The 943,611-nt window shown below is 46.3% G+C and overlaps 2 protein-coding genes and 1 long non-coding RNA gene across 5 annotated transcripts; 1 reads left to right on the top strand and 2 right to left on the bottom strand.

Annotated features, from left to right (window-relative positions):
• The first annotated feature begins 72,197 nt into the window (after nucleotides 1-72,197).
• On the top strand, nucleotides 72,198-682,767 carry TUBGCP6 (tubulin gamma complex component 6). Of its 3 annotated transcripts, none has more exons than XM_078678997.1 (26): nucleotides 72,198-72,330; nucleotides 112,116-112,946; nucleotides 116,515-116,678; nucleotides 212,794-213,004; nucleotides 243,621-243,794; nucleotides 267,816-267,937; nucleotides 285,497-285,572; nucleotides 290,614-290,723; nucleotides 328,316-328,407; nucleotides 328,497-328,636; nucleotides 330,285-330,434; nucleotides 339,973-340,054; nucleotides 340,143-340,231; nucleotides 344,466-344,581; nucleotides 385,669-385,807; nucleotides 385,900-386,019; nucleotides 446,587-447,790; nucleotides 454,370-454,416; nucleotides 493,130-493,343; nucleotides 506,862-507,030; nucleotides 509,177-509,318; nucleotides 510,404-510,598; nucleotides 532,007-532,139; nucleotides 593,884-594,097; nucleotides 631,099-631,298; nucleotides 682,570-682,767. In XM_078678997.1, the coding sequence occupies exons 2-26, from the start codon at nucleotides 112,182-112,184 to the stop codon at nucleotides 682,671-682,673; spliced, it is 5,172 nt and encodes a 1,723-aa protein (XP_078535123.1). In that variant the 5' UTR covers nucleotides 72,198-72,330; nucleotides 112,116-112,181; the 3' UTR covers nucleotides 682,674-682,767. The 3 variants fall into 3 exon arrangements, with proteins under 3 accessions (XP_078535123.1, XP_078535131.1, XP_078535129.1); XM_078679003.1 differs by having other exon boundaries at nucleotides 72,276-72,330; nucleotides 112,119-112,946; XM_078679005.1 differs by lacking the exon at nucleotides 243,621-243,794 and having other exon boundaries at nucleotides 72,253-72,330.
• LOC144821853 (uncharacterized) lies at nucleotides 461,981-494,134 on the bottom strand. The gene is made up of 3 exons (XR_013608476.1): nucleotides 494,007-494,134; nucleotides 493,487-493,579; nucleotides 461,981-462,061 (listed from the first exon to the last, which is right to left on the bottom strand). It is a non-coding gene; the product is annotated as an uncharacterized LOC144821853 (long non-coding RNA).
• An 82,476-nt stretch (nucleotides 682,768-765,243) lies between the features above and the next one.
• Nucleotides 765,244-935,177, bottom strand: SELENOO (selenoprotein O). Its single transcript, XM_078678991.1, has 9 exons — nucleotides 934,446-935,177; nucleotides 918,554-918,757; nucleotides 897,427-897,607; nucleotides 889,300-889,430; nucleotides 879,980-880,260; nucleotides 854,037-854,187; nucleotides 834,890-835,075; nucleotides 827,394-827,550; nucleotides 765,244-766,259 (listed from the first exon to the last, which is right to left on the bottom strand). The coding sequence occupies exons 1-9, from the start codon at nucleotides 935,024-935,026 to the stop codon at nucleotides 766,065-766,067; spliced, it is 2,067 nt and encodes a 688-aa protein (XP_078535117.1). The 5' UTR covers nucleotides 935,027-935,177; the 3' UTR covers nucleotides 765,244-766,064.
• Nucleotides 935,178-943,611: the final 8,434 nt, after the last annotated feature.

Genomic DNA, 943,611 nt, shown 5'->3' with positions numbered 1-943,611 from the left:
ACAAAACATGTAAACTAGAAGGTGCATCTTCCTACAATCTCATCCTCTCCTTCATCACTCTCATGTTTATCAAAGTTTGCATCAAATACTGTATCCTCCACAGAGACATTAGTCTAAAGCTACTCACCAATTTCCTGTTGTAATGTCCCTTAGTCCTGACCATCTTCCATTGTCCTTCCCCACCTTTTTTCTCTTCCTGGGAACGTTTCAGCGGTATTGAAGCATTTTTAGAATGTTAACATTGGAGTCAGAGAGAGCTCTAAGTGGCGAGACTGAGGACACGTTGTACATTCTGGATTTAATAAAAACGTATTACTTAACTTGTTGGTTGGGATTACTTCACTAGCGACGAGGATGGGATGCTACACAGGGGGCAGCTGAGTGTTCTCACCCCTGTGAAACTAAATTCTCACCATCTTCAATATTTTCTCACTGATGGGATTTCTTTAGGCAAGTTTTCTTCTGATCGTGTTGCCCTTGATTTACCATTGGGAGCACTGTGAGAACTCCACTTGTCTGGGAGCGCTGTGATCGAGCCTCTTGTATCCTCCTTTTCCAGACTAAGGAGCCTCTGGCTCAGAGCTGGCATGAGTATTTAGCATGGATTTATTCCACTGCTGACCAACTGGCTCACTCTGCTTCTATTGCCAGGGGTGCTTCAGAGACTTGCCCTAGCAGAAACCCCATGCATCTGCAGAACCCCCCCCCAACGCCTGGAGACCCTCATGGGTGAATATCGCGCTTCACAATTCCCTGATTGATTGATTGACTTTGACAACAAAAGTATTAACGCAGTAAACTCTTTCATTGATGATGATGAAGACGGTAACATAATAGTCTTCAAGTTAACCTCTACAAAAAGCAGGAAAAAGTTAATCATCCTACGTGAAATGTTGCCTTAGAAGGTGTTTTCTTTAAGATGTACTCTGATTAGTGTTCTCCTTACACTTTAATTGATAATGAAACGTTCAAAGAGAAAAACCAGGTCTTAGAATACCAGGACATAAAAAACAGGCGGTTACAACAAAGAACGCATTCCCCGAGTTGTTATGTTAAAAATGCTAATATATTTGATTTGATAAAGACTACCAAATAACGATCAGCCTTTATTGAATTTACTGGCTCCAAGAAAGGCAGTGCAGAAAAGGACTACATTAAGATCTGCTGCTCTTCAGCTAAAAAGCAGCCTTGGAGGGCTTCCGGGTTCATCCCTCCTGAGCTAAGGTTGATACCAATGTGTTGATATGTCTACTGCCTCTCCTGGACATTTGCCAGAAGGCTACGGGGACATCTCTCCATATGTTTCCGAAACTCTATTTCCTGGATAGTAAGATGCACCCTGATGGGCATTTCACCCGCTCAGTCCTGCAAGACTTTTTGGTTTGAGCCTGTTTGCAGACCCATCACCTAGGAGGCATTGCTTGGTTGTTTATTCTAAGACAAGGAATCTGCTGTTAGAAATCTCTACCAAAACCACAAGTACCTTACCGTTGGTAACGCTCTTTCTGGAAGACTATTTAATATCGCAGATTCATCATGGATCCTCCTGTCCTCTCAGTTCTGTGAAATGGACTTTATTACCTAAAAGATCCCAATCTAGAAATCTGCACAATGGTAACAACCAATTAGATTTTTGGTTTGGCATTTGAGGAAGAGTCAAGAAAGCTGATGTCAGCACTCATGGGTGGCACCTGTACATGCCTGCACATGTCACATCCTGCGCAGCTGATGGGTAGTCTCAGGCATTGCCTCCAGGCTTGCAGGAGTATTGCTCGAAAGTTTTCTGGGACATGGGGAAAACAGTCCCTGACTCCTACCCATATTTGATTCAGCAGACGGGCATAGTTTGGCACAGGGTGGTGACCGTGGTCCTGTGCAGGGCACCATATGCATGGGACCTGCCCCTCTGGCCTCTCAGACCGTTCTCAGCTCTCCTGCAGGACATGTCCTTCGCAAAGCGGTGGGAGGATGGTTAAAGGACTGTTGGAGATCTCTACCTCAACAAACTGGAGGGAGGGGTCTGGATCACATACCCAGAGAAACTCCTGGAACATGTAGTACTGCAGCAACTGAAGGATCTGGCATGTTGCGGGTAGCTTTTCACACACCACATGTAGCCTTAGCTACAGATTTGGGGGGCAGAGAACAAGGCATGGGCTAAAGAGAGGTGTAGTGTAGACTAAACTGTCAGATGCTGAACAGCAAAGAGCTTGTGAACAGGTTGGGTTAGTGTCTCCTAACACCTGCTTCAAGCTCATACAATGTAATTTCCTGCACTAAACTTACATGACACATCAGAGGCTCGCTAGAATATACCCTGAACTTCCTTCCCAATGTAACAGATGTGACCAGCCCATGGCTGCCTTCATGCACATGATATGGCCTTGTGGGCAACTGGTGGGCTTCTGAGTGGATGTAGTTTGTATATTGACACAAATAATAGTAGTCGTCCTGCCAAAGACTGCAAAATGTGCTTGAAGGGGGTGCTCTGCCAGAGGGGGACGAGGAGGGTGGGAGAGGGCGTTTGGGATAGGACACCGAAAATTCCAGCTTGAATGTTGCCACTGGGCAGGAAGTCTTAGTGAGATGCTGGATTGCCACTGGTTGGCAGACGCTGAGAGCGTTGGAGGTCTCGGCTTGGAAGCGGGATCTGCAGGAGTGGGAACTAGCAGATGAACAGCACATTAAAGAGATTGGCAGAGACGAGAAAGCGGCAGAGGATCTGGCGACTTAGGGGAAAATGATCTTGAAAATTGCAGACCTCCCATCTGATAGGCCACAGCAAGAGACATGTGGATTGCACATTCGGACACTGGCTGCCTACATGGTTGAACAAAGGGGGAGAAGGCTGGCAGGAGAAGTTAGCCAATATGAAACTGTACATATAATATTCGTGAAATGGCTGCACTGGAAACTGTCTTGAGTTATGTGTTGGCATTGAAAATGCTAATAAACATACTTAAAGTGAAAAAAATAAGATTTCTGAATCCAGTCTGACACCTGGGGAATATTCTAAGGTAAGGCATCTGCAGTTAGATAAAGTCTCTACCAGAAAGAGCATTAATGAAAGTAACTTGTTGAACGCTTCCGTGCAAATTAAATACCATTCTGGAAATTAGGATAGCTTAGTGAGCTGAACATTTGCAAGTGAAACACACAGTGAATAGCAGCTGACAAGTTAGAATGCAGGCACGGCTGACTCTGCCTTCCATCCTTCTGCAGCTGACCAAACGTTGTGATAAGTTGGGGAATAGCAACATCTTTTGTTTACAGTGCTTAGAAAAGGAAGAAGTGTGGTGTATATATCAATATAAAAGACAAGTTATTGTTAAGTATTGCCCCTTAAAAACTCAAATTTGTCATCCGTGTTCGACATAAGTCACCTTAAAAGACCACTATCCACCACCAGAGCTTCTGCTCCCACTCCTCACAGATTCCACTCCTCCTTCTGAGTGCTAGAGCAATAGTGAATCCTGACACATACCTGACAGGTTCACTATCAAACTACGGAAGTGTAGTTTTAGTAAAATATGAAAAAGCAGTGAACGTTAAGAAACAGCAAGTTTGTAGAGCCACAACTTCAGTGGAGTACACAAATGAAAACCCCCAAAATCTCAAATGATGCCATTTCAGTAATAAACACTAATGCCCAAGGCTACTCTACAGAAGAGCTTTAAGTAAATAAAGGTAATGAAAGTAAGCATCACGCATCTCTGCCCTTCAAAACACCCATCTTTCACAATAAATGCTATTAAAAAAGATGATCAAAGTATTACATTCCTGAGACTAAAGACACACTTTTAACCACAAAACAGTAAACCTAACCACAGAACATCAAAACAGACTATGCATAGTTCCTACATTGCATAATGATAAGACGGCAAGCAAAACATCATCATTCAGAAAGGTACTCTGTATGATCTAGAACTCTTGTGATCATGCCTGTTTACTCGGTTTTAATGCCCTTCCCTAAATACTTCTCGGATCTCACTGTATTTCTAACTTTCACAATTCTCTCTAACTTCCAAAACCCCTTCCCCAAAATGTTCACAGGCCTACTTTTTACTGCTTCCACTAGTGTAGGAGCTCTAAACTTCCCCTCGGCACAGCAGCAGGATGCTTCACCTGCATCCAATCCGTTAACTGAATGCTCATACTACTCTCTTTCACTGAACTCTTTTGGTCACAAAATGCTTGTATTTGCTTTGAGATTTTACAACACTATCAATCCTGCAATCCATTGTAAGCAATTGCACAGATTTCGATGTCACTTCCGAAACCACGCTAGAAAAAATGTAGTTGCCGAAGTTCTACATCTAAATATTCCAAATGTTCTGACACCTGTAACAGACTATAAACTGGTCTGTTGTGACCACAGCATGCTTTTCACTGCCTCATTACTGTCCACTTTTGCAGTTGTGGACCATTGCATACAGTCCAGCACCACTTTATTCATCCGCTCCACTAACCTATTGATCTGTGGATAGTATAGCTTTATTCTATAATGTTAGATTCTTTGAAGGAATAAATCATTTCCTTGGACATGAACTGTTGCCTAATGCTATTTCCCTCAGAAATCTTTCCCTCATAAAAACGTATTCAAAAGGTTTAGGGGCAGATTTATGAAGGCCTTGCGCCGTCGGTGCGTCACTTTTAACATGGGAAAAAGTGAAGCACCGGCGGCGCAGGGCCTTCATAAATCTGCCCCTTAGTGTTTTTGTTCGGACACAAACTGGAATTTTCAACATTTGCTCTTGTAGCCTATTAAGACAATGACAAATGTGTTTCTCATCCCCAAAGCATGAAAAGACTAAATTAAATCTACTGCTCATTTGTCCAAAGGTCTTTCCAGCAGACTGACTGCTTGCAAGGGTAATGTAACAGTTTTTAACTGCTCGTCACTGCCCACACAGACAACACAATTTCTAAGCAAATTATTTATCTGGATGTCCATCACTGACACAGACAACTTATCAGCAATGTTGATAAAAGGTTGTACCTGAACACATCTCTCTCCTGGCCACCTGTGAACAATCTGTTCCTTAACCGATTTTAGCTCCTCCTCATTCTCTAAGGTGCAAACCACTCCTCTTCAGCCATTCCTCCTAAACCCGTCACATTATTACAGCAACCAAACATTCTTCATCCATTTTTTCATTATACTGCATTCAACCTTGAATAGTAATTAGCCCAGATGCTTTTGTCTCCTGGAATGTGTAATACCTTAAATGTGTACTCCAAGCTTAGCCTTGCGATTCTACAGGGACTATGGGGCATATTTGCAAGAAGCTCGTTAAAATGATCGCAGTTTTAGCAGCAGGAAACTAATATGCGTTATAGAATTCCAATAGAAGCCCAGGTTAGATGTGCAGGACATCTAACCTGGGCTTTTATTGAAATTCTGTAACGCATATTAGCAAGCCCATTCTCGCCATTTTAGCGGCAGTTTCCTGCCGCTAAATCGGCAATAATTTTAACGAGCTTCTTGCTAATATGCTCCTATATTTTACAGGTTAACTATTCAGAATGTTAAAGAAAGGTTTGTGATCAAGATGAACCTCCTGCTCCACACAAAACCTTTTAGGTCAGCAACTCTCACTGAAAACTGGCTTTCGGTCAGCCTCTCTGTAAAACCAATAGTTCTCTCAACATCCCCTTTCCTCTGGGAGCGCATTACACTTAAACATATTTGTTGGTAACCATTAGTTACGTAGCACTGCACATTGGGCGCATATCTATCAATAGCTTGGCAGAAACAGTCTCCTTCTTTAGTGATTTGAAATCTCTTTCATCATCCTACAGTGTTTAGCATGTGTGGGCTCATATCCCATCCTTGTTGCAAGAGTAATGATGGTAAAAAATTAAGGTGAAGAAGCAGTGAACAAGAAAAAGAGCACATTTATTGAGCCAAAGCCCATCTACAGGATTCTCAGAAGATGCCCTTAACCTATGGTCTAGCGATCCCATTGAGCTCCTCAACGCATACTCTAGTGGTCAGTGACTGCTTAGAAAATTAAAAAAAATATTACCAGATTAATAAAGCGTATGTAAACAGAGAAGCAGAATGTAAAATTGAAAATTTCAAAACATTCTGCTAATGTGAATACATTTGAAATTGGAGGCTAAAAATAAGGTTGGTGGCCCTCAGATGGATTTGGGAGAGCAGTGTAAGTGGATCAAGCAGAATAAAGTTTGGACAATTGGTGGCCTCGACTGAATTTTGAAAAGCTCCAACCTTCCATTAAAATTAAAAGTTTGATTTTTATTTTATATTTGTTTGCGCAGTAAAATATTTGATCCTTTGTGCATTTGTTTCATGAATGTGCATTTCCCTATTTCTATGCAGTTCAAATCATCAAATGATCTAGTGGGGGGTCCACAGCAGCCAAAAGGATAAGAACCACTGCCCCACAACATTAACCCCTCCCACGCTCATGACGAGCTGAGCTCGTCATGAGCCACGATGCTCGTGTGCTCATGACGAGCTGAGCTCGTCATAACGGTCCGAACGCTTGCAAGTGGGGCTAATTCTCCCGCTGAGCTGAACGTTCTTAAAAACGGGTGTGGCCATGATGAGCTCAGCTCGTCATGAGCACCGGGGCGCTGTGCGTGCCCACCCCCCAGCACAGCGGGGGAATTAGCCCGGCAGGCAAGGGGTTAAAACAATAAAATTCCAACAGGTAACACTGATGACCAAGACTCTATTCTACAGAAGAGCTTAAGGTAAATAAAGATAAATGAGCCAGAATGACGGGAAGGTCGACCCCACTAATTTCTCCAATATTCCTTGCATACCAACGCATTCTAATTTGCAGTTGAAGCTCGCCATTCTCTCTACAGAATTTACTGCAGGATCACTAATCTTAATACACACACTAACTCCCCTACCCAAGAGCACCACGAAATGGGCTTACTGTGTACATACAACCTCAACCCCCACGGCTTCATTCAGCAAAGTTCTGAAAATAATCCTGCACTGAGTAGTGAACAACTGCAGCACTTACAGAAACATCAGAATTGTACCTATTGATTCAGTACTGAGTTTAAGTCTGAAAACAAATACATAGAAGTCCATACTCACAAGATAACAATTGTGTATCTATCTTAATTAAGAGTTAACTATACATGATCAACTGGTAACCCTCCATGTGTCTCGTGCAAATTCAAGAATTGTGGTCCTTTTCTAAGGTTTGGGTCACCACAGCTCTGAAATATCTTCTCTATAAAATAAACAGCAAAACAAATAAGAAAAGTTGGTACAGGTAGCTCTAATTGCACATATCTTGAAACTGCAAGCTGTGCATGGGGCCGTTCTAATCTTTGGGAGAGAATACTCAAGGACTTGGACTCCTATACAGAGTTTACTCTTGTAGTAGATGTTAGGCTCCAGAAATATTTTAAATATTTGCTCTCTCAATTACTTTAATCTCATACAGTGAACCAAAACTTGCTACAACTTCAAGTAATCCAGGGTTGACAATTTTAGACACTAAATATTTTTGCCCATTTGTTCTTATTCTGGCATTACCAGTAGCGCTGATTTTTATCAAAATTACAAATTCCCTTTTCAGTCAAGAACTACAGAAATGATATTTTCATGCTACATAGTTGATGTCAGAATCTTATTCACGGAGGTATCAAATGTGGCCATTTACTAGATGTGGTCATAAGGAGCTATTTAATTCCATTATGTTTACATCCCCAGGTAAATATACAGTTCACAAATTGGACCTTTGATGTTTTTTATGGAAACTGACATTTCTCGCCTGCTTTGTTTTTCTTCCCCACAGTTACATTTCCATTAAGTGTTTTATGTTTTTCGCCTAAATTCACATAAATGGCTTTTTACTTTATATCATGAAATACGATTCTTAAGGTCTCTCAGAAATATGAAGTGTCAGTTTTGTAGATTAAAATTCATATTGAAATTTTTGTTTTTCACTTTTTTCTGTCCTGAATTCACTAACATCATTCTGTTTTACACCTTGCAGTAAATGTCCACTCTTTAAAGCCACAAAAAATAAATTTATATTTTTGGAGAGAAAGCATTTTGCTAATTTTCATCACTTTAAAGTGATTTTCAACTTTCAATATTCTTTTTAGCAGAAATTTATAGAAACTGTTTGTTTCACACCTCACAGTGAAAACCCTATTTTAATTCTTGTACATGACTAAAAATGAATATGACATTGTGCTATATATATATATATATATATATATATATATATATATATATATATACAAGATCCCTCGAATAATATCTCTCTAATAGTCAGAGTTTCTGCATTTTGGACATTTTTCCAGACTAAACAAGCTGGCATAAATCCCAGATCATTCCTATTACTCCTAATTGTCACTGCACCATCAACTGAAATGTCTTCTGGTATGGTGCGAAGGCCCTTTCAAATATCTGGGTATTTAAATGCAGAGGGATGCAACACAGGTTCTAAGAGAGAGGATAGACCAGTGGGGATGTAATTACAGGATAATGTAGCAAACTAGCAGATACTTTCTCTATCCATGGCAGGGAGAATATCCGTCAAAAAGATGGTGTTTCTACCCTGTTTGTTGTATCTATTTCTTAACATACCTCTCCCATTATACAATGCATTATTTAAAAATCTGTGCTTGGGATTACCAAGATTTGTTTAAGGCAGTAAGCAGCCCAGGTTGAATTGGAATCAAGTAATGCGTTCTTATATCAGATAAGGTTTTTCCATCCCAAACTTTGAGCAAGACCAATGAGTTGTTCAGGCAACAAATGCCTTCCATTAGTATCATTTGGAGGACAGAGCCCTGCAGTTAAGAACAGAAGAGGATTTTGCTGCACACATCCCACTAACTGCTATGATAGTGAAGATGCTACGGAGACCATGAGCAAACTACAGTTAAATATGGTGGCATGCACAGTATATGCGTGTCATAAGCTAACCCATATAATAGAATAGGAGAATATATATTCACCTGAGTTACTGTTACTACATAACGCACTGCTAGTGGTCACACTAGAGCCTAAGGCCCAATTACAGTTAGCACGTTTGGGGATTACCCAGATTGGTACAGTATTGTATAGCAGAAGAGTTCATGATCCTGTAACAATTAAAAGCAAAAGGGGAGGGGGAACATCGCCTTTGGACATATTTTTATATTTTCAACTTAAAGACTAACTTAAGACATACTACCCTATGTTTCATACTAGCCCCCTTAGTTAATGGCCCTGACTCAGCTTATTTTTTACTGTACTCCTAAGGCCTTTGACGTGACAGAACAGTAAAAGTTCGAAACGATTACACAGTTTTTAAGCAGAACCCACAATGTGCGTCAAGGCCAGCAGCAATTGTCCTAACTGTAACCAACACCAAGGGAAACCAAGAGACATGAACGGTAGATAGATGGCATATTAGCATTTCATGCTTCCATCAGGATATAACACATTTAATTCCCTTTTAATCAATAATATTAAAAAGCACGAACTTACTTGTATTCCAGTTTTACAAAGTGGGCAATATTTTAACATCTATCACATTCAAATATAATCGCTGGAATTCAGACAGTAATTATACCCTAAGTTTCCTTCCACAGTCCCGTCCACCTTCTCGTCCGATGGAAAAAAAGCCCCATTATTGGTTGGACTAGGAAGAGCAGGCTAATATATCTTCAAGTAATACCTGCAGCTGTAGATGTCAATGCAGGTGTTATTCCAGATTGATATAAATAAACCAAAAAAAGATTAGGAAATAGATTTGCCAAATTCATATATGCAGCCATGGCAACCCCAACGTGAAGACGAGGTGATGAACGAAATTGTCACTAGACAAAGGGAGTTATCAATAAAACTGGGCAAATGATGGAGGATCTTCTGAAAATCAATTAACTGTCCAATGTTACATGACAAAGATGCTGGAGAGATTGTCAGTGAGTAGTAATACCAGACTAGAGGAATCAATATCCATTGCAAACGTCATCCAAAAATCAGAACTCTGCATGAAGAAATGCAGACGTTCTATCTAAGGAAAATCAATGAAAAAGCCAAAATAAGATTACTGCAGTGAATAAGAGGTCTATTCACAACAGAGCGTCATCATTTGAAAATAAAGGTGATAGATAACCCTAACGGTGATCAGGAAGTGAAGCTGAGATCTTAGGCTATATGAAAGTCGGCATTGAATTTAAAAATAGAAAAATTGAAGGAAAGTTGATGTGGCAGAGAGTGGACTTCCAATATTGGATTGATTGCATCAATATAATCTGCCTGCAATGATTAATCCCAAATTCCAGAATCAGATTGTGATAATTGAGGACACGAAACCTGGGGAAATTGAAGCTAAATCAGGAAGGGCATTTAATACAAAATTAAGTTGGGTTAAAGGTTATTTTCATAAAATATTTTCCAAACATGATGCAGTACCTGAGATACAAACCAAGAATAATACCAATTCAATTTAGAGAAAATGTGGAAAGAAATGCCATTCCCCAGTCATAATCACAAAGAAGGCTGACTGCATGTTAAGATTTTGTGTGGGCCAGTGGTGTTTGGCTAGCAATATTTTCGATGATTGTTGTTTTTTTATTTTACTACCAAATATGAATTAAATTGTTCTCATGCTGAGAGGTGGTAACTATTTTTCAAAATTAGATTTGAGAAGTGTTGATAGCCAAATTGGTTTACATCAGGATTCCAAAATATTAACCGCATTCGTAACATCAGGAGGAGTTTTCAATTTACTAGGCGTCCTTAAGGTCTGGCATTTGTCTCCAGCGTGTTTCAGACAATGTCTAAAGGTTTTGGTAAGCAAGACCGAGTCCTTTTCTTTCAGGATGATATTTTAATTTTTAGGACACTTGATGAACATACTATTGCACTGAAATAAGTTTTAGATAATTTGGTTGATCTCAAATTACTGAGATACATGTGTGAATGTTTGCAGGAGGAACTGAAATATGTGGGTTTATTCTATCTCTGCTGGAAGGGTAAAGCCTAAACCTGCTCTTTGAAATGCATCTGTCAATGTTACCATTCGGAGCGGTATTGAACACGTTCCCCTGTTCCTGGGGTTAACTGAATATTATTAGAACTGAGTGCCATATTTTGTGGCTAGAAATTATTATAGACGAGTACTTTTAAGTTTGGGAGGATGAGCAATAAAATGTGCTAGAGGAGGTAAATTAGGCCATTGTCAATGCGCATATTCTATCACTTTTTATTAAGAAAGAAGACAATATTGACAGTGGATGCGAGTGTAATGAGGTTGGAAGCATTTCTTTTAAAAAGCATGGTGTGGAAGAAAAAACAGTGGCTTCTGGTTCTCGACCACTGTGAAGATCTGCAAATAATTACTCAGTGATTGAGAGGAAAGGTTTAGCTGCTGCTTGGGCTACAGAACATACATGTGAAAAACTTCTAGCTGTGGATTCCTTGCCTTTCAATTATACCCAGGCGTTAGAATGGATCCAGAAATATTTCATGAGCAGTGCCCATGCACGCCGATAGGTAACATCATTCAACTCAAAGTGGAGTCGTCAGCGCAGGAAGTTGCGTGTGCACTGCCTATATAGGCGCCACCCCAGTGCTCTGACTTCAGTTCTTTTCTTTCCGGGCCAGTCAGTGCAGATCCTGAGAGAGCTAAAAACCGGAATATGGATAATTGATGCAGGGCGCGCTACGAAATTCGTTTTATTTATTAAATAGTTTACCTACCTCCAATTATCCATATTCTGTTTTTAGCACCCCCCCCCCACCCTGCCCCTCCCCCGCCCCGCCTTTCTGCCCCACCGGAACTCCCTCATTGGGCCGCGGCTGACTATAAGAAATTGTCCCAAAGCCTGTATATTCCCACGGGACCATAAATTACACCCATTTGATTTGTTATAGGCCACGTTATCCTTCTTAAGATTCCAGGAATAAAGGACCTTTAATTACAAATCAACAGACAGAGAGAATACTATGGTCACTTAAATCTGTCCCCAAAATCTCCAAGTACAAGCAAGCACTAAATATTTGATGTGACACCACCATATAGTCAAATCAAGGATTGACCGAGAGAAAAATTAAAAGTATAAGAGGCAGGAGAATCTTCGGGGAAGCTACCATTCAAAAAAATAAAACCATACAGTTTCAAATTTTCTAGAAAGAATCCACTTTTCCTGTCTTTTCTAACCTTTTCCGGAGCACCGCTTAAGGGTTGGACCAAGCTTCACCCAATTCAGTATTGTAAAAGGTCATACATGCAGAATTTGAAACCTTGGCGTTGAAGTCTCCTACAATAACAACCAGGCGACATTCCTTTAATTGACTAACATTATGAAAAAAAGCAAACATGGAGTTAACTAGGTTGTTCTGGGGCTTACCTGGGGGAGTCATAGGTTAACTAGCAGAAAAATGACAACCCTCCTCTTTCATTAGACATGGCCAGCTTTAAACAAAGGCATAAGTTCGATGGATGAACAAATATTTTTTTATTCCATTTGATGTTATTTATAAGCAAGATAGCAACAGCTTCACTAACATGGACCTTTTACGGATGGTCTTGTTACACAAGAGAAAATAAAATAATTCTCATTTATAAAATCACTACAGCCCCAAGTTTCCTGCAGGATTGAGACACATTACAGAATTCAATTTCAAGTTCGATCAAGGCCTGCCATATCCCAGGATATTATTTTACCCCAGGAGTTACCTCAGCAGCACTGGGTACTTAGCAATGTTACAGGCACCATTCAGTGCAACCCAACTCCAATTAGTCAGCTTACCCTCCTGTTCTGGCTCCCGAACACCCTATTCTTACGACTGTACCACTTTTATAGATCTCCTCCCTAAACCTCTACCTACAGAGATGGTGATGTCCTTAGGGTTAACAGACCCCATCTGCTCTTGGTCCTGAGGCTTAGTCTGAATATTAACCTTTGTGCTGTTACAGTTGGCCTCTGCCCAACTCTACAAAAAAATACATCAATACACCTTTTCAGGTAAAAGTCAGCCTTCTCCAAGACTAACATTACAATAATCTTGAAGCCTAACGTTACTCTTGAACTAGGCAGAGGGGTAGAGGATGTTATGTAAACATTATCAATATTTCTACTTGACACCAATCTCAGGGACTCAATTTCCAATAAAGAGTGAAGAATGAAACGTTTATTCAAGGGACCCAATTCATGAACAAACAAGATAACAAAATTCAACACATTCAAAGTTAGAGCTATTTTAGGACCCTTCCACCCTCTTTCGAATTATTTATCTTTGTCTCAGATCTATACTGACAATTATGTGAAGAAGGAAAAAAAGGGTGTGGATCCCCGTTAAGGGTCTATCAGGCCCTAAATAATGCCTTGGGTGTCAATTTAAGGGAGAGGTACTATTGGGACCTTCTCAAAACTACGCCCCACCAAAGGGATGCCCGAGAAGTCAGCTGTAGCCCCTGTACCTCCATTATTGCCTATCCCTCTTTTTAGGCCATCATCGGAGAAAACCACCTCTTTACACTCCTGAGTTGAGGGTGTTTTTCGCTTTATAGGATGCCTGCACCATTTTGTGACATGCTGTGTTAATACCCTACTCCTCCACTTCACTGGTCAACATAGAGGGGACTAAACCCGGGGATGGGGGAAAATAATCAGGCATTATTATATTTGTGGGGGAATTAGGAGGCACATTCTTAGCAGACACACTTATAAATCTGAATTTTTGGGGGCGTGGCCAAGATGGCGACCTAACCAGACGTTGGATCGTGAGGCTCCCCGGCCCTGCACCCATTTCAACCCCTAAATAACGCTTTTCTACCCCCCTAAGCATTACCTTATTCACGGTACCGCTGGAGAAGGCAGCGATCTCAACTTAGGCGAGCTCTGGTCGCCTGAGCTCCCCTGCCGGAGAGAGAGCCGAGTCCCGCCCGAGGCTGCACCGTCTTCCCGCCGAGCTGCGAGAGGGCGCACACAGTGATCTGCCGATGGAGCTCTGGAGGGGCTCCAACCGAGGGGTATGCTAACGGACGGTGGTGGCTGAGTGCTGCCCTGCACCGAGACTTGCGAGCCGGCGGCGGCATCTCCTGGGAGTAACGACGGGGACAGGCCCTTGCGGCGCAGCCGGCCGCGAAAATCGAGGCCCCGGCCTCGGGCCTAACTGGAGCAGGTCGCAGGAGTCCCCGGCGACCCTGGAGGAGCGGAAGACCCGAGCAGAGAGGTCCGGAGGCTTGATCGACCTCAGTCGCTTGTGCGCTGCCATCAGGAGCCCGATATAGCACACGAAGTGTACGGTGCAGACTCTCGGCTGCGCAGGACCCGCCGCGGAAATCGAGGCCCCGGCTGTGCGGCCTAGGGTGAGCGGAGCTTTACTGGGACACGGAGGAATTGCGGGCAGACCTGGGGGCTGGATCGCGCCCTGTGGCGCCACGCACCGAGACTGCTTGAGGCTGCTGGCGAAAAGCGGGAGAGGCCCCCCCCCGAGGGACCGGAGCCAGTGGCTGCATCGCCGCTGGCCGCCTGCTGAGTGGACGCCCCGGGTTGTGGCCTGCAGGACCCCCGCTCGCCATCCACGGCTGAAAGGGGGGGTTTGCGACGACGGGAGACACGGCGAGGGACCTCGCTGGGACTCGGCTGTGGCCAACTTGAGACCAAGGTGAGCGAGGAGCGTAGCGGCTGCCCCGGAGGTCACGTCCCCGGTTGTGGGCCTATCGGGTGGTGGCCGGTGAGATCGGCATTCTTGACACGTGGGCACGGTACAGCGCTCTGGACTTCCCTACTGGCGCTGCCCCCCACTTGTGAATGAGGGCACGGACCGACACACCGGTGAATTGAATCCTGTCGGGCCTGGCTCGGCCTTGTTAGCAGCGGCGACCCAGACCCACGCCCTCAGGGACTTTCACAGCCCCGTCACGGTTGGCGAGCCTGACCGGCTGCGTGGCCCTGCCCGCCACCCTCGTGACTGGACTTGGAGGTGGCAGACCCCCTGACGGTAACCATTACAGCTGACCGGCCGACTCTGGCCACCCACGGATAAAGTCATTACTCTACTGGACGGCGAGAGACGCGGTGAGTGGACCCCTTTGGTTATAACCCGCTGCTCAACACCATCGGGTACTTCCTCTGGCGAGCCTCGTAAGCACTGCTCCCAAGGGGGACCCCTTACACCTGGCTGCCCCCTGCCTCCCCGATCGGACTCTGAATTTCTTAACCTGCCTTGAAGGGGGTTCTGCAGCACACCCGCGCCACTAGGAGTCCTGGGACTATTGCCAACACCAACCGCAGATCTGGCCGCACAATACCTGACATGCTTGCCAAGAGTGTTGTGAAAGGGGACAAGACCCGCACGCCTCCCTCGCCCACTGCTCCATCCGATGCCCTAGTGCAGGAAGATGGGAGTGCCCCTATCACCAAGGCATTCCTGGTATCCCTATTCAATACTCTGCGCGATGACTTCATGACCCTGAAGCAAGATCTGGCCAGGGAGCAACGTGAACTACGCAGAGATGTGGATGGTCTGGGCGAGAGGGTGGCGGCAGTAGAATCCGCGGATCTGGCACGCAGTGAAGAGGTTGAAATCTTGTGACAAGAGGTGCTCCAACTCCGAGAACAGCAGGTGGACCTTCAGGCACCCACAAAGGACCTTGAGAACCGTTCCCGGAGGAACAACATCCATTAAAAGCCGAGGGAAACAGCGTAACCTGCTACTTACAAGACCTCTTCAAGAAGATTCTCGGGGAGCCAGCTGACTTTGAGGTCCGTATCGACCGTGCACACAGAGTAGGGCTGGCGAGGCGAGCCGTAGCCCCTCCGCCGGACATTTTGGCATTTCTTCCAGACTTTCCTTTGAAGGAACGCATCCTACATGAGGCACGCATGAAACAGCCTCTAAGCTTCCGGGATCACGCAGTAGCTTTATTTCAAGACCTCTCGGCCATCACACTCCAAAAGCGGAAATCCTTCCATGCAGTCACGTCCTTCCTCCAGGCCAAAGGGATACCGTACTCTTGGGGACACCCGTTCCGGATTATCTTCAAATGGCAGGGAACCCTGCACCAGATGTGCTCCCTACGAGACACTTGCACCCTGCTGGACATCGACTTGGTGGAGGAGGACTCGCCTGGGAGACTGTCGTCCCAGCGGCTGCGCGAGGAACCCGCATCTTCACAGGCCAACGGGTGGCATCGGGTGAGAAGACGCCGCCCTCCTAAAAAGGGCCTCAAGCCCGACCCAGAGACAGTGGCCCAAGAACAAGCAGCAGCTATCCAGGAAGTGGTGAAAGACACGTCAAGCGCTGATTGACACATCGAGGTTTGGGGGTAGATATAATGCAATGTATCCATGTAGGGGGGGGAAGGGGCAGGGGAGCCGATGGGGCTGCTGCCGCCACATTCCCCTACGTTATCCTAATATAGATCGAGACTACGAGCTAGCTGATCTGGGCTTGGAGGCTGTCAGTTGCTAACGCCACGTTTCCCAATACTGACTTGACCTATGGGCCTCCACGAACCTGTGACTGGTCCAGGACTATTTTGTTCTTTGGGGGTTTGTTCTTGGGGGATTTGCCAGTTGGGGTTGGGGAGGGTGTCAGGGGGAGTTGGGGAGGGGATTGGGGAAAGTCCAGAGCTCAATTCTTGTGCACCTACACTGGTTACATCTCGCCGATGTCTGTCTACGCCGTCGAGGGAGTAGCCCTCCCTCTCATTGCCAGGGACCACATACTAGACACCATAGCTTCTGCCCACCAACTCACATGCCACGATGCCACACACCTTTAAAGTATTAACACTTAACGTGCGGGGACTCAACAACCCGGTCAAAAGGAGAGCAATTCTTTCTTCTTTGGAAAGCAGGCTTCGCTCGCGAGCGTTCCTGGGACAATTCTTTTCCTGCGGACCCACCAAAACAGCTGGAGTAGCGCTTCTAGTAGCGAAACATTTTAAAGGGGAGGTCCTCCATAAAATAGCAGAGATACGAGGCCGGCTCCTAGCGTATCGGGTGGCCGTGGGGGGAGTGACCTATACCATTGGCTCTCTGTACTGTCCCAATGAGGGTCAGGAGAAATTCCTACACACTGCCCTCACTGACATTGCGGCGACCTCGGATAGACACATCATAATAGGTGGAGACCTGAATGTAGTATTTGACACATCCTTGGACCGGTCTTGCCCGCGCACCTTCCACGCCAGAGGTCTATCGACCGCTTGCACTAACAGGCTTCGGGACCTCAATCTACATGATCTGTGGCGGCAACGACATCCAGGGGAAAGAGAATACGCCCACTACTCGGCGGCACACAAATCGTACGCACGTATAGACCATCTTTTGGTGACCGGACCAGTGAGTTCCCTCACTTAGTCGGCGGACATGGGAGTCATATCTTTATCAGATCACGCCCCGGTCTCTATGACCGTTGCCATCCCGCAGTCTCCTCCGACTCATAGAGTGTGGCGACTCCAAGACACGCTTCTTCACAGGCGGGATGTGGTGCAGCAGGTCCAGGAATCCATACACGATTTCCTGCGACACAGCGCGACCGCCGACACCACACTAGCAACCCAATGGGCTGCATTGAAAGCTGTCCTTCGCGTAGTATTTATTGCAATCTCCTCGGCAGACAACCGACTATGGGCCGAAAAAAGAGAGGAACTCACGCTAAAGGTACAGGAACTCGAACGCATGCACCAGCGGACCGGAGCCCCCAGAGTCTGGAAACAGCTCAAGGTGGCGCAAGGTCACCTGGCAGCTCTCGACACTGATCGAGCAGAGTATGCGGCGCTCAGGCTGAAACACGCCTATTACACCGGCGGAGACCGATGCGGGCGGCGGATCACTGACATAATATCGACTACAAAAATATAGGCATTTAAAATATCGACTCCAAAATATCGACTACAAAAATATCGAAGTCCTATCTACAAACAGGTAAGTACAAAAATATCGAGTCAAAAATATCGTTTAAAAATATGTACTTTATAAAAATATCGAATTTATTAAAATTTATGTAAAATTAAAATAAATATTAAAAATAAATAAGTAAAATATACTTAAAAATACTTAAATAACCTTAAAATAATTAAATAATTAATTTAAGTTATAAAAAAAATACAAATGTAATTGTTAAAACATATATATATATATATATACATATATATATATATTTATATAGAAATCCACAATCCTGGAACGCCGAACAGCAACAGCAACGGACACAGCCAGGTACAGACCACAAGCCAAGGATTTCATAGAAAAATGAAGTGCTTTATTCCATCAATGGGGATGGCGGCATGACGCGTTTCGTCCGGGAAACCCGGACTTGATCACATGACAAGACCCAGAGACATGGGTGGTTAAATACTAGTAATAACACGAAACTCCTCCCACAAATATAATAGACATAAAAGAGTAATCGTTCAATAAAGAATTATTCCATCCACATACAATGTACAGAGTAACTGAATGCTAAATGCAAGAAAACCACTAAATTCATGTACATTTTGCAAAGTCTTAAACTGTAATCAAAAATTCTGTTGGATAAACATAGAGGGCTAGTGCCCAGTGGATAATCATAATACCTTATTTTTATATATTATGATAGAACGAAAAAGTTAATGTCAGTTGGGGAATAATGTGAAACCAGTATTACAGTTATGATAACCACAAAGAGTTATTTTTTAAAGTGCCAAGAAGAAAAGTGCAAGGTGCTTAATCCCAATAGTTAGCAGCAAACATTGTATATCTAGGAAGAACCTAGAGCAGAATAAAAAACCTAATAAAGTGCAAAAAGTGCATGAAAAGTACAATTTTCAAAAATCGGCAGTCAATATAAATGTTCCGTTAGGGGACGGGGAAAGGGGAACAGGACCAATCAAATATGACAGAATTCATGTATTGCAGCAGACAATAGGATACATATATAATACATAATTAGCACAGCTGGGTATAAAAAGTCAAGCTTCAATCCTAAAGTGTTTTAAATATCAGAGTAAACAGTTTAAATTCATCCATAAACCATCCATAACATAATCAAAATAGATTAAAACCACATAAAAACGGTATAAAATCCATTGTAAAAAAGTTATGCATATGATGTGATAAAATATTTACAGAAAATTCTTAAGATCTTCTCCCATGTTCAGGCCATTAGGGATCTTACTGTTTAACCTCAAGATATATTGACTCTCTAATTGTCTGAGTCTCTTCTCTCTATCCCCACCCCTTTTGTTCACAGGGACTGCATCAATAACAAAGTATTGTAGGTCATTCAGATTGTTATTGTGTACCAGCTTGAAATGTCGTGCCACTGGATAATTGGGATCAGAATTCACAATGGCACGAAGATGCTGTAAAATACGATTGAATACTTGCAGTTTAGTGCTACCAACATAGTGAAGCTCGCACGTGCATCTTAAAACATAGACCGCATGGTCTGTTTTGCAAGTATACACATTATTTATAGGGATTACTGCATCTGTAAAGGCCTCTACAAATTCGCTGGTGTTCACACCGAATTTACATGCCCGGCATGAACTACACTTCCGAAAACCTGTTTTACTAGAATACCAGTTAGGTTTACTGATGGTTTCAGGGCTGGTCTTAACAAGAGCATCCCTCATTGAGGGTGCTCGACGGAATGTAATGTTAGGAGAATCACCTACCAGAGGGCCTACTACAATATCTGTTTTTAAGATGGGCCAATTGGATTTAATGATCTGCCTCATCTTTTTATGTTGGTTATTAAAGGTAGTGATTAGCCGAATGGCAGAATCTTTAACTGTAGCAACACCCTCTTCTAGAATATCTGAAGCAGGTTGTTCTACCATTACAGTGGTTCTAGTTGATAAAGCCCTTTTGAGAGAGTTAGTGAGGTTAGTAACTTCATAGCCTCTTTGTAAAAATCTTTGGTAAGATCCATTCAAACAATTCATGAGATCAATCTCATTATTGCATATACGTTTAATTCTTAAAAACTCCCCATAAGGGATGCTCTTAATAAGGTGATGGGGATGATTACTCTGGGCATGTAGGATTGAGTTCCCAGCTGTGGATTTTCTATACATCCTAGTCATGATTTCATTGTTCTTAATGTAAACCTCTACATCTAAGAAATTGACACTTACATCGCTTATATTGGCACTAAACTCAAGGTTTAAAGAATTGTTATTGATGTTAGTAACAAACTCTTTAGCTGATGAACTGCACCCTTGCCAAATTACAAAAACATCATCGATGAAGCGCCACATCTTAACAATGCCAATTTCATCCTCCTCCAGACTACGGATACCACCCAGGACGTGCTTCTCCCACCAGCCCACGTGTAAACACGCATAGCTGGGGGAGAAGCACGCACCCATGGCTACACCACGCAGTTGCTGGTAGACTTCATTGTTAAAAAGGAAAAAATTATTCTTAAGGCAAAGATCAATCATGCTAATGAGCATTTTGCTATGTTCATAGAACTTAATGTCTCTATTTGATAAAAAATATTCAATAGCATTTATCCCATCAACGTGATTAATAGAGGTGTACAATGAAGTAATGTCCATTACTACAAACTGATAGTTGGAATTCCAAACAACTTCTTTCAATTTACTCAAAAAGTCACCAGTGTCTTTTAGGTAACTAGGAAGAGCTTCCATGTACTCGTGTAAATAAAAGTCAACATATTTGGAGAGGGGTTCCAACAGGCTATTTTGGGCAGAAATAATTGGCCGCCCTGGTATCGGAGTAATGCCTTTATGGATCTTCGGTAAAAGATAACGGGCTGCATTGAAAGCTGTCCTTCGCGTAGTATTTATTGCAATCTCCTCGGCAGACAACCGACTATGGGCCGAAAAAAGAGAGGAACTCACGCTAAAGGTACAGGAACTCGAACGCATGCACCAGCGGACCGGAGCCCCCAGAGTCTGGAAACAGCTCAAGGTGGCGCAAGGTCACCTGGCAGCTCTCGACACTGATCGAGCAGAGTATGCGGCGCTCAGGCTGAAACACGCCTATTACACCGGCGGAGACCGATGCGGGCGGCGGATCACTGACATAATATCGACTACAAAAATATAGGCATTTAAAATATCGACTCCAAAATATCGACTACAAAAATATCGAAGTCCTATCTACAAACAGGTAAGTACAAAAATATCGAGTCAAAAATATCGTTTAAAAATATGTACTTTATAAAAATATCGAATTTATTAAAATTAATGTAAAATTAAAAAAAAATTTAAAAATAAATAAGTAAAATATACTTAAAAATACTTAAATAACCTTAAAATAATTAAATAATTAATTTAAGTTATAAAAAAAATACAAATGTAATTGTTAAAACATATATATATATATATATAAAGCACATAAACGCAACAGGGATCTCCTGAGCTTCTTTGGACTTGACCATGTACCAGTGAACCCAAGAGGAGGAGACAGGCTTGTTCGACTCCGTAGGTTGGAATCACGGTACATAATTGACCTTCAAACCAAGATGCCCTTAGGGATGAATATACATGAGGAATTATCATCACATCTGGGGTAATGAGGGTTCAGTGTAAATAGCAGGGTGATACTACTGAGTCTTTCTTTTATGTATTCACTTAGGATCTACTGACTATGCATTTTTTGCATTTTTTGCATTTTTTACACTGCTATTGAGTACACTGTGATGAGCTGATCTGTTGAGTGATTTATGAAAAATGTTACGAAAAATGTTACGAATTATTTCTCTCTCTCTTTTCCTTTTTACTTGGAACTAGGAGTGTATTGAATTTTCATTTCTTGATATTGTCATTTTTGATACAATTTTTGATTGAGTCCCACTTAATTGTCTTTGCCTTGGTCATGATTGTTAGTAGTGTGGGTCCGGCTGGGTCTACACTGCACTATTTGCCCATCTAGGGCTTGATTGATGGAACATAAATTTATGTATTTACTGTGCGGGGTATAGGAGTGTATATAGCATGCATTGGAAGGATTGTTATAATTTAATGATAATTTTTCCTTCTTTAGTTTTTATTGTTTATTAATTCAACTTTATTCACTCTATTTGAATAATATTTGGTAGAATTGTGCTTTTTTTATATAACTGTACAGTTTGCCATGCCCATCCAGGGCTTTATTTTGTACTGAAGGGGTGTTGCATTGTGTTTTGTGACATCCTAAGATGGCGCTTATTTTCATGCTGATTATCATGCAGTTTCCTTACCCGCCCCATAGGCTAGTCCTATGTCTATGATTTTGACCCGGATGCGGGAATAAATGGTGGACGCCTCTGCCGGTTCGGTAAACTTCGAGGAAGGTTCCGACCGAAACGCGTCAGTGTGCTGTGCAACAAATAAATTTGTGAAACTACACCCCTGTGAGTGCTTCCTTCGTCCTGCGGATGATTGCCGCGTTGGGAGGCTGAGCGGTACTGGTTTTGCGAGTGCACCCTCGCAACGGAAGCACCCGCCTGTGAGTGCGACGCTTTGGTGCTTTCAGAGCTCTAATATATATATATATATATATATATATATATAAACTGAATATTATTAAAAATTATACAATATTATTACCGTAGCATAGCAAGAGTGTTAAAATTACTATTCCCGCTCCAATGAGTGCAACAGTAGGGAAAGCGTTGGATAGCGTAGCGGTAAAAATTACTATTCCGACTCCAAAGAGTTCAACAGTAGGGAAAGCGTTGGAAAGCGTAGGGGTAAAAATTACTATTCCCACTCCAGTGAGTGCAACAGTAGGGAAAGCGTTGGATAGCGTAGGGGTAAAAATTACTATTCCCACTCCAGTGGGTGCAACAGTAGGGAAAGCGTTGGATAGCGTAGGGGTAAAAATTACAATTCCCACTCCAAAGACTGCAACAGTAGAGAAAGCGTTGGATAGCGTAGGGGTTAAAATTACTATTCCCACTCCAAAGAGTGCAACAGTAGGGAAAGCGTTGGATAGCGTAGGGGTAAAAATTACTATTCCCACTCCAGTGGGTGCAACAGTAGGGAAAGCATTGGATAGCGTAGGGGTAAAAATTACTATTCCCACTCCAGTGAGTGCAACAGTAGGGAAAGCGTTGGATAGCGTAGGGGTAAAAATTACTATTCCCACTCCAGTGAGTGCAACAGTAGGGAAAGCGTTGGATAGCGTAGGGGTAAAAATTACTATTCCCATACCAAAGAGTGCAACAGTAGGGAAAGCGTTGGATAGCGTAGGGGTTAAAATTACTATTCCCACTCCAAAGAGTGCAACAGTAGGGAAAGCATTGGATAGCGTAGGGGTTAAAATTACTATTCCCACTCCAAAGAGTGCAACAGTAGGGAAAGCGTTGGATAGCTTAGGGGTAAAAATTACTATTCCCACTCCAGAGAGTGCAACAGTAGAGAAAGTAAATACTTCATATATTATTTAAAAAAATATAAATTAATATATATAAAAAAATAATTAAAAGTAATTACCAATTTAATATAATATAATATTTAATCAATTAAAATTACAAATTAAAATGAATTATTACAATTAGTTACCTATTAATACAAATTAACAATTAATTAATTAACAATTAAAAATTAATTAACAATTAATTCAAATTAAATACAATTAAATAAATTTAATTATTTAATTAATTATAAATAAATTACTTCCCACCCTATTCCCCTATAAACCCACAACCCACTACAGAAAATAAATTAGTAAAATTAACATAATTAGCAATTAATCAATTAAATAAAAGTAATTTGCAAATAAAATTTAATTAATTACCCATACAAAATTAGTTAACAATTCTAAAAAAAAAAAAAATTACATATTTAATTAATTATAAATAAATTACTTCCCACCCAATTCCCCTATAAACCCACAACCCGCTACAGAAAATAAATTAGTAACATTAACATAATTAGCAATTAATCAATGAATTAAAATTATTTGCCAATCAAAATGTACTTAATTGTCAATTATAAATTAATTAACAATTAATTAAAATAAATACCAATACCAATACCAATAAATAAATTTACATATTTAATTAATTATAATTAAATTACTTCCCACCCTATTCCCCTATAAACCCACAACCCGCTACAGAATTAAATTAGGCAAAAATTAAAAAATACTAAATTAATTAATTAAAATAAATTAGAACATAAATACACACTTTTCACACATATAATAACATAAAAAACACTATAAAAAATTCGATATTATTAAAAATTCAATAATTTTAATAACCTATATTATATACTTCGATATTTTAACTTACTATATTTTTAACATTCGATATTACATTACTTACCTTAAAAACGATATTTTTGATGTCTATAGTCTGTCCATTCGATATTTTGTCCATTCTATATTTTGGACTCGATATTATGTCCATTCGATATTTTCTACTCGATATTTTGACTGATTACCGCGGGCGGCTACTAGCCAATCGGCTCCGGTTGGCCCGGCAATATCAGAAAGTGAAGGAACCTACGCGCACGGATGGGTCCACCGTGCTGGAAGATTCACAAATAGCTGAGACGTTCCGTGACTTTTATGCTCGCCTCTACGAGGGCACGCCTCCGAATGTCGATGCAGCGACTAGATATCTGGACTCGGTCACACTCCCATCTTTGGCACAGGAACAATCCGAGTGGCTCGAGAGAGACATTCGCATTGAGGAAGTAGTCGCTGCAATAGCACGTCTTAAGGCGGGGAAAGCACCAGGTCCGGACGGCTACTCCTCCTTCTTTTACAAAACCTTTTGTACCACCCTAGCGCCATTGCTCACTCGCCTGTTTAACTCATTCGCAGACCCGGGAGCCATCCCACCAGACCTCCTACGTGCCTCTATCTCAGTCATTCCAAAACCAGGGAAGGATAGAACCCGATGTGGGGCATATCGACCAATCTCCCTCCTCAATGTCGACCTTAAATTGTACACTAGCATTCTTGCCACGCGTCTAGCAGCCCATCTGCCGGGCTTAGTGGATCCCGATCAGGCGGGCTTTGTTCCTGACCGACAGACAGTTGACAACACAAAGAGAGTAGCACACCTGATCGAAAAAGCCTCCAGGATCCCTGGGGAAAACATGATGTTAGCGGTCGACGCAGAGAAGGCATTCGACCGGGTCCACTGGCCTTATCTTGAATTGGTCCTCGCCAGGTTTGGGGTGGGGGAGAAGTTTCGAGCCCTGGTCTTCAACTGCTACAACGCGCCCTCTGCGGTGGTGAGAGTCAACGGCTATACCTCGACTGCGTTCCCCATCGAGAGAGGGACGAGACAGGGGTGCCCCCTGTCACCCCTACTCTTTGCCCTCTACATAGAACCCCTCGCTTGTCAAATTCGGCAACGTCAGAAGGATCTGGGCATCAAGTTCGGCGGCGATTTTCATGCCTTCGGCCTTTATGCGGATGATGTCCTACTGGCCCTGGACAGTCCGTGGACGGCGCTGCCGGCGTGCGTGGCTGAGCTCGAGGCGTTTGCTGCGGTGTCCGGGTTCAAGATGAATACGGACAAATCTGTGGCCTTGGACCTGTCCCTCATGGACTCGACCCGAGCTTACCTACAGACCCTTTTGCCAGTCCAATGGGCCACGGACACGGTTCCATACATGGGAATCCAACTCGCCCCGACCTTGCCTCAAATGGTCACTGCCAACTACACTACCTTGCACACTCGCATCCGCACGGAGCTAGATCGATGGAGACATCTTCCTCTATCCTGGCTGGGCCGCATAGTGGCAGTGAAGATGACCATCCTACCGCACATTTTATATCTCTTTCGCGCTCTGCCACTGCAACCCCCGACGGGCTGGATATGGCAAACTCAATCGGACCTTGCCAACTTTATTTGGCAGGGTCGGAAACCCCGACTGAAGAGAACGCTCGCCACCTTAGCCCCGGAGGAAGGAGGCTTGGGCATCCCTGACCTGCATAAATACTACCAGGCGGCCCAGCTGCGCTATCTGGTGAAATGGAGTAAGTGTGAGTCCGACAAACACTGGCTCTTCCAGGACCAGGCAGTGGCAGGGCGACCGCTGCAGGAGATACCGTTTGTACCCCGAGTCCATAGGCCGCCCAACCTCTATGCATCCTTAATCACTCAGGTTCCCCTGGAGGTCTGGGATGCGACTAACATAACTTATGGCTTGACCACATTTCCCTCTCCCCTCACCCCCCTGGTGGACAACCCTGACTTCGCCCCCGGCGCGGCTAAGGGAGTCTTTGCACACTGGAGGCCGGCTGGTTGCCGCTTCCTCTATCATATCTACGACTCAGAAGGGGTGCTCTCCTTCCAGCTTTTTAAACAAGAATATAATTTCTCCGAAACTGAGCGCATGAGATACTTGCAGGTGCGTCACTGGGCGTTGCAGCCGCAGGTGCGAGCTACGGCTGATAGGAAATTTACAGCATATGAGCGTTGGCTCTTCTCGCGCACTTCCAACTCCAAACTCATCTCAGACCTTTATAAACTGCTTCAGACACCAACTAAACACATCTACAACCCGGGTAGGAAACGGTGGGAGAGGGAACTGGGTATATCCCTGAGCCATAAAGAGTGGGGGAACATCGCAAACAGGGCCAGGCACTCAGCGTACCACATGGGTCTCACAGAAACACTCACGAAAGTATCCCTATATTGGTACTGCACTCCAGAGAGACTATCCGAGATGGATCCCTCCAAGGATAAGTTATGCTGGAGGGGCTGTGGACACACAGGGACTTTGGTACACATCCTATGGGACTGCCCGCTCCTCCAATCATATTGGACACACATCTTAGATGAAGTGGACACACACTTTCGGACTGAACTGCCCCGCTTTCCCGCCTATATCCTACTAGGCCTCCCCAATGCACTAACCTATCCACTACGCTCTTGTAGGGGCCGTCAACTGGCCATAACTCTTGGGTCTGCTATGCAGAACATCCTTGTTCACTGGCGTACTGCTACTGTTCCTACCACTACGGGTTGGCTCCACCAGATGTGGCATGTGTTGGGCATGGAGAAGCTGTCACTCACTGCAGCGGGGAAAGGGGAATAATTCGAGGAACTCTGGCAGCCCTTTAGAGCACTACTACTGACTGAATTTACAGAGATAACCTGTCCTAAATATCTCCGATTGTTACGCCTGACAGCGCCCATAGCTACTGAACCCTTGATACCCGAGGCATGAGATGTTCCGACGCTGAACTCTCGAACTGTGGGAAGACGGATAGGAGCTCTGGACTGGGGTGGGGGGAGGGGGGATGCGGGGGGGGGTGTTGGTTGGGGAGGTTGGGTTGAGGGGAGGGGGAGGTTGTTCCTGGGTTTTTCTAGTTTTTGTATCTTCTTGGTTCAATGCGTTTTCATCCCCGACAGGTTGGACATTGATGTTACTACCAGTATTGAACTAAGCATCTTGCCTCCACTGAGGATTACTACTCGTCTCTGGTGTAACCACATTGCTTACTGTATTATTTTGCATTGCCTTTCCATAATAAAAAGATTTAAACCTAAATCTGAATTTTTTTGGCTTATGTTTCACAATATGTTGCTTCTTTTTCTTCTTTCCTTTGGACATATTAGTCGCTAAACTCCCTGGTGAGGGTCCCGCCCCTGTATATCACCTTAGGTTATTATCATGATTGGCGCTAAAGGGGGATCAGCGATGGACCAAGCTGGGGGAGTGAGCCCCACCAGGGTGATTTACCCCTTCTTTAAAGATGGGAAAAATCTTACCTGTTTTTCCTAATGACTGAACCTCTGGTGCATTCGGGCTTCACCCCTAAAATAAAGGCTTTAGTGAATACACCGGATCTTCCATAGATTGCTTTAAATAGGAACCTCTAGCCAATATGGCTTTCCCAAGTGAGTACCAACATCTTTAGACAAATCAATGGACATATGATCAACTTGTGTAGCTTGCAATTTTCACGCATGAGTACCAACATCTTTAAACACACCAATGGACACATGATCAACTTGTGTAGCTTCCGATTTCAATTATTTCGCCATATGGACTGGCATTTGACAGAACCCCGGGCAAGTGAGGTAGTGAATCGCCAGAAGGATTGGAGACTACACATCAAACACATGGTTGGAAGTTGAAACTGATTTTTCTAGCAAAGATAAAATAGAAGACAAGACTTTCTCAATACATAGCAATAGCTCAGAAGGGGCTCCACCCCCATCTTCACCTTCCAAGTTAGACGGCTGCAAGTTCCACAGTGCCCTCGAGAGATCTGTTTGCGCATCAGAGATTATATCCAGGTCAGTACCCTTATCCATATTATTCAACTCCATACTGCTTGTTGAAAACAAATTCTAAAGAGGGTAGGACTTCAGTTGCCGCAGCTGTGACTTTCCGACAGATAGATTTTAGCCAGGCCAGCCGAAGTAAGAATGAAACCCACCACGCTGAAAGAAAGAGGGGAGAGGTGTACATTTGCACACCCCTAAGCCTTGGTGTACTGGTCGAGAAGGAGGATTCATTTAGGAGTACTATTACTGGCCAAGAGCTCTTCACACGCCAGTTGCTGGGCTCAAAATGCTCACACAGTCCTGTCATAGAATACATCGTATCAACCGCATCCGCTGCGATAGCACCAACAAACGGTAGAGAGAAAGGCCTTCACAAACATGGAAGAGGGGGACAGAGGAGCTCACTGGACCACCACACAAACCGCACCTAGACCTAGTTGAGCCACTTCCGTGATGCCAACTACAGCTGCCATAACCTCACACTACCCTTACAACATTCAACACGGGGGTGTCCAAGATGGCGCCCGAGCAGTAACTCAACTGCCGAGCTCTGATGCGCTGGGCAGTTAAAATAGCAGTTCCGGGGGAGCAGTGGCCCCAGTCTCGCAGCATTGAACATGGAGGATTGGCAGACACCGTCAGTGTTGCCTAATGTCGATTGCAGCGTCCACTGTGGCTGAATCGTGCTCCTAAACCCGAAGAGCGAAAGATCGGAGGCTTCACAAAATGGCGCCGCGGTGATTGCAAAGGAACCTTGCAACACCGGGGGGCCCCATATTGGAAGCTCTGAGTGAGTGACACAACGACATGAAGGACAGCGGGACCGCTGGAGGCGCACTAGGGGACTGACAGTGCCTTCCGTGGCCGCGACAAGCACGCTGGACTTGAAGTGCCCGGCGATCGGGGGAAGTGCGGACGGAGGGGCGACATTGGCACGGGAGAGGAGGCTGACAAAGCGGTCCCGGAGGGAGGCTCCTCCATCCAACAAGTGCTGAGTGAGGGAGGGGGAAGTGGCTGCACGGGGCCACTCGCTGCCATCTACAAGACTGAGCAAACAGCACTGAGCACCAGCTGAAGAGGTGAGATGGGCGAGCAGCATGACAGGGCAGAGGCAGTGAGACTGAGCGGCAGTGAGGGGTGGCTTGGACAGTGATTTCAGGTGGTCATAGTGAGGTGCCCCACTCTTCCACCGCGCGGTGCCCCCACACAGACCGTATTGTGCAGGCACGCTGGGAGCATGCATTACTTTCTACCCCTGACACGGGCAAGCATATGGAGGAGAAGCGCGACCAGAGAGATCCGCAGCTTTAAACAGCAGCAGGGCAAGGAAAGGCCGCAGTCACAACCTGGGCTGCCCATCCACAGTGGAGACACCTCCCCGTGTGTATCTCGGCAGAGCCTAGCTAACAGAAGGGCTCGTTGGCTCACGGCAAAAGGACCATTGTGGAGACGGGGCCTGGCAACCTCGTACTAGGCTGGAGGGCCAGTAGACCGTCGAGGCCCACTAGTGGCCATGAAAGAAGAATCTGCATGTGTTGCGTGCTGAGGGGGCCCCCTGTGATAGTGCCTTAGGGGCAGTGGAAAGTTGACATCATACGGACGTAAAGGACCTTGGTTTCATCACGCTCGGTCTGTAGGGCCATGCCTCACACCATACTCCCGGGGAACACGAGGCCTGGTCGGTGACTGCTAGGAAAATACAATGACCAGTGCCAGGTCCAAGAAGGAAACAGCAATCATCAAGGATCTTGTGGCCAGGGGTTTGAGGAAAATACAAACCTTCTCAGGGGTCTCACTGATACACCTGGTACTTTTAAACCAACAAAGAAGAGATTGGCTCAGAAGCTGTAATATAAAAGACATATTATTGATCTCAGATGAGGGAGACTACCTCACACAGTACCCTCAGGTAACTGAAGGAGGCATTCTTAAGAGTACAGAAAACAGGGCCCTTAAATATGCTTAGGTTTACATAGTCAGCATAAAACCAAGGGGAGGTCCTGGCACATGTACCAGCATGCAAAATGACTAATATGGGTATACAAAATTTGCTTGCTCAACAAAGTGGAAGGAGAGACCAAACTGAGCACATCAGTAAGAATAGCCTGACAGTTATAACATAAGAGCAGGTGCATTCTACTAGCTAGGCCCCTCTGAGCATGTGCAAGGCTCTGGAAGAGGGAGAAAGCACAAGGCGAGCACATGGCTAACTAAGATGGCTGCCAAGTACAAAATGGCTTTCAGCTAATGCTAACAGCGATCCCTGAAATCTTTAACAGGTTTATCTAAGAAAGCGGGAACAACCCCAACCTCCCCAAGCACGACGGTAACAAGTGCCCCAGCATCACAGGACATGAACGAGGAAGCCCCCATTACACGAGGCTTCATGGAGGTAATCTTCGGCACCCTGAGGGACGATATTGCGGCCCTCCATACAGAGGGAACTGCAGAGGTCAAGGAACTACGTCACAATATGGGGGTACTGGAGCAGAGAGTGGACTCTGTGGAACAAGCTGGTGATGCCAGGGAAAAGGAACTAGAAACATACCGCCATGAACTCCTGGAACTTAGAGATCACAATGTGGATCTCAATTTCCATCTTGAAGACTTGGAAACCAGATCCCGCAGATCAAACATTGGTATTAAAGGAGTGACATTGCAGGCTGATGCGGGCGCCTGGAAGACTACGTATTGCGCCTCTTTCGCCAGATAGTGCCGGATCTGGAGGAAAAGGAACTTTTATTAGATCGTACTCACAGGGCAGGTCGTCCCTCGGCGACCCCAGGAATGGGGACCATCCATTTCGCCTAATTTTCTCGTAGCAAGGCGAGACGCGAGCAGTACGCACACCCTTGGAACCAGTAGACATTCTGAGTATAGAGATTGACAGGGAAGCCTTTTCCTTACGTTCAAGAGCTCAGCTGCCCCTCCAAAATCCAAAACGAGGGCAACACATTAAAATTCACAACAACAACAACCAAGCAGTCCAACAAAAGCCAAGAGCATCCAGGAGCGCTTGGCCCTCCTGCAACAAATAGCCGAGCAGCAGCTATCCCCAGACAGAGAAATAGATTGATGGCACTGGTACTTGTCCTCAAATTTGCTGGCAAGGGGCTGGCTGACCCCCACGCAACTCATACGATTCCTACCATGGCTACCGGTCGCAGCGGGAGCAGAGGACTTCCGTACTATTCTTAGATACGCTGCAATGGACGGCGACAGACATGGACCCTCCATACAGAACTGCAAGTCGTGCACCAGTTGGTGCAGTTGTTTTATTGTTTGTTAATGTTGATATGTTATCTACACGCTCTTATACACAGCACACCATCATAATGTCACTCTTCACATTTGGGTATAGGTGCGTGGTTACGGGTGTGGGACGGGTGGACAGGACCAGTGGTGACACACTCTTAAAGACATGATGCGCATAGTTAGCCTTAATGTCAGAGGTCTCAATTCGCCAACTAAGAGAATAGCACTACTGCGTCAGCTGAGAGCATTTCAGTGTGACCTATGCCTGCTACAGGAGACTCATCTTCTGAAGAGAGATTTGCCCAGAATGCGCTTTAGATGGTTTGACAGTCAGTTCTGGTCCCTTGGTAAAGGGAAGAAGACCAGGGTAGCAATCCTGGTAGCTACACACTTTCAAGAGAAAATTATCTCGGTGCAATCTGACATCCCAAGACATCTTTGAATGTCTTTTATCATTGTGCTGTTATCCGCCTCGTATACACCCCAGCCAAGGAATATATCACATTGCAGTACTACGCAAACCTATCCACTACTGCCTGCGGTTCTGTGAGTGTACTGGAGTCCTCTCCCTGTATTTCTGGTACAAGCCGCAATGCCCACTCACCCTTTTCAAGCCACGTTATCAGTTTTTCGGCTTTATCGCCGTGTTCGTACACCCGACTCTGAGTCTCCTCATTCTGCGTCCTAGCCTTATCTCTAGCGAGGCCCTTATACGCGTCCTGCCGTAATTTAAGCTGGTGTAGTCCCTCCGGAGTCACCACCCTAGACACCTCCGCCTCCAGCCTTGTCACCCCCGCCTCCACCCTCTCCATCTCCGCCTGTCGTTCCTTCTTTTTCCCCGCAATCAAGGATAAAGCCTCACCTCGAACAAAGGTCTTGTATGCCTTCCACAAAGCCTGTGCCGAGTCCACCTTACCCGCATTCTCCTGAAAGTATTTATCAGAAATCTTAACGATTTCCTTCTTAATAGTGGGGTCTCTTAGGCACCATGCACCGATAGGGACAATCCTTCCTACATCGAACTGGTCAAACTCCAACCGGAGCCAGGTTGGAGAGTGGTCTGAGATGCACCTCCCCAAGTGTCGAGCCTCCCGAACGGCGTTCGCCTGCGCTGCTGGCACCAGCACATAGTCTATCCTAGACATACTATGGTGTGCGGCAGACACGTGTGTAGTGTACCTCCCTCGGATTTCGCACCCTCCAACCATCCACTGGTCCCGTAGTTTCTAAGAAATCGGGAAGCCACCTCTGTACCGGTCTCAGGGCTCGGGCCAGGTGCCGGTCTATCTCCCCATCCACCACCTCATTGAAGTCCCCCCCCCCCCATCAAAAGGAGGCTCAACGGCAAAGTCAGGAAAATAGAACCCAGGTCGCGGAAACTATCAGATTGGAGGCAGGGCGGAACATAGACGGAAACAAAGGTGACCATCCTCCCCTCCCACTGCCCCGATATGCTGACATACCAACCTTTCTGATCAGACCAGGTGGCCTGAATTGTTAGGGGAAAAGATTTTTTCACCAAGACCCCAGCCCCTCTGGTCCCCATGGTAAATCCTGTGTGTGCTGCCAATGTGTAACCCACTCTGTGTAGGGCCATGCAACGATTCCCAATGAGATGCGTCTCCTGTAGCAGCACCACGTCCGGGGCATGTCTTCTGACCAACTGACTGACAGTTCTCCTCTAAACTTTGTCCCCAAGGCCGTTCACATTCCAACTGAGCACACTAACCCCCAATCCCCGTCTAGCGTTCGACATTGAAATGGCATGGAAACAATACAGTCACAGCATTTGACCCTGATGTCAAAAAAGAAAAAAAGAAAAAAACACATTGCGAACAATCCTTCAAACAAGGAAATGTCTGCTGTCCAACCAGTCCGATGAAACCTCTGGGTGGTCTAAAAACCAGGCCCTCCCCTCGACCTCCACACGCAGGCGAGCCGGGAACATCATGGCATACTTTAGTCCCTTGTCCCTGAGTTTCTTTTTTACTGGGCGAAAACTCTGCCGTTGATTCTGCACTATCTGGGTGAAGTTGGGGAAAAAGGAGAGTGTGGCATTCTCATAACCCAAGGGGGCCCCCGTGCGTGCTGCATGCAGGATCTCATCCCTGTTTCGGAAATTCAGCACCCTCGCGATCATCGGGCGTGGGGGCCCCATGCTTGGGTTCCCCCCCCAGCACCCTGTGGGCGCGCTCGATTGTAAAGAAGTTGCCCAGTCCCTTGGGCTTCAGATGGTTAAGGATAAGATCTTTGATCCGGGGCAGGTCCTTCTGATTTCTCAGGCACCCCAAGGATGCAAATGTTATTACGCCTGGCTCTCCCTTTGTATTCGTCGAGTTTCCGGTTCGTTAGATCCCAAGAGGTCTTGAGATCACGCACCTCCTGCTGCAGCAGCGCCATATCATCAATTAAGCTAGCGGTCTTAATATCGAGCGACTTAACTTTTTCGCTCGCCTTCGTGAGATCCGCCCATATCAAGTTGACCTCTATGGTGACGGTGTCAAGTTTATTGTCCAATGCCTCCATCTTCTGACCCAGGGAGGACTGGACCCCGCTGATGGTCGCCACAACATCGGTAATCGTCGGTTCCATAGATCCCAAAGAGTCACTCTCTGCTGACTGAGAACGTTTCGAATCCGTAGAGGAACTCCGGGGCATCGTGTAGCGGTCTAGCTTATTGGCTTTTACTTGTTTCGACCCCTTGGAGGACCTGGGCAGGTGCTTCTCGGTTTCTGGTTTAGTTGCCATCTCAACGTCAGCCACTCACCACTCCAGAGCACGGAGCCCACTGGGTCACTGGAAAGCGTGGGGTCACAGGCTCACCTCCGGAGGCAGCCCCTCCAAGCCCAGGCAGAAGCCAGCAAGCGTCTATACACCATTGTCACCCGATGGGGTCGGGGGACGCTACCCAACGCCTCTGGCACCCACAAGGATTCCCCCACGGGGCGGCGGCAAGCCTCCCAAACACCCAGCCAGCAACTCCATATCCTCGGGCTCACATACCAGTGGTAACGACGTGTAGGGCCGGACTGGCTGAATGCGCAGGTCTACACCCCCCGGGGGCTCTACAACGGTTGCTCGGACACCGATAGTCTCTTACAGCCACTCACCAGCGATGCCAGAAGTACAATATGGGGCGGGGGGTGCGCGCAGTGTCAATGGGTCCGGTAGCAGTATGGGCAGACGCCTGCTGTTTCCCAATCGCCACCACCAAGGGACACCTCGCCACAGTATGGGAGCCAGAGTCTCACCGTCACTCCATGGACCGGCCCCACCAGAAGGCCATATCACCGGGTCCCGCCGCGCAGACTCAATAACTGCTTTCCCCCGATGTCCAGGGATAGCGGTCGCCACCAGCCGCTCCTCAAATCCGCCTCAGCGTGGTCGGGACCCCACACTCCACACCTGCACAGTCCAGTATATTGGCAATATCTGTTCCCCCCCAGAGGCGCGACAGCACAGTCCACTTCCCCCGATCCCAGGGGGTTGCCCCAGCAGGCCCGCAGCGCGTCGAGGCCGCAGCGGTAATTCCACCTCACCACTCCATAGGGTCTCACTCCTCCGGCGCCCGGTTCAGATCTCCCTAATGCAGCTCTCCTGCTGCGTTGACGGCCGAAGTGCCCTTCTTTTACCGGCATTCCGCCGGGCCCGGGTGAGCCAGGCCTCCAATTTCATGCAGTGGGGTCCCACGGGAGAATCTCGGACCCCCGCTAGTTGTTGGCGATTCTTCTTGCGGCCCCTGGCAAACTAGTTCCGGGGCCGGACCGGCAACTTCCGGTTTTCGGTCCCGGTGTTTATTGTTTCCACGTCGGGCACCGCAAGCACTCTAACCCTCGGCTTGGGCAAGCAGAAGGCCGCAGATCTCTGGATGGTGTAACTCGGGCCCTGGATGCCGCCGAGGACCCAGGAGCATAGCAACTTGCGTCACTTTCCAGCCGCTGTCAGGCTGCGGGGCGAAAGATCAGGATTAAGGCCAGGATGTTAGAGCTGGAGGAAGGGGTCGACGGAGCTAAGCCCTCACGCGGCCATCTTGGACCAACGCGTGGCTCCTCCCCCCCTAAAATGTGTGATTTAAGTCATGGCCTCATATTAGCCACGCCCCTTAGATGGACTCCCAAGCTTTCCATTCTACTCCCATCTGTGGGCTGTTTGTGCTGTATTTTTTACACGTATTCCGCTATTGGGGTGTTTTTTTCCAGCCCCCTCGTCACTGAAGGGAAATCGTTGTGCGTGCAACACCGATTATTACTGGTCTCCCTTATTGACAAGAATGTTTGCCCTAAGTATCAGAGCGCTTTACATGAGCACAAATTTTGTTACCTACAGCCACAAGTACCCGAGTACATTACAGATCTGTAAACGACCATCCTCTTCCTATTGCTGGAAGAGATATCCCCCCTCCCGCCCTATGCATTGCGAAGCCTCGCATGAAAGTAAAGCAGTACACGAGTGGGCACAGTCTGCAAAACCAACGGTAAACACGGGAATTACCCACATTCAAGCACATGTTCCTCCTGCACGCTTGGCCTGTCCTAAAATGTATGGCCCCGGGTTGTAGGCCAATGAAGTACTACCGTAGGCCCCACTGTTATTTACAGGAATTCTAGTAATTCCTGTAACTAGCCTCGGACGATGAAAGGCGGAATGCTATGTAAACTGTTGCAGGTACATTGACAGACAGGGCTATGTCACTCCGCTGGCCACGTGCGCCTACAAAGCGTGCCACCCCATGACCCTACCCTACTGCCCGCCCCTGTTTTGTAGCACTATGACAACGACCGTAGCACAAGGAGTGCCCAAGGGTATCCAAGTCTGCGGTACAGCGCAATGCAGGCTGCCCGGGGTCCACGAAGGAGACCCGCTAAGAGTGCGGCCGCCTTAAGTGCCACAAGAGGCAGCCTCCCAGTGTTTGGGACCCTCAGGGGTCCGGTGTGCAGCATCACTTCCGGGTAGAGGGGAAGGGGGCGGGGGTGAGGTCATATACCTCTCCCCACCCACTGGGCGCCCTCTTTGCCCACTACCCAGATGCTGTTTCCCTCCCTACCGCATACCTGGTGTTCAGGCAGAGGGTTTTGTCTAATGTATTCTTTTGTGTTGCAGGCGGAGTTACAGGGCGATCCAGAGGCTGTAAGGTACATACGGGTACCTTCTGCAGGAGCACAACAAGGGTGCAAAGGCCAAATATCCACCGGGAGGTCCTCGCGTTGGACCCTGGAGGAGTGACGGCGCCCCGTTAGTCCTACAGGCGGTTGTGGACCTGAGCAGCCAGGGGTTGCCTGGCAGGCTCTGCCCCTTATGGGGAGAGAGCAAAGGGGTGAGCTGTTGGTCCACCGATGGGAGAGGTCTTCCCTCCCCAAAAATATGGCAAACACCGTTGGGCAGGGCCACGGTGTAATTTGGCTCCTCAGGTGGCAGGCGGCAAGGGGCTGCCTGCCTTGGGATCGTCCGTAAGATAACATACCAATGTTGGCATATTTGTAATGCTAATAAACCTGCAGCAGTTTTCTCCACAAAGGAGGTGTCTCGTCTGGTTATTTATCTAGGAGATTGCTGTATGGGGGATGGTGAGTGTTGCCGATATTGGCACTAAGGAAATGGCAAGGGGAGCTATACCGGCTTTCATCTACGAAGTGCTCAGCAAGTCAACCCTGAATGGGCCCTCTCGCTTGGGGCGATGAAGGTCATGGACTCCATCGATGGAGACTTATTCAGCGGGTGGCTTCCGCGGTGGCTAGACTCGGCTGCTACCACAATCAAAGCGCTATGGCGCTATGGCCAGTCTTGAAAACAGAGGCCGCTGTGATACTGGTGCCCCTCTAGAAAACAATCAAATACACCCTGTCTGAAGCCCCCAATGATGTGGCTTAATGCATAACCAAGACCTTATTCCACAAGGCTTGTCACATCCCCGAGACCCCGCACCGCCCACCATCACTTGCTTCAACAACATCGTGCTCCTGACAGCCCCCCTCCCCCCAGGATTCCTTCGCCTCCAAAGTGAACCTCCCGCAGTCCGGGAAACAATCTCCCCTTAAAGGCATCCCCTGTACCCACATGCCTCACCTATCCAAATTCGTGCCCAACTCCCCGCTCGTTGAAACCTCTGTTGCCTTCCTAACGCTTCACAACTATCCACCTGTTAGTGGATCGAGCCCGGCAAAACCTCCATCATCTCTGAATGGTGACCAAATTGTATTGCCGTCCTCCATGCGCGCCGCTGCAAGATCCGCCAGGTGGCACCTGGGCCCAGCCTTGGGTGCAGCCGCACCCATCCGCTTCATGGAACTGCACATACTCTGCGCAACTTCCCAGGACCCCTCATTACACTCAATGCCCTGCCACCTCCGAGGGCGACAATGTGCTCGGCACCACCTGCACCCACAACCTTCGGCCCTCCCCGCCTTCTCCACAGCAATACACCGCTCCCAGACAGCGCCCGACCCCCCCCCCCATGTCTCCCGAGCGCCTGAAGAACCCGCACCCAATCCAACCGGCCTCCGAAAGATGAAAGGCTGAGGGCACGAAAACCACACAACTCATGCACACGTCCCCTCTGTTGTGGCGTGGCCTGGAGGCAAACAAGGGCACAGCAATGATTGCGCGGGGGCAGGAACGCTGAGCAGCAAGAATGGAGGCCACACGCCACTCCGAGTCAGAAGTGACGACCCCGAGCGACCGTCCTCCTTTTATTGGTTCCCCGCAGGCCACTTCTGGCCTGCGGATGTGGTGGATGGTCTAAGCGGCCACTAGACCGCTAACTATTGCATCCCTATCCAACTCAGTCTTTGAAAACCAACATGTGTTCAAAACAGTTCAAACAAATAACATCCCCAGTCTCTGTACTTGCGTGGACTGCGACGGCCGGAAATCCTCAGCAAGCTGGCTAGGGTGGGGGATTGTCCTCAGGCTGTATCTTTGGGGCGTCCCCGCAGTTCTGTGTCCTCAGGGCCTCGGTTCTCAGGTTGAGAGCCAGGCTGAGGGGCGGAGGTCGTCTCCACGGCCTCCACTCCTCCGCTGCTCCTTTGCCTTTATTCACTGCTCTCCGGCGCGGGACCGGTGGTTGGCCTTGATTGATCCTCGGAGGTCCTCCCGGGGTGTTCTGCTGGGACCTCCTTGAACTATGAAATGTTCCGGGATACTTCTTCTCCTCCCCTTCGTGCAATTACCATGGTTCCACGGCTTGCGGCGACTGTCCAGGTACCCGGGTCATAATTTGTTCTGACCTTTCCTTCCGGACGGCGGTCTCGTAGAAGGACGGTGGCCCCTGCGCGGAGTGATCTTGGGGTGGCATGGCGGCGGACGCTGACTTGCTGGTTGTGGCGGGTTCTCCGTCTTTTCACTTCTTCCGCTTACAGCGGGGGTTGCGCCCACCCTGGGAAGGTGGGAAGCAAGTCCCTTCTCGGGCCATGGAGCATGAGTGCCCACGGGCTTCTCTGGGTCGTGCAGTGGGGTGTGCTCCGATATTCTCTAAGGAACTTGTGGAGTCTTTGTTCTGGGTCCACTTGCTCAATGGCTGCAATGCGGAACACCTTGTTCAGGGTGCGCATGAAGCGCTCGACATCACCGTTGGACTGGGGCCACTGAGGGGTGATCTGTCGGTGGTGGATCCCTTGCTGTTTTTGAAATGTAGCAAACTCTGCCCCTTGGAACGGCGGTCCGTTATCGCTGCGCACCTCTTGGGGGAACCCGAACATGGCGAAGACCTTCTCTCAGACTGGTCCAACGTGGTTAAACGCCATGGACGCGACGGGCTCTACTATGGGGTACTATGAGTACGCACCGACAAATACCAGCGTATGTTTTCCTCCGGGAAAACTCCCAAAATCCACGCTCACTTTAGACCAGGGAATGGTGCAGGCGTCCTCTGTAATCAATGGGATCGGTCTCTCTGGGGCACTTGTCAACTGGCATGGTGGGCAGTGGCGGAAGTAGTCTTCGACTATGCTCTCTAGCTCAGGGAACCAGACTTTTTCTCTCATCCAAGCTTTCATTTTGGTCACCCCTTGATGTCCACCATGGGCTAGCTGGACCGCCCGGTACTTAAGTCCTTGCGGTATTACCAATCGGGACCCTCTCAGCAGGATGTCATCACTGGTGGCGCTGAGTTCATGTCGCACCCGCCACATCTTCGTCAGGTTGTCACAGTCCTCTGGACTCCAGGAGTTGGCCTGGCAGAGGTAGTTCATCCAGGATCCGTCTTGGACAGCTCGCAGGGTCCGTGTGTATACCGCATCGGTGGCGGCTTCGTCTTTCACGTCGGCTAGACTCATGCTCTGGGGGCATGCTGTCAGGGATATCAGGCGAGCCTATTGCTCGATGTCGTCGGTGTCCTCCGGCACACTACGTCCATCTCGTAGGGTTGCAGCTAGTCCGCCCAGCGTTCTATCGTGGAGGTGGGTGAGACGCCGTCCCCTTGAAGAGGGGATCAAGAGGTTGGTGGTCTGTGACCATGGTGAACGGTTGTCCCTTGAGGTACAATGAAAATGACTGCATGCCCACTTGATGGCTAGAGCTTCCCGCTCAATCTGAGCGTACCTCATCTCTGTGGGTGTGAGCGACTTGCTGGCAAATGCTAGGGCAGCCAGCGGCCTAGTTCATGTTCTTGAGCCAGCACTGCTTCTAGCCCTACCGGGCTTGCATCGACCACTACCTCTGTTTTTCTTGCCGGGTCAAAGTAGGCCAGTGTTGCTTCCCCAAGGAGGTTGTCTTTGATACCTTGGAAGGCTTCCTCCTCCTTTGGACCCCACTGCCACATGGCATCTGCTTTTGTGAGGGCCCGCAGCGGTTCAGCTCAGGTGGCTAGGCCGGGAATAAACCTCCCACAGTACGTGGCCATGCCCAGGAAGCTCCGTAACTCCATTGGTGTTGTTGCCGCCGGGGCATCCTTAATGGTCTGTGACTTCCTTGTTGCTTCTGTGAATGTTCAACCTCATACAGCTGAAAGTCATTTATTGGGAAATTACTCCTGGTGCTTTGGCTCCACACAGGGCGACTCCTGGAGCCGCCAGATTGGATTTACATGCTCTGGCCTGTGACTTCCTTGGGTCAGCTTGGATGCCTTCTTGGTTGAACACATACACGAAGAACTCAAGGGATGGTTGGAAGAACTGACACTTGTCCTTGTGCAATGTGGCTCCATACTCACTGAGAAGCTTCAGGGTGTCGCGGAGGTGTTTGTGGTGATCAGCGGCTGTTGCTGAGTGGATGGGAATTTCATCGCTCACGTTTAGCACCTCAGGTAGTCCCGATAACAGCTCCTGTATCGTGTTTTGGAATATTTTGGCCGCCGAAGATATTCCAAAATTCAGCTGTTTGTATCTCCTGAGCCCCAGGTGGGTGCTGAATGTGGTGATGTATCTGCTTTCTTCGGATAGTCAAGATCAATACGTGGCCATGCCCAGGAAGCTCCGTACCTCCGTTGGTGTTGTTGCCGACGGGGCATCCTTAATGGCCTGTGACTTCCTTGTTGCTTCTGTGAATGTTCAACCTCATACAGCTGAAAGTCATTTATTGGGAAATTACTCCTGGTGCTTTGGCTCCACACAGGGCGACTCCTGGAGCCGCCAGATTGGATTTACATGCTCTGAAACCTGTTTTACTAAAATGCAATGATATTACTCTCATTGAAACTGGACTGGGTGTCCAGATACCGACTGGATATTTTGGCTTGATCGCCCCTCACTCTGGCCTGGCACTGAAAGGCATTCAAGTGCTGGGTGATGTAATTGACAGCGATTATCAGGGCGAAATAAAGTGCATTCTCTTGAACAGCGGCAATTATGATTTGCCAGTTCGTTCCGCTGATCGCATTGCCCAATTGGTCATTATGCCTGTTTTCAGTGGTGCGTTACAGAAAGGTACTGCCCCAACCTCATTGACCATGCGTGGAGAAGGAGGTTCTTTCTCGACTGACAAAAATCCAGGAGCCAGAGTGTGGGTTCAGTCACCTAATCGACCCCCTGAACAGGCCGAAATTGTTGGCACTGGTGATGATAACACTATTTTAGTGATTAAGCCTGGACAAGAAAAATGGGACACAGTCCCACCTGACAAATGTTACCTTCGAGAATGAGTAATGCCTATTTCTGATTGCTTTTCTTTAGATCATTGTATGGACTGCTGCTGCAGGATGTGTCGTCGTTGGACTCCTGCCGGCTTGGTAAGTCGGAGGCCGGATGGGGCCGAGGAGCTTCCAGACTGAGTTGATCATCCGAGGACGCCGCACCATGTCAGCGCTGGATACTAATGTCAACATTTGGGCCTCCCTGGCTCATCGACTAACTAACTCTTCTGCCTTCTGCATGTCGCCGATGAAATCCGTTTCTGATCTTTTATCAACGTGCTTTGTCTCAGTTCCTACTCCGACCGCTGTTCTATTGCATTTCTTCAACATCTCCGTGACTATTCCTGAATTCATCTCCAGCGATTTTAATGCGTATAACTATTGCGCTTCATGTCGAGTAATGACTGAACTGGATTCTCCGCTTCTTTTTGCCATCACAACATATAACGTCACGGAAGGCGACATCTGTTACAATTTTACTTGTGATCCTAAATTAATTGGAAAATGTGTGCAAATTAAGTTGGACAATGTTTCCACTTCTTCTCAACACGTGAAAAGATTATGTCTCAGTCGTACCCCTAATATGTGCTTTTCAGTCCGCAACTATGAAATGCAGAAAAGTTGTTTTATCTCCTAGTCATTATAACAATGTGTTGCTGCCGCCTGGATGGCTCTTTTCATGCAGTACCACATCTAGATCTTACATTCCTGCTAATATTTCTGATGGCCCATGTGCTTTATCCCGATTGAGTGTTCCCATATTTTCTTCGTCCCCTCATACCTATTCTCGGACAATACGCAAAGCACCCACATTGACTGAGACTTGCGACTCGAACATTCATCTCCTGTCCAAAACGGAATATATTCGTTTAGCTGCCTCACTTGTAGGTATCCCTGGACTGTCAATTTACAATTCCCGAGCTATTGGTAAATTAGCCTGTTTCATGGTGAAGTCTATAAATCATACTTCAACTGTTTTATCTGAATTTCTGTTAGATGCGCAGGGTGAGCGCTGTGCTATCCTGCAAAATAGAGCTGCTATTAACTATTTACTTTTAAAGCATGATCACGGATGTTCTGATTTTGAGGGACTCTGTTGCTTTAACCTTTCTGACCATTTTAAGTCCATCCAGTATCATATTACCAAGTTACATGATTTATCCCATGAAGTTCGACAAAATTTAGATCGAGGGTGGTTTGATTGGCTCTTTGCATTTACTTCGTCCAATATTAGGTGGCATACTTTTGATAGTTTGTTTTCTCATTGCCATCTGCTGTTGCATTCAATGCATCCCATCTCTTCTGACTATGTTTCGTCCACTTGCCTTCTCAAGATCTGTTAGATATGTTTCCTACTACTCTACTACTGACTTACGTTCAACCTGATTTTCCTGTACGTTCGATGGTGTTGGACAATGGTCATGGGTGGAGTGTAATGACAGAGGTATTGGTACTGATTGGTTTGGTTATGACCGTTGCCCACCACCATCTCAGTATATGTTGCTGTCACTCGAACACCTATGATGTTCTTTTTGTTTTCGACTTTTACCTCACCTACTAGCAGAGCTTGCCTATGTGCTTTGGCATGATCATATGCCTTCTTGCATATTGCTTTTGCCCTTTTTCGGGCCTAGAGGCCTATGCTCGAGCGATGTCATGTTCTTTTCTGACACCATTTTGCAGAGCCTGTTCAGGTGAAAGGCAATGTTTTAGTTTCCATGTGTTGTTCGCTAGCAATGAACCAGAAGGGACCGGTTCTTATCGGTGGAATGTGCTCTCTTCGCAGCGCAGCCATAACAAACGCCTGGCCATCTGCTGTTGTGTGCTAGGTACGAGGCGGTACAAGAATCCTATCAGAATGGTAGGCAGGTTCTTCCAGAAGCTTTGAGAAAGAGACACATTCTATATTAGTAAAAGCGGGTCCAAGTGAGGGTGAGATGCTGATCTGGCTGTTGAGGCGATCTGGTGAAACATCATATTGCAGACGTGCAGTCGTGTTTGTGGAACAGAGAGTCCTGACCCAATCAGAGAGGGATAGAGAGTCGGACCCTTATAAAGAGGCCCGCTAATATGGTGAGGTGTTCCATGTATCTCTAATTATTTCTAACTACATCTTTTACTTTCAGGTTCTATGTATATGTATGTGTTGATGAATGACTGTGATATTTAGTTATTTCTTCTTTTTGCTTTGTCACTCTATTATCATGTAATAAATCCCCTTGAAGCATATATTAGTGTCCTTATTTCTTGTGGAGGAAGGCCGGACCCCTTTTTGACCAAGTGCCTACGGAGGGATGGGTTATTTCCCCATCTAATGGGTAATTGCTGATTCGTAAGGTAGATTGTTTCTGAAACAGGAACATCCAAATTGCAAGTAGACTCGCCCCAACATAGTGTAAGAGGTATGTACTGATTTTCACCACAAGGTGTTGCTCGCAGAGATTTGCGATGTTCGTCAGGGGACGTTGCTGATTCACCGGGGGGTGTTGCTTTTGTGTTGTTTGTATATTGCTAATTCACCAGAGTGTTGCTTCGCGTTGTTCGTCTGGAGATGTTGCTGATTCACCCGGAGGTGTTGCTCGTGTATATTCGCGTTGTTCGTCGGGAGACGTTGCTATACATACCCTCGGAGCTATGATTTATTATGTCTTTATCATTTCTTTCTCCTATCATATCTTTAGTCGTTAGTATTATTCCTTTCTTAGACAAGTATTGTGAAAGTGTGGTGTTTGCAGGCATTCTAAGAAGGGACTGTAATGAGTAATGACCCTATAGACCCCATAGCTAACTAAGGCACCCGATTCTAAGAAAATATCGGTCTTTACAATGGGGTCACACTTGATGCATCCGAGACCTTGGAATAGCTCGGGGAACTGTCCGAGGAGCTCTTCTACCTGGTACGTCCGGATCCTCCTTGCGAAGGAGATGAGCCTGAGGTCCTCCGCAGTGTGACTACTCAGGAGGGTATCCGCTTCTCTGTCAATTACATGGATGGTTGCCATTACTTCGAGAACGTCTGCCTTGATGGGTACTGAGATCTTCCTTTTCAGTGGTAGCGGCGTGTCTAACCGATACGCATAAATCCTGGTTTTGGACGGCACTACAGGAGGGCTAGGGCGAAGGCCGCGGTATTGTTAAAGGCCCATGACATTCACTGTTAATCCCATGTCGATGACTGCCTTTATTTCTGTTCCCGCAACATGAACCATGCATTTTGTCTGCGGCCGGCAGCATTGTTTGAGTTCTCTTGAAAATGATACTCGGTATACCTCCTCCTCTTCATCCCTCGAGGAGTCTTCCACCATTGGTAGGTGTCTCTTGCTCTTTCTTGGTTTGTCTTCGGGTGGCGTGGAGTCCGTCAACGATAGCTGTCGTACAGCCTGCGTTGGGGGCCTCGAGACGGCCTCTGGTGCGTCTCCGGCACACAGAGGCAAAGTGATTGGGTATTCTGCAGTTGTTGCAAGTCTTTTCTTAGGCAGGGCAGTCTTTAGCGGCATGTGGTTCATGTCCACAGTATCCACATCTTGATTTGGAAGTGTCCTGCCTTGACTTTCTGAACGCATCTCCTCTCGGCTTGGCTCGGAGAGCGTCAGCTCGTTCTGTCTTGATGGTGTACGTTCGTCCTTGTGGCTTGATTAGGGCTTGGTCCATCTTGTTTGCCCTGGCTGCGGACAGGTCGTGTGATCTCGCTAAAATTAGCATGTTTTTGAGCGCGATCTTTGGCTGGTGAGTGAGTTTTGTATCGCGCGTGGTTACCCTTGGGCATCCCAGCGCTGGTGCAGGATGAGGCCTCTCAATGTCTTGTTGCAGCACCCTTGGATCAGCTGCACTCTGATCTCCTTCAGTTGGTTATCCTCAGTGCACGTGCTGGCGAGTTCACAGAGGCGGGTGTAGAACGTGTCCATTGACTCTCCCTCTCTCTGACGGGCTTGGCCTAGCTTGAACCTTTTGAAATCAGGGTTCAACTGGGGATCGAAATGGGCGTCTAGCACGGCCACCACTGCGTTGTAGTCTGTGGCAGCTCCGGTGTTGGGCAGGTGTTTGAATAGCTTGAATATCTCGTCTCCAGCGTAGTGTAATAGTAAAGACCTTTTTACCGCTTCATCTGTTTCCCAGGTCGCGACGAAGTAGTTGTTGAGGCGTTCAACCCAAATCTTCCACCTTAGAGAGGCTGTTGCAGGGTCTTCCAGTTCGCTGAACGGGGGTAAAACGTCAGACGCGGCATGTTGGAATGGTGCGGGGGCTGGTGCTGCTGCTTGATCATTGTCCCCCATGGCGCCTCTAGTTGTCAGCGATGGGTGTGCTGCAACGTACTTTCCTTTGCTCCCTGGCACTGGGGTCTTCTTTAGTGCAGGCAGGGGTCCTTGGTGGTCCTCCTCTCAGGCTGTGTATGCTGCTGAGGCTTCCCGATTGCCCACTTGTGCCTGTCCCTTGCTATCCAGCACTGGGGGCGTTCTCTTTGCTGGTTTCCCCATCTCAATTGCTCATGTGTGCCTGTCCCTTGGAGACTGGCACTGGGGATGTACTCTTCACTGGTTTCCTCTATGTCTCTGTCCCTTTTACTTTCTCAGGTGGGGCCTTTGGCAGCCTCCCACTCAGGCTGTATCAGCTGCAGAGGCCTTCAGCGGGGGCGTGGCTTGTGTACACTGCTAAGCCTGGGCGCTGTGGCTCGATGCACTGACCTTTGTTCGGGCCTTTGCTCCTGTGCGCGACGGCTGTCTCCGAGGTGGGGAGGGGGGCGGGGTGCGCACACTCCCCTCGGGTGCTCGTCAGCCTCACTGTCGCGCGGCTCTCAGCTGCGTTGCACAACTCCCGAAGCGGCCGCGGTGCGGGCCGTGGCGCGGGCCGTGGCGCGGGCCGTGGCGTGCGGTGAGCGAGGGCTTGATTCCCGCCGCTCGTTGCCAGTGTTGTGGAGTGGCCTAGAGGCAAACAGGGGCACAGCAATGATTGCGCGGGGGCAGGAGCGCTGAGCGGCAAGAATGGAGGCCACACTCCACTCCGAGTCGGAAGTGACGACCCCGAGCGGCCGTCCTCCTTTTATTGGTTCCCCGCAGGCCATGCCTGGCCTGCGGATGTGGTGGATGGTCTAAGCGGCCATTAGACCGCTAACTATTACACACTCCTGCAAGCAACCCCCCTCAGTTCTGCCCCTTGTTGCTCTTGAGCACCGCTGCCTCCCAACCGCGTCCAGGCCACCACCCTTCGCCAGGGCCGCAAACGGTCCCTAGGGTTCAGGCTGACCCACGGTGCAAGCCTGGGCAAACTGTTTCCTGCTCCAAGGACTCCACCTCTCGCTGTTGGCGGCCAGCTGAGAGTGCGGTGAGAGACCACAGAAGAACCCGCCCTCACCCCTCTGCACTCGCCTGCTTCAGCGCCTGTGGTGCAGGCCCGCGCAGATGCAGGGCAGAGGCCAAGCGCCAACTGCCAAGTTTCTACATTGCCCATGATATGCCTTGGAGGCGTAGGGACACCCACACCCTCCGTCTTGGGCTCCAAACTGTTTCCTTGCAATCTTCCATGCGCTCCGATGCATGGTCCGAAAGGCGCCACTCGGTCTCAGCCACAGCCCACCATGGAGCTGCATGCCACACCTGCCTAACTGTCCCAAATCCTCCTGCATCCCACATCACCAAAACACATGTATTTGACGCTCTCTGCCGTGCCTGGTGGAGCAGCCCCCACCCAGCCCGTACCGACCAAATTTGCCAGACCGCCCCACAGGCCATAGCCGGTCCTACCTGGTCCCCTTATCTGAGAAATTCCTTTCTCAGACAGCTCCTTCCCTCCTTTCACCCTGTAACTGATCCCAACGGTGCATCTTCTCTAGCTACCTAAGTTAGTGCCCCCTACCACCCACCCCCGCCACTCCCCTTGGCGCGCTTTACCTCCCTCCCACCTTTCTCCTTTCGCGATGCAACGTCACCAGAGACAAGGTACTACCAAATCCCCGCTACCCCAGCTATCTTTCACCAAGTGGGTGGGGGGGTTAATACTTCGGCTGAAAGCACCCCACTGACCAATGCTGCACTACACACTCCCAAAACCACAAACCACCAGGCCAGTGCCCCTCCATCTTTGGCGACCTGCAGTGGTTCCAAGACCCTCCCAGAGCTTCCCATCGCCCAAATGAGTGCATCCTCTGACACCTCTGTGATCCTTGTCTTCACGGCCCAACCCCGCCTGCAGGACAGCGGCACTGACAGCGGCACTGACAGCGGCTAAAACGTCACTTGTCACAAACCCACAGAAAATGTCACACATAGCAAACCAAAACCTTGGCAGCAATGGCCATATCTTACACTGTATTCTACTTATGTTTGTAACAATAAAGTAGTCCGTGATTGTCGGAATGCCGATCCCCCTTTCCCAAGCTCCACAGTGAGCCTCCAGCCGTCCGAGAAACAGACTACAATCGTTACCCCTGCAACCAACCTTCCTGCACCACTTCCCGTGCCGTGTGACTTTCACACATTACCCGCTTATCCAAATTCATGCTGACACTCGGGCCGTACTACATTATATCTTCTTAAGTGGTTCTCATCCTTCACAGCTAGATACATGTTAGTAGGCCGAGCCCAGTCCGATAAAAACATCCATCCTCTCTGAAGGGTGCTTAAATTGTCGCTATGCCCTTTCCCAGTATTTGTGCATACATGACTTGCTTGATATCTCCCATCCCAAATTTCAAAGCGACGCGATTGTGCCCCCCGTGCAACTCCCCCTGTGCAACACCTCATCTCGCACATTCTCACGCAGTAGTCCGACTTTCGATTCCCCAAACCCATAATTCCTCCCCTCTTCCTTTCGATCTGATCGCCCCAGCTTCATTCACCCAAATATTTCATACCGCCTATTCCCCTGAACAACATCCTTGTCACTCTCGAGTCGCCTTCCTTTAATTTTCGAATTCTGTCTGCTCCTACGGCTAACTTCTCCGCACCCGAATTTCATTCCGTCTTTTAATTTTTGTACTTATTACGAAGGTCTATGCAACGACAATGCCAGTCACTGCGTGCATTTTAACACCGCACCAACAATAGATCTGAAATTAAGCAGCTCCCGCTGACCTCGTCCCTTGGTGGCTTTACCACCAACACACCCATCTTTACCAAATGTGCATCGAGAAGGAAATCTACCATTGGGTGGGGACCTCCGCTAGATGAGCCACTATGCGCTCTCAGGCCAATAATTGGTGAAAGGGGAGTTACACGAATACATGAATACCCAGAAACATAATGTAACTATTTTTTTAAACACTTTATTAAAGCCCCATAACGGTCTTGCCGTTTATTAACCATTTCAGTTGTAATATTAATAAGACGGCACCGGGGCAGGCGTGGCATGCTGCGTGGCAGAGCCGCTTCTCAGGTAGTTGGAGGCACCACAGTGGGATCGGATGCTGGATAAACGCAGATTTGTCTGGAAGCAGGCGGCTGAGGTTAATGCAGAGCCCGCACAGCTTCCCCTGCTGCCACTCTGGGTGACTGTGGAGCATGAAATTCAAGATTGGAACTCCTGCGGAGCTGATGGATATATGTACTTGAGGTCAAAATTGGCATTTCCCTGACTTATGGGCGAGGTTCTGTACCGAGAGCGCATGGTGGCTGATGAAATGAAAGGAAAAGAGCATTTATAAAGCGCGATAGCTGACCTTGGTAGTCCTAGCGCTGCGGACAACAGGCCTAGTGCACAACAGTTCAAGCTATTCTGGTTTGTTAAAAAGCAGGGTTTTTAGGAGTCTACGGAAGGTGATTAGTTTAGGTTCTGATCTGAGCTGGATGGGAAGGGAGATCCAGAGTCTGGCCAAGTTGAGAGAGAACAGGCGGCCTCCACATCTTGCTCTCTTAAACCTCGGTGTTACGACCAGAAAGGCGGATTCGGATCTGAGCTGTCTAGTAGGATGGTAGGCTGTTATCAGAGATTGGTTGATGGTGGCGCCTTTTCTCCAGAAGGCTCGGTGAGCAATGCACATAGCTTTAAATTCGACCCTTTTCCTCACTGGAAGCCAGTGAAGGTCCTTCAGTCTGGGTTTGACTGGGAGTCGGCGGGGGATTTGGAGGAAAGTTTTGGCTGCACAGTATTGGATGATCTGCAGCTTGTTTAAGGTAGTCTGTGGTGCACCCAGGTAGAGGGTGTTCCCGAAATCCAGACGAGATAGGATCAGGCCCTGGACCATTATCTGTCTAGCATGAAAAGGCAGCAGAGGGAGAATTTTTCGCAGAAGCCTTAGCAGCCCAAAGCAGATGGCTGAGAGTTTGGCTGTGTGGAAGTTGAAATTGAGGGATTTGTCAAGCCAGAGGCCTAGGCTTTTGATCGTGTCTTTATGCACAGGGGCAGGTCCGAGGCAGGGAGGCCAAAATGGGTCGATAGTGTTATAAATGGGACTACCAAGGAGCATGAGCTCCGTCTTGTCCCCATTCATTTTGAGACAGGAAGATGTCATCCACTCAGCGACTGCTTCCAGGCAGTCTTTCAGACCATTGGATGTGGCTTGCAAGGGGTTGAGAGCGACCACTAGCTGGGTATCGTCCGCGTTAGTGACAATCTTCACTCCAAAAGGGCGGACAATCTCGGCTAGGGGGCTCATATATAGATTAAATAATGTAGGGCTCAGGGAGGAGCCCTGCGGCACCCCGCAATCGAGGGGCTTGCTAGGGGAGATGACGTCACCCTCGAAAACCTGGAAGGAGCGGTTGGAAAGGAAAGACCTAAGCCAGGTGATTGCAGTCCCTGATATTCCCTTACTGCTGAATCGGTTTAGTAGGATGTCGTGGCAGATGAAGCCGACGGTGTGATGCGAACGGACGGAGGTGCTACAAGGACTCGCTGTGCCTAGCTGAAGGGTGGCGTTTCATCCTGGGATCATCATCTGAGGTCCAGTGTGGTGTTTATGTGCTAATTTGGCCCAGAGACTCGTTAATTGTTCTAAGCGTCTATTTGCCTGATGTCAAAATGGCAGCATAATTCTCCCGGTTGTCTTTTCCTTTGTCCCGGAGCGGCTTCTGTCAGATATTTCTATTTGGAATACTGACCGAATTAAGGGATCGGAGCGGTTTTAACAGTATGCCACAGAGTGGGCAGCTGCAACGCTTCCTCCTATCTACTTAAAGGACACTCATTTACAGCTGTGCAGCAAGTAGTGCCAGCTGCACCGTTTAGGCCTTTTTACAGCTGCGCAGCAAGTAGTGCCAGCTGCACCGTTTAGGCCATTAACAGCTGTGCAGCAAGTAGTGCCAGCTGCACCGTTTAGGCCACTCTATCTGTGGGGTCAGTTCTGATTGAGTTAGCAGTGAGATGCACTACTTCGCCCCATTCCCTCACAGCTGCGCAGCACTTAGTGCCAGCTGACATTCTGGATACAAGGCTTCAGGCCCTATTACGATTTTGTGGTGCTAGGAAATGTTTTTCATGTAGTATGAAATGTTTTTTCAAGTAGTATGATTTACGCACCCTGTTCTGAGTACCTCTGAATGGTGTTTCATGATGATGAGGTTGTCGTGCATATTTTGGTTATGCTAGTGAGATTTTGTTCCACCCCTTGCTTTATGCCCCTATTGTTAGTGATTCTCAGGAGATTAGGGTCCAATATTAGTCTGTCGAGATTATGGGCCTACGATGCGGTTGGTGCCGAACCTGATTTTTGCTACAGGCTGATGCTAAGTACAGGGATCACCAGTGGATACTGGGTGTTCGTCTATGATCTGTTTTATTTTATTTTTACTAAATTTCTTTGTTATGGTTCTGACAGTGGTCCAGTTGGCCCTGTCATATGTAAACAATTCCCTTTGTAAATATCATCTAGTGCCAAGTGGCATCATGTATAACTAGATGAAGGGCCCAACAAACACCAGCGGAACCACAGAGATTTCCAAGCCCCCCATCTTCTTCTACTAGCGATCTGTGCCTAATCACCTCACCTCCCGGATGGCACATTAGTTCAGCTATCTTCACCCAACGTCTGGAATATGTGCCCCCTCTACGTCCTTTTATTTCTCCTCCCCACGGCTCTCCTAGTAGCACTCTTCTCTTATCCCCCCCACCCTCCTCCTCCTCATTGTCCCAATATGGCCACCACTCGAGTTAAGGCTGGAAGTAACTGCTACAAAATCATTTATCCTCCCAACCAGAAAAAAGCTTCAGTAAAACAATTGAAGCATAACACTATTGAACGTTTCCCTGATTCCCTTTTTGTTGATCAATTTTACAATGGTCGGTTTGGGAGGCTCAAAAACGATCTCATTTTCTTCACTCACAACACCCCCTCTTGGTCCACCAGCTTATATAATTCCCTTAACGTCACCACCTCCTCCTCTTCTATCCCTCATGGGAAACAACTAAAAATGTCCCCATCTGCGTGTTTCAACGACTCCCTTACTATCACGCTCTATAACAACGGTACTGTCATGATCCAAGTCAAAGACACCTATCTCTCTTTGACCACCTCTTTATCACTTCAGCCTTACCTCTAGCTAATTCGCTCCTCGTCCAATCTGCACCGTCCCGGTGCTCCAATCGCATCTCCTCCCACCTATTCCTACCTGCTACCCCCCTTTTTAGTCCACCGCTCCTCCAACCTTCCCCCCGTTAACTTTCCTTACGCTCCCCTTATTCCTCCCTCTCCCCTATTCACTACCCCCTCCTCCCCTCGCTATTTACCCCGATTTCTCCACAAACCTATTGCATCTTTCTCCTTACCCCACTCCTCCAGCATTGCTATGCTACCCCCTCTCCCCCTTTGGGAACCCTTTCAATTTTCCTCCCTCGGGCCCTGCAGAACCATTTCCTTTATTCAACTTCCCTTTCTCCCAACCCTCCTCACTCTGCCAGATGCCCGGTCCCTCACAGCCACCTCTCTGAGCTGACAGGACCTCTCCAAGCACCTCCCCTCCTTTCCGCCCTAACCTCCTACTTCCCTATGATTCCACACAGTCGTCCCCTCTCCTTCTACCCCACTGCCTTGAGCCGCAACCATCTCCCCCTAAAGTTGTCCTTAATTCCTTTCCTTCTTGCAACGCCAACAAAGATAACCCGCCCTGCACCTCTGATACACCAACTCCTGCTCTCAATCTCCACTTTTCCCCTCCTATGAACCTTCGACCTCAACTCTCCTCCTGTCCTCCTCCTGTCCTGTCTTCACTACCAATGCCACCCCCTCCTGTTTCCATCGAGCCACACAACCTTCCATGCTCTGCCCTACTCTCTCTGGAAATTAAGCTAGGCTCTCTTATCACCTCCATCTCCCAGCTTGTAGCTACCATTTCATTTTTAAGCTCCAAGATCTCCACTTTTCTTTACAACTCTACTCCTTTGGAAAATTCTCACCTTCCCACGAGATGCACCTCGCCCACCCACCCCAGTATAGCCAAGCATAACCAGTCGTCTGCAACCATCGTTAATCCACACAAGCCCTTGAACGCCACCCTTCCTCAACTTGCATCTACGAGTAACCCAACTATCTACACTATTCCGACCATCTCCTCTGTCAGAGCCAAGCATCCACCTAAACCCGCCCGTGCACCCCCTTCTAAGTACAATATCCCTATCACTCTTCATAGCCCAAGTGCCCCCGTCACCAAAACAGTCTTCACAGAGCTGCGCTGTCTGCTCCACAACTGCAGATCTGCAAGAAAACACAAACTTGAAATCTCCAATACCATCACCTTTCACAATATTGACTTGCTCTTCCTCACAGAGACCTGGTTCAGCGATACCTCTCACTCTATGTTTGATCTCCTATTACCCACAGGCTATTCGATTTTTAGAAATGACAGAACTGAAAAAGTTGGGGGAGGTGTTGCAGTCATCTTTAGAAACTCCCTTCAACTTTAGGCTTTTCCTATCAGCTCCTTCCGCACTTTTGAATGCCTATCTGTTGAGCTTCAACTACACCACCGCTCACCCCTCAGATTCCATGTTGTTTACCGCCCGCCTGGCAGCGGCCCTGCATTTATGGAGGAACTCACTGACTTCATCAGCGACCAATACTCGCAAAGTGACAATCAGACCTTCGTGGGTGACTTCAATATCCACTGGGGCTTACCGCAAGAATCTTCTGCGAATTCGCTGGCCACCTCCCTTTCTGCAAACAATCTTATCCAACACTGCACAGAATCAACACACTCCAAGGGCTCAATCCTGGACCTTGTTATCTCTAAAGCAGGCATGCTTTCTATCGCTACCCCGATTCATGTAGACTGGTCTGACCACATCCTCATCCCATTCTCTCTTCACCTTGCACACTCTATAACTCTTGGCCAACCTAAGAGGGCTACCTCCTGGTTTCGTGACACTAAAAATATTGACACAGTTTCCCTCTGTGACTCAGGTTTGCCATCAATTCCAAGACTAGACCCGAACCTAGATGTTGGCGAACTCACCTCCGAATGCCTCACAGTCCTTGCAGTGGAAATCAATAACGTCGCACCTCTCCAAAGCAAAAAGAAAAGGCCCATTCCCTCAGCACCTTGGTTCAACAAATCCCTCTATGAAAAAAGGAAGCACCTAAGACTCCTGGAGAAACAATGGAGGCAAGCGCCCTCCACCGATAATTTGACCACGTTTCGTTCAGCAAAATCCAAGTACCACAAGCACATCTTCCTTGGGAAAGCGTCGCACTTCAGAACCCTCCTTGATTCAGCCAAAAACAGAGCCAAAAAACTATTTGATCTCATCATGAATACTAACTGCTCTCCTCCAACCTCCAAGCTGGAGGATTCTACAAAGAAAGCAGCAGCGGATTTAGCTGTATTCTTTGAAGAAAAAGTGAAATCACTGGTGGATCAGGTCGCTCATCCTATCCCTCCTGAGGAGCGCAAATCACTAGTCATTTGGCAGAACTTTTACCCCATCTCTGAAGATGCCCTCCTCAATTACATCCGCGAAACAAAGCCCTCCAACCATTCTCTTGACCCCATTCCTATTGCCATTGCCATTGACTTCTATACCCATGTGCTTCCCTATTGGACCACTCTAGTCAACCTCTCCCTCTGTCAAGGCTCCCTTCCTGTCCCCTTCAAAACTGGGCAGGTCACCCCTCTGCTTAAAAAACCCACTGCTGATGCGAATGACCTCAACAACTTCCGCCCCATCACTATCCTACCCTTTCTTGCGAAGATCACAGAAAGATGTGTAGCGAAACAACTCTCTGGTCATATCAAGGACAATGATCTTCTTGACAATTGGTAGTCCGGCTTCATCCAAAACGGCAGCACTGAAACAGCCCTGCTGCAAGTGATTGATGACGCTCTGCGGATACTCGTTTCGGGAGGGTCTTGTCTTCTAATTCTCCTTGACCTTTCTGCAGCCTTTGACACTGTCAATCACAACACTCTCCTCAACACTCTTCAACAGAGAATGGGCATGGAGGGCACTGTGCTTAAATAGTTTGCTTCCTTCCTCTCTGATAGATCCCAAATGATCAAAATAGCGAACAGTCTTTCACCTCAGTCTGTGGTAGGTCAAGGTGTTCCTCAAGGCTCTATACTTGCAACCAAACTGTTCAATCTCTATTTAGAACCACTGCGAGATCTCCTAAGTAAATCCGGGGTCCACTATCATCTCTACGCAGACGACATTCAAATCTACCTCAAGGTTGCCTCCACTCATGATCTCTCCGTCCTAAGCTCTACTCTGGACTCCATTCAAAACTGGATGTCAACACATCAACTGATTCTGAATCCCTCCAAAACTGAATTCCTCCTCCTCTCCTCCTCACTCTCTCCACCCCCGGTTCAATCATGGATGGATCAGTTGAATCTACTTAACAATAAATCCATCATTGTTGACAGCGCAAAATCCCTGGGTGTCATACTCGACAAAAAACGTAATCTAATCTCCCGCATCAACTCCATTGCAAAGTCTGCTTGATACCAACTGCGCCTTCTTTGGGGAATTCAGCCCGGAGCAAGACCTTAAAACCCTGGTCCAATCGCTGGTCCTCTCCAGACTGGACTACTGCAATTCTCTTCTCACTGGCCTCCCCAAATCCCACCAGTCCCCCCTTCAATCTATTCTCCATTCAGCAGCTCGCTTCATTTATGGGGCCAAAAGAAGCGACCACATCACACCCATGCTATCCACCCTCCGCTGGCTTCCCATCGAGGCAAGATCTATCTACAAGACTACCTGTATCACCCACAAAGCCTTGCACTCTTCCTCTCCTTGCTACCTGACAAACAAACTGAAACTCTCTGGAGGCTACTTTCAAAAAGGAAAGATCGATGGCCCAATCCTTTTCAGGCAACGCGGGAGAATCTGGAACTCACTTCCGCCTCAGCTCCGGACCACCACCTCCCCCCAGGCCTTCAAAACTGACCTCAAAGTTCTCCTCCTTCAAAGACACTTCCAAATGTAATTCACACCCTCTATTATCTGAAGGAAGACCCTCCATTATAGAGAATCCTTTTCTCCATGACTATGGAAGTACCTTCCCAGTGTGTTCTACCAGTTATTGCAGTATTATCCTTCTAATTGTGTTTGGTACTCGTTTGTAACATGCACATGTCACTTTTCTCTTGTAACACACTGTTTGCTACCTCTTACATTTTGTTTGCTTCAGATACTTGCACAAGTGCCACCATTGCCTACGTAACGTTTGTTCTTGTGCTTGAGTGTCTGCCATGTATTGCAGTATTATACCTCTATTTGTACTTTGTACGCTTTTGTAACCTTCACACGTGTCACTTTTTCCTCCTGTAATGCACTGTTTTCTACCTCTTGTATTTTGTTTGCTCACAATTGTCATTTTTGCCTCATGTAACTTAACGTTTGCTTTTGTAATGTGTTAATTTGTAATGTTTCTCCTCATGTATCAGTTCTGTTCCTACTGTGAAGTGCTCTGACACCTTCGGGTAAAGTCCGCGCTATATAAAACCACATTAAATAAATAAATAAAAATAAATATCTCTCCCACCCTCTCCCCGGGCAACGGCACCTCAACCCTCCGAAGGCCCACTGCTCCCTGAGCCCCCCCTCCACCTCACCCTCTGTACCGATCAACTCGCCTTACCCTCCCCCCTCCCTCCCCTCTGCTGTCAAACCAGGCTACGTCGTCCCTTACCTTGTCCTATGAGCGAAGCCTCTAGGATGACGTAGATGTTTTCGCAGAGACGCAAAGGACCAACTTTCTAAATAACTAACTAAATTCTTACTGGTTTTAAATCTACAGTAAAAAGAGAACTAGAAATAGGAGAGGAAGGCCGGTACTGGACGTGGGTTGGTAGAAGATCTTGCTGTCGACCTGCGAGGCAACAAGTATCAGAGTTTTAATACTAAGCTTTCAACTTCCCTTGTTACTAAACTGCAAACACTGCATTAACTTTTCCCTAAAACTGTGTTTAGTTAGAGAGTCTAAGTCTCACGCCTACCTGCGATCAGTTCTGTCTTGGCAAACGTCCAGTATGTCTTGGTCTTGTCTTGATTCCTTTTTCTTCAGGTCATTGTCTGGTTTTTGGCTCTAGAAGTATTTTCTGAGGGTTTGCTACAAAGATACAAACAAATACAATAAAACACTATCCCTTCTTTACTCTTTCTACATTCAAGTGACACACTTTCTCCTAAACTTACTTGAAACCTTTGCTTTTTACACCTAAAGAGGGATTCTGTGAGGTGTTGAGCCTTGACCTGTTTTACATAAATGAAAATAAAAGAGAGAAACACAACCTGCGCTTTTCTCATAAATAGTACTAAAGCAACTTTGAAAAAACATTAAAATGCAGGCTGAGATTTAACACAATTCTCTTAACATCACAATTACTTCTTGTAATGCTTTTTAGTTCCAGTCCTTTGATCTTTCATGAAAAGTCTTTGTTTTCTTCTTGTAAATTATAAAGAAAATGTTCTTTTCTTTTCCTTGTAAATATTAAAGAAAATGTTCTAGTCTTTCTTGCGTGGGGCGCCTTAATTATAGAACTCTAAAGTACTTAACTTGAATCTTGCTTTTTGTTTCAGGAACCGGAATCCCCAGAAGCTCCGACGTGATAACTCCTTGCAGCTGCAGCTCTATTCTTCTTGAGAGGTGAGACGAAGCAGGAGCCTCCAGACGCAGACCTTCTCTGAACAAAGGCGGAAGGCAAAGCGCCTTCCAGAAGGCTGGGTGCGGTTTAAATAGCAGGCCGCACCCAGACCGCACGTTTAAGAAACGTGCGCTCAATCACGTTCTGCCGCCGCTAGCTAACAGAACAGCGCGGCATAGGCGGAATGAAAGACAGAGAGTCTCAGAGTCTTGCAGCAATAGAAGATAGATTTACTTGGCAAACAGAGATAAATAATCAGTATGCAAAGATCCAATGAATAAGCAGAGGCATATTCAAAGGTAGCTCAAGACATCTGACCATTAATAATGTTTTCAAATAAAAACGATCATTTTTAGAGCACAAGAATGTTTCCAAATAAACACGAACAATCACAGAGCACATCATAAACACCTAAACATATACTCACACACAGGACGTGCGGGTGCACGGGAAAGGGATGGGTTTTCTTTAGAAAATAAAGCCATTGGCAAATCAGGTGTAGAAGATGTCCAGAGGAGGCCAAAATAGAGTATCATGACAGTACTCCCCCCCTCAAGATCCCTCCTAAAACCGGTGAGATAGGTTTAGGTTTATTAGGATGTCGCAAATGAAAAGTTCTAACCTTTTTTGGAGCATGCTTTAAATGTTCTAAAGGTTCCCAAGATCTTTCCTCAGGGCCGTACCCCTTCCAATCTACAAGATACATGAGTTTTCCTCGGATTCTTTTTGAGTCCAGAATTGTCTTAACTTCAAATTCGGAATGCCCTTCTATAATGATGGAAGGAGGAGATTGATTCAACCGAGTAAAAGGATTGAATGGTTTAATTAAAGAAACATGGAACACAGGATGGATTGGATATTTTGGAGGGAGAGATAATTTACCACAAACTGGATTGATAACCTTTTCAACAATAAAGGGACCAATGAATCTGGGGTTGAATTTGCGATTCCCTTTAATCTTGATATTCTTGGTACTCAACCAGACCTTATCTCCAGAAGAGTATTTAGGTTTCTCAGATCTATGTTTATCTGCTGAAGTCTTTTGATACTCTTTAGCACGTGCTAAGTTGTAGGTAGCTAGTTCCTGGATGGAAGACAACTTAGAAATGTATTCAGAAAGAGCTGGTAGGGGAGTAGAATCTTTTATAGTCTTGGGAATAAACTTGGGATGGAAACCATAATTACAAAAGAACGGGGACATCTCTAAAGAGGCATGGTTTACATTGTTGTAAGCGAATTCTAAAGGGCTTAAAAGATTTGACCAATCTTCAGTTGAATTTGTTAACATGCAACGAAGAAACTGTTCTATGGTTTGATTGGTGCGTTCTGTTAATCCGTCTGTCTGAGGATCATAACTTGATGATAATCGAACATCCATATTCAAGAGGGTACCTAAATTTCGCCAAACACGAGATATGAATTGGGATCCCCTGTCTGAAATAACTACAGATGGAATGCCATGTAAACGTATTATATTCTCCATTACAAGATGAGCTAACTCCATAGCTGTGGGCAGACCTTTTAGAGGAATGAAATGGGCCATACGTGAGAACTGGTCTACAATAGTCAGGATGGTATTATACCCTTTCTGAGTTTCAGGAAGTTCCACTATGAAATCTAAAGAGATCGTATGCCATGGATGAGGTGGAATGGGAAGAGGTGTTAGCAAACCACTAGGAGCCTGATGAGAAACTTTGTTCTGAATGCAAACACTACAAGTTTCAACAAAATGTTGAACATCCTTTAACATAGATGGCCACCAGAAAGTTCTTTTAATTAATTCATAGGTTTTCATTATGCTGGGATGAGCTGTTAAGGGAGTGTCATGATGTAATTGAATGATGGATTTTTGAAGCGAACAGGTTGGGACCATAATAAGATCATGTACCAAAATTAATTTATCCTTTTCCTGAAGATAGGGATACTCTCTTTTCCTTTCATCCATTCCTTTCTTTAGTACTTCTTTCTTTATATCTACAATGATATCACAAACTGATAAACTAGCTTGAAAACATGATGTGGGAATCACAGGATGAACATTGTTAATTTGCTCGCTATTGTTTTCGCCTAATCTGGACAAAGCATCAGCTTTGAGATTTACTTTACCTGGACGATATGTGATGACAAAATTGTAATCATTAAAAAACAGAGACCATCTTAATTGTCTTGCTGACAGAGCTTTTACTGATCGTAAAGCTTGGAGATTTCTATGGTCAGTGTAAATTGTTACAGGGTGACAAGCTCCTAGCAAGTAGTGACGCCATTCTTCAAAGACTGCTTTAATCGCCAAAAGTTCTTTATCAGCAATTGCATAGTTCAACTCAGCTTGAGAGAACTTTCTTGAATAATAAGCAATTGGATGCATCTGACCAGAATCTATATCTCTTTGAGACAAGATCCCACCTAAGGCAAATTGCGAGGCATCAGCTTCCACGATAAAGGGTTGACTGTGATCAGGATGGCTTAAAATGGGGGCAGATGTAAATCTTCTTTTAAGCTCCTGAAAAGCTTCTTCAGCCAAATCTGACCAAACAAACTTTACACCTTTTCGTAACAATTTAGTGATGGGGGTTATTGTCTGAGAAAAGTCTTGTATAAACCGACGATAGAAGTTAGCAAAGCCTAAAAAGCTTTGAACATGTTTTACAGAAGTAGGACTAGGCCAAGAGGTTACTGCTTCTACCTTCTTTGGGTCCATCTCAATTCCCTTGGGACTAATGAAATAACCAAGGAAGTCCACTTTGGATACATGAAATAGGCTTTTCTCCAATTTTACAAATAAAGAATTAGAAAGCAACTTTTGAAGAATGGCACGGACTTGCTGTACATGTTCCTTTTCAGAGTTGGAAAAAATTAGGATATCATCAATATAAACTACACAACATATATCAATGAATTCGTGCAGCACTTCATTTATAAAAAATTGGAAAGCTGCAGGAGCGTTACAAAGTCCGAAAGGCATCACTTGGTATTCAAAGAGGCCAAACTTTGTGCGAAAAGCAGTTTTCCACTCATCGCCTTTTCGGACTCTAACCAGATGGTATGCTCCGCGCAAATCCAATTTCGTATAAATGGTGGCCTTCTTAATTTGGTCTAATAGAGTAGGAATAAGAGGTAAAGTATATCTGTTCTTTATGGTTACATTATTCAAGGCTCTATAATCGATACACATACGCAACTCCCCTCCTTTTTTTGGAATAAAAAAAAGAGCTGATGACACAGGAGATTTAGAGTGTCGAATAAAACCATTAGCCAGATATTCATCAAGATATTCTCTAAGATGTACATTCTCGTTTTCAGTAAGGGCGTAAATCCTACTGCAGGGTAAGGTGGCTCCAGGTACTAGATCAATTCTACAGTCGAAATCCCTGTGTGGAGGAAGAGTGTTAGCTTTTTTCTTGTCAAAAACATCCACGAGATCAGAATAGACAGATGGGACTCCATCTAAAGCTAGAACACTGGTAGATCCGGTTGTAAAGTCAAAACCTTGGATTACATCTTTTTCTTTCTTTAAAAGGAAACATTGATTCGAACAGTGAGAAGAATTAAATGTTACCTCTTTGGAGACCCAATCAATTCTTGGATTGTGTAGAATTAACCAGGGTATTCCTAGGATTAATCGAAATTGAGGGGCATCTATGATGTCAAACTGAATTCTCTCTCTATGAATTGGTGAACAGTCCATTTCAAGTAGTTCTGTTTGCCTGTCTATGGGGCCTGAAGTTAGTTCTTTACCGTCAACAGCCCTAACAGTCTCTGGATGGCTTTTTGATACTGAACTGAAACCTAGCTGAGAGAAAAAGTGTGTATCAATAAAATTTCCTGTCGCCCCTGAGTCAATAATTGCCTCTACCTTCCTTGAGTGAGAAGAAGGAAGTAAACTTCTCAAATCTACTAGAATACAAACATTTTTACAACTTAAAGGAGGAATAAATGTTTACAACTTAAAGGAGGAACAGTAGAGGCCAAACTAGAAACCGCACTCGAAAAACTGACCTCTTCCTTCATCGAGTTCCCTAGTTTTCCGACGGTTCCTGAGTAATGGCTATTTCTGAAGGTCTAGTTTTTGGTTTATTAGGTCGTGTAGGACATTCTTTTACAAAATGGCCTGTTTTGCCACAATAAAGACATTGATTAAGTTTTCGCCTCTTTTCTTTTTCATCTTTAGATAAAGGTCCTCTAATGGAACCTATCTGCATTGGTTCTACTGAATCTTGCTTGGGGTTTATCTCTCTCGATGATGAGGTTTTGTCCCTAAAGAATACAAGTTTGTGATCAGATCTTCCTTTCTCACCTTTCCTTTCCAGTAGTCTATGGTTTAACTTAACTACTAAATCTATGAATTCATTAATGTCATCAGGGGGTTCCAGGATTTGGGTTACCATGTCTTTTAAATCATCTCTTAAACCTCTGTAAAATAGTGAGACTCTTTTAACGTAAGGCCAACCTGCTTCTAGAACCAATCGGTTAAACTGCGAGATGTAATGAAGCAGATCAGAGGATCCTTGTTTTAAACCTAAAAGCTCATTGTCAGCGGATTGGACAAAGACATGTTTAGCAAAAATCTTTTTTAATGCACACTCAAAATTCCTAAAGTTATAAAGAATAGGATCATCTTTCTCAACTATTGGCACAGACCAAAGAGCAGCGTCACCACCTAAATAGGATAACATAAAAGCCACCTTAGAAGAATCGTCAGGAAAGGCGTTTGCTTTTGCAAGTAAATGTAAATGACATTGCTGCAAAAATATGGAGAACTTATTACAATCCCCATAAAATTTCTCTGGCTGAGCTAAGGGAGTGGGAACAGGAGTAACCACTTGGATCTGAGTTTGGGGAGCTGAATCTGAGGAAGATCCATGGAAAGTTGCCGGTTTTAAAACTGGTTTGTGTTGAATTGCCTCCTGTAGAGAGGACATATCCCTACCCAAGGAAGCATTTTCCTCTCTTAAATCATTTAGGATAGCTGCAATATCCTGTAAAGAAACTTGGTCCATTGTGTCTGGGCGAAAAGTATCCGTGGGCTTTGCCTTCTGTCAAACCAGGCTACGTCGTCCCTTACCTTGTCCTATGAGCGAAGCCTCTAGGATGACGTAGATATTTTCGCAGAGACGCAAAGGACCAACTTCCCAACTAACTAACTAAATTCTTACTGGTTTTAAATCTACAGTAAAAAGAGAACTAGAAATAGGGGAGGAAGGCCGGTACTGGACGTGGGTTGGTAGAAGATCTTGCTGTCGACCTGCGAGGCAACAAGTATCAGAGTTTTAATACTAAGCTTTCAACTTCCCTTGTTACTAAACTGCAAACACTGCATTAACTTTTCCCTAAAACTGTGTTTAGTTAGAGAGTCTAAGTCTCACGCCTACCTGCGATCAGTTCTGTCTTGGCAAACGTCCAGTATGTCTTGGTCTTGTCTTGATTCCTTTTTCTTCAGGTCATTGTCTGGTTTTTGGCTCTAGAAGTATTTTCTGAGGGTTTGCTACAAAGATACAAACAAATACAATAAAACACTATCCCTTCTTTACTCTTTCTACATTCAAGTGACACACTTTCTCCTAAACTTACTTGAAACCTTTGCTTTTTACACCTAAAGAGGGATTCTGCGAGGTGTTGAGCCTTGACCTGTTTTACATAAATGAAAATAAAAGAGAGAAACACAACCTGCGCTTTTCTCATAAATAGTACTAAAGCAACTTTGAAAAAACATTAAAATGCAGGCTGAGATTTAACACAATTCTCTTAACATCACAATTACTTCTTGTAATGCTTTTTAGTTCCAGTCCTTTGATCTTTCATGAAAAGTCTTTGTTTTCTTCTTGTAAATTGTAAAGAAAATGTTCTTGTCTTTTCCTTGTAAATATTAAAGAAAATGTTCTAGTCTTTCTTGCGTGGGGCGCCTTAATTATAGAACTCTAAAGTACTTAACTTGAATCTTGCTTTTTGTTTCAAGAACCGGAATCCCCAGAAGCTCCGACGTGATAACTCCTTGCAGCTGCAGCTCTATTCTTCTTGAGAGGTGAGACGAAGCAGGAGCCTCCAGACGCAGACCTTCTCTGAACAAAGGCGGAAGGCAAAGCGCCTTCCAGAAGGCTGGGTGCGGTTTAAATAACAGGCCGCACCCAGACCGCACGTTTAAGAAACGTGCGCTCAATCACGTTCTGCCGCTGCTAGCTAACAGAACAGCACGGCATAGGCGGAATGAAAGACAGAGAGTCTCAGAGTCTCGCAGCAATAGAAGATAGATTTACTTGGCAAACAGAGAGAAATAATCAGTATGCAAAGATCCAATGAATAAGCAAAGGCATATTCAAAGGTAGCTCAAGACATCTGACCATTAAGAATGTTTTCAAATAAAAACGATCATTTTTAGAGCACAAGAATGTTTCCAAATAAACACGAACAATCACGGAGCACAGCATAAACACCTAAACATATACTCACACACAGGACGTGCGGTGCACGGGAAAGGGGTGGGTTTTCTTTAGAAAATAAAGCCATTGGCAAATCAGGTGTAGAAGATGTCCAGAGGAGGCTAAAATAGAGTATCATGACATCTGCTCCTCACCCCTCTCGCTCTCTCCTTTCCTCGTACCCTCAATTCTGTTCTCACATCCCCCATCTCTCTACAATCTTCTCTCCCCCTCCCATTCCTCACATCCCTGCCTCCCCTATTGGTAATCCCATCAATTTCCCTCCCATTGATCTCACCCCCCCTTCTCTCCTCTTCTTACATTCCCCCCTATGCTTCACAACCCTGTTTCCCCTCTTGGTAATTCCTCCCTCTTCCCTCCCTTTGACTGCTCAGCCTCTCACTCCTCCCACAACTTTCATTTTGCTCAACCCCCTCCCCCCACTCTGACCGGTGCCTTTACCCCGACATTCACCTTTCATTACCCATGGTACCTGGCCTGCACCCTCTCGCTTTTTCCCACTCGTGTGGCATCCCTTTGACCGCCTACCCTCCTCTCCCTGCTCAACCCCTTCTCCTCTCACCTCACCGTATCCATGGCCTCCCCATTACCCCACTTCCTCCCCCTCCTCCTCCAGCCATCCATTTCTACTTCTCAACTTTCTCCTTCTAGGTATGATATCTATTCTTCACCTCTGCTCAACACCAGTAAAAATATCTCAGTAACTCCACTCACTCCTTTCTACCATCTTCCTTCTCCCCCTCAGACCCTTTCATCACATATCTCCCCCCAGGCCCCCACAGCCCACTGCCCTTCTTTGCATACTTCACTTCCTCCCCCACCTTCGACCCTCGCACCCCAACACTCTCCCCGGTCCCCTACTTCCTCCTGTTCTCCTCCGCCTAGTCCACTCTCTCCCTTAACCATTGAGCCACCCTTCATTCCATGCTCAGCACACCTCTCTCTGGAAACCAAACTTGATTCCCTCATCTCGTCCATTTCCCTGCTTGAAGCGTCCATTTCACTCCTATGTGCTAAGATATCCCCCTCCCCGAACAACCTCCCGAGGAGTTCCTTGCTCCCGCGCCCCAATAGAGCCATCCACAATCTGTCCTCCACAGACATTACCAACCTATTGGCTACCTACAAGACCATCAATGTCATTTCCCCTACACTCGCCTCTCCTAACAACATCTATTCAATTTGCCATTCAAACCATCTCTTCCGTCAGAACTTATCAGCCTCCCCCTCAAGGGGCACCCTCATTCAAGAATCTAATCCCTATCCCCCTCATCAGTCCAGACACTCACATCACCAAAACAGTTACGTCAGAGCTACACTGTATGCTCCATAACTGCAGATCTGCAACCAAACACAAACTGGAAATCTCCGACACCATCACTCACCACAATCTCGACATGCCCTTTCTCACTGAGACCTGGTTTAATGACTCTTCTCACACTTCATTTGATCTTTTGTTACCTACTGACTACTCTATTCTCAGAAACGACAGACCAGGCAAGATCGGGGGAGGTGTTGCGATTATCTTCAGAAACACCCTTCAAATCAAAGCCTCTCTCACTACCCTCTTTCGCACCTTTGAATGCCTCTCCCTAGAATTCCAAGTTCATCACGGCACACCCTTCAGGTTCCATATCATCTACCACCCGCCTGGTAATTGCTCTTCCTTCATGGAGGAATTCATCAACTTCATTAGTGACCAATATTCACAGAGCGACAAGCAGATCTTCCTAGGTGATTTCAATCTCCACTGGGGCTCCGTGGAAGATTGGGCTGCCAACAAGCTTGCAACCTTTCTTTCCGCTAACGATGTTGCACAACACTGCTCGGAAATTACACATGCCAAGGGCTCAATTCTGGACCTTGTGATTTCCAAATCAGACCAGATTACCACTGCTTCACCCATCCGTGTGGAGTGGTCTGACCATTTCCTCATTCCCTTCTGTTTTCACCTCTCTTACATTTTAACTCTCGGCCAACCCAAAACAGCCTCTACGTGGTTCCGCAACACAAAAAACATTGATCATGAGACTCTATGTGATTCTGCTATGCAGTCTCTTCATAGTCTAGACCCCAATACGGATGTCAACGATCTCACTCCCCTTTGCCTCTCAATCCTCGCAGTCGAAATCGACAAGGTTGCTCTACTCCAAAGCAAAAGGAAAAGACCCACCCCATCAGCTCCTTGTTTCAACAAAGCTCTTTATGACGAAAGGAAATCCTTAGAATCTTGGAGAAGCACTGGAGACAATCTCAATCCACCCCCAACCTCTCTCTTTTACGTTCAGCAAGATCCATATACCACAAACACATCTTCCAGGAAAAAACATCACATTTCAGATCCCTCCTCGATTCAGCTAAAAACAGACCCAAAAAACTTTTCGACCTCATCAAAAACCCAAATTGTTCTCCCCAAGCCATCAAGCCTGAGGATGCATCCAAGAAAGCAACTGAGTTCGCTATTTTCTTCGATCAAAAGGTAAAATCTCTGGTGGAACAGGTCACCCACCCCAACCCCATCGAGGAGCGAAAATCCTTAGTCACTTGGCAGAACTTTGCTGCCATCTCAGAGGTTGATCTCAAATGCATCTGCGAAACCAAACCCTCCAACCATTCCTCTGACCCCATTCCCAGTGGCATCGCCATTGATTTCTATACTAACACTCTCTCCTACTGGACCAGGCTAGTCAATCTCTTCCTCAGTGAAGGATCCCTCCCAATTGTCCTCAAAACAGGACAGGTTACCCCCCTTCTAAAAAAAACCTCTGCAGATGCAAATGACCTCAATAACTTCCGCCCCATCACCAATCTCCCTTTTCTTTCAAAGATCACAGAAAAATGTGTTGCAAAACAACTCTCCCAACACATTATGGAAAATAATCTCCTCGACATGTTCCAGTCGGTCTTTATTCTAAACTGCAGCACTGAAACAGCCCTGCTGCAAGTGATCGATGATGCGCTGCATATTCTTGATTCGGGGGAATCGTGCCTTCTGATTCTTCTTGACCTCTCTGCAGCTTTTGACACTGTTAATCACAACACCCTCCTTAACATTCTTCAACAGAGAATGGACGTGGAAGGCACAATACTCAAATGGTTTGCCTCTTTCCTCTCAGACAGATCCCAAATGATCAAGATTGCAAATAGTCTCTCGTCTCCACTGGTGGTTGGTCAAGGCGTCCCTCAAGGTTCTATCCTTGCTCCCACTCTGTTCAATCTCTATCTGGAACCATTTGGGAACCTTCTAAGCAAATCTGGAATCCTCTACCATCTCTATGCGGATGACACCCAAATCTACCTCAAGGTGCCTTCCCCTCATGATCTCTCACTACTCAGCTCTACTCTAAACACTATTTACAACTGGATGCTAGTTCACCAACTCATTCTCAAACACTCCAAAACGTAATTTCTCCTCATATCTAGCTCTCTCTCTCCCCCTCCTGTTCAAGCCTGGATGGATCAATCAAATCTACTCAACATTAAAACCCATCATTGTGGACTGCGCTAAATCCTTAGGTGTCATACTCGACAAAAGACTCAACCTAATCTCACACATCAACTCCATGGCCAAGAGCGCACGTTATCAACTGCGACTTTTATGGGGGGTTCTTCCCGGAGAATGACCTAAAAACCTTTGTCCAATCGCTAGTTCTCTCTAGACTTGACTATTGTAATTCTCTTCTGACTGGCCTTCCCAAATCTCACCTCTCCCCCCTCAAATCGGTCCTCCATTCAGCAGCTCGCTTAATTTCAGGGTTCAAACGAAGTGACCACATCACTCCTATCCTGTCTTCTCTTGGATGGTCTCCCATCGAGGCTAGAGCTATCTACAAAACAGCATGCATCTCCCACAAAGCTTTGCACTCTTCCTCCCCTCGCTATCTGGCGAATAAACTCAAACTGTCTGAAGGCTCAAGACCTTCTCGGAATGCGGAAAAGTTCCTTCTTGAACCCCCCTTCTTCAAAAGAGAAAAATTGTTGGCACAATCGTTCTCAGGTAGTGCGGTGAGAACCTGGAACTCGCTTCCTCCTTCACTCCGTGCCAACACCTCTGTGCCATCAGCTCCATCCAGATCTTCAAAGCGGACCTCAAATCTCTTTTATTCCAAAGACACTTTCAAAACTAATTCCCTCCTTCTCAGACCCCGCCAGGAAGTTCTTAAGTCATTGTAAATTTGTCACATATATTTTTATTTTTGTTTGTACATCCTGTGCTTGCTGTGTTTGAAATTGTGTTCCTTTTGCCTGCGTTTTGATTCTATGGCCTGCTATTGTTCGCCAGGAAGTTCTTTAGTCATTGTAAAATTTGTCATATTTATTCTTACTTTTGCTTGTACAGTCTGTTCATGATGTGCTTGAGATTGTGTGCCTTTTGCCTGCGTTGCTTCGACTCTATGACATGCTATTTTTAGGTCTCGCCTGTCAATGCGCATGCGCATTGAGCTTGCGAGACTATGGGGGCTTAAACAGACTTTAATCAACTTGCGATTCCATGGCGATTCCTTGCAGTGCCCGTGAAATTCAAGCTCAATGCGCAAGCGCATTGACATTAAAAGCACGTGCACATGCCACCAGCCGCCTGCCTTGCATTACCACATCAAAGGCAGCCCAGCCTCCCTCCCGCAGCCCCTGCTGCTTCACACCCTCATCGCCGCCTGCCGGTTCAAAGGCTTTCACGGCCGGCCGGCCGTGCTTTCAGTTTCACGTCCGCCAGGCGGCCGTGTCTCCTTATTTAATTATTAACTTGTTCTTCTAATCCTGCTTTCCTCTCCAGCGTATCCGGTGCCTACGCTTGGCTCCCCAGTATGATCTACTGCTCTGCTAGGCCGTGTGGCCACTTTTCTTTTCGTGATTGCACTTCTGTCAACACCGGGATCTTCTTGACTCATCTGTTCTATTTCATTCTGCGATTGCGGCCGGCCTTTCAGTTTCCGTGTCTCCTTATTTAATTATTAACTTGTTCTTCTAATTCTGCTTTCCTCTCCAGCGTATCCGGTGCCTAAGCTTGGCTCCCCAGTATGATGTACTGCTCTGCTAGGCCGTGTGGCCACTTTTCTTTTCGTGATTGCACTTCTGTCAACACCGGGATCTTCTTGACTCATCTGTTCTACTTCATTCTGCGATTGTATTTCTTCAAAGTGCATTGCCCTTTCAAAAGCTAAATGAGGTGGAGATGTGGCCACTGATGGCGACAAACCAATGCGTTCTTAATCCTATTTTATTAGTCTTGGGTGGATTCAGAATATTTCAGGTCCATCTTTTTGTCACATGAATGTACTTCCGTTTTATGGCTGTCACCCGAGGCCGCTTACTGATCCCGGAGTGCCTAATTGGCTTCCTCAATTCTGGTTGGGTGATCTGTCCGCAGAGGAAACAGACTACTTTGCTTTCTCCTGAAGGCACGTCTTTCTCGGGAGCACAGAAAATGGAGCTTTACCTCTGCCTGGCAAATGTCAGTTTAGCACCTTTGGTGTAGGTTGCAGTACTGCGGTAGAGCGGTGCTAAAACCAAGGGAAGTTCTTTTAACCGTGTTACCTAACAGCACACGTGTACCTCATTCTGCCATTCTGACTCCTCACTCCCACCATTACGCAATACTTCAGACTGCACTGTGTGGGTCCCTCTTATTTCTGCAGAGTTTATTTAGATTTAATAAACTGTACCTCCTGTTTGGACTGTTTTGCCCATATTATGCTGACTGTTCATTTGTAACTTTATTTTGTTTTTCCGCTGTGAGCAGTATTTGTTTTTTGATTATTTTGTTAGTTTGAACAAACTGTCCTTGTTCTGCATCGGCGAATTCCTTCCATAATTAATCTGCCAGTACTGAATAAGCGTCTACTGTTCCCTTCTGCTGACCTGTGCTTTAGAGTTACATTGTTCGAATGAAAACTCCGAACTAATAAACAGTGTTAACCTAGCACTGAAACCTGTGTGGGTGGTGCAGCTGAAACCAGCTGCTTGGGCGTGTTTGAAGTCTGGTGCGTGGCATGCAGTTCTCGGGAGCGTCGCTGATATGACTACTGTGGTTGTGGAAAGTTGTTGCTGCGCCCAGCCAGACGTTCGTCCAGTAATATTGCTCAGTTTGCCGATGGCGTGCATTTGTGATCTTTTCTGAGTTGTTTTTTGGTGCAGATTACCAACAATTGTACGTGAGGTCTTGTGTCTGGTGGATATTATAAACTCAGACACCCTCACACACCCTCATCCTCACTTCCCCTCACACCCCCTCCCTCTCACACACACCCTCACACCCCCTCACCCTCACACCCTCTCACCCCTTCACCCTCACACCCCCTCACCCTCACACCCCCTCACCCCCTCACCCTCTTACCCCTTCACCCTCACACCCCCTCACCCTCACACCCCCTCACCCTCACCCCCTCACCTTCACCCCCCTCACCCTCACACCCCCCTCACCCTCACTTTCATCCTCACATCCCCTCTCATCCTCACACACCCTCTCATACTCACACGCCCTCGCACCCTCTCACCCTCACACACCCACACTCACCCTCACACCCCCTCACAACCCTCACACCCCCTCACAACCCTCATACACCCTCATACACCCTCACACACCCTCACTCTCACTCACCCTCACACACCCTCACCAGCATAGCATAACAAAACAAAGCATAGATTAACAATACACAGCATAGCACAACAATAAAAAAGCATAGGATAGCAAAACATAGCATAACAAAACAAAGCATAGGATAACAAAACAAAGCATAGGATAGCAAAACAAAACATAGCATAACAAAATAAAACATAGCAAAGCATAGCATAACAAAACACAACAAAACATAGCAGAACGAAACATAGCATAACATAACAAAACAGCATAACATAACAAAACATAAAATAACAAAACATAACAAAACACAACAAAACATAGCGTAGCATAACAAAACAAAGCATAGGATAGCAAAACTTAACATAGCATATCATAATAAAACAAAGCATAGGATAGCAAAACAAAGCATAGGATAGCATAACAAAACAGCATAGCATAACAAAACATAGCATAACATAACAAAACAGCATAACAAAACACAACACAGCATAACAAAACATAGCAAAACACAACAAAACATAGCTTAACAAAACACAACTAAACATAGCATAGCAAAACATATAATAGCATAGCAAAGCATAGCATACCAAACACAACAAACCATAGCATAGCATAACAAAACATAACATAGCAAAACAAAGCATAGCATAATAAAACACAACATAGGATAAAAAAGCATAGAAAACACAGCATAGCATAGCATAACAAATCAAAAGCATAGGATAGCAAAACATTGCATAGCATACCAAAACAAAACATAGGAAAGCAAAACAAAACAGCATAGCATACAGCATCACTCAGCACCACCACAGCATCACTCAGGGGCACCACAACATCACTCAGCGCCACCACAGCATCAATCTGTGCAACCATTCAACAACTGTTTCAAATATGTTCTCTCAATGTTTCAAGCTTTATTACAAATGTAACAAAAAAATGTTAATATTTCCCTTCTGTTCTTGGATTTTCGTCACAATAAAATACACTGAACATAATCTTAACAAAAGTTATTTACAAAAGTTTAAGCTATTGCCATTAGAAATTACAATAACTTTCATTTAAGTATTAATTAATTAAAAACATTAAAAGACATTGTTATTTGTAATATCAATACATGTAAGTCACGTAAATACAACACATTGCATTACAAATGCTATCGGTGTCACATTTGTGAAAGTTATAACTATTGGCATTGTAAATGACAAAGCTATTAATTTAGCTATTTTCAAAACCAACACAAATAAAAAAAATTGAGATTAACAATGCAAATAGCTCAAACTTTCCTAATGCGAGACCTATTGCATTTCCAATGCTTGTTGTTTGTTCTATTCCTGCAAAAGTTCTCTCATATAACGTAACTGGTTCTATTGTACAGTGCTCTGTACAATGGAACCCAGGGTCCTAATCTGTTGCCCAGCAAGTTCCCTGCCTACGCTCCCCTAACCCCCACCCTTTCCAGCCCAAGTTCTGCTCCCGGGGGGCCTCCACTAGGGCCCTCGGTCCCGCTACATCCCCCCCTTTTGGGGTTAGGGGGGCCGAACCAAGGGGCACAGCAGCTAAGTGAGCCTCCAACCGAGCTCACTCCAAATTCAGCGGCATCAGCTGTCTGCAAGTAGACTGCCAGGATAAAGGCACGTGCCGACTTCAGAGCCAATCAGCACTTCGAAATACTGTGTGCCGTACTAGGATTGGCTGAGGTAACCCTCTGTGCTCCAATCCTAAAACACACTAGCAGTACCCCCCCTACGCCATGGTAACTCCCGGAAGTGCTAATACATGGCATCCGTTAAAAGATCAACAACGGATGGCTGAAGTCATTGACTGTTTATGTAAGTAACTGGCAATTTGGTTACCTTAGTGTAGGTTTACCCTGCAGGGGCAAGTGTTTTGATGATTGTTGCAGTCGCTTCGTGTCAGGCATGTAGCTGTACTTATGAATGAAATCATTTTGTTGTAGCAGTTGTATTGCATTATGTTTATTTTTTATAGCGACTTTTACTTTCTTTACGGGCGGCGTTGTATTCGGCAGGATGCTGCAACTTGTATGCAGTTTAGTTACACTGAATATGAGCGTATGACGTGCCAAGGGGACGGCTGCCATTGACTTTGCCATGGAACGAAGTGGGGGCGCATGTTGCATTCCTTTCCAAATACTGTCTCAATTGCGGGACTAATTGGTGACATAGTCGTGATCTCTTTTGTACTGCAGTAGAGGGATCCATTTCTAACTGCATCCATTGTACGCCATTAGCATCTTAGTGGTGCAGCAGTGCCACACCTACGAAGGTCCATTCAGGGCTATTGCGGCAAGGGTTATGGGACAGCGAACTATGGCATTAGTCTTTTTGTCTTCGCTAATGCAGTTGACTGTGGAGGAAGGGTATTGAGCGCCACTGCTATAAACTGTTTTTGCATATCTAGGTGGCAATGCGTTTTTATTGTTTTGACTGGACTGTGCTGGGTGCTTTCACTGAATGGGGTTTCGATAGTGGTTGGGTGAAGGCTGGTGATCGGCTCTGAGTTGTGGCTGGTCGCATGGTGTGCAGCTGAACAGCAGGCAGTACTCCTTTGTAGGTCAGCGAATGGGAACTGAAAAGTGAGTGGGTAGTCCAACTTCGCAGTTGTCAAGCTGCTGGGTCATAGAATCCCGTGGGAAAGGTTCAGGTCTAAGGAACTTGGCAGAGGTACATAACTAAAGGTGGTTGGGTGATCGCACGGGTGACTGGGGACTGAGATTGCCTTGGTTTCTATACATGAATGAGTTACTTAAGACATTGCTTTGGGTGGTGACATATCGTGACGGTCCCCCAAGGATCACACGACAAGCTTCCTTTGGTCAGGTATGTTTATTGGTCTTCGTGGGACAATGTGCCTTGCGTCCTGCCTCTTGTCCCCTTCCTCTAGAAGGTCCCTCCCCTGCCCCTTGACCGGATGTGGTGTCTGGTGTCCCCTCCCCACACCCTTGTCCCCAAGGTCGTAATGCCCCTTGCCTGGGCATGACATCTCCCCCCTTGTTACAAACAACATTTCCGCAACGCGGCCGGTGTTCACTCGTCGGCGAGTGTTGAGAGAGAGAGAGACTATACACCCTCACATGCCCTCATTACACTACATCTCTTCAATCAGTCTCTGTGGTTTCTTGCATGTCCTTCTCGGTCTTGTTTCTCTGTCGTCCATCTGTGTGTTTTCTTCCTCCTTGATTGCCTCCGGTGCTGGAGCCGGCAGTTCTTCTTCTTTTGTTTTTAGCTCCTTGAAATGTGAACTGTTCCTCGTGATGTGATATCGCCCTGCTGATATCATTGATCCTGTCACCTCCTTCACAGTCAGCGGGTCTTTCGAGAATGCACTGTCTGATTTTCTTTGCTGTCGCTGTCGCACTACCACTGTGTCCCCTTCCTTCAGCTTTTTGTTGGTGGCGTGCCTCCTTTGATCTGCGTATGCCTTCATTTTAGCTTTTGCCTCTTCGTCTTTTGCAGCTATGTTGCTTCGCTCCACGCTCGTCGCTGCTTCCATCTGCGGTAGTCTGGTCCTGCTCGAGCGTCCCTGGACGAGCTCCGCTGGGCATCGACCTTTGGAGCTGTGAGGGGTGTTCCTGTAGTCCCTCAGTACCTGCACTGTATTGAGACTGACCTGCACTCCTTTATTCAACCAATTACACGTGTGTGCTCATTTATTAAAACTATTTTTAGGAGCAACCCGGTGATGAGTTGTGCCCACAACTCTCTGAAAACTAGCCCTGTAGAGGCCTGGCAGCAACCAGGTCTGTCCGGGAGCTCACCCTTAGTCCCTTAGGTTTCAAAGCATGTAAATCAATTTCCACATAAATGGTCCCAAATCATTATACAAGATACCTTACATTATTCCATACATTTCATCATGTGTTTCAAAAATTTATTTTCTATTTGTTCAGTACTAGTTATTCAAGCTGTACTCAATATGCAAACCAAGAGGCAAACAGTGGTAATTTCCGCACTGTACATAACATTGAAACAATAAGATAATTTACAAAGAAAATTCCCAATGCATTTCGGGTCACTTTGACCCTTCTTCAGGGGCATATAACTTAATCTTGAAAATAATATTCATTCCGATGACATGTGCGTCAGTTCCTTGTCAGGGCACTACAAAAATAATAAAATATGATATCACAATCAATGCTCTCATAATGTACATGTTTAAACTATAGGTTTAACTACAATTTCTCCGTGCGTCTTAAAATGACATCATCTGCTGAACAAACGACCAACACCAAATGAAATCTAAGGCTCATAGACCAATACCAGTGTTCAAAAGATTAAAAATCAGTGTGAGTAAACAAAACTACCAGACCTAAACCATCAGTGTGTCGTCTTAGCAAACACCCAAGTAACTCCCCACGTGCACCACAGGTGTCTCAACACCCAACGGTTCCCATTCATTCAATGTGTAAACGGTCATCAGACCACTCACCATGCCCGTCTAGTTCGAAGAGTCAGTCAAACGCTATCCACTTCAATCGTATTCTGCAAATGGCCAGAAGCGTATTAAATACTACTATTCCTGCCTAAATCACCATTAAGTACAGAGGGTTCACTGCATTAACCTCAAAAACGCTTACCCCAATCCTGGCGGTTGACCTTCTGTGCTGTTATTCGTATATATGCGTCTCAAAAGGAATGCCTCCACAAAGCCGTCTGAACCAACTGCAAACCAACAGGTCCGCAAAGATCAAGTTAGTGTGCGCGTTATCACTATTAAATCGGGTCATTAAACGACTCTGGAATACTCAAAAAGTAATTACCTAGTGGTCGCGTAATAGCGTGCCTGCAACCCTGAAGCGAGTGTCGGCGTCTCCGCCCGGTCCGTCACCGGTTTCTACAGTCAGCAACCTAAAAGCTCCAGCTCCCATGGAACTAGAGATGGGACTTATCGAGTTACGCGGAGAGCACTTCAACGTGCGTTTCCCTGTGGACCCCGTGTGAAATGAAATGTGCTCACCAGCAATGCGATGCGTGCATCGTCACCTGTACCTTTCAGGTGTGCAAAAAATATTTAAACCATAAAACTTAAAAACCTATGTTCATCTCATCGCGACCTAATATCTATATTTGGGGCACCCTCAGTGTCTAATTACGAGAAAGAAATTGTAGTTAATCCTGTGCAACAAGGGGCATTAATATCATATTTACAACAGTGACTATTTCTCACAATCATTGAAGCAGTGATAAATTATTGGTCTTGTAAACACCATCAAAAAATTGTTTGTCAACATGCGTCATTCTATTTAGTTATTACATGCATAGTCTGAACTGTTATACCAGGAGATTATACTAATCTCTTGTTTGATTAGCAGCTATCGATCAATGGGTTGAGAATCCTAAAATACAAGCCAAGCACTATGCACAAACTGATCAAAAGGTGTAAAACAATGGTATCATGCATTTCAAAGTGTTTGCTCAAGATGTTAAGTACATAAAACATTCACATCAATTACTAAGGATTATCATAAAACATGCTACCCAACCATGTTACACGATGTTACTGCATTTTACAGGAAACATAACATCTCATACTGATCATTGAGCCCACCCGGTGTCATTGTCCCCAATTTTTTAATCCAAAAGGTCTCTCGTCGGGCTAATGCTACGTTGTGATCTTTGCCTGTGTGTTTCTCAACTACTTCTAATACTGTGAATCTTATTTGTGGAATTGTGTGATTGGACCTGGTCCAGTGTGTTGCTAGACTGGAAGTAGATGACCTATTGCGGATAGTACTCTTGTGCTCAATGATGCGCGTTTTTATTTTTCGCGATGTCCTTCCCACATAAGTTAAACTGCATGGACATGTGATCGCGTAGATCACACCCGTGGTGTTACAGTCAGCATTATGTTTAAGCGCTATGTCTTGACCTGTGTGTGGGTGATGAAATGTTTTGCCTATTGTGATGTTGTTGCATTGACCACAATTGTAACATTTTCTCATCCCTTTATAGGCCATTCCTTGCGTTGGTCTCGGGTTCTTCAGTATCTCCCTGATGTTTTTAGCACGTGTATGTGCTATGATAGGAAAGTTTCTAAACAGATTGGTGAAATCTGGCTCATTAGCTATCATCTCCCATCGCTTTTTCAAGATGCGTTTAATCCTTTGGGATTGCGTTGAATGTTTCATCACAAATACAATTCTGTCATTTGGCGATTTTTCTGTCTTTTGTAAAAGATTCTTCCGATCCATCTTCGAGACTTTTAGGGCAGCATCCTGAAGTATGTTTCTCGGGTAACCTCTCTCTTTATACCTTTCTGTTTGTTCCTTGAACAGTTCCTCACATTCTGTTTGATCAGATGTTATTCTTTTGATGCGTATAAATTGAGATGTGGGCAGGTGGTTCTTCAAATTCAAAGGATGTGCACTGGTGTAATGTAACGCATTGTTCACATCTGTGGGTTTACGATACACGGTGGTAGATATCCCTTGTGCTGTTTTACGAATCTCTATATCGAGAAACTGTATCTTATTTTCTTGGATGTTGTGTGTGAACTTAATTCGGGGATTACATTCATTAAGTTCCATGATCCTTTTTTCCAGCTCATCTCTGCTGCCACGCCAAATCACCAGGATATCATCTATAAATCGCAGAAATAGAACCAAATGTTCTGTCCACCCTCTGTTGGATAGGATGAATTGTTGTTCGAATTGTGCCATGAACGTGTTAGCGTATGCTGGGGCCCCAGAAAAGCCCATGGATGTACCTGTTTTTTGTAAAAAATATTGTGATTTCCAACTGAAGTAGCTGTGAAATAAGGAAAAATGTAGAAGCTCCAATAAAAAAACACATAATGGTTGATCTAAGTCGGATTGTAACAGTCTCCATTCAATGGCTTCTAGACCCTCTGTGTGTGCTATCGATGTATAGAGTGCCACCACGTCAATGGTGCACAAAATGGTGGTGTCATCAATCGAATCATTCACTTCTGAAAGTTTAACCAGACAATCAGTAGTATCTTTCAAATATGTTGTCCACGATTGTACCAGTGGTTGTAAATAGTAGTCAACAAAGTGTCCAATGGGTTCATGAATAGATCCACATCCTGCCACGATGGGTCTAAACGGTGGGTCATGTATACTCTTGTGAATTTTGGGCAACATATAAATATGTGGCACTTGTGGGAAATCGGTTCTCAAGTATTTGCCAGTCTTAGTAGTGATGATGCCAGAATTTTCCGCTTTCAGGATAATCTCATTTAGAAGTTTGGAAAGTTCATCTGTGGGGTCACAATCCAGTTGAATATATGTCCCGGTATCTTTTACATGATCATTAACTTTTTGGTCATAGAATGATGTGTCCATCATTACGAGGGCACCTCCTTTATCCGCAGGTTGAAACGTTATCGTGGTGTCCTGTTTCAGTTTGTTGAGTGTCCGTTTTTCACTCTTTAACAAATTCTGTTTTTTAGGGACTTCGTACCTAATGGCTTCCAAATCTTTTTTTACTAATGTCTCAAAATTATCTAATATCTTATGTGAGATAGGAGACATGAATTTACTCTTTGGTCTGAATTTGTCAATTGGACGTCCACTGCCATCAGTGGTGGTTGAGGAAAAGAACCATTTTAACCGTAGTTTACGTAAAAACTTAAATAAAGCAATTTCAGTCTCTAATCCATTTGAAACGTAGGTTGGTACAAATGATGTCCCCTTGTTCAAGATTCGTGTCTCTTCTTGCGTTAATTCCCGTTTAGAAATGTTTACCACTAGGTTGGTTTCTTCGTTCCCGTGCGTTGTGGTCGTCCGCCTTCCACTGGTTTTTTTGTTGTTTTGTCCCCTCCGTGTCCGTCTGGTCTTGTTTCTACCGGTAAGTCTGGTGGGTGTATGGAGGATTGGCCTTCTGCTAAAAAAGACGGTTGTGTACTCTTTGATGGACCAGCCGCACTTGTTACTGCTTGATCAGTGCTCATCTGGATATGAACTGGTGCTCTTTGCAATGAAAGTTCATCCTCCTGTACTACACTCTCTTCCGAGGACGTTTGTCTTGGGGTCGGCCTACTAGTGTATCTCTTCTGTGCGTAGGCTTCCGCCCACGTATAAACCTCATCAAGTTTATAATCGATTGTATCCCTTCGGAATTTTCGAATTTTACGATCATGTACCTCCTTCGCATACACGTCCAACCTTGTGTTGATGTCTTCAAGTATCTTCGTCCAATCCTCAGTTGGTATATTCTTTGCGAGATCTTGCTGGAGCTTGTATATGTCTTCCTGCAAATCTTTTAATATTTGTGAGAGTTCCTCTATTATCAAGAGAATTAAGTCCAATGAACATTTATTTAAAATGGCCTGCCACTTAATCATGAATGTCTTGTTAAACTTGAACAGCATCGGTTTCAGCGCTATGCGTAATCCTCTAGGGATTCTCTTAACCTTGTGATATTCTATCAATGTTGTCGCATGTAAGCGTTGATTCACCTCCTTACGCATGGTGTATTCCAGTTGCTTCAACATTTGTGAAGTGGTGCCCTTCGATGTACTGAACGTACGAACCTGTTCGATCAATGCATAAATGTCTGCTGCTTCTTCTGTTCCATAAACTTTAGTTTCAGCCTGATTCAATGTGAGGTTGGATATCTCTCTGAAAGAAGCCATAATCTTATAAGTTTAATGGGTGCTGGTCGTGGAATGGGCCGTGTCTAAACTGCACTGTATTGAGACTGACCTGCACTCCTTTATTCAACCAATTACACGTGTGTGCTCATTTGTTAAAACTATTTTTAGGAGCAACCCGGTGATGAGTTGTGCCCACAACTCTCTGAAAACTAGCCCTGGCACACAGGCAAAGATCACAACGTAGCATTAGCCGGACGAGAGACCTTTTGGATTAAAAAATTGGGGACAATGACACCGGGTGGGCTCAATGATCAGTATGAGATGTTATGTTTCCTGTAAAATGCAGTAACATCGTGTAACATGGTTGGGTAGCATGTTTTATGATAATCCTTAGTAATTGATGTGAATGTTTTATGTACTTAACATCTTGAGCAAACACTTTGAAATGCATGATACCATTGTTTTACACCTTTTGATCAGTTTGTGCATAGTGCTTGGCTTGTATTTTAGGATTCTCAACCCATTGATCGATAGCTGCTAATCAAACAAGAGATTAGTATAATCTCCTGGTATAACAGTTCAGACTATGCATGTAATAACTAAATAGAATGACGCATGTTGACAAACAATTTTTTGATGGTGTTTACAAGACCAATAATTTATCACTGCTTCAATGATTGTGAGAAATAGTCACTGTTGTAAATATGATATTAATGCCCCTTGTTGCACAGGATTAACTACAATTTCTTTCTCGTAATTAGACACTGAGGGTGCCCCAAATATAGATATTAGGTCGCGATGAGATGAACATAGGTTTTTAAGTTTTATGGTTTAAATATTTTTTGCACACCTGAAAGGTACAGGTGACGATGCACGCATCGCATTGCTGGTGAGCACATTTCATTTCACACGGGGTCCACAGGGAAACGCACGTTGAAGTGCTCTCCGCGTAACTCGATAAGTCCCATCTCTAGTTCCATGGGAGCTGGAGCTTTTAGGTTGCTGACTGTAGAAACCGGTGACGGACCGGGCGGAGACGCCGACACTCGCTTCAGGGTTGCAGGCACGCTATTACGCGACCACTAGGTAATTACTTTTTGAGTATTCCAGAGTCGTTTAATGACCCGATTTAATAGTGATAACGCGCACACTAACTTGATCTTTGCGGACCTGTTGGTTTGCAGTTGGTTCAGACGGCTTTGTGGAGGCATTCCTTTTGAGACGCATATATACGAATAACAGCACAGAAGGTGAACCGCCAGGATTGGGGTAAGCGTTTTTGAGGTTAATGCAGTGAACCCTCTGTACTTAATGGTGATTTAGGCAGGAATAGTAGTATTTAATACGCTTCTGGCCATTTGCAGAATACGATTGAAGTGGATAGCGTTTGACTGACTCTTCGAACTAGACGGGCATGGTGAGTGGTCTGATGACCGTTTACACATTGAATGAATGGGAACCGTTGGGTGTTGAGACACCTGTGGTGCACGTGGGGAGTTACTTGGGTGTTTGCTAAGACGACACACTGATGGTTTAGGTCTGGTAGTTTTGTTTACTCACACTGATTTTTAATCTTTTGAACACTGGTATTGGTCTATGAGCCTTAGATTTCATTTGGTGTTGGTCGTTTGTTCAGCAGATGATGTCATTTTAAGACGCACGGAGAAATTGTAGTTAAACCTATAGTTTAAACATGTACATTATGAGAGCATTGATTGTGATATCATATTTTATTATTTTTGTAGTGCCCTGACAAGGAACTGACGCACATGTCATCGGAATGAATATTATTTTCAAGATTAAGTTATATGCCCCTGAAGAAGGGTCAAAGTGACCCGAAATGCATTGGGAATTTTCTTTGTAAATTATCTTATTGTTTCAATGTTATGTACAGTGCGGAAATTACCACTGTTTGCCTCTTGGTTTGCATATTGAGTACAGCTTGAATAACTAGTACTGAACAAATAGAAAATAAATTTTTGAAACACATGATGAAATGTATGGAATAATGTAAGGTATCTTGTATAATGATTTGGGACCATTTATGTGGAAATTGATTTACATGCTTTGAAACCTAAGGGACTAAGGGTGAGCTCCCGGACAGACCTGGTTGCTGCCAGGCCTCTACAGGGCTAGTTTTCAGAGAGTTGTGGGCACAACTCATCACCGGGTTGCTCCTAAAAATAGTTTTAATAAATGAGCACACACGTGTAATTGGTTGAATAAAGGAGTGCAGGTCAGTCTCAATACAGTGCAGTTTAGACACGGCCCATTCCACGACCAGCACCCATTAAACTTATAAGATTATGGCTTCTTTCAGAGAGATATCCAACCTCACATTGAATCAGGCTGAAACTAAAGTTTATGGAACAGAAGAAGCAGCAGACATTTATGCATTGATCGAACAGGTTCGTACGTTCAGTACATCGAAGGGCACCACTTCACAAATGTTGAAGCAACTGGAATACACCATGCGTAAGGAGGTGAATCAACGCTTACATGCGACAACATTGATAGAATATCACAAGGTTAAGAGAATCCCTAGAGGATTACGCATAGCGCTGAAACCGATGCTGTTCAAGTTTAACAAGACATTCATGATTAAGTGGCAGGCCATTTTAAATAAATGTTCATTGGACTTAATTCTCTTGATAATAGAGGAACTCTCACAAATATTAAAAGATTTGCAGGAAGACATATACAAGCTCCAGCAAGATCTCGCAAAGAATATACCAACTGAGGATTGGACGAAGATACTTGAAGACATCAACACAAGGTTGGACGTGTATGCGAAGGAGGTACATGATCGTAAAATTCGAAAATTCCGAAGGGATACAATCGATTATAAACTTGATGAGGTTTATACGTGGGCGGAAGCCTACGCACAGAAGAGATACACTAGTAGGCCGACCCCAAGACAAACGTCCTCGGAAGAGAGTGTAGTACAGGAGGATGAACTTTCATTGCAAAGAGCACCAGTTCATATCCAGATGAGCACTGATCAAGCAGTAACAAGTGCGGCTGGTCCATCAAAGAGTACACAACCGTCTTTTTTAGCAGAAGGCCAATCCTCCATACACCCACCAGACTTACCGGTAGAAACAAGACCAGACGGACACGGAGGGGACAAAACAACAAAAAAACCAGTGGAAGGCGGACGACCACAACGCACGGGAACGAAGAAACCAACCTAGTGGTAAACATTTCTAAACGGGAATTAACGCAAGAAGAGACACGAATCTTGAACAAGGGGACATCATTTGTACCAACCTACGTTTCAAATGGATTAGAGACTGAAATTGCTTTATTTAAGTTTTTACGTAAACTACGGTTAAAATGGTTCTTTTCCTCAACCACCACTGATGGCAGTGGACGTCCAATTGACAAATTCAGACCAAAGAGTAAATTCATGTCTCCTATCTCACATAAGATATTAGATAATTTTGAGACATTAGTAAAAAAAGATTTGGAAGCCATTAGGTACGAAGTCCCTAAAAAACAGAATTTGTTAAAGAGTGAAAAACGGACACTCAACAAACTGAAACAGGACACCACGATAACGTTTCAACCTGCGGATAAAGGAGGTGCCCTCGTAATGATGGACACATCATTCTATGACCAAAAAGTTAATGATCATGTAAAAGATACCGAGACATATATTCAACTGGATTGTGACCCCACAGATGAACTTTCCAAACTTCTAAATGAGATTATCCTGAAAGCGGAAAATTCTGGCATCATCACTACTAAGACTGGCAAATACTTGAGAACCGATTTCCCACAAGTGCCACATATTTATATGTTGCCCAAAATTCACAAGAGTATACATGACCCACCGTTTAGACCCATCGTGGCAGGATGTGGATCTATTCATGAACCCATTGGACACTTTGTTGACTACTATTTACAACCACTGGTACAATCGTGGACAACATATTTGAAAGATACTACTGATTGTCTGGTTAAACTTTCAGAAGTGAATGATTCGATTGATGACACCACCATTTTGTGCACCATTGACGTGGTGGCACTCTATACATCGATAGCACACACAGAGGGTCTAGAAGCCATTGAATGGAGACTGTTACAATCCGACTTAGATCAACCATTATGTGTTTTTTTATTGGAGCTTCTACATTTTTCCTTATTTCACAGCTACTTCAGTTGGAAATCACAATATTTTTTACAAAAAACAGGTACATCCATGGGCTTTTCTGGGGCCCCAGCATACGCTAACACGTTCATGGCACAATTCGAACAACAATTCATCCTATCCAACAGAGGGTGGACAGAACATTTGGTTCTATTTCTGCGATTTATAGATGATATCCTGGTGATTTGGCGTGGCAGCAGAGATGAGCTGGAAAAAAGGATCATGGAACTTAATGAATGTAATCCCCGAATTAAGTTCACACACAACATCCAAGAAAATAAGATACAGTTTCTCGATATAGAGATTCGTAAAACAGCACAAGGGATATCTACCACCGTGTATCGTAAACCCACAGATGTGAACAATGCGTTACATTACACCAGTGCACATCCTTTGAATTTGAAGAACCACCTGCCCACATCTCAATTTATACGCATCAAAAGAATAACATCTGATCAAACAGAATGTGAGGAACTGTTCAAGGAACAAACAGAAAGGTATAAAGAGAGAGGTTACCCGAGAAACATACTTCAGGATGCTGCCCTAAAAGTCTCGAAGATGGATCGGAAGAATCTTTTACAAAAGACAGAAAAATCGCCAAATGACAGAATTGTATTTGTGATGAAACATTCAACGCAATCCCAAAGGATTAAACGCATCTTGAAAAAGCGATGGGAGATGATAGCTAATGAGCCAGATTTCACCAATCTGTTTAGAAACTTTCCTATCATAGCACATACACGTGCTAAAAACATCAGGGAGATACTGAAGAACCCGAGACCAACGCAAGGAATGGCCTATAAAGGGATGAGAAAATGTTACAATTGTGGTCAATGCAACAACGTCACAATAGGCAAAACATTTCATCACCCACACACAGGTCAAGACATAGCGCTTAAACATAATGCTGACTGTAACACCACGGGTGTGATCTACGCGATCACATGTCCATGCAGTTTAACTTATGTGGGAAGGACATCGCGAAAAATAAAAACGCGCATCATTGAGCACAAGAGTACTATCCGCAATAGGTCATCTACTTCCAGTCTAGCAACACACTGGACCAGGTCCAATCACACAATTCCACAAATAAGATTCACAGTATTAGAAGTAGTTGAGAAACACACAGGCAAAGATCACAACGTAGCATTAGCCCGACGAGAGACCTTTTGGATTAAAAAATTGGGGACAATGACACCGGGTGGGCTCAATGATCAGTATGAGATGTTATGTTTCCTGTAAAATGCAGTAACATCGTGTAACATGGTTGGGTAGCATGTTTTATGATAATCCTTAGTAATTGATGTGAATGTTTTATGTACTTAACATCTTGAGCAAACACTTTGAAATGCATGATACCATTGTTTTACACCTTTTGATCAGTTTGTGCATAGTGCTTGGCTTGTATTTTAGGATTCTCAACCCATTGATCGATAGCTGCTAATCAAACAAGAGATTAGTATAATCTCCTGGTATAACAGTTCAGACTATGCATGTAATAACTAAATAGAATGACGCATGTTGACAAACAATTTTTTGATGGTGTTTACAAGACCAATAATTTATCACTGCTTCAATGATTGTGAGAAATAGTCACTGTTGTAAATATGATATTAATGCCCCTTGTTGCACAGGATTAACTACAATTTCTTTCTCGTAATTAGACACTGAGGGTGCCCCAAATATAGATATTAGGTCGCGATGAGATGAACATAGGTTTTTAAGTTTTATGGTTTAAATATTTTTTGCACACCTGAAAGGTACAGGTGACGATGCACGCATCGCATTGCTGGTGAGCACATTTCATTTCACACGGGGTCCACAGGGAAACGCACGTTGAAGTGCTCTCCGCGTAACTCGATAAGTCCCATCTCTAGTTCCATGGGAGCTGGAGCTTTTAGGTTGCTGACTGTAGAAACCGGTGACGGACCGGGCGGAGACGCCGACACTCGCTTCAGGGTTGCAGGCACGCTATTACGCGACCACTAGGTAATTACTTTTTGAGTATTCCAGAGTCGTTTAATGACCCGATTTAATAGTGATAACGCGCACACTAACTTGATCTTTGCGGACCTGTTGGTTTGCAGTTGGTTCAGACGGCTTTGTGGAGGCATTCCTTTTGAGACGCATATATACGAATAACAGCACAGAAGGTGAACCGCCAGGATTGGGGTAAGCGTTTTTGAGGTTAATGCAGTGAACCCTCTGTACTTAATGGTGATTTAGGCAGGAATAGTAGTATTTAATACGCTTCTGGCCATTTGCAGAATACGATTGAAGTGGATAGCGTTTGACTGACTCTTCGAACTAGACGGGCATGGTGAGTGGTCTGATGACCGTTTACACATTGAATGAATGGGAACCGTTGGGTGTTGAGACACCTGTGGTGCACGTGGGGAGTTACTTGGGTGTTTGCTAAGACGACACACTGATGGTTTAGGTCTGGTAGTTTTGTTTACTCACACTGATTTTTAATCTTTTGAACACTGGTATTGGTCTATGAGCCTTAGATTTCATTTGGTGTTGGTCGTTTGTTCAGCAGATGATGTCATTTTAAGACGCACGGAGAAATTGTAGTTAAACCTATAGTTTAAACATGTACATTATGAGAGCATTGATTGTGATATCATATTTTATTATTTTTGTAGTGCCCTGACAAGGAACTGACGCACATGTCATCGGAATGAATATTATTTTCAAGATTAAGTTATATGCCCCTGAAGAAGGGTCAAAGTGACCCGAAATGCATTGGGAATTTTCTTTGTAAATTATCTTATTGTTTCAATGTTATGTACAGTGCGGAAATTACCACTGTTTGCCTCTTGGTTTGCATATTGAGTACAGCTTGAATAACTAGTACTGAACAAATAGAAAATAAATTTTTGAAACACATGATGAAATGTATGGAATAATGTAAGGTATCTTGTATAATGATTTGGGACCATTTATGTGGAAATTGATTTACATGCTTTGAAACCTAAGGGACTAAGGGTGAGCTCCCGGACAGACCTGGTTGCTGCCAGGCCTCTACAGGGCTAGTCCCTCAGTACCTGACATAGTGCTTGTCCTGTCGATATTTGTGTTATTCTTGCTCTCTGTATCGCGTTCTTTATGGTTCCCATGAACCGTTCCGCCATCCCATTTGCTTGTGGCCACAGAGGTGATCTTCCGATGTCTTATTCCTAGGTATTCCATGAACTTTCGGAATTCTTCTCCTGAGAATGGCGAACCATTGTCAGTCTTTAGTGTTTGGGGCGAGCCCCATGCTGCGAACACGTCATCCATGACTGGCGGTGTTGCATTTGCTGACGTTGACGCTACTTGCCTGACTATTGGAAACCTGGAAAACTCATCTATTATCACCAGCAGGTAGTTTCCTGTCTCCAATGGTCCATAGAAGTCTGCCGCCAGTTCGGTCCACACCGCTTCCGGTAGTTCAGTCATCTTTAGTGGCTCCCGCTTGGGCGGTGGCCCCGTCACTTGGCAGACATGGCAATGCGTGACAGCCTCCTCAACCATGCTGTCTAACCCTGGGAACCACACTTTCTCCTGTAGCATCTTCTTGGTTGCGACCATCCCCCGGTGTGACTCGTTCGCCAGTTCTATTGTCCGTTTCCTCAGCGTTCTCGGTATTACTATTCTCGCTCCCCTCATCATGATGCCATTTCCTGTTTCTGAGAGCTCTTCATTTATTTTCTTGAAGGCCAGCAGTTCCTCCTTTATTACTCTTTCATCCAGGATGCTGTTGTTGTTAATGTGTCTCCACCTTTGCTGTTTTGTCGTTTTCTGTATCGCTTGCATGGTGGGGTCTTGCTTTGTTTCATGTTCCAGCTCTGCCATCGTGATTGAGGCTGGCGTGTTGTGCTTCAGTATGAAGATCAGATATTCTTCCGCCATTGTCGTGTTCTCAATTGCATGCGGCAAAGGATGTCTGGACATGTAGTCAGCCGGGTCGTGTTCCTTGCCAGCCTTGTGTATTATTTTGAAATTATAGTCCATTAGTCTTATTCCCCCACCTCTCTATCCGGGGTGGTATCTTGGCGTTGGGATTTCCGTAAATTGTCGTTAGTGCTTGGTGGTCTGTTATTATCGTGAATGGTTTTCCATATATGAACATGTGATACTGTTCACAGGCCCACACAACTGCCAGGCTCTCTTTCTCTGGTTGAGAGTATGCTCGCTCGACATCTGACATGCTCTTGCTTCTATAATGCACTACATATCTTGGTGAGTCTTTTCCGGGTCTGTGTTGCGCCAGTATTGCCCCCAGCCCCACCGAGCTGGCATCTACCGTCAGTTCGTTGCACAATAGCGGATCAAAGTATGCCAGGTGTTCTACTGCGGTCACAGCTCCTCTGATCTCTTCAAAAGCCTTGCTGCATTCTTTTGTCCATGCAAAGCTCTGTCCTTGTTTTGTCAGTTCTCGCAGTGGCGCGCTCACGGTGGCAAAATCTTTGATGTATCTTGCACAGTAACTGCCAAGACCAAGGAATGACCTCACTTCCGCCACGTCGCATGGCTGCCTTGCTTTTTCCAACGTGTCCACCTTGCTGCGATCTGGCCGCATTTCTTTTTTGGAAAAGATGTGTCCATAGAATACCAGTTCTTCTCGCCCCAGCTCACACTTGTCTTCGTTTAACGTGAGCCCTGCCTGCTCTAGTTGAGAGCATACTTCCCGCAGCGCCCTGTCCTGTTCCTCACCCAACTTGCCGAATATTAAGATGTCGTCGCTGTAGTTCAGGCTGTTCTTTACTGGCCTTATCACTTGTCTTATTGTCTCTTGAAATATTTCAGCGGCTGAGGATATTCCAAAACTCCGACGCTTGTAGCGGAACAGACCAAGGTGCGTGGAGAATGTTGTTATGTATCGTGTCTGAGGATCGAGTTCTAGCTGGTGATATCCTTTGCATAAGTCTAGATTGGAGAATCTCCTGGTGCCTGTTAGGCAGCTGATCATGTCGTCGGGATGAGGTCCAGGGTGTCTTTCCCGTTCAATTGCTGTGTTTGGTACTCTCGTGTCAACACATATGCGAATTTTGGACGTGTTTTTCTTTGGTACAGCCACTATTGGCGACACCCAGGGCGTTGGCCCTTCAGCTGGTTCTATTAGGTCCTGTTTGAGCAGTGCCTCAATCTCTTCTTCTACTTGCGGTTGCAGGTGTATTGGCACTCGCCGGTGGTGTTGAGCTATCGGCTTTATTGCTTCGTAGATGTGCAGCGTTATTTGGCGCCCCTTTAGCTTTCCTAGCCCTTTCAGTAGTTTGGTATATTCTTTGAAGATGCTCTTTTTTTCCGACATGTTATATGTCATCTCGAGCAGGCCCATCACTTGGGCTGTGACGTTACTCAGCAGGGCACGGTGCTGGGATGTCACCTCTCAGTACAAGAATCTCTTCCTTTGTCGTTTGACTTTTGTATGTTAGATTCTCTGTGAATTTTCCCAGGTTGGTCACGGGTCTTTTTGACCCCCATGTGAACACCTCAACTTTCGACGGTTTCAGCGCTGGTTTCACTTCCATCCTTTCATATTCCGACGCACACATGATGTTGCATGTGGCGCCGCTGTCGAGCACGAACCGTGCTCTGTGTGGTCCTACGTCAATGGTTACAGACTCTGTCTTCTTTATGGTGCTCTTGTCTACGAGGCGGATGCTTTCTTCAGTTTTGTCTTCCTCTGTGGGCATGACAGGAGTGTCTGTCATGAGGTACAGTCGCTCTACCTTTTCTTCTTCTTCACCTGCCGACTCTATTGAAGAGCTTCTGTTCGCTGTCTCGACATGCCTGACGTGTCTGTTTGTCCTCATCCGCGGTCTTCCCGGCCTTCCTCTTTCACTTCTAAATTGCAGCCCTTGGCAAACACTGGCAAATTGATTGCTCCTGTTGCATTTCCTGCATGTTTGGCCAAACGCTGGGCACGCGCCTCTATGTGGAAATTCAAGTCCGCATCTGTAGCATAGTGATTCCGTTTGTCTTCTTGTCGCTTGGTCATTTTTTCCTTTCTTCCAGTTGTTGGTGCGACTGTTGTCTGCCATGCGGTGTGCTTGTTCGACTCTTCGTTCTTTTCCTCGCTCTTTCTATTGCTTGTAGTGCCGCTCTTGCTTCCGCCCTTGCTAGTGATAGGATGTTTTCTAGTGATGTCGGTTCCTTCAGAATCCTTGTGCGGAATTCTGTGTCACGACACCCTTCAATGATGCGCAGGCGAATTGCTTGTTCGTTATCGTATTTGTCGAACTCGCAGTGAGTTACTAGCTTCCTTAGTCTCGTCGCAAAATCATCTAGTGACTCATCGGTATGTTGGAAGGCTATGGTGAACGTATATCGCTCGAAATCAATGTTTCTTTACGGGTCAAATTTGTTTGTTAGGCACTTTATTAGGTCTTTGTAAGTTGATATCTCGTTTTCTGGTAAGGTCACTAGTAAGTCATCCACTTAATCGCCTACGAGGTTAAGGAACAGACCTAATTGCTTGGCCTCTGTGACGTCAGTGGCCTCCATGTATCTCTCAAATCTGTTGACCCATCGCTCCCATCTTATCCCCACTTGTGGCTCAGAGAGGTTAAATGGGAGAGGTCTACGATATTGGGCACTCTGCTTTGGCTCTGCCATTTCCTATTTCTGTGTTCTTGTGTTTTCCTTCTTGCTGTCACTATCTATGCCCCACTATGTATTCCTTGTCCTGTTTATTATTATCTTCTTGGCATCACTTTGTGCCTTCTTTGTGCCTTTTTCTATAGTTTCCTGTTCTTTATCGTTATTTCTTTGTTATTTCTTTATTTCCTTCTTTATTGTTGTTCTTTGCCCTTGTAGTGCTCTTTCCGGCACTATTTCTCCTTTTTTTGGTGCTTTTCTTGGCACTTTTTCCTCCTTTTCGATATTGCCTGGTTTCAAAGTGGCCGCCGGCCCTTTCAGCCTTCCTATTGGTCCTCTCGCCTGATTCTAAAATGGCCGCCGAGACTCTCGCGAGACTTCGGGAACAATCAACACGTTGCCTGGTTTCAAAATGGCCGCTCGTTGTCCTCTCGCTCTGATTGGCTCTTTTGCCTGTCTTTAAGATGGCCACCGAGACTCTCGCGAGAGCTCGCGCTATTTGGCCTTTGAATCTCGCGCTTCTCGTGTTCACGCTTGGTGCTTACCGGGCAATTGAAGGATTGTCTTTCCAGCGGTCGGGGTGGGCTCCCGCGCCGTTGCTTTCCACGATGGCGCGAAGCAGGGTGGGCTCCTGGCTTCGCTGCAATTTTCTTCTTCTCGACGCGATCCAGGGTGGGCTCCTGGTTTTCAGTTCACAAGGCAGTCGACACACACGTCGGTTCTTCGCTTCGTCGCCAGTTGAGATATCGTGACGGTCCCCCAAGGATCACACGACAAGCTTCCTTTGGTCAGGTATGTTTATTGGTCTTCGTGGGACAATGTGCCTTGCGTCCTGCCTCTTGTCCCCTTACTCTAGAATGTCTCTCCCCTGCCCCTTGACCGGATGTGGTGTCCGGTGTCCCCTCCCCACACCCTTGTCCCCAAGGTCCTAATGCCCCTTGCCTGGGCATGACAGGTGGGAGACTTGCAAAGGTCTGAGATGTGGCATGAGCCTGTTGCATTCCTCATCTTCTGGCAAACATGCATCAGGGCTGAGATAGGTTGTACTTGCAATGCAGTGTGTTTGGATTTACCTTCTGGCTGCCCACCCATAGTCAGACGGGCCACTTGAATTGTGGATGATTCATGACACTGGGTTTTTGTGTTGGGGGGGGGGGGGGGCCCAAATGCTTTTTTCTCCACTTTGTGGGTTTCCACCATGGGCGTATACTTTCGGCTTCCAGTCCGTTTACTCGTGCTATCAGTGCAGCACTTGGTAGTGGGTCATGCCTTTAAGAAATTCTGTTATTAGTTGTTGGGTGTAAGTATTCATCTTTGATAATAACCACAATCCTTGTCAGGGTGAATCACGAAATAAACCTGAGCTCAATCCCTTGTGGCTATATCACAGAGCAGACATACTCAACTTAGAGGCAATATGTAAAGTATTTATGCAGTACTGAAACTGTAATAAAGTCAAAATGAAAACTAACAGCAATCCCAAAATTGACCCTTCATAGGCATCTCGCTCCCCACGCCGCACAGCACGAACCGGTGTGTGTTGCCCTTAGCCCCAGCTGCCGCTGCTGAGGAGAGTTGAGGACCTCCTCCACCCGCAGTCTACCACCTGCGCCTCTTCCCTGTTTGCCAGTGGTTGGCTGCAGGTCTGTTTTTTCTGTATTTGTATTGCTCCTGCCTTATTTGTGATCGTTTCTTTCCACCCTGCGTTAATCTGTGCTCTGTGCCCTTTTACTGCACTTGTATTGCTCCTGCCTTATTTGTTATTGTTTCTTTCCTCCTTGTTCCCTGTGTTATTTCTGTGCCCTTTTCCTTCTGTTTCCTCGTCGTTCCTGCCTGTTTTCGCTTCGCTGCATCCCCTGCGGCCCCGCCCCCCCAGCGCGTCCTTTTGCCACCCCGCCTCCCAGCTGCTCCTCCCTCCCACCTCCCCTTATATGGTGGCCGCTGCGCGGTGAGGAGAGCGACCCTTGACCCTTCATAGGCAGGTCGCTCCCCATGCCGCACATCACCACCAGTGTGTGTGGCTCTTAGCCCCAGTTGCCGCTGCTGAGGAGAGTTGAGGCCCTACACCACACGCAGGCTACCACCTACTCCTCTTCCCTGGTGGCCAGTGGGAGGCTGCAGGTCTGTTTTACTGTATTTGTATTGCTCCTGCCTTATTTGTGAGAGTTTCTTTCCTCCCTGCTTCCGGTGTTGATCTGTGCCCTGTGCCCTTTTACTGCACTTGTATTGCTCCTGCCTTATTTGTTATTGTTTCTTTCCTCCTAGTTCCCTGTGTTATTTCTGTGCCCTTTTCCTTCGGTTTCCTCGCCGTTCCTGCCCATTTTCCTGCCGCTGCATCCCCGCCCCCAGTGCGTCCTTTCGCCTCCCCGCTCCCAGCTGCTCCTCCGTCCCACCTCCCCTTATATGGCGGCCGCTGCGCGGTGAGGAGAGCGACCCTTGACCCTTCATAGGCAGGTCGCTCCCCACGACGCACTGCACCACCAGTGTGTGTTGCCCTTAGCCCCAGCTGCCGCTGCTGAGGAGAGTTGAGGCCCTCTCCCACCTGCAGGCTACCACCTCCGCCTCTTCCCTGGTGGCCAGTGGTAGGCTGCAGGTCTGTTTTACTGTATTTGTATTGCTCCTGCCTTATTTGTGATCGTTTCTTTTCTCCCTGCTTCCTGTGTTAATTTGTGCCCTGTGCCCTTTTACTGCACTTGTATTGCTCCTGCCTTATTTGTTATTGTTTCTTTCCTCCTTGTTCCCTGTGTTATTTCTGTGCCCTGTACCCTTTCCCTTCTGTTTCCTCGCTGTTCCTGCCCGTTTTCCCGCCACTGCATCCCCTGCGGCACCCCCAGCGCGTCCTTTCGCCACCCTGCTCCCACCTCTCAGCTGCTCCTCCCTCCCACCTCCCCATATATGGCGGCCGCTGCACGGTGTGGAGAGCGACCCTTGACCCTTCATAGGCAGGTCGCTCCCCACACTGCACAGCACCACCAGTGTGTGTTGCCCTTAGGCTCAGCTGCCGCTGCTGAGGAGAGTTGAGGCCCTACTTCACCCACAGGCTACCACCTGCCCCTCTTCCCTGGTGACCAGTGGTAGGTGCAGGTCTGTTTTACTGTTATGTATTGCTCCTGCCTTATTTGGGATAGTTTCTTTCCTCCCTGCTCCCGGTATTAACCTGTGCCCTTTTACTGCACTTGTATTGATCTTGCCTTATTTGTTATTGTTTCTTTCCTCCTTGTTCCCTGTGTTATTTCTGTGCCCTGTGCCCTTTTCCTTCTGTTTCCTCGCAGTTCCTGCCTGTTTTCCCGCCGCTGCATCCTCTGCGGCCCCACCCCCCAGCGCGTCCTTTTGCCGCCCCGCTCCCAGCTGTTCCTCCCTCCCACCTCCCCTTATATGGCGGCCGCTGGGCGGTGAGGAGAGCGACCCTTGACCCTTCATAGGCAGGTCGCTCCCCACGCCGCACAGCACCACCAGTGTGTGTTGCCCTTAGCCCCAGCTGCCCCTGCTGAGGAGAGTTGAGACCCTCCTCCACCCGCGGGCTACCACCTGCGCCTCTTCCCTGGTGGCCAGTGGTAGGCTGCAGGTCTGTTTTACTGTATTTGTATTGCTCCTGCCTTATTTGTGATCGTTTCTTTCCTCCTTGCTCCCGGTGTTAATCTGTACCCTGTGCCCTTTTACTGCCCTTGTATTGCTCCTGCCATATTTGTTACTGTTTCTTTCCTCCTTGTTCCCTGTGTTATTTCTGTGCCCTGTGCCTTCTGTTTCCTCGCTTTTCCTGCCCGTTTTCCTGCCGCTGCATCCCCTGCGGCCCGCCCCCCAGCGTGTCCTTTCGCTGCCCCGCTCCCGCCTCCCAGCTGTTCCTCCCTCCCACCTCCCCTTATATGGCGGCCTCTGCGTGACTGCGCGCCTAAGGCAAGCCCGTCTGCGCCTGGACCGCGACCAGCGCCAGAACCCCTCGCCCTCGCCAACACCACGACACCCAACGCCGCTACGATGCCACCACCCTCCACGCACTCAACATCGGACAATCACACACCTGCTTCCTGGCCGCCCCGAAACGCACGCAACAAACCTTCACCTGCCAGAACTGCAGCTTCGCCAGCATCCGATTTGCAAATCCACCCACAGAGAAAGAACACAACCACCTCAGATGCATTCTTCCCAACTCCCGCTCCGCCTGAAAACACGCCGGTGAACTCTGGGACCTTCTCGACGCAACCTCCCCAGACGTCGCCTTCCTGATGGAGACCTGGCTGAACGCCTCATCGGCACCCGACATCGCCATAGCCATCCCGGACGGCTACAAGATCTCCCACAGGGACCGCACCAATGGAGTAGGAGGAGGAATCACCATAGTTCACAGGAACACTCTCAGAGTCTCGACCAACACCGATGACACCCTCCGCACCGCCGAACACCTGCAGTTCCAGATACACACCGATCCCAACACCACCCTCAGAGGAACCCTGGTCTATAGACTCCCGGATCCTGACCACATTTCATCGACTCCATCACCGACTTCGTCAGCACGCATGTCCTTGCATCCACGAACTACATCCTTCTCGGGGACCTGAACTTCCACCTCGAGAACAACAACGACTGCAACTCCACCACCCTGATCGAACACCTCCCCAACCTTGGACTCAGACAACTCGTCACAACGCCCACCCACTCCACCGGTCACACGCTTGACCCCATCTTCTCCGCAAGCTCCCACGTCTTCAACCACACCGCTGAACTCCACTGGACTAACCATCTCTGCATCCACTTCAACTTCCGGACACCTACCACGCACCACCGCACCCAACAGATTCCCCACTGCTGCTAGAGCAAAGTCACCGAAGACCAGCTAGCCACTATTCTCGTCCGGAGCCCACCCACCGACCCCCAACACCGCCGCCTACAACCTCAGACAATGGATCGACAACTGCGCCAATACCCTCGCCCCGTTCAAGAAATCCTCCAATAGACACACCATCAAGAAAGCCAGCTGGTTCACTGAAGACCTCCATGCCTCCAAGCAAACCTGCAGAAAGCTGGAGAAGAAATGGCACCGTGAACAGACACCGGACAGCTACGCAGCCCACGAAAACGCCACCCGCAGACACCACCACTTCATCAGATCCGCCAAAAGGGCCTCCTTCAAAGACCGCCTAGACAACAACGCACACAACAGCAAAGAGCTCTTCAACATCGTGAAGGAACTCTCCAACACCAACAACATCCCACCTTCGCAATACCTATGCGACTCCCTAGCCACCATCTTCCATCGCAAGATCGCGGACATCCACGACAGCTTCAGCGTCACGACCGCCCCAACAACCACCGAGACCTCCATCCCCACATCCACCATCCGCACCGACCCCCTTCTCGCCTGGACCAACATAAACGGTGACAACACCATCAATATCATGAACACCATCCATTACAGATCTCTGTCAGACCCATGCCCACACCACATCTTCAACAAAGCCAGCACCACCATTGCACTCCATCTCCGGAAAGTCATCAACATCTCCTTTGAGACCGCAACCTTCCTGGAGAGCTGGAAGCACGCCGGGATCAAAGCCTTACTCAAGAAACCCAAGGCTGACTCCAAGGATCTCAAGAACTTCCCGCCCATCTCCCTGCTCCCGTTTCTGGCGAAGGTCATCGAGAAGACCGTCAACAGACAACTGACCCGTTACCTCGAGGAGAACAGCATCCTGGACCCATCCCAGTCCAGGTTCCGCAGCAACCACAGCACCGAAACAGCCCTCCTTGCCGCTACTGATGACATCAGGACCCTGCTCGACAATGGAGAAACCGCTGCCCTCATCCTCCTTCACCTCTCAGCCGCCTTTGACACTGTCTGCCAGCACACCCTAAACACACTCCTCCACGACGCTGGGATTCAAGACAATGCGCTGGACTGGACCACCTCCTTGCCAATTGAAGAGCCAGCAGGAAGGACGCTCCAGCGAGACCCTCAACCATAACCGTTTAAAAGTTTACCAAACTGCAAGAAAAGAGCCTCAAATTTAAAAAAAGAGACTCAAGGCAAAGAATAAAATCTAAAGGTACAAGAGAGAGAACCCTATAAAGCACAGCGTCCTCCCAATCATAACTCTAAATTAATAGAGCTGAATTTTGAACAGTTGGTACAAGACCTAAGAAGCAAGGAAAACTGCATGGAGTAATTTTAAGTAATGGCATATTTCATTCTGAAAACACAGTGGAATAGAAGTTGAGGTGATTGATCCAAGCAGTGTCAATACCTAATCCCAATTAATAGTGGACCAAGAAGAACTGATTGAAACACAGGTCATAAGCTGAAGGAGCCTGTTTTAAAATTTTAAATCTGATCAGAAGAATCAGATTTTTTGTATATGAAATCAATGTCCTGAAGAACGTGATGCTATTTTAGAACGCCGCGCCGACAAACTTTTTTTTTAAAGAATATCATTTCTGTTATATATCTTCAAGAAATAATTTTTAATGTGAGACTTGATATACAGATGTTTTTTTACAAATAATGTGATTAATGTGTTTTTAAATTGGCATGATGATTTTTTTCAATGTCCTGGTGATTGAATAACAACAATAAAAAAAGATACACAACAAATTCTGCTGTTTGCTAGTTTTAAGTAGAACTCTCAATGTTTGAACAAGTAGTTTCTGAATACAAGGACACCCCTTATATAGTTCACAACAGCAGTACAGATGTCAATAGATAGCAATTAATATAGATATCTAAAACCAGTATAAGTACAGGGGCGTTGCTTTTTAGGTCTTGCTGAGTCAGCGCGCATGCGCTGTCGGAGAGACTTTAGTAGGTGAGTTTTGAAAGTGCTGCTGGCTGCCGACCAGCTTGCTAGAACGCGCAGAGGCGCCGCAATTTTTCATGTCGCGCGCGTGTGAGCACAACTCCCGTCACCACTTGTTCATTTCCTCTTATGTCCGCATTTCTATGTCCGCCCACTCCGGGCTCACAGCAAGCTCTGACCCCCTTTAAGCGAGGTTATTTAAATGCACCCCGGCCCCTGTGTTGTCCTTCCCTCTCCCGCCCCGGGGGATCTGTGCATTCCGTGCGGCAACATTCACCTACATGTCTAATCCGTCCAATCCACTACAGCTCTCCTAGCACAGTTCCCATTCTGAAGCATATCTCCCTTTCCAAACCTATGGCTAAACGAACCTTGTACTTCGGTACCCCTAATCCCTAGGCGCCCGATCTGTGGACTCTTCGTTGCCACCAGAACTACCGCCCCCTCTCACCCCACACACACACACAAACAACCCGTAAATTACAGCGTCACCGTTAACGTGCTATAATTGTTCTTGTTCGCGCCTGTCTTCGAATGTACGGGTGAGGGGCGGGGGCAATGTGCGCTGCAGCGTGATAAAAGCACGCTATGATAGGCTTCCTTCCACTGACGACAAATCAAAAAATCAATGTGTACATATCGTGTTGTATCGTAAATTGCATTTATATACCTCTTACTATCACTGGCGAGGCGTTGAAGTGCTTCACAAGCACTTGCGCCACGTTTACTTTCACTGTCGCTGCGCCGTTGGGTTGGGGGCTAGGTTATGGCAATGCAAGAGTTGATAGAGCCACTGAGATTTGCTGGTGAGGGGCTGTTTTGCACTACCGCTCTATTTTGCCAAAGAGCTGACCCTTTAATCACAGGGGTATTTTTTCCTACTTGCCCTTCTCTCTGGTGATGTTTCCGTCTTTTCTACTCAAGATCCACTGCCTTTCTGCTTTCCGAGGCAGCCACGGCCCCCTCTGTGGCTGATCTTCCATGCCGTTATGCCGCTGTCCAGCCTACAACTTACCCCTTTCCCACTAACTCCTTCGTGGTCCTAGCTGATTGATAATCCCGGAAATACAGGCTGTCTCCAACTCCCTATGAAGTGCATGTAACCGGCAGTGCTTTTGCTGCCAGCATAACACCAAAGTATAATTACAGCATGGCAGAAAGTGCTGGAAAAGCCCATAAAGCTACAGTCACGCTGCAGATATTCTTTTCTTACAAATGGCTAGTGTAAAATGTCTCAGCACCCCTGCCCTGATCGAGTGGGCCCACCCGTTGAGTCCACAGGCTGCACCCGTTCCTAGTCGGGCTACCTCCGTGGGCTGCGAGTGGCTTTTACTCCGTGGCTGCCAGCTAACAGCGGCTACACTCGTCCTTGAACTCCTTAAACCGATCCTGTTGTCAGTTAAAAATAGGCTGCCATGCCATGCTACAATGGTAGGCCTGGGGTCAGGTTTGTTGTGAAACATTTTTTGCTGCAGATTATTGGTGACATTTAACACGCAGGCCTTGGGTACACTTTGTACCATATTCTGGGGATCTATAGGTAAGTTAATTGTGCCAGGCTCGTGTGCACACATTTTAAAATGTTTAAAGGGGGAGCACGATAATGGAGTGTACAGAGCTCTTTGGCCAACAAAGCCAGTCAAGGCAAAACTTGATGGGAAATCCACACAATAGATGGTCATTTTCAACAACACACATCACTGGGGGCCCTATAAAAGGAGAGAATGCATTTAAATTGAGGCACTCACTTGCTTGGTCATCTAGACTGAGATATGTTCTGAAGGGCCTGTGAACTTGAGGGTAACTAGGAATCCTTGTGAAAGTATTGCTGCAGCCCTTGGAACAATAGATGCCTGATACCACTGCATACTCACGAAATTACTAAATCACTCCTTGTTGGTATTTGATGTTCAGGGGGTAGCAAGGTAGCAAGGTTGAAGAGTCAAAGCTTACTCTCGGCTCTTGGTGTTGGGAAAATACCTAGTTCTTTTAGCACATATACACTTATAATAAATAAGATGTCAAAGCAATTGTATTGTTTTTGAAAATAAGATTTTATTTACGTTAAAGAAATGTGCTTAGTAACTGGAAAAATTCTTATGGCATAAAACATTACTCATGGATAAGTATGGCAGTTCTCTGTTACTACTCCTGTGTTCTGTCAGGGTTTCCGCATGTCCAAGGAAAATATGCCATGCTAGTCCAATTTAAAGGCTGCAGCCAAAACCAGTGCCTGGTTATGATGAGCACCATCACATAATTCAGAGACTTACTTGGAAATGCAGTTGAAAAGAACATAACAATGTAAAACAAAATTATTCTAATAAAACCTGTTCCTTTGTCAGGACCCTACTGTACAGAAACAAAAAAAAAACGGAATAAATTGCACCATTGACAACTGTACCACAAATAACATTTACATGCTGCCTGTGAGACATTGGCTTTTTGCAGGTTCACTCCCACTTTGCACATGTGTAATCACTTTGTAGTGCACTAGACACTGCTGACTAGGCCTCCGTGCATGTGCTCTAATCGTTAAAAGTATATGTTTAGAGTGTAAATAAAAGGGGGAAAGTGGACACCCCTGCCGAGTGCCCTGCTGGATCTTAAAAGGTGACGAAGAAATCCCAGCATAGATCAGTTTAGCAGAGGGCGACCTATACATGGATTGTACCCATTTACAAAATTGGTCGCCAATCCCAAAGGCCCCCATTATCATCCACAAACTGTCCCAGGCCACGTTGTCAAACGCCTTCTCTTAATCTAATAGGATCATTGCAAGCTTTTTACCCATTCTCTCCACGACACCAAAGGCGGCAATTGCTGTGTTGATGTGGCTAGTAGTATCTGTGCATGGTATAAAACCAAGGTTGCCAAAACCCTGGTAAAGATCTCTGCTTTAGCATTGATCAGAGAGATATGGGTGGGTACAAACCCATCTCATCTGGGGGTTTATCCTTCTTTACGAATACCGTAATATTGGTCATATTCCAGATGTCAGGCACTTTCCTTTCCGCATCAGTACACTGTATTACCCTTAAGAGCAGTGGTACTATAATGTCCTTAAATGCTTTATAAAACTCCTAAGGGATTTTATCTTCACCTGCAGCAATACCCGACGGCAAAGCTATGCGAGCAGCTTCTAATTCCCCATTGGTCATATCTGTCAAAAACCAGACGCCCGAGATGACTCTAAACACGGCAACCTGCTGCCCTGAACACAGGCCATGAGTTCCGACATCGACAGAGTCTGAGGCTGGCTATACAGTTCCTGGTAAAAAAAAAGGAAAACTGCTCAGCACCAGCTTGGGGAGGGTATTTGATGGGCAAGGACTTGACCGACCTGCTCCCCATAATAATATTGTAGAGACATATTTTTAAGGTAGCTAGTAGGCACTTTCTCCCTCAAATGTTTCCCCAGCTTGGACTGTTAATTAATAAGTTTAACATGAAGGGCTCGCTCATTAGGACTCTCAGAGCTTATAGCTAAAGTGTGAGATAGTTCAAATTGTACAAATGCCTGGCTGAGCTGTCTGGTATTATATTGTATATCCTTCTTTGGCTAAAAATAAACTGCGCAGTGATACCCCTAATATAAACTTTCAATGTATCCCACACCACCAACAGAGAAGCTGTGCGTGTATTAACATCCAGAAATTCTGTGAGAGGATTTGACATGACCTTACAGTAGTCTGGATTTGTGATAAGATGGCAAGGAAATGAAAACTGACATGCACCTCCCCCGCCCCTGGTATATTTAGTAGCAGTGAAATGGCCTAAGGGTTGTGAATACTTTATTGTTTGATTAATAAAAATCATTACAATGATGGACATGCAACAATAAAAACATGTTGGACGGTTGCTAAAATATTTGCACATGGGGTAGTAAAAGGGTGTTAACTGGATTCCTGTATGTTTACTTACATTATTTCCTCATGCTCTTTTAAAAGCAAACCTAAATGCGGCCATTTAATCCATGAATAACGTCGCAAATTAATAGTAAATAATAGGAGGGTATGGTTCTTAACAGTAAATAGTTATTTAACCCCTTTAGAGCTTGTAAATAAACCTCCCCAGTGCTGCGCTGTCCATTGGAACTAGTGCTGAATGGACGTCCAACGGTCGTGCGCAGCACTGGGGAGGTAGTGGCCGTGACGACCGTTGGCCGACGGCAGCAATTAAGGGGTTAAGGACCTAATCGACACCCGTCAGAAAATACATAGTCTCTATTTGTTCATGCTGTTTAAATGCGGACTACATTTAGACGATAAATCCTTTTTTTAAAGACGCAATTAAAAACTGTAATGATCCATTTGAGTTTTAACGTCATACTAAAACAATGGAACAAAACACTAGTCGTTCTTAAAAAAAACTACTAACTAATCCACGGATGGTACAGTTCTATTTGTGAATAGATAAAAACCCTGCTTAAGGTGGTGGAAACTTCAAGGTCGCACAAAGCAGAGGACAATAAAACAATGTGCAAAAGACCATATTCTCCCGCTGTCAATTAATACAGTAAGGTAAACAGGTCAGCAAAACAACTGGCTTAGTTCTCCCCAGTATGAATTAACAATTGTTGGATTGCTGGCTCTCACAGTTTGTAAGTCTTTTTACTGCTCTTGTAACGAACTTGGTGAACCGTATGTTAAGCACTGGATTATCCGGATGCAAGAATGGCTTGTCAACAGGAGCAAACACCAAGTTTGTTCTATACGAACCATAGCAGGCTCGTTTGAGAAGTGCAGGGCAAAGACATGCCACATGCTCAATTGTTTCCTTACTGCTCCCGCACCCCCTGCACGTTATGTTAGTGTTTATGCGGTGCCAACCTGGCAAGTGGTACAGAAATGGCCAATCTCCCAATCAGAGGTAAAAAAATATTTTTTTCCACAGCACTGAGTAGTTGCATGACATATGAGGCGCCACAACCCCTGGCTTAAACCCGGATATGATTGACCTGGCATGCTTGTGTTGTACCAGTTGGGCTCTGTCCGAGTGGAAGAACCAGAAGCAGACATTCCTTCTAATATAAATTTTGAGTGCCTGCTATGATTGGTTGGAGCTCCACATTTCTTCTGCTTCCAAAAGTTTTACGGAATCTTGTAGATAGCCCAGGTACGATCACCCATGCTGACTGGTTAAAATTTCCTGCCACAATATAGCCTCCAACATTCCTTCTATAGAACTGCATAGCTTGTTGCACAACCTGATGAATGCTCCAGCCCCTACCGCTTGATGATCTTGGAGACCAAACTCAAGTCGTATTTGGGCAGGGGATGAGGTTTTTGGAAGACTCAGCACTTGTTTAAAAATTATTGTTATATTGTTCCCAAGGCTGTTATCTTTCCCCTGCATGATCTCCTGACCATAAGTGAGATTATTGAAGATTTTTGCCTTCATAACGCTTCTAAGAGGGGTCAAGCTTGGGCCGGATAGCTGCCTTGGGAGATTCTTGAATGCCACCTGGATTGTCAGAGCTTTAGCTTCTACCTCCTCTCTATGTTTTGAGAACGAGCCCCGTCTGTCCATGTGGACCCCCAGATATTTATATGAAGCAGCCCTATCAATACTTTTACCCTTGAACTGCCAACTGCCACCTTGGTATTTCCTTAACCCATAGGTGATTACCTTTGTCTTTGATATGTTTAATTCCAGTTTGTTTTCGATGGTATAGGGAGACAGCCGATCCAGTAGTCTCTGGAAGCCGACCCTGGTTTGGCTGAGCTAGACAAGGTCATCTGCATACAGTAAATTGCTGACTCTGGCCCGGCAAGTTTTGGAGGATGGGCGTTGACTTCATCAAGTAACTGCGATAGATCTGAAATGAAGAGGTTGAAAGGGAGGGGCGCCAGCACATAGCCTTGTTTTACTCCACATGATGTTTGCATTTTTCTGGAGATATGGTATCCGTCTCCAAGTTTTATATGGATCCATGTGTTTGTGTGTAGCTTGATTATGGCTTGCAAGAGCGCAGGTGGAATCCCCCATTTGGACCATAATTGGCATCTGGGCACGCAATCGAAAGCAGCCTTGAAGTCGACAAAACAGCTGTGAATTAGCATTCCTGAGGCTACCGCTTTATCCAAAAAGAACAGATACTGCAAGCAAATTGGTTATGGTTCCTGATTTTGGCACAAATCCTGTCTGATTATAGGGTATAAGGTAGTTTTTTGTGGCTCAAGACGCCAGATCTTGAAGGAGCAGCTTTGTGTAGTATTTGGATCTAAGGGCAGATCTTCATTTCCACATTTTGCACAGAGCCCCTTTTAATGAAATCTTGTATATCCTTGAATAGTGCTTATGTTGAGATGAGTAGAACATTTAACTCGGTATAGTCGATTATATTGCCCTCCACGTATTCGTAAGCCCATGCAGCTGAGCAAGTTCCAGGATAGCTGCCCTAGTCTTGACCATACAGGGAGAGAATGAATGATTAATTGAGTCTGTAGTGTTGTCAATCATAGTTATAGTCTCCCATTAGTAATATCCCACCAGGCCAAACTAATGATTCTGGACAAAGCATGTTCAACATGTAGGGGTCATCCACGTTTGCCCCGTAAACAGCGCGACTACAAATTTCTGACCAAATATGGCTAGCTGTGCAACCCCCCTTGCATCAGAAGCATTGTTGAGAACTGTACAATCTAAATTTGTAGCTGCCACGATAGCCTATACTAGCTGTCATTTGGAGGAATTTAGACCAGAAATATTCCAGCTCATACACTTTAATCTGCTCATTGCTACATAGTTCCATCCCTAACAAAACCATTCTAAACTGAAAAACAGCCTCTATGTGCTCCCCCAAATGTGTCCTCAGATTGCAACCTGTGATTAATTTGACTTATTTCACCCCTTTGAACTCCCAACTAGCTATTTGCATTAGCCTTGTTTGCATCTCTTAGCCTCAGCCCCACCCCCTCCCACGACCCCGCTCAACCTGATGCAGGAACCCTCCCCTGTCTCTAGCCTACTGATCATTTCCCCCATAAGGCTGTTGGCTAAAGAGCCCTTAGAGACTGCCAATCCATGCTCCCGAACACCCACTGACCACACATGCTGCCCTGATAAGTGAAAGAAAAGGCCAAAACCAGAGACACCCCAAGCCTTTGAAAGAGAGTCCCAAGCCTTAAATAATTGTGAACGTAATTAGATCAGACGTGTCTGTGATAAAACATTTACCATCAACAAATAAACCCGATCTAAAGCACTTCCCTGTCCCTTTGAGATTCCCGAGAGACAACGTGGTTTCCTGTTTCGTTAGACATATCTGAGTTCACCCATTATATAATTATCTTGGGCCCCAACCGATTTCAGGAGATCAATTAACTGACACAGTTTCCAGCGCCAGCGTCTGTCCACCTTAATCTTACAAAGATCTGAACAAACAAAGATTGACATAGCTACTAGGCACAGTCGGCTGAGCTTTCATTGCCTGTCTTAACAGGAAATTACCCACAGATACTCGAAAAGGGCAAGGGTGTGCCGGTCATGAGTTTAAAGAGGAGAGCTTTTTGTTATCTGGATTTATTGTTTAAATCAGAAGTGGGGGGAGAGATAGACAGAAGTTCATTAAGTTTCCGACTAACAGTAGTCAATAATTATTAGGGGGGTGGGTGAATGAACTACATAAGTCTGTGTACCAGAGTCTCAAGGAAGAAAGTTCTTAAGACTCTCAACCACACTTTCGCTGGTCATGCTGTATATTATCTCTGCTTGTGTGGTTTGGTGGATAGCATCATTATCGGGTCTATCCCTTGAGTGTTTTAATCTCCATGCGATTAACCAACCTCCACCAGGAGGGAGACTAGTTATGGACAGTGGTATGTCACTTTAAATGATCTCATATCCAGTGAGGAAAGTTTTAATCTGAAGAAACTAGATAGGGATAAGGTTAAATACGGTTAGGTGTATATGTGGTTAAGTTACTGATCCACTACTACACCTTTGGATTAGGTCGACATGTTTCGGCCATTTTGTTCCCTAACTTGTCTATTGGCCTTTATCAGGACCATATTGTGGAAGACCTAGATTTGTAGGATGCTTCACTGGTAATATAGATGAGTATATTTACTCCCCAGTCTTCGTATCAGAGCACACTTTGCTCTATGCGGGAAGGGGTTATAGGTGCTGGTTATGGCCCATAACTATAGAGGAAATCAAAAGAGGAAAGAAAACAAAATAACACAGTACAACGCATCATCTCGTAGTGTAAATGATCTCCTACGCACCCGATGTGATGCTCATGAGTGTCCACGGAGGCAATTTCTAGTGGGATTTATTTATGGTGTGAATTATTATAAACTCCAATTAGCCTTGCAAAATATAATTTTTCTATGGCTACTACTTTAAGCCGTGTGGAAAGAGTGTATTTATAATTGCTGTAATTAATATAAAATAAAGTAGAAGTGGGTAACAATTTCAGTGACATAATGCTTTAAAAAAAAAAGTGTTCATAAAAGAATGTTTATAAGAAACACTAAGTTTGGCATAATACCAATGTTGTTGGTAGTAAATGGGAGCAGAAATGGGACATTCTAGTTGTTTTGATTAAATCATTCACAAAATATAACCGTTACAAATATCTAAGGCAAAAGGTTGTACCTTTTGTGGGAGTATAAATCACCCCTAGGGGTTCAAGAGCGCAACGTACGTAATGTTCAAGAACTCTTAAGTAAAAATACCAGCCATCATTAAAATCCCTAATGAGAGGTAAGGGATAGTTACAAAGTTGGCAGCTCTGTCTGTAGGGCCACATAATATTGTTAATGTTAACAAGAAGTGTTAGGAGAAGACAGATTTATGGCACCTGCAAACTGATGCTAGAGTAATGGTAAATCCGTTGGGGTACGTAAATGGGGGCACATCAAATATTTTGCCTGCTGTTTATGAAATGAGTATGAGATATTTGAGCCCGAGCATGAGGGAAAGAAATGGGTGCACATTGGGCAGTTGAAAGTGGCACCAGCATGAGAGGTGTCAATGCTGAAGAGCAAATGGAAGAGGAGAATGCAGGGGCAGAAAGAGATGGGTAGAGATAAATTTAAAAAACTCAGTCAAACGGATCTGCATTCAGTTGCTATCCTGCTGAACTGCACTTTGATATGGCATGCAACTACTAGTTCTCTGCATACAGTTCCTCATTTATTATCTGGCGTTTCCTGAATCTCTTGTGTGTGATGATGCACCAGAGAGTATATGCATGTCTTGAAAGCATCTTGGCTGTACCCGCTGGCTGTCAGTAAAGATGGGGCCTGAGTATGGATAGTTTCATAAACTTGATGGAGGTGGGTTCGAATTCTTACCCAGTCTATGCAAGATACCCCAAAGGCACCATACTACAGGAGATCTAACCGTATAATTTGGAAGGGCTTTTCACCTTCATGGTAAGAATGTGACCCATATCCATTATACATCTGTGGGAAAACTAGAAATAGCTGAGGCCAAGAAGATAGTTCTACAAATCTGACATGGTTATGACAGCAGAAAGCAAAGAGACAATAGCAATCATGACAGCCCAGTTGAAGCGCAGGTAGTCCTTTCTTTCACAAAGTCACATTGTCATCACAATTCCTGCAAAGACATTTCTGCAAACATCTCTATCATGCAGGACATGTGTGTTGGGAAGATGAGGGAACGTCTGTGCATATTTGGTTTGTGATTCAATAGCAAGATCATCTGAAAAATGTGCTTTGCGTCCAGAGTGTGTCAGCTGGAGAAGAGATTGGTAAGACAGCTGAAGGTACTAATGAGCAATTCAGGATGTAGTTTGAAATTCTTGCCTTTCAGAATAGAAAAATATCTGAACTGATGGCAGATCTGAGCACTGAGGTTATCCTTTTCGACTTTGCATTCACTGCTAACTTGTATCACCATGTCAAAAGTTTGTCCTTCAGACCCTCTTTGCCCTAGTAGACCAGTTCCAGATTACAATCTTCTATACATTGGAATCTGTAGTGGTAGCTGTCTCTGCTCAACAGAAAGTAACCAACACCTTGGTGATCTTTCCGAGAGAGATATTGGAAGAGCACTGGAGATTAGGAGCATGGCACAGAAGCAGGCCCAACTCTTTGAATCTTTGCACCATTGACTTCAGCTCATTGCAAAACTTTCTTAAGGGCAGCTAATTAATTTTTTTTGTTGTGCTTCTTGTATAAAAATTATTTTCTGTATTATATTCTGAAAGATACTAGGGCCAACCTGGTTGGAGATGATTCAACAAACATTAAATCCTGATACAATAGTTTAAACATGCCACCTACCGCCTCTTTCATTGTATCGGATCTCTACCCCCTATGCACCACTCAGCTGCTCTCCAGCTAATACATCACACAGACACACACCTATGCAAAACGAAAAAACAATATTAAACAAACTAATAGAGAAGCTAGACTCATGGTCGCCAAAGTTTGTCATCTGGTGGGGCAGGGTAGAAACAATAAAAATGATGCTAACCCCCATGGTTAACTACTTGCTTAGTATGCTCCCACTCATAACCACGGAGAACTTCCATAAAAAGCTGAATATTCCGACAAATAAATTCCTCTGGAGGGGCAAGAAAGACAGGATAAGCCTACAGAAATTAAAGCTGAGCAAAGACTTAGGGGGGCTCAACATCACCAATTTCAAAACATTCCAGACAGCCTGTCTAGCCAAACAAGGGATATACTGGCTCACGCCAGAGCAAGAATACACGTCGGCATGACTAGCGCTAGAGAGAGCAATCATAGAAGGCCTTGACCCCGTGGCTCTACTCACGGCCAATAAACACCCAGAGGCCAACAACACTATTCTCAAAAATACCAAGAACGCCCTCCTCAAAGTCGACAAAAGAATGGATAAGAGCATTAGAAACACAAGATGGGAATCTATTTGGTACAACACCAAAATAAAATACAAGGTACTTAGTATGGACCCATGGACTGAACGGGGTATCTCCAACCCAAGCCAACTAGAGACGCACAACACCCCGACCACTTTTGCCTGCCTAAAACAAAGACACAGCCTACCGGACATAGAACTCGACAGTTTTCTAAAAATTAGGGCAGCTATCACAAGAGCAGACCTGAGCAAAGAAGTCCCATCAATCCTCCAATACGTGGCTAACCTAAACAAAATTGGCCACCAAACGTCGCACCTATATAAACTCCTGAGCCCGAAGACAACAAGATTAAATGCCAAAACAATAGACTATTGGGAAGCCATGCACATCAGACACTTCAGCGAGAAAGAAAAGGCACACCTCTAGACACCGGCAGCAAAAACCAGTCACCCCAATCCTAGCACAAACCAAATACTGGCTCCTCCATAGATCGTACTGGACCCCATCTCGCCTGGCGACTGTCGGGCTCAGTAACAACGACCTATGTTGGAACTGCCACAAACAAAAAGGAGACTTAGCACACATTGTCATTGACTGCTCCAAAGTGAAGACATTCTGGAGAAGAATAAGGGAATTTATATATAACGTAACAGGGTACACACCACAACCAGACCTCTAAGTGTTGTCACTGTGTTCATGGCTCCAGAAATCCAGTCAAAAAACGATAGCAAGCTGATTGACCTCCTGCTTACAGCTGCGGTTAAAACCATCCTTTCTAACTGGAAAGACACCTTCAAAAGTTGGTTCAACTGGATCACTTTCCTAAGGGGAGCAGACAACATAACACTGAAACACTCACCCAAGGGCCGCACAAAGGGCGAGATGTGGCATACCCTGGACACCTACCAGGCCTCGCACAAACCACCTTAAGCAGCCCACATGTCTCGACACCCCTCTCCCAGCTGCCTCCCATCGCAAGCTCTGGAATCATGGCTGCTAACTAAAACACCAATCTTCCTGTCCGCCCTTTCCTTTTCTCTTATCTCCCACCTTTCTCTTATCTCCCACTTTTCATTTCCTGCTCACGTAGGCAACACACAAGAACATTAAAGGCTGCAAAAGTCATAGGTCGTGTATGTATACTCAACGTATAAGCGCCCCATCATATCCATTGTATGCTAACCGCAAGTGACGGCGCCAAAACGAGACCAGTATTGCCTTCACTATCCCTGTAATGTATATGTAAAAAAAAATTCTAATAAAAAAAGGTGCAGAAAAGGATCCATGATGCTGGCCAGACACAGTCACGTTAGGGCCTGGATACAGCTAAACGCCTGCCTTACTGACTAAGCCAAGGTAACAACTCTGTGCCACCATATGACCTTTAGGGGTTCATAGCCCTAAAAGGCGCCCCAAAAAGTTGCCTTTAAACCTAGTAAGGGTTTGTTTCTTTATCAATTTAAGAATAAAATGGGGTCCACCTGTTGGACGCAATGGTGTTAAGAGTATGTTCAGCTGTGTAAAATAGCCCATGTACCTCAAGTAGTAGTTACAGATTCTGAATATTCTTATATACTCCAACACTAAAAAACTCAACTTGGCCTCCTGTGACGAAGAACTAAATGTTTGCTTCGGCATAAGGTGCTTGTCACCATGGATGCTGCGTTTTTGTAATGCTGTAAATAACAGGTGTTGCAATTACACCCCCAGTGGCACGCTATCACCTCAGACTGAGGACCACCAGATATGTGGAGCTGGTGACCTCCAAGTAGCACACAGATGTCTGCAGAGGGTTTAAACCCACGTCTACCACCCTCTGCATTTCATCATCCCACATTAGATGAAAAAGAGTTAAATTCACCTGCAGCCACATACCCTTTTTATGGCAATACAGGCTGCTGCCTGAGGCGCCACCAAACACTAGATTTCTCCTGCAACCAAAAAATCTTGCACCCCGACATGTCTGTCAACATTTGAGAAGAGGAACGTTTTGTAGAACAATACGGGGACTTTATTATTCCCACTGACTTCCATTGTAGTGAAGGCAATTTAAGGTGTGAAACAACTAAAAGGCCCTTTTTTCCTGCTGTAGAAATCGGGAGCCTCGCACCCAAATCGGGCGCATTATCACGTATGTGACATTTGAGGAGAGAGTGGTGTCCAAACGTCACTACACCTGTGGCAGCAAGAAGTCACAGCCTGGGAACTGTCGTCACCTAGGAATCTGTAATTTAATATCGAAGGCAGGGCGGTCTCTGGGCTTGAGAGGGGTCCTGTTTGATTTGGAGAGCCACTCACTTTCTTTCCCCTTCGAAAACAGACTTCATCATAGCCACGAGATGTAGAAATAAAAATACTGCACACACTGCCCTTTTCTGGACAAACTCGATGTGTAAGCAGTTTTAGACCGACCCGATGTGAGGATCAGACGATTTTAAGCCTGTCAGGACCATACATGTAAACAGCAATGCAGAAAAGAGCCCTCCAGCTCCCCCCCATCAAAGTACTAGACATCCTGGTTTACAGTTGTTGAAACAAGTGAGCAACATCGTAGGTGCCACCTTCAGCACGCCATCTCTTTATGGCACTGAGTTACTTGGTTTGCACTCTAACTGCAGTTCACCTCTGCTGAGCTTGGCACATTGTTCACTTAATGTCGACAAACCCTGGTTGCAAGGCTATGCTCCGAATTGCAGTCTTCATGTGACAACCATGTTACACAGTTATCATTTCCCAAAAATGCTTTTATTTCACAATACCACAGGATCTTGGAGGAAATTAACATTACTTTTCTTCTTGTCCTGATTTTTGGGCAAGCAGTGACCTAATTCCCACAGGAAGATGTCCTCACAAAGTTCAATTGTTAATTAAAAAAACTTAGAGAAAGTTTAGTCCTCAAGGTTAACAACCAAACGTCATTTTTTTGTGATATGAAGGTATAGATTGTGGCAGGCGCTTCTTTCCGCACTATTTTCCACAGCTTTTGAATCCTACAATAGCAGAAGTCCGTGCACAGACAAACAAGCGGCATCGAAAGCGATTGCGATCGTAAAACAAACAAGCTGCGTACAGGAAGCGGCAGTTTCGTTGCTATGACAACGAACGCTTCTTCGCAAGATGACGCCGGACTGTCCACAGTCCGTACGGACACGCGCATGCTGTCTGCTATGGACAAATGGCAAGAGCAGCCACGTTGGTACATGCAGACGCGTGCACGAAAGCCCTCGGCAGAATCGATTACAAAAGATACTCGCAATAGTGCAGCATGCGCTGCTTTCGCCAGGCGAGACCTAAAAAGGAATGGTAAACAAGCTTTGCTCCACAGAAGGTATGAAGACATGCTGGGTAGCCTAAATCAAAGCCAACAAATATAAAGCCAGAAAATGTGAGTTACAAACCATAAAGCCAATGGTAAGCAGTGGGTGTAATTGATTCCCAGGTAAGGTTTCAGAAAGCCCACAAGTAGTCTTTTCGTAACCAGACAGCTCCGCTGTGGTAGGTTTCGACTTAACAAGGATTCCTTGAATAACAGGCGTTTCACAGCAAAAGTGTGCTAGGACATGTCAGAGATAAGCTTTGAAGTTTTTTTTTGATTGCTTGGTCTCACCAGTGGTGCCTAGGAGGAAGAATGGTCATAAATTCCAAGTAAAATGTGGGTGAGTAGCAAATTATTCATAATCGAGTCCTCATTGTATTGAAAAAGTTCTCTTTTCATACAATGAGGACTCGATTACGAATAATGCAGAATACGATGGAGAATTTGTGGGGGACCTGAATATACAATACCAAACAGAATCGTCCCATGGAATTCCTGCAATTACATGGTAAACTCATGGAATGGGAAATAGGTGTGCTGAACCATTTTTTCAGCAGCAAGTCGCAGAAAATTAGCGATTCTGTAGGGTTTAACTCAGACCGTTACCCCGCCTGCTCTGAGCAGATGGTCAATGTCTCCAGGGGCTTCAGTGAAGGGCCGGTGGGCAGGGAATGGGTTGTGGAGAGATGGGAAGGTAAAGATATCACTAGGCAGGGAGAAGCAGTATACACTCCCTCTCTCCACCCCTTCAGGCCTCCGCTTTGGTTTTAACGCAAAGCGGGTCTGGACTGCAGTTCAGCCCCTTCTCAAAGTGCTTTTGCCAGCCAGAACTTATGGCTGGTAAAATCCGCTACGAAGTTCAGGCACAAATGTAATCTAGGTGTGGGAACACCAGCCCACTTGCAGTTGTGCAGAGACATTCCATGTGGGAATTCCGCTCTGCACATTTTGTTATCGGGGGCAGAGTAAGATGTGTTCCAAAGTGATGTGCAGGTTATGTATGCTTTGTACAGAATGTCATTATTGTGTGGCTATTTTTCAGTAGTGTGCGATAATGCTAATTGCTTAGGACCATGACAATAAGAAATGTCAACCCTTCCGTGTGTGTTACTGCTGCTATCGAGCCTACAAAGCACCCCTAACTGTTACTAAAATAAAAAGTAAATTAAGAAATATGGTCTCTTTCATTTGGGTCTGACTGCTACTGGGAAGTACTCCTGGGTGGATCATTTGTTAGTGTGATAATTAAATATTTCTTATTGTGTTGGTATTAAATAGAAGATAGTGTCGTAATTAGCTACTCGTTACATTGTGAAATAATAATTGATTATCTTGTTCATGCTAAAATAATGATTCCTTTTATTTTAAAGCAGTTCGAGTGTGGACAATCTTTACCAAATGTTCGGTTCTAGGATGCTTGAGTCCTAACGAACGCTATGGAGTCTACAGCAAGAATGGCAGGCATCACCCAACTCTTTGGTGACTTGTGCGAAGCTCACATGACTGAGTGCTCTTGGCAGGCCTGTTTGGGCAGACGAAGAGTCAGTAAGAGCAAAGCTAAGCGAGACCTGAAGAAGCTGGCATATGGAACCCTCTTCACCAACCTCTTCCAGGAGGAGGTCCGCAAGCTGCAGCCCAACCATTCCAAACTCCCAGTGAAAAACAAGATTCTGATGCTGTCCTTTGACCTGAGAGTCAGTGGTAGAGGGGACGAAGCAGACCGGATGGAGGCACTGGTGGAAAGGCTAGAACATTCAGCTTGCAGGCCTTTTGCAGAGATCAGCTCAGTGCTTGAACTCTTGGTGCAGCTGGCGGGAACTGGGCCTCCTCAAGTTCGGCCCCCGAGAAAAGACTACTTCCTTCATAATAAACACGTGGGGCGTAATACAAAATATCAAGGTTATGATTACTATGATGTGAGCATGTTCGAGGCCGACATCAGCGCATTCATTGTACACGAAGAATGTCAGACAAGTGACACCATTCAGAGGACACTTCAAATAATGGAGTCTGCACCTGGAACCGGTCTTCCTGACATTGGCTTTTTCTCCCAGAATTACCCAGTGAGTGACCGATTTGAGAAAGAAACCCGCGTCTCATTGTTTGGAGCCCTTGTCCATAGCCGCAGTTATGATATGGACATAAAGCTAGACATGCCACCAGTGCCTGACAGTGCAGACCTCTCTGGACTTGCAATAAAAGTAAGTGATTTTACCTTTATTAAGGCTTAACATTAAAGGGCTTGTTTACTTCATCCAAACATTGTTTACTTTACTGTTTTCCACTAGTGTAAACCAGTTTAGCAGTATTTAAAGATTTGCTTAAGCTTTGTAGCTTACCCTCCCTTGATTTTAAATTTCCATGTGCTTGTTCAGCAGATTCAATCTGATTTAAAGGTTTTTATGTGTGTTTTTGTTAGTCTATCCACTGTGGTGGGCATAATCTGTTCTGCATTTCTATTTAGAGGCCAGGGCTCTGCGATGAGATGTGTTTGCGCTTTTTTGAGGAGAATACTCATCCCATTCCTTAGTATTGAAGGCTACCATGAAGCCGTATCCGCCTCGTTTGAATTTATTTTAGTTTAGATTATAGCAATGCTATATCATTTGGTATATTTACAACAAGGGGTGGTGATGGACAGTCTCTGAATTAAGCAGAATACTCTCACCCAGTCAAGAGATCAGGGCTAGATCCAACACCGTTTTTTAGCTCATTGCACCATCCCAGTTTCAGAACCCGGCTGTATGCAAATTAGTCTGGCCCTGGCCCAGTGCATCATGGGAACAGGGCAGACCAGACTACAAAAGCCAATTCTTACACTGGGAAGGAAACAAGCTTCCGGGGTCCGGTTTCTGGCATTTCAGCCGTCTTCGGCCCGGCTTGCTTGAATCCTGATGGTGCAATGAGCAAGGGACTCACATCTGAGTATACCCTTCCACGCTTAGGGTGGACAAAAATATTTACAACAAGGGGTGGTGATGGACAGAGTCTCTGAATTAAGCAGAATACTCTCACCCAGTCAAGAGATCAGGGCTAGATCCAACACCGTTTTTTAGCTCATTGCACCATCCCAGTTTCAGAACCCGGCTGTATGCAAATTAGTCTGTCCCTGGTCCAGTGCATCATGGGAACAGGGCAGACCAGACTACAAAAGCCAATTCTTACACTGGGAAGGAAACAAGCTTCCGGGGACCGGTTTCTGGCATTTCAGCCGTCTTCGGCCCGGCTTGCTTGAATCCTGATGGTGCATTTGGTATGGCTAATTTCCTTCTTCATTGGCTGCAGATTATTCAGAACAGTACCATAATGCCATGTCTCAGCCATGTTTCCCCCATTTTGACGAGCCGCTATTGGCTTTGGTCAGAATAGCCTCTCAAATGGCCTTTCTCAGTTTCACGTTCCTCCTACTGTTTCTTCACTTTAAAATAGTGGTTTTCGGTATTAGCTGTGACTTTTGTGACTTTCACTGTCCCAGAATATGAGAACAATTCTGCCTTTGCTGCTTCTTCGAAAGCAATGCAAAACACACCTTTACTCACAAATCTATGCCCTTCTCCTGCAAGCAATTTATATGCTTTTATTTGCACATTGAGACTCAATTGGTTGGCGTTCTGTTTTTATAAGATATAAGTAACTAAACAAATTACACTCGAGTGACCATCTGTTGGATTGTGAGAGCTGAGAGTCCCAGTGCTAGTGCCTACGTTTAGGTGTCATAGTTGGGAGCGTTAGAGCCTAATTACACCCAGTGGTGTAATCCACATTTCTTGGACCTCCACCAATAGGATCCTTCTAAAGCAGGAAAGGTTTTTAGAATGTGATTATTTAGAGGGGTTCCTAATTAAATCATTGCCAGCAACCATTGAAATGCTGCACATTCCTCTTTGTCCCTGCTTTTCTCCAAACTGTTACACATTTCGGTTAAATAGCGACAAGCAAGTGTAGGCAGCAACGTACCCTACTTTCACTTTCAGAGAAATATTGTTCATATGCAACAGGTATGTTGCTTCTAGCAATTAAATAATTGTTCCTGGCACATAATGATTATCCTCACTTTAGTTCCATCTCCCAACTTCCTCTTTTTTACGTATTGACATATTAAGCATACAGAATATATATATATATATATATATATATATATAATCAAAGAAAGAGTTGCCATTAGCTTGGAGGCGCACACAAAAACACAAGTAGGACCCCCTTCTTCTTTTGCAAAGAGGTTCTCTTTAATTCATTAGAAACCAGCATTCTTTTCCAAAGTTGTTTATGCAAGGTCCTACGCGTTTCGAGGCTCCTGCCTCTTGATCACGGACCGGGACTGATTGTGGCAGCAGCTTCTCAACAAGTTCCGCTTTTGAAACCGCAATACCTGCCCCCAGGTGGGCTGACTCTGGTGTTCAGCCTGCAGGCATGCTGGGACTTGTGGTTTGAAGTTCGTCATCCTTTTCTCGAAGTGGCTGCCAGTAATCCTCTCTTTTCGCTGCTTTAACCCTCCAGTGGGTATTTGTAAAAGGGAGGCCAGTTTCTATATTTGAAGCAGGCTTGGTTTTTCCGCGTTGCGAGACTCTCGTGTCCCGCTGCAGTCCATATAATTTAATGGCGGTGCGCTCTCCACGACCCAGGCTGGCCGTTAAATATCAAAGAAAGAGTTGCCATTAGCTTGGAGGCGCACACAAAAACACAAGTAGGATCCCCTTCTTCTTTTGCAAAGAGGTCCTCTTTAATTCATTAGAAACCGGCATTCTTTTCCAAACTTGTTTATGCAAGGTCCTTCGCGTTTCGAGGCTCCTGCCTCTTGATCACGGACTGGGACTGATTGTGGCAGCAGCTTCTCAACAAGTTCCACTTTTGAAACAGCAATACCTGCCCCCAGGTGGGCTGACTCTGGTGTTCAGCCTGCAGGCATGCTGGGACTTGTGGTTTGAATCTTCTGCTTCAAATATAGAAACGGGCCTCCCTTTTACAAATACCCACTGGAGGGTTAAAGCAGGGTTAAAGCAGCGAAAAGAGAGGATTACTGGCAGCCACTTCGAGAAAAGGATGACGAACTTCAAACCACAAGTCCCAGCATGCCTGCAGGCTGAACACCAGAGTCATTCCACCTGGGGGCAGGTATTGCTGTTTCAAAATCAGAACTTGTTGAGAAGCTGCTGCCACAATCAGTCCCGGTCCGTGATCAAGAGGCAGGAGCCTCGAAACGCGTAGGACCTTGCATAAACAACTTTGGAAAAGAATGCCGGTTTCTAATGAATTAAAGCGGACCTTTTTGCAAAAGAAGAAGGGGGTCCTACTTGTGTTTTTGTGTGCGCCTCCAAGCTAATGGCAACTCTTTCTTTGATATATATACAGTTGTATATCGGATTCGTTCCTCAAGAATGTCAGTCGATTTAATTAATAGCATAATAAGGAAACCACGGCAACAGTTGAATGGATGATATGCCACCGTTTTTACTGGATCTCTTTTCTGTTCATAGATTTAATATATGAAAATTATACCTTGTTATTGTGTGGTCATTTAATATTAATTTCATCTCCTCACTTGTCAGGCATGTAATGGATGCTTCTTTAGCTAACTGACCCAATAAATTAAAAGTACATTGAAATTAACAATTGTTTCCATAGTACAAGTAACACTGTAAATTGCCCATGACTTCACGCTGTACAGTGAAAACTTATTGAGGCCTATCACCTTTAATTAGTGTGAGATGTCACTGTTTTAATTAAATTTGCTTTTTATTTTTACTATTGTATGTTGTGTCTCATACTAAGGTTCCTCAAAGCGTAGACCAATCGGATGATGAAGGATTTCAGTCTGCATCTAATTTAACTCCCGATTCCCAGTCTGAACCCAGTATGACTCCGGATATCGATCTCTGGGATGCTTTGCTTACGTTTGGGCCCAGCAAACGGCGGTGTTGGGAGAGAATTGGGTGGTAAGTCACCTGGATTATAAGTGTGATGAACCTCTAGGGATTTAAAGCAATTGATGAGCCATCCTAAATTCCTTGACTGTACAATCTGACTCTGTCAGACTCGCGCTCTGCCCTGATTTGTTACCCGAGAATGGCTATGACTGTATCCGATGGCATAACGACACCCATCAAACTGTGATTCTGTTTTTCAGGTTTGTTTTATGCAACCACTTGGATAAAACACTTTTTTTTTCAGGGGAAACAAAGTCCCTGTTGAGAAAAATGCACGTCGTATTGGTAACATAGAATAAAATAGTTTGAACAAATGTATATTTACTACATATCAAAACAACTTGAATGCAACAGATTCTCTGAATATCCCATTAGAGCACATTTCCACTGAACTCTAATAATTTCAGTACTCAAAATGTCAAAGTTGCACGTCCTTCGTTATGTACTATTTACAAGCAATTCCCAACCTACTTCGTTACATGTTGCAGTTTTTTGCGAATTAAGATATCATCACCTTGTTACATCCTTGTAACAGGAAGAAGCTCTATATAACTGTTTGCATGGTTGCACAGCAGTGTTTATGCACAGGAACATAATGCAAAAGGTGGATTTTGTCTTAAGATTTAAGATTTTCGGCATTTGGCTCAAGTAAAGGGATCCATTTTCCCTTCTTCATCCTCATTGTCAACAGGGCCATGCAATGGTACTGCATTGGAATACACAGTGTAGGAGTAAAAAGCTCATTCCTCCATGCAGACATCTGTTTTTGGACGCAAACCTGAGGCCAATCTAATGCCCAAGTTTTCCCTCCTAGTGTTAAACCCACCTGTCCCCTTTTCCCCGTGTTCTGCGTTGTGGCAGTGTCCAAGGTAAATGTGAGCCATCCCGACAAAGCGATGCAGTGCCTCTTCTGAGACACCTCAGTCTGGTATCCAAATCACTATCAGAACTGGAAGCCCATGGATTTTCACTACCTGCAGCAAGAAGATTCCTTTCTAGGTTTGGAGGAGCCCATGGACGCTTCAAAATGTTTGACTCCATGGTTGGCTGAAGGCATGATTCCTTGGCCACCAGAGCTGTATAAGTGCTGCTATCATCAGGAGCCTGTTTCCCTGCCCACTAGAACAGGGTGTAAGAGCCAGGAGAACCTGTGCTTGCTTGCCATTATCCAGCTAAACTGTGCTTAAACCTGGGAAGGCCTACTGAAATGCTGTACTGCTTACATTGTGAAGAGAAGTGAGACCTACCTGCCTGAGAAGAAATTCGACTGCATCAGATAGGAGTGATCTGAACTGCGGGAAGAGATACTGGGCCCAACTGATTGTTAAGACCATTGAGGAGACATTTTGATAGCTGAGACTATCCTTGTGCCACTAGGATGCCCCGACCTGCAGCCCATGAGAAGCATTACATTATTTGGGTCAACGACCTTTTCTGTCATGAATTGAGAAGGGTGAGCATGCACCTTCCTGAACCTACTCACACCTGTAAGGTCTCTCTGTATACCTCCATGGACACACAATAGGAAATGTAGACAGTTGCCAGTCAACCTCAGCATGCGGTTCAATTCCAAGGGCAGACAATGTTATTCTGTTTCCAGAACCATTAGATGTACATCTTTAGCTGCTTTGGTTCTAGAAATATCACTTGTTTAAGCTATTGTCAAGGCCTCTTTCTAGCTGACCAGTAGTCGGCAGCTACTTGTCCCTCAGGTGCCCGTAGTAGAACCTGTGGATGTCCCCATTGCCATATATAATCTTGACTGCAAACATTGCTTCTCAGGATGCATGACCATACCACCTAACCCAGCACCCATAGGGACACATAGTATTTACTAGCTCACTAGCTTGTCATTGTCCTCAACATAAAGACCAGTAACTGTGCCCTCATCCAGACTGCAGTGACTGAGCACTAGGTCTCCAAAGACACCGCCATCTGGACTCAAAAGTATTATCTAGTAAATTTTTGGCTGGGATGGGATCTTAATTTCTGTGGAGTGTGGCGTTGTACATGCAACAGAATTTGTGACACAAATATCCCAGTTACAAACTTATAAAATGTAATAAGGTAACCCCAATACTATCCTATGGGAGAGATCGGCCTTGAAGTAGTGAAAAACATCTGTGGTACCAAGACATGTGAAACTTAAAAGTACATGCCCTGTACTTGTACTGTGGATTATACAGGGCCTACTTGAGGGTTGATTTATATGTAAGGCTGTCAGATGTGTGTAGGGGTGTGTGTGTGTGTGTGTGTGTGTGTATATATATATATATATATATATATATGTGTGTGTGTACTTATTTATTTATTTTCTAGTGGCAGTCGCTACTAGGTAGTTCTAGTTTGGTCTGCTCTTTCATAGGAAAACCCTTTTTCTGTTGCTAATAACTTTGCCACTCTTTGACAAATTTCCACATAACTTTCCAAAAAGGTGCTACTTTTGGACTAGTTTGTGCATGACAAGTTATGGGAGGATTGGTGTACAAAGAGTGAGTCCTTTCTTGATACAAAATTGAATCATGAATGTGCCATGTCTTCAGGAGAGTTAGCAGTGTGATTGTTTTGTTTAACGGAAGTGTAGACAAGGGGTTGTTCCCTTTAAATGCACAACCTTCACTATTGTAACCATATGACCCTGTTAAAGGCTACAGCTGAAACGTGTTGGTCTCTTTGTTGGCACCAAGGAGGACATAAACATGAAGATTGGGAACCTGTGCTGTGCTGCTGTCTTCCTTTCTACCCGTGGTGCATTTCTGGATTACCAGTGACACAGTGGATGGAAGTGGTGTGGAGGCAATCAAAAGAGACTTCTTCAGGCAGGGCTCCAGCAAAAACTGTTGAACGGAATTACACCAAAGGTGTCAGCAAGCTAGATTATGGTCTGCAGATTGTGCTTTCTGTGATTTGGTGTAAATCCGTTCAGTAGTTTTTGCGAAATTAAAGTTTAAAAATAATTATATATTTTGACAGTTGGGCTTGCGAATGTCTCGCAAGCCTCCCTCGAGAGCACAACTCAAAAAATGGAGACCTAGTGATTGGTGGAGGACCCCCTTTTTTTTTCCTGCCAGCGATCACTCTGATTGGCTGGCTGCTTTTACTGTTTACAACACTTATAAACATTTGCAATAGTCCGTATTAATCTTAAAGTAATAAAAAGTCAAAATTACGTGGTCTAAATATAAAGTTAATATGTTTGCAAAAAACTGCAAAAACAATTACGCCTTGTAAACTACATTAAAAACATGAAAAGAAAGCAGAGATTTGCCTGCTGTTCCCAGCACTGAAGTGGACTACTTTTTATGCAGACATTAACAAGAAAAATGTTCTCACTCACAGAGAAGAAAGCCACTCGCTGGAGTGGGCTGTCTCTTTGCACCATGCAATGTGCTGTGGCGGACAGTATCAAAAAATCATTGACACTTGAACAAACCAATGGATGTAGCGGGCTGACCAAAAGAGCTCCCCAATGTGTGTATCGATTACCCTCTCTTTGTGTGTAAGTGTGTGTATATATATATATATATATTCACTGAAAAAACCATAGGTTATAGACCATATATAGTTAGGAATTAGCATTTACAAAACCTTATTTTACTCACACAAAACCATTGAAATTCCATATATAGTTAGTTGCACTAAGTATATATCGCACACCCGCAATCCACTGCTGATGATGTCACATATTACATCATTAATGACATGGTCAGTGACATCACTGATGACATCACTGATGACATCTCAAATGACATCACTGATGACATCACTGATGACATCATCCAGTGACTGTGTGTTTCTGTAAAGTTAAAATGTGTCTTACATATTGAAGAATGAGTGGAAGTATAAGTGTCTGGATAAATTATTTAGTAGGTGCATGACTGAATGTATGAGTGAGTGATTAAATGTGTCTCACTGAGTGCATGGGTTAGTGACTAAACTATCTTAATTTGAGCATCATTATGTCTGTTGTTCTGTAAACTGCTGCACGTGTTGATCAGTAGCTATATGATTAACTATATGGGTTACTGATTGATTGTCCAAGTATTTGTATGGGAGACTGAGTGTGTGTGTGGCTGGCTGGCTGGGAGGTGTGTGACTCTGTGCAGATCAATGTGTACTTGTATCAATGATTCTATAAGAAGGTAAGTATGTGTTAGTATATGTTTGAAAATGTAAGGTGCTCTATGTTTAACTGTATAGACAAGAAAATGGAAGTGTCATTGATTCTTTAACAGGACTGACTACGTGTGTGAGTAACTCCATGGATGAGCGGCAGACTGTGAGTGTCTGTATAGGTGTATGAGTGCATATGATAGTGTTGTAAAGATGAGTGATTGTATGTATGAATGATTGTATGGGTGAATGAGTGAATGTGTGTGTAGATATAGGAATCAGTGAGTGCGTATGTAGTAACTAGTATTGGTGTGTCAATGGTTTCAAAAATTATACTCTGTATTTAACACTGGGTGAAACAGAGGTTATATTAAAATGTGAGGAGATGCATTGTATTGTCACATGAATGATATCATCAGTGATGTGGTCATTGATGTCAAATCACATGTCATCAGTGATGTCATCAGTGATGTCATTTGAGATGTCATCAGTGATGTCATCAGTGATGTCACTGACCATGTCATTAATGATGTAATATGTGACATCATCAGCAGTGGATTGCGGGTGCACGATATATAGTTAGTGCAACTAACTATATATGGAATTTCAATGGTTTTGTGTGAGTAAAATAAGGTTTTGTAAATGCTAATTCCTAACTATATATGGTCTATAACCTATGGTTTTTTCAGTGAATTTTCAAGGTTTTGTAAATGCTAATTCCTAACTATATATGGTCTATAACCTATGGTTTTTTCAGTGAATTTCATTGGTTTTTTAACAGCTAATATCTGTAGCTGTAAAATGTATTCTTCTTTAAATCCAAAAATATATTTTATATGTTTATGAATAATTTTTTTTTAAAATATTTTTTTTTCTTCGTTCCCGCTTCGCGAATCGGGAAGCTTCCCGTTAGCTGACCTTGATGCCGCGAAATAGACCGCGAGCCGGTAAACGTTTCTTTACCGCAACTGCCGCGTTACAAAACAACATCGTGACGCCTCCCGAACGCATGACGTTTCACGTTGTCGCGTGATACGTCATATGACGTGCTACGTTAGCGAACTGGTACGCGAAGCGAGTCGCAAAGCGCAGGTTTCTGGAAGCAAACCGGGAGGCCCTGCAAAGCGCTTAACGTAAACACAGCAGGTCATGTGACTTGGTAATAACACTTTTCATTGGTTCATTTCACTTTTGGTTTCCTAATGATGTAAGACTAGGTCATATAATCTAAAATGAACACTTTTCATTGGTTGAGAACTCTTGTTTTTCCCAAATGATGAAAATCCCTCCTTCTTTCCTCACTCTGACTTTCATTATTGTGAGAGAAAGACCCTTTGTGATCACTGAGCAATGGCTTCTTTAGTAGCTTCAGCTGGTGCTTCCCCACCACCTCCACCACATCCAAGGAAGAGTGGACCACCTGCTCAAGTTATAATTCAACAAGAAGAGGAAGAAGAGGAACAGGACGACGAGCACGAAGAGAGGCAGTTTTTGCCTGAGGAGCCCAGGACGTCTCACCGGAAAGAAAACTTCATTTGGCAATTTTTTAAAATTCCCAAAGGTCAGAAAAAAGTAAATGCAAGATACGTAACTTGCCTTATATGTCAAGATAGACTGTCCAGAGGAACCGAGAAAAAATACAGTTTCGGAAACTACACAATGCATCGCCATATGACTAGGTGGCATCCTAACAACTACAGTGCTGCACAGTTTCGGAACGACCCAGATAATCTCCCTATTATGGCCAGAAGATCTGTTGTACCGGAAGTAACGGGACCAGAGGGCAGGGAGATGGTGCCAAATATACAAATGAGATTTGGTGAAGTAAAACACATCTGCGTATTTTGCGATGGATTCATTTCCTACGGAGAAAGAAGCATCACTCTGATCAACAGAGCTATTGACTATCATATGCAAGTTTGTACGAAACGCCCAAAATAATAAATACTTTTTTTTTGTTTTGTTGCTCCTGTTGAGCCCTTTACAATGAATCGTTTTCATTGCCCCCTCCAAGAAAAACCCCAAAAAATATAAAACTGTTCAGAAAAATTCAAAAAAAGTAAAAAAAAAATCCGAAAAATAATAAAAAAAATATAAAACAACAAAAACAATAAAAAAAAAAGTTCTTTTCAGAACTACCTTCTCGTTATTAAAAAATTGGTACAATATTTGGAACTGTGCCAACCTCTATTTCTCTTAGTTCGCTTCCCAGTTCGCTCGCCGGTACGCGAACCGGAAGCGAACCAAAAACAGTAAGTATAAGGGAAGGAAACAGACACTTATGTTAAAAGAAAGACAGCTATAGGGGAGTAAACTAGAGATACTATTACCCGTAATCCACTGCTGATGATGTCACATATTACATCATTCATGACATGCTCAGTGACATCATCAGCAGAGGATTGCGGGTTTTTTGGCAACGTGCCTTATCCACGGTTTAATAACGCTGCCTTTTGCTTTATATAAGTTTTCAAATTGTATGAAATATATACCAATAGGTCGTTATGAACCTTTAGGTAGTGCTTTTCTTCATGAGGTCTGGTCGCTTCCATACACATACAGATGTTTCAAAGATGATCAAGAAGTTTATCTGAATGGAGAGGAATGCACTGAGACGCCAGATCATTCACTAATGTGTAGGCACATACAGTTACACGGTTCATGCAACAAACACCGACCAAATATGGCTTGCGTGTTGCAAGGCACGCCAGTTCCTGCTATCATCCCCACGTTCAAGTTGTTGGAAAATGGTAGTTATTTGATGCTCAATAATGAAGATTGTTCTTGGTTAATTAAAAGTATTCCGTTTATCGTAACAGTAAGTGAACGGGTTATTTGCTGCAGAAATGTTCTATTTCCTCCCACACATGAACATAGGGAGTTTTCAATCTCGCCACAAATACCAACCTTGGGAGCAGATTTCAACGGCATGGCAAGAATAAGAGCTCTTTTGTCTCAGAGAGAGGTGGCCTTGAGTTCGGCCCGTGAAACTTTCGTGCTTCACATAGCGAACACCCGTACAGAGGTGCAGACCCTTTTCAATTCAGATTTGCCTTTCCATTTCAGCAAAATGGTTCGGACTATCTTTAACGCATCCTCCACAAAGGCCCTGGCGCACTTTTTTAAAGTTGTTACCAGTGGTCTCGTGACTTCATTTGAGAAAATCTTTGGAGTCATCCCTGCTTTCTTTCATTCTATTTTTTCCACTCTGCTTCGTAGATTGCCATTTTTACTTGCATTACCAGCGGACGCTCTTGTGCTTTTTTACATTTTTAAATATGGATGTCCCTCCTATGCAACCTCCCGCCCTGCAGCTGCTGACACTGTTCCGCAATCGCATGCTAGAATATTATGGCACAATGCCGTTGGCGATATTAAGCACGGCATATGGATTATCTTTTCGATTCTCCTACTTCACCTGTGTCCAGCCTGTATTTCACTGCCTGACCTGTGATTTCGATTGGGCCATTGATTTGTGTCTCTGCGGACCGGTTTCTCCTGACGTCGACTTTAATCAGCTGATGACTCCTATCATTACTCACGAGTTGGTTTGTCCTGGCGAAAGGATTATGGCTGTGGCATTGATGCATGGACTAATTGGTCCCTGGAATTTACTGGCGGCAACACAGTCTTTCTTGGAACAGAGCTTTCTTGAAAACCCACCGAGCTGTCCTCTGATGGTGATAGAGGATCCGGTGCTGGGAGAGCACGTATGTTCTTTTCCGCTTTTAAATTGGATGGCTGAACTGTTTTCGGATGAAGACGGTGACTTCCTATTGGAGGCTGTTGCAGCTTATTTTGCATACACAGTTATGTCATAGACCTTTTTCATGTTTGATATGCTGAGTACTAGCATTTCATTGACAATTCATTGACTTATTTGTCAAGTTTTTATTATTTACCTTGCCTATTGGCTTAAGACTCGATAAAGTACTTGGCTGTTTTATTTTTCTTTAGCATTAAATTTTCCTAGTTTTTAATGCTTTACCTTGCGGACCGTCCACATATAAACTTGCAATCTGCTCTCATGAGATGGCACTTCTATTATCTTATTCAGTTCGTTTCCGGATCATGGGGAGGTGTCATCTAGGTCCTGGATATCTTTACACCGTGTTAAGTTAGCATGGGCTCATTACCGGTTTAAACGCCATTTTTCCTTTTTTGCAACTTCTGCACACGACACTTAGTTGTTGCTTTAGCTTTCAACCTAGTAGTTCATCGTGGTTTACATGAGAATAATATGTTATTGCTCTACTATCTGCTTTGCTTGTTAAACTATATCTGTACAGCGAGTGCTAAAATTTCAAGAACAACACGATACAGAATTGTTATGAGGTCTGATCTCCACGACTTCATACTCATAACATAAGTGCAACTTCTGCCAATTCTGGGCATGAGGCGGGTTTTATATTGCTTTGCCGAACACACATACACAACACTTGATGCGGTTCACATGAAGAGAGAGCTGGTGTATGCTGATGTGATTCCTTCAAATCTAAGACACTAAAGTATGGGCACGCCCTAAACCAACACAAAGAGACCTTCTTAGCAAATAATATAATATGTGTATTAGGGAGGGTGAGATATAAGCAGCCGCGGGCCGTGGAGGGAGTTACGGTGAGGCAGGGAGGCGGGGAGGGGGAGAAGCAGGGTGGAGCCCTCTCCACCCTGCCCCTCCCCCTCCCCGCCCCACCGCCCCACCGTAACTCCCTCCACGGCCCGCGGCTGCTTATAAGTGTTGCTAACTCTTATTCATTTACAGCATGTTAACATACTGTCACCATTCGCTTTTTATGTACTAGTAACTATGCTGGTAATTTTGCTACTGATAATATGTGTACTTGTATTATCTAAGATACTGCGCCTGAGAAGACGGCATTAGTAAATAAACATTTCAAATACACATGTGTTCTTCTTAACTCCATGTTCTGGTTTCTAAGAAATATATAACGACCGACTGTTCATGAGTTCCACGTATCCTGAGGTACTATAAGTTCATATTCTGGATTGTCTAAACATTGAGAGTTTGTTATATCCAATGTGACACTGTACCTAGCTTGCTAAGGGGTTTTTGATTACTAAGGTGAGTTTTGGGACACCCTAATTCGCCGAGGTTCCAATCCTCTGTCCACAGTTCTGTGTGAGAACAGAAACCCTGCGACAGGGGCACCCCCGACCCTTGCTGGAGCTTCATCCCACTTGCGATACAACTCCAGCAATGCGCCACCTTTACGGCACAGATACATCACGCATCTGTGCTGTTTTTGCCCCATGATGCGCCGCATTGTAAATGCAGCACACCATAGGTGACGGAACAGCGGCGCAGAATGACTAACACATCCCTGGTGATGCGCCAGTCATCATAAATCTATCCCTATGCTGCTTATCTTGTTAGAGATGAACCGCCATATGTATCATCAAAGTTTTTTGCATTTCCTAAATAGCGAACTTTAAGGAATAAATAGCGATTCTTTACCATTCCTAGTTTGCGATGAGCTATTTGCTAATTACAAATTACCCATTCATTTCCTTCATTTCCATAGGGCGGTTGGACTCACTTTTAGCTCGAACGGCTGAATGGATTTCCACGAAACTTGGCAAAATTGTAGGGACTGGTAGCCCGATGTGCCTTTGCTATGTCTCAAGATATATGCTCCAGTGGTTTTTACGAAAATTAACTTTGAAAAATATATATTGGGCTACATTGGCCTATATATATGTTGGAGCCCAAATGTAGCCCAATGTAGCCCAATGAAGCCCAATGTAGCCCAATGTAGCCCAAAGATGGCCGCCAGAGACAAAAAAAAACAAATGTAGCCCAAATATCAGCCAGATGTAGCCCAACTATAGCCCAGTGACAGAATGACCAATCAGCTTCGCAAACCTCCGTTACGCGAAGCGGAGCGCTGTTACAGATATATATCTTTTTTTGAACGTTAATTTCTCAAAATCCACTGGAGCACATATATTGAGACCTAGCAAAGGCACATCGGGCTACCAGTCCCTAATATTTTACCAAGTTTCGTGCAAATCCATTCAGCCGTTCGATTATTATTATTATTATTTTTTTTTGCCCCGCGGGGCCCTTTTAAAACCTCCACATCAAACCTAGGGGGTCAGCGAGGATCTACTATTCCCCCTTATGGTCATTTGCCCCTTCGCTTTCGCCTCCTCTTGTCTCTCGATCCTACCGAGAGACAAGATGGCGGCCGCTACGGACTGTTTGGAATGTTGACAGGCGCCGGAGAACCAATCAGCTTCGCTTCACAAAGCTCCGTTGCGCGAAAAGTACGCGTCCTGGAGCGCTGCCCGGTCCGCTGTTACAGATATATATCTTTTTTTAAACGTTAATTTCTCAAAATACACTGTAGCACATATATTGAGACCTACAAAAGGCACATCGGGCTACCAGTCCCTACAATTTTACCAAGTTTCGTGCAAATCCATTCAGCCGTTCGGGCTAAAAGTGAGGCCAACCGCCCTATGGAAAACTCAATGTTAAAAACACGTTTTGGGACCCCCCTTTTTTCTCGGCCCCCCCTTGACGAACCCCCCCCAGATTTTCAAGGGCTGCTCAGAAACAAAATGTGCCATTTTCCTGAAAATTTCAGCCAATTCCGTCCACAAACGCCAAAGTTATTAGACATAGAATTTTCAAAAATCCCATAGAGAAAAAATCCTAACTATATATACCTACTGGCGACCGCCAGTAGGTAATATATATATATATATATATATATATATATATATATATATATATATATATATATATATATATATATATATATATATATATATATATATAATGTGTGTGTGTATATGTGTGAAGATATGTATATAGATTACTGTACATGTGTATACATATATTTGTAGGTATCTAGATATATATGGATATGTACAGTCTTAGTATTATTTTTTTTTAAGAACATGAGGCTGGTGGGATAACTAAAGCGGTTTCTTGGTGAGACCTAATGCAAAGTCAAAACAAGACACAAATACATACTGGCTGCATGCATACACACTGCTTTTTGCACGAAAAAACAACGTTGGTAAATGTAAATAAAGAACTAAGCGGGCATGGCCAAACAAGTCAGCCGAGTGGATGTAATCCACAAGGGCCCCTCTACAAGTCGAGTGCAAAGTCTCTGCATGGCTATGTGAATTCGACTTCTCTCACGGTGACACAAGTAGCACATGAGACCCAGAGTTTGGGGCATCTCCCAGGAAGTGTGATTGCCCCAGTCCACCTGGACAGCTAGATGGCACCAGATTTTGTTTGGCCCAGGAACTGAGAGATGTCCGACAAGAGGACGAGTGGAGCTCTGCCTGTGTATGGTGCCAGTGGCCCCTCTTCAAACTGACGAGCCTGGTGTCCCTCGATGACAACGAAGTGCAGGAATGAGGTGGGGGGGGGAGGTCTGAGAGAATAAGACCTCAAATGCAAGCCCCAATGCCTGGGTGTTAAGAAGTTGGTGGCACAGTATTGCCTAACCCTTGGATGGTTTGAGTAGAGGCCCGGTGGCAGACTGCAGAAGAGATGGACCCCGTAGGGGTAGCCCTGTGATCAGCTGGGGGCGCTACGGGCACCAGTAAAGGCTGGTGGGCTGGCAATACTGATCTGGAGTAACTGGGAGCTGAGAAAAGAAGCGACCACCTGGCTCTAGGATGGCAGACTCACGGAGCAGGGCCGGCCCAGAATTCGTCAGGCAGCGAGTTAAATCCCAGGCCTTACTGACAGCATCTGAGTGAAGAGGGACAGGAGGGGGCCATAACTGAGAAGAACGCAGGCCCCCAAATTTGTAAAATTGAGAGCCCTTGGCAATTTTTGACCCTAATATGGCAGCGCTGCGCGACAACGCGCAAAAATGAGATGAAGGGTGAAAGCACACTACATGTGAGAACCCTGGCCCCGAGAGTGACTCCTACCCAGCTGAGGGGTAGGCATTGTCTCAAATTGCCAACAAGTGCTGACTGGCTCACCGATATCCAGCCTCTGTGGGGACGCATATGAAGGCTTCTGAGAGTGGAGTCCCCTAGCACCCAATGTAACGTAGCTCTCTTCAGGGCTGTGATTTCCCGGGGCTCAGAGGCCTTTCCACTTGCAATGCCGAGTGCTTGACCCCGCAGGGAAGAGAAAGGGGTGTGCTTGGAGTAGTTGATGGTGCTTGAAGTTAGAGCAATCCTTCCCCAGATTGCACATAATGGGCCCGTGAGGCACATTCACAAGGATATACGCCGGATTCTCTGTAGCAGAGAGTCTAGAGCATGAATGAACAATCCTCTCCTTTGCCAGGCGTATGGTTATGGCTCCAGGAGACGTGAGCGCCAGTTTCACCCGTTTTAGCTCAGCGAGTAGTGTTTCATATAACTCATCGGGGGAAGCCCGCTGACCCTTGGTTAGGAGCACCCTTGTGCCCCTAAGGACCTCTGCAATATAGGAGTGGAAACGTGCTACGATGCGCAATCTTGCTTTGAATTCACCATGCGGTAAGAAAACACTTCCACTGTACATGTGGTGATTGAACAAAGTCCAACATTAGCAAATTGACATTCATAGAGGCTGTCTGTGCTTACTTTATGCCGCCTAAAAAATCTTAGGTAAACAGAGCCTCCAGCTAATTTTCACATGTGGAGGCACGAGGGGCTGCCCCTGTGGGAGGTTAAGAAGGCAATATGGCGCTCATGAAGGAAGACCTCCTCGCCTCTGCTTGCTGGGCTTCAAGCTGGAAGCTCTTCGATTGGCTATCCAAATCAAACTAACGTCAATCCAGCAAGATTTTCATTTGGTGTACATACGCACAATGGATCTCGAAACTGAGATACAAGAGCTTTAAAAGAGGAGAACACCACAAACTCCTCCATACACAACTCTAAGCTTCCATCTTGAGATGTGAAGACCTACACTACGACGCCAGCATCCTCCACGCACTCAACCCCAGACGAGAGCACGCCTGCTACCGAGCCACACCGAAACGCACCCATGGGCCCTTCTCCTGCCGGAACTGCAGCCTCACCAGCATCCAGCCCGCCAAACCGTCAAGCAAGGATCCCAACCACCTCCAATGCATCCTCCTCAACACCCGCTCCGCTCGCAAACACGCCATCGAACTCTGGGACCTCCTCGACTCAACTGCCCGGCTGAACACCGCCTCAGCACCAGACATCGCCATAGCCATTCCAGAAGGCTGCAAGATCTCCTGCAGAGACCGCACCAACGGAGTAGGAGGGGGAATTGCCATCGTCCACAAGAACACCATCAGAGTCTCGACCAACACCGATGACACCCTCAACACCGTCGAGCACCAGATCCACATCGACCCCAATACCACCCTCAGAGGAACCCTCATCTACAGACCACCTGGACCCCGACTACAGTTCAGCAACTCCATCGCCGACCTCATCAGCACCCACACCCTCGCCTCTACGGACTACATCCTCCTCGAGAACAACAACAATGCCAACACCACTGCCCAAATTGACAACCTTGCCAACCTTGGCCTCAGACAGCTCGTAACATCCCCTACCCACTCAGCGGGACACATGCTCGACCCCATCTTCTCCGCAAGCCCCCACGTCTCCTTCAATCACACCACCGAACCCCACTGGACCGACCACAGATGCATCCACTTCACCTTCAGGAAACCCACCACACCCAACAGATGCCACGCCTCTGCTGGGGCAAGGTCACCGAACACCAACTGACCACCACCCTCGCCCTGAGACCACCCCCTGACCCCACCGACCCCAACACCGCCTCCCTCAACCTCAAACAATGGATCAACGACTGCGCCGACACCCTCGCTCCACTCAGGACCCTCGCCACCAACCACTCCAGCAAGAAAGCGACATGGTTCGCCGAAGACCTCCAAGCCTCCAAGCGCACCTGCCAAAAACTGGAAAAGAACTGGCTCCGCGAACGAACACCAAACAGCTACACGGCCCACAAGAACGCCACCCGCAGACACCACCAGCTCATCAGGACCGCCAAGAGGACCGCTTTCAAGGACCGCCTAGACAACAACGCACACAACAGCAAAGAGCTCTTCAACCTCGGCTCCAACACTAACGACATCCCCCCCTCTCAAGACCTGTGCGACTCACTGGCCAACTTCTTTCACCGCAAGATCGCCGACATCCACAACAGCTTCAACACCATGACCCCCCACATGCACCGCCGAACCCAACAACCCTACGACCACCACGCGCATCAGCCAATGCCTGGCCCAACGTCAGCGACAAAGACACCATCAAGACCATGAACTCATTCCACTCTGGATCCCCATCTGACCCATGCCCACGTCACATTTTCAGCAAAGCCAGCACAGCCTTCGACCCCCATCTCCGGAAGACGATCAACATCTCCTTCGAGACTGCAACCTTCCGGAAAGCTGGAAGCACGCCGAGATCAACGCCTTACTGAAGAAACCCAGGCGGACCCCAAGGACCTCAAGAATTTCTGGCCCATCTCCCTGCTCCCGTTCCTGGCGAAAGTCATAGAGAAAATTGTCAACAGACAACTGACCCGATACCTCGAAGACAACAACATTCTGGACCCATCCCAGTCAGGCTTTCGCAGCAATCACAGCATCGAAACCGCCCTCATCGCCACCACCGACGACATCAGGACCATTATGGACAAATGAGAAACACCCACCCTCATCCTCCTGGACCTCTCAGCCGCCTTCGACACGGTCTGCCACCGCACCCTAACAGCGCGCCTCCACGACGCCGGAATCCAAGAGGAGGCCCTGGCCTGGACTACATTCTTCCTCTCCGACAGAACACAGAGCATCCGCCTCCCACCCTTCCGCTCCAAGACAACCGAGATCATCTGCGGTATTCCGCAAGGATCCTCCCTCAGTCCAACGCTGTTCAATATCTACATGGCCCCTCTCGCCCACGTCGCCTGTCAGCACAGCCTCAACATCATCTGCTACGCCGACGACACCCAACTGATCATCTCCCTCACCGAAGTCCATCTCACCGCCAAAGCCAACCTCCACAGGGGAATGAAGGCCGTCGCCGAATGGATGAAGGACAGCAGGCTCATCCTCGGTTCCACCCCCTCAGTCTGGGATGACTCCTGAAGGCCCACCTCACTGGGAACAGCCCCAGCACCCACCGACCACGCACGCAACCTAGGGGTCATCCTCGACTCCACCCTCTCCATGACCAAGCAGGCCAACGCCGTCTCCGCATCCTGCTTCAATACCCTCCGAATGCTCCGCAGGATATTCAAGGGGATCCCCTCCGAAACGAGAAAAACCGTCACCCAGGCCCTCATCACCAGCAGGCTGGACTACGGAAACGCCCTCTTTGCAGGAACAACCATCAAGCTCCTGAGACGGCTGCAACGCATCCAGAACGCCTCGGCGCGACTGGTCCTAGACATCCCCCGACACAGCCACATCACCCCACCTGAGAAACCTACACTGGCTCCCCATCAACAAGAGGATAACCTTCAACCTCCTCATCCACGCACACAAAGCCCTACACAACGCCGGACCATCATACCTCAACGAACGACTCCGCTTCTACACCCCCAACCGCAGCCTCCGCTCAGCCAGTCTCGCCCTCGCCACGGTCCCACGCATCCGGAAAACGACAGCCGGAGGCGGATCCTTCTCCCACCTCGCCGCCAAAACCTGGAACACCCTCCCAACCAACCTCCGACAAACCCAAGACCTGCTGACCTTCAGAAGACTTCTCAAGACCTGGCTCTTCGATCAGTAGCGGCGTGCCCCTCTTCCCAGCGCCTTGAGACCCTCACGGGTATGTAGTGCGCTTTACAAATTCTTTGATGGATTGACTGAAAATTGATCTTAGAGGAATAATATTAAATTCTGCAACCTGGAGAAGGAAGCAGAAGGTCCAGGCTTGGAGGCATTCGTTATATGCCTGTTCTCCGAGCTGCTGGGATCCACCGGTATAAAAGTAAAAATTAGCAGAGTTCATAGAGTGGGCCCATGACTCCTGGGGGAAGGAAACGACCAAAGGACATCTTGGCTAAACTTCACGCCTTTAAAATGAAAGAGCCGATTCTCCAGGCTGCACAGAAGAAGGACACATCCTTTAAAGGTACCACTTATTATCTTTTTCAAGCTGTTGCTCCCTCTACTTTGGCACGCCACCTACAGTTCCTTTCCATCACGGAAAAATGAAGGCAAGACAATATAACATTTTGTTGGACTTGTCCCTTAGGCATTGCTTTTGCCCTTCACAACAAAAATCATTATGTGATCACTCTCTCTGAAGCGGCAAATGTGCTGGGACTCTCACTACCCAAGGATCAGCTCGCCGGTGGAGCCTCAGGAGGACATGTGGAGACGGCAACGGAAGGCGGAGTGGAAGACCATTGGTTGCGTCATGGGGCCTACCCGATAATGTACAAATCGTCTGCAATGACTAAACATAATGGAGTAGCTCTTTTCTTCCCCTCATTCCTGAAATTTCAACCTGAGGAGCGTAAAACCGACAAGGAGGAGAGGGTGGTCATAGTCCAGGGTTGAATAGACTGTCGCATATTTACATTTGCTTCTATCTATGTCCCTAATTCTAACCAGGTCTGTTTCTAGGTTCTGTGCTGTCAATGCTGGATATGTTTGTCGAAGGGGAGATTTTGCTGATGGGGCACTTTAGACTCACCTCGGATTCGGGGATGGATTGTACACACACACAAAGGTCAATCGGGAAACTTCCAGATTGGATTAAGTGTTTGTTAGCAAGGCCCTTCCACCAGCACTGCAAACAGCCTTGTCCCACCCTATCACTATATCTGATCATGTCCCAGTTGTGTTGACTATGACTTGAGACATAGCACCATCGAAATACCGGCACTGGTTCTTTTAAGGCGCCTTAACCCGTGACAGACTATTGAGGGAGGAATTGTGGGAAACCACTAGAGATTACTTTCTCCTGTATGAGCAACGTGATACTAAAATATACAAAAGTTTGAACTCTTTTAAGGCAGTGCTTCGTGCTAAATGCATCCCACTGACATCGACATTAAACAAGCAAAGAACACAGGAAAAGCTAACATTGGAGGCAGAACTTCCAATGGCAGAGCAGGCACATAAGAATAACCCTACCCTATCTCTCCAGAAAAAAGTTACAGCACTCAGAGGCAACTCAGTGCTATTTACAATAACAGAGCTCAACTCACTCTCTTACAACGTAAACGTACAACATATGAGCAGGGCAACAAGGTGAGTACAGATCTAGCTAGGCAATTGTGGCTCAAGAGGGAGAGGGAAAATGAGTCGCTAGAGGGTGCGCAGCAAGATGGCTATGCTTTAGTGCAGCTCTTTCAGCCGAACTCAACATCTGAACATAAGCCTGCCTCTACAAGTGCCAGCCAACTTTAAAAACCACGGCACAGTGATGCTGACACGGATGAAGTGTCTTGTAGCGCCATCGCAGAGACCCGGAGGATGCTATTTATGAGAAAACTGCCCGGAGAAGCATGACGGCCGGAGAGAACATAGCGGCCTCCGGGCGCGTTTGAATACCGCAGCGGACTTCATGGAGCTCCGCAGAGACCTGATCGTCCTGGGGGACCGTGTGAAATTGTGTGCTCGGTGAGGACTGTGCCCCATTAGATCTCAAGATGATCAGGCCGAGCGCGATCACTGGGGCTAAGGAGCGCTGCGAGTGGTTGTGAGCTCTGATCGGGGTGGTGTCGTAGCTGCTCCGCCGCTGCGGTACTTTGAGATCCCACCATAGGCCACTGGGCCTGACAGCTTGGAACCAGGTCTAAGGGGCGAGAACTGACCCAAGCTGTGTGGCAGGGGGCTGCTGCTGCCTGGATTGCTGCCGCAGGAGGCGGGGGTCTGCCGAGCCGGAGCTGTGACTGACGGGCTGGCAGAGAAGGGTGCGTTTACACATGCTGGATACAAGGCACCCACCAGACTGTTCGGTATGAATGATGCATGGCTCTTACCCTGGCTGGTGAAGTTATATATGGCTTGCTATGGTGGAGGCTGCTGGTGATCTGAGATGGATGGGGCACATTGAGGACAGGTGCTGTTGCATACGATACTGTGGGAGCTATGCGTAGGAGCTTGGGCTTTCGATCAGTGCTGACCTGGAAGAAGGGTGAGCCCCAATGCATGACTCTACTCTATCACCTGCTTTGATATGCATATGGATGATCTGGATCTAGCTATGCCACAGTTGGTTGAGACCTAAATTGCAGTGGTGGGGGCCCATTGTGCAATAAAAGTCCTGGAAAAAGACACCAGGAGCTCATACGTCCTCCTGACCACCAAACCTGCTTGGGACCGGTCACTTAGAGGGGACTCTGCAGGGTTGGTATTGTGGATGCCGGTAAAACCTGACAGCACAGCTGGACTGTTGTCCACAGTGGGTAAGACGGACTGGACCCAACCACGCCTCACCTTCGAAATGCGGAAGCCTGGGAGTTCGCAGCAGCTGCCTCCCTCAGACTCCGAACAAGATGCTCCAACGGAAGAAACCCCGACACTGGAGGCAACGCTCCTGGCCATGCAGAGCAGTTTGCAATCAATAGACGGGAAGATTGATGCTCTGAATTTACGTATGGATCATATGTCGTCAAGACTTGACAAACAAGGTGCTAGACTTGGCAAAGCAGAAAAATGCATCTCTGATGCAGAAGATGGCCTACAAAATGTATCATCCAAAGCCCTAAACATGGAAAAGGTCATAGCCATCATCCAAGCCAATGATGAGGACTTGGAGGCCAGGTCGAGGTGCAATAACCTGAGCATCAGAGGCCTGCCGGAGTCGACCCATACAGGCAAATTGAAGCTCTACGTAGAGTAAATGCTCAAGGAGATTTTTTGGGTGGAGAACCTGTCAGCCATGCTGAATGTCGAAAGAGCACATTGTTCATTGGAGGCTCGACAACTGCCTGGTGCCCCTCCGAGTCCTATCATTGCACAACTGCTAAACTATACAGATCGCGGTGCAGTCCTACGCCTGGCACGCGAAAAAGGCTCCATTAACTACCATGGGAATAATTTGGCCCTTTACCCGGATTTCACTGCTTCAGTCAAGACTGCGAGGCGGGAATTCCTGCCTGTCAAGAAGATGTTAATGGCGGAGAGTATCCCGTATGCCATGCTATACCCTGCACGCCTACGAGTTGGAACATATGGAACCGCCAGAATCTACACTAACTCTAAGTCTGCAATGGAGTATGTCAAATCACTAAAATAACGCAGTCGAGACACAGCAAACGATCCGGATGAAGAGGAGCAATGAGGATTAGTGCACTGTAGTAGACTTTGACTTTTTGGTCAGCAGCCTGATGCAGCAAGCTTGATGGAGGAGACAACAGGCGATAGGTGGCGGAGAGTGGCGGAAGGGGAGGACCATTAGAGAGACGCTGCCTCAAGTGTGGACTTAGTTTGTTGGACTCTCTCACTGTGGTTTGTGAGTATTTCAAGGTTACTGGAGGGAGATGCCTTCAGTAACAGGACATATATTGATCTGACACATTCCTTTAATGGACAAGTTCGGCCACCTCCCTGACAAGTGGGAGGATAACTGCGCTCTAGTGTTCCCTGATGGGTGTGCCCCGCTTATATATCTGGGCAATGTTCCGAAGGGTGGTTATGTTAACTCATTATTGGGATGGCTTTAGCGTGTTAGGGGTGCTGAAGTGGGTGGGGTGGGATGGGTGTTTGTGTTGTGATGCAGGTGCAGTGCAATCTACATGTAGTGGTGAACCATATGCAATTTGTAGTGGGGATATGTCGGCAGCAATGGAACTGGCGGGTTCGGAATAGATAATGTGATGTCCAGGTGGTACTATCAAATTGATAACATGGAATGTGCATGGTCTAAACAACCCAAGAAAAATCTGCAGTGTACTAGCATACTTGGATAGGCAGGATATCCAAGTGATGTTCCTGCAAGAGACACATCTTACCAAACACACAGAAAAAAATGTTGGGGGACGAAGGGCTGCCGTGCGCGTGGCTGCATCGTACTCCGTGTACTCCAGGAGTGTATTGGTGCTGGTTAAGAGGGGCACCTCGTTTATCTAACCCATTTTGAAGTGAATGATTTAGGAAGGGTGATCTTGATACAGTGATGTTGAGAAGGCACAAACATACTATTTGTATACACATACAGGCTCAACTTGGATGATCCTGCATTCTATAATGATATTTGGAGTCATATTGCATCTTTCCCTAGTTTGGGGGAGCGACCTGAATGTCTATCTAGATCCACAGGTTGATCGCTCGGCTACCACGGCATGGCATGGGAAACAGGCTGCGCTGGTGATTGGGGAAATAATGGAGACTGAGGGGTTGGTGGATGCGGTGACTGAATCCTACTGTGAGGGTGGGTACATTTGTGTCGCCGGTGTACGGGTCGTGGTCCAGGCTGTACTGTTGGTTTGTCTCCAAGGATGTGAGCTTGTGGACAGTGTCAGTGAAGCACCTGGCTAAAACACTGTCTAATTATAACCCAGTGCTCCTAGAACTGGCTATGCCTGCACATGTGCGGCTGCCGCTTCAGTGGAGGTTGCAGCCGACATCCCTACTGGACCAAGTTTTCCGTACCACGATCGGGCAGCTATCACAAACTATTTACTGGAAAATGAAGGAACTGTAGTCGGAGCTGGTACATTGTGGGAGGCTTTCAAAGTCACAATATGGGGTGAATGCATTGGGGTGCAGGCAAGCATTTTAAAATCCCTGAGGAATAGGCTGCAAGATATTGATGACAGGATACATGCGCTGGAATGTAGGTATGACCAGAGCCCTTCACACACATTCCTGGCTCAAATTAGAGAGTTAGTGACCGAGCATAACCAGGTTGCCTAGCAGGAGATTCAACACCAATCTAGGAGGTACAAGGCGCAGCTGTATGGGGAAAGGGGCAGGCCAAGTCTATCTCTGGTGAATAAACTGTCATTGCCGAGGGTGCAGGAGCATATTGTTAAAATACTGGATAGTAACTCTGCAGCATACCATACCACTCCAGAAATTAGTCAAGTGTTTTCCGAGTTCTACACTAGTTTGTATGAGCATAGGCCAGCTGCTCAGGACTGCGAGATCTCCTGGTATTTAGAAGGTATTGCGTTGGGCTGGCTGTCCCAGGGTCAGCGAGAATATCTGATCCAGCCTTGGTCGGTCGAGGATGTAAAGGAAGCTATAATGTCCCTTCCATCTGGTAAAGCGGCGGGCTGGATGGGCTGCCGAGTGAGTTCTTTAAAACCTACGTGCATATCCTGTCCCCGAGATTCCGAGAGGTGTTTGACGAAGCGTATGAAAAGGGTGTACTGCCTCCCACTCTGCTGGACGTGCTCATTGTAACGCTGTTGAAGCCAGATAGAAAGGCCAGTTGTTGCGAATCATACAGTTTGTTGTCATTAATAAATATAGGCGCACAAATTCTGGCAAAAATCATTGCCAACAGGCTTCCACCTCTGGTTCCAAATTTTGTCCTGCCCGATCGATCGGGATTCGTGCCCAAAAGATCAACCACACATAATCTGCATACTATTTTTACTGTGCTGCATCAGTTGGACCCCAAGCTTCAAGCTGCGGCGGTGTTACTGGACGCGCCGAAAGCATTTGACTCGATACACCTGGGTATATGTTTGTTATTTTGCGGCGTATAGGGATACCGTCATTCTTCTTGAAGTGGGTGCACCTCCTATATACAGACCCAGTGGCCAGAATACGCGTTAAAGGAGTGATAACGCCTCCAATTGACTTATGTAGAGGTACCAGGCAGGGCTACCCTCTCTCCCCATTGCTATTTTCCTTGGCACTGGAACCACTGGCATGCTGAATTCGGCAGTGCCATGCCAATGCTGAATTGGGTTTCCGGCAGCGTCCGCTTGCCATATCCGTGTATGCTGACAATATGTTACTATATGTCAGGGAACCTGTGATAGATTTGGTATCACTCTTACGGGAATATGTCTGGTTCGAAAGGTACTCGGGCTATGTATAAACTGGGTGAAGTCCATGGTTTTCCCTATAACCGAATGCACTAAGGGGTTTGAGCTTGAGTTCGCGCTGGCTTTGTCAACTGAACCGGTACGGTACTTAGGTATCTAGGTGCACAGGGATCCTACATTGGTGATTTAGTATGAACTATGGACGAGCTATAGCCAAATTAACAGGCCAGATGGACACACCTCCGACTGTTACTGCCTGACAGAATAGCTGTTGTGAAGATGACCATCTTTCCCAAATTGCTATATCTGTTAAATATTCCAATAGTTCTGAACAGGGCAGTATTCAAGACTCTTCAGTCGTGTCTGTTGGCTTTTGTGTGGACAGGCAAACAGCTGAAATGTGGCTGGGACACCATAACGCTACCGTTTGAATAGGGGGGCGTTTAGGGCCCAGATTTGCAAATGTATTATTTGTGTGCACAAGCGCAATTCGCACACTATTGGTTTTTCCCACAACAATATCTGCAGCAATTAACTGTGGAGGAGGATATTGCTAACCCGGTTCCATTGACTGCCATGGTCCTGCATAATGGAGTTGAGGGGCACAGGAAAGAAATAGACACTGTCAACTGCACTCTTAAAGCATGGAGGGCTTTGGGTGGCCATGCAGGCAGGGAAAGCCTATATGCGCCGGCTATGCCAAATGCTGCACATCCGGGTATCTCAGTGGCGCACGAACGTGGTGCTTTGAGTATTGTGCAAAATACAGGAATCCATAAACTAGGGGATATGTATATGCAAGGATTTGTTTATACCAGATTGCGTATGGCTGTCAGAACACTGTACTGCACTGTACTGTACTGTACAAGCTGCAGATGGTAAAAGCATTGCAAGTTGTGTGGACATTAGGGGAGAGTTAGGGGTTGATCACTAGATTGTATATCGCCTCCCAAAGGGAAACTGATGTGTCCAGGTCTGTCTCCCTTGATAAGTGGAATAGAAAGCTTGCCGCACCTATGTTTGGGAAGACTGGGAGGCATGTTGTGCACTGACTGGGCGTCTACCATTTGTAACCTTCGAATAATACATTACATATTCTTACACCAGATGTGTACTATAATCCTGTGAAACTGTTGAAATTTGGATTGCGAGAAGATGCTCGATGTGTGAGATGGGGGAGGGCAGGGCAGATTTCATGCCCCTAGCTTGGGATTGTAAAGCCATACACAAATTCTGGCAGTGTTTGACTCGGGCATTAACAGACATAATACTGGAGAGAGTTGCATGTACGCCTGAAATCTGCTTGCTGGGACTGCCAAAAAGGCTTAAGCCATGCAACAAGCACATAGTGGCTGTCCCCACCTTGATAGCGAAACATGCGCTTGCAATGAATTAGGGGGTAAAACGGTCCCAACTGTAGTAAAGTGGGTCAAGGACCTAGTGTACTGTAAAGAACAGTTGAACATAAATGCTGAAGAGCTGCCTTTGCCTTCCAGACCTAAGGACTTTTGGGCACCAGTGACCGTTTACTTGTTGGAGAACCCTGATGTGATATCATTGCACATATTGTGTAACTGCCACCGTGAAGGAGTAAGATGATTAGATATGCCAAGACATGCTCGACATTGCTTACTGTGGAATGTAAACCACTGCACTGCACTGCTTAGGTTGTGTTCTGATTGCTGTTTGTAGTTTAAAAACAAAATTGCATCCTATGTAAGATCCTGATCAATCTGCAACACTGTGTGAACTGTGTAAGTTGTGCTGTGCACAAATCACCGCTCAATAAAAAAACATGATTAACAATAGATAAGTGCGCAATATTTATATTTTATTTATAAAGTAATTATGTTTATTGTTATTTCATATCCTAATGACAGGTGATAACAATAAATCTGTACATGTGATCTAACATTAATATTACGTTACAAAATGCTGTTTACATCACTTCTCTAAAATCACAATGTGACCCTGTTTGGAATCTTGTTTGGCTCAATAAATCCGAGTGTGTAGAATGTCACATTAGCGTGTTTAGTGGTGGATACATAAAATAAAGTGCGCAAGTAGGCATAACAAAAAAAAAAGAGGGAGAGGGAATACATAGAGGACATTGATCAAGATTCGGGGTGAAGGGCAGTCACGGAACCAGAAAAGGCCGAGGCCTTTCAGTGTTTTTATAAGAACCTCTATTTCGCTGAAGGTCATGATGAGACACCACAACTCAAATATCTAGACAAGGTGGAGCTCCCAAAAGTGTCAGCAGCTCAGAATGCGCTCTTGGGAGAACCGATAGCTTAGGAGGAAGTCTGTAAGGCAATAATGGGTCTTTAGCTTCATGGATCTTTGGGCCCAGGCGGGTTCACAGCACAATTTTATAGGACCTTTTGCTTAAATCTCATATTACATCTGGTGAGCCTTTTTAATTCTGTTGCAAACTCCAACACGGATACTGCATCCATGAGTGAGGCCCTCATCTCTGTCCTCCCCAAGCCAGGGAAGGACCGCCATTACTGTGGCTCCTACTGCCCTATAACTCTTCTCAACCTTGACACCAAGATATACATGAAAGTCATAGCCTCTGGACTTGAAGGTCTCATGCCAGATTTGGTACATCCGGACCAGTCCAACTTTATTAAATGCAGGCACACACACGATAACTTATGGCAGGTGTTCAACCTGGTTGAAAAAGTGACTAAAAAATAAATCCTGGCAATCATATTGGCGCTGGACGTGGAGAAGGCTTTCGACCAGGTGGATTGGCCCTTCTTATTCCACACTTTGAGGAGATTTGGCTTCTGTGACTGGTTCATTGCTGTTATTAAACCTAATTATGCGCTGCCTAGCGGCCATGTCCTGGTAATTGGAGTGAGCTCTGATCTTTTTCATTTGAGGAATGGAACGCAGCATGAGTGTCCTGTCTAACCCTTGTTATTCTCCCTTAGTATCGAACTCCTGGCTTCTATATACATATGACACCCTCCATTTGTGGCATCCCTTTTGGCACAGAGGAGCACAAGATTTCCCACTTTGTCAAGACATTCTGCTTACTATCACCTCACCTACGTCTACCCTGGAAGCATTGCAGGTAGAGCTAAGAAACTTCTACTACATGTCAGGCTTTCGTATCAATGTAACCAAATCCTTCCTGTACAATCTAACTGCCGAGGCATGCAGTTGACTCCATGGTGGCGTCTACCCCCTTTCAATGGGCTAAAAAAGCTATTCATATCTTGACATAAAGATAGCCCCCAGAATCGGTGACCTTTTTAACGCTAACTATCTACCACTCCTACAACAATAAAAGGAAGATCTCCGAAGATGTGTGCCAATGTACATTTCATGACTAGACCGTATACATGCCACTAAAATGAATGTCTTACCTAGGCTCGTATACCTTTTCCGGGGCTAGCCGATTGACCTAGATTGGGAGTTCCTGTCCACATTGAGATCCATTCTCACACGTTTCATTTGGCAAGATCACAAGGTCCGTCTTCCATTCAAACTCCGACTCCCGAAGAGCTCATGGGGGTTGGCACTGCCAGATTTCCATCATTATTATGAGGCATCCCAACTGCGAGTGATCTCTAAAAGTGTCCGCACGATAGTCCGGCAAACATTGGCTCCATATTAGCAGGGCGGTGGCGGGGAGATAAATCTGGGATCTCCTGTGGAAGCCTAAAGCGAACCTCGCGCTGAACACTTGCCTTAGTACTCCCACAGAGGCTACACTTAAAGTGTAGGATGAAGTCACCTGGGAGTTTGCTTGGACCACTTTCCCCTCCCCTTTTACACTGATTATTTATAATCCTACATTTCCTCCAGTCCTAAAATCTGTTCCCTTTGATGTATGTGTGGAGGGAAGGATGGTGTCTCCCTGTTTCAGATCTCTTCCATAAATGGGACATCCTTACTTTCGAGCACTATCGAAGGGACTTTCACCTACCAGTAACTGAACACTATTACTACACCCAACTTTGACACTGGGAACTGTGCTCTGAGATGAGAGGAGACGTAACCAGTGATCCCATCCCCACTAAACAATATGTAAAAAGCTGTAGTGGCCTCAAGGGTCATATCTCCTTTCTTTACTCCTTATTGCTTTCTACCCTCATCATCCCTCAGCCACGGTATAGGGCATTCTGGAAGTGGACACTGGGTAACACAATCTTAGATTACCAGTGGGATAGACTCTACAGAGACATACCCAAATTCAGTCACTCAATGGATGGGAGAGGCCCATTATAAAGTACTATATAATTGGTACTTATACCCTACCAAATTGATAAAAATCTTTTCCTTTACTTCAGACCTATGTTCGAGGGGTTGCGGTATGTTCGGTGACTTCAGACACATCTGGTGGGAGTGCCCAATGATCCACCAATTTTGGTCAGAAATCTTGGCACAGATTAACGTAATTTTGGGCTCCCCAGTATCAGAGGATCCAGGCTTTACAGTCTTTGGATTGCACAATGACTCCCTCAAATGCCAACCTATATGGGACAGGTTAATACTTTGGTTATGTTTAGGTACAGCAAAAATGGAGATGGCTGCAGCTTGGAAGCGAAAGGAAGCATCCTCACTGACCAATGACATTCCTAACTATGGCAGGCCCTTACGATGAAGCGCATGGCAGACATTCTCTCTGACACCTGTAAAAACTTTGAGTATATTTGGGGTCCACTGGTGAGTTACCTTTCTAGAGGGCTTCTTCTGTGTGCCTGTCCCAACACGAACATGAGCCCTTCCTCTCTTCCAAATGTAATAAATCCACTCAGGTCCGACCTTCGGGGAGGGATGTCTCTCTCCACTGACACACTTTTTTGTGTCTCGAGCCTGGAACATGTCTTTACTCTTCTAGACTCGAGCACGGCACAGCTGTGTTCTTGCGCTCGCGTAGCGAGTGCATCCTCGCTCTGCCTATGTGTCATCATTCAAAGTGCATCCACGCTCTGCTTATGTGTTTATTCAAACTGTGACTGGGGTTCCTGAAGTATGTTGGTGGTTGGTGGGAGATCGGGTGATGAGAGCTGGTTGGCGGCTGCGTCCGCGTCTCCTCTGTGAATCGGGGTTGAATTCCAATAAAGAATAATCTATGATTCTGACTACGACCATCCTTTACAACAATGGCGACGATGGTACATAACCCCTGAAGAATCCACGCGTGTGACAACTTTCTGAAATTATTTTGACTTCGGATAAATCAAGAATAGAAACATAATAAGATAATAAGAGGAGTTTTAAGCGAGTCTAAAAAGAAAGTGAGATCGGCTACCACCCGTTGCGAACATCCAATGTAAGTCACATTTTACGTTTGTAACTTAAAATTAACGTAATTGAGTGAAGAGTGAAGCATATCTTCAAGAGATGTGCACTTGAGACTGATACTGATTAAAACCTTGCGTTTTGGGATATGATACCGCATCCGTAAATGGAACTGCAAAAGTGATACCGCTAGTTGGATTGAATTTGGCACAAATGCTTACTGAATTTTCCTCTTACTGTGACAGAAGAAGGAACTAGTTACCGCAGTGTGTCATGGATACTGTTGAATTTAATTCAGTATTTAAAGGAAAATTTGAAAAATTCAGCAAATTTCGTTATTCATCATCCGTTGTTATTTATGAAGTTACATTGATTTTGGAAAAGTAACAACGTAATATCCATTGGAAAACATTAAGTAAAAGATTAACCTGACGTTGGGATTTGCGTCTTCTAAAGGCAGGAACGTTCTGTTTCTAAGCTCGATAGGAGTGTTGAACACCGTTCACAGTACTACGCTCGACGTCACCACGTGCGTAGGTACCACCAACGCATGGTCACGCATTGGGTCAAAATACGTGACTCCATTTTGTGTTTTACAAGTTACCTAGCAACAGCCTAGAAACTCGGAAGTACGCTTATGTTATTGCTGAGGTACAGGTCGGAATTCGTATCGCATAATCCACATTGTTGACCTTTGGATTGATTTGAGCCTCATTTGGAATACGGTTGGAAAAGAATAACAATTACAGAATAACCCTCATCAGTGACACGCACACTGCGTGTCATTTCGACAATTCATCAGTGACACGCACACTGCGTGTCATTTCGATAACTCATCAGTGATATGCACACTGCTTGTCATTTCGGAGGTTATTCAGTTACACTTTCATATTCATCAGTGTAAACGTGGAACTATTTTTACAAGGTATTGCGAGTGTATCATTTATTCACCAAGGATACACACACTATCAAATATTATTATTATTCTAAGCTCAATCTAGTAATATTATTGTAAATTAAATCTGATTTTTGTATGGTCTTATATTAATTGCACAGCAACTGGTTTAAAAGGAAATTGGTTTTATTCATTTTGGTGTCAAGGATGGCAACTACTACAATGAATTTGCCGGCACCACAGGCATTTTTTTTTTTATTTCTTTTTTTTCTTTTCTTTTTAAGGTGGTGGCCTGGAGGCCCGGGGGCACGTAGACAGAAATCGGAATAAGAACCTTCCCCTCCCAGCGCCCCACAATGGCGGCATATCGTCCCTTATCATCCAATATGACATCATCAATGGCCAAGGGGAGGGAGGCCCGAACAAGAATGCCCGCCCCCCTAGAGCCCGAAGTGAAACCCGAGTGCGCCACAAGGCGATAACCATGCCTATTCAAAGCGTAGCACTTGTTGCCGAGCAAATGAGTCTCCTGCAGTAAGACAACATCTGGAGTCAAACGTTTCAGCAATTGTAACACCACCCTCCTCTTAATCCCATCCCCCAACCCGTTCACGTTCCAACACAATAACCGAAGTCCCCTACCCCCCATCCCCGTGCCCAGCCCCTCCCCGGCCCCACACCCAGAGCAACTGCAAAAAACAGGAGAGCGCCTTTCCTTCGCCTTGCAAGTAACAAGAAAATTCAAACAAACAACCCAGCCCCCCCAACAATGTCAAAACAACTATACCCCCCACCCCGCACCCTTGCTGAAGACCAAAGAGCCCCATAAACTCGCAGTGTGCCTGTCGCCCAACCACCCAACTAATCTACGAAAAGAAAACCCAGGAGGAGAAAGGACCCGTCCACCCCCCACCCACCCCCAAAAAAGAGACTATTACTTGCAAACATTAAGAACACAGCATAGCACAGTTCAAAGCCAACGGGAAGGGTACGGGGTCAAAGTCAACAGTTACTCTTGCTCCGTCGGGCCACCTTCCGCCCGATCCGACTTGCCAGAGTCCTCAAAAGGTTCATGATCCATAGGCAGCGTGTCAAGCCAATCACTCACAACCCCAGGATGGTCGAAGAAAAAAGTACGATCCTTATGTACCACCCGCAGACGGGCCGGAAAGAGCATGGCATACTTCATTGACCTTTCCCGGAGTCTCTTCTTGACCCCCTGAAACCCCAGCCTCTGTTTCTGGACCTGTTGTGTAAAGTCCGGATAGAAGCTGACAGTAGAGTTCTCAAAGGCAATGGGACCTGACTGCCGCGAAGCCTGCAGGATAGCGTCTCTGTCCCGGAAATGAAAAATCCTCGCAATGATAGGTCGAGGGTTAGCACCCGATTTAGGTGTGCCGCCGGGGATCCTATGTGCACGTTCGACAGCGAAAAACTTGCTGAGACCCTTGGGCGCCAGGTGGTTCAGCACCAGGTCTTCCACCAATAGGTCCGTCGAGGCAGCAGTCGATGATTCCGGGACCCCAATCAGGCGAATGTTATGGCGCCTGGCACGGCTTTCATAGTCCTCTAGGCGCCCAGAGTAATAATCATTGGCTTTCCTCAGATTCCCAACTTCAGCCTGCAAATCAGAGACGTCGGTGACCAGGCTAGAGGTCATAAGATACAAGGATTTGACCTTTTCGTTTGTCTTCGCCAAGTCCGCCCTGATCAGATTGACGTCAATCGCCACCGTATCCAGTTTGAGAGTCAAGGCCTCATATTGTTGCCCCAATGAGGCCTTCATACCAGTGATGGCGCCCATGAGATCTCGCAGCGAGGGCTCGTCCTCAATCGATGAGTCCTCCGGCATTGTCGTCGAGGTTTTAGCTACTGCTCCCGGCGATCCCTTAGCTTGGGTGTACCGGTCCATAATGTTCGTTTGCAGAGCACTCCCTCGAACGCCTGGTTTAGGCCCGCGCTTCCCACCCTCAGGCTTGGTGGCCATCTTGGATCCTGGACCCGCACGGGTCGCCCGTTGACGGGTAAAAATGGTGACTGCGGTGGCAAATGTAGGACCAAAAGGGCGAAGGTGGTGCCAATCTCAGATCTGGAAACCGCTACAGATCGGCAGTAGGAACGGAGAGACCAAGGGTGCAGGAGTGTCCGGCCGCCCACGGAGCCGACAAAGTCAGGTTAAGCTCCGGACAGAAATCGAAACCGAAAGCAATCGCCAGCCCACGCAAGTCTGGCAGTCCGTTGTTGTTCACTTACTGAACGGCAAGCGAGACAAGAGAGCGCGGGGCGTCGCCATGGAGCAGGCCTGAAAGCTGCGACAGTCTGTAGCTCTGGACCCCGAAGTCCAAAAAAGTTCGTTGAAACAAATAAATGAGCAGTAGAACTGTGCCAATAAACACCCGTCGTCTGAACCAGGATAAAGGACAGGATAGTCGATGGAGGTGGCGAGGGTCCGGGAGCCCTGTGCTCACGCGACCATCTTGGGTGCGCGCGAAGCTCCTCCCACCACAGGCATTTTTGATAGGAGATGGGGAGGTTACGAGTCAGAGATGGGAGGAATGGAGTGATTATTTGATAAATTATTTGGAAACGTTTGAGAGTAAGGAATTAACTCCAGAAAGGAAGAAGAAAATACTTTTGCATTGTCATGGTCCGGGTGGGTTGAGAGTTTACAACAGAATTGAGAAAAGGAATGTAGGTGGAAGTGATAGTAATGTCTTTACACAAGCTATAAATGATCTTAATGCTTATTTCGCACCCACTGTGTGTAAGGCTGTACATAGGTTTAATTTTTATCATAGGAGGCAAGAGTCTAATGAGAAAATAGAGGACTACATTGCTTCGCTCAGAAGACTTGCCTTGTCTTGTAATTTTGGTACTATCGAGGAAGAATTAATTTGCGATCAACGTGTGATGCATTGCAACAATAGTGGGCTGCAGGATAAGTTATGGGTAAATGGTGATGCCAGTCTAAAAGAAATCTCAGCGATAATTAGCAAAGCTGAATTAACCTCTAGGTGCGCTAAAACTGTGGTTAATAAAGCCAAAGGTGACAATAGGGACGAAATAATTAAGATAGTTAGGACGCCTGTTCAACCCAAAAGAAATTCTAACCAAAGTAGGTATACCTTTAAGGGAAAAGACGTAACAGGAGAAACTAGCAATGCTACTGCTTTTGAGAATAAAGGGGATTGTTTCCGTTGTGGTAGTTCAACACATCTTGCCAATGACAGAAGATGCCGTGCCTTAGGACAAACATGTGCCTATTGGAAAATGACCGGTCATTTCGCTAGAGCATGTAAAAATAATAAGAGTGTGAAGTGTGTTGTGGAAGTGTGCGATGAGGACTACGATAGCAGTGAGCAAGATGTAGGTGATGTTGTGGTTTCTTATGTGAATGACATGTGCGATGACAACTATGATAGTAGGGAATTAGATATTGCTGATAACGTTGTACAAGATTTGATCGTTGTATAAGAGTCACCTTCCGGGTCTTTCGCATTTTTGGAAAAAAACATCACGGGGTGGTTTGCAAAACGCAGTAACATGCTGACAAGGATATCATTGTAGGCTTGCTATTTTTAAGATGTGTGTCAATTTAGGGAAATGGGCCACCAGTGTAGTAGGGAAATGATTATAACAGGGAGGAATCCTTTTATCATATATATATATATATTTTTTTTTATTTTTATTTTTTATTTTTAATTGCTTTTGTCTCAGGTTGTTAGTGTAAAGGGGGAGAGAAGAGTGTTGTGTCTCGAGCCCGGAACCTGTTCTTTACATTTGTTTTGGCTCGAGCACTGTTGTGTTGCTTTTGTAAAGGGGGGAGAAGTGTTGCACTGTTGTGTTGCTTTTGTAAAGGGGGGAGAAGTGTTGTGTCTCGAGCCTGGAACATGTTCTTTACATTTGTTTTGGCTCGAGCTCTGTTGTGTTGCTTTTGTAAAGGGGGGAGAAGTGTTGCACTGTTGTGTTGCTTTTGTAAAGGGGGGAGAAGTGTTGTGTCTCGAGCCTGGAACATGTCTTTACTCTTCTAGACTCGAGCACTGCACAGCTGTGTTCTTGCGCTCGCGTATCGAGTGCATCCTCGCTCTGCCTATGTGTCATCATTCAAAGTGCATCCACGCTCTGCTTATGTGTTTATTCAAACTGTGACTGGGGTTCCTGAAGTATGTTGGTGGTTGGTGGGAGATCGGGTGATGAGAGCTGGTTGCTGGCTGCGTCCGCGTCTCTGTGAATCGGGGTTATGTTTCCAATAAAGAATAATCTATGATTCTGACTACGACCATCCTTTACAACACTCTTCAGGCTTATAGGTGATAGAATTTGCATACACCAATCACTCATATGAACGACAGGAGATACCCTCGTGTACCTTTTGTTATTGGGTAGGTGGGTGGACGGAGGGGGATACGGGGGAAAATCGGTTTTACTGTTATGTACACCAAGAGTACTATATACCAACAACGTATTCTGTAAAGGGCAGTCCTTAGGGGAGTGGCAACTGATCCTTCCAATGGAGTTTATGTATTGCGATGCAAGGATTGTGATAACGAGCACAGTATTGATGTGAATAGTGACAAATTCAAAAAAGAAAGTTACCTATAAATTTTCACGCACTAAAATGTGGCTGCTTCAAAAAAAACTTCATGCACAAACGACCTATTTTTCCACAACAAAGGATACAAATATTTCATGGTTCTTGGGTATTGATATGCACTGAACGCCCAGACACACAACTTTCCTGTATAGAAGAAACATGCGGTCACTGAGCAGATATCATGCGTTTACCAAATTCCTGTCCTGGGGTATGACCCAATCTAGGACTAAGACTCCAAAAATAGTCAAGGGCTAAAGGGTTCTGGCCAATTGAACCAACTCATGCAAGCTTTCTGTGGACTGAACCAAAATTTCGTTTATGCTGTAAAAAAAACAAAAGAAGACTGAACCAAAGTCCCTTTATCTAAATACTGTGACAATGAATATGATATAAACATTTTCGAGGTTACAATTGACTTTTGAGATGGGTAATACAGCAGTCTGTAGGCCAGTAATAAAAGTGGTAGACGCTGGAATGTTGATGGCTGCTTGATTATGGTTGCATCAGAAAGCTTCTTTGTTCGCATGCTGGAGACGTAAGTTCTAGAGTGTGTGCAGACATGTCTCTGATGTGCAGGACTGCTAGACAGACATTTTGCTCTTGGTCCTTGTGAGAAGGTAAGAGGGGATAGTAAACGCTTTAAAATGAAAGGGAGGATTTTAAGGGAATTCTTAGAAGTTAGTATACCTTTTTCTTATTTCTTAAATGTACATTTTATCTCTGTTAGACAGTGTTACATTCCTGGGACTAGGATTGTTTTTTAGAAAATGCTTTATGATCCTTTTGGTGTTAAATTCAAATTTGTTCCTAAGCATGCAGGAACTTGTTATAAGAGGCAGCAAACAGCAACCTTCAAGGATGTACCTTCACTAAAGAACCGCCTTCTTTGAGTTACATATGATAAAAACGTAGAATTTGGTGTGACTCGTCAACACAGAGAGGCTTGTGGATTTTGAGTTCTTCTCTTTTGCTTCATTTCTTGGTTCCCATTGGCCTTAGGGTTTCCGTTGCACTCTGTAGTCTTTTGCCGTGTTTTTACTTGGAGGATTAGTTGTGGAAGCCTGGTTAATTCATGCCTACATATATTTTGCCATTATGTTTGGTTCCAGCTGTTTTTGTAAATCTCTTTTTGGGATCTTCAAATCTAAAACATTTGATATAATAAAGTTATCACAGTTATTAATTGAAATTATGATGACCGAACTTTTCAACCACAAATTGAAGCTTCTTTCTTATATATGATGTGGGCAGATGGTTTGCTTCAGCTTGTATTCTATTCGCAGCTGCAGGCTTGTGTAGGGCGGACCAATGTAAGAAATTATCTGATCCCCTCCAACTATCGACTCTGGTATTGAGTCGATTGCCTAGTAAATTAGTGACGTGCAATATTTTCTGATCTAGTTACATTCTTTTCAAGCAATCCTGGCGCCTTTTGTGCACTATTGCATTGAGGATAAGAGCAGACATGTTGACGATAATAATTTGGGTTGGAAAAACCCAATTAAGTAAAATGATGGATATTTATGTAACATTGTGGAATGTGTGTGCATCAGTGTCTCTGTTTAAGGGGGGAGATCAGTAGGAAAAGTCATCAAAGTATGGGTTGGAAAACCTCGCTTAACAGCATTCAGGCTACTAGAAGTATGCCCTTTGACAACGTTATCTTTCAAACCTTCCTGGCCCAGATTTAAGTCCTTGATATTTCAGTCAGTCAGTCATAAGCTTTTATTCGATATGCAAGATATCTTATAAGCACATATACAAAACATCAATACAAAATACAAAAAGACATAGCTTTAAGAAGTCAGTATAAGAACTCATTTAAAACGAATAAAAGGACATAAAGCGCCCGATAAATAACTTAGCTAAGAAAAGAATTAAATCGCTACTGACAGTCTCTTACATCGAATAAGCCAAAACTGTTTTAAAAATTTAGCAATTCCGCACACAATGGGGGGGGAAGTGTCAGTAATTAAAATGCGCAAGGCGACTAGGTGGCTACGAGTACCCAAGATTTGGAAGAGGGGTTTCAACCAATACCTCCGGGGCCTGGCATAATCCGGACATTCAAATAGAACATGCACAATAGACTCAACCCTGTTCGGGCAACAAGCACAATACGGGGAGGCACGGGCCACTGATGTCCAGTTTGATACCACAGCTCCTAGCGGGAGGGATCCAACTCTAAATTTAAAATACAGGGCACGGTCAAATGGGAGTGTGATCAGGTCCAAATAGGGTTCAAAGGCCACAATGTCTTTAGTTTGTAAAAATGAGACCGTGGACTTGCAGTGCTTCGAGTTTGTGATTAAGCGCTCCGCCGTCCACTTCCAAAAGAGCGCTTTAACAGCTTCTTTAGGAGGGGCTGTGCGTGAAGTCCAACAATCCCCAAGACCAATCTTCTCCAGGAGCTTCTTGGTTTCGCTCAGCCATCTGATCTTGGCCCAACCCCCCAAACTCATTATTTCCCCCAAACCATCGGCGTAGGATTTTAAGTCCTCACCCCTCCAGATTCGTGTCCACAATAGGAGAGGGCGAAGCTGAGCCTGATCTTGGATGCTCTTACAGCCCGTGTCCAACAGCACTGGTACAGATGGCGTGCTCAGAGGAATGGAAATAATAGATTTTAGGAGTTTGGTCTCCGCTATCGCTAGGGCATCCAATCGGCAGTGGCCCCACAGCTCAGCCCCATACAAGGCTGATGTCACTACTTTAGCCTTGTAGATGTCAATTACTGGGGAAAGCGATCTCCTAGGTGAGGCCAAAAACTCCCTCACAAGTGCTCCTCCTACTCTTCTGTGATTTAGGACCATTTTCTCAATGTGGTTTGCCCAGGACATCCTATCCGTAATCCGAATACCGAGGTAATCGAATTCGGCTACTTTCTCTAAGGCCACTGAGTTGAGTGTAGGTGGACGGCCAAGTTTCCTGGGAGGATTTAGGACTAGGTATTTTGTTTTGGCCACGTTTATAATTAACCCTTTAGCAGCGCAAAACTCCTGGAAACGCGTTAGCAATTTCTGCAGGCCTTGGGGGGTCTTGGAGATCAGAAGCGTGTCGTCCGCAAAAAGCAATGTGGGGATACGGACTCCTCCGAGACAGGGGGCGTCGGCTGGTTCTTTTTGCAGATGTTTTACCACCCCATTCACATAAAGTGAAAATAGGGTGGGCGCCAAGACGCATCCCTGTCTAACACCCCTTGACACTGGGATCCTCTCAGTGAGTTCTCCATCTTTGCCCCAGCGGACCTGCGCAAAGGTATGGTCATGGAGACTAATGAGAAGGGACAAGATGTAAGGAGGTATTCCCAACTCATTGAGTACCCTCCAGAGCTCTTCCCGGGGGACTAGGTCAAAGGCAGTCTTCAAGTCTATAAAAGCCAAATAAAGACTGCCTTTGCCCAGATCAACAACCTTCCACCCCAGGAGAGCTAACCTAAACACCTGCTCAATGGTCCCCATACCAGCCCGGAAACCTGCCTGGAATTCTGATAGGATTTTGTTTTCCTCCACCCAATGTAAGATCCTTCCAAGGACAGCTTTACCAGCTATCTTTTGGGTGGAGTCTATCAGGCTTATGGGGCGGTAGTTTCCCGGGGTTTCCCTACACCCTTTTTTGTAGATCGGGACTACCACCGCCCCCTTCCAGGATTCAGGCACTGCCCCTCCCATCATGATGTCATTTAGGAGGGCGGCAATGATCCTACCCCATTTTACTGGGTAAGCCTTCATAAGATCCCCAGGGAGACCATCTGGACCCGGTGCTTTGCGCGGGGCCACCCATCCTATGACCCCCTCAATCTCTAAGGGAGTGAAGAAATCGTATGCATGGGGGACAACTACTAATCTAAATTCCCTCCCAGCATTTAATTCCCCTTCTGGGGGGAGGTAAAGGGACCCGAAGTGGTTTACCCAATGTTGCGGGGGGATATTGCAGGGTCTCACAGATGCATCTGGTTTATTCCGTGTGCCTATGAGATTCCAAAAGGCCCTAGAATCCCTACCCTTACTAGCCTGAAGTAGGTCCTCCCAAAATTTGTCTTCCCACTCCTGCCTAGCAATCTTAAGGGATTTATTATAGGCCTTCCTTGTTTCCTGTATCTCACTACGGGATTTGCGTTTAACTGCCTCAACTAGTTTGGCCTTATAAGAACTACATTTTTTGGTATACCAACCCTCAGCAGGTTTTCTAAATGTTTTTTTTCCCAAGTTGATAGGATGGGATGAAAACACACTAGATAAGGCTTCAACCAGGGAGGGAAAAAGTCCACTCGCTCTACCTGCCCCCTCTAATGGGTTTCTAAGATCTATTACCACTTGATTTAAGAGGGTTAAGATTTCCCCTACCTTTCCCTCAGAGAGAATCAATTTTGCCCATTTTATTCGTCTGCCACAATGGGAGACTTCGGACAGATCCGGGGGTACGGCGACCGGGTAAATGTTGTCCTTCATTAGGGGGCGCCACCACTGATCCATACTCAGGGAGAGGGAATTGTGATCACTCTCCGTCGTATGTACCACCTGCATGTCTTTTACAAAGGACCATAGACACACATCTATTAGGATATAATCCAACCTAGAGGTGTGTCCAGGCCTATTATACGTGTGTGCACCCCCCCTATCTGAGGTTGTCCTCCCATTGGCTGCCCTTAAATTAAATTCCAGGCTCAGGGAGTATATCTGGAGTGCCACTTCAGTCCACCTTCTGATCGGAGGGATATCCAGAACCGGAATCCCCAACCTAGCATCATCCTCGTCCTGATCGGTGGCGACGTCCGAGCCCAGGGGCTCGAACGTACAGTTCATGTCACCCGCCACCATTGTACGTGTCTTATGAGGGGTGTTTTTTAACAGGGACTCGAGGAGAGATATTACAGAAGACTTCCTCCCACCCTTGGTTGATATTTCATTTTGGTCAGGTGCCACTATTGGATGACAATGATGTTCGACAAAAAACCCTAACTAGAAAAAAACATATGTGAGGTTTTTGAGGGCAAGAGGCTATTTATATATTGTATATATCATTATTATGGGACACCTGTGCAGACCATTATAAAAGATTGCTTTTGCCAGTGCTTAAAGGTTAATGTGTTATAAGGGCGCCCAGTGCTTCATGTTACCTGATGGATGCAAAAACAAAGAATGTTTGCTATTGTGTATGCACATTTTTTTTATGTTGGTAAGAGGAACCTTCATGTTAATGAAAATTGATGAAGAAATAGACTTACGGATTTAATTATACCTGTTTTGATTAAGCCATAGAACATTTAGATCGGTTGATTCGATAATTAAAGCTATATAAATGTCATGTATGTGATGTGTTACTGTATATGCTTGTGATTTTTTTCAGATTTTTTGTAATTATATTGCTTAGTATAGTGATGTTTTTGTTTTCTTTTTTGCTGTTAACCTCTTCAGTGCTGCGCGAATTTCGCTGCAGTGCTGAAGGGTTTAAAACGCTATTGGCTCATGACGGAAATGTTCCGTCATCAGCACCGGAGCACCGACGCTGATGACGGAACCGTTCCGTCATGAGCATGCAAGGGGTTAATCAAACAAACATACATTTGACGGATAGGACATGTTACAATGAAAACTTTTACAACGCATGCCTTTACAACCCGGTTTTTACCTCGCAACATCCATTACAACTCATGATTTTACAACGCATGCCATCACTATGCAGTTTGAGAAACTATACTTACATCGCATACCGTTACAACGCATAATACTTTTAGGGCAACAGTAGTGTTGGATAGTGGTGGGGTAAAAATTACCATTTTCACTCCAGTGAGTGCAACAGTAGGGTAAGTGTTGGATAGTGTAGGGGTAAAAATTACTATTCCCATTCTAATTAGTGCAAGAGTGCAACAGTAGGGCAAGTGTTGGATAGTGTAGGGATACAAATTACTATTTCCCATTGCTTACCTTATAATGTGTTGTAATAGCATGCGTTGTAGTGGCATGCGTTGTAGTGGCATGTGTTGTAGTGACATGCGTTGTAATGGCTGCGTTGTAATGGTATGCCATGTAAAGGATGTTGCATTGTAATGACTGCGTTGAAAAGGTAGTGTATTGTAATGACTGCATTGTAATGGTAGTGTGTTGTAATGACTGAGTTGTAATGGTTGTTTCCACATTTGACCAGCTGTAGATTGAGGATTCTCTAACATGCAAAGCCTCTTTGGAATGCACTGAATTGTTTTGCCTCTTTTTTAAATGGTTCATAATTCTAACTTTTATCACTTATGGTAGGGCCTAATTTGAACCACAACAGTGAACCATAAACAAATGTTGGCTTAGTCCGGCCCCCAGCCATTCACTATAATGAATCTGATTCGCAAGGTAGTCCAAACGCCTTGAAGTCTATGTATAAAAAATTTTAACGCAGAAAATAGGTTCTGGTGGCCTCTCCAGTGTACCTCCAAATATATGAGTAATAGTAAATTTTGCCAGTTGATTGTAAGGAAACTAGGACCGAAATGCATAAGGCCAGAAGTCTCTATTTCCAGCAGGATTGAGTATACATTTGTCAGACTGCACAACACCCTTCGGCCCTTTAATTAGATAGGTGTGCCCAACCCCAGCACAGATCTCAGATTTCATTCCTAAAGTGAGATAATCTAATGCTCAGACCTCGAATGAAATCCCCATCTCCGTGCAAAAAAAAAAAAGATGCACATAGTTGAACAGCAATCCTGACATCCTTGCTTAAGATGATTTAATAGCTTGTGTTTTTGCTGGGGCAGTGTTGTTCTCCTCATTTACAAAAAAAGACTAAGAAATAAGCCCCAGAAATATCAAATTGTGTGGGGTTTTTTGGTTCTGGGAAAGTCTTCTCCAAATTAATGTTGGAATCCTCTAGTCTTGACAACATAATTGCCTTGCAGATGGTATTGCTTAAATGTGTTGTGTAAAAATTTCAGAATCATTTTTTTTTACCTGAACAAACCCAACATATGCAAAAGAAGTTATAAAGCCCATTCCAGGAGTGGCTGTGCAGAATTAAATCCAGTTGTATCTATTGCTTAAGGCAAGACCCTCTGCGCAATGTGCGGTCTTTCAGCAAGACAAGCAGCCACTCCAATAAGCCAAAATGCAACTGACTTACTCAAGGGAATAATATCTCTGATAAGACCGGTATGTGCAGCAGGTCAGCCCAAAACAGAAACCATGCATCATCTGGGATCTTACAGCTTGAGATCACCTAAAAGCCTTCAAAGTCCAAGTGAGTGCACTGGCCCACAAATTCTGTGTATGGCTGTACTAAGTCTAACTTTATTGCACACATGTTCCCTTCCAAAGCATAAATGGAAGCCATTTTGTGTACTAAATGTTAGCCTGCTGGACATATGTGTGACCAAAACCTAGCTGGATTGCGCTTTCAGCCCAGCTCTGAAGATTGTGTCCCGCTTCAAACAAACAAGGTGGGAGATAAAATCACTTTCAAGAGCAGTTTCTACTTGTAACAGTGCCAAGTCAAGCCTTTCCCAGAGGTTCACAATTTCTCCCCATTACCCTCACCCACTGTCCACTTATTGTTAGGGCTGACTTGGGATGGGGTGCTTCTTGGACATTGGTAGCACCACTGACGGGCTTTCCTTCATTTTGCTAATCCTCAGGGATTTCAGGTTACATGCTGATGATCCCACAGATTGGGTCTGCCAACAGTTTTCTATATGATCTCCTAGTGTTTGCCATCACACAATGGATCAAGGAACGTGTTATCTCTGAAAGTACGCTTTAGTTCTTGTTTTTGCTGAACCTACAACCTGCATTGGCATTATTGCTGTTCCTATTACTTGTTCTGATCATTCAGTTGTCATTTTTTTATTACGCAGGCCACCAGACCTCAAACTTGAGACCTAATTGTTCCAACATGAGGGGCAAACTTATTATATGGCATAAATGTGACTCTCCTGCCACTCAGTCTGACCTTACACAGTCTGCATTTCCATCTTTGAACAATGCTATGTAGTAAGTAAGTTGCTGCCTTTTTCTTGTAATAGAGGTAATTTATTCAGAGAAGGAACAACAGACAACCCAGCGCCTGCTGGCCAAGTACAAACGGACTTCCCAAGGTTCTAGGATGAGTCAGAGCCATCAGCATTCTGGAATATATGCATGTGACATAGAGAAGTAGGGATCATAGAGTTAACAGTACAAGCAGTATGCAACACGTCTTCCCTCATTACAATGAAAAAAGAAATACAAACATTAACAATGAAAATAATATAGAATAACAATTACATTTCAGGATTAATCACAACAATAATCATTCAACTATAAAGGTGGTCTACGATACCTTGAAGTCCTGGAATTAACAGGGAAAGGCACAGTGCTGGAAATAGAAGAATCAGAAGTGACATTGGTCAAACTACTACAACATTGTGAGTCAGTAGCATCACCTCCACCATCACTTCTCCTGTGAGCTGGAAAAGAGTATGAAGTAATAGAATCTTCTGTAGAAGTAAACATATAACCACTCTTCCCGCATGATTTCAAAAGGTGACTTGTCCTTTGCACTATGAATAGTGGTGGGGTAAGCATAAACCATTTCTTGGGCTAAGTCATTGACAGAACCACCTTTTGAAAGTGCCATTTGGATCGTGCCTTTCACAAGTCTATTAATTCGCTCACATAAGCCATTTCCCTGTGGGTTATAAAGGGAAGTTCGATGTGATACACCACAGTTTCTTAAGAAAGAACGCATAGTCTGAGAAACCAACTGTGTCCCATTATCAGTAATAATGGCACTTGGAAAACCCTCTTGTTGGAAAAGAGAATTTAAGTGCTTTATGGTGGTCTCTGTAGTAATATCTTTTAAAAACTCCACAAAGAACCATTTACTGAAGATATCAATGGAAACAATTGCAAAACGCTGAGAAACGGGTAGTTCCTCCATAGGCGCAATAAAGTCTATACAAATGGTATGCCAAGGAATGTCAGGAGAGTTAAATTTCCCCACAGTGGTGTCGTGTATTTCTATAGGTTCTGAATCGATCCCCCTATTCCTGACCCTATTCTGGTTAAACTACCTAGCTAGTCAACTAACAGTCAGCCCATGAGGCAAGAAATCCCCCATGATGCAGATACCGTTATCTGACGCAGTCACACTACGGTACAGGAACGTGTTATCTGATTAGGTCATAACGCTTGAGATCTAATTAGACAAGCGACATTCCTCCAGCCCCTGATAAGGCATACGACGTTCTCATAACAAATCAAACCTATGACAACCTGGATAATCCGTGCGGCCATTGTTTTGATTTCAGAGAGAACTTTAGTAAAGAATGTGCTAACGAGCAAGTCGTATGACATCTTTATTGACGTACCTATGTCCATCCTTACGTCAATCTCGGCACCTTTAAGGTATAAATATTGCCGACCTTGCCCTATGCAAACACACGCGTGGTGACAAGACGGAGCAGCCATACTTGCCGAAGCCGAGAGCAGAAGCAGACCCCGCAGGCAGCAGCCCCGCCTTCCTGACGCGCTGAGAGACGCGCTGCTATCTCAAGCCGAGAGACCCAGCACCGGCGCTTCTGGGCAGCCCTCGCAGGCAGCCTGGAATATCGAGAGCAGAGAAAGAGATACCATTCCTCATTCATCCTAAATTCCAGGTACAGAACTGAATAACCCCTCCTAGAGAATTCTTTAGTTATTCACTTGGCAAAAACAAACTTAACTTAAACTGTAACTTTCTATTCCCGCCCACGTATTAGACTTAGGTCAGGTACACGGGGTAGGCGTATTTAGAAACACCAGTTGAGTACGTTTAGTCAAATGTATATGTGTATGTAAATATATTTTAATCATTTTAAAACATCATATGGCTCAGAAACCATATCAATGTTTTTACAATATTATTTTATACTATTGCTTCTAATGTATGCACTTTACTTAACTATAAGTATTGCAATAATATCGATCCATTTCTCTTGTACGAGAAAAGAGACTGATCAATAAATAACATCTTTTATTGAACACGCCCGTCTCTTCCTTTTCTCTACATTCTGATGAGACTAAGAATGCACGTACTGACTGAGTAAAATAATTGCCTTGTGCTCACACGACTCTCGAGATTGACTCTTGATTAGGGGAGAGCAAAGTTGTCATGTTCTATGGTTGTCAGAAACTAAATCCCTTCTTGTCTAATCAGGGGAGTTAATTCCTTCCTTGAACATTCGAGAAAGTTTCTAGCGAACTCTGAGCTTAGCTGGCAAACCCAAAAATTAAGTCTAGTATCGACAGTAGTAGACCTAGTTAACGTCTGGCCTAGGCCTTTACTGCTGTAGGTACTATTCCAATGCGCAGAGCCTATTGGGAAAATAGGAGCTACACTACATGGCGCCCAACGCGTTTGGAAAGGGCGATAAAACTAACGTAAGACATTTAGAGTAACTCAGTCGTGCTTTCTCACTCAGACCCCTTTTCCCAAATACTCCAAAGACGTCTGGAGTGGGTGAAAGGTTATAATATCCTCCAAAACCTCGCAGGAGGGAACTCCTATGTATGGTTCTTGGTCTAGTCAACGTTGAAGGATAAAACAGTTCCAAAATATTGTGCATCTAATCTCTGTTTCCATAAAGAAACCTGATCTACAAATAAACATAATACCATCCTGTCAGCAAAATGGACAGCGATGAAGAACGAGAGGTTACTAGACTAGCTACTGAAATAGCAGATGCTGATGCTACCATGCAAGCAGCAGACGCGGATATAATACTCATTCCGGTCGCCAAAAGGAGATCTATAACCTTAAAACTTATAGAAAATGGACTGACACCTAGAGGTGGCACAGTCATATTCGTAATCGAGGCACACGAATATCGGCAGACAGAGGTATACTATACATGGATACATTTTCCAGCAGCTAATACTATAACAAAGTACTTCCACTATTACAAAGTAGAGGAACCTCCTAATGAGTACACTCCTTTCGAGGAGGTGGAAGTACCACTCAAATTCCAAGAGCATTTGCTCTTATTTGATGGCGCCCTAAAACATAATAATCACATTACAAGGCTCGGTCCTTTAGGAAGACCAGGAGCAACGTGGCCGGTCCTAGCCGGATACACACCATATCCAGACATCGAAAGAATGCCTGCAGCAGAGCTGCTAATACAGCTAAAACAACTACTAAAAATTCACAGACAATTAGTTCAGTATGTAATGCGGACTTCAACAATTCAGCCAGCGATTAAACTTCCACAGCTGACCCCTCACCAGGGGAACACAAATAAAATTACACCACAGAACATCCAATCCTGCCTAGGTAAAGTTCCAGCTAAACGGGAACAAATACCATTCTGGTTGGCACAGAAAATTACCCAAATAGAGGCGGTGTTTCCTGACACCACCCCATTAGAAAAACACAGAATTCTGACTATATGTCTCCCAATGGGAATCGCACCACACATTGAGGACTGTGACACTTGGGGTACAGTCTTTGCTTCCATCTACACAAAAACGCACGGTGTTCCATCCATTTCGGTAATACCAGATGTGCTAAAACAAATTCAAGATGAATACGGTCCAGAACCTGCTTTAACTCTTGGTATGAAATTACTAAAAGACTTCAAGCAGGTCTCGGCTATATTACTAGCCAATATAAAGGGTGAAGCAGCAAACGTGGCGATCCGCCAGAGGTTAAAAGAGACAGATATAGCAGACCAACCAGCTGAAATTGCCAGAATCATAGAAAAATCCTATGAAGAACTAGGCAGAGATAGTCTAGGTGGAATACCAGTAAAACCGCAACTGACTACAAGTCCAGAAAAAATATTTTTTAATAATAATAATTCACCAAAAAAGAACTGGGATGGAAACAAACAATCCAATCCTAAAGAAAAGAAATTCCAGTCCAGAGGAAGGTCTCCTAGGCGAAGAGAGAAATCTCCAAACCCGAGACAAAGGTCACCCCAGAGTGAACCCTCTGGGAATAGATATAACCTTAGAAATAGGGATAATATTAAGAAACCTGATAGATATCAAGACATTGATACACGTCCCTCTCAATCTTTTCAGAATTCCTCGCAGAAATCGGAAAGAAGAGGACGATCAGAAGAGCACGCCAAGTCCAAAGACAAGGAACCTGCTCAACTGAAAAAGAAATTACAATTTCCCAAAAAGAAGGTAGCCAGTATCAAGGTAGTTAACAATGCCGAGAATACTGAGGACACAACTGAAAAACGGAGAGTGGGCTCAGACAATGCTAGACAGCGCAGCAGAGGTGAGCATAGCTCGCAAAGTCCTTATGAATCATCTGGAGACAGTGGACACGAATGAATACCTTCAAGTGGAAACTGCAGACACCAGAGTTAGCAAGCCCCACAAGATATACGAGATAACATTACGTATAGAGGGAGATAAGACTAGGAAAATAAGGGGACTATTTTGGGATAACCTATCCAAAGGCTATGACATCCTTCTTGCTGAAAAAGACTGGCCACCAGAGTTTGTCAGGGAGTGCCCTCATGGCGAAGAAGTAATTATGCCTGCCTTCTCGAATCAAATACCGATTCATAAAAAATACACACTTGCTAGAAAGTGGGCAGTGGCCTTAGCACCTGCTTTATATAAAAATCATGTAGGATGGGATGAGGATTCTCCTCCTCACAAAATCCAGTTAAAATCACAACCTACTGCACAAAGGCAGTACCCAATTAAGCAAGAAGCTAAAAAACAAGTAAATGAAATACTAGATCAACTAGAATACCAGGGGGTGATTGAAACTTGCACCTCACAAATGAACAATCCTTTGTTTCCGGTCTCCAAACCAGACAATTCGTACCGTCTAGTTTTGGATTACCGACACCTTAACACATGTTGCAAAACTTTTGCAGTACAAAACTCACACAGTGCTGCACTAATGAATAACATAGTGCGCAAAAAATACAAAACAACCTTGGACATCTCCAACGGATTCTTTTGTCAAAACATAGCACCAGAGAGCAGATATTTAACTGCATTCTCAGTAAATGGCACTCAAAAACAATTCTGTCGGTTAGCCCAGGGGTACAAGAATAGCCCGGGGGTATTCTCAGCGAGAGTAACAGAATTACTACAACAATATGATGATGAAGCATTATCTTATGTCGATGACATTTACTTAACAGATGATGACTTGGATACTCACTTGAAAAGAGTGAACACCATAATACTTGGGTTCGCTGCAGAGGGTTACAAATTCAACTTCAAAAAGTCCAGAATTGCCCATCTGACGGTCCTATTCTTAGGATATGAGTTATCAAGTGAAGGTAAAAGCCTGGCAGACAATTTCCTAGAGAAATGTGCTGTAATCCAAGCTCCTAAAACACTAAAAAACCTACAGTCAATTCTAGGCTTCCTAAATTTCGGAAGAACATATATTGCAAATTACGCAGAAAGGGTCAAACCCCTTTATGATCTAATTAAACCAGACTTTAAAAGATCCAGTTGGACTCAAGCACACACAGAAATTTTGAGATCCTTACAAACAGACATGCTAATTAAAACAAAATTAGAAACCCGTGATAATACACGCAACCTTGTGATCCGAGTCATCCCAGGGAGATGCGGATTCACATACCTAACCTCTAATGAGGGAGATAAGGTACCAATTGCATTCAAATCACATTTGTACACAAAAGCTGAACAGAGATTCAACAACAAAGGAAAAATTGTTCAAGCAGTTCAAACCGCAATAGCTAGAGAAAAAGACATAGCTGACGGTAGACATATCACAGTCAGAACAGCTGAATCAGCCTTTGAGGCATTAACAACACCGTGTAATTTACCAACAACAACATTGGATCCAGAATGGTTACAATGGGTAAATTCAATCACAACGGACAAAGTATATTACTTCTTTGATCCAGAACTAGAAGAATTGAAAAATCTAAAATATGAAAAGACGTATCCTCTGCCAATCGACATTCTGCCTCTACGACATTACGCCTGTGTAATCTATACAGACGGACATGCTCAACCCTCCGTTTGGGGAGAACATGCATACAATCCCACATGTGAGATTACAAAAGAAGTGTGGCACGGAGGTAAACTAAGACCTCTATTAACAAAATCACACTCAGTAGAAACTAATTCAGAACTACAAACTGAAATATTAGCTTTGAAAATGGCGCTAGATAATGCGGATCGCGAATTCCCGACACTTATAGTGTCAGATTCATATTTCTGCGTCAAAGCATATAACAAGGATTTGCAGACCTGGATTCAGAACGGTTACAAAGATGACACGGATGCACCAATAAAGCAGAGACTGCTCTGGGAACAGGTAGCTCTTTTGAAAAAAGAACTACCAAAGACTCACGTGACACACTCACTGAGTCACCAGCGTGATGGCGTTCACGTTGTAGGGAATTCATTGGCTGAAACAGCCGCAGCGGCAGCCAGTAAACCGGCTCCCGTAGATCGGAAAAAGCGTACATTAAAATACATTGACGGCGAAACATTGCTGGCGGTGAAAACGTCATCAAAAGGCGACTGCTCAGCGTTACCGATCAACTATCCACTCAATTACACATACATCATAGATGCAAACTCCATTCCTTTTGCTCGAATCCCTGGAGTGGGGGATAGAGTGATTCCAAACATGGACAGGAGAAACTTGTTAATCGCAGACGCACACATGGGCGAGGGTCTCAGACACCATAAATTAAAAGATTCTCTGGAAGAATTACAATCACGGTACTGGTGGCCAGGCATGAGCCTGCACTACACCATGTTTGTAAAAAACTGCCCAAACTGCAACAGAGATCGCAGTGGGGAGAGAAGCAGTTTAATACCTCGTCGTAGCAAGGCGGATAATATTACCAACAAAAAGAATGGCTTGCGATTAACATATACAGGCTAGTTTCCACTTATAATGTAGATCCACAGCACTCGGCTGACGTCCGGACTGTTATACAAGATTTGCGAGTCTAAATGGCATATACGCTAAGAGCATGCTACGTTCGACCATTTTTTTCTTTTTCTCAGGCAATCCAGCCTGGGGGGGGAAAGAATGGCCAAATGAGCACAGCCCAGCGGGAATCTTCTCACTTCCTTCCTGAGGGTATGGGATGGTGTAAAGAAAAAACCAAGACAGAAAGCAATCTATAATAGAAAGGATATTAGGTTCGGGAGCTGGGTGGGTCAAACATCTAATAAGTGTCCAACGTAGTCTAAATAACTTGCCAAGAAATTCTCTGAAGGGATTCAGTCCGTACGAATTATTATTCGGAACTAGGATGTTGATCTCTGACCTTGATAGTCAGACTTCAGTGGTAACAGAAAAAAGCTTTGATGTCAAAGACCGTTTGGCTATTTTGCAGGACTTAAACAAAACAAGAAAAGACCTGAGCAACATACAGTTGAAACAACAGCCAACGACCACTGAAGATTCACCACCTGTCCCAGCAAGACCTGTCTGGATTCCAAAAGTCGGGGATCTAGTCAGGGAGAAGATCGCGGTAAAGAAGGAATTTGGGCCTTCTTACAGAAAAGCAGTTCCTGTCTTGTCTGTCAACGGGACAAGATCAGTTGTACTACCGCCACTTGCTGGAAAAAAGGAGAACCGAGTTGTATCCATCGACCTGGTAAAACCACAACATGTGGCCGATAACAAACAGTAGGCCAAGTGGACTCCCAATAAGTAGCAGAACACCAAGGTTTGCTACCAGTACAGAGGTTCTATCAAAAAGGCTCATCACATTCGAAACGCCTACAGAAGAACAACAAGGACTATGCAACAATGCAATAGAACTCAGACCTCTGAAAACCCAAATAAAAACATTTAGCAGAGACACACCAATCTATACTGAAGTACCAAGTGAAAATGCAAGAAACAAAAATCCTGAACCAATTGGAACAATTGATAGAACTGCATCTGGTTACTTCATCAACTTCGATGATTCCTCTGACGGCTTCAGTGAACAAAAGACACAGCCATCACCAAAATCCTTTAAAGACAAAGCAAAGGAACTTTTGAAACAACTAAAAGAAACATATCTGATTTCTCCATGGATTGAATTTTGGGTGGGTTTTGGTGCATTTATCCTCATACTTTGGCTCATCATGGTATTTACCTTGGGACGCTTCATTGAGGGAAAATATGCTAAAATGGACACAGCAAGTCAGAACATCAACTTGGTCCTCAAACCACACACATCTTCGCACGTCGAGAAACGAGAACTTTCTTCAGAACTTTCTTCAGCCAACTTCACAGCAATTCCAATACCTGGTGGGGTAGCCTGGGACAACACTGACTATGAAATTTATGGTCCGGTCGAGATCCTGAAATATCCACACCAAATCAAGATCTCCTTGAGTGACTTTGCAAAACCAAACTCATTTGCTGATGATTGGGACTTTGAAAGTATTAACAATATGATGTCTGACTTAGTAATGTCTGCTAAATTTACAAAACATGATTATTTGCAGGGTTCTACAAATTATGACAGCATGTACTGCTATAACCATTATGGTAACCATTTCTTGCATAAATCTGCACAACCTAGAAATGTTTTAAATTTTAATCAATGGGAACATTGTGCTACACCTCCAAAAGGGAGCTCAAGAACCGTGTATGGCAAATATTCATATTTTTCAGGTTTTAACACAAGTAATGCGGAAACATTTTATTTTAAATTGTCAAACAAGACAGGGACCAAAACCATGATAACCAACACAAAATTGATTTATTCTGACTCATTCTTTGAAAAAATGAATACTTTTGGATTTGATTATTGGGACAAAAATGTTGATTTGAAAAGTGTTTGGGGGACGAAAGAATGGCAAGTACAGGGTTTAGAAGCTTTGTTTAGAGCCTGCATGATCCCAGAACAAATGATATTTTTAAATGACACTGTTCAACAAACTACCTGTCTTGGCTTAGCCAAAATCAAAGATTTAAATAACCTGTCTATTCCAAAGCCAACAATGTTTAGCAATAACTCTGATACAGATGAAGAAATAGACATAAACCATATACTTAACCAAAACAGAACACATCCTGATTGGAAACAATGGTTGATCTGGCCCACAGATACAAATAACTGTCAAGATAGATTCCTGAACAAAACACAGGGTTTCAAAATGACCAGGCCAGACCCTAGATATCCCCAAAGACATCACCCAGGGATAATAACAACCTACAGTGTGGGCAAATTATGCCTTCAATGGCTACAAACTTCCACACTGCCTGAAATTAAGCAACACCTAACTTTACTTACTGATGGTGCTGACTTGCGTGATTTCATACTGGGACCACGCAAACAGCGTCAAAAGCGTTTCATAGCAGCCTCTGTATACGCAGCATACAATGAGGCCTGGAAGGTTACTCAAATTGAGACAGCAGAAAGAATACGGGAAATTGACCGTATTAATTTGGAAAAATCACTTTCTGTAGTGGACAATGGGTTAATGACTCTGTCCTCCAGAATTTTTTCATTGGACAGCATTGTGTCTTCAGCAATCGATATATTATCGCAAGACTTACTGTTATTACAACATGGTCAGTCACAATTGCGTTCTATTGTACAGCTTGGCTGGACGTTACAAAATCTGCGTTCAGGCTACGTGCCTTGGCGTTTAATCAACACAACGTCACTATTCCAAATCTTTAACCTTACTGATAGACAAATCGGTATGGCGCAGAAGGGTGCTTATTATACAATCTTGAGCATTGAAAAACTAGAAAGATTACCAATGACAATGTCAGAACGACCTGTCAGTGAATGGATAATCCACGGAATCATAAATATTCCAATCTCAACCTTCAGGTTTCAATACTGCCAAAAATATATACAGGCTGGCATGTACGAGAAATTGGGAAAGGGGTACCTTAAAACAACATGGAACCTGCCCTATTCACATGCATGTATCAGTAATAAAGGACAGAAAGTGTTTCTTAGTGGCAACAATTGTGCTATGTCACTAAGCGGCACGCTTCTGTGTAACGGTATTAGTTTGCACGGAGCCTGTGAAGGGAATTCATACAACCTTTCATGTCACCAGCAAGGCGCACCTGCAACTGAAATAGAACCATTCTTTCAAAGACTCTATAATGGGAGTTACATTCTTATTGTAGACCGCAGATGTTGCAGTCTTATGCCCGGGACTCCTTATCTCGTCACAACAACAGCGAAGGTCAAGTGCTGTGGACGTTCTTTGTTCCCCAGCTCCTTTCCAGACAGGGAGGCAAGGGCATGGCCCAGTTTGAAAATTACTTCTATTCGAATAGACACTTTAAGCAGAATGAAAACAGTGCTTCTTCAGACGCCTACAAGGCTCACGTCATCAAAAGAAACGTATGATCTACAAGTCGCAAGGACGACTGCAGAGATACATACATTACTATCAACTAATTCCCCCGTACATTTCGCGGAAATCCTAAGCGAAATCTTAAATATTTCTGATACCACTGGGGTCTCAAAGGTATTTAAGACAGTATTTTCGATGGCATTAACACCATTCAAAGCCATACTGGGTATTTTTCCAGATTTCGTCCATTCGATTTTTGGCGGACTTCCCCTGATCCTGGGACTAATTGCAGGAATCCTATTCCTAGTCCTTATTTTTCGTTATGGCAACCCATGTCACAGATCAAACTCTGACGACAATGGAAGAAACGATCCTAGCCATTGGATACCGGGACCGGATATCAAAAATCCTGGGACTCTCCCGGCTTAGAGACCTAAACATGACTTGGTTTCTATCATTTCGACCAATGTGGCAAAGGTGTGTTTTACCTGTACTAAGGTGTCTGCTATGCGGAGAAGAATGCGTGTTAGACACCTGTCTGACGCTACAATCGGATGCGCCGGTGGATGCAGATACACTGCTGGTTCCTACCAAGGTTCACGCACTGTGCTGCCCTCAAAGGCTGCCAATTCTGATGACGGCATTCCTGGAATCTTCACCACTGCGATTGAAGAGTAGTGAAGTTCAAGATGAAAGCAGCATCGAACAGGTACGACCTTCTGTCAGCAATGCAAATCAGAATGTCAATGGAGACAATCATGCGCACGAATGCATGGTTACCCCTATTTCCGACTTAGAGGAACTTTCCCATGAAGCTGTTGACAGTTTTTTCGAAAGCCTGAATGATATGATGTTCTCTCCGGAACAGAAATAGAGACTTTTGAGTAAACTCGCACACGGCGTTCCCTGAATTCGGCCTTCAACTTTAAAAATAAAGTCACATGAACAATTACAATCCAGTTCACGGACAGCAACTTTTTTCAGCAAGCCCCTAAAATATTTTTCTATATATTTTTCCCGGGACACTGATCTTCTGCTTAAAGTAAGAAACTATTCCTAGAGAACTAAGATTTCTATTTTTTTAGATACTTTATAGACTTTATATAGACTTTAGCAGCCCGCTGGTATGTTCACAATATATTTTATGTGATGAAATGGTTTCGACTTTTTTTCTGTATAGCCATATTAGGAGCCATTTCATGTGTATTTCTCATATACCAACAAGCAATAATGCATAAAATGCGTGTTTACTTTTGCATTTAATTCATAGCTTAAGTGCATACAATATATATGACTGCAATTTTTCAGTATACTTGAAAATTTCGAAATGCATTTATGTATTTTGGGGTGGTAAGGTATACACTATACTCTATAGTATGTTGTACTATGTTATACTATGCATAGATTAGTAGATATGACCATAGTTAGCGTGGAGTGGGTGTCGTGTATTTCTATAGGTTCTGAATCGATCCCCCTATTCCTGACCCTATTCTGGTTAAACTACCTAGCTAGTCAACTAACAGTCAGCCCATGAGGCAAGAAATCCCCCATGATGCAGATACCGTTATCTGACGCAGTCACACTACGGCACAGGAACGTGTTATCTGATTAGGTCATAACGCTTGAGATCTAATTAGACAAGCGACATTCCTCCAGCCCCTGATAAGGCATACGACGTTCTCATAACAAATCAAACCTATGACAACCTGGATAATCCGTGCGGCCATTGTTTTGATTTCACAGAGAACTTTAGTAAAGAATGTGCTAACGAGCAAGTCGTATGACATCTTTATTGACGTACCTATGTCCATCCTTACGTCAATCTCGGCACCTTTAAGGTATAAATATTGCCGACCTTGCCCTATGCAAACACACGCGTGGTGACAAGACGGAGCAGCCATACTTGCCGAAGCCGAGAGCAGAAGCAGACCCCGCAGGCAGCAGCCCCGCCTTCCTGACGCGCTGAGAGACGCGCTGCTATCTCAAGCCGAGAGACCCAGCACCGGCGCTTCTGGGCAGCCCTCGCAGGCAGCCTGGAATATCGAGAGCAGAGAAAGAGATACCATTCCTCATTCATCCTAAATTCCAGGTACAGAACTGAATAACCCCTCCTAGAGAATTCTTTAGTTATTCACTTGGCAAAAACAAACTTAACTTAAACTGTAACTTTCTATTCCCGCCCACGTATTAGACTTAGGTCAGGTACACGAGGTAGGCGTATTTAGAAACACCAGTTGAGTACGTTTAGTCAAATGTATATGTGTATGTAAATATATTTTAATCATTTTAAAACATCATATGGCTCAGAAACCATATCAATGTTTTTACAATATTATTTTATACTATTGCTTCTAATGTATGCACTTTACTTAACTATAAGTATTGCAATAATATCGATCCATTTCTCTTGTACGAGAAAAGAGACTGATCAATAAATAACATCTTTTATTGAACACGCCCGTCTCTTCCTTTTCTCTACATTCTGATGAGACTAAGAATGCACGTACTGACTGAGTAAAATAATTGCCTTGTGCTCACACGACTCTCGAGATTGACTCTTGATTAGGGGAGAGCAAAGTTGTCATGTTCTATGGTTGTCAGAAACTAAATCCCTTCTTGTCTAATCAGGGGAGTTAATTCCTTCCTTGAACATTCGAGAAAGTTTCTAGCGAACTCTGAGCTTAGCTGGCAAACCCAAAAATTAAGTCTAGTATCGACAGTAGTAGACCTAGTTAACGTCTGGCCTAGGCCTTTACTGCTGTAGGTACTATTCCAATGCGCAGAGCCTATTGGGAAAATAGGAGCTACACTACAGTGGAACCCACAGCAACTTTCAATCTTTTCTCTCCTTCTTTGCAAGTTGGACACGGCTCAATCCACAAAGACACTTGAGAGTCCATTCCCGGCCAAAAGTTGGCTCTCAATCTCTGCTGTGTTAAGGTCTGTCCAAGATGTCCTGTGTGTGCTATGGATATTAGCTTAGATCTCAGTTCAGAGGGAGGAATAAACTTTTCACCACGCATTAATACATTTTCATCACACATAGAAAGTTCATCAAGTACTTTCAAAAACGGACAAACAGTAACATGTACACAACTTTCTCGTCTTGGCCAATTGAATGACTTCTTGCAATGCATTGTCATTGAGCATAGCATTTACCCAATCATCGTGTGAGAAAGACCCCTCGCTTATGGAACGAATGTCATCAATTCAGGCAATGTTCTCCTCTTTGCCTACTAAGCTAAAACACACATCTTTTGCAACATTCCCTTATATAGAAAGTCTAGATAGGCAATCAGCCTGGAAATTTCTCCAACCTTGTATATGAGAAATTTCTAAATGGTAGTCCTGTAGCTTAGCAGCTAGTCTTGCTGACCTTGATGAACCTCTGATTGCACCCCCTTGTGAAAGAATGCGGATTAGTGGTTTATGGTCTGTTTTCAAATTACATTTGGTGCCCCAAAGATAAGTACGGAAATAGTGTACCCACCATGCTGCCGCCAACGCTTCTTTTTTCAATAACAGAAAAATTCTGTTCGGATGATGAAAGCGTACGCGAAGCAAAGGCGATGGCACGTTCGCCTTCCTTATGTTTTTGTAGAAGCACAGCCGCTAGCCCAGTAGCACTTGCATCAACAATCAAGGTTGAAATTTTATTAGTATCAAATGGGGCAAGAACTTTAGCTCCACAAATGTCATTCTTAATATTAATGAAGCTTGATTCTTGGTCAGCACCCCAAACAAATGTACATCCTTTCTTTAATAACGCTCTCAAGTGTATTGTCTTCTCTGAAAATTTCTCTACAAATTTCGAGTGGTACTCCATTAACCCCATGAACGACCGCAGTTGGTCTTTGTCAACCGGACATGGGGCAAGGTGTATGGCTTCAAGAAGATCTTTCTTCGGTTTAACTACACAAGCCGAAATCTCATGACCCAGATACTCGATGTTCTGCACCAAAAAGGAACACTTCTTCCCACGCACGGTAAGGCCAGTATCCCAAATCCTGTTCAACACATCTCTGAGCACTCGATTGTGATCAGCTACCGAGTCACCAAAGATTAGGAAGTTGTCTTGAAAAAACACTACCTTCTGTAGGCCTTTAAATATCTCAGTGACCATCCGTTGGAACACGCTAGCTGCCGATATTAATCCAAACGGAAGTCGTGTAAATTGAAAAATTCCCTCTGTGGCAGTGAAAGCAGTGAGATGTTTTGAGGTTTCATGAAGCTTTACCTGGTGATAGGCACTCTTCAAGTCAAATTTCGAGAAAAACTTTGCCCCCTGAAGAGTGGACACCATTTTGCCAATGTTGGGCAGAGGAAATGTATCTGCAACTACACATTTGTTCAAGTGACCTTAGGTCAACACAAAACCTCCGCTTACCGTCCGATTTCTTCGAAATCACCACCGGAGAAACCCATGCAGAGGCCTCTACCGGTTCAATTACCCCACTCTGAAGCATATCGTTGTTCAAGGACTTCACCTCATCTCTAATGGAGAGGGGATTTCTCCTTAATCTGTGTTGTACTAGTAAACAATTTTTTTAAGTTTAATGAGATGAGAATAACCTTTAAGTTCTCCAAGTTAATTTCTAAAAACTGAACCAAATTCTTCCAGGATATTCTCAACAGAGTCATCTTCGATGACCATCACTTGGTTTTTAGCTCTTGGGTTAATAACAATATAAAGATCATATTGGTGTACCCATCCTAATATTGGTGGGCCATCAATGGAAACATATACCCTACGAAAAGTGGATCTCTTCTCAAAAACAATTTCTGAGTCACAATAACCAACAATGTCAATCTTTTCTCCTTGAAAACCTCTATGTGAGATGTCACTGTGTCCCAACTTTTTCTCTTTCCAGAAGCTATTAAAAATAGATTGAGGAATAATAGTATATCTAGATCCTGTGTCCACCATTAAGGATACTTCATGTCCATCAATATTAAAAATTTCGGTCTATTCTGTCGTCTTTCTTCGCCAACATTGTCAACATCATCCACCACTAGTAGTCTTTCTCTCTCCATCTTACTCTCATGTATGTGGTCTTCGACGACAGCAACTTTCTGTCTGTTTTTGGTCTTGCACATCTTTGAGAAATGTCCTAAACGACCACACTTAAGACACTCTTTGTTGGCTGCAAAACAGAATCTAGCTTCAGATGTGTGACTATTACTTCCACATCTTGTACAAAACTTGTTGGACGAAAAGTTCTTCCTCTCAGGTGTTTTAAACTTGTTCTTTACAGCTATAGACTTATCATCACAATGTTCACACTCTGAACCGCATTTCTTTTCAGAAACTTTGGAAACGTCCTGTTGTGAACTGTTTTACTTACGCGAGTCTATGACCTTCATACAACTTTCAGACTCCTCAATAACTTTTGCCAAATCAATAGCAACCTTCAATGAAGGGTTATTTGCCGCCCATAACCTTTCTTGTATTTTCTTGTTATTTCATTGCACTACCAGTTGATCTCTAGTGAGTTCATCATTCATCGCCCCAAATTTACATTTTATTGACAGTTCTCTGAGGTGGGCTACAAAATCATCTATTGATTCTGCTTCCTTTTGGCGATGCGTATAAAACTTAAATCGATTCATTACGAGGTTCCCCTCCTTTGAGAATCGTACTTCAAGTCTAGAAATCTCCTCTTTATATTCGTCAGGCATAGCTTGACCATTAGCCTGTAAAGTCATGGGTAGAAATCTAAAAACCGTTTGTCCCTCTTTTCCTAGAGTACTCAGTAAAATAGCTTTTTTACGTTTTGCAGAAAATTCTTGATAATTATCAAAATTAATGAACCAATCTTCCCAAGGTATTTCTGGATTATGTTATACACAATATATCCTGAGCATAACTGAATCGTGTACAAAACAGCAGTTGAATAAAGTAACGTATTCCAAACTCGGTGTCAATCTTCTTCTTTTTTTTTTTTTTTAAAACCTTTATTTCGTAAAAAGGAATATAGCTACAAACCTACAACCACAAGGGCCGGTCAGTTATACGCAAGAACAGTAGCACAGTAATACACAGCTCATCAGCCGACAACCCGAGGGCCCGGCAGCGTAAAGGCACGATGTCATCCGGAGCTCATGGCAATAAGAGGATAAATAAAAGGCTTCACATTTTACAATGTATGAATAACAAAAAGTAAAACACAAAAAAGATTGAGGAGATACCAAGCAATATAAGGACTGTCTCATACGGCAGGGGGAGACAAATGAGTAGCAAGCAGTAAGAAATCATGGGAGAGGGGAGGGGGGGACCGAGAGCAGCAGTACATCACATACAATAGGAAATCGGGAAACCGAAACGCTCAGTCAAGGAAACTGAGGAGTGTCGGGAGGCTCAGCGAGAGGGGGAGTACAGATCTCTCCTCGGTATGAATTCCATTGACCCCATATCCTTCCCCACTTCTTGGGCCTGACACGGGAAACGTACACGATTTTTTCTCTAAACATGCACCAATCCATGTTTTCTTCCCAGGTCGAGACTGACGGTGCCCTCTGAGATCCCCACAGTTGAGCAATATCTCTTTTCGCAATCATGTTGCCCAGTGTGACCCATTGAGTCTGAGCAACAGTGCAATCCAAATGTTCAACAAACAACGTCTGGCCTCAGGGAATAGCTCAACACCCGTCACTTCACCCATCACCACATGCACTCGAATCCAAAAAACCACTACCTCCGGACACTCCCATATAATGTGAAGGAAGGTAGCAAGCATACTACAGCCACGCCTACATAACCCATCCGCAGAATAACCCATATGTATCAACCGTGGACCCGTGACATAGACACGATGCAGAATCTTCAGCTGCACCAGTCGGAGACGCGCCGGAATAGCGACCTCTTTAGGGGAGGATATCGCAGCCTGCCAGTCTTCAACGTCCAATTCCAAACCATCGCCAGTCCATGCGCCCCTAAGCTGTACAAGGAGGTCCGAGCGGTCATTGATAAGTTTTTTATAAATGAGAGAGAGAGTGCTGTCAGGGACGTGCCCATCGAGCACTCTATCCTCCAGGGGAGAAGACTCCGGGATCCTAACTCCAGCTGGGAAGACTGATTCGAGTGCGTGGCGGACTTGGAGATATCGGAAATATTCCCTATCACTTAACTTATACTCCTGTTTCAGTTCATCGAAAGTCTTAACTCCGTTCGTGGCCCAGAGATCGCCCACTTTACTAATTCCAATAAGGTCCCATCTATCGAATCCCTTCGATGTCCATAGACCGCCCAGTCTCTCTGCAGCATATAGGGGAGTCGCTCTAGTTAGCCTATCCGTCCATCCCGTAGCCGCAGTTGCACTACCCCATACCCGTACCGCCACCGCAGTGGGGCCCGTCAGATTCCTCCTAGCGGCTCTAGAATAGAGCGCTCTATTGTAGTCGCCCCCAGGCAACTGCCACCTATCCATCTCAAATGCGGGATTCGGAACAGGACCGTACATGGCATGGTTAACAGCGCTCAATTGGGATGCCCAATAGTAACGTTTGACATCAGGCAATGCTATACCACTGTCATACCAGGGCAGAGTCAATTTTGCCAATGCTATGCGAGGTCGCCCGCCCCACACCAGCTTCCTCTAAAGGCCCTCAATTTCACGGAAATAGCTAGCCGGCACCAGATCAAGTGTGTTTTGGACGGCGTACAAGAACCGGGGAAGGGACATCATCTTAAACAGGGCCGCTCTTCCCAAAGGGGACAGAGGCAAGCCACACCACGCCACAACATCTGACCGAAGCCGGGCAAGCGGAGGCAATAAATTCCACTCATAGCGTATCGTGGGGTCTAACGAAATGTAGATCCCCAAGTACTTAAAGCCGACTCTGGAAACAGGTATCGGGCAAATGCGGGGCAAAGAAGGTAGTTCTCTTGTGAGCGGGTAGATACAGGACTTGGCCCAATTGATAACTAACCCGGAGTTCTTCCCAAAAGAACTCAGGACGTCAAATAGAACACCCAATGACTTACGGGGAGAAGTAAGGTACAACAGTATGTCGTCGGCATATAGCGATACACGATCCTCGAAGGTAGGGGACCATCGAATGCCCTTAAGCGAGGGCTCCCAGCGGAGCCACGCAGCAAGAGGTTCAAGAGCAAGCGCAAAAAGGAGAGGCGACAACGGGCACCCCTGCCTCGTACCGCGGCCGATAACAAAGGGTTCCGAGGCCCTACCGTTGACCACCCCCTGAGCCAGCGGTTGTTCATAGAGAAGTCTAATCCACCCAATGAACTTAGGGCCGAAGCCAAACTTAGCAAGGGCCGCCCACAGATATGGCCATTCCACCGTGTCGAAGGCCATCGAGGCATCAAGCGAAACCAAGATGGCCGGCTCATCAAGAGACCCCGCCCTTGCTAAAACGCCATGAAGACGGCGAAGATTGAGTGCGGTGTTACGATGAGGGATAAAACCAGACTGGTCTGGGTGTATCAAGTCACTGATCATCGTAACCAGCCGGCTCGCCAAGAGCTTCGCAAGGATCTTGGGCTCCACATTCAAAAGCGAGATCGGCCGATACGATGAACAGTGTTCACGGGGCTTGCCATCCTTATGGATGACCACAATGGACGCCAGTCACTGATCCCGGGGAAGGAACCCGAGATCTCGCGATGCCGAAAACATCTGACGAAGATACGGCGCCATTTTGTCAGGGCTCAGCTTATACAGTTCGACCGGTATACCGTTCGGACCCGAGGCCTTGCCCGAGCGAAGTGAACGGATAGCGAGCGCTACTTCATCGGTGGAAAATTCCGCCTCCATAAGCTCCTTGTCCGAGTCCGACAGGCTAGGCAATGCGATATCGCGGAGCAACAAATGCGAGTCCTCCTCCGGTCTATCCGAAACCGGCGCGTAAACCTTCTGAAAGTGCTAGGCAAAGACCTCCACTATCTCGACCGGATCCACCACTCGCGTACCATCCATTCTTTCAACAACAGGCACCACCCGATTCAATCCATCCCTTTTGTCCAGCCAAGCAATCAACTTTCCCGCTTTGTCACCCACATCATACAAACGCCCCAGTTGCTCACGATTCATCGCCCTGGCCGCATCAGTCACCAGGGCTCTGTATTCAGACTGTTTAAGCGCCAAGGAATGTAATCCCTCAGGTGTAGCCCCAGACTCCATCTGTTCCTCCAACCCAGTAATTTCATTTTCCAAGCCCACCACTTCCATATTTCTGCGCTTCCTTTCGCTAGCAATCAAGGATAGAGTCTGACCACGGATCACAGTTTTATACGCCTCCCACAGGGAGACCGGGGAGGACACAGACCCCTCATTCTCAGCAAAATAGTAATCCATACATTTAACCACTTCCGTACTAATTTTGGGGTTACGAAGGTGCCATGGATTGATTGGAGCAATCCGACCCCCGGCCCCCAGCTGTACATCAATAGTGAGCCAAAGTGGGGAGTGGTCGGAGATCCCCCTAGCTAAATGTCTGATTTCCCTTACAGAAACAATCTGTGCCGCTGGTACAAGGATATAATCGAGTCTCGAGAGACTCCCATGAGCTCCCGAGTAAAAGGTATACTGAAGCTGCCCTGGGTTCAGTTGCCTCCAACAGTCCGCTAGACCCAACATGTCCAGGAATTTTCCCAGCCATAACTGCGATGCGGGGAGGAGTCTGCGGGGGGCACGATCCTCATCTCCACTGACGACTGAATTAAAATCGCCACCCACTACCAACAGGCCATCAGGGAGCCCTAGGACCACCCTACCCAAATCAGTAAACGTGGTGGACTGTAGACCAGGCGGAACATACACAGACAAAATGGAGATCGTCCTCCCCTCCCATCGACCCATAATAGCAGCATAGCGGCCTCTATCATCCAGCACCGTGTCATCTATTTCCAGGGGGAGAGAGTTCCTGGCCAGGATGCCCGCCCCCCTCGATCCAGTGGTGAATCCAGAGTGGGCCACCAAACGGTAGCCCCGTCTATTCAGTGCATGGCACGTATTTCCTACGAGATGCGTCTCCTGGAGTAAAACGATATCCGGGAAGCGTTGCTTCAAATATTGCAAAACTATCCCCCGTTTTATCCTATAACCAAGACCATTGACGTTCCAGCTCAACACCCTCAGCCCCCTATCCCCCATCCCAGAAATGAACACATTGCCCCCCCCCCCGCCACGAAAGAGGCACGTGGGATAAAATACGGAACAAAGCGCAGCCTCGAAACAAACAAACAGGAAAAGACCCCCCCACCACCCCCAAGGAACCCTCAAAAACACACCCCCCCACCCTGCACCCCTGCGGTAGACCAAAGAGCCACCCCAACTTGCAGTGTGCCTGTCGCCCCATTAAACTAACCTACAAGAAGAGAGAAAAAAGTCCCCAGAGGAGGAAGAGTCCCGAATCCCCCCACCCCCGGGTATCAACGCTGTTTAGACATAATCGTCACAGAGCCACTGCAACGCGTCCATAAAATTGGCTCGCTGGCACAGACTCACTACTCCTGTTCTTCCAAGCCGCCCTCGGCGCCCCTCGAACACTCTGAGCTGGCGCGATGCGTCGACAAAGTGTCCAACCAGTCACTGGCCACCTCGGGGCGATCAAAAAAGAAAACACGTTCTGCATGTTCAATCCTCAGGCGGGCCGGAAAAAGCATGGCGTATTTCAGTCCCATGTCTCTGAGACGCCTCTTCACCCCCGTAAAGCCCATATGTTGTTTCTGCACCGCCTGTGTAAAGTCCGGGTAAAAACTGATCGATACATTCTAAAATTTAGTGGGGCCATTGGTGCGTGAGGCCTGCAGGATAGCGTCTCTGTCCCGGAAATTAAAAATCCTGGCTATTATAGGCCTTGGAGTGGCTCCCAGCTTGGGCTTCCCACCTGGAACTCTGTGGGCACGCTCCACCGTAAAAAGATTACTAAAGCCCTTTGGTGCCAAGTGGTTCAAAACAAGGTCTTCCACCAGAAGAGCTGTAGACAAGTCTGTGGAGTTCTCCGGAACACCTACGATGCGAACGTTGTTGCGTCTGGTTCGGCACTCGAAATCATCCAGCCGACGGGCAAACAAGTCATTAGACGCTCGAAGATTGCGGACTTCGGCCTGGAGATCCGAGACGTCCGTGGTCAGGCTTACGGTCTTGATATCCAGGGACTTGACCCGCTCATTGGTCTTCCCTAAGTCCGTCCTGATAATATTGACCTCGATCGCCACCGTGTCTATCTTAGTAGCCAGGGTGTCATAATGGTGGCCCATAGTAGTCCGAACACTGGCAATGGCGCCCATAACATCTTTCAAAGTCGGCTCCTCAGTTGCAGGAGGACCATCACCAGTCTCCTCAAGGACCCTGCCCCCTCCGCCTGGGGATCCCTTCGGGCGAGTAAAGCGATCTATGGTCTGGGATTGGGCAACCCCTCCTCGGCTCGGGCCTCTGGTGTTACGCCTCTCAGCATCCGCCCTGCCCGCCATGATGGGCGACGAGGTCCGACTGGACCTTTGGGATCTGGTCAGAATGATTCCCTTCTTGGCAAGCCTGTAAAGTCAAGAGGACGAGGATCAAAGGCCAGTGTAGGGCTGGCAGCTGGACCAGGGCGGCAGTGTCGATCAGCAGCGAGTCGCCGTCAACAATGACCAAAAGCGAAACCGAAAGCACCACAGGGGCAACGGACGCAGCGCGCCAGCCGTTGTTGCCCCTGGATGGTCTTCAGCATAGGCCGCAAACTTGAAAGTGCAGCAAGTCCGGTTCCCGGCGGACAAATCGATTTTTGGAAAAAGTTTTAGTAACAGCAGGGCATCAGCTGAAAATACCCGTAGTCCAAATCAGGATTCTTTACAGGATAGATGCGGGAGGCGGAGGGGGTCTCAGGAGCCCTGTGCTCACGCGTCCATCTTGGATACGCGCGAAGCTCCTCCCCCCAATCTTCTTCTTTAATGTTCTTTTCAAGCCTCAAACATTTCTTCAGATCACTAGCCAACACGTGTTTCGTCTATTAACAGCAGTCTATGCAATTAGACTTCATCAGGGCTAGAATATGCAATAAAGACAATAATTACAAACTGACTATGTTATATATTACATATTTACAACCAATTTACAGAAGTCAAGTTGTACTTTGAGCATCGTCATAATGATGTTACTACGGATGACAGGAGCTCATTAAGAATCATTAAAAAACACTTTCCAGTATATAAGCACCACCGAACAAAAACCCAATTTTCTATTCCAAAGAAAGACAGGGAAGTGCAAAGACAAACTCCAAGGCCCTCATTCAAGCCACCAAAGTGAAAAGCAAAATAATAATTGTGATCCAACCGGATTGTGAAAGACTTATCAGTCTAAGTGCATTAAACAAAAAATAAATAAATGTGAAGAACCCTAAAACTCCAAACCCTAAAAACTCCAAATGCAAGCATAACATATTGCATGCATAGGGAAATCTCATTGCTCACCAGTCTGTTTATTTGTGAGACGATGTTACCACTGGCTTGTTAATTACAGCGACGTTGTTTATGAGTTCTGTGGCAAATAAGTCAACAGATGAAAATTTACTAAAAAGTAACACGACTTCCTAGTGTCTATAACACGTTCATTTCCATTATATTGTACAATTATCCTTAATACTCACTAAAACCGTTGGAAATTGATCGATTCAAACGAAGAAGTAGCACCTTGGTTAATATTTAGGAACACGACCCACGTCAGGGCTGGTCCAACTTCCACATCTAAATGCAGGGAATAATAATATCCGAACCCCTGCATTAAACTTCATCCAAATATTCCGCAAATTACAATCTAATTTTAACCTAAGTCTAATTGCACCAAGTTATCTTCTTATAATGCAGGTATTCTAATTGTACGTAGGACCTCCCTTCCGACCTTATGTATTTTATCATAAGTACTTATTTTAATATAAGGCGGTCAATCTCTTTTAAAGTTAAAAAAAGGAAAGGGGGGTGATAGATGCATAGTTGTTCTCATAGCATTCTTACCCGTCTTGTTTAGGATGTTTGGAGTCACAAACGATGTGCGAGTACGGCGTCTAGCACCCTAGCCATCTTTAACTGTCAATTTATACTCGGTCTCCAACATAAAGGAGGGACCATTTTACACCACAATCTTTACTTATCCAAAATGACGCCCATAGTTGCGTGTTCATTTACTTTACTCAATATGAAAAACTTTATCCGGCACTCGTGATAGACAATTTGTATTCACGAAGTCATCCTATTGCTTAAGTTCAGCATATCCCTTTACAGAAACCTAATTTACTAAAATCGTTTTGTCGTGCATTTAATCACAAGAAGAAAATAAATAAAAAACAATAAGAAGAAAAAAGGGAAAGAGAAGAACAGGGTGAAAAGTAATGAAAATATATGTGAGTCGAATTGTCAGTTATATTGAAAAAAGTCAAATAGAGTTAGTATTAGGTCATGCACTGTCACCAATTGTAAGAAGCAGAGGAAGAGTAAAGTTCTTAACCCTAATATAAAAATACCCTCCTATGTACAGTCCCATAATGGTGCTAGCTATACGCAATATAAAGCAATATATTGTTATGAGATTGTAGTAGAGCCAATACATTGTGTGGGCAAAATACTGTTCATGTACATTCTAAGCATCAGCAGTGAATATAGAAATAATTAACATAAACTGTAACTAGTACAATCAAATCTCATAACAGGCAGAAAAACAACATTTAGATGTTATCAAAAATTGTTTATCCCAGAAAATATTGGAGCTCATTGGCAAAATGTAAACCCTTATCCACAGCACGAAGATTCTAAATCCAACGAGCCTCCCTCTGCCGTAACTTAAGCTCTCTATTTCCTCCTCTCACATCCATCTGAACATTCTCTATTCCATGGAATATGAATGTAGGGTGGGTTCCCTGCGATCCACATTCTGCAGCATGAGCCGCAATTGGATAGCTGGTATCCAAAGTCTTCAGAGCCCTGAAGTGTTCAGATACCCTGTCCTTGAGCCTCCTAATCGTGCTTCCAATATAAATTAGTTTACATTTGCAAATCCAAGCATATACTACATACGTAGTGTTACAGTCAATGTGTGTTGTGATGTTGTAATTTGGTGAACTGTTGTAATTAAAGCAACGTACGCCCTGTAACATCCTACAACACATACTGCAGTTCCCACATCTGAATGAGCCAATACTTCTTATGTTTAACCAATTTGGAGCTCTCAATTGTTGTTTAGGATAACTAGGACTTAAAATGTTTTTGATTGACTTTCCTTTACGATATGTCACAGAAGGGCGACTTGTAATGTAAGGACGTAGTCCAGGTTCTGACGTTAAGAGGAACCAGTACTTATTAAGTATTTTATTTATCTTAGAGGACAAAGTATTGTAGTTGGTAATCAAGCGTACAGTAGACCCATTCTTATTTTTGTTCTTAATCTTAGATTTTAAAGTTTGTTCCCTTGGGAGTTTGGTAATTCTTTGTTTTGCTCTTGTGACTACTTTACTGTCATATCCACGGGATAGGAATCGTTGTTCCATATCTCCCATGCATTTCTGGAATTCCATGTCCCTCGAGCAATTTCTACGTGCTCGATAAAGTTCCCCATAGGGTATGGAATTCACTTGTGTTCTTGGATGGGCGCTATTACCATGCAGTATTGAGTTGCAGGCGGTTGATTTTCTATGGAGTTTACTACAAACTTTGTTATCCACAATAAAAAATTCAACATCAAGGAACACCATTTTCTCATTACTATAGTTCATAGTGAATGTCATATTAGCTTCGTTGTTATTCATGTAATCAAAAAAACGTAGTAGTTCTATCTCACCAGCCGTCCAAACTAAAAGGCAATCATCAATGTATCGCCCATAGTAGCAGATAAAATCATGCCATGGACAACCACCTGGGTCCCAGATGTAAACCGCCTCCAACCATCCCATGAAGAGACAGGCAATGGACGGCGCAAATCTGGAACCCATGGCAGTCCCACACATCTGTTTGTACCATTTTCCATTAAAGAGGAACACATTCTGCTCCAGTATAAGTCTGGACATCGTCAAGAGCATCGTCAAGAGTGTGTTCTAACAATTCCACTGGTCTCCTATATAGAAAATGTTGTAAGGCGTGTAAACCTTTTTGGTGGTCAATGTTTGTATAGGGCGACACTACATCAAGTGTCCCAAAAAGCATATTTGGTTCCCAAGTGTATTCATTCATGATGTTAAGAATGTGCTTGGTGTCTTTGATGTTGGAAGGCAGGTTAAGGACATAGGGCTGTAAGAAGGAATCTACAAATTCAGATAGTCTCTCCGTAGGACCCCCAATTCCACTCACTATCGGTCTACCCGGAGGGGAGACTGGATCCTTATGAACCTTGGGTAAGGTATACATACAAGGGAAACGAGGTCGATCTACCAATAAATATTTATATTCGCACTCTTTGTGAACAGTATTTTGCCCACACAATGTATTGGCTCTACTACAATCTCATAACAATATATTGCTTTATATTGCGTATAGCTTGCACCATTATGGGACTGTACATAGGAGGGTATTTTTATATTAGGGTTAAGAACTTTACTCTTCCTCTGCTTCTTACAATTGGTGACTGTGCATGACTTAATACTAACTCTATTTGACTTTTTTCAATATAACTGACAATTCGACTCACATATATTTTCATTACTTTTCACCCTGTTCTTCTCTTGTCTTTCCCTTTTTTCTTCTTATTGTTTTTTATTTATTTTCTTCTTGTGATTAAATGCACGACAAAACGATTTTAGTAAATTAGGTTTCTGTAAAGGGATATGCTGAACTTAAGCAATAGGATGACTTTGTGAATATAAATTGTCTATCACGAGTGCCGGATAAAGTTTTTCATATTGAGTAAAGTAAATGAACACGCAACTATGGGCGCCATTTTGGATAAGTAAAGATCGTGGAGTAAAATGGTCCCTCCTTTATGTTGGAGACCGAGTATAAATTGACAGTTAAAGATGGCGCGGGTGCTAGACGCCGTACTCGCACATCGTTTGTGACTCCAAACATCCTAAACAAGACGGGTAAGAATGCTATGAGAACAACTATGCATCTATATAACCCCCCTTTCCTTTTTTTAACTTTAAAAGAGATTGACCGCCTTATATTAAAATAAGTACTTATAATAAAATACATAATGTCGGAAGGGAGGTCCTACGTACAATTAGAATACCTGCATTATAAGAAGATAACTTGGTGCAATTAGACTTAGGTTAAAATTAGATTGTAATTGTCATTTGCGGAATATTTGGATGAAGTTTAATGCAGGGGTTCGGATATTATTATTCCCTGCATTTAGATGTGGAAATTGGACCAGCCCTGACGTGGGTCGTGTTCCTAAATATTAACCAAGGTGCTATTTCTTCGTTTGACTCGATCAATTTCCAACGGTTTTAGTGAGTATTAAGGATAATTGTACAATATAATGGAAATGAACGTGTTATAGACACTAGGAAGTCGTGTTACTTTTTAGTAAATTTTCATCTGTTGACTTATTTGCCACAGAACTCATAAACAACGTCGCTGTAATTAACAAGCCAGTGGTAACATCGTCTCACAAATAAACAGACTGGTGAGCAATGAGATTTCCCTATGCATGCAATATGTTATGCTTGCATTTGGAGTTTTTAGGGTTTGGAGTTTTAGGGGATCTTCACATTTATTTATTTTTTGTTTAATGCAGTTAGACTGATACGTCTTTCACAATCCGGTTGGATCACAATTATTATTTTGCTTTTCACTTTGGTGGCTTGAATGAGGGCCTTGGAGATTGTCTTTGCACTTCCCTGTCTTTCTTTGGAATAGAAAATTGGGTTTTTGTTCGGTGGTGCTTAGATACTGGAAAGTGTTTTTTAATGATTCTTAATGAGCTCCTGTCATCCGTAGTAACATCATTATGACGATGCTCAAAGTACAACTTGACTTCTGTAAATTGGTTGTAAATATGTAATATATAACATATTCAGTTTGTAATTATTGTCTTTATTGCATATTCTAGCCCTGATGAAGTCTAATTGCATAGACTGCTGTAAATAGACGAAACCCGTGTTGGCTAGTGATCTGAAGAAATGTTTGAGGCTTGAAAAGAACATTAAAGAAGAAGATTGACACCGAGTTTGGAATATGTTACTTTATTCAACTGCTGTTTTGTACACGATTCAGTTATGCTCGGGATATATTGTGTATAACATTGTGTATGTGGTTTTACCCCATTATTTATGACGCTAGATAGACGTCACTATTATCCCTTGTAGCAGATTTAATAATTACCTTTGTACTTTGGACAATTGAGCGCAAGTTGGAAACCTTTCTATCTTTTCGTTTTGTTGTATTTCTGGTTTACCTGGTTAACTCAAAAATGGTGGTGTAGTGTGACATTTACCTGTTGAGCCATGTTTTTTATTAAAATAAAATAAAACTTTCTTGAACAGAATATATATATATATATATATATATATATATATATATTTTTTAAAAGTCGCAAAATTCTTTCAGTATGGCCTCAAATATATGTATGTATACATACTCAAAAATAAACTTTCAATACATCCTTGAATCAGTCTTATAATAAAGTGAAGTTCACACCTCCACGCTGAATTTGAGTGAAATTCCACAATTTCTTTACTTTTAATTGTCTTACACAACATACCTTTAAGGCTTCATAAACCGCTTTTAAATTACTTTGCATTGAAATATTTTTTTTATCTGTTAATTAGATAATTCGCCACAATTGTGCTTTTGTAATCGCACATGCAGCGTCGGAAACAAAGTAAATACTTTTCCGTTTTCCAAAGATGTCCGCCGTCCAGTGAAAACAGAAATGAGGCTTAAAACGCTCGTTTCACGTTTGTTTATTAACGTGAAACGTCACTTCCATTCAACACACTTACGCCCTGAAGATTTCGGTCAGGCTGACGAACGCTTGAGGATAATGGAAGTAGGATATGCATTGCCGGGATACCGCATGCACTGCGCCACGCCGATAAGAACACTAGACAGTTGTTAAATGTTGCGTGCTACTCACGGTTTCTTCCCGATCTTCGATCTTTTAATTTGCCTCTTCCTTCCCAAATCCTACACTCCTCTTGCTTCCCTCGATGAAGACAATGAGTAAGTTCCACACGGTGGATTTCCTGCGATGGGATCTGTTGTCTACATCCTGTTGGCATGCTAACATCAATCAGCGTGCGACTCTTCTCTGGACACTGCAACCTCTCCACTTGGCCAGCACCAATCGTCGCCAAAATTGTAGTAAGTAAGTTGCAGCCCTTTTCTTGTAATAGAGGTAATTTATTCAGAGAAGGAACATCAGACAACCCAATGCCTGCTGGCCAAGTACAAACTGACTCTCCCAAGTTTTTAGAATGAGTCAGAGTCATCAGCGTTCTGGAATATATGCATGTGACATAGAGAAGTAGAGATCATAGCGTTAACAGTACAAGCAGTATACAACATGCTACTATTGAAACCAGCCATGAGGGTATAAAATCAAGCTTCATGCAACATACAGCCCCATTCTCTTCTCGCATATCCCTGGATCTAAACATTGTTTACACAATCTTTTTTCAACAGTGCTCTCCTTTCTGCTGCCTTCCTTTTGCTCCAAGAGTATTAAACCTTTGAGGAATTATGTAATCTAGCTGTGACTTTACAAAATAAGGACTTCACATTTAGGAGGCCATTAGACAGGACAGCAAATGTCCTCACATTTCATCTGCTAAAAGACCGCTTCTTAGAGGGGAGAGGATGTAGCCTTACAGGTAGAGTGGTCGATCTCGAAGCTGGGGAACTGGGTTCGAGTCTCAGCAAAACGCTCAACATCCTGTGATTCTGGGCAAATCATTTAATCTCCCTGTGCCTAACAAAAATGAATGTGTCCATCTGTAACAAAACTGGTGCTTGTGTAAAGCGCTCTGATAAGTTCACGCTATATAAAACTCTAAAAAAGAAGAAAAATAAAAAAGAGGTGACCAAACTACCTCGAATGTCCATGGCTGAAGTATCTACTGCCTTGTTCACATTTAATCTGGCTCACCAAATGGCCCGGTCCTTATTTCTGTGCTCCAAGCACTGCCTCCAACCATTGATGCCTCATTGAAAGAGACACGCATTGCTTGATGAAGGTCATATGCCCCCTCTTACATAAAAAAGACACAGTAACCTCACTTCTGAAAAAAGCAAATTTCGGCAGAGTTATCCCTAGAGACCCATTACTCTCCTTCTGGCCATCCCTAAAATGATGGAGTAAAATCTGGTATGCTAGCAGTTCACCCTGTTGGAATAAGCTGAGCTAAGACATGTTAAAGATGAGGGCCTCCCCAGAGTTTGTCTTTTTGATCTGTCCACCAAGAGACACTTGACACTGTCAGTTAGATGATCCTGGAGAAGTGTGGCTCATTGGTTAGAGCGGCAGACCCTGATGCAGAGGTCTGGCCCGGGACCAGAGTTCAATTCCCGCCTCGGCGGGCCTTGGGCTCAATTTCCTCGGACCTGATAATTTTCGCCTTGGTGCCTATTCTAATCATGGGTCCCACTCTGCAACTCTGGGCAATAGCTTGCTTAATCTCCACAGTGGCCCCAACAGCGCTGGGATGCCTGGTTTCACCTTGGGGGTGCCCAGGAGTGGTCATTTCACAGGGAAAAGCCAGGAAGGGTTCCACAGCGGTATGCGTACAGCGCCAAGACACCTCACGGTATAAGTGCGCTATACAAGTACGAATTCATTTCATTTCATTCATTTCATCCTGATCAGACATGACATGGCAGTTGGATAATTTCTGTCTTCTGCACATTTGATTTCATGTTAGCATCTTGGAGTGTGCTGCATTGGTTGCTGATCTTCCAAAGAATTAATTTTTAGTCCCTTTGCCTTATTTGCTGGGCTCCTCACCAAAGAAAATCACTCCTTTCATACAAACGTCTTAAGCTTGTGGAGATTTCGATTCTCTGATCCTAATCACTGAAGCCCCTGGCCTATGACGAGGAACTATGTTATTGTTGTACCATGAAAATCCACAGGTATAATAGGAATATGGTAAATCTAAAATTTCAGTTATTTGTGTTTGTTCTTATTTTCACGAAGTATCAATGTTTTATTTTGCTCCCTCTGAAACCTGCCTAAAAAGTGATATTCCATGCTCCATCTCACACATTTTGCACACCTTACACCTGGAGGGTAGTGGGTGTTGGGCAGGATGTCCTGGCTTATGTTTAGAAGTACATTTGAGTATTCAAAAGGGGAAACCGCGTTTACATCGCATGTGCTACAACACGTGATTACAACTTGGTTGTTACAATGGGAATAGTATAATTTACTATTCCAACACCTTTCCTACTGTTCCACACGCTGGAGTTGGAATAGTAAATTATACTATTCCTAAATCCAGCGCCCCCCCTACAGCAAGTCGTAGAAACGACTTGCGATGTAATTGTTTGCGTTGTAACAACCGCGTTGTAATCACATGCGATGCAACATCGCATACTCGTTGCAACATCGCATACTCGTTTAAAAAAGATAGTAAATGCGTGTCAATAATCACAAAGGTAGTATTGTGGGTGTTTAATTCATTTTCATTGTTTACTCTCATCGTTCTCTGCCAGAAACGCACACTAGTCCTATCTTATGGCTGACAAATCCACTCATTTGAAGGAACTTCTTAGCAGTCGTAGGTACTAGCTATATAGGGAAAATCTGCCGCCATGCCTTTGTGTATCAAGATAAGGGTTAACCTTTTAGAGTTGCTGCCTACGCGCAGATCTGACAAGGAGTGAAACATTTGTTTCAATCCGGACTGGACTGGCCATGTGGGACACAGGCCAAGCTCCCGGTAGGCGGAGGACTAGCATGCTACTTTTCGGGGTGATTGGACAATTGTATCATCGCTATTCTGCCTGGCAAACAGTCCTGAGGGCACACACACACACCCCTGTATTACAGTCCTGTATGTATTTGGGTCCCACTCAATCCTTCCATAGCAGGTGAGACTCATTGGCTAGACTGTGTTAATATAAGGCTGGTATGAACACCTTTTCCTGGGCTGCTATTGGCTCCCATCCCGGCCCTACATTCACTTACTGTTTACCTACAAGGTACACAGTTTATCAAGGCCAGAAGGAAGAAAGACGAGGTGTGTCGTGTCGTGAAGTGCACCCGGGACACAAGGATTCGCTGCGTGGACCATCTTGCAGAATCTCCTCTGTGGCTGGAACGCCCCCTCGTGGCCCGTGCCGCGTGCTCTCCGCTGCTGGCTTATTATAAATGAAGCTTCTGTGTTCAGCACTTAGGTAAATTGAAGTCCATTTATCTGCTGGTAGCAATGCAGCTGTTGGTGCGCGGGTTGTACCTCGGCCAATCAGAGGAAACCTTGGCACGAGCTGTAGCTCATATCTAAATGGCCCGCATAGCTAGAATAACTAAAGAGACACCCTTGCTACCATGACATGTAGAAATATTGTATCCGTTGTGAAGACGTATTTGCCGTTCCGCTGCCGGCTGCGTTCGGCCAATGCTCGTTTTACCCTCCATTGACTCCTAGGTATGGATTGTACTGTGAGGCGCTTTCGGGTTTCACGAAGGTACCTATCAAAATATTTTATTTGGGTTATGGTTTCCAGAATGGAAACTTAGTTAACGGTGACCTCTTGTCTGCCTCTTTGTAACCAAAACAGCCCGCCCCATTCTAGAAAATATAAGCTTATAAACTTTATAGAGCATTTTTATACTTTGCAGCATATTGTTGAAAATGAGTTCACCTCATTTTGGAATTCATAGATAACCTCGCTCTTCAGCTTTCTGGAACCTGTCAACATTAGACTTGTGCGGAAAGGTCAGTTTATTGTCTCGCGCAGCTAGATTATTAGTAAGTAGTCCTTTTCCGTGAAACATTTTGATTTGCGTTTGGGCTTGATAAACGACCCGCGGGTTGAGCAGTCTGCGTCACCGGCACAACTTCAGCCCTAGCACTGCCAGTCAGACCTTTTATCTTTCGAAGGCTAGCAGTAAAATGAGTTATGTTGCAGAAGAATTCACTGTAAATGCTCTGTGCTGCTTGCGTAAGTGGGCATTACTGGTGTCATCATCAGTTATCATGAACAAGTTACTTACTCGCCTTCACTGCTGAGAAGGAGATTCTTGAGTCGTGGCCCCCTTTGATTGGCCAGTAGTGTGCCTCCGTCATCAATCGAAAATAAAGATTCCTAGGCAATATACAGTTTATCACAATGGAGCAGATGCAATACAAGAAAGAGTTCAGTGTGGCTATCATGTATAGTGTACTTAATTATTTATTTTTAATAAAAACAAGAAAGTTGACATTCAATTACTATGAATATTTGTTTAAAAAAGACATCAATAGGATGACATTACATAATCAGTATTTAATACAATTTGGCGTTAAAAACACAATATAACAAGCATTAGAAATGCAATCGGGCTCGGATTTATTTGGGTTTGAGCTAATGGCATTGTAAATGGCAATGTCTTTTCGCCATGTGTTATGGAGTGTGTGCATGTGGTGTGTAGTGGAATTATGTGGGTTGGATTGTAATTTTACCAATGGTGGCATGCTGTGCTTTAGATGAATATGTTTAAAAGTAAAGTGTACCATACTGCGATTGCTACAATAGTTAATTGTGGATGCGTTAACAATTGATGCGTGCACTGATGGCTGGTGGTGTGTGTGCTTGGTGGAAGAGTGCACTGGCGCCTGGAGGTGTGTGTGCCTGGTGGAAGGGTGCACTGACGGCTGGTGGGTGTGTGCTTGGTAAAAGCGTGCACAGATGGCTGATGGTGTGTGTGTTTGGTGAAAGCGTGCACTGACGGTTGCTGGTGAGTGCGCCTTGTAAAAGGATGCACTGACGGCTGCCTGGTGTTGTACGCCTGATGGTGTTTGTTTCCCACTAAGACAAGGATCCATTAAAAAAAATCGGCAGCATATTGTCCCAAACATAAGTCCCTTAAAAGTTTTTGTTTAATAGCAAATGTAAGAGGACCTGCAACATATTCACTATATTTATTTCTTCCAATTATGTGATGTTCGTACCTTTTGTGCTGCTAGCTTAAATGAATATGGGTGTGCCTGTATGTCTGTGTGTAGTGTGTGTACTCTTCCATACCTACTGTAAGAGTGAACCCACGCTGCCTTCACTGTAGCTAGTTATTTGTGTGTAGTATATTTGTGTGCGTGGTGTATTGTGTTATATTGTATTGTAATTCCATTTATGTAGCACTTACTACCCCTGACGAGGAGTCGAAGTGGTATGCTTGTATGTGCAGCAGGGTCTGTGTGTGTGTGGTATGTGTGTGTGTGGTATGTGTGTGTGGTGTATGTGTGTGTATAGTGTGTGTGGTGTTATGTATGTGTGTGGTGGACTTAGTTTGAGTGTTTCTTTCCTGCACACTCACACACTGCCCCTACACATTCACACACTGCTCACCCTGTACACTCACACTGTTCACCCTGCATACTCACACACTGTTCATCCTGCACACTCATCCTGCACACTCACACAATGTGCACCCTGCACACTTACACACTGTTCACCCTGCACACTCACACACTGGCGTCACTGGCACTCTGCTTACTAGCTGTACTTGTCTCCTTATGTGTACATGGTAATGTCACTGATGACTAAAATGTGCTATATATTCGCACTGTTTGCATGCCAGCTATAAAAGTTTATCTGTTTTTCCCTTGCCTAGAACAAGCAAAGTTGTCGGGATTGTACCATAATCCATTTATAACGAGGTCGCCTAACATATGGCTGACTCTTCCCAGCCCTACCAGCATTTCAGATGCACAGTAATGTCAGGAGTGACTCATATTAGGACAGTATTTCTCTGATTAGCAATAAAAGGTATGTTGCTGGAATACTGCATGCGCCTAGTTCCCTTCACAGCAGCACGGCAGACACGCACACGCGGCACTGCCGATCTGTGCTGATCTAATCTGCAGGGCTGCTCTGTGTCTTCATCCTTCTTGGGTCTGCAGGCAGCCGCTGCCTGGCACTGAAGCCTAGTTCCCTTCACAGCAGCAGCACGCACGCGGCACACTCCACATCTGATGCATGTCATTCTCTAAATTGCTGCCTGTGCTGATCTAATCTGCAGGGCTGCTCTGTCTCATCATCCTTCTTGGGTCTGCTGCCTGCCACTGAAGCCTAGTTCCCTTCACAGCAGCACGGCAGACACGCACATGCCGCACTGCCGATCTGTGCTGATCTAATATGCAGGGCTGCTCTGTGTCTTCATCCTTCTTGGGTCTGCAAGCAGCCGCTGCCTGGCACTGAAGCCTGATCTGTGCTGATCTAATCTGCAGGGCTGCTCTGTGTCTTCATCCTTCTTGGGTCTGCAAGCAGCCGCTGCCTGCCACTGAAGCCTAGTTCCCTTCACAGCAGCACGGCAGACACACACACGCGGCACTGCCGATCGGTGCTGATCTAATCTGCAGGGCTGCTCTGTGTCTTCATCCTTCTTGGGTCTGCAAGCAGCCGCTGCCTGGCACTGAAGCCTAGTTCCCTTCACAGCAGCAGCACGCACGCGGCACACTCCAGATCTGATGCATGTGATTCTCTAAATTGTGTTGATGGAATCTGCAGGGCTGCTCTGTGTCTTCATCCTTCTTGGGTCTGCAGGCAACCGCTGCCTGGCACTGAAGCCTGGTTCCCTTCACAGCAGCAGCACGCACGCGGCACACTCCACATCTGATGCATGTCATTCTCTAAATTGCTGCCTGTGCTGATATAATCTGCAGGACTGCTCTGTCTCATCATCCTTCTTGGGTCTCCAAGCAGCCGTTGCCTGCCACTGAAGCCTAGTTCCCTTCACAGCAGCACGGCAGACACGCACACGCGGCACTGCCGATCTGTGCTGATCTAATATGCAGGGCTGCTCTGTGTCTTCATCCTTCTTGGGTCTGCAAGCAGCCGCTGCCTTGCACTGAAGCCTTGTTCCCTTCACAGCAGCAGCACGCACGCGACACACTCCAGATCTGATGCATGTGATTCTCTAAATTGTGTTGATGGAATATGCAGGGCTGCTCTGTGTCTTCATCCTTCTTGGGTCTGCAAGCAGCCGCTGCCTGCCACTGAAGCCTAGTTCCCTTCAGAGCAGCACGGCAGACACGCACACGCGGCACTGCCGATCTGTGCTGATCTAATCTGCAGGGCTGCTCTGTGTCTTCATCCTTCTTGGGTCTGCAAGCAGCTGCTGCCTGGCACTGAAGCCTTGTTCCCTTCACAGCAGCAGCACGCACGCGGCACACAAGATCTGATGCATGTGATTCTCTAAATTGTGTTGATGGAATCTGCAGGGCTGCTCTGTGTCTTCATCCTTCTTGGGTCTGCAAGCAGCGGCTGCCTGGCACTGAAGCCTCGTTCCCTTCACAGCAGCAGCACACACGCGGCACACTCCAGATCTGATACATGTGATTCTCTAAATTGTGTTGATGGAATCTGCAGGGCTGCTCTGTGTCTTCATCCTTCTTGGGTCTGCAAGCAGCCGCTGCCTGACACTGAAGCCTCGTTCCCTTCACAGTAGCAGCACGCACGCGGCACACTCCAGATCTGATACATGTGATTCTCTAAATTGTGTTGATGGAATTTGCAGAGCTGCTCTGTGTCTTCATCCTTCAAAAGCATGCACTGACGGCTGCCTGGTGTTGTACGCCTGATGGTGTTTGTGCTTGGTGAAAAAGTGCATTGATGGCTGGTGGTGTTTGGCCCTGGTGAAAGCATGCACTGACGGCTGGTGTTGTGTTGTTGTGTGTGTGGTTGTATGTGTGGTTGTGTTTGTAGTGGTGAGTCTGTGGGGGTGAGTCTGTGGGGGTGAGTGGTGATGAGTGTGTGGTGGTGAGAGAGTGGTGTGTGTGTGTGGTATGTGTGTGTCGTGTATGTGTGTGTGGTGTGTATATGGTGTGTGTGTGTGGTATGTGTGTGTGGTGTATGTGTGTGTATGGTGTGTGTGTGTGGTCTTATGTGTGTGGTGTTATGTATGTGTGTTGTGGACTGCGCAATTGTTGTGTTGTACCCAAAGTACGTGTTGCTATTAAAGAGAAATACATATCAGATCAGCGCTTCAAAGGAAATAAGGCGAACACCATGTCCTTCTAATCGGGAACACTTCCTTGCAAACACACACCAGCAACTATTTTTTCATAAATGTGCTTCAAACTCTGCAGAGAGAGGATAGGTTTAATATGGGTGCAGAGAATTAGGTTTAAACCAACCACGAGAGGTAAAGCTCCTCACAAAGAGGCCAAAGATTGAATGGCCACACAGTTTGAGTGCTAATCCAATCAGAGGTGATAGATCACATCAACCAGATGGCAGGTACTGAATGGGCACAGACTGGTGCCTACTGTTGATCCCACCACAGAGATAGATTCCTCTAGGCAGATTCCAAGAATTGAACAGGAATGCAGACTGAGCCCTAGTAACTCCAACTAGGGGAATGGCTTTCACTGCAAACAATGCCATCTATCGAGTGAGCCTGGATTCTGGCTTTAAACCAACTACTGATGACCCCTCTCTGCAGAGAAAAGCTTGGCAGAGAAACAGACATTGACCCTGATCTCGCTGGAGCGAGATGAATGGGACATGAGTGACAGTGCATTAGGAGCATGCTGCATACTGCTGCTGCCCACGGTGTTCAATGCTCACGATTTCTCTGCGTTCCTTCCGAGCACTGTTCACAGCCACCAAACATTCAGAGCGATCTCCCTGCCTGCCACAATCATGGGAGCGCTTAGGTTGTGAGTGCACTGTAGGAGAAAATGTATTCATTTACATTAACCTGGACCACTGAAATTATGCGGCAGAGGAGGACGCAATTAGCAGGCAGGGTTGAGTAAATTATGCTGCAATCAAATCAAATTGCGCTATGTAATCTGATACTCTTTGTAGTGGCATGGTTGTGTCAATGCGCAATTGATGTGTTGTACCCAAAGTACGTGTTGCTATTAAAGAGAAATACATATCAGATCAGCGCTACAAAGGAAATAAGGCGAACACCATGTCCTTCTAATCGGGAACACTTCCTTGCAAACACACATTTTCCCGAGCAATGATAAATCACATAAAAGTTCAATACAATAGACGTCCACAATATGCAGTATTTTACTGCTCTTTTTATTCAGTCTTGGCGGATGCAAACATGGAAATAGCCATTCACAGAAGTAGCCAACACGTTTCGTCGTGATATTCTCCACGGACTTCCTCATGGCTACAAACTGAAAACAAATGCAACATATCACAAATCCGGCTCATAATCATGTAAAAAAACAATTAATAATACCCAAGTGAGAATAATAAATTCTCCGCCCAATTAAAAGAAAGGTGCGAGAATCAACATATTCAAATGAACTGTGCACCCCACATATTGCAGTGAAATAGGAGTGCATTCAGACAACATCATGCTAGCAAGCCACCGTGTAACGTGAGGCACACTAAATAAGGAAAGGACAGGTTAAAAATATAGACAATCAATAGGGCATCTGATTCCTGTCAACATGCTCATGTCAAGTGTGTGACACGCCTGAGTGAAAACATCCCCCTCTCTGGATACCGCGCAGACTACCCATGCTAATACAAAGTGATTCCGTGCAGTTACAGGCGAGCACAATCATTGTGTAACTCATTCGGTAATCTGTATTTAAATACTGCCTCTTTTTCAGCCCCATAAAGGCTGCAGACGAACGCACGCCCTATACATGCAATGCAGAATGGTGAACGCGCTCCCACCATCTGGATTGCATTAGAAGGGGACCCTGACAGCTCCTAATTAAAATTAATGGACTGCCGTGCGCGAAACCGCACAGAAAATGCTAAAAATGGCGGACGAAAATTACATATGCCCTATCGCATCAAGACTACTAAAAAAACAGCACCGAGAGGACCAATCATCCTTCAGATTATAAAATAAAGCACTGCAAAAGCACGAGCACAGAGGAATTTTTCCAGCACGAGCCAGAAACCCCCTAACAATACGGCTCGCAGCTCCTCCCCACTTCTGACGAAGTGGTGACGTCGCCGAGCCTGTAAAAACGAAAGTAGCAGAAAAATAATCTACAAGGGGGTCCTTGATATTTACATTTGTGTGCCTCCGTCATCACAGACAGACCAAAGAAAGCGTGCACTAGCAGCAAAACTCAATTGAAGTTTTAAATAAGGGGCCCTTAACGTACGTCCATCAAAGCCAGATGGGTGCCACTAGTATTTCAGAATAAACTTTGACCCTGTTAAATAATTCAGTTACATTCATTATATCCAAGTTTATCTACATTAGCTTAGTGGTGTGCGTTTTGTGCAGGTTTTATTGTTGTACTATCTTTTTGAGGTTTTGTTGGAATTTTTGTTCATCTTCACATATAATGCAAGTTTTTCTCTTTCCTACTTAGTATGTGAAAATCATGGTTTCTGCAACCGATTATGTCGACCATTTATGTCGCACATATGCTTGTTTAATTAACCATTACGTGAGCTAGGCTTCACAGTGAAAGGGCAGTGTTCTAGTCTTCTAAAACGTCAGTGTGCACACAAAAACTATCCAAAGGTGTACTTACAGAGAAATATCTTGGAGACGTTACCAATTGTACATATAAATGCTTCACAAAAGGTAAAAATGCTGTTAAGTATTTTGCAAATATTTGCCAGTGTGCATAGAAATATAATAAAATGTAACAATTTTCACATTAACAGTGGTTTGCAGATTCTCGTGAAAACCCTTAACCTGACACACCGTGATCTGAGAATGACGTTTGTGTATCTTGCACGTTTGTGAGCCCCCCTGACCCCACACCCAATGGCTGCTGGGTGTGTTATAGCATAAGTACTCCTCAGGCCGACCACAGAGCACATCACCTGGGCTGAGGGATGTCGGTATTTGAAGAGACGATGGGAATATACAAAAGTGAAGGACTGCCACTGTAGGGACTGGTACTTGTACTGCTGGCGCTGGCTTATATGCCCAGTGACCTTTGAAAAATACGGATGAACCCTAAATTAAAGGCAGCCATGAGCATGATGACAAAGTGCTGGCTGTTCTGAAAGATGCCTCCACATATCACCTATTCAGAAGATGGGGCAAGGCACAAATATGTCAACAATAAAGTAGATGACTGTGTAGGGCTCCCCTGTGGGCCTCTGTGTATTCCAACCTTTGAAGATTGAGAGCGAAGGATAGCTGAATAAGCATCCACCTAAACACCAAACATGTGCGCATTGTTAAAAATACAGCAAATTTGTTATCCTGTGGAGATTATAGGTACATCATTTTGCTGCCTGTGGCTGTGGTTCATTTCTTGGATAAGTGCATACCTATAACTAACCTGTACATTTTAGGTCATGCCTGCCAGACAGTGCCATCTGTAATGTAATGAAAGACTTATTGTGGGCTTACTAAGAACTTTAAGTGAGCTTATAGCCCATTGCCTGTTGTTGGTTGGCAGTGTTGGCACTCTTATTTGCTTGCTTCTTATTTGATGGCTTTCCTTGTCCCATCTTGTGCATCTTATGTTCGTCTCGCCTCTAGAGCATAGCCTTGTTTCCATCCTTTTCAGTGGTGGACTTCTGTTCTTACACTGCTCACTTTTAGAGACCTGCTTTCATTCTTTTTTGGTTAAGCACTGCATCAGAATGTGTGTTTTTCAGCTCTCTCGTATTTCTCCCCCTACCAAGTAACCCCCCCCCCACACTCCATGTGTCTTTCTCCCTTATGTGCTGCTTCTTCTTCCACCACCCCACACTCCTTGTTGTTCTCTCCTTCATGTGCTTCTTCCCCCATCCATAGTGTTGCACTCGCCCTCATGTGCTACCATTCCCCAGCTCCAAATCCCGCTTTACGTTTTCTATTTATTCCCACTTTCAATTTCTTCCCTAAAACCACTCCCCCACCAGCTCTTAAGTCCTCCGCTAATACATTTTTAAAATACTTTTTTGGAGAGTATGGCAGAAAATTGCCGCATGCGGTTTCACACTAATCCAGTTTCATTTTTTTTTTTACCAGTCAATCTTGGATCAGTAAATCAAAATAATTGCGTCCATGTCCTTTTCTGGGTACAGGCATGAGTGGAGACGCATACACCTGTTTGTGTGATGACTCCTGCATACCTGCAAATTATGCTGCATCACACATTTTGTTCCCACCCACCCCTCTTTATTGCTGCAGGGCTTTGGCCCAAAAATTCATATTTCCTTACAGCATCACCAAAAAGCATTGGCAAATCCAATAGGTCAGAAGATGAGATCCATTTGCATTGCCATTACTTGTTTTGGAAGTTATCATCTGTTTCTTTCCAACACTCAATCCAACGTTTATAATTGCTGCATTGGCCCCATTTTTTAAAAGTCTGCTTTGTCATTTGGGAACATTGTATTTTGGTCAGTCAACAGACCTCTTTTAGCTGTTGGCAAAAAGTTAACACCAAAAAAACATAGAAGGAAAGGGAGTTTGGGTCAGCTCCGTTAAAACTATTTTTTTGGGAGAGGGTGGTGTGACCCCTTTAAGGCAGTATGTGAAGAAAGTGTCATCCACTTTTGGGATCAGACCTGCAGGCAATTTCATTCTCTCCATTTACTACTGCCCTTTAAGTAAGTCTCACTAAAGAATGCCTCCCATTGCAGTTTATGGACTGCAAAGTGTCCATGCACTGCAATGGAGGCACAGTTATGGTTCTGAAAGCGATTCTTCACTCCCGTTGATTTTGCACTTAAATCTGTTTTTCTATCTTAATGTATGAGTTCTCCTAACAGTGCTTATGCATTCTTGCTGAAGTTTCGTCAGTGGTGTTTATTTTTTTTATTTTTTACCTAAATGCTATTTTCCTTCTAAATGTGATACCGCAGTGTTGCTTACTTTGTGCCTAAACATGATTTGCTCTTTAATGTGATTTCCTCTTAAACACGATTTTGTACCTAAACTTGCTTTTAAACCTAAATATAATTTGCGCTGCTAATAGGCTATTATCATAATGTCTGGAGAGAGATGTTCCAAGCACTGAGACCAATCGGCTGAAGGAACACTAGAAACATCACCTTCTCTCAACCCAGCGACCCATCTCCTACACATCACACCAAAGCTGCTCTCCTAAACTGTAGGTCTGCACTTTCTCCTGCAACTTGCTAAGCTGCTCTTATGGGAGACTGACCTTGATAATATTGCACTAATAGACACATAGCTTTTCTCCCATTTCATATCACCTTCTTTCCGCTTAGAAACAACATCCTCCTCATTGACAGAGCAGAACAAGCATTTACAATGCAACGGTCTCGCCTTTGCCAAAGTTAGAGCTATTGGCATTGTAAATGACAACATTTTTATTTATGTGTTGGTTTTGAAAACAGATACATAAATGGAATAATAGCTTAATCTCTCACAAATGCGAGACCTATTGCATGTGCACCCACACACACACACACACACAGAGCCATACACACAGAGCCCCCCACACACACACACAGAGCCCCCCCCCCACACACACAGAGCCCCCCCACACACACAGAGCCCCCCCACACACACAGAGCCCCCCCCCACACACACAGAGCCGCACACTGTTAGACCTGACAGCCCTTTGGGTGGTCCCTCCCATTATTTATTTATTTTGTCCCCTTTCTGACCTCCAATTCCTTCATTTTTATTTTTATGTCCACTGGAAATTTTTGGCATTGTCCTGGGAGATAGGTGCTTCCTTGCCCCTCTAACTTTCTTAAGTCCAGCTGCCCCCATAAAATGGTGAAAAACAGAGTCACAAAATGGTGTCCTGCCAACTGCTACCTCAGGGCTTGGGGCCATTGGGTAAACAGAGGGGTTCCAGAACTTTCTGGTCCACTCTAGACCCACTGGTCCTGGGCTATAAATACTGGAATGTTGTGCCGCCATGTTGTGAGAAGAGGTGAGCTGAGGGACGTGGTGTGGAGGACAATGGCGAGCTGGAGTCCAGGCTGAGGAGCGAGGATGGCGCGCGGTAGAGGGTCTGACAGCCTCTGGGGGCTGCTTCCTCTCCACTGACTGATACCCCCCCTCATCCATAGATCTGACCCGGCGGAGCTGTCCCCTCACGGGATTCTTGAGGTACCGGAGGAGGGTGACCTCTTTACCCCCAGTAAAGTTCGCTAGAAAAGATCCACGAAGAACTTACAAGTAAGCGTGGCTGGGACTGAGTTATAGTGGGGAATACTATAACAAGAACCCCCCGGGGAGTCAACATACTAATTAGTGCTTTTTAGCGACAGGCAAAGAAATCCCTCATAGCGACTGCGAGACTTGTCCAAAGTCCCCCCATCCCCCCCCCCTCCCCCCCACACACACACACTCTACGTAGCTGAAGTCTTACCGAGGCTGGCTTGAACTCTCGGTGGCAGCCGCTTCCCTGGGCCTGTGGGAGACTGAACGTCAGGTCTGCGAGGGCCCATGTGAGGAGGCGGGGAGGGGGCGCTGTGCGGAGGAAAGGTTGACGGCAGCGTCTCTCAGGGAGAGCCGTAGGCGGGGGAGACGGGATCCCAGCAGGACTCGATCTCGACGGAGAGAAGCCTTGGAGCCTGTAGGCGGTCCTACCATCGGAGGCCGACCCGGCGCTGAGGGGTTGAGCCCGGAAGGGGAAATGCAAGTGTGAGGGAACCCGGGAAGGGAGGAGCCCAAGCCTTCGTGGGGCGTGCTGAGGAAGAGAAGCGCAAACGCAGAGGCGCTCCAGCCCCCCAGAGTCTTCATATACGGAGGTGGCCGCTTTGGCATATCAGGCCAGAGTTAACTCCTACCCTCCCCGAATTAACTCCAAAAGCCTCCAGTCTGCTGACATCGGTCGGGTGATTCCGTTAAAAAAGTAAGCAGGGAACCAGGCTGGGAAACGGAGGGTAGTGAAACCTCTCAGGGAACTCTCCTTTCACACTTAGCAGGCCAGAAATCTACAGAAGAACTGTGAGAACATCTTACACTGTGCTAGTTGGGGAAAAGGAACTGAAGGAGGCAGTGCGTCCTAAAGAGGAGGGTTTACACCTTTGAATGTGTGCCGATTTTGACAACCCTCTCCCTTTGCTTATGTGAAAGAGAGAAGAAGGTGGAACTGAAAGGGGAAAAGGCCTTTAGGATATGATGATGTTATAAACCCCTAATGTCATTGGAGGCTTTTCCTTAATGTATGCTAGCGGCTAATATTTACTGGCTATGGTACTTTAGCAAAGGGGAAGTGACAAGTTCTCCCACTAGCCTGACTTAAAACCAAAGCTATATGGAGAGTCTTAGAAATACGAGAGTTGGAACATAGAGTGTAAAAACAGCGATAAGTACACTAAAAGTGAAAATGTTTAATGTTAATGTAAAATAACGGCTAGAAGATCGAAATGCCAAGAGTTTGCTGAATTTTTATGTAACTGGAAAATAAGAGTAACATGTAAAACAAAACAAAGTGTTGTACCATTGTGCGAATAAGTAGAAGGTGGAAGTGCTTAATGTATTAAGAGTTTGAACTACTGAAGAAGTAAACCTACCAAAAGATTTTTATAAAGCATTTCTATTTTTTTATAACAAGGTGTGGTGTCTTCTTTTAGTGGATGGGCGCTGGGTTACTATGTCAAGTGCGATGCAAGCATAACATGATTGCTTCTGAAATCAGTCATCCTACTCTGTGCCAGGCTACCCCATGTGGACTGGTAACCCCAGGTCTAACATTAATTGGTGTCCAGGAGTGGGATTGAGCTTGTGCTTGCGTCCACTTGGCAGTAGCCTAGTGTACTCCACAGACCTACACCTGGAGTTTTCTCCTAGCGTACCCCCTGATTACATTTCTTGCTTTTCCAAATTTACTCCTGGTGGTGGGTGGAGGTAGCTTTTAATTACCCCCTTAACTAATTTCCTCCAAGTGGCTGTCCCTGACTTTCATTGGCAAAATGGAATTTGCTCTGGAAGAATTGCAGTCCTATACTGTGGCCCAGCTCAGAGAATTGTGCCAAAATATGGGAGTGTTCTTCAAGCGTGGTGCTAAAAAGGGGGAACTCCAAACCAGCTTGAGAGCGTGGGTGGCAGCGCACCCAGATGGAAAGGAGGAGGAGGAGGAGGCCGACCGGGACACTGTCATCGGGGTAGATGTATTGTACCGACCTGAGGAGGAGAACCTACTGACAGGTCCCAGAACACTCTCAAGGTAGGGCAGCAGTGTTTCTATGAGGAGTCTAACTGAAGCTGAACTAGCGGACAGGAGGGAGGAGAGGCAGTTAAAATGGGAGTTGGCAAAATTAGAGGAGAGGGAAGAGAAGAGGCTAGCTCATGAGTTGAGTCTCAGAGAGTTAGACTTTAAGGCCCTGCAAGTAGGGACTCCCAGTATTTGTAATGGTGGCAGCAAATCCAAAGATACAACCAGGGAACCCAGACCCTATTTACCATAGGACATAGTCGCCAGCTACAGTGCAGGCGATGACATTGCCAAATGGCTGGCTGTCTATGAGGTCTCCTTAAGAGCCCATGGGACACTGGAAAAACACTGGGTGGTGGCTTGTATAAATACATGCCTCCTGCAGGAAGGGATACACTTTTGGCCCTGGAGCAGGGAGAGTAGACCCACTACCCCACCATGAAAGTGGCGCTGATAAGAAAATTTGGGCTGACTCCAGAAAAATACAGACAGAAGTTTAGGGGTAGTCACAAACTAGGCACACAGAGTTGGGTGGATTTCTTGGACTATGCAAAGAAGGCCTTAGAGGGTTGGGTGCAAGGCAGCGAGGTGGGGGACTATGAGGGGTTATATGACCTTATCCTCAAGGAGCACCTACTCGAGAAATGTTTTCCCGAGCTGCGACAACACCTGGTGGACAGCAAGCTGACCAGCCCCCGGAAGCTTGCTGAGGAGGCGGACATCTGGGCTAGCACCCGGGTGTCCTCAAAGGGAACTGGAGGGGATTCCCAAAGGACCGGATAGGGCGCCCCCAGAAGAAAGAGGGGGGAGATAAAAAGAGGGAGTTCCCAAAAGGCCCCCAAAACAGTTTCCAGGGAAAGGGAACAGGATGCACCCCTAAGGCTAACCCACCCAGAAACCCTCATCCTGGCCAAAGTCAGCAGCCAAGGGTTGTCCATTGCTTTGAGTGTGGTGGCGTTGGGCACTACAAGGGAGATGTAAAGTGCCCCAAGAGACCACCCCCACCCACTGGAAGAAAAGCCCCGGGAGTAGCTAGTGTAGTGCTCGGGGAGGAGTTGCCCTTAGATAAGGGGGGGAGTGGGCGGGTGTCACCTTAGTGTCCCTGGTAGATCGGGAGATGGTTCCTAAGATCCAGATGCCCTCAAATACTACTAAGTATGGACAGTGGGTCACCATCAATGGCCAAAGAGGGGAGGCTCTGAGAGACACAGGAGCCAGTATGACTATGGTAAGGAGTCAACTGGTGTCTCCAGAGCAGGTGATTCCACATGTACTCCACCCGCCGCGATAGCTGACGGCAGATTGGGCCACTACCCTGTGGCCGAGGTTCCATTTGAGTGGGAAGGGGTTGCAGGTTTACTTCGAGTTGCCGTAAGCCCTGCCGTGCCAGTTGATTGTCTGTTGGGGAATGATATGGAGCACAATGCTTGGAAGTAGGTGGAATACCGGACTCATTCTGAGATGCTGGGTACACCTGACTGGGCCTGTGCTAGCACAAGGTCCGCGACTACCCGGAGGGGGAGTTCGCTTGGGCTGGAGCCTGGAACAAAGGCACAGCCAGCTTCAAAAAAGGGAAGGAACCGAGGACAGGAGAAGCCTACCTCGGCATCCACGCGCCGTGAGACAGATAGGCCACCTATGGTGGTGGACCAGGAGTCCGCGAAGGGGGATGTTGTCTCCCTGGAGAACCTACCTATCCCTGCGGAGTGGCATGTGGAAGGAGGGCCTACCAGGGAGGAGTTTTGTAAGGGCCAGAAGGAGTGCCCTACCCTTGAGGGACTGAGGCGACAGGCTGAAGCCCAGGCAGCAGGGAACGTTACTGGGAATTACCATATATACTGGGAGGATGGACTCCTCTACAGTGAAGCTAAGGCACCAGTGCACGGTTCATCACGGGCCTTGGTTGTCCCTCAACGTTACCGAGCCTTTTTTTTAGAACTGGCTCATGAGATACCCTTGGCAGGACATTTAGGTCAGGACAAGACCTTTGCCCGGCTTGTCCCCCACTTTTATTGGCCTCAAATGAAGGTGGCGTCCGACACTTACTGTCGGACGTGTGTCTTGCCAAGCCAGTGGGAAAACAGGGGTGAAGCTGAAAGCTCCCCTGGGACCACTTCCTGTCGTTAGCACCCCCTTTGAAAGGGTGGGCATCGACATTGTGGGGCCATTGGATCCACCAACTACAGCTGGTCACAGGTTCATCCTGGTTCTGGTGGATCACGCCACAAGATACCCAGAGGCAATTCCTCTGAGGATCATTACTGCACCTGCAGTGGCGAGGGCCCTGATGGGGATCTTTACCAGAGTGGGTTTCCCCAAGGAAGTTGTGTCCGACAGGGGGACCAACTTCATGTCAGCTTACATGCGGGCTATGTGGAAGGAGTGTGGGGTTACCTACCGGTTCACCACTCCTTATCATTCACAGACCAATGGTCTGGTGGAAAGGTTTAACAAAACCTTGAAAGGCATGATCAGAAGTCTGCCTGAGAGCCTGCGGAGGAAATGGGACGTCCTCCTACCCTGTCTGTTGTTTTCCTACAGAGAAGTTCCACAGAAGGGAGTGGGCTTCAGCCCCTTCGAACTTCTGTATGGGCACCCTGTGCGCGGACCTCTCAGCCTGGTGAAAGACGGATGGGAAAAGACTCGCAGGAAGCTTTCCCAGGATGTGGTGAGCTATATGCTGGCCTTCTGGAGCCAAATGGCTAAGTTGTGGAAGCAAGCTTCTGACAACTTGGAAGCCAGCCAAGCAGTGATGAAGGAGTGGTATGACCACAATGCTCACCCGGTGGAATTGGAGCATGGCCAGAAAGTGTGGGTGATGGAACCTGGAGAGCTAAGTGCCCTCCAGGATCGCTGGACAGGCCCCTTAGAGGTGATGGAGAAGAAGGGTAAGGCCACTTACCTAGTGGATCTTAAGACCCCTTGACAGCCCCTACGTGTGCTTCATGCCAATCGTCTCAAACCCCACCATGAGAGGCCCAAGGTCATCTTGATGATGGTGACTGACGGAGCAGAGGAAGCGGAAAGCGAGCCTCTCCCTGATCTCTTTTCGTCTCAGGAAAAGGATGGGTCGGTGGAGGGAGTGATTCTCTCACCATCCCTGACTACTGAACAGCAGAGGGACTGCTGCCAGGTCCTGGAGCAATATTCCTCGCTGTTCTCCCTTGTCCCGGGAAGGACCCACCTGTGTACCCATGACGTGGACACAGGAAACAGCCCACCTGTGAAGTGTAAGACCTACCGGCTGTCAGACAAGGTGAAGGCCAGCATCCACAGTGATGTCACTAAGATGCTGGAGCTAGGAGTAATTGAACCTTCTAGTAGTCCCTGGTCCAGTCCGGTGGTTTTGGTACCGAAAGCTGCCCCACCGGGCACCACTCCAGAACTAAGGTTCTGTGTGGATTACCGGGGACTGAATTCAGTGACCAAGACTGATGCACATCCGATCCCTAGGGCGGATGAACTTATTGACCGGCTGGGAGCTGCCCAATACTTGAGTACCTTTGACCTCACTTCAGGGTACTGGCAGATCTCCCTTACAGATGGAGCAAAGGAAAGGTCAGCCTTCTCCACACCTGAGGGCCACTACCAGTTCTGCCTAATGCCCTTTGGGCTCAAGAACGCCCCTGCCACCTTTCAGCGGCTGGTGAACCAGGTCCTCTCTGGGATAGAGGCTTTCTCCGCTGCTTATCTGGATGACATTGCTGTCTTCAGCAGCAGTTGGGAGGACCATTTGTGTCACTTACAAGCTGTTCTCCAGGCCCTGAAACAAGCTGGCTTGACAATCAAGGCCAGTAAATGTCAGATCGGGCAGGGGTCGGTTGTGTACCTAGGCCACTTGGTGGGCAGGGGAACGGTGCAGCCCCTCCAGGCGAAGATTGAGGCTATCATGGCCTGGGAGCCCCCCAAGACCCAAACCGGGGTTCGAGCTTTCCTGGGCCTCACAGGTTACTACCGTCGCTTCGTGAAGGGGTATGGCACTATTGTAGCACCCCTAACGAAGCTTACATCCAAGAAACAACCCCGACGGGTAGTCTGGACGGAGGCTTGTCAGCAAGCCTTTGATAAGTTGAAACAAGCAATGTGTGCAGCACCAGTCCTAAGGGCCCCGGATTTCTCCAAGGAATTCATTGTCCAGACAGACTCATCAGAGCATGGCACTGGGGCAGTGTTCTCGCAACTCAATAAAGAGGGTCTGGATCAACCTGTTGTCTTCTTGTCTAGGAGACTGCTTCCCCGGGAACAAAAGTGGAGTGCAATTGAGCGGGAAGCCTTTGCGTTGGTAATGGCTCTGAAGAAGTTGCGGCCATACCTGTTTGGCTCGCACTTCCTGGTTCAGACCGACCACCGACCCCTTCGTTGTCTGATGCAAATGAAGGGAGAAAATCCCAAGCTGTTGAGATGGTTTATCTCCCTACAGGGAATGGACTTCCGGGTGGAACATCGGACTGGAGTGGACCACGCCAATGCAGACGGTCTCTCTAGGTATTTCCGCCTTAGTGAAGAGAACTCCCAAGGGGTTGGTTAGCTCTCCCCACTTTCAGCTGGGGGGGGACGCGTGTTAGACCTGACAGCCCTTTGGGTGGTCCCTCCCATTATTTATTTATTTTGTCCCCTTTCTGACCTCCAATTCCTTCATTTTTATTTTTATGTCCACTGGAAATTTTTGGCATTGTCCTGGGGGATAGGTGCTTCCTTGCCCCTCTAACTTTCTTAAGTCCAGCTGCCCCCATAAGATGGTGAAAAACAGAGTCACAAAATGGTGTCCTGCCAACTGCTACCTCAGGGCTTGGGGCCATTGGGTAAACAGAGGGGTTCCTGAACTTACTGGTCCACTCTAGACCCACTGGTCCTGGGCTATAAATACTGGAATGTTGTGCGGCCATGTTGTGAGAAGAGGTGAGCTGAGGGACGTGGTGTGGAGGTCAAGGGCGAGCTGGAGTCCAGGCTGAGGAGCGAGGAAGAGGGCGCGCGGTAGAGGGTCTGACAGCCTCTGGGGGCTGCTTCCTCTCCACTGACTGATACCCCCCCTCATCCATAGATCTGACCCGGCGGAGCTGTCTCCTCACGAGATTCTTGAGGTACCGGAGGGGGGTGACCTCTTTACCCCCAGTAAAGTTCGCTAGAAAAGATCCACAAAGAACTTACAAGTAAGGGTGGCTGGGACAGAGTTATAGCGGGGAATGCTATAACAAGAACCCCCCGGGGAGTCAACATACTAATTAGTGCTTTTTAGCGACAGGCAAAGAAATCCCTCATAGCGACTGCGAGACTTGTCTGAAGTTGCCCCCCCATCACTCTCTACGTAGCTGAAGTCTTACCGAGGCTGGCTTGAACTCTCGGTGGCAGCCGCTTTCCTGGGCCTGTGGGAGACTGAACGTCAGGTCTGCGAGGGCCCATGTGAGGAGGCCGGGAGGGGGCGCTGTGTGGAGGAAAGGTTGACGGCAGCGTCTCTCAGGGAGAGCCATAGGCGGGGGAGACGGGATCCCAGCAGGACTCGATCGCGACGGAGAGAAGCCTTGGAGCCTGTAGGCGGTCCTACCATCGGAGGCCGACCCGGCACTGAGGGGTTGAGCCCGGAAGGGGAAATGCAAATGTGAGGGAAGCCGGGAATGGAGGAGCCCAAGCCTTCGTGGGGTGTGCTGAGGAAGAGAAGCGCAAACGCAGAGGCGCTCCATCCCCCCAGCCCCCCAGAGTCTTCATATAAGGAGGTGGCCGCTTTGGCATATCAGGCCAGAGTTAACTCCTACCCTCCCCGAATTAACTCTAAAAGCCTCCAGTCTACTGACATCGGTCGGGTGATCCCGTTAAAAAAGTAAGCAGGGAACCAGGCTGGGAAACGGAGGGTAGTGAAACCTCTCAGGGAACTCTCCTTTCACACTTAGCAGGCCAGATATCTACGGAAGAACTATGAGAACATCTTACACTGCGCTAGTTGAGGAAAAGAAACTGAAGGAGGCAGTGCTTTCTAAGGAGGAGGGTTTACACCTTTGAATGTGTGCCGATTTTGGCAACCCTCTCCCTTTGCTTATGTGAAAGAGAGAAGAAGGTGGAACTGAAAGGGGAAAAGGCCTTTAGGATATGATGTTGTTATAAACCCCTAATGTCATTGGAGGCTTTTCCTTAATGTATGCTAGCGGCTAATATTTACTGGCTATGGTACTTTAGCAAAGGGGAAGTGACAAGTTCTCCCACTAGCCTGACGTAAAACCAAAGCTATAGGGAGAGTTTTAGAAATACGAGAGTTGGAACATAGAGTGTAAACACAGCGATAAGTACACTAAAAGTGAAACTGTGTAATGTTAATGTAAAATAACGGCTGGAAGATCTAAATGCCAAGAGTTTGCTGAATTTTTATGTAACTGGAAAATAAGAGTAACATGTAAAACAAAACAAAGTGTTGTACCATTGTGCGAATAAGTAAAAGGTGGAAGTGCTTAATGTATTAAGAGTTTGAACTACTGAAGAAGTAAACCTACCAAAAGATTTTTATAAAGCATTTCTATTTTTTTATAACAAGGTGTGGTGTCTTCTTTTAGTGGATGGGCGCTGGGTTACTATGTCAAGTGTGATGCAAGCATAACATGATTGCTTCTGAAATTAGTCGTCCTAATCTGTGCCAGGCTACCCCATGTGGACTGGTAACCCCAGGTATAACACACACACACAGAGATCCCCACACACACAGAGCGCACCACACACACAGAGCGCACCACACACACAGAGCGCACCACACACACAGAGCGCACCACACACAGAGCGCACCACACACAGAGCGCCACATACACAGAGCGCCACACTCACAGAGCGCCCACGCACACACAGTGGGCCACACACACTGCACCACACACACAGTGCGCCACACACACAGTGCGCCACACATACACACACACACACCCAGCGCCCCAAACACAAACACAGAGCCCCATACATACATAGAGCCCCCCCCACACACGCAGAGCCCCTCACACACACGCAGAGCCCCACACAAACACAGAGCGCCCCACACACACACAGAGCCCCCATACACACACACAGAGCCCCCATACACACACACAGAGCCCCCATACACACACACAGAGCCCCCATACACACACACAGAGCCCCCCACACACACATAGAGAGAGTCACACACACAGAGCCCCACACACACAGAGCCCCCCCCACACACAGCCCCCCCACACACACAGAGCCCCCCCACACACAGTGCCCCCCACACACAGAGCCCCCCACACACAGAGCCCCCCCACACACACAGAGCCCCCCCAACACACACAGAGCCCCCCCAACACACACAGAGCCCCCCAACACACAGAGCCCCCCCCACACACACAGAGCAAGCCACACACACAGAGGGAGCTACACACACATACACACACACACACAGCCACACACACAGCCCCCCCCACACACACAGAGCCCCCCACACACACACAGAGCCCCACACACACACAGAGCCCCACACACACACAGAGAGCCCCCCCCACACACACACAGCCCCCCCCACACACACACAGCCCCCCCCCACACACACACACAGAGCCCCACAAGAAGAGGCGTTAGGGAAGCAAAGATGAAGCATGCAGAAAGCAGACCAGAAGGAAAGCGAGGACGCTGAAGCAGTCCTGGTGAGAAGGGAGATGGGGTGGGTAGGGCAGTGGGGAAAGTGAGACGGGGGAGGTTGTGTTGTGTTTAATTCCTATGCGCCGAATGCATATACGCCATCAGCAGATGCTCGGTGATGCGCACAGAGCCCCATCCCCACAGGGGAGGAGGCGGGAAACCTGCGGTACTTGCCCATCAGCAGTGGCAGAGTAAGGGACAGGTGAGAAAACCCTCCCTGGCATGAATGAGTCTTAATTGGTCACCCTGTGCTGGAGGGGGGGCAGAAAACGGGGGCAGAAAAGAGAGAGAGATGGATGATCTTTAACTAGTTCTATTTGTGGCTTAGCTATATGTGACTTAGAGACCGATTTATGGTGTCTGCTAGTACTACATTACCAAAAAAGATCATAAATAAAAAATATATTCATACAACAAGATATAAAGGGGATTTGGTCCAGTCATCGTTATTCAATGGTCTGTTCAACTGTCACTCACATTCCTGGTTGAGTTTTGGCGGTTGCTCAACACCCTGTGATTCTGGGTAAATCACTTAATCTCCATAAACAAACAAAAAATTCATAATCTGAACTTGTGTATAGGGTTGTCACCTGGCTGTTGTTTTTCCCAGCCTGGCCTGTATTTTTAAGTGCAGGCTAGTAGTAATATCGGGCCAACTTGTATAATCTGATCTCTTTTCCCTACTGAAACGGAAACCTACAACAGCAAATACATAACGAAATCAGTTAAAAAGCATATGAGAGCTCAATAAATAAATATAGAATTATTACTTGAGCAAGCATCAGGATCATTTTGACAATTCTGTGTGAATATTTATTCGCCTACCGTCTGCTGGATGTTCAATAACAGCAAAACTTTAAAATATCCAATACAAAAGGTAGCAACCCTACTTGTGAAATGTACTCTGGTGCTCGTGGAAAGTGGTCTAACGCCCTTGGCCAAGTTCACAGTGAATACATTTGCCAAATAAATAAATAGAAATATGATCTGTTCCCGTCCATGAGCACCTGAAATAATGAAACCAGCCGTCAAGCCTGTTGACCAGCAGGGTACTGCTGCTAACACTGCACGACACCGCACGACACCGCACGACACTGCACGACACCGCACGACTGCTGCGTGCATCCAAGCATGAGATACCCAGGAACTCATGCTGAGAAGCCACGGCCCGTTACTTTTGAAATGCCACGCCCCGCCCTTTCCCTTATTGACTTGTCTGAGTTTATTGCATTGTTTTCAGGCAACGCGCCTTGAACTTCATGGTCAGATGACTGCTTTATTGACTCTGTTGCTCCTGTATAGTGTCTCAATGGATATTTTGATTTCGCTTTCAGCAGGTCACGCCCAGTACTCCAAGCCTTACTTCTCTGCTTTTATTTCCCAGGGCTATCCAATTGTCTAATTCTACACTTTTTGGTGGTGAGTTTCAAATAGCGCGAGCTTGACCCGAAGGTATCGGAGCGATTTACACGAGTACTAGTCGCGTCGCAGACGGACACATTCATTTTTGTTAGGCACAGGGAGATTAAGTGATTTACCAGGATCACAGAATGTTGAACACCCGTGCCGAGATGCCGTTAGGCCACATCTTCGTCCCCCAACTGCCAATGAGCATCAAACGGAGCCATGCCAGTTTCCCAAAGTGAGTAACCTTGTGGCACTGATGGACCACAAAGACTCCTCGAGCAACCAATCTTGGCCAGTCATGAAGTCATGTACCTTTCACCTGATTCTTCTGAAATCGACCACTCCACATTTTGCCGTCATTACCGAGTAACCCTTGCTCGTGCCATCATTCTTTCGCACTCTTCTCTCATCTTCTCGCCAAATCCATGTCCTTACGAAAAGCAACTGATTCCCAAGTGGCAGCGGGAAAAACGGGTCATTGAAAAGCAAAATCAACCTGCGAGAAATGTTCGCTTGTGGAATTAATTTCACCAAGTTTTCACAAATGTGTTCTGCTCGCCCGGACTGTGCGAATATTGCATAAATTGTTAATCCTTTTTTAGACCAACAAAAAAACCTAGTTCAAGGAAACCACACCAGGAAAGAGATGCTTTAGAGTTGAGGGACTTCTTTTGTGGATGTAAATACAAGCATTCTAGGAGGATGAAGTGACAGACAGAACAAAGACGAGAGGGTAAAAGGTTCCTTATCTTCTTTATGGCCCCATAAAGAAGATAAGGAACTGTAAGCCCCGTCCTTTCGAGAAAGAAACTAAAAAAACACGCCCCTCAATCCGAAATGGACGGGGCTTACAGCGAGACAATGATGTCACAGAGACCTCTTCTCCAATGGCTGGCCGCCGTTTAGGAGGTCAGCCAATGGAGAAGAGGGGCGGGGTTTACCCTCGCTACTCTGAGACATGAAGTCTCGAAGCGAGACTGCGCATGCGCGCAGCCTAAGCTAGTCGCGACCTAAAAAAAGGGCCGAGATTACCTTTACGGAGAAGAGTCCTTTAAATGCAAACTGATTAATTCAACAAACTCCTCATTGCAATGCCTTATAGTGGAGAGAGGCCAAACACAACACCTAAACCACTGGTACTGAACATCTTATACCATCGACCTGGCAGCAAAAACAATGTTGTTGATGATTTCTATGATATTGTAGCATTGATCATTTCACCTCCCCCTGTGATGAGATTTTACGGGGAGATTTCAACCTTCAGTGAGGGGAATAAAATCAGAGGCATCCACACATCCCTCATAAAATTCTCCCCATCAAAAGACAGTCTCCTACAAGATTGCTCATCTTATGCTCACTGCAGAGGCCCAACCCTGGACTTGATTTTCATAAAGCATCACTATATATAAATCTTTAAGCCTCTTACCTTGGCTAGGCCAGACCACTTCTTTATTCCTTTCAGTATGCAGAACTTAACCTTCCCTCCCCGACCTTCCCTATGCTAAATTGAAAAATCTCAAAAAGATTGAAAACCATCATTAGCAAAGCGAGTAGATCTGGCTTAAATGTGCTAACACTTACAAACAAAGAAGTATTGAATGTGCAGCCAGCCTGTTTTGCTGTGTCTCTGTGTAACTGGTGTTTTTTATTGGCCTTCGTTTACTCCAGGCTTGAGATGCTGCTGATTTGTATTCCTCATGCTAGTGGTACTCATGCCACGAACTGGGGAAAGCTTGGAAAATTACAAAAATATGATGCAGCCTGACTGCCTCACAATGCTTGCTTTATTTAAATGGATTTATGGTTTTTAAGATTAAAAAGACAAATATGGATACTAAATAATAACAAAATGTATGGAATGGTCAACATATTCTGGGATATGAACCAAGGTGGATAGCTGTGTTACAACAAAATAGTCCTACAAATCATTAGTTGTGTTTTTTAACAGATATTCCCTGCTTTTGTTTTTTGTTTATTTGATGTAGTCCTCCTGGCAAAACAGAGGAGCCATACCTTACCGAAGCAGGAAGAGAAGCATTTGATACATTTTATAGACTTCGAGAAGGGGAGGTACAAATCCTCAGCATTGCCTTGCTTCAGCCTCCACAGCTGGTGATGCGGAAGGAGTTTGACCTGGTGAAGGATGTTTTGAATGCCTTCATCGGTGTAGTATCTGCCACATTTTCATTCAATCAGGTAAAGCCCTTCTCATTTGTAAACATACTACTTGGGCGAACAATCAAGGTGTCAGAACTTTGCAGACAATATTCTCCTTGAAGGATAACTTGCTCCATATGTCAACTAAATGCCTTCTTACTTTCCTTGCATCAATTTGTAATGCGAAAATGGTCCCAAAAATCTTACAAACTTGCCCGAAAGTGACAATTACCTTTAGCTGTTGTTTGCATCCTGGTTTGTTTTCCACCATTGGTTTCATTATTGCTGAAAAGATCAACTAAAAAAGTTAGCATTGTGTTTTGAAATGTATTCCATTGCAGAAGAGCAAGCGATCCGCCTTATTTTATTTCCAGCTGATTAATATAGAATACATCAGACTTGTTACAGGTTTGTAGGCTTGTTACAGCGCAATGAGATCCATGCACAATTTCAGTACTTCCCTCTGGCTTCATCGATCAAACTTGCAAATCCTCAATTCTGGAACGTACACCCAGCAGAGAGACAGTCTTGCTCATTCCACTAAACACACAGCTCCACAAACTGAATCAGGCTCGGTGTGTGAGTGAAATATTTGAATTAGTATGGATAAATCAATCCTTGGGTTTAGAAAGTTACTGAATTTCCCTACTAGGAGTCTATAAACACATCAAAACAGTAGACTGAAAAAAAGGAAATGAAGTCAATTAAGTTCCTAAAATAGCTCTTCTTTCCATGGGTGAGAGATCCGCCAACAAGACCATATTTTTCCCAGGTGTGGTCATGAGGTGCACAGAAGTGTTGAAGCTCCACTTTTTACTTTGCGGAACTAGAAGAGTTCAGGGAAATTCCTTAATGGAGCCGCAACAGTACTCTGAGCTGTAGCGTGGAAAATAGATGGTGGCAGGAGTTGGTGCAGAGAATAGCGGTCTGGCCTATAAGAGGTGGGAGGAGATTCTTCCAGAGGGTCACCACTCTGGTACTCCTCAGCTGCGCTAGAATCACTGCATATACCTCCGAGAGTGTGCAGGCTGCATCCAGGTCCAGTGCCAGAGAATAGTTTGGTGGGTGCCAGCTTTGGGAGGTGGTGTTGTGCTGGGAGGTACCCTTGCAAGTGTACCAACAGTTAAGAAACCCATAGCCTGTCTTTCACGTTGGAATGGCAGTAGGAGCTACACTACAGCCCGCTGCTGTGGTAGACAGAGGACAGAGATGAGAGAGGAATTACTTCTTCAGGCCTCACATGAGAAGGAAGCAGGAGAAGGGGCTGTGATAGGAGGTGATGTGGGTTTAATGGGTGTCTGTACTACATATATTTATTTATTTATTATTTAATAATGAGCAAGACAGAGACAGTAACACATTTTGAATTGCACATGTTACCCTGAATATGTTCGGACAAGAAGCATAACCAATCCTGTTAATCTAATGGAGACCAAAATAAAACATTACAGAGTAAACCAGCATACATAACGCACCAGTTGACATTTAGCTGACTATTTCATCATTTACCTAGCCATTGCTCCTTAACCTGTAAGAGTAGGGTGCTTATTCAAATGCTGCTATGTTGTGTTACCAGCAGTATCATTGAAGACAGTCCCTGTATATCCAAAAGATAACCCTCCTCCCCTCTAGTCCACAGATGGCAGAAACCATCCACATCATCCTGTGCTAGGTACATTCAAAGTGGGCCCAATAAGTGTTTTGGTCTGTGGGTGAAGTGTTCTCCATTTTAGCATTAAACATGTCTAGCTACTTCAACAAGTCCTCTCTATTAGGAACAGTACTCCTGCACCTTTTCATAGCTACTCTGCGCTTAGCTAGTAAGAGTGCTAATGGCATAAACCGTATAGCCCTGCCTGGAACCAGTTAAACGTAGTCCAGCAGAGCTGGTAATGGCTGTGGCTCCCACCGGCCCCCAATCATTTTTGAGATTGTACTGGTGATCTTGCACCGATATTCGAATACAGGAGGGCAAAACCAGTCCAGATGAATGAACCCTGCATGAGCTGCCTGACTGGTCTCTCTTATGCTTATTGTCGATGTGAAGTATGCTTGATGTAGGAACTTGTCCTGTATTAGATATTTATACTGTCTCTACAATGAAACTATCGAAGTAAGCGGAGTGTTTTAGGACTTCAGTGAATATTCCTGTTATTCAGAGCTAGGGTCACAAGCAATGTTCCCTCTAATTTTTTTCCTCTGTGTGCAGCATTGTAGGGTCTCTGTGCGCTGCAGCCATGGATATGTGCTCTAGGAACCAGACTGCGTGTGTGGGTGCAGCGCCAAATATTACTCCAAACTTTTGCTTAAAAAAGTGAAAAGACAGTGCATTTCCACACATACAGCACTACGTTAAGGGTCTTAAAGCAGGTTTGCAATTTGATACACATGCCATGACATGAAATGGTTACACAGGCAAGTAAACTTCGGGTTTAGAAAAGCACAAGACTCCAATGGTGGTACCATCATAAGATTTTACTGCTGTAGGTGTAATGTTACTTGTTGCAGCATATAAATGGATGCAGAGACAGAAAGAAGCAGCAAAATGCTAGCTGGGCAGCACACTAGGCTAAGCAGAGATTTCTAACTTACGTGAAACCTAAGAAATGCAGAAAGTCCAAAAGCATGATGTGTAAAGCGTGATGGTGCTCAAACCTGTCCAGGCCGCCCGCTCCATCAGGGGACACAGGAGCTAAATTATTGGCCACACCTGCAAATTATTTCTAAGCAGCCCGGGACGGTCGACTCGAGTCCACTGGGCGAGGGAAAATGCACTGCTGTATCATGCAGTCAGGAGACAGCAGTGAGAGGGCCAGTCGTCACCAGTTGAGAGTCATGCTGCCGAGGGGAAGAAGGAGAAGAAGAACTACAGAACAAACACAGTAATTATAAATACCAGCCACTGTACGTCACAGTATACCAGTCCCAATCAAATTGATTTAATTTTAGGAAAGCGCCTAATATTCTTTCTTTTGAAGTTCCCGGCTGCCTATTGAGGAAAGTCAAAGCCATAAGCCATACACACAGTATGGTAGTATGCCCGACTAGCTATTGCCGCTGTAAACTTTAGAACACAAGTTGGTGAATTACCTGGTGTGTATTCTAGCACCAAATGTTAACGTTTAGCCTAATACATCCGCCTTTGACAGAATTACTGAATATTGCGAATCACAGTAAGGACTAAGCTACAACTATGAACTAAGTGGTGGGCAAATTAAACATTGTTTTTCTTATTGAAGTGCTGGCTGCAGGCACACAGAAAGTGTGGGATTGGTATCATATAGTCCACTTGGGGCCTCAGTGGCAATGTACTGTGTGCGTGCTTGCCGGACTTCACAGTGTTGTCATCGTAGGTGACTGAGACTATGCAGGATGTTTTCATTTTACTAGCCTCATCATAGACATTGCTGCTGCTTGGGCTGGCGGCACCCCATGAAACCGCATGCAAGGGGCCCCATAAGAAGCAAAACCTGCTGTGAGCCAGAGCGAGAAACAATGAGGAGAACTGCCTGTGGCTCTCCATGCGCTCCAACACATGTTTAAATTGCAGTTATAGACTTTTTCCTTCCTCCCCGGCTGAAGCACCAAAACACGTCACAGCTCAAGACTGAACACAAAGCTGCTCTCAGGCACTGGTGGAAAGCAGCCGTCGGGTAACTCACCCTAGGGTTGATGCCTTTTCCAGAGAAAAATTGTCCATTAGTTTTTTATTCAAAGAGTCTGCAAAGGCTTGGACCTGATACTAAATAGGACTGAATACAAAATTGAATTTATTCATTGTAACGCTTTACATGAGCACCAGTTACGTTATAGACTCACACATTCTTTTTAGGTCTCGCCTGAGCCAGCGCATGCGCTGCCCTGCTGAGACTTTTAGTAAGGTGGCCTCAAAAAGCTCACCACATGCTTTTGCTTGTGGGCCTAAAGCTTGCAGTTATGCGCGAGGTTACGCGCACAGGCGCCGTCTGGATCTCCTCTCTGGTCATGGCCCATTAAGTGCATCGCTCGTGGGCACCTTACAGTGCGCGATCACTTTCATTTTCACGGCCGCGTCACTTTCACGGCCGCACGGCCAATGCTTGTTTATCTCAGTGTCTTGATTTCCTATGAGAGCTCTTGCTCTAATATGTGACTTAGTAGTACTACTACCACCCGGTCTTGGCAGTGCTGCAGTCCTGTAGCTTGTTTGCATTTTGCTTCTGTAACACATTATGCGGCAATACGTTATCCTGTCACTGATCTCTTGATTTCTTTGACCATCTGATGGCAGATCCACTATCTAACCATTGTCTCCGATCTTGAGATTTCTGCGGACTGCATCACTGCAAACAGTGCCACCTACCACTCTGTGTTCTGATTTGTGTAACTGTTGATTAGCCATATTGCAATCCAGACACGTTTTCAAAACTGTTGTAATGGCTCTATTTGGTAAGTACTACTACTGTCATGTAATTCTTTTTCAGCGCTCAAGATTTCTGATACCCATAGTAGGTGGCTGTATAACTTTCCTTTCGTCCTCGGACATATCATGTGATTCAGTTTTAGGTTGGCAGCAAACCTGTATTGTCTGTTTTTATCAGGTCTCACAAGTCTGTAACCCTTGGTTGTGATTATTGCTGTTTAATTTTCGTGCATTTCTCAAGTTCCTTTTGTTTGGTTGACAGATCTGCTACGATGATTTCAATAACTCTGTTAGGCAATGCAAGCATCCTTTCAAGTTTTTGCAATTTCTGTAACACTGTATTTGTCAGTATTATTATTCAGCAGTCTCGCATTTATTATGGTTTCCGTAACACTTTGGCGGGCACAATTTCATGTTATTCTAACACATTGATTGGTAAATCTTGTCAGTTTCTTGCACTTCTAGGCAGGAAGCAACAATCTCATGTCCGTGGCCCTGGTTGTTAGTAATGCTCTCAATGCATGATACAGTAGCTCTCTTCTGCACGAGATGTAGTATAGATAACGTATGATACTCTGGAAGTTTACTTTTTTTCTGTATTTGATTGCTGCTTTCTTCTTGAGTTCTCATCACTTTTGCTTTCTGTAGCGAGTTGGTTATAAGTTGTGTTATCCTGCCATCTTCCAGCTCACACGATTTCTGTTGGACTTGGCTGGTGGTACTGCTATCCAGTGACGTTCTTGTGGCTCTTAACCACTTGGCTGCTAAGGCACATGATGCTCTTCCATTGACTTTCCATTGAAATCAATGGAAACTCCATGACGAGTTACCCTTGTCATTAGCACTGAAGGGGTTAATTTCTGTATTTTGTGTATGGTAGCACTAATTTGTCTGTTTTTCAGCTGGAAGTGATTTCTGTATTTGGCAGTGCTGCTATCTTGTGGATTTCTCACGAGCCTTGTAATTTTTGCTACATTGGGTTAAACGTTTTTCTATTCTGCTGTCTCATTGGTATTGTGAGTTCTGTAACACGTGGCTTGTAGTAATACTAGTCGCAATGTGTTTATGAAGGGAAATGTTTCGGTTCTACTGGAAAATGCATCTTAAAATGACTCCCATACATTACATCAGATGCGGTCTAAAAAAACAACAAAAAAACAGCATTGGTGATCTTACCTTGCAGCATGATTCATAAGTATGTGCATATCATACCATAATGGGCAGCAGGGATACATTATGATGTGCTGCAGTACAATTCTGTGCATGGTGGCAAATAGTGAAAACAGTGGTACATGTAATCCTGGCTAACATGTGACCCCCTTAAGCACCATGTTTACATACCTATGTAGCTGTGCACTCTACACAAGGAAAAGACACAAGATTTTTTGTTACGAGACTAATATTGCACTTCTTCAAAACTATTTTTTTTAAAACATGCTCCTTAACCTGCTACGGTTTAGGTCCTGTGTTTGTGGCACCAAGAGCCTGTGTGCAGTGTTTTTGATCAGATTAGTCAGTACTAAAAACATTCAACAGCGCAGGAAAGGATTCAAGTACAACACCCTCCCTCACTATGCCTCCATCCCTTTGCTGGTTATTTATAGGCAACCTTAGAGCTGGTAGGGCTGCATAACTAAGTACTTATAAGGTCCCAAAAGTGAGAACTATTGGTTATGCCAATGATTGTTTTTGTTGTTGTTCAGGCACAGGGAGATCTAGTGATTTTCCCAGAAATGTAAAACCTACAAGAAAAAAACGGATTAAACTGACTGCTAAAGTTGCAGGGCTATGCAGCGCTGACTAGGCCTGGTGAGACTTTTAAAACTCTTGCTATGGGTACCGGCGGGGCCAGTGTTATGAGAGGCTGCAGGCACCAAATAAACTCCGGCAGCCGTGTTCAGCCCGGACTTGTGTGGCATGACCATAATAGGCAACAGGCACCACCAAACTGATACTGTCCAGTAGCCTCCGTGGCGGCCCTCACTGGAGAGCTAAATGGAGCGCGGCTGTGGGCTGATTGTGGGCCATTGTGAAAATATTTGTTAATTGCTGCGCAGGAGGGTGCTGCAATTAAGAGGAATACTTTCACAAGTGCCAACAATCCGTAGCTGCCAAGGTGTCAGATTGCCATGTGTGAAATTTTCATAATTTCAGTGCAATTACGAGTGACATTTCAACAACTATGAGTGACACTTTCTCGCGAGCAAAATCAAGCAATGAAGACGTGGGAAATACATAAATATCAGAAATTGAACCCATTTGAGTAACGAGAAACTCTAAGAAGATCTTAAAATTGCTCTTCAGAAATGAAGGGCACTGTTGGACCCGACTGTACCAAACTGGTTGTTAGCGGTCATACTCCCTGCAAATGAGGCTCATGTTCCATAATGCCCCGTCCAGTTCACTGCCCACAAAAATAGGATAGAACTACATGCCTCATCCTCCCTCTGAATGTACTGATCAAACTGTGCTAAGAAACACCAGCACGGACCGGCACAAACTCCTGTACCATGAGACCCTCAAAGCCACCTTCTGACACAAGCTTAAGGCCTTAATAAGAAGTTACAACCAGGCAGTAAATTCTCCTCAGTCTGAACATTGACACTCACCCCAGTAATAAGCACCTGTGCCTGACCAGGGCTTGGCTGGCCTCTGTGGATTATTGCCTTTATTATCTGCAGCAGTTCACAGGTGTGTCCTCCTGAACTAGCCACTTACCCGTAGAGTTAGACCTTGTTTTCTTTTTATTTGCCTGAGGAATGTTCTATTGCTTCCGCAAACGTTTTGGAAAGCACCTGAAGCCTGTATTTTTCCCTCAGTAGTACATACTTTAAACAGCAAACACAAGAAGGAGAAAACACTTTTGCAGTGTTCTGGGGCAGCCAAATTAATTATCAATGGCTGCTAATTAAAGTAAACCCACTGTTAGGCGATCTATAAAAATGAATATTCTTTATAAAGGCATATTTTGTTGCGTTGTATATCTTATTTGACCCTTCCCAAATTTTAAAACGAGGTGAACAAATGGCGGGTATTTCTTTATCAAAGTTGGCAACCCTACTTACAAGTTGTTTACTGTGCTGCTTAGGTGTCCGCCGTGCCTTAGGCAGGGGCACTCTCGGATGCGGTCTCTCACTGTCTTGGAGCTCAGGACAGTTCTAAGTCTCCATAGATCATGCATCAGTCCAGTTCGCAGCTTACTGGCCTCAGTCAATGTTGCTGATGAGCTGCTTCAGGCAGTGGGTCTCTTGGCAGAGGAAGAGGAGTCAGACTACTGGCAGAACAGAGTCCAGTCACTGTGTCTTGGCCTCCTCGCATCTTCACAAATAGGCAGATGTTTTCTTGATCCGGACGGCAGCAGTTGCAACTGCCAGTGCCTCACACAGTATTTAAGAAATTACAATAACATTTTCCTTCCTCAATGTCATGTCCGATGCCAGTGAGTCTAAGTTACTAAAACCGAGCGGTAGGCAGCAGATCGCATGCTACGAACTAAAAAGCACATTTGTGTAGATCAATACTCACTGGCACTGTTTCACTGACACTTTTGTCAAAGTCTGCCTGTTATTTTATGTAATAAAAGCCACACTCTGTCTGCAAACATGTGGCCGGTGCTGGCTTCAGACATAAGTGGTCCACTTTAAATCAAGGTAAAGTTTTGTTCAAGCTTTCAAATTGCGCTCCCTCCAACCAACACTCTTGTCATCAGGCATGGCAGACTCCGAATACATTGTACAGATCATGGACGTCCTGCACCACCCGAAGAGGTCAACGGTGTTCACAGTCTGTAAGTCTGTTAGTAACTAATGCAGCACTGCATCAGCCCTCAGCGCTCTCCATTAAGAGAAGAAATGCAGCAAGCCTAAAAGCACGAAGTGTGCTTTACACGTCGTGCTTTTGAACTTGATGCATGTCTTTTCCTAATAGAGCGCGGCTGAGGTCTGATTGTGCAAAAAGAACTATTGATGAACAGAATGCAGAACAATGTCATACATTCACACCAGTACAGAGATCTGGGCCTAAATCCATCGTTTTTTTGCTCACCATGCTATTCCAGTTTGGACCCAGCCATATGCAAATCAGTCTTGACCCTGCGCCCAATGGGAACAGTCCAGCCCGAACTGCCAGGTCAGGTCCTCCCTGGACTGGAAACAAGCATTCTAGGACCGGTTTCGGGGTTTCACCCCTCTTCAGCCAGGATAGCTTGATTCAGCTTGATTCCAGTGGCATGGAGAGCACAGGACTCACGTCTGAGCATGCCCATCCCACTCGGGGTGACAAATGCAAACAGAACTGTTGATGGACAGAATGCAGAACAATGTCATACATTCACCCCAGTACAGAGATCTGGGCCTAAATCCATTGTTTTTTTGCTCGCCATTCCAGTTTGGACCCAGCCATATGCAAATCAGTCTTGACCCTGCGCCCAGTAGTAACAGTCCAGCCCGAACTACCAGGCCAGGTCCTCCCTGGACTGGAAACAAGCATCCTAGGATTGGTTTCAGGGTTTCCCCCCTCTTCAACCAGTATAGCTTGATTCCAGTGACATGGAGAGCACGGGACTCACGTCTGCGCATACCCGTCTCACTCGGGGTGACAAATGCAAACAGAACTATTGATGGACAGAATGAAGAACAATGTCATACATTCACCCCAGTACAGGAATCTGGGCCTAAATCCATCGTTTTTTAGCTCACCATGACATTCCAGTTTGGACCCAGTCATATGCAAATCAGTCTTGACTCTGCGCCCAATGGGAACAGTCCAGCCCGAACTGGAATAAACCCAGATCAGTTGACTGGGGTGAGTGCTTGCAATGTTCAACACTCGGGCCGTCATCCCCTTTGGTATTGCTTTGTTCTCCCTAAGTTGGCAGGGTATGCCCAGACGTGGATCCCTTGCTCACTTTGCCACTGGATTCAAGCTAGCCTGGCTGATGACGGCTGATTAGCCAGAAACCGGTCCCAGGATACTTGTTTCCGGTCCAGGGAAGACATGGCTTGGCAGTTCGAGCTGGACTGTTCCCATGAGGCACATGGTTAGACTGATTTGCATATGGCCATGTCTGAACTGGGGTGGCGGAGTGAGCTAAAGAATGATGATGGATTAAACCATGATCAGTTGACTGGGGGTGAGTGCTCGCAATGTTCAACACTCCGTCCATCATCCCCTTTGGTATTGCTTTGAGGGCTGATTGTGGGCACTTGTGAAAGTATTCCTGTTAATTGCAGCACCCTCCTGCGCTGCAATTAACAAATATTTTCACAATGGCCCACAATCAGCCCCCAGCCGTAGCCCATTAAAAAGAAAGGTAGCAAGTGCAGGAGACACTTGCTATGGATCGCATCCCCGCAACCTGAAAATGACAGTTTTTCACGCCGCTCGCGTTATAAAAGCGGCCATGCGAACGCTCTCCCGGGATGTGTGCGCACCTCACTCAGGGCTCTGCACGCTCGGGGTCACTGAGATGTCCCGACGTTGACCGTGCACCTTCCTGGGAACACTGCAAGTAACTTTTCCATCTGCATTGTAGTATCTTCATTGATGGGTATAAATAGTAAAATACAAAACCCCTCTCAAGCTAGAAGCTGTCTTAAATGATAAGATGGTAAATCTATGTACAACTTGCAGAAACCTATTGGTTAACCTAACAAAACACTATCTGTACCGCTCTTAAACAGTTTGTGCAATTCAAATAACTTCAGACGCCATATTGACAAATTTGGGTGCCATAATGCCAAGATAAATGATGCCAGATTGGGATGACATATCCCATTGCAATCTTGGTCTATAGGATCGGTTGCATAGAAGCCTCTTGTGTGATCTTTCTCACATCTACAGCTGATCCATGTACCACCATTGCCTCAGCCATTTTCGAACAATGAGTACCATCCTGGCCCTGAAGTATGTCGGCCTCAGCACTGTAGATGGAATCTTGAAAGTTGTGAAAACATCCATATATTTCCCTGACCAATCAGAAGTGGATTGTCCAGGAACATAGAATATGGCTGTGAAGTTTGAGAGTATAGCGTTTTTGGCCTTTGCAAAATTGTATTATCTCGGGATGCCTCATTCTACAAAAAATATCTTGCGGAATGTCTTTCTTGTTTTTCTTCATACATTCTGCTGATAGCACCGGCTTGAGATATCTCTATCCCTGAGAGGTATATTGTTTTATCCATCGATTGCAACAGGAACCACTTCCGAATCGACTGAGTAGCCAGTGACATTGTCATGGGATCTTGAGCCTCCTTATTTGATTAATGAGGATGTGGAGGTGTTGGTGGTGTTTTTGGTCTATAAAATATGTGTCCCTATTTGGAAACATGGGATGCCTTGTGCTACAACAGGTTGAAGCTATACTGGCTTTTTGTCTGGCCAGATAGCTTGTAGTGTCAGCACTGGAGTATACATCAACTGTTGGAATAAAATTAGAATATCAAACCCTAACACATTAAACCAGCTGCTGTGGCAAGATCTCCAACAGAGGGAGAATTCGCCCGCAAGACTGTACCTTCAGAAGGCACTGGCAAACACAGGCCTATCGCCCTTGTGGGATACACAGTGTCACCATTCAATTCGAAAAAAAAACTAGTGTGGAAGTCGTTGAAAAAACAGTCACTGGTGGAGGGACAAAGCTGCTTTTTCTGCCAGAGCACATGCTTGGATGACTCTGAATTTGTACAAGACCCTAGCCCCGCAACAATACTTTAACCTGGGCTACTCAAAAGCACTGAAATTAAAATTCCTAAAGCTACGACTCGGAGTGATGCCATGCACGCAGCATCTTCCACCATGGAAAAGGGTGCAGAGTTTCACAGTATGCAGTCTTTGTAAACACGGCCAGGGGGACAACATTCATACCATCTGTTCTTGCACAGAGATGCTTCAAGAAAGGAGGCAACTGCTAAAAATCCCCTTTAATCAAAGGGGGATTCGGACAAGGAGGCCTGCAATTTTGGCCTGCTTCGACCCAGCATCACCACAATTGAATACTAGACTAGGTAGATTTCTCGAAGCGGCCCATGCAAAAATGCCAAACTGACACTAAAGTTTTGGGCAAAGGAGTCTTTGGACTATCAATTTTCGCAGGGGGAGCATCAATCGATGCAGGTGACTGGGTCACTTATATAGGTTGCTCCTGCATGTCTAAATCTGTATTTTTTAACTTGTAAGCAACAGAAGTGTTTCATATTTCTACTATGATGACATTTTATTACTGAGGTCGAATATTTTATGTATGATTTTTTTTGTGTGAATTGCAATGGTTTTATGTAACTCTGCGAAATAAACAAACTGAAACTGATTGTAGTGTCAGCACTGAGGTGTGCTTGCCATTCCCTGAGAGGCACGCCTGTTACTACAGTGTTGTAAGGTGTTGATGAAGTGGAACCCCATTCAGGAGTTTTTTCCCCTTTTTCTTTATCACCAGAAGAGATTACCTTTCTGATTAAGTTAGCGTCAATGTGTACTGCCAGTTGCTCCTTGCCTAAAGCCATTGCTCTTCCAAGGACTAAGGTCTTATCTGCAATCTTGCATTTGCAACAGTGACTATCGATGGGCCTTTGAACCTAATAGCAATGATATTTGCTTTGCTGTAGGGGTATGAATTTATTTGAATATGCCAACTCTTTTGAATTATAGCACCCGATCTTTTTTGAAGGAAACACTTTTCGTTGGCATATGTGTAGACTAAAATAAGATAAGTCAAAACATGGACTGGTGGCGATCTGCACTTCGGTTTTAGTGGTTCACCTGTAGCAGCTGACACTGTAAGATTACCATTGTGGTGTGGAAATCTTGTAGTGCTTTCTGACAGCTGACAGCTTTGAGTCAGGTGCCTAGGAAGGAATGCATTTATATTTTAGGCTTTCTTAAATGAGTTTATGATACTACCTCCATGCACTTCATGAATATTTAAAGAGCTGAGGGCAAATGCAATGACTTCGTACTGAAAATGTAAACCTTATAATAACCCTCAGGAACTTTCCCTTTGCTCTTGTGGTCAGTCTATTAAACTAAGCACCTTGCGGATCCTCTGCTCACATCCAGTCTCCTAACTAGAGCTGATGTAAAAACTGATGATGTACTTGTTGGCATATTTCAACTCAAAATTCTGTTTTTGTTTTTTTTCTATATTAAGAATTAAATATTAACAAATATCTTAACTAAATCCCTTTTCCTATTTGATTATGCAGTACTTCTGTGGCATTCTTGTGAAGAATGCTGGTGGTCTCCTGGTGCATCTATTGAAGCTGGAATGTGGGTGCTTCCTTTGGGCTTGCTTGGTTGCCAGATAGCTCAACTTTTCAGAACCTATCTAAGTTTAGTTTAGTTATGTTTTGGCATCTGTTTAGATGAAAAAAAATACCCGCCCTGTCATTTCCACTTACGGCGGTGTGGATGGAGTGTGGCGTTGACACGTCTGCACTCTGCTGCCCAGTAAGAAAGTCCTCTGAGCACGTCTGCGCCTATGGGTAAATCTAACAGCTGGTTAATCAATATTTCCCACTCTTCCTCTGTTGTGCAATACAATTGATGCATGTGGCATTTCTAATCCACATGTTCCTAGCCTCATTACTAATTTCATATTGATTTTCTTCATCCAATCACAGACCTGCACCCCTTTCTCCTGAGCCTCATATGGTTCCAAATATAAACATCTTGCCAGCCTGCCAAGGACGGACCTTTTGTGCAAGTTTAATTTACTGTATAGTGTACTAGTGATGTTGTTTATTTGAATGTGCCTATTGAAAATGAAAAAGCTGCTTTAGCTGTGTTTGCTGAAAATGATTATTCCTCGAACACTCATGCAGCCCTCAATGACCCACCTGAAACCATGTCTGATATTTTGGATCAGGCCCGTCCTCTTTGTGGTCTCAGCATGCTAGATATGTAGATTGCATTTTGACTGGTGAATTGGTCAAAATCAGGTTTAATCTAATGGAGAATCTCTCTCCCATAACCCAATACACTTTGCTTCCTCTGGCGATCTAGGTATCTGCTCTATTCTGGTTATTGCTGCTCTTTCAAAGCAAAGATGTAAAAAAATGTTTTATTAAAAACAAAGCAACAATGTTCACTGTCTCTCAAAATAATTTGCTTTCGGTACTTTATCTCTCCAGCTGGCTCTTATCTTATCCTCCCAATGTTGCCCTTCCCCGTTAGCCTGTTCGCAGTGGACGTACATGGACATTGGTGGCATCTGATATGTTGCCTTCCATGGCAATACTACTAACCCCTCTGTGCCAGATTTTCTCCTATTTCTTGGGTCTGACCCTTGTCTTGTAAATGACTAAAGCAAGCACCAACCCATATCTTTTTTCCCCCCCAAATTTCAGCATCCGTCCAAGGTTTTGCACCCATGCTTTGGAGATATTTATTTTTGCCACACTCAGACCTAATATTGTCCAAATGTTCTGGTACGTCCGAACCTCCACATTTTCCCATATAATTAGCACATAGTGTGATGCCATTTCATTCAAGCCCGTTCCCTCCACCTGTATTATACACTCTGTATGTTTTGCCCAGAATGCCTGTATCGCTGGGCAAGCCAATAGGATATGAAATGTTTTTCCTTCTTGCCCACACCCATGCAGGCACAGGTTAGATATGTTTCTACCCATTTTTAGGTCGAGCAGACGTACTCTCAATGCGTGAGCATTGAGAGTGTCTGTCTCGACAACTATTGTTGCCCGTTAATGGGAATGTGGACACCAATGTGCACGAGCGTTTCCTTCGCAGTTTTCACCGCGGCAGCGCGCGTCTCACCCGCGCATGCGCAGAGTAACTCAGCCATTTAAAAAAAAAAAAAAAAATTTCCAGCCCCGAACCGAATCAGGTATCAGAGCGCTTTACATATAGGCAGCCCCCACCTCCCACCCCTCTGCATGCGCACACACAGGCGAGCGCATGCACACGCAGGCACACACATACAGGCACACGGCACAGACACTCGCTCACACACACCCCCCTCCCCCACAGTCACACACACGCACTCCAGACACATACACACACGCACGCACACACACATACACAGCCCGCCCCCCCCCGCACTCGCACGCGCGCACACATGCTCCCCCCCCCCACTCGCGCGCGCGCACACATGCTCCCCCCCCCCCCGCCCCGCTCAGCAACCCACTCACCGGCTTCATTCCTGCGGCGGCTCTCCTCAGCTGCAGGGCCCGGCAGCAGGACTCTTCTTCCCTCCTTCGGCACCCGCAGGGTAGGCTCCTGCCAGCTACGGTGCTTCAAACGCGGCTCCCATCGCGGCTCTTCCGTTGGAGGCGGGGTAGGCTCCCGCCCTCCTACTTCCTGTTTCCTGTTGTCGCGCCGGCCTGCCTGACTTCCTGGTCGCAGGCCGGCACAGTGACGGCGGTGATTTGCGGTACTTATTAATTTAGTTATTTATGCATTTTTATATAGCGCGGACTTTACCCGAAGGCGGAATTTATTTCTTTATATATTTATGCATTTTTATATAGCGCGGACTTCACCCGAAGGCGGTATTTATTTTTTACTTATGTTTATCTGGTTTATCCGAATGAGCTGTCTGTCGCTCGGCGAAATGTTTGGGGCGTGTCTATAGTACACCGGTGTAGGCTGTGTGCACGGCAATGGTCTCAGCAAGGGGGAGGGGGGGACGACGACTTTGCAGTGTTGCAAACGTACCCAATACCCGACTTGTGTGCTTATGTTGTAAAGAGACCAACACACCCCCTTGCACACTCTTGAACACAGGGCAGTGACACATAAACGTGGGCGAAGACGCAGCCCAAAATAACCTCGGCCTGTTGCAGACAAAGGGAGACGTACAGAGGAATATAGAACGTGTGGGCAGCAGGCATCAAGGGAACACAGGGTGTGTTGTGTACCAGGAAGGCACAGTGATGTATGTCAGGAGAGCACCAGGAAATGTGCTTCTAGACCGCCTAGCGCTGTCTTTGAAGACACCCAAAAAAGGACTGGGACAGGTAAAGAGTCCGAGGGATGGAGAAAGACCATATATAACGCACCTGCATTGTGCATACGCTAATCAAAATGCCAACAGGTATCCATGCACACTGTCCAACAGGCGTCAGGCATTCCCTCACAAAAGGTTTACATATAGGCATACATGCATGCACACAAAGACAACAAGAAAAGGCACCATTACAGACAACACATAAAATCACTATTTACACACCAAGAAAGCACGTAAATGCACAACTGTACACAAAGACACACATAGACTGCACTCTTACCTGTGTGTGACAGACAGACAACACGTGCAAACACAGGCAAGAATCATACAGGCAGACATTGCTGGTGGGATGAAAGGACAGGCAGGGGCACCGGGACCGACTAAAGGATTCCTTGGTGCTGGAAGAGTCAGTCGCCGTTTTAATTTAGGCTCTTATTAAACGTATGACGGTAATCCCAATGTGTTAGCCCAGAAAGCACGCGCACTGGGAGCATCCCAAGTTCATATTTCGCAAGGCAAACCCTGATGAAATGTTAATGTTAATGGGAAAAAGGTCCCGTTTTTTTCCTGGAGAAAAGGATGAATTCAGCATGCAAATAATGGCCTTCCCAGATATTCCCTTTGCCCAGCCCTCCAACTGATAACTGAACAGAATTTTGCTACTGGGAATTACCAATGCCTGTGGTATTGGTAAATCCCGGGTGAAAGAATTCTCCCGGGTGAAAAAATTCTCCCCCTATCACTGTATCAATACCTGTCACGACGTAACGGTCAGTAATGTCCTTCCGATTAAACCCTTCCTAAGTAACAATTCCAAAAATGTTTTGGCGGGGCGTGTGCAGTGTAGCTAAGTTCCCGTCTTCACAAGAGGCTGTTTAGAAAGATTTCCTGAATCTGCAAACGGGTCGATACTAAGAGGTGCACAGCAATTTGAAAATATTTCAAACATTAACAAAGCCAATGCGCTTGCATTATGTATTCCAGAGGGACACATCATAAGGGTAAATGTTGTAATGCTTCTCTCTTCTGCTATAAGTGTCACATTTACAAAAGTTATAAGTATTGGCATTGGAAATGACAAAGCTATTAGTTTCGCTATTTTCAAAACCAACACATAAATAAAAAATTTGGCGTTTACAAGACCAATAGCTCAAACTTTCCTAATGCGAGACCTATTGCATTGCAAATGCTTGTTTACTAGGGTGGTTCTTGAATAGTAGGAGCGGTGCAGTAGCTGTACTTGAACCACTTGGAATCCCGATTTTATTGCAACCTCCTTCAGGGCTCCAAGTACCTCTTCTCATTTCCCATCATCAAACACCCCCAGTTCCTCCTCCCATCATGCTCTTAAGGGCGAATGATTTTGGATCTTTTTATACCTCAGGGATGTGGCTTTTTTGGGCATAGGGTCCCCTAGCGGTCTTTCAAAGGGGATGACTCCGTCAACTCCACTCCCTTCAGTATAATTACTCATAGGGCATGTCTGACCATCAGGTATTTGTAAGTTTCTATGTCTGAAGTTGTGTTTTGTCACCAATTTCGATAGAGTAACTACATGTCACCCTTCCCACAAATCTTAGACAGTGGTTGAAGCAACAACATTTGCCACATGCTGTAAACACCTACACATTTCCTATCCTGACTGTCAGAAAGCCTAGGTATTGGGCATACTGAGTCATACAAGATCTTTGTGTTATGAATGTAGGCTTATAACAGAGTGTTCGAGGCAATGCTAGCTGTAGATCACATGCTTTGCATAGCCTGCCATCTAGTGTTGGGTCCGGATGTTTGCACTTTGTTTTTCTTCGAAGAAGTCTTTTCCAATCACGAGGTAGGTGACTCCTCCTTTCGGTGATAGTGCACGTGGGTATCGACTCCATTGTTAGATTGTTTTTTTCCGCCATCGAGTTCGGATGTGAATTGCGGCACTCTGGTTCAACACCATTTCTCAGGTTCCCCTCAACATGCAATACACTACCCTCGACGGTATTGTTTCTTGATCGCGTTTTCCATTCTCCGCGTATTGTTTCGAGTCAAAGTCTTCGATCGAAAGATTCATGGAGGGCCGTTGGGCCTACCTGCGTCAGGTTCGCTAGCAGGCGATGGAACAGACTCCATTCAAATTCTGTCCCGGGTGTCCTGTTATGTTTCCATGTACCAACTTGCATGAAGTGTGCAATCTCTGTCTGTCTCCGGAACACAACGAACAAGACTGCGATGCGTGCCGATCGTTTCGATCCAAGAAGACACTCCGTGACCGTCGGCCTCGACATTACGAAATGCACCAACAAAGCAGCTCTGCACCAGACATCTTGAATCGGTGAAGATTCCGACCAGGAAGAATTCCACGCAGAAGGAGCCGAAGAAGAACTGGAACACATCTCCGTATCCGAAGCCGATTACGACATGGAAGAATAAGAGCAAGTGACACAGGGTTAGCGAACCGTGAGTACAGACGCCCCCCCCCCCTTCCCTAACACTTGTCAAAGAAAAAGGCTCCGGTCCAGCCTCTGCCCGCGGGCCAAGGTCGGCATCGAGAAAAAGTTTTGGACGCCCTGCCCTCTGGCCCGGCACCGAAACACAAATTAAAGCCTTCCGGCTCGGGATTGAGTCAGCCCCATGCCGATGCTGAACCAAAACCTTTGGCATAGAAATCAAAGCACGTTGTTGTGGCCATTCCCAAATCCGAAAGCTTTGGAGCCGAAACTTTCAACTCCGAAAAGTACATCGCCCAAAAGGGAAAACGACTGTTCCATCCAAAGAGCCTTGTTTAGACGTTACACCTGCAAATACGGATCCCAAACAAAAAGAACTGGTTATCCATCCAAATACTGGACATATTCATGTGAAACTGCCAGAGAACATGGAACATGGGCTTACAAGAGGACTACCACATTCCTTTTAAATGCAAGAATGTGGGTACTAACCCTTCTCCTCCTCTTTCACCCATTGACCCAAATTTGCTCATCACACCCACAAATTCCCCACAACCTCAATCACCTAATCCACAAGATGAAGGGGATGAGGATAGGCCACAGGACATTAATGACCCCTGTGAGGACTATAATACAAATCAGATCACAGACTATGATCCGGATCTATACCCTTCCAAGCCCTCCCCACCTGACGACAACATAGGGTATATAGAGCTACTTAATAGGGCTGCTCAATACCACGAGGTGGAATTACACAAAGAGGCTCTTGAAAAGAATTTTCTATTTGCGATCTTAAGTTCCTTTCAGAGATCAACACAGACACTACCTGTGCTTAAGGGCATGCTTAAACATACAGATGAAATTGTTAAAGACCCTAAGTGGGCAAGAATTATCACACCAAGAATTGAGAAAATGTATAAGCCAGCACCCACTGACCCCACTTACATCAAGGGTCAACTTCCATTAGTCTCCCTTGTAGTCTCCAATGCTCACAAAAGAGTAAACTCACAAACTACAGGATATTTCTCTCCTCCTGATAAGGAGTCAAAATTAATTGATGCCTCGGGCAAATGACTAACATCCCAAGCAGCCAATCACTAGCGAATTGCAAATGCGCAAACTCTCTTAGCTCGCTGCGATAAAGCTCATTATGATGAGCTAGGAAAGTTAATGCAGTTTTTACCAGACAAGCACAAAACCAAAGCCAACGAAGTTAATTTCCAATACTTCTGATAGGTGCACCTTAGACGCAGCAGACACAACATCCCACACAGTTAACACCAGAATTCAAACCAGAGGATTAAGCCTCTATTTTGAACCAACCCTTTGATAAAGAGCACCTCTTTGGTCCTACAGTGGACACTTCCCTAGAGAAGATGAAAAAAGACACAGAGGTTGAAAAATCTATGGGGGATTTGCAACTCCCTTCCAATCTGGGATCCTTTTGTCGCTCCTTTTACAGGGGTGGCTATAAAACCACTTCATGAGAGAATCTCTCCTCTTACAAGGGCAATAATCAGTCGCTCACATCAAGATGTTACTTTAGGGAAGGATTTAGAAGGAACAACGTCAACGGAGGAGGCAGATACAACTGAACATGCACTTCCCCTGCAAACACCTCTACCCCCGATCATTCCACTCTTGTCTGGTACTTCTCTTCCAATTTCTACCCGTCTGGAATAGAATCACCTCAGACAGATAGGTTCTACAAATTATCCAATATGGTTATTTCCTGGAACTTACAGACACTCCCCCAAACATTCCTCTAAGATCACACCCAATGTCACAAGAACATCTCAACCTTCTCAAAAAAGAAGTTCTCCCTCTGTTACAAAAAGTAGCTAATGAACCAGTCCCATTACAATATCAAGGGGCCGGTGTATACTCCCTGTACTTCTTAATTCCCCAAAAAGACGGCTCTCTCAGGCCTCCGAGACCTCAATCTATACATCCAATCGTTTAGGATATGACAGTAATGCTAAACCTTTTCAAGATTTCATTGCAAGAGAAAACCAGAACCGTTGCCCGGGTCCAAGTAAGTAGCAGGTGCCTTTGAGTCTTTAAAAAAATGCTTTGTTTTTTGCACTGACATTTAGTTCACCAAATTAAGCGAAACCTTTTACTTTGCATTGTCATAGAAGGCAGGCTTTGCCCTGGAGTATTGACACAAGAGTATGTAACAGAGTGAGAGCAGTTGCTTATTATTACTTAGCCCTTGATACCTTGACGGCAGGGTTGCCATCGTTTCTTTGCGCTGTTGTATCAGCAGCCCTCCTGCTAAAGTGTCATTGATCCCTGTTACTTTATCCCCATGCTGTTGTTAAAAACCCAGAAACAAGTTATTAAAGTATGCAATATTATTATTGTGCTTCCCTTATCACTCTGGTATGGTGTTCTTTGTAAAACCTTGCTTCACTTTTCCTACTCTCCTCAATGGAAAACCACATTATTGTAGCTCGCCACTGCTTGTCTGAGTAAACACCCTCTAACTGATGCACCAACCTTTGATGTTGTATGTTAATGTTATTAGTTTTGTTGCTGTAATAAGGGAACAGCTGTTTCTGGGTATGCTGTATGTACTCTATATGGAGTTTTTACTGACCCCTTTTGTACCCTACTCCAGTAGCTGAAATATTTGCTCTTCTATTCGCTTGTATTCTAGCCGCTCAGAAAACTTTAACTATATTTAATGACTCATAGTACATGTTTGGAGGGAGCCCATGACTTAGGGCTCCTTTGTATGCAGCGGGGGTTACTAACTTCAGCTGGGACTTCTTTAAAATAAGTATTCCTAAGCCTAGATTTGCTTGATGCCCTCCAATTAAACCCTTGGCTTAGTGTAAATGTCAGATGTATCTCTAAGGTTTATGGTGAGATAAGCATGATCGATTGGTTGCTCACAAAATTACTCCTAAATCTAATCCGCTTGCATTGTGATATTACACTTATTAATCGAAATAGTATGATCCGTGCCATTCGCACCCTTTGGTTTGCATGTTATTTATCTTCCATTGCTGAACAGTATTGCCATATTTGTGCTATAGGGCAGGCATTCACTGTTATTAAAGACATCAAGACACCCCTAGGAGCACATCCCACTCATTGGGGCCTATTTCCCCACCTTCAGATCGATTTTAGCCAGATGCCCTACTGCTGTCTGATGTTTATGTAGTGGTATTTGTGTGCATATTTTCTAGGTCGAGGGTTTCTATTGTGCTCGATCTGATGCTATTAATGTAGCCAAGAGTGAAACTTAACTCTGCAGGTTTCCCAAACTGGAGAGCACTCCAGATCAGAGATGACTAAGGATCTCACTTTGCGCTGTCCATTGTTGAGGAACTATGCAAAACCTTAGGTATCCAACTACATTTCCAATGTTCACATCACCCTGAAAGTTCTGAAGAGGTAAAGCAATACAATGTAGCTTAAAAAAAAGTGTGAAATTAGGAGGATGCTGGACTTAGATGGCCTGTTCTTTTACCCCTTGCATTCATGTCTGTTGGAGCAACCAGAGTCAGAGGACTAAGTTGAGTCGGTATGAAACCCTAATTTTCCGACATATGATTCTTCTTCCTACCCGTCCTGTGTCTCTAAGCTTCCATTCTCAGGTCAAAGCTGTACTACCTACCATCTTTACTTTAGTCTACCATGATCTACTGTCAGGCTTTGGATACACATCCATCCCTGATGGTAAGGCCTGCATCAGGAGCTGCTCATCACCAACACTGGTGTTAAGTGTTGCCGCCAGGCCACCTTGATTCACCCATCACAATGCAAGCAGATTACGGAATCAAAAGAAATTGAACCTGGTTACCGAAGGCCTACAGCTCTGTCAGTGCACTTTGAAGACTGCATTAAAATGCATCTCCTCCTCCTACCCATGGCTGTGTTCTGCAACCTGTTAGTGGCAAGCATCTCAACCCCCTGATCCATCAGTAGGTCTAGCCGGTACTTTCTAATATAAGTTTGTTTGGTTGGATCAACATGTGACTGTGTCTAAGGGTGCAGGTTAGCTGAATGTGTGCTAAAAGAAGTCAACCATACAGCGCTCAATGCTGGTTCCATAGCAAATTCATGATCTATATGGACAACACTTTCCTGCAAGTTCTAAATCAGTTGGAATATGAGCTGAAGCTTTCTTCCTACAGGTTACACTTCTATCTGTGCAGTGTCCAGTGGGGTAATGTCAGTTATCCCAGTTCCTTTCAAACACCACTTTATTACTGAGTGTGACAACTGCACCACCTGTGTTACTCTTTCAGAACCGACTGTGCCCTTGCCAGACAATAAGATTTTGCCCCAAGCTGTACATCTTGCATCCACTGCCCAAGAATCTGGTTGTGAAATCTGAAACAGGAGCATCTTCATGAGAACAGTGAATCATATAAATTGTCCACCCTCAAATCTACCTCAATTCCTTTTCAGTCTTTTCCTAGGTTGAAATACCATTAACTATATTTCCTTCCAGTATGCTATTCACCTGCAGTGGTGCTGTTGATCAGTTTGCAACTTACTAACCAACATTTCCCTGCTTGACTTCCTGCCTTGTGTGGGGTACAGACCAGAGACATATCAGAGATGGCACGATTCTTTGAGATCTTTATCCAAAGTTATGGAATGGAACTATCTACCTATGTGATATTCCGCCTTACTAGTGTTGGAGGAGGAATCATATGCATCTGCAAATGCTGTAGAGTTAATTACCACACTGTTAGTGGACCAGCCAGCTGTGATAGTGCAAAACAGAAGAGCTTTGAGGCCTGGATCAGTGACTTCGCCAGTCGACCTTACAACCCCTCCGCTGGCGCCATCCCCAGGGGTGTCGCCCCTGACGCCGTCCCCGGACTACGTCGTCCCCGGTTCCAGCCCCGCTCCGGGTCCGGCGTCAGACCGGTGCCGTCTTCGACATCGATTGATGAGCCCTTCACCGACGACCCGGCTCCATCTTTTTTTCCCTGACTATCAGGAGATGGATGACGAGGAGAACTGGGAAGGGGTCTAAGGACCCTCTGGCACTGCAGTGCCAGTTGAGCCAGGACTGGGCAGACGAGCTGGGGGAGTCCAGTGGTCTGGACACTTCGCTCGACACTGGATTTGTCTACCCTCCAACCGTGGCTACGGAGGAGGGGGCTGCTTACAGCATGGTGTTGACTAGGGCAGCCAAGGCCTTGGCTCTTGAGCTCCCTGTCGTGGCCGTGAGGACTAGCCTCCTCACTGAGGTGCTCAAATCGCAGGGAAGCTCCTCGGTGCCTCTCCTGCCGTTAAATGAAGCCCTCACTGACGTTCTAGTGGGCCACTGGTCCAAGCCCTCTACAGGCCTCCCTGTAGATCGCAACGTGGCCCGACGCCACCGCCCAGCTCCGGGCGACCCCAGCTTCCTGTCCATTCACCCCACCCCCTAGAGCCTGGTGATCCAGGCCTCTACATCCCAGACCGCATTCCCGACCGCTCCTCCGGATCGGGAATCCAAAAGGTACGATCAGTTTGGGAAGAAACTGTTCTCCTCCCTGATTTTGGGGTTGCGGTCTGTCAACACCGCCGGCCTTTTGGGCCGTTACACTCACTCTCTGTGGGATACGGTTGCGGAAGTGCTGCCGCAGTGCCCGGTGAAGGTCCAGGCAAAGCTTACCCAATCCCTATTGGAGGGACAGGATGCAGCACGCTATTTGATACGGTGTGGACTTGATACCACGGACTCGCTGGGTAGGGCGATTGCAACGACAGTGGCGGTTCGCCTCCACACCTGGCTGAGGTCCGCCAACTTTTTGGGGGATTTCCAGGCCACCCTTATGGACATGCCTTTTGATGGCTGTCGCCTCTTTGGCGACAAGGGGGACAGTGCGCTGGAACGTTTCAAGGACTCCAGGGCAAGTCCTTGGGCCTCGGCCAACGCCAGCAAACTTCTGCTTTTCGCCCCTTTCGTGGCCAAGGAAGGAGCGCCCACACACGTCTAGCTAGCCACAGGCCGCAGAACCAACCTCAACGTGGTCGCGGACGTGGTAACTGCTGTGGCGGTGCTGGGGGACAACGGCAAGGTCAGTCCACATCTGCCCCGCAGCATCTGCCTCAAAGTCCTCCTAGTCCAACCTTTCAGGCCCATTCAACGCCAGTGGGGGGCAGGGTTCGCCATCACCTCCTCCACTGGCGTTCCATCACATCGGACAGGTGGGTGCTGCAAATCGTCCGAAGGGGCTTCTCCCTCCCCTTCGAGGTGTCCCCTCCAGCCATCCCACCGCAGTACCACCGCATGTTGGGGGATCACTTGCAACTTCTGCAGGAGGAAGTTATGGTCCTCTTGCCAAGGCGGCCGGCAAGCTCGTTCCTGGGCCAGAAGTAGGACGTGGTTGCTACTCCCATTACTCTCTGGTACCCAAGAAGGGCAAAGGAAGCCGACGACATATCTTGGACCTCCGGAGCATCAACGGCTTACTCCGGAAGGAGAAGTTCAAGATGCTGACTTTAGCTCAGGTCCTAGCTGCCCTGGACCCTGGAGACTGGATGGTAGCGTTGGACTTGCAGGACGCATATTTCCATATTCCCGTCCTGCCGGCCCACCGTTGTTACCTGCTGTTCACGGTAGGCCATGAGCACTTTCAGTTTACCGTACTCCCCTTTGGTCTTACCAGCGCCCCTCGGGTGTTCACAAAAGTGATGGCGGTGATCGCAGCTCATCTGCGCAGATTAGGGGTCTCAGTCTTTCCCTATCTCGACGACTGGTCGAAGGCGGGCTCGCCCCAGACAGTCATCAGCCACCTCCAGACTACGGCCGACCTCCTGCACCTGCTGGGGTTCTCCATCAATGTGTTGCGAAGTCACACCTGTGCCCCTTCAGAAGCTCCTCTTCATCGGAGCGGTTCTGGACTCGGCGCAGTTTCGGGTTTATCCTCCCGAACAGCGGGTTCGGGATATTCAGGCTCTGATTCCAATCTTTCAGCCTTTATCCTGCGTCTCCGTCAAATTGATGCTGCGGCTTCTGGGGCTGATGGCCTCCTGCATCCTCCTGGTGCATTATGCCAGGTGGCGGATGCAGGCTCTGCAGTGGGACCTGAAGTTTCAGTGGGCCCAGCATCAGGGCAACCCGTCTGACCATGTCCGGATCTCGGAGGGCACTGCGAGACAGTTGCAGTGGTGGCTCAAGGACCGCGATTGGGTCAGCGGCACATCCCAACCCTGATCCCAATCAGAGGCCTCTGGTCTCCGGCGGAGTCCCGGCTCCACATCAACCTTCTGGAGCTGCGGGCGATCCGGCTTGCACTGTAAGCATTCCTTCCCTCTGTCCGGGGAAGTGTAGTGCAGGTGTTCACGGACAACACCACCGCCATGTGGTACTGCAACAAACAGGGCGGGTGGGGTCGTGGACCCTTTGCCAGGAGGCTCTGCGTCTCTGGCAGTGGCTGGAACATCAGGGCGTGACCCTTGTGGTTCAACACCTGGCAGGTTCTCTGAACGCCAGGGCGGACGAACTCAGCCGTCGGTGCATGATGGATCACGAATGGCGTCTGAACTTGGACGTGGCGCAAGGCCTCTTTCAGCAGTTGGGAGAGCCTTGGTTAGATCTATTTGCCACAGAAGAGAAAGCGCAATGTCATCAGTTCTGCGCACTGGAATTTCCAAGGCAGCGCTTGCTCTGAGCCGCTTTTCGTCGCGAGTGGAGCTTCGGTCTGTTGTGCGCCTTTCCACCTATACCACTTCTGCCCACAGTGCTGAAGAAGATCCGGCGCGACCGGGCTCAAGTCATCCTTGTGGCTCAAGACTGGGCACGAAGATATTGGTATCCCGATCTACTCAGCATGTCTGTCGATTCCCCCAGATTCGTCTGCCTCTTCAGGAAGACCTTCTGTCGCAGCAGCAGGGGACGGTCCTCCACCCGAACCTGTCCAGTCTCCAGCTACATGAGTGGAGACTGAGCGGCGACAGTTGAGGCCATTTGACTTGCCTCCTGAAGTCTGTGATGTGATTCTGGCAGCGAGGCGTCCCTCCACAAAATCGGTATACGTCTGCAGGTGGAACAAATTTGTGGCATGGTGCACAGCAAAGGCTGTGGATCCACTCTCTTCCCCCCTTTCGGAGGTTCTCCTCTTTCTTCTTTCTCTTGCCCAGCAGGGCTCTGCTCTGGGCACTATCAAAGGCTACCTTTCTGCCATTTCAGCCTTCTTGAGGCTTCCTGATCAGCCTTCTCTTTTCAAGTCCCCTTTTGTAAATAGATCCTTGAAGGGCATCACACACATGTTTCCTCCTGTTTCTTTCATGATGCCTCAGTGGGACTTGAACCTTGTTCTAACCTATTTGATGTGTGCTCCTTTCGAGCCACTTCACAATTGCCCTCTTCGTCTTCTGACTCTTAAGACTGCATTCCTGATTGCCATCACCTCTGCCAGGAGAGTGAGTTAGCTCTAGGCTCTTATCTTCTAAACCTCCTTTCCTCTCTGTCCATCCGGACAAAGTTGTCTTGAGAACTCGTCCTTCTTTCCTGCCCAAGGTGGTTACAGCCTTTCATATCGGGCAGTCCATCACCTTGCCCACCTTCTTTCCGCCTCCACATCCCTCGAAAGAGGAAGAGAGGCTCCATCGTCTGGACCCAAAACGTGCGCTCTCCTTTTATCTAGACCGCACACGCCAGTTCTGGGTGGACGACCAGTTCTTTGTTGGTTAAGTGGGCGCTAAGAAGGGATGGGTGGTGCACAAGCGGACCATCTCTCGGTGGGTCTTTTTGTGCATCAAGGTCTGTTACTCTTTGGCCAAAAAGGAGCCTCCTGTGGGGCTACGCGCCCATTCCACTCGGGCCACGGCGGCTACTGAGTTCCTGGCGCGGAAAGCTATGTACAAGAACGGACCTCAGCGCGCGAGGGCGGTGTCTAAGTGCTACGATGACCTCATCCCGGCGATCACGATGCCGACGACGGACGCGGAGCCGCAGACGACGCCTACCGAAGCGCAAGGGTGGTGCTACGCAAAACTTTCCGGATGCAGTCTGACGCCTGGGGATATTCTAAGGTAAGGAATCTAACACTAACTACTGTTTCTTACAGATATATCGTTACCGAAGGTAAGTTACTTGTGCTTTTGCGCTATAGTCAGGGTTGAATGTTATACATATTTTATACATCTGTTCATGGATTGCAGCTGATATATTTGGAAATAGGTGAATGTGTTGAGGTTTTACTTAACATAGATGAAGCGATACGTTTTAAAGAATGGGACCTTTGGTTATGTTTGGAAAGCTTTTTTGGAGTAAGGGTGTTTCATCATTTTAGTCACTCACAATGATTCAAGTCCTTGTCTAACTCTCTATTACCTCACATCTCTTGCAATTTTACTTTCCTATACAACCTAGTGACTATTCAGAATTATGATAATGATTAGGATGAGTGGAAATTTGATTATTGTACTTTAGGATATTGTGAAAATGATGCGGTGCAAGAAGCGTATGGAGTACTTTAAGTCCTATGAGGACACTGTGGAGACCTACACTATGGGCGCAGACAATTCTTAATCCATTCGGTGTGCGCTACCTCGAAAACAGGCGTAGTAGAGCAACATTGTCGACCACCCTTTGTGCTCTATTAATGGGGTAGGTTTAAAGCGAGCCATTTCTCTGTTGTACGATACCCGAAATGTAAGTGCCCACACTGGTATGGAGGGAGCGCTAAATCGTTGGAATGCGGTCCTTCCAGGGCCCCTGCCTCAGAAGTCATGGATGAGAGGCCTTCAATAAGTGAAGGAGGTCTCGCGTAAACCGAGATTCCATTTCACCCAAATAACTATTCATATCAAGCATACTTATCCCCCGATGTATTAAGTGCATATTCCTCCTGACCAATCCACAATGTCCATGCTGTGGGCTGCAGGAGGCGGAGCTTCACCATGTGGTATGGGACTGCTCCCCCCAACCCCTCTCCCGAATGACACATGGAAAGAGATGACCACGACAGCTGGCCTAGCGGACAACGTGTTTACTCCCACCCCTGAATCCTGCCTCCTCGGGCTCCGCCCTAAAATTAAACAGGACAAATATCTCCATAGGTTTATTGAACTGACATTTGTACTGTTTAAACGTTTCATAGCAGTGAAGTGGAAGGCGCCCACCACATCGGACCCCTCTAAATGTCTCCAAGCCCTGCTACGGTGTGCACGAGCAGAAGCAACCATGCTGGGCTCCTTAAGGGCCTGGGGATTGGCCCGTGGGGGCTGTGAGAGATGGGATGTATTTGTGATCAATATAGAAGACAAGAACGATACTCCCCCTTCCCCCCCCTTTGAGGGGGTGGCTCAGCACCATATTACTTGATCCTCATATCCACACAAAGGCAGTATGGTGGATAACTCTCATATCATATTGACTTGCTTATGAATGGTTCGCTCAAGAGCATTTAGCTCCATACATCGCTCCACACTAAAACTGCCAACTGGACTGCCACCCCCACTTTTCCACACATTACATAGTAAGCTGGATCCCACTCCCCCTTGCCTTTCCTGATCCTCATTGTGCAAGATTAAGTATTCCACACATGTGCAACAATCCCTGTCTCTAAATAAACTAATGGCCAATATGCATTTGATCCTCATTGTAATAAGGGTACTGTTAGTTGCTCTCAGCTGAGTATGAGGCTTCTTCTGCTCCCTCTCCCTCCATTGTTCTGCAACTGTTGTTGTTCTTGTTCCTATAAGACAATAACAATATATATATATCTTTTTAAGTTTAGTGAATAATGTGATGAACATTGAAATGTTGAGAATTGTGCGCACAGTGCAAGAGGGAGGTAGTGTGAAATACCTCAAATGCATTTGATTGTATGAGTGTAACTGTGACCTACGGTAGCCACATTTTCTTGCCTCGGCTAACATTGTCTTCATTAAGTACCTCCACTGACACTGAGACATTTTTCATTTTAGGTCTTGAGGCGTAAAATAATGAAGTAGCTCTCTCAGATGAAACCTCTAGTAGTGAATATCGTTGTCGTGAGCTCAGCTTGGCACCTGTCAAGTGACTGCTACTAGAAACTTGTGTACATTACTGTGTAGATTTGAGTTCGCTTTTCTCGTTGAACTTGCCTTAACCCTTGATTTCAGATGGACCCCTGGTTGGTTGGCTCTGCGTTTCACAGACTATTGATTTGTATGTTGTCAATAAGCCCTTTCAGAGTTAGCTCAGCAGGTGGGAGTTTTCTTTGACAAGGAATAGGGTCATTAAAATTAGGATTATAGATATCACCCACTGTAAACTCTTCATGCTTATTTATTTCAAGATAAGCAGTGACCTAGTACTCTACAGAGTATATCTAGGTCTCTTAGCTCTTAATGTGAACTTTGGTTTTGCCACCACCACTACAATAAATACTGGTATGCTCGAACCAAGATTCGTTTCATTCAACTCATATAAGTGTTAAGTCAGTTTCTTGTTATAATATAATTTCTGACTTTGCGTTATAGACTCTCAAAATAATCGAAGATCTTTTTCTATCATTATTAATATAATTTGTGTTCATGCAGTTGTAATATATTATTTAGATACAACTTTTGCATGCCCAGCCTGCCCACACCCTAACCAGGAAACTCTTCTTATAATATATTTGGCTAAATGCATCCTATTGCATCCCATGCAGCTGCATTGCGGCACACAAATAAAAAACATTGGAATTATAACGTAGAAGAACCTCCTATAGTTTACCCAAAGACATTTGGCTTCATAGAAAGGAGGTTCTGATAATATGGGCACTGTTCATAATGAGTGCTGATGAACCTGAAGTTCTCTTTCACTGATCTAGCACAAGCGAGTATGAATAAAGCCTGGTTAATGTTAGCTGTCTTCCTATTTCCAAGAAGGAATATTATGGTATTACAGATTTCAAAGTGATGATGATAGTTTACTTGGTGCGATCACCTTTATTCTGTTAAATGTTCATGTTTTATTTATTTTATGTACATTTACCTGGGGTGGTAAGCCAGTGTGACTCTTAATGATGTGATAAAGTACTAAAAGTGGAGATTTGTTTGTGAGTGTCACTCGAGCTATCAAATCCAAATGTGCAATTAACCCACTCTAAATGTTAAATATCCTTTCAGAAACCACAAATAAATGACCCAGATAAGGTCAGATTCAATTAATGAGAATTTCTGCATTCTGACAGGTGTCTGGTACTGCCTACACATTACCCACAGTAACCAACCTACAACGGTTTCCCTTTCCAGTTGGTAACCCCTATTCTTCACCTTAGCAATACACTGTAGGAAATACACTTATTCAAATATACATTTACTGGATACCAAGATGCCAGAATCACAGGCTGTTGTACTTGTTGAATCAATATGCATGCACTTTAAATGCCTCTATAAAAAACTGACATAAAAGATAATGAAAACATATTTGCTTTCCTAAAGCTATATGTTCTGTATTGGTACTGGGTATTTGTATAGATTAGCATTTTCCAGCTCCTTGGCATCTTAGTGCATTATGTACATTTCTACCCGCAGTTGGGATTCATTCAGCTGAGATTAACCAAAGGTGGAAGGTGCACTGCTCGGAAGGTATGATTTGTCAGGGGCGGTGATCCATAAAGGGGGTGTGAGTGGTCTTCCTGTGTAACCATTGAGACCGGTGTGCCTGTCTACTGGTTCGCATTTGGGTTTGAGTCTGTGAGGCTTTCTGCCTTTCCAAAGCTACCTGTTGATTGGTTGTTGCAAGAGATGGAGAAGGAGAGTGGCGTAGGGTTGTAAAAGTTCAAAGGAAGGATTTGAACTGCGACGGTGTAATTGCATGGAAGATTGACTTCTTAATGGCCACAGGTTTCCATTTATATTTCAGTTGTTAGTAAAATGGTAATCAATACTTATAGCTTCATGTGTGTTTTTTCGTAGGCTACCCAAGCTTTTGTGGCAAAGCAAGGGGTATATATATCTGGAACATCTCCAGAAAGCATGAGTAACCTCTTAGCACAGGTTGCAGAGTATGGAACATACTACACCAGACTGAGTCGTTTCTCACTGCAGCCGGTTTTGGATTCCTCATATAGTAAAGGACTCGTTTTTCAGGTATGGTTCAGTTTCAGGTGAAATTACAAGTGCTGTATTTGAATTAATGTTTTGTTTTCCTCTGAAAAAGTCATTTGTGCACCTTGTATTTTGCAATTAGTAGGGACACTGAAAAAAGCTCATAAATCCTCACAAAGATTTTACCTAGAAATGGTGTGAAATAGGAAAACGCAGCTCTGTCTCAAAAGAGACTGCTAGGAAATGTACAGAGCACTGATGACTAACACAACCTGAAAAATAACACCAACAGAGAACACAAACCATTAATAATTGCATGAAAGTGAATCTTCAATTTCAAAACGGTATAGAAGTCAAGTTCAGTAGTTTACCATTGTAATTCCTATCCAGAGCAATGACATGAGCAGACAACTAAAACAAAACAAGCATTTGCAATGCAATAGGTCTCGCATTTGCGAGAGTTTGAGCTCTTGGCATTGTAAATGACAATGCCTTTTATTTATGTGTTGGTTTTTAACACATAAATAAAAGGCATTGTCATTTACAATGCCAATAGCTTAAACTCTCGTAAATGCTACAGTCTACAGTTAACTATGTGCTTTGGTTGTCCATAAAACTCTGCCCGGTCAGGAATCCTTGGGCTGCCGGGCTTGGGGGAAGCCTGTGTGGATATTACAGTTGATTTAATTAGCTGCGCATTTCTGGGGCAACTTCCCATTGATCACAGGACAGAAAGTTTACAAGGCAGCAAAGTGCCTCATTCACATAACAGTGCAGACAAGTAACTCCGGGTGTGGGTTAATTTCAAACATACTCCCGGCCGCTGTAGGTCTGAACTGCTCCCGGTGACTCAGGTTCACCCTGTTACACGGGGCAGTGGCACCCGGGTGATCCTTGGATAGTAATAACACCCAGTGGGTAATAAACACAGACTCGCCTGCAGCACTCCCGCAGAGGCATCGCCCCGTGTATAGGGCCTCTGAAGAAAGAAAACCACTGCCTGGTCTCAAGTAGCTCTGCCTGGGGAAACGGCCACTACAACGCGGCCGTTTCCACGAATACATTAACCACGCATGCATTACAACGCATGTGTGGTTAACATGAAAGCCTTTACCACGCATACCTTTACTACGAGGTATGTAGTAAAGGCATATGTGGTAAAGGTTCAAAATAAACAAGGGGGGCTTGGGGGGGTCTCCCCCCCCAAATAAAATCCTCACCTGAAATCCCGTTATAATGTGCAGGCAATCGTCGTCGTTTAAGAGGAAACGGAAAGAAACTTCAGTTTCTTTTTAACGACGTTCGACGTCACCACGCAAGAATTAGAGGAAAAGGTTTTGCGTTGAGAAACCATTCCATTGTAACGCATGCGTGGTAAAGGCATGCGTTGCAACGGAATGCGTTGTAAAAACATACAACCCTCTGCCTGTTCTGTTGAAATGGTGGGGGCCCAGAGAAAAGAGGGGCCCCCAGTGACCTAGTGTGCAATGCACAGAAGCGGCCTCGCCGGTACGTGTTCTTAAGTAGCACTATGGTAGGGCTGCAAATGCCGGAGCGCTTGGAACCAGACATCGGACACAGGCTTGAGTCGTGCAGCTTGGTGATAAAATGGTTTAATTAGTTGGGGCTTGTATACAGCGTCACAGCGCCCCCTTTCAACCACTTTATGCGCTATAAGAAATATAAACGTGTCACATTGAATAAGCGAATGGTCGCAAGCCTGTGATCATACCTATCTTTCACTGTGTGGGGAGTATAAGAAGGCAAGACCACGTCGAGGAAGTAAAATACAACAAGATACTGCCTACCGTAAGGTTCTGCCTCTAAGTGACGTCAGGCGGCCGCACGCACTTCCGCGCAGGCGCAGAGTGTTCTTGGCCGCGCCCGCTTCTCCGCTTGCTGATGGCGTACAAGAGGCGATGGACGGCACTGGAGCCGCTGGCCGCGTCGGCCCCGCCCACCCGCCGTAGCAGCACTGGAGCCCCTGGCCGCATCACCCCCGCCCGCCCATCGATCCATTGGGAGCCGGTCAGAAGGAGGGATTCGAACAACAAAAGAGCCCGGTGAGGAAAGGAGGGGGGGGAGCGTGTGTGTATGCAGTGTGTGTGTGTGTGTGTGTGTGTGTGTGTGTGTGTGCGCGCGTGCCTGCCTGTGTGTGTGTGCGCGCGCACGTGCCTGCCTGCGTGTGTGTGTCTGTGGGCGTGCCTGCGTGTTTGCGGGGATTCGGAGCCAGGGGACGGGCAGCCACATACAAAAGCGCGAGGCACACTCACGCAGACAAATCTGAGACAGCAGAGGCGCGTGGCCGAATGCTGTCTCAGATTCCCCCGAAAGTAACAACTATAGGTCCTGAGCTAGACAGCGCATGCTACGCATGCGCAGCTCTACGCTCGACCTAATGAGCTAGACAGCGCATGCTACGCATGCGCAGCTCTACGCTCGACCTAACAAGGTGGCACTATGGTTTTCAAAAAATAAGCAGTTTGTGTCTTCCCTGATGCTCATCAAGGGGATTGATATACGTTTAATTTGGCAAAACGAAGATGCATTGGGGAGGGGAAGAAGAGATTTGGGGATATGCCGATAGGTGGAGACTAAACATCACATTGTGTTGCTAACAAATGTTGTACTTGTTATTTTCCCCAGAAATGTGTTCCCCCTTCTTATTTAAGGAAGAACTTCTAGTCTCCATATGGAACATTATTTTTCTTTCCTCTACTCTCTCATCCTCAAGATACATTCCCAGTTAACTCTTCATAGTAGCTCTCTATAAAGATAATTGTGGCTTTTATGCCACTTATGTTTCATTGTGTAGAAGGTACTTGGAGCACTTAAAAAGATTCTGTTACACAGAATGTTAAAAGCTATTGCCAAAGGCCAGGTTTTAAACTGTTTATGGAAACGTAGGTGATCATTGTAGGACCACTGGTGCTGTGGATCCTGTTCCAAACTGGGTTCTGTTCCATTCACTGACAGTAGAAACAGGAACGTCTAATTGAGACTTCTAACTGCAGTTTCCTCACCTTAAAATATTTCCCAGGCGTCAGACTGGATCTAGAAAATCTTTTTTTTTTTTACCAACATTTTTATTGAATAAGACTTGCATCAGTGATATTTGCTGTTTCGGATCTAGACAATCTTGAGCAGTGCCACTTTATGCCAGTAGGTGGCATAGAGTGGTTCCACGTCAGTAGTGACAAGCGCGGTGCCCATATATGCGCCTGACCAGCATGCTGGCATCTGTTCCTTTCTTTCTGTGCCAACAGTGCGGATCCAGAGAGGTACCTCTGTTGGTTTTTTACCACTTTTTTACGACCTTTTGTTAAAGTTTTGCTCCCAGTGTACAAGTTCACAACAAGCCAACGGGATTTAAACTCTGTGAGTAATGTCACAGAGCGATATCGGACTCTGATCCCCACTTGATTTGCCTATGGTGCCTGGGGTCAAACTATGACTTCAGGGCCTGCACCGACTGCAAGTCAATGCATCCCAAGGCTATTCACCGCAGAACAATGCTCTGTACCGATCTCAGTACCTTTCCGGAGAGAGATGTCTGGCCCCTTCCCAGAGCCGATCCCCGGATGATCTTTATCCCACTCAAATAAGTCGTTGAAGTCAGGTAAGTCGAAGAAGCACAAGAAAAAGAAGCATCTTCAACTTCTTCTACAAGCAACGTGCTTCTAGGCCCTATACCACACTGCACCCGTGGAGCTGCTGTCCGGTTCTGCTCCACGCTTCCCTGAGTTACCAGGAGCTGGAGTGACCAATGCGCAGCTCAAGTAGTTTTATGATGCCATGCACTCCATCCTTGGGCCAACGGCTCCCTCTAGAGCACCTTCTTGCTCCTGCTGGGTTACCACCAGCAGGCTCTCCTTCCTGACACCAGCAGGGTCCTCTGGACCTTCTCCTGGATCCCGACTGATGCCACTCTGGAACCAACACCTACCCCAGTTCCCTTCCCCTTAGTGCCTTTCCTGCACCACTGACACCACTCAATGAAGAGGAACCTGTCCTCCTCTCCAACTCAGAGAGGGTGCCGCCTCAACACTGCTTGATGTCAACACTGGCCGGACCACGTCAACCCTTCCTGTACCTGTCACCCTTTGACATACCAGCCTTTTCAGACGGTGGTGATGATGAAGAGGGCTATGACCTCCTGGAGGATGAATCCTTGCAGGAGGAGAATTGGTATGAAGAGCTGGATGATTCTAGTGGTTTAGACACATCTCCAGACTCCTGTAAACCCGACTTACTTTTCCCAGCAGCCTTCTCCCAAGAGCCTGGTGGTGCAGACCTCAGTGGCCAAACTGAACCAGAGTACATTCCCTAGCACCCTTCCGGATAGGGAATCAACAAGCCTGGATACCTTTGGTAAGAGGATATTTTCCACCAGCCTGGCGTTGTTGTTGAACACCGCATGCCTCTTGAGCCGATGCATTCACACCTTGTGGGACTAGGTTGTGCAGCAGCTGTCCATGCTCCTGGAAGAGGTCTGGGCCATCTTGAAGCAGCCGTTCCTAGATGGTTGGGACGCAGCAAAATTTACCATTCGGTGTCAACACCACTGACTCGCTAGGCAGTGCCATAGTCTCAACTGTAAAAAGAATAATTGATGGACAGAATGCAGAACAATGTCATACAATCACCACAGTACAGAGATCTGTACCTAAATCCATCGTTTTTTGCTCCCCATGCTATTTCGGTTTGAGCCAAGCCATATGCAAATCAGTCTTGACCCTGCTCCCCATGGGAACAGTCCAGCCTGAACTGCCAGTCCAGGTCCTCCCTGGACTGGAAACCAGCATCCTAAAACCAGTTTCGGGGTTTCACCCCTCATCAGATATGCTAGCTTTACTCCAGTGGCATGGAGAGCACTGGACCCACATCTGGGCATACCCGTCTCCTTGTATACCTATGTGTTTGCTTTCTTCGCATTAAGTTGGCAGGGTATGCCCAGACATGGGTCCCTTGCTCACTTTGCCACTAAATTCAAGCTAGCCTGGCTGATGAAGGGTGTTACCCCGAAACCGGTCCCAGGATGCTTGTTTCCGGCCCAGGGAAGACCTGGCTTGGCAGTTCGGGCTGCACTGTTCCCATGAGGGACAGAGTCAAGACCGATTTGCATATGGCTGGGTCTAGAACTGGGGTGTTGAAGTGAGCTAAAGATTGATGATGGCTTCAACCCAGCTCTGTGACTGAGGGTGAGTGTCTGAGAAGTTTCAGCGCTCCATCCATCATCTCTTTGTGTTTGCTTTCTTAGCCCTAAGTTGGCAGGGTATGCCCAGACGTGGGCCCCTTGCTCACTTTGCCACTGGAATCAAGCTAGCCTAGCTGATGAGGGGTTTTACCATGAAACCTGTCCCAGAATGCTTGTTTCTGGTCCAGGGAAGTCCTGTATTTGCAGTTCAAGCTGGACTTTTCCCATTAATGACCGCTCAGCCCTCCACAGGGCTTGGTCACCCCACTCACTGCTGCCACTCCTGCCTGCCTTTGCCGCCTCCTGCCTGCAGATTCCTTCGTTCGCTGCCCGCTGCTCCTGGGAATTTCCCGCTGCTCCTGGGAATTTCCCGCTGCTCCTGGGAATTTCCCGCTGCCCGCTGCTTCTTGGAATTTCCCGCCGCTGCCTCCCTGCGGCCCCGCCCCCCTGTGATTCCATTCGCCGCCCCGCTCCCGCCACCCAGCTGCTCCTCCCTCCCGGCTCCTTACTTATGACGCCCCCAGAGCGACCGCGCAGCGGACGCGCGCAGCGGGAGCGCCGATTGAGTGCCGAAGGTGCGCCAAAGGTAAGCCCGTCTGCGCCCGTCCGCGCCTGGCCCGCGTCCAGCGCCAGGACCCCTGGCCCTCCCCGCCAAGGCAAGACGACCCGACTGACCTACGACGCGGCCACTCTCAACGCACTCAATGCCGGCCGGACCCACGCCTGCTGCCGAGCCACCCCGAGACGCACCCACGGACCCTTCACCTGCTGCACCTGCAAGTTCACCTGCCTCCGAAACTGGCCCGCACCCGCCAAGACAAACACCAGCAGCAACCACCTCAAGTGCATCCTGATCAACACCCGCTCCGTCCACAGACACGCCATGGAACTCTGGAACCTCCTCGACGCTACATCACCGGACGTCGCCTTCCTCACGGAAACCTGGATGAACGCCTCCTCTGCACCCGACATCGCCATCGCCATCCCGGACGGGTACAAGATCATCAGGAGGGACCGCATCAACCAGACCGGAGGTGGCATCGCCATCGTCCACAGGAACACCATCCGCATCACGACCGACGCCAACGACTCCTTCGCCGCAGCCGAACATCTCCACTTCCAGATTCACACCGACCCTAAGACGACCCTCAGAGGCACCCTCGTCTACAGACCCCCGACACCACGCACACAATTCAGCGAAGACATCACCGACTTCATCAGCCCGCACGCCCTCCCCTCCACCGACTACATCCTCCTCGGGGACCTCAACTTCCACCTGGAGAACAACAAGGACCGCAACACCACCGCCCTGCTGGAAAACCTCGCCAACCTCGGACTCAAGCAACTGGTCAACACCCCTACCCACTACGCCGGCCACACGCTTGATCCCGTCTTCTCTTCCAGCAAGTACATCACCTTCAGCCACGCCACCGGACTCCACTGGACCGACCACAGCTGCGTCCACTTCAGCTTCAAAAGATCCACGACCCACCACCACCCGCAACACGTACCTCACAGGAATTGGAGCAAGATCACCGCAGACCAGCTCACCACCTCCCTCAGCCAGAGCCCACCCGCCAACACAACGGACCCCAACGAAGCAGCCCGCAACTTCACACAGTGGCTGACCGCCTGCGCCGACGACCTCGCGCCACTAAAGAACCCTCCCAGCAGACCCAGAAGCAAGAAGGCATCCTGGTTCACCGGCGACCTCAAGGACTCCAAGAAGACCTGCCGCACCCTCGAGAAAGCCTGGCTCCTCGACCGGACCACCGACAACATGACCGCCCTCAAACACGCTACCCGCAAGCACCACCAGCTCATCCGCACCACCAAGAAGAAATCCCTGAAGGAACGACTGGACAACAACGCCCACGACAGCAAAGAGCTCTTCACTATCGTCAAGGAGTTCTCCAACCCCAGCACCGGCACCAACGACATCACTCCGTCACAAGACCTCTGCGACTCCCTCGCCTCGTTCTTCCACCGCAAGATCGCCGACATCCACAACAGCTTCGGCGCCCCACCCACGCACCCAACCTTCGAACCAACACCCCCCCACCGCCACCCTTCGCACCTGGACCACGGTGACCACCGAAGACACAGCCCGCACGATGAACACCATCCACTCCGGATCACCGACCGACCCCTGCCCACACCACGTCTTCAACAAGGCCGACTCCACCATCGCACCCCAACTCCGGAACATCATCAATGCCTCCTTCTACACCACCACCTTCCCGGAGAGCTGGAAGCACGCCGAGATCAGCGCCCTCCTGAAGAAACCTACAGCGGACCCCACCGATCTCAAAAACTTCCGCCCCATCTCGCTCCTCCCTTTTCCTGCTAAAGTCATCGAGAAGATCGTCAACAGACAGCTGACCGCCTTCCTCGAGACGAACGGATCCCTCGACCCCTCGCAGTCCGGCTTCAGAGCCAACCACAGCACCGAGACCGCCCTCATCGCAGCCACCGACGACATCCGGACCCTGCTCGACAAGAGGGAAACAGTGGCCCTCATCCTCCTGGACCTCTCCGCTGCGTTCGACACGGTCTGCCACCGCACCCTAGTCCAGCGCATCAGCAACATCGGTATCCAAGAGAAGGCACTGGAGTGGATCATCTCGTTCCTCGCCGGAAGAACACAAAGAGTCCGCCTCCCCCCGTTTCGCTCCGAGCCCACCAAAGTCATCTGCGGCGTCCCGCAAGGATCTTCACTCAGCCCCACCCTCTTCAACATCTACATGAAACCTCTCGCAGCCATCGCACGCCAGCACAACCTCAACATCATCTCTTACGCCGACGACACCCAGCTGATCCTCTCCCTCACCAGAGACCCCGACACCGCCAGAACCTGCCTACACGAAGGGATGAAAGACGTCGCTGAGTGGATGAAGGACAGCCGCCTGAAACTGAACTCGGACAAGACGGAAGTCCTCATCCTGGGATCTTTGCCCTCCGCCTGGGACGACTCCTGGTGGCCCCCAGCCCTGGGCACCGCACCCAAGCCAACCGACCACGCACGCAACCTGGGCTTCATCCTGGACCCCTCCCTCTCGATGACCAGACAAGTCAACGCCGTCTCCTCATCGTGCTTCAACACCCTGCGTATGCTTCGCAAGATCTTCCGCTGGATCCCGACCGAGACCAGGAAGACTGTCACCCAGGCACTCGTCACCAGCCGACTGGACTACGGAAACGCCCTCTATGCCGGAACCACAGCCAAGCTACAGAAAAGACTCCAGCGCATCCAGAACGCCTCCGCCCGACTCATCCTGGATGTCCCCCAACGCAGCCACATCTCCAGCCACCTGAGGAACCTGCACTGGCTCCCCATCGACAAGAGGATCACGTTCCGGCTCCTCACCCACGCACACAAGTCTCTCCACGACCTGGGCCCCAAGTACCTCAACGACCGCCTGACCTTCTACACGCCCACCCGCCAGCTACGGTCCACCAGCCTCGCCCTCGCAGCCGTACCACGCATCCGAAGAGCCACCGCCGGAGGAAGATCCTTCTCTTACCTGGCTGCCAAGACTTGGAACTCCCTCCCCATCCACCTTCGGCTGACCCAGGACCATCTCGCCTTCAGGAAACAACTCAAGACCTAGCTGTTCGAGCAGTAGCATACCCCTTCCCCCAAGCGCCTTGAGACCCTCCCGGGTGAGTAGTGCGCTATACAAATGGCATGATTGATTGATTGATTGATTGATTAGGGACAGGGTCAAGACTGATTTGCATATGGCTGGGTCTGAACTGGGATGGCCAAGTGAGCTAAATAATGATGATGGCTTCAACTCAGATCTGTGACTAGGGGTGAGTGTCTGAAAAGTTTCAGCGTTCCATCCATCATCTCTTTGTGTTTGCTTTCCTCGCCCTAAGTCTCAACTGTGGCACTAAGCTGCCACGCCTGACAGAGATCGGACTCTATATTCAGGCGTGTCCTAACTTCCCTGAAAAACATGCCTTTTGATGGCTCCTATCTACTCGGCAATAAGGGTCACATGGAGCTCGACCGCTTTAAGGAAAGCCTAGTCACAGCTGGATTTCTAGGCCTCTCATTGGGTTCCTGACAGCAGCACTACTTGTTTCACCCCTTTCGTGACGGCGACTTCCATGCGCACCCGCTATTCCAACCTTACCCCCCTCATGCCAGTAGGGTTCCCAGTCTTTTCATGGCTGGGGATACGGACCCCACAGAGGATGTGGAACCCACACTGTGTGTACTTTCCAGTCCTCCACCACGCTGGCTGCTGCCAAACATTTTTAATGGGCCCTCTACACCACACACCCATCCCTTTGGCGCCAGGATCAGGAATGACCGGCCCCAATGGCAAGCAACAATCTCTAAGAAGTGGGTTCTCCAAACTGTACAATGGACTTATGCTTCCCATTTCGGAAACCCCACCTCCCTTTCCATCGTCCTCAGAACAGCTAACGGAGGGCCATCTCTCCTTGCTACACCAGTAAGTGCAGGTCCTGTTGGCCACAGAAGCCTTCAAGAAGGTGCTAGCATCATAAGTAGAGCGTGGTTGTTATTACTAATACTGTTTGATGCTGATAAAGGACAGAGGTCGCTGTTCGATACTAGATTTTTACCCTCTCCTTACCTTCCTGCAGAAAGAGAAATTCAAGATGCTCACTTTGGCTCAGGTCTTGTCTGCCTTGAATCCTGGAGACTGGGTGATAATGGTGGAGCACCAGTACGTGAATTTCCACAGTCCATCTTGCAGGTTCACACCACAGGCATTACCTGCTGTTTAAGGTAGGCCAAGACTATTTCCAGTTTGCTTTTCTCCACTTTGGCCTCACTAGTGCCCCTTGGATGTTCACAACAGTAATCGTGCTGGTTGTGGCACATCTGCAGAGGTCACGTAATCGAGTCTTCCCCTACCTTGATGACTGGCTGTTTAATGCGGCTTGTCCCAGGCAGTCATTGCCCTCCTCCAGAATTCTGCAAACCTTCTGAATTCGCTAGTGTTCACTATCAACATGCCAAAGTCACACCTAACTCCTTCTCAAATGCTCCCTTTCATCGTATCCATTCTGGACACAGTGTAGTTCCATGGTCACCCCCCCCCCTCCAGAACTAAGAGTCCATTACATTTGGGCTATGAACTATGATCCCGATATTTCAGCCTCAGTCTTGGATTTCAGGGAGACTGACTCAGAGGTTGCTGGATTTAATGACCTCCTGTATCCTGCTGGTCAAACATGCCATATTGCACTTGCAGGCTCTGCAGTAGGATCTGAAGTCTTAGTGTACACAGCACCAGGGGAATCGCTCCAACCTGTGCCAGATCTCAGGGGAGACTGCAAAAGGTCTGCAGTGGTGGTAGGTGAACCTTGATTGGATCAGCAGCAGACCCCACTCTTTTCCCCATCCTCAGCTGGCAGTGGTGACCAATGCATCTCTTCTGGGTTGGTGCTGCCACCTTAGGAGAGGTGGAGGTCAGAGGACTCTGGTCTCTGGCAGGATCTCAGTCCATATCAACCTTCTGGAGCTGTGGGCTATCTGCTTGGCTTTGAAAGCCTTCCTCCCATCCATCAGGGAAAGGATTGTTCAGATGTTCACAGCCAACACTACCTTCATGTGGTATTGTAACAAACAGAGCAGAGTGGGGTCTTGGCCCCTGTGCCAGCAGGCCCTGCAACTCAGGACAAGACTGCATCATCAGGACATCTTCCTGGTTGTACAGCACCTGGTGGGATCTTTGAACACAAGGGCGGATGAACTCAGCTGTCCATGCCTCATGGACCATGAATAGCACATGCATCTGGAGGTAGCGCAAGGTCTCTTCCAACCTTGGCTCGATCTGTTTGACATCCCTAAGAATGCGCTATGTCAGCAGTTTTGCAGGTTGGGGTTTCTAAAGCGGATCTCGTTTGGGACACGTTCCAATTAGACTGTACCTCTGGAACTCTGGTAGACCTTTCAGCTGATACCACTCCTGCAGCGAGTTCTCAAAAAGATCAGGACAGACTGGGCTCAAGTCATCCTCTTCCCAAAACCGGTGGCTACGGACTGGACATAGAGTTTAGTATCCTGAACTCCTGGGCTTGAGCATTTGCCCTCCTTCAGGCTGCTCCTTCGGGATGATCTCCTGCCACAACAGCAGGGCAGAGTCTTTCACCCGAACCTGCTCACTCTCCACCTTCATGCCTGGAGGTTGAGTAGTGACAGCTGAATATCTTTACTCTTCCAAAATCTGTAATGTTATTCAGGCAGCCAGGTGTCCCTTCACAGAGATAATATAGGTCTGCCATTAAGACAAGTTTGTGACTTGCTGTTCCTCACAACAAGTCGGCTCAGTTACTTTCTACCTGTTGGTGGTGCTTTTGTTCGTGTTATCCTTAGCCCGTCAAGGCCTTTCCCTGGGCACTGTTAAAGTTACCTGTCTGCTATCTTGGCGTTCTTGTGGTTGCCAGATCAGCTCTCTTTAGTTCAGTCTCCCTTTGTGATCTATTTTCATAAGGGCCTACAGCATCTGTTCCTACCTACCCCTTTTGTTATGCCATATCTGATTATTAAGACAGCCTTTTTAAAGGCAATTACGTTGGCTAGGATGATGAGCAAGCTTCACGCTCTTTCTGTTAACCCTCCTTACACCAGCTTCTCCCCCGAGAAATGGGTGATTCAGACCCGGACCACTTAGCTGCCAAAAGTATTGATTCCATGTAGACCAGAACATCATGCTGCCAGCATTTTACACTCCACTCCATCCCTCTAGGGGGGAGGAAAGGCTCCATTGCCTAGACACTAAAAGAGCCCTCTCCTTTAACTTTGATTGTACTAAAGAACACTGGGTCAACGATCAGATCTTCACTGGCTTCACTGAGTGAAAGAAGACAAAGCGGTGCAAAGCTTCACTGGCTTCACTGAGTGAAAGAAGACATGGCAGTGCAAAAACAGACTCTCTCTCGTTGGATTGTGCTCTTCATAAGTTGTAGTTGGTATTGGCTAAGAAACAGCCTTCTAAACGCTTACAGGCTCCTTCCACCAGAACCAAGATGCCCACTAATGTGCTAGCGCATGGAGTGGATGTCCTGGAAACCTGTCAGGCTGCTATGTCGTTGTCACTCTATATGTTTACGAAACACTACTGCCTTGACAGTCAGGTCTTTCGAGACGTCAATTTTGCCTGTTTCTGGCCTTAAGGGCATTTTGGTTAAAACCAGTTCAAAGACCCACCACCCGGAAGGCATTGTTTGGATATCTATTTTAGGTTGAAGAATCAGCAGTTAAAAGTCACTATCAGAAGAACAAGTTACTTACCTTTGATATTGCTTTTTCTGGAACAGACTCTATCAAACCGCATCCTCTCTGTTCTGCGAAAAAGTCTCTTCCCCCAAAAGATCTTGTTAGTTTCTGTACACTGGTTACACGTCATTCAGTCGTGGCTCTGCATTTTTAAAGAAATAATCACAAAAGAAACTGATATCTGTGTGCTGAGGTGGTGCCTCTATGGGCTCTGCTCCTGTCACTTCCAATGCGGAGCCGTAAACACTACGTAGATGCGAAGCTGCTCGACGCTACCTACTAGCGTGCGAGATACTACTTAAGATTTTCTGGATCCATTCTGATGCCTAGAGAATATTATATGGTGAGGGGTCTGCAGTTAGAGTCTCTACCAGAAAAAGAACTACCAAAGGTAAGTAATCTTTTCATCTCTACCACCTCGTAGGGGAGCTGAGATTTAATGGCCAACAAAAGTAAATTATGTGCCAATTCTAAAAGCTATATTAAGTAATATTCAACACGTTTCTCAAACAGATGCATGACATTACGAGAATATAAAAGTTCCTTGCTATTGTGAAGGAAAGTTTCAATTCTATTAAGGACACAGAGTCAAAGATTATGCTTATCTCTTCCATTTATTTGCTCAGCAGCCTTATGGTAAAAAAAAAACATTTTTTTCAAAGACTACAAATCCCAAGAGTCTTTGCAACAATTTAACATAACCACCATTGAGTCAGTCCTATATATCCAACATCAAGAAAAAGTACTTCCTCTTTCTTCAAACTCTGCTTTTCTCTCAGAATTCTGTTTTTCTGGTCTGATCGAAAGGAAAAATCACAAGATAACCAGGGTAAATTCCCGAATCACAATCACGTAGAAAAAACAGTCTTTAACATCTACAATATTGGTAATCAATGAATTGTATGCCAGTTATAGCACCAAAACATTTTAAATCAACACATTGTCAGAGAGTCTTTGTGGAGATCCTTACAGTGACCACAACCAAAAATACTGATCCAACTGAAGACTTCTTAGGATACAGGATGGGTAGCATATTGTATCCAATGGGAAGGGATAATCCTCGCTTCCATGTCCTTAATAGATTTGAAACTTTCCTTCATGATAGCTAGGAAATTTTATATTTTATGTCAGGACTCGAAGGCTCAAATTATGCTAGTTTAAAGCTGGTTCACAACCAGTGAAACTATGCCAATAATTAGTTTAAAGTAAATGGTCTTGAATGTAGACTCAGCAGACAGATCGGCAGCCCTGAGAATATCTTCCTGCAGAGTACCCAAGGATAAAGCTTTAGAGGCCGTATCAATACCTTCTTCCTGTAGGGACCATCTCACCCAACGGGCAATAGTCATTACGAAGACTGGCTTGAAAGGCTTCTTGAGGGAAATGAATAGTTGCACCACGTCCTTGGTCATAAATTCATATGCTCTCAGGCAGCGGACCACACACAATTTTGGATGGCTAGGAAAAGCAGGATAATGAACCACTCTAGTATTGGACTTCATACGACACAAAATAGTAAATGACACTCCTTCCGGTGTAAACATACATGCCATAATGTCGATAGCAGAAACATCAGAAACTCGTTTACAGGAAATGAGACATAACAGAACTGTTAACTTACCTGTTAGCTCCTTACGAGACAAGTGTTTGTTATCCTGCCATGAATGCAGAAATCGGGGTGCAACATTAACCACCTCAAAGGGGGAGTATTTCGGTTCCGGTGGTAAAGATAACCGAATACCCCTCCAAAGGCGACAAACTAGTGGATGTTCCCCTTCTGAGATATCATGAATAGGCATATGACCTGCAGAAATTGCCGATCTGCATGCATTGATGGTGTGATAAGCCAACCCCTGACTCTAGAGCAGAGGTCTTCAAACTTTTGGATGCCGAGACCCCCCTGTCAACATTTTCAAGCGTAAGGACCCCCTCCTGACAAAAATTTCTAAACCTCTAGGTTATGAGGAAAGTGAGGACCAAATTATGCGACAGGCTTGACTAAATTGTGTGAGTAGAAAATGTAAATAATGTTCTGTGATGCTGCGTTTTTTGGGGTAGCATTGCTTTATTATTTAGAATTTTTTTAAACACAGTAATACTGAGGAAAGATTTCACCCCATCAGTACCAGTTTATAACCAAAATACAGCAATTAACATCAGAAAGATGTCTAGTCAACCTCTGTGAAGGGCCTCCCAATCCGCAGGAATAAGCGCTGCCACATTAGAAGCTCACCTGGCCATGGCCGGGAGCAGCAATGGTGCATTCAAACCGTGTCGGTCTTGTGCAGAGTTAAGCAGTTTACCCATGCCGCTTTCCTCTCACCCCCTTCCTTCCATCCCTCTCTTCTCTCCTCTCCCAAACCCGGATCCCTCTCTCACATTGCAGGCAGATGGTTATTAGCCCCAGGACACCTTTTGGTAACAGTAGCGCACTACAAATGTAAATAATAGGCAGAAGCAGGGGATCCACTAGACCCGAACTTCAGGGGGGGTTAACACTCACAGCCAGGGCTTTTCCAAGCACTGGTCGCACACGGTGCAACAGTCTTTCCACCTTCTCCATGAATTCCCTCACTACCACTCACCAACAATACACCTCATCTCTCTATAGCACCTGTCTGACAAACATTTCATTTTTTTTATAGCGCTACTCATAGTTTACTCACACTCAGTTCTGTGATGTGCATGGTACATATTCTTTGTACCAGGCACTTTAACCTTCTGGACTGTGTGGGTGACAAGAGTGCCCATGTGACTGCACGGTGAGCAATGCAACAGTGTGAGAGTAGGGTAAAAGGAGTGACTGCAGGGTGAGTTAGGTGACCATATGAATTTGGGTTCGGCTGTAAGTGCAGAGTGGGACGAATTAGTGCATGGTTAGTGATGGCATTGTTTGAGTGAGCTACAGATTGAGCAGTAAGGGGGGGACAGGTGAGTGAGGTGTCACATGAGTGCAGGGTGAGAAGTGTGCTCGTGTGACTGCAGGGCGAGGTACAGAGTGAACAATGCAAGCAAATTTTTAGTGCAGAGTGATCACTGTGAGAGCAGGGTGAGTGTGTGAATGTTGTGAGTGCATGGTGATCAGTGTGAGTGCATGGTGATCAGTGTGAGTGCATGGTGATCAGTGTGAGTGCATGGTGATCAGTGTGAGTGCATTGTGATCAGTGTGAGTGCATTGTGATCAGTGTGAGTGCATTGTGATCAGTGTGGGTGCATTGTGATCAGTGTGAGTGCATTGTGATCAGTGTGAGTGCATTGTGTTCAGTGTGAGTGCATTATGATCACTGTGAGTGCAGGGAGAGCGGGTGAATGGTGTGAGTGCATGGTGATCAGTGTGAGTGCATTGTGATCAGTGTGAGTGCATTGTGATCAGTGTGAGTGCATTGTGATCAGTGTGAGTGCATTATGATCACTGAGTGCAGGGTGAGCGGGTAATTGATGTGAGTGCATGGTGATTGGTGTGAGTGCAGGGTGAGCGGGTGAATGATGTGAGGGCATTGTGATCAGTGTGAGTGCATTGTGATCACTATGAGTGCAGGGTGAGCGGGTGAATGTTGTGAGTGCATGGTGATCAGTGTGAGTGCATTGTGATCACGAGTACATTATGATCACTGTGAGTGCAGGGTGAGTGGGTTAATGTGAGTGCATGGTGATCAGTGTGAGTGCATTGTGATCAGTGTGAGTGCATTGTGATCAGTGTGAGTGCATTGTGATCAGTGTGAGTGCATTGTGATCAGTGTGAGTGCATTGTGATCAATGTGAGTGCATTGTGATCAGTGTGAGTGCATTGTGATCAGTGTGAGTGCATTATGATCACTGTGAGTGCATTATGATCACTGTGAGTGCAGGGTGAGCGGGTGAATGGTGTGAGTGCATGGTGATTGGTGTGAGTGCAGGGTGAGCGGGTGAATGATGTGAGTGCATTGTGATCAGTGTGAGTGCATTATGATCACTGTGAGTGCAGGGTGAGCGGGTGAATGGTGTGAGTGCATGGTGATTGGTGTGAGTGCAGGGTGAGCGGGTGAATGATGTGAGTGCATGGCGATCAGTGTGAGTGCACTGTGATCAGTCTGAGTGCATTGTGATCACTGAGTGCAGGGTGAGCGGGTGAATGGTGTGAGTGCATGGTGATCGGTGTGAGTGCATGGTTATCGGTGTGAGTGAATGGTGATCGGTGTGAGTGAATGGTGATCGGTGTGAGTGCATGGTGATCAGTGTGAGTGCATGGTGATCAGTGTGAGTGCATGGTGATCAGTGTGAGTGCATGGTGATCAGTGTGAGTGCATGGTGATCAGTGTGAGTGCATGGTGATCAGTGTGAGTGCATGGTGATCAGTGTGAGTGCATGGTGATCAGTGTGAGTGCATGGTGATCAGTGTGAGTGCATGGTGATCAGTGTGAGTGCATGGCGATCAGTGTGAGTGCATGGCGATCGCTATGAGTGCATGGCGATCGCTATGAGTGCATGGCGATCGCTATGAGTGCATGGCGATCGCTATGAGTGCATGGCGATCGCTATGAGTGCATGGCGATCGCTATGAGTGCATGGCGATCGCTATGAGTGCATGGCGATCGCTATGAGTGCATGGCGATCGCTATGAGTGCATGGCGATCGCTATGAGTGCATGGCGATCGCTATGAGTGCATGGCGATCGCTATGAGTGCATGGCGATCGCTATGAGTGCATGGCGATCGCTATGAGTGCATGGCGATCGCTATGAGTGCATGGCGATCGCTATGAGTGCATGGTGATCGCTATGAGTGCATGGTGATCGCTGGGAGTGCAGGGTGAACGTGAAAGTGAAGGCGAGAATGAGAAGTGAGTAGTCTGAGAGCAGGGTGCATTCCTAGAAACTTGAAGCGTAGGGTTTCAGATATAAGTTAAACTATTGCTATAATGGCATTAATCAGGGTTCGAGGATGGAGGAAATAAATAATGTGCTGATCCTGCAACAAACATCCAGTCTAATGATTAGGGTTACCAGCTCATTATTTTGATGGCCCAGAAATAAGCAGTCACCTACAGCTGTATTTTTTGCACTTATCTGTGAATACTTAGATCAGCCAACATAAATAGAAAGCACTTTTAATTGTGTTCTAGGGATGCCTCTGATCCATGACTAATAATTAAAGAGAATAAAGACAAAAAAGTCACATAACTAATTAATACATACATTTTTATTTCTAACTCAATTTAGTGTCAAGAGCAGGTCTCTGCAGGATCTTAAACAACACATAGCAGGCATGTTTCTTTTGATAACCCAACTTTATATTTCTTTTCATTAAATGCATTCTCACACTACAGCAGTAAGTGTAAAAATACAAATGTAAGGAATAGGCAGAGTGGGGGCCCAGGGGGTACTGGAACCATAAAAAAAACTAAGCTTTGGTAATCAGTTAACAAAGGCATGTAAATATGCTAATGGTCTTTAAAGACCTGTGAAAAACTCGGCCCGGAGATAAGACTCCAGACACTGCCCAGCCGATGCCCCAGGAGCGCGAGCTGCACTGCAGCAGCCCGGGCTGAGACACAGGATGGGGAAGGAGGGGGGCTGAAGCCCTGGAGGCCAGGGCAAAAGTGACACTGTGAAGGCGCGACCCCCTTTGCATCGCTCCACGTCCCCCCTGGGGGTCGCGCCCCACAGTTTGAAGACCCCTGCTCTAGAGGAACATCATAATTCCACTTTTTGAATACTCTCACTGGGGCCCCCTTTATGCTGGACCTCCCACTCCTGTAAGAGTGGAGAAAGCCCCCCGCCCACGTCACCCCTTTTTGTATATGACAAATTGATGTGGAGAGCCTCCTCCCGCTCTGACCACTGTCCTCCTGTGGTAATATCGCCACAGCATCCCATACCTGTCGACTGGCAACGGACTCGATGACCAGGTCTGAGGCTGACCCAAAGATGGCTCTGCCATTCCAGGCATGGTTGTGATCAATCAAATACAGAACACCCTGGGTCTACACAAGAGAGTGAAAGAGAAGTGAGTCAGCCAAACGGAGCAAACACTAGGGTGCCAGTGTTCCGAGTGGGAGCGAGATATCCTTCTGCCAAGACCCATCAATCACCCAATGTCATTCATCATCTGGGTTTTGGTACAATCTTTATCAAGGAAAACCGATCTTGACAATTGATCGGAAAAAACCTTGACACATAGAAAGACTACGGGATGACTGGTCACCCTACATAGTACTTGCTGGCGTCCAGAGACTCACTTAAGAAGGTGAGAGGATCAGAAGGGTATAGGCAAAAGGGAGTGAAATGTGCAGCGCAACGAAAATAAGAAAGTGGTGTTCTAAAAATGGCTAAGGTGTACTTATAACAACTTTATTCCTCAAGTCCCCTTGTCATCATTTAAAAAGCAGAATGCTGACGCTCGAGACTTTCAAGACGTCAACCAGAATGGAAGGTCAACATGTTTCTGCCCTCACTAAGATCTAACTGTATCGGGGCATTCTTCAGGACCAGGCTATAAATATATACAGCTGCTGCTACAAAAGTGAAAAATTATAATTGTGCGAAATTATAGTGTAGAAATACTCCACCGGTCATGTCCACCTCGAGGGAAGGAGGCCCCGCTCTATAACAAGGATAAAAAAAACAGTCAATGATGTACATACACCACGACGTCACCAGACACCCCCTGACGAATGGGAATCCCATTCTTCTACAGGATGGGTACTCTCTTTGGATTAGATTAGAGGCGCTGTGCTAACTGTTGGCCCTAGCCAGGGGCGAGTTGAAGTAAATACAAGACTTACGTAGTCGTGGTGTATGTACATCATTGACTGTTTTTTTTTTGTCCTTGTTATAGAGCGGGGCCTCCTTCCCTGAGTAATGTGCCAGGTTGAGGTGAGGGCGACACCCAATTGTTATGGGTAAGTGATAAAACATCTGTAATGTCACCATGTAAGGAGAAATATATAAGCGTTCTGTGACGCTAATATGCTGTGATTGGAAGTGAGTGCAGTGAAGGAGCATTGTTTTGACATACACATAATATTTGTCTATTACAGGTTCCGGTTTATGTATCCATAAAGCATTCGAGGTGGACATGACCGGTGGAGTATTTCTACACTATAATTTCGCACAATTATAATTTTTCACTTTTGTAGCAGCAGCTGTATATATTTATAGCCTGGTCCTGAAGAATGCCCCGATACAGTTAGATCTTAGTGAGGGCAGAAACATGTTGACCTTCCATTCTGGTTGACGTCTTGAAAGTCTCGAGCGTCAGCATTCTGCTTTTTAAATGATGACAAGGGGACTTGAGGAATAAAGTTGTTATAAGTACTCCTTAGCCATTTTTAGAACACCACTTTCTTATTTTCGTTGCGCTGCACATTTCACTCCCTTTTGCCTATACCCTTCTGATCCTCTCACCTTCTTAAGTGAGTCTCTGGACACCAGCAAGTACTATGTAGGGTGACCAGTCATCCCGTAGTCTTTCTATGTGTCAAGGTTTTTTCCGATCAATTGTCAAGATCGGTTTTCCTTGATAAAGATTGTACCAAAACCCAGATGATGAATGACATTGGGTGATTGATGGGTCTTGGCAGAAGGATATCTCGCTCCCACTCGGAACACTGGCACCCTAGTTTTTGCTCCGTTTGGCTGACTCACTTCTCTTTCACTCTCTTGTGTAGACCCAGGGTGTTCTGTATTTGATTATATGTGAATAGGGGATATTCACCCTGCAGGTCTATAAAATCATCCCTAAGACCCCCCAGTAGATTTTTGTTGTGATTGAATGGTTGTGATCAAGCCATCAACAAAGTTCTGTCCAGGCCTCCGGACTAAAAGAGAACTCCTGTGCATACAACAGACCCCTCCGGAGAAGTTGCGCCTCCAGGCTTTGCAGGGCCCGGTAATGCAGTGGGCCCGGGAAGATCGCATGGATCAAAGAAGACAGAAGGCCTACAATCCTGGCCAGATGATAAAGGGGAATTTTCTCCCTGTCCAACATTCTGTGCAATTCACGGTGTATCAGAAGTATCTTTTCCTGGGCAATCGGAGGAACTGTCACACTGTGTCGACCTTGAACCTCAAAAGTTCATGGATTGAGCTGGAATAAATTAAAATTTCTGACCGTTCACTATTGTTAGACCTGGCATCTTTGGCATGGTTTCCCCTGACTTTTTGCCTCTACCTCCTGTATTTTTGATGCTGTGCTGGATTTTGTTTTTGCTGGTTTAGATGCTTCGGGCACTTTGCCACTGCTGATCAGTGTCAAAGTTGCAAGTGCTCCCTGAGTAAATTGTTATTGTAATTGGTTATCCATGATTGGCATATTTGTATTACCAAGAAGTCTCTAGTAAGGTGCACTGAGTGTGCCAGGGCTGGTGATTCAAATACTACTAGTGGGCCTGCAGCACTGATTGTGCCACCCACATTAGTAGCCCTAAAATGTTGTCTCAGGCCTGCCACCGCAGTGCCTGTATGCAGTCTGTGAACTGCTATGTCAACCTGGCCAGTGTCCCCATTGACTAGGCCTAACCCTTCCCTTTCTGTACACATTGGACACCCCTATGGAAGCCTAGGGTACCCCCCTGGGCAGGGTGCAGTGTATGTGAAAGGTAGAGCATGTACTAGCGCAGGTGGCATGCTCTGGTAGTGAATTATAGCCATTTTCGTTTTTCTCTATTGTAAGGTTATCTTACCCCATAGGCTATCATGGGGAATGCTGAGTACAGTAGTCACTCAGGGACACCACCACATCACTCAGGGGCACCACCACATCACTCGGGGACACCACCACATCACTCGGGGACACCAGCACATCACTCTGGGACACCACCACATCACTCTAATACACCACCACATCCCTCGACCCAACCACATCATCACGCAGCACCAAAACAGCACTGTCCTTGCTTGCTACCAACAAGCATTGCCATAGCCAATAGGACTCGCATTAGGAAAGTGTAAGCTATTGGCTTTGTGAATAACAATGCTATTAATTTATATATTTTCAGAGACTATGGGCCAGATGTAGGTAATCTCAATTTACCTATTCTTAACCCCTTCCATGCTGATGATGGCCCCCAGCCGTCATGCACTAGGGGGCTCGCATGCTGATGACAGCTGGGGGCCGTCATAACCCCGCCCGTTCGCGATTCTGCCGCACAGGCGCAGAATCGCGGCCGTACGGAAGGGGTTAAATACCGAATCATACCGATTCGGTATTTAAGAATAGGTAAATGGGATGTAGGTAATTTTTCGTTAAAAATTACCGAATCTGTAAGTTTCGGTAATTACCGAATCGGTATTTACCGATTCGGTAATTGCCATTCATTCCTATGGGCCTCCGGCAAATGCCGAGAATCGGTATTTACCGATTCGGTAATTGCCATTCATTCTTATGGGCCTGGAGGCCCATAGGAATGAATGGCAATTACCGAATCGGTAAATACCGATTCTGTAAAAGGGGAAAACATTGAAGGGTGGCCATTGAAGGGTGGCAGGGTGTCACTTTGACACCCTGTTGCACCCCTCAGTTGTGTATGGGTGCACATGTGGCACACATCATGCCCTAAGGGCATGTATGTCTGCCACATCACACTGTTGGAAAAGCAAAAAAAATGCTTTTTCAAAGGTTTTCATTATTTACCTCCAACTTGTAGTTGGTGGTAAATAACGAATCCTTATCTGAGGAATGCACCAACTTGAGTGCTCCCTACATCCTGGATTCCGAATCGGTACGTTAAGAATTCGGTAGAGATTATTCAAGACCGAATACTTTGATTCGAGTTCACCGTGGCCCTTATCATGGAGGCTACAACCACCATTGTTTAACTGCATGAATTACGTGACTAGACTACTCGTCTGTATCCCAACACTGAGACATACTGCTTTTCTTTTTTTCTTGCCCTGACGAAGTTCACTTCTTGAACGAAACGCGTTGGCTGATGTTTTATTTCCATATGAATTTTTTGATGAGCCTCAATAAAAATCATTTCCCAAAGGAAGAAAATTGACTACGTTGCCTAATTGAATATTACTTATCCACGGTAGTGCACCACTCCACCCATTTTCTAAATTCGGTATTTACCGAATCCTTAAATTACCGATTCGGTAAAATACCGAATCCTAAAAAAATGCCACCTACATCTAAAAAGCCCAATACCGGTCGGTAACGGCCGAAATTCGGTCATTTCGGCCGTTACCGACCGGTATTGGGCGACCTACATCTGGCCCTAAGTCTTATCATTAACTCGATAATCCTTTGACTCAGGGGTTCCAAAGCCAAAGAGATCGCCCTCCCCAGGGATGTGTCTATGGCATCCAGTAGCTCTTCATGAATAGGGAGAAGCGTTTGCTCCTCCTCAACGGACTCCCAATACTCATAAAAAACACCTGCCATGGTTTGATCAGGTGAAAATTAAAGGCAATAGGCATGAATATTGCAAAATAGAATTGTACAAACACAACCAAACCAGGCCACGTACGCTTGAATTTGCCGATTCTTGTTGAACTTTCCTTAGGGGAAAGCTCTGTGGGTGAAAGCACGTATCATGAGCCTGAAGTATGCAGATGTTAAGGAATGCAGCTAAAGTGGTCCTGTGTCTATTCAGCTGTTCACTCTTTACTATGTGCGTGTTTGGAAGGGGAGCGCCCCCTTTATTCAGCCACACGTCTAGCTGAGACATTGTGATGCGTCTGGACTAATAAACAAGAAAGGCCCGCACTGGCGCGGATTAGCGTGCCCGACACTGGAAGCCATGAAGGGCCCACCCATACTGTGGTGTCCCCATACTCACATCGTACGGGCCGCTGAAATCACATCACCGGGAAAAGCCTCTGAGGAGGGAAAGCCACACATTTACACAATAGGACCTAAAAATACCAGCTCATTAGGCATTAATATCCACTATGAAAATAAAGCACTTATCTAGCTGCTGAGCAGCGAAGAAAGAGGAAGTGCTTTTCCTTGATGTTTGGATATATAGGACTGACTCTATGGTTGTTTTGAATGAAATATTTTTTTTCATACGGCTGCTGAGAAAATAAATTGAAGAGATGAGCATAATCTGAGCCTCCGGGTCCTGACATAGAATTACTGTTCATATGCCCCATTCACATTACCTTTTAGAAGCTTAGTTTGGGATCACACATGAGGGCATGTAGAACGAAAAAGAAATGTTCTTGGTAATGAATATTTAAAAAACTGTGCAGCAATCCGTTGTGAGGAAAGAAACAGCATTCATAACTGTAGCACTGCCAGTAAATTGATGCTGTGGTAAGGTGATGCTTTCATAGGCATTTGGGTAAATGCAGCTTCTGCTGTGGCACTGGTCCACAATAATCTGGTGTTCAGAAGAAAACTATTTTTCGAACATAATGAGAAGAAAAGAAAAATTACTCTTTAGGTGTCTTTTCTCCATTATGAGAGGCCCATATTGAAGGAGATAATGACTGTGGTTCAAGCCTCTACAAAAAAAGCCTCAGCTCAGTTTTGCTATGTTTTGTCTCAACCAGTAGATGAATTGAAGCTTGATGAGTCACTGTCAGGTTTGCTGTCAGGTTTGCTTACCAGAGACCAATTTCTGGTTTTTGAACAAATCCACTTATTTAGATGATTTGATTTTGTTGTTAATTTCACAGGCATTTACATGTGGCATGAGGAGGTACCTGCAGTATTACAGAGCGTGTGTTTTATCCACTCCACCTACATTGAGCCTTTTGACTATCAGCTTTGTCTTCAGAAAACTGGGACGCCAGCTTAGGTAATTATTATTATTTTTTTAACAGATTTTATTCATTTTTCTCATTTCTCACAGATATAACATTCTCATGGTCTTGTGGGCAACATATAGAATCGCGCAATCATGCGTCCCTGTGGGTCTACAGCAAATCATAGTCCTGCATCATACTAGATCGTCTATGCTTTCATCTCCTTCTTCGCAAGGAGAATTGCTCCTCAGGTGCAGGAGTCATATCCCATCCGACTTGTGTTGTAGTCCTGAGAGGCCGAACCATTCTACCCCAGGGTTATGCGTACACTGTCTTCACCAATTCGCCTTACCAAACAACTAAGAACGCAACCACTTCCCCCCCAACTTATTCCCCCCTTCCCTGGTCCCTCCCATTAGCCCCACCTCCCTCCTCCCCTCAGACATGTCGCTCTCCCTAACAACGCCCTTGTTGCACCATATGTATTCCTATCATTTCGTTAGATTCCCTATGGCAATAATCCATGTCCCATCTAGGAGGATGCACCCGCGTTAGTCGTCCCCCATCTACCGTCCCACCCTTTCACCTGTGGTTGTGACCAGCTTAGGTAATTATTAATGTGTCTTTCTCAAGCAAATCTCAAACTTGATTCTCAATGTATGTCTAGAAGGCAGTTTAATCCAGATGTTATTAAGGGTTTTGTATTTTGTTTAGGTTTATCTCTTATTGAAATGATTTTTGCTGCGCCACATAAAATGCTAATGCTTTTCTGTGATTTATGGTGGTGCAGTGTAGGCCCTGTTAAACCAGCATCAAAAGGGAGTTGCTTGCTGCTGACCCTCACATGGAATCTCATACCTATCTTTGCCTAGGTAACCAGTAGCTCCTCTTGAGGTATACCACCTTAGATTAATGACAAAAAAATCAGGTTCCACTTCATCATATGTAAATTGAAGAATTCTGTCCTTTGGTTCTTTTCTTCAGAAGTCCAGTTGGAATATATTCAGTATGCTCTCCTTTTAGTTGTTTTGCTATCTCAGGGGGGTATATGAACTTTCTGGGTTGCCAAACGAGAAACATTTGCTCACAAAGGATAGGGTGGGAGCACCCAGGACAGAGACAATATTTGTCTTTACACTGCTCCCTCCTTTACAAACTTTAAAGGCAAGACTGTCCTTTATCAAGTCTTGCCTCCTTTTCACTAGGCAGCTTTGGAATTCGGGTGGCTTTCCTTCAGGATAGTGTATGCCTATGCTACAGCAGAGGCAGTGGCACCAGGGTGTGACAGGTCTGCTACATCCCCATTATTGCAGAGTTTTATTACTGAACTTGGCCTCAGCAGGCCCATTTTCCATACTTCATTTGTTCTGATTTTACTCATGCTCTGTGGCTGGTATCCTTCAAATTGGTAGAAAATGTGATTGTACAGGGTAAATAAAATGTCTACTTCTCAGATGGGTTTCTGTTGCTTCGCTATATAATGTGGCTAAGCAACTAATATTTCACTTTATTTTTCATTTCTTAGTAAAGTTTGCAAGGCAAACCCTCAAAGGTTAGCTCACCTAGTACATCTGAAAGCTAATTAAGTTGAAATGTGTATCTTACATTTGTATCTTACATGCCTTCTTAACTGAATAGAACCCACCTCCCACAAATTTGATTGTACAGGGTAAATAAAATGTCTACTTCTCAGATGGGTTTCTGTTACTTCGCTATATAATGTGGCTAAGCAACTAATATTTCACTTTATTTTTCATTTCTTAGTGAAATATGCAAGGCAAAACCTCAAAGGTTAGCTCACCTAGTACATCTGAAAGCTAATTAAGTTGAAATTGGTATCTTACATGCCTTCTTAACTGAATAGAACCCACCTCCAACAAAACTGAATAGAACCCACCTCCAACAAAAAAAATCCTAATTTCTGTGAGCAAGAAACACCTTTCTTTCTTCCAAGTCACTATCAGGTTGGCCTTTTAAAACACACAGACCTTCACTTTCCTGGCAATGAAGGCCACTCTTCTAATTCTCATTGTTTCAAATGTCCGGTATGGATTATATGTTGATATTCTCGATATGGGATTACATTTAGTGCTTTAGTACTAAAGATGTGCTTATTAAAGCTTATGCTCACTCATCTTTGTAGGGTATTTGTTTTTAATATTTGTTAAGCACAACCAGATCATAAAAACAGTCTTGAGGTGCTATGGTCATCCTCACTGAGATCCAGGAGTATGTGCTGTCATTGCATGGTGTTCTATGATGTCACTGAATCATAGAACAACCGGAGTCATGTATGTCCCTCTATTTCATGCTGGCGCTTCTCAACTTGGTATCTGCAAAACTCCAATTATCACTTATACATCACACAATCCATTGAAGAGTATTTGCCCATAATGTTGGTACAGTGTCCTCCGGAATGGTGTTGTGGGAGGCATTTAAGCCAACGCTGCGCGGAGTGGATATCGGTTACTGTGAAGGGCAAAGCAGGCATCAGGGGCAGGAGCTTAGGAACCTTTTTTTTCTGAGTTTTATATAACACAAATGTGATCCGAACGTATCGGGTATCAGAGCGCTTTACATGAGCACCAATCGCGTTACATAATGAGACTTTCATTTTTGTTCGGCACAGGAAGATTAAGTGATTTGACCAGAATGACAGGATGTTGAGGGTCCTTGCCGGGACACGAACCCGGTTCCCCAGATTTGAGGTCGACCGCCCTAGCCGTTAGGCCACATCCTACCCCCACCTTGAAAGGCCACATCCTCTCCCCACCTTGAGTCGCAGATGCAGACACTTGAGGACCGGGGCCACTTGGCTGATGGCAATGTTACACAACAACAGTTGGTACTCGTTCAACAGCAGTACCAACAGTTGTTCTTAGATGAAGCCAAGCAGAACTGGAGGGTGACACAATGCAAAATGCTACACAGGTTATGCCAAGCCAAGCGATATCAGACTTCCCTGCCTACACTCCATACTTCTCATGGGCAGCTGCTGGAGAGCCCTCGCACTGGTGCTCAGAGCTTTGGCTAGTACTTCAGAGAAGTATATACCCAGATTACAACATTTATAGATGACTTGCCTCACTGGGCCCTTTCCGATACTGCCCGTGCCCAGCTGGTGAAATAATTACAGAAGAGGAGCTCTCGCTTGCCTTTGTGGGAAAGCATCCTGGAATGGCTCTGAGTCTTAATGGATTACCCAGAAATATTTTTAAAGCCTATATGCCTCAGTTAGGGAAACACCTATTGGGTGTGATTCAGTCTGCACTTGAGACCGAGGTGTTCCTGCCGGACTGGCATCGGGCAGAGCTTGTGTTTTCTCCTTAAGCCAGGTCGGCCACCAGAGGAACAGTCCTTGTACTGTCTGATCTCTCTCCTGAATTTGGAGGTGAATCTCTTGTCCAGAACCCTGGCCAATAGACTAGGCGGGTATGTATGCCCTAGCTAATGCTGGCCGGCTTGAGAGGCCGGAGGCAGTGCTTTCGGCAGCTATTGACAAAGCGTTTGATTCCATTAACTGGGACTACCTGTTCTTTCTACTTCCAAAATTGAATCTGGGCTCCTGCTTTCTGTCTTCTGTTCGGTTATTCTATAAGGATCTCTTGCCGATGGTGCGGGTTGTGGGGTCTGCTTCTGACCAGTTTCCGGTCGGATTGACGAGGCAGGGGTGCCCCCTGTCACTGCTGTCCATGGAGCCGCTGGCTGCTTGGGTCCGAATGGACGCACAGGTGTGGGGTTTTGAGTAGGGTGAGGGGTTGTCTGGCAGGATGCCTATACGCTGATGATGTTCTTTTATTCCTTACTATCCCTGAAATCTCAGGACCCCAAATCATACAGATTATGTGCATTCTTGCTGAGACCTCGGACCTCTGCATGAATGTCTCAAAATCCATAATATTAGCTGTTAATGGCTACGAGGGACCTTCAGAGTCGGCACTGGAACTGACTCTGGCAAGCTGAGGTTTTTAATCTTGGGGGTATACGTTTTCCCAGACGCAGCACAGTCTCACAATCTGGGGGACCACATTGCCATGGGTTAGGGAGGAAGCACAAGTTTGGTCGCTTTTACCGCTGTCTCTGATGGGCAGATCAGCGATTATTATGATGCTCTCCCTGCCTAGACTGTTATTTTTTTTTTTAAGTTCAGAAAAAGTTTATTAGGACAAAAGAATTACAACAATGTGCAGAATATAAAAACAATGAAGGCAGTAGGTTCATATACAATGTAACAAGTGGGTTTAGAAAATAAAGAAAGTATAAACATAACAAATAAGAAATGCAAATACAATCAAAAATAGTGATAACATAAGCAATATTGTACAAAAGAAGGTATAAATAGAAATATAAATTAACACAAATGAAGTCATGGAGGTTTAGTAACTTCTTGCTGCAGAGGTCTAGGGATAGTAAAGCATCTAGCATGAGCGTCAATGAATAAAATGACCGGAGCCCATAAATCAGAGCGCTTGGATGCCAAATGTGATGGATATACAAATGTAGTGTCTAGCCGGTGATTGTTACAGACCGCATACCACCATGCTTGATATGAAAGCTGAGTGAAATCCTTCCAGTTTCTCGTTATTTACTGGAAGGCTACTGCTATTAGGAAGTCAATTATTTTGACATTAAAGTTAGAATGTTCCCAGATGGAGGATACGCTACCTAAAAAAATATGTAATGTAGAAAAGGGATGAGTAGACTGAAAAATCAAGTTTAGTTGATTCCACACCTTTTCCCAAAAAGGGCTAACAAATTTACAATTAAAGAGTAGATGGAATAAATCAGCATGTTGGGCCGAACAGGACCAGCATTCATGTGAGACATCAGCGTGGAATGAGTGGAGAGTAAGAGGGGAGAATAGAAGTCTATTATATATAAAGAAAAGTGTTTGCGTCGTGTTTGCAGCCCTGGAAGATTTCCTAAGTTTAAGCCAAATTTTATCCCAGATGTCGACATTCCAGGAGGTGTCAAAGTCCTTTTCCCACAATAATTCTGTCTGAGTTTTGTCTCTTGGTGTGGATGAGGTATGTAAAAAACAGTAAATGGTAGAAGCTTTAGAATGAGCAAGCAACAGAGAATGCAGTTTAACAGTATGAGTAGAATCAATAGAGCTGTTTAAAGGAGGTGGTCTAAAAGTCAGGGAGGCAGATTGGATAGCTTGTGTTAGGAGGGAATATTTCGAGCAGAAAGATGAGGGAAAATCAAAAACAATACAAGCCTGTGCAAAGGGTAGAATTAAATCCTGATTATATAATTGATTGACCCAGATCAGCCCACGTTGTCTCCAGGTTTTCCAATAGAAAGGCTTATTGTTAATTAAGATGTGTGAATTATGCCATATGGGAGAATTAAGAAAAGATGACGATGGTGTAGATGGAATGAGTTTAGAAGTAAGTTTAAGTATAGGAGTGGAAACGGATTGTGGTTTGCGTGTAAAAATAGGTATTCCTGAAAGGAGAAGGGAGAAATGAAAGATCGTTCTAATGTAGTCCAGAGAGGGCAAGGTGCAGAAGGGTCAGAGAGCCATCGTGACGATTGAGTCAGCATGAAAGATTTATGATGAAGAGAGAAGTCCGGGAAGTTTGTCCCACCTTCCGATTTAGGACGAATTAATTTACGAATAGACATGCGGGACTTCTTATGTCCCCATAAAAAAGAGGATAAAATAGAGTTAATTTTCCTAAAATGCTTGAGAGGGAGAGACGATGGGATATTTGAAATTGTATATAAGACTATGGGAGAGAGCATCATTTTTATGGTATCCAAACGACCCCACCAAGATAAGTATAGTGGATGCCACTTTGACGTTAAAGAAGATAATCTTTGTGTACAATTATCCATGCAACACGATACTGTCCCCGCCACGGTTGAGGTAAAGTGTAGACCTAAATATTTGATAAATTGAGGACTCCATGAAAAACCCGAAACAGTAAAATCAGCACTAAAAGTATATTTTGTCAAGGGCAGAATTTCACATTTGTCTTTATTCAGTTTGTAGCCAGAAACAGACGCAAAGGATTGCACCTCTTCTAAAAAGGCAGGAAGAGAGGATTGGGGCTGTGACAAAAATAAAAGCACATAGTTAGCATAAGCCGCCATTTTAATATTGGAATCATTAAAAGTAAAACCATGAATGTTATCATTTTGACGAATACGGAGTAGGAAAGGCTCCAGGGCAATATTAAAAAGAAAAGGAGACAGGGGACATCCCTGTCTAACACCTCTAGCAAGATCGAATTAAGAGGAGACACTACCATTCGCTGTGACAGCTGCTCTAGGAGTGGAATATAGGATAGAAATAAATGCCCAAATTTTTTGACCGAATCCAAACCACTGAAGTGTACGAAAAAGGTATGACCATTCAACTCTATCAAATGCTTTTTCAGCATCCAGAGCAATGGCTGCTAGAGGATGAGACATACGTGAGGCTTTGGATAAAATATCAAAGAATAGACGTGTGTTGTCTGTAAGAAGCCTTCCTTTAACAAAACCAGATTGCTCAGTACCCAGCATATCAGGCATGAGAGATTCTAACCGCAATGCTAGAGCTTTCGAAAAGATTTTATAATCAATGTTAACTAGGGATATGGGTCGATAATTCTTACAATATTGGGGATCTTTACCGTCTTTAGGGATAAGGCAAATAATACCGTCAGAAAAAGAACCAGCAGATGCACCAGACTGCACAAAAGAAAGTATAAGAGTATGCAATTTGGGGATCAGTAAGGACGCAAAATGAGAAAAGAATTCTACAGTGAGACCGTCTGGACCAGGAGCTTTATCCATTTTTAGAATTTTTAGGGCAGCAAGAAGTTCTTTTTGTGTAATATCAGATTCTAGACAAGAAAGATCTGGGCGTGCTTCAGGTGGATAATGAATTTTAGATAAGAACTGGGATGTAGAGTGGTCAGAAGATGGGGTTTCAGATGTGTATAGTGATTTATAAAATTGAAGGAATTCATTTAATATCTCATCAACGAATAATAAAGTCTCTAGCTGAGGCTTTGAAGGCATCCCAAATTACCTGAAAGGACATACCGTCTGTTTGATTAATGGCAAAATATTCATGAAAAAAGAAGTAAAAGACGATGTGAATATGGGGTCCAGAAGTAGGGCATTATTGAAACGCCATTTGCGAGGTAGATTGGGCTTGTGCAAAATATCAAGGTGTATGATTACAGGGGCATGATCAGAGATCAATATAGAACCAATATCCGCCTTTATCAGTGACTGAGAAATATTGTGAGAGACAAAAATGTAATCTAAGCGGAATTGAGTATGATGTACAGGTGAGTAAAAGGAGTATTCTCGTACGGTAGGGTTGCAGAGTCTCCAAGTATCTATGAGTTTGTGTTGCTTAATGGTATGTATGAATGATTTGTGAGATTTATGAGGTGTGAAAGGAGCTGGAGAGTTTCGATCTAAAAAAGGGTCCAGGATTTCATTACAGTCGCCAGCAAGAATAAAATTGTCATCATAACATTGTGTAATTTGCTGGGCTAATGAAGTCCAAAAAGAAGGGTCACCAATTGTGGGGGCATATATATTCAATAAGGAGACCGGGACATTATCAATTAGGAATTTAACAAAAACCCACCTGCCCGCCTGATCAGTGGAGTGAGACAGGATCTTAATGGAAAAGGATTTGCGGAAAAGAATGATAACTCCATTACGTTTGCCATCACCTGGAGAAAAAAGAACATCCCTTACCCAAGCCCTTTTGAGTTTCGCAGACTCATCGCTAGTCAAATGAGATTCTTGTAAGCAGGCAACATCTACTCCCAGTTTAGCCAAATGTGTCAGTACCCTCTGACGCTTAATAGGTGAATGTAAACCTCTGACATTCCAAGAGATAAGTTTTAAAGGCATAAATTAAGGTTGTAGAAGTACATAAAATTCCAATAAGAATGACACGTGAAATCAATAAAAATACAAGCAATATCAAACCAACTGCACAAAAAGTAAGAGATCTGAACTAGATATGAGAAGCAAGAAAGAAAGGAAGCAAAGCGAAAATGCAACCTCTGTAAGAGAGAGGAAGATTGCAGGGTATAAAAAGGAAATGAGGAAGACCAAATAGAGAAGAGAATATGCAAAAGGAGAAAGAAAAGAAAAAGAAGAAAGAGAGCATGAAGAGAATAAAGAATAATGAAGAAAGAAAACTTACATAAAATCCAAGACATACGAAGGATGGAGGGATGGAAGGCCACACAGAACAATGACGTGTCCAGGACCCACAAGGGAAGGCGGAGGGAAGGGCATAACGAACATAATCGAACATAGTTATGAGAAGACACGCTACTGAAACCTGTGAAGGAAGAAAAAATGATTAGATATATTGCAAACAATGACAACGCAGAGTAACTGCTGCAAACATTTTAAGAAATAGCAAATTGAATAAAAACCAAAAGTGCCTAGACTGTTATATCAATTGCAAAATGATCCTTTTGCTATTCCTCGGTGTTGGTTTCGACAAGTATACGCCACTCTGGGTGGCTTCCTGTGGGAGGGAGGGGTTGCCCTCAGAATCTGCTTTCAATCTACGTATTGTGGTGGTATTGCCGCAGATATATATATTCCTTCTATTCTGCATCTCACCTCTTGATTTTGAACGATGGTTGGTAAAGCCAGTGCAATGACCCGGGCAATGGAGGACATCCCCGTACTAGAATTTATATGGCTGGAGGGGGTATGCTCTCTTCTTGCTACACAGATGGTTTTAATGTATGGAGGGGCTTCTTGTACTGGATGGGCTGATGGAGGAGGTTAACAGATGGACGCCATTGTGACAGGGTGGCATGCTCAAACAGGTGGCACAGCTAGGGGGCTTTTTGTAGTGGGACATAATAGGAATCTCCACTTTAGGGGATGTGATGCGGGACAAGGTCCTCAAATCGTATCAAGAGCTACAAACTGATTATCAACTACATTGTAGTCAGTTTCATCGTTTCCTACAGCTCCATTGTGCCATATCGGGAACCTCACAGACCTTTCAAAATGTAACCCATTGGGACTTGGGATCTCACATATTGGGAAAAGTATATCAGACAATAGTCAAGAATAGCTCCACCACAATGCCCACCGTCCGGGCGACATAGGAAGCATATTTTGGTGAATTAGACGACGATTGGACAGAGGCACTGGGTACGCTGTGTGAGACGGCCATTTTGGCATGTCATTGATTAATACAATTCAAGTACCTCCTCAGTGCATATTACAGAAGGTATTATTTGTGGGGCAAGGGAGTGATTGGCTCCCTGACATGCCTCAGATGCGGGACAGAGAGGGTACCTTCCTTCACAGTGTGTGGAGTTGCACAGCACTGAACAGGTTCTGGCGAGGTGTGACTTCCTGTCTGGGGGAGGTCCTCTCTTGGACCATTCCCCTAGACCCCAAACTGAGTCTCCTTCACAGTACAGAGGACATGGGGGGAACAGATATAAGTTACTGCTCCTGTTTCTGCGATTTACCCTGGTAAACATGGATATAGCCGGAGAGTGGAAGGCGGAATCCCCACCATCCCTTCCAGTGTGGAAGAGAGGGATGGACCACTGCATGGGGCTGGACATTGCAGCAAAACTGGCCAGGGGCGGCCCTCAAAAGCACCCCAAGATCTGGCAGAAATGGGCCAACTACAGGGGGATTGCTTTAACACCCGCTATCACAGCCCACTCAAAACTTGAGGCAGAGATCCAGGGATACGGAGCTAGTGTATAAGGAATGTAATCAATGCTTTAAATGGCTAGTTCCGTTTTTGTGGGCCATATATTTTGCCACTTTCAGTTGGGGCGGGGGGGGGCAGCTGTGCAGTTTCTTCTGCTTATGTTTGAGTGTATTTAATTTATTATCCTTTGTGTACTTGTTGGTCTGGGTGGCCATGTCCTCTTATAAGAATCCAATCAAATTTGTTATTAAAAAAAGAAGTCCCCCAGGAGTTCAGCCTTTCACCGGAATGCTGCTGCTTCTAGACAAAAGACGTGTAGCCATACACTGGGGCACACAACCCACCCCAAAAGCTGTGACTTGGCTACAGGATGCACTTTATTGCCTAGAGCAACTCCAACTAATGTGAGCTTGGTTTTTTTCTTACTCCCAAGCACACTTACACTTTTAAGACAAGTTTCTCTTTCTCAATAATACACTGATATAGCACAATGAAAGTGTAAGCCAACAATTTTGGTCTTCAATTCAAATTCTTGTCTTGTTTTATTTGGATTTTCCTCCAAACAGCTAACAACAGCCCACGCGTTTCGTCGCTATAGGCAGTAGTCCTGCGACTTTCTCAGGGCTATAGCTTCCAATGAAGTATTTTTCTGCGTGGTGATACTTCCGACCCACGTGGGTTCTGGTGTAAGTGGAAAACGCTATATATGCGTAGCTCTCCGTTATATTCACTCTCGAGTGGTCATCTGTTCATTCTGCTAACTCAGCAAGAGTACCGCTGCTCAGAACAGTTTCCTGTCCCCTTTTCTCTCATCTTATGGAGTTTGGTGGATCTCCATTCCATTGAGCACCGTTAAATTAATTTTGAAGTGATTAAACGTTTAGTGCGATTCTAAACCTTAGGCGCCCTATACCTATGAGCATAACCACACGGCGTTTGACCTGGTAATAATGTGAGCTTGTGCCTCCTCAATTCCGGCCCAGGGACATTTGGAAACCAGTGACAACCTACTTGAGGCAAAGAGTCTACGACCAACAGGGGGTCCTGCCGGCTGCCGTGCAGACCCTCTGCTTGCGAGGCAACCTGTGGCTCGAAAGTCTAGCCCCTGTGCCTTTGCTAATAAGATCTATGAGTCCTCGGAAGCATGTTGAAAGTGTGCCTGATTGATTTGGACATTTTCTTTGGTGTGATGGTTCTTGTTTGTTCCTGTTCGCCTCAGCAAAATGTATAAACTGTTGTGTCTTCTCTAAACCATGATTCCTTTCCTGTGGCTCTCCCCTTGTTATTGTTTCAAAATTCCAATAAAACAAAACCTCTAAATTCATGACTGATTGCTTGAATAAGCGTGGGTTAATTCATTTGAGAACACCATTATATATACATCAAAGCATTGGCTTGGTAGAGAGGTTATGTGGGGACGGTACTCAGAGTGTTTATAGAAGTTGGAAGAATGCTGCTGAAGCCGTTGAATAGTTGGTGTGAGCTTACAGATCAACCCCTCCTGTGGCAACAGGAAGGATACCGTCTGAACGGATCATAGCAGAAAAGTGGTTTTGGAAATGGATCTCATCTGAATGGCATCATTCAAGGAAATTATTATTCACTGTAAGATGTGGATGGAAGCAAAGGTGCATACAGATGCAGAAGCTGACAGGTCGAATAGGGAGTGGGTCAGAATCGGGGAACCAATTTTGGTAACTGTGTGTGGATGTCTGTGTGTGCACAGAAAAGGAGCGTGGCAATGCTGTGAGAGTAGACAGTGGTGGCCTTTTGGAATGTTGACCAAGGGTTTGTGTCCTTTGCAAGACAATGGTGTCTGACAAAAGCATTGAAACAGTGAGTTTGTTGGTTTGCTAACAACAGGGAGTCAGAAGTGCTGCTGTGTGGTGGTTGGGACCGCAAATTTTCCACCATTTTGAAAATCTATATTTGCAGAACAGGTAAAATATCTGCGGGATGGCGTCCGATATTATTTGCAGTTAATTACAACCTGTACTAATGATATGCTATTTAGTTATTGTAAGAATGCACTATGTTTACTCAACATTTGTAAACACCATGATCTATTTTGTTTTTGTTGAGATGTGATGAAACTACAGGCAGTTCTATGATGTCACATAACTGTCTGATTTGTGCATGTTTTGCGTTCCATGCTTGCAAGTTGGTGGTTAGTAAGCAGGGCAGTGTTCTATGTCCCAATTAATTTGCTGCTTCTTTGAAGACATGAGATTGCCCAGCAGTAATTTGAGTATGGGTATCCAGTTCACCATGAAATATGCTGGGTCCTTACTTTCTACTTTTAACTGCTATTCCCAAGGCTGTAACCTAGTTCATATTTGCTCATTGCAACAAATGTTCTGTACTGTTGGCCAGTGGCTGTTTTACCTAGTTTGCATTTGTAGTTCTTGACCATACCACCATTTCTTTCCTATTTGACTCTCTGGTCTACCTCTCTGTATTGTTGGCAGTTCATTTTAGATGGACCGTGTTGGACCTGGCCCTTTTGGCAGGTTCACCCCGAAACTTTTTGCTTTTTCCTAGCCTGTTTCTGTGACCTGGTGTTGGTGATTTTAGGCCTCTGCGCACTTTTTCACTGTGGTACAGTGTAAAGTGCGTGAGCTCTCTGTGTATGTGTGGTGAGTGACCTGCCCTCCCATAGGAATGAATGGGGAATATGTATGCCTATGGTAGTTCCTGATGTGTGGGGAGTGCAGGGTCGAGTTTGGTATGTGCGAACTCGTGAGATTGAATGCTGCGCAATGGTATATGCGGCATGATTGTGTCTAGTGGAGAAGTGCCACTTCTAGAAGTTGGCATATTTTTGTAATTTGTGCCTGGCGTGTGATTGGCTGGTGAGCCTGGCCCAGGAGTGCCTGGGCCTGCTTGTGGATTGACTGTCTGGTTTGAGAATGACAGGTGCTGGGGAGCCCCCAGGAGGTTATCTGAGTCAGCCCGTGGATGAAAAACTAACAACAACAAGGGGCCCCAAATTTTGTCAGCAGGGACCTCGGGGAACATACTTTGTACATGCAACAATGGTCCCATGCATACAAGCGATATGTGAAGAATAAATATAGACCAGCCGGACAGTGGTCTTCAATGTTTACTCAATATACAGGTCATTAAAACACAAGGAGTACCTTCCACAGTTCATCCAGTGTGGTACACAAGCCTGTGCCCAGCACTAACAGAACGGGTACAAAGGGTGAATATAGAGAGCGAAGAAGGGCTTTTTAAGGCAAAAGGACGTTTTCTGTCATAAATACAGTTGTACAGAATTTGTAAACATAGCACCATTACATCACATAGTAATCACGTTTAGTATTTAGGTGCTAAATAGGTCGACGGCGTTTCGGACCCCCTAGTAAATCACGGGGACCATCATCAGGACATTTCAATGAAAGCCTTAACAATAATTAGCCTCTAATTGCCTAGAAAGGGAAAGAAGGAAATATATACATTTAGATACATAGACTACAAAAAACTTTTTCAAAAGCAGGTAACTTGTAGTGACAAGTGAGGCACTAAACTCCAGGGACTTGGTGGAATTCAGAACAAGTGCAGTAACGTGGTGGCGCAATTGAGCATGCTGACATCAAGTGCCCAGTTTATAGAGCGTAAAGTTACATACACAACCAGTTGTGACTCACGGCACTGAAATCCTGGTCGGGTGGATACAAAACAGGTGCAAAAAACGAGGTGGCACGAACGGGCATGCTAGTTTCTAGAATCGCCAGGAGATAATTACATCAGCGTTATAGGAAGACCGTAGGCGATAAGGTCCGGGTGTTGGTCGTGACACATGCACGGTCGTGGGTTCTGCAAGGGCCCGTGGTACGTGGTGGTATAAACAGGTCGGGTCTGCACTAGGCGTGGATTCAATTAAGTGAGCGGATAAGCGAGGAGGGCAATGCACATTAAGGAGCCTACGAGCAGCTCGGAGCCGAGTCAATGGCGTGTACCGGATGGGTCCAGCTTACCAACGTCAAGTCTCGAACACAGATCATTATTGTAGACTTCCCTGTAACCCCACTAAAGAAATACAGACTCTGATTAGGCTTCTCACAACCGAGGCCTTGTCTAATGGCATTATTAGCAAACACGAATACAACTTCCTTAATATCACCAACCCCAGAATCCCGGTCATCTATACATTACCCAAAATCCACAAAAGGCTCGAAAACCCACTAGGTAGACCGATAGTGTCCGGCTGTGGGTCAGTGTTGGAACCACTGGGCCACTACGTCAATTATTTTCTTAAGGACTTTGTTCCAGTAACTCAATGCTACATCAGAGACAGCATGCATATGATTAATCTCATCGAAAACCATCCATACGATCCTGGTAATGAGACTCTATGTACACTTGACGTGGAGTCTCTCTATACTAACATACCCCAGAGAGATCCTTGCAGAACCCACGACCATGCATGTGTCACGACCAACACCTGGACCTTATCGCCTACGGTCTTCCTATAACGCTGATGTAATTATCTCCTGGCGATTCTAGAAACTAGCATGCCCGTTCGTGCCACCTCGTTTTTTGCACCCGTTTTGTATCCACCCGACCAGGATGCTCACCCCGCCAGGGGCCTGGCCGCTATTTTTCAACGTTTAATTTAACTCGAGGGAGCCCACCCCTCGGTTAATTGTCCCCCAGCCTCTGAGTGCCTGAAACGGGCCGTCGCGCTGCCCGCGGCGACCCGGAAGTGCTGGGCCGGCCGGCCAATCCCAGCGCGGCCCCCGGTGAAGGACCGGAAGTCCCGCCCTCGGGGCCGCGGCACGAAGGAAGAAGGCTGCTGGTGCTCACGGGGCTCCCGTGAGGAGGAGGGAGCCCCAGGAAGAGGAGAAGAAGCGTGGCCTGCTGCTGGGGCTCCCGTGTGCTGAGGGAGCCCTGGGGAGAGAAGGAAGTGCCGGCGAAGGAGAGCCGCCGCCCAGCAGAGAAGCCGCCGCCCGGAGGAGCCCCGCACAAGAGAGCCCGGTGAGTCGGAAGGGCTGGGGGGGGCTCCGTGCGGCTGCTGTTGGTGCCGGAGAGCGGCACATGGGCGAGAGTGGAGGTAGGGCGGCCCCAGCTGGCAGTGGACCGCCCCAACGTTTCAACGGAGCCTGAGGCTCCAATGCCCACATTTGTGTGTACGAGTCCTGAGAGGGCTCCGGGGGCATTTCTGTGTCTATGAGTCCAGGAGGGACTCCAACGACGGCCGCATTTTGTGCACGAGTCCCGAGAGACTCGAGGGGCCAGTTCTTTGTTTTAGGGCCCAGAGAGGCTCCAGGACAGTTAATGATTTTGAGTCCCCAGGGGGGGACTCCAACCATGGGGCATGTTTTGTTTGAGCCTGCGGGGCTCTACCCTGGCCATTTGTTTTAAAGTCCCACGGAGGACTTGGGGGCATGAGTATTTATAGAGCCAGATGGCTCCAACGCCCCACAACAGTTTCAGAGCCTGTGTGGCTCCAACGTGCGCAGAGGTTAAGAGCCTGTGAGGCTCCAACAGTTGGCGCAGTTCTGTTCTAGGGTCAGTGAGGACCCTGTCGCAGTTTGTCTCCAGCTGCCCAGCAATTAGTGGGCAGCTGCACCGTTTAGGCGCAAGATGGAGAGTGAGTCCCTGAGAGGGACAGAGATGGCACAGAGGTGCCCGGCCAGTCACAGCTGCGCAGCACTTAGTGCCAGCTGCAGCGTTTAGGCCCTTGTGATGTTCCCAGGTGCCCAGCAAGTAGTGGGCACCTGCACCGTTTAGGTTATGAGCCAGTGGCGCACCCCTGACTGGCGCTGCATTACAGCGCGCCCTGACATTCTGGACACAGGGCTGTTTAGTCCCTTTATTAGTTGGGGGCTGGTATGTGACTTTATTTAGGCGCAATTTGATTATCTATGTGATGGTAATTGCCTAATGTGAGTTTTGCGCAATGTGATGTGGTGCTAGGAAATGTAATGCATTTAATATGATTACGCACCTTGATCTTACACCTCTGAATGTTTTTATGCATCATGTGTTTTTGCGCTATTGAGTTATGTTCTGGCACCTCTGAATGTTTTTAGGCATCATGTGTCTTCCTGGATTTTACACCTCTGAATGTTTTTATGCATCATGTGTCTTTCTTGTTCTGGCACCTCTGAATGTTTTTATGCATCATGTGTCTTCCTGGATTTTACACCTCTGAATGTGTGGGTTTATGCATCATGTGTTCTTCCTTCCCTACACCTCTGAATGTTTTATACATCATGTGTTTACCTTTTTCCCTACACCGCTGAATGTGTTTTTGATGCATCATGTGTAATGTGTTCTTGCTTCTACCCCCAAATGTATTTTATTCTTAGGTGGTTGTGTTTTGCCTAGTATAGTTTATACTAAAGAGGTTATGTGTCCATGCGTGATCTAGGCCTATGGTTATTAGTATTGCGTAGTGTGTACCTACCTTTACCAGTAGTTACTGGTTGTGATTTATAACTGTTATTTTGTGCTATAGTGATTTTATATCCTTTATTCTAATTTCTTGACAGTATTTCTATTTCTACTAAGTGCTGATTATGACAGTGGCCCATGTGGCCCTGTCTTGTAAATAATCCCTTATGAATATTGCCTGTGCCAGTTGGCACAATGTACATATGTGATTTCTATCTGATGTGTTTTGACAATACAAAAGTTATTTTAATATAACCTTGTGTGGAGTTCCTTTTGTGGTGTGCCTAGGATGTTGTTGCTGTTGTGCGCTGGCGCAAATGCTTTACACATTGCCTCCGAGTTTAGCCTCACTGCTCGTGCCAAGCTACCAAGGGGGTGAGCAGGGGTTATCTTGGCGTGTGACTCCCTCGCCCTGACTAGAATGGTGGTTTTTGCCTGGCTTTGGCGTCAGCCTTAGCCTACCAGAAATAGCCAGTTCTAACAGACCCCTTTTATTTAGTACCCTCTGTGTGCAAGAATGGATCTCTAGCTAGTTAAAATTGCTAGGAGGTGTTTTTGTTTAAGCAGTCTTTTAAGTTTACTTTCGAGTTGATGTCTTCAATTTGGATTGTCCTATAATTCGATACACCTGACATCCAATTATTATTTGACTATATCTTGCTGCTTTTACTATATCACACCCTGACTCCTTTTAGGAAAGTGTTTGATGCTGGGCACTCGTGCTCCTGCTTAGCTTCTTTCCTGTAAGTGTTCACTGTGGCTTTCTTTCCTAGATTTCCTAGATTTACAACTCTCGCCTTGCATCTGAGGTCACACTTCTATGCCCTCCGTTGTTTCCCTTCAAACTCCAAAATCTTCTTGCTGTTACCATTCAGTAACTGTGCTGTCCCACCAGTCATCTTGCTGGCCATGATAGATTCTCGATAACAGAGCAGTTCTACCACTCACTCATAAAGAGGCACAGTTGGGAGGTCTGATCCCTTATGGGGCAAATACTTTCCTTACAGGTTTAAGCCATCCAAAATCTCTTGGAGGACGATTAGAATGGTGGCTCTTTGCTCTATGAATTGGCTTACAAAGGTGTTCTGATGGAGTTAGCTATGCATGAGATTAACTACCCTTCTACCTCGTTTCATGTCAAATCAGATACACAGAGAAGAAAAGCGTAATCACTTTTTGTACCATTTTGTAAACCCCTTTCAGTCCTCTCACTTCGAAGGTGGTTGATGGACAGTGGGAGTTTGGAAGTGTTATGCCTCCGACCAGTGCTTTACTGGTGATGTATATACACCTGCTATGCATTGATTTTATGTTGATTGTCTATTGCTCTGTTAGTGGTGGCTGTGGTAAAAGAAAGACTAACAAAAAATAGACTTAAAATTCACAGAATTTCCAGAACTGCTTTTGTTTTTTTGTTTTTTTACTGTTCCATAGAGCAAAGACAAATTTGTTATTTTGTGATGTAAATTAAATAAGTGTTCCTTGATTCGTTTAACATAGAATGAAAATCAGTGACATTTTTCTGTCGCCCTCCTTCCACTAGGTATTTGGCTGAGTTATGTGGCATTGGAACAGCTGCTGTGGGAGCAACACGCGGAAGCAGTGCTCCATTCCCAACAGTGAGTCTTCATCATTTCTCAGTTCAATCTTCTTTCAGATATAAAATAATTATTGCTTCACTAAAAATCAGTTGGTTTCCTCTACGCCCGAATGGCCTCTGCAATAGTGAGTAATGTGATACCCCAAATTAAGTAAAAAGCAAAACAGAGTCATTAGCCACTGATAAGTGATGTGCATGTGGTGCTTAACACTGAATTACCAACCATTTGAACAGTTCTCTCTGCAAATAATGGGTTATTAGCAAGTTAGTGATTTAACCAGTCATGTTCATTCACCATACTCCTGATAAATTGTATTGGCCAGTGAATTTAGATAACTCTTGTTTAAACATTTTTTTTATTAACTTGAAAAAAATATAGATGCCTGATCTGAAGCTTATTTCAACATTCAGGAACTGAACTGAGTGTTGTCATTTTTGAATTTTTAAAATATATGTACTTTGCTATGTATCCGTATATCTGATAGAGACTACTAGCCGCAGATTCCTTAACGTAGAACTATACCCAGGCGTGAGACTGGATCCGGAAACTTTTTGCCCAACATCCCTGCGTGCTATGGGGATGGCATCATGCCGCTCCGCCCAGGCGTCGCCCGCGTACGTGACATCAGCGAGGTCTCGTAAGTCCCACCCCGGCGCACCTACGTCATTTTTTTCCTTTTCCGCTTGCAACGCAGATCTGGTTCATGTTCCGGGCCTGTTTAGGCCTTTCCCTTCTATCCTTACTTGTGTTGTGGGAACAGTGTGCAGTTGCCTTTGGGCTTCAAGACTTGTTTGTCTTGTGGATGCTTGATGTCGGCGACGGACCCTCACCTCATGTGGTGCTAGGGGGAGGATCACAGCTCCACTGATTGCTAGGCGTGCCAGTGGTTGAAGCCGAAGTTGCGGCGGGAATGCCAGTTAAAACTTCTTTCAGCTCGCATGTCCAGGTCAGCTTCGTCGCCTCACTCAGCCTCTGCGGAAGGTTTTGGAAGGGGCCGTCATCGTCGTCATTCTCATCCCTCTCCTGTGCCACAAGAGCGTCGCTCCCCTGTGGATAACTGTCGCAGTTTGTCCCCGAGGGCTGGTCTCCGGCCTGTTTGGGGTATGGGCTCTCCGCAGGTGATGTGGCCCCGCGTATCGTCCCCCTACCCCCCGTTTCCCAGTGAGGGGGCGTCGAGAGCCCAGATGGAGGCATATGTGGCGGCTTTGCCGGCCTTGCTGGTTCCTCCTCTTCCTCCTTCCCCTCCTGGGACGTCAGAGGAACCCCTGCGCGGTATGAGGCCTTCCCCGGCGTCGCCGGCGCTGACTGGTTCGGATTCCGGCTTGGAGGATGTGGGCCGTTGGGATGCGGCCCTTCGGGGGTCTCTCCTTTGGACCACAGCACCCCAGCTTCGCCGCAAACTCCTACGGGAGTCCCTGTGGTGTCGCGGGAGGTCTCCGGGGCTCGGGTACATCTTCTTGGCCCTTTGACAAGGCGTTCCTGTCTAAGACTGAGGTGACGCAGCTACGGCACCGGCAGCAGCTGGCCCTGGTGGCGCCACAGGGGGTCGGTGGACTCCCCGAGGCTGGACGGGGACTCCTCATCCCTCCCCGGGCCCCTCTCGTTCCTCCGCGCAGGCGGCTGCCTCTTCGGAGGTCGAGTCGAGGCCGGCGGCGCCACAGGGGTCGGAGGGCTCCTCTTGTCCCCTTGTGGGTCGAGGCTGGCGGGAGACTCCTGGTCGGTCCCCGCGACCCTCTCGTCCCTCCGCGCAGGCGGATGCCTCGCCGGAGGTTGAGTTGGCCTTGGCGCCGCCGTGGGAATCGGTGGACTTCTTTCGTTCCCCCATCGGTCGAGGTTGGTGGGGGACCCCTTGTCCCTTCCCTGGTTGCTTCTCGTTCCTCCACCCAGGCGGCTGCCTCCTTGGAGGTTGAGTCGGCGACTCCCTTGACCACCTCGGCTCCATCCCAGCCCCGGTCCCCAGCGCCGTGTGAAGAGGTGGAGGCCTATCCGGCGTCTCCTGTGGTGTTGGACGACGACGCAATGCTCCAGGTTGCGGATTCTACAGCACCGGACAGGCGTCAGACCGCGGATTCGTCCTCGGACATCCCCTCTTCTCCAGAGGTTACGCGCCTGCTGGTGTCGTCCTCACCGGAGACGGTCTGCTGCATCGTGGCTTTCTCCCTGGTGTCATCGAAGGACAGCTCCCTGCCTTCGCCGCAATTTCCGCCAGAGGAACCACAAGTCCTCCACTCTTCAGCGCCTCCTTCTCACTGTCGGGGCTGGCCCTTGCCCACTCCGGCTGGCTTTGGGGACGGCTGCCTTAGTTTGCAGCTGTAGCCCACGGAGGAGCTGCTTTTTCCACCGCGGAGGCGGGTGCGGTCTTTTCCTCCACCCCTCTGCCAGTGGGCCCCTGCTGCAGACCGCCTTTCCTTCCATACCGTCGCTGTTGGCTCCACCTTCCCGGGAGGCCCGCTGGCTAGACTCTTGGGGCCGCAATATGTTTGCTTTGACCAGTGCAGCTCTGCAGGCCCTTAACACTTTGTGTGTTGGCTAGGGCCACCTCTTGTTTGTGGGACTCGGTGGAGTCCCTTGGATCTGCAGCGTCTCAGGAGGATGCTGGTGTTGATTTGCGGCACCATGCGTTAGATGGCCGGGAGCTGGAGGCGTTTATTCTGCGCTATGCTCTGGACATCTCGGAGGTGCTGGGTCGTGCGATGGCTTCTTCGGTGGCCCTTGGCTGCCATGCTTGGCTTCAGGACAGTGTGTTCCCAGAAAATGTGCGGGAACGGCTGGTGGATCTTCCCTTTGATGGCACCCTTCTGTTCCACTTCCCGGCGGACTCAGCCATCCCGAGATTCTGGGCGAGGCTTCGGCCTCCTCCTCCTCAGTGACCGGTGAGTTGTGCTAGATCTTGATGATGCTCTTCCTTTTTTGGGCGAGTCGCCCTCGTTGTTGTAGTTCTGTGTGTATTATGGCCACTCAAGCCCTCCTTGTTGAGGCTGTGGTTCTGTTGGCTGCTGGATGGCCCTTCCTTGCTGTGTGTGTTTTTGCCTTACCTGCCCCAGATTGGCCCTGAGATTAGGCCTTCTGTTTTTCTCTTGGGCTGCTTGATAAGCCTTCTGCTGAACTTTTTTCTGTTGTCCTCCGCTGCGGAAGGTCTTCCAAAGAGGGTTCCTATGTCCTGGGACTTAACTTACCCTATTTGGGGTAGTGGTAGCTGTTATATAGCTTATGCTGTGCTGGGGGTTGTGGTCGCCTTCTGCTCTCCATGGCGTTCATGTATGTTGCAGGTGTACTTTCCCCTTGCTGGATTAGACTGTCTTGGTGGTGCCCGGGGTGTCTTCCTCGGGGTCGCTGCGCTGTGCGCTAGGTCTGACCTGCTGTTTTTGCGACCTAGCATCGTAGCTCTGGTTCTGCTTCTTGAGTCGTGTGCACGGAGCCCTCGCTGCGGTGTGTCCGGGCCTTTCTTCAACTTCATGTTCTCTATCTTGGAGGCTGAGATTGTGTGTTCCTCCTCATTCTTCTTCTTCCTGGTGTAGCCTGGCTGGTCTTCCAGGGGGCCCCGGGCTGTTCTTCCTGCTTCCTACTGTTTTCTTGCTGTTGGCGCCGTTCTGTCTGGTCTGTTGCCTTCCGTCTGTGGTGGGCTTGCCTTCTTTCCCTCTTTTGCGTGGGCCTTCTAGGTTATTATTTTCCTCCTCCTTGCCTTAGCATTGGTTGGAGGTTCTGTTGCCTTGTAGGGGCGTGGGGTGCTTCGCCCTCCCCTGGCTTTCCCTTGGTTCCTCTGTTGAGGGTGAATGGGCTTCCTTTCTTCTTTTTCTTCTTCCCACTCCCCCCTTGGGGTTGGTAGTGTTCTGCTTGTGGGGGCTCCCCCTTGCCTGGGGGGACGAGGCTCTTCGCTTGTCTGTTGGACTAGTCCCCTGTGGGACCCTCTGTTATGTTCAGGCTGGTGAGGTCCTTTCGCAGACCCACCTTCCCCGGATGTAGGGCTAGGGTATCTATTCTACGTTAAGGAATCTGCGGCTAATAGTCTCTATTAGATGTACGAGTTACTTACCTTCGGTAATGATGTATCTGGTAGAGACGATTCTAGCCGCAGATTCCTTCACAGCCCGCCCATCCTCCCCGTTCTGCGAGGACCTTTCGTTTGGTCTTCTGCACTCGCCTCCTGGGGGGTTGCTATGTCTCTGGTGGGTGTATTCCTTGTTTTTTTGACAGGCTATTTTGTCCTGTTTTTTGTTCCTTCCTCCTCTATTTGCGCTTTGGAGGATGGATCTGGGGGTACTCCTGTGCCCCTCTGTTCTGGCTGTTCTAGGTTGGAGGCTTGCCTTTCCTCTCGTTCCCTCCCCCCCTCCCTCTTGGATACTAAGTGTACTGGGACCTCTGCTAACCTCAGAGTTGGGGTCCCCTGGTCGTGCCTTGCACTTTGCCCCTTGGGGGGTTGTCGCACTCTGTGACGGGGTTGCCTTGGAGGTTGTCGTTCCCTGTTTGTCTTGGAATTGGTGTCCCATTTTTATTCTTGATTGGGGGTCATGGCCCTGCTACATGTTGTTGTGACATATCTGCTTGTGTCCCTTGTCTCAAGGGGGGGGGGGGCAGTCTACATGCTGGCAGGGTGGCTGCTCAGGGCTGCACTCTGTTCTTTCTTCTTACCTGCCTTTGGGTACAGCAGTGTTGACACTGCTCCTTTTGGTGTTGTTTGTCACCCTTCCTTTTTCCAATTTTTCTGCTCTTTCGCACACTGTTCCCATACTCCCACAGTTTTGTCGGATGGCTCCGTGTTGTGGCGCAGAAAAGTTCTCTGAAGAAAACTGATAGGTGCGCCGTGGTGGGGCTTATGTGACCTCGTTGACGTCACGTACGCGGGCGGCGCCTGGGCGGAGCCACGTGATGCCGTCCCCCTGGCGCGCAGAGATGCTGGGCAAAAAGTTTCCGGATCCAGTCTCACGCCTGGGGATAATTCTACGTGAAGGAATCTGCGGCTAGAATCGTCTCTACCAGATACATCATTACGGAAGGTAAGTAACTCATACGTTCTTAAAATTGCACTTTTCTATGTTCTTATTGTCACATTTCCTTACAGGGAGTGAAGTTATTATCCTGTTTGTATAAAGAGGCCCTTGCGAATAGCAGCAACGAATTTTACCCTGTTCTCTTGTCACTATTGAAAACCTGCTGTGAACCGTACACAAGGTATGATTATGGAATTGCGTTGTGTCAATTGTTTCCCCATTTATAATCTTATAATTATAATTTCTGCCTGTACACTAGATTCTGCGAAGCTTGTTATTATAATTAAGACAAACATTAGAATTAATAGTAGTGCTTTGTCAAGCTATAGTGGAAAGAGAAGGGAGAATTCTGGGTTAATGATTGATAGCACATGTTTTTGAAGACATTTAGTATAGAAGAACACTTTTTCAGGACCAATCACAATCTAATTACCTCTACCCTGTTCAGCTCAGTGAGATGGCATGGTGAGTCTCGAGCCATATTTTGATGAAGAGATGGGGTCAAATCTACAACCCTGTGACAGTGTGCAAATGGCACTCAGGCTCAAAAGGGTGTCGTTTTGTAACAGACAAAGTTCTGGAAGGCTGCATTTGTGATAGATGCTGCAGAGGGCACACGCTCAAAAGAAGGTGAACCCTTTACAAAATAAAGGAATCTCCAGTGCACATGCAGACATTATTAAATTATCAGCACAGTAAGGATGCCCAGGGTTTCGGAATGTGCACCATGCAGAGTTGGCGCACATTTAGCAACGCCCTACCCATGGCAACCTTTAGAAGAGTCATGACTAATTTCAAGTTTCCTGTGGGGCCAACAATATGTACAGTCACAGTCTACGCTCTCTTAGGAAGGTTCTTGGTCCACGTCTAAAGGGCTGCACTGCCAGTATTTGCTTAGAACGTTCCTAAAAGGCAAATAAAATTATATTCAAAGGGTGTGTATTCCAGATTCCTATCCTGGTAAGATGGCATTTTTGGATTGTTTCCTGTCCTTTACTAATAGGAATTACACTGTGTATAATAAAAATGAATTGTATTGCTGATTTAATTGGTGGCAAATTCTGTTGCAGCCTCTATGGAGAGCTGTTGCAGCTCCAGCTCACCCAGAAGACAGGTTTGAATGTTCTGATCCCCTTTGCTAGTTTGATCCCCTTGTTTTATAGTAACCTATGATATTTGTTTTTTGTAAAGAGCAGTGTCTCCTGGAAACTTGCCAGGGCTGTATAAACAAGTGATAGCAAATTATAGCAGACTTGCATAGTCACAGAACAACGCCAACTGTTTTCCTGAAATGTACAAGTTTGGTTTCATGTTTTGAAAGATCATATTTGGAACAGTCACTTAAGAAATATGCAGTTGGTTATAAATGAATCTGTGAGCAGAATAGAGTGCTTTAAACTTGATGCATTAAGTTAAAGGAGCGCATGCAGAGCTGGCGATACATGATAAGGTAGTAATCAAGCAGTATTATTCTGATATGCATGTGCAGTAGAGATTTTCGAACTCTGATGACCATGGTAAACTATTTTTATAATCTAGCTTTAAAATAACCTTTTGTAGTCACCATCAAAAGTCTTTATTTGGTTAAATAAGATTAACCATAAAAGATCAATAAAAGTTCAAATACATAAGCCAATAAAATATATTGAGATACCAATTCATATAAAACTCCAAATAATACATTACACAGTGCCATAAGATACACCGAACATCAATTAAAATACAAAAAATCTAATAGCATAGAGCAAAACCTAGATAATTAAAAGCTAAATCAGTCAGACATCCAGAGACCCTCATGGCTGATCAAGTCAACCATTACATGTCCTTCTGAGGTTAACTGCTACAGTTAAAAATCTAGCAGTTGAATAGCTTGAGCATTCATCAGACAGTATCTGTAAAAACATTAGGGTGGGACTTCTACCCCTGAGTAGAGGCAGAATAAAATATTTTGGAGGCTTGTAGAACTCACAAAACATGACCAAGTGTAAGATATTTTGTGTGACCATAAGTCACAGCCACAAGGACCCAGATTTCTGACTTTTCAAGACGCTTTAGGGAATGCTAACAACCTTGGTAGGAAATTCAGCCTAAGTCTTGTTAGCAAGAATCAGTGTGAACAATTGCTAACAGATCACAAATATAGTTTGATAACATGCAAGATTTTCAGGAGAAACAACCAACAAAGGGCTTGGTAGTTCCTCGTTTTCTCTTAAAAACCGTTGCCACATGAGAACGTTTTTACGGTACCAAGCTAGGTCCGGTTTTGTGACGGAACTAGGGCATTCAAATTTTGCCCGTCTACCCATATTGAGAATAGTCTCTTACATACTTCAACCACCATAGGATAGACTGCTATTTATCTAAAGTAAGAAAATCTCTTAGGATAGCCCGACTCAACTTACACCCAGGTCTAACCCATATAGTGACCCATCTCACGAGGGACGAAGACCCTTTAGGTCTCAAAGGTAGGTAAGTGCCAATTCTTGATGCACAATATAGGAAGGAAAGGACTGACAACATTTATTTTCAACAAGTTGCAAGGTGACAATATCTGCTTACCTTCAGATATCAGAACCATAGGCCACCGAGCACACACACTTCACCTGATATACTTTCAACAGGGCAGTTATTGGCTTTTTGCCCAACGAGAGGAAAAAGTAGAAACAGAAGGCGGCAGACCTTAAAAACACATCCTTTTTACTTGATAAGAGAGGGGACCAGGCACCAGCACTGTCAGAAAGGACCCCAAGATAAGGATAGGATGTCTCCCTAGGAAGTTTGTGACCTTGAACATGAAAGATTCTATTCTTGTTGTTCATAAAACTCACTACCAAAACAAAAACGTATTCAAATTGGTGGACATGGTACATCCATAAAAGCCACAAACGAGTTAAATAACTTCTGAAGCCCTGACACAGTTCTGGCTAGCAGAACTGAGTCATCTACTATAATAGTGTAGGAACTGAGCGGTTCCCAACTTTCGGAAGATCTATCACATTTGACAGCGGAGAATTTTCTAAATAATTTCTATATAACAAAAACAAAAATAGGACCTTTCTCCAAACGTGTAGGTACAAGAACTGTCATTGTTGTAACAAACATCTAACATATTCTTATGTAAATCACTCAGGAAATACTCCAGGTCCACTCCCAAGGACCAACGTTTCACCCTATTTACTTTGTCGAAGGCTGAGGTAAAGTCCATGAAGGACAAATGGATAGAACCAGATCTGGCTACTTGATTAATGATGAAATACAGATTCTTATGCTCCTCGATCATACCCAGGTGAGGTCTGAAACCATTTTGCAGATCTGAAATAACATGGTTTTGCTCCACCTTAGATGTTAACCTATTGAGGATAATCTTATTTATGACCTTCACAGCAGAGTCAGTCAGCGAGATGGGTCTATACTGTGCCGGACTGGGAACCCAAAGCAGCCCTGGCAAATGTTGTCAGACCAGCCCCCATATGGTGCATAGAGAGTGCAGTGAGCAAGCCTGCTCACATCAAAGGGTAGTTTTGAGGGGTTACCCCCCAAGAACATATGGGAAAAATGGTGCACTCCACCAAACATTTATTATTATATATTACATTGTATTCACTTTTAAATCATAGTAAATTATGACTTTACTGTGCACCAGGATACAACAATCTTTATTGGGGCCCTTTAATGGTTCCCTCATTATCACCCTCTAACAGTGCCCCTCATCTCTCCGTAGCCTCTCTATCACATGTAATTTGTTATAGCACCTCTCATACCAGTGTAGGGTGTTGGAGCACTTTACATCACACACAAATAGTGAGACAATCATATGTGTGTAAATCAGTGTATAAAAAATGTTGCATAAGGCAAAGAGAACTACAAGGTGTAGGATTCACATGTCATCCATACTGGCAGGCATTTTTTTAGACTGCTTTGTCTGGAGAAGAACAAACGCAGGATTCAGAACATAACTCAGTGGTTAGAGTTGACCTTAATAATAGGAATTTATTTCTATCCAAATTTAGCAACATCAGGATAATGAAAGACTGGTAAAAAACAGCAGGCATAACTCTCTGCGGTAACTTAGATGAGTAAATACTGCCACTAGACTAAACTCCCATCTCTCTCTAGTAGATACATTAATCACCAGATTTATCTTGACACTATTATGGTTGCCTGAAAACTGTTGGATATGCAAGGAACTTGGCCCTGCTTTTAAAACTGCTGCACTACTACCAAACCACCAGCCCCTCCCCCACCCTTTCAGCTTCCCAGGAGACGCCCAAAGCCTGGTACGGTTAGTCCGGACTTCGGTCCACAGCAATGGGGAGCATTTTTATCTCCCTTTTTAAAGACAGGTATGATTATTGAAGTAGACTAAGAGGAAGGCGGACCTCCCCTTAAAGCAACACTAATGGTTTCAGTAAGCAAACAAGCCCAGACGTTCACTGATGTATAAATCAGGTGGAATCACGTTTGGACCAGGGACTTTACCTTTTGTCAGCAACAGGATACCAGCCTTCACCTCCTCCAACTAAAAGACCAAGTAACTCCGACTCTGAGGCGATACCACAATATTGTGGTCATCAGGTTTAGTGTCCTAAGTAACCTCAAAGTCCCTCATCCAATAACCGGTAAATGTGAGATCAAACCAAACCACTATCAGATCCAGAAAAAATGGGGTAATTAATGATTTCCCCAAACTTAACACTATTGGACAAGCAACTCCGGTGGCTCCAGAACCACAAGAAGCACAAACAATCTTCTGCTGAAGCCTCGAAGATTCCGGAAGGAAAAAACTTACAAACGCTCCTTCTCAGGAATGGCGCCTAGGATCTGGAACTCACTCCCTCCTGAAACCAGGCTCATCTCCTCCACTCTTCTCTTTAAGAAAGAAGTTAAAGCTATCCTCATGGCTAAATACACTTGAACTGCTACTTTTGATCTTTTAAGACTCTGCGTCGATTTGTACTACCTGTTTGATCCCTTTGCACATGTGTTTTACTTGTATTATCGACCTACCTGATTGTTCATGCTCCCTCTTATTTGTACTACTTGCATTGATGACCTACCTTCTTAACTATGCTCCCTCGTGTACCCACCCTACCACTCACTTACCCCTTGCCTTTGTAAAGCGCTCTGTTATCTGCAAAGATCTTGTTCGCGCTATATAAAACTTTAAAAAAAATTTAAAAAAATAAACTGACTTGGAAATGTTGTTTGTATGCCTTATCCCTTGGAAAATTCTTTCACCTTTTGAGCTTTATTTTATAACTCAACCAACAGGAGGCTATTAAAGCATTGTCTTTAGGGCTGGACCGCATTGCCTATTGTACATTTCTTTAAGCTTTAGGACAGTTTATCAAACCGTCTATTTAAATGAAATAATGAAATATGGCTGTGAACTGTCAAAAAGTTCTGAAACCTTTTTAGGAGGTATATAAGAAGCACTCTGAATATTGTGATCAAGAGAGTCTTCTATCAGCCAAATGATAAAGTCTTTAGCGCAACTGTTGAAGAACTCCACCATAGAAACCACAGTAACCACCCATGACCACTTCAGGCTCCTGACCTAATGGGACGCCTTGACCCCATTGCTGATGATCCTTTGAGAGTCCCTATCTGACAACGTTTCCCATCTCCACGAGAGACAGACAAAATTATGGTCGCTGAAACCACTAGATTTTATGTTAATGTTGCTTATTAAAGAAGAGGGGCAGAAATGAAAATAAATTCAATGGTTGATGAACAACTACGCCCTGTGAAGTGGGTGGTAGAGAGCTGACCAGGTCGTTAAAAAGTTTATCCCTGTAACATACTAAATTACATTCATGCAAATGGAGCTCATGAGATCCTCTAATCTGGTGTGCTCCAAATGGAAGGTATCACTATATGTGCATCTAAACTTCACCTTAGATGATGGAACCATCCCTGCACCATGGGTGTATATTAAAATCTACCAATAACATAAGCCTGCATGGGGATTGACAACTCTCCTTGAGGTGTCTAAAAGTGATCTTAGCGAGTGGAGATGCTGAGCATTGTTGTTTGCGGAGTTAGCCTTATAACTATTTAACAGCAAAAATGTGGTCAGTTTAGAAAATGTGATAGACGCATCCTGGATTAAGGGAGACTGTATAAAGCTCTTCGAGCTTACACTTGAGAGAGTGGATTCAAAATTAACATCCCTCCTTTGGGTCTGCCAGAAGGTGAAGGGATCGCTGTCTAGGCAAAGGATATATCACTATCCAAATGGACAGTATTGGAAAAATCCCATGTTTCATGCAAACAGATCACTTGGTAATGTCTAATATTCTTAAACACAGCTCATTGTGTTTCTTGCTATTCAAACCGACAACATTCAAACTGACTGATTCTGCGCTAAAATGCATACTACCAACACACTTGGGAAGCAAACAAACAGAAGGGGCCTTCGGAGACTGAGAAACTTGGCATGCTTGAGGTAGCCCGCTGTGGTGCTTCCTAAGGTTCAGTGGAGCAATTCGATTTGATGTACAAATGTTGAACATATGAGAAATTGACATAGCACTCTGCAGGGATGGGTCCTGCATCAGGGGGGGAAGCCCTTAACTTGATGGAATCTAGTAAACAAAAAATGATAGCAGAGAAATTGAAGGTGGGGGTGCCATACTGCCTGAGAGCCTGCACCAGCACATGTGCAGCCACCACCCAAACCCCGTTGATTAAAATTGACCACCACACAATCTCTCCCAAAGCATTTCAGACCCACACCTACCGACCCAACCCATCTCCCCATGATAATGTGGCAACCGATGGGCCCCATCCTCACTAATGTGCTAAACCAATGCATAACCTTATTTTCTAGTTGGGAATAATCTTCCCTCTCTCACTCCTAAAAGTGCGGTACATTACCTAAAAGGATAACATATGGTCTAACACCAGGAGGCAAATGTAATACCACAACCTGTGGTGGAGCAGACAAATTCTTGTAACCAGAATCCTCTACTTGGATAAAGAGAGGAAGACAATGGGGGTAAATGAGGGTTGGCTCTTTAGGCAAATTAGTAAGCCCAGCTGGAAGGGGCATCACCAGAAAAGCATGGGTTGCAACAGAAGGTACCACGGCCACAACTTTGTCATGTATCCATTTAAGGTCACATTTACCCCCCCTAGTTGTATTTGAAGTATTCCCAGCTTGGATACCCATCTCCTTCATCGTACCAAACAGCATACCCTACTAACTCCTTACTAACTTCTCTGTAACAGACAGACTCTACAGGCACTTTCTTTGCTGCCAATAATGCAGCAAGGCCCTTGTTATGTTGTGTTAAAGCAATTTTTTGAGCACACGAATACCAACGGTGTGTTGAAGCTAGCAGTCCTGAGCAAATAAATCTAGCCAAGTTACTAAATGGCCAAGTTTTAAGTTCCTTCCTGAAGGCCATTAATGTAGGCAAGAATCTTATGCGGGTTGGTAGGCTATTCCAAAGTTTGATGGAGCCTGCTATAAAGCTCCTTCCACCTCAGTTGGCCTTTCGGATTCTGGGTAGTCGCATATGATTTGCCCCTTCCAAGCAAAGGGGTCTGTAGGGGGAATACCACTTCAAAGACAGCCCTAAAAACAGAGAGCCTATGTTGTGCAGCGCCTTATAGGTGATGCATAAGGCCTTACATTTGATGCGACTTCTTACCGGAAGCCAGTGCAGATTATGAATGTCCTTAGCCACCGATTGGAACTTTGGAATACCCAGGATTCTGCACCGTCTGGAGCTTTCTCAAGTGTTTTTCCTGTATGTTCAGGTAAAGGCCATTGCAATAGTCTAACTTGGTTAAGATTAAGGAGGCAAATACTGACCTTTTGCTATGATCAGGGATAAACAGCAAGATTTAAAAAAAAGTTTTGAGTAGATAAAAACTGAAAGAGGTGATAGTGTTGACTTGATGCCCAAAGTTCATTTTTTCATCAATTATTACTTTTTAACCTTGGTCACTGGAATGTGTAAGGGACCTAGTTCATCCAGCCACCAGGCAGGAGACTAATTAGGGGCCAAGTTTCCAAACAGGACTATTTAGGACTTTCCTGAATTCAGCTTGAGGCAATGCAAGCTCATCCAGGAGCTGACAGCTGGCGTAGTACCACCTTTGGCCGCTGTCAAATGAACTGCAAGCCCTTAATGGCCTTGTCCACAGCGAGCTGAGTTGAGTCTGACTCTTTCTTCATGCGCTTGCAAACCAAGGACTCTGAATCCAATGGGGTCCCTTCTGTGACAGTATATACCTGTTGGGTGTCCATCATATGAATTTCAGCTGAGACAAACATTCTCACACCACACTCAAGTGGACAGTCCTGGATGGGGTCCATGTGCTGTTGAGCCATACTGTTAGTTAGAGGCAATTTTTTCATGTCCCTGATCAGATGGTTAGATTCTTGGGCGTGAACATGTAAACCTAATTCCTCGTCCACAATTTTTATTTCATCATTAAGGACATCACATGCAGAGATAAAAATAAATAAATCATAAAGGTAGATTATTTCTGCCCCTTTCGGGGGCCCATTAGTTACTACTAATGTCATTAGACTTATGTCTTCCCATCCTGGTAGGAACACAAAAAAAGAGGGCGAAAGAAGGGTGGCGTGGGTCTGGTCTCAGACGGTCATATCTTGGCGTGGGGCAAAGGAAAGAGATATATGTGCTGTGACCCCCTCCTCAAGCCACTCGCAGCACAAAGGGATCCTGGACTTTGTAGTCCAACACAGTATAATCATATCAAAAAACAAAGCATCCATGCTGCATGGCAGAGGAACATGCTATAAGTGTGTAAGTGCAACAACCTCTATGGCCTTGTCTGTTGCTGAAGTAAAATGCAGCCTTTTCTGACTATGGTGAATCTGAAAAAAATATTTCCCTGTGGCAAGAAACTGTGGTGCTAAAAGATTTTATCAACGTACCCCCATATCTTTTTACGACAAGTTCTATTACCCTACCCTCAACCCAAAGAAAAAGTGAGAATATTGTGGTGTGCAAATTATCTTCTCCACTGATTGTGTTTTGGATTCAACATGAATACCTTCTGTTTTGGAAGGACTGAACATTTTCTCATATTGTCTGTTCAAGAGACATATTTAAAACCGGCTGTTGTGTTCAGATAGAGAATGTACATTCCCAACTTTGCATTGTAGTTCTGGAAACAAATGTGAAACATAATGTAATATTTAATGTGAGTGAACTTGGAAGATTGCCATAAAATTTCTGAGGCACTGAACTGCTAGACGGATCTAAACAACTGCATGGGTAAACTCCTTTAGAAACTGCATTACAGCTGCCATAGCTCCTTCAAAGTTTTGAGAAGATTGTGACTGATCATTAGTACGCTAAGCATAGATACAGGTGCACATCACTTGTGAGAAATGTGTGGAGGGGACTCCAGGTTGCAACGAAGCTTAGTCTCAGGATAAACAGAGTGTATTGGGTGGATGCCATAGTAACTGGCAAAAAGCGATCCTCTCTTTCCCGCTATAGTTGATCTCCTGTTGTATGACCTTTAAGAGCAACAGATTGCACTGAAGCATAATGGATTATATGTGAAGTTGTCAGGAATTGACACCGAGTGATATCTAAGTTCAGCTAAAGCATAGGTAGCAGAGACAACAGTGATTTTGACTTAAAAATAATCTTTTTAAACCCTCATGTATCAGTGTAAGTGTATATTTACATGTGAATATATATATATATATATATATATATATACATATATATACATATACATATATATACATATTCATTGAAAAAAACATAAGTTTTAGGGAAAGTTATAGTTAGTTGGACATTTCACTCGTACAAAACTAGAGAAATGTCCCCGTTATAGTTAGTTCAGCTAACTATAACTCACGCCCCCGCAATACACTGCTGATGACGTCACATATTACATCACTCATGACATGGTCAGTGACATCACTGATGGCATCTCAAATGACATCACTGATGACATCATCCATTGACTGTGTGTTTCTGTAAAGTTTAACTATGTTTAATATATATATAGTGAAAGGCGTATTGAAGAATGAGTGGGTGTATAATTGTCTGAATGGATGTTTTGGTAGGTGCGTGACTGACTATAAGTGAGTGATTAAAATGTATCTTACTGAATGCATGGGTTAGTGACTAAACTGTGTGAATGTCTGTATCCGTTTGTCTGTTGGTGTCTAAGCGGCTACATAGGTTTATGAATAGCTACATGAGTGTCTATATGGGTTATTGATTGGTTGTCTGAGTATCTGTATGGGTGCCTAAGTGTTTATGTGTGTGGGGTGTGTGTGACTCTGTGCATAGATGTGTGAGTGGGTGATTCACTGGGTGCATGGTTTCAAGAGTGCATCTGTGATGGACTGTATGGGTGGTTGAGTGTGTGTATGGGTGTGTTGGCGAGTGAATGTATATCTCATGGGTACATGTGTGTGTAACTACATATATGAAAGGCAGTATATATGTGTGTTGGAGTATATAAATGGCTATAAGTGAGAGTGTGTGATTGTGAGAGTGGCTGTAAGAATGAGTGTGTGCTTGTATCAGTAATTGTATAAGAGCGTAAGAATGTGCTAGTATTTGTATGAGTGATTGAGCTGGTGTGTGTATAACTGTATAGGTGAGTAAATGGCAGTGTGATTAATTATTTGCATGACTGACTAGGTGTGTGCATACCTCTATGGATGAGTGGTGGTGTTTGAGTGTCTATATAGGTATGAGTGCATATGATAGTCCTGTACTGAGTGACCATAAGTATGAATGACTGTACGGGTGAGGGAGTTGGATGTGCGTGTAAACCTAAGAATCAGTGAGTGTGTATGTAGTTATTGCTGTTGGAGTGTATGTTTTTGAGAATGGCAGTCTGTAATTTAGAGAGTGTGTATCAAAAGTTATATTAGGGTGTGAGAAGATGCATCAAATTATCACATGGATGATGTCATCAGTGATGTCATGAGTGATGTAATGTGTGACGTCATCAGCAGTACATTGCGGGGGCGCGTGTTTTAGTTAGCTGAACTAACTATAACGGGGGAATGTCTCTGGTTTTGTATGAGTGAAATGTCCAACTAACTATAACTTTCCCTAAAACCTATGGTTTTTCAGTGAATTTCAAAGGTTTTTTAAATGCTAATTTCTAACTATAACGTGCCTGAAACCTATGGTTTTTTCAGTGAATTTCAAAGGTTTTTCAAATGCTAGTTTCTAACTATGCCTGCAGAGGTAGGACATGTGAAGAAAGAAGAAAAAATGCACAGAAAGAAGCAAAAGAAATGCCAAAGAAGCAACAGAAGTCCCCAAAGGCGAAGAAAAGTGCAGGAAGAAGCAAGACATGTGCAGAAAGAACCAACAGAGGAGCAGAAAGAGGCCTTGTTACAAAATCATCCTTTGCCCACAACTTTTTCAGACGGGTACTGGTGGTAACTGACTCTGACTAACCAGGCCTAGAGCCATTGCTATGCTAAAAGACACTTAGAATACGGCAAAAACGCCTACTTACACTAGGGAACACTATGCGTTTGGATACCCCTATGATTAGCATGACCTCCTCTGTAAGGCCCTAGTACATAATAGGGCTGGGTAATTAAAACTACCTCTTAAAACGCGCTACGGGGCGTGGCACAGTGGTGAAGAGAGGGGGGCCTGAGGTGACGTGTACAAACCCGCCCTGTGGCCGTTTTAAGTTGGGAGATTAAGTCCCCTTGAATCCTGATGGTCCCTGGGGTCCAACTAGCCAACCAGGTACCTCTAGTAAGCAGCGCAGTGGCGCTTACTGGAGGTACCTGGTGGGGTTGTTGGCCCCCAGAGACCCTCAGGATTGAAGACAAATTAATTCCCCAACTTAAAGCACACCACAGGGCGTGTTTGCACACATGTCACCGAAGGCCCCGCCCCCTCCCTTCACCACTGTGCCATGGGGCAATTTAAGTTTGATTTAGTCCCCTTGAATGCTGGGGCTCCCTGGGGTCCAACTAGCCCACCAGGTACCTCCAGTAACCGCCACAGAGCTGCGTTGCAGAGAGGTGTAAAAAGGGGCATGACCTAGACCACCTCTCTGCAACTCAGCGCAGTGGCGCCTACTGGAAGCACCTGGTGGGCTAGTTGACCCCTCAGGATTGAAAGGGAATTAATTCCCCAACTTTAAACGCGCCACAGGGGATGTTTGCACACATGGCACCTTAGGCCCCGCCCCCTCCCTTCACCACTGTGCAAACGCGCCCGTGGCGCGTTTGTAGTTGAGGGATAAAGTCCTCTTCAATCCTGAGGGTCCCTGGGGGCCAAGTAGCCTACCAGGTACCTCCAGTAAGCGCCACAGAGCTACGTTGCCGAGAGGTGTAAAAAGGGGCGTGGTCTGGACCACCTCTCTGCAATGCAGAGCAGTGGTACTTACTGGAAGCACCTGGTGGGCTAGTTGGCCCCCAGGGGCCCTCAGGATTGAGATGGAATTAATTCCCCAACTTAAAACGCGGCCACAGGGCGTGTTTCCACACATGTCACCTCAAATTCTACCGAGGCACAAGATGGCTACCAACACTTCCTGGTTTGGAGTGTTGATAGGCAATTAGAATAAAGCTCGTGGTCAGGAGGGTCCGTGGATCCACTGCGCCTCTAGATATCGAAACTTAAATTTTTTGATTTGCTCAGCAACTACTGAATGGATTTACATCATTTATTGAAAAGGTCTCTTTCTGAACCCAGGGCTACCTCTTTGCCAAATTTGGTGTAATTCCGTTCAGCAGTTTCGGCTGTAACCGTGTCTAAAGTTTCCTATGGGAAATTGATTTTTTGACCTCTATTTTTTGAATTTCTCAGGAACTACTAAACGGATTTACACCGTTTAACAAAAAGATCTTTTTCTGAACCACGGGCTACCTTTTTGCCTAATTTGGTGTTATTCTGTTTAGCAGTTCGGGCTGTAGTAGTATCTAAAGTTTCCTATGGGAAATAACATGGAGAAAACACGTTTCGGGGCCCCCCTTTTTTTCTCCGCCCCGCTTGCCGAATCACCCCGAAACTTTCAAGACAGGAGCTGATCAGAGAGCTCCACTAGTTTTGAAAATTTCGCGATGATTCGTCAACCGGTGCCAAAGTTATTGGGAAAAGAAAAAATGCTTTTTGAATAGAAACAAGGTCCTAACTTTGACTACCTACTGGCGACCGCCAGAAGGTAATATATATGTTCAGTGAATGTATGAGGAGTAGCTACCCTAAAGAAATAAAGGGTAAATTACTAAGGCTGCTGGTTCCAAACACATTGGGACCTGTTCACAAGCAGAAGTTTGTAATATTGCAGTAGTACTACTCGCATACTTCAAAATGCTATTCACTAACTTACGGACAGAGATCTCTGCTTCCATTGCATAGAAAAGATGCAAAAAGCAAAGTAGCAAATGAACGCAGATATCCTTGCAAGTAAATATACTTTTTTGTAGTAAATGTAAAAGGGATTAGAATGAGTTGTTGGAAAATCAGAAATACTTACTACAAAATAGGTGTATTTAGAGAGGGGTAAGGAAGGACTTGATAATACAAACACCCGTTCCCATTGCTATTCACAAACTATACTTCTAAAGCTACTAAAGGTAAATGTATTTCATCCCAGCCGTGAAGTAAGTCCAGCCTGCACATGGCAACTCACAGGTATTGCAGCATACTCCCATAGGAAATAATCAAGGCAAGGACTTAAAATAAAACTCCATAGAAAATAATTTTAAATTCATTAAATTATTTTGACTTCAATATTGAAAATATATAACATTTTTGTTACTGTCAAAATGTTATAATATAAATGAAGTAATTTGTGTAATTCCAAAAATGTATAATTAATGTATTTTTTAAATCATTATACTAAGCTTTTATTCAATTATTTATTTAAATTAAACAATAACTTAATTACATTTAGTAAGTATAAGTTCAAGTTCAAGTTCAGGCATTTATAGAGCGCACTACTCACCCAGAGGGTCTCAAGGCGCTAGAGGGAGGGGTTCATTGTTTATCGAATAGCCAAGTTTTCAGTTCTTTTCTGAAGGAGATGTGATTCTGAGTAAGGCGAAGGTGGGTGGGGAGTGAGTTCCAGGTCTTGGCAGCCAGGAAGGAGAAGGATCTGCCACCCATGGTGGTTTTTCGGATGCGTGGGACTGCGGCGAGGGCTTGAATGGATGATCTTAGTTGGCGGGTGGGATAGTAGAAGGACAGTCGGGAGTTGAGGCATTCTGGTCCTAGATTATAAAGGGCCTTGTGTGCGTGGGTAAGAAGGCGGAAAGTAATTCTTTTGTTGACGGGAAGCCAGTGGAGGTTTTTTAGGTGACCGGTGATGTGCTCTTGGCGCGGGATGTCTAATATGAGTCTCGCTGATGCGTTTTGGATGCGCTGGAGCTTTTTCTGCAATTTTGTTGTAATTCCGGCGTAGAGAGTGTTGCCATAGTCCAGTCGACTCGTGACCAGTGCATGGGTGACAGTCTTTCTTGTTTCGAGGGGGATCCAGCGGAAGATCTTTTTGAGAATGCGAAGGACGTTGAAGCAGGAGGACGATACGGCGTTGACTTGTCTGGACATTGAGAGAGAGGAGTCTAGGATGAAGCCAAGGTTACGTGCATGGTCAGTGGGTGTGGGCGCTGATCCCAGAGCGGAAGGCCACCAAGAGTCGTCCCAAGATGAGGGTGAGGATCCAAGGATAAGCACCTCAGTTTTGTCTGAGTTGAGTTTTAAGCGGCTCTGTTTCATCCATTCGGCTACTTCTTTCATACCTTCGTGAAGGTTGTCCTTGGCGGTGTTGGGGTCTTTGGTGAGGGAAAGTATCAGCTGGGTGTCGTCGGCGTAGGAGATGATGTTGAGGTTGTGTCGACGTGCGATGGAGGCGAGGGGACTCATGTAGACGTTGAAGAGGGTGGGACTGAGTGAGGAGCCTTGAGGTACGCCGCAGATGACTTCGGTGGGCTCTGAGTAGAAAGGGGGGAGTCGGACTCTCTGTGTTCTCCCGGATAGGAACGAGATGATCCAGTCCAGGGCTTTTCCTTGTATGCCGATGTTGTTGAGGCGTTGTATGAGGGTGTTGTGACAGACAGTGTCGAAGGCGGCGGAGAGGTCGAGTAGAATGAGGGCCACTGTTTCGCCGTTGTCCAGGAGTGCTCGGATGTCGTCGGTCGCCGCAATGAGGGCGGTTTCGGTGCTGTGTTTGGCTCGAAAGCCGTTCTGTGAGGGATCCAGGGAGTTGTTGGATTCAAGGAAGGCTGCGAGTTGGCTGTTGACGGCTTTCTCGATGACTTTGGCCGGGAAAGGGAGGAGGGAGATGGGTCGGTAGTTTTTCAGTTCTGAGGGGTCTGCTGTTGGTTTTTTCAGAAGGGCGCTGAGTTCTGCGTGTTTCCATATTTCTGGGAAGGTGGCTGAGTTGAAGGAGCAGTTGATGACATCGCGGAGTTGGGGAGCAATGATGGAGTCAGCTTTGTTGAAGATGTAGTGGGGGCAGGGGTCAGAAGGTGAGCCAGAGTGGATTGAGTTCATGAGGTGAATGGTATCTTCGATGGTGATTGGGTTCCAGGAATTGAGATAGTTAGTTGGAGGGGTGGGATCAGAAGGAGGTGGGGTGAGTTGGTCATTGGGAGTATTCTTGAAGCTGTTGTGGATGTCGGCAATTTTGTTGTAGAAGAAGGAGGATAGCGCATTGCAGAGGTCTTGGGAGTTAGTGATGTCGTTGGATGCTGCGGGAGGGTTGGTGAATTCTTTGACGATATTGAAGAGTTCCTTGCTGTTATGAGAATTGTTGTCGAGACGGTCCTTAAATGCTGATTTCTTGGCGGATCGAATTAGTTGGTGGTGTTTGCGGGTGGCTGTCTTGAGGGAGGTCATGTTGTCTGAGGTTGGTTCTTTTCTCCAATTCTTCTCCAGGGTGCGGCATGTCTTCTTGGATTTTTTAAGGTCATCATTGAACCAGGGAGCCTTTTTGCTGAATGATTTCAACTGGTGTTTTTTCAGGGGTGCTAGTTCGTCCGCACTGTGTGTAATCCATTGCCTGAGGTTTGTGGCCGCTTGGTCTGGGTCCGTTGTTAGAGTGGGAGTGTTTTGGCTGAGGGATGCGAGGAGTCGGTCGGTGGTGATTTTGTTCCAATTTCTTCGGGGAATGAGTTGTGGCCGGTTGTGGGTCAGGGTTGTTTTGTAGCTGAAGTGAACACAGCTGTGATCCGTCCAGTGGAGAGCTGTAGTGTGATCGAAGGAGATGTGCTTGCTGGAGGTGAAGATAGGGTCGAGCGTGTGTCCGGCTGTGTGAGTGGGGGTGTCAACAAGTTGTTTGAGTCCGAGGTTGGACAGGTTGTCCAGGAGGGTGGTGGTGTTGTTGTCGAGAATGTTGTCAATGTGGTAGTTGAGGTCTCCTAGAAGGATGTAATTCTCGGAGGCGAGGGCGTGCGGGCTGACGAAGTCAGTGATGTCGTCGCTGAATTGAGATCGGGTGCCTGGGGGTCTGTAGATGAGGGTTCCTCTAAGGGTGGTCCTGGGGTCGGTGTGGATCTGAAAGTGGAGGTGTTCGGCGGTTGCAAGATTGTCGTCAGAGCTGGTTGTAATTTTGATGGTGTTTCTATGGACGATGGCGATGCCTCCTCCGGTTTTTTTAATGGTGCGGTCTTTTCGAATGATTTTGTAAGTGTCCGGTATGGCTATGGCGATGTCGGGGGCAGAAGATGCGTTCATCCAAGTTTCAGTGAGGAAGGCAATGTCAGGTGACACAGTGTCGATTAGGTCCCAGAGTTCGGTTGCGTGTCTGTGGACCGAGCGGGTGTTCAGTAGGATGCATTTCAAGTCGTTGGGTTCGGAGCTGAGTGTGGAGGAAGTGTGTTTGGTGAGGGTCCTGACGCAGTTGAACTTACAGGAGAGGCAGGAGAATGGGCCGTGGGTACGTCCTGGGGTAGCTACGCAGCATAGAGGGGTGAGTCCTGCGTTGAAGGCGAGGAGAGTAGTGGCATCATAAGTTACTCTGGGGGTTGGGGGCGGCATAGGGCAGGGGGACGGGCGCTGGTCGCGGTCCAGGCGCGGACGGGCGTAGACGGGCTTACCTTTGGCGCACCTTCGGCGCGAATGGGGCGCGACCGCTGCGCGTGACCGCTGCGCGCAGGAATACCTGTCATATGCGGATAGAAGAGGGGGAGGGGCGAGGGATGGTCAGCTGGGAGGCGGGAGCTGGGCGGGGATCTGGGCAGGGAAGGCACCAAAAACAAACAACAACAACTGCAAGCTGAAGATGGCCTCAGCCAGAAACGAAACCGGATTGGGGCACAGAGATCGATAGTGCGATCCTGATGTCAGTGGCACCGGTGAGATCAGGCAGCAATTAGTTAGGCAGGCAGAGTATCAATTTTAAAATATTAAATACAGCGTAGTTAGGCAAACGGAGCGCTATGGTCAAATAATGTTCAAAACCCAGTTAAAGCGTTGATGGGTACTTGCGCTATCTCGAGGCAGGCAATGGCAGTGAAAAGAGCGAGGCGAGGAGGCAGAAGCACTTCAGGTGGCAGGTAGAGCGGGGAGCAGCGTCTGGAGCGACCGTGTCTGTGTAGAACAGGACGGTCACAGCGCTGCAGCGGGGGAGCGTGGCAAATGGTTTCAGTGGGAGGGATGGTCAGCTGGGAGGCGGGAGCTGGGCGGGGATCTGGGCAGGGAAGGCACCGAAAACAAACAACAACAACTGCAAGCTGAAGATGGCCTCAGCCAGAAACGAAACCGGATTGGGGCACAGAGATCGATAGTGCGATCCTGATGTCAGTGGCACCGGTGAGATCAGGCAGCAATTAGTTAGGCAGGCAGAGTATCAATTTTAAAATATTAAATACAGCGTAGTTAGGCAAACGGAGTTTGCCTAACTACGCTGTATTTAATAATGATATTATTCGCTACTACTACGCTGTAATTAGATAATGATATGCTAGTGAGGTGTGATTTTTTTTTTTTTTTACATTTCATTTACATTTATTCAAATGAATTTATTATATTTTTAGTGATATATTTAATATAGATTTGGGCCCAATTTAGGATGTGGCTGTTTTACCTCAGTCCATTAGGGATGGGGAGGACATTACATATGCCACCCTTACTGACAGCAGACCGCCCTTACGTGGAGCTCATCCCTGGGTGATCGCTAAAGCTTCAATATAACTACAGTCACAGCGGTTCCCGTAAAGGTATCAAAAGTTTGGACTGCCACCATTGGTTTTGACAACCATCCACCATACTTTTTTGTTTTTCAGAGACAAACTCACAAAATGAGTTTTCTTTTGAAAAACAAATAATTAATAACCCACCACACCCAGGGTGTGTTTTCACTTTGGGTGTGGGGCCATTATAAAAAAAAATCTATTTGTCACCACCAGGTTTACCCTGTCAGTGGTGGACAGAATGAAAAGGACATCAGACTGTCCTCTTTAAATAGGGTAGGCAGTGTGATGCCCTAACTCCGATGCCCAGCACTCCATCAGGCTGTCAGAGTGAGCTTTCTGTTAATAGAGCTAATGAGGACTGCCTGACTCACAATAGGGCATGTCGACCGAAAGGTTGGTGGGCTGAATACTCCTTCACATTTGTGACAGAGTACCCTGCCCGCCAAACTCTGAATCGTCTTTAATTTGGGTTATTATTCTGTAACATTTTATTTTATGAATTAATAGATCAATGGTTCCCCGCCTTTTAAATTCTTTAGACCCCCACTCAATCACTACACGAAGCCGGGTACTCAGCTTAAGCAATCCTTATTATTTGAAAATCAAAACAAAACAGAACTAAGTATATATCAAACAAATTCACAAATCATGTAACATTTTATTTAATTCACACAAAGTACGTTTACATTCTAATTTTAATGGTAAAATCTGAGGATTTAAAACGAAAAAATATTTTTACAACACCAAACATTATAACAGTCTCTACTACATCACTTTCCTGTTTTACTACACCAGTGCTGTTACAATTGAGGCCACCAGTTAGCCATATAAGATTCCTTTCAATCAAAAAATGAATACCAATTATTTTAAATTAATGTACAGTTTTTTATTTTACATTAAAATATGTTGTATATTTAAAAAATACATTACATTTTTCCTTGTACTTTACCATAGGGAATTCCTTTTGGTGGAGATCTCCACCATTCGTAAATTTACTCTTCAATGTATCAAGCCATTGTTTTCATTGAGTGAATACTTGTAAGTCTGCATTTGGGTGTTAATCTACACTCTGAAATGGTGAATAGCAATAGCAAGTGTAGATTTATACCAAAGTGCATGAGTACATTTACAAATGCACTATGCTTGTAAATGTACCTTTGTGCATAGGTCCAGTTATCTGAAAAAATATAATTTGTCATGGCTAACCTGACACTATAAAGGATTTAAAGTACTAGACCTCTCTGTTCACATATCTCTCAACCCAGATGGCAAGTTGTAACAACCTGGTTAACTTATCACAGGTGTATTATGTTCACCTTCAAAATAAAACAGCATTGTATATTTAGCCGTGTGTAATCCATGTTTTTGAACAGAAATTTAAGATTTGTTTTCCGACTTCTAAAAAGAAATGTGGGTAGGTATAGAAACATGTGCGAGTGTCTCGGTTGCAAAGACATAAAATCTACAAGCTCTTGAAGCAAATTCTCTCTTCTTCCACACCCCAGGAAATTCCACATGTGGTAAGCATGAAAATCTAAAACTTAAAAAATGTACATACTTTAAGTTGCCAATAATACTTATGTGGAAATAAATTGTGAACGTTAGAATAGTATTGAAATAGTTCTATAGATTTTGTAGGTATGCCATTCCCTCTGAAAAGAAAAGGTGCTTACTGCACTATTGATGTATTTTTCCCAGCTCCTAAGGTTGCATTCTTTCAAATGTCAAGAACCAGCAGGCTGCATTTAACAAATTTTGAGACAAGATTTAATTTGATAAATACCTTCTTAACCAGGTTTCTCCCTTATAGTGATTTCAATGTACTTTTTTTGCTTTTTGCTCTGCATGGCTCTGCAACATCAAATGTTTGGCATATGTCATTACGCAATAAACACTGTATTAATCACAGCTTTAATTTATTCAAGGTTTGTAGTACAGACCAATTAAAACACATGACTTAGTGCATTACTGCACAACAAAATGAGTTCCAAAATGTGATTAACCATTCATGAACTCTTAGACGTCACCTGCAGCCTCTATTCGCTGGCCCCCTCAACCGCGACTGCTCCTGGTAAGAAAAACCCAACTCCTTAAGACACCTCTGCACCTGTCGCCCCTGGGCCGTGGAGAACAGGAGTAAATGTGTCCCTATGTCCCCGAGCATAGTGAGGCCTGAGCCCCCCTGTTGGTTCAGCCCAACTGGCCTCCCAGTCCAAGCCAGCAGCCTCTTTGCTCAAAGACCGATCCACATTGACCAACATTGGGCACCCAATGTTGTTTTGCACCCCTGCACCCGGCTGACCTAGTGCCGTTGGTGGTGTATTGCTGGTGCTGCCTTGGACCTTGCACATGGACCTTGCACACCACTCTCCTTAAGTCCAGGAGATTGGTCCCCTAAGTCACCATACTGTACCTGAATGCCGTACTTGTTCTTCCTCCAATGGATACCTTTGCAGCTTCTGAAAAATGCAGTATGACGACTTTTTAAATGCAAACATATTTCTATTGAAAAATGTGCTCACCTGATCGTATTGATTCTGGTGCATATATATATATATATATATTCACTGAAAAAACCATAGGTTATAGACCATATATAGTTAGGAATTAGCATTTAGAAAACCTTATTTTACTCACACAAAACCATTGAAATTCCATATATAGTTAGTTGCACTAACTATATATCGCGCACCCGCAATCCACTGCTGATGATGTCACATATTACATCATTCATGACATGGTCAGTGACATCACTGATGACATCACTGATGACATCTCAAATGACATCACTGATGACATCACTGATGACATCATCCAGTGACTGTGTGTTTCTGTAAAGTTTAAATATGTTTTACATATTGAAGAATGAGTAGATGTAGAAGTGTCTGGATGAAGGATTTAGTAGGTGCGTGACTGACTGTATGAGTGAGTGATTAAATGTGTCTCACTGAGTGCATGGGTTAGTGACTAAACTGTCTTAATTTGTGCATCATTGTGTCTGTTGTTCTGTAAACTGCTGCATGTGTTGATCAGTAGCTATATGAGTAACTATATGGGTTATTGATTGATTGCCCAAGTATTTGTATGGGAGACTGAGTGTGTGTGTGGCTGGCTGGGAGGTGTGTGACTCTGTGCAGATCAATGTGTACTTGTATCAATGATTGTATAAGAGAGTAATTATGTGTTAGTATATGTTTCAAAATGTAAGGTGCTCTATGTTTAACTGTATAGATTAGAAAATGGAAGTGTGATTGATTCTTTACAGGACTGACTAGGTGTGTGAGTAACTCCATGGATGAGTGACAGAGTGTGAGAGTCTGTATAGGTGTATGAGTGCATATGATAGTGTTGTAAAGATGAGTGATTGTATGTATGAATGATTGTATGGGTAAATGAGTGAATGTGTGTGTAAACATAGGAATCACTGAGTGCGTATGTAGTAACTAGTATTGGTGTGTCAATGGTTTCAAAAATTATACTCTGTATTTAACACTGGGTGTAACAGAGGTTATATTAAAGTGTGAGGAGATGCATTGTATTGTCACATGAATGATATCATCAGTGATGTGGTCATTGATGTCAAATGAGATGTCATCAGTGATGTCATCAGTGATGTCATTTGAGATGTCATCAGTGATGTCATCAGTGATGTCACTGACCATGTCATGAATGATGTAATATGTGACATCATCAGCAGTGGATTGCGGGTGCGCGATATATAGTTAGTGCAACTAACTATATATGGAATTTCAATGGTTTTGTGTGAGTAAAATAAGGTTTTCTAAATGCTAATTCCTAACTATATATGGTCTATAACCTATGGTTTTTTCAGTGAATTTTCAAGGTTTTGTAAATGCTAATTCCTAACTATATATGGTCTATAACCTATGGTTTTTTCAGTGAATTTTCAAGGTTTTGTAAATGCTAATTCCTAACTATATATGGTCTATAACCTATGGTTTTTTCAGTGAATTTCAATGGTTTTTTAATAGCAAATATCATAAGCTGTCGAATGTCAAGTACGTGGTAAGTAAAAACATTTTCGTGTTTATGCACACTGATCTGCTTTGATTGCTGCCCCCCACCCCTCATTTCTATTAGGAGTACTCTCTCTTTGCAGATAGTGAAGGGTAGTTAACGCAGCCCTTTGCCCCCTTTGTAATCCGTCGTGCCTGCTTCTCTCTCCATTTGATTGATTGTTCTCTTTGGTTCATTCTCTATTTACAAACAAGCACAGAGTCGCAATACTCTGTTTAGTCTTTGCAGATAGCGAAAAATCGTGTAAAAAAACAAAAGGAATCGAGCAAAATCAGTAGGCCACTAATGGGATCTCTTTTGACCTCGCTAAAATAGAAACATTAGGAACAACCTGTTGAAAATAGCAATGCGTATGTATATAAGCGGCGTTCATTTGTGTTCACAGTACCCCTTGTTGATTGTTTCAATCGAGCATTGAATTGTTCGAAGTTAATTCTCTTAAGGATCTTCTCTACCTGCAAACGAGGAAGAATAGGAATATTCTATCTCCCTTTGCAGATAGTGAAGGGTAGGTAACGCAAGCCTTTAACACGTCGTACCTATTTCATTCCTCATTGATTGATTGATTGTCCGAACATTGACTGTTTGGGAATTAGTTCTTTTTGGAGGTATTCCCTGTTTGCAAATAAACGTAGGAAAATCTTTGCAAGTAGTGAAAGGGTACGTAATGCGGACCGTTCTCCCCCGATGTAATCTGTCATGCCTATCTACTCCCCACTGATTGATGCACCTTTTTCACCCGGACCATTTACTAGAGATACGTCATCTGGCCCGACCAGAGAGCACCCCTAGTGAAAAGGACATATGCAATAATAACGAAGTGATCACTGTATCCTGTTAACAGAAACTTTACCATGAAACAACCTGGAAAGAAAAAAATAGGAAAACGAAAATCAGTAGGCCACTGATGAACATGAACTTTTATTAAACAACGAACAAAGAAACGATAACATAACGTAATGATAAAACCTATTAATGTCCTAGAAACAAGAAAACGTTAAAATATGCCAGTGGTGAGAGACCAGAAAAACAGTAAGAGAAACCAAATCACCCCTCGCTGTCCCACCGCCTGCCACGCCAAAAAAATCGATAGACTAGGGAAAATGCAAGTCAGTAGAACATCCACCCCCACTCTGGAAACTTCCAAGGTGGGGCAGGGTTCCGGCTACGCCCAGCCGGGAGCAGCCCATATAAGGCAGGTCCTGCTGCCACGCCTCGGCCAGGAGATCCTAACGTAGGGTGTAGCCGAAGGAGAGGCCGAGGCCAGCGGGACCCGGCCAGGGGATTGCCTTTACAACGCTGAACAGTTGCAGGGGGGGGGAATGTCTCCTCGACCCTCCCCTCTCTCTCCCAGTCCGGCCGCGGTGGCCCTTGAGAGTTGCAGGTAGTCCCGCCACATGCTCTTCCGGTCCGACCACCAACGGTCGGGGGGCCGAGGCCGACGGGATCCGGCTGCAGCCGATAAACCAAGAAACCCGTTCATGGGGCCAGAGCCAGGGGCGTCCGGCCGACATCCACCGGAAGCCCGGCCCGAAGACGGACGGGACACTTCTTTCTTTTATAATGGCTGCGACAACACTGGGGGGGGGATGTCTTGCACATGCCTCCGACCCCCCCCTCGTCCTCATCGCCTGGTCCGGCCATAACAAATCTCAAGCGAGACGCCGTGGGGTGCACTGGGAGGGAGAGACGGTGCGAACAGGCCTCTCCCGCCTCCCCAGGTGGAGACTTCCCAGCTGCACCCTCAGCGCTCCAGGCGCCCGGAAAACGGTTCTTCCACTGTGGCCATGCTGCAACGTCTCGCCCGGCAGGGTGGAGCCCGTCCGCTCATGTGACCCCGCGATCGCCGGTAGCTGCCGAACTCTCAAAATGGCGGTCGACCTGGCAAGAGCGGGCCCAGCATAAAGAAATGGCCCGGTCACTGGTTGACTCCACCACCGTAGTCCTCCACGACCTTGAAGATTCTAGAGGAGCCGCGGGAGTCTCCGACCCCCGATGGGGAATGACTGCCATGATCGCCCGTGGAGTGACGAAACTGTATCCGCGGGACGTCGGCGCTCCCATGCTGGCGCCAGCCTCACTTTGAATTACTAGCATCCTGCAGACCTCACTTCCGGTGAAAGCACAGTGTGACCCGGTAGGAAAAATTATTGCACCCCCTCCCCTTTTTGACTGATAAGTCAAACCACCGATCCTTTCCTTTGCCCTTTTAACGGAACTTTGGACTGCCTCCCCCTCTTTTACATTTTCTAGAGAAAACAAAACATTAACCACTACATTAGCATAGCAGTTGACACCAGAACTGTTTTCAAATTGAAAACCAACAACATCTTCAACAGAATCCTTTTTGTTTCTGCTGTGACCCTGCTACAGCACAGGCATTGTCCCCAGCAGTAATTCTGCAATGCCGGTAAGAATAGCTGTGGTGCCTACTGGACTCACTCACCCCCGCGGCGCCCCACGCCGTTTTTTGCTGGGCGGCAACTTACTAGACATCACTTTCGTGCCATCTAGATTTCAGCGCGTTCTGCTGCCTTGGAACTATTCGCACAACAGACCGCTACTGACAAGAATATTTCATTATTGGTGCTGTCAATTTCAATAAATCTATTGGATAATTAAAAAGAAATTGCCACGGTCTCTTCGTTGTTTAAATGTTTTTACTGTTTTTGTTTTGTTGTATATATTTATATGTTATTAAAGTTTTATATTCCTACTACTTTGTTGGAGTGCTATATATTTTTAATGTGACACATAATTGTAAAAACTTTGATGTACAAAGAGTCATTCCTGGAATCTTCCGCTTCAGGCTCGGTCCCCTCCCCAATCACAATACAGGATGGTTTTCAGATAGTAGGAACACCTGTGGTGTGACGGATCTCATCGGGTGTGGGCCTTGATCTACTATAACTCCTTTGAAGAGGGGTGATTCTTTACAGCTGGGGCCATAAACTACATCTGCAGGGCTAGCTGATAGCCTGGACAATCGGACACAGAGAAAGAGGAGTGTCAGAGGGTGCGGTAGTGAATAGGGCGAAAGGGAGGTGTCGGGCGGGCACAGAGTGTGATTCTCAGGGAAGAGCAGCGCAGATGGGGGGAGGTTTATTGCCCATGCATAAGACAGAGAGCGGTGGTGACCAGTGCCTAGGGAAGATGCTTGCGTGGGTGAGGAGCCATGCTACGAATCGACAGCGTGCAGAGAGTGGGTCTGGTCAAGACATCTAAAATGGCTGCCGTGCACGACAAAAGTGTGGCATTTCAAAAAAGGCAAGATGGCGCAGACAATGTTTTTCAACACTTCCTCATTTCCTTCGAATCGAACGTTAACAGACGTTGGGGCATATTACCAAAGTTAAGCGATATTTATCGCTAACGATGCTTACCAACCAATTTTTTACCACTAAGCATCGTCAGAAATTATCGAAGATAAACCTTACTATTATCAAGGTTTATCGCAAATGCGATAATAAACGGCCGCAATGCATGAATATCGCTAAAAACTCAGCGATATTCATGCATTACCGAGCTAATGCTCTTAGCCATGTTATCCACCTCCCATTGGATAACATGGCTAAGAACTGCTCAGGGCAGGTGTTACTTTTTGGAGATATTCGCGCTTAGCGCGAATATCTCCAAAAGTTGGTAATAGGAGATAGATATCTTGCATGTTGTAATGCAAGTTATTGTGGTATATGGAACTCATACCATAATCTCTCAGGAAAGCAGAAACTGATCCTTTTGGGACCGCCTAAAAAGGCCTAGGGGGTGAGGAGTACTCTACTTTGCCCCCTTTTCACGTTCCGAACTATTTTATTTTACTCTCTTCTGTAATTACACAAAATAGCAGCGATAAGATGCATCGGAGACACACAGTGAGAGAAAGGAGGCCGGAGATGAAGAAGACATGTCAAATACACATTGGAGATAATATAGTGGCAGAAGGGAAGTAAATATGAGTAAACTTACCATGTAACATAAAAATGTTGCACTCTATACTATAAGTCTCATTTTATACTACAATCACTTCCCTACAACCTCATAAATTAAAAATAAAAATGAATAATGTCTCAAACAATTTTTGAATTCTAAATATAAATTTATTCTTCAGAATTTTCTAAATTTGAAAGAACTAGTAACATGTCCTCATCAGCAATGTCCTCATTAAAAGTCTCCAATGATGATTCTTGTAACTCTATGGTCTCCAAACACTCGATAAATTCGCCATCAAGAGATTGATCAAAAAAATCATTCAAGTCATCTCCTCCTTGTGACAATATTTCATTATTGGTGCTGTCAATTTCAATCAATGTAGTGGAATCATTCAAGTCATCTCCTCGTGACAATATTTCATTATTGGTGCTCTCAATTTCAATCAATGTAGTGGAATCATTCAAGTCATCTCCTCCTTGTGACAATATTTCATTATTGGTGCTGTCCATTTCAATCAATCTAATGGAATCATACAAGCCATCTCCTCCTTGTGACAATATTTCATTATTGGTGCTCTCAATTTCAATCAATGTAGTGGAATCATTCAAGTCATCTCCTTGTGACAATATTTCATTCTTGGTGCTGTCCATTTCAATCAATCTAATGGAATCATACAAGTCATGTCCTCCTTGTGACAATATTTCATTATTGGTGCTCTCAATTTCAATCAATGTGTTGGACAATTCAAAAGAAATTGCCACGGTCTCTTCATTGTGAGCCATTTTATTTTGAAATTGCTTGCTGTAAATTGCAGAAAAAAATAATCACTTTCATTTATCGTTTTTAGTAATACATAATATAAAACTAACTTTATCAAGTATTTAGTATAACAGAAGGACTGCAAATAAATAACAGAAAACATTTTTCAAATTATCTTCAAGTGTACAACATAGTTCCCCTTACAAATTAACAACTCACCTTTTTAAAAGTAGCAGAAGTGTTAGTACTGTGTAAATCAAACACCAGAAATTCACCACCAAAAATTCCTCACAAATGTACCTCAGACAGTAGTATCACAAAATGGCTGTGGTTTCCTCTCATTTGACATATATACATAACCAATTAACTTTCATCACACACAAATACAAAACCAAAGTAACATTTTAATTGGTTCTAAATTTCAACACTTTCAAATGTGTTTTCCCCATGCAATTTTCCATAGGACATTTACATACGTCTACAGCCTGAATGGCTGAACGGAATTACACCAAACTTGGCAAAATGGTACATCAAACCTAAGAGGTCAGGAAGGATCTACTATGCCCCCTTATGGTCATTTCCCCCTTCGCTTTGGCCTCCTCTTGTCTCTCAATCCTACCGAGGGACAAGATGGCGGCCGCTACGGACTGTTTGGAATGTTGACAGACGCCGGAGAACCAATCAGCTTCGCAAAGCTCCGTAACGCGAAAAGTACGCGAAGCGGAGCGCTGTTACAGATATATATCTTTTTTTGAACGTTAATTTCTCAAAATCCACTGGAGCACATATATTGAGACCTAGCAAAGGCACATCGGGCTACCAGTCCCTAATATTTTGCCAAGTTTCGTGCAAATCCATTCAGCCGTTCGATTATTATTATTTTGTTTTTTTTTTGCCCCGCGGGGCCCTTTTAAAACCTCCACATCAAACCTAGGGGGTCAGCGAGGATCTACTATGCCCCCTTATAGTTATTTCCCCCTTTGTTTTGACCTCCTCTTGTCTCTCGATCCTACCGAGAGACAAGATGGCGGCCGCTACGGACTGTTTGGAATGTTGACAGACGCCGGAGAACCAATCAGCTTCGCTTCACAAAGCTCCGTTGCGCGAAAAGTCCGCGAACCAGAGCGCTGCCCGGTCCGCTGTTACAGATATATATCTTTTTTTAAACGTTAATTTCTCAAAATCCACTGGAGCACATATATTGAGACCTACAAAAGGCACATCGGGCTACCAGTCCCTACAATTTTGCCAAGTTTCGTGCAAATCCATTCAGCCGTTCGGGCTAAAAGTGAGGCCAACCGCCCTATGGAAAACTCAATGTTAAAAACACGTTTTGGGACCCCCCTTTTTTCTCGGCCCCCCCTTGACGAACCCCCCCCAAATTTTCAAGGGCTGCTCAGAAACAAAATGTGCCATTTTCCTGAAAATTTCAGCCAATTCCGTCCACAAACGCCAAAGTTATTAGACATAGAATTTTCAAAAAACCCATAGAGAAAAAATCCTAACTATATATACCTACTGGCGACCGCCAGTAGGTAATATATATATATATATATATATATATATATATATATATATATATATATATATATATATAAATATATATATATATATATATATATATATATATAATATATATATAAAGATATGTGTTATTAGGTCGAGCCTAGCGGCAGCACTCATGCGCTAGGATAAAGGTGTAGTTTGCAGCTTATATTAGTATATCTCTAGATCCACTGTACATGGGCTCTCATACCTACCAGGAGGACTGACTGACAGCAGGATCCCGGTATGATTTCCATCTGACAGGAGTGATGTCCACGAGTGAAGTACATATTTGTACTTTCTAAGTAAAACCAAGAATCTGAAGTACAACACACAGACAGTCCATAAGCAATAACAGGTAGGATCAGGATCTGCTTTTTCATTACTCATCACTCTCTCTGGGCAGATGTCGTCCTACGACAATCTTTCATCCCAACTTAGCAGAGTCTGTGAGTGGATGGACGACTCGTTCTTGAAACTCAACGGAACAAAGGCGGAGATCATGATGCTAGGCCATGATGTCCCCCCCACGGTGGACGGCTGGTGGCCTAACACTCTGGGCCCTCCCCCCCCCCCCCCCCCCAATAGAGAAAATTAGAAGTCTAGGGGTGTGGCTGGACCCAGCACTTAATTTTTTGGTGCAAGCCCAGAAGATAGCAGCCACCTACTACGCCCTGATGAGATCACTGAGAAAAATAATCGGACTGCTTCCATTTGAAGCAAGGCGGATATTAGTCCAGGCATTGATTTTAACGCGCCTGGACTATTCCAACGCATTATATCTAGGGGCTCCACAAGGGACACTCGGGGTCTTGCAGACTGTACAGAATTGTGCAGCCCGCATGCTTCTACAGGTATCACGTAGAACTTCGGCCAAACCTGCGCTCCGGCAACTACATTGGCTGCCGGTACAACAAAGGATTGAATTTAAGGCTATGACTATTGTTCATAAAGCCTTAACTAAGACAGGACCTGGTCTTATTCAACCTTTGTTCTGTCCTTAGATCCAGCAACAAGAACTCTCTGGCAGTTCCACGAATCAGGAGAAGCCGTATGGGTGGCAGGCGTTTTGCTGTTCAGTCAGCAAAACTTTGGAACAACTTGCCTGACCCTATTCGGATGGAGGAGAACCATCTTAGGTTCAGGAATATGCTGAAAACCTTCCTATTTCCCTAACTCACCGGGGATGAATTGGACCACTGTAATGCGCTGGGATGCCTCCGGGTAACCATGCGCTATACAAATGAATAATCATTCATTCATTCATTCATTATGGACATCACCAGCTGCACAGATCCAAGGAATATAGTAGTGGAAAGTTATATTCCATTATGCACATGACCATAAGAAACACAGGGAATGGAAACCAGTTAATGAGGCAGTGCAATCAAAGTACGCCTTCACCGGTATCGAGGTATGGCACCTGAGCTCCCGCCACTGAAGACGGATGATAGGACAATGTCCTAATTTAATTCGAAAATTAGACTGGACCTTGATGACAACAGATGGATAAAAATTAATGAAAATTAAAAAAAACTGTTGTTTCTGTCAACGCAATTCTGTCAGCTTACCTAAGAGGTATGCATAGATGACAGCCACTTGGGTATGGTATTTTGCAGAAACAATATTCCATGGACACAAAAGAGATGGGCTGGAGAGCTTGGAGAAACAAGTATTTGCAATGCAATAGGTCTCGCATTTTAGAAACTGTGACCTATTGGTACTGTAAATGACAATGCCTTTTGAGACATAAATAAATGGCGTTATCATTTACAATGCTTATAGGTAAAAATCTTGCTATTGCGAGACCTATTGCATTACAAATGCTTGTTTTATAAAGTGTTGTGGATCTCCTTATTGAGTTGTGTGCATCATTTATTGACCAGTGTGTGTATTTGCAGATGTCTTACACTCCTCTCTGATAAGCCTAAGTTTTCTTGACCACACTAACCCCTATAAGTGTACCTTGAGATTGTTTGAGCAAGCTCCTGTCTACTCATAAGGGAACCCCTGGACTCTTTGCACAATACATCCAATTTAAATCTATCATATAAAGAGCCAGCTTCCTACACATACCAACTGGTTGAGATTACAAAAACTGTATGATATGTAATTGCTGTGGTTCTTGCCAGGTTGTTATGATCTGCTCCTTAACCATTTGTCCCAAATACTATACCAGATATAAGCAGGATTTGTAGCTAGGACATCCTATAAGACTCTGCAGCAGTAATTTTACAGACACTACAATGTCTTGCGAGAATACCATGTTCCTGTGAGACTTGGCAGTCACCTTTACAAATGCTGTGGAGTCTCGCAAGAATGAAAAGATCCTGCAGAAGAGTGAAGATACCATTGCTTGCATTGCAGAGTCTCACAAAAATATGAAGATCCTGCAAGATTTTGTTTGCTATTTGAACCATTTTAGGACGTTCAGTATATGAGGCATGCCCTTGTGGGCTAATGTTTTGTTATAAAAATATTCTTTATTCGATGCAACAGCTGATGTTTCATCTTGTATAAGCATAAGGTTTTATCGTCGGGCAGAGGATTATTAACTAGCATTCGCCAACACAATCTACTACACATAAGTGAATGTGTAACCAAGAAGTACTTCGCTCATCAGATTTTTAATTTGGCCCAGGACACGAGTCTTCTTCACTCTGGTTCCATGTCTCTTGTGGGCGGAACCACAATTATCCTAAGACAGGATTCTAGTGTATCATAACCGGTCTTCAAATTTTGTGCTGCAGCTTTTACCATTTTGTGAATATTTGGAGAACAGTGCCGTTTGCATTAATGCCAGTTTTGGCATATTAAACAATTATTAAGGAGCTACTCAAGTTAAAGCAATAATATATACATAGTCGGTGTGGCGTAGCCCTAGTCCTGCCTGTACCATTGAGGACTCCTGTGTTCCTGTTTCTCTTCCTGTATGCTGGATCACCTTTCAAACTATAAATGTAGGTAGCAGAAGCCCCCTTGATCTTGCTGTGTTAATAGCACAGTAAACTATTTATAAAAAGTTTCCCAAAATCAAAAAATCTCTTCAAATAGAAAGTAGATGGTATAATACTATTAACCTTACATACTTTTTTTTTAACTCTCTTTTTATTGAACAGTTGTGATAGTACAGTGGACGGCCAAATAGCCACTTAGTAATACAATACAGTGTGAAAGGGACGACTGACCATTCCCTACAAATTAATCATATGCTTTGTACAGCTTTAAATTGGGGTAAGAGCAATGTCCACATCAAATCTGTGGAGTTCCTCTGATGAAGATACACATATTTCACCACGCTCTACATTCCATTTAGCCCATTTATGATTCCATTTCTTGGGGCAGCCCCTATGTTTGAATACATCGTTTTCTGCGATCATTGCATTGTCCATGTCGTTAGCCCATCTCTGATGCGTAGGCAGCTCCCCGGACCCCCACAGCCGGGCAATGTTTCGTTTAGCAAGGACGAGTCCTAGGGATATCCACGTGTGCTCCTTTTGAGTCAGGTCTGTGGACTCCCATGCATTTAGCAAACACAGGCGCAGAGAATGAGGAACAGTTTTCCCGCTCACCCTCGTAAGTGTGAAGATGATACACTCCCAATATGGCTGGATATTCGGGCAGTCCCAGAGTGTGTGAAAGAATGTACCCTCAGCTGCGCACTTCCTGAGGCACCCCTGATCTGATATACGCCCCATTTTTACGAGTGTGTGCAGCTAGATAAGTTCTTTGCAGAATCTTGAGCTGAGCTAGTCGTAGCCTCATTGGGATAGCAACTTCTGCGGGGAGGAGAGAGCTTCTTGACAGTCGTCGTCCTCTAAATATCCAAGATCAGATTCCCACAGTACCTTACATACTTTTGATGATGTTTACTTACATATATGTGCCTATTTATTTATTTATTTATTAGAGTATATCGTTTTTAATATATATGTATAAGTATATATGTTTGTGTGTGTGTGTATGTATATATATATATATATATATATATATATATATATATATATATATATATTTTATGTGAATCATTGGACTATTCATAGAATTTCTTATTGTCTTGCACTTATACAAAAAAAATATAAAGATTTTAAATTCTTTCTTCTATTCCTTTAAGCCTTTGACTATTAATGAAAATCCTGCGATACAGAAGAAAAGGTTTCATACTTTACGTCCTTTTTCTGCATCGTAATAACCTTCATTGAATTCATAAACAACCCACCCCCCATGCCTCTCTTCACAGTTGGGTTTTGGAAACTTTGATATCCTTGGCATTTCCATAAAAAAGAACTGAGTGGATGAGCCAAACTGCCAGTACAAAGCCTCATGGACAGAGGGCTCCTTTGGACAGGAATCTTTTCACTCTGTTGACATTAAATGTGCTTTAAGTGAAACATTTTCTAAATCTTTTCACATTTTAAACTATCTTTGCACCTAAGAACTATAAATGGCTGTGTAGTTGAAGGTAGTCAAAAAGGGGAATGTCCGTCAAGTTCCTGTATCAGTTGGTCTAGAAATATTCAAATATAACATAATAGAATCAAAATCTATTTAGCCGAGAGAAGAGTCCACCTGTGTTTCATACACCATATACACTATAGTTAAGGATAGAAATTCTGCGTAGAGCTTGTAGTGTTTAGAGCAGATTCCCTTCGTCATCTGAATGTGATAGTTCAATTACTGTGATTGTCCCTTCATATAGTTTGCTTGTTGTCTTCTAACTACCAAGATGCGGTATAAGTGTTGTTTCATCTACCTGTTTCAAAATATATGAAGAGGTACTTTGTAGAAGTACATGGGGCGAATGGCGTTGGTAATCCAATTTAGTATTTTGTAATCCCCTTCAGATTTCCTTCTATATATGTTTTACAATGTACCAGCAATGTCCAGGACCAAAAGGACTGCCTTGCCCCCCCCCCCCCCCCCGCGTAGCTCCAGTGTAAATTGTGTATAATCTTGTCTTCCATAGGCCCACTGTGAAAGCAGTTTATACAAAACAGGTTTCGGTAAATGAATGCCAATAGAAGACCTTCTTGTTTCATCAGACCTTCTAGGGTATCAAGCACTACTGCCCAAGCTGCCTCCTGGAGCACCTCACAAGATTTGTTGTTGCGAAAAATCACAATTATATGGACAGACATATCATCTTATGCAACAGTGGTATCTTCCTTGATTCAATAAAAGTGATGATTTTTCCCAGATTATACAAAACCATTACTACTAGAGTACAAATAATTCACAGTGATTAAACAGAAGCTCTGGGCAATGCAGCTGAACAATGTGCTTCTCTGCCCAGTAAATATGATGGAGATTTTTCAATGCCGGCCATTGTCCATCGGGCTTTGTATGGCTTGGGCCCACTCTACCTGCAGAAGCGCTTTTCTTTCTATATTCCTTCCAGGACTTTGCGGTCTTCGGACCAACTCCTTATTCAGAACCCGCGCTTCTCACGCCATAGGCTAGGTGGCTGCTCTTTCACCCGCAAGGCTGGCATAGCCTGGAATGAGCTTCCTCTCGCCCTCAGGAGGATTTCTGATCCGGTTATCTTTAAAAATAATCTAAAAACACTTTTGTTCTGAGTTCATTCTCTTAGAGTCTCTTTCTGTTCAGCTAGTATTGGGGGCTCAGGGTAGCAGCGCCGGGATACTCTGAGTAGCTGTGCCCTTTAGAAATGCAGTGTAACATAACATAACATAACATTTTCAGTGTCATTGCCCGTTTCTTTGGACTGCCAGAGATGGCCTGCAACTCGGTCACACAAAGGCCCAATTTAAGTGCCTCATGAGACAGTAAGAAGTTGTTTAAAAAAGAGAGGAGCAGGGTGATGCGTAGGACCGAGGGAGAAAGGGCACTATCACTCAGGTACTATAGAGCTGTCGGCCATACATCCAGGAAGGTTAACCTGAGGTGTCGAGAGAGTAGGCTATGGAGTATCAAGAACCCATCTTCTCACCCGCTGACAAAACCCCAAGGAAGGAGCAGGGACTGGAGATTCTTGACAATTTGTCAAGTTACGATTCACATTTATACCATTTGCTCTATGTTGTCATGTGGGTATGGCAGTGCTTTAAATTGAAATGTCGAAGTGCAGATACTCTCTAGGTAAAGTACCTGCAAAAAGTGTCAGTTCTTGCACATTAAATGTATTGTAGCAGTGCTGAGAAGTGCAGTTACTCTCTCTTTCAAATTAGATAAGCACAGGTACTCAATACTGGATATTACCTGATCATTTAAAGCACTGGGGTGGAGTGCACACGAGATGATCGTGTCCTTTCACTTTTCTAAGGGAATGTATCCTAATGCAGAGTAGTATTACTGAGAAGCAAGGCAGATGCCTGTGGAGACATGAGTGGATGGGGGAAGGGTGACAAACGATTCAGATTTAATGGAATGGAGCAAAATACACAAATCACATGTTGAGACGTGACCTAAAGTTGGTACATAATGAAGTACTGATGCCAAGGCAGAGTATCCATTTGCCTCCTTTCATTCTGTGATTACTTCTAGGATGTGGACTCTACTATTTTCTACACTGGTGGACTCACTATTGGGTTGTTCTCAACTTGTGGGCTCCTCTAGAGTAGGGATGCAGTGGGTTGTGGCAGTTTAAGCGCACAATGCATGTTTTGCATGACTGGTGCATTACTGTGGTGGAGATGGATTACATTTGGTTTTGATTCTCTTTAGTAAAGTAGATGGTGTCTGTTATTAGACTGAGGTTATACCTAGGCGACAGATACCTCTGGGGTAGAAGTGTAGAAAGGGTAGAAGTTGTTGTTGAGGTTAGTCACTTGTTTATTGCTAGGAAGCATCTCTTATTACTTCAGTGCTGGTCCGATATACAGTGTTGCATAAAAGACCTTGATGGTAGATGACAGAGCATGCCCAGGTTGTTTCAGAGTGTTGTCATGGAAGGTTAATGGCCTGAATGATAAAATTAATAGAGGGTCAGTCTTGCAGTTCGTGAAGAGGCACTCCCTAGCTGTCCTCATGTTGTCAGAGACCCTTCTGGGTTTCATACACAATTTCTAGGGGCGTATTGTATATACTAAAGTTTTACATGCTCACCTTGTTAGGGACCTTAGCTATTTTGCTTAGGAAATCATTCCTCTTCTTGATTACTAAGACTCAGACAGAAGGGCAGAGTAAATGTTTGGGCGTGTTGGGGGGATAAGTTAATGGATATTTGTATTTTTACATCCCACCAAAGCTTTAAATGCTCACTTTTAAAAAATAAATGCCTACTGCTGGAGATTTCACCGGATAATGTAGTGATAAGCATTTACTTTAATGCTGTCATGGGTAGGAATTTTTGCAGTAGCGTTAGGCCAGAGAGACCTCAAGCTTCTCCTTTCTCCATGATGGGGTTTTGGGATGTAAGGCAAAGCTGACATCCACAGACTAGAGCATGTACATGTTTCTCAATGACTAATCAATCCTTTTCTCACCTTCACTATTTCTTCGTCTCACATTCCTGAGATGCGATGCGTGTCTGCAGTTCAGATGCTCCCCTGGGAACCATCTGACCATACTGAACCCTGAAAGGAGCTTTTGAAAGGTTATAGAAATGAACGAGAAAGTTGACAGGGACAGGAGAGCTGGTGGGACGACTAGAACAAGAGAACTGGTGGGACGATAGAGATGAGAGAGCTAGTGGGATGATAGAGGCAAGAGAGCTAGTGATATCTGCGTAACTTTGTCTTGTTTCATTTAAATATTTCCAAAGAAGATAATATACACTTAAACATCTGTGGAAGTTGGGTAGCCTTCCTCTCTGAGCACCTTTAGTGTCAGGTACACAGGAGAGATGTTGTTTGTAGTGTATTCTTTATTTATTTCATAAAGATTTTCTTCAATAAAAACAGACCAAACTGCGATGGATGCCATGCCACGGAGCCGGCTGAGACCTTGAAAATACAAATTGGAGATAAGACCAGTTTATTTGGACTGATCAATGAATGAATGATTTACCCAGCCTCATGATATAGAAGAATTGTCTAAATAACAAAAAGAGGCCTAATTTGGTGCTAATTTGGATACATTTAAGAAGAAATACTTTCTACCTATAAGTAATTAAGGAATTATATACTCTTCGCCCTGAATAAGTCCTTGTAGGACGAAATGTGTTGGCTACCGCTATGGTCTGTTTTTATTGAAGAAAATCTTGATGAAATAAATAAAGAATACACTACAAACAACAACTCCACTGAAGATTCATCATTTGCACTGAATACGATGTGTCTATAACTGAAATGTTTTTGTTACATAGACTGCATTTACTGTGAAGAGTGCTGGACTAATTGATATTTGCCTTTGAGAATAAGACACGTTTGTCTTAGGAGGTTTAGGGGTTCAGAATCTCCAGTCCGCTGCACCTAAAGTTTGAAATAAAGAAATCACTAAAGGATAGGTGCAAATGTGTTTAGCCCCAAACCCCATGTTCTTGTGTGCTGCAACATAGGAGAGATGTCTTGCATGGTGACTAGGATTGCAAAGCAATTCATGCTTAGTGGAGAAAAGCTTCAATCACAATGACCAACGTTCTGAAATGCCACTGTACTTGCATAAAAGGCTAGCTCTCATTGATATCGTAAAGGAAGAGGGACTTAGAAGGCAGGCCCATATATTGAAAGGGCTGGGGAATTTCACTTGCCAAAATAGACAATATAAAGTATTGGAGATCAACCACTGTGCCCCATGTCAGATATGGTTCTATTAGTGAAACTAGTTTACCATTCAAGGGGTTTTCCAAGTAAACACACCAAGAATTGAGGTATGTGGTAGGTCTTCTTTCAATTATCTACATAGCTATCATCGAGGACACTTTGGAAACAGTTGACTCGCTTTGCAAATCAAGAGTCTTATTATGGCGGTTATGTTGTATGTAAACCTGTTCGCAGGGAATCCCACTTCTATCAAATATTATTGTTCTATATGTTTTCTTTGGTTGTACAAAAAATCCAGAAATTGTAGTATTAAAAAATAGGATCTCCAATTGCCCTTATCAGTGTTGAATTGGCAGATTTCATGGGTAGAATGGCCTTTTTGTTTGCCATCAATTGATCTGATTCTTTGATGCTACGTCTCTTGGATTCTCCCACGAAAACAGTAAGAATTTTACCAACCATCCAAAATGTATAATGTGAAAACATTTGCCATGGATCTGAAATTTGCTATTCTCCCCAGGCCTAATTTAGATACCTTTTGCACCTTTAAATTTGTGTTTTGTACCTTTGTGTTTTGTGTTTAGTATGTGCTTGGAGTAATGAAGTTGAACCTTTAGTGTTTAGACAAAGTAATGGAAATAATTGCTTTTTGAAAACTTTTGTTGAAGTACATGGAAAAGTGAATTTCTCTTTTTCCTATTTTAGGTTTATCTATGATTGGGTATACAGTGGTGTTTTCAGAGATGAATATGGCGAATTCATGATCCAGGTGAATGAGGATTTTCTCAGATTCAGAGGTATTTATAATGGCGTATTCATCTAATTGATCCCTTATCGAAATGACTCGCCACATTAGTTACACCTTGCTTTTGCCTTTATTCTTTAGACAGGCTTTACTGGACTGATGGCTATGTTTTGATTTCAAAAGAAGTGGAAGACTGTGTACCGGTATTCCTCAATCATATTGCTAATGAGATCTACATGTGCGGGAAGACCATAAACTTGTTAAAATTATGCTGCCCGGGGGTAAGTTCTCTACTACTCTAGTATTTGATATCTGTACAGCCGTGTAAAAAATAATTGACCATCAATCCTGTTTCTTGACATCTTCATGCTAATTATGATACACAAAGACATTATAATACATTTAAGCCGCATCAAAAATCCAACCAAAATGTTGCAGTTGATAAATTAAGGGATATTCAAAAAACAGTAAAACAAAAAATACAATGAATCCATTGATGGTACAATATCTGGATAAGATGAACATGTGATCCTCTTTTACATGATTTATAATTAAAGGGGTTGGGGGCTTTAACCACTTGAACGCTATGGGGATTTTTCCCCTGTGCTGTAAATCCAGGAACACCATTATTCATGACGAGCTTGGCTCGTCATCAGTGTAGCAGGAGGCTACTGCATGACGAGCCCAGCTCGTCATGAGCGTGGAAGGGGTTAAGCGATAATGAACCAGTTCAGCTCATTAAAAGGCTGCAGCGATAAGATCACATTAAAAAGCTGCTGTGCTTGATAGATAATGTTGACCAAAAGCGCAAAAAGGCGCTGTTCATCTCATTGGATGCTGTAATAGTGTTTAATGGAGTCTGGGGGTATTTCCTGGAATGGTCTTTGGTAACATTTAGGTCAGGCCTCAAATTTAAAACATGGGTTCTTTTCTCACTGTCACACTAGGATTCTTACAGTAGTTGTCACATTTCATCGCAGATATAGATAAAGCCAGGAACCAGGCAAGGAGTCCTCTCTCCCTAATGCTTTTTGCCCTGACAATAGAAAACCTAGCAGAGAAAATTTGGAGGAAGATGGATATAAATTGCATCTCAAAGGGAAACTAAGCGCACAAACGAATGCTAAATGCAGACAATATAATGGTCACAATCAAATGCACAGCAATTTATAAGAAAACACAAGCATACATTTATTTAACCACTGAATTTGAACACACAGCAAGTGTGACGAGATTTTAAGGCATCTTTATTACTCATTCATTTTCTGAACAAACAGAACAACTGTTCTTTTCCAGCTGGAGCTCTCTCCCCAGGACAGACAAGTGGGCCCTAAAAATAACTCGCCCATATAAAATCTGATGCGCCAAAGCTAATGGGGGGGGGTAGCTTTTGTGAGTCCTTGGAGGGGTTCAGGAGATTCTAGACGATGGGTGAAGCGTTCAGTAGATTATGAGTATATGTTAACAGATGGTACACGCTTACACTGTTTATCTTTATTCAACTGGGGAAGTCCTGCTAAAGGCCGGGAGAACAGGAAGAAAACTGTTTACTTTTACCGTTAACAAAGGTCGGGGATGGTTCCTTGTCACTCTGCAGATGTAAACAACTATATGTGTAAAATAGAAAAAGGAAATAAAACATTAGAACGATGTACATTCTTTGCAGCTACATTTTGTCTTCCCTTAGTACATATAATTGTGCACTGTTTAATTTATTATTATATATACATGATTCATGTGTCGGTACTCTTATGTAGACTACGCTGTATAATGTAAGTTTTGTTATGTTTACTCAATGTTAATGTGTGAATATTTTCTTAAATTCCTAAAATAACACATTTGAAGAATATATAGAAGGTATCTTCAAATACTTCCTTGGCCATAGTACTGAGTTGCAGTAAAAATAACGTAATGTTTCTTGTTTGACAGCACTACATTTGTTGGTCTGAAATCCCTGTTCCTCGGATTTCTGTTACTTTCTCCCTAGAAGAACTGAAGGAGATGGAAAAGGACTGTGCTTTGTATGTTGGTAGAATGGAAAGACTTGCCCGCTATAGCTCCATTAGCAAGGAGGAAAAGGTAAACCAAATGTAATATTATGCACTGTTTTATGAGATATGTATTTTAAAATACACCAACGTGACTCCTATTCCAGTGGCCATATGAAATTCTTTTCTGACATGTTTAATTATGTGACCTGTCATTCACTTTGACGACTACTACTGCTTTGTTGAAAGAGCATGAATTCATTACCTAACCTTTCAAAGACAGGTATGTTGAAGCAATTTTCTCTTGGAATCAATACATTTTAGTGCCTCTCCCAATGAAATGGCCATCCTAACTTTTTGTACAAGTATTAAGATGAAACCCACCCATGACAAATATCCTTTCAGAGACCTCCTTTGTCTCACTGAAATCTCCGCCATACCGCATCGCACCTAGAAAAGGAAGGAAGAATTCAGATCATATTACCATTCTCCTAATCCCCCTTCATTGCCTCCTTCTCTAAGCATGCATTACATACAAGTTCACTTATTTTACAAGCCATGCCTAGATCTCAATAACACATCACATATGGTAGATTCTCACTAAATTGTGTCCATTACTTTATCTTACTGTGGTGTCGCATGTAGGTAAGCATATTAGGTAAATGCGAAAGGTAAAAGGTCTGGTTATTTAATGTTTAAATAAATATGTACGATAAGGGTAAAAGTGTCAGCATATAAAATAGATATTACACTATATATATATATATATATATATATATATATATATGAATGGAAATATGAATTGCTTAGGAATGATCCGTTAAAAAGAAATATAATAAAACATAAAGCTATAGAAGGGTTTGGATTTGTATAGATATATTGTATAAATATTCTTCTGGCATATACTCTTTATACAAAACATATAATATTATTAAAATGAGGACAAATAGGATTTACCCCTTCCTAAACAATCTGTTTCTCTAAAATATAGACTAATAAAACAAAGTTTAAACATATTAAATACATTTACACTTACAATTGATACAAAAATAATTACATTTAAAACAGTCAGTATAAACATAACACAAGTATAGTGACAAGATCATTGAAAATGTCTTCCATAATGTAGTTGTAGGTGATGTTCTGGATACCTTGCAGTTGTTGGACGATAATATTGTTCCCAATATAGTGACATAAGTTCTCTAACATGGCCAAGAATGTATACCAATAGGCGTTAATACAACCCAAAGTCACCTTCTCACCCATGTACAAATAGTGAAATTCAATAAGTAAAAAGCCAGTAAACAGGTCTATTCAGTCACAAATGTTGAACTCTTGATCTCCTTTCCCAAAACTGTGCATTCTCACTACTTCTGGTCTCCAGACTGTGCTCTGTATTTATTTAATGACTCTTCGGCAGTGCTTTATGTAAAAGTGCTTTCCATATTTATTGAATTTATAATTGATAAAGTGGTGCAATAATTTAAGCAATTATGAAAAAGAAAAGCACAGCAAGAACAGAAGATCCACAAAGAGGTCAAAGGTGGTAGGAAAGAAAGAAAGCATACATGTTTAAGAAGTGTACATGAACCCGGCCTGTTAAATGTGAAATAACAAAATCTTAATTTAGTCTCCTTCAAAAAATGTTTAGGGGGGCAAAAACATCCTGTATATCGAAACACTGGCGAGTATTTCGAGAGAATCCTACAACAGTCCAGACCATTGAGGGAATACACTTCCAGAAGATCACAATTTGTAGCACTGGAACATCTGCTCAGATATGAAAGGGCTTCACGAATAAAGTTGCATTTCCGGGCTGCAAAATCTATAAAAGAAAATGTGTAGGTAAAGTCCTCACCACTGTATGTCAATGAGAGAGGCAAGCCACTCTCGGCTGCAGACAAAGATATTCTTAGGAACCCGACTCTAATTGCGGTGTTTAGCAGGTACTTCTTCCTGCATTGCACCAGAATACCGGTTAGCTCACAATGCCTACTGACTTCCAGTGGTAATATCAAACCGCAGCATCTCACAGGAGCAGAGTAAAGTAGAAGTTGCAGCCCCACAGGGACCTTGGCAAGTTGTACTGGTACGTGCACACACACACCAGCTAGTGCATGGCCATCTATTTATGTCCACAATCCCTTCACAATCTCTTAAGTATACTGCAGAGCCATCTTCCAAAATGAACACCCCTTCCATCTCTTAATAAGGATCTACAACCCTCCACCACTGATCATCAACTATGAATTTACATGCTGTAACTTTGAACCCACCTAGATTTCTCAGTCACTGCACAAACTAAAATCACTCCAAACCTACATACAGTAGAATGGTACCCTCTATGATAGTTCAATTACTGATCATGTAACAATCAAGGTTGCTCTCACCAAGCAACCTGTGATCACTGATTTCTTACATGATGTGACCATGTAACCAACATCCGTTAAAGAGTGCCCCTTCCTGAAAAGAGTTAATCGAAAAAAGTTAACTTTCACCAAGGAGATTGTGAATCTAATCCCCTAACTCAGTGAAATACTAGTCTTTATGTTTCAGAGGTTTGTGGTGCTTTGGACGTCATGAATTGGAGCCACATGCAATGTTAAAAGGGTCTTGTATGCTGCTTTGTTTGCAAGAGCACTGGAATCTCTGATATGAGCACACCTGTACGCCATCTGTACAGAGTTGTAATTTTGCTTTTAACAATGCAAGACTTGGATAAAGAATCCCAACATGTAAATATGCACAAGCTCCTAAAGGTTTGCATTGTTGCTAATCATTTGGCGGTGTATTTGTTTTAAGCCTGGTGCTGAAATATGCTTAGTAACATATTATTGAATAGTTGAATGCATGCATGCTATTACAAATGTTGTAAACTTGATTTCAGTAGAGGAATTTAAACGGCAATCGCAATTTTATTGGTGATGGACCCTAAGCAAATGAAGCTAAGAATTTTGCAATTTCACTGCCTAATATTTTCAGCACACTGATTCAGTTCTCGTTTCGGTAGTGTACTTTACTGCAACAGCTATCCCATGGTTAGGCTTTATGATTTCCTTTTCTATTTGTTGTGAATTCTAGTGGGGTTTTTTCAGTGTTCCCAATGATCTTAAATAAATGGCCCAAAATCAGTGGTTATCAGTGTTTACGCTTTTTTGTTTTGTAAAAAATCACGAAGTTTTGTTTTGTTGGTGCATATAAGAATTTGCTGTTTAATTCCATCCTTATCTTGTTCATTCTGAGTATAAATTCTTCCTTCCTTTTTTCCTGTTCCTAATTATTTTCTCTGTCTTGTTTCATTGTATTGCTCTGTCAAGTAATTATTTCCCTAGCTGTCTCATTTCTCAGCACCCAAACTCCTGTTTCGCGCTCTATGTCCAGGGTGCACAATTATGGGGATATCTTTCCACCCATTAAGATTTGATTGCAGCAGATAAAAGGTTAATGGTAAACATTTAACACACCTTCCTGCAGCTCTATTCTTCAGACAAATGATAACGTTCGACCGACTGAAGATTTTCTACTTGGGACATGAGATGTATCCCATTGAGTGCTCAACACTCTATTATTGCTAACGAGTGTCCCACCGACCTGTTGTTTGTCTTGAAATACCAAGAACGGACACGGTTTACAAATGTGGTAGTACTGTCTGATTTGAGCATATTCCTGCTGTACATTGTCATAATGGCAAAATCTGTTAAGAAATGTATATGCAGATTATTAGCTAAACGGTCTTTAGTTGCAGCTAACTCTAATCCTGTGCAGAATGCCTTGGGGATTTGCTTTTGTGCAGCTCGCATCATGAATAAAGTTTACTTTACATTGTGTTGCCATGACTACATGAATTTGTTATCAACTCAAAATGCGGGGACACTGTTCCGTAGGTGGGGGTGCCAGGAGTCACCCACTCAACCCAAAGAAAAAGAAAGAAAAAGACGAGAGGTAGTCCTAGATCTAGAACCCACTGGTCCGAGGCAAGAACAGGTGTCTTGTTTCTTGTTGCCCTCACACATCCCGATTGATGCCATGCTTCATCATCGGGCGTTTGCTTCCGCCGGGTCGGCGTTGCAATGCCCTACGGGTCCCCCGAAGGGTCACTGTAGTGGAGATCTATTGAAAACTGCCATCAGATGGGTGCGGGTGTGTGGGCTGAGTCCTATGAAGATGGTGGGTGAGTGTGTGTAAGTTAAAACTGGCAAATGGGGATATTTATTGTGGCGGTACCCTTGTCAGAATAAAAAACCCGAAGGTGGTGTGTTACTCCAGTAGGCGTAATGTGGACCTTTCAGAAATGCGAGCAATTAACGAGTGACAAAGGTAAATAAAAGTGTGGGTAAACGTGAATATAGTGAAAATGTTGCTACCAACAAGTGCAACGATGTGCCCCGTGTTAAGCGATTACTCGTTTCTAACCTGAAGCGTGGCTGTACGTTTATCAAAAATGATGGAAAAGGCGTAGCGCTGGCGGGTACCTGGGGTTAAAGAAGGAATGACCAGAGTTCTCATCTCAGCTCCTTTTAGTTGATCACTTTGTGTGATCTTGGACAAATCACAGAGTTCAGGCGTGCCACCGAAACTGGGGAGCGCCTACAAAATGGCCTTCTGCACCCCAGTCTTAAGCTTTGTATGAACACAACTGTGGCCCTCGGCCCCTTGGTGCCTACCTAGCAGTGAGAGTACCCTTAGACCCTATCTTGTTCAGTCACGTGCCCTAGCAGACAGCACTGCTAGGATAGAACACCAGGAGCACACAGTGCGGCGTAAGCGCGCAACATGTCCATTTGCCCTAGCAGACAGCACTGCTAAGGCCAAAAACTAAGAGCACACAGTGCAGCGTAAGCGCACAACCTGTCCACTTGCCCATAGCAAACAGCACTGCTAAGGCCTAAAACCAGGAGCACACAGTGCAGCGTAAGCGCACAACCTTTCCACTTGCCCATAGCAAACAGAACTGCTAAGGCCTAAAACCAGGAGCACACAGTGCAGCGTAAGCGCACAACCTGTCCACTTGCCCATAGCAAACAGCACTGCTAAGGCCTAAAACCAGGAGCACACAGTGCAGCGTAAGCGCACAACCTGTCCACTTGCCCATAGCAAACAGCACTGCTAGGACCTAAAACCAGGAGCACACAGTGCAGCGTAAGCGCACAACCTGTCCACTTGCCCATAGCAAACAGCACTGCTAAGGCCTAAAACCAGGAGCACACAGTGCAGCGTAAGCTTGCCACTTGTTAATTTCCATTAGCAAACAGCGCTGCTGGGATATAACGCTATGAGCACACAGTGCGGTGTTAGCGAGGATCGTGTCCACTTGTCCTAGCAGATAGCACTGCTAGCATATAACACCAAGATCACACAGTGCAGCATAGGCGCACAACATGTCCACTTGCCCTAGCAGACCGCACTGCTAGCATATAAAACCAGGAGTACACAGTGCGAAGTAAGTGCTGAATGTGCCCACTTGCCCTAGCAGACAGCACTGCTAAGGCATAAAACCAGGAGCACACAGTGCGGCGTAAGCACATAACTTGTCCACTTGCCCTAGCAGACAGCACTGCTAGCATGTAAAAACAGGAGCGCACAGTGCGGTGTAAGCACAAAACGTGTCCACTTGCCCTAGTAGACTGCCAATCACGTCTATTTATTGACTGAGAGCACAAGGCTGTGGATGGCTTGCAAGAGAGCATTTCGTTCAAAATGGAGGCACTCCGCACCCTCTCCAGTGCAACCTCTCTGGCTTATCGTAAGCGGCTAACATCCATGCACCCGTTTCTTGTTTTCAATTTCCTACAGGTGAGTATTGTCAAGGGAACCATGTCAACCAACTCTGTTCTGATTGCCTGCTCCTCAATGGAGTACTGTTTTCTCACTTGTCTGTCTTTGCTGGATACTGTTTGTAGCATTTCTCCACAAACTGGAGATCCCAGTTCAACACTGGTCAGATTGAAGATTCATAATTGCTTCACTTGTGAGGGTTTCTGTGAAAGATGATGATGAAATGTGACGTTGCAGTTGCTCCCCCATTGCATCAGGTCCACTGCATCATGGGACATCAAATCAAACCGTATGGTACTAGTAGCATACTTAAAAAACAAGCATTGAAAATGCAATAGGTCTCGCCTTTGATTAATTTAAAGCCATTTGCTTTGCTAATGGTATTGTATAGCAAAGCAAATGGCTTTAAGTTAATGAAAGGCAAGACCTATTGCATTTTTAATGCTTGTTTTCTCTGCACTGGATTGCTCATTTCAGTCTTAACCAAATGGATCCTAGAACACCTACTAGGAGGCAACACAGACTGGTATTCTGATGAGAGCATGTCACAAATAAAAATAACTAGGGCTAGGCCAAAGTAAAAGGAAAGTGAGCCCTTTGAAGGACTTCAAGAGCACACATAATTAACGGTACTATTCAAATGTGCCCACAATACTGATATAATACAAAAACATTGTGAAACACCGTACTAGGGGTACACTATAACACAGGTTGCTTAGAAAATTAATAAGAATGTAGGTTTTTAAAGAAAGTCTCGGTATTGGCAAATGTTTGTATTATGTCTGTCAGAAATATGTACGGCTTAACAAATTAAGCATTTTGATTATACTGTATGTATGTAGTCCTTTTAAGCGCTAGGTTCAGAAGGTGTAAGAACAACACTCAAGCCAGTCTTCATCCAGTACTGAAACAAGCTCAGTATTTGACTGGTAGTGAGGAGGTTGGGAATTATTTTAGGTTTAAATCTTTTATTGCGTTAACAGCCAGTGTATCAATGTGCCATGCAAATAGCGTCAAATCATGGGCTACGCAGAGCCCAGGTAGGTGACTTGGCACATAGTACAAACTGAAAGTGTAAAAACCGAGGAAATAACAAGAGATAACAGTCCCCCCCCCCCCCTCCCAACATCCCCCCCATCCACTGCGAGTTGCGAATCGTGTTTGGGTGCAGAGCGTTCACTGTTGTGCCGGTTCTCATTGAGTGGTAGCGTCAGATGTGGTGAGACCTAAGAGGCGTAAGTACCTGGGGCACGTTAGCGCCCAGAATTCTTGGACCAGGATGGCTAAGAGTGGTTGCCAGAGCTCTCCAAATGTCGAGCCTTTCCCTGCCAGTGTAAGGGATATCTTCTTATCTTCTATCTTCTTCTTACTTGTTTATTTGCATATCTTCTCCATCCCCAGTATTTGCCACAAGCGCTGGAGCCAACCCTTGTGAGAGGGACTCCAAGGGGGTCCTCCAGTGAAGTAGAATGTTTTGAGTGGCTGTACCCAGTGCTATCGCTATCTGGCGCCCACTTCTGGACCTGAGTGGGTATTTTAGGGGGTTCGGTACTCCCAAGAGAGTGTAGGCAGGGAATCTGGGGAGCTCCGTGTTGAGGTGTTTATCAATTTCATCAAGGATCTGAGACCAATACTGTTGTAAATGCTCACATTCCCAAAGGAGGTGAACAAACGTTCCGGTTTCCCCACACCCACTCCAGCAACCCGCTCTTTGTGTGGGGTTGGCTTGGTGTATGCGTGGGGTGTAGTACCAGTAGGTGGTTAATTTGGTTAGCGTTTCTGTAAGGCCCATGTTGCTTACCGTGTGCCGTGCCCTGTAATATACACCCTCCCATTTTTTGCTGCCGAGATCCCTCTCCCATCGTGCAGGGCTTGCATTGTATGTGTGTGTGTATCAAGTGAGTAGCATCTTATGGAGGTCCGATATCAATTTCTTATCTGATGATCTTGTGCTGAGCCATCGTTCATAAGGGGTGAGGTGTCTCTGCACGTGCGGCCTATTGTCAGGTTGTTATGCCCAGTGTCGAAGTTGCAAGTAATGCAGCCTTTCGGACTCAGGAAGTCCATAGTCGGATCTAAGCTGGGGGACGGAGATCACCCCCTGTACATCAACAGGGTGTCCCAATACTCGGCATTCGGTGCACTCCAGTGTGTAAAGAAAGTCTCACCTATCCCTGGGCTAAAATCTGGATTGTCAGAGTGGAGTGAGAGGAGGGGGGAAGGTAGTCAGCTTGTCTCCTGTTAGTCTGGTCCCATGTTGTTAAGATGGTGCTTGTAATGTGAGAGGCTTAGAAGTTGGGGGTCTATGCAGCTTCTTTAGGAAGGGGATCTTCTTGAGGGATGTGCCCGCTACCGCTCGGTCCTGAAATAGCCAATGCTTCTCTGACTCAGTGCGATTCCATTCCACTAGATGTCTTAGTTGCGCAGCTTTGTAATAGAGTTGGATATCCGGAATCCCAAGTCCACCTTCGTTAGGCGGGAGGGTACTGACAAGTTTCTTCATTCGTGGTTTACAACCCTGCCACATGAAGAGGGAGAGCTCGGACTGTACGCGATTTAGCCACCCAGTGGGAGGACATAGGGGAGCGTCTGGAAGAGGTATATGATTTTGGGAAGACTATCATCTTGATGGACGCTATCCTCCCTAGCCAAGAAATAGGGTAATGCTTCCACTCCTGCATATCTGAGTGGATTTGAGCATGTCATATGGTGTAGTTGGCCGAAGCCGTGGTTTGTAGAGTAGGCGCTAAGTGAATTCCCAAGCATGGGACTGTGTCCTCAAACCATTGTATGGGATGCTGACTTTGGAGGCATGCCTGTGCGTGCGACGATAAGGAGAAGTTGACGGCGGTTGATTTCGCAATATTGACCTTGAACCCAGAAGCCTTCGGGAAGGAGTCCAGCTCTGACAAAAAAGCTCCCAAAGCTACAGCTGGGTCAGCCAGGATTACGAGGACATCCTCGGCGTATAGACTGATGGTGTGTACGTCACCCCCGAATCGGATGCTAGTGATGTATGGGTGGGCCCGAACTCTCTCTGGGCTAGCGGTTCCATGTACAATGCAAAGAGAAGGGGTGACAGAGGGCACCCCTGTTTTGTACCTCTGCTTATGGGGAACAGGGCTGAAGTATGTCCATTGACTCTCACATATTCCGTAGGGGAGTGATAGCAGTTTAGAACTTGTGTCCACATTCCCTCTCCCAGGCCAATGTGGAGATCTGTTCTAGGTATGGTCAATGGCCCGGGTCGAAGGCTTTTTCCGCGTCGATAGTAAGGAGCATGTAGTCCCCGGGGGTTCGTGATGCCTTCTCTATAAGATGTAAGACCCTCTTAGTGTTGTCACTGGTCTGTCTTTGGGGAATAAATCCCGCCTGATCAGGATCAATTAAGCCCGGCATGTAAGGTGCTAATCTATGCACCAAGATCCCAGTGTATAGTTTCAGATCTATGTTCAGGAGAGAAAAGGGGTCGATATGCCCTGCAACTAGTTTTGTCTTTCTCTGGCTTGGAAATAACCACAATATCGGCCTCAAGCATGGATCTGGGGATCGCCCCCAGGGACGCGAAGGTACTGTAGAGCCTGGTCAGTAAGGGGGAATTATTTTAAATTAATTTTGGAAATGAAGGTGTACCGTGTAATTTTGAATAAAAGTGCTGAAGCTGATCAGTGGACAGGAGGTACATTTAAAGATTGGTTACCCAGATATACCAAAATGCTCAATTATGCACACTTCCAGGTAAGCAATCTGCCCTTTTATTCTTTCACCGTATATGTCTGGTGAATAATGTGAATGTTTGTCATTAGAGCATGGCAAGTTTAGAAATCTGTTAATATTTGTTTCTCTTTTTATAGGATTTGAGAACAGAGATTGCAAAACAAGAGTTAATTGTTGAGGCACGTCGAACAGCTTCTCGAATGCTAGATGCTTTTAAAGGTAAGCATAGTTCCTTATTTTTTGTGTTAATACGGTTGCCATAGTTGTATGTTATATGTGCTTTTAACTATATTTAACATTGACTTAGATCGACAGTTGTCATATAGAACGGCTTTGGATGCGAAGAAGCGAGAGCAGTTTCAAAAACTAAAAGAACAATTTGAAAAAGATCAAGAGGTACTGTTTTGGTTGCTTTTGTTTGTTGTACTTGCTTTTGTTGAGTAGTGTACTTTGAAGTGCAACATGTAATCGGAACAAAAATATGAAGGGTGTTTTGTGTCACAAATTCTCTCCTAACTACAAGAATAGGTTAGGCAACCACAAGAGTAGGTTAAAGCAAGGCCAAGTTGTTTGTTATCCTCTTGAAAGTCATAGTGGTATGGGTGATTATTTAAAGCAGGTAGTCTTTGTCAATTGTAGATGGGGTTCCGGCTCTTTTCTTCCTTCTCATTACTCAGAAGTTGGGTGTTTTCTTTCAGGCTAGATGTACATTTTACATTTGGCAGAAACCCTATTTGACTATTGTGTTCAACTTTACATATCTGAGAGCGTTAGAAAATTACAGTTCTTTATCCATCTCTCTAATGGTGTGCGCTAAGCCTCCAAAGTATCAAGATAATTAGTATAAGATCTTTTACTGAAGAGATGTCTGACCTCATTATCCAATCCTCTCTATCACACTCTAAGAATATCTTCCTTGGTGACTACAACGTCCACTGGAATAAAATTGATGACCCTGCTATTATCACTTTTAAGAATACCATGGAAATCACCAACATGACCCAACTCTGCCATTCTCCCACTCATAATAAAGGTTCCACCCTAGATGCTATCATAACTAGCAATGATCTAGCCTCCCTCTCTAGTATACTTCCTATCGACTGGTCTGACCATTACCTCATCCTCTTCTACGTGAAGAGACCCACGAATCACCCCGCCCCCATCAGCACCCTACCGATGAAATCTACACGCAACCTTCACCTTATCCCTCTTGATGAACTGGAATCCACAATTAAAACCTGCTTACTTCGCCTCCCTCTCTCTGACAGTACTAATGACCTAACCAACCATTATAATAACTCTATTCTCCAAGCCCTTGACGAAATTGCCCCAATTAAACTCAAACAACAAAAAAACAACCCTCCCAAATCCTGGTTCAACTCTGAACTCAATAATGAAAGACGATCCCTAAGACAATCTGAACGTGTTTGGAGAAATCATCCCACCGATGACAATCTTACCCTCCTCAGAACTGCCAGAGTCCAATACAAAAAACACATCTACAATAAAAAAGCCTCCTTTCTCCGGTCACAACTTGACCAAGCTAAAAACCGACCTAAAGAACTCTTTAGCATTGTTAAAAAACAAACTTCCACTGGCCCTCCTAAAATATCTGCCTCTATTGACAAATGTGAAGAAATCGCCAGCTTTTTTAGCAACAAAGTCAATTAGATAGAACTATCCTTCTCCTCCCTCCCCCCCTCTTTCCAACCCTCCCACACTCTACACACCCTCCCCAACACCCCTTTATCTCTTTCGTCAACTCTTCCCACTCTCCTCGACCCATCTCTTACCCTTCCTGCTCGCGCGCATTCAGACCTCTCTACTAATAGACTCATAACTAAAAATAATGCTTCTTGGAGTGAATTTAGTCCAGTTTCAGTGTCATCGATCACTAACATCATGACTAAACTCAAACCTTCCTCCCATTCCAAAGATCCTCTTCCCGCCCATTTGGTCCAAGACCTCAAATCTACCATTGCCCCTATTTGGACCAATATCATCAACTCCTCCCTTGCCACTGGTTGCGTCCCAGCCTCCCTTCAGCTTGGTCAAATCTCTCCCATCCTGAAAAACACCTCTGCCGACCCAAATGACCTTAACAACTTACGCCCTATCTCTAACCTTCCTTTTCTCTCTAAAGCCCTAGAAAAATGTGTCCTATCACAACTTGAGAACCATATCCTCGACTTCAATCTCCTTGATGTTTTTCAATCCGGTTTCAGAAAAGGCTGTAGTACAGAAACTGCAATGTTAAATATCACAGATGACATTCATCGCTCCCTTGACAATGGTGAATCCTCTCTACTGATCCTCCTTGACCTCTCGGCGGCATTTGATACTGTCCATCATCCCACCCTTCTAAACACCCTCAAAGATCGATTTGGCTTGGAAGGCACTGTACACAAATGGTTCTGCTCATTCCTTCAAAACAGATCACAGCAAATCAAACTTAGCCACTTCCTCTCTAATCCTCAACCTGTCTCACTCGGGGTCCCTCAAGGATCCATCCTCTCCCCAACCCTTTTCAACCTTTTCATGGAACCACTCACCCTCATTCTCAAAGAAGCTAAAATTAGTTACCACCTCTACGCCGACGATACACAATTATACTACAAGATCAAATCCCACAACGACATCCTTCACCTCAACGACACCCTAACTAAAGTTCAAGCCTGGTTCCATCTAAACCATCTCAAACTGAACCCCAAAAAAACAGAATTCATTCTTTTCACCCCCAAAAACAATACCCTTCCCATCCAAATCTGGATCAATGATATCAAAGCTCTCAATTGCTCCCTCTCCACCTCTAACTCTGTTAAATCACTTGGCATCAGCATCGACCAGAATCTCAACCTCATTCCCCACATCAATAATGCCGCCAAAAGTGCTCTTTTCACCCTTCTCCACCTCAAGAAACTCAAACCTTTCATTCCAGCTGATGATTTCAAAATCGTTGTCCAATCGCTAGTCCTCTCCAGGATTGACTATGCTAACGCCACCCTTGCCGGCACCCCTAAAACCCATCTTGCACCAATTAAATCTGTCCTCAATCTAGCTGCCCGACTCATCTCTGACTGTAAAAGATTTGACCACATATCGCCCGTCCTCAAAAATCTTAATTGGCTCCCAATTGAAGGAAGATCCTCTTACAAGATTGCCTGTATCACCCACAAAGCTCTTCATCAAAACACCCCCGCCTACCTTGCAACTAAACTAAAAAAAGCAGGCTGCACCAGGTCCCTGAGAAGCACCGACTCCCTTCTCCTGATCCCACCTAGACTTAATTGTCAAAAAACTCAATCCCGTGCATTCTCTGGTAATGCTCCTACCATTTGGAACTCACTCCCCAAAAACCTTCGCTGCAACCCCTCTTACTCTCTTTTCAAAAAAGAACTCAAACTACTTCTCCACAACTTATATTGGGGTACCTAACATGTCCACTCTCTCTACTCTTATACCCTCCCCCCACCTTGTCTGAATTCAACATCTTCTCCCCTGTTAACTGTTTCGCCTATTTTTAATTTGTACCTGTCTCTTACTCCCCCACCTTATCATATACTTTTTGCAAACTGTATCCCGTTGCTAATTCCGCATATATTTCTATTCTATCCTATTGTGTCTAACGCTGTTGTAAAGCGCTCTGATACTCCAGGGTCCAGCAGCGCTATATAAAACCCTTGAAATAAATAAATAAATAAATAAATAATAACAAGGCCTTCAGCAGCACCTGCACCAGTGCCATGTTTCCAAGCATGGAGAGTGAAACAACCAACCACCCGGCTGCTACAAAACCGGCATGATGCTCTGTATTACCTCCATTCATTATGGTGAGAATGGTGCATCATTCGGTGAACTGCTCTTTTGGATTCATGCCAAATGTAATGTTTTGCATTTAGGCCAACAAGTTCCATTTTAGTTTAATCAGACCTGTAATGCTTTGGCGTATGGCTACAGAATCCACAAAATTGTTTTCTGTACTTCAAGCTGCATGGGATTTGGTTTTCTTGGTTATTAGTTTTTTTCTTTCAGCTTGACCATTAAAACCAGGGAAATGATGCACAAAGAGTCTGGTTGCAGCACAATTCCTTGCTTTTCACTACAACCAGACTCACCCTTTGCTGTACAAGGAATTCTCATTCACATTTTTCAAAACGTTTTGTCCACCATACATACTTACCCAGGTGGAGACTAAGAACTAAAAAGGTTTCTTTTTGAAAGGGCAAGCAGAGTTTATGGAGGAATGAGTATTATAAGAAAGCACCTCACTCAATATCCCAGAGGTCAGCAATACGTAATCTCTGCATTGAGTGTTATGAACTGCTCAAATGCACTCTGAAACGTTTGATGCATGGAAAGTTGCATAATTCTTTTTGTTTTCCATTGTTGCTTGCTATATAAACTCAACATGATAAAGGAAAATCCATAAAACAGTTGTTTCATAATATATTTTAGGAATTCTAGAAAAGAATATGTACGTATAAGCATTGTATTATTACATAAAAAAGAACTTTGGAATTCCACCTGAATGAAATCTGAAAACTTCTAAAGACCAAATGTTTTAAAACTAATCATACTTTATTAATGTGATGGCAATTATTCTAGATTTCACTCTGGTTTGTTCACTTAGCGCCGACTCACAGCCAAACAGGATGAAACCGAAGAAGACTCCAATTATGCTAAAGAGTTTGCAGAGAGAGAAAAGCAGTTGAAGGCCTTAGAAGAAGAGCTGGAAGCGAGAGCAAGGTAACATGCTGTTCCCTGCTCAGTAAAAGGGTGCATTTGCTTTGGTCAGGCCTTTTACCTCATCTGATGTTACTCGTGTATGTTGTGTACTATGGTGCAGTCACCACCATGTGCGAGTATTAAAAGCTCAAATCAAAGGTTTAGGTTTGTTCCCACCTGGCCCATAAGACCAAAGCAAAGATTATAGAAAAGGGTAAAAAAGATTTATATTTTGTCTGTGCATTTATCAACTATTAAGAACAAATGGTATTGAAGTGCTTGTCCTAGTAATGATACAAAGCCATGAATATTCAGACTGTAAACATTAAGAGTTATCTCAACGGTTATTAAGATATCAGGGAAAATGGTGATTTTGCCATTTAAATGTATTCAAGAATTAAAATTTGTATCCGGCATAAGAAAAATAGGACAAACGAGTAGGCTGACTTCCACAAAGGTAGTGGAGCTTGACATAAAGGCTCTGAATGTGTATTTTTAAACTGTCCTTTTAACATGCTGTTTTGCTTGTACTCTCGGTGCTGATGTGAGTGTGTTCCAGTTCTTTGGGCTGAGCACGTGAACATTCCTTTAACAATGATGGTATTAACTGCATCTCAGAGTTGTGAACAGTAGGTTTTCGTAAGCATAATGTGTGTGGACATAGGGGTTGTTAGCCTCCGTGGATATTGTAGCGGTTTTATTTTCTATTGTCTGTAAACTTGTGGCATTCTACAGTTCTGTGTGTGGTAACAATAATATATTTAGAACTGCTATTTGGGGGTAGAGAAGGCACTCCTGAGTGGTTTGACTTATTGGGTGATGCTTTCCTAGCTGGGGACTTTGATACATGATTCAACAAAGGAATTCTGCAATTATCTACATAAACATATATATGTGTATAAGTGTGTGCCTAATCTTACTTAGGGTGTTTTAAATGATGGTGTCTGGAAAAACAAAAGACCTTCTCTTATTTGTAGAAAGGGCAATGCTAAAAAAAATTGTAATATACCCCTCACACACTGAAACCCGATTCAGTGTCATGCTTCCTCATTGGGGTCTTCCCGCCCCTCTATGGGAGGGGGCATGCTACTACCTACGTAGACGCGGGAGCACTTAATTTAGTCATTGGTGTATATGTGTAGTGCGTGGGATTGTGAAATATGTGTGATGATTTAAAAAAAAATTCTCTGGCTAGTGGAAAAAATACACTTATTAACTTCCCTAGCTGAGAATAGTAAAAATGGGTATGTGTAGATGGTGTACTTTAATGGGTCACTTTCTACAAGGTCGACAAGTTTCAGAAGCCATCCCCTTGGCTTTCTTCCTCAGGACCGGGACGATCCCTCTTTCACCTCACTGGGTGATATTGTAAATGTGCATATGCCTACTGGTCACAAGTACTCTTCTCTGTACCCTAATAGGGCTGTTGAACCAATATACCACTAGTGTATCCTGTAAAACAACATTCGTATATTAACTTATCCGCTCCATGAGATGTCACGAGGGGTGTAAGGGCGCCTTCACACAGACAATGCTGCCAGCTGCTCGATCACCAAGGATTACCTTCTTGTGGCTCGGAGAAGGTAATCCCTGGTGATCAAGCACCTGGCAGCATTGACTTTCAGTTGCTTACTTCTTATTCACCCTCTTCTGTGGGCATTTCTTCCTGTTCTGGAGCATGAACCCACTGTTTGTGTCCTTCCACTGCTCACTTTTTATTTTGGCAATGCACTCTATAAGTGTGTATGTGTTTTCCAGCGGGCCTCTTTCTCATCTCTGCGTTTCTCCCCTCATCCTTCCTACATCAGTTGCTTTTCTTGCTTCCTCGCCACCCGCCCAGTTATCCATGTGCTTTCCCATCCTCGTTGACCATGTCCTTCCCCACCCTTGCCTGGCACCCCTCCATTTCCTGTGTGCTTCCCCCCTGGTCACCTAAATCATCCATGTGCTTCCCAGCCCTTCCTCCTTTCACCATCTCCACTTGCTAACCCTCCGTTGACGGTTTGCTACCCCATTGTTCTCTCGCTTGTCCTTCTCTCCTCCGGCCGCATCCTTCTGTAGCATACTTCCTCCCTTCATGTTGCCTCACCCCCCCTTGTTCTCCCCACCACTAACCCACTGCTCTTTTTGTTAAAGAAAAAGCATATTTACGCTGTATCAAAAAGGCGCGTCTCTGCTATATCAAAAGAGCTGATTTTGTGCAACTTCTTATTTACTCATCAAGCTTGAATTGGTAAGTCAAAGGAAAAAAGATGCTTGCCTCATTTTGTAGGCATGCGCATATGACCACATCAGATCACGTTTTTGCCCCAGTATTGAAACTTTCATAGATTCCCATGCTTTTGTATCATTCCCCGTCGTCGGAATGTGAGTCTCCGTAACAAAATAACATAGCAGTAGGTACAAAAGAGAGAGAAAAAGGCCTAGGCCTCATTCCCTTTTGTAGCATATCCGCCTCTTTTTGTAAGAGACCAAACTTAGGCATCAGCCAATCAGAAGAGCCTCACCCCATAGAACCCTCCTCAAGGAACCTCAGAGCCTCAGATTTTCTACCGCACGTTGTGCTTAGGGAGTCTCCTTTGAGCTCTGCTCAATCTCTACTCTTTCAGAAGTTTTTCTTTAGGTATTCTCTTCAAAATTGTTAGCTGTCCCTTCCAGGATGTCTGATAAGGAAAAGAAGAAGGCCCTTTTCAAGCCATGTTCCACCTGTGGCAAGAAAAGATTATTTGTTGAGGATAAGCATAAAGATTGCATCTACTACCTCTATCCTGATCATAAGGCTGCGGACTGCAAGATCTGCGGCACCTTTTCAACCAAGTCCCTCCGGGATCGTGAGGGTAGACTTCTTACATGGCTCCAGAAGTTGAAGGCCAGAAAAGACCCAGTCTCCAGTGACAGTGAGGACTCTTCATCAGCGTCATCAACTAGAAGGTCAGTCAAAAGGGGTAGGGGTTCCCCTTCTCCTTCTGTGGAGCATCCTTCTAAGGCCTCAAAAAAAGACCCCCAGAGAGTCTGAGAGCCAAGGTCCAGTCAAATCTCCTCACCATGGTGTAAAGGAGAGGGTAGGACCATCTACGCCTTCTTCGGGTATGAAGACTGATCCAGCCTTCAAAAAACCCTCTTCTCAGTCTTCTGGAAAGTCTGACAGAAGTTCCACGTTGTCGACGATGAAGACGTCGTCGACGAAGGCTCCGTCGACGAAGGAATTGAAGCCTAAGCTTAAAATGGTACCGTTGACGGGCTCGTCCACGGGGCAATCGACGTCGACGGGATCGTCGACGAGGAGGGAGTCGTCGACGGCACAAGCCAGGCCTGTCCTTGAGGCTCCAACAATGGCTGCTCCCGAATTGCCGGCCCAGGTGTCATCTCAGCCACAGACACCGGTTAGACAGGAGCCTTCAATACCATTGGACACCCATGATGATTCCTCGGATGAGGATCAACATTTTGATGACAGGACGGATCAAGGTACAGAATGGGATGAATATGTCATCCCAGACCCAGCATCTCCATCTCCGGATCTGGTGGACTCCCCGCCAGCGGATATAGGGGGGTTTCATAAACTAATGAAGAGAGCGGCTGGCCGATTCAAGCTATCAATGCCTTCGGTTGCCACAGAATGTTTCTTATATGATTTTAAAGAACCTTATAAGAAGACAACAAGATCTATCCCTATTGCCAAGCATCTTTGGGATGAAGGCTGTCAGACATCAAGCTTCGTGCTTGATCCCTTGGAGGCTGCAAAGGGACTGAGTGTTTGTTTTTGTGGAGAATACACACTTTTTAGACGGTCCCTAACCGTTCTGAAAGAGGTGGAGTTAGGAGTAGCTCTCACCCTTTAAAAGCTTTATTCAGTCAAGAAGCCAGTGCTTGGCGTTCGCTCCTTTGAATCCTAGCTCCTTCTCCGCTTCCTGATTTCAAGTGCCGGAATTCCCGGTTCCTGACCTGTTTGCCCTCATTCCCCTTGTGCCTCCTTGCTCCCCCTTGAATTGTCATCCCTCCCGCGTGTTGCTATCAGTCAGGTTAATAGAGCCTTTAGCCTCGAGTAGTTTTATCGCCCGCCGATTCCCACGACCGCGCGTCTTCCTGCTTCAGATAGCGCGGTCGCTCCTTTCATGTCTGTAGTATTGTTTATTTAGTCTCTGAGACCGAGAGCTTTTTAGGGGCAGTTATCGCTGTCGCTCCTCTTGGCACGCAGTATTGTTTCTTTCTGTTTCGCAACCACGAGCATTTTCCTTTTCTAGCCCATACGGTTGCTTAGTTAACCTCAGTGTTGTTCCGTTAGCAACTGTTATGTCAGATAGACATCTTGTTGCATTCTGGGAGATGTCGTTTCCAGCCCTCCTTATTTATACGTGCGGTGCGCGTTTCATGTTTCCTTTTGAGCAGCCTATATAAATAGTTATTCACAGTGTTGTGAGAGTGTTGGTGGTCTCTAGCCTGTATTTGAGTTAGTTTGAGGAGCAGTTAGCTTCTGTACTCGGTGAGAGTTTAAACTGAGTTTAATCCAGTGTCAGTCACCATTCCCCGTTTTCTCTGGTGAACTGATGTTGTCAGTATCTAGCGATACTTGTCTTGAAATCTGCTGTTGCTGCTCGTGTCATTTACTTTTAACACCTGGAGGTGTCCAGCTGGTAAGAAAAGTGTGTGTTTTCCATAAAGCCTACTCCTCAGTAATTTGGAACTAAGGGTATTTACTGGAGGGTGGGTTCTGTATTAATCTTGTCTCTACTGTTTTCCCTGTAGGTACCTTCTTCTTTGGTCATTCCGAGGGAACCAGCTGGGGGATTTGAGGTCTCTGCCTTCTCTGAGAGTCCATTTGGGGGTGTAAGTGTTTCTTCTCTTTGCGCCCCTAGATAGAATTTTGGAGTATGGGGAATTCTCGTCGCTCCCATGGATTGGGCCTGGAAATATATCACAGGTTGGTGGTATAGGCAACAGAGGCCTTAAGGCAATGAAGAATCCAGCGACGGTGGTCCCTGTACTACCCCGCCTCGACAAAAAATACAAAGCGCCTGAGGATGGTCCGGAGTCTTTGACAGGACACCCGAGACCGGACTCGGTAATTTCCCAAGCGGCACAAAGGAAGTCACGTAACCCCTCAGCTCCTTTGACAACTCCTCCAGATAAAGAGGGCAGGAGATTAGACAACGCCGGGAAGACGTTCTCTTAGATGGCGAGTCTTCTAGTGCGGGCAGCAAATGCCTTGGCGATATTGGGCAGATACGATCGCCAACTATGGTGTGATGTTTCGCCATACTTGGATCAACTTCCTCCAGAGTCAAAGACGGAAGCTAAAAAAGTTTTGCAAGAAGGGGAGGCAACATCAATGGAAGTCATAGACTGTGCCATGGACATTGCCACGACGGCTTTTCGTTCTTTAGCTGGGGCTGCAGTCCTTCGTTGCCAGGGATGGCCTAAGGCGACTTGGTTTAGACCCGAAATCCAGAATAAGTTCCTGGATCTACCTTTTGATGGAGAGGCATTATTTTGAAAATGTATCGATGACACTCTCCAAGATGTTAAAAAGGATACTGAGACTGCTAAGTCTTTGGGTACGCTTCAGTACCGTAAAGCTCCTTTTAGAGGTTCCAGAGGCAAAAGCACCACCTACAGAGGCTCTTATCAGCAGCAAAGGTACTCACCATATGGCTCAGGTTCGCAACAGTACCGCCAACCTTATCAGCAAAGGCAAGGCCAGTCCTCGAATTTCTCAAGACCTAATAACAGAGGGAAGCAGGCTCGCCAAGAACGTGATACGTCCAAGAGCCAATAGCGGCCTCCTGGCTCTTCCTACTGGACCCACCTCTACAAGATCATCAGTAGGAGGCAGGATGTCACAATACCTTCAGAATTTGTCCAAGATAACATCAGACCGATGGGTGCTAAACATCATTTGAAAGGGCCATACTTTGGAATTCACGCAAATCCCACCATCCAAGCCCCCTGCTGCCATTCCATCAAAACATCTGCGTCTTCTACGGCTCGAAGTACATCAAATGCTCCTGAAGGGTGCTTTAGAGCCGGTCCCCTCCACCCAAAGGGGAGAAGGATTCTATTCCAGGTTCTTCCTGGTAAGGCTAGAGAAGTGGCGACCTAATGGCTAGAGAAATGGCGCCCCATTTTAGATCTCAGGAAGCTCAACACCTTTCTCATCTCCCTGTCTTTCCGGATGGTCTCTCTTCAAGACATTCTATGTCTCATCAATCCAGGGGATTTCATGGCCACGCTCGATCTCGAAGATGCGTACTTTCATGTGCCGATTCACCCAGCACACAGAAGGTTTCTACGATTTACAGTAGCCAAGAGCCACTTTCAATTCAGGGTTTTACCCTTTGGTCTTCGCTCAGCCCCGAGGATCTTCACAAAGGTGCTGGCACCAGTAGCAGCGTTTCTAAGGAGGAATCACTTTCAGGTCTTCCCTTACCTGGACGATTGGTTGCTGAAGGCTCCGTCCAGGGTGGCAGCGAGGGAAGCGGTCGAAGCATGTACAAACCTGTTTCTGAACTTAGGTCTCAGTTTAAACACAGAAAAGTAATCTCTGGTCCCGTCCAGGACAGCACGCTTCCTGGGAGCCATCTTGGACTCGAATCTCATGAAAGCTTTCCCAACCTTGGAGAGGCAGGAAAAACTGCAGACTATGGGGCTAGACTTACAAAGAAGAAGGTGTATTTCAGTACGCCTCTACAAATCTCTTCTGGGGGTAATTTCTTCATGCATTCCTCCAATTCCACACTGCAGATTTAGGATGCGCCCTCTTCAGGAGCAACTGGACATCCAATGGAAACAGATTCACGGGTCGTTCGACGACAGAGTGACTATCACTTCGGCAATAAAAAAAGCAGCCTTGTGGTGGACAAAGCAGGAAAACTTGTTCCAAGGTCGATCCTTCGTAAGCGATCCGTCTCATCAGGTGGTGACGACGGATACGTCGTTGGATGGTTGGGGAGCAGTACTGCAGGACCTGCAGGTCAGTGGACATTGGTCTCCTCAGAACCGTTGGCTCCACATAAATCTATTGGAGCTCAGAGCAATCAAACTGGCTCTTCAAGCTTTTCTCCCTCGCCTGAGAGGTTCAACGGTTCTCATCCAGACAGACAACACCACGGCCATGCATTACGTAAACAAAGAAGGGGGAGCCAGGTCTCTCCCGTTTTCTCAGGAAGCTCAAGAAATCTGGGAATGGCAGATCCTTCATGGGATGTCGCTTCAGGCAGAACACCTGCCAGGGATTTTAAACGAGAATGCCGACAGACTAAGCAGATTATCCTCGATCAGTCATGAGTGGGAACTGAACCAGCTGGTTCTGGACGAGGTCTTTCAACAGTGGGGCAAACCTGCAATAGATCTATTTGCCACACCGACCAACAAGAAATGCCGGTTTTATGCAAGCAGGCTTCACCACCGAGGATCATTGGAGAATGCACTTTCGATAGCCTGGTCAAGGACATTTGTCTAAGCCTTTCCCCCCCATTCCACTGATCCCGAGACTTATCAGGAAGATCAAGATAGAACCATGCAAGATGATCTTGATAGCCCCTGCTTGGCCGAGACAGTTCTGGTTAACGGAACTCCATCTGTTGTCGCTGGCTCCTCCTCTTCCCTTGCGAAGATGTCCGATGGGCAAATTTGGCATCCGGATCCAGAGTCATTACACCTGACAATATGGCTCCTGAGCAGCGAGAATTTATGAATCTTCCCATCTCTAATGAAATAAAAGAAGTTCTCTCCCAGGCTAGAGCCCCTTCCACAAACAAGACTTACCGTCTCAAATGGAAGAGATTTTGCATTTGCTGCAGTAAAGAAGGTGTTGACCCTTTCTCTTCAGAACCTCATCAACTTCTACCTTATCTCTTGTCCTTGGCTAAGACGGGGCTGGCCCATTCATCCATAAAAATTCATTTGGCAGCGAGTTCTAGGTACAGACGTTCTGAGTCTGGACCTTCTCTTTGGTCTTCCAGGATAGTGAAACAGTTTCTCAAAGGATTGTTCCGTGTCTATCCCCCGGTGAGGCCTCCGCCTCCAACGTGGCAATTGAATTTTGTCCTCACACAGCTCATGAAGGTCCAGTTTGAACCAATACATCGTTCAGACATGAAATTTCTTTCATGGAAATCAGCTCTCCTTCTTGCCCTCACATCAGCAAGACGCATTGGGGAATTGCAGGCTCTCATAATCCAAGAGCCGTTTCTCCAATTCAAAAGGAATACAGTAATCTTGAGAACTAACCCAAAGTTCATACCCAAGGTACCCTCGGACTTCCACTTAAATGAGACGGTTATTCTTAAAGCTTTCTTTCCTCATCCTACTACACCAGCGGAGAGGTCACTGCATTCTCTGGATGTACAACGGTGCTTAAAATTCTATTTAGATCGCACCAAGGGATTCCGTAAATCCTCCCAATTGTTCATTTCTTTTGGTGGTCCTTGCAAAGGCCTTCCCCTATCAAAACAGGGTATTGCAAGGTGGGTTACAAGTGCCATTCTACATTGCTATACTGCAGCCGGTAAGCCACTGACCAGCAGAGTTAGATCGCATTCCACAAGATCAGTGGCTTCTTCAACAGCTCTCTTTGCGGGAGTGCACATCAAAGACATTTGCAGAGCTGCGACTTGGAGCAGCGTGCACACCTTTACAAAGCATTACTGCTTAGAATCCTTGCAACAGGAGGAAACAGCTGTGGACAAGGCGGTCCTGAGGAACCTCTTCCACTAATTGGTGAGCTTTCCTTCCTATCCCACCTTCCTTTATTCTACACATTTTGTATCTTCACGTATTGTTGGCTTTTGCAATGTATATATATGCCACAAAATGTGTTTTTTATTGCTTACTGCTTGCCACTCTGATACAAAAGCATGGGAATCTATGAAAGTTCCAATACTGGGGCAAGAAAGCAAGTTATTTACCTGTAACTTTGGTTCCCCAGTATTGGTAACTTTCATAGATTCCCATGCGCCCACCCACCTCCCCGAGGAAAGCTCAGCCTTCAGCAGATATGGTGACTGTTACACAACGGCTACGAAAATCTGAGGCTCTGCGGTTCCTTCAGGAGGGTTCTATGGGGTGAGGCTCTTCTGATTGGCTGATGCCTAAGTTTGGTCTCTTTTACATATAGAGGCGGATATGCTACAAAAGGGAATGAAGCCTAGGCCTTTTTCTTTCTCTTTTGTACCTACTGCTATGTTATTTTGTTACAGAGACTCCCATTCCGAATATGGGGAATGATACAAAGGTAAGTATCTTGTTTTCTTATTTTTTAACATTATTTTCAGCATGACTAAAATTCATTGCCAGTAGGTTTCATAGGAGAGCCCCTTGCCAATGCGTGTTTACCCATCAATCTATTTGATTTTTTGAAAGGGGGTAGACTAGTGGTCTCTGCAAGGAGGTGATTTAAAGACCGCATGAGCAGATGAGCTATAACTACAGCATCAGCATCTCTAGCAGGGAAAGAGAATATTTATGCAGGTTGACTTTAACCAGTTGCAATCGTCATTTATACCAGTATATGGATATTTTACATTTAAAGGGTTACTCAAAAAGTTACCTTCCTCTTGGAGTAGTGGCAAATGGAACAGGTTCATTCTCATGAGGCTGATGGGGAATTGTTCATGTAGACTGGACATTTCTGCTTCTTGGGGTTGTCCTATTGAAAATTTAGGCCACACTCACATTTTCCTCTTGAAAAGTGTGGAGGTCCTTTTTGGGAAATGGTGTTACAGTGCCATTAATTGTATTGCAACCCTGCTGAGAATTACTTGTACAGTGTCTTTAAAAGTATCTTAGTCTTCTTAAGATGAGTACTGTGCTTCCTCGCAACCCTCACTGTCCACCATTTAGCTTACACCTCCTCAGGAGGGTAAAGGACAAAGTGCACCTTCATGGTCACTCATGTTCTCTGCTATGACTGACAGCTCATAATGTCATGAAAACTCACAATTATTTATGGAAGGGTTCATATCAGTCAAGTTCTAATGTTTGTAGACATAGAACTGTATGCTTCATCATCTAAGGATCACATAACGTAGTTAAAAGAGAATTTCAGGATGTCTGTTTAATGTGACTTCAACAACTACACCTTGCCATTATCCCATTTTGTTGACCATTTAACAAAACTACACACTCCCCGCATCATACTTCTGTGCAAAAGCTATCTGAGAGAGATTTCTAGCCGATAACTCCTTACCTTAGAATTATCCCCAGGAGTCAGACTGGATTCTAGAATTTTTCTGATCAATCCCCTTGTGCACCTGTAGGTGACGTCGTTCGCTCCACCTGGCTTCACCTGCGCAGTAAGTGATGTGTGTGGTGCCTATAATGTTGCCACTCCAGAATGCTGACCTCAGTTCCTTCTTTTCTGCATCTTAAGCGCGGATCTGGATCGAGCTCCCTTAAAAAAAATATATATATTTTTGATTTTTTTTACTGTTTTGTGAGCTCTTCAAATAGTTTACAATTTTGCAAACCTTTTTTGGACTCAGTCCCCCCAAAAAATAGTTTGTTTTAAATTTTGTGGTGCCTGTTACAGGCAAATATCAATGACATGAGTGCCTGAAGCTGGACCATGACTTCAAGGCCTGCCTGGATTGCAAGACCATGCATCTGTAGGCAATCCGCGAGCGAGCCACGAAGCTCTTGACTGCTCAACAAACAGCTTCACACCACTCCAAGTCCTGGTTACGAGGAAGGTCCAAGGATCGCTCTTGGAGTCACATGCGCCAGTCATATCGCGAGCCGCGATTTCTTCAAGTAAGTCTCACAAGAAGGAGTCAAAGAAGACAAAGCGCTTTTTAACTTCTCTGCGCAGGTCCAGATAATTGGATGAGGCGCGAGAATGGCACCACAAATCTAGGCCCGCTCCGACGTAGTCACCGTGAAGCCTCAGTCTGGGTCCAATACGCGCTTCCCCATGTTTCCTGTAGCCGGAGCGAACCGGTGCTACTACTTGAGTTCTGTGAGGCCATGCACCTCATCTTTGGGTGGACAGACACCTCTGAAGCGCTTTCGGTCTTCATAGGTTTGGAAGGGCCACTGTTAGACCTGTCTGCATCTGGGGATACTCTAACCAACATTATTTATTTTTGTCCCCCTTAGCCTCCCAGAGTTTCTGTTTTTATTTTTTATACATGTCCACCAGGATTTTTCAGTGCTGTCAGGGGGCTAGGTGTTCCTTGGTTATGACGCCATTTTTCCCTCATAACCTGTGAGGCCTAGTTATGCCCCTTGAAAATCTAGGGACACCCAGAAACCTAAAATGGTGTCCACCAACTGCCATAACGGACACTACTGGAGAACAGGCCTATAGGCTAACATGAGGAACTTTCTAGAAGCATCCAGTGACTTCTGCAGGTCTCAGGCCACCCTATAAAAGGCCAGTGACCAGCAGCCATTTTGGAGGAGGAGGAGTAGTAGTAGTCAGGAGTGACCAGTGAGGAGAGAGGCGACTTGTGGAGGAGGATTGCGCACCAGAGGTGACCAGATCGACCTGTGGGCCGGCTGTCGCGTGTTGGGAAGTGCCCCCTTTCAGGCTGACCGAACCCCACTGTCACACCAGCCATAAAGTGTGACCAGAGACTTTGTATTCAGTTTGAAGAACCGGGTCGTGTTGGGAGAAGACCCTCGTTATTGCAGCCAAGCGGAATCAGCTGTGGTGCATACCTGCTCAAAGCGCCGTCAGTCAAGCCTGTCCCACATGCGTTTGCAGGGACCAGTTATCCGTGAGAGGATTGAAAGAAACGTCACTGGAAGTGAGGCGGAGCCCAGCTGATCGCCTGCGAGGCGTGTGTGGAGAGCCCAGCTGATCGCCTGTGAAGCGGAGAAGGACGCCGTCGCGTCAGAAGAGGTGCGCCAAGCCGGAACCGGTAAGAAGCACCCAGCGCGTCGGAGGAGGCGGGCGCAAGGCGGAGTCAGGAAGGGCCGGCCGCGTCACCAGAGGGGCGCCGCGGCGGAGTCCCAGTCAGCGGGAACATCGAAGGAGGCAGAAGCGCCGCATCGGACGCCTCGGTGGAGCGCCTCGGACTGGGGTAGGCTTCCCTGTCTTCTCACGCCCACGTCGACTGCTGGAAGACACCACCGACACCGCGTGAAGCAGGCAACGCCAGCTAGCTCGCCTTCAACCCAAAAGTAAGCCGGGAAGTGAGGGAGCGGGAGGCGGCTGTGCCGGCACTCGGTAACCCCGGTGACTGGAAAACAAACGTGGTTACGAAGCGCTGAGGCCTTCCAAATAGACCTTGGGGGAACTTGACTCCTGGCCGCTGATTCCAGACACGAACCGCTAGGTTTAAGTACTTGTGCCAGTGGTTGAGGGACTGGGCCAGAGAAATACATTAAAGTTTGGAACTCCCTGTCAGGATCTCTACAAGCCATTAAACCCCTGGAGTTAGATTCACTATCAGAGCCGTGTAGCCACTAAGTAAACAAAAGGGGAAGCCGTATTAACACCTCTTGTCTCCTGTTTAGCTTTTTAGTGGGCTGTGACCTCTGAGAACAGCGCTGTTGGGGGTAAGAGATTGACGTGCTGGAACAGATCTCTGAGAACAGAAGGGTAATGAAATGTACATGCCAGGTCTGTAATGTAAATGTGTAACCTGTATAGTGAATATTCCTTGCTGTGATATCTGCTGGAAGAAGTAATTTTGTGGGAGTGATAATCATTTATTACAAGGGAACTGTACCTATGAATTAGTCTTCCTAGAGTGTGAAATATACTAAGGTTGGTGTAACATATGTGCGATGTTGCTAAGCTAATTGTAAACCTATTTTGCATAAGAAACAGAGTCATATTATTTTTATAAAAGGTACTGGTATTTTTCCAAAATTGGTGTTGAGTCTTTTATTTTAGTGGTCAATCACTGAGTTACTGTGAGTGGGTCTTGTAAGCACTTAACCAACGCCTTGAGTTTAGCTGTGTCCACTACTGTGCCAGGCTACCCTATGTAGTCTAGGATCCCCTAGGTCTAACATAATTGGTGTTTCAGCGGTGGGATAGCGGATTTGTGCTTACACTCACTTAGTAGTAACGCAGTGCTTACCACGGGACTACACCTGGAGTTTTCTCCCTGCGGCCTTCCTAATCTGAATTTTGTTTTTTCTAAATTTACTCCTGGTGGTGGGTGGAGGTGACCCTCAGAGTTTCCTATCCTTGTAACTTACTTCGGGGTGGCTGTCCACACTCTTCATTGTCAAGATGGAATTCGAAATGTCAGAGCTGGAGACCTATACTGTGGCACAGCTCAAGGATTTCTGTCAGAAAGGGGAGTGTTCGTTAGGCGAGGGGCCAAAAGAGAAGAGCTCCGTACTAGTCTGCGAGCCTGGGTGGAAGCGCACACGGAGGGAACGGTAGAGGAGGAGGAATCGGACAGAGGTACTGTCATTGATAGGACTGCGGAATGTCCCCCGGGGGTGGGTGAGATGTCAATCAGCCCCAAGGCAACCTCAAGGGAGGGCAGCAGTGTGTCATCGAGAGGGTTGTCAGAAACCGAGTTAGCTGACAGGAGAGAGGAAAGACTGTTAAGATGGGAAATAGCAAAGATGGAGTTGGAAGAAAGGAGGGAGGGGAGGAGGTTGGAACACGAGTTCAAGCTACGGGAGCTCGAATTCCAGGCCCCTAACATCACTCCAAATGGTGGCAGCGAAACCAAGGTGAACACCAGAGAACCCAGACCCTATTTACCCAAAGATGTCATGGCAACCTATGTACCAGGTGATGATATTGCAAAATGGCTAGCCGCCTATGAGGTCTCATTGAGGGCCCATGGGATCTTGGAGGCCCACTGGGGGGGTGGGTTATAGAAATACATGCCACCTGCTGGCAGGGATACCTTATTGGCCCTGGAGCAGAGTGAGCAAACCTACTACCCTGCCATGAAGGTGGCGCTGATAAGGAAGTTTGGGCTAACCCCTGAGAAGTATAGGCAGAAGTTCCGGGGAAGCCACAAACTGGGCACGCAGAACTGGGTGGACTTTTTGGACTATGCCCGAAAGGCCTTAGAGGGTTGGGTGAAAGGCAGCGAGGTAGGGGACTATGAAGGTTTACATGACCTCATACTCAAGGAACACCTACTCGAGAAATGTCTTCCCGAGCTACGACAGCATCTGGTGGACAGCAAGCTGACCAGCCCCAGGAAGCTTGCTGAGGAGGCGGACATCTGGGTTAGTACCCGGGTGTCATCTAGGGGGACTGGAGGGGATTCCCAGAAGTCTGGACAGGGCACCCCCCAGAAGAAAGAGGGCGGGGATAATAGGAGGGAGTTCTCAAAAGGTCCACAAAATACTTCACAAGGAAGGGGCAGAGGATTCATCCCTAAGAGTAACCCCCCTCGCAACCCTAATCCTGGCCCAAGCCAGCAGCCAAGGGTTGTTCATTGTTTTGAGTGTGGTGGTGTGGGACACTATAAAGGAGATGTGAGATGCCCAAAAAGACCACCCCCTCCCACTGGAGGAAAAACCCCGGGAATAACTAGTGTAGTGCTCGGGGAGGAGATGCCTTTGGGTAACGGAGGGGAGCGGGCGGGTGTCACTTTAGTGTCCCTGGGAGATAAGGAGATGGTTCCAAAGACCCAACTGCCCTCTAATACTACTAAGTATGAGCAGTGGGTCACCATCAACGGCCGTAGAGGGGAGGCTCTGAGAGACACAGGAGCCAGTATGACTATGGTAAGGAGTCAGCTGGTGTCTCCAGAGCAGGTCATCCCAGATGTACTCCATCCCGCCGTGATGGCTGACGGCAGATTGGGCCACTACCCTGTGGCCGAGGTTCCCTTTGAGTGGGGAGGGGTTGCAGGTCCACTTCGAGTTGCCGTAAGCCCTGCCGTGCCTGTTGACTGCCTGTTAGGGAATGATATGGAGCACAATGCTTGGAGGAGGGTGGAGTACCAGACTCACTCTGAGATGCTGGGACCCCCTGACTGGACTTGTGTCAGCACAAGGTCCGCGACTGCCCGAAGGGGGAGTTCACTTACGCTGGAGCCTGGAACAATGGCCCAGCCGGCTGCCAGAGAGGAGAAGGACAGGAGGCCGGAGGACCCTGCCTCGACATCTTCACCTCGTGAGACAGACGGGCCACCTGCGGAGGTGGATCTGGAGTCCACAGGGGAGAATGTTGCTTCCCTGGAGAACCTACCCATCCCTACTGAATGGCATGTGGAGGGAGGTCCTTCCCGGGAAGAGTTCTGCAAAGCTCAGAAGGAGTGTCCTACTCTCGAGGGGCTGCGGCAACAGGCCAAAGCCCAGGCAGCAGGGAACATTGTAGGGAGCTACCAGATTTACTGGGAGGATGGACTCCTCTACAGTGAGCCCAAGGCACCTGGACATGGTTCATCCAGGGCCTTGGTGGTCCCTCAATGCTTTAGAGCCTTTCTTTTGGAACTGGCTCATGAGATACCATTGGCAGGACACCTAGGACAGGACAAGACCTTTGCCCGGCTTGTCCCCCACTTCTACTGGCCTCGAATGAAAGTGGCGTCTGATACATATTGTCGGACGTGTGTGTCTTGCCAAGCCAGTGGGAAAACAGGGGTGAAGCTAAAAGCTCCCCTGGAACCACTACCTGTCGTTAGCACCCCCTTTGAGAGGGTGGGCATCGACATTGTAGGGCCATTGGATCCACCAACTTCAGCTGGTCACCGGTTCATCCTGGTTTTAGTGGATCATGCCACCCGGTACCCAGAGGCAATACCTTTGAGGACCATCACTGCACCTGCAGTGGCAAGGGCCCTGATGGGGATCTTCACCCGAGTGGGTTTCCCCAAGGAGGTTGTGTCCGACAGGGGGACTAACTTCCTTTCAGCATACATGCGGGCTATGTGGAAGGAGTGCGGCGTTACCTATCGGTTTACCACTCCTTACCACCCACAAACCAATGGTCTTGTGGAAAGGTTTAACAAAACCTTGAAAGGTATGATAAGGAGTCTACCTGAGAGCCTGCGGAGGAAATGGGACGTCCTCCTACCCTGTCTCTTGTTTTCCTACAGGGAAGTGCCACAGAAGGGAGTGGGCTTCAGCCCCTTCGAACTTTTGTACGGGCACCCTGTACGGGGACCTCTCAGCCTGGTGAAAGCTGGATGGGAACAGACTCCCAGGAAACTTCCCCAGGACGTGGTGAGCTACATGCTGGCCTTCCGGAGCCAAATGGCTAAGTTGTGAAAGCAAGCTTCAGACAACTTGGAGGCCAGCCAAGCAGTTATGAAGGAGTGGTATGACCACAACGCTCACCCGGTGGAACTGGAGCCTGGACAAAAAGTGTGGGTGATGGAACCTGGAGAGCTAAATGCCCTCCAGGACCGTTGGACAGGCCCCTTTGAGGTATTGGAGAAAAAGGGTAAATCCACCTACCTGGTGGATCTTAAGACCCCGAGGCAGCCCCACAGGGTGCTGCATGCCAATCGCCTCAAGCCACATCATGAGAGGCCCGAGGTTGTCTTAATGATGGTGACCGATGGAGCAGAGGAAGAGGAAAGCGAACCTCTCCCTGATCTTCTCTCGTCCCAAGAAAAGGATGGGTCGGTGGAGGGAGTGATTCTCTCGCCATCCCTGACTCCTGAACAGCAGAGTGATTGCCGCCAGATCCTGGAGCAATTTTCTTCTCTGTTCTCCCTTGTCCCGGGTAGGACCCACCTGTGTACCCATGACGTGGACACAGGAGACAGCCCACCTGTGAAGTCTAAGATCTACCGGCTGTCAGACAAGGTGAAGGCCAGCATCAAAAGTGAAGTCACCAAGATGCTGGAGCTAGGAGTGATTGAACCTTCTAGTAGCCCTTGGTCTAGCCCGGTGGTTTTGGTACCAAAAGCTGCCCCACCAGGCACCACACCCGAATTGAGATTCTGTGTGGACTACCGAGGCTTAAATTCAGTAACCAAGACTGATGCACATCCCATCCCACGGGCGGATGAGCTTATCGACCGGCTGGGAGCTGCCCAATACTTAAGTACCTTTGACCTAACTTCAGGGTACTGGCAGATTTCCCTTACCGAGGGGGCGAAGGAAAGGTCAGCCTTCTCTACACCTCAGGGACACTACCAATTTCGTGTGATGCCCTTTGGGCTCAAGAACGCCCCTGCCACTTTTCAGCGGCTGGTGAACAGGGTCCTTTCTGGTATGGAAGCTTTTTCTGCTGCTTACCTGGACGACATTGCTGTCTTCAGTAGCAGCTGGGAGGACCATTTGCAGCACTTGCAAGCTGTTCTTCATGCCCTGCAACAGGCTGGCTTGACAATCAAGGCCAGCAAGTGTCAGATTGGGCAGGGGTCGGTGGTGTACCTAGGCCACTTGGTGGGCAAAGGGTCGGTGCAGCCCCTCCAGGCAAAGATTGAGGCTATCATAGCCTGGGAGCCCCCCAAGATTCAAACTGAAGTCCGAGCCTTCCTGGGCCTCACTGGATACTACCGTCGCTTCGTGAAGGGGTATGGCACCATCGTGGCACCCCTCACTGAACTTACTTCCAAGAAACAACCCCGACGGGTAGTCTGGACGGAGGCTTGCCAGCGAGCCTTCATGACCTTGAAGCAAGCATTGTGTTCCGCTCCCATTCTCAAGGCCCCTGATTTTGCTAGAGAATTCATTGTCCAAACAGATGCGTCAGAACATGGCATTGGGGCAGTGTTATCGCAGCTAAATGATGAGGGCTTGGATCAACCCGTGGTCTTCCTGTCTAGGAGACTACTCCCCCGGGAGAGGAGGTGGAGTACAATTGAGCGAGAAGCCTTTGTGGTGGTTTGGGCACTGAAGAAGCTGCGGCCATACTTGTTTGGCTCGCACTTCCTGGTTCAGACTGACCACCGCCCCCTTCGTTGGCTAATGCAAATGAAGGGGGAGAATCCCAAGTTGTTAAGGTGGTCCATCTCCCTACAGGGAATGGACTTTAGGGTGGAACACCGGCCTGGATCGGACCATGCCAATGCAGACGGTCTATCCAGGTATTTCCGCCTTAGTGATGAGAACTCCCAAGGGATTGGGTAGCTCTCCCCACTTTCAGCTGGGGGGGACGCGTGTTAGACCTGTCTGCATCTGGGGATACTCTAACCAACATTATTTATTTTTGTCCCCCTTAGCCTCCCAGAGTTTCTGTTTTTATTTTTTATACATGTCCACCAGGATTTTTCAGTGCTGTCAGGGGGCTAGGTGTTCCTTGGTTATGACGCCATTTTTCCCTCATAACCTGTGAGGCCTAGTTATGCCCCTTGAAAATCTAGGGACACCCAGAAACCTAAAATGGTGTCCACCAACTGCCATAACGGACACTACTGGAGAACAGGCCTATAGGCTAACATGAGGAACTTTCTAGAAGCATCCAGTGACTTCTGCAGGTCTCAGGCCACCCTATAAAAGGCCAGTGACCAGCAGCCATTTTGGAGGAGGAGGAGTAGTAGTAGTCAGGAGTGACCAGTGAGGAGAGAGGCGACTTGTGGAGGAGGATTGCGCACCAGAGGTGACCAGATCGACCTGTGGGCCGGCTGTCGCGTGTTGGGAAGTGCCCCCTTTCAGGCTGACCGAACCCCACTGTCACACCAGCCATAAAGTGTGACCAGAGACTTTGTATTCAGTTTGAAGAACCGGGTCGTGTTGGGAGAAGACCCTCGTTATTGCAGCCAAGCGGAATCAGCTGTGGTGCATACCTGCTCAAAGCGCCGTCAGTCAAGCCTGTCCCACATGCGTTTGCAGGGACCAGTTATCCGTGAGAGGATTGAAAGAAACGTCACTGGAAGTGAGGCGGAGCCCAGCTGATCGCCTGCGAGGCGTGTGTGGAGAGCCCAGCTGATCGCCTGTGAAGCGGAGAAGGACGCCGTCGCGTCAGAAGAGGTGCGCCAAGCCGGAACCGGTAAGAAGCACCCAGCGCGTCGGAGGAGGCGGGCGCAAGGCGGAGTCAGGAAGGGCCGGCCGCGTCACCAGAGGGGCGCCGCGGCGGAGTCCCAGTCAGCGGGAACATCGAAGGAGGCAGAAGCGCCGCATCGGACGCCTCGGTGGAGCGCCTCGGACTGGGGTAGGCTTCCCTGTCTCCTCACGCCCACGTCGACTGCTGGAAGACACCACCGACACCGCGTGAAGCAGGCAACGCCAGCTAGCTCGCCTTCAACCCAAAAGTAAGCCGGGAAGTGAGGGAGCGGGAGGCGGCTGTGCCGGCACTCGGTAACCCCGGTGACTGGAAAACAAACTTGGTTACGAAGCGCTGAGGCCTTCCAAATAGACCTTGGGGGAACTTGACTCCTGGCCGCTGATTCCAGACACGAACCGCTAGGTTTAAGTACTTGTGCCAGTGGTTGAGGGACTGGGCCAGAGAAATACATTAAAGTTTGGAACTCCCTGTCAGGATCTCTACAAGCCATTAAACCCCTGGAGTTAGATTCACTATCAGAGCGGTGTAGCCACTAAGTAAACAAAAGGGGAAGCCGTATTAACACCTCTTGTCTCCTGTTTAGCTTTTTAGTGGGCTGTGACCTCTGAGAACAGCGCTGTTGGGGGTAAGAGATTGACGTGCTGGAACAGATCTCTGAGAACAGAAGGGTAATGAAATGTACATGCCAGGTCTGTAATGTAAATGTGTAACCTGTATAGTGAATATTCCTTGCTGTGATATCTGCTGGAAGAAGTAATTTTGTGGGAGTGATAATCATTTATTACAAGGGAACTGTACCTATGAATTAGTCTTCCTAGAGTGTGAAATATACTAAGGTTGGTGTAACATATGTGCGATGTTGCTAAGCTAATTGTAAACCTATTTTGCATAAGAAACAGAGTCATATTATTTTTATAAAAGGTACTGGTATTTTTCCAAAATTGGTGTTGAGTCTTTTATTTTAGTGGTCAATCACTGAGTTACTGTGAGTGGGTCTTGTAAGCACTTAACCAATGCCTTGAGTTTAGCTGTGTCCACTACTGTGCCAGGCTACCCTATGTAGTCTAGGATCCCCTAGGTCTAACAGCCACCTACTGGATTTCTGCCGGTGAGCTCACCTTCTGCACCTCTTGGTCCCTCAGGATTCTTCAGTGGATATGGATCGGCCCAGCCACGACTTCCCAACCTCCTTCAGGGTCGGTTTCACGGGTGTTGTTCCTGGCGCTGTTGACAGCCATCGGTGGGGCTGACACTATCATGATTCCTGACTTATATGCTGAGCCAGACCGGCGCCGATGGGACCCAGACAGTCCAAATTGGAGACAGAGCCTTATTTGCCTGAAAGGCCCTGTGAGGAACACTAGTGGAGGGCATCTAATGATGCCTACAGTTATCCCGACTGTAGGAAGCTGTCTCTATACATACTATACCAAAGTAAGATATAGTGTCCACAGAGTCCAGTGGAAGACCAAAAGTCGACAGAGGTAACAGTAGATAATACCTTACTCTCTATTTGTGGTAGTGTGGGCGAGCAGTAAGGCATTATCAGAGGGTAGTTTCATACAAACCAACTCCACACTTAAAAGATTTTTTCACAGAAAAGCAATCAGTGCAGTCCTATGGAACAAAACCGTGTTATCGGTAGGTACTTAGGTTTTGGAGTTGGTATTCTCGGGTTAGAACCAGTGTTCCCCCAGGGTCAAGGATGCACTCTCAAAGCACCCTTCAGCGGCACTAGTGCAGCCGGGTGCCAAGTGATTGGCCCAATGTTATCCGATGGGTTTTGGGGGCCTCCAGTTGGTGGCTGCTCATGAGCAGACCACAAAGTTGTGGGAGCAAAGCTCCTGGACTTTAGCTCAGGGTAAAGGGGGCTCCAAGTTAGCACACAAGGTGCACCCACAGTGGCGGCCGGGTGCAGGGTGCTGTTTTGGCATTGGGTCCCCTGTTGTTTTAAATGGGGATTTTCGGTTTTGGTTTTTGGCTGCTGGCTCGGTCCAGGAAGACTTCCAGGATGAACCAACAGCTGGGCAGGTATGTTGGAGGGCTCGGGGACATAGATGCCCCTTGGGTTCTCTTCTCCAGGGTGCAGGGCGGCTGGATGCAGGCATGTCTTCTGAGGTCTTCTGAGGTCGGATTTCACCGTACCGAGCCACTCACTGTTGGGGGGTCTCCTTGCAGAGGCTGCAGGCCACGTCGGGAAGTCCTGGAGGGGTCAACCCGTGGTGGACACAGACTCTGGAGTGTAGGGGGACCTTGCTGTGACCGGTGAGCCACTCAAACTCGGGCCGCAGGCGGCGAGTGCAGTGGTTGTTTCAGACATCGTTTTTCTTTGTCCTCAGCAGGCTCAGAGTCTGTCTCCACTTAACTTCAGATTGAAATATTTATCAATTCATCCATCCAGATCTCCATTTGTCCATTCACTGATTGAGTCAGCCTTTCTTCATTCCAGCTATTGTTTCACCCTCCCCTGCAGATATTGTTTTCAATTTCCTTCCATGAATCCTTTCACCCGTGCATGCATCTTTTCTTGCATATTGGTCTTCTTGTAAGTTTCTTTCTTTCTTTGAATATGTCATTCATTTCACTCTTCCTTTCAGCCCTCCCTCTTTCTCTCTCTCACACAGTCTCAGTAGTGAAACCAGTGTTTTCTGGCTCTTAGTGCAACTAAAAAATGGGCTCCCACTTGGTATTCAAATGATAAAATATAGCAAGTGTCAGAGGCCAGTGGGCCCCTTAGGCCCATGGGCATCGCGTCACTGCACCTACTGCATCCATGGAAGCAATACCTCTGCAAACTATTTTCCTCTCTTTCCCTAAGGATTTCACCATGTGGGCCTCCTTGTCTCCTCTCCTCCCCTGTTATAGTTTCCCTTTCAATGTTTTTAAGAGTGGCTGTCTGCAAACAGTCAAGACTCGTAAATAACGGTGTCAGCACCACCACCACTTAAGCTGTGAAAGCAGGGGGTTCACTACGCCACTGCATCTATCCCTACCTGGACAACTGGTTAATAAAGGCCCAAGTTCTTCATCATGCATAGTTGGAATACCACACCGCAGCCAACTTGTTAGGATTTCTAGGCTTGCATATCAACCTTGGAAAATCAACGTTGTCACCAGTATAGCTTCTTGGCAGCCTAGGAGCAACTGTAGGCACTCGAAAGGGACAAGTGTGTCCCTTTGTGGAAAGAGTTTGTATTATTTTACAGAAATTTCATTGATTGATGCAAATCCCACATCCAGTAGCTCAACAGATTTAATTCCTGTAGTGGTCCATCCTATTGTGCATTTTTCTAGTACCCAATGCAATTCTTAATATGAGATATTTACAGCATAGCCTAGAGAAGCAATGGTCCCTATGGAAGGATGATTGGGAGGAAAGGTAGTTCCTACAGCACAAGTCAAACCGTCTCTGCTATGATGGTACAAGAGAAGAAACCTATAATGAGAATTCTCTTCTTTCAAAACCTTCTATGCTGTACTTTTTTGGGAGATGCTTCCTTATCAGGATGGAGTGCTTATCTGCAAGATATCCCAGTGCAAGGATTATGATCGACTTAAAAAATCTAGCTTTGAAAGTGTTTGTTCTATCTGTGATTGCGAACAGGATTTTTATACAAACTGACAATCCTACGACTAAGCATTATTTTAACAAGCAGGGGACACTAGGTCAAGGACTCTCTCACTGGAGTCTCAGTTTGGGATTGGCTGCTGACCAATGTATTAATTCAAGCAGTTCATATGCCAAAAAGATCTGCCAAACAGATCTTCTAAGCAGATTGCAGACAGTCAGAAATGAGAGCCGGGGGTTCTTGATAGACATTTTTCAGGACTAGTGTTTTTCTGACGTAAATGTATTCACCATCGGGCAAAACATAAAATGACCAAGCTTCGCATCAAGAATGTAGGAACCTGAGTACTTGGGCAATGCCCCTTTGATCTATCGGTTTTAAATATGTCACCATTGTGAGAAGTTGGCCTGGCATATGCTGTCCACTAGTTATAGTGAGCACCTTGCACCAGTCCAAACAACCCTTACTGATGATAGGTTTAAGACAACCTTTATTGAAAGCTATCCTAGTGGTATCTATGGAGAGCAGCGTCAGGCTAAGTCTTGAAGGAGTGTAAAGTAGCTGGGTTTACCAGGTTGTAATCTCTTGAACGGCTAAATGAAAGGAGAACCACACCAGGTATATATAAAATATATGTATTTATTACTAAACACTCTCTAGTAACCTTTTTATGAGATTACAGAGCAAGGTACACACTTTAAACAAAATAGAACATCAGTAAATAGCACAATATACACTGGGCCCCTGGGGTGGGGCAAACCATATATTAAGAAAGTGGTATAAGAACCACGACTTGACTATACCCAAGGCCTAAAGCCTGTAGAATCGCTGGGACCCCATTGTACCACCCAAGGTAGTGACACAGGGGACCCATGGGGGACATGTGCAGTGTGAGAACACAGCTGCGAGCGTCGTTAGCTTCTATGAGGGAAGTCGCGGTTGGAATTTTAAAGATTAAGGACACTTAGGAGAGGAATTTGAGCAAGCCCCTTTAGACTTAAGGGGTTCTAGGGCCAACTCCCATGGGAGCACCAGAGTACTCAAGTTACCTCACCCTGGGAAGCCGGGTGCATGGGTGTCAAATGGTGTTGGGAATCGCCACGATCTGCTGCAAAGTGCTGCTACCGTGAAGAAGAAAAGTGTCCTGTTTGATCCAAGCCTGGATCGAAAATGTGAGGAACTTGAAAGCAGAGGGGACAGAGTCTGGGTCACTTGCCAGTGACCAGGGGCACAATAGACGAATGCCCACCAATATCGGGTTCTTCAGGTGCGAAGAGGTGAAGCTTGACTCTGCAGCCACGAGGATCAGGAGGCATCAACGACGGCCAGGAGCTGGATTCGAGCTGTCCCACGAAGGATGTTGTGTGCTGCGGCGTCGGTGCTCGGATTGAACACAACAAGATTTGGCAACAGCACCCCACGCAGGAAAAGAAAAGATGCTTCGGTGTGGACCAGCAAGGTCCAGGGGAATCCCCAAGCGATGGAGAGTCAGGGCACGTCTGGAGCAACCAGGGAAGCCCATGGAAAGTTAAAGTTGCCTTCTCAGGGACCCACCAGTCGACGGACCAGGGATCGTGAAGGTACCTCGAGAGAAAACATAAAGAGCCAGCTCACGGAACACTCGTGGAGTGTAGGCCAGCAGTCTTTGGTGGAAATGCTGCTCGGTGTCTGGGCTACAAGTAACCCAATGCACAGCCTCAAGTATTGTGGAGAAACAGATGCACATGCAAATATGCATGGTGTCCAGGGGTTCCGACTTTCCATCGGCCTCTGAGAAGTCTGGAAATCCACCGCCAGTGTTGCAAATTCTACGGAGTCCGGCGGGAGCTTCGGAGATTCAAACAGGTCAGATGCGTCTTTGGTACCTGCCACTCCTTTACTCCAAGGGAGATTCTTCAGTCATCCAGCGTCGTGCAGATCGTCGAAGTTCCAGGATTCGTTATCAGAGTTTCATCCAGGTAAATCTAAAGACCTGTAGTCAGGGGTTCCTACTTTCTTTATACCCAAGGAAGGGGTGGGACAAACTCTGGGGGACCCACCTATGGGAGTGTTTGGAAAGAGGGGTGGCTACACCCATTTCCTTTGTCTTATTTTCGCGCCAGAGCAGGGGCTGGTAGCCCCTGCAACCGGTATGAACTGGGCTATGCACAGGGACACCAAATGTGCCCCCAGTGCTGACTTCAAAGCACTCTTGGAGTGCACCCACCCAGCCCCAATACACTAAAGCCTGTCTGGGAGGTGGTTACACCTCCCCGTGACAGTGTGGAAAAGTAAATTTTGCCATGTTCTGTGTCCCTACGTGTCATCCATCATATGTTATGTGTGCATGATTAAATATGCATATGCATTCCCCATGTTCGATTAATGACGCAATTATAGTTGTGTCCATCTCTAATATGCCAGTTTCTAGTCCTCGTGAATACTACGAATATCAGGCCTATGTAAAGTTACGTTGCCACGTTTCTCAGTGTGCACGTTATTTCATTGTAAAGTCCCCGTTTCTAGGCCTCAAAAGGGCCCGGACATCAGATTCAGCTCCTGTCTCCTAAAGCCTCGCTGAGGAGCGATACAGCCCCCACCTGTATCCTCGACCCTTCACTTACTTCCTGCCTCACAGTGCCCGGTTCAGCCTGGCTCTGCCTCTGAGTCTGCCAAAAGTATGTTATAGTTCCAGTTATCAGTTCAGTCCTCCTTCTCTGCATTCCTAAGCTACTGAATCGCATCAATAGTTTCCGTCATTGTCTAGCCTTCACGTCTCCACGTTAGAGAAATACTGCATTTAATGGTCATTTAATATTCTTCATCACGTACTACATGTAGAATAATGCATGGTCCAGTCTTAGAATCAAGTCAGCCTTTCCCCTCCTAACTTCTAGTTTATATCAACATGTTCTCTAAACATCAGATACTAGATACTGCTTAGGTACATGTCGCCCTGACTCTCCAGACTTCAGTCTCTGCTCCTAGCACAGAGTTCATAGCCCCCAGCTTCTCCTAGTGATACGTCATTGCTAGTTTGCGCGCACCATCAGGTTAGAGGTCCCGGCTCCTTAGGTAGCCCCCTCCAATGTTTCCGCCCTATTCATGACATATTCTGTTACGTTTACATCACATGTCTATGTATACGCCCTGTTACACCCACTTCCACCCTTATCTTTCGCGACTGCTACGCGTCACGCCTTTTGCTCCACCCACTGCTACGCCTATTGCAATGTAATGCTATGTGTTTGCGTTATGTATATATGCTCATGCACTGTTATTAAAAAAGTCATCCTTTTCCTTGTCCCGATCCTGACACCAGCAGCGCTGCTGGGCCCTGCCATCCTATTCCTATGCAGGTTGTCCTGTTCCTGTCCTTTATGCTGTAATAAACCTGCGAAACTCCTACTACCTCAAATTTTGACTCTTATTTATTGAGCTATCTGTTATTCATTTATACATTCAAAAATAGGGTATTATTTATTTATTTACCACATAATGGCGCCCGAACAGGGACTTGCCCTTTCCCCACGCGTCGGTGAAGCCACGCCGACCCCCTGACCCTCTGCAGTCGTGACGGAACTCTTCTGCGCACCGGCAGATATTTCTGCTTCAAGTATCCCTCAGGCCCACGGAGGAGACGGAGGAGGCGGTCCAGCATCCAAACGAGACGGTGGAGGAACGCGGCGAGTCCCGACCAGAGCCCAAGCCGAGAGTTCAAGGTCCGAGGTATCCGGAGGCCCACCCGTAACAGAAGTCCGAAGTTCGTCCGTCCGACGTCCAAGCAGTCCCGTCCAGTCTGAGGCCTTCCGTTCTTGCTGCCCGGTGAGTACCATTACTGGGGTGGTATCTAGACAGGGTCAATTTAATTGACTCTGGTCCGTGGGTTGGTGGTACACAGACCCACAAACGAAGTGTCCACTTCGGTGGATGCGGGTCCTGACGTGTCTCTTTATGAGACCGGTAAGTTTCGTACTGTTTCAGCAGTGCATCTAGTTCCTGTTCTAGTCAGTTCTGTTCTCGAGAAAATTCATGTATTCTGTGTTCCGTATTCCAGGTAGTATTCTGTTCGAACTGTTATTTTTAAATGTTCTTCATGTATTTTAATGTCGTGGTATGAATGGGGAATAAGTATCGTGTTTATTGTGTATTGTATTGTGTCTAGATTATAGTTCAGTCATGCCGCTCTTTTCGAAATTACGTCAGTTAAAAACCAGAAAGGGTCTGCTGGAAGCAGCAGTTCCAGTTCCGCCTAGGGACAGTCCAGGTCATTTTATGTATCAGAAGCATGGCATAAGCGCCATATTGTATCTAGATTTATGGGTAGAGTATACCAAACAGTTAGAAGAAAAGTATAGATGGCCCGTATCGGGTACATGGGATGCCGAATGCATCATGCGAGTAGAAGAAGCATTATGGAAAAAGAAAGCCAGACAGTCACAGAAAGATGCCATCGAGTTATGGCGCAAAGAAGCTCATAAAAGAACTGAAAAGGAAATCAGAAAGTCAGAATTAAGTAGAGAATCCTTAGAACGAGCACAAGAAAAAGAACTAATCGAGATAGGTGAACAAGTCAAAGCCGAACAGTCAGACAGACAGAGGCATGCCCTTATTAGGGGTATGTATCCTCTCCTTGCCGAGGGCTTGCCAAAAGCGACCCCAGAGGCATCCAGTAATTTCCCGCCACCATTAGTTCCGACCAAACTACGTCACAAACAGACCGCAGCTGATATTTTTATTTCGTCCTATTTGGACGACACAGTCCCAGAATATGCAAATCCTGTTCGCGCTCCGCCAGTCCCTGTAAATCAGGCACTTCCCGCTCCTCCAGACACCGGAGTACCTGTTACGGTACCCCCGGTCCAGCCCGCCATACAAGTCCAGCCTACATTTCCATTTCCCACTCTGCCAGGACGAAGAGCCTCAGTAGACGACTCTAGTTTAGGGGCCGCAGGGGGAGGTACTCCTCAAACCCCGCCGCCACACAAGCGTTTAACGACAGCCGAATTACATGCACAAGCGTCACATCGTACGCCCAGACATCAGACTGTAGCAGAAATAAGAAAATCCCTTGCCGAATGCGGCTATGATCCAGTCCCAGGCGAGGATAATATGGTTTTATATTCATTCCGCGTAAGAAAGGTGGCCGAGTATCTAGTCACCTTACCGAATATGAAAGAAGATCTAGACAGAATATATCGTTTCATCCGTACAGGGGATGATCCAGAAAGTATTAGCGAGGCCATGTCTCAAAGGAAAGCCGAGATCCAGCTCATGATATTAAAGTTTCTGATCAATTGTCTAATAAGAGAACAAGATTACCCGTCTAAAGATCCGGCTGAAATGAGAACCCTGACAAGGTGGAGTGATAATATAGCCGAGGGTAAGCACAAGACCGTCGGTGCTATGGAGAGTATGTACAAGAAAATCCGTAAAGAAATAATAAAATTACACGAACAGCGTAAAGCAGCACAAGTAAGCGAGAAAGAAAGTAACTCTGATACTGAAGAGGTAGAGGACGAGAATCCCGCCAGAATAGCGTATGTAGGAAAATCTAGATTTCCAGATCGCCATTTACGCCTAGAACACAAGTCTATTTTTCATTCTCCAGCACCAGAACAAGGTTCTCTAGAACAAGTATTCCAAGCTACCGATCACATTCTGAAATCACGAATCGGTTACAGTGAGTTAAGTACCATGCATGAACAAGAACTAGCCCGATCAGCAGTCCGATGGATTACTGATTCTACCACTTTTCCAGACGAAATAGTGGCACAGATGTTTCTGAAAATGCCCCCAGCCGAACAACGACTGGTGGGTATGTATATGATTCAGCACCTCATTACATTGTATGAGGGTCAGCACTCTGATCCAGGCCCGTTACATGATGTCCTGAACGAGTTACTCCAGTATAGATGGAAAGGTCTAGGTACCGATTTAATTAGTGTCATTCTAGAACAGCGTCACAAATATAGAACGTTTTTGAACCCGCATTTTGTTCCTGCCTCACCCCCAGAAGGTAAACCATTTTACATGGAGAGACAGAATCCGTTACGAGAAGTCCACCCAGTCAGAGGAACGGGTGGCGAACTAGAACGAGTGTTTGTTTACACTCCGATTACAAAGATGGAACTCCTCGAGATGAAGAAATTAATTCCCTGTCATGACAAAGATCCAGCAGGGTTCCATAGAGAATTAAAAGACATGCTCCGTATGGGAGAATACACGTATCCAGATATAATTAAAATGTTAAAGGTTCTGCTGCCCGCAGGGGTGTATGAAAAGCTCAAGGAAAAAGAATGGGAGGTGGGGGAGAAAAAGATCGATTGGGCAGTTCTAGAAGCTGAAGATAAGGCACGAGTACCAGGTACCGGTCTTGGAGATAAATGTAAAGAATTACCGGAATTATTAATACAAGTTTTACCCAGATTATTGACAACTAGAAAAGAAGACTGGGATGCAATCTCAGCCTGTAAACAGAAACAAGACGAAGATATTAGTGATTTTTATTCTAGATTTGAAAAATGTTTTAGCATCAACAGTGGCCTCAAGACAAGTAGTGAGTCATACCCTCACCTTTTTGTTACTAAATTAGTCGAGAATTCAAGCCCACAAATTAAAAATCGAGTTTTGAAAGTCGAAAGTACCTGGCAAGCTAATACCCCGTCCCAGATGTTGCAGATGCTTCAATACCACCAGAATAGAATCAGAGAAGAACAAGAACACGAAAGAAAACGTATGAAAGACACGAAGATGAAAGTACTAGTTGCACAATCTGTTCCTCAAGACAGTCAGAAGAGGGGTCCAAATCAAGCCAGTCATCCTGCAGCTCCCGTTAAAGGGAACTGCAATTATTGTAAACAGCCAGGTCATTTTATAAACGAGTGTGCAGTTCTGAAACACAACATAGCTACTGGTAAGACTAAAGAAAGACCACGTCCGCCTAGACAAGAACAAGTTTCACAGATTCCTCAGCCACAGAATGCGCCACAGACAGTTACAGCTCCGCAGCCTATCGCTGCAACACAGCATGTCACACAGCAGATGTACCAGTATGCACAGTCTGAGTATACAGAGTACCAGCAGTATTCATGAAACAGCCTAGAGAGGGAGGTAGGCTTGCCTCTCATCGAGATACCTGTAGATCAAGAAGGTCCCTATGTTCACAGTCAAGTATTAGGGAAAGACAGAAAGTTTTTGATTGATACAGGGGCAAGTAGGACCACAATTAGTCACGCCGAAGTTCCAGGGGCTCCGCTCTCAGGCTCAAGAAATGTTTCCCTTGGATTTTCAGGAAAACCTATCGTAAATGAGATTTCAAAACCAGTTTCTCTAGAAGTAGGTCCATTGTCCCGCACTACTGATCTGTTACTTACTAAGTCATGTCCAGAAAATCTATTAGGCATTAAAACACTGAAAGAGTTAGGTGCAGTTATATGCTGTTCCCCAGAGGGAATACGTCTGTTCCTACGTGACTTTAAGGGTCACTATGTATTACGAGATTTTGATTCAAGACTGTCTAATGTCCCGCAGCACTTATGGGCGCAAGGTCCAACTGATGTAGGTTACATGCAAATCACACCCTATCGTGTGACTCTCAAGCCAGGTGTAGTGTTACCACGAATCAGACAGTACAGATTGCCACCTGAGGCTGTAGCAGCCTTATCCAAAATTATTGACGAGCTCATGGCTCAAGGAGTGGTTGTAGAAACTGACTCCAATGTATGTAATTCTCCGATCATTCCAGTCATGAAACGTACTGATCCAAATGCACCCCCAGTATATCGATTAGTGATTGACCTACGAGAGCTTAATAAATGTATTATTCCGCAGTACCCAGTTGTCCCAGACATCTCTTCCCTATTAACGGCCATTGATTCCGAAGCCACGTTCTTCACTGTCATAGACCTCAAGAACGCATTTTTCAGTGTTCCTATTCATCCAGACAGCCAGTTCCTTTTCGGATTTTGTTTAAATGGAAGGAGCTATATGTTCACACGCGCTCCTCAAGGTTTCACAGAAAGTCCTAGTATTTACAGTCAAGCACTCAAGAGACAACTAGACAACATTCACATGCCAACTGACACTGCCCTGCTCCAGTATGTCGATGATCTACTGATCACAGCCCGTTCTGAACGTGCTTGCGAGCGAGCATCACTGACAGTTCTGTATTTCCTAGCCGAGATGGGGCACAAGGTGTCCCCTTCTAAGCTTCAATTCTGTGTCCAGCAAGTGGTCTACTTAGGACACTTACTGTCCAAGAGGGGTAGACAGTTGACACCAGACCGTATCCAGTTAATAGCGAGTCTTCCTCAGCCCAAGACCCAGAAGGAGGTACGTGCTTTTATCGGCCTTACTTCTTATTGCAGACAATGGATTCCTCAGTATGCATTTCTAGCCAAGCCACTGATACAGTTAACGACACAGGAGGCAGCCGTATCGACTGTCCTCCCTTGGACATCTGAACATACACTTAGTTTCAATGAGTTAAAGAAAGCCCTATGCCAAGCTCCAGTTCTAGCGACACCGGACTACAGTAAGCCTTTTACACTTTTCGTTACTGAACGCGAAGGTACAGCATTATCTGTTCTCACACAAGATCAAGCAGGACAATACAAGCCCTGTGCTTATTTTTCGAGCACATTAGATCCTGTAGCCCAGGCTCTGCCTGCGTGCCTCAAGTCAGTTGCAGCCACAGCACTAGCTATCAGACAAAGTGATTCCATAGTCTTAGGACACTCCTTGACAGTACAAGTTCCACATTCCGTGGAAGTTCTTTTAAACCGAACACAAACTCAGCACTTGACAATTGCACGTTTAACAGGTTATGAATTGACACTGTTCCAGCCACACATAGAAATCAGACGCTGCAACGTTTTAAATCCTGCTACACTGTTACCATCAGTTAATTCAAATCCAGCCACACATGATTGCGTGGAAGTAGTTAACATTACGACAAAGCCAAGACAAGATCTGACAGATACTCCGTTACTAGACCCCGACCTGACACTTTATGTGGATGGTTCATGTATGAGAACAAGTACAGGAGAACTAGTCGCCGCGTATGCAGTGACTACTGACACTGAAGTTATTGAAACACACCGTATTGATACCCTGTCCGCTCAAGCAGCAGAGCTAGTTGCTCTGACACAAGCCTTCATACACGCCAAGAACTTGAAAGTTAATGTTTACACAGATTCACGCTACGCATTTGGAGTTGTACACGACTTCGGAGTGCTCTGGCAGGAGAGAGGTTTCATGACTTCTCATGGAACCAAGATTCAGCATGGTCTCCTTATTCAAGCTCTGTTAGATGCCATACATTTACCGACATCTATCGCTATCATGAAGTGCAAAGCACATACGAAAGTTACTGACACCATTTCTCAAGGTAACGATCTAGCAGATCGCACAGCCAAGCTCACAGCACAGACTCTAGACATTCCAGTTAACATGACACACACTCCAGATCCGATTACATGCATGAGAGTTAAGGACCCTACACAAGATGTCATAGATATCCAGTTACATGCTACTCCCGAAGAAATCAAGAAATGGTCCGAACAAGGAGGGGTCCAGACAGATCAAGGATGGTTAACGAAGGGTAGAGCCACATGGTTTCTCCCCGACTCTATGGTTCAAGTCATTATTAATACCGCACATAGTCCAGCACATTTAGGAGAAAAAGCTATGTTAGACAGTATCCAGAACATTTGGTTCAACAAGCATTTACGAGCTGCAGCCAAGCAGAAAGTCCGTACCTGTATGATATGTTGTCAGTTTAATCCAGGTAAAAGTGTCCCGGTGGAACAAGGTGGATTCCAGCCCCCTGACCACCCTTTTGAAGTCCTCCAGATGGATTATATTCAGATGGAGCGATGTCGAGGTTTCAAGTATATCCTTGTAGTTGTATGCGCTTTGTCCAGGTGGACAGAAGCATATCCAGTCCCAGATTACACAGCCGCGACCACTGCCAAGCAGTTGGTTCGTGAGTTCTTCCCCCGTTATGGACTCCCTAGAGTCGTATATTCTGATAACGGTCAGCCATTCTCATCTGAACTCATGAAGCATGTTTCCCTGTTGTTAGGGTACCAGTGGAAGTTTCATTGTGTACGCCATCCTGAAGCAGCCGGTCTTGTAGAGAGACATAATCAGACTCTGAAAATCCGTATCGCCAAAGTATGCAAAGAAAAAGGTGTGGACTGGCTAGTAGCTCTGCCAGTCGCTTTATTTTATATGCGCATGGTCGCACATTCCAGATCAGGTCTGTCCCCGTATGAGGTCGTTTTCGGCCGCCCCCCTAACATGTGGGGTACTCCTAGACCCCGAAGTATTACCGATGTTTCAAGTAATATGCTGACAGATTACCTAGCTTCCTTGATGTCTGCCCTCAACTCATGTCGTTCACAGGTTGCCGCCGCATTTCCAGACAATACCGAGGTGGCACCGCATGAAATCGTTCCAGGATCCATGGTATTGGTGAGGAATTTCGACAGATCAAGTCCGCTGGAGCCTCGCTGGAAAGAGCCCCGACAGGTCCTCCCCACCACCCGTACAGCCGTGAAGTTGGAAGGTCGCAAAGGCTGGGTGCACCTTTCTCATGTAAAACAATTTAATGGACTGAAACCCGTCTTAAAGAACGTTTCCCAGGATTTGAAGGATTGCCAAAATATTGTTCTCAAGGACTGTCCCGCAAAAGACATTGCTACAAACCCTCCCCTGTTAGAGAAAACTCCGCAACAGGAGTATAAGTTAAAACTCCGGTCTAGTAAAATAAGTCAGTCAGTTTGATTGTCTAAGTCCTCCCCTAGGTGAAACGGTTAGACTGTTTCTGACATGTATAAAATAGACCCCCATAGTGAGAGAGTTAGTCAAAACTCAATTCGATGTATCGTTTTTCTATGTTTCATATTGTTTCTCAGCATTATGATTTCCTGCACCAGTTATGCATTTTTCTTGTATTTCCCAGTTCTTCATGTAAATACGTCTGCTAATGCTACAGTAGAGCACACGTTTAGTGATCTGCCTCCTCATGAACTCTCTTACCGCCTCGCTATGCGAAATAACTCATTCATCCGCATGTTACATTACTCACACCAGTCCAGCAATGCCACTAATTGTTGGGTGTGTGGTCGACTCCCCCCTTTCCAGACACCGAAGGGAGTTCTGCCACTTTTTCCTTATCCATTCTCACATAATGGTTCGTGTGGAGCATGGTCCACGTTAACGTCATCCTCAACAGATATGTCTTTTCTTAACAATACATGTTTTCCAGACAAGCAAGGTCTTCCCCACAGAACAGGGTTAGATCTAGAAAATGAAGTGTATAATTTAGGTAATTATTCTTCGAATTTCATGGTCTTGAATGTTCAGTCTGATACTACTCCAGACTTACCTGCTATTTCAGTACTGCCAGTCAGAGGTGAATTATGTGTCCGAAATAATGGTTCCGTACATGTAGGACATAGTGATTGTACTACTATTGTCAAGTATAGTGACAGTGGGAAATCTATCTTCAAAGCTTCACGTCATTCTTATTTTATTTGTGGTCAAACTGCATATGTTCGTCTGCCCCTCGGTTGGGAGGGAACCTGTTACATTGCCTTCCTACTGCCACCTGTTTTCCTAGCCCCACCTGATTATCATAGAAACACACATCTAGTACACGTTAGACATAGAAGGGAGTCCCCAATTGTCGATTATACTGAAACTGCTCTAGAACAGTATACAGATTTCAACAGAGGTTTCTTTTTCTTTATAGGACCTATCCAGAATAGTAAGCTAATCCGTAGGTTAACCAGAACCCTTGAAGCAGTAGTCAATGAGACTGCTTCTGCTCTAGGTAATTTAACTGAAGAGCAATCTGCTATGAGATTTGTCGTTTTACAGAATCGTCTCGTCCTTGACGTCATACTGGCCGATAGGGGCGGGGCCTGTAGAGTCATCGGATCTAGTTGCTGCATTTTCATTCCAAATAACGCGCCGTCTGTTTATTCAGCTATAACCAGACTCCATAAAATTGCCCATCTGTTACACCAAGATCCAGGCACCTGGACATGGTCCGGTTGGTTCTGGAATATAATTTCCGCATGGGGATGGAAAATATTGTCCTTCCTAGGTATTGCAGTAGCGATCATATTCAGCTGCTGTCTCTGTATACAATGTGGCCCTGCGATTTGCGGCATTTGTGCTACCTCTTGTATTCCTAGTCCCAAGCCCCGTTCTAAATCCCGTTCCAGGATAATTCGAGACGAGCAAATGATACTGTATGAAATGATAGATGGTATCATGAATATTGATGTTTCCTGATGGAAACGTAGTGACAAGGAGGGAATGTGGAAAAGTAAATTTTGCCATGCTCTGTGTCCCTACGTGTCATCCATCATATGTTATGTGTGCATGATTAAATATGCATATGCATTCCCCATGTTCGATTAATGACGCAATTATAGTTGTGTCCATCTCTAATATGCCAGTTTCTAGTCCTCGTGAATACTACGAATATCAGGCCTATGTAAAGTTACGTTGCCACGTTTCTCAGTGTGCACGTTATTTCATTGTAAAGTCCCCGTTTCTAGGCCTCAAAAGGGCCCGGACATCAGATTCAGCTCCTGTCTCCTAAAGCCTCGCTGAGGAGCGATACAGCCCCCACCTGTATCCTCGACCCTTCACTTACTTCCTGCCTCACAGTGCCCGGTTCAGCCTGGCTCTGCCTCTGAGTCTGCCAAAAGTATGTTATAGTTCCAGTTATCAGTTCAGTCCTCCTTCTCTGCATTCCTAAGCTACTGAATCGCATCAATAGTTTCCGTCATTGTCTAGCCTTCACGTCTCCACGTTAGAGAAATACTGCATTTAATGGTCATTTAATATTCTTCATCACGTACTACATGTAGAATAATGCATGGTCCAGTCTTAGAATCAAGTCAGCCTTTCCCCTCCTAACTTCTAGTTTATATCAACATGTTCTCTAAACATCAGATACTAGATACTGCTTAGGTACATGTCGCCCTGACTCTCCAGACTTCAGTCTCTGCTCCTAGCACAGAGTTCATAGCCCCCAGCTTCTCCTAGTGATACGTCATTGCTAGTTTGCGCGCACCATCAGGTTAGAGGTCCCGGCTCCTTAGGTAGCCCCCTCCAATGTTTCCGCCCTATTCATGACATATTCTGTTACGTTTACATCACATGTCTATGTATACGCCCTGTTACACCCACTTCCACCCTTATCTTTCGCGACTGCTACGCGTCACGCCTTTTGCTCCACCCACTGCTACGCCTATTGCAATGTAATGCTATGTGTTTGCGTTATGTATATATGCTCATGCACTGTTATTAAAAAAGTCATCCTTTTCCTTGTCCCGATCCTGACACCAGGAGCGCTGCTGGGCCCTGCCATCCTATTCCTATGCAGGTTGTCCTGTTCCTGTCCTTTATGCTGTAATAAACCTGCGAAACTCCTACTACCTCGAATTTTGACTCTTATTTATTGAGCTATCTGTTATTCATTTATACATTCAAAAATAGGGTATTATTTATTTATTTACCACAACAGGACACCTATTTTTCAGGCCTCCCCTGCTGGAGTTTCGTCCAGCAGCAGGAGGCCAGACTTGTGTCTGTGGCTGCAGCACCCATTTTGTGATGCCAGGGTACTGTTAAGCTGGTACCGGGTTTACCGGTGATGCCATGTTTCTCCCTCTAGGAGGGTGGAATCATACTCCTGCCGCCAGACTGGTGGGGGGGGGGGGGGGGGGGGAGGGGGTACGATTCCAAGGTGTTTGACACCAAACATGACATGTTTCCTTGCAGCCATTCCAAAGTTAGAATTTTACCACAAGGTTATAATGCACTTAAGAGTATATGGTCTGGCTGCATCACAGAACAACCCCGGAGAGTAGATTCCGAAGGCTGCATAGGGGCCCTGCTCATGCATGGGCACCCTCTCACACAAAACCCAGCACCCTGCCTTCAGGATTGATAAGGCCTGCCGATAGGGTGACTGATAGGTTTACATGTGCAGTGATATAAGGTAGATATAGGGAACCTATATCTAAGTAAGGGGTGCATACACCAACTTACACAAGCTGCAGTAGCAGACTTGTGGTGTCATTTTGGAAGGCTGCCCAGGGGTGGCCTAATACATGCTTCAGACCCTGGTAGGCCTCTGGGGTACCTATGCCCTGGGTACCTTGTGTACCATATACTAGGGACTCATAAGGGTACTTCAGTATCCAATCTGGAGTGTACCTAAAGTACATGGAATCATTTTAGAGAGGAAGCAGCTAGGCTGGGGTCCTGGATAGCCAGACTAAAGTCGAAAAACAGTGAAACATCAGCAAAAAGTGGGGGTAACTATAAGAAGCCGACCCAACTCTCCTACAACTATGCTTTTCCTCCAATTTCACTAGTTTCATCAGTGCTGGTTAACCTGGAGCTATCCAGTTCCAAGATTATTCTAATAACACCAGAGTGGCTGAGACAGTGGTGGTATCTAGGGCGACTTGAACTCTCTTTGAGACCCTACAAGAAGTTGCCATGCAAACAGACCTTCTATTGAGAATAGAATGCAAAATTCTCCATCCCAACTTAAGTCATTGCATTTGGGAGCATGGCTCCTAAAATCATTCAATAAGGACATTTGAGTTTGCAACTAGACTGTAGGAACATTCTTAAAACATCTAAGCATCCTTCCACGACTGTGTCTTCTGCATTTAAGTCGAAGAGGTTTGTCACATGGTGCTTAAATAACAACCATGAACCTATAAACTGTCAATAGAATGTAATCTTTCCTTATTTGCTCCACCTCGCTCAATCGAGATTGCAGTACACTTCCATCAAAGTCCATTATGCCACTATTACCGCATGCATAAAGTGATGGCAAAAAGGTCTTGCTTTAGGGTTCCAGTCATAAACAACTTCTTGGCAGGATTAAAGAAAATGTTTCAACTGATTAGACCTCCTCCTCCTTTCATTTAAAACAATCTCACTACCAGTGTTTTGTTATCAGTCATTCACCAACATAGAGACAACTTCACTTCTTGGATGTCAGAAAAGTCCTTACATTTTATTTGTGCAAAACTAAGTAAGTTTGTAAGGCAAACCACTTACATTGTTAAAGATGGCCCACTCAGAACTGGTATGACTTCATGGAAGCAGACAGTAGTCAGGTAAATAGTTTTATGTATTGCTTTTCGTTATCTGTTAACTAACAAGCCTCTCACTTGGAAACCTAGAGCTAACTTGTTGTATCTGGTTTATGGCATAATGCATCTTTCCTGTTTCTCTCCCCTTGCTGCTCAGCCAGTGTGACTATGCTGTGGAATGTTGGTGTGCATGGTGATGTAATGGAATGTGAGGATGCCTGGATGTGGAGTGTCAGTTGGAGTATGGATTGAGCAGTAGAGAGGCTGCTCCTCATGGGGCTGAATACTTCTCTACTACAAGACCATCTAAGAACTGTTATCCATAAACCTTCATCTTTATTCTACATTTCGGCTACTGGACTTATTACATTACAACATAACTCCACACAAGGTAACATAGCATCTGCTGCCCGGATAAGGCCTCATGGAGATCAGTGCACAGCTTTTCCAAGCATTATTGATTGGATGAGGATTCAAGAGCAGAAACTTTAATAGGTCAGGCAGCAGTAAGAAATGTATGTGGTTGAGATTTCTTTTAGGTTCTATATTTCCATCTACGTAGAGTAATACTTTTCTTTCTGTAGCTTATTGGAAATATGGATTGGGGAAGTGCTTGCTATTGTGTTCCATGTTTATGATTATCAGTGAGGATCCTACAGTGTAGAAGGAAATACTTGTAATTCTAGCACTGCATCATAGGAAGCCACTGTGAAGTCCTAAATAACCCTGCGCCGGTTGTCAATGATGTTTTACGTATTTTTCATTTGTAAGCATATTATGTTTGGTTGTTTAAAAATAACTGGGGTTGTGAGGCAAATTGCCTCTGCAGTGCCTGCTGGGAAATGGAAGCTGCTGGCTCCATAAAAGATCAGTGTGTGTTATCTGCAGCCTATGCTTTGAACCTGACAGGCACCTTAATTTTCTCTTTCACTGCCTTAGAGTTAGAGGTTATCTAGGATAATATAGTTCATTTCTTTCAGCTAGGTGCTGCAATGTGATCTTACTGCTTTGTAAGAGGAAGTTTTTAAACATGAAAAATGCATTACAAAATGGCATTTTGTGCTATTCGGGAAGGTATCACCACACTGTAAATGTAAAACCAGTACTTGTATAGCACACAAATCACCCCCAGAGGGGTATCTCGATGCTGGGGGCCGTTGTAAAGCTATTGCCCAGAGTCGCATGGTGCTGGGCAGACCCTGCCACCGGAGCCGGGGATCGAACTGTGATCCCCAGCCTCCAGCGTCAGTTGCCTTGGCGGCGGCCCCACACCTCTCCCCACTGTGAACTTTGAGTTGAGCACCCCCAACTACAGGTTGACTTTCTGAATATAACAAAGTATCCTGTGGTACTGCATGCAGAACTAGGACAACAAGAAAGTAATATTTTCTTGCTGGTATGTTATGGTCAGCTTAAGTTACAATGGGGTAACCCAGTATCCCTCAGAAACTGGGCAGTCATGAAATAGTATACAATTGGTTCTGTCGGGTGTGTGATATTTCTTCAAATAAATAGCGTTAATCAAACACTCATTCAACAATGTTATGGTCATCCTTAATCTGCTAGTGCCTCTTTTTGGCACAATGCTCGGTCCTGACAGTATAGTGGACATTCGCAACATATTGTGCACATCCATGGCATGACACTTTCCACCCACGGCATAATGACAGTCTTTGAAGTACGCTTGTAATTCCTGACATATTGCAATCATCCAGTCAAGACTGATTTGCATATGGCCATGTCTGAACTTGGGTGGCTTGGTGAGCAAAAAAACGATGGATTAAAGCCAGACCTGTGATTGGGGGTGAATGTTTTGCCATTGTGCAACATTCCGTCCATCATCTTGTTTGTTTTGCTGTTCACCCTATGTGGGAAGGGTATTGCCAGACGTGGATCCCGTGCTCACTGCGCCACTGGAGTCAAGCTATCCTGGCTGAAGACGGCTGATAGCCAGAAACCGGTCCTAGGAGGCTTGATTCCGGTCCAGGGAAGACATGACTTGGCAGTTCGGGCTGGACTGTTCCCACGAGGCACAGGGTCAAGCCTGATTTGCATATGGCCATGTCTGAACTGGGGTTGCTTGGTGAGCAAAATAACAATGGATTAAACCCAGATCTGTGACTGGGGGTGAATGTTTTGCCATTGTGCAACATTCCGTCCATCATCTTGTTTGTTTTGCTGTTCACCCTATGTGGGAAGGGTACGCGCAGATGTGGGTCCCGTGCTCACTGCGCCACTGGAGTCAAGCTATCCTGGCTGAAGACGGCTGATAGCCAGAAACCGGTCCTAGGCTGCTTGATTCCGGTCCAGGGAAGACATGGCTTGGCAGTTCAGACTGGACTGTTCCCATGAGGCACAGGGTCAAGGCTGATTTGCATATGGCCATGTCTGAACTGGGGTGGTGTGGAGTGCAAAAAAACGATGGATTTAGGCCCAGATCTCTGTACTGGGGTGAATGTATGACACCGTTCTGTCCATTAACTGTTGTCTTTGCACGCGTATCTTAGCACAGCAGCTGTGAACTGCCATGATTAATGCTAGTGTGGCACTAGGAGCTGATAGTAGAGGACATGGGAAAGAGAGCCCATTCCCAAACATTCTTTTTAACTTTGACTAAGGGGAAGGAGTCCCTTTTAGAATGGTTTTGAGGGGTCTGTAACCCATCAATGCTTTGTGACAAAAAGTACGGGCACAGACCACTGATACATACATGGCATAATTGTGATTAGCGGCTTGAATGGTGCACCTTAAAAACGCCCCTCTAGAATGCATTTCTTAACCAATTTTGTGGTTCAGTAACTGCTTTGAGACCACTAAACAGCTTCATACATTTGGCCCTAAATCGGCCTGCAGGAGGAGTTGTTAGGGGCTTCTAAACTCTTTTTATTAGAGTTTTCAAACTTTTGTACCAACCTTTGTTTTGATTCCATTAAACATTAATTTTTTTTAAGAACTGTGTCATTCTAAAAGAACTAACTATGGATTCTGGAATGAGCAAACTTAAATCTGGATCTCTTGAAACACTGTACAATGCGGCCCACATATGGGATCCTGGAAAACGGAATTTTAAAATATATTTGCCATATTGGACCCAGTCCATGGGATCTCTGTTAGGGTGGTTTCTAATCGACATTGAATGCACCCTGTCCTCCATTGATTCTCTTTTATCAAAAGTGTTTTTATAGGCAATTAAATGTGTGTGCCTTTACCAAGTTTATTCACACGAAATTAATGAAAATGATGTGCTTGTTGAAAGAAATGTTAAATGAAGCCTGCTGCTGTTTGTCCTTTCTGCTTAGGCTCAAGTAGGAGCTAAGATAAATCAGATAGTATAGGCAAGAAACAACATGTCCTTGTCAAACTATCATAATTTTAATTCCTCAACACTATAGAAAGTTCTCAAGAATCCTTTCAAAGGAGGTTGTAGAAAGGATAACTCCATCCATCGCTTTGCCCACCTTTACAATCTTTCTCCAGGAAATCAGAACAGGTTTTGTAATGTTGCATAATGTTTTAAAACCTTTATACAGCCTAGTGTGTATATGTATTTTGACTGCAGTCTTGTGTGATATGATTGCTTTTTAGGCAGGAATTGATTGAGCATTACAGTAAATTATCTGAAGAAGCAGCACGTAAAGAGCGAAGGGCCTTGTGGAAAATCCAGAGGCACAAACTGGAAACAGCCCGTCTCAAATTTCTTTCAGAAGACGAAAGAAATACCCAGGTGCCTTTTAATGTGAATACTAAAATAAACAAGACATATATTATAGTTACTGTCCAAATTTGGTAATCAATGTTTCTCACTGTTAAATTTAGGAGCTGCTTGAACAATTTTTCAGAGGGGAGTTGACTAAAGAGGTACGCATTTTTTCACAGTCTACAGTTCAGGACAGCATGGACTTACCGATCACTCATTTGGCGAATGGGCATTCTCAGGTTAGTTTACTCCCACACTTTCTGATTATTTTTCACTTTCAGGATTTGCTTTTAACTTTTGAACATGTATTGACTGAAGTATGTAAAGGGCAATGCTTTATTTGAATAACAAAGCAATTAATTTTGTTTTCAGCTGTGTATTGACCATTAGTAAATAAACTCTTAACAGTTATGCCAGGCAAATGCTAACTGCATATAAATATTACTCTGTAAACCACAGCCTCCCATTGTAAATTCTACTTCCTCCTCTTGCTTAATATTTCAGACGTTATAATAAGGTATACTCTCTCCGACCCAGGAATGGATATTTCTTCCACCTCTCTTGTGTAATGGCATGTAAGAGCAGAAATGTTATGGGAATCCACTCTTAGGAAACCTGTGATAGCCTGACAAGTTAAGAAGCTTTGACCCCAGCATTTTCAGTAATGTCCGCTTCCTGCCTGTCACATGAAGGAGCTGGAGTCAGAAATGACCATCAATTCTTCAGTGTTGAAGGTCCAACAGAAAAGCAAAAATAGATCTGGTTGGCTTCAGACTCCCTCCTGAACTAGATCTTGTGTGAAATTAACGCCTGGTTGTGAGCTACAACAAACTATTGGTGTAAAAAGATAACTTCCATTTTTGGTTTGATGCTTCCTTTGTAAATTTGTACAACAGCCTAGGTCAATGAACTCTCGTATATATAAGTCACTAATTGTTGCAGAAGCCAAATATGTAAATATTTTTTAAGAGCAGGAAAGTGGGCCCATGGACCGCTGCTTGCCGTTAAAAAATGAAACTGAAAAGTTTTATTTTTGTTTTTTAAATGCATCCAATTTTCCTTCAAGGAAAACGGGATGTATTTTTAAAAAACCTGCTTATGTGAAAAGTAATCCCGTACATGGTGGTCTGCTGACCCTAGCAGGCCACCATCCCTTGGAGTGATAGCCATTCCCAATGGGGTCGCAAATTGTGCTTGCCTCATGAATATTGATGAGGCATTGTGAGGAGGGGTGTGCAGCGGGCCGGAAAAGCAGGCGAGGAGGCCGTATATAGTGTGCTATACTCGCTGTTTATTTGCAGATAGTCACAGAGTGCAACACAGAAACCAAAACAAGGAAGGCTCAATGCAAGGGCTCCGCTCCGGGTCTTGAAGGCAGCTCGCTGGCTCCGGGTGTTCCAACGGAGGCTCCAGTGAAGTGGAGGATCCACGGAGGGTAGGAAGCAAAAGAGAAAACAAGGGACCGTTAGTCCACTCCTAGTCTCAGGACACTCTGTACCGTTCACCGTCACCGGGGACGTGTTGTGGAAGGGACGGAAAGAGACAGTGAGGGAAGGGAGGTATCGGGAGGTAGGAACACAGGTAGGTATGAAGAAAGGGTGCTCAGTCGGAATGTGAAGGGAATGGCAGGGCATACAGTGGGGTGCTTTACAGATATACTACAGTGCAGGGGACGTGACTCTAAAGAGAGGGGGAGATATGTACAGGGATTTACAGGGACTCCTAGCGAGTAGTAAATAGGAAGGAGTAAGGCACTCACGTGGTCCGCCGTAACTCTCCAGGTGAGTTACGGCCGCTCTTCAGCCACCTCCAGCGGACTCCACCACTCCTCGGTCCACACGTCTGCTTCGCCCGTCTGCTCTCCGTCTCCAGCTTCTTCGTCGTCACCACCTCCAGTCCGAGGGTCCTGCCACGAATCTCCGACGCGTTCTCTTCCTGGTTCGCCGTTTTATCTTGTTCTGTCGCTGCCTTAGGGGCGGGGCTTCCGCCGTCCGCGAGATTTGAGTCTGTCCGACTCGGTGTTCTGGTTGGCCCCTGGGGGAAAAAGAAGGGCGGGTTTCTCCGGGTTATGGCTGGAGCCGTGAGGTTTGTCCCGGTGATGGCGTTCTGGGGTCGGGGATACAGTCCCGGTGGCAGCGAAGGAGGTAGGTTCGGGGAAGGGCTGTGTTGCGGTTGGGGTTGCCGGGTCGTCGTCTCACAGGCATGCAATTTGCGACCCTATTGAGAATCGCAAAGTGTCTGAGACACTGTTGTACATTGCATTTTGCGACTCACAAATTGGGAATCGCAAAGCGGCACAATTACCAAGTCGCAAAATGCAATTGCTGTCCATCTGGCCCTACGTGCTCAGCAACAAACTTTGCAAACACAGCAATCTTCTATTTATCCTGGTTCTCATGGCCATAGACCCCTGTGCAGACACATTGTTTGTTGCCATAACCTTAATGAGATCATTTTAGGTTTCTAGGCTCTAAGCTGAGCTTTTGTTTATGGGAGCTGTTTTCTTCTTATTTTCTTCTCATTTTACAACAAGACGCTCGGGTCCATAGAGGGCCTTTGGTCGGTCCTATAGCACTCTCATTTGAGGATCAGAAAGAGGACACAGGTGTGAAGGAGCCTTCTTCTTAATTTCTTCATCTTCATTGTTCCTGAGCAATTTTGATATTTGTGTCCCAGACGTCCACCGCATGTCATGCTCCCCTAGGTGCTACTATTCAGGTTTCTGGGTCCTTCTAGTCTTTGGGTCTTATCTTCAACTTTAGTCGAGAGCATGAGGCACTTTCAAGAGAGCCAGAGTCAACACACTTAAGGAATTCAGTCCTTCTCCCATCAGTTATCCCCACAGATGGCGATGCCAGCAGTTATCCTCCTAACTTTTAATGTGACATAGTTGCACCTGCTGGACACCTTTTGATTTTCAGAAAAACAATTGTACATGGGTCTGTTTGACATTGATGCAAGTATCACCTCTGCTTGCTTTTACAGTTCTAAAACATTTCTTATAAAATTTCCATTGAAAACTGTTGAAAAACCCTCCCACCCACTTTACCCACGTCAGGCTCTTTTCTGGAATGAGACCTGGTCAGGGAATTTGTTAAAGCCATTCACTTGGAGCCCTGATCCATACAAAAAGACATAAGCAAAGATCAACAAATTTGGTACAAAAAGTGTTTCTGATTATGACAGAGCTGACATAGTCTGAACTAATTCAGTTCAATTTGGTGCAACACCTTGTGATGGATACTTCCAAGTGCAAATTCCTCACCTTAGAATAACCACTTCCCTCCAGACTGGTTTCAAAACCTTTTCCTGGCCGTGCTCCTGCACACCACCTGGTGGCACCATGCAGCTCATTTTTAGCTCCACACTGCCACTGATGTGACAGAGTGGAGCCGCATCTAAGCCTTACAGTGTGCACTGGCATCAGTGCCTTTCTTTCCGCGCTTCGGTACACGGGTTCAAACTTCAACTCCAATCTTTGTCGGTTTTCTAGGAAATGATGTTCCCACAAAAAAAGCAGACCTGCAATGACTGCACTAAGCAGTTGTCTGAATGAGGTGTACCTTTGGTACCTGAGCTCAACCCACTCCTGGAAGTTGTACAACAAGTATGCCCTAATGCACCCAAATGTGATCAGAGACCGGGAGGCGAAGTTGTATGTCGTTGAACACAAGAAGTCGCAGCCCTCGAGCCGTGATGTGGATCCTGTAACAAGTTTTGGGATGGGAGGGCGAGTTGGGGGACGACTGTGATGAGGTTCCTGTGACCATTCCACTCTACTCAAAATCCTATAGTAAGTTGAAATCTAAACTCAAATCTAAAAAAGCAAAGCAGGATCGACCCATCCTGCGATTCTGACCCAAAGAGAAGATACAAGTGTGTTGAAAGGCAGTTGCTCTCATCAGAGGTCACCTGCCATGGAGCTGATCCCTCAGTTCACCGCCAAGTTTCCTTGTCAACCCCGCAGCAGTTTGAGGCCTTCAAAGAGGCCATGCTGCACATTTCAGTGTGCTTTCTTTTGGCACACCTGTGGGCCCCATGGAAATGGGACTCCAAGAGGGTCCCTTCCTGATGCCATATGTCCTGTTGGAACCTGTTGCATGCCAGTAACGATTCAGATATAGACTTCTACTCTGGTCTCATGATACACACTGGTTCCCTTCACCCCCTATGCCAGTGCCGACACAGCCGGAGGATGATCCAGTGCCGCCATCCAACCCGGATTCTGAACCAGCATTGGCCCATACTCAACAAATGTCACACTATGAGATTACAAAGGTGAAACCAGTTGTCATGCACCCTGACTCTAACCCTGTGCCTCTACCACGTGACAACTATCATCAGAGTCTCCATTATCTAATTGTGTGCTAGAACGGGGTGCACCCCAGGATATTGATGCTGATGGTGTGGAAGAAGGCTTGCTGCCCCCTCATTACTCTGATGATAACTTATACATTGACTTTCAGAACTCCAGTGTGCTTGATACTTCCCCTGCAATTGAGTATGAGCCATTAAATGGGCCACCCATAGAAGAAAGTGTGTCATTTGCAGTGGTGGCTCAGAGCGCAGCCGGAGAGATAGAATTATAGCAGCCATCCATTCAGAATAAAGCCAATGTTTTGATAGAAATGCTATAGCTGGCCGAGCAACATCTGAGCACTTACCTCCATTTATTGATGCCCACATAGATACTATTACGGCTGTCTGGTCGAAACCATGTGTTCGAGGCATGTGAGCTTCAGATCACATGCTTTGCATACTCCTGCCATCTAGTGTTGGGTCCGGATGTTTGCAAGTAGATTTTCTTCGAAGAAGTCTTTCTAGTCACAAGGTAAGGTGACTTCTCCTTTCGGTGATAGTGTGCATGGGCATCGACTCCACTGTTAGATTGATTTTTTCCGCCATCGGGTTTGGATGTGTATTGCTGCGCTCCGTTTCGGAATCGGTCCTCGAGTTCCCCTCTGAGCGCAATCTACTCTACCCTCAACAGTATTGTTTACGAACGTGTTTCCTTTTCTCTGCAGTTCGACTCGACCCTCAAGAAATCTCCATTTCAATTGAAATTTCGTAGGTGGCCTCTCCACATCGGTCCGACTCCTTTTCGATGAAACAGACTCCATTTAAATTCTGCCCCCAGCGCCACACGAAGTATCTACGTACAGATGTGCATCAGGTGTGTAATTTGTGCTTGTCCCCAAACCACAAATAACAGGACTGTGACGCGTGCTATTCCTTCATATCGAAGAAAACGCTCTGTGATCCTCAAGCTCGACATCGAGAGATGCAGCGGCAGCAGATAGACGACACACCGTATCTCTTCGGTGAAGACTCCTAACAAGAAGAGGTCTCAGTGCCCGGAGAAGAACAGGCTTCAGTGGCGTTTAACTCCTATACAGAGTTACAGATTGTCCTCGAGAACGACGAGGTGCCGCAGGGACATTGGACGGGAGTGCAGATGACTCACCCACTGACTGACTGACTGAAATTTTTATTAAGCGCTCGAATGCCACGGCGTCTTGGCGCTGTAGATTAGAAGGCGATGTGAGGCAAATCAGGGTAGGGGAAACAGCCATGTTTTCAGGGATTTTCTGAACCTCAGTTTGGAGGCTTGTGAGCGAAGTTCAGCAGGCAGTGAGTTCCAAAGTTTGGAAGCCTGATTAGAAAAAGATTTTCCGCCCCAACGCACTCTCCGAATTCTAGGTACAAAGACCAGGTCTTGATTGGCCGATCTTAGAGTTCGGTTGGGCACATATCGAGGGAGGAGTTTGGCCAGGTCATCCGATCCATTTCCGTGAACGGCTTTGTGGGCCAGGCAGAGGGCCTTAAACTGAACTCTGCGCTTAATTGGCAGCCAGTGTAGCTCTCGAATGGCACGGGAGGTGGGGTGACGCCTTGGCAGGTTCAAAAGAACCCTGGCGGCCGCTTTCTGGATAGCCTGCAGCTTGATCAATTGCTTCTCTCCCGTACCGAGATAGAGAGAGTTGCAATAGTCAACCAGAGACATTACCAGGGCGGCAATAACAGTCTTTTTTAAGGTGGGTGGGATGTAGGGCAAGATCTTTCTAAGTACCTTCATCGTATGAAAACAGGCAGAGGTGACTTGATTAACCTGTGCCGTGCAGGAGAGGCTTTTGTCCAATAGAAATCCAAGGTTTCTGACCTTCTCGGCTGGAGTTGGACAACAGCCGGCTTCCGGGGGCCACCATAGCTGACTCCATATCGAGGGCTTCTGACCGAATTCTATGACTTCAGTCTTCTCAGTATTTAATTTGAGAAAGTTTTGGCTCATCCAGTTTTTCACACTGAGAAGGCAATTCCTGAAACGCCCTGCAGTTGCTTCAATAGAATCGGAGACAGACACTATGATCTGTGTGTCGTCTGCATAAGACACTAATCTCAGGCCATGAGATTTTATCAGTTCCGCCAAGGGGGTGACATATAGATTAAACAAGGTTGGTGATAACGCCGACCCTTGTGGGACTCCTCCAGGAAGAGTGAATTCCTCTGATTTAAGTCCATCCCAAAAAACCTGTTGGATTCTGCCTGTCAGGAATGATGCTAAGAGGTCCAGAGCGGCATCAGAGATACCCAGATTTTCCAGTCGGCTCAGTAGGACTGAGTGGTTGATGGTGTCGAACGCCGCGGTTAAGTCAAGTAATATGAGGGCCGTTCTTCCACCGCCATCCATGGTCTTCCTGATATCCTCTGGTGCCATGATGAGAGCTGACTCAGTTGAATGGCATGCTCGAAAGCCATGTTGTGTGGAGTCAAGAAGGTTATTCTTTGTTAGAAAAGTCATCAGTTCTAGGTTCATGGCTTTCTCGAGGATTTTAGCTGGTAGAGGCAGACAGGAAATGTGCCGATAGTTTTAGTTTCGGAGGGATTGAGCGATTCTTTCTTAAGAATCGGGCGGATACAGGCTTTCTTCCAGATTGAAGGGAAAGAGCTCGAGCAGATAACCTTGTTTAGTAGGGAGGTCAAAACTCCAGTTATGGCAAGTGGAATAGAGGGCAGTATGTGTGGAGGGCATGGATCCAATGGGGATCCTGATTTAATCTGTAGGAGAAGGTCCCCGACCTCTGACTCCTTTAACATGGGAAACCTGGGGTATGCAGGGAGAGTAGATGGTGATGATTTCCTAGTACCCGCTGCCAGGACCTGAGTGGGAGTGACAGAGATATTAAAGTCAGTATTGGAGTTGGTAGCTACAGTGCTGAGATCATCATATACTGCCTGTACTTTGTTCTGAAAAAAAGCAGCAATATTCCCGACAAAGTTCTGGTCAGGTGTAAATATAGTGTCTCGCGGGGTTTTTGCCAGAAGAGTAACTGTTTTGAAGAGCTCTCTGGCAGAATTAGGGGCTTCTTGGATTTTGATGGTGTAAAATATAGATTTGGCCTGAATAATCGCTGCTTTATACTCCTGCAGAACTTTGGAGTATTCAGCCTTTTTGAGAACACAGTAGTTAGATCGCCAAATGCGCTCGGCTTTTCGGCATTTAAGTTTGATTCATTTCAGCTCCACCGTGTACCACTGGGCGGTGGCCGACCATTTCTTTGGCACTCGGGACTCCAGAGGAGCGAACTCATCGGCAGCCTGAGCAAACCATCTGTTAAAGTTGGAAGCTCCGGTGTCGATGCTACATTGCTCAAACATTGGTGGATTATTAGCAAGCGCCTCTGTTAACAGTTTCGAATCTAAGTTCTTCCATGAGCGCTTATTGTCCGGGAGCAGGAAGCGTCTTCTGTGTCTAGCAGAGTCATTGAATTTTAGGTTAAAAAAGACAGCCATATGGTCAGACCATGGAACAGGCAAAATAAAGGAAAATTTTAGGTTATTGTTATTAGTGAAAATGCCATCGAGAGTATGTTCTACATTATGGGTGGGCTTACACACTAGTTGGTTCATATCAAAGCTAAGCAGGTTGTCAATAAGAGTTATGGAATCAGAGTCGTTGGTGGCTTCGAGATGAAAATTAAAATCTCCTAGAATTGTGAAAGTGGCGGAGTCCGTGGTGGATTCCAAATATGTGTGGAGAGCAGTAATGAAGGGAGTTTTTGGCCCAGGGGGTCTGTAGAGCAGCATGCCAGAGAAAATCAGACGGTTGTTACATTTGATTTTGAAGGCCAAGGCTTCAGCCTCCATATTTGACTCTGGTTGGCAGAATATTTTTAGATGGGACTTGTAGATAATACCAATGCCCCCGCCTGTTCTTCCAGGTCGGTTGAGGTACTCTACAAAGTAGCCTTCGGGGACTGCTACGTTCCAATCAGGACCGGAGGCCTCTGATGACCAGGTCTCAGTGAGGAACATTACATCTGCGTCATGATCCACTATGAACGCCTCGATATCGCATTTGTGCTTTGGCATGGATCTAGTATTTAATAGGATACATTTTAGGGTCCTTCTCCTAATAGCAGGGGAGGCGTCCCGACTGATGATTACAGATGATAGGTTGAAACCCACAGGTCAGGCACTTGGGGACTGAGAAGAAGTTTGAGCAGTTAACTTTAACGGGATTGTTGCAGGTTGGACGATTAAGCTGAAATAGCTCTTTAGCTGAATAGCATTTGGCTAAGTAGGCTCGTGTCAGGGTGGTGCTTGCGAACGCTAGACCGCGTCCCTGCACTCCCCCACACCTAAGATGGCGGCGATGTGTGGGTGTTTGTGAATTTCGGCAACCCGGTTCTCCCTCCGCACAAACGGGACTTCCCGCGTCAGAACAGGGATAGGGTAGCAGGTAAGGGTCACAGAGCAGTATTATACAATTTATCAATCAAATTGCAAACACGGAGTATTTTTAAAAAACGAGGTTTAAACGAGCAATAACGTACAATTTATCAATCAAATTGCAGAGTAACTAAATCTTTAAAAACGAAGCTTCATACACAATGAAAATACAAGTTTCCTGCGTGAGCTCTGATCGCTCCACAGGCTTCTGGCTACTGATGCGCCTTGTGTGGTGCTTGCCTAAGTAGGCTCGTGTCAGGGTGGTGCTTGCGAGCGCTAGACCGCATCCCTGCACTCCCCCACACCTAAGATGGCGGCGATGTGTGGGTGTTTGTGAATTTCGGCAACCCGGCAACTGTCCCTAGAAAATCTAAGGCTTCAACACCACCTCTGCCCTCAGGCCAAGGCAAACGCAAGGAGATGAAGGACGGAGCGCGGAAACTATTCAGGCACTCCAAACCCGTCCTCCCCTTCCCCCCCCACCACCCTCCCCCCTCCCACTCCCCCACCGCTAGTCACAGATCTGGGTTGAATCCATCATCATTCTTTAGCTCACTTTGCCACCCCAGTTCAGACGCAGCTATATGCAAATCAGTCTTGTCCATGTGCCTCATGGGAACAGTCCCGCCCGAACTGCCAGGCCATATCTTCTCTGGACCGGAAACAAGCATCCTGGGACCGCCTTGAAGGACATTCCAGTTGTGCCGAAAACTAAAGAACTTGAATAGTAGTATTGGTGAAAAGCGCACTCGGATAGAATAGTGATTCAGATTCTAAGGGAATATTCCCCTAGCCGACATCTGTAAACATGGTCTACACTGCACATATTCACCAAACACTATTGTGTAGATATGTTTTTGAAACAACAAGCAAATGTAGGACAGCAAGTACTTAAAACACTGTTTCAAACAACCACAATCACTACAGGTTAGTCACCGCTTTGGGAGTATACTGCTATATAGTCTATGCAAAGCGTTTGATCTACAGCTCACATGCCTCGAACAGTAAATGTTATTTACCCAGTAAGCATCTGTTCTTGGCCTGTAGAGCTGTAGATTCACATGTGCTCACCCGCCTCCCCGGTCTCCTGTAATGGTTTTAGTTCTCAATTTGCATTCATACTCATGGACATCTCTATTCTACACTCATTAACTCCATTATCACCCTCTACAGCAAAACAATCTAACCATGGAGTCGATGCTCATGCACACTGTCGCCAAAAGGAGGAGTCACCTTACCTCGTGACTGGAAAGACTTGTTCGAAGAAAAACAACTTGCAAACATCCGGACCCAACAATAGATGTTTATTGTAAACATGCTTAAATGAGGGTTGCGGGATTCTCTGGCAAAGTACTGGATTTGCATATGGACATGCCTTTTGATGGGTCTCCCCTCTTCGGAGAGAAAGTAGACTACTTTGTGGAATGCTTTAAAGACAGAGCTACAGTGTGTTCCTTGGGGATGTTGACACCTCCCACGTCTGGAAATGTAGAGGCTATCCCAGAGGGCTAGCGCAGAGGCAGAGACATCCTTCTCAACCAGTGCTACATCGGACTGCCCAATTGTTTTGTGGTTGCGATTACTGGCTGCAGAAGTTAGAGTCGCCGCAGTTAGGCATCAATCACCTTTACAGGACAGTAGAACTTTTTACAAAGTGTCAAAGTGTGCAGACGTCAGTTGGTGCATGGCATCTGTTTCCCGAAGTGGCACACGGTGTCTTCCACCAGTAGGGAGGAACTCCGGCTCGGTCAACAATTTTGCGCTCTGGAGTTGTCACAAGAACACTCATTTGAAGATGCCTTCCCACCACTACCTCTTCTGCCCCAAGTTCTGAAGATGAGGATCGATGTGGCCCTGGTCATACTAGTGACCTAGATTTGTCCAGGATGGTGTGGTACTTGGAAATCTTGGGCATGAGCATCAGTCCTCCAAATAGTCTGCCACTTTACGAGACCCTCTTGGCAACAGGGCAAGGCCCTCCAACCGAATGTATACAATTTACACCCCCATCCATGAAGATTGAGTGGTAACAATTGACTATGTTCAGTTAACTTTCTGAATTTGCGGATGTCATTCTCATTGAGGATGCACCTCCACAAAATCTATTTTTGCCAGGAATCGGGACAAATTTGTAACCTGGTCCTTATGTGGTGCTAGGACACTGACCCCTTGCAGACACTGCTGTCAGGCATTCTTTTGTTGTGTTGTCTATAGGCCAGCAAGGCCTTGCGGTTGGTACCCTGAAGGAATATTTGTACGCCCTTTCTTCCTTTCTACGTTTTCTGGACCAACTATCCATGTTCAAATCACCTGTTGAGGTGAGATTTGTTAAATACACTTTTTCTCCTAGGCCAGTTGAAATGCCACAGTGGACCTTAACTTGGTCTTGAGTTTCCTAATGTGAATGCCATTTGAGTCTATGCACAGCTGCTACCTGCGTCTCCGAATCTTGAAGACTGTCTTCCTCATTGTCATCACATCAGCTCATCCATCACGTGAGTTAATTGCTGGCACTATTGGTGCAGCTACCCTATTACATGTTTTTTCCTAACTAATTGGTGATAAGGTCTTGGCGGCCTTTCAATCAAATGTTGTAACTCCTTTTGACATTTGGCAATCCTTTTCTCTGCCATCTTTCTTTTCTCCCTCTCATCCCTCACAAGAGAAGGCGAGGCTCCATCGGTTGTATCCTAAAAGGGCTTTAAGCTTTTTTATAGATCGTACCAAGGATCTTCGTGTGGACGATCAACGTTTTGTTGGATTCTCTGGAGTGCAGAAGGGGAACACCAAGAAACAGCCCTTTCCGCTAACACCAGCGCCACTGCAACTGTACTGGTGCAAGTAGTGTCTATCCTTGGCATCTGCCAGCTCCGACATTCAAGAAGCGCGGCTGCCAGGGTTAGGGGGAAGGACACTTTGTCTTCTTGGTTCTGTAAGACTTTCAGTTACTCCAGTATTGGAGCTTTCATAGATTCACATACCTGAATCATTTCCTCGTTGTCGAGACGGGAGTCTCCGGTATATAAAAAAGCAATGGTTAGCAGTATAGCTAACTGAATAAAGGCCTTAGGCCCATTCCCCTTTTGCAACCCAGGACCTTTGTTATGTAAAAAAGGACCAAGCTTTTCCCTTAGCCAATCAGAGCCACTCACCCTCTAGAACCCTCCTGAGAGAACCTTCTGCCCCTCAGATTTTCTACCGGCACGTTGTGCTACGGAGTCTCGTTTTAGCTCTGCTCAAACTCTGGATTTCCAACTTTGTAGAAGCTTAATTTTCATACTATTTCTTGTGTATTTGAGAATTTGATAATCTATTTCTCATCTACATCCTTGAGAATGTCTGGAAAGGAGAAAAAGGTCTTTTTACAGCCTGTGCCACCTGCTCTAAAAAGAGACTCTACACTGATGACCCACATGATGACTGCATTTACTGTCTTTATCCAGACCACCAAGCAAAGGATTGCAAGGTATATCGCACTTTCTCTAGCAAGACCCTTAGAGATCGTGAGGGACGCCTTTTAATTTGGCTTCAGAAGATCAAGGCCAGAAAGGAGGTGGTTTCTAGTGATAGTGACCAGGAATCTTCCTCTTCGTCAAGGAGATCTCAGAAAAGATCAAGATCTCCTCAGGCTCATTCCTCAGGGGACCGTCCTGAGAAGGCCCTAAAAAAGACCACTCCAGGGTCTTCAGGCCGTAGTCCTTCCAAATCTCCTCAACCAAAACCAAAGGAGAGCAAAGGACATACTTTGAGAGAAAAAGAATTCAAAAGAGCCTCTTCTGAGCCTTCAAAGATACCACCTTTGGCTCCTGCATCATTCAAAAAGCCATCCTCTAGTATTCCTGCAGAGAAAGTGAAAAAATCGACATCGTCGACGAGGCCGTCGACAAAGAAGTCATCGTCTACCGCGACGACCACGGAGGTACAGAAACTACCATTGATTGTATTACAGTCAGTGTCGACAGGAGCGTCGGCGAGAGCGTCGACGACAGCAGCGTCGACGCCGGTAACATCGACGACGACATCGTCGACGACGGTGGTGATGTCGACGACGTGATTGTCATCGACGGTGATGACAACGGGGTCGTGGACGGGAACGTCGACGACGGTTACTATGTCGGTGGCGAGGAATGGTTCTACAGCTTCGTCAATGGTAGTATTGAAGATGACGAGACAAACTCCAGAAAAGAAGGAAATCACACCAGCAGTGACTTCCCCGAGCAAGATTACTCCTCTGGTCCTGTCGCACCTTTTGCAGTAGGAAGAGTCGGATGAGGATGATGGACCTTTTGGTATGCCAGAAGCCCATCTGAACTCCACGTAAAATGTCAAGAAGATGACCCTTTTAGTATGCCAGAAGCCCATCTGAACTCCACGTAAAATGTCAAGAAGATGACGATGAAGAATACCACAGCCTCTCACACCATCGCTACCAACAAGAGCCTCAGGAGAAGATGGTCGCAATGCCATCTTCAATGATGAGAGATTTACAATTCATGTTGGCGGATTATAAGAAGAGGTTTCCTCCATCTGGGCTCCCTCAGGACGTTCCACCTTCACGTCCTCGTTCTATTCCAGCCACTCCAGTAGGGAAATCCTACTAGACACTACGCCACAGACACCTCAGGTCCAACAGCAGCAGGATCCTGTGACCACAGATGATAACGACCGTGAAGAAGGGGAGCTAACGGAGCCCCACACAGAATGGAATGACTATCTAATTCCCTCTCCACCATCACCCACCCAAGTACCAGCGGATTCTCCACCAGTGGATATTGGTGGATTCCACAACTTAATGGAGAGAGCTGCAAAGAGATTTCAGCTTCCAGTGAAAACAACTCAAGCAGAATGTTTTCTTTATGATGTTAAAGAGCCCTATCAAACGTCAATCAGGTTTATACACATCATTGACCATGTATGGAAGGAAGGGTTACAAGTGATGACGACTCCAGCGACGGTTACACCGGTACTAGCAAGGCTGGATAAAAAATATAAGGCGCCGGCGGACGCTCCGGCGTGTTTAATAAGCCTTCCTAAACCGGACTCTATCATTTCGCAGGCAGCGCAACAAAAGTAAAAAAAAACTTCAGCACCTATTTCTGCACCTCCGGATAGAGAGGGACGGCGTTTAGACAATGCAGGTAAACGATTCTCCGTGATGTCAGCTCGCCTGGTCAGAGCAGCTAATGCCCTTGCCATCCTGGGCAGATATGACAGACAGATGTGGTGCAATATAGCACCATATGTCGACCTCCTTCCGGAAGACAGCAAGCAGGAGGCGAAGATAGTTCTGCAGGAAGGGGAGAGAACTTCAGCTGAAGTTATTGCTTGTGCTATGGACATAGCTACCACAGCCTTTCGTTCTCTAGGAGGACCAGCAGTTTTAAGGTGCCAGGGTTGGCTGAGGGCTACCGCCTTTAGACCGGAGGTCCAAAATAAGATTTTGGACCTGCCTTTTGATGGGGAAGATCTGTTTGGACGTCTAGTGGATGTGACCCTTCAACGTATTAAGAAGGACACTGATACGGCGAAAGCCTTGGGTACGTTACAGTACAGGAAGGTGCCCTTTCGAGGCGCCCTTGGAAGAGGACAACCTTCATATAGAGGTGGCTACCAGCAAGGAAGATACACATCATATTCTTCCTCTTCGCAGCCCTACTGGCAGCAATATGGCCAGAAGCATTCTGGGGGCTACTCCAAGTCCACGCCCAGCGGACGAGGAGGTCGTTCTGGGAAGAATAATAATAAAAGACAATGACAACCTATAAGTTCCAGGTGCTTATCCTCCTACCCTGTCAAATGTTCCCCTGGGTGGAAGAGTAACTTATTATTTACATCAGTGGCAGAAAATAACATCGGACAGATGGGTCTTCCACATAATAGAATTCGGACATCTTCTGGAATGACTCCACTTCCCTCCTCCCACGCCACCTACATATTAAAAAGTAAAACACGTGTCTCAGATGCGTCGGGAGATTTGGGCAATGCTCCGAAAGGGAGCAATAGAACCGATGCCGAACTCCCAAAGAGGACGAGGATTTTATTCCCGATTCTTCTTGATCAGAAAAGATACTCTCAGGTGGTGTCCAATCTTGGACCTACGGTCCCTAAATTCCTATCTCAAGAAACAGCCATTTAGAATGGTGACCCTCCAAGATATTCTGCTGCTCCTAAACCCAGGAGATCAGATAGATTTACAGGATGCATATTTTCATATCCCCATCCATCCGTCCCACAGAAAGTTCCTTCGTTTTACAGTGTCCAAAGACCATTACCAATTCAAAGTGCTGCCATTCGGCCTCAAATCTGCACCGAGAATATTTACAAAATGTCTGGCGCCGGTGGCAGCCTATCTCCGAAGACAAGAACACCAAATATTCCCATACCTAGACGACTGGTTGGTAAAGGCACCATCGCAGGAGGCGGCTCACGCTTCGACTTCGGCTTGCATGGAGCTGTTTGCGGATCTGGGCCTGACCTTAAATATGGAAAAATCATCTCTGCAGCCATCCAGGACAATCAAGTTTCCCGGTAAGATCCTAGATACATCACAAAACAAGGCATTCCCATCCACAGAGAGGCAATTGGGACTAGTATCTCAAGCCAAAGAATTCAGCAGAATATGGTCTCTTTCAGTCCGAAGATACAAATCGCTTCTGGGGACAATGTCTTCATGCATACCACTCATTCCCCTATGTCGTTTGAGAATGCGGCCATTACAAGACGAGTTAGACCTTTAGTTGTGCCAAGCAAAGAGATCCTTTGAGGACAAGATCAAAGTCACGCAACCTATGTTGCAGGCGGTAAAGTGGTGGATTTGCAGGAACAATATCTCGGTGGGTCTGTCCTTCCTGACCGAGCCAGCTCCGTTAGTAGTTACCACGGACGCTTCTCTCGAAGGATGGGGAGCAGTCCTACAGGAGTTACAAGTCAGCGGCCGATGGAACAAACAAGAGCAACACCTTCCCATAAACCTATTGGAATTAACCCCTTCCACGCTGATGACGAGCTGGGCTCGTCATGAGGTAGCCTCCTGCTACGCTGATGACGAGCCCAGCTCGTCATGTAACATGCGGTTTCGCATATCTCCGCGTACGAGCGGAATTCCGCCCGCACGCATGCGGTTAAGGACAATACAATTGGCATTGTTGGCCTTCCTGCCAAGAATAGAAGGGAGATCAGTGCTAGTGCGAACAGACAACACAACGGCAATGCACTACATAAACAAACCGGGGGCACAAGATCTCTCTCTGTCAAAGGAAGCTAAAAAAAAAAAGTGGAAATGGGCGATAGATCACGAAGTGACTCTGACGGTTATACATCTTCCAGGAGATCAAAACATGACAGCAGACACCCTCAGCAGGCAAAAAACAACCTGTCACGAGTGGGAGCTAGATCAGGACACGCTGAGGACCATCTCTGCCAAGTGGGGGATGCCAACGGTGGATCTGTTTGCCACAGCCCAGAACAAGAAATGCCAGTTCTTTGCAAGCTGGCGTCACCAGAGGGGATCATGGGGGAATGCGTTTTCCATGGCATGGTCAGGCGCCTTTGCCTACGCCTTTCCGCTGATTCCCTCCTGCCACGAGTTCTCACGAAGATGAAAAAGGAACCGTGCAGGATGATACTAATAGCCCCTTGGTGGCCCCGGCAGCATTGGTTCACAGAGCTGTTCCTTTTGTCAGAGACCGAGCCAATACTTCTACAGCCAATACCAGCACTGTTGACTATGGAAAAGGGACAAGTGCGGCATCCAGACCCGACATCACTGCAATCAGCGGCCTGGCTCCTGACTACAGAGAATTTCATAGCTTACACATTCCGGCATAATGCAGAGAAATCCTGGCAAAGGCAAGAGCTGAAAGCACTAATAGGACGTGCAGGATGAAATGGAAAAGATTATGCCTCTGGCGTCAGGAGAACGAATTGCATCCTCTGCGAGCGGAGGCACATCAAATCATCCCATATGTTCGAGGCATGTGGGCTGCTGAATTCATATCTATAGCATAGATCGCCGCCTAGTGTTGGGTCCGGATGATTGCACATTGTTGTCCTGGAAGAGTCTTCGAAGTATCACGAGATAGGTGGCTCCTCCCCTGGACTACAGTGCGCATGGGCATCGACTCCATCCTCAGATTGTTTTTTTCCGCCATTGGGTTCGGATGTAATTTCGTTATCTCCAGTCGGACTCGACATAAACTTTTTCGAGGCCAGAGAGCCTTTTTTCTAACCGTCGGTATTGTTTGCGTCCGGTCCCCGTTCATTTCCAACTCAGTTCGAGTCGGATATCCAGGGAGTCGTGTGACTCTTTGGTGGTCGAGGCCCAGTCGACGCAGCAAGACTTTCGACGGCAGGAACGGAGTCCGTTCAAGAACTGTCCCGTGTGTGGATCGAAGTATCCACACATTGACGTCCATCCAGTGTGCAACAAATGCCTGTCGCCGGACCACGACGAGGCCAGCTGTATGGCCTGCTCCAGGTTTCGTTCTAAGAAGACGATTCGGCTTCGGCGCGTGGCACGCCTCGAGGCCCGGCGCTCGGCTCCGGCACCGGTGGACATCTTCGACGTCGCAGAAGCAGACGGACAACAAGTTCAGATGCAAGTTTCACCTCCAACGGTGGACATCGAATACGACTACGAAGCGGATGTCGAAGGCCAAGATGTAGAAGTTGTCGACGAGGTAGGGGAGGACGATGAGGCCTATGGGGCCATGGAAGATAGCTCAGAGGAAGAGCTATGCCCCGTTCGAACAATTACAAAGGCTCAGGTCGAGGGATCGCCTCACGGCCTTACCCAAGACCTTATACCAGCATCCACGGCCCCGCCTTCAGGCCCGGCTACGGACACTTCAGCGGAGCCGCCATTGTCAAAACCGAAACTAAAACCATCGGTGTCGACAAAAACAAAGATGGTCGAGGCGCCGTCGAAACAGAAGACGTCTGCTCCCCCATCGACTCCCGAGGTGTCGGGGCAATCAAAGCCGAAGAAGGCTATCGAAACGGTCAAAGTGCCAAAAGTGGTCAAGGTCGTCGAGCCGAAAACAAACCAGGCCGTCGACTCGAAGCACAGCAAGGTCGTCGAGCCGAAGACAAAAAAGGCCGTTGACTCGGAGTCCAGCAAGAACGTCGAGCCAAGGTCCAAAAAGGCTGTCGAGCAGAAGTCGGGCAAGGGCGTCGAGCCGAAGACTGGGACCCCGACGCCAGTAGTCAAGGCCGCCGATCCAAAACCGTCGGCGTCGACGTCAGCGGCCACGGACGGAGATCGTAGCGCCCCTAAGAAGGATGCTCCTACGCCTCAACCAAAAAAAAAAAAGTCATCGACGCTCGGGTCCTCCCCTGGGGGTGGACCGAGGTCAAATGTCGGGTCGACGAAACCGTCCGCTTCCTTTACGAAGCAGGTCTCGGACTCCCTCAAGCGAATTAGGGACAAGGCTTCAGTGTCGGAACCGAAGACACCTTCCACCCCGAAGCAAGCTGTCTCGACGCCGAAGACTTCGACGCCGATCCTCTTCACGTTGCCGCCGAAGGTGGCGCTGAAGGCCTTCGCACCGCGATCGGTGCCCAAGGACTCGGTGGTGCCGAAGCACACTCACCAGCCTGAAGGATTGGAGCATCGACCTCCCTTACTGGAGGAGCAGTCGGAGCACTTCATCGATGCCGACACCGGGAAGCTTATGATTTACAAGAGGAAAATCACGGCATCTCAGCCTTTGGAGTCCTATGTCATTCCTCTAAAGCGCAAAAGGCCTGCTTCAGAGACACTAGTCTTGGTAGAACCAATTGTTCCTCAGACTCCAAGAATTGCAACACCCTCACCCACTTATTCTGATGGAGAGGATGCAGGGGAACAGGACGAGGAATACAATTTTCCTGCCACCACAGAGCCTGATGAACAACAGGACTCATGGGTCGAGGCAGGTGACCAAGGGGATCAGCACACTGTCCATGACCCTCAGGTGTACAACATCAAGACCTCTCCCACTGAGGATTCTGTGGCTTTTAATGCTTTGATTGAAAGGGCAGCTAAAAACCACGACGTTGAAATGCATGCTGACCCTGTGGAGGTGGGCTTCCTCTTTGACACTTTCTCCACTGCTGAAAAAACTGTTAAGACTCTTCCGATGTTGAAGGGGGTCCTTAAGCATGCTGCGGACATTATTAAGGAGCCCACACGCTCTAGGGTAGTCAACCCTAGAATTGAGAAAAAATACAGACCGGCACCTGGCGATCCAACCTACATTAAGGGCCAGTTGCCATTGGACTCTCTGGTAGTTTCTAATGCCCGCAAAAGGGCGAATTCGCAAACCACCGGTGAAGCTCCTCCCCCAGACAAAGAATCTAAAGTGCTGGAGGCATCAGGAAAGAGAGTAGCAGCTCAGGCGGCCAATATCTGGCCTATCTCTAACACGCAGGCACTATTGGCTAGATACGACAGGGCACACTACGACACCCTAGAGACCCTGTTGCAGCATCTACCAGATCAATATAAGGAGGCAGGGGAGATGCTTATCCAGGAAGGGAAGCTTATCTCGAACGCTTCCATCAAATGTGCACTAGATGTTGCGGACACTGCAGCTAGGGCAATTAACACCAGTGTGATGCTAAGACGTCAGGCATGGCTTAGGATCTCCGGGATTAAGCCAGAAATACAAACTACTATCCTTAACCAGCCGGTAAACCCTGACAGATTATTTGGTCCTGAGGTGGATACCACCCTGGAAAAAATAAACAAGCATTTGCAATGCAATAGGTCTCGCATTAGGAAAGTTTGAGCCATTGGTATTGTAAATTAATTTTTTTTTTATTTATGTGTTGGTTGTGAAAATAGCTAAAGTAATAGCTTTGTCATTTACAATGCCAATAGTTTAACTTTCACAAATGTGACACCTATAGCATTTGTAATGCAATATGTGTTGTATTTTCACGAAAATCCAAGAACAGAAGTGAAATATTAACATTTTTTTGTGACATTTATAAGACAGACGTCATTGTTGTTCGAGTACTTTACGCTGGTGTTTGGATTCCTGTAAATCCCCAGTGTTGCAGGGTGCTTAAGAATTTTGTGATCACAGTTGTGCTGTATTCCGGGCTGGGGGGAGGGGAGGAGAGAGAGAGAGAGAGAGAGAGAGAGAGAGAGAGAGAGAGGGAAGGGAGGGGAGGAGAGAGAGAGAGAGAGAGAGAGAGAGAGAGAGAGGGGGAATGGAGGGGAGGAGAGAGAGAGAGAGAGAGAGAGAGGGAAGGGAGGGGAGGAGAGAGTGAGTGAGAGAGAGAGGGGAGGAGAGAGAGAGAGAGAGAGAGACACAGGGGAGGAGAGAGAGAGAGAGAGACACAGGGGAGGAGAGAGAGAGAGGGGAGGAGAGAGAGAGAGAGAGACAGGGGAGAAGAGAGAGAGAGAGAGAGAGAGGAGAGAGAGAGAGAGAGGGAGGAGAGAGAGAGAGAGAGAGGGGAGGAGAGAGAGAGAGAGAGAAAAGGTGGGGAAGAGAGAGAGAGAGAGAGAGATTGAGAGAGAGAGAGAGAGATTGAGAGAGAGAGAGAGAGAGATTGAGAGAGAGAGAGAGAGATTGAGAGAGAGAGAGAGAGAGATTGAGAGAGAGAGAGATTTTGCCTCTTTCTTATATTGTGTTTTAATTTAACTAAAGAGGTCCTATGAAAATTTTAGGATGATGCTGGCTCTACTACTTGTTCTGTGCCATAGCATAATGCATTCCGGGTATTGTGGTTTTTACACTAAGTACACCTGAAAAAAATATCTGTAATGAGGTGGTCACCCTACTCCGCACTACACTAAAGCGGGCAGTTGGAAAATTGATTTTGGCTCAATTTTGCCAAAGAATGCTGCGCTTCAGAAAAACTGGGTAGTGCTAACAATAAAGAATTTGTGTGACAGCAAGGTTTTGCTTAATTCTTCAAATAACCTTTATCACATAACTTCTATGTAGGGCTTTAAGTGGGATGACAAAAGTGTAAGGTCTCGAAAAGGGGTGTGGCCTATGTAAATAAGGGAGTGGCTTAAACGCAAACAATTTCTGCGATTCCCATAGGGTGCCACCCAACTAGTATGTTGGTTCCTCTGAGAGCGTCTTGTAATTACAACCGGATATATAACAAGTGACATACACCTAAAATCAGCCAGCACTATTAGCTTGGTCAATGGTTGCTAGCTGTTAGATACACACCCTTTTACTGCTGTATTTTCCACCCTGAGCTCCAGGCACCCGATCTCAATTCAGCGACGACATCACTGACTTCATCAGCCCGCACGCCCTCGCCTCCGAGAACTACATTCTTCTAGGAGACCTCAACTACCACCTTGACAACATTCTCGACAACAACACCACCACCCTTCTGGACAACCTGTCAAATCTCGGACTCAAACAACTTGTTGACACCCCCACCCACATAGCCGGTCACACGCTCGACCCTATCTTCACCTCCAGCAAGCACATCTCCTTCGATCATACTACAGCCCTCCACTGGACAGATCACAGCTGTGTTCACTTCAGCTACAAAACAACCCGGACCCACAACCGTCCACAACCCATTCCACAAAGAAAATGGAACAAAATCACCACCGAACAACTCCTCACATCACTCAACCAAAACACTCCCACCCTGGCAACGGACCCAGACCTAGCGGCCACCAACCTCAGGCAATGGATTACCCACAGTGCAGACGAACTAGCACCCCTGAAAAAACACCAGTCGAAATTATCCAGCAAAAAAGCTCCCTGGTTCAATGATGACCTTAAAAAATCCAAGAAGACATGCCGCACCCTGGAGAAGAATTGGAGAAAAGAACCAACCTCAGACAACATGGCCTCCCTCAAGACAGCCACCCGCAAACACCACCAACTGATCCGATCCACCAAGAAATCAGCACTGAAGGACCGTCTCAACAACAATTCTCATAACAGCAAGGAACTCTTCAATATCGTCAAAGAATTCACCAACCCTCCCCGCAGCATCCAACGACATCACTAACTCCCAAGACCTCTGCAATGCGCTATCCTCCTTCTTCTACAACAAAATTGCCGACATCCACAACAGCTTCAAGAACACTCCCAATGACCAACTCACCCCACCCCCTTCAGATCCCACCCCTCCAACTAACTACCTCAACTCCTGGAACCCAATCACCATTGAAGACACCATTCGCCTCATGAACTCAATCCACTCTGGCTCACCTTCTGACCCCTGCCCCCACTACATCTTCAACAAAGCTGACTCCATCATCGCTCCCCAACTCCGCGATGTCATCAACTGCTCCTTCGACTCCGCCACCTTTCCAGAAATATGGAAACACGCCGAACTTAACGCCCTTCTGAAAAAACCAACAGCAGACCCCTCAGATCTGAAAAACTACCGACCCATTTCCCTCCTCCCTTTCCCGGCCAAAGTCATCGAGAAAGCCGTCAATAGCCAACTAGCAGCCTTCCTTGAATCCAACAACTCCCTAGATCCCTCACAGAACGGCTTTCGAGCTAAACACAGCACGGAAACCGCCCTCATTGCAGCAACCGACGACATCCGAGCACTCCTGGACAACGGTGAAACAGTGGCCCTCATTCTACTCGACCTCTCCGCCGCCTTCGACACTGTCTGTCACAACACCCTCATACAACGCCTCAACAACATTGGCATACAAGGAAAAGCCTTGGACTGGATCATCTCATTCCTAGCCGGGAGAACACAGAGAGTCCGACTCCCCCCATTCTACTCAGAGCCCACCGAAGTCATCTGCGGCGTACCTCAAGGCTCCTCACTCAGTCCCACCCTCTTCAACGTCTACATGAGTCCCCTCGCCTCCATCGCACGTCAACACAACCTCAACATTATCTCCTACGCCGACGACACCCAGCTAATCCTTTCCCTCACCAAAGACCCCAACACCGCCAAAAACAACCTTCACGAAGGCATGAAAGAAGTAGCCGAATGGATGAAACAGAGCCGCTTAAAACTCAACTCAGACAAGACGGAGGTGCTCATCCTAGGATCCTCCCCCTCAGCTTGGGACGACTCCTGGTGGCCTTCCGCTTTGGGATCTGCGCCCACACCCACAGACCATGCACGTAACCTTGGCTTCATTCTAGACTCCTCCCTCTCAATGTCCAGACAAGTCAACGCCGTATCGTCCTCTTGCTTCAACGTCCTCCGCATTCTCAAAAAGATCTTCCGCTGGATCCCCCTCGAAACAAGAAAGACTGTCACCCATGCTCTGGTCACGAGTCGACTGGACTATGGCAACTCACTCTACGCAGGAATTACAACAAAATTGCAGAAAAAGCTCCAGCGCATCCAAAACGCATCAGCGAGACTCATATTAGACATCCCGCGCCAAGAGCACATCACCGGTCACTTAAAAAACCTCCACTGGCTCCCCGTCAACAAAAGAATTACTTTCCGCCTTCTTACCCACGCACACAAGGCCCTTTATAATCTTGGACCCGAATGCCTCAACACCCGACTGTCCTTCTACTATCCCACCCGCCAACTAAGATCATCCAATCAAGCCCTCGCCGCAGTCCCGCGCATCCGAAAAACCACCATGGGTGGCAGATCCTTCTCCTTCCTGGCAGCCAAGACCTGGAACTCACTCCCCACACACCTCCGCCTTACTCAGAATCACATCTCCTTCAGAAAAGAACTGAAAACATGGCTATTTGATAAAAAATAAACCCCCCCCCCAAGCGCCTTGAGACCCTCTGGGTGAGTAGTGCGCTTTATAAATGCATGAACTTGAACTTGAACTTTGAATATATCTTACAGGGGTTAAGGCACCTGCGGCAGAGCTCGTTGTCAGGACGTAACAAAATGTTAAGATAACGCTGATGATTAATGAGCTTGCTGGAGGGATCCGAGCCTTTCCTAGCCACAGCTTGACTCATTATAAAGTAGCAGAGAGGGTTGGTGTTCCTGTTCCACAGCACACCTCAGCAAGCAGAACTCATTTTTTTAAAGCCCAGTCTGTCTTTGCCACACCGATCCTGGTTATTTGCAGATTATAAATGCCAATCCTTCCAATATAGAGCCATGAAGCAGCATCAGAGCCGCTGCAAACTGCAGCGCCTAGAAAGGCACAGTTAATGTTCTCAATCTCCCTACATTTAAAGAGCTGTTTTTGAGTTGCTCCACACTACGCACTCTTAACATATGCCAATCAGTACGGCGGATGGCTATGTATTTCCTGCAGCTTTGCAACCCTCAATGTCTTACATAACACGCCTTTATACATTAGTTCACACACTTTAATGATTCATTGTTCTTTATAATATGTGTTAATGTAAAGCTCTCTGACTCACTACTTTGAGGTGAACAGCGCTATTAAAGAAATTAAATCATTATGAAAGGGGTCTAGTAAGAGATTGGGGGGGGGGGGTAGTGAGGGATGTTGCGAAAGTCATGGAGTGGGCGCCAATAAAGATTGGCACACCGGGCACCTCCAGCGCTAAGCCGACCCTGTGCTCCCTACTCCAGCCTCTCCTCCGAGCCCCGGCCCCTCCTCTGAATTCCTGCCCTCGCGCCCCTCCCCCTTCAGACCCGTTTAAACATCCTCCTAACGGCCCAGAGGGAGTGATTTGAGCCGGGTTTGAATTAATGAAGTCCTGCCTTTGCTCCGAGGGGCCCCGCCTCGGCGGACCTGGCTTGGGGACGCCGTTAAAGGGCCGACCGGAAGAGTGCACATTTGAGAGGTTTAAAAACAACTTCCCGGGGAGGCCATGGTGTGAAGCTGAGGTTTCACACAGAGCGCACAAGGATGCCTGGGTTGTGTTGCCCCTATGTCTGCGTTACATAGTCTAGCTCCTTGCAGCGCCGCCTATAGTGTGGTCCAGGGAGCTCAGTCCCCGGTCAGCACCTGGGCCCTGGGAACACCACAACGTGTGTGTCTGGCCCTGGGAGCACAGCCTGTTATCTAGGAGCACGTTTCACGCTCTGCTCCCTGAGATCGTGGTGCGTTGTGTTGTCCCCGGGAGCGTATTGCATAGTCTGGCCCCTGGGAGGAAGCCTCTCCACGGGGGCCCGGGAGCACAGTTCTCAGCATGTCACCGAGTGCATGTTCCGAGGTCTGGTGCCTGGGAGCACAGCCGGGGCCCTTAGGTCGCGGTGCATTTGTCAGGTCCTTATGCACAGTCCACAGCCGGTAGCCCGGGGACATGTTACATAATCTGGTCCCTGGGAGCACATCCCACGGCGTGGCCCCAGGGAGCACAGCCGGCCCCCTGTGTTCGTGCTGCACTCTCGGCTCCCGGGATGGGGAGCACGGTCCACAGTTGGGTGCCCCGGAGCACAGGCGCGCTATATAGCGCGTTCCGCCTTCACGTCCCCTGGGACGTGTTGCACAGCGAGTGTCGTGCGAGCCCGTGCTATATGCAGGTCCGTGCAGTAAGCTGTGCGGTGAAGGTGCGTGTGTGACCCTGGTGCACGGCACGGGTTCCAGCGACCACCGCAGCAGGGACTGCTGAGGGCACTTTACAGCCTGGCACCGTGTTAGCGTGCTCTGTCACTAGGCCCTCTGCACTCGTGTATCGGTGCCCGTGTGAGCCTGATCGGTGCCCGTGTGAGCGTGCTCTGTCACTAGGGCCCTTCCCAGCCCTCTGCACTTGTGCGTCGGTTCCCGTGTGAGCGTGCTCTGTTTGACACTGCTCTCTGGTGCGTCTGTGTGAGTGGGATCTCTGACTGCCCCCCTACACGCCTGCTCTGTGATGGGGAACCGGGTCCCCACTGGCCCTATGGGTCATGGAGCCCCCGCTGGGCTAAGGGCTGCTTTTCGTATCGGTGTGGGAACACCGTCTACGAAACCTGGCAAATAGCCCATTGGAACACGCACCGTGTATATGTAGAGACGTAAATGCCCCCCGAAATCTTTCTGGAGATGGTAGGGACCATCGCTCGGGATACCTTGTCCCCCACTGCCGGGTACCTAAGAAACGGGTTCCGTAGTCAAGTTCATTTTAAAAATACTTGGTCTTCTGGTCAACGTCATCGATAGCCTTGCCTTTTAACCCTTCCCGCTGCAGGAGTGCAGCGGCATCAGGAGCGGTGCAAGAGGAAGTGCTCACCCAAACAAGCTCAGCATCCGGCCTGGGAGGAGTGGGAGGGCGGGGGCTCCCTGCGCATGCGCAACATTTCCAAGTTTCGTTTCCAAGCGCGAGCCCGGCCCCGGAGCGACAGCGAAGTGCCGTTCCTGAAGTCCCGGGACCCAGGAGGGGGCCCGGGTGAAGACCAGCGAGGAGACTGCGGGACCCCCAAGCCTAAGGGGAGAGCCCCGCATCTTGCAGGCATGGCAGAGCAGCTCGAGTGCTCTGCGAGGCTCCCAAGAAGCCCGGTTAGGTAAGAGAAAGGAGGGGAGAGGGGGTTGTCTGTCTGGGTGCCTGCGCGTGTGTGTGTGTGTGTGTAAGTAAGTGTAAGTAAGTAAGTGTAAGTGCGCGTGCGCGCGCGTGTGTGTGTCTGTGTGCATGCATGCGCGTTAGGCTGATGGGAGGGAAGTGCACGGCGCGGCGCAGGACGGAACGTGCGCGTTCGCGCACACGAATCCACGAAAAAAAGCTCGTACACCCTCTTGTCCTCCTTCCCCCCAGACTGATCACTATACGTCTCCAGCTGGACACATGCATCCTTGCGGATGCATTACCAGCGAGACCCAAAAAGGATACCGAGACTGCCAAGTCCATGGGGGCACTTCAGTCCCAACAGTTTCGGGGGAGCACTTTTCGTCGCTCAGGCAATAGAGGTGTTTCCAGGGGCCAAATGTCGCAGCAAACACAATTCAACAAAGGTGGGGCGCAATCATCTTACACCAAGCAGAGTAGTCGGGGAGAGACTCCAGCAGTTCCTGCCAGTCTGGAAGTCCATCACCACAGACAGGTGGGTCAGGAAACTTATCCAGTTCGGCTATTGTTTGGAGCTAACATCCACTCCACCCAACATACCACCAAGACACCGTCCTATGTCCACAGAGCATTTGCACTTATTGCAGCAGGAGGTTCTTGTCATGCTGCAAAAAGGCGCAATAGAGCTCGTGCCAGTGGAGGAAGAAGGCACAAGGGTTTATTCCCTGTACTTCTTAATCCCAAAGAAGGACGTGTCCCTCAGACCTATTCTGGACCTACGGCCCCTAAACCAATACATTCTCTCAGAACACTTCCACATGCTAACACTGCAGCAGGTTCTTCCATTGCTAAATCAGGGAGACTTCCTCGCAACCTTGGATCTCAAGGATGCTTACTTTCACATCCCACTCCATCCATCCCACAGGAAATACCTCAGGTTCACCATTCAGAACCGGCATTACCAGTTCAAGGTCCTTCCTTTCGGAGTGACCACAGCCCCCAGAGTGTTCACAAAATGTCTGGCGACAGTGGCGGCGCACCTCAGGAGACAGAACGTCCATGTCTATCCTTATCTGGACGACTGGCTGGTTCAGGCAAAGTCAGCCCAGCAGTGCGCCGCCGACATGTCCCACACCATTCACCTTCTTCACAGTCTGGGTTTTTCACTGAACTATCCAAAGTCGCACCTTCAACCAGCCCATGTGCGGCAGTATTTGGGCGCGACGATAGATACTCTAGCGCCCACGGCTCAGCCGAACTCAGTGAGGATCGACAACATCCAGTCGCTAATCCAAAAGTTCAGACCGCAACACTCACTTCCAGCAAGAGTGTTCATGCAGTTGATAGGCATGATGGCCTCCTGCATCTTCATAGTCCCGCACGCACGGTTACATATGCGTCCGCTCCAAGAATGCTTGGCTCATCAGTGGACTCAGGCTCAAGGACAGTTGAACGACCTAGTGTTGGTGACCGGTCAGGCATACAACTCTCTGCATTGGTGGAATCCACACAACCTTTGCAAGGACCGACCGTTCCAAGAGCCTGTGCCACAGATTATCCTGACGACGGACGCATCTCTCCAGGGATGGGGAGCTCATGTGCTCCACTACACGGTGCAGGGACTATGGACGACGCAGCAAAGGAAGATGCACATCAACTACCTAGAACTGATGGCAATCTTCATGGCACTCAAGTCCTTCAAAGTACATCTGTGCAACAAAGTCGTGTTGATCCGGACGGACAACATGACGGCCATGTACTACATCCAAAAGCAGGGAGGTACGCACTCTCCACAGTTGTCTCATCTGGCTCAGAGCATGTGGAAGTGGGCCATTCAGAGGAACATCTTCCTCATGGCGGAACACCTCCCGGGCAAGGACAATCAGATGGCGGATCTGCTCAGCAGGTACAGCCACCAGATGCACGAGTGGGAGTTACATCCATCAGTACTCCGCCCGTACTTCCAGCAGTGGGGTCATCCAGAGATAGACCTGTTTGCCACAAGGGAAAATGCAAAATGGCAAAGCTTTGCCGCCAGGTTCCCTCACCCACAGTCGCAGGGCAATGCGATATGGATGAACTGGTCAGGCAGATTTGCGTACGCTTTTCCCCCAGCACCTCTCATTCCGCTGGTGGCAAGAAAGCTAAAGCAACACTCGATGACGCTCATCCTGGTTGCTCCAACGTGGGCACGCCAACCATGGTACACCACGTTTCTAGAACTCTCCATGGTACCGCATCAAAGGCTGCACCTCACACCCAGGCTTTTGACGCAGAACCGTGGCGACATTCAGCATCCAGATCCGCAACAGCTCAATCTGGCGATCTGGCTCCTGAGGTCTTAGAGTTTGGCTACCTTGATTTGCCTCCTGAATGCATGGACATCATCCGGGAGGCAAGAAAGCCCACTACCAGAGCTTGCTATGCAGCAAAATGGAAGCGGTTTGTCATTTACTGTACAGGACTCAATATCAACCCGCTAGATGCATCCATTCCTAATATCATCTGCTATTTGTTACATCTTTACAAATGCAATCTGGCGTATGCTTCCATTCGGATACACTTATCCGCCATAGCGGCTTATCTCCAAAACAGGCAGCATCTCTCTGTTTTCAGGGTGCCTGCCATTAAAGCCTTCTTAGAAGGGCTGAAGCGGGTCATTCCCCCCAGGACCCCGCCAGCTCCTGTGTGGAACCTCAATGTGGTCCTCACCAGGTTGATGGGCCCACATTTTGAGCCTCTCCATTCCTGTGAGATTCAGTTCTTAACATGGAAAGTGGCCTTTCTCATTGCCATTACGTCTCTACGACGTGTTAGTGAGCTACAAGCGCTCACTGTACAAGAGCCATTTATTCAAATTCATTCCAACAGGGTAGTGCTGCGCACTAACCCTAAATTTCTTTCTAAGGTGGTTTCGCAGTTTCATGTCAATCAAACCATTGAACTGCCCGCATTCTTTCAGAACCCTGAGACAGTAGCAGAAAGAATGCTCCACACTCTGGATGTCAAGAGAGCGTTGATGTACTACATTGACAGGACCAAGGACTTTAGAAAGACACAACAGCTCTTTGTTGCCTTTTCAGCCCAGCACAAAGGCAACCCCATTTCCAAAGCAGGGATAGCCAGGTGGATCGTTAAGTGTATTCAGATTTGCTATCACAAGGCTAAGCGCACTTTAACGGTCCCCCCCAGAGCCCACTCCACTCGCAAGTTGGGGGCCTCCATGGCGTTCCTGGGTAATATTCCTTTGGAAGATATTTGTAGAGCAGCCACATGGTCTACACCACATACATTTACTAAACATTACTGTGTAGATGTGCACTCCAAACAGCAGGCAGCTGTAGGACAGGCTGTTCTTGGAACACTTTTTCAGACTTCTGCAGCTGGCACAGGCGGCCGCCGTTAATGGAGGGACTGCTATGTATTCTATGCTATAGATATGAATTCAGCAGCCCACATGCCTCGAACTGAATATGCTACTTACCAGTATGCATCTGTTCTTGGCATGTAGGGCTGCTGACATTCATATTGCCCGCCCTCCTCCCCGGCGCCTGTAGCGGCTGCAGACTTTTCTTGCATTTACTCTTAAGCATGGCCATTGCTTACACTATTACACTCCATCTTTGCCACAATGGCTAAAAACAATCTGAGGATGGAGTCGATGCCCATGCGCACTGTAGTCCAGGGGAGGAGCCACCTATCTCGTGATACTTCGAAGACTCTTCCAGGACAACAATGTGCAATCATCTGGACCCAACACTAGGCGGCGATCTATGCTATAGATATGAATTCAGCAGCCATACATGCCAAGAACAGATGCATACTGGTAAGTAGCATATTCATTACTAAGGCTGGCAAAGTCTGGATTAGCCCATGCCTCAATTAAAGTGCATTTGGCGGCGATTTCAAGATACAGGAGAAACTCAGCAGGTCCATCTCTGTGGTCGGAAAGAATTGTGAAGCAATTCATGAAGGGGTTGTTTCGAGTTTATCCACCCATTAGGCCTCCACCGCCTCTATGGCAATTGAACATTGTCTTATCACAACTGATGAAACCACCATTTGAGCCAATTCACAAAACTGATCTAAAATTCCTATCCTGGAAGGTGGCTCTATTAATAGCTCTAACATCAGCCAGAAGGGTGGGAGAAATCCAAGCCCTTACGACGCAAAAACCTTTTCTGCAATTCAGGGAAGACAGATTGGTGCTCAGAACGAATCCAAAGTTTATTCCAAAAGTACCAATTGATTTTCACTTAAATGAGCCATTAATCCTGAAACGATTCTTTCCTCAACCATCTACGGCGGCGGAGAGGACTCTCCACACTCTGGATGTCCAGCGTTGCCTGAAATTTTATTTGCAAAGGACAAGACCTTTCTGAAAATGTACACAATTGTTTGTGGCTTTTAGTGCCCCCAGGAAAAGTTTCCCGTTATCAAAACGGGGAATTGCACGATGGATCTCAAAAGCCATTCAATTCTGTCATCAGGCGGCAGGGAAGCCATTACCAGCACGTGTTCATGCACATTCCACAAGAGCGGTATCAACCTCTACTGCTCTATTTTCAGGCGTCTCTATTCAGGACATCTGCAGAGCAGTTACCTGGAAAAGTACGCATACCTTCCCCAGGCATTACTGCCTGGATGCACATGCAAGAAGCGATGTAGCAGTAGGACAAGCGGTGCTGAGGAACCTTTTCCAATAACAGTGAGCCTCCTTTCTCATCCCTCCATCGTTTGGTTGGTAAGAAAAGCACATTTTATTGTTGTATGATATTGGATATGTCATTTATGGGCGATATGTCTCTGTGTATTTTGATACAGTTACTACTATGTGCAAGTATCATGTGTTGCCTATTTGTGAAAAGCAGATGACAAAAAACAAAATGTGCTATAATGTACTGCTCGCTATTCTGATTCAAGTATGTGAATCTATGAAAGCTCCAATACTGGAGTAAGAAAACAAGTTACTTACCTGTAACTGTAGTTCTCCAGTATTGGAAGCTTTCATAGATTCACATACGCCCACCCTCCTTCCCTGAGAGGCTCACCTCGGATTTGGCACAAGGGGTATTACAGCACAAGTGCCCGAAAATCTGAGGGGCAGAAGGTTCTCTCAGGAGGGTTCTAGAGGGTGAGTGGCTCTGATTGACCAAGGGAAAGGTTTGGTCCTTTTTTACATAACAAAGGTTATGGGTTGCAAAAGGGGAATGGGCCTAAGGCCTTTTTTCAGTTAGCTATACTGTTAACCATTGCTTTTTTATATACTGGAGACTCCCGTCTCGACGACGGGGAAATGATTCAGGTATGTGAAACTATGAAAGCTTCCAATACTGAAGAACTACAGTTACAGGTAAGTAACTTGTTTTCGTCTGAGGCCTCTCCAAAAATCCTCCATGTTGGGAAAGTTTACTGCTTTTGGAATCTATTCAAAGGTGAAAATCTACAGTTCAAAGTATCCATCAGACGAACAAGTTACTTACCTTTAGCATGTGCGGCTGTATATACGCATTCTCTCTATAATCCTGCCATCTAGTGTTGTGCTTAAAGGATGTCAAGTGACTCCTCCCTTAATAGGCAATGATGCTGGGTACAAAATCCATTGTTAGATTGTTTTTCGCCACCATCTGGTTCAGACTTTTACCGACTGGTCACCCACACTACACGTGTTCCACGTTTGGTTTCAGACCATCACAATTCAACCCGCCACTCCCTCCTTCAAGAAGGACTCTTCGATACGAGCCGTCGCTTTCTACTACTTTCCATCCTTGCTGACAATCTTGGGAGACTGTCGAGCAACACTGTATCCCCCGATGCTCGGGCGCCCACACTCTTATGGGACCTCAAGCTTTCAGTCTTCAGTCTTTAAACATTGGAGAATGACGACACATGGAGGGTAGTGGAACAGACGCCCTTCAGGAAATGCCCTCTGTTCCATGCTAAGTATCCCTGTGCTGACCACCAAAGCATCTGCAATCTTTGTCTATTTCCATACCATTACAATGCCAAGTGCACCTTCGGTTTTGCCATCTGGTTTAAAAAGACCCCTTGTTATCAGGGCTATGGGCACAGGCCCATATCAGGATGCAGAGACAGCTTATCGAAGAAGGCCCAGATATGTTTGGGAAGCAGATCCACCTTGGTGCTGTTGAGGAAGAAGACATTGAGTCTTCAGATGTCCCATCTCACCTATCCAGTCATTGACTCCATTGCCTCTGAAGCTGATAAAGAGGTGATGAAGGAGATCCATCCACTTCAGCTAGTACTGACTCCTGCCCGAAGACCACATTCAGACTTATTCAGTGAAGGTCTCTTCATTTCTCTCTGGTATTGCCATTTTATTACAGGTAATGTTTGACACTTATAAACAAAAACAACAAAAAATGAGGTCTCTTCAGAGTTTGTGGCTTCTCCGTTGATGACCTCGTCAGATTTGAATCAATTATTGACACAACCGACAACGAATCATTCCCTAAAAAGCCAAACAAAACCACATTTACATACTTCAGAATAGGGCACAGCATCCACTTTACTTTCAGAACACTCCTCTGATTTAATCTCAGAACATACATCTCCCAGGAAGGTGTCACCAAACCCTCCAACTCATCTTTTCGAATCAGAAGAATCATATGAGGAGGGTATGTATGGCTCCGCTGGTAGATGTACAAAACGTAATGTAAAGTATCAAGACCTGGATGATGACGGTTACAGGTATACTCACTCATAATATCTTTATGAAAGAGAAACTCCTGCACCCAGAGTCCTTACCAAACTTTCCAAAAGCATGAAGAGCAAGACTGTCATAGGCAGAACCACTTAACTGTAGGATATAGGTCTCGGATCAACCCACGATGCAGATTCCAGTAAACCTTGTAAAGTGCTTACGCTTAGCGATGATTGATTAATATTCTTGATTACCTGATTCAGCATCACTACCTCAAGGAAAGCAAGTGCCGGCACCATCTTTGCCCTAACAGCTTTACCTTGGATCAGCACACTATTCCATGAACACCTTTGGGACTGCCACTCGGGTTAACCATATCTTTGCATTCACTGCAAGTGTCTCAAGTAACCCAACCAAACCAGGCCGACGATGGATATATAGAGGATGCACAAAAAGAAGGGGTGCACCTGCTCTTTTTCCCTTTAACCACAGTCCCAGAATGGGACAATAATATCACTTTGATCGACTGAGAGACAGCACCAACTTCATCAGACCAGGGCAACAGTGTAAAACCCAAGATCCATCATTACAGCAGTGACCAGTACCTGGCGACCACCACAGGATCTTTGCTACTCCCTGTTGGGGTAAAGGCTTCCTTTTATATCAACCGCTAGAAAGCGATAACAATGGACTGACAGGGGGGGTCTAAGACCTCCTAAATCTGGGGCACACTTTGATATTCATACAACCCTCATCCTGTTACCAACCCTAAAGCCACATCAACATCTGGGAGTATTGCAAGCAGAGATAGCTATAATGATAAAGAAAGGAGCCATAGAAAACCAGTCTGGAGACTAATATTGGACCTCTGCAAAATGTCTATAAAAAAAAGAAACAAAAGTGAATGATTACACAACGAAAAGTCCTCTAGGCTATACAAAAGTATGTATGACTATCCAACTTGGACATAGAAGATGCATTCTACCATAACCCTACCCATTCCAAAAACAGAATATATCTCCGATTCGAAGTGGAAAGCCGCCGATATTCGGTCTCAAACCAGCACCAAGAATTCTCCGAAAGTGCATGGCTCCTGTTGCAGTGCACCCGAGGAAGCAGGATTGTCTGGTAATTCTGTACCTTGACAACCAGTTAGTCAAGGGAGGATCTCGAAAAGCAACGAGGAAATCTTTAAAATCTACTCTATAGCTTTTCAAAGAATTACATCTAACATCCAACATGAACAAGTCTATATTGATGTCCTGCAGAAAGATTCCATTTTTAGGAGTGATCTTGGATGCAGAGGTCTGCAAAGCCTTTCCATTTAAAGAGAGAATAACTCTGATAGTCGAACTCCTGCAGCTATATGTTAAAGGCAGACAAAATCACTGTCTGGACATACAAGTGTGTTTAAATAATGATGTTGCCCTACATTCATTTAATTCTAAACTGTGGCCTGTACAGGTGCCCACTCCAGGAAGATTGAGATAAGCAATAGCTGTAGGCACCGGATTCATTTGAAGACCTTATCAAATTGACGCTAACAATAAAACAAGCACTACCATGGTGGTGTCAACACAAGAGCATCTCAGTAATGCTAACTTTCCCTCAAGAGCGTTCCAAGTTTGTCTTGAGAACAGATGCGTCCCTGGTCGGCTGAGAACCACATCTTAAAGGTTTAGCATTGAGCTGTTTGTGGTCACCAAACAAAACATGTCTCCGTATCTTTGTTCTGGTGCTAAGTGTGTTTGCACTGGGGGTGCAATCTTTTCTCCACAAGATTGATCTGCACAGACAATAAGACTTACATATATCTTCTCAACAAACCCGGAGGAACTTGATCTCTTTCCTTAGCACAAGAAACCCAAGGAATATGGGATTGAGTCATAAAGAACAATATTTAAAATACAGCACAACATGTTCTTGTGCTAGACAACTCATGGGCAGGCACATTAAGCACAATGTACAAAGAATGTCACAAATAAGAGCTATATCAAACCCAACTGAACAAAATGTTTAACTACTTTGGAAGACGAGCTCTGCATCTATTTGCGGGAGACCAGAACAAGAAATGATGTTACTATGCTGCCATGTATGCCCTACCTGGGTTGTAGGGGGTTCATTTCACCTTTTGATTTGATTTTTAACACCATTTGTAATTTTTACTAAACATAACTTAGCAGTGGTAATGGTTATGAATACAGGCCATAGTGAGCAAAGTCCAATCATATCTCCACAGCAGGTGGGCATATTCGCATTCGATAGCAGCAGGATACAAAGCAATCTCTCCAATCTATGATACAAGCATCCACACTTGTCCCCTTCCAGATCCGAACCGCCGATGTGTAACTGGTCATCCTTGGTGGAGCTAGTAATACTGTCATTGTCCTCACTTGTCAAGTCCGAGTCAAGGAGTTTATCGCTCAGGCTTTGCCTCCAGGTCCTCCCCCACCTTGTCGTCTCGTCTGTTTTTCTTCATGTGCATTTCCTCTGTTAACAACCATTTCGCCTGGCTAGGCACCTCTTTCCCTGCTTTTCCCTTATTTCCACTAATTGTAATAGTTCTACGCACGGTGAGTAAAGAACCATTCTGGGTGGCACTGTTAGTCCGGTGGCAGTCAGGGCAGTATTGGTTCACAGAGCTTCTTCTATCAAAACGACATGCATGTCATTACCGTCAATACCAAATCCTCTTTCCCGCAGCTAAAGCCAACTACTTCACCCAAACCCAACATCTCACCATTGTAAGAAAGCGGCTCTATATATACTGGACCAAAGTAAGGTACAGTGTGTATAGAGTCCTCAATCTCCAGAGGTATAACAGAGGTCAAAGTCAGATATGACCTTACACTCTAAAGTGGTAGCTTGGTCGAGCAGTAAGGCAGTTTCTCCAGTATTAGGGGTGTCTTTCATAGATTCACATGCTTGAATATTCCCCGTCGTCGAAGTGGGAGTCCCACGGTACATAAAAATAGCAATATTGCTAATATAACATAAATGATAATATCATAGAGTAATAAAAATAGAGATAATACACTGTAAAACCTCTAAATGGTAACTTCCATAGGAAGACATTACAAGAGAAAAAACTCATTTGTAACATATCAGTGTCATTATGTTGGTCCAAACTGCAGCCAATCAGGCTCAAGCACCCTCTAGAACCTTCTCCTCAGAAGCTCAAGCCCTCAGATTTTCTACCGCACGTCGTGTGAAGGGAGTCTCCCTGAGCTCTGCTCAGTTTTCTTCAGAGTTTGTCTCTTCAACTTATTTTTTCCAGAATGTCAAGAAAGAAGTCTTTGTTTCGAGCTTGCTCTTCATGTGGGAAACTACGGTTGTTTGAGAAGGACCCCCACCAAAAGTGTATTTACTGCCTGTACCCTGACCACAAGGTGGATGAATGTAAATTCTGTAGAGCTCTTCCTTCTAAGACTCTCAGAGACAGGGAAGGTCGTCTTCTTATATGGTTGAAGCGCCTCCAAGATAAAGAAGATGTTTTGTCAGACGCAGTAAGTCTTCAGTCAGGCTGTTCCACTGTCCCTTCCAAGCGTGGGAGTGTTCAAGACTTGCCTTCTCCTTTTCTTCAGAAAAAGAAAAAGCTGGCTTTGCCTGTGGCACAATCTTCAAGTTCTATGCCTTCTGTGTCAACGCCCACGAGACCTGGCTCTCAGGCGTCTTGTCCAGGCTCTATCAGTATTCTGACAGTCTTGACTCCCAGGTCGTCGACGGGCTCGTCGACGACCGTTCCGTCCACAAGATTGGCTTTGATGTCTTCGTCGACGACCTCTGTGACGACGACGTCTGCTTCCTCGTCGTCGACGACGGTGATGTCGACGTCCTCGGCGTCGACGAGAGCTACTACAATCCCGTCGACGATCCCTATTGTCTCGTCGGCGACGAAGTTGCCGTCGACGAAGAAAACCTCTTCGACGTCGAAGGATTCATCGTCGACGAAGGTCCCGTCGACGTCAGCCTCTCCGTCGACCACCTCGTCGACGTCGACATCGTCGACGAAGAAGGCAGCGATGGTTTCGACGACGAGAGCCCCGTCGACGTCGAGGGCTCCGTCGACCAGCTCCACGACGACGGCGTCGTCGTCGAAGAAAGCGACACCGGTTCCATCGACGAAGGTACCGTCGACGAAGGTACCGTCGACGACGGTGCCGTCGACGACATTATCGTCGACGAAGATACCGTCGACGAAGACACCGTCGACGAGGCTGCCGTCTCCTCAGATCCCAGCAAAGAAGACTCCGTCGACGCCCGTTCCGTCGACGACGATACCGTCGACGACGAATCCCTCAGTGGGCCCTACCTCGTCGACGATGGCGATTTCCTCAGCGGCATGTTCAGGATCCTCGTCAGGATTGGGTTCTTTTGCCACCATGCCTCTGGTACCACTGCCTTCCTTGACCTCTGGCAGGGATTCTTCTCTGCAGTTGCCACCTCCTGATCTCCAATTACCCTCACCTTTGATGGCAACTGATCACGAGACTGGATCTATGGGGGACGATGATGACGATGAAGCTCACAGTCCATCGGAGTTGATCATAAAATGTCAAGACTCCAGTTCTGACCAGGAGGAGGTGGAGGAAGTGGTCCAACCGGATGACCAATTGGTCCAGTTTCCTATGGCATCTTTCCCAGTTTCTTTGTTTTCGAACCTCCAGCATATGCTGGATGACTACAACCGAAGGTTTCCGCCTACCCCTCAGGGTACTCCAAGCCACGCTCCTGCGGAGGACTCCGGCCCTGCCACCCATCCGCAGTCTTTGGAGCAGCCTGCTTTGCCAGAGCTTCCCCGCCCTCACCCCCCTCTTATTCCGCAACCTGGTGCGCACGGGGTGGATGAGTCGGACAGTGAAGAAGGAGAATTACACCAGGATACTGACGATGAGCAAGATCCAGATATGGTGGATTACGACGACTATCGGATACAGACACCTTCTCCGCAACAGCCAGAGGCGGGTGATTCGCCTTCCATTGATACAGCAAGCTTCCATGTGCTGATGAATAAAGCGGCGGACCGCTTTAAATTGCCAAGAGAACAGCGGCAAGAAGATTGCTTTCTCTACGATTTCAAAAACAAACCATACAAACAAATTCACACCATACCAATCATAGAATTTGTATGGAAAGAAGGGATGAGGATTATGAATTCTCCAAACTCCTTGCCGGCACAAGTCCCTCGCCTGGAAAGGAAGTACAAGGCTCCTGCAGGTTCTCCTGCTTGTTTGCTGTCGCATCCCAAACCAGACTCGGTTGTCACACAGGCGGCACAGCGACGATCCCGCAATCCGGCGACTCCTCTCACTACTCCACCGGATAGAGAGGGTCGACGTTTGGACGCCATTGGGAAGAAATTTTCCACCATGTCCTCTACGTCTGTACGCGCTGGAAATGCATTGGCCATTCTAGGTCGTTTCGACAGGCAAATGTGGTCTGACATTTCCGCATTCGTTTCACTGATTCCAGAAGCGTCCAGAGCGGAAGCCCAGCAAGTTCTCCAGGATGGCATGAGGGCGTCAGAAGAAATGATTGACTGTGCGATTGATGTGGCGAGTACGGGATTTCGCATCCTCGCCAGTGCTGGCTTAAATCCACTTCTTTCCGACAAGAAGTCCAGTCGAAGATACTCGACATGCCCTATGACGGTGAATCTCTTTTTGGCGCTCACATTGACGAGGCGCTTGAGTCAATTAAAAAGGACACCGATACAGCAAAATCGCTAGTCTCTTTACAATTTAAGAAGCAGCCCTTTCGTGGCGCCCGTGGAAGAGGTTCGTCTTCCACAACTTTTCGAGGAGGACACACTCAGTACCGCCAATTCAACCAAGGCAATCAACGTTACTCCTCCCAGCAGTCTACTCGCCAAAATCAGTCAAGACCCTATAAAGGAAAACCTACTTATAGGGGTGCCAACAACAAACGCCAGTGACTCTCATGTCACACAAGGAGTTGGAGGGAGAATCTCGCAGTTTTATTCCCAATGGTCTCTGATAACATCGGACCAATGGGTATTGGACATTGTTCGCAAGGGTCATGCCTTGGAGTTCACAGAGATTCCTCCTCATTCTCCGCCATCAGGCCCGCCACCTCCCCATTTGCTAGAATTGCAACATCAAGTTTGTCTTCTCATACTAAAAGGTGCAGTCGAAGTGGTTCCTATATCACAACAAGGGACAGGTTTCTACTCACGTTTTTTTCTCATTGCCAAGAAGACGGGAGAGTGGCGGCCTATACTGGATTTGAGGGCGCTCAATTTCTTTCTAAAACAGCAGTCTTTCCGCATGCTCACATTGTCAGAAGTCTTGCGGCTTCTCTGCAGCGGAGATTTTCTGTCCACGATAGATCTGCAAGACGCCTATTTTCATGTGCCGATTCTGCAACAACATCGCCAATTCCTGAGGTTCAAGGTGGGCAATGTCCATTACCAATTCAAGGTGCTGCCTTTCGGCCTGCGTTCAGCGCCTCGTGTTTTCACGAAGGTCCTGGCCCCAGTCATGGCTTATCTACGTCTTCAAGGAGTGCAGATTTTTCCTTATCTGGACGATTGCCTCCTGAAATCTCCGTCTCCTCTTCAGCTGGCTCACGACACAAGTCTCTGCCTGCGGACTTTCGAGTCACTGGGGTTGACCATCAACGTGGACAAGTCACACTTAACACCATCACAAAGGAGGAACTTCCTGGGTGCCATTCTCGACACGGAATTATCAAAAGCCTTCGTTTCCCAAGAACGACAGGTGAAAATAGTACGTCTGGTCACCCTCATCCGTTCAAAACAGTCAGTTTCTGTGCGCATGTTGAAGTCCTTTCTGGGGATGGCGTCATCCTGCATCGCTCTACTCCCGAATTGCAGGCTCCGCACTCGCCCTATTCAGGAGGAACTAGACCTGCAATGGCGCCAAGTGTCAGGATCCTTCAACGATCTAGTGAGAGTCTCGTCTCGCATGAAAGACTGTCTCCTTTGGTGGAGAGAACCATCCAACCTAAACGAAGGAGTTTCCTTTCTGGCCCTTCCTCCGGATCTAACACTGACCACAGATGCATCCATGGAGGGTTGGGGAGCTCATCTCCTAGACCTTTCAATCAAAGGAAAGTGGACTCCGTCACAACGAACATGGCATATCAACAGATTGGAGCTGCTGGCGATCTTCCTTGCTCTCAGATCTTTTCTGCCAGTAGTGCAAGGAGAGTCCGTGCTGGTTCAAACGGACAACACAACCAGCATGCACTACATGAACAAACAGGGCGGCACAAGATCTCAGCCCTTGTCTCGGCTGGCTCAGAAGATCTGGAACTGGGCTCTTCGCCATCGAATCTCCCTGACGGCGGTCCATCTGCCGGGGGTTTCAAACATACTAGCGGATTCGTTGAGCAGGTCCACATCATCGACCCACGAGTGGGAGCTTCATCAAGAGACTCTGGACATGGTGTTCCGCCGATGGGGTCGTCCCCTGATGGACCTTTTTGCCACTCCACTGAATCGGAAGTGCCCCGCCTTTGCGAGCTGGCATCCTCATCCGGGGTCCAGCGGCAACGCCCTTCTCATGGACTGGAGCGGCCTGTTCGCCTATGCATTTCCTCCCATACCATTGGTGCCGAGGACGTTGTGGAAGATGCGCAGGCAACCCTGCCACTTGATACTGATCGCACCTCGTTGGCCCAGACAGGCTTGGTTCTCAGAACTTCTTCTGTTGTCCCAATGCACGCCCATTCGTCTACATCCACGTCCGGACCTTCTGTCCATGGACGAGGGCCAAGTCTGCCATCCAGACCCGACCACTCTTCAGTTATGGGCATGGAACCTGAATACCTCGAATTCGCGAACTTAGAGATGCCCCAAGAATGCAGAGAGATTCTAGCTTCTGCTAGAGCTTCCTCAACTGTTCAAACGTATAAACTAAAGTGGAAACGGTTTTGCCATTGGTGCGCAGAAGCAAATGTCCATCCACTCACTTCTGCCCCGGAACAGCTGTTGCCTTTCTTTCTAAGCCTTGCTCAGTCTGGCCTCTCTCATGCCACCTTGAGGGTCTTTCTGGCAGCTATTTCACGTTTCAGGCATGATGGCTCAACCTCTCTCTGCTCATCCAGAATTATCAGACAATTCTTTAAAGGTCTCTTCAGGAAGTTTCCTCCTATCAGACGCCCGCCTCCGGCATGGCAACTCAACGTGGTATTGTCACAGCTCATGAAGCCTCCTTTTGAGCCAATCCACAGAGCAGACAACAAATTTCTTACCTGGAAGGTCGTTTTGCTTTTGGCCTTAACATCTTCTCGCCGTGTGAGCGATCTTCATGCTTTCACAATCAAGCCTCCTTATTTGCAATTCAAAACCGATGGAGTATCTCTTCGTACCAATCCCTCTTTTTTGCCAAAGGTGCCTACAGATTTCCATCTGAACGAACCTGTCTTCTTGAAGACTTTCTTCCCTAATCCACAGTCACCGGCAGAACAACGCCTTCATTCCTTAGACATCAGTCGTTGTCTAAAGTTTTACATTTCAAGAACTGCCCCTTTCCGCAAATCAGATCAGCTTTTTGTAGCATATGGAAGAATGCGAAGGGGACATTCAGTGACTAAACAAACACTTGCAAGATGGCTCTCAGCAGCCATATCCTACTGTCACCAACAAGCTGGCAAGCCTTTACAGTGTCCTGTGAAGGCACATTCGACGAGAGCGATGGCGTCTTCCACCGCCTTGTTTGCCGGAGTGCCTCTACACCAGATTTGCCGGGCGGCAACGTGGTCGAATAGGCACACCTTTACCAGACATTACTGTTTGGATTCCATCAATGAGGCGGATACCGCAGTGGGGCAAGCAGTGCTTCGCCATCTCTTTAAATAAGGTGAGCCTCTGTTCCCTCCTCCTTTTTCTTCTGTGATTGCTATATGCTTTTAAGCTATGTGTTTACTTCTTGTGAAGATGCTTGCAATCCCAGTGCTAAGGAGTTACTGCTATCTATTCTATTCAAGCATGTGAATCTATGAAAGACACCCCTAATACTGGAGAAGAACTATCGTTACTTACCTGTAAACAGGTGGTTCTCCAGTATTGGTGTCTTTCATAGATTCACATGCGACCCACCCTTCCTCCCCTCAGAGGCTCTCTTCTCCTCATACGCTATTATTACTAGTGCTACGAAAATCTGAGGGCTTGAGCTTCTGAGGAGAAGGTTCTAGAGGGTGCTTGAGCCTGATTGGCTGCAGTTTGGACCAACATAATGACACTGATATGTTACAAATGAGTTTTTTCTCTTGTAATGTCTTCCTATGGAAGTTACCATTTGGAGGTTTTACAGTGTATTATCTCTATTTTTATTACTCTATGATATTATCATTTATGTTATATTAGCAATATTGCTATTTTTATGTACCGTGGGACTCCCACTTCGACGACGGGGAATATTCAAGCATGTGAATCTATGAAAGACACCAATACTGGAGAACCACCTGTTTACAGGTAAGTAACGATAGTTCATCAGAGGACAGTGTAAAGCATTTGTTGTACACACTCAGTCAGCAAAAGGTTTCACACACTCAAGAACTGAGCTCTAGGCCAATTGTTTTCATATCAAAAGATATAGTTGTTTTATTTTAGAACCAACAGGTATCAAAATATACTTTTCTCAATATGAGTGACTTTAGCTAATTACTTTGCAGAAGGGCAATAGACTTGGTAAGTACAATAGCTACAGTGGTTGCAATTGGAAACACAATTCTAAACACAATTCTAAACACAATCTAAACACAATTTAACATTGAGCTCCATGGGGTTTTCTACATAAATGCACTTGATTACTTTATAGATTACTTTTGGAACTCCAGGACTGGATCCTAGATTCAGTCCCGGGACGTAAGCTGAAAACAGTCTAGTAAAAGCGTTTTAGTTATTGCAGTGATTTTTAAAGAATATAACTGTATTTTAAAAGTTCACACTTAAAAACTTTTCAGTGAAAATCCAACAATGTTATCCTATGGGAGGAAATTCAGGTCACAGGTAAAGTACATTCTCGTTACTTTTGTAATCCAGTACTGGGCTCCTATGTCCAGCACTGGGATCTCTATGTAAGACAGGGAAGTAATTACGTTTTAGTAGTTGGTACGATTTTTAAGGAATATTTGAAGTTTGCAAAAATAGAAGAAATTTCACAGAAAAGCAGTCAATGGTTTCCTATGGAAGAAAATTCAGGTCACTGGTAAGTACAGTTATAATTACTTTTGCGGTTCAGTACTGGGCTGAAAGGTACAATACTGGCTTCCCCCCTGATCACAGGTGAGTAATTCGAAATTCGGTATTCGGCTGATTTTAGATGAATATTTTAAAGTTACAAAACCTCACACTTAGAAGATTTTTCGAGTCAAACCAGTCAATATTATCCTATAGATGGAAGTGAGTTATCGGTTTGCAGATGAGTACTCGACTGGTGAAGTTAAGGTTCTGGGCATAGACTCAGGGGTCTCCCAGGGTCAGAAAGGTGCAGTAGTTATACCCTCAGCGGCACAGGGGCAGCCGGGTGCAGAGAGAGTAGGCCCATTGCAATCCAATGGAGAGTAGGGGACCTGCGGTTGGTGTCTGCAAGCAAGCAGGCCAAGCGGCTGTGGAAGCTGAGCTCCTGGTCACTTACTCGGGGCAAGTGGGGAAGTAGAGTAGGGTAGTAGTTGCAATTCCAGCGGCACTCGGGCGGCTGGGTGCAGGGTGCTTTTGAGCTGTCGGGCGCTCAATGTTATCCAACGGGAAAGTTAGAAGGTGAACAAAGGCTGCAGGCTCGGGGATGGAGATTCTTCAGGTGCGACCACCACTTCGAGAGGTAAGTTGGGATCTTGGAGAAGAGGTAGGTACCCCAAAGTAAGGTACAGGGGACCGTGGGGCACCTGGTGCAGGGGTGTCTTTCGGCGTCAGGAAATCTTACCCTCAGCTGGTTGCGGTTGGAGGGGTCCCTGGTCCTGAGGCTGCAGGGGTCATCTGGGTCATTGAGGAGGGTCTTTGGGCACTGGACTTCGGGTCCCAGTCGCCGGGGGGACGTCCTCATGGTCTTGGATCACTCGGGCACGGGCCGGGCTCAGCGGGTGCAGAGTGGGCTGGATTTGCGGTTCCTGGCTGGCACCAGGGGTATTGCTGTTGGCGCAGAGCCTCTACTCATGGGAGTCCCAGTCTTTTAGAGGGACAAGGCAGGCAGGTCCTCCGAGTTTTCCAAGGTTGCTGTCCGCAGGAGTCGCCGGGATTGAGCAGGAGCAGGTTCCAGGATCAACAGGCCGGTAGGGCTGGGGCCAAGTCAGTTGGTGTCGTCCTGTTGTTAGCAGCTGCACGGCGGGTCTTCTTCTTCTTGATCTTCTTTCATGTTTTCTTATCGGGATCTGAGCAAGGAAGGTTCAGGGTGCCCCTAAATACTGAATTTAGGGGCATTACAGGTAGGGCAAGGGTAGAGACCAATAGGTCCCTGTCCTGGGGTGGGTACACCCCCCTTGTCTGCTCCTCCCCGGTGGGAGGGGGCAGGAGCCTAGCTGTGAGTGGGCAGGGCTACCCATCTCCAAGATGGCCGGAGGGGTGACTGAGGTGTGCCAGGGCAGTGGGTCTTGTGGGCATGGCACAGAGGGATGTGTGTCATGTTGACTCTTTGTTTAGTTCTGTACTTAGACACTCAGCCTGCAAAGGCAGTGTGTGGGTGTCAGGTTACAGGGCCCTTAGGGGTGGCACAATAAGTGCTGCAGCCCTTAGGGGTCTTCTCTGGTCACCATGCCTTGGGTACCTAGGGCACCATTTACTGGGGGCTGATAAGTGGCCAGAGATGCCAATTGGGTTTTAGTTTCAACGCAGTCTTAGGGAAGGAACACAGGCCCTGGGCACCTGGTTGGCAGGAGCACAGAGCACACTCAATCAAAGCACAACAGCAGTTCAGCAAGAAGTGGGGTCATACCAATGCAAGAAAGATGGCACTTTCTTACAACCATGGCTACTGAATACAATGAATTCAATTGCTTAACAATCCTGGAAGATTTCAGAGAAATTGTAGCCAGAGTAAGAGCTGGTTCCACCAATAAATCATAAAGGGCTAAATTAAAATATTTCTGCACCCAGACAGAAGTACACCCAATTTCTTGGAGCCATACTAGATCAATTTGTAACTTATACATTTGTCACGTTCAGGTCTTGCACACTCATCAGTGAAAATGCATTTAGATGCTTTGCACAATATAAACGGGCACAAGTTTAGCCCTCCCTATTATCCATCAGAATTATAAAGTAATTCATTAAAGGACTCCTTAGAGGTTTCCACCAGTCAAGCAACCACGGTTTCCACAGCTTCTTAATACGGTACTTTCTCAGCTTATGAAAAGCCAGTTTGAATCATTACATAGAGGAGACTTTAAGATTCTATCCTGGATTGCACACCTGCTAGCTTTAACCTCTGCGAGAAGATAAGTGAGATTCAAGCTTTGAAGGTAAGAGAGCCTTATTTGCAATTCCAAGATTATTGAGTCACTCTGAGTACAAATCTGTGCTGTATCCCTAAATTGCCATCAGATTTTCATTAAAAAAATCTCAAACATTTTTTAAAATCCCAACATGGCAGGAGAACATGGCTATGCATTCCCTTGATGTTAAGTGATGTTTGAAATTCTATGTGAGTAGAACAAGCAAGTTCAGGAAGTCTGACCTTCTACTTGTATCCCTTGAAAGTACTTGATAACAAAACATACTACTGCTAGTTGAGTGTCTACTGCCATTGCTTGTTGTCACAGTTAAGCAGGTCAACCTTTATGAACCAGGATCTCAGCGCACTCAACCAGAAGTGTGATAGTTTCAACAGCTTTGTTTGTTTGAGCATTGTTAGGGACATTTGCCTTGCAGCAACATGGAAGAACATGCACACATTAACTCTGCATTATTACCTTGAGTCTAGAATGCAAAGAGATGTTGGGGTTAGGCAGGCGGTCCTGCAACAGCGTTTTCAACAAGGTGAGCCATCATTTAATTTATTCCCGCCACCCATGAACATAAATATGATATAATACGTCTTTCTACTGTAATACTAGGAAGTGAATTTATGAAAAATCTGAATCTGAATCTGGAGAAGAAACAAGTTACTTGCATGTAAATGTAGTTCTCCAGGATTGGTATCTTTCACATGGGATCCACCCGCCTCCCCTTCAGAGGCTCACAGAATCTGAAGGATTGAGGCCCTGCAGAGTGTGGTATTCAGGCTGATTCTCTCTTATTGGTTCAAATGTGCTTCTTTTTAAGTGAGGTTAGTGAACAGTATCTATTTTAGCTGTAGCATTGCATTAGAATTAAACTGCTGTTTAAAGGTTACCTTGGGACTTTCAGCACGACGATGAGAATTATTCAAGCAAACAATCAGGACAATCTTCATCAATGACCATCTGCACAATTTATGGGAGCAATAGCGATGACCCCTTGGTAATTAATAATGTCTCCAATGAACTTACTAATTGGCCGCTACCTCTTATAATTTGTGGTGATCTTAATATAAATCTTTCATATGACTGGTCAATAAAAGATGACTGGCATTACCGTGGACGGAAATCAAAAGTCTTTAAGGCAATCAAGGAACTATGTATCACCCACGGGTTAATTGATGCGTGGCAGACCTCCAATAGTAACTCCAATGATCCAGGGTACACATATTATTCAAATCCGCATCATACACATGCTAGACTGGATTACTTTTTGATCTCTAGCTCAATCAAAACCTCCTCCAAATTAGAAAAGCTACCCCATATTATGTCGGATCATAATCCTTTGATACTTACAGTTGAGACAACATCTTTGACACAGACACCACAAGTTTGGACATTTGAGAGGTCTTTGCTCCTCGAGAGCGAATATTGTAATCACATGAGAAGCTGGATTTCTAACTTCTTAGCGGTTAATACCGGCAGCACAATGATAGATTTCGTCTGGGATGCCCTAAAAGCAGGCATTAGGGGTGAAACCACACAATATTCACTTGGGATTAACAAGTGTGCAAGAGAAACATTAAGACTCTTACAAGAAACTTTAAAGACGGTGGAGGAAGATCTTATAAGGGTAACAAGAAGCTCTTTTACCACAGAAGAGATAACTAATGCACAAACTCAGGTTGCAATAGCTAAAGCGGCAATTACAAATATATATATCAACAAAGCAGTTAAAAAAGCTACTGTTCATTGTGAAAAAATATACGAGGTTAGTGAGTCAGTTGGTCAACAATTAGCCATCCGGATGAGACAGCAGACTACACAAAATGTAATGCAGGAAATCCAAGACCCTATAATTGGCAGAGTATCTGACTCAGATAAGATCAGAGAAGCATTCTGGCGTTTTTACAGTGCTCTATATACTGAAGAGGGAGAAATTGACCAAGAGAAAATTACTGAATATTTAGATATAGATACCTGTGACAAATTGAACACCGAAGATCAGGTAATCTTGGAAAAGGCCCCCGACATTGAGGAAATAAGAAAAACGGTAAAAGATCTCTCCCACGGGAAGGCAACTGGAATAGATGCGATTCCTCTTGAATTTTATATAGTATTTCTGGGTCAACTTCAAGAAATATTCTTGAATCTATGCCTACATTTATTTAGAGGAGGGCAACCCCCCAAATCATGGTCTATGGCAAAAATTGTGATATTCCCTAAGAAAAATAAACCCCCTGATCAGATGGGTTCTTATCCGACCCATCACATTAATAAATGCAGATTCTAAAATTTACTCCAAACTGCTTGCCAACCGTATCGCATCAATAATCCATAAAGTTATATCTAAATTTCAGCATGGCTTTATCCCCGGGAGAGACACTACTAATCACACACGGAGGGTAATCAGCCTGGTCATTCCTGTGGCAGGCAATGTCCAGGGTTGGTTTCAACCAGGCTTTTATACAGGCAATACAAAACTCTACATTAATCCTCAGACTATGGTGATGGTTAACGGCGGTATCTCAAAAGAACTAAAAATTTCGAGAGGAACTAGGCAGGGATGCCCCTGTTCCCCGCTGTTGTTCACTATTTATATTGATCCATTTATCAGGAGACTGGAAAGTAATAGGAATATAACTGCTATTTTGACACATAAATACTCAACAAAAACTCTCGCATATGCCGATGATATCGCCATCGTCACTGCTAACCCAAACCTGGCTATGCCAACTATTGAGCTGGAGGCTTTAATATTTGGGAAAATTTCAGGATATGCACTGAACCGAGGGAAAACCCAAATAATTATCAACAACAAATGTGATATGACAGATCCACACATAACTGGCTCAGCTAGTTATCTAGGGGTTACGATTACCTCTGAATTAGAGAATCTAATCGACTTGAATCTAAAACCCACACTAAACCCAAACTAAATAAAATGCAAAGAGATCTCCGCCGTATCAATAATCTACATCTCTCTTTGATCGGACGGGTGAATGCTTTATAAATGGTCTACTTTCCAAAACTCTTGTATATATTTAGAGCCCTTAATCTAGAAATTTCAGACCAGTGGTTTAAAAGAAGGGAACATATCTTCACGGACTTTGTCTGGTCATACACACAGCCCCGTCGTGCCTATAAACTACTGACACTTCCCAAAGAAAGAGGAGGATTAAGCCTTCCAAATCTTAGGCTATATTATTGGGCAACAGTCTTGTTATATAACCATGAACTTTTTCTTCTTGATGGAACAGGGACACCTAGGGATAAATACGCCCCTTCAATTCATCAAATAATATTAGGTGATGGAAGCACCGGCTATCTTTGGAGATATCTCTTCGATAGTTATCATAAAAAAGTAAGACTAAAAACACTCATAGCAGCGTTTAAGGTTTGGAAATCTGTGAGGAAAATGATAGGTTTGGGACGGTTATCTTTCTATACACCCATGCAAAATAATCCCTCCCTACCAGACATATTTAAAGATTCTTATATTGATAGATGGATCATAGCCGGAATTACTCATAAAGGTTGTTTTTTTCCTCAGAGGGGCTATATTCTTTTGAATTTTTGAAAGACAAGTATCATTTGGAATGGCGAGATTTCTTTAAATATCTCCAAATAAGAGATTTTCTATCACGACGTGCAAGGGGAGAGGACACTATGATTAAAAACACCTTAGCCAAAATTCTCTGCCACTTTCAGGAAAAAATACGGATTGGGGGGTTATATCAGCTATTACTGATGTATTTATCGGATGACAGGCAGAAGATCATTCAGAAATGGCAAAAGAAATTTACAATCTCTATAGAAGAATTTGAGTATATATATGGGCTATCACAAACTACACTTATGTGGGGGCGTGGCCACGGCGGAGAGCGGAATGGCCGCACTTTGGTGAAGCTCCTCCAGGCGGGCTCCCGGCGGAGACGAACACGGCATGATCCGCCCGCCTATCCTGCAGCAACTTACCTGCAGAGCCTCCTGATGCAGCCTGGTGCCTTCGGAGCCTGAATCCATCGTCGGGAGCGGCCTCGGCGGTGAGTGGGGCGTAGGGGAAACGAGGCCTCCGGACCTCGGCGCCATCTTCCCCTCGGGGCCGGTACTCTGGGAGGGCGCGGCTCGGCTCTCGCCCGCCGGGCCTCGGGTTCTCTGCTGCACCTGCGGGGCCTCCTGCCGAGCTCCCCTACCTCCGTGCCCTCTCCCCGGTTGGGGCGCCTGCTTCCTGTCGCGCTCCGGGGCCCTGGGCCTGTGAGCGCGCTGTGACCGGGGCCTCGATTGGTGGCCTGGTGCGAGGGTTCTTTGGGCGGCCGGCGGGAGCGCTTGACTGGGGGCGGTGGGACTCGGGGCGGCCGCGATTACCGGCGGCGCCCGCCGGTGGCTTCCGGCGACCCTGCCCCACTCGCGCCTGGCGGAACGGCTGTTCCCCCCCCTTCCTCCTGACCTCACTTCAGGAGAGGGTCGCTCCCTGCCCTGCAGGCCGCTGAGTTTGGACCTGCGACGCTGCCAATTCCTGACCCTCGCTGCAATCCTCCTGCTCCCTGCACGCTGCTGTTGACTGCTGCCAGGCTCCAGGGCGCCATCTTTGAGGACAGATCCTCTGCAGCCCTCACTTGCCGCTTTCCACCGGTACTCTCTCCTCTGGGGATCGCCGAGGCTCGAACCTGCCACCCTCCTGTTACCGCCTGCCCGGTGTGTTGGCGCTGCAATCGATTTCTGCTACATCCGCCACTCCCTCTCGGCCTTGAAGATGGTCAAGAAGGACCCAAACCAACGGAAGCTCACTTTTGACAAGACCCCTCTCCCCGACACAGACCCCCCGCCGGGACCGGCCACTGGGGCCGCTGGCACAACGGAGGCGGGGGACGCCACAGCGATGATGGCCGCCATGATGGGGGAGATGCGCGCTGGCTTCAAGGCGCTGGACACTCGGTTTGATGCACTGGACCAGCGACTTTCAGACATGACCACTGCAGTGCAGGCCCATGACCGTAGGCTTGATTTGGCGGAGTCCAGAATTTCGAACATTGAGGATGGGGCTGCGAAGTCCCTGAAGCGGCTGGAGAGGGTCGAAACCATCCTTAAAAACGTGGCCATCAAAAATGAAGACTTAGAAGCGCGTAGCCGGCGCAATAATATTCGCATTTTGGGCGTTGCGGAGACGACTGCTACTGGCCGGTTTGACACATTTGTGGAACACCTACTCATAGAGCTCTTTGGAAAAGACACCTTCACTGCTGGCTTTGTTGTCGAGCGCGCCCACAGATCACTGGGGCCCAGGCCCCGCACGGGTCTTCCACCCAGGCCTATAATAGCTCGCATCATGAACTTTCGCGATCGTGACGCCGCACTCCGCGCTGCACGTGAGGCGGGAGACGTGCGGTGGCAGGGCAGCAAGTTGTCTTTTTTCCCGGATCACACGCTCATGGTGCAGGAGGCACGTCGCAAGTACACTAGCGTCAAATCCGCTCTCCGTAACCTTGGCCTGAAGTACGCCATGCTCTATCCTGCGAGATTGAAGGTGGAGGCGGATGGAAGATTCCGCATTTTTGACTCACCGGCTGAGGCGCAGGTCTTTTGTGCCGACTATAAGCGGCGACGCTCCTCGTCCCCCTCTGGAGTGCATTCTCCACCACGCACTGATACGCAGTCCAGCGCCGACCTTTTTGCGGATGCGGACAGAGGCTGATTCTCCTGACTCTTCTCCTCTTTGTATGCTATCTGATATGGAATTAATGGTTCTTTCTTTCTGGTTTGTTGCACGACCATTGCTATAGTGTTCGCTTTGCCGGATGGCCCGCGTGGCGAGGCGTTGCTACCCCCCAAGGTGTACGCCTGCTTGTTAACCTTCTTTAAGGGTTTGATGTTTTTTTTCTCGAATCTGTATTTACTGCAATTGTGGTTTTCATACATGTCAACTTTTGCTATGTTTTTCCCTTTGATGGGGGACTGCCTCTCTGGGGATGTCGGGAGGCTGGGTGGCGGGTGGGGGATGGGTTATGTGTTGTATTTGTGGTTTTTTTTGGTTGCATCTTATTGCGAGACTCATTGGCCGGGCTTGCCGGATACGCAACTTTCTTTGATTATTCATGATATGATGCCATGGCCGGGATAGGTCTTAGGGCTGGCCCCTCCATGCTAACGATGATGACTTGGAATGTCCGTGGCCTGAACACCACACGGAAGCGCAGACAGGTTCTGAACTATGCTGTGCGCCACAGGGTAGATGTGCTGTTCCTGCAGGAAACCCATTTGATGCCTTCGGACACTCAGTCTCTGGCTAAGGGATGGGGTGCGCATAGGGTGTTTTCATGTTATAGTAGATACGCAAGAGGGGTGGCGATTCTGGTACATAATCGTGTTCCCTTTGTGTTGCTCGATAGCAAGACTGACGAAGAGGGTAGGTTTGTGCTTGTCTCTGGAATGCTGCATGGGTATAAAATAGCCATGGCGTGTATGTACGGCCCTAATGTCGACTCCCCGGCCTTTTTTCAACACATACAGCTTCTGCTACTTCGCTCTGACATTGACTTACTGGCGATGGGGGGTGACTTTAACCTCTTGATGACCCCCGGCAGGGACAGCACCTCCCTCTCCCCGGATTGCAAACCTCTTTCCCGCTCAGTGATGGCGGACATCTGCTCCCACTTTTCCCTAATCGACGTGGAGGCCAGGGCGCACCCGCAATCCCCTGCGTACACACACCACTCAGGCTACCATAACACCAGCACCAGAATAGACTACTGGCTACTCTCTCCAGGAGTGGCCGGTTGGATGCGCTCCCTTTCCACGCCCCCGCGCACTCTGTCCGATCACTCACCGGTGGTGCTGACACTAGCAGTCCCGAGACTGGGAGGGTATGAGAGGCAGTGGCGTTTCCCACGCAAGGCCTTGCTTGACCCGACTTTTACGGAGGAGGTCCGCACAGCCATTGATGACTACTTTGACACCAACACGGGCTCGGTGGCCTCCTGGGCAACACTGTGGGAGGGTTTTAAGGCTACCATCAGAGGGGTCTGCATCGCCAAACACGTTGGGGCCCTTCGTGACACTCGCACCACTCTAACCCGCATAGAGGCCGACCTCTCTGCACTGGATAGGGAGATACTTGGGGATCCCTCCCCAGACCGGGAGGCCAGGCGCCTAGAACTCCTGCTAGACTTTAGGGACGCTGCGGATAGGGAGCTCCGATTCCTGGGTAAGCACTACACAGCGCAGCAGTATGGGGAGGGGGAAAGACCGGGCAAGTTGCTAGCGCAGATGCTCCGCCCGCCACACCAAGCGGCGTACATAACTGACATCTACGACGCTCAGGGCACTAGACACTACTACACTCCCGATGTTTGCGATGCCTTTCTAGCCTACTACACCCGTCTTTACACTTCATCGCTAAATGATGCCAACTGCGACCCAGGGCCATACCTTAACGAAATAGCCATGGTCTACCTCGAGAAACATATGCAAGACTTTCTGGCGGATCCCATCACCCCAGACTACATAATTGAGGCTATAGACTCGATGAGGAGCTCCTCTGCGCCTGGCCTGGATGGGTTTACTGCCGATTTTTATAAGGAGTACAAAGAAGAACTGGTGCCACGCTTGATGGAGGTCTATGCGGAGGCATTGGAGACGGGCATGCTCCCCCCCACCCTCCGTGAGGCAGTCATAGTTCTGCTTCCCAAGTCGGGCCGTGATCCCTCCCACTGTAGCTCTTACCGCCCCCTGTCCCTCCTCAACCTTGACTATAAAATCCTAGCGAAGGCCCTGGCTATCCGCTTGGCGCTTCTTGTAGATTCCCTGGTCGCGCCGGCTCAATCCGGCTTTGTCCCCCACAGGTCCACCTCTCTCAACCTCCGTACGCTGTTCTCGGTTCTACATAAAATTGACCCCTCCGTCCCGGCTGCTGCGGTCTTCCTAGACGCTGAGAAAGCGTTCGATACACTGGAATGGCCCTTTTTTTTATCCATCATGCGCAGAATGGGAATGCCTGCGATGTATGTGGCCACGGTAGAATTGCTATACACTGCTCCTACGGCACGTATCCGTTTAAACGGCACCATAACTAAAAACTTTGCGCTCTCCCGAGGTACCAGGCAGGGCTGTCCACTGTCCCCACTCCTGTATATTCTGGCAATGGACCCTTTAGTCCGTCATTTTCAGGAGAAGCACCTCCACAGAGGTCTACAATTCCGCACGGGTCCTCTACTTGTCTCTTTATATGCGGACGACACGGTCCTGTATGTCCGCACCCCTAGTACAAACTTGGAGCCCTTGATCCACGAGATCGCACGATTCGGCTCATACTCTGGCCTGAAGATTAATTGGCACAAGTCGCTCATTTTTCCCTTGACACCCTCCACGGCGCAATGGGATTGCCCCTTCCCTTTGGAGTGGTGCACCGATTCCGTCAAATACCTTGGAATACACATCCACCTGGATGCGGTATCCATTGTGAGACTGAATTATGGGCGCGCCCTGGATTTTTTGGGAGGAGAATACGGAGCGTTGGCTCCGTCTTCCGCTGTCCATGGCTGGAAGGATTGCCATTGTCAAGATGGTTGTCCTCCCTCGCTTTTTATACTTGTTCACTAATATCCCGATCCCTCTGACCAAGGTTTTCTTTGCACAGCTTCGCTCTGCCCTGCTGCGCCTGATATGGGGCGACAAAAACCCTTGTGTGGCTTGGCGCACTTTAACCTTACCTTATGAACGAGGAGGATTCGGGATGCCGGACTTTCACCTTTACTACCTGGTGGCGCAATGCTCGTACGCGCACTCCTGGTTCCACCCGGATGCCAGGATTCCCTTCTTGCGACCTGAGGCCGATACGGCTCTTCCGGTGCCGCTTTGTTCCATACTTCCCAAGGGACTTCCCCGCGATCCACAGGACATTCAGCCGGTCTCCACGACTAGCTGGGCCTGGGATAAGTTACGGAGACTACTCCGCATGGACAAGTTGTACTCTCCCTCGCTCCCTCTCCCCAACCCTCACTGGCTCCCCATCACGGGTGAGGCGATAGTTGACCGCACACTGTCCAAGTTCCAACTACACACTATTGGCGATCTGTTCCCGGAGGGACATGCTTTTTCGTTGACGGAGCACCCCCGCTTCGAAGACCGCTCGTTTATGGATGCGTTCACCCTGGCCAGGCTCCGATCCATGCTGCGCGCTGAATTCCCTACGTTCCCATTGACACCGCCCGAGGACCCGGCACTCACGTTCATCATACAGTCCCAAACGAGCGCTCACGTAGTGTCGCGACTATACAAGCTGTGTATGACATCTCTTCCCTCCTTTGACACCGCGGTGCGCGCTGCGTGGGAGAGGGACTTGGGCAACCAGATTACTGATGACCAGTGGGAGGCATGCTGCGCTGTTACCAAAACGGTGTCCATGAATAGTAGGCACAAGCTTCTCCATTTCAAGTTTCTACGGAGGATGTACCACACCCCCGCGCTTGCCCATAAAATAGACGCTAACAGACCACACAGTTGCCCTAGGTGCGCCTCTCCTCATGCTGACTTTTCCCACCTGTCTTGGACGTGCCCGAAGATACACGCCTATTGGCTAGAGGTACACCGGGTCTTGGGTGAAATACTGGGCTTGACACTACATCCCACCCCCGAAATTGCATTATTGGGCTATGTAGCTAACTTCCCACAACCTCTCCGTAGACTTGCATCCCTGTGCTTCCTCCTGGCCAAGAGGGAGGTTGCGCTGCTCTGGGGCGCGCGCCGCGCTCCAAAGGTTGCCGCATGGCTAAGGAGTGTGGCCCACTGCAATGTTAACAGCGTGGAGTTTTCGGCCTTGCTCCCCTCAGCTTCCCGTCCGACGGACATATGGGGGCCATACCGAAACTATGTCGAAAAATTGACCCAGAAGGCGCAGTCCCAATCCCTTCATTCCATTGTCCCGGAGGGGGTGGGTTAGGCTGTGAGCGGCCCCTCCGCTCGCCCGATGCCATCGGATGGCACACTCACCACTTTTGGCTCGGCACTGTGGTTTGCCTTGGATGGGAGGGTGGGGTGTGGGCATGAGAACTGATGTGTTCCAATATATGATGCTTGTCACCTGTGGAGTTTCGCTCCTTACTGGGGAGAGACCTGCGATAGCGGACCTGTAGCGAGATGCGTGGGCTATGTCCTAGGCCACCACGGCGTTCTCACTACTTACCTGTAACTGTGCTGCCCGACCTGCCTTCTTGATTCTCACATGCTTGTTGATTTCCTTTCCTTTGCTGTATTATGTATTTGTTGTTTTTATTGTACTTTGTTCATTTTTTTGTCTTTATAATGCTCCTATATTGGAAAATGGCACTTTGTATTTCTGATCGAACAGGCCTGAACTTTCCCGCTCCTGCATTACCCTTCTTCATTTGACATGTATGGCATCGTCCAATGATACGCATATATTGTTCTGGTTTTGTTGTAACCTGCTGTGCATTCTATTTAGTGCTGAATAAAAGTCTTTTAAAAAAAAAACTACACTTATGTCAAACGAAACTACAAACACAATTTTATAAAAATATGTTTTTTTATGTACTACACTCCAGACAGACTCGCCAAATGGGGTAGTGGGAGAGGCACATGCTGCTTCCGATGTAACCTACAAGACGCGGAGTGTATACACATTTTTTCATCCTGTCCCTCTTTAATTCCTCTCAAATCAAAAATCAAACGTTTCCTTTCATTAATCCTCAAAATCGTGGTGACACTATCTGATCAAACAGTTGTCCTGGGCCTAACAAACTGCACTAATCAGAATTTCGGTCATGAATTGATTTTTATCTCGATGGCCGTATTAAGAATTTGTATAGCATCAGCTTGGTTAGATCCTATTGCCCCCTCATATCAACAGTGGTTTTCAAGACTGTTAGCAATTTTTAATCTAGAAATGGCAATATATAAAACTAAAGGTAGGAAACGTAGGATAAAAGGGTTACAAAAGTTGGTCACCCTTAATAGAATGGTCTGAATCCGAATGATTTATATAACAATAACCTGGCTACAGTCATCTAGCTGTAATGTGTACCTATCTAACCCAATGTTTATTTGTCTTTGTATAATCATTTGTTAATTCATCTATTTACTTTTTTCTTTTATTATATATATATGCTTTAGAATTTCTTTCAGTTCCACATGTAATCTGCCCGATCGGGGGGGGGGGGGGGGTGTTGTCTTACAAAAAAAGAGAATTATTCAAGCATGTGAATCTATAAAAATGCCAATGCATTTATAGGTAACCTTTTTATTATAATTGTATGCTTTTTTTTTGTTTTAAGTGTGTTATGCATGTGCTGTGTAATGTTAAGGGTGTTATGTTACTTTTTTATGTTTTGGTTGTATATTTTGTTTGTTTTGTTTGCACATTTTGCTTGTTTTGCATTTTATCCTATCTCAGTGAATGCTTTGTGGGGGGTTAGTGTGATAGTGAAGTTAATCTGATCTCAAAAGTTCTTTTGTCATGTTTTATGTGGATAACTGGGTGTATTAAAGGACTTAATTTGTTCTCTTAATTAGGCGTTAATTGGTTATTGCTCAGCTTTAGTGTGTTGTTTTGTATGTGTGCGTTTCAGCTGTGTCAGGGTTTTACAGTGGATGTTTTCCACGTGACAATATTAGGTGTATCGTAAGTCTACCTGTTTGCTTCTAGTTTTTTCCAACTAAGGTCTTGATTTTGAGTTTGGCAGATGGGTTACTCCATCACAGCTATGATGGCTATCCTGTCCACTTAAATTTCAGGCGACATCGAATATAATGGGCTTGTAATAGTGGAGCAAGCAGGATGCCCTTCAAGTTTGTGACGGAGTAACCTGTCCACAAATATCTAAATCAGATTCTAAGTGGCATTGGAACGTTGCATGTACTATTTGGAGGTGAAATGCGAACAATGTTGCGTGGTGGTGTTGGATATAACATGCTTTGGGATATCTGCCAAAATATATGATACCGAAGATTTGTTAGATGCGGGTTTTAACTTGTTAAATACTACCTGTAGTATGCTGTTTGAGGTTTATGATGAGTCTTGGGTTTGTTTTGTACAATCAATGATAAATAGCTCATCTCTAAACCAGAGGTGCTGTATACGCATGTTTTACGTTAGGCACAACCACCTGGAGGCCAACTAGACCTATTTGTGTTAGAGAAGCAAAGTAGACATCTTTGTGGGAAAATGCATAAGGAGAAGCCATGTGATTCTTAGCATGCAAAAACAGAACAAGTTCTATCGGCCTGCCGCACTACCCTCATAAGCTTCCATACTAGGCCAAACCCAGTGCAAATCATTTATACAACTAGTGTGGTGTAATCTGACCATCTCACTGTCTTATCTCCAAAGTCATGTGCCCAACTATCATGCTCCCTCATAAAATCCCTGCTTGAATTGGTGATGGATTCATCCATAATCGGCCAAAACCATCCGAAACCAGGAGTCTTCAGATCTAAAAGTGTGCTCCAAAACCTCTAATTATAAATGGCTCACAACTCTCTAAAGCACCTTCCTATCCCCATATTTTGCTTAAAAAAAAATATTATGTTGTTTCAATCTAAAAGTAGGATTATCAATCATCATTAGGCTTCGATATTTTTAGGGAAACTATACCGCCCATGAAGGTAGCACTAGTTGGTCACAAGTGGAAATAGTGCAGCAACCAAACAATGAGGTATGCACACATTCACTCTGCATTGTTGCCTTGAGTCTACAGTGCAAAGAGATGCTGGGGTTGAACAGGGGTGTCTGTGTCCTCTTTTTCAATAAAGTGACATGGGACTCTCCCTCCACATCAAGACATATTTAAACTAACTGACAACAAAACACACAGGTCCAGAAATGCCCAATTTGCTTAACTAGTATGTTTTTTTGTGAATTTTATACTTCTCCATTTAGCCAGTCTGTTAGGACTCCTCCTCCTTATCCTCATTACCTTTCCCCACAAAATAATTCTACCTCTCTCCTTTATTTTCCTCCCTCCTTTCCACAGGGCCCTCTCTATCCCTGCCACTTAGTCTCGATTACTCTTCTCATATCTCCATCTCCCCCAGCCAATCATCCACCTGTATCTAGTCTCCTGTTGCCTCACCTACCATCCTCCCTTTCTGGCCTTTCAAACTCACTTCCCTTCATCTCTTCCTCACTCTTTGATATCCTCTTTTGTCTTTCTTTCTCTCTTTCCATCCTCTCGTCCTCCAACAGTTTCCTAATTCCGCTTTCTACCTCAGTCCCTTCCCTCCTGTCTCCTACCTGACTGTAACAACAACAGTGTTTCCACCTACAGCCACTCGTGTAGCCTCTTGTGACTCTCCTTGGCAGTTGCGGAACTGCCAATAGCATTGTAGCTAGCAGTAACGATAGGGGAGGTGCTTTTGTGGCCCAATGGAAAACCCTCCAACACAATGTATTTCATGGGTTGGTTACATGACCAGGATCAAGTTTCTCATCAGGCCAGGCCCCCTGCATGTCGAAATAGCACATCACTATGTTGGAAATAACTCTCCACTGTGGCTTTTATCTCCCCTTCTACTCCTGCAGAGCTCACATGCCCATCATGCGCCAGAGGTCTCTGACTTCCTGGGCCAGCTGCTATACTGAGTCAACCTGCATTTACTTCTGGACACCTCTGTTTCAGTTTTAGGTCCTGTCATCTCTCTTCCACCATCTCAATCCCCTCAGAGCAAAAGACCCCAGAGTTTCACATCAAGCGAGAATTTGTGGTCAGACTCCATATAGTCAAGACTGGGAAGAACATCCCCCACAATGCAGCCCCTAAAATGAGTGTTGAGCTGACCTGGTTCCCGGGAGCTTTATAGCAAGGAAAATAGGCTGGAGAGAGACTGGAGTGGATTGCGATAGAACATCTTGAGGCCCTGCCATTGGCTGCTTGATCCTTATGGATCCTGGACGGCTGTGGGAATGGAGGCTATAAGCCTGTCTCCTAAATGTAAAAAACACTATTATACTTGATGTAGAAATCATCTCTTGAAGGGAAATAAAATCACAGCCCCACAACCCTCACATAACCCTCCCAAGATCTGTGCTAACCGAGACATCAGTGCAAGCCAGCATGGGCAAAATGTAAGGAAATGTGCAGGGTGAGGGTTAACTGATCAGGCTGTGAAAGACCTAGTGCAATTGAAACTGAGGGCCAAACATGTAACAAGGTTTAGGTGTCACTACCTCCATTAGTATTGGCAGGGAGTCATACCCTGCTTGCACAGAGCATCCTATATTACACGCATGCGAGGTGTGCCTCAAAGGTCTCTATCATAGAGATAAAAAACACAAAGCCACGTCCCGTTTCTTGCATCTTGGGTTTTTGATAGCAAGCACCTCATTACCAATGGAAGAGGTGTGGCGCCGCGGCCAGGGCGACTGACTCCGGAAGCTGGGGATCACGGTTCGATCCCTGGCACCGGCGGCAGATTAGTCCAGCACCCTGTGACTCTGGGCAATAGCTTGCTTAATCTTCCCGACGGCCCCCAGCGCCTAGAGACCCTAACGGGTGATTGTGCGCTTTACAAATGTGGATTATTATTATTATTATTACCAGAAGATGAACATCACACAAACCTCAAGCCCTTGTAGACTATACCCAATTTCTGATTATATGGGCCAGGACCGAGATTACTGCCATACACAGGGAAGACAATTTGGAACTTCATAAGTACCCAATAGCGGCCAACTGGAACACCATCCTGACAGACCTTCAGGCAGCCACACAACCCACTCCTGGTTTACCTATTCGATGGTAGGCGGGGGAGAGGGTGGTAGACGTTTAAGGATCCAACTGCCTGATGAATGGCCTTGGCACGTCATTCCTGCTCTGATAGTTCTTTGCAAATACTGGTCATTTTTATGAGGATTTTTTGTTGAAAAAATGATGCCAGTTGCTTTGTGTGGGGAAGGGGAGGGGCTCAAGTGAGTTTTTGTTCTTGTTGTCCTTTATTCCATTTATCTGTTGTTGTTCTCTTAATTCTGAAATGTTCACCTCTGTTTACATAACATCCTACTATCCTTGTCAATATCCTGTTGGCTGTGCATTGCACCGCATTTCTATTGAGTACATATATATCCTAGCAACCATATTATTATTATGTAAACCTTTCTGCTAGACATTGTATCTGTTGTTCCACAAGCTTACCTGTATTGCCTTCCAATTTATCTCATGGCCACTATGTAGACTTTCATAGAACAATGTGAAATGTGTCTACAGATGCTGTATTTTGTACTTTTTAAATTGAAAAAACGATAAACAGATGAACAAAATTGTCTGTAACATTTGGCCATTGATTGAAGCGTCAAAGAACACTTTTAAACACTATTATACAAATCCTGATAAACTTCAAAGTTCAACAGAAAAACCAGAACCTAACCCCATGTAAATACAACAGGCCACTGGGTCAATTTTATGAAAAATCTACCACCTGGCCCATAAGCGCTGTAAAGAATTAGTTTCTTATCTTCGCTCCAGAAGGAGCGCACACGGTCTGGTTTTCTTTGTGTATCATATTTAAACTCTTACGTTTGCCTGTGTGTAAGCAAAATTCCTATTCTTCTTAGCGGAAATAAAACTAGCTGGAAATATATTTCATGTTTTCTAGAAAATAAAGCATGAATGCTTTTTTGATATAAAACTCTCAACCTTGCTAAAACATTCTTTGTATTTCAGCTTTCATCTACAGAAAACCAATTAACAGGAGACAATGAATGCAAGGACAATTCAAAGATTGCTATTGCTCTGGAAAGAGGTGGTTCTTCTGATGAACTATTGATTTTTCTGGACTCAAGTAACACTATTGAGTCTCCAGAATCTGGTCCACAAAACGTAAACAAAAGTCCATCAGATATGTGTTTGCTTGATGTGAGTATTGAAGATTTCTTGCCAAAGTCGGCCTTGCAACCCACGACCCCAACTGTACATAATTCAGCAGTAGATGAAGCTTTACAAGACATTGGGTCAGATCTTTCCCAGCCTTTAAAAGGAGACACTGAAGACTATGATTTTAATACAGTCATTAGACCTGTGATTGCACAAGTGCCACAGGGACACATACAAATTGGTGAAAATGTGTCTGACGTGCCATCAGTAAGACCTCGATGGAACATTCATGGTCATGCTTCTGATGCCAGCATAAAAATAGGAGAGTATGTGCCAAATATAGATATTTCACAGCCACATTCAAATAAACATGGGCATGCCTCTGATTCCCATATTAAGGTCGGGGAATATAATTCGTCAATTGAGCCAAGAAGGCCTCGTTGGAATTTACATGGTCACGTCTCCACTGCTCATATCAAAGTGGGAGAGTATGCTTCAGATATACAGCCCACAAGACCCAGATGGAATGTTCATGGCCATGCCTCGCAAGCTAATATCAAAATTGGTGAAAACGTTTCTGATGTGGCATCTTCACGGCCTCGATGGAGTGTACATGGCCATGCATCCGATTCTAGTATCAAAATTGGAGAAAATGTGTCTGACGTGGTGTTATCGCGACCACGTTGGAACATACATGGCCATGCAAGCGAATCTCACATTAAGATTGGGGGATTAGTTTCTGATACTGAGGAAGCAAAACCTCGGTGGAGTCCCTTTGGGCATGCATCTCAGTCAAGCTTTGAAACTGGTACTTTGTCACTTTCAGAGCAAATGGACTTCAAACCACACAACAAACAAATCGAGGGGCGATCAGCCGAATCTACAGTTCAGAATGTTTTATATGGCGAAAAATCCAGTATACCAGTAATGATTGTGCATCCAAATACAACAGAAGGCAGTAAAGAGTCCCTGCAAGACAACCTTCAGGTTGATGGAGCGCTCTCCCTGTTACCCACTGCCTCTACTGAAGTTGAGGATCAACAATTTGCACAAGGTAAATGAACAATGATTACCAGGTACTGTTGAAACAGATTAGGCACCTTTTATATAGAAGTGAATTATTATTGCCTTTGTTCATATATATCATATGAAAATTCTAATTTATTTGAACAAACTGACGTGATCAGTCACAGTTAGTTGATTGAATGCAAGAAAGTATTCGCTATTGGTAACTTGTGTCTCCAGATTCTGGATACACAGCTTACCAAATGTTATTCCGTCCCATAAAATTAACACACTGTTGCAATTCAAGTATTACCTTAACTCAGTATTATGTTTATATTTTAACCCCTTCACTATCCTTTGAACATTTGCAGTTTTCCTATCATGTGCTCTAGTGCATAGAAATGCTTACAACGGAAAACAGCTGTAGATGCTGGTAGATTCTAAATTGTGCCTTCAGAGGCCAGTGGAATCCTCATCCTATGTGCTGGGTACTGGACAAATTAGTAACTGCATATGTTTTGCGAGTCTAATCTTGGAAGCAGTTGAGAACAATGATCAGATAAGAACAATAAATGGTATACTGAAGATAAGTACCAGTAATTAATTACCCAGAGTTATACAGCACAAAAGGATTACATTACGTATGAAATGAAACGTTCGTATGAACAGACTCAGTGAAACTGTACAAATTGTGACAAGAGAATAAATCCCAGGGTCCAATAATGATCCTCTTTTTTTAGAAGCAACCCGCCTCTTGTTTCTTGGATCTTCCAGTGAAGGAATGTAAGTGCCTAGATTTCTTAGGGAAGAGAATTCGCTTGATTTTTATATATGTATGAACTGGTGTTTGTGTAGAGCAGACCTGATTTCATAGCAATGGCATGCTGAACAAGGAATGTGAGTCCTGAGATAAGATGTTTGATCATTTACAGTGAGGCAGAATATTAGATATGGGGTGGCTCATGTCATATAGGCAAGTAGTGCTCTTTGATGTATTGTGTGTGCAATGTACCTTTCTTAAATGGAGGGTGCTAGGAGCACTTCTGTATGGATCACTGACATAATATCGGCGACAAAATATCGACAGGCAGAATATCGAGTTTGTATCTACAAACAGGTAAGTACAAGAATATCGAGTAAAAGATATAGTTTACAAAAATATAGTTTATAAAAATATCGAATTTATTAAAAACAATGTTAAATCAAATTAATATAAAAAATTAATTACTAAAATATACTTAAAAATACTTCAATTAACTTATAATAATTAAATAATTAATGAAAGTTAAAAAAAATTTTTTACAATCATATTTGTTAAAACATATATATATAGTAACATAATAAAATTAAATAATATCCAATATTATTACCGTACGATAGCGGAAGTGTAAAAAATACTATTCCCACTCCAGAGAGTGCAACAGTAGGGAAAGCATTGGATAGCGTAGGGATAAAAATTACTATTCCCACTCCAGTGAGTACAACAATAGGGAAAGCGTTGGATAGCGTATGGGTAAAAATTACTATTCCCACTCCAGTGGGTGCAACAGTAGGGAAAGCGTTGGATAGCGTAGGGGTAAAAATTACTATTCCAACTCCAAAGAGTGCAACAGTAGGGAAAGCGTTGGATAGCGTAGGGGTAAAAATTACTATTCCCACTCCAGTGGGTGCAACAGTAGGGAAAGCGTTGGATAGCGTAGGGGTAAAAATGACTATTCCCACTCCAGTGAGTGCAACAGTAGGGAAAGCGTTGGATAGCGTAGAGGTAAAAATTACTATTCCCACTCCAGTGGGTGCAACAGTGGGGAAAGCATTGGATAGCGTAGGGGTAAAAATTACTATTCTCACTCCAGTGTGTGCAACAGTAGGGAAAGCGTTGGATAGCGTAGAAGTAAAAATTACTATTCCAACTCCAAAGAGTGCAACAGTAGGGAAAGCGTTGGATAGCGTAGGTGTAAAAATTACTATTCCCACTCCAAAGAGTGCAACAGTAGAGAAAGCGTTGGATAGCGTAGAGGTAAAAATTACTATTCCCACTCCAGTGGGTGCAACAGTGGGGAAAGCATTGCATGGCGTAGGGGTAAAAATTACTATTCTCACTCCAGTGTGTGCAACAGTAGGGAAAGCGTTGGATAGCGTAGAGGTAAAAATTACTATTCCCACTCCAAATAGTGCAACAGTAGGGAAAGCGTTGGATAGCGTAGGGGTTAAAATTACTATTCCCACTCCAGTGGGTGCAACAGTAGGGAAAGCTTTGGATAGCATAGTGGTACAAATTACTATTCCCACTCCAGTGGGTGCAACAGTAGGGAATGCGTTGGATAGCGTAGGGGTGAAAATTACTATTCCAACTCCAAAGAGTGCAACAGTAGGGAAAGCGTTGAATAGCTTAGGGGTAAAAATTACTATTCCCACTCCAAATAGTGCAACAGTAGGGAAAGCGTTGGATAGCGTAGGGGATAAAATTACTATTCCCACTCCAAAGAGTGCAACAGTAGGGAAAGCGTTGGATAGCGTAGGGGTAAAAATTACTATTCCCACTCCAGTGAGTGCAACAGTAGGGAAAGCATTGGATAGCGTAGAGGTAAAAATGACTATTCCCACTCCAGTGGGTGCAACAGTAGGGAGAGCGTTGGATAGCGTAGGGGTAAAAATTACTATTCCCACTCCAGTGAGTGCAACAGTAGGGAAAGTGTTGGATAGCGTAGGGGTAAAATTACTATTCCCACTCCAAAGAGTGCAACAGTAGGGAAAGCGTTGGATAGCGTAGGGGTCAAAATTACTATTCCCTCTCCAAAGAGTGCAACAGTAGGGAAAGCATTGGATAGCGTAGGGGTTAAAATTACTATTCCCACTCCAGAGAGTGCAACAGTAGGGAAAGTAAATACTTCATATATTATTTAAAAAAATATAAATTAATATGTATAAAAAATTAATTAAAAGTAATTACCAATTTAATATAATATAATAATCAATTAAAATTACAAATTAAAATGAATTATCACAATTAGTTACCTATTAATACAAATTAATTACAAATTAACAATTAATTATTTAACAATTAAAAATGAATTAACAATTCAAATTAAATACAATTAAATAAATTGAATTATTTAATTAATCATAAATAAATTACTTCCCACCCTATTCCCCTATAAACCCACAACCCGCTACAGAAAATAAATTAGTAAAATTAACATAATTAGCAATTAATCAATTAAATAAAATTAATTGGCAATTAAAATTTAATTAATTACCTATAAAACATTTATTAACAATTAATTCTAAATAAATACCAATAAATAATTTTACATATTTAATTAATTATAAATAAATTACTTACCACCCAATTCCCCTAAACCCACAACCCGCTACAGAAAATAAATTAGTAAAATTAACATAATTAGCAATTGATCAATTAATTAAAATTAATTGCCAATTAAAATTTAATTAATTACCAAATATAAATTAATTACCAATTATTAAAAAGTAATACCAATAAATAAATGTACATATTTAATTAATTATAAATAAATTACTTGCCACCCTATTCCCCTATAAACCCACAACCCGCTACAGAATTAAATTACGCAAAAAAAAAAAAAAAAAAATTCATTAATTAAAATGAATTAGAACATAAATACACACTTTTCACACATATAATAACATAAAAAACACTATAAAAAATTCGAAATTATTAAAAATTTGATTTTAATTACCTATATTATATACTTCGATATTTTAACTTTCTATATTTTTAACATTTGATATTACATTACTTACCTTAAAAACGATATTTTTGATGTCTATTCGATATTTTGTCCATTCTATATTTTAAACTCGGTATTATGTCCATTCGATATTTTTTACTCGATATTTTGACTGTTTACCCTTCTGTATATGTGGTTGTTGTTGCAGAACCAGAGTGTGTAGAAGTAAAGACATTCTTTCTGCTTTTTTCTTTTCTGCATGTCTTTGTTTCCAGTCTGGCAGGGTCCTGCCATTAGTCTTCCTGCTTAGTTGGTTACTTTCTCTTAAAGTGTGCACAGTGCCCTTATTTGTGGCTGTGTGCATGATGCAGGGTTGGAAAGCGAGTCAGTACAGTTCCTTCAGTGTTGAGAAGAAGTGATCAAACATTTTCAGACCACTGAGACATGGTACAGAATTCCTTTCACTGGGACCGATGTGATGTTGGGAAGGCTATTGTGAAGAATATTACCTTGATCCAGATGAGAGGAGTAGGGCTTGTTCTGATGTCTGTTTCAGATAGACAATTTCACTTGTTTCAGGAGGGGTAGCTTGTACTACTCTTCCTCAGCTTTCCTGGCATTTGTTTTAAGGAGATCTGTGTTGCAGGTGAATTCAAGTGAGTATGATCTGGTTGGCAACTGGTGGTAGGGCGTGAAGCCTTCCGAATTTATTTTCGATAGTCACACTTACAACTGTGGGTATTTGGAGCTAATGGGTAGCAGGAGAAATCTAGGCTTGATCAGACTGAGCTTTAGGTAGGCACTTCACATCATGTCTAGATGAGAACACTGCTGCTTTTGAGTTGCTTGATGTTGTCTTCTGCAATGATTTGGAGGTACATTTGGGTGCATCATTAGTGTTTTTGTGGTTCCTGATGCTGCTGTTGTAGTACAGTTGTCACTGTTACCAAATACAGATGTTGTCTTGGAACTATGAAGTTACATTTACCCACTGAAAATTGTGAGGGGGAGTATGCAGCCCTTGGGTATTTCACTGGAAATGGGGTGCTTCTGGAATCTGGCAACATTTGGGCCAATTTATGGCAGTTGGCAAGCTTGGTGAGTCATTGGAACATAGTGTTCTGTAGTGATACATATCTTTCGATGCCCATGTGGGCTTGCATGTTGTGGATCAGTGCTTGGTGATTGACTATAGCAAAGGCTGCATAGAGGTGAAGTAGGATCAGGATGAAAGAGCATTATCAACAACATAAACAGATGCTGTTTCTTAGCTGCAGCATGGTCTAAATAAGTGGTAGTCCTGTAGGAGATTAGTCCTGCTTATCTAACATTGTCATAAAACAGTGATGTTTTTTGATGAAAGATAGGTGGGTGAAGATGTGGTAGTTGAGAAGGTGACTCGATCCAGGGTGTACTTTTTTTGCCTGGGGAGGCTCATCCATGTCCTGAAGTCAATTCAATTCAATAATCTTTATTTCGTTGCAATTGCATCATAAAGATATACAAAATACATGATATTTATACACAATACATAATATACGTGGCCACATTATCATCAACAAGTGTACAAGAATGTACAATTCAAAAAGTGCTAGTGCATGACCGAATACTATCCCTGAGCCTTCACAGCTAAATCACGGGAGTGGGCTTAAAACATACATCAATAAATATAGTTAAAAAGAGGTTAAAAATATTTACACAATTAAAAAAGCATTAAACTAGTTTATAACAGCCAGACACTTAAAATGGCAGTGACAGTTTTTGTCTAATGAATTTTACTGCCAGGAGTCATCTGAGGGGGTACGTTTGATGGACAGCCAGGGGTGTACAAAAGTTGTGTAATTTGCTTTCACGTAATTACGCAACATTATGGGAAAATTACCTGTGAGATGTAAATCCATCATTTAGTTCTATATTTTAGTGTGAAATGCATCCTTGTGTACTTTTAACATTCTCTTAAAAACAAAATAGCATGAAAAACACAATTAGCTTGAGCAACGGCGACTCGTGTTCTGGCCATTCATGTTATTGTATGCTGGCAATAAACTTTTGCTGTGAATGGAACATAACTACATGTTCCGGGGTAATGGCATAATTTCAGAAATTTCATGTAACACGAAATTCCAGACATTTTGCAATTTCACTAGCGTAATTGAAAATTCATGCATGCCTACATGAAACCTCATCCATAGGTTTGGCCATTGCTGTGGAAGACCTTTGAAGTGAGGCAAAGACAAAATTCTTCTTTAGGCTGTAGTCTTGGTGTTAGGCTCCTCCATAGTTTCCTCACCTAATAATTTTGTAAGCTTACTTGCTTGTTTTGCTTCACTGGCAAAAGATGTCTACTGCTAGAGTTAATCTTTCCTATGGTTCACTTGAGATACCAGAATCCTCTGTAAATCACATTGCACATTTTAGAGTTGTCAAGGCCTGCCTGTTTACAGTAAATTAATAATCAACATGATAATGCCTCACATGTGCTTAATGTTGGAGTCATTGTGCTCAAATATGGTACATCTATTAAAATCAAATGTATCAGTGCAGTAGATCTGTGGCTTTATGGCTTCATTTGGCCATAGGCATGTTTAATCTGATCTTCAGAAGTGTTATCAGGTATGATTGATTTTCATATTGTTCAGATACATTCAACGAAGTTTAGCAATACAAAAGAAATACTAAATATCATGGTAATCATATCTCAATTTAGATTTGTCATTGTTTTCATGTTTTTCACTTTCACAGTAGTCTATTGTGTCTTTGGTGTTTCACTCTTGGAGCGTTTGTAATTCCAAAGCAGTCTGCATGAAATTCATATGGGTTAGTGGGAGATATCCTGGTAGAAAATTGCTTTTAAGATTAATCAGGATGTTAGACATTACTGTTTCATGGTTAATTTTTTATTCAATACATTTTCTTAGGATTGAACAGCCATGGTTCTGACAGACTTTCTTCAAGTCCACTGCAGGTAAGCATTTGGTAGTTTACATTCTAACCATTTTAAAATAGTAATGTTGTTACTTTTGAAGAAAACTGTGTCGCATTTTTCTGTTCTTTCCCATTATATGTATGTACTTAGTGTAGAACTCTTTTGTTTACATGACACTTGAAACATAACTTCCTCATCAGGCCCATTACTCTTTTAGTAGTTACTGAATTGAACCACAAATGATCAATATCCTGTTTGGCATTAGACATCATATCCATGTTATTATTTTCAGTTGGAAACTAATGGCTTAACATGTTGATACATGCTGTGGTTTATTTTTCATCTTAAATCAAGGTATGGTTCCTGGTTGTGTTTAGTGTAATGATCATAATGTGTTCACCTGTGCACGTTTGTGTCCAGAAGTTCTTAGAGATCGCTCAGCAAAAGTGGTTCATTTGTAGATGTTCACTGAAAGAATGTTTGATGCTGATATTCTGGATATTTATTGGTGAAAATGATTGTCTTATACATATAGCTAGACCTGTGCATACTGGACATGCCTTTTACATTCAAGCAGGCCCGGGTTGTTTTTCTCAAATCCACCTGCCTAGAGCTGTGTGTTGGTTTGGTTTCTATGACTTATATAACTGGCCTGTGACTCAATAATTTTAAAGTTGAGTTGAGCCACAAAGAGAAAATGTATAGCCGATTCCCCACTAAACTCCTTACGACAATTTTTCATGGACGTGTCATCTGTTGCTCAGCCAAGTTCTTTGATGTGGATGATGGGGACAAGCACCATTGTATAAAACACAGAAGGCATAGACGCAAGTTATTTTATCGGATCTCTTTTTATCTTTTCCTTTCAAGACACTTGATTGGCATCATTGGGTACAAGTGCCATCTCTAGCTATGCTTTGAACTGTGAAACTCTTCTCTCAATTTTGTCTACCTTGATTATCTCAGAGGCCTATTATCTGTTGTTGCCAGATATGGGCACAGGTCCAAATCATGTAGGTGTATTTACAGAGCATTTTGCTTCCAACACCAGTAACATTGTGGCTTTGAGATGACTGACTCGCTAAAACTTTTAGATTCAGTTTAGTAAGATGTGCTATGTCCTCTGCTTTGGCCTGTGTTCCAGTTAGGAGACTCTTTCTTTCTATATTTCTGATCATCAGATGTCTCCATAGCAGTGGTGGATAGAATTTGGTCACCAATCAAGAGCATTTCTGATCCTTTGGATTCTGCAGTGTATTTATCTATGTTCTAGGCAATACCTTGAACGTCCTCAATGGGAATTAGGCATGGCTTCACATGCAAGCTATTACTTCACTTGCAATTGTCATGGTGGAGAGGTTAAGGATCTGTCTGTTCAGATGGCAAGAGTCATTTAATAATTTTGCTTCCATGCTCTCTGTTTTGTGAACGTTGTCTCTGGGTCTCCAGCATGTAACTAGTTGATCTGTGTCACCTTTGCCATAACGTTAAAAGACAATAGTGACCCATTAGACTTGATGCTTATTTTATTTAGGAGGGCTCGATGATTACATTGACCTCACTGGCGTGTTAGACTGCTGTGATCAAATGTGGCAGCTCCTGCCTTTGTTGGCCCCCTAATTTGTATCAACCAGTTATGTTGAGTATTATTCTTTGGACATCTTAAGCCACGACCTTGTTAGTTGCAGCTGTAAGATGGGTGATGGTGGTGTTGCCTGTATCACCAAACAATTTTGGCTTATTGTTCAAAGATGGGCAAGCACCCTGAAGGCAGATGGCTTGGTAAACCATTGCTGCTGCTGCACAGCCAACTGGGCTAGGTTTTCATGTGTGTTGATCTCCTGTTGCTACAACTGTTAAGGAAGTGGAACACAGAGGTTGATGAGATGAAGGGAGAAGGAAAGAGCAAAACTCTAGCTCTTTAACATCACCTGGAATGTGCAAAGTACATTTAGCTGTGTGCTGTTCATTCTTTAGATTTTCTTCCGTGGCCTGTTGGCTTGGCCTTTAACGACCATGTTTTCATCTCACTGGTGCCTGTGACAAAGTCTGTCCAGTAAGATCATACCTGGCATAACCCTGTTTTGGTCCAGGCAGAATTGATGTCAGCTTGAGGAAAACACCACTCTTTTTTTCTGAATTCCTACCTTCACAATAGTAGGGAGTGACAAATGTCTGCTTATTCAGATGTGCCTTAACCTGTTGCTTGGGCTGGGGAGTTATTGGACAGTTAGATGATTTTCTCCTTTCTTATTGGTGATTCATGCTCTTCTATGTCCTGCTTTGGTTGTCCAAATTGAGATTACAGTTTTCTCCTGTCATTCAGGGTGTACTTGCTTAATAGCTAAGGCATCTGGGGATGGATAGCTGGGTGCTATTCCGCCATCTCATACTGTTTTGATGCATTTTACTGACAAGATTGGATTGAACCTGTTCTGACTATTTGCAAATATTTTGTGGATATCTATGCTATGATTCACAGCAACCATTTTGCTGCTTTATGTGTAGTTGAATTTCGTATCGCTCACTTGAGATTTCTGATTGTTGCGGTCAATTCTCAGAAATGTGTATTTGTGAGTTTTGTAAACTTTGTTTGTATTGGGGCAATTTGTCAGTGGCTACTATTGTTTCTTTCTTTGGTGGACGGAATCCTCTAATAAAGTATATCGCAATTTGGTGTCCAAGATGCAGGTATTATTCTTGGCATTTGGGCAGCAACCAGCACTCCTATTGAGTGTTTCACTATCTGGGGGCCAAACATCTTCAACTCTCTCAACAAATGTTCCTTCGTGCATCAGGAGGAGAGGGCCCAACCTTTACATGATCGAACTTTAGAAACCAGTCTGGTCGCGATCCAAATTGTCTCCGTCTGGTAAGTCATAGGTTAAGTCAAAGGATAAGGCTTCCAAAAAGAATCACAAAAAACACAAACAAGATTCCTTGACTTCCAGATATTTTGCTTCATGAGTTGGTAACGTAGTCAGCAGCCTCAAGGCCCAATCCTAACTTTGTCTTCTTCCTCTGAGCCCTTTCTAAACTTAAACCAACGTACTATGGTTTCCCTGGGCCATCTTCAAATCCACAGCATTGCCTTCAAAGTAGCCATGCTACAAATATTTAACATGACTCTGACTCCCTCTGGAACTCCTTCTGGCCACAAGGAGCCACGGCATATTCCTGCTGATAGACCCACCCCCTTGCACCAACTGATCCTGCTGGGAGTCAGTTGAATCTACCCTTAGCACTACTCCATGCCCCCAAACCTCTAATGGAAATGTAGGTGGCTGTTGTTATGCCTGAGCTGCGACTGGCTCCAGTGACATGGATACTTCATCCGTGGATATTGACCCTTGATTCAGATCTTTTTGTCAGTGATAGCCAATTACAAGGCACAGCCCTATATTCATAACGACTCCCCCAGCATCTCCAGATTCTCGATGCTAGAGTGGAAGCCCTTTTTGGCTCTGATTCTGATTCAATTTGGATGTGCCCCATTGTTACATCGGAAGAGGAGGAGGAGGAGGAGGATGATGATGATGATGATGATGATGGAGATAACTTGCTTCCCCATATTATAGTGATGCTGGACTTTATCTGGATTTGCAAATACTTGCGATCTTTACACTTTGTCTGAGATAGCTCTTGATTCACCATACATATTTTTTTTTTACTTAGTTTTATATAGCGCAAAATTGCCCCGAAGGTATTGGGTATCAGAGCGCTTTACACGAGCACCAGTTGCCTTACATGAGGACACATTCATTTTTGTTAGGCACAGGGAGATTACGTGATTTGCCTGGAATCATAGGATGTTAACTTATATATTTAGGGGAGGAGGAAGTACCACTTTTATGCTCAGCTGTTTTTTGACTTCGCCAAGACTTGGAAAGGAAGGATGTACAGAAGTGAACCTGATCTCAAGAATTGTTCTCTGCATCAACAGAGCGTCCTGGGGTTGCTGTGGGGGAAGGGGGTTAATATGCAGCATGGCAGACACTTGCTGCTAGCGGATCTGCACCTTCGAATCTACCAACATCCAGGCCTCCTTGTACACCTTTTGAGATGAAATTACTTAGGAGCTGACCTGGGGTACCCAGTGTAGTGATGCACCCTTACATTTAAAAAAGAACAATTGATGGACTGAGTGCGCAACAATGTCAAACATTTACCCGCAGTACAGAGATCTGGGCCTAAATCCATTGTTGTTTTTGCTCACTATGTCATTCCAGTTTGGACTCAACCATATGCAAATCAGTCTTGACCCTGCTTCCTTTGGGAACAGTCCAGCCCGAACTGCCATGCCAAGGTCCTCGCTGCACGGTAAACAAGCATCCTGGGACTGTTTTCAGAGGATCCCCCGCATCAGCCAGGCTACCTTGACTTCAGTGGCATGGATTTCAGCCCCGGACTGTGGAGGTCTTATGGTGCTAAGTGCTGTGCTGCGGCCAGACCAAAGATGACGGACCACAGCTGAATGGTTGTGCGAAGTCAGGCCCTGCCGTGGTGGTTGCTGTCATGCTGACTGCGACCCGGTTTCTGGGGATAGAAATGGCAGGTGGCAGTGAGTGTTATTGTGAGGCAGAGGTCAGTCAGTCCTGGGAGCTGAGGTGATCCAAACTGCTGTACAGTAATGGAAAAATTTGGGGCAGTCTCTTTACAGGGCAGAATGGACAAATACACTAAGGAGATTGACCCTATGGTAGGGGGTTCGAAAGACCAAGTAACTGCGCCCACTGGAAATGCAGAGCCCCATAGGACTGACCCTGTCTCTACAGTTATGATTCTTAAAGCAAATATGATTTCCGGGCCGACCAGACCTCTAGTAACACAGTGGGCCGACTCATGAAAGTGGAGGGCCATGTCTCTGCTCTGGAGGACACAGTCCTCAACCTTGTGATCTCTTCTTACTTCTTGGAGGATTGGGCACACTGCTTCCTTAATTTGAGGCTGCTAGTTGGGGCTCCTCCGAGAGCTCTTACTGCCAGATTCTTAAACCTTAATGACTAGGACTTTATCCCTAGATTTGCGATGGAAAAGGGAGAGGTGCATTTCGAGGCAAAAATAATTATGTAGTTCCCAGACTACATGATAGTGGTCCAGAAACAGAGAAAGTCATTCTAGCATGTCAAACTCAAGCTTTGGGTAGTGGAATTAAAATATATGCTTCTGTCCCAGCCAGGATGAAAGTCCTACTCCAAAATACGAACCATTATTGTACATCCAGAACAGACTTGGGACGGGGCTGAAGGACGACCATATATGAACAGCAGTAACTTGCAGCAGGGAGTTGACACATCTTCCTGACAAGGACCCTAAGGAACAAAAATGTAGACACATAGCAACCCAAACAATGGGTGAAAAGTCTTGGGAGGGAAAAAGATACTCCTCAGAACCTCCGACTCGACAAGGAAGCCAGCCGTAGGAAAAGGGAGCTGATTAAACATGAGGGTATAAGATGTTGTCCAGAGTGTCATACAAGCACATGAACAAACTACAAGGAATGTATAAAAACAATACAAATGGCTAGCACCATCTAGGTGTTAATAGAAGGTGCACTGAATTGCAGTCGGTGAGTAACCTGTATGGGACAATTTGAAAGTAATGTTGAAACTGTTGTTCATGGTTATCATTTTTCCGTTTGCTTGAGGGTAACAGGAGATGGTTGGGTTCTGTTGGCACATGGGATGAAGGGAATTATCGGCTGATGTTTCAAGTTTCAGAAGTGTAGGTTGGGGAGGAGGGTGGAAGTTTCGTAAATGGTCCTACTAATTTTTTCACGTCATTTGCTGGCTATGACAAGTAACTCACATTGTTCTTTAGTGACACACAGCACAATACCTAACCACACAAAGGCAGTAGACGTGACACTGACTCAGCAGGGTCCAATTAAAATTATCACATGGAATATAAACAGGTTGTTGCAGAAGATTACGATAAGAACAGTCCATAAAGCGATATGGGGTAAATATGGTGCTTCTGAAGGAGACTCACCTGATGGACATTAACAGTTTTTTTCTAGCCTGACGGGTTCGCTGTAGAGGTCCTTTTGGCTTTGTGGGGTGACCCTGGGGCTGGTGATCCTCCTAAGAAATATACTCATCTTCTCAATATAGCAGACCTGGCGTGACTCCCCTGGACACTCTTTTGCCATTGCATGAGTTTTTCAAGGGCTTGCTGGGGTGAATGCTCCTTCACCCTTCATCCTTACCAGCCTGCTGTCCTTGGGGTCCTTCCTTGCACTGCTCCGAGCGTGGCCTAATTATAGATTTCTCATGCCAGATAACAAGCTACACACAGTGAAACATGTGCTGATCCTAACTTGGGTCTGTTGAACCATTCCCCTGTAGAGTGTAGCAGGAGCAGTATAAGGCAGTTATAGAGGATGAGTGTGTGGTGCCTGTAAGATCCAGAGATCAAAACTACATCTCTGAGGAAGTGAAGAACTATTTTACTCTAAAAGGCAATTCCATTGACAGCAGGAGGATCCTCTGAGGAGGCCTTTAAACCATATATGTGAGGGGCAAATTATCAGCCATTTTGCTGAACAAGAGTAGGTTTGCAGAGATGTCCCTAATGGACATTCTCCTTCTGTCACTGGAGGCTAGGTAGATTGCGATAATGGAGGCTCACTCTAACATCACATTTTACAAAATCCTAGCTAGCGCTTTGCAAAGCCAAGCTTGTTTTACTTGCCTCACAGAGCCGTATTTGCTGATGGAGTAATAATAAAATGAGCAAATTATTACTCCAACTGTGTCGTAGAGATGAGCCTTGCAAACACAGTCCCCAAATATTACACCTATAGGGATGTATAGTGAAGACTAACAGACCAATAATGCTGGCCTCTGCAGTATTTTATCAAACATAAACTCACTGGCACCTGATGTACTGCAGAAGTACCTCTGTGATCTCGCTACCTGTTGTACACGAAGAATGTGTGTTCCTGGAAAAGGAGACTATCAAGGATGAGTTCTCCTCTGCTCGCCCATTGATACAGAGCAGGAAGGTACCCAGCCCCAATGACCTCTCCACCAATTTCTTACTGCATAGAAGACCATCTTCCCACTTACAGCAATGTTAGATGAGGCAGTGGTGCAAGGACAGGTACCCCTGACTAGCAGGTGAACAAATGTGTCATTCTACGCAAACCTGATAATCCCCAATTTCTCTCACAAATGTTGAAGCCAAAATAATTCCCAAAGCCCTTGCCATATACATAAAATGATTATGATCGGTTTGGTGGTACATCAGACCAATGGGGCGGTATGACCCCTCTGGCTTGCCTAATGATCGTTTTTGAAAAGGTGTTCAATTCAGTGGGTTGGAATCGAAATTTGCCTAGCTAACGTAACGGTAAGTTCCAATTCTATTAAGAGCACGGAGGCGAGGATTATGCTTTTCTTTCACCGCTATTTATTACAATACCAAAACACAGCAGCCTCAGAAAAGCTTATAAAGGAAAAATGCTTATATCACAACATAACAAAGCATTATCCATAACACAATCTGCAAAAAACAATGTCTCTTGAACTACGACTCCCATCATTCCAACGAGGATGATCTCCAATGAGTCCTTCCATTATGTCCATGACCAGTATATAAGGAGTCCCTTCTCATTGTTCCTCCTCTTTCTTCGCGCGAATCACGCTCTCAGTTCATTGGTCTGTCTTGGAACCATCATTTCCTAGCAGGAAAAAACAACAGCGTAAGCGTTGTAACGGAGGACAAATCTTCGTACCAACGCATTAACACAACAACATGGATTAAGACTCAATGCAAGATTAAAACCATGAAAACCTAGTTACTTACTGACATACGGGTGGGATGTCGCTCGCCGACGTCATGGGTGGGATAATCCTCGCCTCCGTGTCCTTAATAGAATTGAAACTTACCGTTACGTTAGCTAGGCAAATTTCGATTCTATGGCAGGACCGGAGGCTCAGATTATGCTAGTTCAAAGCTTACTTACCACCAAATGAGCAATATCCACCACAGGCTTAAAGTAAAACCTCTTAAAGGTGGAATCTGATGCAAAACCCTTCGTGGCCAAATTAGCCAGAAAATTCAGGACGGGAACGACTCCCGCGACCAGGGGATCCAAACCCCGTCGAAGACACCAACGTACCCACTTAGTCCAAGCGGACTTGTAGCGCTTCGACGTACTGACTGCCCAGGCCTTGGACAAGAGTCCCTCAGCCGATCTCAAAAGGCCCGGGAGCGACCAACGTCTCCGGAAAGCCTCCATGCCATGAGACGTAGAGAACCCTAAGCGATGAGATGATGTGGTTCCCGATCCGGATTGAGAAGCAGGTGTGGAAACCGGGGGAGTAGGATTGGAAAATCCCAAGAAAGTTCCAGAAGAACCGGAAACCAAACTTGGTACCTCCAGAGCAGCGTCACCAGAACCAGCTCCACCACCTGCCGGCAAACCTGAGCCGCCGTCCGCATCACCATCGAAAAAGGGGGAAACGCAAAGGGCTTTTCCTGGCTCCAGTCTTGGAGGAAAGCGTCCGTGGCTTCCACCAGCGGATCCGGCCTCCAGCTGAAGAACCTCTGAAGTTGATGGTCCAAACGGGACGCGAACAAGTCCACCGAGAAAGGACCCCACAGGTCGTTCAACCACCGAAAAACTTGAACATCCAACATCCACAGACTGGAATCCCGAAGACGCCGGGAGTGCCAGTCCGCTATCTGATTGGCCCGACCCGGCAGATATTCCGCCGTCACAGATACATAATGGTCCAGACAATAATCCCAGAACTCTTTCGCCAAGTTTGCCAGAGCACGGGATCTCGAGCCTCCTAGATGGTTCACGTATCGAACTGCGGACACATTGTCCATTTTCAACAGAACACACGACCTCACCGAGTCTCCTGTCCAGCAGCGCACTGCGAACGAACCCGCCAGAAGTTCCAGACAGTTGATATGCAACTTCTGTTCTTCTAATGACCAGGTGCCGCCTGTGGAAAAATTTCCACAGCGCGCTCCCCAACCGACCCTGCTGGCGTCGGACTCGATAATGAGGTCTGGAACGGACCCGAAAATCGCTCGGCCATTCCAGGCCTCCATGTGCGACAGCCACCACGACATTTCGGCCTTCACCTCCTCCAAGAGGGGAACCGACTGATCGTAAGACATGCCCCTGCGCAGATGGTACGCTTTGAGACGCTGAAGGGCCCTGTAATGAAGCGGGCCCGGAAAGATAGCCTTGATCGAGAACAACAGAAGGCCCACCACCCTGGCGACTTGCCGTAAGGATGTGTGAGACTTGGTCACAGTCTGACGCAAGACATGTCTGATCTTGGACAACTTCCGCGACGGCAGGCTGAGAGAAGCGTCGACAGAGTCTATGACGAACCCCAAGAACTCCACTCTCTAGGAAGGAATGAGGACCGACTTGGTCCCATTGATGATAAAACCGAGCTCCTGAAGTAAAGCCACCGCCTGGCGCAGCTGAGAAAGTAGCCTGTCCGGACACTGCGCCATTAGCAAAATATCGTCCAAATAGACGATCAGACGTATACCCTGCCCTCGCAGGTACTCCACCACGGGGTGTAACACTTTTGTGAAACACCACGGGCCGAGGAAAGACCAAACGGAAGGGCGGTGAACTCGAACACCTGCTCCTTCCAGAGGAACTGTAGGAAACGACGATGAGGCGGATAGATCGGAACCGCAAGGTAAGCGTCCTTGAGGTCCAACCGTACCAGCCAATCTCGTGGGAGGAGAATGTCTCGAAGAAGATGAATCCCCTCCATCTTGAAATGACGGTATATCAACCAACGGTTGAATTCCTTCAGGTTGATCACCGGTCGGCGCCCACCGCCGGGCTTGTCGGCCAAAAACAGATTGCTGAGGAAACCTGAAGGGTGCCGAGTTGAACGACGAATGGCCCCCTTGCGGAGGAGCTCCGCGACCTCTTCGTCTATCAACTGAGCATCGGCCGTTGAAAAGGCTATAGGACGGGGGGTACCCACCTGAGAGGGTTGATCGTAGAACTCGATATGGAACCCGCGGACGGTTTGCAACACCCAAGCATCCGCTGTAAGTTCCTCCCACGCCCCCAGAAACGCCGCCAAACGGCCACCAATTCGAACCTGCTCCACAGGAATAACACTCACCTGCTGAATTATTGGTGCCCGGATTCTTCGTGAAGCCTCGTCCTCCGAAACGCTGGCCTCTTGTAGGGTAGAAGGAGTTGAAATTGGCTGAGGTGTTGTACTGCCCTCGCCCGGAGCCTTGCCCTTTAGCACCGGCGGGATGACCACCGCGGCCGGTCGCGCGGCCCCCACCGTGATCGGCCCCTTGGGAGAAACACTGCTGGAAAACGCTCTTAATGCTCCTTTGAGCTTTATCCAGCGAGGTAAACGTTCAAACGAACTTGCCCAATTCCTTAATGAACGGCTCTCCGAAGAGCCCGCCCTGGGCAACCGCCCCCGAAGAGGCCAGGTCCCCTAGCTTCGGGTCCAGCTTAATTGGAAACGACCTTCGACGCTCGGTCGAGAGGGCACAGTTGGCGTTTCCCAAAAAGATAACCACCCTCTGTGCCCAATTCGACAAGATGTCGAGGGGAATGGCGGTCCCAGTGACCTTAGCTTCTTCCGCCATATCAAGTATCTTGGTAATGGGCCCTACCGGGTCAAGCAACTTATCCTGGCACGACCGCCAGGAGCGGTCGATGCCCTTACGCGGTCCTTCATAAACTGGGCGAGAAAAGTCGCCATCTTGGGATCCAGATCTGGCATCATGGCCACCTTGCCTTCTAACGTGGCCTAGGACACCCTCCTTGGAGGCACCCCCTGGCCTCTTTCTCCAGAGGCTTGCGCAGTCGGCTGGCCACGAACTTCGCCACCTTGTCACCCGGGGCCCAGGCTGCGGACCGCGGATGCATGATCTCGTCCGGGTCCAGCATTCCTGAGCTATCCCGTGGCAACTCGGCGGCCGAGCCCGAAGGTCGCCAGGAGCGCACCGAGTCTCCTTCCTCATCCGAATCCGGGGAATGCCCCAGGGACGAAGGAGCAGTCTCCGAAGCCACCACTGAAGAAGGGGCAGCAGGCTGCTCAGGCGTGGACGCGGTCGCCTTCGCCAAGAAAGCGTCCCTCAGACGCTCAAAGGCTCCCTTATCCACCCCCTGAGCACCCTCCGGAAGACCCTCTCTGCAGGGTTTCTTGGGAGCAGGGGGGCCCTCTCCCGATGGACCTGGGAGGGGAAATTGCTGTTGTCCTCCCTGTGCTTGGGCGAGCTTGGCGCACTCCTCCACAATGCGCGCCGAGAGGCGTTCTTCCATAGGGGCCACCACCTCAGTCACGCAACGGTAAATGGAGCTATCCACTGCCTGATAAAACTCCTCATCCTGCAAGTAGGATTGCGAGTCATCCTCGTAATACTCGCCCTGTTCCATGGTGCCAACACCGGAACCTCACACACTACCCAACCAACTTGGGAGTTTTAGAAATTTGGGCAGGCCGGAGGGCTGCAATTAGGTTTCACGCGCCAGGAACTGGCCGCAATAGGGTGCACTCAACCCCCACAGCGCGCCGACCCACCACAAGGGACAGCCCACCTCACCGCGCGCTACCACACCAGCTAGAAGCGAGTGCAGGTCTTGCCAACCGGCGTCAAACGCGGTACCAACCGCAATACAGACCCCACAGGGCGTTCAAAAGGGGAATAAATGGGGCTACAGACCCAGAAACCCGGCGTTCAACGAGGAGGCTCAAGGGCAAGGCTCCGCATCCGCTGATCTCCAGCGCGGCTCCTCCGCGAGGGAAGGCACCGCGCCGGGGACCAACGAGAAGCCACAGTGCCCTCTAGCGGTCAACAGCGCACCGCACCACAACGGGAATCAGAGACACGTAAGAGGCGAAACCGAGCTTCCGTGACTCGTCTGGGACTCTGTGAAGAGAACATGCAGCAGAGACCCAGCAACCCCACAAAATAAACAACAATCAACCCCAAAGTAGTATCACACAACTCTGGGAGAGAAGAAAAAACACTTAAAGCGGAGCAGCGAAGAAAGAGGAGGAACACTGAGAAGGGACTCCTTATATACTGGTCATGGACATAATGGAAGGACTCATTGGAGATCAACCTCGTTGGAATGATGGGAGTCGTAGTTCAAGGGACATTGTTTTTTGCGGATTGTGTTATGGATAATGCTTTGTTATGTTGTGATATAAGCATTTTTCCTTTATAAGCTTTTCTGAGGCTGCTGTGTTTTGGTATTGTAACAAATAGCGGAGAAAGAAAAGCATAATCTGAGCCTCCGGTCCTACCACAGAATTACATGTTCAGACTCCTGCGCAAAATGAATTATTGCCCCAAATTCATTGAGTGCATATGGCTACTTTATATGAAGCGGTCTGTCAGGGTCCGATCAAGGGATAGCATCTTACTCCTTTCCAGACCTAAGGGTTACCCATCAGGTTTACCCCCTGTCACCCCTGCTTTTCAATATTGAATCCCTGACAGAGTGAATCAGAAGAGATGCCCTGGTGTATGGTTTTGAATTCACACCATTGTTGGCAGTATTGGTGTTGCTATATGCTGACAGCGTAATTCTATTGTTCCAAGAGCCCAAATGGCCTGAATCAAGAGCAATTCAAGTCCTTACTACATTCGGCAAATGTTCCAGACTGAAAATTAGTGTTGGAAAATCCGTGGTGTATCAGTGAGACCCCCAAACCAGGACTTGCTGTGGGACTCTGGCTTGACAAAAGCGCAGGTTATGAGTGGAGTTGATACATTGCTCCCCTTTCCTCTGTCACGGATAGATAGAGCATCCATTTTTTAAATGTTGTCCCACTGACATGTCTTTATACGTTGCAAAACTACCCCTGCTAGGCCCCCAGCAGTATTTTTTCCATCTCACAGCTATGATCTGCAGCGTCCTCTGGAACGGTAACACCTCTCATATTTCGATGTCCAAATGCTGTAAATTGTCAAATAATGGTGGGAATCGGGCAGCCAATGTATTGTCCTACTGCGCATTCCACTTAATCATGATTAACGAATGGCTAAATAACACAATTACAGACCCACACTCGTGCCTGAGAAATGGGCATTGTGGGGTGACACTCCCACTGCAGTATGAATATCGGATGTAGTTAGACACATACTCATGCGCTGCCTCCACCACAGTTGTCAACATTTGGAAGAAGACCCATAAGACCTTGGGTGGTGTTGCAGATTGATGAGGGAGACACCTCTGGTTAGCCAGGTGCCCACCCTAAGCTGTGTTTAGAACTGTGTTGCCAGGAGTGTCCACACTGGATGTTATAATGATGGGTTCAGCACTATGGCCTGTTTAGGACCTCTAAAGGAATATGACATGCAGAACAACCAATTATTTAGGTTCCTGCAACTATGAGATGCATTTATGCCTCAGCTCAGCATGAGGAGGTCATTGACTTTAGCCCCGTCGAGGTGAAACTGCTGATGGGAGACCTTGGCACATAGAGGTGTCGACCCTATACAGGCCTCTGGTTATCCACTCCACAGACACCTTCAGCATATTACGAAAGGTGTGGAAGAGGGATGTCGGTGAACTTAAAGATGTGTGGCAGATAGCCAGGATGACCCCACGAGATACTGTATAATTCAAAACAAATACTTAAACAGGACATATATTACAAAGCAGAAAGTATAGTGGCACGGTCAAGAAATGTCCAAATGCAGGTGGCGGATCTGTTTCACACAGTTTGGGTATGCCCACTCATTGCACTCTACTGGCAGAGGGTACACAAACTTCTTCCTTAGGTCATAGTATGGCTGTTCAGTGCCAACTTAAACTCACTCTCCTGCACATCACCTCAGATTTGGTGGGAAATAGATGTAAGGTGATGTGATGGGTACTTGCTAAGAAGCACATAGCCGAACACTGGCGAGACAAAGAACCTACTGGCATAGAAGAATTGGCAAAGAGAATGGACCACTGCATGACCTTGGAAATCTCGTTATATACTACTGTCCCTAGAAACATGCTAAGATTTGGGGGGTTTGGAGGTAAAAGCACAGCACTGGAATTGAGTATGATGATGATGATGATGATGATGTGGGTGGGAGAGGTGGGGCGTAACATGAGTATATGAAATATGTTAGTAGACACAACAGCCTGTAATTTGTTATTGCGTCTTGAATCGAAATGTACATGGATGCCATAAAAGATAGCTGTTGATGTGTAATTGTTACGGTTCTCAAACAAGAAAATTGAATAAAATAGTTTTCGAAAAAATTAGCCTCAGAGCTCTTCCCACTAAGGGCCAAGGTTGCAACAACAGGCCTTATTCACTGTATTTTTGTCTTAAACAATCTGCCAAGCTACCATTTGTGCTTCCGTCTGTGCTTTCACCATGTACTACTTTATCGATTCTCAGGTTTGTAGTGAAGGCCATATTGCCGTACGGTCCTGCAGGACTTCCCTATGCAAGTCTCCTCTTCTGACTCCCCTCCTTTGAGGAGGGACTGCTTTGGTGAAGATTGAAAAGGGTGCCATCAATAGGTAGAGTATCTATCAGCAGAATATGGTTTGTAGCATGTGCTGCTGTAGATAGGTCTTCTGCACACTTTTATTATGTAGTGTTGAGCGCAGACATTGCAGCTCTGCACCCCCCTCCTCCCTCCCCGGTAGGCCCAGGGCTTCCCCTACCCTGCCCCCCTTATTTATTTTTTATTTTTTTATTTCCTATGACCTGGTGACCAAGTCCCTGTGCCATACAATGGTAGCCGCCATCTTTTCTTCACGTTGCAGCCAGTCAATTAGTGTGCATGTTTAGAGTGGTGGTACCATGGTGCTACAGTGTAGTTATATATACATAAAGTTTGATCCTTAATTTCTCCATAACTGCTGAACAGATTTACATCAAAACACCAAAACATACAAGCAAGCTTTCTGGATCAAGATCTACCTTACTGCCAAATTTTGTGTAGTTCTGTATTCCTTGTTAGCTGTATTGCTGTTCAGTTTACCTGTAGAAAATTGCATGGGGAAAAAGTGTTTTGGACCCCGCCCTTCATCCCTTATATTTGGCACCTGCTTGACGGCTTACCCTGAAACTTTCCAGGAAAGAGCTGAGGTGGATGAACCTTTTGTTTTTGAAAGTTTAGTGAAGATTCGGCGAGTGTCGAAGGCCATGTGCAGCAAGGGGTGGCTGCCCTTGGGGTGTTGGGCACAGGGCCTGCCCCTATGCCGGGCCCCTAGGTCAACCCCAATCTGCGCACAGCCAAATGTGGCGTTGTGTGACAGGGGGTTGGGTGCAGAGCATGACAGTGGGCAACTTTGTGCTGCGGTTGACCGAAGGCTGTGTGCAACAAGACGAATGGCCCCTTGTGAAGGGTTAGAGCAGTGCCTGGCCGCAGAGGGTGTTGGCTTCCCTCAGAGGTCGAGGGTTATGGGCACACAGCATGGCTGCATGTCATGCCCTCTGGTGAAGCTCACGCCACCCATGGCCAGCATACTTACGTATGCTTCTGAAATATTAAATTTCATTTTTAAATAAAAAATGAAATTCATTGAGAAAACCACAGGTTAAAATGATTTTATAGTCATGTATTGTAATATCTTATTTTGCTAAAAAAAAATTAAAAAAAGAAAACCTCAGAAATCAACTGAAAATATCAAAGCTTAAAGTAACTTCATAGTTAGGTGAAAATGTTAGGTTAAACGTAACATTTTAAACAAAAAAAACCCCACAGAAATAGTTATTTAAAGTATCCATAACTCAGGCTCTGCTTATTACTATAATTTTACAGCAATTGTTCTATAACATCATTGCTAACCTCAGCTAGCTCCAGTGGTATACACTGGTCCTCTACCCTCCTGGACAGTGTCTCGTCCTACAGGTCTAGGCAGACTTTTTCCTGTTCTCAGCAGAGAGATGAGTGCCTAGGTGATCAGGCACACCCATTGCTCCTCCAGCAGAGAGGCATACATCAGGCTGTGACGGCTCAGCTGAAACTATTCATTAGGTAGTTATCATACTTGTTGCACCACAGTCCTTTGAGTAATCTACAGACACTCCCTTCTCTGGTCATAAATTACTTCGAACTGGAACCAAGTGGGGTAGTTTAGGTCCCACGTTTCTATAAATCTTCTAGACAGGGGATGTATATACACTGTCTCAAACTGTAGAACCAGTTTGCGTTGGTGCTTTTTCCAGGTTTTCTCACCAGACTTATCTCTAGACACAACCTTTGTGTAGCATAAGGCTTCTCAGAGCAGGTGGCATTGGGCATGTCTCAAACTTGGAGCACCCACTACGCAGGCACAATGAGGTGTCAGCTTTATGTGTTAGCTGTCATCGACTGAAAGTCTAATCCGGGACAAACAAAAGGGTAGGCCTGACCTAGAAACTCCCTCACTTCACAGAGGAGGAACTGCAGTCTCACCCTCACCATTCCCATCCACCAATCCCCAGTGCTCCAGAACACTAATGAGCAGCTTATTGCAAACAGAAGGGTGGATGGAATTCTAAAGGTAGCCGTATCTCTGTCCTTCAGTGTCTAGGTCTCCTCCAGGTACAGAAATGCAGACAATAAACTTGCACCATCTGGGAGAACAGTCATTATCTTCTGTGCTAGCCAGCGGCATCCAAAATTGAGCCCACTGGCCCCATTACTCAGGCTCACTTATACACACAGTCTATCACTATACATGTGTTACACTACACACACTACATATGCGTTTGCATATGATCTACACCTGGGATGCCAGTGCAAGGCTTTGAGACGTACACATAACAGTGAAACTTACATAAGTAGAGCCAGAAGGTCTTACTCCCAGCAACAGAGATATAACAAACAAGCATTAGAAATGCAATCGGGCTCGGATTTATTTGATTTTGAGCTAATGGCATTGTAAATGGCAATGTCTTTTCGCCATGTGTGATGGAGTGTGTGCATGTGGTGTGTAGTGGTATTATGTGAGTTGGATTGTAATTTTACCAATGGTGTCATGCTGTGCTTTAGATGAATATGTTTAAAAGTAAAGTGTACCATACTGCGATTGCTACAAAAGTTAATTGTGGATGCGTTAACAATTGATGCGTGCACTGATGGCTGGTGGTGTGTGTGTTTGGTGGAAAAGTGCACTGGCGCCTGGAGGTGTGTGTGCCTAGTGGAAGGGTGCACGAACGGCTGGTGGATGTGTACTTAGTAAAACAGTGCACAGATGGCTGATGGTGTGTGTGTTTGGTGAAAGAGTGCACTGACGGTTGCTGGTGAGTGCGCCTTGTAAAAGAATGCACTGACGGCTGCCTGGTGTTGTACGCCTGATGGTGTTTGTGCTTGGTGAAAAAGTGCATTGATGGCTGGTGGTGTTTGGCCCTGGTGAAAGGGTGCACTGATGGCTGGTGTTATGTTGTTGTGTGTGTGTTTGTGTGTGTGTGTGTTTGTGTGTGTGTTTGTGTTTGTAGGGGTGAGTCTGTGGGGGTGAGTCTATGGGGGTGAGTCTGTGGGGGTGAGTCTCTGGTAGTGAGTGTGTGGTGGTGAGAGAGTGATGTGTGTGTGGTGTGTGTGTGTGGTATGTGTGTGTCGTGTATGTGTGTGTGGTGTGTATATGGTGTGTGTGTGGTATGTGTGTGTGGTGTATGTGTGTGTATGATGTGACAGGGTCAGACTGATTTGCATATAGCCATGTCTGAACTGGGGTGGCAGAGTGGGCTAAAGAACGGTGATGGATTAAACCCAGATCTTTTGACTGGGTGTGAGTGTTTGATTGATTCAGATGCTCCGTCCATCACCACCCCCTTTTGTACCGCTCGATGGTGTGTTTGGTCTTGTGTGTAGTGTTATGTATGTGTGTGGTGGACTTAGTTTGAGTGTTTTTTTCCTGCACACTCACACACTGCCCCTACACATTCACACACTGCTCACACTGAACACTCACACTGTTCACCCTGCATAGTTACACACTGTTCATCCTGCACACTCATCTTGCACACTCACACAATGTGCACCCTGCACACTTACACACTGTGCACCCTGCACACTTACACACTGTTCACGCTGCACACTCACAAACTGCAGTCACTGTTACTCTGCAGTCACTGTTACTCTGCAATCACTGTCACTCTGCAATAAGTGTCACTCTGCAATCAGTGTCACTCTGCAATGAGTGTCACTCTGCAATAAGGGTCACTCTGATGTCACTCTGCACTCTACTGTCACTCTGCAGTCACTGTTACTCTGCACTCACTGTCACTCTGCACTCACTGTCACTCTGCACTCACTGTCACTCTGCACTCACGGCAGACACGCACACGCCGCACTGCCGATCTGTGCTGATCTAATATGCAGGGCTGCTCTGTGTCTTCATCCTTCTTGGGTCTGCAAGCAGCCGCTGCCTGGCACTGAAGCCTGATCTGTGCTGATCTAATCTGCAGGGCCGATCTGTCTCATCATCCTTCTTACTCAGACATGAGTCCCTTGCTCATTGCACCATCAGGATTCAAGCAAGCCGGGCCGAAGACGGCTGTAATGCCAGAAACCGGTCCCCGGAAGCTTGTTTCCTTCCCAGTGTAAGAATTGGCTTTTGTAGTTTGGTTTGCCCTGTTCCCATCATGCACTGGGACAGGAACAGACTAATTTGCATACAGCCAGGTTCTGAAACTGGGATGGTGCAGTGAGCTAAAAAACGGTGTTGGATCTAGCCCTGATCTCTTGACTGGGTGAGAGTATTCTGCTTAATTCAGAGACTCTGTCCCTCACCACCCCTTGTTGTAAATAATTTTGTCCACCCTAAGCGTGGAAGGGTATACTCAGACATGAGTCCCTTGCTCATTGCACCATCAGGATTCAAGCAAGCCGGGCCGAAGACGGCTGTAATGCCAGAAACCGGTCCCCGGAAGCTTGTTTCCTTCCCAGTGTAAGAATTGGCTTTTGTAGTTTGGTTTGCCCTGTTCCCATCATGCACTGGGACAGGAACAGACTAATTTGCATACAGCCAGGTTCTGAAACTGGGATGGTGCAGTGAGCTAAAAAACGGTGTTGGATCTAGCCCTGATCTCTTGACTGGGTGAGAGTATTCTGCTTAATTCAGAGACTCTGTCCCTCACCACCCCTTGTTGTAAATAATTTTGTCCACCCTAAGCGTGGAAGGGTATACTCAGACATGAGTCCCTTGCTCATTGCACCATCAGGATTCAAGCAAGCCGGGCCGAAGACGGCTGTAATGCCAGAAACCGGTCCCCGGAAGCTTGTTTCCTTCCCAGTGTAAGAATTGGCTTTTGTAGTTTGGTTTGCCCTGTTCCCATCATGCACTGGGACAGGAACAGACTAATTTGCATACAGCCAGGTTCTGAAACTGGGATGGTGCAGTGAGCTAAAAAACGGTGTTGGATCTAGCCCTGATCTCTTGACTGGGTGAGAGTATTCTGCTTAATTCAGAGACTCTGTCCCTCACCACCCCTTGTAAATAATTTTGTCCACCCTAAGCGTGGAAGGGTATACTCAGACATGAGTCCCTTGCTCATTGCACCATCAGGATTCAAGCAAGCCGGGCCGAAGACGGCTGTAATGCCAGAAACCGGTCCCCGGAAGCTTGTTTCCTTCCCAGTGTAAGAATTGGCTTTTGTAGTTTGGTTTGCCCTGTTCCCATCATGCACTGGGACAGGAACAGACTAATTTGCATACAGCCAGGTTCTGAAACTGGGATGGTGCAGTGAGCTAAAAAACTGTGTTGGATCTAGCCCTGATCTCTTGACTGGGTGAGAGTATTCTGCTTAATTCAGAGACTCTGTCCCTCACCACCCCTTGTTGTAAATAATTTTGTCCACCCTAAGCGTGGAAGGGTATACTCAGACATGAGTCCCTTGCTCATTGCACCATCAGGATTCAAGCAAGCCGGGCCGAAGACGGCTGTAATGCCAGAAACCGGTCCCCGGAAGCTTGTTTCCTTCCCAGTGTAAGAATTGGCTTTTGTAGTTTGGTTTGCCCTGTTCCCATCATGCACTGGGACAGGAACAGACTAATTTGCATACAGCCAGGTTCTGAAACTGGGATGGTGCAGTGAGCTAAAAAACGGTGTTGGATCTAGCCCTGATCTCTTGACTGGGTGAGAGTATTCTGCTTAATTCAGAGACTCTGTCCCTCACCACCCCTTGTTGTAAATAATTTTGTCCACCCTAAGCGTGGAAGGGTATACTCAGACATGAGTCCCTTGCTCATTGCACCATCAGGATTCAAGCAAGCCGGGCCGAAGACGGCTGTAATGCCAGAAACCGGTCCCCGGAAGCTTGTTTCCTTCCCAGTGTAAGAATTGGCTTTTGTAGTTTGGTTTGCCCTGTTCCCATCATGCACTGGGACAGGAACAGACTAATTTGCATACAGCCAGGTTCTGAAACTGGGATGGTGCAGTGAGCTAAAAAACTGTGTTGGATCTAGCCCTGATCTCTTGACTGGGTGAGAGTATTCTGCTTAATTCAGAGACTCTGTCCCTCACCACCCCTTGTTGTAAATAATGATCTAATATGCAGGGCTGCTCTGTGTCTTCATCCTTCTTGGGTCCGCAAGCAGCCACTGCCTGGCACTGAAGCCTAGTTCCCTTCACGGCAGACACGCACACGCGGCACTGCCGATCTGTGCTGATCTAATCTGCAGGGCTGCTCTGTGTCTTCATCCTTCTTGGGTCTGCAACCTGCCGCTGCCTGGCACTGAAGCCTAGTTCCCTTCACGGCAGACACGCACACGCCGCACTGCCGATCTGTGCTGATCTAATATGCAGGGCTGCTCTGTGTCTTCATCCTTCTTGGGTCTGCAAGCAGCCGCTGCCTGGCACTGAAGCCTGATCTGTGCTGATCTAATCTGCAGGGCTGATCTGTCTCATCATCCTTCTTGGGTCTGTGCTGATCTAATATGCAGGGCTGCTCTGTGTCTTCATCCTTCTTGAGTCTGCAAGCAGCCACTGCCTGGCACTGAAGCCTGATCTGTGCTGATCTAATCTGCAGGGCTGATCTGTCTCATCATCCTTCTTGGGTCTGCAAGCAGCCGCTGCCTGCCACTGAAGCCTACTCTCAAACACTCTTGGCCTCATAAAAGTGAAGAGGACATCTGTTTTCTGTTAATTACTTCTTATCTCATCTTGTCAGAGTAGTGTCACATTCCTGCCCTCTTCCCTGGCCTCATGCTTCATGGACACGGGGAAAACAGATTCGAAGCTTTGTTTTCCCACTAAGGCAAGGATCCATTAAAAAAAAATCGGCAGCATATTGTCCCAAACATAAGTCCCTTCAAAGTTTTTGTTTAATAGCAAATGTAAGAGGACCTGCAACATATTCGCTATATTTATTTCTTCCAATTATGTGATATTCGTACCTTTTGTGCTGCTAGCTTTGGTAATCTGTATTTAAATACTGCCTCTTTTTCAGCCACAAAAAGGCTGCAGACGAACGCGCGCCCTATACATTCAATGCAGAATGGTGAACGCGCTCCCACCATCTGGATTGCATTAGAAGGGCACCCTGACAGCTCCTAATTAAAATTAATGGTCTGCCGTGCACGAAACCGCACAGAAAATGCCAAAAATGGCTGACTAACATTACATATGCCCTAACGCATCAAGACTGCTAAAAAAACACCACCGCGAGGACCAATCAACATTCAGATTTTAAAATAAAGCACTGCAAATGCACGAGCAAAAAAGAATTTTTCCAGCATGAGCCAGAAACCCGCTACAATACGGCTCGCAGCTCCTCCCCACTTCGTGGTGACGTCGCCGAGCCCGTAAAAAACGGTATGATAACATAATTTATCTTTCTAAAACACAGTATACTACCACCTCCGCTATATGTTCTATAGTCAGAAAATGGACAATAATCCTCTGCCCATAATAATGGCATGCCTGCTGAGCCTTTCCAGTTCACAGAACAGGTCCAGGACTTCACGAAGTCAGGGATAGGCCTAGGTCTCTGCACATACGCTTAGATCAGAGTGGCACTAGCACCAAAATGAGTCAAGATACCTGGTATACATGCATTAGGGCACTCAGGGCAGGGGGGAAACTGCCTGCATACTATTCCACTTGCTTAATATGAATCTCTTTGCACGCAAAGAACTTTAAAATGTGTGGATAATCACAACAATTTGCCTTATTTAGAGCGGCCGGGTTACACCGTCACAAATGTGACAGATTTCCATTCAGTAATATTACAAGTGCCATTGGATATAATGCACTTGTACTACGGCGTACCAGATATCTGTCACATTTGTGATTGAGCAACCTTGCCGCTGAACTCTACTTCAGGCCCCAAGTCAAAAGAATAATATAAGGCAAACTGTACAGGTTGGTACACAATTAACTGTATGTAACCAACACTCCTATTATAGACATAAAAATTCTGGTCTTGTTTTCCAATATGTAGATGGCTTTTCAACCCTGAAATATTTTGTAGGTTATCATGACTATGGAGAGGGTTTTGAGTGTGTTTCAGCAAGAATTAATCAAATATTGGTCTAAGCTAGGGCTATTATTGTAAATGAATGAAATGATGATCTGAAAGAGACATGTTAGTGATAGATTCCTTACCTTAGAATATCCCCAGGTGTCAGACTGGATCCGGAAAGTTTTTCGTCAGCAGTACCCCTGCTCGTCGGTAGGTGGCGTTGTGCAGCTCCGCGTCCATCGCTGGCGTCTTAAGCGCCGAGATGACATCACGGAGACTACTTAGGCGCCACCCATGCTCGCTGACATCAGTTCTTTCTTTTTCCGCGCCAGCAAGCGCAGATCCATCTAGAGCACGTACCCTAGTTACTTTGTGACTGAGTGACTTTTTGGAGACTTTTGTCTCTACTTCTTTGAGTCTTGACTTCTGGTGCCGCATAGGGATGCCTGGGTTTAAATCCTGCAGGACCTGCCGCATACGATGTCGGTGGCCGACCCCCACGGCGTTTGTCTCTATTGTCTGGAGTGCGACCATGACACCCGGTCATGTTCCGACTGTCTGGCAATGGCTCCGGAGGCTTGGCGGGAGCGGTCCCGAAAGCTGTTGGAGGCCCGGCAGTTGTCTCCATTATCATGGCTCCATGGGGTCAAAGTCTTCACCCTCGAAATCGGGTAAGAGACGTCACAAGAAAAAGTCGAAGAAGCATGTACGCTCTCCAATGTCCCCCCATTGGTCGCTGGACGTGGACGAGGGGGCTAGGGGTCCTTCCCCCACGGCTCAGTTGGAGCCTGAGAGTCCCGCGGGCTACCCACCTTATCCGGGTCCGTCGGCGACTCTGGCCCAGGTGCAAGTTTCTTGCCGCCATGGACTGCCTTTTCAGGCCTAGGGCTCCCGCCGGCGCTCCTTCGGGCCACGTGGTCCTTATTGAGGGCTCTTGCTTGCCGCCGGCAGCCCCGGCGCTGCATGGTCCTCGGCCTCCGGCGCTGGGGCATCTTCCACCGGCAGCTCTGGCCCCGGTGTCCCCTGCTGCTCCGTTCCCAGCACCGCAATGGGCCCCGTTTGACCCACCTCCACCCTTGCCCGAGTTTCCGGGCAATTTTGCTCCAGCTTGGGACCATAATTGGGACATGGAGCCGAATCGGCGCAGACCGGTGCTGTTTCTGGTGCCGTTGGAGCATTTGTTTTCCCCTGTGCCTCCCCCGCCGCTGCAGCCTGTGTCTCGGCTGTGGAGGAGGGGGATGACTGGGAGGGGTCAGAGGACCCTCTTGTACGGCAGTGCGAGTCTGAACATGAGTGGGTGGAGGACTCAGAGGATGCAGGTGGCCTTGACCTCTCCTCTGAGCCTGGGTTTGTGTCTCCTCCCGCTGCCATGGAGGAAGGCGCCACATATAATGTGGTGCTCCGTAGAGCAGCTGAGGCTCTTGACCTCGATCTGCCTACTGTTACTCTCAAGACAAACCTCCTTACTGAAGTGCTTCAGCCAGTGGAAAGTTCTATGGAACCTCTGCTTCCATTCAATGAGGCCTTGATGGATGTTTTGATGGGCACCTGGTCTAGACCAGCCACTGGGGTTCCTCTGGATAAAAACGTGGCCAGGCGTCATCGCCCGGCACCGGGTGACCTTGCCTTTTTAACAAATCATCCGACTCCGGAGAGCATGGTCAATCAGGTCTCCACTTCCCAAAGTGCATTCCCTTCCGCTGGATAAGGAATCGAAAAAGCTGTAGCAGTTTGGCAAGAAGTTGTTTTCCTCTGCCAGCTTGGGGCTGTGGTCAGTCAACACCACATGCCTCTTGGGCCGCTACTCTCCTGCTGTGTGGAACACAGTGGCGCAAACTCTGCCCCAGTGCCCGGAGGAAGTTCGGGCTGTACTTTCCCAAGCTATTGCGGAGGGGAAGGATGCTACGAAGTTCGCCATTCGGTGTGGGCTGGACACCACAGACTCTTTGGGGAGAGCGATCTCCATGATGGTGGCCTTGCGTTGCCATGCCTGGCTGCGGTCCACAGGGTTTTCGGGGGATGTCCAGAGTTCCCTCATGGACATGCCTTTTGATGGAACTCGCCTGTTTGGCAATAAGGCAGACAGTGCGCTTGAGCTTTTCAAGGAATCTCGGGCTACGGCCAAGTCCTTGGGTCTTTCCACCACACTCGCAGCCACGTCTACCTTTCTTTCCTTTCTTGGTCATGGAAGGGGCGCCCCTACACGTTCGTTCAGCCAGAATCTGGCACAGAACCAACCTCAGCGCGGGCATGGTGGCTGCCGTGGTGGCCCAGGTGGCCAGCGAGTGGGTCAGTCCACCTCCGCTCCCGCAGCATCCGCCTCAAAGCCTTCCTAGTCCAAGCTTTGGGGTGAACCCCACGCCGGTGGGCGGCTGAATTCAACATCACCTCCCCCACTGGCGCTCTGTCACTTCGGACAGGTGGGTGCTGCAAATCGTCCGAAGGGGCTACTCCCTCCCCTTTGAGTTTGCCCCCCAGCCACGCCACCTCAGTTCCACCACATGTCGGGGGATCACTTTGCGCTTCTCCAACAGGAAATCAAAGTCCTCTTGGCCAAGGGGGCCATTGAGCGCTTTCCTGGGCCAGAAGTAGTACGTGGTTGGTATTCCCACTATTTTCTGGTCCCCAAGAAGGAGAAAGGGGACCTGCGCCCCATCATGGACCTCTTGAACATCCAGAAAGAGAAGTACAGGATGTTGACTTTGGCTCAGGTCTTGGCTGCCCTTGACCCTGGAGACTGGGTAGTAGCGTTGGACTTGCAGGACGCATATTTTCACATCCCCGTCCTGCCGGCCCACCAGCTTTACCTGCAGTTCACGGTAGGCCAGGAGCATTTTCCGTTTGCCGTGCTCCCCTTCGGCCATACCAGCGCCCCTCGGGTGTTCAGAAAAGTGATAGCCTCGGTTCCTAAAGAACGTTTTTTCTCATTTATACCCCCAGCAGACCGCTCCGCTCATCCTCTACCTGCCTCCTACCAGTCCCATGGACAAAAACCTCTTCTTGGGGAGACAGACGTTTCCTAGTTGCCACCGCTAGACTCTGGAACACCCTTCCTCTCCCCATCAAAACTAGCCCCACTCTCACAGTTTTCAGGAAACAACTGAAAACCTGGCTTTTCAATCAATGATTCCTCTCCAGCGCCTCCTTGCCTGAATTGTAATCCTATGCGCCGAGACACCCCAGGGTATTTGCGCGCAATACAAATCACATAAACATAAACATGGCGGTGGTCACAGCTCATCTGCGCAGGTCAGGTGTGTCAGTCTTCCCCTACCTCGACGACTGGTTGTTAAAGGCGGGCTCGCCCCAGGCAGTCGTCACCCACCTTCAGACTACGGCTGACCTCCTGCAATTGCTGAGGTTCTCCATCAACGTGCCGAAGTCGCACCGAGTCCTTCTCAAAAGCTCCCTTTCATTGGAGCGGTTTTGGATTTGACACGGTTTTGGGTTTATCCTCCCGAGCGGCGAGTCCGGGATATTCAGGCTATGATTCCGATCTTTAAGCCTCTATCCCGGGTTTCAGTCAGGATGACCCTCCGGCTCCTGGGCCTGATGGCCACCTGCATCCTGCCAGTGCAACATGCCAGATGCCATATGCGGGCTCTGCACTTGGACCTTACGTTCCAGTAGGCACAGCTTCAGGGCAGCCTGTCCGATCATGTCCAGATCTCAGAGGGCACTGCAAGACAATTGCAGTGGTGCCTCACGAATCGCGATTGGGTCAATGGCAGAACCCTCCCCCCCCCCCTTCCCCTTCGCTCAAACTTAACAACAAGAAGACTGAACTGATGTTACTGGGCAAAAAGGCATCATTTAATTCCCCCACGCTATGGCCCCCTTCTATGGGCGCTGGCCCTACCCCAAGAAGCGTGATCAAGAGTTTAGGATTCTGGTTGGACAATGATCTTTCATTTAAAGTACAAGCCAGGAAAACTGCGGCTTGTTAAAATCCATACGCAAAATCCTGCCTCAACTGCCGGATAGAGCCAAAAAGATCCTAGTTCAAGCCTTGATTTTATCCAGGCTTGACTATGGTAATGCAATCAGGCTTGAACTAGGATCTTTTTGGCTCTATCCGGCAGTTGAGGCAGGATTTTGCGTAGGTTCTCTGAATGCCAGGGCGGACAAACTCAGCCACCGGTGCTTGATGGATCACGAATGGTGTCTGTACTCGGACGTGGCGCAAGGTCTAGTTCAACAGTGGGGAGAGCCTTGGTTAGATCCATTCGCCACCAAAGAAAACACGCAATGTTATCAGTTCTGCGCGTTGGAATTTCCAAGGCGACACTCGCCCTGTGACGCTGTTCGTCGCGAGTGGAGCTGCGGTCTGTTGTACGCCTTTCCGCCTATACCACTTCTGCCCAGAGTGCTAAAGAAGATTCGGCTCAACCGGGCCCAAGTCATCCTTGTGGCTCCGGATTGGGCACGACGATACTGGTATCCCGAGCTACTCAAATGGCGATTGATCCCCCAAACCGACTGCCTCTCGAGGAGGATCTTCTGTCGCAGCAGCAGGCGACGGTCCTCCACCCGAACTTGTCCAGCCTCCGCTTCCATGCGTGGAGCGGCGACAGTTGACAGCTTTCGTTCGACCTTCCTCCCGAAGTCTGTGATGCCATTCTGGCATCCAGACGTCCCTCCACGAAAACGTTATACGCCTGCAGGTGGAACAAGTTTGTGGCATGCTGCACAGCCAAGTCTGTGGATCCCCTTTCTGCCCCTCTTTCTGATGTCCTTCTGTTCCTGCTCTGGGCACTATCAAAGCTTATCTTTCTGCCATCTCCGCCTTCCTATGGCTTCCAGATCAGCCTTCTCATTTTAAGTCCCCGGTTGTTAACCGTTTTCTAAAAGGCATCACACACATGTTTCCTCCTGTGCCGTTCATCATGCCTCAATGGGGTTTAAACCTTTGCTCTCCTTTGAGCCCCTTCATAACTGTCCTCTTTGTCGTCTCACCTTGAAAACTGCTTTCCTGGTTGCTATCACTTCTGCCAGAAGAGTTAGTGAGCTCCAGGCGCTTTCTTCTAAACCTCCTTTCCTTTCTGTTCATCCGGACAAGCTGGTTCTTAGGACCCGTCCTTTCTTGCCGAAGGTTGTCATGCCCTTCCACATCAGGCTGACCATTACCTTGCCCACCTTCTTTCTGCCTCTGCATCCTTCAAAAGAGGAAGAGAGGCCCCACAGTCTGGACCCAAAGTGTGCGCTCTCCTTCTACCTGAGCAGCACACAACAGTTCCGGGTGGAAGACCAGCTCTTTGTTGGCTACGTGGGCGCCAAAAAAGGTGGAGCCGTGCACAAGCGGACCATCTCTCGGTGGGTCGTTCTGTGCATCAAAGCATGTTGCTCGTTGGCTAAGAAGGAAGGCTTTGGGACTGCGTGCTCATTCTACCAGAGCGACAGCAACTACTACTGCCTTGGGACGTGGCGCTCCCTTGCAGTACATTTGTCAGGCAGCTACATGGGCCTCGCTGCACACGTTTACCAAGCATTACTGCCTTGACAGTCATGTCCGGAGAGACGACTCCATTGGCCGTTGTGTTCTCCGTGACTTTCTGGTGTGATCCTGTTCGCAGACCCACCACCTGTCAAACAGGGAACATGTAATGCGTGGTTTAAACTAGTACATTTCAAATTACATACATTGCAGGTACATCACCCAGGTGTTATTACATCGCATAGATCCTGCTACTCCGGACAGATGCCCCAGGTGTCAGGTCAGCCTAGCAACCTTTCTCCACCTGGCTTGATACTGTCCTCTGGTGTGCACCTTTTGGGAACTAGTGGTCCAAATATTACAACGTATTGAGCGGGTAACTCTCGAGCTGGAACCAACCACATGTCTGTTGGGAACTATTAAACAGCGCAAGGGAAGAAAAATGCACTGGAAGTTTATACAACTGGCCCTCTTGCTTGCAAAAAGACGGTTGGCTATTACATGAAAGAGCCTGGTGGGTCCCAACGAACAGGGATTGATCAGGGATGTTAAGGAATTGATCGTGTCAGAGGAAGTCCAGGTTCACCAGTGCAGGGCAGACGAACATGCAGAGAAGAACCTAACCATCTTGGGGGAGGTCCTGATGGACTTTAATATAAATGAGTAGGGGCATTCAGCTGATGGCTCATGATCTGAATGATGGGGCTATATCAGTGCTCATGGAGAACGATGTGAATGTTTTGGGTGGGAGGCTTAAATGCTGTAACAACTGAGCATACTGTTTTAGTAACTATTCGTCCATGTCTTTGGGGAACTTCCTGACTTTTTCACAGGTTGGGCAGAATGGCTACTTTGTTTGACTTTGTTCATGGTACAGTGTTATGTAATGTACTCGAGAAACTGATTAAAAAAAATGCATTCTTTTAAAAAAAAAAAAGTGAAAACACAACACAAGAAAAAAATTCAAACCTCTTTAGAAACATAGAGCAAAATGTAGTAAAACACCAAAGCGTCAAAAATCCAATCAGTAGAGCGGGAGTGATAATTTTTTTTAAGTTTCAGGTGAAAATAGCTTCTAAAAGCACCACTAGCAGTTATCTGGATACACTGAACTGGGTCAGAGTCGCAAGTTCTGGCCAACCACACTAGAGCGTGGGTCAGACACAGGCACCCGATTCATCCTAGTGAAGATGAAGCGTTTGCCTTCTCTGAGTCCAAGTCCATGCAAGTAACCTCATCTGTAGCTTTGTGTTGGCCGGAGCTGCAAGAAGATTGTTTACAGTGCAAGGAGCAGGTCGTCACTGGAGCTTTGCTTGCGTGGGAGACGCAGGCAGTCATTGTTTGGCATGAAGAGCAGGTCACCATTGGAACTTAGCACGATCAGGAGACATGGCTGTCGTTGCTGACGCAAGAAGCCTGCTTGCGAAGAGCCTCACACTTATAGATTTTTACCTGGAGTTTAAGTTTGAGGCAGGAGGATTATACCTTAGTGCCACTCAAGGGTCCAGGGGCACCTCTTGTAGATCGGGACTTACTCCAGCAGAAGCCAGCCACAGGGTTCAGGCAGCTCCAGTTGGTGCTGGCTAGATGGACAGTTTCCGGAAAAGCCTCTGGAAGCTTGTTGTGTCTCTGTAGCTCAAACAGGAGGTCAGCCAGCTGACCCTTGGTGTCACTTCTAGGGATCTTGGGTTCAAGGCAGGCAGGTCCGGTGTTCTTCCTTTAGACAGCAGAACAGTCCTTATTCTGTATCTTCTACAGGTCCAGGAGTGTTCCAATGGGAGGTTTAGAGATACCATTTGTGTACCCAGTGCCAGCAAGTGGGTTGGGAAATGCCCACTTTGTCTAACCTTCACTCTTTCCTGGGTTGTCTTGCTTTCGCCTCTCAGATAATACAGAATCTTCCACACGGTAGTTCAAACCCACAGGGCGAAGCAGGAGACATAACATAATACAAACAACACCTTTAGAAAAGGGTTTTATTTGACAAAATGCAAGGACTCCCTCTTATAATAAGGCTTGGGGTTTTATTTTACACAATGCTCTCTAACAGAAAGGCTTTCCCAGATGCCCAATGCACAACATTAAAATACACAAAGATATATATATATATATATATATATATATATATATATATATATATATATATATATATATTCACTGAAAAAACCATAGGTTATAAACCGTATATAGTTAGGAATTAGCATTTAAAAAACCTTACTTCACTCACACAAAACCATTGAAATTCCATATATAGTTAGTTGTACTAACTATATATCGCGCACCCGCAATCCACTGCTGATCATGTCACATATTACATCATTCATGACATGGTCAGTGACATCACTGATGACATCACTGATGACATCTCAAATGACATCACTGATGACATCACTGATGACATCTCAAATGACATCACTGATGACATCACTGATGACATCTCATTTGACATTACTGATCACATCACTGATGACATCATTCATGTGATAATACGATGAACCTCTTCAGACTCTAATATACCCTTAGATACACTCAGTGTAAACACAGACTCACAGATTGTCACTCATCCATGAAGTTACACACACACCTAGTCAGTCATGCAAACAATCAATCACACCTCCATTTCCTTAACTATACAGTTAAACACACCTTACTTATTCAAACATATACTAAAACATATTTACTCACTTATACAATCCTGGATACAAGTTCACAATGATCCATACAGCCACTCACACATTCACTGGCTCTTATGCACAGTTATTTATATATGTCAACTCTCACATGTACTGTATTTTACATATGTACTTACTTTGACATGTAGCACTGAGATATCTATTCACTCACCAATACAGTCATGCACACAGTCAACCGCCCATACAGCTGTTTCCACATGCACTTTTGAACCCATACATCTATGCAGAGAGTCATACACCTCCCAGCCACCCATACACACTCTCAGTCTCCCATACAAATACTTGGGCAACCAATCAATAACCCATATAGTTAATCATATAGCTACTGATCAACACATGCAGCAGTTTACAGAACAACAGACATAATGATGCACAAATTAAGACAGTTTAGTCACTAACCCATGCACTCAGTGAGACACATTTAATCACTCACTCATACAGTCAGTCATGCACCTACTAAATCCTTTGTTCAGACACTTCTACATCCACTCATTCTTCAATATGTAAGACATATTTTAACTTTACAGAAACATACAGTCACTGGATGTTGTCATCAGTGATGTCATCAGTGATGTCATTTGAGATGTCATCAGTGATGTCATCAGTGATGTCATTTGAGATGTCATCAGTGATGTCATCAGTGATGTCATTTGAGATGTCATGAATGATGTAATATGTGACATGATCAGCAGTGGATTGCGGGTGCGCGATATATAGTTAGTACAACTAACTATATATGGAATTTCAATGGTTTTGTGTGAGTGAAGTAAGGTTTTTTAAATGCTAATTCCTAACTATATACGGTTTATAACCTATGGTTTTTTCAGTGAATTTTCAAGGTTTTGTAAATGCTAATTCCTAACTATATATGGTCTATAACCTATGGTTTTTTCAGTGAATATATATATATATATATATATATATATATATATATATATATATATATATATATATATATATATATATATATATATAACATTTCTATTGCAAAATGAAACCCCTTATTTTGTTCCTTTTCAAATTAAATGTATTAAGTGTTACCACTTTATTCCAATCAAGATGACTTCAGGTGTGCCATACTTTTGTCATAAGTAAGACTGTTAGCGTTCTAGTTGTTCTTTAAAACACTCTGGGACATTCTGTCACTGGGCTATAGTTGGGCTACATCTGGCTGATATTTGGGCTACATTTGTTTTTTTTTGTCTCTGGCGGCCATCTTTGGGCTACATTGGGCTTCATTGGGCTTCATTGGGCTACATTGGGCTACATTTGGGCTCCAACATATATATAGCCCAATGTAGCCCAATATATATTTTTCAAAGTTAATTTTCGTAAAAACCACTGGAGCATATATCTTGAGACATAGCAAAGGCACATCGGGCTACCAGTCCCTACAATTTTGCCAAGTTTCGTGGAAATCCATTCTGCCGTTCGAGCTAAAAGTGAGTCCAACCGCCCTATGGAAAACTCAATGTTAAAAACACGTTTTGGGACCCCCCTTTTTTCTCGGCCCCCGCTTGACGAAACCCCCCCAAATTTTCAGGGGCTGCTCAGAAACAAAATGTTCCATTTTCCAGAAAATTTCAGCCAATTCCGTCCTCAAACGCCAAAGTTATTCAACATAGAATTTTCAAAAATCCCATAGGAAAAAAATCCTAACTATATATACCTACTGGCGACCGCCAGTAGGTAATATATATATATATATATATATATATATATATATATATATATATATATATATATATATATATATATATACCACGTGACTCCTCCTTAGCAGCTACGCGTTTCTGGCAAGTTATGCCCTTGATCACGCCGCAACATGAATGCATGACCAAATGCTATTTTTAAATGCAAATCCACAAGGAAACACCCCTCACAGTGACGTAATGTGTCATGTGACATAATTTTTAGTGAAAAGAGAAAACATACTGCCGTTATTCATTCCTTGGATCACAACCTAACTTCAGAATATATTACTGGATAAATCCAGAATTAATGTTCACAAACTGTAATGCGGACACTTACAACTTAATTCAAAATATAAGTCTGGTTTTAGACCTAATTCTAACTGTATAAATACAGAATTAATATAAAGCATATTTTGTAGTAAACATATACAGTGTGATAAACGAAGTACGTATATGATCATTAATCAGTGGCAGATAGTAAAGTGCTAAGTGAGAGTGAATAGTAAAGTGCAAATAGCAAAGAAAGAAAATACATGGAAACGAGAAAAGCTAATATAAGTGCAATACCATGAAAAGTGTACAGCGGCCAATATATAATGTCTACATTGAAATTCCTACAGATCACTCAAAATAATATGATAAACATGATTTCTATGGACTTGATTAGTCATTCCACCATAAATAGTATAAAATAGTTATCAAAAAGTGTAAAACCCTGATAAAAATACCTAATACTCCATTTCATTATCTATATACACATATATATACAACTATACATACGTATATACACACAATCCAAGAAGTTTTATTAAAGATCCAATATTACAAATTTTTAAAATACTCCCCTAAACCTAGTAGAAAAGTAGAAAAATAGAAAAATAGAAAAGTAGAAAAATAGAAAAGTAGAAAAATAGAAAAGTAGAAAAATAGAAAAACAGAAAGATCCATATATGTACAGACCGAAAGATTTCATATATTCCAATCTGTACATAATTCCATGTACAACAATGATCAAATTGTAGACAGAACTATTTCATGTATATATAAATATATACAAATGTACAAGTCCAATAAATAGTCACAAAATTTCATCGAAAATCAACACATGGATAATGCAAAAGTAGTACAAAAATATTATTGCCTATAAGAACACTGTGTAATCAGGCTGTTGTTATGTCCATTCTCGACCTCGAAATAGGGAACCTAACTAAGAGGGAGTAAGTGTAGTGGACCAGACATAAGCAACCATCAAGGGCCATAGTTGTATGAGGATAGATATTATAAAAAATGATGCATCTCATCAATATTATTTCCTTTGTTTAGGAGGAAGAGCACAGGCACTTTACTACTGGTTAGCTGGAGTGTAGTGCATAGAGTCCTAAAATCCAACTAAAACTGATTCAGCAAAAGAAGGCAGAAATCTGGGGTGACCCTCAAGAAAGGTCCTGGTCTAACAAGTCATATAATATGTGGTCACATAATGTAATCACAAATGACGTCATTTATATAAGTTTTACCATAGTGAGCCTATCATATTGCTAGGCAAAACTGTGGAAGACCTTTACATTGCTGGAACTGTAAATGAAAATGTTACTCTTGTAATATCTCAGTCCCTCTTCCCCTACCTGTAGGAATCTGGCTGCTTTATGTAGTGTACCAAAAAGAGGTACACCATGTATAAAGTCCAGACAACCCTTAGTGACCTACAGGGCTTAAATTAATAATCCCACATGCTATCTTTTGTGGTAGTGTGGGAGAGCAATTTAGACTCGTCAGAGGGTAGTCTTAAGCATTTATTGCACACACAGGTCAATAAATGAGACACACTCAAGAAGAAACTTGAGACAGATTGTAGAAAAATAACAGATACTTTTCTAAATATCAATGCTGACAGGCAAGTAAAACTTTCCCACAAATGCGTTTTTACACAGTAATACTGTGGAGACAGAAACATGTACTGCATACAGTTGCTAGCAATTGTATTCCAGGGGTCTCCTTTATGACCTAAGGTGCTAGGGGGCTAATGTCCAAAGTTCCACCAGCAGTTTGAGTTTACCCACCCTGGAGTGTCAGGGTGCAGAGGTGCTGTCAGGGTTGGTAGCCTTGTGCCTACGCTACAGGCAAGAAGGGGGGTGCACCTAGAAACAGGCTGTAGAGGGGGACTTGGGTACAAGTCCAGGAGCTCTTAACGGGGGCTTGGTTCATGAGAGTCCTGGAAGCAGGAAAGCACAGTCAGTTGTCGTGGACTCTGGCTAAGAAGCTCCGGTGCAAAGGTTTTTGTTCGTCTGGGCCTGTGAGTCACATACACTCCCGGTTCTCAGACCTGCAAAAGGGGGGCAAAACAGAACAGCTGGATCACTCTTGGTGCTGGCTTCTGCAATGTTGACATCCTTAGTCAGCTGGTCGGTCGTTTCGACATTGGAGTTCAGATTGGACTTCAAACAAGCTGTGGTTGCTACAAGGGGTCTGATACCCTGGGTATTGGTGCAGGGTGGCTCCGGTTAGTCCTAGCATCTTCACACCTAATGGGGAGAAGGATCTGACCCCTTGGAACCCAGTGACCGTCTCCTTGGTGTCTGCTGTGTCGGTGGGCTCAGTGATCAGCAGAACGGTGAACCAGACGTTGCAGTCAGTGCCTGCAGGTTGCAGGGAAGTGGCTCCTCCACTTCAAGAGATGCTGACGTTTTGGCAAAGTGCTGGAGGTCCGCCAAGGCTTTTGGAGGATGCACAGCTGGAGAATGAGTCGGGAACAGGCAGGCAGGGTTTGGCGCCAGAGTCCACCAGTAGTCCGTAGTTCTCGCTTCTTTGCCCCATCTTGGTCTTTCTTCTTCTTCTTGTGTTAGGGGAATCTGCGTCGCTGGTGTTAGGGGCCACCTAAATACTGAATTTAGGTGTGTTTAGCGGAGTGAAGGGTCGTAGCCAATGAGCTACTTACCCTTGGGGTCACTACACCCCCAACTATGACCACTTTCTGTGGGGAGTGGGCATAACCCCTGTCCCAGAGTTCCTAATTCCACCAAAAACAAAGCGATGGAATCCTTCTTTCGTAGGACACATCAGGCAGCCCACCTCAGGGGTGTGACTGGCCTAATAGGACCACACCTCCTTGCATAGCTAATTTCCCACCTGTCCTGGTGCCAAATGGGCCTCTGGGCAGGGGGCGGCATCTCCCAGGTTTGCATGAAACCAGGGACACATATCAAAGTTTTTAAGTCCCTGGCCTCGGTATACAGATTCACTAGCCATCCTGCTGGCAGAGGAGTGAACACCTTCCTCTGGAGCAAGCGTTGTTTCTGGCCTCAAAGAAAGTGGGCCTTCACCTGCAGGGGGGTCAAAAAACTTGTCTGTGATGGCAGGTTGGACAATAACAGTCATCCCGCACACTAAGAGGCTGGTAGGTTTCAGGGGACACCTCTAAGGTGCACACTGGGTACACATCTTAATAAATCCACTACTGGCATCAGTATGGATTTATTACAACAAGGGGTTTGATATCAAACACAATAGGTTTCAGTGAACCCACCATGTAGCTGGTGAACTCGTAATGACCAGTGCCCAGTGCATATAGTTAAGATGGCTTCCTTGTTCACTTGTATTATCTAGCAATTGAACTAGACAGCACATGGGCATATCTGCTCATACAGAAATGTCCTCAAATGTAATATAATTAGGCTGTGGGGTTTTAGGTTTAAACCTACAATAACTGATAAAACCCCACTGAAAGATAAATAGCCCTCACCGGTGAAAACATATAAACACTGAAAAAACACCTGCACAACCACAAACTAAATGCCATTCAAAGAAAGGAAAAAGAGAGTGAAAGAGTCATTATTTTCTTCCTGAAGGTGTCAATGCAATGTAACTTTGTTATACAAGCTAGCAGTAAAGAAGACTGGCTAACATTATTCTGCTTGAGTTTTGTTCTTTAGGGATGCCACTAAAATATTGTTTCTTCTTCCTTTTATTTTTTTCAGTTTTTTGCCCTTTGGTCTAAAGATGCAGGGTTTAGTTTCATGTTTTAGGTCTAGTTTAATTATTTTATAAACTGTAGAGAATCGGAAAATATCAAACTCATATTTGATATTTTGGCTGCATTTGATTCTTTCACTGATAGGTAAAATGGCTGGTTTCATAAAAATCTTTCCTAATATGTGTCATCACATTTACCCACAGAGAATGGGTAAACACCCTTAATTCATCAGACCATGGTTTCTAGTGGGTCAGTATTGATAGTAGGTGAATTGCCAACACCTCAGGCTTTAAACATTCAATGCAAGGTATAGTGAAAAGTATATATATATATATCACCAAGCATCGGGGATAGTAGTGAAAACATGACACCAGACTTTTGGAAAGCATTGAACTTAGTGTCACTTGTAATGCTCTGCAAAAAAAGGTTCTTTCCAAGTTCAACAAAGATTGAAGTGATATTGTTTGTATTTGCAGTGATTCAGCTACGTATATAAAAAAGTTGTGTGATGACTTGTCAAAATTGATACCAGAGCTGAAGTGATTCCCTGTAGGAGATCCTTGCAACTTGTTAGATGGTATGCTGAAAGCATCTTTACCATCTTCAGAGTTAATGAGGAATGCTATTGACTTTTTAGTCCATTCTGGTGCACTGTTTTCTTATGCACAGGAACTAAAAGGCAAATATTTATCATTTCGTGCTTTATGTGGCCTCAAAGAAAGAGTCATCCCAACTGTGACCCTTAGCTGATGTTTCTCAGCCCATAAGGCTATGAATGCTGAGAGGGCCTTTTCACAGAAGATTACATGGGAAGGAAAGAGCAAGCGCACATGACCCAAAGACTCACTGAAGAAGTATTGTATGGTGTACTACAATAAGATTAATTTGCAAAAATCTATTTGGACCTCATATACACTATAAGTACACTGTCTATATACCATGTTCTATCAGTGCAGAAAGCAAGCAATAATAAAAGCAAAACGTTCCATAAACACCACTTTTTTTGTTGGTTTTAGTGGCGCGAAAATGTGTAACCACTGATAACAACTGTTTTTTAAGATATTGAAAACACTGAAAAAACCCCACCAGAATTTACCAAAAATAGAAACTGAAAAACAGGAAAGCCTAAATATAATGCACCCTGCCTTAGGGCTATAAGGCCTGCTGCAGGGGTGACTTACATCTGTGGACATGGCACACAGGGTGTGTGCTATGTCGTATTTTCACATTTATCTGCAGCACTTTACGCAGCCTGCAATGGCAGTCTGCATGAGTTTGTTGGTGGCTCCATTAGGGTGTCCAATACATACTGCAGCACCTGGGGATCCTCTATTACTACCCACGTCCTGTATACCAGAGGTACTATTTGCTAAGGACTTATAGAGTTGCTTAAAGGTCTTGCCAATTGTGGAACGATTGAACAGTTACCTTGTTTTAGGGAAAGAGCACTGGCCCTGGGCACCTGGTTACCAGAAGCCCAGTGGAACATTGCGTCAGATACCAGGCAAAAAGTTGGGGTGACCATGTCAAAAAAAGGGCCCTTTCCTACTCTACCTCTCCCCTTTTCACTCACTCTTTCTTTTCCTCCTTTCCTTGACCGTCGCACACTCAAAGCGGTTCTTTTATTTGCATGTAGGGTGTTGCAAAAAATCTACTAGTACAGCGGTTCTTAATCTTTGACCTCTGTGGACTCACACCAAATCATTATGGGAAGCTGGGGATCCCAGGCCTAAGTAGTTGCTATATTGAAACTTATGTGCAATTCACAAACAAATATAGAAAAAGTTTTCAAATTTTCAGTGATGCTTCCTTATTTGTATATACTTTATTTATTTTAATTGATCATGTTAATAATTATTTAATTTTGTTAAACAGTCATGGACTCCTGAATAGGCATAGTGGACCCACAGGGGGATATGTTTGAAAACGCAGAACTACTAAACACTCAAAATATAAAGAACTTGTTATATTACATCTCAGAATTTGTTCCTAAACACGTTACCATTGTACCCTTCAGTATGCCTCTTCGTTTTTTGGAATTAGCCTACTACCACCTCACTATTACATTCACAAATAGTTTAAATTGTCTATCAGTGTTCTTCTTTGCTCACTGGTTAGGAAGGAGGATGGCTAAAGTCATGATTGCCCATCTTTTGGTCGGTAGTTAGCCCTGTAAAATGATATAGGAAGGTTAAAAATTTGCGATTGAAAGTAATATGCGGACTGTTTCGAGAAATAGCATCCCATGATGTATTGCTAGTCCTCATGTCTTACTTTTACGGTATAAAAGTTGTGAAAAAATGTAATAAAAAGAACCATGACAAAAAAAAGAGAATTGAGAAAAAAGAATTCTCAGCTCAGATGTTACATGTGTTTCACACATTTCCAGATTCCATAACGTTAATACAGTTTTAGTTGAAAGAATATTTTTTTAGAATATGAACTGAAATAGCCGATACCTAGTTTTAAATGGTAACTTTCTGTTTTTTGTGAATTTCAGTGTACATATTAATGCATCTTTACTGAGCAAGTGCAAACACTTGCTTCATGTATCCCTTATAACAGTTTATACTTTTTGCCCATAGGAAAATGAAGCACAGAAACCTCCTGTGGAAGAATTTTTGAAAGCTGCAGAACAAACTGTGACAAGTGTGGCAGGATCTCTGGAGACATTCTGGCAATGCTCATCAGAAACTAAGGATGGTGATGATGATGATTTCAAGAAAGAACAAGACTACGTGCAAGCATTGGCCGACAAGTATTATCTTGACAAGTATCAGGACAAATATGATTTAATGTGTAAGTCGTTTTGCATTCATACTTCAATGTAGCAAACTGAAAAATGTTGCAGCTACGGAGATTTGGTAAATATATATTTTTTCATATAGAGCTGTTTCACAGATTGCCAATGTGTTAAGTATCCTATTGCCTTGTCTGCTTACCTATAAGTTTGATTTATGAGCTGTTAAGGTTGACAAGTTAAATGCATCCAGCTTGTGCAGCCCATGCTGTATCTCTGAGTCCATGTTGTTTGCCTGAAATAAACATAGACTTCCGTCTGTGAAAACGAAGATAAAAAATAACCAACATCTCTGTCTCATTTGGCCCTATTTATGTAGCGTGCGTCATTTCGGTGGAACTTTAAAATAAAATCATAATAGAGGTCTGCATAATAAAGCCCATATCGAATCAACTTAAAAACAGAATTCTTGCTAATAGCCCCTCCCGCCAAATTACCCATGATGCAAGAATGGATTAAACATCTATCGGCACTCAATGTCCAACCCACAATCGTGGATTCAGCAAAATCATTAGGAATAACCCTGGACAGCAACCTCACCATGCAGAAACACATTAGTAATGCGACAAAGGGAGCAAACTTCCACATTAACATACTGAGGAAACTGAAACCCATCCTATCAGCCAACGACCTCAAGCAGGCTGTTCAAGCCCTAGTCTTACCAAGACTGGATTATGGATGCATCTCTCTCTGTGGCCTCCCCAAGACATCAACCGCCCCACTAAGAGCGTCAATCAACGCCGCAGCAAGACTCATCACCGGTGCCAATGGAAGATCCCACATATCCCCGGAGCTACACTCGCTGAACTGGCTACCCTTGAAAGCCAGAACACATCTGCGTGTATGACTCATAAAGCCTTGCATCTAAACACACCCAGCTATTTAGCACAGAAACTAACCCTCTCGGGCGGGGCTAGAGCCTTAAGAAGCACGCAAAACCTATTACTGAAGCCACAAAAATTCCACAAGAAGAAAACATACAACCGATCCTTCTCCGGGATGGCACCCAGAATCTGGAATGCTCTTCCCCCAGAAGTCAGACTGAACCCCTCCACAGCCTCCTTCAAAAAACAAGTGAAGTCGATCCTCATGGCCAAATTCTGCGGAGCGTGATGCTCAGACACAGCAAGATTATTTCAGCTCGGTCCTTGTTCCTATACTGGATACAGGCTCCATTAAGAGCCCTCTATTTCTCCTCAACTTACCTACGTCGCCATACCCAGACAAAGATGACGACACACCATTAACCAGCTACGCCAAGATGGCATGATCATGTACTTTGTTCTCAACTTGACCTTTCCCAAGTTTCTATGATTTATCATGCATTTATGTACTTTACGTAACCTAACCGGTTTTGGTCCGGTCTGTACTCTATTAACTTTACTGACTGTATAGCGCTCTGATATCCGCCTAGGATTTTGTTTGCGCACTATAAAACTTTCAAATAAATAAATAAATAAATAAACATAATAAAGCCCATATCAATCTAAGGCCAGGTGCCTGCAGGTACAGCCAAATTAGTAGCTACGGACTGACTCCGTAACTAAAGGAAGGGGGCAGTGGGGAGTTTGGGGGGGTCGTCTCAACGTCCTATTTTACCAATGAGGAAATCTTGCTTGCTTTTCAGTCTTGAGCACCTGGGAAGCTGATACTAATTAAGATTTACCACTCACTGAATCAAACTGAGTCTGTTTTGAAAATGACTTTGAGGTTCAATTTATAAAGGCAGGATCTGAAGGCAGCTATATTTTTTTCAACCTGAAAAGGGGAATTTGTGTTAGATCAAGAACCAGAATCATTTCCTTTTTTGAGATAAGCTTTACTTACCAGATGATCTGAAGTGACTGAGGTTTTTCCTTGTTGTCTTTGTGTATTTTTTAGCATCCCCCCCCCCTCCTTTTAGCTCAAGCCAGGGCAATTCATGCTGTGCTCTGCGAGCCAGGCTGTATTGGAGTATGTACTTGAAGCCCTGCCCACTCTCCGCCCATATTGGTCATTGGCTTGTGTCATTGTCCTTCAAAAATGCTGACTTCTGATTCGTTGTTAGGCTTGTTAGTCTCTCCTTCGTACGTCTTGTCTTCATTTGTACCTCCCATGAGGACTGGTCCTTTTACTTCAGTTGTTATCCGGTATGTCTTCTTTAGTCTGTAAGCACCATTTTCTTCACCTACTGCAGGCACACATGTTTTCCTGCAACATTAGCGCACCATGGCCGCTTTGACTTTACGCTTGCTTCGGACAACGGTGGCAGAGGTCTCGCATTTACAAGTTAGAGCTAGTGGCATTGTAAATGACAATGCCTTTTATTTATGTGTTAATTATCAAAACACATACATAAAAAGCATTATCATTTACAATGTCATTAGCTTAAACTCTCCCAAAAGTGTGAGACCAATTGCATTGCAAATTATTGTGTATTTTTCAGTGACTAGGAAGCGGTAGAAACCACAGACAGACAGCGTGTGCAATCTGAGGAAACTGTCACACACGCATGACTCATGTGCTCTAAAATAGGTTATACTACTGCCTTCTGAAAAGGGTAAATCATTCATTCACCAGAGCAAAGTGGCACGAAAAGCTACTTGCACATCTCGTTATTTTTCTTTTGTTAAACGCATAGTTTTTTAAGGTATCTTGATAAAACCCAAGATTAGTCAGATTGTCTTGGGTTTCTTTTTCTAAAATAAAGGGGTGAAAATAGGCAAATATAGCTGTTTATAGGCTTCCAAACTACTGTTTTAAAAAAAATGGTTCTGTAAAAGAATCATATGTTCGAGGCATGTGAGCTGTTGATCACATGCTGTGCATAGCTCACCATCTAGCGTTGGGTCCGGATGTTTGCACTTGATTTTCTTCTAAGTCTTTCCAGTCACGAGGTAGGTGACTCCTCCAATGGTTGATAGTATGCATGGGCATCGACTCCATTGTTAGATTGTTTTTTCCGCCATTGGGTTCGGACGTCTATCGCTGCACTCCGGTTCGACACCGTTCCTTCTGTTTTCCTCGGTGCGCAAGATACTCACCCTCAATGATATTGTTTTCGATCGTTTCTCCCTTTCTATCGCATATCGTGTTTCCTTACTGAAACAAATATTTTGATCGGAAAGCTTGTGGAAGGGCATTGGGCCTATCAGCGTCGGGCCGACTGCAGTCGATGGAACAAACTCCTTTTAAATTCTGCCCTCGGTGTCACACGTAATACCCGCGCACCGACTCACACGAAGTGTGTAACCTGTGTTTGTCCGCCGAACACAGAGAACAGGACTGCGACGCGTGCCAGGCTTTCTGCTCCAAAAAGACACTTCACGACCGTTGGGCTCGGTTCTGTACATCTTCGGACGAAGAGGCCGGGGAGGCCATGGGAACCGAGGAGGAGCAGGAGCCCATCGCCATCCCAGAGCTCGACTCCGACCAAGAGGACGACATCCCACATGGACAACGTACCATAAGTACAGCTCCCTCCTCGTCCAAAGACCCAACGCCACAAAAGAAGGCCACTCCAGTCCAACCCGCGCCCTCGTGCTCCAGTCGGCTCCGAGATCATGCTTTCGACACCCCGCCTTTCAGCTCGGCACCGAAGTCTACCAAAAAGCCTTCTGCTCCGAAAAGACTCCCTCCAAATCAAGTTCGGAGCTGAACCCCAGCCATTCGGCACTGAAACACACTTTGGGTCCGAAAACGTCAACATCCAAGACTTCAGCACCAAAACCTTTGGCGCCAAAACATTCAGATCTGCTGAAATCACCAAAAAGGCCCAGTTTCAACGCTCCGATCGACAAACCGGATCTGAAACAAAAACCACTATATATCCATCCTCAAACTGGACATATCTCCATTAAAGTGACTTTAAATAGAACTGATACAGAAGAAGAATACCACATTCCTTTAAAGAAGAGAACGGTTCATCGCATCTCGGCGGATAGACGTCACAATTGCCCGCGGTGTGGCGCGCAGAGAGCGGGCTTTCTGCATCTGGCATGGGTCTGCCCTCCAGTTCAGGAATTTTGGAGGGCACTGGTGCCCCGCATTGCTCGGGCCACGCATATCAAGCTCCTTCTGGATCCGCTCCATTGTCTCCTGGCGCTAGTGCCCAAGCCCAGGAAGAAGAAGCTGTCTTATAAATTTTTGCAACTTTTGTTGGTCCTGGCAAGGAGGCGCGTGGCCATCACTTGGATGGGGCAGAGGGCACCCGACCTTTCCCTTTGGCTGAGAGATACGAGAGAGTGGGCCCTGGCTGAGGAGACGCACATGCAGCGCACTCGCAGGGATGAGAAACTGCAGGATGATCTGCTTGCCTGGAGGGTGTTGTGCATGGAGGGGCTAGCAGAGGATGAGTCGGATGCCACCAGCGCTGAATTGTTTACTCCCACTGATCCGGAGTCTGATTGTGCGGAGGAGGGTCCCGGAATGGGGAGTCTGGATTTGGTGTAGGAGCCCATTGTACCCACGCCGGGTTTCCTTAAATTCTCTGTTTGTATATTGGCTGCGATCCCCATAGGTCCAGATTGCTTTACAGTGTCCGTGCCTTAGCTGGGCCCCACGTCTATGTCTCACTTCCTTGACATTGTACTGTTGATGCCTTGTTGTTGTTTCTCTCTTAGTTTTTTGGGGGTTTCTGATTGTCGTTGTAATGTTATACGCGATAAGCATATAAAATGAGAAAATTAGCGAATTTACTGATAATTTTGGATCCTTCAGGCGCAAATGCATCTTTCTTATCCTCACTACATGCTTGTTTCTACGCCGCCCAGCCTCCGGGATGTGGGCCCTATTTGGCTGTGTGATTTCCTGATGACGGCATGTTGTTAATTTGTTCGCATACGCGATCTGGATATCATTGTACTTTGTACCTACTTTATACTTTCGCAATAAAAAGCATATTTAAAAAAAAAAAGAAGAGAACGGTTGGAACTAATCCTTCCCCTCCTCCTCTTCTTCTTGCTTCGCCTCCTTCACCTCAGTTTCAGCCTATTTCACCTGAACATTAACCACCTCATACACCTAACAACCAGGATGATGAGGATGATAATGGGGATGATAATCGACCAATACAAGACTCATGGGATGATTACAATACCAATTCGCCCATGGGCAATGATCCTGATTTATATAGTAACAAGCCCTTGCCACCAGGTGACAGTGTAGGCTACATTGAGTTACTGGGTGGAACTGCCAACTACCATGGAGTGCAGCCACATAAGGAATCCTTAAAAGGGGATTGCCTCTTTGAAACCCTCAGTACCACACAGAGGTCATCGCATACACTACCAATGCTCAAAGGGTTGATTAGGCACGTAGATGACATTTTTAACGACCCTGTCAGAGCTCGTATTCTTACCCCTAGAGTAGACAAAAAAATACAAGCCAGCAACATTGGATCCAGTATATATTCTGGCATGTCTCCAACACTCAAGCATTGCTACCACGATATGACCATGTCCACTGGGGTGAGATGGAGCAATTAATACAATATTTGCCCCAGGATCATAGATCTAAGGTACAAGACCTACTGCGTGAAGGGCATCTTGTTTTCAATAACGCTAAAAGATGTTCACTAGATGCTGCAGACACTGCTGCTAGAGCAATAAACACCTGTGTCCTCTTGAGTAGACACGCTTGGCTTCGCATATCAGGGTTTAAACCAGAGGTGCAAACCTCCATTTTAAAGACCCCCTTTGATAAAGAGCATCTATTTTGCCCAATAGTGTATTCTTCACTGGAGAAAATGAAGAAGAACACTGAAGTGGCCAAATCAATGGTAGCCCTCCAGTCAGTACAAAGTGGTGGTTTCTTTCGGCGCTCCTTTTACCGCTGAGACTACAAAAATAACTCCTCAGAGACCACCACCTATAAGGGCAATAACCAACCCACTCCATCTAGGGGTTACTTCAGAGGTGGTACAGAGGTAACAACGGCAAAGGCAGGGACAGGGGTTCAAACACATGCACCTCCCCCTCTAATACAAAGCAGTGACTTGCCTCCACTTCCCCCCGACCACCTAACACCTGTCGGGGGAAGATTCTCAGATTTCCTATAAATCTGGTAGTCAATAACAGACAATTGGGTACTACAAATTATCCGTTCTGGTTACTGCCTGGAGTTTGATTATGTAACAAAAAAAGGGGTACCTCTAAATTAATTTCCTAAATTAGGGAGTGTAATATTATGTGAATAAATCATTTAGGAAATGAATAACCGAGTGGACTTCAATAGACATACAGAAAGACCAAATATAAGAAAGAAATTATTAGAAAAATATATATTTTTTATTATTTTATTTGATAAAAGTTTCAATTGTTTAAACATAAAAAAGAGAAAAAATATAAAATTTTAGATCATGATATAGAAACCTCTATTTGATTGTAGATTGCCTATACATCACACAATTAATGATAATGCAAATGGTTTGAAAGGCTAATCATGCACACATGTCCTTTCACACATGACCTAGATTATTTTAATACATGAAAACATGATATTGTTTGATATAGAACTTGGATATGTGTGCCAACGGTAGATGACCTATAACAACAGAATTAAACATAAGAAAAGCTGCATTTAACCTCCAGTCTCCTCACACAGAGCCATGGAGAAATCAGACACCCAGGTCCCAAAAAGCTGAACCTCGCGATCCGGCCCTTAAAATCTTAGAGCCTGGTTACTTAAACCTTCCACCTGAATGTATAACATCATTAAGGAAGCTAGAAAACCTACTACAAGGGCCTGCTACGCAGCTAAATGGAAGCGATTTGTTATCAACTGTGGTAATAATAATATCAACCCTCTTGATGCTTCCATACAAAACATCATATGCTATTTGTTACACTTGCAACAATCAGTGTTGGTGTATACCTCTATTAGACTACACCTAGCGGCAATCGCTGAATATTTACCAAATAGACCGCATTTGTCGTTGTTTAGAGTACATGTGATCAAAGCTTTCATGGAAGGACTAAAAAGTGTCATACCACCAAAAACTTCCACCAGCTCCACTGTGGAATCTTAATATAGTCCTTACAAGGTTAATGGGCCCACCTTTTGAGCCCATGCACAAATGCGAACTACAGTTTCTCTCCTGTAAAACAACTTTCCTCATTGCAATCATATCATTAAGGAGAGTAAGTGAATTGCAGGCATTAACCATTCAAGAACCATTTTTCCAACTACACAAAGACAAAGTGGTTCTTCGTACTAATCCTACATTTTTACCTAAGGTCGTATCTGCATTTCACATAAATCAGTCGGTAGAATTACCCGTATTTTTTCCTCAACCTGATTCAGTTACAGAAAGAGCTCTACACACCTTAGATGGTAGAAGAGCACTCTTGTACTACACTGAAAGGACTAAATCATTTCGTAAAACCAAACAACTCTTTGTTGCTTTTGCACCACCACACAAAGGTAATCCTATCTCAAAATCCGGTATTGCAAGATGGATTGTTAAATGCATTCAAATCTGTTGTGCGAAAGCAAAAAGAACAGTAACTGTACCACCTATGGCACATTCCACTTGTAAGCTAAGGGCCACTATGGCTTGTTCAGGAAACATTCCTATTGTTGACATTTGCAAAGCTGCAATATGGTCTACACAGCACACATTCACTAAACATTATTGTATATATGTGTCAGCAAGACAACAAGCCTATGTGGGTCAAGCAGTACTTAAAGCACTATTTCAGACAGCTCCAACAGCTACAGGTTAGCCTCCGCTTTGGGAGGATACTGGTATGAAATTATGCACAGCATGCGATCTAAAGCTCACATGCCTTGAACGGATGATACTTACTCAGTAAGCATCTGTTCTTGGCATGTAGAGCTGTAGAGCCATATGCGCCCTCGCCTCCCTGGATACCTGTAGCTGCTGCAGCTCTCTATTTAATTTATATACATACGCATGAACATCTCTATTCTTTACTACTTTTCCATTCTCACCCTCTGCGGCAAACAATCTAACAATGGAGTTGAAGCCCATGTGCACTATCATCCAAAGGAGGAGTCACCTACCTCGTGACTGGAAAGACTTCTTCGAAGAAAATAAGTGCCGACATCCGGACCCACCACTAGATGGCGAGCTATGCACAGCATGTGGCTCTACATGCCAAAAACATATGCTTACTGGGTATGTAACATTATCCTTAATACATTTTTGTAAAACGTGCTCCAGGATTCCCAGGTTGGTGGAACAAGTTAGTTCTTATGACCCTATTAAAGATACCCATGGAAGAGTACCAGGATTACAGGTAAGTAACTATTCCTTAGTGAACCAGTCTCACAGGTAAGTATGTTTTGCTTACAGGTGGCTAATTGAAAGCCTAGAGTAGGCTAGCCTGTTTTAGGTCTAAACCTATAATAACTGATAAAATCCCACCAAAAGAGAAATAGCTCTCACTAGTGTAATAACATAAACGCTGAAAAAACACCTGCACTGCCACAAACTGAATGCTTTTCAAAGAACAGGAAAGCATAGTGAGTAAATTGTATTTCTTTCTGAAGGGGCCAATACAAAGTAACTTTTTCATCCACGGTAGCAGCAAGAAAGACTGGGCTAACATTATTCTGCTTGAGTTTTGTTGTTAACGGATGCCGCTAAAATATTGTTTCTTCTTCCTTTTACTTTTTTCGGTTTTGTGGTCTTTGGTCTAAAGATGCAGGGTTTAGATTTTAGAAGCATGTTTTTGGTCTTGCTTAATTGTTTTATAAACTGTAGAGAATCAGGAATTATCAAAATCATATTTGATGTTTTTGCTATGTTTGATTCTTTCACTGATAGGTAAAATGGCTCGTTTCATTAGAATCTTTCCCAATATGTACCATCACATTTACCCACAGAGAAGGTGTAAAACCCCTTGATACATCAGCTCCCTTTTCTAGCGAGTCAGTATTGATAGTAGGTGGATTGCCAAACATCCTAGGCTTTAAATATTCAATGCAAGGTGTAGTGACAGGTATATGTGAAAAAAGTGTTGTCGCCAAGCATCTGCGATAGTGGTGAAAACATGACACCAGACTTTTGGAAACAAGCATTGGTAATGCGTCAGTTTCGCTTTTGTAATTAATAAAGAGATGTTTTCATCAATCATCGTCTGGGAGAAAGAAATAGCTCCTTGACTGATAACACCAGAGTGGAGAGGATGTGGTGCAGCAGCCAGAGCTGCTGACTCAAGCGCTGGAGATCCTGCTTCGAGTCTTGGAGGCGCCACGCAACATCCTGTGATTCTGTGCAAATCACTGAAACTCTACAGGTGATGCATTTTTATATAAATGTGCTGCAAGAGTAAAAGGTAAAACTTTATGAAAATATAGTTCCACAAAAGCGGATGTTAACAGTATTTCGGGAGCGGGAAACTGATAAGAGAAGCAGGCAAGGAGCAAGCATTGGTAAATGCAGGAAAATATGCAATAGCCAATCGAAATGGAGGAAAGGTAAGTGGCACGCACAGGAACAAATGAGAACCCAGGAAAGAGAGGATGCACAGTGTAAGTCCCTTTTTTTAAGTTTATACTAAAACAATAGGTTTCTCAAGCACAGTTCAAGCGCTGTGCAGGCGAAACCTAAAAATGGAATGCAGTGTCACTTGAAATGCTGCTGCAAAAAGTTATTACCAAGATCAACAAAGATTGGAGTGATATTGTTTGTATTTGCAGTGAGTCAGCTACATATATGAAAAAGTTGTGTGATGGCCTGTCTAAATCGATACCTGAACTGAAGTGCTTCCCTTAAAAAGATCCTTGCCACTTGCTGGATGGTATGCTGAAAGCATCATTACAATCATCATAGTTAATGAAGAATGCTATTGACTGGGGGGGCATTTTCCACATAGCCCAAGGTGCGGACACTCACTCTCTGCCCCGCTGACCTGACTGGACGCTCCTGGGGGGCTAATGCTGCAGGTCACCCCGCCGCCACATTCCAGATCACCGCGGCCGGGGACTACAGCTCCCAGCGAGCTTAGCGAGGACTTCCTGGTTCCCGCCCACATCGCGCCCGGAGGCGCTACTTAACTGGAATTGCTTTCTCCGCGTCGTGGGACGCGTGCGGGATCAGCTGGGCTAAGCCCGGGCAAAGGGCGGGCCATCTGAGGCCTGAGGAGGACGGGACGGACCACCCCCCTTGGCTTTTCCACAGGAGGAGGTAAAGAGACTTGGACTCCATATTTTGTGGTCTACCTAATATTTGACTTTACTTATGGACTTTAACTTTCGTACACTAAACTTTCCTGACCGTGTCGCTGCTTGGTATTACCCATACACATCTCAGCCATAACCAAGCCACATTATGACTCTTAAGGGGGTTAACAGAAAAACCATCCCTCAGAGGGGTTCGAGCCATGGGACACAAGTCCACCACCCAAATTGGATAATACTGCCCATTCCTAGAGAAACAGATGAAAATGATTCTCGGCAGTCAGTAGGTAGCATACTTAGCCAAGATTCGCCTTCACTAACAGCCGCTACTGCGCAAAGCCTCTCATTGGAAGAGGAATTAAATATTCTGTGTAAAACTAGGTATGTTCCAGTGGAACCGAGAATCGAACAAAATAGTGCCCTACCTTGTCCTGCAAATAGTATCGGTACATTATCCCCTAACGACTGCCCGCTGGAAGCCTCCCTATCGCCTAAAAAAGTTAACACCCAAAGCATAGCACTCCCCCAGGTCTCATCCGTTAAAAGGAAGCACGACGGGGATAAACACAATGGGAATCACCCAAAGCTACAAAAACTGTGCGTAAGCCCCTTATTGTCCATCACTAATTCCCCCTTAACCTCGGAGGCTGCAGAAGAATTAGACCATCTAGTACCTCCCTCCCACTTGGCTTTACTGTCCCAGATCGAACTACTGGTCAAATCTATTACATCGCCGTTGGTGGAAAAATTAAACACTCTAGGGGATAGGCTAACGGGATTAGAAGAAATGATCAAGGCCAACTTGCCACCCACTAAAAACTTTGTAACATCTAACCGCTCTAAGCCACCTGCTGCCTCTGAAGTGCCTACGTTAACTACACAAAACTTTAATGTCCAAATTCAGCCACTAGCCCTTAATACATCAGCCCCAAATGCTCCTAAGATCTCTTCTAAACCCGTATTAGCACAGTATACTGCTCCTAGAGCAGAGCAAAAAAAAGCACCTTATATACACCTACCACCGGAGGCCGCCCCATTTGTGTGTGTCCTCTCGGGAGTACCAGCACCCACATACGGAAAAGTCGAAAGACAAGAAGACCTATTAAACAAGGTTATGTTTTGTTTAACAAAAAATAGACCCCTGCCAACCGACCTTAATGGAAGAATAGTGAGTGTCAGAAGTGTGGGCTGGTTAGGCTCTCTTCCAAAAGACATCCCGGTGATCTAGTGCTAGTTAAATTTAGGAACACACATATTGTCCCGTACCTGCAAACCTGGCGGCCCCAAGAAGGAGACGGCCCTATATCCACCTGGGATTTACATGACTTTTACCCCAGTGCGACATACACCCCTCTATCAAGACCAAAGACAGGGTACAATTATTCGATGGGTAGAAGCGTCTGTGCACTGAATGGTAGTAGCTTTTTCGCTTCTAATCGATTCGAACCAATGTACAATAGCTATAAGCATGGAAAGTTCTATTAATTTGCTTCTAGTAAGTGACAATCTGATGTATTGGTAGAACTGTGAATGCCAATCCTGTGATAAGCACGTAAATAATAAGGAAATTATTCCCACAGGCTGGGCCTAAGTTTTTAACTTGTAGATACTCTGTGCTATTGCATGTATATTGTCATGACTGTTTTTAACTGTACGCTTATGGGTGTTAGGTCATGCAATGAAGCCGAACGTATATTGAGGTCAAATACCTCATAGGTGGTGGTGTTCTGTACATCTAGGTTTTATATAACGTTTTCCTGATCAGAAAGAAGGCTGGGCTAAAATTATAGTGCAATTGATCTGATTCTATTGACTTTTGCTTTGTATATATTAATTGGTGTGTAATATGTTTTAATTACTGGCTTTTAGATAATTTTTATTATATTTATGAAAGTAGCTCGTATGTTTTAGGGCACAATTTAAAAAGCTGATAAATTGTATATTGATTTTGCCCCACATTTTTGCAATCGGCCTATGGAGATAATAGTATGTAATGTTTTACTTTGTGCTTTTATGGCTAAAGATAGCCGAAATAAAGTTAAAGTTGAGTTGAGCTATTGACTTTTTAATCCATTCTAGTGCACTATTTTGTTATGCGCAGGAACTAAAACGCAAATATTTCTCATTTTGTGCTTTGAGTGGCATCAAAGAAAGAATCATCCCAACTGTGTCATTTAGCTGGTGGCTCTCAGTTTTAGAGGCAGTGAATGCTATATTATTCGTGTGGCAAATGTTTACAAATTTTTGCTGGGTGATGATACCAAAGGCAAGAAATGTGAGGATCTTCTGTCGCATATTGATAGTGATATAAAAAAAGTACACTCTACTGTATTCTTTTTTTTTTAAAAAGGAAAACATGACTGCTGTAGTGGACATAATAAAAAACAACTAGAGTCTGAAAACACCCTTGTCTACCAAGTGTTCAACATAATTTGGTGTAGATGTGAAACATCTCCTTGAGAGTAGGCTGGGCGACCCTTTTAGTGACTTTGGAACTCCAACATGTTCCATGTTAAGAGTGCTTGCCACTTGGTAAGCAAAGAAATGTTGAGTAGCAAATCAGAGAAATGGATTGCAGTGATGCATAGAAAGGTCCCTTCACCAACCATGGCATGACTGCTTCAATATCTCCAATGGAATATGCGCCCAGTTCAGCGCATTTGTAGCAGAATTTGTCCAAGAGAATTGAGGCCTTTAGATGCACCAGTATTGGCATAGAAAGCTATGTCAATGACCAGTTTTAGGAAATTGTGTACTGGCTGTTTTGGCATTGCCCGTCTCAAGTGCCAATGTTGAGAGGTCCTTTTCACAGATAAAAGTTTACATGAGAAGGAAAGATTGAGTGCGCATGACCAAAGACTCACTGAAGAAGTATTGTATGGTGTACTACAATAAGTTTGATTTGTAAAAATGTATTTGGACCTCATATATACTGTACGTACACTGTCTACATACCATGCACTATCAGTGCAGTTAGCAAGAAGTAATTCAAGAAAAACGTTCCATAAACAACGGAAAAACACTGTTTCTGTTGTTTTTAATGGCGTGAACATTGTAACTACTGATAACCACTGTTTTTTAAGGCATTGAAATCACTTGAAAACACTAAAAAATAAACACCAGAATTGACCAGAAATAGAAATTGAAAACAGGAAAGCCTAGCCTAGAGGTATTACTTCTGTTTCCTATGCTGTCTCCTGAATTATCTGAAGTGATGTCTCACTTTGTCCATCAGCCAAGCAATTAGAATGTGGCCCTCACCTGTCACATAAGTCTTTTATATCTATGTAATGGCCTAGCTAATTGAAATCTGTCATTTTTGAACACACAATTTCCATTGTAGTCTCAAGTGTGTTTATTTTCTGTTACTGTTTTGTTTCCTTTTACTACAGCTGATCCTCCAGTTTTAGATCTTTTGAGTGGGGTGATGCCCAGGCCATTTTCCTTTCCTGAAGATCCCTATGTTCAGTCTGCAACAGATGAAACAGCTGTTCAACTCATTGAGCTCCTGTCACTCCCTGTACTAATGAAGTACTCTTTGACAGCTCCCCTAGCATCACAGTAAGTACTCACCACGTGAGGACATTTGCAAATGTGCCCCAGTCGAATTTTTGGTCCACGTTTTATTTTTTCTGTGCTTGCACACATGATGGATTGGATATATATTTGCACTGATCTATCTTGCCATAAACCTAATTGCATTTGTAGTAGCTGGATCACCTGAATTGAGTATATGTAGCCTGCAATGAATACTTGTTTCAATTGATTAGCTCTGCTTCACTATTTCACTGGCTCTGAACATCCTAGTTTTTATGGACAAGTGACATTGGTGGACTTCTACTTTCGACATTTCAGACTGTCTAATGGTATAATTAGCCTTCTTTGTAAACGTCCACATTCATATTACATTTTCTCTCATATCTCTTCATTAGTTCCCTTTTTCTAATGTGCTAACTTGTGTTTCTTTGCATAGTCAGTGACTCTATCCTCTGCCTCACTCCTTCATATTTATCCTGTTTGATTAGTTTCTCCTCATTTTCTGCTCTCCTCCAACCAAGTATGTATGTTTTATCCTCTCCCTCCCTGTGCCAGTTCTTGTTTGCCTTTTTAAAGAGGCACAAGGTTGGAAACACTCTTCCCATGCTATCTTTCCTTTGATGCAAGATGAACATTGGTGTAATCTACCTCATGTCCCTTTTGTCTAGTGGGCTGCTGGCTATATCTTTTGATGGACTGAGCTTTGTAGAATTGTAGTGTGTAAGACTCCTTTACACTTTACTTCCCTTTCATCCTGGTACATTCTGTTTTTCTGTAAAAAGGTGCTCCAAGAGATGTGCCTTCCTTTCCCCCCGCAGTCCCACGGATCAGCCTGGCATCTCTCTAGTTTGCCACGTGATATGTTGCTTCTTTTTGTAAACAAGGGGACCCAATGGATAAACTAGGACCGTGGGTAGATAAGTATTTTAAGGAACATAGGTCCTAGTAGTAGGAAAAAAATAGCTTCACACAATAGTCTTATAGAATAGAGTCAGTTCTATAAGTTTAATCCATATACCCAGCCGGGCATAGGATATTTATTTAAACAATAAATGAGATGGTCAAAATGCATATACAAACAGGTGATAGGGCACAGTCCTGTACCTATCTTTCAAAAAGAGAAACCAGAGTGCTGGCATTTCAGCCGTCTTCAGCCCAGTCCCTTGCTCACTTATCCACTGGATTCAAGCTAGCCGGGATGAAGACGGCTGAAATGCCAGGAACCGGTCCTCGGAAGCTTGTTTCTGGTCCTGGGAAGACATGGCTTGGCAGTTCGGGCTGGACTGTTCACATGAGGCACAGGGTCAGACTGATTTGCATATGGCCATGTCTGAACTGGGGTGGCAGAGTGGGCTAAAGAACGGTGATGGATTAAACCCAGATCTGTTGACTGGGTGTGAGTGTTTGATTGGTTCAGATGCTCCGTCCATCACAACCCCCTTTTGTACCACTTTGTTCTCCATAAGTTGGCATGGTATGCTCAGACGTGAGTCCCTTGCTCACTTTGCCACTGGATTCAAGCAAGCAGGGCTGAAGACGGCTGAAATGCCAGAAACAGGTCCTCTGAAGCTAGTTTCCGGGTCAGGGAAGGCATGGCTTGGCAGTTCGGGCTGGACTGTTCCCATGAGGCACTGGGTTAGACTGATTTGCATATGGCCATGTCTCAACTGGGGTGGCAGAGTGGGCTAAAGAACGGTGATGGATTAAACCCAGATCTGTTGATTGGGTATGAGTGTTTGATTGGTTCAGATGCTCCGTCCATCACCACCCCCTTTTGTACTACTGGGAAATGGGAGCACCCAGTTTATAGAAATGTAGTCTATTTCCATGTCTTATTTTAAGAATTCACACTCTTTTCTTACTGCAGTCACATGTTTGCACTCTTAAATGTTAGCCAAGTCCATAATTCTAGTCTTTTTGTAGTCGACTCGGTAAAGTGCATACAAAGTTGGTTATTTTTTCCGGGTTGTTTTGTTCAATCATTATCTATTTTATTAGCTGTATGATGTATACGCATTCATGAGGTCTTACATTAACATTTGTTTTTAACAGACAGTCCTAAATTCATACCCGTTTTATTTAAATGTCCTAGAATGTTGATTTTCCTCTTCTATCTGTCAGTATGCTTAGCATAGTTATTCTTACATTATAAGAATGTGCTTTTTTCCAGTGTATCCCTCGTGAATAAGGCTATTATTGATTACTACTTTGTGGCACTAGACATTGAAAAGCACTTTGAAGCCTTAAGACATTTCCTATTGATGGAGGATGGTGAATTTGCTCAATTTCTCAGCGACTTACTGTTCGAAAAGGTACAGTATTTAAAGAAACTTTGACACATACCATGAAATTAGTCTACGTTTTTGTTTCACATTTTTCTGCCAGTGGTATGCAAACTAAGGGTGAGTGGTAAACCCAGCTTCTCCGGTGGAGTTCACATGCAGCGTTTTGGCGAGTGAGAAAATCAAGCGCTAGACAGCCTCTGGCGAGATTTCACAATGCGGGTAGGTCACTAACTACCACCTGCCTTGATAAAGCTGCAGTTCGTGGTGAGAAAGCTGCAACTCAAGTAGAAAATCTACTTGAGCAGCAGAAAGAAGCAGCACACTCTGGCACCGCTATTGAAACTCCGCAAAGCAGAGCAAAGCATCGAGAGCTCCACCCACCCCTTATTCAAACCTTTATTGAAGCCTTGTTTGGGCTGCATGGCATTTCACTCTCACATTATATGTACTTACTAGTCCACCACAAATAAAACATTTCCTTTTTATGTCCTTAATTATCCCTTGATCTCCTTGTTATTGTCATTGTTCTCTCTCGATCGCCAATTCCACTTTAGGCTAGTCTTTATCTTTCATGTACTTTCCATGTAAAACTGAGAATGAAGCTTTTCCCTGAGGATCGTGACTGCGGGCACAATAAAGCAATAACGAAGGTGGTGAATTCTTGTACCATCCATTCATAGTGAACAAACTTCCTTGTATTACATTGATCCGAGTGGGGTGATAGATGGAGATTACTAATGTTTCTAGACATTCAACTTCACCCTTTTAACAGCAAAGTGAAATAGCCCAAAATAGACTTCCAACTTTAAAACAACACAAAAATTAAGCAAAGTACAATAGAATAGTACAGGAAATCATTGCCTGTACCATCATTATGTAGTGGCAGTCTAAATTGTTACTTGTGCTTGAAACTTCAGCAGCTGCTTGCAGCCGTGACGTTTTTTCTAGCTGACATTCTTGAGCATTTTGTAACTGCAGTTTTATGATTGTGGTAAGGTTGGTCTTTAATGTAAATGAATATTGTTAATAGTTGTCTTAAGAAAACACATCATTAAAAAATACGAAAACAACTTTAACTCTTAGATCTGAATATTACTTTTTCTTTTTTACAGCTGGGATCAGGGCAGACGCCTGGAGAACTTCTCAATCCTTTGGTTCTCAATTCAATCCTAAGCAAGGCGTTGCAGTATAGCATTCACGGGGACTCTCAACTTGCTGTTAACCTCTCATTTGCTCTCAAATTCCTTCCAGAAATATTTAAGCTTAACGAACCAGATGTTCTGAGCTGCCTAGAGCTAAGATATAAGGTAAGAATTGAAATTAATAATTGTGGTTTTTCTTTTCTGTTACACTCAAATTTCTATCAGATTCCTAATTATGTTGACATTGGGAGTCTTTATTGTGTGATCTAGGTTAATTGTCATAGAAATGTGAAGAGTTCCACCTTTGTTTAGGATCCATGAGCTCTTCTGTACCTTTTCAATGTTACTTTTGAAATTGGCATTTTTTTAAATTAAAAAAACTGCAGCCTGTCTGAAGCTACATTTGCTGAATTCCATTTGTTTTTCATTTAAATCACTCTAAATTAAAACTAATAGCCTCAAGTTAACTTTACAACCCCTTTTAATAAAATTAAATACAATGCAGGGAAAAGCCAAAGAAGCAATATCTCTATTGGGCTGAAATCTGACTCCTACAGCTTGCAGTTGCTTCGAGTCTATTTTTTCTGACTCCTGTGTGACAAATTACAAAGCAGTGACCTTTGTCCTCCCTACCCCTTTTTCACAGGATTTGTTTTTATCACACCCTTCTATTTTTTATTTTACAAACAATCTGTATATTTTAAAGGCATATGATTTCTCATACTGAAATAGTTTTCAGTTGCTTTTTCTCAGGCATGCCATCAGATCCGGTCAAGTGCATGTGGCAGAAAGAGAGAATGACCCCCAATGTACACAGGGTAATCTGGGAATGCTTTACATTTATTTTCTTCCATTTGGTTGGATGAAAATCCTGGCCTTCACTGGGTTTGGAAAGTCCCCTGAAGTAATTTTGAACATTCTGAAAAGCATTGGAAGATGTTACATGACCTTTGGTCTTGGAGAGGATTTCAATGAGGAAGTCATTCTCCTGCATCATTTGCATTCAAACATTGTGGTGAAGTGATGCTCTCTGTATCACAGCACGGTGTGCAGTAGTGTCATCCGATGGGGAGCTTTAGCAGGCTTCCAGTCTGAGTCTGGATCTTCTGGGGGGTCCACGTCATAGCCCTCACAGGGGGTGTCTCCTTCCCCATGCAAAGAAAGTTAAACAAAACAACCTGCAAATGTCCGCACCCAACCCTAGATTAGAGGAGAATGCAGACCATGTTAATCTAGAGTACTGCTTGCTTCAAAGATATGGTTACAGGGTAACATTTTCCAGATATGTAGCTGTTCGAGGCATATGAGCTGCAGGTTCTACACTTTGCATTAGATCGCCACCTGGTGTTGGGCTCGGATGATTGCATGTTGTTGTCGTCTTGGAAGAAGTCTTTGTAGTCACGAGATGGGTGACTCCTCCCTTGGACGATAGTGCGCATGGGCACCGGCTCCATCCTTAGATTGTTTTTTTCCGCCACTGGGTTCGGATGAAACTTTACCGCTCCGGTTCGAAATCTACGTTTCAAGTACTTCAAAATGTCTTCAAACTTCACCAAGCATCTTTTGATACCAATAAACATAAACTAGACTTCGTCAGCTAGATTCTGGTCGTCGACGCGGGTCGTTGGGCCTACCCACGCCGTGAGGCCTACACCTCATGGAAAGGACACCATTCAAAAGATGCCTCGAGTGTGGAACAAAATTTCCACACAGTGACCATCACAAGGTCTGTAACCTGTGCTTATCGCCAGACCACGACGAATCCAGCTGCACAGCCTGTGCATCCTTTTGATCGAAAAAGATCATTTGGGATCAGAAGGCCGGTTGACGCGACATGAAGAGATCAGCGCGGGAACCAGTGGATATCTTCGACGAAGGTCCATGTGTCTCGGTGGAAATTTCCAATGATCTCCAGATCGTATCCGAGGCAGATGACTCCATACCTTCGGGTCAACGTGTGAGTACCACTGCCCCTACCCCAGCCCAGACACCAAAATCGAAGGCAAAGGTCAACACTCCGCCTGCGGGGCCCAGTTGAGACCGAAAAAACACTTCGAAAGCCCCACCATCGAGTCCGGCTCTGAAGAAAATAATGAAGCCTTCCGGTAGCTCCATACCGAGCAAACCGCATGTGCCGAAACTACCTGCTCCCTCTGCACCGAAACAAAAAGAAGTCACGGTTCCGAAAGACACTCCGAAACCGTCGACTCCGAGAGACAAAGCGGCTCCGAAAACAACGAAGCCTGTTTCCGATGCCCCGAAAACAGCGTCCACTCCGAAGCCGATACCCTCGATGCCAAAACAAACAAAGCCTGCTTCCGATCCTTCCAAGTCCACAAAACAGGCATCGACTCCAAAGACAATACCTTTGGTGCCAAAATCTACGCCAAAGTACTCAACATCGGCTCCTAAGGCTAAAGACAAGCAACAAACAGGTTCGGAACCGAAAAGATCAGCGCTGAAGGCTGTGCCTCAAGAAGAGGAGTTTTTCCAACCAGATCAATGTGGATCCTTTACAAAGAAGGATCTACATTGATCCAGAAACAGGACATGTTTCCACCACACCACACAGGAAGAGGGGGTCAGATACAGCACCTACACCTCCAGTGCCTGTCAAGAAGAAGGACTCTGCCACATCTCCTACGCACCCTTCTTCTCCTGTATCTCCTTCACCTGCTCTTCCTTTAAACATTTCCCCTCAAAATTCTCCTCCTCATTCTCCACAACATACACCTCCTCAGGATGTTGATAATGAGGAGTATAGCATGGGGGGAGCGAGAAACCCAGATGACCCTTTTCCCTACCCAACAGGTTAATCAGACTGGGAGTATCCAAACCCACAGGATGTACCAGATATTCCTGACCCACATATATATCCATCTAAACCTTCTCCTCCAGAAGACAATATTGGGTTTGGACACTTAATTAATAGGGCTGCCATCTATCACAATTTCACCATGCATTCAGATAAGGCAGAGGAAGATTTTTTACTAGACACTTTTGAACACTCTCAAAAATCTGTGCAAATACTGCCAATGATCAAAGGAGTCATTAAACAGGCACCAGAAGTGTTTAAAGATCCTGTAAGAGCTAGAATCATAAACCCAAGGATAGAGAAAAAGTACAGAGCAGCTCCTGGGGATTCTGCCTACATTAAATGACAGCTACCCTTAGACTCCCTAGTAGTTTCAAACGCTAGGAAAAGAGCAAATTCCCAAACATCAGGTGAAGCACCACCTCCTGATAAATAATCAAAGATCACAGATGCTTCAGAAAAAAGAATAGCTGCCCAAGCTAGCAATACATGGCGCATCGCTAACACACAGGCCCTCCTCGCAAGATACGACAGGGCTCACTATGATCAGCTAGATAAGCTCTTACAACATCTACCTGACCAATATAAGGCACCAGCAGATGACCTCATATAAGAGGGTAAGCGTATATCAAATGCCTCCATTAAATGCACACTAGATGTAGCAGACACTGCATCCAGAGCAATAAACACCAGTGTCCTCCTTAGACTTCACGCGTGGCTACGCATTTTAGGATTTAAGCAAGAGGTGCAAACTACTATCTTAAATCAACCATTCAACCAACCACAATTGTTTGGTCCAGAGGTAGACACAGCACTTGAAAAAATGAAGAAACACACTGACACAGCCAAGTCTATGGGAGCTCTGCAGTCCACCCAAGCAAGAGGCTCCTTTTGTCGCTCCTTCTACAGAGGAGGCTCCAAACAAGCTGGAGCAGACAATTCAACTTCTTTTAAAACAAATACACAAACATCCTCTAATAAAGGATACTTTAGAGGGGGCTACAGAGGCAACAACAACAAGGGAAGAGGTCGAGGAAATAATAATAATCGAACCTCTCCCAACACAAAACAGTGACTTCCTTCTGCTCCCCCAACAGCATTCCACTCCTGTAGGGGGCAGACTAACACAGTTCCTACCTGTCTGGAATTCCATCACAACAGACAAGTGGGTAAGACAAATTATCCAGTATGGTTACTGCCTAGAGCTAACAGCTACCCCTCCACATATACCACCCAGACAGCGTCCAATGTCCACAGAACATCTAACGCTGCTCCAACAAGAGGTTCTCTCATTGCTGCAAACAGATGCAATAGAGCTAGTTCCGTTAAAACATCAAGGAACATGGGTTTACTCACTCTATTTCCTAATACCCAAAAAGGACGGAACACTAAGACCAATTCTAGACTCAAGGCCTCTCAATCTCTATATACACTCAGATCATTTTCACATGATCACTTTACAAGTTCTCCCATTGTTGCAACAAGGCGATTTCCTAACCACACTAGACCTCAAGGACGCCTACTTTCACATTCCCATACATCCTTCTAACAGGAAGTATCTCAGATTTGTACTAGAAGGACAACACTATCAGTTCAAAGTCCTTCCATTCGGGGTCACAACTGCACAACGAGTGTTTACAAAGTGCCAAGCAGTAGTAGCAGCACATCTCAGAAGACAACATATCCACGTTTTCCCATACTTAGACGATTGTCTCATAAAAGCCAAGTCATTCAATCAGTGTGTCCAACACACATCTCAAACGATTCAAACACTGCACGACTTGGGGTTTACAATCAACTACACCAAGTCACATCTCCAGCCCTCTCATGTACATCAATATCTAGGGGCTACCATAAACACCAATACAGCTCTAGCTTATCCCAGTCCAGCCAATATACAGAGCATTCAAGCCTTAGTTACAAGGTTTCAAAACCAACACTCTCTCTCAGCCAGAGTGTTCATGCAATTAATAGGCATGATGGCATCTTGCATTTTTATTGTACCATATGCAAGACTGCAAATGCGGCCAGTGCAGGAATGTCTAGCACATCAGTGGAATCAGGTACAAGGACAACTAACAGACCTGGTGTTGGTGGACAGCCGCACACATCGCTCTCTGCAGTGGTGGAACACCAAAAACATGCGCAAAGGGCGGCCGTTCCTCGAGCCAGTTCCACAGATATTACTGACAACAGACGCATCCCTGACAGGATGGGGAGCACTTCTGCTCCACCACACAACTCAGGGAAGGTGGACCGCTCAACAAAAGGTGCTTCACATCAATCACCTAGAGTTGCTGACAATTTTCCTAGCACTGCAGTCTTTCCAAGTGCACATACAGAACAAAGCTGTCTTAATCCGGACGGACAACATGACAGTCATGTACTACATACAAAACCAAAGAGGCACACATTCCCTGCAACTGTCCCAGCTGGCACAAAACATTTGGAGATGGGCCATTCCACAAAAGATATATCTGCTCGCAGAACACCTTCCAGGAGTTCACAATCAGATAGCCGATCTGTTAAGTCGACAGACACAACAGATTCACGAATGGGAACTACATCTGCAAGTTCTTCAACCATTCTTTCACAAGTGGGGTCATCCATACATAGACCTGTTTGCCACACACGAAAACGCAAAATGCCCAACCTTCGCTGCCAGGTTTCCACACCCGTTGTCCAAGGGCAATGGGTTATGGATGAACTGGTCAGGCAGATTTGCGTACACTTTTCCGCCAATCCCACTAATACCACTAGTGGTACGCAAGCTCAGACAACAGTCTCTCAAACTGATCTTAGTAGCTCTCACATGGGCACGCCAACCGTGGTTCACCACACTGCTAGAACTCTCTCTAGTTCCACACCAAAAACTGTCTCCGACACCATCCATGCTAACGCAGAACCATGGAGCCATCAGGCATCCAGATCCAAGTCAACTGAATCTCGCAATCTGTCACCTGAAGTCTTAGAGTTTGGTTACCTTAACCAGCCACCAGACTGTATAAATATCATTAAAGAAGCCAGAAGACCTACTACTAGAGCTTGCTATGCTGCTTAATGGAAATATTTGCCATTTACTGCGCTAATAACCAAATTGATCCTTTAGATGCTTCTATCCAAAATATTATCTGTTACCTTCTCCATTTACAGAGATGTAATCTAGCATATTCATCTATACGCTTAGATCTTGCAGTCATTGCGGCATATCTACAAAAAAGACAACATATGTCGTTGTTTAGAGTACCAGCAATAAAAGCTTTTATGGAAGGATTAAAAATAATTATTCCTTCTGGAGTGTACTTACTGCATTTGAACTGTTCGCAAGGAATGCTTGTTCTGGGTAGGCTACAGGGATACTGCTGGGGGGGGGTTATATTCTTGATTAATTCTATCTGTATCTGCCAATGAACTTCTGATACTGACTGATGTGCATTGTTACGAAGCCAAGTTTCTCAATAAAAAGATTTGTTTTTAAAATAATTATTATTATTCCTCCTAGGTTACCACCCTCTCTATGGTGGAACCTAAACATTGTTCTTACCAGGCTCATGGGACCCGCTTTTGAACCTTTACACAAATGTGAACTGCAATTTCTCACATGGAAAACTGCTTTCCTCATTGCTATTACCTCTCTTAGAAGAGTTAGTGAGATTCAAGCTTTCACTATACAAGAACCATTCTTACAATTACACCGTAACAAAGTGGTTCTAAGGACTAATCCTAAATTCCTTCCTAAAGTAATTACTCCTTTTCATCTAAACCAATCTGTAGAGTTACCAGTGTTTTTTCAAAACCCAGACTCTGTAGCAGAGAAAGCTCTACACAGACTAGATGTCAAAAGAGCTCTTCTCTATTACATCGATAGGACCAAATCCTTTCGCAAAACAAAGCAACTATTTGTAGCTTTCTCTCCACCACATAAAGGCAACCCCATTTCTAAATCAGGAATTGCAAGGTGGATTGTTCAATGTATTCAAATACGCTATCACAAGGCAAAACGCACATTAACAGTTCCTCCTAGAGCGCACTCCACACGCAAACTAGGAGCCTCTATGGCTTCTTAGGGAACATTCCCCTAGAAGACATCTGCAAAGCAGCAACATGGTCTACAACACACACCTTCACTAAACACTATTGTATTGATGTGCAAGCCAAGCAGCAAGCTGCAGTAGGCCAAGCTGTCCTCAAAACTCTTTCAAACTACTGCAACGTATACAGGTGACCACCGCTAGGGGAGACACTGCTGCACAATAGATGCAAAGTGTAGAATCTGCAGCTCATATGCCTCGAACGGAAAATGCTACTTACCAGTATGCATCTGTTCTTGGCATGTAGAGCTGCAGATTTCTACACGCCCTCCCGCCTCCCCGGAACCTGTATCTGTTCCAGTTTTATCTTAATTAGATATACACGCATGGACATCCCTTCTATCTTTCTACTAACTCCATCATTTCCCATCATGGCGAAAAACAATCTAAGGATGAAGCCGATGCCCATGCGCACTATCGTCCAAGGGAGGAGTCACCTATCTCGTGACTACAAAGACTTCTTCCAAGAGGACAACAACATGCAATCATCCAAGCCCAACACCAGGTGGCGATCTAATGCAAAGTGTAGAAATCTGCTGCTCTACATGCCAAGAACAGATGCATACTGGTAAGTAGCATTTTCCTTATTTACCATTATGTGACGTTATGTGAACTCTGAACAGTGCAATAATGCAAGTCTTCATTGATACCTTTATTTAAAAGGTTCTCACCACATTTAATTTTTGACAGGAACGTTCTATCCTCTTTGGGCAGAAGAGCCTGCATTTCATTTCGTTTTTAAGAAAGATAGAGAATATTGCTATGATTGCTGTTTCAATATTTTTCTCTTGGGCTTTAGTGGAATATCTTGAAAAAGGCAATTAATATTAGAAATCTTAGTCTTGCTTTTCAAGGAATGGTGGAGACCCGGTGGACCAGAGCTGTTATAAGTAATGCAGGAAGATCTTTGTCTTAATTCCCAAGAACAGTTTCCTTAAGTATTGTTACAACCTAATTGATCGTTGCCTCCCTTGCTGAGGGCCTTTCTCTGCTTTCTCAATCAATCAGGAATCCTGTCTATGCAGAGCTTTCCTTTTAGAGTCTGGTTTCCCTAGACCTAGCATTTGCACAATATGGCTCTGTAAAAGCAACCATGCGTCTCAGCCTATGGCTGTGGGAATATTTCAATTGCAGTTACCCATTCTTCTGCACCACAGCAGGCCTCAGTTAGGGAGCTAATCTGTCCTTTCAGAGTATCAGATTTAGGGAAGGCTGCCTGATCTTTCCTGTGCATTTGTAATTAAAATAGCATCCCTATTCGTTGCTTGTAGCAGTCATTGCACAGATGCTCTGGAGTTTGAATTAGACATGGATGGGTTGTATAAGGCGCGCGCTGAGAGTGGCACTAACCCTGAGGCAACTGCGGCAGCACGTCCAGCAACCTATGAACATTTTCCCCACTGATGAAAGAGGAATCTAGAAACACGTGTCTGGGGATACACTTGAAAAGAATACTGGTACTGGCACTGGCCACCAAATTGTGAGAACTGTGTGTGAAGCGAGCAACATTGAACCACATCGACCATGATGCATGAGGTAATTCAGCTGTGATGTGTCAGCAGGGTGCTCCAAATCCCATTGACTGTTTAAGATGGCTCCTGTGGGCCGTGAGCTGACGAGCTCTGTGAGCACCTGCGCGCTGAGAGTGGCACTAACCCTGAGGAAACTGCGGCAGCCCGTCCAGCGACCTATGAACATTTTCCCCACTGATGAAAGAGGAATCTAGAAAAACGTGTCTGGGGATACACTTGAAAAGAATACTGGTACTGGCACTGGCCACCAAACTGTGAGAACTGTGTTTGAAGCGAGCAACATTGAACCACATCGACCATGATGCATGAGGTAATTCAGCTGTGACGTGTCAGCAGGGTGCTCCAAATCTCATTGACTGCAATCTTTTTGACCTTGTCCAGCGGCCTTTCTTTTTTTTTTCAGAACAAAATGTTATTGTTTTTGTTGAAGGAGTACAGAGAGGGCACTGCCCTCTTGATGCCAGAGGAGCAGTGTGCAGAGAAATAACCATCATTTTCAAGCAGTTCAATCAACATTTGATAAGAACGACCATCCCCGAACTCCCTTCCCCCCACCTCCCTCCCTGTAGTCCTCCCGCCCGGATCCCACCCCCAACCCCGCACAGTGTCAGCGTAGTCCAGTAACCAGAACATACCAAAAACATAGTTCGTGTGTGTATCGTTTCACCCAGGGTCAACATGCAATTGTCCTGCATCAGTATCTCTGTGCGCTGGCGGCTCCAGCCACAGCCCTCTATATTCCGCCCATCTCTTCCATATTTTAAAATGTTTTTGGGGGCAGCCCCTGGCTTCGAACACCGGGCACTCCAGCCCCATGCAAAAGTCCAATCCCCTCTTCCACACCCCTACTAAGGGAGCCCTGGGGTCCTTCCAGGCTCAGGCTATATCTCGTTTGGCCACTATGAGGCACAGGAGCAGCAGATGACGTTTGACGTTTCCGCCAATCCCACTAATACCACTAGTGGTACGCAAGCTCAGACAACAGTCTCTCAAACTGATCTTAGTAGCTCTCACATGGGCACGCCAACCGTGGTTCACCACACTGCTAGAACTCTCTCTAGTTCCACACCAAAAACTGTCTCCGACACCATCCATGCTAACGCAGAACCATGGAGCCATCAGGCATCCAGATCCAAGTCAACTGAATCTCGCAATCTGTCACCTGAAGTCTTAGAGTTTGGTTACCTTAACCAGCCACCAGACTGTATAAATATCATTAAAGAAGCCAGAAGACCTACTACTAGAGCTTGCTATGCTGCTTAATGGAAATATTTGCCATTTACTGCGCTAATAACCAAATTGATCCTTTAGATGCTTCTATCCAAAATATTATCTGTTACCTTCTCCATTTACAGAGATGTAATCTAGCATATTCATCTATACGCTTAGATCTTGCAGTCATTGCGGCATATCTACAAAAAAGACAACATATGTCGTTGTTTAGAGTACCAGCAATAAAAGCTTTTATGGAAGGATTAAAAATAATTATTCCTTCTGGAGTGTACTTACTGCATTTGAACTGTTCGCAAGGAATGCTTGTTCTGGGTAGGCTACAGGGATACTGCTGGGGGGGGGGTTATATTCTTGATTAATTCTATCTGTATCTGCCAATGAACTTCTGATACTGACTGATGTGCATTGTTACGAAGCCAAGTTTCTCAATAAAAAGATTTGTTTTTAAAATAATTATTATTATTCCTCCTAGGTTACCACCCTCTCTATGGTGGAACCTAAACATTGTTCTTACCAGGCTCATGGGACCCGCTTTTGAACCTTTACACAAATGTGAACTGCAATTTCTCACATGGAAAACTGCTTTCCTCATTGCTATTACCTCTCTTAGAAGAGTTAGTGAGATTCAAGCTTTCACTATACAAGAACCATTCTTACAATTACACCGTAACAAAGTGGTTCTAAGGACTAATCCTAAATTCCTTCCTAAAGTAATTACTCCTTTTCATCTAAACCAATCTGTAGAGTTACCAGTGTTTTTTCAAAACCCAGACTCTGTAGCAGAGAAAGCTCTACACAGACTAGATGTCAAAAGAGCTCTTCTCTATTACATCGATAGGACCAAATCCTTTCGCAAAACAAAGCAACTATTTGTAGCTTTCTCTCCACCACATAAAGGCAACCCCATTTCTAAATCAGGAATTGCAAGGTGGATTGTTCAATGTATTCAAATACGCTATCACAAGGCAAAACGCACATTAACAGTTCCTCCTAGAGCGCACTCCACACGCAAACTAGGAGCCTCTATGGCTTCTTAGGGAACATTCCCCTAGAAGACATCTGCAAAGCAGCAACATGGTCTACAACACACACCTTCACTAAACACTATTGTATTGATGTGCAAGCCAAGCAGCAAGCTGCAGTAGGCCAAGCTGTCCTCAAAACTCTTTCAAACTACTGCAACGTATACAGGTGACCACCGCTAGGGGAGACACTGCTGCACAATAGATGCAAAGTGTAGAATCTGCAGCTCATATGCCTCGAACGGAAAATGCTACTTACCAGTATGCATCTGTTCTTGGCATGTAGAGCTGCAGATTTCTACACGCCCTCCCGCCTCCCCGGAACCTGTATCTGTTCCAGTTTTATCTTAATTAGATATACACGCATGGACATCCCTTCTATCTTTCTACTAACTCCATCATTTCCCGTCATGGCGAAAAACAATCTAAGGATGAAGCCGATGCCCATGCGCACTATCGTCCAAGGGAGGAGTCACCTATCTCGTGACTACAAAGACTTCTTCCAAGAGGACAACAACATGCAATCATCCAAGCCCAACACCAGGTGGCGATCTAATGCAAAGTGTAGAAATCTGCTGCTCTACATGCCAAGAACAGATGCATACTGGTAAGTAGCATTTTCCTTATTTACCATTATGTGACGTTATGTGAACTCTGAACAGTGCAATAATGCAAGTCTTCATTGATACCTTTATTTAAAAGGTTCTCACCACATTTAATTTTTGACAGGAACGTTCTATCCTCTTTGGGCAGAAGAGCCTGCATTTCATTTCGTTTTTAAGAAAGATAGAGAATATTGCTATGATTGCTGTTTCAATATTTTTCTCTTGGGCTTTAGTGGAATATCTTGAAAAAGGCAATTAATATTAGAAATCTTAGTCTTGCTTTTCAAGGAATGGTGGAGACCCGGTGGACCAGAGCTGTTATAAGTAATGCAGGAAGATCTTTGTCTTAATTCCCAAGAACAGTTTCCTTAAGTATTGTTACAACCTAATTGATCGTTGCCTCCCTTGCTGAGGGCCTTTCTCTGCTTTCTCAATCAATCAGGAATCCTGTCTATGCAGAGCTTTCCTTTTAGAGTCTGGTTTCCCTAGACCTAGCATTTGCACAATATGGCTCTGTAAAAGCAACCATGCGTCTCAGCCTATGGCTGTGGGAATATTTCAATTGCAGTTACCCATTCTTCTGCACCACAGCAGGCCTCAGTTAGGGAGCTAATCTGTCCTTTCAGAGTATCAGATTTAGGGAAGGCTGCCTGATCTTTCCTGTGCATTTGTAATTAAAATAGCATCCCTATTCGTTGCTTGTAGCAGTCATTGCACAGATGCTCTGGAGTTTGAATTAGACATGGATGGGTTGTATAAGGCGCGCGCTGAGAGTGGCACTAACCCTGAGGCAACTGCGGCAGCACGTCCAGCAACCTATGAACATTTTCCCCACTGATGAAAGAGGAATCTAGAAACACGTGTCTGGGGATACACTTGAAAAGAATACTGGTACTGGCACTGGCCACCAAATTGTGAGAACTGTGTGTGAAGCGAGCAACATTGAACCACATCGACCATGATGCATGAGGTAATTCAGCTGTGATGTGTCAGCAGGGTGCTCCAAATCCCATTGACTGTTTAAGATGGCTCCTGTGGGCCGTGAGCTGACGAGCTCTGTGAGCACCTGCGCGCTGAGAGTGGCACTAACCCTGAGGAAACTGCGGCAGCCCGTCCAGCGACCTATGAACATTTTCCCCACTGATGAAAGAGGAATCTAGAAAAACGTGTCTGGGGATACACTTGAAAAGAATACTGGTACTGGCACTGGCCACCAAACTGTGAGAACTGTGTTTGAAGCGAGCAACATTGAACCACATCGACCATGATGCATGAGGTAATTCAGCTGTGACGTGTCAGCAGGGTGCTCCAAATCTCATTGACTGCAATCTTTTTGACCTTGTCCAGCGGCCTTTCTTTTTTTTTTCAGAACAAAATGTTATTGTTTTTGTTGAAGGAGTACAGAGAGGGCACTGCCCTCTTGATGCCAGAGGAGCAGTGTGCAGAGAAATAACCATCATTTTCAAGCAGTTCAATCAACATTTGATAAGAACGACCATCCCCGAACTCCCTTCCCCCCACCTCCCTCCCTGTAGTCCTCCCGCCCGGATCCCACCCCCAACCCCGCACAGTGTCAGCGTAGTCCAGTAACCAGAACATACCAAAAACATAGTTCGTGTGTGTATCGTTTCACCCAGGGTCAACATGCAATTGTCCTGCATCAGTATCTCGGTGCGCTGGCGGCTCCAGCCACAGCCCTCTATATTCCGCCCATCTCTTCCATATTTTAAAATGTTTTTGGGGGCAGCCCCTGGCTTCGAACACCGGGCACTCCAGCCCCATGCAAAAGTCCAATCCCCTCTTCCACACCCCTACTAAGGGAGCCCTGGGGTCCTTCCAGGCTCAGGCTATATCTCGTTTGGCCACTATGAGGCACAGGAGCAGCAGATGACGTTTATAGATATTACCTCCCACTTGTTCCAGAACATGAAGGAGGCCCAGCTTCGGCGAGCGGGGGAAGTCCAAACCCAGCACCTCAGACCAGCAATCCCAGACACCAGCCCAAAATCTCATCAGCCTATCACACGCCCACACCGTAAGTATAAAGGTGCCCACTGCACGGCCACACCGCAGGCAATCAGGGGAGGCAATCAGACCAGCTCTCCATAATCGGTCCCTAGTATAGTAGGCTCTATGTAAGTATTTAAATTGGATAAAACGCAGGAGCACCGCAATTGCCGCCCCTCTCGGGGCCTCCAAAGCTTCTCTCCAGTCCTCCTCCTCCTCTAGGTCACCTATGTCCCCCTCCCATGTGGATCGTAGCCTGTCTAGGGATGAGGAGCAGTGCGTAACTAGTGTCTGATATATATTTGAGATTTTCTTAGTGTCCAATTCACCCATGAACACCTTAGCCTCCAGGGGACTAAATTCGGGCAAGGAGTCTAGGCCGACCAAGGAGGGAGATAGAGCGTGTCGGAGCTGCAGGTATCTGAAAAACTGAGTCCGGGGCATATCATATTCCTCTCTCAAGGCTTGGAACGATTTAAGGGTCGTACCCTTCATAACCTGGCCCAAGGCCGATATTCCAATAGCGTCCCAGCCGCTGAAGCCCCGCAGGGATGCCAGAGCCGGAAACCGCCCATTTTGCCATAAGGGGGTCTCCCTCGTCAATTTGTTCCACCATCCCATGCGGCGTAGAGCTCCACGCCACACCCGAAAGACCACCCGGGTAACCACTGGGAGCCTCTTTCGTATAGCCGCCGAATACAAAATGGTGTGCAGCGTGTCTGGATCCATCAGGTATCTCTCCAGGGCATAGGCCGGGTCGCCTCGATCCCCATACCACCATTCGTTCAGAATCAAGAGGTGAGACGCCTGGTAATAGGACAAAATATCTGATGTGGCCAAGCCCCCACAATAAGTGGAGAGGAAGCAAGTACGGAGCGCCACTCTCGCCACCCCACCTGCCCAAAGAAACTGGCTCAGCGCCGAGTTCACCTGTCGGAACCACTGTGGTGGAATAGGGTAGGGATGATTTTGCAGCTGGTAGAGTAGACGTGGGAGAGCCACCATCTTGAATATGGCCGAACGGCCATAGACGTTCAGGGGCATTCTGGACCATGTTTTCATGTCTGAACGTACGCGGTCCCAAACAGGCAGCACGTTGCGTGCCCAAGAGACCCCCGGGACATCCGTCAGGAATACTCCAAGGTATTTAACGCCTCCAGACGCCTCCTGCAATGCGGACGCCCAGGGTCCTAGGCCCCGGCGGTCTCCCAGTGTCCACAGCGTAGATTTCCGTAAGTTTAAGTGAAGGCCGGACACCTCACCAAATATTCCCATTATTTCGAGGACCCTTGGCCCTGATCTGTTTAAGTCTGTGAGGAAGAAAAGGACGTCATCGGCGTAGAGCGCAATTCTGTCGGACGGTCCTGCTTCCCATTCAACACCTCGCATCTGTGCGTCCTTTCGCACCCACGCCGCAAGCGGCTCCGTTGCCAGGGCGAATAAGTAGGGTGAAAGGGGGCAGCCCTGTCGGGTGCCCCGGCCTATAGGGAAGGGGCTGGACACTGCTCCCGCCACTCTCACAGATGCCGTCAGGTCTGTGTACAGCAGTTGTAGATAGGAAAGGAAACGAGGCCCAAGGTTCAGGGGAGATAGGAGGGCACGAAGATAGACCCAACTCAGAGAGTCGAATGCTCTGTCAATGTCTGCCAGGAGGAGCGCCGCCGGAATCTTGGCAGCCCGAACCGCCTCCACCACCACCTGTGCGCGTCTGATATTGTGCCTCGTCGCCCTGTGGGGCATGAACCCGGCCTGGTCCGGATGAACCAATTCAGCAATGTATGGGAGAAGACGATTGGCCAAGGCTTTCGCCAGCAGCTTCGCCTCAACATTCAGAAGCGATATCGGCCTCTAAGATTCATGTTGTGCAGGAGGCCTCCCAGGTTTACAAAAGACCACGATTTCCGCGTGTCGCCAGTCCGCCGGAAGGCGACCACATTCCCTGGCTGCCTCCAGTGCCCGTCTGTAATACGTTCCTAATTGGAGATGAAATGTCTTCATGAACTCACAGGGGAAGCCATTGGGCCCGGGGGCCTTACCAGTGTTTAGTTCTCCTAGCGCCGCGTCCAGCTCTTCAGCCGACAGCGGAAGTTCAAGTCGAGCACGCCCCTCATCTGAAAGCACCCGTGGCGGGAGATCCGCTAGGAATTTGTCTACATCTTCCGCTGGAAGATACTCCCGAGGGGCATATTGGGTCGCATAGTATTGCGCAAAGCTGGCAGCCAAAGCAGCCGGGGCTGTCACTGGGTCCCCCACCTCATCGCAGAGTCCTGGTAGGGAGTGCGCCTGGAAAGTACTCTGGCAGAGCCTATATAACATGGTGCTGGATTTATCCCCCCATTGATAAATTCTACTTTGCGTAGCCAACCATAACTGGCGAGCCTCATCTAGCAGCAGAGAAGTATATGACTGTTGCATTAGGAGCAACTGCCCTACGGCATCTGCATCCCCCCCGTACTGCACTACACCTCCAGGTCCCGGACCCGATTCGCTGCTTCGTCCATAGCCTCCCTATGGGTCACACAGGCTGCGGCACACCATGCAATATCTACGCCGCGGAGCACGGGCTTTAGGGCTTCCCAAAGGGTCACATCATCAGTTTCGAGCCTATCATTGTTGTCCCAATACTGAGCTATGGCCTCCTTCATGTGCGACTGATAACTGTCTTGTTGCAGATGCCACGTGGATAGGTGCCACCTAAAAGGCTGCCGTCTCCTATCCAGGCGCAAGTCCATCGTTATTGGGGAATGATCCGACAGACCGCGTGGGAGCATGGACGTGGAGGCAACCCTCCCTATCCAGGCCTGGGGGATAAACAGGTAGGCAATTCTAGAGAACGACCTATGAACTGCAGAGACATATGTGTATTTGCGGCTATGTGTATGGTGGTATCGCCATGCATCAATCCAGCCCATCCCCTGCACCATGCTACTCCATCTAGTGGGGGTATCCGCCATTAGACCCCCTCCAGGCCTGCAACGATCCATTCTCCCATTCATTACGTCATTCCAGTCACCACCCACCATCGCCATCACATTTGGAATTCCAGCCCATACATCAAACATTTTTTCAATGAGAGCCTCCTGCAGCGGGGGCGGGGCATACACACTTCCAAAGACCATAGGTTCATCTCCCACCATTCCCTTAATGAAAACATATCTGCCGTGACTATCAACCCATTGCGTCTCATGTACATAGGACAATCTGCGGTGGATGAGGATTGCAACCCCCCGTGACCCCTTCACAAAGCCAGCATGAAACACCTGCTGGTAACCATAGCTTTGCAAGCTTAGAGTTTTGGTCCCCAGGAGGTGTGTCTCCTGCAAGAGTAGCACGTCCGCCTTTTCCCTCTTCCCCAGCCGCAAGATTGCGCCCCTCTTAATTTTATCGAGCATCCCCCGCACATTCCAACTCACAACACGCAGGGACGCCCGTGGAGGGTCTGTCTAGTGGGTGTCAACTGCCATCGAAGGGCAAATAGGGTTGGGCCCTAGGTGTCGTGGACCATACACACACATAGAATTCTAACCGGACTCGAATGGACACTGTGCCGATATAAACTGCCCCAACTCCCCCAACCCCCCCTTAAGCCCCCCCCCGCTCCCCCCCAACTGCCTCCCTACCCTTCCCTCGCCCCAAGCCATGCCCACAACTTCCCAACCACCCCCCCACCCCATACCTCATCAACATTGAAGTACCTGTCACGGTATAGAGTATCACCAGCCCCCAACGGGAGGCTAAAGACCTACTATGCCAAAGGATCCCCACCAACTACCCACCCGATCTTAACCTACCCCTTACCCAACTAACCTTGCTAACCCCGTGGGTGTGTCCGCCCTCTCTTAGGCATCCCCCGACCCACGTCCACCCTCTACACATTTACGATGAAGCAAAAATTCTGGTGGTGAGTCTCAAGTATAATCTTCGTCCCCGGTACAATCATGTTCCGTTAGTAGACATCCGGGGCTCTGCGCCAAGGAATTGCGGAGTAGCACGGGGCCTCAGGGCTCCAGAGTTTGAGTATCCGCCTCATTGGTGTCCCCCGTCGCTACATCGCGGGAGGCTGGCGCTTCTGAGAGCGTGATCTCTAGTTGCTCCTACTTCGCGACTTCCGGGGAGTTCTCGGGGGCCCCCCCGTGGAAGACGAATCGAAGTCGCGACCCGGAGGAGTATGCACTCTGATGCGGACTGTCTCGTCTGTCCAAGCAAAAACCTCTTCCGGCGAGTTAAAGAACTGTGTCTGTGACTGGAAGACCACCCGTAGGCGGGCCGGATAAAGCAGGGCATATTGGATTTTAAGATCTCGCAGTCGTGCCTTAGCCGCAGTGAAGGATTGTCTTTGTTGCTGTACCAGCTTAGTATAAACGGGGAATATCAGAATCTTGTGATTTTCATGCATTAGGGGCTCTTTTGCGCGAGCTTGTCTCAGTATAGTGTCTCGGTCATGGTAATTGAGCAGCCTGGCTATCACTGGCCGAGGACGAGCACCCACAGGCGGCTTCGGTAGAAGTGCTCGGTGCGCCCGCTCAACCACAGAGCAGCGCGAGAGGGACTCCGGGGGGAGCCACCCTTCCAGCCACTGGGTCAGAAATGCCTCCATGTTGCCTTTCTCACTGTCCTCCGGAAATCCCACAAAGCGGCCTTTGTTTAATGCAGACTGTGGTCTTTTCAGAACTCACTTCTTCTAGTTCACTTGTGCAAATGAATTTGGATGACCATTGCACTGCTCGGAAACTTGAACTTTTTTCCAATATGCATTTAGTGTGGTCTAGTTTTGTGCTCCAGCCTAGGTTGATTACGGAATTTCTTTTTTCCTCAGTTGATGTTGCCATCATCTTCCTGCTCACTGAAGAACCTGATGAGAGGCATATTTTCACTCTCTCTACCTGTTACCGGATACACTAGGGAATGTGTATCCTTAGAGGGTTCTTCCAACTTCCTTTTGCGCTGATGTAGTAGTGGCAGATTTGATTGATGGCTTTTAATGCTTATGTGAAGGTCAAATGGCTCTCCCACTGCCTCCTCAATTGATTAGTAGAAGCCTTGTTTTTAGTGGGAGTGAAGTTAAGAAAAACGGCAGACCATGGAACTTGATAATTCCCGCAGCAGCACATGTCTCTGTAGTACTCTCTGTGATATTAGCCTACTCTTGGTGATTTATACACAAATCCTGTTGGGCAGGAAATGTCTCCTTTTTTACTCCTCCTTTCTATGAGATTTTCTTTTCCAGCTTCTCCTTTGCATTCCCAGCAGGTCTCAGTGCAACTTCATTAGTGTCTTCATTCGCATGCAAGTAGCTTAAGTCAAGATTATGCCATTTTGCATTTACTATTACACTGTCCTACAATGATTACTTTTCTTCCTGTTCTTTCAACTTGCCCAGCCGATTTCTGAGTTTTTTCCTTGTACCTCTTTAGCCTCTGTAGTTTTCAATAACTTTCTCCGGGAAGCAGTAAGATGGCAGGAGAACTCTGCCAGTGGACTGCACAGAACTAATGCACCCAAAGCGGTGGCTCCCTCCTGGGAACCTGACTCGCACTCTCTTCCATGCTCCCAAGCATCTCGACCCACTGTATCTCCATTATACACCTGAGGACTGACCTGTGCTGTCAGAGGTTTCTCGTAGAGTGACAATGTGGTGAGCTGCACCAGTAAGCAGGATCACAGTGAGGAGCACAGCTAGAGCTGCCTGGCTGGGTGAGCAGAGATGCCTCGGCCCTTACCTTAGTTCTGCAAAGTGGAAGGGACAATGGCCCATGAGGGGCAAACCTGGGCAGCAATGGAGCCTGTAAAATACACTCTAACAAACAGAAACAACATCATGGCGTCCCTCTCTGCCACTTTCCTTTCATCTTAGAGTCTATGGCGAGTCGTGGCCCACACTACGGTGTGATGAGGGAACCCATATGATTCAGCATGTCACCTAACGGTGAGTGAGAGTTCTCGTCCTGAGGGATCTCTCTCCCCTCACATTAGCTTCCAGACAGCATCCGTCCTTCTTGAGCTAAATAACTCTATTAACTCTTGTTCTCTACCCTTTTTTCTACACTTGGCCGAAGTACTTCTGTGTGACTTATACTCAATTTAAACTATTGCCAAAAGAGGTCAAAGATCTATGGAAAAGGTTCAAATAAAGAGAAATAGATCAAAGCGTGCTACCTAGATAGTCCAATTGAGGTGCATGCTGCCCAAGTTATAAAGTGACTCAGTAAATAAGCAAAACTACTCATGGAAGAAAGGGACTTGGTGGACTGGGGTGGGTGTGTGGTGGGAGGGCTCAGGGGGTGGATGGTGGGGATGCGATTTAAAGCGTACTTGGCCAAGTGGGCAAAAGAGAGGGCGAGAAGGGGTGCAAAAGCGGACCCAGAAAGTTATACAAGGCCTCTAAGAATGTGAAGAAAAGGTGAGCCAGCTGAGAAAGCTGGGAGAAAGGCACCAAAGACCAGTGAGTATGTATGAACCTTAACAAACACTCTGACTTGTCTGTAACAACCAAGGCTCCCTTTGTGCTTGAGTACTTCTACATTGTTTTTCCAGTGTCCCTTTGGTCTATATTAATTCGACTCTTCGGTTGAATCTTGGAAATAGGGGAGTGATCACACAGCATCAGGCTGACAAAAACTGCTAAAACCTGGTTAGTGAAGGGCGAAGCTAAGGGAGAGACTCAAGGCCTGAAGCCATAGCAGAGTGGCTAGACTAACACAGTAAGTAGGATAAAAATGATGTGCTTTGGTTATACTTCAGGTGCACCTAGCACAATATAGGATCAGGTCATGAATCACATATGAATAGATTACAGGAACAGCAAGATGGGAATGGTAGAACAATCTGTTGGAGAAACGGTGAGGGTACTTACCATTTAAGGTGGTGGCTTATCAATCAGCCAACTGCAGTGATGGAACATATGTGTTGTATGCCCAGCTGGATAACAAGCCACAAAGGTAAAGGTAAAGGGGTATAGGGAGAATTAGTTTTAAACCTCTGTGCCTCCACTTTCCATCGATGCTGAACCCTACCTGACCTCCAAAATTCCTGTAGACTAGATTCTTAGTATGAAGTGGATTTTCCTTGCTTTATATTCACGCCTTAGGTATAGGTTTGTCTCTGCTGTTGGCACTAGAATAGCAGCTGGGGCTCTTGAAATTAAAGATATCAATCACAGGGAAGTTGACAAATATTGGTGCCCTCTTTCCTGCAAACACAGCCCTTCCTACCTTTTAACAGAAACGGAACAGGGAGTCTTTGCGTTTGGTTAGCTTGCCATATCTCCATGGAAAAATCACCCATGCAGCGGCTGATATACTTGCCAGAACATATGTAGCTGTATTTTTTTCAGATGATGTGGCATCCTGCTGAACTTTTAAGCCAGCCTACAAACTGGTTCTGTTGCATGATTGTAGGTCATGGTGTAACTGAAGCATTTTTGAAAGCCTGGATCATTCACTTGCTTAAGTTAAAGCTGTTCTTTTTCCTGTTTTGACTTGCATTCCGAGTAATTAACTTGAATAGTGTATTTAGCAGACTAAACACCTTTCCCTGGGATTGAATACCCAGTTCTGTCCACTCATAATTATTTCCTATTGAGTATTTTTATTCTTAATCCAGTTGCTAATTATCCATGATGTTGCATAGAGCTTACTAATAGCCAAAGTGTGTTTCACTCATGATGTACCGTGCATGGGATTTTCCAAGGCTCAGAGGTGTAGACTGCAGAAGGACAGAGCACACAACACCTGACAACAGTGATGCTGGAACACTATTTAGAGTAGGGGTGCTGGCCAGTAACTTTACCTCATTAGAGATGTAGGGGATATGGAATAGCTTGTATTTTAAAATGCAAAACTACTGGCAGTAGTAAAGCATTTGAAGATCCCTTTAATATTCACTCACTACCCTTTACATTTTATGGTGGTTGCTGCAGGAATTCTAGCACACCCAGTTCCAGAGCCACTGCCTGACATGCGCTAAATCGACCTGAACAGCTGCTACTTTTACTCACTGAATGAAGATCAAGAGTAGATTGACCTATATCATTCTCCAGCACTCTATATTCTGTTGAGAATTCCTCACCCAGCTTAGATTAGCCATCCCTTTAAACAAAGCCTTTAACTGAAGATAGTGTGTTGTTGTACTATTTTAAAAAATGTAACTTTTCATGCTGTATATGCCTGTTTGTCTTGCATGATGTTTATTGAGGGTTCATCTGACATGATTTTAAGTAAATCATGAATAACACGTAAACATCTTCACAATAGTGCTTTACTTCTATAGGTTGACTGGCCTCTTAATATTGTCATCACTGAGAACTGCATGAATGAATACAACAAGATTTTCGCTTTTCTAATGCAGTTGAAATATATGGTGTGGATATTGAAAGATGTTTATTTTCATCTAAAACGGACAGGTACGTATAAGCATGGTGCCTTGAATGTCTTTTACCAATGCTATATTATAAACACACAAGACCATACAACACATGACTTATATGAAAATATTGTTTTCCTTAATTCCAAATGAAGTATTTCTATTACTGTACACATCAAGACCTTAATATGTATATTTCCTGTAAGAGTGCAGCACCAGCCTTGTAAGTCCTTCAGACTGTTAGAAAAACATGGCTGCTAGAAAAGACAATCCTTCTGTTTTCCACCTAAATCCTCTTATCTTTCAAACCAAAATGCTCATGTAGATCATATACTTTAATAGGTGCAGGCATTGGCCAAACAGGGGACTCCTTGAAGCATACCAAGGGAAAAAATACTCTGACTGCTCCTAAAGAGACTTTCTTATTCCCAAAAGAGGGAGGTTCGCTTGTTTAGTCATCCATGTTTTCAGCAGATTTATCAGACTAACCAAACTTTGTAAAGATAGATTTATATTTCAGTTTACAAGGTACAAGTGGTGCATTTTGGCAGTCAGAAAGATGAGACCTAACTGGTACAAAAGTTATATAATCATGGGATATCACACAGTCACATGTCGAAGACATGCAATACCTTTAAACTGCAGCTGTTTTTAAAAACTGTGTTTAGTATTTTACATAGGTTTTTAAAGGTATTAAAGATGTTATTGCTTCTCTATTAATATCTTAGTCTGTATTGGTATTGTATATTTTGAATCCACACTGCTCGTGTACCTCTACTCCAGAGTTTCCATGTAGTTTATCAGAGGCTTGCACACCAGCCAAGGAATGGATGGATCCCAATTTACAATGCTTTTGACTTGTAGGTCCGTAGACGCACTGTATGCCAACACAGCTGTTGTCAGCCCTACAACAATTTTGGAGAGAACGAGGCTGCTCACCTTATACTTGTTGCATGCCAGTGAAATTAAATGATCTCACCACCACCTGTGAGGGGAGAGGGTTATGTAGGGCGCACAGATGGGCACAAGCACCACACTTCAGATTGATGGAGGAGGAAGAGCAACAGAAATTAGCATATGTTGAAGTCCAAGAGTGTTACTAAGGCAGTTGTTGACTACAATAGCCTGATGCTGAAGGGTGTGTTGTGAGGTGGAAACCCATAGAAAGCCTATAAGTGTGGTATTGGAAGTCACTATCGGTACGCCTGCCATCTGTGCAGGTTGATCCTACGAGTGCTTCAAAAAGGGTAACCAGTGTGTATCATCTGTGGCTCCCAGTGCAGCTCTGCTTCAGAAAGTTAGTGTACAAGTGCATGTTCGTTAGGCTAACCCTGGTTTCATTCCCTGTAGCTACCTCCCAAAAACATGTGGCTCATAAACACACAGCCTATAATGAAGACCCATTTATTTTCTGCTGGATATGGTCTAAAAACATATCACGCAGTCCTGAGAAACTCTCAGCTGGCTTTCAGGCAGACTTCAGAAACTCTCAGTGGGTTTAATACACCCATTGAAACTTTCAAGCTGCCTGTACGCAATTAATTTGGATGAATACTTCACCACTGCAGCAGTAATAAAGGGTAGCTGATGTTCTAGGGATCAGTTTTCCAGTGGTGCCTTCCTAAGCGTAACTCCTAAAGAAGGTAATCCTTTAGACTTTTTTTATTTGATTTATGGAAAACACACTTCTACTTTTGACGATGACCTCTGTGTTTAATTTTATGCAGAAGTACTCTCTTCCTCACTTTCTTTTTTCTTCGAAATTTTATATAGCACAAACTTGACCCAAAATTGGGGATCAGAGCGCTTTACATAAGCACCAGTTACGTTCATGAGGACACATTCATTTTTGTTAGGCACGGGGAGATTAAGTGATTTGCCCAGAATCACAGGATGTTGAGCGTCATTGCAGAGTCGAACCCAGTTCCCCAGATTTGAGGTTGCCCGCCTTAGCCGTTAGGCTACATCCTCTCCCCTTTTGAATTACATTATCAGGTTTCCTTGTGCTAGAAAGCATGTCACAGGCACCCCTGGAATGCCTTATTCGTCTTCAACCTAACCTGCCTTAATTTGCTTAACTTGCTTAAACACTATCCATTTCAGACAACCTCCATAGGATGCCGATAAGCCCTGCAAACCCATGATCTCTCTCTATGCAGGGAAAATTAATTTACGCAGTAGACCTGTTTTTATTATTTCAAAACCATTCCATAACACTGTCAATCTGTACTGGGAACCTTTCCTACCTTAACATAATGTTCGAGGCATATGGGCTGCAGACCACACACTATTGCATTAGATCACGATCTGGTGGTGGGCCCGGATGATTACACTTTGTTGTTGTCTTGGAAGAGTCTTGGTCTGTTGGATGACTCCTCCCTTAGATCGTCTGCTTGATTAAATCCCCTTCTGCTCTGTTTTGAAAGGTCTCCTCTTTACTAGTACTTCCTTCCTATTCCAAGATTGCAGACACCTTCCTCTTCCAATAAAGTGGTCGCATTCCTTTATGCTAAAATAGGTTTATATATTTCTTCAGTGTAAAATGCCTCGCATTTACTCACTTCTAAACATTATTTTGTAATTGCTTTACTACAGTCTAAAATATTTCGGTCTATGGTACCGAGGTTAGAATTATACTTTCCAACTTCATTTCAATTTCCACCGTAGCCATAGAAAAAACTACAAAAGCAATTTTCCCTAGCACTATGATGAAAAATAGTTGCCAAAACAACCAATTGAGGTCCAATAAGTGTTAGAAATCTCCATGTGACTCTGTTCCCTCTTTCTCTGTGTGACTTATCCTGCTATAATACGCCATTGTATCTTATTCCTAATTTTGTTTGGTACCTAAGATCAAGGGAAAATGAAATCTGATAGAGACATCTAGCCGCAGAGTCCTAACCTTTGAATTTCCAGGCGTCAGGCTGAATCCGTAAGATTTTTCTTAGCAGTACCCCTGCCTGCCGGTAGATGGCTTGGGTCCACTCCTTATGACGCCGGCGGCCCCATGTTCGTCGTCGTCGTGACGTCCGCATCGTCAATATAACCGCCACTCCGGCTAAGTGTGGGGCGAAAATCCGTTCCGCTCGCGAAATTTTTGCAGATTTTCTGCAATTTCGCGATCGGCAAATCTCGCGAAATTGCACAAATATCCGCAAGCGGGACACATTTTACATGAAGCACTTACATGGTTACAGCTGGTGCCCAAGGGTAACCCTGTAAGTGCTTCCTGAGCGGCGCCTCCAGAGTTCCTTGCCACTATTCTCTGACCCTGCTCTGACCCTCGAAGCAGGGTCAGAGAATAGTTACAAGTATGGCACGAGGCTCCTGTCACAAAAATTAAACCTCAACAGGAAGCACTTACAGAACGGCTAGAATTAAAATCAATCGGGAATTAACAACGGCGGTGCAGATTAGAAGAGGAACAAGGCAAGGCTGTCCTAGCTCTCCTCTTTTATTCGCACTGTATATGGATCCCTACTTACGTAATCTTAATCTTAATCCTAGTATTCCCCCCATGTGCGTAAATGAGATAGCAATTAAAGTCCTGGCATACGCGGACGATGTCGCAATAATTACTTCTGATCCTGTAATGGCAATTGGTGAGATAGAACAAGAGGCCCTAAATTTTGGCAATATCTCTGGTTACAAGCTCAATAGAGCCAAAACACAGATTATTAAAAACAGTGTAGCTCAATGTAATGATCCACGAGTGGTTTCGGCAGCAGTCTATCTTGGGGTCGAAATCTCCCCTAACTTAGGGACAGTAGTTGAACGCAACATCTCCCCCTTACTGAGGAAAGTAAGCGCGGACCTCAGGAGGATAAATAATCTTAGGCTTACGTTAGTGGGCCGCACTAACATTATTAAGATGCTTATACTTCCCAAATTTCTTTACTTTTTTCGTACAATTCCTCTTCTGTTTGAATCAATTTGGTTTAACAAACTGGAGTCGATTCTTAACAAATTTATTTGGTCGTACGGGAAGACAAGACGGGCATACAAATTTATGACTTTGCCAAGGGACAGGGGAGGCTGGGGGGTCCCTGATTTTAGGTTTTACTATTGGGCATCGGTATTGCAATATATTCAAGGCTTGATCGGTGCAAATGAAGGGGATCTGGAAGTCAAAGCTGTCTCAACTATGATTTATTCAATTGTATTGGGTGAAGATTCAGTAAATGCTTTTTTAAATTGTACAGATTCATCATATTATAAACGTACACGATTCAAGACAGTTGCCGCAGCTTACAATGTATGGTCTGCTGTTGCGAAAAACTGTGGATTAGGGAGATTTAACAGGTATACTAGATTGTATAGGAATATGTCCCTACCCCCTTTAATTTTTTCTGATACCATTATGGCAGATTGGGATAGGAAAGGCATTAAAAAAATAGGAGATATGCTAGACTTAGATGGAAATATAATTCAATTTTCTGATCTGATGGCTAAATTTAATATAGCAAGATATAATTTTTTTAAGTATCTGCAGATTAGGAGTTTTTTTTCTAAGAAAAAAGGAGGTGTGGGAGGATTTAATACAAGTAACATTATGGAAGCAATAGCGCAAAGTGGGGTGTGCTCCATTCGATATTTCTATGCCCAGCTGGCTGAAACGAAGAAGGACGATACTGACAAATTTGGTAATAAATGGGCTGGGAAATTAGGGATACCATGTGAGGTTTTTCTGAAGTCCTTGGAGTTAGGTTGTTCAGCCTTTTATTCTGCCCCACTCCAATCTCAGCATTTTAAAACGCTGTATCAACTTTACCATACGCCAGATCGTATAGCACAGTGGGGTGCTACGACCGGGATTAATTGCTGGCGTTGTAATGCTCTGGCCGCAGACAGTATTCATATTTTTGCACTCTGTCCCAAATTAGGACCCTTATTGAAGGGTATTGAGGAATTTATGGCCCGTACACTTGCTTTAAATGTGACTCTAACACCGTCAGTAATTATGTTAGGAGTTAGGGGCTGTGAAGGCGACCATAGTGAATTTATATTCGTAGCAATGGCGGTTCTCAGGCTGTTGATTGCTAGACTCTGGCTGGACCCCCTACCCCCGGGAATACAGCAGTGGATTGCTTTATTACTGGGGACGTTTAACCTTGAAAAGGGTATATTTGGGAAAAAAGGTAAAAGGGTTAAAAGGTGGGGTAGGAGAATTTGGGAACCGGTATACCGATGGAAGGAAAGACAAATGCAAGTGTAGGTCGATGTATTATTATATTTGTTTAATAGCTTCCTTCTTCTTTTTCTGTCAAAGGTGATGTTTAGTACTATATCGTTTTATTTTGGACAGTAGCCTTGGTTCATTATATGTATTAATTTTACTTGTATTCTGTGATATGTGTGTGCCAGAAAAATCCTTGTTTTACAATAAAAATATTTAAAAAAACAAAAAAAAAAAAAAGGAAGCACTTACAGAAATAAATAAAGCAGGTGCCCGAGTTGAAGCTCAAATCAAATTCAGTAACGTTTTAATCAGCCCAAAACATTAGTGAGCGAGGTCGAGGCTGGGCTGCCTTTAACCCCGTCTCTGCCGTCGAAAATTAGCTGTAATACTTCGGGGAGGTCTTTGCATCCATGAGTTTCTCGAGCGTGATCCCCGTGTAGTTCCTGTGGCCAGGAGGCTGCTTTCTCCTCATATGATGCCCTGCTCACTCTCTGACCCTTTATACACAAGAGGCATGTGAACACGCATAGCAGCCCCGCCCGTTCGGCCCCGCACCACACACTAGCGGTATGAAATGTCTTCCCGCCCTTTCCCCACTATGATGGACAGCTTCGTCCATCATAGTGGCATCTTCGTGGATAACTATGCAGGGCAGGATTCATTCTGGCACGAGGCTCCTGTCACAAAAATTAAACCTCAACAGGAAGCACTTACAGAAGAAGCAGGTGCCCGAGTTGAGGCTCAAATTCATAACGTTTTAATCAGCCCAAAACATTAGTGAGCACGGTCGAGGCTAGGCAAGTGTGCTTTAACCCTGCCTCTGCCGTCGAAAATTAGCTGTAATACTTCGGGGAGGTCTTTGCATCCATGAGTTTCTCGAGCGTGATCTCCTTGTAGTTACTCTGACCAGGAGGCTGCCTTTTCCTCATATGATGCCCTGCTCGCTCTCTGACCCTTTATACACAAGAGGCATGTGAACACACATAGAATCCTCGCCCGTTCGGCCCGCACCACACACTAGCGGTATGAAACGTCTTCCCGCCCTTTCCTCACTATGATGGACCGCTCACTCAAGGGACCTCTGCGCCTTCTGGCGCGGTGGCAATGTTACAGGCACACATGGTCAGTGGAGACAAATCTTCTGGCCCTTTACGCAACTGCAGTGTAGGAAAAGCACTATACATTTACCCAACGAGGTAGCACTTACTGATTAGCCAGTAGAAAGTACTCCAGTTGGGTATAGTGCAAATCGCAAAAAAATCCCGATTTTGCGGGAAAATCAGATCCGCAAAATTCGCCCATGTTTAACTCCGGCATGCTTACGTCAGTCATTTCTTTTCTTTCCGTGTCATCAGCGCCGATCCGTTGAAGAGAGCTACCCACTGTCATTTTTTGACAGACTTTGTTGCTGTGTAGGTTTCCATGTCAAGCAAGAAGACTTTGGGGTACAAGCCGTGTGGTGCCCATCATGCCATGTCGGTCACAGACCCCCATTTGGTCTGTCTGTGGTCTTTGGAGCACGACCATGACTCCAAGTGGTGCTCTGACTGCCGGGCCATGGCGCCGAAAGCTTTGAGAGAGCGTTCCCTAAGCTTTTCGCGGCCCAGCATCCTGCCCCGCGGAGGTCGCCTCGTCGGTCTCGGTCCAGGTGTCGGTTGAGAGGAAGGTCCGAGGACCGCTTCGGCGAATCGAAATCCTCTTTGTTGAAGTCGGGTAAGAGTCCCCACAAAAAGCACAAGAAGTTGAAGCGACTTCGCTCCACCCGTCTCACGGCCCGGCAGAGGAACCTCGGCATTCGAGGCTCTGCGTTTTCCTCCCTTTCTAGGGCCGGAAGCGACCCCCGCCCAACTGAAATCATTTTTTGACGCCATGTGTGCCATATTTGGGCGACCCGGCCCTGCCGGCGCACCTTTGGGCCCTGCAGGCTCAGGAGACTGAGGACCCCTGTGGTTTCTGTGCCGGTGGCTCGGGCCATGACCTCTGAGTGGACCCGTTCCTGAGTCTCTACTGACGCCGGTCGCACCGCCACAATGACCTTCCCCGGCACCGAGGTCTTCGCCGCCACCCACCGGCAGCGCCTCCCCGATCCTCATTCCAGATGACACAGAGAAAGTTGGGCATCCTCCAACACTGAGACCGGCTCCATGCCTTTCTCTCTGACCTATTCTGAAGGGTTAGGGATGCAGGAAATGGAGTGGGAGGGCGAGCAGGATCCATTAGAAATCCAGCAACAACAAGATTTGGACTGGTGTGAGGAATTGGGTGAAGCCAGTGGTCTGGACACCTCCCCAGACTCTGGCTACGGAGGAGGGAGCTTCTTTTGCCATGGTGGTGCATAGGGCTGAGTAGGCCTTTGACCTCAGGCTTCCTACAGTGGCATTCAAGACAAATGTCTTGACTGAGATTCTCCAGCCTGGGGTCTCGAGTTTGGAACCTCTACTGCCTTGACAGACGTCCTTCTGTGGACATGGTCCAAACCCAGTTCAGGGGCTCATGTGAATAAGACGATGGCTCGCTGCCATGGCCCTTCCCCTGGGTGACCCACTTTTCCTCACCTCCCACCCCCCAAAGCTTGGTGTTCCAAGCTTCCACTTCTCCTGGCGCATTCCCTTCCACACCCTGGACAGGAAATCCAAGAGCATGGAAAACTTCGGTAAGAAATTTTTTTCTTCCGCCAGCCAAATATTGCTGTTGGTGAACACTGCATGCCTCTTGGGCTGTAACTCCCATTCTGTTATGTTATGTTAAAATCACTTCTTAAGTACACGTACACCGATTGGTTTCTTGGCGCTAGTATAGGAGTAGTTCAATCAATCAATCAGGGGTTTGTAAAGCGCACAACTCAACCGTGAGGGTCACAAGACACTTGGGGGGGGGGGGGCAGGGGGGAGCAGATCCGGATCAGTTGAAGAGCCAAGTCTTGAGGTCCTTCTCAAATGTGTGCAGGGGCGAGGTCGGCGGAGCACAGGTTCCTTTTGGGCACGTGGAAGGATAATCTTTTGTTGAGGTATTTGGGTTTGGAGTTGTTGAGGGATTTGTAGGCATGGGTGAGGAGCTTGAAGGTGATTCTGTTCTCTACGTGGAACCAGTGGAGGTCTCGTAGGTGTTCGGTCATGTGTTTGTGGCGCGGTGTCCCGTGGATGAGTCTGGCTGCGGTGTTCTGGATGGTATGGAGTTTGTGTAGAAGAGTTCTGTTGATTCCGGCGTAGTGGGCGTTGCCGTAGTCCAGTCTGCTGGTTATGAGTGCGTGGGTGACGGTCTTTCTGCAGTCAGGGGGGACCCATTTGAAGGTCTTATGGAGGATGCGCAGGCAGTTGAAGCTGGTGGATGCGATGGCGTTGATCTGGCGATTCATTGGGAGGGAGGAGTCGAGAATGATACCGAGGTTTTGTGCGTGGTCTGTAGGTGTTGGTGGGTTCCCGAGGGCAGTGGGCCACCAGGTGTTGTCCCAGGCGTAGGTGCAGGGTCCGAGGATGAGGACCTCGGTCTTTTCAGAGTTGAGTTTCAGGCAGCTGATTTCATCCAGGCTCCCACGTTCTTCATTCCTTTGTGGAACCTGAGTCTGGTCTCTTCGGGATTTTTCGTGAGTAAGAGGATGAGCTGGGTGTCGTCGGCGTAGGATATGATGCTTAGTCCATGCTGTCTGACGGTGGCGGCGAGAGGGGCCAGGTAGATGTTGAAGAGTGTGGGGCTGAGCGATGATCCTTGGGGTACGCCGCAGTTGATATCTGTGGGTTCGGAGAAAAAGGGTGGGAGTCTGATCCTCTGTGTTCTGTCGGAGAGGAAGGATAGGATCCAGTCAAGGGCGGTTCCTTGTATCCCTGCGTCGTGAAGTATGGCTGCGAGAGTATGGTGAGAGACGGTGTCGAAGGCTGTGGAGAGGTCTAGAAGGATAAGGGCTGCGGTGTGACTGTGGTCGAGTAGCATGTGGATGTCATCAGTGGCGGTGAGGAGGGCGGTTCCGGTGCTGTGGTTGCTGCGGTATGCAGACTGCGAGGCGTCCAGGATGGAGTTCTCTTCTATGAAGGCGGACAGTTAGGCGTTTGCGAGTCTCTCTGTAACTTTGGCCGCGAAGGTGAGGAGAGAGATGGGCCGGTAGTTTTTCAGGTCTGTAGGGTCGGCCGTGGACTTCTTGAGGATGGGAAAATCACCTCATACTCTCTTCCAGACATCTGGGAAGATGCCGGACCTGAAAGAGGGGTTGATAGTTCGCTGTAGTTCGGGTGCGACGGCGGCGGCTGCTCTGTAGAAAATGTGTGGTGGACAGGGGTCCGTTGGGGTTCCTGAGTGGGTTTTCTTCATTGTGGTGGAGATGTGTTCTTCGGTGGCGGGATCCTAGGTCATGAGGGTAAGCTTGTCGGTAGTGTATGGGGGGATGGTGTTCGGAGTCTGATCGCTGAAGTTGTCGTAGAGGGCCTTGATCTTCAGATGGAAGTAGGAGCTGAGCTTGTCGCAGAGTTCCTGGGAAGTTGACACGTCCGTGACTTCGCTGGGGGTTTTTGCGAACTGCTGTATGACGTTGAACAGTTCCTTGGCGTTGAATGCGTTTGTCTTGACCTTGTCTCTTATGACGTTTACTGTCTCTTAGGCGCTGGTGGTATTTCTTCAGGGCTTCCCTGTGGTTGATACGTGCTTCCGTGGGTTTCTGGTTTCTGCATTTTTTCTGTAGTAGTCTGCAGGAGTGTCTGGCTTCTTGTAGTTCTCTGGAGAACCAGGCGGCCTTCAGGGGCTGTTGTTTTGTGGGGAGGCAGAGGGGTGCGAGTTTGTCGGCATAGCAGGAGATCCATCGGTGTAGTTCCACAGCTGTGGCATTGGTGTCAGTCATGGCGTTGGGTGGGTCTTGGAGGAGGGTGGTGTTGAGGAGTTCCTCTGTGACCTTGCTCCAGGTACTTTGTGATGGGCGCGGGGGGGTGTTGGGTGTGGTGGTGGTGTTGAAGGTGAAATGGACGCAGTGGTGGTCTGTCCCGTGGGGCTGGGAGGTGTGGCTGAAGCGGATGTTGGTTCCTCCTGCGAAGAAGGGGTCAAGGGTGTGTCCCGCTTTGTGAGTGGGCGTGCTAACTAGCTGCTTGAGTCCGAGGTTGGCGAGGAGAGTGGTGGAGTTGGGGTCGTTGCTGTTGTCGAGGTGGAAGTTCAGGTCCCCGAGTAGGATGTAGTCCGGTTTCGGTGGTGCGTAGGTCAGGCGGGCCTTCGGTGGTAATGGTAGTTGTGTCGACAGTGAAGGAACTGTGGCAGAGTCTGCAAGAAAACGGTCCGTGGGTGGTGTTAGGCGAGGATCTTTCGCAGTCCGTGACTCTCTCGGGGTTGGGTGCGTGGAGAGTGGTGGAGCTGCGATGTGTCGTGGGCAGGGTCGCAGGGGCAGCAGCTCGTGCACTGGGGCTGAGCGACTGTTTAGGCAGAGCTGCCGTCGAGAGTGCTGGCCTGGACTGGAGCCCCCGAAGATCTATTCATAGGCCTGGGTAAAGAGCCATGACTTGAGAAGTCTCCTGAACACAGGTAAATCTGTGCAGGATCTGATTTCATTATGGAAGAGCATTCCAGAAGTGTGGGGCCAACACTGCAAACCTGCTGCCCCCTAGTCTCTTCCATTTATAAAGAGGGACCAGTGAATTTAATTGGGCATATCTCAGGTTACACGTAGGTACATGACTCTTGATTAGGTTAGAAATACATTTTGGGCTCATGTCCTGTAGAGACTTAAAGATGAGGCACACAATTTTAAAATCTCAGCATTTTGGTATTGGGAGCCAGTGGAGCTGCCGCATAAGTAGGATGGCATGTTGCCATCTAGGCTGATGGAAGATCAGTCTGGCAGCCTGGTTCTGCACCAGCTGCAGTTTCCTGACTAGATACGCAGGTAACCCGAGATATAGAGTTTGCGTAATGCAATGGGAGATGACCAGGGCTAGGACAACTTGCACCAGTGCTTCTCTTGTAAGGAATTTACTGATTTTCCTAATCCTCCTTAACTTTAAAAATCCAGTAGAGACTACTGTTCCGATCTGGGACTTCATAGATAAGTCACTGTTTATTGTGACACTGAGCCTCTTCGTTGATGGATTTGGAACTGGAGGACTGCCCAACTCCGCAGGCCAAAAGAGTGAGCGCCAGGGGTTCTGAATGTCGCCAGTCAAGATCAATTCAGTTTTGTCCGGATTTAGCTTCAGGTGGTTGCTATTCATCCAGTTACTGATGTACAGCTAGGTAGCCTGAAAGTCAGAGATGGATTATGGTGTGTTATTGTTGTGAATATAAGTTGTAAGTCGTCTGCATAGTTAAAGGCGTTCACCTTACGCTCCCTTGAGGAACGGATCAAAGGGAGTAGGTATAGATTAAACAAGTACTGGGATAATGACGATCCCTGTGGCACCCCACAATTGGTCGTTACCTCAGGTGCGATAAAGTGAGACAGACGGACTAATTTAGATCGATCTTCCTGAAAGGATATGACCCAGTGAAGGGCTGGACCCTGGAGTCCAGCAGGACTCTGACACGGTCCACCAGGATTCTGTGGTCGACCGTGTCAAAAGCCGCAGAAAGATCTAGTAGCACCAGGTCCTGAGAGGTGCCCTTATCAGCTTCCTTTCTTAATTCGGCCAAAACCGACAGAATGACTCCTTGGAGTGAGATGGATGAAATCCTGCTTGATGGGGGTCAAGGAACTGAGATTGTTCGATATGTATGAGCATAGGCATTTCGCTCCATGGGTTTCCAGTATTTTAGTCAGTTAAGGAAGCAGAGATATGGGATTATAATTAAGTAGGACGAAGGCGGTTGGCCCCAGTTTTTTTTCAGAAGGGGGACTACAGTAGCTTTTTTAAAGGCTCTGGGGACACGGCCCTGCTTCAGTGATTCATTCATTCAGAAGATGAAGGGCGAGAGCATGGGATACTGTAGCGCAAGTGCTACTCAGAGTCTCTGAGGAGAACCGGGCTCTACTTTCCCAAGCTATATCAGACTGGAGGGACGCAGCTAAGTTCGCCATCTGATGTGACTTGGACATGATGAACTTACTGTGTAGAGCAATTTCCACGAAGGTGGCAGTTCGTCGCCACGCCTTGCTGAGAACGTCTGTTTTTTCGGGGGATATCCAGTCTAACTTCATGGACATGCGCTTTATGGCTCCCTTCTCTTCTGAGACAAGGCGTATGCTGCCCTTGAGTGCTTTAAAGACTCACGGGCCACGGGCAAATCTTTGGGCCTAACTACTGCCCCTAGGGCTTCATCCAATTTTCGCTCCTTTCATGGCTACGCAAGGAGCTATCAGAAGCGCCAACCCTATCCCGGCCAGAAGGTCCCTCAAGTTCAGCCCGGCCTCATGGATCAGGAAATCAGAATTTGGGCCAAGACCCTCCTCCACCGCAAAACCATACTAGTCTGATCCCCCGGATCACTCTCAGCCAGTTGGTGGCAGAATACGTCAGCATCTCCACCACTGGCGAAACATTACATTGGACAAGTGGGTGTTGCAAATAGTCCGAAAGGGCTCCTCCGTCCCCTTCGAGACTGCCCCTCCACCTATGCCTGCAGTAGCTGATGGAGGATTACCTTGCTTTGCTCTGCAAGGAAGTCATGGCTCTCTTGTCTCTCATGACTCTCTTCCTGCACCCGAAGTAGGCAGTGGTTGCTATTCCCGCTCCATTCTTGTCCCAAAGAAGGACCAAGGCCTTTGTCCTATCCTAGACCTCAGAGCCCTCAAATACTTCCTCAAAAAGGAAAAATTCTACATGCTCACCCTTGCTCAGGTCCTGTCAGCCTTGGACCCAGGAGACTGGATGGGTAGCGCTGGACTTGCAGGATGCCTATTTTCATATTCCCATCCTGCCTTCCCATCGGTTCACAGTGGATCACGAGCACTTTCAATTTGCAGTGCTCCCCTTTAGCCTTACTAGCGCCCCTCTGGTGTTCACAAAGGTGATGGCAGTGGTTGGAGCCCATCTACGTAGATCAGGGGTTCCAGTCTTCCCCTATCGCTACGACTGGTTTTTAAAGGCGGGCTTGCCACAAGGAGTTGTCTCCCACCTCCAGGCCACGGTGAACCTCTTGCATTTGCTGGGTTTCACTATCAACGTGCCGAAGTCACACTTGACTCCCTCTCAGATGCTCCTTTTCATTGCGGCGGTTCTGGACACACTGCAGTTTTGCAGCATGAATCTTTTCAGGATTCACATGCCATGCATTATTCCGCCATCTAGTGGTTGGGTCCGGAATTGTAGTATTTCTTCTAATTTTTGTTGTTGATGTTGTTGGTGGGCGTTGACGTACCACCATTTGGTGTCCTTCTGTGACGTCGACGTGCTTCCACCGGAAGCTCCCACCTTTGGTCACCATCTTCAGATTCTGTTTTTCCGCCGTTGGGTCTAGATCGATACGGAAGGAGCTCCGAAGATTGGGGAGAAGAACCGACTTTCAACTTTAAACACAAGACAACCGGAGTTCGACGAAGGGTCAAAAAACAGGATCTTCGATGACAGTCGGAGAATGCGCATGCAGGGGGCTCCCTGTGTGCGGTTTTGCAAGAACTGTCACCACAAGTACGCACAGAAGGATCAGCACCCGGTCTGCAATCTGTGCCTGCTACTGGATCATCAGAGTGACGACTGTAACGCCTGCTCTGTCTTCACCCTGAAGACTTTGAGGGTGAGAAAAAGGCAGCGACGAGCAAACTACAACATGCCAGGCCAAGGTCCACCACCTTCGCTGCGAGATCTGGCACTCCACAGTGAGAAGGAAGATAACGCCGCCGAAGGACCAGAAGGCAACGAGGAGAGAGAGGTTTTGGACGTGGTAGTCGAGAAGAAGACTTCGAAGGCGGTAAGAGAGTCGTTGGCCTTGAAAAAACTAAAGGGAGCCTTGGTGTCGAAGCATTCGGTGACCGCAGCTTCACCCACAAAGCCACACTGTAGGATCCTTGAATAAGGAACCTGGAATGGCAAAGGTCCTCGAAAAGACAAAGACATCGAAAGACAGTCTGGTAAAGTACGCCTCGGCGTCGAAAAAAGAAAGGCCCAAACAAACGTCGACAATTGGTTTGGTGTTGACAGCCGAAAAACGGAAAGCCGAAAATCTTGACGCCGATACACACGCGGCCAAAATAGCGAAAAAGAGAAAAAGGCTCGAAGACGAGATGGCAAATATTTTACAACGTAAAAAAGACTTCAACAAAAGCTTGAAGCTATTCAAGATACCGCCGAAAACAAAAGAAACAGAAGGGGAAAAGGTAGGCGAAGACCTAATACCGCCGTAAAACCCCTGAACCAATCGAAGAAGAAGAGGAAGAATCATTCTTTTTCGGAGAAGACGTCGAGGGGGACGAGCAGACATATGCCTAATCGGCCATGTTGGAGACTCAAGCCTTACAATGGCAAGATCTCGACGCCGAATCACCTGAGGAGGCTGTGGAAACATATCCTTCTAGGCCATCACCCCCAGATGACATTGGCATGTATAATCTGGTGATTAAAAAAGCTGCTGAGACTTATGGTGTTCAACTGGAGGAAGAAAAACCACAATCATGTTTTTTATTAGAGACACTGATGCCTACACAATCCAGAAAACAATTCCTCCCAATGCTGCCAAGGGGAGGGAAGCATTCAAAGAGCCGGCTGCATGCAAGGCTATCACACCAAGAGCAGAAAAGAAGTATAAGCACTCCTCTAAGGATCCCATTTACATCAGGGGATCTGTTCCAGCTGACTCTATTATTACTTCGACTACAAGGAAAAGAGCAAATGTACCAACTACAGTGGGAACCCCTCCTGACAAGGATGGACCTGGTAGGAAGGAAGGTAGAAAAAAGTGCAGCTAATCAATGGCGCATAGCCAATTCAAATGCATTGTTAAACAGACATGCTTATCAACTATGGGAGCAGGTGGGAGAATTGTTAAAATATATACCTGAGCAATTCCAAAAAAGAGCTAGCCACTTGGTGGAAGACTGCAAAAACACTGCAAATACATGTTTAAAATCATCCCTGGATGCTGCAGAACATCAAGCAGACCAATGATGATTGGTATCACAGAGAGGAGGAACGCATGGCTTAGAATCTCAGGCTTTAAGCCAGAAGTGCAGAGTAACATCATTAACTCCCCATTCAATGGGGAACAATTGTTTGGAAGTGGGGTTTATGAAAAGCTCAGTCACAAAAGAAGGATGACGAAACTGCAAGGTCCATGGGGTCTCTACAGTTCAGAGGCATGCATAGAGACACACCATCAAGGAGACCAGTGGGGAGAGGTACACACCAACCTAGTACCTCTCATCAGGGTTATCAGCAAACATACCAAGCAGGAAATCAGGGACAACAGCAGGTACAGCAGCAAAGCTGGCAATACCAAGGAAGAGCATCCTGTTGAGGGCGTCTCTATGGCAGAGGTCAGCCACAAAGAGGTGGACAACAAACTTCTACTAAGTGACTGCGCTCACTAAAAGGTACACTCACGACCAACAACAGTGAGAGTACACACAGAAAAACAAAGGCTACAAAGACAAGATCAAACCAGTTTACATTTCCTCCAACATACTACCCCAGTAGGAGGCAGACTACGTTTTTTCCTACAAAAAATGGAGGGAAATAACCACAGACAAATGGATTTTAAACATAATGCAGTACGGTTACTGCATAGAGATAACAGAACAGCATCCAAACAGGAATCCAAAGCAAAAGAGGCATTCAAAAGAAGAATTATCTCACCTATTCAAAGAGGTGCAAGAACTTCAGGAAAAACATGCAATAGAGCACGTACCACACAGAGAAAAGAACAACAGAGTATACTAAACATACTTCCTAATTCCAAAGGTGGACGGAACACTATGGCCAATCTTAGACTTAAGGTTTCTAAACAAATTCATAAAGACGCAAAGATTCAAAATGACTACACTGCAAGAAGTGCTACCTCTATTGCAGAAGGGAGACTACATGGCAACAATAGACTTAAAAGATGAGTATTTACACATCCCAATAAACAAAAGACACAAGAGGCTGTTAAGATTTGTAGTGGACAAAAAACACTACCAATTCAAAGTACTCGCCTTTGGACTAAAATCAGCACCTAGCAGCAGTACCAGCTCATCTCAGAAGGCAGGGGATTCATGTTTACCCCTACTTGGATGACTGGTTAGTAAGAGCAAACTCTTACAGCCTATGCAAACAGCATATACAACAAGTGATAGAGAAACTAGTTCAGCTGGGCTTCTCCATACATGTGGAAAAATCATCAAAAGAACCAGAACTCGTTGGGGATGGGCACGCGGCAGGGGTGCCCTTTGTCGCCCCTGCTGTTTGCGATCTCTTTGGAGCCTCTTGCGACTCTTTTGAGGACTTCACCCCTCCTCAAGGGTATAACGTGGAAGGGGGGTTGGGAGGACCGTCTGTCATTATACGCGGACGATATGTTGCTTTATCTAACAGACCCAGAGGGTGGGGTGCCGGCTTTGCTCCACATTTGCGATACGTATGGCAGAGTTTCTGGCTACGCGTTGAACTGGACCAAATCGGAACTGTACGTTTTGCAGGGTCCGGCCCCGAATCTGGCCGACACGTGCCCACTGAAGCTGGCGGGCTCTTCATTTAAATACCTGGGTATTCATATCACCAAAGACCCGACTGAATTTGTTGATAAAAATTTGAAACCTCACTTAGACAGGCTGAAACGGGATGTCATGTTCTGGTCTGGCCTGCCGCTGACGCTCTTGGGCAGGGCGGCGCTTTATAAGATGATGGCGCTACCGCGTTTCCTGTACGTCCTCGAAAATACACCCTATCCCGTGGCACCGCGGTTCTTCCAGAGAGTGGCTGCTCTAGTTTCAAACCTGCTATGGGGGAACCTCCCTGCGCGCGTGGCGCAATCTAAGCTGCACAGAGATTGATATGATGGGGGTATTGCGCTGCCGAACCTTAAGCTATATTACTGGGCAGCACACCTAAAGCCAATAAACCTCTGGATTCACGCCCCACAAACCGAACCGGCCTTCCAGTCGGATAGGGCTCAACTGGGCACAGATACTTTGTTGGGACCATTATATGACCACCGCAAGGTGCGGGCCTTGGTGGGCCCCACTAAATTGACTGTTCAGTTGTGGCACACGGCGACGGCGGCACTGGGCTGGAAGGGGAAGATCACTGGAATGACTCCGCTGTGGGATTCGCGGGCACTGGGCAATATGAGGAATACTAAGGGTTTTGCGCACTGGGATACGATAGGTATTTCCACGGTGGGTGATTTGTGGGAGAGGAATGCTGTGATACCCTTTGTCCGACTAAGAGAACTATATGGTTTGGGTGACAGGGAGCTTTATAGGTACATCCAAATACAGCACGCATTGCTCACGGCCCTGCCCCCCGACACACCTCTGCCCGAATCCTCACCCTTGGAGGATCGCCTCCTCACTGAATACATGTTGGAGAAGGCGACATCACTCACGTACCGCAAATTGCTTAATAACTCCCCGGATCCGACACTCCACCTAAAGGGGAAGTGGGAGGGGGACGTAGGCGACATGGACGAACATGAATGGTATGAAGCACTTGGGTCCCCTAAGGAAGTGGGCATCTCAGGGCGCATGCGTTTAGTGCAGTTTAAGATTCTATACAGAGTTTACTACACGAGGACCATGCTACACCGCATAAACAGGGCACCCCATCCGTATTGCCTTCGTGGGTGTGGGGAGGAGGGCACGTTCTTTCATACCATATGGGAATGTCCCAAGATACAGGACTATTGGAAGCAAATACTCCGTACGATTTCACAAACACTGAACCGGTCCCTGCTGCCCGACCCGTGGAGGTGCCTACTTAACATTTGGGAGCCTACTGACCTTTCCAGGTATGAACAACTCTGGGTCACGGTGGGGTTGATGGTGGCAAAGAGAGACATAGCGCAGCGGTGGGGTGTGGCAGACCTCCCGTCCAAGTCCCAATGGTGTCTACATATGGATACAGTGATGGTGACCGAGAGGGCGGTATACTCCAGCCGAGCCTGCCCAGGGAAGTGTGGTTGCAAAGGAATGGGTACAGGGGGGACATTTGTGATCCCTTATTGGAGGATGAGCAGGAGGACTCGGGGGAGGAGGGGGAGGAGGGGTGAGCCCGAACGAAGTGGTTGAGCAGGGGGACGACCAGGGCCGCTAAGCGCGTTTTTCTTTTGAACCGCTGACTGTGGGACGAGGGCGGGTGTGTGCATAAAGTGGGCGGGGGCGCTAGACCTCTGGGGCATGAGCTGGGAGTAGGCCTCTCCCAAGAGGCACTTATAATTCAAACTGCATTGATCCACGTCTGACCGTACTATCATTCCTACTGTTTTAGTTTTAGAGTTTGTTGTTTTTCAAAAAAGATAAAATACCATCAAAACCATCTCGAATGTTGACAATGCTATCTCAAATGCACTTTTAATTTGCAGTTTGCTCTACTGGACAATTGCGGACACTGTTGATTTATTGGACACAATGCAAAGCTATATCATGTCTAACGAGCACGTGTTAGCGGCCGACCCGCAGGGTTGTAGGCCTTCCGCTGTGTAATATACAAAGTGCAATAAAGGTTTTGAAAAAAAAAAAAAAAACCAGAACTCATAAAGGTGTTCTTAGGAGAAGAAATAAATACAGTGCTAGGGAGAGCATTCCCAAGCGAGAAGAGGAGATCAGCCCTATTGAAGGAGACTCGTCTATATCCGAGGGGGCATCATCTGACCGTGAGGACAGTGGGTAAATTACTGGGAATGATGGCCTCATGCATTCATTTAATTCCCAACATTTGTCTAAACATGAGACCATTTCAGGAATGGCTTTAGACACAGTGGTCACAGGCAACAGGGAGTTGGGAGGATCTAGTGGTTGTCATAAACATAGTTCATCAAGAGAAGGCATGGTGGAAAACAACAAACATAGCACATGGGAGACTCTTCACACTACCAACTCCAACGGTGACCATAACAAAAGATGCATCCCTAATAGGATGGGGAGCACACATAAACAACCTCAAAGTAAGGGGATTGTGGACACAGCAGGATGTAGTGAAACACATCAATATCTTGGAACTAAAAATAGTATTCTTAGCCTTAAAAGCATTTCAGAAAGAGCTGTACGGGAAAAGGGTGTTGAAACAAACAGACAACACAACAACAATGTTTTACATAAAAAAACAAGGAGGGACCCAGTCAGTAGCACTCTCAACGCTAGCACAGGAGATATGGAGATGGTCAATCCCAAGGGGAATAGACATTTTAGCAATAGTCCTACCAGAAGGATAATATAGAAGCAGACAGACTGAGCAGACAAACAACATCATCCCACGAGTGGGAGCTAAACCAAACAGAAGTGCCAAAGATTTTCACAAAATGGGGGACACCTCAAATAGACCTATTTGCAACACCCCACAATGAAAAATGCCAAAACTTCTCATCCAGGCGGCCTTGCAGTCATGCTCTAGGGAATGCGCTATGGATAGACTGATCAGGGATATTTGCTTATGCTTTTCCCCCAATACCGTTACTGAGCAAAGTGATCAGCAAATGCAGGATCAGCAGAATGACAATGATACTCAATGCACCACAGTGGGCCAGACAAACTTGGTTCTCAGAAGTAATGGAAATGTCTCAAGGAACAATGCAAAACTTCCAAAAAGAAAAGATGTGCTAAAAATGCAACGCGGGAAAGTGTTTCATCCAGAACCAGAGAGCTTAGGCCAAGCAGAAGGGCTCCTGAGGACTTAGAATTCGCACATCTCAAACTACCAGAAATCACCATGGCTGTCCTGAGAGAAGCTCGGAAACCAACAACAAGAAAATGTTATACAGCGAAAAGGAAAAGATACACACAGGCACGCAGTCGAACTCTGGAACCTGCTCGACACAACAGCACCAGACGTCGCCTTCCTCACGGAAACCTCCTCAGCGCCCGAAATCGCCATCGCAATTCCGGACGGATACAAGATCACCCGGAGGGACCGCGTCAACCAGACGGGAGGCGGCATCGCCATCGTACACAAGAACACCATCCGCATCTCGACCAACTCCGACAACACCTTCACCGCCGGTGAACACCTCCACTTCCAGATACACACCGACCCCAAGATGACCCTCAGAGGCACTCTCATCTACAGACCCCCGGGACCTCGCACGCAATTCAGCGAAGACATCGCAAACTTCATCAGCCCGCACGCCCTCCCCTCCGCTGACTACATCCTCCTAGGGGACCTCAACTTCCACCTGGAGAACAACAATGACACCAACACCACCACCCTGCTGGACAACCCCGCCAACCTCGGACTCAAGCAACTGGTGAACACCCCGACCCACTACGCCGGCCACACGCTTGACCCCGTCTTCTCATCCAGCAAGCACATCTCCTTCAGCCACTCCACCGGACTTCATTGGACTGACCACAGCTGCGTCCACTTCAGCTTCAGAAAAACCACGACCCACCACCACCCACAACAGGTTCCTCGCCGGAGCTGGAGCAAGATCACCGCCGAGCAGCTCACCGCCTCCCTCGACCAGAACCCTCCCACCAGCACAACGGACCCCAACGAAGCAGCCAGCAACCTCACACAGTGGCTGACCGCCTGCGCCGATGACCTCGCACCACTAAAGAACCCTCCCAGCAGACTCGGCTGCAAGAAAACCCCCTGGTTCACCAACGAACTCAAGGACTCCAAGAAGAACTGCCGCACCCTCGAGAAAGCCTGGCGCCACGACCAGACCACAGACAACATGACTGCCCTCAAGCACGCCACCCGCAAGCACCACCAGCTGAGCCGCGCCACCAAGAAGAAAGCACTCAAAGAACGACTGGACAACAATGCCCACGACAGCAAGGAACTCTTCAGCATCGTCAAAGAGTTCTCCAACCCCAGCGCCGGAAACAACGACATCACCCCCTCACAAGACCTCTGCGACTCACTCGCCTCCTTCTTCCACCGCAAGATCGCCGACATACACAACAGCTTTGGCGCACAGACCACACACCCAACCACCGAACCAACGCCCGCCACCACCACCCTCGGCAACTGGACCCCGGTCAGCACCGAAGACACCACCCGCACGAGGAACTCCATCCACTCCGGGTCCCCCCCCCGACCCCTGCCCCCACCACGTCTTCAACAAGGCCGACGCCATCATCGCACCCCATCTTAGGAACATCATTAACGCCTCCTTCCTCACCGCCACCTTCCCGGAGAGCTGGAAGCATGCCGAGCTCAGCGCCCTCCTGAAGAAACCCACAGCGGACCCCACCGACCTCAAGAACTTCCGCCCCATCTCGCTCCTTCCTTTTCCTGCCAAAGTCATCGAGAAGACCGTCAACAGACAGCTCGCCGCCTTCCTCGAGACGAACGGATCCCTCGACCCCTCACAGTCCGGTTTCTGAGCCAACCACAGCACCGAGACCCCCCTGATCGCAGCCACCGATGACATCAGATCCCTGCTCGACAACGGGGAAACAGCGGCCCTCATCCTCCTGGACCTCTCCCCCAGCGTTCGACACTGTCTGCCACCGGACCCTAGTGCAGTGCCTCAGCAACATCGGAATCCAAGAGAAGGCACTAGAGTGGATCATCTCCTTCCTTGCCGGAAGAACCCAGAGAGTCCGCCACCCCCCGTTCAGATCCGAAGCCACCGAAGTCATCTGTGGCGTACCACAAGGATCATCACTCAGCCCAACCCTCTTCAACGTCTACATGAGCCCCCTCGCGGCCATCGCACGCCAATACAACCTCAACATCATCTCCTACGCCGACGATACCCAGCTGATCCTCTCCCCCACCAACGACCCCGCCACCGCCAGAGCTAGTCTACACGAGGGGATGAAAGACGTCGCCGAGTGAATGAAGAACAGCCGCCTGAAACTGAACTCAGACAAGACGGAAGTCCTCATCCTGGGATCATCGCCCTCCGCCGTGGACGGTTCCTGGTGGCCCCCTGCCCTGGGCACCACTCCCAAACCAACGGACCATGCACGCAACCTCGGCTTCATCCTGGACTCCTCCCTCTCGATGACTAGACAAGTCAACGCCGTCTCCTCATCATGCTTCAACACCCTGCGCATCCTCCGCAAGATCTTCAGATGGATCCCCACCGAAACCAGGAAGACCGTCACCCAGGCCCTCGTCACCAGCCGTCTGGACTACGGGAACACCCTCTACGCCGGAACCACAGCCAAACTTAAAAAAAGACTCCAACGCATCCAGAACGCCTCCGCACGACTCATCCTGGACATCCCACGACACAGCCACATCTCGGGCCACCTGAGAGACCTGCACTGGCTCCCCATTAGCAAGAGAATCACGTTCAGGCTCCTCACCCACGCACACAAGGCTCTCCACGACCTGGGCGCAAAGTACCTCAACGACCGCCTGACCTTCTACACGCCCACCCGCCAGCTATGATCAACCAGCCACGCCCTCGCCTCCGTACCACGCATCCGCCAAGCCACCACCGGAGGAACATCCTTCTCCTACCTTGCAGCCAAGACTTGGAACTCCCTCCCCATCCACCTTCGGCTGACCCAGGACCACCTCTCCTTCAGGAAGCAGCTCAAGACCTGGCTGTTCGAGCAGTGACATAACCCTCCCCCCCAGCGCCTTGAGACCCTCCGGGGTGAGTAGCGCGCTATACAAATGCAGTGAGTGATTGATTGATTGATTTACAATAGTGCCTTAAAAAACGTCTTTGAAGAAAGGTTACAAAAGAAAGAACCGTGCTAAAGTATTTGACACGTACTACAAATTAAATAATGTTTCACTTCGCTAAAAGTACACTTAGCAGCAATTGTAGCGTATACAAGAGGTGAAACTAGGAAGAGTTTCTTTACTTCACAGGTGGTCAAACGGTTCCTTGAAGGCACAAAAAGAATTGCACCACCAAAAATGGTACCAGCATCACCATGGAATCTTAAGATAGTTCTAGCGCAAATGATGAAAGCACCATTCGAACTAATACACAAAGCAACGCCACAAATGCTCAACCTAAAATACTGCCTTTTAGTGGCAATAACATTGCAAACTACAGGCACTAACACTACAGGAACCCTACTTCCAAATACATAGTAACAGGATTGACATGAACGATTACATGGCCAAGGACTGGTGGTCTCGTGCTAAATCTGGAAAAAGCTTTTGATTCCTTTAGTGGAACTATGTTTGCTACTCTGGAAAAATATAAGCTAGGGCCGGCCTTTGTGCAGATAGTCAAGCTACTTTACATGAACCCAAGGGCAAGAGTAAAGACGGGCCCTTACACATCGGAAGAAATGTCAGTGAAATGAGGGATGAGACAGGGCTGTCAGTTATCCCCCCTTCTTTTCACGCTCGCAATGGAGCCACTACCAGAATCGATAAGCGCACACACGCAAGGGGGCATATTGTTAGGGGACGGCATGCATAGGTTTTGTTGTACACGGACGATCTATTAACCCATTCCATGCTGATGATGACCGCCGGCCGTCATGCACCACTGTGGGCGTGTGCTGATGACGGCTGGGGGCCGTCATGAACCCGCCCACTCATTAAAAGTGCCGCACAGGTGCAGAATCGCGGCCGCGCCCAAGGGGTTAATCTATCTCCGTGATGTCAGTAATGTACCGGGCAACTTGGCCTGCATCTTGCGGGAGTTCGCGGACATATCGGGACTGAAGGTAAATGTTGGCAAGTCGAAGCTCTACGCCTTTAGCACAGACATCCCAGACCAGGAGCTGGAGCTTAACGGAGTGAAGGTACGCTAGGTTGCAGACACATTCTGCTACCTTGTGTAATGACCTACTTCTCTGTATGTTTTGGTGCTTCTGTCAGTCACCAGGCCAATTCTTACCACATCCTTTCTCAGGATCCAGAAAGACACCACATTTCACAATACTTACCCAAGAAAGGAATAAACACTGACAACATATAAGACCATTGCCGAGGAGCTCGCAAATAACAACAAGTCACAGCACCTTCCCATCCGAGAGGGTACGCAGCAAATCACAAAACCTCCCCATCTGAGAGGGTACACAGCGCATGCTCCTCCTAGCAATGTATTGGATAGAATAATTAGAATTTAGACATCCCTGATGGGAGCCGATTTCCCTCCCGTATCAACAATTACCCATTAGAGGGGAATCGCCCATCCCTCTGTAAGTACTTGGTAAAAAAGGGTCCCGACCTTCCCTCACAAGGAATACAAACAAATGATATGCTCTAGGGTTTCTTTATTTCATGATAATAGGATGACAAGGAAGAAGAAATAACTAAATATCACAGTAAACATTTATAGCAATCACCAACACATACATATACATAGAACCTGAAAATAAAAGCATAGTTAGATAAAGTTAGGTATACATGGAACACCTCACCATGATCTTAAGCATCTTGTTATCTGAAGAAGGGTCCGCCTCTCTTTCCCTCTCTGGTTGGATCAGGACTCTCTGTTCCACAAACACGACTGCACGTCTGCACCGTGATGTATCACCAGACCGCCAAACCACCAGACCAGCATCTCCTCCTCTCTCGGACCCCCTTTCTCTAATATAGAATGCAGCTCTCCATCGAAGTTTCTAGCTAACTCCGCCTACAGTTCTCACAGGATTCCTGTACCACCTCGTACCAAGAGCACAACAAGCAGCTGGCCAAGCGTTTTGCTATGACTCCAAGATCGAGAGAGCACATTTTTTCAGATAAGAACTGGTCCGCTCTGGTTCACTGCTGGTGAACAACACATGGAAACTAAAAAATATAACCTCTCACCTAAAGAGGCTCAGAAGATGGCTGCAGTTTAGAATATGGAGTTGCTCAAGCATAGCCCTCTACTAGTTGGAAAACAGAATGATATTAGACCACGTCAAAGCCAATAGGCTAAAGTCATAATTCACCTAACTCAAATAACACTATGCACTTAATCCCTCAGTATCCACTATAGAGCACATGTGTGCACCATCACTAACAACACTGCACCTCGACATCCCATACCTTCTATTCTTTGGCAAGATTATTCTAATGCAAGACCATCCTACATTAAGGCTAAGGTCACATAGCACACTAAAGTCAGTACACAATGGTGGTGATCGACGGTCATCACAGGGCATCAGACCACTAAAGTGGCTGATTCACTACACCTTGGCATCCAGATATACCGAAAGCCGGCAGACCTCTATGACGGCAATCTTGGCAGGATGTTAACTGCTACCAAATCGCAGATGCGCTTCTGGAGCACGCTTCCCCTCGCAGTGACAGGCAGGGTAGCGCTAGTGAAAATAGTGGTTCTGCTGTGACTTTTGTACTATTTCAGTAACTTGCCTGTCCACATACCGCCTTCCTTTTTTGCTGGGTTGGAAAAGACAGTCAGGGATTTTATATGGGGCTCCAGTCGGCATAGAGTGGACATTCTGCCCGTCGATCAAGGGGGTCTGGCGGCACCCTGTTTTGAGCACACTTTTTGGCAGCACAACTCCAGTGGGTGGCCAGGTGGATGGTGGACCGCCACTGTGAAGACACGATTCATGAAAGGGGGTGGTGATGGACAGAGTATCTGAATTAAGCAGAACACTCCTACCCATGTCAAAAGATCAGGGCTTGATCCATCACCGTTTTTTAGCTCACTGCACCATCCCAGCTCAGAACCTGGCTCCATGCAAATCAGTCTGACCCTGGCCCAGTGCATCATGGGAACAGGGCAGACCAAACTACCAAGCCAATTCTTTACTGGAAAGGAAACAAGCTTCCGGGGACCGGTTTCTGGCATTGCAGCCGTCTTCGGCCCTGCTTGCTTGAATCCTGATGGTGCAGTGAGCAAGGGACTCACATCTGAGTATACCCTACCACACTTATGGTGGCCAAAACGATTCATGAAAGTGGGTGGTGATGGACAGAGTATCTGAATTAAGCAGAACACTCCTACGCATGTCAAAAGATCAGGGCTTGATCCATCACCGTTTTTTAGCTCACTGCACCATCCCAGCTCAGAACCTGGCTAAATGCAAATCAGTCTGACCCTGGCCCAGTGCATCATGGGAACAGGGCAGACCAAACTACCAAGCCAATTCTTTACTGGAAAGGAAACAAGCTTCCGGGGACCGGTTTCTGGCATTGCAGCGGTCTTCGGCCCGGCTTGCTTGAATCCTGATGGTGCAGTGAGCAAGGGACTCACATCTGAGTATACCCTACCACACTTATGGTGGCCAAAATGATTCATGAAAGGGGGTGGTGATGGACAGAGTATCTGAATTAAGCAGAACACTCCTACCCATGTCAAAAGATCAGGGCTTGATCCATCACCGTTTTTTAGCTCACTGCACCATCCCAGCTCAGAACCTGGCTACATGCAAATCTGTCTGACCCTGGCCCAGTGCATCATGGGAACAGGGCAGACCAACCTACCAAGCCAATTCTTTACTGGAAAGGAAACAAGCTTCCGGGGACCGGTTTCTGGCATTGCAGCCGTCTTCGGCCCGGCTTGCTTGAATCCTGATGGTGCAGTGAGCAAGGGACTCACATCTGAGTATACCCTACCACACTTATGGTGGCCAAAACGATTCATGAAAGGGGGTGGTGATGGACAGAGTATCTGAATTAAGCAGAACACTCCTACCCATGTCAAAAGATCAGGGCCTGATCCATCACCGTTTTTTAGCTCATTGTACCATCCCAGCTCAGAACCTGGCTACATGCAAATCAGTCTGACCCTGGCCCAGTGCATCATGGGAACAGGGCAGACCAAACTACCAAGCCAATTCTTTACTGGAAAGGAAACAAGCTTCAAGCCGGGCCGAAGACGGCTGCAATGCCAGAAACCGGTCCCCGGAAGCTTGTTTCCTTTCCAGTAAAGAATTGGCTTGGTAGTTTGGTCTGCCCTGTTCCCATGATGCACTGGGCCAGGGACAGACTAATTTGCATATAGCCAGGTTCTGAACTGGGATGGTGCAGTGAGCTAAAAAACGGTGATGGATCAAGCCCTGATCTTTTGACGGGGTGTGAGTGTTCTGCTTAATTCAGATGCTCTGTCCATCACCACCCCCTTTCATGAATCGTTTTGGCCACTATGGGAGTGGCAGGGTATGCTCAGACATGAGTCCCTTGCTCATTTGACGCTGTGGTTTGCAGCGTCACTGCGCCAGCATGCAGCTGTCAAGTTAGACCCTTTCCGGAGCAAGTGGGAGGGAGACCTGGGCAGGCAATTCTCAGACAAGGAATGGGGGCAAGTGTTGGCCAGCCCAGTTAAGATTCCTAGGAACATGCGATTTATGCAGATCCAATTTTACATTACACACAGAGCGTGTTATACGCTAGCCAAAGTCAACAGATACTTTCATCGTACTGATTCTGCCTGTCCCAGGTGCTCCGTACTGGACGCAGACCTGGTGCATATGCTGTGGAGCTGGAACAGCCTCACTACGTACTGCAGGGGGGTAGCAGAAGCATTACATCACAGCACCGAGCGGGTAATCCCCTTTGAATGGCCTGTGTATTTACTACATCAGTTTCGCAAGACACATAACACCAAGGTTACTTCTAGGTTTCTAGATCTGGGCATACTAACAGCTAAAAGGATAATCACGAAGTGCTGGAAGGCGTCCAAACCCCTCCACATCCAAGCTTGGCGACACTCCACACTCGCGTGGGCTAGAGCAGAAAGCATAGCAATTAGCTGCGAAGAGACCATGGGACTTAGGAAAACTCCAATTGCCGCGCAATGGGAAGCAATACTTTTAGCCCTTCAGACATATGAGCACCCACTAGTCCTGCCTGCACCGGTGCCTGCTCCGGACGAGTAGCACTGTACATGTTAGAAGGGTCTCAGGGTTAATCAGAGATGCCACTGTGACACGAGTCATTGTATACTGTTTCCCCAGCAAGGTATATAGATTAAAAAATATAAATAAAAAAAAAGAGGGTCAAGGCCACGGGAATAGGCGCTTTAAGCAACAAGCTCGCAAACGTGTACTGGCGGTTTGATGTGCTCCAGCTCTACTGCAAGTTCCGTTCCCCGTTTACTCCCCCCTTAGTATCGCAACCACAGCTTACACTGGTCCCTGCAGGGAACTCCGGCTCCTGGTTTCGCCCCCTACCCCAGGGTGGGGACGAAACGATATTCGCATCAACTATCCATATGGACTTGGCACTAAGAAGAGGCACCAATTTAATATGATTCAGACGGAACCATTATATCTACATGACTACTGCATAAGTGATCGTCAAGCAACTGTTGTCCGAATATATCTAATAGGTATCACCTAAGAACTATACATGCAATATTTGTAATGCTGATGGCTGCTGTCACTGTTGTAATAAAACAAAATAATAAAAGAGATTTAAAAAAAAAAACGGATTGACATGAGGATAGATCCTCAGTTCATACCAAAGGGGGTATCAAAATTCCACATAAATCAGAGTATTCAGATACCAAGTTTCTGTCAAAATCCAAAGACCAAAGCGGGAAAAGCTGCGCACACAATTGACGCAAAAAGAGCAGTCATGTATTACATTGAAAGAACTAATGAAGACAGAAAAACAAAACAGTTATTTGTATCCTTTTCAAAAAGATTTCTGGGAAGACCAGTAACCAAAAGCACAATTGCAAGATGGATAGCGCAAGCCATACAATGTTGCCACAGGCAAGCAGGACAAACTTTACAAGGTGCGCCACGTACACACATTCACAAAACATTACTCTATAGATATTCAAATGAACAAAGAAGCACAAGTAGTACAGAAGGTCTTACAGCATCTATTTACAAACCAAAGTTCATCTTCCACCCAGCCACCACAAGACTAGCAAACCGCTACAAAGTCTATGCATAGCATGTGAATCCAGAAAAGATTCACGCTGCAAAACGAATAGTTTCTTACCGGTCGGTGTTGTTTTTCAGCTTGAGGAATTTCCTGGATTCACTAGCGAACCCACACTCCTCCGCCAAGGAAGAGAACAATAAGGAGTAGAAAGAAAAAAATATAAGAATCCAAAGGTGGCGACCAAAGGTGGTAGCTTCCAGATGAAGCACGTCAACGTCACAGAAGGGTACCAAATGGTGGTACGTCAACGCCCACCACCACCAACAAAAAAAGAGAAGTAATACTATAATTCCGGACCCAACCACTAGATGGCGGAATAATGCACAGCATGTGAATCCAGAATATTCTTCATGCTGCAAAACTACACCGACAGGTAAGAAACTATCCGTTTGGGCCTATCCTCCCAAACGCAGAGTTAAAGATATTCAGGCTATGATACCGATGTTTCAGCCTCCATCCTGGATTCTGGTGATAATGACTCTGAGTCAATAAAGGGAAGGCTTGTACAGGTGTTCACGGACAACACTACCGCCATTTGGTAATGCAACAAACCGGGCGTAGTGTGGTTGTGGACCCTTTGTCAGCGAGGCCCTGCGTCTCTGGACTTGGCTGGAACAACAGGACATTTTCCTGGTGGTTCAACACCTGGCTGACTCTCTGAACGCCAGGGTGGATGAGCTCAGCCGAAGGTGCCTCGCTAATCATGAATGGCGTCTCCATTTGGAGATGGCACAAGGTCTCAATCAGCAGTGGGGAGAGCCTTGTTTAGTTCTGTTCGGCGCTGAAGAGAACGCTCAATGTCAGCTGTTCTGCACTTTAGAGTTTCCACGGCATCTCATTCTCAACAATGCTTTTTGACGTGAGTGGAGCTCTGGCCCCCTATACATCTTTACCACTCCTGCCCAGAGCGCTGAAGAAGATCACGAGCCACCGGGAACAAGTTATTCTTGTGGCTTCAGGCTGGGCACAGAGTTTAGTATCCCTAGCTTCTAGACATGAGCATCAATCCTCCGGTCAGGTTGCCTCTTCGGGAGGATCTTCTGTCGCAGCAGCAGGGGAGGATTCTCCACCCGAACCTGCCCACTCCCAGCCTCCTTGCGTGGAGATTGAGCGGCGAGAGTTGACAGCTTTTGACCTCACTCCCGAAGTCTGTGCGGTTATCTTGGCAGCCAGACGCCCCTCCACAAAATCGGTATACGCCTACAGATGTCTTTGGCTCAGCAGGGCTCTGCTCTGGGCACATTGAAAGGCTACCTTTCTGCCCTTTCTTCTTTTCTCCGACTACCTGATCAGCCCCCTCTGTTCAAATCCCCCCTGGTGCAGAGATTTGTGAAGGGGTTAACCCATTTGTTTCCTCCATCATGCCACAGTGGGACCTTAATTTGGTTCTCACTTTTCTGGTATCCTCCATCAAACATCGGCATTGCCTGGGCATGAAGCAGTGATGGCCAGGAGTCAGGGATGAAACTGTGGCACAAATGGGGGCTTTGAAGTGGTCATTTGGGCTCTGGCAATCCCATTCACCTTGTACTAGGGCCGATAAGTGGAGATGGTGCTTGGCGGCCTTCTGCCAAACCCTGAAAAACCTTCAGCTGCTGCCCACCCCGTACAACTCTAGCATAGGAACATGGGGCCTTGCAGACAAACCTGAGAGGGGGCGGAAGAGATTGACCATCTGAGATGCCCTGTTGCGGAGACAGACTCCAACTGCAGCGCGCACTGTGGCCTGCTTAACCTGCTGCGGCCTACCGACCCAAGTTGGGAGTGCCTGCTGGCCTGGTGGAGGTTGGAGTTTGATGATTGAGTCCTGGGAGGGTGACTGAGCGGTGGCTTAGCGGACAGGCGGGCGCTGCTTAATGGCACCCGGTGGAACATTCAACTTGACCCTGTTGTACATCCAGGCATCTCTTTGGTGCATGCAATCCCCCGTATAATATTTGCTTTCTCTGTCCTGTTTAGCGAAGGATTGAAACTCAACGACAGTTTGTACAGAACAGGCCCTTTCGACTCTATGGGCCCAGTAAGGTGGTGGTGTCCAGTGCCCAGAGTCTGGTGTGCCCTGGATGGTTCCTTGAACCCTGTTCTCGACTGCCCTCATTGATAATGCTGGCTCGAGGGGTTGAGCGCTGATCTTTCCTTTATATGACGCAGTGCCTGTAAGGGGGGTGGGATGATGCAGCTCCCAACCTTTTCATTAGACCACCCTCCAATCTAATTATCCCACGCTGGGTAAAGGTAGATGGGCAAGAAAGATCCATTTGACAAACTGGACAAATATTCCTTCCTAAAACCCTGCACACAGGAGTATGTAATGGACTCTACAGCCAGAAGAGGGTGGGACACATAATGTGCAGCGAGACCTTGTGCTGAAAGAACTGAAGCTTGCAGTCCAGACAAGAAAACCACCTCGGAATCCAAGATAGGCAGTATCTCAGTGGAGATGGTGTGAAAAAGTGGCTCTATATATATACTGGACCAGGAAAAGGTACAGTGTGTATAGAGTCCACAAACCCCAGAGGTATAACAGAGGTTAAAGCCAGGTGTGACCTTACTCTCTAAAGTAGTAGCTTGGTCGAGCAGTAAGGCAGTACCAGAGGACAGTGTAAAGCATTTGTTGTACACACTCAGTCAGCAAAGGGTTTCACACACTCAAAGACTAAACTCTATGCCAATTTATTTTATATCAAAAGATATAGTTGTTTTATTTTTAGAACCAACAGGTATCAAAATATACTGTTCTCAATATGAGAGGCCTCAGATTAATACTTTGCAGAAAGGCAATAAGTTTTGTAAACACAGTTTGTACAGAGGTTGCAGTAGGAGAAGTGTGGCTCACTAGTTAGAGGAGGAAGACCCTGAAGCAGAGGTCAGACCCGGGACCAGGGTTCAATTCCCGACGCGGCAGGGTCTTGAGCCCAAATATCCACGGACTCGATAATTCTCGTTTCGGTGCCTACTCGAACCACGGGTTCACACTCTGCAGCTCTGGGCATTAGCCTGCTTAATCTCCACTATGGCCCCCCCCCCCGCGGCGGGATGCCTGGCTTTCACCTTGGGGATGCCCACTACGGGTATCTCACAGGGAAAATGCCAGGACGGGTTCCCAAGGCAAGCGCCGAGATGCCTACGGGTAATCGAGCGCTATATAAGAACACATAATAATAATAATAATAATAATAATAATAATTTAGCATTGAACTCAACGGGTTTTTCTTTATAAACACAGCTGATTACTTTGTAGATTACTCTGGTAGTTCCAGGACAGGATCCCAGATTCAGTCCTGGGAGCTAAGCTGAGAACAGTTTAGTAAAAACGTTTTTGTTATTGCAGTGATTTTTAAGGAATATAAAGCTATTTTAAAAGTTCACACTTGGAAACTTTTCAATGAAAAACTGGCAATGTTATCCAATGGGAGAAAATTCAGGTTGCAGTTAACCCGTTAACCGCGGCGGTAATTTCGCCGCGGTGCGGGCGTTTCCTTGCACGGGTGGCGGCGCGTCGGCCATGGGACGTGCGCATCAGTACGAATGTAGTGCTCGCGACGGCCGACGGCAGCACGCAACGGGTTAAAGTATGATCTTGTTGCTTTTGTAATCCAGTACTGGGCTCCTAGGTCCAGCACTGGGGTCTCAACTTAAAACAGATAAGTAATTACGTTTCAGTATTTGGTAGGATTTTTTAAGAATATTTCAAGTTTTCAAAAGTAGACCGAAGAAATTTCAAAGAAAAGCACACAATGGATTCCTATGGAGAAAATTCAAGTTACTAGTAAACCCGACTAGGATTACTTTTACGGTTCAGTACTGGGCTATAAGATGCAGCACTGGCTTCTCTCCTGATCTCAGGGGAGTTCTTCGGAATTCGGAATTTGGTTGATTTTATGTGAATATTTTAAGTTTTCAAAAGTAGACACAAAGATTTTTCGAGTCAAGCCAGTCAATGTTATCCAATGGCAGGTAAGTGAGTTATCGGATTCCAGGTGAGTACTCAGCTGGGGAAGTTAGGGTTCTGGGCATAGACTCAGGGGTCCCCCAGGGTCAGGTAGGTAGAGTTGGTTCACCCTCAGCGGCACATTGGCGGCCGGGTGCAGAGGTAGTTAGGCCCAATGTTATCCAATTAGGGGCTGGGGGCCTCCGGTTGGTGGCTGCTGGCTAGCAGGCCACGCGGCTGTGAGAGATGGGCTCCTGGTCACTTGCTCAGGGCAAATGGGGAAGTAGGATAGGGCTCAGGTTTCGCTGCCAGGGGCACTCGGGCGGCTGAGTGCAGGGTGCCTTTGGGCGCTCAATGTTATTCAATGGGAAAGGTAAAAAGGGAACAAAGGCTGCAGACTCGGGGACGGTGATTCTTCAGGTGCGACCACCACTTCGAGAGGTAAGTTGGGATCCTGGAGAAGAGGTAGGTACCCCAAAGGGAGGCACAGGGGGTCGCAGGGTGCGGGGTGCAGGCGTGTCCTTGGGTGTCGAAAATCTTACCCTCGGCTGGTTGCGGTTGGTGGGGTCCCTGGCTCTGAGGCTGAAGGCATCGTCTGGTTCATCGAGGAGGGTCTTTGGGCACTGGACTTCAGGTCCCAGTTGCCAGGAGGACGTCCTCGTGGTCTTGGATCACTCGGTCATGGGCCGGGCTCGGCGGGTGCAGAGTGGGCAGGGCTTGAGCTTCCTGGCTGGCACCAGGGGTTGGTTGTTGAAGCAGAGCCTCTGCTTATGGGAGTCCCAGTCTTTAAGAGGGTCAAGTCAGGCAGGTCCTCAGGAGTCACCGGGATTAAGCAGGAGCAGGCTCCATGATCGACAGGCTGGTAGGGCTGGGGCCAAGTCAGTGGGTGTCATCCTGTTGTTAGCAGCTGCTCAGCGGGTCTTCTTCTTTTTGATCTTCTTTCTTCTTTTCTTATCGGTCCCTGTCCTGGGGTGGGTACACCCCCTAGCCTGCTTCTCTACTGTGGGAGGGGGGCAGGAGCCTAGCTGCGATTGGGCAGGGCTCCCCATCTTCAAGATGGCCGGAGCCCGGGGTCGTGCTTCACCTCGCCTCCCCACCTGAGGGGTGGGGTTGGGCAGGCTGGCACTCCCCCCCCCCCTTCCTGACATAGGGATTCCTGCCAATCTTCCCGCCAGAGTGGGGGTCAGAACTGGTGGGGGCCAGTTGCTGGGTACAGCAAATGGTCTGGAGAAGCTCACAGAGGCGGCATGCCTTTAAAGCTTCCCCCTGCCCATCCTGGGGGAGGAGACCTAGCACCTCACCCAGGAAGTGCATTGTTCCAGGCCCAGGAGATCGGGGGGCTCTCCACCCACGGGTCCAGCAATATGTCTACTGTGTGGTAGCCTCTGAAGCCACTCAGCCCAGACGTGGATTGTAGGTTAGGTTTTCAGGGGGCATCTCTAAGATGCCCTCTGGTGCATTTTACATTAATTCCCACACTGGCATCAGTGCGGGTTTAATGTGCTGAGAAGTTTGGTACCAAACTTGTCAGTCTTCAGTGTAGCCATTATGGTGCTTTGAAGTTCGTAATGACAACCTCCCAGCACCATATACTCTTAATTGCATCACTGTACTTACAGTGCCCAGGAATGGCTTTGGGCACAGGGCTCATGCACCTGTTCCCACACCACTGGCATAGGGCACCCAGCTAGAGGGGTGACTGAAGTATGCCAGGGCAGTGGGTTCCGTGGGTATGGCACACAGGGATGTGTGCCATGCAGACTCTGTTTAGTTCTGTTCCTAGACACTCAGCCTGCAAAAGCAGTGTGTGGGTATCAGAGTAGAGGGCCCCTAAGGGTGGCACAATAAATGCTGCAGCCCTTAGGGTGCCATTTACTAGGGGCTAATAGGTGGCCAGAGATGCCAAGTGGGTTTTGTTTCAATACAGCTTTAGGGAAGGAACACGGGCCCTGGGTACCTGGTTGGCAGGAGTCCAGAGCACACTCAGTCAAAGTACATCAGCAGTTCAGCAAAAAGTGGGGGCATACCAATGCAAGAAATATGGCACTTTCTCACACATGGTGCATGGATCTCCAGAGGGTCAGCGACAGGGTAAAATATGCTGACAGTTGTTACATTGAAGGGCAGGTAACTGCCCTAAAATCACTGGTTTCTGCCTTTAAAAAAGGATGCTGTGGTGAAGCAGGCACTGATGGACTATGCGGAAGGACGATCCAGGTGCAACAATATTCGCCTTGTGGAGGTGCCAGGAGGGCCGAGGGCCCCAGTATTGATCTGTTTGTTGAAGATCTGATCATTCACCATCTCAAACCAAAGGGCCTCTCCAAGTTCTTCCCAATAGAACATTCCCACAGAGCTCTGGTGCCTCCCACCTGGCGCGGACAAACACCTTAGATGGTAATAGCCAGGATATTCAACTATTGTGATCGAGATATCCTACTACAGGCTGCCCGCTGGCAGGGAGACTTGAAACCGCATGATCCAAATATTCCTGGATTTCACATTGGGTGTTTGAAAGCAAAGGCGCTCCTTTGACAGGCTCAAGCATCGACTGCAGGAGCTTGACATTAAATACATGATGTTCTTCCCTGCCAAACTGTGAATTATTGCTGATGATAAATCATGGATCTTTGGGGCACTGAAAAAGGCATGGAAATGGCTTGAGGGGTGGAGGCCAACGGGGTGAGGGCTGCTGTGGCAGGCAACAATTAGAGGGCGTCAACCTGGGAGAAACAACTCTGAAATAAATTAACCTTTGCCTGATCTGGATGAACTAGAGTTGTCAACTGGCCTAAACCATCCTAACTCTGAAAATCTTGATCAGCCTGACGCTTCTGAGGTGGCATGTGCACTGGAGTCACTAAGTAAATGATCATCGCTGTTGATGCTGGGAAGTTTGACCCTGCAGTGACAAACTTTTGCATTTATCTCTAAGGATAGCCTGGTGTGGCACGGGCCGCATTGCCTCAGACCTGCCTGACTAGTGTCTGAAGACTATTCGTTTGCATGGAACTAGCATTAGACAAATTAATTGATGGTTACTGATTGCTACAATACTGTTCAGTGGGGATACTGCTAAGTGGAAATTATTGCCTTGGTTTTTACACTCAATTGGGACTAGGTAGTTATGTTCAGGGCAACAGGCGGCAAGCGAATTGGGGTGGAAGTAGTTTATGTGCCGGGAGCATGGGAGGGATCCACTGTAGGAAGGAGAAGTTTGGTGATTCGATGTGTATTCATTTGCTTTCTGTGATATGGCCTTGCGCAGGTGGAGAATTATAGGACCATCCTGAGTGGCTTGTTGAGAATTCTTGATGAACTATCTATGTCGAAGAGCGATGATGGTGGGCTCATGAGGGAGAGGAGGATATTGATGTATTGTACTGGAATAGAGAGTAGAATGAAAAGGGGCATAATCTACCAATACCCCAGGAGGCATGCTCCTGATTTAGTAGAGGTTTTAAGTTGACTAGAGTGGCTGTCGTCTGCTGGCAAACATGGGCTACTCCTCTGGGTCCGGGGGGGTGGTTGCAATATTGCTGGGACATGGCATTCCACTTGAGGTGGTGAAAGTGGTGGGTGGTGCTGAAGGTCGCTAAGTTATTGTTGTTGGGAAGTGGAACGGGCTGACCATAGTTGCTTATTTGATTAATTTACCTCCCCACTTACAGGCTGCAGGGTTGGCGGAGCAGCGGGCAGCTCATCCTGTTTAGTGACTGCAAACTCATTGTGGATGAAATACTTGATTGATACAGATGGAGTGAGTGTAGTGGGAGCAGGTGGGCTAGTGGATGGGTGAAGAATATAAAGTCCGTCTGCCCTGTAGTATACCTTCTATTCCGGGGCGCATAACGTCTGCTTGGACTTTAGATCCACACAGGGTCCATAGATGTAGTATATCCTAAATACACACGCCTTAGCCTGTGGAATCTCGGACCACTCACCTCATTATGCAGAGTTGGGCAGTCCAGAAGGGGGAATCATAGAAGCTGGAGACTGGACCCATGGCTGTTAAAACGAGAGATCGTGGCAGACAAACTGCGCCAAGCTAGTGAGAAATACCTTTGTGAAGAAGAGCGTACAGTGAAATCTGGGGTGGTTTTATGGGAAGCATTTAAGACTACTGCAGGGGCATGACATTTCCTTGGCTATATGCAGAGGCAGACGGGAGCAGATGCAACGCACTGAAGAGCAACTCCAGCTTCTGGAGAGGCAATATACTCTGCACTCCAGGTATGACATAACTCATCAACTGGACCTTAAACAACAGGTGTGCCAAGATCTGGCCTCTGGTGCAGCTCGTGTAACCACTACTTGATGACACAGAGGCGCCTCTGTGAGGTGGGCAATAAACTGGTTAACTATTGGCATGGTTGGCAAAAAAGAGATGAAGCAACAAGGTGGATGGGTTAGATCGATTCTGATACCCTCTGCAAAATATGTGGTAATGTTAACATTGCCGAGGTGGGTTGCTAAACATTACACAGGGTTCTATACCTCTGCCCTAACTTGCACTACAGAGAAAATGCAGGGTTTACCTCGGGATTTCGCTCTCTCTCCTCACTGATGCTGACAGAGCAGCACTTGATGCCCATATAACAACTGGGGAGCTAGGGGATGCAATAGGTGCTCTGCAGTCTGGCAAGGCCCCCTGGTTTACCGATTGAGGTATATAAAGAAGTGCCTGGCTAGTGTCTACATATCTCCTTTAAATATATGAAGCAGCAAGAGCGAAGGGCTGCCTGGCAAGAGAGCACTGATCGGCTATGATTGCAGTTGTCCATAAGATTGGTAAACCCCCTGACGTGTGCTCCTCTTATAGACCTCTCTCTTTTCTGAATGCTGACACTAATATTTTAGTCAAAGTACATGCAACCCGATTGTCTCAGCCCTTCCACCTCCTGATCAGCCTGGCTTTATTCCAGGCAGGTATACAAGCTTGAACCTCCGGCGCTTGTTTGACTTAGTCTGATGATGATCTGGCGTCGCTGGTGTCACTGCATGCGTCCAACGGTTTTGAAACCCTCGTGTGGCCCTAACTCTTTGGAGATAATGAGTCTGGGTCCACACTGCTCGGAATGGGTAAACCTACTCTAGCTGGATCCCTTGCCCGGTGTTAGGGTTAATAGTGAGTACTCTGCAATGTTACCCCTGCATAGAAGCAACAGACAGAAGTGTCCCTTATCCCCTATGCTCTACGCATTGGTGATGTAGTCACTGGCATGTTGGGTGAGAAGTGATCCTTTGATAAGAGGCTTTCGATGGGATCTGTGGTGGGAGGAGGAAACTCGTATGTTGATGACCTTTTGCTTTAAGTCTCTGACCAGGAACGCTCCATTGACAGGATAATGCAGATGGTGCAAATCGTTGCACCACCAAACAGACCAAACTAGATAGATCTCTCAGCAGGGATACCGATACTTGAGACTCGAAATCACCAGATCTACTGAAGATTTTCTTAGAGGAAACCTCTATAGCAGTGGGTCTTAAAAGTCCAAGCAATAAAAAAAGATGGTTTTAAATTCTGTATTCATCTTGTCACATTTGCTGCGCCTCAAAGACCGAGGTCAAATGTCAGGCTATGTCTTTTGACACATTGCTGCTTGTTTTTAACATGGGGATTGGTGTTTACAAACTTTTGTCTTAGCAGTCAGAGAAAAAATTGTAAAGTGTGTTATGTGACAATCTTGCTGGAGTACAGGAAGTTTGAAAGGAAAAGCTGTAGGATGTCGTACAACACAAATGTAAATACCTGTAAACGAACTGTACACATTCAGCAGTTAGGAAAGCAAAAATGAAACCCATTTTTTTTGTAATTCTGAAGTGTGAGGGAAGGAAACATTTTAATAGGATCACAACAAATCAATACACATTACTTGATGATTTACAAATCATACTTCACTCAAGCGGATTTTCACACATTATCATTTGTGTGCAATATAGTTTAATCAGTAAAACTGTATATCTATGCAAATTTAGTGACAATTTCAATAGAAAATGTGCTGTCTGGAAATGACGAGGCACTACTACTAGTTAGATTAAAATATTGCCTGCTTCATGTCCATTAAAGCTAATTGGGTCCCGAAAGTTTGTCGATAGTATCCTGGAGAAATTCACGACTGTTGCTGCTCACTGGAGGACATTGCTGCTTTCGCTGCTCAGCATAGCAGCTTTGTTTGTACAAGATGATAGTGTTGCCCAAATTCCTCTGTGTGTTACAAAAATGCCCAATGACATACCAAAATGCTTGTGAGGACTGAGAACTGAGGCAATTGGTATGAAACAGGGTCACCCCAAGAATGCCACTGTCCAAATTAGTTTGTGGAGTCTATGATGTGGTAGGTATAGAATTTTGGGAAAAGGAAGGGGACCCCTACTTATGATAGAATCACTACTGGTAGGGAATAACAATAATTATTTTTGAAAAAGGACAGTAGTGAAGTACATTAACTCAGATGCCTGAGCCTAGGGAAACAACACAATTAACATGTACAGTGACATTGGACTATGATTCCATGTGATTAAACAAGACCAAACATGATATATATTCAAAAATATGTTTTATATAGATTTGTTTATCTTTTTTTCTTCATTTTGATTGTTTACATTAAAAAAAAAAAAATTTTACAATTCAGAAATGTAGTCAGTGCAGCATATACAGTTATTACAATACGAAAAGAATGAACAGACACAAGAATGAAAAAAATAATAAAGAAAAAACTTATAATAAATCAGAAATGATTAATGAACAGATGAAGTTAGCAAAGCGGTAGATGTAATCTCAACGCGCGTTTCGGCTATTGCCTTCTTCAGGAGTCCGTCATTTGCAAGTAGAATAGAAAACATTTGATCATTATAAAAACCTAGAGAATAAAAAAATCCATGTCACATTACAATTATCAAATAATATCTTGTAATAGTCATTTCAATACTGTAATACCCTAGGCCTAGGTCAAATTCATTGAAAGTGTTGCTATACATTGATACGATATAAGATAAAGCAGCTGGAAATCAGATATAACTCAAGTTAGTGCGATTCAAATTTATAGAATAATCTTATGTGATGGAGATTATTATCTTTATAACAGGTAGAGACTCTTTATATTGAGAGCATTGTATATTTGAAATGTTCCCCAGTTGACAGGACGAAAAGGTTGCTTATCCCAACAATTCATTTCTCAGTCAGACACTTATAGGAGTCAGACAGGGAGTATCATAATTACCTGGAGAAAATATATCGAAACACAGATGATAGTATGAGTTGGTTGTCGATTAGAAAGGGAGAGCTGATTGAAATAATTTGAGAGCCCGACTTGATGGCAGATGGAGTTGTTTGAAACAAAGATCTACATGGGCGAGAAGTTATATAATTATCTCATCAAAGTTACATGAGATATATGCTCCTTATTTGGCGGAACACAGAATAGGAGACTAATAGATTGTTACTTACATAAAAACTGGCCACTGTATTTCAGATTATGATGCAGCGTGATGACAACTCTGTGTTTAAAAGCTAAAACAAATAACGCAACTGATTAGGGTGCTCACAGTCTTAGTAAAAAATGCATACTTCTATTTTAATGTTTGGTAAAAGAGATACTAAGATTACCACAATAGTTGCTGTTACTTACATAGATAGAATGTGGAGTTCTAATTACGGTGAAAAAGAACAGGTTCGGAATATACGGTCTGGTAACAGATGGCGAATTGTCAGCCAGCTGTCGAAAAAATATAGTTATAGTTTACTTTGGATACTTTTGCTAGGTGATTTAAAGTAGTTTGTAGAATATAATCATCTTTGTTGTTTAGAGAAAACGTAAGTACCTTGGAGCTCACTTGTATAAGGTTCTGATCATCTTTTCATAGAAGACCCATAGTCTACGATATTTTTTCTGGCAGTCCACTCCTGAGTTCTAGCTGTATAGAGGGAAAGCTGGCTGATATTCTAAAAGGGGGAAACGGAATGGGATGTATATCTAACAATCTAAATATCGATATAACTAGTGAATAGGCCGATAGTGAAAAGGATTCGGTCGAATCTATCCTTACCTGATATAACACGATGCTTATACAGAAACGGGGGGGTCTGCAGAACCGGAGCCGCTCACCGCAAAACTGGTTGACCTGAATGCGGTAGCCGGTCTGCTTAAATACGGAGTTTACAGATTTATTTAGTGCAGGTGTGGGTAATGGTGACGTAACTCTGTGCATACAATAGGCGTGTCACCAAGGAGCCAATCAGTTTGCAGGGGACGTGTCGAGTCCGATGAAAAATAGGCGCATACTAATGACGTATTGTAGTGCGCTCATGGCTTTTATATCCGAATACTTAGTAGTTATGGAATTGCATAAAGTTAACATTCATCTAGATTAGAACTCCATAATTATCTGACTTGCAAACATATCGCGGTATACTATCGTCATGGCACCATGGACACAAACGCTTTGACACGATTAATTATTTCAGGACGCAAATAGAGATAAAAATAGGACAACTAATAGTTAAACTAGCTGCCATTTTGGGTGTAGTGATCTCGTAAAGACATCCATAATAAGATGTATTCTTACTGACAATTCTTATCATTTAGAGTGGTATATGTTTCCATAGGTATCTCACTATTGCCTCAAATTATTGCCTGTTCCCAAGGAATTTCGAGGTTCAATCCGTTTATGACCATGTTAAGTAGAAAAATCCAGTAAACTTCTCTTTTTTTACGGATTTTTTCAGGGCATAGTCCTGGTCTTGTGGATATGTTTTCTAGGATGAACCAACGTAAATCCTCAGGAGAATGTTCACACTCTATGCAGTGCGATACCAATGGGGCATTCATTTTTCTGGTGCGCACTGCGGATTTGTGTTCCGTTACTCTCTTATTTATTGTTCTGCAAGTTTCACCTACATATCCTTTTTGGCATGGGCATATCAAAAGATATACCACATTGCTAGTTTTGCAATTAGTCATAGTTTTAGATGTAATCTTGACATTATTAAATGTCAATTCTGGCCCTTCTATGGTCTGAGGACATATTTTGCAGGTTCCACATTTAAAATTCCCTATAACAGGGTTGTCACCCAAGATGCTTCACTGTATAAATTTTTCCTTTGTTTGCATTCTGGACCTTACAACCAGGTCTTTTAAGTTTTTATTTCTTTTGTATGCGAAAAGAGGTTTGGAAAAGGACTCTTGTTTGGTCTTGTTGATATTGAGTAGATGCCAGTTAGAGTATATGATCTGACGTATTTTGTTATTGAGGAGAGAGTGTCTGGTGACAAAAACTAATGCATCCTTCTGTTTTGTTTGGCCACCCTGCAAAATGGTTTGCCGGTCAAAAAATCTGGCCCTTTTATATGATTCACGAATCAGTCTATGAGGATAGCCTCGCTCTTCAAATTTCTTTTTCATGGCTTTGGATCTTTCGTCATAGTCCAAAAGTTTCGTGCAATTACGCCGCAATCTTAAAAATTGGCTGAAAGGGATACTGTTTTTTTGTGATGTTGGGTGGAAACTTTGGTAATGTAGTAATGTATTGCGGGCAGTGGGTTTGACATATAAATCTGTAAACAATTGGCCTTGGTCGTGTTTGATGGTTATGTCAAGAAATTCCATTTCTTTATTGCTTATGTGGGATGTGAATTTGAGATTGTTGTCACACACATTCAACCAGGATATGAATTTGTTCAAACTGTCCTCGTTGTCATCCCATATAAAAATGACATCGTCAATATACCTTGACCAGTAAAAAATTGTTTCAAAAAAAGGGGCTATCTCATTGAATATATGAATATGTTCGAAAAATGCTACATAAATGTTCGCAATTGTAGGGGCGCAAGAAGCGCCCATGCTGACTCCCTTTATTTGTTTGTACATGTTCCCTTGGAACTCAAAGATGTTTTGTTCTAGAACTATTCGCAGCAGTCAAGAATGAATGTAGCGTTGCATTCAACATCATAGGTATTAATGAACCATTCAGTGGCCGAAATAGCACCTTCTGTGGGAATATTTGAGTATAAACTCTCCACATCTAGTGTTACTAGTAATTGCCTATTTTCATTGAATGCGGTCCCTTCTAATAAGTTGATAATGTGGCCAGTATTCTTCACGTATCCTGGTATACTGGAGATATATGGCCTGAGGATTGCATCTAGATATTTCGATAGAGGTTCAGTAATACTACCTATGGTAGTGACCATGGGACGAAAAGGGGGGTCTGTCTCATTTCTGTGGACCTTGGGTATGCCATAAAGTCTAGCCATTCTTGAATTGTCTACATTAAGGTAATCATATTCCTGGTTACAAATGTCACCATCCGTCAGTGCTTTAGATGTTAATTTCTGTATTTTTCGTTTAATGGTGACAGTTGGATCTTTAGTGATTTTATTGTAGAAGGTGGTGTCACTAAGCATCACCTCAATTTTTTTCTACATAATTAGAGGTGTCAAGAATTGCGATACCACCTCCTTTGTCACATCCCTTTATGGTGGTAGTGGAGGAATTTTTGTGTTTGTAATGCTCCATATTCTGCTGTAGTGAGATTAAATGGAGTACTAGGTATATATTTTGTTGCCGCTGTAAGTTTATTCATGACCACTCGTTCAAAAATCTGAATCTCTGGCGTTAGTTGTTCTAGCGTAGGGGTGAAAACCGATTTGGGCGCTAGGCCTGATTTATTTATTTCTCTCAAATCGGTATCAATGTTAGAAAAAAATGCTTTGAGGCGGATTTTTCTAAAGAATGTCATTAAAAAGTTCAAATTTGTTTAAGCCAGAATGTGGTACATAGCTTAGACCTTTGGATAATAACGAATAGACGGATTGATCAGGTACTTGGCTACTTAGATTGAAAATGGGGATCGTTTTCAATCCCGCCAGTATCGGGCGTTGCGTGTTTCCAAATATCTGTTCGAGTTGGGTGGCTGATGTTCCTGATATTGAGGCTGTTGTTCCTGGTATTGTGGTTGGTATTGTGGTTCATATTGTGGTGGATATTGGGGTTGGTACTGCCCTCACGATTGATGGAATTGGCGCGATTGATATTGGCCTCTGTATTGATATCGATACCGAGGTCGCCAATTGCCCCTGCCATGGGGGCGTTGTCCTAAAAAAGGCGGCCTAGATCTTTGGTTCGGTTGATATGCCTGGTTTCGATAAGAGGAAGAACTACCTACACTGTCAGAATCCGAAGAGTTTGAAAATGTGGTTACCTTGCGAACCATGTTTTCATTTTGCGCATTAAGTGGATCTAATGGATTTGAGTCCACCGATGTATAGAACCCATCTGCTAGATATGGATAAACATTTTCTTTGTTATAGTATCTAAGATCTTTTTGGAATTTATCTAGCTTACGTTTCAGAAGATAATCAGTATAAGAATTTAATTCAGTTTCTAATTCTTCTAATTTCTTTTTTATGTCGGGTATTGTATCTGTGGCTTTTATCTTACTCTCTCGATCTAGTATTTCTTGTAGGAGTTCTAAAAGAACTGTTTTGGCTGTTTCAACTATCAGCATCATCATGTCTCTAGAACATCTATTCGCAATAAGCGACCATTTTTCTAAAAATTGTTTGACATGTATAAACAATCCTGGAACATTTTTTATTTGGAGTCCTTGAGGGATGACCCCAGCTTTAAGGTAGTCAAGGATGTATTTACCATGAAGTTCAATACGTCTAGATTTTTTCTTAAGGTCTAACAATTTTTTTAGGTCATCGTTATTGTTTATATTGGGTGTGTCTATGTTATCAAAATTGATGGCTGAGCCTACCGTAGACATAAAGTCTTCGTCTGAGAATCCAAAGGATTTTAGAGTGGACATGATTATTTGTGATTGAAAAAATTAATCTCCAAAAGGGATATATTAAAGGAAGGACCTGAACGTGTTAAACAGTTGGGTAAGCAGGAAGGGGGGTGGGAGAGGAAGAGCAAATGATGCCAAGATAGGTAAATGGAAATATCAACAATAATATATACTTGGTATAGAAGACTTTTCACATAATCCAGCTATTCAAACACAATTGAATGATCTACAAGATTACCCCTCATGGAACGTCCATGAGTAACAAATTTTGGAAAAAGGAAGGGGACCCCTACTTATGATAGAATCACTACTGGTAGGGAATAACAATAATTATTTTTGAAAAAGGACAGTAGTGAAGTACATTAACTCAGATGCCTGAGTAGTAGGTATAGCCCTCCTGGACCATAAACAATATTATTGGGCTGCACGGCTAGGTCTTTGCTGATCAATGTGAACCATTCGATCTGAAAGAGACTTTTAGCTGTAGATTCTTTTCCTTTGAATTTCCCAGGCGTCAGACTGTATCCAGAAACTTTTTTGTGAGCAGTACCCCTGTGCACCATCAGATGGCTCCGTTCGGCTCCGCGTGACATCACTGGGGTCAGTTATGATGTCGCAGTCACTTATATAGGTGCCATCCAGGCGGGCAGATGTCAGTTCTTTTCATACTGCACCAGTTAAGCGCTGATCTGGAGAAGAGCTACCCCTCTGTCTATTTTTGTCAGACTTTTTTCAAGATTTTGTCTAGTGATTTTTTTCTTGTGTGTTGAGGGATGACTTTTAAACGTGCAGGGTTCAAACTGTGTGGCGCCTGTCACCGAGCCATGTCAGTAACCAACCCCACCATCTTGTTTGCTTGTGGTGGCTTAAGCGCAACTATGACTTGAAGACGTGCTCAGGTTAACAGACCATGGTAACGAAGGCCTTCCAGGAGTGATCTTTGTTGCCCAGCAGTCGACACCGTTGAGTGCGACTCCTCAGGGATCCAGATTCCGATCAAAGAAGAGAAGGTCGTGGGACCTCTGTAGGAGCCCCAAGGCCTCTTCTTTGCACCCGAGGTCCTCGGAACACTTGGGGAAGAGGCATAAGAAAAAGAAACGGACTTCGACTTCACCTAGTCTGTCTTCTGTTGACAAGACCGGTAAGGAGCATCGATGCTCTAGGCATAGTTCTGCGAAATCGTTGCTGAGTTCGACTCCGCGCCTCCCCACATTTCCGGGAGCTGGAGCTAACCCCACTCAGATTACAGACTTCTACGAGGCCATGTGCCGTGTATTCGAGTGGGCTGACCTCTCCTGTGTGCCTTTGGGCCCTGTGGTATTGGAGGAGGCCACAGCAGGTTCCACACCAGCGCTGGTGAGGTCTCATGGATACGATTCCGGATCCAGGTCGGCAATGATTGTGCCTGCCAACGCGACCTTCCCCTGTGCCAGACCTGTAATCGATGCCTCCGGCACAAGCCCCGTTATGATTCCCAACGACTCTGAGTCAGATCGATATTGGTCGATGTTCACTCCGGCACTGACAGAGCCCAGAGGTTCTAAGTCGTTGCCTGTCCATTTTAATGAGGTTTCAGGCATGGGTGAATATTGGGATCCCTGGACTCTTGTAACTCCAGTTGCCGCTTGTGAATAATTGGCCTGGTATGAGGACTTTGGAGTAGCTAGTGAACTGGACACATCTCCAGATACTGACATGCTCTCTCCACCTAGTGTGGCTACAGAGGAGGGAGCATCTTATGCTACCCTCGGTGCAAGTCAAGACTAATTTCTTGACCGAAGTGCTTTGGCCTGGGGCTTCCTCGTCCGAACCCCTTTTGCCCTTTAATGAAGCGCAGGCAGATGTTCTTCTAGGCATGTGGTCCTAGCCCAGCACAGGGGCTCCTGTGAACAGGACAATAGCACGCCGCCATCACCCTGCACTGGACGATCCAAGTTTCCTCAGCCAAAACCCCACCCCTGAGAGCTTGGTGGTTCAGGCTTCAACGTTCCATTGCGCGTTCCCTTCCGCTCCTCTTAATAGGGAATCCAAGAGACTGGATGCACTTCGAAAAAAGATATTTTTTCCTCCAGCCTAGCATTGCAGTCGATTAACACCACATGCTTATTGGGCCGTTTCTCACACACCCTTTGGGAAACGGTTGCGCAGGTGCTGCCACAGGTCCCAGAGGAGGCTCGGGCTGTGCTCTCCCAGGCAGTGAAAGATGGGAGAGATGCAGTAAAGTTCACTGTTAGGTGCGGCTTAGATACTACTGATTCACTGGGTAGAGCGGTTTTGTTGATAGTAGCCTTATGGCACCAAGCCTGACTAAGAATATATGGCTTCTCTGGTGATTTCCAGGCTAACCTCTTAGACATGCCCTTTGACTGACCTCATCTTTTTGATGAGAAAGCGGACTCTGCTTTAAAGCGCTATAAAGAATCTTGCGCTATGGCCAGATCCTTGGGCATCTTGGCTACATCATGGGCCTCTCCGCTACACGTCGTGGCCAGTCTAGCTTTCGCCCCTTTTGTGGCAGTGGAAGGGGTTATGAACCGCCTCAGCTATATCTCAACCACCATCCAGCGCAGACTCCCTAAGTTGTGCATGAATGTGGACACGGTTCATTCCTCGCGGGAATGGTAGCCAGAAGTTGTCTGTAACGTAGCCCCTGCAGCTGCAGCCTCTAAGCATTCCTAGTTTGGTTCTGTAAGACCACGCCACTCCAGTTGGAGAGAGAATTCAACACCATCTCCTCCGATGGAGGTCTATATCATTGGACAAATGGGTCTTGCAGATCATTCAGGATGGCAATTCTCTTCCCTTTCTTTCTTTGGGCCCTCCTTTACTGCCAACTTGGCTGGCGAAGGATCATCTAGTTTTACTCCTAGGGATAGTTGCTGCACTCCTGGCCAAGGGTGCTATAGAAAAGGTTCTGATTGCAGACGTAGGCTGGGTTGTACGTCATTACAACGCGGGCTTTTACCCCGCATTCCATTACAACGCAGTTTTTAAAACGCAAGTCGTTACAACGACTTGCGTTGGGGGGCGCTGGATAGTGGAATAGTTTAATTTTCTATTCCAACTCCAGCCCACGCTGACAGTAGGTAAGGTGTTGGATAGAAAATTAAACTATTCCCTATCCTACAGCGCCCTCCAGCGCAAGTCGTTGTAACGACTTGCGTTGTAATAGCAGCGTTGTAATAGCAGTGTGGGGTAATGCCCGTGTTGTTATGGATGTTTCCCGTAGGCTGTGGCTGTTACTTCCGCTACTTTCTGATATCAAAAGAGAACAAAGGTCTACAGTCCATTCTAGATGTTAGGACTGTCATTCTCTTTCTCAAAAAGGAGACATTTAAGATGCTCATGTTGGCGCTCAGGTCTTGCCTGCCCTAGACTAAGGAGACTGGCTGGTAGCACTGGACTTGCAGGATGCGACTTTTCACATCCCCATTCTGCCAGCCCAAAGGCGTTAGCTGCTGTTCAAGGTAGTCCACAAACACTTTCAATTCACTGTGCTACAATTTGACCTTACCAGCGTATCTCAGGTGTTCACCAAGGTGATGCGGTGTTGGCAGCTCATCTGCGCAGGTTAGGGTTGTCTATCTTTCCATACCTTGATGACTGGCTGTTGAAGGCATATTCGCCCCTGGCTGTCGTCTCCCACCTCCAGAATATGACTGACCTTCTGCATTTGCTGGGGTTCACTATAAACGTGCTGAAGTCACACCTGACTCCTTCTTAGACACTTCCTTTCATTAGAGCTAGTCTGGACGCAGTGCAGTTTTTGGATTTTCCTCCAAATCAGCAATATTCAGGTTAAGATACCCATGTTTCAGTCTTTATCGTGGATTTTGGTGAGAATGACTCTGAGGCTGCTGGTACTCATGGTTTCCTGCATCCTAATGGTAAATCTCACCAGACGCTCCTTGTCAATTTGTTGGATCTTTGGGCAATCCGGCTAGCATTGAAACCATTTTATCCCTCTGTCAAGCTTAAGTTAGTGCAGGTGATCTCAGACAAAACCACCGCCATGTGTTACTGCAATAAGCAGGACGGGTGGGGTCATGGACCCTTTGTCAAGAGGCCTTGTGTCTCTGCACACAAACGAATAGCAGGGCATAACCCTAGTGGTTCTTCACCTGGCAGGTTCTCTGATTGCCAGGACAGACTAACTCAGCCGTCAATGCCTAGTGGATCACAAATGACATCTCCAGTCGGAGGTGGCGCAAGGTCTCTTTCAGCAGTGGGGAGACTCTTGGTGAGTTCTATTTCCCTCTGAAGAGAACGTGCAATGTCAGCAGTTTTGCGCCCTGTGATTTCCAAATCGGCTATTGTCCAACGATGCTTTACATCGCAAGTGGAGCTCAAGCCTCCTGTATGCTTTTCCGCCCATACCACTTCTGCTGAGAATTTTCAAGAAGATCAAGAACAACCTGGTCCAAGTCATTCTTGTGGCTCAGTATTGGGCATGGAGAGTCTGGTATCTAGAGCTTCTTCCAATAAGCATTGATCCTCTGATCAGGCTGACCCTTCAGGAGGATCTTCTGTCACAACAGCAGGGGAGGGTCCTCCACCTGCACCGGTCAACTCTCTGCCTCCTTGCTTGGAGATTGAGTGACGACAGTTGATAGCTTTCGACCTTTCTCCCAAAGTATATAATGATATTTTGGCAGCCTGGCGGCCCTCCACTACGATGGTATACTGCTGCAGTTGGCAAAAATTTGTGAAATATGGTACAGAAAGGTCTATTGACCCTCTTTCTGCTTCTCAATCTAATCTTTGTACACTTGCCCTTTGGGTACTCTGAACCGTTATCTTTCTGCTCTGTCCACTTTCTTGAGGATGCCTGACCAACCTTCCTTGTTTAAACTTCCTATTGAAAATAGGTTCTTAAACGGGTTACAAGTTTCCACCTACTTTCTTTATCATGTCACTGTTTTATAATTCAGTCCTTAAGTTTCTCATGTGTGCTCCCTTTGAGCCTGCACAGAATGTTCCCCTCTGGCTGCTTACCATCAAGGCAACTTTTATAGTGCTGATAACCTCTGCCTGAAGGGTGAATGAATTGCAGGGTTGGTCATCCAAGCCTTCTTATCTGATGACTCCTTGCACAAGGTAGATCTTTCCACCTGTGCCTTATTCCTTTCAAAGGTGGTGACCCCATTCCATCTGGGTAAATCGGTTACCTTTTTTTGCTCGCGTGCATCCTTCTAAGAATGAGGAGTGTCTCCACTTCCTGGACCCTAAAAGGACGTTGTTATTCTAACTTGACTTCAAAGGAGTTCCTGGTGGAAAACTAACTCTTTGTGAATTACGTGGGAGCTCATAAAAGTTGGATAGTGCAAAAACTAACCCTTTCAAACTGTGTCGTTTTATGCATCAAAATCTGCTGCACTCTGGATAGGAAGTAGGCACCTGAGGGCTTACTAGCTCATTCTACTAGAAGGAAGGCTGCAACCACGGCATTGGCTTGTGGTCTTCCAGTTCTGGATAACTGCCAGGCAACAACGTGGGCATCTCTACACACGTTTGTCAAGCACTACTGCCTGGACAATCTGATAGAGACTGCCAGCCGCAGATTCCTTCACGTAGAATTATCCCCAGGCGTGAGACTGGATCTGGAAAATCTTTTTGCCACAGCATCCCTGCTCGCCGGGTGGACGGCATCACGAGACTCCGCCCAAGTGTCGGCCGTGTAAGTGACGTCAGCGAGGTCGCATAAGTCCCACCCCAGCGCACCTACGTCAGTTTTTTCCTTTTCCGCGTACAACGCGGATCCGGATTGTGCTCTGGGCCTGTTTAGGCCTTTCATCATCAACATCATCAATCAAGCTTTATTTCGATATAAATATCATAAAAGCAACTACAATTTCAATGTGAGGGAGAAATGCATAAATAGATAAAAAACGTGCAGCACAGTTCTCTCTTATTCGATAAAATGTGTAGCTCATTAAAACATAAATAATCGAATAGATAAAATCCTACAACAAAATTCTCACTAAATCAATAAAATATAAAGCTTGTGACAAATGTTATGATTAATCAGCATGATTAAAACAAACAATTTAAAACAGAAAAGGCAATTTAAGATATAAAAATTCAGTGTCTAAATCATGGAGCAGCATAGAAAACTTCCATCTTACAATCTGCGTGCTTATGACCATTATATAGATTTTTTGGAAGCCCTGTGAATGGCCCTGTGCTTGATTGACCTGGCTCATCCCAAGAACTTTGCAACAGCACAGACATATAAAGATCTTGGGTCTGTTCTCAATATGCGAAGGGCATCACAATGGCTAGTGGTGCCTAGCTGTTTGCAAATGGGCGCAAGCCAACTAGACCTAATGCTGGCATAAGCAGGGCAGGCAAACATGAGATGTGCAATATTCTCATTAGGATTCCCGCAAGACGGACATTCTGCTGTGGTCGGGTTACAAGAACGCCACTTCATAGTAAATTCGGCTGCTGGGATTGTGCCAAATCTAAATTGAATGTATAGAGTCCTGTCTCTAGGGATCTGACTCACATTAAGGTACGGTTCAAATGCTCTAGATGGTTTGTGATAAAAAAAACTCCTCTGTGAGCCTACCTAGATTTGCATTACTATGATCTCTACCACCTATCTACTCCCAGTAGATACGTTTAAGCTCGTTTTTTGTCGGGGGTCTTTGGGAGACCCATGACTCTTTAAGACCCAAGGTTAGCACTAGAGCCTTGAGATTCGAAATCCATTTTATGTTTTACCAGTGTCTATTGTCATTACCTCAGTGAAAGCGTTAGCATAGTTTGCAAGTTCTGAGGTATGCCTAAGGCGTGCCCAATACAACAGAGGGCGGAGTTTGGCCAGATCTTTAATGTGATGCCTACCCAAGTCATATAACAGGGGGATTAAAGATGTTCCCTGGGGTGGCATAAGAAGGTCCCTAAGGAACTCAAGGTCGTCAAGATTGTTAAAACCCCATAGTTCGGCACCATAAAGAGCCGAACTAACTGCCTTAGCCTCATACACAACGAGGGCTTGAGCAATAGGCCTGCTATATGGCAAGCGATGTTCCTTACTTATCACTCCAGCCACACGCTTGTGATTCAGGAGCATTTTGTCCAAATGAAATTTCAACTGGGCTTTATCAGAGAGGCGTATCCCAAGATAGTCAAAAGACTTAACTCTCTCGAGACAGACTCCCTCTAAGTTGATGTTACTCTTAAAGGATTTATGGGGGTTTAAAGTCATAAACTTTGTTTTAGACGTATTTATGACTAAACCCCGAGTACTGCAAAAGAGCTGGAACCTGTTCAGAAGCTTCTGGAGGCCTGCTGGTGTCTTCGAGATCAAGAGCGTGTCGTCAGCAAACAGGAGAGTTGGCACCTTATTGTCTGCCTGGGTCGGGGCATCTGCCGGTGTTTCTTGCAGGAATTTAACAACCCTGTTCACATATACAACAGGGTGGCTGCCATCACACAACCCTGGCGAACTCCCCTGTTTACTGGAATCCTGCCAGTAAGCTGTCCCTGTGACCCCCACCTAATCTGAGCATAGTTACCCTCATGTAGCCTTATGAGTAAGTTAAGGCCTTTTCCTTTCGCTATTGCGTGTGTGTGGGAACAGTGTGCGAATGCCTTTGGGCTTTAAGACGTGCTTGTCTTGGGGTCGCCTGATGTCCGCGACGGATCCTCACCCTATCTGCATGTGGTGTTTGGGGGAACACCACGACTCCTCTGATTGTGAGGCTTACCAGCAGATGAAACCGAAGTCCAGGTGGAAGCGCTGGATGAAACTTCTCTTTGCTCGCATGTCCAGGTCGGCGGCGTCATCTCGCTCGGACCCTGCGGAAGGTTCTCGCACCCACTGCCTCCCTCGTAGACATCGTCCTTCTCCCAGGTCGCAGTAGCGATGCTCACCTGCCGGTAAGTGTCGCAGTTTGTCCCAGAGGGTCAGTTTTCGGCCTGTTGGTGGGCCTGGGCTCTCCGCGGGTGGTGCAGCCCCGCGTGTCATCTCCTTATCCGCCTTTTCCCGGTGTGGGGGCAACTAGAGCCCAGATGGAGACGTATGTGGCGGTTGTGCAGGCCTCGCTGGCTTCTCCTCCTCCTCCTCCTTCGCCTCCTGGGACATCAGCAGATCCGTTGCAGTGTGCGGGGCCCTCTGTGGCATCGCCAGCGCCGACTGGCTCGGATCCAGGTTCGGAGGATGTGGTGCCGTTGGGGTGCGGCCATTCGGGGGTCCCTCCTTCAGACCACGGCGCCTCTACTTCACCACAAACTCCCGCTGAAGTCCCTGTGGTGTTGCGGGAGGTTTGCGGTGGCTCGGGATGCACCCCCAAGCCCCTCTCGGTCCACTGGACAGGCGGCAGTCTTATCCGAGGCCGAGGAGGTGCCACTTCGGCGGCTTCTGGCCCTGGCCGCGCCACAGGGGTCGGCATCGGCCCCTCTCGTCCCGGGTCGAGGCTGACGGGGGCCTCATCATCCCTTCCCAGATCCCTCTTGTCCCTCCACGCAGGCGGCTGCCTCATCAGAGGACAGGTCGGCGCCTTTCCGGTGCCGCTCCTTCGCGCCCCGGCTCCGGCCCAGCCCCAGTCTTCAGCAACGTGCACCGTGACGAAGGCCCCCTCGGCATCTCCCCGGCACCGGACGATGACGATGTCCTGCCTCAAATTGCGGACTCTACGACGCCAGGCCGACGTCAGGTCGTTGACTCGTCTTCAGATGCCTCCTCATCTCCAGAGGTTCGGTGATTGCTGGTTTAGTCCTCGCCTGAGACGGGCCGCCGCGTCGTGGCTTTTCCCCCGACGTTGTCGAAGGGCGGCTCCTCGCCATCTCCACGGCCCTCGCCAGAGGGGCCGCAGGTCCCCCACTCCTCGGTCCCTCTTCCTTCTTTCCGGACCTGGCCCTTCCTTCTGCCATTTGGCTTGGGGGGTGGCCGCCTTAGCTTGCAGCTGTCACCTAATGAGGAGCTGCTTTCCCCTCCGCAGGGCCCTACGTAGGCGGGTGCGTCCTTCACTCGCGCTGTTTCCGGAACTGTGGGAATTTTGCTCATGGGTGATCCAGCTAACCATTTCCCTGCGGATCATCTTCTGAAGGTTCTCCATCAGGGCTCTGGTGATCGGGTGGTGTTGCTTCCCTTCGAAGGTTCACTCCATTCTTCTCTCTTTGGGACTTGGGGCCATCCTGCCACGGGGGACCCAGTGCCCCAACACCTTTTGCACCGCCACCATCCGGCGCCACGTGATCCGGTGTGTCTTTCCCTCCACCCCTCTACCAGAGGCCCCCCTTTTGCAGAATGCCTTTCCTTCTCTGCTGCCGCTGTTGTCTCCCCCGTCACGGGAGGCCCGCTGGATGGACCCCCGGGGGCGCAACATGTTTGCATCAACCAGTGCAGCTCTGCGGGCCCTTAATAAGCTGTGTGTTTTGGCTAGGGCCACTTCTTGTTTGTGGGACTCGGCGGAGTGCCTTATGTCTACTGCTTCTCAGGAGAGTACCTGTGTTGATTTGAGGCACCATGTGTTGGATGGCTGGGAGCTGGCGGCGTTTATTCTTCGCTCCGCTCTGGACATCTCCGAGGTGCTGGGTCGTACCATGGCTTCTTCGGTTGCCCTTTGTCGCCATGCCTGGCTTCGGGAAAGTGTGTTCCCGGAGAACATTCGAGAACGGCTGGTGGACCTTCCCTTCGATGGTGCTCTTTTGTTACACGTCCCTGAGGACTCGGCCATCCAGAGGTTTTTGGCAGGGTTTTGTCCTCCTCCTCCTCCGCCTCCCCCTTCTTCTCCCCCTCAGTGACCTGTGAGTTGATCTGGTTCTTGGAGATGTTTTTCTGTTTGGGCAGGTCGCCCTACTTGTCTGTTCTGTGTGCTTCGTGGCCACTCGAGTCCTCCTTGTTGGGACTGTGGTTCTGTTGGCTGCTGGCTGGCCCTTCTTGACTGCGTGTTTTTGCTTTGGGTTTCTTTGCACCATGCAGGCCCTGAGACTCGGCCTTCTGTGTTTTTACCCTTTGGCTACTTGATGAGCCTTCTGCAGGGTTTTGCCGCAGGCAGGTCTTTTCTGTTGTCCTCTGCTGCTGAAGTTGTTTCCTAAGAGGTTCCCATGTCTTGGGACGTGACATGCCCTATGTGGGGTAGTGGTGTCTTTTATATAGCCCTTTCGTGTGCTGGGGAGCTGTGGTTACCTGCGGACGTCTGCTCTCCGTGGCATTATGGTATGTTGCAGATGCGATTTTCTTGCTGCTGGCTTGGACTAGCTTGAGTTGCGCCCCAGGTGTTCTTCTCTGGGGTCGCTGCACTGTTTGCCTGGTCTGCTGTCCGCGGCGTGGCGCCATGGCTCTGTCCGGTTCCACTTCTTTTTGGGCCGTGTGTGCGGCCTCCTCATGGGTGTGTCTGGACTCTTCTTCTTCTTCGCCTTCCTGCTCTCTGTCTTCGGATTTGGGCGCTTCGTTCGGTGGGTTTTAGTGGGTCTGTCCTCCTTGCCTTGTCCGCTTCTTCTAGTGGGCCTTGCACTCGATTTGACCTCTTCTCCCTGTGGGAGGAGATGGTCCCTACCTTCTTGTCCCTCTGACGAGCGCAGTCTGTCCCTGCGGGGCGTTGAATGGTTCTTCCTGGTTGACCTTGAGCTACCCTTTCGGCTTCCGCCTGCTTGTTGCTGACGGCGCCGCTCTGTCTGGGCTCGCCTTTGCTCTGCCTCTTCTCCTTGGAGTCTCTAGGTTGCTCTTCTCCTTCGGTGCTCCACTTCCTTGCCTTTGGCCTTGGGCGGAGGTTTTGTTGCCTTGTATGGGCGTGGGGTGCTTGGCCTCCGTTCTCCTTGCCTTGTTTCCTCTGCTGAGTGAGGGCAGGCTACCTCTTCTCTTCTCCTCTTTTTCCCGCATCCCCTTTGGGGTTGGTGGTCTTCTGCTGGTAGGGGTTCCCCTTGCCTGGGGGGACGGGGCTCCTTGTTCTGTCTTGAGACTTGGCCCCTGTGGGACCCTCTGTTATGACTAGGCTGGTGGGGTCCTCTCGCAGACTCTCCTTCCCCTTGGGTATGGCTTGGGTATCTATTCTACGTGAAGAAATCTGCGGCTAGTAGTCTCTATCAGATGTACGAGTTCCTTTCCTTCGGTAACAACATATCTGGTAGAGACGATTCTAGCCGCAGATTCCTTCACGGTCCACCCTTCTTTCCCGTTCTACGAGGACCTTTGTCTTGGTTTTTGCATTTGCCTCCCTGTGGGTGGCTATGTCTTCAGTGAGTGCATTCTGTCACTCTTTCTAACAGGATGTTTGTCCTGTTTATTTGCTCCTTTCCTCCATTTTTGGCGCATGGGAGGATAGAGTTGTAGGTACTTCTGTGCCCTTGTGCTCTAGTTGTCCCAGGTTGGGGCTTACCTTCTAACCCCCCCCCCTCTTCCCCTTTCATTACTAAGGGTTCTGGCCCCTTTTGCTATCTTCCAGGTTGGGGTATTTTCTGTTCCTTATGAGGGTTGTCACATTCTGTGGTGAGGCTGTCTTGGAGTCTTGTTGTGCCTTGTTTGTCCTGGACTGCTTCCTCTTCATTCATATTGGTTGGGGTTGTCGTCCTGCTACATGTTATCATGACGTTTTTTCATATATTCTTTGTCTCCAGGGGGGCTATCTCCGTGCTGGCAGGGTTGCTGTTCAGGGCTGTGCTCTGTTCTTTCTTTTTTTCCCTGCCTTTGGGTGCTGCAGTGTCTGGCACTGCTCCTTATGGTGTTGTTCCTCACCATTACTTTTTCCAATCTTTCTGCTCTTTTGCACACTGTTCCTATAGTCTCACAGTTTTGTCTGATGGCTCCGCGTTGTGGCGTGGAAAAATTCTCAGAAGAAAACAGACGTAGGCGCGCCGGGGCGGGACTTATGTGACCTCGCTGACGACACGTAGGCAGACGACGCCTGGGCGAAATTGCGTGATGCCATCCCCGGCGCGCAGGGATGTTGTGGCAAAAAGATTTTCTGGATCCAGTCTCATGCCTGGGGATAATTCTGCGTGAAGGAATCTGCGGCTAGAATCGCCTCTATCAGATACATCATTACCGAAGGTAAATAACTCGTATGTCAGGTCCGTAGGGACAGGCATTTTTTCCGTTCAGTCCTGCAGGAGTTTTTTGTCTAGCAAATCTGTCCGCAGTCAACAACAGTATGCTATGGCTTGGGTATCTATTGAAAGGTAAGGAATCAGCAGCTAGAAGTCTTTATCAGATAACCAAGTTACTTACCTTTGGTAACGCATTATCTGCTAGAGACAATATCTAGCTGCAGCTTCCTTACAGACCCACCCATGGCTCCCGCTCTGCAGACTCATTTCTAGGGATAATGTTGCTCCCTTAGCAGGGCCCTAGGTGTGACACTTGCAAGTCAGTTCAATTCATGGCTCTCCGCTGCTGGTGTGGAAAAAGAGAAAAGGAACTTATGTCCGCATGCCTGGGTGGCACCTATATAAGTGACCGTGACGTCATAACTGATACCACTGATGTCACTGAAGTTAAGCAACTTGTTTTTCACATTGATCAGCTGAAATTTTGGACAGAAAGGCTGGTCACTTTTGTTTTTAACATAGATCCGCACTATATGGAAGGAACTCATTGGGTGGCTCTGTTTTTGGATAAAGAAATGATTACGTTGTTTGACAGCGCAGAGACATTCCCCATGCCATACATCCATACAAAACCTGTATTCACTTACTTATTCAAGAGCAACTAAAAGGGTAGAGTATTAAAAAGTACGGGTCTAGGATACTCTCCATTACCTCCTGTGAGCATTTTATATATTCTAATAATAAAGTGTCATAGGGTATTATGTTTAGACATTTTTTTAAATCTTTATTCGAGTGATCTTGCTAATAGCAATCCTTTTGTTATGTAGTATGTGAAAGAAACACAAGGTCTGCAATGAGTGCGGCTAAAGTCACTTTCACAATTTGTTGAAAGTGTAAGGCCATATGAGGGGAAAATTGTGTTTAACAGAGAGCATATAACTCCAATAAGTTTATTGGTTCGGACTTTACTCAACAGCTTAATGTCTGTGTTGAGCATCAGCAAGGGTCTATAGGATGTTAACAACTCAGTCTTGACCCTCTTTAGGAATCAAAACTATATAAGTGCCTCTCTCTCTGTGAGGAAGCTTCCCTCTTTCACATTCTTCAGCTAGCAGCAAAGGCATGATCTGATAAAAAAAATGCTGGGATGCCATCAGAACCTGGCACATCACTTATTTTTATACCTTCCAATGTTTCCTTCAGTTCATCCAATCCTACAGTGACTTCTAAAAATAGGCGCAGCTCCCCCAACAGGCCTGGGAGCTTTGCTCCACTCCAGGTAGCTCTCTATCTCTTCTGGGTGAACAGTCAGCACCTGAGAAAGGCAGTCTTTCCATTTATGCACATCACCGCCCGTTGATACTGTTTCTTGGCCCACTTGCATTCTTTGAACTTAATATATACTCCTAGACTTATCCCCTTCTCGGAGCAATCACTTTAGGTGTATGTGTGCGTGCAGGTTATACAAAATATCTGTTGCATGGCATTAACCCGCTGCCAGGCAGGCGTAAGATCTATCAGCCTCTGGTGGTCCTCCTGTGCCTGCATCTTTTCTAAAATGAATAAAGATTGGTTCATCTGTCGCTTAATCCCATATATCTGTGCCATACACCCACCCATACTAGACACTAACCCGTTGGTCGATAGAGTGCTTGCCGAACCCCAGAGGCACAAAGTGATCTCCCATAAATTCAATAACTTATAAATAATTTGCCTTGATGTCCCTGGGGAGAATTGTGGGACCAGGATCATGTGGAGCTCTCCGATTAAGAATGGATGGAGGCCCTCCTGGGGCCCAAAGAAGTAGCGATCAAAGCGGGGTTCAGCCTCATTCATTTAAATGTCTTTCACAGAGTGTGCTACACGAGTGGTGATGATGGAAATTGGTAGAGCTGATAATGATGTTTGTCTCTGGTGATGTGGCCAAAGGGGCACATTCCTGCATAGTTTGTGGGGCTAGCATATGTTACAGCCGTACTGGATAGGAGTAATGAAACTCTAGCATAGGTTGCAGAACTTACACTGACCCTGTGGGTAAAACTTTGTATCCCGGGCATATAGGTAGACCAGGCAAGTACCATGTACTAGTGTTTGATTTGTAACTTAGGAATGATAGTATCCCCGCAGAATACTTCGCAAGTATGGGGATCCCCTACACAACCTCATAGGTAGCAATGGAGTAGAGACATGGCTTGGTGCATGGGAGTTAAGCGTTTTGTCTTTGGTGAGAGAGAGGTTGTTTGTGTAAATTTGAGAATGTGTGGGGCCCATAGAAACTGCAGGGGGCTTCTTTAAACTTGACTACATGGGGGTGTTCCCTTGGGACTTATTTATTTTATTTATGTACTAGCAGCCCGTCCCGACGTTGTCCGGGTATGAATTGCTGCCAGCCAGTAGTATATTGTTTTGTAGGATTTCGTTTTGATAGCATTTCTTATCTGTGACAGGCCTGTGAAACGCTCCGATTCACAGTGCACTGCTGATGCATTTAAGAGTGCGCGTTCAGTAGTGTGTGAACTCGAGTTTCCCTACTCTATTTTTCCTTGCAATAATATATAGCGCGAACTCGACAACATGGCATGAGCACAATTTACATTACAGAAGAACACATTCATTTGTGGTAGGCATGGGGAGACAAAGCGATTTGCCTGGAATCACAGGATGTTGAGCTGATGCCGAGATTCGAACGTAGCTCCCCAGCTCTAAAGTTCGCAATTCTAGAACTTGTGGCGGGAGGTGTGTCTAAAAGTGTATGTCGGTGCTGGTCATTAATGAGAGAGACCTGTGCATTTTTCAAATGGGTGGTGAAAAAAATATGAGCATGTTGCTGGAGATGTGGGCCGCCGTGCCCCCAATGTACTTACCGGGGGAGGGTAAACACCCATTATTCCACAACTTTCTTTCCGCATACCATCACTCCGCATACTTTCATTACGAAAGTACCATGACTCCGCAATGCCATTATAACGCATGGCATTACATTTGATATGCTTTTACCACGCATACATTTACAACGAAATTTGTTGTAAATGCGTGAATGGTAAAAGCATGTTTTTTTTTTAAATGTTTGGATAAGTATGGGTATAGGGGTATATATTTTGGGGTACTGAGGTATATGTTTTGGGGTGTTTGGGTATTTTAAGGGTTCAGATATAGTTTTGGGTTATGGGGTGCAGGGGTAGTTTTAGGGTTTAGGGATAGGTATGGGTGTTTGGGTACAGGGGTATTTTAAGGGTTCAGGGCTAGGTTTGGGTTTTGGGGTACAGGGGTATTTTTAGGGTTCAGGGCTAGGTTTGGGTTTTGGGGTACAGGGGTATTTTAGGGTTCGGGGGTAGGTTTGGGGGTACAGGGTTATTTTTAGGGTTCAGGGCTAGGTTTGGGTTTTGGGGTATATGGGTATTTTTAGGGTTCAGGGCTAGGTTTGGGTTTTGGGGTACAGGGGTATTTTAGGGTTCAGGGGTAGGTTTGGGTTTTGGGGTACAGGGTATATTTATAGGGTATTTTAAGGAGTAAGGGTGGGTTATGTTTATGGGGTGCAGGGATATTTAAAGGGAGCAGGGTGGGATCAGCACATAATATGAGACATGGCATGAAGGGCAGAACGTACCACATGCCCCCAGCGTTTGTCACGCCCCCAGCACAACGCAGACACGCCCACAAGGGACTACTTTGCTGGCACGGTTCTTTTACCTTTTAAATGTATATGGTGGGCGTCTGCATAGCCTATGTCCTGCTGCAACTGCCCTTTCCAACGCTGTATTGAGTGTTGTGATTGGTGCTGTGGTTCCTGGGATTACCCGCCTCAAAGGTTTGGGCTCTCTCTTTATTATATTAGTATATTTGCAGAATTTTATATAGCGCTGGCTAGACCCGGAGGTATCAGAGCGCTTTACATGAAGATCAGTGAGTTACAGGCTACATAATTACATCAATTACAGGAGCCAGGTATAGACACAGGAGAAAAAACATGAGATTACACAATAATATGAGTTATTAGCGTGTAGAATAGCCAAGACATACGTCTTGTGGGGAATGAAATGTAGAGGGGGAATAGTACTGACTGGCTGAAGCCCTGTGGTGATTGTTGTATTCACAGGATCCTTTCATTGTCATTGATTTATGCAAGACCCTGTCAGTTTCATAAGGATGGTGTAAAATAAGAACCACTGTTCATATGCACTAATAGTAGTGTTCTAACCTGGACTTCACTGTAATTGTAGTGTTTGTGTGCGATAATTTACTTTTAATATGTTTTCTATTACATTGGTGTGGTTGAGAGATATTTTTTCACTGATTTATTTAAATACTTTTAATAACTTTGCGTGCACATTTGCGGGAGAGATTTGTCTACTTGATTAGCTTAACATCCTTTTTTGTCATCTTGAGTCCAGTTGGTAAGTAACCTGTTTATCCTGCTGGGACTAAATTTTCTGAATAAAAGTTAAATAATATTAATTCAGTTTTTTCCCCAGATTTGTCTTCGAAGTGCTTGGGCTGAGCTCAGATATGGTATTGTAGAATCCTTATTGGTGGTTTTTGGAACGTTAATTGCTTGGAGATTCAGTGCAGGACTATGCAAGGAAGGTAGTTTCTATTAGAAGAAAGCATTATTTTACCAGGAGTGTGGTCTTGATTGTGGATATTTTGATTTCTTGAGAATGATGCCAAACAGCATATCACCTTACCTGCAATGCCTATACTTCATCTCGCATCAATGTTCCCTCTTAAGATCTCCTGCTTATCATTTGGTGAAATATTTGAATGAACTAAAACATTGACCTTAGTTAAAATATTATGGTAATACCAGAATAGACATTGCCTGAGTTCGCGCTTGCCTGCTTCTTTAAGAATCTACAATAGTGACAAGAATGTTTAAGATACACATTTGCAATTATGAGTAAAAGCTCAATAGTCAATGTTTGTGTAATAAATATAAAATTTGTCTGAGCCAGTGCATAAAAAAAGTTTTCCTAAAACCTACTAATAGGAATTGACAGTTTAGTAATTTCGCTCCTTCCTTCAGAGGTTTGTCTTCTTGTTTTTACTCAACTTTTGTAATTGTGTTTGTAGAATTCAGCTCAATGTATGCACATTTCAGTTCATCAATTCTCTTGTTGATTTCTTGTAGCGTTGGTTAATCGGGCATCAAGTTCCCTGCAATTCCGACAGCTGCAGCTTTATCGTCACGAGATGCAACATTGTGTCAAAGTTATTCAGGGCTACCTTGCAAATCAAATTTTGCATGTGACATGGTGTGAATTTCGAAACAATTTGTCTACTGTTGTAAATCTAGATGACATCCACAGAGCACATGCAGAATACCTCGAAAAGGCACTTTTAAGGTAAGGGAATGTGATAGATCAAATAACTTACTGCAGATAACTTGGGGAATCCTAGGGCTCAATGACTCAAATCCTTACACCCATCACTAAGTATTTTCTTTTTGCAAAGAAACTAAAACTACCTGCAGCATTTTGGTTTTATTGCAGTCTCTTGATTTAATTTAACAAAAAACGAAACATAGGATATTTCTGAAGTCAAGATGGGAGTTAATCAGTGTTGTACAGCTATTGTGTAGTGGCATTGTATGGTATACACTAAGGTGTTTTGTAGTTTAATATGGAAAACATTGTTGATTTTATGATTCTGTGACTTTTCACTGTGGGGCAATCATTGATGCCTGCTTTGTGCAGGGGTTTGTTGCACAGTGACTTCCCTATTGCTTTCCCCTTCTCTTCCTGCTTTGCATACTTTTTCATGAGATCTTCTTCCCCTCTTTCCATCTCTTTGAGGAAGAGCAATCCTTAGAATGGCATGGCACTGTTGGTAGGGGTGGGTCGCAAATGGGATCTTTTCTCTGTGGTTCCTGCCCACTGCCTCAATTTTCTGGCACTGTTGTTTTTTATTTCTTTTTTGCAGAGAGAGGGGGAAGGGAGCAATGCCACCAGCACTGCACCGCACCTCCTCCCCATTGGCCTCCACCACCCTCCAATGGTAGCCTCTAATTCTGTTTATTCAACTCCTTCTCTAAATAGTGGTGTTTAATTACATGGTATGTCAGGCAGGGGAAGTGACCAGTGTTGTTGTGTGCATAGCAGTAAGCCTGCATACCATTTTTTTTATTCTTGCTCACATCTGGAGAGTTAGAGCTGAGGTCTACATCTCTAATGACTCCTCAATACTGTTATTTGAGTTTGAATGGAGAGTGGGGCGGATGGGGGTCATAGAGAGGTATTTTGCTTGTGAAGATGCTGTGGGGCAGAGGCTGTTCTGGCTCACCCAGCATTCAAATGGATTCAAATGTCTGGCGGCCACTTGACATAATTGCTTGGACACCGCTAACACTTGTAGGTAGATTGAAAAATGCCCTAGCAAACGTAAAGGATTGTTCAAATTCTATTAAGGACACAGAAGTGAAGATTATGCTTTAACTTTCTTTACTGTCACCCACAGTTGCCAATAAACTTGAACTACAATATTTGATAGAGACATCTAGCCGCAAATTCCTTAACTTAGAATATTCCCAGGCGTGAGACTGGATCTGGAAAAAAATGTTAGCAGCACCTCTGTGCGCCGGGGGATTGCGCCACACGACCCCGCCCTGATGTCATCCTCTTACGTGACCTCAGTGGGGTCATATAAGTCCCTCCCGGGGTGCTGACATCAGTTTCCTTCTTTTCCGCGTGCAGCGCGGATCCGGAATGAGCTCCTCTGGCCTGCATTCAGTCCTCACAGTGTGCGATGCCTTCGGGCTTCAAATCTTGTCATTCTTGTTCGCGGCAGATGTCCGCGATAGATCCGCATCTTATTTGTATGTGATGTCTGGGCGAGCAGAATGACTCCACGGACTGTGAAGCCTGCCAACGTCTCAAACCGAAGTCTCGGCGGGAGCGCCGTATGAAGCTTCTCTCAGCACGGCTGTCCAGGTCGGAGTTGTCTCGCGGCCTCGTCGTCGACTGCAGGTCCCTCTACTGTCCGGTTCTGCCTTTGATCGCCCTCTATGGTCCGGGCCGGTAAGTTGAGGCTCTTGTCGCCAAGGTCATCGAACTCACCTTCTTCTGTTGTCAGGGGCTCCCGACGGTCCCCCCCCTCTATCCGCCCTTTCCGGGTGTGCGGGCGACTCGGGCCCAAATGGAAGCCTATACTACGGCCTTGCAGGCCTCCCTTGAGTCCTCTCCAGTTCCTGGGGCGTCCTCCTCCACCTCCTGTGGGGACTCTGACAGACTCGCTGGCGGGTTCGCCCCCGGTGCCTATTGAGCCCTTGCCTCCCAGGAACATCGGAGATGTGGTGTCGTTTGGGCGCGGCCTGGCTGATCCCCCCCTCTACGATCCACATGGGTTCGTTGGGGCACGGCCCTCCCGGGTCCCCCTCTTTGTCCCACGGCGCCTCTGCCGCACTGCATAGCCCAGCGGGACTCCCTGTGGTGCCGCAGGTGGTTGCCCGTGCTCATAGCCCTGACTTAATCACACACACCAGCCTTCCAGGCAGGCGGCCGCCTGTCTGGAGCTGGGTTTGCCTCCTCAGCTCCGCCTCTGCTCCTTTCTCTGGAATCGGAGCCTGCTCTGGATGAGGCGGCGCCGGAGCAGCGCCAGAAGATTGCCTCGCCGGCCTCGGCGACCTCTTCCTCTTCAGAGGGGGAACTTGTTATAGTTATACTCGACGCAGGAGGCTGCTAAGTCGGCGTCTGACAAGGCACAATCGGTGCCGACGTGTCGTTTCGATGCCGTATCGACGCCGAGTTCTGGATTCTTCTATAGAGGCCTCTGGAGAGGGTTCGGCGCGCCCTCCCGCCTGGCGTCGCCGGAGCTAGTGCTTCCAGTGCCCCCCTTGGAATTTGTGGAACCCCCTCAGGAGCACCCAGATCCGCAGGCTGTTCGCCTCCCCAGGAGCCCCGTCAGGATCCTCATTCTTCCATGGGAATCCCTTCATTGGGACATTGGGAGGGTGAGTCTACATCCCTCCCCCACTGATGAGCTGTTTTCCCTCCACGGAGGGCTACTGAGGCTGGTGCAGCTTTTTGGGGAGTTGTCTCTTCGGCCACCCGCATCCTGAATATGCAACCTGCCTCTACCCCCTTGTCGGTGGACCCTTTGCTGGAGGTCCTCCACCGTGGGTCCGGCAATGTGGAGCCACTTTTGCCTTTTGAGGCATCCCTCTATGATGCCCTCTTGAGTACCTGGGTTCGCCCTTCTTCAAGTGATCCGGTGGTGCGCTCAGTTTTGCACCGCCACCGCCCAGCTCCACATGATCCGGTCTGTCTTTTTGTGCACCCTGATGCGCAGGGGTTTGTGTTACAGACTGCCTTTCCTTCTCTGCCCCCTTTAACGCTTCCTCCCTCTCGGGAGTCCAGGTGGCTCGAATCCTGGGGTAGGAATGTCTTCGCGTCCACCAGTGCGGCCCTTCGGTCTTTAAATGCTGTCTGTGTTTTGGCTCGGGCTACTTCTGCCCTGTGGGACTCTGCAGAGTCTTTGCTTACTGCCACCTCCGAAGGTGCTCGCGCTGATCTTCTTCACTCCATTCGGGATGGCAGCAACATAACCGAATTCACAATCCGTCCAGCCTTAGATAATGCAGATTTTTGGGCCGAGCGATGGCAACTTCTGTTGCCTGAAGGCGTCACGCTTGCTTGTGAGACAGTGTCTTCCTTGAAAATATCTGGGAACGCCTGGTTGATTTACTCTTTGATGGGGTTTTGCTCTTTGATGCTCACGCAGAGTCTGTGGTTCACCGGCTGCTGGCGGGCTTTCGTACTCCCACTTAGGTCCTTTTAGGCCTGTGTTCTGTTTTACTTTTTTCATTTTCGCATTCCAGAAATGCGCTCTGTGTTTGACATAGGAAGTGAGCCTCTTGATGCGCTCTGTGTTAACATTAGCAGTGAGCCTTAAGTCTTCTTTTTCTGTGGTCAAGGGTGTTACACTTTTATTAGCATCTCTTGGATGCATTTTGTTTTCGGTTGCCTGTTGGCCTTCTGTGGCCGTGTTTCATAGGTTGCTGTGTCCTCTGCTTGTGGCTTTCAGCCGGTAATTCAGCTTGGTAACGTTATTACGGCCCGGAAGTCTTTTCATGGGTTAGGTTTGTTGCTGCATTCTTTTTGACCTGGATTTTTCCCTAAAAGGTGCCCCCGTTGTCTGGGGTATACATACTCCATCTGGGGTACTTGTACGCTATTATATAGCCATGCTTATCTCCCGGGGCCTGGAGATGATGGGGGCTCCATGCGCCTACTTAATGTCCGTTGTATGGTATTCTATGTTTTTCCTTGGTGCCATCTGCTTTCACCATGGTTATCCATCTCTTTTGGAGATTTCATGGTCTCCTCTTTGTAAACGTCTCCTACCTGCTCTTCAATGTGCTAGGTATGATCTAGCATATGCGTTATGTCTATATGCCAGTTGCCTTGGTTTCCTCTTCCTACGCTGCCACCTCTTGTCATGGTTGCGAACTTTGGACCAATATCTCCATGTGTGGGGGAGCCCTTTATAGGTGGTTGCGAGTTCCTCTTGCTTCCACTTCCTAGAGTGTTTTCCAATGGTCATTTGCTCCCTTTTTGGAGGGCGGAAAAGGGAGGGAGACAGACAGAGAGAGACATAGGGAGGTAGACAGACAGAGGGAGGGAGACAGAGAGAGAGAGGCAGTTCGAGAGAGAGGGAGACAGACAAAGTGAGTGAGAACCCCCCTGAATCCCACTTAGGTGGTTAGGGCTTGCTCGCTACACTGCCTTACTGTGTCCCAAAATGATGCATCTCTAAAAAGTGTGCCCCCAACATGAAAAGTTTGGAAGGCTGTGTAGTAGAGTAGCCACGCCCACTCTCCTCCCATATTTTTCATTGGCTTGTGTCATTGTCTTTCGTAAATGCTGCCTTTGGATTCGGTAATAGGCTTGTTAGTCCCTCCTTAGGACGGCCTTGTCTTCATTTGTAGCGACTGCCCCTTTTACTTCGGTTGTTACACATGACCTGTTATTTAGTCTGTAAGCACTATTTACTTTTTTGAGTTTCTCTTACTGCTGGCTGGACCTGAGCTGCTTCGGCTGGAAGCGCTTGTGTGTTTTTTAAGCAAAAGACACACAATTGGTGGACGGAATGAAGAACAAAAACAAAACATTCACCCCAGTCAAGAGATCTGGGTTAAATCCATCATTCTTTTGCTCCCCATGCCACCCCAGTTTAGACCAGGCCATATGCAAATCAGCCTTGACCCTGTGCCTCATGGGAACATTCCAGCCCGAACTGCCAAGCCAGGTCCTCCCTGGACCAGAAACAAGCATGCTAGGACCGGTTTGGGGGTTACACCCCTCTTCAGCTGGGGCGCAGGGTCAAGACTGATTTGCATATGGCTGGGTTCAAACTGGAATGGCATGGTAAGCAAAAAACTATGGATTTAGACCCAGATCTCTGTACTGGGGTGAATGTATGACATTGTTCTGCATTCTGTCCATCAATTGTTGTTTTTGCATTTGTCACCCCTAGTGGGTACGGGCTCTCCTTGCCACTGGAGTCAAGCTATCCTGGCTGATGAGGGCTGAAAGCCCGAAACCGGTTCTAGGATGCTTGTTTCCAGTTCAGGGAGGACCTGGCTTTGCAGTTCGGGCTGGACTGTTCCCATTGGGTGCAGGGTCAAGGATGATTTGCAAATGGCTGGGTCCAAACTGGAGTGGCATGGTGAGCAAAAAAACGATGGATTTAGACCCAGATCTCTGTACTGGGTGAATGGATGACATTGTTCTGCATTCTGTCCATCAATTGTTGATTTTGCATGTGCTTTTTTAAGCAGCAGGGCCGCCCCCGTAAACATTCCAGGTAGCACATAATCCTGTGCTAATGGGCTGAGGCTGACAACAGCACATCTGTTACATGTTATCTGTACTAAAGCCACCTGACAGGTTGTTTTAAAAAGCCTGTTTTATTAACACCACCACCAATACCACCACCACCAATACCACCACCACCACCAATACCGAAACCACCACCAATACCAAAACCACCACCACCGGCAATAGCACCATCATCAACACCATCAATACCACCACCAATAACACCACCACTAACATCACTAATACCGCAGCCACCACTATTTCAACCACCATCACCAATGCTACCAATACCACCAGCACCAATACCACCACTGCCATCAATACCACCACCACTAATACCACCGCCAATACCACCACCAATACTACTACCACAACCAATACCTTCAACCCAACCAATACCACCTACACCAGTACCACCACCAATCCACCAATACCAATACTACCACCACCACCACCAATACCAGTACTAACACCACCAATACCACCACCACCACCATCAATACCAATACTGCCACCACCAATACCACCACCACCTCCACCAATACCACTGATCCAGTGGTCCACCAACAACAGATACTCCACTACCATATATTCACCTGGGCCCATAAAAACTTGCAATGGTAGAAAACCCCTGAACGGGTGTGAGGGGAGTTTCCGTTTGAATTCACAAACTGTTTAGGATTTGTTTATTCAATATTTTCATTCATCATTTAACTAACCCTTCACTGATCAACAAGTTCTTTCCTCTGGTCGAAGGACCAGTAGTTGAACTAGTTGATGGGGATAATTAACATAACTTTAACTTTCATTTATTAAAAAGTAAATAACCACAGACTCCGAAAGGCTTAAATCTTTATCTAAATGAAGTGAATTTGAACAGTCTCAATACAGTGCAGTCACCATCATTCATAGGAGAGAAAGTTCAATCAATAAACACAATGCATTTATTTCTGACCCGTGCAATAACTGGTGTCGGAAAGGGAGAGGACAGAGCGAAAAGATCAGAACATTCGCAAATAACAGAAAGTTATATTTGCCAAGGATGGTGTGGAAGACTAACCCCCTGGCCAAAGGCCTGGTGGGGGTCCCCTGAGATAGATTCAGGAGACAAAGACTTCAGGACAGGAATCGGGACAGGATAGTTACCCTCTCTGAGATAAAGACGGTTGCGCTGCACCCCTCTCTGACACTCTTTTCCTCCTCGAGATTCTTCCGCGATCTTCAAATCCAACCCAATTAAATTAGGATAGAATTTTCTGCTTCATCAGCATCTCACAGCATCAGCATTTCTCCCAGCATTCAGCAAGTCTTCCGCTCTCAGCATTCTCTGTTCTTCTGACTAACTAACTAAAGCTATCTTAATTATACCTTTGCATGTTCCACCTATTAATGTTTCGATATTGTAAAATACGAAATCTGATTATTCCGGCTCAGGGGGGTCTTGTCACTAAATTCAGTTAAACCATTGTTCATAAAGCCAACCCCTTACTTTTTATTCATAAATTGTATTCTCATACACGACATGTTTCAATAATGAAACCTTAATAACACTAAAATGAATAGAACATTTCACTGTTGAACTCTGAACCATCCGTTCCCAGGCTTGACCTTCATGGCTTCACTCACTGGGCAAGTGCGGACTTCGCATCATTCAGCTCATTCAGTTATGCGAGAAAGGCCCAAATAAGCACTAATGATAAAAGTCAAAAGACAGATATTAATTTCTCAAAATAAGTGGTTTCATTGAATACCACCCACCTCTACTCTATCCCAATTTATTTATTAGACTTATCCCCGCGTTAGCATTAGTAAAATAACTTGCTCTAATTTCAAGTAATCAGGTGCCTTGCATGCGAGTCTTCAAGCCGCCACGTTAATAGCTTCTGCTCTTGCGCCAGAATTTCCCTTCAAGCGTTACCTCGTCATACTACGTACATGTAGTTGATGCATGCGCAAAACAGATTTCCAGTTTAAATTGGTATTAGTCCTTCTTCAATGTTTTCTGCGTTAGTTCAGCCATACGCAAGCTTCGCTAACCCAAAAGTGTTCATGTAAATGCGTATTAGTATCCACAAAACGTTATTAATAACTTTGTTAGTGAGTTAAACGAGTGGATTGCCCCGAGCAAGTCTCTTCTCTCCGAGACCTTGCTCCATCAATCCCCTCTCTGATGGCATTTTTGAGCCATCACAAAATTACCCATCCCAACCAGATGCCAACATCAACCATTCTCAATTTTTCTCTTTCCCTTTCATATTTTCATCCTTTACTTCTTTTCCTTCTAACTCTTTCATATATTTTCCCTTTCATCTCTTCTAGCTGAATTTCCTCATATTCTCTCTGTCTTTTCTTTCCTTTCCCATCATGTATTCTCAGTTTACCTTTACCCTTGCAACACTTGCATGTGATCATTACAAATAACACTGTTGTCACTATTACAACTGCTGGAAATATTATTTGCCCTAGGAAGCTCTTTCCAAAATCAGAAAACCAATTCCCTATTGCAGTAATACTCTTGGTTAGTCTTTCCCATACACCGTCAACCTCCAGTTGAGTCAAGTCTTCATGAATTGTTGTAATATTTTTAATATACCCTTTACTTTCCTTACTTTTATCAGGTATGTAAGTGCAACAATGTTGAATTTCAACATTCCACAGACTCCTCCTTTTTTTGCCAAGAAAATATCAAGAGCAAGACGATTTTGTAAACCATGGATCTCATTGCAACCATTTATGTATTAATCATCAAGAATCCTCCAGCAGTATCAGTCGAGTTACGATCAACTACTTTGGACAATTTACAAATTTTGTGCGAATTCAGAATGACTCCAACTGAGGGCATCAGTGCACCAACTATATCACCCACTATTTCAGAATAACTAGCCCTCTTAATTTGTGTTAGTCCATTAGATATTTCATTGATTCCATCGATTCTGTCCACATGGTAAATTTTTGGAAATACTAATCCAAAATAACAGCTACCATACCACCTGGCAGGTAATCTATAATAAGGATTATTTCCGCATACATAATAAATGCCTGGAAATACAGGATAATTTCCCCCTATTAGGCACCAGCCCCCTATGATTAGGAAGTTGGGTTCACATTCACTGGAACCAATGAAAACGTTATTATACTCTGTCCTTAACCTATGGTAACAAAATTTCCCCTTCACAAAGTCTAGGGACATCGCAGTATGAGCCTCGCTCTTTGCATGAATTCCCCCTTTCCCAACCCTTGAAGGTACATGGGTTTTCTGTTCAGCAGCTTTCTTTGTTAAATCCTATCTCCTTTCTTCAACTAAATTCAGAATATCTTTTTCTTCTTCACGTAATATACATGTTAGATTATTCTTGTGTGCCTGTACTATATCTATTGGGCTCATTGTTAAAAATAATTCACCCATGAACTGTGCATTCTTACTACTAAGTACTGGATTAACATTCTTTCTAACTGGTAATTCTGGAAATACTACATCTATATTACAATAGAAATACTGCAACTTTCCGATCACATAAAACAAACTTGATAATACACTACATGACACACCATATGTGCTCGTTAGGAGACACTTCATTTTAGCTTGATAAAACCAAAATGAGCTGCTCTGCAACTCTGCCACAGTTTTATAAGAACGGAACTTAATTATATAAACAGCTTCCATGCTAAAGCTCTTTAAGGTGCATTTCCATGCTGGGATTATCACAGAACTGCTGCAAACTGTGACTGCAACGCAGCCCTGCTGACTCTGACCTCCATCCTGCTAAGGAAGATAACCTGTGCACTGCGACCAGCTCCCTTACACCTAAGACAAAGGTATGTAATGAAAGGAAATGAAATAAAAATTGTATTTATAGAGCGCATTCTACCCTAAGCCCTCGTAGCGCTTATGGATTGCAGGAAGAGGGACAAGGAATCAAGGGTGATTGCCGAAAAGATAAGTCTTGAGAAGTTTGTGAAAGACCAAAATGTTGGGTTCGCTGCGCAGATGAAGAGGCAGAGAGTTCCACAGATTGGAGGCATTCAGGGAGAAAGATCGTCCGCCCCATCTGGCCCGGCGGACCTTCTTGGTAGTGGCGAGAAAGGCTGAGCTAGACCAGAAGTTCCTGAGGGGTTTATAGGGCGGGATAAGGGAATGTAAGATGGCTGGGCCGGTTTTCCACATAGCTTTGTGGACTTGACACAAGGATTTGAACTGAACTCTGGCACGGATGGGGAGCCAGTGCAGCGTCCTCAAAGCGGGTTTGGCTGATTGTCTACGGGGGATTTGGAGCAGAAGGCGGGCTGCACTATTCTGCGCCACCTGGAGTTTTTGAAGAGTGGACTGTGGGGCGCCCAGGTACAGGGCGTTCCCATAATCAAGGCGTGATAAGATTAGGGCCTGCACCATAATCCTTCTGGCGGCGAAAGAAAGTAGGGGTAGGATCTTCCTGAGCATTCTAAGCAAGCCATAGCAAGTTGCAGCTAACATGGTGGCCTGATGGCTGAAGCACAGGGAGCTGTCAAGCCAGATGCCAAGACTCTTAATCTGCTGTTTTGGTCTGGGCATAGGATCCAGACATGTCGGCCATATATGTGAGTATTGATGGGGTGGTGATTATCCCAAAAACATTAGCTCGGTCTTATCGCTGTTTAGCTTTAGATGGGACAGCTTCATCCAGTCGGCTACTGCCTCTAGGCAGCTGCTAAGGGAGCACGGTGCGCCCTCTGGGTGATTCAGGGATACCACCAGTTGGGTGTCATCGGCATAGGTTATTATTTGTATTCCAAATGGTAGGACAACCTTGGCCAGAGGCGCCATATAAGCATTAAAAAGTGTGGGGCTCAGGGAGGAGCCCTGGGGAACCCCACAACTGAGCGGCCAGCAGTCCGAGAAGACATTATCTTCAAACACCTGAAAGACCCGGTCTTTGAGAAAAGATTGTAGCCAGGAGAGTGCAGGCTGGGTAACTCCCAGATTTTCCAACCGACTCAGCAGGATCTTGTGGTCCACAGTGTCGAAAGCGGCACTGAGGTCCAACAAGATGATAGCCGCTGAGCCGCCTTGGTTCAAAAGTCAACGGGCCTCTTCCGTCACAGCCAGAAGAGCCGTCTCTGTCCCTTGACGAGGCCGGAAGCCTGTCTGAGACATGTGGAGTAGGTTGTTTGTTTCAAGATATTGGACTAGGACCGAATTAATATGTTTTTCGGTAATCTTACTAAGCCAGGGAAGGAGGAATATAGGTCGATAGTTAGACAAATTGGAAGGGTCCAAATTTGTTTTTTTCAGCAGGGCCTACACTAAGGCCCGTTTCCATTCAAGGGGAACCGTAGCCCCCGATATTGAGGCATTTATAGTGGTCAGGATGGCAGGGCTTATTGTATTAGTGACCAAGGAGAGAAAACGGGGGGGGCGGGATCCAAAGGAGAGCCCGAGGTTACTTTAGGTATAATTGCTTTCAAGGAGTCCTCATCTAATAGAGGGAACTCCGCAAGGGAGCAGCAGGGAGGGCTCCTGGTGTTAGTTCTTCCGGCAACGTCGTGGGAGAGCTGGAAGGGGCGGGTGACTTTGCGACGTTCAGGGAGGACGTGCTTCCGGAGGAGGGCCAGGTAAGTGGAATAAGTGAGTGGTCGGTCCAAGGGAGAGATATCGGGGGACTGCTCTGGAGAAGCCGGCAGTTACTAAACACGGCGTCCAGAAGATGACCTTTGATATGGGTGGGAGCGGTACCCTGCAGGGTAATTTGTAAAGCTGATGGATTAGATACAAGTTCAATGGCCTGGGTATCTGTAGGATCATCGAAATGAATATTAAGATCGCCTAAAATCGTGTAGTTGGGCGGGGAGAGGGCTAAATTGGCGACGGAGGTAGGGAGCGCGCTCATAAATTGGCCTAGAGGGCCTGGAGGGCGGTAAAGCAGGAGACCAGAGAAGGTATTCGTGGATGAGAATTTTAAAGAAAAATTCATATTTTCACAGTCTGGGAGGTCCTCTGTGGAATAGCGACTTTGGAACTTGTCCTTGTAAATTATAGCTAACCCTCCCCCCTACCAGTTTTACGATCCGCTCTACGGATTAAGTAACCTGGGGGTAGAGTTTGAACAACAGTTGGGTCTGAGTCGGGCTGGAGCCAAGTCTCAGTAAGGAATAACGATTCAGAAAAGGGGGTGCTGATGAACAGAGTGTCTGAATTAAGCAGACCACTCTTACCCAGTCCAAAGATCAGGGCTTGATCCATCACCGTTAATTAACTCACTGCCCCATCCCAGCTCAGAACCTGGCTATATGCAAATTAGTCTGTCCCTGGCCCACTGCATCATGGGAACAGGGCAGACCAAACTACCAAGCCAATTCTTCACCAGAAAGGAGACAAGCTTCCGGGGACCGGTTTCTGGCATTACAGCCGTCGTCGGCCCGGCTTGCTTGAATCCTGATGGAGCAGTGAGCAAGGGACTCATGTCTGAGTATACCCTGCCACACCTATAGTGGCCAAAAACGATTCAGAAAAGGGGGTGGTGATGAACAGAGTGTCTGAATTAAGCAGACCACTCTTACCCAGTCCAAAGATCAGGGCTTGATCCATCACCGTTATTTAGCTCACTGACCCATCCCAGCTCAGAACCTGGCTATATGCAAATTAGTCTGTCCCTGGCCCAGTGCATCATGGGAACAGGGCAGACCAAACTACCAAGCCAATTCTTCACCAGAAAGGAGACAAGCTTCCGGGGACCGGTTTCTGGCATTACAGCCGTCGTCGGCCCGGCTTGCTTGAATCCTGATGGAGCAGTGAGCAAGGGACTCATGTCTGAGTATACCCTGCCACACCTATAGTGGCCAAAAACGATTCAGAAAAGGGGGTGGTGATGAACAGAGTGTCTGAATTAAGCAGACCACTCTTACCCAGTCCAAAGATCAGGGCTTGATCCATCACCGTTATTTAGCTCACTGCCCCATCCCAGCTCAGAACCTGGCTATATGCAAATTAGTCTGTCCCTGGCCCAGTGCATCATGGGAACAGGGCAGACCAAACTACCAAGCCAATTCTTCACCAGAAAGGAGACAAGCTTCCGGGGACCGGTTTCTTGCATTACAGCCGTCGTCGGCCCGGCTTGCTTGAATCCTGATGGAGCAGTGAGCAAGGGACTCATGTCTGAGTATACCCTGCCACACCTGGTGAAGTGAGCTAAAAAACAGTGATGGATCAAGCCCTGATCTTTTGACTGGGTATGAGTATTCTGTTTAATTCAGATGCTCTGTCCATCACCACCCCCTTTTCTGAATCAGTAAGGAATAAGGCATCTGGATTAAGATCTCCTAAAAGGAGTTGAAGTTCAGTTGAGTGTTTAGCCATAGAGCGGCAATTTAGTAGATAGAGTTTCAGGGGGGGTCAGGGGACTGGGCTGTTACCCTTCCAGTGTAGAATTTGAAGTATCATTGGGAGCAACCGGTTGATCCAGATGAGACGTCTATTGCATGCCTATATTTTGGATCTGAGGGGCCTGCCAGACTCTGTAAAGTCAAGGCACTATACCTAAGGGTATCTTTTGGCGATTTACCAGGGGTTGTAGCCCCCGGGCCCGGTCAGGTGCGGACTGGCGCAGACGGGCTTGCCTTAGGCGCGCCCGCTGCGCGTCCGTGTAGGTGGTGTCATTTATACTGGTGAGAGCGTGAGGGCAGGGCAGCTAGACCGCTAACCCCCACCTCTCTCAAGATGGCGGCCACAGATCGTCCGTTCCACGCCAACGCCAGCACCTCCTCGGCTGTGCGTGGGGGAGCGCGATGGTGCAACTTAGAGTGCGATAAGTCGATTTAAAATATTCTGACAGATACAATTTTTAAAAATAAATTTAACTGGGCACTCGGTTCTAACCTTCCCGGCTTCCGCCTCAGGAAGTAAAGTAAAATGCCTATCCTAGCTGATCTGGCAGAGGGTACTCCTGCTATGGTGTCTTTAGAATAGTATTAGCTGCAGATAGGAGTGAGCAAACATTAGCAATAATTAACATGGTTGGATTGTTCATATTGTAATGAAAATTAGAGTAACATGTCTTATCTTTCTAATAATCGCAGCTCATGCTTACTTTGCAAGAATATGATCATTTTAATAAATGTTTGAAAATGCATTGCCGTATCTTTCTTGTGTTTGCCTTGCGGTTGGAAGAAAGACCAAACAAAAGGGTTAGATCTGTTTCCACGGATTCCTTGGAAATCAGAGTGTCTTGTTCAAGGTTACCAATAACATCTGTTATCCTGGTCAGTTTAGGGGTTAGATATGGTACTATGTGCTAGCGAAAACACATCAACACTCACTGATGTTATATGTGGACTGAGTCCCTCTATTGTGAAGTTTGTGTTGCTCTAATACACAGAGTAGCTATATTTGGAGGAACCTGCTACACCTTTCCCATCCGGAATCCTTAGAGAAGTCTCTTTTTAGTAAACACTAGGCTTTGCCCAGCACTGTGAAGGCTTGGGTAAGTTTGACAAGTCCTTGACGAAGGCTTTTCATTTCTGCCCTGCTTCCGTGGTTGGTAAGTCCCCTAGCTTAGGATCTAGTCACAGGAAGATAGAGCGTCTCCTTTCTGCTGAAATGGTACAGTTTGCATTGCCTTGCATGCAAACAGTCCACTGGGCCCAAACTGATAGGATTTCCGGGTCCGCTGGCTTATCAGATTCTTTGGCCACCTCAGCTAGCTCAATGACCTTGATAAGAAGCCCAGCGAAGACTAAGAGCTTGGTTTTGCAAGCCCACCAGAAGCAATCAATCCCTCTCTTGGGTCTTTAATCAGTTTCCCAAGAAAAATGAACATGTTTACTTCAATCTCTGGAGTTGTGGCCACCTTTTCCTAAATTGTTGGTCTGGGACATTCTGCTGTTAAACAGTTCTTTACCTCTTTGTCAAATTGCTGCCTAAGCTTTTGCTTGAGGTAAAAGGCTACCTTAGGAGAAGGCCTTCACGCGGAGGAGCAAGGATGCCTAATATCCTTGGGGTCACATGGTTCTTTATGTTGACCCCGGTCTTTGAAGGGTTTTCGTGTTTTTTTTTTAGGTTTCTTGGTGACCCCTCCTGAGGGTTGTCAATTGTTTAGACTCCCAGTCGGTGATGTCAGATTTGTAGGAGTCTGTATCTCCCCGGTCATCTGTCCTTTTACCTTTAGGAATAGAGAAAAGTGGAGGTACGGAAGGAGAAGCCGCACCAGGACCTACCAGTTCCACAAAGTTTATATCCCATTGGGATATCTGGATGAGGTGCCGCAATTTTGTGTAGGGACCCACCTTATGTCTGGAGCCTTCCAACCCCTGGTTCCCAATAGGGGTCTGACTTGCGCCAGAGGGGCGTGATAAAACTGGACCTCAACTTGAACCCTGGGGGACGAGGCGGGATTGTCCGGAATCTGTTTAAGTGCCCTGTCCCAGGCTGACTCAAAAGAGCAAGCGATCATCTACTCTGTCATGTGAACCATCACAGAGTCTATGTCATAGGTCTCTAGTTTTGTATCTTGTCAGACAGCTGTGATCGTCAGCCGTTGTTTGATTTTGTGAAAGGGAAATAATAAAAATTATGTTAATAGCATTATGTCGGACTAACTACGCCCCTTGGCATAAATGGAGGGTGCAAGACTAAACTCACTAATTCCAATTAATTTATACAAACAACTGTGAGCACTCACACTAAGAAAATTAGGAATTAGAGCTCAGTTTAAATTTACCACTTGAGGACTGTGACTAGAGAGTACGACGTTCGAAATGATGAAAAAAAATATGCTGCGCTCCCTAGAAGATCAAGGCAGAGAATGGACTGCACTTATGAAGTGTACTTATGAAGTCCCCTCCAGACGATACTACTACCCACCATGATATAGGTAGGGCAGACAGTTATCAAAAGGTTAAACCTCCACACTGAACCACTGGAGGATGACTTTTTATTTGAGACACTTTCATCCTCTCAACGCTCGTCCCAATACCCGCCGAAGCTCAAGGGAATGCTGAGACATACCCCAGACATTTTTAAAGAATTAGTTAAGACATAAGTCATTACACCAAGGGTAGATAAAAAATAGAAACCCTCCTCTACTGACCTAGCTTACATAAAGGGTCAACTACCACCTGACTCTTTAGTGGTAGCAACAGCAAGGAAGATGGCAAACTCATAAACGTCTGGAAAGACGGTCCCACCAGGCAAGGAAGCTAGAAAAATAGATTCTGCTGGGAAGAGAGTGGCTGCCCAATCAGCTAGCCAAAGGAGAATTGCTTACTCCTTTGGTCTCCTCTCACGTTATGATAAGGTACACTGGGATGAAATTTAGGAGATCCTCCAGCATCTCCCAAAGAAGTATAAAAACTGGCTTTTGAGATTGCCTCTGAGGCAAAAATGATTGTCAACACTTCTATTTGCTGTGCTTTAGCTGCAGCTGATACTGCTGCATGAGGCATTACACCAGTGCCCTCATTCAATGGCATACCTTGCTTAAAATTTCAGGCTTCAAGCCTGAAGTCCATCAGAATATTCTTTTGATGGTAGCACCTATTTGACCCTCAAGTAGGCACTCTACTAGAAGCACATGCTCAACAAGGTACTTTTTGTCGCTTCCCATATTGTGGAGCAGCAAAACCCACATCTTCTGACACTTCCACCTCATATCAGCATCCCCAGTCGCAAACTACGTACCGTAGGGGGTACTATAAAGGCTCATACAGGACAATAAGTCTAGGGGCAGAGGCAGGGGTGGTTTCTCAAAACCATCCGCCACAAAACCTTGACTTGCCCATTATTTTCCCCACTCACATAACACCTGCCGGGGGAAGACTCCCACAGTTCTTTCCTGCATGACGAAATATCACCATCGACGAGTGGGTATTAGATAGTATCCATCATGGTTATTGTCTGGATCTCACCTCCATTCCACCAAACATTCCACCATGCACCCTCAGACCATCAGCAGCTGCCCAAAGAGAAAGTCCAAGCAGTTAAAAAAAAAAGGGAGTGATATAACTTGTGCCATTACACCTACAAGGCAAAGGATCTGTTCAATTTATTTCCTAATACCCAAAAAGACGGGTCACCTTGGCCAATTCTGGACCTTAGACCCCTAAACAAGTACCATAAACCTACTTCACCAACAAGATTTTACAATAAATGCAGTCAAATCTCACCTGCAACTCCTTCAAATACAGCCTTACCTGGGAGCCCTCAACTCACATAGCTTACCCAAATACAGCAAGGATTATCCCACAATTTCAGCCTCACCAGCGTATAACAGTGAGAATAGTAATGCCTCTCCTAGGGACCATGGCATCATGCATAGCCATAGTACCTCATGTCAGACTCAATGTGCGCCTGTTGCAAAAATGCTTAGCTCATCAATGGTCTCAAGTGGACAATCAGCTGGAAGATCTAGTGCTGATCAGCCATCCACCTTCCCACTCTCTGCAGTGGTGGAATTCTAGCAATCTTCCAAAAGGACAGCCTTTTCTAGATCCAGTTCTGCAGAGGACCATAACAACGGATGCATCACTCTCAGGCTAGGGGGCGCACTCACATGAGTTGACCGTTCGGGCCACCAAAGTTATCTCCATATCTGTCACCTAAATTTGCTACTGCTGAACATCTAGCGCTGAAAGCATTTTTTCCACACCTCACAGGGAAAGTGGCTCTTATAAAACCAGACAACATGACTACCATGTATTATATGCAGAAATGGGGGCACCAGGTAACCTCAGCTATCTCACATAGCACTTTTAGCGAAATACATACTGGGAGTGAGATGACCACAAGTCCACGAGTGGGAGCTCAACCCACAAGTCCTCCACCCATTATTACAACAATGGGGTCACCCAGACTTAGACCTATTTGCCATGGCAGAAAACGCCAAATTCCCAAACTTCACCTCAAAGTTCCAACACCCACAGTCCAAGGCTAATGCACTTTGGATGAATTGATCAAAGATATTTGCTTACGCTTTTCCATCTCTCCCCCTGCTTCTGTTTGTGATTCACAAACTAAGGCAGACACCTCAAATCCCCATCCTTGTGGCTCGCACATGGGCCAGAGAACCGTAGTTCACCACGCTACTGGAACTCTCAGTAGCCCCACAACAGGTACTTCCCTACTGGCAGGACCTTCTAACCCAAAACCAGGGAGCAGTTAGCCATCCAAACCCCAGATCTCTCAATCTTGCAGTCTGCCTCCTGAGGTCTTAGAATTCGGATATTTAAACTTTCCTCAGGAGTGTCTAGATATTCTTAAACAGGCAAGACCCACTACTAGAGCCTGCTATGCGGCAAAGTGTAAACACTTTGTACAATATTGCCATTCAATACATATTAACCCATTAACAGCAAATTCAAAAAACATTGTGCCTAATTTAGATCTTGGCGGATGGGAAACTCCGTCACGAACTCCGTATTACAAGTGCGTTATTATATTCTATACACCCAGCAGCAGTAGCATCATAGCTCCAAAACAGAGAACAAACCTCTATATTCAGAATTCCTGTAATTAAAGCTTTTCTAGAGGTCCTCAAAAGAGTTACTCAACCTAGGGTCGCTTCAACCCCTGCCTGGAATCTCAATATTGTGTCACCAAGGTTAATAGGTCCCCTATCTGAACATCTTTGCACACGCCCTCTCCAGTTTCTCTCATTGAAATTTACATTTCTCATTGCAATCACCTCACTCAGACGTATGAGTAACCTTAAGGCATTAACTCTAGAAGAACCATTCTTTCAACTTCATAAAGACAAGGTGGTACTACGAACCAACCCTATATTCCTTCCAAAAGTGGTCTTCCAACCCCACTTAAACCAATCCATTGAGTTGCCAGTGTTCTTTCCCCGACCATATTCAGATGCTGAAAGAGCTTTACGCACAGCTGTTAAAAGAGCTCTTGTGTATTATATTGATAGAACTCTATCATTTAGAAAAACTCAACAACTCGTTGTTGCATTCTCAAAGACACATAAGGGAAGAGCAATTTCCAAATCTGGCATTTCACGCTGGATTGTAAAATGTATGCAAACCTGTTATGCCAAAGCTAAAGGACCACTCCCTATCCCTCCCAGAGTTCACTCTGCTCATAAAAAGGGAGCTTCCATGGCTTTCTTGGTAAATATACCTATGGCTGACATATGTAAGGCAGCTACATGGACTACACCATACACATATACTAAACATTACTGTGTAGATGTTTTGACCCGGCAACAAGCCAATGTTGGTCAAGCGGTTTTACGTACATTATTTCAAGAAAATGCAGCCCACACAGGTTAGCCACCGCTTAGAGAGGAAAACTGCTTAACAGTCTATGCTAAGCATTTGTCTCTACATCCACACATGCAATCAAACGGAAAATGTTACTCACAAAGTAAGCATCTGTTTATGGAATGTAGTGCTGTAGAGTGTCAGATCTTGGTGTATGGTTGAGGTTAGCAGAGGGGGGGTTCGGGATTGAAGCATTTGCAAAATAATCTTTATTGAGTGATCTTAGTGCATCTATGAACTGCGTTTTGCTGTGTTTGTTTTCTGTTTTGGAGGAGTATTCTGTTGTTCGCCATTCGGCATATAGCATTTGTTGATGGCTGACAAGAGAGGCTGGGCTGCCATGTTTATGTTAGAGAGGGTGATTTAAATTTCGAGATGATCATTTATTGTTGAGCTGAAAAAGGATTTATGAAACTTCTCTTTTAATGGTGTTTGTAGGAGAGAGTAACTGGGAAGGGAAGTGAATTAACATAGTTCCACATTGCAGCCTGGACCACCCTAGGAGGCTTAACATTGATCTCATTAAAGTAGATCTTTCAATCTTTTAAATCAGCTTTACATCTGGAGCCTCATCAGTGTCTGGAAGACTTAAAAAGCAAGCATACTAAACTACAAAGAGAAAGATATTTGTTTAAAACTAACCATGACTGGCCAAATTCACTATTATCATCAATTTTGTTATACTTGTTATCTTTTGGAGGCATGCCTTCTCATAATCAACTCATTTTAGAAATTGGGTCTCTAGTTGACAGAGGTCTGCAACCTGTTCAAGTAGAGACTACAATCCTAGTCAGGGTAAGCTAGATATACACTTTAAATTAACCTGTGCTCACCTGCTGTTCGTTTGGCACAGAGCAGACAGGCTTAACTTAAGAAGCAATGTGTTATGTATTTGTGCAATAAACATACACAGTAACACTATGAAACCACCACAAAAGGACTCCACCCAACTTTAGAAAAACTAAGAATATTTATCAGAGTAAAGCAAGACCAAATCAACAGAAATCCAATCAGTAGATGCTTAGATAGGAATGTTTAAAAGGTTGCAGACCAGCTGTTGTCGAGCAGCCTCTGTGTCAGCGTCGAAGGGCGATGCAGTGGAATTTCTCATGCAGTCATAGCAGTCATGGGTTTTTGCAGAAATCAGCTGCAGAACCCACTTCTAAGGCCAAGGATTGGAGGGGCACCTTTGGCAAGGGTATAACTGACAGATGGCAGAGTCCAGCAGCACCAGAAGAGTTGCAAGAGGTCTTTTGTATCCCTGAGACTTCAGAAAACAGGAGGCAAGCCAGCGTGCCGTGGGAGTCACTCTGAGTTCAAGTGAGATGGGTTCAGTCCTTTTATCCAGTATTGGGGTATCTTTCATAGATTCACATGCCTGAATCATTCCCCGTCGTCGAGGCGGGAGTCCCACGATAAAAATATATACAATAGCAGTGCCTAAAAATTTCTTGTAGTAGGCTGGAAAAGCCCAAAGGCCTTACTAGGCCTCAAAACTTAGCAGCCTATCTACATCATTATGTAAAAAGACCTGAAATAGTAGCCTCAGCCAATCAGCTGTCCTCACCCTCTAGAACCTTCCCAGCCCAGGCAGTTCTCCTCAGATTTTCACCGCACTTCGTGTGTAAGGGAGTCTCCCTGAGTGCCTACTCAGTTTTTTGGCTTTTTTGGCCTTTTTCCTCAGAAAAATGTCTGAAAAGAAGGCTCTTTTCAAGGCTTGTGGCACCTGCTTTAAGAGATCAGCAGGGCAGCTCAGCAAAGCAGAGCAGCAGTTCCTCATTATAGTCAGTCAAGGCAAAGTGACAATTCTTACAGCACAGCAGTCTTTACTCCAACTTTCCAGGTCCAGTCGTGTACTGTTTTGGTAGGGTCAGAGCCCCAGTAGTTATAGCCAAAAGTGCCTTTGAGGTTGGGGTGATTTCAGAGGAGCCCTCTGAACTGCAAAAAGAGCCCTTTCAACCTAGTCCCGTTTGTAAGGCTAACTGTGGAGGGTGAATCAATGCTTTGCATGTGGACAAGACACTAACTGTTTAAGTGTCAGCTCCTCCCATTTCTCCCTGCTCAGAAGATCTGTCAGAATGCAGATAAGTGCTTAGAATGCAGATAAGCCTCACATTGTTGTGTTTGTAGCAGTCTAGGGAGGTATGCACGAATTGTAGCTGTCCCTGACCAGATGTGTATTGTGAATGCATATGAGAGGAGTAGGCCTCACAGTAGAGATAAAGGAATTTAACGGTTTGGCACTCCTAGGACATGTAAAACTTAAAAGTACATGTCCTACCTTTTAGTTACACAAAACCTTGCCTATAGGGCTACCTAGGACCTGCATTAGGGGTGATGTATGTGTAATAAAAGGGGAGATCTGACAGAGACATCTAGCCGCATTCCTTAACTTTTGAATTCTCCCCAGGTGCCAGTCTGGATCCAGAAATCCTTCACCAGTACCTCTGCACGGCGGAGGCCTGCGTTGTACGGGTCCGTGATGACATTGTCTCCGGATATGACGTCAGTTGAGCCATATAAGTCCCCTTTGGCGTGCGGGTGTCAGTTTCTTCTTTTCTGTGCTGTACCGCGCATCCGGAGAAGAGTATTTCTGGTCGTTTTTCGACCTGCTTTGACAAACCTTTTTCGTCTGAAAAAGTGTGCTATATGCCCTCTGGGTTTAAGTTTTGTGGGTCATGTGCTCGTAAGAGGTCAGGTACGGACCCACGCTCTATCTGTATGTGGTGCATGGGTAAGCACCATGATGCCGTCGAGAGCGATAACTGTCAGCGGTTGAAGCCGAAGGCACTGTGGGAGAGGCGCAGGATCCTTCTGACGGCGCGGCTGTCATGGATTTCCAGCTCATGTTGTTGGTCTTCCTCCTGGGCCAAAGGTCGTTCCCGGAGCGCTGCTCTTCACCCCGTGGTCAACTGCAACGTTCCCATCTCCATGGAAATCACATGTAAGTGGCATCGCAAGAAGTCGCAGTTCCTTCCCTCTAGGGTGTCTTAGACTTATGATGTGGATTGCGAAGGTGTCTCTCGCCCTAGTGCTGAGACTCCAGTTCCGGTGTCACTCCCGAACGTCCAGGTTTTCCCCAGTCTCGACTCTTAGGTGCAGGTGCACGGTCTTTTGGGGTCACCTATGGCGTCAGTCCACTCCGGCACCAGCGCGAAGTTGGTCGCCGTTACAGTGCCTGCCGTTGCAGAGCCTGCCATTGCAACAGCAGTATACTCCGAGCTGGAGTCAGTGTGCACAGTAGACCTGGCTTCACCGTGACTTCGGATACCTGTGAAAATATCAGCTGACGTCTCTTCTCCTTCCCAGGTGGAAGTTGGCACGCCATCACCTCTACGTCGTTCGACATCGTTTATGGAGCCATTTGCACCGCTGGTCATTTCTGTGGAGAATCTTCAAAACCTGTTAGGGGAAGTTTGTGAGGCTATGACCCCCTAGGAGCAGCCAGTGACCCCTTTTGGGTTGGACAGACCGATTACAGAGCCGGATGAACCAAGCGCCCTAGATTTGTCCCCTGCTTCCTCCCTTTTGTCACCTCCTGGCCTTGTCTCGAAGTCAGCTACTCTTCGGCAGAGGTTTTGAGGAGAGTGGTTGATGTCTTGCATCTCACTCCCCCTACTATGGTAAAGGCTACAGACCCTCTTATTGAGGTCCTTAATCCCGGCTAGTCTGGGTTGAGCAAGCTCCCTTTTTGTGAGACCCTTACTGACATTTTATTGGAGGCATGGGTGAAACCTGAGTCAGGTGTGCCAGTGGATTGCATTATTGCCCACACATACCTGCCTGCCTCTGGTGAACTGCTTGCCTTGTTCCGCAGCAATTCACTACAGCTTCGTGGTCCAGGCCATTACGGCTTCCCCTGAGATGAAGAACCTCTCTCATTTCCCCCTTAATAAAGAGTCCAGGGAGCATGACTCTTGCGGGAAGAAGATTCTTTCCTCAACTAGTGCAGTTTTACGTGCCACTAAAACGGTCCACGTCCTCTGACATTTTGTCCATACCTTATGGGAGTCTTTGGGTCAACTTTTACCCTTGATCCCTGAGGCTAACAGGGCGCAGTTGCTTCATTTGATTTTAGATGGCCGTCAGGCAGCCAGACTGCTCTTCAAGTGTGGAATGGATTCCACTGACTCCATTGGGCGGGTCATGGCGTCTGCTGTGGCATTGCGCTGGCATGCGTGGCTCTAGGCGTCTGGATTTTCAGAAGCTGTCCAGTCTGTCTTGATCGACATGCCATTTGATAGGGCTCATCTTTTTGGAGCCCAAGCGGATGAAGCCCTATGCAGATTTCGAGCTAGTCCTGGATTGTCAGACACTCAGCCTGTCTCCTCCTCCCCTTTTTCAATTTGCTTGGATGTGGGTACCATGTTCTGCGGGCTTCCCTTCTTTTTTTGCCTGAGTTGACTCAGCCTGTCTGATTTTTGCACCACCGATTCTGTTGGTGAGCTATGGCTCATTCTGCTGCTCTTTGCAGAGCCCTTTATTGGCGGTACTCGAGGTTTCTCGAGTCTGTTTGGGTCAGTATGACCTTTGGTGGTGCTTGTTTGACAGCTGTGCGGTTTCAGTGTTATGACGTCTCATGGCTGGTCGCTTATGGGGAGGGCCTTTTCAGGCCTTTTCCTTCCCATTCATGCAGTCACGGTTGTGGATCTTTAAGTTGGTGAAGGTTTATTTTCTGCCTCCGCTGTTGTTTTGCTTTGTGGTGTTGAAGTATTAAGCACTTCTTTATTTTTTACTGAGAGAATGTTTGCCTCTGGATTTGACTATGTTTGATCTCCGGATGGTCCTTTCACCTGCATAGCTGTTTTGTTCCTTTATTTTACTCTGATGAGGAGCTTAGTCTCAAGTGTTCATACCTTTTATGGTATTCATCTTACTCTATATGGAGTATTGGAGTATCGCTAATGTATAGCTTGTATATGTACTATTTATGCAATCTATTTGTTTATTATTAGATTGGTCCTTCTTGGACTATATTATATGCCCTTTAGGGTAGGCTCATAGAGATTATTTTCCTTATGGGATTCCTTTCACTCTTGTCTGGTTTTTCTTAACCGGGATATTTAGTGCTGTTAGTTTTCTCTTCTTGAGTGGACTGCATATGTATTATGAGTGATTCGATTTTGAACACCATGATTGTATTCTTTGGAATACGCAGGTTTATGTCTCCCTCCTTTCTTGGAGATCATCGGTTTTTCCTTTGTTCAATCTTGTAACAAGGTGATGTAAGCTCACTGCCTTAAGAGAGGCAGTGTCTGAAACGGTTAAGGCTGTTTTCAGTCATGTGCTATATGTAGGACTATTATAGGATCTGAAGATCTTGTTATTATTCTCCTACAATGTTCGTGCATATGTTATGTCCAAGGTTAGATATTACCGGTCTTTTTGAGGTATGAATCTAATTTTCTTTTCAGTGCTGAACAGTCCTGGGGAAATCATGACTGTTGCGATAACTATAAATATATATATATATATCTCCTACTGGCGGTCGCCAGTAGGTAGTTATAGTTAGGACCTAGTTTCCATAGGAAATCCTCAACATTCTATTTGGAATAACTTTGGCGCCGGTGGACGAATGTTCGCGAATTTTTCCAAGAAAATGGCCTTCTTGGTTCCGCTCCTACCCTGAAAGTTTGGGGGTGATTCCTCAAGTGGGGGCCAAGAAAAAAGGGGGGGCCCAAAACGTGTTTTCTCCATGCAATTTTCCATAGGGACCTTTAGCCAGGGCTACAGCCCGAACGACTGAATGGAATTACAAAAAATTTGGCAGAGAGATAGAGTTCTGTTCGCAGATTGTGCTTTTTGTTAAATGGTGTAAATCCGTTCAGTAGTTTCTGAGAAAATTGCAAGTAAAATCATAGTGATATCTAGAGACGGAGTTCAACATGCGTACTGAAATCTGTTCAATTACGAGCGCGAGCTGCATGCTGATTGGCTGTGAACTGTCTGTCAACACTCGAAACCAGGAAGTGTTGGTGGCCATCTTGTGCCTCGCTAGAACCGAGTCACAAGAAAACAGTAAAACAAAGTTGAGGAATAAGGCCTAAAGGTCTAAAGCCCTGTGGCAGAGGGCTGAGGGCTCGCGCTGAGCGTTGGGAATAGATTCCTGTTTTTAATTGTACCTTATTCGCGCTGCTGACTGGTAGCAGCTTCATTGCTCTGCCTGCCGCCGTCCCGCTGATGACGAGCGGGGAACGGCTACTTGTATTTTTAAAGTTCACGACGCCCACCCCGCCCTCCTGATCCCTCCCCCACCGCGTCACCATCTACTTAATCTTCCCTGCTCCCCCTCGCGCGCTGTCTAAAGCCCTGTGGCAGAGGGCTGAGGGCTCGCGCTGAGCATTGGGAATAGATTCCTGTTTTTAATTGTACCTTATTCGCGCTGCTGACTGGTAGCAGCTTCATTGCTCTGCCTGCCGCCGTCCCGCTGATGACAAGCGGGGAACGGCTACTTGTATTTTTAAAGTTCACGACGCCCACCCCGCCCTCCTGATCCCTCCCCCACCGCGTCACCATCTACTTAATCTTCCCTGCTCCCCCTCGCGCGCTGTCTAAAGCCCTGTGGCAGAGGGCTGAGGGCTCGCGCTGAGCGTTGGGAATAGATTCCTGTTTTTAATTGTACCTTATTCGCGCTGCTGACTGGTAGCAGCTTCATTGCTCTGCCTGCCGCCGTCCCGCTGATGACGAGCGGGGAACGGCTACTTGTATTTTTAAAGTTCACGACGCCCACCCCGCCCTCCTGATCCCTCCCCCACCGCGTCACCATCTACTTAATCTTCCCTGCTCCCCCTCGCGCGCTGTCTAAAGCCCTGTGGCAGAGGGCTGAGGGCTCGCGCTGAGCATTGGGAATAGATTCCTGTTTTTAATTGTACCTTATTCGCGCTGCTGACTGGTAGCAGCTTCATTGCTCTGCCTGCCGCCGTCCCGCTGATGACAAGCGGGGAACGGCTACTTGTATTTTTAAAGTTCACGACGCCCACCCCGCCCTCCTGATCCCTCCCCCACCGCGTCACCATCTACTTAATCTTCCCTGCTCCCCCTCGCGCGCTGTCTAAAGCCCTGTGGCAGAGGGCTGAGGGCTCGCGCTGAGCGTTGGGAATAGATTCCTGTTTTTAATTGTACCTTATTCGCGCTGCTGACTGGTAGCAGCTTCATTGCTCTTGGTCTTTTTTTGACCAGTAAACTTAGGTGCATATTATCAAAGACCGGTGTTACAATTTTCATTTCTATGATAGTATGTAAAGCTTTCCTTTTTTTTTTTTGAGTAGCAGTTGTACTCTCTTCACATGCTCAGCGTCGTTTCGAAGCCCACGTTTTCTTTTTCTTCAAGTTCAACAAGCAAACCTTTCTTTGTATCAGTTAGTAAATCTGTCGCTTTCTTTTCCTGGTTCGTGTGTGTCATCCGCTGCTGTACCTTTGTACAGTATTAATAGTCCTATTTTTATATATTTATTTGAAAGGTAGTGCAGAGGTGCCAAACGTTGATTACGTACTCCGTCCATCGCCATTTTCGTCGTTTCTCACCATTGTTTTTATTATATCTGTTAGTTAGAACTCAGTAGTTTTCAATCCTAGTCTTGAATATCTTACTATAGTATTTCAACATTATTTTTATTGTGGGGCGTCATACCTCTCCCCCACAAAATAAAAGAAGCATGTAGTTTTTTTGAATGAACTTTTATTAAACAATAAATATAAACGAAACTCAATTATAACTATATTAGAACTGGAAAAATAACTTAAACAATGTTATAAACAAATTGTGAAATGGATTCCAAAAGGTGTCAGATTGGTAATCTGCAAAAGAAAAAAGAAAATTAGAGTTTAGAATTATGTAGATGTGAGTAAATGAGCCGAAGCATTACGGGGCTTATTATCAAGAACGGCAATAAAATTATTGCCGTTTCAGCGGCAGGAAACTGCAGCTAAAGCGGCGATAATGAGCTTGATAATATGCTGTTGTTAATTCCCAGAGCAGGGCAGGTTCTGGTGTTAACCTGGGCTACTATGGGAATTTACAAAGGCATATTATCAAGCCCATTATCGCCGCTTTAGCAGCAGTTTCTTGTTGTTGAAACGGCGATAATTTTATCGCCGTTCTTGATACTATGCCCCTACAAGTTTTGGTAACTCTATGGTTTTACGTGTGCAGTGTGACTCGTACATTCCAGTTCTGTTATAGTGCTGCGTTCAAGTGGTGTCTATATGGAAGTGCCTAGTGCGTTACTGACGCCCGTTATGGCGACTTATTTCTAATGCATTCCTGCGAAGGATTTGTAGATCTAGACCTCTGTGCTTTCCGTTGTATAAACTTTGCGGCCAAACACATACAGAAGTAGACTTCACAAATTCACTTCAACAATTCTTCTACACGTCCAAGCAGACCGCAGTGTCTAAGTTAAAGAGAGAAAGGGAAATGATGTCACAGAGAGTGAGAGAGAGAGAAAACATTAAAACTCTGGGCCATAATATCAAGCCTGGGCGACAAAATTATCGCCACTTTATCGGCAGGAAAGTGACGCTGAAGTGGCGATAATGGGTTTGATAATATGCTCTATGGAATTCCAATCGAAGCTCATGTCTGATGTCCTTCACATCTAACATGAGCTTTGATTGGAATTCCATAGAGCATATTATCAAACCCATTATCGCCACTTTCCTGCCGATAAAGTGGCGATAATTTTGTCACCCAGGCTTGATAATATGGCCCTCTCTCGTTTCACAAATAAAGCTAACACTTCAGTTTTACGAGTGCAGTGTACCTGGTATATTTCAGTTGTTATAGTGCCGCGTTCAAGTGGTGTCTATATGGAAGTGCCTACTGCGTTACTGACGCCCGTTATGCCGACTTAATTCTAATGCATTCCTATGAAGGCTTTGGAGATCTAGGCTGCTGTGCTTACCTTATATAAAGAGTGCGGCCACCGGAGTTCACCAATCCACTTGAACTCTGCTTCTATACGTCAAAGTATATTCAATAAGTTGCAGAGAATTCCATTGCTGTTGATCGATAGGCCGTGGTTGCTTCTGAACGATGTTTGCTGAAGGAAACAAAAGGACATTTTGATTAGTCATCGTAAACTGAGTTGCGTAACTACTATCAAAAGTGAATTTTAATGTGGGCTCCTAATATTCCGTAGTTAAGACTGTTGCAGCTCCAGCAAACAAAGGAAGATCAATAAGTTAATAGAGGCCTGGGACGGCCTTGTGACGTAGAAAAAAAAATACTATCATGGATGCCCAATTAATAATAATAGAGGCCTAAGCACGTGGCGTAGTACAGAAATACCACACAGAAATTTATGCACGCACAATTTTTAAGATTAGAGGTGTATGGGACCTCGTGACATATAAAGAAATATTTCAATTATGTAAGTACAATTTAAAACCATTAAGGGGTAGGAAAGCCATATGAAGGATAACAAATTGTATTATGCATATACAATTTATAGTGGAGGCTGATGTTGTGACGTCTTCTCTTACCTTTGTTTTTGTCGACTTTTGTCGTGTCTTGAAAGGCCCCGGTTTCGCTGAGTCTGGGGTGTTTTCGAGAGTGTGTGTGTCATCGCAGCAGAGGCAGGCAAAAGAAGGCGTGCTCACGTCAGTGTACGCATTACATGGGAACCGCGGGGGCTGACCAAACAAAGCCCTGGGCTGTTATTGGTAGCGTTTTCGCGGTCTGCAAGAATGATGGCCCTGGGGGACATCCCATTGGCTAATGTATTGGTTTCCAGGCTAAATGATAGCAAGCATGCTTGGTGGTGGCATGTGTGTAGTGTGGGCGGGCGTTCACCGTGCATGTGAAAGTATGAGTGTGTGCACTAACAATTAACAACAGAGAGAGATGGGGGCGGTGTTATAATGTACGCAGAGGCAGGCTCAGAATCGGATCTGCAATGAGTCAGCACTTCCAATCATTCTCCTTAGCGCGCCCTGAGCTCTGATTTGTCACTGAAAGGTGATCACACCATAGTTTGTACTGCTTATCATACTCAGCGTGTACCCGCGCATACAGTACGAATATGCTTTGACGTTACGCGTCGCATTAAAGCTTCGGTGTGACGTCATGTACGGCGTTCAGTATGCGAAAGGGGACAATGTTTCTACTTGGTTTAAAACATGTATGTATTTAATGTACATACTAAGGGCAGACATTTGGGATAACTGAATTTTTTTTAATACTTGTAATAATCATTTATTACTTTTAAAAAGAATCACACAAATCGCGGTTGAACATCATGCGTACTCATATTGAAAGAGTTGCTCAAGCGCATCATAATCGTATGCAAAGCCATGTGACTTAAAAAGTAGAGATTTGATTGGTTCATAACTTTTCCTATTGCGACTGTTGAACGTTCCGTCCCATTACAATTATTCGATTTTGACTTTCTAAGAAGAAGCATTTGTTCTGAGAATCTTCTCAAATAGAAGGAAGATCACAATAATAAGAGCAATGGAGTCATCTTCCAGCAGTTCTTCAGAGGGAGATTTCATTCCTGAAGAGCCTCCAAAGAAGAGGAAAGAAGCTCTAATTTGGAAGTTTTTCACTTTTCCAGAAGGTAAAAAAAAGGTTCATGCTCCAAAAGTAACCTGTAAAATTTGCGAAACAACTCTTTCCAGGGGAGACCCATGTAAAAGAATACTCCTTTGGCACAGCTAATATGGTGCGACACGTGAAGAATTTGCACCCCAGGAACTTTGCTCGAGCTGCAAGACGGAGGTTGCACGAGAACCCACCTGCTGCTCCACCAAGCACATCAACTGTGGCAGCAGGATTTTCAGCAAGCAGTCCACACCCACATATTGATTCTGACTTTGCTAAAGTTAAAATTCTATGCATTATTGCGATAAACTTTTGAGTTATGTGGAACAGTCTATAGACTTGATGAAACGCAGGATGCAGGATCATTGCTGTCCTCGACATTAGTTGTTCTTTTTTTCATTCTTTTGTTCTGCTTGGAATTTGTTGAGAAAACACAAAAAAATACAAAACAAAAAAAACGGTTCTTTTTAGAACTACCTTCACTGGTCAAAGAAAGAACCATATTTCTATGTTAGTGTGTAAAAGTTTGTCAGAATGAATGTGTAGTTCATAAAGGAATGAATGAATTTGTTACTAGTGTGTGGAGAATGTGAAACTGCAGAACTATAAGGAACTGCTACAACATAAATCTATAAGGTGTTTATCTATAGTATACTGTAGTATGTCCGAAGCACTTGGATGTATCATATGTACATAAATATGTTACTAGTCTATGTTTCAATTTGCGCTGCTGGTGAAAGTGCCTGGGTGAATTTGTATGTTTTAGGGGCAGATTTACAATCCCCTTGTGCCTCTTTTACACAGCCGTCGCGTCACTTTTGTGAGACAGCAGTGGTGCAAAAGATGTGCCATGGTGTGTGATATTAACAATGTGACGCATCTTGAGGGTGTATTACATTGTAAAGTGCTGCGCCAGAAGAGGCTTTCTTGTGCAGAAGGAGGTGCAGCAAGGCCTCCTAAAAGTGACTGAGTGAAATGTATAAAATTGTATTCAGTGACTTTTGAGGTTATGGTGCGTCATAACCTTGCACGTGCTTAAAGCAGGTGTAAGGATTGATACAGCATTGTGAGCATAGGGCCGCAAGAGAATTGCTGGAGCTGTGTTATACTTGCAACCGACGTCAAGCAATAATTCATTCAAAAATTACTTTGCAATTTAGTTTTGTTATTATTTTATAAGAATATGAAATATCTAAAAAATAAAATAAATATAAATATTTATATTAAAAATATAAGAAATTAGTATAAAAAGAAAGACATAATAATTAATACATTTATAAATTATTATTTACAAAACCTATGAAATTCACTGAAAAAACCAGTGGTTTCACACACGTTATAGTTAGGAATTAGCATTTAAAAAACCTTGCAAATTCATTGAAAAAACCATAGGTTTCACATGTTATAGTTAGCTGAACATTTCTCTCATATATATATATATATATATATATATATATATATATATATATATATATATATATATATTTACCCACCCAAAGCAATGAGAGCGCACACGACTTCAGGGGAAAACTATCCGGTTTACTTCCACAGAAGGACAGACATCAGCTTTCAAAATGTAAATGTCCCAACGCGTTTCGAGGCTCCTGCCTCTTAATCATGGGTGATTAGCAAATGCAGCAGAATTACACTGAAACTTTCCCTCGCAGCATGCCTTATTTAAATACCCCCAGTGGGCTTTCCGCAGTACGTCATTGTCATGCTGGGCCTAGTAGTTCTTAAACAGAGTCACTTACAACTTGAAACCTTCAGTGGGGTCCACTGTTAAATACTTCATTTTAATCCATTGTTGCCCCCAGTGGGCCTTGAAGCTGACGCCAATTCCTATTAATCTCCTCTGAAGTGCTGATGAATTCGGCACAGTTCTGACTCCAGCCTCCCACAGGTGAAGGGATGGTGCAGCTCTCCACGGCAGGGCTGCCGTGTAAGTTAATGAAGTTCAAAGATGCCCCAAAGCAATGAGAGCGCACACGACTTCAGGGGAAAACCATCCGGTTTATTTCCACAGAAGAACAGACATCAGCTTTCAGAATTTACAAAGTCCATGAGGAAGAGGCGTGTTAGCCTCGAAACGCGTCGGAGGCAGCATGAGTAAAACGAATGGCATGTACAAGGCAAGCTGCGGCGAGGCTTTACTTAACCAGATGGTTTGCGACGCTGTGTGTGCTCTTTCAAAATGCTGGGGCATTTCTTTGAATGTAACTATTGACGCGGCGGCCCGCCGTGGAAGTGAGCACAGTTTCTCTACTTTTGGAAAGGCGGTGGAAAGGAACCTTTTCTCTCTATACAGCGCAGCGTCGACCTGCTCACAGAGCCTGCCTCAACCCTGCCTAACCTACCAAGGGAAAACTATGCTTTTAAAAAATAAACGGACATTGAACCTACAAAGGTAATAATTATGTTTCACCTCGTGGGAACGCAAGTCCCATAATGCATAGGTTTTGATGACTGCACTTTGCCCAACTCACTGAGGACATTTTCAAATAAAGGTACACCTGCACGAAGTGAACTTTCAATGCCTGTTTTTACAAAGCCCATGAGGAAGAGCCGTGTTAGCCTCGAAACGCGTCGGCGGCAGCATGAGTAAAACAAATGGCATGTACGAGGCAAGCTGCGGCGAGGCTTTACTTAACTAGATGGTTTGCGACGCTCTTTGTGCTCTTTCAAAATGCTGGGTCATTTCTTTGGATGTGTATATTATGTATTTGTACAGACAATGAATTTAAAAGATGCATTTTGCATATAAATGCACTAGGGCATGCTTTTCAAATGAAATTTAATTAACCCGGTATTTATAATCGATTGTTGTATAATGATTGACACCTAAAATGTAATTCGGGCTATGAATTTGAAATTTGCAGATAAGCACCTTATCAAACATGTAAATTGTCAGCTATATCCTGTTTAGTACAATGTGTTTAGCTTACTAATGGCTCGGTCTAAAAATCTTTTTCAATCCAATGTATTTGCACAGATAATGGTTTTAAAAGATGCACCTTGCAATTTCAATGCATTTGCGCATGTTTTCTGAACGTGCTTCAACCAGCCCAGCATATGACATCGATTGCTGTTAGCATTTGACACATAATTGTATTTTGGTATATGAAGCTGCAATTTGCACATGAGCACTTTAACAACCACATAGCAATATTTACAATTGTCAGCTATGACCTCAGCTTGATTGTTTGCACACAGTATATGCCACAAATTTCTACTTTATGCACTTTAAAATGGCGCCTGTTTCAGCAATGATAATCTGGCAGCTTTGTTGTACAGTCCTGTTTCTGTGGCTATGCATGATTACTGTTTGGAGCGAAACGCATAGGAGATCTTTTTAAATCACAGTGCTGTTTTACCATTTGATATCAGTGAGCAAGGGCACGGACGTGCCCGAAACGCGTCTGACGACATGCACCATTCAATGCACTAATAAAAGCATCCACGAAGAAGAAGCCTGACTCTGGCCTATTATTGCTGTCTGCGTACCTGTCTGTGCTCGAGGCACTTTGGAGGCAAGTTGGATTGTGTGTGTATATATATATATCTTCTTGTCCGAGAGGAGGAGAGTGGTAACAATATATATATATATATATATATATATATATATATATATATATATATATATATATATATATCTTTATCACTTCTTCAAGAAGCAACAGTCATGACCTATCGTTATCGTCGGCTCCGTTTTGTTTGGGATTTTGACAAGCGAGAATATATTCATTTATAAATAGAAGTACCGGTGGGCTAACAACCACATTTTGTTTTGGATCACAAGGGTGAATGCATGTGCATGCTGCTGGCAAGGGTTCAGTATTACAGAAGGCAAGATATCAATGTCAGGTCACCTGTGGGTATGAAACGTGGTACATGTCACCTAAGGTGGTGTTTGGTTAGGTGTGGTACCTTTTTCAGTATATTATAAAGTATATGATGTGATTTTATACATCTGGCATACTTGATGGAAACCTCTCTACAATGTATGATGTAACCTTCGGGTAGTCATTTGGTTCAAGCAAATTTTCTTTATACCAGGGAGGTATTATTGTCTCCTTTGATGTACGGATTATGTTTTCGGTTTTGTATTGAGGTTCATTCATCCTAGTTTAATGGGGATGAGTCCTATGAGCCCTTCTTTATGAATTTTATCAAAACGGTTCTTCTCTGATATTCCTTTATTGATGTGAAGAATACGCAATATAAGACTTTTGTCTTGTTCTTGGCCCTTTCGGTCCACGGGTTCTCTTTCCAATTGGAGGATAGATGATAATATCTGATGACTCTCAAGATGGTTGTTTAGGGGGGTGTCCCCCCCCCCAATTTCATCAGGACTCAATTTATTTGGGCCTATGGGGTGGTTTAATATTTACATATTCTGTGATAGTGACCATAGGTACTATTAGGAGCAAAGCTCTTTTCCTACTATTCCTGTGTACATTTAGTCGGTTATTGGTTTTGACCGACTGGTTCTCTTTCAGAACTGGTGTAGGATTAGTTCGCAGACCTTCCTCCAGTGGGTATAACTATGGTATCTAATTTAAAAGTTAAGGAATCTGCAGCTACATGTCTATATCAGCTGTTCAAGTTACTTACCTTCGGTAACACAAAATCTGGTAGAGACTAGCTGCATATTTCTTAACAGCCTTACCATCCTCCCCGCTCTTCGAAAGACCTATGAGACAAAGGGTTATACCCTGTATCAATTCTTGTTTCTGTGCCAGTGGTCACTACCTCACATAATGTTGACTCTACAAACATTTTGTTGTTGTTTCAGGGTCTTGTATTAGTATACCCATGCGTCTCACTTCCATTGGTGGGTGGTCTAGAGAGTGGAGGGTGTTCGTCTTTTTAAGGAAGGTTCTGTGTTGGGGTGCAGGGTTTCACATAGTCTAAGCATTGTTGATTAATGTGGGGGTTTTACCTTAAATCCTCTTGATGGTATTGGCATACCATTTCATGTTGTTTGTAATTGGTGTTTTAAAAGATTTTGGTCGTTTTTGGGCACACTGTCTCCCCAGCTAGTTTCTAGAGTGGCTCCGCGTTCCGGCACGGAGGTTTTCACAGAAGAAGCGGACGTCTACACGTCGGAGGGGACTTTTATGGCTCCACTGACATCATATCCGGAGACAACATCATCACAGAGCCGTACAATGCTGTCCCTGGGCACGCAGAGGTACTGCTGAAAAATTCAGATCAAGACTGGTGGCTGTTTAGAATTCGGAAGTTAAGGACTCTGCAGGTAGACTGTGATTTTAGCAGATATTACGTTACCGAAGGTAAGTAACTTGTACTTTAAGGTTTGGCAAGTAGTTTTAAATGCCAGGTCGAAGTGGCAGTAAACTGCACACACAGGCCTTCGGCGGCAGGCCTAAGAGGGGTTTAAGAGGCTACCTGTGTGGGTGGCACAGTCAGCTCTGTAGGCAAACTAGTAGCATTCAGATTACAGGCCTTTGGTATATGGTATACCACTTTACAAGGGACTTACAGGAACCTTATTATGCCAATCTGTTATATACCAATGTCATCTTGTTTTAGGGGAGAAGCACATGCCATTTAGCACTGTTCAGCAGTGGTAAAAATGCTCAGAGTCCTAAGGCCAACAACAAAATACAGCAAAAAGTGGAGGTAAGCAAGCTGAAAGCTGGGGGAAGACCACCCTTAGGATGACTGATCTAACAACTCCCATCTCTGTCACAACACAACAGACGTTGAAATGATCTTCACCTAGACAGATACCACTTACATCTTCCGCACAGCAAAAATCTGTATCACTGGAAAGCTGATTCAGGAAGATTACTACCATCTGACCAAATTTGCCACACATTTGAGTCTTTGATTGTGCATAGTCTGGAATGTAAAATCCTCTCCTCCCGCAATGGTTTGTGTTCCATGTTACCCAGATCCAAACCAGCTCAAAGGCCCTGGGCAAGACTCAGTAAAAGCTAGTTTTCTCTGTGAAGTCATGGGTCAGGGGTCTGTCAGTATTCTACACCACTTCCCATCCCCTGACACACATGGCCAGTATAAATAAACTACCCTATTGACACACTGGGCCAAAGACTATTCAGGTCTATTCACCAGTGACCCCCTAATCCTGGCCATCTCTTGCAGGAGTATCGGTCTTACCCTACTTCCTCCTTTCTGCATCTTCAATTACTTCCTCTGCCCCCCTGCTCCAGGGCCAACATCCTAACTGTTCAAAGCCTCAGCAATCTTTGGAAACTCCCTCTCTTTGCATCCAAACAACAATGCTGCAGGAGGTTTTCTTCAAGCAAGATCCACAATAAAAAAAATGCCCACAAAGTTTTACATTGCTGAACTTAAACTACCTTTTCAGTGTTTACCTTCACTATGAGTCCAGATCAAATGATTACTCACTAATACCTGAAAGACTCTCTTATTAAGACTTTCACATCTGCCTACCCAGCCAGTATTAAAGACTTGGAATTGGCGTTGTATCTGATATACTCTAAACTTTGACTGTATTTTCTACTCCACTCTTGATTTTCATAGTTCATAGCAAAGTATTCACCCCATTGTGATGGATATTCTGTGCTCCCTTAGATGACTCTGATTAGTTACTCTTGGGCCAAAGATGAAATGTCATTGGGCAAGTGACCCTTAAAGGAGGTATCACTGGAAGTGTTGGATCACTTGATCGATTAACAGTGGAGCAATTGGCCAGTCTTCTGGTTGACAGTGAAACATTTGACACATTTTTGTTGTGATACTAGTAGCATAAGGCCAGTTTGAGAAATGAGCATGTGACTGGAGTCCTGCTGCAGCCGATAACCCAGTATGCCGGAAACCCTGCAGCTAGCCAAGGGAGAATTTGGGACCATAGCCAAGGGAGAATTTGGGACCACAGTGGTGAAACAGCACACATAACAGAGGTGCATTTTAGTAAGATTTTCATACTAATTATTATTTTTTGTAATTGATCAGATAGAGTAGAAACCTGAAAGGGGGCCAAGACTTAGAATAACTGCTCAATAAATAAAGGAATGAGCAAAAATGTACTCCTTAACTCTGAGAGTCAGGAAGATGTGTAGCATTGGATTTCTTTCCTCCCACCAGGGGGACAATTTACAAACTGGGAATGTATGGTTTGTGTGGAGAGACAGTAAACACGAAACAGTGGCGTAAGTACTACAAAGGCCCTACATATAAAAAGAATATTAATCTTTCATGTCAGGCAAAGGCTTGAGAATTGAAGAGATAGGTGGCAATTCCTGCTCATTGGGGCCAGCAAGAAGAAACTGGGTCTCACTTGCCACTGCTGAGCATTGTGTAATGTGGAACTGTTGTATCCCTTCAAATGAGCATTGTTCTATTTGATCTTTGCCTATCTGGCTCCAGGTCTTTTCATTTTAGTGTTTTTATTTAAATATCGCCCCCCCCCCCATGTGCCTAATTATCCACCTGTTTCTATTTTGATTTGCTCTTGAATCCTTATTACAAAATGTGGTTAACGCCTAAAGATAGTCACATCAAAAAAGGTTTTAAGATATGATATATTTGTAAAAGTGTTCTCTAATATCCTGCATAGACTGGAATATTTCGTGTGTTTTATGTCATGGAAGAGTCCTGTAATGGATCACTATGATCACAAGTAAGGAATCTATTTTTCACCTTTCCTCATAGCTTTCCTTGATGATTTTTGTATGTAAATGTGTTTTTCTTTTCCTATTCCTTACGTCTTGACAACTTTCACTTTGTTTCATTTTAGGGGGCTTTTGACTGAAAAGGCAGCTCGGGCGAGGAACCTTATTAATATGATCTTCAGCCAGATTTTACAATTCCGTGTTCAGCTAATTTCTCACTCTTGGAACTATGATTCTGTGAAGGAGATGGTCATTCATCCCAACTTTGGATTGATGCAGCAGTCATACAAAACCTTCAATCATCATTCCAAATTTCTATTTCAAGGTATATTTCTGACAGTATATACTTGCAGTCATTATGCAGCCTGTAGCTAGAGGGTGAGCAACTTGAAACATTGCTGTGCGCTAAATTTGAGCAACATTATGTTTTTGTGCAGGAAAAAAAGAATACTGACAACATTTGTATATTTGGAAAAGGAATATGATTCCAAAGGTGTCCAATACTGGTCCACTTGATTCATGATATTTAGTCTAGCCTTCCACATAAAAGAATCCTGTGTGTAATTCCTGCGCCAATCTGGCGCTGGACTGCCACATTTTAGACACTTGTTGCAGCCCATTACATTATAACCTTCCTTGTATTTTTGCCTATTATTTGCTTTCCAGACAATACTAATTAATAGTTGGTTCTCCAGCATCAGCCCTTTCAAAAATTAATCTGTATGAACTATTCTCCGTTGTCGAACTCTGATTCCTGTGTAATAAATGTAAAAAACATAGCTGGAAATGAAGGCCATTTATTCTGATGGATATTTCTATCTGCAGATTCCTCACCTGTAGAACATCCTTCCAAGTTTCAGACCAAAAACTTCCAATCAACGAGATTGCCGATACAGGATGCTGGAAGTTGCTTTAGAGGATGACAGAAGCCATAAAGTGCCCACCCCAGCTCACCAATGTCAGTTTATTCGCTTTTTTCCGGGCCTTAAATGCAGATCAGGAGCTTTAAGTCTCTGGAAATTTTACCTCACTAAATTACAAATTGCAGTACAAATATGTGTTCCCCCAAAAGTCTGGGTTCAAACCCTGTAGGGATTGTGAGGGGCAGATGTCCATCACGGACCCCCACACCTTATTTGGTGTTTGGGGCCCAACCATGACAACAGATCTTGTTCCTCATGCCTCAGCATGAATCCTAAGGCTATTAAGGAGCGGGAGGCCACACTGTTCATGCTCAGGCAGAGGACGACCGTCAACAGTGAAAACATTCCAGACATAGTTCCCTTTACCCCTGAACACCCTCTGGAAAAAAGTGGAGGAAATGGAGAAGAAATATGCCACGGTTAAGTCACCTCATCTCTTTCTGACTTCACCAGGTCGCTTGTCCTCGGAACTGGAACTAATCCTTAGCCTTCCAGAGGATCCTTGGTGCAGCCCTGCTCCCTCCGTGGACTTGACTCCAGATCGACTTCCGGGGCCTGGTACCGTCATGTCTCGATACACCAGTGCCAACCCTGGGATCTTCCTGACTTCCTGGCAGCCTTTCTCTGTGTTATGTACTCGATCTTTGCGAAAGCATTGTCATTGTCTGGTGCACCTTTGGGCCCAGTCGAGCCTCTGCGTCTTCCACTCTTCATGGCCTTTCAGCCGCTGTCATTTGGCGCCATTCCATCGGGGCCAACTCCATGTTGTTGTGAACCCACACTTCTCTTAACAACTCCACAACAGATGCAATGGGAGGTACATATCCTACCTCCACCCCAACTCAGCCACCGCTACCGCCTCCTCTGATTTAAGATAAGTAGCCGGCTGCACCGCAACCTGATGTTGAGCCACGGGTTCACTTTCATAGAGGGCCAAGCATACTTGGAGGAAGAGACGTATATAGCGCACCTACATAATTTTTTTTAACTGACTCTGATCTGGTGGAGTTCTTTCCTGAGGGTGACCCTGGTGAACATCCTCTGGAACTCCAAGGCCTATCTTCTGCTAGTGGGTTGGATACATTGCCTGAGCTAGCCATGGACTTCTCCAATGAATCACCAACGCCAGGGTTTGTCTCCTTGCATCAAGTTATATTAAAGGCTACAGAGGTGCTGGACTTTCAATCTCTCACCACTGAGGCTATATCTAATGTTCTTACTGAAGTTATTCTCCCTTCATCAACTTCCTCTGACCCTCTGCTTCGATTCAATGAGGCCCTACTGGATTCTGTTCTAGCAGCATGGAAGAAACTATCAATGGTACCGGCAGTTAATAGTCTAGTTGCGCGCCGCTATCACTCTGCCACTCGCGTTCCTGCCTGTTTGTTCAAACACCCTCTACTGAGAGCCTGGGCATTCAAGCTTCCTGTTAGGGGACACATTCTGGCTGTGCCTGCCCTTCAATCCCTTCTGACAGGGAGTCCAAACGCCTTGAGGCTACGAGGAAGAAACTCTTTTTGGGAGGATGTATGGCCTTAAAATACCTCAGTGCTAACTGCCTTCTGGCTTGCTACAACCATGCACTGTGGGATATGGCCCAAATGATTCTCTTCTTCATTTCCCTGATGATCTAACTGAGCACTTTCAGGGGTTTATTTCGGATAGTCAGAATGCCTCCAAGCACATTTAAAAATGTGGACTGGACACAGTAAACTCAGTAGCCCGGGTGATGGGCACATTCGCCTCAGTATGATGCCAGCTTGGCTCAGAAAGGTAAATTTCTCTTCAGATATCCAGGCTAACCTTATGGCCTTATCATTCAATGGTGCCCAATTGTGTGGGGACAAGGCCAACTCAGCACTGGAGAAATGTAAGACCTACAAAGCCACAGCCAAATCCTTGGGCATTTACCTTCCACTTCCTTGAAAGGATTACCAGACTTTTCGCCGCTTTTGAGGCTTCGAACAAGGTTGCATCTTTTGTCCCATTTTCTGCCGCCCTGAAAGGCCATCACTTCTGACTAGTGGATCCTGAAAATTGTGGGAAAGGTCTTCACCCTCCCCTGTCTTGAGGCTCTGCCTCCCATATCCCCCTCTCCTTCCTCGCCACCTCCAGACCATTTAGCCATTCTGCAGCAGGAGGTGGCAGCTCTTCTCCTCAAAGGAGCACTGGAGTTCGTGCCAAATGAGAACGTGATTAGGGTTGTTATGCATGTAACTTCCTGGTGCCCAAGAAGGATGGCGGTCTGGGCCCAATCCTGGATCTCAGGAGCCTGAAATTTTTCCTCAAAGAGGAAAAGTTCAAGATCCTGATCCTAGCTCAATTTCTACTGATGTCGGAGCTTTGAGATTAAATGGTGTCCTTGGAACTTCAGGATGCGTACTTCCACATACCCGTCCTGTGGTTGCATCAGAAGTACTTATGTTTTGTGGTGGGTTCTATACACTAACAACTTGCGGTTCAACCCTTTGGCTTGACATCAGCCCCTCGAGTCTTCACAAAGGTGATGGAATTGGTTGCAGCCCATCTCAGATGGTCGTGAATTTCCATTTTCCCGTACCTTTGTTGACTGGCCTCTCAAAGCCAGTTCACCAAAGTTGGTGTTTCTCCGACTGCGGTCGACCGCTTCTGATGGATACATCTGCCTGTGGATTCCTCACCTTATGATTCCTAACCTTATGAATATCCCCTGCACCAGCATTCAGCAGAACTTTTTCCTAGCTCCCCGCGCCAACGAGGTCGTCATAGCGGCATGGCTCCACACTTGGCTCCGCATGATTTCAACAGAGCCATAAGAAGACCAAGTCGGCGTGACGACGTCAGTTCCCTTTTTTACTCGCTGTCGACGCTAACCATACTTTATTTGGATACTCTGTATTTTTTATTGTATCTCTTCCTTTCTTTGTCCTGTCTGCTCAGAGGAAGTCAGGGTTTAAACCTTGCAGAGAATGTGGTAAACATATGTCGATTACTGACCGGCATGAGGATTGCCTTTGGTGTTTGTCTTCAGACCATGACGTCGAGGGATGCTCATCGTGCAGGAAGATGAACCCAAAGACGTTAAAGGAGCGAGACGCCAAACTTTACATGGCCAAGGCAAAAAAAGAGTCAAAAAAGATCAAAGTCTAGTTCTTCAGCGTCTCATGACTCCAAGAAGAAGCATAAGAAGAAGGGGAGACATGCTTCTCGACGCCGGTCTTCAAAGTCGGTGGTGTCGAGGTCGCCTTCGCCTGCTCCTCAACGGCTAGAAAAGGACTTTGTTTCTCCTTCGCCTTCAGTGTCTCCTCAGGCGACTCCAGCTCATTCTCCTTTTTATGAGGGCACTCCATAGCAGGCGACGACACCGAGATTATCACCATCGAATCCAGCTGAGGATGATGAGGCTCCTTCAGCTCCGGCTGTTCCACCTGTGGCTCCAGCAGCTCCGATACCAGAGGTACCTCGATCGGAACCGGATTCTTACCCTCAGTTTCTGATGCCGGGTTCTCATCCATCGCATTTTTTAAATGCAATGTATGGTGTTTTCACCAGGGCCTCGTACCCCTCTGGAGCACCTTCCAATGGCTTATAATTTGGGTGTGCCTCATCAGTATCCTCAGGCCCCCTTTATGCCTTTTATGTCAGCGGCGTAACCTGGTCTTTTCCGGCTGCGAGGATGTCGACGCCATATGGGCAGTCTCAAGCTCCATCCCTTGAACCTTCTCGAATTCACACGGCGCCGATTATGGATCCACCTTCGACGCTGCTTCCGGAGCCGTCGACACGTGTGGCACTGCCGACGCTGCAACCGAAGATGCGTTCGAGAAGAGAGGTGCAGGGTTTATTGGAAGAAGAGCAGTACCGGGATGAGGAGAGAGAGGAAGGAGAAGTCTATGACACAGAAGAGGTGTTTGAAGACTTGTGTGAAGCACGTGGACTTGACACTTCCCCAGAGTGGGACTATTTCTCTCAAAAGGCTTCTCCCTCTAATGGTGTTGCCCCATATTGTACTGAATGTGTGAAGAGCTTCAGTCGGTTATCACACCTACAAGGACATCAGCGAACACATACTGGGGAAAAACCATACTATTGCAATGATTGTGGAAGTAGTTTTAGTGATTCCTCAAAACTCAGGATTCATAAGTGAACACATACAGGGGTAAAACCATACAATTGCACTGAATGTGTGAAGAGCTTCAGTCAGTTATCACACCTACAAGGACATCAGCGAACACATACTGGGGAAAAACCATACTATTGCAATGATTGTGGAAGTAGTTTTAGTGATTCCTCAAATCTCAGGAGCCATCAGCGAACACACACAGGGGAAAAGCCATTACAGTGCGGTGAATGTGTGAAGAGGTTCAGTCGGTTATCACAACTCCAAACACATCAGCGAACACATACTGGGGAAAAACCATACTATTGCAATAAATGTGTGAAAAGATTCAGTGTGTTATCAAATCTTCGAAGACATCAGCGAACACACACAGGAGAAAAACCATAGCATTGCAGTGAATGTGTGAAGAGCTTCAGTCGGTTATTGGACCTATAAAAACATAAACAAACACACACTGGGGAAAAAACAGACAGTTGCAATGAATGTGGAAGTAGTTTTAGTGATTCCTCAAATCTCAGAAATCATCAGCGAACACACACAGGAGAAAAGTCATTCCACTGCAGTGAATGTATGAAGAGCTTTAGTCTGTTATCAATTCTGCAGACACATCAGCGAACACACGCAGGGGAAAAACAATCTTATTGCAAAGAATGTGGAAATAGTTTTAGTCGTTCCTCAAAATTAAGGAATCATCAGCGAACACACACAGGGGCCAAAACTTTCAAGTGCAGTGAGTGTGTTAAGTGCTTTAGTCAATTATCAGCAATACAAAGACATCAGCATACACACACAGTTGAAAACCCTACCATTGCCATGAATGTGAAAGTAGTTTTAGTGCCCCTTCAACGTTAAGAAATCATTAGCGAACCTACTTAGGTGAAAAGCCATTCAAGTGCACCACACAAACACAAACAGGGGAGAAACCATACTTTTGTAGTGGATTTGGAAGTGTTGTGTGAAGTATTTCAGCTAACTACGGGGATTAGTGATGAAACCTATAAACACAACACACTTGAATAAGTTTAATAAGTACAGACTGGAGAATATTTCTAGCTGATTTTGGTGTTTGGTCATTTGGTGCAATAACTGGTTCAATGTCAGCTGCTAGAGAACAACGTCCATAGGCACAAGAAGTCATAGTAGGAAATTGTGACCTGTAACTCTGAGAGTTAATGCTTGCAGTGCACAACATTTACCTCTGAAGCCTAGACGCAGGAGAAATGATGTCCTCAAGATGGCCACCACCCTTGTGTTTTAACCTTAACACAAAGTCCTCTATGTGATCTGGTGTTGGAGGCAGAATCAACTTAGAGCACACAATCAAATAACCTTCCCCACGAGGATGGAATCTTCTGATTGACCTCTGACTATGCCCCATGGGCGGATTCTAAAACTGTTTTACCAAGCAATACACCATTATCCTTAAAGTTACCACCATGGTGTGTGCCCTTCACCAAAGCACTCTTTTTTCCCTTGTTGGTAAGGGATCCAGCATTTATACCCTGGAGTCTCAGAGACCCCCCTGAGAGAGTCCACAGTGTCAAGGGAGCCACGACAGCAGAGGTGTGGAAATGGCGCTCCTTGCCAAAGCACTCCCTCTCCCCTTAATGGGGAGGGGTACAGTATTTATGAAACCACAATATGAAAAGGGGTCTAGGAGATAATATTTAGCGACCATATAATCTCTACACCCCTGATTAGATACGAGAATTACAAAACAAGAGATTATGGGTCAATTGATAGAGACTGTCATGTGGGCTTCGAGAGGATGAGCACATCAGACACAGATCATTTGAGTAGCCCAGGGCTTAGTGAATAAATCCCATCAGCCCACCACTTTGGCGGAGCATCGTCATCTGGGAATTTAGTGGAATGAAATCTGTGTGCCAAGACCAAAAAATGGAATGGCTGTATAACACTAGACTTCTATCCAATAGTTGGTTTAGCCGAGGTGCTCTCAAACCAATGGTACTGATGGTGTGCAGTGCAAAGTGCGTGTGATAACTAAAAATGACTATAATGACAAAAAATATGTTTATTAGAGATCGTCCCTATGTCAAGATTAAAAACAACCAGACAGTGTGAAAAAATCTCTATCCTTTGGCAATAGGTGGGAGGTCAACATGTAGCAATGACCAGCTTTCGTCAGGACCTAAATTTGATGGAATGCTACTGCAATAATATTTGGAATGTGTGACACAATTGTTAATCAAAAATTATCTTAAGAAAATTAAACATCAATGGTTGTGAACCATCCTACCAGAACCTGGTGTGCGCCATGGTGTCAGGTAGATCCGTATGTAATCTACTTTCCTGAGATAGTGTATGAGCGTAAAAGATAAAAAATGAAAGCAAATCCTCTTGAGCACAGTATACAGTTTAGTAATAGTTTCTAAGGTAGAAAAATAGGCCCAGACAGTGGCCAGTACAACCAGGTCAGGCATGGCCTGATTACATTCCAAAAATCATTTAAGTACTCACCCAGCCTTGTGTGGGAGTAAGCCTCACCTCACCCGGCAACTGCTCGGTGAATGAGGCCCACTCTATTTGTGAGTAAAACAATGGAGCACAGGTCAGAAGCTCAAACATTGTTCCTTGTTGTACTGCACAAAGAAAATGTAATTAAAACCTTCATTGTTAATAAGATTCCAACGATCTACTAGGGAGCTAGGGATCAGTAAGGATAGCTAGTGATATTGATGATGTTAATGTATTAAGAAATTAATATATTTGGGAGAAAATCCATAAAAAGCGTAGACACCCATTAGGTCTCGTGTATTCCAATGGACGCATGGGTCTGCACTTAATGTTTGTTATGTAGAGAAACCTGTCCTCACACTAAATAAGCAAGGGCTGCTAAACAAAAGTTGATTTGTAAAGAGAAACAAACAAACCACCCAAGGCCTCCCAGAGATTAAAGAACTCAGACTTATATTTACATGTTATTTACAAGTAATAAAGGAGTAGATTAGTGATAGAGAGCATTAGCAGGCTGCTTACCTGTCCGTCGGTACTTCCGGTGTGAGACCCAGCCAAAGGGGAGGTACCGAACAGTAGGTAGGCCCTCTTTAAATACAGCCGCTAATTGGTTTAATGACAAAAAATGACTGGAGGCCAATTGGTGAAAGATAGAGCACATGACGCGACCGGCGTCTGTGTTAACTATCGTCGCATTAGTCTCTCGTGCATGCCCAGGATGAAGGATGATCTTCGAGCATGCGCGCCACATGCCACACTACCCTCTGGGGCCGTGCCTGTTCCTGGAGATCGAAAAATCAACCAGTGCGCATGAACACCGAAAAAGAGCAGTGCGCGATCTCTCCCTGAGCGGCATTATTATTTGCATAGGCGATTGCCTCCAAAACCGATCTGCTATCACAATGCGATTGCATGTGTCTGATGTTCTCATCCTCTTGAAGCTCATATGACAGTTTCTGTCAATTGACCTATAGTCTCTTGTTTTGTAATTTCGGTACAGTATTTATGCCCTGGAGTCTCTGAGACCCCTCTGAGAGAATCCACAGCGTAAAGGGAGCCACACACAGAAGAGGTGTGGGAATGACACCATTTCCACGTTTTTTCCTCCTCTCCTGGTTATGTTTCCTTCACCCTTCCCCACCTCTTTCCCTCTTTCGGTCTTTGTCTACCTCCCCTGCTCCTATCCTGTCCCCTGAATCTCTACCCTTGCCTGCTTTTTCCCTTACATATTTGTTTTTAACGCATATAACTACGCTCCAGCAATTTGTAACTATTCTCTGAAACTGTGTAACTTGTAACTATGTAACTGGTAATAATGCTCTGAAACAATGCTCTTCCTCATGTAAAGCGCTCTGATACCTCTGGGTCTAGCCAGCGCTATATAAAACTTTTCAAATAAATAAATATCATACAGTTAATAGGAAGGCTGCAGAACTTTTAGACTTGCAGCTTCTGGTAGCAGAGTATAAACCGAATATTCTCACAGAAGTGCTTCATTCTCCCTCTTCGGTGATTGAGCCTCTTTTGCCATTTAATGATGCTCTAACTGAGCCGATACTTGAGGTGTGGTGCAGTCCTCTTTCAGCACCTGCACTTTCAAGGTCAGTCTCAAGAAGATTTAGACCTGCTCCAGGAGATCCGGTTTTTCTATCCTCTCACCCCTCTCCTGAAAGTCTGGTGGTGCAGCCTTCTTGCTCGAAGCAGTCAACAGGGGCATTTTCGCAAGCTCCAGCAGACAGAGACTCTAAGAAGCTGGAGCAGTCTGCGAAAAAGGTCTTTTCTTCAGCCAGTATGGCATTAAAATCTACCAACGCCACTTGTCTCCTGCGAAGGTATATTCTTGCTTTAATGGACTCTGCGAAACATCTTCTCCCTAAGTTATCTGACGAGGACAAGGGGAATCTGAGTGAGGTGTTGGTGGATGCTCAAGCGGCTGCTCGACAGGTTATCCAGTCTGATTTGGATACAGCGTATTCTGTTGCCAGAGTCATGGGCTCGTCTATTGCGACAAGGAGGCACGCTTTGTTAAAATCTTCAGGGTTCTCTCCTGCTCTTATTGATTTGCCATTTGATGGTTCCAAGCTTTGTGGTGAAAAGGCCGACTCTGCTCTGCAGAGATTCAAGGACTGTAAAGCAACTGCAAGGTCTTTGGGTCTGCAGACTCAATTAAGAGGCTATGGATACAAAAGATACCGTGGCTTTGGGAAGTCTTCCTTTCGCGGATCCAGACAGCAACAGCAGCAAAACCCATTGTGTAAGAACTACAGGGGTAAAGGCAGTGGTCGCCTTCGTGGAGCTGGGCGTCAACCCTCTTCCTCCTCCTCCTCAACCCCTCCTGGTAATGCAGGAAAGCAGCCCTAGATCCGCCATCCTGGATCATGTGGGGCCCGTGGGAGGCCGGCTTACCCATTTTCTACAAGATTGGAAATTAATAACTTCGAACCTTTGGGTTTTAGATATTGTAGAGAATGGGTACGCCCTTCCCTTCAGGGCATTCCCACCTCTTTACCCTCCTTGCCAGGGGTTTTGCACTGATGATTATTTGCTTCTCCTTCAGAAGGAGGTTCTTACCCTGTTACAAAAAGGTGCGATAGAGGCAGTTCCGGAGCAGGAATGGGGTCAGGGTTGCTACTCCCGGTATTTCCTGATCCCCAAGAAGGATGTCAGGTTACGTCCTATCATGGACCTCAGAATCTTGAATCTATTTCTCAAGCAGGAGAGGTTCAAGATGCTCACTCTAGCACAGGTTCTTCAGGCGCTGCAACAAGAGGACTGGATGGTGTCCATTGACTTGCAGGATGCGTATTTCCACATCCCAATCCTGAAGTCGCACAGGAAGTATCTCCGTTTTACGGTTGGGTTGCAACACTGCCAGTTTGCGGTCCTTCTGTTTGGTCTTACTCCTGCACCTCGAGTCTTCACCAAGGTGATGGAATTGGTGGCTGCCCATCTCAGGAGGTCGGGGATTCCAGTTTTCCCCTTCCTGGACGACTGGTTGTTGAAAGCAGAGTGTCCAGAGATGGTGGGTCATCAGTTGCAGGTTACAACCCAGCTGTTGTCCAAATTGGGTTTTTCAATAAATGTACCCAAGTCTCACCTATTTCCCTCTCAGCACATCCTGTTCATAGGGGCAGTACTGGGTACCACTGTGTGTCAAGCATTGCCTCCTCCGCAAAGGATTCTCGACGTTCAGGAAATGATTCCCTTGTTTTACAATGGAGCGGTTGTTCCAGTTCTGAAGGTTCTTCGCCTGCTCGGTCTGTTCGCTTCCTGCATCTTGTTGGTCAACCATGCACGCTGGCACATGAGGGCCCTCAAGTTGTGTCTCTGCAGGCAGTGGTATCAGCACAACAGAGTTCTCAGGGAGTCTGTGAGGATCTCCAGAGAAGCTGCAGCAGATCTGTCTTGGTGGAGCATGGAGGGCAATCTGTCTCAAGGAAAGCCCTTCCATCTTCCTCCATCGGAGTGGCCACAGTGATAACGGATGCCTCTACCCTAGGGTGGGGTGCTCATCTGGGGGATCTGGAGTTCAAAGGTCTTTGGTCTCCGGAGAAAAGGTTGCTTCACATCAACCTTTTGGAATTACGGGCGATACGTTTGGCGCTCAAGGCCTTTATCTCTTCCATCCGCGGTCATTCGGTTTAAGTCCTGACGGACAACACTGCAGCAATGTGGTATGTCAACAAGCAGGGTAGGGTCATACTGTCTCTGCAAAGAGGCGTTGCGGCTCTGGTCCTGGGCGCAGGACCATCGGATTTGCTTGATGGCAAACCATCTGGCCGAGGTGCTGAACGTGAATGCGGACAGTCTCAGTTGGCAGTTCTCCGCCGACCACGAGTAGAGGCTTCATTCGGAGGTAGTTCGACACTGCCTGTCATTCTGCAGCCTCAAGTTTCCAAGGCAGGGAGCGTTGGGGGGCGCGTTTCAGTTGAGTTGGAGCTCGCAACTCCTTTACGCGTTTCCTCCCATACCCTTGATTCCTCGGGTTCTGAGGAAGATTCGCCAAGACCGGCCCAAGTTATATTGATCGCCCCGGATCTGCCAAGAAGGGTGTGGTACACAGATCTACTTCACCTCTCGTGGCACCCTCCACTCAGTCTCCCTCTCAGGGCAGACCTCCTCTCACAGATGGAGGGGCATGTTCTACACCCCCACCTCCTAAGCCTGCACCTTCATGCCTGGAGATTGAACGGGTTAACCTGAATTCTTTTTCTCTCCCGCCAGATGTGGTGGATGTTATTTTATTGGCCAGGTAACACTCCACCAAGTCTATCTACTCCTATAGGTGGTCAAAGTTTGTTAAGTTGTGTGGAAAGAAATCTGTTGATCCTCTGAAAGCGCATCTTTCTGATGTTCTTTGCTTTTCACTTCATTTGGCTCAGCAGGGTTATGCTGTAGCCACTGTTAAAGGGTATTTGTCTGCTTTATCAGCATTTCTTTGCCTGATCAACCTATCAACCTTCTCTTTTCAAGTCTCCAATATTATTAAGGTTTATTAAGGGGCTTACTAACATGATTCCGCCCACTTGGTGCTAACTTTTTCAACAGGTTACACTTTCGAACCTATGCATAGTTGTCCTCTGAGACTACTGACATTCAAAATGGTCTTTCTAGTGGCTGTCACTTCGGCTAGGAGGGTGAGTGAGCTCCAAGCTTTGAGTTTCCTTTTCATACCATACATGCTGAAAGGATCGTACTCAGGACCAGGTCTGCTTTTCTTCCTAAGGTGGTAACTCCCTTCCATCTAGGACAGTCAATTACCCTCCCGGCGTCCTATCCTCACCCCTCCAAGGAGGAGAACAGGCTTCATTGTTTGGGTCCAAAGAGGGCGATTAGCTTCTATTTGGATAGAACAAAGGACTTCCCTCAAGATGATCAGCTCTTTTTTGGATATACTGGTGGTATGAAGGGCAAGGCGGTGCACAAGCGCACTTTATCAAGATGGATCATCTTGTGCATCAAGATATGCTATTCCCTGGCTGGTAAAGAGCCTCCTGTAGGAATTGGAGCTCAGTCCACTAGGGCTAAATCGTCTACCTCTGCCTTGTCCAGGGATGTTCCTGTTTTGGACATCTGTAAAGCCGCAACTTGGGCTTCCCTCCACATGTTCGCGAAGCATTACTGCTTGGATTCCAAGGTGAGGAGGGACGGGCATTTTGCGTGCTCTGTTTGACAAGACGTTTTGGTATAGAAGGGTGGACACCCTCCTCCGGGGGTTGGACTGCTGTAGGTTTCTATTCATAAGATGGGGAATTAACAGGTAGATGTATCCATCAGAAGAACAAGTTACTTACCTTCATTAATGCTTTTTCTGGTGGATACAGTATCTGCCTGTGGATTCCTCAATGACCCACCCACCTCCCCGTTGTCCACGCTTTTATACCATAAAAGCTGACGTATTAGTTATTTGATGTATTTTTGTGTACTCAAGACTTTATTACCTCTATTTGTTTTTTGTTGTCTTGTTTGTAGTGCAAGCTTTCTTATTTCATTGTACACAGAGTGAATTGGTGTGAATTCTGTATACTATGTATGCATTATCTCTATGGTCGGTTCATCCGTTTTGCCTCGGTGGCACGGAAAAAATATGTGGATCTGACGTCGTCACGCCGACGTGGTCATCTTATGGCTCCGGTGACGTCATGCGGAGCCGCGTGCGGAGCCATGACGCTATGATGACCTCATTGGCGCGGAGAGCTAGGAAAAATTTCAGCGGAATGCTGGCGCAGGGGATATTCATAAGGTGAGGAATCATAAGGTGAGGAATCCAAAGGCATATGCTGTATCCACCAGAAAAAGTGTTACCGAAGGTAAGTAACTTGTTCATCTCTGCAGTTCGACATGGGATTTTCGATCAGTGAGCCCAAATATCACCTGCAGCCCTCCCAACTAATCCAGTTCATAGCATTGGTACTGGACACTACTCCCCTCCACGCCTTTCCTCCACCACAGAGTATCAGAGACATCCAGGAGCAGGCCAAATGTTTCCAGCAAGGAGTGGGGGTCCCAGTCCTGAGAGTCCATTCCTAGGTCTGCTAGTATTCTCCTAAATGCGCACAGAAGTTGGCGCATGACGGCCTGCTGTGCTTCCTCCTCAGGCTGTGGCTCCAGTACAGGGTTGGTCTGTCAGAGTCCATTATGATCTCCCCAGCCCTGCGGCGGAAGTGGCTTGATGGGGGAACAAGGTCAACCTGACTCACGGTACGGCCTTCACTCTCCATCTGGCAGTGACTACGGTACTGACAGATGCCTCCACTCTATGGAGTCTGAGACAACTCTATCCTACGGATCACAAGTAGCGTCTTCTACTGGAGGTAGTCCAGGTCATCTTCGCCCAGTGGGGAAGCCCCAAAGTATACTTATTTAATTCCTTTAAAATACTCAGTGCCAGCAGTTTAGCACCTACCAGTATCCAATGAGGGATTCCTTGGGGATTTGTTTCACTTGAGGTGAAACTTTCAGCCCCATTACACATTGCCTCCCAAACCCTTGATTCCTCAAGTTCTCACTCCAAGACCAGGCCCAAGTCTTCTTCCTGGATTGGCTGGGAGGGTGTGGTATGCGGACCTTCTGCGCTTATGTACTTGTCCACCGCTTCCCCTTCCATCAAGGCTGAATCTTCTCTCTCAGTTGATGAGGATTGGTTTTGCCCCCAATCTCAGAAACCCCCACCTTCATGCTTGGAGATTGAGCGGGTACAACTGAGCTCCTTTCCACTGCCACTGAAGGTTGTGGATTTCATCTGATCTCTTTGTCGCCCCCCCCCCCCCCCCCTAAATCTGCTCATTCCGCAGATGGGGCAACTTGTTGCTTAGTGTGCAGACGATGGTGTGTATCCCTTGCTGGCCATATTATCCCAAGTGCTGCAATTTGAATTTTACCTTGCCCAGAGGGGATGTATTATTGAATGGTTTATTTAGCTGCCTTCTCTGCTTTCCTCTGTCTGCCAGGCCAGCCTTCCTTGTTTAAGTTCACGGTTGTCATGCATTTACTTAATGGCCTGACCAAACTTTTTCCTCCCTCTGCCTTATTGGTTTCTTAATGCTACTTACATTTTGCTTTTACTTTTTTGATGGGGCTTCCTTTTGATTCCCTGTACAGTTGTACCTTTTGTATGTTGAACCTCAAGACTGTATTTTTGATTGCAATAATATCTGCTAGAAGGATCAGTGGCTTGCAGGAGCTGTTCCCCTCCTTTCATTATCTTTTTTCCCTGAACTGGTCACTCCCTTCCACTTTGGTCAATCCATCACTAACCCAACCTTCCACCTTCTGTCTCACCCCACGAAAGAGGAAGAACAGTTGCATCCTAGGCGGGTAGTCCACTACTATCTGACCCTCACTGAGGAATACTGGTCAGATCAGCTCTTTATTGGTTACTGTGGTGCCAAAAAGAGTAGGGCGGTGGAAAGAAGGATTCTATCGTGGTGGATCATCTTCTGCTTTAAGACCTGCTGTGCCTTGGCCAAGAAGGGCTGCCGGAGAGGATCCATGTTAATTCACCCAGGGACAAGTCCACTACTTCTGCGCTCATGCAAGGCGTCACAATTGCTGAAATCTGTAAGGAGGAAGCATGGACTACCGTGTACATTTTTGCAAAACACTACTGTCTGGATTCAGAAGTGCGTAGAGATGGACACTTTGTCATGTCCGTCTTGCAAGAATTCCTGATTTAATCATCTACTAACCCTATTCTTGAGCAGGGCATTGCTGTGAAATCTTTTCTGCAGGTAGAAGTATTCATCAGAAGGAATAGTTACTTACCTGCAGTAACTATCTTTCTGGTGGTTACTCTGCCTTCCTGCAGATTCCCCGCCAACCTGTCTTCCTCCTTGTTTGATGTATGAGTTGTAGAGAAAGTTAATAAGATCTTATATTGCATTGTTTTGGTACTGCAGTCCTTCATTGATGTCAATCTGCCCTCTCGCCTTGAAGGCTTGGGAAAAATAGAGGGTAACTGATATCTGAGTGCCGGGGTGGGCACTTTATGGCCTTTATGGTGTCACCTGATGCCACTTCCGAGGGTGCTGAGTCCAGCACCCTCTACCAGCGATTTTGTTGCTTTGAAGTTTCCGGTCTCATGCCTGGGGCAATGTCCTACAGTGAGGAATATGCAGATAGATAGAGTAGGCAGCAGAAAGATTGTTACCGCAAGTAAGTAACTTTTTCAAAGCAAACACAAGAAAATGATGGATGAAGCACTGAAACTTTTCAGACACTCACCTCCAGTCGCTATTCGATCTGGGTTGAATCCCTCATCGTTCTTTAGCTTACTTCGCCTCCTTAGTTCAGACCCAGCCATATGCAAATCAGTCTTGACCCTGTTCCTCAAGGGAACAGTACAGCCAGAACTGCCAAGCCATGTCTTCCTTGTACCGGTAACAAGCATCCTGTCAAATGTTTGGGGGTAACGCGCCTCATCAGCCAGGCTAGCTTGAATCAAGTGGCAAAGTGAGCAAGGGACCCATGTCTGGGCATACGCTGCCAACTTAAGGCGAACAAAGCAACCACAAAGAGAATCTGGATGGAGCACTGAAACTTTTCGGACACTCAACCCCAGTCACTGTTAGATCTGGGTTGAATCCATCATCATTCTTTAGCTCATTTCGCCACCTTAGTTCAGACCCAGCCATATGCAAATCAACCTTGACCCTGTTACTGGTTGAGGCTGATTTGCATATGGCTGGGTCCAAACTGGAATGGCGTGGCGAGCAAAATAATGATGGATAAAACCCAGATCTGTGACTGGGGTAAATGTTTGACAATGTTCAACATTCCGCAATCATGTTTCTAGGTCTCGTATCTGGCGACGCAGCGCGAACGCTGTAGCCAGCGAGACCTATAGTAGTCGGCTATGCTTTCAAGGGCTCTGAAGGGCGACAGGAGATGGGCACGCACAGGCTGCAGGCCGGATCGGATCGGACTGGATATGTGGACGCGCGCATGAACACGCGCTAGCATCCACTGTGAGCCGTTCATTAACTTTCACTTTCATTGTTAAACATGTACAGACATGTACAGCTGCGCCCCTCCCTGCAAGTCGCACGCAATTTTACATTAAAGTTTAGATCGCAATGCGGCTAAAAAGTAATCACAGGCTGGTGATGCGGTTTGCTTCAGTGCACTTTGTGGTAGCAGCGCGGTGCTCGCAGGCACTGCAGTGCCGCCACTTACCCGTCTTGGTGGCCTCCCGGTAGCTCTTCTCGGGCATGCAGGCTCCTCGGGCGTGCAGCATGGCGTGCAGGGGCTGTTTTTTTGTAGCTTTGGCGGCCCCCTCCCACAGCCTCACAAGCCGCGCAGCACTCCTCAAGCACAGCGGGCGAAGACCGCAGGCACCGCACCTGGCACGAGCCGCAGGGCACGCCAACGTGCACGCTCACGGCGTCTCGCTCCTGCCCTCCCGCGTCTCTTCTGTCTTGTTTAATTCTACTACGGAGGCTGTTCTGCGCTCCAGGCCGACTTGTGCCCCAGTCCCGCCAGACTGTGTGCCTCCACCCCAGCCCGAGAAGCCTCACTGCGACGTCCACGCACCCCTCAGCTAGTCTGCAGAAGAGGGACAACGTACAGCAATGCTGGCCATGTGACTAAGGCCCGCCGACACGGCAGCAGACCCTCAAGAGGTATCTTGCAAATTCAGTAGCGTCCAGCACTGTGGGCGCATGTAGAAATACTTTGGTGATTAACTGGGATTGGAGCAGACCTTGTAGTAATGCAGCGCTCACGGCAGCCTGATGCCCTGAATCCCTTTCGATTTCAAATCCCCAGTGCGACCATAAATGCCATAGTAGAAGCGCACCGGCTTCCAAGACGGCAGCATCACACATAGCTTGCAAATGCTTGTCCTCCTTGGAATGGCTTGTTTTCGCCTCTTACACCTGGGGCCATCCGCCATGATCTGCTGCTTTATTGATAAGAGGGGATCAGATTGCAGTTCGCATGGACTCGGCTTCCTGATTCAGCAGCAGCCGCCTCAGTAAGCAGACTATCTACCAACCAAACACAACAACAACATGGGCATGGCAGGTTCCCATTCAAATACAGGGCGCCAAGCGGCATGCACAAGAGCTTTATCACAGACGCCGGCTGCCTGCGCCGCTGCCCCTGGTCCCCGCGCCCGTGTGGGGGTTGCTGCTGCTAGCTCCTGGAGGTGCTGAGACAGGAGCCACATCTCCTCCGTGACTCAGATTCCATGACCCAGGCTGTGGGGAAATGTGCAACCTGCGCTGCCCGCACTGCAGGCACGGGCCAGTGCTTTCTCCAGGGGAGCAGCGCTCTCAAACTGTGTTTGCAAACCAGGGCTAGCGCTTAGCAGCCCAGGCTCCCCCAGCACATGACTGCACGGGATGTGTGCCACGGGGGACAGAGGGACAGTGGTGCGTGCTCAGAGACAGCAGCATAGCGCACATACACACACACACACACACACACACAAACACTCACATACACACACAAACAACACACAGACCACACTCACTATCACACACATGCACTCACTCACATAAACACATCCCCACCCGCACTGTTCACATTTAACAATAAAATGAAAGTGCAATTACAAGGCTCCTTGACTTTCCCTCGCCACTTGTTTTACCCGAGCTTTCAGTTTAATGGCGAGTGCGCTGCTTTATATGCAGCTTTCTCTTGCATTCTGTTTTCCTCTGATATCTGCCTGCAACATTTTACTCTTTCCTCACGCTGTCTATTCCTCTGCTGATCCTATTTCCCTGCTCTGTGTCTGGTTTCTGTGTGTTTTGTTGATTCCTCTCTGTACTCTGTCCATGTCTCATCCGGGCCCTTTCTTTCCTTGGACCCGACTGCCTCTTGCTTCCTAACTCCGTCTCTCCACGTAGGTTTACCTTTCCAAGTCGCCTGCCTGTCTAATTCTGCCTTTCCCTGCTCTGCGCTTGTACCCTCCCTCTCCCTCGCTTCGTCCGCCTCCTCTCCTTCGGTCACGCGGGGCTCCCTAGCTTCTCCCCCTGCTCACAGTTCCTGGTGGCGAAGCAGACTGCCTCCTCCTCGCCCCTCTGTTGCCTTTCCTTCCCAGAGATGGATTTTAACAGAAGGTTTCGCATATATCACTCTTCTGTGCTCGTTGTGTCAGGAGCTAATCGGCTCATACGTATGACACAGGAAGTGAAGCAGGGTCACCAGAGTATGGCACCACCGAGCAGTGCTAATGATTACTCAGTTTAATTAGCTTGTTCTCCACTTGTAAAAGACGAAAGGCTGAATTGACCCAGCAGTGATTCGAATCCACAGCTAGCACATTATGTCCACATATTCAGCAGTGACTGACTTGCTCACTGATCTGCAGCTGGTGACTCAGTTCATTAATTCATCAGTCCCAGGAGTCCCTGCATGACTTCATAGTAAAAGGTTGAACACAAATAGTCCTCTCAGACTTTCATCATTCTGAGGTTGATAACATGAGTACCATTCGGGTAACAATAAAGATCTGCCAAGCTGAATAACATTTGGGTAACAACAAACATGTGTATGTGTGTCACTTGGATTGCTTCAGCTTGTGTTAAACCTGCTCATTGTGTGAAGCAAGCTTGTACTTTTGCTTCACTGCACCTGCTGTGTGTGAGGGAAGCAGACCGTGTGGCTGCATATGGGTGGCGCTGTGTCTTTTCCCTGTGCATGTTGGAAGTGTTCACATCTGCTGGGTAGCGCTGTATGTGTTCCGTGCGCATGTTGGAAATGTGCACGTCTGCTAGATGGCGCGGTATCTGTTCCGTGTGCATGCTGGAAGTGTGCACGTCTGCTGGGTGGTACTGTATCTGTTCTGTGTGAATGTTGGAAGTGTGCACATGTTTGGGTGGGGCTGTGTCTTTTGTGTGTGTGTGGAAACTTCGCAGGAACATGCCATGACGTGTATAGTGGTGTGATTCAGCTGCTGCTACCCGCCTTGTAACTGTGTGAAAAGTGAGAAGCACGCACTGCTGCTACTTGTGCCTGTATCAGTACGTTGTGCATAAGACTCCTGCATCATACGTGAGAAGGCCGGGTGCGCACTTGTGATCCCTGTGCTACTCGTGTGTGATGGAAGATTGCAGCACTACAATCTGTGCTGTATCTGTGAGATGTGTGGGTATGTGTGTGAAGTCCACTTGCACCACTGCCACATGTACTGTACCCAGAATATGTGCGTGGACTTGCAGTTCTGCTGCTTGTTTTTTTTTTGTAGGATCATAAATGACAAGTACCATTTTTTTAAATGAATTTCTGGTGGATTGGGTGTGTTGTGATGTACTGCACTGACGTACTATGTACCCATTATCTGCTGCTGTACATACTGGGGGTTTGCTGCAGCCATCCACTAGTTCTTCTGACCAGAGTCTGCACATGACAGTAGCCTTGGTAGCATTACCTATTTTTATTTATTTTATTAAAACTCATTTTCAGAAAACTCTAGAGTGCACCACTTATGTGGCATTGAAAATGGTGGCTGCACGCTTGCAAATGTTGCATTCACTAAGTGCATTTTTGCTTATTTTTCTTGGTCAGTTCATGCCTCTGTAATACATCTACACATCTACACCCTGATCACTCAGTAGCAGGCCCTGGTGATGCTTACACATCAGCAGAGTAGTCATCGGTGAAGGAAGTTATAGAGGTGATTGTTTATGGTCTACAGGAGGAACAGGGCGAGCAATGGGTTGGTTAAAAATGTTTTTGTCTTATACAAATGTATAATCTGGGGTGAAGGTTAGTATGAGAAGGGAATGGGGGCGAAAAGTGGAGTAACAGTGAATCCCCAGGTGAGTGCAGATAGTTCCACAGTTAGCAGGTTAGTTAGTTATAAAGACAGTTCATTTTAATCACATCTTTTAAAATCTGCCAGCCAGCCAAAAAAGAACCATTGCAATACAGGTTATAGCAAATATTCACCTATGGTAAAGAAACTTGAGACGTTACTGATGGATATAACCAATTGTATTTGTAACCCCTCTGATCCAGCATTATTAAAGTTTGAGCTATTGGCATTGAAAATGACAATGCCTTTTATTCACTTGTTTTTAAAACCTGCAATCGGTTCATAAACACGCACTTTGAACGTATAGTCCTTGGTTACAATGAGCAAGGCTGGCAGTAAAAGAGACTGCCAGCCTTGCTTCTCATAAGCATGGACTATAAGTACAAAGTGCTTGTTTATGCACCGATGCAAATGAATAAAAGGCATTGTCATTTACAATGCCAATAGCTCAAACTTTAATAATGCGAGGCCTATTGCATTGTAAATGCTTGTTTTTTTGTTGCAAGCAACCTTTTCATACTGCTTGTATCAGAGATCCTTGCTGGCTCCCTGAGCCAATTCAGATGTCACTAGCACAGTTGTATGATCTGGTGATAACACCTATGTTGGATCCTGACCCAATGGCGCACTACAAAATTAAAGTGACTTAATTTAATTTTTGGCTCGGACTATGATCCTGTGACATTGCAAAGTGCACCTCAGGATTATTATGGTGAGAGAGATGCTTTGCTACTACCACCCCCCATTAAACTGATGATGCCTTATACCTTCATTTACAAAATTCCAGTAACTTTGATACCTCCCCTGAAAGAGTTTTACTCATCATTAACAGAAGAAAGGTCCTCATTTGTAGAGGTGATTCGGAGGGCAGTCAAAGCTGCCTCTCTATATACATAAATTGTTTCACTATTGGTTTCTCTCAAAGCAGCCGTTTAACTGGCAGACGGATCACTGCCTGATTCTAAAATGGCGGCGATATGATGACATCACGATCGTCTTACATAGCCTGACTTTTAAATGGCAAAGCTCCTAAGACAACCTGATGTTCCTTATCCTCACTAGCTATTCCTTGAGAGCTGCCAACCAATTATCTTCATCCCCACCAGCTATCCTCCCGCTAGTTGCCAAACAGGCTGTTACTCAAATAGTGCGCTCCCTGAGGTTACTGCCACTCTACAATTCTGGTTTTCGCAAGGTGGGCAACCCATGCTGCTGCATAACTGTCGCTCATTGTGACCCCACCCGAGCCAGCATGGCAAGTCCTGGCCTGTCCGACACTGGGGAAAACTCTTACACTCTGGTTTATCCCCACAACCGCTCCAAAACCGCTGCAAAAACCTTCAAGCACCTCACCCTGAAAAATCACCATGAGAGTCTGACTCTGACCTGTGTTACAGTGCAGACAATGGCACAGTCATTAATGACCTCATTTTCTACTCTAGAAGAACCTCTTCCTGGCGCAAAACCTTCGCTCACCTCCTCAATGTTCGTGCAACAAAGAACATTCAACACGGCACTAAGCTATCAATAGCACCCTCCCCAACCCTGCAGGCTGACCTCACCATCACTCTTTACAAAAGCGGCATTGTCCTGATCCAAGCCTCAACCAATAACCTGAATAAATTTGCTGACCTTTTTACCTTCCTCAGAAACCACGTGCACAACAATGGCAGGATAACTAAGTCCCACCCTGATGAGCCTTCGCCTAGCCCATCCAAGGTGTCTAACCACTCACTAACCCCTCTAAGATACTCCAATACAGACCATCCCAACCACTCCAGCATATCGCCTGGCCTCGACACCAGGATCACCCCTAGACCTTTGTTCGCCTCCCTACTAGCCCCTCAAGTCGACCTTGGCACAGGTATGCCCCCAAAGAACTACGATACAGGTAGTGCTTGCCCACCATGCCCGCTTGTTAACTCGCAAAGGGGTTCCCTCATAGTTCACTCTAACCCCTCTACCACTTCTCCCGGCCTTGCCAGCAGCAACGCTTCGAGACCCTTAGCTCCCCCCCATTAGCTCCCCACTTCTACGCTGAGACTGATACGTCTCCAATGACCCACTACACAGGTCGATCTAGCCCTCTCACCTATACATGCCGATAGAATTGCTCCTGAACCACTGCCCCCCTGCCCTCTTGCGCCTCCATCTCACATGGACATCGACTCTCTGCACTCCGGAGCTGCCAAACTAACCCAGAGCATTTATATTTCCATCCATGATCTTATGAACCTCCTTCACCTCGCTAAACTCTCATTCGCCAACCTCATGCCCCTGTCAAACTCCACCCCCCCAATTATCACAGAGTTCCCTAAACAGCCTCTTCCACTATCCTTAAGACATCTTTGCCCCCGCAAGCAACCACATCTCAGAGTAAGAAACCCTTGCTCTTGTCCTCTCCTACAACTCTTCCCATTACTACTCCAAGTCCACTAGACCTTACTGAAACGGAAATACTGGCCATCCTCCAGGACTACAACTCTTCCCCAGCAACCCCTTTTCCTCCTGACGTGATCCCCAAACAGGCCATCTGCACGGTCACTATCATCCCCAACAGACCAGCCACCTTCTGCAACAGAATTGTGGTTAAAAGTAACCTAGTGGGCGTGGCTAAGTACGGACAGAAGATGGCCGCGTAGTATGTGAGCTCCGCCTCCCCGAGTGCCCCTTCGACTATCCTGAGCACCATCTGGAAGTCCTGTACGCAGCTCTGATTCCTATGGGCTCGCGGAACCCCTCTAGCCTGCTCCGGTGTTTGTGGCTCGCTGGCTTGAGGAGATCCGGCCATCAGAGAGTGCGGGCCTGCACGAGGCCTTGAAGCCGGGGCCCCCAGTAGCAGGGCTGGTCCGACAGTGACGCCTCCCAGTCTGCCTGTGTATTGCGGCCGAGTCATGACTTTTGAAGCCGCCAATCCGCCATTGTTTCTGAAGTGCCGGTCGAGACTGCAGGTTACGGCGGCGGTGGAGACACCCGTGGTGAAGTATCGGAGGGGTGGTGAGGACGAGTTGCGTCATTACAGCTGCAAGTAGCGGTGCGCCGGCCGGGAACTTTGAAGCGGCCGCGGCGTGGCAGATCAGGGCTCCCCCCCCCCCCTTCTTTGTGGCAGACCCCTCGCGCGATCGAGGACTGCAGCCTACACATGGCTAAGAGACTGGGTTTGGTGGAGTGGGTTCGACGTTGCCTTGCAGTGAGGAGGTGGGGACTGACCTTCCTGCAGTAGTGACTTGTCAGTGGGCTTCAGTAAAGTCAGCACTGCATTCCGCAGATGTGAAACGGTGGCGGCGAGGCCTGGCGGATTGGAGGGCCCCCCTTCCTCCACCCTTGCGACTGACCCTTCGCGCAATTGGAGGCGGTTACCTGGACCTCACGCAGACTTGGGGTCGCCTTGCGATGGGGCGGTGAGGCGTGAAGGCCTAGTGGGGGTGGCTTGGTGGTGATCCCTGGAACGGCCTGTGCTTCAGCATTTGATAAACATGACAAGCAGTTTTTCTAAGTGGAACGCCCTAAAAATAAACCTCAAGAAGACGAAAATTATGGCAGTCAACTATCCTAAAAAGGAGACCAATAGTTGGTTCCTTGACGGCCAATGCTTGGACCAAGTACAAAGCTATAAATACCTGAGAATCCTAATGGATCATAAAAACACATTTAAACTCCAGCTAGCGTCCATCCGAAGAAAGGGGACCACCACGTATCTAGCCCTGAAGTCATTGAAGAGACAGCTCCCCGACCTCACGCTTGAACCCTTTTTACAGGTCTTGTGGGCTAAACTGCTACCGACTCTGTCATATGGGAGTGAGGCTCTAAAAGGTAAAGATGCAGCAGTTTTAGATGTTGTAATAGCTAACGCCTACAGAGCAATATTCCACTTCCCAAAATATGTCTCCCGGCTCAAATCCGGTTAGAATTTGTGATTCAAAGACAAACGGTAGAAAAGTTGGCATAAAATCCGAAGCGCTGAGGCAGGATCTTTAAATTTCCATCTTTGGAAAGCCCTGGTCAGCCAAGAAAAATTCCCAGCCAGGGATTACTTGCTCGATTCAATTGAGTTACTGGGCCTGTCTGATTTCTGGGCCGTTCCAACGGACCATCTTTCTTTCAAAAAAGCAGCACGAAAAACAACATCAATGCTATCTGTCTTAGAAGACAAAGCAATTCTCACTATTAAGGCACACGGCTGGATAGTGCTCAGTCACTATGTAAGGCTGAAACCCCAAGCCTAGTTGAGTGCCGGAATCAAGGTAAGTAAGAAGGAAAACTTTTTGAGGTTGCGGCTGGGGTAATTGCGATTAAGCCCCATCTTCCACCATGGGAAAGGAAAGGTGGCACTCCGACTTGTCACCTATGTGGAAGTGGGAAGGAAGACATCATCCAGGTTGTCTGCAACTGCCCTAACCAAAGGATATAAGATGCACCTTGTTGCGCCCTTTTCTCAGGCATTACGGCATCCGGTCCTGTAGGCAGGCAGTGAAGCTATGCTTCAAACCCACTGACGTTCAGCTCAACTGTTGGCTAACACATTTTTTTGAGACTGTAACAAAGAGACTTAAAACCCTGCTGCTATCCGAACCATGCTGATAAACTTTATAAGTATAATATTAACTCAATACTTTGTTTTAGCTGTATCTGTATTTTAATCACCAGATCTTCAATTTGGACAGTGGTCTTGATTAAGCTGTGCCATTCGAACTGGGAAGTTGTTGTAGTCATTGGCAGATAGCACTACATGAGATGCAAGAGTCTATGTGAATAATGTATAAATATAGAACATGCAATTGATGACTTTTAGATTACGCATCTTTTAACTGTTTTAATTGTATTTAATTGTGTATAATGGGAATATTTCTTGCTATGTATTTGCAAAGATTTTAACTAATCAAGCAAAATAAAATATCTTATCCTGTGCTCCTGCAAGGAGGAACGGTGGAGATCTGTTGTCCCTGCATTGGTGAGGACGCAACCTGGACAGAGCCATAGAGAGTGGGGCACCACCTACTGAGAACATTGCTGGTGGCGAGGCGTCATTGGAGGTGGCCTTTTCAAATCCTTTTGGCCCCTTGGGTGCAGCGTGCCGAGGTAGGGCCGGATCCCAGGGCTTGCAGTAGTTGCTCCCTACTGGACGAGGGCCCGGGGCAACCTGTTCCTCTACGGTAGGGCGGCAGTGACTCCCTGATATCACTGCTCTTCATCTTTATCACCATTGTCCAGGGGGAGGAACATCAGGGCGCGTGACGGAGGTGGCAATTCCGCGCCAGCGGAGGTGGACGGAGGGAGAAAGAGACACCCTGGACTGTGGCTCGGGAAGGGGTGCTGGAGGCGTGACCCCCCAAGCTGGAATTGCCCATTGACTGCGTGATCACTAATACCAATCTGTGGTGCTTTCCTGCCCCCGCAGTGAGGTGTGTCAGGGTGTGGGACCTGCTGAGACTCCAGCCCTAGACCTGAATTGGCGCAGTGCGTGGGGACACCCTGTAACACCCCTAATAATTTTGACCCCGACGGAGTCCTGCTTTGGCTGGTACGATGGATCGCATCAAGGGAACTGGAACCAGGGGGGTCGAAGCCGGTCCGACAAACAAACTCGATTGCTACACGAGGATGCGCAGCGGGGCAGGCTGTCCGAAGAAACTGCAAGAGGGAACCCGGGTGAGGAGGAACAAGAGCTTTCCCTGAAAGACGTCATGGAGGCCATTACTGGGGTGAAAACCTCACTGGAACACAAAATGGACTCCATGGCCATTGACATTAATCTTATCAGGGCCGACATAGGAAAGCTTAATGAGAAGTTGAAACAAGTAGAGATTACGGCCACTAGCTTGGTGGGAGACGTCACGCAATTGCAAAGAGAGGCCCGAGAACTTCAAAATTCCCGTAACTCCGTTGACCTAAACTGGATGACTGTGAGGGCCGCTTCTGTTGTAATAACCTCTGTATCATAGGAGTACCGGAGAGATCAGAGGGACAGGCTCCTGACCTGTTTGTTGATGACCTAATTCTCAAGCACCTGCAGCCCAAGGGCCACAGTAAGTTCTTTGTGATAGAAAGAACGCAGAGGGTCCTGGGCGGCCATCTCAAGCCGGGCGCTCCCCCGCGGCCCATGTTGGCCCGGGTCCTGAACTATCGAGACAGAGACGTGATCCTCCAGGTATGAGAAAGCTACTATCTCCTTTTTCCCAGACTTCACACAAAGAGTGCAAAATCAGAGGAGATCTTTCCTATCAGTTAAACGTGACCTGAGGGAAATACTCAATGTTGTTCCCGGCCCGCCTCCGGGTCGAGGCGGAGGGATGAACTTGGTTTTTTCATCAGCCGGAGGCAGTGGCGGAATGGATCGAATATCGAGGGAATCAGGACCCAGCAGATCGTGGAGCGGGTGAAAGTGCGGATAGTCAGCCATCCTGATGCGAAGGCCTGGGGGATGGCCGGTTTGCACAAGTGGGGGGGGGGGGTCTTGTTGTGAGGGGCTTAGGGAGGGTGGGACTTTTGCGTTAAAAATAAGCAGGCTGCAAGTTGATTCACAGATTGATACTCATTTTTTTTTTTTTTTTAAATATGTTTTATTGAAACAATTAACATACAGTTACATCACTGTGAGCATATTTCAATGAGGAAGCAGTAATCCAGCCATCATGTGCATTATATGTGAAAACAATAATAGCAGTCAGTGTTCCGGTAATTACAATCGTTACAGAACTAGGCAGTTGGCTTGAGTGGGAATAACCCAGGCACTATGACTAGATGACATTCTCTCATTACACCTCATTGTATGTGGCGTCATCTATCCCACCAGAGTACCCGGCTTACCCTGTCGTCCAGGGCGCGCCTCTGGTCGATGCCCTCCATATTGCCCACACCCTCATACTTTGTGTTACAGCGTTTTTTTTTCCCCAAAGAATTGACCTCTCCGGGCAGATCGGTCGCTGAGATCGGTGTGGTGATGCTGCTTTCTGAGAACGCGTCTTGGCCATTGTCATATTGCAGCGGGTGAGCACGGCGTGGGCTGCCATATGGCGTGTGTTCGTGAATGTGTCTGTCAAACATGAAAGTACAGCGCTGTCAACTGGGGGCAACAGCCTGTGAAACCAACCTCCAAACCGAAGGAGGAAGTATAAGAGATATCGGGTATGGTGTGAACATTAATTCGAGGGTAAGGGGGTGCTGCATTACAGTTCCGATTGTCTATGTCTCGTGGCCAGATATCGCGTCTATGCGGGGTGGGAATGTTTTGCGTATGTGAGTCGTGTATGTGGATGAGCTGCGGGGGCGTCCAGTGTTGGGGTGGTGCAGCTTTGTATAAGTCGGTCGCATGGTCGGTCGTCCCCAGAGGGGGGGGAGAGAAGAGAAATGGGGAGGGGGGGGTTGGAGGGACCGGTGGGTGGAGGGGGGAGGAGCGAGGCTAGTTTGCGACTCCGCGCCCTATGTGTGTGCTTGTACCAATCGCCTTGGTGTTACCACGTGTCTCTCCCCCCCTATGTCCGTTCGCGCCATAAGGGGGTCGCCCTACTTATGTTATACCCTGCTCCTGACATGCCTTGCTGAAGGCCTGTAGGATATTGTCCCAGATCTACGCAATTGGGATGGCTCTCCGTCCCGCAGTCTCCTCTCTGCGGAGGACCGTGCCTTCTGCTGTCGCCCAGTAGGTGAGAGAGGCACACCAGTGTTTCGTCTGCGGTGGATTTGCGTCCTTCCAATGTTGCGTTATGAGTCGTTTGGCGGTTATCAGTCCCAGATCCCAGAACCTGGCATGGGCTTTGGTTTGCTTCGTCCTCTTGAACAAGCCTAGCACGCAGGTTTCCCAAGCGTGTCGTAGTTCTGTTCCTGCCCCCTTCGTTAACAGTGCAGTTACGTCCTGCCAGTACTTTTGCAGCCTGGGACATGCCCACAGCATGTGCAGGAGGTCAGCGTTCAACAACGAGCAGCGCGGGCAGCTGGAGGTGTCTAGTGCAAAGTATCTGTTGATCTTATCGGGGGACAGATATGCCCTGTGAATGATGTAAAATTGTATGATTTTAAATCTCGAGTTGCGGGGTATGTGGCGCGGTCCTTCCAGTATTCTTTCCCACTCCTTGTCCGTCCAGTCCCTCCCTCTGTCAGTTGTCCATTTGTCTCTCAATGGTTGGAGCGTGCATGTTGTGTGTGACTGTAACGCCTGTGTCAGCCAATGTATCATGTGGGACCCATTCCCCATGATGTGGAGGTACTGCATCAGCAGGTGTGTCTGAGGTTCCTCAGTCATGTCTCCCCAGTGTCTCGTGAATTCCCGGATTATGGAGGCGTGAAGTAGGAATTGCCCCGCCGGCAAATCGGTGTCCTCCACTAGGTTCCCAAACGGGATCAGGGTGCCTTCATTGTACAGATCCGCCATCGTTTCTATCCCCGCTCGTTCCCAGCTGTCTAATAATGTCGCAGTGATCACCCCTCCTAGTCTGGGCATGCCCTGTAGAGGGAGTGCTGGGGCGTAGGGTGTGACCTCCCGCGTGAGTCTTATTGCGCGTTTGTAGCATTTAAGTGCCACCGTGAGGTGTAGTTGCGCTCCGCGAGGTGCTTTATTTAAGGGGTGGAACAGCGTTAGTGCCCGTGCATGGGTCAGGGCCGGTGTTTCCGAAGCCGTATCGTTCAGATTCCTTCCCGCGAGCCAGCCTACCACCCATTGAAGCTGCGCCGCCAGATAATAAAGTTCCAGATTGGGGACCGCGAGTCCCCCCAGTAGCGTCGGGGCGTATAGTTTCTTCAGAGCCACTCTGGGTCTCCCTGTGTTCCAAATGAGTGCCCGTACCATAGTTTCCAGCTCTCTAAAAATCCGGGTGGGAACGTACACCGGTATGTTGGAGTAATAATAAAGGAGTCTTGGTAATATTATCATTTTCGTTACAGTGACTCTGGCTGGGACATTCAGTGGGAGTGTGCCCCAGAAAGCCATTTGGGCTCGCAGGGAGGAGATAGCCCTTACCAAGTTGCCGTCCAGCACGTCTGCCGGTGACCGGTAGATTTGGATGCCTAGATATTTGAAGGCACCTGCGTGCCAGGTCAGCGTCGTTTCTCCTAGTTGCACCTCACATTCCTGAATGTCAGGGTGAAAGGGGTAAACCCCGGACTTCCCCCAATTGACTTTCAGTCCCGAGTGGGCCGTGAATTCTCGTAGGGTGTCAGTGAGCCCTTGTGGTATCTGTGTGAGGTCCCTAATGTAGAGGAGCAGGTCATCAGCGTACAGCGAGACCGCATGTGTGCCATCTATCAATGGGATGCCCCATTCTGCACCCTGCCCCCTCAGCAATTCCGCCAGTGGTTCCATCGCTAAGGAGAAGAGCAGTGGCGACAGGGGGCAGCCCTGTCTTGTGCCCCGTCTGACTCGTATGGTGTCCGACAGGAGGCTCCCGATCCGGACTCGTACGCTGGGCGTTTGGTAGAGGAGGCCAACCATGTCTGTGTACGCCTCTCCTAGGTCGTACTTCTGCATTACTGCCCTAAGATACGGCCATTCCACTGAATCGAATGCCTTTTCCAGATCTAGTACAAGACATCCCGACCGTGGCCAAGGCATCCTTGCATACTCCTGCACCCGCAATAACCGGCGGATATTTTGCGATGTACTACGTGTGGGTACAAAACCGTTCTGGTCTGCATGGACCAGTGTGGGCGTATACAGGGCTAGCCTCCGGGCCAGTGTTAATGCTAATATTTTATAGTCGGTGTTCAGGAGGGCGAGTGGCTTGTATGAACCCAACAGCGTCCCGTCTTTTCCTGGTTTTAAGAGGGAGACCAGGGTGGCTTCGTTTAGGGAGGGCGTTAATGAGGAGTCTTCCATCGCTGCCTCAAATACTTTGATCAGTTCAGGGATCAGGAGGTCCGGATACGCCTTGTAGAACTCCACTGGGAGTCCGTCGGGGCCCGGGGACTTCCCATTGGAGAGCGCCGCTATGACTACTCGGAGTTCTTCAGAGGTGATGGGCGCCGCTAGTTCGTCGCGTTGGGCGTCTCTTAGAGTCGGTAGCGGCAGCGGTCTGAGGTATTCCTCAGTGTCCGGAGCAGGGGTAGGCAGGCAAGAGCGGTATAGTTTGTCATAGTGACCAGTGAATGCGCAATGTATCTCCTGCTGAGTGTGCAGGAGCGTTCCATTAGCTCCCAGTATTTTCATTACGGGTTTCGTCCTTTCCTCCCTGCTAATTAACCATGTTAGTAGCTTGCCTGGTTTATCTCCTCTGTCGTGGGTACGTGCCGCGTGGGCTGCATAATTTAAACACCGTAGCCTCTCCATTAATTTCTCATGCTCCGCCTGCGCAGACCTCAACTCTGCTCCGTCATCCCTCACTGTATCTTGTTCATGTCGTATCAACTCTGCCTCTACCCTTTGAAGGTCTTTCTCAACGCGCCGTTTAAAGTTGACCTGTGTGCCCAGGCATTGTCCCCTTTTGACCACTTTGAACGCATCCCATTCTATCCGGGGGGTGGTGGCAGTGACCGTGTTCTCCTCAAAGTAGTGCGCTATATGTGTAAACAGTGTGTCTCGGAAAGGTGCGTCCAACAGGAGATCTGGCTGCAGTCTCCAGGTGGGGACAGGAGGGTGTGTGTTCGCCCATGTGACTTCCAACATGTGGGGATTGTGGTCCGAGTGCGTCCGGCCCATGTAATATGCATCTGTTACTAACGGGAGTAAGTCTTCGGTGAGCATGTACCTGTCTAGTCGTGTGTGTAGGTTATGGGCTCCCGAATAGTATGAGTACGTCCGGGTGTTCGAATTTCGGTGTCTCCATACGTCCTGCAGGTTCCAGTGAGTGGCCCAGGCCATAAGGGCCTTCATGGCGCCCACCACTGGCGCATTGGGTAATGGTGGGAAGGAGCGGTCCAGTGTGGTGTCTAGCACACAGTTGTAGTCCCCTCCCAGTATCCAGGGGATCCCGTGCCAGTGTGATAGGGCTGTCGAAACTTTCGCAAACAAAAAAACCCTGCTGGTCCGTGTTAGGAGCATAAACCGACGCCAAGACTAATGGGCGTCCATCCAGGCGTCCCTTCACAGCCACCAGGCTCCCCTCTCCGTCTATGTAAGAGTCTTCAATGTCAAACGGGGTCCCTGGTCTCATCCATATTAACACACCCCGTGCATAGGAGGAAAACCCTGTCGCGTACAAATGTCCTCGCCACCGTCTTCGTAGTGTGTGTACCTCAGGTGTTATCAAGTGTGTCTCCTGCAAGAGTGCTATTTGGACCTTATGTCTCTTCAGGTATGAGTAGATCATGTACCTACGCGAGGGTGTGTGTATACCACGCACATTCCAAGTGCAGATCTTAACCGCAGCCATCACAGTTTATCAGCAGGGCCCCATCTTCCCTCCCCCCAGCCACATACACCTCCCTGGAGAGCCCCTCACCGCCCTTCACAACAACATTGCCACGCATACCTGCAGGGCATAATAATGAGTACAATGAAATCGCCACTAGCCTGTGGATGCAGCATATTCCAAAAGAAGGGGGAGGGGGAACATGAACTGGGGATAATACCATAAGGTCGGCTGCTGAACGTGCAGTCGTCAAAACACTCTACTGAGATAGTCAACGTTCAAGTTTGGGGGGTTGCTGCCCATCACGCAGGGCGAAGGAGAGACAACCTTCAAGCAGAGCATGGGTGCGTGCGTAGTCACACATGGGGGAAGTGTGTGTTCCTGGTCGGCCACTCAGTGGGCCCCGCCGTAGACACTGCAGTGTGTCCATTAAGCCGCGCGGGACCACTTGTGCCAGTCCTCAGAGTGCAACGGCGGCCCGGGTCCGCCGAGAGGGACCGGTCCGGGGGGCCTCCGCTGTAGCAAGACCAATTAAGAGTGGGTACCTGAGGCCGTCTATTCGTTGACAGCCAGCGCCCTGCATGTCTCAGTGTCTACTCACTGCGTCTCAGGCGTGTGCGTCAGCGGGGACGGTCTGGTCCATCGATCTCCTCTCGTGTGGGCAATCAGTGCCTTGTGACTGTCTCCTTCCAGCACTCCGCTCTTTCCGTTCAGATAATGGTGGGAAGGGGAGTGGAAGGATTTGTGGAGCGATGGGAAGGGGACGCCAGGGCGCGCCATTCTGTTAGTCGAACAGGTCCGACATCTGTGGTGTGATGTCAGGCAAGTCACCCGAAACTTGTGAGTCTGGTATTCCGTAGATCGCCTCGTCGTCGCTCAATAATGCCCTGGGGCTGGTGACCGGCAGGGAGCGCTGGGTCGGCGAGCTGCTGAGTTCCGTGACCATCCGCAGGGCCTCCTGCTGTTCCCGGCGCATTTCCTCCTCGGGTGGGCTTGCGCTATGTTGTGTTCCGCTCGCTGCTGGTGAAGGTGATCTGTTCCTGCGCCTCCTTTTAGAGCCCCTGCGTTTCCTCGTCAGGGGCTGGTCTCCTTGTCTTTTGGTGCTTTTGTCCGTCCCATTGTCCAGCCATGCTTCTACCTCCTCCGAGGTATTGAAGAAGTGAGTCTTTTCGTTTGCTATAACTCGCAGCCTTGCCGGGAAGAGGAGGGAATATGTGAGTCCAAGCTGGCGTAATCGCCGTTTCACTACCAGGAAGGAGTGTCTCTGGCGCTGCACTTGGATCGTGTAGTCCGGAAAAAACATTATATTGGCATTATCCACCTGAATGTTGCCGAGTTTGCGGGTGTGAGCCTGTCGGGAGCGGCCTGGTCGGAACCCTGTGTGCCCGCTCGACCACGAAGTGAGGCGATAGGATACCCTCCACGTGTGTTGTAAGATCTCTCCCTTCCCATTTTTCGGGCAAACCCACTATTCGGACGTTGTTGCGTCTCGCCCGTCCTTCCGCATCCTCCGCCCTGTCTTCTAGGAACTCTACTCTGTTGAGAAGATCCTTTAGTTGCTTATCCAACTGTGTAACCCGTGGCTCCAGATCCGTTACGGTGTGTTTCAGAGTCGCGGTGCGTTCGGCTAGTTTTCTGTGATCTGCTTTCAGGTGTGTCAGGTCTATGGCGACACCGTCAATTATCGCCTCCAGCGATGCCCGGGTGGATTGTATGGAGTTCTCTAGCCGTTCCATGGCTGCCAGGACCGAGTCCAGTCTGGCCGTCACTGGGTCTGCTTCGTTCGATTTCTGAGGCTTGTCCATCTTGCCTTTCGGGTGCGTGCCCCCAGCTCCCGTGCGCTTCCCCGCACCTCCAGACATGGGCAGGGTCCTGCACTCCAAAGTCTCTGTCTGAGTGGTTTTCGGCGTCTCTGTTTGTCAATGGCCCAGGGCTCGCGAACGCTGATCAGGAAAAAAATTCTCCGGCTGTGGGTCCGAGGCAGGAGGGCCAGATGGGGCCGTGCGGGTCTTCTGCACACCGGGTGAATAAGTCAGGGCAGGTATGGCGTCTTCGCACCAGTGTGGGGATGCGATAGGGGGCTCTCCGTGTATTGACCTTGGTTGGGCCAGGCCGATCGGCGTGCGGGCCTCAATGTACCGGTATGTGTTGCACTGCCTCCCCGTCCCTCGTCCAGGCGCGGTCTGCAACGTCGCTCGGCCTCAGAGGTCGTGTGTTCTGTGTCCTGCACTATTCCGCCGCGGTGCTGCCCACTTGATGGTGCAGGATTGCGAAGGGGGTGAGGCCTTGTGAGTCGTTCTCCGTGCACCTCGTGGGCCTCAGCGTCCTTGATGAATGTAGGGCTCCCGGCCGGTAGGGCCTCTCGTGGCGGTCTTCCTTTCTCAGCCTCGGGTGAGGCGTTGTGAGCGTTCACTTCCTGCTTGAGTCCACTGAGGACGCCTCCCAGCGCACCCCTGTGACGGTCTCTGGCACGGCCGGACTTCGCGCTCCCAGTTCAGGTGGTCAGTGGCGGCTGGTGCTTTCGCGCCTCAGTGTCAGTGGGGTACAGGCCCAGTGTTCGACTCCGGTGACCCCCGCCCGCCTCTTCATCTGCACTGCCAGTTTGCAAGTCGTACTTGGCTCGGGTGTGCCTCTCCCGCGCTATGCCTGTGCCGGCTTTGGAGGTTCACATCGTCTGATTGCCGGTTGGCGCCGCCATGTTGGTGAGGGCGCCCCTTCCCAGGTATGTTGGGGGGCTCGCTGGCGGTCTCTGTTGCGCTCTCCCGTGTCCACTGGGCCTGTTTAGGCGGCGCGGGGGTCCCCAGTCTCTGGTCCGGGCGCCCCTGTGTTCCAGGGTGTCCCTACAGTGTATCGGTGTCCGTGACTGCTGGCAGGCGCGCAGGTCTCTGGACGGCGGGTCCCCGCCTGCTACACGCCGCCATCGGAGCTCGCTCTTTCTCTCCCGAAGCCCCCGCCAGTCGACACCGCTGCCAGGGGGTGGGGGGGATCCTCACCGCACCGGTAGTCTTGTTCTCGACCTGAGCCCCCACAGTCGCCGGCTCCAGCCCGTCACGGGCGCCTCCTTGCTTTCGGTCGGTGTCCTCCGGGGGTCGGCGACGGTCAGCAGTGTCCCAGCTCTGCCCCCTCTGTGCAGGCTCCGCACGTCTCCGGCCCTCGCGGCCTGCACTTCCGGTTCGGTCCCCAGGCTTTCCTGGCGGGTCCCGCCGGCGCAGCAGCTCCTCTCCCGGCTCAGACTGTCTCCGCAGGGCCGGTGCGGACCCGGAGCTCGTAGGACCTCGCAACTTGGTCCGATGCCGATCGGTGGTCGCACGGTGCTGCACCCCAAGTTGTGGCCGGCCAGTCGGGGTATTAGACGGATAAATTACTCCCAATGTGGAGGTTCACGCCGGAGCTCTCCTAAAACGCTGCCAGCCTCGCTGCGCGCTTAGCCACGCCCTCACAGATTGATACTCATAATGCTAGAAGGACGGGATATTGACTGTGATTGGGGCATGGCGCTCACGGCCTGTTACCCCCTAATTTTACTCTTTCTTTGAATTTTTTAGGGCGACAGGCACTCTGCAAGTTTTTCGATGGGCAGTTCGGAGCCCAGAGGGCAGGGCAGCAGGGTGGGGGGGTGTTGCGCAGGGATGTTTGGTTCACCTGTGTGGTGGTTTGTTGGTTACATCGGCACAGTAGAGCTGACAGAGAAAATCCGGAGGATTGTCAATTTTACCATGTAGACAATGGGGGATAAGGAAGTGAAGGTTTTGAGTTGGAACGTTAATGGGTTGGGGGATAAGATCATACGGAGTGTGGTTCTCCAGTACGTCAAGAGGCATGCCCCGGACGTGGTCCTGCTTCAGGAGACGTAACTAGTTGGCAACTCATGCAAAGTAATGCATAGAGGGGGGTTACTAGATGGTTGCACACTCAGGGTTTACATCTGGATCCAGGGGGGTGGGCATTCTGATTCAAAACACGTTTCCATTGGCAGTGACCTCCACTTGGGAGGATGATAGAGGCAGATACACCGGGGTCACGGGCATGTGGGAGGGCCGACACATCTATCTATGTTCCTCCAGGACTACAGGGCACGACATTTGCTGATCTGGGGGCGGTTCTACTCACCGTCCCAGATGGGCTTTTAATCCTGGGAGGCGACTTTAACGCGGTAGTCTCTGGCATGTTAGACAGACATCCCCATGGGAGACTGGACGGGCGGCGCGATGGCTACCAGATTTCATAGATGCAATGGGGCTGGTTGATAGCTGGAGGCTCCATCACCCGGATCAAACACAATATACATTTCACTCTGGGGCTCACCACAGTCTCTCAAGGCTAAACTACTGCCTTGTCCATGCCGCGCAAGCATCATACATAGCAGAAATCAGGCTCTTAGCTAGAGGCATCTCGGATCACTCTCTGCTGTGGGTTCACATGATCGTAAGTCAGGGCACTGCAGGGAGGGTGGCCCCAATCAACCCTTGGTATCTGCGCAATCCCAAGATTCGTAAAGACCTCATTAAAACACTGGACGAATAACTTTACCAAGAATGTAGGGTCGGTATCCTCCTCTCAGTCCTTGTGGGAGGAGTTTAAAACTGTCATCAGAGGTCAGGTTCTGTCCTTGATAGCAGGTTCTAAAAGGGAGAAGCAGAAGGAGGTGGTGGAGCTAGGGGCTGAAATTTACAGGTTGGAGGGTGAGTTGGAACTGGGCATAACGCAGGCTAAACTTCATCTGTTAAGCCTGAAGCAGCACGACTAAAAGGCACTGGTCTCGGACAGGGCTAAGGCTCTTAGCAGGGAACAACAGGGCAGGCTGTATGACTTGGGAGATAAGGCAGGGAAGCTTAATGCATGGCTGGACAGGAGAGAATGGGTGAGCCGTCTTGTCCCGGAGCTCCGAACGGAGGGGGGGGGGGGGGGGCATTACTTACTGAACCACAGGAAATAGTGGACAGGTTTTTGCGGACCACTTTCAGACGGTTTACAAGTCGGTCTCCCCTCACTCCTAGACTGACTCCCAGGTATTACTCCGTGACATCAAGCTCCCCTGTCTTTCCCCTGAAGACCGTGACTATATGGATAGCCCACTCACTGGAGACGAAATTGCCCAAACAATCCGTTTGTTAAATTCGGGGAAGGCACTGGATCCCAACGGGCTTCCTATCGAGCTCTACAAACTCAGGCCAGACAAACTCGCACCTTACTTGAAAGCGATGTTTGCGGAATCCAGAGACAAGGGAATACTCCCAAGGGAACAGAGAATAGCTACGGTGGTCACGATCCACAAGGAAGGCAAGGCTAGAACGGACTGCGCCTCGTAAAGACCTATCTCTCTCTTAAATGCTGAGCCGAAGATGTTAGCCAAGCTCCTGGCGGAACGACTGGTGAAGATGATCAGCGGCCTGGTACACCCCGATCAATCTGGCTTCATGCTGCATAGGAACACAGCCTTAAACTTGCGCAGACTGCACGGGTTGATAGATAGAGTTCACACACTGCGGGAGCCAGCCATAATCGCGTCGCTAGACACAACAATGGTCTTCGATGCAATTGAATGGCCCTATTTGAGTGCTGTTCTTGCCAAGTTTGGATTTGGTCCCGAATTCATCAAGTGGGTATGTCTGCTGTACGCGGAGCCGCTCGCCCAAGTGGTGGTAAACAACAGAGTCTCAACCCCGTTTTAGCTTGGTCGGGGCACCAGTCAGGGTTGCCCGCTGTCCCCCCTTCTCTTTAGTCTTGGAGCCTCTTGCAGCCTGGATAAGTTGGGAACCAATGATTAGAGGATTGTGGTGGTCCCCTGGATGGGAGGATCACATATCACTGTATCCAGACGATATACTGCTTTACTTGGCTTCCCCCCGTAAGTCCCTTATTGTGGTCTTAGATGTCCTGACCTCTTTTGGGAGCAAGATCTTTCTGTCCCCCACAAAACTGCCCTATACAGGTTAACACGGAGGGGTTCAAGTATTTAGGAGTTTTCATCTCACTGGATCCCTCGGTTAGGTATGCCCGGAATCTTCTTCCCCCCTCTACAGAGGCTCAAGAGCGATATTGCCAGCTGGAGGAAGCTTCGTATTTCGCTTCTGGGTAGGGCGGCCCTCTTTAAAATGATGGTCCTGCCTCGATTTCTCTATGCCTTGCAGAATACCTTGGATTTTGTGCCAGTCGGCTATTTCCGTGAGATTGAGGACCTTCAGAGGAGTCTACTGTGGGACGGCTGACCCCGAATCGCACTAAATAAACAAACACTCAGTTGGTACGATGGGGGCATCAGTCTCCCGGATATCCGGAGGTACTATTGGGCCGCCCAGCTGGCAGCGATCAACCACAGTACATACGGTAGTGTAGATGACCCGGGCTACGCCATGGGCAGGTGGCTCCTCCCTGGGGGTAAATATAGTAGGGAGTTGTATTCCCGACCGACCGAAGAGACTGGCGTTAACAGGACCAACGAAACATGCAGTACAGGTTTGGCATGATGCCACGGGTTCCCTGGGATGGAGGCACAAACTAACTTTAGCCACCCCGCATTGGGACTCCGAGAAACTTGGCAATCTCTGGATGACAAAAGGATTCGACAAGTGGGACCTTATAGGAATTTCCACTATCGATATATATGGGGAAAGGGGAGAGTTAAATCCTTTGAGGAGATGCAAAGGGAACATGAACTAGCAGATGCAGAATATTTCCACAATGTGCAGGTTTGGCACTCACTTCTGTCCACTTTGCCCAGGGGTATTGAGCCCCCAGAGGCCTCTCCATTAGAGGACAGAGTACTGAATGGTCACCTTCCTGAAAAGACAATCTCATTAATTTACAAAAAGCTAATTAACCATATGGCGGATCCCCTTCGGGCGTTGAGGGACAGGTGAGTGCAGGATGGGATAGAGCTTGACAACAAAGATTGGCAGATAGCGGTGTAATCCCCCAGGGAGGTTACAATACCAGCTCGCCTGAAATTAGTCCAACTCAAAATTCTACATATGATCTATATCACGGGACCTCGACTGGTAAACATGGGATTGTCAGACACAGGGCTATGCAAACGACAATGTGTCTCAGAGGTACATTTATGCATACCATCTGGGAGTGTACACATATTGCCACTTACTGGCACAAAGTGCATGTCACAATGAGCAAGGAATTGGGGGTCTCCCTATCCCCGGAGGCGATGAGGTGCCTCTTGAATATATGGGAACCCTCTGGCTTAAACACTTCTCAGACACAATGGGCCACACTAGGGTTCATGCTGGCTAAAAGAAATATCGCTCGATTGTGGGGGGCAGTGCAACCGCCCTCCCTGGAAACGTGGGAAAGCAATTTGGATTGGTGCATGTTTAGGGAGAAAACGGTATATCTTGCAAGGGGATGCCCCAGGAAGTGGTTGCTTGTCTGGGGCCCTTGGAATCACCATAGAGGAGAGATTTGTATACCACCCAGGAATGCTGCTCAGGATGTCCGCCCCCACCCCGTGAAGTTCCTTTTCAGTTGTATTTATTGACTATCCTGTAACCCCCTGATGTAGAGTCTGCAATTTTGAACGATCCTCTGTATTGAGCTTTTTGCTCATGTTTTATTTCAATAAAAAGAATTATAAAAAAAAAAGTAACCTAGCGCCTGTTCACATGTCCGCCCAGACTCCCGAAACACCCTCCATCTCTACACTGTCAGGCCTCTAAATCAACTGCCGATCGGCATCTAAGCATGCTGCTAATATTGCTGATCTCATCCTTTACAAAAATCTCGACCTATCAGAATCTTGGCTCAATGAATCCTCATCTCCATGTTTGGACCTCCTAGTCCCTCCCAACTACAACATCGCAAGGCTGGACAGTCAATCCAACAAGAAAGGAGGAGGCATTGCCTGCATCTACCGCTCTAACCTACTTGTCATGGAACTCCTGGCGGATACCTTTGAATCCTTCGAATACCTCGCCCTCGCTATCTGCAGCAACTCCGCCCAACTGTGCAACCTGCACATCTTTTATCACCCCCCAGGTATGATCGATCCTTCACCGACCACCTCATGGAAATCATCACAGTTAAGACTTTCACCAACGCTAATGATATTTTCCTTGGCGATTGTAGTCTGCCCTGGACCGATTTCAAGTATACACATGCCAACTCCATCAAAGACCTCTCATTCAAAAGGGGCCACTCTTGACTGGATCATCTCCAAAGACTCATCAGTCAAAGTCACCTCCATAGACCCTTGTGACAGGTCTGACCACCACACCATCGCCTTCCTTCTACCTGGCACCCACAAGACAAGGGCACCGCAACCGGTGATTCCCAAACGCTGGTTCAGAAACATCAAGAACCTGGACCACAAGGAGCTTGCTGAAGACTCGTTGCAAATCTGACACCCCCCCCCCTCGCAATATCACAACAGTCAATGGCCAAAACGATCACTACTCTGCGACTATACTGAACATCCTAGATGATCTAGCCCCACTAAAACTGAAAAGAACCCGAATCAAAGACAGAAACCCCTGGTTCACGGGATCCCTCAACAATGAGGAGAGCCCTTCGGCAAGCTGAAAGAACCTGGAGGCGGCACTCCGCTGCTGCTCATCTAAAACTCCTACGCCAGGCCAGAAATGTCTACAACAGGAACATACTCAATTCTATAAAAGAATTCTTCAGAACTGAACTAGAGAATGCCAAGAACAGAGCCTACAAGCTCTTCGAACTGGTCAAACACCAATTCAATAAACTGGCCAAATCCTCGAAAGTAACTCCCATCCCTCTAATATCCTCAGAGGAATTCTCCTCTTTCTTCGCTGACAAAATCTCAGCCCTTGGAAACAAACTCAGCTCCATCACATACCTACAACTCCTTCCTGACCCGCCTCCTTCTACTGCAACGCCCTCACAGGCTCCACCCAAAAATCATGCTCACTGGACTGACTTCGAAGTCTGTGACGAAGACTCTGTCTCCAAAATCCTTTCTACCCTAAACCCGAATAAGCATTTTAATGACCCGCTCCCATCCAACTGCCTTGCTGCCATCGCCCAAACCATTATTCCAAGCTGGACTGCAATAATCAATGCCTCTCTCCGGCAGGGAATGATACCCTCCCCATTCTTAAAAAGCTGTTGCTGGATCCAGCCTCCCCTAATAACTTCTTGCCCATAGCCAACATCCCCCTCCTAGCCAAAGTCTTGGAGAAGTGTGTGCAGCAGCAGCTAAATCAACATATCAACAACTTCCACCTACTCGATGACTTCCAGTCTGGATTTCGACCTGGGCACAGCACTGAAGCCCCCATGCTCCACATCGTTGATGATGCCCTCCAAGCCCTTGACTAAGGCAAATACTGTCTCCTAATCCTCCTGGACCTTTCCTCTGCCTTCGACAGGGTCAACCATGAAAAACTACTCGAACGCCTCAAACTCAGGATGGGATTGGAGGGCACAGTTCTTGAATGGTTCAGGTCCTTCCTCCAAAACCGATCACCTAAAGGAACAACCCTTTGCCCCACCCTCTACAACCTTTACCTAGAACCGCTCACCGAAGTACTACGCACGGCTAACATCTCCTACCATATGTACTCTGACGACACTCAGATATATATCAAAACCTCATCTCATGAAGAGATTCTCTCCCTGAATGAAGCTCTGAAACTCACTGTCCAATGGCTCACATCCAATCAACTCAAACTCAACGCAAAGAAAACAGAATTTCTCCTTATCTCCCCTCCCAACACCAACTCTGAGGTCCAATCATGGATTGAAGCTATCACAGCCTTAAATTGCCCACCGACAATCATAGATTCTGCCAAATCCCTGGGAATTACCCTCGACAGTAACCTGAACATGCGGGACCACATCAATTTGATGGCCAAATAAGCCAGATTTCACCTGAGCTACCTTAGGAAAGTGAAACCCTTCCTCTATGCTCCCGACCTAAAAATGCAGTCCAAGCACTTGTCATCTCTAGACTGGAGTATGGCTGTTCTACCCGCTCGGGTCTACCCAAGATCTCCGTTGAAAAAAGACTGATGCCTTTGGTAGTCATATGTTTTCTTTTGCGAGCCTGGCACTGCCATCTATAAATTGAGACTGTTTATTGGATCAATATACACATGCTCTTTGCCAGCAAGATCTTTCTGGCAGTCCCTAGAGGACCTCCTGGCTGAAACCATTTTCCTGCTCGAAGACTACGCGCTTTCCTTATCGTTTATCAGGAGCGCCATTATCCTTATCCTTTCACACTACTATTGGCCTCTGGAATCCACTAAGCCACAGAAGAATATCCTTTATTATATCATCAAACATATGACACAAGAGTTATCAAGACCCCGACTCTCTGGAGTGTTCCTGTTCTATTAAATAATAGTACCACAGACTCTCATCCTAAAGAATTATACATCAAGAAGACTGTATTCGGATCAACACATAGAGTCTCATATGACCATAAAATAATAAGTACTGAACACAAATTCTACATAGATAACAAGCATCAGTCTCACTTTTTGTAAATCGTCGGTGTTCAAATATACAGGAATCTGTGGCTCGATTCCCAGAAGAAGGCGCTGTTATAGCGGCGAAACGCGTGTCGGAACTTATTCCATTCTTGCCACGTCAATATTTGTTGAACTACATAAAGACAGTCTTCCTTTTTAGGTCTCGGCTAGAAACGCGCGAAGCGCGTTCTTGCCAGAGAACTATAGCTGTCGGCTCAGCCTACGAGTGGAAAGTGGATACAAGACCTGGCCACGCGCAGCACTTTGCCATAGGATTACGTTGCGCGCGTGAACTTCTGCTGTTTTCAATGCAATGCAGAACGAATCGGATCACGTCGAGCGCCTCGGGAAGAGTTCACGTGACTACTTTGGAATGCAGCGGTGAGTATGCAGAGGGGCGCGCAGCGCTGATAAACAGGCAGGCTTTATTTCAGGAAGCAGCGGTATTTTGATGTGTATGGCGATATTGTTTGGTACGAAACACTTAGTAGCAGGTTTGCAGTACCGTTTAAGGTGTGATGTGTTTTTCTAGAGGGGTTTGTTCTTTTTATCCCTCTGCTGCTCTGAAGTGGGATGGGAGTTTTGCCGCTCTCTGGTGTTTATGGATTAGGCACAGCTGGGTCCGAGTCTGTCAGATTAGTACATAGCAGCTGGACTTTATCCCACCGGAGTGACCCAAGAAGTGATGGGCGAAGTGTTTACAAGTAGCTGCACTTGCACTGGCAGGAGGGGATTTTGGAGCACGAGACCGGCAAAACCAGGGTTACCTGTGGTAACCGGGCAACCCCAGGCGGAGCCAATCAGCTCCACCTCAGCGAAGGAAAAAAGCATCAAAGCAGAGGTGAGCTGTGGAGGCTGGAACCGGCAGGGACCTTGGAGGGGCTGGAGGTCAGTGCGAACAAGCGTGTGCCTGTGTGACTATGGAGTGCGTCGTACAGCTGCGGGATGGCCGGGTAGGGTGGGGATCTGGAGGGCAGTTGGTGGGTTTGCAGTACTTAATTTGAGCCGGTGGTTGCTAGTGGGGGTCACCGGAACTTATTTCTCCTTCAGCTAAGCACCATGAGAAGGAGAGACACACTCACGGGAAAGCAGGGATAAAGAGAAAGACGGAAACGGGTACGTAGTATGAAAGGAGTGACCGGCACGCAAGGGATAAAAGGGTTGTGGGTTAAAGAGGCACGAAGTAAGTTCTACGCCTGGTATTCGGCGCCGATTTGTATTAGTCCCTCCGAGCAGAGCTTTGACCACTGGCAGTATTTTCTACAAATGAGTCCCTGGTCCGGCGTGTAGCGCTGCTGCAGCGTCTGTCTCTGTAGAGGCGGACAGGCTGAAAGGGACACCAGGAATTCTGACGGGCCGGAGGCCGGTTTGGTCCTCAGTGCCGGTCTGACTCTGCTCTAGCCCTAACGGTTCGTGTGGGTTTCCCTCAATCCTACTCTCTTTTGGGGCACCGCCTTCGAATTCTAAAGTTGCTCCAGAAAGTGAAGGTGAGCTTCTAGGTAATGGATGTATGGACCTAGGGTGCCTACCTGAACTGAACACATTGCCTCAAGGCGCTTTCTGGTTGGGTAGAGTGTGTGCAGGTGGGATTCCGGAAATACGAGACCTATTGCGTTGCAAATGCTTTTTTTAAATTGTACCTTTCTACCCGCGCGTTTTTTCCGCGTTTTGCTGCTTCTTTTATTTCTAGGCTTTTTCACGAGCGCTTCTTTTCCCCGCATTAAAGACGTACCCGAGCAGTTCACTTAACCTCCTTGTCACCATGTATAGCGCCTAGATGCCCTCACCAGTTATAAGCTGCGCTATTTACATCTTCAAATTAAACCAGCTCAGGTACATGCGTCCGTTACCTAAGCCACACTATTATTGTTTAATTGCTGCACAGGATGGCTCACTTGAAATCCCATCACGGGAGTCCTGCCATCAAAAATGGGAAAAACACACATTGGGGGAGGGCGCCCTCTTCCTCACTGTCCTTAAACCCAGCCTCGATCAGTGTCACCGTGAAGCATTCATTCAATGCAATTTATTCTCTTTTCGGTGTCTGACACGCTGAGGAAGAATGCCAGCTAATCACAGGGTGTTAATTGGGGCAGCCAGACACTTGGCTTCCCATTAAACACCGCCAACACTTTCTGCAGGGAGCAGGCTGTGGCTCTTTGTAATGGTTTTCGTGCACTTTAACACTCATCCGGCAGATGGGTTTAGTATTCGCTTTAGGCGAATATGAACGAGGTAGGTAGCGAGCAATATGTACAGAAAACACACATTGCCCTGGCATTGATGGGAATGGGACCCAAAACTAAACCTCAAATATTAATGTTCTGGGATTCTTCATAGCGCTTGGAAAAGGCAAAGTGCTTTCAAGCTTTCAGTAGCTCTTTCCACGCATCCACCCCCTCCCCCAAACCAAAGTTTCATCAACTAGAAGGGATCTAGAAAGAGAAAGTGCTATATGCAATCTTTACCTCATTGCGCCCCGTTTAAGCGCCCGCCACAGCGACTCCACCATCAGTTTGAACTTTATACTACGCGAGTGAGCTATGCTGACTTTCTACGGAGCCGCACTGATATATGTACATTTCCTTCTCTTTCCCTTCTTTCGTTATTTTTCCTGACTGTCCTTTTTCACTGTACCTTAAATGGTCCCTCTTATTATGTCCTCTTTCCTTAGACGTGCTTTTTTCCCTGTATTTCACGTATGCCTTCCCTTTGCACGCTTTTCCCTTCTTTGCACCCACTCTCAATTTGTCAAAAAAACATTTTGCATTGTCGCTTTAATGTCAGTCACCTCGTTTGGCTTCTGTGCCCCCATACCCACGTCAAAGTTGAGGGTCATCAGACATGCCAACCCTCCCGATTCCTATTTACAACAAGGGGTGGTGATGGACAGAGTCTCTGAATTAAGCAGAATACTCTCACCCAGTCAAGAGATCAGGGCTAGAGCCAACACAGTTTTTTAGCTCATTGCACCATCCCAGTTTCAGAACCTGGCTGTATGCAAATTAGTCTGTCCCTGGCCCAGTGCATCATGGGAACAGGGCAGACCAGACTACAAAAGCCAATTCTTACACTGGGAAGGAAACAAGCTTCCGGGGACCGGTTTCTGGCATTTCAGCCGTCTTCGGCCCGGCTTGCTTGAATCCTGATGGTGCAATGAGCAAGGGACTCACATCTGAGTATACCCTTCCACGCTTAGGGTGGACAAAAATATTTACAACAAGGGGTGGTGATGGACAGAGTCTCTGAATTAAGCAGAATACTCTCACCCAGTCAAGAGATCAGGGCTAGATCCAACACCGTTTTTTAGCTCACTGCACCATCCCAGTTTCAGAACCTCGGTGTATGCAAATTAGTCTGTCCCTGGCCCAGTGCATCATGGGAACAGGGCAGACCCTCCCGATTCCGGCGTTAGACTACCGATTTCAAGGCTAGTCTCCCGCCTCCCGATTCCTGCAAGCAGAAACCCGATGGCATGTATGGGTCATTAACATTTTTTTTTGCCGCCTCCTCCCCTTGAAGTGGATGTAAGGGGGTACAATACTAACCGATCAGGCAAAGACGTTTAAATTTGTTTTCGGAGGCCCACTCGTGCAGCCCTGTTTCAGCCGCACCTTCGGTTTCCTGAAAGTGCGGGAGGCTTGGGAAAACAAACTGATCCCTACCCCCTTATCGTGCTAAAATGGGCATGTCCAGCGGAAAGTGTGTATTCAATGCCGACAACCAGGAGTGTGTGGGGAGGGAGGGGGGCAGGGGGCAGGGTGCAGGGAAGGCTGCTTCCAGCTGCTTCTCCTCCCTAAACACCGTGCTTCCCGTCCCTGTCCCAAGCTGGTCCAGTGCTTGTTTTTATGTTTATGGCAGTTTCACCCTGTTCCCGGTAATTCCAACCTTTCAGCGTGCTTAGTGTGGGACAAACCTTAATTGCGCACTGTGCCTGACATTGTTTACTATTCAGCAACAACAAACAGCTTGCAAATCATCTTCATACACCAATACAGAGTTTGCTAAAAATGTCATGCAACACATTGTCATATACAATGCCAATAACTCAAACTTTAATTTTGCAAGACCTATTGCGTTGCAAATGCTTGTTAATATTGTGATTTTTATATTGTATATTTTGTGTTCATAATTAACTGTTGAATTTACTGTGTTTTTAACCATTCATTTTTAATAAAATAGAACCTATTTTATATAATTTCTACTTGCTTGACATTGCATTTTCTGTTGACTTTGAATGACAATTTAATCATAGACGTATAGCATTTCTAGGATGATACCCACATTGTGTTTTACCCTGTCCTAGAAGTTCCTTACATTGTCAGGGGGCCCTCGATACTTCCTATATGTCTCCCCTGAGCTGTACATGAGAGCCCCTATGTTCCCGTTCTGATGCTGTAAATTCCGGCGAGAGTGGGCACAAACACACCCCCTGTATTCAGCAAGCAGGGGTAGAGTCGGGGTGGGGGCCATGAGGCAGATGCCGGGCCTGGACGATAGTGAGCCTACTACGACAAGTGGCTAACAGCAGAGCAGTGGTCATTTTCCTGTCACTGCTGTGCTAGGCACTGGGCGTACTGTCTCCATACACTGGGCATGGTTGCAGCGGTGGCAAGGACAGAAATTAAAATGAGGTTCAGGTGCACCAGCGATGGTGGGTCTCCCTTGAGAGGTCAGGTGCAGGGCCTGGTGCTCCTTTCTCGTCCTGCTGCAACATGTGGCTGTGCAGGGAAGCGGTCCACGGTGAAGATCTCGCAGCGGCGGCGATGCAGGCGGATTCCACTTGGCAGCGGGCCCGCCCTAGGTGTCAACGAGGGTCAAGGGAGGCTCCCGGAGCTGCGGCAGTGTAGGCTTGTGATATGGCAGCGAGCTTGCTTTGGGAGGCGATTGTGGATTGGGGAGATCTCAGAGTGGCGGTGGAGCAGGCTGGCCTGACCGGGCAGTGGGCCCACCTACTAGGTGGGTAATGACCACACAAAGGCCCTAGGGTGAAGGTGGACTTAGACTTGATGGCGAGCCTACCTGAAAATCCCGAAGCAACCTCTTGCCGGGAAGGTCCCGGAAGAGCACATGCACCAGGATGCGGGGGCTCTGTAGAACTAGCAGGGTCCCATTAAGGCTCCCCCTGTCTGGCAACGTGTGTAACAATAAAGGCTGGCACTTGTTGACCTCATCCCGACATTGGGGTTGGATGAGATTCTGGAGGCCGCAGTGAATGGGGCTAGGGCCTAGCGGCAACATCGATGTAAACAGCAGGCCTACTACGGTCTAGAACATAGGTACTCACAAACGTTCTCTCGGGGGCCAAATTTACAGTGTGGCTTGTGGCCGAGGGCTGCACCGGTGGGGTCGGAGCTAAAGCAAAAAAAAATGTGTGACCTTGAGGTTGAACACAGGTCCCTACAGCAGACGCATTTGTCCAGTGAGCAACGAGTCCCGGCATACATCTCTCTCTCTCACTCTCACACTCTCTCCCTACCTCTCTCTCTGTCTCTCTCTCTCTCTTTCTGTCTCTCTCTCTCGGTCTGCCTGTCTCCCTCCGTCACCCTCCTCCGTCTGTCTCCCTCTCTGTCTCTGTCTCCATCTCTGTCTGTCGCCCTCCTCACTCTGTCGCCCTCCTCCCTCTGTCGCTCTCCTTCTGTCTCCCTCTCTCTGTGTCCCTCCCTCTGTCTCCCTCCCTCTGTGTCTCCCTCTCTGCCCCTCCCTCTCTGTCCCTCCCTCTGTCTCCCTCCCTCTGTCTCCCTCCCTCTGTCTCCCTCCCTCTCCCTCTGTATCTCTCCCTCTTGTCTCCCTCCCTGTCTCCCTCCCTCTGTCTCCCTCCGTCGCCCTCCCGCTGTATCCCTCACTGCCTCTCCCTCTGCCTCCCGCTCTCTGTCTCTCTCTGTCTCCCTTCCTCTCCCTCCTTCACCCTTTGTCTCCCTCCCTCCCTCAGTCACCCTTTGTCTCCCTGCCTCCCTCAGTCACCCTTTGTCTCCCTCCCTCTGTCACCCTTTGTCTCCCTCCCTCCCTCTGTCTCCCTCCATCTGTCTCTCTCCCTCCCTCTGTCACCCTCTGTCATCTCACCCTGTGTGTGTGTGTGTGTGTGTGTGTGTGTGTGCGTGTGTGCGTGTGTGTGTGTGTGTGTGTCAGTGTGTGTCAGTGTGTGTCAGTGTGTGTCAGCCCGGGCTGAGACAGCTTCCCCGGCTCACACACACAGCCACACCCGAGTACTTCACAGGTCTTTAAAAGACCATTTACATGTTATTAACGCTTTGCTGTATTTCACCTCTTAGCGCACCTGCATCTCCACTCTGACAATCACTGGAATCCCCCGGCCCCCACAGAGCAGAGTCTCTCAGAGTTAGGGCTGCTGCAACCGGCAGTGTTTGCTAACACTATTTAATTTTGGGGTTTTAAACACAGGTACGATGTCTGCAAGGTCCGTGGGTCGCCAAGGAATGCTTGCCGGGCTAAGGGGAGGTGGCAGGTCCTTCCGGAGACTTCTCTATAGGCATGGCCAATAATCTGGACACACGCCCTCCCCCCTCCATCCCCACATCCCCCGGCAGGGTGTCAGAACCAGGTTCCTTTTACTGGAACCAGGGCCGGTCACTTTCTTTGAAGGATTTCTACAGCGATGATGACCTTAGGACAAGGGGGGGGACCTCATAGAGAAATATGCATTGACTAGGCGTGACACCCTTAGGCTAGCCAGGCATTACAGTGGGCAGGGAGAGATCCTGCTTGTAGAGGAGGGAGGGATCACCAATCGAATCCCTGTGCAGCAATAACATCCGTCGTAAAGGCATATTGTGGCTGTACCCCTATATCTTAAATCTCATCCCATTGAAGAAACATGCCTATGTGGCACAATGGATGAGGGAATTGGCTATGGAGATTATTTCAAATGAGCTTTGGGGGCTATCTGGCAGAGGGCTTCCAAGTCCTTCATCTACCTCCGCTGCAAATAGAATGCCTACAAAATACTTGCACGTTGGTACCTCACACCTGTGTGTCTCCACAGGATGTTTGATGGTTAAGAGTTTTGTTGGACAGGTGTGGCCTGGAGCCAGCCTCAATAGCCACACATTAGAGGAGCTCCGGGCTCGTAAGCGCTGAAAGGCCAATATTCGCATTGAAATCCGTTCTTGCTAGTGGAATCGGAGCAGGGAAGCTTGCTGCACCGCAAAGGAGGGATCGGAGATGCCGAAATCACGATGTAAATTAGAGGAGCGGAGGCTGGAGCTGAGTCGTGTGAGCCCTACACGGTGGAACACCGCAAGGGGAAATCGAAAGTAGAAGCCGGAGCTAGGGAGAACCGCCTGATGAAGAGCTAGACAATCGGATGAGCCCGCTCAACGATCTCCAGCAACTTGAGTGTTATTGGGGCGATTCCCTGGGGATCGATGCTGATGGATCGCCGGGGCACTAGGACCGAGAAGTGGCCAGGCCCGTGACCGAGGGTGGCGAAATAAAATCAAAGGGAGCAGGCATGAGGTGGCCAAGTCCTGAGAACGATGAGGGCAGGAGCATGAGGCAATCAGAGGCAGCGGCGTCCGATTAGATAAATTAGCGGTCGGACTGGGGCAGCATAGGACATGTTCAGGGTACCGAGCAAAAAGGTTAAAAAAAAGGCCTGGGACCACGGCAGCTGGAGGAGGGGGTGCAGAGAATGGAACGGTGTGCGCTGACCGAGCGCATGCCTCTCCCCGCCCCCCATCTGAGGCATCTCTCTCTTGTAGCCTGGAGCATACAGTTGCTATCCTGATAGTTTAATATTTTGGCGATCATTGCCGGGGAGGCATAAGTCCGGTATGTTCCCCCTCCGTTGTGGATACTTTGTCTACATCTTTTCGTAGATCTGCTCCCCATAGTAGATTCACTTTGATAGATGCAGGCTCGATTTAGTTTTACAAAACCTTCCTGGAGCCCTGGATGGCCGCCAGTTTTGGGGTAGTATGCTGCTTGATCAGTGCTTTATATGGGCTGGTACTGTCCGGTACGGCGTACCAGCACTTTTTATTTTGAGAAGGAGAGTACCGGCATTTCTCAAGAGCAGCTTAATACATTTAATTGGCGAGTACCGGCACTTCTCAGAAACAAGCAGGTACTCTGCTACAGAGTACCTTTACTTCTATTTTTCCATTTCAAGCACTGTGCATGATCATGTTGGCCCCAGCAGAGCGAGCCGCCTTGTCCTTGCCCATCTTGCGTGCACCTCCCAGTGCACTTGTCCCAGTCCACACAGGCCGCCCCAGTGCTCTGACAACTTGGGACACCTGCGTCGTCAGGCTGTGCAGTTTAGGTTCACTTTACTATTCCCTCTGGGGATAGGTGGGGGTGGGTGGGGTGAGAGAGACTGCCCCGCTCCAATACCCCACTCTCCAAGGTCTCTCTCAGTAGCCTGCAGCTGTGGGGCCAACCCACATATGGGTCGTTGATTATTCCGCAGGGTCAGCCCGGTTACAATTACCAGTATTGTTGCACAGGGTCTCGTGCCGCATCCAAACAGACGTCTGACCCTCAAATCCCATAGGAGGCTTCCCCCCATAGCATCCCCCTCAGCTCAGCAGTTAAAAGCATCCCATTTTGCCGCTTCGAGGAGACTGAAAGCACCGGATCTTCAGCTTAACATGGCTTAATGCTGCTTTGTAAATAAGGCACCCTTTCACGCTATACTTACTGTGAAAGGGGCGGGCAATGGGTGTTTTGGTGGGCATTCCCATTGATTTTGACACTGCCCCATATTTACAAGGTTGGCGTAAATAGGGTGCAGTGCCAAAATTAGAACCTGGCGAAATGAAGAGATATGCTTATTTCTCCTTGCTTTTGCTGTTTCTATGTGTGTTGTGTTGTGTAGCACACATAGAAACAGCAAAACACTATTGATTATGTGCCGGAGGTTGTCCCTTCCTGCATATAAACAATAATTAAAAAAGATGAGGGGTTGCAACTTCCATGTGTGCTGCACAAAGCAGCACACATAGAAGTTACAAAACGCCATTTCAGATCATTTATGTGCAGGAAGGGACACCTTCCTGCACATAAACAGTCCTTCCCCTCAACGCAGGCACCCTTGCAGCAAGGGTGCTTGCGTTGCCCTAGGCTGCTAAATTTAGCACGGCGCAGGGGGAAATGCAGGCCTGCGCCATATTCTTGTAAATACAGTGCAGCTCTGCATTTCAGAAGTTGCAGAGCTCTGCGTTAAGCCTACAAGGCTAACACCGCGCTCCGTCACTTCTTTTGGAAATATGTCCCATATATTCTGGGATGTCTTAACACGTGGGAATATTCCACCTTTATGACATTCAGAGATGATACTGATGATGCAGAATTAGGATTACAAGTAAGTAACATTTCTTTGCCTGAATTTATACTTTCACTTGAAGCCACTCTCGGTGGGTAGACTTATCCAGACATAGGGAGCAGTTCACAAGAGTGAAGCAAATGTTAAATTACAAAGGGTTTGCAACCATTTGTGGGCAACAAAGATCTTCTTGGGAGATTTTCAATTTTAGAATTTGTTTACATTGAACTCAAAAGTTATGAATTCATAATGCAAAGATATTTGCTTTCAAATCTTAGGATATCTCCACTGACGGTTATTTTCTCTTTCTACAGTGGTAACGAAACTGGCAAATCTAGGCCACCAGCCACATTTGGAAGATTTTCTGCTCCAAATTAACTTTAATAACTACTATAAAGAACGACTGAACCCTATTTAATGCAATCCTGACTACAGTTACCTGTAAATCAGTCTGTTGTATATATTAAATTGTACTGTAAATAAAGTATAAATATTTTTTTCACAGAAATAAATGTGCATATTCATTGACAGAAAGGTTATATACTCTTCATAAGATTGAAATCATAAATTATATGTAAATCACAAACTTTAGAAAGAAGGAAGTATTTAACTGCACTAAATAGAAAACCCATGCCCCGAAAGCAGCTCATATTCCTCTGTATTGTTCAGTTTTCCCATCTTCTGAATGTTTTTTTTATAGCTGTAGCAGTCGTTTTATTTTTCACACACTTCTATTTGGAGTATGTTGCTTTTTTAGGTCCACCAACCTACTGGCATCCCCCACCTTTAAATTCCTTTGTAAGAAGATACTCAGTGGAGCACTTTAAGTTCTATTACCCCATTTCATCAGAGACTAATAAAGTTCTGACGTTTCCCGGCTTGGCTATGCCTTTGAGAGATTTCATTTCCCCCTCCAATTGCAGTTGGAAACTTGATGCAGTGGCGCAGCTCAGGGTTTTGAGTAATGTTTCCAGATTCTCGACTCGGTAGAAGAGTCCACCAGAGCTGCAACTTGGTCTACAGTGCAAACACCCTTTACTCCGACCACTGCCATTTGCTCTGTCATTGCTTCCGTCTTTCTCTTCATGCCAACCAAAAAGGCCTGCTCAGCATCTGACTTCTGGGGAAGGGATCTGAGAATTCTGCCTTCTAAGACCTTCTGTTTTACACCTCCGATTCTGCAATGCTGTTTTTGTGTCATTGTCTTATGAGATTTAAATTACATAATGTGTCTGGTTTTATCCTTACTCCTATCTCTTGGCCTTTAACCATTCTAAACATTGGCCCAGCTAATGGGAGATGCTTCAAAAGCTGTTAATTCAGAGCGCTGAGTGCTGTTACCATGTAAGGTCCCTATCATACTCCCATTTCATGAATTAGCCCCACATCAGCACCTGTGTTTGTTTTAAGCCGTACAGGGCATGCCAGTTATCGTTTGTATCAGCTGATATGAATAACGTTAGCATTTCTATCCTTCAGGTGTAAGCCTGCGCTCTTAATGCAAAGTTGAACATGGATATTGACACTAACTTTGACCAGGCAGGCGTAGGATAGGCCTGATCCCACCTCAAACAGTTCCATTCTTGTAACCAAAATGCATTGCAGACTTGCATTTGGTTCCACCAGATAAGCCTGCCATCTTATGATTTTGTTTTATTTTATTTTAAAGACTTGCTTCCTCAACATATTTGGGCATGAGGATTTGGTTGTGGTTTCGCTCAGCGCCTGCAATGACATAGGCCTTAAATTGAAAGGTCATTTAGGGCCTCATTTGTGGCATTTTGGCCTAGGGCAGCGCAGCAAGGCACCTTTCTGCACTGCCGTACGCCAAACTGAAAGGGCAGGAATGTACCGTATAGAAGAAACACAGTGCATTCCTGTCATTTCTGCCTGCGCTGGTGCTGAATTGGTAGCCTAGTGCCAACGTAGGCACCCTTGCACCATGGTGCAGGGGGGCCTCCATTGCAGGTAGGATTGGTTTTGTGCAGGAAGGGGCGCCGTCCTGCACAAAAACAATCCTATGAGGCGTTTTTCTCTTCCTATGTCTGCTGCAGAATACAGCACACATGGAAAGATTAAATAAACAAGGAGAAAATAACATATTACTCCTCGTTACGCCTCACCTCGGGAGGCGTACAAATTTAATGCTTCCCCAGGTTTACATCACTTTGTAAATCGGGGGCAGTATCATATTCCATGGGTGTTGCGTGGGAAAACCCACCGTCATGCCCATGGGACCCTTCTAGGACGCAGAGTAAGGTGACGCAGCGATTTGCGCTGCATCGCCTTACTCATGATTTATAAGGCCACTCAAAGCCAAGCAGTGTGGGTTTGCATGGCTTCATAAATCTTTATGAGAGCCTTGCGTCATGCATGTACCACTTCACGTGGTGCAAAAGTGATGCAGGGCTCTCATAAATAAGCCCCTTCTAGTTTGGAGAAGTGGGTGAACCTCCATAAACTGATGACCATGCTAAATTGGTGGTTCACCTACCTTGCCAAACTCTTGGCTCTCCTGTGTCATTAGAGTTGGATGAAGTGCCAGGTTTCTAATTGTGTACATGACTTCGCCATTGAGCTGGTGCTCTGTTATATTCCTAAATAACTTTAAGAATATATTGTTGTAAATCGGTCTTATATTTTACAGTCTGTGTCTTTAAGTTTATTGCATTCTTTAAAGTCTGTGTTGTTGCATTCTATGACATCTACAGATTCCATTGATAGGTAGTGGAAGGAAACAGTTGTGAACTGCCTGAAGCACGTTAGCTGTCTTGTCTCTGTGCTCCTAATAAATACAACTTGTTATATGCTGAAAGAATCTTCATTTATTGGATTACAACATTGGCGACGAGGATGGGATAAGGATCAGACTTTAGTTTTGGTGAAGGATTTGGTGGTTAAAGGGGTGAGAAGGGCAAGTACTCTTCCGGTTGCAGTTAGACCATTTATTAAGGTCTTGGATGACTTGTCCATTATAAATGATGATATCTGTATTGTTATGAAGGGTGACAAGGTAATTCCACCGCTGGAAATTAGGTTTGACTTGTTTAAATTGGCACATGAGGGCCACTTGGGCCAATCTTTAACTAAAAAAAGGGTAAGGGAGCACTTTTGGTGGCCTGCCATGGATCAACAGGTTGCAGAGTGGGTGGAGAGATGTGTGGTGTGTGTGGAAAGTGAAAAAAGGCTAAAGGTGGGTAGTCAATCAGAGGTGGGGAAGATTGAGGATCCTGGATTACTGTGGCACACAGTGTGCTTAGATTTCATTGGTCCCCTTTCAGGTTTGGGGGGAGAATTGAGATTTGGGGTAGTCATGGTTGATGTCATGTCTAAATGGTTGGTGGTGAAGTTTGTAAGGGAAATCACCACTAGATCCACCATTAACGTTTTGTCTGATTTCTTTAGTGAAGAAGGATTTCCATTGAAGCTGATCACGGACAATGGAACACAATTAGTTTCACATGAAATGACCGAAGTTTTGAAGTCGTGTGGTATTGTTCATTCGAGGACTTCTTTGTACAACCCACAAGGGAATGGTGTTGTGGAAAGGGCAAATCGAATGATTAAGGGGACGATTCAAATGGCATTGGCAAGTAGATGCGATGTTAAAAAAATGGTGAAGGATTTAGTATGGGCGTACAGGACAACTGAGAATACAGTCACTGGGAAGATTCCTTTTGTGTGCATGAGAGGACGCTCCATTAGTACGAAAATGAATCCTGTATGGTTGAAGGATTGTCTGGGTCTGGGGGTTGTTTCAAGTGGTGAAATAAAGGAGAGTGAGTTGCTCATACAAAAGTCGGCTATTTCACCCAACGATTGGGTAAAAGTCAAGCCAGGAAGACTTGGTCAAGGATTTACCAAATTTCGTGGGCTGTATGAAGTGAAAAGTGTTTACAGAAGGCATGTGACTCTCTACAATGGGGAAAGTTGGAATATGAGGAGAGTTGCATTGTATAAGAGGGGTAATTCAAAAGATACTATGATGAGTGATTTGGTTGCTGAAGGTTTGAATCCACATTTATATATGGAAGATTCTGGGGCCAACATTAACACTTCTGATTCCATCCAATCTATTGGTGGGGATAATCTTTTGAATTCGGGCAGGGCTCAAAGAGTAAGAGTTCCACCTAGGTACCTGGAAGATTATGTCTGTGGTGATTCTTGAATTTTTGCTTTGTTATGTTTTTTCCCCGTTTTTTTATTGTTGTTTTTACTTAAATAATAAAGGGAGAAGATGTGTTATATTCTTAAATAACTTTAAGAATATATTGTTGTAAATAGGTCTTATATTTTACAGTCTGTGTCTTTAAGTTTATTGCATTCTTTAAAGTCTGTGTTGTTGCATTCTATGACATCTACAGATTCCATTGATAGGTAGTGGAAGGAAACAGTTGTGAACTGCCTGCAGCACATTAGCTGTCTTGTCTCTGTGCTCTTAATAAATACAACTTGTTATATGCTGAAAGAATCTTAATTTATTGGATTACAACATGCTCCATCCATCATTGGGACACCCTGGCATAAGGACGGTTGAGCCACCATAATTAAGGTGTGGGAACGGTCGCTTGATTTGCCAGCCGGGGACTCCCATGCAAAGCATTGCAGTCCTTTACAAGGAAATAAAAGATTGACATGGAGAAAACTCCATATGAGGACAATTTGTTTTTGTTTATTTTTCAAGGACAAACTATTGCTTTATCTTTGTCTAACATGGCGCCAGCAGTTGATCTGATGGCAAAGAGACCCCCACCAGCAACAGCAAGTGGTCCTCAGCTATGGGAGAAGCGGTCAGAACCTCTGCCTACTTGGCAGGTTGATAGTCGGGGCCTAAACGAGGCTTTAAATAACTCACTTGGAAGGAGGACCCTTTTCTAGTATAGCAAATCTTTAGGTTTAGTTGACTGTGGGTACAGCAGTCCTGCTCTCCTTCCCTTAAGGACAAGAAAGTGGAGGCTTAAGAAAGTGGAGGCTTGAGAAATTCAGGCAACTACTTATATGTTTCTTTAACTTCTGCTTATCCTTGAAGATTTTAACTTAACTGTGGCCATGTACTGTTACAATTTATATCATTGGAATAATTTGCAGAATTTCAGTCTACCTAAGCTGATAAAGAACTTTGTTCTGAACAATTGAGGCCTAAGAGACTGAACTCTATTTCTATCTCCTTCCTTTCATCTCCAGCATTACTTTCTAGAGTTGTTTTGTGAGATTCATTAAGCTTCTGCAAACTGTTTTCAGATCATGAGCGGAACCTGGAGCTTTGGTCCCAGTGAATGTCCACAAGATATGCAGAGGCTTCTAGATAGTCTTGGACCTTTACAATTTAAACCAGCTTCTGGTGAATATGATCCCATGGTAATTCTGGTGGAAGTTCTGGAGGCTTTGCCCCCATGAAGGAATAGTTTCGATCCATGGACTCCTAAGATTCCTTCTTTCTTATTCCTACCAAGAAAGAACATCAGCAGTACTTTGTTTGCTTTTCAGAGTCAACATTATCAGAACAGCTCTCTCCTATTGTTTCTCATCACTCCAAAGGTTATTATAAAAGTGGTCTCTGTAGTGGTTTCCATATTTGTCTACCAGGAGCTAACCCTTACCTCAACAACAGAATCATTAAAAATACAGATTCCAAAGGATGTGACCTGAAACCTGCAAGACTTAGGTCCTGGTTCTGCCCCCATTCTCGGCTCCTGGGTTCCCTGCCATCTTCTGGTGGGACCCCAGAAACTGTTTCTACAGCAGTTAATTCAGATTGTTTTATGTCAACAGGCACCATGCATTAATGTGTCATGTAGTGCACTCCACTTTCTGTGCATATGCTGGCCCACGTTTCCTTTTCAAACAAGTAGAGTGCATTAGAATCTGTTTTTTTCCTCGCCCAGCAAATTCCTAACTTTGGGCCATCGCATTGATTATGCAGTTGATTTTCTGCTGTTTTGTTTCCCCTTCAATTATCTTATTGTTTAGTTATCATACACCAGAATGTTTCATCTTAAAGCCCTACCTCCTTTCGTAGTATGGGTGCCCTGATCCCATATTTTTAAATGTATTTTACAGAGTTTTATATAGCGCGAACTTGACCCGAATTGGGTATCAGAGCGCTTTACATAGCACCAGTTGCATTACATGAGGACAAATTCATTTTTTTAGGCACGGGCAGATTAAGTGATTTGCCCAGAATCACAGGATGTTCAGCGTCACTGCCGAGACTCAAACCCAGTTTCCCAGATTCAAGGTCGACCGCCCTAGCCGTTAGGCTAACTCATATGAGATGAGGAATGAATAGTTGGTACAAGAGTCCAGGATCTCCGCCAGTAGTCAGGGCACTGAGTTGCCTTTGTGCTAATGCAATAGAAAAGCATTCCATAAGCACTCCCTCTCCCATGTGGATGTCATCCTCACGGAGCTTATGCAATGGATGCTAGTAACCACAAGAAGATGAAAAGCACCTTGCTGCAAGGCCAGCTTTTTCCATGGTACTAGAAAACCGGTGTGAAGCTAATCCAGTTGTGTGTGTCCTGGAAGGGCCATTTAGTGCATGAATGAATGTTTCTTTGGGGTTCAAACGGTCTCCTGAGCAGTACCCCTGTGCGCTGATAGGAGGTGTCATCCGCACCGGAAATTAAGTGTGCACTTCCTATATAGGATTCATAAAGGGGGTGGTGATGGACAGAGCATCTGAATTAAGCAGAACACTCCTACCCAGTCAAAAGATCAGGGCTTGATCCATCACCATTTTTTAGCTCACTGCACCATCCCAGCTCAGAACCTGGCTACATGCAAATTAGTCTGACCCTGGCCCAGTGCATCATGGGAACAGGGCAGACCAAACTACCAAGCCAATTCTTTACTGGAAAGGAAACAAGCTTCCGGGGACCGGTTTCTGGCATTACAGCCGTCTTCGGCCCGGCTTGCTTGAATCCTGATGGTGCAGTGACCAAGGGACTCATGTCTGAGCATACCCTTCCACTCCTATAGTGGCCAAAACGATTCATAAAGGGGGTGGTGATGGACAGAGCATCTGAATTAAGCAGAACACTCCTACCCAGTCAAAAGATCAGGGCTTGATCCATCACCGTTTTTTAGCTCACTGCACCATCCCAGCTCAGAACCTGGCTACATGCAAATTAGTCTGACCCTGGCCCAGTGCATCATGGGAACAGGGCAGACCAAACTACCAAGCCAATTCTTTACTGGAAAGGAAACAAGCTTCCGGGGACCAGTTTCTGGCATTACAGCCGTCTTCGGCCCGGCTTGCTTGAATCCTGATGGTGCAGTGAGCAAGGGACTCATGTCTGAGCATACCCTTCCACTCCTATAGTGGCCAAAACGATTCATAAAGGGGGTGGTGATGGACAGAGCATCTGAATTAAGCAGAACACTCCTACCCAGTCAAAAGATCAGGGCTTGATCCATCACCGGATTTTTAGCTCACTGCACCATCCCAGCTCAGAACCTGGCTAAATGCAAATTAGTCTGACCCTGGCCCAGTGCATCATGGGAACAGAGCAGACCAAACTACCAGGCCAATTCTTTACTGGAAAGGAAACAAGCTTCCGGGGACCGGTTTCTGGCATTACAGCCGTCTTCGCCCGGCTTGCTTGAATCCTGATGGCGCAGTGAGCAAGGGACTCATGTCTGAGATTACCCTTCCACTCCTATAGTGGCCAAAACGATTCATAAAGGGGGTGGTGATGCACTGGGCCAGGGTCAGACTAATTTGCATGTAGCCAGGTTCTGAACTGGGATGGTGCAGTGAGCTAAAAAACGGTGATGGATCAAGCCCTGATCCTTTGACTGGGTAGGAGTGTTCTGCTTAATTCAGATACTCTGTCCATCACCACCCACTTTCATGAATCGTTTTGGCCACCACAAGTGTGGAAGGTTATGCTCAGATGTGAGTCCCTTGCTCACTGCACCATCAGGATTCAAGCAAGCCGGGCCGAAGACGGCTGTAATGCCAGAAACCGGTCCCCGGAAGCTTGTTTCCTTTCCAGTAAAGAATTGGCTTGGTAGTTTGGTCTGCCCTGTTCCCATGATGCACTGGGCCAGGGTCAGACTAATTTGCATGTAGCCAGGGTCTGAACTGGGATGGTGCAGTGAGCTAAAAAACGGTGATGGATCAAGCCCTGATCTTTTGACTGGGTAGGAGTGTTCTGCTTAATTCAGATACTCTGTCCATCACCACCCCCTTTTGAATCGTTTTGGCCACCTCAAGTGTGGAAGGGTATGCTCAGATGTGAGTCCCTTGCTCACTGCACCATCAGGATTCAAGCAAGCCGGGCCGAAGACGGCTGTAATGCCAGAAACCGGTCCACGGAAGCTTGTTTCCTTTCCAGTAAAGAATTGGCTTGGTAGTTTGGTCTGCCCTGTTCCCATGATGCACTGGGCCAGGGTCAGACTAATTTGCATGGAGCCAGGTTCTGAACTGGGATGGTGCAGTGAGCTAAAAAACGGTGATGGATCAAGTCCTGATCTTTTGACTGGGTAGGAGTGTTCTGCTTAATTCAGATACTCTGTCCATCACCACCCCCTTTTGAATCGTTTTGGCCACCACAAGTGTGGAAGGGTATGCTCAGATGTGAGTCCCTTGCTCACTGCACCATCAGGATTCAAGCAAGCCGGGCCGAAGACGGCTGTAATGCCAGAAACCGGTCCCCGGAAGCTTGTTTCCTTTCCAGTAAAGAATTGGCTTGGTAGTTTACTCTGCCCTGTTCCCATGATGCACTGGGCCAGGGTCAGACTAATTTGCATGTAGCCAGGTTCTGAACTGGGATGGTGCAGTGAGCTAAAAAACGGTGATGGATCAAGCCCTGATCTTTTGACTGGGTAGGAGTGTTCTGCTTAATTCAGATACTCTGTCCATCACCACCCCCTTTTGAATCGTTTTGGCCACCACAAGTGTGGAAGGGTATGCTCAGATGTGAGTCCCTTGCTCACTGCACCATCAGGATTCAAGCAAGCCGGGCCGAAGACGGCTGTAATGCCAGAAACCGGTCCCCGGAAGCTTGTTTCCTTTCCAGTAAAGAATTGGATTGATAGTTTGGTCTGCCCTGTTCCCATGATGCACTGGGCCAGGGTCAGACTAATTTGCATGTAGCCAGGTTCTGAACTGGGATGGTGCAGTGAGCTAAAAAACGGTGATGGACCAAGCCCTGATCTTTTGACTGGGTAGGAGTGTTCTGCTTAATTCAGATACTCTGTCCATCACCACCCCCTTTTGAATCACTTCCTATATAGGTGCCACCCTAGTGCGCTGACATCAGTTCATTCTTTCTGCGCCAGTCAGCACAGATCCAGAGAAGAGCTACCTATAATCACTTTATGACAGACCTTTTTTTAAAGATTTTTCAGACATTGTCTACTGGTGTCAGCGAGGAAGGCTGGTTTTAAGCCCTATGGTGCCTGTCACAAGCAAATGTCAGTGAAGGACCCACACCTCATCTGCCTCTGGTGCATCAACTGCGACCACGATGCCAAGACCTGCATTGGTTGTCGTGCCATGTACCTTCAAGCTCCTTTCCACTCGAAATGCAATGGTCTTGATCCCCGTTAAGAGGAAGGTCCCGGGATCTGTCTCGGAGCTATGTCAAATGCTTTTCATCACACTCTAAGTCATCCTGGCAAGTCCCACAAGCGCAAAAAAAACAAGAAGTCGAAGAGTTCTTCAACTTCACCACCTCTGTCAGTCATCCACTGAGACTAGGAAGTGTCTCTTTAGAGCCTTCGCTCAGCGATTGAGCCTTTGCTGTCTACAAAACTCCCGGAGTTTGTAGGAGACAGAGCGACCTTCGCCCAACTCAGAGATTTTTATGAGGCCATGCGCCTCATATTTAGGGAGCTTTTCCTTGCTGGAGTGCCTTGAGACCCTGCGGGCCTCAGAGGAGCCCCTACTGGTCTTCTGCCAGCAGGTAATCCCCCCCCAGTGCCAGTCCAGCACCTTGGATGGATCTGGTCCGGCGTCTGTCGAGCCACTGCCAACGTCCCTGGCCCCACACTCATCCCCCGACTCCAAAAAGGAGCTGTATGGTGCCCCTGCTCATGTTCGCAGACGATATGTTGATTTTATCCAAGACGAGACAGGGGCTACAGTTGGCTCTGTCTCGTTTTGAGGAGATTTGCTGCGATCATGAACTGGTGGTCAACGTAGAGAAGACTAAGTTTATGGTTCTTCATGGGGCTAGGCCCGTAACCTCAAGAGTTTTCATGAGCGGAAAGCTCTTGGAGCAGACTAATGTCTTCACTTACCTGGGGGTTACCTTTGGCGACAAACTGAGTTGGTCGCCACAACTGAAGCTATCGGTGTTGAAACACTCGCAACTAGCTGGAGCTTTGATAAGGGAACATAGGGAGTCATAAACTAAGCCCATAGTTCCTGTTGTCAAAATGTACTCCACGAAAATAATCCCTGCAATCTTGTATGGGGCTGAAATATGGGGAGCATGTAATTTGTACCAATTAGCTCTGGCCCAGAACAAATTTCTGAGATCAATCGTGGGCCTCCCCAAATCTACTCCGCGTATCCCCCTCCTGTTGGATCTAGGTTGCCATGCAATAGAGGATTTAGCACGGTATAGGATGCTGGCCTTCTGGAGAAGGCTCTGGATTACCCCGGAATTATATTTATTTGCTAGGGGCCTGACAGAAGTTAGGCGATTGGACAGTGCGAACAAAATTACATGGTTAAGCAGCATTAAATCCTTCCTTACTGATATGGGGATGAGGAACTTGTGGGATAGTCCAGAGACTGCGGAATTTCCATCTAAAGTTTCCTATAGAGCAGCATATTGGAACCTTATTAAAATTAGGAGGTTTTCCGCCTTGACTAGTTCATCCCTGACTAGAGATTTTTGCGAGCTTAAAGAAGAACCCAATATGGAAAGCTACTGGGATCTAATAACGAAGCCTAGAGATCGCAAGATTTACCATCAGTTCCGAGTGGAGACACTCCCAACTAGGAAGTTTACATGTAAATGGACATTAGGTACAGGAGATAAATGTCCGTTTTGTCCTGAGCACATCTAAGATATTAGCCATCTCCTTTATGTCTGTCCTGCCTACCAGCATCCTCGAAGTTTGTGGCTTAAACCCCTATGTAGATCCTTGGGAACCACCTCTGCATTGGTCTCTAATAGACTACTGAAAACTGGCTGCAATGACATCGCAGTCATAGGGGTAGCTAAGTTTTTGAGCTGGTCATGGGCTATTCGGGAGAAAAACAGTGGCTCTTTATAGCTACCTATAGCTACTTTACTGTATGGCAGGTTGGGATTTTAATGTAATTGGCTTGTTTGTATGGAAAGTCTTGTGTATGTGATATATTTATTCCTGTCTTAATGAATTGTTTTAATTGTGAATATAGGTATTTATATTTTTAATATGGAAAGGCAAATTTGTATCGATAGTTTCTGAGGTGTACACAGATGTATTGTGTATTTTATTATATTTCCTGTCTTTTAAGATGAATAATCGAAATAAAGACTTTTCTGAACTGAATAGTTGGTACAAGAGTCCAGGATCAGTAGTCAGGGCACTGAGTTGCCTTTGTGCTAATGCAATAGAAAAGCATTCCATAAGCACTCCCTCTCCCATGTGGATGTCATCCTCATGGAGCTTATGCAATGGATGCTAGTAACCACAAGAACTTGAAAAGCACCTTGCTGCAAGGCCAGCTTTTTCCATGGTACTAGAAAACCTGTGTGAAGCTAATCCAGTTGTGTGTGTCCTGGAAGGGCCATTTAGTGCATGAATGAATGTTTCTTTGGGGTTCAAACGGTCTCCTGAGCAGTACCCCTGTGCGCTGATAGGAGGTGTCATCCGCACCAGAAATTAAGTGTGCACTTCCTATATAGGTGCCACCCTAGTGCGCTGACATCAGTTCATTCTTTCTGCGCCAGTCAGCACAGATCCAGAGAAGAGCTACCCATAATCACTTTATGACAGACCTTTTTTTAAAGATTTTTCAGACAATGTCTACTGGTGTCAGGGAGGAAGGCTGGTTTTAAGCCCTATGGTGCCTGTCACAAGCAAATGTCAGTGAAGGACCCACACCTCATCTGCCTCTGGTGTATCAACTGCGACCACGATGCCAAGACCTGCATTGGTTGTCGTGCTATGTACCTTCAAGCTCCTTGCCACTCGAAATGCAATGGTCTTGATCCCCGTTAAGAGGAAGGTCCCGGGATCTGTCTCGGAGCCATGTCAAATGCTTTTCATCACACTCTAAGTCATCCTGGCAAGTCCCACAAGCGCAAAAAAAAAAGAAGTCGAAGAGTCCTTCGACTTCACCACCTCTGTCAGTCATCCACTGATACTAGGAAGTGTCTCTTTAGAGGCTTTGCTCAGCAATTGAGCCTTTGCTGTCTACAAAACTCCCGGAGTTTGTAGGAGACAGAGCGACCTTCGCCCAACTCCTACAAAACTCCCGGAGTTTGTAGGAGACAGAGCGACCTTCGCCCAACTCAGAGATTTTTATGAGGCCATGCACCTCATATTTAGGGAGCTTGTCCTTGCTGGAGTGCCTTGAGATCCTGCGGGCCTCAGAGGAGCCCCTACTGGTCTTCTGCCGGCAGGTAATCCCCCCCAGTGCCAGTCCAGCACCTTGGATGGATCTGGTCCGGCGCCTGTCAAGCCACTGCCAACGTCCCTGGCCCCACACTCATCCCCCGACTCCAAAAAGGAGCTGTATGGCATTGCCCGACTCCAGTGCCGACTGGAGGCATTCCATCCAAGCCAGAGCCTATGCCTATGGACTAGGACATGGAGAAGACACAGAGGACCTGCCTGATCCTGATGAATACAAGCTACTAGATGTCACAGAGGACACATGGTGTGAGGATTCGGCTGATGCCAGTGGACTGGACACCTCCCAGATTCTGGCTTGGTCTTTCCTTCAACCGTGCCTACGGAGTGGGGAGCCTCAATTGCTATGGTGGTGAGGAGCATGGCGGAGGTACAGAAATTTCAGCTGCCCTTTGTGGCTGTCAAGACAAATGTATTGATTGAGGAGCTTCAGCCAGAAGTCACCCCTTCCCAACCGCTTCTCCCATTTAATGAAGCCCTCACATTTGTCCTACCCGGGGCCTGGTCCAAGCCCTGCACAGGGGTTCCTATGAATAGGACAATTGCTCACCACCATCGCCCCACTCCAGGGGGCCCCCAACTTCCTCACCTAACACCTGAGCGCTTGTTGGGCTAGTATTTACTCTGAACGTGGAGGCTTAAACCAGTCCACCAGACAGGGAATGCAAGAAGAGGCTGGATACCTTGGGAAATAGGATGTTTTCTTCTATCAGCCTAGAATTGTGATTGGTGAACCCTGCGTACTTTTTGGGCTGATACTCCCATTTGCTTTGTAGCTCAGTTGCGTAGATGCTGCCTGTGTTCTCGGAGGAGAACCGAGCCCCCCTCTGCCAAGCTAGTGCTGTCAGGAGAGACGCAGCTAAGTTTGACATACACCGTGGGCTGGATAGAACCAACTTACTAGGCAGAGCGGTTTTATCTTCAGTGGCCCTTACGCGCCATGCCTGGTTGAGAATCACTGGCTTTTCGGGGATGTTCAGGGCTTGTTCATTGACATGCCCTTTGGTGGCTCTCATCTGTTCAGAGACAAGCCAGACTCAGCACTACATCTCGTCAAGGACAGCAGAGCTATGGATAGGTCCTGAAGCCTTTCCATGGCCCCTTGCCAACCCCAGTCCACCTTTCACTGATTTTGTGGCCACGGAAGAGATTCCATCCGTACCTCTACCCGCTCAGCCACCATAGCACGCAAGCTCTCAGCCCCTGCATGGCACAGGACACAGTACCCACAGATCTCGTGGGTCAAGGGGCCAGAGGTCGGGCGAGTCCACCCGCAGCTTCCAATCTTCTTCCATTTGCCCTTCAACCATTATGGGGATCCAGTTAGAGGCGGAATGCACCATCACCTTCACCACTGGAGGTCAATAACATCCAACCGCTGGGTTTTCCAGATTGTCCAAAGGGGCTACTCACTCCCCTTCGTAACTACCCCTCCAGCCATGCCACCCACTTGTGACAGGCTGACAGAGGACCATATATCCTTACTTTGCCAGGAAGTGGCCGCTCTCTTGGCCAAGGGAGTCATAGAGAGGATGCCAGAATCAGAAGTAGGTCGTGGTTACTATTCCCGCTATTTTATGGTGCCTAAGTAGGACAGAAGCCTACATCCTATCCTAGACGGGTGTCCTCCCAATTTCTTCCTGAAGAAGGAGAAATTCAAAATGCTCATGCTCGCTCAAGTCCTGTCTGCCCTGGTTCCAGGAGACTAGATAGCAATGTTGGACTTGCAGAACGCATGCTTCCACATCCTCGTCCTGCCTGCCCACAGACGTTACCTGCAGTTCACGGTAGGCCACAAGTAATATCAGTACACTGTGCTTCCCATCGTCTTACCAGTACCCCTCAGGTGTTCACCAAGGTGATGGTGGTGGCTGCAGCTCATCTGCAGAGATCAGGGGTGCCAGTCTTCCCCTATCTTGACAACTGGCTGTTGAAGGCGGGCTCGCCTCAGGCGGTCATCTCCCACCTCCAGACTAGGGCAGACCTCCTGCACTTGCTGTGGTTTACTTTCAACATGCCGAAGTCACACCAGACCCTTTCTCAGACACTCCCTTTCATTAGAGCTGTTCTGGGCATGGTGGAGCTTTGGGTTCATCCTCCTGAACGGAGAGTCGAGGATATTCAGGTTATGATACCAATGTTTTATCCTGTATCCTGGATTTCAGTGAGACTGACTCTGAAACTGCTGGGCCTAATGGCCTCCTGAATCCTTCTTGTGACACATGTCGGCTGGCATATGCGGGCTCTGCAGTGGGACCTGAAGTTCCAGTGGGCGTAACATCAGGAGAGTCTCTTTGACATGATCTTGGAGGGCACTGTAAAAGATCTACAGTGGTGGTTAATGAACCACGATTGGGTCAGCGGCAGACCAATCTCCCTTCCCCAACCAGATAGGGCAGAAGTGGCAGATGCATCTGATAGAGACTTATAGCTGCAGGTTCCTTACCTTTGAACTCAGACTGGCAGGCCATAGCACCGAAGGCTTTGAGGGAGCAGTCCCTAAAGCTGCTTGCAGCCTGGTAGGCAACGACATCATGACATGTAGCCTGGCTATTAGGAGAGCTTGGACTAGGATTGAGGAAGAGAAGGTCACAGGACTGCTCCAGGATCCCCAAGTCGTTTTCATAGCACTCTAGGTCATAGACGGTCCAGGCAAGGTTCTGCGGAGCCATTGTCCGGTCCATCCCGTCCCGTCTCCCAGACCCCCCCCCCTTCCGGTTCAGGGAGCTGGAGCGACCCCGGCTCAAATAAATGTTACAAGCCCATGCGACAAGTATTTGAGCGGGCTGACCCCTCCAGTACGCTTCCGGACCTGCGGGGGTCGGAGAAGACCTCATCAGGTTCCAAGCTAACGGCTTCAGCCTCGGCTCTGGTGGGGTTTCATGGAACCGATCCTGGATCCTGGATCCTGGTCAACGCCAGTCATGCCAATGCAACCTTCCCCAACGCTGGTCCCGAAGTTGATGCTCCCAGCGTCTGCCATATTTTGATTCCTGATGACTGAGTCAGAACATCATCCATTGATGCAGATTATGGGGCCAATGGAGCTCAGGGGCGCTAGGTTGTTGCCTGAACGTTTTGAGAAGATTAAAGGCATGGGACAATAGCAGAAGGGGTCCGTGGACCCTATAGAACACCAGTTAGAGACTCCAGGTGAGGAATTGGACTTGTATTTGGAGCTTGCAGAACCCAATGGATTGGACACCTCTCCAGATGCTGTTATGCGCTTTCCACCTCCTGTGGATATGGAGGAGGGAGCGTCTTGTGCTATGGTAGTGAAGAGGGCAGCGGAGGTCCTTGACCTGGAGCTGCCGTTGGTGCAGGCCAAGACTAACCTCTTAACTGAAGGGCTTCAACTTGGGGCTTCCTCATTCAAACCCCTTTTGCCCTTCAATGAAGAACTGACGTATGTCCTTCTAGGCATTTGGTCCAAGCCTAGCACAAGGCCTCCTGTGAACAGGATAATAGCATGCCGCCATCGCCCTGACCCTGGTGATCCAAGTTATGGGGAATGGTTGCGCAAGTGCTGCCACAGTCCCGGAGGAGTCCCGGGTCATGCTCTCCCAAGCAGTGAGAGAACGGAGGGATGCAGCAAAGGTCTGGATATGAGTGACTCGCTGGGCAGAGCTGTTTCGTCAACGATGGTCTTGCAGCACCACGCCTGGCTGAAAGCAACTGGCTTTTTGGGCGCTGTCCAGGCCAACCTCATGGACATTCCCTTCAATGGGACTTGTCTCTTCGGGGAGAAAGCCTTACCAAAGGAGATGATGGATGGAGCGCTTGAGGCAGGCTTGGTGTTGGAGCACTTCAAGGACTTGCGGGCCTCGGCCTCTCAGTGACACCTTGCCCCCAGTCTGCCTTTTGCCCCTTTTGTGGCAATGATAAGGCATTTCAAACCTTGTCCGTTATACCCCAGCCACTGTCCGGCACAGACTTCCCAAGTTGTGCGAGGTTGTGGACGCGGTGCATTCCAACCTTATGAGAATGGTAGCCAGGAATCATCCGCCACCAACCCCCAGCATCTGCAGGCTGTAAGTCCTCCTAGTTTGATTCTGCAAGACCATGAGTGTCTAGTTGGAGGGCAAATCCAACATCTCCTACACTGGCAGTCCATAACATCGGACAAATGGGTCTTGCAAATTATTCAAAGCGGTTACTACCTCCCATTCCAGTCTTTCCCTCCCCTTTACCGCCATTTCAAGAAAGGTTGGCGGAGGATCATCTTACCTTGCTCCGAGAGGCAGTTACAGCTCTCCTGGCCAAGGGGGCAATAGAAAGGGTTCTGATGTCAGAAGTAGGCAGTGGCTGGTATTCCCGCTACTTTCTGATACCCAAAAAGAACAAAGGTTTTCACCCTATTCTCTACCTCCAAACCATCAATCTCTTCCTCAAAAAGTGCGGAAGGCACTCCCGACTCCTCATGTTTCTCTTTATTGGAGCAATTCAGGAACATGGTTCAGTTTTGTGCCATTTCTGTGGGAAAGAGAGTCCAAAACATGCAGGCTAGGATCCCGCTCTTTCAGCCCCGGTCCTGGATATCAGCGATGCTGCTGGGACAGATGGCCTTCTGCATCCTGCTGGTCAAGCATGCCAGGTGGTATATGTGGGCTCTACAGTGGGACCTGAAGTGACAGTGGCCCTACCATAAAGACATCTTCAGATTTCGTAGTATACTGCAAAAGACCTGCAACGAACTGCGATTGGGTCAGTTTCAGACCACACTCCCTTCCCCACCCAGAGCTGACAGTGGTGACTGAGGCATCGCTTTTGGGTTGGGGTGGCCAACTTGGAGAGGTGGAGTTCATATCAGCCGTTTGTAGCGGAGGAACATCCACTTGGCGTTGAAAGCCTTTCTTCCATCAATCAAAGGGAGGCTACTACAAGAGCTCAAGGACAACACCATTGCCATGTGGTACTGTAACAAACATGGCAGGGTTGAGTCACGGACCCTGTGGCGAAATACCCTGTGCCTCTCGACATATCTGCACTGCCAAGCGAACTTTCGGTGGTGAACCACTTAGCAGACTCTTTGAAAGCAATGGCAGATCAACTCAGCCATCAACGCCTAGTGGATCAGGAGTGGGAACTGCATATGGAGGTTGCACAAGGTCTCTTCCACAATAGGAGAAAAGCGTGTCTTGATCTATTCGCAGAGGACGTGCAATGCCATTACTTTTGCACATTGCAGTTTCCAAGGTGTCTCTCACTCAGAAAAGCATTATACCTTCAGTGGAACTTGTGACTGATGCAATCAATCAATCATAGCATTTGTAAAGCGCACTACTTACCGTGAAGGTCTCAAGGTGCGGAGGGGAATTCTGCTACTGCTCAAAAAGCCAGGTCTTGAGGAGTCTTCTGACAGTCAGCACTCTTGGGTCTGCCATAGGTGGATGGGGAGGGTGTTCCAGGTCTTGGCGGTGAGGTGGGAGAACGATCTGCCGCCGGAGGTCCCTCTTCGGATGCAGGAGGCGAGGGCGAGGTCCCTCACCTGCATGCCTTTCTGCTGATCCCACTCCTGCCCTGAGTTCTCAAGAAGATCAGGACCAACCAGCTCCAAATCATCCTAGTTGTCAGAACCCCAAGTTTCCAGATCAGTGTGTTAACACGGTCTGGCGGAAACAGTAAACAAGATCGTTTTCAAGGGAAACTATGGACTGAACTAGTTCGCCAATGGAACCTAAGGATGGCCACTGACGCATTGCGGAGTCAGCGGTCTAGTCTTTCACCGCAGTAATCATAGAATGCTGGTGAAGCGCGCGAGTGCTGAGAACTGCGCACTTCACCTGATTCCTTGCCTGAGGCGGAACGTTTTTCGTGTTCGGAATTCTGAGAGACCCGAGTTAGCCTTACCCTTCAGGAAGGCCCTTAGCATAGGTTCCCAGTTTTAAGCTTAACCATATTCCGCTATTATTTTCCTTCCCCTGTCCCCCTTTTGGTATCCCGCACTCGCTTTCCCTAACCTTCCCAAAGAACCGTGCCGTTCAGTCAGTCGGCATTCTTGAGACCTCTAGTGGCGAAGAGTTGAACTGCTCCGAGGTAGTTTTCGGCTGGTGACAGCGGAGCCCGGCGAAACTTCAGGAACGGAGCTGAAAAGAGAAAGAAAAGAAGACGACAAAGCTAAGTGTTCCACTGGGTTACTAGCCCAAGTCACAGTGAAATAATGTAATTGAGTAGATAAAGCCTTACCTGAAATATTGTAGTCTTTGAATACCGAATGTCATCTCCTGAGAGCTCCATCTACAAAAGACCTAACGAAAGAAGTTCGAGTTAGAAGGACAACACAGACCCCAGTATAAGACAACTCAGCAAAACGAATTAAGTGAGTTTAATAAGACCCATAAGTTAGTACAGGAGACAATTAAAAGGAGAGAGTAAGACTAACCATATTATAAATCTCATTCTAGCGCAGAACAAATCTTACAAGAATAAAAGAAGAAAACTAACAGGCATCACAGAGTTAGATCACACACAAGAGAAAACAAAGTAAGTTGAGGAAGCTAATAATTAGGGAAAGGACAGGGATAGAGAAGGCACACAATATTAAGTGAGTTTGTGTTTTTACAGGAAGAATAATTGGTGAAGCCTGTAAGCACTTACATCTTGTGAAGAACGTAGAAAATAGAAGAGCAACAGAGTTCTGGAATGGCAATGGTAGGAAAGTAAAAGAATAGATTAGAGTGTTTGAGTACATGGGTGGTCTACAGGAGAGTTATTAAAGTATTGTAAAATTCTTGCAGGTATTCTTCAAACTGAAGTCTGCTGGACGGGCTGCGAGAAGAACCACCAGAACTCTCTCTCTTCTCTCTTTTATTATTTTATTCACTTCCCCCTTCCCGCTGAAGTAGCATACTGGGAGACTTGTGGGTTCAAGCTCCCGGTTGCTGCTTGGTGGGATTTGGGAGCTAGCATCTCTGTTCCTGTGTACAAATATAAAAGTACTTAAGAGCCTGACAGAGTGAAGTGCCCAAGTTGCACCTTACACCCGAACAGAGATGGTCGAGGGGATAGATTTGCAGAGCCTTGGAACTATTTTAGATACCATACAGAAGGAGTTGAGCGCAGTCAGGGAGGAGAACCAAAATCTTAGATTAGAGGTTGTAAATTCGAGAAAAGAAACTGCGGAGCTGGCTCACCGACTGAGACAACCATTTGGTTCTGGGCTTGGTGGGCAAACCTCTGAGGCAACAGGCGCTAATAGAGTGACCTCTCAAGTTATTCACTCTTTGTCGCCAGTTATTCCCTTAGCCGCACCAGAGCATTTTAGTGGAGACCCACAGAAGGCGCAAATCTTTATCACACAATGCTCACTACACTTTATGTGCCGCCCTTCGATTTTTCCAGATGCGCAGTCTAGAGTCGCCTTTGTATTGTCGTATCTGAGCGGTGATGCAGCGTCTTGGTCTTTACCGTTAATCACCAAAGATGACCCGATATTAAGAAATTATGAAAATTTCAAGGAAGAATTTCTTCGAATTTTCGATAGACGTCGAATCTCCCAAGCTGTGGACAACGAACTACTCGACCTGAAACAAGGAAACCGAGACGTGGTCTCATATCTGGCCCAATTCAATAAACTAGTGGTTGAAACGAACTGGCCAGAGAGCAAGAGGGCGGCAGTTTTCTATCACGGACTTAAGGATAAATTAAAAGATGTGTTGGCTGGGATACCTAACAGACCTACTGAAGTATCTGCGTTAGTGGACCTGGTCTTGGAGATAGATTTTCGGCAAGGTGAGAGGAAGGGTGAAAGAAGGAAAGATTATAGACAGACAGTTCCTCGATTTGATAGGGTCAGATCGGAAGGAGGCAGAAGCTATGAAGGTCAACAGGGAACCGAACCGATGCAAATTGGAACAATTCGCGGTCCTCTCACCAAAGAAGAGAAGCAAAAGAGAAGAGCCGGCAATCTATGCATGTATTGCGGATCAAGCGGTCACTTTGTTAGAAACTGTCCAAAAAAGCCCAAGACAATGTATAGCCGAAGGAAAACTAGAAGCACCACCTGTTGTCGGAGTTGAACTGGTGGATGCGACTCAGAAGAAAACTCCAGAAGAACATCAAATAGCGAACACCTTACAATCAGCAGCCCCTCATTTAATCTTACCTATGGAGGTGCGATTTCGAGACATCACATTAGTTGGAGTATCTGTAATGATAGATTCTGGGGCGACTGGAAATTTTTGTGATATAAAATTTGCAAGAGAAATGGGAATCCAATCTATTAAAAAATCCAAGAGTGAACCAGTCAGAGCCGTAGATGGGACAAACCTGTCATCCGGTCCCATAGTAAACCACACGGAATTGATCCATTTAATCTCTAATGAAGGACTTGAGGAGAGAATTCAGTTTAATTTGATCGATGCTCCCCAATTCTAGCTGATTCTAGGACTTCCTTGGCTCACTGAGGATAACCCAACAATTAACTGGAGTACTAGGACCATTCGGATGGAGTCTAGCTATTGTCGAGAAAACTGCTTTGGAGTACCGGAAAAGGAGCAAGAAACAAATCCTGCACACTCATTGGGTCTAGCTGGAGGGTCGGTCTGTGTGATTCACATCCAGGAGATTCCGGAAGAATATCAGGAATATGAGGTGGTGTTCAATGAAGTTGAGGCAGAACAACTTCCTCCACATCGAACCTACGACTGCAAGATCGAGTTAGAACCAGGCTCGAATTTGCCTTGTAGTCGAGTTTACGCCCTTACAGAGAAAGAACACCAGCACCTTCGGGAATATCTTGACAAGTATTTAGCCAACGGGTTCATCCGGCCCTCTCAATCCCCAGTCTCTTCGCCTTTGTTCTTTGTGCCGAAGAAGGAGGGGGATTTGAGAACCTGTATTGACTATAGAGCCATCAATAAGATCACTAAAAAGAACCGATATCCGTTACCACTCATATCGGTGTTATTGGATCAATTAAAAGGAGCCAAGATTTATACAAAATTGGATCTGAGAGGGGCATACCATCTGGTGAGAATGAAAGAGGGCGATGAGTGGAAAACAGCCTTTCGGACAAAGTTCGGACTATTTGAATATCAAGTTATGCCCTATGGCCTCTGCAACGCCCCGGCTGCTTTCCAATATTTCATTAACGATGTGTTGAAAGAGTTTATCGATCAGTGCGCAATCGTGTACATAGACGACATTCTGATTTACTCTGAAAACGAAGGGAGGCATCGAGACCAAGTCAGAGGAGTGTTACAGAAGCTAAGAGAAAACAGACTATTCGTAAAACTAGAGAAATGTGCCTTCAATGTCGACCAAGTAGAATTCCTGGGTTTCATCATTTCACCAACAGGAATACACATGGACCAGAAGAAAATCGAAGCGGTGATGGATTGGAAGCCTCCAGAGAGTGTGAAAGAAGTCCAAAGTTTTATTGGATTCGCCAATTTCTACCGAAGGTTCATCAGTGAATTCTCACATAAGATTCTACCTCTTACCCGATTGTTGAAAAAGGGGTTTAAGTTTGAGTGGACTGACGATGCGGGGTCTGCCTTCCAGTCCCTAAAGAAAAGTTTTACGACAGCCCCGATCCTACAACATGCAGATCCAGCTGAGCCTTTCTATGTGGAGACGGACGCCTCGGATCAAGCTGTTGGAGGAGTCTTGTCTCAGAGAAATAAGTTAACGGGCCAGTTGCACCCGGTAGCCTATAGATCGAGAAAATTAACTTTGGCAGAAGTAAACTACACAATAACCGAGAAGGAACTATTGGCTATAAAAGACGCCTTCAAGGAGTGGCGACTTCATTTAATGGGAGCGCAACATCAAGTAACAGTGTTCACCGACCACCGTAATCTGAAGTTTTTGAAAACGGCCAGAACCCTCACCCCAAGACAGTTACGTTGGTCATTGTATTTTGCCGAATACGACTTTGTGATAACTTTTCGACCAGGAACACAAAACGGAAAAGCAGATGCCTTGTCCAGGTTAGGCACAGAGAACCAGAAAACTCCCTTAGAGAATCAGTTAATCATTCCAAGTGAGAGAATAATTGGAGCAATCTCATCTATCCACCTTGAACGAGGAATTTTAGAGGCAATGGATTCAGAGGCAATACAAAATTGGGCACGAGAAGGAGAAGACAGAAGGATTCTTCATCAGTTGCCTTATTTTCAAGAAAAACTGTATGTTCCTACTAAAGAACTGCAACAACAAGTTATAGAAGAATGCCATGATGCAAAATTAGCAGGTCATAAAGGTGAGGTAAAGACCAAAGAACTGATTAAGCGACACTATTGGTGGCCTAATATGTCCAAGGGTATTGAGGAATACGTGAAAACCTGTGAGATTTGCGTTCGGGGAAAATCAGAACGGCAGGCACCAAAAGGTTTACTCATGCCCTTACCAACACCACCATATCCATGGCACACAGTTACCTTAGACCTTATCACTGATTTGCCACTTAGTCAGGGTCACAACACCATACTGGTAATGGTTGATTCCCTTAGTAAAATGGCACACTTCTTGGCGCTAAAAGGGGTACCAACGGCTAAGCAGTTGGCTGCTCATTTTAGCAGTCAGGTAGTGAAAATACACGGAATTCCAAAGGTGGTGATATCCGACAGAGGCCCACAGTTCATTTCGCATTTCTGGAAATCTTTCATGAAAGGGTTGGGAAGCGAAGCTCGATTTTCCACCAGTTACCACCCGGAGACTGATGGTCAAACCGAGAGGGTGAACCAGGAGCTAGAACAATATTTGAGGTTATTCCTTCTCAAACAGGAAGGGAATTGGTCAGATTACTTATGGGCAGCAGAGTTTGCACACAATAATGCTAAGAATGTCTCCACAGGTTATTCCCCTTTTTACATGAACTACGGGAGACATCCAAACTCCACCATTAGGCAAACTGATCTTTCTGTCCCAGCAGTAGAGGAGATAGTTACCCATTTAGATCAGGTACACCAGAGTGCTAAAGAAAATTTAGAATCGGCAAAAAGGAAATACAAGAGTTATGCAGACCAGAAAAGAAGAGTAGGCCCCCTCTTGGAGACAGGAGATCATGTTTGGCTAAGCACAAAGAACTTGAGGTTAAAAGGCAACCGGAAGTTTCAACCAAGGTTCATTGGTCCATACCCTGTGGAAGAAAAAATCAATCCAGTAACCTTTCGACTTACCTTGCCACCCAAATTGAAGGTTCACCCGATCTTTCATATCTCCCTGCTGAAGAAGGCCCCTAAGGAATTACGAGTAAAACTCCCCCCAAAACCACTTCAACTAGAGACTGGAACCGAATTTGAGGTTAAGGAGATAATAGACTCCAAAGAGCAAAGAGGAGAATTATATTACTTGGTAGACTGGAAAGGTTATGGACTGGAGGAAAGATCATGGGAGCATGAGACGGATGTTCACGCCCCTAGATTGGTTAAGATTTTCCACCAACGTTACCCCACCAAATCAGGGAGGAAAGAATCTACCTTGTTGGGGGGTACTGTCAGAACCCCAAGTTTCCAGATCAGTGTGTTAACATGGTCTGGCGGAAACAGTAAACAAGATCGTTTTCAGGGGAAACTATGGACTGAACTAGTTCGCCAATGGAACCTAAGGATGGCCACTGACGCATTGCGGAGTCAGCGGTCTAGTCTTTCACCGCAGTAATCATAGAATGCTGGTGAAGCGTGCGAGTGCGGAGAACTGCGCAATTCACCTGATTCCTTGCTTGAGGCGGAACGTTTTTCGTGTTCGGAATTCTGAGAGACCCGAGTTAGCCTTACCCTTCAGGAAGGCCCTTAGCATAGGTTCCCAGTTTTAAGCTTAACCATATTCCGCTATTATTTTCCTTCCCCTGTCCCCCTTTTGGTATCCCGCACTCGCTTTCCCTAACCTTCCCAAAGAACCGTGCCGTTCAGTCAGTCGGCATTCTTGAGACCTCTAGTGGCGAAGAGTTGAACTGCTCCGAGGTAGTTTTCGGCTGGTGACAGCGGAGCCCGGCGAAACTTCAGGAACGGAGATGAAAAGAGAAAGAAAAGAAGACGACAAAGCTAAGTGTTCCACTGGGTTACTACCCCAAGTCACAGTGAAATAATGTAATTGAGTAGATAAAGCCTTACCTGAAATATTGTAGTCTTTGAATACCGAATGTCATCTCCTGAGAGCTCCATCTACAAAAGACCTAACGAAAGAAGTTCGAGTTAGAAGGACAACACAGACCCCAGTATAAGACAACTCAGCAAAACGAATTAAGTGAGTTTAATAAGACCCATACGTTAGTACAGGAGACAATTAAAAGGAGAGAGTAATACTAACCATATTATAAATCTCATTCTAGCGCAGAACAAATCTTACAAGAATAAAAGAAGAAAACTAACAGGCATCACAGAGTTAGATCACACACAAGAGAAAACAAAGTAAGTTGAGGAAGCTAATAATTAGGGAAAGGACAGGGATAGAGAAGGCACACAATATTAAGTGAGTTTGTGTTTTTACAGGAAGAATAATTGGTGAAGCCTGTAAGCACTTACATCTTGTGAAGAACGTAGAAAATAGAAGAGCAACAGAGTTCTGGAATGGCAATGGTAGGAAAGTAAAAGAATAGATTAGAGTGTTTGAGTACATGGGTGGTCTACAGGAGAGTTATTAAAGTATTGTAAAATTCTTGCAGGTATTCTTTAAACTGAAGTCTGCTGGACGGGCTGCGAGAAGAACCACCAGAACTCTCTCTCTTCTCTCTTTTATTATTTTATCCACTTCCCCCTTCCCGCTGAAGTAGCATACTGGGAGACTTGTGGGTTCAAGCTCCCGGTTGCTGCTTGGTGGGATTTGGGAGCTAGCATCTCTGTTCCTGTGTACAAATATAAAAGTACTTAAGAGTCTGACACTAGTGGCTCCAGATTGGGCACGGAGAGTGTGGTATCCAGAACTCCTGGGCTTGAGCATATGTCCTCCAACTAGGCTGTCCCTCTGGGAGCACCTGCAGTTGCAGCAACAGGGCAGTTCTCCACAGGGATTTCTGAATCTCCACCTTCAAGCTTGGAATGGCAACAGCTAAACATCTACGACCTTCCTCTACAGGTATTTGATGTCCTCTTCACAGCCATCCATCCCTTGGCGAAAACTGTACACGCCTGTTGCTTGGACAAATTTGGGGTGTTGTGCAGCACGTTAGACTGAATCTAGGACAAGTTAACGGACGTTCTGTTTCTTTCCAAACACAGATTTGCTTAAGGCACTGTTAAAATCTAGATTGCGGCATCAACATTATCGGCGCCACCTTGTCCCTTTTTCCGACTCATAAGTGCGCCTAAGAAGCAGCCATTTTGTATGCCATGGCCTCTCTGCCCACTGCCGATAGCCAGCGCGTCTCTCCCCCCCCCCCCCCGCGCCCTGACAGCCCCCGGCCTCCCCTGCTTGGGCCATAAACGCACCTCCAGCGCGACCCTTTCTCCGAGCCACATCCCGTGCTGAACCCCCACACTCTTTCATCTCATTCATAGAATAAGCTCCTTTGATAACCTCTTCCTCCCTGTCCGATTGTCCGACCTGTTCCCAGGCCACCACCTAGCCCAGCAGATACAGTTTACTGCCCCTACAGTAGGACCCCGCCTCACATCAAAGGAGCGGGGATTAATCAATGCCTTCACACCCCCCAGATCCGACCGATCGTCCGCATTCCTGTTCCCAGCGGAATGTCCAGCTGCGCGATAGCCATCATGCTGAGAATTGGGGTGGGGACTCCTACTGTAGATATGTGTGGGAACGGGCCTGAACAGAGGATTCCAAAGATGCCATTTCCATGCTACAAAGCGATGCCACGGATGTCCTAAATGTAATAAAGCAATAAACCTGTGTATAAGAGGCCAGGCCTCAGAGATGCGGTTAGAGCACCTCGAGAAGATACCCTGTTGTCTGATTTGACGTGTTCTGCTCCGTCGGAATAAACTCCTGTTTCCTGCCTTCTGTCTCCAGCGCCTGCCTCTTTGTTTGGTAATCTCGAATGGTATGAGAGGCGGCTAACGCCGGGCAAATACTTAAGGGTTCTTGGTCAAATTCGGCCCTACCTTTCGACAGCACGGTTAAGGGTTATTGTCCATCCTTCTTGTAGTTGCCAGATCAGCCCTCTGTGTTTAAGTCACCAATTGTGATGCAATTTTTGAAAGGGCTACAACATGTTTCCCTTTCTCTAGTAGTGGCCCATGGTTGGAGTGCTGCTGAGCATTTGGCGATGCAGCGCATGCAACAACAGTATTTATTTTTTGTTTACTTACCTCTAATTTGCCGTAATCTGTAGTTTACTGTCCCCCACCATGTCCCTCCCACGCCCCACGTCCATGCACAGCAGCACTACGATCACGGGCCGCTACTGCCCTTCTCCTGTTGTCATGCCCCACTGGTACCTTTATTTAGTCCTCACTTATCTGATGTGCCCTCGGTTCGAGCAGCTTCACAGCTATCCCTTACAGCTCTTTTCTATTTAGACTGCTTCTCCTCGTCAACATCTTGACATGGCGGGTGAGTGAGCTTCAAGCTCTTCGTGTTGATCCACCATACACTACCTTTTCTTAAACAAACTGGTTCTATGGATGCAGTACCGCGTTGTTCAAACTATTACCCTAATGGTATTTTATGCTCCACCTCACCCCTCTCAGGAGGAGGAGAGGCTCATTCGTTTGGACCCCAAAAGAGTGCTCGTTTTTTTTTTCATTGATCATACTATGAAAAACCAGAAGGACAATTGGCTTGGCACTTTATGTGGTCCTTTGGAGCGACAAAAGACAATCCATTGAAAAAGAGAACAATCTTCCTCTCGCTCAGTCCCTTCCAAAAATACAAATACGAAATTCAGACCCTTGTCGAAAATCACAACTTGGACCTTCTCTTTATTACCGAACCCTGGGGTGACCTGGCCTCTGGGCCGGACTTTTTAACAGCCACACCAGAAGGCTACTCTGTCCACAGATTTGATTGACCTCATAAAAAAGGGGGAGGTCTTGCACTCATTTACCGGGAAAACTATTCCATTAAGACGGACTTGGTCCCCAACAACATCTGTGAAGCTTGCTGCTTCTCTATTACCATTCCCCAATTCTCTCCTTTCAAAGGTATTCTTTTATACCGTCCCCATCGATCTCGCTCAGAATTCCTTCCCTCCATAGGATGTCTACTTGAATCAGTGGCAGGCGAAAACAACTTCTCCATTCTAGGAGATTTTAATTTCCAGCTGGAGCTACAGGAAGACGAAGACACCGCAGCCTTACTAGCCGAACTCGATGCGGTAGGCCTCACACAAATTGTCGCCTACCCACACACTCGGCTGGACACACATTAGACAGACTTTTTCTAATCACCAACACCTTGTCTTAGGACCTGTCGTACCTCTACCTTGGACCAACCATCATGCAGTCCTCTTTGATATCCAATCCAACACTAACTCCCCTCCCCACCTAATTCCTTCACTTCCCAGACAGTTTAAAGCTTGGAGCAACATCGACCCCCTCAAATTTCAATCTGCTTTACTCCCATCGCAGCCCTACCTTCCTCCCAATGACCCTGACTTAGCTGCTAATCACTACACATGTTGGATCAACGCGGTCAACTTTGCTTTTTTGAGGTCATTTGATGAGTGTGGTAGGCTTTCTGGAACTAGCGCCGGGATACTTTGAGTAGCTGCGCGCTCTACAAAATCAATATAACATAACATAACTTGGCGGTAGCTACCAAACAAAGGTCTAATAACAGAACCACGGTCTCTGCACCCTGTTCAATGAGACCCTTGGGCAGGAAAAACAGAAATGCAGACATCAAGAACGCCGCTGGCGCGTTAACTATTACCCCATCCAAAAAGCCCTCTATAAACAAACCCTAGGTAATTATAAACGCCTCCAGATCACGGCAAAAAGCTATTTTTTCTGCAATCAAATTGAATCTGCAAAAAACTCTACCGAGCAACTGTTCCAAGTCGTCTCTAAGCTCTCAGGGCAAGGGTCGACTTCTCCCATCACCGCATCCCAGACACTCTGTAACTCCATAGCTACATACTTCCAGGAGAAGATCAGCTCTATCTACAATAACTTCACACTAAACAATTCCTCTAGCATACCCTCCGTTGACACCAGCGAATCCAGCGATCCTGTAGGCGCCCTTGCTCCTCCTGATTCCACTCACACTAGTACACACCACCCCCATCCTTTGAGGAATTTACTCAAATCTCCCCGGACCTCACCACTCATCTCCTCTCCTCTCCTCAATGAAATCAGGATCCCCAGACGATTCATGGCCTCCGGCCACCCTTAAACTTAATCCTGTCATCATAGGATCTAACTTAACTCACATACTCAACTCTGTGTTCAAAACCTGTATTTACCCTTCCATCTGGAAAAAGAGTGTTATTAAGCCTCTTATCAAAAAGTCCAACCTTGACCCAGCGGACACAACTAGCTACAGGCCTATCACATGTTTACCCTTACCAGCAAAAATTGCAGAAAAAATTATGAATACCCAATTGGCACACTTCATCGAGCAAAACCACCTACTGGATGACACCCAATTTGGCTTCAGAAGGGGACACGGCACAGAAACCGCCCTCATCAAAGGGTGTGATGAAATTTAAAAAATTCTCGATGCAGGAGGAGCGGTGGTTCTCGTCTTGCTTGATCTGTCGGCAGCATTCGACACGGTTGACCATGCCACCTTGATCGGCCGTGTCACTACTTTGGGTGTCTCTCACATGGCCATGGCCCTCCTTGCATCATTTTTGGCCAACCGTTCACAATCAGTCACGCTTGGCAATTACACCTCCCCTCCATTCACCTTTCCTTGCGCTGTGCCTCAGGTTTCCTCGCTAAGCTCGACATTGTTTAATATCTATGTGTCTGACCTGGCGAGGGTCATTAAAACCTACATTCTGGATCTCACATCCTACGCCGACCACACCCAACTAGTATTGGCAATACACAATGATGGTGCTCAGGTTGCAGCCAGCTTCCAGCAGAGAATGCTTGCTATAAGCACTTGGATGGCAAACAACTCCCTCAGACTGAACTCCAGCAAGACGGAAGTGATGATCCTCGGTAAACTTACACCCTCCTGGTCCTCTATATGGTGGCCAGCCGACTTAGGAACACCTCCCACACCTGTCACAAAAGACAGAAATCTTGGAGTCATTTTCGACACCAAGCTGTCGTTCATGCACCATGCTAATTTTTATTTTTTTATTTTTATTTTTTATAAACTTTTATTCACTTCCAGGTCACACACACAGCTCTACGCCTACAACCCTGAGGCCGGCAGCAATGTAGAGGAACATCAACACTCATCATTTTAGGACCAGATCATCAAGCAGGTTATCAATTCCCCAGTGTGGGGTGGCCTCAGCACCCCCACACTACTATCTAACTATCATTTCACTAGTTTGTAACCACGCAGCCCCATCCCCCCCTCCACCCTTGGGGTATACTCGCCGCCACTGTGAGGGCGCAGGCGTGTCAGTGTTGTGTGCCTGTCTGTCAACCAAACCAGGTTTGTGACCCTGTATACAAACACCCCTCCTAACCCCTCCCCTCCCCCCTTAACCACCCTTGTGCTTGCCTGTTCCTCTCACTCCAAACCATCGTTCCCCAGCTCCCCGCACACCCCACGAATGCCCCCTCCTCCGCCCGCCTCCCTCTACTATTTCCCCCCCTCTCTCAATCTCCCCGCTTGGCATGTGCTCCTATTGTAAGGGTTCCCGCGTGTCGCATGTGTATCAGTCCCTTCCAGACCCCCGAAGATTCGCCTCACATCCCTCCCAGGTCCTCACGAGTCACCCAGTCCATCTATATCGCACCCTCGATCCTCAGTGTCCTCCGCCTCATCCTGCCTCTCCTCTGCCTCCTCCTGTTCCGGCTCCATGGTGTCTTTATTGGCAACGTAAGTCAGATACAGATCCCAGAAATTTTTAGGTCTGCTCACCGGGGGTAGAAGCTCGCTAAAGAGCTGTGACTGTGTGCAGCCATACAGCATATCTCTGGCCCAACCTCCTTTTGTCGGGAGCGGACCCCGCATCCAGCACCGTGCCACTGCACGTCGGGCCATGATCAGTCCCATATCTGCCAGGCGGCGCATCGCCAGAGGGAGGATCTTGGAATATCCCAGCAACGCAAGCGCGGGATTAACTGGGAGCTCTGTCTCCAGAGCGCGACCCATCTCCCCGAAAACATCCGCCCAGAATTTATTGATGCCCGGGCATGACCACGCGAGGTGCATGAAGTCTGCCACCGGGGCGTGACAGCGTTCACATTCCGATGATTGTCGGAGGCCGTACCTGTGTAGGCGTTCTGGGGTATAATACACTCTTTGCAAAAATTTAAAATGAATAAGTCGATGCCGAGCATTAAGTGACACCTTTTTAGTGTTGCGGCAGCAGTACTCCCACATCGAATCACTTATTTCCGCCTGCAGATCTCGTTGCCATGCCGACCGGGCTTTGGAAGGAGGCTGTTCCCCGTTGAGTTGGCCAATCCTGTACAATCGGGAGATGAGATGTGCGGGAGACGAGGTTTTAATAATGTATGTTAGTTCTGGAACTTCAGGGGGCTCCTGCATGGTCGAGCCCAGCAGTGCTTGTAGCGCCGTACGCACCCTGTGAAAGTGGAATCGCTGCAACAGCGAGGTTGGAGTCTGAGGGGGGACCAACTGTATCCAGGTGATCACTGACCCGTTCCTTAATAGATCCCCCAACTTAGATATGCCCAATTGTTGAAGCGCGCGCGTAACCCCCTTCTCTCTCAGCGGCGGTATCCAGACAGCCCATCCTATCGGAACGAGCGGGGAGTACAATGTTTCGTATCCACGTCTCCTGGCCAGTGAGTGCCAGGCGTGACTTGTCGCGGCAATGGAGTCCAGCGTGCCTATTCGTCGTGGGGCCGGTTCAAACACCGTAGCCGGCGGAGGGAGGGGGTCCGTAAACAAAGTCTCCAGTATCACGTGAGGGATGTTGTTATCCCCGTGAATCCAAGTATGCAAATGCGATGCTTGGGCGACCCTATAGTATCTCTCCAGATCTGGGGCACCTAAACCCCCTTGTTCATACGGGAGCGTTAAGACTGTCCACTGCACTCTCGGTTGCCCGCCCCCCCACGCAAGTCGCGTGAGGACTTGCGTCAATGACTTGAAGAAGGCCCTCGAGAGGGTCACCGGAATGTTATTAAACAGGAATAAAAACCGCGGGAGGACAATAATTTTCATCAGTGCGATGCGACCCGACAGGGACAGCGGCAATTTGCACCATCTGTCCACGTCGTCAGACAACCTGGTATAGGCCACCCCGTAATTTTCCCTCACCAGTACATCCGGGTCGGGATGCAATTGTATACCCAAGTATCTGACCGGGTCGTCCGACCACTGGAGCGGATAATCCATCCCAAACTTGGTCGTCACTGGGGTCAGCGGGAATGCCACCGATTTGTTCCAGTTCACCTTTAGCCCGACAGAGCCCCGAACTGCACAACTTCTCTGAGCACCGGGGAAAGGTTGAGCTCCGGGTCTCTTACATAAAGGAGGGTGTCGTCCGCATACGTGGATATGCAGATCTTGTAGGTTGGGAAGCTGATACCCTCATGGCTATGGTATTCTCTCAGAGCACACGCCAGGGGTTCCGCCACTAGGGCATACAGCAAAGGGGATAGGGGACAGCCCTGTCGGGTGCCTCTACTTATTGCAAACGCCTCTGTCACTCTGTTACCCAGGCGAACCCTGGCCGACGGTTTATAGTACAAGGCACCTATCATTTGCAAAAAAGGTTCTCCCAAGCCCAGCTTCCGTAGTACTCTCGACATGAATGGCCACTCGACAGAATCGAACGCCTTTTCCATGTCTAAAAACACCGCCAACGCCTTGTTCTCCGGCTTCACATGCTGCATTGTACCCAGCACAGTACGTATGTTATAGGTGAGATTCCTAGCTGGAATGAAGCCGGCTTGTTCCGGTGCAACCAGTTTCGGGGCCAGGAGAGCGAGGCGCGTCGCCAGCACCTTCGCATAGAGTTTCGCGTCAACATTTATCAATGAAAGAGGTCTGTACGACCCCCTTTCATTTGTGGGTTTCCCTGGTTTAAGAAGAGTGACGATGAGCGCCTCCCGCATGGATGGGGGCATTCTGCCTTCCAGGCATATGTCGTCAAACAGCGTCGAAAGGTAGGGTAGCAACAGGTCTTTGAAGGCTTTGTAGAAGCCTACCGTCAACCCGTCAGCCCCCGGAGCGCTACCAGATCTCATGCTGTCTAGCGCGTCCACAATTTCCTCCTTCTGAATGGGCATCATCAGGAATTCTCTCTGTGCGTCTGACAACAGCGGCATTTTGATAAGTCCTAAATACTCGTCGATCGCCTCTTCCATCCCGGTAGATTTGGACTCGTAAAGAGTGGAATAATATTGCCGAAACTCCTCTATTATCTGCTGCTCGTCGGTGAGGACCTCCCCCGCGCTCGATATCAATTCGCCAACAATGAGTTGTCGTCGTTCGTTGCGAACCAGATTTGCCAGTAAGGAGCTAGGCCTTTCGCCCTCCCCATAAGTGCGTGCCGTGGCGTATTTACCCAAGTGACGGACCTCACTGTCAGCCTCCGTATTATATTCTGACACCAGTTGTTTAATCCGGTCTAGTGTATCCCCCGTGGGGTCAGCCTGCTGTAACTGCTCTAGCTCCGTTAATTGGGTTTCTAGGTGCCGAAGCCTCTGTCTGATAGATTTAAGGACACCGGAGTGCTTAGCCATCGCCACTCCGCGCACACATACCTTAAACGCCTCCCACAATGTTTGGAAGCTGTCCACGGACCCCACGTTGGCGGCAAAGAAAGTTTCAATCTCGTCTGCAATTTCACCCCTGAACACCTCGTCCAACAAGGAATACGGGGGGAAGCGCCACGTGAAGGGGGGGAGCCGCGGCGTCGGGAGCTCAAGAACGAGGAGGAGAGGAGAGTGATCAGAGAGCGTGCGAGGCAGGATCCGACAATCCCTTACCGTATGTGCTAGTTGCTGTGTCGTGAGCCAATAATCTATTCTTGTATGTATCTCATGATAAGCGGAATAGTGCGTGTACCCCCCTCTATCGTGGTGTCTGCTGCGCCAAACGTCTATCAAAGCCAAGCGCACCATTTCAGTCTGCAGCGCCATGGCAGCCGCCGACGGGCTTCTGTGGGGTCCCGCTGATCTATCCAGAGTCGGGTCGAACACCAGGTTGAGATCCCCACCCCAGAGCATCCCAGTACATTCATACATCCTGCACTTCTGCGCTAGTGTCACATAAAATTCCGGGGAGTCAAAGTTGGGGCCATACACATTGACTACCATGAAATCTAGCCCCCTACCCTCGCATCTGCTGAGCACGTACCTACCCTCAGGATCGGCCTCCAAGGACTGCAACTTTAGTTTGGAGCCAGGGTTAACCCAGGTGAGTGTGCCCCGTGAGTGTGTGGTGAAGCCTGACGCTACACTGCTACCCAATAAGCCCTTGTGAGTGAGAAGCTTGCTAGTCATCGGGAGGTGAGTTTCCTGCAAAAGAGCGAGGTCAATATTATGTCTACGCAAATAACTAAGGACCTTACGAAGCTTCCGGAAGTCGTTTAAGCCTCTCACATTCCACGACAGAGCTCTCAACTGGGCCGGCTCCGACGCCTGCAAGGATGCAAGACCCTCAATCACAGTCCCACCCGCCATGCTGAATCGTGGGTACATTATGTAACACGCTCAGGCGCACCTCAAGGGCACACCCAGACAATCGGATCTGTGAGGCAGCAATAGGAACATGCACAATAGGATCTCTCCAGAAACCTCGGCAAAGCACAATGTCAAACAACCAAAAGAACAAGTCGAACACCCCAAACCCCGACATGCCCCCCACCACCCACAGCAGACCCACCCCAATTTGGCCTAGCAGAATCCCATCCCACCCAGCCCTCCCCAGCAACACGTAAAACATTCCCATGTGCTTAACGCTCAGTGGCGAAGGTAGCCAGCCGGCTCGACCCAAGCGACCAATGTCCAACTCTGTCGCCCGGCCTCCTTCCCTCCGCCCTGCACCATCAGGAAATTAGAAATGCACCAAACCCAAGTTCGGGGGATGAAGGCCCCTTGCAATCCTCGTTGCGGGCCCCCTACCCTCCCATTATCAGCAGTGGCCCCCCCCCGCCCTCACCACCCCCGGCTCAGACCCAACCGGAGCCAGGGACCCAAGGTCACACCGGATGTAGTCAATCCCTATAATCAGTCCCCAGCTTCACTTATCTGTATCCGCATTCCAGTGATTCTCGCATCCGAGGTAAACTGTCGCCGGCCCGTGCACAGTAGAACACACCCACAAGACCGCCTCACATCAGGCAGCCGAGTCCCAGATCACTCTTGCTCTTCAAGGAGGCTCGATTCCGCCTCCTGCCGCTGCCCAGCTTGGCCATCCGACTTCTCTCGCGCCCACGTCTTCAAGGCTTTCTGTAGAACCGCAGGGTCCGTGAAAATATGCGAGTGGCCTTGTCTGTTCACTCGCAATTTGGCCGGGTAGAGCATTGCGTAATCCAGGCCCATTTCCCTAAGACGTTTCTTGTGCGGGGCGAAGTGCTTGCGTGCTTCCTGCACCCGTGCTGTAAAATCCGGGAAGATGGAGATGTTCGATCCCTCAAACTGCAGGTCTCCCTTCTCTCTGGCCAGCCTCAGCGCAGTGTCTCTGTCTCTATAATTCAAGAGCTTCGCTATTATAGGGCGCGGCGGTAAGCCCGGATTAGGCTTCGGGCCCAGTGTGCGGTGCGCACGTTCCACAACGAACATAGAGGAGAACACACCATCACCTAATAGCGTGTGAAGTAGCCGTTCAATGAACAGTTCCATCCTCCCAGTCTGCGTCGTCTCTGGCAGCCCCGTTATGCGGAGGTTGCAGCGCCTCGACCTCGCCTCCAAATCCTCCGTTTTATCCTGCAGTGTCTTTATGAGGTGGTCCGCTCTCCGCCTCGCAGTGTCCAGATCCGTTTGTGCCTCCTCCACCTCCGTGATTCGCCGTTCGGCCATATCATGTCTTTCCGAGTGTTTGTCCAGACGCTCCGCCATGCGGTCCATGCGGTATGACATGGCATCCATTTTGGACCCCAGCGCCGCTATGTCTGTTTGAATGTTGTGCTCCATTGAGCGGAGCATTGTTTTAATGTCCGAGTTCGCGTCTTGCGGAGTCGCCGCGTGTGCCTCCTCATTTATCCGCGGCGGCGTGCTTTGTGTTGCGGCTCGCCTCTGCGAGAAGGGAAGCCTACTCTGAGTTTTATCGCCCTTCCCCATGTTCAGCAGCGCGATGTAAGGACTCCGAAGGGATCAAGCAAGTCCTCCGCAATGCCAACCCCCGACGTAGCGAGTCGCCAGGCGGCCAGCACCGACAGAGTCCGAGGTCAGCGTGCCCGCTCCCACACCCCGTCCGTTCTGCCAAGACGCGGCGCCACCAGGCCCGGGTGCGTGCACGCCGCCTCACCTTTCTTGGCTTTGATCTGTCTCAGGTAGAATTCCAACTCTTAATATGGCGGACTCTCTATGCCCCAGTGTAATAAAGGTAAATAAACAGAATCCAATTTATGTCGGTAAAGAGATCCTTTACACTACACCCAGGAGCAGAGCGCGGGTGTTGCACGCACCCAGGGCAGCCACCGCATGTAGGCAGGGTTCAGGGAAGCGTCGTGATGGGCAGTCGTGGGAACCGACACCCACAATGTTCCAGACGTCCTGCACGCAACCAAGAGTGCTGCTCCAGACTCCGGGGCTCAAGCAGATGTAGCCGCTATCTCCGGTGCCTATGCGGACGTATCTCCCCCCTCCGAGCCCGCAGCAGACGTTGTCTCTCCCTCCGGGGCCGCCGCCGCCTCCTCAGCTCCTCACTGCAGACGCAACGTAATGGCGTAGCGCGATGTCCTCTCCGGCCGTTAGGCCGGCTCACCTCTGGCGTCCCGCCTTCTCTGCCGCCGTGTCCTGGGTCTCCTCGGGACCTGGAAGGCTGCTACGCTCCCCCGCTTGGCTGTCGTCCGAGAGGGAGGACCCCCCGGGGTCCGTCAGCGCAAACCGCCGCTGCCAGTCTCCGTCTGCGCCTCGGACCGAGGCCCTCCGCACGCTCTATGAAGCGGGCCGGTTCACGTCCCCGCTATTTGTCGGAATTGCAGTCCGAGCAGATCCCTCAGGTCCGCTACTGTTCCGATCTCCTCGAGGGGGTCGGGGGGTCCACTGAGGTGGTTTTGTGCAGGATAGCAACAGGATAGTAGATGATGCCGGCGGAGCCCGGGATCTATGCGGCCATTTTCTCCGCTCGCTAGCTCCGCCCCCTGCACCATGCTAATTCAGTAGTCTCCTCAGCGTTCTACAGCATTAAAATCATAAAGAAACTTCTTCCTTACATCCCAAGCACAGCAGCTAAAACATTAATCAGCACCCATGTCATGTCCAAAGTAGATTACTGCAACAGCCTATTCATCAACGCGCAAGAAAGAGTCCTTAACAAACTCCAACTAGTTCAAAAAGCAGCGGCTAGGGGGCTGACAGGTACTCCCAAATTCAAACCCATCTTTAAAATGTTCAGCCAACTCCACTGGGTATCTGTCAGAAGCAGATCTAAGTTTAAGGCTCTTTGCATTGCATACAAGGCCATTCATTCCTTTGGACCTGACTTTCTCAAACATTCCCTCTGCCCTTACAACCCCCCAAGACGACTATGCTCCTCCACTGCCAATCTTCTCATTGTTCCTCGGACAAAAAAAGCATCCTGGGGAGACAAATCGTTTCTGTGTGCCACCACCAAACTTTGGAACAAACTTCCCCTTCACATCAAGACCAGTCCTACCCTGCTCACCTTCAGGAAACAGATAAAGACATGGCTTTTCAATCAATAACACGTAATGTCAACCTTCCTTGGCTCTAATCCTCAGCACCGAGACACCCATGGGTAGTTGCACGCTTTATAAATTGCATAAATAAAATAAATAAATAAATCATGCTTTGCATTAATATCTGCTAAGCACTGGCCAAAAAGCATCCTTTGGAAGGACTTTGTGCTCACACCATCAGGAGCAAAGCTGCTACCACTGCATTAGCATGCAGCGTTCCTTTTCTAGACATTTGCCAGGCAGCTATGTGGGCATCTCTCCATATGTTCATGAAGCACTTTTATCTGAAAGAAACAGGTTAGTATTAGATTCCTTACCTTAGAATATCCCCAGGCGTCAGACTGGATCCGGAAATTTTTGCGTAGCAGTACCCTTGCACGTCGGTAGGCGTCGTCTGCGGCTCCGCATCTGTCTTCGGCGTCGTGGGCCCCGTGATGACGTCGTCGGAGTACTTAGACGCCGTCTTCGCGCGCTGACGTCAGTTCTTCTTTTTTCCGCGCCAGCAGCGCAGATCCGGAAAAGGTGGTACCTTAGTCATTTTTTGACTAAACTTTTTACGATCCCTTTTGATCATTTTTCGAGTCTTCGACTCCGAACGGTGCCGGTAGGGGTGCCAGGTTTTAAACCCTGTGAGGACTGCGACCGACTGATGTCGGTCACCAACCCTCACCGCCGGTGCCTCCACTGTCTCGGTGTCGACCACGACGACAAGGCCTGTTCCGACTGCCGGGCCCTGACTTCGAAAGCTAGGCGGGAGAAGTCCCGCAAGCGGCTCGAGCTCCGGCAGTCGGCCCCGCGCCGCGAGAAGTCCCGGTCCGGACGAAGGGACCGGTCGCGGGGTTGGAGCCAATATAGCTCCGGGAGTCGCCATCACTCCTCAGACTCGAAGTCGCCAGGTAAGCACAAGAAGTCGAAGAGACGTCATCGCTCTTTGGACTCCCCCCGACGCTCGCACGACGCGGCCGGGGGTTCGGGTGACAATGCCCACGCGGCTCCGTCGCAGTCGCGGGCGTCACGACCTGCCCCATACCCTCCGGTCCCTGGGCAGCAAGCGACGCCGGAGGAGATCGAGCGCTTCCTCGTGGCCATGAGGTCCCTCACTCCTCCGGCATGCTCCGCGGTACCTTCGGGTCCAGCGGATCCGTCTGGGGGCCCTAGCGGGTCGGGGGCTTCGACGCCGGCGGGTGCTTCGGCCCCGATGCTGCCGGCGCCGCAGGGCCCGGCGCCGCAGGGCTCCGCTGGATCCGCTTCTGACCTGATGACCTCACCGGCGCCGGTCCCTCGGGTCTCACCTCCGGCGCCGTCTTCGGACGGCGCCGTCCCTGATGCCCCCCTCTATCCAGTTCCGGCGCCGGAGCGGCACCGCTGGGCGCCGCTCTCAACGTAGATTGGGGCGTTTTACCTCAATGAACCGGCCCCATCATTTGACAACCCTGATTATCAGGAGATGGGTGATGAGGAGTGTTGGGAGGGGTCTGAGGACCCTCTGACACAGGAGTGTCAGTCCCAGGAGGACTGGACAGGTGGACTTGGGGATGGCAGTGGTCTGGACAGCTCGCCAGACACTGGTTTTGTCTCACCTCCTACCGTGGCTACGGAGGAGGGGGCAACCTACAGTGTGGTGTTGACGCGGGCGGCCAAGACCTTGGGCCTTGAGCTCCCCGTCGCGGCCGTGAGGACTAACCTCCTCACTGAGATCCTTAAACCGCAGTCAAGCTCAGCTGAGCCTCTGCTGCTGTTTAATGAGGCCTTGACTGACGTTCTTTTGGGCACTTTGTCCAGGCCCGCTACAGGTTCACCTGTAGATAGGAACGTGGCCAGACGCAACCACCCGGCCCCGGGCGACCCTTGTTTCCTGTCCACCCACCCCACCCCCGAGAGCCTGGTCATCCAGGCCTCCAATTCCCAGACCGCATTCCCGACAGCTCCGCCTGACCGGGAATCCAAGAGGTATGAGCAATACGGCAAGAAGGTATTCTCCTCCCTGAGTCTGGGACTGCAGTCTTCCAACACCGCATGCCTCTTGGGCCGCTACACCCACTTCCTGTGGGACACGGTCGCGGACGTGCTGCCAGAATGCCCGATGGAGGTACGGGCTAAACTCGGCCAAGTCCTTGTGGAAGGCCGGGATGCGGCACGGTATTCCATCCGGTGTGGGCTGGATACCACCGACTCACTGGGCAGAGCGATGGCAACGACGTGGTGATTAGTCGCCACGCCTGGTTGAGGTCCGCCAACTTCTCAGACGATGTCCAGAATACACTCATGGACATGCCGTTTAATGGCTGTCGCCTTTTTGGCGACAAGGCAGACCATGTGCTTGAGCGCCTTAACCACATGCACGCTAGCGGTTTTCCCGCTGCGCGCTGTGTTTTTCGAAAAGCGGCGTTACATGACGAGCTCACATGAGCGTGCGAGCGGCGTAACTCATGACGAGCTGAGCTCGTCATGAGGGCGGAAGGGGTTAAGGACTCCAGGGCTACGGCCAGGTCCTTGGGCCTCTCGGCCCCGCGCCAGCAAACTGGTGCCTTTCGCTCCTTTCGTGGCCAAGGAAGGGGCGCCCCCACACGTGCTGCCAGCCACGCACCGCAGACTAACATCCAACGCCGTGGCGGCCGTGGAAACCGCCGTAGCGGCGGTCGGGGACAAAGGCGAGGCCAGTCCATACCTTCCCCCGCAGCATCCGCCTCGAAACCCTCCTAGTCTGTGCTTTCATGCCCATGTGACGCCAGTGGGGGGCAGGGTTCTCCATCACCTCCTCCACTGGCGCACTGTCACATCGGACAGGTAGGTGCTGCAAATCATCCGAAGGGGCTACTCCCTCCTCTTGGAGGCGACCCCTTCAGCCATGCCACCGCAATACCACCACGTATCGGGGGATCATTTGCGACTTCTGCAGGAGGAAGTTACGGACCTCTTGGCCAAGGGAGCCATCGAGCGCGTTCGTGGGCCAGAAGTAGGGTGTGGTTGCTACTCCCACTACTTTCTGGTACCCAAGAAGGGCAAAGGGGGCCTACGCCCTATCTTGGACCTACGGAACGTCAACGGCTTCCTCCGGAAGGAGAAGTTCAAAATGCTGATACTGGCTCAGGTTTTAGCTGCCCTGGACCCAGGAGACTGGATGGTAGCGTTGGACTTGCAAGACGCTTATTTCCACATCCCCGTCCTGCCGGCCCACCGGCACTACCTGCGGTTCACGGTTGGCCACGAGCATTTGTTTACCGTGCTCCCCTTCGGCCTTACCAGCGCCCCACGGGTGTTCACGAAGGTGATGGCGATGGTCGCAGCTCATCTGCGCAGGTTAGGGGTTTCAGTCTTCCCCTACCTCGACGACTGGTTGTTGAAGGCGGGCTCGCCCCAGTCAGTCGTCAGCCACCTCCAGACGACGGCAGAACTCCTGCACCAGCTGGGGTTTTCCATCAATGTGCCGAAGTCACACCTGTGTCCCTCTCAGAAGCTCCTCTTCATCGGAACGGTTCTCGACTCGGCGCAGTTTTGGGTTTATCCTCCCGAACAGCGGGTTCGGGATATTCAGGCTCTGATTCCACTCTTTCAGCCTTTATCCCGGGTCTCTGTCAGGTTGACGCTGCGGCTTCTGGGGCTGATGGCCTCCTGCATCCTTCTGGTGCATCATTTTAGTCTACTGAAGGGAATGTGTGTTTTCCTTAATGTCAGCTGCCTTGTGAAATAAATTGGATTATTATGAGTAGACTACTGCTCACTCCAAAGAATAATCCCAATAATTGTAAGGGTGAACCCTCAAAGTTACTGAATTAACCTGAACTTAACTCCCTGGTAACTATGGTACAGAGCATTCTGATAAAAAACTTCTAACAGGAGATTGCTCACTGTAGAATATTCCCCAGGTGTCAGGCTGAACCCATAAAACCTTGAGGAGTACATTTGCATACCGGTGGGTGGCATCGATCGGGTTGGCTTTCTCCATGTTGGAAGTGACGTTGTGGCGCCCATATAAGGGCCACCACGGCACGCTGACATCCGTTCCTTTTTTTCTGCATCAGCAGTACGGATCCGTAGAGCTACATCTGTTGTTTTTGTTTATCAACTTTTTGTCAATCCTTTTTTGGAACAATTGCTCCCAGTGTGCTAGGAACATGCCCCAACTAAACCTATTGGGTTTAAGCCTTGTAAGGAATATCACAGAAAGATGTGTGTGTGTCTCCGGTGACTTGGGTCGAGTCATGACTCCAAAGCCTCTGTTGAGTGCAAGTCAATGCACCCCAAAGCAGAGCAGCAGAAGAAGAAGGCACGGAGCCGTTTCCACAGACGGTCATTCTCATGTTCAAAGACCTCTTCCTCCAAGTTGGAAGTCAAAGAAGAAAAATACTTTGAAGTAATCATTGGCTTCACCCTCAAAAATGTGTGCTTCTAAATCCCGCTTCCAGACTCAACCTGCAAAGCCGGGGTCGGGGTCTACTTCACACTACCCCTAGTTACCCAGATCCGGAGCGACACCTGCTCAATTAAAAGAATGTTACGATACCATGCACACCATCTTTGGGCTAAGACTACCTCTGGCATGCATTCTGGCCCCATGGAGCTTCAAGGTGCCTGGCGTCAGAGGGTCTGCCCCTGACGCCAGCTGATCCCTCTGGATCCAGACCGACTCAGGTACCTTTTTTCCAAACCAGCTCCCTCTATTGCAGTGCTACTCGACACACGCACATCCTTATCCCCAACTCAGAACCAGCGCGATCCTGATGCTGCCCGACTCTATTGGCGGCGCTGTCTAGGCCTTGCCAACCCCTGGACTTTCCATCACTTGAAAGTCCCTTCCTCCCTGTAGGGAGAGATGATGAGGAAGGGTTTGGTCCTATGAAGGAAGACCCTGAACCAGCTGAGAACTAGTATGAGGAGCTGGGTGACACACTGGAATGGACACTTCTCCAGGCCCAGTTTCGGAGGAAGGCACATTCTCTGTCACCAGAATGCGCAGAGCAGCAGTGGTTCTTGACCTGCAGCTCGCAGCAGTTGAGGTCAGGACCAATGTCTTAACTGAGGTACTTCACCCAGAAGCAGGCTCAGCTGAGCCCTTACCTCCTTTTAATGAAGGCCTCAATGACGTTCTCCTAGGGGTCTGCGCCAAACCTTGCACAGGGGATCCTGTGTACTGCATGATTGCCCGACACCATCATCCCACCCCAGGAGACCCAGCCTTCTTCTCCCAGCCCTGTTCACCTGAGAGCCTACTGGGGCAGGGCTCAACTTCCAAGACCGTGCTTATCAAACTTTGTTAATCACGACCCAATTTTTAGACAAACAAACTTTCAAGACCCACATAGCTATAATGAATATGAGGCTGGCGATTTTGAAAATGTAACTACAGCATTGTGTGGTAGCGCACTATCACTTACACACAGCACATTTTCCATTGAAATTTGCACAGGCATACAGTTTTACTGATAAAACCATAATCAGGTTTCAGTGAACATTTATAATTTGTGTATCAGCAAGTTAACTGTCTTCATTTGGTTTAATCCTATTAAAAGCTTTGTTTCCATTTCCCTTCATATTTTGCTTCTTTTTTGCTTTCCTAACTATTGAATATGTACAGTTCATTTACAAGTATTAACATGTTGTTGTGTGTTACGAAAAATGAAATCCTGCAGGCCTTCCATTCACCCTCCGTTTCACATAATTCACTTTACTTTTCTTTCTCTGACTGTAAAGGGAGAGGTGTTTGTAAACACCAATCCCCATGTTAAAAAAATAATAAGCACCATTTTGTCAGAAGACATAGTGCCTGAATAGGAGTTTGGCGGTCTAATGGGTCTGCCAAAGAACCCTATTACACAAGAGGATCAAGGGCATTCGAGGGCTCACGCCTTCCCTTTGTAACGTAACACACCACAAAATGGTGTGATACCCATTGATTTCGCTATTAGCCCAGTCAGCTGCTCGGCGAGACATGAAAAAGGACTTCGAGAAATCCCTGCTGTCGCTACCTACAGTGTCTAGGCAATTTCAAGAATTGGATGAGGTTGGCTCACTCATGTAATGTGAAATAGTTCCTTATTTGCCACCTTGTCCCACCCTGGTAAGATGGTACTACCAGGGCATACTTAACCTCAGGCTGGGGCTGACTTGAGGGAGTTCTTAGAAATGTCTCATCTATTCTGGCTAATGCTATGATCCAGTTTACTGGTTAAAGAAACCTTACGATAAACCACAAAAGTGTCCTTTATTAAGGTGCTATCCTAGGTTTATTAACAAATTACCAACAGGTAAATGCAGGATGCATATATTGATGTAATAATCTATATGCGTCACTGCATGGAGATATATTTCATGCCAACATGTTTCTGCCTATTGTTAGCCTAACAGTCTAAGGCAGGGCTAAAAAAATCCACTCGCCGGCTCGCATTTGCAAGCCAGATTCAATTAGGACGAGCTATTTTTAGTTCCTACTCGCCCTTTCTAGTGAATAGGAAGACAAACTGACTTTTGACCTCTTTCTCTGAAAGCATAGGAAATGTAACATGATTGTGAGCAGTAAAAATGCCTTTAAATCTTGTTAACTTGTCCCATTTGCTCTGCTTCCAGAAACTGAGGTCAAGTGCATTTCAGTTAGGTCAAGTACATTTTTTAGGTTACTAAACCTGCAGGTCTGGCAAATATGACAAGATCAACACAGAATTTAAAAGCATCTTTATTTATTGCTTGGGCTTTCACAACCTACCAAAAATCAGGTTGCGACCCACAGTTTGGGGAAATACTGCTGAAGGTCAACTAAATTCAGTTCCACCCACACAACCGGGCAGGTAAAGCAAGAGGATAGACACCTCTGGGAAGCGCATCTTTCTTCCACCAGCTTAGTATTGTTTCGGTGAACACTGCATGGCTCTTAGGCCATTACTCCCATGCATTGTGGGACTCTGCTGTGCAGCTGCTTCCCATGTTTCCCGAAAAGTGCCACGCCATTTTCAACCAAACCTTTGTGGATGGTGTGGATGCAGCACAATTCACCAGTAGGTCTGGACTGAACAGACTTTCTAGGTAGAGCAATGGGCTCAACACTGGCACTGCGTAATCATGTCTGGTTGCAGACCACTGGGTTCTCAGGGGATGTCCAGGCTTCCCTGAACGACATGTCCTTGGACAACTCCTGCTTATTTGGTGATAAGGCTGACAATGCGCTTGATCACATTCGAGAAAGCCGGATCACTACCAGATCTCTTGGACTGTCTGCCAGGTCTCAGTAGCACTCCTTTCACCCATACCTCAGATGTGGGCATGGCACCAATGGGCATCCGCAATAATTGCTGTACCCACAGGTACCGCAACCTGCCCAGTCCTTTTGTGGACAGGGCTGCAGATACACCAAAAGGGGTAGAGAGGAAAAAAGACCTAGACAAAGCATGCGGGGGCACACACAGTGTTAGTAAAACTGCCCTCACTCACACACAGGTCTGTGTGTGACATGCTTCATCATCGGGTCTGCTTACAAAACACCCTGGCGTAGCCACGCACAGGATGGAGCATAGGGGAGGGGATAACACAAACAACATAAACAACAAAACATATATGGGTGAGTACAAAGTGCTACCAACCCTGACTGGGAACAGTGATAAGAAAAAGTGCAGTAGAAAGTGACCTTAAAACTGTCTCATGGGTACCCTATTGATTACTTTATTCTGGAGTCACATGGACAGGATGAAAACCTAGAAAGGATGGGTATATTTTTCAGAAAGGTAGGGACTCGCATCAACCCTCCCAAGACTGCCAAAGTCAACATGTTTTGACCGAATTGTAATGCGCCCACACTAGAGGGTCACACCGGTCTTCTTCAGGACTCCTATCAGCCCCAGTCCAAAATCCTGTTACCTTATTTTGGTTAGTATCCAGGGTACATGCGTGCAGTAATCCTGCTGTGAGGAGGTACTTCCCCTAGCACGGGACACATGTACTGTAAAACAAAATACATGTATCCACATTTATCACAGAGATTTCTATTTAGAACCATTAAATCTCATTTAAAAACCAAAGAAATAACAACAGGGACAAACAAAAGTCTCCTGAGCTATACTGTACTATGTTCCCCTCTCCACAGTAGTAGGCTAGGCTGAAATCGGATACATCCGAACCAATCATTCGGTACCCGAATTTAGGAAAAATGGTTATTACCCATACATCAAACATCATAAAACGAGCCCTTGTCATGTTCTCAACAAGCAACATTCCCACAAATCATTGATTATGCAATTGTAACTAGGAGGTATCATTGCAACCGTCGTAAAACGGTATAAACAAATACCCGATCCGCCACACTCACCGAGTTTATTGCTATCACAGGCTTGAAATGAAATGGCAGCGGGCTAGATGAACCCTCGAGGACACAACCTAAAAGAGCAGGTAAAGCAAGGATAGAAAGGGTAAAGCAAGGATAGAAAGGAAAAAGCATGATCCACCATCTCTTCTCATATCTGACCTGCTCCGAACACTGGACTAAGTCCCATTGCCGGCATATCTATAGCGGCAAGAAAGTAAAAGTCCATTACATTCCCGCCTCCCGTATCATAGTCTCATCTGACAGTGGCCCCACTTACTGCCCCGTGGGTGGTTCACGCTTAGTCGGCTAGCCGCGGTCCTGCCGTGTAGTCTGTCCGCGGCCCGCCAAAACTACAGTTAAAACCCTTTCTTCCTCGTACTAGGACCAATCACGAGGCGGCGTGGTGAACCAAGCGTGTGATGTTACCAATGGCACGCCCTCGAAACCCGGATTAGAGGAAAGGAAATACCGATATCACCCTGTCATTCGTCAGAGCAAGGATAAATAACAGTAGTCACACACGCTAATAGCAGTAATGAACGAGTGGCTATTCCTTTACTCCAATGTTCTGAATAAATAGCAGAGGCCAGGACAAAAAGAAGATCCCACAAAAATAAATATAAATGCGGGCTGCCTCCGTAGTAATTAATTAACAGTCATAGCACTGCATAACCCCAAAACGTGGAACTGAGACCCTGAGTCCCCCTAGAGCAGCACTCCTAATCCTGTGTATGGTGTGAGAGGAGTCTCAGACAGAACTCCATCAGCATCCCCCAGCAGCAGGGGATACCCAAAGAGGGTTATCAGGAGGGCGAGAAAGAAGGAAACAAATACTAATCGTGAAGTACTTTTGGCCAAGACAATTAGACCAGAGTCTAAAAAAACCTGTATTTGTCTCCACCTTCAATACAGCCTCCCAACAGATCAAACGTTTGATTCTTAAAAACTGGAGGATTTTAAACTCTAGTGGATTGAATGTGGAGCAACTCCTAATCTCGTTTAAACGCAGTCAAAACTTTAAGGACCTATTGGTCCATACTAGACCTCGGGTCACCAGAGGGAATGTAGGTATGACATCTAGTCTTCTACCTCCAGTGACGGGACACACTCGGATCATGCAGTGTCTGTCATCATACTACCAACACTAAATGCATTGACATAGGCCTAACATATCCCTGGGAACAAAGAACCCACACGAATTGCAATTGTCCCTGTATGAAGCAATACGTGGGGATGACAAGCCGGAAAGTAAAAATCCGGATTATGGAGCATCGAAGTACTGTTAGATGTGGCAGATCTAACACAAGATTGACTGCCCATTTCCTGGAAACAGGACACACGACGGAAGATCTGAGATGGACCTTGATTGAGAGATTACAGGGTTTTCCTGCTGCTGGGGGAGATAGGAACAGCCCTGTTTCTACGTGAGCAGAAATGGGTTTACCGTCTCAAAAGTCACCTCCTGGGACTGAATGATGAAATCCCCTGGCATGCAATTAATAGATGAAGTGCATTTTTCAGGGTGATTATAGCACTTTATAACGATTATCATCCTGACAGCATTGGGATTAAGAATGGGTAATGTGCACTCTATGGTTATTAGGGTCAACATCTGGTCTCACAAGGGGACGCTGGACAGTATGATTATGCTGGTGGAGTTCTGTCTGAGACTCCTCTCACACCATACACAGGATTAGGAGTGCTGCTCTAGGAGGGACTCAGGGTCTCAGTTCCACGTTTTGGGGTATGCAGTGCTATGACTGTTAATTAATTACTTCTAGCCCGTGTTTATATTTATTTTTGTGGGATCTGCTTTTTGTCCTGGCCCCTGCTTTTAATTCAGAACATTGGAGTAAAGGAATAGCCACGCGTTCATTACTGCTATTAGCGGGTGTGACTACTGTTATTTATCCTTACTCTGACGAATGATAGGGTGATATTGGTATTTCCTTTCCTCTAATCCGGGGTTCGAAGGCCTGCCTTTGGTGACATCACACGCTTGGTTCACCACGTTGTAAGACATGCGGCCTCGTGATTGGTCCTAGTACGAGGAAGAAAGGGTTTTAACTGTAGCTTTGGCGGGCTGCGGACAGACTACACGGCAGGACCCCGGCTAGCCGACTAGGCCTGAACCACACACGGAGCAGTAAGTGGGGCCACTGTCAGATGAGACTATGATACGGGAGGCGGGAATGTAATGGACTTTTACTTTCTTGCCACCATAGATATGCCGGCTATGGGGAGTCCGGTGTTCGGAGCAGGTCAGATATGAGAAGAGATGGTGGATCATGCTTTTTCCTTTCTAACCTTGCTTTACCTGCTCTTTTAGGTTGTGTCCTCGGGGGTTCATCTAGCCCGCTGCCATTTCAAGCCTGTGATAGCAATAAACTCGGTGAGTGTGGCGGATCGGGTATTTGTTTATACCGTTTCTCAACGGTTGCAATTATACCTTCTAGTTACAATTGCATAATCAATGATTTGTGGAAATGTTGCTTGTTGAGAACATGACAAGGGCTCGTTTTATGATGTTGGCTGTATGGGTAATAACCATTTTTCCTACATTCGGGTACCGAATGATTGGTTCGGATGTATCCGATTTCTGCCTAGCCTACTACGGTGGAGAGGGGAACATAGTACAGTATAGCTCAGGACACTTTTGTTTGTCCCTGTTGTTATTTCTTTGGTTTGTAAATGAGATTTAATGGATCTAAATATAAATCTCTGTGATAAATGTGGAAACATGTATTTTGTTTTACAGTACATGTGTCCCGTGTTAGGGGAAGTACCTCCACACAGCAGAATTACTGCATGTATGTATCCTGGATACTAACCAAAATAAGGTAACAGGGTTTTGGACTGGCGCTGATAGGAGTCCTGAAGACCGCCGTGACCCTCTAGTGTGGGCGCATTACAATTCGGTCGAAACATGTTGACTTTGGCAGTCTTGGGAGGGTTGATGTAAGTCCCTAACTTTCTCACAAATATACCCATCCTTTCTAGTTTTTAATCCTGTCCATGTGTCTCCAGAATAAAGTAATCAATAGGGTACTCATGAGACAGTTTTAAGGTCACTTTCTACTGCACTTTTTCTTATCACTGTTCCCAGTCAGGGTTGGTAGCACTTGCATGCTTTGTATAGTTTTTTTTTTCCTCTCTACCCCTTTTGGTGTGTTAAGGTTACAATTAGAGGGTTGGGGTAGTGGAGTAGTTGACCCTCTCCCCCTCTTCGTGTGTATGAGATAGGGCTTCAGATCCCATAATGGATGCAGAGGCCAAACCCAGTGAGCAGTACTGTCCACCACTGCTCTGGCAGATTCAGCCTCTAAGCCCCTTCAGTATAACTTAAGCCATTCCTTTGGTGGCAGGATCAGACACCACTTGTCCCAATGGTCGGCAGTCACTTCTGACAAATTAGTTCTTCAGACTGTGTGGAAGGGGCACGCCCTCTCACTTGGGAAACCCCTCTGCCTTGGCCATCATCTCAAGAAATGCTTACGGAGGACCACCTCCTATTGCTCCCTCAGGAAGTGCAGGCTCTTTTGGCCAAAAGAGCCATTGAGAAGGTGCCTGTGCCAGAAGTAGGTCTTGGTTGCTATTCCCACTTCTGATGCTGAAAAAGGATGGAGGACGTCATCCTATCTTAGATCTGTGCCCTCTCATCTACTTCCTGAAGAAAGAGAAATTTAAGATGCTTACATTGGCTCAGATTCTGTCTGCGCTGGACTCTGGATGGTAGTGCTAGATCTGCATGACACTAATTTCCACATTCTCGTCCTGCTGGCCCACCGGCATTAATTGTGTTTTGCAGTGGGCCACCAGCATTCCCAGTTTGCTATGCCCCCTTGCAGCCTTACCAGCACCCACAGGTGCTCACGAAAGTGATGGTGGTTGCTACCCATCTGCGGAGGTCAGGGGTCACAGTTTTCCCCTACCTTCAGACTGGCTGCTGAAGGCAGGCTCACCCAGACCGTCGTCACCAGCCTCCAAAATATGGCAACTACCTACATTCGCTGGGGTTCTCTATCAACATATCAAAGTCACACCTGACTCCTCAGATGCTCCATTTCATCTGAGCCATTCTGGATAGAATGCAGTACCACACCTATCAACTGGAGTGGAGAGCCCTGGATATTAGGGCCGTGATTCAGATGTTTTAGCCTCAATCCTGGATTTTGGGGAGTCACTCTGAGGCTGATGACATCCTGCAACCAGATGGTAATGGCATATGCAGTATTCCATGGGGATCTGAAGTCCCAGTGGGCACAGCACATGGGGAACACCTCTGAGCTAGTCCATATTTTGAAGTAGATTACAAACACCTGCAGTGGTGCCTGACTTATTGCGATTGGCCCACAGCAGACTCCTCTCTTCCCCACCCAGAGCTGATAGTGGTGACCGATGCATCAGTTCTCGTTTTAGGTGGCAATCTGGAAGAGACGGAGATCACAAGTTTGATCTCCTGTGGAATATCAGCTTCTTATCAATCTTTTGGCACTCAGAGCGATTTCTTGGCACTTAATGCTTTTCTTCCATCAATCAAAGGGGGGGGGCTGGTGCAGGTGTTTATGGGCACCACCACCTCCATGTGGTGTTGCAACAAACAGGGCAGGTGGGTTCATGGACCATGTCCAGGAGGCTCTGCGCCTCTGGACTTGGCTGGAGCACCAGGACATTTTCCTGGTGGTGCAACACCTGGCAGGCTCCATGAATGCCAGGACAGACAAACTCAGCCGGCAATACAGTGCGGATCACAAATGGTGGCTACACACAGAGGTAGAATGAGGTCTCTTTCAAGATTGGGGAGAGCCTTGGCTTGATATGTTCACCACTGCCAAGAATGTACATTATCCATTCTTCTGCACATTGGAGTTTCCAAAGCGGCTCTCGCTCAGAATCTAATTCCATTTAGAATGGAACTTGGGACTCTTGTACGCCTTTCCACCAGAGTTCTCATAAAGATCAGGACAAATTAGGTCCAAGTCATCCTAGTGGCACAGAGAGTATAGTACCCCAAACATCTAAGCATGAGCCACTGTCCTCTGATCAGACTGCCTCTTGGGAAGGATCTCTTGTCGCAACAACAGGGCAGGGTCCGGCCTCCAAACCAGCGCATGCTCCAGCGTCATTCTTGGAGTTTGAGTGGCAGCAGTTGAGAGTCTTCGACCTCCTCCCTCCCAAGGTTGGGATGCTAACTTAGCTGCCAGGCGTCCCTCCACCAAAACTGTATACACCTGCCGCTGGGATAAGTTTGTGGCCTGGTGCTCCTTACATCATGTGGACCCCCTTTTTGCACTACTATCAGAGGTACAGCTGTTTGTTTTATTTTTGACCCAGTAAGGCTTTGCCCTGGGCACTTTTAATTGTTGTCAGCCATTTTGGCATTCCTGCGGTTGCCGGACCAACCTTCCCTGTTAAAGTCACCAATTGGGCCTGGTTTCCTGAAAGGTTTACACCACTCATTTTCTCCTACCCACTTTGTGATCCCCCACTGATACCTCAATTGATCCTCATATTTCTGATGGGTTATCCTTTCGAGACGCTACGCTGTCCTCTGTGGCTCTTGACCCTGAAAACTGTCTTCTTGGTGACCATTACATCGTCCAGGAGGGTCAGTGAGTTTCAAGCCCTGTCTGTCCATCCTACCTACATTAGCTTTATTTACTGACAAACTGGTTCTTCGGACGCATGCCTCTTTTATGCCAAAAGTTGTCACCCCCTTTCATGTTGGCCAGAGTACCACTCTTGACTACTTTTTTCATGCCCCCTCATCCTTTAGAGGAAGAGACTCCATTACCTGTACCCGAAGAGAACTCTTTTGTTCTACATTGATTGCACCAAATACTGATGGGTGGATGATCAACTCTTTATTGGGTTCACTGGAGCGGAAATGAGCAAGGCTGTGCAGAAACTGACAATCTCTTAATCGATTGTACTCTCCATTAAGACCTGCTACTAACTAGCTAACAAGTAGACTCCAGAGGGCTTGCTAGCCCGTTCAACCAGGCTGCTACTACTTTTACCATGTGGGGTACTTGTTCTGGACATCTGCCAGGCCGCTACGTGGGTGTCAGTCGACATTCATGAATCACTACTGCTGGGACAGTCATTTCCATCGAGACTGCCACTTTATCCGTTCAGTCCTCCGCAACTTTCTGGTTTGAGCCAGTTCGCAGACACACCTCCAGTATTTCTTCGGTGTCTATTCTAAGGAGAGTAGTCTGCAGTCAGATGTCTCTGCCAGAAGAACAAGTTACTTACTTCAGTAATTATTTTCATGGTACAGACTTGTAGGAAGCTGGCCCTGTATATACTATATCAAAGTAAGGTATAGTGTGCACAGAGTCCAGTCGATCCCCAGAGGTATAGCAGAGGCTAGATTAGATCATCAGTAACAGCTCTGTTGTAGATTGGTCAAGCAGTTAGGCTTATCAGGAGGGTGTGTTAAGCATTTACTGTATTCACTCAGGCAAGAACTGTTGGCTCACACTCAGAGACTGAATTAAGACCAATTAGGCAAGTATAAAAAAAGGTATACTTATGTTTGTTTTCTAGAACTAAGCAGAACTTAGCACAGGTAGATAAAATATACTTTGAAATGCATTGCTGTACACAGAAATGCAATTGTGGATGAGATTGAAATCGTTACAGGTTTTTATTTGCTTTAAAAACATTTCAGATTACTTTTAGATAACTTTTTAGTTACATCAACTACTTGAGGTAATATGCTTAGATATCACAATATGTGTCCTATAGTACACATGGAAGTACAAGAGTTTTTGGGTAAAAGCAAAGTTAAATTGGTTTCAATACAAAAGTCAGTTCAACACAACATTTTTGGAGAATAATCATAACATGGGTTCCTAAGGAAGACAAGAATGTTATAGGTTTGCAGGTAAGTAAACGACCTAAAAGAATATCTGTTGGAGTTTAGAGTGAAGGTTCCCCAAGGTTCAAGGAGGCACTCAAATTGCACCACCAGTGGCCCTAGGGCGGCCGGGGGCCCAGTGTTAGCCAATGGGGCTACAGGGCCATAGGTTAGCTGCTGCATACAAGCAGAGCACCCTATTGTGGGAGCAAAGCTCCTGGGGTTAGGATCAGCACTGCAGGGGTCAACAACCAGCACAAGAGGTGCACCACCGGCAGCACGGAGACAGCCGGAAGCAGGGTACCAAGAATTTGCCGGGAGCCCTGTTGCTTCCAATACAGAACTCCTTTTCAGAAGAAATGCTGCAGGCTGGGTCAAGGAGGTTTCCTTAGGGCAACTACCAGCAAGAGAGGTAAGTTGAAATGTTGGGAAATGGCTGGACACCGTCAGTTGGGCCACCCAAGGCCGTGAGGCATCGGGTGCAGGGGTATCTTTGGGTGTCTGGTTTTCTTACCAGCTACGGTCGCATCCTGGGGGACCCCTCAGGTTAAGGTTGCAGGCGTTGGGTAGAAGGTCAAGGCAGGTCAGGGGTCACCAGATCCCTGGCCATGCTCACTGGGGAGACCTCGTGTTGTTGGGCCTTTCAAACTCAGGACTTGGGCATCTGGTGCAGAACCACGAATTCGGCTAGATCCGGGGTCTGTGGTGGAGTCTTTGGTTGGAATAAATCCGCTGCTCACGGGGGAAAGTGTTTGGTGAAGGCAGGGCAGGACCTCCGGGTTCTGGCTGGCTACTGGACATGCCAGGTTTTCGCTGGGAGCTGGTCGAAGTCAGGACAGGCCGGTAGGGCTGGGGCCAAAGCATTTGTCGTCCTCTTCTTCCTCTTTCAGGATGGCTCTTTGGTCCTTCTTCTTCAGTCTGAGGAGTCAAGGTTTGGGGTTGCCCCTAAACACTAAATTTAGGGGGTTTACCAGGGTGTGCAGATTGGGAACAATGGGTTCCTTCCTTGGGGTGAATACACCCCCTATTATGCCACCCTTCAAGATGGAGAGGACTGAGATGTGTGCTTCACCTCACCTCCCCTCCCCCACCTGAGGGGTGGGGTGGGGTGGGGTTGGCAAAAGTGGCCACACCTCGTTTCCTAACTTGGTTTTCCTGCTGAGTCTCCCGCTCAAAGCGGGGGTCAGAACCAGTGGGAGCCGGTTGCTGTGGGCAGCAAAAGGCAGGGTCAGCTAACAAAGCGACAGGCCTTTGAAGCTTCCCCTTCGTGGACACAGCCCATGCTAGGGGGGAGGGGGGAGGCATCACACATCTACCCAGGATGTGCTTTGTTTCTGGATCCAGAGAGCAGAGGCCCTCTATCCAGGGTTCCAGAAACCTGTTTGGTGGTGGCAAATGGTGGGCAGCCATTCAGGAACCATACCAGGGCTGGTTGTTTTTCAGAGGGCATCTCTAAGGTGCCCTCAGAGTGCATTTTGCCTTGAATCCCACAAGGCCATTATGGAGTTGTGGAGTTCATAGTGACCAGCTCCCAGACCATATACTCTTTATGGCTTCACTGCACTTACAATGTCTAAGAATGGACTTAGACACTGTAGGGGTACAGCGCTCTTGCAACTGTACCCTCGCATGTGGTCTAGTGCACCCTGCTAGAGAGGTGACTTACCTAGACCACAGGCAGTGGATTGTAGGCACGACACAAAAGGATTGTGCCATGTCAACTCTACTTTAATCTGCACCACAACAACCAGCCTGCAATGGCAGTGTGTGGGTGCAGGGCCCCTAAGGGTGGCACAATAGGTGATGCAGCCCTTAGAGGCCTTCCCTGGTGTCAGTGCCATTGGTACCCATGGTACCTTTTACAAGGGCCTTTCCTGTGGCCAGAGATGTGCCAATTGTGGGTACAAAGGTACAGTTTAGGGAAAGGAACACAGGAGTTGGGGCCTGGTTAGCAGGATCCCAGCACACACTCAATCAAGTTGGCATCGGGTATCTGGCAAAAGGTTAGGGGGGAACCATGCAAAAAGGGGCACTGTCCCACAGCCCCCCACCCAATGAAAGGGGATGAGACAAACCTTCCCCAAGAGAGTCTTCTTCATTTAAGTGGGGGAAACTGGAAAGTATATCAGCACTTGCATGGGAAGGCCCAGGTCTGTGTTCTACTGTAAAGTCGATTCCCTCTAGGGAGATGGAAGACCTCAAGAGTTTGGGATTTTCACCTTTCATTTGCATTAGTCAACTGAGAGGCCAGTGGTCGGTTTGGATTAGGAAGTGAGTCCCAAAGAGGTAGGATTTCAGCTTCTTTAGGGACCAAAACACTGCAAAGGCCTCCCTCTCAATGGCACTCCAATACTGTTCCCTGAGGCGTAGTCTCCTGCTTATAAAAGCAACAGGTTGGTCATGGCATCATCATTGGTCTGGGATAGGACCGCTCCTATCCCTTGCTCAGAGGCATCAGTCTGCACAATAAAGTACTTTGAATAGTCTGGAGCCTTAATAGATGTTGAGCACATTGCCTCTTTCAGGGTGTTAAAAGTCTTTTGACAGCCAACTGTCCAGTTCACTTTCTTGGGCATCTTTTTGGAGGTAGGGTCTGTGAGGGGGGTTATAATGGACCCATATCCCTTCACAAGCCTCCTGTACTACCCAGTCAAGCCAAGGAATGCCATGACTTGGGCCTGGGTTGTGGTAGCCTCCTAGTCCAGAATGGCCTGGATCTTGGGTTACAAGGTTTGTAATTGGCCTCCTCCCACAAGGTGGCCCTATCTGGCATTTGGGTGCCTTGACAGTCAGGCCTGCAGTTTGCAGGGCCTGTAAAATCCCCACGTGGAGCTAAAGACAGCAATATCATCAAGATATGCTGTACTAAAATTCATCAACCCTGCAAGGACTTGGTTCACCAACATTTGGAAGATGGCAGGGGCATTCTTTAGACTAAAGGGCATAACAGTGAACTGATAATGCCCATCAGGTGTGGAGAATGCGGTCTTTTCTTTGGCTCCTGGGGCCATGCCGATCTGCCAGTACCCTGCAGTGAAGTCAAAGGTGCTGAGAAATGTAGCTGTCCCTAGTTTATCTATCAGTTCATCAGCTCTGGGTATGGGGTGAGCATCTGTCTTAGTTACAGCATTGAGTCATTTTTAGTCCACACAATACCTCATTTCTCTTTTTTCCACCCTGGTGGTGAGATTTGGGGACTAAGACCACTGGGTTAGCCCAGGGACTTTCAGAGGATTCGGTAACCCCTAACTCCAGCATCTTGCTGACCTCAGCCTTTATGTTCTCCTTAACTTGGTTAGACTGTCGATAGATTTTAGTTTTGAAAGGTAAGCTGTCTCCAGTGTCCACATCATAGGTACACCAGTGGGTCTGACCAGGGGTTAGGGTGAGGAGCTCAGCATACTGTTTCAGGGCATGTCTGCAGTCAGCCTGCTGTTGGGTAGTGAGGGTTTCTGAATAGATAAATCCATATACTGACCCATCTTGGGGACTGTAGGAGAGGAGGTCAGGGAAAGTCTCACTCTTTCTCCTGATCGTCATCAGTGACCAACAACATGGACACACCAGCCCAGTCACAATAGAGTTTCAGGCGGTTCACAAGGATCACCCACTTGGGGTGCCTGCTAGTGCCCAAGTCTACCAAGTAGGTGACCTCACTATTTCTCTCCAGGATAGGGTAAGGTCCACCCCATTTGTCCTGCAGTCCCTTTGTGCCACAGGCTCTATAACTCACAGCTGTTACCTCTGTCTTACACCACCTCTTTAAGAAATACTACCCCGGTGAAGACACCAAAAAGGGCCTTGGCTACTGCAGGAGCTGTAGTAGTCCTAAGAAGAATTGATTCAGGATACCTGGTAGCATGATCCACTACTACCAGTATTAATTTGTTTCCTGAGGCTGTGGGTGGTTCCATTGGACCCACTGTGTCCACACCAACCCCTTCAAAAGAAACCCCAACCACTGGTAGTGGTATTAAGGGGACCTTTCGGTGTCCACCTGTTTTGCCACTGGCTTGACAGGTGCCAGAGGAGCTGGCAAGCTCCTTTACTTTCTGGGACATCTGGGCCAGTAGAAATGGTTGACAAGCCTTTCCCAAGTTTTAGTCTTATCCAAGTGCCCAGCTAAAAGGATGTCATGGGGCGAAAGTGAGTAAGAACTCCCTATACAATTGAGGCACTTACCACTCTCCTAGTGGCATCAGGGTTGGGGTCACTGGAGTCCCTCCTCCCAATAGACCCTATGGGAATCACTGGCATCTCCCTTTTCCTGGTCAGCAGCTTGCAGTCTCAGGCTCTCAAGAGTGGGAAAGACTTGCTGTTTAAGGCACAGCTGTTCCCTAGAGGATCCCCCTGGTCCCATGAACTCTACCTGGTAAGGTCCAAGTTCCAAGTGCTCAGAGGGACTGACAAGTCCTCTCCCTGAGGAGAGGGGTCCTGAGCTTGTTGCAGTGTAGAAGCTGGTTCCCCAGTCTTCTTATCCTTTCTCTTGGGAGGGTGGGTCATCCTTTCAGGCTCCAACACTCCTTGTTCACACTGGGCTCGAGTTTGTGCTCTTGTCTTCACACACACACACTTTCTCAGGGATTTGCTGCATGTATCTTTCTTTCTACCTCAGCCCATGCTGAGGTTTCCAGATCATTTCCAAGCAGACAGGCGGCTGTGAGTTTTGGAGAGACCTCTACCTGTTTCAGGCCCGCAAACCCCTGCCCCCAGTTTGTCACCATAGCTCCGGCATGGTTAGTAGTGACATTGTCAGCATTGGTAACTGGATAGGTTTTTCCACTCAGGTTTGCTCTGAGGAAACCAGTTTCCTTCAGGGCTTCTATCCCGACCCCAATCACTGGGGGTGCTGTAAGTATTAGTTAGGGGGCCAAACAGCCAACGTGGCTAACCCTCTCTCTCCCCCATCAGAAACTAGATCAGCCTCTGCGTGGACCCTGATTTCCTCTGGACACACTGTTGATCCCATATGGAGATTTACCACACCAGTAGTTACTGGAGGAGGACTAGGGACATTATTGTTGGGACAGGCATCATCTCCAGTAGGTTATCCAACCTTCATCCCTTTAAGGGATCAACCTCTCTCCCCCTTATATCCACCAGTGGACTGAGAAGACTTCCGAGACCCACCCTCCTGAACAGGTTTTTGGGTCCCTCTAGAAGACTTTTGGTTTTTATCGGGGGGGGGTCACCCTCTTTGCCCTGGGGAGGTTTTTTAACCCCTTTCTTTGTCACCCCCAGCAGACTTTTTGATCACCGTTTTCTTGACTCAATTATAAAATCCTTCATAGTTATGCACTTTACTTCCAGTTAACCAGTTACTTAGTGTTTTAGTAAGTAGTCTACACATTTAACCCAGAATGACTCTTGGTTTTCTGCCCCCCGCCCCACTGAATTTAAATCTGTACTCCTCAGTTGTGAGTCCAAATCCTTCCATCAGGGTACCCTTCATAGGTTCATAAGACTCAGCGTCTGCCCCAGTAAGGGTTAGGAGTCAGTCTCTGCAATTACCAGTGAACAGTTCCCAAAGGAATGACCCCCCCCCCAGTGAGTCTTCCTCACTTTCCAGGCTACACAAGCCTTCTCAATGGCTGTGAACCATTTGGTGATATCACCCTCATCTTCAAATTTAGGGACAATCCCTTTAGAGATCGTAAGATCCTCCCTTCTCTTGGTTGTTTAAATTGCTGCAACCATTGATGGGTCCTAGACCCATCTCTGTTCTTTCTTTTTTCAGAGCTTGGAGGCTAGTCTCTAGCACTAGTCTTTTGGCCATCCTTACTAAAAGGTTGTCCTCGCTGTCTTGTACTGAGTCTGCCCTCCCTCTGTAGGATCTAGACCCTGTACTCCTTGGTCTGGAGGGGTAGGGCATAAAGTACCCTTCCTCCCTAAGCAGTTGAGGTGGGTGGTTGAAGACCTCATCATCCCCCCTAACCCGAAGGTCCTCAGCTTCAGCAGTGGGGTGGTCCCATCTGGTAGGGATGGGCCCAGTTCTTATTGTTTCAGCTTTACAGAGAAGCCTTAACTTTCTAATCTCTAGGTTAGAGTAAGGGGTGAGGTCAAGCTCTGGTCCACGGACTTGCAGCTCCCCAGCCTGACTAACCCCGCAGACAACTGAAAAGAGGTACCCATTTGACTGCAATCAGCTAAAGCACTCTCCCTTGCCCCATAGTGCAAGGGTGTTTGCGTTCTCCAAAGCATAGTTTTTTTTTACTGCTAGTGGACCCTTCCAGTACAAAAATGTACCTGTAATTATTTTCCCACTTTGTGTGTGTGCTGTACAGTGTATCACACCAACAAAGTTGTAAAAATAAATAGAAGTGAAAACATTTCTCCTGGTAACCCCTGCCTCTAGAAGGTGTAATGTTTTGGTTCCAAACCCGGCTTATGAATGTTGGTAAGATAGGAATGTGTGTCAAAATGCATGGGTGGTTGCATGGAAAGTTGCATGGGAACACCCATGTATCACTCATGGAACGCCCTCCCCCGTCTCAAAGGAGCACATTGCTGAAGTTTGCATTACTTTGGGATACTTTTCAGAGGAAACCCAGGTTTGCGTTGGATTGTAAATCCAAAGCCAACACACTGCTGGATTTGCATCACAAAAAAGATGCAAACCATTCGTAAAGCGTTAGTAGGTCTGGGCCCAAGTCTCTTGACTAAGGAGACTAGAATGGGGTTCAGAGTACAGGTCCTGCATTTGGGCAGCCTGAACAATAAAGTGCACCCTCTTAAGGAAATTTGATTTTATATATTAATACTTATCCAAGCATTGTGTAGTCCCCAGCAAGCCATGTCATGAGATGTGTAACTTAACGTGACAAACAAAATAAACATTTCACTTTGACATCACCTATCAGTTAACATTCAGAAGCCTTGTGTGCAAAGTAAGTGCACTTTTACTGCTTTCGGTTAAGAAGGTAATTAGAATCAATTGCTGTAAAGCAAGAGCACATGGTTATTTGATCATCAGCGAGTGCTACCACCTGTACCTATAATCAAAACGTAGGCAGTTAGGTCTGATGCGGTCAGGTTTGCTGTTACACATAATGCCTAAATCAAGTGATATGCATGATGGTCTCAGAGAAAGGGTTGTGTCCAGCTCATCATCAGTTCGGGAATGGTTATACAGTTAGTTCTGAAAAAAAGATCATAATACAGTAAGAAGTGTTATTTACAAATAGAGACTGTATGATGTTCCAAGAGATCAAAGGGAGCCCCAAAGTTACACCCAATGATCTACAGGCCACTGGCAATAAGTTAAGCATTATAGTTCATGATGTACCACTAAGAAAGGGCTGAATAATTATGGTTTGGGTGGAAAAAAAGCCAGGGGAATATCTGCTGTTTTCCAATAATACGATTGCTGCACAATTTAAGGTTTTTAAAACCGCGCCTGAATGAACCACAAGACTTCTGGAGGAATGTAATTTTGCCAGGTGAAACCAAAGCAGAATGGTTTTCTCAGTTTTGTAATGATTAGGAAGAATGTAGAAAGGCTCTGGGATGTGTTCTCCCATACTCCCCTTTTTTCTGGGATCGAAATGCTGTATGTTGGCTGAAAACTATAAAGGAAGGGATTGCCCAAAATGTGAGATTAGGATCTTGGAGGTTCTACAGAGGTGTACCATGAGATACTCTTGAGAAACACTGAAGCATGAAGTAACTAATGAAGGATGTTATTTCTTACTTTTCTGGCAAACACACCACAATAATGCAAGAGACACTCCAAATGAAAGACACTTTAGGTTGTAACTCTTGGCAATACTTCACTGGTCCTAGCAGAACTTCGGTGACAGCATTCCTTTAATTGAGAACCATAATAAAAAAATAAAAGTATCAATTAAAAATTAGTTTGACTGTAATGCAGCAATTACATGCTTTGTGAAATCCAAACAAACAAGTAACTTACTTTTGGTAATGATCTTGCTATTGGATGCTCTATCTAACCGCAGATTCCTCACTTTGGGCCAGATGTAGGTAAATCGATTTTACCGATTCTAAAATACCGAATTTTACCGAATCGGTATTTTAGAATCGGAAAATGGTATGTAGGAAAAAAAAATCGGTAAAAAATACCGATTCGGTAAAATTGGATATCGGACAATCGGAACTTACCAAATCGGTACTTACCGAATCGGTATTCCGAATCGGAAAGCAAACAAAAGTGAAACTCAAGTGGGCAGCCAATCAGGTACTACCACCCTCCCCCTCCCTACCAGGAAGTGGCTACACAGGCAGCTGCAACTAATTAGAAGCTTCTGGAAAGGCAGTTGGAGCTGAGCAGAGTGCAGGAGCAGTAGAAAGGCTTTTGAGCAGTTTTAAAAGTGAAAAATGACAAGCAGCCAAGAAAAAGAGCAGCCTGAGAGGAGGAGGAAACTGAAATTCAGCATCATGGAGCTGCAGGTCCTTGTGAAGAAAGTGGTGAAGGTGCACCACAAATTGTTTGGCAGGCAGTCCCTCACTGTGGCTGAATCAGCCAAAAGAAAAATCTGGCTGGACATTATGGATAAAGTAAATGCCGTTGGGGTGACCACCAGGGACACAGAGGACCTTAAAAAACGTTTCTATAACCTGAGGAGCCAAATCACAAAGAAAATGGCAGAACAGCACAAGCAGGCATCAAAAACAGGCGGAGGCAAGAACCCAGCACCCCCCTGACTGACCTGGAGGAGATGGTGGCCTCAACCATAGAGCCAGACAGCGTCTGCGGACTGGGAGAAGTAGACAGCTCGGCCAGAGCTAAAAGCAAAAAAGGTAAGACAAATGCACTGCATTCCCCCCAATACCAACACCCTTCCCTGTACCCTTAGTGGGCAAGTGAACCCAAGTCCAGTACTGCTAGCAATATACAGGGCCAATGCATGATGCGATATGTAGACAGGAAATGTAAGGACATGTCATACAGCACACCACCCAACTAGTTCATGTAATGACTGCATACAGAACATGGCCAATGTGATAATTATTTAATTGTAGTGACTGTGAGACAGTAGCGCTTAGCTAATGTACGCTCATATGTCCACAGTTGAAACGTCTCGCAGGCGTTCGCAGGAGGCTGAAGGGACACCACCTGAGAGGGAGGAGAGTCAGGATGCAGGACAAAGTACCCCCAACGTACCACAGGACAAAGCTGCATCAAGTAGCCATCCACCTGCCCAAGACACAGAAATGGCCCAAGAGTTGCTGGCGTCCCCTAGCAGATCTCAGTCCCCTCTCCTGCTGTCATCACCAGAAATGCCAGCATCACAGCATGATGTGATACCCCCATCACAACCAGGCAGGAGGCATGTCGTGGCTCCACTCCCCAATTTGGAGTCCGTAGCAGCTGACATGGAGGGTGACGGACCACATAACTTGCCTGTAGCAGTGAGCTCTGGCACAACACACTCCAGTGCAGGGATGGGCCATAGTACTGCAAGACGCCGCAGAGTGCTAGAAAGGCCAGCAGATGCACCAGTTGAGGGTCCCAGTGTGTTCCTTGGTCTGGAGGGGAGCATGGTGCGGATACAAAGGATGCAGGGAAGAGCCATCCAGGCATGCCAACGACAGCTGAGGTCCCTGAATGGGAACATTGGAGAGATAGTAAAGGGCATCAGTGAGCTGGTACAGGTCAACAAGGAGATGGCAGCAGGGATGCGGGGAATCAACAACTCGGTGCAGCTACTATGCACCAAACTAGACAATGATTTTGCTGCAAGGCACAAGGATAGGCATCGTGCACATGTCCAAAGTACAGCCATCAACCGCCTGGCCACTGCCACATCCCTGTTATGCAGGAGAAGCAACAACATGCAGGAGGCCATGACACAAAACACAAATGAGGTCACTAGGGGCATGGGCAGGATGACCAGTGCTCTTGAGGCGCTGTTGAATGCACAAACTGAACACACAGCTGCTCTGGATGTGCCTGTAAGTGAGGAGAGCACAAGCAGGAGCAGCATTGGAAGCATCCTTGCACCGGAAACTAGGAGGAGCAGGCGCCATGCTGAGGCCACAGGCCAGCAAGACAGTGAGCAGGTTGAACAACCTACTAGTGTTACTGGGAAGCGAGCAAGGAAATAACTTTCACAGTTCATGGTGAAGTTAACCAGAACTTAGAGCATTGCAGTTAAATGCTTTTTGTTGCACTTTTGTGCTTTAAAAAACCAACGTCATTACAAAATTAAACTAGTGTTGTAGCATACTACGCCTGTCTTTGTCTCCTTACTTACTTAAAAATAGTTGCGGGTGACCTCTTCCCGTCTGTGTCTGCCATCATTTGATGTTGCTCCTCCAGATGTGTGTGGTTCAGGCACTGCTTCCTCGTCGTCATGGTCTTCATAATCTGAGATTTCAACTTCTGTGCCCTTCTTGACCGCCAGGTTGTGCAGCATTGCACAGGCTGCAGTCATTTTGCAGCAGGTTATTGGTGTGTACTGGCGGGCCCCTCACTTTTATGGAGGCAGCGAAACCTTCTCTTCCACATGCCAAAGGTGCACTCCACAATGTTTCTAGTTGTTTTGTGTGCCCTGTTGCATCTCCTCTGAGTGGATGTTGTTGGGTTGAGGTAGGGTGTGAGGATGAAGGACCGGAGGGCATATGCACTGTCCCCTATTAGTAAAAAGTAATTAACATTAATCACATGCTCACACACATCCACCTGTGATACGATTCAAGTGATTTTCACACAGTGTCTCACCTAGCAAGTATCCTTCGCCGAATTCCCCCGCAGTCAGGCGTGCGTAGATCCCACTGTTTTGGAAGATGTAGGAGTCGTGGGTACTCCCTGGGAATTTGGCTACTAGGTCAGTGATCACGTATTTTGCATCACAGATCACCTGTACATTTATGGTGTGGGTGGATTTACGGTTCCGATAAATGTACTCTGTGGCAGCAGGTGGGCATATTGGTATGTGGGTACCATCAATGCAGCCAATGATGTTAGGGAACTGCGCCATCTGATAGAAGTCTGTCTTTGTCCTTAACAGTTCTGAATGCGTTGCAGGGAAGCTAATGTAGTGCTGCATTCTCTGCAACATGGCATCAAGGAATTTTTTAAAGAAACGGCACAGACAGCTCTGGGACACCCCACCTACCGCAGCAACCACACTCTGGTAGCTTCCAGATGCAAGCAGGTGTAGGCTGCACAGCACCTGCACATGGGGTGGGATGGCGTGCGCCCTTGGGGTAGGATGGTCCAAAAGTGGGTGTATGTCCCTGATGAGGTCCAGAATGGTTTGTGGGGCCAGCCTGTACCTCTGTAGGATCTCAGGCTCAGTGAGCTGGAATAGTGTGATCCTCTGCCTATACACCTGCTCCTCCCTCCTCCAGACCCTCTCTCCTTCTGCCTGGAGCCGTAGCCACCTCGCAATGACATAGAATGCCGCCATTTTGGTGTAAGTGGTGCATTTTGGGGCCTTTTTTTATAGCCTGCACCTGGTTACCACCCGATTGCAATCCATGGTAAATACCGACTCTTAAATACCGAATTTCATGCAAATTCGGTACTTAAAAGGGGACCCACATCTCGAAATTCATTTTTACCATTTCTTATTTACCGAATCGGTAACTTTACCGATTCGGTAACTTTACTGATTCTGTAAATTTACCGATTCAGCTATTTTTTGGTGCCCTACATCCCGAATGCGCAATACCGGTCGGTAATGGCCGAAATTACCGAATTTCGGCCGTTACCGACCGGTATTGGGCCACCTACTTCTGGCCCTTTGTGAATATTCCCCAGACGTCAGACTGCATCCAGAATCTTTAAAGAAGTAGTCCTACGTTCTGGTAGGTGGCTCCACGCCAATGTCATTCTGTTCGGGAAGGGACAAGCAAAGCCGCATATCAGGGCCACCCATGTGCAATGTAGTCATTGGCTTTCTAGGCTATCTGTGCCATCAGACACAGACTCCATTGACAGACTGGAGCCTATTTAGATGGAAAGTGTCAAGTTCACAGAACAGGGAGGTGGGAAGGTAGGTGAGGAATCTGATATTAGATAAGAGTATCCACCAGAAAGATCATCACTAAAGGTAACTTGTTCTTCTGATGGTACTTCTAACCGTAGGTTCCTCACCTTATAAATACATACTATATTGGTACTTCCCCATAGGTGGTGGGTTTGTGAATTGGCTCAGACTAAAAACTCCTCCAGGACCAAGCTGGTAAAATGTCCCTATCGTCAGACCGGACTGTCGAGGTAGGTGTGCTTCGTGAACATTGCACTGACCCCCACATAGCCACTCACAAATGTCCAGCATAGGGAATCTACATGCAAACACAGTGAGAGCAACCTTGGCCCTGGTGGAATGAGCTTACAACCCTTCTGGGGCCAGCTTCTCAGTAGCAGATCGTTATGTAGAGAACAATATATCGAGATCTAATCTGTTTTGCAATGGCTTGCCCTCCTTTGCTCCACAAAATCCTAAAAGAGATGACTGTCCACCTGAAGTTCTTTTGTGCAATCAATATAAAAGCTTAGTGCCCTGTTAGGGTCCAAACAATGGAGTCTTTCTTCCTATGAGGGGTGAGGGGAAGCAAAACTCTCAGTAGGGTGACTGCCTGCCGGACATGAAAGGGAAAGACCACTTTCTGTAGAAATGAAGCTTGAGTCCTCAACACCAGCTTGTCCAGAAAGAACGTTGTATAAGGCGGGTTGACAGAAAGAGCCTGCAGCTCACATACAAAACAAGCCATGGTTATGCCAATGAGGAAGAAGTGCACATCAACAAATTGAGGAGCAGTTCAAGTTTCAATGTGACATCACTAAGAATTTAGGCGGAAATACATTTTGCACAACAGGTGACTTAAATTATGAGGGCATACCTGGCAACTGCAAAAATAAATAAATAAATAAATAAATAATAAAAAAAAGAAAGAGCTGATAAGTAGCCTTTAACACAGCCCAATGTGCGTCCTTGCTGGGCCAGGGACAAATCTTCAGACAACTTGCCTCGCAACTGGTCAGTTTATCAGGTACCATCCCAGATCCAAGCATTTGTCTCTGTGACAGGCGTACACAGATATTGTGAAAGCCAAGATGCCATCCATGACCTCAGAAAGAAGGTCAAAAAGAGATCAACTACCGCATACACAGATGTGCCACTCGCCTACATTTCATGTTACCATAATAGCAAATACGTGTCAGTCATGACATTACACAGGCTAATACGACAACTGGTGGAAAGCGGGAAATGCATCAACAGGGCAATAACACACAAATGTTTGCGGGGGAGGTGGGGGGCTGCGGGAGGGTCAGTGTTTTTAAGGGCCTTTTTTGCCATTTGTTATGCTTGTTGGAACTGAACGAACTCTGCCATAAGTTGTAGTTAGCCGTACTCGTGCCTAAAATACCTAGTTGTGTACATTAGATATTGTGAAATAATGACTAATGGCCACACAAACAAATGTTCTTAAATTTATAGTTGTTGCTATGGCAACCTAGATAACAGTCATAATGATCAAGTTGATAATTTTCATACTAGTATCGCACAGATGATCTGTTAAACTGTTGACATTATCTTACCTGTAGCAGTGATTAATGATACGTTGTGTATGTATGTATGTAAGAGCGGATAAAAACACAAACTTAATAAAAAGAGATAAACATTTTTATATTATTTAGAGGAGATCAACTGCCACCACTCAATCTGTAAGCATGGAGATGCAAATTGTGTAAGTCTTGGTGCAATACCCTGCCCTGCTGCTGCTGCAGCAATGGACAAATCTCCCAAAACAGCAGCTCCATCGGAGGGCAACTGCTGATGCCTAGGAGTTCTGGGTATAAGACTCTCCTACTTCAATCTAGTGCCACTGGTATGACTTAGGACCGGATCTTCTTCAGACCTTGAGATAGAAGAGGCAGCAGTGAGAAGGCATACAGGAGTCTCAAGCTCCACTCTAGGTGGAGGGCTTCTCTAATAGAAAGATGCTTTGGAAACGTACACGCAAAAGTGCTGACATTGTGGGTTCTTGGCAGTGGCGCAAAGATCAAGCCAGCATTCTTAGAGTTGCTGGATGGAAGGCACCCTTTGCCACCTCCAGGTGCAACTGCCATTCGTGATACGCTAAAAGTTAGTGGCGTATGTCCGCCCTGACGTTTATAGATCCAGTCAGAGAAATTCCCAGGTTGCCCAGTCATTTCCAGAGATGCAAAGCCTCCTGACAAAGGTCCCAAGACCCCACATCACTCTGCTTGTTGTGGTACCATTTGGGGCTGGTGTTGTCCTTAGGCATCTGCACCACTCTGATAGTGGGCAGGAAGTCCTTCATCACCAAGCAAATCAACCTCAACGCCAAAAAAACCGAATGTGGACTTGGGTCTAAGCAACTGCCCAAAAGCCTCAGATCTCCATCTGTCCTAGATGGCTTTCCCAACCCGATAGTGATACATCTGTGACGACTGTTAGCTTAGGTTGGAGTAAACTGACAAATCTGCCACTGACCCAATAGCAATCCAGTAGCCACCACTGTAAGTCTTCTGCAGTCCCCTCCAAAACCTGGATGCCGACAAATTACCTGATGTGCCCACTAGGATTTGAAAGTCTCACTGCAGAGCCCGCAAGTGCCACCTGATACGTTTTGGCCAGTAAGATGCAGGAAGCCAACAAACTAAGCAGCCTTACAGTAATCTGCATTGAGATCCAGGAACAAGGCTAAAACATCAGCATCATAGCCTTATTGTCCTAGTATCTCAGCTCTAAGTGAAAGCTATGAAACCGTACTGTATCCTGAACAGCTACAAACAATGGAAGCGTCTGCGAAGTCAGGTATGACTTCGGCACATTGACAGTGAACGCCATACACTTTAGGAAGTACTCCATCGTCTGGAGGCAGTTGATGACTTCCTGAGGTGAGCTCGTCTTCAGCAGACAATTGTCAAGGTAGGGGAAGACTGGCACCCCGACCTCTGAAGATGTGCTGCGAGCACTGCCATTACTATAGGGAGCTCCCAAGCAGCGCTTGTGATGCCAAATGGGAGCAGTGCAAACTGAAAATGCTGCATGCTCACTGTGAACCAAAGGTAGTGCGTGGATATGGACATAAGCGTCCACAACTCGTGTCACCATTCAATCTCCTGGGGTTCTAGAGCAGGCAGGCCCTGGGCTAGTGTGAGAATCCTAAATCTGTATTTTCATTGAAAGTCATTGAGAAGGCAAAGACCTAAAATAGGACTACTGCATCAATTTTTCTTTGGCAGAAATTAGTAGCGGGAGTAACTAGTCCTTACTTCCTTTCCATGGCCCCATTGGCCAAAAAGGTCTGTACTTCCTTCTACAAGTCAGACAAATGGTCCCCCGTAAGGAAAGCAGGCCCAACTCGCATCATGTTTGATAGTTGGTATGTGGATCTGGTGGCCATAAGCAGATTCTGATGGCTACTTCTTGTCGCAGATGCACCATGTGAACATTTCCCTGGTGTCAGACTGAACCCGGAAACTTTAAAGCACTACTGATGCATGCTACTAAGGTGTGACGTGCAGCGTATAATCGCCCCCCCCCTCCCTTCTGCACTGATGTCAGTTCCTTTTTTACATGTCTTCAGATGCATCTCCGGAGCTTCTCCTTGGGTCTTTACGACCACCACTTTCATCAAGATTTACCAGTGTGCAAGAGAAAATGTCAAACCCTACGACAACAGGGTTTAAACCGTGTTGAGACTGTCACAAACAGATGTTTGTGACAGACCCTCTGAGGTCGAAGCATGAGACCAGGTCATAATGACTGTGCCCAGATGAACCTAAAGGCCACATGGGACAGCAATACCAAACTTTACAACACCAAACACAAGAAGATTCCACGACATGACTGCTGAAAGTCGAAGGGAAGGTCCCATCCCCGATCATTGTTACGGTCAGTAGTCTTCAGACATGTCTAAGAAAAATTGAAATAGCCTTCTTCCCCTTTCCACCACTCTCAGACAACAGAAAGTGTGAAGACGTCAACGTGTCTCCCGGTCTTGCTCCCGATCTCCATCAGAGCAGATTTCTTGTTTACCCCAGAACACCGAGTTCCCGGGTTTATCAATGACGTCACAGGAAGTAGAGGACTTCAGAGTAGCCATGCTTCATATTTTCACCACTTTACCAGCTCCCTACGGTGCGCCTTTGCGCCGACAGGATTCATAGGGATCTGCAATCTACTTCCGCTGGTGTGCCCGTTGAACCTGCATCAAGATCAGCAAAAGCTCAGGTATCAACTTCGATTCTAGCACCACAGTCTGCGCTGGTTCCTTCGCATCGACGTAGACACCGGAAGAGGATTTACATGCCATTGTGCTATCCGACTTCAAGCACAATCCACAACCTCAACCAAGGCCACACCATACTCAGACCGGCACACAGCCAATAGAGATTCCCACCTATTCTTTACCCTTACCACACTGTAAGGCCTACACTTTGCACAGTCTTTTTGGCACTGACTCTGAGAATGACAATTATGATAAAGCGAAGGGTTATATCCCACTATATGATGAGGAAAACTGGTACAAAGACCTCAAAGATGCCAGTGGTCTGAATAATGCTCCAGCTAATGGCCTATCTACCCTGGCTCTGCTTTGAAGGAAAGCACCTCTTTGCAGCTGTCAGAAGAGCGGACGGTGGCAGAAGTCTTAAACCACAAGTTCCCCACTATGGAGGTAAAAACTAATGTTTTAACTGAGGTTCTTCTGCCAGGTCAGGCCCCTACTATGCATATATTGTTATTTAACATGGCCCTCACAAATGCACTTTTGGGCACTTGGATGAAACCATGTTAAAGTCCACCTGTTAATAGCCAGTCGTTCATCTCCATCATCCTGCACCGGGTGACCCAGCCTTTCCTACACAACATCTGACACTAGAGAGTTTTGTGATACAGACCAGCAAAGTCAGTCCCAACGCCTTCCCAACCACTCAGCCTTATCATGACTCAAAAGTAATAAACATTTGGTAAGGAGATTTACTTCGCTACAGGCCTTGCTTCGAGGTCAATGAACACAGGTTGTTTTCTCAGTTGCTACTCTTGCCCTTTAAGACACCTTAGCACAAGTTTTACCTTCTGTCGTAGAGAACCTTTGGGAGTCCCTCACTCAAGATATTCAGGATGGTTGTGAGGCAGAGAAATTCATAAATCATTCTGGCCTGACGCCCCGTTCTGTGATCTGGACCCTTTTTACATCTAAAAAGGCCCTATGTTCAAGATCAGCACACTGTTCATGCTAATCAGCAACTGGGCAGCGGGTCTGAGGGAGTGGACAGCATGAGAAAGTAACTCATGTCAGGGTGCATGGGTGGCGATTATATGCTGCTTCGATCGTCACTTTTGGAGCAGAAAGACCTGTGTGTGGAGCTGCATGATGCCATTTACTGGCACGCAGGGGTACTGCTTTTGAGATTCCAGATCCAGTGCGGCACCTGGGGAAAAATCACAAGGTTAGGAATCTGTGTTGACAAAACCCCCAAAAACCCAAACAGAACTACATGTTTGGTAAGGTTAAGTCTTAATTCAGGCCCCTGACAGAATTCAGCATGTAGGTGGAAAGTTCTCACTGATTCTTTTGTAGCAGTTTCGACATCGTAAACAGACTGGGGAAGGAAAATGTTAAGAGTAACGAGGTAGTGGGACTCCTCTTGCTGGTAAAGCACATGATCACCGACTCCATTGTTAGATTGTTTTCTCACACAGAGGGTTAGGATGGAATGTGAAACGAAGTACAGAGAGATGTCCATGTAAAAGGGGAAAATACAAGATAGTAAAGGAGATTACAACCAGCCACAGGCATACAGGGAGGAGGGTTCTTGCATGCGAATCTACAGCACTAAATGCCATGAACAGATGCTAACAGGGTAAGTAACATTTTCAGTTCAAGGCATGTGTGGCTGTAGATACACATGCTGGGCATAGACTGTAAAGCAGTCCTCCCAAAACCGGAGGCTAGCCTGTGGATGTTGTAGTGGATTGAAAAAGTATACTAAGTACTGCCTGATCAACACTAGCTTGTTAGAGAGCTAGCACATCCACACAGTAATGTTATGTGAACGTGTGAGGTGTGGACCAGGTGGCTGCTTTGCAAATCTCAGCTATTGGGATGTTTTCTAGGAAGGCCATAGAAGCTCCTTTTTTAGGTTTTGCCTGGCGAAAACGATGCGAAAGCATCGTTTCGCTAGGCGAAAACCTAATGAGTATAGTATGGGGCTGGGAATCCGCCCCCGTCTTTCATTGGCTAGCTCCATAAATGGAGGCTAGCCATTGGAAGACGGGCCTGTCCGTCAATGCCGGACCAGATTCGGGGGCGTTCCCGAGAATTTTTGGCTTTTGGCTACGTCAGCCGAAAGCCTGTTCTCGGGAACGCCCCCGAGTCTGGTCCGGCAGTGCCGGCACCCGCCTTCCTGCTCGGGGTTGTGGGCAGATGTGTACATTTGGCCTACGTGCATGGTTCCTTTGCTGTCATGGAGCCTTTCTTTCTGTTCCCTACTCCCTATCACTTCCAGAATACCTGCGAGTATTCCTTGCCCAGACAGTGTTTGCAAGTGAGCCGCAGCGCTGACAAGAAACTCACCACAACTTCCACACGTGCAGGAGCGACGGGCACACCCCTCTCTCAACCGCTGGCAGGAGCCGCCCTCCCGTCGTTAGACATGCTACCTCTCCCCCTCCACTAGCAGCACCCTCTGCTGAGAGAGAAGCACGCTCCCTGAACTGGAATGTGCACTCCCCACTCTGTCACTACAAATACCCGCTCCTTCCCAAGAGGTGCCGACCCTCTCGTTCCAGCAGCACACTTCTCTCTTCTCCACCCGGAAGCAACTCTCCCCCCTCCCTCCCTAAGCTCCCCTCTCCTCAATAAGCAAAGCATTTAATTCCCTTACAGGAGGGGCATTTTTCTGTCACCCACCAGCAGCGTGCGTCTCTCTCCTCGACGGAAAGTGCACCCTCCTCTGTCCGGCACGAGAAGGACTCTTCCCTCTCCACTACTAGATGTAAACTCTCCATTACAAATGTACAAAAGAAAGCACCTCAGGCTCTCCAACTCTCTCTCGCAACTCTACTGAAATTCCCTCCTCCTCCCTATGAGAGGCTTACTACTCTCCACAACGGAAGCAGGCAGAAATGAGGCATAACCTCAGGAACAATAATGCGTTATTTTTGGACAGGTGAACGCTGAGACTGACAGTTTCTGGAGAGGCAGCATGTTCTGTGTGCCCGCTGCTCTAGAAAATGAGGATGTGGCACAACGGCTAGAGCGGCCGACCGCGAAGCTGAGGAAACAGGTTCGAGTATGGCGGGAGGCTCAAGCACCATCACCGACTCTTCTCGTGCTTAAACTGAATCTGTCTACCCCAATGACTGTAACTGGTGCTCAAGTAATGTGCACTGATGCCTTTCAATGAAAACTATGCTGCACTGGCCTATCTATAAAGCTGCAGTGTGTTGTTTAAGGGAATGGCGGGGTGTAAAAGCAGAAAACGCATTATTTTAGTGATTTCATTTTGAGCCGTGCTATGGTGCAAAGTACTCACTCACTCACACACACTCTCACTCACTCATTCACTCGCATACTCACACACACACTCACTCTCACACACACACACACACACACACACACACACTCAGTCAGTCACACAATCACTCACTCAATCACTCACTCACTCCTGCCAGCCCTCCAATCATAAGGGAATAAGGCGCCAGGGTGCTTGGAGTAGTCCAACAGTGTTAATGGGATCAGGGGAAGTGACAATTCCCCCAAAGAGTGGGTCACTTTGGGGAGTGGGCTCAGGAGAGACCCCCATGCCTGGGTGGTATGGGGTGAACTGGGGTTAACACTGCCCCTCTCATGCCAGGGCAGTCACTCCTCGCCTTCAGTCATTACTGTGACTTCCCCCATCCCCTTCTCTTAGCTCCGTCATTCTCCTCCCCCCTCCCACCGTGGCTAATAACTATCTCTCTTCGTGCTTCCTTCCACTGCAGCACCTCTCTCACCTCTCCTCCCTCCCGTCTCTTCTTCCTCTGCCCAGCCGTCTGCACCCCACCCCCCTTTCTGCTGCCCCCCCTCGATCCAATCACCCTTTTTTTAATGCTTTCTTCTAACCCCCCCCTCCCCCCACGTGGTTGATGGCTCGGCGAAGTCATGCGTGTACCGACTGCGGGGATCTGTGTTAGACCCCATGGCCACAGGCTGAAATCCGTGCGGGGCCGCTTGGCTCATCAGCCGCCCAATGTCGCTCCCGGAAGGCAGCTGCTTCAAGGCGCTTGCCACTTGTGTTGGACTGGTGCTGAGTGCCATATATGTGAGAATGGCTGAGTGAACATAGCAGGGAAAGATGCAGCAGAAGAGGGTTGGGGCAGCAGGGTGAAAGGTACAGGATGGGGCGGGGGCACGCACAGGATAGCGCGGAGAGGAGTTACAGGCAGCGCGAGGAAAGCTGCGTGATGTGAGAAAGGGAGAAGGCGTGCGTTTTCAGAAATGGATGGGGCTGCTGTTGAGTCCTGAACATTTCTCGATCGTTTCCCCCTCCACTGTTCCTCTTTTGAAAGCCTATCGAAGATCTCTTGTACAGCACCTAGAAGCCACGGGTGTTACTATGCTTCTAAGAAGTGGTACCTCTGGGCGCTATAAATACCACGAGCAAAACGAATAGAAATAAAGTGCTGTGAGGCGGTCGTGAGGTGACGCGCCGCGCAAGAAGCAGTGACTAAATGAATGCTGGCCAGCCTGGGTGGTATGGGGTGAACTGGGGTTAACACTGCCCCTCTCATGCCAGGGCAGTCACTCCTCGCCTTCAGTCATTACTGTGACTTCCCCCATCTCCTTCTCTTAGCTCCGTCATTCTCCCCCCCCCCCCACCGTGGCTAATAACTATCTCTCTTCGTGCTTCCTTCCACTGCAGCACCTCTCTCACCTCTCCTCCCTCCCGTCTCTTCTTCCTCTGCCCAGCCGTCTGCACCCCACCCCCCTTTCTGCTGCCCCCCCCTCGATCCAATCACCCTTTTTTTAATGCTTTCTTCTAACCCCCCCCCCCCCCCCCCCCCCACGTGGTTGATGGCTCGGCGAAGTCATGCATGTACCGACTGCGGGGATCTGTGTTAGACCCCATGGCCACAGGCTGAAATCCGTGCGGGGCTGCTCGGCTTATCAGCCGCCCAATGTCGATACATCCTCTATAATTCATCAGACACTGCACCGCCCTCACTGCTCAACACACATCACTGAACTCAAATCCCGTGTGTTCGTATAAGACCATGTATTGGAAACGTGCTTTTTATGTCTTAAGTCAACTCATGGTCGACTTGCACCTGGTGTTTTTTTCATACCTGCCTATATAAAGCGCTTCGAATACCCGCAGTGATGTCAGTGGTATAGTAAATACAAATACATTCTTACAATGAGCGCCGTTGAGTGGGATTAGAATAAGCATCTGTTAGGCAGCGCCAAGATACCCAGGGGTGAACATGTGCTTTACAAATGTTACCTTTACTCCTTCCTGCCCCTACAATATTACTCACACTCACCCCTTTGATACGCTTCTTTTCTATCCCCAGCATTCAATCAGTCAACTTATGAAGCACACTTTACACCCACCTCTTACACCCTCATTGTGTTTATATCTTCTGTACTCTCCTAACCCAATGTCTGACCTCGACCCATCCCCTCCAAGCTCACACCCCTTTACCCCTCCTTGAACCGTCTCCTCTGACTCGTTCCTTTACTCTGTCTGCTAGATCCACTCTTTCTTTTTATTTTCCCTTACTACTCCCTCTGCTCCTATGTCTTCTGCTTTTAGTTCCTCCCGACGCTCCTTAGCCCCCCCTTTCTGCTTTCTCATTCTTTCGCCTTTCTTTCCATAATTCCTAAATTGTTTTCTTAATCCTTCCTTACCCCGGCCAGCCCCTTTTCACCACCTGCTTCCGCCTTCTTTACACACTGTAGTAATTTTCTCTTCACCATGTTTTCTTTACTTTTTTGAGTCCCTGCTCCCCCCCCTTCTTTACACACACCTCCCCTTGCCCCTCCTTCTGTGCCCTCCCGCTCCACGCGGTGCACTCTACCTGCCCGCCCCTCCCTCCTCGGCAGGGGTGCCCTCGGGGGAGGGGTCCCTGCCAGGCTGTGGTGATCCGGGGGTGCCCAGTCCCGCCGGTGATGCTTCATTGAGCTGTAATGAACGTGGCACTGCGCCCCACCCGGGCCTGCACGCACCAGGGCACCAGGGTGGGCGTGGCCTCACTTCCCAGGTGTATTGTTGTGGTGACAATGCACGGAAGTGGCTCCTGCGGGAGTGGAGAATGGTAAACTGTGCGTGTAGGGATGGGGGCGTAGTGATCAGCCCCCTGTGATCACCCAGACATCCCGGGCATGTGTGGTGTAAACTTGGCGGGGGAGGGGGGTGGGGGGAGATGTAGAGGTACCTCCCCGCCCCCTCTGATAACCCAGGCAGCCTGGCATGTTTTTTTTTTTTCAAACCGGGGTTGGGTGGGGAGGGGGTTGATGTAGTGACCCCTCCCCGCCCTCTGATAGCTCTGCAGGTCTGGCCTGGTGTTTGTTTGCCTGCCAGGTGTGTGGCTCACATTACAGCCGCAGTGACTTGTCTCCCGCGGGCAGGCTGGGAGCCTGTCTCACACCCAAGGCCTATTCTGGGGGGAGGGGTGGGGTGGACGCTAATACCGACTGCCACAGGTCCCTACCTATGCAGCACCAAGCCACCCCCATTCCGTCCCGGCTGCCGCCACTCCCAGTCCTACTGCACCACCCCCACTACCTTGTTTCCCCTGTCCCAATCTTATCTTACTGCACACCCCCAGTCCTTCCCCCTTACTGCCCTGTCCTCTCCCAGCCTGCCCTCTCCCAGCCTGCCCTCTCCCAGCCTGCCCTCTCGCAGCCTGTCCTCTCGCATCATGTCCTCTCGCATCATGTCCTCTCCTAGCCTGCCCACTCCCAGCCTGCCCACTCCCAGCCTGCCCACTCCCAGCCTGCCCTCTCCCAGCCTGCCCTCTCCCAGCCTGCCCTCTCCCAGCCTGTCCTCTCCCAGCCTGTCCTCTCCCAGCCTGTCCTCTCCCAGCCTGCACACTCCCAGCCTGCCCTCTCCCAGCCTGCCCTCTCCCAGCCTGTCCTCTCCCAGCCTGTCCTCTCCCAGCCTGTCCTCTCCCAGCCTGTCCTCTCCCAGCCTGTCCTCTCCCAGCCTGTCCTCTCCCAGCCTGCCCTCTCGCAGCCTGCCCTCTCGCAGCTTGTCCTCTCCCGGCCTGTCCTCTCCCGGCCTGTCCTCTCCCGGCCTGTCCTCTCCCGGCCTGTCCTCTCCCGGCCTGCCCACTCCCAGCCTGCCCTCTCCCAGCCTGTCCCCTCCCAGCCTGTCCCCTCCCTGCCCTTTCCCAGCCTGTCCTCTTCCAGCCTGCCCTCTCCCAGCCTGTCCCCTCCACGACCTTTCCCAGCCTGTCCTCTCCCAGCTTGTCCACTTCCAGCCTGCCCTCTCCCAACCTGCCCTCTCCCAGCCTGTCCCCTCCCTGCCCTCTCCCAGCCTGCCCTCTCCCAGCCTGTCCCCTCCCTGCCCTCTCCCAGCCTGTCCTCTCCCTGCCTGTTGTCGTGTCCCGGCGGCAGCAGGCAAGAGCGTGCAATGCGTCCCCGAAGTAACAGCCCTAAAGCAAGCAAGAAGTACGCCCCCCCTCCCACCAATCCCCGTTAGGTAGTGGAAACTGTCCAAACTGAGGTGCAGACAGCCCCTCTCACCTTTCGGCCTGGTACCACTGCACCAGCCGCACTACTTCCCTACTGACCGTTCTCCACTTCAGCCCCGTCTAAATTACAATTCCTGCTTGTGACCCTTTTGCCTGCTTGTGCTTGTTTTCGTGACCCTGTTGCCTGCTTGTGCCTCCGTGTGTCCCTGTTGCCTGCTTGTGCCTCCGTGTGCCCCTGTTGCCTGCTTGTGCCTCCGTTTTCGTGCCCCGGTTGCCTGCTTGTGACACCGTTTTCGTGCCCCTGTCGCCTGCTTGTGCCTCAGTTTTCGTGCCCCTGTCGCCTGCTTGTGCCTCCGTGTGCCCCTGTCGCCTGCTTGTGCCTCCGTGTGCCCCTGTTGCCTGCTTGTGCCTCCGTTTTCGTGCCCCTGTTGCCTGCTTGTGCCTCCGTGTGCCCCGGTTGCCTGCTTGTGCCTCCGTGTGCCCCTGTTGCCTGCTTGTGCCTCCGTGTGCCCCTGTTGCCTGCTTGTGCTGTGTGGGTGTGTGTGGAAGGCTCTGTGTGGGTGTGTGGAGGGCTCTGTGTGTGGGGGGCTCTGTGTGGCTGTGTGTGTGGGGGGCTCTGTGTGGCTGTGTGTGGGGGGCTCTGTGTGGCTGTGTGTGTGGGGGCTCTGTGTGGGGGGGCTCTGTGTGTGTTTGTGTGTGTCATTTGCGAGAGATAAAGCTAGTGGCATTGTAAATGACAATGCCATTTATTTATGTTAAAAAAACATAAATAAAAATAATGTCAAGAGCAATGCCAATAGCTCTAACTTTAACAAAGGCAAAACCATTGCATTGTAAATGCTTGTTCCGAGTGGAGTTGGCTCTGGGAAGAGTGGGCTCAGTCCTCTTAGCTTTAGAAAAGCATGCCTGGATGCATTTGACTATTCATCTAGCAATGCCTGACTTAGATAAAGCCTTCCCATTTGTGTGGTGTACAGAAAGAAACAAAGAGTTGCTGTCTCTTTCTAAATGGTTTAGTTCCATCAATGTGGTACATGAGGGCTCCATTTACTTCCAAAGTATAGAGAGCCCTTTCTGCAACAGAATCTGGCTGTGCAAAAAACGCAGCAAGTTCAATAGATTGGTTAAGGAGGAAAGGAGATACCACCTTTGGGAGACATTTGGGGTTGGTACGAATAACAACCCTATCTCTATTAACTTGGAAGAACGGTTCTTCCACAATTAATGCCTGTAGCTCACTGGCACGCCTAAGTGAAGTGATAGCAACAAGGAAAACCACCTTCCAAGAGAGGAATTGAAGGAGGCAGGAGTGGAGAGGCACAAACAGACAGCCCATGAGCCTTGTAAGTACAATGTTGCGATTCCACTTCGGGCCGGTGGAACCAGAAGAGGAATGAACCTCTGTAGACTCACATTGAAAGCTTTAATGACTACAATCCCGAAGAGAGAGATGTTTTGTCCATTCTGAAGGTAGACAACCACAGCAGTCAAGTGTAGATGCATGGAGGTGAATGCTAGATTAGGAACCTGTAGATGTAATAGGTAACAAACAACGTACAGCACCGTGGCATCGAAAGGAGCAATGTGTTTTGAGTGACAGCAGCACACACATCTTTTCCACTTTGCCATATATCAAGCCTGGGTGTTAGCTCTACGGGCTTCCTTAAGGATGTTCATACATTTTAGAGGAAGGTTTTAAGTATCCAAATTCTATGACCTCAACAGCCAGATTGCAAGGTTGAGCATTCCGGAATCGGGCTGCCTGATTTTTCAAAGGTTCCACATGAGACGGTCTGGCCTATTGGGGAGCCTCTCATGCAGACTAAGAGAAAGTTCGAGCAGAGTTGTGAACCATGGTTGGTGAGCCCATGTGGAGCCACCAGTATGAGCATGAGGGACGTCTGCCAAATTCACCGCACCACAAATGGAAGGAGAGCGTAAGGTGGAAAATAGTAGGCAAATATCCCTGACCTGCTCATCCGTAGTGCATTGCCCATGGATTGAGGGTGTGGGAACCTGGAGGTGATGTTTGGGCATTCAGTGTTTTTAGCAGTTGCAAACAGATCGATTTCTGGAAATGCTCATATGCAGAAGTAGCAGCAGAAGACTTACAAGTGGAGTTCCAACTCATTGACTTATGACAGCATTCTGCTGAGGTTGGCAAAGTGATTGTCCGTCCCTGGAAGGTACCCAGCTAACAAATTAATTTTGTGATGGAGAGCCCATTACCAGATGCTCTGGGATACCTGCAAGAGTTGTGGTGAGCATGTGCCCCCCCCCTGTTTCTGAAGCGAATACATGCCTGTATTATTGTTTTTGCAGACAAGGACAATTTTGAGTTAGGAAAACCTTCAATGCTAAATGATTCTGCAGATGGGCCTCCATCCCATGAGGGAGGCATCCGTTATGATGGTTCTCTGCAGAACAAAGTGGAGGAAAGGCCATCCCTGCAACAGGTTGTTGGTGTTCCACGATTGCACAGAGTGACAAGTGCAGCGGCCACTCAACACTAGATCATCCACTTGAGAACACGGTTGCTTAGGGCATTCTTGCAACAGACGCATTTGTAACATGGTATGGGGTACTATGGCAATACAGGAGGCCATCATGTCTAGGAGGCGCATTAATGTACTGACTGTGACGTGTTGATGTGGCTGGAACAGAGTGAACACTGCTTGAAAAGACTGCACTAGAGCAGGATTTGGACAGGCAATGCCTATATCTGTGTTGAGAATGGCTCCCAGATAGGATTGGATCTGGAGGGACTGGAGGTAGGATTTTGCAGCGGTGATAATAAACTCTAACCTGTGGAGCTGATCTATTGTGACTCGTGTACTCTTGCGACATAGCTGGTGTTCTCACTCCTGATCAGCCAGTCGTCCAGGTAAAGGAAGACATGAACGCCCTGTTGCGCAGGTGTGCAGCCACCAACGCAAGGCACTTGGAAAACACCCAAGAGGCAGTAATAACTCCAAAGGGGAGTACTTTAAATTGATAGTGTTTTCTGCTGACAGCAAACCTGATGTGCGGCTATGTGCCGGATATGTAGAAATGAGTGTCCTACAAGTGAAGAGCGGTCAAAAGTCACCCTGCTGTAGAAATGGAATAACATCCTGAAGGATGACTATATAAAAGCATTCTGACAGGATGTATTCCTTTAGTGGACTGAGGTCTAGAATAGGTGTGAAGGACCTGTCCTTTGTGGGCATTAGGAAGTACAGGGAGTACACATCTATATCCTGTTGATGGTGGGGAACAGGTTCTATAGCTCCTTTGAGCAGGAGTGTAGGGCCTCTTCTTTGAGAAGTGGTAGATGTTTATATTCACTTTAAAAAGTCCCAATGTTCTTTTTCTGATATCTTTGTCACATTTAACACTATGTTTCACTGTGAATGTCAGCCTTGAAAAAGCCCTTGGCCTGTTGGCCATACAGGCGAAACACAAGTCGGCCATTCTCTGTTTAGTTGTAGTTTGGAAAATAATAATAAACACAGCACACAAAGTTGTAAAAGGTACATTGGATTTTGGAATTATTATCCTGGATACCATTACTGATTATTAAGGCACAAACCTCTCTCCACGCTTAAATCATTCTCTCATAACCAGTAGCTCTTGGGTGTAGCCACTTGGGAGGCACGTGCCAACTACAGGAATGGGTCTTGACACCTTTTTGGCATGAACTCAGGCATCACCCACCCAGGAGCCCCAGTCGGCGCAGACTGGCTAAGGCAGGATCTGTTTAATAGTTTCTCTGCCTCCACGCCTGGCAACAGGTGTCCGATTAGCTGTGGCATATCCAAAGTATTATCTTTTGTATTTAACAGAATGTGTGCCTGCATATGTGCACAGACCTTTAATAAAGTACTGTCTCTGAAAGACTTGTTTAATATCCTGGTTACACAGACACTGGGTTAGTGCCCTTCCATTTCTGGTGTTTTGCAGCAGTTTTAAGACCATCTTAAGAGTGTTTGTAGCTCAAATGGGTGTAATTTTTGATATTTATATATTTTTCTCGTCTTCATTGCTTGATTTTGCTCGAGATAAAGTGTCACTCATAGTCATTGACTGTCATTTATTATTACACTGAAATTCTGAAAATGTCACACATAAGCAATCTGGAACCTTAGCTGCTATGGGCAACCTCTTAAATTAATCCCATCCACAGCTCATGGTCCCCAACAATTCTTCAGAGGATTAGGAAGGACAAAGGCATAGCCATCATTTGAGCAGCAGGTGCCCTGGCACTGGGGCTGAGTGAACTTTACGATGCCTTTATTACTCTCAGTTAATAGGCTTATCACCATTATCAAATGTCCGGGGGCACCATAGAGCTGGCAATCAAGATGGCTGCACTCATCTGAAACTCCTGCATTCAAGGGGCCTAAACCAACATTATCTGCTAGTTTACGCCGGCATTGGACTTTCAATGGAGCTGAGACATGGAAAGTGCATGCTGATTTGCTCTGTGCCGTTAAAAATTGCAGGGGGACAGGATGCCACAGTGAACACACCCAGTGAAAGAGAGTGGGGGAGCCATGAGGCCGTGAATCCAGATATGGCTGGCTGTGCTGGCTGGGGAGCACCCAGGAAAGGAGATGAGGAGACAACAGACCTCCTCAATAAGGGATTGTAGAGTATGAGGTTGGAGCTGCCCTTTTGTTCTCAAACATACTGGTAAGCTCCAACGGTGGCTGGACAAGGCCGCTAGGATGGTTTAGCCTGTGTCCGGATCCTAGGCCTTGTGGGATGGTCGGGGAGCATGGATTGCTGTCCATACAGGGCGGGTTGGTGGTTGTGGCTTCTGTGCAGTGGGTGCATGCGGTGGAGAGTATTAGGCAGTCAGTGCATGCTTCCATTACTTTGTCAGGGGACTCGAGCGCATGGGCGCCCTGTATGCACTATTTGACTTAGGAACTCAGATCTGCTTGTGCTCCCCCCTTCCCACTTGCTATAGCTCGTGACAGTTGAAGGTGAAGATGGGATCTGAGACGAGACGCCCAGAGGAACACCAAGGCATTTCTCCCTCTTTGAGTATGCCCTGGGACCCGCAGTTCCCAGGGCATTTGTTGAACTAAGAGCTGCATCTCCCTGTGTGAAGAGCCTGCTCACTACTACTGCTAACTGGGTCAACTGCCATGCCTCCAAGACTCCTGGAGGGCTTCCTACCTCTTGAGAACACTTCCCTGCCCACAGGGGCCAGTTGCACTGAGGACCAGATCCACTTATGCTACACTCTGCTGACATTGGTGTGGAGTCGCGGTGAAGGCAGAATCGACTACTGTAGGCCAGCACAACTCCCGGGGCACTATGTATAATCCCTAATTGTTTGCGCCCCTGGGTCCCACCACCACAAAAATATGGACTGGGACTAGCTTAACACGTGGAGTGCTGCGTCCGGGAGGCTGAATGGTGCTCTTCTGGGTTGCAGAGGTAGCCAGTGGAAGTGCAAATCAGGGCCATGCAGGAGAGTACTGGGCTAGTGGCTAATGGAGTAGACAGAGTGATTCTTCCCTAGTAGCAGTGGTTGCGACTGAGTCATTAACACCAGGCTGAGTGGAGTCCCTCCTTTAAGATGGTTAAGGCCGATACCAGACAGTTAAAGTTGCCTTTTGAGCCTAGACCTGGCTCCAGAGTGGCGTCCTAGGGGCTGCCGCCTACTGATGATACTGAAATGGCTCCTGATTCAGGGAAAAATGAAGTTGCTGCTGAAAACCATGCAAGAGAGCTTGGTCTCCATTGACTCAAAAAGGACGCCCTCACATTCTGCATGGACTCCATCACCAGTAAACTCGATACAGAGGTTGACCATCTCACAGAAGCAGAACGTCGCATCGCAACTGCAGTGGACCCTGACCCAACAAAGAGTGCAAATCTATAAAACATGGGAAAAGGTCCTCCAAGTCATTGCTGAAAAAAATGAAATGATGATTTAGAGGCTAGGTCCAATTGTAATAACATTCGTATATCGGAGTCAGTAAAATACTATTGCCCTAATACATATATATATATGACCCTGGCTTCTTTCCAGTAACCCCACATCACTATTGAGGGAGACAAAAGACGTTGGAGGGAAGGGGACTTTAATTACATTCTATACAACTCCTGAGATAGGTCCAAGCTGCCACCCGAGGGAGAGGGGGGGGGGGTGGTTGCTGGCTGCTGAGCAATTAGGGAAGGCCATACACTTGTGGACGTGAGGAGACAGAAACACCCCAAAGCAGGAGGGCACTTTCTACTCTGTGGTTCATGGCATGCGGTCCAGGTTGGGCTACTGGCAGACTAGTGTGCGTGCGGTTCCAGGGTTGTCCATGAGTAGGGATGGCTAGCGACAAAAAGGTGGGGGCCCTCCTGGATGAAGCCTAGGAAGTGAGCTGAGAGAAGCTATCTTAGATTACTTCAGGCTCAATGTGGGTTTGATTAGGGACATGGAAACCATCTGGGAAGCCTTTAGAACCATCATTAGGGGCATGTGTACAAAAATAAAAATTACCAAATGCCCATCGCTGACCCTCTCAGAGATCAGGTCAAAATGTACATTGATTGGCTCCTTTTCCCCCAAGATTTGAAGTGGGAAAGGAATGGATACACTCTGAGAAGGAAGCGAGAGGCACGAGACGTTTAGACTGGTTTACGTCATAGAGTGCAAAGCTTTGAAGTAACAGTTACAGAAGCAGTTTTTAGTCTGTCCATTACAGGGAAGAGTATCCACGTGTTCAGAAAAGGAAAGAGACTATAACATACAGGTAAGAAAGCACAATAAAATTAATGCCAGCCTTTTAAATGTAACAAAACAAAAATGTGATAAAAAGTTGAACAAATAGCTTTTATTCAACCTGTACAATTGTGAATATCTTACAGAAAAATGAATATACACACGTTTATAGACATGTTTACATATAGATACAACTGGCTGATCAAGAATTCTGCATACTATCAAAGTGCACAGCATTTTGTTTGTCACTTAAGATATGCCAAGCATGATCCTAACAACCTCTTGAGTTGAGCTTGCAATTAAAAAGAAATCTTATGGTGACACGAGTCAAAGAGTCTATTTAGAAGCGGTTCCAAAAAAACAGTAAATCTAAATAATGTACATCTTAACTCCTTTTTACATATCTAATGGTAAAGAGTTGCAAGTTGGCACCTCTAAAACATACTATCAGTTGGTCATCGGACAAAAACATATCAGATATCTGACTTTCTATTTTTGTCTTCATGTAAAAACAGACTGCCTTTGGGTATGTAATCATTTTAAAATCCTAAATTCCCAGTAAACACCCTCTTTTTTTCTTTTAACAGACGAATATGAAGCAACTTGTTATGCAGTAGTTTCCATTTTAAGCAGATCTCCTTTTCTCGTACATAGGTTAGATGAAGTATGCCATTTACAATCCTGCCCGCATTAAGCCCGGTAAAACCTTATTGCTGCGTGAAAGAAGTCCTAAAAATGAAAAAGTGAGTCTCTATCCAAAACCTGCGAGGGTTCAGGAAAGTCACAGCTATATTGTGAGATACCCAAACAGAATGTTTCAGCAACTTAATAGTACCTTAATATTGGCTTGTTGGACTCTCCACTACAGAGTAATTGACTTTCCCTCTGTGAGTGGTAAAAACCAACAAAGCAATTATGAAGATCATGTGACACAGAGTTCTGAGGCCCAAAGTGGGGGTTTACTGCTATAGATAGGCGTCCTTTCAGCAGAACTACATGCTCCAGCAGCAGCATCTTCAACTTCCTCTTCAGGTAACGAACGCTCCTGCACCTCCTGTAAACACTCATCTTGGAACGGGTTTTCTAGAAGAGCCAGCACACGTCGCACCTTTGTAAAATATGAACAGATTGATATGTCAATGCTTCTCTAAAGTCATCACATTACATTACATTGCTCAGATATTTCAAATGTAACTGCTAAAGACAAATATTGCTTTACACTAAAAAACATTTTCCCAAAATTTAAAATTTAATAGCTGTGCAACTCTTCCCGAAAGCTAGGAGGGAAGGGGGGCAAACCTTAAAATGTGGAATTTTAGTATCATAACTCAAATGTATCATCAAATGAGAAGATTATTTTATGGAAATGTCCAAGTTATTTTAAAATGAGGTTGTGTTGCTAATCTCAGATCACAGCCATAACTTCTAATGATATATTTTGACTAGTGTGTTTTGCCCACTCCCTACTCCTAACTCCAGTACATGAAGGGCACAGCCTAGCCAGTGCCCATAAACCAGATGTGTAACTTTGACCATATGCTTTGCCAAATACCCCAGCCATCAGTACTTGTTAGGCAACGCCTGCAGTCGTGCAGAGCCTCTACTAGGCCTGGGCTTGGGCTTTTGCCAACCTGTCTGCAAAGTTCACGCCATGTGTCAAGTAACTCAGTTCCTAAATCTTGGCAAACTGTTATTTTAATTACTTTTTTGGCCTTTGGTGGAGGGGAGCATTTGATCCATCGCTTTTTGTATACTTGTGCATCGGCTGACAACCCTACTTGCCAAGTAGTGTCAATACCAGTTCCTGGGCCCTTGGAAGTGAGTATCCATGTTAGAAGAAGAAACCAACGCAGCGCTACTTCAGAACCGGTGTCTGTCTGCAACTCTGCTGCTGTTGGTACCGAAGCCGTGGATCCCGCTCGACACACCGACTGTGACTTATAACATAGGCTCCGACGATGCTACAGCGCTTCTGAAGAACCACCACTGTGGGAGTCCCAAGCACGGCGTCCCCAAAGTCCGAGACACACTGCTCCGACTCCTACACTGCAGCTGCGGCACAGTGGTTCGACATTAACGCTGCAAAAAAGAGGGCTCGTTGCTTGGCCGCTGACTTCCTTATCGGTACCGCACAGCATTATGGAACCGAGGTATCACCTGCAGGCAACGCATCACCTCCCTTCTGCCTTGCATCGTCCCCGGACGTTAGCAGCTCAACGACTCTGCACCGCCTCCCAGAACCACTTGGTACAGTGAAGCCTCACCCCCATTACGCAATGCACTGTCCAGGCGTGTTAATGTGCCAAAACCCTGCCCAGCAGTAAGAAACAGACGCATCAACTGCTTTAGCTACACCCCCACCACCCCTGCGCCTTGCACCATCGTGAAGTTTTGACATATCCAAAGTACTGTGCAGGGGTCTCCCTGACTACTGTATGCAGCCTGCGTTCCCTTGCGGTCGAACTGAACTTGTGGTTTGTCCCGGGCAAGCGTGACCTGATAGCCCCAGTTAGAGCTACTGTTTCTTAAGAACTAGAACTTTACTGAATATTGATAACTCCACAACGTGATCTCTGCATGTTGGATTTTTGTCATTTTTGTCCTGTTTTACTCAAATAAATATTGGATATTTTTCTAAATTGGTGTTTTCACTGTGTTACTGTGTGTATGTGTAGAAATACTTTACAGATTGCCTCTGGTGATTAGCCAGACTGCTCTTGCCAAGCTTCCCGAGGGAGTGAGCACAGGTTATTTTTAGTGACTACAGTGAGGGTCCCAACTAGGGCAGGGTGTAAACCCGAGCCAATTAGAGACCCTGTTTCAAACAGGAGTAAGGAGGGAAAGAAAAGGAGAAATGAGTAGATGGAGTGAGTGATTGGAAGAGGGATTGGGACTGAGGGATGGATGGGAGAGGTAGGTGAATGAGTGACAGAAAGAATTAATTAAAACAAACAGCTACCGAAAGGAGAACATTCATACAAGTCGGCTTGAGAAAAACGGCAACTATTAAGCTGTTACGGACAAAAGGAGGAATAAGAAAATAATATTTGTAAATGGCGCAACGACTGCCAGCTATTTCCTTTATTTTTGGGATGCAAGTATTATTCCGACTTTGCCACATGCTGCAGCTTTGTACCCACCCACAGGCCTTAAAAGTTTGTAAGAAGGTGCACTGTGTGTCCAACTATTGCACCAGTTCCCGAGAGCCCTGGAACTGATAGGACGCAGAATTTAATGACGCACTTAGCCCTCAATAGCAGCATACACGTACACAGGGCCTCATGGATGTATGGATATTACTAATTAAACGAGCTGTGTCTGACAGTAGACTTGCATCATAAAAACAGCCTCCTAAAGAGAAGCAGAAGGCTGCAGCCCAGAACGAAGCACTGCCATGGAAATCCAAAGTGGCTTGAGGAAAAGGACTGGTGTGCATGTCCAGCGCATGAAGTGAATAGGGACTGAGCGGCATACAGCAAAAGAAAGCTCTTCAAGAGCAATCCTTCCTTTCTCCTTGTGTAGCGCTGCCGTGTTGCTCTTTGTGGGGCGATGTTGTGCATAGAAGCTGGACTGAAATCTGCTACAGACCAACAACCATGGAGCCCCACATATAGACTGAATGAGTGTAGGCCACCAGCCCATAAAATGAAGGAGGATATTTTTAGGATCATGATATCCGACAGTACATCTGTCTGGTTGCAAAAGGCATATTGTGATCCTACCACGAACATACAGAGGCTTATAGCCATCACAGTGCTTAACATGGACTTGTTTTATTGCCACTTGTACCTGCATTCTTTCTGTTAAATGGTTTCCCTGGTTTCAGCCTATCCATCCAGTGTGTGTCTATTCCATGGAACATAGCATCTGACATCTCTTTGATTGGCAGGCTGCTGTGCTTCCACTGCTCGCATTTAGGGAACTACTTTTTTTTGTTTGTTTAGTACTCCATGGCAGTGCATGTGTTTTCCAGCCCTCTGCTTTGAGTGCTTTTCGGCCCTTACACATTGCATGCTTCTCTCTTTCCACCCACACTTGTGCTGCTCTCTCTGTGCTTCTCCCCCAGCTCCAAGTTCCTCTTTCACCAGTGTGTTTCTCTGTTTGCTCTGTTTCCTCAGTTGTTTTTCTTCTCTCCTGTCTGCTGTGTTGCTACTTCCCTCAAATGCCAGGTTGTTTCATGCTCCCAAACCCTCCCTCAGCCCGCAACCCATCTCTTCTGCTTTTTTTGTTTGTGGTTATGTGCTGCATTTTAAAAAGTTGCTTTCCAATGCGCTTCTCCCTCTCTTTCCGTGTTGTCCCGCTCAGGTTACTTCTCCTTTGCCACTGTGGTGCTATCACACTACTTTTATTTACTGATCTATCTCGGATAAGTGAACAAAAATAAAATAAAAACTGCTGTGTCGTTTTGTAGGTGAGCGAGTGTGATTTTAACTCCCACACATGGCTACAAAATTATGTGATGGCTGCATCATTGTTTTTTTAGCCATGCTGTAGCCACAATGACGCACAACATTGCTAAAACAGATTGGCAAAGCCAATAGGTCGCATAGGAAAGACCCATTGGCTTTGCCAGTGCGTATTAGGCACAGGTGCAGAAGCAAAATGCTGTCCCTCACAGAGAGGGGTGCCAAATGCTAAAGTGGACTGACCCACTGGCCAATGATGTATGCTCTGGGAGGAGGGCGGGTGGGTGGAAGCAGGCTGTGATTGACAATGTAACACATTAACTGATCAAGAGATATAACCTAAAGCCCCTCTATGTACACAAATACAAATCTATACAAGCAGGGCAGACCTAAAAATAAGAAGCTACCACTTAAATGAGCCACCAGTAGCCAGACTACTTCCATAAAAAAAATATTCGGAATTTGGTTCCACAAGAGAGGTGGCCATCACCATCAGTTAGCCAGTCTCAAACCCAATGGCAACCGTAATCAGATTTTCCATACATAGATTATTTTAGAAACTGTCATACCATTATAGACTATTACTCAGGCCAAGTTCCCACCCGCTTTCATTTACAGGGCTAAGGCCATCCCAGGACTTTTTTTTTAAATGAGGTTGGATAAAGAACAAAGCAGCCTATTTAAAAATGCATTTTGCTTCCTTAATTCTGAGGCTAGAATCTGTCTAATACAATAGTCTTTGGCAACAAATGCCTGCTTTCTTAGTACCAGACACTGCATTAGACTTGCAGACCAAAACTCGCTCTAAGAACTAATTTGATTTGAGCTCACCCTGCCATATCTATTTGGGACATTCATTAAAAGTGTTGGCCTTGGAAAAAGAGAGCAGAGTGGCCTAGTGGCAGAATACTGACGGGTGTTTGAAGTGGGCCAGGACTGATGTGAAAGGCCCTTGAGTTCTGAGGCAGTCTCCAAATCCCCAAAGGTGCATTGGACCAGGATGCTTGCACCTGCTCTGGTGGCACAAAGAGGCTTAATGCCCACTTTGGGACCAATACAGACACCCTTCCATTCTGCTTTGGACGATTAGTGAGACTGACCACTAGAGAGTGAGAGGCTGCAGATATGTTGGAGTGGGACACACTGAGGGAATAGAGTGGCCACCCCTACTCCTATCGCATCTCAGCAGACTATCATATTTTGTGGGGAGAAGGGTGTCCTTCAGATGGAGCCTTAAAACATGTTCCTAACTATTATAGGACATCAACAAATGTGATACAAAAAGTAGTCCCTGTATGTGAATTATATTGTAAACATATCACAAAATTATTGCAGGCAGTTAAAATGTAAGGGTGTTCCTGGGAATGATGCAGTGCAGGTGAAAACAGTGAATAATACAGTGTTATGGTCTGAAAAGCCACGCCTTCAGTTACCTGCGGATTTCAAGAATGTTCCACAATTGGGAGCCATGTAAGAGAATGTCTACCCTACTGATCTGGTTCTATGTGTGCGTGGGATGTGTGAGAGTAGGAGGTTGAGGATGAGTCTGGCTGCTGAGATCTGGATGGATTGTAGTCTTCTAGTGAGTTGCTTGGTGATCCTGACATTGAGGGTATTTCCATAGTCCAACCTGCTTGTGACAAGGGCGTGAGTGACAGTTTTTCCAGTGTCGTTTGAGTGCCATTTGAAGATCTTCAGCACCTTCGGGATGTAAAGCAGTATGCAGCAACAGCACCGATTGTGGTCATGTCCAATTTGCTGTAGATTATTTTGGAGGTTCCTGGCGTGGGTTCTGGGTGTGGGACGGAGTTCAGCCGGCCACCAGTTGGTGGCCGGCGTTCTTTGAAGATTACTACTGTCTTGCTGGTGTTCAGCTACAGTTGGCTTTCATCCAGTGAGTGACTTCTGTCATGCAGGTTGTGAACTGGTTTGTGTTGGAGGTCTGGTCCAAGAGGGAGTGTGAGAGGTGTGAGTCGCTGCTGTACGAAAGGTAGCGGATGTTGTACGTGCCGATGACGCTGGCCAGAGGGATCATGTATACATGGGGTGGGGCTTAATGATGAAACATGACGCACTCCATAGATGAGCAGAACTAGCAGAGAGTGGGTTCTTGGATGCCAATCTCATGCAGGTGCCAGATGAGGATGGGGTATGAGACTATCAAATGCTGCTGAGGTCCAGAAAAATTAGGGCTGCCATGTCCTCTCGGTCAAGGATCATGCAGATGTTATCTGTGGCTACAATGGGTATTGTTTTTGTACTGTGATTGGGCCTGAATCGGGACTACTTGGCGTTGAAGAGCTAGTGGTCCCTGTGGCGCTCAGTTGATTAAATTCTCCAAGACCGTTGATGGATATGGTAGGAGGGAGGTGTGTCTGTAGTTGGTTGGCGTGGTTAGGTCAGCAGATGTTTTCTTGAGCAGGTGCCCAACAGTGACATGTTTCCAGGTGTCTGGGAATGTAGCTGAGTCAATTGAGGAGTTAGGTTTAGGAGGATAGGTGTTAGTCATTCACTGATTGGTAGTAGTCCTTTTGTAAAGGCGTGGTGGAGGTGAGGGTAAGAAGGACCCCCTAAGAGGGTGGTCTTCATGGTAGAAGTGATATAGACGGTGTTCACAGCAGGCCACGAGGTCAGGTTGGGCCATGATGGGAAGTTGAGTGGTGCAGGGGCCCAGTTGAGGGCTGAAGGAACGTCGAGCGAGGAACGAGACGAGGAAGACGCCGCTGGCACCCGGGGGCATACTGCGGAGGCCGAAAGCATCCCGGACGCGGTAGGAGCCGTCAGCTGTGTCCCGGGTGCGGCCGGAGCCGCGAGAGCCCCCCGGACGCGGCAGTAGTCGCGAGTGGTGTCCCGGGTGCGGCCGGAGCCATGAGAGCACCTCCGGACGCGGCAGTAACTGCGAGTGGTGTCCCGGGTGCGGCCAGAGCCGCGAGAGCCCTCCAGACGCGGCAGTAGCCGCGAGTGGTGTCCCGGGTGAGGCCGGAGCCGCGAGAGCCCCCAGGAAACGCGGCAGTAGCTGCGAGTGATGTCCCCGGTTCGGCTGGAGCCGCGAGAGCCCCCTGGACGCGGCAACAGCCGCGAAAGGTGTCCTGGGCGCGGCAAAGCCGCGAGGGCTCCCCGGGTGCAGCAGGAGCTGCAAGGAGTTGTGAGCTGTGAGCAGTATTTCGGGTGCGGCCAGGCGCGGCCAAAGCTGTAAAGGTAAAGGCCCTCAGAACGCGACAGGACCCACGAGTGGTTCCAGGCACACGGCTGAAGCCGCGAGGATCAACATTGTGAACATGCAATCCCTTCTTTTGACTGTAGCGGAGCAAGGATTTTGTGAAATTACCGTAAGGAGCCCCCTATAACCTCCTCTAAGTAACCACTCGCATTTACTATACAACCGCATTTACTATACAATCTCATCTAACCAGTACTTTAAATGGAAAAAAAAAGTGCAGGTACTCATTAAAATGATCTAGAGGCGTGGCAAGTGGGCGGGGTTAGGGGCGGGGCTACGGGAAGATATGATCATACATAATGACTTCTGTACGAGTTGCAGCATATATCAAAACACATGAGAAATGTGTTTGTCCACAAAACAGATTACCTCATTACACAAAATGACAGCCAAACAGTGATATGTTAACATTTCCTTGTTTTGAGGTATTTGCTGGAGGGGTGGGCAGCAGCGTCACTAGGGTTGGTGTCACCCAGTGCTGTAACTCATTGTGTCACCCGTGCGGTCTGCACCCCCCTAGTGACGCCACTGAGCGCCGGGACTCTGTTGGGCAGAATACTAATCAAGCTGGTTCCCAAATGAACTCTTTCTTTTTGATTTACAATTATTCATGGTCCAGAAACCTACGCCTGTGAAAGTAAATGAATGCGGCATGCAAGTTTCCTTAGGGCAGCAGGTTCTTTCCTTTGCAGCCTCTCCCCTGATCAGGAAAGGAATACGGAAAGAGATTAAATAAATATGGAACATAAATTAATTTTAGGTTCACCATTGTTTGTGCCAAAGAAATACAATTTACAGGGTTTTAACTTTGTAAATAATCATTGTAATTAGTTGGTCGCACTATTACCTTAATATAAATATAATGTTTATCTTTCTGAAAGGAAAGCTCCTTTTAGGTACTTTTAGATCCGTATCAGTAATCCGATTCAATATGTATGCAAATCCTGGCGTTTTCATTGATCTGCTTTTAAAGCACGTAAGGAGCTGAGAGGGCATCCAAAGAAGTGAGCTGCGAGAGACTACCTCCCAAGCAAGGAGCCATGGCATTAAACGCAGGCCGGGTGGGGGTAGGGGCGCTAAAGCACTTTCATCGCTGCACACCAGATTGACAGTGCAGGGTCTGTCTAGAGACCCTGCCCTGTTAATCACAGTGTGACAAGCGCCCACTCAAACCCCTGCAGTTTGGGAACAATGAAATGGGCGCTGCTAATCTTCAGCAGCAACTCTGCAAAAGGGCGGCTACTTCACGCCTCATTTACTTGCAAGCTGCTCGGAAGCCCTGGAGGAGATGGCCTTGCCCTGAGGTGCAGGAGATGCATAACCTGAGCCTGCCGTCATGGTACCGGTACCCTCCTGGTCTACAGAAAAAGTGCCGGTACTGACAGCACAAATATTCGGAAGTGCCGGTACTCAGTACTGGTGAGTACCGGCCCATTTAAAGCACTGCATCTAACGAATGATTGGTAACTAATGTCTGACGTCTGTGAAAACCTTATAATTTAATAAGAAACGGAGTTAGAGAGCGGGAACTGGGTGCTAGCCTCGGTGTTGCATGAGCGGCGCACCGGTTTACTGGCCCTTGGAGCTTTACCTCTCGGACTGTGTTGACTGGAATTGGGCAAGAGTATCTTCTCTAACGTTGGAACAAAAGTAGGGGGCAGAAGGGGATAGCATATTAAACACACGGCTGGTTAAGACCCTTAGGTAACAACTCTCCGCTATAAACAGGACGACTAAAATTACAACTAAAACAATACTAAGTGATCTACTATACTGTAATGGCTTATAAAAAATTAAGATCAAGAACCATCTTTATGAAGAGGATGGGAACGGAAGAGTACTAGCAAGACGGTAAGAACTGGAAAGTCTGTAGAAACTTCTGGGATTATAAAGTATTTTGCAAAATTAAACCCAGATGATCAGGGGCAAGTACCAAAAGATCAGACAATCAAGAAAAAAAAAAAGGGAATAAAGAGGATGGAAAGGATGGAATACATAAAACTCAAATTCAAAATCAAAGAACACCTGAGGTTCCCCAAAAAAGTATCTTAATCGACCGGGAGGACTCAATTCCGAATTTAATGGCATCCGGATCAATAATACCGGAATCATCCAAAATACAACAATCTCAAGAATATAATATCACCTGTCCAGATATTAACATCAAGGACCTAATATTTCATATGGGACCCCAAAAAGAGACCCAGAAAATTCAGAACAGTACTCCACAAAAACCATCAGATCTAGAGGGATTCCTCGAAAAATCGCCAGATCTCTCTCTTTTTAAAACTACAGTTCTTTCTAACAACTACACCCCACTATCTATCTAAATCTTTGTTTACCCTGCAAAATATCTTGGAATCAGTTCTCATCCATCTAGGGAACATATTGGAAAATTCTGACCAAACGCTGGATACACAACAAGGAATTCTAAAATTCCTAGTAGAGAAAAAAAAGAAGAAAGAGCAAATAAAATCAACAATAATAACAGGAGTCTGTGGTAAATGTAAAGGGGAAAACTCTGACAATTCAAAAGTTGAAAAAAAAAAAAAAACGCCTCTCCCTCCAAAAAAAGAAACTGCAACTCAAACCGGAAGGAAACTATCTATGGAATCTAAGGGTAATAAGGATTATAACCTGATATATTCTCTCAGAAACCTTTTCAAGAAGGAAACCAAGTCAGTGTCACACCATCAGCCTGTAGCTTACTATCCAATTTTTACAAAAAGTAAACCCAAATCTACTTTGACCAGTCCTGTAATATCTCATCTTAAAGCAACTGCCGATATGGAGCTATCTAATGATGACATACAGGGCTCAGAAAGTACACATAAAAAACAAACAAAAGATGACCAAACTGAAAAGGAGAAAGGCGCTAAGAAGAATTGAGAAAAAGAAAGCACGTAAAATTAGATATCAGAATAATCCCCCTTTACCAATCGGATTATTAGGTAATGAGCAAAGAGCAGAATTACCCCAGATCCCGAAGATAAAGGAGCAGAAGTCGCCGGCGAAAACCCAAAGTGATAACTTTAACCAACTGAGTAAACTAAACCCAAAGGCAACACATTTTCTACTAGCACCATACGGCCCTATAAGCCCGGCATTAAGAGATATCCCAAAAAGAACTTTCTCTATTCAGAAAAAGGATCCAGAAGCAGAGGAGATCAGGTCGAATTATCTGCAAATAACAGAATTATTCCCTTCAGATGAAGCTCCACTCAATCGTGACCGATTTATTAGTCTGCTTCAAAAGATTCAGCCGTTACGATCCCTAGCGCGAAATGAAATAAAACTAGTTATGTTCCCGGAAAAAAACAAAAACAACGACTGAGATTGTAGAATTTTGGTCTCCAGTAATACCAGGAATAATACTGATGGAGAGTGAGACTCTCCAGAAATATGGTTATGATCTGATCCCAGTATTAAAGCCCGAAGTTCAAAAGAAACATATAATAGAAGAACCTCTCAAAACGCAGCGATCAAAGCAAACCTTTAACACCATGATCAATCCCCTAGACCATGTTGCAGAAAACATATTAGTTTCTATAAAGAATGTCGAAAGAGAAATCTGGAGTAAAAATACCTCCGGCAAGGAAATAACAAAGAGGGATCATTCATGGGCCTGGATAACAAATTCCCTGTTTAGCAGAAGCTTGTCGATCTCCTCTTGGAACATAGCAGGAAAAACTAAAGAAAAAATGGCTGAAATAACAAAAAACTCTCCAGCTATAGTGGCCCTTCAAGAAACTTGGACTACACAAAATTTCAATCAAGAGAAATATTTCGTATATGATATTCCTGCAGAGCAGGTTGATCGGGGTCATGCGAAAGGTGGGATAGCGATTTTATTAAACGAAGATTACAATTGGGCCCAAGAAATAATTCCAACTAACTCAAAGAATTATCAATGTATTAAGATCAAGTTTGGGACAAACCTCCCAGAAACCTTAAAAGATCTACTAATTTATAATATCTATATCCCCCCGGGAGCAAAAATGGATGCACTTGCTATAGAAATCTTAAAAGATATTGAACTAACAATTGAAAGTCAAGGTTATCCATCGCTTTTTATTATGGGTGACTTTAATGGGAAAATATCTAATGAGGTATTAATAAAATGGGCAAATTGGCACAAAGAAGAGGCCCTGGGAATCTCCATTCCACTACTTCCTAAAGAAAATAAGGCGAATAAAGAGGAAAAATCCTAATAGCATCACTCCCCATGTTAAATGGAATAATACTAAATGGCAATGTAGAAGGAGACATTCCTGCCTCAAATACAAGACAGGGAAATTGTAGTTCCTCACTGCTGGACTACATGATCTGCAGCTACGATTTGTTTGGATCAGTCTTGCAACTCAAAATTAATTTTGTCCATGGTAATGACCATGCTATTTTACAAGTAAGTACAGAGTGGAAAACACAACTTTCCCCGTCAAGCCAAATTATGTACACCTATAGCACAGTTTTGGCAAACCCAATCCAAAGACGGATTCATTGTAATTCAGCTACATTTAATAAGATAATCACCATAATCCATTCAACGCAACTCCTACAAGTAATGCATTCTAAAAATCCGATAAAAAATTTTGGAATGGTTATCAAAAAGCTAACACAAAAATTACAGGAAAAGTTGATGCAACCGAGAACAACAAAGAACCAAAATAAAAAGCCAAAGTCAGCTACTAATACAAAACTTCTAAATAAACTGATAAGAGCACAGTTTTTTTAGAAATTTCAGCATCCAAACAGTTAGAAATTAACAAATTGAAAAATCAACGTAGGAGAGAAAAATAAAAAAATAAGAGAATATCCCAAGATAAAAACTGGGTAGACCTACAGATAGCTGCGAAACAAAACAACCAACGTGCCTATTGGAGTATACTTGCCAAAGAAACGGGTACGAAAAAAGCTTTACAAGCTATTCCGGTGCCTCCAAAAGAATGGGAACTTTACCTTGCCAATTTATATAAACTAAATACCAATTCAGAAATGGGCCATAATTTTGCTAGGAATTCAGAAATAAAACCCTCAAATAGCGGAGTATCTAGTCCACTTTCAATTGAGATACATATAAGAAAGGCGAGAACGACAGGAGCAACAGGTCCTGACCAAATTCCGATCAAGGTCCTCCAATGCAACCCCAAAGAATGGAGTAAGATGTTATCTCCTCTCTTAAACCATATTTTTAGTACTAGGGAAATCCCCAAATCTTGGAAGGGGAGCATTGTAATACCCATACATAAAAAGGGTACGAGGCTGCATCCTGGCAATTACAGGCAGATAGCCCTTCTGGATGCAACAGGAAAAATCTTTACAGCAACAGTATTAGATCATCTTAAGGACTGGGCCTTTTCATCTGGACTAATTCCCCTATACCAGGCTGGATTTAGACCAAAGAATTCGGTCACCGACAATATTGCTGTGTTGCAAACCATCTTAGATAAATACGTGACAATTAAATCCCAGGTTGTATATGCTGCTTTTATCGATTTTTCCACCGCATTTGATAGAGTGGATAGAGGAACACTCTGGAGAAAACTTAGCAAAATGGGTATCCCGGATAAAGTATTACATATATTAACATCACTACATACAGATACCTGGTGTCAGGTCCAAATGGGGAGGGAAAAGGGTCTTACTAGTCCTATCCCGACTCCAAACGGCCTTAGGCAAGGATGCCTTCTTGCTCCCCTATTGTTTTCCCTTTATCTTAGTGATATGCCTCAATGTTTCCAGCAAATATGCAACTTTCCACCAAAAATAGCAGTCCACGATATACATACTATGTTGAATGCAGACGATGTAATTATATTAGATCTAACCCAGTTTGGTTTGCAAAGAAGCCTCCAGGCACTTCATAATTATACGGAGGAAAATTATCTAATACCTAACATCGCGAAAACAAAAATAGTTTCATTCTCAGGAAGGAAAAAGAGCACCAAATTCAGCTGGTCCCTAGGGGGAAAAATGGTGGAAGTGGTAAATGAATATACCTATTTAGGTCGAATTTTCACCAAGTCTTTACAAAATAGGCCACATACTCTGAATCTGACCCGGAAATCTGATGTGCATGTGGGAGCACTTTCACAGTTATACGCAGCATCTGGAAAAAGACACTTTTCTTCTATGCTTAAGGTATACAGCGCCAAGCTTCCACCAGTATTGTCATACGCCCTCGAATATATACCAATAAGTCAATAGAGTTTTTTAGATCTAAAAGAAGGAAAGATCCTACGGAAACTAACAAAGCTGTCTCAGGCGGTACCAGTACAAGCTCTCCGCCTTGAGTACTCATTAACCAGTTCCTATCCTCGAGGAATTGCCAATATCATCAGGTGGGCGTACAATCTCCTCCACGCGGAAGAAGGAACGCTTCTATCTCTGCTCAAAATAGAAACATTTGAATGTGATTCGTCGAACCCTGTATTTTCAAAAAATGCTTTATCCGCTTTCAAGTTATCAGAGACTAACATTAACCGGTTACTATCTTGGACACCTCCCCAGCTGAAACGCTTCTTAAAGCATTTACTCCAAGACTTAGTTTTGACCTTGACTCTCAGTACTGCTCTAAATTGCCTTTATATAAGAATGTTACAGAAACTATAGCTTTTAAGAAACCTCAACAGTATATTAACTTTAATCTAAACCATGGGGTCAGGAGATCGATTGTTCTGCTCCGATTTGGGTTACTTCCTGTAAAAACCGTCGCATCTAGGTGGCACCTAAAAGAAAGCACTATTTGTAATTTGTGTAATGGTGGAGAGCAGGACTTGGAGCATTTGTTGTTTATCTGCCCAAATGCAATAGTGGTAAAGGCAAGAAAGAGGTTTTTACAACCAGTTTATACCAAATGTAGAATTAATTCAGTACAGGAACTGATTATTTTATGTAAAGCTCCGCCAAACGAATTCGTTCGTTACAATTTTTACAAATTTTTCAAACCATTTTTAACTTTGTATTAGAATGAAAAATGTTAACAAAACGGTGTAAAATTGAATACTGTGATTAAATATTTGTGGTTCTCAGTGGCGAACCAAATCAAATAAATAAAAATAAACTTGAAACTGAGGGCTGAAGGTGCAGTACACGGAGGTGATTTTGTTACAGAAGAATTCAGAGAGCGTGCTGCAAAGTTCTTGGAAGGGGGTGATGTTGCTGGAGAGGACAGGAGGTGTGGTGAATACTTTGATGATGGCAAAAATGTATTTGCTTCTACTAGTGCTAGAGTTGATGTGATCTGCAAGAGTTATGCACTTGGTGTTCCGTATCTGCAGGTGGTAGCATCTTAGGGCAGATTTGCGGATATCTTTATCTACGGTATTTTGATTTGTTCTCCATTTGATCTCCAGTTGCTTGCAGTGGCGCTTTGAGCTACTCTGTGTACCAGTTGGCCTGTAGTCAGGCTCTTGCTGTTGGATTACGTTTTCCGGAGTATCAGCACATGCGGTGATCCAGTTGTTGAGGTTCTTCGTGGCTTTCAGCAAGTAGCTTGAGTGCTTGGGTCAGTGCTCGGAGAGAGGCAAAGCTCACTCCTCTTCTGTGATGCTTTTCCAACTGCGGGATAGGTATGCTGAAACAGATGAGGGCATGGGCTGTCTAGGTCATGGTTGCTGGCTTGCCAACTGTGATGTTGCTGACTGAGGGGAAAAAAAGGGTCAAATAGGTGTCCGCTGGGGTGGGTGTGTTCAGTAATATGCTAGGTGAGGATAAGGTTTCTGAGGTTTTCTAGAAGAGCTGTATGTTTGGGTTCTAGGTGAAACTAGGGTTCTAGGTGAACGTTAAGATCTGAGGAGGATGAAGTTGCTAGCGTTGATGATGGGGGAGGAGGGGCAACAAAGTAGTCATGTCACTGGCAAAATTGGTGTGGGGTCCTGGTGGCCTTCCTATGAGGGTTCACCCAGGGAGAAGTTGGCTGATGCGTATCTTGAGCAGAGGGTGTTCCATGTAGCTGTGTGGCTGTCTGTGGATGTGCTGCAGCTAATGGTATCTTTGAATATGATGGTGACTTCACCTCCGGGCTTGTGCTGGCAGTATTGCCTACTGATCTTGTAGCTGGTTAGGATGGCTGTAGTGATGCCCAGTACAGAGGTTGGGTTTTGCCATGTTTCCGTGAAGAGCAGGCCCAGATTGGTTGTGCATTAGGTCTGTGGTGTGTTTGGTGAGCAATCGGTTTTGAGAAGCATGCATGCGAGTATGTATGTTGTTCAGGTGGTGGGTTTTGGTCTGTGAGAGAGTGAGAAAGTGGGGTGCGTTTGTGCAGGAGTGGTGTAAGGTGTGGGAGAGTGCATGAGGACTGTCAGGAGGTGGATGGGAACACTCCCTTCTGTGCTGTGTGGTGTGGCAGCACTGGCTAAGATTAAGAGCATGGAGGAGCACAGCAAGGTATCTGTGGCCAAGAGGAGAACCTGAGTTTCTGGTGCTGGGTGAGGTTCGGGCGCAGTCGGGCTTGCCTTTGGCGTGACAGCACGACATCCGCACCACAGCCACCATTAAATAGGTCCTGTGAAGATGGGAAATGCAGTCACTTCCTATGCAGGTGGGGAATGGGAAATGAAGTCCTCTTTCTTGACGACTTCTTCGTGCCCAAGATATAGACAAGTAGTCATAGCCACTGGGACATATGCATCAAACTGCAGACATATGATGGTTCAGGACTGTACAACATCCACAATGAATGAGTGGTCAAGACTAGGCTTTGACCCCAATGAATGATTTGAACAAATTCTTCCTTAGGACTAAAAGCAGGAAGCAACCTAAAAGAGGTATGAAAACTGTCAGAGCCACAAATGGATCAGGAGTAAAATAATACATGCAGCTAAAAAAGGGCACTCTCCAATCTGGTACTATTTAATCAAGCATCCAAGAAACCAGTCATCAATACAAGATCTAAAGAAACAACGTAGTATGGAATTAGGACATGTAACACGTCCAAGTAATGGGCATAATAGGCTACACTACGGTGTAAGAAAGAACAGTTTACAAAGTGGATGAAGAGTCCCATCATATGTCTAAGGCCACCAATCAAGGTCATTTAAGGATTGACTATAAAGGACAATGCAATGGATATCACAGCCATGTGTGAGGCAGAACGAATGCCCAATATCACACGGTGCGTGCGCAAATAGCCAAAAAGGCAGAGAAACAGTAATCTGCTGTGTAAGAAGTGGCCATAGCATCCTCATAGTACATACCTTGGGGGCGAGGCTAGCAAGATGGCGGAAGTATCCTAAGGAAGCTCTGCATTTCTGCCCTTTATTCAGCATAATCATGGGCGCATCTGTGCATCCTATTCTGTTCCTGAAATCGCCCTGCACCTGTCGCGGTTTGATGGCGACAGGTGGAATGCTGCTGAAACCCTAATCAAGGCCTACTGCAGCGAAGTAACTGACTGGGAGCGGTCGCCGGGACCAGGCAGAAGTGGCGCCATTCGGGCCCTGATTGGCTCTCTGCCCGACCATGGAGGAGCCCACTGATAAGAGCAGAGGTGCAGGGAATTGATGGACCCCGATATATACCCCTGCCTGTCATTGTGCTTGAGCCCCAGGACAACAGTAATTTACACCGCTCGCCGCGGCTGACTCTTCAACCTGGCATCACAGTGAAATCACCAGACCTGCAGCACTGCCACACCGCTGACCCCCTCACCACATGCCATCTGCAGGGAATAAACGCTCCTGCGGCCAATACGAAGCACGGCGGCCTGGGAGAGAGCATAGTGGGGGCAGGGCAGCCTCAGGTGCAGGCGTGACCCCCGCACCATTAGCAGGGGTCTGTTGGGGCCTGCCTTCTGAACCTGGGCCATGCTGCAGCAGCACTCGTCAAAGACCTTACCCCCTGGAACGGGTGCCAACTCTACCAGACACCTGCCCTCTGTGTGCATGGTGGAGGTTAAGACTGCTTGCTGGAGCCTGATGACCTGGCAGTGTTTGACCCCTGGGATGCTCCCTGTGAAATGCACTCAGCAAACGAGCAAATGACCTTACCAGCACCGGGCATTGGCCACGCAGCAGACTAGCTCCTCATCACCCTTGCTTACCAGGCTGGCCCATTGGCCTCATCTGGCTGCTGCCACCTGATCCTTCACCTTGCCACTAAGCAGGCCCCACCACTTTGCTCCTACAGGACACAAGTGCACCCTGGGGAGAGTGGCCACCTGTGGACTTAACCGTCATCATGAGTATGTGAGGTGACGTGGCTTGCAGAAATGCGAGGGCGGCCTCCTGCACCTAGTGGTCACTTCACTGGCACCCCTCGACAACCTGTGTTGACCTGCGGCTGAGCCTTCCACCACTTGTCATCTGAGTCCACGCCTTTCTGATTATATAGGGAGACATATCAACCTGAACCCCATCTCTTTGCCCAATATAGTGGGGTTCCCCTGTGCTGATAGGAAGGACCCCACTTAAAGCACCCCATACCTCCTGTTTCCTGAGGTACTGGAGCTGGCGCACCGGGGGACGCATCCTCCATTTCCATTCTCCACTAACCTAGGAGACACTGTCCAGCAACCCATTAACTCCTGGGCTTCAAAGGGGGGATCCACCCTATGGTCACCGCTGCTTGCCAGTCCTGCAGACTGCAACACAGAAGGACTGTGCAGCAGTGGAGGCAGGTCATTATTGGTCTGCTTGTGCTGCGACACCCCTGGACATCTGTGTGAGTCAGCAAGTGGGCCCAGGAAGACAAGCTACTTAGGTGCAACTAACACACTCAGCAGACAATTCGATCTCCTAGATCTTTGCTCCACAGACATTCGTTCAAGAGACTGGGTTTGCTCGTGCTGCGGCACCATCAACTGACTTGGCGTATGAAAGCGTGGCCCAAGATGGACAGCTCCCCTTATGACCTCTGGTGAACAAGCCTTCCGAGTGTCTCCTAGGGCTGCTAGTGCCGCAGAGCTCCATCACACGCTCAGGCGCATACAAACTCCTGGTGCTGACTTCGCCCTTTGCGGATGACGCATACAACATAACCAACCCCCTCTCAGGAGGGGGGTGCCTTGTGTGTACCTTGCCAGACCGGAGGTCCCCCGGACGCTCAATTCACATCAAATTGGCCATGGGTCACCTACACTCCAGGAGCTGGTCTGCGATGCCACAACTGTCAGTCGAAGAGCGACAATATGGAGACCTAGAAGCGGTGGGCCCACCCGACCCAGCAGGGTCCCTTGGCACTAAACTTGACACTGTGTTAGAAGCCGAGTGAAGATTGGAGCAACCCTCGTCCAGAAGCTCACGTCACATGAAAGCAGAATTGATAAAGTGATGGCAGACTTTATCCAGCAACACACGGATCACCACAAGCTGGTGGACAAAGTACATAATGTCGAACATACCCTGGCTGAACCGACAACACATGAATCAGCCTCTCTGGTGCAGGTCTTGGTGGATCAGGTGCATGAACTGGAATGCAGATTAGAGGATGTGGAAGACTGCTTCAGGAGTAACCACATATATGTGGTCAGTCTTCCGGAACGGAGTGGAAGGCCTATATGCAGTGACCTACACTGAGACCTACGCGGAGATCTGGATCAGCACCTTGCTCCCACAACGCAGTGCTCTTTCCATTCTTTTCTATTGAAAGAGCCAACCGGGTGCTGGCCCGCTCCTCTCCACCTGGTGCCAATCCCAGATCTTTTCTTTTTAACTACAGAGATCATGACTATCCTGCAAGCTTTAGGAGATAATAGTAGCCAACACCTCTATCATATTCTTTCCTGACTATACTGTGGCAGATCAGCAACAGAGGGCCTCTTATCACGCAGTTAAACGGCATCTCAATGAACTGGACATACAATACTCGCTATTGTTCCCTTCCCGTCTCAGCGTGGTGACACTTCTTTAATTCCGTGGAGGTAGTCTGGACTGACTGGAGTCCACTGTGCTAACAAACTCTCGCCAACCCCCCCCTCCCCTGCAGTAACACGATCTTAAAACATTACAGGGAACCATCCCCGAAGGCGTCGCAGATGGGATTACCACCCTTCACAACCTGATGCTGTACCAAACCTGAAGCACGAAATCCGGGAGAGGTCCCTGATCTCGAGGATGGCCTTGGCAATACAGGACCACACTCAGAGCCTGGACCCAGAGACATCCTTCATGAAATCCTTAAGTGACGATGGCTCCTCCAACACATATCCTTCATAGATAGATTTGATAGTACAGCCGGATGTGATACCACAAACGACTGAACACCTGCTCTGAACCCCTGAAGATGGTCACCATCTTATCCCAATCCGTTTCCCCCCCATCTTTCTCATTCATGCTCTGCGTTACCTATACATGCACTAACCTCTTTTACATTTCAGCTTGCGAAGGCCTGACTCTCTGGGGCACACCAACTATTCTAGGACGCAGGCATCACCATGTGGCACTGCTGTCACATATACACCCACACACACTACCATAGTTGACATCTCCATATCCTGTCACGTGGGGTGCTGCAAACTTTGCTTCGCACCATTCCCCAATGCTTCACTCAACCAGCCTACAAGGCTGGCAATAGCCACTCATGGTTTGGCAGTTTGGGAGGACAGCCATTGTTCATCCGCTCTGATAATATTGAATGTTGGGTTTTCCTTTTCTTTCTCTGTTAGGACTAATCGCCCGGGAGAACCTAGTCAGTCTTGTCGCCCTTTCTCACCAGTACCTCTGTGCACCACATGGACCCCTACCCAACGCGGGTTATCAGGTGGGGCCCTGGCCCAGTTCCCGCATGACTCACACTAACATAATCAACTGGAATATGAGAAGCATGCATATGCCCTGGTATAAAGTTGCCCTATTGTGTCAATATGAACATCCTAATGAATGGCACTGCACGGATGTGACTGCCTTTCTACCACGGTATATAAATAAAAAAGTAGGCATCCTGTAAACCTTCAAATTTTTAGCGGGGACGGCATTTTGATAACCTGTCCCAGAATGCCGAGCATCCACGAACGTGATATACGGGCAGTAGAGACAAGTGACTCTCACGCTCGAACAACGATTCATTCGGGAGCCATTCAGTAGATGCCGCTACGGAACACGGTAAGCTCCGCAGCGTGCAGACAGCGAAGAGCATCCGGATCTCATTAGTGTAGGAAACGCGCTGATTATTAATGCCATATGTTTTCCTTAGTTCTCAGTGCAAGTCGGTTGAAATTAAATGCACCGGCAGCTCGAGACACGGAGATAAGCTCTGTAGCAGTGAGGAAGCGAGGAGCACTTTGACCCCGCTAGTCAGTTGGAACTACATGCACCGGCGTTGGTAGAAACGGAGGTAATCTCCACAGCGGTTAGACAAGCAAGGAATGCTTTCACCACGGTAGTCTAGCGAACGCGTTGAATGATAATGCCACATTCTTCGTCTCCTCTAGTGCCAAGTCGGTTGGAATTATTCGCACCAGCAGCGGTAGAAACGGAAGTCATTTTGTTTGAGCCACACGGTGCCAAAGGTATGTGGACCAAGACATGTGTTCAAACAACAAGTAATTCCAAATAGGTCCTTCTACATGGCAACCATTTAAATATGCAATATCTTCTCAACAGCGTTGGACTGCGCTACAAATCTACAGCACCCCACGATTTTAGAAACAGCAGAAGTCCTTGCGAGAACATAACACCGGATTTCCAAGTAAGTGCAAGTTGCACAGAGGGTCAGCTGATAAACTTGGATGCTGGATTCCATTTAATGACACACGTTTTGTACGATTTTGTTTCTTTTTCCTCCAGTTGTATGAAAGAGTTCATCAAGTCTGAAATTTCGATCTTCTGGCGTATGCCAAATTGGTAAGAGATAGTGAGAGGCGGTTCATGATGTTGGTAGCGTGTGCCCAATCATGATTTTTAAAAGTAAAATCTATTTTCTTTTCCTTCACAGTGTTTTTTGGTCCTGATGAGAACCCTGAAAGTATGGTGGTTCGAAAAGCGGAGATCCCCTTTTTTCTGTTTTACCAAACAATTCTAGGCAAAAATTATTTGAGCTGTGTCGTGCACATGACTAAAAGTGTGGTATAAAATTGTGAATATCTAGGAGGATCTAGTGTGCACATTAAGTGAAGGCATTAGTTATTGCTTTGTTTGGTCCTTTCCTGTTGGGGCCCATCACTAGTTGTGAGGGTATAGGGAGTGGCCCGTTGGACAGGTACAGGATTTGGATGTGTGTAGGTTAATTGTGAAGGTGAACTGAATGATTGGGGTGGAATGTATGAGTTTGGTGATGTGTATAAGGTAGTGTGATTTGTTGTGATATACTTTTAAGCGTTTGGTTATTATTTGGTTAGTGGGAATTGTATTCAAACTGTATTAAGATGATTAAGGATTCTGGTGTTCTTTTATAAATCAATAAGTGTAAAAGAAACAGATGCTATGGTAATAAAAGCAATTGAATAGCTTATTGACGTATGGATTTCTTTACTGCGCCATTTTCCAAGTATTGAAAATTCTGCATCAATATTGGCATTTGGTTTGTTGTCTTCATTGTTGGGGCCGAGCCTTACTGATTAGAGCCACACCCTTGACTGTTATTTAGCTTTTATAGCGGGAGCACTCCCGCGAGGTGTTTCTATAGTCACTGAACTGTAACAAGTAAATAGGTTTAGGAACTATTTTTGTGAGTGGGTTTTATCCTACTTCTTTATTGTCTCTGTTTGAATGTTCTTTGACTTCTTGACTTTCTTTTTTGTTTTCTTTTGACAATGACTGAAAATGACACCTATGCTTACAGCGAAGATCATATTAAAAAACTTTTGAGCGCTCCACCTTTATTTGCTTCAGCATCTCTTAGTGTGACAGCAAAAACACAAAACGAATCTGACAAACTGCTGCGTCTAAAGAGGAAACAAATCAGGACAGATCTCCATGGCCATCTAAGGGAAGGGACAATTCCTGGAGGACTCCAAATACGGAATATTCCGGTTATTTTCACGGACGATCCACTCTATAAAAAAGGATTCAGTTTCATTGAAACGAAATGCAGTAGGGACCTGATGGTCCTCACTGTGGAAACTGCCCTTAGAATTTCACAAAAAGAACTTGAAGAAATATCTGCATTGGAAGCAGAAATGAAGCCCAACCAAACAATCACGGACTCCAAAGCTCTACTTGAGAAAGCAGAAAAGGAAATTGCTGACTTTAAAGACTACACAATTAATCAAAAAAGTAATACATTTGAAAAAGATAAAATAAATGTTGCACTAGATACAGTTTATCCATTTTTTTGTTGTTGTTCAAAAAACCTTTATTGTTCACCGCACAAGTAACACAGCCGTGCGCCTACAAACCTGGGGCCGGCAGCATGTAAGAAACTATTCCTCTCAAGAACACAGCCGTTGAGCCGACAACCTGGAGGCCTGGCGGCAAATCAGGATCTCTTATGATCGAGTAAACAACTTGTGCACACTATGAATGATGTAAAGTGATACCTTTCTTTTCGTTTATCTTATTTCCACAATATCATTGCGATGAATCTGCCTATAACACAGGACAGCGTAATATTCACAATCTGTCTAATGCAGCTCATCATAATTATAACATATCACAATTCACTACAACTATAGGAGCAATCCCCCCAAAATAAGAAAAAGACCTAACCAAACAAAAAGAAAAACAAAACTAAACCGTTCACATCATTTACAATGTACAATTCCGGATTGTGGTATCTCGTCCTAGCAGTATAACTAAACAGTACACAAAAACTAATTTACTCCTCTGCATTCTCCACTATTCATCCGCTAATACTTCTTGACTGAGCAGATACAATCGAAGCGGCTCCCAAATGTCTCTGGCCTCGAAATCATGGGCAATTCTTCGGCATATGTCTCTAAATTATCTCTGCAATATACCAGGTCTTTTAACCATAGTTCAGCCTTTGGCCTGCATCTACCCCCCACGCAAGTGCCACTCTCCGAGCCGCAAGCAGCAAGGCTAGACGTACAAATTAGCCAACCACTCTTAATATACGGCACGCAGCATAACAAACAAATAAGCGGAGTGCACTGAAGATCCACAGTCACCATAGTATTCAAGCAACTCACCACCTTCTCCCACAACTACCATATCTTCTGACATTCCCAAGCCAGATGCATAAAATCCGCATTTCCTCAGCCACAACGCACACAATCGGCAGATGCACGCAACCCATATCCATGCAAGAGCGTTGGGGTGTAATAGACCTGATGTATGTACTTTAAGTGTATAATCCTCAAATTCCCGTTCATGCGAAGCGTCCCCGTCAGACCACAAATATATTTCCAGTCTGACTCCGATATTGGCTCAGCTAAACATTCAGACCACCGTTCCCAGCTTCGGTCCCGAGCCTCCACATTCTCGAGCTTTATCATTCATTATAATATCGATATTAGACTTTTATTGCTAGGAGCAATGAGCGCATATTGTAAAGGTGCCAACGTGGGGGGTTCCTGTGGAAAGGTGTTATAGTGCACTTTGATCGCGTGTCGCAGATGATGTATTGCAAAGCGGAACAGCAAGGACTGATTACTAACAAAATCTAGATCCTCCTGCGTGAGAAACGAACTGTTCGGATAAGCATCGGACATGTGCTGAGACCCGCCTCATGCAGTAGTCGGGGTGACGGCTTCTCCTGTGTCACAGACAGGGCAGCATGATGTTTCAGATACATATATGGTGCATAGAGCGGGAGCTTCTGCGCCAGGTGCCCTATCTTCCACCAAGCAGCAATGGATGCACCCACTGCATTAATTTCCGCCTTCGGAGTACCACGATTTCGCTGAGTGATCACACTGTGGAGAGGGATCGGGCCCGCATCACCCTCCTCCACTGCGACATGTGTGGTAAATGGGTGTGGTCTGTACCAGTGATAAATGTATTGGGCCTGCACACTCAAGTAATACACATAAAAATCAGGGGCCTAAAATCCTCCCCTCTCGTATCCCTTTGTTAGGACCGTCCATTACACACGAGCATGCTTGCCCCCCCATGCTAATCTGATCAACTGACTTCTGAGAGACTTAAAGAATTGCAGTTTGAGCACTATTGAGATGTTAAGAAAGAGGTAGAAACTCTGTGGCAGTATCACCATTTTTATCAGAGCAATGTGATCCGCCAGCGACAGCGGCAATGCAATCCAGGTATCCACCTGGCTCTCCAATACCGAATACGCCCTCCCATAATTTTCCCGGACCACTACCTTCGGGTCTCGATGAACCCATACTCCTAGGTATTTCACTGGGTCTGCAGACCATACCAGTGGGAATTCCAAGTCAGGACAGACAGGGGACGTTGTTAGTGGTATCACAAATGATTTATCCCAGTTTATACAGAGACCAGACAGATGACCAAAGCGTACGTATTCACTAAGCAATGGCGACAGGTATCTAGCCAGATCGCGAACAAAAAGAACCATATCGTCTGCATATAATGATATAGCCACCGGTCAAAAATTAAAATTAAGTGCTGCCTCCCTGTGCTGCCGTCGGATCACACCTGCCAGTGGCTCCAGTACCAATGCAAATATCAGCGGCGATAGTGGACACCCCTGACGCGTGCCAAGTATTCACCACTGACTAATCCTCCTATGCCAAAGGTGCATTGGTTTGGATGAAGTCAGGGGTCCACTTCGTAGCAGATGAGGTCAAGATTGACGCAAATAGCAGATGTGTTAATTTACAGTCACTGAGACGGCCGTCGTCTTATTTTGGGGTATGGGGGGCGATATATTGCCCCAAACACTGATCAGTTCTCGTTCCTGCACACACTATCTAACACACTATCCTGCTGGAGTGGAATCCCGTGGCTCCTTGGAGGGGACTTTAACTCTGTTCTAGAAACAGATCTGGATCACTCCTCTCCTTTCCTATCACAAACGTTAGTCATATCCAACGCCCAGGCGCTAGGTGACTGGCCACTGGCTCCTCCACTGGCAACCCTAACACGCACATGTACTCCTTTTATTCCTCACCACATTTTTTGCATGTTAGACTTGACAGAATTGTACGGTCAGCCTGCCTCCTCCCAACTATCTAGTGGACAGATTACTTAGGATACATGCACTCTGACTACAATCCTCAATTTCTGCACTCTGCTTACCAGCCATACCCACCTGGAGACTACAACCCGCAGCATTAAAAGACCCACCATCTAGGTACCGGCATGGTCGACTACTTAAATTTAACACCACCACTGCCACTAACAGGTTGACTTAGTGGGATACCTTCAACGTAACCATCAGGGAGCACTGCTTGCGACTAGCCTGGAATACTTGCAAACAATTAGATGGTGACATAACACGTATTGAGCACATGCTCCTGAACCTCGAGACACTCACGGCGACTGATCCGACATACACCCACCAACTGGCAGAGGCGCAACACAAGCTCATCCCTACTGCTGGAACAGCTGAGATGTCTAAATTATACTGCACACTCATTCCGCACCCATGCAATGGCAGACCGCGCCCGGTGACTCCTGGAATGGCTGATCGGTCATGACCAGCCCAGGCACCCCAATTTTCTCTAAGATCCTCCACGGAGCACCTACTATAAACTCAGCACAAATTACATGCGAAACTGAGGCGACATTACGCCTTGCTCTACACATTGGTCACAGACACTAGACTAGATTCTCTTGAAGCTTTTTCCTCCTTGCTCCGCCTCCCCACCATCATGCTTGAGCAGAGTGCAGAACTAAACCAGCCCATAGCGCTCTCTGAAATTCTAGTCCATTACCTCCCTAGCAACAGGCAAATCTCCGGGGCCGGATGGCCTACTGGCTGAGTACTACAAAGCCTATGTCCCCACTCTGGCTCCTCAACTGCTTGCCCACTACGAGGTGTCGTTCTCAGCTTCCTCCCTCCCTGCGTCATTTTGTGAGGCCCTGCTCATCTCTTTACCTAAACCTGATCAAGACCCCACTGCCAGGGGATCCTATTGACCCTTGGTGTTACTCAATACAGACTAAAAAAAGATCGGTGAGAATACTAGCAGACTGTTTGGCATCCTTATTCCCATCTCTGGTATATATTGATCAGAACAGGTTTGAACCAGCCCATAACACCTCGTCCAACTTGCGTTACTTCTTCTGGGTCTCCAAGCACTGCTTGCGACTAGCCTGGAATACTTGCAAACAATTAGATGGTGACATAACACGTATTGAGCACATGCTCCTGAACCTCGAGACACTCACGGCGACTGATCCGACATACACCCACCAACTGGCAGAGGCGCAACACAAGCTCATCCCTACTGCTGGAACAGCTGAGATGTCTAAATTATACTGCACACTCATTCCGCACCCATGCAATGGCAGACCGCGCCCGGTGACTCCTGGAATGGCTGATCGGTCATGACCAGCCCAGGCACCCCAATTTTCTCTAAGATCCTCCACGGAGCACCTACTATAAACTCAGCACAAATTACATGCGAAACTGAGGCGACATTACGCCTTGCTCTACACATTGGTCACAGACACTAGACTAGATTCTCTTGAAGCTTTTTCCTCCTTGCTCCGCCTCCCCACCATCATGCTTGAGCAGAGTGCAGAACTAAACCAGCCCATAGCGCTCTCTGAAATTCTAGTCCATTACCTCCCTAGCAACAGGCAAATCTCCGGGGCCGGATGGCCTACTGGCTGAGTACTACAAAGCCTATGTCCCCACTCTGGCTCCTCAACTGCTTGCCCACTACGAGGTGTCGTTCTCAGCTTCCTCCCTCCCTGCGTCATTTTGTGAGGCCCTGCTCATCTCTTTACCTAAACCTGATCAAGACCCCACTGCCAGGGGATCCTATTGACCCTTGGTGTTACTCAATACAGACTAAAAAAAAGATCGGTGAGAATACTAGCAGACTGTTTGGCATCCTTATTCCCATCTCTGGTATATATTGATCAGAACAGGTTTGAACCAGCCCATAACACCTCGTCCAACTTGCGTTACTTCTTCTGGGTCTCCAAATACTCTGGTCCCACTCTGGATGTCTGGTCCTAGACCTCGAGAAGACCTTTGATTCACTAGAATGGAGTTTTCCATTCAGCAATCTGCCCCGTCGCGAAATTGGGACTCGCTTCCTTCGCTTGATTAAACTGCTTTATATCGTGCTGATGGCCAGAGTCAAAACAGGCTCACAAATCTCAGACCCTATTCAGATAGGAAGGGGCCTCCGCCAAGGCTGCCCACTATCTCCATTACTTTTTTCCTTAGCTACGGAACAGCCTGAGGCATCCTGCTGGGAGATGCCAGCCACACGATCTCTGCTTGCCGACGATCTCCTCCTGTACATTTGTCACATGAGATCGGTGCCTGCTACACTAGCCCGGACGCTCACCAACTTTGCCGCCACTTCTGGATTACGGGTTAGCTGGGCCAATTCATCCCTTCATATCCCGCCACTTTTATCCTTAACGGTGTCCCAGTGGTATTGCAGCCCGAAATGTTTTGTTACCTAGGGGTCACAGTGTACCATTAGTCCATGGACTTGTTAGTGGGTCATCTCACGACAGCGATAACTTCCATTAGATCCCAGATGTCGTTCTGACGCACACTTCCACTATCTGTCATAGGCCGCATAGCTCTACTCAAAATGATGGCCCTGCTCCACCGACTTTACTTTTTCACCAATCTACACCTATATATACCACCCCCTGTCTTCCACTTATTCGAAGGAACCATGTGTAGTGAAGAATCAGGAGACACCAGGTAAGACGAAGTTGTATTTATTGATATACAGAACTACTACACCATGAGAGAGTTTATTTGGAATAAATCTTGCTGCAGCGTGGCACTCTCCAAGTTGTTTTTACCTACAGATCAAGGCGGGCTAGATCTTACGAACTTGGAGCAGTATTACTTTAAATCTCAACTCCAGTGGGTGGCCAGATGCTGCAACGCAGACACCCCCCTCGATCTTTTTGGCGATACTCCGACTCTTTCACCCATGCACTTGCGCACGACTGCCAGAGTAGTTACTACTAGAGGTTGCATTTAGGTGCTATTGATGAAGCCTATATATCACACGCTCCACTATCTCATATGCGCCAGCGCTACCCTTTCAGGGCACACCTAGGGGTGGTAACACCACTTCACCTGCAGAGCTCTCTGCTTGGCTGGAGCCAGGCCTTCACCCCCCCCCTGCCCCCCCCCCCCCCCGAGTCACCTGAGCCTACTTCTCTGATACCTCTGAGACCATCACTACTGGTATGGGCCTAGACAGGCTGAGAGTACTGTATTACAGTAAGAAGACACTTTAGGCTTACGTAAGATCCCCATAGCTGCCAACTGGAACAATATATTGCATTATTTTCAAACTGGGCAGCACCCAGACCAAGACTAGCCCAATAATACATTGAGAATGGGGGAGGCAGAAGCGGAGTCACAGCCTAACACACACTGCAAACGCAAAACCAGATGATAACATCATACTAGCCCCTCACACAGCCCAAAGATTACTGGGCCCTTTGGTAGGCTGTGTGCAAACCGCTGCATCTTTTGGAGGAACAGGGGAGAGGTGATGGGCTGGGGAAACTAGAGTTGTTCCTTAGTTTTTGTCCTTCCCGCTCCCTTCTCTCTATTCCTTGACAAACCCTATTGTTGATGATCTCACCAGGGATTTACACTCATGCCAGCACCATATGTCGTTGGCCCTGCAATAGGAACCTCATGAACACTCAGTGGCGACTCCCACACATGGAGAAGAAAACAAGTTACAGTATTGGTATCTTTTATTGATTCACATGCCTGAATCATTCCCCGTCGCCGAGGCGGGAGTCCCACGGTAAAAAATACGAAAGCAGTGCCTTAGTAAAACAGTAGTAGGGTAAAAGAAAAGCCAAAAGGCCTAAAACTTAGAAGCCGGTCTACCTCATTATATGAAAAGAACTAAAAAAAATAGTTCCAACCAATCAAATACCAGCACCCTCTATGTAAAGAACTAAAAAAATAGTTCCAACCAATCAGCTACCAGCACCCTCTAGAACCTTCCCAGCAGAGGCAGTGCTCCTCAGATTTTCTTAGCACAAGTGGGAAGTAGGAATCCCAAGTAAAGAACTGTCTCACCGGGGAGGAGGGTGGGTGCATGTGGATCTATGAAAGATACCAATACTGGATAACTGTAGTTATAGTAAGTAACTTGTTTTCTTATCCAGTATTGGGGTATCTTTCATAGATTCACATGCCTGAATCAGAATAGTAAGCAGTAAGCTCACATATTGTCGTTTGCGGATGGTGGGAGACAGGGTTTTTATATATACTCTCAAAACACATCTGGAAAGGTTAGACCATTAACAAGGTATATACAATTTCAGATCAAAGAATGCAGATAAATAAACCATACCTATGGAAAGGCAAGTTTGAAATACAAGATTGAGCATAAATTGAAATCTATAAACATAATATACATACATATACAATGTAGAATAAATAAATACGTAATTCTGACGTTATTGAAAAAGATATTTAAGAACGGCTTGTCCCACAGTTGCATCGTCCTGCGACGCAGATTGCAGACAGTAGTGCTTTGTGAACGTGTGGACATTTTTCCAAGTCGCAGCACGACAGATATTCTCTAATGTGACTCCAGCAAATAGCGCAGTAGAAGCTGCTACAGTTCTGGAGAATGCGCTTTAACCTTTCTCTGCAAAGGTTTATTGGCTTGGTCATGGCAGAAATCAATTGTAGAAGCAAGCCACCTGGCTATAGTTGCCTTAGTTACAGCAGTCCCAAGTGTGGCTTGACCATAGGTGATTAGTAATTGATTGGATTGTCAGATGCCCTTAGTTTTCTCTAAATAGAATTTAAGACAATGCTTGACGTCAAGCGAGTGTAAAGCTCTTTCCGCTGGCGTAGCTGGATCCGGGAAGAAAGTTTTTAGCTTTACAGGCTGATTTACATGGAATGGAGACTGTACTTTAGGGATGAATTTGGGATTTGTCCGTAGAGTTACGTAATCCTTAGAGAAATGCAAAAGGGTTCTGAGATAGTAAAAGCTTGAATTTCACTAACTTTTCTGAGCCGATGTAAGAGCTAATAAAAGTCCCACTTTCCATGTTAGAAATTTGAGCTCAGCCTTGTGTATGGGTTCAAACGGTCTTCTCAATAATTGAGCCAACACTGTGTTCAATTCGCACTCTGGAGGTGGGGCACGGATTAGAGGGAAAACTCGAAAGAGATCTTTCATAAATTGTTTGATAAGAGAAGAGGAACAAAGTGAAGGTTTGTTAGAAATCTTCCGGAACCTGGAAATCGCAGCAAGGTGAACCTTGATAGAGGAGAACACAAGCCCAGCTTTGGCTAGAGATAATAAATAAGGAAGAATATCCTCCACCGGAACCTGCTGGCGTAGTATTGGCATTTCTTGTTCTCTCTTGTCGCAAACAAGTCCAGTTTTGGTTTGCTTCAAATGTGAAAGATCTTCTCCACTTGCTTGTGCTCTAACTCCCACTCGTGACAACCCAAGAGAGATCTGCTCAGGGTGTGGGCCAAGGTGTTCTGGAGCCCTTTGACATGTTCTGCTCTTAGGGTTATCTTGTGGTCTGTAACCCACGCCCACAGTTCCTGAGCCTCCTGTGACCGAGACAGTGACCTTGTTCCCCCTTTTGTTGATGTAATACATGCTGGTCATATTGTCGGTACGGACCAGCACGGAGGAGCCTGCAATCCTCAGGAGGAAAGCCTGCAGAGAGAAAAAGATGGCGCGCAGTTCCAATCTGTTGATGTGCTGCAGACGGTATTCTTGGGACCATCGTCCCTGAATTTGTAAGTCTTGGAGATGGCCTCCCCATCCCTCCATGGAGGCGTCTGTTGTTAGAACGAACTCTGGAGGAGTTGGCAGGAAAGTGAGACCCGGAGTCAAGTTCACTTTCTGAGCCCACCAATGCAGAGGTCTATCATGCGCAATGTGACCTCGATGGAGTCGTCAAATGACCCTACGGTATGCTGCCATTGTAGATGCAACTCTTCTTGCAGAGGTCTCATTCTGAGTCGTGGCAACGGTACAAGGTTAATTGCAGATGAGCACATCCCCAGAAGAGAAGCGAATGTCCGGACAGAAACTGACTTTCTTTTTGAGATTGGTATTGCTAATCTTTGCAGTAGTAGTTGGCGATCTTTTGACAAGAATGCTTTGCACTGTATGGTGTCCAGTATTGCTCCCAGAAAAGTAATCACTTGGAGGGGACGTAACTGACTTGCCTTTGTTGAGACTGAGTCCTAATCTTGAGAAGAGATGCAGGCATGTTGATATAGCATCTTCTGTTACCTGTTCCGAAGGACCCTTGAGCAACCAGTCGTTGAGATAAGGAAACACTTGTATTCCCTGAGATCTCAGAGTTGCGGACACTGGTGCTAGGCATTTCGTGAAGATCCTTGGTGCAGATTTCAGTCCGAACGGAAGCACCTTGAACTGATAGTGGACGCCAGCCACTGTGAATTGCAGATGTTTGGGATGTATAGGGATATGGAAGTATGCGTTCTCCAAGTCCAGAGAAGCCATAAAATCCCCTTCGTTTAGACAGCTTAGAACTTCTGCAAGCATCACCATTCGGAAACTCTGTTTCTTCAGAAACTTGTTGAGCTTGCGAAGGTCGAGAATCGGGCACAACTCACCTGATTTTTTTCGTTATGAGGAAGAAACGAGAGTAGAACCTGGTTCCCTTCTGCGATAATGGGACCTTCTCTATTGCATTCTTGTGGAGCATTTTTAAGGCTTCTTTGAACAGTAAGTGAAGACGAGGGGGTGGGGGATCCTTGGGCGGGGTAGTAGGTGGTCGTTTGAGGAATTCTAGGGTGTGACCATTGTTGACTAAGTCGAGAACCCACCGATCTGAAGTGATCTGTTGCCACTGGTGAACAAAGGCTGAGATCTTTGCGCCCACAGGGAGGGAGGGATGGATGACTGGCATCCTGCTGAACTCATTGTTTCCTGTTGGAATCACGACCCTGATTGTTTGATCGCCTTCGTCCACCCTGGCGAGAGAAACTGCTTGAGAAGATTGTCTGCAAGACCATTGGCCATAGGGCTGTCTGTATTGTGACTGATACTGTCTATTTTGCTGATTCTGATATCCTCCTCTAGATGTAAAGACACGAGCTCTGGCTCCTCAGTCCTCAGAAAGATCCACACTTGTATTGGCGAGCAGCCAATGATTTTGGCGTATCAGTATCAGTCTTAATGGGTAGAAGGGCCTCGTCTATGTGCTTTCCGAATAAGGAATCACTGTCATGGGCCATGTCAAGGATTTTTGTTTGTACCTCTGGCCTAAAAGATGTTGCTTTGAGCCATCCTTGGTGTCTAAGTACTGAAACCGGCAAGTTGTCTAAAGTTGGTGTTAGCAATATCTAGAGCGCTGTCTATAATTTCGGATACGGCTCGCTCCCCTTCCAAAAGTATTTTCCTTGCCTCTTGTATACGGTCCTCTGGGATGAGGTCCATAAATTCTGTTAAATCTGACCACATTTGGCAGTCGTATCGACCGAGAATGGCCAGCGTATTTGGTGCCTTAATGGAGGCTGCTGCATTAGTGGAAAACTTTTTCCCTATCAAGTCCAACCTCCTTCCTTCTTTATCAGGCGGTGTTGAAATTGGCTTAGCTGGATTTTTGGATCTCTGTTGTGCAGCCTGTGATATAACTGACTCCGGTCGTGGACGACCTATCAGACAAGATGGAGTATCCAGGAGAGCACGGTACTTTTTCTCAATGCGTGGGAGAACCACAGGTATAGAGGCAGGCATTTTTATCCCTTCATTCCAAATGTAATCAATGATGGGAATCGCTCTTGTTATTTTCCTGTATTCTTCTTTAAATACATGCAAGAAGTAATCTGTGTGCTCTATTGTGACTGGTAACTGAAATCTGGTTGCAGCACGTTGCATCAGGTTGTGAAAACCGCCCATGTCCTCAGGGGAGAATCTGATGACTGAAGAATAGGCGGCGAAGGCAAAAGAATGATATAGTCATCCCAAGGATCCACATTGCCAGTATTGTCGGGTAATTCACCCTCTTCGACATCATCCTCGTCCGAGGAAGAAATATCATGGTGTGCTTGAGGTACTGTTCGAGAAGGTTGTGTTGGAGAGCTAGGGTCCTCCACCTGCGGCAGTGTGACTGGTAGTTCCGTAGGTAAGGGTGGTAAAACAGGAGCAGGCGGTACTGAAGAAAACCTTTGGCGGTAATCTGCCAACATGGCTTGCACATCTTGTATTAAAGTGGGAGGAAGATGACTTGTCTCTCCGTGATCCAAAACTCTCCTGGGAGGTTTTTGATAAGAGGCAGAGAGGTGTTCCTGGTAAAAGTGTTCCTGGTAATCCTCTTCCTCCTCATCACCTTGACACTTTATTTGAAGTTCAGAGGGGTGGCGAGCTATGCCGAACGGTCCCTCATTATCTTCGTCATCAAAGTCCTCATCCTCCACATAAGTCTCTAGAATATGAGATGGTAGCAGAGGAGATATGTTGTTGTAATCATGTCTCTGGTAAGTTTTTAATTGGAAATGAGTGTAAGAAATAGGTGCAGTCTGTGAAACTGGTGGAAACGCCGTAGACAAACTCTGTCAACGGGCTCTTCATCGTCGATGGGCTCTTCGTCGACTGTGTCGTCGTCAACGGGCTCAACGTCGTTGAGGAGGACTTTACCTTAGTCGTCGATGGAACGGTCGTCGACTAGCTCGACGCCGACGTCGACAGAGACTTAGTTAATTAACTCTTTGTCGACAAATCCTTCACCCCACTAGATTTCTTTGAAATGGAGATCTTAGAAGACACAATGGCGAAGTAATTGCCATAGTGGAGACTGTAGCCGTAGATAGAGGAGCAGCAGAAGTCCCAGAGACCCTATGAGAGGAAACCTCAGATGACGGAGACAGCGTTGACCCAGAGGATTGTTTGGGAGACCTCTGTGACTGGTCAGAAACTTCATGAGAAGCCTTGTGATGCTTTCTTCCCTCACTGGAAGAGCTGTCATGAGATCTAGCCCTCTTGCTAGATGTCAAGGCCTGGTCATCCTCCTCAGCCGAGGAGGATTTCAACCACAAAAGCAGCCTTGCCTCCCTGTCCCTAATGAACAAGTTACTTACCTTCGGTAACGCTTTTTCTGGTAGATACAATATCTGCCTGTGGATTCCTCACCTTGTGAATATCCCCTTGCGTCAGCAACATTCGGAAATTCTTTTCGTAGCTTCGCGCCGACGTGGACTTGGACGTCATAGAGGCACGGCATCGCTCGCGACTCCGCTGACGTCACCGACGCCTATAATAGGCCCACGCCGGCGTGATGACATCAGTTCTGCCCTTTTTTCCGTGCCTTCGAGGCACACGGACGGACCAATGACAGTAGACATATACCCAGTATACGCAGTATAAATATCAAGGAAACACACACAGTGTGAAGCAAATGCAACAAAACATTTGAAAATAAAACAAATACATAATAGAAACACAAAATAGAAACACTGGCATAGAAGAGTGGACAACGGGGAGGCGGGTCAGTGAGGAATCCACAGGCAGATATTGTATCTACCAGAAAAAGCGTTACCGAAGGTAAGTAACTTGTTCTTCTGATAGATACATCTGCCGTGTGGCTTCCCGAATGTGTGGAGGGAAGACCAAGTTGCCGCTCTACAAATATCCTCAACAGGCACACCTCTAGCCAATGCTGAGGTCGAAGACTTAGCTCTAGTTGAATGAGCCCTTATACCCTCTGGAGGTTCCTTACCGGCCAAAGAGTAGCAGATCTTAAGACAGAGAACGATCCATCTTTATAAAGTCCTCTTATGGACCGCTCTTCCTCTCTTGCAGCCAGCAAAGCCAACAAAGAGCTGGTCATCCAACCGACAGTCTTTAGTCCTGTCCAGGTAAAAAGACACCGCCCTCTTGGGGGCCAGACGGTGCAATCTCTCCTCCTCCTTGGAAGGGTGAGGGGGAGGATAAAAGGTAGGGAGGGTAATGGATTGACCAAGGTGGAAAGGAGTAACCACCTGTGGCAGAAAAGCAGCCCTGGTCCTAAGAACCATTCGATCAGCATGAATGGTCAAGAAAGGGGGCTTGGAACTAAGAGCTTGAAGCTCGCTTACCCTCCTTGCCGAGGTTATTGCAACGAGGAAGACAGTCTTAAGAGTCAATAGCCTCATAGGACATTTGTGAAGAGGCTCAAAGGGAGCACCCATCAGAAAGGTCAAAACAAGATTTAAGTCCCACTGAGGCACAATAAAAGGAGTAGGAGGGAACTTATTTATGAGGCCCTTCAAAAACCTTAAGACTACAGGAGATTTAAAAAGAGAGGGCTGGTCAGGCAAACAGATAAAAGCCGACAGCGCTGAAAGATAGCCCTTCACTGTGGCAACAGCAAGTCCTTGCTGCGCCAGAGAAAGGGCAAACTGGAGAACATCAGACAAATGGGCTCTCCAAGGGTCTATAGACCTCTCCCTGCACCAAGTGACAAATTTAGATCACCTATAAGAATAGATGGACTTAGTGGAGTCACGCCTGGCTTACAAAATGACATCCACCACGTCAGGCGGGAGAGAAAAAGAACTCAGGTTGCCCCGTTCAATCTCCAGGCATGAAAGTGTAAGGTCTGGAGGTGGGGGTGTAGAACCTGCCCCTCCATCTGGGAGAGGAGATCTGCCCTGTGAGGGAGACGGAGCGGCGAGAACGAGGAGAGGTGGAGAAGATCTGTGTACCACACCCTTCTTGGCCAATCCAGGGCGATCAATATAACTTGGGCCCGGTCCTGGCGAACCTTCCTCAGAACCCGAGGAATCAAGGGTATGGGAGGAAACGCATAAAGGAGTTGTCTTCCCCAACTCAACTGAAACGCGTCCCCCAAGGCTCCTTGCATCGGATACTGGAGACTGCAGAATAACGGGCAGTGAGCATTCTCTTGAGTGGCAAAAAGGTCCACCTGAGGAGTCCCCCACGTCCGAAAGATGTGGCGAACTACCTCCGGATGAAGCCTCCACTCGAACTGCCGACTGAGACTGTCTGCACGAACGTTCTGAACCCAGGACCAGAGACGCAGAGCCTCTCTGCAGAGACACTGCGACCCTACTCCTCCCTGCTTGTTGATGTACCACATCGCGGTCGTGTTGTCCGTCAGGACCTGAACCGACTGACCGCGAAGGGAAGGGAGGAAGGCCTTGAGCGCCAGACGTATCGCCCGCAACTCTAGAAGGTTGATATGAAGCAACCTTTCCTCCGGAGACCAAAGACCCTTGACCTCCAGGTCCCCCAGATGAGCACCCCACCCTAGAGTGGAGGCATCTGTGATCACTGTGGCAACCGATGGAGGAAGATGAAAAGGCTTCCCTTGTGACAGATTGCCTTCCACGCTCCACCAAGACAGATCCGCTGCAGTTTCTCTGGAGATCCTGATCGACTCCCTGAGATCTCCATTGTGTTGATACCACTGCCTGCGGAGGCACCACTGGAGTGCCCTCATGTGCCAGCGTGCATGGTTGACCAACAGAATGCAAGAAGCCATCAGACCGAGCAGGCGAAGGACCTTCAGGACTGGAATAACCGCTCCATTGAAAAATAAAGGAATCATTGCCTGTATGTCGCGAATCCTTTGAGGAGGAGGGAATGCACGGCATACAGTTGTATCCAGTACCGCACCTATGAACAGGATGCGCTGGGAGGGCACCAGGTGAGACTTGGGTACATTTATTGAAAAACCCAACATGTGTAACAACTGAGTTGTCTCCTGCAGATGATGGAGCACCTTCTCTGACGACTCCGCTTTGATCAGCCAGTCGTCCAGATACGGGAATACAGGTATCCCCGACCTTCTGAGATGTGCCGCCACCACTGCCAACACCTTGGTGAAGACTCGAGGCGCAGTAGTAAGACCAAATGGAAGGACCGCAAACTGGTAGTGCTGCGACCCAACCGTAAAACGGAGATACTTTCTGTGCGACTTCAAGATGGGAATATGGAAATACGCATCCTGTAAGTCGAGCGACACCATCCAGTCTTCTTCCAGCAGCGCTTGAAGAACCTGTGCAAGAGTGAGCATCTTGAACTTTTCCTGTTTCAGGTAAAGGTTCAAGATCCTGAGATCCAGGATCGGACGGAGCCTGCCATCCTTCTTGGGGATCAGAAAATACCGGGAGTAGCATCCCAGACCCCTCTCCTGCTCCGGAACCACCTCTATCGCACCTTTCTTGAACAGTGCCAGGACTTCTTCCTGCAAGAGAAGCAGGTGGTCCTCCGAACAAAAACCCTGGCAAGGAGGGTAAATTGGGGGAAACTCCCGAAAGGGAAGAGCATACCCATTCCCCACGAGATTGAGAACCCAAAGATCCGATGTTATCAATTCCCAATCTCGTAGGAAATGGGTAAGCCGGCCCCCCTACTGGGACCACATGATCCGGAATGGCGGATGTAGGGCTGCTTTGCTGCATTGGCAGGGGGCTGGGAAGGAGAAGAAGAGGAGGAGGAAGCTTGACGGCCTCTAGGACGGGCGCTTTGTCTGCCTCTGTATGATTTGTACAGCGTATTTTGCTGTTGCTGTGGCTGCTGCTGAGATGGTCTGTAGGAACGAAAGGAAGATCTGCCAAATCCTCTGAAGCGTCTTCCAGTAGTACCCCTGGACTGAAGGCCCAAAGATTTAGCAGTGGCCCTACTGTCTTTAAAACGTTCCAAGGCCGCATCAGCCTTCTTGCCAAATAATCCTGAGCCATCAAAAGGCAAGTCTATCAAAACAGATTGAACTCCGACGTCTTAAGCCATGCGGCCCTCCTAGTGGCCACGGAAGAGCCCATGACCCTCGCTACCGAATCAGCAGTGTCCAGCCCACTCTGAATCACCAGCCTCGCAGCAGCCTGAGTGTCCGATATCACTTCCTGAAAATCCTTCCTATCCTCTTCAGGGATTTTCGGAACCAATTGTTTAACAGAATCCATCAAGGCATGGACATACCTTCCCATCAGACAAGTTGCGTTGGTTGACTTTAACGCCATACTGGCTGAGGAGAAGACCTTTTTGGCAGCCTGATCCTGCTTTCTGGACTCCTTATCCCCAGGAACCTGCGGAAAAGCACCAGCATACCTCTTCGAGCAGGCAGCCTGCACAACCAAACTTTCAGGTAGGGGGTGCGTTGACAAAAAATCAGGGTCACCAGGCACAACCCTGTATCTCCTCGCCACTGCCCTGGAAACCGCAGGAGTAGACAAGGGCTTCTTCCAAACCTCATAGATGGGTTCAGCTAACGCATCATTAAAGGGCAACATAGGCTCAATAGAAGAGGAGGGTGAGTGAAGAACTTTAGTTAGAAGATTCGACTTATACTCAGCAGTGGGTAGAGTAATGTTCAATAAATTTGCCGCTTTTTTGATAACAGTGTGATAAGGCACCACATCCTTTGAAGGCACAGTCGACACCGAAGCCAAATCCCACTCAGGAGATAGTTCAAGCCCACTGGCTTCTCCCAGGTCCTCAAAAGGATCTTCAGAATCCTGTAATTCTCCTTCCTCCATATCAGCATATCGATATTGTTCCTCCTCCATAAGTCTCTGGGCTTCTCTCCGTGACCTTTCCTTCACGATAGAAGTCGAAGGATCCGGAACCGACTCCGACGGGGCCGGAACCGGCGTCGAACTCGAAGTCGGATGAGGTCATTTCACACGAGGTCGAACAGAATCTTGCCTCGGAGTCGTAGGCATCGGCGTCGATGGAATCGGCGTCGACGGAGTCGGCGTCGTACGCTTCGACGACACAGGCGGTGTCGGAAAATGCCAATGCGGTGGTAGAGCCGACATAAAAGGCATGAAGGGCGCAGGAGCATAAGCTTGGGGAACACCCAAGTTAAAAGACTTAGGACCCGTGGGACCAACAGGTGCACCAGACGGGTACATCGCCCTGGAATAAACACCAAACATGGCGTTCAGGAAATGGGATGGATCCTGACCTGGAGCCGGAAAATCTGGATACGGTCCTCCGGGCTGTTCCCGAGGAGGCGGAGTCGACACGACGTCGACCTCTTCATCGGGTCTCGGAACCGGGGTCGACGAATCCGCAGGCACCGGAACCGCGGTCTCACCAACCCCATGCACCTCACCTTCATCCTCCTCACCAGAAGGATTGGAAAGATCTGGGGAAGGGATAGCCATCTGCTTCTGCGACTCGGGCGAATCCGGATGCAAAGCTTCACCAACAGAATCCTGAGCCTCCGACGCCGAAACCTCCGCTTCTTTATGAAGAAGTTTTACTTGCGACTTCGGCCTCGAACCAGAGTCCTTCCCCGAGTGATGACGTGACTCATGGCTCCTCTTCTTATGTTTTTTCCTAGAGGATCTCGAAACATGAGCTGAAGACGACTCCGAGCACGACCTCGACCTCGACCGAGACCTCGAACGCCGAGATCGAGACCTCGAAGTCTTTTTAACCTTTTTATTCTTCAGTTTTGCCACGAGGAGTTTCGTCTCCCTTTCTCGTAGGGCCTTTGGGGTCATCTTCTTGCAACAAGGGCAATCCTCGACGTCATGGTCGGAACTCCGGCACCAGACGCAGCACTCATGTGGGTCAGCAATAGACATAGTCTTGCCAGATTCTCCGCAAGCCTTAAAGCCAGTCTTCTTCGACGACATCTCGAAGAAAATAGAAACAGCAATAACAGAATAAGAGTAACAAAGTTACTAGGAAGCTACAGTACGATCCCAGAAAACCGTTAGCGTCGACGACGCGGAAAAAAGGGAACTGATGTCATCACGCCGGCGTGGGCCTATTATAGGCGTCGGTGACGTCAGCGGAGTCGCGAGCGATGCCGTGCGCGATGCCGTGCCTCTATGACGTCCAAGTCCACGTCGGCACGAAGCTACGAAAAGAATTTCCGAATGTTGCTGACGCAAGGGGATATTCACAAGGTGAGGAATCCACACGGCAGATGTATCTATCAGAAAGTTTTAGCAGGGAAGGTCCGGCAGAATCTACAATCCTTAACAACATGTTTAGGATGTAGACAGTAGATGCAGTCCTTGTGCTGATCATCCACATGGACCCTCTTCTCACAGGTCCTGCAAGCTCTAAAAAAGACCCTTCTTGTCAGACATTTTGAAGAACAAAGGTGAAGAAACTGAGTAGGCACTCAGGGAGACTCCCTTCGACACGACGTGTGGTGAAAATCTGATGAGAACTGCCTCTGCTGGGAAGGTTCTAGAGGGTGCTGGTAGCGGACTGGTTGGAACTATTGTTTAGTTCTTTTCATATAATGACGTAGATAGGCTACTAAGTTTTAGGCCTTTTGGCTTTTCTTTTAGCCTGCTACTGTTTTACTAAGGCACTGCTTTTGTATTTTTTACCGTTGGACTCCCGCCTCGGCGAAGGTGAATGATTCAGGCATGTGAATCTATGAAACATACCCCAATGCTGGATAAGTGCATGCGCCCACAACCTTTTGTAATTACTTTAAATCTGCTTGTTGTGGCATGGATTGCCACTAAATGTATCACACTACGTGCAATGCTGTTGCCTCGACATAGGCTTCATGTGATATTAATATATATTTGCCAATGTACCTGATTCTGAATTATCAACCCCTTAACATGCTTACCCCTTTCTTTGAAAAATAATAAAACCTATGTAAACAAAAACATCATATTACATACCTTGCTTATGTGTTTGTCCTAAGGATTGAAATGAACCAACACCTCAGTGAAAACAATATGTGCAGCTGAATTCATGCAAAACCATTGTATACTATAATGGAAAGTAAAGGAATGGAGCATGTTGCACTCTTAAATTACAAACACGAGTGGCCAAAGCTCAATGGTGAATACACATTCAAATGTTGAATGATTAGTGTAGGATTCCTAGTAGAACACTGCATTCTTATATACATAGGTATTCATCCACATTCTTGGAATGCAGAAGGTTTTTTGCCTTTCAAGCCCTCCGTAAAATACTCCCTGCAACCCAACATATAACATCTGGATTAGCACAAAACCTGCAGAGCCAAAGCTATGGGGACAGATTTGCCTTCCGCACTGCTTGCAGCCAAACCACCTGAGAGTTCCACTCTGCCTAGTTCACCCCGAGAGCCCGACAGTTGGACATTCAAAGGACTCCTCCTGACTGAATACAAGAGAGCCAAGCTGCCTCCCTAGGGAGAGAAACTAAAGTGTAGCAACTGCTACACTGACATACTCAGACACTTTAGGAGGTCACAGCCTGCCCATTCAGCAATTAAAAACTGAAGCACCGTGCTAGGCACAGAGGTAAGCAGAGACCATACATGGTAAATAGAACAACAGTCTTTGTAATGGATCAAAATCACAGGCAGTAGGGGAAAAAATAAATTGCCATTTAAGGCCTGTTGCACCAAAATAGGTCCAGAAGACAAAGTGGTGGCTAGAAGGGCAAAAACATGCTTGAATACGACAGGCCTACGTGATCTGAGGGCCGACCTGAACAATCAACAAAGAGGTCCTATTACAAGGTTTCTACAAATTTCAAACAAGAAATTTAAGCAGTGAAGGCTTAAAAGGCCTATACAATATGAGAAAGGATGTCAATGATCTAGATGGAAGGGTGAACTACTTGGAATATGGAATCAGTGCGAAAGTTGCAGATTATAATACTCTACAAAACATGCTAATGCTTGAAGATCCCCACCTACTCCTTCAGGAGAAATTCAGAGACCTGGAAAATTTTATGGCAGCAGAGAAACATCACTATCATAAAAATAACCTGTGAGACACATCAAGAAGAATTGCAACGCTATGTTCACAACCTGTTAGACCCCCTTCCTAGAAGGAGTGGGCAAAGAGCCAATAGAATTAGACAGAATGCACAGAGTCAACCAGAGACCTAAGGACCAGGCCCCCATATTATGGATGTTCTTGCCCAAATACATTTCTACAAGACAAAGAAGCAATTCTAAATAAAGGCAGGCAAAGAGGCCCAATCTTTTAATAGCACCAAGGAAACAAGCCCATAGGTGGTGTGAAACACCTCTAAATCCGTAATCCAAGGTGCTTTTATCCAATAGGTAGGTATCCTTAAATGCATGAGAGAAGTGGTACTTCAGGAACTAATTTTAGACCTCTAACGGCTAGAACACAGCCATAAATTGAACTCCGAAAAATCTAGGGACAACTCACTTCTGTAAAAGGGCAGCTATAAACCCTAGAACACAATAGGGCTAACTATATCCTCGCCAGTGCGGAAGCACATTTTTAAGAGGGGGCAATTAAGTAGGAACATTACGGGCAAATAAACTGCTTGCGAACAAGGTCCGTAAATATATTGGGCAAATCAAATATAAATTAAGGCAAATACAGACAAATGAGGAAGGAAAGATACAGACTTTCCTAGCATACTGTCAGACACTTTACGCTGCAAATGTTATTGACTAAGCTGCTATATTCACATTGCTGAGTTCAGCTGCCCTTCCCATTCTATGTACGATAGTAGCAGAACAACTGGAGGAATCCATAATGGAAAAATATATTAGAATCCATAAAAAGCTTACAAGTAAGCAAATCCCCTATGTCCAATGGCTACACGCCCTCGTTTTATAAGCAGTTTACACCCAGACAATACCAATACTGATAGAGATTTACAATAGCATTAATCACAAATAGGTGCCATCGCAAACAAAGGCAAAATAAATAATTTCACCAATAGCAAAAAACAGGTCAAGACTTAATCAGCTGGGCATCATAGTGCCCGATTTCCCAGTTGAACGCAGATAAGGGATTTGCAAAAACTGCAGCTAGACAAGTTGACACCCTTCTTAATTCACACTGGTCAAACTGGTTTCATATCACACTGACAACACCAAGAAGGCCCTCCATTTAATAGCTATACCACAGAAGTATAATACAGAAAATGTATTATTATCCATCAATGAGAAAAAAGCATTCCAAAGGGTGACATGATGAAAGCTGTGGATGACTGATTAAGCTTAGAAACAGATTTAAGAGATCGGTGGCTGTCCTCTACAACTCCTGGACTTGGCCAAGATGCAGGCAAATGGTATCTAAATGCATCACAAAATTGAGCAGGGGTGCCACCTCTGCTTTTCACCCTTTATCTAGTACTCTTCCAGCGAATGATAAGAGAACAGCAGCTGATTAAGGGAAAAAGATCTCGCCTGGACATGTTCAAACTGCCAGAGACCGCAGAGCCCATTTTACTGTTGCACAGGGGCACAAACAATCACTGAAGGAATTGGTCCCTCTCTTGGAAGAAAACCAAACAATAGCAGGAATGCAAATTAATCTCAGTAATTAAAACAGGTTGATCTTAGTTGGGGAGGGTGCTCTTTCAAGTCCCAATCTTGAAGATATAATATGGTTTAGATGGTTGCTGAACTACCCAACACCTAAATTTCACTTATGTGCAAAGGGGAATCTTAAGACTCTCCTGAAAGAAGCTAAGCCACTCTAACCTCCTTGCAAAACCATGCCTTACTGTAGGGTGGGCAGGAAAGCAGCACTCAAGAAGGCTTTTACATTTTTCAAACCCTCCCTCTTCCCCTTATGAAAGACGAGATCAAGTATTACATTTATTTGTGCCTTTCCTCTGTGGGAAAGCATGCACAAACAAATCATAAGCAGGGTGGAACCCACAGGAAGACTGTGTCCACCAGAAAAAGCGTTACCGAAGGTAAGTAACTTGTTCTTCTGATAGATATATCTGCCTGTGGATTCCTCACCTTTTGAATTGAATCCACAAGAAGTCACGCTCCTGGAGCAGGGTGCCTGCCTACCTACACCAAAAAAACTAACCTCCGAAACTCCACCTCCAATAATGTCTCTTAAAAGTGTGGAGGGAGGTCCAAGTTGCCTCCGTGCAGATGTCAACAACAGGGACACCTCTAGCTAAAGCCAAAGAAGAAGACTTCGCTCTTATGGAATGAGCTCGAATACCTTCAGGAGGCTCCGTATTTGCAAAGGAGTAGCAGATCTTTATTCTGAGGATGATGCACCTGGATAGCGTTTTCTTGTGGAAAACCTTGACCTTAAATCTGCCCATGTAACCAATGAAGAGTTGGTCGTCAAGTCTGAAGTATTTTGTCCAGTCCAGGTAGAAGTTGACTGCCCTCCTAACGCCCAGGCAGTGAAGTCTCTCCTCCTCCTTAGAAGGATGAGAGGGAGGATAGAAAGTGGGTAAAGTAACAGACTGCCCTAGGTGGAAGGGAGTAACCAACTTAGGAAGGAAAGATTCTTTAGAACCCGAGGAATCAAGGGTTTGGGAGGAAACGCAGAAAGAAGCAGTGAGCCCGAATCCAACTGAAACACATCCCCCCCAATGATCCCCGCATCAGATATTGGAGACTGCACAACGCCTGGCAGCGCGCGTGCCTGTTCTCGTGAGTAGCAAACAGGTCCAATCGAGGAAACCCCCACATCCTGAAAATGTGATGGACCACCTCCAGATAAAGACGCCACTCATGATCGGCCAAGTATTGCCCACTGAGACTGTCTGGACGCACATTCAGAACTCAGGATGATTTGCAATTACACAAATCTGATGGTCCTGAACCCAGGACCAGAGTCGCAGAGCCTCTCTGCAGAGACAATACAACCCTACTCATCCCAGTTTATTGATGTACCATATCGTCCGCAATTCTAGAAGATTGATGTGCAGCAATCTTTCCTCCAGAGACCAAAGGTCTTTGACCTCCAGATCCCCCAGATGAGCTCCCCACCCTACAGTGGAGGCATCCGTTATCACTGTAGCCAGGAGACAAAAGGTGAAATGGCTTTCCTTGAGACAGGTTGCCCAGAACACTCCACCATGACAGCTCCGCCGCAGAGTCTCTGGAGATTCTGACCACCTCCCAGAGATCTCAGCTCTGTTGGAACCACTGCCTGTGGAGGCATCACTGGAGTGCCCTCATGTGCCACTGTGCATGGTTGACCAACGTTATGCAGGAAGCGAACAGACCAAGCAGGAGTAAGACCTTCAGAACTGGAACAGCTGCTCCATCTTGAAACATTGGAATCATAGCATGAATGTCTAGAATCCTCGGATGAGACGGGAAAGCACGACTCACAGTAGTGTCCAGTATTGCCCCAGGTGAGATTTGGGTACATTTATTGAAAAACCCAAGTCGAACAACAGCTGTGTTGTTACTTGCAGGTGATGCAGCACCATCTCTGGTGACTTTGCTTTGAGCAGCCAGTGATCTAGATAGGTGAAAACAGGGATCTCGGACCTTCGGAGATGTGCCCCCACCACCACCTTTGTCAAGACCTGCGGTGCGCACGCAAGACCGAACGAACGGAAGGACAGCAAACTGGTAGTATTGGGACTCCACCGTAAAACAGAGATACTCCCCACGTGACTTCAGGATGGGAAAAGTAAAAATACGCATCTGTAAATAAAACACCATCCAGTCTTCCTGCTGCAGCGCCAGGGTCAACATCTTGAACTTCTCATGTTAGAGGTAAAAATTAAAGATACTGAGGTCTAGGATTGGTCGCAAAAGGCCGTCCTTTTTGGGGATAAGGAAATACCAAGAGTAGCATCCCTGACCCATTTCCTGCTAGGGAACCAACTCTAGTGCACCTTTCGGTAGCAAAGATAAAACCTCCTGTTGCAGGAGCAAAAGATGGTCCTCTGAGCACCTGCCCTGGCGAAGGGGGGAATGGAGGGGGAAACTCCTGGAAAGGAAGGGCATATCCATTTTCTACAAGATCCAAAATCCAGAGATCTGATGTAACTGACCTTTAATTCCATAGAAAATGGGACACCCGACCGCCCACTGGACAAACAGGCTCTGAGAAGGGGGGGATCTAGAGCTGCTCCCCTGTGGAACCATTTGGGGGAACAGGAGAGGAGGAGGAGACTTGTTGGCGAGTTGAGACTCGGAGACGACCACTGCCCTTTCCTCTGTAGGATCAATACAGAGGCTTTGCCTGCTGCATGGCCCAAAATGGAGCCGTTTTGCCAAAGCCCCGAAATCTTCAGTAACCAAACCCTTTAGGTACCAATGGCCCTACTGTCCTTAAAGCACTGTAGCGCAAAGTCCGCTTTAGTTCTGAAAAGGCGAGAGCCAAAGGGTAAATCCAAAAAGGTTGCCTGCACATCCGGAGAAAAAACAGAACCTCTCAGCCAGGAGGGCCTCCTAGTTGCCACTGAGGAACTCATCACTCTAGCAACAGAGTCAGCTGTGTCAAGCCCAGACTGAATAACTGGACGGGCCGCAGCTTGAGTGCCCGACTGAACCTCCGCAAAGTGGCCCTGGACATCCTCTGGAAGTTTAGGGATCACATCCTTAGCCGAATCCATCAACACGTGAATGTAGCGGCCCAGTAGGCATGTTGCATTCATGGATTTTAAAGCCATACTGGCTGATTGTTCTATCTTTTTTTAATCCATATTTCCAGGTGTGGATGGAAAAGAGCCACAAAATTGTTTAGACAAGCATGACGCCTGAACCACCAAGCTCTCAGGAGATGGATGTGTGAACAAAAAGACCGGATCCCCAGGTACAACTCTGTACCGACCTGCCACCGATCTGGACATAGTAGGGGGCGGACATAGGTTTTTGCCAAACCTCCAATAAGGGCTCCTCATTAAATGGGAGCAGAGGCTCTGTCACAGATGAAGGAGAGTGAAGAACCTCTGTCAGGATGTTTGATTTAATCTCCATAGTGGGTAACTGCAAATCTAGAAGATTAGCTGTCTTCCTGATGATGGAGTGGTAGGAAGGGACCTCCTGTGAAGGCAGACTCTTAAGAGAAGAAAGTTCCCACTCTGGCGACTTATCGATCCCACTAGCTTACTGAAGCCCTCCAAACTCATGCATGTGATCCACAATTTCCCCTTCCTCAGCCTCCTTCCTGTTGCTCCTGGAATTCTTCCTCCTCCAGAAGCCTCTGTGCCCCTCTTCTTGATCTTATTTTGGGAATCAGCGTCGGTGGCGCAGACGCTGCGCCAGTGACTTCAGAGCCAGCGTCGATGGAAGCCCTTCATGGATGGTTGGGTGAACCGTACAAAGCAGATACTGTGCCAGACCGGAGCCCGACAGCGCCGGAAAATATTCCATTCTTCCCTTCTGGGACTGTATCTGCGTCGAGAACCTCAGCGTCGGGAGAGGCAAACTCGGGGTCATCAGTATGAATGGCATAAAAGGTGCCTGGGCATAATGAGATGATAAGCCCATGTTTAAAGATAGCGGTCTCAAGGGGCCAACAGGCGCACCAGAAGGGTTAGCCACCTTAGCAAAAATCCCATTTAAGAAATGAGAAGGATCCATACCTGGAGCCGGAAAGGGTGGGTACGGATCCGGTACAACCTACTCAGGAACCACTAGAGGTTACAAGGCTGTGTCTTGCTGAGACGCCTGAGACATCAGAGTTAGGGGCGAAGGCTCCACTTCCCTGGGTGTCAGAGAGCCCCTCGGAGTCGGAGAATGAACCAGTCACCTGAGGTGAAGGGGAAGGCTTAATTCCTATGACGCCATGGAGCTGGGAAGCCCGACTTCTGCAACTTGTCCTGAGAAGAACAGCATCTGGAGCCATGATGCCACTTCTTCTTGTGCTTCCTAGATGACTTCGATGTGTTCAGAGTCAGTGACTTCAACTTCGATCTTGTCCTTCTTTGGCCCCTCTTCTGCTTCTTCATCCTGGCCATAAACAGTTTAGCTTCCCTCTCTGAGGGCCTTCGGATTCATATGCAGACACAATGAACATCCTTCGACTTCGTGGTCCTACGACCGGCACTAAAGACAATCATCATGGAGGTCCATGATGGACATTGGACCCTGACTTTCCCTACAAGGTTTAAACCCAGACTCTTTCTGAGCAACCATGGCACTACTACAATTACAGAAAAACCTGTAACAATATTAAACTACTAAGAAACGGTGAGTCCTGGAAAACTGTTACGCGTCAACGGCACGGAAAAAAGGGACGGATGTCAGCACGCCAACGAGGCCTTTTTATGGCTCCAGTGACGTTACGTAGGGTCGCTTGCGGAGCCATTCCATTGTGACATCCTAGTCGACGTAGGAGAGCTTATGGAGAAAAGTTTTAGTGGAATGCTACGCATGGGGCAATTCAAAAGGTGAGGAATCCACAGGCAGATGTATCCATCAGAAATTACATGTAATATGGTCTTGTCTGACTATTGTTCAGTTTTGAAGCAAAGTCTTTAAGGGTATTTCACAAATTGCTAAATTGTAGATCGAGAGATAGACACCTATGCAGATGCCAAAGGGGTTGAAACAATGACACTTATTTCTAAAATAGGACTATCCCTCCCTCGCCTTAGATCGGACTGCTATATGCATGTCTTAAAGCACAGTATGATCAGGATTCACTACATTGTGACGTACATACGTTTTCATACCTGTAGTGAAATGTTCTTTGCACTATTCTCTGCACTAACTACTGCACCACTCAATTCCTCTTGCCCAGTAGCACCTTATTTTCTCAAAGAGGTCTTGATAATAACATTTCAATATATAATTGAATCAATGACAATGCTTCTAAAACCAGACACCGAAGTTTTTTAAAAAATGTATATGTCTTTTTTACTGCCTGTAAACATTATATGGATATCAAATTTCTTTATGACATTTAATAAGTTCATGAGCACTTGTTTACTCTTCATATTTTTCAGGGTATTTCCCAAAGGAATTTTTGTCACTTCGACTGCAGCCTTTCTTTCAAGAGAGTCAAGGAGACGGGCTTCTTCAGGTCACACAGCAAGGAATTCCTAAGGAAAGGCTACTGGAAGGAGAGAGTCCCTCCTGGCCATGCTCTTAAACTTGAATCAGGCAAAACACTCACAAATAATATGCTGGGGGACCTGGCGAAGCTTAGGACCACTTGGGAGCAGGAAGTGGGGACCTTGGAAGACATTGACTGGGACTTAATCCTTATGCACCCGAGGGAGGTGGCTATCAAATCTAGGCTCCGCCTGCTCCAATATAACGTGCTCCACAGGACGTACTTTGATCGAGTGCGGCTGTTCAAAATGGGGAAGACACCGGACGATAGACGCCTGAGATGCCATCAAGAGGGAGGGGATTTCTTCCATGTATTGTGGGCCTGCGTGAAAATACAATCCTACTGGACACTTATTTTCACCGAACTGCGGGAGGTCCTGTCCGTGTCGCTCGACCAGGAGCCCAAGCTGGCCATTCTGGGAATGACCAATGATGTTGACCTTCCCCGCCCCTTACTGGCGTTCCTGACATTAGCCCTAGTGGTGGCAAAACGCGACATTGCAAAGTATTGGGGGGCGGAGACGATGCCCACTATAGATGAATGGAGAAGGGGACTAGACCTCTACATGGCGGCAGAGCGAGTGACGTATAAATCAAGGGGATGCCCGAAAAAGTTTAAAAGGGTTTGGTCAAAATGGAGGCAATACCATGGGCTAGGTAGTGGACTTGGGGAGGGGGGCCCGTGAGTGGACCTGGGACGGGAAGATGAGAGAGTTAAGAGTGAAGGACGTGCTAGGAATGGACATTGCTCATCAATTACGCTCTGCATGCTTAAAGGCTTTTCCTGCCATTTGCTTACCAGGAGGGGGGGGGGGGGGAGAAGGGGACGGCGGGAATTGTATGTGCCCTTACCGTGATTGTGATGTTAGACCTTGACTGAGCGGATGTTATACCAACTCTACATTCACATCTGTACTTGTTGGGGGGGAGGGGGAGTTCAACAAAATAAAAAAACGGATGCCCAGCTGACTGATATGCCCACTAATTATACTGAGGCGGGGATGCACCGAGAGTGACCCGAAGACTCGGTCGGACTGATTTTTGGACTATGTATTGCTATGACATTGGGGGCTCTAGGAAGTGTATCCTGCTTTGTACTTGTTTTGCCTGAATAATGCTGCCATTGTCACCCTTTTCATGTCTGAGCATCTGCAATAAAAAATTAAAAAAAAAAAAAAAAAAACTTGAATCAGAGAATCAAACATTGATCAGCAGTTGTAAGCTTTCTAGGTGGTTTGCACATGGTGAATTTTTCCAGTAAAAAACTGGGGACTTGATTAAACGCACTTTTGTACAACAATATATTTGAACGTGTTTCACTCGTGTACAGAATGGTCAAGAATCAATAAGCTGAGGATTCACCAGGTAAGTGACTCAGACTCTGGATTATTAGCTTCTGCAGGCCGACTGCATGTGCAAACTAAGAGCAGTGGGAGGTATCTCATCAAGGTAAACAGAAAAAAGGTCCTCTTTCATTAGAAAGAAAAAAAGAGCACAAATCTTAATACATAATAATTCAAAATGTTGACATACAAATAACTGTCGAGTTTTGGAGAGAAATCTCAGCTTCCCTAGATAAATAGTGAATGAGACATTAAAACAGTTCTTGACCCACTTGTGAGAGGCCATCTGTTTTAATAAGCAGTTTTAGGCCTAACTACTATTGACAGCAAAGGATCCAAGAAGGTTTTGAAGAAAGGAAATGGTAGCAGGCAAAAATATTTAACTTGCCCTGCATCCAGTATGCCAGAATGGTCAGTTGTATGGCATCAAGGTGATGGTCCCGAGTGGACTCTCTAAATGTTACAATAATATTGAAAACTAAGTGCTAAATGCTGCAAGTTATATGTAGTCTCACGAAAGGAAATGCTCATTATTTTAGATGTTTAAGCTCCAAATAATGTTAATAATAATGTAAACGTTTAGTACTGTGATTACGGTTTCAAGTATTCACTGACTGGCCAGAAGCAAAGGGGAAAGTAAAAAAATAAATTGTAGTGTTGAGAAAGCAAACAATAACGCAAACACTACCTATCAGCACTGCTAATGAACTGGTGAAGGCAAGTCTCTTCATTAAAAAAAAAAAAAAAAACTGAAGCCACCTCTACACACAATTATTTTGTAGGTTTTCACCAACATACTACAAGCCCCTTTTGAAAAGCTGTTTTTCGTTGCAAACAAAAATAGGATATTACATTAGTATATAGAGTAATACAAAAAAGCTGTCCCACTAAAACAAAAAGAGAGCAAAAACATTTTCCAATATATCAAAATAAACTTGCTCTACATTTGAATACTCCAGTGTGGCTTTCCAAAACAGATATCAAAAACAATGAGTGCAAAAGTAGAAGAGCTCCTGTCTAACCTGGGCTCCTATGTAGACTTTATATTTTAGTACACAAGATTGTAAATCAATAAAACAGGGGCGTAGGGGGCCAAGATGGCGGCGGAGCTGGACATGTAGTTGCCGAGCTGCAAGCCGGTCCAAATGTTATATCTTGCTCAAATCCTTGCCATTGTGCTGCTGTCTAAATGCCAGCCACCAAGGAGAATCTCCCCGAGATGAGACCCGCCTGCCACCCACTGAAGCAGCGTGTCTGGTGAGTCCATGACTACAAGCAAGATCACAGGCCAGATCTACGCGACCGGTGCCCCAGCTGTGGGTGCTTAAGGGGGTGAGGGGGGGCCCTTCTGCCCCCGTGAGGAGGAAGACGTCGCCAGAAGGCCGTATGGTGTAGGGCTGACGGTGGGGGCAGCCTTGTGAAGCGGGTACCTGTTTGCTCCAGCCGTCGACCCAGGCCTGCGCCCTCCTGTGGTCCTCTGTCCTGTCTGTATCAGAGAAGCCTGCCCTGGCATGCTCGCTACGCTTCATAAGCTGTGACCGCCGTGGGACAGAGAAAGGGACTCTCCCTGCTCTGTAGTTGCGAGTCGAGAAGGCCAGTACGAATGCTGACCTCTGTGAGCGGTGCTGCAGCATCGAGGCGCCGACTGCTGTTGGCAGGGCGGCTCGAGCATCGTGTCGGCCTTGGCTGCTGTTGAGAAACAGGACTAGCTCAGGCGAGTCAGGTGGAGAGTGGGAATGTGGAGGCAGAGGCCGCTGAAAAGCACAGTGGCTGCGGAGCACACGGACCATCCGATCGCAGCATCTGAGTGCAGTAACCCACTGCACTCTGCCTTGGAAGCCCGGGTGTTTGCATCGTGTTGAGCGCACCTTTGAGGACGAAATGTTCTTGCAAATTAAAGGCTCGGCGATGGGCTGTCCTTTCGCTCCTGAAATGGCCATCCTGTTCATGGGCCAGTTTGAAGAAAAATTTGTCCAGAATAACAACCCCTACAGAGATTCCATTGGACAATGGTTCCGATTTATCGATGATGTGTGGTGCGTGTGGAATGGTACATCCTTACAATTGGAAGAATTCCATGTGTGGCTGAACAACAGGAGCCCGGATATTAAATTCAGTTTGAACTATCATGAAAAAACCCTCCCGTTTCTGGATGTCGAAGTCTCAGTAAAAGAAAAAACATTGTCTTGCTCCTTGTACCAGAAGAAGACGGATAAGAACAATGCTCTTCATTATAAGAGCTACCATCCGCGCAGCCTAAGGGATAATCTCCCTTATGGCCAATACCTCCGCGTGCGACGTAACTGTACCACCACTGAACAGTTTGAACTACATGGCCAAGCCCTGACCTCCAAGTTACAGGAACGTGGCTATCCCCGGAAGCTCCTGAAACACTCTATGAAGAGAGCGAGATGGACACCCAGGGAACACCTCCTTGAAAAAAGATCCAAACCCGTAACTGACCGGATGGTATGTGTGTCCACTTTCGGCCCTCACACCAATCAGTTGCAAAAAATCATCAGGCGTAGTTGGCACCTGGTCAAGGAAATTCTCCCGGACATAGGCGCCCCCCTGTTTGCTCTGAAAAAGAACAGGAGCATTGGGCAAATGATTACATCAACTAGACCGCAACCCAAAAGGGATCACCAGATGACCATCTTTGGAGCAAATCCAGTCATAGGGCACCGTAAGTGTGGGACGTGCTCCGTCTGCGAATTCACCATGGAGGGGTCACTATTCACAGATGGGAAGAAGTTCTGGCGCCATAATGAACACACAAACTGCAAAACCAAGTACGTTGTGTATGCTATCCAATGCCCATGCAACATGATGTACATTGGCAAAACCACCCAGGAGGTTCGCCAGCGCATCATTCAGCATCGCTCAAGAATAAACAATAAAACCCTGACAGCCCCACTTGTTTCACACTTTATCCAAAAAAAACATTCCAGTCAAGACATCAGATGGACAGTCCTGGCAGTCATCAGGGGTGGCAGTGGAGACCCTGATCTGCGACTGTCTCAAAAAGAAGCGTACCTCATTTTAAAATTTGACACGTCCAACACTGGCCTGAACGAAATGTCTGAAATTTCCAGTCTGTGATTTACATTTCAATTTCTCGGCTGAACTTGGTTGTGCTGCTGTCTTTAACTCCGTTCTTTATTTTTTACATATGGTATTATGATTGCTGTTTTATTACCTTGGCACCCTGTCCTCCATCTGGAAGGCCCTGAGTCTTTCAAACTTACTTAGTCCTGCTGATACTGTGCCCAATATGCTATAAATAGGATCGTGAATATCGTAGCCCCGGTACGACTAGACACTGAAAGTCTTACTGCACTAGTCGTCGGTGGTGTAAAAAATCTCACTGCGACCCTCACTTTAAAAGCGACCCTTAATTTGTATTGCAAAAAATGGCCCAAACTACATGGACCATGATCCCCTTTTTTCTTACTCCGCCCCCTAGTCACTCCCACTAACCGACCGGTTTGGGAGTTTTCATATAATCAAAAAACGCCGAGACACACTGACAGACTGTGCGTGTTCCCGTGCGAGAGATTCCGAGGGATTGAATTCTCCGACCAGAGTAAGTGTATTGCAGGTGTTCTGCAAACCGCGCTAAGCGCCAAATCGCCATGACCCCCTGTCTTAGGAGAACGCTTTGTTTAAATACACTCGCTTTGTTACAACGCAGGTCCCGGCTCAATCAGACACCAGCCCTGAATTGATTTCAGACACCAAAAACACATGCTGCACAAGCCACCTTTTCAGGTAGGAATCGCCACCCGGCTCGGCAATTCACATATGTTGTTGGACACAGGAATAGTGGTTTAATTTCGCGCACCAATTTGTGTGTGTCATTTCCAGCACGTACAACGCAACAGAGCCAACATGTAAGCGGCGCGACTCTCGTGTTTGTACCGTGAGGCGGCCAATAAACCCCAGGGAACCATAACCGTCTAAATCACAGGTATGAGTTCCTATCCGTGATGGCACTAGGTAATATGTATCAGCAAAGATGTTGCACTTTCCACCATTGACTAGAGTGCTAAGTTCCAATTTTGTATGTTTTCACAGACATAACCTATTCCCCGGCAATTTACCGACACCACGGCACACTTTCTGCCTCGTGCAGGTAAAATTCTACCTTATGGTGTGGAGTCATAGCTAAAACGTTTTTTTATAATACTATGGTATCTAACCCTGACACCCAATCTGTATATTGTTACAGACTCATTGTTCCCAGTCCCCGTCCTGAAGAGAACCATCACTAATCCGGTTCGAAACGCGTCGACATTTCCACCCTGTGGTTATTCAAAAGGGTGCACCTAGGAAGAGAAACGACATACCACCTGGGTCCCTAGTGGTGCAACCCAATACAAATATTGAACCACAGTTGTGTCAGGCAGGCAGGCGTACTACTCCATCTGTCCCCGCCTGTACCTTGGTTTCACATCCCTATGGACTGGTTGTACCCTTGCTTTTTGTATGAAAATTTTTTCACTGTATATAAATGCAACTAATGTCTGAATACTAAATCACGTTACTGCTTTTTTGGTGTGTCAATGATAACTGCCTTGATTTAATGGTGCTTATTTCACGTTGTAAATAATGTATATTGGTATGTGTGTATAAATGTAAATATTGTATTCATGTATTCACTGTCGTGACAGTCTTTGGTTTGCCCATGTGTTCTGAAAAAAATCTGAAAAACCAGATTAAAAAATTTAATAAATTTGTTTTGGTACAGAAGACCTTGGTTACGTAGTACATATTGACTGCGTCACTGCAATTCATTACATAAACCTTCCCTATCCAGCCATCTTGCTCTGTTTACTTTTTTTGGGCTGACGGTGGGGGCAGCCTTGTGAAGCGGGTACCTGTTTGCTCCAGCCGTCGACCCAGGCCTGCGCCCTCCTGTGGTCCTCTGTCCTGTCTGTATCAGAGAAGCCTGCCCTGGCATGCTCGCTACGCTTCATAAGCTGTGACCGCCGTGGGACAGAGAAAGGGACTCTCCCTGCTCTGTAGTTGCGAGTCGAGAAGGCCAGTACGAATGCTGACCTCTGTGAGCGGTGCTGCAGCATCGAGGCGCCGACTGCTGTTGGCAGGGCGGCTCGAGCATCGTGTCGGCCTTGGCTGCTGTTGAGAAACAGGACTAGCTCAGGCGAGTCAGGTGGAGAGTGGGAATGTGGAGGCAGAGGCCGCTGAAAAGCACAGTGGCTGCGGAGCACACGGACCATCCGATCGCAGCATCTGAGTGCAGTAACCCACTGCACTCTGCCTTGGAAGCCCGGGTGTTTGCATCGTGTTGAGCGCAGACCAGGCTGGAAAGGCGCGAGAAGAGTGGGTGCTGCAGCAGTCAGTCTGGGGCCCAGGGGAGAAGTGACAGGCCTGGAAGCAACCTGGTAAGCCATTACCAAGCTGCAGCCCCGGACTCCCAGTGATAATGGGTGGCAAAAGGCAGCAGACTGGTGTCAGTTAGCAAGCGTGTGGGAGTAGGTGCATTAGGCGCTGGGCCAACTATCTGCGATGGGCGGAATCGGGCGACATTAGGCCGGTGTGGTTTGCTCACACAGAGGTGCCTAATTCCAGGCATTAAGCCCTAAGCTCTTACAGGTCTGCAACCCTTGGCCACATACAAGATTAGTTCTCAAGGCCTAGTCCTCCTCACGTCCAGACCATAGGTCTCCGGATCTGGGGGGCAACACTTAACTTTGTGCTCCTTGCTAGCATGCTCATGCCCCCCTCTCCCCCAGATACACTGGAGATAAACACACCACAGGGCGCGTGGAGTCTTATTCCTTACCAGTGTACTAGTTATGGTGAGTCCTTGTGCAGGTTTTGGAATCTAGAAGAACCGGGGCATCCCAAGCAGTTCGGTTGCGTGCTAGGGGCAACCAGAGTTGTGCACCTGCCCACTGAAGCATCTCCGCTGCCTGGTTATTTCTGCCTTCTCAATCTAGGCGCTCCCACAGCGAACCACGAGGGGAAGATAAAGGTCTTGGAGTCCGTGCTTGTTGGCACAGGGTCCCGGGTGCCGCCTGAGTAGCCAAGTACTAATTGAGCCTCCATTCACCTTGTGCAGACCCCGTGGCGTTGCAACGTTGGCCTGAGGATACCCCTTGGTGGCACCAATGGATAAGGGCAAGAATTCCAAAGGCGACTTGATAATTAGGCTCCCCCCAACCACCCCCAGCCTGCTGTGCAACACATGCCCGAAAATGCTGCTCTCCTTCTGGCCATACAAGCTTCCTGTGGGGCGTTGGAGGGAAAAGTAATTCAGGTCACCCTACTAGGCCAGAATCTGTTATGTGGTTGAAAAGGTTTCCTCTGTGGAGTTGAGGATATTAGAACTGGAGGACACGGTCACTACTCTCTGTAAGGATGTTACCGAAGCCGAAATGCCAACAAAGGAGTGTTGTGGCGACTGGAAGATGCGAGAATTGCGCTTGTCGAAATAATCGCTGCTTCGTGGGATTTCCCAAGGAGGGTCGAGGGCCCCGACATGGCGCAATTCCTAGACAACTGGCTAGGTTCCAATATTCCCCAAGACAAAGTATCCTCCTGTTTTGTCATAGAGAGGACACACCATGGGTTGAGGAGCAAGCCCATCCTTGGGGCACCTCCTTGGAAAGTGATTGCATGATTTCTGAACTTTCATGCTAGAGACAATCCTAACGGAGGGGTGAAAAAAGGGGGAACTGCGCCATGATAACTCTAAAATATTTAAATTTCCTGACTACACCAGGCAGGTGCAGAAGCAGAGACCCCTCCAAGGAGGTAAAGGCTAGACAATGAGGCCTCCAACTCATACATGCTTATGTTCCCAGGCAAGCTCAAAGTATTGTACCAGGGAAAATCATTCTTCTTCCTGACACCGGCGGAGGCCTGGTCTTGGCTAGAGGAGCGCCCCGATCTGGGGCGACGCCGTGAAGTGGGCATGACTCCTGTCCCTACACAATGGAGGGGGCCCGGCCTAAGGACAACAGACGTCCCAGAGGGAGGAGTTCGTGACAGCTGAGACTAGATACTAATGTACCATGGCGGAGGCAAGAAAACCCTAAGCGACTTCCGACTTCTTCAGACTCAAGAGGGGGACCAAATGCCTGACGTCATGCTGACCAAAAACACAAACAGAGAGGGCACCTACACATGAGGTGCTTGGGGACGGACAGGAGACTGACTTGAAGACTCCTCACCCCCTGGCGGCAGCAAACAACGCACTCGAAAAAAGGTGTGGCGAGCGTCCAGCCAAACAGTACAAGTGCAGAACTACCGGTGCTACCATGAAGGGCACTTTGGCCCCTTATCCGGGGCCATATGGCAGCAAACCAACATCATTTGCACCTCTCCACTGCAGGCCCCAGGAGCACGGAGACAAGTTTGTTTCATTCTACTGAGTCACTGTTATCGGGGACAGTTAACCCTGTCATCGTCGTGGGGTTTGTGGGATTGAGTTAGCGGGTGGGGGTGGTGAGCTACAGGCATCTCAGACTCCCCTGTAGAGTAGTTTAATGATTAATGATGTGGGGTTTCACTCTGGGTGGTCTTTGTGGGTGGAGGGGGGACACTGGGACTGACAGGGGTTTTTCCAGTTATGAAGTTCAAAGAAGACTGGCACCCTCGCAAGACATGAACGCTGCTTCAACTAGAGCACCGAACATGCAGACACACAGGCCGTCGCATTACCCTGATCAGGAACACATACATTACCACATCACTTGACAGCGCATGGGCTGCCACCCCGTCCTCTGTGCCCTTCCAAACTCAAGTGAAATGAGTGTCCCTTAAGTGGAAGTTAGGACAATCTCAGTCTTATCAAGCAATGTGAACGGCCTTGGCGACAGCATCAAGAGAGGACTAGTCTCCCAATATATAAATTGAATTCAAGCATCTCTGGTACTCCTGCAGGAAACGCACTTTAAGGGGTCGCAGTGTAAAGTTTTGGGAAGAGGAGCCCATGTCACACTTGCACATACGGAATATACATCTGGGTCTAGAGGAGTAGCTGTTTTTGTTTGGAAAAAAGCCACCCTTTACATTAACAAAATAGTCAGTAAACCCGCCAGGATGATTTGATGGAGTGATAGGGCTTTGGGGCATACGGATGTCACATTGATTAGCGTTTATGCTCCCCCCTCCTCGACTACAGGCCCCCACATTTGAGAAAGCAGATGGCATCCTACTGGAGGCTTGGTCCTCACTCCATAGAATAGATGGTGACTTGGATGGATGATGTTATGGTGCAAGAATGGGATAGGTTGGGCTCTGCAGGCTCACATACCCACCCTCCCCGTACCCCCTTGCAGGCTTCACAAATGCCCTGGGATTTCAGACCTATGGAGACGGGCACACTCTTGCGATAGGACTACTACTACTTTTTGGGAGCTCACTGAGTTTTTTCCCCGTTTAGAATATATCCTGGCCCCGGCGGAGGAAGTGAGCACAATACTGCAGACAGACTACCTTGCCGAGGTCTATCGGATCATTCACCCTTATTGGTAAGGTTGGAAAGAGGGGTCAAGAATGGGACTGGTTGGAAATTGAATGTCTGAGACTTATATGATCGAGAGGTAGTGATCGTAATTAGGGTGGATTCTGAGCTTTACTTGAAAGAAAATAAAGACTCAGTCACCTCCAAAATAGTGCGCTGGGAAGCTTACAAAACAGTCCTTCAGGATAGGATAAAAAAAACCTTATCACACATAAATGGAAGAAAACGTTCAGCTCCCTATAGCGAATAGAGAACCAGATGTTGGCGCTTGAGAAAACCCTATGCCTGGAGCCTGACCCCTCAGCTAGCACTACTTAAGGAGGAATACCGTGTGCTGGCACAGGAAAGTGCCAAAAAACAAATACTAGCGACCCTCCATAGATTGTATGAGGCTGGTGATAAAGCTAGCAAACTGTTAGCCTGGCTGGTAAGAAAAGAGGTGGAGGCCAGATGGCCTGAAGGATAGGTGGTGGAATCAGACAGCAGATTCGCAGACCCCATTGTTGCTTGCTACTACAAAGATGTATATAGGGCTAGACAGCTATAGCCATCGCCCCAGATAGCAACATATCTAGAATCGATCACAACCCTGCCTTAGATGATGTGGCCAGAGAAGAACTCAACACAGATATCACTGGAGGACATCCGAGCCAGCCTGGCCAAAATTAAATCTAACAAGACAATAGGTCCCAACGCAACTCCAGCGGAATTCTACAAGAAATATAAGGACCTCCTTGGGCTTGGAAGCAGGACAGACAGGGGCTCTTCACCCTCACCTTATGTGCGCAATCATAATAGTGATACACAAAGACAATAAACCCAGGGAACATGTGGTTCTTATCGACCAAGTTCCCTGCTAAATACCTAGGTTAAAGTACCGGCCAAGATCCTAGCTACTAGACTTATACAAGTTATCACACCACTGATACACTGCAAACAATTGCGCTTCATGCCTGGAAGGTCTGCTTAGGGCATACACTGCTAAAATTTGGATTCTACCTCTGTTATAGGAAATGGGTTAAAGTGTTACACCAAGCACCCAGTAGCTTCCTTCAAGGTCAATGGAGTTCAGTCCTCAGAATTTTCAATTGGTAGGGGTAAGAGAAAGAGGTTCCCTCTTTGCCTCCTGTTTGACCTTACCATAGAATCACTGGCTTGTAGGATCCACATCACAGGCGAGACGGCCTTTGAGAGAAGATCTCACTATACGTAGACAATGTCCTCCTTTACGGCACCAAATCTTCCCTATTATCCCTTTACTTTCTCAACTGTTGAAGAAATAGGAGGGCTATTCTTAACAATGCGTTAACTAGGATAAGTCAATACTTTATCTTCCACAGGAGAGGGCAGTAGTTCCCCCCTCACTTGACACATATTGCCTTGGGGTTTAAATACCTGGGACTATTTCTGACGCTACGAAAAGGGGTATGCTTTGAACGCAACTTAGGAAGAGTTATGCGCACCTACCGAGAGGACGATAAGAGATGGCAAGAACCACCCCTTACATTGCTAGGGAGGGCAGCTATGTTTAAGATAGTATCACTGCTCAAGCTACTCTATAACCTCAAACATACATATCACCTGATCCTGCTTCAAACCTTCACCATAATAGAAGGGGACCTACAAACATTGCTATGGGATGGCAAACGCCAGAGAGTGTCCCTAACATCTGTCCAACATAACCAATAGAACGGTTGAATAGCTAGGTCGGCGTGCCTGCTTATTACTGGACATCCCACCTCATTAACGTTAATGATTGGCTCTACACTCTCCAAGATCACTCCACTTTTAAATTGGAATGGTCCCAGAGGACCTCAAGATCTTGCTTTCACCATCTATAGGGGGGGGTCGAGAGACACAATACCTCTTTCCAGCCACTCTGGTAGTAAATATGGAGTGGGATAGAGCCACAAATCCATTAGACGGCATGGTAAGCCTATGAGAAAAACACCAATATGGGAGCAGAAATGGCCTCCCAAATTACGTAAGCTGAGTGGATTTAGGGCATGGGATCTGATAGAGATTCCAAACTGGGAGATTGCATTGAAAATGGCTACATCATGCCGTTCTCCTTGCTTCAGAAAGAATATGGCATGCACAGAAATCAATTCCTAAAATATGCACAAGTGCAGCATGCATTGAGGGCAGAACGGCTCCCAGGTAAAGGTATCCCTGACTTTGCACCGTTGGATGGAAGGCTGTTAATGGAGGACCTCACAAGGGGAGCGATTTCCTTCCCCTAAAGAAGCCTCATTGATAACACGCCAGATAACCTGAAAGAGTTGCGCAAAAAGTGGATGGCAGCTATGAGAGACATTGAGGACACTGACCGGGAGGCAGCCCTGATGCACACCAGGGAAGTAGCGATAAAGGCACAGCTCTGGTTGGTTCAATTGAAAATCCTTCACCGAGTCTATTATGATAGACACCGGCTCCATGCCAGGGGAAGGGGCCCTGTCCCACACTGTTTGAGATGCAATGTTACAGATGGTTCTTTTTTTCATACTTTTTGGAGTTGTCCCCGAAGACAGTCCTACTGGAGTGACATCACTGAGGAGCTTAGTTTGATGTTCCCACTGCCCCTTCCTTTGGACCCCAAGTTTCTCCTTTGGGGTATCCCTAATGACATTGATTTACCTCGGGCTTAGCTGGTCTCAGCCTAGTAGTGGCTAAGAGAGATGTGGCTCGTCACTGGAGGTCAGGTGGTTGCCCCACACTGCAGGAGTGGAAAAGAAGCATGGATATGCACATGATGGCAGAAAAAGCCACATACATCAGCAGAGGCTGTACCCGAAAATTCCATAAGGTTTGAGGCAAAAGGATATCACATTATTCTCTGCAGGAGCTGGCAGACAGAGACAAGTAGGATTGGAGGGGGGCTGCGTGGCTGTCAATGTGTTCTTACCAGACACTATTGTTGTTTATGGTTCAATATTGTCTTCCTCTAGTCAACTGTGAGGGCCACTGTCGGATGATGTGGGGGTTGGGGGGGGGGGATTGATTTTGGTATTGGCAGGTAAATAATGGGAATGGCTTGCACAACTGTAGTTTATCATTTGTCCATGCTGTGTTATTTAAGAAAATGACAAATATTTAAAAAAAGAAAATCAATAAAACAGAACAGATTTATTTTACTGTACCTCTGTGAAGTCTCCGCTCTCTGCTGCATCAATAGCATTCTGGGCAATGTAATTTCTAAGAATATATTTTGGATTGTTTGAATCCATAATCTTCACACGCTCTGAATTCAGTGACTCAACATCATTAACACTGTTTTGTTCTCTCTTTAACCGTAAACTGAAAATACAAACAAAAAAATATACAGAAGATTTGGTATTCAGAACTACCCATGCATTTTGTCCAGACAATATGTAAACCTGTACTTGTATATTGTCCATAGAGCATAAACATGGTTCCAGATGCCTGAGGTCACTGTTGACTGAAAATGGATCTTGCACCCCATCATGTACACAACTATGAATAAGACTGAAACCATGCTTATTGATATGTATACTCTTTCAACATGACAGACACACATTCTTCAAATTAATGCCCGGACAGAGTGATGCAGCTTTAATCAAAGATTACGGAATGGTCTTTTAAAAAAAAAATAATAAAACGAACCTGGCCCAAGGCTATTAGAGCACTTAACTATAGAACTGGATTACTTTACACATTTGGCACAGAGATGGTCACATCTTAATTCTATGTCACAGTAGGAAAGTAAAAAGGTAAACAGGTACAATGAAGTCAGAAGTGACTGTTTTACCTGCAGCAGAAGCCCATATTTATTTCCGCACTAATACAAACTGTGTGCTCTAAATATGACAAAATGGCCTTTTCAGAAATGTTTTCTTCTTGCTTTAAGCTATATAGTCTTTCCATACAAGCTACACAGATAAATGAGTGTTGTTGATTATACTCTGCACAACAGTACTGAACAGCACCACGTAAGATATTACTTGTTTCTACAAGACAGAAAAGGAAGGTAAGCCAAAGATTTGTTGACATGAAATGAGGGAGATTCAATCAGCTGAAAAGAGCATATCATGCTCTTTTAAAATGAGATTGGTGAATCCACTAAGAAGCACTGCGTTCAGTTTGAGTAATCTTGTCTCTAAAGATAACAGACCAAACAAAACCAAGCATTTACAATGCAATAGGTCTCGCTTACAGAAGCAAGGCTGGCAGTAAAAGTGGTGCATGTACTGCCAGCCTTGCTTCTCGTAAGCAAGGAATATAAGTACAAAGTGTGTGTTTACGCGCCACTTGCAGGTTTTCAAAACATATAAATAAAAGGCATTGTCATTTACGATGCTCAAACCGTCGGATAGCCAGAAACCGGTCCTAGGATGCTTGATTCCGGTCCAGTAAAGACATGGCTTGGCAGTTCGGGCTGGACTGTTCCCATGAGGCACAGGGTCAAGGCTGATTTGCATATGGCCATGTCTGAACTGGGGTGGTGTGGAGTGCAAAAAAACCGATGGATTAAGGCCCAGATCTCGGTACTGGGGTGAATGTATGACATTGTTCTGCATTCTGTCCATCAACTGTTGTTTTGCATTTGTCACCCAGAGTGGGATGGGTATGCTCAGACGTGAGTCCCATGCTCTCCACACCACTGGAGTCAAGCTATCCAGGCTGAAGACGGCTGATAGCCAGAAACCGGTCCTAGGATGCATGATTCCGGTCCAGTAAAGACATGGCTTGGCAGTTCGGGCTGGACTGTTCCCATGAGGCACAGGGTCAAGGCTGATTTGCATATGGCCATGTCTGAACTGGGGTGGTGTGGAGTGCAAAAAAACGATGGATTTAGGCCCAGATCTCTGTACTGGGGCGAATGTATGACATTGTTCTGCATTCTATCCATCAAATGTTGTTTTGCGCCTGTTCACAAGGGCTGCGCATTATTTTACTGTTCATGGACGGGGTGGGCTCGGGGTGTGCACTGGGGCACACATTGCGGCGGGTGCTGTGCTCACATAGCGGCACACGACTGCTCCCACGATCTGTGCGTTATTTTATGTTGAGCAGCAAGGTGTCTACGCTCAGAGGGAGAGGCAGGGGAGACACCAAGGGGCACGTCTCTAGCCTCTAAACACGATGTGCACTGCGCTGCCGAAACGAATGTCACTTGCAAACAGCACTTTAAGCAATGTTCCTCGTGGAAAGCACAATCAAAGCAGCAAATACGTATTGAATGGCGCCCGTGCAATGTAACATGTGTATGGCCGCCCGTGAAACAGGCATCATGGTTATAAATAGCAAACAAAAAAAACTTGTTTACGGGAGATTCAAGGGTGGGGAAGCGTCTGAGGTTGCGCACGTCGCACGGCACAGGAGCACAGTAATTTAAAACAAGCAGTGGTGAACGGCGAAACAAGGAAGTAGTCCCTACATGAACAGTTAACACAGAGCAGCGGAACAAAACTGCAGTTGATCGGTGCTGATTCCAGCAAAACGGAAGTGCCGCATCGGATCGCAAGTCAACGATAAGCCCGCTAACAAAATAAATGACAGAGTTAACGAATGGCAATCGGCAGGAGAAACTACCGGCAATAGGCAGAGTTTCAGCCAACACATACAGATTACTTGATGCCTCAGAGGCAGCGCATGCGCTGCCCATGCTAAACCTAAAAAGGAAAGGCTGAAAATGGAGACCAAACTACCATAATAAAGACTTCAGATCCTAAACCACCTCCTCTGGAGAAAAGGAAAATGCAAATAGTATATACTGCAGCAATGTTTTACTAGCAGGTACACATACGACTATCCATGATCATCATGTTATGTTATGTTAATTATGTCTTTTATAGCGCACGGCTACTCAAAATACTGTCCCGGCGCTTTATTTACATCCTGAGAAAGACAAACACAACACATAGATAAAACAAAAGCGGAGTCAGCTAAGAAAAGGGGGGAAACTACAGGGCAAACAACCAAGTTTTAAGGCCCTTCCTGAAGGCCAGCAGGTTCGAGGTACTATGCAATGCCAAAGGCAAGGTGTTCCACAGCTGTGGGGCCCGCAGCCTAAAGGAACGACCTCCAATGCGGGCCTTCTTCACGCGAGGGACCGTGGCAAGGAACATCGATTCTGATCTTAGTGCTCGTGCCGGTTGGTAAAAGGCAAGCCTCCTTTGCAGATATTTAGCCCCTGAGGCGTGAAGAGCCTTATGAGCCAGAGTCAAGGCCTTAAACACTATCCGCTTCCGGATAGGGAGCCAATGGAGAGTCTATAAAAGGCCGGAGACTCTGGCTCGGTTATGAAGGCCGAATATGGCTCGCGCGGCCGTATTCTGGATAACCTGCAGCCGTTGCAGGAGATACTCCGGCAGGCCAAGGTACAGGACGTTGGAGTAATCCAATCGTGAACCAATTAAGGCCTGTACCGTGGTCCTCCTATGATCCTCGGAGAGCAAAGGAAGAAACTTCCGAAGCATCCTCAGGAGGGCGAAACAGGTGCCAGTAAGCGCAAGGATCTGAGGTCTGAAAGTCAGGCCGCTGTCTACCTTAATCCCTAGATTCCTGGCTGACTGAGACGATCGAGCTGGAGGCGACATATCGGCGGGCCACCATCCCTGCCAGTCTGGATCGGATTGGCAACCGAAGAAAAGTACCTCAGATTTATCTGAGTTGCACCTGAGGCTGTTCAGCTGGAACCAATTAAAGACAGCCCCAAGGCACTCACGGATACTCTCTCCATCCAAAACCTCTCCTTTCCGGCAAGTAAAAAGGAGCTGGGTATCATCGGCGTAGGATACGATCTGGGCCCCGAAAGACTTAGCCAATGCCGCCAGAGGGGTCATAAAGATGTTAAAAAGAGTCGGGCTCAGCACCGAGCCCTGCGGGACTCCGACTCCCAAAGGCGGCATCTCAGCCGAACTGGATGAGGCCCAGACCGTTTGCCGGCGGCCAGCCAGAAACGATCTAAACCAGCTGAGCACCGTCCCCCCCAGACCGATCTCATAAAGTCTGGCGAGCAAACCCTCGTGGGGGACGGTGTCAAAGGCCGCCGACAAGTCAAGCATAACCAGCATGACTTTGCCGCCCGAGTCCAGTGTCTCCTTGATGGCTTCAGACACCTCCAGCAGTGAGTGCCGTCTCAGTACTAAGGTTAGGGCGGAAGCCAGACTGAGTGGGATGAAGCAGACCGTAAGTTTCCAGAAAATTGGAAAGCACATTGTGTACATGCTTCTCCAAGATTTTGTCCAGCGCCGGGAGGAGAGAAATGGGCCTATAATTGTCCGGAACCTCGGGATCAAGGCCCGGCTTTTTAAGGAGGGGAATGACCATTGCCTGCTTCCAAGCCTGCGGGACCACCCCCCGGCTCAGTGAGAGATTCAGGAGGGGATTCACCAACGGATTGACAGCAACCGCCATCTTCGCCAGAAAGTTGGCCGGACATGGGTCAAGCGGCGAACCAGATTTAAGATTGGCCATAACTGTCAGTGACGAAGTAACAGAGATAGGCGGAAAGTCAGACAAAACAAATTCTAGAGGGACCGACAAAGCTGGTTCGTCAACAGAATTAGGGGAAACTACAGCCGATCTTGATGGAAAAGAGTCCTGAATCAGCTTTATCTTAGTCGTAAAAAAGTTGGCGAGATCGGAAACCCAAGTCTCGGTAGGGGCGGACAAGGTCGAATTCGACCGTGGAGCCGTGAATTCCCTAACAATCGTGAAAATCTCCTTGCAGGAGTTGGAAGCGGCCTCAATCCTCCTAGCAAAATAACCTTTCTTCTCTAGGAGGATATCCAGATGATAGGCTTTGACCGTAGTTCTATAAGCGAGCCTGGTGGCAGAGTCATACTGAACACGCCAAGCCCTTTCGGCCACCTTGCACTACCTACGGGAAGCCGCCAGCGCCTCCGTGAACCAAGGGGCGGAGACCCGTTTAGGTGTCAACCGTGAGGCCTTCGCAGGGGCTAGATCGTTCAATCTATCCAGAAGCCACATCTGCAGGGATTCCAAATCCCTATCCAGATCCCCGATGAGGGGGCAAGGATGATCGTAAGATGCCTGAACCAACATTTCTGGGGTCACACGATGAAATGCTCTCTACGCTAGTCCCTGTTGTCTAAGGGCCATGCTCGAAGGCTTCTTTCTACCCAAGGCGATATAGCCATGTCTGAACTGGGGTGGCTGAGTGAACTAAAGAATGGTGATGGATTAAACCCAGATCAGTTGACTGGGGGTGAGTGTTTGATTTGTTCAAACGCTCCGTCCATCATCCCCTTTTGTATCGCTTCTTTCTACCCAATACATGAAAATTAATCAGCCGATGGTCTGTCCATAGGACCGGTAAAAGTGCCGTCACCTCTATAGGGGACGTGGAAAAGACCTGATCTAAAGTATGGCCTTTATCATGCGTTGGTTCAAAGACGTAGGGGACCAGGCCCAAAGGGGCCGTAATGTCGGATAATTTAATCGCATCTGGGTCCAAGTCATCATCCATGTGGAAATTGAAATCCCCAGCAAGAATACAATGATCGGCTCTCAGAACTAGAGCTGACATTACCGCCTGAAGCTCATCAAAGAAAGAGCCAGCGGGGCCGGGGCCTGTAAACTAACAGCCCCTTAACCGATTGATGCGGCGCCAATGTCAAGGAGAAAGCAAGGGATTCAGATCCTGTGATGGCCTCCGTCGGGATAATCGAACATACAACCGATTTATTCACTACCAGTGCCACCCCTCCGCCCCTCCCCTCCGATCTATCTTGCCTATAAACATTATATTCAGGAGGAATCGCTATGGCAATATCGGGATTAGATGAGACTCCCAACCAAGTCTCTGTGAGCATTAGACACAGCGGCTTGTCCATGGACAGGAGATCAAAGAGCTCCTGAGCGTGGCTGCGCACTGATCTAGTATTTAAAAGCAGGCAGAGATGCTTCAAACTGTCCGTCTCCCGGTTCGTTAACCGAGGCAGGCTATTGCCTGGAGACCAACCGCAACCCGGGCATCTCCTCTTGCCCCTGTAACGGCCAGGAAACACCTTATAACACGCACAAGATACCTTTTGGAGGGACCGCAGCTCAGCAGAAGTGTAACAAACCATAATGACGCTCGAAGAAAATTTTGTCGCGATGAGTCAGCCCCGCCCGCCGCTCCGATTGCCTCCGGGACGCTGAGTCCGACTCCGGCTTCACTACGGCGGAACGCTGCGCGAGAACGCTGCGCGTGGAATGGCTGCTTTATATGCAGGTCAGCGTGTCCTTGTGACAGCTGATCTGCTACCCCCAAATGGCCCGGCGTGGAAGAAGACTCACCCAAGATGGCGGCCAAAACTGATGTGAACCGGGACCCGCAAAGCGCGGTGAAAATACTATTATAGTGCAGGTGAGGGAGCGCGATACTGAGTAAAAACAAGGTAAATGAAAATAAAATGAAAACCAATAGAAAACAGGGATATTTTAAAAAACGCTACTGCGTTCGTAAATAGCTCGCCCTGCAGCGCGCTACGATGTTGGAGTGTCAGGGTCAGGCGTCCGATGTAAATGCAAACAGAGTGGCCCGCCTAGAATGCCCCCTTATATGCAGGTCAGCGTGTCCTTGTGACAGCTGATCTGCTACCCCCAAATGGCCCGGCGTGGAAGAAGACTCACCCAAGATGGCGGCCAAAGCTGATGTGAACCGGGACCCGCAAAGCGCGGTGAAAATACTATTATAGTGCAGGTGAGGGAGCGAGATACTGAGTAAAAACAAGGTAAATGAAAATAAAATGAAAACAAATAGAAAACAGGGATATTTTAAAAATCGCTACTGCGTTCGTAAATAGCTCGCCCTGCAGCGCGCTACGATGTTGGAGTGTCAGGGTCAGGCGTCCGATGTAAATGCAAACCTAAGGGTCTAAATGCGAACGTCATGAAGAATAGCAAAATGCAAGGGGTGTTATACTAGCACAGAAGCATAGGCTTTAACGAAGAATAATATTTTTATTACGAGAAATAGGAAGGAGGTTGAAGCAAGTTAAAATTTAGAAAGGAATCAAAGAATGGTTTATTTGCAGAAATAGGGGTGATGTACGGAAGTCTGCTGCTAAGACTCTAGTAGGCCCAACATCAGTGAGGAGGATCATAACAACCTCATTTACCAGGTTGCTGATTTTTCAAGAGACTATGTTGAATTAGCCTGGTATACTCACTTAGGCAAGTAAACATTTGTGGACTCGCTGACATTCCATGTTGACAAAATAAGCTTTGTCCTGATCCTGAACTATCCAAATCATTCCAGATTGTCACAAGGCTTGCTGGCTTTCTTCTATGCTGGTCGGACTACAGAAGGTATATGCTCCCCAACAAGGGCTGCCAATACCACCTCACTGCATTGGTCAGTCTGATATACCTATACTAGTCTCTCAATTGTTAGACAACCTAACTCATCTGGAAGGCAGTGACTGTCACAAAACTCAAGAACATGACAAAAGTCGCGAAAAATACATACTTTTATTGATTTGCGCAAACGCTGTACACACACACACACACACACACATACACACACACACACACACACAGAATAAGCTTTGCCAGCTACTTGCTGCACACACAAACCCAGTTTTACATTCTCATCAGCAGTGATAAGATCCACACAAGTTTTTAAAGTGCATACGTTGTGTGATATAAGGCCTCATTTTACCTGTATTGTTGCAGCCATTCTTTCCAATGTGCTTTATTTTCATTAGACAGGTCATCTGATGTCATCTGCTGCAATCCAGAGTACCGTTCTATACGTTCCAATTCCTTATTAATATTGGCTTTCGTTCCAATTAAAGCAAACAGCTGTGGATTTGACTGTGCCAACATGAGCATCATGGAAAGTTGCCTACAGGAAGCCAAATTGTAGTTTAAAAAGAAAAAAAAAATCAAAAGAAGTCGGATAAGCGTTAATCTTTGAGAATTACATTTGCAAGTCCTCCAGAATTAATGGGGATGTCTGCACAGTTGCCATTACTTCACTGACCGAGTACTCATTTATCATTTTGTCATTTTTGGGGCTTTCTAAAAAGTGTGCATAAATCAAAAAATATGTTAACTGATAACGTTAAGTGGTATAATGGTTTCACTAAATTTCTTTCCCCAAGCTTATATAAGACAAAACGAAGCTACTCCGGCCATAGAGCATGAGTTATCCATTATAAGTTATTCCGCTATGTACAAATGTCAGCAGAAAACTATGAATCAAGAACGACATAAAACAAGAAAACATAGCACAAAACGCAAACTCTTAAAAGTGGATTCAGACCATATTTAAAATTGTTTTCTCTACAATTGTACCTCAGAGTAAATGTTAGTCTGAGGTTTGATCACCTCCAAATGTGTTCCCAATTCAAAGACACTCAAGAAGGAGCCAGAAGTACTACCTCAATGTGTTTACCACAAACTGCTGAGTGCTTTTAAATCCAGTTTTTAAATCAATGAAACTGTATACATTTATTTTAAAAATGTCCCAATGAGATGATCGTATCATGATGCAACTATGCAGAACAACTACATTAATCTTTTAAGGCAGCTCAATTGTCAACCTTAACTTTCAAGGCTACCGAGCAGCAACGTAGTCGAAGCATCGCCGTATGGTGTAAACACACATCTGTTCTTTTAATTGCGAGATGTTGATATTTTAAAAAAACTAATCACAGAACAAAGGTGTACATCTTTTTTTTATTACAATGTAAGCAGAGCAGCAAAAATACAGCTTCAGCTAAAAGCTGAGAGCACAATCGACCGTCTACAGTGTTAAATAAATATATACCAAATAAAGAATTGTTCTACACAGTATTCTCTTTCATGTCATTTGGTAAAAATTGCATGTCTGTGCAAGCTACAGCATTAGCTTCAGTCACTTAATTATGATCTTGATCTGATATTAAATGCCTGAACTTGGACACCGTTGCTCACCTCAAACAAGACAAATTCAGTGATAAAATGATACTATTCCACTGCAACGGATATTAAAAAGATATTCCTAAAAACAAATCTACAGGCTCCCCTCAAATCATACCAAATTATAAAATCTTCAGATTAAGATGTTATCCTGAGATTTTTTTGGGATAACTAAAGTAGAAAAGTGGGTGTTTTATTAGTGTGAATAGGTGCGACGACTTTAGGAAAAAAGTAATAAAAAAATAGATCGCCAAAACTGACCACAGAAAACATACATATGCACCTGGTTTTTCTCAATAGTACCCCTAAGCATACCAATACGTTTTTGTTGATTATACTGGTTACGATTCTGAACACAGAACACCCTTACTTCACCTCCCCTGCAACTCCCTGCCCCTCCAGTTCCCAATCAAGAGTTATTCTTGTAACACATTATATACAAATGCATTATTTTCTTAAACTAAGTTCTAATAATAATAATAATAATACTGGATTTTATACAGCGCGAACAGCTACCTCACAGGGAGGTGTCCCGGCGCTAGTAGAACACAGCAAACCTGGGCCAAAGGTGGGAGAACTAGCGAGGATGGGTGAAGAGCCAAGTCTTTAGCATCTTCTTAAAACAGGGTTCGGATGGGGCCTGTTGGATTGCTTGTGGCATGGAGTTCCACAAAGCGGAGACATTTGCTGAAAAGGTTCGACCGCCAAGTCGGGCCTTTTTTGCTCGCGGGACGACCAATTGGACACGGTCATTAGACCGTAATGCGCGGCTTTGGGAGTATTTTGGAAGGCGTTTTTTTAAGTAATGTGGGCAGGAGCCATATAAAGATCTGAACGCAAGCGTCAGTGCTTTGAATTTTATTCGGTTGGCCACTGGCAGCCAATGCAGGGTTTGAAGATGCGGAGAGACTGACTGCTTGAAAGGGATTCGCAGTAACAGTCTCGCAGCCGCATTTTGAACTACCTGTAGTTTGTGAGTCAGGAATTTTGGGAGGCCCAGGTACAAACCATTGGCATAGTCCAGCCGTGAGGTGACAGTTGCATGGACAACCGTTTTCCTGCAGCTCTCCGGTAGAAGTCTAAGAATTTTTCGGAGGTTTCTTAGCTTGCTCAGACAGCATCCAGCCACTTGTTGGATATGGGATGTAAAGGACATTTTATCGTCCCATCTCACTCCGAGGTTTTTTGCCGAGTGACTGGGAGAGGGGGGGGGGGGCCCATCTCCAAAGGCCACCAGAGATCAGGGTCGGGGGTGGGACCCTTGCCGAAGAAAATGACTTCGGTTTTATTTGCATTTAGTTTTAATTTATTAGTGTTCATCCAGTGAGCAATGTCCTGGAGACAGCCTAAACTCCCCAGCATACATCTATTCAGAATTGCGCTCTCAATTAAGACTATTTCTTATACCTTCATCTGTCCTACCTAATCAACATATGTCCCTGTACATATGTTCAACGTTGGAGATAAAAGGTAATTGTGTTCAAAGGGGTGTAGAAAGAGGTCAATTTGCATTGCTAAGTTGGCCGCAAACCACTAGAACAAAAATATTTTCAGGCAAGCCTGTTTCTCCTTATTATTTAAGCTAATTTGTTTGAAGATCCTCCCACCTTCAGAATACAGTAAATTCAATGATATCACAGGGTTCAAGTTCTCAGAGCGCTTGTTCACACACCTGTGTGAACAAGCGCTCTGTGGAGCGCGAAACACATCACGACTAGGTTTATGAATTTAATAAACCTCACAGGTTTGGATTAAGAACCTGAACCCTGTAATATCTTGGAACGGAGTGCTCGGAGGTACGCCGTTCGTTTATGATTATATATATATATATATATATATATATATATATATATATATATATATATATATATATATACCTACTGGCGATAGTTTTCCATAGGGAAATCGCAACATTCTATTGGGAATAACTTTGGCGCCGGTTGAGGAATCTTCCTGAAATTGTCCTTAACTTTGCCTCGCGGCGCTCCGCTCCTTCCCTGAAAGTTTGGGGGGATTCGTCAAGCGGGGGCCGAGATAAAAGGGGGGTCACAAAACGTGTTTTCCCCATGTTAATTTCCATAGGACGGTTGGACTCACTTTTAGCCCGAACGGCTGAATGGTTTTCCACCAAACTTGGCAAAATTGTAGGGACTGGTAGCCCGATGTGCCTTTGCTATGTCTCAAGATATGTGCTCCAGTGGTTTTTACGAAAATTAACTTTCAAAAAATATATATTGAGCTACATTGGGCTATATATATGTTAGAGCCCAAATGTAGCCCAAAGATGGCCACCAGAGACAAAAAAAAAAACAAATGTAGCCCAAATATCAGCCAGATGTAGCCCAACTATAGCCCAATGACAGAATGTCCCAGAGTGTTCTAAAGAACAACTAGAGCGCTAACAGTCTTACTTATGACAAAAGTATGGCACACCTGAAGTCATCTTGATTGGAATAAAGTGTTAACACTTAAAACATTTAATTTGCAAAGGAACAAAATGAGGGGGTTCATTTTGACATAGAAATTATGATTAGTGCTGGAGAAAGAAAAATTAGGGCACATTTTGAGTGACTTCTCAAATCCTCTTATATTTCATTAAAAAAATTCTGATATGCGGTCTCCCAAGATGGCAACCAGAGACAAAAGAGCCCAAATGTAGCCCAAATATCAGCCAGATGTAGCCCAACTATAGCCCAATGACAGAATGTCCCAGAGTGTTCTAAAGAACAACTAGAACGCTAACAGTCTTACTTATGACAAAAGTATGGCACACCTGAAGATTGGAATAAAGTGGTAACACTTAATACATTTAATTTGAAAAGGAACAAAATGAGGGGTTTCATTTTGCAATAGAAATTTTATATATATATATATATATATTCACTGAAAAAACCATAGGTTACACACCAGTTATAGTTAGGAATTAGCATTTAAAAAACCTTTGAAATTCACTGAAAAAACCATAGGTTTCACACCGGTTATAGTTAGCTGGAAATTTTACCATTGAAATTCCCACGTTATAGTTAGTTGGACTCACTATAACTTGCACGTCTGCAATGCACTGCTGAGGACGTCACATATTACATCACTCATGCATATATTTAAATATTTAAACATTAGTCGCTAATATATGTATTCACTAAGATACACTTAATAAGCCAGTTAACCAATCAATTTTTCTTTTTTTAAAAAACACTGAAAAAACCATAGGTTTCAGGCCTTATATAGTTAGGAATTAGCATTTAAAAAACCTTTGAAATTCACTGAAAAAACCATAGATTTCAGGCCTTATATAGTTAGGAATTAGCATTTAAAAAACCTTTGAAATTTACTGAAAAAACCATAGGTTTCAGGCCTTATAATGTTAGGAATTAGCATTTAAAAAACCCTTGAAATTCACTGAAAAAACCATAGGTTTCAGGCCTTATATAGTTAGGAATCAGCATTTAAAAAACCTTTGAAATTCACTGAAAAAACCATAGGTTTCAGGCCTTATATAGTTAGGAATTAGCATTTAAAAAACCTTTGAAATTCACTGAAAAAAACCTAGGTTTCAGGAGTTATATAGTTAGGAATTAGTTTTTAAAAAACCTTTGAAATTCACTAAAAAAACTATAAGTTTTAGTGGTGTTATTGTTAGCTGGACATTTTACTCATACAAAACCAATGAAATTGCTCCTATATAGTTAGTTGTACTAACTATATTTCGCGCACCCGCAATCCACTGCTGATGATGTCACATATTAGATCATTCATGACATGGTCAGTGACATCACTGATGACATCTCAAATGACATCACTGATGACATCACTGATGACATCATCCACGTGACAATCACATACACCTTTTCATACACTATTACAATTTTTCATCACTGTTTGTAAAATACAGAGTATCATATTTAAATCCATTGTCACAGCAATACAAGTATCTAAAAATCCACTCAGTGATTCATAGATGTATACACACACCTAATCACGTACCTATGGATTCACTCATACATGCTGTCAATGAACAATAGAACACTATCAAAAATACTTATACATCTATATCGACATTAAATAACAGCACGCATCCTATTCACATATGAAGTCATCCTACTCACTTATGCAAACAATGGATCATACTTACATATTTACTTAGCAAAAACACTTATACAAAGACCACTTCTTCTATTCATTTAGATAGTAAGTCATACTTAGTGAATTATAAAATCATTATTACAAGTATACAGTTATCCATACAGTCACTCACACAATCATTGTGTCTTATGTATACTTATTTATATACAACAACTGACACATACACTGCCTTTTATTTTTCTAGTTTGTTGGACCTGTACCTTTGAGAAATATATTTGCTCATCACCACACCCATAAAGAGATTCGCTCACCCAAACTGTTAGAACATGTAGTTTTAACTTTATATATCTACTGAATCAACTATTCACACATCTTTGGACAGTCACACACCCCCCACCGAACCACACACACTTTCACACTCCCATACAAATACTCAGTTAACTAATCAATAACTAATATAGACTTTCACATAGCTAGTAACCAACTGTAGAATCAGTTTACACAACAACTGACAAAGTGATACAGATATTCACACAGTTTAGTCACTATCCACTATATTTAGTGAGACATTATAAATTGGTCAAGTAAACAGTCAATTACACTGCTACTAAATCCTCCATCCAAATATTTATTTATATATATCCACTCATTCTTCAATGTAAATTGCTATATATATATAATGCATATTTAAATAACGAAGCAAACCACATTCACTGGATGATGTCATCAGTGATGTCATTTGAGATGTCATCAGTGATGTCACTGACCATGTCATGAATGATCTAAAGATGTGACATCATCAGCAGTGGATTGCCGGTGCGCGAAATATAGTTAGTACAACTAACTATATAGGAGCAATTTCATTGGTTTTGTATGAGTAAAATGTCCAGCTAACTATAACACCACTAAAACTTTTGAGTGAATTTCAAAGGTTCTTTAAAAACTAATTCCTAACTATATAACTCCTGAAACCTATGGTTTTTTCAGTGAATATATATATATATATATATATATATATATATATATATATATATATATATATATATATATATATATATATATATATATATATATATATATATATATATATATATATATACACACATACATACATGTGCTGGGGAGTATGTGTGCCTGTGAATGGTACTATACATTGAAGTTGTAATGCTGTGCAGGGCAATGTGTGTTATGTCATGGGCTGGGTGTTTGTGTGCCTGTGAATGGTACAATACTTGAAAGATTCTGGGTTTCATTTTCTGAGACCCAGGGATTATTAGAGGAGCATGAGGAGGTAGAGTACCTACCCCCGACAGATCTGTGGTTTGTGGAATTCCTGTGAGCTGGGTGAGGCACACTGGAGGAAGGGAGAGCTAGGCTCTTCACTATACTTCATAGGGTTTTCTTTGATTCAGAAAAGGCCACTGAGATTGGGCTCGCGCACAACTAAGGAAGGGGATGGGACTGCTAACAGAATCATAAAGAGCAAGGCTGGGAATCACCCTGGGGTAACCTTTTAATACACATCACTGTGGCTGACATCCAAGTGCGAACCTCTAGTCACTCCCTTTGCCTGGGTTGTGGGGCATTCACATTTGGAGTTGCTCTGGTTGTCACAGACTGCTTCCCAGGAGGAAAAGCAGGGGATAGGAGAAGCCCCTTCAAAAAGAAGTATACCCCAACCTAAACTTCAGAGTCTCAGACCCTACATCACATTTGGTGTTTGGAAATGGACTATTAAAAAACAAGGGAGCTCGAGACTCCAAAAACTGTCACCTGTCAAGTAGCCAACCGGGCTGTGCAAAGTGGAGAAGCTCTGTAAGACTTTTGCCTGTAGCCATGACAGGAGGCTAAGGCCTGCCAGTCTCCCAGCTGGGTCAGAGAAGATTACTTAGGAAATCCAAGACTACCTGACTCTGGAGCCGCGATCAGCAGTGCCTACCTGCTACACAAGACCAGTGTGTCCTGTGAAAAAGAGGAGAGTGCTGGAGGGAGTGAGGTCCAGTGGGAGATACTGACAATTGGATCTCTGAAGCAAGATGCTATGAGACGTCTTTTGCACAGATCGGGTGGAAGTGGAAGACTGCAACACTATATGCCAGGTGGGTCCACCATTAGAATTACTGCCATGCCAATCAGGCCGTAGCCCATGTGTGGAGTGAAGTCGGTAACCAGTATACTTGTCTGGGCCACTATGAAGATGATTGACATGCCAAGCAAACTTTTGCTCCTGTGTAGAATGAAGTCAGTGACCCAATTTGCCAGATGTGGGCGCCGCAAAGATTGCTGTTGTGCTGATCGGGCCATAGCCCATGTATGGATTGAATACAGCATCCCACTATACACATACGAGTGTGGTCTGGTCGAGACCATCGTCTAGAGAAAGAAGTTTCTATTAAAACCCATGAGAATCCGATCCCCAACTGAGGATCTGCACCAGGAGCATTGAATTCCTCCTCAACCCCCACTTGTGGAGAGGATCCAAAGAAAAACTTACAGGCACCAAAGGAGCGTCAAAGACACCCAATAACTGTCCCAGAAGAACCGCTTGTGAGGAACCAGAGGGCACCCAACTGCTGCCCCTGCAGGGCTTTGTGTATGATACTCACTGGGGGAGGCTGCTGCTGCACCCACGAGGGGGCGCGCTTGGAGATTCCCCTCCTGCAAGTCCTGCTGGTAAAACTTGTTAACAAGACTAGAAGGCCCTAGAGGAATCGGACTGCCATATAGCACTTTGGCACTGGAACACTTACATTTAATAAGAGTCAGAGTGGGACTCCTGAGACTTGGACAACTAGTTAAGTGTAACCTGAATGTCACCTACAGGGAATGATGATTAACCACCATCACTAGTGAGAAGGGACAGGAACACAGGAATCCACCTAATAAAAGACTAGAGCCTCAGGGAATTGCGAGTACTGTTTGTGAATGCTGCAACTTACTTTGTTTTGGTATATAAATACTCCTTTTTTAGGTTTTGCCTGCAAAATCTCTTATCAAAAATAAATATATATAAATCTTAAAAGGGGTTTAGAACCCGGCCAATAATTACTTAAATGTACTATTCGTTGATTTCAACATTGCTCTAATTTACAAGCTTCTGACTATCCAGCACATCATCTGCTTTCACTTCCTGCTCTGCTTTGCCATTCATGTTGTGGCACTTGTCTCAAGTACAGCTTTAGATCACTGGCCATTCAATCAATCATATCATTTGTAAATTGCACTACTCACCCGTGAGGGTCTCAAGGGGCTGGGGTGGGTAATGCTACTACTGCTCGAAAAGCCAGGGCTTGAGGAGTTTTCTGAAGGTCAGCAGGTCTTGGGTCTGCCGTAGGTGGATGGGGAGTGTGTTCCAGGTCTTGGCGGCGAGGTGGAAGAACAATCTGCCGCCAGAGGTCACTCTTCGGAAGCGGGGGGACTGTGGCGATGGCGAGGTCGAAGGAGCGGAGCTGGCGGGTGGGGTGTAGAAGCCGAGTCGTCTGTTGAGGTACCTTGGTCCGGTGTTGTGGAGTGCCTTGTGTGCGTGGGTGAGGAGCTTGAAGGTTATCCTCTTGTTGACCGGGAGCTAGTGCAGGTCTCTCAGGTGGGGTGTGATGTGGCTGCGACGAGGGATGTCGAGGATCAGGCGAGCAGAGGCGTTCTGGATGCGTTGGAGCAGTCTCAGGAGTTTGGCTGAGGCTCCTGCGTAGAGGGCGTTTCCGGAGTCCAACCTGCTGACAAGGGCCTGGGTGACCGTTCTTCTTGTTTCAGTGGGGATCCACTTGTAGATCCTGCGGAGCAAGCGGAGGGTGTTGAAGCAGGAGGAGGAGACGGCGTTGACCTGTTTAGTCATGGAGAGGGTGGAGTCAAGGGCGTGGCTTGGAAGCCAAGGCGGATGGCAGCGTGAGCACCGAGCTCCGCTGAGAACCTCCATTAAAATCCTGAAAAGCTCTTGAAACCGGACCCGATCCCCTTCCGGACGGAGAGAGAGAGCACGGGGACCAAGTCGTGGCACGAGTTCGCACCCGAGCCGAGGCACACTTGCGGCTATCGAGGGGAGAGCTGGCGTGAAGAAGGAGGCCGAGGGGACGCAGAAGATGGCGGCAGTCGGCTAAAGGGGACGGCCGAGTGAGACCGATGGTGCGTGGAGCTGAGACGGCTGGCTAGCTGAGGGAGGCACAGCACCCATCCTGCGGGGAGCAGGCTCACGTGGAGCCGCGAAACGGAGACTGTGGGGCTGGGGTGGCGGACCACGGTGTCCACAGCTTGGAGGAACTGCGCGGTGCCCCCACGCAGTGAGGGGGCGCACGGGAACCGGGGCTCTGGGCCCTGTGAGCGGCAGCGAGGACACTGTCGGAGTGCGGCCTTTACAACGGGCTGACAGGAGAAGAGCCTTCTCGGAGAGGGCGGCCTGGGAAGACGGACGACGGCCGACCCAGCCCTGAAGAGGGGGCAAGAACCGGGAGTGGTGCGACAGGCCCGGGAGCCACCTGGGTAGCTCTGGGGCTCCGGGACACGCACGGGGGGCTTGGCATGGTGGCCCGGACCACGGGAAAGTGAATGTCCCCGGTGATTGGCGAACCGGCGCATGAAGGGCAGGACGGCAGGGCCTGAGGCGAAAACGGGCCGAGCAAGCCGCGCGGGAGGGGGTCCAGGAGCGGATTGGGAACACAGGGGCGCCATCTTGTCTGCATTGGGACACGACAACGGCGAGCGGGACTCCGCACCATAGGGCTGAGATGCAGGGCCCTTGAGGACTTGAGGTGAGCAGAGCAGGGGAGCCCGAAGTTTTGGAAACTGTGTACCCGGGAGGGCTGCGCCAACGCTCGGGGCAATTTCGAGTCTAGAGGGAGGCCGCACCCATTGCAACGACACACAGGAGTTGAGGTGGTTGAGGGGTGCTCAGCGAGCCGACGTCCATCAGAGGGGAGTTGGCCGACCTGGGGACCAATCACTCGAGGCGAACCACGCGGCTGTTAACGAAAGTGGGGAAGGGCCACGCAGCATCCGTGTGGACATTACCCAGCAGTCAGCATGGGCAAACCAAGAGCAAGAAAAGAGGAGTCGCAGCAGCAGTCGGACACTGAACCCTCATACCAAAATGACCGGGACTAGCAGGAGGCTCAGCAGGAGCCAGGCATAAAACACAATTCGATAAAATCTTGGCGGCCATAGCGGATTCCCGTGCAGCAATGCAGCAGGACATTGTGCAGGTGGCGACGGGCCTGGGCCTCTTGAGGGCGTACCATTCCAAATTGAAGGATAGAGTGGAGACCATGGAAAAGGCACTTCAGGAGGTAACACCGGCGCAGACTACACGCTAGAAAGAGCGCACAGGGTCCCAGCGAAACCACCACAACAGGGACGACCCCCTAGGCCGGTGATAGCTCGACTGCTGCATTTCCAGGACAGAGAATGTTGCTCCAGAAGGCCCGAACTGATGGCCCTTTCCGTGTGGGTAATAGTAAGTAACCCTGTTCCAAGACTATACCTTTGAGGTCCAGCGCCGACGGGCGTCATTTCAATCGATCAAACAGGCCTTGAGGGCGGAAGGCTTGCAGTACTCTTTGTTGTTCCCGGCCAAGCTGAGGATAGCACTGGATGGAAGGACTCATTTCTTCGAAACGCCTGAGGAAGCATGGGAGTGGTTAGAATCTTACAGAGCGGGCAAAGACGGCCAGGAGCATCGACCGGCTGCAAGCGTGGAGAACCGACAGCTCCGCAAATCGCAGAGAATACGCCGCCGGCAACGTGGACTACAGAAACAGACGTCGTCGCAAACTGAAATGGAGCGACAGGAGGTCCTGAGGGCAGTCACGGTTCTCTCCGGTGATCTGCTGGGGAATTCGCAGAAAGATACAGACGTTGAGAAGGAAGATGAGCACTCGGGCACTGACACTTCCGTAGCCGAAAGTTTACCAGCACCGTTGGTCACACCAGGAACGGCGGATGAGCTGTTGAATGAGTAGACTTGTGTAATGGTAGAGTAAAGCGGGGTTGTTGGGAGGGAGGGATGCCTGAGTGGTGTTGCAGGATTCTTGGTGGACCTATTGGGCCTAGCGTGGAGACGTCACTGGGAGGCGGAGATCGTAATGACGATCCAGTGCAGGGGTTGTGCAGTCATGGAGGTCTAGTACAAGTCCAGAGGGGGGTAGGGGGATGCAAATGTCATGTCTCCGAAGGGGGTGTGCAGCGGGCTTAAAATCGAAACACACAGGGTCACCGACCGGTTCTGAGCACCCCCCGTTGCCCTTAAGGCAGGCCATCAGTGACGACTGGTGGAATACGTGACGATTTAGTTGTTACAAGGTTTGGATGGGGGCTAGCAGTGTTGCTCTAGGTCCTGTTCTTGGGAAGGGGTGGGTTCAGGGGAGTTGGGGAATGGGAAGGTACAGGGGGTCCACCGGTGTGTCGGGGGTGAGGGGAGAAGCAGTGACAGCGGTACGGAGCAATAATGGGGACAACACCCGAGTTAAGATGTCTAACCTGGAATGTGCGGGGATTACACACAATGACAAGAAGGCACAAGATACATGCTTATTTGGTTAGAAGGGGAATACACATAACGCTCCTCCAGGAAACGCACCTCACTAAAGCGGAGGGGATAGCTCTACAACGTAGATGGAGAGGACAGGTATTCAGCACGGAATATTCACCATTTGCTAGAGGAGTACTGATATGGATACGGGCGGGGGTGCCGTTCCAGGTCACGAAACAAACTATTGATCCTGAGGGCAGGTTTGTAGCGGTAGAAGGGAAGCTGAGAGGGAAGGATGTGGCACTATGTAGTGTTTATGCTCCAAACACGGACCAAATGGGCTTTTTGAGCGACTGTCTGGATCATTGGCACACTATATTGCTGGGCCGGTGATAATGGGTCCATGGATAGATCACACCCACCTTTGCCGGACTCTCCGGTCCATAGATTAGCGAAGGGACGCCTGAATTGGCAGACCAAATGGGGCTTGATGGATGTGTGGCGAATGCAGGATCCGCAGGCCAGTGCACAAATTGCATGTCAGATTGGGTGCGGTGTTGTGCTCGTCGCAGATGGCGGCCTCAGTAGTTCACATGGAGTACCTTACACGCACGCTCTCAGACCAAAATCCACTGTTATTTGACGTACGTTGGATGACAGCACAATCGGACATTCCGACGTAGAGGCTTCGGCCTGAAACGTTGGAAGATCCGGTGCTCCAAAGTGCCATAAAGGAGGGAATATCACATTATTTTAACGAGAACACGAACACAGCCACTACGAGAGCGATAGAGTGGGACGCATTTAAAGTAGTGATAAGGGGGCTTTGCATCAGTAAACACATGGGTGTGCGAATGATCTTGATACAGGATGTAGAGAAAGCCGAGAGTAAGCGGAGGACAGCTGAACTAGCTCGACCAGGTAATCCTGATAAACAGGAGAAGGTGCTGGCAGCTAGGGAAGCTGTGGCAGTAGAGGTGGAAATTGGTTCAGATGCTCTGTCCATTACCCTTTTGTACCTGTATATCATGAGATGGCGGACATCTTGGAGGGCAATATAGGGCGTTGTGTGAGTGCTTTAAACAGTAGCATGGCTTTCTGGTCTACGCTGCCGCTATCGGTGATGGGCCGCGTAGCGTTATTGAAGATGGTAGCGCTGCCGCGACTGTTATACTATTTTAGAACCCTGCCTGTTTGGATACCGGGCTTGATCTTTAAGTCCTTACGCTCCCAGGTAATAGGCTTTTCGTGGGGAGCAGGAAGGAGACGGGTTGCACTGACCACATTGATACGCCCGAAAGCTGAAGGGGGCCTTCGGTCCCGGATTTTGAACTGTATTATTTAGCAGCACAACTACAAGTATTAACACAGGAGATAGCGAGACAATTTAGAGGCCCCAACCATAGGAGAGGGAAAGGGATACCACGACATGTATTGTTTTATGTTATGTTATGTTATGTTAATAACTTTTATTCAGCGCACAGCTGCCCCAGCGAAGGGGCGTCCTGGCGCCTGATCCAGTATCACAACACAACAAAGCACCGCTGAAAAGAAGGAAGATCAGTCAGTAGAGGTGAACAGATAGGTTTTGATCGCACGTCTGAAAAGAGTCAGGCTATCAAGGGCACGGATATGGACAGGAAGGGAATTCCATAATCCGGCCGCCATAACTCGAAATGAACGGCCGCCCATTCTACTCAGTCTGAATCTAGGCGTGTTCACTAAGTGGAGAGATTCCGACCTGAGAGACCGCCTGGGGACATACGGGGAAACAAGACCCGTCAGGGCAGGAGGTGACGAGAGTTTCAGGATCTTGAATGTCAGACAGAGCGCCTTGAATTTGATTCTCTGTCTGACCGGCAGCCAGTGAAGGGAGGTTAAAACTGCAGATACAGAGCACCGCCTCGGGAGGCCCACAATGGCCCGCGCAGCGGCATTCTGCACCCTCTGCAGTCTGGTGGCCTCGGCCTGATTAACACCAAGCAGCAGAGCACTCCCATAATCCAGTCGAGAAAGAATAGCGGCTTGGACCACCAGTTGCCGAGTAGGGGGGTCGAAAAATTTGAGGACTGGTCTCAGTCCTCGCAGAATACCATAGCAGGTAGCTGCGATCTTCTTAGTATGGCTGGTGAAGGAGAGGTTGGAATCCAGCCAGACCCCCAAGTTCTTCACTTCGGCCGCTGGGATGGGAGTCACCCCCAATTCAGGAGGCCACCATTGATCTCCCCACAGTTCCGCTTGCTTTCCTAAGATCAGGACTTCGGTTTTCTTAGCGTTTAACTGTAAACAGTTAATACGCATCCAATTCGCCACGGCTAAGAGCCCTGCGCGAAACCTGGGGGCAGTCACCTCAGGGTCCCCACTGAGTGTCACCGCCAGCTGCGTGTCGTCGGCGTACGATGTCATGGTTAAGCCACTTTGTCTGACGACAGCAGCCAGCGGTTTCACATACAGGTTAAACAAAGTGGGGCTCAGCGCAGAGCCCTGAGGTACTCCTAGTCCCAAAGGATGGAAAGAGGACTGACCAGGTGGAATGGCTACTTTAAAAAACCGGTCCGAGAGGAAAGAGCGGAACCAGTGAAGAGCTTTCCCCTCAAGTCCCACTTCCTCCAGCCTCCGCAACAAAATGTCATGAGACACCGTGTCGAACGCGGCGCTCAGGTCTAACAAGAGGAGCGCCGCTGTCTGCCCCGCATCCAGCACTGAACGCAGATGTTCGCTCATAAAGAGCAGCGCAGTTTCGGTGCTGTGTTGTGCGCGAAAACCATTCTGGCTCTCGTCAAGAATATTATTGCGAGAGAGATGGGCAGATAGGATGGAATTCACGTGTGCCTCAGTGACCTTGGCGGTCCAGGGCAGGAGGGAGATGGGGCGGTAGTTCTCAGGTAACAGAGGGTCGAGACTAGGTTTCTTCAGAATGGGGCTGACCACTGCTTGCTTCCAAGAGGCCGGAACCACGCCTTCAGCTAGTGAGCGATTGATCAGGTCCAATATAGGCTCAAGGCATAGGGGCGGGAGAAGAGTAATAAGCTCTGGCTTCAAAGGGTCTAGAGGGGAGCCAGATTAAATTTTAAGGCTCAGAGTATCAAACGCCTCAGCCGACAAAGCAGGTAAGGAGGACAAAGGTTCGCAGTCCGGGATTCTTACAGCCCCGGGCTCGTCACCTTGCATAGATGGCATGAATCCTCGGTAGATTACCTGCACCTTCTCCACAAAAAAGGATGCCAAGCTTTCACAGTGGGAGTCCGTGCAGATAGCTAGCGAGGTGGCCCGTTTACCCATCAGATCTTTGAGCACCTTGAATATTAATTTTGATGGGTTGGGGCTGTTTGAAAACTCAGAGGCATAGTATGCCGCCCGGGCGTGACAGATAGCTCTGTGATAGATCTTAAGCTGGGTAAAGTACAGTGATTTTAATGTGGGGTCGAAGGATTTCCTCCACAACCTCTCAGCTTGCCGACAAGTTCTTTTAAGCTCGGCAAGGGTCTCATTATACCATGGACTGCGAGTTTTAGCATGACATTTCAACCATCGCATTGGTATAAGAGAATCAAGAGCAGTACGGACCCAGTTACAGAACTGTTCATATCCCTGTTCCACATTCGACAGGTCGCCCAGGGGCTGTGCCTCCAGGATTTTGACGAATTCCTCCATTTTAAGCTTACGCCAGTTTCTTCTAAAGGTCAGTCTGTCCATAGGTTTGAATCGTTGGTCATCCAAGGGACATGACACTTTAACCAACTTTATATCATCTTACAGCAGAAGTTAGACCCCGCCGATCTTACCCAGGAAGAGAAAACACATTGCGATTGAAAAAAATGGAGAGGGTGGAGTCGAGGATTACCCCTAGGTTGCATGCGTGGTCGTGGGTGTTGGAGCGGTTCCCAGTGCAGTCAGCCACCAGGAGTCGTCCCAGGCCGAAGGGGTGGATCAGAGGATGAGGACCTCAGTCTTGTCCAAGTTCACCCATTGGCTACTCACCAGTGCCCTTCCACTGGCTACCACTCTGATGGTACTTTTTTCCATTTCATATCACGTGCTCCTTACAAGTGTATCTTTTTACGTGCACTCTTGGAGTTTATCTCTCTGTAATCCCTCTCTTAAACCCCCATCTGCTGTTCCTGCTCTATCATTGCATTCTCCATTGCTATCCGTGTAGATCCCAGCACACTGCAATTCACATATACAATGTATACCAAGGTACTCAATTACAGTTTTTTTTTTTTTTACAATGTTCAGTGTTAAATGAAGCACCTTGAATAAAAAGATGCATTTATTTTTTTGTCTAGTAACGTGCTTGGTAGCCCCAGACGTGCATGACTGAAAAAAAGTTATTTTTTCAGCTTGCCTTTAACCACTTCATATTCTGTAAGCGCTGTGAGTAGAGGCAATTCAACCTCGGCATAAATGTTTGCCGTGTCGGACAAAAGGGCTTCTGATAAGGATTGTTCCTTAGTTGCACCATCATTCACGGGCAGTGTCACCTTTCCCGCTTCATCGTTTCCCATGTACAGTCTGAGTGTCAGAGCCTTTCAAAAACAGGCAAACACTTCATTTTAAGGGAGGTCTGTGCAAATACCAGAGCCTAGACAGAACCCCACATCCCAAAACACAAGTGGCGTATGGTGCAAAATCCTTGCTTTTAATTGGGTCCACAACAGCAGATCCTTAGTGTCTGTGTAGGTTAACTGCAGGCAGAGTGTCTGCTTGAAGCAACACAAACGATACAGAGGCGCTCGCTTTCTTCATCCAACAACAATACTGTAAAAAGAAAGAGCCTTTGCTTCCATTCTTGCTTCCACTGTATACACATGCTGGGATCTTTCTAAAAGGAGAAGGCTTACTGGTAGCACTGGGACGCATGCACGGTTTGTATTATTACAAAGCTAATGCAGGAAACTTTGATATATAGCTTTATTCAAATTACCTTGTGCATACCTTGTCCTTTCAATGGGGAAGAGGGAGAGGGGGTATGGGGAGGGGATGAGGGGGTCGATGAGGGGGTCGGCTGTATGGGTGTTTTCTAATTTTTCCAGAAAATCGGTGTGCCCCAATTTTTTTTTATAAAACACCACTCTCTCAGCGTTTAATACGTAATCAGTGTTTCTATGCACTACATTTTTATGTGAAAAAACAAAAGCCAAAGAGTCAGAATTTGACTTAAAGTATTATTTGATTCCTGTTATAATTAACAAGTCCGACCACACCATTTTTTCTTACAATATTTGTGAAGCATTAAGTACAATTTCCAATATGACACAGCATGAACATGCTTTCCTACTCAAATCATACTTATTTGGGATAATACACTGAATCGCCCAAAAAACCAACGGTATCCAATTTTACATCAAACACCAAAGACTTTAAAACATCTAAAGTCAATATACAGCTAAGCTCGACCTCAGTTAATAGGTTTTGACTATGTGACATCTATTGGCTTTGTTAATGTTTGCCATGTTGCTGTGCTACATACCTTAAAGTAAACAAATTGCTATAACTCCGCCAGTGTTGATCGAGTCAACGCATTGTTTATTAATATTGTACATCAACCAGCACTGCTATGCAACAGGTCTTTGAAAATTGACAAAACCAATAAAAGTTGCATTGGCGAAACCTATAAGCTTTGTCACTGCTTGTTCATAAAAGCAAGTACTTGACTTGACTGGACAATCATTTATTGCTGCTGAGGGTATTTTTAGTCGAGAGCCTGTGTTCATCCTCTTGCTGAAGGGGTACGTGGCCCAGTTGCTCAGGATCCATAGTAGTTTGGGCCCTAGGACATTAGGACTAAAACTCCTCTACCCCCATGGTTCTCCTGCTTGCCCTATGGCCCTCTGAACAAGGCACTGACAATCAATGTTGAGTGAAATACATGGTTCTCCCTTTCTGTTTCAGCAAAGGATAAGAGCTTTTGCACTGCCCCTCCAAGTAAAGCAAATGCTTGAGGCAAATGTTATTGGGAAGAACCCTACACTTTTTGTCCCAAATTACCAATATTGGGTCCTTCAATCTTATGGAAGGGGCCCTCCCCCGCTTCACCTCCCTCCACGCATGTAGGTAAATCTTAAGGCATTTCTTTCCATAACTATTATTCGATTAGACACCAACTGCAACTTTTTCAAGTATTCATCCATTCTATGCTTCCCTGGTTGGCTCTCGGATAGTATTTTCTCATTTCCAGGTGCAACAATCCTCTTTCAGCTTAGGTTTTGAAGGATATGTATTTAATGATTCCATGCCTCTTACTCAGCCAAATGCGCTGGTGGTGGCTCCCCCTGGAGATCTTCTATAAAATTCTTTAGGAGCACCACAGGAGCATCCTTGAAGTGATACTACATAAATATTGCATACATTTTGTAAATGTTTATTTTCAAATACTGCACATAAAACTACAGCCATCTGAACGCCCACCCTTATTCTGTTGCTGCACCACTGTGAGATGTGTTGCTATATTAAGTGTTTGTGATTTGGGGAAGCTAATTTTAAATCCCAACACCTCAGATAAACTCCAGGAGCTCGTGATAAATACAATTAAGGACACTTTTGCAATTGCCATATCCTACCTCACCTCACCTCCAGGCCCAGCTGCACTGTATTCTTCAGTGAAATCATTTGCCTGTTGTGTTTTCAAGGGGGCTATGCAGTGTTCACACGGTCACGGGGGAAGAAATCTTTAAAAGTATACCACTAAGCAAATTTACAGATACACCTTTTCAGGTTATTTGGCCCTATCTAGATCTGTATTTGGTTTCCAAATATGAAAGGGTGAATGATTCAGTTTTGTTCATGCAGTGCAGTATAGTAAACATCGAATTATGCTGTATAGCACCATCTTGTAACAATACTGCATCTAGAACAGTGGTTCTTAACTTATCGTCCAGGGACCTCTGGCGGTCCAGGACACCATCTCAGGGAATATGCGACAGGTTAAAAAGTGAAGTAATATTAACAGATTTATAAGGTGAATATAAATAAGAAGCATAATTGAATTAGTTTTTAAACGTCTTGTTAATCTGAAGTAATTTGAAATTGGTGGCTAGAAATGGTATCCATAGATGCATTTGCACTGTTTCCACAAACCAATCAGAATAAAGTATGTTCAATGGGTGACTCCAACTGAATTTACTAAAGCTCTTTTTCCATTAAAATATATTTTTTATATCGGTTTGTGAATTATTATTTAATCATTTATATATTTGATTGAGGACTGCTCGTTTCTGGATTTTTTCTGTATTATCCTGCAGCTCAAATCATCGAAATTGCTAAGTCCCCGGATCCCAGTAATAAACAAGTGGGGTCCACAGCAGTCAAAAAGTTAAGAACCACTGATCTAGAACATTTTCAGTGTTTTAGTTTACTTTACCTCGGATCCATCTTTGGTTTGAAAACCACTTTTAATTCTTCGATAGACGCACATTGCTCAACTATCTTTGGCAAGACGTTATCTAGCTCTGCAGGATCTGATGCTCCAGTGAACGAGCTCAACAAACGGAAAGAGTTTGTAAAGTCTGCACCTGCGAAATTTAATGCCTTCAATTAATGGTAAAAGAGAAACAGGCAACTCTAATTTACATCAACTTCACCTCAATTTCAAACATGTAATTCATTTGAGCTGCAGGTCTTTGTAACCATTTGACAGAAATGTTGCATTACTTGCTGATAAATAAATGAAGAGAATTGATTTAGAAAAATTATAAAACATGATGAACTCAACTTCAGACTCCAGTTGCGGCCAAGTAGAGACATAAGCAAGCAAAGAAGAGCAGCACAGATCCCTTAAAAACAAACAGTGTGCTTTTACTGGGTTGGTAGCTGACAAATTGGTAGGAAATATAGTAGAAGACACTTAGAAGTTCGTATTTTTGTAATTATTTGCTTGCATCCAGTGTTGCAAACAATTCTGGCTGTTCCAGCAGTTTGTACACATGTAAACGTCCTGCACATATACGTTCACATTCAATAAGGAGACTGTGTATACAAAAGGATGTGCTATTGCAAATTTATGTTAGATCTGCTCAATGTCATACAAAAGGAGAAGAAGAGCCTAGTGCTGCCCTACTGTGTCTTTGATTAGTGAAAGAAGTGAAGCCTAGTGAACCGCCTCAGTTCACATGTGCTTGTAGGTACTTTGCAGATGTACAAAAATAAAAACTTGGCTTTTGAACCATTATTATGAGGCTCACTTGCACAATTACTGAAGATCTGATGGGGTGAGGCACTTACGGCACCTGGTTAACTCTACCTACCACTGACACCGGGGCTCTCTAAGCACGGGAGCCCTGGAAAAGGCCAGCCGCTGCCTGCGCGCGCCGCAGGGCACGCAAAAGTTGCAGGACAGCCCATGCGCGGGCAGCCCTCGCCGTCCCAGGTCTCCTCCCCGGGCCGGATGTCAAGCTGCTTTCAGTTTTGCTTACACATTCCTAAGCACTTCACAAACTGAAACAGGAGCAGAGGATAAGGCGGAACAGTAAGTTTTACACCGATATGCTGTTCTGTAAATACATAAATAAGTTACATTTGTTAAGTCACAGGCATGAGATTGTATTTTTTATGTATTTTAATACAAATGGTAAGTTTTTTTTCTTTCCGAAGTGTAGTCCTTGTTTTTTTATTAGTCGGTCTTCTTTCTGCTCCAAGGATGCCAGTCAGGTGAAGGGTCATGCTATTTGTCAGGTGCCATCATGACTGTGATGGGCATTGGGGCAGCTTTTACTTTGAAGACACCAGTTTCTAATCATGTGTATGAGGGGACCCGTGCCCAGTACCCAGCGCAGGCCTTCGTGAGTTATGGACGCATTTGATAGAATGACTTCGGAATTGTGTCTGGAGCGCGAGGCCATCCCAAATGCTCACTGGATGGAAAATGTGTCTACAGGCGTTATGAGCTTTAAGGGAAGCTCAGTGGTGATTTGACAATGTGCGCCCCCGCTGGGTAAGAAAGGTTGTTAGTTATGTCATGTGCACATAGAGCCCTTGATGCAGCAGGTCATATGTTTCAGGTTGGTAAAAGGATTACTGTGTTGCTGGGGTAATAATGCCCCGTTTCATGTAAGTATTGCTTACCAGCTCAGTTTGTGGCACACTTCTAAATAAAACAAATTACCTATCACATGTAGAAAGATAGGTGGTGGTGATTTCAGAAAAAGTGTATTCCTCATTTGCTCAGAAATAATTTGCCACAATGGAAAGATGCGTTTACGTGCCCAAGATCTCCCTTTCATCTTGCTTCTTGTTTTTTTTTTTAACTTTGTTACCTTTCAGCATAGCATTGGTCTCGCAGTCATGTCCGACAGTATTTGGAATTGGTTACATATAAAAAAAGAATGTACGTTTTTAGCCATATTCAAAAAAATAAGAACTTGCATAAAACAGTTTTCAGTAAGTATTTTAAAAATCAGTAAAAAAGGAAAAATAGTAGCCTTAATTGTAAAATTGCACACATTCCTGTTGTCCGTGCTTCTAGAACGAGCATAAGGTACTTCTTAGGATCTGTATGTGCAGCTGGAATTATGAAGCGTGCATCTGGATGTATTCTTATTTAAATTATAATACAAAAGTTGTATACTTGATTGTGGACCTGTCACATATGTAGCTCGCATTATAAAGGTGTATTATTGTTTGTGGGTGTTACCTGTGTAGCTTCTGTTATAGAGTTGTGAAATTGTTTTTGGATGTTGCTTGGGAAATATTAGGTTGTACCCTTATCCACAGATCTGTTTGTTACATGTGTGCCTGGCATAAAGGTGTACACGTGTGTATCTGTTATATGAGGAATTTGTGATACACACTTGTACACATCTGTGGCTCTGTTGCATGCAGAAACATACACTAGAAAGTCTCATCCCTATAAGTGTTAATATGTAGAGTGCGTCTCTCTATAAAGCATTGAAGTGCTGGGTAGGAAAAGGGACACCCTAGTGGAAAGCAAAAGCTACTTACGGGTAGTGGAGTGGCTCTTCAGAATGCAGTAGATCTGTAATTGCATGTGAAACTGTCTTGGGTGGATATGTGGTAAGTTGAGCTTTAACTGTACAAGTGGTGTCTGGATCCGTCATCTGTGGGTCTCCATTGTAAAGCTACACCCACATTTGTGAATCCCGTCACTTGATACTTGTGAAATGTCTTTGTAGTTGTCAATAGATCTGTTGTACTGGAAGTCAAACTGGAACGCAACTGGATTTAGTGTTCAGTGAAGGCACACTGGGAAATTGCATACATTTTTGAATTGGGTTTGCTTGCCTGCTTACAGCTGTAGATGTGCACATCCATGTCTTTTTTCCCTTGCACTCTAATTGTTCAAATCTGTGTACGTGTTTTTCTTATGCAACTATTGTGCTGCACACTTACCCGAAGCAACACGTGCACATCCCATTGTTTGTAGACAAGCTGGGTGTCACATCACTCTGGGACACCACCACATCACTCAGCCCAACCACATCATCACTCAGCACCACAACAGCACTGTCCTTGCTTACTACCAACAAGCATTGCCATAGCCAATAGGACTCGCATTAGGAAAGTGTAAGCTATTGGCTTTGTGAATAAAAATGCTATTAATTTAAATATTTTCAAAGCCAACACATATAAAAAAAAGGTCATTTACAATACCAATAGCTCACGCTTTCCTAATGCGAGACCTATTGCATTGCAAATGCTTGTTTTTATTTTCAGTAAAAACATTCCTATCCATATACAAAACAAAAAGTCAATTCCACGATACGGCCAGGGGTGTGAGTCTTTGAGAAATATGCAGTTAGAGTATCCCTCAGAAGGAATATGCTACTTACCAGTATGCATCTGTTCTTGGCATAGAGGGCTGCAGAGTGGTACATTTATGAATAGATCGCCATCTGGTGTTGGGCTCGGATGATTGCACTTGTTTTTCTTCTGGAGAAGTCTTTGTCGTCATAGATGACTCCTCCTCTTGGTGTTAGTGCGCATGGGCATCGGCTCCATCCTTAGATTGTTTTGCCATAGTAGGGTTAGATGGAGTAGTGTAGTATAATACATAAAGATATGCCCATGTAAATGTATCCAAATAAGATAATGTTGGGACAGACACAGGTTTCCGGGGAGGCAGGGAGGGCATGTACCACTCTGCAGCCCTCTATGCCAAGAACAGATGCATACTGGTAAGTAGCATATTCCGTTCGAGGCATATGGGCTGCAGATGGTACATTTATGAATAGATTGTACAGCAGTTACCTCCCTAGCGGTGGTCACCAGTGTCTGTCGCAACTGTTTGAAATAGAGTTTTTAATACAGCTTGGCCCACTCTGGCTTGTTGTGTAGCCTGTACATCAACACAGTAGTGCTTTGTGAATGTATGTGGTGTAGACCAAGTTGCTGCTCTACATATGTCATCTAGGGGAATGTTCCCTAAGAATGCCATAGATGCTCCTAGCTTTCGTGTAGAATGAGCTCTAGGAGGAACAGTTAATGTTCTCTTTGCTTTAATGTAACATATCTGTATACATCTTACAATCCATCTAGCGATGCCTGCTTTAGAGATAGGATTGCCCTTACGTGTTGGGGAAAATGCTACAAATAGTTGTTTAGTTTTCCTGAAGTTTTGTGTCCTTTCTATGTAGTACAAAATGGCTCTTTTGACATCTAGTGTATGTAGAGCCCTCTCTGCTACCGTCTGTGGCTTTGGAAAAAAGACTGGTAGCTCCACTGGCTGGTTGATGTGAAATGCTGAAATTACTTTAGGCAAGAACTTTGGGTTTGTTCTAAGAACCACTTTATTCTGGTGTAACTGTAGGAATGGTTCTTGTATTGTTAATGCCTGTAATTCACTTACTCTCCTGAGTGAGGTAATGGCTATAAGGAACGCCACCTTCCATGTAAGGAATTGTATCTCGCACCTATGCATAGGTTCGAAAGGTGGTCCCATTAGTCTGGTGAGTACTACGTTGAGGTTCCAGACCGGGGAAGGTGGTAATCTTGGTGGAATGACTCTTTTGAGTCCTTCCATGAAGGCTTTTATCGCTGGCACTCTGAACAGTGATATATGCTGACTGTTTTGTAGGTACGCTGCTATAGCTGCTAAATGTACTCTGATAGATGTGTACGCGAGATTACATTGCTGTAAGTGTAGTAAGTAGCAAATAATCTCCCTTGTTGATACGTCCAGAGGGTTGATATTATTAGTAGTACAGTGTATAGCAAACCTCTTCCACTTAGCTGCATAGCATGCTCTGGTGGTGGGACGTCTCGCTTGTTTAATTATCTCCATGCAATTTGGGGGTAGATCTAAGTACCCAAATTCTAGGATTTCAGGAGCCAGATCGCTAGGTTTAGTTGTGTGGGATCTGGGTGCATTATTTCTCCATGGTTCTGTGTAAGGTGCATGGGTAGAATTCTTAGCTTTTGATGTGGCACTTGTGAGAGTTGCAGGAGCGTGGTGAACCACGGTTGTCTTGCCCACGTGGGTGCTACTAGTATCATGGTCATTGAGTGTTGTTGCAGCTTCCTGACCACTAATGGGATTAGTGGGAGAGGGGGAAAAGCGTATGCAAATTTGTTGGACCAATTTATCCATAACGCATTGCCCTGCGACAGGTGGTGTGGGTACCTGGACGCGAAGCTTTGGCATTTTGCGTTCTGATGAGTGGCAAAGAGGTCTATCTCTGGCTGTCCCCATCTTTGGAAGAATGGCTGCAGTATTTGTTGGTGCAGTTCCCATTCGTGTATTTGTTCCGACTGTCTGCTTAAGATGTCTGCTATCTGGTTTTGGACTCCTGGTAGGTGTTCGGCTAACAGATAGATGTTTTGAGGAATGGCCCATCTCCAGATTTCCTGTGCTAGTCTGGATAGTTGGAGAGAGTGCGTCCCCCCCCTGTTTTTGAATATAATACATTGCTGTCATGTTGTCTGTTCTGATCAGGACTGCTTTGTTGGCAACATGTATTTGGAAGGCTTTCAATGCTAGAAACACTGCTAGTAGTTCTAGATGATTGATGTGCAGTCTTTTTTCCTGCACACTCCACCTTCCTTGTACTGTGTATTTCTCCATATGTGCTCCCCATCCTGTGAGCGATGCGTCCGCTGTTATTGTCACCTGTGGAATCGGTTCTAGGAACGACCGCCCCTTGGCAATATTTGTTGTGTTCCACCACTTCAGAGAGCGGTGTGTGCGGTCGTCTACCAACACCAGATCTGTAATCTGTCCTTGAGCCTGATTCCACTGTGTCGCTAAGCATTCTTGTAGCGGACGCATTTGTAGTTTGGCATATGGTATTAGCAGTATGCAGGATGACATCATCCCTAATAGCTGCATGAACACTCTTGCTGGTAGTGAGTGTTGTGGCTGGAATCTTTGAATGATTGTAAGCATAGTTTGGATTCTGACTGGATTGGGGTATACTTTGGCTTTTTGTGTGTCTATAGTAGCCCCCAGATATTGTTGAACCTTGCTTGGTTGTAGGTGTGACTTTGTGTAGTTCACTGTGAACCCTAGCTGGTGTAGTAGCTGAATTGTCTTTTGTGTGTTTTGAAGACATTCCTCTTGTGACTTGGCTTTTATTAGCCAGTCGTCCAAGTATGGGAAGACATGTATTTGTTGTCTTCTTAGGTGAGCTGCCACCACTGCCAGGCATTTTGTGAACACCCTTGGTGCCGTTGTGACACCAAACGGAAGGACTTTGAACTGATAATGTTGTCCTTCTACCACAAACCTGAGGTATTTCCTGTGGGCTTTGTGAATCGGGATATGAAAGTAAGCGTCTTTTAGATCCAGTGTAGAAAGAAAGTCCCCTTTCTTCAGTAAAGGAAGTACTTGTTGGAGCGTGACCATGTGGAAATGTTCCGAATTTATGTATGCGTTGAGAGGTCTCAGGTCCAGTATTGGCCTTAGAGACCCGTCCTTTTTGGGAATTAGGAAGTATAGGGAGTATACTCCTGTTCCTTGTTGGTGCTGTGGAACCTTCTCTATGGCATGCTTTTCTAGTAGGGATAGTACTTCTTGTTTTAACAGTGTCAGGTGATCTTGTCTCATTGGACGCTGTTTGGGGGGGATGTTTGGTGGGGTAGATGTGAGTTCCAGGCAATAACCATGTTGGATAATTTGTCTCACCCACCTGTCTGATGTGATGTTTTCCCAGACAGGTAGGAACTGTGATAGGCGTCCCCCGACCGGTGTTATATGGTCTGGGGGGAGCTGTATGAAGTCACTGCTTTGGGGTTGGAGAGTTGCGGTTGTTGTTGTTTCCGCGACCTCTACCTTTGTTGTTGTTACCTCTGTAACTACCTCTAGAATTACCTCTGGGTGATGTAGGTGTAAAAGAGGTTTGTTGCTGGCTTGTACCTGTATTTTTGGATCCTCCTCTATAGGTGGACCTACGAAAGGAACCTCTTTGTGTCGGCTGTTGCAATGCTCCCATTGATTTAGCCGTTTCCGTATCCTTTTTCATCTTTTCTAAGGCCTCATCTGTCCCTGTGCCGAAAAGTGTTTTCTCATCAAAAGGTTGGTTCAGTAATGATGTTTGTACCTCTTGTTTGAACCCTGAAACCCTGAGCCATGCATGTCTCCTTAACATGATGCTTGTGTTTATAGATCTTGCTGCAGTGTCTGCCGCGTCTAGGGCGCACTTGATTGAAGTGTTAGTAATTAACTTCCCTTCCTGTATGAGTTGATCTGCTCTCTTTTGATGTTCGTTAGGGAGATGTGTGATGAGCTTTTCTAACTCATCATAATGCGCTCTGTCATACCTTGCAAGTAGTGCTTGTGTATTAGCTATGCGCCAGCTGTTTGCCGCTTGAGATGCTACCCTCTTATCAGAGGCATCTATTAGCTTAGACTCTTTGTCAGGAGGTGGAGCTTCTCCTGTAGATAAAGAGTTTGCTCTCTTACGAGCGTTTGTGACTACTAGTGAGTCTAGAGGAATTTGTCCTTTAATGAATATTGGGTCTTTTGGAGCTGCTCTATATTTCTTATCAATCCTTGGGTTCAGTACCCTAGCCCTCACCGGGTCTTTGAATATTTCTGATGTGTGAGTGAGAAAGCCCTTAAGCATTGGTAGTTTTCCTGATGTTCTTTGTGTAGTAGGTAGTGTTTCTAATAAGAAATCCTCTATTTGAGGTTCTGCATGTAGTTCTACCTTGTGGTATTTTGCTGCTCTATTAATGAGTTGCGCAAAACCAGTGTTATCATCAGGAGGTGAAGGTTTTGAAGGATACAGTTCAGGGTCGTTATCGTTATCTGACCCTACATTGTACTCTTCCCATGGGTCTGCCTCCTCTGGGATTGTGTCTTCATCATCCCCAGGATGTTCTCCCTCCCCTGTGTCACTTTCTACATCTGTTGTAGGTGTAGATGGTCGTGTGGGAGGAATATTTGGCCTATTGTGAGGAAGAGGAGAAGAGGGTGTGTCTCTAGGTTTTGGAGAATGGGGAGGAGTTGTATTTGTCCCCATTGTTCTCTTCTTCGGATGAGTCCTGTCGTCCGACTGTTCATTCTTCCTCTTTTTAGGTAGTTCTGTGACTACCTTGCCAGTTTGTGGATCAATAAACAGAGTCTTTTGTTTAGGATCTGTTTTATATTCCTGTGTCGGTACCGCAGTTTTCGGGTCCGAAAGGTGTTTTTTCTTCTGACTGTCCATTTGTGTTTTCGGCACCGAGATTTTATTCGGATCCGATGTCTTCGGTGTCGAGGATGTTTTCGACATCGAAACGTGTTTCGGTGTCGACATGGACTGTTTCGACTTCGAGCTTTCTTTGACATGGAGCTTCGGTGTCGATGTGGGTCGTTTATCGGAACCACCATGATGGGAGACCGAGTGTTTCGGTTTCGTTACCGGGCCGAAGGCGGGGTGTCGGAAACTTTTTTCGGTTGTCTGACCGGGCTCGAGGGCGGGGTCGACACCGTGCGGGGTCTGTTCTTTGGTAAAGGGACGTCGTCACTCACGGTTTGTTGGACGTCGATTTCCTCGACGTCTGACTCGTCCGCTTCAGACCCCGCCTCGTCGGCCTCTTCTTCCTCCTCTTCTGGGTGCTGGTCCTCGAACAGCTCCGGGATTGCTTGTGACTGCATTCTCGATACCTCGTGTCTTCGGGCTCGACTGTTTCTAATCGTCGATTTTGAAGAAAATGCTGCACAGGCCTCACAGTCCCTGGATTCGTGTTCAGGGGACAAGCAGAGGTTGCACACTTCGTGCAGGTCCTTGTGTGGGAACTTAGCACCACACGTTGGACATTTTTTGAATGGAGTCCTTTCCATGGACTCCGGGCTGGACTACGTCGAGCTGGTCTTCTCGTAGTCGTCGTTCTTCGAAACGCGTCGAGATGGAATTGGAGTCGCGTTCGATAACAATACCGTCGAATTGGAAAGGGTTACGCGCCGAATATAGCCTTCTTTATTGAAGTCGGTCCGGAGCGCCTCGATCCTCATCCGAACCCGATGGCGGAAAAAAACAATCTAAGGATGGAGCCGATGCCCATGCGCACTAACACCAAGAGGAGGAGTCATCTATGACGACAAAGACTTCTCCAGAAGAAAAACAAGTGCAATCATCCGAGCCCAACACCAGATGGCGATCTATTCATAAATGTACCATCTGCAGCCCATATGCCTCGAACAGGGCATTACTGAAGGTAAGAAACTTGTGCTTCTGATGGATACTTCACCTTGTGAATAGATACCAAGCGGTACCCTCCTGGGTGGTATGTCTATGGAACTGCTTGGACGAGAAACCCTGCAGGACTAGTGACAATTGGTCACTTACAGGTCGAGTTACGTGGAACCCACTGGGAGTAAGGTAATGCGGGTCCCAGGACAAGACCATGATAGTCAGTTGAATTTAACCTGGCTCGTAGGGCTCGGGTGAAGAGCTGCTCTGACTGTCCCTGGTGCAGAAGCGGGAGCCGCAGGGCAGCTGGTTTTACCACTCAGACAGAGCTGGTGAGGAAAAGGATACAATAATTTGACAACAGCCACTGAGATGGTCGGTTGAAGATGCTGCAGAGTCCCAGGGATGTGGAATTCCTATAGCCCGACGCCCAGGACATATTGTTTGGGGTCAAGGGCAACAAGTTTTAATGTGTATTTTGTCCTTGGGACAAGTAGGCACAACCCCCTGCAGCACAAACCCTTTGGCTGCCAGTTTTCAGTAGCACATTATGGGCCAGGGAAGGGCACTGCCTGAAGTTAAGTTATTATTTGTGTGCCTATGTTAATGCTGTTCAAACTTGTATTTATGGTTCATTAATTGAAAGCTTTTATTATTAGAGTGCGCGCTCTAAGTAAATGTAAGTTCTGACTGCACTACTGACAGTGGTTACAGTATAAAAATGTGTACTCACGGTTTCAAAGTTTAGCAATATGAGGCTATGCATAATGCTCCCAGAATGCTCTCTGATTAGATGCAAATATTTGTAGAAGCTTGATAGCAAGATTAATGACTGTGCTTTCAATATCAAATATTCCTATAAAAATGAAAGTAGGAAAAAAAACATTTGCTACACTACTGTGAAATGTCAGGTACCGTTTCTTTGCAGCATCATTTAGTAAGGTGTGTTGATGCATGTTAGTATTTTGCAAAAATTTTCATATTGGAAAATCAGTGTAACCAGTTTCAATAAGATTATGAGTAACATAAAAATAAACAAGCATTGGCAAAGCCAGTAGGTCTGAAATTAGTGGTCAGCATTTTAGTTTTGCCAATATGTGAATTGTTTTGGCATGGTTTTTGTAAAGCCTTCTTGATGTGAGAGCTGCCGGGCCCTCACCATTATAACAAACATTGGCAAAAGCAATAAAAAAATTGTTCTAAAAAAAGCACACTGCCACATTAGTTACTGCCACTGAACAAAACTACTTTGTGTTCCAATATACTCCTTGTGAAAGAGCTTAATGCCGTCACTCATAGTGAAGCCAGTCGATACAGAGAGAGAGAGAGAGAATTTTTAATAAACACAAAAGGTTGTGGTTAACACCAGACCAAATTAAGGGCCCCATTATTAAAGAAAGTCTCAAAAGTGCACCCTTGGAATATGTTCTTGCATTAAGTGCAGCTATATAGCTTTCGTGAATTTACAAGAATTTATAGAAGTAGGGCAAGAAATGTACACCTCGAAAATATTTGTGAACTGCAGTTTATCATGAGCAAATATGCATGTGTAGATTTGCTCATGCGAAAACCCGAGTGTTTGCAAGGTCATTTTCCCATCAACCACTTTTTTCCCAACCCTGGAAGAAGGTTTACGTCTGCCATTGTCAGGAGTAAATTTCCAACATTTCTCAGTATGGGACAAGATTAGAGAAGAGTTAATGAAAACCCTTAAACATGCAAGTTAGTAGATTTGCACAGACTTAAAGGGCATTCCAACCCTGGAACTATTGCTTACCACTACCTTCAGTCCCAGTATGTAAATCTGCAGAAACGTGGCAACATAAAGGGATTGCTAGTATTAAAAAACTACTACGGTATGAGTCCTGTCATAATCAGAGAGGCTATATAAGAGCTCTTATATAATGAGATTGCTGCCATAATTTGTCACCGAGCCACATGGCACCAAATGGACAAGTGGATTTTGTTACAGGACAAGTAGATTTATTAAGCAACTTGCCCCATGGACAAGTAGATATTTCAATAAATTCCACACCCCTGAGAGTCCTCTCGGGTTGCAGCATTGAATGAAGGTAGTGTTAGCTGGATTGACCATCAATAAGTCATGGCAGTGGTAAGATCTGCATGAAGATATTTCGATGTTAGGAGGAAAACAGTGGCTCTCTGAAACTTGCTGGGGGTCAGGACTACATTTCTCACAATACACTGGACCATATCTTGACTACATAATTTTCCCGCCTGGACCGTAGCAAATGTGCAGAGCGCAGTGTGACTGCAGAGTGACTGCAGAGTCCTCCTCTGAAAGGCAGCCTAGATGCCTATCAGAGACTGCGAAAGCTTTGAAGCTCACCTCCTTGATGTGCCAATTCACTTGCCATTCTGACAGGGAGGGAGGTGTCACCTTCATCGCATCCAGGACTTTGTTTCGGGCTCCTGGGAATGTTGACACCTCCTGGCAGGGGTTAGATTCCAGTCTTGGAGGCGGCAGCTGTGGGCTGTCAGCTAGGGCACCGAAAAGGCTGGGGCAACCAGGTGGGCAAATGCTAAGGCAGGCACCTGAGTGCATGTCACAACAAGTCTGACATGGTAATCATGTCAAGGGTGATGAGACAAGTTGTTTGATACTAAACAAGAAATATTTCAATGGGACCATAAAGGAGCTGTCAAACTCGGGGGTGCCCGGTTGCCAGTTCATGCTATTCTTTGGCCCCTTGATCACTTATAATAGCCCCTAATGGGAAGAGGCTACTATAGGAACATATAAGCTTGCACTTGTACCTCCACACCTTTAATATAAAGCACCCTGCCTCCTGAGCTAAGGAGAGAAACCTTAGGGTTGACTGGCATAAATTAAAAATAGTGCTTAGACATTGCCACACGTGGTCAGGACAAAGTCGAGTTCGAGCAGTTTGCATTGCTCTTGCTGTCTGCAATGGCAGGTCTGCTGTCATCTGTTTACTTGAGTCACTCAGGAAGGCACAATCAGTGCTTCAGGCCCTGGGGACCCCTTTTAACACCCATGCCCTGGATACCACTGGTACCACTTATCAGGGGGTTAAACTCCTTGCCAATTTGGGTTATCAATTTACATGTATCAGTTTTGGGAAGAGTGCACTGGTTAGAAGGCTCCAGTGCACTTTCAGGATCATAACAATCAGCCCTCGGGCACAAGGTGTGGGGGGTGACCATGCGAAGGGGCACTTTCTTACATAATTATCAAGGCAGTAGTGCTTGGTGCCTGTGTGTACTAATGGCCACATAGCAGCAGATGTCTAAGAAGGCACTTCATGCAACAATGCCCTGGTAAAAGCCATGGCCCTGGACAAATGGGCGCTGGAGTCCTCTGAATAAATGAATGGGTATATTTATAAAGCGCAGTGTTCACTCCAAGGAGCATCTTGGCGCTACCGGAAAAGACCTAAAGGGATCCGTGGTAGGGAAAGATTGAGGTTAACACTTGGAATGTGCGTCAGATGAGAGATAGCACAGTATTGCCTGGGGCAGCAAAGATCCATGTTTTTAGCAGTTTTTTTTACATAGGTTCAGATTGTGAAAGTCTTAGCTGGGAGGGCAAGGTATTCCAGGCTTTTGTTCCCAGGACAGCCATTGCCTTCCCGCCTCTAGATTTCAGACGGAAGGTAGGGAGTGCTAAAATGTTTCCAGAAGATGACCGAAAAAGGCGTTGGGTGGTATAGGGATTGATTCTGGACTTTAGAGATTTCGGTCCCGTTGCTCTGGTGGCCTTGTAGAGGATTATTACAATTTTGAAAAGAATCTTTTTTTAATCATTAGCACGTGCAGGATTTTGAGTGCTGCTGCTGAAGAAGAACCCTTAGGTAGCTTGAGTACTAACCTAGCTGCCGCTTTCTGGACCACCCGTAATCTTTTCAGGAACAGTCTTATTCGCTCCTGCATGCAGGCTGTTGCAGTAGTACAGACGGGACAAAATGAATGATACGCCGACTGCCTTCCTAGCAGTCATAGGACGTAGATCGAGGAATTTTCTCAGGATCTTTTATCGTGTGGAAACACACATCTGCCACAGCAAGATCTTGCTTGTGAAAAGATAGTGTGGGATCGAACTTGATCCCTAAATTCCTCACAGTGTCTACTGTGTTTGGAGGTGGAGCCGTATTTGGTGGCCACCAAATGTTTGGGTGTGAAGAGATTACATTTTCCAAACAAAATGATTTCCGTTTTTTGGCTGTTACATTTAAGATGGTTGAGTTTCATCCAGTCCATGACTGCAGTAAGACAGTGATGACATTTTTCTGCAGCCACTTTGGAATTCCTGTCTAGGGTAAGAATTAGCTGTGTATCATCCGCCTATGAAATGGATTCGATGTAGAAGGTGTCCATCAAGGTAAGCAGCTGTGTCATATAAAGATTGAATAAAATTGGGCTCCGGGACGAGCCCTGAGGGACCCCTGATGATAGCTGTTTTTCTGTGGCTTTGTAACTACCAAGTGTTGCTATATTACGCCTGTTTTCTAGAAAAGATGATAGCCAGACAAGCGCTTTTTTGGTAATGCCACAATCTGCAAGCCTATCTCAGAGTATAATGAGACACCGCGTCAAAAGCGGGGGGGCGGAGCTAGCAAGCGCGGAGAATGGCCGCTTAGCTTCCGGGCTCCGCCGGCGCCACCACTGACATCCTGCAAAATCCTGCATCGACCACGTTCCCTTCCCGCACCCGACACCCCCGCTGTCGCTGGCACCTCGGGTGACGGTCCGGTCCGTCCGCGGGGATTCAGAGTCGGCACAGCCGCCGGCTGGAGACTCGCACGCCGGAGCGACAAGTGGGCCCGCAGACCGCGGCCTCAGGTGGGACTGCAGTCCGGGATACGTAAGGGGACGTGCGGCCGCTGGGGAAGCACTGCCCGCCGGCGTGCCCCCCTTCTACATAACGGGCCACAGTGGACGCGGCGGAGAGGGAGGGCGCCACCTCGAGGATCCGGAGGCTTCTGCCCGCTATAGCAGACCACCCGCACAGCGAAAGGAGGACCAGGATCGCCGGGGCGCAGAGGGCCCCAGGCCACCATCTTAACGCGATCGCGGCCGACACTGAGGGAGGCTGCAGCTCCAGCGCCGGGAGCGTGAGGCGTACACGGTAGGAGGGCGAGGGAGCGGCGGGTTACTGAGACTGAGGTGGCCTGCCCCCCCCCCCTACAGTCCATCTTCTGGGGCGAGGAGACCGTACTGGCTACAACGACGGCGGTGACCCCTATGAACCGCTCCACTGCTTGACCGGTCGCCCTCTAGGTGGATAGACCAACGCCACTTCATTGTTTGAACGAGGCTGTAATTGCGGCGGAGGGTGACGCATTGTGTCCTAGCTGAGAAGAGCGGTCCTCCTCTACACGCTATCTGGAGCCTGAGGGGGTGTTCTGACCCTTATCTCGCTGAGAAACTTGCGAAACCCCCGGGCGAAGGGACGAGTGTCTATGCCACGACAGCCCTCTTGTCACTGGCGCCTTCTTGCCAGCGGTGCGAAGCGGGCACAAAACACCGCCCAGCATGGGGAAAGGGGATAGGACTCAGAGCAAGCTCCCCTTCTCACAGAGGCGACTCCCCATGCAAAGTCCCTCGGCACCGCGTGATGAAGAAGAGACGCATGCGGGAGACGCACGAGAAGCTGACTCGGACATAAAGTCTATGCTCCGCTCCATGGAGCAGAACATCCAGTCGAATATAGCGGCGCTGGGAACCAAGATGGACGCCATGTCCTACCGCATGGACCGCATGGCGGAACGCCTCGACAAGCACTCGGAACGCCACGACATGGCTGAACGACGGATCACAGAAGTGGAGGAAGGCCAGACGGAGTTGGACGCGGCGAGACGGCGGGCGGAGACACTCATCAAGACACTCCAGGACAAGACGGAGGATTTGGAAGCTAGGTCACGTCGCTGCAATCTACGCATCACTGGCCTTCCGGAGAACACTCAGACGGGGAAGATGGAACTCTTCGTAGAAAAACTGCTCATCACCCTACTAGGTGACGGAGTGTTCTCTGCAATGTTCGTCGTAGAACGTGCACACCGCACGCTGGGCCCACAACCTAAACCGGGGTTCCCTCCCCGTCCAGTCATAGCTAAGCTATTAAACTACCGAGACAGAGACACGGCGCTTAGGCTGGCACGCACCAAAGGGGACCTACAATATGAGGGGTCTGCGATTTCCATTTTTCCGGATTTTACGGCGCGGGTACAGGAGGCAAGGAAGCAATTCGCCCCTCACAAGAAACGCCTCAGAGACATGGGACTCGATTATGCAATGTTGTACCCGGCCAAGTTGAGAGTGAACAGACAGGGCCACTCACATTTCTTCACGGACCCAGCGGAGTTGCAGAAGGCCTTGAAATCGTGGGCCAGGGAACGGAAAGATGGCCTATCCGATAATCAACAGAAAGCGGACGGCGGCCCAATGGAAGAACAGGATTGAAATGCGTATCTGATGTCCAGGGAACAGTGAACTCAGGAGGTAGACTTTGCGTCTTGAGTTGGGACGGTTCTGGCATCGTGGATGATCCCCGCAGAGACGGTGTGGCAGATAAGTGGAGCTGGGGTTTAAGGGTACAGATGGTTAATTGTGCACTTACCTTAACACGTGCTCTGCTCACTCCTGGCACATTTGCAAGATGGCGGATTGTGGATATTACATGTGGGGTGGCGGGGGCGGGGGGGGGGAACAGGCACGAGATAGCTGGACGAGACTCTGCAACGGACTACTGGTCGAAGCATTGATGCTTTATTGGTGGCGCTGGGTGGGGGGGGGGGGGGGGGTCGCTGGGTGCCGGAGCTGAGGGTTGAGCACAGAGTACGAGCTGCCTTGCTACCATCGCCCCTGAGCGCTATGCACATAGGGTCGTTGAATTTGTTGTGGGGGAGGGCTGGGTGGGCTGGGGACATGCAAGGCCGAATTGGGGAGGGTCTGCTGTGGGAGGAGGGTGGGACGTTGGGGATTGTGTTTGGGTGCATGTTATTGCTTTCTTTGACTGCTGTTGCGCTACTAAAAGTCTCTTGGTTATATCCTGCGGTGCTCACTACTGCCATTTACCCACTGCACTGCCTGTGCGACTCTGTCCCCCCGGGACACCAGACCCCTTTTCGACATTACTGCAATCCTCCATTCACCAAACAAGGCTATGGCTGACGTTTCTAGTACACCACTGGGTACCACGCTGGATCACATACGGGTGCTGACATGGAATGTCAGGCGTCTTAACGACCACAGAAAACTGCGTAAGGTTCTTAGCTATCTGCGTAGGCACCACATAGATCTTGCTCTCTTACAGGAGACCCATTTGCCCCTTAACAGCAAGATGTTATCACATAAAGGTTTGGCGGGTTGTAGTGTGGTGGCGGGCTTTACTACCCACTCACGGGGAACACTTACGTGGGTCAATCCGCGTTCCAAACTCGTGTTGACACTCCTCGAGTCGGACCCTGAGGGTCGCTATGTAATATGCAGGTGTAGAGGAAAGGGACATGACTTATTGGTGTCTAATGTATACGGTCCGAACTATGATTGCCCCGATTTCTACACTGCGCTGGCCCGGAAGTGCAAATCATATGACTACACTAACTTGCTCTGGGGCGGGGACTTCAACTTAGTACTGGACCCGGATCTTGATAGGTCGGCGGGACCCCCCCGGGCCCTGTCGGCTGCCGCAGCGGTGGTCCGGACTGAATTAGTGCAGTTGGATCTCGTCGATGTATGGCGCAGTCGGCACCATTCTAGAGGGGAATACACACACTACTCTGCTTATCATGCACTCCACACCCGAATAGATTACTGGTTAGCATCACACCATCTCTCTGATAGGGTTAGGGACTGCCTGATACTGCCACGCACCCTGTCTGATCACTCTCCTCTCCTCCGGATACTGGAGTCGCCGGTACATAGAATCCCCCCCTTCACGTGGCGTTTCCCCCCGTACTCCCTATTGGATGAGGTTTTTCGTGGGGAACTCGCAAATGAAATTGATAATTTCTTTGAGACTAACTTGGGCTCGGTGGAGAGCATCCAAACGCTATGGGAGGCATTCACGGTATACATGCGCGGGATAGCCATGGCCAAACACTCTGGGGTACTGAAAGCCATTAGGCAAAGACTTAAACATCTCGAGACTCGGCTCTCAGAACTGGAAGAGAGGCAGCAGGTGGAACCTGAGGGTGATGCCCTGGAGCAAATTAAACAGCTGGTGACGGAATTTAACTCGGAAGCAGACAGGGAAGTGCATCATATGGGTAAATACGCCACCGCCCGCACTTATGGCGAAGGAGATAGACCTGGATCTCTCCTGGCCAGATTAGTCCGCAGCGAGAGGCGTCCATTGAGAGTGGGCAAGTTGGTATCCAGCTCGGGGGAGACCCTAACCGATGAGGGGCAGATACTTGGGGAATTCAGGCAATATTACTCCACTCTATATAAGTCGAGGTTCATGGGGATGGAGGAGGCAATTGACGACTACTTAAGTTACATCGCAATGCCACAACTGTCCAACTCGCAGAGAGAATTCCTCATGATGTCCATACAGAGGGAGGAAATAGTGGAGGCGCTTGAGAGCATGCGGTCCGGAAGTGCCCCGGGGGCTGACGGGCTAACTGTTGGCTTCTACAAGGCCTTCAAAGACCAATTGGTGCCCTACCTCTCCATGCTCTTTGACAATATCTGCATGGAAGGCAGCATGCCTGCCACGATGCGGGAAGCTCTCATTGTGACGCTCCTGAAGACGGGGAAGCCCCCCACTGAGTGCGGCTCATACAGACCACTGTCTCTGATAAATGTTGACGCGAAGCTCTATGCCAAAGTGCTAGCGACACGCCTCGTATTACTCGCTCCGGAACTGGTGGCTCCGGAACAGGCCGGATTTATTCCGTCCAGGAACCTTACGTACAATATACGCACGGTGCTAGGGACGATGCAGCATGTGAAGCCAGAGAATAAGGCGCTGGCAGTGTTCCTCGATATGGAGAAGGCATTTGACTCCGTGGAGTGGCCCTTCATGTCGAGAGTGCTCAGGAAGATGGGGTTGGGCGAACCCTTCCTACAAATGATAGGCGCCTTGTACTATAAACCAACGGCCAGGCTGCGTTTAGGTGATCGAGTCACGGAAGCTTTCGACATTTGCAGAGGCACCAGACAGGGCTGCCCCCTTTCACCGTTAATATACGCCCTGGTGGCGGAACCCCTGGCGTGTGCGCTGCGGGAATATCATAGTCATGAAGGCATTAGTTTCCCCACTTACAAGATTTGCATCTCCACGTATGCGGATGACACGCTCCTATACGTAAGAGACCCGGAGCTCAACCTTTCCTCCGTGCTGAGGGAAGTGGTTCAGTTTGGCGCGCTGTTCGGCTTAAAGGTGAACTGGACGAAATCGGTAGCATTCCCTCTGTCCCCGGTGACATGCAAATTTGTTATGGATTATCCTTTACAGTGGTCGGAGGTACCGATTAGATATCTGGGCATACAGCTACATCCCGATCCAGACATATTGGTGAGGGGAAACTATGGAATCGCCTATAACAGGCTAACCGAGGATGTGGACAGATGGTGTAAGCTCCCGTTGTCTCTGGTGGGTCGCATCGCACTCATGAAAATGATTGTACTCCCGAGGTTTTTATTCCTCTTTAACAATATTCCGGTGATACTCTCTAGGGCCTTCTTTAAAATGTTGACGCAGACTCTAACGCGGTTGGCTTGGGGAGGTAAACAGCCACGGGTCCAATGGCAGGTTCTAACGCTTCCATATGAACAGGGTGGCCTGGGTGCCCCGGATATGGAGAGGTACTACAGGGTCGCACAGGCGACTCACCTGCATACATGGATACATGGGGATCGCAATATTCCGCATGTGGTGCTCGAGACCCTGTTTACGGACCCCCACCGGCTACGGTTTTTGAGCCGGCCACGCGTCGGGTGGGATCTCTGGATTCGATCTCATCGACTAATCACGCATGGCATTCGTTGGCCAAGAGACAGGAATGTGCGCTCTTATACTCCGCACTTGCTCCGATTGAGTGGGTCGTCTGGATGGCGCCACTGCGGGAGAAAGGGGTCACGCGCGCTCTTAAACAATTAGGCATATCAAAGCTGGGAGACCTGTTCAAGGACGGGACGGTGATTATGTGGGAACAGGTTGGCCCTTCCCGAACCTCGGAGACATTGCTGCACCGTTTCCACCTACACAGGGTCCGCGCAGCGCTTCATGAGCTACTTGGTCCGACCATGGCCGAACCACCCGAACTTCCAGAACTGACATATGTTATAAAAACGCCTTCGCCGAGCCACTTGATTTCGCGGCTATACAAGTCAGGACAGAATTGTAGGGAACAATCGCTCCCGAAAGCCCGATTGGCGTGGCAACGAGACCTTAACACACCGATAGACGACTCAATGTGGAAATATTGCTCCCTCACCACTAGAAAAGTTTCGCTCAACGCCAGGCACAGGCTTATCCATTTTAAATTCCTGCAGCGAGTGTACTATACCCCTGAACGCTTACACAGATACGGGCTCCGACAAACGTCAGAATGCGAACGTTGCCACACACAGGTGGCTGACTTCATCCATCTAGCATGGTCCTGCCCGGGTATCGACAAATTCTGGGAAGACATATTTCAAGAATTAGGGCAGATACTTGAGCTGGAGCTCCCGGTCGACCCGGCGCTGGCATTACTGGGCCACACAAAGACCCTGCCACCGGCGACGCGTCGCCTGGCAGATATGGGGTTGCTAATGGCTCGGGGAGCGGTGGCACAATGCTGGATGAGAGGCCCGCTCCCGACTAAACATAGGTGGGCCAGGGATATGCTGTTCGGCTGCAGTCAGACGCAGCTCTATAGCGAGCTCCAACCCCCAGTTAGCAGACCAAAAAGTTTTTGGGACCTGTACCTGACATATAGATCCACTAAGGATGCTGCGGATACAGCTCAGGAGGAGACGGTGGTGAGGCAGGAAGGGGAGGAGAGCACAGAAGATCAGTTGAACAGTACCCTATATTCCGAGTGGGACGGTTGATGAAACATGGGGATCCTGTGGGACACTAGAGGGGTGCACGACTTATAGCGGACACTGACACGGGGGTACACAATGCGAAGGGTCTGGAGGGAGGGGGTGGACGGCGGGAGGGAATGGTATGAAGTGGGCGTAGAGTTGGGCAGAGTGGCACACTGAACCTAACTGGGAGAGTAATGGCGAAGGTAGGCACATAGGCAGTCCGGGGGTAGGGGAGGGGGTGGGTGAGATTGTTGTGGGAGTTCAGTTAGATTCCAGTTAGGGTGGCGGACACATGCACTCCGCCGTAGGATTCACTACACCTCTGCATTCATCGCTCCACTTTCACTTGGGAAGGGGGGCGGGGTGACGGGAGGCTGCAGGCTTGGGGCACGGACTGGGCAGTATGCTCCGAGAAGTCGTTTATGATCTCTGTACTGTGATTGCCCTAGTTTGCTGCCGGCCCCAGGGTTGTAAGGCGTAGAGCTGTGTATGTGTGCTAATGCCAAATAAAAGTTAATAAAAAAAAAAAAAAGAAACAAATATGCATTGGTAAAAACAAATCTACATAATGACACATTGAAGAAAAAAAAAAAGCGGATGATAAGTCCAACAGAATCAGTACCACATCCATGCCCTGATCTAGGGTAAACCTTAGGGTTTCAGTTAAGTGGAGCAGAACTGATTCTGTTGCGTGGCCAGGTCTAAAACCAGACTGTTTAGGGTGGAAGTTATTTTCTTACTGCAAAAACTCATTCAGTGGTCTATCTACCACCTTCTGTGCTATTGTACTCCGACATGGTAGCAACGAGATAGGTCTGAGGTTGGAGAGGGTGGAGGGGTCAGGAATTTTCTTTTTTTGTAAGGGTTTTACAGCCGCAATCTTCCAGTTGTCTGGTACGCTCGATAACTTAAAGATTATTTGATTTATAGTCAGAATTTAGAATAGCTTGCCTAGACTGTTCAAAACTGATCTCCTTGAAGCATGTGAGTTCTATTCTAGTTCCTGAAGTTTGTGCTTCACTGGACATGGGGATTTTTTCTGTGAAGTCTTTATTTAGGTCTACAATTTTATTTTCAAAGAATTCGGCAATTTGGTCACATAATCCTTGGGGCGGCTGGTTTTCTGATTTGCTGCTGCTTGATTAATTTGATTAGAATAGCATACCTTCTTTTCTATTTTAATTTGTTGATGCTATAGTCTAAGGACTGCTTTGAAAGATAGGTCTTCTTATTTATAACTCTTTCTCCATATTCTTTCCAATTTCCTGAATTGGCCTTGTAAGACTTTTAGACGGGGGTGAACCAGGGAGCAGAATTTTTATTAATGGTGCTTTTCCTAGGAGGGGCAAATGGAGCCAGAGTGTTAGCTAAGGAGGTCATCCAATCATTTAACAGGTCATTGTCAATCGAGGGGTTACCCGTAAGGGTAGGTTTACCTGCTTCTGCCGTGGCCTGTAACTCAGCATTGGTAAGCATATTATAGCACATCCTGAACAAGATAAGCTTGTGATCTGACCAAGTTATCGTCACTGGGGGATCCGTAATTAGGCAAGCGGTATTGGTGGAAAGGCCATCTAATGTGTGCCCTGCGGTCATTTGTTTTAGACCCAAAGTGTTAATAATTTCCATAACATTTTTGTTGTTAGGAATATCACTTGCTTCTAGGTGTATATAGAAGTCCCCTAGGATGGTAAAATTTCATACCTAACCATAGGAAGCTTATACTTTCCCCTAGAGTGTCCAAAAATGTGAGGGTAGAACCAGTGGGTCTGTAAATCAGAGCTCACATGAACGTCGTACAACTGTCAAGTTGGAAGCGGAAGCAAAAGCTTCTTTTAATTCTGTAATGATGATTAAAGAGCATTTCAGATAGTTCTTGTAAATTATTGCTGGACTACCCTCTTTGCCCATTTCTATCTTGTCTGGCCATGGTGTATCCTTGTGGGAGGGCTTGCACAATGTCAGGATTAGAACACTCCTTCAGCCATATTTCAGTAACTACAAGCAATCTAAATTCATATTAGCGAATAAGTCCTGAATATGTGGCGCATTTTTGGCTACGGATCTTGCATTCATGAGATATCAGTGTAGTTGATTGTGGTAGGTTTTGTGGTCCACAGTGGGGGCCTGGCCAGGTGCGGTACTGTGATTGCAAAAGATAAGGCTGCAATTACGATAGGTTAATGGGCCATTCATAGTCTCCGTACTGAGAAGAACTTCACAGTTGCTGGCATTTATGTTAAGCGCCAGTAGATCATATCTGGTATACTGCAGTTCTAGACTTGAACCGGCAGCATTTCTGGCCCTGGCTGCGTTCTGGCCGCAGACGGGTGCAGACAGGCTTGCCTTTGGCACGTCCGCTGCGCATTTGGTGCAGCATATGGTTTAAATGGTGTGCAGGAAGCCAACCACTAGCATGGCAACCTGACGAAATTGGGTGTAGCCCCCAATAGTTGGGACTGCCCTTCTCTGCCCAAACGGCCAACAATTTCCACAGCAGACCGGAAACGCAGTCCTTAGTAAAGTGCAAAGTGCAAAGTGCAAAAGAAAAGCAGCTACTCACCAGCGCTGAAGCCGTTCTCAGGTAATGTGCCCTTAATATATTATATACAGGAACCAGAGGTGCCGTATCGCCACAGTAAAATAATAACTAGTAAGTTAGTAAAATTACCTGCGAAGCAAGTAAATAAGAACAATGGGTTAAAAAGAGCCCTCTCGCCCTTGCTACACAGACAGCCAATCCGCTACGCGTCCGGTGCAGCATATTGTTTAAATGGTGTGCAGGAAGCCAACCACCAGCGCAGCAACCTGCCAGAAGTCGGTGTAGTCTCCAACAACTGGAACTGCGTGTCTCGTATTTTTTGTAAATACCATTACTTTGGTCGTTGCTTCATTTATTACCATATCATTTTCTTTTGCATATGTCGATATATGATCGATTAAACGTTGCAACCCGACTTTAGTTTGACTTAAAAGTATACCGTCGTCTGCATACAACAAATTGGATATTTGCTTATCAGCTAGCCTAGGCGGATGTGCGTTTACTTCATTCAGTGCGGTTGAGAGATCTGCTAAGAATAAATTAAAAAGCAGTGGGGCCAGGACGCACCCTGGTTTTAATCCTCCAGACGTAGGTATTTCTTTTGTTGGCGTCCGACCATCGCCAATCCTCACCCTGATCCAAGTATCAGTAAGCAAAAGTTGGATCAATTTTAATAGGGAGACTGGGATTTCTTGCTCTTTTAGTTTTTTCCACAAACGGTGTCTATTCACACAATCGAAAGCCGATTTAAAATCAACAAAGCAAAAATACAAGGGCTGTTTTGCTAAAATTGCCTTGTCCATTAATTAATAGTATGTTTGCAGAAGTACCTTGACCTTTTGATGAATCCTGTTTGATTCGGGGGCAGTATCTGCTTATCCTTTACCCAGTCTGTTAAGCTTGATAATAACATCCTGCAAACAATTTTGCGTTGGTATCTTGAAGGGTTATCAAATGATAGTTATCCGGCAATTGCTAATTTTCTTTCTTAAAAATAGGAGATATTAATAACCCTCTCCAAGATTTTGGCATCTGGAGTTAACTGATCTGAGGGCTAGGCTGGCAGTTAGGAACATTTTCTTTCCAAAGTCCTCCATGGATTTGGACTCCTTATCTGGGAGCGAATTAGGTAAAGGGTTAGGGTTCAACATTACTGTAGAAGCTTGCACCATATGACTCTTTAGAGAAGGGCGCTAGAGGTGGAAAGGTGAATTACCCTGCATCAGATCAGTCTTTGGCAATTCACTGGTGGTATTATCCAGGTTTGGACCAAACACCCATTAAGGTATCAATGAAGGACTCGTTGAATAGAAGGAGTGGCTTTTAAGAAGTCTGTCAAGGTTGCAGGACTTGTCAGAATACTAGCCTTAACCTCTACTGATGACAGCTGGTGGTCGAGGACTTCCGCAACCCTACTGATGACCAAAGCAAAAGATACTGACTCCTCAGTGAAAGGGCCAGGTGGAGAGTTCAAGCCAGTGTTAGGGGACATATTCAGCCCACTAGCATCTACAATAAAAACAGGATTTTTCTTCCCCATAAAATTGGGAATACTCATCCCCGTGATCACCATCATGGCATTCTGGATCCGAAAAAGGGTTCGGTAGCGGCAACCCCAAATCGAGTCCAAATGGGTCTGCAAAACTCTGTATGCGGTCAAAGTGGGTGCTATTTTGGTCATAGTCATGGTGGATTTGTTTCCAAGTCCGAAAGGACAATTGGTTGTTCCTCCGGCATCTGCACCAGCATCGAAGAGCTGGATAGGATCTCAGTGCCAACTGATGAGTCAGACCTCTGTCCCAGATTCGGGGCAGGCCCGCAGTGGGGTCAAGAGGAAAAATCTATGTTGGGGATGGATGTGTCGGTGGTAGCCTGAATCGAGGCCTTATTGATCCTTGAGGCCCACAAGTGTGCCAGATAGAGCTGGTAGGGCTTTAACTATATGCAACATGGCCTCCTTGAAGACTTTGACCTATTGAAGAGGCACTAAAAGGCCCCAGAATTTGTACTGGATCTTGATGGACTGGATCTTGACAAACTGATAGATCAGCTCTGGGGTGGGAGACAGAGACCGAGAGGCACCCAGACGTCTACGGGAAAAAGGGGTGTCACATTTAGGTTGCTGATGTTTTTTCTTGTTTTTTCTTGGACTTTGAATTACTTTACGACTTGGAATTAGAAGAGGGCATCTCTCTTGAGAGCGGCCTAGCGAACACATTGGAATCCTCAACTTCAGACGAGACCAGCTCTTACGGTGGCGATTTGTGACTTCGGTGTCATTTCCAGGGTGGGACTAAATCAAGACACATGGCTCCACCTACAGGTGTATAATGTAATTGCTGAGATAGTCTACAGATCCAGTCTAGTGCCTGGGGATTTTCACAAGGCAAGGAATCAGTGCTTAGAAGTATCCATCAGAAAGTTCTCTTCCACCACCCAGGGGACCATGATGATTTTTCATGCCTATGATGTCTCACCTTGCAAACTTGGGAAAGGAAATAAATGCATTGCAATGTTCACCTTATACAGGGGAAGACTTTCCAACACAGTTGCCAGGTACCCAATTGTGGACAGGTTGCAACTTAAACATTTCTGATGGCAGAACTAGCTGAGGCATTGATATTTGAAGCCTGGTGATTTTGTTCACCCCTATATCAGCGCTTAGAGACCCCGGTGGTTATAACGCGCTATACAAATTAAATAAATAAATAAATAAATAAAATAAATATATTAGTTGGGAGATCTGCAGGTATGACTGGGAAGTAAAGCCACCATTTTACTAAGGCTCTCCTGTCCAATTCAAACTCTAAATGCCTTTAGTCTATCATGAAATCATCATTATGGGGATATTAAAGGGCCTTTAGCAACTAAAGGGTGCAGAGGTGGAGTACAGATTCTCAGCAAAGTGGCTTTGAGGGCCTCCTAGAAAGGGCCCAAAGCGAGTGGGAGATTGTGCCAAGATGAGCTTTTCAGCACTGTGCACCAGGATGTTTAAAGGACTTTGAGATCAGGCCCTTCACACCATTAAAATATGAATACAGTCAAATATATTTGTCTTCTTATTTGCTGCGCTATTAATTTAACTTTAGCCTGCAACAGACATTTCAAACATTCATAGCAACTACTTCACATTTCTGTGATTTAACTTTGTGAAGCAAACTGGTAGTGTATTTATGACTTCAAGCTTACCTGTACGTTCCATGGTTTGTAAGAAGTCGGATACCAATTTTTTGTCATCTTCTAATTCCAAATGTACAAGGCCTAGTTTTTTCCTCATCTTCTGCAAGTAATGACTCTCATACGTTGCATCAAACTCCTCTTCAAGGATAGTTTCGCTCATCTCCAGGGGCAGTTCAGGAACCAAAGCCTCTGCAAGCTTACCCAGATTCCACTTGCACATTTCCGGCTGTTTATTGTAAGCATAGCGTCCCATATTATCAGAGCCGTTGCAAATGTGATCAGGGTCATATCTGAAATAATGAGGATATAGCATTATGAATTCGAAGGGTTTAAAAGCAGGCGACAGGAAATGCAATACAACAACGATACAGTACTTGACACAAAAGAAAAGTTAGTTTTTAAGGCAGAAATTGTGAAGCACAATTTGCAGTGAGGTAAGGACAGCATAGAAAAACATACATGCGTTCACACATTAAAGCACGGACGGTAGATGTGAACGAACATTTAGATTCTTGGTGAGCCTAAAGCCATGGAAACAAGTCTAACCGGAAAAGAACAAAATAAGAAATGAATTGTGATAATCTATCAAGAAAGCCTTGTCTGATGCGGTCTCTGTCACTTGTGTACAACATCAAAACAACTCAACAATGACGACACCCCAACCAAAACATTTTCCTCAAACATGCATTTAAATACTAGTACTAAGTACTTTGGGGGCCTACCCAGAGGAAGCAATGCACTATTTCAAAGCCAGAATACAGTACAACAAAGAAGAACAATGTGACATCGCAATTTAGTACGCAGGATAGCATCCCTCTAGAGTTCTTCTTGTTGCTGATCCAGGTACTCAGATAATCTCTGTCTGCTACACTGAGCGCCTCTATTTTGGGATGCCTTCTGTACTGGACACCACCACTTGTCTAGTAATCTCTACGCTCTCCAAGCACCCTTCTTTTCATCTAGGTCTGTTTATTGCAGTTATTAGTCAAATTCTTGTTAAGCATGCAGCCTGGTCCCAGTCTGATCACAACCCTTCCTCTTGGTTCTGTGAGAACTTCTCCACTTTTACCCTTCCCTTGACTTTCCAATTCTTACTGCCCTCGCTTTTTAACTTGTATGATCATTGTCTTTTCTTTCCTTACTTGCCTTTTGCTAGCTCTCTGAGAGCCATCTTTCTTTTCTTGACTCTTAATCATAGACCTGGACTTAACATTTTGCCCTGATGGGTTTAGACCATGCTCCCCTAGTGCCCTCTGTACTTCCCCATTTTTTATGTTAAATGCAATTGTAGAGTAGGAATATGCCCTCCTCGGCGCGTTGTATTCACATCATGCTGCATTTAATGGGAATGTAATGGCAAAAATAAATGGTTGTGGGAAGAGATGTTCTCCACATTCTATTTTTATTTCCGGATCCTAACAAAAGTAGGATTACAGGAAGGGTAAGGTTGGCCTTCTGCGTGTACCTCGAAAATTGTCCCTGCAGGTCTCACCCCTCAGTTGCCTCTTTACCACAGAAACCTACTACAGTCATATCCTTAATCCCCACGTTAAACAGTTAGTGTTTTAGCATCAGCGGTATGATTCTGCCCTATTTCTCCGAGTGAAATCTGAAGTAAAACTCATGTCCAACTTTTAATTTCCTCATTTGTGACTGAGGGGTGCTCAGACCGAAAGCCCCTTTTTTATTTTAACTTGGTTTAATTCAGATTTCAACTTGTTTTCCTTGCTGTGGATGCAAGGCCTCTTATATTCTTTTAATTTATTATTTTAACATTGCTTCTTAACCAGCATCTTTATTTCGCCAGTTTTTCCTCACCCAGCAAGCCTGATGGTAGGTGGGACCCTCTACATAATTTACAGTCTCCCAAGTGTGATACAAGAGCCTGGATGGCAGTCGCTGTGAAAAGCAGTCTATGGTGAGCCTAAGGTAAGCTCATCTGAGCATTTTCACACCTAAACATAGCCAGCTGCCAGCCACGCTGCCTCTTCCATCTTTAAAACATCTCAACGTGCGAATTCAGATGACTTCCATAAAATTTTATTTTCCAAGGTTTATATGTTAAGCGATTAAACTAAAACCACAAAACCTACACCTCGTTAATGCTCTTATTAGAAACAACATTTTGATATGTTATTTCTAACAGAGACTAGGCTCCCCATCGATTTTAACACCTAATTTTGAGGACATTGTCCAATCAGGCTATACAATTCTGTGATCTGAAAGAAAAAAAAGGTGGAGGATTGGCAGCTGTCTTTAAAAATATACTATCTCAATGGCCTTCCAATGTTCTTAATACCCCAAAGTTAAAACGTATTTGCCTCATTGTGGGAAAGTGCTCCTTTTTTACATGGTCACCCGCACTTTTTGCCTGGTATTCAATGCAATTTTGATTATTAGTGCACTGGGTTCTTGCTAACCAGGCATCCAGTGCCAGATCTCTGTCCTAAAACTATACAATTGTTTCCCCACTTGGCAATAACTTCAACATTCCCTGTAAGACCCTAGTAAATGTTACCCCTGGTACCCAAGTCAAGCAGGTTAAAAAGGGTCCCTGAGGGTGGCAGCATATACTGTGCCACCCCAAGGGACCGCTCACCAAACACATATAGACTACCAGTGCAGGCTGCATGTTGTGGTGTAAGCAAAGAGTAAACAGAACATGGCACACAGCAATGCCTGCAGACACTGCATGCAGTATAGGCATTATAGCCCTAAGGCAGGTTGCAGCATACTATATGTGTGGGACTAAGTGCATGAGCACATTTGCCCGTGTGCTGGCCAGTTTAATTACTGTCAGTACAAATGACCAGGGAAGCCATTTGAAGTACATGTGCTCGACACGGGTTAAAAACGAGGTCCCCAGCCACATGATGGCTTCACGGAGTTCAGAGATGTTTCGTATCAAACATCTAGTATTAATAAACTGACAGGGATTCCAGTTATGGATTTATTAATAAATGCACCCAGAGAGCAAATTAAAGAGGTGCCCCTGAAAACCTACTACCTACTATTGTGCAGACTGACTGGCCCTAGCCAGTCTGCCACCCCAGACAAGTTTCAGGCCCACAGGGGTGTAGGCCTTTGCTCTCAGGAACAAAGCCTGCTCGGGCAGAGGGTGTTTACATCCCCTCCCACAGGATGACCTGCAAATTACCATTCCAAGGCAGGGAGCTTCAAAGAGCTCACCCACCGCCTTTGGTATACAAATCTGGTTTCCCTCATAGGAGAGGATGCAACTCCCTAGCTCCCCTAACCCACAGCCCCCAGCTCCCCCACCCCTCAGTCTCCCCCCTCCCCCACAACATATAAGCAGGACCCCCCCATAAGGCAGGCCATCTAATGATTCTGGTCTTTCCCGCAAGAGTCATTTGTTCTATGACTTCTCACAATACCCCCATGTCAGATCACCAGCTGTGTCAGCCAACCTAAATTTCAATGAAGTAAATAAAACAGACCACCTCTCAGAACTCCTCAAAGAAGCCAAAAGAGGAGTTATGATGAGCCTTTAAGTTAGTATTCTTGCTTTTGATGGAAATTATGCTTAAGACCTTTGAGTTAGAAATTAAAAAACTAGAACATGACCAAACTTGCACCCAACCCAATATGTAACCATCTTACACAAATTAAAACCCCCAAGACATGAATACAATAAAATAATCAGTAGCAGAGCCCCTACGATAACATTAAAGCAAGGGACATTCTTGAAGAAAACAAGGTTTGGAAGAACCTCAGGCATTATCTCAAAGTCAAAAGCATAAATGTTATATTATCCAAATAGACACCAAAGCATCCTGGACTGCTTCCACATATTTTTCTCCAACTGTTATAACCCAATAAGTTACCTCGCCTAGAATACTGCCACAATGATCTCAATGACTTGAAGCTAGCCCCCCTTAAATGAAAATCTAATATAGACTATATAATGAAATTGAAGAATTAAAAATAATAAGGCTATCCAATTGCTAAAATGTGGAAAAGCAACAGGCCCGGATGGAGTTCCCACAACCTTGTATAAAAACTGTCAAAGCAGCTTACTACAACAAACAAAATAATTGTTTGCCCACTTTAGGAACACAGGAGAAGTTGGTGAGACAGCATCAAAAGTTTCCATTTAGTGATCCATAAAAAAGAAAAAAAGAAAAACAACCCATTGTAAAATATACACAAAAGTATCAGCTCTGAGATTAGAGATGGCCCTTCTAATACTACTACATCCCACACAAGCAGATTTTGTGAAAGGCAGTCCAGGTTTGGATACTATTTGGACATGCATTAGAAAAGGCAACAATATTTTCCTCTTCCAAAATGGCCATGGCACTCGACACAGAGAAGACATTTGATAAGGTGTCCTGGACCTTCCTGTTTTCCGTGATCGGCAAATTTAATGTTGGGATCGTTTTTGAGCATATGGTGGAGTAAAAGGGCATCTATCAGAGAAATTTTGTTCATCACAAACAACAAGACAAGGGTGCCTTCTGTTGCTATTAATATTCTTACTATTATAGAACCGTTACAAAACAACTTGTACTTTGTGGTGGTAGATGAGAATACATGTGTAAAGTAGCAAGCTAAACAAATTAAATATCTTGGGACAAAGTTTTAAAACGGTTTTGAAGACTCAAAAGAATACATTGAAAATACCTTATATGCTAAAGAAAATCAGGAAACTAAGGGATCCTTAGTTGCCCAAATGTATAACCTGGTAGGTTAGTATAGAGTGCACCAAGTCAAGACAGCCCCTTAAGTTAACTTTATCACTAGAATATTCTCCCAATAGCTATTCACAAACTTCTATAGAACTTAGGAGTGGAAGGAGTAACCCCAATTAAAAACAGTCAATGTGTCTTGAAAAGGAGGAGTGAGGTCACTGAAGACATTCCAACCGAATAACTGATGAACAAACTTGAAAACTGTAGAATTGTTTTTATATATGTTGACTCATTTAAACGGAATAAAAAGAGAATTTAAAGAAAAGTGTCTTGAAAAGAACCTCATCTTTCATTTGGAGTTGGACACAACCACCTATAGATCAAAATCTAACAGTAATCTGTAGGTACTGTTAAGATTTTCATAGGAGTACATGCAGAAGGTATTATTCTGGTCAGACCACCTCTTTTCATGAAACTGTTTGTTTACATTTATCACTACAAAAGGTGTCAGGTCATATCAGGTGGCGAAGGTTACAGTCAAATCGGAAATGGAGTATGCAATAATGGATTATCACTCATAAAAGCTATGTAGAGCTAGGGTAACCACACCAAACACTATTTTTTTAAACAATGTTTGCAGGTGCATTAAAGTCTGAGAGCCCACACATTGCAAAAATCTGATTTAGTGACCAAACATGGCTCCAAGTATTTTCTGTAACTTCATTTGATGCCCTGCACGCCAATACTGCTTCCCCAGTTGCACCCATCTACGTCTAAACTGGACGCTGTTTGGAGCTCCTTGCTTCTCTCACCCCCAAGTCAACCCTGGATGGCATGCCATCTATTTCCACCTCGATTCGGGCAATAAAGTACTCCATGTCATCCACACAGTCTACAAAGCCTATGCAAATAGCACTGGGGAGAATCGCCTCAGATTTGTATTCTTCAGGGCACAAACTTTCCTCCCAGTGTGTGGTTTTGTGGGGAGAATTAACATAATTACAATACCTGCTTACACTATAACCCAACAAGGCAGGCTTCTAAGTACTAAACAGACCTTCAGTTTCTCCAGCAACCTGTGCACACTTCAGGTGATGTCTTTGGCTTTGACAGGCTGCTATGCAGACACCAGCCCTTGACACAACAGTCCTTTGAGTACTCTGCGAAGCAATCTCTTCATTGGTCATTAAACACTCGGAAATGGAAAAAAGTGAGGTGGGCTGGATCCCACTTTTATACACATTTTCCAACTAGCTGCTGGGGGATCTACTGTATAAGGTTTCAGAAACATTTTGTGTTCGTTCTCCGACCAAATGTAATTTTCGGGATATTCTTCACAATGAACCTTTGTGCAATATGATGAAATAACGTGAGAGACATATGTACCTGGCTGTCATCAGCCTTTCTGAAGCAGTAATCCGAGGCAGACAAAAAGGGCAGGCATTACCTAGAAACTTCCATACCTTGAACATAAGTTGCAGTGTTACACTTCAACCATACCATCCTTCAAATGGCAGAGCTCAGGAAGAACTAATGAGCAGCCTTTGGCTAAAATGGTGCTCTATAAATTTTTAAAGGCAGCCCGGTCTCCATCCTCCCTCGCTTCAGTGTCTGAATGTTTAAACAGAAATGCAGTCAATGCACTTCACTGTCCGGGAAAGTACCATCACCCTGGATCTTGCGTGATCCTAAACTAGGGGCATCTAAAATGGATCACACCCGTAACAATATTTAGATTCATACTAGACACAAAATCCTACTTCCATACATGTGTTACACATTGACTGCATATGCACAGATTGCTCTGTTCATCAGGAAAGTTACCCAACCCTAAAAAGAAAGAAAGAAAAGAAAAAAGCTTTGCACCAAGATTGCCTCTCCCTGTTCAATGAGCTAAGTGAGCAGAGGGTGGACAGACCGAAATGAAACCGCTGCAGAGCGCCAGTGTGCATGCCGAAAACCCACATTTTGGTTACGCCATCAACCTTGACAAATATAGTGGAATTTTACAGCAAAATAGAGTTGGGGCTGCTCATCTGCCTAGAGGATGGAAAAACAGCAATCTGCCCTCTCCCTCACAACGCAACATACAGCAAGTTAAAGAAGGTGAAGTTAGTATTTATTTATTTATTTATAGTGTTTTATATAGCGCGGACAAGACCCGTGGGTATCAGAGCGCTTAAAAGGAAGGAATTACATATAAAGATAATAAAAGCAATACTAACAACAAGAGAATAGTGAGGTAGAAGGCAATACTGCAAGGACGCGATTAAATATATATATTCATAATGATTGTGCAATTGTCATTATATAGAGAGCAAGGCTAGGCTTGTGTCATGGTAACAAACCATGCTCGTTGAGGTAGGGTTATAGGCGATTCAGTGCATATCAAGGATAGTAAGTATAAATAAATCAAGTGCGGAAGAGGTTATATATAGTGGTTGTGACATATAGTTAAAGTTCCACAAATATGGATAAATAAATCAAGTGAGATAGAAGTTATATAGTATGACGGTGAGATATAGTTCAAGTTCACACATGTATACGAGGTAGCAGTGATGTGTCAAGCCTCGGCTTGCGCACGGTATCAGTTCATTGTTCGATGATGATCTCCCAGTTTTCCATGGAGAGGGCAGCACTCAGTTAGCGAAATTGATCATCCCGGTGATACTTAGGTTACTCTAAGTAGGGTATTTACTCATCAAGTGGCTCTTCAATTCTCGTTTGAATGTTACTGTATTTTGAATCTTCCTGATGTTTGGAGGGAGTGAGTTCCAGATTCTGGGGGCAGCTCCGGAGAATGCTCTGTTGTAGGTCTTTTTCTTGTGGAAAAAGGCTGGTCGTAGTAGCAAATCTTTTGCGCTTCTCGTTGTTCTGTTACCTCCTGAGATCTTAAGTTTCTTGGCTAGGTATCTAGGTGTGTTGTAGTGAACCGCTTTGTGCGTGATACAGGCCATCTTCATTTGAATTCTGGCTTCATAAGGTAGCCAGTGTAGTGCTTTCAGGTGAGGAGATATGTGATCGAATTTCTTCGTTCCCGAAATGAGTCTCTCCGCTGCGTTGAGGCAGGCTTTTAGTGGTGCTGTGGATGTCTTTGGCAGGCCCGCCAATGTGGTGCAGCCATATTCGATCCTCGAGATGACTAGTGATTGTATAGCCAGTTTTAGATCTGTCTCAGTGATAAAGGGTTTCAGTTTTCTTAAATAATTCAGGTGGAAGCGGGCGCTCTTGGCCATTGCGTTAATATGGTTTTTCATGTCGAGGTTCTTATCTAGTGTGATTCCTAGTGATTTGGCTGAGTTAACTAGGGTCGGGGTGCAGTTTAGCGCAGTCACCAGTTTAGTCCACTCTATAACTTCAGATTGGCTCCTTGTCGGTGAGATTAGCAGGAATTCGGTTTTCTGGGCGTTTAGTTTCAGATGATTCATTGTTAGCCATCGCAAAGCACTCTTTAGTGTCTTGTTCATTAGGTCAATGTCCTCGAGGGAGGCGATCTTTATGTATAATTGCGTGTCGTCCGCATACATGTGATAGGATACCTGTGATTTTAGAAGGATCTCCGTGAGAGGTTCTACATATAAGTTGAATAGATCTGGGGATAGCGTAGAGCCTTGTGGGACCCCTATTGCGTTGGGGCTCGGGGAAGAGATTGCTTGGTTAACCAGGAATCGCTGAGTCCTGTTCTGTAGGAAAGAATTAAACCATTTCAGCACGTTTCCAGACAAACCCATCCTGTTTTGTAGTCTGGTCATAAGCACTTCGTGTTTTACCGTATCAAAAGCTGATGATAGGTCTAGGAGGATCAATAGGCAAGATTGATTTCGGTCTAGGGCTTGTAGGGCGTCATCGACAATGTGCAGGATCGCAGTTTCGGTACTGTGCCCTGTTCTGAAACCTGATTGGCAATCATCCAGTAGCGAGAATTTAGCGATGTGTTGACTTAGTTGGCCCTGCACGCATTTCTCAATGAGTTTAGCCAGTAGAGGGATGTTGGTCACTGGTCGATAGTTGTTCGGGTCTGTAGCAACAGCTGTCGGTTTTTTAAGGATGGGCATCACCTGCCCTGTTTTTTTTTTATTGCGAGTGCTGTTCACTGAACATGAATAAACAGAGAAGCTCAATTTTATTTGGAAATGTTTTTAAATTGATATTTTAAATGGATACATGAACAAAGATATGAAGAAAATTCTAACTCCTAGGAGTGTCCCTATTTGCCCATTAATACTGCTCAGCGGTGGAAAATGTGATTTATCTATAAAAGAAATAAAATAGGCAGTTCCTAAAACAAATCAACCATGCAAAAACGGCGATTCTGCTACACGAAGGATGTAATGTGTTTCTAAATTCAAGATTGATAATATTTGTTGTGGGTCACAGTCCACAAAATAACACTGCAGCATAGATCACTTTAAAAAACATTAATTTAGTTCTAGATAAAAGAATATCACACAAAAACGGGTCAGAATGTGTTTTAGAAGAAATTATACAAATAGCAGGTTTACATTTGAAGTTAGCAAGCTCATGGTGAAATAGACAACAACGAAGAAAAGAAAGCTGGTTTGTGAAACACAAATAATACTCTATCATAAAAAGAGATAGAAAAGATATTTAAGAAAACTGATCTATATTTCATATAAAACATACTGTGCTATTAGATAATTACTAATCCGTACTGACCTGTCCATAAAGCCAAAGGGGCCATAATCAATCGTAAGCCCTACTATGCTCATATTATCTGTATTGAGTACCCCGTGGCAAAATCCAACACACTGCCATTCTGCAACTAGCCTTGCTGTCCGTTGAGTGATCTGTGACAAAAAGACACACAATCATTTAAATTCATTTATCTGGTTTACAAATGCATCTACACCAACCAATAACAGTTGCTTACCCTACAGGATAGCGCTAGTCAGTCCATATGCATGAACAACTTGGCAATGTTATTTTAATACAAAATCCCGAGAAGGGGTATCATCAGGTACTTATCTCGGGGGGAGGGGGGGAGGGAGAGGCAAGAGAGACCTTTAGTCTACAGGAAGGGGGATAAACTCTCCCTAGTCAGATAACTACAACACAGCAAGGTGCCCTCTGCCCAAATCTTTCTGTTGAATACAGGAGTTTTACTAAACGTCATCCTGATGTTAAAGAAAAAACGTGTATTTGTTTTTCTTTTGTTAGACCCTCATCACCCAGTATAGTAGTGGTCTCACCTGGGCCCTAAAAACCAGGATGAACTTGGCCATATTTTAGGGACTTTGAATGTTTTCACCCGGGGTCCTTACAAGATAATAAAAAAAATACCTCAAATCAACCCATTCTTAGTGGTTGTTTGGGTATGGTTAAAAGGGGGTAAGGATATAATGGATATATGGTGGATATATGGATATATATATATATATATATATATATATATTATATACAGAAAGGGCAGCACAACTGGATACTTTTTCAAAGTTGCTTTATTTCACAACACTCCACCAACGCGTTTCAGCCTCACGGCCTTTCTCACGGTTAGTGAGTCCTTTTTTGCTTTCACATTATATACTGTCCCATATTAGCCGTTAAGTGGCATTATGGGATATGTAGTTTTTAGCAAAAAATTTTTTGTAACATATAAGACAAACAAAAGGACTGGTGTGTTAACATCACTAGTATAGTACTCAGCGCCACAAGTAGTGTTTGCTCAGGAATTACTCTGTTTCATGGCTTATAAATTATAATGAAATTGGGTTGTAATGGGTATAGTACCCTGGTCTTAAAGTCAAATTAAGCTGAGTTCACTTTCACTCAAGATGTATGTGGAGATCTTCTCCGAAGTTCATGCCTTTGGGCTGTTTCGTTCGGAAACGGACAATGAAGCGGGATTCCATTTGTCGCAAAAGACGGACAGTGTCTCCTCCTCTCTCTGTTTTAGACAGCATTTTCAGTCCGAAAAAGGTCATGGCTCTCCAGTCCCCATTTTGACAGGCAGTCAAGTGCTTGGCGGTGGCATACAACATATTCTGGTTTTTCACAGCACGTATGTGCTCCAATATTCTTTTTTTCAGCATGCATGTTGTCGACCCAATGTACTTCATACCGCATTTACACTCTATCACATACACCACATTTTTTGATGTGCATGTTATGTATTGCTTAATGGCCATTTCTTTTCCATCTGGTTCTCGTACTGTCTTTGTTTTTCTGCCTATTTTACACGCTTTACATGACGTGCATGGCTTGAAGCCCACATTCTGTTCCATCCACCATTTGGGTTGTTCTTTTACTTGGAAGAAGCTTTTTACTAGCAGATTTTGCAAAGACGTGTTTTTTTTGTACGTGATTGATGGGTGTTTGTCCACTAGAGGTCCTACATCCGGGTCACTGCTGATCAGATGCCAATATTTGTTCAATTTCTTGGCAATGATGCCACTTTCCTTGTTATATGTCGTGACAAATCTGGGTGGATCTTTATCCTGTGGGGGTTTCTGTTTTTCAATGAGCGTTTCAGCTCTGCTGATTTTGTCTGCCTTTTTTTTGGAGTCTTTTAATACATAGTCCTTGTATCCTCTTGCTAGGAATCTTGTTCTGCTTTCACATATCTTTTTTTCGGCTTCTTCTGGTTTAGAGCAATTTCTTTTCAATCTTATGTACTCTCCATAAGGAATACTTTTGAGTAATGATTTGGGGTGGAAACTATTACCATGGAGTACACTATTGGTCGCCGTTTTTTTTCTAAATAGTGTAGTTTCCAATTTACCTTCCGAGACATATACTTTGGTGTCTAGAAAGTCAATTTCTTCACTGCTTGTTGAACAGGTGAACTGTAGACCTTCCTCATTCTGATTTAAAGTAGTGAAAAACTTTTGGAATTGTTCATCAGTTCCATTCCAAATCAGAAAAAGGTCGTCAATATATCTGACCCATAAGATGATCCGGTCCAGTTCTTCTTGGTCAGTTGTATTCCATGCGACCATCTTCTCCCAATATCCCATGGTCACATTTGCATAATTGGGAGAAAAAGAAATCCCCATGGCTGTTCCGCACTCTTGCCTGTACAAGGTATTGTTGAAAAGAAAGATGTTATTGGTTCTTTAGGTTTCCATGTAATGATGTCTGCAAATGTGACCATGGGATATTGGGAGAAGATGGTCGCATGGAATACAACTGACCAAGAAGAACTGGACCGGATCATCTTATGGGTCAGATATATTGACGACCTTTTTCTGATTTGGAATGGAACTGATGAACAATTCCAAAAGTTTTTCACTACTTTAAATCAGAATGAGGAAGGTCTACAGTTCACCTGTTCAACAAGCAGTGAAGAAATTGACTTTCTAGACACCAAAGTATATGTCTCGGAAGGTAAATTGGAAACTACACTATTTAGAAAAAAAACGGCGACCAATAGTGTACTCCATGGTAATAGTTTCCACCCCAAATCATTACTCAAAAGTATTCCTTATGGAGAGTACATAAGATTGAAAAGAAATTGCTCTAAACCAGAAGAAGCCGAAAAAAAGATATGTGAAAGCAGAACAAGATTCCTAGCAAGAGGATACAAGGACTATGTATTAAAAGACTCCAAAAAAAAGGCAGACAAAATCAGCAGAGCTGAAACGCTCATTGAAAAACAGAAACCCCCACAGGATAAAGATCCACCCAGATTTGTCACGACATATAACAAGGAAAGTGGCATCATTGCCAAGAAATTGAACAAATATTGGCATCTGATCAGCAGTGACCCGGATGTAGGACCTCTAGTGGACAAACACCCATCAATCACGTACAAAAAAAACACGTCTTTGCAAAATCTGCTAGTAAAAAGCTTCTTCCAAGTAAAAGAACAACCCAAATGGTGGATGGAACAGAATGTGGGCTTCAAGCCATGCACGTCATGTAAAGCGTGTAAAATAGGCAGAAAAACAAAGACAGTACGAGAACCAGATGGAAAAGAAATGGCCATTAAGCAATACATAACATGCACATCAAAAAATGTGGTGTATGTGATAGAGTGTAAATGCGGTATGAAGTACATTGGGTCGACAACATGCATGCTGAAAAAAAGAATATTGGAGCACATACGTGCTGTGAAAAACCAGAATATGTTGTATGCCACCGCCAAGCACTTGACTGCCTGTCAAAATGGGGACTGGAGAGCCATGACCTTTTTCGGACTGAAAATGCTGTCTAAAACAGAGAGAGGAGGAGACACTGTCCGTCTTTTGCGACAAATGGAATCCCGCTTCATTGTCCGTTTCCGAACGAAACAGCCCAAAGGCATGAACTTCGGAGAAGATCTCCACATACATCTTGAGTGAAAGTGAACTCAGCTTAATTTGACTTTAAGACCAGGGTACTATACCCATTACAACCCAATTTCATTATAATGTATAAGCCATGAAACAGAGTAATTCCTGAGCAAACACTACTTGTGGCGCTGAGTACTATACTAGTGATGTTAACACACCAGTCCTTTTGTTTGTCTTATATGTTACAAAAATTTTTTTGCTAAAAACTACATATCCCATAATGCCACTTAACGGCTAATATGGGACAGTATATAATGTGAAAGCAAAAAAGGACTCACTAACCGTGAGAAAGGCCGTGAGGCTGAAACGCGTTGGTGGAGTGTTGTGAAATAAAGCAACTTTGAAAAAGTATCCAGTTGTGCTGCCCTTTCTGTATATAATTGAATTGGGGCCTTGATCCTGCCTTCGGGTTGAGCACACGCTGGCGAGCGCTCTCATGCGGAATGGATCGGATTCTGTGGATATATATATATATACATATATATATATACAGAGGGGAACATCTTTGGAAGCACTTTATTGGTGTTTAGAAGCGAATGCATTTCAGCATATCTTTAGCCTTCCTCAGCGCCTAAGTGTCCAGGAGGTATGGAGCAAGCTCTTGGCAAGTCCTGCCTCCTTTTTGTTGCTGGTACAATCCGCTCCACCCCTGGTTATCCGCTCACCTGTGTTAGTTCACGTTTGTTGTGGTGAACTACAGGACCCAGAATCCTTTGTTTGAGGATCCCAGTAGAAGGTGCGGGGTGAAATTAATGCCAAGTGGTTGTGCGGGGGTGCAGGGAGTGATGCGTGCATTTTAAAACCATATTTTCCTGCTTGTGAGTCCCAACAAAAGCGCCTCCTCTGGTCCCCTGACTGCTTCAGCCCCAAAGATCAGGATTTCTTGCAGCGGGGGCAGCAGTGGCCGTGCACACCGCCCAGCAGGAGGTTAATAACCTCACTACCACCTTATCTCTTCATGATGTCCGTGGCGGGCCCAGACCAACCAGTACCTTGGTTTCCAAACAAAACTGCCACAACAGAGCCAGTGACGTCCGGGCCAACTTGTGAAGCGGGGGCCTCTGTTTCGCGTCTCTGGCTGACGCGACATTGTATTCACCAAACTCCTTCTTGGGAGAGAGCAGAGGCCACACAGAGAGGAACATCTTTCAAAGCACTTTATTGGTGTTTAGCGGCAAATGCATTTTGGCATATCTTTAGCCTTCCTTAGCGCCTAAGTGTCCAGGAGGTATGCAGCAAGCTCTTGCTAAGTCCTGCCTACTTTTTGTTGCTGGTACAACCCGCTGTGCCCCCTGGTTATCCGCTCACCTGTGTTAGTTCACGTTTGTTGTGATGAACGACAGCACCCAGAATCCTTTGTTTGTGGATCCCGGTAGAAGCTGCGGGGGTGAAATTAATGCAAAGTGGTCCTGCTTGTGAGTCCCAACAAAAGCGCCTCCTTGGGTCCCCCGACTGCTTCAGCCCCAAAGATCAGGATTCCTTGCAGCGGGGGCAGCAGTGTCCGTGTACACCACCCAGCATGAGGTTAATAACCTCACGACCGCCTTATCTCAGCATATATATATATTAATTTAAACAAGTTGATGTCACCAATGTTTGCTTTGAAACAGTCATCTTCCTTGATAGTCAATGTTCCAGAAAACAGTGTTGAATAGAACTTTCACGTATACATGAAAAACTCTGTCAAAAAGCACTAGTTTAGATCAAAAGGACTGCATTAGTAAAGCCAAAATAGGAGACGTATTGGCTCTGCCAGTGCTCGTTTTAATATTTAAAAATCAGATATTCTTACCTTTTGCCATTATCAAAGAACGCCCAGTAGGGTCTAGCCTGACACAATTGACCTAAGCAAGATAGAAACTTCGGACAGGCCTGACACAGATATGGGAAGATCTGAAAATAGGCCCTTTCTTGGCAGGCTTAAGTGAACAGCTGTTGTCTACTCATCACAAATGCATGACTGGTCTTAGTGGTGATAAATGTACCATGGTATGAATGTTTGGAGTGAATGAAGCGACTTGAACATGGTGTGACATGGAAAACATGAGTGAAGTTAGCATTTTAAGTCAATTGAGTGCTGTCCACATCAGAAGTGAAATAAGTTATGTAAGTAATGTAATGGAGATTCAATATGCAAGAAGTGGATCAAGTGGTAAAGCACCTTCACCCTGCATCCGTGACCCCGCATGCGGTCACAATGCATACCTTTACTCTTCAAGTCGTTACAACGACTTGCAGAAAGGGGGGAGAAGGTGCTCGATTTAAAATCCAACACCTTCCCTAAAGTCTGCACAGACTGGAGTTGGAATAGTAAATTTTACTATTCCAACATCCAGCGCCCCCCGCAAGTCGTCGTAACGACTTGCAGAGTAATGGTATGCGTTGTCACAACGCGGTCGTTGTTACAACCGCGTTGTGACAACATGTGGGATAATGGTATGCGGAGTGAAGCGGCATATTGGGATCAAGTGAATAGTATTAGTAATGTGTATGCTGAAAAAGTAGCGAGTAAAATAAAAGTCCTGAGTGATACAAAAAAATGTGATACATGAGTGGTACATTAATTGACTGGTGCAAGTAGTGAAGCTCTGTGTGTTGTGAATGTTGGCAAACTTATGTAAAGAGGAGGAATATGGGAGCAGCATAAACTATCTAGTGATGTAAACGTTCGGACTGAGATCAGCAATGCAAATGAGGAGAAATCTGTGACGAATGATGACTGATGTGAAGGATGTTTGATGCAAGATGAGCATATATTAGTAGCTACATGCGAGATGTGAATGGTGTAAATGAAGTACAATGAGTAGTTTATTTCTTATATTAGTGATAAGAGTGATGCTCCCAAAGCCCGACAGGGATCCACTATAGATGACGTTATACAACCTATTGTCTACGCTTGGGACAGACTACAAAATGTAAATTTTGCTACGGCTCCTTGAATGCCTTTACCATCTGATCCACTAGGACCACAATGGATTCATATCCAGTAGATCCACCACTCTCAATATACGCAGATTCCATAGAGTGATGGAGCCGGCCCCTGCCCACTAGCCCTACGCGGCATGTATAGTTTTAGACCTGGACAATGCATTTAATACCGTAGACTGGGGTTTTATGTTCGCGACACGAACATCCTTGGGGATCACTAGTAAACTTCAACGTCTCGAACTCTTCTATACAGAGCCAACTGCCGGGGTGAAGATGGGGCAATGTATTTCTTACCCAATAAAGGTGTGTAGAAGAAAGTCCCAGGGTTGCCATTTGTCCGTGCTCCTCTTTGCCTTAACGATGGAGCCGCTGGCGCAGCGGCTCAGACAACAAGGCCAGGCGAAGGACATACCGACAGGTGAAAATACATATATGGTCTCCCCATACATGGATGATATACTAATCTACGTCCATGACATTCAAAACAGTATATTGAAGGTCAGGAAGATTCTGATGGAGTTCCGAGCCGCATCGGGCTTGGGGGGAGCTGGGCTAAATTTTGTCTGTTCCTGATTCACCCGGACAGCCGCCACATAACTCGATGGTGGACTTGCACCTTGTACGCTGGGAGCCATGCACCTTCTGGAATTCAGGCATTCGCATTTATCATACCACACAAGACCTCATCAATGGCAACCTTACTTGGGCCATCACCTCCCTCTGTCCCCAAATAACGTTCTGGAGCACACTCCCACTCACTGTCCAAGATAGAGTATCATTGTCTAAAATGGTGATGCTCCGACTCTTGCTATATTTCTTTCACAATCATCCAGTGCACATACCCCGAAGTACGTTTCATGTTCTACACGCTATATTGGGGGGGCGCTTCCTCTGGAATAACAACAGGTGCTGAATTGCACTATAAAAGCTGCAGATTGCATTCAAGAAAGGGGGCCTTGGACCCCTAACTAGGAACATTATTTCATAGCAGTGCAATTACAGTGGCCTGTCACTGGCTAGCGGGACGACTACTGGAAAAACTAGGATTTTTCACCACCAATCGGGCGCAATGCTAGGGGACTTCCCGCCACAAGAAAGAGTACTCCGAGTTTCAGCAACCTGATGCGTGTAGTTCATAACAGCTTTCGTAGAAGTCTGTGCCTAATGCCAGCCCTAACACAATACTCCCCTGTAGGAAGCTGAATCTGTATACGGTATACCACTAGGTGGTTATACCGTGCACAGAGTCCAGAAATTCCCCCAGAAGTATAGAGGGATCAACGTACACCCAAAGCACACTATTAGTGGTAGTGTGGACAAGCAGCCTTAGGCCTAACACAGAGGATTGCAAGACATTTATCGTACACATCTTGACCAATAATGGGTACACAACTCAAAAAGGATATCCAAACCAATTTTATAAAAAATAAGCTTTGTTTAAGTTTTATTTTAAGACCAAAATCTTCTCAAGAAGGAGAGTATATTTTTCAGGAAAAATACTTTAGTCTTTTCAAACAGTTCAATGTTATCAATGGTATCCTAAAAAGTCTTAATACATGTATCTTGGATGAAATTAGAGTCTTACCTCTCGAAAAAAGGCAGCATTCCTTTTAACTGTGTCGCTGGGGTAAGTTTCCTGTATTTCTGGATAGAAGGTGCCAATCACATAGTCAAGCATTTTCACTCGAATATCATTTTGATTAACACTGGGACCCGTTCGCCCTGTCAGTTCATCTGTTGGTTTAAAAATTTCAAAAGAGCCAAACCTTTTTCAGGAGGAAACAAAATATTAAGTTACTTAAAAAAGCAAATCTGAAAATACACACATTTTCCATGTAGTCCAACATAAAAGCTCTGAGTAACCGCAGCCCATGATAACCCAGATGCTAGAGCTATTAGACGTACTCTACCCAAGCTCTTCTGCCTTTTTTGGTGTGCAATGCTGCTACAGCTCGTCCAAAATAACAACAAAAAGTCAATCATGCAAAGAATGACCAATGCTCGCTCATTAACAGACATACATCAGAGCCTTGGCTGAATTAAACAAGAAGAGCAACGTATGACTTATAAAACATGCAAGTAGCTTCTAAGCAATGAAAAATGCCATCCCCTTCTAGCTATCCGGTTATATTTTATATCCACATGCGAAATTATACTTGCCTCCATGCCTTAAACAGAACTTAACATTCTTATATTAAAGAGGGAAAGTCAGTATTTGTAGTCAAGATATAAAGGCTTCGAAATATGAAAGTTCAAAGCAGACACACCACAAGGGCCATCGTCAGACAGTTCGAAATAGAATTCTGTGAACACAAACCTCCCAGCGCAATTGGACACCTTCAAAATATTTTTCTAAGGGGCACCGACTTGGAAAAAGCCCAAATACCAATGTACCTCTTGTTGCAGGAACTCGGGAAAGGGACATACCAACACAAGCTTCAGACACAATACACGTGTCCCATCGTGCTAATATGGACTATGACAGGGCCCCATAGAACCAGGAAAACTGCAGGACTAATTATAATGTCAACTCCTTTAGTCTTATCTAGTAACAATTGAGACAAATACACCAAAGTTTGGATCCAACGGGAAGGCCAGATAAACTGTTGTGCTTGCAATGTAAAATTAAACCCTTTATGGAGTACTTGGTCTGTTGAATATATCCAGAGTTCAACCAATCAAAATTCTGCTCTACAAAATAGCCAAACAGAATTTTCAAGTGTATAAAATATCTAGCCAACTTAAAGTCTGCACTACATCTCCCGAAGCAGGACGTAGACCACTTCCCAAACACCAGCCAAACCATGTAGCTAAAAAAATGTATATTATTTTATTGAGACAGGTGCTCAAGACTACCATACGTTGATAGCCATATGCTCTGAAGCTTCCATCCACTGATGCTTGATGAATGGATGGATGGATGAGTGAAAGTCAATGGCCCCAGAAAAACTATCACTGACTGAATGGGAATCTGAAGTTTGAGGCAGTCGTATCAAAAACGTAATGCTATCTCTGTTAGACTCTGAAACTTAGTTCCACTTAGGTGGTTAATATGCCGACCGCTGATGCAGTTCTCATCCTGAAAAGGTCACCAACAGCGAAGACCACCCATGGTCAAGCATGTGATCAAAAGCGATGCAGCCAAGAGCGCCAGGTAGTTGATCAAGAGAGACCTCTCTTCCACAGAAAATTTGCCTCAGTGGGGATTTCCCTGCGCTGGGCTCTGGGCTCATCAGCTGGACTTACTAACTTTAGAGTCAAAAACAAATCCATAGACATTTCAGCTACGAAGTAGCCATTTCAGGAATCCATATGCACCAGCAAGTAAGTACGAAACGCACCTGGTCTCAAAGAGAGATTTAGAGGCTGAATGCCACCATTTGAAAGTATTGTTATATTCTCAGAGGAGCATTTAAGTCTTGTGGCCATGGAAAGATAGTAAGGATTGCGGGGGTATGCGGTGCAACTTTCATTACGCAATGGTATTTTATTTTCAATATTGTTCCAAATCCCATCTTGATGAGAACTCAAGTACTGCACTGGGGGGAGGGGTAATAAAGTAGGACACTGTAAGATAGAGGAACTGAACCCCTCTAATGACATGCAACACACAGAAGATTTGCTGCGAGTATTTATTCAAATGTCAGGTTAAAAAAAAAAAAAGTCAAAACAAAGGTATTCAGTCTTTGGGACTCTTCATTTCCTTCTCCAGTTCCTGAGCTTGTTTTTGGCCTTTTTCTTAGGCGTCCAAGTAGAAACACAAAATAAAAGAAAGACAAAGAAAAGGAAACATTCGTCAGGGGTTGACGTCTGATTGGGGTGCTTTAAGGAGGGGGTCAGTGAGGGAGCTTTCACCGTTTTTCTATAAAGAGGTGTGGAGCCCAGAGACCAAATCGGTGTCCTCCCCCTATTTTGCGTGCCCTGTCCGTGGTACGACCATATTCAGGACACGCTGACGTACCTGGGTCAGCCACCCTCCTCCTGGAGTGTGGCGGGTCGGCGCGCGTTGTCTAACTCCAGCGCTGTCTTCTACAGGCCCAGTTTCCCGACGAGGACTCTTCGTGCTCGTCTCCTCGCTAGGGAGTCTCCTCCGGCTCGAGTCTAGGCACAGCGTCTTCCCCTCTTCCTCGGTGTCTTCCTTCGTCTTCAGCCATCCGTCGCTCTGCTCTCCCGCTTCCGGTTTCAAGGGCTGAGAGTCCTGGGATAGGCTCTCAGATGCGGACGTCACGCCGTACAGCTCCTCCTCGCGAGGGAAAATAAAGGGACCAGCGCTGTTGTGTACCTGTGTTAACAGGAGAACGTCAGCATTGTCGTCCCGAGACTCCTCTGCTCCCAGTTCCTCCCGACACACCTCCCTCCCAAGATTTCCCTGATCGAGGGAAATAGAAAAACGGGACAAGAAGTCAGCGTTACCCTGTTCGGGGCCCTTACGGTGACAAACCTCAAATTGGAATGGCTGCAGAGACAAAAACCACCGGAGCACCCGGTCGTTACAACCTTTATTGCGGTGTAGCCAGGTCAAGGGGGCACGGTCAGTATATAGTAGAAAGGGCCGGCCTTCTAAGTAAAATCTCAGTTTTTCAACGCTCCACTTTATTGCCAAACATTCCTTTTCAATAGTTGGATAAACTTGTTCCCCTAGGAAAAAGCTTCCTACTGATGTACAAGATAGGTCGTTCCTGACCCTCATTATCAAGGTGGAACAACACAGCACCTATACCCAGCCCAGATGCATCGGTTTGGAGAATAAAGGGCTTACTGTAGTCTGGTGTTAGCAAGACAGGAGAGGTGGTCAGGACTGTCTTGAGTATAGAGAAGGCCTGTTGTTCAATAGCAGAGGGGGACCGGATCTGTGAAGATGTAGCGGTTTTCTTTAGTAGGTCGGCAAGTGGAGCTGCGATGTCAGCAAATTGGGGAATAAAACGCCAATAATACCCCACTAGTCCCAAAAAGGCCCCGAGATTGCGTTTGGTAGTCAGAAATGGGGTTTCTTGGATGGCTCTAACTTTTTCAGTCTGAGGTTCAATCAGGCCTTTTCCTAATTGATACCCGAGATATTTTACTTTCTGAAATGCAAAACGGGATTTCTTTGCATTGATATACAACCCTGCACCTTTTAATTCGGTAAGTATGGCCTCTAGGTGTTTCAGGTGATCATCCCAGGTTTTACTGTACACCACTATATCGTCTAAGTAGGCCGACGAATATTCTAGATGTCGAACAAGGAGGGTGTCCATTAACCTCTAGAAACTAGCAGGCGCGCCATGCAAACCGAAGGGTAGGACAGTGAAGTGGAAGAGACCATCCGGCGTGGAAAAAGCTGTTTTCTCTTGATCTTTAGGATCCAGGGGGATTTGACAATAGCCTTTGGTGAGGTCGATGGTGGATATGCACTGTGCCTCACCAAGACGTTCTATCAGTTCATCGACCCTGGGGAGGGGATAAGCGTCTTGTTTGGAAATACGGTTTACGGCTCTAAAGTCAATGCAGAATCAGGTGCTGCCATCAGGTTTCGGTACTAAAAGAATCGGCGAGCACCAATTACTGCGGGAGGGAACAATTATTCCTGTTTCAAGCATCTGTATAACCTCCCTATGAAGTGCCAGATGGCTATAAAATCTATGCGCGTCTCTGGGGCAATGGGCCCAGATGAACTCCCAATGACGGTTTGGAAAGCTGATCCTGTAAGGTGGAGTAAAATCTTGTATCCGCTGTATAGAGCCTGTTTTGTGTCTAAAATGGTACCCCCCTCTTGGAGGAGAAGTATCCTGGTCCCTATTTTTAAGAAGGGTACTAGGGAGAATCCCAGTAACTACCGTCTGATTGCTCTCCTCGACTCGATCGGAAAGGTATTTGCGAAATGTATTTTAACATTACTTTCCGGTTGGGTTGAGGAGAACAATATTCTGCCCATAGAACAGACTGGTTTTCGTAGGAACCATGGTACGTTAGACAATCTTACAGCCCTTCATGTGCTTACAGACAAGTATGTTCAGGTGAGAGGAGGGGTTGTTTATGCCGCGTTTATTGATTTTTCCACAGCGTTCGACAAAGTTGATCGTAGAACGCTGTGGAGAAAATTGGCGGCGCTTGGGCTCCCTCTCTACTTGTTGGAGTTGGTGAAGGCTTTACATACAGAGACCTGGTGCAGGGTTTTGATGGGGGGCGAAGGGGGGTTATCGGATATAATTTTAACTTCGAATGGCCTTAAACAAGGTTGTTTACTGGCACCCCTCTTGTTCTCCTTGTATACGGCAGATCTACCTACCGCCTTGGCTGCCGGGGAGGGTATAGCCCCGGTGGTGGGGGGGGCACCGATCTCCTGTATGATGTATGCCGATGATGTCCTCATTCTCGATCTAACTCCTAAGGGATTAGCCAATCGGCTGCACGCCTTGCATTCTTTTTCGGCCGGTCATGCTATGAAGATCAATATTACCAAAAGCAAAGTCATGTGTATAGCTGGCAGGAAGAGGTGGCGATCTGTAGATTATGGTTGGTTTATAGGGGACCAAAAACTGGAGGTGGTAAAATCTTATACCTTCTTAGGGAAAATTGTGACAGCTAACTTGAGTGAGAAACCCCACATAGAGCATTGCACACGCAAAGCTATTGCCCATGGCAAAGGTTTAAACTCCCTATACCATGCAACGGGGAAACGGCACTTTCAGAGTTTATTGGAAGTATATAGAGCCAAAATCCCCGCTACAATATTGTATGGTATTGAACTAATTGAGGTAAAAAAATGGGACTTTTGTCATAAGATTGAGGGGAAGCTCCTTAGATCTCTTACGTCCTTAAATACAGCGTGCTCGCTGGCAGCCTGTAGGCTCGACTTTGGGCTTAGGAGTAGTTGGGTCCAGGGACTATGTGCCCTTGTAAGATGGGTGGCTTGCCTTGCTAGAGCTGAAGGAGGGACGATGAGAGCGCTCCTCAGAGATGAACTGTTGGGTAATTTTAATGAGTTTTCTCAACTGGTTCGTAACTTTAGAAAAGCTGTAACTCTGTTAAATTTAGATGAAACCACTCTTTTCCTGTACTCTCCATTACAGCTAAAGCTGGTGTTGAAAGCAGCCTCATGGGATTTATGTTTCTTATCAGATAAAAAATTCATATGTGAAAAAAGGAATGTAGCTTTTCTCCTTGATTCTTATCAGTTGAAACAACCTCAACCCTATGTTTTATGGTCCCTACCGCATGGTATACGTAGATTTTGGTTTCTTCTACGTTATGATCTAATACCTCTAAATCAACTGTTATCTAAATGGAATGGTTCATCTCCTTTGTGCAATTTATGCAATGAGAATATTCAGGACTGTATGCATGTGTTGCTGATCTGTCCAGCGCTTCGTAAATTGCGCTTTAGATGGCTAAAAACTATCTGTCTCCGTCTGGGCATTGTCACATTGTATGGATTCCTTTCTGCACTGTATTCCCCTCCTAATGAAATGTTCTGCTTTCATATTTTTAACTTTTTTAAAGGTTTTTTAATGATTTATTAATATGCTCTGGGAGATGTTTTGATAATCCGACTCTGTGTAGTTGTGTTTATATGTTAGTATTGCATTTATCCTAGGGGTTTGTAAAAGGTATATTTTTTGTGCTTGCTTTTTTGTTTCTCTTGAAATGTTTTTGCTGTGTGTTGAAATTTGTACAATTTTATGTGGCCCTCTTTTGAGAGCCAAATCATAATAAAATAAAAATAAAAATAAGTGCCAGCCGTCGGTCTTCTGGGACACGATAGGGTTTCTGTTTTACTATGACGCCTTCTTCTGTTGCAATTGAGTGCATAATTAAATGTGTTCTTCCAGGTTGATCGGAGAACACGTCCCGACAAGATTTTAGGAGGGTGGTTAATATTTCTTTGTGATCTTGGGCGAGCTCGTCATTGATTATTGTACAATGTACTGTGTCTGAAGGGTTGTCTACCACAGATATCAGGTGCGAGTTTTTAGGAGGGGGACCTAGCCATTTTTTAAAACAAATTAATGTAGTACATCTGAGTTTCAGATGCTGTGAGTTGTAATATGTAGGTGGTTTTCCCAACCCGGTGTTTAACAGGGAAAGGACCTTACCATTCCTTTTTTAGCTTGTGGATGGAGGAAGGAAGTAATACTTGAGCCCACTCCCCTACTTTTAGTTCTCTTAGACGTTTGCCTTTATCATAGGATTGTTTTTGTTTCTTTTGTGCAGTTTCCAGGGACTCATGGGCTAGGGTTCTCAGTTTATGAAGCCTAACCTTTACTTGGGTGGCATAGACTAGTAAGGACTGGGCTTCCTGGGCACTATCTTTTTCCCAGCTCTCTTTTGTGATTTCTAGGAGGGTGTGGGGTTTTCTGCCAAAGAGTGGTTCAAACGGAGATATCCCTAGGCTCTTCTGAATTTACTTCTGATAACAAATAACGCTAAAGGAAGAAGCTGATCCCAATTCCTACCATCGCCCACAAGGAGCTTCTTGAAAGTCAGCTTGAGGTTTCCGTTATATCGTTCTACAAGACCATCTGTCTGAGGGTGATACACAGAGGTCTTTATGTGTCGGATATTTAGTTGTTGGCATACTTGTTTCATTAGTCTTTAGACAAAGGGGGTTTCCTTGATCTGGTATTATGTCTCGGGGAAACCCCATCTGGGAAAAACCTCTATAAGCCTCTGGGCTATGGTGTGGTATTAGCCGAGCGTAAAGGAAGAGCTTCGGGATATCTAGTGGCATAATCGACGAGTACAAGGACAAATTGATGACCTAGAGTGGATTTGGGGAGAGGTCCTATCAGATCCATTCCCACACGAACAAAAGGTTTACCTATGATAGGAAGAGGGTGTAGAGGGGCCTGTGGAGGAATGTATGGATTTTTTTTGACAGACTGAACACTCTTGGCAGTACTTCTGTACTGGAGCATGGACTCCTGGCCCAAAATAAATTCGGAGTATAGATTCTGATGTCTTTTCGGCTCCACTATGCCCCGCCAGGAGGTGGGTATGCTCATTAAAAAAAAAAAAAAAAAAAAAAAAAAAAAAAAAAAACTTGGTCCCTATACGGTGTGGGTACCAATAATTGAGGTTCCTTTCCCTCCTTGCCTACCAGATATAGAAGGACATTTTTTTTAGACACAACAAGGGTAAACTCTTTTAGTGGATGACGGACTATTCCTAGCACTTTGCCAGGCAGAGGCAAGGGTGCTATCATTAAGTTGGGCTGTTCTAAAGTGGGAGTCTATGGCCCATGATTCAGAGGTCAACAGATTATTCTGAGGCTTATTTTCTAGGTTTTTGTACAACAGCCTAGGGAACCAAGGGTTATCTATGTGTGGTTCTGGAAGGCGTGGCAAGACTCAGACGCTGGTTACAATGGTAATCTTTAATGTCCCTATGCACACATTTTATAACAACATATTTTCCTGGTATAAAATAAGAAGGGGGAACAAGCTCAGAACGTACAACCGAATGCTTACACCCAGAGTCCAAAAGGGCCGTTACAGGAGAGTTATTTAAGCTTAAACTCACATAGTATACTGGCCTTGTCTCTTGTGCATATGGTATAGGATGGGGTAGATAACGGACGTCCATTGGTTCTTCTTCTGTTTTTTCTTTCTTCTTTCTACAAAATTTAGCTATGTGGCCCCAGTCCCCACATTCAAAACAATGAGGACCGACTGAGGGGGCAGTGTCTGCTCTTCCTGAACGCAGTTTTGATGAATCTAGTAATGGCCTGGCTGTTTTCCTCTCGATTTTCCCTATTGGGGAGGGTTTGTGCTGTCTCTCGCTCTCTCTCAGTGGTCCCTTATTCTGAGCCCTTGTATAAGAGGTGCCAATTCAATTGATTGGTTCAGGGTAAGGCCTGCGTGCTGCCGTAACCACCCGAGTCCCATATGGCAGCGCCTCCAAAAACTGCTTGAGGTAAATTTTTTCCATTATTTCCTCCCGGGAGGAGTCCAAAGGTTTCAGCCAGCGATCTGCATCATCTTTTTGTTTATAAAAAAAGAGGTTTTGGTGTGTCCCCTGGTGCGCCTCTCTCTTGTCTGAAGCGAAGACGGCGTGCCTCCTCATCGACACCGAGTCTATCCAGTATAAACTGTTTCACGTGTCCATGGGCGGCGGTTCCATCCCGGTTGGCTATTTGATAAGCTGCCTGGGCTTCACTGGTAAGAAGGGGGCTAGATAAAAAGGCCAGCAATCTGCGGACCAGGCGCTAGCTCTTGCAGCCCTTTCAAATTTAGAAAGAAAGAGACAAAGGTCATCACCAGGGACATACTTTTGCAAGGATATCACTGTTCCAGGTAAAGTAGGAGCCCTTCCCTGTCCCAAGATCTATAAAAGTTGTGTTTAGCTTTCTGCCAGTTTCGTAACATGCTCTGCCTGTTTTTGAATGGCTGCTGAAAATACGGCCCAATCCATTTCTGCTTGATTAGCGTTTTTCTCCACGGCCCATTCTAATTTATTTTGGGCCTCTCTCATTTGGGCTATTACCTGTTCCACCTTGTTTCAGATGGGGTTATGCCCGCATTCTCCACTAAATGTGTAAGATAGGGGAACTGAACCCCTCTAATGACATGCAACACACAGAAGATTTGCTGCGAGTATTTATTCAAATGTCCGGTTTAAAAAAAAAAAAAAGTCAAAACAAAGGTATTCAGTCTTTGGGACTCTTCGTTTCCTTCTCCAGTTCCTGGGTTTGTTTTTGGCCTTTTTCTTAGAGGGTCTGAGACAGGAGTTCAAGGCGTCCAAGTAGAAACACAAAATAAAAGAAAGACAAAGAAAAGGAAACTTTCGTCAAGGGTTGACGTCTGATTATGGTGCTTTAAGGAGGGGGTCAGTGAGGGAGCTTTCACCGTTTTTCTATTAAGAGGTGTGGAGCCCAGAAACAGGTGGCCTCCCCCTATTTTGCGTGCCCTCCCCGTGGTACGACCATATTCAGGACACGCTGACATACCTGGGTCAGCCACCCTCTTCCTGGAGTGTGGCGGGTCGTTGCGCGTTGTCTAACTCCAGCGATGTCTTCTCAAGGCCCAGTTTCCCCATGAGGACTCTTCGTGCTCGTCTCCTCGCTAGGGAGTCTCCTCCGGCTCGAGTCTAGGCACAGCGTCTTTCCCTCTTCCTCGGTGTCTTCTTTCGTCTTCAGCCGTCTGTCGCTCGGCTCTCCCGCTTCCGGTTTTAAGGGCTGAGAGTCCTGGGATAGGTTCTCTGATGCAGACGTCACGCCGTTCAGCTCCTCCTCGCGAGGGAAATTAAAGGGACCAGCACTGTCGTGTACCTGTGTTAACAGGATAGCATCAGCATTGTTGTCCCGAGACTCCTCTGCTCCCAGTTCCTCCCGAAAGACACACAAAACTCCGGTCTTGCAGTAAGAAATCAGCAGCTGAGCTGACATATTTAATCAGACTATTTATCCTGGGACCTGAAAAAAATAGGTCGTCCAGATAAACATACATTGTAGCCCTTGCAAGCAGGGCCGCAACAACTATCTGCTGAAGAGGAATTTTTGGTTTCGTTTCAACTGGCGTCCCAAAACATTTCAGCTGAAATCCCTGCACCATTAGCAGTGGCAAAGGGTCATCCGGTATTAGCTGTGTACATCAATGCCACCCAACCTCCCCAAGCATCTTAGAAGGACAGGCTAGGTCAATATTTGCCTTACCATCAACCATCAGTACCTCTGCCACCATGCATGGTACACCCATGCAGAGAAGTAGCACCTGCATCAACCAGTGCTGCAAATGAACAAGTTACTTACCTTCGGTAACGCTTTTTCTGGTAGATACAATATCTGCCTGTGGATTCCTCACCTTGTGAATATCCCCTTGCACCAGCAAAATTCGGAAATTCTTTTCGTAGCTTCGCGCCGACGTGGACTTGGACGTCATAGAGGCACGGCACCGCTCGCGACTCCGCTGACGTCACCGACGCCTATAATAGGCCCACGCCGACATGATGCCATCAGTTACGCCCTTTTTTCCGTGCCTTCGAGGCACACGGACGGACCAATGACAGTAGACATATACCCAGTATACGCAGTACCAATATCAAGGTAACACACACAGTGTGAAGCAAATGCAACAAAACATTTGAAATAAACAACCCCATGAAAATAAAACAAATACATAATAGAAACTATGGCATAGAAGAGTGGACAACGGGGAGGCGGGTGGGTCAGTGAGGAATCCACAGGCAGATATTGTATCTACCAGAAAAAGCGTTACCGAAGGTAAGTAACTTGTTCTTCTGATAGATACATCTGCCGTGTGGATTCCTCACCTTGTGAATAGAGTCCCACAGCAGTCCCCACTCCCGGAGGAGGGTGTCCACTCTTCTAGACCAGGAAATCCTGAAGGACAGAGCGTGCAAAATGACCGTCCCTCCTCACCTCGGAATCCAAGCAGTAATGCTTCGCGAATGTGTGGAGGGAAGACCAAGTTGCCGCCCTACAAATATCCTCTACAGGCACACCTCTAGCCAATGCGGAGGTCGAAGACTTAGCTCTAGTAGAATGAGCCCTTATACCCTCTGGTGGTTCCTTACCGGCCAAAGAGTAGCAGATCTTAATACAGAGGACGATCATCTTGATAAAGTCCTCTTATGGACCGCTCTTCCACTCTTGCAACCAGCAAAGCCAATGAAGAGCTGGTCATCCAACCGACAGTCTTTAGTTCCGTCCAGGTAAAAAGACACCGCCCTCTTGGGGTCCAGACGGTGTAATCTCTCCTCCTCCTTGGAAGGGTGTGGCGGTGGATAAAAGGTAGGAAGGGTAATGGATTGACCAAGGTGGAAAGGAGTCACCACCTTAGGCAGAAAAGCAGCCCTGGTCCTAAGAACCATTCGATCAGCATGAATGGTCAAGAAAGGGGGCTTGGAACTAAGAGCTTGAAGCTCACTTACCCTCCTTGCCGAGGTTATCGTAACGAGGAAAACTGTCTTAAGAGTCAAAAGCCTCATAGGACATTTGTGAAGAGGCTCAAAGGGAGCACCCATCAGAAAGGTCAAAACAAGATTTAAGTCCCACTGAGGCACAATAAAAGGAGTAGGAGGGAACTTATTTATGAGGCCCTTCAAAAACCTTAAGACAACAGGAGATTTAAAAAGAGAGGGCTGGTCAGGCAAACAAATTAAAGCCGACAGCGCTGAAAGATAGCCCTTCACTGTGGCAACAGCAAGCCCCTGCTGTGCCAGAGAAAGGGCAAACTGGAGAACATCAGATAAATGGGCCTTCAAAGGGACTTCTCCCTGCACCAATTAACAAATTTTGACCACCTATAAGAATAGATGGACTTAGTGGAGTCACGCCTGGCTGACAAGATGACATCCACTACATCAGGCGGGAGAGAAAAAGAACTCAGGTTGCCCCGTTCAATCTCCAGGCATGAAGGTGTAAGGTCTGGAGGTGGGGGTGTAGAACCTGCCCCTCCATCTGGGAGAGGAGATCTGCCCTGTGAGAGAGACGGAGCGGCGGGTGAGAGGAGAGGTGGAGAAGGTCTGAGTACCACACCCTTCTTGGCCAATCTGGGGCGATCAATATAACGTGGGCCCGGTCTTGGCGAATTTTCCTCAGAAGCCGAGGAATCAAGGGTATGGGAGGAAACGCGTAAAGGAGTTGAGCGCTCCAACTCAACTGAAACGCGTCCCCCAAAGCTCCTTGCATCGGATTCTGGAGACTGCAGAATAACGGGCAGTGAGCATTCTCTTGAGCGGCGAACAGGTCCACCGGAGGAGTTCCCCACGCCTGAAAGACATGACGAACTACCTCCGGATGAAGCCTCCACTCGTAGTCGGCACAGAATTGCCGACTGAGACTGTCTGCACGAACGTTCTGAACTCCGGCCAGATGATTTGCCATCAGACAAATCCGATGGTCCTGAATCCAGGACCAGAGGCGCAGAGCCTCTCTGCAGAGACACTGTGACCCCACTCCTCCCTGTTTGTTGATGTACCACATCGCGGTCGTGTTGTCCGTCAGGACCTGGACCAAACGACCGTGAAGGGAAGGGAGGAAGGCCTTGAGCGCCAGACGTATCGCCCGCAATTCTAGAAGGTTGATATGAAGCAACCTTTCCTCCGGAGACCAAAGACCCTTGACCTCCAGGTCCCCCAGATGAGCACCCCACCCTAGAGTGGATGCATCCGATATTACTGTGGCCACCGATGGAGGTAGTTGGAAAGGCTTTCCTAGCGACAGATTGCCTGCCACGCTCCACCAACACAGATCCGCCGCAGTTTCTTTGGAGATCCTCACTGACTCCCTGAGATCTCCGTTGTGCTGATACCACTGCCTGTGGAGGCACCACTGGAGTGCCCTCATGTGCCAGCGTGCATGGTTGACCAACAGAATGCAAGAAGCCATCAGACCGAGCAGGCGAAGGACCTTCAGGACTGGAACAACCGCTCCATTGAAAAATAAAGGAATCATTGCCTGTAGGTCACGAATCCTTTGAGGAGGAGGGAATGTACGGCATACAGTTGTATCCAGTACCGCACCTATGAACAGGTTGCGCTGGGAGGGCACCAGGTGAGACTTGGGTACATTTATCGAAAAACCCACCTGTGCAACAACTGAGTTGTCTCTTGCAGATGATGGAGCACGTTCTCCGGCGACTCAGCTTTGATCAGCCAGTCGTCCAGATAGGGGAACACTGGAATCCCCGACCTTCTGAAATGTGCTGCCACAACTGCCATCACCTTGGCGAAGACTCGAGGCGCAGTAGTAAGACCAAACGGAAGGACCGCAAACTGGTAGTGTTGCGACCCAACCGTAAAACGGAGATACTTTCTGTGCGACTTCAAGATGGGAATATGAAAATACACATCCTGTAAGTCGATCGACACCATCCAGTCTTCTTCCAGCAGTGCTTGAAGAACCTGTGCAAGAGTGAGCATCTTGAACTTTTCCTGTTTCAGGTAAAGGTTCAAGATCCTGAGATCTAGGATTGGCCGAAGTCTGCCATCCTTCTTGGGGATCAGAAAATACCGGGAGTAGCATCCCTTACCCCGCTCCTGCTCAGGAACCACCTCTATCGCACCCTTTCTGAACAGTGCCAGGACTTCTTCCTGCAGGAGAAGCAGGTGGTCCTCCAAACAATAACCCTGGCAAGGAGGGTAATTTGGGGGAAACTCTCGAAAGGGAAGAGCATACCCATTCCCCACGAGATTGAGAACCCAAAGATCCGATGTTATCAATTCCCAATCTCGTAGGAAATGGGTAAGCCGGCCCCCCACTGGGACCACATGATCCGGAATGGCGGATCTAGGGCTGCTTTGCTGCGTTGGCAGGGGGCTGGGAAGGGGAAGAGGAGGAGGAAGCTTGACGGCCTCTAGGACGGACTCTTTGTCTGCCCCTGTATGATTTGTACAGCGTATTTTGCTGTTGCTGTGGCTGCTGCTGAGATGGTCTGTAGGAACGAAAGGAAGATCTGCCAAACCCTCTGAAGCGCCTTCCAGTAGTACCCCTGGACTGAAGGCCCAAAGATTTCGCAGTGGCCCTACTGCCTTTAAAACGTTCCAAGGCCGCATCAGCCTTCTTGCCAAACAATCCTGAGCCATCAAAAGGCAAGTCCATCAAAACAGACTGAACATCTGTAGAGAACTCCGACGTTTTAAGCCATGCAGCTCTCCTGGTGGCCACAGAAGAGCCCATGACTCTCGCCACCGAATCAGCAGTGTCCAATCCACTCTGAATCACATGCCTTGCAGCAGCCTGAGTGTCCGATATCACCTTCTGAAAATCCTTTCTATCCTCCTCTGGGATTTTCGGAACCAACTGCTTAACAGAATCCATCAAGGCATGGATATACCGTCCCATCAGACAAGTTGCGTTGGTTGACTTTAACGCCATACTGGCCGAGGAGAAGACCTTCTTGGCAGCCTCCTCTTGCTTTCTGGACTCCTTATCCCCAGGAACTTGCGGAAAAGCCCCAGCAGACCTCTTCGAGCAGGCAGCCTGCACAACCAAACTCTCAGGCAGGGGGTGCGTTGACAAAAAATCAGGGTCACCAGGGGCAACCCTGTACCTCCTCGCCACTGCCCTAGAAACCGCAGGAGTAGACAAAGGCTTCTTCCAAACCTCATAGATGGGTTCAGCTAATGCATCATTAAAGGGCAGCATTGGCTCAATAGAAGAGGAGGGTGAGTGACGAACTTCAGTTAAAAGATTTGACTTATACTCAGCAGTGGGCAGAGTAATGTTCAACAAATTTGCTGCCTTTTTGATAACAGTGTGATAAGGCACCACATCCTTTGAAGGCACATTCGACACCGAAGTCAAATCCCATTCAGGATTCAGTTCAAGCCCACTGGCCTCTCCCAGGTCCTCAAAAGGATCTTCAGACTCTTGCAACTCTCCTTCCTCCATATCAGCATACCGATATTGTTCTTCCTCCAGAAGTCTCTGTGCTTCTCTCCGTGACCTTTCCTTCACGATAGAAGTCGAAGGATCCGGAATCGACTCCGACGGGGCCGGGGCCGGCGTCGAACCCGAAGTCGGATGAGGTAGTTTCACACGAGGTCGAACAGAATCCTGCCTCGGAGTCGTAGGCATCGGCGTCGACGACACAGGCGGTGTCGGAAAATGCCAATGCGGTGGAAGAGCCGGCATAAAAGGCAAGAAGGGCGCAGGAGCATAAGCTTGGGGAACACCCAAGTTAAAAGACATAGGACCCATGGGACCAACAGGTGCACCAGACGGGTACATCGCCCTGGAATAAACACCAAGCATGGCGTTCAGGAAATGGGATGGATCCTGACCTGGAGCTGGAAAATCTGGATACGGTCCTCCGGGCTGTTCCCGAGGAGGCGGAGTCGACACGACGTCGACCTCTTCCTCGAGTCTCGGAACCGGTGTCGACGAACCCGCAGGCACCGGAAACTCGGCCTCACCAACCTCCTGCACCTCACCTTCATCCTCCTGACCAGAAGGCTTGGACGGATCTGGAGAAGGGATAGCCATCTGCTTCGGCGACTCGGGCGAATTCGGATGCGAAGCTTCACCAACAGAGTCCTGAGCCTCCGACGCCGAAACCTCTGCTTCTTTATTAAGAAGTTTGACCTGCGACTTCGGCCTCGAACCAAAGTCCTTCCCTGAGTGATGACGTGACTCATGGCTCCTCTTCTTATGTTTTTTCCTTGAGGATCTTGAAACATGAGCTGAAGACGAGTCCGAGCGCGACTTCGATCGAGACCTCGACCTCGAACGCCGAGATCGAGACTTCGAAGACTTTTTAATCTTCTTACTCTTCAGCTTTGCCACGAGGAGTTTCGCCTCCCTTTCTCGCAGGGCCTTTGGGGTCATCTTCTTACAACAAGGGCAATCCTCGACGTCATGGTCGGAACTCAGGCACCAGACGCAGCACTCATGCGGGTCAGTAATAGATATTGTGTTGCCACATGCTCCGCAAGCCTTAAAGCCAGTCTTCTTCGGCGACATCTCGAAGAAAACAGAAACAGCAATAATAGAACAAGAGTAAATGTAAATGTAAATGTAAATGTAGTATACTTGTAAAGCGCACAGCTGCCCCAGCAACGGGGCGTCCCGGCGCTGTATAACTCTGGGGAACCCGTCCTGGCTTTCCCTGAGGGATGGTCCCTTGCTGGGAGTCCCCAAGGTGGAGCCAGGCATCCCTGGAATTGGTAGGGCCGTTGTGGAGATTAGGCAAGCTAATGCCCAGAGTTGCCGAGTGGAACCCCTGATTAGAGTAAGCACCGAAGCGAGAATTATCGAGTCCGCTGACCAAGGTCCACGACCCTGCCGCGTCGGGAATTGAACCCTGGTCCCGGGCTGACTTCTGCTCTCAGGCCTGCTGCCTCTAACCAGTGAGCCACACTACTCCACTTAACAAAGTTACTAAGAAGCTACAGTACTATCCCAGAAAACCGTTCGCGTCGACGACGCGGAAAAAAGGGAACGGATGTCATCACGCCGGCGTGGGCCTATTATAGGCGTCGGTGACGTCAGCGGTCCAAGTCCACGTCGGCGCGAAGCTACGAAAAGAATTTCCGAATGTTGCTGGCGCAAGGGGATATTCACAAGGTGAGGAATCCACACGGCAGATGTATCTATCAGAAAGCCTTTGCGAGGTATCTAACAGACTGATATTATATCGATAGCCATGTAAATACATATAAACGTAATCCCTCTCTCATGAAAACAGTAGCCCCAGGATACCAGACCTGTCTTCAAGGGGTGCCATTTCTCTCAGTTTTGTATTAGTACTTAGTAGGATTACTCACTGACATTCAGTAAACATAGAGCAATTAGTACTACCAGAAGACAAATCTCCATCTGAGTTTAGTCAGCCAGAAGCTCCAGGTCCATTTTGCCACCTTCGCTCACTCACCCCCATTATTTTCCACTAATAGCTTGGACCATTAACCCATTTCATATTTGCCAATTGATATGGTAGATCCTGGGGAGTCTGAATGGACAACCCTTTTCTTGGAATTTCTAGTTTGCAGAGAAGCCAACATGAGCAGATGTACCTCTTGACCTGTAGGATATCCACCTACTGACCCTCAATTTCAGACCCTGGACTTTCACACAGCCCCATACTTTCTCATTTAGAAGTTTGCAGAGCCTTTTGGTCATGATGCTCAGTTTGAGAAAGGCTTATGAAGATGACATCTGGTATAAGAATCCCTCCTATCGGTCATTATTGATGGCCTCACCCTTGTCAGCGTGTTTATGAGCTCTAGCTAGTCATCCACAGCCAGGCCTTCTGATGGCGTTTGAATCCGACTTCAAGTACTGAAGAAAGTACTGGTAAAATGTTCCCTCAAACATGAAGTCAGAAGTATAAATGGTAATGAACTTTGACTTATCATGGGGTACTGGTTACTAGTGATTGTCTTAAGTTATGAATGGTGCAGACACTTGTCTCTTCACAGTGACATAACTCAGCCCCAGGGAGAGTTATTATCAAGTACAGAATAAATCTAGTACAACACCATACAAATCATGGACTTAACTCACATCATTTGGTCTGATATTTCGGAGCAAGGAAAGCCAAAAATGTTAACAACATTGTACTAATATGCTGAACAGCAAACAAAAACAGGAGGTTGCACAAGATAAAAGTTTTTAAAGGACTGGAACGAGGAATGCCGCTGGATACATTACATCTTAGCTTTTGTTTTCAAATACCGTTTTTCCTGACCATTCTTTGAAAACAGTATTTGGCCACTTACACTAGTCCAGAATGGAGTGAGGGAATACAAAGCATTCTATCTAGACACAAATTTGGTGTCATATATAACAGTAACAGCATATGGGTGACTGGTATTTTTCTTTAATTCCAGAAAAAAACTTCTCATCATATTATAAAACATGAAGGTGTCTTTTACACATTGCGGCTAAATGTGTATTTCATATAAGCAACAAAGTTAGAAGAAATGACTTTAAAACTCATGTATGTAGAATAATTCTGTATCACATGGATATTTGGGTCATGTATATGGACACATTATGAAGCAGATAGACTGAAAGGGCAGAATGGTTGCCATACCCTCATAAAATAGTACACTAATGGGGGCATTATTCTACAGGGAGTGTTAAAGATCAGGGGTACAGTTATTCACCATACACTCAAGCAATAACAGCCATGAACCTCCTTCCCTACCTGGAGCCGTTCTAGACATCTGCAAATTGTTCTCCAGTGTCTCAAAGAAAACAGTAGCGTTCTTACAACGTAACCAGAGGACGACACACATCCTTACTGTTCTGCGAGCTGAAGTGGTGCTACTGCTAATGCCATTTTAGTGATAGTAAGTAAGACTGTTTTATATATGTGCTGCAATGTTTAGAATGTTTCCTCAGCATTCAGGTATGCAGAGAGTTTTATCATGTTGCCTAAATCACCAATATCCACATTCAGGGGATGTGCCGGTCAGAGTACAACATGGTCACTTTCTGCTCGGTCTCCCGGTACCAGCTCTTTCTCTTCTCCCAGTGTGATGCGCCCCCAAACAAAAATGGACAGCCCTTAAAGAATCATCAGTCAAGAATGCAACTAATGGCAAAGAATGCAACTAAGGTCATGATATGGCAGCTGCTGCTATTAGAGACATGAACATGGGCTTAGAAACGGCATATGGTAAGACTGAACACTGCCCCACCCACATCTGCCCTCTCAAGCATCCAAGTCAGCTAAGAGACTAGCTTAGGACAATAAAGCTGATTGTACAAACCTGATCGATCACCTTCACAATCGGTCATGATGGATCACAACCAACATATGCAAGCTTGCCTGCAGAGGCAAACGACTGGAACCATCAGAGAGATTTGGTGACTCATGGAGAGACCCAGACCCTCAGTAACCAGTACTTGTACAAGTAGATGCATACAGGGGCTGGGATGAAGGAAGTGGAAGTCAGATAGCACTCAGAATAGGCGGACATCAGTTTGTGGCCTTGAGTAAGGTTCTAGCAATGAAAAGCTGGTGTTATGAGCCAACTGCCTCTGATACAGCAGGATATGGTACCTTTTCCCCCCATTGTAGCTGCCATATTGAAATGGTGAGGCTGATAAGCATAATGTCAGACAAAAGGAAAAACGCGTAAAAAAAAGGCTTTCTTCAAGCCAAGGGAATCCACGCACTTAAAGACCGGTTCCAAAACACGGATGGACTTGGAGGTTGCGAATTCTCAACAGACAAAAAAAGTGCTGCGAAGATCGATAAACGTATTACACGTCAATGCTGATGCCAAAACGGAGAACAATGAAAGAGCATTTTGAAAAACTGGAGCTGTGCACTACTAGGTGAGTCAAATGTCAATAAGGAAGCTTGATCAGTGACTTAGTTGAAAAGATATATTATCTTTATTTCAAACAATCCATGCAAAGCATCAGCCAACGTGTTTCATTTAATTGTTGAACTTCGTCAGGGCATCCGTAAAAATAACGATAAGTGGCAAGCAGTGCTTTTTAGCACTGCTCGCCACTTAGCTTAGGATAGTGTCCGTTGTGCCGAGACGAAGCTGCGCCTGACTGCGGGAACGCTAACTGGGCTTTTATCAAGGAGGCCCAAGCTACCGAACCAGTCCAGAGGCCAACCCATTTGGCCTTCACATTGATATCTGGGCCCGAATCATATTGGGCCACAAAAACAACTCTGCTAAGAAGCACTGCTCGCCACTTAGCGTTATTTTTACGAATGCGCTGACGAAGTTCAACAATTGAACGAAACGCGTTGGCTGATGCTTTGCATGGATTGTTTGAAATAAAGAGAATATATTTTTGCAACAAAGATACTGATGAAGCTTCCTTATTGCCATTTGACTCACCTGGTAGTGCACCGCTACAATTTTTTTAAGTATTTTGTATCTGCCCGGCAGTTGGCATCAAACAACGGCAGGTGCCGGAGCTGATTGTGCACACTGATTTGTAACATACTACCAATTCACCACTTGGGGAACACACCGAGGAGGTGCGGCTATTGGAGTCCGGCATTGGTTCTTTTTTTTCAACAATGAAAGAGCAGTTAAAACCATGAAGGGGAAAAATCCTGGGTCTAAATAAAAGTAATGAGGGGGTTTAGTGATACTAGTAAAAAATCAAAAATCAGAACGCAAGATCGGCTTCATGGAGCACTGAGCTCCTTTGTGCAAGAAATGGAAGCTCAAATGGACTTTGGCTGAGTGTTTGGAGAGCAAGGAGTCCAAGAAGGTAAGGTTGGACAATTTGCAAAATTAGAATTTCTGAGAGTCCTGGAAGCCCCACCTAGGGAACCCAACGATAAAGTGTAGGATGAAATGCAAAGATTGCAGAGATTGCACACATCTTTGAGAGAGCATTAGGATGGGGAGATCCTCCAGTGATGAGACATTTATAAGCCTGTAAGATGGCTACGGTCCAGAAATAGAATGGGGTGTAGTCATGACTGTTCTGAAGTTTGTGAAGGTGAAGAATACCACCCTGTGAGCAGCAATATAACAGACAAATGTTGTTTTAGGCTGATCCTCACATTCTTTCCTAGAATTGAGTTGAGGGCCATTGGAAAAGAGAAAGGCAAATATTTACTGTAAAGAAAGAAGAACAACCTGAACATAAAAGTCTGTGTGCCTACCCAATTCATCACAAAGCTGAATAGTAGGATACTGGGAACAACTCTTTATGCAAATTGAGGAACAGGTTTCTCATTGGTATCAAGGATAGAGGGGTCATAATAAAGTCCCTGGATACTGTTTAGACAGTGGTGAAAAGACCAGTGATTAGTAGGCATTTTGTGTTACGTGTTTGTCTGTCAGTGCAGATTATCCAGGGAGGAGACTAGATTACAGGGAAGGTGTTTTTTTTATTGAGATACCTGTTGATTATACTATGCTTCCATTTGGCCTTTATCCCCTGTAGGGTCTTCATCTACACAGCACGAAATGTTTAGCTCTGTGAACATTGTAGTTAGTTGATATAAACAAACTCTTTCCTTAAATTCACCAGCTGACTGACAAGGGGTCTCTTTCAGAGTAGCACAAATGACTCTTGGACAGATCTTGACATTTCTTTGTTTTTAATGCTGTAATTAATTCCAAAAAACATTTCAATGAATATCAACATTTCTTTCTGGCAACTATTTTGCTGGCAAAACAATTGCTTTCTGTGTATAATATCTTATTATGTGAATTCTGGCTCAATCACTGCTTCAACCCAAGAGGCCTGGTGCTGCTATGGGAACTCTTGTATTATGCCCATCTTCAAAGCAATGTAAACACAATCATTAACATACAATAAACAGAAAACCTACCTTATAAACGTTGAAGCTATGCGCAGGACAACTGTGCATTTCTCATTCTTTGGATTGCCATCATAGAATATATCTCGGACAACAGTGGAATCAGAGGTGACACATGATCCGGCCCTTGTTGTGGGTATGCCCAAGTGGAACATTGCTTCGCTGCAAAGAAACTCTCTAATACTCGATCTCAGAACCTTGCGCCCATCTGCTTGCCTGTAATCAAATACAGTAAAGATATGAAAATATTTGATTATACACTGCAAACGATGAAAAGTGGAAGAAACAGCCTCCAATCAAGTCCAACCAGACAGGAATACTGTTGTTGGTTCTTTTTAAAAACAGTAATCTATTACTTTCACAAATTTCTGAAATGGAAAAAGTCCACCTGACGAAAACAGGCTGCCCAAGTTTCATTTTTGCGAAAAGTTAAAATAATGGGATACCTTTCCAACAAAAATTTGTTTCATGGAAAAGATATATGTTTATTTTAAAGGACAGCATAAAAAGGAAAAGGGGATGTGTATACATTATTTTATGGGGGGGGGGGCCTTAAATGTTTAAAAAGAAACCTTACAAAACGGAGTATTGTGGGAAATCGAGTAAGGGGCGATGAAAATAAAAAATAAAAAAAGTAAAAGCAGGAGCTAAGCAAGAAGCACTTTATTATTGACACTACGTTAGTTTGGTTACCCTGTAAAACGTGTTCCCTGCATATAGGTGTCCCATCATTTCTGTAAAGTACCTTTATATTCCAACAAATATAAATACACATTAACTATTATAATGCCTACTTTGAAATTAAATGGCTTCAAGGCACAGGACTGCAGCATGGCGGCACGGCTGAATAACAGTCAACAGAGGAGGCAGACTTCAAGGAACACTGACGGATAGCATGCACAACTCCTCTTCAGAGAAGAGGTACTATGACCAAAGCACTGGAGACCGTGCTCATTGGGAGCTGACTACGTGAAATTGTTTCTGAAGGGGGAGGGATGCCGATACTATGGTGGGGTGCCGGTACTCCAGTGAAGAATACTCACTGAGGATCCCACTTAGAAAGAAGCTGCTGAGGCACATCATCCCGAAGCAGAGAGCCACCATGCAGCAGCCCAGGATTATCTGCAGTAAGCCAAGCTACAGCAGCGGCCTTGCTAGCAGAAGCCCTGCAGAGGCGAGCTGCTGGAACGATGGGAGGGAGCAGCGCTGAAGGCTGCAGGTCCCCGGCACATGAGGAGGAAGCGGTGGCTGCAGCCCCTGTGGGAGCAGCCATGGGGAACATAGGAGCTAGGCACTGGCACAGGATTTAAAAAATATAAAATAAAAACTCACTTGTTGCACCCATTTGGAAAAAATAAAAAGTAGACCCGAAACAGTGAATAAAAATAGCCACTTCAGTAGTAGCTGTGCTGACTACTAGCGCGACTCGCACTTTGTAAGCGCCGAATTTTAAATATTTTAAGTTTACTCCTCCTTTACTCACTTTATTCCTTTGCCGACCCCTCGGCTGTTTTCGCTCCCGTTTCTCGCACCCTGGACGGTTTCAGCCGATTTTGGGGCTGATCACCGAGACCTGGGCGTAGAGCTCCCACAGCGGACATCTTGGGTGGGAGGCGCCAGCACCTTTAGCGCTCTAGTCCTCCTTACTCAAGGAGACGGGCATGTCTCCGCGTAGCGGACGCGATAAGCGGACGCGCCGCATCAGCGCCAGAGTCACGCCAGAGTCCAGCCCGTCTGCGCTCGTCGGCGCCAAGGAGGCGCCGGGGGCTAGGGAGGATACTGGAAAAATCCCTCCTGATCAAGTCAGTCCTCTCTACTCCCAGGACACTCTCCTAGCTTTAAGACCCCCCTGGAAGCCCTGTCATCACAGGTCCTCCCCCCAGAGACTGTGAAACGCTTTTAACTGTTGTAGCACTGAGGGGCCTAGCAATTACATTCTGCCAGCGCCTCCTGCCAAAAATGCCACAAGAGCTCCTTCCCCCCTCACAAGGAATCTGGCTTCTTAATTAACGCCCGATCCCTGGTCAAAAACAATATTACCTTCAGTGACTTTGTCTTGGAAAGGATGCCCTCGTGGGTTTTTATCACTGAAACCTGGGCCACTGACTACTCCGGGCCCGAACTAGCTAATGCCATTCCAGAGGGCTATGCCCTCGTGAGACTGGATAGAGAAAGGCGGAAAGGGGGTGGAATTGGCATCTTACACAAATGCTCTATAAACTGCCGTATTGAGCCCCTTTCCTCCCCGCAGGACTCCCTTCAAGCTCTGCATTTTATGCTAAACTTTACCCATACGGCCTCCTTCGCTGGCATCCTCCTATATAGGCCACCTGGTCCTACTTTACTCCTGACCTCCTGGAATTAATAGAGCCTTTTATTGATAAATCTAACCTCACCATTCTTGGTGATTTTAATTTTAATCTAGAAAACTCCAGTTCGGCTGATACCTTTTCTTTGCTTGACTCCTTGGCATCCTATGGCTTCTCACAAGAAGTGAAAGGTCCTACCCACTCTGCAGAACACACTTTGAATGGAGTCTTTTCTAACGATTCCAGGTTACACACAGGCTCTCCCCTTCCTTTATCCTGGACGGACCATATGGCAGTCCCTCTCGAGCTTACCTTCTGCCCTTCGGCCTTTCCCTCTAAGAGTATAAGCCACCAGGTCTCTAAAAGGAACTTTAGGGGCTTGAACAACGAGTCCCTTGGCCCCCTCATCTCAAATTTGAATCTCTCGCTTGCGCGGGACATAGACAAGGCTACCATTGAGCTCTCTAACTCTATTTTGAATGCCATTAATATCCTGGCCCCGGCTAAGCCCTGTTATTCTGCCAGGAAACGCCCCTCGGCACCCTGGTTATCAGACTCCCTCAGACTGCTTAGACAGGACTGTAGGAAGCAAGAAAGACTCTGGAGGTCTCATCTCGACCCCAACGAAAGAATCAAGCACAAGGATATGCTTAAAAAATACAAGGCTGCAGTCCTAGCTGAAAAAATTTCATATTTTACCAACCTCATGGCCTCCCTCAGATCACCCAGAGAGCTATTCAAAATCGTTGATACCCTATCCCTTACTGATCTCCCTGACCCCATTGTGGCAACCCAAGAGCTGTGTAACCAGATCTCCACTTTTTTCCACACTAAAATCAGGGACATATACACAGCTCTAGAAGAGTGCAACTTTAATCCTGAGGCCGCCCACCTCCCGGTAACTCCGTCCCTCCAAGACCCGACGTTCCTGCCTCGCGGCAGCATGAAAAATTGTCCTCCTCTAACTCTGGAACTCCTTTATCAACTTCTTGATAAACTTAAATCTGGATCCCCTTTGGACCCCTGTCCTTTAAAAACTTTGAAAGAGTGCAGAGAGGTCCTGTTGCCCCCTTTTCTGGAAATCATGAATCAAGCAATCTCCAAGGGTGTCTTCCGAGCTTCTTGGAAAATGGCCACAGTCAAGCCACTCCTGAAAAAAGCCTCCCTAGATCCTACCATCTTAAAAAACCTCCGTCCGATATCCCTGCTCCCCGCTCCTGCCAAGATGCTCGAGGCCCACCTTAACTCCCATCTTAGCACCTTCCTGGACAATTTCTGCCTGCTAGATCCTTCTCAGCATGGCTTCCGGAAGTCGCACAGCACTGAGTCAGCACTTACAGTGGTGGTAAATAACATCCGCGCTAAGGTCGACAGTGGTCAGACTACTCTTCTGATCCTGCTCGACCTTACAGCCGCATTTGACACCCTGTCCCCTTCCATCCTGGTTGCTCGTCTTAGTGAGCTGGGAGTGGATGGGCCCGCCCTGAGCCTCCTGGCCTCGTTCCTTAACCAGCGTATGCAGATGGTCAAATTGGGTGACTTCCTCTCTCCCGCTAAGCCCTCATCTTTGAGCCCTACCCTTTTTAACATATATGTGGCCCCTCTTGCCAGGCTAGTAAGATCGTTTGGACTGGAAGTTCTATCGTACGCCGATGACACCCAGATCATGGTCTCCCTCACACAACCTGTGGAGACCGAGGCATCTAACTTTAGGAACTGCATGGAAGCTGTAGCAGGCTGGATGAACAAACATTTCCTCAAATTAAATGGGGAAAAGACAGAGGTTCTTGTTTTCGGATGCAAACATGAGATCTGGTCGGCTGACTGGTGGCCACCCACCCTTCGAGCCTGCCCCACACCCACCCTTGCAGCTCGTAACTTAGGAGTAATACTTGACACCACACTTTCCCTTGACAAACAAATAAACAGAACCGTCTCCACCTGTTGCGGGGTCCTAAGGATCTTACTTAAACTCTCAAACTATCTCTCCTTGGACTCTAGAAAACAACTTGCAGTGGTCCTTATTTCTTCACGCCTAGATTACTGCAATGCGCTCTATCTAGGCATAAATAAGAGGCTGGCTCAACGTCTGCAAGTTGTGCAGAACGCTGCAGCCAGGTTCGTCGTCAACGCCCCTAGGCGATCCTCAGGCTCTGCTATAAGAAAACATCTACACTGGCTCCCGATGCTGTCCAGGATAGACTTTAAGGTTCTCTGTCTCACCCACTGTGCCCTTCACGGATCTGGTGCAGAAGGCATCTGGGGCCCGATGTAGGTAATTCTTATTTACCACTTCTTAAATACCGAATTTTACCGATTCGGTATTTAAGAAGTGGTAAATATGAAGGGGGGTGATGTAGGTATTTCCAGATGTGTAAATACCGAATCTTTAAGATTTGGTATTTACCGAATCTGGAAATACCGAATCGGTATTTCCTATTGATTCCTATGGGCTGTGAAGCCCATAGGAATCAATGGGCAATACCGATTCTGTAATTACAGAATCGGTAAATACCGATTTTAGCAAGGGTGCAGGGGGTGTCACTTTGACACCCTCTGGCACCCCAAAAATAGGCATGTGCACAATGTGGCACACAGACATGCCCTAAGGGCATGTCTGTGTGTCACATGGCTAGGTGTGCATGCACACCTGAATTCGGTATTTTAACACCCAATTGGATTGGGTGTTAAAATACCGAATTTGTAGGGCCTTTGGGACTCTGAAGAGTCCCACCTACATCTGAGATTTACCAAATCGGTAAAAATAACGATTCTGTAAAATTGTGCTCCTACATGCCAAATCTGTAATACCGGTCGGTAACGGACGAAAATACCGATTTTCGGCCGTTACCGACCGACCTACATCTGGCCCCAGGTCTCTTGTGTCTTTTTATACCCCTGGCAGGGCCTTGCGCTCTGCCAACAAGAACCTTCTGTCCATTCCGCGGACGAGGAAGGCCAGATGGGGAGGGAAGGCCTTCTTTGCTCTTGCCCCGAAGCTTTGGAACCTTCTTCCTGACGAGCTCAAGGGTCTGGCGTCTCTTGATCACTTCCGCAAAGCCTTAAAGACCTGGCTTTACACAGAAGCATACCTATAGACTCCCCCCCCTGGTTTTTGTATTGCTTTCAGCCTTTTCCATCCCATGCGCCTTAATGCCTTTGGGCAAAGTTTGCGCAATATAAATTTAATTTCATTCATTCATTCATTCACTTTATATGTTTAAAAGTAGTTTGGCAGTTCTATTTGGGAGAGCTAAACACTCGGAGAGACAAAGCGTTCGGATGCCTGGGATTTCTAAACCTAGCAATACAATGTTAAAAACAAATCTGTAAATCCCACAATGCATCCTGCTGCTGACTAGAAAATGCACTGCTAACTCAAGGCCTTGTTCACCGGATGATGCCACGGGATAGCTCTGGAGGCAGCAAATGGAAATTGTCTTATATGAATATGTGCTCCGGTCTGATACATACTTCGTACTTCTGTGCCGTACTATTCGCGGGAACATCGATTGTGATCCAGCCCTTTAAATAGTTACAGAACATCACCGAACACCCGATCAGCTCAGTATTAGTAATCTCACAGGCTCTTCTTTTTCACTGCAACAGTTCTAATTGTCAAGTCCACAATGGATTTTTTGCACTTGTCATTCCCTCGATGAGTCCACACCTGTAAGGGTTTTTCATTGAGATGTGTCTGTCCACTACGGCAGGGCCGGTTCTAGGATTTGCGAGGCCCTGGGCTAAAAGAAAATGTGCGAGGCCCCTCTAATGTAGATAAGTGGCCCCTTGCAAGGAGACCATTCACAGACACTGTGGGAGGCCTATTGTCCAGCATTTTGTCGGCCCCCACAGTTTTAACTTTGAGCCCACAAGAATTTCTCACACCTTCAGTCCGATAGGTGTGAGAATTGCTTGTGGGCTAAAAGTTAAAACTATGGGGGCGCCAAAATGATGGACAATGGGCCTCCCACAGTGTGTGTGAAAGGGTCTCCTTTCAATTGAAGGGAGCGTCTCCCTCCCTTATGTATCCAGATACCATCCCTGAGAGGCCCGGGGAGGGGGGGGCCCTCCATTTCAAAGAAAGGTGACACCTTTCTTTGAAATGGATTGCCAGGGAACCGACAGGACACATCACCAGTGCAAGGCCACATGCTGGTGGGCTGAGTGCGAGGCCCTGGGCAGCTGCCCACGCTGCCCATGCCTAGCGCCAGCCCTGCACTACGGGTACCAGAAGAAACTTTGTGCCAAACTCCTCCCCATACAGAGGGATACGGGAACTGTGAGTCAGCCGACAGTGTCTCTGGCTCTCGTGTTCAAGTAGGTATGCAAAGGGTACTAGAAATGTTTCTTGTAGATTCGGGTCCTCCGGCCGGCTCATATTCTTGGTCTGCTCTCATGACGTTCTCATCATAATAAATGCACATTTAACATAACACTTATTTTACATACATTCTCTTGTTTTTGAACCTTTCGGAAGAGGGAAGGTAGCACTGTGTGTGCCTTTTACACACTCACTTCTAGATAGTGCATGATGTGCATGATGTGTCAGCGGAGAGCTGAAGTAGTTGGGCGGTGCTCTCAGGGAGGGCTAAACAACGTAAGTGACATGACTTATGCATGCCCTTGACAAAACGAAAGAATGAAAAATGGAGCGACAATGGTGACAACAAATGGGAGGCCTATGGACGGGCTGCAAGCCTGCAAAGCAGATACAGCATGTCTCGGCATACATGCCATCTAGAGCCTAGACCTAAACAAGAATTGGCATAGCCAATAGGTCACGCCTTTGGGCCCTTATAAGTGTTTAGCCATGCTACAGTTGATGTTTTTGAACCAAGGATATTGTGCTGGATAACTAAACACTTATAAGGTCCCAAAGGCGAAACCTATTGGCTATGACAATGTTTGTTCTAACCTGGTGTGGGAACTTTTTAGGTGGTGTTTTCACTGTTTGATGTGTTGCACAAATACTTTACACATTGCCTATAAGTTAAGCCTGACTGAGGGGATGGGGTTGAGAACAGGTTAATTTGGGGTTGGCTTTTGCCGGGAAACATCCTTTACAACGCCACTAAAACAACGCACTACCATTACAACAAAACTTTTACAATGAAGGATCCATTACAACGCATGCCATTACAACGCATGCCATTACAACGTAAGTGTGGGTATTTAATTTAATTTTAACCCTTACACGATCCAACACTTACACTATAAATTACTTACCCATACTTACGTTGTAATGGCATGCGTTGTAATAGCAGCTACGTTGTAATGGCATGCGTTGTAATGGCATGCGTTGTAAAAGTTTCATTGTAATGGTATGCGTTGTGAATGTATGCGTTGTAACGTCATACATCCACTTGTGCCTTACCCAGACTAGGACTATGGTTGCTTTTTCGCCAGGGCTCACACTCCAGTCAACCAGTAACCCAAATTTTAACAATTTGTATTCGCCATGCACACATTTACACACAACATACAGAAAAATATGCAAATGAACTTGCACCATGTAGGCATCTCAACAGTAATAGACTTCTATGCATTCACTTATTAAAATTGATCAACACATTCAGGTACCTACGCACACAATCATCACACAAGTATGGAACTATGCAAAGAAAACTACATGTTAATTCATCCATGTATACGCAAAAATGAAAGAGGTGCCCATAGAGACATTTACTACTCACTTAGGGACACGCACGAGCCCCATCACACAGCTGCCAGTGGCCACACTTCCTGTGTGAGGCATTAAGCCGGTTCTGGGTTTTTGCTCCAAAACATTTCTAAAGTTACCATTTGTTTACACACACTTATAGCAGTGCAAGTAAAACGGAAAGTCACAGAATTCACGCTTTTTTTATTAGCAAAAAGACAAAGCCAGCTAAAAGATGTCAAAAAACATATGGGGCATTTATCAGCAACGCAGATAGGTTTTGATGCTGTGAAACGCGGATTCAAGGTGACTGCCAGAGTGATGGTTCCTCTCGTGATGAAAGGGCGTTTCTACTTTCCCCTTAACTGGCAACTCTGCATCCGGAAGGTGTTCCAAGGCAGCCAATTCCCCAAAGTCAATATGCACAAAGTGCAGACTGAGAATCCAGAGAAAGTGAAATGCTCTTCCTGCCTGGGTGAATCAAACTCTCGGTGTGGGCGTCGATGTGCCGCTGCATCCAAGGTTTGCGGTCTAGACTAGTTGAAGTGAAAGAGCTCGAGGGCTGCGCGAGCTGAAGAACAGTGCACGCTCTGCACCGCACATGCAACGGGTGCTGCTACGGCAAAAGGCCTCAAACGCATGAGACTTTCTTGCTGAAGGCGTCTTCAAAGGGCTGTAAGCAGGCAGCAGGCTGGCTACGTCCCATCCGCAATCCATTCTCATTTCAGTCTGCGGCCTGCATATTTTTATGGTGAAGTACATCTGCGGCGAGTCAAGTAAAGGCACCTAAATCTATGCATTGTGTTGGCACAAAGCTCTGCAGGACTAGGACAATGTTTTAACAAGCATTGGCCGCGCGGCCGTGAAAGTGACGCGGCCGCGAAAGTGAAAGTGGGACAGTGAAAGAGCAAGCAGTGTCAGAATACAGACCTGCGGCCGCGAGACGCACTCTGTGGTGGGGAGGGGCATGCGCTGGTCTGGAGAGCAAAAGAGAGGAAAGGCTGTGCGCGGACTTGCGCGCGTAACAGCAAGCTTTAGGCCACAAGCATAAGCTTGTGGTCGCATTTCTAAAGCCCGCACTCACTAAATGTTTTGTCAGACCAGCGCATGCGCTGGCTCAGGCGAGTCCTAAAAAAAAGGTAATGTCAACTGAAACAATTGACTAGGATCACACAATATGGTCACGCAGGCAAGCCAGGATTGATCCCAGGTTTTCTGGTTTCACTTTGTGCAATTCAGCCACTAGATGGGTATCCTTTCCCATTGTTTTTACATCAAAGTCAATGCCGTGTATTTCGTTTTTGGTGCATGAGGTTAGAGGACGAATGGCAAACAGAAGCTACATGAAGGAGTGGCTCATTTTTGTCCTTAGGATTCAAGAGAAGGGTGAGCTGAGCCAGGCCCCAGAGGTTTACCCACACATAACTGGAATTAAAGGGACAAGTCACACAAAGGACATGATTAGGTCAAACAATTTGCTGTCATAAGTGCACCAACACAACAGTGCAGGACTCTTTGCTACACGGTCCATCACTTTGTCAGTACACCACATTTTAGCGAGTGGGCTTTGAGACTGGGTGTTCTCTTCCCACGGGTAAAATTAATTGACTTTTGGGCTACTGTCCTGTTTTTTCTTACTGCATATTTGCTACCAGTGATTAGCTTGATTTTAGTTCTTCCTATTGATGTTAGGATAATAAAAGATGGAGTAAATAATTATAGTCAAAAAGCGATAAAGTGATTGACCAAGAGCAAACAGTTTTCAGGACTAATAAGACCATGCCTTCTAGTTCCATAGCTTCCATCCATCTTATAACAAGATCTGCTGTGCAAGTGGTTCAGATGGTTATACTCAGGGTCTACTTTCACTTAAGAAATGTCACTATGTTGTGGAACCTGCCCAGATTTTAAACTGAGGATGCTACCAGCATATTTTGGCTCAGTGGTAAAACCAGAATTAAACATCAAGTTTCCTAGTGCCCCGACTAATGGTGGAGGTTGAATGTTTGTGTCTGCACACCTGTGTGAATTGTGCACCTTGTGGGGGGGGGGGGTAGATGCCTTTCTCAAGGATTTTTATAGCACTCAATACCTTAACTGAGCCTGTTTCTAAGCACTTAGATATAAGAGACTAAAGTCATGGGGGATTGTGAGGCCTAAGGTTTTATTTCATTCCAATCCAATAATCTAGTTACTTCCTTTGTACACTTGAATAACTAAAGTCAGCAAGTAGTGAATACTTACTCCAGGGTGAGGTAGAGGGCAGCACTACTGTCAAATCTATGCATTCTAGAGACTACAGGTTTAGTTCAGAGACCAATATGATATGAAACCCTCAAAATAACCTTGAACTCGACATTGCTGGCATCGAAGCAGTTACTTCATGGTGAAAAACTTCAAGGTGTGGCAACCAGCGCCAGCATTTTAACAGCAAACTTTTTCACCAGATGTATCACTTCAGATGCCTTGGAAACTATTGTATACAGCGTGAGGGACAGGTAAGTTTAAATACAAATAAAATTACCGGCTACATCCTGCCACGTACGCAGCTCATTCAAAAGTCATCCGCGAGCTAAGACTCGCTCATTTCCTCACGCATCGCTGCACACATGCTTCTAGTGTAGTGCGTCCCAGCAGGCTATGCGCACATCACACGCTGGCTGACGTGAAAGCATGCTGCCATTGGGGGGGGGGGGGGGGGGGGGGAGTAAACAAACATGGGGGAAAAGTGAAACTGACCCTCACAGAGACGGATAACAGCGGTTCCAGCAGCAGAACTCACCATACATCAGTAAGACCATTATATGTGGGAAATCTCATTAAACTTGAAGTTTTAAATTCCCTAAAGACTGTTTTATATTCAAAATAGTGTTTGTCCTTCAAACTTAATCATAGAATTGTGTGCGCTCACTCCACAACAACCATTTTTACCACGGGCAAGAGAGTCCATTACGAACTGGACACAAAGCAATTTTTTTTTTTTTAAGTCTCACCTGCCGTTATCAGCGCAAATGCGCTGCTCTCGCCATGCGAGTGCCTTTTGGAATCAATACGGATTCCAAAGTGTGCACGCAGACAGAATATGTGCACGTGCTACGTGGGATTACACGTGACATCAGATAGGTGCCGCCGCAGATTTACTACCAAAACACGGATGGATAGAAGATGTGCATGTGCGGCGTTTCTGCACAAAGCGCGTTTTTGCATGTTCTTTATCCTGCTTCTTCTGTTGCAGCCTCCTTCTCGGTTCCCTCGTTTCCACTGTTTTCGCCTTCTCCCATTTCTGCGTTTACCTCTTATTTGCTCCGCTTTTCCTACACCCCCATACACAACTGTACTCTACTGTATACAGTTACATCTTGCAAGCTCTCCATCTAGAGCAGCCTTTTATTAAACAAATGCGGCGCAGTGGACTTTCCTTGTTTTCTCTTGCTGTGGTGAGCGCTGCCTGTGCTCAGACTCAGTGCCTAGAAGCCCTTGATGTTATTAGCTGGGAGAGGATGGGTCAATACAGAGCTGCTGACTTTGGAACTAGGCAAATCAGACTTGAGTCCCGGCATTGGCTCAGCACGCTGTGATTCCAGGCAAATCGCTTCACCTTGCCTTGTTCACAATATGAATGTGTCCCTGTGTTATGTAACTGGTGCTCGTGTACAGAGCTCCCTCGGGTCGGTTTCTCGTTAAATAAAACTGCTCTGACGAGATCCGAGCCCAGCCCGTCCCAGACCTTCAAGGCTGAGAGGGAACCCTCCAATCAGAAGGCAGAACAGCAGCGCGTCATAATTTACCAGGTGGATCCTGGCCTCTGTCCTTTTGTGTTCCCGTCTGGTCCTTTTCACAGTGCTTAGAAGCCCCAGTTGATTTATGGTTTTAAAACCCCCTTTATATGTACTGTATCAGCTTGTCACACCTCCGTGGCATAAGAACTGGCCTGTGAGAAAAATCTTATTGTTTGAGAACGCACCAGGCCTTCACAAGACTGTGAATAAACAGGGCATTTTCCTTTTGATAATGATAAAGACGACCGACACATGCCTCTCTTGTGGAAAACATTTGCTTTTTGTAGCTTAACATCTCGGTGGTGTCAGTAAATCGGTTTCAACGTTTTTTTTTAGCTGAAAGGCGTGTTTCTTTTTTGAGTGCCATACGTACCAGACTCACGTACATGTCAATTCAATTCCCATTCATCGCAGTCTCATCATATTTTGTGCTGGTTATATAATCTGCTCACACCTCAGCTTTAGCATACCAAGTAATCCCGTATTAAGAAGTATATAACAAGAATTTGCAATGCAGTAGATCTCGCATTTACGTGAGTTTGAGCTATTGGCACTGTAAATGACAATGCGTTTTATTTATGCTTCAAAAACCAAAACATAAATAAAAGGCATTGTCATTTACAATGCTTATAGCTCAAACTCGCGTAAATGCGAAACCTGTTGCATTGCAAATGCTTGTTTAAATATGCTGCCACAATTGAAGATGATGTGGGAGAAGAGTTAACACTTCATAGGAAAAAAAAAAAAGATTACTACCTACCCTAGGATCTGAGGGGCTAAGAATATATGAACAAAGAGTAAAAAAAAAAAAAATAAATAAATAAAAGCAACAACATGGCAGTCTACAGAAAGTGATTTCGAAATGCCATTGCGGATTTAGACAATCATTTTTCGCCAGTGTGCATATCTATTGATCTCTCATTTTTTTTTTCCAAAGAAGGCAATGGGTCCAAGAGTCAATAGAAGAATATGCTGGAGAATTAAAGAAACTGGCACTATCTCCAGATTTGGCAACTTATATGATAAATTAATAAGAGACCAAATTTTTATGCATATTAATGACAGCAATGTACAAGAACGATTGAGGGCGTATGGAGATTTAAATGTTAAAGATGCCATAGCTATAACTAAAAAGCGGTACAAAAGGGGGTGGTAATGGACGGAGCATCCGAACCAATCAAACACTCACACCCAGTCAACAGATCTGGGTTTAATCCATCCCCGTTCTTTAGCCCACTCTGCCACCCCAGTTCAGACATGGCCATATGCAAATCAGTTTGACCCTGTGCCTCATGGGAACAGTCCAGCCCGAACTGCCAAGCCATGCCTTCCCTGGACCGGAAACAAGCTTCCTAGGACCGGTTTCTGGCATTTCAGCCGTCTTCAGCCAGGCTTGCTTGAATCCAGTGGCAAAGTGAGCAAGGGACTCACATCTGAGCATATCCTGCCAACTTAAGGCGAACAAAGCGGTACAAAAGGGGGTGGTAATGGACGGAGCATCCGAACCAATCAAACACTCACACCCAGTCAACAGATCTGGGTTTAATCCATCACCGTTCTTTAGCCCACTCTGCCACCCCAGTTCAGACATGGCCATATGCAAATCAGTCTGACCCTGTGCCTCATGGGAACAGTCCAGCCCGAACTGCCAAGCCATGCCTTCCCTGGACCGGAAACAAGCTTCCTAGGACCGGTTTCTGGCATTTCAGCCGTCTTCAGCCAGGCTTGCTTGAATCCAGTGGCAAAGTGAGCAAGGGACTCACATCTGAGCATACCCTGCCAACTTAAGGCGAACAAAGCGGTACAAAAGGGGGTGGTAATGGACGGAGCATCCGAACCAATCAAACACTCACACCCAGTCAACAGATCTGGGTTCAATCCATCACCGTTCTTTAGCCCACTCTGCCACCCCAGTTCAGACATGGCCATATGCAAATCAGTCTGACCCTGTGCCTCATGGGAACAGTCCAGCCCGAACTGCCAAGCCATGCCTTCCCCGGAAACAAGCTTTCTAGGACCGGTTTCTGGCATTTCAGCCGTCTTCAGCCAGGCTTGCTTGAATCCAGTGGCAAAGTGAGCAAGGGACTCACGTCTGAGCATACCCTGCCAACTTAAGGCAAACAAAGCGGTACAAAAGGGGGTGGTAATGGACGGAGCATCCGAACCAATCAAACACTCACACCCAGTCAACAGATCTGGGTTTAATCCATCACCGTTCTTTAGCCCACTCTGCCACCCCAGTTCAGACATGGCCATATGCAAATCAGTCTGACCATGTGCCTCATGGGAACAGTCCAGCCCGAACTGCCGAGCCATGCCTTCCCTGGACCGGAAACAAGCTTCCTAGGACCGGTTTCTTGCATTTCAGCCGTCTTCAGCCAGGGGGGGTGAGTGTTTGATTTGCTCAAGCGCTCCGTCCATCATCCCCTTTTGTATCGCTTTGTTCGCCCTAAGTGTGGCAGGGTATGCTCAGACATGAGTCCCTTGCTCACTTGGCCACTGGATTCAAGATAGCCTGGCTGATGAGGATTATGAATCCGAAACCGGTCCCAGGATGCTTGTTTCCGGTCCAGGGAAGACATGGCTTGGCAGTTCGGGCTGGACTGTTCCCATAAGGCACAGGGTCAGACTGATTTGCATATAGCCATGTCTGAACTGGGGTGGCCGAGTGAGCTAAAGAATGCTGATGGATTAAACCCAGATCAGTTGACTGGGGGTGAGTGTTTGATTTGCTCAAGCGCTCCGTCCATCATCCCCTTTTGTACAACTAAAAAAGCAGCATTACCGAACAGATGCGAGAAAGTTGCGGGTTGTACTATGGAGAAAGAAAAAAAAAAGAATTTTTTTTTGCAAAATTGAGTCATCCAATATTAAGAAAACAGAGAAAAAAAATGTGAAGTTATAAATAATAACAGTAAGGAGAAGAAAAAAAAAGAGAATACCGGGGAGCTTGATATAGGTGTGGCAGCAAAGACCATTTCACCAAAGACAAAAGAAGTCCAGCATGGAAACAGAAATGTTTATTTTGTGGCTTAATAGAACATTATGCAAAAACGTGCCAAAGAAAAGGGAAAATATTGAGAGGAAGAGACCTTATAACAGAAGATAACCAAACCTGGAAGAATGAAAAGACGCAACAACAAATATTGTGGGAAATGATTACAGAGAACATTAATAAAGCAAGAAACGTGTACAAAGAAAACAATATGATAGTAAACAGTGTAAGATGTAAAACTGGTCCTTGGTGACTATGTGAAGGTGAAACGTCAAGACGAAAAATGGTAGCTGTAAATGTATAGGACCTTACATAGTGATAGGGATTAAATAATTATTCAGCCAAACTTGGGGATGGTAAAGTTTGGCATTTCAACAAATTGGCTAAATGTAGTGGAACAACTAAGAGTGACAGAGGTGAAGGACCTGGAAGTAGTGAGGTTAAAAAAATGTAATCAACTTTGGTTGATGGATGATGATATTGAAAAGAATACTGTGTGCATGGGTGAGCGCAATGTCAGTGAATGAGGACAGAGTGTTCAGGTCGAGACGTATGTTGCAACGCCTCAAGAAATCGGAATAATATGTTGTGAAGTACAATAATTCTTAATTAGTATTTATACATTTTTTTACTTACTAATATGTATTATAATTGGGTTTATAGGAATTACTGAGTAATTTGTAACTATATTTTTTAGAGTGTACTATTCAACCTTGACCCTCAAATGTCAATGTTCTTTTTTTTGTTAGGTTATATTTAATGTTATTTTTGCCTTCTTCAAAGGTTATTGTTTGTATGTTAAAGGAGGGAGATGTGTGGTGTCCCAGGTCAACGTATTTTAAGGATCTAGAATGCGATGAGGAGGGACAGTTGGGAGAGAGTTGAAAGGAGTTGGCGAAGCGACCGCAGTGGAGGACAATTGTAATGCCTTACCGGAGATTTTGTAACTGTTCACCAATAAACTATGGTGTAACGAAATAAGAGTAGTGTTTACTTAAGAAGCACACTGCAGTTCTCACTCTGCAGAGTACTTCCTAACTCCTGACACCTGCTGGCATTCTTCCTGTCACACTAAGGAAGCACAGGTAGGTTCAGTATATCAGACCATGTAAAACACAGAGTATATGCGCAAGTGCGTAGCAGACATGAGCCGCTTTACCTGGAGTAAGGGGTGAGTCCGGCGCCCTTGAGCTGGATCTCCCAGCGATCCCCTTGGGGGCCCAGCACCTCTCCCAGGTACATGGCAGCGCCGTCCCCCAGCTGCCCAGCAAAGCTCCCAAACTGGTGTCCGCAGTAGCAGTGAGCGGCGGGCTCGGCACCGGGCGGCAGGCGGCACCCGCTCAGGTAGAGGGCAGCCTCCTGCTCCTGCAGCCCCGCCGCCTCCAGCCCCAGCAGCGCCAGGGCGGGCGCCGAGAGCGCCACCACCTGCGGCCGCTCCAGAGGGGACGGCCACACCCGCGAGAAGCAGGCCCCGCGGACCTGGCGCGGCCGGGACGCCTCCTCTCCCTTGCCGGAGCCTGGCTCCACCGGCAGTGCGCGCAGGGCCAGGTTATCGAAGCGGAGAGAGGCGAAGGAGCCCCCTGCCTCTGCCGCGCGCTGCATGGCTGCCCCCAGCGAGGCCCTCCCACGGACACCTGCGGGAAGCCCACTGCTGGAGAGACGGCCGCCCCCGGCTGAGGCAGCAGATGCCCGGCACCAGAGCAGCCGTGGGAAACCCAGAGCCAGGAGCGCTGCTGCCATACAGAGCTAGCAGCAGCGGGCAGACCACTGCTGGTGCTGACCACCCATGCACGCCGTTATAGGGCGGGGCTTGTCTTCGTTTATTTTTCAACGCAGTTTGCGCTCTTCTCACACATCACGAGTAGACGCAGCTCCTGAAGGCGAGAAGAGTAGTGTTTACAGTTGCTAATTGAGGAAAAAGGCCTGAAACAAGAACCGCCCACTTAAGGAAGTGAATGGCCTAGCAGCCAAGGCAGCGAAGTTTCATAACTCCTGTCATGCGGTTTGTAAACAACTATGCGTTGGTCTTGACAAAACGCGCAGTGTGATCGGTGACAGCAAAGCAGCCAACCTTAAGGGGATCACCCTGTCTATAAAAAGAATAGAAATATTTATAGGACATGGAACAATAAGTTTACATTCTTTTAAGGACAGGGAGGCGAGGATTATATTTTCTCCAGCTTTACTATTCCAAAATAGCAGCCAATCAGAAACAGTAAAAAAACAAACACATAACTACATTTCCCATGAGGCTTTAAATCGTAATTCCTCAGCATTACACCAATAGTGTAAAGGCATGACATGCAAAACAGAGTACACCATTTTGATTGCCTGTTTCTTTGCTTATTAACAGTCTAACCTATAGCCTGAACAAGAAGTCCACAGAATGAACAATTACAAATTTGCAAACATTTGTGACAAGAATGTTCAATTCTATTAAGGACACGAGGCGAGGATTATGCTCCTCATTTCTTTGCTTGCAATTCTAATACAGGACCGGAGGCTTCTGATTATTCTTTCTCATTTCTTTACTGCTCCTCACCCCTCTCCGCTCTTCCCCTTTCCTCATACCCTCAATTCTGTCCTCACATCCCCCATCTCTCTACAACCTTCTATCCCCCTTCCCATGCCTCACATCCCTGCCTCCCCTATTGGTAATCCCATCATTACCTCTACGTCCCTCGTCCTCGACCCAGTCATCACTCATGAGGTATTCCACAGACAGGAAACAAAACAGGAAACGCTTTTAGGCTCCACCCCCCCCCCCTCTTGCCAGGTGCTATATCAGACCTAACCACCAGAAGCACATCCTGTTTTGTTTCCTGTCGGTGGATTACTTGATGGGAGACGCTGGGGTGGGTGCCGGGCACTTACCTCCATCTTTGTCCTGTGGATCCTCCTCTGCTGGGCTCTGGGAGGCTCCCGTGGACCGTCGTGGGATTCTTTGGAGTGGGGCTGCTGGGCTTCCCCGTCTCCTCCTGGGCTTGGTTGACCTGATCTTCCTCCTTCTGTCATGTCCTGATAGGGTGGGCGACCGACAGTAGGGCGTTAGGACCCTGTGGGTCCTAAGGGAGAGTGACCAGGTTGTCACCGGACACCAGTTCCGGTGACGGGACAGGAAGAGGACAATGACCAGGACAGAGACGGGGGTGGACGTACTGAGGAGCAGCTGTACAACATGAGAATAAAGGAAGTACCCGACTAACCTGTGTCCTGTACTTGGTGTGCCGCCCAGCGTATAGCTACAATACAACACTGGCGACGAAGGAAAGAAACGGATCGACGTGTGCTCCACGTGCACCATCGTGGAAAAAGCAGGTGCTCACCCTGGATGTGCCGCAAGTAAGATGGAAGACGGGAAGAGCGACGCGGGAGCCCACCAGACAGCGACAGTGGAAAGATGCAGCAGATCGCGGTAAGCGCTAAGAACAAGCGCGGGCCTTTGAAAACAAGGCGCGAGGTCCCGCGAGAGCTTAGGAGTCTCGGCGGCCATCACTAAGTCAGGCGGCTGAGCCAATGAAAGTGGGAAACAAATGAGGAGGCCATTATGAGGTCAGGAAAAGCGAGATTTCGATCGCGAAATCTCGCGAGATAACGGCGGCCATTTTAAATGGGACATTGGAGAAACAGGCCATAAGAAACAGCGGGGCTGCCATTTCAAGGCCAGGCGAAGAAGAAAATAAGTGAAACAACATTGAAAAAGAGACAATTAAAGAACACGAGAAGAAAGAAAGGTAAACAGAGGTAGAAAGGGACTAAAGATCCCCACAACAAAACAACAAAGAAGAAAAACAAGGGGCAAAAGAAGATAAAAGAGAAGAAAATAAGTACAAACACAATTAAGGTGCCAGAGGAAAAGATAAAGGATAAAGAAAAAGGAGCACAACATAGCATACCAAAAGAAACAGAGACTCAAGAAATGATCAAAGGAAAGAACAGAGCAGCCATTTCAAAGCCAGGCAAAGGGCAAAGAAGAAGAAGAACATAAGACAAGGTGACTTAAGGAGAACGCGAGCAAGAAGAAAAGACAGGAAGAAAAAGAAGATAAAGAAGAAAAGAAAGATAAGCACGGAAAAGGTCTGAAAAGGGAGACAAAGGAAATAAATGTCTTGATTGAAGAATAAAGGATAAATAACGGGCAAAAGAGCGCACAAGTGGAAAAAGAGCAATAAGAAAAAGAAAGAAGACAGTGCAATAAGAAAAGAGAAAAGAAAAGAATAATAAGTGAAATAAAGAGAGTGAAAGAAAGAGAGTGGAGGAAGCCAGAGAAGGCTAAACGAAAGACAGAAAAGAGAAATAACAAAGAAAAGAGAGACAAAGAGGACTTAGAGAAGGAGAAAGAAGGAAAGAATATATACATATATAAGAAAGAAGAACAAGAGAGTGGAAGAAGCCAGAGAAGGCTAAATAAAAGACAGAAAAGAGACACAACAAAGAAAAGAAAAGAAAACAAAAGGAAAGAAAGCAGAACAACAAAGAGAAATAAAAGGACAAAGATTGCGCAAGGACAAAGAAAGAGCAAAAGAGAAGTTACAAGGCAATAAAGAAAAGAAGAAAGAAGAAAGAGGAGTAAAATAACGAGGAAAGAAGGGACCAAAGAAACAGGAAAGAGAAAAGGAGAACATAAAAGAAAAAGAAAGAAAAAGGAGACACAAAGACAACAAAAGAGACACAAGAGAAAAGGACAAGGAGAGCCTAGAAAAGGCTAAAAGAAAAGGAGAATAACAGAAGAAGAAGAAGAAGAAAAAAGGACACAGAAGGGACACAAGAGAAAAGGACAAGGAGAGCCTAGAAAAGGCAAAAAGGACAAGGCGAATAACAGAAGAAGAAGAAGAAAAAAGGACACAGAAGGGACACGAGAAAAGGACAAGGAGAGCCTAGAAAAGGCTAAAAGGACAAGGAGAATAACAGAAGAAGAAGAAAAAAAAAAGGACACAAAAGGGACACGAGAAAAGGACAAGGAGAGCCTAGAAAAGGCTAAAAGGACAAGGAGAGCCTAGAAAAAAAGGGGTAAAAAGGAGCAACACGAAAAGACATACCGCAGGAGAAAGAGCAGCAAAAAGAAAGGACAAAGACATGCAATGAGCAGAGCGGACAAGCGCCACCAAGGAAATAAAGAAAAGAGGCACCGCAGGGCCAGGACCAAAGGTGTTGAGACAGAAATAATATAGATGATAAGACAACAAGTTCTCCAAAGAGTCACTGGCGGTGACGAAAGTGAAAGGATGATGATAATGGCTGTCTACGACAAACAACGAATAACAAGAAAGAGATAGCATTTCAAGATCAAAGAAGGCGGAGAAAGAAGAAATGGCAGCGACAACTGCAGCCACATGGAAGGTAGAAGATAGAGGACAAGGAAGCGATGGAGACACTAGATTCACGAAGGGCATGCAGTAAACAACAGAGACTCAGTGAAGAAATGTAGAAAGACAAGTACTCTCTCTCTCTCTCTCTCACTCTCTCTCTCTCGTTTCGTTCTTTCCCCTTCATCAATGTAACTGCGAATGAGGACTGTCAATGGTGGGCGACAGTGGTTATGATAAATGTGTCATGAACATTTGTTTGCAACAAGGGGGGAGATGTCATGTCCTGATAGGGTGGGCGACCGACAGTAGGGCGTTAGGACCCTGTGGGTCCTAAGGGAGAGTGACCAGGTCGTCACCGGACACCAGTTCCGGTGACGGGACAGGAAGAGGACAATGACCAGGACAGAGACGGGGGTGGACGTACTGAGGAGCAGCTGTACAACATGAGCTGTACAACATGAGAATAAAGGAAGTATCCTGTGTCCTGTACTGTTTCCTGTCGGTGGATTACTTGATGGGAGACGCTGGGGTGGGTGCCGGGCACTTACCTCCATCTTTGTCCTGTGGATCCTCCTCTGCTGGGCTCTGGGAGGCTCCCGTGGACCGTCGTGGGATTCTTTGGAGTGGGGCTGCTGGGCTTCCCCGTCTCCTCCTGGGCTTGGTTGACCTGAGCTGCTGGGCTTCTCTGGTCTTCCTCCTTCTTCTTCCTGCCTGGTTTCTTGCTGCTGTCCCTTGATGTGGAAGACGGACGCGGCTGGCTTCTCGTGCTCGCCTACTGTCAGGTAGGGGTGGGGAGCGCTGGCTTGCTGTGTGCGCGCTCCTCCCAGGGGTGTTCCTTCACCCCCCCCCGGTCCTCTCTGTGGTTGTGGGGGCCCGGGGATGTTTTCATTGGGGTGGTGGGTGGGTTGAGGAGCGCTGGATTCTGCGCGCTCCTCCCCGTGTTTCTCGCTTTCCCCCTCCCCCCCAGCCTCTCTGTGCTGTGGAAACACGGGGGGGGCTTTCTGCCGGCGCTGCTGGTCGCGGGGTGCCAGTGGCCGGCTCTGCCGCCCTGTTTGCTGTGGCCGGGCTTCCTTGTTGTGTGGAAGCCCGGCGTCCTCTCGCGTTGCCCTGATTGCGCGCATGCGCTGTTGGCATTTCCTGTCTGGCGTCAGTTCGGGCGGGCGCCCGGGTGGGCTCCGGGCGCTCCGATCCTTGAGGGCAATTTTGGTTGTGCCGCCACCACCGGACCCTGGGCGGGTCCGGCTCCCCTGCCTCCCGCTTCTGGCGTGGCTTTGCGGCTGTCAGGGGCCTCGGTGAGTCGTGATTTTTTTATTTTCATTGTTATGCCGCGAGGGCTGTTTCTGCTTCTCTTTTTGTTTTACCTGTCCCTCCCTCTTCTCTGGCCTGGCCTGTTGGATGGCTGGGGGGTCGGGACTTGCCTCCCTGGTTGTTTTGAGAGGCTGTCTTGGATGTTTCAGCCGTTTTTTACCTATCCCGGTCCTCCCTGTGGGGGGTTAATTGGGGTGTGCCCTACATATGTATATATATGTGTCCTCTGGGGGGGGGGGGCGTGTGTGTACTCTTGTGGTGTTTTCCTTGTCCCTGCTTTGTGCTTTGGTTGATTAGTCATGGGCAAACACCAGCGCAAGAGGAAGCATTCCTCTCCTGTGCCTCCCTCTTCCTCGGGTTCCAGTGGAGACTCCTCTCCTCCTCCTGTGAAGCGTGTCAAGGGGGTTGATGATGATAGGATTATGCGCCTTATCCTGGAGACTCTTTCTGATATCAAGGCATCCAAGAAGGGTGCTGCTGGTCTTTCTGGTTCTGCTGCGCTTTATTCTGATATTTCATCTTCTTCTGAGTCTGATGAGTCTTCTTCAGCTGCTGTTGAGCTTCAGGGCAAGTAAATTTCCAGGGATCTCTTGTCTGACGTCCTTTCCCATGTGAGGGTTAACATGGGGTTTCCTGATGATTCTGCTCCCAGTATCTCTGGGGATTCACTCTTGCCGCAGTTTAGGAAGCCTGTTGCCGCTACCTTGCCGGTCCATCCCTTTGTCTCTGATGTCCTGCTGAAGGAGTGGAAGGACCCTGACCATATTTCCATGCCCAGGTTTATGTCCAAGCTTTATCCCTTGCAGGATATGGCGGAAAATTTGCCTGATTCCGTTCCTGTGGACTCTGTTGTGGCCAGTCTTGTGGGTCGTTCTTCTATGGCGGATGATAACATTCTGAAGGACGGCGTGGACAAAAAGGTGGATTCTGCCCTGAAGAAGTCTTATGCCGCCTCGCACCTGGCTATTCGTTCTGGCGTTTATGGGGCGTATGTTGCCCAGTCTCTGCTGTCCGATTTCAAGTCCCTGTTTTCATCTATGCAGGAGGGTGCCAGTTGTCCGGAGTTGCTGGAGTCTATGGAGCGCCAGGCGGAATTCCTGTCGGACATCGCCTTTGATTCTGTGAGGGCTTCTGCTATGTCCTGTGGTTCCTCTGTGGCTGCCCGTCGTAACCTGTTGCTGAGAGATTGGAAGACGGACGCGGCCCAGCGTTCCATGGCTTTGAGGCTGCCTTTCACTGGTGCCCGTCTGTTTGGTGACTCGCTGGAGGAGAAACTGCATAAGGTCTTCAAGGAGCGCAAGCATTCTTTGTCCTTTCATGATCTTCCGCCCCGTAATGGTTCCTCCTTTTCTGGTGCCAGGTCTTTCCGCCAGCCTTCCAGATTTCAGCAGTCCTCGTTTCGGAGTGAGCGTGGCACTGGCCGGTCTTTTCCCCGGAAGTTTCAGAAGAAGTCCCAGAGGGGTGCCGGGTCTGGTCCGCAGCGTTCCTGACTATGCCAGCCTAGGGGACGTTCTCGCTGGTGGTTCGCCTCTGGTTGGTGGGAGGCTTCGCCAGTTCCTTCCTGCTTGGCGCCTGACGACCTCTGACAGATGGGTGCTGGATGTCCTGTCGAGGGGCTACCGGATCGAGTTCCTGTCCCCCCCTCCGGGGTGGTGGTGAACCCTTCTCCTCGGGATGCCTCCCGCCGTCTGGCCTTGTTGGACGGGGTTCGTTCTTTGGTCGGCAAGCTTGCGATTGTCCCTGTTCTGATGGCGGAGAGGGGGTTGGGCGTCTACTCCATCATCTTTGTGGTGCTAAAGATCACGGGGGGCTTCCGGGTGGTCATCAACCTTCGGGGTCTGAACTTGTTCGTGAGGAAGATGGAGACTCTCCAGAAGGTTATCCCGCTGATCCAGTGCGGTTGGGTGTTCTCCACTCTGGACCTCCAGGATGCGTACCTGCACGTCCCGGTGGCTGTGAGGGATCAGCGTTTCCTGCGCTTCTGCCTGGAGGGCCAGCACTGGCAGTTCTGCGTCCTTCCCTTTGGTCTTCGGTCCACCCCCAGGATGTTCACCAAGGTGGTGGCTCCCTTGGTGGCCCATCTCCATCTCCTGGGGTGTCGGTGTTCCCTTATCTCGACAACTGGATGGTTCAGGCTCCGTCCCTGGAGGTCATGTCTCGCCACCTTCTCTTGACCATGTCTACGCTCAGGGAACACGGGTTCTTGATCAACTTCCCGAAGTGCCACCTGGAGCCTGCCACTCGGAGGTCCTTCATCGGAGCTGTGTTCGATTCTGTGTTGAGCAAGGTGTTCCTGCCGGAGGCCCGGATTTGTCGCCTTCAGTCTTTGCTGAGGAAATTGTTGTCGCAGACCTCGGCTCCCCTCCTTCAGTGGCTGAAGGTTCAGGGCCACATGGCTGCTTCTGTCTTCACCGTGCCCTGGGCCAGGGTTCATCTGCGCCCTCTGCTGTGGCATGTCCAGCGGTGGGTCCCCTTTCCTGTCCTGGATTATGCGGTTCCTGTGCCCGTGACTCTGGACATTGTGTCTGCTCTTCAGTGGTGGCTGGATCCTTTCCACCTCTCTGTGAGGATGTTGTTCCTCTGGTTGTGACCACGGATGCCAGCGCTTCCGGCTGGGGGGCGACTCTGGACCATTGGGCTGTGCAGGCTCGTTGGCTCCCGTTGGAGTCTCGCAGGTCGTCCAACTGGACGGAGTTGTCTGCGGTGGAGAGGGCGCTACGTATTTTCCAACTTCATCTGAGGGGTTGCCATGTCCTGGTGAGATCGGACAACACCGTGTCTGTGGCCTATATCAATCACCAAAGGGGGACCCGCTGTTCTTCCCTGAATCTGGTGGCCTGCTCCCTTTCAGACTGGGCGGAGAAGAATCTTCTGGCCCTGTCTGCTCAGCATATTTGAGGTGTGGACAACGTGGTGGCGGATTCGTTGAGCCGGTGGTTTCCTTCGTCTCTGTCCCTGTGCCTGGCTCCCCGGACCTTTCGCTTGCTTTGCCTGAGGTTCGGGACTCCGGGTCTGGACTTGTTCGCCTCCCGGTCCAATGCCCTGGTTCCCCTGTTCTGCTCCAGGTCTCCGGAGGTGGGCGCCTAGGTAGTGGATGCCTTGTCTCTCCGGTGGCCTCCTTGGCTTCTTTATGCCTTTCCTCCCTTTCCTCTGATTCCTGCCTTCTTCCTGAAGGTTCAGCGGGAGGGGGCTCAGGTGGTGGCTGTTCTTCCGCACTGGCCGAGGAGACCCTGGTTTACTCTGCTGCTGGGCCTAGCGGTGGGCCCTCCTTGGCTTCTGCCCCGCTACCCCTCTCCCCTGAGGTCCCCGTCCCATCTTCTGGTTCCCCTCTCCTTGGCGGTCTGGAGGTTGAACGGTTGTCTCTTGGGGTCCGTGGTCTGCCTGACCACCTCATTTCTGTGATGCAGGCCTCTCGTAGGCCGTCTACTTTGTCTTCCTACTCAAAGCACTGGTCTTCCTTCTCGGGATGGTGTTCCTCTTCTGGTTTGTCTCCTACCTCTTGCCCTGTGTCTTCTGTCCTTCAATTTTTTCTGGATGGCTTTCAGAAGCGCTTTGCTGTGTCTACCTTGAGGGGGCAGTGGGCTGCTATCCGGGCCTTCCGGGACCCGGATTCTTTTCTTTCTTCAGATGGCCTATTGGTTTCTCGTCTGTTTCGAAGTTTTTCTCTTTCTTCCCCTTCTGTTCGTTCTCTGGTGCCGCCTTGGGATC

Source organism: Lissotriton helveticus, chromosome 1_1, assembly GCF_964261635.1.
Source record: "Lissotriton helveticus chromosome 1_1, aLisHel1.1, whole genome shotgun sequence".
NCBI lineage: Eukaryota > Metazoa > Chordata > Amphibia > Caudata > Salamandridae > Lissotriton > Lissotriton helveticus.
This window is presented reverse-complemented; position numbering and strand designations above follow the sequence as displayed.

What these genes read in the sequence shown, in the direction of transcription:
- TUBGCP6 (XM_078678997.1), top strand. Translation starts at nt 112,182, where the DNA reads ATGGAGTCTACAGCAAGAATGGCAGGCATCACCCAACTCTTTGGTGAC. An exon ending in TAAAATTATGCTGCCCGGGG is followed by an intron (nt 328,637 to 330,284) that starts GTAAGTTCTCTA and finishes CTTGTTTGACAG; the next exon opens with CACTACATTTGTTGGTCTGA. An exon ending in GCGACTTACTGTTCGAAAAG is followed by an intron (nt 509,319 to 510,403) that starts GTACAGTATTTA and finishes TCTTTTTTACAG; the next exon opens with CTGGGATCAGGGCAGACGCC.